This window comes from Equus caballus, chromosome 14 (assembly GCF_041296265.1).
Source record: "Equus caballus isolate H_3958 breed thoroughbred chromosome 14, TB-T2T, whole genome shotgun sequence".
Taxonomy (NCBI): Eukaryota; Metazoa; Chordata; class Mammalia; order Perissodactyla; family Equidae; genus Equus; species Equus caballus.
This window is the reverse complement of record NC_091697.1, coordinates 89,069,491-90,122,500: the sequence shown is the minus strand read 5'-3', so window position 1 is coordinate 90,122,500 and position 1,053,010 is coordinate 89,069,491. Positions and strand designations below refer to the sequence as shown.

Genomic DNA, 1,053,010 nt, shown 5'->3' with positions numbered 1-1,053,010 from the left:
ACATTCCAACCAGCAATGTACAAGAGGTCCTTTTTCCCTACAGCCTCATCTACTGAGTGTGCTGTCAAGCTTACAGATTTTTGTCAACCTGACAGGTGAGAAATGTTATCTCAGTATAGTCTTCATTAATATGTCTTATTATGAGTGAGGTTAAACATCTTTTCAGATGTTTAAAGGCTATTTGAATTTTTCCCCCCTGAACTGCTTGTTTATGTCTATCGCCCAATGGGGGGGGTTTTGTTTGGATTTTTTTGGTCTTTTTCTTTTCAAGTTTTAGAAGAGGTAGTAGTCTTTGGCAGCTTCCTTGCTTTCTGATATGACAAGATACTCCAGGCTCATGTCATTTGTTTCTCACCCCAGACTGCAATCTAACATTTCACCAAAGAACTCAGGTTGCTTTAAAGTGAAATAGTATTTCAAAACCACAACCACTGATACTGGATTGATATTTCAAAACTACTGGGTTGACAGGTTTTATTTCATATTTTGCACTTAGATCTCTGACCCATTTGGAGTTCATTATGGTGTACATTGAGATGAATATTCACATTTTATATTCTTATGAATGATTATCTATCAATTACTTAAAGTTCCTTTTCCCCGAGTGATTTAAGACTGTACTATAACTTAAACTATATCTCCACGTGTATTTGGACTTTCAAAATATTTCTGGACTTTGTATTGTGTTCAACTGGTCTGTGTGTCTGTTCATATGTCAACGCCACATTGTTTTTAAGAGGCTTACAGTTTTTCTCAGTTGGGTTTTCCCATTATTTTAGTGATTATTTCCTCAATTCTAAGATGTCTAATTATTAATACCATCCTAGATATAGTAGCCCACTTGTAGGAATGGATGCTGGAGAGAGACAGAAGTCAAAAGAGATTGCTGACCAACTCTGAGTCAATAGTCATTTCTTCATCTCTACCACAGAAAGATAAATTTGATGTGAGTAATAATAAGCAGACAAAGGAGAGAAAGGGGAGAGAAAAACAAGAAATTAGACCTTCATAATATTAATAATAAAAGTAAATTAGAAATCTTTATTTTATTTTATTTTTTTGAGGAAGATTAGCCCTGAGCTAACTACTGCCAGTCCTCCTCTTTTTGCTGAGGAAGCCTGGCCCTGAGCTAACATCCGTGCCCACCTTCCTCTACTTTATATGTGGGACGCCTACCGCAGCATAGCGTGCCAAGCCGTGCGGTGTCCCCAACCGGGATCCGAACTGGTGAACCCCAGGCCACCCATAAGCGGAACATGCGAACTTAACCGCTGCGCCACTGGGCTGGCCCAGTAAATTAGAAATCTTAAATAGTACAGTTCTATTTTCATTCCATGCTCCTAATATTTAATGGCACATTAAAGAATATAAAATATCATATGTATGCATCTTACTTATTCCTGACAATAGTTCAGATAATTTTATCCCCATTTTATTACAGTGGAGGCTCAGAAATATTATTTTTCTAAAGTCATAGAGATAATGACTGAGCCAGAACTAGGACCCAGATCTCTTGATGGCTAGCCATTTGTTTTTGTGACAATTTAAGATGTACAAATTTCACATTATACGAAGGCATTAATTATATACAGATAATCACATTATATTTAAATATTTGAATATTAAAATAATGATCATTTATATTATTGTTCCTTAATTGAAGTTGCTCCCATTTCAAATACCTGAATATGGCCATTGAAAAATGCCCTATAAAACACCACTGGCCTACATTCTTTAATAAACTCCTTTTTTTAATGTAACATTTTTCAGTAATTTTCTACTACTTTACAAGACATAATTTAGGTCCAGGAAAAAAAATCACACATCTAGTTGCCTTTATAAAAGTGTGATCCTATCCATGAATAAAGAGTCAAGCTTATAAGACTACCTAATCACTGCTATTTTCTTATTAAGCACATTGATAATTTATTAATTCTTAAAGAGACAATCAAGATAAATATTAAAAGAAATGCAAAGACTTAAATTTGACGAGAAAATCAAATCTCTTTCATTAGACTTTCTGCTGGATTAGAAATTCTCCATTTAATAGTAATTCAGTATTGACAGGAAAGAGATCACTGAGAAAATTTCACAGGTTACATGCTGAGTTTTTACCATTCTATTTACTATTTAACATAATGGCCTTTCCAGCCTTTCTGACTGAGTCTACCAGAAACATCACTCCTTGGCATTCAACTCCAATATATATACACTAGACACTTCTATTCTGAAAATTATCCTTTCACACCACTCTCCCACCTCCTTAAACTGATAGTATCTTTCTACATTTAGAGAAATTATCCAAACTTATTAAAGCTATATGTTTTTATCAAGCTATATGTTTTTATCAAGCTATATGTAGATAGTAAAAAAATATATATATATTAGCGAAAGCATTTGTTTGACTATAAAAATGTAACTCTGTGAATGTAAAGAGTATTCTTTCGTGTAGTTACGGCACTGCATTCTAAAAACAAATTGACATCTCAGTTTATTTTACTTACACAATAAGTTTAATTTACATAGAAATGATAGAGCATTTCAGGAGCAAGTCTTAAAAACAATTTCTGCTGAATGACTGCTATAACAATCTCCTTAAGAGAGGAATAAACATAAACTAAAACGGCAGTTGTGAAACATATATAGTAGCTCTCAGCTGAAGACAAAACTCAATATTTAGTAGGAAAACACTAAAAAAACAGAAAGGGTTTTGGTTTAGATTGCTCACTGAAGTCAAAATCTGTTTCCTTAAAACTTCAACCTTAGCATATCAAAAGCTGTTTATTAAGGCAGGCTCCCAGGCAATAAACTCAAATTTGTGCTATCTTCTGAATTCTGTCCTATCCATCAATGAGGAGAAAGGGGTTTTCAGTGCTTCTATGTGCAGGACCAGGTGAGATGCTTTCTACAGGTTCTTGCTTATTGGAACTAGAGATCTTACTGGTAACAGGAAGTACTAAATTATTTCCAGAATTTAAATATAAAGGTTTATTTGATTTCTAGGAAGCATACACAGTTATACAAGAACTTATATTTCCTGAATTATAGTGACATAAGTCTAGAGTTTGACTACAAAGGCTAAAAATTTTCCAACAGAATATGCCACAAATATAGTCTATTTTTTATCAAATAATCAGGAAAGCTTTTAATAGTCCAAAACTTCTAGAACTTAAATGAGAATTAGAATAAAATAATTAAAAATTGTTTAGATTTACAAATAGGAAAACCATCATTAACATATCATCTTCCTTTCTTCCACTAAGAAAACACATGTCCTTATGTTTAAATTCCTAACATTAAGAAATTCTCTAAAGTGCATAGATCCAGAATTTATACAAAACAGTTTATATATTTGTACCACACTCATTTATTATTCAACAAATATCAGAGGACACAGAAAGTTCCTCCAAATTGCTTAAAGATGTGCATTAAAAAATACTGTAAAACAGTGTGAAGTACCTTAGGAGAAATAAAGCAAACTCATGCCTTTAGCTTACTTACTAACATTTTATTTTTTTATTCTGTTTTCTTATTTATTTTCAATTTAATTTTTAATCTTGCAAATGACATTCATCTTTAAAGTCACCTTAAATCATTTGTGGAAGACAAGATAGGAAGAAAAAGAGGATGGGGAAAAAGGAAACCGAGAAGAGAGAAAAAAAAACTGTAGCAGAAGAGATGAGGAAAGGTTCCCTAAAGGAGGAGACATCTGAGCCAAAACCTGAAGGCAAGTGGAGAGAGGGGTATCGGGAACAAGGGAGGAGGGGCATGTCAAAGAGAGAAAACAGTAGAAGATAAAAATACAAGGTGTGAATGAAGAATAGTAAGTTGGTAAATCTAACTTGAAGGCATAGCTCAAATAGAAATTAAGAAATATGGATGAAAAGACGGGTCCACATTCGTGTTAAATCCCATTATAATAAACCCCAAACAAATTCACTGTAGTGAAAATTGTGTCATTATTCTAGATTCAGTAGCTAGAACTCATAGATCTCACTCCTAAGACGTAGGAAATGAAATTCAATTAATAACCAACCTTCAACAGTGAAATTAGCAATGAAAACAAGTATTTCAAACAAGACATAAGAAGCAAGATGGTATGGAACAAATGCTATAATCACTGGACTTTCCCTGTCCAATCCTTGGATCTTTTGTTGTGCTGAGCTTTATGCTAGGAAGTTATGTTTACTTGTGATCAACAGATTAGGGAATAATAGGACTGGTATTTGAAGCTTCGGGGGCCACTGATCTAATTTTGCGAAACACTGCATGAAAAGTTAAATCTTGTGATTTGGGGTGATCACTTTGGGCCAACCTGATTATGATCAAAAATGTGAATACAGGCACAGGACGAGGGAATCTAGATAATGCAGAATATCTTCTGTCTAAACATATAATCATTAAAGTGAAAATTCAAAATATTTTGATTTTCATGGAGTAAGGTCCAACAAAAATAAATGTGTGACCCTCCCCATGTCCAAAGAATTAGGTAGGAGATTCTAGGAGAAAGGAATCACTTAGACATGGGATTACCTAATAAGACACACTAGCTAGATTTTGATATAGATGATGTTGGAGGATACAAGTTGAGAGAGAAAAAGATGCAGATGCCAAAAAAGACAAGGTATGTTTGGAGAACAGCACCTGTCCAAGTGCACAAGCGTACACGGCTTATGGAAAAGAGTAAAATGTAAGCCCCATATTAAAAAAAAACAGACAACCCCAGCCCTTCTCTAAGGCCACAGAGTATGGATATCCTATAATCAAAATATTACCAGTCTGCAGCATATAATTAGTTCAAGTGGAAATAGGCAAACTTTTTTTTTAAGTGTAGCAGAAATTATTCAGGGCGTTAAATATATGTAAATTATAAATGCTGGAGAACAATGTCAAGAACCGTGAAGGGGCTGAGATTTTACCCTGCTTGCAAGCTAACAAGTTAGCTTGCTACCAGTTCAAGGATGCTGCCAGAAGACACTAGATTCCAGGGTCACGTATTACTTCATCTATTCCTCTTGCCCCTCAAATCCCAAAGAGGCCATGTGGATAAGCCAAGGGTAGAGGCTGAGCACACAGTGGGACTATATCACACCTAAGGAACCTCAAACTTACAAAGCCCAATCTTATAAGGGGGTTGCTAGCAAATCTGCCCATTCTTTGCCACCAGTAGGGGAAGAGAGGAGCATTATCTGTAGTACCTTGGACAGCAAACAAATCTGCCCTCTGTCTTGGAGGAAGATACAGTCTCTATCTTCCAAGGTTGTTTCCTACACAAACATCCTCAAAAACATAGGCCAGAACAAAAGCTGTCAACGCCTTTGCTCAGAGACACACAGAAATGCAAGAGATCCATGGAGAATTGTCTCCTAGCAAACATAAGTTAAGTTTCGTATATTCTTTATGCTATTCTTAACCAAGTAACTCATTTTGACGACTTTATTAAACAGCCAAAAAGGAATATAGAAATTTCAGCTTTTCCTTAGAGAAGTAAAGCAGTTGTCTAGTTATCACTAAACAAATGTGTCTGTATGCATTATATTAAAAACACTTAATATGACACAGAATGAGTACAACTTTAGCTTTAACAAAACAGTCACCTGAATGACAAAGGTTCCTACCAGAGATATCATGTGAGGTACCTAATGGTCACAAGGCTTAATCCTTTATCAAGTCAGTAAGTAGGTTAGATCCAATTTATTAGCCAAATATCAATCTTCTTCATATAGAAAGCACTTTTTTTAAGCTCACTGAGGAATAATTGACAAACATAACTGTTAATATTTAAAGTGTACAAAATGATTTTATACACATGTATACTGTAGAATGATTACCAAGATCAAGATAATTAACACATCCATCATATCACATAGTTAACATATGTAACATTTTTCTTTTTTTTTCTTTTTTCCAGATAAAGACTTAAAAGAACACTTTTTCCTCCTGGCACAGCAGAGGATTCAACCTCTTAAAAACATTAAAAAAATAAAATTAAAATTTGGCATAAATTTGTTTTCCAATATAATGACTCACCGCAAAATATTAAGGTCATGGGAAGGATAAATTTGTATAAAAACATAAACTTTTAAACTGAGAACGTGTGTCTAACATAACCATTAAAAATAATCAAACCAAGAAAATGCAAAACCTTTTTAGAGTCACTTTTTGCAGAAAGGGGGCATGACTTGCTTCAGCTTTAAAACCTTTATTCTGACTGCTTAAAATTGGGAAAAACAAGGTTGAAGGTGTAGATATGACCATACCTCTCCTAGAGCTTCGTATCTTTTCTGGTTCCATCTGTGCAAGTCTTCCCGGTAGTTAAAAACAAACGGTTCCCCAGTTTTTATGTGTCTTAACTGCCCCTCTAGAAGATAAACAACAATATTGCTATGATTCAGAGTACACTTACAATAATACGGAAAGTACGACAAATAATTTCTGATAAAAATTTAAAATAACTTTCTCAGAACAGTTTCATTTTTTCATTAGGCTGTTTTCTTCAAATATCAGTATGATATAAACATATAAATAGTACAAAAGAATGGCCCCAAGCACTCAAATGTTATGCTTTTTGATTTTCATTTCTCTAACCTAAAGCAAATTAACAATATTTGAGGACCTAAAATGTATAAGGATCTTTGCTAGCTACAGCCATGAACTTAGTTCTTAAGTTTAGAGGCTACCTGAGGAGTAGAAGCATAAATATTAAAAAGTTAAGCAACTTTTCAGGAAGTTAAACAAGAACGAAGTCAGTCAACAATACAAAAATTGCCCCAAGCAATTCACTAGACAATAAAGTCTAAAACAAGTTTGGAAAAATGAAGGATCCCTATAAGCTAGAACAGGTTCAGAAGGTTTCAGTGAGATTTCTCAACCAGACCTTGAAATATGGGAAATATTCATACAGAAATTGGAGAGAGGCACTGAGCCAACACCGATTTGGACTGTCAGGTCAGACTCACTCAGTTCGGAGATTTTATCGATGGTGAATAACTTTAGTAGTAATTTCAAGGGTATAAGTAGTCAAGAGGCAGAGGCAAAGCAGCGAGAAGTCTGAGACAGCCTGGATATTTCTTCCCAGGTCCTTTCCTCTCACTGGATAGCAGTGTCCACTCCAGAGTAGGTGAGGTCTCTAAGTGAGGCATATAGGTTACCTCACACATTGGCAAGCATTTTGGTTATAAAACACTTCCATTTTATGTGCCAGAGAGTGGTACTGCTTATGTGATATTCTTCAGAGAAACACACCTCACAAATCCACAGATTATATGCTTGTTTACCATAGGCATTGCCAAAGCAGTCACCCTGCTCAAAGTATTCTCCTCATAGTAAACATTAGTCTGTATTCACTAAAAGATTAAATTATCAGCATGTTTACAAGGAGAAAAGACCAGGCCACCTGTCTTCTTTTTTTCCTCAGGAGTATATTCCTTGTAATCAGGAGAGAGAGAGAGCACAGGCCAATTGCTTTAAACTCCACCCCACCCAAGCAATATAAATAAAACTGTGAAAAATGGACAGCAAATTCAAATAACAGTGAACAACTCAGTTTAACAGAAATAAAGAGTACTGAGCCAAACAGGAGAATGTAACACTGGAGGACACGTTGGGATCAAATGGTAGAAGGCCCACACTATTGGTCTGACCTTTGTCCTAACAGCAGTGAGGCACAAGAAAGGATTTAGGGGCAGAAGAGGGACACAACCAAGCTGAAGAGAATTAGTGTTTGACTTTTATCCAATGGGGGCACGCAGGAGTGGAGAAAGACTTGAAAGTTGTGGCACTGAAACTGAATCCAGGAAATATAGTACTCCAAGTAAAACTACTTCACTAGTTTTATGAATCAATTTACTACATATAAAATGGACATTTTTAATATATAAAATAACGGCTAATCCTTATTTGTAAAGTTCTTTAATACTCTCAACATGAGACACTGTACTGGATCATCATAACACTTGTTCATGGTCAGATAGTGCCACATAAATTATAAGATGTATCTATGTTTTTCTTTCTAGGAGAAGGAAATTCTCACTTAAGATACCAATACAAGTAGATTGAGGGCATCTACAAATCTAACACTTATGATTTTGACTAAAGCAACCTTAAAGGTGCATGACATATAGTAAGGGTAATATTGTTGCAGCTGAAATAAGATGTATTTTCTGTGAGACTGCCGTGTGAAAGGGAACTGACTGACCTAGCAAGTGAGTTTAACAGACCACTTGTATCTACATCTCAAAGAGGTTCTGTTGGTTTTTTTTTAATTCTCTACTCATTTTGAACATACTAATTCTCATAAAGTCATACAGATTTTGCTTCTTTAGGAAAAACGGGCCCCATCAAAACAGCCAACTATTATTAGCACTGGTGTTAAAAGTGAAAAGAGGGTAAAGAGACAAAGAAAGTGAGCATTTTTATCCAGAAAAGACATCTGGATCTTATGTTATACTTGTATTTGCAAATCTGGCCTTTCTCAAAGCTTTGGGAAATCTGTCCAGCAACTGTCAAAGGTCAGACTTAGGACACTTTAGTTTAGGGTCCCCTAGAATTGGTTGTAAAGTTTCATGTGTGTACCCAAATGCACGTTATTCTGGGAAGCATATCCATTTATTTTATTAGATTTGTGGTGAAATCTAGGACCCAAAATAGGCTATCACCAAACTAAACAAATTAATAAATGTAAAGTATTTAGACACTTTGTGGCATGTAATAAGAGTTCAGTAAATACCAGGTATCATGGAGGACAAGATTCAAACTCAAATGGTCTGCCACCAAGCCCAATTTTATTTTTGGTGACACAAAGTGTGCTTCCTCATAATACTGCACCAGGGCATAGGGAGTGTGGGTGAGGTGAAAAGGGGAAGATCTTTCACCTTCTTCATCTTCCAAAGCAAGGATATTTGAGCTGGGCCTCACACAATTACAACTGGAGAATAGCTAAACGGGCAATTTAAACACAAGGAGTATTTGAAAAGGCACAGTGATTTGAAAGAACAAGGGGTCAGTTTGACGCAGGTAAAAAGAATCTCTCCTCCTTTGTTACAATTTTTCTTTGCTTAGAGTGAACTTTGTATCCAAATTCTTCTTTTACCCAACTAAGAACTTTAAAATCCTTTAGAAAAATTTAGAAGCTTCTTCAATCAGGTAATGAAAGTTTCATTTCAAAGCTTTCATAAGAGTTTTTGTCATTATAAATCTGAAAAAGAAATCCCTGAAGATACTAAGTTAGAATTGCCCTTTCAGGGGTTTAATATCGAGTCCCACTTTCTTGTTTTCAAATCCTCACCTCTTTGAAAAAATATTCACCACTAACCGTGAAGTCAAAGGTGAACTGTATCACGCTAAAAATAACATCCTTGGAAGCGACATTCTCTCCTTGAAATGTAAGCATCTTTGCCTCACACTGTCAGTCTATACTAACGCAAGACAATGTCTAGGATACCTAAAAATAAATAGTAGGTGTGTGCAAGGGTGCACGTGCATCCAAGATGTATTACATGAAAGGGCATATGTGTGTGCAAAGGTGTAGGTGTGTACAAAAGTGTATGAATGCACAGTATGTGCACGCAAGGGTGTACAAATGTGTGCAAAGATGTATGTGTGTGAATGTATCTGATAAGAGAGATATTACGATGTACATCTGAAAGCCATATAATGTTATAATCCACTGTTACCGCAAAAAAAAAATAGTTGAAGAGAAAAACTGCAATTTGAAATATGCAATTTAAACCTGAAATTAAATTACTGGAACGGGTAAAAAAAAGAGAGAGAGATAAAAGTGTATTGCTTCTTTGTGTTTTCCTCACTTTAAGAAATGTTCAAGGAAGATGAAAGATAGACTTCAGTGAAAACTGATGTCCTACATCCATATAGCAAATACAGTCTATGATGTACCCACACTATCAACACACTCCCCCCATCCCTATTCTGAAAGAAGAATCTAGTAATCACTTCAAAAGAACAGAGGCAATGTTAGTCTCGGTACCCATTTGATTCTGTTAATTAAAATATAAAACAGTTTTCAAAAACAAAATATTACCATTCATACATGTTTTGGCATAAAATATGCTTTATAAAAAAAGCATGAAAATTAGTATCAGAAAAGATATCAAAGTCTCTAATATCTTCTGTTTAAATTCACTTAATATTCTAGCACACAGAGACTGTCACTCTAAATCCTAAAACCTATAACTGATATTGTAAAGGGATATCCACCAACACAACGATGACAGATCACCAATTTAGTTAATGCAGAGCAACACACAGAAAGCTACAACTCAAATGCTACCTAGCCTGTAATAACATTACCCTTCAAGTATAATAGTGTGTTGTTAATCCAATGAATCATAATTCTTTGTTCTAGGAACACCCTTGCAATCTGTGGTATGTTCTTCCAAATCCCAAGGGTAAAGTTTCTTTCATTCAGAACTTAATAAATTTTAAAGTAAGGATGTTGCCTGAAAATATCATGGAAAACTGAGTATTATGCTTTAAAATAGTGTCACAGATAATTATTGCCAGTCATTTCATTTTAAATAACATGTGAAAGAGTAGCATTCTTTCTATATAATTTAACTGGGAGTTCCAATCGGATACCAGGGAGTTGAACACTCAAGGCTGAAATACAGAAGCCAAATCAAATTCAAGTGCATCAATTTAAGTGACTTGACAACTATGGGAAATTATAACTTGGTTCTTTTACTTGAATGAAAAATTTCACCATGAAAGGATAAGTCATTATTTCTCAAAAGAAATACATAAAACATTCTAGCTAGCAAATAATATCTGTCCAATGATTCTTTTAGCATTGTTAAACAAATCTTGCACATAGTATACACCACTTACTTTCATTAAAAGCATATTCAAATCCTTCCAGGGTATCAGGAAAATCAAGAGGTGGTTCATCCTTTTTCATTAGTTCATCCAAATCTATCCTAGATAATAAATCTAGAAAAGAAATGATATGAAATTTACTTAGATTCATTTTAATAGCTAATAACAAAGATCATATTTTAAATTATTTTAAGTATTCTTTTCTTTTATTAATTACTTTTTATGTGTTAACTTAAATTTGCTAACATTACCTTAACTGATAACGCTATTAAAATTTTAAGCTCCCAAAGTGCTATATTATGATGAAGTACGACATCAACGTAAACACTTTCAAAATCCTAGTTCTCAAAACAAGCATAACTCAGATCCTGTGTACCACTGTGGTAAATTATTAACTTCTTCCCCTCAAAATACACAGCTATTAATTTATACCTTATTAACCTCTTCCCATAGTTTTAAAAGTTTCAGATATTAATTTGACTTTTAAAAGATCACTAAATCTTATATATAAATGAAACTACTGTTTATCAATAGAGAACATATAAATCAAGTAGCGGTAATGCATATTATTCCATTTTTAGAGGTAAATTACAATATTAAAATAAAACATGCTAACTGGAGAAAACTGGTTAATAACACAGGCAGTTTTTATTCTCCACATCATTTATTCTATATAATCAAAAAAGTTTGGCAACAAGGTTTTTTTTAATAAACATGTTATTTTACAATCATTTTAGATTTATAGAAAAGTTGTAAGATAGTACAGACAGTGTCTGTCTTATGAGATGAGGCAAAAATTCTCACTATTTGTCATCATGGAGTCTTATCAAAACTCAGAAAAATAAAAAGAAAACCTTCAAATTTATTCAGTTCCAAACAGATTTTTTTTTAAAAGTTCAAGCTTTTAAGATTTTTCATTCTAACTCAAGTTCCTAAAGAGAAAAAGCTCTGAGGATATGTATAAAGAAAACCAGTCCCTTTTTCTACAAAAGAAGTATCTCCGAAATAACACTTTACTTCTGTCTCTCACTTAGAGATATAACAAATCCATGTGTATGGATCAAAATATGCTAGAGAAAAAAGTAGTTTGTCTACCTCCAGTCTCTAGTATCTCTCTGTAAGACACAAAGATAAACCATCAAAAAACTTGTAAAAACATCATTGTTTAGTACTTTTCAAACTGCTATATTAAATAAACCTCAACTCACAAAAAATATCATCTTCAACACGCAAACAAAAAATGTTTCCAAATTCTCTAGTAAAATGGAACTGTCACATAATATGCATACTAGGCTAAAAAAGGGAACTATACAGACAAATTTCTGATTCATTAGTAAAGTGCTGAATACCATGTAAGTCTTTGCAAAACAGAGTAAACTAGAAGACTTTTTAATATCGAAAATTGGCTTAGGGGGCCAGCCCCGTGGCCAAGTGGTTAAGTTCGTGCGCTCTGCTATGGCGGCCCAGGGTTTCACTGGTTCAGATCCTGGGCGTGGACATGACACCACTCATCAGGCCACGCTGAGGTGGCATCCCACATACCACAACTAGAGGGACCCACAACTAAAATGTACAACTATGTACTGGGGGGATTTGGGGAGAAGAAGCAGAAAGGAAAAAAAAAGATTGGCAACAGTTGTTAGCTCAGGTGCCAATCTTAAAAAAAAAAAAATTGGCTTAGAGAGGCTACAAGATTCTCACTTCTCTCCTTCCAGTGAATTGAAGGTCCTGGGCAAAATCAAATTTCACTTCACAGTCATCTTCCACAGTTCAAAACTTAGAAACCTTTTAATCAGACACACAGAAACCATCCAATATATAAGCAGATGGATTAAGTCTAATAGCGATTTTCTCTTTCTATCAGCTCAGATCATAAATTGCCATCTAACATCTATATACCATTTTAAAGATTCCACATACTTTATCTCATTTTATCATCACAACCCTATAAAATAGCAGCATGTATTATCATCTTCACTATCTTTTAGACAAGGAAATGAACTCAGAGAGCTAAACTGGCTTGACCAAAATTATACCTTAATAGTAAAGTGGGATTAATAAAATCAACATACTTCCCAATACCTCAGTGCTCTTTCAAGATCATCATATTTATTCTATGTGCTATATCAACCCTAAAATATTCTGCCTTCCTCTTCATTACCTTTTAAAGAATAAAGTTATGAATACAGAAATGTGTTTGCTTTGTTCACAATCTTCCTTTGAGTCACAAAATGAAAACTAAACAAATAGACATTCCTCAAACTTCTCCTCTGTCAACTAGAGAACGAGACACAGATTTTTTTTTATTTCATTAGCATTGAGAAGACATGTAGAAAGGAACTGTCAGAAATTATTTTTTCTGCTTTGTAAAAGAAAAGCAATACTGTATAGCTGCAATGTACACAAAGATTGGGTTCCAAAGGCAGTGGATTAGGCAAAAATCAAGTATCATAAAACATTTCCATTGAAAATCCACTCAATCACCTATAAAATACAGTACAACTGAATCCATACAAACTAAATATGCATCAGATGTGACAAAACTGTTTTTTCTAAAACATGCCTCTGGTGATTAAAGTGATTCAGCAACTGGAATTCTAAACTTCAACTAAGCATACGCAATAACTAGATAAAAATACCATTTGATACCTAAAAAGAATTGAAAACAGAGACTCAAACAAATATTTGTACACTCATGTTCATAGCAGAAGAATTATAATAGCCAAAAGGTGGAAGCAACCCAAGTGTCTGCAGACAGATGAATGGTGTGATGATTCATTTTATGTGTCAACTTACCTGGGCCATGGGGTGCCCAAATATTTGGTTAAATGTTATTCTGATTGTGTCTGTGAAGGTTTTTCTGGATGAGATTAACATGTGAATCTGTAGACTGAGTAAAGCAGATTGCATTCCCCACCCCAATATGGATGAACCTCTTTGGATCCACTGAAGGACTGAATAGAACAAAAAGGCTGACACTCGACAGAATTCCCACTCTCTGTATGACTGTCTTCAAGCTAGGATGTCAATCTTCTGCCTTCAGACTCAGACTCAGACTGGAACTTATACCATCGGCTCTCCTAGTTCTCAGACCTTCTGACTCAGACTAGAAATACACCATCAACTCTTCTGGGTCTCCTACTTGCCACCAGTAGATCTTGGGACTAATACAGACTTTGGTACCAAGAGTGGTTCTAGAGGAACAGAATGTTAAGAATGAGTTTTCTGAGTTGGTTCTGGAGTTTCTAGAATTGACTCTCTGATCTGATTGGATTTAAAGATGTTAATGACTTGATTTCCAGTAGTAAAGAGAGCACTGAGAGTCCATGGTGTGATCTGGCAATAGAGATACGCACAATACTTCCATTGGAAATCCTAATTAACCACTTATAAGAAGTAAGGAGCTGGGTAATTATGTATATGATACTTCCCAACACTTGGAAAACTAACAAACATAACGAGATTAGCTGGTTGCTCCTAATGTCACTGGACAAAGTGGTGAAAGAAAAGGGCAGCCGAATAAGCAGAGCATAAAGTAAGTGAAAGTTTCTATGTGCTCTGAAGGAGACCTTTATCTCTTGTAGCCAAAGGGCTGAGATTGCTGAAAATCAAACAGAGAAGCTCATCTTGAATTATAATGCAAGTAGAACTACCAGCCCTGCAGGTATCTACTGTTAAAGTGAGGGCATTTGATTGGGAAAAAATGAGATGCTGTAAGTTGAAATGGTGACATGTGGGAGAACCCTAATGAAGCTGGGGACGATGAGCCTCTAAATTCTGATGTCTTCTTTGCCAGTGAAAGAAACCTACCCACCCTCAGTGGAAGTGGTTTCTCTACCCTCTGAGGGAATTAACCTGCCTTGCCTGAGGACACTGTAATGGCCTTCCACAATGGCGTTGCCATGCAAGACAAAGCTCATTCTTCTCAGGACCCACCCCCCAAACTCCTCTTTGCTTCTATACTTTCCCTTAAAGGTGAGGTACAAAGTATGACTCATGAGGAGATATACAACACTCCAAAGAACTACTTGGGTTTTCTAATTCATACAGACATAAATCCAGAGAATATGTGTGGGAATGGATATTAAGGGTGTAGGATAATGGCAGGAGGAACGATCAGGTCATATTTACTGATACAGGTTCACTAGGCAGAGATTTAATGTTGTAGCTTAAGTAGTAGGAAGGGTTCTAACAGTTTGTTTGATTGATTGGCTGAAACACAGACCAAAAGGTGGCCCACAGTGAGTGAATTACAAATGCCACACCTGCTTTGGTTTAACAAAGAGGAAGGGATGCAAAGGTTTAGGAAGACAGGAATGTTAGAGTGGATTTGCCATTGAAGATCTACTCACCCACAATGAGAGGAACCAGAAGACATACCTTTCACCACTACTATGAGAAATAAATTTGTGAGAATGCTGGCATCTTTGAAGAGCTCTGTGATGGCTCTTCTCTTATGTCAGACCTTACAGTGGGAAGTGAAGTCACTGAACTGAGAAACATAAATGCAATAAGAATAATTGGATTCCGGGGTGGCAGCAGCCAAGTGACAGCACTCAACCACCAAAAGCGAGCTGGGCGTGGTTACTATTATGGACAGCAGAGTCAAAGCAGCAATCATAATAGTCTGACCTGCACAGACCCTTGACAACGGCCAGCTGATCATGGTGTTGCTAGTAGTGAAATAGACAGAAAGCCTACGAAATTCTTACTTGATGTATAAGTAGAAAAGTTCCAGGTCAAATGAACAAAAATCTAACCTGAATCATAAAAACAGAGTCACAGTCAATTCCAAGACTCAAGCCAGGTTACAGACCCAGTACCTCTTGGGAAAAAGGAAGGCAGAGTCCGCTCAAGGATTATACTGTTAATCCTTCTCCCACTATTTCCCAAAGGGATCTATCGCCTTTTACCAAAGTAACCACACTGGGGAAAAGGAAATAATCAGAACTTTGGGGGACTTCTGGACACCAGCTCTGAACTGACACTGATTTCAGGAGATCCAAAAAGTCACTGTGCTTCATCAGTCAGAGGAGGGGCTTGTGGAGGTCAGGTGATCAACAGAGTTTTAGCTCAGATCCATCTCACATAGGTCCCTGAACCCATTCTGTGGTTACTTCTCCAGTTCTAGAATGCATAATTAGAATAGATATCTCAGGGGCTGGCCCCGTGGCCAAGCAGTTAAGTTCGCGTGCTCTGCTTCGGCGGCCCAGGGTTTCCCTGGTTCAGATCCTGAGTGCAGACGTGGTACCACTCATCAGGCCATGTTAAGGCAGCATCCCACATGCCACAACTGGAAGGACCCACAGCTAAAAATATACAACTATGTTCTGGGGGGATTTGGGGAGAAAAAAAGAAGAAAAAAAAAGTTTAAAATCCTTCAAAAAAAAAAAAAAGAACAGATATCTCAGCAGCTGGCAGAATCCCCACATTCGTTCCCTGACCTGTGGAATGAGGGCTATTGCAGGAAAGGCCAAGTGGAAGCCCCTAGAACTGCCTCTACCTAGGAAAATAGTAAACCAAGAGCAATACCACATTCCTGGAGGGATTGCAGAGATTAGCGCCCCCATCAAGGACTTGAAAGATGCAGGGGTGGAGATTCCCACCACATGCCCATACAATTCACCTATCTGGCCTGTCCAGAAGAGAGATGGAACTTAGAGAACGGCAGTGGATTATCATTAAGCTTAACTAGGTGGTGACTTTAAAGGCAGCTGCTGTACCAGATGTAGTTTTATTGCTTGAGCAAATTAACACATCCCTGGTACCTGGTATGCAGATATTGATCTGGAAAGTGCCCTTTTCTCCATCACTGTCAATAAAACCCACCAGAATCAGTTTGCTTTCAGCTGGCGAGGCCAGCAATACACCTTCACTGTCCTACCTCAGGGATACATCAACTCTCCAGTCCGACGTCATAATTTAGTTTGTAGGAATCTTGATCACCTTTCCCTTCAACAAGATATCACTCTGGCCCATTACGTTAATGACATTATACTGATTGGACCTAGTGAGCAAGAAGTAGCAATTACTCTAGACTTACTGGTAAGACATTTGCATGTCAGAGAGTGGGAAATAAATCTGACAGCCTCTGTCCCCGAGGCACCCCTCTCATTGCCCAATAGGCTCATGAAGAAAGTGGCCATGGTGGCAGGGATGGAGATTATGGATGGGCTCATCAATACAGACTTCCACTCACTGAAGCCAACCTGACTACAGCCACTGCTGACTGTCCAATGTGCCAGCAGCAGAAACCAACATTTAATCCCCAATACGGCACTATCACCCAGGGTGATCAGTCAGCTACCTGGCAGAAGGTTGATTACACTGAATCACTTCCATCATGAAAGAGGCAATATTTTGTTCTTACTGGAATAAACACTTTCTCTTTCCACAGACGCAATGCTTCTGCCAAATCTACTATCCGTGGACTTACAGAGTGCCTTATCCACCATCATGGTACTTCACATAGCATTGCTTCTGATCAAGGAACTCACTTCACAGCAAAAGAAGTGCAGCAATAGGCCTTTGCCCACGGAATTCACTTGTCTTATCATGTTCCCCAACATCCTGAAGCACCTAGTTTGACAGAATGGTGGAATGGCCTTTTGAAGATTCAGTTATAGCACCAGCTAGGTGGTAGTACCTTGCAGGGCTGGGGCAAGATTCTCCAGAAGGCTGTATATACTTTGAATCAGTGTTTGATGTAATGATGTTTCAGTCAAGGATGAACTGCATATTCAGCTGTAGTCCCACAGATTAGTACCATATAGCCTAGGTGTGCAGTAGACTATAACATCTAGGTTTGTGTAAGTATACTCTATGATGTTTGCACAAGAACAAAATCATCTAACAACACACTTCTCAGACCATATCTCCGTCCTCAAACGATGTTATCACTGTATATGGTGCTGTTTCTCCCATAGCCAGGATTCACAGATATAGAAATTAAGGGGTAAAAATGGGAGTGGTATGACTCACTATCACCCCTAGTGAACAAGGAAAGAACGTCCATTCTCACACTCTTACTCAACATAGTATTGGAAGTCTTAGCACAAAAAAGCAGGAAAGGAAATAAAAGGCATATAGATGGAAAGGAAGACACAAAACTGTCCAATCTGCAAATGACATGATCTACATAGAAAATCCCAAGGAATCTACAAAAAAAAGACCTCCTAGAACTAATAAGTGACTTCAGCAAAATCATAGGATATAGTATGAACACACAAAATTTGATTGTATTTCCATAAACTATCAGTAAACAAGTTGCAATTGAAATTAAAAATACAATGCCATTTACAATCACTCTAAAAAGTTAAAACAAGTATAAATCTAATAACAAATGTATAAGGCATATGCTGAATATTGCAAAATGCTGACAAAGGAAATCAAAGATCTAAATAAATGAGACACATACCACGTTTATGGATTGGAAGACTCAATTTAGTAAAGATGTCAATTCTCCCGACAATTATGTATAGTTTTAAATACAATTCTTATCAAAAGCTCAGTAAAATTTTTTTTTGCAAATACAGACAATTTTACTCTAAAATTCACATGGAAAGGCAAACAACTCAGACAAGCTAAACAATTTTGAAAAAGAAGAAAGTGGAAAATATCACTTGACTCAATTTTAACACTTACTATACAGTTGTCAAGAGAGAACCCCAAAACAAGCCCAACCAAATATGCCCAATTCATTTTTGACAAAGTTGAAGAAGTAATTCAATAGTGAAAAGATAGTCTTTTTCACAAATGGCGCTGGTGCAATTGGACATCAACAGGTAAAAAAACCAAACCTTGACTTAAGTCTCACACCTTTTATAAAATTAACTTAAGATGCATCATTAATTTAAATGTAAAATCTAAAACCAGAAAACCTTTAGAAGAAAACAAAGCAGAAAACGGTCATGAACTACGGCTAGGCAAAGAGTTCTTACATATAACACCAAAAGTACAATCCATAAAAGAAAAAACTGATAAATAGAACTATTTTAGAGATAAAGATTTATTCAGTTTGCCAATTTGTTCTAAAATATACTTTATTATGCTTTGCCATTTTAGTTTCTAATATTTCTAATATGACTCCTTCATTAATCCTTACAAGTTCATGAACAGTAAGCATTCTTATTCTTATTGTACCAATGAATAAAAAGACTCAGAGAAGTAAGCAACTTGTTCATGGTAACTGGAAAAGCCTGAGTTTGAATCCAGATACTTCTATCTTTAGATCCTATCCATACTCTTTTAACATCACCGTACTACCTCTAAAATCCAGAAAAATCCATCTAAACTCTTATATACTGTTTGTGGAACTGTAAATTGGAGCCATAACTTGGGAAATCAAATTTTCACATTATCAAGTAAGGTTGAAGATGCACAAAATCTACTTAACAAGTCTATTCAGATGGAAACTCACACACATTTCTTGTTCTGTCTCCTAAATCGACCATTATTTTGAGTATGCTGGTGATTCCCAGCACCATACAAACATGCAGTAAGAAGTGTTACAGGGTTTTCTCCAGCTATCTCCAATTCCTCTCTTCCCATTCTATACTGAAGTTCCCCAATACAGCTTTCATTTCCACCAATTCACTGAAACAGCTCTTCGTGAAGATCACCAATGACCTCCACACTATCAAATCCAAAAGTAAATTCTCAGTTCTCATCGAATCTGACTCAACATCATGACTAAACCAATTACTCCCATTTTCTTCATTTGGTGTTCAGGATTTCTCCCTTGCTCCTGGTTCTCAGCCTATGTCACTAGAAAACCATTTTCAGCCCTTTTTGTTGGTTCCTTCTCATTTTCTGCCCCTAAGACTGAGATGTCCCAGGGCTGAATCTTCAGATCTCTTCCCTTTTCTGGCTACACTGACATCTGTTGGTGATCTCAATTAGGACCATAACTTTAAATATTATCTCTATGCTAATGATTCCCAAAACTTTTATTTCTAACCCAAATGCTTTTCCAAACTCCACACTCAACTTCTCCACCTTCAGGTTTAAGTGGCATCTCAGTTTAATATTTAATAAGTCTAAAACCTAACTCTTGCTTTCCACCACCACCACTGTAACCTGCTTTTCCCACAGTTTCCTCAATCTAATTAATGGCACCTATCGGAGAGCTATTTAGGCAAGAACCTTCAAAGTTATCTTAGTTTCTTCTAATCCAAAAGTAAATACTGTCATCTCTTCCTTCAAAACATAACCAGAATCTGTCCATTCTGCATCATCCCCTCTGCTACCATCCTAATCCAAGACATCATAATCTCTCACATTTGTGAGGAGAAAGCAATGCTCTTAGCCATTTTCCATTTTTGCAGGTAAGGGCTAGTTACACGATTCCCTTGATAGATCATTAGCTCTAAAAGCAAGAACATAGTGAGGCAAACTGAGCTAAGAAACTGGCTGCTTTATCCTAATATGCTTTAGGTTTTCATGAAAAGAAAGAAAAGAAGGTAGTAGGAGAGATTCTTGGGGTATCTTTATCATCAAGCCTGGCACAGCAGGGTAGGACAGCAGCTAGGGATTCAGAGAAGTGGCCATAGCCAAGATAGTCTGGTACATATTAAGCTGGGGCATCTCTTACAAAGCATCTTGAAGAACAGATAAACTCTACACACTGAATCAAGTAAAAGAGAGTCACTCTTATTATCTGGCATAGTTGGCATCCTGACATTTAGAAAACCCATAAGATTTTTTTCCACCATCAAAGAAAGTAACTGAGAGAGCCTGCACAAGTTAGTTATATAATCTGATCTTGGGCAAGTCACTAGACAGATTGAAATATATGATAATGAATAAAACTTCGGTGGATTGAAGTTATGGATTGGAGTACCTCAAAGTATTCAACAATGGATACTTCTTTTAGGAGTAAAATTATTTTAGGTAGCAGATTTTAAAAGTCTAGAACTGTTTAAGGTTCTAGTCTTTAAAAAGTCATTTAAAAAGTCTAGAACTCAAAATTCCCAAAGAATATTTAAGGCAGATTTCTTCTACAGTGTTAACATGGAAGCCCTCTCATAAAACATCCTTAGCACCAATGCCACAAAGATAGAATACAGGATTAGGGAGATCATTATCCTAACCTAGTATGACATTCCGATCAACAAAAATACAGTAAGGGCACTAGTCTTGACTCAAGGTCCTATGGTGTTAGTTTTACCATTAAATATATAACCTTGAATAAGAAAAACATTAAGAAATATTACAGCTGTAAATTTACATGATTCTATGATTTATTTACTGAGTACATACTACCTCTCAGATACTGAGATAGTTGCTGTAAGGGATACAAATAATTATAAAGTACTGATATTCTTATTTTAGAACTGAAATGAATGGAAGGTCACCTAAATATTTCTATACCTTCATTAGGCATAATGAAAATATCCTAAAAAAGCAAATTAAGTATGTACCTTTTAGTGCTGTAGTCTTTTCTTTTTCATCTGGACCTCCCTGCTGGATTTGTGACATGTTTATCCAAATTGGCAACAAAATTAAAGAGCTCAAGGAAATAGACATCAATCTTCAGAAGACAGTCTAGAATGAATGAAAGCAATAAATTAAGCTCTACTCAATCCTACCTACTCCATGAGAACTTCCTAGATCCTCCCCGCTGGGATTAATCTCTCTATCCTGATTTCCCACTGCATTTTGATGATGCCTATACCACAGTACTTATCATAGCCTGCCTTGCGTTATAGTTATTTATGTATTTGTCTGGTTCAGCTAACAGATTACAAGCCCCAGGATAGAGGTATCAAATTTGTGTCATCTTTATATCTCTCAAGTCACCAAACACAATACCTTATACATAAAGATACCTAATCTTGCTGAACTGAATTTAGCTAAACTTACCATTTAGGTTTAGTTCTCTATCACCTAATGTTTTTTAAAAACATCTCCAGGTAGTTTCAAAAACTGGAAATTTCTTCTAGAATAAACTGTAAGCATGAGCCATTTACAAGGCCAGAATGTCTTCCTCCTGGAACATGCAGTCAGAAGGAGAAAAACACATAAATACAAAAAGTAGCTATCAATTACCTCTAGTGTAATTCAAAATACAACTTTAAGGAAAAAAATTAGCTCTCTTAAAAATAAAACCATGCCAAATTCAAAGTCTGGAAACTATACTCCGTAAATGGCACTTCAGTAAATCATAATATAAAATTATGATTTACTAAAATCTAATTCTGCTCTACTTTGGCCAAAGGGAAGGCATTTAAACTATAAATAGATGGTTTTTCCCAAGGGGTCCACGAACAGTAAAAAAACTATTCTTAAAGTTTAAAAGAAAAAAATGCAACACATACAAAAGAAAAAATTTAATTTAGTCAATCCATAACAATTAAATTATATAAAAACTACATTCACGACAATAAGAAAACAAGACTGAATATTCCCCTGATTGAGGAACCCAACTGACTTGCTACCCACAAAGCAAACTTCAGTTAACATTCAGAGGCACATGCTATAATTACCTTTTAAAAATGAGGCATTTTCATGATCAGCAGAGTGTAGGAGAAAATACTTTAAAAAACCCGAATACTGAAAATAATATTTTAAAACTATGAATATTCCAAACAGTGATAAATCAATGCCGCCCTTATCTCAATTCTAACTGTCGGTAAGGTGGTATAAGAGGAGGGGCCCTCCATCTCTACCACTAACTAGCCATGTGCCCTTTACAAATTATTTACCTTCTCTGTGCCTCATTTTCCACATATGTATAATGGAAATGATAATCATGCTCCCCTCATAGTGTTACAGTGCGGTTAAATGTAAAACATTTAGCATAGTGTCTGATATGTAATTAAGTGCTCAACATATGTCGGCTTATATTTTTTACCTGTTGTAAATGTATCCTAGCTTCACTACTTAATAATAACTCTATGGCCAGGGACAAGTCACTTAGTATTATATTCAGTTTCCTCATTTATAAAATGTAGCTCATCTAATAGTGGTTGAGAATTAATATTACAGAAAGTGTGTATAGCCAATCATTGCTATTACTAGCAGTATTATTGTTTCCCAATGGTGTGAGGTTTCCTAATATAGGATATTAACAGAATACAAGACTTTCTGACTGGGAAAACATTTTCACTTAGCATGGACGTAGTAGTAATTTTTTTCTGTGAAGAGGTAACTCAAAACTCTGTAAATTCTACATGAATAAAATGTGTCTATATTCCTTTCAAGAAATATATCCTAGTCTACAGGGTGGGCAATGTGCAAGATACCAGGGTGCAATGGTGAGGAAACAGACATGGTCACAGCCCAGGAAGGGGCTTACTCTCTAGCTACCAAATCAAACTGCCAAACAGCCACAGATAAAATATATAAGACCTAGACAGAAAATTATAATACTGTTATTAAAAAGCAATATTTGTAAGGGCCACCTATTTACATTCAGGAATTAGTCTTATCTGTCAAGTCCCAAAAGTTTGTGCACAAGTTTCTCCAGCAACTCCTTATTATACATCATCCTGTAGCAAAAATTAAAGAGAAATGTTCATAACGAGAGATTTCACACAGTGCTCTTTGCTAACAATCCCAAAACTAAATTACCTACGGGGAACTTCTTACATTTTTCCACTCTATCCTTCTGCTAGTTCAGTATTTCTTCTAAATATAAACTGCTAGGTTATTTTCCATTGGCCCCAAATAGTCTGGTTTCTAAAGAGAACAATTTATATGATTATATCATTCTGACTGTTTTAATGAAGGTGAAATTATAAAACATTTTTGGTGCAATAGTCATTTTCAAGATTCACATTTTAAAGTTCTGGGGATCTAATGTATAGCATGGTGACTACAGATAACAATATTGTATTGTATACTTGCAAGTTGCTAAGAGAGTGGATCTTAAAAGTTCTCACCACAAAAAAAAAAGATAAATATGTGAGGTGACGGACAGGTTAACTAACTTTACTGTGGTAATCATTTTGCAATACATACATGTATATATCAAATCATCACGTTGTACACCTTAAATTGCATAATGTTATATGTCAATTATATCTCAATAAAGCTTGAAAAAAGCTCTAAATACTCTACATTGTTTAATAACATGCTCCCTGTAGACTCTGACCTCCATGAGGACAGGTATCATGTCTGACCCTAGCACGATGTCTGGCACATTTGGAGCTCAATGGATATTTGTCAAATTTACAAATAAATAAGCAAAAGATAGAGGGGGGAGGGAAAGAAAATCCACATTTTCAAGAATCATGTTCAAGATTCCCAAGATTAAATATCAATTAATAATCATCTTCTTATTTTATATGAGACAACAGAAAAAAACACGTCACAATTCACTGAAGTGGTGATAAACAAGTTAGGAAACTACTAATTACTATCTGTAACCCTAAACCTTACAGCAGCAGATGCAAAGCAGGTAAGCATGAAGCTAAAGCAATTTATCTGTTGCTCTCTAATTCACTGCTAGATTTTTCACCTTTTCAAGTTATTTTCCACGGCTGTGGCCCAGCTGGTGAAGCTCAATCCGGAACACTATAAATTCTCAATTTAGTTTTCCTAATAAAAATTCAGAGTTATAACCTGCACGACCACAGGTAAACACTACTGAAAACGCAGCCACTAAGCCATTTGATATATTTGATATGTATTAATATGTGCACTCGACATAGTTTATTTAGTATTATCTGATGGAGGTTAGGTTATAGGGAATAAAGTGGTGGAAGGTTTTTACTGATGTGAATTGGGACACAGTTGACATGTTGTATACTTCATGATAACCACGGCTGTTTAAATATGGTTTCCTAGAAATGGTTACAGTATAAACTAGATTCAAAACATCTCAGTTTGCAATTTCATTCTGTGAACTACACAAAGCAATTATCATATCTTCTTCCTTTCTATGATTCCAACAGAGAATCCACTATGTATAAATAAAGCTATAAATAACTTGTCATGTGTAATCTTTATCCAGTCAGCATTTCAAAACATGAAACAGTAGAATATTTCTTAGTTGCCCTGTTTGCTCAAATATGGCATGAGCACTTATAAAATGTACAAAAGGATACACAGAAGTTTCAGTTTGCTACATCTGTTTTTGTTTTTAGGCAGGTATTAAATAGGAACTAGATACAGATGATTTTGCAACAGAAGGCCTTTCCACCTCACATTCTGAATGCAACGATGAGAGTACAAAATATACCACAAGTCTAGTAAAACTGAGTTAATTCCCTAGGACCCTTGGAGCTGGTTTGATCCCAAAGATCTATGCTCACTAAGCCTACTGGAAATCCAGCTCATAATAGACTACTTGCAACCAAAAGTACAGTAAGTGTATCTGTACCAAGGATTTGTGAGGAACCAAAGACTCACCCAAATTATAAAATATCCATGTTACTCAGAAGTTGCTCATCAGCAAAGGTTAGTTCATAATAATCCTGGATAGTTTATAGTTCTGAGGCTACGGCGGGAAAAATGTATATCTTGAAACGTGTGTGTATACACAGATATATGAGTGGTGAGGAAGAAGCTGGAGAATGAGGGCATCAGGCTGGAGCAGACATGGAGGACAAAGCCCAGTGTAACATGGGCTCTTGGTGCATAGAAAATGGTGGTTTCTATAGAGAATATAATCTATGTTTGGACCAAGGTTTAGCTTAGACTAGGAATACCTGTTTCCAAGCCAAACATATCTAAATTAATCCCTTAGTTTCCCAAGCAACATGATATAATAGGTTTGGAATGAGAAATCCAGGTTTTTAATCTCAATTCCACCACCTAGTAGCTGAGTGACCTTGAGAAAGTCACAACTTGTCTAACCTAAGTAATGGAAAAAACAAAAAAAATAAGAGAACTTCTCTTTCCAGGGAGATTATGAAGATTATATGAAAGAAGGTACACAAAAACATTTTGCAAACTATAAATTCTTTTATATATATTAGTAATCCACATAATATCAGAAATAATCAGATTCCAACTAATTTGTCCAAATTAGTCCAGCTTACAGGAATGAGAAACTTGTGATGTGCACCATTTCGATGAATTCTAAGAACAAATAATAAAGTTCTACAATAAATACCTGTTGAGTTGACTTGGATTTCCAAGACTATATTGAAAATGATCATAATGGAATTTAAACTAATTTTTTATTATAATTTACGTTCTTTTCCAATCATTATAACCTGTGTCTGGAAAATGCTCAAGTATGTGAATTCCACATTCATTTAGATTAAAGTTGTGTCCAAAGAACACTGTTCCAACTATCTCCTAAATGCACACAGTGGTCAAAAAGTCACCAAGTCCTTTCACACCCATTATCTTATTAGGTCATCACCACAACTGGCAGGGTAGGCAGAGTTGACATATCTGCATTTTACAGAGATGAGGCATCCTGGGCTTTGAGAAGCTAAGTAATGTGGTTAAGACATCCCAGATAGTAAGGGGTGGTTGGGATTCTGACTCCTAGTTATGAGCGTCTTCTACTCCACCATGCTGGTAGAGTCAAACTACTCATCTTCTACTAGAAAAACAACTCCAGTTTCTTTACTCCATAGAAGGTTTTCACTTTTGTGCACTAATTTATATTATCAGAAAGTATTACAATTTGGAGTTTGGGCAAGTTGAAGATAGTTAATCATATATCTATATATCTATAGACAAAAACTGTCAACCAAAATTGTCTAAGTCTATTTGGTTTGCTATTCAGAATTAAGACTGATAAAAATTACTCCCCATCATTCTCCACAATAGTTTGGTAAATCAAGCATCTAAAAGAAAGAGTCAAAAGTCAAGAAACATCAAATACAAAGATTTTAGAAGAAACTAACATTGCACTACTGTGTCTTTTTAACAGGTTCCAAAATTGGTAGTCACCTGGTTAGGTTTCACATTGTTTTTTGGCTAGCAAAAAGACAGAAACTCAACAATGCTAGATGAAAACCTTAGAATATCTGCAAGACGATGCTAGACTGATGCCAAGAAGTTAAACAAGGGCTAAGACAATTCTTAAGACAACTCTCAATTTTGAAGCCCCTCAAAAGAAAAAATAATTTAAGTAGTCTTTTATGAAGTTTTCATAATATGCAGCAGAAATAGCAGAGCTATGGCTGAAGACAAAATAATTCTCAAAAAGAAGATGTGCTCAAAATTTTAGAAAAACAACAGAATATGTCAAACAAATAGTAGCCTCTTTTATATGGTCAAATATAAATGTCATATAAGCTACTTAAGAGACTCTAATTCTATGGTAAACATAAACAATAAAACAAATTAATATTACAAACACACATAAGTCCAGGCCAAAACAAACAAGTAGAAACTGTCTTCATAAGAGTTCATAGTAGCCAATACCATGAAATAGCAGTAATAACACATTCACAAAGCCTGCATCAAATTTTTTCATTCCTTAAATACATTTACTAGCATCTCCACTAAACTTTGTGAACTCTAGATTCAACCTAGATGCTAAAATGCAATATGCATGTGGCAGACACTAAGGTGAACCCCCGGGTGGCCCTTCAAGGGGAACATGCTGCTCAGCAGCAGGGAGTGTAGGCAGCAAACAGCCTCCAGCTGTTGACCGCTTCGGAGTCTGCCTCAGACGCAGAGTTGCCTTGGGCAAGGTCATGTCTTTCCCAGGTGCACCCGCAGTTGCAGAGTGAGCCAAGTGGGAATACGAAGGCCCAGCCACTTCCGCCTGTTGCAGGAAAACTCTGACAGGCAACAGTTGCTCCAGAGCTCACTGTCGGGTTGGTGGAGGTTTTGTCAAGCCTGCATTAAGTTCAACTTCTCTCTCTGACCAATCCTGTTGTCCTTTTTGCAAGTGCTGATTCCTAAGAAACAGATTACCCTCCAAATTTTGTCTCTGCATCAGATTCTGGAAAATCCAAGCTGTGACAATGTACTTTTCTAAATGTTTTTTCCAAAGTTAAACAAAAAGGTTTCTGATGTTCAGAGACAAGATGTATCCAGAACATATAAAGAACTTTGGGGACTCAACAATAAAAAGACAACCTAATTTAAAAAACGGACAAAGAATAAGAATACACATTTCTCCAAAGATATACAAATGACTAAAAAGCAATGACCAAAAAGCACAAAAAAGATACGCTCAACATCATTAGTCATTAGGAAAATGCAAATCGAAACCACAATAAGATACCACTTCACACCCTATACACAGCTATAATCAACAAGAAAGACAAGAACAAGTGTTGGTGAGAACGTAGAGAAACTGGAACCCTCATACATTGTTAGTGGGAATATAAACTGGTGCAGCCACTTTAGAAAACAGTTTGGCAGTTCCTCAAAATGTTAAACATAGATTTACCATACGACCCAGCAATTCCATTTCTAGGTATATACCCAAGCAGTCTTTTACGAAGTTTTCATAATATGCAGCAGAAATAGCTGCATATGTCCATACCAAAACTTATATATAAATGTTCATAGAAGCATTACTTACATCCCAGAAAGTAGAAACAACTTAAGTGTCTATCAAGTGATGACTGGATAAACAAAAGGTGTTATATCCGTACAATAGAATATTATTCACTAATAAAAAAGGAATGAAGTAGGGGCTGGCCCCGTGGCCAAGTGGTTGGGTTCGCGCACTCCGCTGCAGGCAGCCCAGTGTTTCGTTGGTTTGAGTCCTGGACGCGGACATGGCACTGCTCATCAGGCCACGCTGAGGCAGCGTCCCACATACCACAACTACAAGGACCCACAACGAAGAATATACAACTATGTACCCGGGGGCTTTGGGGAGAAAAAGGAAAAAAAAAATAAAATCTTAAAAAAAAAAAAAAAGGAATGAAGTATTGACACATGCTACAACATGAATGACCTTGAAAACATTACGCTAAGTGAAGGAAGCCAGTTACAAAAGAGCACATACTGTCTGATTTCATTTATATGAAATATCCAGAACAGGCAAATCCACAGAAACAGAAAGTAGATTAATGGTTTTTGGGAGTTGGGGGGCTGGAGAATGAGGAATGATTGCTAATGGGTGCATGGTTTCTTTTTGATGTGATGATTCCAACAGTCCAAAAGAGACGTTTGCATTGGCGTAGGTAGTATCCTTCACTGCATACTAAATGGCCTTCTCTCTCCATCTCTTCTCTACAGCTATAATGCCTAAGGTCAAGGCACCATCTTGAAAGGGGAGAGGCTTGACCATCTCACTCACTCTTCTCTTTTCCTTCCATGAAACAGGAGTGATAAGTGGACTTAAGGCTGACTCATTTAAACAACTTCTCTCTTCAAATGTCCCTACTATCCCTCCCACCAGAGCGAAGCTGGCAACCACCTAAGCCTGCTCTTTCTAGACATTAGGGGCAAACACATTATTTTCCAGGTATAAAAGGTGAACATCATATATAAAGTTTTGTAAGTCAAAGTGCTCTTGTCTAGCTTGTTTTGGTTCTGTGCATTGAGGGGTTCTCGGTCGATGGTAATTTGCCTCCCTGGCCTGTCGCTATCCCTCGCATACATCTTCCAATGAGAATCTAGGCAGAAGCACTGATTCACTTTGGTCATGATTTAGTTAATTCCTTGGCCACATACCACCTAACAGCACCCCAATTTTATCCAATTTCTAACAAGGATTGAAATTTGGTAATAACTCCTTTATTATTATTTTGATTATTATCACAACTAACCCCACACGTTGTACTAACACTTCAAGTTAGAAACATACCATTTGCTATAGAAAAAAATGAAGATAAACTTGAGATAGTTTGAATGTTGAAGATAATCAAATAGACCAGTAATCTATACTACTAACACCAGCAATAAAGTTTAATGGCAAAGTTAAGCTTTGTGGATACCACAATGGTACTGCAAATAACTCATTCAAGTACCATTCAAATCCAATGTCTACTAACAGTGTACTCCTCATTGTTTTTTTAAGGGGAAAATCTCTGAGAAGCCTGACTTTACCTAAATGTGTTAACAACTGTGAATGTTATCATTTAAGTGTCTTCAGAATGTGTTGGGTTTTGTTTGGTTTGTTTTTGGCTTCTAGAATTTCCCAATTATGTATGAAGTGATAGTACTTTCTAGAATTTCATGTTTGTACCATATTTCAACAACGCCCTCATCCTGGGACCAACAGTCAATGAACTCAGAAAGATCTGGGGAGGCTCTACATTGCTATGATACTACAAATATCTGATCTTAAAAAAAAAGAATCAGGAATTTGAAACTTCAAGTCACCTTTTTAAACTACTATGTTAGTTACAGTGGTTACTTACTTTATTGAGAAAACAATACAAACAATTCATACCTTGCCTAAATTAACGAAGGATCTAAGGCAGCAAAATTCTTATATTCCAAAAAACCAAGAGCTTTGAACCCTCCTTGCTTCTACAAAATATTGTTCCCCCACAAAAGACAACCATCACTTAGCTACACTATTAATTGCAGAAAACTAACCCCGTGGCACTGAAGTTGTTAGCACAACGCTTTGTGGAATGTTAAACCATTTATGTTATTAGACCTATGCTTAAACACAGTATGCCAGACGACTCTCATTACTGCTGTCTACACAAGCACCAAGTGGCAGTATCCCTTCCTATGATCAGGAGAGTCAAAACTTTTACAACTAGACTTCACTTCCAACATTATAGCTAAGCCCCCTGAGGGACTCTCTTGTTGAGAATAACTAAACTTGGAAAGCACATTACAAAACATTAGAATATCTACAAGTGTCACGCAATTTACATAAAGGAAGAAAACCATAATAACTTCACTATCTGCAGGAAAAATATTTGAAAAAATCCAATACTCATTTTTGGAAGACAAGTCATAGCAAACTAGGAATAAAAAGGAACATCCTTAACATGACAGAGAGGTTCAAAAAACCAACAAAAAATTACAGTAAAATTACTCTTCATGGCAATATATTTAAAGCATCCTCGCCAAAATCAGGTACCAGAAAAGAATGCCCATCACTACCACTTTACTATTACCACTTCTAGTCAAAGTTTTCTGGAGGTTCTACAGAGTATAGTAAGATAAAGAAAAACAAAAATGTATAAGGATTGAAAATATGAAAACAAAGTTATTACTTGCAGATGATGTAACTATCTAAAACACCATCAAAAAGCAAAAAGAATCAAGAAACAAGATTTTCTAGACTCAAAAAACAAAAAGAGTAACTATATTATTAGGAATAAAAAGAGAATTTAGAAAGATGGCTAAAGTGATTTATATATGTAAATAAAGTGTATTGATAAATACCAGCAACAGCTGGTTATAAAGCATAGTCTTCCTTAAAAAAAGAGACATTTATAACAGCAAAAAACAAAAAACCTACATGGTAAGAATAAATCTAACAAAAGGTATGTTAAAGCTATACACAAAAAATGATAAAATGTTACTGAAAGACATTAAAGAAGACTGAAATTCATGAAGACATATACGATATTCACGGACAGAAGACTCAACACTACGAAGATATCAATTTTCCTTCAACTGATAAATGGATTCAACACAATTCCACTCAAACCCAACAGAACCTGAAAAAATAATTCAAAAAGTTGTATGAAAGAGGGGGCCAGTCCAGTGGTGTAGTGGTTGAGTTTGCACGCTCCGCTTCCGCGGTCCGGGGTTCACAGGTTGGGATCCTAGGTGCAGACCTAACACCATTCATGAAACCACGCTGTGGTGGCATCCCACATAAAATAATAGAGGAAGGTTGGCACAGATGTTAGCTCAGCAACAATCTTCCTCAAGCAAAAAGAGGAAGATTGGCAACAGAAGTTAGCTCAGGGCCAATCTTCCTCACAAAAAAAGAAAGAAAGAAAGAAAAAGAAAGTTGTATGGAAGAATGGCCAAGAATAGCTAACACACTCCTAAAGAAGAAGAATATGATTCAAAGATCTGCCTTACCAGGTATCACAGTAATTAAGATAGTCTGTCACTAGTGTTGGAATAAACCAATTGACCAATAAAATAGAATGGAACTCCAAAACAGACCCACATAACAGACTTACATGACACAGATGACACTCACATATCACTGGGGAAAGGGTGGACTCCTCCATAATTGGGACAGCTGCTTAACTACATAGCAAAAAAATGAAATTAGATACCTACCTCGTTCCATACACAGAGATCAATTTTGAAGGGATTAAGGGCATAAATGTGAAAAGCAAACCTTAAACTTATTAGGGGAAAATATAGGAGACTACTGTTTTGATGTTGGGGCAGAGAAGACAACCATAATGAGATATTATTTTACACTCACTAGTCTAGAAAAAATTAAGAAGTCTGACAATACCAAAAGTTAAAAAGAATGGAGTATTTTGGAGATTCTTATTCATGTTGCTGATCAAAATGCAGATTACGACAACCACTTTGGGAAAATTGGCATGAGATCTCCAAGTTAAACATTCTCATAATCTTCAACCAGCAATCTCATACCTTGGTCCACTGCTTGGTCTTGTACATGTACATCGGAGACAGACATGAAAATGTTCACAAAGTGTTCATATCATCAAAAAAGCCAAGTTAGTCATTATCTATAGCTGCATAACAAACTACGTCAAAATGTGTTGCCAAAACAATAAACATTTACAATCTCCCACAGTTCTGCGGTTCAGAAATTTGGGAGCAGTTCAGCTGCGAGGTTCTGGCTCAGCTTCACGAGGCTGCAGTCAAGATATACTGGCAAGGTCTGCAATTATCTGAAGGCCTGACTGGGACTAGAGGTGGCTCACTCACACAGACAAATTATTGGTACCGGTTTTTGCTAGAAGCCTCAGTACCTGCCCACGTTGGCTTCTTCACACGTCTGCTTAAGTATCACCACGACCCGGCTTCTGACTTTCTACAGAGAGACAGAGACAGCAAAGCAAGGGAAAAGTTGCAAGTCTCACCATCGCTTCCTCAATATTCTACTGCACAGAGGGCAACTCTATTCAATGTAGGAGAACTCTACACAAAGGCATGAATATCAAAAAGCAAAGATCATTGGGGGCCATCTTAGAGGCTGGCTACCACAACTGGAAAAGGCTGTTCTCCAATTACAGGAGGAGAGATATACTGTAGCGTATTACTAGAGACAAATAGCATAAAGCAGAGAATGTCAATGAACCACAACTACACTCAAAAACATAGGTGAATATTCCCAAAATAATATTAAGTAAACAACCAAGTCTCAGAAAACTACATACAGATAATACCATTTATATAAACCTTAAAAACCAAATAAGCTGGGGCCAGCCCAGTGGTGCAGTGATTAAGTTCGCATGTTCCACTTTGGCAGCCCGGGGTTCACTGGTTCAGATCCCGGGTGCAGACATGGCACCGCTTGGCACGCCATGCAGTGGCAGGCCTCCCACATATAAAGTAGAGGAAGACGGGCATGGATGTTAGCTCAGGGCCAGTCTTCCTCAGCAAAAAAGAAGAGGATTGGCAGCAGATGTTAGCTCAGGGCTAATCTTCCTCAACAACAATAAAAAAAACACACAAACTAAACTAAAACAATTTATTGGTATGACAATTTAGGTGATAAAACTATCAGAAAAATCAAGAGAAAAACACAAAATTCAAAATAGTAGTTACCTCTGGGAATGTGAGGGGGCATGAAATAGGGAGAAACACATAGGTCAACTCAAATTATTGATACTGTTTCGAGTCTTGGATTAAGTGGTGAATTTACAGCTGTTCTCTTTATTATGGTTTATAACTTGCATAACATCACAAACTTTTGAATCAGTACATAATGTATATACAATCACATTCAGGCCCTTATTGCATATAATCTCTATTTATCAATAATACATTTTTAAATAAATGATAAAGAAAAACCTCAAGGGCCAGCTCCAATGACCTAGTGGTTAAGTTCAGTGCACTCTGCTTCAGCAGCCTAGGCTGAGTTCCCAGGCGCAGACCTACACCACTCTGTTAGCAGCCAAGCTGTGCTGGTGGCCCACATACTAAAAAACAGAGGAAGACTGGCACGGATGTTAGTTCTGAGTGAATCTTCCTCAGCAAAAGAAAAAAGAAAGAGAGAGAAAGAAAAAGAATACTATAATTAATTTTAGTAGCACTGCTTTTTATAATTTGTCCTTTGGGGCATTTTTCTCTAAACATAATGTTGAGTGTCCACCTATTTTGTCAGAAATTTGGAGGTCCTGCTCCTGAATAAACCCTGATAGAAGCACTCATAAGCAAAAAGGATAAATAGGTACCTATTGAATAAACTTCAGAGCAGTTATCTATCCATAAAATATGATATTACTAAAACTCGATTCCTTGCCTATTTTGAAATGGAACTAATATTTTGAATAAAAATTGATTCCGTCAAAAGCTTTGCACTAGCTATTTAAAAAAGCTGAACTATAAATTGTTTTTAAAACCTGTATTAAAAAATAATACCATCCTACAACTTTATAATAAAATATTTTAAAATACATCTATGCACTTATGAAAATGTCACCTGCCATATATGTTTTGGTTCTTTGCTTGGTATACTGCTACTAGTAAGTATATCAAGTAAAATCTGCCTTTGAAGACATACAAGTTGATTAAAATTTTTAAATGCTGGCATAAGGGACAGTTATAAGCAACTTGGAAATGAAAGATGAGGACTAAGAATTCAATTCAGAATAATCCCCTTACTACTAAAGGATGGGCTCATCTAGTCGCAAAAGAGTATTTCCCACAGGGGATCATCTGACACAAAAATGGGCTTTAATTCTGGGAAAAAAATAGTAACTTTCCTTGTTTTTCCAAAATAAGATGAAAAAGGAAAATGCTGTAACAACAGCCACTGGAGGGAGGACTTGATGTTAGAATGAGAATAAACAGGCATAAAACATTTTATCTGGTGTTTTGTCTGAACATAACATTTTGTTAAACTCATTTCTATTTGTTTAAACGACAAATGCTGAAAATACTGCTTTTTCTGCATGAGAGTTAAATTTCCTTTCACTGAAAAACAGATGTTGATTCAACCATCCGTTATTGGCACACAAATTAGCAATAAAAAAATTATAAAGCTGCTTGGACTAACAAAGAATTAGCACCAATGCTTAGTCTAAGGATATATTTAAAGGCCTATACTTAATTTTAAATAAGCCTATATTTTGTTCATTTTAAAAATCATCCATAAATTTTGCTGTAAGATCTCAGGCACTACTTACTCCCTAAGTAACTACCTGAAATCTGACTACACAAAAATTGAGAAAGCTTCTGTAAACCTGTGGCATTGCTCTGCACGTGGTTGACGGGTTTGGTTTTGTTTTGAAGGAAAATATTCAGATATTTTAACATTTGTTGATATAAGCCTGGTTTTACACACATACACATTACAAGGATCCCAAGGTAAGCTGCGAGCCTCCAGTGCTGGCCTTTTACAGATCACAAAGTACAGAGATAATACTTAAAGCAACTTTATACACAGATTCAAAACATAAAACCATAGAACTGGAAGGGCACAGAAGTGAGCTCTTTCACAATTACAGTTTCCCTTTTAACAGTGGTTATACACTATACAATAGACACCAGGCTTGCGTAAAGTCCTGAAACAATTCCAAACGTGACAACATCCCTTCCCTTTTAAAACGATTCCTCACACAATCAATATTTTGGGGATGACTTCTTAAACTCAAGAATCCTACTGTGATTTAATCAGTAGGCCAACAAAACTGTCAGTCAGTTCTGAATAGGAACCATTCAGAAGAAAAAGCAAGAAATGAAGTGTAGAGTAAACTCTGAAATAAATTCACTGGAGGAGCATAGAAATTCAACCGACAAGGTACTCAATTGAAGAGGGAACACTCGAACTAAGAAAATGGATTTAAAAAATAAATCAGTAACAACAGATATGGAAAGAATATAATTCAGACACTTGTAGCAAAAGAAAAATTTAATAAAGCTATCGATTAAAATGTGATATACCATACTATATCAAGGATATGTGTTCTTAAATACTGTAAGTTTATTTCTATTTTAAATGTACATGGAATCTATTTTAGGACTTCTGTAGTATAGTTATAATTTTAAAAAAATTTTACAAAGTAAATAATTGGTCCTTAATTTATATGTTTTAATTTTTGGATCTAATATTCTTTAATGTTAAGAATGAATAAAAAAACAGTAACTGGAAATATGCTAAATGTATTCACTTACCAACAAAAAACCAAAAACTAAAGTTTTGTAATTACGAAATGTAAAGAATAGAAAGAAACAACCTCACCCAAACGTTTTGTAGAAATTCAAAGCAAGTCCTAAGCAGTAGGACATCTTAATAAGACAATCAGTAGCTCCACAATTCTGTAGGTGAACACATGTGTTACACTTCAAGGTTGAAATTAACTACAACAGGCATAAGTGACTATCACTTTGAAAATGGTGCTGCAGATCCTATAAGACAACATTTAGAGAAAACAAAAGGTGATTGGGCTCTGAGAGAAATACATTTTATGGTTATAGTCTAAGACTTTCTAAAGAAGAAATCCTTTCCTACTTTTACAGTAGTCTTAACTAAAATGTGTTACTTCATTTTGCCAAGATTTTGTTTTCTCCATGTCTTTCATAATAAAATTCACTGCTTAATTAAAAAATGAAGTTTTTAAACTTTAAGACATGAAATATTTCCACGCTGAAACATTTCTCATTCGCTAATTACTATTCCTGAAATATTTTCCTCAATAGTGTTCTCCCCTAAGTACCTCACGAAAGTCAGCTCTTTCTATTTTACATCATGGGCATCTCTGCACAGGACAGTTCACCTCTCAGATGAAAAGGACTGTGTCTTACTCATCCTGCCATCTCTTACATAATTGGGACTCATAAATGGTGACTTAAATAGGGCCTGTTTATAAAATAAAGCCTATAAAAGCAACAACATCCCCAAGTAATGAAGAAAGATAATTAATGCAAAAATGAGTCCTTACTTCATTTTTGAAACCGTATTTATATAATTTTAGTAAATAAGTAAAACTAAATGGCATTCTGTCAAATGAAATCTATTAGCTAATCTAGATTAATTACTTAATAAAAATTGATACTATTGGAGGATATGGTAGGATTTGGATAATATTTATAGTCAAGGTCTTATTCAGAAAGGAGCAATACACAGTAGAAACTATAGCCATATAGAAACCAAGGGTTTAGATAGTATTTATAGTCAGGGCCTCATTGAGAAGGAAGCAATACATACGAAAACTAACAGCCATAAGGAAACACAGTATCACTACGTTGCTAGTTGGGTCAGTGCCTAATACAGAAGTTTCGTGCTTTAATAAAGCTGGGTTGAAACATGTGGCTTACGTTTGGGGCACAGGCAGAGCTTTCTATCTTTTCCTAAGTTTAAAACTAGTTTTAGGATTTCAGAATCCCCTGAAATGCATGTAGACCAGTAAACTTTAGGAATGAATAAACAGAGCTGCATGGAAATGTAAAGGAAACATGATCTTTTTTTTTAAAGATTTTATTTTTTTCCTTTTTCTCCCCAAAGCTCCCCGGTACATAGTTGTATATTCTTAGTTGGGGGTCCTTCCAGTTGTGGCATGTGGGACGCAGCCTCAGCGTGGCTCAATGAGCGGTACCATGTCCTCTCCTAGGATTCAAACCGACGAAACACTGGGCCGCCTTCAGCAGAGGGCGCGAACTTAACCACTCGGCCACGGGGCCAGCCCGGAAGCATGATCTTTTAACAGCTATATGGCCCAATGAAAGTACAAGACTGATCAAATGAGAAACTTCTCAATGAAGAGGGCAACAGTAGAAGAGAAAAAAGGCATTCCCCCTCAAGTATCACTGTAACTGTCCCCTAAGGTCAATATGTAAATAATTTCAGCTGTTTTATTTACACAGATTTTCAATAAGTAACAGAAATTGGCAAACTAGCCCATAAACGGGAAAGGGAAGAACGACAAGATTTCAAACCACAATAAACACTATATAATAAACATTTGAGTGCAATAAACTCTGACATTTTCAACTCTGATCTTCCATTCCAGTCACTTGGTTTCACAAACATAAAATACCTAAAAATAAATCTAATAGAAGATACCCTAAACTGCTGCACTAGAAACTACTTTGTGGAGAGAAACTAAAGAAGACCTAAATAAAAGGAAAGAAATATCATTTGCATGGATTAGAAAACTTGGTGGGGCTGGCCCCGTGGCCGAGTGGTCAAGTTCATGCACTCTGCTTTGGGGGCCCCAGGGTTTCACCGGTTTGGACCCCAGGCATGAGCATGGAACCGCTCATCAGGCCATGTTGAGGCAGCATCCCACATAGCACAACCAGAGGCACTCACAACTAGAATACACAACTATGTACTGAGGGGTTTTGGGGAGAAGAATTAAAAAAAAAAAAAAGAAGATTGGCAATAGTTGTTAGCTCAGGTGCCAATCTTAAAAAAAAAAGTTAAAAAAAAAAGAAAACTTGGTTTTGTTTTTTTTCTCTTTTTTTTGAAGAATATTAGCCCTGAGCTAACATCTGCTGCCAATCCTCCTCTTTTTGCTGAGGAATATTGGCCCTGCGCTAACATCCATGCCCATCTTCCTCCACTTTATACGTGGGATGCCTACCACAGCATGGCTTGCCAAGCGGTGCCATGTCCGCACCTGGGATCCGAACCAGTGAACCCTGGGCAGCCAAAGCAGAACATGTAAACTTAACCACTGCACCACTGGGCTGGCCCAAAAAACTTAGTATTTTTAAGATGACGTTTTTCCCAAACTGATTTAGAGATTCAACACAATCCTAATCAAAATTACATCAGGCTATTTTGTAGATATTTGCAAGCTAATTCAAAAATTCATGTAGAAATGCAAAATACCCAGAATAATCAACGGAATTTCATAGCAGAACAAAGTAGAAGATGTACCCTGTGTAATTTCAAGACTTGCCATAAAGCTACAGTAATCAAAACAGCTTGGTACTGATAAAAAGACATACACATTAATGAAACAGAGTCTAAATACAGACCAACACACATAAAGGCAATTGATTCCCGACAAAGGTGCAAGGCTCTTCAACAGAAGGAAAGTCTTCAATAAATGGTGTTGAGACAATTGAGTATCTATATGGAAAAAGATAAAAACCAACTCTTATCTCACACTATACACAAAAATTAACTCAAAATAGATTATAGACCTGAATAAAATACCTAAAACTATAAAAATTTAGAAGCAAACACAGGAGAAAATCTTTGCAACCCTGCAGTAGGCCAAGGTTTCCCAGACAGAACAACAACAAACCCCCCGAATCATAAAAGAAAAAAATTGATAAATTCTGCCTCACTAAAATTAAAAATGTTTGCTCTTCAAAAAATAAGATTAAGAAAATGAAAAAGAAGCCACAGACTGGGAGAAAATGTTTGGTAGACACATATCAGAAAACAAAGACTTGTATCCAGATTATATAAAGGAGTCTTACAGCTCAGTAATGAGTTGTTAGTGCTGCGGAGTCGATTCCGACTCCTAGCGACCCACGGACAGCAGAGCTGAAGCCAGCCTGGTCTTTGCGCCACGCTCTCATCTTCCAGTGCTCTATCAGACAATGCTCCACTGCTAGTCAAAGGGTTTTCATGCCCAATTTTTTGGGAAGCAAGTGGCCAGGTCCTTCTTCCTAGTCTGTCTTAGTCCGGAAGCTCCAACCGAAACCTGTCCACCATGGGTGACCTTGCTGGTATGTGAAATACTGGTGGCACAGCTTTCAGCATCACAAGAACATGCAGCCGCGACAGTGTGACAACTGAGAGACAGGTGGTGTGGTTCCCTGACCGGAAACAAACCTGGCAGTGGCGGTGAGAAAGCTGAATCTTAACCACTAGACCACTAGGGCTGACTATACAAGAAAACTTGATGTAGAAGTAGGCAAAGGATTTAAACAGCTACTTCTCGAAAGGAAACATACAAATGACCAATGAAAAATGGAATGAGGACATCTGGAGGTGACGGAGATATTCATTATCTTGATTGTGATGATAGTTTGGGGGATATATGCTCAAACATATCAAATTACACACTTTAAATATGTACAGTGAATTGTACTTCCACTATACCCTAATAATGTTAGATAAAAGAAGGAGACTTTTAAAATGTCAAAAAGTGGTAATTGGTATGATTTATTCTGTTTTCCTAAAATCTTTACATGTTACAGTACTACTCATTCCATGGAGAATGATGTCATGTGGATAAAAAAAAATATGAGAAATATATAAACTACTACTTGAGAAGGGATTATTTTATTACATTTCAGCCAAACCTTATTATTTGCCCCAAGAAAGATTAGCAAATACACACAAACACAAAAATAACCTAAATATCATAAGTATTTAGCTTTGCGTCTAATTTTAACTGCTATTAAGGAATTCATTAGGCTGTAAACCAGAAAAATAGCTCTAAATATTGAAACTTCAAGCAAGCATATATTTTCTTAATACATGAGAAATAATCAGATTTCTAATCCTACTACTCCAGTCAACTGAGCAATACTTACACACATGAAGTGAGCAAAAAGAAACTTAAGCTAATCTTCAGCAAGTGTCTAATAACTTCTATAGATTTAGAGGGCTTGGGAGTAGAAACAGACATGGTATTTCAGACTTAAAAAGCTCTAATACTAATGACTTTTACTGAACCAGCCAACTCTGATAGCTTCCTACAATTTATTCATTCATTCTCCTAACAGAAATTTATTAAATGCCTCAAACATATCAGATTCTGTGTTTGACAGAAGCGATGCCAAAAGGCAGTAGAGCATATGGTTCAAACACCTGACACTGCAGCCAGAATGCCTGTGCTTAAATTTTAACTCTGCCATCTATTCTGTGTGTTACCTAGGACAAGTTACTTAACCTCCAGCTGTGCAGTAAAGGTTAACTCAGCAGGCTTGCAGTGTTCAAACACCGTATATTCTAAAGAAAGGACTGCCCCTTGACTGGCTTCTGGGAGATAACCTATAAGCCCGTGGAATATCACGCCTGATAAGAGTGCCTCTGTACACCTGACGCTTGGGCCATGCCATACAGTTTATACTAACCACGTGATTCATGATGAATGCATGTTTCTATTCACCAGGGTCTCATGTCATGCTGTATCAGTGTGGTGTGGGGGCTGGAGATTAAGTAGTTGTCAGTTATGGAAGCACTCTATGCCTATGTGACTGACACCCCAAAAAAACACCCTGGACACCAAGGCTCAAGGGAGCTTTCCTGGTTGGGAACACTTTACACTCACTGTCCCACATTGTTGCTGGGAGAATTATGCACTTTCCATGTGAATCTACTGAGAGAGGACAAGCGGAAGCTAGTGAAACCATGGGCCCTCCTGGACAAGTTCAACTGACCCCATTTTATCAACAGATTTTAATTACGAGTTGTCTTTCAGGTACTGAAACCACTGCCTGGTGGCGCAGCGGTTAAGTGTGCACGTTCCGCTTCGGCAGCCCGGGGTTCACCAGTTCAGATCCCGGCTGCAGACATGGCACCGCTTGGCACGCCATGCTGTGGTAGGCATCCCACATATAAAGTAGAGGAAGATGGGCATGGATGTTAGCTCAGGGCCAGTCTTCCTCAGCAAAAAGAGGAGGATTGGCAGCAGTTAGCTCAGGGCTAATCTTCCTCAAAAAAATAAACAAAAAAATAAGTAATGCCATATGATCTCAATCATAAGTAGAAGATAAAAACAACGACAAAAAAAAACACATAGCATTGGAGACTGGATTGGTGGTTACCATAGGGGGAGAGGGGAGGTCAAAAGGGGTGATTAGGCTCAGACGTGAGGGGATGGACTGTAATTAGTTTTCGGGTGGTGAACATGATGTAATCTACACAGAATTCGAAATATGATGCACATCTGAAAATAAATTTTTAAAAAATTTTTTAAAAATTTAAAAAATAAATAAATAAATAATGCATTTAATATTAGTACCTACTTAAAGGATAGCTGTGAGGATCAAATGAATCAACGTATCTTAGGGACTTAGAATACCCAGCATATATAAGCATACCCTGGAGACACCGAGGCTTTGGTTCCAGACCGCTGCAATAAAGCAAGTATCATAATAACGTGAGTCACATGAATTTTTTGGTTTCCCAGAGCATATAAAAGCTATGGTTAGACTATACTGTAGCTTATTAAGTGTACAATAGCATTATGTCTAAAAAAACAATGTACATACTTTAATTAAAAAATGCTTTATTGCTAAAAAATGTTAACCATCATCTGAGCCATCAGTGAGTTATAATCTTTTTGCTAGTTGAGGGTCTTGTAAAAAATATAATATCTGCAAAGCACAATAAAGCGAAGCACAGTAAAACGAAGTATGCCTGTAATGTTTATTGCTCCTCATGCTGTTACAAAAACAGGTGGTCCTAACAATCGAATAGTTTGGTCTAGTGAGAGAAGACATTAACCAATTAAACGGCAAGTGCTAAAAAATTACGTATAATGTATCAGAGAAACAAAGAGTATCATTTCCTTCTTTCCTATCCTCAATACTGTTGTCTTCATTTTAGGTCCCCATTATCTCTCATTTCCTAACTGTACTGTTGGAATATCTTTGTAACAGTATAATTCTTACAGGATTTCCTGACATCACCACAACCACCACCACCACCACCACTACCACCAGCACCACCACTGCCTGATCCAACTCCATATTCCTTCAACCTGATTCTACACTCTTAGAATCCATTCCCACATATATTGCCATGATTCTTATAAACTGACAAAAATCATCCAATTCTTTTGGTATGTATCACACTTCTTTATGGTTTAAACGTTATACCTCACGCTCTGAGGCCTGTTTGGACCTGAGTCTGGTTATAGGTCTAGAAACAATGTAATGTGGTTGGAATAAGACAAGAGAAAGATCAGCAGACCATCGGAGCCCACTATTTCAGGGGAGGCCATTATAGGGTCTTTAGGCCAGGAGAGACAGACCGCCTCGGAAGGAGTAGAAGGGCTGCTTCTACCAGCAAAGGAATTTCAACAGAATTTAGAGATCCAAGGTTGGTGGATTCATCAGAACCTACCCATACGTACCCATCCCAACTGTCAAGGTCCCAATCCTTCCTAACGTTGCAAATTCAAACTGCTGTAATTCAGTCATCCACATAATTTGTTTTATAGAAACCTTAGTAGTGAAACTGTAGGACATAAAGATTTCATTTAGGGCAGCAATAGATACAAATTTTGGCACCTGGAAGTGAAGTGCTGTCATACTGAAAACCTAAAATGTGAGAGTGGCTTTGAAACCAGGCAGGGGGCTGAGAAGTGTTAGAGAAAGTGTAAGACACCCTGAAGAACCGGTTAATAGAAGCCCCATGGCCTTTGATTAGGCTGTGGGTGAGGACTCGCAAAAAAAACAAAGTAAACGTTATCGGAAATTTAAAGAAAGGGATCCTTGTTTTGTAGTGGCAGAAACTCTAACACTGTCCCAAGGAGTTACATGGAAAATAGAAAATTACTTAATGATCTAGCTAAGAAGATTTCCAACCAGAGTGTGGAATGTGCTACCTGGTTCTTTTTGCAGCTTATAATAAAATATGAGAAGAGTGAAACAAAATAACGAAGGACTGTTAAACAAAAAGGAGCCAAGACCTGCTCTGCGAAAGATAATGTCAAGAGAGTGAAAAAACAAGCCCAGACTGAGAGAAAATATTTGCAAAAGACATATCTGATAAAGATATCTTACCCAAAATATTCAAAGAACTCCTAAAACTCAACAACAATAAAACAACCCAACTTAAAAAATGGGCCAAAGACCTGAATAAACATTTCACCAAAGATATACAGATGGCAAATAAGCTTATGAAAAGACGCTCAACATCATATGTCATTAGGGAACTGCAAATTAAAACAACGAGATACCACCACACATCTATTAGAATGACCCAAATTCGAAACACCAACACCACCAAATGCTGGCAAGGATATGGAGCATCAAGAACTCTCATTCATTGGTGGTGAGAATGCAAAATGGTACAGCCATGTTGGAAGATTACATATTACATACAAAATTAAACATATTCTCACCATATGATCCAGGAATCACACTCCTTGGTATTTACCCAAATGAGCTGAAAACTTGTGTCCACACAAAAACCTGCTCATAGGTGTTTAAAGCAGATTTATTCATTACTGCCAAACTTAGAAACAACCAAAATGTCCTTCAGCAGGTAAATGAATAAATCAACTGTGATACATCCACACAAGGCAATATTATTCAGTATTTAAAAAAATTAGCTATTAAGCCGTGAAAAGACAGGGAGAAAACTTAAATGCATATTACTAAGTGAAAGAAACCAATCTGAAAAGGCTACATACCATGATGCCAACTATATGATACAACAGAAAAATAAAACTAAGGAGACAGTAAAAAGATTAGTGGTTGACAGGGGTAAGCAGGAATGAGGGATGAACAGGTGGTGAAACTATTTTAGGGCAGTGAAACTATTCTGTACAATACTGTGATGGTGTAAACAGTTGTCCAAACCCATAGAAGACACAACACCTAGACAGAACCCTAACGTAAACTATGGACTTTAGGTGATAACTATGGACTTTAGGATGTATCAATGTAGGTTAATCAAGTGTAACACATGTACCACTCCGATGCAGGATATTGATAGCGGGGGAGGCTGTGCAAACGTGGGGTAGGCAGTCTAGGGGAAATCTCTGCACTTTCCACTCAATTTTGCTGGGAACCTAGAACTGTTCTAAAAAGTAGAGTCTATTTAAAAAAAAATTCTCTCCAGAAGGCAAATGATACTAAAATTAAGAAATGTCTTCTGAGCAAAGATCAAATCCAGGGCACTAGAAGAAAAATATGGTTCAAAAATGAAGCTGAGGGTATGACTGAATAACCTTTTGTTTGAACCTCAAAAATATTAAAGGTGGTGCCTCAGAATATTAGTCAGTCAGACAAAAGGCCCTCTAAAGACAGTCGAGTGTGCCTTATTGATGCTCTGAAACTATAAGCTTCTAGGAAGCTTAAAGGCATTGTCCCTCAGTCTTACTAGAAGTCCAAAATATACAAGGATTTATCTCAAAGAAATGTGTAGGTGTGGCTTTGGTCCAAAGGAGTGTATCTCAATGGAATTCACAAAACATCCACAAGATTTATAAAATATTAATATATCTTTTTATTTAATATTTAAAAGACTTAATATATCTTAAATGAAGAGAGGCCTCTGGAACCCAAAATTCTACTGGCAGGAAGCAGGCTGAGAAAACTATTCAGCAAACCCCTGCTATTTTCATGAAAAAAGAGGTAAAACCAAGAGCACAAAAGGCAAAGCTGAGAACCATGAAGAATTATTCTCAGACTTGAGACCTAATCAAGAAATTTCCAACATTTGTCCATCTGGATCTCAGAATCGCTACGAACCAGTGACACCTCTGTGTTTCCCATTTTTCCCCTTTTGGAACAAGAATATCTATGGAAGTTATCCTATGCCTCTCCTACCACTGTATGTTGGGTGTTGGGGTGAGGAGCGGCAGGTGGAGCAGAACTGTACTTAAGGAACTATGCTTAAGAAACTACACCCAGGGAACCCATCTACATCTGGACCTGACTTAGATGATGAGATTGTGGACTTTGAGATGATGCAGTAACAAAGTGAAATATTTGAGGGCCTTGGGAAACAGTGGGTGTACTCTGCAGGTAGGAAGGACATGAACCACTGGGAGCTAGAAGGTAGACTGTGGCCGCCAGCTTCCCACCTCCTGTTACTCACATCCTCAGGTAGTCCTTTCCCACACTGTACCAGAATTGATCTGTATGACCAATACTAAACAGGAGAAGCGACAGTATCATGCCTCTGAGATTATGTTATAAAAGACTGTGACTTCCATCTTGGGTGCTGTCTCACTCTCTCAGATCACTCGCTCCAGGGAAGCCATGTTCTGAGCAGCCCTATGGAGAGGACCCTGTGGTGAATAAGTGAAGCTTTTTGCCAACAGCTGCATGAGTGAGCTTGGAAGCAGACCCTCCATACCCGAACTACAGGTGACTGCAACCCTGTCTGACACTGTAACTACAACCTCATGGGAGATCCTAAACCAGAACCACCCAGCTAAGCTGCTGCTAAATTCCTGACTCTAAGAGACTCTAGGAGATAATAAATGTTTTTCATTTTAAGCTGCTAAATTTTGGAATAATTTGTTTTACAGCAATAGACAACATATATTTAAAGCCCCAGTGAACTGGTGGGCATCACGTAAGCTCCCAGGGTCACCCGTTTTCATCATCACTGAATTGCTTGCTGATTTTCCAATTCAGCAATAACTTATTCTCTGAGGAAGAAGCTCCCTTTGGATTTACCAAAATAGGAATGCTTTCCTTTACTGTCTTTGGATTTAAAAAATAGTGGAAAATTAGTTTACATAATTCAATATTTCCAGTACTAAGGGTTTATCTGGCTGAAAGTCTTTCTTCATTGACATAGAGAGAGAAACCTTACATTTTTAATTAGAACAATTAAAAACACAAACACATATGCTTGTTGGATAAAAATAATTATACATGTTTCTCATGGAGGAAAATACTCAGAATAAATAAGCTTGTCTTAAATAAATAGTTTGTTTTCAATGATAAAACTGAAAAGTCTAGTTTCTTAAAAGTGCTTGTAGTTTTCCTAAAGCAGATAAAATTTCCACCATTACGATCACTCACACTATTTCAAAGTAATGAAATATTACCTATAAACAATAATACTCATCACAATTACCTAATTAAATACACTAGCACAAACTATTTATCATATTAATCACCTAGAAAAAGGTAGGAAAAGACTAAAAAGAACAGGATACAGTTCACAAATGCTTTGATGCTGGAACAAAGAGGTCCAATATGGCCTAGGATCCTAGCACCAAACCTAGAGCCATCCTATTTAAAGTTCAGGCCAGAAGGCAACCTACAGAAAAGACCCTTCCACTAACTACCTTGACAGCAGCTTAAGGGAGGTCATTGGAGCACACTGGGATTACAAAAACTCTGATTTACAGTATAAGCTACTACTCAAAAAGGAGTCTACACTGAATGTCACAGCCCAACCACTGTAGGTCTCCAGGAAAATAAAAATTAAAGGGTGCAGTATAGTCAGGGAAAGGCAAAGACAAACAGTACCCACGTTAGAGTTTGTATAAAGCAGAAATCAAAGATTCAAATGTCTACAGGCACCAGAAAGTTACCAGTAAATGCAGCCAGCAAGGTCCTATAAGTCACTGGAAAACACAAGGCTCATTTCAAGGGAGTTCCTACTTGCCCCACTGTTGCTATAGAGAATGAAGGCCCAGTGTGCCTGGAACTTCCTATTTTTCAGGAGAAACCAAAAACCTGGATTTTTACTTAAATTAGCTGGAAACTAATTTTAAAACATTAAAGATTGGGTAGGGCCATTTAGCCTGGACAACTCCAATATGCAAACTTTGCTCAATGCGGTATTATAGAGGGTATAATTATCTAGTATTCTCCCATACAGCTCAGCAAGAGCCAGGGCAAAAACAGATATACCAGTAATAAAAATAAAACTCCAGTGATCCCATAAAATACTAATAATAATTCCTCAGAAAGTGGAATCAGGTGAAAAGTATTTCCCAAAACCAAGCCCACATGATAACTTCCATTTTTGGAACAGTCAAACCATGGCTTTCCCACATTGGCAGAGATAATTGATACCTCTTCAACCTAGTTGGCATTAAAAAAAAAAAATAAAACTTTTAAACATGGTAATAGTATTTCCCGCTGCTCTTAGATCTTTATCATCTATATATACATCTATAAGCCTGAAATTTCTTCATTTACAACGCATAATATATCTCCCTATGCCATATCTATATTTGCATAGAATGGTTCCTGACATGTCATTACTGTCTATGACTAATTCTAATATCAATGCTTGTAATTATATTCCTTGAAAACACATAACTCCAAGTCTTATCTTTGTGTCATTTTTCTTTATTCCACATTTTTTTGACATTTTATTGGTAAATTTCTAAAATGTTATACCATTTCAATGTCCATAAGTAAAAACTTAACCAATGGTTGTAATTCAAATATTATACTTAGTTCCTCAAAAATTGGAAGGTCCTATACTCTATTTTAGACTTTTCTCCTTTTATTTACTGAAAAGATGCCTACCAAAATCTTGCACCTTGCTTAGAAAACAGTAGGAATACAAACACACACACACACAAATTGGGATGAATACATATCTATTAATTTTATTTGCGTTATATTAAACGCTCCTTTACTTTTTATATCTGATTGCAACATCTCTATTCACTCTCAACGCCCTAGGAATACCCAAATGTAGCAGGTTAAGTTCCTAATAAACTCAGGGTAAATCCATTTTTTTAAATGTATTACAGACATAGCTCTTTTAAAGAAATCTGTGATAAATCTTGTTAAAAGGTAAGTTTCCTCAATTGAACTATTTTCGACATGTAAGGAAAAAATTAGACTAAATCTTCTCAAAGCAGAACACAGGTATACTATTTTCCTATCATGTTTCATTCCATGTTTCCTTCTTTCTTCTACTTTCACGTATCTTTTTTGCTCAGTCACTTTAGATGATATGTAATCTAAAAGTCCTTATTGAAGGCCTTCTGAACAACTTCTTTCAAGTTTTTACAATTTCAGATGATTCAACTTTAAAGTGGGTCTATGGAAAACTAAGTTCATCAAACTCAACATTCCTCTAGAAGCACAAGAAAAGCAATCACTAATTAAGAAAAGTAAGAGATCAGCCATTAACTGGTATGAGTCTGCTCGGGCTGCTACAACAAAATACCACAGACTGAGCGCTTGAACAACAGAAATTTATTTTCTCACAGTTCTGGATGCTAGAATCGCAGATCAAGGTCTGGCAGCATGGTTTCTGGGGAGAACTCTCTTCCTGGCTTGTAGACAGCCACTTGTCGCTGTGTCCTCACATGGTGGAGAGAGCAATAGGGCAAGATCTCTGGTGTCTTTTTGTATAAGGACACTGTGGCTATCAGATCAGGGTCCCACCCTTATAACTCATTTAACCTTAATGACATCCTTGGGAGTTAAGGCTTCAACATATGAACTTTAGGGAGACATAATTCAGTCCATAGCAATTAGAAAAGAAAGTATCAGGGGATTTTATCATGTTTAGGGGCATTTGTGTTATAGTATTCTTGATACTTTTCCGAATATCCTCTAATCTTAGAAGACAGGTTACTTCAACATCATCAGTTCATCTGGCTCTGCTTTCAAATGCTAAGGCCATTTTTGTCCCTAATCAGAGGAAGGAAGGAGCAGAGAAAGGAGATGTGAAAGGTTTTGGACAACTACAGAGTTGGAAGGTACAGTCCACACAGGAACTACTCCTACTTCTAAACTACAAGTTCAGAGGATTCCCAAAGCCCCGTCAGGTTCCCTAATTTGCAAGAAAGACTCAAAGAACTCCCTGAAAACTCTAACACTTTTATTTATTTATTTATTTATTTATTTATTTATTTATTACAGGAAAAGGATACAGATTAACATCAGGGAAGAAAAGAAGTACGTAGGACAGAGTTCAGGAGAGTACCGCACATGGGGCTTCTGACGTCCTCTCCCCATGGAGTCATGGATGTCTTACTCTCTGGTATCTATGTGTGACAATATGCACAGAGTATTGCCAACCGCAAAGCTCACAGGAGACATGGTGTTCGGAGTTTTATTGGGCCTCTACTATGTAGGCATGATTGACTGACTCACTGCCCACATAGTTGATCTCAGTTTTCCAGGTTAACTGGTATCATGTGATATAAAACCCCCATCCTTAGTGACACAGTTAGTCTTTCTGGCCTGGGCAGCCTCCATCCTAAGACTAGACAGGACTGGCTAGCCCCAACCCTCAATAACATTGTTAAGACAATGTGATCCAAGGCCCCCAGGCAAACAAAGATACCAAAGATTATCACCCAGAAACTGAGGGCGAAGGCTAGGCCTCTTTTTGAGCAAAGTTAAATTCTTTACTACACAGGAAACAAGAGAAATCCTTCACTAGTTCCTTTGCCTAGAGAGGCAAGTCCAGGTTCCTCAGTAAACTATACAACAAGCCTTCTCTCCTCTCATTTTATGCACCTCCTCATCCTCCATGACTTGGCTCCAATCTCCTTCCCCAACTCCATCTCACCGTAGTCAAACTTTCTGCTCTAATAATTTCAAACTCCTTTTTGTTTTTATAAACATCAGACTGCTGAGAGCTATGTGTTCTGTCTAGAATGCCTTTCCATTTTACTTTTAAATGATTCATCCTTAAGTTCTCAACTTAGGCTCATTTTCTCCAGCAAGCCTTTCAACAACCTGGGGTGAGGCACTGTGCCTCTCCCATAGCATCCTATACATTTTAAATATTTAGCTAAAGTCTTATCTTTATAGAAGACACTCCAACCGCATGTAAGATCCTCATTTGAGGGGTCTAGATTGCCTTATGACTACATATCAATTTTTTACTGATTCAAATAACTGAGACCCTACCTAACTCTTGTCCTGTTTACCTTCCCCCATATTTCAGTTAATCTAGGTCTTGGGCCTTTCCCTGTTTCTTTCTCCCACCTTCTCCCATCACTTTGAGACCAGAGTCCTATCCCTGTTCAACTAATCCCTGGTGAGAGACCTCCTTTCTTTTCTGCCTGAACTTCCTCAATCTGCCTAATATGATGCTTCCTACTCACCCCCCACCCCAACCAATTCCTGGATATGACCATCTAAGAAAAATATTCCAACTACATTACAGGGTGTTAAACCAAATGGATCATGATGATTAACTAATTTCCAAACTACTTGAGTTAGTACCAGAATCATTTCCGTAGTATAGACAAAAACGATGATATCAAGAAGAATAAGGTGATTCAAACCAAGAGAGCATCTCACCTATGAATTAATCAAACTTTTCAAATTTTTTAAATGCCTCACCTTGAGTTACAATCTTGGATACAATTTCAGCTTGTTCTATGTTCTAAACAAGGCACACAAGCTATGCTTTGTGGATGAAAAGGGTATCTCTCACACTTCTTCATTACCTTGGATATTAACTCTGAATTGTTTTTTAAATAGAGGTAGTGTGTCTGTTGAGCCATTTATAGTATCTTTCCTGCTGCTTTCTTATACCGGACCACACAAGAGGGCAATGTGATTAGCAGGGGATAGGAATACCAGCCACATCCCACAGTACATAGTAGTTACACTGTTGGGTACTAGTCGTGATCATTCATGTAATGAGCTATTAAAGGGCTTACAGGAGCCCAAATCCACAATCTTAGTCTTATCAGCACCTCTCTAATCTCTAAACAAATCAACACTAAGTACATTATCAGCCTAGACTATGCTTAAAATAAACGTCCAATGTGCCAGAAAGAAATGGAAACATACAATAAATGCTTTGCTTCAATGACCTGTCTTCACAGTGACATTTTTCTACACAGCAAAAATTATCTATATTATCTATATTGCAGTATCTATACTGCAAAAATAAACTATTCCCCCCAAAAGGAGACAAGAATACACTATCAGGAAAAGCAGCACAGCACGGCACTAACTTGTCTTTAACTCAGCTGTGAAACCTTGAGCAAGTCAGTCATCTGCCACTCATCTCTAGCAAATTAATCAATTTTAATTTGCCAAAAAGTGATATGAAAAATTATGGCATAATTTGTCATTCATTACTTTAAATTAAAGAAAGTAATCGATTTAAATGAGCTTTAGAACTGAAATAGTCGGCTAAATGTAGTACCGCAAGAGTATATAATAAACAATGATAGTGTACAAAACATTCAATAGTGAAAAAAACCAGACGTGTTATCTTGAACTAATGGGCCATCAGCCACTCTGGATCAAAAAATTCCTTTCCTCCTTAAACAGATAATCTAAAAAAATTCTTTTAAACAATGCTGAGCATTGTTAAATTACACACTTACTCATTAATCAACTAAACCTCATTATTCTACGGATGGAAATGATGTGATACACAGTCTGAACAACTCAGTTTATTCCTGTAGGACTGTATACACTGCACACCTTCCACTGACTGTTGAACCTGACAGACTGATGCACATTATTTGATATACAGGGGATCTTCCTAAATTACTCAATGCCAAGCAGCTGACTTCAGAACCACATGCTGGGAAGTAACTGGTGATCTGCACTCTCTAGCCCTATCCCCCATTCCATTCCAATCTCTAGAGCTATATTACTTTCTGTCACTTTGTTGCTGGGTCCCCTCTCCTCTGCTGTCAGTTCTGGTGCTTAGCGTCCATCACTGATATTGATCTCCTTTGCCACTCTCCATCTATCCACATCTGGCTGCCATACTGCTACTCAACACTTCTTTTCTCTGTCTATTCATCACTTTTGGCTCCTCTGTTTCCTGCTCTTCTCAGCTACCAGACAAAAGAGACCTACTTCACAGGCACAGTCGGCCAATCAATGCACCCCTTTCCTTCTAATTAAAAAGAAAAAAAATCAAAGCAGGACAGGATGATCCTCGGCTTTTCTGAGCTGTTTCCATCACAATCTGATACTCCGAGGTTCATTCGTTGTTACAAAAGATGCTTTATGGTTTATTTCTAAGTTTGGAGTTGCTGCAGACACTTGGTCTACAGACAATTGTAGTTTTACAAGTATGGTATTTTAGGGTTAAAAAAGCAAAAGAAGACAGGTGGCTGCCTTCTTAACCCTTAGATGGTTCACCAAAAGAAAAATCAAAAATGTCTATTAAAATCAGATAGTAAAATAAATGAGTAGTACCCCAAAGAAGATATATTTATGGCTCCAAAGCATATGAAAAGATGGTTAACATCATTAATCGTTAGGGCAACACAAATCAAAACCACAGGAGACACTACTTCACACCCATTAGGATGGCTATTATCAAAAAAATAGAAAATGTGTTTGGCAAGGATGTGGAGAAGTGTTGGTGAGGATGTGGAGAAACCGGAACCTTTGTGCATTGCTGGTGGGAATGTAAAATAGTGTAGCCACTGTGGTTAACAGTAAAGTGATCTCCAAAAAGATTAAACATAGAATTACCATATAATCTAGCAATTCCACTTCTGTTTATATACCCAAAAGAAATGAAAGAAGAGACTCAAAGAGATATCTGCATACCCATATTCATAGCAGCATGATTCACAAAAGCCAAAAGGTGGAAGCAACACAAGCATCCATGGACAAATTAATGCACAAACAAAACGTGTATATACATAAAAAGAAATACTGTTCAGCCTTAAAAGGAAGGATATTCTAACACATACTACAACAGGGATGAACTTTGAAGACATGATGCTAAGTGAAATAAGCTAGTCACAAAAGGACAAACACGGTATGATTCCACTTACATGAGGTACCTAGAGTAGAGAGAGAGAATTTTCACAGAGACAGAAAGTAGTCTGCTGGTTGCCAGGGACTGAGGGGAGTGGGGAATAAGGAGCTAATGTTTAAAACGTACAGATTTTCAGTTGAGGAAAATGAAAAGTTCTAGAGATGGATGGCAGTTATGGTTGCGTAAAAGTATGAATGTACCTAATACTACTGAAATGGACAGTTAAGAATGGTTAAAATGATAAATTTTATGTATATTTTACCACAATAAAAAAAATGAATGAAAACTAAAGTTGACACAGGGCAGAGAGTACTCACTACTTAGCTATCCATGGTACTGTGCAAACCTAATCTGACTCTACAGCAGACAGCACAAGTTATGTACAACTAAGTAAATGGTGTTTCATTTTGTTAGCGCTAATGAAGAACACAGAAACATCTTTATGTATTTAAGGACATCATATTCTCCTCACAGAGGTCTCTCTGGGAAAGCTGACAAAAATAGGCTGTCAATAAAGAAGATATCTCATGCACACACCAAATTACTGAATAAATATTCATTCTCGAGATTTTTAAACCCTAATGCCTCCATGCTACATCCTTGCTATTCTAAGATACATCAAACATTCTCCCGCCTCAGCACTAGCCTAAAACATTCACCCCTTAAAGCGCTTTATTTTTCTTCATAGCTCTTATCACTATTTGATATATATTTACTGGCTAATTGTCCTTCTCCATTCACTACAACGTAGATTCCAGAAGTACAAGGACTTTGTCTATTTTGTTCACTACTGTATGCCCAGCACCTACAACACCGCCTGGCACACTGAAGGTGACCAATAAATATTTGTTAAATGAATGAACAGATGGATGTTCACGGCTTCACGAATCATATTTTCCTCTTGGCCTTGGTACTATGCTGCCATTTACCAAAGCTGCAGCAGCCACTGCCTCAAAGTCATCCAGAGCATCCCTGGTTTAGGCTTCAGTGGTTAAGCAGATGGACCATCTTACTTAAAAAGTCATATAGAAGCCTGATACTGGCACCATAAAAAAAAAAAAAAAAAGTGCTCTCTGACTCACTTTCTAAATACACTAAATGAGTACAGTACATCTCTCCCCCACAATGAGGGATAAAGAATATACCTCTAACACTGCCCTAAGACAAAAAAATAGTGTATTGCATAACAAACATCACACTGCACCTATTTCATAAAGGTTACAAGGCACTTGCTAGCCTGAAAAACCACAGGATTTTCTCTCTACAACCGTTCAGAGGATTTGGGGAAATGGGAAAATGCAACAATACTGCTTGTCAATAAAGAATACTGCTTGTCAATATAGCCAAAAATTAAATAACCAGTGACTTGGCCCAACAGATACACACTCTGGAGCATCAGATGAATGTTAAGTCTGGATGAGGGAGAGAGAAAACTGCTTCCAAAATATACCTAACTTTATTTCAAAGTCAAAAGTATTCAACTAAGAATTCATCCCAGTGAAATGTCCCACCAGCGCCCATGCATGTTACAAGTTTTGAGAGCATTTTATAACTGCACTTTCATCTTCTGTCTGCAGTGAATGACTTCTGGTAAAGCTTTGGCAGTTGATGATCATTTCTGTAGAAAAAAATCTTTAACCAGAGAACTGCAATACAGCCCCTCCTGAGAAAGCATAGGAGGGCCCACTACTCTAAGATCTCTTGGGTCCCAGAACCCCCTAAGTCTAGGTGTAAGGAGAGTCATCCAGAGAATACACGTGTCCTGTCCCGCCTCGCAAGTGGAAATGTCGGGTGCAATTCGCCCATCAGCGGGGTCCCGGACACAGGGCGGAGGCGTCCCCAGGAAACGCAGCGTGGCTCCGGGTAGCTTCCGGCCCCGGGACCAGGGACCCCCGCCCGAGACGGATCAGGCCAGCCCCTTCCTCCCATTCAGCCGGGGCCTGCCCCGGAGCTCACATCCCCGCAAACGCAGGTCCTACCTGAGCTCTGCCCCCAGCTACAGGGCTGCGGGGGGAGGCGGGAGGAGGCGTGGCCTTCCAGCTCGCCAGTCGAACTCCCTCGTGCGGTTGTTAGGACTTTCCCTCTCGGGATCCGCGCCCCGACCAAGTTCGAGTTGCACTTCCGGGGTCCGCAGGAGACTGAAACGTCATTGCGCACGCGACGGCGGCGGCGGCCACAATCCGGAAATAGGCGGGGCGTGGTCGCTGAGTTGGTTCCTGCGGTGCTGGATGGGCCGGGAGAGAGAGGCCGGGGGGAGATAAGGGTTGTCCTAGCCGCCGGCTCTCCTCTCTCTTCGTTCGCTCTGTCTGCTGAAGCAAGGGACATAGCTTCTTCGGTAGCTAGAGAGGATGGGGCCACCGTGAAGCCTCGTTCTCCAAGAGGAATTTAAGAAATAGTTCCGGGAATGTCCATGCAGCTAATTGCCCTCTCTCCCATTCCTGGTTTATCGGCCTTACTCGGTCCATTCAACTCCAGAAAAGATGGAAGGTGGGAAAGTCTAGATTTAGAAGATTAAATTTACCTGTAAATTATGATTTATGTAAAGTAGGAAGTTAAGGATAGCCTCTCAGACACTGCTCTTTATCCTATCTGCTGAATACTAATAGGATAGATTGGAAACAGCTGTGGAAAGCTATTGTCACATGGCTAACGGGTTTGGTTCTAAACTCAGCTTTTAACAGCAAAAATCTCTGTTAGTAAATTACTCATGAAAATCCCCTACATGGCCCGCAAAGTACAGAATATGTGATGTTAAGCATAAACTCTAGATCTGTAATTCTTATGCACACTTGAATGTAAGACCTCTTAGCTAGTTTAAATGTTAGAATGAAAGGAGAGTTTGTGTGTAGGTTATCTGGGCATTTAAACAGTCCTGATAAATCCGAGATCAATTCTTAGTCTTCATCTTACTTAACCATTCAGCAGCATTTGACACAGTTAATCAGATCCTCCTTCTTGCAACTTCTAACACTTTCTTCATTTGACTTTTGTGAAATCACAGTGTTCTTTTGATTCTCCTTTGCTGGATTTTTCCTGATTTCTAAATGTTAGTGTACCCAGATTTCTTCCCCCTCTTTATCCACCCTCCTTCCTCAGGTGATCTCAACCATTCCCTTCATTGTCTTTTATATGGCATCGCTATGCTGATGGCTGCCAAGTATCTATATCCAGCCTGATTTCTTTGCTTTCTATGCACACATATCTAACTTCCTATTCAACATATGTACTAGGATATTTAATATGCATTTCAGACTCTTTATTTTCAACCTCCAAAACCTGTTCCTGTTATGCATCTTTCCATCTCAGTAAATGGCACATTGATTCTTACTGTTGTTCAGGTCATCCTTTGATTCCTCTTTCTCTCACATTCCACATCCAATCCTTCAGCAAAATCTGCTGACTCTCTTTTCAAAAGGTATCCTAGGGGTTGGCTGGTGGCGTAGTGGTTAAGTTCGCCATCTGCTCAGGTGTCTTGCAGATAGGGATCCCAGGCGGAGACCTACACACCACTCATCAAGCCATGCTGTGGTTGTGTCCCATATACAAACTAGAGGAAGATTGGCATGGATATTAGCTCAGGGACCATCTTCTCAAGCAAAAAGAGGAAGATAGGCAACAGATGTAGCTCAGGGCCAATCTTTCTCTCAAAAAAAAAAAAAAAAGGTATCCTAAATTCCTAAATCTAACCAGTTCTCACCACCCCTGCAGCTACCACTGTAGTCCTCACTGAATGCTCTAATTGTCTCTTAATTGTTCTGCATTCTTCTGTTCTTGCCTCCCTAGTCTAGTCTCCACTTGGTGGCTCTAGAAATCCTTTTAAAATGCAGATCAGAATTTGTTACTTTCCTGTTCAAAACCTCTAAAAGCTTCCCTACTCAGATGGAATAAAGTCCAAAATGATTTTCATAGGACTCTGTATGATCTGGCCCCTGGCCACCCCACACCACCACTGAAGAAGAGCATAGTAAGATATTTTGGAATGGTGGGGGTTGGAAACTTGAACAATAACTTTGGAGTTTGGGAAATGGCACTACCAAAGGTGATTGCCCAACTTCCAGGCAAGAAACTGACTGAGGGTGCCTGTGATGACAATGTAAAGAGATAACAACTGTCAAGTTTTTTCCGAAAGCTTGGAGATATATTGCTATGTGGCTGGATGTATTAGTTTTCTAGGGCTGCCATAACAAAGTGCCTCAAACTAGGTGACTTAAACAACAGAAATTTATTGTCTCACACTTCTGGAGTTTAGAAGTCCAAGATCAAAGTGTGGGAAGGGTTGGTTCCTTTTGAGGGCTGTGAGAGAGAATTTGTTCTATGCCTCTCTCCTAGTTTCTGGTGGGTTTTGGACAATGTTTGGTGCCCCTTGGCTTGTAGATGCATCACCTCAAATTCTGTCTTCATCTTCACATGGCATTCTCCCTGTGTGCTGTCTCTGTGTCCAAATTTCCCCTTTTTAGAGGGACACCTAATCCAGTCATACTGGATTAGGGCCCACCCCAATGACCTCATTTTAACTTGATTACCTTTCTAATGGCCTTATTTCCAAATAATGTCACATTCTGAGGTGTTGGGCATAAGACTTCATTGTATCTTTTTGGGGAGACGCAATTCAACCTGTAAACTAGGGTAGAATTGTTTTACAAAGGAGATAAGCAACTCCAGTAGAAATAAGGACAGGAGAATCAAACCAACCAGCAGAATGAGGTTGTGTGAGGAAAGCCTCTACAAGAGGAACTGCATGGGAGTTTTGAGATGCTAGCAGGAGCTTTCATCCCCTTATCAGGGAATGGCAGTGTTGGAGTTCCTGGATTTGGGTGAAGCTCCAAAAATGTACAAAAGTACCTAAAGACAGAAAGCACCAGCACTTGGGCATTTGTTACAGAGGTGACCACGATCTCAGTTTATAATAGCCTTTTCTTTCTACCCCTGAGCTGACCCTGAAGGATCTCAAGGAAACAGAATGAGTGTGAGAAAGAGAGAAGTAAAAGGTGGAGGAACCAAGACAAAACAGGTAACACCCTCTTCCTTCTAGTCATATTTGTGGGGCACACCTTGAAAAGAGGACGCTTTAAAGTGATTTAGAGGTTTCCAGTCCAATATGTAAAGAGTTTGGAGCTCAAATTCAGTCACTTCCATCTTCACAATGAGAAAAATCTGTACAAACTAAAAATCAACAACTTTTCCTAGATTCGTCAGAGAATGGAGGTCACAGGGAAAACTGCTGCCCCCAAAACTGGAGAGACAGACAAGCAATAAAAGAGAGGCAAAGCTTACAGGGAGCAGGAGTTAGTATGGGTAGGAACACTTTAAATTCTCATTGAAAAATTAGTGATGGCTCAGTGTGGGCTATCTTGAGAGTTAAAACTCATGGACTAGCTTGAGAATTAAAAACTCCAAGTGGTCCTAGTTGTGGGGTGAAGGGGCCTGCACACTTTGGTGAGTTTACCTCCAGGAGCCCTACCAGGTTCTCACTGTGAAGATCAGAGAAAAATCTTCTTCTGACAGTGGGAGAGCAAAAATGACCATTTTGAGATATGCCCAGAGCTCTCTGTTTTCCTTAACAAATCCTTCCCTTAAGGGAAATTATTTTACCAGAGCCTAACCAACCAGGGGTTGACCAACCTAGAGGAATGGAAATACTCAACTCCAGCACACTCTAGCCTTTGAAGTGGGGGGAAAGTGGGCAACATGCAGGAACAGAAAGGTACTATAAGCAGAGAGATGAAAATGCTAAGAAAGACTCAAAAGGAAATGCTGGAAATATAAAACGTTGCAATAAAAAACAAAAATATCTTTGATGAACACAGCCAAGGAAAGAATATAGGTTGAGGATATGTCAATAGAAACTTCCAAAACTGAAATGCAAAGATAAAAAAGAATGAAAAAGAACAGAATATCCAAGAATAGTGGGAAAATTACAAAAGGTGTAACATATACATAATGGGAGTACCAGAAGAAGAAGAAATAGAGAAAGGAAGAAAGGAACTATTTGAAGCAATAATGACTGAGAATTTTTCAAAATTAATGACAGACACAAATCCACAGATCCAAGAATCGGAGAACTCTGAACTGAACAAATACTAAATGAAATTTACACCTTGGCATATATATTCAAACAGCAGAAAAGCAAAGACAAAGAGAAAATCTTGAAAGAAGCCAGAGGAGAAAAACCCAGCCTTCCCTACAGAGAAAAAAGGATAAGAATCCCATTGGACTTTTCTTCAGAAACTATTGCAAGAAGAGAATGGAGTAAAATATTTAAAGTGTTGAAAGTAAAAACTACCAATCTAAAATTCTGTATCCAGTGAAATTATCTCTAAAAAGAAAAGGAAAAATAACTATCTCAGAAAACGAAAATTAGGGAAATTGCCAGCAGTGGACCTGCCCTGCAAGAAATGTTAAATGAGTTCTCCAAAGAGTTGGAAAGAGTTGGAAATCAAATAGGTCAGAAACCTGGATCTACTTAAAGAAAGGGAGAGTTTTAGAGAAGGAATAAATTAAGGTAAAATAAAATCTTTTCCTCATTCTTTATTTTGATCAAACAGATCTGTTGCATCTGCTCAAAATAATAATATCAACATTGTATTCTCTGATTATAACTTATAGATAAATGAAATGAATGACAGCAGTTGTAAGAGACAGGAGGGGGGAACTGTACGTTCATTACCTGTGAAGCGGGACAGTGCTATTTGAAAGTGGACTTACATAAAATTTAAATGTATATTGCAAACTCTAGGACAACCACTTAAGTTTTTTTTTAAATGTCTGATTTTCTAACAGAAGAGAGAAACTATAACCATGTAAAATGTTCAGTTAAAATCAGAGAAAGCAGAAAAGAGTAGAGGACTAAAAAAAAAAAAAAGAGGCAGCAAGGGCAATGAATAGGAAACATTTACAGTCATTTAGATCATATCAGACTTTTAAATGACTAAAAATGAGACTTTCCAATATATTCTAATGTGACCAGAAAAGCCGTGATGCTTGCCTAGCATATAATCCAGGTATTGGGAAAAATAACTGACAAAGCAGGTTTGGATTGTAGTAGGAGGAGAAAAATTAGGTTTTCTGCTTGTACCTCAAATACTGCTCATTCAATATATAAGTTACATCCAAATATGTATGTTACAGAAACTATGAAGTTTAAAACATCTTGTGAAATAATTACATAAAAATCGTGTTTTCAAGTTTAGAATGGTACTTCCTCACTGGGATATTAGTACTTAGTAATTCTTCAATCCTTTCTTGGTTCATTTCCACTTTTATTAACATTCCCTTCCAGCTTATATCTCATGTCTGAACTTCTCTATTCCTAATTCTCCACAATTATTTCTGTAAGCACAAAATTTACTCTTACTCTTCATTTTAATGCATTTGTACACTGATGTCAGTATTGTAGGCAACTTGATTATTCGCAGATATCCTCAGAAACTTATTCTACTTCTCAGTATTCACCGAAACTTGATCTATTGGATGTTGAATATGATCAATATAAGCCTTCCTTCTTATACACACACACATACATGCACTATATTCCTATAATAAATCTGAGCTATGAGTATGACTATGTTATAAGTCCTGTGATTTTCCTAATTTCGAAATGTAGGGGTGGTCTTGAGACTCCTCCAAAACAGTTACCCATTATTGAAAGAAAAGACAAACAATGGAGACTGATTCCAAGATGACTCAATATTTGAATCATCAGATAGGATTTTAAAGAGCTATTATAACTATGCTTAGTGACATAAAGGAAAGTATACTCCTACTGAATGAAAATACGGCAAATCCCAACAGAGACATAAAAACTATAACAAAGAACCAAATGATTCTATTCTATTCTATTACAGAAAATTCTACTACAGAAAAATAAAATACCTAAAATTTTAAAAAATCCTCTGGATGGGCTTTAACAGCAGAATGGAGACTGTGAGGACAGAGTCAGTGACCTTGGAGATAGATAAAAATAAAAATATCATACGTATGCATAGCACAGCCAAACTATTCAGAACCAACAGTCAAGAGAAAATCTTGAAAGCAGCCAAAATAAAATGACATTTGTATAGAATAATGGTCCAAATTATCACTGTCTTCTCGTTAGAAACAGAAGAGGCCAGAAGAGAGTGGATCATCTTTAAAGTGTTAAAAGAAAAAGGCAGTCAATCCAGAATCTTGTATCTAGTGAAATATCTTCCAAGAATGGTGAAGTAAACATTTTCAGGTAAAAGAAAAATAACAGACTTTATCACAAGCAGATCTGCACTTCAAAAAAATGCTACAGGAAGGGAAATAAAACCAGATGGAAATTCAGATTTTCAGGAAGAAGGAGCATCAGAAATGGAAAATACCTCAGTAAATACAAAACGTTTCTTTTTTCCTCTTAATTTCCTTAAAATACGTGTAACAGTTTAAAACAAAAATTATGACATTGTCTGGTGAGGTTTATTATAAATGTCTGTTGAGTAATGCAAATGAAAGCTATACCATAGAGGGCAGAGTGGGGTAAGTAGTAAATGGACCTATACACTTTATAGAAAGTTAAAGATACATGTTTTAATACCTTGAGCAACCACTAAAAAAAAGGGGAAGAGGTGTAGCTAAAAAGCCAATAGGGGGGCTGGCTCCGTGGCCGAGTGGTTAAGTTCGTGCACTCCGCAGCAGGCGGCCCAGTGTTTCATTGGTTCAAATCCTGGGTGTGGACATGGCACTGCTCATCAAGTCACACTGAGGCAGCGTCCCACATGCCACAACTAAAAGGACCCACAACAAAGAATATACAGCTATGTACCAGGGGGCCTTGGGGAGAAAAAGGAAAAAAATGAAATCTTAAAAAAAAAAAAAAAGCCAATAGGTAAAATGTATATGAATGTTCATAGCAATTTTATTCATAACAGCCCCACACTGTAAACAAGCCAGGTGTCCATCAGATAGGGGCATAGATAAACCAATTTTGATATATTCTTCCAATAGAATGCTAGTCAGCAGTAGAAAGGAACAAGCCACTGATTACATGCAACAACATGAACCAATCTCAAAACATGCTAAGTGAAAGAAGCTTCACACAAAAAGTACAAATTATATAAGTTCATTTATATGAAGTTGTAGAACAGGCAAAACTAATCTGCTGGAGAAACTAGAGCAGAAGCACTAAGGCTGGAGTGTGCCTGGCGTACTCATGGAGTTCTAAGGAGGCCTGTGTGGCTGGAGGGGCCAAAGCAGAGCAGAGCTGTAGAAGAGGTGATCGTGCAGGAAAGAGGGATGGGTGAACGACGGAGACCAGGTCTTGTAGGCCACTGTTAAAATTCTTCACTCTGAATGAAAAGGGGAGTCACTGGAGAACTGAATAGAGGAGAGACATGATCTAATTTTTAAAGGATCACTATAACCGCCCTAAGCATTGACTGTCACAGGTCAGTCTAGAAGCAAGTAGAGAATTTGAGAGGCTATTGTGTTCATCCAGGTGAATAATGATGGTGGCTTGGCTGTATGAAGAGCTTAGACTGGTGTCTTGTACTCAGCAAGTTTTAGCTCTTAATGTTGTTTAAATTCTAGATGACAAGTTAGTTTTTAGTTACTGAAGTTTTTAGTGTTCAGATATCATATTTTTAATTTTCAAGAAATATTTCCTTTTTCTGATCGCTTATTTTTCATAGTAGAATGGTATTGCATGTCTGCAATATCATCAGAAAGCTGTCTTTTTTTCTGTTTCCTGAACCATCTCTTTCCTCTAAGGTTAGTTTTTCTGTTTATCATGCTCCCTTTTAAACATTTTATTAGTTTTTTGCAAATGTCTAGTGATCACTGGTTTTCTCTTCATGTCTTTGTAAAATGGGTTGTATTCATTAGTTTGAAGGTAACTAGACTGTTGTTCCTTCCAATATGTTATCATGAATCTTTACAAGCATTCAGAAAGTTAAAAGAATAGTACAGTCAACACATGTATCCCCACCACCTAGGCTCTACTGTTAATATTTGACTCTACCTGCTTTATCACATAACTATCTATTCATCTTATATCAAGCAATTGATTTATCTTTTCTTTTTAAAGAGTGTTTTAAAGTAAATCATGGCATTGGCTTCTCATGTAGTTGTATAGGTGAGGGTATATATTCTAAACAGGAGGAAAGATTGAGGCTCTGAGTCAGTAAATAGGGCTTTTCAGTAATTACAGTTCCCTTAAGGATATAGGGGTGGAAAATAGAAAGGCAAGCTGAAGTCTCCCACAGTTATCAAACTAAGAAGGATTTTATTCTTGTGGAGGAGAACACCCCTCCTGGTTTGTCTTTTCACCGCTCCCTACCTCCCATGCCCAACCAATTTTATACAGATATACCTTGTTTTATTGCACTTGACTTTATTGCACTTTGCAGATGTTGCGCTTTTTACAAGACCCTCCACCAGCAAAAAGATTACGACTTGCTGAAGGCACAGATGACGGTTAGCATTTTTTAGCAATGAAGTATTTTTTAATTAAGGTATGTACATTGTCTTTTTTAGGCATAATGCTATTGCACACTGCATAGACTACAGCATAGTGTAAATGTAACTTTTATATGCGCTGGGAAGCCAAAAAAAATGTGTGACTTGCTTTATTGTGATATTCGCTTTATTGCAGTGGTCTGGAACTGAACCCACAGTATCTCTGAGGTCTGTCTGTACCTTTTTCAGAGACACAATGTAACCTCAGGTTTTACTGTGTGATATTTTTCTCCCACATCATGTATATGTTAAGATACTAAGATCTAGCTCTTTGTGATTTTTTTTTAAGATTGGCACCTGAGCTAATAACACGTGTTGCCAATCTTTTTTTTTTTCTCCCCAAAGCTCCCCAGTACATAGTTGTATATTCTAGTTGCAGGTCCTTCTGGCTCTGCTACGTGGGACGCTGGCTGAGCATGGCCTGATGAGCAGTGCTAGGTCTGTGCCCAGGATCCGAACTAGCGAAACCCTGGGCCACCAAAGCGGAGCACATGAACCCAACCACTTGGCCATGGGGCGGCCCCGGCTCTTTGTGATTTAGAAACCCCAAATAACAGCAGTTTAAACAAGACAGAAGTTTATTTCTCATACACATCAATGTAGGTACCCAGGACTAGTTTTATGACTTCACAGTCATCAATGACCCAGGTTTCCACTTTTTTGTGGTTCTGCGTGTGCCATCTCCAACTGGCCAAAGTGGCTGCTCCAGCTCCAGTCATTATGCTCACATTCTAGCCAGAAGGAAGAGGAAAAATGTCCTTTAAGAATTCCCCAGAAGTTGCTCACACCATTTTTGTTTACATCCTAGTGACCAGTACTTGGACGCACAGTCACCCATAACTACCATGCTACTTAGTACTGGAAGATGTGATCCTGAGTTGAGGTGACCATATGCTTCACAAAAAGAAAGGGAGAATGGATGTTGCAGGTACAACCAGCAGTCTTTGCTTTAGGCCTCAACATCCACCTTATTTCCAGGAAGACATTTCCCAGGCAGGTTGCTCATTTTCTATAGGGAGCCTTTCTGAGCATGTTAGCCTGGGGCAAAACATTCCAGCCACACTGTGGCTGAACCCAAGGTAGTTGTTTCTGTTCAGTTGGCCATCTTGAACCAGAAGCTTCCCCCAGTGATTTTCAAAGTGCTATGCAATTGCTTTAGGGATTTGATAAGAAAGCAGATATATACTGTCTAAATAACCTTGTTACCCTTTATATCTGTTTTATATTTTGGGTTTCCTGGAGTAAGAATTTACCTGGAAAAAGCTTTACTCTGTGGAGTTGGAAAGCTATTGTCAGTATGCGCTGCAGATAGCAAAGGGTCTCTAGTTGGCAAGTGTGAGAACAAACTCTGCCTGTCCCCTCTGCAGTCCCGGCCCTCTGTGGCCTCCAGAGAGCAGTCCAGCTGAAAGGACACATCAACTCCACTCCAGTTGTTGTTCTTAAGACTTCCTAGTGCAACACCAGATTCTTGCACAAAGGAAAGCTTCTTCAGCCTTCCTTCTCTATTTGACTTCAAGATAACCAATCAGCCTATAGATTTTATTGCCTGACATGAAACATCTTAAGCCTGTACCTCTTAGCTGTACCAGTGCTCACCAAGTTACAGCCAAATACAACACACAGCACAACACAATTCAGATGTGCAATAACTGTATTTTCTATAACTGATCTCATCTTATTCTATGGCTCTCATTTCTGCTAAGGTAGAGTTTTTTTTGAAAAACAAATCTTTAATTTTACCAGTTAAAGCTAATCTTTTTTTCCAGTTTAAAATTGTGTTCAACTTTAAATTTCAAATTTAAATTTTAAATTTTAAACTTTAAATTTCATAGCCTTGGTGGCCAAGTGGTTAAGTTTGGCGTGCTCTGCTTTGGCCACCTGTGTTCAATTTCCAGGTGCAGACCACTTGTCTGTGGCCATGCTGTGGTGGCAGCTCACACATAAAAAGAGGAAGACTGGCAACAGATGTTAGCTCAGGGTGAATCTTCCTCAGGAAAAAAAATTGTTTTCTGCTAAATGTTGACTCAATCCAATGACTAAATTTTCCATCAGGAATACATATCATCTGACAATTGGCTCACTTCTACCCCTTCCTTCTCAAGATAGTATTGGGTGTAGGAGACACTTAAGTATCTTAACAGAGGTGAGCAGGAGGCCTCTGTCCCTGTGCTGTCCTCTGGGTTCTTGTTAGACTCTGTTGAGGTTACTTTTCTCCTGTCTAGTTATTGGAAATCCTGCAATAGGGTACATTGAGGTTAAAGTTGGTCTGTCTCATCTGGTCTTTTGGTCATTGTCCTAGTATTCCTCACTACTGTCCAGCAACACTGTCATTTGCCTCTAGTTATGAGGTCCCTTCAGTCTGGGTCTCTGTCTCATCATATCAGTCCTGGGACTGAAAACTCATTGATGGAATGTTTTCAACAATATATTTCAATTGTGTGCAAGGTACATTATGGTTCTTAAAAGAAAAAGGAAACTCCCTAAAAATATTAAATAATATCAGCTCACTACTGTTCATAACAAACAAGCAGTATCAACAAAAGATTGCAAATTCCAAGCATGAGAAAATTTGTTTACCAAATAGAGAACTTATAATCCTATAAACACACAAAAAAGACCTTGACCTATTACCTCACATCACATACAAAAAATTCAAAATGGGTCATAGAATTAAATGTAAATGGTAAAGCAATAAAGCTTCTAGGCAAAAACAGGAGAATAACTTCGTGTCTTTGGGAGTGGCAAAAATTTCTTAAACAGGATACAAAATGTATGAACCATAAAAGAAAAGATGGTTAAGTTGGACTTCACAAAAAATTGCCTTCTCTAGTGTGGAATCATTCCCTCATGAGCAGGGAAAAGGTGATCTGGGCTCCAGTATTTTCAGTGCACTGCACCTAAGACAGAATCTCCATCCTATGAGTGGTGGCTAGGGTGAAGAAAGGAGCCCTCATCTTTTAACTACACTTGCCAGGGGCTTAGCCTCAGCACCAGGAAGTTGAGAGGAGGATGAGAAATGTTGAATTCGTGCTCCTTTCAGGAAGAAAGTCCTCATTTGGGAGCTTTGGGAAGAGAGAACCTGTGTTCTTGGCTGCAGCCTTCTGGAGTGGAGTCTCTGCCACACTGGGAGCAGGAAGGGAAGGAGGGAGCAGTCTTCATTCAAATACCACATACTCTAGACTTTCTTACCAAGTTTTCATAGTTTTTCTGGAATAGATGTTTCTTGATCACCTGTTTGCCTTTTGAACCATTTCTAGAGCCTGTAAAAAATTTTTTTAACTTTTCACTGGGGGTGCAGGTCAGTCATGTTATGCTGGAAATTGGTACCAGGGGTGCAGTTTTGGTCATCAGGAGTCTCTTTTCATTTCTGGTCTGTTTATTTTGCTTTTGAGATCAGCTCTAGTTTTCTGTTTTTTGTTTGTTATATGGCATCTGTTACTACTATTCCATTGGGTTAGAGGTGGTGTGTTAAAGCCTGGACTTTGCTGTGCATTTTTTAATTATTGATGTATAATTGACTTATAACATCATATTAGTTTCAGGTGTACTGCATAATCATTCAGTATTTGTGTATACAACCATGTGTTATACAACGATGCTTCAGTCAATGACAGACTGCATATATGACCGTGGTACTGTAAGATTAGTGCATACATATAGCCTAGGTGTGTTGTAGGCTATAAAATCTAGGTTTGTTCAAGTACACTCTATGGTGTTTGCACAATGACAAAGTCACCTAATAATGCACCTCTCAGGACATATCCCCATCTTTAAACGACACCTGACTGTACTGTGAAGTGATCACCACAGTAAGTCTACTTGATATCTGTCACTGTACATAGTTACAAAAGTTTTGTTTCTTGTGATGAGAAATTTTAATATCTGCTCTCTCAGCAACTTTCAAATATGCAATACAGTGTTATTAACTGTAGTCACTATGCTGTACATTACATCCCTATGATTTATTTATTTTATAACTGGAAGTTTGTACTTTTTTGGTCACCTTCACACATTTTGCTAACTCTCCCACCCCCACCTCTGGCAATCACCAATCTGTACCTATAAGTTGGTTTTGTTTTTTGTTTTCTGTTATATTCCATATGTAACTGAGATCATAGAGTATTTGTCTTTCTCTGCATGACATATTTTACTAAGTGTAATTAATGCCCTCAAGGGTCATCCATGTTGTCACAAATGGCAAGGTTTCATTCTTTTTATGGCTGAATAATATCCCATTGCATATGTATGCCACTTTTTCTTTATCCGTTCATCCATTGATGGGCACTTAGGTTGTTTCCATACTTTGGCTATTGTAAATACTGCTGCACTGAGCATGTGGATGCATAAATCTTTTTGAGTTAGTGTTTTCATTTTCTTCAGATAAATACCCAGAAGTGGAATTCATAGATCATATGTTAGTTCTATTTTTAATTTTTGAGGAACCTCCCTACTGTTTTTCATAGTGATTGATCCAGATTACGTTCTCACCAACAGTTCACAAGGGATCCTTTTACTCCATATCTTCACCAACACTTGTTATTTCTTGTCTTTATTTTGATAATAAGCATTCTAAGAGGTGTGAGATATCTCATTGTGGTTTTGATTTGTATTTCCCTGATGATTAGTAATGTTGAACATCTTTTCATACCCCTCTTGGCCAACTCTATGTCATCCTTGGAAAAATGCCTATTTACTACATCATGATAAAGGGAACAATCCAAGAAGAGGATATCACACTTGTGAATATCTACACACCAAAAACAGGAGCACCTAAATATATAAAGCAATTACTAACAGACAGAAAATGAGAACTAGGCAGTAACACAATGATAGTAGAGGACTTTAACACTCTACTTAGACCAATGGCTAGATTATCCAAACAGAAGATCAATAAGGAAACATTGGCCTTAAATGACACAATAGACCAAGTGGACTTAGTAGATATGTGTAGAACATTTGATCCAAAAATAGCAGAATACACATTCTTTTCAAATGTTCATGGAACGTTCTCCAGGATCGATCACATATCAGGCCACAAAACAAGTCTCAATAAATTTAAGAAGATTGAAGTAATACCAAGCATCTTTTCTGACCACAAAAGTATGAAAGTAGAAATCAACTACAGGAAGAAAATCAGAAAAGCCACAAAAATGTGGAGATTAAACAAAATGCTACTGAACAATGATGGGGTCAATGAAGAAATCAAAGGAGAATTCAGAAATTACCTAGAGACAACTGAAAATGAGAATACAACAGGCTGAAATCTATGGGATACAGCAAAAGTGGTTCTATGAGGGAAGTTTATAGCAATTCAGGCATACCTCAACAGACAAGAAAAATCTCAAATAACAATCTAACAGTACACCTAAAGGAAATGTAAAAAGAACAACAAACAAAGTTCAAAATCAGCAGAAGGAAAGAAATAATAAAAATCAGAGCAGAAATAAATGAAATAGAGACTTAACAACAATAGAAAAAATTAAGGAAACCAAGAGCTGGTTCTTAAAAAAGATAAACAAAATTGACAAACCTATAGCTAGACTCACCAAGAAAAGAAGAGAGAAATCTCAAATAAATAAAATCAGAAATGAAAGAGGAGAAATTACAATGGACACCTCAGATATACAAAAATTTATAGGAGTATACTATGAAAATCTATACACCAAAAAATTGGATAATCTAAACGAAATGGATAAATTCTTAGAATCATACAACCTTCCAAAACAGGATCAAGAAGAAGTAGAGGACTTGAATAGACCAATCACCAGCAAGGAGATCAAAACAGTAATCAAAAACCTCCCAAAAAATTAAAGTCCAGGACCAGATGGCTTCCCTGGTGAATTCTACCAAACATTCAAACAAGACTTAATACCTATCCTTCTCAAACTCTTCCAAAAAATTGAAGAGAAGGGGAGGCTTTCTAACTCATTCTATGAAGCTAACCTTATCCTGATACGAAAACCAGACAAGTACAACACAAAAAAAGAAAATTTCAGGCCAATATCACTGATGAACACTAATGCAAAATCCTCAACAAAATACTAGCAAATCAAATACAACAATACATTAAAAAGATCATACATCACAATCAAATGGGTTTCATTACAGGGATGCAGGCATGGGTCAACACCCACAAATCAATCAACATGATACTCCACATTAACAAAATGAATAATAAAAATCACATGATCATCTCAATAGTTGCAGAGAAAGCATTTGACAAGATACATATCCATTTATGATAAAAGCTCTAAATAAAATGGGTATAGAAGGAAAATACCTCAACATAATAAAGGTCATATATGACAAATCCAAAGCTAATATCATTCTCAATGGAGAAAAACTGAAAGCTATTCCTCTAAGAACAGGAACCAGACAAGGATGCCCACTTTCACCACTCTTATTTAACATAGTATGGGAAGTCCTAATCAGAGCAATAAGGCAAGAAAAAGAAATAAAAGGGATCCAAATTGGAAAAGAAGAAGTGAAACCGTCACTATTTGCAGATGACATTATTTTATATATAGAAAACCCTAAAGAATCCACTAAAAAACTTTTAGAAATAAGTGAATACAGTCAAGTCACAGGATACAAAATCAACATAGAAAAATCAGTTGTGTTTCTATACACTAACAATGAAGTAGCAGAAAGAGAAATTAAGAATCTCATTTACAATTGCAACAAAAAGAATAAAATACCCAGGAATAAACTTAACCAAAGAGGGGAAAGATCTGTACACCATAAACTATAAAAAAATATTGTTGAAAGAAATTGCAGAAGACACAAAGAAATCAGAAGATATTCTGTGCTTTTCAATTGGAAGAATTAACATAGTTAAAATGTCCATATTTCCTAAAGCAATCTATAGATTCATTGCAATCCCTATCAAAGTCCCAACAAAATTTTCCACAGAAATAAAACAAAAAATCCTAAACTTTATATGGAACAACAAAAGACCCTGAATAGCCAAAGTAATCCTGAGGAAAAAGAACAAAGCTAGAGGTATCATGCTTCCTGATTTCAAAATATATTACAAAGCTATAATAACCAAAACAGCATGGTACTGGCATAAAAACAGACACATAGATCAACAGAACAGAATTTAAAGCCCAGAAACAAACCCACACATATATAGACAGCTAATTTTCAACAAGGGAGCCAAGAGCATACAATGGAGAAAGGAGAGTCTCCTAAATAAGTGGTGTTGGGAAAACTGGACCACCACATGCAAAAGAATGAAAGCAGACCATTATCTTACATCATGCACAAAAATCAATTCAAAATGGATTAAAAACTTGAATGTAAGACCTGAAACCATGAAAATTTTAGAAGAAAACATAGGCATTACACCCTTTGACATTGGTCCTAGCAGCGTATTTTCAAGTACCATGTCTGACTGGGCAAGGGAAACGAAAGAAAAAACAAACAAATGGGACTACGTCAAACTAAAAAGCTTCTGCTCAGCAAAGGAAGCTATCAACAAAATGAAAAGACAACCTAACAATTGGGAGAAGATATTTGCACACCATATATCAGATAAGGGGTTAATATCCAAAATATACAAAGAAATCATAGTCTCAACAACTCAATTAAAAAAAAGAGCAAAAGATCTGAGCAGAGATTTCTCTAAAGAAGATATACAGATGGCCAACAAGCACATGAAAAGATGTTCAACATCATTAACTATCAGGGAAATGCAAATCAAAACTGCAATGAGATATTGCCTCACTCCAGTCAGAATGGCTATAATTAACAAGACACGAAACAACAAGTGTTGGAGAAGATGTGGAGAGAAGGGAACTCTGGTACACTGCTGGTGGGAGTGCAAATTGGTGGAGCCACTATGGAAAACAGTATGGAGATTCCTCAGAAAAATAAGAATAGATCTACCACATGATCCAGCTATTCCACTGCTGGGTATTTATCCAAAGAACTTGAAAACACAAATGCATAAAGATACATGCATCCCTACGTTCATTGCAGCATTATTCACAATAGCCAAGACTTGGAAGTAACCTAGGTGCCCATCAAGGGACAAATGGATAAAGAAGATGTAGTATATATACACAATGGAATACTACTTAGCCATAAGAAATAATGAAATCTGGCCATGTGTGACAACATGGATGGACCTTGAGGTTATTGTGCTAAGTGAAATAAGTCAGTGGGAGAAAGTCAAATATCATATGATCTCACTTATAAGCAGAAGATAAAAACAATGACAAGCAAACACATAGCAACAGAGATTGGATTAGTGGTTACCAGAGGGGAAGGGGGGAGGGAGGAGGGCAAAAAGGATGATTAGGCACAAATGTGTGGTGATGGATTGTAATTAGTCTTTGGGTGGTGAACATGATGTAATCTACACAGAATTCTCTATGTATTATGATGTACACCTGAAAGTTATATAAGGTTATAATCCAATGTTACTGCAATAAAAGAATTTTTTAAAAAGATAACCATAATGTGGAAAAATAAAAAGATTTTACAATTTTAAAAAAATTTAAAAATTCAATTAAAAAAAAGAAAAATGTGAAGAGTGACGTCAGCATCATGGCAGATTGAGCTTGCCTGGAACTCTCTCCCCTCCAACATACAACAAGTAGGAGTAACCATATTCCAACAGAAAATATCCTAACAGCACAGGAATCTGTGGAGAGTCATGGCAGCCAAACGATGGAGGGCAGAGAGGCTGAAGCCCCTCTCAGAGGAGCTGGAATGGGGTAAGAGAAAACTTTGCTCCCTCTCCTAAAGACTGTGGTCACTGCCATGGGAGGCTCCATGAGGGAAGGAGTGCGGGAAGGGTCAAATGTCCACAGGATCACCCCGGATTCCCTAGCGCCCTTGCAGCCTATAGGGAAGCCCTCTAAAGAGGCAAAAGCTTTCGCAAGGGGTGACCTCATCAAGCCAAGACCCCAGGAGACCAGATAGCAAGAGCTGATTGGGAAACCAGGAACTACATGCAAGATAAAGCGTTCTCCCCACCCGCACTGTTCCGTGCCATTCTCGGCTGAATGTGGAGGGCTCAGAATACGTGCCTCTCGACCCCCATCCAGTGGTGATAGGCTGTAACTACAAACGAATAATATCACAATGGGCAAAACCCATAATTCCAGCATCAATCAGTTCATCAAAACTCCAGACCAGAGAGAAAACAAATAGCCAGAATTCTGTCCTGAGGACTCAGACATGAGTGAACTAAACAACAATGAATTCAGAATAGCCATCATCAAAAAATTCAATGAGGCAAAAGAGAATATAGAGAAACAATTCAGTGAGTTCAGGAGCTACTTCACAAAGAGATTCAAACTATAAAGAAGAATCAATCAGAAATACTAGAGATGAAAGATACAATGGAAGAGATAAAACAAAATACGGATTCCCTGAATGCTCTTGTGGACACCATAGAGGAGCGAATCAGCATAATCAAAGATAGACAAGTTGAATTGCTCCAGACAGAGGAGGAGACAGAATTAAGACTAAAAAGAAATGAAGAAAGTCTCCAAGAAATGTCCGACTCAGTGAGGAAATGCAACATAAGAATTATAGGTATCCAAGAAAGTGAAGAGAAGGAGAATGGAGCAGAATGCGTGCTCAAAGAAATAATAGCAGAGAACTTCCGAAATCTAGGGAATGAGAGGGAAGTGCATGTGGAGGAAGCTTTCAGATCTCCTAGATTTGTCAGTGTAAAAAGACCTACTGCAAGGCATATAGTAGTAAAACTGGCAAAAATGAATGACAAAGAAAGAATACTCAGGGCAGCAAAGCAGAAGGAAATGACCTACAAAGGTACCCATATCAGACTTTAAGCAGATTTCTCTGCAGAAACCTTACAAGCTAGGAGAGAATGGAATGACATATTCAAAACTTTAAAAGATAAAAATCTTCAGCCAAGAATACTCTATCCAGCAAAAATATCCTCCAGATATGAGGGAGAAATTAAATCTTTCCGGGACAAACAAAAGCTAAGGGACTTTGTATACATGAGACCCCCCCCCCCCACAAGAAATCCTCAAGAAGGCCCTCATACCTGAAAAAAGAAAAAAAAGTTAGAAAGGGGTCACAAAACTTGGAGTAAGGAGACAAATAGGGAGAATCAGAATAGGATAGCAAATACGCAACTATAGCATTAGGATAAAGGGAAGGAAAACAACAAAAATGTCGATAATCATGTCACTTTAACCACAAATTCACAACACAAGTTTGAATAAGATATGAGAACAATAACTTAGGAGGGGAGGAGGAAAGGGACTGGATCAGTTTAGACTAAGGAAATAAGAGGCCATCAGAAAATGGACTATGTTATGCACGAGATTCTGAATCAAAACTTCAGGGTGGCCACTAAACTAAAAAGCAGAACAGAGACGGAAAAAATAGATAAGGAAAAAACTAAGAAACACAGCATAAGAAACTGCAGAAGTCAATGGGTAGACCAAAATACATAGGATGAGGAACAAAGGAAATGCAGGAAAACCAGAAAACGAGTGACAGAATGACAGCATTAGCCCTCATACATCAATAATCACACTCAATGTATACTGGTTGAACTCTCCAGTAAAAAGACACAGAGTGGCAAGATGGATTAAAGAACAAAATCCAACAATTTGTTGCCTCCCGGAAACACAACTCAACTCCAATGACAAATACAGGCTCAGAGTGAAGGGGTGGAAGACAATACTCCAAGCTAATGACAAACAAAAGAAAGCAGGTGTCACAATACTTACATCAGACAAAGTAGATTTCAAGATAAGACCAGTAAAGAGAGACAAAGAGGGGCAATATATAATGATCGAAGGGACACTCCATCAAGAAGAAATAGCACTTATAAATATCTATGCACCCAACACAGGAGCACCAAAGTTCATAAAGCAACTGTTAACAAACCTAAAAGAAGATATCAAAAATAACACAATAATAGTAGGGAACCTCAACACCCCACTCACATCATTGGACAGATCATCCAGACAGAAAATCAACAAGGAAATAGTGGAATTAAATGAAAAGCTAAAACAGTTGGACTTAATAGACATATATAGAACACTCCATCCCAAAACAGCAGAATATACATTCTTATCAAGTGCACATGGAACATTCTCAAGGATAGACCATATGTTGGGAAACAAGGAAAGCCTCTATAAATTTAAAAGAAACTGAAATAATAACAAGCGTCTTCTCTAGTCATAATGTTATAAAGCTAGAAATTAATTACAGGAAAAAGCTGAGAAAGGGACAAAGATGTGGAGACTAAACAATATGCTATTGAACAAGCAATGGATCATTGAAGAAATTAAAGAAGAAATAAAAAAATATCTGGAGACAAATGATAATGATAACACGCAGTACCAACTCATATGGGATACAGCAAAAGCTGTATTAAGAGGGAAATTCATCGCAATACAGGCACACCTTAACAAACTAGAAAAATCCCAAATAAGCAATCTCAAATTACGCCTAACTGAATTAGAGAAAGAAGAACAAACAAAGCCCAAAGTCAGCAGGAGGAGAGAAATAATAAAAATCAGAGCAGAAATAAATGCTATTGAAACAAACAAGGCAGTAGAAAGGATCAATGAAACAAAGAGCTGATTCTTTGAGAAGATAAATAAAATTGACAAACTCCTAGCCAGACTTACAAAGAAAAAAAGAGAGAAAGCTCAAATAAACATAATCAGAAATGAAAGGGAGAAATAACAACAGACTCCACAGAAATGCAATGGATTATAAGAGAATACTACAAAAGACTATATGCTAACACAATGGATAACCTAGAGGAAATGGATAAATTCTTAAGCTCTTACAACCTCCCAAAGCTAAGTCAAGAAGAAACAGACAATCTGAACAGACTAATCACAAGAAAAGAGATTGAAACAGCAATCAAAAGCATCCCAAAGAACAAAATCCCATGAGACCAGAAGGCTTTCCTGGGGAATTCTACCAAACTTTCAGAGAGGATTTAATACCTATCCTTTTCAAGCTATTCCAAAAAATTAGGGAGGATGGAACACTTCCTAACACATTCAATGAGGCCATCATCACTCCGACACCAAAGCCTGACAAAGACAGCACAAAAAAGGAGAACTACAGGCCAATATTGCTGATGAACTTAGATGCAAAAATTCTCAACAAAACTTTGGCAACCTGAATTCAGCAATACATCAAAAGGATCATACATCACAATCAAGTGGGATTCATACCAGGGACACAGGGTTGGTTCAACATCTGCAAATCAATCAATGTGATACACCACATCAACAAACTGAGAAATAAAAACCACATGATCATCTCAATAGATGCAGAGAAAGCATTTGACAAGATCCAACAGCCATTTATGATAAAAACTCTGAACAAAATGGGGATAGAAGGAAATTACCTCAACATAATCAAGGCTGGATATGACAAACCCACAGCCAACATCATACTCAATGGGCAAAAACTGAGCGCCATCACCCTGAGAACAGGAACAAGACAAGGATGCCCTCTATCACCACTCTTATTCAACATAGTACTGGAAGTTTTGACCAGAGCAATTAGGCAAGAGAAAGGAATAAAAAAGCAATCCAAAGAATGAAGAAGTGAAACTCCTGCTGTTTTCAGACAACATGATCTTATATATAGAAAACCCCAAAGAATCAATTGGAAAACTGTTAGAAATAATCAACAACTACAGCAAAGTTGCAGAGTATAAAATCAACTTACGCGAATTAGTAGCATTTCTATAATAACAAACTAACAGAAAAACAACTCAAGGATACAATACCATTCACAATTGCAACAAAAAGAATAAAATACCTTGGAGTGAATTTAACTAAGGAAGTGAAAGACCTATACAACGAAAAGTACAAGACTTTCCTGAAAGAAATTGATGCCGACATAAAGAGATAGAAAGACATTCCATGCACATGGATTGGAAGAATAAACATACTTAAAATGCCCATACTACCTAAAACAATATACAGATTCAGCACAATCCCAATCAGAATCCCAATGACATTCTTTACAGAAATAGAACAAATAATCCTAAAATTCATATGCAGCAACAGAAGACCCTGAATTGCTAAAGCAATCCTGAGAAAAAAGAACAAAGCTGGAGGCATCACAATCCCTGACTTCAAAACATACTACAAAGCTACAGTAATCAAAACAGCATGGTACTGGTATAAAAGCAGGTACACAGATCAATGGAACAGAATTGAAAGCCCAGAAATAAAACCACACATCTATGGACAGCTAACCTTTGACAAAGGAGCTGAGGGCATAAAATGGAGAAAAGAAAGTCTCTTCAACAAATGGTGCTGGGAGAACGGGACGGCCACATGTAAAAGAACGAAAATTGACCATTCTTTTTCACCATTCACAAAAATAAACTCAAAATGGATCAAAGACCTAAAGGTAAGACCTGAAACCATAAGGCTTCTACAGGAAAATATAAGCAGTACACGCTTTGACATCAGTATTAAAAGGATCTTTTTGGGCACCATGTCTTCTCAGACAAGGGAAACAATAGAAAGAATAAACAATTGGGACTTCATCAGACTAAAGAGCTTCTTCAAAGCAAAGGAAAACAGGATGAAATTAAAAAAACAACCCACCAATAGGGAAAAAATATTTACAAGTCATATATCCAACAAAGGGTTAATCTCCATGATATATAAAGAACTCACACAACTTAACAACAAAAAAATCAAACAACCCAATCAAAAAATGGGCAGGGGACATGAACAGACACTTCAAAGAAAGATATATGGATGGCCAATAGGCACATGAAAGGATGTTCATCATCACTGATCATCAGGGAAATGCAAATCAAAACCACACTAAGATATCACCTTATACTCATTAGAATGGCAAAAATAACCAAAACAAAAAGTAACAAATGTTGGAGAGATTGTGGAAAAAAAAGAACCCTCACATACTGCTGGTGGGAATGCAAACTGGTGCAGCCACTATGGAAAACAGTATGGAGATTTCTCAAAAAATTAAAAATAGAAATACCATATGACCCAGCCATCCCACTACTGGATATCTATCCAAAGAACTTGAAATCAGAAATTCCAAAAGTCCCATGAGCCCCTGTGTTCATTGCAGCATTATTCCCAATAGCCAAGACGTGGAAGCAACCTAAGTGCCCATCAACTGATGATTGGATAAAGAAGATATGGTATATATATACAATGGAATACTACTCAGTCATAAAAAAGGATACAATCGTCCCATTCACAACAACTTGGATGGACTGTGAGAGTATTATGTTAAGTGAAATAAGCCAGGTAAAGAAAGACAATCTCTGTATGACTCCACTCATGGGTATAAGTTAAACATGTAGACATTGAGAACGGATTAGTGGCTACCAGGGGGAAGGGGGGGATTCGGGTGGGCAGAAAGGGTGAAGTGGTGTACGTACAACATGACTGACAAACAATAATATACATCTGAAATTCCACAAGGGTGTAAACTGTCATAATCTCAATAAAAAGTTAAGAGAAAGAAAAAGAAAAAGAAAAATGCCTATTCAGATCTTCTGCCCAGTTTTTAATCTAATTGTTTATTTTGTTGCTGTTGGGTTGTATGAGCTCTTTACTTTGGATATTAACCTCTTATCAGCAATATCATTTGCAAATGTTTTCTCCGTTTCAGTATGTTGCCTTTTCATTTTGTTGATGGCTTCCTTTGCAGTGCACAAGCTTTTTAGTTTGAGGTAATCCCACTTATTTTTATTTTTGTTGCCTTTGCTTTTGGTGTCAGATCCAAAAAATCATCAATGCCAAGGAGCTTACCATCTATGTTTTCTTCTAGAAACTTTAGGGTTTCAGATCTTAAATTCAAGTCTTTAATCCATTTTGAGTTGATTTTTGTTTATGGTGTAAGATAGTAGTCTACTTTTATTCTTTTGTATGTGGTTGTCCAGTTTACCCAACACCATTTGGTGAAGACTGTCCTTTATTTATGATATACTCTTGGCTCTTTTGTTATAAATTAATTGACCATATATGTATGGGTTTATTTATTGTCTCTCTAATCTGTTCCATTGATCTCTGTGTCTGTTTTTATGACAACATTATATATTTTTTAAATTACTATAGCTTTGTAATATAGTTTGAAATCAGGGAGCATGATGCCTCCAACTTTGTTCTTCTTTTTCAAGATTGCTTTGGCTGTTTGGGGTCTTTTGTGATTCCATACAAATTTTAGGATTGTTTGTTCTATTTCTGTGAAAAATGCCTTTGGAATTTTGATAGAGATTACATTGAATCTGTAGATTGCTTTAGATAGTACGGACATTTTAACAATCTCAATTCTTCCAATCTGGAAGCACAGAATATCTTTCCATTAATTTGTATCTTCTTCAATTCTTTCATTAATGTCTTATGGTTTTCAGTGTATAGGTCTTTCAACTCCTTGGTTAAACTTATTCCTAGGTATTTTATTCTTTTTGTTGCAATTGTAAATGGAATTTTCTTTCTTTCCTTTTTTTTGTTGAGGAAGATTAGCACTGAGCCAATATCTGCTGCCAATCGTCCTCTTTTTTCTGAGGAATACTGGCCCTGAGCTAACATCCGTGCCTATCTTCCACCACTTTCTATGTAGGACACCTACCAAAGCATGGCTTACCAAGTGGTGCCATGTCTGCACCTGGGATCTGAACCGGCGAACCCTGGGCCACCAAAACAGAATGTGTGCACTTAACCACTGAGCCACTGGGCTGGCCCCTAAATGGAATTTTCTTAATTTCTCTTTCTGTTTGTTCATTATTAGTGCATAGATATGCAACAGATTTTTGTATATTGATTTTGTACCCTGCAACTTTACTGAATTTATTTGTTAGTTCTAACAGTTTTTTGGTCTTTACAATTTTCTATACACAATCATGTCATCTGCAAATAGTAACAGTTTTACTTCTTCCTTTCCAGTTTGGATGCCTTTTATTTCTTTTTCTTGCCTAATTGCTCTGGCTAGGACTTCCAATACTATGTTGAATAAAAGTAGTGAGAGTGTGCATCCCTGTCTTGTTTCTTACTTTATAGGAAAAGCTTTCACTTTTCACCACTGAGTGTGATGTTAGCTGTAAGCTTACCATATATGGCCATTATCATGTTGAGGTACATTCCTTCTATACCAACATTGTTGAGGGTTTTATCATAAATGGATGTTGAATAATTCAAATTGTTTTTCTGCATCTATTGACACGATCATATGATTTTTGTCCTACTTTTTGTGAGTGTGGCACATCATGTTCATAGATTTGTAGATGTTGAACCATCCTTGCATTCCTGGAATAAATCCAGTTTGATTATGGTGTAGGATCCTTTTAACATATGCTTGAATTCAGTTTGCTAATATTTTGCTGAGGATTTTTACATCTATGCTCATCAGGGACATTGTCATGTAATTTTCTTTTCTTGTGACATCCTTGTCTGGTTTTGGTATCAGGACAATGCTGGCATCATAAAATAAGTTTTGAAGATTTCGCTCCTTTTCTAATTTTTGGGAGTTTGAGACAAGATTGATATTAATTGGTAGAATTCACCAGTGAAGGCATCTGATCCTGGATGTTTGTTTGTTGGGAGGTTTTTGATTATTTATTGATTCAATCTCCTTATTAGTAATTGTTCTGCTCAGATTTTCTATTTGTTCCTGAATCAGTCTTGGTAGTTTGTATGTTTCTGGGAATTTATCCATTTCTTCTAGATTGTCAAATTTGTTGGCAAATAGTTGTTCATAGTAATCTCTTATGATCCTTTGTATTTCTGTGATATCAGTTGTAATGTCTATTGTTTGATTTCTGCTTTTATTTAAGTCCTTTCTCTTTTTTCTTGGTGAGTCTAGCCAACAATTTGTCAATTTTGCTTATCTTTTTAAAGAATCAGTGCTTAGTTTCATTGATCTTTTCTACTGTCTTTTTAGTTTTTGTTTCATTTATTTCCACTCTGATCTTTGTTATTTCCTTCTTTCTACTAATTTTAGCCTTCATTTGTTCTTATTCTGTTTCCTTCAAGTGTAAAGTTAGGTTGTTTCTTTGAGATTTTTCTTGTTTCTTGTAGGCATTTATCACTATGAGCTTCCCTCCTAGAACTGCTTTTGCTGCATCCCGTAAGTTATTGTATGTTGTCTTTCCATTTTCATTTGTCTCAAGGTATTTTTTATTTATCTTTTCATTTTTTTGTTTGCCCAATTCGTTATTCAGTTGTATGTTGTTTAATCTCCACATGGTGGATTTGCCAGTTTTCTTCTTGTAATTGATTTCTATTTTCAAACCATTGTGGTTAGAAAAGATGGTTGACACGATTTCAGTCTTTTTAAATTTATTAAGGCTTATTTTGTGGCCTAACATATGATCTATCCTGGAGAAAGTTCCATGCGCACTTGAGAATATGTATTCTGTTGCTTTTGGATGGAATGTTCTGTATGTATCTGTTAAGTCCATATGATCTAACATGTCATTTAAGGCCAATATTTCCTTATTGATTTTCTGTCTGAATCATGCATCCATTGATGTAAGTGGAATATTAAAGTCCTCTACTATTACTGTACTGTTGTCTGTGTTTCCTTTAGGTCTGTCAATATTTGCTTTAGGTGCCTCAATGTTGGCTGCATAAATATTTACAAATGTTAAATCCTGTTGTTTTTTGTACCTCTGTACATTATGTAATGCCCTTGTCTGTTATTACAGTCTTTGTTTTAAAGCCTATATTGTCTGATGTAAGTATAGCTACCCTAGCTTTCTTCTGGTTTCTATTTGCATCCCTTCACTTTCAGTCTGTGTTTGTCCTTATATCTGAAGTGAGTCTCTTGTAGGTAGCATATAGATGAGTCTTGTTTTTTATTAATTCAGTTACTTTATGTCTTTTGATTGGAGAATTTAGTTCATTTACATTTAAAGTCATTATTAATAGGTATGTACTTATTGCCACTTTGTTATTTGTTTTCTAGCTGTTTTGTAGTTGATTTCTGTTCTCTTCTTCTTTTGCTCTCTTCCTTTGTGGCTTAATGACTTTCTTTAGTGGTATGCTTCTATTCTTTACTCTTGGTCTTTTGTATATCTGCTGTAGGTTTTTACTTTGTGTTTCCCAATAGCCTTACATATAGCAACTTACAATTATAACAATCTGTTTTAAGTTAATAACAACATAAGTTTGAAATCATTCTAAATCTCTATATTTTTAATCCCTCCCCACATTACATGTTTTCAATGTCACATTTTATGTCTTTTTATCTTGTCTATCCCTTAACTAATTACTATAGTTATTTATTTTTATTACTTTTTTCTTTTAACCTTTATACTAGCTTTATAACTGGTTAATCCACTACTTTTACTATATATTTACCATTCTTAGTGAGTTTTATACTTTCATGTGTTTTTTGTTACTTATTAGTGCCCTTTCTTTTCAGCTTAAGGAAGTCCCTTTAATGTTACTTGTAAGGCTGGTTTAGTGGTGATGAACTCTTTTAGCTTTTACTTATATAAAAAACTCTATCTCTCCTTCAATTCTGAATGATAACTTTGCCAGATAGAGTATTCTTGGTTGGAAGTTTTTTTCTTTCATCACTTTGGATATCTCATGCCACTCACTATGGTCTGCAAAGTTTCTGCTGAAAATCTGCTCATAGTCTTATGGGATTCCCTAATATGTAACCAGGTGTTTTTCTCTTGCTGCTTTTAAGATTCTCTCCTCATCTTTAACTTCTCACATTTTAATTATACTGTGTCTGGGTGTGGATCTCTTTGAGTTCCTCTTATTTGGAACTCTGCACTTCCTGGACCTGGATGTCTGTTTCTTTCCCTAGACTGGGGAAGTTTTTAGCCATTCTTTCTTTTTTTTTTTTTTTTTAAAGGTTGGCACCTGAGCTAAAAGCTGTTGCCAATCCTCCTCCTCCTCCACTTCTTCCCCTTCTTTCTCTTCCTCTTCTTCTTCTTTCTCTTCCCCTTTCCCTCCTCCTCCTCTTCCTCCTCCTTTTCCTCCTCCTTCTTCTTCTCCTCCTTCCCAACCCCCACCCGCAGTACATAGTTGTATATTTTAGTTGTGAGTGCCTCTGGTTGTGCTATGTGGGACACCGCCTCAGCATGGCCTGATGAGTGGTGCCATGTCCATATCCAGGATCCAAACAGGCAAAACCCTGGGCCACTGAAGCAGAGCATGTGAACTTAACCACTTGGCCATGGGGCTGACCCCTCATTATTTCTTCAAATATGTTTTCTTCCCCTTTCTCTCTCTCTCTTCCTTCTGGGATCCCTGTAACAAGAATGTTAGTATGCTTGATGCTGTCCCATATGTCCCTTAAGCTATCTTCACTTTTTGCCTTCTGTTTTCTTTTTACTGCTCTGATTGGGTGAGTTTCACTGACCCGTCTTTCAGTTCACTGATCCTTTTTTCTTCTTTATCTAGTCTGTTGTTGAATCCCTCTGGTGTATTTTTCAGCCAGTTATTGTATTCTTCAGCTCTGTGACTTCTGTTTGGTACATTCTTATATTTGTATCTCTTTGCTGGCATTCTCATTGTATTCATCCATTCTCCTCCTGAGTTCAGTGAGCATCTTTCTGATCATTACTTTGTTTTGGTGAGCAAGATTGGTCCTGAGCTAACCTCTGTTGCCAATCTTCATCTTTTTGCTGGAAGGAGATTGTCACTGAGCTATCATCTGTGCCAATCTTCTTCTATTTTGTATGTGGGATGCCACAACAACATAGTTTGATGAGCAGTGGGTGGGTCCATGCCCAGGATCCAAACCTGTGAACCCCAGGCCATTGAAGTGGAATGTGTGAACTTTACCATTACACCACTGGGCCGGACCCTATGATCATTAGTTTTAACTCTTTATCAGGTAAATTACTTATCTCTGTTTCATTCATGTTCTTTTCTCAGGCTTTATCTTGTTCTTTCCTTTGGAACATATTCTTTCATTTCTTCATTTTGTTTGACTCTCTGTGTTGGTTTCTATGCATTAGATGAAACAGCCACCTCTCCCCATCTTGAAGGGGTGGCCTTGTGTAGGAGATGAACCTTATCATTCAACCTTTCCCTAGCTCTTGTTTGTCTCTCAAATCTTTGTGATTGTCCAAGCAGCCCATTTTATTTTTAATAGCTCCCAGTAGTTGAAAATGTGCCAAGACCTGTCAGTGTCCCAAAGGGGAGGATCTCAGTCAACACCTAGATTCAGTTTGATTGGAAACAAGACCCTGAGGCACCAGCTTTTAATGTACTCAAATACACACAGTCCTGTGAAACTACAAGCATGATCCCCACTGGCCACCAGAGCCTAGTGATCCGGAGGTTTCCCTTTGGCAGCAGTTGCAAAAATCAGGGCTCCAGACAAGTGCATAAGCTCCTTTCTGGGAGATACCAGCAAGCTGCAACAAGGCAGAGGGAGACCTCAAAGATGGTGTCCCCCAGCCTATGTTCCCTGAGAGCACCTCCACAAGCCTCTAGATGTGTGCCAAACCTGAAGCCCACCCCTTAGGCTGAAGCTCCAAGACAAGCAAATAGGCCTCTTTTGCAGAAACATTGGGTTGTGTTTCAGTTTACTGCCTGTGCAGTGTCTTGGGGGTGGTAGCCTACCAAGAACTGTCTCTTTGAATGTTACAGTCCCATGGGACCCAGGAGCACAAGCCCCCTTGGCCACCAGAGCCAGGCAATCTAGAGACATCCTCTAGGCAGCAGCCCCAAAGACTGGAGCACTAGAAGTAAAAACCAAGTCACCAGAGGTGTTGAAAAGCTCCCCTCTGAGAGATACTGGTGCTCTGGAGTGCAGCAGCAGGAGAGTGGGAAGATAGCATCTGTCCTCTGAGGTTTCTGGGAAGGATTATAGTCAGCCCCGAGGTGTGTGTTTAATTAGGAACCTGCCCCTCGTGCCGCAGCTGAGATGATAAACCAATAAGTCTCTTTGACAGAAAGATTGAGCTTCTGGGTCTGTTGCCTCTTTCTGTGCCCTGGGAGTCGTAGCTGTTTAAGAATTCTTTCTCCATTGGTTATGGTCCTGAGGGATCCACGACCGTATGCATCTTTGGCCACCAGAGCCAGGTGATGTACAAGTGTCCCACAGCAGCAGCCACAAATATCAGGGCATCAGACACTGGCATAAACTCCTTTCTCAGAGACATCAGTGAGCTGGAGTGAGACAGAAGGAGAGCACAGGTTGCTTCCACCAGCTTCCATTCCCTGAGAGCCCCTCCATAGGCCTCTCAATGTGTGCCCAACCAGAAGCCTTTCTCTCAGGCCAAAGCTCCTGGTCAAGCAGACAGGCCCCTTTCCCAGAAAGACTGGGAGTGTGTTTCTGTCTACTGTCTGTGCAGTGCTCTGGGGCGGTTGTTTGCCAAGAACTGTTGCTCCAATTGTTGTCCCATAGGACCCAGGAATGCAAGCCCCCAGCCTCCTGAGCCAGGTGATTAAGAGGTGTCCCCTAGGTGGCAGCCACAAAAACTGGGGCAGCAGAGGCATGCGAAAGTTCCCCTCCAGGAGATACTGCACTTTGGAGTGTGGCAGAGGGAGGGTGTACAAATGGTGCCCACTGGCTGGAGCGAGGAAGAGGGGGATTGTAAAGGTGGCACCCACTGGAAAGAAAAGAAAGATGTCACCTGCAGGCTGGAGAGAGGCAGAGGGAGAGCATAAAGATGGTGCCCTTTTGGGGAGGCCTAGGGTTTGAGGAAACAACAAAAAAGATAGCACCCTCCAGCCTCCATCCCCGGGAGTATTCTAGCAGGCCCACAGATTTGTGTTGCGTTAGATGCTTGCCCCTCAGACCGATGCTTTAAGGTTAGCAAATGAGCCTCTTTCACATAAAGTGTGGATGGGATGAGCTGCTTCTGCACCTAGCCCTGGGACGAGTGAGTCCAAGTACGCGAACCTTTAAGAGCCATCTCTCAGATTTCTATGGCCTTGTGGGTCTCTTGGACAGAGCACTGTTGGTTTTCAAAGCTAGATGTTTTGGCGGCCCCTCTCTCAGGTGGCGGCCTTAAAAGCTGGGGTGCATGATGTGGCATTCCACTCCTTAACTCCTCAGGGAGAAGCTCTGGGTTTTGAGTTCCCTTCTGATGGTGGGTTGCTGTGCCAGGGGTAGGTTTGATGGTGAGATTCTTTCTCAGCCTCTTCTATCCACTTTGATGTGGTTTTTTTTTTTTTTTTTTCTCTTTTGCCCAATGTGTAGTCATGGCTCTGCTAGTTTTTAGGCTTTTATTTCAGAGGAAATTGTTCCATATATGGCTGTAGGGAGGATGGCTGAGGGAGGATGTGAGTTCAGGATCTTCCTATGTTGCCATCTTGAAATGGAAACTTACTGTGCATCTTAGCTACTTATAAAGAATCTGGCACAGAGCCTGGCTTATAGTAGCTGGTTGATAAATGGCAACTAATACTAACTCCCAGATCTTCTTATTCCTAGTCCAGCTCTGCTTCCACTTTCCTACATGGTTCCCCCCATATAGGATACTTCAAGGTCTAAATTCCAACTTGTGGACAGACTCCAGAATGGCTCCCAACATCTCCACCACCTGGCATTCATGCTATTCTGTGACCCTTTCCCCTCAAGCATGGGTGGAATGAATGACTTGCTTTTAACCACTAGAATTTACTAAAGGTGATGGAATGTGCATGATTAAATATATGTGATTATGTTCCATACGATTGTAACACTGATCTTTCAAGGAGACTGTCTGTCCCTTGCTGACTTTGAGGAAGCAAGGGGCATTTTGCGAAGACTCATGTGGCTAGAAACAGAGGCCCTGTGTCTGATAGCCTGCAAAGTAATGAATGTTGTCAACAAACATGTGAGCTTGGAAGTGGATCCTTCCTCACTGAGCCTCAGATGAGACCACAGCCCTGGCTACAGCTTCATTGCAGCCTTGTGAGATTCTAAGCAGAGAACCCTGCTAAATCACTCCCAGACATTTGACATGCAGAGACTACGAGATAGTAATAATGTGACTTGTTTTAAGCTGCCAAGTTCTGGTATTATTGTTATACAGCAATAAGTAACTAATACAGATTTTTATTCATGCAAATAATTATTACATTATTTTGAAGGGAAAAGGGTTTTTACAAAGTTTTGGATTCTTTAAATTCTACAGAAACAAGAGCTTACTGCTTTACTGATGGTCCTGTTGAAAACATTTCTCAAAGGCAAAGCAGGTAGTTTTTATCATTGTGTGGAATAACAGCTGATGCTGAATATACTGGTCTCATAGTTCCCCCTCAAAATTTAAGAGCTTTCAGGCCTTGTGTTAGGAATATTTATCAATGAAGATTCAACCTACAGCATTTTTTTATTGTGGTAAAAAACATAACATAAAATCTACCATCTTAACTGTTTCAAGTATATAGTTCAGTAGTGTTAATTACACTCACATTGTTGTGAAACAGATCTCCAGAACTTTTTCATCTTGTAAAACCAAAACTCTATACCTATTAAACAACTTCTCTTTTCCCCTCCTCTTCGTCCCAAGTAACCACCATTCTACTTTGTTTTTATGAATTTGACCACTTCAGATACCTCATATATGTGGGTTCATACAGTATTTGTCTTTTTGTGATTGTCTTACTTCACTCAGCATAATGTCCTCAAAATTCATCCACGTTGTAGCATGTGACAGGATTTCCTTCCTTTTTAAGGTTGAATACAGCTTTTTAATGTTTTTTGTTATGAAATGTTTCAAGTATAATGAAAAGCATTAAAAAATCTTTGAGGGGCCGGCACAGTGGCGCAGCAGTTAAGTGCGCACATTCCGCTTCTCGGCGGCCCGGGGTTCGCCGGTTTGGATCCCGGGTGAGGACATGACACCACTTATCAAAAACCATGCTGTGGTAGGCATCCCACGTATAAAGTAGAGGAAGATGGGCATGGATGTTAGCTCAGGGCAAGTCTTCCTCAGCAAAAAGAGGAGGATTGGCAGTAGTTAGGGCTAATCTTCCTAAAAAAAAAAATTTTTTTTATAGTAAGAAATGCTAATTATAAACCAACTGAAGCTTTCTTTGACTTAGGAATATATGAAGTGGGATAATAGGGCATTTTGAGTAAGCACATATTAGTAGACAAAACAAGTGATTTATTTTGCCCATTTCTTGGTTGGTAGTTCCAGAACAGCGTTTGGCAGACATGACAAAAATGTAAAATATCTGAAATATACATTATCATCTATATTTAATTAAAAATTAATTCACACTATTTCCACATAGTAACTGCTAAATCAATGATAAAATAGATACCTCTTTATAATGAAATAAAAATATGGTTAAACATAACACAGAAGGAAGATAATATTTTACACAAAGATAATATTTTTATAATAAGCATATGGGGAGTTATGAAGTATTAGGTTTCATTCCTGTTGTTAACTTATACAAATGCAAAATAAAGGTGAGAAAGAATAACTGTTTTGAAATACTTCTTATCATACTTTAAAAACATATCTAGCATAAAGTCAAAATGATCTGATAAATCAATGACTTGTCATTTAGCATTCCCAACTATAAATTTTATTGCACTTATGGCTATAGTAATTTCACTGATCAAGTGTAGAAGAGAATTCTGCAAGCTCTTCTCTCTTTTCTACTTTTCTCTCATTCCAACTCATTCCATTCTTCCCTTACTATATTTCTTTCCTTTCCAAACAGATCCATAGAGAATTTTTTCTGGAGGAATTAAATCACTTCCCAGGATTAATTTAGAAATGCACAGATTCAATAAAAAATAATGTTAAAAGATGAACTTTAAATATTTTAGAAGACAAAGAACCCAAATGTGAAATCCTATAACTAATTTCATTTAGTTTATTGGATCAATTTATTTTTATTTTGACTTTCTATTTTAGTGTCTATTCTAATACAACATATTTATGCAGATTTAGCACATAGATCATCACTAAGCTGAAGGAATAAAGTCAACTGTTGCCTTATATTGAATGCTATGTAATTTTATAGGTTAGATTAGATGGAGAGTCCAATTCTCATAAAAATTTTTTACAGTTTGTTGTTGTTGTTGTTTGAGGAAGATTAGGCCCGAGCTAACCTCTGTACCAGTCTTCCTCTACTTTGTATGCCGGCTGCCTCCACAGCATGGCTGATAAGTGGAGTAGGTCCGCACCCGGGATCGAACACAGACTGCCAAAGTGAAGTGTGTGGAACTTTAACCACTTGGCCATGGGGCTGACCCCCTCTTACAGTTTTTTAAATGGTCTGCATAGAATTTTTAGAAATTCTTTCAACCATGTCTTAAAACACTTGGTTCATGATTATACTGGCTAACTAAAGTATATTCTTTAAAAATAAAATATGTTATTTGGCAGGCAGCTGGCTACCTGGACATTGATGGTTTTTATGTAAAGAAATAACGCAAGCGATTTTCTAAGGTGGGCTCTCCTCTCCAAGCTTTTACTCTTTGAAAAATGTATGAGTACTTTCCTTTGGAAATCATGTAGTCTACATGTATTTTATAAAAATCACAGAATGTAGGAACATGGACAATCTGAGAACATCAGAAACCACGATGTTTGACGTCATATGGTTTAAAATAGTTCGTTATACAAAGCTTCTCGCAGATTTCCTATAGATTGCTCAATGTTCTAATTGTCTTTGTTGTCTTCTTTCAATGACAGCCCTTCAAACAACTGTGTTCATTAACTGCCCAGTAGATGAATAACTACAGTAGGTATTTGGAGAGACTATAGTTATAAAGGGACACAATATTATACTGCAAGGCCTTCAAGGTCTTTATAATCTATTATCAGGCAGTGATAGGAAGGATGTAATAAATATTACTTTCCTTGGCACAGAGGACACTGGAACACATTCCGTCTGTGTGTATCAATGTAATGGAAATAAGAGAAGTATCAGAAACTGTGGAATAAAGAGCTGTGGAACAGAGATTGCTTGAGTGAGTTCTGAACATAATTTTGGGAGAAAGATGGTTTCTGGTTGGGAAAAATGGCAGGCATGTGGCTTGAGCCAACAGGATGATGGGCAGTTGCCTGAACATGGAGCCATTGGGTATAGGTTCTGAAAGCATACGATTGGAAGTTTGAATCTGATGTTTGAAAAACCACTATAGCAGGGATATGATTAAAGTTATACTTCAGGAGACTGTTTTTTGTGGCTATGATTAAGATAAATTGGATGAGGAAGAGGCTATGGGAGAGGAAGCTGGTACAACGGTGGGTATTAAAAGCAATTAAGACCTGGACTTAGGCTACACCAACACAATTACATTGAAATTTTCAGATGACCCTCAGGGGGCTATGTGAGTCCATTCAACTTAACATCCAAATGTTGTATTTAAAAATCCTTAGGGAAAAGATTTCTGAACATTTTGCTTGTTGTCATAGATACTTCAAGACTGAAAGAAGAAAAAAAAATAATTCAAAGGGAACACGAGATGGCAGCAGTTATACCATATACAGAGAAATATTGAGGAAAGAAAAACATTCGAAATTATTTTTAAAAGAAAAAATATGTAGCACTTTATTCTTTATGTGCTGTATTCCTTTTCAGTTCAGAGATTACTCAGTCATTGGTTTCATGCCTCACAGCACATCTGAGGTTCATTCTGACTATAGTAAAAATCCTACTTCATTACATGTGATTATTTCCTAAAATAAAGCTGTTGCTGTTTTCTGCAGATTACTGTTCCTCTGTGTTATCTGAGGCAGAAGAGTTCTGGATGGTGCAAATTCGTTTTAAATGTTCCAGCATTGCTTTTTCATCCTCTTCTAGTCTTTCATCCTTCCTCAGTTCCCACCTAAAAGAAAAATTACATTTTAGTGTTTTTTTAACTTCCAAACTACTGTCAACACTCAGTTATTCAAGGCTTGAGTATGTGTAGTCGCTGGTTTATTGAGGCGTGTGTTTCTCCTTGTTTATTCTTGTGCTGACTGCCTCTCGAGCAACACAATTCACTGGCACTGCTCCTGCAGAGCGGGCCAGGAGAATGGGAGAGGAAGGTAGTGCAAGCCAGCTCCACTCCAGGATAAAGTTTTAAAGTATTGTTTTAAATGAGGTTTCTGTATTTCTAGATTATAAAAATTCATAAGGCTTATTAGGATACTGTTGTTGTAAGTGCCCTTGAGTCGATTCCGATTGACTCTTGACGACCCTGGGTACAGCAGAGCAGAGCCCTGCCCAGTCTTTCTGTGCCATCCTCTCACTTTCCAGGCATTGTGATATGCTCCACTGCTAGTCATAGGGTTTTTGGGGCCAATTTTTTCAGAACTGGGTTGCCAGGTCCTTCTTCCTGGTTTGTCTTAGTCTAGAAGCTGCGCTGAAACCTGTCTACCATGGGTGGCACTGATGGTATGTGACACACGGGTGGCGTAGCTTTCAGCATCCCAAAAACATGCAGCTGCCACAGTTTGACAACCAACACACTGGTGGTGTGGGTCCCTGACCAGGAAGCAAACCCAGGCTGCGGTAGGAAAGTGCCGAATATTAACCAGTGGACCGCCTATCTAGATATACGTGCATATAAATAAAATCTAGAATTAGCAAGTAATATGCAGATAATTTTCATAGTATTTTTCCCTCACTGGTCAACATAGCAGTGGCTTTCAGTTGCAGACAGGTTTGCCAGGAAGACTTTAGCAGCAAGAAGAATATCAAGCTAAATTGAATATACCTTAAAGGCAGATCAGTCCATTCCCAGAAATAAGATCAGATTTGAAGTAATCAAGTTATATCACCCAAGAAAAGTAGCCAATTGTTAAGCAAGGTTCCATATAGCATTTGCTTAAGGAAAAGAGTCAACACTTTCTAATTCTGGGTGATTGGGAGATATAGAACAAAATGTTAGAATATGGAACTATATATGTATATAATCTTGCAAAGTCAATATTATCACAATAACCCAAGTACAGTTAATCCTTCCTTCTCTTCTTCGTCTCTCAAATATGCCACCTCCCCAGACTGGTCCAGCACTCCAACAGGGAATTGTCTGCATAGATTTCCTCTCTTTTCCTCACTCCTATTTCTGCCAACCCCTAAGCCATCCACCCTGATACGTTGTCACAAAAGGATTTTAAAACCAATGTTGATACATCCTAAAAAACCCTCTGTTGTAAGGGCTTCAAGGGGATAGGATTTCTAACCACAAACAAGTAGCTGTTCACTGAATGTCTTCCAGAAGCCCCCTATTTCATTATAGTCAGAACTCCTGGATAGCAAACAGCCTGTCAGACATGAGGAAAGCATACCAAGTTTGGGGTGAGATTTTTCTGGTTTTGTTTGAGCGCTGAAAAGAAAGCACGGGCACTGCATTTCCTTAGAAGCCTGCTAGTAGGATCCTGGTTCCCACACAGCTTTCCTTGTTGGAGCACTGTGTTCAACATGCCCCGGCCAGCCCGGGGAGGTGGCATGTATAACACAAGAGGGAAGAGAAGAGTGGAGAGATAGGGGAGACCAACTGAGAGATTAGACCTGGGTTTAATTTACATTTCTTCTTCAGCTGCTGCCTTGGATTCAACTCATTTCCTAGCACCAACCTTGGCTGGATCAAAAAACTACTATTTTTGGCCATCTGAGTTTCTCCATATGTTCCCATGTGGTCAGAGTTAGGTCATTGGTTATACAGGTTTTAATGACAACTTGAAGGATAGAGATTTTTCACCACCATGCTGTTCAAAGCAATGTCATAAGGGGCAATACTCCTAAAATCAGTATTTTGGGTTTTAAAAGTTAGCCTATGAAGTTACCTTATACTGCTTTCATGGAATTTTAAAGATAAAACACTGACACCCACCATTTTATATAGTTAAACTTAGGCATCATATTAATTTGCATGTCAAATTGAACTCTTTCCAAGCAGGAAAATAAACATTGGAAAATGCTTATATAGCACTAACTATGGGTTAGGCATTGTTTTAAACACTTGATAGATTACTCTTTAAATCCTTGCTACAAAATGTTATTATTCCCATTCTATAAAGGAGTAAACTGAGGCCAGAATGTTAATGTTACTTGTCCAAGTATCTTTGGATTAAATTCAGAGAGTCAGGCTCTGGAGTCTGGGCTTGTAAATGCAACACCAACCATGGTTTTAAAACCATTTTACAGGTGTCATTAATTACTGTTAAAAATAATTTAAATATTTCATTTCCTGAAAAATGTTACCTGAATTGGTCTAGATATTGATAAAAAGAACTTTCTAAAATTCATATAAATATTCTTAAGGAAATCCAAACATGAAAAATTAGGTTTGCCTTTTTTCTCCCACAAAAAGGTGTTAATACATACTGTACTGAGTAAATGAATCATTTTATGAATGTATATCAAGAGAACAAAATATGCAATGTGCACTTAAATATTTTGATCATTGTCTCTACTTGTGAAAATTGAAAGCACACTCTATCTGCTTCATTAAAAAAATCTGTATAATTAATATAATTTAAATGAATTGTATACTTAATAGAATCTAAGATAAGGATTTTTGAAGCTTCATGACAATTATAGGTACTTCACAGTATAGTCGAGCTGTTAGTAATTAAGGATATTAGGCAAAGTTATTTACCTACCACAAACTTCTTATATTTGCTTTGTGCTTATTAACAAGAAATCATTTCATTAGACAATAAGAAATTACGAAAAGATAGGAGAAAAATATTAGAACCACATTTTCCCTAATAATTTTATTTTTATTGAATAAATGCATTAGGGACTTGAAATGTGTATTTTTCACAAATGTTGTCATATTTCATATGTATAGGTTCTTAAGAGAAGTTTCTCTCTAATTCCATCATAGAGTTTTGGGCTTTGTTAACACAGTATAAAAACAAATCAATTCTATCAAAAAACTGTTGGAAGAGAAAATAATCTATCACTTGGTCGAACACAATTGATTGGGCAATCTGTTTAAAATGTTTATCCCTAGTTTCTTCTAATATATTTAAAATCTGTAGTAGAAGCATGTCCCTACAGAAACCAAAAAATTTTGGAACCAGCATATTCTAGTTTTCCCTAAAAAACATTATGAATTGATATTTTTGTCTTTCCTGACTTTGGGAGCCTACTCTTTCACTATTGCTAAATTCCCGCCCTGTCTACTGTAGAAAAAGCTGCCACCTGACCACCCCTCCAGCTGGTGGCAGTGAGTATGTTGTGTCATAGACACTGATGAGCAGCAAAATCCCACGAGACCCCAGTGATCTGTACCATAATCTCAACTATCTTCTTGAATCTGCTCCATCTGTATGTCTTCTGGGTGGGGGAGCTTGGCCTACCCTTGACTAGAGGTCCCTTTACCTATCCAAACACAACAGGGACCCTAAAACCTGGGCTGAGATGCTCGAACAGAACCAGCAGTCACAACTTTGCTCACCACCACTGCTCAGATTGACTTGGGGGTTCTCAGCCTTGGTAGGTCTTCCTGGATTTACACACACACTCAGATCTGGACCAGAGGTATCTGCCTGCTCCTTTGTATGTTATAGGAATGTTAGCTAATATTTTACATGTACCAGACCATGGGCAAAGAGCTTTCTCTTTCTGCTCACCTCAGTGAGCAGTGGTGGGTTTGGGTATCTAAAATGAGATTTGAGGGGTACAAAATAAAAACAGTCATTGGTCAGTGAGTAACTATTCTAGTGATCAGTTTGATAGACTTTTATTTTGGGGGGCTTTGTGGATAGCTGTGTGTCTGAGCCAACCAGGAGAGCCACGCTTGGGGAGTGGTTAAGCATAAAGTATGCCCTTGGTAGTGGGGGTCTAGATTGTCACAGAAGCAAGCCCTGGGGCACCCTTACTGCAGGAAAGAGCAACCAACACCAGACAGATGAGGAGTGTGAGAAGTTCTCAGAGGCATTTACTATGCCCTCTGCTAGGAGAAAACATCTAAAATCTGTGAACTCAGCAGTATCCTGAATAAGAGTGCAGGAATCACTCTGCCTTTGGGTTGAAGCCACATTCTCTTCTTAGTTGAGTCACCTCAGGCAAGTTTCTTAATCTCTCTGAGCCTCAGGGTTCTCATCTATAAAATGGGGTCAGAATGTTTTGCTTGGAACATGGCCATGCTCATTTATTTATGAACAGCCTATGACTGATTTCACTCTATAATGCAGAGTTTAGTAGCTGTGACTGAGACCGACTAAGAACATACGCCCCACAAACCCTCAACTTTTTACCAATTAGACTTTTACAGAGAATGTTTGCCGATCGCTACTCTAGTGCTACTCTAGAACCGTGGTTCTTAACTGGGGTGACACTGCCTCCCAATGGGGAAATGTGGAGAGTATTTTTTGGTTGATACTGTTTAGTGCTTCCAGGACCCAGGGAACAGAGATGGTAACTATCTTTAATATGCAACAATACCAAACAATGAAGAGTTGTCTTCTCAAAATGTCAATAGCATCCCTGCTAGGAATGTTCTCTAGAATCTCCAAAATAATGTTGAAGCGTCCCTATCTAATTTGCAATTTTAATTGAAATGGCTTTAGTGTTTCACTGCTTAGAATATTATTTGCTGAAGAGTGGGGATTTAGAAACCAGGTGCTGGATTTGAATCTCTTATAAGGTGTGTGGCCTTGGGCAAGCCAGATAAACTATGCCTGTTTCCTTACCTATAAAATGGGAATAATAAATGCCTGCTTCATAGAGTTGTAGTGAGGATGAAACGACTAAGTACTATATATAAAACACATAAAATAGTGCATGGTTCATAGCAAATACTCAATGAGTGATAACTAATATTATTATTATCATTATTATTTGGAATATTGGTTCAGGTTGCAGATAGCCGAAAACCTGACTGTGGTTGCTTAAACAAACAGGGGGTTATTTTTCTCACATTACAAGAAATCCAGAGGTGAGTGACTGCAGCTGGGTTAAATAGCTTGACAACAGCAGGACTGATGTCTCTGGTTCTCTTGTCCTTTACTTCATGGTTCCAAGACGGTTGTTGCAGCTTCAGCACCTTGTCTTTGTTTTTAGGCAGGAAAAAGGAGGAAGGGGCACACCAGTTGCACTGGTCCCATTTTATCAGGGAAATAAAATCTTCTCCAGATTCATGCTAGCAGACACTGGAACCATACTGTCTAGGTTCGAATCCTGACTCTGCCTATTACTAGCTGTGAGATATTGGGCAAGTTTTATAACCTCTCTGTGCCTCAGTTTTCTCAACTGCAAAATAAGGGATGCTAAGGGTATACATCTTAACACGTTATTGTAAAGAGTAAGTGAGCTATGAATTCATAAAATGTTGCCATTATTTTATAAGACTCTACTTGTATCAAGTGGCTTCCCCAGAGCTTCTACCTTGATGCTGCTTCTCCTGCCCTGTGCCCTTCACATGGTTTTATCTGACAAATTCTCTTTCTTAGAAACATGTGGGTAAAATGAAGTTGCTGAGTGGTTCCACTCAGTGGTCAGTTACACATTTCTAGGATCATGTTGTCATTCCCTCTTCTCTTTCACAGAGAGACGTTTTATGCTGGCTCACTCTGTTCAGCCTAGCACGGCCAAAGCTGTTTCTGTTTTCTTACAATCCCATTGTTGTATTTTTCAAATACAATCTGTAATGATGGCATTCGATCATATTATTGGCAGTTCTCCTGAAACACCGATAAAACACTTGGAGATAAAAATACGACTTGAAATAAGCCTCCTGATTTAGTGTTATTATTAAACATTTATGTAGTACTTTATATTTGCAAAGTGCTTTACAATTATTTATTAGTTAATTGTACTGTTAAACAACATTAACCATCTGGCCAAATTAATGATTTCAAATTGTCCTACCAGTTGGTAGCTGAGGAGTGGAAAGTGAAGTCATACTGGATTTTATGCTCCTCGAACAAACCTTTTTGTCCTGTCCTTCACTGCTCCTCTGCACAACATGGTGCAAGCTCCCTCCTTCAAAGGGACGTTCAACTCAGGGGAAAAGGAGGTCTCTTCTCTTCTTCCTGTGCTCCTGTAAACGTGGGCTTTCCTCAGGATTAGTCCTAGGCCATCTTCTCTTCGCCCCTGGAGAGCCCCACATCTACTCTCGTGGATTCAGCTGTCGTCTCCATATCTGTAATGCGTCTGTCTCCCAAACTCTAATTCAGTATCCTTAAACTTCATTTTTGTCCCAAGTTCTCTAAACCCAACTTTATGATGGTCATTTTCACTCCTGCTTCGATTATATTCATCATTCATACATATATTTGTTCATACATATATATTTAAATTATTCAAACTCACCATTACCTGCACACGCAGTGACGGAAGGTCTGACTTTACAAAGCACTTTATGCCTCCACTCCCGATCTTGTCCACACAGTCAGTCACCAGTTCAGGGAGAACTTACTCTGCAATCATTTCTCACATTCATCGCCCTGCCATCAGTCCACATTTCAGGTGCTGTGATATTGTGATTTATAATAAGAAATACATATTTGATCTTCATCCCAGTTTCTGGCACAGAGCTCCTAAAACTCTTGGAATGTCCTGTGATGAGAGCTATAAGGTGTCTTTTGTTATGTTAATAAGGTGACTTTTGGAAAGCACCTCAGGTTGGGGGCTGGTTACCAGTGGAGCCAACCATGTGATCAGAGGGCTGAAACTTTCATTCTCACCCTCTACCTGGGGGAGGGACAGAGGCTGGAGATTGTGTTCAGTCACCAACGGCCAATGAATTAATCAATCATTCTTATGTACTGAAGCCTCCATAAATACCCAAAACGACAGGGTTCAGAGAGTTTCTGGGTTGGTGAGCAAGTGGAGATTTGGGGAGAGTGACATGCTGGGAGAGGGCATGGAAGCTCTGTCCTGTCCCCATACCTTGCCCTATGCATCTCTTCCATCTGGCTGTTACTGAGTTATATTCTTCTATAATAAACCAGTAACCTAGTAAGTAAAATGTTTCTTTGAGCTCTGTTGAGCTGCTCTAGCAAATTAATTGAACTCAAGGAGGGGGTCAATGGAACCTCCAATGTATAGCCAGGTTGGTTAGAAGCACAAGTGACAACTTGGACTTGAGATTGGCATCTGAAGTGAGGGCACAGTCTTGTGGGACTGAGCCTTCAACCTGTGGGATCTGATGCCATCCACAGGTAGATAGTCTCAGAATTGAGTTGAATTGTAGGACGCCCAGCTGGTGTCAGAGAATTGCTTGGTGGTGTGGGAAGAACCCCCTCCTACATTGAAATTGTGTGCAGAATGACGGGTGCTCATGATTTCATTGCCTGAACAGTGCATACAAGTGAGCTCAAGCCTCACACCACTGCTAGACCAAACCTGCAATGACTGTCCTGCCTAGAGAGTTTACAGTCTTAATGTTCTAGCTTGGTAGTAATTCTGTTTAGCTCCCACTATCTGTCCTCAGGGAGAAAATTATTTTCCTTATTGTCTTCTGCCTTATGTTTTCCTGTGTTTGCATGTCTGCTTTTGCTATTCCACTCACCTGAAATGCCTTTCTATATCCTTGAAACCAGCTCATTTTTCAGACTCAGTCCACACTCCACATCTTTTACGAAGTCCTTCCCAACTACTTAACCCTGATATGGTTGCCCTTCTCCTTTGAGTCCTATAGTACCTAATATCAGCACTATTTTGCTCAATTAACCACATATTGCTTTGTTCCATCTCCCCTATTGCGTTCTTGAGCTGTTATTTGATGATTACATTGTTTTTTAAATTTTTCACATGTAGTATTTTTTCATCTATACTTGCAGTTCCTTGAGGAAGACTTTTAATTATCTATAGCTTTTATTCCAAATATTTTATTTGAAAGAACATATTTCAAGTAATAAATAACATAGTGCTTTGTATACTATACTCTGTACACTTTAAGGACTCACAAAATATCTGTTGATAGGGATGTGTTAGAAACTTAAGCATAACTATGTTATTCTTAGGTGGATTGAAGAAACAATAACCTTTAACCACCAGTATCACAATGGGTAGTAGCTGGTATTTCATAAAGGTATTGTTAAATTGTTATTTGTATGAATAATAACAGCAAAGGTCCTTAGAGCCTTAAAATTAGTCTCCTTGTCCTTAGTTTCTACATCATTAGTTGATTCGTACAGTCTTAAATTCAATGATCATACCAAAAGATAACAACAACTTCCTGCAAGTTCATTCATTTACTAACCATCCCCACATCATTTTTAAGAATGAGATGATAGCATAAGGAAAATAAGATATTCAGTAACTTCATGTTATTTGATACTAGACTAGTATTTTTGACCAATGTAAAAAGTTTTAAAACAAGCTTTGGTTACCAAAGTACTTTTTTTAGGTCATCGTCTACACTGGAATGTAGACACCATGATTTATCCCAATAAGCTTTTCCTTACTCTGACTTTCTGTACCACTTATAATGAAGTATGTAACTTCATTCCGTTGGTCTCATTTGGATCTCTGGTTGTTGATCGCCTTGCTTCTCTCATTAGTTTAGAAGCCCGTCAAAAGTATACAATAGGATTGTAATAAAAGGGTTCCATCATTTTAGTTCTCATGAATTTATCACAGTTAATTCTTAGAAATTATAATTTTGCTTCAGTAAAGCAAAGCCATCAGTAAAACATAATCATTCACTTTTTCATTCTAGTTAATGTAATTAATTGAGAATAAATATTTAGGTTCTTAATTTTTAAAGGATGAGAATATACAACACTAACTAAGCAAACTTAAATCTGTTTTATGACCCAGAAGTCTCTAAGACTAGAACAGCTCTATAGACTATACCAGTTCTTAGGATATGGTGCTGTAGATATAGAAGAAATAGAAGACTGGCCCAAATTAGGAAAGACTCTCGGAAAACTCTGTCTCAATGAGTGGCAATGGTAGGAAATTAATCGTAGTGGACCCCTACATAAGACTGTTATAGGCTGGAATTAGAAGACCTTATAAGTTATCCTGCCTGTTAATAGGCTTTTAGTACATGGAACTTAGGTTTGAGAGATCTGCCTTCCTTTATGGTTTATTTGATAGCTATCTCAATCAGCCACATTTTAGAATAGTTTTACTGTAGATGATTAATTTGTCCATTCATCCAGCAAACATTTATTGAGAGTTGGCTAACTTCAAAACGCGGTGCTAGGTAAAGTAGAAGTGAAAGGAGCTGGGTATGGTCTTGTCCTCAGAGAGCTTATTCAGATTCACAGAGTTCATCATATGGGCTGGAGTGAGTAACAATTTTAAGTCCCATAAAGATTTTGTAGACTATTTCAGTTTAAGTATGACATGTCAGTGGTAAGATAAGGCACTAGTGCCATTTCCTTAGGCTTTATTTTAGCAGTTGTTCATGGGAAAGGCATAATTTAGGCATTTCTTCCTTGACTAGTGAAGCAATCTGAGGTTGCCTTAAGGAATAATTCATATCCTTTCTCACTCATTGGAAAGATAGCAACATTAATGACAGAAAAACACCCTGATTTTTTTTTTTTTAAAGATTTTATTTTTTCCTTTTTCTCCCCAAAGCCCCCCAGTACATAGTTGTATATTCTTCGTTGTGGGTCCCTCTAGTTGTGGCATGTGGGATGCTGCCTCAGCGTGGTTTGATGAGCAGTGCCATGTCCGCGCCCAGGATTCGAACCAAGGAAACACTGGGCCGCTTGCAGTGGAGGGCGCGAACATAACCACTCGGCCACGGGGCCACCCCCCCTGATTTTTTTTTTGAGTAGTGAAGTCATCATCAAATTCTATGGTAAATTGGAAACTATGGAATTTGATGTTTTTCTTCAAAGACATTTCTATGGGAAGATGATTCTGAGTAGCACTTGGTCCCAAAGGACAAACTTTAGGGAGAGGACAGATATAAGCCTCTCCTATGTTTGAGAATAACTTCATGAGTATTGTGATTCATGAATAGTTATGAGAAATCTATTATAAACCAGAAAATCAGCTTTGAATCTAATCACCTTGAATATAAATGACACCATATTTTAGTAGCTCTATCTCTTCATCCACATAAACTACAGGATTAGGGTGTTAGTCTCTTCCTTTGGCGACAGGTCTTTACAATACCATACTTAATAGACCAGACCTACCCTCTTTCTGCTACATTCTCCAAGTGATGCAAATCTACAACCACTTTTACCTCATGTTTTAAAACTTGAGTTTTAAGATATGGATATAGTTTCAGTTCAACTCCTTTAGCATACATTTAGTGGAAATGGAGAAATCAACATTATTCTTTTCATATAACCTAGACGATTTATTGCTTAGCTTTATCTTCTCTAAAATAGAATAATTTAAAATTTCCTTGTAGGTTGCAATTTTTAACACGTTGAAAGTTTTGCTTTTCTCTGAACTTTATGTTGAATCTCTACAGTAGTTATAGGGGTCCTCCATGGGAGTCACAAGGCCTTACACCGTTTTCCGTAGGCGCATTTGGGAATGGGAGGGTGGCAAAAATCCCACTTTGATAAGGGAGGAGAGAGAGCTTTACAAACCTATTTCTAACTTAATTTAGTTACTCCCTCAAGCTAATAAAGGTATGCTGGTTTGGGGAGAATTCAATAGGAAAAAGGAAAGCATTAAGGAAATTCATTCACAAAAAAAGGTCAAAAACAGTTAAGAATATCATTTATCTGTACTGCTTTATTTTCAAATTTACAGATAGATTGTGATTTTGTTTTAAATATTATTGAGGTTTCCATGAAATGTAAAGCACATTCAACTGTTATAGAAGACTATAAATGGCAGTTACATCTTTGTCTTTGGAAGTTATACAACATGGGCTTTTCTTAAAATAAGCAAAGTGAGTTATTCCAACTCCCCACAAATTATTTTGACCTAATTGAACACTTTAATATCCAGAAAATAAGGTTTATTTATTTTACAGAAACACATCACAATTTCTTAATATAATATTAAGAATCCCTAGAACTCAATTTTATAACATAACATATATAGAAATAAATATTATAGAAAGAAATGGAATAGATAGAAATGTATATTTAAAATATTTAGAGGTAAATACAGTTATGTCTATGAAAATCGATACTCAAAACTATTAAGTATCAACACTTGCCATCAGGAATGAGCAGTTTGGTTGCTTGCTTCAACCAAGAGTTGGTTATATGATTATGATAACCAGCTACCTATGCATTTCAGCCAGCCATTTCTGCAAGAATTCAAATGAATGTTCTTTTGTAAGGTAGTTGATTTCTTCTGCTACTCCTAATGCAGTAAAAGGAGTCTTTCCAAGCTCAGGAACAAGCAGCAAAACCCTTAATTTGAATTTATAGCCTTTGGAGACAATCTGCGACACAATCTAACTATCCAAGCAATTTATTTTAATTAATATGATTTGTTCTATATATTTACGTAGGAGAGTTATATACCAACAAATGGGACAACTCAGAATGCTTACAGTAACATTTTAAATAGTTATGGCTTAGGGAAAACATAAACGGAAGCATAGCCATCAGTAGTTATGGAGGCTGAACTTTCTGTTACCAGTAAGTCATCCATATCTCTACAGAGACTTCGTTTCTACCACTGGATTTTTAAAAATTGTAAGAGTTTAGATAGAAGGCCAAGGTCATGCTATTTGGCCAGCATTTAGTGCTGATGCAGAAAAAATGCCTTTTGCTAAGAGAAGTGTCAGGACTACTATACATTGCCAGAACCACATTGCTGATTTTTCTGAGAGTAATGTATAAATTAATGAATCAAAAGGAAAAAAATGTGTTTTTTTCTAGTTAAATTAGATATACCTGGAAATGTTCATGAACTTGGCTCTATAGTCATTTGGTGTTTATTCCATTTATAAAACTGTTATGTTGAAAGATATTTAAGTTGTGTCAAGCAATACTACATACTTGCTCTAAAAGTGATACAATGATATAAAAATGATATTTAAAAAGGCCTCTTTTCATCAAGAAGGAAAAGATTACATATTTACAACTGTAAAATTTCCAAACATTCAGTGCATTTTTACTAGCCTGTGTAAAGCTGATGCCAACACAGGCGTCACAGGTTGTTTTGGCAACACAGGTCGGCACAAGGCTAACCATTCCAAGTACTAAGTACTTTGCTTTAATTTACTTAGCCCTCACAGCAACTTAACGAGATGGGTTAACTATTATTATTGCTACAGACCAGGAGTTACTCAAGGTCACACAACTGGTCAGTGATGGAGCCAGTTTTCTAACCCAAGAAGCTGGCTCCAGAGTTAATGCTCTTACCCACGATGATATATCTACTGCCTCCTATGTCTCTCTGTGTCTGTCTCCTATAAAAACAAGTGAAATGTGAGCTGCTCTTAAGGAGCTCACAGCTTAGTGATACTTTATATCCACTTTGCATATGTCAAAAAATTAATTGATGGGAAAAAACAATCTCTTTGCTCCCCATGTGCCAGGCCAGGATTGGAAGAACTGATTTGAGCATATTTCAGACCCACTTGAGTGGGGATGCCATCATTTCCACAGTGGTGGTAGATTAGGAGTCTCTCAAAATAACTGTCATTGCCTCAGCTCCCTGGGGATGACGGGACCACTTCCTCACTTCCTTTCCTCACCCCTGGGGAACTAGTAAGAAATACTGCTTCCTCTAACTTCATGCTGGGATCGAGGAGGTGGAGAGACATGATAAACAAAATCTTTACCCTCATAGAACTTGCATTTGAATGGATATCAAAGTTATTTCAAGAATATTTTTTATCTCATGGCCCTTCAGTAAGCTGTGGTGCCCTCTTTAATAGCTGCACAAAATGTGGAGTATGTCAGTGTCCATATGGTCAATCTTTCCAAGATGCTTGGCTTAATCTCTTCTTGCTGTTTCAGCTTAGGATATTTAACACGAAATCACCAAGGCAATATGGGGTTCCCATAGATAAATTTTAAGTTTTAATAATTTATCCTTTTAACTTTTGAGAGTAGCTTTCTAAACATTAAACAAACAAAATCGAAAAACAAAACAAAACAAGGCCAACACTTCAACCAATGTGAGTGCAGGCTTTGGCAAAATGCATGAATGTAACACCAAATCCAAGATAAATTGAAACTCTGGGCACATTTTGCTTGCCTTCTTTCCTTGTTTCTAATTTAATATATGTTTCCCAGAATGGAGTTTGCAAATCAAAGTAAACATATATATATATATATTTAAAATGCTTACTTATTCCCTTTTGGGTTCTGTGTCAATTGTGTACATTTCATAAATATAAACATAAGACATATTTGCTAAGGAATTACATTTGTTGATGTGGCAGCCTCATGGCTTAAAGCATAAAAAATTCATACCTTGTCAATTATGAATTGCATTTCCTCCATTTGCATAGAATATGGAACTTGTTTGATTACCAGCTAAAAATGTATGTGATGCTATTTAAGATGTGAATATTGCTAAAAAAAAAATCAACCTCTCCATGCCTTAAGAGGTCAAACAACATCGGAAAACTACAATCCTTTTAAATAATAATAATAAAAAATCTGTCCTTTGCTTATTTATTCAGCGTTTTTCTTACTGCATCCAATTACCAACCCTATCAGTCCATTTCCTTTGATTTATCTTTTAATCCAATGAGTGTCATAATAGGAAGGCAGCATGAATACCCTTTAATACTTATGGATTTTTTTCAAACTTAAACATCTTCCTCACTAAGCAGAATTTCTGCACTGACTAACTCCACAGTTATCACCCTAGATGCCCTCTTGCTATTTCATTACAATTTTGTGGATGAACACATCATTGGTATGGTATTTATCTTGATAGATAGTGAAAAAGAAGTCTTGCCCCCAAAAGGTATGCTATGTTTCTAGCCCTTGTTTATGAGGAATCTTCCAGCAACACTCACACTGCAGAGTTGCATGCACTAAATGGTGGCCCAACTCAGAGCATTAGTATTATCCCTATTAAGTCCTGTATATGCTGTCAATTTAATTAGAAACTGGCCTTTTGCTTTATCTTCCCAATTATCTCACCCATCATCTCTCAGACCCTAAAATCATATCATTCTCCAGAAAATAGGTTATTTCTCCAAACACCCTTGTCTCACTACTTCCAGATAACTCTCTGTGACCCTTTTCCCCCTTCAACTGCTTATAGTCATTTTAACATCTGCCATCACAGCTTAAGGGGTGATTATGTCTAATAATGCTTTATTTTTGTGGTGGGTGCACCACAGTTATTGCCATATATGGAAAATTCTGAATGACCTTTCCAGAGCTTTTAGCATCAAAGTAAGTCAAGTACTGTGTTATCTCTTTCTATGACTGCCAGGTGAAGAACACAACACAGCTACCTAATACCCTGAGAGAAGGCCTTACTACTTTGAAGAGCTGTCTTCCTCACCTTCACAGCCCCATAGCACTGCCCTTTATTCCTCTCTTCTGAGTTTATCTCCCTAATTTAAATTCTAACTTCAAGTGTATCAGTTCACTAACACTAAAGTTGACTTCCAAAAGGAGTCCATTTATTGACCAAGTCAAATAACTTCCTTCTATATTTAACTACACAAATATAAGGTTGAATAATTGCCTTTTTTCCTTTTTTTTTAGGGAAATAGCTAGGAAGCATTAAAAAATAAAATAAGCAACTGACATTGAGATATTTAGTAAAGAAAATCATTCCAATTTTTTCTATCCTATTTGCCATAACCCATGAATTCGACCAAAATACAGCAAGTCTAATTCAGTTACAGGCAGTTGACATTCAAAGGTTATCCTCATTGATGTCTAAATTTTTGTGATGAGTTCCTGTACTGTATTATAATTCTGTTTCATATCAAATTTGTTAAGTTTTCTTTAGGGTTAAAATCCGTCATTGATCCAGCAAGATGCCGTAGAATCAATAATGTCTATTGATGTTTAATATGCCTAACTTTGTTATAAATTCAGCTCTTAAAAACAAACTCTTTGCCAGCCCTTTCATTTACAGGCAAAAGAGGATTTATACTCAAGAGGATCTTACCTAACAATTTAGAATTATTGTTAAAAAATATAAAAAGCCTCTTGTGGGCCAATTCTTCTTCAACCTTAGCTAGAAGATGAACTCTGCCCAAAAAATACATTGGGAATATAGTACATTAATGACCCAGTGGAATAAACACTTGACAGTCAAAAAGCACTGTATTCGAAAATTATTTTTTCTTAACCTAACCCTGCTTTATACAACAAAAACAGATCCATTACTACTGAGATACGCTGCATCTCTAATTTCGTTTTTACAAAACTTCAACACACCTCCATAGAATCCAGATTAGTTCTCTCAGTAAATAACTATGACATTACCATTATTAGTGTTCCTAGGCAGTGCCCATTTAAAGGCACAACAGGGAAATTACCACACAGTATCCCACACCCAGCAAACACATAAAAACACAAATACACGCACACCCATAGATAATAAAACATTGGAAAATGATAAGAATAGTCAAAAAATGCTTTATCTTCAGCTGTGGTTTATCTATTCAGCCAACTTTCTCCAATTTTATGATATCATTTCATTATTTTTAAAATCTAGGAAAATATTAGCACTCAAATATTATGTCAACTCAATTATGAAATGAAACTAAGCTACCAAGCAATAGAGTACTATGAATCCTTAATCTTAAATTATCATATGGAAGCAAAAAAGATTCTAGATAAAAGGCTCAGATTGCATATTGTGAAATATTTCACTTTAACTTGCTCCTAGATTCTGTAGGTTTCTTTTCTGGGTTTTTCTTTTTTAATAACTCAAATTTTTAATAACTGGAATTTCATTCCCATTCATTTGCTACTAACCTATCATCGCCTGTGGGATCTGAAAATTGAATTGATGAAGTATAACCAACCTTTTTATGGAGAAGAGCCCTTTCTAAAACCACCAAAACTCCTCTAAGCTTTGAAATTCTTGGTGTTGTGTTGTAGAATCCATTAATGCTAGAGAGGAAATTGAAAATAGTAATGCAGGACTGTGGGTACCTACACTTCAAGCCATGAGCCATGATGCTGTCTGTGGTCACATGAGTGGGTGTTGCAGTTTGCTAGGTAATGGTAATTATCTAGTCTAGACTTCTTTCAAAAACTACTAAGCTACTTAGTGAATGTGTCTTAGAAGCCATACAAACTTCATAGAACAGATAACTGAACAAAATATTGATATATAGAAATAAATATGTTTTAAATACGTTAGGGGATAATATAGTGAATAGGACAATTATTGCTCCTTTTCTTATGGAACTTACATCTGTGGCAAAGACAAATTTTGGACAAATAACCAAATTGAAAGAATTAACGGCAGTACTGCAAAATATTCAGGTCCTTTATATTTCAATAATTTTTATATTTTTCTATATATGGAACCTGCATATTTTGGTTAGGGTTATTGCTAGAAATTTTATGGTGTGTATGTTGCTATTATTCAGAGAATTTTTTATACTATCTCTTCTGTTTCTTATTGGGATATTGATTTTTTTTAATATTTTTCCTGTATTTCATAGTCTTACTGATTTCTGCTTAAGAGGATTTTATGTGGCATTTTTGGGTTTTCTAAGAAATATTCTCTGTAATTACTAACCATTTTATCCTTTTCCTCTCCAGCAGTTAGTCCATTATTTCTGATTTGTGTCTTATTGCACTAGCTGGAAATTCTAGAATAATGTTAAATAAGGAGATTATGAATTCTATGCTCCCTTGACTTTAATAAGAGTTCTAGTTTTATAATTAATATTATATGATGTGATCTGTCTTCTTAGAGATCCCTTTTTTGTGAGAAATCTCTTTTCATTTTTTTTCCTTAAGAGTTTGTTTGTTAGGATTTTCTTTTTCAATTTCTTAATTATGATTTCTGTCTCATTTGGCCAGAGTATGACTTTAATTTCTTTTTTCAAGAACGAAATTTGATGCTATAATTTTTAAATTCTTGAATAACTGAGAATTCTGCTGCCGTTACACATAAACAACATCTAGGAGGGCACAAAATTCTTAGGTTACAAGTTTTCTCCTTAAAATGCTATAGACAGGTGGGAATGCAAAATTGTACAGCCACTTTGGGAAGTGTTTTGACAGTTTATTAAGAAATTAAACATACATCTACCATATAACTCAGCTATTCACTCCTAGGTGTCTACCTAAGAGAAATGGAAATTTACATTCACACAAAATCTTAGAAACAAATGTTCATGGCGGCTTTAGTCATAATAGCCCAAAACTGTAAACAACACAGATGTCCTTAAACCATTCCATACAATGGGATACCATCAGCCAGAAGCAGGAACAAACTATTGGTTCACACAAAGAATTGGGTGAATTTTGAATGCAGTTCCCTAAGTGAAAGAAGACAGAGTCAAATGTCTGTATGTTGTGTGATTCCGTTTTACATGAGACTCTTAAAAAAGCAAAGAGTAGGGAGGAAACACAGATTAGTGTTTACCAAGGGTTAGGCAACTCTTGCTTTGGGGGATGATGAAATTGTTCTGCAGGGAACAGTACACATGGTGTACAGTATGGTGGTGGACACATGACTCTATGCATTTGTCGAAACACATAGAACTATACACCACAAAGAGTGAATTTTACTGTATGTAAACAACAACAAAATCAATGAGGATGTGGGGGGAAATACAGCATGCAGACTATGACAAGGGAATCTACGTAATTACAAATGAACCGGAACTATACACTGAGGGGGTTGGGGGAGAAAGGAGCTGAGCTAAGAAACTCTGGAAAGCAGCCGTTTGACTGAATACTTGAAGACTAAAGACAAAAAGACCTATTCACAAACGCCGTTCTCTAGTTGGCAATTTGTTTCTCACAGAGGTATGGATTAGGAAATTTAAAACTATTTTTTCAGATTTTTTAATTTCTTTAGATTTCAAAGATATTTTTAGATGCTTTTTAACAATATTTTTATTCATGTTTATATACTAGGGTTGAGTTAACAAATAAATAAATTGTAAAAAATGTGAGTTGGGTTTCTCACTGTCGAAGAAAGAAGTTACAAATAAAGGAGGAAGGCTAGAATCAGCTCTGTGGTGTTGGATTAAAATTGGAGATAACAGTATGAACTTATTTTTTTAAATACACATATAAATGATACAGAAATAAATTTCGACGTGTGTGTTTGCATGAGCTAGTATCCATACATGAATTTTTTTAGCTCTGTCCGCTGAAAGGGGCTAGAAGTTACCCCAGTAGCAATGAGCAAAGCCAGCACCTAATTCTTGGTTTCTAAATTCCATTCTCTAACTAAAGAAACAGGACTGCTTGGAGAAATAGCTGATTCTAGGGCTGGGGCAGGGAAAACACAATATGAGCCTAGAGCACCAGAAAGTAAGGAGATGATAAATACAAAAAAGATAGGAGCATATCAAAAGGGCATAGGAGCCAGCCTGGAGAAGTTGCCAATTGCTGAAGTTGGAACATCTTAAGCAATAAGCAAATCACGATAGAACTGGATTATAACCAAATAATAAAATAAATACCCACTAATCCAAACTAATATAAGTAAATAACTGATTAAATAGAGGGGAAGTGACAGCTCTTCCTTAAATAATAATTCCAATTATATATGAAGGAATGAGGGAAATAGAAATCATCATTAAAACACCACCGTAACAATTGCCACGCGATGCATGCTAAAATTAATGGGTGCAGGTTTATACAAAAAAAGGATATTTGCATTTGACGCAGTGGTTAAGTTCTCACATTCTGCTTCACTGGCCCAGGGTTTGCCAATTCGGATCCTGGGTGTGGACCTATGCACTGCTTATCAAGCCATGCTGTGGCAGGTGTCCCACATATAAAGCAGAGGAAGGTGGGCACGGATGTTAGCTCAGGGCTAATCTTTCTCAAAAAAAAAAAAAGTACCTCTCCCAATATTTAATAATTATAGAGGAAAAATAATAACAACAGTAGAGAATCCTAAGAAACACTGGCTTAACCAAGTGACCAAGAGTAACATCACCAATAATACGACACACTGACATTATTTAATCCCTGATATGATACACTGAGAAGGATGCATAGCCTCTGTGGTTTCCCTTCCCAAAACACATAGCCTTAATCTAATCATGAGAAAACATCAGACAAACCCAAATTGAGGCACAGTCCACAAATAACTGACCAGTACCCTTCAAAAGTGTCAAGGTCATGAAAGACAAAGATTGAAAGACTGCCACAGATTGGAGGAGACTAAGGAGACATGACAACTAAATGCACTATGAGATCCTGGAACAGCAAAGGGACATTAGTAGAAAACTGGTGAAATCTGAAAAAGTCCTGTATTTTAGTTAATAGTAGTGTCCCAAGGTTAATTTCTTAGTTTTGATAAATATTCTTTGGTTATGTAAGATGTTAAACATAAGGGGAATCTAGGTGAAGGGTAAATGGGAACTCTATGTACCATTGTTGCCACTTTTCAGTAAGTCAAAATAAAAAAAGATGGCACTACAAAAATGCTGTAGATGTGTCATCATCTCATGGCACTTAATGCTCAGAGACGTTTAAGGCCAGCCTAATTTTTGTCCCTTCTTAGCTAACCTGCTTTATTTTTTTCTTGCCTGGATGCTTTAAATCTATTTTCCTCTTTCTTGAAATTAACTAAGTCTTATATATTTTTAATTTGATTTTCTTTAGTGCCAATGTAAAACCTTTTTCCTCGCCCCCAAATCTTATCCTCTTCCATTTCACTTTGGCCTCTTCTTGTTGCGTCTCATTGTTTCCCTTTTTGGCCTAACAGATTGTTACCAATGTCTTTCTACAGTTTGTTCACAGAGGCCATGCCTTATATCCACTTAGGGTACCATAGGCTGTTCTAACGTTTTGTCTGATCCCCATATTAACCATGTTTCTGTGGAATTTTTTTTTCAGGGTGATTTTCACGTTCCCTTCAGCTGGAGCATATTTTCACAGTACCATTTGGATTCTTTTGATCATTCATCTTCACAGTGGGAGAGATCAGTCTAGACCACTTCCATCATGTGATTCATGGAAAACTATTGACAGCAGGTTAACTGATTGATTTTGGAGTTGTGAGTTTTCATAAACTTTAGTGTTTCTATAGTTATTTTATCGGGTGGTTGAAAGAGGTTTTATTAGGGGCTGTTAGGTAGAGCCCATTTTAAATCAGAAGCTATCTATCTAAAAATGTTTGCATTTTTGAGTCACTAATTTTAGCAATATCTTCCAAGATATTTCTGTTGAGGAAGAATTTGCATTGTGAGCATTATATCTGGAATTCCCATACTCCAGAATCATAAAAAAGAATGTGAAGCAATAGTTTATATTTCACAGAATAATTAAAGCAAGAGATTTGGTATTTCTCCACAAAAAGCATTATGAATTTAGATAGTGGTCTGGAAACCAGTGAAGCTGATTGCAGAATGAATATTTAAAGCCCCCCTGATTTAATGTGCTCTTGTTTCCATTCCCTTTATTCTTTACAAAGACAAAGAGCCCTCTGTAAATATTGCTTTAAGGATTATCAGGCTTCAATTTTCAAATTCATCCAAAGGACATAATTTAAACCATAATATTGGCTTTACAAATGTAAACAGTGATTGAACTCCTTTCCTTTAGCTAATAGGAATGCCAAAGAAATTAGAGTCAATTAAATAATTGCTTTATTAACCTAACATATTACTGCTGTGAGGCATGCCATGGTACATGCAGCCAGGAGGATAGCTAGGAGAGAACAAAACTACATCAACATAAAGAGAATGGAAACCAGCATATTGTAAAAATTTGATCCAACGAGAAGAGTGAAACATTTATAGAAATTTTATTGCATCAATTTCATATTTTATAGTTTAACCATGGCTGAAGATGGAAAAGTCCTAAGAGATTGTAAAGGTTTTCATTTGATTTAGATAATACTTAGTGTGGGACAAATTATGTCTATAGGTTAGGTTTAACTTGACTTTTCCCATCCCGCTGCCTTCTGGACACCAGCTGCAGGAAACTGCCTTCATCTCTACAGCCTAGTCTAGCTGCATCTCTTTAATGGCTCTTCACTAGTGACTCACCTTGCTGACAAAATGATGCTTAAACGCCTTATCAACATATAATGAAGTGATTTCCCCAAATGAAATGAAGAATGAAGTGATTTCCACAAATAAAAAACTGGCGGCTAGGTGTATCAGTTACCCAAGTAACAAACAACCCCAAAGCTTAGGAATTAAAAACAACAAAATTTATCATTTCTCATAATTCTCTAGGAAGTTCTGCTTGTTCTGTCTGGCCTTTTACTTCAGTCTTCTTCCTAATGTGGTGAGTTCAGTGTCCCAAGAGGGCAGCCTGAACACACAAGTATTTATCAAAGTTCTAATCTCATCACATTTACTGATATCAGTTGAACGAAGCAAGTTGTGTGGCCAAGCCCAGTGTTAGTGTGGTATCTTGGGAGTTGTGATTCATTGGGAGGCCATTACTGTGACAATCTACCACATTGAGTGTCTTTGTAGCATAATTAAAATTATATCTCATATACTACTAAGGTTGAAGATATGGTGTAATTAGCTATACAGAGCTTTGAGGATTCTAACAATTTATTGATGGGTAAATATCAAAAGAATATAAAATTTAGTTGAGATATATATGCATAGATTTAAATGCTCTGATTTTACAAGGCAACCACATAAACATTTCTCTTCTGTTGATTCCATATCAATAACTTAGGTGCCAACACAGGTTCTACCTATAGCTACTGGATCAAATGCGAAGGCCCTGCCTTTATTTCAGTTTTTCTCAAATTGTAAGTCTCTGGAAGGACTGCTCCTGTACCCTGGTCTTGTTTCAGCAATTGCTACTCAACAAGGTCTCCACCACTGTAGGCTTGCCAGTTCATAGTGTACAGAGTGCATGTTCTGGACAAGCATAGACAGGTCACAATCTATATAAATTCCTAGGACCAGTTTATTACAGTTCTTAAAAAGTAGAGTTCCAAAGCATCTGTTCAAGGTATTGGGATAGAAAAAGGCATATGACTTAAAATTAGAAAATATGAACTTCAGTCCTATCATTCGCCATCAAGCCACTTAATCTCTCTGCATCTTAGTTTTCTAATCTAGAAAATGGAAATAATAATAGTAGCTACCTTGTTATTTGGAGGAGTAAATGATATGATTAAGTCAACGGCTGCACAGCACTATACAAATGTATTGTAAGTCCATAATGCCTTATCTGAAGTCATTAAGGTCATTTTCAGAATTCAGACTTTTTTTAGATTTTAGAAAGATAATATAATACATATTCTGTTTATTAAGTAACATTCCCAACAGAGTCAAGGGCAATACCATATAACCAAATACATTAATATATCTGCATCAAAACATATAAGCATTCATTTTAAGTGGGAAAAATTAAGACTATATACTTACAAAGATTTTCAGTTTAAGAGCTTTTCGTATTTCAGAACTGAAGATAAGGGATTGTGGGTCTATTTTATTTGCATTTAAGTTTAGTTCATTTTTAATTTTTTAAAAACTCCATATAACCTTTAATGGTCAGGATTGGCTTTATATAGCATTGTAGAGATGACTCATACTTTTGTTTTTATGGTTTTCTTTCCTTACTGGCATATCAATGCCAGTATTTTATTGACTTTCATAAGATAGTGAGTAATGTTTACATTTGGAAGAAGAGGTGAGGTAAGAGGAAATTTCAAGGACAATGAATGATAGTGATGTTGATGTAAGCAAGGAATGAGTGACAACAAATAGATGAATCTGTAGATGTTTAATTAGGTTATTCATAGGATATAAAGTAAGTGAGAAAACATGTGAAGAGTATACTGTAAAGTTAGGAATATTATATATTATGTGTCCAGCGTTGTACTTGACAATATGGGGAGGCAAATTCAATACAAGAGCTTGTCTCTACTCTGGGGTACCACACAATCCAGCACAGAGATAGAGCTAACATATAAAAATGGAGTTATTGAGAGAAAATTCATTAGAAATTGAAAAAGAGCAGATTTTGGTATGGATAAGAGCTGCCAGAGAATGTTTTGTGAAGGACAGTTTGGATAGGAAAACATGATTGTGCAACAATGTCATGTCAAGCAAAGGCGTGAGGATAGCGAGATGTGTTCCAAGGGCAGAGAAGGGCCACTGTGTACAGAACAATGAGTCAATCTGAAGTCATGTAGTAGAGACATTTGTGAAGGGATTTAAAAGCCTAGTGGGAATGGTTTGTACTTGATGGGTCATGCAGTAGGAAATCCCTGCAAGTTTTTGAGCTGAGGAATGAAATTCTGAACTGATACAATCTTAGTTTGACAGCAAAATACAAAGGTGAACCAGAATTGGGAGAGACTGGAAACAAAGAGGCTGTTGACATAATCCATGCAGGCATGCAATAAGGGTAAGGCTAAGGGTAAGGGAAGTGGGGATAGGGTGTTGTTGAATAGGAAGAAGAAAAGGTAACTCTGAAAAATCTGGTTAGAGGCATGAAGACAAGCAGCAAAGAAAACTGGCATTTTTATCCAGTTCAGATTCAGACTGGCAAACCTGTTGATGGAATTAAGGACAGACAGTGGAAAGAGGAGTTAATTCGCTAAGGGGAAGGAGAAAAAGATGAAAAGTTCTCTTAGATATATCACTGATAATTTTGTCAGTGATGATTAATGTTCAGAAATGATAGTGACTCCCAAGTTACCACAATATTCTCAATCATTAAAGAAAACAAATCTAGCACAATGTATACCAGAAAAATAAGAGAGAACAATGTGGTAACACATTTTATCAAGACTTTCCACCAAGTGTTGAAATAAAAGCCTGAAGAGTTACCCCGAGTTAACTTAGGGTTATTCAGAAAATGTAATTAATTAAAACATGCCATTCCAAAGCATGCAGGAGAAAGAGTCATAGAACCCTGAATGGGAAGAGACTTTGAGGCATTTATTTTAATTTGCAAGTATTCAGACCTCTCTAACTGATGAAGAGTTCACGTCTAATTGTCAGAGAATTCTTCCTTATACCATACTGATACCTCTTTAACTCATACCCGTTAGTAAAAATTACCCTCTGAAACAGCTCAAAAGAAGGCCCAAGGTAGGTAAGTGACTGCCTACAGCCAGAGTTGGGAAATCTCACTGAGAGCAAAGAGGCAACGGGAGACTTTTTAGGATAAGGAACTCTTCTGGATCTTTTTTTTTTTTTTTTCTTGGCTTAAAAGAAATTTATTCTGTATCTTGATTGTGGAGGTATAATCAATTTAATTCAATTTAATTGTATGAACTTACCAAAATTCATTAAACTGTACACTTAGAATTTCAAAACAAAGACCATCTCTCATGAAGTAGGTAAGAGCCCTTCAAATACTTGAAAACTGATATCATATCTTTTCTTAATTAATCCTACTTATGTATTTGGATATTTAAGATGCATATACCTGATTCAGAATGTGCTGGTTACTTTGCTCAGCATAGAATAGCTAGGAGGATTTTTTCTTTTTAAAGAAATCAATTATTCAAAAACTTAAGTATAATAAGAAACAAAATATAAAATAAGCAGATAATTTGATAGCTATTTAGACAACATCTCTTAGGTCACAATCATCCAATAAGATTATCTTTAATATATCGACTCTGCTAGTTCCAAAATCCTGGAAATACTCAATTTTCTGTGTAGTAATTTACTACTAGTTAAGAAAAATACAGTGTTGAAGATAAGTCAAAGTATTGAAGACAAAACACACTTTATGAAAGAGTAAACGGAAACAAAAAAGAAGCAGTAAGTTGGGTATTTGCATAACCATATTGGAAAGGCACCGTTTTGGTTAATATATTAACTTGCATTCAGTAGATGTTTCATCTCTACCACATTTGACTTTCTATTAGAAATATTAGTAGTTTTGTACCAGGTTGATTGACCACTAAGGTAGGTGAGATTGGGAAGAAGGCACTTTAAAGAGGTACATAGAAAGGCAGCCAAATAAGAACATACTTCTTAGTTGCCCTGATAATTACAAAAGCATCAAAATCCCATTACCCTTTCCAATGCAGCAGGATTTACAATCTCATTTCATTTCATGTTTCCCATCAGTCACAGTCATCTCCATTATCAGGGTTCTTAGGTGGAATTACTACAGTCTAAAAAAAAAGAAGAGGGCTGGCCCTGTGGTGTAGTGGTTCAGTTCAGTGCACTCTACTTCAGAGGCCCGGGTTGGCCAGTTCTGATCCCAGGCATGGACATATTTCACTTGTTGGTGGCCATGCTGTGGTGGTGACCCACATACAAAATAGAGGAAGATTGGCACAGACATTAGCTCAGGGTGAATCTTCCTCAAGCAAATAAATAAATACATAAATAAATAAAATAAAATTTAAAAAATAAATAAAAAGAAGAAAACAAAAATCACAGAATAACTCTTACATGATTACATCTTTTGGAACCAAAACCCAGGATCCACTGAATATGTTCTTAAAAGAGCCATGGTTTCATTGTAAGGGAAACTGAATCACTTCTAAACTTTAGCGAGTTTTGTGCCTCTTTTGGCCTATTCTGTAAAAATAAAGATCTAAACAGTTAAATGACTAATAGGTTTATATTTGCAGACCTTTTTGACTAAACATTGTTTGTAATCCTGTAGTTGAGGAAAAACTAGAAGTAGAAATCTTTAGAGATGAAAGAAAATAGTACAGATAAGAGACTGCAGCTGCATTATACCATTTGAATTCTTGGGAAACTCCATTATGTAAAAATTTTTTTTAGGAATGCCTTTTATTGAAATGTTATTTATATACAGTAAAATTTATGAGTTTTATGTGAACACTTTAATGAATTTTGGTAATTTCATACAATTAAGTTGAATTAAATTGATTGTATCTCCATAATCAAGTTTTCATCCTGAAAAATTTTCTCATGCCTCTTGCACTCAGTAACATTTCCCAACTCTGGCTCTAGGCAGTCATTTGATCTACTTTTTGTCATTATAGTTTTGCTTTTTCTAGAAATTCATATTATTGGAAACATATAGTACCTAGTCTTTTCTTTTTAATTCTTTCACTTCGCACATTCTTGAGATTCACTCCTGTGTTTGAGTTATTAATATTTTGTTTTGTTTTTTTGGTGAGGAAGACTAGCCCTGAACTAACATGTATTGTCAATCTTCCTCTTTTTTTATTGAGGAAGACTGTCGCTGAGCCAACATCTCTGCCAATCTTCCCCTATTTTGTATGTGGGATGCTGCCACAGCATGACTTGTTGAGCAGTGTGTAGGTCTGCACTCGGGATCTGAACCTGCAAAGCCTGGGCCACTGAAGCGGAGTGTGCAAACTTAACCACTATGCCACCAGGCTGGCCCCTGTTTTTGAGTTATTAATATTTTGTTCCTTGTTATTGCTGAGTAGTATTTCATAGTAGGGATATAACACAATTTGTTTACCATTCAACAGTTGATGGGTATTTGAGTTGCTTCCCATTTTGGCTGTTAGAAATAATGCTGCTATAAACATTTGCAATCACATCTTTGTGTGGACATGTGTTTTTACTTCACTTGGGTAAAATACCCAGAAGTGGAATTGCTGGGTTCTGTGATAAATATGTGCTTAACTTTATAAAGTGCTGTTAGACTGTCTTCCAAAGTGGCTGTACTATTTTTCTTTCCTACCAGCAATGTATGGAACTTCCAGTTACTCCACATTCATATCAATACTTATTATTGTCAGTCCTTTTAATTTTAGTAGGTATTAGCATCTCACTATTATTGTAATTTACATTTCCCTGATAACTAGTGATGTTGAATATCTTTACCTGTGTTTATTGGCCATTTGTATATCATCTTTTGTGAAATGTCTATTTAAATCTTTCCCCCATTTTAAAAACTGAGTTGTCTTTTTCTTATTGAGTTGTAAGAGTTCTTTTTATACTGAGTTCAAGCTTTTTGTCAGAAATGTTCTGTGAAAATTTCCTTACAGCCTTGACATGTCTTTTTGTTTTCTTAACTATGTCTTTTGGAAGAACAAATGTTTTTAATCTTGATGAGAGTCCATTTTAAATTTATTTCTTCTTTTACAGTTTGTGCTTTTTCCTATTTAAGAAAGGTTTGTCTAACCTAGTGTCAGAGACTTTCTCGCCTATGTTTTCTTCAGAAGCTTGGTAGTTTAGGTTCTCATCTTTAAGCCTAAGATTCATTTTGAGTTAATCTTTGCAGAAGATATGAGGTAAGGATCAACAGTAATATTTTTCCTCATACAGATATCCAGTTATTCTAGTACCATTTATTGAAAAGACTATTTTTTCTCCTTTGAATTATCTTGGTATCCTTCTCAAAAATAAGTTTCCCATTGAAGTATGGATTAATCTCTGGACTCCCTATTATGATCCATTTTCATATATGCCGATTCTTATGCCAATTTTGCACCATCTTAGTTTGTAGCTTTATAGTAATTCTTGTTCAAATCAGGTGGTATAACTCCACCTTTGTGCTCCTTTTTCAAAATAGTTTTGGCTATTCTGGGTCCTTTACATTTTGATATAAATTTTAAGTCACATTATCAATTTCTTCAAAGAATTTTGTTTGGATTTTGATTGGGATTCCATGGAATTTATAGATCAATTTGGGGAGGATGGTCATCTTAAAAATGCTGAATCTTCCATCCATGAATATAGGATATCTTCTCATTTATTTAGTTCGTTTTCACTTTCCCTTTGTAATGTTTTATAGTTTTAATAGTTCAGGTCTTGCACATCTCTTGTTAAATTTACTCCTGAGTATTTTTTATGCTATTTTAAATGGAGGTTTAAAAAAATGTTTATTGTCACTTATTTGTTGCTAGTATATAGACATTCCAGTTTTTGTTTTGGCCTTGTATCCTGAAATCTTCCTAAATTTATTCATTAGATTTTATAGCTATTTTGTGGATTCCTTAGGGTTTTCTACATATATAATCATGTCATCTGCAAATAAGGATAGCTTTCCTTCTCCCTTACCCATTTACGTGTCTTTTATGCACTAGCTAGGATCTTCAGTAAATGTTAAATAAAAGACATCTTTGCCTTGTTCCTGATCTTTGACTATGATGTTAGCTATAGGTTTTTCATAGGGACTCAATCAAATTGAGTAGGTTTGCTTTTATTCCTAGTTTGCTGAGAGTTTTTGTCATGAAATGCTTTTTTCAAATGTTTTTCTACACTATTGTAGTAACCATATGGTTTTTCTCTTATACTCTTGATATGTCAAGCTGCACTGATTGATTTTCAAGCACATGTAAATAATTTGACCTAAACTGGAGAGTGAAGGATAGAATATAAGAAGGATATAATATAATAATATCATTAAAAATGGAAAATAAAAACATATGTCCTAATATTACTTATTTAATATGCTTTTTTTTAAATTGGCAGAAAAATATCCTATGTTATTTATTTGATTTAGTACAGGTAGGAATGGGACCTACTCAAAGGGGAGAAAGTATCTAATGTTTCCTTTGTTAATTAAACATTTTTTAATGTTTATTGAAAACACTAATTTCTAGTTGTTTTGACAGTACATTAAAAAGTTGACAACTCAATATTACACTTTGCTGTTTAAAAACTTTAAAGTCATTTCCTTAAAATCACATATTTTTCCTATAGAAAAAGAGCCTGTCTTCAGAAAACTTGTTTGTTCCCGATTATATAGAAAAACTGAATCCTCAGCTAAAAGTTTTAGCAGCGATTCAGTCTCCTTTATAATAAAAACAAAAATATTTCTGTGATTAAATTAAACTGTAGTATTGGGCTACTGCCTGATGCTTTTGATTCCATGAAAGTTTAATTTCATTCTAGAGAGAAAGCATTTGAGTGATTAGGGGCAGGACTAAGCACCATGTCCACAAAAACTGAACATAAAATGAAACAATTCATCATGCAAAAAATAGCCTCCATAAAAATACAGTTTCCTGAAAGGTAAATTATAAAAGTATTCATTTACCCAATCATTGTAAATACCATAATTATACAGGCTGCTCATCAAAAGACTTTTAAGACTCATTAAAATCATAAAACAATTCTAATTAAATCCATATTTAAATTAAGTTTCTATAACCAACCTACATGGTACTTTAAATCAAACAAAAAAAAGTTGTATAAAAGATCCAATTAATTGTAAGTTTTTGTAAGAATTAAAGCCTAATTACTCTATGATTAAGTTTCCCCAAAATGTAATCATCAATGGCTCTATTCAGAAGAATTAGCCTTCTGTACCCCAGATGCCAGCGGAGTGCTGCAGCCCGTCTTTGACACCAGCAAACCTATTCATCTGAAATCAGCATGACTGTGGAAACTTTACCTCCACCCCCACTGGGGATCTAAGTGGCGAGACCAAACAAAGCTGCATATTTTATACAGATAAATGTCTCCCTATCTGCAGAAGTCCATGTCTGATTAAATGGATTCGTGTTCATTGGCGAATTAAAAAAATCCATCGTCAGAGCAGGTTTTGGAAACAATGGTCATTTCAAAGATTCCCAAGTCGATGGGAAAAGATGCACAAGAAAAGAATAAGATTTGCAGCTTAGAGAGAAAGAGAACTAGGCCTTCTAAGGGGACAGCCCTAAAGCATTTCCTTCTAACTCTATGCAACTCTTCTTTCTTACTTAGCTACTTGAAATGTTTTTCATTTTTATTAGCCCAACTTCCCACGGGAAAGAAAATAAAAAAGCTCTGTGACATCGCTGCCTCTTGTGTGTTCTCCCAAACTAATTAACCCTATGAAGTTATTAGGGCAGCATCGTTTTTTCTATGACATCACACAAGGTGAAGGTCACTTCTGTAATATTCTTGGCTTCATTCATGTGGTGCATACCCCACAAAATATAATTTATTGTAATTTCCCCAGTGCCCTGATAGCCAAGTGATTAGTTATTATGGTACATAGAAAGTTCAGATGTACCACATGTGATTTATAGCTTCTATTTCTGATAATCTAATTTTCTTTTATGGTAAAAAGAAATTTACTATTTATGTTTTATAGATTGTTATTTTGAGAAAATGACTAAAGTATCTTCATGTGGACACTTGCTGGTTGCAAGGCATCTGGAAGCAGAAGCATCCAAATGGTTGGGATATCAGGGCAGTTCTTTATCCAGTTGACAAGAACTTTTCCTGAACTACCCTTGCCTGTGCCAGTGGCAGAATGCTTGTCTGGTGACAGGTTAAATTAGGCCCGAGCTACCTGCTATCCAGCCCACAGATATCAGTGTAAGAAATGGTGGTTCTGGGCAGATGGAGCAGGGTTCAGGTTCCAGCTAAGCAAGATTTCCTTCCTCTCGGGTACACTGTCCCTGACTTGAAAAGCCCCCAACTCTTTGCCATGAAAATCTGTTCCCAGACCTTTCAGATGTGGATCCTGCATGTCTCTGCTTTTAGAGAAGGGACCTTTCAGAGCTATGACCCTTAAATTCCTCAGGGTTCCTTCTCCCTCTCCTCTACACTATATTATCTTCATTTTTATCATGCTTAAGTTATGTTATATGAAGGTTCAGGTGATTATATTAAAAATGGCCTCTAGTTTAAGAGGAGCTCCTGCCTAGTTGATTTGAGGGGTTCATCTGAAGGGTGAGGTCAGCACACACAGTCACCACAGAAAAGGGTAGGTCTCTGAGAGGAAATCTGAGCAGGCTTGGCTCAGGTAAGAGAAAGGGTGCTCCTCTCATCCTGCTCCTGACTGTGAAGAGGTAAGGACATAAAGAAGCTGTGTCTGCCTGGTGCCTGCCAGGGCACAGAGGAGGCCTCTCTTTGCCCATATCAGGTGTAAAATGGGACAGCACCTCTGATCTCTGGTGATCAGAATGCCACATGGGTAAGCCACCGACCTAATAATAAGGGTGTTAATTATTAAGGATTTACTAAACACCTTATGTGTATTGACTCTTTCAATTTTCCCAGTTATGAAGTAGTATTATATCCACATTATATAGCTGAAACTGAGGCCTAGAGAGGTTAAATAATTTGTCCAAAGAGACAGAGCTAGTAAATGGCTAGAAGTTATGCATACTGCTCTTTCAATTCTTTGTATTCTGTACTTATTTAATAGCAAATACTTATATCAAACTTAAAAAGTGCCAGGCTCTCATCTAAGAGCTATACACGCATTAAATCTACTTGGTTCTCACAACAGCCTTATGAAATATGTACTGTTCCCATTTTTCAGACTAGAAAACCAAGGCACTGAGAGATGGAGTAACTTGTAAAGTTATGAAGGTACTAGATGAGAGAGCCTGGATTTGAACCAAGGGGGTCTAGTTCTGGAGAGTCCATGTTCTGTACCCCCTCCAGCTTATTTTCTTCTGTTGTCTCCTGCTACTTTGTGAAGTCTCTTCTTAAAGATTTACCCTGTCCCAATTGTTCCAACGGGATGTAAAAAGAGATTGTTTCAGATCAAAGCACTAAAAAACGTGTTATTTGGGTCTAGGAAGAGGTTTGGAGGCAGGAGAGAGGGAGGAACAGAAAGGTGATCAGCTGGACAAGCGAACCGAAGGGAAAGGCAGAACCAATGGGGCAGAACAGCTGGTCACCGTCCCTCCCCAGACAAAGGTCCTCCTTCCAGGGCTCACTTTGCACATCCTGGTTTCACTTTCTAATGGAGGGAGCAGCTGCTCATAGACCATCTCCTCTCCCTGCCCTGCCTGGGCTTCCTTCCAGCTACCCCTCTTACTGTAGACCATTCTTTTCTTGGCCTCCACTCCACTGTCCTAGCTAGCACTGTCTGACCACCATCTGTGGGTTTATTTTTGATTGAGCTTCTTCAGCTTTCTACCCTATAACTGGAGAGTATCCTCTACAAATTCAGTCTTTGGTCGGCGCTCACCCCTCTCTCTCATTGAGTGCTCACTGGTTTAATTATCACCATGAGGCTGCAACCTCCAAACCTGTAGCCTCTTCAGAATAGAGCCCTGACCCCATCTCCAGCTATGCGAGGTATATTCTCACTCAGACATCTTGTTTCCTCAAGTCCTAGAAATCCAAAATGAAGTGAGTTGTCTGTCTCCAAACCAGTCCCCCGCCATCCTCTCCAGCCCCTGTCAGGCCCGAGCTGGATAACCTGGAGCTGATCGGCATAACCTCCTCCTGTCTTGCTGTTACTCACTCAAGCCTCTGTTCCTGCTCTTACTTCACCTAGCAAGATTTCATCTTCTCACTCCCTGCTATAGACTGAATGTTTGCATTCCCCCAAAATTCATGTGTTGAAAACTAATCCCCAATGTAATGGTATTTGGAGGTGGGAACTTTGGAAGGCGGTCAGGTCTTAAGGGTAGAGCTCTCACGAATGGGATTAGAGCCCGTGTCAGAGAGACTGCAGAGAACTCCCTTGTCCCTATCATTATGTGAGGACACAGAGGGAAGACAGCTGTCTATGAACCGGGAAGCAGGTTCTCACCAGACACCAAATCTGCTGGTGCCATGTCTTGGACTTCTCAGTCTCCAGAACTGTGAGAAATAAACGTATGTTGTTTATTAGCCACCCAGTTTATGCGGTTTTGTGATAGCAGCCTGAATGGACTAAGAAAGACACTCTCTTCATCCTCTGCATATTTCTAGACACTTATTAAATTTCTACAAAATCTTCTCTGATTACTTTAGTGCTCAGTGACTCTCAACTCCTTCACATTTAATGTCTATACCACAAAATGTAACATTTAATCAATCTGCCTTGCATTTTTTTGCCATGTATTCATCCGAGTCCTCAGCTAATCTTAGCTGAGTATATACTATATGTCAGGCACTGGGGTACCGTCCACACATCATTCCACCAAATCCTCATGCTAACTCTGTGAGGTCTCATTATGTTCTACCGATTAGAGATAAAAACGCTGAGATTAAGAGAGATGAAATGACTTACTAAAAGTCACAGGGCAAAATGGCAAAGGTAAAATTCATACCCACTTCTGTCTGAGGACAAATCAATAATCTTCCCACTCTGTGTTGATTGAGTCCAATTTCTTTAAACTAATTTTCTAAATTCTTGAGTTTGATTCCTTTTCCCTAGGAAAGAATTTGGGTTATAATCTGGAGCATATGTATAACTATTACCTTAAATCCTATTCCAAACAAGACAAGGCATAAATAAATGAATATATAAATGTAGCATCAATGAGTTCGATTAAAAAATCCAGTAAATTCTAACATGGATTTGAATTGGTTATTTCATATTATCAATACAGAACACCAAAGACATTACCAAAATTTTTTTTTTTTTTTTTTTTTTATTAATGTTATGATAGATTACAACCTTGTGAGATTTCAGTTGTACATTTTTGTTAGTCATGTTGTGGGTACACCACTTCCCCCTCCGTACCCTCCCCCCACCCCCCCTTTTCCCTGGTAACCACCAATCAGATCTCCTTCTCAATATACTAATTTCCACCTATGAGTGGAGTCATATAGAGTTCGTCTTTCTCTGACTGACTTATTTCGCTTAACATAATACCCTCGAGGTCCATCCACATTGTTGTGAATGGGCCAATTTCGTCTTTTTTTATGGCTGAGTAGTATTCCATTGTGTATATATACCACATCTTCTTTATCCAATCATTAGTTTCTGGGCATGTAGGCTGGTTCCACGTCTTGGCTATTGTAAATAATGCTGCAATGAACATAGGGGTGCAACGGACTCTTGAGATATCTGATATCAGGTTCTTAGGATAGATACCCAGTAACGGGATGGCTGGGTCATAGGGTATTTCTATTTTTAACTTTTTGAGAAATCTCCATACTGTTTTCCATAGTGGCTGTACCAGTTTGCATTCCCACCAACAGTGTATGAGGGTTCCTCTTTCTCCACAACCCCTCCAACATTTGTCGTTCTTGGTTTTGGATGTTTTTGCCAATCTAACGGGGGTAAGGTGATATCTTAGTGTAGTTTTGATTTGCATTTCCCTGATGATTAGCGATGATGAACATCTTTTCATGTGTCTATTGGCCATATTCATATCTTCTTTTGAGAAATGTCTGTTCATGTCCTCTGCCCATTTTTTGATCGGGTTGTTTGTTTTTTTGTTGTTAAGCAGTGTGAGTTCTTTGTATATTATGGAGATTAACCCTTTGTCGGATAAGTGGCTTGTAAATATTTTTTCCCAATTAGTGAGCTGTTTTTTTGTTTCAATCCTGTTTTCCCTTGCCTTGAAGAAGCTCTTTAGTCTGATGAAGTCCCATTTGTTTATTCTTTCTATTGTTTCCCTCAACTGAGGAGTTACAGTGTCCGAAAAGATTCTTTTGAAACTGATGTCAAAGAGTGTACTGCCTATATTCTCTTCCAAAAGACTTATTGTCTCAGGCCTAATCTTTAGGTCTTTGATCCATTTTGAGTTTATTTTGGTGTGTGGTGAAAAAGAATGGTCAATTTTCAATCTTTTGCATGTGGCTGTCCAGTTTTCCCAGCACCATTTGTTGAAGAGACTTTCTTTTCTCCATTGTAGGCCCTCTGCTCCTTTGTCGAAGATTAGCTGTCCATAGATGTGTGGTTTTATCTCTGGGCTTTCAATTCTGTTCCATTGATCTGTGGACCTGTTTTTGTACCAGTACCATGCTGTTTTGATCACTGTAGCTTTGTAGTATGTTTTGAAATCGGGGATTGTGATTCCGCCGGCTTTGTTTTTCTTGCTCAGGATTGCTTTAGCAATTCGCGGTCTTTTGTTGCCCCATATGAATTTTAGGATTGTTTGTTCAATTTCTGTGAAGAATGTTCTTGGGATTCTGATTGGGATAGCATTGAATCTGTATATTGCTTTAGGTAGTATGGACATTTTAACTATGTTTATTCTTCCGATCCATGTGCAAGGGATGTCTTTCCATCTCTTTATGTCATCGCCTATTTCTTTCAAGAGAGTCTTGTAGTTTTCATTGTACAGATCCTTCACTTCCTTGGTTAAGTTTATCCCAAGGTATTTTATTCTTTTCGTTGCTATTGTGAATGGGATAGAGTTCTTGAGTTCTTTTTCTGTTAGTTTATTGTTAGTGTATAGAAATGCTACTGATTTATGCACGTTAATTTTATACCCTGCTACTTTGCTGTAGTTGTTGATTATTTCTAATAGTTTTTCTGTGGATTCTTTGGGGTTTTCTATGTATAAGATCATGTCGTCTGCAAACAACGAGAGTTTTACTTCTTCGTTACCTATTTGGATTCCTTTTATTTCTTTTTCCTGCCGAATTGCTCTGGCCAGCACCTCCAGAACTATGTTGAATAGGAGTGGTGAAAGTGGGCACCCTTGTCTTGTTCCTGTCCTCAGAGGGATGGCTTTCAGCTTTTGTCCATTGAGTATGATGTTGGCTGTGGGTCTATCATATATGGCCTTTATTATGTTGAGGTACTTCCCTTCTATACCCATTTTACTGAGGGTTTTTATCATAAATGGGTGTTGGATCTTGTCGAATGCTTTCTCTGCATCTATTGAGATGATCATGTGGTTTTTGGTTTTCATTTTGTTAATGTAGTGTATCACGTTGATTGACTTGCGGATGTTGAACCATCCCTGTGTCCCTGGTATAAATCCCACTTGATCATGGTGTATAATCTTTTTGATGTATTGCTGTAATCGGTTTGCCAAAATTTTGTTGAGGATTTTTGCATCTATGTTCATCAGTGATATCGGCCTGTAGTTCTCCTTCTTTGTGTTGTCCTTGTCAGGTTTGGGGATCAGAGTGATGTTGGCTTCATAGAATGTGTTAGGGAGTTCTCCATCTTTCTCAATTTTCTGGAACAGTTTGAGGAGAATAGGTATTAAGTCTTCTTTGAATGTTTGGTAGAATTCTCCAGAGAAGCCGTCTGGTCCTGGACTCTTGTTTTTGGGGAGGTTTTTGATTACCGTTTCTATTTCCTTACTTGTGATTGGTCTATTCAGATTCTCCATTTCTTCCTGATTCAGTTTGGGGAGATTGTAGGAGTCTAGGAATTTGTCCATTTCTTCCAGGTTGTTCAATTTGTTGGCATACAGTTTTTCATAGTATTCTCTTATGATCTCTTGTATTTCATTGGTATCTGTTGTGATTTCTCCTCTGTCATTCCTGATTTTATTAATTTGCGATTTCTCTCTTCTTTTCTTGGTGAGTCTGGCTAGGGGTTTGTCAATTTTGTTAATTCTTTCGAAGAACCAACTCTTTGTTTCATTGATCCTTTCTATTGTCTTTTTTGTTTCAATATCGTTTATTTCTGCTCTTATTTTTATTATTTCCCTCCTTCTACTGACTCTGGGCCTTGTTTTTTCTTCTTTTTCTAGTTCTGTTAGGTGTCGTTTGAGGTTGCTTACGTGAGCTTTTTCTTGTTTAGTGAGGTGAGCCTGTATTGCGATGAATTTCCCTCTTAGGACTGCTTTTGCTGCATCCCAAATGATTTGGTATGTCGTGTTCTCATTTTCATTTGTCTCCAGATAATATTTGATTTCTTCTTTAATTTCTTCAATGATCCATTGTTTGTTGAGAAGCGTGTTGTTTAGTCTCCACATTTTTGCACCTTTCTCTGCTTTTTTCTTGTAGTTGATTTCTAGTTTAATAGCGTTATGATCAGAAAAGATGCTTGATATTATTTCAACTCTCTTGTATTTATTGATGTTTGCTTTGGTTCCCAAAATATGGTCAATCCTTGAGAATGTTCCATGTGCACTTGAGAAGAATGTGTAACCTGCTGTTTTTGGATGAAGTGTTCTATATATATCTATTAAGTCCATCTGGTCTAATTTTTCATTTAATTCTATTATTTCCTTGTTGATTTTCTGTCTGGATGTTCTGTCCATTGGTGTTAATGGTGTGTTGAGGTCCCCTACTATTATTGTATTGTTGTTGATGTCTTCTTTTAGTTCTATTAAGAGTTGCTTTACAAATTTTGGTGCTCCTGTGTTGGGTGCGTATATATTTATAAGTGTTATGTCTTCTTGGTGGAGAGTCCCTTTTATCATTATATACTGTCCCTCTTTGTCTTTCTTTATCTGTTTTGCTTTGAAATCTACCTTGTCTGATATTAGTATAGCGACACCTGCTTTCTTTTGTTCATTATTAGCTTGGAGTATTGTTCTCCATCCCTTCACTCTGAGTCTGTGTTTGTCTTTGGGGCTGAGGTGTGTTTCCTGGAGGCAGCATATTGTTGGATCTTGTTCTTTGATCCATCCTGCCACTCTGTGTCTTTTGATTGGGGAGTTCAATCCGTTTACATTTAGAGTGATTATTGAGACGTGGGGGCCTACCACTACCATTTTGTGTCTTGTTTTCCGGTTTTCTTCAGTTTCCTTTGTTTCTCGTCCCATGGTTTAATCTGTTCTGATGTAGAGCTGCTACTCTCTGTTGTTGTCCTTCTACTTATCTCCTCTGCTCTTGGTTTTGTAGCCCCTTTCCTTTTTTGGATTTTTCAGGAATGAGGGTTTTCCTGAGGATTTCCTGAAGAGGAGGTTTTGTGGCAATGAACTCCCTTAATTTTTGTTTATCTGGGAAAGTTTTTATTTCTCCATCGTATTTGAAGGATATTTTCGCTGGGTAGAGAATTCTCGGCTGTAGGTTTTTGTCCTTCAGATTTTTGAATATATCATTCCACTCTCTTCTAGCCTGTAAAGTTTCTGCTGAGAAATCTGCTGATAGCCTGATGGGGGTTCCTTTGTAGGTTAGTTTCTTTTGCCTGGCTGTCCTTAATATTTTCTCCTTGTCGTTGACTTTTGCTAGCTTCACTACTATATGCCGTGGAGTTGGTCTTCTTGCATTGATAAAGTTTGGAGATCTATTGGCTTCTGTCACCTGAAGATCCATCTCCCTCACCAGATTTGGGAAGTTCTCAGCCATTATTTCTTTGAATAGGTTTTCTGCCCCTTTCTCCTTCTCTTCTCCCTCTGGTATACCTATAATCCTTACGTTGCATCTCCTAATTGTGTCTGATAATTCTCGGAGAGTTTCTTCATTTCTTTTAAGTCTTGCTTCTCTCTCCTCCTCTGCCTGCAACAATTCTATATTGCCATCTTCCAAATTGCTAATTCTTTCCTCCATATTATCGGCCCTACTGTTCAGAGCATCTAGATTTTTCTTAATCTCCTCTATTGTGTTCTTCATTTCCAGTATTTCTGTTTGGTTCTTCTTTATCGTATCAAACTCTTTTGTGACATAGCTCCTGAACTCGTTGAGTTGTCGGTCAGAATTCTCTCTTAACTCAGTGAGTATTTTAATGATGGCTGTTTTGAAGTCATCATCATTTAGGTTATATATCTCATTTTCTTTGGGATTGTTTTCTGTGTATTTGTTACTTTCTTTCTGTTCTGGAGATTTAATGTATTTTTTCATATTGCTTGATGATGTTGATTTGTGCCTCCGCATGGAGATAGAGTTTAGTTGCTCCTTTCACTTGTTTCAGCTGCTGCGGTGGGGGGAGCAGCTGTTTATACTTCACCAACCAGGAACCCTGTCCGTAGTTGCTAACTGGGCCTGGGCCCCTCTTCGTAGCCACAGTGGCCCTTTGGATTCCCTCCTCTGCCGTGGGGGCCGTCACGGGGGGCTTCAGACTGCAGGTGCCTACTGTTGTTGCCCACCTAGATGCGCTCTCTCCTTGGGGTCTGCAACGGTGTTATGGGCTTTTCCAGCGGCCAGGGGTGGGATCACTTTTATTTGTCGCTCGGTTGCTGTCGGCACCCACCAAATCTCACTTGTCCTCTATGGGTCGCAGGAGAGCTATTGGCATCTTCTACAGTCTGTGGTTAGTACACCTAGCTATGCTGCTTTTGCCCTGGGGTCTTCCAGCCTTGTGGCTGGCGGCTGGGTGCCTTCTACTGGTGCTGTGCAGAGGCTTTCCCTAAGGCTTCTGTGAGCCTGTAGGGTTTCCCCCTAGGCTACTAAGCTGGGTCTCTGGAACTCTCTCCAGCCCCAGTCCTCTCCGAGATCTCCGGCAATCCCTAGCCTCACCGGGTGGGCAACGGCAGCTGGGGGTCGCCCCGCCCTCTGGGCTTCTCTCCGGGCCTCTGCCGGGAGCTCTGAATGCTCAGCGTGGCCCCTCTGCTACCGGCAGACAGAGAGTTTTGTCTGCTGCCTGGCGGAGCTCCGGCGCTTCCCCTCCGGGTCGCCGGACCCGCCTTTGAAAGTTCCCCCGCCCCGGACCTCTCCGAGATCTCCGGCAATCCCTAGTCCCACGGGGCGGGCAACGGCAGCTGGGGGACGCCCCGCCCTCTGGGCTTCTGTCCGAGCCTCTGCCGGGAGCCCTGAATGCTGGGCGTGGCCCCTCTGCTAATGGCAGACAGAGAGTTTTGTCTGCTGCCCGGGCGGAGCTCCGGCGCTTCTCCACCGGATCGCCGGACCCGCCTTTGAAAGTTCCCCCGCCCCGGTCCTCTCCGAGATCTCCGGCAATCCCTAGTCCCACGGGGCGGGCAACGGCAGCTGGGGGTCGCCCCGCCCTCTGGGCTTCTCTCCGGGCCTCTGCCGGGAGCCCTGAGTGCTCAGCGTGGCCCCTCTGCTACCGGCAGACAGAGAGTTTTGTCTGCTGCCTGGCGGAGCTCCGGCGCTTCCCCACCGGGTCGCCGGACCCGCCTTTGAAAGATCCCCCGCCCCGGTCCTCTCCAAGATCTCCGGCAATCCCTAGTCCCACGGGGCGGGCAACGGCAGCTGGGAGACCTCCGTGCCCACCGTGTCTCTCTCTGGGACCCTCCGGGCGCCCCGAGCACCAGGCCGGGTCTCCCCGCCAATGGCGGGGAGAGACTCTCCCCGCGGGCTCAGGTGTGCAACTCCAAAGTTTCCCTCTGCGTTTAGGAGTAATTGCGGGGGGTTTAAGTAGGGTTCTGGTCACCTGTTTCCACCGTCGCTCCTCTGTTGTGTTCTCGCTCCTGCCCTAGATGTGTGTGGATCCTCTGGGGGCGTCCGTTGGAAGAAAGCTGCTTGCGGGTACTAGGCTGCCCGTCGGGGTCGGAGAGTTTTCACCTATTTCCACATCCTCCCGGAGGAAAGTCCGTCCGCCTTCCGATGTATAGTCGCGTGGGTGTCTCAGACGTCCTGAGATGCTGTCTGGATATCCTTTGTCAAGCGATAAGTGTCCAAATAATTGTAGACTCGAAGGGCGAGAGACAAAGAGGACTACTCACGGCGCCATCTTGGAATTCCAATCGACATTACCAAAATTTTTAAAAATTCATTTTATCCAACTTGAAATATTTGAGAATCAATAATAAAGGCACATATATGCTATAGTCACGTGTAATACATAGTTGTATAAAATTAATATTTAAAAGTCTGATTATTATTTACAGAACCTCAGACACATTTAGCTACCAGTCATAGCAATCAATTCCTAGCTCTTTTCCTCAAGCCTTGTCTTCAACAAGATGCAGCTGCATTAGCACCTCACAGTTTGACTGATGGATAAATTAAATGGCGACAGTGGAAGATGCTCTTGGAAGTGTGCCCACAGCCCCTCAGAGCCCCTTACCAATTCTGTGCCCTGCAGCCTGACCACCCATGGCCAGCACCTGCATCTTTGGAGGAGGGCTGCTTTCAGGCTGCTGGAATCTACTCTGCGAGTGTGCAAAAGTCCAAATAAAACAGAACAAGAACTGGAACTCGTGACACTGACCTGTGAACTGGATGAAGTTACACTTCCCATTCTACTGTTATCCACAAAGAAAAAAAATTCCTAGACCAGTACAACTATTACCTCCTACTCCTATTCCTTGTCTTTCCGCTCCTTTTATAGAAACTCCTCTTCTCCTTGACTTGTTCTCCCCTGCTACATCCCCGCTTGTAGAGCACACTTCCAACACTCCTCAGAGCTGCTTTTCCCCACAAATGTAGAATTTGAACATCTATATCAGGACCTTAAGTGATCAATTTCTTCAGATTTTTAGAGATAGTTCTTTTTATTAAACTGTAGCAGCATCTGCATAAAAAGTACTTTGCGGAAGCGTCATATGTAAAACCTAAGAAGTGGAGCTGCTTTGGTTGAAGTGGAGACAGCAGGTGCTTGAGGTTCTGAAGACGACCCATAGAATCCTAGGCCAGTACAAGGACAGGAAGCAGCAACCATCAGGGAAGGTTCTTTTCTTTGATAAAATGCAGTGGGGCCTCAGCGCCCACAGCCTTGTTCTTAGCATTCCAGGAGTGGGCTAGCATCCACATAGCTGCTCAACACTGAAAAGCTACTGTTTGTTGCATATACTGCAACTAAAATGTGAACGTAAGGATTATAGAAATGGGGAGAGACGGAGAGGAAGAGGAGAAACATCACAAGGGTAGTGTGTGAAGGATTAGATGTCCTGGCCTGATAGACTACATTTGAGGTACATGAACACAGGCAGAGAGAGCACACATCTGTGTACTGTCTATATGTGCTGGGCTTAAGAAATGAACAGGACTGAGTTTAAGAGACAAACTAGGCCAGTAATGTGACTTAGGTGGTGACCTCTGCCAATGTCAGGAATCTGGCTAGGGACAGGAGGAAGAGATTATTAAGATCTGCAGTGCTTTTTGCTTCCGGTTGCAGAGGCTGCTGCACAGGAAACACACCAAAGCAGATGTCAAGGATGGGGAGAGAAGTGTGGGTTCCCAAATAGACTTGTAAATACGGCAGGAGCTGGTGCCATTTTAGCTATGCCTGTTGTACCCAGTCACCGAGGCCAATCTGGGAAAGAGCCTCATCACTGTCAATTAAATTATGATTTCACCCAAAGCACTGCTGCAAATTTCACTGTAGCTTTTCCTTGTGAACTCAGTAAAATTAACCAACATGGAACAATGTTCCACCTAACTTGACTAGCCACAAGTGGTCCTGGGTATGGTAACTCCTGACTAACAGGGTCTATTACTGTTGATTGCTCTGTCTCAGAGCCGTTTGTTCTGAGATGGTGGTCTTCAATTCAGAGCACCATGGGTGGCATTTTAGTATCATTCCTAAGATACTGGTGCCACTGTTTTCTTAGAACTGTTCCCATATCTGTCCTCAGGTGAACAAAGGCCCTAGTTTTAATGATGGCATCCATGTGTACACACAGAGAGACATGTAAAGGGTTCATTATTCCTAATGGAAGTATAGAATCTTAGAGAAATAAAGTGTTACTCGCCGTTTTCGTGATCAACACTCGCAATAGAGTGCATAAATGCTTCAGCTTACAGAAATAGCTAGACCTTCCTGAACCCTCCCAGTGATTAATTAGAGAGCCTGTCTTACAGACTTTTCTCTCAGGTGTAGTAACCTTGTAGCCCTTACCATTAAGAACTAATAAATAAATGCTTGGTTAAGCACAAACAGGGTGATAGGCAGTGGAAGAGTGATGATGTTGGTTTTTATGCAATATGCTCACTCTGTCATTTTACCTTGGAGGACAAAATAATATACAAAACTAAAAGTTGCAAAAGCAACTACGGTGAACAATTGGTTATTATCCACTTAAAAAGTGTTAATAGTCCTCCGTGTGAATGATCATCTTTGTGATATCACAATTAATATTAATAAATAAACATTCATGATTTTAAGAAAGCATTTCGAATTCTGCAATTAAACTGAAGACATATATTGGGTAAAGACATCCAGAGGATGATCAGATGTTTAAATCTACCCTAAAAATAAGGAGGTAAACTAGACCACAAGCAAGTATTCATGATCAAATGGAAGCCTGCCGATTTACCAGATACTTTTCTGATTTGTGCAAATACTGTAAATTACCCATCATATTAATTACAGTCCCTCATCTTCTTCCTATATATTTTATGCTAATAAACCTAGGTAAGTGCTAATTCCTTCCATCATCCTACCTTTTTAAATAAACTTTAAGAAATAACATGTCAAACCGAGCGCTTTGACAATCATGAAACGATATCATAACCTTTAGAATTTTAGCTTCTATCGTGAAAATGATAACAAAAAGTAAAGTTCACCCCATTGCAACTATGCAGTCAGAATCCCACAAACATGACAGTATATTCAGGGAAAAAAGATCAATCAAACTGGCTAGCTATAAACAAAATATTTGGATAACTAGCTAAATCTGTGAACAACTTAAATGATTCATCTTAAAAGGTTTTTTAGAGCAGTAACAAATTATTTTACAAAACATAGGCCATAGTATGTGAGTCAAATCATTCACTTTCATTATTGGAGCAATGTCGGTTATGCAAATATGACAAATTTGTGCTTCTTTGATAATTGCCAATTCCGTCAAGGATTTCCTTTTTAAACCAAAATAGTGACTTGAGACATATACTAAAATATATTCTTAAAATAAGATATAATAAAAAGTTTGGATCGATACTTTTCTCTTTCAAGCCCACATTAAAATAGCTCCCAAAGATGTTGCCTTATACCTTGAATAATTCCCAAATAAAAAATTACTGATTTACTTGCATAAGAGAGCATGAACAGGGAATAAGAGAGCTAACTAACAATATCACAGTTTGATTTTTTGCAAATCCTTTTTCTGTTACACAAAGTTAGCATCACACTTACACTCAAACAAATGCAAAAAAATAAACATCATCAAGTTAATTTGTAAGCTCTTTATGGAAAAATAACTTTGTTTGGCTTCCTTTGTAATTCCTCTGAAGATTGATATTGTGCCACTGTGAGCATCCTACATATGCTGAGCAAATGGGTTTTACCTTTTATTTATTTATTTTTTGGGGGGGAAGAAATGAAAAGGAAGAATATACTAAAGACGAGATCAGAAAGATGCTCCAGTTTTCTAGGTATTTAATTCATATTCATTTTTGTGGCTATTCAGAACTGTTCATTCATAAAACGATTTATACGTTCACATCTACAGAGGGCAGTTAATAGTCACTCAGAATCCTACCATCCAGAAATAATCCAGTATTTGGTGCATGTCTTTCCAAACATCTATGTTCATGCAAAGACAAAGAGATGGAAATGTTTTAAAAAATGGGATAATTCTATAAATGCTGGCTTTAATAAAAAAATAAATCAAAGAAAAAAATGAAGTATAAGAAAAATTGTTACACTTCAGAAAAATGTTTCTTCACTTTGTTAGAATTCCTTAAAAATTCCTTTAAATTTTAAAGAAAAAATTTTAAGGAAAAACATACTATGAAAGAACTATACATGGCTGAATTCAGTACTTAAAACAACATCACTTGAGAGCCAACTATAAAAGATGGGCTAATACATCAACAGTTGCGCCCACCACTTCCTTTTCTCCACCTGTCAACAGATCATATGTGTGTGTGCACATGCATGTATCTGATTTTTACACTCTGAAGATTTATAGCATTCAGCCATATAATAAGATTTCCATGATTGTTTATTCTCAGATACTTTTATGTAGTATTTTATTTTGACTCCTCTCTTGCTAATAATAATTATCACGGATGCTATAGTCCATAAATTCTTACCTGCTTAAGAATGTTGTCTTTACATTTGAAAGATAACTTGTCTGAGAATGAAATTTTTGCATCCTATTTTTTTGCCCTTGGAAACTTACAGCCATGGCCCCACTGTTCTCTGTCATTAAGTGTTGCTTTGAAGAAGTTTAAGATACACCTCATTTTCCCCCTTTTACATGACTAACTCTCTCAGCTAAGAGCCCATATATAACTTTATCATTAAACATCAGAAATTGTATTAGCATGTTTTGGTGTTGGTTATCTTGTATTAAGTTTTTCTCAGATCAAATCTTTCTTTCTTCTGTGAAGTTTTCTTGTATATTAGATCTTTTTTTGTCCTGCTATTTTCTTCAGAAACAGTACTTTTTTGATTGTTGGGTCTCTTATGCTTGTCTACACAGCTATCATCTTCTCTATAATAATTTTTATATTGTTCTTTTTTCCTATTTTGGTTTGTGAGATTTATTCTCCACGTTTTTAATTCTCAATTTGGACCCTCATGACTTTGTTTTCAGGAGTATATATTCTAATTTTTATGGCCTTCAAAGGGGCTTTCATGTCTGTAATGATTTCTAGTTTCTCCTTCATTTTTGTCCCGAGTTTTCCAGCTCAGTCTTCATCTTCAGTTATTTCATTGTATCACTTTCTAAAACTCTCTTTGGATTGATGGTTTTCAAGTGGTCATTTGTCTGATATTTATTTGAGACTCTGGAGAACTATTTTTTTGAACACTTTCTGTGTTTCTCTGTGCCATTCCTCTTTTGATGTATATTCTTCATCAGTCTTTTGATTACATTCCCTTTTTTCCCAGGTTTTATGCCTAGGCCATAGTTGGTTTCTTCCTGCTCATAGGGCAGGCAAGACACCTTCTGAAGGACAGGCTGGTTTTTGTTTATTTGTGCTCTGTGGCTTCTTCAAAGAAGCCTCCCTGAAATATACACACTCTTATTATCTTCATCAAGAGTTCTTTGAATTCTTGTGTCACGAGTATCATGAGGTCAATGTTAAGAACCTTTCATCCAATGCTCTGATATTTCTCACGTATCAGAAGTTTCCCGAAACTCGAAACTTGTCTCACGGGCTGGCTGATTCTCATCTCTTTCCCTTTCTCAGTGCTTATCTATCAGACCCCTTCAGGCTCCTCTACAAAGTCTCATCAGTGTTCGGCAACCACGTGTGGACTCACCTTTCACTCCTTCTGTCTCCGAGTGACATGTGATGCTTGTGAAAACAGTTTTAGAGGCTCATTTACCTCTGGAACGGAGGAATTAGCATCAAATTGACTCTATTTTAGAAAATACCACATTGCTGTTCTTTTTTGGTTGGAGAAGTGGAGGACATATTTCAAAGGCAGTATCCTTTTTAGTTATTTAGTTTGAAATTATTTTATGTTTTTATATCAGGGATTATTGTGTTTCTTTTACTCTCCAATTCAGAAATTGAGTCAGCAATGTTCTTTTCTCCTAATTAGGTTTTAGTTATATCTAGGGGCTCCCTAGGTGCCCATGGCCAAGAACTCTAATATAAATAAAACTGCAATATCATTCTCTGTTCTATTATAATTATCAGCTGAGTTGAAGCAAAACCCACTGAGATAACTATTAAACTGCAAGAGAAACTTTATGAAATGTTTGGTCCCAGAAAGCACTTTTTACATTAGTCCTAAAACAACTCAAGGTGTCAGACAGAGGTAAGCTTACATATCACCTTCTTTTTAAACACGTAGTTTCCCAGACCTTCAGAACTTCTCTGAGCAGCTCTGCCCTGGCTCTAGTCCGCCCTAATTATCTTTGGCACCGAATCAAAGTGAGAGGCATGTCTTCAGCTCCTGCTCCTCATCTAGAGGGTTTGTAACTGAAGACAGAGGCAGATAGAGGGCTATTCTTCTGACTAGAATAGGTTTGGCTCAAATTAGCTTAAATTATTTTATTTTTTCAAGTATAATATTCTCAAGTAGTCTACAAACATTCTTTCTCTGCATTTCTGTGGTGCCTAAAAACACAGCAATATCACAGGTAAAAAGAAGTTTTAAAAACAACAACCACGTAATGTACAGCATGGTGACTATAGTTAATACTGCATTACATATTTGAAAGTTGCTAAGAGAGTACATCTTAAAAGTCTTCATCACAAAAAAGAAATCTGCTAACTATGTATGGGGATGGATGTTAACTAGACTTACTGTGGTGATCATTTCACAATATATACAAATATCAAATCATTACGTTGTATAGCTGAAACTAACATAATGTTATACGTCAATTAGACCTCTATAAAAAAAATTACAACATGGATTGAGGAGACATACTACTTTCAAGAATGATAAAACTAATAACATTTGTCCACTTCTCTTTCTAATCTTTCTTGTATTTCCAGAATATAGGGAGGCTCAAAGTAAAACACTTCTTTGCCATACACTCAGGTTGAACTTACTCCTTAGGTCATGAAAACTCAAACCATGACTCCTATGTTTTAGGCTATATTATGGTTTACGACATTAGTCAAACCAAAGTAGACACAGTTAAACAGTTGTAGCTATTGACTGACTGTTAGTTAACCATCGTACAATGCTAGCAAATATTTAAAGCCATATAGCTCCTGGCTTTTTTTAAAAAAAGAAACAAACATGAATATCTGAAATATTTACAAAACAAATGGTTTGTAGTAGTATACTGTGATATGATTTATTTTCCAGCATAATATTTTGTTGTTAGTGCCATCGAGTCAATTCTGACTCCTAGCTACCCTGTGTCCAGCCGAGTAGAGCCCTGCCACGTCTTTTTGTGCCATCCTCTCACTGGTGCTCTATCAGACAATGCTTTGCTGCTATTCACAGGGTTTTCATGGCCAATTTTTTCAGAAGTGGGTGGCCAGATCCTTCCTCCTAGTCTGTCTAGTCTGGAAGCTCCACTGAAACTTGTCCACCAAGGGTGACCCTGCTAGTATTTGGAATACCGGTGGCACAGATTTCAGCATCACAGCAACACGCAGCCGCCACCGCGTGATAACCAACAGACAGGTGATGTGGTTCCCTGATGGGAAATGAACCCAGGCATGGAACTGAGAGTGCCGAATCTTAATCACTAGACCACCAGGGCTGCTTGTCAGCAATGATCAATACATTTTATACATCTATTTCAGCCAAAGACTTAAAATATTAACGAATATTCTTGCAGAGAAAATATCATTAAAGCTAATTTAGAAAATCTAAAGCAAAATAACACTTCACAGAAAAACTGCAGTTAAGTAAAACAAACAAACAAACAAACAAAAACACACCTCATGTATTTTGCTTACAGAGAGACCCACTCCAGATTCTGATGAGAATTCTGAGCACACAGAAAGAGAGAACACTTATCTCTGTGAATGACTTAAAAGTATAAAGCTTGGGTTTGAATGAACTAACATCAATTACTCAGAAGTTCAATTCTACAGACATTTACTGTCCTTATACCTCAGGGCAATGAATCAGGTGGTTTAAGGCATAAACAGACATCTAAGACTTGACCTCAAGGAGTAAACAAGCTAGTAAGCGGAAGATAAAGCACGTGTGCAGGCACCTGCAATAGAAGGTAGAAGGTGGTGATGCTATGAAAGAAACAAACAAAAGGCTAGGAGGGCAAAGGCCAGAATACTCACATCTAACTGGGAGCAATGGAGAAAGCCTCGTGTAGGAGGGAGTGTTTGAATTGAATCTTGGAGGATGGGAAGATGGGGCTGGGGCGTAAGAAAGGCATAGCATGATCAAAAGCATGGAAATGTGAAAGTATCAGAGTGTTTATGGACAAATGGAACACAGCTTGCTAGAGGTAGAAAGAAATAAGTATTTACACTTGAGAATGGACTGGGAGTTATAAGAAAAAGTGGTTTTCCAGTTTCACTGTACATTGAGAATCACCCTGGAGATCCTGTTAAAATTCCAGTTTCCAGGTCCATCCCAGAGGTTTGTCTGCAGTAGGTCTGAGGCGTGTCTGTGCATTTTCAATGAGCATCTAGATCATTCCTACGTGTGGTCCACAGACCACACTTTGTAAAACACCCATGTGTGGCTTGGAAAGCATTTCTTCAGGGCGTTTATATTTTTAGGTAATCGAACTTTCACATGTTTTCAAGCAGTGAAAATTTGGTTCGTTTCAGAAACTCTGATTGTTTGGATTTGTTTATGGCACTAAATACTTTTCCAGTATGAAAACAGATAATGAACTCTTAAAAGAATATTGATACAACTTAATCAAACACACATGAACAGTTTACATCTCCAGCAGCAAGAAGTCTCTTGTCTACCAAAAAGAGTGTTCAGAAATAAGCTGTGCAAGCCCAAGAGTTCTGCAGAGTTTGATGTGTCTGTCTTCAGAAGCAGCATGAGACATCAAATGCTCTGCACATCAGTACGTTCGGGTAGAAAAGAAATTTAAATAAGAGATGAACTATGCTGTGGGGCAGTAAGGAGGACTTACATGTAATCTGACCTGTCAGTGTTAAGTTGTAAAAGGGTGTGCTCATGCTTACATAAATCTTCATGCTGCTTCTCCTAATTAACACGTGTCAAAATTTTAGGAAAATTATCCACGAGGGTAATGCCTCTCTTTACCCTTTATAATTCATTTTTCTTCTAAGCCTTTTTAATGGGGGCTAGAATCCTGCAGTAGGAATCACATTCTTGATTTTTTTGACAGCATTGCGACGGTTTCATCCTTTTGGTGTTTCTTAATTTCAGGCTCTGCATTTTGACAGCTCAACCCTGTTGATTAATGCCTATAGGAACCCCTATATGGCCTGCCTGTTAGCGATCTAATTTTGTGCTGGAATGCCTGGGCTGGTATGTTGAACCGATTCACCACCCAGGTGGCTACATTTGGACTAAATGAGCTGTGAAGGGTTTCATCTTTGCCCATCACAGTCTTCCTTAGCGGAGCCCCACAGTATGCAGCCACTGCTTCGACATGATTTGTCACAACCCATCAATAGAAAATAAATTATTGCCATTCTCACTTGTCAATGGGCTTGTCTTCACTTCAGCTGGCCTAATGATTGGAAGCTCAAAGGGAACATTTCCCATCTTTGTGGAGCATGATTATGACCGAGCGCACTGCTCCCCTATGCATCTTGGCCAGTGAAAACACATAGGGAAAGCAAATTAATTGGCTGTTTTGCGCCAGTGATTAGAACATTACACTTGAAGTCTGCAGAAACTGATATTAGGCGAGCAAGATTAGGTCGGTTCTGACTTTTATTTGCTTAGTGCAGCATGATTAGCAACTGCTTCATTCAAGGTTAGTGCACTTGCTGCTGCAGAAGGAAATCTTCATCACATAATGATGCTGCATACCTTTAAGCTGATAAGCATGTTCCAGGCAGAAATCAAAAATCTCTTTGGGAAGGAAGCAAATGAGGAGATGTAACAGAGAACTCATCAAATGGCTTTCGAGTCACTCTTATGTCTGGCACTTTTGAAAATTATATTCCTAGGAAACCCGCTCTGCAGGCTGTATTTGCAGAATGTAGAGATGGTAATTGTGTCAGTTCAGGAGACAAAGAATAAAAGGACCCAAGGAGCAACATGAAGTAGGAGGTGACACCTTTCAATGAACTAACTAAAAATGAGCTTGCTCTAAAAGAAACAGAAAACTCTTCTTTTTTACGAACTACAGAAAGAGAAAGAAGAGCAAAGGATACAATGGCAGGGCATCAAGTTAGACCCCATAATTAAATTCAGAGATGCAGTAGATCAAAGAGGAAACCGTATTAAAAAATTGGGTCTAGGGTGCGGATTTGAGTTTCCCAGTTAACAGCTTTGCCTGGAGTATAATGACAAGAGCCTTTATCTAACAGAATAATAAACAAAGATGTAGTCCACAAGTAAGGAGTGCCTGACACTTTAATTATTTTAAATAGAAAATGCTTTAGATTTTGGCCATGTCTCCAAAACTAAGCAATTTTTATTATTGCCCCATCTTGTCTACCACCACCTGAGGATAAAAGAGGGAAAAAGGGCTGGCCCCGTGGCCTAGTGGTTAAGTTCCACATGCTCCGCTTTGTTGGCCCAGGTTTGGTTCCCGGTAAGGATCTATACCACTCATCAGCAGTCATGCTGTGGTGGCGACCCACATACAAAATAGAGGAAGACTGGCACAGATGTTAGCTCAGAGTAAATCTTCCTCACCAAAAAAAAAAAAAAAACAAAAAAAAAAACAGGGGGAAAATACTGTCAACAAATATTGAAATCTTAGTTCCTAACTTCCATTCTCTCCCACCTTCTCAGTGATCTTTTTCCCATCTCCTTGTCCTTTCTTTAGCCCAGAGATGGATGCCCCAAGACTGCAACTAAATCTTCAAACAATGTAAGTTTAGAAATACTGTTAGTGCAGTTTGTTTTTTTTTTGAGGAAGATTAGCCCTGAGCTAACTACTGCCAATCCTCCTCTTTTTACTGAGAAAGACTGGCCCTGAGCTAACATCCATGCCCATCTTCCTCTACTTTATACATGGGATGCCTACCACAGCATGGCTTTTGCCATGCGGTGCCATGTCCGCACCTGGGATCCGAACTGCTGAACCCCAGGCCACCAAGAAGCAGAATGTGCAAACTTAACCCCTGTGCCACTGGGCCAGCCCCTGTTAGTGCAGTTTTGTGTTCATTTAATTTAGCTCAGGTTTCACCTCTGCCACAGAAAGTGACACCTGTGGTTTAAGAACACTACAATGCCTCTGCTTGGCACCAATGATTCAAACGCATGGAAGTTTTTCCTCATATCATAGACATTTTGGCTTAGCAAACTCTTTTTATTTAGTTTCTCTTTTATCCTCTTTTACCGGCATGAGTTACTGTCTTTTGGTGTTTGGAGATATAAAGTTCTTGGGCTCCTAAATCACTTCTCTGTCTTCTGGACTAAGCTTGCATGTCATCGTGGTGAACTCCTCCTTTCACATGGTTAGTGGTCCTTGTTGTAGGAAGTCTTGTCTGCTCAAGGCCTTATTTCTCTCCAACCTGTACTGTATTTCCAGTGTCCTGTATTAGAGCACCCTGGATCTTGTACTTCTTCTATCTTATTCTTGTCTTGGACTATTCAAGTAAGATCTATCTCCTATATATTCTGGCTGTTATCTTGGATCCTACTTGCAACTCATTTTTCCCATCTTGCCTTTGCATTTTGCTTCTTGCTTTCTTTTTTTTTTTTTAGTTTACAAACACTGTTCCCTACTGGATCTTACCTGCTCACATTTGGTACAAGTGAATATTCTTCATCTTGTTTAACTCCTGGATCATCATATTCCTTACAAAGCAGATCCCTAACTATATTCTGAGACATGACTAGGTATTTTAAACACACGCATGTGCACACACACACAAATAAAAACTGGTATCTTTTTAGATATTATGTGCCCATACCTAAATAAACACTGGGAAGTTAGATGAGAGATCACCTGATAGATAAATAAATACACAATCATTACTCTGCATTAACAAACAGGTGTTATTTGCTAGCCAATGGCTGCCTTGATCTATGCTATCTATTCAATGATTGCAGTCAATACTAAGAATATTCTTATGTGATTTCAACGTACACTTGTGATATTTAATATTTATTAGATATCAAAGATTTGTACTACACATACTTGTCCCCCATGGATTTGGGGCTAGAAGAAGAAATTTTTAAACACAAAGTTGTCTTGTGTTTCTGAAACTTTTCCCAATCAAAGAAGCAAAAAGATTGAATTCTTCAAAGTGAAAATGAACACTTTTGTATCTTGAGCACCTGTTGATATATTGTTCATAATTAGAATTATGCAATGTCAAGATTGAGAATCATCTGCATCAAGGCTTTACAATATATCGGTCCATATTGAAGAGGCAACTTTATCAAGAAAAGTGAAGGGTCTGAGATTTTACGCTGCTCACAGGCTAACCAGATAGCCGGCCACAGTTTCTTTCATAAATGCTGGCAGAAGACGAAAGGCCCTTCAGAAAGGGGCAAAGACCTTAATTACTCAAGGCACCGTGGGCAACATCAGCTTCATGTTCATATTGGTTACCCTTGCCCCTCAAGTCCCATGGGGCAATGCCGAGTGGCCTAGGTAGATGTTGAACACAGAGTGGGTTTGTGTCATGGCTGAAGAATCTCAAACCTAGAAACTCATCTCACAAGGGAGCTGCTAGCAAACCTGCCCAAACTTTGCCCCTGAGGGAGCCATTATCTTTATTATCCTTTTGAAGAAACCAATCTCTCTGCCCTGAGGACGTCACTACCTCTATCTTCCAAGGCTGTTTGTGTTGCAAACATTCTTGAAAAGATAGTCTGGGACAAAAGCTACACAAGACGGGTAGAAACACCATGGAGAACTGTCACCTTAACAAAGTTTCAAATAATATTAATTATTTAGAGTACTTCCATGGTCCAGGTTGCTGTGTAAAGTATATTATGTCATTTAATTTTATCAATAGCTCTATGAAATAGGTACTGTTATCCACATTTCATAGATAAGGAAATTGAGGCACTCGAAGTAACTTGACCAAAGAAGGTTACCACCTTTGACTCTAGTGCCTGCTACTCAGTATGCTGTATAGATGATATCAATTTTCTCATGTAAAAAATAAACTAATCAAATTTTGATGCATGCATTTCAGAAAGGAGGCATAAAATGTAGTTCCTGATAGGTTATCGGAGCAAGTCTAGATTTGACTAGTTATAATCAATATTAGTCCTATATACTTGTACATTCCTTTGTAATTGACCATGGGGTTTCACAGGTATTATTTTTTCATTCATTCAAAAATTATTGATTGATTGTCTACTATAGGCAAGGTACTATGCTTGATTCTAGTGAACAGACACAATGTCATTGCTTTCATTGTGCTTAAAGTCTAGCCATGGAGACAGATATTAAACAAAGAATACACAATTACTCATTCAATTACAATTGTGTACTCTTTGCTTAGGTGAACTCATTCATTTTCCCCAGGCTCAGTTGCCATTTATATGCTGATCACCCCTCAGATCTATAATTCTGGTTTCTATTTGTCTGTGAGCTTCATATATATATTTTTTAATCTCAAGTTTTACTAGACATCTCAGGTGTTTCTCTCCAGGAAAGGCTTTTCTCTGGTGTTCTCTATCTCAATGAATGACAGCACCATTTATCCAGTGGCCAAATGAGATGTTTGGACATCATGATTTTTCTTTCTCTTTTGTCTGATAAACCAAGTCCCATTTTATTCACTTAATATCTTTTGAATTAATCTCCTCTGCTGCTAACTTAATTTTGACCACCATTATATCTGGCTAAAATCACAGCAATAATGACTTGCAAGTTGGTATTGCAATGTCCTATCTTGCCCACCCTCTCTAATCCCATCTCTACTTTTCAGCTGGAAGCAACTCTACAAAGCAAATCTGGTTAAGTCATTTCCTTATCTAAAACCTTTCAACCATTCTCTCATAGTCCACAGGATAAATGTAAATTCTTTGCACAGCACACAAAAGTCCTTTATGATTAGGACCCAGATTCATCGTTTACCTTCTAAACCCTTCAACTCCGCTTTCCAACCATAGACAACTTTGTTCACATATGCGAAAGTACAACGTTCTTTCTCACCTTGAGTGATATAGGTGCTGTTTTCCAGTTTGTAATATTATTTTGCTTCTCTGCCTTCACCTCCCTGCCCCTCACTTCAGTTTTGCCTGGCCAACTCCTATCCTTTTAATTCTAAAATGTCATTCCTGCTGTGAAGTCTTTGCTATTGCTCCCAAGCTGGATTGTGTTTCCTTCCTCTGTGGTTCGAACAGCACCTGTGCTTCTCTGATCATAGCACTGATCGTGCTGGACTGTAAATGCCTTTCTGCTTGTCTACACATGCTACATTAGACTCCAAGAGGAAGACAAACTGTGTCTGTCTTGTTTATCATTCTATACAAAGTGCCAAAGTACCTAGCACATATCCCACCCTCAATGAATATTTTTAATGAACGAATGAGTATATGCATAAGTGAATGAATGAGAAACAAACAAACTATGTCTCCTATAGTTTTCCCTGCAAGTAATGTGATGCATGGGAAAGAGTGGCCCTATAAAGGTTAGTACTTTGCTTCTCTTATTAAGAAATTGGGGACATATTTGAAAAGAAATGGAAATTAAACCCTCAAAAAAGAAGATAAGAAAAAGGAAACCCTTCAAAATAGACTCTTATTCATTGAGGAAAACCTATGGTAACAGAGTTCATTTTCATTTTGGCCTTGTCTCACTTCACCATCCTTTCCTGATTAGCATCACTCTCTCCACCCTCCAGCCTTTTCCCCTAATTAGACACTCCTGCTGAGCTTAGCTGCCCGGAGCCCTCCAGTCTAGTGACCCCAGAGCCTGCACTCTAAGAGATTCTCCTGGTCCCTGGCCATCTTCACTCCTGCCTTAATCAAACCTTATTTCTTCCTACTCACCTTTGCAAACATAACACTAGATGATGTCCTAATGGCTTTTGGAGGCTTAAAGAATTATTTTAGCATTCTAGGAGTAAAAATGCCTCAATTCAATTGAAAGATAACAGTAGATAAGCAACTATAACAAGCTACTGAGCTTTAGGACATCCTTCAAATAATAACCTCTAGTTAAACTCTTTCCCTATGTTTATGTGAGAGCCTTGTCTGAGTTTTCACAAAGAAAAATCATTAGAACATTTTAAATTAAATGCATGAAATACTATATTTGGTCAAGAGAAAGGTAATCTAAATCGAAATGTTCAAGTGACATTAACTTGCTTCTCTTTTTCTATTGAGGAATTCATTAATGAAATACAACAGACAAACAATTTCAAAGAACAAGAGAAGCGAGAGCTTCAGAAAGGTGACTTTTCAAGTTGCAGACAGCATCAGGTGACAAATATTCAAGGAATCAGAGAGCAAGATGGAACGGGAGTGAAGGAAATGGAAAAGAAGGATCAAAAACGGCAATCAAGAAGAGATAAGGGCAGAGTGGAGATCTGAATTTACAACTAAAGGAGAGCAGAAGCTAATAAAAGTGGTAGAAGCCAGACCTAGTGTGCATGAGGCAGAAATGTTCACCCTGCAGGCACATTTTACACAGGCCAGAGGAGAGACTGACAGAGGCAGCAGATGAGGGTGAAGGAAACACCATTGCTGGGGGAATGGAGAAAAGGGGTTCCGAAGGCAGCATAGAACGGAGAAGATTCGACCCTAGACTTAGTGTGGGGGTTGTGGAGAGTCAAACCATTTTAAAAATTGATAAGCTGAAATATTGACAAAGAGCGTAGGCTAAATATGAGATGAAGATGGAAAGAAAGATTTAGGACTTAAAATCCCTTCTATTTTTATTATTGCTAATTTCATTTGCCTAAGTAGTCTACTTGCTATGTGTATTTCTCTCTTCTCGTTTTCCCTGATTAATCTTCCTAAAAGCCATTTGATTATGTCATTCTGATTATTGCTTTATTAGTTATCTTTTATGGGTCTCTGCCTTATCTCCTGTTACTTACTGCCTTGAATTCTTTTCTTCTTCAAGCAGCTTCTTGAAAAGGGCAGGCCTCACTGCTGAATTCATTTTCTTGTGGTCACAGTAATCTCCCTGGCCCAGCTCAATGAACACTTTTTAGTCCTCGTCTGATTCAGTCTCTCTGGCGTTTGAACAGATGAACGCTCGTTCTTTCATGAAAGTCTCTCCTCCTTGCTTCTTTGCACTCTTCTCTCTTGGCTGTCCTCCTCCCTGTCTGATCAATCCCCACACCCCGCCCCACCTATCTCTAGCCCCCTTCTCTGAGCTCTACAAACCCCTCTTTGGCCATCTCATCACCTTGGGTCAACTAAACCCCTAGGCATCCCTGACAACTCTCAGAACCTAGACCTCCCTCAGAAGCTCCAAATCCATATTTACCTCCATCAAGATGAACTTCTGGCACTTGAGATTCAATCTCCAAACCAGCATTGATTACCTCACTGCCTCCTCCTGACCCCATACTGGGCTCCTCTGTTGTGATTTTGGTGTATTGAGGGAAGACAAGTGGGTTCATCCCATCCGTAAGTTGCTCTCCCAACCTTCTTTCTTGAGGCTGGTCCAGCACCCCCAAGACATCACCTTAACATTATTCTGTGGGTTTGGAATACAGATCAGCTGGTTCATTTGACCCTAAGTAGGTATTGGTTCTCTCTAACTGTAGGGAACAAAGAGTAGGGTAAGAATGTAATAGAAGCCATGTTTAAGGAAGGTCACTCTGGAAGTAAAGTGAAGTGGTTTAGGCCTGAATCTGGAAATTTAGTCTGAGACTCAGGATGAAAAGGGTAGTGGCAGCAGTAGGAATAGAGGAGGAACATATGTGAACGACAAGCTGCGGGGAACGCTGGTAGGAGCGGGTTCCATTCAGCTGGAGTAGAAGATACATTTAGTTGCTGCCATCTAGGCTTTTTTATTTGGCTTTTAACACTGGTCAGGAAGAATAAAGCTATTCATTGTGGTAAGAGGAGATAAAAAGCAGTGACTGCCTGGTGCTGGTGCTGGAGGACTCTCAGGCCTGCCAGGCTCCTATTCACACTAGAGAACCAGTCCAGAGCAGATTAGCGTCAACACCAATGGGGCTGTATTTGGAGGGTGAGCCCTTTTTGTCCAGCTCCTCTCTTCCACTTAGAGAAAAGATTCACACAAATTTCCTCTAAGAACTTCCCTGTGGAGGAGTATTAGGCTAGACAGCCACGAGGGAAGAGGAAATAGCTTGCTGGGTTTTTTTGCACATTTTGTTTTTTTAAAGATTTTTCAAATTTTTTTCCTTTTTCTCCCAAAAGCCCCCCAGTACATAGTTGTATATTCTTCGTTGTGGGTCCTTCTAGTTGTGGCATGTGGGACGCTGCCTCAGCGTGGTTTGATGAGCAGTGCCATGTCCGCGCCCAGGATTTGAACCAACGAAGCACTGGGCCGCCTGCAGCGGAGCGCGCGAACATAACCACTCGGCCACGGGGCCAGCCCACTTTTTGCACATTTCTAATTCTCTACTACCGCCCTTTCTTTGGTGATAGTTTAGGAGAAGTGACAAGTACAGAAATAGATTAGATTAAAATCTACATTTTAATCCTCCACTTGCCAAATTTCCATGAATCTATGTTAATTAAATAACTCAAATCAGGCCCTCATTTACACATTTACTCCTTAATTATTGTGATTATCTTCACTTTAAAATTGTGCATCAACTGGAAATGAGTCCCAGAAAACAAAAAATATTATGACATATTAATGTTGACATAGAAGAAAATATGAACATTTCAAGGATTTTTTTCTCCTTTTGCTGTATATACATGTAGGAGTAGAATATGAGGCAATTATTCAACCATTTCGGAGTTCAAATATCTAGATAACTGATGGAAACATTTCAAACAAATTATTCACATTTTTTAATTTTTAATTTTATTTGGTGTGTATAGACAGTTTCAAATGACTTTGTCATTTTTTATTGCCTTAAAATTGAAATAAATAGCATAATCAAAGAACTTAGCAAGAAAATAAAGGGCTTCACTCTTACAAATGTACATTCTCAGTGGAGCATGATTTCACGTCTTTTGCACAGAGGGGCTTCCATTATAGCTGAGCAGAGCTCCACCAATGAGAGGTCACGCAGACTGAGCTTTCACAGTGATCCACAGTTGCCATGAAACTGAGCAGTGAATAAAACTTTGATGTCACATACGCTATTTACATACCCAGGACTGTCATGGGCTGAACTGCTAGCCCACTGAACAGCATATTTAGTTATACACACCCACACTGTAGACAAGCCTATATTTTAAAATGGCAATCGACTTAAATTTACTTTCTTAAAACTTATTTCAAAGATAGAGAATTATTAGGCTAGGGTAGAGAAGATAGAGCTATAGTCTAGGAAGAACACTTCTGCTCTTCATATATTCAGATATCAGTGTTTTATTTTTAAAAGGGGGGATAAACAAATTTATTATGGAGATTTAAGGTGTTGGTACTGAGAACACAAGAACATGTATGGGACTGGAAGCACATGATACTAAAAGAGTTGTGTGAATTGTAATCATAATCACTTATAAAGCAGTAGTTTTTCTTATCAAAACAAGAGGGTGGGAATTCAGCAAACATCTCCTTGTCAGGCTGTCTTATAACTCTTGGGTATATTGTCCAATAATATATAATCATGCACCTCATTGAGTCAAGGTAATGAAGTTCAGAGAACATTGAATATATGCGATGTTTGGTTACAAAGTCATCATGTGGTATAATGACAATATAACATGGATATGTAGGTATTCTGGGAATGGAACACCATTAGTAACGCCAAGGTCTTTAGGTGAAGGGTGTGGACCTACACTGAAAATCATAGAACTACATTTCCATCTCGGTATCACATCAAAACCAGACAAACATACAAAAAACAAAAGGATTGGAGCAGTAATGACACCCTTTAGAAACTACTCAAATGAATGCTCCTGGAGTCCTCAACTATCTATATTTAACCAAACTCAAATGCTGTTTCACAACTTTTGCTTTTGTTCGTGCTCTCCCCCAACCCCATGCCTTGAAAACTTTTGCTTCTGTTTTTTATCTAACTCCCACTCGTCCATCTAGACTGAGTTCTGACTGTCTTCTTTTGGAAAGCCTTGTCTGACTCCACAGGCTGGGTTAGAGTCTCCTCTCCCATCCAACAGCATTCCAAGCGTATATCTAGTAACCATAATACTTGAAAGGATTTGTCCCACTGTAAGTGAGCTGAGGGCAAAGAGAGTGTGTACCTTTTCATCTTTTATTCCCTTACTTTGGCGCTGTGCTTGTCACTTAGCGGGCATTCAAGGAACGGCTGTTGAACTAAACCAAACTGCAGAATCAAACATTCCAGAAGAGGTCTGAGGACATGGGAGATTGCCAACACACCACAGAGTTGATCCTGTGCTATGATTAAATTGGAGTGCTTCGTCCAAGAATTAACCCCATGTATCTTGCTTCTAAGTTCTAATTTATGTTCCTCCCTCCCCTCTGCATACTTCTTCCCAACATCACCTGCTAAAATCCTACCCATGCTTCAAGGTCTCCGTTAAATTACTTGTTCTCAATCAATTTATTTCTTATTTTCCAACTGGATATTATTCCTGTGCTCTTAACCCATAGAGTTTTTTTTGTTTTTATGAAATTTACTTTATTCAACTTTGGGTTCATATTACATATTTATCTCCCATCCATCTTTGTGGTTTTTTTTCTTTTCATCTTTGTGTTTTTGCACTAGCTATCACTAAGCTTTACACATACTGAGTACTCTATAAATAGCTCTTTAGTTGAATGCAATTAACCTAAGGCAAAACAATTTTTAGTAATGATATATCTGAAATAGATTACAAATATTACCTTGCTAAGATCATGAGCTATAAAGAAGAAAAATGTTTTCTTTTAAAAAATCATAAGCTATATGAATAGATTACAAAAATATGTACCCTATTGATAGTATTTAAATATAGCAAGCTTACATAAGAAAAGACAACTAAACCAAATCTGTGAATCTTGATTCAGATTTCATTAATTAAGAATTTGTACTTTCACATAAATGTTCATAGTGGCTTTATTTGTAATTGTCAAAAACTGGAAACAACCCCAATGTCTATCAACAGATGAATGGATAAACAATAAATAAACAAAGCAATAAAAATGAACATATTATTGATACATGCAACAACATGGATGAATCTGAAAATAATTACACTGAGTGAAAGAAACCAGACAAAAAGGGTATGTACTATATGCTTCCATTTATATAAAACTCTAGAAAATGCAAACTAATCTATAGTGACCAAAAGCTGATCTGTGGTTGCTTGGGAATGGGGGAGGTTTGGGTGGGGGACATTACCAAGGGCCATGAGGAAATTTGAGGGATGATGGAAATGTTCATTACCTTGATTCTGGAGATGGTTTAAAGGTATACGTATTACATCAAAACTTATTAATTTGTACTCTTTAGTGTAGTTTATTGTCAATCATATTTCAATAAAGCCATTTTTTAAATTCCCCTAAAAAAGTAATTTGTGATAAATAATTTTATCTGATTCTTTTACCTATTTTCGGTACATGGTGAGCCAATTTAAGAGGATAAACTATACTCAAAGTCTTAGGCCTATTTTAAATGGGAATGAAAACTATTAATATTAACCTATTTTAAATATTAAAACAGACTCTTCTACCTGGAAACAAACATGCATTAGGATGATCTACATTTCAGAGTCTTCACTAACCAATGATCCCTTTGTGTGAGGTTTTACATACCCCTTCAAATTTTATCATTTCACTGATTTTGTAATTAAAAAAAAAATAAAGCCAGGTTATTAGAATTCTTATCATTCATTTTCTCTCTTACAAGAGAAACAAGTGTTGGGTTTCAATCCCATCAGGAGAGCTTGCTGATAATGCTTAATCCCTCCACAGAGTATCCATTGCGACCCTGAGGGTGCCACCCTCGTGGCCCCAGGAGTGGAGCCTGCCAGGATTCCAGAAGGAGCTCAAGGTTAGAGTAACTTCTGCTTCTAGTGACCGGCACCAGGAGTCTGCCCCCTTCCCTGGTCTCCCCTAGGAATTGCCACATGACAAGACATTCCCATCCAATCCACAAAATGTTTACTGACTATAAGTGAATGGTGTGCATTTCTATGTCCTTACCGATGGACTAAAAGTCTCACCAAACCGTGCCTGTAAGGATTACTTCTGTGAAATCAGACATGGCCAATATGTGCATGAGGGACCTAAGCTATGTCTGAGGTAAGAGGCTCTCAGTCAAGGCAAATGCAAGATTGGCTCTCCTGAGCCAGAGTCCCCACGAGGCCACATGAAGGCACATTCTAAGAGAGGAGGTTCCTGAAAATCAGGGAGTAAGGCCCAGTGGACAAGGAAAGGAGAGAACATTACAGCCTCTGCTCATTCTTTAGCCACCAGTCCATTCTGGCACCAAGAGGCCTGAGCTCAGTTCCTTGACTGCCTGAGCTTTTACCATTTCAAGAAAAATCTAAGTGGTCCCTAGGAAATGAGGCATCCATCTTTTTTTTCTTTCTTTTCTTGGTGAGGAAGATCAGCCCTAAGCTAACATCTGTTGCCAATCTTTCTCTTTTTGCTTGAGGAAGATTGTCCCTCAGCAAACATCTGTGCCAATCTTCCTCTATTTTTTTTTATATGTGGGACACTGCCATAGCATGGTCTGATGAGCATTGTGTAGGTTGGTGCCTGGTATCTGAACCCACAAATCCTGGGCTGCTGAAGTGGAGCAGGTGATCTTAACCACTATGCCATTGGGCCGGTCCCCCCTCTTTTTCTTTTGGTGAGGAAGATTTGCCCTGAGCTAACATCTGTGTCAGTCTTCCTCTATTTTGTATGTGGGATGCCTCCACAGCATGGCTGATGAGTGGAGTAGGTCCATGCCTACTGGACTGGAACCCACGAACCTGGGCTGCCAGAGTGGAGCACGTGGAACTTTAACCACTCAGCTATGGGGCTGGCCCCAAATCTTCTTATTCTTTGGTTCAGTTCCTTCTATCACTGAAGGAACACTGTCTCCTTTCTTTCACCTTCTCCCCAAAGAACCCTGTCTATTTTTGGTGAAACCTACTTCCTCTGCTCAGAAATAATAGATGTAAGGGTTGGGAAGTTAGGATGCACGGGGCTTGTTAGATATTGTATCAGGGTCCATTTTTCTCACCCTTGCTGCTTTTGCCTACCAGTTCCAGGCAAAACTGAAGTGTGGGAGGCCTGCCCCGTGGCTGAGTGGTTAAAGTTCCCATCACTCCACTTGGGTAGTCTGGGGTTTTCGGGTTCAGTTCCCAGGTGCAGACCTACTCCACTCATCAGCCATGCTGTGGCAGCATCCCACATACAAAGTAGAGGAAGACTGGCACAGACGTTAGCAGAAGTTTGGCACAGATGTTAGCTCAGGGCTAATCTTCCTCAAGCAAAAAAAGAGGAGGACTGGCAACAGATGTTAGCCCGGGGCTAATCTTCCTCACAAAACACAAAACAAAACAAAACAAAAACTGAAGTGTGTAATTCTCCTTAATGATCTCACCTCTTCACTTCCATTTAGTAATCTCCCTTCCTTTTTCTATCAAGCTACCCCCAGGGCTACACAGGACTACTTTTAGGTAATTTTTAGGTAATTTTAGGGTGAAAGGAATGTTAAAAGTCACCTATCACAACAACAACACAGATTCTCCTGAAATCCTAGTCAAACAAGGACAACTGGCCTACACTGCAAAGACAACTGTTTCAGCTAATCGGATAAAAGAATCCATGCCAACAACCCCTGGGAGAAGACTGAAGGAGATTCTTGGGCCTTTCGCTCTTCTCTCAAGCAACCCACACACATATATATATATTTTAAAAGATTTTATTTTTCCTTTTTCTCCCCGAAGCCCCCAGTACAAAGTTGTATATTCTTAGTTGTGGGTCCTTCTAGTTGTGGCATGTGGGATGCCGCCTCAGCATGGCCTGATGAGCAGTGCCATGTCCGTGCCCAGGATTTGAACGGGTGAAATCTGTTTGCAGAGAGTGCGAACTTAACCACTCAGCCCCTAACCAACCAACATATATTTTAGAGGTGATTCACTGAAGACAATGTTTCATTTAATATTTCAGGGAAGAAGAGAAGAAAAGAAGAGAGGAGAGGACATATGCTGACAGGATGGAGAGGTGCTGTGATTTTTTTGAGCAGGTAGGACCAGTTATTTATTCAATGCATAAACCTCAGCCCTACTTATTATTTTGAATAACCAAGAATAGCAACTTTCTAGATGGTGGCAGGGGAGTGACACGGAATAAAGCAAAGATTTAAGTAGCAAGAATGTTATTCTCTAAATTGGAACCTAACTTGGAAAAGCACAATGAAATGTGCCAAGCGACCATTTGTGACCAATGGTTGGAATGCCACTATGTATTTCTTTGCAAAGATGCACTTTTTCATAATTAGTTCTCAACAGTCATAAAAAAACATGCCTTAATGCAATAAAGCATTTTTAAAATTTTTCTATATTATGTTCGTATGAAAATAAACTATGCTTTTTTCAACCATACACCAGAAACTCCTCTTTTCTAACAGTGTCAATGTGCTTTTATTGGTAAAAATCAAATATGTTAAAATTACATTTTGACCAAATAATACTATATCTTTTTTTATTGTTGTTGTTGCTTTTAACTTTGAAAAGTTAATTTTACATTTCATTTTCACCATGTTACAATCCTGGGAGACAGATGATATTAATAATAAACAGGTAAAGAGGTACTATGAGACTTGTTCAAGTCGGAGTTAGTGGTGGACTAGCTAGTTAGCTGCGGTGTCATATCTGGAGCACACCTCTCCCTGGGTCCCACATCTGGGCTCTCTTTAGCTCAAAAATGTAATTTGAGTGGACTGTGCCCCTTTGTGGGTTCTCATTTAGGTCCTATTGATGGTCTTTACGGAAACTGATTCCAAATGGAATCTGTCTGTTACTTCTTCTCATCAGTTTGCCACATGTCCTGCCCCTGCCAGCTATGCTCAGGAGACAGGAGCCACAAGTGCAACTCAGTACGTCAGTCATTTGACAAACATTTCTGAGTAAAATGAATATGTTAAACTCCACACACAGTTTTGTAAGCAGTCCTACAGCGTACGAATATGCTGAGTCTATCTAATGTGGCTCGTCTGATCCAGAAAGTGTTAAGAAAAGAACAAGTGCAACAATATTTTCTTTTTTAGGAAGCATTAAAGACATCTTCTTTAATTATCACACTAAAGATTCTCTAACCAACAACATACGCTTGCTAATAATTTTTGTCTTGCAGAAATATGAATGTTTTCTAATGGGAGGCATTTAAATGCCTTAGTTGAAGATTGATTCAAAGAAAAGCCCTCCTTTGGATTCATCGCAACATCTATCAGGTGGTATTATTTTTCCAATAGTCTTTTACTCTACCCTTTGCATTCAAAAGAGCTTATGGCCAACCTATAATTATTTTCTGCTAATTAGGGTAATTCATGGTTAATTATTCAAAATGATTCCTCTTCAAAATCAAATCCATTTCTTGTCATGACATTAAAAAAAGATACAAATAAAATATTATCAGAATGCAAATTTCTGTCAGAAGGGGATATTTTTATTTTCTTTAAATAGCATTAAATTCTTTCTCTACCAGCAAAGGCTCCATGGTTCCCTACCTCAATTAACGTGGACTAGAGAAGGGCAACTGAACCATGAAGTGATGACTATCAATGTTTGCGATAATTGCTAAGGATTACTTATATTGACTATATAGGAGTGAGTAATTTACTGTGTTCTTAGAGAATTGTTACAAAGCAAAAAGCAAAAGTAAGAACTAACAATGGATAAGGGCAAACAGTCAACATGTTAGCTTGGGACCCTGGGTGTCCAAAGATGGACTTTGAGTGGACTGTGCCTCTTTGTGGGCCCTCATTTGGGTTCTGCTGCTGCCTAAATCTCCCTTTCCAGGGATCTCCCTAGTCCCACTCCCTCCTTTCAAGAGGCAGCTCCTTGCCCGTGATCTCCCAGGGAGGCCCTGGACCTCCCTTTGTCTCTGAGGCAGGACCGCACTTTGCCTTGCCCCTTACCCCACTCTGGCCTCACTCCCCACTTTGTGCTACTGTGATTATTGTATTAGACCCAACTGTCTTTCCTGAGAGAGTGAGGCTTTCCTCTGTCTAAATTTTTCTTTGGCAATAGCCTTGACATACATGCACTATAATAGTCAAATTTTATACATACATTTATTGAATACCTTCAGTGTACAAAGTCCTAAAGGTGTATAATCAACCAACTGTGTGTGACGTAAACAGTTCTATTAGATTCAAATGAGGAGAATAAAGTTACAGATGCAAAAATGTATGAATAAGGACAAAAAGATCTTTAGAAATGGCAGCTACTTCAGGGAAACACAATTAGATGATAAGTGACGTTACAAAGTCTATGATGGTGACAGTCATGCTTGCTAAATAGTCCACATGTCCCTTCTCAGTTAGATGGAGTCATGTGACAAGTTCTGGCCTATGGACCGTGAACAGATTTACCATGTGTCAAAGCATTTAATTGCTTGTGGGAGGAGACCCTCCAGTGGAATCTCATTACCATGGCAACAAAAGAGGCTTTATGCTGAGACGGTAGAGTCAAAGATGGAGTGTCCTGAGTTGTGGAGTCACCACATGAGGATACTGCTTGGAGAGTTGTCTGGGTTCATAGTTGCTCTTGTTTCTTTAAGATATGAAAGTCACAACATTAATCTGTGCTGTATGTGGCTCAGTAGAGCCTCAAGGTACATCTTTGTGCTGAATGAAATTGTTCCATATAGGCCCACTTCTCATCCAAATACCAGAATAAGTTTACATGAGCAGCATAGCTGGGTGTCCTCAAACACTCGTCACCATAAATGCAGAACCCCCTTTCTGTGTTTGCAGAAGTAATTCCATCTCTTCCACATTTGGGACACAGTATAGAAGACTGCATACTGTTTATTAGGAGGGCCATTTCTTTTAAAAGCTAATCAAACAACTGAAAAACCATTTGTATTACTTCACTTTCTGTAGTTTACTGGATCTACAAGCAGGAAGGCTGAAGGTAATAATTGAACACTTTTTTAAATCTATCTGGAAAACTGCTTTGCTATGCAACTCTTTGAAAACTGTTGCTGATTTTTGGCCTGTAGTTTTGGTTTATATATCAAAAATATTAATATTCCAATCATTGCATATCTGGATAGATGCTCAAAGAGCTTAAGAATTTTTTTTTTTTTTTGGTGAGCAGAGCTCACAAACTTAACCGCTACACCACTGGGCTAGCCCTGAGCTTAAGAATTTTTATAATGACATTGTTTAAAGAAAATATTAGAGACCAGATAAATGTCCAATTATGGATAATTCCTATAATATATTTGAGACATCCATTCCATGAAATATTTTTAGCCATTTACCATGATAATGTGGAACATCAACTTTCAGATGGGGTGTGATAACACTCATTTATCCGGTTAGAGATGGGAAGACGTACAGCCAACATGCTGGGAGCTGTGTGTATCTGGAAGCCCGTTTTATCTGTACTACAGTCTGATAGTCAAAATTTGAGCACATCCTTTGAATTTTGTGCAAGTGAGAATGTGAGTTCCTTCAGGGGAAAAAAATAGAGAACTATCATAAACAGAAAATTTAATGATATAAGTACCAAAGAAGCACAGACAAAAGAAAATGAGCTAGACTGCCAACTCATGGCAGCTACACAGAATTGCAGGGGTTGACTTCAAGAAGATACATTAAGTATTAGACAAATGATCAAAGAAACTAAGATTAGAGAGTATGGATTGTGTGCTTTGAAAGCAGGGACTTGTCTAACTTGAGGTGCGGTTGTGTTTCACATACAACTTTTCGAGGTCATTTTTCTTTCTCGAGTGTAATTCCAGTTGCTGGCCATGGAATTTGTTTTTCTTTTCTGCCTTGTAATTTTAAGAAAATTAGGGTCAACTAATATATTTTTATGCCCCACATGTGAATCCGAAGCAGAACAATTCCCATGGAGGGTTCTTGTGGAGCTTCATTTTAGTTATGTTTTAATAAAGTCTTATTTGTATCGACTTCTGGGGCAGCATGGCATTCCCTAACTGATAAACGACTTGGGTTTACTTTTTTATGGAGAGATTTTAATTTAATATGATAGATTCAATCATTGTTTTTCAAGTTTTATATGCATGCCTGGAAGCCTTTTAATAACTTGCAATAACAAACAAAATGAATGTGACTTTTAGGGTAGACACTCTTGTAATTGATATTTTTACCAACTCAGGGTATTTTTTTATTTTGCCAAAAAATAAAGTGCATTCTTTCTATCCTTGGGGAAGAGAGTCATGGAACTGCAATTTACTAAAAATGTGAGAAAGCTTCTACAGTTGCAATGAAAAAAATTCATAGAGATATATTTCTTCCCTTAGATGTGATCCTTGCCTAACTCACAAAAAGTAAAAGATTTTTTCTCTTATCCTGATAAACTCATTTGCCCTTCTGCATAGTTAGGGATCAAGGTATGATAGAATTTTCAAAACGTATATTAACAGGTAGTAGGTAAGGTTCATATGGACTAAAATCCTGCATAAGAAATTATATTATTTTAACTTTCAAAATTCTATATTTTCAATACTGAAGAATGGGATTTGGGACACAATAGAGATTTTGATAATGACAGGATTCTGCCTAAGACCACAGAAGAGGCTAGAACAAGGAACATAAGAATGGGGAATCTACAAATTAGCATGCTATGATTCTTCTCTTTCATTGCATTTAAGAACAGCTTTGAAAAGATCCAATGTCTCAGCAGTTGAAACATTTCTACTGTATCTAAGTAGCATGTACTATAACTCAAATTGACATGGTTCCCTGAGAAATATTGGGACAACTCTTATAAAGCAATGAGGCATTACTGAACAATATTTTTGGATGATAAACAGTAATAGAAATTTGAGATCAAAATGACCTTTTCAAGGGAGTAGGTCACACTTATGAAAACACAAGACAAGTATTTAAGTTTGTCTCTCATTCCATGATATTGAGCTCCTGCAAGTGTTTGTGCATTAGTCAGCTTGACACCTCAAGGATCCCTAATTTTTATGAAGACATCAGCATGCTGGCAACAGTTTTTGAAGGACCTATCTGAAAACAAAATGTCTGTACCTTACTTGCCCCAAGACTGAATATAATTTTTCACCATGGTTATAGGGCTGATGAAATACTGAATGTGGGAGGAGGGGTTACAGCAGGGGTAGGGTGGTAAAGAGAAAGTGGAGGAACAGGAGGATTTCAATAATTTGCTGCAGCAATAATGCTTTGTCTCAGTTCTCAAGAAACAAAAGTAATAGCTACTATCTATTAAGCTGAGCTAAGAACTTCGAGAAAGAAAATCACCGAGACTCAGTTTCTTCATCTGGATATAAGAGCAATGTCTAGCTTGCAGATTATTGTGAGGATAAAATTATATAATATATGCAAAAGCCATTCCAAGTTAAAGGATACAAAAGGGTTCAGTATTTAAAATCCATAGGTATACTTTCATAAACTGAAAAATACTGAAAAGTCTTGCAGGAGTTTCTAACCTGAAAATATGTTCCTGATGGGATGGACACACTAAAGAAAATATGCTGTATCATTAAAAGAAAAAAAAAGATTCAAGGTTGAAAGACGTACTACCTAATATAGATGTTACCTACGTCATCAAAGACTCTGAAGGTCCCATACAGTGCAAAGCTTCAGGACATTCATATATACAATCTCAAATGCTTTTGACCCATCACCAGCTGTTGCCATACTCATTGACATTTTAATATTGTAAATCTTATTTTTATACATTTCTAAATTCAGGTTTAAATGGTCAAATAACTGCATCAGACTTGTAAATAATATCTAATAGAGCTACTAACATAGTCACTCAGGAGAAAGAAAAGTTTGTGTTTTCTTCTCATCTCATTTATGTTACTACTTTCATTATAGCAAAAAAAATTTAGGTGGACTTGTAAAATCTTCTTGCTTGTTCAAAGTACTAAAATAAATTTCCTGAGCCCTTCATTTCTCTCTTGCCCATATACAAATGTTGTATGATAAATATTCCAAGAAGAGCCTGATATCAATATTAGTCTCTTCCCCTAGAGTTGCTATTCCTTTTAGTTTCCAAGCTTGAGCACCTTGGCATTCTCTTAGATTCTTGCCTTTCTATCCACATATTTATGTTCATCAAGTCCTACCTATAATTCCTTTTCAATTTTTTTGACTCTCCTTTCCTTGTTTATTGTTAATTTCATTCAGATGTTCCTCCAATAATCTTCCACACAAACTCTCAACTCATTTCCCATGATACTGCAACAAGCCATCCTTCATCAAATATCTTCTGATTTGGGTCAAGGTGGTTCAAGGCATGTGACTGGTTTTCTTTCAGCAGAGAAGACCTTTCAGTTGGGGACGTTTGGCCTGAGACCTGAATGATGAGAAGGGATCAGCTGTTCGAAGAGTTGGGGGAGGAGTGTTCCAGGGAAAGGGGAGCAAGCCCGGTGTGTTTGAGGAAAAGAAAGTTAGCAAGGAGGACATGGGGACTGAGAAGAGATAGGGTTAGAGGTGGGAGGGAAGTCAGAGCACACAGGCCTCATAGCAGTTTGCAATTCTTCTAATTGAGTTGGAAAGTCATTGAGAGGTTTTAAGCAAGGGGAATGATAGGAACTGATTTTAGTTTTACTTCTTTGATTTATTTTTTTATTGAGGTCACATTGGTTTATAACATTATAAAAATTTCAGGTGTACATCATTATATTTCAACTTCTGTATAGACTTCATTATGTTCACCACTAAAAGTCTAGTGCCATCTGTCACTATGCACATGTGCCCCTTTACCCCTTTTGCCCTTGCCCCCATCCCCTTCCCCTCTGGTAGAAAAAATACATACAGATGAATGGAACAAAATTCAGAGCCCAGAAATAAACCCAGATATCTATGGACAGCTAATTTTTGACAAAGGAGCCAAGAACATACAATGGAGAAAGGAAAGTGTCTTCAATAAATGATGTTGGGAAAACTGGACAGCCACATGCAAAAGAATGAAGCTAGATTATTATCCTATACCACATACAAAAAGTAATTAAAAATGGATTAAAGACTTGAATGTAAGACCTGATCTACTTTTTAAATTGTCACTCTGGTTGCTGATAAATGGCTGTTGTAGAGATGGAGTCGGAGAAGCCTTCCCCAAACACTCCAAGACACTCTTATCTCCTTCCTCTGAATTCCCTGGAACATCTCTTACTCACCTGACTTTTGCATATATGTAATCTTGTATTATTCCATGTTAGGTGTGTAGCACACAATTTTACCAAATGCTCTTTGATGGACTTCATATCTTGATCTTTGTACCTCAAGACTCCTTTGTGCTCTCCATAGCGCTTACCCAAATGCTTTGCCCCTGATAGGTACACAACAGATAGTACAGTAATTGTTGATGGAGCCCTATTATGTGAACTTGAGACCTGCAGAGGTGAATGTCCCAAGGAGGAAGTGGTCCTGTGGATTAGCTCATCCTAGTGACGGTAAGCAGTCTGAAGACAAGAGTTTTTGAGTCTTCTATATTCACTGAACCTCATTCCATGTCAACACCTAATAGAGTTCATCAACATGGCTTGCAGCTCACTAAAGTTTGCTGAAAATCATCAAATGCTACACTTAAGATTTGTGCATGACCTTGTGTGCAAATTTACTCTCAAAAGAAAAAAAGAACAGTAAACAAAATTTGCACTCTAGTTAATGATATGCACATTGTAGTATTTAGGGAGAAGTGTAGTGATGGCTGCAACAGACTTTGAAGTGCATCAAAAAATAAGATGGATTGATGGATGTGTAGAAAGATAGACAGATGGATAGATATGTGAAAAGGCAAGTATAGTAAAATGGCAGAATCAAATTGATGGGTAAATGGGCACGTATTGTAAAATCATTTCAACTTTTCTGTACATTTGAAATTTTTCATAATATATAGTGAAAAGTTAGTTGAAAGTGATAACTGGAAAAAATCATTAACAAAATGATTAAGTTTATGGTCATCGTAATTTCAGTTTCATCTATCTGAGCTTTTAGGAAATCTTCTAATCTTTACATAGGATACAGATTTAGTCTATTAATTTATGACTTTGAAAAGTGCCCCAGCAAGTAGTGTAATCAATTCAACTTCATACTGGCTTCATAAGTTAAGAATTTTGGTTATATTCATCTATATTTTCTAAGTAATGGCTATATCTCCGATAAAGTTCTCTTATCTATAAAACTCAGAAAATAAAGTTAAAACATTAAATCATTATTAAAATTCAGTGTTTTGTGATACTTAATGATAACTGACAAAAATAATTACATATTACTTACTGGGCAGTATATTCTTGCCTTAGCATTTCATCATGAATGACAGTAAAAAGTACAATCGACAGAATATAGCAACAGTCTTTTCTTGACTCACTCCCCCTCCCATCTTCCTCTCCCCATCTCTTTTTTCTGATGCAGAGAAACTGCATAGCTTAGGTAAGCATGGCATTTAAATGGGAGGGGAAATAACCAATATTAGTGCAAGATTAAAGCTCTATAACTAGATTTGTCTTTTTTTGGAATGAAATTTCTAAGAACCTGAAGTACTATTGTGGTACTGTAAAACAAAATAAAGATGAACAATTTTTCTTAATTTGCACAATTTTTGGTTTCTACCTTTTCTTTATCAATTAAGTTCTACACAGTTTATTTTAATGTATTACTTTTGTGAATGACTTAGAAAAAACTGTTCTTCAGTTTTTCTTTTAAAACAACAGAATGCACATTCTCACATTAACACTTTTTTACTCTAGGAAGAATGAATGGAATACCTCGTTGAAGCATACTTTGAACTCTGAGTTTGTATTGCTGACAATCGATATCTAGGAAGGAGCCTGGGAGTGACAGCACAGAAGGATCCCTGCTTCAGCCCGGCCAGCCTATGGAAAATGTCTGAAGTCTGTGGAAGCTTAAGTTCTTCAAAGGTCCGCCCAGGTGTCAATAAATATGAGAAATGGGCTCAGGTTGTGTGTCAAAGAATAGGCTGCATGCATTTTAAGGCAGTCTTACAGGAACACATTGAGAGATCTGGCATTCTTAAAATCGAGCATATGTCATATCAACATTCCTAATACAAAGTATTTTGTTACTGTTTCTGTGCTCTAAATAGCCCCATGCAAAGGCACATCATTGAACCAAAGCATATGGAAGCGGCTATTCAGTTCCGCTGAGCTGTGCCGCAATATCAATTTGCTATTGCCTTACTCACCTTTTTCTACACATTTGCCAATGGAAATTTCTGCTCTAGAAATTATACTGTAGCAAAGAAAGAAGTAAATACATCAGAGTGGATTCCATTTCTCAAGACATATCAATATGAACCAGTGCTATTGTCTGTTTCCTAAGACTACGGAACCAATAAAACATATGCACCTATGCCTTAAGGAAGTAGTAACTCTTTAAATTGCCCTTCATATTTACAATTACTTAATTACTTTATTTTGCCAAAAATAAAGGTCATTAAAATCATCTTGAAGCTTGCCTTAAATTTCAGGAGCCTGCAAGTTGTACAGTCTTTAACTATGTTCCATTTAACACATTTAATAGATGTAAAAGCTCACAAGTGATGATATAAAGGATAATTTACGCTTGCAATGCATTTTTGTCCAATTAATAGATTGCCTGTGTGTTGCATATTTTGCATGACAAAAGAGCAGAATATTAAACTGCCATTCATAATGAAAATGCACTTTGCAAATTAAAAGTGCCGAAACAGAAATTTTTCACCCTGTTTAGGAAATAAACAGTCCTTAACCAATTAAACTGCATTGTAATAATTCTATGATTTATTGCAAGTTGTTTAACTTTCAAAACTCGGCTAACCCATATTAAGGTCACAATCCATCATGTCTTGCTTGGAAAGCCAGCAAATAATGGCTGTTGTATTAGCTGCTTTTGATGATAGTATGAAAGAAGTATTAGCACTTGTCAACAAAACTGCTTACAACATAACATTAGCATGCATGGGCTGCTGTACCTATTTATTATTCTGGCAGCTTCACACATATTGTTACAAGCTTATAAAACATTTTGTCGGGTGGAAACCGAATGTACACTGTTTGGTTTTCTGATAGACTGGCAGCATAAATGTCTGGGCTGACTTAGTTTAGTTTAAGTGTAAATAGAGACACAAATTCTTCAACCTGTTCTCTTATTGATACTGAAAAGTGCTGAATTATTCAGCATCCAACTCTTCTGTTTGTGTCTATCACAGTTATCAATTACCCATCAGTCTTCTTGTCAAAACAGAATGGATTAATCTGGCTGAAAATAAGACAAATAAATGGATACTATAACAGGGGTGCGGGGTTGCCAGACTGTCAAAGGGAAATCCAGGCAGTGACATTTGCCGTCAAAAATGGGATCTCTGGCTTAAGTGAGCAAATGATTCCCCTTTGCGAGCCAAGTATGCACTTAGCTCACCCTAGGTAAATTAATCTGCCTTCTTTGACTGCTAATGCATTAGCACTGAGGTAATAGTTCAATTGCTAAGATTCCTTTATGCTTAAATAATTTTGGTCATTGTTATTGTTTCTCACAGGAAATACGGATACATTTAGATACTTTATCCTGGTAAAGAGAGGGTTGCCTGGTAAATAAATGGACCCATTTAACAGTGAAGTTATTGCTGATCGTTTTGTGCCACTTCATAGCTCTCGGCTGCTGTGATAACCAAGTAACTCTTTGCACAGATGGCTGGTGGAACCCATCCAGCATCTGCAAAGTCCATCCCTGTTTTCTTTCCCAAACATTTTATTTGGAAATCTTGTTTGGCAAACTTCCTGAGACTCTGCCTAGCTGTTCAAAGTACATATTTCCAATCTATCTCATTTGGCCCTTCTATAAAAAAAGAGCCAGCAAAGTGCCTTTTTATTTGGCACAAAAATTGCAGCCACAGACTGAAGCAAGTTTTAGGTTCCCGGCCAAAAATTTACAAGATTTTTATCTCAGATGCTTCCATACTGGACTGTTTTACACAGTCATCATTAACATCTGAAGCCGTCACATCACGACAGGATCAAAGCCCCGCAATCTGTATCAACTGATAGCTTATCTTTGCCAAAAGTTCTCTCTTGTTCTTATTTTCCTAGAAATTTGAGTCCTAACTATTGTGGACACGTCTCTTTCTTAGACTGAGAGATAATCAGTTATTAAAGGAGAGCTACCTGCTAGAAAATGGCTCCATCCATTTGACGATGAATGAACAGATTACTTTTGAATGAATCATTGTCTTTTTTTCTTTTTCCAGTAGATCATGTAAAGCATTTTAAGTATTTAAAAACCAAAACCAAAACCCTTCCTACGTTTGGGGAGTTCTAAAGAGGTCACACTAATAATTAAATTCCAGGTACAATGTCCACAATTCTCTTAAAGACTTTGACAGACTGGAAATTTCAGTCTCACATTCCCAGAACATTACCTCAAATTTCTCCTCAATGTAAATCAGTTTCCCAGAACTTCAGCATTAAAAGGAAATGCACTAATTGGCCTGGTCACAACTCGTCTTTGCTAAATCTCATTCACTTGGTCTATAATCCCAAGACTACTTCACGGAAGGCAGCTACTTACAATGTGCAAACACTGAACCTTCTCTTGAAATGAGGCAGTGTGTTTATTATCAGTCAATTTATTGTTTCACTTTGTCCCTCTCGACTTTCTCTTTTTAAATAAATAACAATTATATGGACAAGTAGCATTGTACAAAATTTTGCATGGCCTTAAAATGTTTTCAAAGTTTTAATTTTTTTCCCTAAAATTAATTCTTTGCAATACTAGAAACTAAATTAATCAACAGGTATGTATAATGATCTCATTTCCAAATGCCAGATGCCATTTCCATTCTTTGAGGAACACTTCAAAATATATGCCTGTATTTCAGGTCCAACTTGTACAAGTCTAAACATTCTCTCCCACCGGTTCCCTATTACCAAATTCCCAATCAGTTGCTAAGTCCTGTAGAGTCTGCCTTTATCGTCTCTTCTGTTATTCTCTCTTCAATTACAACTGTCATGGTGCATTTGCAGTCCCTGCTGATTCATTCATATATCCATGCATGCACCAATTCATTTATTCAACAATTCTCTAAGTGCCTAACATGAGCGGGCTGCCTCTGGTCTTTCCAAGATCCCTCCCACTCTGGCCTTCTGCCCTGAGGCTGAAATGCCCTCTGCCATCTTGCCCATCCTTTAAATCTCAGTTCAAATGCAACCTCTTTGTACATTTTTCTTTTTCCTTCACCCACATGTTATTTCTTTTTTTCTTTTTAAGATTGGCACATGACCTAACATCTGTTGCCAATCTTTTTTCTTCTTCTTCTTCCCAAAGCTCCCCAGCACACAGTTGTATACTCTAGCTGCAGGTCCCTCTAGTTGTGTCACGTGGGATGCCGCCTCAGCACGGCTTGATGAGCAGTGCCATGTCCACGCCCTGGATCCGAACCAGCAAAACCCAGGGCCGCCGAAGTGGAGCACACGAACTTAACCACTCGGCCACGGGGCTGGCCCCCAGGTGTTATTTCTTAACTTCTTTAAGTCTCTTGATCATTTTTCCATTTCCCTCAGCACAATATGGTAGAAAGCCTATCGCTGCCACCTACTAGCTGTGTGACTGTGGGCAAATTATATAACCAACTGAAGCCTCAGTTTCTCTTCTCAAATCAGGGGTATTACTAGTCCATAGGGTGTGAGGCTAAATGAGATAATGTATGTAAAATACTTAGAACAATACCTGTGAATGCTCAAGTTCTTGTATTGTTGTATGCAGCAGGGACTTATAAATATCTGCTGTAACATTTTTATGTTGACAGATAACAATTGTAATTGCCTTTGGTGTTTCTCAGGGGCTTGAAACTACATTTGCCTAATATCCCAGGTGGTGGGCCAGGACATCAAATTCTGGGCTGAACACTCCGGAGCCACACTGCATGTCTTCACATCCTGACCCTTACCATGTGGTGGCTCAGTTTTTTTAAAATGGGAAGTCGGGCAGTTAAAAGTTTCTATACCTCATAGTTGTTAAGATTAGCTGAAAGTGAAACGCTTAGCCATGCCGGCCCATGGCAAGACCTCCGTAAATGTAGCTTGTCATTACACTAGAGGGATTCCAATTGCTCCTTGAACTAATTCTAGGTGGTGAGAAAGGACCACTAAAATGAATGCATAATTCCCTGAATTATTGTCGCATCCTTCTAAAAGACCTTCCTGAAGAAGGCTTCTCCCAATCCCAGTCTATCTTATATCTCCCAGACAGACTGAAAACTGCCAAATAGGACTTTCCATCACATGACTCCCCAAAGAGAGGTGGTCTACATTCTCCATTTACTGCGACATCAAGCCCTCTTTCCGGCTTTCAGATGCTTCCTAACCCTCTCCCCTCCCCTGAACTCTTTTACCTCATTTTCTCCCTAACGTGGACCATTTATCCTCTAGGGCTTCAGTTACCTTTCTCCTGGGTCCTTAAACTCTCAAAGAGAATTTCTCGAGGCCACATTCTCTTTCTGGTCTTGTCATGTGGATCACTTCTTTCTAGAAATGTCCTCCCTTTCTGCATCCATCTTTCTGAGTTTAAGAAGCTTGCCTCCACCACAGACTGTCTGACTTACCTAGCCCTCAAAGATCTATTATCTAAATGCCTGAGGCATTCAGAGATTTTCCCACACAATTTACTATTAATTACAAATTGTCTTGCAGCATTTACTGTGTGTTTGTTCGTCTCTCCAGAGATATTTCACTATCTTTTCTGCTTCCTGGCTCTTTCCTTTTTTGGCTAATCCACAAAGCTCCCTGCACAATCTTCCCGGTCTGTCATGGTGGCCAGGCCATGGCACTATGCCAAGGCACAGCTGTCCTCCAGCTGTCCTTGATTTGGGCCAAGTCTCTTTTTACATCCCAGGAAGAATTTTCCTTCCTCCCAAGTTGTATTTCTGCCACTTCTTAAAATGATGTCTTTATTCTACAGCCAGCCTTACCTGATCGAGGCAGCACTGTGTTGTGTGGAAGCAGCATGGACTTGGAAGTATTAGAGTTTTGGGTCTGAATCTTGGCTTTGTCAATAACTATATGACCTTGGACAAGTCACTTTTCTGAGCCTCAGTTTTGTTCAAAATAAAAGTACTAATACCTAGCTCCCAAAACATATGAGGATTGTATGGGATAAATAATAAAGTGCGTGACAAATAATAGGGAGTAAACTTTAGATACTTCACCCCTCCAATTAATATGAAACCATATTAATAATATCTACAGTCTATCCTTATTTTATATACACGCCACAATCATGATCACTCTATCTTTAGATTTATGTTTATGATGGATACTTATAATCCATTTAACATTCCTCATCAAATAATTAATTCTTTCTTCAAGGGAAGTGTACATACTAATCTTATTACTTGTAAACGTAACTAAGTGCTTTGTCGTGAAACCTGTAGAAGCCAAAACTTACTAGTTGTTCAGAACTGATTAACATTCGAAATTATCTTTCAGATGAAACACCGGTCTCTTTTCTCCCCCATATTTGAAGAAATTGAAGAGCAAAGGCTAAAAAGGCCCTTGGTTAAGGAGAAAATACAGAGGCGTGGAACTACCACGCACACGGCTTGCCTTACAACTTTTGAATTCTAGAAATGTATTCCAAGATAGTGAGGCAGTGTTTTGCAAGAAATCTAATGAAAATTTCCTCTAGAGCAGTTACAATTATCACGCCAAAATGAATCTCATAACTGAAATTACCTCCAAATTTTTAATAAATCCCTCAGCAAACACTTGTTCTGATTGGGTGTATGCAGACTTTGGTTGAGAAGTGAGCAGTTTAAAACTGAAGCTTGCTTTAAGCAGAGTTTCTGAGTAGAGGAATCACAAAAAAAGATCAAATTCCTAGGTTCTGTTGGGAAGCCACTTTGAACCTACTTTTTTTCTTTTGAGGACACTCTAAATTGCTCAAGTCCTAGGCTGTACATTGACGAGTCTGTTTCTAGCTACAAATATTTTCATCTTCCCAGGGAACAATCTAACGTGAGTCAGAGTTACATGTAGGGGTTAAATTACCTCTGTGGGAAGGGGACAGAGACGGAGGAAATTGAAAACTTAATATGACTAATAGATGACTGAAATGATATTCTGTCACATATGGTGGTCAAGACAGTGGCTACCCTCACGGATTCATCTTGGAGTATAACAGAGGTCTTGAGAAACCACAATTCTTACCACTGGTTTTTGGGAGAAGAGACAGGGGATTTTCACTCCTTCTTCTGTTAACTCTTATTAGAAGGCTGTTGAGAAGTTCTCACTCAGCAACTTCCCAAGTTACCAGGTCCTTTAAACAGGTTTAAAGGTGACCTCAACTCTGAACAACATGGATTCATAATCAGCCTTCTGTTTGGAAAGCCAAAGCTTTAGAGAAACTCACTGAATAATGTCACAATAATGGTATTTCAGTTCAACAATGAGATTTTCTCTCATAGATATAGCAACAGACCCTGGAAACAATTTTCAGGAGCATTTTATTGTTTTGATGGGGCAATAAAATATGAGGCTATCGTAATAACGGTGAGCTACTTTTTCTCCTTCTGGCAGGAAAAAGGACAGCAAAATATTCTCCTAGGTGGCAAAGTGGATGAGAGCTTCTCTCTGTCCTGTGTACAGAGTGTCTAGTATTAGAAGTAGGATCTCTGGAGCAACAGTTTCTACTACATGTTGTGAAAGAGGTTAAAAATATATCTTTTGTCACTGAGTATTAGTACCGACAAGCTTATTATAACAAACCAGGTCTCCTCTTCTGCTCTGTCTCCTCACTCTCTCGAATTTACCATAGCTGAATTGGGTTTGGGGGAGGTGGGCTGGGGCGGGTGGGATGGCATATACTAAACACGCAAGTAAAACTCTATAGGAATTTTCTTGAAGATGAAAACTGTTCTAGACTTATTACCTTGTTTATTCTTACAACAATTATCCCCTTTTTTCATAGACTATTCTAGTAGAACTTTGCCATCATGAGGATCACTCCACTGTAACAAGTGCATATGCAGATGCTAATTATCTCATATAATCCTCATTCCTGTTCTGTGAGTGAGGCATTAATATTTTTATATCTGAGCAAAACTGAGGCACAGAGAGGTTAAGCGACTTGCCCAAGACCATACAAAGTATGCAGCAAGTAGCAAAAGCAAGATTCAAACCCAAACCTCTATGACACCACAGTCCATGCTCCTTCCACACAATGTCACACTGCTTTAACCAGGTAAAGCTGGCTGTAGAACAAAGATGTCGTTTATTCTAAGAAGTGACAGAAATACAGTTTGGCAGGAAGGTGGAAGGAATTTGACCGTTTCCTCTTGTTACTTCCACTTCTTTCCTATGACTCTCTACTTTCCTCACCTCTTCATTTTCCCCATCTTTATTTTTCCCACTTTCACAATTGAATAAATAAAAAGATCCGTTCTTGAGGTAGAAAATTGTGGCAAATGTGTGCAGTTTCCTACTTAGTAGAATATGGGAGAAGCTCCTGAAGGGTCCTTGACTCAAAAAAAAATACTTCCCATTCACCTGCTATAGCCATGGAAATTCCCACCATTAGAGAGTTGCTCCTTTGGATTAAATGTACTTTGTCTCTAAAAGTTGTCTTTGAACATGCCAGTTTATCACATTATTTACAAATTTCCCCCAGATTTATGCGCCAATGTAATCAATCATGGAACATGACTTTGGTTGGTAATAAAGCAGTGTGAAAGGTTTAAACAAACCCTTTGTAGCCAGAGAACAGAACAGTTCTTTGGGAAAGGAAGACTGAAAGGGGTAGAAGTGAGGAAGGGCATGGTGCTCCGTGGAAAGTAGTCTTGATGTACGTCAGTCTTGTATTTCTGGATGCATGGATCTAGGGGGAAATGAGGTACGTGCAGACTTTTAAATAGGTTTGATCTCAGTTTAGATGTCAGGAAGCCTTCCTCGACTCTCCAAGACCAGATTATGAGTCAGTGCTCTGAGCATTTGTGAATACCTGTACTTCTTATCATAGCACATCTTATTTTGCTATCGTTGTCTGTCTGATTCTATCACTAGTCCATAAATTCCTTGAGAGTATTCATTCATTCACTGAGCAATCTTTCTAGTGACAGTGTAAAATTCAGGAGGAAAACTACACAGGTTAAAATGCCCAAATGGTTGGATTTTTTCTTTTCACTTTTTACTTGGAGGTCCTGAATAGCTTGAATATAGGGAAAAAATCAGACACATGCTTCTCCCTCAGTGTTCTAGCCACCTTCCAGTAGAAGCCATAGACAGTCCCTGGGGAAATTTAAGAGGGGATAATGAAGATATTTAAGAAAGTTCTTTAAACTGTTTTTTCTTAGACATGATTTTTTTAAATTGAGGTATAATTGACATATAACATTATATTAGTTTCAGGTGTACAACATAATAGTTCAATATTTGTATCTATTGCAAAATGATGCCCACCATAAGTCTAGTTAACATTCCTCACCACACATAGTTACAGAGATGTTTTTGAAGGAAGACTAAAACTTCTTAGGAGTTTTTCATTTTTGCTAGGTTACTAGCATAATAATTCCACTACTGACTCAAAAAATGGTAGATGGTTCAAAGTGTTCAAAGTGTGGTTCAAAGTGTAGAAGACTTTGGGAAACCTAAGAAAGCAATAAAATGCAAGAAATGGCACATGCAAATGACAGAAACGTAAATGAATGGATTTTAGTGTATTGCTAAAATGCAAATGAGTACCAGATAAGAAGCAACTTGACAATGATTATTTAGAATCAATACCCTTCCAAAACAAAAGTTAAGAAGCAAACTACAGTAAGCGGGCCCCATGGCATAGTGGTTAAGTTTGGCACACTCCACTGCAGTGCCCCGCGTTCGTGGGTTTGGATCCCAGGTGCAGACCTACACCACTCATGAGCCATGCTGTGGCAGTGACCCACATACAAAATAGAGGAAGATTGGCAGAGTTGTTAGCTCAGGGCTAATCTTCTTCAAGAAAAAAAAAAAAAAAGAAACAGAAGAAGAAGAAGAAAAAGAAAAAAGAAACAAACAACAAAACCCTCTTATACAGAAGATTTTTCACAATTTGTCAGCTCATTACCTTCTTGAACTATAAAATCCCCTCTTTGTCCTGATTTGAGAAATCATGATACAGCATAAACTCAGCTGGCCAGATTCTGTCATGTGACCCTATAATGTCACTGGACTTGGTAATCATTGGGTAAATCATCAGGGTCATGAACACATGGAAATAGATTTGCCTAGAGGAAAGGTCACCAGTGAATAACAGTGCAGACCAAAGCCCTGAACTCTGACGTGGACTTTGGCCACTCACATAGTAATTCTTGGCAACTCACTATTTGCTAAAATGCAGAATGTAGTATAAAGTGGGTGTCAAGCCGTAGACTCCATTACTTGGGGGAAGGAGCAGTTGCTGACTTGCAGACAGGCCTTGCTGTAATGTGGATTTACCTCTAAGGAGGCCCATGGGTGCAGATGTGACAGCACTGCTCAGCGTTGTTCACTAATCGACAGTCCTGTTCTAGTTGTTTTTCCCTCTGTTAAATAAATCCTGCAGGGGCTACAAAGATGCTTGTAAGATTTCTACTTTACTTCCTTAATAAAACTGCAATTTCAAATAGCTATGAACCATTGAAATCGCCATTTTCTAGGTTAAAGAAAAAGGTTGAGTAATGGTAATTTCATATAATTTGACCTAATTGTTAAATAGTCATGCAGATTTGGAACGACAGGGTAACTGTGGGAAGAGAGCAAGAATTCAAATGTGAACATTAAAATGCCTTATTTTTTTTGAAGGAAGGCTTATCAGGTTAAAAGAGAAGACAAATTCCTTTTAGCTGCAATTAGTACTTGTGGAATATCTAATCACGTGGTGCTGTGACGTGTACACAACACACAGAAGACACCAACATTACCCTTGAGGAATTTATGATCTGTATGTGAGGATTTGGCTAAAAATAGGACAAAAATAGTGTTTCCATTTTCTACATAGCAGATAAAAATGGCTGTATTGTAAAGTGCAACTAAACTTTCTTAAACTATATTGATGCCAGTACCATACATACTTGGAAATATCACTTGCTGGCCTTATCTTTTATGCACACCTACTCCCCTCCACTAAACACACACACACACACACACACACACACACACACACACACAATACTCAACTATATTAGCTTTCTTTCCAGGACTTGCTACATAATTTGCAGAAACAATGGAGGTCCTTTGTTAAAAAATGGTTATGAATTTCAAGATGGCGACAGGAGAACATTGAACTGGGGCCCTTGTAAGCATGGCATGCCTATGAAGCCAGTCTTGCTTCTTTCTGTTTCTCATCTTCGCCAGGCTCATCCCACCCCAGAGCTTTAACATTTGCTATTCTTTCTGCTTGGAATGCTCTTCTCATGGCTAAGGTCTCAGCAAAATGCTTTCTCCTCAGAGGCCTTTCTTGACAAGCCTGTCTAAAAAAGCTCCCTTTTTTGTCACTCTCTAAATACTATTTTGCTTTTCCCCCCAATACTTTTCTCTGTTATTTTCTTGCTAATTTATTTATGGACTTTTTATTGTCTGGTTTGTCTCCACTGGGATATAAACTTCACAGAAGAAGGCACTTTATCTTGCCCACATCCTCTTGTTCACATCGCTCCTCAAACAGTACTTGGTGCATAATAGGTGTCTACTAAGTGTGTTTTTGATGAATAAATGAACAAACTAGATTATTTACAAAATATTTTTAATTTATAAAAAAGCTTCATTGGTCTTTAAGATGTTATGTGTCCCAAGAGACTTAGCTAACACACATGCATGATCCAAAGACACAAATGAACCTATGAATGAAACTCAAAACTTCAGCCAATGCAATACATCAAACATGGAACCCCACTCAGTTGTGATTACTAAGTGATTTATCTTTAGAAATTATACTACATTCTAAAGGTCAACCATGTTTTAGAGTTAATTCTACTATGGAACTCATAACTTAGAGATTTTAAAGTCAAAATGAAAAGTAGGCATATACTAAAATGTTGACAGAAAACATCTCATAAAATAATTACTAACAAAATATGGTAATTTTTTATTGCAACTGTGCCTACTGCTGATAATAGAATATAATTATCAAGACATTAAAGACTTTATTAGAAAACTGAAACAGCTATAATTTTTTCACAAAGCTAATATTCACTTTAGACTAGTTAAATAACACAAAAAAAGCCAAAATAATAGGAAAAGCTCACAAAAACTAGGACTTTGACCCCTTGCAGGAATTGCTATCATGAAAATAACCTTGGTTGAATTAACCTGAAGCACATCTCAGATTATGAAGCCTCGTGCAACATACTTATTTAATGATATTTTTGAATTTAAGAGTCAAAGATAATGGCCCCTAAGTCTTCACTTTGCCTTTCATAGCCCAACTGGGTCTGGCCAGAGAGCTGGTACTGCATGCAAATCATCTTTTTTCACCATTTCATAATTTCCAGCTACAACTAGAAATTAACAAAACAAGTTATAAGCACTGACTGTTGAAGACATTGCTACATATCCAGCAAGATACGCAATGCAAGCTAAATAGGAGAGCATTTGCAATTTAAAATATAATTTTCCATAATGAAAATGTAAAGCAGTCGTTCTGTTTTATTCAGCATGGCAGGTTAGGAATCCCTGTGAAGCTACACTGAAGCAAAGAGTAGATTAATAATTTAATTTGGTTCAGAACTATGCAATGGGGCACCACAAGCTTTTATTCTGTAACCAGCTGCTGACCCTAATATGGAGGAACCAATTAGACATCTCTATTTAATTGTTGGGTGACCCATCTAAAACTCACCAGGAATTTTCATTTTAAACAACACTCAACAGTCTGAAAGAATCCTCGTTATCCCCCTGGTGGAGGTGGTGGATTTGATAGAAACACACAAAGGAGTTCAGCAAACGTGGGGAAAAAACTGGAAGATCATTTTAGACTGTGTTCTGTAAAAGAACATCTTAATATAATGAGCCTTTTTTCAGTCTCCCTTGGCGGAGCATCAGCCCTCTCAGATAACCCCACACAAAGCAAATACCATTCGTCTGAAGTTACATTTGCTCCTTGTTATCACAACTTATGCCACTTAATTCATTATTCAACGAATTCACTTTCTTGTTTATTAGATGCAAGGTAGATGCGATCCCTAAAGGCCATGTATGCAAAAGACTGCTTGTAATCCTGTCACTTCAAACCTCTCTAGGCTTTTACGTGGCTTCAGGAATTAGGAGGAAAGAAGCAAACAATTTAGATTTATTCCTGATGATATTAAATCTGTACATGATGAAAGAAATAAGAAAGAACTGCTAACCTGAAATCTGTTGATTCGGAGAGTGGTTTCAGAGGCTATCTTTACATGTAAAAGTTAGTACGTTCACTTGCTTCCCATAATAAACACCCTGAATTATTCCTTCTCCATTAAAGAATAATAAATTAAGTGCATTTGTCTTTTTGTACAGGTTGCCTGCAAAAAAGGCAATATATTTCCTCAACTGTGTTTCAAAGATGCAGGCCAACTCGACAATTCACATGCTGAAAACAGATATTAAACATACTCTAAAATCTGATAGCTGGTGTCAAGGCTTTGGGGCATCATTCTTTAAGCACATTTAATGTTGGATTAAAAAATGGATTTTAAGTTTTTCAATATGGGTATTTCGAGATTCTTTTTGATTGTCAATAGCAAGATGTGACAAATACATTCTGAATAATATAAGACAATATAACTATTTGAACTCTTCACACAACACAGGTCAGAGATATTTCAATTTGATTTGGTAATCCTATGCTATTAAAATCATTAAAATGTAAATGAATTACTGAATTAAACAACTTTCACTGCACTCTTAGCACAATTAATATTGTATAAAATTATCTGCATAATTATACACAGTATGTTTACATAAAACACCCAGGAAAAAGCTACAAATCAGAGGCTGAGGGTAAAATATTTTAAGCTGTGTGCTGAGGTCTTCTAAATATGGAAATCTAAGTGGTTGTTTTAGTATTGGTGCTTTATGTAACTGCAGACAGTTCTAAATTTCATGCTTTACTTACTTAAATGCTAAATAACTCTATACTTATTTTCTAAATTCTCATAAATATATATATATACATATATGTAAAAAATACATCTAGACTGAATCTATTTCAAATCTGTGTGCATTATTCACAAAACTAAAAGACACGTATTTTCTTCAATTAATTTACATTATGAGCTAACTATTTGAGATTCAACATTCGTTCATCAACAAAAGCCACAGAGAACATCTTAATGTAGCATAGCATCTACAGATATGCCCAGGACAAAAGACTCAACATCTCCAGAAAATAGGAACCAATTATAGGGAATCTCATTTTGGGAATAGAGTTCTGACTAATAAAATAATGTGTACAGAATTACCTGCAACTATTCTAAGGAAGGAAATACACTTGAAAACTCACATACCTGGTAACTGTGGATATTACTGCAATTATTGCCATTCTTCCAAAGGATCCCTCCTCTTAATATAGTGATGAACAAACTGATTCACCTGAATAATTAACCTTTACTACAGCATAACTACCTTAGGTACAGATTAATATTTTCTACTCTGCCTAAGACATGAACCTACCAGAGAAATCACGCTCATTAAAGATAACAGCAAAAATCAATTGTTTCCTGACACTCTGAGGAATTAACATCAATGACTAAGTCATGCAGTATTTTTAAAAGCTCATATTCATCTGTCTGTGCCGATTAAAAAAACCCAGCAAAATAGAGCAAAATGAAATTAACAAAGAGTGCTAATAAAATACAACTTTTCTGTTGATATCTTAGATATATAACTTTATTCATTATTGGACAACTCTTGGTCTTTTACATGTGGGAGATTTAAAAAGTCACCCAGTGATTTTTATAGTGCAACCGTATGCTAGATAAAGATATTTAAGCTGTCAGTATAAACTGCTTCTGTTTTCATTTTGCATTTAATTTCAATGCCAGACTCAAGGCATAAATTTTTCATCACCTGCAATGCTATGAATAAAAGATTAAAAAAAGAACTGAGAAGAAATTCTAACACATGCGGTGCATGCAGCACATTGTACAGACGCACTATTCATAACTAGATGTTTAATTTCCATCTTTTTTTTTTTTTTACGTCAGGAACTTTATTATTTGAGTTAATACATCATGGAGCTAATTTCCCAGTATTTTAGCTTTGCAGAATTCAAGTTTACCTAGTTTGGACCGAACAGGCCATTCATTCCACTTGAATTCTGAAGTATACACCCCTAAGATTTACATACTACTTTGTTAGAACTGCAGGATTCTATTGCTCTCGTATTTCTAGAAAGGGAATATTTCAACATATATTTTTGTTTTATTCCATGAAATAGCACATACATTAACCTCACCTTAAAGTTCAAAGAACTAAGAATTACAGAAATAGTCCCACCCAATCTCACTTCCTCATTAAGACTTGATTCGTATTCTCAGCCAAAAGATATAATCAATCCCAAGAGGTAAAGTTATGGGCTCACTGTTGAGGCATTTTTTATTTAGTACTTAATGACAGTTTCTGTAGCAGAATGCATCTTCAGTGTTATATTATTAACCTCAAAAGGACACAGAGACCAGAAAAATTTCAAATTTTTGTCAATAGACAGCAAGAGATGCACAGGAGCTCTTCCTAAGCTCATCAGGAGGGCCTCGGGTTAATTAGCTTTGTCAATCTGAAACTTCACTTTATTAGGGCAGTCAAGAGCCTACTGAAAACTCCAGGCCTTTTGGGGACAGAAAGAGTTAGTCCCTTGGATGTTACTGGCATCTAATCACGTCTAGTTATTGTCTTTGGCTCTAATTACTCAAACTAATTTTTATGGTTATTGAAATTAAATCAAGGGAAGGTTTTGGGAAAAAATAAACCAAACCATGTTCTAATACATTATTATCAATGTGGTATCCAATTAGCTTCATTGGTTAGCTGATAGTGCTAATGAGACCTAGGTCATTGGTTCAATTCCAGGGGGACCAGTTACCTTTACTTTGTTCTATGGTCACAGATGGACACCTCTTCTTATCCAGCTGTCTTAAGTGCTCTTGGTCACCAAAATAACCAAATGAGAGAGTATGAATGGATGAGCGCAAATCCATCCTTCCCTCTAGGCTCTAGAGGGCATCAATATCATCTTTTGCAAGCATCGTACAAAATTAGTATTTTTATATAAAATCTTTTTCTTTTCTTGCTTATTGTTTATGACTATGAAGCAAGTACTTTATATCCTCAAAACATTTAATGGGCTTTAATTAGCTAGACTTCATAACATCTCTATGATGTTGGCAAGTTTAATTAAGTTTACTTTAGAGATGACAAAGCTCAAAACTGAGAGGTTAAGTCACTTGTGTGAGGTCACATAAAATGTCAGGGGCATTTCTCAGATTAGAATCCCTGACTTCTGTATCTCATTTCATCGTGGTGCCCATGAGACTGCTCTGCCTCTATGGAAACAGCCCGAAGTCACAGTAATATGTCACTATATTATCACATTATTTTTCATTATGCTGGAAGACACAGCTTAGTGAAAAGGCATAGTGAGTCAAGGATTACAGATGTGCCTCCTTTAAGCAACATAAATATATGGAAATTTGGATTTGTTGAACAGACAAATTAGAGGGTGTCATGTATCACTTACTCTATGCTACCCAATATTGTTATTAATCACTTTTTTTGTAGGCCCTAACTGCCCAACTAGACAGTAAGCACAGGGACTAGACCATGTCTTATATCTCTTTGAATCCATAGTAGGTATTAATAAATATTTATTCATGACAATGGTATTTGATTAGAGGGGGATAGGGAAATAAAATACATCATGCTCTATGGGAATGGCAAAATAGGGGATGGGATAAGCTTCATGATGGTGGGCAGGAGTGGATTTTTCCTGTTGAGCCTTTATAATTATAGCAATTCTAATTCGATATATTATATGCAAAAGCTTTATAAGAACACCCAACACATATCCTGGATACCAAGGCATGAAGAAGACCTACAGAGATGATGCACTTAAGGAAAATTCTTGCAAAGAGGAGAATGCTTAGACAGCAGGGTAGAAGAAGCAGCTTGATACAGCTATGGAAGGTGGAGACTTCACTGTGCAACCAGTAGCATCCTGTCAATGGGGAAACATTGTGAGAAAATTAGTTGCTCTGTATTATAGAAAAGAAAAACACATGATGGCGAGGTGGGGGAGGACAAGTAAACATATTTTTCATTTTATAAAATGATGGTTCAAAAGATGTTTTTAAGTTGTGTGCTTCTTTCATGCCTGAAGTGATCTTCCTTAGGATAAAACTGATTTACTAGAAAGTTTCAGAAATATGGCAATTTTGTGAGTTGAAGTATACCTGTAGAGATTTTTGCCCCCTCAGGTAATTGACAAACTTGATTCTCTCAGTGAAGGATCAAGTCAAGAACTATTGGAGTTACTTTGTAAATGAAGAGCCGTTTTGGAAATAGGTCTTAATAGCTATGCGATCCTAGGAGGAAATGGCAGACTCAGCAGCATACTCAAGGAATAATGTGCCTGTACTCCAGACATGGGCCAGTCTTTAAGTTTTTCATTTCCATGCAGTCATCTCCTTCCTGTTCGCATCTCTCTACCACTAAATCTCTGGGTACTGGTATCCTTCAAACAACAACCTTCTGAAGTCTATGGGCTGATCTTATCACTAACTCCTGTAGTGGTTAGGGATAATCTATTTTTTTCTGATATATGAATATTCTTCACAAGATTATTAGAAAATATAAATTCATTGCTGAACTTTGTTAAAAACTAGAAAAATTTAGATCCCTTAGTGCTTATTCTCAGGTGAAATATAGTACTCACTTTCATGCACAGATTTACAGTATAATTACATGGTCAATATAGTTCAATTTTCATCTTGTGATTTTTTTAAACAATATTAATGAATTAGCACTTTATACCATTTGGGCTTTGATGATAATTTGCCTCCTTTAATGTATAAGAAAATGTACTGAGCACCAGTATTTCAGGGATGGTTTCTCCCAGCAGATTAGTGTTTATTAAACTAGGAAGCTTCTAGGGTCCATGAAACTCCTGAAAGTCTATGCAAATTTTGGAGGTATATGCATATAGTGCATGTTTCTAGGCAGAGAGCTTTTCCTAGAACTTCAAAGGAATTTCTGTTTCAAAAAAAGGGTGTCAACCACTACTCTAGATCTTCAGCTTGTATTTGCTTTTAAGAAGTTAATATTCATCTCTGTAATAATTAAAGATCTCTCTTTATATACATATATATATATTGTTCACTTTAATTACTTTACGAATTAGTGAGATATCAGTTCATAACAAGGAAAAAGAAAGGAAAGGGACACATATCACAACTTAGAAAATTACGCTAATTATATTTCTATACTAAGCATTGGGAGAGGTTAACAGGGGCAGTTAAATAAATACCTTTCCTTGAGATATTTGAGATAAAAAGAAATCCTCTCTCTAAGAGACATTAGTTCCTCCCAGGAGGTAGTGTGGTAGACTAAAAATCTTGGAGTCCTTTCCAGGTTTACGATGTCTTCACTATATGCTTCTAGGAGATGTAAAATAACTATTTTTATTCATTGTCAATCAAACACATCACTTCAGACGTACGCTGTGCTTAGCTAACCTGTCTTTTAAAAAAGGAAACCTGTTTTGAACCAAAATAACCCAATCACACATAAACACAGACACAGAGGATGAGCCGAGAGAGAACTGGGTTCTGTTTAGATGTGTGTCATCAACTCATTGAGTTCTCAATAGCAAGTTAATCTTGCCAAAACCCTTGAAAGGTAATTTTTACTCCCAATTGTCTTAAGTACAAAGAGTTCGATTTGAGATAACTCAAATGTTTCTCAACACATCTAAGATGATTGAAAAATTACAAATTCTTAGTCCCTATCCTAGGTCTGTGCAAACTGAATTGCTCAGGAGGGCCCTGGGAATCTATAGCGTAAGAAGTGATCCAGATGACTCTTAGGATCGTGCAAGTTCAGGAAATCTGGAGGGATGTGATGTTCTTAGTCCTTTGGCTTTTGGACTTTGGCTAATTGGTATGCGGTTCTTTTCTTCTGAAGAGCTTCAATATATTATATAACTTCCTCAAATCAATTTCACCTAGACGCTAGGAGGAGACATTTCCAATCATAAATGAACTGTTGGTGCATATGCAACACAGCATTCAAGGAGTTAATCCCAAATTCTATTGTTAAGAAATGTGAAGGAATGGGAACATGTGTATGACATTAAAAATAACAGCCTTCTTTATCATCCTTTAGAAATTAGTACTGATTTCAAAAGGCATTGATAAGCACAGGGTCAGCATATTTTTTCAGTCACGCTCTTGGGGAAACATTATTTAATATGTTCTTCTGGACAATTGGTTCTATTTGGATCTCACAAAAAGAGCTTTTAATTCCAAAGGTGGAGGGCAAGGTATTGGCGGAAAATTGTAAAAGGTTTATGAGGTTGTTGGTTCTTTTTTTTTTTTTTTTGATTAACAAAATTGAGAGCCAAGACACCTTCTGTTTCTCATTATGTTTCTATTAACTTGGATTTTTTTTTTCAACCTAAAAGTATGGGGTGAAATCTTGTGCTTCGTTCTATGGAAGCATTTGCCAATATAATAATGCAATTACATTTGGCCACTTGGAGAACAGATCTAGGACGAAAAACATTGTTAACAAAGGACATTTTTGCCTTGGGTTCTGCTTTATCCCAGTAACATCACAGTATATCTAAAATAATGTAAGCTTACATATAAAGGAGTAAATATAAATGTAGGAGTAAACGCAAAGATAATGACACATCTACTGACAAATACCAATGTTTCCCCATCAAAAATATGTGATTTCAGGTTTAGATCTCTGAAAAGAGACTACAACTAAATTACAAAACAATATATAAAGTTTGAGAGGTGACCTAATAGTGAGAAGATAACCTTCTTAGGTTTCTAAAGGGTAATGCCCAGATACACTGATATAATTCTATATTTTTCTTTATGCTGGAAATGCTACAGAATGGTTGTTATTGCATAACAGAGAACCATCTTATTATAAATAGAAGGTCAAGTTCATGCAGCCATTTTGATGTAATCTCTCATTACTCAATTGGTAGCTCCATGCTGGCTGGTGTGTAATATAGTTCATTCCATTACTATTTAAGGTAAAATACTGAATTGCTTATGTAAATTCAGCTGCCCCTTTTTGTAAAGTATGCAGATTTACTTTTCCCATTTGGTTGACTCCAGGGAGTAACTTTAAATTTCACTAGGTAGCTAAGTGATTTTCATTTGGGGTGTAGGCAAACATTTTTTAAAGAGAATTCCTGCAGATACAGAATTGATACTTGGACTTTCTTCTAAATTTTATGTGCCGAATTATTTACATCATTATGATTGCACTAGCTTTTGATCTCAGACCATCATTTTATCTATAACAGGGAAGCTTGGCTCTACTTTTTCTTCACAATAATTTTGTTATGCTCCAAATTCAAGATTCATACCTCTAGTGAATCTAAAGTGATCATCTCCCCAATTATTTGTAAGCCTGTAGGCAACTTATTAGTAAGGTGAATTTTAGAATGCCCTCAGTAAGAATGTGAAATCACTCATGAAACACAGTATATTTCATAACACTACTGTTAAGCAATTCTCTAAGTTTCACGATGGCTTAAAATGTTTTCCAGTGCTTCCCATGTTGATTTCTGGTAGTATGCCCATCTATGATATATTAGCAAAATAATGACTCAATCAGTTTTAGGTTGCTGAACATGACTCTTTTGAAGTTTCTACTATACAATAAATTATTTTTAAACACACTTTTTTGGGTAGTTCATTTATTTAAATGACCCCTAAACATCGGGAAAGATTAAATTAGGGACAAAGTTTTATGTCAGCTTCATTTTTAATAGTTTTCTGATGTCTTTCTTCCATAGTAATCTAATTTATATTATCTTTAAAATCTATCATATAAATATATTTATATGCATAATTATTCCAAGCAGTAGCATTACTATTATTTTTATATTTATAATCATTTATTCATTTCAAGTCACTCAGCACGCTATTAATGGGCCATGTAGTTAGTATCCTAATTTGTTCTTGTGACTTATAATTAGTTTAAATCGAAGTTCAACATAAGCATTTTGAAGTTTATAAAAATTATTTTTGTGTTACATGCATGTCTGTAGATGTAAAATTCGAAGATTTTCTTTCATAATATACTATAATATGGCTACAAGTGCATTGAAATTCATCTTGTTAGAATGGTAGTAATATATCCCACCAGGACTACTGTTCCTAGTAGCAATTTAAAATAATTATTGTGAGACTTGATGCTAGACATCAGGTTTGCAATAGAATTACAATGAGGGAAGTGTATTAGAGACAAAACATTGCTGGAAGAAAACTTCATAATGGCGCAATTTGGAACTAAGCCTCAATTTTACAGTAATAGATTCTCTTTATGATGGCACAAAGGAGTGAATGCACTTAGCAAATTTAAATCTATTATTAGTCACACTTTGTGGATTGCAGTGCAAAAAGGAGAAAAGAAATTAGCTTTTTAAGTGTGTTCTTATATAAAACAGGTTCTAGTAAGAACAGTCTTATATAAAATCTTCTTGTTACAGTTCAGGAGCACCGTCAGTCTTTATAACAGCAGGGAGTTGCCCAGGTTTAAAAGTCTTTCCAAAATAGTTCTGGAGGTCTCCAATTTCAAATTATAAGTTTCTGAAGTCAGGATGCATTCAACATCAGTACATTTCTTATTTACAGAAATAAAGGATAGAATAAGAAAGCCAGAGTTCATTTGGTCTCTGCTGCTTACTGTGACCTCTCTCCTTGAATCAAGAGGTGTTTGTAGTTCACACTGGTAGTATACCTACCTTTAATGTGATTTCAATTACAGTAAGAGAACTCAACAGCACTAAGGCAGTATGATTTGGCACTCATCTTTGTAAAAGGAGCTTCAATTGGCAATTTTCCAAAGGAAACCAACAACAAGAATTCAGCAGGTATTTTAGTATAAAATCAGAACACTAAAAATCCAAGCTTCCATTTTCAAGTTAAGTAAAATGTTATATTTTTGTTTTAATTATGATCCATTTTTCCTATCTCATCTTAAAATAATACTGTGTAGAATATCTGATAATGGCATAATTTAGTTTAAAAACAACAGGTAACATTTCCAAAATGTTATTGACTGAATACATAGGGATGCAGCTGTCATCCTTAAGAAATATCGAATAAAATTCATATCTGGGATGTTTCACATAAGTATTTATCTGTGAAAAGCAGTGGAATCACCCAGTTGAATTGGGAAAGGTTAACCATGCATACAAATTAATGTTGGTAGGTTGATGGGATAAGAAAGCAAGGACTGACAGAGACTGGTCACCTGTAAAATAAAGTTCCACAGCCTCAACAGGGTAGATATAAATAAAATAAAATAGTCCACGGGAATTACTAAAAAAGCATCTTCTCATAAATTATCCACACTCACTGCCCATAATAACACGTAATATTGCCTTCCTATGATTTTGTTTTGCTGTTGTAGCTGTTTTTGTTTAATCGTTTGAGCACACTTTTATCCTGCTGGGTTCCAGTTAGTAGTTTATACATAGGTTCAGCTCTGCCAACATCCAATTAATCTCTAAAATACATACTCTTTTCCCTTCACTTCAAAGATATCACCCTCTCCCAGTTTTCCTCCCAATTCTCAGTCTTCAATATGTGGTTATACCTCAGCATTGCATCTTGTCTCTCCTTTTACATACTGGATGGTCTCATCCATTCCCATGGCTTCAGTAGCATCAATGTGCTGATGACTCAAATCTTTCTCTTTACTGTGCTCCAGACCCAAATAACCACCTACCTACTAAGTATCTATCCTCAGACAGTCCATAGCCATCTCAAACTCTATGTGCCCTAACTGAATTTGGCATCTACTCTCTTCCTGAAACCAGATATTCTTTCCCAGTTGTTCTCCATCTTAGCGAACCATCTACTCAGTTGCCCAAGCCAGGAAACCTGCGTATCCTCCCTGAAACATATCTCTTCCTTCTCCTATGTCCAACCAATCTCCAAGTTCAGATGCTTTCAATTCCGTTTTCACAAACTTGTTTATTTCCATCTATTCCCACTGCCACTGTCTTAATTCAGGCCACCATCATTTCCCTACAGAATTATCCTAATAGTCTCCCAATTGGTTTTATCTCATCCTGTTCTAATTCACTCTTCATGTTACAGAAGGAAGATCTTTCCAAACTATTTTTCAAAAATGATAAAGGAAAAGATTGATAATTATGAATACATGAAATTTTTTAAAATCTCCTCAGAAAAAATTCCCAAGAAAAATCACAAGATAAATCATAAACTGGGAAAAATATTTGCAATACATAGAGCAAAGAGGTAATTTTGCTAATCAATAAAGAACTCTTATATATCAGTATCTAAAAGAAATATGGGCAAAGGATATAAGCAGTCAATATACATAAAAATAATATGGGTTTTAAGAGTCTGAAAAGATGCTTAAAGGAAATGCAAATTAAAATTAGACATCATTTTCACCTATCGGATTGAGAAAAATTTAAAAATTTGAGCATGTGGGGAAAATAAGCCCTATCATATACTATTGATGGGTATGTAAATTAGCAGAACCTCTTTGGAGGGAAATTTAGAATATCTATTAAAGTTCAAACATTTTTATCTATTTAAAAATTTAAATAATAGTTCCCTTCAATTAGACTTTTCTAGTTTTAGAAATATACCCTTCAGAAATACTGGTTCCCTTCAATTAGACTTTTCTAGTTTTAGAAATATACCCTTCAGAAATACTGGCATATCTACACAAAGATAAACAAACAAGGATGCTTCTTGCAGCAACTTTTGCAATAAGTAAAAAGGGAAGATAATGTAAATATTCATCAATTGGATTTTGGTCAAATAATTTATGGAAACCCATATTCCTGAATATTAGGCTGCAGTTAAAAAGAATAACATGGATCTTCATGAGACCACATGGAAAAATCTCCATGTTATATTGTCAAGTGGAAAAAATAAGATACAGAACAGTGTGTACAACATGCTCTTTCTCGTGTGAAAAAAGGATACAAATACATATATATGCATGTCTACGTATAGATAGAATTCTCTGAAAAACTGCATAAGAAATGTTCACAATGACTGTCCTTGGGGAGCCCTTTTATGCTGTGATATATGCTACTTTTTCAATAATTAAAAAGAGCTAGCTATAAAAATTACAAATACTGCTATGCCAATCTCACCTTAAAAAAATCTTAATGGCTTCTAATTACCATTCAGATAACATTCAAGTTTCTTCACAAAGCTTATGTGACATTTAAGACTGGGCTCCAGCCTCATAGTGACACTTTCTGTCACCACACCCCTCTCTCAGACTCTACCTCTGGGCACAATGAACATCTTCCATTCAGATGCACTTGGAACAACTCCCTGTGTACTCTTCACCTTTTCTTAGCTAACTCGGTACTTCAGGTCTCAGCCTGAAAGCCTCTTTGACCAGGAAGGCTTCTCTGATCTTCATACCCCTTTTTATAGCACTTACCACACTTACTATTTGTACGTCTTTCCTACCACGAGATGGCAAGCTCCATGAGGACGGGCACCATGCCTCGCTTGCTCACAGTTATAATCCCAGGGATTAGCATAATGCCCAGTCTTTGAACATGTGGATGTATATGAACAGAAATAATTCAAAGAGATCATGTGAGTGAGTGTGTGTGTACTTATTAATTTAAGCATTGATAAGTAGCTACAATTTGGTGATCTTTAGTAGATGTTTTGGGAGTAAAAGAAAATGTAAAGAATGAGCTGAAAATGGGTAGTTGGTGTGCAAAAATATACATAACTGTTCAGAATAATTACAAGCATATGATAACTGCAAAGGAACATTTAAAAACGGATCAAGGGGTAAAGCAAAAAAGGTGTGGAGTATGGGAATGAACAGAGTGGGAATGGATGAATAGGGTTAGATTTCGTCGTGAATGTGAGCTTTTAACTTGATCTTAATGAAGTAAGATTGATGGAAATAGGGATGAAGGGCTTTCTGAGTGAGGGCAAGATTGTAAGCAAGCAAATAGGGGGACTGTGTGGATGTAGGTCCCCAACAAAGTCACTTTGTTTCTGCCCAGAGGGAAACTCAGTCTTCTCTACTCCTTGCAGCCCTATGATGACTCCATCTCAGACCCAGTGTAGAGTTATTCTGCCCTCTAGAAACAGACACTGGAAGACATGCTAGAGGTGGTTCCCAGTGGCTCTATGACACCTTGAGATAGAAACATTATTACTGAGCTATACATGGCACCCAAACCTCTCCAATATTCAGGAGAATTTTATTGAGTTCTAGGCCACTAGGTGCTTCAGAAATCTTGAAAGAAATATAAAAAGCAAGATATCCAATCAGAGAAAACAGCCTAGGAAGACCTGCTTGTCCTGCTCTTCTAGTTGCAGCAACACTAATAACATCTGGCTCAAGTCCAAGTCGTCAAAGATTTTTCCACCAAATAGTCTGTCATATATGCCCTCTCACTCTACCCCACTACTGTCCCTTGAATCTAGGCCACGTCAGTTCTTCTCTAGAGAACTTGACTTCTTACTTGATTCTGTCCCACTTAAAATCCGTCTTCTTCTCACATCTGCCGGAATATGGTTCCTGTGATTGGTGCTCTCTTCTCTTCCTACTCCATATGGCTTCTCCATTGGTGATCATTTGCTCCCATTTCTTCAACATCGCCTGTATACTAATGACTCTCAAATTTACATTTTAGCCCTGATCTTTCTATGTCCCCAAACAAAATCATTCTCTTTCCCCAAGACCTCTGTATCCAATATGTCTTATCTTTTTAATGCCATTACCTTGCTCTGCTACAAGCAATGAATGATCTTTTGCTCTTTCCACAATCACCCAACATATTTTATTAATTCTTCCTCCAAAGAGTTCCCAAATTGTTTGCTCTCCTTTCCTGCCTGTCGCACTGCAGGGATTCCAGTCCTCAGTATCTCTGGCTTAGTCTTCTAATTGTTTTCCAAGCCTGCAGTATCTCTCCCTCCTGACCATCCTCTGATCTGCCAGGATAGCCTCATAAGAAGAAGTCTTCAAAGGCTTACTGCAGTAGAGAGTACAGAGATCGTTGCTCCCTGAATCCAACTGACATTTCCAACCACACTTCCCATGTTTCCTACTTTCTCACCACAATGAACCATCCTCTCTATTTTTAAACAGTGCCAAGATTTTCCACATCTCTGTGCCTTTGCCAATGCAATCTCCTCATCCCTGCATATCCCGTCCCCATTTCTAGTTGGCCAATTCCTATTACCCCTTTCATTCAATCTCACATGTTATCTCTTACATGCAGTTTTTTCTCTTTGCCCCCAAGCTGAATTAATTGATTACTCATCTGTGTTCTGATAACACATTAAACACACATATAACAATGTGTTATGACCAGCTGTTTAGGATCATCACTACCATGTGATCAAAGCACAAATCTTGTTCAATGACTAAAGTAGGAGTTCTATGACTAAATGATGAGTTTTGACCCCTCTAGTGCCTAGCACAGTGTTTGGCACATCGTAATCATTTAATACATGTGTGTTGAATAAATGACTAGATAATCTTCTACAGCTTTGTTTTTCTACATCAAAGTTAACTTTGTCAGATCGGCAACTGAAAAACTCTCAAACTGCCCATTCCTTCCCCAATACAATTTCTCTTTATTTTTCAAGCCTCAGAAACAGAGCTCTGCATCTTAAGTAGGTCATAAATATCCTTTACTTGGATTTATATCCATTTCTGAACTTTTCCTCAGACTATTTCCTCTACTTGGAAAGGGTTCTGCCCCTTCTACCTGTATAAATTTTCTAGTATTTATCTCTCTTCAACTTAGAAACTCTCTAGAGCTCTCTGCATTTCATGCTGGTTGTGTACTAGTTTTGTATTCACTTAGATCTAAACTATTTTTATGACATGATTCTTTATACACACAGAAATGTATATTTTATTCTATAGGTTGAACCATATGAAACTGCTAATATTCAAAACTTTTGATCCACAAAAATGGCAATTTCTGAGGCCGGCCCAGTGGCGTAGGGGTTAAGTTCGGGCACTCTTCTTTGGCGGTCTGGAGTTCACTGGTTTGGATCCTGGGCATGGACCTATGCACTGCTTATCAAGCCTTTGCACCAATCAGTGCAGTAGCACACCAAACTCTATTAGTGCTTGTTGTATTCTTCACTGATGTGCAGTTGCATTGAAAAATAAAGTTGTATCAAAAAATAAAATGCTAGTCTGACTTACAGACGCCATTGATGAGGCAGTGAAAATAATCAATTTTATTGAATCTTGACCCTTAAGTTTACATATTTTGAATATTCTGGGTAATGAAATGGGAAGGTCTCACAAAGCACGTCCCTGCATACCAAGATACAATGGCTGTCTTGAGTAAAAGTACTTGTGTGATTGAGTTGTGGGCTAACCTAGCTACTTTTGTCATGGAACGCCATTTTTACTTGAAAGAACAACTGACACGTATCTGGCAGATATTTTCTCAAAAATGAATGAAGTGAGACAGTCATTTCAAGGAAAGCAACGGACAATATTTGTTACCAATGATAAAATTCAAACATCCAAGCAAAATCAGAATTTTGGATAACTTCTATCTGCCACCATAAACTTAGCAGCTTCCTAATGTTTAAAGATTTTTCTGATGAGATCAGTGACAACATTAATAATTATAATTTTTCAGTATTGTATAATGAAATGTATCAACATTTGAAGATCTGTGTAGCTCAGTGAGCCAATGTTTTCGAAATGAACAATATATGAATTTACTAAATGTTAGATGGTCACAGATCCATTTGAAATGTGCGATAGGGTTTCAGATTCCACATTGCAACTAACCTTTAAGAAGCCACCATTTGTTGAGTTTTGATGTGTATTAAAAATCTATCCACAATTATCTGAAGTGGTAATAAAAATATTCCTATATATCTGTGTGAGGTCAGATTTTTTCCCATATACTTCAATCAAAGCAACCTATCAAAACAGATTCAATGCAGAAACAGATAAGAGAATCCAGTTGTAGTAAGCCTGACAAACAGATGTGGAAAAATGTAAAGCAATGTCACTCTTATTATTAATTTTTTGGTTTTGGAAAATAAAGTTATTTTTCATAAAACATGTTATTTAGGTTAATATGTAATTGGTTTATTGTTATTTCCAAGTGAACTAACAAATATTTTTAAAACTTCTCAGTTTTAATTTCTAATATACCAAATATTGATAGAAATAATCGGCATAAACAAAAGCTCTTTGGAGTCCTCAATAGTTTTTATGAATGTAAAAGTGTGCCGAGACCAAAAGTTTGAGAACCACTACAGTAGGTGCTCAGTAAATGTCTGGTGAATTAGTGTATCAATGAAGCAATACAAAGGAAACAAGGAAGGTTGTGATTATACAAGCCTAGTCATGTGATTGGGGGCTCATTTGTGTGGGCGGCTTCAAACACTGATTGTTACCATACTCATCACACACTGAGAAGTGAATGAGGATGAAATCCTGCTCAAGTTTAAGCAAGCAATGAGGTGTTCCATCAGAGACAAGTCAACTGAAGCTCAGTTTTAAATGGAAGCAGGATTAATTCTTCTTTAAAAACTCTAAACAAGAGTAAATAAAAGAGGACTCACAGACTCCAAATATCGGGCAAGATTTTTAACAACAACTTTTGGACTTGCCTTAAATTGCTTTAGAAAATGTGAGTTACAAATCCTACTACATGGTATGTTTCCTAGGAGGCTGGATCACCAACTGCACAATACTGGAAAGTAGCCAGTCTACTAGCATTGAAGCTATGCTGTCACAACACAACTCCTCTGGGCAGGATGGATGTGGAGAACGGACGGCAGTGGAATACTCAAGCAGCTGGTGAAGTAAAGTGGGGCAACCACAAGGGGAGGGGGCAGGAGCAACACTTGAAAGGAGCACTGAATTACAACATCAAAAACATGTGGCAAAGTAGTTGACTGCTGAGAAGCCACAACAGTCAACAGACTGGTCTGCTACGCCACAAATAGAAACAGAGTGGCTCTTTTGGAGTAAAGGCATTGGGCCAAATGAGACTAAGAGGTAAACAGCAGCAGCAGCCACATAGCAAAGGAGAATCTTTGTAATATATTCTATGAGAAAAGGACTGTTGGTCATGCTCTGCCTGTCTATCCAACTACCCCTGTACAGACAGACATCAGGAGCCAATCTTGAAAAATAAAGCACTCTGATGAATACATGGCACACAGTTTCTCAGTAAGCATATTTTTTTCTTAGAGTTCCCTTTACACTTTATTTATGACTCTTATGGCAAAAATTGTTTTAAGCCTGGCATTCTAGTTATTTCCGTGCGAATTTGATTTTTCATCTCTAGTGTAAACTCACTGAGGACCACTCATTTACCCCTTGAAGTCCATACCATAGTACCATGCACATAGCAGGTGCTCAGTAAATACCAGTTGAATAAATGAAGTCTAAAATTAGCAAAATGGCTTCATTAATATTGCAAAACTGCCAAAAACCTGCTGTTATATCCCTATTCATCTATTTGTTTGTGCAACAAATATTTATGGAGCCCCTATCACAGGCATGGTAATATGATAGATGATGCTGGTTATGTTAAGATGAAATAGATGTAACATTTCTCTCAAAAACTCCATAGTTCAATAATCCAAATTAGTTCTCTTTATTGAGAGTTAAACACATAATATAAATTTTGTTGTTTTCTTTTTGACTACATCCTTATCATCAACATCACTATGTCTATGGAAAATAAAGAGAGTTAGGAAATTTTTTGTTGACATAATCACATAATCACCTGAATTTACATTTACTCTTTCATTTCACAAAATAATTATTGAGTGCACATGGTTCTAGGCCCTGGGGTAGTCAATATGTCACTAGATAAAGAGGCAAGGTCCCTGTCCTTAAGGAGCTTACGGAATAGGGAGTGCCCTATAAGTGACTCCAGCATTATATGACAGTTATAATGAGGCTGGTCAGGTATGGTTTTGTATGCTAGAGCCAGAAAGCCCAAATCAAACCAACTTAAGGAAAAACTCATTGGCTAAGATAACAGAGAAGCAATAGAACCTTGAAAAATAATAAGGGACTATTCTCTTGATTTCATTTTAGCCGGGTTGGCTCAGTTTTCAGACAATTCTCCTCTTGCAGAAGAAGGGAGCTCATGGGTTGCATCCTTTCATAAACAACAGAATAGCAATCAAAGCCTTAGAATGTCGTATTATAGTCCCCAAGTAGGCTGGTGTGAATCATGTGCCCATTTCTGAATGAATCACAGAGGCTAAGGGGACCAAAAGCACTAATTGGCTCAGTCTCCAGCTCACTCAACTTTACCTGAGGCACATAGGTGTGGGAGGAGTGATTCCGCAAAGCAGAGGCAGGGTACTATTGCCTCAAAAAGGGGGAAGTGATACTAGACTGCTAAAACAGCAAATGCCCACCACCCAGGAATATACATGCTTGACAATATATTGAAGAGATAGTCTTTGAGCACATGCTGGAGATGCTGCACTGGCCTAAGCATTTTTCAAGATTGAAAGATGTTGACAAAAATCTTATAATCCAGAAAGGAGGATAGGAAGATAGATAAAATACAAAGAACTTTGGAGAGTTTTTGAGATAGAGTTCATTTCTCACTGCAGGAATCAGGAGAGCCCCCCTAGACGTAGATGGCCTTTGAAATCGAGCTCAAAGGAAGGGTGAGATCTACCTCCTTGCCCTAGTACAATCTCATCACAACCTAAAGAAATATAGTTCCTCCTCACTTTGGAGATGACCTTTCAATATCCTGTAAAATCTCGTTCTAAAAAAATGCACGTTCAGGAAGTGGCAAACTTCCTCAGTTGCTTCCTGGCAAAAAGAATACGATTACCACTAATAGTGGTGTCTATCTGAAACTCAGGGACTAGCACAGAGTTGATACTCAAAAAATCTTCGTTGAATGAGTGGATGAACGAATGTCAGAACGAACAAATACTATGGCAACATGGTAATGGGTAATAGATGAGATTCCTGTGGTCACATAATGTCACTTTAAAAGACATCACTAAACCTTGTCTATGACAAGTTGTCTCTCTACAGGTTCATATGGAGCAACTTTGCTCCCTCAGGTAGCCCTCCGAGGCTCATCAGTAGCATCATTTGCACAGCTCGCACTGTGTGTAATGAAATCCAACCTGGCATCCTCCACACCTTCAGTCTTTCAGCATAAAACAAAGTGCAGCTTCCCCCACAGAGCATCCTGATTAAACAAATTAACTATGGCGCTGCCTGCAAATACACACACTAGAGTGCAGGAAATGAACAGATACAATGGCCAAGTCTGTATTTAATTTTAATTAAATTTCATTCTGTAGCTCAATTAATCCACATCTCCAAATGTCAGCAGGACTTAGGCAAATGGAATGACATCTGCTGCACCGCACAGGACCATAAAACCTTCACTGCATGCGAGGTCTCTGGAAGCACACCAGGAAAAATGAAATATCTTTATTAAGTGTGTAGTAATGTATAGAAGTCTAACTCAGAGTCTAATGAAAGAACATAAACTAGGAAAGAGAATTAGACTAAGAATGTGAGTGGTTGTGGGCATGGCAATATAGTTCAATATCGTGCCTTGTGTTATTTATTGTTCTAAAGTTGCATTTGGCTTTATAGTTGTTCCCTTTAATACATACCTAGTGGGCTTCCCAATTGCCCAGGTTGGTTTTCTTTTTTTTAGCTGTCACTGATTTCTTTGCTGAGAAAAGGGAATTGGTGGAGTAGGGGTGATCTGCCTACATAGAATACGGAGAAGACTACATTTGCTATGCAAGGCCATTTGTCACAGGAAGCCAGAGGTGTAGCAGAAAGAGTGTGGGGTTTGACAAGCCTAGATTAAAATTTTTGTTCTGCCACTTACAATATCAGATTAGAAGGTTAAAAAAACCTCAGACATTATTAATTAGGGAGACTGTTCTCAGCTTGACAATGACTGGTTTGGGGAAATGCCTGTGTAGTGTTTTTAGAAAATGTCAATGTGATCATTATTGTTGGATGATAAGGAATAGACAAATCTTATTAAAATAAATTTGTTTAGCATTATGTGCCAGCTACCGTGCTAGACCTGGAAACACAATGATGAATAAGACATGGTCCTTTCCCTGGAGAAGGGAGAGGAACAAGTGAAAAATAATCACAACAAAATGTGACAAATTTCTATCAAACAGAGGTGCCCAAATAATTAGGCAAGCCCTGGAGGAATGCCGAAAGCCTGGGGGTGGGTGCTTGTCTCTGTGCAATGGCCCTGATGGATGAATTGGATTTGAGCAGATAAATAGCAGGGAAAAAAGCAGAGGGAAAAGCACGTGCAAACAGTCGGGAAAGTAGTTTGTTTTCTGGTTTGGGAGAAGAGTTCAAAGCAGAGAGAAAGGAAGACAGGAGATGAAGAGAGAAAGGTACTCTGAGGTCAGACTGGCTTATATTGCATGTACTGTGAAGAACGTAGAATCTCATCCCGGATGCAATGAGGACTCTCTGAGGGCTTTGGGTAAGGGAACACACGATCAGATCTGTGTTTGTAGATCTGTGTAAAGCAGTGGAGAGTGAAGGGTGGCATAATATGCCACCCCAAAATACGCCACTTCGGCGTAAGGATTATTTTGAGCTAAAGACATTTGAAAAACAGCAGGTACGAGAAGGTCACTCTGACCTCTCCTTTCTCCTGGAAGCAGGAGATAAAGCTCCCATGTGAAAGATGCCCTCCCTATACCAGAAGGAAAGGAACATTCTTATCACCAGAGATGGGCAGTGGAGGCTGAGAGAAATCTGTACAAGCAGACCTTTAATCTCCCCATATTTTTTAGTTACTTTTCCACAACTGCTACTCTTTGTTCAACCTAGGACGTAAGCACTTAGATCTAGTCACTTCTTTGGATCTTCATTTTCCTATTGGGCCTCCCATGTATATGTAAAAATCTATATGCTTTTCTCCTCTTAATCTGTCTTACGTCAATTTAATTCTCAGGCCCAGCTTGAGATTCTAAAAGGGTAGAGAAAAAGTTTGCCTCCCCTTCAAGGGCAAGCTGTCAGAAGTATGGAGACCAGTTTGAAGGGATTCCTGGCTTCTACTAAATCTACACACACGTGGAGGCTCATGCAAAGGAGGAGAGAGGAGATTGAGTTCTTATTTACATGTCTGAGAAAGGGCTAAAAGAGTGGGATGAAGGCTGGTGATGGCTCATACAGACATGAGAAAGGCCTTGTAGATCACTAGCATACTAGGTGGGTGGACTCTTGCATGAAAAATGGAAAGAGAAGAATAGAGGGGGCCATTGTCAAATGGCCTTACAGCTCGGCACTGCTTTTTCTGCTCAGAAGTTAGAAAAACCAACCTTTTACCTACTCTTACTTTCCATTAAATGGGAATTCTTTTCCTAAGCATACTTTTGGCTTTTCTGTCTCTTTACTCACTCTCTTCAGAAGAGGTGGAGTTGCTTCACCTACTGGTCAATTTGGGAATAACTAAGCAGGCTGTACCCAACTCCATCCTTCTTCCTCCTGTGGTCTGCCTGACTAGGTGGGTAAGTGTCTACCTGTGAGGTTCAGAAACCCGCATTCTTCATCCTGGTCCCTCTCAGAGCAAAGGTGAGATTTTTGGCCTCATGGGATACTCTGTTTTATTCCTCACATTGTTCACGACCCAAGTGGGTAAGAAGAGTGCTGTTTATTGGGGCCGTTCAGAGACCCCAACAGCGAGGAAGTAGATTTTTTGGCCTTCATTCTGGTGTTTGGGACCATCCTAGACCCAAGAGGAGCCCTGTTGAGAATCAGCCACATGACTTATGTAAAGCATTCAACAAGGAAGACAGACAAAATCTGGGAAATGGAACAAAAGGGGGTAAACGCTGAGCTAAATGAGGGCTGAACACAGAGAAAGTCCAGGTTTCTGATCACCCAAGAAAGAAAACAACAACGAAAGCAAGGTTTCCTTCACCTCTGTGATGGCAGTGGTGCAATAAGAGGGAGATTGCCTGCTCACTGTGAAATTCGGAATATCAGAAACGTTGATCTGTTACCTTAGAATACTAGTATGATAGTTTTACTAAACATGGGCCAAGTAGGGTTTTTGGGTTGGTTTGAGAACCTCTAATTTATTGTAACTTTATTACAATAATAATATTTTGCTGCCTTTCTAAAAAAAGGCATCTTTTAACAACTAACTTGCAAAAAAAATTCCCAAACAACTTATTTGTAGATGGGAGACTCACTAGAATGATACAAAAACATATCTAAGCAGAAATAGATTTCAATTTAAGAGGAAAGAAGACACTAAAGAGAGAGTGGAGAGTCTAGTATTCTTATTTAAAACATTAATCCAATGTTAAGGACTAAGAGTTCCTACATAAACTAATGAAAGTTGGTTTTTTTCCACTATCTGTAAATATTTTGGGGGAGAATATAGCCTCTTTGCATTTTGCCAAATTTTTAATTTCTCTCAGATTTTCCTTTTTTTCTCATAGAATTCTGTCTTTATTCTTCAATCTTTTTCATATTCTTCTATCTCTTTTTCATACCTAACATTTTAACTCTCTTCTAATTTTACATTTTGATTTAATTATGTGCTTACATACAATAGTATAATGCTTTAGGAAAATTGAAGTTGTCTATAAAATAGAAGGTAGATTGAACAAGAGAACCAAACTTCAATATATTAACTATTAAAAATTTATAGATAATAGAATTAGGAATTTTGATTCTGGAAAATTCATCAAGGAAAATTTTCTAGTTCTGCTATGCTACAATATTGAATTTTAAAATCAGCATATGAAGATGTGGCACTGAAACTGTATCTAATAAAAATGTACAGGAAGTAACAACTAGCTTCAAATTATCTCATGATACTATCTAGCGAGACATTGAATTGACATGTGGTTCCTAGCATAGTAATGAATTTGAACAGGAATCAAAAAATGTATCACTAATTTAATTAGGGTTAAAGTTGGCTTTACTCCTGCCAGAGAGACAATGAGACATATTGATGTTATAATAGTGCAAATATGTAAAAGTGAAAAATTCAAGTTGTAAAAAACACTTTGAGTTAATGAGTTAAATTTCTTCTAACATCAATCTTAATGTATAATTGGACTAAGTACATTAAAGCATTTCTGGTTGCAACATTTCATAGTTTGTTTGCATTGAGTTGTAAGTATTCTATATAAAAAATTATGTATAAAAAATTGGAATTGAGAAACACTAACCTATACTACTGAATGTTTGCAACATTTTTCAAAGACCTGGCAAAGATAATATCTAACTATGAAGTTGTGTGGCTCTATCAAGAATGTTTTTGAAAAAATAAAATTAATTGACACTAACAGAATTTTTAGTTGAGATTTTTCTTAAAGTGAGGGATCCTGAGTTTAGAGCTCTATCAATGTTTCTTGTAGCACAGGAAGTCCAGGAATTTAGACAACTTGAATTTACAATGGCTTATCATTGGTGGAAATTACTTCTATCTTGAATGATCACTACTTCTTAAGTCAGATTTTTAATAGTAAATGAAGTTAAAATATACCTTTTTAGATACTGAAAGTTAGATATGCATAGTTAAATGAAAATCCCAATTTTTCTTATATTATCTGAAGAATTGCCTCAATTTTCAATTTTATTCCTACATATGTGGGCCTCTGAATGAGAAGTCACTATGTAAATTACAGATTTCCCAATCTCTTACCCTCAGTTTTTCTTTAAGATGGGAAACAAATTGTCACATAATATAAATTAGCTATTTCAATAAAGAAATGCCTTTATTTTTATCAAAATAAAATATAAAATTCTGTCCTGTCAGAATTTTACACACGAGCCTAAGCCACTTAAAGGGCAGGTATAATAAAGCACCTGATCTATAAGTAATGAACAATCATAAAGTATTAATTAGTAACAGAGGCTAAGAAAAATGTACCACATTTTCTAGGTACTCATGTATTCTTAAATAAGTACAATTTACACATTACATGGTGTCATAGCTAAGGAAGCTGCTTAGGAGATATCAACAGACTAATATGAGCTACAAAATCCTTAAAATAGGATCAGCGCAGTTTAGTGAGAAAAAGCAAAATTTAGGGAGGTTTGAAACTCTACTTCTTGGCCTTGATTTTGATCTTCTATGTGAGATCCATTGCTAGACAATCCACTCAAACCCAAAGGAGAGTGTAAAGATGAGTATGGTGCAATATAGAAAACACCATGGAAAGAGTAGCGTTTACATGGAACGTTGCAATGGCATACAGCCACAAACATTTAAAATGACTTAGATCTTAAAAATCAGCATGCACCAACTACATCATCCATCACGCCTCCTCCCTCTTCCCTTCCCACTCTTCCTATCCTATTCTATTCATCTCTCCTTACTCCATCTTATCCCTTCCCTTCTTTTTTTTCTCCTCACCCTTCCTTCTTTTCTATACTATTCCTTACTGAATGCCCATTCTTTGCCAGGCATCATGCTAGGTACCAAGGGAAGACAGTTAGGATGAGGTATCCATCTGCAAGGAACATATCACCATCTTTGTAGGAGGGCCAGCACTAAAAAGACAATTTTCATTCAATGTGAAACTATAATGGAAGTGAAGGGAAGCCTAAGGAAGAGTACCTAATCAGCTGGCTCACTGGATGAGGTGATTCCTGAAATGCATCTCATGGCATGAAGAGGATTAGCTATGAAAAAGGGAATGGAGAAATAGTTTTCAGGCAGAAAGGACAACATGAATGAAGACCTGGGGGACAGAAAGCATCACACAATATCTGTATAACAATCTCAGTCTGCACAGCCACATTTGGTGGCCTGGGGAGTGACTGGACTGGTTTCATATTTTAGAAGGTTCACACTGGCAGCAGAGTGGAAGGTGGATTTAATAATGAAACTGGAGTTTGGAAGACCAGTTGAGAGCATTTTTCTACTGGATTCCAGGTGAGGAATGATTAACGCCTAGTGATCATAAAATAAAGAACATTAAACAACATGCCTGGTGGATCCAGAATCATACCCCAGGTTTCTCCACTTCCAGTCCAGAACTCTTTCCACTGTACCAGAAACACAGTTTGTTATCCTATGGTAAAACTGAAACATTTTGTTGCAGGCCCTGTTAACTACACATAAATCCATGAAGGATAAATCTTTTGGGGTGACCATATTACTTAGCTCTGGGAGCTCAGTTCCAAATTTTTTACATGGAGCAATTCAATACTCATTTATCATGAGTATTTGGCATGACACACTCATCTTTTGCATATAGAGATGCGCCATTTTAGCAGGGAGGAAAAATTCAGCCAGAGCCCTTGATGCTATATTCATTGTTATCAGGTATTTGGAATCCATGTAAATATAAACCTCTTGTTTCCACAACAAAGGGTGCAGGCTTTCTCCTGGTACAATTTCTTCATGTGAAATATCTCAATGCTGCTGCTTCTAAGGCCCAAATAGTTCCTCCATCACAGCCCCCACTGCCGGAGCCACTGTAACATTTAAGGTAATGAGGTAAGGGGCACACTTGAGTTCTTTATGTGCCAAGATGAGAAAAATTAATTTTCAATGCTAAAAAGATGAGATTGCTGGTGCAGACGGTCACTAACCACCACCAGCTGCTCCATAGATTGGGCGTTTGGAAAAGGAGGCCAATTTCAAAATCAATAACATAACTTCAGGACATGAGAAACTAAGCTGCATCAGTGTTCTGAGCATGAAGATACTGTCTAAATCATACTGGATAATTTGACAAAAGTATCTACAATCCAGTTTGTGCTCACACTATACTTGTAAATATTTCAGTATAGAAAATCATAAATGGCAAAAACATTGTGTTTGCTTTAGTAGACTTGTAAATAGGCTTCAAATTGTCATCTATGGAATTTATTTGCAAGATGGAAATTTTAACAGAGCTTGGAATCTTTTTGGTGGAGGCAGGGGAGAATGTGATATCTCAACGACATACAACCTTCCTGAATCCCAAGAGAAAGTCAAGTGATTTTATATATACACACACACGCCATACTCAAAAGCATTTTCTTGCACTTGGTGTCCTTTAAAGTACAGACATAGGAATTTTTTAAAAAGTGGCATGAATGAAGAGTGCAGACAAAATAATTCCTTAAATCTAATTGTCTTCCCCTCTCAACTACATGCATCCAGATCAGTGGTTCTCAACTTTGGTTGCACATTAGAATCACCTGGGAAGCTTTCAAATGACCAGTGCCCAAGGTCCCATTCTGGACCAATGAAGTCAGAATCTCTTGGGGTTGGGGTGGAGGTGCCTAGGCATCGGCAGTCTTTCAAGTTTCCCAGGTGACTCTGACGTGCAGCCAGGGTTGAAAGTTACTTCTTTGGCAGGATTTTTCAACCTCAGCGCTATTGACATTTTGGGCTGGATAATTCTTTGTCGGGGGGGTTGCCCTGTGCAGCGTAGGCTGTTTAGCATTCCTGGCCTTTACCCACTACAAGCTAGTAGCAACCTCTCCTTCCCCAGTTGTAACAACCAAAAATGTCTCCAAACATTGACAATTGCCCCCGGGAGATGGGGGGACAATTGCCCTGATTGAGAACTACTGTTTTAGGCAGGGAAAAATAATCCCCTTCCCCCCGCCCTCTCCTAACTAACTATCAGCAGCTGCTGTATTGATGACTACCTGTGGTCAATATGTTTTCTATTTTGCTCTCTTCAAAACTACCCCTTACCTTGTTCCACACTCTCCCCACCTGCCACATAATCAAGTATTCTGCTAAGAAGTCTTCCCCACTGATCCCACCCTGCCCTGGCCTCCCCTTCCTTCTGTCATCTCAGCATAGCTGCCGCCAGAATGTTACCAGGCTGCTTCACAAATATTCTTCTCTCTTCCGGTTGAAGATGTTCTCACTTAGACTGTAATCCCACTGAAGGAATGAAAGAACTGTCTTTTGCTTACTTTAGAATCATAGAATTTTTTAAATGGAAGGCTTTAAAATATCATCTTATTGCACTTCTTCACTTCACCAGGCACTGTATAAGACAGTCAGATACAACTTAATACAGGGTATCAGTTCTCCCAATGAAAATTCCATTTAGAATTTTTGAGGGATTCAAATTTACTTTAAAATTTATACGAAGGAATATAGCCACATATAGCTAAGTACATCTTAAAAAAGAAGGACTTGTCCCGCCAGCTATTAAGACATACAATAAAGCCATAATAAAAATCATATTGAATTGGCACAAAAACAGACAAACTGATGAATGGAACAGAACAGAGAGCTTAGAGACAGATCCATGATATATGCCAATTTAATAAGTGAGTAGAGTTGCACCAAAAATTCATTTTGACAGAGGAAAGGAAATGATCAACTATGAAATCTTGTACAGCTAATCTTGGTATGAAGTATTGAAATTCACAGTCACTGTTTGATTTTCTCAAATAATTTCAACTCTTAATTTTTGTTGTGTCAGTTTCATCCTCAAAACCAAGGTGCTTTTTTGCTGTTGCTTAATAAGATGCAACCTGCCTCTTTATGGTAAGAAATGTTTGCAGGAATGACCAGTGACAGGCTAATAACTTTGACTTTAATTTTCAAATGTGTAGAAAGCCAATTTCAAGGTAAACAATTGTCTATTTAAGGGAAAAGAAAATAATAGGGAATATTTTCAAACGAAAATACAAAAAGTACAAGGCAGAAAAGAGACACAAGGTGCAAAAATTCTGGGGGTGGAGGGAGGGCGTGTAAAATGAAGAAGAAAGCACCTAAAATAGAAGTTAAGGGAAGCCATAAAATGAAATGATTCTCAACAGAGCAGAAGAATGCAATAATTACCTTCAGAGGATTGAAGCTTGAAAGAAATAATGTAAACATTCAAGACTAAAAGGCAGGAGTAGGAAGGAATTCTAAATGCAGAGACTTTATCTTTAAATCTGAGCTGAATGGTTACCACATTAAAAAAATATCTTATTACATTTTGGCTGACTAATAATAATACTACTCATGATTTATTGAACATCTTTATGCTAGTGATTCCAAAGTGCTCTGAAAATATCTTGTGACAGATATTATTTCCTTTTAACAGATGGAGAAATTGAGGTTATGTAGAGCTTAAGTGACTTGTTCATTGTCACAATTAATCAATGATAACACTGAAAATGAAATGTAAAGTTCTCTGCTATCCAGCGTAGGGACTGTTTTCCGTCTCATGTTAAATGATCCATAATTAACTTATAGGAATAAAGTGGATTCTTAAAGAACAATCATGAGAGCCATGCTCTGGTTAAGATTCATGCTCATGTTATATCACTAATAAAAGCATTAAAAAATACTCAAATCCCCACGTACTTTTAGAAAAACCTAACTTGTCAGTTAAATAAGACCAACGTAGATATGGCAAAATTTCAGAGGCAATCAGAAAATTGTTTTAACTTAAATTTTTAAAAATCTATTTGTTATTCCATAATAATTTATTTAACTGTCTTCTTAATGAGTTCTTAGCAAGTCCAATTAGTATTTTAAAAATAATTACTTCCAAACTAAGAAATAACCTTATGTATAGCTTATGACTTTTCAAGTTCAACATATCTTTTTGAAGTACTGAGTATTCCTAAGAAGGGAGTGGTTACTAATTAAATACAAACATGATTACTGAATGCCTCAGTTGGCACCATGGAATAATTTACTGATTTTCTAAGTGTTTATGGATGGACTCTAGTGATGACATATTTTTAAGTGAGGAATCCAAACAGTTATTCAGTTAGATACTGGCTAAAATTAAGTGATCATTTATTGATTGCACAGTCTGCTGATGCATATTTATTCATCTGGATCTGACATAAACAGAAAACATGACGTTTAAAACGATCCTCCCAAATAAACTTGTATCACAAAATTCAAACCAAAATTATTCATTTGGGCTGAATCCCCTAACTATGATAAATGAATGCGACATGAATCACCAGTCACATTCCCATTTGATATTTTGCTCTTCTCGGACCTTTCATGTTTCTCAAATGTTCTACAGTTTCCCAATATCTAATAATAACTGCTTTTTCTTTAATAAAGGTGTCACCTTGACAGAATTATGTTCAAAAGTATAGGAGGAGGCTGGTATTCTTGAGAAAGTCTGCAGACATTCTTGCCTATGTCATCCCATTGTGAACTGGTTCAAACAATACTTAATTATATCTTAAGACACTGTGCAAGAAAGCTGCCACCAAACAGCATCCTTTCCATTCTAACCACCACAGCACCCTGTCTTAGCCTGGACCAATCATCCTGCAGACAGCGTATTAGTTTAACTCTTTTAGACATGATGTATTTAATGCCATTTCTATACCACAAATTCATCAATGCACTCTCTCCCTTCATTTCTACTACGTACAAACTTGGAACTTGTCATTTAATTCTCTCCACAATCTGGATTTAATGCAACTTTCCATTACTAACATGCAGCAGCCAAGTTACTTTGATACTCTTTAAATACATCTTGCCCTTTTTTGTTTACCTTCTGCTTGCAAAGCTGTCTGCCAATCATGGCTCCTGACCTGAAATGGTCCACCTTCAATGTTACCATCTCTGCGCAGCATCCCTTGATCAACCCATTTGTCTCTCCATTTCCCTTGCCCACACTCTCCCTTAATTCTGTAGAAACAGTGTGTGACTTTTACTAAATGTATCATGTATTAATTTCTATATGGCTCTGCATGCAAGTCTCAGTTTCTCTTACTGGGCTGTGAGCTTCCTAAAGGCAGGTCTCTATCCTGTACATATGTTTCACACTTAGTGGGTGCTCAATACATATTTGCTAAATGAATGAATACAGGAGAAGAAAAAAATGAAAGGAATTATATAAGGCTGTCAAATTGGTGAAATAAAATCAAAACTGCACATGAAATTTACATGTACTTACAGCTCTGCCTGGGTATTGAAATAATTATTGGACTTATTGAAATAATTATTGAAATAATTGAAATAATTTCTCCAAAGAGAAGAAGATAATGCTAGAACATAAACTTATTTAAGGAAGCAATTTTTGTGTATTTTTCACTGATGTATTCCAAGTGCTTAAAGCAATGCCAGGCATATAGTAGGCATTTTAATAATTATTTGTTGAATAAACATATACCAAAACCAGTTATTTTAAAATATGCTTTGGCTTTTTGTATGTTCTTTAAACTTTTACTGATCCTCACTTTCCTGACATCCTAGTTAAAGAAATCCAGTCCAATCTCATTTTCTTAAATATACCTGGTAATGTCTCTAAACAGAGATATTAAGTAAAATACAAAACTACCCCTATTGAACATGAGTTTTGCATAGTGAAATACTTTATTACAAAGAGAGAGGCACTGAACTTTCTTGAACAGATAATATGGTTCCATGATGAACAGCACTATTGTCTATATATTGTCCTTGTGAAAGGATTTAACCAGAGTTCGTCAGCAGGTTTAAACTTCTCTAGCTCTTGCTGAAGTTCAACTGGGCTGAGAAAGTTATGAAGACTTAAGAGTCCATTAGGTAATGACCAGTCATGCCAGAGCTAATGGTATCACTTTTGATCTACTCCTCACAGCTCTCAGGTAAAGCAGCCCTGTAATCATAGGCTTAGCCTTCTTAAACACAGCACATAGAGCCACGACCAGAAAGAGTCAAGAAAATCAGAAGGTGGGGTCCAAGGTAGGGGTTAGTCAATCTTGCTTGTTCTCAAGGAAACTTCTCCAAATCAAAAACTGCAAAGGTCACATACAGCCATCACTAGAGAAATCCCATGCAATTCAGAAAGCAAAGATGAAAACTATAATCAAATTCTGCCACCCGAGTGGCACATTGCCTAATGCACTGATAACAAAACAGAAACCCCTAATCAAGAAGTCAGCATGTCGTTCAGGACAAGGGTAGATCAAGTGTTGCGTCAACATGGCTACAAAGTCAAACCAAGCAAAATATTGAGTGCTGACAGCATTCATCTGTTTCTTATCTTTCTTTCTGATTGGCAGACTTGGACAAGGTGGCATATCAAGGCTCATGAAGAGTATATGCATGTGTGTGTGTGCACATGTATGTGCTTGGGTATGTGTGCATGTGTGTACATTTAACTATTTGTTATTCAAAATTCAGCTCAGATAAATTCTCCAAGAAGCTTTCACTGATTGTCCCCACCTCCCATAGATCCTTGCTCCTTGACAATCCATACGTGCATACAGTGACCAAATGCCATGAATGATTAAGATCTGTTTATATGTCAGTCTCTCCCTTTGGACTGTAGGCTCTCTGAGGTCAGGGACATAGCTTTTTCATCACTGTATCTCATAGTAGCAGTCGCTTTGTAGATGCTTCACAAATCACAGAGGAAATAACAAGCTTTTGACCCACACAGTGCTTGGTTGAAATCCTAGCCTCATCTGTGGAGGCCTGTGGCCCAGTGCTACGACCAGTATTCAGGAAAATTGCCCCTCAACCCTCTGTTCTGCTTCTCCTCTGGGGTCATCTTTGGCTCTAACCTTCAGAACCCAGAGGCCAGTCCCACAAGTCTCTGTGCTCACCTCACATCTAGAGCCCCAGGTTTTCATTTATCTGAATAGGAGTTGGCACAGGCCCCAATTTTACTAGCTCTGTATGCTCTAGAAAATAATTTTATTTTCTCTGACCTCAGTTTCCTCATATGTTAAATGGGAATAGTAATACCTATACTTTGAGTGGTTGTTATGAAGATGATATGAGATAATATATAAAAAGCTTCTGCACCAGTGTCTGGCACATAGCAGGCACTAAATAAGTGGTAGCTATCACCAAACCATTCTACCAATATCACCTCCAGCTACAAATATTATATAAATCGGCCTTCAGATGACTCTGAACTACAATTGTAACACACATCAGTCTTTGCAGACACATCCAAACAAAGATTTGCAAGGTTATCTTGAAATCAAATAGACAATCAGCACTTAACTAGATGCTCAAAAACCAGCACTCTTTCCTGAATGCTGACGTGCCAGATTTTATACCTTCACTAATTATCATTTTATGGATAAAAATGGGCAACTAATTCAGTTGCTGGATCTTCCTTCTGTTTGGAAAACAAGTATAATTATTCTGAGGAACTGAGATATATGCTCAACAGCTTATTTGTCAAATTAGGGCTTTAAAAAAATTTACTATATATTCATACAAGAGACCTCTATATTATTCACGTTAAAATTTCAAATGCCTGAGAAATGATGAACTAAAATAAGGTTTTTTCCTGTCAAAAATATATTTAGAAGCCGGGGCTGGCCCCGTGGCCGAGTGGTTAAGTTCGCGCGCTCCGCTGCCGGCGGCCCAGTGTTTCGTCGGTTCGAATCCTGGGCGCGGACATGGCACTGCTCGTCAGACCACGCTGAGGCAGCGTCCCACATGCCACAACTAGAGGAACCCACAACGAAGAATACACAACTATGTACCGGGGGGGCTTTGGGGAGAAAAAGGAAAAAATAAAATCTTTAAAAAAAAATATATATATATTTAGAAGCCAAAGAAAATTATTATATTAAGGACAACTTCATTCTGAACATCTTACGAATTTGTGAAACATCACTTTCCCGCTCACTGAGTTTCTAGAAGTGTGTACTAAATTTAAACATTTAGTAGTCATCACTAAATTATGAATTTTTAAAATGATCTTACTGGTGGTGCCAGGCTGTGGCATGAGGCCAAATGGTAACTGAGCCTGTTATTGTGCTCCTGGAGTTACTCCTCCAGGAATCCGTCAGACATCTTTGAGCCATTCCTGTTCTTGGGGGCACTCGAACAGCATGGAGCCTCCTGAAAAGGGTCCTAGGGACTCACAAGTTCAGTCTCATCAACTTTAACTGAGAACACAAATAAGAAGGTTTAAGGGGCACAGCCAAGCTTACGCCTTCAGTCCTCTTGTAAAGGTTTTCTTCTGGGGAAAATGGCTCAAGGCCCTTGGGTTAGCCCAATTCTGCTTTCACCCAAAATTTCTAGAAGGAGGTCCTTGAAATGATGGAAACTGAGGGAGCTCTAGCTGGAAGCAGGAAATGAAGCAGTGAGCCTGAAGGTGGTGAGTTTACAGCATTCCTCTATGCCCTTCATTGTCAACTATCTCCAGGATCTGAAACATCAGCTCAGATGTTTTTTTCTTTTCATCTCTGATTTGCATTAATTTCCTAATAAGAGGTAAAAGTGTTTAAAACAGGCTTGGAGCTCTTTTTAAGGAAAAAGTTATAAAATAAAAATTAAAACAATATCAAGTTCAATTTCAAATAGAGATTCAGGTGAACTCACAAGGTGGTTACAATAAAGGGATCAAGGCTGAAGAATATGGACACTGGAAGAAACTTTTGAGTTGGAGAAATCAGGGGTCTATTTACCTAACAGAGATGATCTGAAAAGAGCTATCTATCTACGGCTCTAGTTGCACGTCTTCTCAACGCATACCTATCTGGGTAGAAATTTAGCACAAAACCTGGGATACTTTCCTATTTTCCCTTCAGTTTTATCTGTCCATAAACAAACACACATACGTTTGAAATGTGAAAGAAAGCTTAAATTCTGTAGCAGCTTTTATAAAAATAATGAAAACTTTTGCAAAAACAGCTTTAAACAACCCTGTTTGCCAAGTCAAATAACGTGCCAACTCTGTGAAAGCTGCTACAGGTTTTGTGCTTGTCAAGAGTTACAGAACCTGCACCATTCTGACAGTCACCAGAAATTATTTAAATATAAGAATAATTACAATTCTATCAGCCACTTCTTAAAATTGTATTAAGGGCTCTGAATTAAAGGCCTACCTCAAACAACATGAGCTGCATTTGGCAGCAAATCACGCTTACTGTGACAGCCTCCAATGTATGGGCGTTATGCTGATCAAGCCCCCTTTCTTGACCTGCTGATACTAGGGAACTTCTGCTGTTGCTGACGGGATTTAAAGCCTGTGTCTGTGCCCGTGTCTCTTTTTCTGTACCCTTTTGGGAATAGTGTGTCTGAAAAGGTCATTGGCTGAGAACAGGATTACTCATGGCAGCTATTGTCTATAACCATCCTTTCAGATGCTTTCAGCTGCTTGATAAAAACAATACCACAGAAGACAGAAGAGTTTTCATTATTTCTTAGGCAATTCTAATAATGTAAACAAGCTTTCAGAAAAAGATAAGAAGAATGACCATTATACTAAAGAAAAGAAGTATGACTGTCTTTTGAAATTTTAGTGGAGACCCTAACATATATAAATGAATGACTGAATGAATAAAATAACAACCAGAGCAATATAAATATTTGTTGAAAGATATTCAAAAAGAAAGCTATTTTATATTGACTATTTGTCCTCAGAGTCTTGGAACTTAACACCGTACAGTGAGACAAAAGCCACTGTCCTATTTGACTTTGTCATTTTGCTGATTGAAATAATGATAATAATGACGACTTAAATTAATGGCACACCAAGGGAAGGCAGGTGGAAGAAGTTTACCTGAAGATCAGGCAATAAGAGGGTACACTTTTGGTAGAGAATTTAAAACAGTAATAACCCCCACAAAAAGTTAGCCGGCTTTTTCCTATCACCACGTACCGGCAATTCTAAACAATATCAACAAAATACCCCTCCCTAAAAAAGAATCTTTTATTGGTTTAAGTTCTAAGCAACTGCTCTGTGGTTACAGTTGAATTTTAATACTGTGTATACAAGCTTCAAATTAGCACATTTTTTACTACTTATCCTTTAATAAACGTTTTATTCTATATGGAAACTAGAGAACTTTATGCTATATGGTCAGCTCAGACACATGGAAACTCAGCTGCACGTGGTTATTGCAAGACTAAGTTCAAGAGTAAGACTGTAACCAGTCCAAATTGTTCAATCTGGCTTCCAGGGCAGCTGGTGTCTCCAACTCCTGTGCTATGACATATTGCTGTGCTTAAACTGTATATCTGAAATAACCAAGGATAGCACAGTGCGATAAAGCTGAAGAAACAGAACTTGAGTTACTTCAATGTCTTCTTTCATATGAGCATGTGGAGTTTTCATTTGTGTCGAAAATTTTAAAATTTAAAGATTTTTTCTTTTTTCCAAAAACAATCAATGTATCAAAAGGTATTGATGATTACTTTTTCCTTTTTTTGTGGTAAAATATTTATTTTATTATTTATCATTTTTAGTGACATGACTATATGCTCAAAGTTCAATAAAAGAAAATTTTCACCATATGTGTCCCCTCCCCAGACATCGTCATCATTACTGTTATAATTTGTTTCACTTTACGGTTGTTGCTGAAAATAATTTTGTTGTATAGAATCGGGGTGTTAAGAATGATCGGCTCCAGGTGTCAAATGTGCTCAGTATGCCACTGACTTAAATAGGAGCTTTATGCAATTTACTGATGTGTCATTAGTTTCTTCTTTCTTCCATAGCGTAGTTATGATAAAAATGCACAATTTAGAAGACTGGTGGAAACTGCTGATCTCTTCAAGTTATCGTCAGCTCAGAGGAAGCCAAGATTAAGAATGCCTAGAATTTTGAAGGCAATGCTTATTTGCGTGGAATTTAAGCACTCTTCATTTTGGAACAGAAAGAGCTCATTTGAACCACCGTAGGGAATTTTTGTATTTTATTTTTGAGGTTCCAGGTTATTTGATTCACTTTGTTATTGCTTTTTCCTTTCCCCTCCTTTCTGACATCTCATTCACACAGATTTCTGTTGCTTGTGCATTAGAAAGAAGTTGGGAGGGTTTTGAATCTACAGAGATGCCAAAATAAGCTTCCTTTGACTCTTCTCATTTTTGCACTGACGATCTGCCTCCTTGCAGAAAGTATCAGCACTGAGATTCCTTTGAATATGTTCATCTTGTATTTGAGCAGCTGGAGAATCAGCTGACAAGTCAGTTAGTTGTGAGGATATAAAAATGTCTTACCATGGAGAAATATTCGGTATGACCCAAGCTTTCCCTTTTTTATCAGCTGTGAGGGTACGTAAGAGGGTAAGGTAATCCCCAAACCACACTATGTGGGTGTACAATAAGCAGGTGACTCAGTTGCATAGACACTACTTTCTCCACAGCCTGTTGCACATCACCTACAAAGCAAAGGCCTTTATTTTTGTTTGTTTCCATTGTTTTAAGAACACTCCCATTTTTTTCCTACTTAATTGATCAAATTCCATACAAGCTGAACAATAAAATTTCCTAAGGATTGAGCACAGGCTCTATGGACTCTATCTTATATTTAATGTGGAAGGTTGTAAATCTTACATGTAAATATACATGTAAATTTATGTATACATGTAAATGTATATGGATGTTATGGATCTATGTAAATACTTGTTTCAGGTTTATATATAGCATTACTCAAATTCACATCTATCAAATTGTTAAGGTGAATTCTACTCTCCCTCATAATTTGGAATTTCTAATGTGAATTTTATTTTAACACTTAAAAGATTAATACTGAAGGAAGAGATACGGTGCTAATAATAATTATGAAAGTTTAAATGGCTTTTGGGAGCTTCAGTAAAAGGAGATAATTTATTTTTGAGACATATTAGAACAAGGAACACAGTGTCAGCGTTCACGAGTTCTTTAACTGGAGCCATTAACTATTTCAGCTTGTCTTGGTAAAAATTATGAAATATTTGTATCTGTTTTTCATCCGGAAAATAAGGGTACATACCTAGAAGAAAACTTTCTTTGATTTTTTTATGGACAACTGACATAGACAAAATTATTAAAAAACAGACAATCGGGGGCAAATTCTTATTCACATAACTCCCCCCCCGAGACTCCTCATTATATTTTGCAATTGAATAATCACATTATTAAAAATTTAAGTGACAAAATTGGTATCATGATATAGCACATATAATATCTTATCTTAACCAAGTATTTTAAGCAGTTTAAACATATTAGGAGATCATGAGAATATTTAATATGCATAGTATATTTCAAAATAATTTAAGTTTTAAAATAAAAGATGCCAGACACTAAGATTGCATCATCCCTGTTGTCCTCTTTAAAGATTAAAATTTAATTCCTTTGTAAAGATGTATATACCTAACCTTGGTTTAAGGCATATTAAAATGATTACAAAATCTAGTTAGTTATTTTTATATTATAAGGCATTCCTAAGAAATGAGAAATAGCTTCCAAATTATATATTTTTAAGTTGTAATTTGATCTTAATTGTCTCATTACTAATATATATTAATTTATTTGAATTAAATTTTTGAATATCAAAGTTTTAAGAAAATTAAGTATTTGTTATGGGCAAGAAAACAATTGCCAGGTAGCCCATTCTCGGAGGAGGGAGGGTGGAAGACAGTAGACGGCTGGGAACGAAGAGGAAGAGGCATAAATGCTCCTTATTTTGATGGTTTGGGTCCATGCAACTCAGCTGCCCCAGAGCGAGCTGAAATTTTCTAGTCTCCTCTATGGAGAGGTTTTACTTTCCATAGAGGATTAATAGGTGGATGAAAGGAAATGCCCATGAAACATGGCTTGGCTAGACCTAACACTGAATTACAGAGTTTTTCTGACTTACTTTATCACTAACAATTTTGCACAGCCTATTCCACGTTTGAACCACTCCCTTAGCAACTTGAGATTGAGTTAATGCTACTTCCTGCTGAATTTACAATAAATAGGGAAGAGAATTTATGGATAGAAAAAAACGAGTAAATTCTCTAAAGATATTAGCAATAAATGTTCATACTCACTTTTAACCCCAGCTTCACAGCCTCCAACTTAGTGTCAAATAGACATTTAGCTGTTTTTTCAAACCAAACAATGTAATGTTGATTGATTAGTTGGAAAGGGGTGAGGATGAGAATTCTGAACTATTCCCAAATCTAATAGATATTATGTATGTATTATGTATGTATATACCCACAGACCCAACTCTTTATTTACCTGTCATTGCTGGGTACCAACTACACAAGCGGTGTTCCTCGTACTACAGTAGATACACAGTGTGAACTTACGGCTTGTGTCCTTGAGGAGCTTACTGTCTAGGTGAGGAGATGGACTGCCACGTGAATGGGAAAACAGAAAGCATTAAGAAATAGGCAATACCGTTGTGGGGCTAACTGCTTAAATTGTTCAAAGAAGGGAGTGATCTCTTCTGGCAGAAGTCATCAAGATAAATTTCAAGAAAGAAGGGGGCATGTGAATGGGTGTTAGAGGGTGTTGAGCTTAATATGTGTGAAAATGACACAGATTTTAGTGAAATAGCCAAATAAAATAGAATGTAATGAAAACACATTATGACCAAATCATGCTGATTACATCTAATAGGTTTTCACAAGGAAAGCCTAATATAAAACAGGTTTTGATTCTCTCTCCCCTAAAATGAACATTAAATTGAGCGATTTTCCTTTTAGATCTTAATTATTAGAACACTTCCCAAACTTTGTGATATGAATGACATTTGTAAGCCATAACTCTCAACACTGTATTTCACAGATCGCATTTGGAACTGTAAGGAGTACAAGGTGATTGTTCATTTCATCTTATTAGTAGCTTCCCTGGCCTCCGCAGCAGCGCTCATCTGGCCCCCACTTCAGGCTCAAGTCATGCAGATTGGAGTTGACTCTCAATTACACCAAGTCTTCCTCCAAAGATGACAGTCCAAATACAGTAGAGATAAAATACATCAAGGTTTAAAATAGGCCCGTTCAGCCCCAGTGCCGCTTCATCATGAAATGATATAATTCACTGATGCCTCTGCCTAGCCTAACATATGTTCTATTCACAGCCCGCGTCACTCTTCATTTGTAATTATTTCCCCTTTTTTTTCTTACCCCATCTTGTAATACTTTGCTTGGTTGAAGACAAATACTGAAAGGCAAAGAGTATTATCGTATGATGACCTGTTCCAGGGTGTTAAACCCCTGTCAAGGTTTGATTTTAACATGGGGTATTGATGACAGTACATCAATTCAGGCATCATGTCCTGAATTAGACTATATTAATTATCACTTGAGTGCAATATGCATGAAAATGCTGTTTCATTGACTAAAAGGATCTGACTGAATAAAATCCATTTCTCATCTGGTTGCTTATGGATAAAGACATTTTTTTCTCTTTGCCTTGGATAGTTCTTTATTAAATATGATTTTTATATGATTGTATGAATAAATCGTCTTACTCAACAACAAAACTGGAGAGTTTTAAACAAAGAAAATTTAATGGGTTGTCTGCTCTTGGCACGTCTCTAACACCGTATTTACAGTTAATAATTGAGGCAGATTATTTATAAAAATACTGCCAAAAAAAGTTCTTATTTTCAGTATTTATGAGAAAAAGATATTTTCAAACTGCTGCCTCCTTCATTTAAAGGAAATGAAACTTGTAACTCATAATTGTTTTCAAATGATAGACAATAACAAGCTCTATCTGTCAGCTAAAAACCACGTTTAAAAGTAAAACTAATATTACTCCTAACTTCTGAAAAGAAGGCATTCACATGAAGAGTTTCAGTGATAGACAAAGTTAAAATCACTCATAAATTCAACACACAATTTCATAAATACATATTTGTTAGGGAGACAACTTGATAACAAAAAACAATTGAGGCCTAATTTTTATTACACAAAAGCTCTAGGTGCCTACAGTTTCTATTCAGTTATAACAAAATATCATGTTGGGCTTAAAATAGAAATTTTCTAAATCTTCTCAAGTTATAATATATCTTAAAACTTTTTCTATCAGTATCTCAAAATCAATTTATAAGCCTAAATTTAAAATATGAAATTAGAAATCCTAAACCTCAATGTGACTAAAAAATTTAAAAAAATAAAATGTTTACTAAAACATATATTATGTTTAGCTAATGCAATCAGTTCACACATTAGAAATGATTTTTAATTGCAATGAAAAACCACCTTCTTCTTAAAAAGTAAACTGAAATGTTTCTAACTTTAATAACAGTATTACTAGTAAATATGATTCTACAATTTCCCCCAAAATGGCCTTTTCAGTAAAAATTTCACAAAAAGTTGTTTAAATTTTGAAGTAGGGATTTTTAAAAATTGCAAATATATATTTGTTTCATTATAAAGAAGAGTTGGGGGGCCGGCCTCGCGGCCAAGTCATTAAGTTCATGTGCTCTGCTTTGGCAGCCCAGGGTTTCACCAGTTCGAATCCTGGGCACAGACATGGCACCGCTTGTCAGGCTATGCTGAGGCGGCGTTTCCACATGCCACAACTAGAAGGACCCACAACTAAAAAAAAAAAAAAAACAAAACGCACAACTATGTACTGGGGGGCTTTGGAGAGAAAAAGGAAAAAATAAAATCTTAAAAAAAAAAAAAGAAGAGTTAGGGTCCTATAGAGAATGTTCAAATTCAACTTAAGTTAAAGGCGTCACCATAACTAAAACAACTCATTCCCATTGTCCTTTTGCCCAGGTTTCACAATTCAAATGTAGTTGTTAAAGGCACTGAGTGGTCCGAGAAGGAAGGGGGAAAGCTGTGGTGATTTGTCCCTAACACGCCTCCCCTCGACCCCTCACCAAACTTGTCCCTGAGGGTGAGTCCTGGCCACAAAGAGATTTGTTAGAAAGGTTATATCCTAATATCATCACAATTTTAGAAAGCAATTGATTTCTTCCCATACTCTTTAATGATAATCCTTGAATACAGCACTATGAAAATTGGATAAGTCCAGAAAACAGGGCCGAGATGATGTACATCTGTTTGGCCTAGAAGACTTTTATTAAACCTCACCTTTGCTTCGAGTTACGAATTGTTAAGTTTACCTGAAAATCTATTGTGTGGGAAGAAAGCTGAATATATTTATGGGGCAAATACTTGGTGTGGTGGAAAGAGTACTGGGATAGAAATTATAAAAGTCATAAAACACTCCTGGCCCTGCTACTTATGAGTTACATGGAACCAAGACAAGTCACTTCTCTGAAACCAGAAAAAATAATGCCTGCCTCCCTGGGGCACAAGTGTGTGGCTAGGATTATTGTAAGTGAAGGTGCTCTCACGAGGATAAGGCATTACATAATTGCAGGGTAGTGTAGCTCCTGCTTCTAGCCTGGTAAGAGAAGGAATAAAATGAGGGGTGACCCATGTCGACTAGAGAAGAGGTAACAGTGTAAGATGCCGACCTGGTCAGCAAATGTCTCTGATAAAAATGGGCGTAGATCTGAAGGCTTGCTGGATCTTGTATAACTGTGTGTTTCCCCCAACACCATGGTTTTACACTTTCCCTTTTTGCTCTTTCTTTGCTTTCTGGTCGGTCAGATGGTGACCAAAGTGAGCCAGTCAAGGACCTCTCTGACAACAGTAAACACACACAGACACACATTGGCCTCAAAGGAAAGGCATTTTCCAATTTTAAAATAACTATATTTGAATATTAACCAGTGTAAAAACAAAAACATTTCCCAACTGAAAATACTCCTCCATTTACCCTTTGCTATCATACCCTGAGTTCATAATTCTACAGTTATCACAAGACAAAGGATGGCCCATAAAATCTTATAAGCAATAAAATTAAAAGTACATTTGTTACTGTGTAATTAGTAATACAATTTCCCTTATTCACAAAATCCAAATCCTCATACACCGAGGAATAACTGAGTAAAGTACCTGTTAACACCTTATACCATCAACAAGTGTTTAAAACAGACCTAAACCTAAAGGCTAAATTTAAATAATATGCCCTGACTTTTTACTCCTCCAATATGAATTCCAATTTAAATTTACGGAACCAGAAAATATCACAATTACCGTTATTGCAAGATCAAAATATTGTGTTTAACAAAAGAAAAGTAGAATTCAAGTTTTCATGTCACTTTTTTTACTATAAGTCACCAAAACGTTGCCTCTACTCATTCATATTAATAAAATGACTAATCTTTCATGATTCATGTACATAAGCCAAAGAATTACAGTTAACTTGTAAAACAAAATTTTTCTCTCTTTCTCTGTTTCTCTCTCCCTCCCCCTCTCTCTCTCACTCTCTCTCTCTCTCTCTCTCTCTCTCTCTCACACACACACACACACACACACATACACCCCTACCTTTCTTTAGGGCTATAATAAAAAAAAAAACCCACATTGCCCGCTAGTGAAATGGCCTATCATATGGCTATGATACCATCAGAATGCAGTGTTTCATAGCCACCACAATGTAGGATTGACATATGACATTTATAAAATGTCAGAACCCCTCCCCCAATTTTTACAGCCTATTCCCCAGTAGGGTTTCACGATGTAAAATGAACTAAAGGCAACTGTGTGCTCATTAGCTGTGCCACTTCTGATACATTACGTCGATTGACAATGAACCACTGTGATATCAAAGTGCAGGTGTAAAAAATAATAAGGCAACGGCTTGTGTAACAAAATCTCACTAACTGAGAATGTGTAATAAATATGCAAGGAGGCAGTTTTTATTCATAGAAAATGTGGCAAGGTACATCAAACATAAAACCCAAGAAAGGGTTTTGACATGCCAAACTCAATTAAAATTTGTTTTCATGACTATCAACAGGGAGACTCAGTAACTTATCTGTGAATGTACAAGGTGATTATGCACGTACCAACAGCAGGATCTAAAGATATTAAGAGATTCAAATAGTGCCAGAAGCAGAGCTATCGCCTAACTCTACAATCACTTTTAATTTTAATAAGTGATCGAGAACTTGTCATAATGGAAATTATTTTAGTATACTTACAACCTGTTTTAGACATCTCCTGCCTGTTGGAAGAATATATACATTATTACCTCTCCATGAACTATGCCCTACCTCTCCAATGGCCCCAGGATTTTAATGCTTAAAAAAACCCTAAAGTGGAAAACTTAAAATAGTTAATAAAGCAAAATAGTCATAACAATTTGTATAATGTATACAGTATATATTTATGACCACATGACTGGTTTTATTTTGAGATAAAAGGGAGAAATATGAGATTCAATTCCTAGAAAATTAATTACATCACTTAAACCCCAAATCAAGAATATATTTACATTTTATTGCCTTTGAGAGTCATCCAGAACAATAAATATACCATTTTAACTGTAAAATCCTGAACTCAGAAGATGATAAATACATTGGAAAAAAATTTGTTTAGTTTTGATTGATTAGTTTGATTTGAATTGACAAAATGATTTAGTGTAATGAACTGTCTGGGAAATTCCAGAACCATATTAAAATGTTCTAGGGGCTGGCTCCAGGGCCTGGTGGTTGAGTTTGCCATGCTCCGCTTTGGTGGCCCAGGTTCACAGGTTCAATCCTGGGTGCAGACCTACACCACTGTCAGTCATGCTGTGACAGAGACCCACATACAAAATAGAGGAAGATCAGCACAGATGTTAGCTCAGGGCTAATCTTCTCAAGCAAAAAAAAGTTATGGAAATAATAGCTATGTTTTTTTCCACATGAGGGAAATGTCCCATTAGAACTTTTGATGAATATGAAATATTTTACTTTCACAGGATGCTAAGAATCTTGACCAGCTAGGTACAATTACTGTCATTGTGCTCACTATACCCTCAGTTAAACTTGGTAATAAAGTTACTTAGATAAACTCTTTCCTTCTCAGTAGAGATATTGAAAGGAAATTATCAAGATGTCATTAACAATACTGATATCAATCTTCAAGTATGGATGCAGTGGCCATCACTCCTTCCCATAATTTATTCAGGTAGTTAATTGCCTTAATAATGGTAAGTGAAGAAAGCACAATAGAAAGAATACACCGGAGTATGATTTTCAAACTTTAGTTTGCATCCTATCATCTACAGGGCTGGTTATAAATACAGATGCCCAGGCCTCATTCCCAGGCATTCTGATGATGGACCCCATGGGCTGGGCTTGGGTTGATGTATCTGTACCCATCTCTACAGGTGGTTCTGACAAATCTCAACACTTGCTACCCATTCCCTCAACATATTAATAAAGAATTCAACATGACATCTTTGTTATTCACTTAGCTTTCCCCTTGGGCCCAACAGTGTGCCTCCTCTCCTCCTTGTAGTCTTGGCTCCTAATCACAGTCCCCCCACTAACCTGCCCTTGTCAGTCTGATATACAACATGCCTTCAACTGCTATGGTTTTATAACCCAAATTTCAAAAACTCTTACCCTGTCACTGTACCCTCAAGCCCAAGGAATCAAAGGAATATTGTGCCCTGTGGAATATAAGGCCCATTGGGACCTGGTTCCAATCTATCTTTCCAGCCCAGTCTCCTTCTATTCGCAGCCAAATGGTTTGCTCGTGCTCTCCCCAAATGCCATACACTTTTCAGCTTTTGGATCTTTGCTCACATCGTCCTCTGGATCCTCGCAGAATCTGCTACCATTTGGCACTTGATACACAATATATTATATTTTCATTACCTTAAAATTTTTTTTCTGCCAAATATAGTGATAGTGAAAGCAAGACCTCCTCCTCCCATCTTTTTAATTTGCTTCAGTGCTTTTTGGAAATCACACTTTCAGGAAATATTTATTGACTGGTATTATAGAGTCACATTTAGTAAGATACTAAGAATCAAATTGCTGTTGGTAGACTAAAAGAGCTACAGCATCAAAGAGCATGGGTCTTTTAATTGCAGATAAGCAAGGGTTTGATCATTTGGTGGTAGAGTGAATGGAGATGTTAAAGGATTTTTCTATACTAAATGTTTCAGCATTGCTGCAACACAGAAAAATTCAGGTGTTATTCATGGGGAAAAAAATCTAAATCCAACAAACATTTATTGTGTCTTTGCTAAAGGTAAGATACTCTGACCTCCGGTACTACAGAGGTGGTCACTCCACAACCCCTCAGAACCTGACACAGTGCTTTATATCTATCACACTTGGAATTTTTTTTCTATTCTAAAACTAATTTAAATGAGAACTTAAGCACTTGTGGGAGAGAGAACGATTAGATGCAGCCTCTTCTCTTAAGGAGCTTTGAATCTAGTATTGGTTTAAAAGATCAAACAGCCGCTTGGTTTACTGGACTGAAAGCAAAGGGAAGTTAGTAAAATTCCAGAAGGAAATGAAATTTATTATGATAATATTTAAAGCATAATGGCATATGTATTCATGCAGAGAAATGGAAACAAATTGAAGAGTCTCTAGATTTTCTACATATGAAGCACAGTTCCCTACTGAATACAAAGAATGCTTGTGTTTTAAGATGGGGTTATTTATTTTTTGATTTGTTCAATCAATAAATATCACAGTGAGTACCTGTATTCATTCATTCATTCAACAAATATATGAGAGCTGGCCTCATGCAAAGTGTTTCCTTCCATAGAGCCTTAGATTCAGGTGCTTAAGCTTGAGAGGGCTTTCAGCTACTGCTCCTTTTGATGGGATGGGATTGAATGAAAATCCTTTCCATTCAGGCTCTTCTCCTATTCCCAGAGAGAGAAGTCTTTCCACAGACCACACCACTGAAACTGGATTTAAAGGCAGCACGCACCATATTACCAAACTTCCAACTGAAGCTTGAAACTGGCTACTTCCATTCTCAGACACGACTCGATGCTCTCCTTTCCTTTGCTCTGGTCATGGCTTGCACTATTCACATTCATTACTCTCTTATCCATTGTATTGTAGGTTCCTTTTTGGTATAGACAGTGATACTTTATGTCTTATCATTCTCAGCGATTAGCATAGTGCTTTGTAGCAAGGTATTCAATAAATGCTAGTTAAGTTTCCCCAAAATTTAAACATTTATAAATGGAAAACATAGTGCTAAATGTGGTTGTTGTGGTGATGATAGTGTGGGATATAAAGATGCATAAGGCATAGTTATGCTCCCAAAGAATTTACATTTTCGCTGAGGAGATAAAACACATGCTCAAATAACTGTAATACAAAATATGAAGTGATAAGGGTCACAGAAGTGGTACAAAGGAGGTGCTAGGAGAGTTCAGAGGAGGGAGAGATTACTTCCAGCTGTTCAGTGCCCAGTGTTCTGCTCAGGGCAGTGAGGATTATGGGATAAAAGAGACAGTATTTGTGGAAATTGGATATACAAACTCACTGGTGGGATGAAACAAGTACACGGTTTCTGGTTAAATAAAACCCCAAAGAAACACATATTAAATCCAAAGGGAGTGGCATACTCAGTGCTATACTGTTTGTGAAAGAGAGATATCCATGGTGCATGAGGGTTTGGGAAAGCCTTCATGGAGACACTCAGCTTTGAAACCTCAACAATGGACCATCTAGTCATTCTTGACTAGATTGAAAAGGGGATTTGAGACATGGGATATAACATCGGCAATGTCTCAGAAAGAAAGTTGAAAAAAGGAGATGCTATATAGTTGCTTCTCTTTGTAAAAATCAACCATCTGGAGCGTAAGTGTGGCTCATCAATTCCCTCCAATGAACCTAAACTGGGAGAGACAAAGAGAGTAGACGAAGCCTCATGTGCTATAAACAGCAGAGAGATCTTGAGTTGCTCTGTTAGTGAACAAATATCCCTGGATGTCTTCAGTCTTTGACTAGGAACATGATAGTGTGCCCTCTGCTCCCTTGATCTTGCTACCTCATATGAATCTCTTAAAGCCATCACCCCATATTTTAACTTATTTCTGACCTTTGACCCTTGTGCCAGATAATTGACATTATGTTAAACATTTATGAAACTCTATATAAGAATCCTTTTAATGAAAGATTAAAAAGTACTATAAAATAATTGTGAGAAAGAAAATTGGCTATGTATACTAAGGTAATAAGCATCAGGAAAAACATGGAATTCCTATTCCATCTTAAGGAAAAATTGATAAAGTGTATTTTTTTTCTGTAAAAACTTCATACTTTGCTTGTTACAGCTCCCAGATGATGAATCCTTATATTTTCAGAATATTCTTTTCACTGAAATGGACACTTCTCCTCAATCTATTTTTTGTTCCTATTTTGAATGGCTTCAAGATGTAGGCTAAATGTTTTTTCCTCAGTTTTATGTTTTATCATTGACATATTTGCTAAAGCCAGAGTTCTTATTGAGTTTAATAATTTTCTTTTTATGTACATGTTCTTGCTTCTAAGTAGATTTTTAAACAATACATTTTTATTCATAGTAAATTCATATTTCATCATTTTTTTGGTCTTGAATGGAAATAAAAACACGAAAGTCACAGTGGAAAAACAGTACAATATGATCAACTATTTAGCATACCACAATAAATTATGTGAAAGTAAAATTACTATCAAAGTAAATTTTCTTATCAACTTGTCGTATGTATTAACTAAGGTAAAGTTATCCCCAGAAATGATGTGGTGAAAAAAGTTATTGAGTAAGAAATGTATATGAACTCTACTCTCAAATTCTGCTATCACAATTTGGAAAGATTTTCAGAATTTATCATATATAATATATAATGAGAGCTTCTAGTTCCATTTTGAAAAGCTTCTCGTCATTTGCTTACTTCATCAGAAAAATCAGACAACCATAAGATTTTTATAATGCACTCCTTAATTGTACTTAATATGACTAACTATACAAGAAAGACACATAACATCCATGTACTTATGTCAAAATGTCATGAAAATTGTGGTGCATATTACAAGTATGCAGGATCTACTTTTGTTTTGTAAAATTGTAGAAATTTGTAAATAGCAAGGGTGACCTCCAGTGTGCAATAGGTTTATGCCACTGCATTTTTTTAGTAACAGAAACTGTGCACTGGTCTACTCCAATTTTCTAAGAGTGGTAAAGATAACGGGGAAGGGAATTTTCTGTGTCAAAATGAATTTGTAAGTTCAAAGCAATTGCTTTGTTTTGTTTTTTGGCTTTTTTGAAGCTTATGATGTTGCTTGGAACCTGAAAGCATAAAAAGCTTAAACTCTGGGAAAGGAATCTGTGCCCAATAAGTTAGAAAACTATTTTTCTTATATATGATTTGATTAGGACTTATATTCATTAAAGCTTTGAAGAATAAGCTGAATTTACATTTTTTTGGAAATGAAAATTCAAAAAGGACATTCTTTAAATGCGACATACTACCATGCAAATAGTGAAACTCTCCGACATAATTTCTATACACTGATACTGACACTTACAGCAAATAACAAACTAACACCACCAAAAATCAAACTTAAAAAGCTTTTTAGAAAGTCTTTAAGTTCAAAACCTTTTCACTGTAGATAAAATTTCTTTTTATGAAAAGCTAATGGCTTGCCACATTGTATAATATAATTTCTATTTGTCTCTAATCTCAACACAATAAAAACTATTCACATGAAAAGAAAAAGCACGATGCTTTCCTTACCAGCCAATCCAACATCCCTCACTTCATCTTTTACACTGCAGATAATACAAATCATCCAAAACTACCAGGGAACTGTTCCTTGCAGATTTTATTTTCATTTCTTTACTTGGTAAACAACCTAAACTTTGGGGGAATGAGGTTTCTTTTCAAAGGATTTTGTTAGTAAAACATCAAGTTCTGCCTTAGCTAACCAGACCACACAAAAGATCTAATTATATGGGTGCCCACCAGAGCTCCTGCCTGTCAGAGTCAGTGTCACTCAAGCTCTGTCACTCTTTCCATTAGGCATATCTACTTTCAAAGGTCTAGGCCGTGGACGTTAAAAATTTGCTCCAGGCTGACTCTTGGCATAAAAGGTATGAGGCTGAGAGTGAATTGCTTTTTATGAATATTCATAACTATCAGTGTGGACTTTTCAAATTCCTAGACAGGGAAAAGTGTACATAACTGTATGTGATCTGGTTTGTTTATGCAATTTATAATATGCAGAGTGTGTGTGTATAAAATGTTTACTAAGAGAATATAATTAATGAAATATTTAAAATTCACATTGGTGATGATAGGCTCTAATTTCAATAAACTATGAAATTCCCAAGTATGGTATAAGTTAAGAAATGATAATTATTCCTTTGGACTTGTTATGATCTATCATGTCAAGAGTCTGTGTGCTACCTGCTAAGAAATGCCTGAGCAGGCCCTGACATGATGGACCCTAATGGCTCCAAAGGAGCCATTATCATCTATTGTGTCAATATTTTGCGTGCTAAAGAGGATCCACAGAAGAGTTCTAAACCAGGCCTTTCCATATCAGACAGTAATGATGACTCAATCTATTATGTCAATAATACGGTATAAAAAATTCATTCTCTTGAATGTACACAATTACAGTTGTAGACATGTTTTGTCAATGATCTGCTTAGAATATTCTTTGAGCACTCTCAGAAGACAGCATCTTTCAAATTTCACTGGAATAAGTTTTTTTGTTCTAAAAATTTGTTTTTGAATGTATTCTTTAAATGTCAAATTAATACCATAAAAAGGTGTCAAAAATTAAATTCACCTGAGCAAATTATTTTCATAAATTCCTCTTAAGTCAAATTAGATTCTCTAGGGCCCCCCAAAACATTTTAGATAACTTTGTAAATAACAAAGATACTTTTTACTTTCCATCCTAAAGGAAACAAACCAAAATTATCAATGCAGCTTCGACCTTAATTCACACCAACACCTGTGAGCACCTCGAGGGGCTCAGTCTTGAAAATACATAAATACTCACTACAGTCTACATTTTCTCATCAAAAGAGGAAAGATTAAGACCAAATATCAGCCTATGTTTATTTTTGAAGATATCATTATAAATGATGATTTACTGTTGGAACAAATAATTTGTTAATGTATTAGTATTCTACTTTATTTTAAACATCAATCTTGGAATGTTGATTATATCTTTATACACTAAGAATTATTAAGTGTTGCTTAAGAACACAGAGTATCTGTAAAATAACATGTAAGCAAGAAAAAGCATGATAAAATATTAAATTACAGTCCAACTTAACTTCTTTTGAAGCTACATTTTAAGACTAGGAAGAAGAGAGTAACTTTTATGGCTTAATATTAATACATTGACTTCTCATCCTAGTTATTTGTTAAAAACCTGTACTGGCAAAATGCCAGCTATATTCTTACACCAAGTTGAAGATCAAGAATTTTTAAAAATAGTATCAAATACCTTACATTTAAAATAGGAATCTAATAAAACGTCTCCTTTTGTAATTTTATACAAATGGATTAAGTATCATAAAAGGTGGATACAGTGCTTTTTTGTGTGTATTGATTTTTAAGAAATAGTTTCTCAGATGTGTCAGACATGTGTAGATTTTTGAGTAAGAGAGTTTTTATTTTTTTTAATCTTGGCTCTATTCTTATAAAGCAATGTTTTGGCAAAGTCGGCAAGTTCCTTAAATGAAGATCTTTTCTCCTGCTTCTGGGTATCAGGAGACCATTTTAATTCACTCACCAGCTAAATTCTCAAAGGGACTGGTGTATATGGTAACATAGGAGCCAATATCCTAGCTATCAGTTTTCATACAGCCTAGCTGGACCTTTACATTACGGCTGCCCCACATTTATTGTTCTTTCATTGCATCTGTCAGCATTTCCTGACAGCGTATTATGGAGCACATGGCTACAAAGTCAGTATCAATCAGACCACGATCATGCAGATATAAGTAGCAGACTATTGATAATGGGCCTTAAATCAGATCATCATGGTTTAAGCAAAAGATTCTTAAAAGGCAGCAATCTCACGAGAACTCCTCTTTGCTTGCACCTGTTACAAACCCTACAAACCAGTTTCCACCACCTACCACCTACGACTTCTCTGAGGAAAAAAAAGGATCCATTAAACACATATACACCGCCATGCATTTCACCACGTAAAGTGAAGCATGAAAGCTAAGGTGGCAATTATATTACAACTTTTGCTCCATCTCTTTAAATAAATGTGCTATAGTAAGAAGTAATATATAACACCTCCCTTTACACTAATGAACCCAGCCCCCAAGCCCCGCATACACGTCACATTGATAACAGTTTTGTTGTGCTTTGGAGATGTCGTACTTCAAAAGCTTTTCAACTTGATATGGCCATTTAACAAGAAAAGTGAGAGAATTCAGAGAGTTTAGAGGTATGCTACACAAACTCAAGGCACCATGTTCAAAACAAAGGCATCTAATTTTTCCCAGACATAAATAATAAAACAAAACAGGAGTTGCATGCAAATTTAGTAACATAAAATTTAAGGTGATAAACAGAATGGAGGCTGGCTTCTTGTTAGTATTCCTTAGTTATCACCATAATTGCTGCATGTCTGTCATCACTAGCAAAAGAAAAAAGTGTCTTTCTCAGCTGCTCCCCTGCTTGTTTTGTTCGCTGTATTCTTGTAAAGTGGGAGAAAATAAGTGTCATTTAATGAATAGTGCTATTCTTTGTCTGACAGCTTCATATCTGTTAGGTGTAGGAGGCCTAGTACTTTCTTTTTCTGATAATGTTTTTGACAGTGTGCTAAATTCCTCCCCCAAAAGGCCGGCGTGTATATTCTGCTAAAAGGGGCTTCATCTATCCTGAATGGATGCCCTCTTTTAACCCCCTTCAGCTTCTGTTCTTACATTAATTGAGCTGATCAGATTGAGCATATGAATTTGTCTTTGATGTATTCGTATGTTTAGTTGACGTTGCTCTCTCTCTCATTGGCAGCGGACAGAGCTCTCAGACAAATAGGACTGTTGCCATGGTAACAGGCAATAGCTAGGGATCTCTTGAAAAATATTTTTATTTCAAAATTCAAACTGGAAAATTCTCACTGGATATGGTTCTCAGTTCTAAACGTGTCATATCTAATGATGAATGCAATTAGGAATCCCACCAGTGTTTTAAATAATAAATTAGCCTAATTTTCTAGGCCTGGCATGATGACATACAAATACTAAAAAGGCGTCTTCTTTTTTAAAATCCATGACAAAGGACTTATTAATGACTTTTGTTCTTAGGATTTCAAATTAAAACGGATGGTAGGCTAATGATAGTGCATTCTATCTGCTGAAAACCAGAGGCCTAGAGGTAAAGTTATTATTTTTTTTTTAAAAAACCACTTTAAGCTGCTCTGATATTTGGTTATTTCATTAAAAAAAAAGCAGGTGTAGAAATCCTTCTATAAATGTTGAAAGCTATAGCAGTTGGTAAATCTCAGTGGATAAAAAATGCCCATAGCCATTTTTAATTACTGAGCACAAAAAAAAGAGATGGATGATAAACACAAGTTTTATAGATACCTATCATCTTACAATGGCGGAGTTTTCAAATTCTTAATATTTTATTTGAAATACAAAGATAAAATAGAAATAAATACTTCAATATGTGATATAAATTGTAGTTATTTTTAAAACAATTTATTCATGATTATATGATTCCAGTTATATTAATGATTGTTTCCCCCTGATATGGGGTTTGAAGAACAATGAAAATCACTGTGCATTTGGACAGTTTCAAGGATCTGACAAAATGTGTAACCACATTATAAAGAGATTTATTAAAACAAACCAAATTTTTCTATTCCTTAAACTCTATTTTTAGCATTGTTCAACTCTGTTATCTGTTACTCACTGTGTTACATGTTAAAATGCAGAACTAGGATTTTTGAGATTAGATAACTGGCAGTGCTACTTTCTTAAGTTAAAACAATAAATATAATAAAATCAAGCAAATCTATGTGTATTTTTGGTTTGTCTGAAGAAAATCGATCTTTAACTATAGAACGTCAACATACAAAATAATCAAAAAGGGGTTGAATTAAATCTACATGGTAATGAGTGTCTATAATATAGAAATCTTCCCATGTTAAATATGGCTTTACATCTGTACATATAAAAAAAGTTTGAGCTTAAAGCAAAAGATAGAAAAAAGCTTAGGTAAACCTAAGACATTAGCAGTAACTAATTTCTACTCTTTTATCATTACTTTCCATATAATAATTTTGTTACTACGTCTAAATAGGCTATGATCATTACAAGTTTTATTCTAGATTATACTACTAAATCACCTGAAATACTACTTTTTTCCTCAAAAACTGAAGTGTAATATTTCCTAAAAATACACACAAAAAAACTTGTTATATGAAACACTGCAGGGGACTAGCAAAGAACATCTCAGCTTCTATTGGTAAGTGAACATTTCTCCCCTTAACCATATTTCTGGTCTATTTCATTAAAAAAAAATCCACAGTGAAGACAGTAAATCCAAATTGACTTGAGCGTTCCCGTGAATAGCTGTGGCCTCCTGAAGCTCTCCTGGAAGGTGAGCACACACCTGGGAGGTCCAGGCCCGCACCTCACCCCACCCGGCTGTCCTGAGGGTCATGTGGAAATAGTCCACTCTGATGAAGAGGATATGTATAGTGTTTCCTCCTCTATCAGACGTTAGTTGTTCTTCTGAGTTGGGGAAGTACATCACTCTTTCAGAGTGATTAAAAATAATTTTTAAAAGCTTCTTTTATTGTTTTTTAAACTACAAAGATAATTCATACTTATCACACAAAAGCCAAAAAATATCTTGAAAGCATTCCTTCATCCCCAAAGCTAACCACCCCACCTTAAAAGAACCACCGCCTTAAAGTTAATTATTGGTTAGACATCCTTCCAGACCTCTCTATATTCAAACTCATTTTGAAAGCACTATGTTTCATTTATCCTCTCCCTGTGACCATGATAATAAATAGTAGGAGAAAGGCAAAAAGAGCAGGAAAGTTTTTGTTTCTTTTTCCTATGCCTAAATTAGATAGTAAGGTCTGAGGAATGATACTGTTTCACCTCTCAGCCATCAACAGCTACCACCTTGGAGCAGGGAGGAAGCGAATTCAGGTGGTCCCTTCCATGCCACTGTCAAAACCCTCTAAGAGCTTGGAAGTCACAATTTTCAACATCCTCCCAGTCTTCCACGGTCTGGGAGCCATTTCCCTGATGGGACTAATGATCCAGAAGTGATAGCACATACTCCTCACTGGAGTACCGTATTGCCACATTGGGTTGTAAAACAAAAGCCCTGCCTTTAAGTGTTTAAAATATTTTGAAAATACAGGGCATGATGATGCCAGTTTCTTCTCTTGCTCGGCACTGCACAGATCTACTCCAAACACAGAGTGGCTCCTTGACTTTGGCGCTCAAGGCTGAAATCAGCTCCATAGGCGTCCAGCAAGCCAAAATGAAAGCTAAACACGTTGTTACTGAAACCCACGCTGCATCCCACAACTGCAGGGGTATAACTTAAAGACAATTTAGCTCAGAAAATATAAGGCAGCACAGGGCAGTGGAAAGAGACCTAGATATGGAATCAGAATGACAGGGTCAGACATTTCTCACCAGCACCCAGACCTTAAGTGACCTTCCTGAGCCGTAATGTCTTCATCTGTAAAATAGGGTTCATAATCTCAGCCCTCCTCCTAGGGTTACTGTGCAGTGAAAATGAGATAACACATATGAACAGTTTTAAAATGTGCTTTAAAATATATGGAGATTGCACTTGAACACTATATTCTCTATATTTTAAAAATTAGTATCAAGCATATTGATTTTGCCGTGTAAGCTACATTTCTCCATAAAATCTTCAAATTTATACTTCTCAATCATGGATAACTAATTTAATTTTATAATGTATGACATTAAAATATAAAATATTAATTTCAAAAAAAATTACTTCTTTATTATGAAAAGTGGCTTGTTTTTATATAGTGTTCAACTTAAAAATTTCTAATTCCTATACACCATTTTTTTCCAGAAATGGAATATGCTTTTGAATTTATTAACTTAGAAAGTAAGAGAAATTAGAGAATTGTCGTAGGCAAAAATTAAATGTCCTATCATTCAGTAAACTATAATTAAATACAATAATTTAAGAGTAATATAGAAGAATTTATTTTGATATAAAATTTCTAGTTTGCATATTTCAGGAAATTTAAATACAGACTCATCATTAGTAATTATGTCTCTTATAGATTATATATAAACATGTATACTATATCTATGTATATATAATAGATATAAAATTAGGCAAGATGGCTATAAATACACAAAATAGTCCCTCAATTGTAAATGGATTATATTCTGAAAGCTTGTTAGTAAATTGCTTATTAAGAACTTGGGATATATTTTCTCATAGAAACAACATTAATATGATGTGGTGGGCCAGGCTACCTCAGAAAAAATCCATTTAACCCATAATTTACTGTAGAGATTAATTATCATACATGGACAAGAATTTGCTGTAGAAAATACACATCTGCCCTTGCTGGTGACCCCAGCACCTTCTATTGATTATTGGAGAGTTGGAAAGGGTGGTTGGTGCAATCAGCTAAACTCTGAGGTTACAGAGAGCAGATGCCAATTTATTTACTTTTAGAAGAAAAACCAAACTCAAAAGATCAGGAACAGGAATAAGAAATGAAGGCAGATACTACATATGCTATTTTCTGGTGCATAATAAAGGGTTCATAATTATTAGCCAAAATAACATTAACTAGAAGAACTAAGTAGGCAGGGCTTTGTGGGATGTGAGAGGAGGTTGAGGAATTAGGACAGGACCAGGGATATTGGCACTGTGGCAGCAGAGGAAGGTGGAGAAAGAGGAGAAGCATAAAAAGGATGTTTTCTTCCTAATACACCCTTCTTGCCCCAACAAAGCTTGTTCTGGGTTAGTCGTAAATCGACCCAAGAGCAAAGTGAGAAGCACCATGAGAAATCTGGGGGTAAGGAGGTACATTTCTGGTAGATGGTAGTGCCAAGCTTGGTTCTGAGGGAGAAAGAGAAAGGAAACAGGTCCAACTGTGGTACCTAAAGAGGAGAGGGATCCCCAAAGCCACAGGCTGTCTATGAATATTTATGAGCTAAGTGACAAATTGAGAAGGACTCAAGGGAGATGGATGGTGGCACTTGATCACTCCCTCCCTCCCTGAGAGCTTCACTGACCATTCTTCCCCACCTAACTGGATCTTTCTCCTCCCAATTTCCCCATGTTAGAGTGCCCTGGGACTCAGAACTCAATCAAGATGATCCGAATCAGGTCCACCATGGCTTGTAAGTACTGTCTGAACTAGAATCACTGCCATGGTAACTCCAATCTCTCCTTTGAGTTCCATATTACTATGTCCATCTCCTACTCCTCCTACATGCCCTAAAGGCAGCTCAAACGTACCAAAAGAATTCTTGATTTTTTTCCCCCAAAATTCCATCTTCTCCCAGGTGTTCTCATCTCAGTAAATCATACCCTCATCCCCACAGTTGTTGAGGCCAATAGCCTGGGTGATATCCTTGATTTGTTTCTCTCATACTTCACACCCAATCCATCAAGTTCTATTTTTCATATAGTTCAACTCAGTATCTTCAAAATAGATGCCAACGTCTAACCACTTCTTACTACCTCCATCAACCATCAATTCCACCTGAACTATTGTTGCAGCATTCTAACTTTTTTCTTCCACTCTTTTCACCCTTACGGTCTATTCTTCTCACAGCAATCAGAACAATGTTTCGAAGGTATAAATCAGATTACATCCTTTCAAGTTCAATACCTTCCAAAGACTTGATATCACACAAACTCAAAGCCTTCCTATGCAATTTGGTCTCTGGTCACCTCTTTGCCCTCCCCTCCCCTTCCTCTCTCTCCTCACTCACTTAACTCCAGTCATAATGGTCTTCTTGCTTTGCCTGGACCATGTGGAGCTTGTTTCTGTCTGTGACCAGCTGGCATGTGCTTTTCCCTTCTGCCTGATGTGCTCTCCCCAGAAATTTGCACAGCTTGCTTCTTCAGGCCACACAAGTACCACTTTTTCACAGATGTCCTCCGTGGTTACCCTACCTAAGTCACCCATCCTCCGTACCCTTATGTGCTTTACTTTACTACGACATGATGTTACACATTTATTTATCAGTTCATTGTCTGCTCTATCACTAGAGTGTAAACTTTATGAAGGTAAGGATTTGTCCAACTTGCTCTCTACTCACCCCTAGCCTAAAATAGTCCTGACCTGGTAGGTACTCAGTATATGTATTTTGACACCTCAAATCTTTCATGTTTTGCAATGGAAAAATATTAGTTACTCATAGTGACACATACAAATCATGTTTTATGAAGAAAAATGTTATGTCATGTGGCCTTTAATCCATCCTTCAGAATATAGTTTGCATGATTATCTTTCTTGAAGTGATTTTCAAAATCAGTTGGATTTTTCAAAAGTGGTTAAGACCTTTAAAAGTAAGCACTTTCTAGAATCATATGCTAGGAGAGGGAAAAATGAAAAGGCTGACAAATTCTTTACTCTTATATTTTTAAAATGTGTTCTGAGATTTAAGAAGTAATTATGTAACTCTTCCTGCTGAGATTTTGTTAAATAATTTACTACTTGACAGTTTGTGTCACAGTTTTTCACACTATATCTGGAGTTATGAACGAAACTATAAATGGCCTACTATTATGATCTCAAGTAGAAATTCCAAGGGTAGGGTAAAATAAAAATCCCAAGGGTAAAGAGTTTATTTATATTAATGGTATAACTACCATTAAGTTATTGGCTATCTAGGAGAAAAATTTTTAATAAATGCTAAAACCCTTCAAGAGATATAAAAGTAAGCATTGCCTTTTTATTTATGTATACCATGTACTCGAAGTTAGTGGCATGAATATTATTAATAAAGAAGCTGATATTTATAAAGTACTTACTTTATGCCAGGTACTATTTGAAGTCTTTTATTTGATAAGTTCATCTAATCCTTGTAACAAACTTACAAAGTAGCTCTATTTTACAGATGAAAACACTGAGGCATTGAAAGTTTGGCTATCCAAGGTCACAGAGCTAGAAGGTGGTAGAGATGAGATTTCGACCTAAGCATTCTAGCTCCAGAGCACGTAAACTTAACCGCCATGGAGTTAACACCACAGGCACTTTGCTCAATGATTCTGTCAGCAGGTATTTCAGTTAGCAAAACAGAGGCTTTTATACATGAGAGATTATCAATAATGGGAAATTCTTGGCTAACACTGTACTTTAAGGGTGGCTAATCATCCTTTGCTCTGAAAACGTTGGTCTTGGAAAACAGGTTATTAACACAGTGCACATTTTCTAGTCATCTCCAATTCTTTAAAGGTACATTTGCTAAAATCATGTTTAACAAAAAATAAATTTTAATTAGTAAAGCTAACTGTGTATAATTCCTAGAAAAGCAAGATTTTATCATAAAAAATTATTATAATTGATTGTAACTTATAAGATTTTCATTATTAAATTTACTTCCTATTCTAAATTCCAAACTATGGACAACTTATCAACACAGAGATATTATTTTAAATTGGTTTATAGATAATTTGGACAGGTCAAAATCCACACAAAAATTTCATAAGGCATGCTTATGAAGAACCCTACTTTTAAGGTCTTAGAGACCAGATACTTTTTACTTTTACCCTGATTTCTAACAACTTTGAGATCGTTCTCACTGAAAAGGAGAAACCACAGAGATAAAAAATATTTCAGGCTTTAAAATTATTTTCAGAACAGCATAATACATATGCACTAAGCCACAAGAGTCACCGATTTCTTAACTATCTACCTTTTAATATCTTAAATTTCTGTGTTATTGACATGTTCTCCTTAAAAAGGCCAAAAAATAATAGCTTGCAATAATTTAAAGGGTGCCCAAACTACCAAGAACTAATCACGGTAACCCATCTATAAACTAGCTGCCAAATAAGGCCAACATATATTAATTATATAAGCTAATAATTTAAAAAATCACTATAGACTTCCTCTATGTTAGATTGTCCAACACTCTGCATTCTATAGGCATGCTTTGCACTCCAGCTGTAGCAGTAAAATTACTGAAACTGTAATTCTCTTAATATTTAAATAATATATTAAAATTTAATTTTCAGCACCTGGAAGAATCTGTTTGTGTGCCAGCAAATGAGGTAGCTGGGCCTGGAGCTCCTATACATATGGGACTCAAAAACAACCTATCACAAATAATTACTAAGCTAGAGCAGCTGTAGTCACCACAGTAGTCATTTAAAAATCAGGTCAAAGTTGCTTGAATTCTTTTCCATTTCAAGATACTGTGCGCATAAATTCTGTGGTGTTTATCTTTTTCTATTTTCCGCATTGTGTAAATTATTTATTTTTACTGATAATTGTAGATTGGGGTGGAAAGGGTAGCAAGGACATTTGGTGAATTTTTTTTTATATTTGGGCATGTTAAAAGAAATTCTCAAGTTCTTTAAATGGCTTACGTGAATATGCCAATCCAAAAGCACACGTATTTGTTAAAGCTGTTTACAGGAAGGGTTATATATTCTGGGAATAAACAAACAAAAAAACCCTCAAGTATATTTATTGCTGCATGTATGTGGCTTTCCACACACATTCTGTCTGAATAAAATGAATCTAAATATAGATACATGCACATACGTCATTAATAAGACATTCTTCAATGTATTCTCTCTATATTTTTCAAATCATGATGTCATCTGGTCCATGTATAAAACAATTTTAAGTTTTCCACTTATTAAATTTGAACAAATTACTGGCAGAAAGGACTAGTGAATTGAAGATTCAACATTTTATATTTTATATACTTTCATTTACAACTTAGAAAATAAAATCACTTTAAAGAATGTCTTGTATAGACACAATTCCTAAGTCCACAACCCTGTTTGGAATTGGGTAGATGTTACATTTTTCCTTCCCATCTCAGAATTCCTAATGTACTTACTGAGAAACAAAACTCAGGAGAACATGGGACATCTTAGGATTTTTTCCATCACTTTAGTAAGATTCACATTGCTTTACCCAAAAGCTCCAGATAAAACAAAAATTAATTTGAAAAGCATATTTAGTAAAAGGATGGCAATGGCAATAAATGCCTTTCAAATAGGAATTTTCATTGCTTTAAGTTATTTTTAGATTTCCAATCAGATTCTTGGATATGGAAAAAGGTCTAAATGTCTGTTTTTGGAAAGCATCAAATGACATCCTACACCTGATATTTAGAAAGAAAATAAATTAAGATTTTTTGTTGGAGGAAAAGATGGGGATTAGGGAATAAGAAAAAAATGTACCAAGAATTTGTACACTATTCAATCATTTTGATGCAAGTCATTCATACCACCACCATGCTAACAAGACATCCAATTTACTAAACAATGAATACTAAAAATACATTTAAAAGGTACAAATGACTGTCCAAAGAATGACACTGAAAAATATTAAGTAACAGCTCTACCTCAAGATAAGCCTCACCATTAAAGAGTTTAATGAAGAGAGCCTTCAAAGGCTGAATCAGGAGGCATTGATTAGATTGCCTCTAACTTTGTGTTTTGACACCTTCGTCTTTCGTGGCATTATATTGTCTCTGTGCATCTTACAAAGGAAGCATTTTACTAGGCCCACACAAGAACAGGAGACAGCAATGCTTATAAAAGAGACTGTCAAGGGTGTGAGCCAAAATGGGTCTCATTTGGATTTCAAGTGAAGAAAACTCCTAATGCATTTCATTACAATGTATGCGAACCTCTGAAAAGAAGGATGGATTGGGATTCTCATCCCTATTAATTTATTGAAATGGATTCAGTTTTTTCGTGTATATCAAGACAGACCATGTGTTTCATGCAAGGTAACAATATTATAGTCCCAATAACCAAATATGCTATGATTCAGTATGCCCTTCTGTGAGATAAAGAGGATGCAATTTTCTTGATAATTGGGATTTGAGTTTAAAAATAAATCCTACAATAGCATGGTAACAAATAAATATTCTTTGTTACTATCAGTTTTAAAGATATGATCAAGCTGCTATGCAACACAGGGATTGATTCAGTCTTTGCTACCAGAGCAGGCTTTTTACCATTTGAAATCCTATTTTCTTTCCTTACTACTGTCATTCACATATTGACTTTTTATTTCATTGAGGAATTGTGTGCATGATGTAATTAGGATAACATCAATGAAAGTCATATTTTATTAAAAGATAGTGAAAAGAGAATGCAACAAAGTCACAGCATCTTAAGCACTGTATTGTAGTCTATATATACCTTCCTTCATAAGAAGGTTCTAGTCATCAAGGCACTTATTAGGTAAATTCATGATTAAAAAAAAGCACTTATATTTGGTTGATTCTCCAACTTTATTAGGGTGATAACCACCATTTGAAAAATTTCAATCCCTAACCACAGAGAAATGCCATGATCTAACGCTCTTAGACATCCTAAATAATTTCATAAATCTACAGGATTACAAATATAAGACATATGCTCTCATTGCTCTTTAACACCATTAACATTTAGAGATGATTGATTATGTTATACCAATAACATTCAGTGAATTCAAAGCTTATCTATTTTTTATGTAAATCATACAACCTGCTAGTCAAATTAAAGGTTAAATATACATAAAGTCTTAGAATAAAATACAGATAATCTTCCACATAGAACACGGACCCACAATATACATACTCAAATGTAATAGGAACCATGGATTCACAGGTTGCTTACTAATTAAATCCAGAAAAACAGCATGAGCATGTCCTCCTTATGTTGTTATACATTTTATTCCAAATGGGAATAATATATCCACAGCTAAGTAGAATTACAAAATATAGCTAGGAAACACAATTGGAAATAAATGTACATTTACAAACTTGGAAAAACCCCTCTATAAACAAATTCATATTCATCATTTAAATTTTCCCATGGATGTGACTATTATGTGTACTCTTACTGCACCTATTTTAACCGAACATTCAGCACATGTACATACATGTTGGTGTATGTGTGTACGCATATATTCTTTAAGCAATAGAAAACTACACAAAAATTCTAACAGCAAATCTCAAATAACTTTAGTATTTGCTTATTTTTATAAGTTTACACATCTCCCTTTAATACATACAATAGAGGAATTTTTTGAGGAATTGCAATTAAATTAAAATGATGCATGTTTCTTATTTTTATCTTGACAGATCTTGTACTCTCAAGCAGAGCCCATTACACGCAAATATTCAGCAGGTTACTTGTTGAATTATGTATTTCAAGTACTTAAAATTACTGGGGAGTTGCCTAAGATCTACATGTGACTACACATTTTGGCCTTAATTTTCATCACTGCATTTCTTCAACTGAATATACTTTATAATCTACTTACAAAGCAGTTAATATCAGATTTTTTCCAGGACATAACAAAAGTAGTAGTACCATTTTTATGATACAAATTTTATGACATTCTGAATAAAACTGACAAGTATAAAATTTGATCTATAAAATAAGTGATATACTTATGTTAATTCACCTTTTTAAAGATATTATGTATTGCTCCGTTTTTTTGACAAGGCTTCCATTCATACTAGAGACATGTTGAAAAACACTATATTTTCTCTCAATAAGGAAAATCACTTTACCCACTATCATTCTTGTTCTGTCTCAATAAAAAATCAATCATAAAATGCTTGCTTCCAAGTTTTACTTGTTAAACTGCCAATTTATGCATACAGTTTGGCTCAGCAGAATTTCACTCAGCACCATTTCTTTCTTTATTATAATTTTGTACATCTCATAAAATGTCTTAAACTTAGGGGGTAGGGTAAGTTACAAAAGTTTATATATGCTTCTATGCAGTCTTTAATGTTTATAGCTAAAATATAGTGGTAGGATATAGTTCCAAACTATCATTTTTAAAGAAAAAGAAAAACTATATCTTTCTGTGCTTTTTCAAAGTGATAAAGGCCTGATTGATCCCACTGACTAAGGCCATTGAATCGGTTGTTTAAACGGTAGTAATGCCAATGTCAGATATGTGGTTATCTTTTCATCTGGGCCCATTCTTGAATGTAAAAATCAGAAGTTTGAAGGACATTTCACTGACCTGTTATGGCCTCTACGACTCTCAAACACAATACTAGTATTCCTTATGTAAGTGCCACATTTTGGATAAAAACCGTTTCATCAATGATGTCTTTGCGACATCTGGCGGTCCTTAGGATATATAAAAATTACTTTTTGTTCTTCCAAATCTATCGGTACTTGAAATTCCAGTCCAAAAGCCTTTGATACCCCCTAGCGGGGGCACAAAAGCACTCTGGCCTGTAAGCTAGGACGTGGACTACCATGAATCCATATGGTGCAAAAGGTCACAAATCTTGAGATGTGGTGACATCATGACAATAAGACACTTTCTAGACAGAAGCTGACCCATTTTGAATATAAAAAGGACCCTGATCACATGTTCCCACACATTTAAAACTATAGAGAAAAAAGAAATATGCTAAATGCTCCATGCAGAAGCTGAACACTGGTGTTTGAGGGTAACTATAATTCTCACATTTTGGAACACTACCCAGAGATTTCCCACAAGATTGCTTTAAATGATCCAAGAGTCCTGTTTTTTTATATTATAAGTTGATGTTCAGCAAATGTTAATAAGCGGGGGCGTAGTGGCTGAATCACAGGGTGCATGTTTCTATGCAGTCTTCGGTTCCTTTTTAAATTATTAACCCAGCCACACTGAAGCTTGTTCTGCACGCTTCTGCCTTTATTTATATTTCCAGCAAAGCACAGAACTTGAATATTACTTTATGCAGAAGAAAAAACTGCCCTTTGGATTTTTCTTCTTGTTCTATAGGCAATTCAGTATGAGGAAGGGGGAATAAAAACTCATTTCCATCTCTCCATCACACTCTCTACAGGTATATTTGTTGTCCACAGTGACAAATCATGACTTTGCTAATTCTTCGCTCAGTAGGAGAAAATTACATGTACTATACGGTTGATTTTTCATTTATTTTGAGTCTTGGTGAAGTAGCACACTTGACAGCAATAAGATCAAATTCAAATGTACTGTGTTGATTCTCCATTTTCAACTTTCTTTTCAAATATTTGTCTGAAAATCTATATCATTTTGGCCCTAAACTAATAGTTTCAAGAGGTTTTCCAAAGAAAAGAACTCATGCTTTCCAGATTTTGTTTTATAATCAATATTTAATGTGTATCTCATTTCTGATTGGTTTCAAGTGATTAATAGTTTATAGCCAGTCAATGTAATAGAGACTGGATTCACCTCTTCTGACACAGTACTAAGATTTATTGTATTTATGCATACATTACTGAGCTGCATTCAAAGATATTTTTGTTTGATAACTGAATCAATTTATTTTCATTTATAAAGAACATATAAAAACTATTTCTGTAGAAATGAGCTTAAATTTACATGCAATTGTAAAAAATTTCATGTATATTAAAAAGTTATCAGTTGTCTTCCATTAGTTACATATTGCTCTTAGGGTGGTAATAAGTTCCCTTGATAGTACTTATAGATTGAAATTTCAAATGGATATAGACACCTATCTTTTAAAATTATTCCATCTTCTCCACTTTAACAATACAAGATCATATAGAACAACAAAGTAAATAGAGATTGATATTGCATTTTCTTGTCATTGTTTAAAGGATCTTGTTTGAGAAAGCAGTGTGATATAAAAAATGCCAGTGTGCATTATTTTTAAAAATAAATAATAAGAGGCAAAAAGTAAAATGATCTATCACCACTATATTATTTGCTAATATTTTAGACTACAACAGATAGCTTGATAAATAATAAAGTCAAAACTGTAAATAATGGCATTTAATAAAAATTTAATCAAATCAAATACCATTCTTTGCCTCAAATGCACTTTGTATAATAAAATAAATGTTACAATGAAAACTAAAAAAAAAAGATCATAGACATATCTTTACAATAATATGACTTAAATCTTTTCAAATGTTAAAGCACTAATTTTGATCAAGGATAATACCAAATATACAATCCCCCTATCTATAATCAGATACTAAAGTAGCAAAATATGTTTCAAAGATGACTACACATAGAGACATAAAGAAGTAAAGTCATAATTCTAAAATAAATTTTATTCTTTTCTTGAGTCTGTCTTTTAGAAACAGATTTGTAGGATGTTACAGAGAAATTTTACTATGCAACTTCCAAGGATCACACCAAGAATTATCAAAACTAATCCTGCCTTCAACTCTCAATACAAAGAAATAGAAATTTTGCCACATCATCAAAGTATCTATTAAAGTTATTTTGTTTTGTGAAGGCCATGTTGGAAGCAGCAAAAAGGAGAACAGACACAGAAGGATTAAGGAAAATGAGAAAATAAAATGGAAATAAGCAAACAACTAAAGATAAAAAGACGTTAGTTATGGAAGGCCTTGAAGGAGATCCAACATAAGCATAATTGGTATCCCTAAAGAAAAGAATGAAACAAATGGAATGGGGGAAATACCCAAAGATATAATTTAAGAAAATTTACCAGAAATAAAGTAAGATTTGAATATACAGATTGAAAGGACACATTTCCTCGGGAAAACTGACACAGAATGATAACCACCAACACATATGCTGGTGAGAGAACTATCTTCAAAGATGAAGAAAGAGTTATTTTTCCTTTCAGGTAAAAATATCAAGTTACTAATGAAAGAAATGATAGGCTGGCTCCAAAGCTATCTAGTGGAGCTATGGCGACAAAGTCTTCTGAGAAACAAAGCATTATCCCACAAGGATATACTCAGTCAAGCTGTCTTTCAAGAACAAAGGCAACAGACCAAAAATATTTAAATATGCAATATTCAGGACAGACAACTATCATGATCCCATCTTGAATAAACTGCTAAAGACTGAACTTCAGCTGAGAGATAAATGGAGAAACCATGGCAAAAGGATGACACCAAGAATTGAACCCATTTAAATATCCAACTCAGATGAAAATAACTATGAGAATTATGGTTAAGGAACAGAATAGAATGTAAATGTTAAAACCAACACAATTTATAAATAATATAAGTAAAACTTTCTCAATAAGAACTGAGGAAAAAGATTGAACTTAAGGCGGGTACATTAATTTCCTTATCTTCTATACCGAAGGTCAAAAGATATCCTTTAATTAAGTACAAGCATATTTAAAATTATAAGTGTAAATAATAAAAGAATCAAGAGAGAGAACATATTCAATTAAAATTAGGTGGTACAGAGAAGTGAGGTTAGGGAGGACAGCTGGGAGGAAGTTGAAGATACTAATTTTATCTTGCTCATTGTGGAAAGTCAATAGATAGGACTAAAGAAATATGATTAAGTATATTATACAAAGTTATATTTATAGAGGGTAGTCATTAGAAGAACAGCAGAAAACAACTACTTGTAGGGGGAAGCTGAGTGGCTGGAGGACATGGGAGGGGGCCTTACCTTTCACTATTCATCCATTTGTGACTTCCAATTTTTACACTACGTCTATGGTTCCACTTATGCAAGATAAATACTTATTAAAAGTTGAAAGTATACAACATATCTTCAATATTATTCTTAAGAACAAAATACAAATCTGATCATGTTGGTCTCCCCATCCATGCTCACCCACTAAAACATTCTTCATTTAAGTTTCCAAAACCTTAGAGCACTTCACAACCTGTAGTGGTTTTTCTCTACGACCTCTCAGAGGACAGCTCTCCACCATGAATGCTTTGTTCCTTCCACTCTGAGCTCTTCTCAGTTCCTTAAAAGTTCTGTGCTGCTTCTTGCCACCAGGCCTTACCTCTGCTATGCAGACAGTCCAATCAGCCCCCAAGTGCACTTGAGTGTGGGTAAGTGGAATGCATTGCAGAGTCAATTAAACTAGAGTAAATTAATGTTTCCCACAGGAAGTGATACTAAAGCTGAGACCAGGAGAATGAATGGAATTTAGCTAGTTGAAGGAGCCAATAAAAGTTCATGCAGAATAAGAGGGCAGCAAGCAAAAGTATTATAAAGGGAAAAGGCTGACAGTAAGAGAAAGCAAAGACTGTTGAGGAACTGATTGAAATGTAATTGAATTAAATTCAGTAAAACACTAAAGGGGATAACGCATTACAACTAGATTGAATTTCATCCTGATAATACAATAATGATTGTGAATATGATGTTAAATAATAGTTTTCTATGTTATGAATCACATAGCATAAAATACAGTAAGTTCTACTATTATCCATCTAAGGCCTTGAATAGTTTTTGATGTCTATTAGGCACATGATAAATATTTGTTGAATTAATGAAACTTGAATAGTATTGAAGAAACAGTCACATCGTGATCAGATTACTTCAAAAGTTGGAGTTAACCAAGAGAAGCCCTGTCAATCCCACCTTTATATTAGCAACTGATGGAGTGCTTTGTTGATAGTGTTCATATTATTTTGAAATGTAGAGTTCTGGGTCTGGGGAAAATGGAGTAAGTGCACTGCAGCTGACCTCTCACACTGATACAACTAATGACACGGTGAAATAAAAAAAGAACAAAATAGTACTCGAGAACCATGAAAAGTAAACAACAGCAGGCAGATTAAGGAGGGAAGTTTAAACTTGAATAAAAACCAATATGGTGGCAGTGAACTTCCTAGGTTTTCTTTCTCTTCCTTTTGGTCCTAAGGTAGGTTGAATCAGGGACTCTGTAGCGGGTGCAACAAGCAAAAGCTTGTAGACAAGCCCCTCCTTCTGGCCAGAGGATGGGAGAAAAAGGTCCTTTGAGTCAGAGAATTGAACATATTCCTGTTTTTTCCTCTTTTTCTCCTCTCCCAGTCCTGCCCTGTGGCTAGCTCTGGTTGCCCATCTGCATTGCCATGGTAGTGGCAGCATGAACACCTAAGACCCGAGGAGAAAATCTGTTCTGGATAGAGGAACCAGGAAAACGGCTCCCTATTGTGCAAGAGTAGTGAGAGAATTTCTGCTACTTCCTTTGTTTCTTGTCACTTCACCCCAAGGGCAGAGCCACGAACAAAGAGCTGTATGACAGTGAGAGAGGCTTAACCTCTTAGAGACCCCAACTTTTCTGGCCAGAGGACCAGGAAAAGGGCTCCTGGAAGCCCGAGAGTACGAGGGAAATCCCTGAGAGAAAAGAACAGGGAAAGGGAACCCCTAATTCTGTATACGAATCAATAGAAGTCTCAGACTCTGCTCCCCAAGCTGTGCATACACAGAACGTACCCAGAGAAACACAGCAAAGGCTTCAAGATCTGAACTACAACATAAACACTACCCCAGCCCAAGACCAACTCTTGAATGGCTCCTGAGAGGGGCAGAACCTGAAAACTGAACTGACATTGCAACCACCACCCACAGAAGGTGAGATGGAACTTGCAGTCTGACCCTAACAGGTTTGACTGCTTGCTAAAAAAACAAAAACCAAAACACAAAACAAATTTAACATTCTCCAGAGGCTTATAACAGGACTCACAGCCTTGCAATAATACTAAGGTCTAGAATACAATCCAAAATTTCTCAACATAACAAGGACCACGAAAATCTGACCAATTTACAACAAAAGAGATAATCAACAGATGCTAAACCTTAGATGATCCAGATGTTAGAATTATCAAAGAATTTAAAGCAGCTATTAAAACAATGCTTCACGAAATAAAAGTAAACACTCTTAAAACAATTGGAAAGATTGAAATTCCCAACAGATAAATAAATTATCCGAAATAAAAATTTCACAGGAATGGTTCAATAGAAGAATATAAATGACAGAAGAAAGAGTTAGTAAATTTAAAGGTAACTTTGGTAGGCTTTATGATGATTCCCCAAGAATCATGTCCTTACCCTCTAGAGCTCATGAATGTTACCTTCCATGGCAAAAGAGGCTGTAGATAAAATTAAGGAAGGATTTTGAGATGAGGACATGAGCCTGGATTATGTGGGTGGTACTGATGTGATCACAGAGGTCCTTATAAGGGGGATGCAGGAGATCAGAGAGTAGGTGACATGATAAAGCAGCAGAGATTGGAGTGAAGCCTTTGAAGATGGAGGAAGGGGCTAAAGAGGGACATTACATAATGAAAAAGGGTCAATTCACCAAGAAGAAACAATAATCCTAAATATGAATGCTTCTAACAACTGAGCTCCAAAATACTTCCAGTGAAATCTGGAAGAACTAAAAAGAGAAATAGACCCAAAATAGGCCCCAAATTCTGTAGGATTTGGGGTATAAACTGCATTAAAAGTGCAAGTTAAGTTTGGAAAAATAACTTTTTTGTGATATTCAATTTTCTTCTTTAGAAGTATGTTACATTTTTTCCATGTATTTATCCTCTTTTAAATATTTCAGTACAATTGTACATTTTTCTTAATATAGATTCTGCATTTTCTCATAGAGTTTATTCCAAGGTAGAATATTTTATGGTTTTTACTACTATTGTTATTGCTACTTTTCATATTTTGTTTCTTGCCACTATATAGGGAGACTTCTGTACATTTGTTTTAAAACTGCTTTTATAACTGACCTCTCATTAATTCTAACAGTTTCTCAGATTAATTTTGTATGAAAAATATATCAAAAACAATTATCATTCTATTTCTTCTCCCCACATTATACTTTTTATATGTGTTTCCTTCCTTACCATAACAGTTAGAACCTAAATAATGTTAAATAATAGTTAATGATATCAAGCATCCATCCTATTCCCATTTTAATAAGATTGTCTCTCTATCATACAACTGACTATGATGAAGATGATGACTGTGTTGAGATTAAGTTAAAGGAATGTCCCCCTCAGTTTTAGTTAACCAAGAATTTTCATCAGGAATGCCTTATTATCACTTACTAAAATTATCATATGGCTTTATTTTTGAGGAGGGGGGGTGAGTTAGCAAGATTGGCCCTGAGCTAACATCTGTTGCCAATCTACCTCTTTTTTTGCTTGAGGAAGATTGTCCCTGAGCTAACATCTGTGCCAATCTTCCTCTATTTTCTATGTGGGACACCACCACAGAGTGGCTTGATGAGCAGTATGTAGGTCCGCACCCAGGATCCAAACCCATGAACCTCAGTCCGTGGAAGCGGAGTGCGCAAACTTAACCACTACTCCATTGGGCAGGCCCCTCACATGTCATTTTTATTTAACCTTGTAATATTGCCACAATATTTTAAATAATCATTATCTTCCTGGAATAAATCTAACTTAGTTGTATTGCATTATACCCTTGTGTCCTGCTGAATTTGATTTGCTCATATTTTACTTAGTATATTCCCATTTATAGTTATTGACAGTTGCCATAGTTTTCTGGAGGGCTATATCTTCATTAGGTCTTAGTTTCAAAGTTACAAAGATTTAATGAAATAATTGGGTAGCTTTCTTGCTCTATTTTTAGAAAAAGGTCAGATAGCATAAGAATTACTATTTCTTGAAGGTTTAGGTCCAGTTGTATGATGAAAGGTAACATCTAATATTTTCAATTGCTTAGATGATATTCTTTTCAGGTTCATACATATTTTTGGTAAATTTTGATGATTTGCTTTCTTTTTTTATTTTTTAGAAAAGTGCCCAACCTATCAAAACATTCAAATTTAATAAAAAATGAATATAATTTCCAATTTCTAAATCTCCACATCTGCTTCATCCTATTTCTATTAAATCTCTTTGTTTTCTCAATTAGATTTAGTACTCATGCTTCTTTTTTTATTAGTTTATTAACAAATTCATCAATTCTTTTTCAAAAACTTCTCATCAGAAACAATAGAGTCCAGAAGGATACAGAATGGCATACTCAAAGTGCTGAAAGAAGGAAACTATCAACCTAGAATTTTATATACGGCAAAATGATTCTTCAAAAGTAAATGCAAAATAAAGCCATTTCCAGATAAACAAAGACATAATTTGTTGCTAGCACACCTGCCTTACAGGAAATACTAAAGGAAGTCCTTCAGGCTGAAAGGGAATGTATCAGACATTAACTAGAGTCCACAAGAGAAATAGAAGCACCAGAAAAGGTAAATACATGGGGGTCATAATTATAAAAGACTGAGTAAATATTCTTGCTCTTTTCTTTACTCTTCTCTCAACTTCTTTAAAAAACATAAGATTGCATAAAGTGATAATTAAAACTGTATTGTTGAATTTAAAACATATCTAGATTTAACATGTATGGCAATAACAGCACAAAAGCAGACTCAAGAATGGAGTAATACAGGAGCAAAGTTTCTATAATCTACCAAAATTATGTTAGTATTAATCCGAAGTAATTTGCAAAAAGTTGCACATTTTAGTATCTAGAGCAACCACTAAGAAAATAACTTTAAAAAACATTAAAAATCCAGTTGAAAGGTTAAAATATTCTAGAACAGGATAAGTCTTGATTTGCTACCAAATTGGACTACCACATGAAATGAGATTCAATACATGCCCTTAATTTCATAAAGTTTATTTCTGGATACAAAAAAGTCTTTCATTTTTGAGAATGCTCTACTCTCTTTCCCCTTTGGAGTCTGTGTATGTGCCTAATCTCTGGCACTGAAAAATGCTATCCAGGTTTTCCTTGATATTGTAAACAAAATGTTTGGTTGAATTAACTCATTGCTAACATTCTTAGCCTATACTTCAATGGTTATTCTAGCTGAGTTATTTGTGCAAAATGATTAAAGACAAATTTTGGTCTACAAATGAAAATTAATATGGACATGAATTATTGGCTAATATGAACACTCCTATGTATTTCATATTTTCAGAACTCAAGGTATCTGAGTATACTTTTATGTCAATTTAAGTTCATGGCAATGGAAAACAATAAAATAGTCTGAATAAAAAAGTTACTAAAACTACTGCAGTGCGGTTGCAATATAATACATTAATTATGCAGACATTACGTGAAAAAGTTCATGATGGATACATGTTATTGACCTTTAGCTAATCTCACAGGCACATGAAGCTACACGGCCTAACTTTTGGTATCAAATATAAATATTAGTTAAGCTCCTTAATGGTGTCACGTTGTAGTGGGAAAAAGAGAAATGCAACAAAATTTTACAGTTTGCAAAATTCAAATTGTACAATTATTCACCAGTGCACTGTATAGCTTAATACTGGGAGAGGCTTGAAATGTATTAAGTACAGGAAAGAACACAGTCTGCACAGATCTACATATTTACTTTCCATGCTTTTCCATTCTTTCTAAGCATAAGTCTACTGAAGAATTCCTGTTAATTTTAGCATGATGTTCTTTTTCTCAAAGATGTTTCTTTGTGTTGGAGAGGGGGAGTCTGTTAATGTTAACTTGAAAAAGTAAAATTTCAAAGGGAAAATGATAACATCTGCTTATAGTAAAATAGAAAATATTACTTTAATCATTAAAGACAACTAGTAAGTTCATAGAAAATATCTGGGAAAATGTTCCTGTTCATATACTATGAAAACATAGTTTAGAAATGTGTGACCAGACTCCATATGCAGAGTTCTGTTTAAAATTCCTATGTAAGAGCTTGCTAAAATTCTCCATCTTATAAAGCGGATGCCCAATGAAACCAGGAAACACTGCATTAGACGAGGATGGCACATTTCTTCAAAGCTTCTGTAATTTGGCTACCCCACCATCACTATCACTACCACCTCCATCATCATCATCATCATCATCATCATCATCATCATCATCATCATTTTAAGAAAAATCTAAGAGAAGCTCTAATGATTGAAAAAGAAGTAATTAAGATATTGTTATTCCCAATGATATGATTATTTTAATAGAAGATCAAATTTTTTTCAGAGAAAATTGTCAGAATAGCTGAGTTTAACAAAGTTAACAAAGTTGCTGGACTCAGTATCAATAGGTTTGTTTTACCAACAAAGAGAAAATAAAAACTCATACACATATAACATTTATAATAGCATTAGATATATGAAATACTTAGAAATAAATTCTAATGCAAGATGAACAAGATATCCATATAGAACATGAAAATACATTAAGAAAAATCAAAGCCCCATAGAGGGATATGCTGTGTTCATGGCTTGGAAGCCTTAATATTATGAAGATATCAAGTACCTCCAAATTCATCTATAGATATAATGCAAATTCAATCAAAATCCCAACACCCTCTCCCCTTTTAAATCTATTGACAGTCAATCTTAAAATATTTTCATGACTTTTGGGTAGGGAAAGATTTCTTTTAAAGGCCAAAAGAACTAATATTCAGAAAGGAAAGTTGTTTTATAAATCTAACTACATAAAAATTAAAAATTTCTATTTACCAATAAACATCATTAAGAAAGTGAAAAGGCAAGATAAGGAATAGAAGAAGATATTTGCAACAAAGGGTTCGTATCTCCCCATCCATTCATACGACCATCCACACATCTATTTGTTTTTTCATAAAAATTAATAAAGAAAAGACAAAAGATCAACAGAAAAATAGGCAGGAGGCTCAAAGTAATTTCACCAAAGAGGTTATCCAAGTGCTTAATACATATACAAAAAAAAAATTCACCATCATCAGTAATTACACCTGTCAGAATGGCTAAAATCACATTTGTATTGGTGAGGATATGATGCAATAAGAACTCATATACTTTTGGCAGGAATGTAAACTGGTATAAAAACTTTGGGAAATAGCCTGGTATGACCTAAAGTTGAACATATGCATACTCTACAACCCAGCAATTCTACTTCCAGGCATATGTACAACAAATTACCCACACATACACCAAGATTCATGTACATGAATGTTCCCAGCTACATTATTCATAATAGCTAAGAATTGGAAACAATCCAAATGTTCATCAACAGTGGAATGGATAAGAAATTGGATGTAGTCATACAATGGGATACTATATAGCAATAAAAGTGCACAACTTCAGTTAGATTCAACTACAAGGATGAATCTCACAAATAAAATGTTGAGTAAAAGACGACAGAATGAAAAGAAAATATGTATGATTTCACTTATGTAGTTTTTTATAAGAGCAAATTTACAAAAAAAAAAAAAAAATCCAAACCCCAAACCAAAAAATAGAAAATAACAAGTGACGGCAAGGATATGGAGAAATGGGAACCTTTGTGCACTGCTGTTGGGAATGTAAAATGCTGCAGTTGCTGTGGAAAACAATATGGCACCAGTGCCTCAAAAAATTAAACACAGAATTACCACGATACAGCAATTCTACTTCTAGGTATATACGCAAAAGAATTGAAGGCATGGACTAGGATAGATCTGTACACGCATGTTTGTGGCAACATTATTCACAATTGCCAAAAGGTGGAAGAAACCTAAGTGCCCTTTAACAGAAGAATGGACAAACAAAATGTGGTCTATACAAACAATGGAATATTACGCAGCCTTAAAAAGGGAGAAAATTCTGATACATACTACAACATAGACGAGCCTTGAAATTATGCTAAGTGAAATCAGCCAGTCACAGAAAGACAAATATAGTACAATTCCACTTATTTGAAGTACCTAGAATGGTTATATTCATAGAGGCAGAAAGTAGAATGGTAGTTGCCAGGTGCTAGGAGAGGAGAGAAATGGAAAGTTACTGTTTAATTGGTAGAGAGCTTCAGTCTGGGAAGGAGAAAATGTTCCAGAAATGGATAGTGGTAATGATAGAACAATAATGTGAATGCACTTAATGCCACTGAATGTTTAAAAGTGGTTAAAATGGTAAATTTTATGTTATACATATTTTAACACAATTAAAAAAATCACAAACCTGGACTACAGTGCTAGAAGTAAAGAGGTGGTTAATCTTAGGGAAAAAGGGGGAAAATAGTGTTTGGAAGGGCGCATGGGGGTGTTAAGGGTGCTGGCAGTGTTCTCTTCCTGAGTGTTGGTTATCAGGGGTGGTTAAATGAATGTTGTGATAATTTATAAAACTTCACATATAAGCTTTGCATTCTTTTCTGCTTGTTATACTTTACAATAAAATCTTTGAAAATAACATTATTTTCCTGCATGTTCACAGAAAACAAAATGTTCGCATTGCATGTCATTACAACTTGCATTTTGCCAGCAGTCTGTAGTAAAAGGATGTGGGCTTTGGAGTCGCCCATCGGTCTTGGAAGTGAATCCCAGCTAGGCCATGGACAAACTGTGTAACATTCAGCAAATTCTTACTTTCTTTGAATCTATTTTCTTATCTTTACAATTAAGGACATGACAAATGCTTTATAGAAAGTTTTGAGGATTAAAAGTTTACGTTGGCGCTGGCCCTGTGGCCTAGTGGTTAACTTTGGTGGCCCGGGTTCAGTTCCCAGGTGCAGACCTACACCACTCTTCAGCAGCCATGCTGTGGCAGCTGCTCACATGCAAAAAATAGAGGAAGATTGGCACAGATGTTAGCTCAGGACAAATCTTCCTCAAGTAAAAAAGTGTTCTAAACAAATCAGGCTCTCTTTTCCTCCTTTAGAGGAGAAATTTCTTCACATTTTTTCATCAGTTATGATTGGATAGTCAAGAATATTTTGTGTGGGAACAGCGTGAAAGAGTACAGATCAAGCTGAAAACTGCCCAAAATTAAGTTATTTGAGGGAAGTGATAGTTGATTCTCTGATTTTAATTGATAAAATTAAAAAACAGACTAGATTTATAACTTTGCTTGAGGATATAAAGTCATATTCTTAAAATGTGAAAGACAATGAAGTCACGAAACAACAATTAGTCAAATATTTTTAAAGAGCTATTTATTAAAACGATGAAAGAGAAAATTTACCTCTTAAGAATTGCTATTACTTAACATTTTTAAAGATTTCTTTTGTATCCAAAAGACAATGGGACAGCCTTTGATTTTCTATATACCTTTTACAGAGATTTAACTGTATATCATACAAACGCTACTAGTTTCATCCAAATCTACTGTTAAATTACCCATGTAATTATTGCAGTAGAAATCATTATACCTTTTTCTGATTAATTTCATTAACGCTTTATTGGTAGGAGTCTGGATGTATTTAAATGCAGCTCTCAGAGTTTTATTATGACAAGTAAAAGGAACATTTCCATATTATTTTAGGGGGGGTGAATAATTACTAAGTTAAAATAATAACAAAATTATTAGCCACTAACAACACAAATAAATGGCCATTAGGCTTACTGCAAGATATATTTTCAATGATTCCAATGACAATAACTTTTTATACATATTTTCATTAAAATGAAGCTAATTCAGTCACATATTCAACCTATGATGAGACTGTGATATGACAGCTCCTTCTTCTAGTCTTTTGTGTGTGTGTATGTGTGTGTGTGAGGAAGATTGGCCCTGAACTAACATCTGCACCAATCTTCCTCTATTTTATGTGTGGGATGCCTCCACAGCATGGTTTGATGAGTGGTGTGTAGGTCCCCACGAAGGATCCAAACCTGTGAACTCTGGGCTGCCAAAGTGGAGCATGCGAACTTAACCTGTTTACCACCGGGCTGGCCCCTCTTTTTCTAGTCTTTGCCAACAAGAAAATAGTTGCCAAAAGTTGTGCATTGACATACATACATAGCAAAATGGGGTGAGAGAAAGGGGGAAATTCACGAGGATGCTCAAAACAAATGTTTTGAGGCTACTATGAGCATAGAATACTATATGTAAATGGAAATTTCAAACACATACCTTTTAATTGGAAACTTAACCTTTATCATTATAGTATATATTTTACTTTCTAATCTATATACAGTATTATTTACTGTTCTCCATCAAACATTCAGTTAAATAAGAATTGCAGATGAGATAGAATTTTTAGTAGTCCAGTAAATTCTCAGTATACAATTCTCACTCTTCCATTCCCTTTCTGTTACATTCCTATACTGCTATTCATCTTCCAACTATTTCCAAATCAAAATAAGTAGTTATGGAGGGCTTCCTCTGTGCAAGGATCTACACCTAGAATAAATCAGCTTGATGTCTCCCTAGACAAAAATTCCCAAGAGAATCTTGGGTATATACAAATTGTAGAAATATCAGACTTTCTCCAATTTTATTTAGGTAACCATGAAATGGGCCACAAATTAACTTATTCATTTCTAGTTGTAAAAATCCACCCCTTGCCTCCCTGCCCAGTGCCTACAAAGCAACCCTTTAATATCAACTTAAGGTCAACATAGAGTAGTAATCAGAGTATTTTATGGGAATTTATTATTTATAATCTACTAGTATTTTGGCAGAACAGAGATTGACAAGGGATATGAATTAGAGTATGACTCCCTGAAGGATATAAATTGTGATTTCTATCTCCTTTTTGACATTCCAGTCTATTTAGTATAAATATTTATTTACATTTTTTCTCAAAGGACTGAGAATTCAAAGAAGTGAAAAAAATGACTTACTTCATTTAGCTTATTTTTAATCAGAACTGGCTATGAAGGAAAGCGTTTAATTCAGGTAAAGAGCTTCATGAGGGCATTATAAAGTCTTGCTATTTTAAAGAATGCTTCCACCCTTTTCAATATTAAAACATTAAAAAAAAGATAAAATAAGGCCATGGAGGAACTCTAGAACTTCATAATCAAACTGCCTTATAGTATATGAAAATATGGTTTGTAAGTTTTTTATGGAGAAGTATGTGTCTTACACTTTTTTGTACACCATGCCTTTTCTTATACTAGCGTAATATATGCAGACTTAATTTGTACATGTTTTGGTATAATATCATTGGCCTTTGTATATCTAATGTTCACTTTCTATGTTTAGGAGATGAAATCTCTCACCTCAAACAATGTTATTGGGGTGTTTTAATTCTATTTTCAGCTTAGTGTTCATTGTATTTGATATTGCTTGAAACATCTAGAAAATCAAATAGAGTTTGAATACAGTTTTTATATGAGAACTCTCATTATAATGGTATTTACTAGGATGGTATTTGAATGGAAGGTAAAAACTAACAAGAGAAAACAACTGTCCAACTCACCTTAGCCTAATGCTTCTCAAACTTTAATGTGCATATGAATCGCCTGAGCATCTTATAAGAATGCAGATTTTCACTCAGCAGGTCTTGAGTGGAGCCCAAGATTCTGCATTTCTAATGCTGCTGTTCATGGGATAAGCACTGAGGGGCAAAGTCCTAGAGAACCCACACATCTTACAAGTGCACCATGCTTAATTCTATTTACTCTGCTCAATGAGCACCAAAGTACTATGCAATGTTTTAAAGTCAATAAAATGACGAAAAAAAATGAATCATTTGGTGTCATGTATTAACTTCCACTTGTACAAAAAAGCAAAAATACAAGTTACTGTAGGAGTTACAGAATAGGTCTGGGAATGTCAGACTGACATGGCCATCACATATATTTTACTGGATTTCACTGAAATCTGCCCCCCCAAATATAAACTATATATTCATTCATAAACTTACTATTGTTTTGTTGCAAGACTTTTGACAAAACCACGCATCAAACTCTAGGCTTAATTTGACTTATTTAGTGATGTACCAATTTTTTAAAAAATAAACTAAAACAAAATACAAATTACAATTCTTTAGAGATCAAAAGAAAGAGAAATACAAAAAGTTGAGCAATTAACTTGGAGTAGAGAATTTCTTTTAGTTAAAAAATATAGTTTACATAGTCCTTCCATTATTTCCTAATGAATGAAACCCTTTTGAGTGGCACAATTCAAGCTAACACACATGCTAAAAAGTGGATTTTCACTACTGATAAAGCTTTGACACAGGTGAATACCACGCTTTACTCGTTCATGTAGTATAAGAGAATAGATTTTTAAAATAAAGGAGAGTCAATAAGCATTATGAAAAATAAAATAAGAAATAAAGATACTAAAACAAATTTTTATGAAAGAAAAGAATGTCAAATCTGAATCTTTTTCAAGTGATTTGATTTTTATGAAATAAAATAAACCTTTCACAGAAGGTCTAGAGGAAACTTAACATTTCAAAATCACATCTTAAAGACAAAAGAGTTGGAGTTTTGCTGTGTTAAAATGTTTATGGATGGGTCTAGTTTGACAATTTAGCCTGTCGGATGTGACTTTCACAGTCTGTTGGCAGTTTGTAGGCAAGCCATCACACCCGTGACTCTGTGGTTGATTAATGAGTCTTTCAGCTCATTGCTACCATCTGAAGGAGGGTATGGCCTTTCTGAGCTTCACTGGTTTATTCGCCTTAAACTGCAGTCCTGCTGAGGTATCTTCCATAAGAAAATCACACCTGGTTAAAGCTAATGAAAACCTCAATATGTCATTTTCTCGACAAGTCAAAAAGCACGTGAAACTAGACAAAAGATGTATTCAAGTAACATGAATGTAGTTTTGTCATAACCTGCCAATCCAAAGAGTAACACAGAAAAAGCTTTCCTCATGACGTATTTCAGTGTCAACTTTTAGAGTGATAATTCCGAATTCTCTGTGCTATAAGAGGGTTTCTACAATGCTAGCTCTTTTGCTACACACAACATCTATTTTCAGAACTAGGGAGGTTCTAGCTTATGAGGAGATATCTCTAGATGATTAATCCAATGGAGAAATTTTAAGCCTTGTTTCAAGTTCCCACCTTCGGTCGGTCCACGTGAAGTGTGTCTGGGATTCTAACTTCTTCTTGAGTTCAAGGCAGCACTGCAACTGCTCTAACTTCAATCTTGCTCTGGAGACTGACAAGTCTTTTAAAATAAAAATGCTTAATTCTCCCCCTGTCCTCTTAAGAGAAAAAGGGGGAAGGGGATAGAAAGAGTGGTGGGGGGCGGGGGTGAGAAGGAGAGAGCAGAAATGAAAGAGCAAGAGCAGACACCCAGAGGTCTGCCGCAAAAACAGTCTAGGAGAGGGCAAAGTAGAGGGCAATTAGGAAAACAAGGAGGATGGTAATCTTTTTTTCCTCAGGGCTTTATGCTATAGCTTCATTTCTGAAATCATATGAACTTCCAAAACACGAATAATGTTTAAATATATGCTAAAAGTCATTTTAAAGGTAAATACTTGTTATTCTTTATTCCAGATTTTGGATCAGCACTCCCTTCCACTAGCTATATATATATATATATATAGTACAAAGTTTAGCTATATTTAAGTGGCAGAGGGAACCACAATACTCTCAGTACTATCAATAAACGAACGGTAAAGAACCAAAAGTTTCCATTCTAGCAATTACCATTTTCTGATGCATGCTTATTAGCAAAACCTTTGTATCACTGTACACACGATCAGTGAACAGTCCTCTGGATTGGAAGGGTACACTTGCAGGATATTCTGGTGCAGTTATTCAGATCTCTACCACCATGTTCCCACTGTATAAAACTGAAATTAACTGAATCAAGAGTGAATACTATTTCTATGCATTTTACCCAGTATATGAAAAGAAATACTTTCCTTTATTTTACCATGGATAATCTAAGAATTATTCTTCACCATCATCACAATTATTATTACTTTTCCAATTGCCTATTTGATGCCTGCACTAAGAATTATGAAATGAAAAATATTTAGTAATCTACTAATCTTAATTTGTAATTCTGTGATGTTTCTTTGGAAGGATTGATTTTGGCTGACAAAAATATCGATTCCTTCAAGAACTTAACTGAACAATGTCAACAATGACTTTTTAAGCATTTACAAAGTATTTGATTATTTCAACAAATTTTCAAATTGTTATATTAATAATTTATTCCTGGCTGCAAAATTAAATCACATGGAAAACCAATGTGACTTAAAGGAAAACCATTAAAAGGCACCAATGAATGACTGTGTTCCACCCTAGAGATTCTTATTTAATAGGTCAGTTGGAGGGCTGGGCATTGGGTTTTTTTTTTCTTACACTCTTCCCAAATAATTCTAACATGTACTCAGGGTTAAATACCACTGGTCTATATAACAATACTCATGTTTATTATGCTAACCTAAAAGAATAACAAACTTAATCCTACCAGGGAATTGAGATTTCTCAAATTAAGTTGGAAAATAAAATCATCAGTCTTTGAGATTCTTAGATCTATTAATATGGTTTATAGGAAAATTTGCTGGACCATGAGTCGGAAAGCCTGGGGTCGAGTCTGTTCCACTACCTACCAGCTCTATGAATTCAGTGAGGCCCTCAAGACAAATGTTTTCTAAAGTATAAAATGAGAAAATTAAGATTTACTCTAGCATTAAAAGCATGTTCTCAAGTAATTTCCAAGAGTGCAGAGTGCTCTACTTAAACGCTAATCAGAATACTTATTTGCTTCCATATACTAAAGGTAGGATTTAAGCCAGGGTGAACAAGTATGTGTCACTTAAGCCATCATTCTCCTCTCCTGTCTGTGGTAGACATTGCTAACTGATCACAGCACTACAGAAAAGACAAAACTCACCTGGAGTCTGCACTCAGGTTAAGATTTATTTTTCTAACTGAGAATTAAGTGCTTACCAGCTGTTGAAGGAGTTCAAGGATATGCCACCCCCAAAAATGATGCTTTGGTATATTGATAATTTTGGGCTGAAGACACTTGCAAAACAGCCAATACAGGGAGAGGCTTTCTCTGAACTTCCCTTAGCTGCCTAAAAACAGATCCTCCAAAAGAAACTCAATTGTCATAAATCCCCTCCCCAGGAGTTTCATCAACCAGGAAAGACGCACTCTCATCACAGGAGAGGAGACTAGAAAACACCACCCCCAGATAAACTCTGTCACAGACTATAATACCTCCCATCCATTCTTCTAAGGGCCTATTCATCCTTCCTAAAAATCATATAGTCTCTCCTAAGTGGCTTCCATCCCTTCTCCCATCCCCCATCAAGATGGTATATACACCCTCAAATCTCACCTGTTTTGGGGGGTATTCATTTTTTTTTCCTGTAATGCCCCTGTGCATGTAATATTAAAAATTAATTGGGGGCTAGCCTAGTGGTGTAGTAGTTAAGTTTGTGCACTCTGCTTTGGCAGCCAGGGGTTTACCGGTTTGGATCCTAGGTGTGGCCCTAGGCACCACTTATCAAGCCATGCTGTGGCAGGCGTCCCACATATAAAGTAGAAGAAGATGGACATGGATGTTAGCTCAGAGCTTATCTTCCTCAGCAAAATGAAGAGGATGGGCAGTGGATGTTAGCTGAGGGCTAATCTTCCTCAAGAAAGAAAACAATAATAATAAATTTGTATATCTTTTCTCTTGTTAATCTGCCTATGTCCATTTATTTCATAGACCCAGCTATCAAACCTAAAAGAGTAGAGGAAAAGTTTTTCCTCACCTACACTGTTCTATTTAAAGAGCTGATGTAACACAGTAGGCATCAGGGGACTAAAAATGTCCAGAAAGAATAAAAGATTGTTGGCACAGCTCAGAAGCAAGGACACCATGACTCACAACATGTGAATCAGGTCCGAATGGCAGGCACAGCCTCTTGGAGGGATGGTTTACTCCTACTCGCCAAACAAACTTTTTTGTCACAACCTAGGTTCTGATGCCAATTTACCTAGAGGGAGAGAATGACTAGATCTGCTTAAAGTTGTATTTTTTACTGTAAATTAGAAATCTGGCTTTGCAAAAGTTTCTTGTGAGTTTGGTTAGTGTGAGTCAATATTTCTATATGAAACCAAACTGTCAGATTTTCAAAGCCGAAGACCAGATCATACACTAGGATGGAAATACCAAGAAAAGCACATCCTGTCCAAGAGGTCAGCTGGGCAGCCAGCCATGAGGCATCCAGTGGAGAAAACATTTGCAAATATAACTGAAATAACTCAAATACTTTCTAAACAAAATTGTCCTATAGAAACTAAGAAAAAGGAAACTTTAAAAAGTGCCGAGCCAAAACCTTTCCATTTTTACCATTTTTTCATATTTAAAAATAATAATTTATATAAATGTTGTAATGATGCAGTTAGGACGAGAGTCAACACTCTCTGAGGGTAGGGCCCCCATCTATCTCATCCAGTCCTAGATGCCATCTCTCATGGTAAATCCTGTACCAAAAGACAGACTAGTCACACCATCTGCTGCCTCCAGGGAGATAAGTTGCACATTTCAAAGTATGGCAACATTCCACTATAGCATAATGAAGAAAATGAAAAACATATTAGCAAACTGAACACTTTGGGGAAATTTCATTTTCAAATTGTGTGCTGTTTTGCTTTTAAAGAAGTAAAATTATTAAATAAAATGTGTGAGAGGAAGCAAATATTCTTCCTTGTAGCAAAATTACGAATGCTTTTACTTTGTGAAAAATAACATTATTTCCAACGAATGCATTAAAATCACACATATAATCCACATTCTCAGAGCTGTTATGAACAAGCGTCTATTTCTAAATCACAACGTACTCTTGCTGAAATAAAATTTCAGTCCTAAATTTCCTGTTAGATTATTTGCTAAATGAGAAAAATGAACCATCAATTAGGAAACAATTCCACTTAGTTTCTTCTTCAGCAGCTCCTTGGGGTCTATAAATTTAGTTTGAGGCCATATCAGACCAGCCAGTTCAGAGCCACAAATGTGAACACGCTGACTTGGAAGCATCACTACCTCTGTTGGGCATTCCCATCACTGTCAGATGACTGTTATTGCTCAGAGAGAAACTGAAGCACTGAAGACCAGACTGTGTAGCTCCAGAACAAGCTGCAAGTACACTGAGAAATTAAGAGCAAGACAAATCAGGTGCACTCCTCATACTTGACCAAGGCCAGTATAAAACTAGCACATCTTGTGTGAAGAGCCATCAATCAGGCACCAAGAGTGCCCTCACAAAGGTACATCCCATTCGAGCCATATAAATATAAGGCAAATAGAATTTTAGTGACAGACTACAAGGTCATTTGATCTATGAATTACACAGGCCCTGCAATTGCTCACACATGCCTGAAAACCTTCAGGGTCAGATGAGGCCAAGGATTCAAAAGAAAGAAACCGTAACTCTTTCAGTATCTAGCTACATGCCGAAATAGAACATTTGCCCCTTTCTTCCCCCAGCACCCCTCACTCAGTTCAGCATCTGACTTTGTTCTAAGCAGCCTAACATTCATTCACTGGGCCTATATGTTGGGAATAGAAGTGATTTAAAAGTGAAAAATGCAGTGAAGAGACCATTACTCTAGCCAAAATAACCTGGATGCAACATACTCTCTCTGTCTCTCTCTCTCATGTTGTGTTATCTATGTCAAAACCTCTGTCTAGCCCACCTCTCACCTTGGCTACCTGGCTGACTCCTGTTCAACTGCCCGTACACAGCTCAAGTATCATCATCTCCTTGGGTATATTTCCTGATGCCCCTGCATTCAGTTGGAGTCAGTCTCCCTCCTCTGTGATCCTCCGCTGTACTTCTATGGTAACTTGCACGAAGCTCCATTATAGCTATAACCACCATAGCTATAGTAATTCAGAGTTTTTGGTCTGTCTCCTCCACTAGATTCTGAATTCCTTGACAGGAGGGCTGTGTCTGGCTCATTTATCTGCTGTGCCTGGTGAATGTTTGATGGAAGGATGAACGAACAAACAGTCACAGATCCATCTATTTACTGAAAGTCTTGCTGGACTGAATAATGGGATGGAAGTATTATAATCAATACAGTGTATTTTGTGCCTTATATAATACTTTACTTTCATCTGCTAACAAATGTATTCTCTGTATAATAAAATAACAAGAGTCTGGATTGTCCTTTATACAAAGTTATCTATTTACAGGGAGTTCAAACCATCTTTAAGTCCTTTACAGCTCTGATTTGCTAAAATGAACAACCAGATGTTCATCACTGGCCTTGGGCTGAACCAGATGAACAAATATGGCAAAGACATAATCCTGGTGAGAAGAACCTTCTGGGCAAGTGAGACAGGTAAACAACAAAACCTTAATCAGATTACTGACTCTTCCAAATCTGGTCAGCCCAGGCCAATTCTTTTACCCTAGGACTCTGATTGTTAAGAGGTTTTAATTCATTAATCTGGAATTATCAATTATTTGACAATAAGAGATCTACCAGCTTCCAGGTCAATTGCTAAATCCCATGTCTCTTTGCGGCTTTAGAAAACTTCCACTTTATAGAAAACTAAAATGTCCTATTTTTACCAGCTATTTTTCTAAATCACAACATTTATCCTGATAATTTTGTCTTTTAAAATTCGTTTCAGAATAATGACAATGCTCGAAGGATATTTTAAGGTTTAAATGAAAAGGAAAGAAAAGAACAGATTTGTTACTTCAGGTGGGTGGAATTATAAGGTACATGGTAAGATCAGTAACTTTTCCTTTACACAATGTCCATATTGTTTAACTTCTAATCTGTGTATATGTAATTTACAATAGTTTAATAAAGATTTTAATAAATGAATTAGCAAAGCCTCTTTCTCTCGGTGATCCTTTCCTTACCTCAGAAAGGTCTAAAGGCAAATGAAAGTTATTCCAAAATAGTAAATTTAGACTGGGAATCAAAAAGCATGACCTGCCCAGTGCTAGGCTGTCATCGCTGTGCTTTACAGTTTGGCAAATGAGAAGAGCCTCAGATGTCTGCTCTCCTCGTGCTGATTGTTTATCTGGGGAGACAGATAACCAAAAACCATCAGTGAAGACACAAGGAATCACATGCTGATATTAACATGTGTCACTTAATCTATAAATGCCCTGAGAATTTGGAAAACGAGAGTTTTATGATAGCTATGGGACTGGAAAGGGGCTTGATGGTGGACTTGAGCTGGCCTTGAAAGGGCGGACTTGGGGGATGACAGTCAAGAGAAACAGAGGAGATAAACCCAGGCAAAGATATAGGAGTCATTAACACAGATATTAGGACGTGCTTAACTTCCGAATAGTCATTCTCCTCCTCTAGCTATGTCAGTCTTCTCATCTGGAGCCCCTACTCATCAGTGAGCTGAAGTGAACCTTAGTCCTGATCAGGGAATGATGAGGGGTTCCTGTCTCTGAGGGCAGATATCTGCATCAAGTTTCATCACGCATGCTGGAGTCCTCTACTCAGACCCCATGTCTAGATTCTGATTTCTGAGTAACTCAAAATCCACAGCTGAACACAGGACTGGGTGCACAGCAAGTTTTTTATGTTCATTGATTGAATGCTAAATATTGGCCCTTTCTGCCCTGCCTTTGGCTCATGAATAGCCAGGCATCAGCTTCCTGTGCTCACTTCCTGCCTTGGACCAAGACTGTGCACCACACAGCCAGCAACTAATAAAGAGTGCTCTGGACATCTCTTCTCATTTCTACTTTTACTCCTTCATCCTGCCTTCCCCCATTTTGCAATTATCTGGGTGCTTGGGTTGTGTCTTACTATTACCCCTGGCTCCATGTTTACCCTTACACCTTACGCTGGCCTGCCTAATAAGGAGAATTGAATAATAAACAACTATAACTAATATTTATAGAGTATATCCTATGTTCCAGGCTTTGTGCTAAATACTTGCTGGGGTTAACCTTTCTGATATGCCCACTCAATAAGAAAGGAGCTGCTATGATCTCTATCATACAGGTATGAAAAAGGAGGCTTAGATGAAGTGGCAGAGAGATTTTGAACCATGGGCTTCATACTCCAGAGTGGGCACAGGGATGGGGGACCTCATTATAAAGGAGGCATTTGGTGGGTGGGAAGACCAGATGAAGGGAGGCCTTGAAATTGGGGCTGAAGAGTTTAGGTTTGGTGCAATAGGCAACGTGGAGCCACTCTACATTTTGAAACACAAGAGTGGCAGAAAAATTGATATTTAGAAATCTCTATATTTCACTTTAGCTTTTATCCCCTTGAATATTTGGCAATTTGTAAAACAAGTTTGTCTGTGTCCATTTATGTTCTACTTTTATTCTATCAGCATCAGGAAGTAATCTACACATTCATGGCAGTGTAATATGGAAAAATAAAGCAAAAATCTGGAAGTAATAGAGGAATGGCTGGTGAGATTGTACTGCATTAATGTGGTATAATGCTAAGTCATTAAAAATAAAAATTATGTCTCCACATGAATGAATGACAGAAATAGTTTCGTGAAAAATTTAGAACCCACAATTGTGAACATAGATCCCCTTGTTGTGACTGCGTGTTATATACACATAAAGAGAACTAGGAGATATGAAGGGTTGAATCAGAGTGGTGGGTAGATTATAAACATATTATTCCTGCATTTTAAAATGTTAATGGCATTTTCAATTTGTTTTAATAATAAAGGAAAATTTTAAGGAGGAAAAACACATTAGTCCAGCAGAGATAAATGGATTTAAAGTTAAGGCTAGACTAAGAGGATTCTAGGTATCAGGGGATGAGGGCACTGGACTTTGAGAGCAGAAGCATTGGGGGTAAAAAGTAATGGTTGAGAGAAATTTTCAGAAGGAAAACTCAGGGGCATTTGGTGTCTAACAGAATACAGATGACAGGAGATGGAAACTTTGCAAAGTAACTCAAGATTTCTAGGTTGAGGCCAGAAAAACATCAGTACCATGAATAGAAATCACATCACTCTAAAGAGAAGGCAGTTTTCAGATGAAGATATTTATGATGTTAGGACTTCTATATGAGATGCGAGTTATTACATTAAAATATTATTATGGTGAAAAATCAAAGTGTATGAGATCTGGTGTCTTACTGAACAATTAGAACTGGAGCTACGGATGACTCTGTGACATAGATTTAGAAGCTTATATTGGTGGCCTAACCCATTCTGATGACATGCATTATTTAGCTAACATAGCATTTTTAAAAATAGAATTTGGATGTTTTTACCTAGGTATGCACTCACCTCCCCCTATTGTATTACACAGTGCCTTCACATATTTATATTATTTGCCCAGCCCTTGCAGGCATTTGATTTTGATTCCTGGGATAATCCCTTAAAGCCATAGAAGTGAATGAGTTGGCTGCAGAAAAAGAGGTGGGAAGGATATAGAGAGTGTGAGAGTGGCAGTACTAAGACTAAGAGCCATTAGCAAAGCCTGAGGAGAGAATAAATCAGAATGTCTGTCTTAGCAGGAATTCCAGAAAGCGCTATAGATGTAACTGGGGATGGAGACAGAGAGAATAATCAATAATAGGGGGAAAAATCTCAAATCTGCAGAGAATCACAATATTGAAGGGGCCTACTCAGTACCAAGAGAAACCAAAGACACGTAGATATAATATCACTTCAGAATGACCAGGGATGAAAAAGTTAGTAAAAAAAAAAAGCATCCAAGGAGATCATAAGGGAAAAAGAATCAGCCTGGCATCAGATTACTCATGGGCAGCATAAAACACAGGAAGATATAGCTTCTTTATAAAGTGAAACATAAATATATCATACAACATAGCATTCTCACTCCTAGCTATTATTCGAGTGAAATAAAAAACTATGTTCATGTAAAAAACTATGTGAAATAAAAAACTATGTTCATGTAAAATCTGTACACAAATGGTTACAGAGGCTTTATGCACAATCATCAACTACTGGAAACAACCCAAACGTCTTTCAACAGGTAAATGGATCAGCAAACAGCAGAACATTCATACAATGGACTACTATTCTATGACAAGAAGAACAAACAACTGGAGGAATCTCAAATGCATCACACTGAGGAAAAGAAGCAAGACTGAAAAGGTGAGGTACTGTATAATTCTACTACTATGACATTCTTGAAAGAGGAAAACTATAAGGATAGAGAACAGATCAGCAGTTGCCAGGGATTGGGATGGGGGAAGGAGCTGACTATAAAGGCTGAGCACAAGGGAATCTTCTTGAGTGACTGTGATTGTGACAACTGTTAAACACCTTTACGCATTTGTCAGAGCTCAGAACTGTACAGCAACAAGAGTGACTTTTACTTTACGTAAATTAAAAAAAAACCAAAATGACTTAAAAATAGAGGTTATAATATATCACAAAGGTGACCAATAGAAGAACTAAAATTAAAATTTCAGTAGCAGAACTTGAAGACGGAAGGGAAAGAAGTAACTAGTGTAAGTAAATTCTGTATTTTTCACGGCAAGGAATCAGTGATATTAAATTGATAAATTTTTTAAAAGTTAACAGTGTAGCATATTCCCTTAGATTTATCAACCAAAGGAAATAAAACCAGAAACGGTTCAAGTGGTTACAACTAGAGTGGGACTGAAGAGCTAGGGAGGAGAAGTTTTGTATTGCATATCTTATCTTCCTGTACCATTTGAAATAATACATGTGTATGTATTGCTTATAGCATTACAAGATAAATTTCAAAATTATATTAGTAAAAATATCCTGGATACTAAAATATCTTGATTTAAAACATTTTTCAGCAGATCTCATATTCTGGGGAAAAATATCAGCTTTAGAGCTATACCCTCAAGGTACGTAAAGGTATGAATTTCATTTACTGTATAAGAAAGTACTAGAGGCATCCTAACTAATTCATATATAACACATCCCCCAAATACTATAATAATAATAATAATAATAATAATAATATAAATGTTAATAGAGGGAATATTAGTTATTGTTCAGATTATATTATATTTAATAGACATTTAAATGTCTCATATACATGTCATAGTAAAACTATCCTCAAAAAGAAAATTTCTTCTTTTTATGTTGGTATAGCAACATAAACTGAGATATTCAACGATGACCAATAAGCTTGAAAGCAATCGACGGTCTTTTTATCTCAGCCAAACTGAATCGATGGGCCTATGACAGCTACTCCTGGTGGAACGTATGCTAAAACTTTTTGCAGAAAAACATCACAGAGGCTTTGGGGTCTGAACAGAATTTGACAGGGGAAAGACTTAAAGAACAGTTATTGAAAAAAGAATGTACTCCGTACAGGCAAGTTTTTAATAGCTTTTGATCCACTGCAAGAGCCCCAAAGTGCCAGTATGTGAACGCATAATTAGGTAGGAGAAAATTCATTACAAAGTGAATTTTGGTTCAACTTGACAAGCAAAAAATTCTCCCAAGCTGCTTTTGAGAAAATTATTATACCTTCCTTTCATCAAAATGTTGCCAATTCTGCATTTCTGTCAATAGCATTTAACATATTTATTTAGGTTTTCTGTTTTCTGTCACACTAAAGTAATGAAGACCTTTGTTAAAATCACATCCCTGTTAACTTATACAACACATACACATATAATCTCTCCATATGTAAGAGAATCACTCTTTGCATCCCCACTGTGGTAGCCGTGGAAATGTGCCACTCATATCTCCTGTTGCAGTTAGCATAGTTGACTAACGGCCCTAGCTGTCATTCCTCCGCCTCTACCACGGCAATTGTGTTCAGGCCATGCTTCTCCCAGGCTGATCTTGTCGGTCTCTGAGCATGGTAGAGGTACTAGGGCCAGCCCATTCCTGCAGCACATGAGACTCTTCTAGTGTCTGACTTTAGCTCAAGGAGTCCCCATTGGCCTTGTCAAAACTTTCTTAGAACTATCCTGCTATCTGAGACTCTTCCTACCCAATTCCCCTTCCCACTCTCCTTTCACAGGTGTCAGATAAGCAACTTAGTCTGAAGGTTTGCCTGCCTACTCCTGCTTGTTCCTTTTTATCCTTCATGTGCATTTCTCCCTCAAAACCTTTTGTACCACTGATACCATCTTGACATCTGCTTGGAGGATTTGAACTGACACTCTCCCTCTGAAGAAATGACAAGCATTCTCTCTACATAAAGAATAACTTCAAAGAGAAAGTAACATCCATAATTTTTATGCAATTTATGAGCAGATTTAGCTGAGCCCCCAGGCTTCCTTGGAAATGTCTTACAGCTGTGATGCATAATCTCTTCCTCAGCCTCTAGCCATAGTCTCTAACCTGGCCTTCCCTCCACCTCAGCTATTATTAATATCCTAAAGTAGCTTTATGTCCTTGTCACTCCTTTGTTTAAAGGCTTTGATAAGTCCTTCAACTCTAGTGGTTAAAATTCAAACATCTTGAGGCTGGCCCAGTGGCGTAGTGGTTAAGTTCACACGCTCCACTTTGGTGGCCCATGGTTCATGGGTTCAGACCCTGGGTGCAGACCTACATACCGCTCATCAAGCCATGCTGTGGCGGAATCCGACATACAAAATAGGGGAAGATTGGCACAGGTGTTAGCTCAGGGCCAATCTTCCTCATGCACCATCCCCCTCGCCTCCCCCAACCCCGAAAATCCAAGCATCTTAGCCCTCAGGCCCCTCACAACCTAAATGGTTAACTTACTTCTCAAATTTTAGCTAGAAGAGGGCTCTCTTTCTCCCAGGCTGGAGACAAGAAGTATTGAAGATAATGGAAACAAAATTGAGGTTTAGGAAGGAAAGCTGGGAGATTCATATTAGATGGCTTTAATTTTCCTGGTAAAGTAGGTGGTGGCAAGCCAGCTGCTGAGAGGGATACAGGGATTTGAAGAGGTGAGACAAGTCTTATGACAACCAAAGTGACAATTCAAAATGAATTAAAAATTTTGTGCAGTAGCACTGAAGGACCCTTTGACATATATAACAGTCTCTAGTAAACTATCACTTTATTCTAAATAAATACCTTTCCTACTATCAAAAAAGACAAGAAATAACAAATGTTGGCGAGGATGTGGAGAAAAGGGAACCCTTGTACACTGCTCTTGGGAATGTCAATTGGTGCAGTCGCTATGGAAAACAGCATGAAGATTCCTCAAAAAATTAAAAATTGAACTACCATATGAGCCAGCAATTCCGCTTCTGGGTATATATCCAAAGAACCTGAAAATACTAATTCAAAAAGATATATATACCCCTATGTTCTTTGCAGCATTATTCACAACAGCCTAAGTGCCCATCAACAGATGAATGGATAAAGATGTGGTGTATATATACATACAACACATACATACAACAGAATACCACTTAGCCATAAAAAATATGAAATCTTGCCATTTGTGACAACATAGATGGAGCTTGAGGGCATTATGCTAAGTGAAATAAGTCAGATGGAGAAAGCCAAATATCATATGATTTCACTCATACGTGCAAGATAAAACAACAATAAAAAATAAATACATAGAGAATAGATTGGTGGTCATCAGAGAGGAAGGGGGTGGGGAGAGGGCAAAAGGGATAAAGGGGCACATGTGTAAGGTGACAGATGGTAACTAGACTTTTGGTTGTGAACACAATGTAGTCTATACAGAAGTCGAAACACAATGATGTATGCCTGAAATTTATATAATGTTATAAACCAATGTGACCTCAATTAAAAATAAATAGAGAAATGTCTTTACAAAGAAGATATGTATTCAAACATGTTCATTGAAAGAATAAAGTAAGCAAAGCTCTAGAGAAGCAGCAGAGTGACGTGGTTAAAAACACAGATGTGACCGGAAATCTGAGCACCATCCCTTAGAGTTCTGTGCCTCTGTGCCATAGTTTCCTTACCAGGAAAATGATGGCAATATGGTACCTACTTTATAAGGTTAGTGTAATGACTTATAGTTAAATATGTGCCTGTAATTCACTTAAATTATGCCAGTCAGGTGGCAAATGCTCTTGTTTGCTATCTTCATTATCATCAGTATTTTTACAGTGAATATACAGCTAATAAAAATTTGACCAAAGAGTACAAGCTTCCAGTTATAAGATGAAGATCTAATACAGAGCATGGTGATTATAGTTAATAATGCTGTATTATATACCTGAAAGTTGCTAAGAGAGCAGATTTTAAATGTTCTCACCACAAAAAAAGAAACGGTAGTTATGTGATGTGATGGAAGGGTTAGCTAGCGTTACGGTGGTAATCATTTTGCAATATATAAGTGTATCAAATCAACACGTCATACAACTTAAACTTACATGATGTTATAAGTCCGTTATATCTCAATAAAGCTGGAGAAAAAATTTGACCAGGAAAATGGTGTAATAGATCAAGCACCAGCCACAGAGTCAGAAGCCTTCATTTTAGATGTGGTAGATATACACAATGGAATACTACTCAGCCATAAGAAATGATGAAATCTGGCCATTTGTGACAACATGGATGGACCTTGAGGGTATTATGCTAAGTGAAATAAGTTAGAAGGAGAAAGTCAAATACTGTATGATCTCACTCATAAGTAGAAGATAAAAAACAATGACAAACACACACATAGAAACAGAGGTTGGATTGGTGGTTACCAGAGAGGAAGGGGGAAAGGAGGAGGGCAAAAGGGGTGATTAGGCATATGCGTGTGGTGATGGATTGTAATTAGTCTTTGGGTAGTGAACATGATGCAATCTACCCAGAAATCAAAATATATAATGATGTACATCTGAAATTTATATAATGTTATAAACCAATGTTACTGCAATTAAAAAAAAAAAGAAGCCTTCATTTTGAGTTCCAGATGCCATTGATTATCTATGACCTTGGGCACGTTATGTAATGTTTTGCAACCTCATTAGTACCTGTCTCTTATTACATAATGTAGTGAGGTCTAAGGAGAAGATTTGTGTGAAAGTACATTATATACCATAAAGGAGGACAGATACAAGTTACTAATCAGAAAACAATACACGTTTATAGGTTTGTGAGTTCATGTACCAAGGTGCTAACTTCAGATCAGAGTGTTAAATTATACATCCTAAATACACGTTGGACAATCTCTGTGCAAAAACATGCTGCTTTAGGAAATAAGGTTGGGAGGGAAGCCTGATCCTGTTTGAGAAGACAGCGATGGTGAGTACAGAGTCACTGAGTCAGGCCTTTTTGTAGAGGTGGGAAGAAAAGGGTATTCTAGGGAGCGAGAGCATAAAAAACCCCAAATTTGAATGCCATGGCATATGTAATGTATGTAACGGCTCAGAGGTGTATATTCACAAAGTCGGCTTCCCCTTTTTCTTAAACCTACCTCTCCATACCCTTGCAGCCTGCCGCTGCACCAGGAATTTACTGCTGTGAACAACTATAAACATTGTGCTAATGGCAGCCCTGCCCGAGAACGGTCATTGGAGAGTGCAGCGTGCGCAGTTAAAGGCCAGGGACAATATTTTCTACTCTCTACACCCCACAGGGCACACACACTATAATCTGATACAGTGTAAAGGTATTTTAATAATAATTATTATTAAAAGCAAACAATCAAATCCACAGATCAACAGCTCTTTTAAAACAAGTTTTCTAATCTCTGTTTGCTCTCAGATATACGGTTATTGTCCACCTGGAAAGGCCCCAAAATGATAGCCAGAAATCTGCCACCACCACCCCTTCTGCTGTTTCTGCCATCATATTTAATTGTGTTTGTTCAACTCAAAGCCAAACTCATATGCAGTATATTTAGATGGTTAAAATAGCATAGCAATCCACCGTATTCACAGATTATCTGCGACACCACAATTCTGGGGAATTAGTCTGGAATAAATAAGGTAAAGAGAAAAGGAGTAACATAAATTTGTTCCAGTGACAAAAAAAACAATATCAAAATGGCAATCTGGAGATTCGCCATGAATGAAGGAATTTAGAATGCTCCTTTTGGTGAACTCTCCTACAAATGCAATCACTGCCTCATTCACTAGTCTGGATTTATTTTAAAGTGGATGAGAAAGCAAGCAAGAAACCAATAGTAAGAAATTGTGAAAAGTATCTTTATTATTTCAAAAGATCAATGTATAGTCACTGTATTTACTCTTATATAGCATTAAAGGTAAAGGTGTAGAACTGATATATATGTTGATTTTCTGAACCTCAAAGGAGTCTATTTTCCACAATGGCAAACTTTCTAATTTGAAAAACATATATCATTGATATATGGAGCAGGATCTCTTTTCTGAGATTTCAGTTACTCCATATTCTTCAAACGTCTCGAAAATCAAAAATTTACAAAGGCTGAGTTGGATACTCTTGTCAGCCAATTCCACCTTAAATTTTTCAATTTGCATTTTTAGTATCATTTAACAAGTACAAACCCTATCACCCAAATGTCAAAAGACTTCCGAATTATGGAGTAAAGAACAGACTTGGCTGCTGAAGGTTATGCTGAGGTTATGGCTTGAAATGGATCAATTAATTAAAAATGAAGACCAGTGTTCTGTGCTTTTAATCTGAGCCAAACTTCACATAATAATAATAAAACAGGCATTTTAAACATACAGAGCTTAATTAACCTGATTTTCATCCAAATTTGGAAAATGAAGAGAATGAATATGCGTGTAGATAATTTTTTACTAGAGATTTTCCAGAGTGTACTTCTTGTTCCTCCATGACTACTGATCGAACATCACGTTTCGAGAATGCCTACTCTGCTCTTTTGTCAGGAGCTGACTTTTTCTTTGCATTCTCATTCCTAATTTGTTAATAAATTCAACAAGTATTACCCAGAGCTCACTATATGCCCCAAAGCTGTTCTAGTACTGAAGACACAGTTGGAATAAGATGGCCAAGGTGCTTTCTCATGGAGTTTATATTCTACCTTGGGGGGCAGGATTGAAGGACAACAAACAGAAATTAAGATTTCGGATAGTGATAACTCAATGAAGAAAACACAGTAGAGCAGAATGCTGGGGAGGCTGGGAGGGTCACTTTAGACAGGTGACAAGGAAAGGCCTCTCTGTGGAGGTAACGTGTGCCCCAGATGGACAAGATGGCAGTGACCATGTGAAGAGCTGAGGGAACTGCAAGTATAAGGACCCTAAAATGGGAAACAGCTTGGAGAATCCAAAGAACAGGAAGAAGGAAATGAACTGAGAACAACAGGAATTGGGGAGAGCTGTTTTGGGATGAGGCCTGATAGCGAGCAGAAGTCACATCCCTGCCAAGGACTCAGGCAGCCACTTCAAGACTTGTTCTGCCTTTGGAGTCAGCACAGAACTAGCTTATGGAGCAAAGGCCAGTATTGTCTCAGATATAGACATTGTTGACACCGCATAGCTCCTCTTTCATGTGTCTGAACTGTCCCTCAAGTGCTCATCTCTTGAGTCTTTGTCTCCTGAGCGGCGTACCTGGCCTTCAGACCCTCCACCTTGCTCATTTTCAGTTTATCTTCTAGACCCAAGGGCCCACTGCCTGGTCTCCGACCTGATACCTGTTCTGATCCTCACTATTGCTTTAGGCCTTGAGTCTGCAAAACTTCAGTATATGTAACCTCAGATATAACCTGACTGCTCCATCTCCCACGTCTAACTCCCCGTTAATCCTTAATGACCTGTACTGTTTCCTTACCTAACCAAACACTAATACTGCCATGTGCTAGTGCTTTTCTATGTATTGTAGCTTCAACTTTCAAAAATGCTTCCATGTCTTTTAACACTTTCGATTGTGTCAGTAATCTCCAAGAGGTAGATACATGATTATCATTATTTCACTTTAAAGATGGGGAAATCCAAAGTCGGATAGTTTAGGTAACTTTCCTAAGGTAAGCTCACAACAGGACTGGCCTGAGAACCCAGGAATCCTGCTTTTCCATTTCCATGCTGTTTTGGGGTGAAGGTCTGGTTCACCCTAGGCATTGGAGTCCTGAGTAAGTCTACAGAGGGTCTGCTTATGATACTGAATTTGAAGCCCAGGTACACAAGAATTTAGGAGGAGAACAGACAGGATTCCCTTCTCCTCAACATTTTTTCATATTTGTGTATTTGAGTTTACTTTTTTGGTAACATTATGTCTTCAGACAACATTTGCAGCCCCATATATACACTCAACCATAGTGTAGAGATAGATTAGTATAAATATATTATCAATTAAAGAGAGAAAAAAGACAAGTGACTTGTTTAATTGGTGAGTTTGGGACAAAGAGCTGAGCATATTCAGCTGAGCTGCTCTGGGTTTCCTTCTTTGGCTCTGCCGACCCCCAAAGATCATGTTTGTATGTGAGAAGTATCACTTATGGATGTGGGGTAGCATACACAACTTTCATTCTAGAAGCTCAGTGTTCTGTGGTCTCATTTTCAAATACGTATTTTGAGATAACCAGGTTGTCAAAAATTCAATGCACTATTTTTTTAAAAATGAGGATTTTTCAGATAAGTCCAAACAAGAGTCTCTTAGAGAAAATAACAGAAACAATTTCCTTACTGGTTCAATATTAATCAAGTCTCATAAATAACATTCTTAAAATAAATGGGAAAGTGCTAAAAGAGATTAAAAACTCTCAGGTGTCTTTCATCCTTCTAAGGTAGATCAATTATGTCCATTGTAGCTTGTGGTGTGCGGTAGTTTCGAGTAGAATGCTTTTCATACCATTCTTTAAAAATAAATCTAAGGTTCTTATTGGGATGAGATTCTAGCTGTTTCTATTAAAAATTCATGACACTTTTCCAAGAGAATTGTTTTGACCTGTTACTTCTGGCTAAATTTGTGGGAGTTTTTTTCTTTCACCAACTGCTGCACATACTCTCTCAGGGAAATAGGCTTTAATAACTATTGACCTAATTGAAGTATACCTATAGTTGTTAAACAAAAATAACAACATGCTATTTTGGTTAGAACACAAATTCACTTAAAAGTGAATATTATGCAGAGCAAATGCAGTAAGTTTTGAAGGATATGTTGCCCCTTGAGTACCATTTAGTGGATTGGAAGCAGCACTTCACAGCTGAAAAACCTTCGTAAAATATAATACAGTTAATCTACATAAACTCAAAACTTTCTGAATAGCAGGAAGAAAATGTCTTTATCTTTCTAGTTTGTTTCCAGACAGACATTTAATATTGTGTAGATATCATGTAACCATAGACTCCTCAGAAGACTTGGCCTCTCCTCCGCCACCCCCACCTCCCAACTCTCTAAGCAACTTTGGGAAAGGATGGGAGCACTTCTGTGGGACTTGTCATGAATAGGTGTTTTCTGAACTACTGCCTCCCAGGTGGTAAACTTGCTGGGAGAAGGCTTTGTCCTTGATGGGGAAGCTTCTGGTTGTTCAGCTTTGGCCATGATGGGTGGGTGAGCTTCATTCAGGAGGGAAATATTAGGAATACAATTGTGACCACACATCTAAGCTACAGCTTTTATTGGCAATAATGCTGCCTTTCTTTTTTTTTTAAACCTCCATCTGGGGACTACTGGAATCTCTCTCACTTAAGATACTTTCTTATGTGAACCCAGATTTCCCATGGATGATTTGACAATTCTACTATGTCACTGTCATTATTATGTTTCAGGAAAAATGATACTTAATATTTTTTTCAAAAAGATATGGAAACGCATTCTGTATCACAAAGATTATATAGAAGATAATTCTCGCACTTAACTATAAGCAAACAGATGATACTTGAACAGTAAAAGGAGACTCATACATATATATCTTAAGTGAAAATGTGATACTTGATAGAAAAATTCAATTTTTAAAGGTTACATCTTAAAATTTTCACTGAAAATTTTAAAGGTATTCAAAAATAATATGTTAATTGATTCAAAACAAAGAAAATGTTTATACTTTTGTGCAAAATAAATGACATGTGCGGATTCCTAGGGTGAAATCACATTACCATTATATTGGGTTGTCCTGGGGTGTATGTGGGGGTGTGTGTGTGTGTAAAGTAATATGCAACTGAGGCTATAGGAAGGCTGTGCCAAAATTACTGGCTGAAAAGCAAAATTTCAATCATGACAGTTTTACTTATGTTTCCCCTGATTAGACGAGTTGATTTGGCTTGGCACTTTGTATACATTCATTAAGTTGTTATAAACAAAGGCATAGTATTATAATGACACTCAAGCCAATAACTTTTGGTGTTTACAATACTGAACTATTACATACACAAAGTCAAAAATATTTAAAAAGACTAAAATCAACTAATTTCATCTCAGAAAACAATTGTGCTGCCTTTTGCAAATGCTTACTTGGAAAAACAGCATTTCAATAGCATACTTCACATAATTTCAGACATCCATATCTATATACACCTACATATATCCTATACATAAGGGATATATGTATCCTCTTCCCCCAACCAGATCCCCCAAGTCCCCAGTCTTAGTACCTGTTTTCGAGCAGTACACTGAAGGTCATCTTATCCAGTCCCAGATAATTTGGCAGCAAGTTTGACCAATTCCAGTTCCATTTTTTGATGGCTGACTGTTGATAAATGAGAAGACGCTATTGTTAGTTATTAATCAGAGTTAATATGATCAGTAAATTAAAGCTCCAGCTGTGATAGACTAACTAAGAAGGAGGGGGGCTAGAACAAGGACTTAGACAGATAACATCAATCATGTCCACAGAAGAAGGTTTTTATTCCAATAAGACAGCAATTAATTTATAAATCCATTTGGGGATGTAGTCATTATTTATAAAAATATAAATCAATTTCTTGAGTCATTATTCTCCCAAGTACTAATGGCATTTGCCCAACAAGTTTCTCTGAGAGAGTGACTCTTTGAAAAGCAAAGCAAAATAATTGGCAACTTTTTTATACGTCAATTTATAGTTGTTGTTTTTATCTACCACCCAGAAGTTTGATTAGAAAACAAACTCGGAATTGCTATGGCTCAAATGATAAGACACAGCTGAATTACAGTGTGATATTAATGTTATCTTTTTGGTCAAAAAAATGCTTTAAAGGGGAAATTATAAAGATCTGTAAGTGTAAATAGCATAAATGATTCTTTTTTCTCATTTAATAGAAAATTTCACAACAGAGTAAGGAGAAAAATTACTGTGAAAGATAATCTCATAATTCAGAACTGAATAAAACATGCCATTTATTTAAATGAAGTGAGGATAATTTAACAGCTACAATGATTATTTATGGTTGGAAGCAATCTAATGCACAACACAGGAAAGCAGCCAATAAACTCAAACTTATACAATATATTTGGTTTTAAAGTATTATGGATGCTTATACTCCTTAAAACTAAATAGTTTGGATAATAAGAGACCAGGCCGATGTTTAAAATCCAACAAGAACTATGCCCTGTCACCTGCTGATTAATGGAGCACTACAATTCTGTCATAGAGCAGGAGAATTCTGCCCCGGGTTGTCAGCATTTGAAGGTCTTATTCTACTGCAGTATTGATGAATGTAGACTAGGGCTGTAACAGGCATGGTAAAAATATTATCTGCATCCCGAATTAGGCCATTGTTTTAATTCTTATTTTCGTCAGAGCTCTAGGTCAAGCCATCCTTCTCTTCTGCCCTGTTAGTTCAAGTAGTCTGTCAAGAGGCTTGTGGGAAAAGCCACTAAAGGAACGAACAAAGCAAAAGCAACTTTAGATTTCAAATACTTTGGAAAAAGATCTTTTTAACATAACTACTGAAACATGCAGCTCAAACAATGCCATAATCTGACATTTAAAAATGTGTGGTGTTTATCACATTGACTTTATTCCAAATATCCTGACTTTAAGATCATCAGCAAATTCATTTAAAATTCAGGAATGTGTTTAGGGTTGTAAAAAAGTAAATTTGCCTCATGCCACTTAAAATAGGAGCTCAATGCTCTATTTATAATTAATTTTAAGCTATTTTATAATTTACCTGATAAATTAGATAAATTCATAAAGATTGCAAGGTGTTTTGTGAGTGTCTGCATTGAAGAATGGGGGCAGCAAGGGAGGTGAGTATGTTTTGAAATGCCTGGGTTTTCAGGCCTTCCGTAGACACAGCTGAACAGATGTTCCCTCTGCCCACAGTGAGCTGACCTGGTCAAAAGTTACATTTTACAGACCAAACATATGAATCAGTTTGACAAATAGAAAGAAGATAAAATAACTTTTTCAAAGTCAATTTGTGCGGACCATGCCAATAAATACAAGGCCTTTTGCTTCTTAGCAAAAAAGCTTATGAGTCAATATTCAAACAAAAAGCGTTTTTTTTCTAACTTGTGTAAAGAAACCAAACATTTTAATTAAGTTTACCATTTAATTTCCACATACCTGATCTAGCATGTTTTCACTAAATGCCTTGTACACATGGAAAGGGTTAAAGGCAGAAGGCTGATCTTCCACACTCTTCAAGGTCGGCTTTAAAGGTCGGATGGGTAATGGCTTTTCCTCTGAACCATTCATAGAAAACAGCTGTTCTTTTAAGTATTCCTTCAAGGGAAAAAAATTACAAGTCGTGATGGTGGGAAGCATATATTCTCTCTAAAAATAAACTGATCAATATCCAAATCTACCCTTTCAGCACATTTGCTAGATTACAGTGTATTACTTGCCTCGGGACAGAATACATTTTCAGAAGAAACACAGCAGAGGACCAATCAGCATTGCAATAAACCCATCACAAACAGGTTCACCTAATATATAGCACAGATTAGAAAACCGTTTAGCAGATTCTCACATAATAAATGTATGCTTGATCTATCAGAATCTTTTTAATAGGCATTGTCTTGTCATTGGCTCATGTATTAACATGTCTGGTTACCAAAACTTAACTCAGGTGTATGGTTACTTAAAGTACAAGGTTGCTCATTCATTCATTAAGTGCAGTTGCTACCTACTCCACGCTCAGCAGAGTGCTAAGGACTCTGATATTTCACTGCAAGCAATCTTACTCTATGTAGAATTAATTATAATGCAAGTTCCTAAACTCTATTTCTATGCCGTGGTCTGAAAAATATCAAGGTTCAACAGAAGCTCAAAATACGTAATTCAAATCCAACAGCCAGCGGCAGCCTAAGCAGAAAAGCCAATCTACTTACTGCGTTCTACCTCATTTTTCATCCATAAATAAACAAGGAGAACAATCCTAATCTATTTTATAGGACTCTTTCTGGAAGACAACAAATTAAAGTGACTTAAAGTTTTCCATAAACTAGCAAATGCTTGCTATTAATAAGCAAGTCCTTTAATAAATAAAATAATACAAATCTTCTGATCTTTAGTATGTCACAATATAATTTTTTCTTCAAGATTAGGGTTAGGACTAGTTTCAGAATGTTAGAACTGAAAAGGACTTCAGAGGTCATACTCAAAGTCTGCGCATAGACCAGCCTAATCAGCCTCACGTGGAGGCTTGTTCGAAAAGCAGAATCTCAGGCCCCGCCCAATCAGAATCTGACAGTGAACAAGAATTTTCAGGAGACCGGCAGGCACAGCAAAGTTTGAGAAACTAGCTCACACCACATTCGACGGTTGGCTCTGAAATGTCAGGGGACAAGCCTGAGGTCACATGGGGGTGAGTGGTAGAGTCTGGGCAAGAAGCCACATCTGTGGTCTCAGTTCACTGTGCTTTTCGCAGTGCCTCAACAGCTTCATGAACAGAGAATGCTCACTATAACGGCGGAAGGCAAAAATGCCAGATCCTAAAACCCTAAAAAGCTAAGGCCCCACTACTTAATTAGAGTCATTTCTTAAATTTGCTCTTTGTGGACCATAGCTCTTTAGAAAGATTGACTCTGTAACTTCTGACACACACACACAGACTCTTACTAAATATTATTAGATATTGATAAAGCCGTCAGAAAAATATTTTATGCCTAGATTTAGATTTTTAAACAGGAAAAACCATTTTACCATGATGATTTGTGAAAGTAAAATTTAAAGAATAAATAAATAATGCACATTAGAAAACTGCTCTGTTTTGGCCAATAACACTCTTTCTCAACTGATTTCCCCTTACATTGCTATATTTTGGGGTTTTTGGTTCCACAATTCAAAAAAGAGAAAGTGCTCTGCTGCAAGTTGTGAACACAATGGTGTTTTCTCCTTTGTTAATTCTCTGACCTCTGCCATATTGTCACTTGTCACTACCCCTTCTTAAAAGCCTCAGATTTTCCGTGGCATCACTTTAACCAGATTTACTGCTAGCCTGGTATATTTCTTTAGAAGAAATATGTTGTTTGAACACCCTTTCTTGAACAGCCTCCCTGTGCAGTTACATCAAAGCTTATTTCTCTACCCATCGTTTTTCTATTTCCCTCCACTGAAGAGCTAACCACCACGCGTGTTGAAAACCACCAAATCTCTAGTCAAGTCCTCATTCACCTGTGTTCATGGCCAGGCTCTTCAACTACCAGTTGGACTTTTATGCTCAGACATCTTATCTTTATCTCAAAGACAAACATTTTAAACCTCATTTTCTCTCATAAATTCACTCTCTCTCAATGCAGACCCACTCTTCCCCTGACCCAGGCCTGTTTCCGTAAATGCTTCGGTATTTATATTACATTTTTGAGTAATATTTAGCAGCACACCTGAAAGTGCTTGACTCATAGTACAATGCATCAAATGAACAAACATCACAACGCAATTCCACCTACAGCATAACGATGCCTCACAGTATAAAAGCAGCCATAAGCATTATCCTAGTTGAGTAGTCACCCTTGTATTGTTGTTGGAATTTACTGCTGCGTCGTTTTAGTAGTGACAAAGCCAAGTTCTCACTACTTTCTCTGGTTGGATCGTCTTACATTTCACCTCTTGTAGCAATGCTTCTCACTCAGCACAATAAACTGCCAAGTTCTTAGCTCTACATCCCATCTGACAGACATTGCCATAAAAGGAAGTACACTCAGTTGTAACAAAAGAAAAGACATAACTTTGAACTTAAGTGATCAAAAGGTGGTGGTGCCCCAGCGAAGACTCTTACATACATCAGATCTCATAGCATACCTGTTCACAACCACTGGCCCAGAGTTCCACAGGTTCATGAGGGGAAAACAGCCTTTGGATTTCCTTACACAGGTGGCTGACAGCCAATAGCCATCCAACTTAATTTTTGTTGATCTTGCTTATTGGTGAATACTGATCTTTTTTGTGTTATGGACCTTCTAAAAATAGACCTCTTCTATCAGTTTGGCAATCTATACCAGCCCTTACTGTCCTCAGAACTATTGTAATGGCACTTTACTAAGGATCAGCAGGCAATCCTATGCAGCATCTGTTCCTCAGTAGTCACCGCAACTACTTTGGCTATTCTGGGTGGCCAGGTGGACATACCAAGGAAGACCATGATGTCACAATGGTGGTCTTTCAGTTAGCCAAGGCCATGAGTTCCTGAATTCCCCAAATAGAAACCCCAAGCAAGCTAGAGGGATCATTGGCAGGAGTGAATACGTTGTGTTACTTTTTAACAGGTCAAATTAAGCTCTAGTGCCTTAAGGTCAGGGTTATTTCTCTTAGCTACAAATTCCTCATATCCTTCTCAGGTGATCATTGAATGCACTGATATGTCACCTGTTTATTGACTGGTTGATTAGCTCTAGGAAGACCAGGAAACAAGATTTACTTGATGTAACTTTCAGATAGATAACAGTGGGGAGAACATTTATATATATGAGTTATAAAATGCTGTGCTAGAATTTAATTCTTTCCTTGGAAATTTATTGCTTTTAAGGCCTACCTCATCGAGATAAAACACTATATCTTCACATTATTCATATTATACAGTTTCCACTGTTCAAAAAAAAGCATGCATGTGTTTGCAGATATAAACACAATTCTAATTCACATAAGATGTCACATTCCAATTCAAGTATGTATTATCTGAAATTAAACAGACTTGTATTAACAAACTTGTATTGTTTCAAGTAAATAACTGTTACCTGCTCTTCACATTTTTGCTAAAATAGCCAGAAACATGCAAGGTCAGAGCCTTAATCCAGCCAAGAGGTGGACGAGAATGACATTGGTTCTAACCAGTGTCCCCGCATTAATGCATTTTCTTGGGTTAATCTAGTTGCTCCCAAATATGGTTCAATATTCTTCTGAGCTTTTCTCATTACGTAAGAAATCTCCAACTTCACCAAGATGAGCATGACGTCTACAGAAGAAAAGCTACATCTCTCTTCAGAAAATTTTTCATTTCACAAACACCAGATTTTAACATCAGCTTAACAGTCACAAACACACAATTCCCAAACTACACCTCTAGTCTATACAATTCAGAGCTGAACTGAGTTTATGAGCCGTGTTATAGTTTAAATCATACAAATAAAACCTACATTGTTTCGGTGAAGCTTTTGCTGTACAAATGCAGAACAGCCGGGTCTGAATAGATTCTATTAATAATGCAATATTGAGTTTGGTATTGACTTTAAGAAGTATTATCACCTCCTTGACTAACCCTTAGCTGCCAGCAGACGCTGCCTCAGGCCAGTACACACCTAATTGCTCGGTAAAAAGGCCGTTTCCCTACCTCATTGAGCCGCATGATGTGATAAATTTGCCTCAGGTACTCGCTGCCACCTGGTTTGTGGCAGATATCCAGGACCATCATGTTTATTTTCTGCTCAGTCAGTTCAAGAGCAATATCTCCTTCTTCTAAGGCTGTGCTTTTCTCTATTGTCATAAATGCACTAAACACAAAGAGAGCATATAACTATCAGTGGTGAAGAATTGTAAAGATGGAAAATAATCAAAGAGATTGAGTGCGGAGAGTCGACGTAAATCTCATATTCAAAGCTCCCATAAAGACTTCGCTCAGAGAGGCAAGCCTTCCCAAACCACTGCAGCGCCTATAAACAGCGCCTGAGAACTAAGCACCTGAAAGCATTTTTAAAAATTGAATTGTTTCTTTTAAAACATTTCTTTATTGCATTTATATTCCTATCTATAAAACATTTTCCCATTACTGCAATTGTTGAAATTGCTACAATCATGGGATGAAAACAAAACATTTCTTTTTAAGAATGTGTAAGAAATAATTTGTATTTTCTCTTTGAGGACAAAAAGTATCTTTGATGCCAGAAATAGCTTTGGTATTCTGTCTTTTGTAGAGTCCTCTTTACACCTGTCTTAGAACACATTAAAGACTAAAGTGTCAAAGGGGGAGCCTATTATGCTAAGTATAGGCTGGGTGCTTCCTGGCCCTGTGTTACCACTGGGGATTTTAAATTGGCCTTCTCACACTTGTTGCCTTTTAAAAACATACGCCCCTCTCCTGTTTCTTTCCAGTAACAGATACTTAGCAAAAGTCACTATCCCGATTATTCTTCCAGGAAAAGGGCCTATTATCACCACATCAGGAATGTGCAAGTTATATTTGTGAAAATTTCTTTTATAAGAACTCATATGATTTTTATTGATTTTACATATTATTTACATAGTAATAATGGATGACAAAATTTTTTTTAAAAATCTCAAACTATACCAGTGCAAAGAAAAAATCATGATACTCATCTTACATCATATATATTCTACACTAATTTCCTTATTACAACTGCTATTAGGATCATGCTAGGTTTTGCAATCTAAGTATTCTTAAGAAAACGCATGGGTTTCCACTGTTTCTCAGACTAAATGAAATTTACTGTGGTGTAATCAGCTATATACTGCAGTTCATTACAGAGATTTTGCCATGATTATAAAATTAGTTCTGCTAAGAGTCAGTGCCGCTGACCTGAAGACTGAACCAAATGATACCCAGCTGCTGGACATTAACTTTCATATTGCTTCCACATGTAGCTTCAAAACATCCTTCTTTTAAAAAAAACTTTGCAATCATATAAGCCTTGCTAAAAAATAAAGCAAATTCTTCTCTTAGAGATATTCATTAGCCAGAGTAAATCTTTAGGGACAAAAAAGACCTTGTTGTAATAGAAAGTTTGTAAATATCTTTTTGAAGCTTCATACAGGTTGCAAGCAAAATTTCGTGAGGTATTGTAGAAGCTGACATTGAAAAAGTTGAGACCCTCTGACAAAAGAGTGTCTCAGTGTCAGCCCCTGAATTGTATCCTTTCCTGTCCATCACTGTGCAGGTGAAGCAAATGATTGGATTCAGTCAATGCTATGATTAATGAGTTCCTCTCTGGATTTGGGACTGCCTATCAATCATGTCATTAGGGAGAATGTGCCCTGAAAGAGGCAGACCTTAGCCAAGGAATAACTACATTAATCTTAATCTGTATATGCACCCAGCCAGCCAAGTCAGGGTCACCATGATGAAAAACAATAATCTTCAACTCGACAAATTACTTTGCAAAGATAGGCATTTCTTTACTTTTTGGGCTGTGTGTTCTCCAGAATCTAAGTTGACTGTTTACAGCTTGAGTGTTACTACAAAGTGAAGGTTATTTTAATGAATAGTAATGCTCTCAGGCAGTATGCAAGACAAGGAATGCTTACAGCTGCCACCTCTCCACAGCAGTTATTTTCACAATTTCCATAAAATCAAACTTAAATCTGGATGCAAGTGAAAGAAATCTAGCTAAATGATATGTAGTTCCAAGATAATCTTCATGGGGAATTAATGTTTCATTTATCTCAACAGAAGAACTATTTTAGTTTAAATGATTACATTCTCATACTTTAAAAAAATCAGGGTAAAACCAAGGCAACCCTCCACCTACATACAGACATCATGGTTTAAATTACATTTTTCTCATGGTATAGATAGATCTATGAACTAAATGATCATCAATTTGTGAGAAATGCATAGAGGTGGAAGTTCTCTAGTCTATCAGACAGCCAACTTGAAATCAAAGCCAAGAAGAAACATTCCTGTAGCACCCAAATCCTGTAAGAGATTTTATTCAGAATCTTTGAGGGCTGGAAAACACTTTTAAAAATCAGCAGTTCATTTTGGATGCTTGTTCCAACAGATAGCTAATCAGCCAAATATTAGCTAGAAAACTCCCTATATAGGAGACACCAGATGTGTTGGTTCTGTTTAGAAAACAACTCCAACTTTTAAATTTTAAAAACTTTTAAAGGAAAAATTTTACTTATAGATTCCTGTATGCAGTCCCAGGTATATTACTGAGACATTACTTTAAACTGATCTTATTGATAGACTCCTAAATCAGCAGCATCATAAATTTAACTTTGTAACTATAATCACATCTACTATTTCTACTCTCCTTTTTTCTCTCCCTTTTATGACCACTGCCATGGATAATGACATCTGGCCTTAATCTTTTAGTCATTGGATTAAAGCCTGTAAATTGGTATCGAATGCAAATGTAAAGATTAAGAAGGTCACTGTCAATGTTACTAAGCATTTGCCTGACAGCTATTGTTATTCCTACCCATAGGATGCCCCAGAAGTAAATTTCTAGAAGTCAGTATGACAAGACCAGGAAAATCATGATTACCTATATTTCTCCATTTGGATTAACATAAAGTCTCACAGATTAATATAAACCAGTAAAGAGTATTGGTTATAATACTAACCAGTGAGTGCAACGTATTTTAGTAAAGTTTATAAATAACGAATGCTTACTAGTTATAAACTCGATGCTAAGAACTTTATGAAAGTTATTTTATTTTTCAAAACAACTCTATCAGCTTGCCTTCATAGCTGAAAATGAGGCTTTGAGAGATTCCATAACTCGCACAAGACGGCCCACTTATGAGGGATTTGTATTTCTCCATCTGATTCCAAAGGCTAAGCTCTTTACCTCTACGTGTGGTAGGAAAAGCAATAACTTTTAGTCATTTCCGGCAGAAAGTTATAATTGTATCTGCTAGCAAGATGAATATATTTTAAAAGAATGGGGGACAGTGTGTGAGAGTGCAAAAAGACAAAAGGGCTGGTTTAACGATCTTTGGACTATATGAACCATCACTCCTTTATCAATATCATGCAATTCTATACTGAAGACTAATTTTAAGACAGAAGGACTCTATGTACATACTTAAATTCATTAGGGACCCCTAAAAATCTTTGCAATACCACAAATCACTTAGCTCTTGGTGACAAACCTATGAGAAGGCTGACATTTTCGTACAGAAACAGCTGGGTGTGTTTATAGCTTGAGTGTGATATGCCCCAGTTGCCCTCTGGGATTCTTACATTACCAGATGAAAAATGTGTACCTTTTTGACAATCAGGTACACAGAAAGCAATAAAAGGCCTTTTATATCCATTAATTCCTTCTTAATTTAATCTCCATGCCCAATCCATTTACAAAATGCTCCAGGCTATCCACCAGATACCAGTTTGCACACTGAAAAGCAGTGAAACCAAATTCTCCTGGGTTTAACTACCACCCTTTTCATCAGAAACCTTAAGATGGTGACTAAACAAGTATAATGTTCCAGTGTATCAATGGGGTTCAGATTTTAATAGGACAAGGAACGTCTAACGATCCAGTTTTTAATGGAATACTTATCTTTCACTATATTCATCAAAGTTCCCTTGAAGTTAGCACAATGACCATTGCTGCCTATCTGACAATATTCTGTTGTTGTTTATTGGTGATTTTGTTATTGTGAATATATTTGATGAAATTCAGTGAAAAAAAAACATCGCTTTACCTTTCAGTGCTCAATTTTCTTGCTTTCAATAATTGGCGCTCAATCCAGTTGGGTTTTTGCTGCTCAATGCTCTGTCTGACCTTTTGGGTCATATGATTAGGGCTACTTCTCTGCTCTCCCATGATGCTTTCCAAACACACACAGATGAAACTGAGTTTCTCTTTACTCCATCTGTCAAGGGAGGCACCTGTTAAAAGTTCCACAGTGTTTCCATCCTCAAATATCCGACATATAATTACAATCAAGTTCCAGACAAGCAGGCCAGCTTTCTTCAATTCAACAAAGTTTTTTGACATTTTTCTCTCAGACAGAAAAAAGAAGTATTTAATTGGGGGAGGCAAACATGCAATCACTGTAGGTAACTCGCTGATTACAATAGATACCGCCTGAGCAGCGAGCCTGGTGCAGCCTGGGGAAGAAAAGACAGAAAAGGGATGATTAATATTAGCATTTTTTGCGTTCCATCACTGTGTTGTTTTGAGCATTGTGTGGGGATGTCTAATTTTTGTGGAGAAAATTGTTGAGAAGAGCAAGTGCTTGACATATTCTGACAGAGCTGTACTGGGGTCCCCTGTAGTATTGCCTAAAATTCCCCAAATCCTGAACTTACTTTTTGCCTTCCACAAATGAATATTACAAAAATTCAGAATTTTACTGATACTTTTATCTGTTAAGACTGCAGGTTTAAATGGCCCAGATGTGCTCTAATCAACATATGCAAAGGCACTCCTGCCGGATCTCTGTGTGGCCTTTGATACTTCCCTTAAGGCTTTCGCCTCCTCCCTTGGAATCCATGACAGAATCATTCCAGCTCTTGTCAGGACTGGCTCCTCTTCTTTTAGTTCACAGCCCAAAAGGCATCTCCTCAGAAAGCCCCCTTCACCAACCCATCTAAAGCAGCCCCTTCACAACCTTCCCATTCCAGGCCCCCGTCCCTCCCTCTCATCAGACCCCATTTTGTTGCCTTATTACAGAACTTACCATCACCTAATAATTATCTCCTTTATTTGTCCAGTATCTGTCACCCTCCACTAGAATATAAGCTCCATGAAGGCACTGCTGTGTCCCCAGCACTTAGTGCCTCATATATAAGAGTAGTTCAATAAATATTTGTTGAATAAATGAGTCAACAAACTGTTTCATGGTTAGTTCTATTACTCTTCTTTGCTTCCAGGCTGGCTCCCATGCTAGTTCCATGTCCCATGTTAGTTCCATCTCAACTAATACCTTGTAAATATGAGTATTTGCTAAGAAGTCCTTGGTCTATTTGACTGATGATTCTAGATACTTTCCCTTGCTTCGTGTTATTTCATTCAAGGATTTACTAATTTTCCTTCTCTAGATCAAGGTTTCTGAACTTTGGCATGTGGATTTTAAGATGTTTTAGCAGCATCTCTGGCCTACACACACTAGATGCCAGTAGCATCCTCCTCATTTGTGACAACCAAAAATGTCTCCAAGCATTGCCAAATGCCCCCTGGGGGCAAAATCTTCCCTGGTTGAGAACCACTCATCTAGACGATTCCAGAATCTTCAACCTTGGCCTTTTTCCAGGGTAGCAATCCTACAACTTCAGCGACCTGTTGGGCATTCCACTTCTCTGTCCTAGTCATCATTAACTCAATATAACTAAAATCAAATTAGTTGTTTTCCTCCCAAACTGGCTTGGCCCTCCTAACTCTTTCCCTGACCCCCATTTTTCTTCTTTTCTTCTTTCCTTCCTTCCTTTTAAATCTTTTAAATATTCCTGTTGATTCTTCATACCAGACCAGGGACCACACTGACAAATCTTCCTAACCCCTCTTCTCTGACATCCAGTTTTGCCTCACTGTGACCATGCCTACCAACCCATTCAAGCTCTTCCTCACAAATGGTACCTGGACTACTGTAGTACTCTCCTCAACTCATCTCCCTGCTCCATACTATGCCCAGCCCCTCCTCTGCACTGTAAAGCCAAATTCATGTACTTTGAATTTTATTATCTAATTTCTCTGCTACAATTGTTTTAGCTGTTTTCCACTGTTATGAGATCAGTTTCCAGAGTGTTGCTGTCAAAACGTTCCATGGTCCAGCCTTAGCCAGTTTCTGTGAACTATCTTTGTTTTATCCTCTTTGCTTTTAGGTTTCTGAATATCTCATTATTCTCACAATGAATGCCCTCTCTCTTCATGGGTCACACATATTCTTCAACTCTTGGTTCAAAGTCCTCTCCTCCTGTGAATTTATTTGTACATATTATCGATATGACTATTTTGGTAATTAGGTCCATAATGTGCCATGTTGTGTCATCTTTTGTATCATCATCTATTATTGTTCTTGTTATATTGTTATTTATGTCTTCAGGAGTTGTCTTTACAACGAAACTAAAAGCTCCTCATGAGCATGGAAAAACATCTCTTTGCTCCTTGAGTATCCCACAAAGCCTGCCACGGTGTTTTAATCCACTGTGTACATAACTGAATTTGAACATTGGAACTGAGTGAGAAGTTAAAAGAAGGTAGCTTTGAGTTCTTCAGTAAAACATTCTTTACTGTTTTTACTGAACAAAAATAATAAAACAATGCGAAAGATTTTTCAGTATATTTGTGACATTTAAAGAAGTTACTCTGTTCTAAAAAAGTACAAAGCTCTTGGAAACGTGTCTAGTTTAGCGACTCCTCAGAAATTTACGACAACTTAAGAATCATTTTCAAAATTAACTGGAGCTGTCTTTGTAAGTTTGTAAAGATTGGGTCCAATATATATTTGAATGGTCTCATAAGACTACTGTATTAAACAAAATAATAAATGTGAAAGTACCTAGTTTGGTACTTGGTAAAAAACAGTTCCTCAATAAATGTTTATTTTTATTCAAATGATATGTTTCAGTGAGGCTTAAAATATAGATAAAGCAAATTTAAAAACTCCTTTGTGACCACTCTTCTCTGTGTTCTTAAATTATTTTAATATTTTATTGTTCTTTATGTGTTTGTGTTTCATACTCCCTATTCTACTGTCAAGTTTTTGGCTTAAAAGATTATATCTTACATTCTGTTTATCTTAGAGGGCTTAACTGCAGATACTAGGTAAATATTTGACAATGCAAGTAGATATCAAGTAAAGATGACCAATTCTCTTCACACCTGCACTTCTACTGAGATTTTATACAATCTGAGGACTCCAGGTACTCAAATCCCCAACGACTTCATTAAAGCTTAAGGCAAATTCCAATCAGAACCTTTAGGCTGATGACAAATTAATAAATCTATTTGACTAATCACAGGAGTTCTGAGGCAGCGATGATGTTAACGACACACCAGAGAGGGGCCTTTTAAGAATGCCACACGCTCATTTTTCAGTCTTTACTTAAATAAGTTGACTTCTATCTAAGCCATATACATGTAATATATTCTAAGAGCCATTCCAGTTGCAGAGCTGATAAAATGTGAAAAAAATGTATGTCTTAGAATGAATGCAATGTGATATGTATATTTACGTATTTATCATTTCTTCCTTCCTATGCATGTACTACTGACTGTAATAATATATTTTGTGGACTATAAAACAGGCAAAAAGAAAATTTACAATGAATGAGGCAAAGACAAAATAATGTCTTAAACTTAGTTTTAAAATTTTGTTTATTAATGGTATAAAATGTCAATAATAATTTATTGAGTGAGGATAATGTGATTTAATATGCTTTATGATTTTTAAAATCTGGGCTTAATACCTTGTGATACAGCGATTCAAAGGTCAGTTTCTAAGTTCAGTTTGTTTCAGTAGTCAGTTTTAATGGCTGTCATAGGTGAAAAAGCCACTACATGAGCACACATGGATCCACGTGGAACAAGTGTGTCAGTAACTGTGCTGGAGAATCAAGGTACTTGTTTTTCAATCTCAGCCACCAAACAGGCAAAGGCTATTGTTGAAATTTGACTAATACATACTTATCATCTGTGATGTCAATTAGTTGTTCTTGCAAACACTTTGAAAAATATTTCATTTTTGTATTTTTAAGAAAAATGTTCATGAATCATTGAAACTCTTACTTGGAATATTCTAAATCATTTTAGAAAACTCTAAGTTCTTAAGTGTGCAGCCCATGATATTTTTATGGGTGATACTGGGTTTTATAAAACTAATATTTCTGGGTTTTATAAAACAAACTACCTTAATGACTTCTGATAGCACTGTGTGTCTTTCTGTCATCAATTTCTTCCTCAACAATCTGCATGTGAACTATGCCATGAATATATTGTCCTTGCAGTGCCACCTCTGGTTCCTTTCCAGAATCCATTGTAGTTAAAACAATTACTCCAATGGTTTTCCCATAAAGCATTCTTTGTATTTAAAAAGTAATTTAATGTTAAGAAAATATATTCTCTGATATATCTTTCATTTAATTGTTGTCAAAGAAACAAAACAACTGGTTCTTTGTGTATCTGCTCTTTGAAACATAAGGGAGCAAATACGTAAGCTGAGCTTTACCAGAAGCATCTGAACTTTCATTCAACTCTTTGGTAAATCTCCTACACTGTGTAATTTATTATAATGTTTATTTCTTTAAATCTTCAGTGTTTTCTATGTAACAGTATTTGTTGGCAAAGAAATGCATTTTAGTTTGTCACCTTAGTGTTTTCCATGTTCTGTCATTTTCACTGTGTCAGGAAGGAAAAATGTTCCCTTAAGCTAGTGACTATTTGTCTTTTAATAAGTTAGAATCCTCAAAAGAAAGCCTCTAAACATTTATCATTATTTAGATAAATTCTGCAGAGTACTAGATTAAATATCACTTAACTTAAAACATTGTTGAAAATGATTTCAGAGGTTTGTGTTCATGTTTGGGATGAAATCTTTTGCTAATCAAGATGACTTCAAACTATCTTGAGCTAATATCTCACAGCATAATACTCACTCAGGAGGGATTCACATTGAACAATAATGTATGGAAAGCCATAGTTCAAATGGTTTTCCAACACATTTCCTTTTTTCATTCTTTTTATTTTTGGCCAAATCTGATCAGATCCTCAGTGTTTTACCTTAGACCGTGGCTGAGAAAGAGCTCCTGCTGGGAAGAGGAAGAAGCATGAGCCTTTTCACCTTGCCATTGTTTGTTCTTCCTCACGTTCCCAGTATTACTTTTAAAGTGCAGTTGGTCTGTTTATTTACAGGAATATATTAATGCCACTTATGTGTTTTGTAATGATTAATTTTGTTAAAACTAGATTCTGAAATACAAACGACAACATTACTTCATTACTGGATGCTGAAAGCTAAAGAAGGAATGAGGTTACCCTGTCCATCCCCTCCCCAATGACATTGTCCCCAACACACGACCGGCTCACTCACAGACCAAGGGAGGGTTCAAATGACAATCTCCATATGAAACTTTAGTAAAGTTTAATTTCTTTCTTTCTTCTCTCACACCAAAGAATTGCCTTATACTTCCCCTGAGGTGTTTGCATCCATTTCGAAACAGTTATACTAGTCTTCAAGCACCAGGAGGAGATACCTTATTTATAGTTTACCTCAAACCCAGTGCCTGGTATGTAGTAGTGGTTCACTTAGTAAATATCTATTGAATGAATAAGAGATCAATGTCTGGCATGTAAACATTATCTGTCTTGTATACTGTAGTGAAAATAAAGGTTGAGCACTGTCAGTCTAAAAGAGGCAGAAATGAAGAACAATGGTAATTCTCCTATTGTCATATCCACCTGAAATGCACAAAATGCTTTATAAAGACATTTTCCTCAGTCACTGTCTTTTATATCTTTATGTGATTTGGCACTCCTTATGTTTGTCTATTGTAGAAGTGTTGTGCTTCTACTCTTCGTGATAATTTTATGAAGAATATTATTTAGTAAGGAAAATCACAAGAACTGGTATCTATAAAGTAAGAATTTTTTGGAACCAGAGGCTCTTTGAAATGTTATGGAAGAATTCCAAAATGCTTGTAGAAAGCAAAATTGTTCATGAATAGAACAACTTGAAAACCACAAGCAAAATAGTGCTACTCATATGACATGATATTTTAACTATAGATCATGCCTTTTCAATTGCTCAAAATCTATGAAATATCCAAAAGCTAGGATGAAGGAGAGATGCTAACAACTCAGACAAGGGAGAACTTAAGCAATGAAAGGCTGACATTTCCAATTTCAATTAAATGGCTTTACTAGACTCAAAGGCAGTTTAATAGGGCTTGGACAGAATTAAAGCATTACTATGAAAGGTCACAGATAGATAATTGATTTGGGTTTGTAATATAAGGTCGCCGGATAAGAGCCACATTATTTAGGATCTCCATAGAGAAGAATGAAAGAAAGGCTAGTCTCTTCAATTGACTTCAGTGGGTTCAGCTTGAGTATTTTACTGCTGAAAGTTTCCTTAGAGTTAGAGAAAAAATATTCTTTCCTAAAGATTACTATAAAAGGGAAAAGTATTATTTTAAAAACCCTAAAGAAGATTCATGAACATAGATATATAATACACATTCAAAGGAATCTTGTGAAATTCTCGGAAAAGTAGAAACATCTAGGTAGAAAGAAACCACGTAAGAAGAGAGGAACTGATTAATAAAATAAATGATTAATGTAGGTAAATGATGGTTCTTAAATTCACTTGGTAGATGCACTGTGCTGAATAGGAACAACACACTGAATTCAGAACCATAGGTACTGGGAAAAAAATAACCCTGTCAGAAAAATACATAGTTACTAAACGGGGTGCTATTTTTGACCTAAAAGGTACACATGTAGGTGTGGTAAGAGAAGAGAAAGTAATAATTTGTAGATGCAGGAGGAAACTTCAAGGAAGGAATAATTAAAGTAAACATCAGAGTGATCTTCTCAAGAGTATGAATTTGAGATTACTCAATAGATTTAAAGGAAATTAGTCAAATCATGTGACTAATCTGTGAATACTAACATAAACAAAATATCCAGAAAATTCTGAGTTGGTAGTTAAATAAAAAAGATGACCATGTGAGTCATTTTCATTTCTAGTTTCCCTGATCATATGGCTCACAGTAAAGAAAATTACAGGTCTCAAATATATAGGGTAGAAAGAAGACATAAAGTTTACAAATTTTACAGTTTTTAGAATTTTACTTGATCTCATATCCTAGAAAATTGCTTCATGAAGGATATGTCCTTACAGAAAAACAAATATACCTTTGCTTGATGTTTTCCTTTTCGTTTTGTTTGGAACATAGTTCCATTCTTTCGGAATGCTTTCACGCAAACGTTCAGGAACATTGTGCTTGTTTAGGTTTGTCTCACAGTTTCTCCCAGAGCTCATCACAGATATTATCTGCTGTACAATGTCCTTGACGGCGCCAGTCAGTGCCATTCTCAAACATCGGATGACCTCTAGCTCAGACTCCATGTACGGTGAAACTTTAAAATCAGATAGCATATTATAGTTAGCAGAATCTGGCAATATTTTCTGCCTTGTTCAACTGGGAATTCAGTTTCTCAATAATCTAGTTGAAAGCCATAGGAAAGGGGAGCTGCTTTTAACCTAGAAATCATATAATTGATAAATAGTCCATAAACATTTGAAAAGCAAGTTTCTTCTTCTTGGTAATAAAGGGAACGACAATTAAAATAACAGTGAATAGCAATATTTGCTGGTGGTTTGGAACTTTACTAGTGGAAATAAAATTGTATGACCTTCTTGGATGACAACTTGGCAATAATATCAAAAGCTTTAACATTTACTTACCTGTTAACCCACTTCCTCCTTCTCTAGGACTTTATCCTAAGAAATTAATTATGATTATGTAAAGGATATAAAGAAAAGCTGGAAATAATCTAAATGTTCAATAATTGGTGATTTGTCTAATTAGCTAAGGTATATCCATCTGCACAATAAAGTCATATATTGTCTAGCAAAAAAAATAAAAGGAGGTTAGAAAAGAGTATGACATATTTTTATTAAAAAGTACAATCCACATACATATATAAAAGAATTAAAAGATATACCCTACAATGTCAACAGTGATTATCAATGACTGATGGGATTTCAGGAGATTTTCCTCTTCTATCTTCTTCTTTTACTTTTTCTTCCTTGTTTTCCTCCTTTCCTCTCTCCCTCCCTTCTTCCTTCTTTCTGCCCTCCTGTCTTCTTTCTGATTATATGTACTACCCACCATGAATATGTATCATTTGTGTGATAAATGCAGTAAAAGTGTTTTTTTCTTTTTTTAAATGTGACTGGAAAGTCCTGGGACAATCATTTGAATCAATCAGAAAAACACCTATATGCTTTGTTTTCACCTCAAATTTCAAGGTGATAGTTTTTAAATTGTTAAAACCACCATGGTGAAGAGGATCTTGGTAATATCAAAAGTTGAGAGTTTAATTTTTTAACACGGCACAATCATTAGTTAGATAAGCTGTTGCTCTTTATGAGAACGGTGGAGGATATAGCTGTCTGTCTTTTTAATGATGTTTTGAGAATTTAATTCATTGAAGGACATAAAGAAGCCTTCTTCCTGTAACAATAATCCATATTCATTTTGGTTGAACTCTTTGTACTCAAAGGTTAAATCTCAGTTGTCTAAAAATTCTAGAAAGCCAGAAATTCCTCTATTTCCTTTTGTTAAAAAGATATTTTTATTCTTTTTAAAATAAAATCAAGGAATTGAAGATGATAGAGAAAATAATAGACCTATCTCAAAGAATTATTCGAAAATTATATGAATTAATTTGTGTAAAGTAACTGGCACACAGTAGGCACTATGTATTTTCTATTATTATTATCTAAGATAAGAGTTTTCTGGAAAAATCACAATGTTACAGTGTAGGGCTGCCCAGTGTTCTCTTGATGCAGGGTTCTCAAACATCTTGAGCACTAGATACTAGAGGGAAAATTAATCAACATCCACAGATGTCTATGGTAGGGATAAGATACAGATAAAGAAAGAAGAAATGGAGAAAAGGGAAGAAGCAGGAATAGAGAAAAGAAAGTAAGTGGCAAGGCCTTCTGGTTTCTGGCTCTCCGTATAATGTACTTGGAAGTTGTCAAACGAAAAAGCTGAACAGATGGAAAAATCAACAACTCTTCTTGGATCTTTAAGAGAGGTGAGGATACAAAGCAAACCACTGCCCCCAAGACTGGAGAGACAAACAGGTAAACACAGGGAGTCATGGCTTACTGGAGTGGAGACTCACAAGCAGAAACTACCATGGGAACCAGTGCTGACATAGGAAAATCTGAACCATAATTGATGAATTGCTGGAGGCTCAGTGCAGACAAGTCTGAGAATTGAAACTCTAGGGGGATCCTATTATGAGGCGGCTGCTACACTTTTGTGAATTTTACCTCCAGGAGCTCAACTAGGTTTCCACAGTAAATATCAGAGAAAAACCCCCTAGTGCTTCCAGCAAGGGGAAGGTAAAAGAACAATTGAAATAGGCCAGAGCATGCTGTTCTTCTTAAGGCCTGCCCTCAGGTGAAACTACAAAAACAGAGCCTAACCCACTGGGATAGTATCAGAGCTTATCCTGACCTAGGAGAAGGGAAAGACCCAACTCCAGCCCCCTGAAGCCATACCATCCTACCAAAGAGGGGAGAAAAAACTGGGAAACATTTATGAAGCACACCATCCAGAGGCATAGGCTCTCTAAATGACTGAGACCTAATCAGAGGACTATAGAACCCTTCCCCTCTCCCACACAGCGCTCCACCACATCACTAAAGGCATATTTACAGCAGTTCCTTTTACCCAGTACATCATGTCCAGCTTTCAAGAAAAAATTACAGGGCATACTAAAAGGCAAAAAAACACAATCTGAAAAGATAGAGCAAGCATCAGAAACAGACAGAATGTTAGAATTATTAGACCAAGAATCTAAAACATCTATGATTAATGTGCTAAGGGCTCTAATGGATAAAATAGACAGCATGAAAGAATCGATGGGCAATGTAAAAAGAGAGATGGAAATCCTGAGAAAAAAACAAAAGGAAGTACCAGAGATCAAAAGCACTATAAGAGAAATGAAGAATGCCTTTCATGGACTGATTAGTAGACTGGAGACAGCTGAGGAAAGAACTCTGAGCTTGAGGATATCTCAGTAGAAACCTCCAAAACTGAAAAGCAAATAAAACAAAGACTGAAAAAAAAAGCAAAACAGATTATCCAAGGACTGCAGGACAACTACAAAATGTGTAATGGGAATACAGTTGAAGAAAGCAAGAAGGGAACAGATGAAATATTTAAAACAATAATGACTGAGAATTTCTCCCAAATTAATGTCAAACACAAACCATAGATCCAGAAAGCTCAGAGAACACCAAGCAGGATAAATGTTTTAAAAATACTATACCTAGGCACATCATTTTCAAACCACAGAAAATCAAAGGTAAATAAAAAGTCCTAAAAGAAGCCAGAAGAAAAAAACACTTTACCTATAGAAGAACAAAGATAAGAATTACATTTGACTTCTCAGAAACCATGCAAACAAGAAGAAAGTGAAGTAAAATATTTAAAGTGTTGAGAGAAAAAACTCACCAACCTAGAATTCTGTGCCCTGCAAAACTATCCTTCAAAAGTCAGGGAAAAATAAAGACTTTCTCAGACACAAAAATTGAGAGAATTTGTTGTCAGTAGGCCTCCCTTGCAAGAAATGTTAAAAGAAGTTCTTTTGAGAGAAGGAAAATAATATTGGTCAGAAACTCAGATCTACATAAAGTAAAGAAGAATAAGTGAAGATAAAATATAAACTTTTATTTTTCTTATTCATAATTAATGTAACAGATAAATTTGTTCAAAAGAATAACAATAATAATGTATTCACTTACTTATATATCTTACATATATATACTCATATATACTTACATATGTTTGCATATAAATGAAATGAATGATAGCGAGAATACAAGGGGTGGGAGGGAGGAATTAGGATTATTTTGTTATTATAAGGTACTCAAACAAACCTGTGAAGTGAGGTGTTATTTGAAAGCAGACTTAGATTAGTTGCAAACTTTCTCTCTGTATAAGTTGCAAACTCCAGGGCAACCATTAAAGTAAGAAAAGAAGTATAACTGATATGCTAAGATAACAGAAAAAATGGAATCATATAAAATGCTCCATTAAAACTGACAAAGGAAGAAAAAGAATGGAAGACAAAAATAGCAACAAAGAGCAAGGGCAACAAACAGAAAAAAGTAACAAATACAGTAAATATTAATCCAATTATATCAATAGTCACTTTGAACATTAGTGGTCTAAAAGCAACAGTTAAAAGACAGAGATTGATCAGTGGGCACCAAAAAACAAGACCCAACTATGTGTTGTCTACAACAGACCAACTTTAAATATAAAGACACATGTAGATTAAAGATAAATGGATGGAGAGAAACATACCATGCTAATACCAATTAAAATAAGGCTGGAGTAGCTTTATTAATTTCAGGCAAAGCAGACTTCAAAGAAAGGAAAGTTATCAGGAATAAAGGAGGGCATTACATATGATAAAGGAGTTATTTCTCCTAGAAGACATAAAAATTCTTAACGTGTATGTACCTGACAACAGAGTATCAAACTATGTGAAGCAAAAGTGATCAAACTGCAAGGAAAAAAATAGATGAATCTACTATCATAGCTGGAGACTTTAGCACCCCTCTATCAGAGACAGATCTGCAAGCAGAAAATCAGTAAAGACAGAGTTGAACTTAACAACACCATCAATCGACTGGATATAATTGACATCTATAGACTACTTCATCCAACAACAGCAGAATGCAAATTCTTCTCAGGTTCACATTGAACATTCACTAAGATAGACCACATTCTGAGCCATCAAACACACTTAAAAAATTTAAAGAATAGAAATCACACAATGTCTGCTCTCAGACCACAATGGAATTACACTAGAAATCACTAACAGAAAGAGAACTGGAAAATCCAAAAACCTGTGGATATTGAACAACACACTTTTTCATAACACATGGGTAAAAGTAGAAATCTCAAGAGAAACTTAAAAACATTTTGACCTAAATGAAAATGAAAACACAACTTATCAAAATTTGTGGGATGCAGCAAAAGAAGTGCTTAGAGGGAAATTTCTAGCATTGAATACATATACTAGAAAAAAAGAAAGATCTAAAAATCAACAGCCTAAGTTTCCATCTTAGGAAGCTAGAAAAATAGAGCAAATTAAATTTGAACTAAGCAGAAGAAAAGAAATACTAAGAATTAGAGCAAAAAACAATGAAGGTGAAAATAGGAAATCAACAGAGAAAATCAACAAAACTAAAAGCTGGTTATTTGAAAAGATCAATAAGATCAATAAGCCTCTAGCCTGGCTAACTAAGAAAAAAAAAAGAGAAGATACAAACTACTAAAATCAGAAATGAAAGAGGGGACATCACTACAGATCTATGGACATTAAAAGGATAATAAAAGAATACTATGAACAACTCTATGCCCACGGAATTTGATAACCTAGATGAAATGCCCCAATTCCTCAAAAGATACAACCTGCCATAACTCACACAAGAAGAAGCAATCTGATATCTATTAAAGAAACAGAATAAATAATGAATAACCTTCCAAAACAGAAAGCCCCAGGCCTAGATGGATTCACTGGTGATTTCTACCAAACATTTAAGGAGGAAATTATACCAATTCTCTACAACCTCATTCAGAACATAGAAACAGAAGGACTACTTCCCAACTCCTTCTGAGGCCACTATTACCTGATTAGCAAAACCAGACAAAGGCATCACAAGAAAAGAAAACTACTGACTGATGTGTCTCATGAACATAGATGCAAAAATCCTAAACTAAATATTAGCAAACTGAATCCAACAATGTATAAAAAGAATTATATATCATAAGCAAGTTGGATTTATCCAAGATATGCAAGGCTGGTTCAACATTAGAAAATCTGCAAGTAGCACAACTAATAGTGAGAAAAAAATCTGTAAAGGATGAAAACAAAATTTAGACACTCAACAACATAACATTCATAAAGTCTGGCATTCAATCAAAAATTACCATATATGCAAAAAACAAAACAAAACCAAAAACTGGTGATCCATAATCAGGAGAAAAATCAGCAAATAGAAACATACCCCAAAATGACAGAGATGATGGAACAAACAAACAACCCTGCCTGGTCTTTTTGTGCCATCCTCTCACCTTCCGGCACTATAACAGACAATGCTCCACTGCTAGTCATAGGGTTTTCACGGTCAATTTTTTTCAGAAGTGAGTGACCAGGTCTTTCTTCCTAGTCTGTCTTAGTCCGGAAGCTCTGTTGAAACCTGTCCACCATGGGTGACCCTGCTGGTATTTGAAATACTGGTGGCATAGCTTTCAGCATCACAATACGACAGCCACCGCAATATGACAGACAACAGACAGGTGGTGTGGTTTCCTGACCTGGAAACAAACCCAGGCCCTGGTCGTGCTCCAAATCAGGGCTGGCTAAAGTGACTCTATCTCCACTATTTGCAGCCAGTTAGGTTTCTTTCGTTACGTGAAGCAAGGTGATATTTGCTGTGTGGGCCCCTCCAAAGGGAACAGCAAACCTCCCTGTTATGTAGGGACTTTCAGCGCATTGTGAGAATTTATTCCCAACATGGTGGTTCTGTCTGCCCATAATTCTACCTGTCTTTAGATCATGATTACTGATCCTGTCAGTGGATGCAAAATTAAGTGTAACAACTATCTTAGCCTAGAACAATCAGAGAAAGAAGGTATAGAAAAATACAGATATAGTATATACTAACAATTCAATCTTTTCTAATAGAATATACCATTACAAAAGCAGTGGCCAAGTTCTAAAAGCAGTGTCTAAGTTCCTGAAGGGATGGAGCCATTAATTACTCTTTAGTTTATCCCCTGACCTTAGCTGTTTTGAGACCTTTTGTTTTATTACGTGAGAAGAGTGTTAAGGAGACTATAGGTAAAAGCTGGACTGGATCTATTTTTCTTGCAAAAGGAAGTACAAATTTGTAAGACTCCTGACCACTAGACCACCAGAGCTGGCTAATAAGCCATTAGCAAAGATAAAATGTAATACTGAAAAATACTCAGTTAATCCAATAGAAAACCAAAATAGGGAGAAAAAGGAAAAAAGATTAGAAGGGACAAACACAAAGCAAACAACAATATAGACATGTAGTTCCATGTATCAGAATAGAGAGTTCACAAATAGATGCACGCATTTGATCAATTGGTCATTTGATTTCTGACAAAGGGATTGAAGTAATTCAACAGGGAAAGAATAGTGATTACCAAAAATGGTACTGGAAAAATTATATATTCATATGAAAAAGTATGAATTTCAACACTCACACTGTACAAAAAAAAATAAACTTGAAATCAATCATAGAATTAAACATAAAAACTAGAACTATAAAATTTCCAGAAGAAATCTTGGCACTCTTTAGATAGAAAATAGTTCTTAGAACATGAAAAGCACTATTATAAAGAAAATTGATAAGTTGGACTCATCACAATTACAAACTTCTCCCTATCAAAAGACCTTGTTAAAGAAATGAAAAAGTAAGCCACAGACTGGGGGAAAATTTTATCGATACATGTATCTGACAAATAACTTGTGTCAAGAATATATAAGGAACTCTTTACAACTCAATAAGACAAACAATCCAATTAATATATGAAGAAAAGTTTTGAACAGATACTTTACAAAAGAATTTTTAAAAATGACCATTAAGAACATGAAGAGGTATTTGATGTCATTAATCACCAGGGAGTTATAAATTAGAACCACAATGAGATAGTACAACATTACCCCTGAGAATGACTAAAATCAAAAAGACAATTCCAAGTGGTGGCAAGGGTGTATAGCAACCGAAACTCTCATACATTACTGGTGGGAATGAAAAAAGACATGATTACTTTGAAAAACAGTTTAATAGTTTCCTATAAAGTTTTACTCACAGGGAGTGTTAAAAGAAAAGGGGAGTCAAGGAATAGAGTGAGTGAAGAACAGTCAAGGTAAGTTATGCTTTGATATTTCCATTTGCCCAACTGAAGATCACTTGACCTACTTTGAGGATATAGGCCTGCAATGATTGCTACCAAATCCATTGCTTACAGTGTATTGGCCTTTGAAATGCCCACGCGGTCCCCAACTTAATTGTTTTTTGTATCTCTTTCTTTTGTAATCTTTTCTTAATGGATATTTTCACTCTTGCTTTCCCCCCTAGCTTATGTTCACTCTAAGGAGTTATGTGTTGGATTTCTAATTATAAAATCAGATTGTATATATTTCATTGCTGAATTCATATGTTCATAAAGCAAATGTTTAAAAAATTTAGTCTAATAGAAAAAAATAAAGAGAAATAACTTGGCCTATGAGTCAGAAATTCTTGTTTCTTGTCTGATTCTTCAATTTAATCAGCGGACAATCTTAGGCAAGTCTCTTTACATCTCTGACCTTGGTTTACTCAGCAATAAGATGAGGATACTGGCTACTTCATCATTGCTTTTCTACTCCAAAACGATAAGACTGTGATGTTTTATGGATAAGCTATAGTGAAATCATTGACAGCGTTTCAGGAGGAAGAAAACACACCAGTTTTTAAATAATGTGCTCCAGTTGATCTGGGTAGGTTAATTATACTTACTGAAGCATAGATCTGTTAGTGGTAAGATGCAAATTATTGTGGGATTATGATTATGTGTCTCAGCTGTATTTCCTTTAAACCTGTTATATTTTCATGTTAAACAGAAACCAGAGTAAAAGGCTTAATTTTCTTATGAATTAACATATTATAGGATTTTTAAGATAACCATGATTGGTAAAGAAGAAAAGGAAAAGTTTTGCAGACTTAAATAGCAGAGAAAAGACAGACACAGTCCCTCAGGCTCACTACAAGGCCTTAGGTTCCAGAGAATACTCAAGACCCAGAGAATGTTTCATGTTTATAGCGAAACAACTTGTACAAAGGCCAAGGACATTTCACTGGTTTGAAGTTCTGTTCCTTTGAGCCTCCCCATACAATTCAGGCTCTATGAATACGTGTAATGCCTGTCTCAAGAGACTTGTCTGACCTTATGGGGGAGGGTTTGCTCAATGTGTAGACAAAGAGAAGACTAATTAGGAGCAAGTAGCAGTTTTTCTTTCTCCTGCCACCACCTGAAATCCATTGATATCTCCCAGGTCATTTTCTTTGTGCTGAGTGTCAAAATGGTTCAAGAACTTCAGAGTCCACAGATAAATAGTGGTTGAAGCATGCAGGTCACCAATTCTCTATAATCTCACCAGAGAATTTGGCTTGTACTTCACCAGAAACAACAAACAACAATAGCAGGTGGAGGGGCTTTCAAGGTTGTTTTTCTTTCAATTCAATAAAGTCTACATCAGAAGTAATTCAGTCTTTTTAACAAAAACTGCCTCTCCTTTGGGTAAAAAGGAAGCAGTCAGAGAATACATGGAAACTAGGAGATAAAACTTTAAAAGGAAATAATTATTATAGAGTCTTTAAGTGATAGATTCAGATTTTTGATATCATCACATAAAGTTATCTATTGCTATTTTGCAGGGATAATGACCCAAGAGAAGATGTAACATAATGACTCTAAAATAGCTAAGAAGATATTCAAGTAATGTCTGGAGGATAGTCTGAAAGTCCAGGAAGAATGAAACCATGATTATGAGCCAGTTATATTTTTTATATGGATCCTAGGAAATATTTTATGAAAATGTCAGTTCCAAAACAGCACATAAGAAAGCTTATAGGTTGAAAGCCAACTGTAAATAATGTAAACAGTTAGTGGACTAACAAGATAACCATTGTCTAAGTACTCATCTTTCACTTTCCTGAGATATTACATGTGGAGATTTAAAGGCAAGATATTAAGGATGAAACAATGTGAGAATCTTTATACCTGGTCCTGACGGTGAGGGAACCCATGAACACTTCCTACTCAGATACCCAACCTGCTCTGTCTTTACCCTCTGCTCTAGCTATAGGCAGAAGAACAGTACAGATGGAAAAAACATATTGTCCCCAAAGGAATGCTAGAACATGCTTGCCTTGTACAGAGAGAGGCACCACGGTCATAATAATAAATGCCTTATACAGTTGAAGAAAATTGACCAGTAGTTTTCTCCTCAGTTTAGTTAATAAAAGCACCCAAGAACCACAAAATATTTTTTCACATCTTACTTAATGTCTTAAACTCTCAATAGCAAAACATAATCTGTGGTAAATATTAAATTAAATTTTTATAAGAGAACACTTACTCATAATGAAAAAAGGAGAAAATCTGCATTACATAATTTCCCCCCTCACCCTGTCCCAAATATACTAAATTTTGATAGGAACTAAAGGTTGATGATTCTCAAAAGAAGACTATTTATACTGAGAAAAAACATAAGATATACTTTTACAAAGAACAGACAGCAAAACTGACATCAATAAAACTTTAAAACATCTTTAAAGATATATTTAAGTACCTATAAAACACTTTTTTACAAACAGTAAATTTCTCATACCTGGAATGTTATATAAAAAGTCCCATAGTTGCTCTTCTTCCATGTAGCTCACAAAAACATTTCCAAATGTTTGTGGAGAAAAATTGCAATGGTACAGTACGTTAAAGATGGCTTCCATCAAGCTGGATCCTTGGTTCAGATTATTTTCTGTTTCAGAACCTTGATCTTGAAAGGTGCATTCTTAAAAAGAATAAAAATGATTTAGTAGGTATCAGTGAATATGATTAAATTCTTATCCCTTACCCTAGCATAATGCCGTAAAAATGTATTTAATATTTACATAATAAAAGAAATGCCACATTCTTTTAGATCAATGGTCCATGTAACCCAATATTGTTTCTGAGATACTCATGGGTATTTGTGGGGGGAAAAATTGTGAAAAGGACCACAATGACATCATTTCAAAGGGCAATGCTAGTTTCCCTTTATGTCAGAATTCTCTTTTCTCTTAAAGAAAGTTTTTTTGATTCCTTTTCTCATTTAAAAGTAATATACATTCATTTTAGAAATTGTAAAAACTCCAGACAACCAAGAAAACTAAAATTCTACCAAATCCTACCAACCAGTGATAGTCACTATATTTGGTGCAGTATTTCATTTGTATTATATACAAATATACATAAATGAATATATGTATGTATAATGTGAACACAAAATAGAATTATCTTATACATATTCTTTTGTTATCTGAAATCTATTTAAAACTAGTCGAATCTTTGTATCTCTCTTTGGGATTTGTGTTCTGAACATCATCATATTCTTTATTCAGAACATAAATTTCATGGAAAATTCACATTTATACTGTTCTCAGAATTATGCTATCAATTCTACAAATAAATTCATAGATGTTTCTCAAACCCATTGATCTCATCATTTCAGAATAAAGAGGTTTATCAATTGGCTTCTCAATAAAACTATATAGGAATTCGCACAAAGATAGCGCCATTTTCACTGCCCTCTTCAGCCCTCCTCTGGCCCTAATGACTTCTTCAAAGATCAGTAATCAGAAGTTTCTATATCGTTGCGCCTATAGGTTGGACTGGAAAGGTGAAATAATAACTTCTACTTTGGTTAGATAATTAGCATGATGTCTAGTATCATAATATGTAAAGCTATTTATTGAATTAAAGATAATGACTCTCATATCTTGTCCCACATTTTGATTATCTTGAAAAAATGTAATCTAGATTATTTTGGAAAGAGTACCTTTCTTTTTCTCGATCATTTGGAAGCTCATTACTTTTATGTTTCCTTTTGATAATTTTCTTTCTGTGATTTGATTTTCATGATCTAGAGAAACTTCCTCAGGATGTTTGCTGGAACTATTGGTAATTGATATTCTCTTTCTACTAGGGTTGCTAAACTGGTAGAAAGTAGGCTGGAAGTTACTCATGGCCATTTTGGGGAGAAGTGTCTGAGAATGAATCAGATACAGTAAGAAGTAGAACCAAGAGATGAAGAGAACATTCCTGATGAGATGACATCGTTTGAGAACCTGGATTCAGCAATGCCTGTATATTTATGTTAGCTGAGCTGATAAATTTCCCTTTTCGGTTAAACCAGGCTAATTTGGGTTTCTGTCCCTTGTAATCTAAAGGGCTCTCACTTTTTCATCAAGCACAAAAGGTCAAATGACAGAGCCCTAGTCCAGGCATCATAATTTCGTCGTTTATCCAAATAATCCAGTTAGTTCTCTCTGCCTTTCCTTGTCTCTAATCCATTTTACATTCAACCATCAATTATCCTTCGCGTCATTCACCCATGTTTAAACCTTTCCTTCTTCCTCCACTTTGCTAGAAATTCCTTAGCCTGACAATTAAGTTTCCCCAAATTGTATTACAATCGCCAAACATCTGTTCCCCCCAGACTGGTTTACTTGCTTTCCTTATAAATGTTCCCTCCCAACTCCTTTTGTTTGTGTATGCCATTTCATTAGTCTAGAATGTTCTCCTTCAATAAAATTCCTATGATTTAGTCAATCAATTAATGTGTCAACAGTCATTACACCACATACTGAGGCCTACACCTTCCAGGGATTCACTGTCTGTGTGTGTGAGTGTGTTTTGTAGGGGGAGGGAATGATAGGCATGTAAACAATCGTTACAGCAATGTAAGGATAAGTGGGGTAACCATACATCCTGGTTTGTCAGGGGCAGTCCTGCTTTATGCCTGTTGTTCTGGTGTAATTATTAGCAGCCTCTTCTTTCACTCTTAAAAGTGTCCCAGTTTAGATGACAAACTATTTGATCACCTTAAGTCTAAGTACCTTAAGTCTAAGGTACCGTGGAAATACAGAAGATGAGGCTTTAAATTTTAGGGGAGAACACAGACAAGATCACGTCTCGGCTAAGACTGTAAGGAGGAGTGGAAGTTTATCAGCATGACAAGGCTGAGGCGGGGGAGGTACTTTCCAGGAAGACAGAAGAGTTGGTACAAGGGTGAGAAGACAGGTAGCTGCTGATGGGGTGGCATGGCTGAAGTGTGACTGGTGTAAGGAAAGTGGGAGTAAAGCTAGATAATCAACAGAGCATGAAGAATCTAAGGCCCCATGAATCATGCAATGACAATGCAGCTGGAGAAAGGAGGATGGGTATGAGGAATGGTTATAATAAAAGTAATAAGTATTATTATTTTTATTACCATATAAATGTGTCAAGATACTTCAATGAAACGTTATTTTTTATTTTTCTCTATTTTCCCTTGCCCTGGAATAAAGTAGTCTATTTCTGTTTACTTGCCTCAGGGATTTTTGCTATCTGAAAAGGACAAATAGACTGAAGTCAGTTGCCCTCTTAGACTTACAAAAAAAGGAAAAAAAGAAAAAACTAAATCTATTGAATAGTCATTCGTTTGAACTATATAAGACAGTCATTTTTGTAGGCAAAAAAAGGTAAAATATTGGCACTACCATATGATATCAAAGTGGAATCATGTGTCTCGGCAGGTGCATGGGGCGAGGATTTGGAGGGCTCAGAGAGAGATGCTCTGGGACTGGAGAAGAGAAGCCTCTGGGTTGGGAAGGGGGAACACCTGCACTCTGCTGGATGGCAGTGCTCAGGTGGCTTGTCTGGGTGAGGCACCAAGGGAAGCTGGATCCCTGACTCAGGTTCTTGGTCTCACCAAAGGCTTCAAGCCACACCTGACTGCTCTGATTGGAGGGAGCACTTGGACAGGGGTCCAGGGTATCTCCGCGGTAACTAGGTGACAAGATAACGATGATCAATAAAGCCTCGCAGGGACCTCTGCACCACCCGGAGATGAGGGTGGAAGCCCTAAGAATATCTATGGTTAAATGTTCTACCAGCCTGGTAGGATGGGGCTCAGGATCCTAATAAAATGGACTTGAAGACAATAAGTGATTTCGATATTTCTTGTACACCTGAGTTTATGAATTGAGATTTGTACCAGCTCCGTAAAAATAGTTACTATTCGCAAAGTACCGGCTATATGTCAAATATCACATGAGCTGCTTTACATTTCATCTTCATAATACTCTCTAGAATGGGTGCTGATTATCCCAGTTTTAGAGATGAACAAGTGAAATTGAGAGAAATTAAGTAATTGCTCCAAAGTTGGGCAAAGGTGGTTAAGAATTTGCCTCTGCCGTTTGCACTAAACTATAATCTCAAATTTCTCAAAGCCTACTTTGACATTTTATCGACAATGACTTCTGAATGCAAAGTACTGAGTTCAAACCAGGTATTTGGCTTGTGGTAATTTATGGCCTCAATGTGAAATACCTTAATTTCACATAGCTTTCTATACTTTCACATATGTTATCTCATTTCATCTCTAGTACTGTCTTATTATTGGACTTTCTTTGGATGTGCATCTTGTCTTTAGGTATCTTCCAACAGCATTTAAACAGTGTTACATGTTTAAATAATCTTTTAATACTAAAGAAGTAGGGAAGGATGGGAGGAAGGAAGAAATATATCTCGAGTATTTTTTGTTAGGTTTTGGTCCACCTGGTAATTGACATTTTGGAATGACATTTACTTCCTAGTCCTAACATTCAATTTTTCCCCCCAAGCCTCCTCCTCCTCGTATCCACTGTATTGTTTCTTTTTATCTACTCCTTTGAAACCCTCTTCTCTCTTGACTTCCTTATGCCCATGCAATCTTGGTTTCAGGGTGCCTCATTGATTTATCCATTCTGTAGCTCTTTCTCTTTGATCGTTTAGAACTGGGGTTGGCAAACTTTTTCTATAAAGGGTCAGATAGTAAATATTTCGGTTTTGCAAGCCATTTGGTCTCTGTCTCAACTACTTAACTTTGCCATCATAACACAAAAGCAGCCATAGACAATATATGAATGAAGGGTCAAGACTGTGTTTGAATAAAACTGCTTACAAAAACAGGTAGTGGGAGGGGGAAAGGGCGTTGGCCTATGGGGGCCCCTAGAACCTCGGCCTTCACCTTCTTCCAAGTTCACTGTTTAACACCTGGCTTAGCAATTCTGTTATCCTTTAATTTCGAAGACCCTTTCTACGCAGAAGTTTCCAAATTCTCCATCTCTAACTCTGACCTTTCTCTTCACACTCCTGCTGTGTTCCCCGTTTCTGTCTAGAACACCACCATCATCATCTCCAGGCTCGATGCCTTAGCAATTTGTATTCCTTTTCTGAATTGTTAGATGAAATAAAATAAATATATGTCTCCCCCATCCCCCTTTCCATAATGAATCATATGTTTATTTTTTTTCCCATTGTATCCCTTCTTCTCTGTTCCTAACACTATTAATATAATTTGGATTTTCTTTACCTCTTATTTTAATAAAAATACTCCTCAGAATATACATTAACTTTAACACCGCTGGCTGTCTGCTAAAGTCCTCCATAATCTATGCCTTACATGTCCAGTCTTCTTATTTCCTATTGCCCACAATATTCCAAGATAATTCCTGAGTCAAACCTCACCCACCATCTAAGAAGGCTTGGCTAGAGAGTGACCCTCAGCAGATTCTAGATGCTTTTAAGGTCTGTGCCCTACAAACCTGGTGAAAACCAATACCTTTGCCAGGTGCTCATCCACAAACATTGTTTTTCCTTAGCTTTTGAATTTCCTACACTATTGGGATATTCTTCTCCGTTCTCTTTCAATCTGATGTCTGCTATTGCTTTCAAGAAGACTCAGCTAGAGTTTTACTATTTGAACCTGCTTTTTAAGTGAGTCCCTTCCCTTCTCTTCCACATGTAGGTCTAGCCCTTTCCGTTTGCTTTCCCTCTGTCTCCTGGACCAGACATTTTTTAATTTAATATAAAATCCTCCAGGTGGCCTTTATGGGATCTGTAGCAGTGAAAGGTGATAGATCTGCCTAAGGTATCCATTGTTCAAACAAACATCATCCACTTAGCCTCATCTCCCTCAATCAATAATTTCACCCAAGAGGTGTATTCTTATCAGACCTACATCTAACCTAGGCCTGGACTCTCTTATTGTCCTCTCCTTTAGTAAGAGGCACATTCCTGTCTCTCCCTACTCCTCATTCTAAGGAAGGAGGAGGGACTCTTTAGAGTGGTGAGTTTGGGGTGAAGGGACTAGGCATCGTTGGCTCGGCTTTTGGGGTTCCCCTGACTGAAGGGGGTTGCATTCTGGCCTGCTCTCCCTTCTGTTAAGTCTGTTAGCGCAGGCTCTGCCACTGTAGGGGAGTCCTGTGGTTTTTGGGCTCTGTTGGTGGCTTGTGGGGTGGTGAGCGGGGAGCCAAGGTGGAGGAATGGAGGGATCAGCTTAATTCTGGAGAGCGGTGCTGACAAGCTCCATATTTAAAGCCATGTTCTCTGACCCAGGTTTTACCAATTAAAAAGCTGCTATTTTGAATTCCATCTGCCTTCTCCTTTATCTATCAAATGGTTTATACATTATATAAATAAATACAAGATCTGGAAACAGATTGTCTTTACAATAACACCGAAGGGCCCTTTTCACTGCAGACATTATTTTAAACTCCTTTTGAGGACTGAACTTGTTAGTGCTTCAAAAGAAGGGTCGTGTTAGGCAAGGAACTCGAACACCAACCCACCAGGAGACTGTGTTTATTGTTACCAAAGATTTACACATACATGGTACACTAGCACTTGGCTTTCCAAGACTGCTTAATTTTTATTTTCTACAAGAATGTTCTTAATGACAAGCTCCTGCTGAGTCACTAAAATGGATTTGGCAGCAATGTCGTGGAAGAGTGTGCCATGAGCTTAGGGATGCTGAATTAACCAGGCACTAACAAGCAGCCCTAACCAAAGGGAAGAGGCTGAACGGCTCACTTCAGACACCAGTACGAGATAAAAAGTGCGAGAATAGGAAATGGAGTCTATAAAACAAGGACTCGAAACCTAAAACACTAGGCCAATAAATTAATACCTGAGAAAAAGGGATGGAGTATCACAAGAAAATTGTTTTAAAGAAGAACTCACTGTCAGTGTCACAGCCCAGTTCATAATGAAAATTTGCAAAAATAAAATAGAAACCTGACAAAAATTAGTTTTGAAAATCTTGCAGTTTGTTGTATAAAAGGCTAACAGTTGATATAAAGACCTGCCATTTATTTTAAGTTTTTGATCAAATATGACATTACTTTTTTCCTTTGAACTATTCTTATTTGGGTAAAATTAGAAAATTTAAAAAGGAAGTCTCATGAAATGTCTTAAATATACGAAGACAAAAAAAAAAAAGTCATTCTTTGCAGAGATCCTCCTTCCCAAGTTTTTCCCTGGGAATTATTTTCTTGCTTTATGTTCTAAAATGCTCATATACAAGTTGAAGGTCAGCATTTACAACTTATTCTATGCCGTTTTCCCCAGTTCCCAAATAAACACTAAAGATCAGATTTCTACCTCCTTGGAATACCCACAGTCCCAAATTCGGGACTATGATGATGGTGAGATGGGAGACAGGTCTTCATTGAATATCCACAACGGTGCAAGCACTATGCTTAAGCATTTTATGTACATTTTCCCATTTATCTTCATCATCACAAAAACTCTATGAGGTGGATATTATCTCCTTTTTTTTCTTAACAAATGACGAGAGTAAGTCTTAAAGAGGCTGACACGATGAATAAAGTAGAAAAGTACTCTATGAATCAGTAAGCAAATAGCTACAATCGATAGAGATTTACAATTGAGCAACTGATTCCAATTCTTTGAAAACTGATAATCTGTACATGGTATACATCGGAAATTCTGTATGTTTAAAAATTATTTTATAATATTTACATATTTGTAAATGCAGATAGGTAAACCTCTTTGAAACAGTTTTGGCTGTATCTACCTGTATCTATTTATTAGGGTTTTTCCCCATGCTTTGCATAAGGTAAGATTTTCAAAGTGCATTTCACGGGATGTTAATGAGTAGCACATATGTTCTGGAAATACTGGCTTCAACAATATTAAATGCTTTTGTTTTCTGCAGGATTTCTCAGAACCTTTAACTATTCATGAAATCTGTGACTCTCCAAGATGGAATTTTAGTATACAGTGTTTCCAGTCATTTTTGACCATGAAACCCTTTTCTAGTATTGCATGTAGCAGGACTACTGTTCTATAAAACTGAATTTAGGAAGAGTGCCTCTAAGTGTTTGCAAATAGACTCAAATTAAATTCAAGCCCGTTAGGTTTGCAAATAAAAGTGAGCAGTTTGAATGGGTAAGGAAGCAAGGTAGCAGCAGAAAGGAATATTCTGCATAAGGAGATTGCCAACGAAAAGAAACGATTGCCGATCAGGTCACCAAAGTTGCATTTAATTTTAATTCAACTGAATCATTTGTGGAGCAAAGAGGGATTTTGCTTCAGCAGTAGGCACTGGCAAGAATAACAAAGCACAGCCAAACAGGGCTTTAAAAACTGCTAAACCCACAGACTTATACCAAGTTCTAACTAACTGGTTAAGAAACACAATGAGATTATATGACCGGCAGGCACCTTACATGGAAGTCAGCAAGTATTTGGTCAATAAATGAATAAATATTTGTGGACTGAATGAATAAAGAGTTCCCTAGCAGCTGTGACAATGGTGACCTAGCTTCTTTTTGACTACTTTCAGTGGTGGAATGTCCACTACCATTCAAGTTAGCCAGTCCTTCTGCTGGACAGTTCAAGTTACCAAACTATTTTGCATTTTTTAAAATATGGAACACTATTATCAGAAAGGACTACAGAAATCGAGGCTAGCCTCTTTAGTGGATAAAGAAAAGAAGCACAGAGTCATAAGCAACCTCCTCAGTTATCACTATGGATGACAATTCAGGTTTTCTGACTGGCAGCCAAGATCCATCTCCTTCTAACTTATTCCCAAGTGTCTCCACTTGCTGAATTGGACAGCCTATTTGTTTTTTTAAATAAAGACTTAAAATATTTGAAGATAGCTATCTTGTCTTCTCTAATCTTTTCTTCTGCAAATTAGACATACCTAGTTTATTTAAGCAAGGTATGGCCTGGCTTCTACTTAACATCTTTATCACTTTTCTCTGTGTTGACTCTTAAAAGGGCAATATCACTTTAAACCAGTTGTGCCAAGAAAAGATAAGGTCTGCAGACAAGGTCTGATGACCACTAAGCATAGGCAGGCCAATTGGTCCAAAGCCTGCAGCTGGCAGCCCTAGGGAGTAAGAGAGAAGTTTTGAGTTCCAGATCTAGTACTCCTAAATAAATGAAAAGTCCCTAGATGTCCATAAAATGTGGAACTAAGTTAAAGCTATTTCAAAGGGTAATTCCTTCTGTAGGCAGATACCAAGCCTATCTGTCTAGTGGGAATGTCTACTCAGGCCTTGGGAGAGAAGTTACCATGCTGGGGTAACGTGCAGGTCTCCTCTCCAAATGACCACATTACAGAGCAGTGATAAAGACACTGTGGGAGCTTGGGTGCTGCACAATATTCTAGAACAAGAGTTGACAACTATAGCCCAGCAGATAAATCCAGCCTGCTGCTTGTTTTTTATATGGCGTACAAGCTAAGAATCATTTTTACTTTTTTTTTTTTTTTGGTGAGGAAGATTGGCCCTGAGTTAACATCTATTGTCAATCCTCCTCCTTTTTCGCTTGAGGAAGATTATCGCTGAGCTAACATCTCTGCCAGTCTTCTTCCACTCCCTATGTGGGACGTCGCCACAGCATGGCTTGATGAGTGGTGTGTAGGTCTGCACCCAGGATCCAGACCCACAAACCCTGGGCTGCCAAGCAGAGCATGTGAACTTAACCACCATGCTACCAGCTGGCCCCAGTTTTTACATTTTTAAATGGTAAAAAAAAAAAATCAGAATTAGAATATGTTTTGTGACATGCAAAAACTATGTGAAATTCAAACTGCAGTGTCCATAAATAAAGTTTCATTAGAATACAGCTGATGGGGGTTCAGGACATGTTACCCAAAATATGGCACCTTGGTGTATTTAAGATTTTAAACTGAAGGAGTTTGAGAAAACAGCAGAAGCAGGAAGGTCACTCTGACCTTCTGGAATCCCCCTGTCCCCTGAAACAGGTCATAAAACCCTTACCTGAGAAAGGTCCTCCCTATTGCAGGAGGAAGGAGCATCCTTATCTCTGAAGTCAAAGGGATACTGAGAAGAATCTTAACAAACAGAACTTGCTCAGTTTCCTCCAATTTACTGCACCTCTCTCATATTCCTTGACCTATCATGTTTCTCCAAAATTGTCCATTCTTCACTAAGCCTAGCATAAAAATACTCAGGTTTAACTATTTCTTTCGATCTTTATTTCCTAATAAAGATTCCACTGTCATGTAAAATTATATTAAATAAATTTGTATGCTTTTCTCCTGTTAATCTGTCCTTGTCAGCTTAATTTTCAAACCCAGCCAGGGACCCTAAGAAGGTTGAGGAAAACTGTTTCCTCCTCTGCACAGCCATGCTCATTGGCTTACATACGGTCCATGGCTGCTTTCATGCTACAGTGGTACAGATCGGTAGTTGTGATAAAAACTGTATGGTCTACAAAGCCTAAAATATTTACTCTTTGGCCTTTTATAGAAAAAGTTTGCTGGCTCCTATCCTAGAATGTTGAAAGAAAGTGTACATATATTCCAAATATCTAAAACTACATAAGGGCATCTTCCATCTGCTCCCACATCACTCACGAGTAAAAGGAGGTGTCAGCTCTTCAGAGCAGCCTTTCCTAATCATCCAGTCTGTGGATCTCTAGCAATCACTCTGTTTTAGAAAACCTCTTCATGGTACTTATGAGCAGCAGAGCTTACCTAACTTTTATATTTTTTACTTTATAAGGTCTGTCCTCTCCACTTTCCCCAGCAACGAATCCCCCAGAATACGAAGGCAATTCTGCAGGTCATATTTACCATTGTATCTCCAGCTGAGAATACTGCTTTGTACTGACTTGATGCCCATTAAATACTAGTTGAATAGAGAATGTATTTATAAAATCAAGTAACCAAACATTTTCAGAAATTAATTCAGAAGAATATTATTTCTTATTTCTAAGAATAATCATTTCCATAAAGTCTCATGTTTTCATTTTGAATTCATTTAAAAACAATAGATATACTTTCAGAAAATAATGGCTCTTCTTTCTTCTAATAAGGACCACTTAAACATCAAGTGGGTAATTTACTCAATTTCTCTGTATCTATGTTTCCTCATTTGCAAAATGGTCCTAATAATCCACGGGACATAAATGAAATGATACATTAACTCACTTTGAGTTGTTGGGAGAAAGATACTACCTAAATTCATGAATAGAATCACTTATAGTATAATGCCCAATCATTTTACATGCTAACACTAGAAGCACATTTACTAAAGAAGACATACATTCTTATGGTTATATTAGACATTTTCTATGAAAAGAAAGAATATAAAATATTTCAGCCACTGTCATGCCAGATTAGATCTGATTCTGCGTAGGTGAAGCATCATAGCAAAATTCATATTGCCAATCTCCCAAGCCACATGCAAAGGTTCTCAAGGAGTACTAGAATGTATGGAATTTGGGAATATTTATTTAGCCTAGTTCTCATCTTCACACACATGACAGCTGCTAGGACAACATCTTCTCAAGCACACATGTGTCAAAGGGGAAACTTCACCTCCCGGGATACACTGAGATTTATGTTTAGACAGAGGGCAGAGTTACTGAAAAGCAGAGGGAGAGACCACTACATGGAGCACAGGAAGAGTGATCAGAAAAGAACAATATGTCAGGCATAATTTTCTAGGTATTTGGTATAAAAGAAGGAATGAATCTAATACAAAATAAGTACCCTCTAAGGGTCAAAATGGTGTTTTATTTTTATTTACTTTTTTAAACCCCTAAATGAATACAAAGGTCAATATTAGTACATTTAGAAATGAGGAATCTGAAGTTTAGAGAGATCACAAAGCTAATGAATAAAACAGAATTGCTGTCATGGAAATTTAATTGGCCTCCATTCGTTCATTCAATAAATATTTTTTAAGCTCGTTCCATGTGCTCAATAGCAGTCTGAAGCATCTAGACCCAGGCCAAGCACTGGGTATACAACAGCGAGCTGTCCCTGCCCTCTTGGAACTCATAATGGCTGCAATAGACATTAAATACAAAATTATGTTAATTAACCTTTCACTTAAAATTGTGACAAGCGTTACAAAAGGAGTTACGGTGGGACCTTATGGGACAATCAAACATGACTTCCTTGGAAATAATACTTAAGTCAAAAGATGACTAACAGTTGCCAGGAAATGGTGGGGAAGAAGATACTGGGCACAAAAAATCAACATTTCAAAGGTTCTGTAGATGGAAAGAACTTGGTATATGGGACAATTGAAAGGTCATTGATGTTGGAGCAGCTGCATCTTCCTTCAGACACTTCTGCTGTTGTAAATATCCAAACCTAGGATGCACAACCTAGACCAGAATACGCATGAGTTGGAGCATGATAAACTGGGGGAGAGCAGGACACGCTAACATCGGACAGGTCAGCCATCGACAGAGCAGGACGGGCATTGCTCGAGGATTAGGGTCCTTATCCTATATATAGTGGGCAGCCACTAAAGGTTTTTAGCAGAGGAGTGACATAATCAGATGTGTATTTGAATAAGATCATGATTTCTGACTCCTGTGAACTTCCTGATAAAATGGTTTATAAATATTTTTAAGTAAATTATGTCTCTTTAAAAGCCTATAATACATTGGTAGGACAAGCCACATTCTCAAACTTTTTCGCCTTCTATAGCAACAGATACTTTGTTCGATGACCTTGCTACTCCAAAGGCGGTCCAGGGACCAGCAGCAGCAGGAGCAGCATACCTGGGAGCTGGTTAGAAATTCAGAATCTCAGCCAACACCGAAGACCTATTGAATCAGAATCTGTGGTTTTAACCAGCACCACAGGTGACATGTTTGCACTTTAAAGAAGCTTTGCTTTACATAATCATACCCCCTACAACCACCCTATCCTCATGGAGACTCAGCAGACCCTAGATGATAACTGTTTGGGGGACTGTAATAATTCTGTGGAGCCCATTGATATGCTAGGCTAGTCCATCATGATTGTCAGATAGGATCCTTGGTTGGAAAGGACTAGGCTAAAACCACACGAATATGGTTCTGTTGTTCCTAGTAAGAACAGGGTACAACTACAGCAAAGAAAAGAAGATTAAACAAGTCAGAGTGCAGATGTCACTAGCAAAGCAGCCTATGACATCAATGTTAGGTGCACTAAGGTACCAAGAGGGAGCATAGTTTATTTTTGGTCACCTCCTTCAAGACACTTGGTCACACTTACAAAATGAAACAAAACACCCACCCACACACACACACACACACACACACACACACTCCACAACAAAACACCAAGCTTCTGCCATAATATGCCTCCTATTACTCAAAAGATCAGGAAAATACTAAGTATAAAATTACAGACTTTGAATTGATTCATAAATCAATCTCTGCTTGGTAGTGGTAGAATTTCCTGTTGATCTGTTTCTTTATCATAAGGTTGAAAAGTACCAAAGGTACTATCAAAAGTGTCTGCTACAGAGGCTCCTGATAGCCCCCATGAACTGTGTGGCCTGCAGTTTGGTAAATGCTCTGTGGCTCTCCCTGGATGCCATGTGGTGTGGGGGTGAAAGCACACTCTCTGGAAGCCACCTGTCTGGATCAAATCCTGCTTTGCCACTTATGAGGTAGGTGACTTGGACAAGTGACTTATTTCTATGTGTCTCAGTTTCTTCATCTGTAAAATGGAGATGATAATTGTACCTACCACATGGGGTTGTTACAAGGATTCAGTGAGTGAGCACATTTTAAATACTCAGAAACAATGTCTGGAACACGTTAAATATCATGTATTTGCTAGTGTGTTGTTATGTTACAACTGAAAATCACCAGAAGCCGAGAAGTTTCACTGGACATCATTCTTGGGGCAATGGGCAAAGGGAAGAATGTTAGTCACAGTTCATTCAAATGTCACTAGCAGGAAAAGGCCACCTGCTAACACTTAGGAAATTGCTAAATATTTGTTCCTTTGATGCCACAAGTAAGAAACTAGTTAGGCCATTATAGGTAATAACCAACCAAATTGGTTACCAAATTACCAAAGAAACTAGTTAGTCCTAGGCAATTACCACACAATTGCCCTAGATTTTTAAAGTCACTAATCCAAAATAGTGTCTTACAATTCTGAAATCTTCTATAAACATTTGTAGTTGAGTTTTTTCCTTTCAAACTTAAGATGGCCTACCTTGAAAATAAACCCACAAACATTACCTTCCATGCCAAGTGAACTGTACCCAAAGAATGTTATAAACCACCTGCTATGTGAAATCAGTTTATTTTTATCAAGTTTTAGCAATATAACCACTCCCTCAAAATGCTACAAATTTTTATACAGGAGGAATTATTATCTATGGCAAAAACATGATTCCACTTCCTAGAAGCTGGCAGCCTATGAAGCATATATTGTAAATTAAAATTTGGGGGCCAGCCCTGTGGCCAAGTGGTTAAAGTTCCATGTGCTCCACTTCAGGAGCCCAGGTCCGCAGGTTTGGATCCCAGGTGCGGACCTACTCTGCTCATCAGTCATGCTGTGGAGGCATCCCACATACAAAAAATAGAGGAAGAATGGCACAGATGTGAGCTGAGGGTGAATCTTCTTCAAGTGAAAAAAAGGAGGCAACAGATGTTAGTTCAGGACGAATCTTCCTCACACACACATACACAAATTTTACCCTTCATTTACAAACTTTTGCGTTTTCTCACCCTTGGTGAAGTTGTATCTAGTATTATAAGAAAGTCATTTCCATATATGCTCTGCTGATTCTTTTTAAAATAAAAAGAAATTCTGGCAAATCATTTTCATAGAGCAAAACCAAAAGCTACAGACAATAAAAGAGACAAACTCCATATGTTTTAATTATTATAATATATAATTGTCCATCAAGAAAAATCTGAACCTAACAGAATTTAATAATTACTTATTGGACAAGGAGAACTTTGTTCTAAAACATATATAATAAAAATATTTTCTTAAGATCTCTTTATTCTTATTCCTGAGCCAATTTAACACAAAGTTAAATTTTATCAGTTTGACCAAAAAGACACTGTTTACAAAGAAAAACTCTCCCACAAAAAAGCTGATAATTATGTTGCTTGAAGCACCTAATTCAGCATATTTTACTCTAAAATTTTGCTTTCCTAAAAATATGATCAAACTTCTAAATCACCAAATAGTGTTCTGAAATACTCTGAGACTTCTAAACAAATGAAAAGAAAATTTGAGAAAAAAATATTACAAATTTATTTTTATGTACATGATAATTTCCATCTTAGTCTAGTTAATAAGATTCCTGAGTATATTGTTTCTAACTTAAAGTGACAAGACTTCTACTGGAGCTTAATAAGTCAGTCAATCGATTGATTAGTGAACTCTGTCACGACATCCTTACAGTATTGAAGTAACTAATGAAATTCATTACAAGACGATTCCAGAGCAGCTATGTAATCCTGATCAAACACCTAACAGCCTTTGCAAAAAAATGCAAAAAAGGTATTTGAGCGGCTTGGGTAAGTACACCTCTGCACTTCATAAGAACCACAACCGAAGGTGATACAATATGGTAGCTACAATGACTGTAAGTCTCTCAAAAACAATATCATGTTATACATACCAGAAGGTGGACATAATATTTTTGGTAAGTAAATGTGGGATTCATTTATAAGAAAACATGGTTAAATACTCATAACTATAATTGCTATTCCTGTACTTAGTGGCTATATCAGTATAGTCAAAAAGTTTGATTGCAATTGATTTTCCAGGCTGTTCTACATAACTCTGTCAATAGGACACCATTTCTCTTCTGAGACCATGCCTGTGAGTTTCACCAACTATAGACTAAATCTCCAGCTGTGTCAGATACTGTCCATGTCATGTAGCCGCTTTGCCTGAAAGCTCAGATTATAAAGTTTAAGGGAAACACTGTATTTTATATCTTAATTGACCACTGATCGGCCAATGACTGGACTTTTCCTGTAAAAAGCACTGTGTTAGCTTGAGGAGGAATATAAAAATCTGTGATCAGCCCTAACTATCTAGCTGGAAAAACTAGTTAAATGCAGGTGCATTAGGGTGTCCTGGTTGATCCACCTGAGGGTGGACAGATTACAGCTCTTCTGATACCCCTCGCCCACTCCAGGGTTTAATTTGTATGAGTATTTGTTTAGGAAGTGCAGGGGACAGAAAGCTCAGGCGGGGTTCAGAATCCACTTTTACTCACCGTTTATCAGCTATGTGTGTATCTGGGCAAGTAACATTATCTTAAACTCTAATCACGTCTCTCTTTTTGTTCTTTTGCTGAGGAAGATTTGCCCTGAGCTAACGTCTATGCCAATCTTCCTGTATGTTTTTTTTTTTTCGTATGCAGGTTGCCAGCACAGCATGGCCGCTAGCAGAGCGGTGTAGGCCTGCGTTGGGGCATTGAACCTGGACTGCTGAAGCAGAGCATGCTGAACTTAACCACTAGGCCACTGTGGTTGGCCCTAATGTCCTCATTTTTAACATGAGGAAAACAACAGTAAATACTTGATAAAGTTACAAGAATCAAATTAAATAGCAAATGTGAAGTGCTTAGCACAGTGCTGGACACCCAATAAATAAACAACAAATGGTGGCTACTTGAGGAAGTAGTTTCCCTAGCACCGGTTTCCCTTTAGGAGAGTGGAGCTACAGCCTGAAGTTCAAGAAATTGCTTTCAGGTGAACCTTGTGCTATTTGAGGCCCAAAGAGTACTGCCTGTGGCTAAGGGAATAAAGTCAGATTCACGGTTTGGGAGAGGGGTTATCTCCGAACTTCTGCTTGGAACATGGTGAGGTTTGAGGAGTTGTAGTGACCTTTGGCACCACAAGATTTTATGGATTTGAGATATGGATATGAGAGCACCAAGGGAGAAGCAATATTCTCACAAGGGCCTCAGCAGTGAGGCATCTGATCTAGGTGGCTTTTGGGAAGCAAACATCAAGGTGGACAGGAGAGAAGAATATGGGGAAGTGGTCCTGAACAGATCTGGGAAACCAAAAATTCCCAGGAATGACCAGAGCGATTTGGACAGGGGAATGCTATGAACCTCATTTGTATACCAACAGGCCTGGTGTCCATTTGCCTCGTTCATTTACAAATATAATAACACTATGCTAAGGGCAAATGAGCAGCCAAGATAATGGGCATGGTGAGGTTGAGGGGAGGAAGAGATCAATGTGAGCTAGAGCATTCAGAGATCTAGAACATCAACTGGCCCTGGCACACTCGTGGAGCCTGAGTTGTCTATGGAGGGTATTTCAAGCAGGAAAAATGGGTGAGGCCAGGTGTGGAGGGAGCACACGCATGGAGCTTTGGGGACAATGGCTGAAATGGGTGTGTATGTGCCTGCAAGGGAATAGTGGGGGAAAAGTTTAGAAAATTAGCCAGGGGTCATATTTGAATGGACAGGGATTTGATCCTACAGGTGGTAGAGAAGTAGAGGAAAAAGATTTTGATTCAGGAAACCTCTAGTGGAACTAGTGATTGATAAAATAAATCTGGCTTCATGTGTGGTATAGAATAGCAGGAGAAATGTGTAGGGGTATGTGAAAACGGTTGGAAAACTCCACATAGATGTAGCAGGAGAGCAGTGGCAAATAATATCGGATTGGCATAACGTTACTTACCATTTTCTAAAATAGCACTTACAGGGAAAAAAAGAAAGTCTAATTAAGAGAAGTGTGGTCTTCTGTTACTCCTCAATTTCCATTCATAATTTTCTCATGATTACTTCTCCATGCTGCAATGGATATGGCTGTAAGCCACAGCTTGCTTGTTTATAAGTTACATAAGCACTTTTCACGATCCACTGAAATTTCTAGTGTGGTTCTAATGAACCTCTCTCTTTCTTTCTTTTAGGTCTAATTGAGACTTCTGTTTTGGACATATAACTATGTTCCTATAATTTTCTTAGGCATTTCAAACTCCAGATATTGCAACATTTCAAAATAATGGTAGTTATGATAGAACAGTATTATACAGAAATATTGTTTTTTCTCAGAATTCCTGAAAAGTATCTTTCCAATAGGTTTATAAAGCAATTCAACATTTTGCCTACTGCTAACCCCACTGACTGTTGACACAACGCAGTTGGTTTCCATCCCTCTGCCAACATTCAAGTAGGAAAAAAAATTTCATTCAACTTGAGCAATGACTGGGTTTTTTGAGGACATTCTCATAACTATAAATACTCACTTGAGCTCTTCAGCAAGATTCTCAGTAAAAGACCATTATGATTCAGTAGGGTTTCCAGAAGCAGGTTCCAATTACAACCTGGCTGGGAAAAGAGCAGTTTCAATTGACCCTCGGCTGTCAGTCGTCCAGCTGATGGAGTCCTTTCAAAATGCAAGATAAAGATGGCGTAATGAAGTGAATTTATCTATGAAATTAATAGCCTTAAAGTACAATGTAATGCTAACTCCTTTAAATGTCAATTCCTCCCAGATCACTCTGAAAATGCTTTCATGCTTGCTTACTTTAGGGTTGCTCAGGGAAGGAATTATGTTTAATCTCAAATAGCTAAAAGCAAATTAACATTTGGTAGCCTGCCAAATTTAAAACTGATACAAAATAACCATGTCTATATTTCACAGAACTGTCTGTTTTGTTTCATGAGCAAATAAAAATTATTTATGCATTTATTTTGAATGCATTTATTTGTTCATTCACTAAATATATGCGTGCCTACTATGTGCTATTAACTCCTTTCGTTATTCATGGAAAGAAGTTACAGTGGGTTTTGGCTACTTTGTAATTTGCCATGTACTATGATTGCTGATAAAACTAAAGGAATTCAAAGCTTCTGTCAAGGGTCAACCGTAATCTAATTATTTAACATGTAAAGCCTTAAGTCAACATGGAATTATTAGACCCACTCTGACAGTCACACTGCTACCTATTTGGGTAATCATTTCATCAAAGAGAAATAATTCCAAGGCAAATAAGCTTGTACTTGGGAAATTATCATCAGTGTTGAATAGAAAATCAAAATCAGGTCCTCTGCATCAACACATTAATTTACCAATGAACTGGCAGGAGATAAGAAAGTGAAGCAGAAACTGAAAACTGATAACATTATTCACTTTTTCCTTCTAAAATCTCTAAGCTTAGGGGTCAGCCCAGTGGCGCAGCAGTTAAGTTCACACGTTCTGCTTCTTGGCGGCCTGGGGTTCACTGGTTTGGATCCCGGGTGCGGACATGGCACCACTTGGCAAAAGCCATGCTGTGGTAGGCATCCCACGTATAAAGTAGAGGAAGATGGGCACGGATGTTAGCCCAGGGCCAGTCTTCCTCAGCAAAAACAGGGGAATTGGCAGCAGTTAGCTCAGGGCTAATCTTCCTCAAAAAAAAAAAATAAACAAAATAAAATCTCCAAGCTTAGATTGGCTAAAGGTCACCACATCTATAGCCAGCTTACAACCACCACAACAAAAAAGGCAGGAAATGATCAAACTCAATCTGGTTGTGGCCTTGGGAAGGAAAGATGTGACAATAACGTAAAGGTGTGAATGTGGGGACCACACGCCTCAGAATGGAAAAAAGCAGAGCAAAGGGTATTGCTGTGAGAGACAATTTGTAGCATCATTTTCAGATGGAATTTACTGAGCGGAGAACCATACAGTCATTAACATAGTCTAGACCAGTGGTTTTCAAAGCTTGGGCCCTGGACCAGCAGCATCAGCATCACCTGAAAACTTGTTAAAAATGCACATTCCTGGGCCTCAGAAATTCTAGGGGTGGGCCCCAGAAATCTGTGTTTCAGTAAGCCCCCTGCAGGAGAGTCTGATGCACACTAGGGTCTGAGAGCCACTGTGAAAGGCAGCGCTTTCTAGAGCACAGGTCCCAGGGGTGGGCTAGTTGGCATCATCTTTACTGCCTCTGTGCCTTTGTGCCCACACAGGTCCACCTTGGCTGCCGCCCATGAAGTGAACTCCTCATAACCCTTTACTTAGCTTAATCCTACCCATCCTTCGATTTGCAGCAAAAATATCACTTTCTCTGTGGAGCCTTCACTAAAAATTTCCCTCTATAATGGTCTTTCTCACTGTGAATTAAAGCACTTATGGCAAGTTTACACATTTTAGCACTTTATTTCATCAATTAAAGCTTTATCTTTCCACTCAGATTTAAGCCTCATGAGGACACTTTTCTACTCCAAAGCTCCTAGCAGTGACCTGAGCACACTGAAGTGCTCTGTCCATGTTAGCTGATTGACTCATAAGCTCATAAATGCGTAGGCAAACTCTTTTTAAAAAAGAGGATGCTTTGGGGCCAGCCCGGTGGCGCAGCGGTTAAGTTCGCACATTCTGCTTCTCGGTGGCCCAGGGTTCGCAGGTTTGGATCCCGGGTGCGGACGTGGCACCGCTTGGCACGCCATGCTGTGGTAGGCATCCCACATATAAAGTAGAGGAAGATGGGCACGATGTTAGCTCAGGGCCAGGCTTCCTCAGCAAAAAGAGGAGGACTGGCAGTAGTTAGCTCAGGGCTAATATTCCTCAAAAAAAAAAAAAAAAGAGAGGATGCTTTGCCAAAAGGCTGGTTTAAGCACAAATAAGAGGATCCAAAGATACAAAATGAAATTTCAAAGCACCTCCCCCTTGGCTCGGCTTGGCATTTGGAACATCTCACAACCTTATAATCCACAAAATCCTTCTGCCTCACCTGAACTTTGGATCAACTCAGGCTTTCCATGCAAGACTCTGACAAGACAACTTGAAACAGAGAACCTCCTTGGGCAATTGACGGGGCAGAGTTAGCTAGGCAGTGCTAGCTAGTTAGCCCTGGGTGGGTGGTGAAGAGAGAAGTGGGGAGTTACTTAACTCTCAGGCAGAGGAATCAAGTTTGTCAGTTCAGGAGTTCTGAACTACTGAATTACTTTGCGTATTCCCAGAATGGTCTGGCTCTTGCAGTAGTTCTAAATACAGTACCAAAGAAGAACCCACTAGGTGGGCCCCTTGGCCTGAAATGCTGAAACAGATCCTCACAATGGCTGTCCCTATTTCCATCCTACACCCCACACGCTGGCTTCAAGAAACTTGCCTGGGGTTCAGTAGATGAAAAGCAGCAGTTGATAGTAAGTTGTATATTAAAAGTGACTTAGTTCTTGAATATTTCCTATCTATATATTTTTCTTGAGTTGAATGCTGACTTAAGGATACATTTAATGAACTCAAAGATCCAGTTTGATGGAGTGTAGAAAAGGAGGAAGATTGTTGAGAGATAATCTGAAGAAGGAGGCAGAAGCCAGACCATGGAGGGCCTCATTAGCCAAGATGAGGATTTTGGACCCGCTGAAGAGTTTAAGGCAGACGAGCTTCCTGATCTGGCTGCAGTGTGGAGAATGGATTGGAGGGGGTTAGTGTTTTTGCCCAGCCCTACAGACATGTAATAAAACAAAATAATTTGAATGTCATTTCATACCACTGTATCTGAATACCTGGTTATAAATAAAACTTTTCATTTACCAGATGGGAAACTGTTTGTTGAAATGTACCTCAAATCTTGGATCTTTCAACTTATCACAGATTTTGAAATGTACAGTAGAATGACTCACTATGAAGAAAAATAAAATATTACAAACATTCCTCAATCACCAAGCTCCAAGTAATAAATGCATTGAGGAGTCTGTGTTGGGCATATGGAGAAGCATATGTTCCCTCATCCTTTGAGCTGGTGGAGCTGTGAAAGTGAGATTAGCCTCACAAAAAAATGACAGAAAGGGAAATTATATATATATTTATATATATATATATCAAATATGTACATGTTGAATTCTACTATAACAAAGAAGAGAACAAAAATTTATAAATCTACAGGAACTCATCAATCCTGTACTAAGAGACAGGATAAATTTATGACTGGGTTGTATTAAGCTTATACTCTAATAAAAGTGCTACATTTCTGGAGAATGATTTGGCCTAAAGAACTTTTCAAATCCAGGGAGTAAGGAGTGATACAATAATGGGTTTCAATCATTTTGGTTTATGAAAATATTCAAATATTTTTATAGAATCATCATGGAAAATCTTAGCTGTATCCAGGTGTGGTTACTGTATGAAAACTCATCAAGTAGTTCACTTGTAATTTCTGCAATTTTTTAGTGTTCATATTGCAGTAGAAAGTTAAAAAAAAATCTTAGCTGTATCAGTGCACACCAGCCTGACTTCCAACCACATCGTGCATGAGGCGCAGGGCAAGAGAAGGCTCTGCAGTAGGTTCAGACTGCAAAATGGGCAGCCTTACTGCTCAAGCCACATGACTATGGGATTCACTGATTCTACCATATACGTATCATGTAGAAGCTGTCAGATCAGTAGAACTTTGGAACGGACTCTGAAATGCATAGCTTGGGGATGACACCCAGCAGTGTTGGGGCACTGTCCTTCAAGATTTGATTTTTATTTGAATCAACAGCCATTATATGCTACCATGTGCCTAACAAATAAACTACATGGGTCCATGAGCTAAGGGTGAAAGTAGAAGAGGCCTCTTTCACCAGTGCTTCTGATGATCCACTTGGGGAAATTGTGTTTTCCATTCCCATAACTCCCCATTAGCTCTGTGGGAGTGTAGGTCCTGGTTTCCATGGGGTGAGTTGGGGTGCACACACCTCTACCAGGGGACCATGGAGAATTCCACAAAACCTAATGTTACAGCTGCCATCTGGTCATCTTTGGCTTCCCATGCCAGCAGTCTAGCAGGCAAAGAAAGGAGTTACTATGCTGGCAAGGTAACTAACCCTAATTATCACTGAGGAGCTGGAGTTGCTACTGCCTAAGGGAAGCAGGGAGAAGTTCTGTGACTTAAGAGATTCACCAGGGCATCTCCTGATGCTTGCATGACTGGTAATAACCATAAGCAGGAGACATTCTGAGAAAGGAATGGTAACCACAGGTTTGACCCCTCAGGGATGAAGGGCTCAGTGACGCCACGAGCAAGCAACATAAATAAGCAGATGTGATGGCCAAGGGTGAGGGGAAGCTGGAATAAGTGATAGAGGAATGTAATGAAGATTAGCACTTGCAGACTCAGGAATAATTGCAGCAGGGGATACTCTAGCTTGTCCCACTAACTCTACTGTAAGAAAACTGTTTTTTTCTGAAGAAGTTTTGACCAGCCACCACCTTGAGGAATCAATCATAAGACTCAGAGAACTTAACATGGCTAATGAGTGGATTTCAGTGGTGCAAGGGATAGACCAAAGCAGATGTTGTCAATATCCACATATCCTCTTGCCCTTACCACTCAGTTGGCCGTGGCCTGCCTTTTGCTGTCAAAACCTCTATCTTCCAGCAAGACAGTTTGGAAGTGCCAGCGAATAATAACCCCCAGAGCAGCTTCAACCAATGATTGATGGAAGTTGCTGTATAAATACCTCAGCATCCTTGCTCCTTTGGTGGGATAACTCTGAGATGTGCCTTTCACACTGACTCTAGGAATTTCCCCAGAAGGTTTAAGTTTGATTACTCCTATGGTAGTTGGCTTGATTACACTAATCTTTATTTGCTGTCTTTCTTTCTTTATCTCACTTACCCACTCCCCTTCCAGTTTCCTCCTCTTAGAAAATAAACTACTTTCACTTGAATCCTTGTCTCAGGGTTTGCTTCTTGGGGAAATGTGAAATAAGATATGCCTGAGACACTTAGTGTTCATCTCACTTAATCTTTGTTTCAGGAATATTGAGAAACTAGTCCAAGGTCATTTAACTAATAAATATGGCTACTGGACTTTGAACCCAAGTCTTTCTGACTTCAAAACCCATGCTCATTCCACTACTCCATGTTTCTTTCCATCCAACCTGGTTGACGTTTGGTAGGTAAGTTGTATTTTCCAGCACTGAGGATGTTTGGCTCCATTCAACCTCCTGATTGAGGATACCAGGTTTTTGACCCAAAATCAAGTTTGTGGTCTCAAGGCTGATTCCCAAATTGGAGCCATGTTATTCAAGGTATCTAGGGACTGATTTCAACCAGATGGTTCCTGTCATGGATTACTGGCCAAATTTATACCAGAGACCATAAGTACATGATTCAGAGAACAAAGGCAAGGGCATAAATAAAGAGAAACTGAGAGTGAAAACCCTAAAGGGGAAAAACAAAAGCAGGGGAGAAGCCCCATATTAATCACTACATTACTCTTGGCTTTCCAAAATGGATCCTTCAAAATCTTTCTGTCTACCAGATAATAAATACCCTTTTACAGGGAGTTCAAGAAAGGTCTCCTTTGGCATCACACTTCTGGTAAGTGCAGAAACCCAATGAGAAAGTAATTCAACATTCTTTCCACTTTTTCACACTTCTAGTAGGTCCTTTTACTGTGTTTGGATAATTGGTAAAATTTGCCACTTTCTGAAACATATAGGTCTTTACTAACACAGCAGTATTGAAGGATTGTTTAATAAGTACTTATGTAACGAGTGCCTTAGTAGGCACATTAGCTCATTTAATCCTCGTGACTCTGCCATGAGAGTATCTCAGAAGTTAAGGAAAAAGATGCTTTAAGATGGAAGAAGTAGACAATGGTATTGCATGCTGTTTTCAAGTAGAACAATAATGCTGTATTGTGTTTATGTCTCAACTTCCTCACCAAAATTTAAACAATTTCATATATGGGGAGACTGGAGATCACATAGGTTAACTAACTTTCCAAGACCACAAAACTACAGAAGTCTGCCAACCGTGTCTGTTTAATGCGAAAACCTAGAGTTGTTTTCTATGATCCCACTGCTGACTCCATTGCTATATTCTTATTTATTTAATACCTTTAAACCATAATAGGAAAGGAAAAATATGAATAGATATCTAGGTATATCAAATATCTAGTTCGCCTGACATTTTCACTTCTTTTAATAACTACTCCACAGACACGTGATTTTCTCTCTGAAAATCTTCTCAAAGATTCAACTGCTTGTCCATCCACACTCTGGAACAGCCACTTAAGAGCTTTAGTGTTAAAAGCTCTCCTTACTTCTCTGGCTGCTGGCTCCATGTCAAAGCTTGGCACCTCATCAGAGTACAAGCTCTCTAAGCTCTTTTCCTCAGTCCCGTGGAAGAGCCTGTCAGCAGCAGCTGGGAGACCAAAGCTCTTTTGTATCCTCCTCCCCAGAGGGTCTTCCCTGAGGATACTCCTAAGCTACCTTCTCAATAAGACCATGCTTCCCACGCCTTAGCTTTACCACTCAGATCAAATGTTTGAAAAGAGCTAAATGTGCCATCTAATCTGAAAAATCTGAACAGTACTACAATAACTCATTTATTCCTTCATTCACTCATTCATTCAAAAAATATTTGTTGGCTGATTTCTATGTGCTAGGCTATGGAGACACAACAGTAAGCAAAAACCAGTCACTAGTTTAACAGAATTTAGTAGAGAATAGGTATGTAGTTTAAATGACCATACAAATACAGATGAAATTACCACTATGAAAACTCAATGAAGGAAAAGCAAAAGATGCTATTAGAAGACACAGTAAGAGGAAGTGAACTAGTCTTTGGGGTTGATGAAAGGCTTCCCTTTCAGAACTCCCATTGGAGCTGAGATATGAAGAAAAGCTGACATTAACTAGGTGAAAAAGGAAGAAGACATTTTAGGGAAAGGGAAGAGCATGTACAAAGATCCTGTGGCAGAAAGGAGCATGGCATGGCAAAGAAATATAAAAAGGCTAATGTATAGAGAGCAGAATCACACGGTAGTGTAGTACTGGAAGAGGTTGCAAAGGTAGGTAAGCCACATCTATATAGGTCTTATAGGCCATGCTAAACTTTTCTGTGTATATTTAAGGACAAATGGGAATTCATGGAAGGTTTTTAAGCCACAGTGTGAAATCATAAAATTTAGTTTTGAAAATAGATTTGGGTTTGAGAAATCTCTGGCTATAGTCTGGAGAATACTGGAAATGGGAATCAACATATATATACAGGAAGAAAACTAAGAGGTCATTGCGGTAGTCAGGAGAGAGATGATGCTTCAGGACTAAGGCAAAGGTGGTGCCATGGATAGCAGATATTAGGAGTTAAAATTAATGAGACTTGGTAATGGATTGGATCTGGTAGGAGAGCAAAAGGGAGGTGTTCTGGCTGCCTCCTAGGTCTCCGACTTGTACAACTACATGCAGGTACCATTAGCCAAAGTAGGGAAAAATAGAAGAGAATCAGTTTGGAAGGAAGTATCCTCAGTTCAACTTCAGTCATGTTGAGTCTGAGGCGTTTTCATGTTTGCAGGCATAAACCTCAGAAAGGCATTCATGTAGGGTTGGTACCCATGGATAAAAAGGTCGGTAGTCCTAGAAAGGGTTAAAATTAGAGATATGCATTTAACGACACATAAGGAGTACACGAAGCCATAGGCATGTATGAGTTCCCCTGGAAAACATTCTATGATAGAATGCTAAAGACATTTACTATTTAATGGCCAGGTCAAAGTAGATGAACCTGCAAAGGAGACAGAGAAACTTCATTGTCTACCTCTTCCCTCACCATTAACATCTAGCACATGCCTTACCTGGAGAAAAATAATTAAATGCATTTATTGAAAGATTGAACGAACACATCTTGGTGAACTAGGTAAAAGGAAAGACCCACGTAGCATGTTAATATAATGAAGCCAAAGTCAGCCTAATGTATTTAGGGAAGGAAAAAAAGCATAAAATTCCCAAACAGGATTACATTGAATAAAACCATAATAGAAACAAAAGCATAGTTGGAAGAATATCTACAGCTCAGAATGGACTGGCCATGAATCAAAACATCATGTTGTTATCATAAAAGAAAACGAACAGCGTAAAACGAATGGGCTGTTTACTCACACTGATTACGCTACTCGGATTCAGTGTGCAGTTATGACCTACTTAGCTAAGGAAGACCCGAAAAATATTTTGAAATATTTAAGGAATCACACGAAGATGAAAATTTTAAAAATAATAAAAAGCATTATAATGCAACAGTATAATTGACTAAGATAGTTTTCTTTCTTGAACATTTATGTGAAGGCACAGTATGGTGTCATGGTATTATCCTTGAGACTAATATATTCTCCACATGCCATAGTTTAATCTAGTATGAAACTGATTACCTTTTCTAAATCAACTCACATTGTTAGCCTGTACCACCGATAGAGATAATGAATACAGTACATTTTACTTACTGCTTTGAAAATACATTTATTTTCCCTAAAGCAAACTCTTGTAAACTCTCTTCCAGGGGTTGTGGGGAACACAAAAAATTATATTTTTACCAGTTTCTATAATTCATAGGCTTTCTCTAGTAATCCTATAGGCAAATTTATAGTCCACACAATTGTTGATACATTTGTTAACTCTTATTTTAAGTCTTAATTTCAAGTCTTCTTCTCATCTACTTTTAACTCAATATCTTATTATATTTAGTATTGTTAAAAGCTGATTTAAATCCTTACTGAAACAATGCACAGATGTAAATAAATAAGCAAATAGGTAAAAAAATTACTAAGATCCTTCATAATATTAAATATTTCAGTCATCTCTCCTCTCAGCCTCACCTTTTCCAAAAATAAAAGCCTAATAATTTTTAGTTTGTCATCATCTGACCCATGTATTTCCCTGAACAGTTCATTTTAGTTGCTAAGGTGAGGAATGAAGTTTTGAAGGATAATTTCGGGGTGAAAAACTCACAGAAACAGCTAATGTACGTGAGGGAAATGGATGGAAAGGTGGATATTTTTAAGGTCACATGGTAGTTGTCCAGGAGTCTCCATTGCAATGTTTGACAAATGCAAATCAATAACTTGAGTTATTTTGATATTACTTTTATTACTACCCTGGGTTGCTCTGACTACACCACTGCTCTGAACGTGTTGGGTCATAAATCACATGGATCATGCCTTTCTAAGTAGACTATATGGACCCGTTAGAGAATAACTATGAGAAAGTATTGCACTCATGAGCCAGCCCTGATGGCCCAGGGGTTGAAGTTCAGTGTGCTCCACATCAGCAGCCCAGGTTCAGTTCCCAGGCACAGACCTACACCACTCATGTGTCAGTGGCTATGCTGTTGCAGTGGCTCACATACAAAAAGTGGAAGATTGGCAACAGATGTTAGCTCAGGGAGAGTCTTCCTCAGCAAAAAGAAGGAAGATTGGCAAAAGATGCTAGCTCAGGGTAAATCTTCCTCAGCAAAAAAAATAAATTAATTAATTAAAAATGAAGTTTCTTTTTACTTTAAAAACATTTTTATCTGAATAAAATTAAATTGTTTTCATTATAGGAAATTTGGAAAACATAGGAAACAATACAGATAAAAATTAAAATTGCTTGCAATCCAACATAACAAAGATAAAAACTATAAACTCTCTAGTATATATCCTTTCAATATTTGTTTTTCTATGCATACTTTTTAAATGATATATGAATAGCAGTAAGGCATAGTTCAACACTTCTCAATTGTACCCCACCTTCCAGTAACTATTCATCCCCTGGGAAACAGGCTCTCACATCCAGTAAGTTTGGAGGATCTGCATACTAGACCCCTCCCTTGGAGATAAACACTATGCATTAGTATATCAGAGCCCTGGCAAAGTGGAACTCTAAAAAGAGACTTTACGGGGTGAATTACTGACAATCTGAGATTTTTCATGCACACCTGTTAACATCCCTCTGAACTACTCTCCCTTTGAAAGGTGAAGGTGGAGTTCTCAGGAGCTTGAGCTTTGGAAGCAGACAAGCCCAGGTTCAGAGTCTGCCTCCCAGCTTTGTTCCCTTTGGTAGTTGCTACCTACACATCACTTTACTCTCCATGAAAGAAGCACATGAGTACTTACCTCACAGACTGGTGTGAGGTTTAAAACAGAGAATGTACTTGAAGCACTTGCATGGCTGGTACACAGTTATCACTCTAAAAACTCGACTGGCTTTGATAATGTCATAATTACAAACTTGCAGTTTCCTCTTAAATGTACATCATTTAATATTTTCCAAAATCGGCCCTTTTTTTTTTTTAAAGATTTTATTTTTTCCTTTTTCTCCCCAAAGCCCCCCTGGTACATAGTTGCGTATTCTTTGTTGTGGGTTCTTCTAGTTGTGGCATGTGGGACGCCGCCTCAGCGTGGTCTGATGAGCAGCGCCATGTCCGCGCCCAGGATTCGAACCAACGAAACACTGGGCCGCCTGCAGCGGAGCGCGCGACCTTAACCACTCGGCCACGGGGCCAGCCCCCAAAATCGGCCCTTTTGATGACCCCACAGTAGTCTATCGTATGACTACCCATAATTAATTTCCCTAATTCCACACTGTGGGACATTTATTTCCTTTTTTTTCTTTCACAAATTATGCTTCATTGAATATCCTTACATACAAAACTTTGTCAACAGCTCTGATTAATTCCTTATGATTGATTCTTAGAAACGGAATTGCTGGATACAGGGGCAGAAATATTTTTTAGGTTTTTGACACAGCTCACTAAACTGCCCTCCAGAAAGCTTGTATCAAATTGCATTTCCACTCTGGGCTGAGTAATCACCCCCATGTTCTAATCTTTGTGTTAGGATAATAGTGGAGATTGGTTGCTACACAGAAGCAGAAAGAAAGAAAAGTCTTATTACATATACGCTTGCTTTAGGTATAGAAAAGAGAATGAAGTTAAACAGAAGTCGCTCTTTGAAAGATAAACCCACTTCTCTGCTGACTTCCCAGGCCTCTAGCAGGGCCGGATGGAGCAAGCCTGCAGGTGGAAGACTTGCAGAGCGACCCCTAGAGGGGGATGATAATGCCAACGGTTATAGACTAAGACAAAAGCAGACAATGCAAATAGATTAAAGCAAATGTGATAACAACGTGAAGAATAAGTATGTTTAGAAATTTGGGAACTCATCAGAATGACACAGGTCGTTTACTTGACTTCCACTGTAAAAGATCCAGTTGCTTAATTTGTTATTTTTGCAATAATGATTATTAAAGAGTAGGCTATTTAACTCTCAATGATATAAGAGTATATTTAAACGCAAGCTGGAGGGTATTGCAAAGACAGGGTATTAAAGGCATTCAACTTCTAAGACTCAATCATAAGGAATTAATCAGAGATACTGAAAAACTTTTATGCGTAAGTGAAGTAAAAACAATACACTGAAGTCCTTGAAGGTAGAGTCTATGTCTCATTGATCTTGGATTCCCCATTAACTATATGGGAACAGGCACATAATAGGTAAATAGTGTGTGTCTGTTGTGTCTATAGACATTCTGTGCATGAGGCTTTCACATCCTCTATTTATGGGTAGGACTCTTGTTTCTCAAGAGAGAGATACAGTCAGTCAATTTAGATGGTAAAATCACTGATAGTGTATTTCCAAGATAAATCAAGAATGTATGGGGATTAATAATATCTCCTTCAGCGATATATGATATATTTATTCACAGATACCAAGGAAAGGTACTGTCTAATGATATATTCAGCAAAGAAGCAAACTGGCATTCCACATAATGCCACAAAATGTCATCAGATCATTCTGGAAGTACATTTCATGCTTTAAATGATTTTTTCTTATATTTAAATGCTACAAATTAAATAATAAAAGTGAAAGACCCTATTCATAATTTTAAAAGTTATTCCTCTCTCAACTTTTATCTAAGGCTCTGAGTTAGTTACATGAATTATCCAGTTTTGCTTTTTTTAATAATTAGTTGGAGAACTGTCAAATTCCCAGTCATAGATCAAGAAAGATGAATTTTAAAATGGTTAGGTAATTAGCTAAAATAGAACTAAATTTCAAAAATTCACATTTTTCCATTACATCAGTTAAGCTATAAGTTAGCAGAATTATCATGAGGCCTGTATCTTGGATTCTTGAGCTAAAAAAAAGAGAAATAATACTCTTTACTTACCTGTGTATTGTAAAAAGTTGTAAGTTCTTTTTGTAAGGTTCATTTACTTCCATGGATAAAAATTTCTATTAAACTTTAAAGGAATCATAGAATTATAGATAACATGGCATTTAGAGGCTCTCACCTGAGTAAGGAAGGGTAGAAATGTGATATGCAAGAAAACCAATGTAATGGTTGCTTGAAAAATGGCTTTAAGGAATCTGAGGCAGAATCATCCATGCCATACTGAAAAGTCCTAGGGAAATAAAAATAATTATTTCAGAATATGTAGGAAACATTCACTATGAAGACCATCAAAACTTTTTTTTTTTTTTTTGAGGAAGATTGGCCCTGTGCTAACTGCTGCCAGTCCTCCTCTTTTTTACCAAGGAAGACCGGCCCTGAGCTTACATACATGCCCATCTTCCTCTACCTTATGTGTGGGATGCCTACCACAGCATGGCTCACCAAGCGGTGCCACGCACACAGCCGGGATCCGAACCGGCGAAGCCTGGGCCGCCAAAGCAGAACGTGAGCACTTAACTGCTGCGCCACCGGGCTGGCCCCAAAACTTTATTTTTACTAAGTACTTAAAGTTAATGATTTTACATAAAATGGTATTGTGCTAGAAAGGATATCTACTTCATCCACTTGGGATTTATGTTAATAGATGGCTCAGAGGCCTCTATATAACAATCCTTATACTTGGGAAGGTATGACAACATCATTATCATTTAGTTAAAAAAAAAAAAAAACTTCCATTATAAAATTTGTCAAGTAAATGCAGAAGGAATAGCACAATGAATACCAATTACATCTTCCTCCTTAACCTGGATCCAGTAAATGTCAATATTTTGTCATATTTGCTTCATTAATTAATTAGGGTAAAAAAGTTTAACCTAAAGGTACTTCTTTTTACTATGTAAAGTGATTTATAAATACTCAGCAATTAATGAGAATTTATAATTAATTTTGTATGCTCCTAAGGGCCTACACAGGCCTTGTAAAGACGAATTTAACTGTAAAATATATGACTATGATTTGAAAATTAGAACAATCTGGCCAGAATATCTGGTCTACAACTATCTTTGGAAAAGTGACTGTAACATTTTTCTAGGTTGGCCCGAATTCCACAATAAATCTTGAGGTAATAAGGAAGGATTTGTTACATAAAATCTTAGTAGATAGCTCGGCTAATAAAAACTTTATACTAACAGAAGACTATATTTGCCTACATGGAGTTAAGAGAGACAACTGGGACTATTTTAGAAATGGAATTGTTTAAAGTGGTACTATTTCTCTTTATATATAGTACAGGAGCAAAAATGTGTTTTAAATAATTTGTAGAACAGAATTCCATTTTGAAAACCCTGTCTTTTCGTTCCACATCCTGCTTCTTGTATCCTCACATTTTCCAAATTTGACCTGTCTCTCCCCTGTTTGTCTTGCCAAGTAGAACACCTTCTAATTAAATATACTTTGACTATTTTTAGGCTTTTACTATACAATCTCCTCTTTGAAAGCCATTCTTTTCTAAACAAATTTCAGAATGGAATGATATTTCTTAAATAGGCTTCCAACAGGCTGTCGTATTTCCATTCCATGTGTCCACTGTGTGAACTAGAGAGATGGGCAGAAGCTAGGTCAGGTTGCCAGGATGTGCCTTTCGAAGCAGTCTGGACTTCGTACTAGCGATGAGGAATCACTGAGAATTTATGGCATGGGAGTGATAGCAGCATTTTACTTTTTATAAAAATCACTTGAGCACTAGCAAGGAGGGTGGACTGGAGAGAATCAAGCCTTTCCTCCTGGGGAAGGGAGATCATGAAGATGATATTGTGTAGACCAGGTAGAAGAGGACAAGGTCCCAAGGTAAGAAGCAAAGGAGATAGTAAGTAGGAGACAAATATAAAAAAATATGAAATTAATAGAATTAACAATATTCATCCCCTAAGACATGGTGTTGGAATGGCATGAAAGGGAAAGTAGAAGCACAAAGAGTTAAGGGAAAAGCAGAGGCCTGGGATGACTTGCAGGTATTTTACCTAGTTTTAGATATGTTGAGGGAGCTACAGACATTTGAAGTACATCCAAAGAGAGACATCCAATAGAAATTTGGATATACAACAGATATCTTGGTTGAAGATATTGATATGGAAGTTATTAACATAATGGTGAAACCATGGGAGTAGGTGAATTCACCGAAAGAAAGAGTATAAGATGAAAAGATGGTCAAGGACAGAACTTTGGAGCACACAGCACTGAAAGGGTAAGGTCAGAAGAAGCTCTCAAATGAAATCAAGAGGAATAATCAGTGAAGTAGGCAAAGAGCCAGGAGAAAGGGATGTTAGGGACGCCAAGGGAAGAGAAATGGCCAAGTGTGTCAAAAGCTGCAGAGAGGGTAAGTGAATGAGGGGACAAAAATTGGAGTTAGTGATTGGGAAGGCATGGACTATCTGGCCTATCTTGTTTGTTTAGCATGATGAGGGTGATTGCAGTGCACTGAGTGAACAGTCGGTGGACAAATGGAGACAATCAGTGCAAACTATGTTTTAGGAGGGAAACACAATAGTAAAGAAGGAATATTTTTTAATACAAGAGAGTCCTGGGGCAAAGAACCAGAGGATGGGAAGAATATTTAAAAGACTAAGACCATGAAATAGGAGGTAAAGGTGATCAAGGGCTCAGGTGAAAAGATTTGTTTTGGTTGGAAAAAGAGATACATTGATCACCAATCAATGGTTGCAGAGGTGAGCAGGGATAAAGATAATTATTAAGAATGGAGATAAGAAGTTAAAGTGCATTCATGATGGTCTGGGTTTTTTCAGAGAAGTATAGGAGCAAGGCCATCTGCTAACAAACAGGGGGATGGGGCAAAGTGGAGGGTTTGGCCAAAGTGGAGATAGATGGAAGAGGGAGCAACCCAGAGAAAGGACAAAAAGTAGGATTGTCAGAGGGTACAAAAGGAATCTGAGTGATTTTCGCCAGCGGTGTTCCAGAGTCTGGATAGAAAGGCCAAGAAAGAAGGGTGCAGAGGAAGGACATGCAATAGCAAGGGAGGTAGGAAGAAGATGGTGCTAGAATAATGGGAGAGGAGATGCGGCAAGGAGTCTGGAAAGAAAAGCAGCCTCAAAGGAAGGGACAGACTGGGGCGATAGGATGGGACAAGAGAAGGAGGGCTTGATGAGAGAGCAAGAGGGACTGGAGGCTGTGGTATCACAGCCTCTGCCTACTCTTCCACCAACCTCTTTGAGCCCTTTGCATAAATCCCCATTTGTCCAGTTACCTGGAGCCACCTCATATCTCCAAGAATGAATACTCTACCTAGAATGCCCTCACTGTCGTGTTCAGCTAGCTCCACAGATTGCTCTACCTCAAAACTTTCTCTAAGTCTTCCCTGACCACCTTGTCTAAAATATATCCCTTCTCACCATCTCATCCCTCTCTATGCCCTTATGTTGCTTTGCTTCTTCTTAGGACTTAACTCTACCTCCCTCCTTTTACATTTACTTTTTGCTGTCTGCTCCATACCTAAGGGTAGAGTTATTGAAGATCTTTTAGAGGGAGTGCATGGGCACATGCAGGAGCTCTGGAGCCAGGCAGCCTGGGTTTGTACCTTGGGTGGGCTCTTTAGTAGAAGTGTAATCTTATTTGGCAATTTATTTAGTTTCAGTTTTCTCATTTGTAAAATGAGGAAAACAACCACCTCACAGGGTCAGTGTGATGACTGAGATAATGCATATAAAGGAATTTGCAGTGTACGTTATAAGGGCTCAAAATACCTAAAAGACTACTAGTATGATAACAGTTGCAAACACTTCTTACAAAGGTCTACAACTATCTCAAAACTGACATGGAATTCCTAATAGTCTAAATAGTTGCCTAGTTACAGTTTTATCCTCAAGATTAGAAAAAATAATGGAGGATCTAATAATAATGGAATGGTTATTTGGTGCCAAAATTTCTTAGACTACAAACCACTGGCAATACAATACTCCCAGAACATTTCTGCTGGTACCTAAACTCCTTTACTCCACTGATGGTGTCTCAGTCGTTATTTGGCTATAAGAAATTTTATGGCAGATGTTTATGGTCTCAGAGGGGGTGGGATCTGTATGAACATTTAATTCCTCAGCAAGATCCCAAATTAGTTTCATTATTCTGGAGAGCATAACAGGGTGAAAATTGGCCCACAAGCCTCAATGGGGGAATGAAATGATGAGCGAGCTATTAGAGAACCTCTAATGATGTTTCTGTATACCGTTAAAAGAGAGGATGCTCTAAATAATTCATGGTGGAGAGTAAAATACAATCATAGGAGCCACAGAATTATATTTGCCACAAGACCCCAAAGAATTTTGATATAGCAAATTTAAATAGTCCTTTAAAAATAAGTAATTGTCTATAGGTTGAAGCAGAATATAATTCTTCACATTTCCAAGTTAGTAGAAGCTTTGTTTAAGGGGGAAAAAATGAATTTGGAGAAATTCTTTGCCTTTGCCCTTCCCCTAACATCAACTAGCCCATGCCCCTTCCCTCTCATAACATCATATTGGCCCTGGGCTGAACACACCACACCACCTGAGCACTCGACCCCAGATTCAGTCTCTTTTGGTTCTCATATCTACAATTATATTGCCTGCCTGCCTTTTTTCATTAAAAAACTGATTGACTCCTTGGGCTTATGTAGCCAGCTGCTGCTAGAATGAAATAAATGCAATGCACATCAAAAGTGAGAACAATTGATAAACTAAAAAGAGTTAGCCAGGTTTTTTTATGCCTCCCTTGTGCCACCCTGATTTTTGGCTGCCCTCCTGGGAGAACTGCATCCCATAATATGATGATAATGGAATAAACATCCAGGATGGAATCAAGGAAGCCCAAGGATGTAAGTTCCACAAGGCCAGAGGGATCACGTCAGATATCTTGTATCATGCGCCTACCACAATGCCTAAGCCGTTGGTGGTGCTCAATAAACAAAAATACCAGGAGAAGAGCACAACTTCAGAAAAAGTAGAATTAGGTTGAAACTGAACTATTGAGACAGCACTGGAATACCTGAGATAACTGAGGACATGGGAGCCTTTCTGATGGCCCTAAAATCACAGACAACTAACCATGAATATGTAGATAACCAAATTCAATCCACTTCACCACTTTAAACATAATTCTTAGTCACTGCTTTGCTTTCATAAACCAGCATTACTCCTGGGACTATAAGTAGTTGCCTAAATGTCATGAAGTGAGAGAAATCAAAGTAAGACAGTGCAGTAAAATATGGCTCCCACATTTCTCCTGCCCCCTGGCTTGTGTTTCTCATCATGAAGATAACTCTTCGAGGTAAGAAAATGATGATTTGAAGTTAGAAAACGACTGGCACAGTGCCTGGCTTATAGTAGGTACATACTGTTAAAAACTGGTAAAAAAGAAAGAAGAGAAAAAGAGAAAGAATGAGTAGAAGGTGCTGTCAGATCTGCTTAGTGGAAAGGAGGAGGAATTTTTGAGGTCATATTTGAAGAGCACTGTTGGGTGGTACACAGCCAAGGGACCGTCTGAGAACAGGACATATGGTTGAGAAAGAGAACAAGACTTGACCCCAGAGTATAGAGCAGGACCCAGCTAGTCAAAGACCCAGGGCACAGGCCTTCTCCAAAGTTAATGACTGGCCCTTCACCCTCACCTAAGGGTTTTGTCTTATTAGGACCACACACAAAGCTATTTTTAAAAAATTTTTTAATAGAGATTTCCCCTGTAAAATAATGTTTAGAGGGAATGAAACAAAGAAAGTCATTTAGTCTAAACAAAATGGCTATGACAACTAACGTCACTTTCTGGATCATTTTGAATTCTACCAGACACATTTTTGGTTTTTTACATGTAAAAAATTTTTATTTTTTTCCATTCAGTCTGCATTCATTTTTTAATATCTTTATTGAAACATATAATTCACATACCACAAATTTTACCCATTTTAAGAGTACAACTAAATGATTTCTATTATATTCACAGAGTTGTGTAACCTTCACCACTATCTAATTTTACAACATTTTTATTGGCCTCAAAAGAAACCCTGTCCCCATCAGCAGGTACTACCCAATCTCCCTCCCTCTCAGCCCCTGGGAACCACTAATCTACTTTCTGTCTCTATGAATTTGCCTATTCTGGACATTTCTAATAAATGGAATCATACACTATGTGCACTCTAACATCTGGCTTTTTTCACTCAGCATAATGTTTTTGAGGTTCATCTTTGTTGTTGCATCGATCAGTCCTCTATTCCTTTCTATCGCTGAACAATATTACACTGTATGGATATGCCACATTTTGTTTATCCATTCATCAGTTGATGGACATTTGGGTTCTTTCTACTTTGTACTATTATGAAAAATGCTGCTGTAAACATTTGTGTACAAACCTTTGTGTGGACGTGTGCTTTCATTTCTTTTGGGTATACACCTATGAGTAAAATTTCTGGGTCATATGACCATATGCTCAACATTTTATGTAAGCATATTCTATGCATAACATTTGGAGGAACTACCTGTTTTCCAGAGTGTGCCAGACAATCTCGTGGTATGAAAAACAAAGTTTTATCCAACGTTTTCCATTTTACGAGTGAAATAGTTTTAAATAAATAAATAGGCTGAGACCATAACATCAAAACACCTAGCACTAGTTTGAAAAGAAACTATAGACACAGCATTGAAATACCTTGGAATTTAGGGATTCAAAAGCCACATGAGTGATACCAAGTGAATCCCAAGATAGGTCTGCTGTTCCCTGGCTTAATGATCATGAACATTCTGGCCTATTTCTGATGACTCCAGTCTTTGGTATGTCGGCACTTGTACTGAAATTCATTGTTGCACGTTATTAAATGTTGTAACATTGGGGACGGTCAATTTTCAAAAGTTTGCACTTTTAGGGGTTTTTATATGACACAACAAAACATTTTGGGGACGTATATATATGTCTACACACACACAAATACATAATCTAATTTTAACATTAAAAATTATACGTTCCTAAATTACTTGAGGGCAGATATTTCATCTTGCTCACTGCCGTACCCCTTGTGTTTAATCCTTGTGCTTAATCATAGGGGCTAGGGAGGCAATAACATTTGTTGAATTGAAACTAAATTGCATTTTCCTAAAATTCTAAGAATTAATTTTTAATTTGCGATATACAAACTAAAACTAATACTCTCTGCAAGCAAAACACAACATATGAAACCACTGTCTGGGTATGTGTGTGCATGTGCACTCAGTACGCTTCTGAATGTGCAGTGCAACTGCCTTTACGAAACATCTACAGGCGATAAGCATTTTGGAAAATACACGGTGAATATTTTATGTTTCAGCAGGTCTCTTTCCCTGTAGGACAAACCTAAAGTGCTCCTTTTACAACATTCTAACAGAAATCTACAAAGGAGAGTTAAAAAAGAAAACGCATTTTTGCAAAAATGTTTCATTCTTCCTGTGAAGATTTTAAAATCATATATTCCTGCCCTGGAATTTAGTGGTCCTACGCTAAGCTCAGAAAGGAAAATACATTCAGTTTATCTGTCAGAACTACTTGGAAGAAAGGCGGCCACCTTCAAAAAAGGCATATCACATAGAGTGACAAATGTCAGGTGCAGTTTATAAAAAATTCAATACTATCGACATCTGATTGTTCTTTCCCCAAGTCCTCAAAGCACACAGTTTAATTTTTAAATGTGAGATAGAGATATAATTTTTTCTAAAATGCTAATAATACGACAACCTCATATCCTGACTGTGAAAAGAAGCTAAATAAGTCAATAGGGTTCTTGCAACACACTTACAATTTTTTCCCTAGTTGGTGAGGAACAGCTGCCCTGTAGATTTCCTTTGTCAATACAAAGCAAAATATATTTCTAAGATTAGATCTATATTCTAGGAAAACAATCATAAAATTTAAATCAATATGAATGGATAAAACTCGTGAAAATTTTTATTAACTGAGAAATATTAGAAAAGAAAGTATATCTAGGCTTTTGTTCATGCTTCAAAGCACTATAGCTATCTATGTTTTATATTAAGAAAAACCAGAGGCAGTACTTGGTGTAAAATGTTCTGTAATCCTAGTTGAAATTAGCAATTTAAATTTGTTGAATGAGGTTACAATGCAATATCTAATGCACAAATCACAGAGATTTGAGTCCTTGCATCGTTGGTAAAAAATGTATCAAAAGGCTGTAGGTTAACAATAATGAATGCATGTTACATTATTTTTATTAAAATATGCAATCTTTGATAATAATTTATTTGTTTTACAAATGCATTGGGGGTTAAAATTTTTCTATTCATCTGTGACAAACCGTGAAATTCAATATTGCTCACCATGACCAATCCATGAAATTTGTCGACGTTGTTCCTGATTTTCACAGGGCCTTCCTCTTAGATGAAGTGACCCATTGAACTAAGAGCATGGTGATTTTTTCATCTATGGTAAATCAGTTTAGTTTACTAGGATTTATTATGGGCTTCAGACCTTGAGCTTTTTATGATTATGAACTATTATGTATATAATCCCAAATTTATGGCAATTTACCTCACCATTCCTTCCCATTTCTGAAAGAATTCTCCATGTCTAAAATTAGTCCTCAACCATAGGGTTGCCAGAAGAAACAATCTGTAAACAATGGGTTTGTTGAAAGTCAAAGAGTGGGTGAAAATTATAGGGAAATTGAAATCAAAGTTGTTAATTATGCTTAGGATTTCTAACACAAAAGCCTCAAAATTTACTGAAAATCAAGATTCACATATCACCCTTATCAGAATGTCACAGAAAGGAATACTTTACCTAATTTATCCTAAGGAATAGAAATATATATACTTTTTACCATCCAAGAAACTAAGAACATGTAATGATCTAGTCTTTCAGGATAAAGTGACTATTTTGGAGGAGGATTTAAACAAAATTTTATTAATGTTTTATTATAAGATCTACTCCAACCTCTTCTATAATATTATAAATTTGAGTGAAATAAACAGAAAAGTAGTTCAAAATCTTTTTCCTTTCCCTCAATCCTATTTACTTAGCTAAGTAATATATTTCAACATTGTAAAAGTGTAATTGCTTATTTCTATTTCCACTTGCCATTACTAGCTCAGACACTGAAGCCTAATACTAAAAATGCAAGTCTATGGCAGATTAACTGGCAATGTGGCATTCTCTTCCAGAATGGCCAATATTTTAGAATTCTCTTTTTAAAAGTTTTATTAGAGTAAATCACTTTACATAAAATTAAAAACTAAAACATATTTTAAAAAGAGCAAAAAGCCGTTAGATATGATTTTCTTTTTCATAGAATATCAAGCTATGAGTAAAATAACCAACACATTAATATAATTTGATCATTTAAGCAACTCAGATAGTGAAGTACAAAATGGTCCTGATTGTACTGGAGCATTATCAACTGAATACGATTGGCCAATAGAGATATAACACAGTATTACGACTAAACTGCTTTGAGAATGAAGAAACCCGTCAGTGTTAGTTTTATAAAATGGCCCAATTCACAAAATCAAAAAGGCACTTCTGCTTAATTACATTCTGCTTAAAAATTTCTCCATGGTACTTCACACAACTCAGTAAGTAGTATGAAAATATCTTTGCTAAATCACATTATTTTATATATCATAATAGCTAAAAAGAAAATATATTTGATACTTACTGATATAATTCAGTTAACGGTGAAGTCAAAATGACTAATGTTGTAAACAGATTATTACAATGGGTATGAATTCTAAAAATTTTATCATCTGTATACTCATGAGGCTTCAAAAGCTTCTGTACAGATGTGCAAACTGACCATAACATGTTCTCAGTGCATATTAAAATAGTTGTGACATCAAGTCTATTGGAAAGAAAAAGAAAAAATCATGTTAAACAAAATTGTTTTTCTGCCTGGTATATACACTATCATCCATATCTCTTATATGAAGCATATATATGTAAGAATAGAAATATTTGGTTGGATAACAGACCTTCAGAGATCAAAGACAGATAGAAAGCATCATAGCGTTTGAGTTTCTAGGTGACTCATAATACCATTATTTTTAGGAATCATGTGGTCTATAATAATGAAGTGTTTTAGGAGTGCTTTTTAAAAAAATATGTTGATTTTGCCCCATCAGGATTCTGTTTAAGAAGCTCAAGAGACTTTCCCTGAAATTACATTCAACAAAAGGGAATTCAAACTAAAAGAAAATTTGCTATTGTCCACATACATATGATAGGTAAAAATTTGATAGCAGAACAATTTTCCTCAACCCAGTACAAGCTATAAAAGAAAGTCACAAGGTTGGGTAAAATGTTCTCTCAGCAAGTGGGAGATGAGAAAAATGACACCAGAAGGACAAATGGAGAAGCCTACAGTTTCAGACATTTCCAATATTTAATAAATTTGTGGAAAATATGCTGTACTATTTATCTTTTTCATAAATTCATTTGCTTGTTTCTATCTCTCTTGAGTTTTAATAGAGACCCAAAGATCCGTTTAGAGATTATTTTGGTATATGGCTAAACTGTACAGATCTCAGTTATTTTCCTCTCAAATTCAGTGCTGAAGAAATGGAAGATGGAAATTTTGAAATGACAAGAAAACAAATAAGTTTGAGGATCTTTTAAAATGACATTTTGGCCTCAAATTTTTAATATATATAATAAAGTTATACATATATTAATAATAGATAACATATTATATAAAAATCGCATATAGGGTTTTGGTTTTACGACAGTTGGAGGCTACGGGAATACTAAAAGCATCAATAATTGTCTTTAGAAAGGTTTAATTGTAGCTCGCATCCATTTATTCTAATCACTAATTAAACAATTACAAATTCAAGATATATATACACATACACACACACACACACATAATCTGATTTCCACAATAATGGTGGTTTAGGATTAACCATTCAAATAAAAATATTTATTTATATTACTTATAAAAACTACAAGAAATAACTCTAGCTTTGCATGGCATTTTTATGTAACCACCCAGAAAATAAAAACCAAAAGTCTCTATAGTGTAGTTAATTAATTAAATATACTACCTATTTCATGAGCTCATAGTAAATCTGATTTCACAAACATCTCATAATGACTTGCCACCTCATAGTCAAAAGTGATTTAAGCTACGTAAGGAAAAGAATGAAGATATTCTTTGCTCTCAAAAGGAATTTTCCATCTCTTCTTCAGAGTTCAATGTTTTAAAAAATGCTTGGTGAGTAATTCAAAACAGCCTGTGCAAAATACCATATTTATGAAACACTGTAGCAGGACCTAAACGCCCTTCAAATACAGCACACTTTACAAGAATGAGATCAGGAAATGATTCCTCCTGCCGAAAAACAAAGCTCTGATGTCTTTTGGTTCCTCCTAAAATAGATCTGAAAAAAAATTCTTATACCTAAAAGACAGGTCTTAATCACATTAGTCAGAATATTTATAAGACAAAAGCCTACTCTTCGTATAAATCATTGGTGTCATGTAAGCACATTTTTGTAATATTCACTGCCTAGATAACTCACAGAACTGGACTATGATTCACTCTTTAATTTAATACCCGTTGACTGCTGCTCCTCATTTTCTGTGATTTCACATTTGTTGAACTGGCTTTTTAGTAATACATAATGAAAACAAAGGAAAAAAAGTAAATAAAAAGAGAACACAAGTAATTAGAATATATTAAGGAGAAAAATAATCAGACAATGGAGTTTCCTTAATGAAGATTAACTACATTATTTAAAGGCTTAAAAAGAAACACTAAAACTAAAATCCCTTGGTTGCCTAGAATCTCAAAGTCACATTGACTGCTTCATCACACCACTGCTGCTTTTTTCTCCATTTCAGGATGTTAATTTTCACTCTTTATCTTATTTATTAACTTCTGCATATATATGTCCTAGATTGTAATATGTCTTGAATCATTTTTTAGAAACAAGTGGGTTCTCTATACAATTTTAAGAGGAAAAAAGAGCAAAGTTATTTTGATTCAAGTCCCACACTTCCACTTGAGTGTCTCAGGAGAATTGAACACAATTTCCTTTCAGATGTTAGAAGCATGTTAAATACACAAGGTGTTATGTCATGAGATTCAGAATTACATTCTGCTTAATACCAGCTGATGAAAAAGTTTTCTTGAAAAGCAACGGTTTTCACAACTTCAATTACCTTATCTGTGGAGTTCTCTTATAACTGGGATGGGCCCGAGCATATCTGGAGGCTAGTAGACCCAAAGATTTCTCCAGCACTTCTGCTAGAATCTCCTGGGCTAACTTAGAGGAGAGAATGGTCCAGAGATCGTGATGAAGAGCCCACAAGAAATAATGCCACATCTGGAGCGAGAAGGAGCATCTTTCCCCCTGGCAAAACGACCGCACATTAAACAATAGAATCATGACTTCCAAAACATCAGTTTGCTTCCTATGAACCTAATTAGTTCAGGCTGAAAGGAAATAGCTGGAGAGTTTGACACACTAGATGACCAGGAAAGATTTTTGACAAGATGTAAAACATCTTTATTGACAAAGGAACATATGTTTTATTTCAATTACGCAACCAGATATTCTAGTGCAAATCCAGACCACAAGCATTTAACCTAGTATATTCTTGATTTACCTACTCCTGGCCTGGAGTTTAAAATTTACTTTTAAACAATCAGCTTTATGGTTGCTAGTCATGCTAGTTTAAGACGGTGGGCTGATTCCTTTAAAATTTAATTATGTAAATTAAGTATGTATATATTTTCTGAGACAGCATCATTGAGATAATTTTATAAATGTTTCAGATTTCACATTATAATGAAATGATAGGAGCAAAAATAAACTTGCATACCGTATCCTTATCAACATGCATGAAACCAAGGAGAATGGGTAACTAGTGAAGATTATTACATTATGCTATTTTATCCAAGGTAGTTTAATAACAATACTAGAAACAGATACTACAGTAGTCTGATTTACAAGATTTTGTAAAGCCTAGGCAGATATCATCATTTCTTAGTATTTTTATAGCACGTTATACTTCAAGGGGCCAGATTCTCATTCCCTATGACCCCCTTACAGATCCCTTCTGTGTGCCAAATTTTCCCTGACCGCAGAGGGGGACCCGACAGAGGCCAAGGCCAAGGGGAGCAGGCAGAAATGAGAAGGTAGCCTCAAGTGATTTACAAGGATTAATTAGTTAACATGCTCTCAGGGAGGTATGCTAGTAGTTTGACCTCATTTTCTTCAAACCAGATCAAAAGATTATTTGAAATAGGAACAGTAGAATGCATTCTTTAGACATTATCCTGATTATGTTACTATATCAAAAGTTAAACTAGTAAAACTTCCCATTTTATCACTAAGTAATCCTCTTTGACTTAAAATTTCTGCTTTGCCCACTACTTATATTTCTCAAACAAATGTCATCTAAAAAAATCTGTTCTCTATACCAAAAGTTCATAGTTTCTTATGAGATACTTCTATTAGTATTTTTCTTACATACTATTATTCTGGTGATTTCTTTGATTTACTAAAATCTTTTGCAATCACTGTAATAATAATAATTTATAGTTTCAAATGAAGTTTAGAAATGAGTAGAATTTTTATCCTTGGGTGGGAAACTCGGGCATCAAAATGTCAAAGGGTCAAGTTCAAGCTAAAAGGAACTTGGACCACTGGCTTCTGACTTCCTGACTAGATGTGTATCAAAGCTATTTAATAAAAAAAAATTACAGAATTAATGTGGATCAGCAAAATTGTAGTCACCAATGCTTTCTTTGTTGTGTGTCCTGTGATAAACAATGCTTTTAAACAATTTCCTAAAGTAAGACAGGAGTTTGAAAGCTTGATTTTCTCATACTTTTCGTGTTGTATGTTAATTAAAGCAAAACTGACCCTAGCTGATGTAATGACCAGTATGAACGATTTACCCTAACTTTCTCCATGGCAGTGGATGGGTGGTTATAATAACACAGCCAACATGATTTCCCATATTTTTCAGAATATAAAAAAACAATTTTCTTAATAGCTACCTTTTAGCAATAAAAGGAAAAACAAAAATAACTTTAGGCACACACAGACTTCTTCTCCTAAAGTGAAAAAACTTATTTTCATGACTTTTTAAAATACAACCTTCATGTTTACTTAAAAACATTCCAAACTGGTCATCATTCTCACAATTCTCTTCAAAATGTGTGTAATATCAATGTATGCAAGGGTTTTCATTAAACTAAATGTGATTCATTTATTTTTCTGACCTGTTTCTCTATTTGTTGTCATTTCAAAAGTACTCTGCTAGTAAACATCTGTTATTTTTGTAGACTTACTATAATGTAAACAGATGTGAGCTTTTATTTAGATTATATATCAGGAAACAAGCAGCTGGGCTTTATTATATAAGCCACTCAGTATTATCTTTCAACAGACAATTCTTTATTCTTTGAGTATTGGAAAACATAAGTCGCTAAAATTGTTGCTAAAATTGAGCAGATGTCAACTATACTAAAAGCTTAATTTTAAACATGTACTCTGAACACCCATTGTGCCATCTGACCAGCACCTCATCAGAGAGATACCAAATTCTTCGACTTTCTCAAGCTGACAGTTTAGAAAATGGAAATAATGTATCTAGGGCTCACTTGATATCAAAACATGAACATATATTGCTCTATGTCTTGTAAATTCTTTCACTATTTTTTATGACACTCTGCACATGGCGATAGGTTCCCCGGAGATCTCTATCCTACCCTTCACCTCCAGTCAGACAGATCTCGTATCCTTTCCTCTCAAACAGCCCTGCCAAAAACACGCTAGTCCTGTTTTACAAATCAGTTGGAATAATGGGGAGAGGAGGAGAAAGAGGCGCAGCAAACGGGATAAAACCATGTCAGGTACTCCAGTTGTCAAAACAGTTTAAAATCTGTGCTATTTTTAGAAGGTTCTTATTTTTGGTAAATAGAAGAGCAGTATCACTTTATTTTTCTGAGCATAAATAACACCATTAACTCTGCAATTAAATTGTAACTACTGACCATGTAAGTATATGGAAGCTACAGTACCATGTAATCACAGGGTAACTATCTAGTTAATTCTGTCTTTGAAGCTAAAGCCTTGTCATAAGATGTAAGAGCTGCGTGTTACATGGTAATTTGTTGTTTTTTTAAAAAAATACTTAGTAACTTCAATAACAGGTTCTCAATGTATCCACATATTATTTATACTGTACAACTCTTCTAGCTCCCTATTTGCATAAGAAACATAATACCCCTATGTTGGACATACAGTGAAATGATACCTGTTTTTCAATTAAAACATAAAATTGCTCATTAGTACACTGACATATTGAAATAGTTTGAAACAGGAGATAGATTCATTTTCAACCTCTCTGTTTACCCCAGGCAATAAGGAAGCTGTGATGCTGCCAGGAGAGGGGAAGACCAATACTTTCATTCTTATCTCAGGCTACCAGCTGCACCATACCACTTTCTCGTTTGCATTCTGCTCACTGCTGTTTGAAGTATGTCAGGTTTGGAAGACTCATACGGAGGCTCTTGCAAAAAGAAAAGCTATCTGGGAAGGACCTCTAAAGGGGAGATGAAATGGCCTTAGAAAAAGTGGAAAGTCCTTTAAAAGAGCTGCTTCTTAGCTCTTCTTCTCTGTTGTGGTAACATTTACGACGATGATAACTCAGGCATAAATGGAGCCACAGGAACCTTCAGTGTCAGGGACGTGACAAGAGTGCCTCCATTGAATAAAATCCCACTCTGTTTTTCTCAATACTCCATAGTGATTAGGACAATCAGGAAAAACAAAAATCATAAGCTTCAATCTGGAGGAAAGGGTAAACTGAAAAAGCTAATGGAGCTGGGCTTGATGGATGAATTTTTTAAAAACCCTGATTATCTTTTATTAAGATATTATAAATGTTTCACCCTGCCTTGGAATCAACTTCAAGGAATTTCAAGTATTGTGGCTTATGTATAATCAAGAGGATTTACGAGAAAGGAAACTAATGAAGCCTGATGATGAATAATTTTAATTGATCCTGGGTTTCATTGCACTGGGAATCATTAAGCTTTAATTCAGTAGAAATTTGGGATTTCAAAACACAGGCTAAATGAAAATAGGTAAGCTATAAATGATCAGATGGGTCTTAAAGCACACACATAAGGATATACAATGAGCAGGGAAAAAGTAAATATAAAGAATAAAGCTGTTTAATAAAAAATATTTATCAAACACAGATGGAAATACATAACAAGAAAAAAAATGCAAGAATATCTATAACTGATCCTTTTGGAAAAACCACAAGGCTGTAGCAATTTGGCATTGTTATCTCTGAGTTTTCATTGTATCCCATTATATTCCAACTTATTATATAGCACTGAAACCTTGCAACTCAAATTAAGTTATTTTTACTTTTAAGCAGAAGGAGAGAGTTCTGATGTCTAATTATTTCAGGTTTTTAAAAACAGTGTTTTTCCTAAGTACAAATTCAATATTTAAAAAATATTATCCTAGCAGCCTTCGTGTGTTAGTAATGCCAAGCTCATGTTTCTAATTAGCCAGAAAGCAGGTAGGCAGTAAAACATATTTGTTAAAAAGGAGGGAGAATAAACTTAACTTCACACCTCATAAAAAGCTTTGTAGTCATCCCAGTGGTGGCTCTCAGCATCCTGTAAAATGCTTGTAGCACAAACTCTGACGCAGTAGTCCGTAACCTGAAACTGTAGAGTGTTGATGAATTCCTGATATCGTTGGACAGGCACCAGGAATATGGGTCTGTTCAGAAGGAATGATCAAAGAGACAGAGATTTAAGGCCTGTGCAGTAGGAGGTAACAATCTCCAGTACTACAAATGGTTTTGATTATTAGATATCAATCATTCATTTCCTCCTAATGCTGAAGTCTGCATCCACATTCACTTTCCAAAAAGAAAAAAAAAGCTAGTCTTTGTTTCGTAAGTCCTTTGAAAACGTACATCTGCTGTTCCACAAATATGCACTTCAACTTGAGACAAACTGCACTGTCAATACATCATTCAAAAATAAAAGTATTCTTTGTAAGCCTATTATTAGAGATCAGTACATTATTTAGGCATTAGGTTATTGTTATTATAGAGAACAACATGCATTTGTCAGAAGCAACTTTTATAAAGCTATCACATCCCACAAACACACTCTTTTTATTTTAAAAATTGTAATTTTGTAGATGTCAATTATCTCATAAACTTTTAAAATATTCTACAAAAATACAGTGACTTCTGGTACATTTTGTTTATAAATTCAAGTATGAATCACAACATCTGACTACTTATGAGAATTAAAGAAATATCATGGTTATATCCTACATCAAGCCAAATTTATTTTCTTTTATCTTTAGCTATCTATATTATACTATCTAATGCTTTCTCTCAGAACTAAGGGACTGCAAAGGCTGAATAAGGAATATAGAAAGGATTCTTGGGCTCACAGTGGACTGCCAAGTTGACACGTTCCCTTTGCAAGGGTCCAATCTATCTTCTAGAGAATACAAGGATAGGCAGAAAGACCATGTAATAATACCTGCAGTCATTTTTATTCTCTATCCAGAAAACATATCATCTTTTTAGACTACTAATACATGAGAATTAAAACTGCCAGATGCTTCCTCTTCAAACATTAAGGATAGTTTTTTAACTAAGTGGATGTTCTGAAATGTTTACATTGGTTAGCGGAATAGACTGAAAGGCATGTACTCTCTCTGTCAGCTCCTAACAGTCTGTTGGCTTAGAAACAACAGAGAGAAGTGCAGATTTCACAACTGTGTATATGTGGGACAAAAACAAGTTTATTTTTCCTTTGGTGTAGCCAGCACAATGTGCTTTACAAAATGGGAAGGGTGTGTTTGGTCATGTCATAACAGCATGCAGAAAATACCTGCTCCAGATTAGAGTATGGAAAAAGCATGGGTCTTTGAATGGGCCTTAGAAAGAATACCTAGCTTACTATCTATGCATCTGATTTAATATATCCCATGCTCTACCTTTTGGACATTTCCCTGTCAAGACAAAGGAAAACAATTCACCATGTTAATTATTATTTTCTCCTTCTCAAATATTATCATCAAAATTTCACTCCTGTGATAATCCAAAGATTACGTATTACTTTAAGCATGGCCGTCAACTTAATTTAAATGACACTCACTTCTTAGTAGTTTCTTTCATCAAATGATCATATCGGGAAAACTGCTGGAAGACATACACTGCTGTGGAGAGCAATGTGTGCAAGTTTTTCAGGGGTGCCTTGGAAGGAAACTCCTTTCCTCTCTCTTGCAGTCTCACCAGGACAGCTGTTGCCACTTTACAACAGGCTTCCACAAAGTTTGCTCTAATTTCCTGGAAAGAATCATCTCTGCATGCCAGAGCCAGTGGAAGCATTGTGTCAAGTTTTTCCATGATGTCAGAACAAAACTAGGGAGAAAAAAATGTAGCACTGCGTTATTTGTGCTCTGACAGCACCATGTAATTTATGTACAGGGGAGCCAAATTCCTAAATAAAGAATTTGGCATCAAACATAAATATAATGACACAAGCTTATAATAATCGATTTCTCAGTTGTAGAAAGTTAAATATTTTATGTCAAATAAGGAAATAACAAAAGAACGCTTCCCTATATGTAACCTTCAAAACTTATGCTTACCAGACAGATATTATGAAAAACTCATGAAATAGCTTTACAAGACGGTACTTTGATTTGTCATTAATAGAACTCAGAAAATATGTATCCTTGATATTAATATGATTGTATTACTTTTGAACTTATTTTAATTTTATTTTGCTAAATTTTCATAAAACATTTTTTTATTAATCATCACATCTAAATAAAGTTATATCAGTTTAACTTTAATCTAGAAGCATCAGAAACAAACTCATGTAGCATCTTCTTATTGGTCAAAATTCAGCAACTTTCAGAAGTGATGTGCCTAGTTTTTCACTACTTATTATGAATCTACTCCTTAATGGTAAAAGAGGCATGGTGGATGGGAAAGCAAAACTTGCCTCCACTCCAGATCAGTCAATGGTGTCCCCTGAATGTTCTGGAGCCTCAGGGTGGCAGTAGCAGAATAAGGAGGCCACTTTAAGAACTCTCTTAAAAGCATTCAATCATAGCTTGTTGAACTCATTGCGGACTTAATAGTGAATAACTGTATTTATCTATTTGCGTAATTACTTCCTATTTTCCTAGTATGTTCTGTGACTCTCAAAGCACATGTAAAGATGTAAGATTGATGCTAATGAAATTGAATGTTCATTAAAGTGTAAATAAAGGTTTAAAAGTTGCCTAAATCAATAAAAGACAGTAAGGGCTTCAATCTCCTAAATTTCTCCTGGAGTCATTCAAAGATATAAGCCAAGCAAGCAGTTTTCCCGGCTTCCCGTGAAGTCACAGAGGCCCCCTCATGTTGCCTCAGACTCAAAAGGCAACAAGTTGGCAACAGTTTTAAGTCCTTTTTGCTAGCAGTGGCCCATGGATACCAGAGAGGAAAACCGGTACTGGGTCAAGTACCAAATATTTGCCAAGAGACAACCATTTTTCTATAGGTTCCCTTCGTCAAGCCTTATACTTTTTAAAAAGGAAAGAAAAAAATCTCATTATGCAAGTCTACAGTTTGAAAGAATTTCATTTGACACTTGCTTTTGCAATTTTCTTTGGTTGGTCCTCCTCAGGAACCACATGGCTATCTTGCCAAACTTGCTTGACATTTACAAGGTTCATGGTATAGCTCACAGCTGAAGACCTTTCATTCTGTTCTTGTTGGAGAATTTTTGTGGAAAAATCTTCAATTGCTGCTGTTATACTATGTGACATGGGAAGAGACACCCCTTTAAATGCAGTTCTCCAGCCAAAATCTAGTAAAGTAGTCTGAAAGATAAATTTATATGAAGTTAGATTAATCTTAACTCAGCAACAAGTGTTTCAATTGTTATAGATATAAAATTACTGCTTTCATTCGGCATATTGCATATAGGTATTGTTTGATAAATTGTAAAAGCCATTCTTATAACCTGAAAAATATTACCTAGTGAATAAAGCAATATACAAAAACATGTGCATTCTTTACACACAGTAATATACTGACATTTCATTTTAATTCATCAGTGGATTTAATCAAAATTTTTTTTCAAAATTTAATCTCTTAAATATCGTCCAATAAAACCATCTTTATGAGAATTGAAAGTTACACTTACCATTTATCACATAAAGCAACCTTTAAATTCAATATATTTAATAAAGTCTAAATTAGATTTTTATAGTCTTTTTTATAGTTTATTGTTAACAAGTATTGTAACATAAGACAGCATTTAATATTCAATCTTTTATTTCTTTTTCACTCTCAGAAATCCAGGCAAGCCAAAAAATAGCAATAAGAAATAAATTTCTCAGAGAAAACACACCACTGCACCTTTCTAGATTTTTATTTCCTTAGAATTTTATGTAGTTTCTCCACCCACAAAATGGGAAGCAGCACTACTTTCGTTCCAGGAAATGAGGAATTAAAATGATCTGCAATGCTCTGGGTGGAGGGGGAGTAGGAAGGGTTGGAGTGCAGGCTGGTGTTGTTTCATTTTCTTTCTTTGGGTCTTTGGCTCACGTGGCAATGTATTTACGTGTGTATATTTCCCCCAAGGCCTCTAATGCTCTCTAAAGTACTAAAAATATTGTGGGTAGTAGGCTAAACCTATGCTTAGAATTAAACTTTCTCTGTTTTCATGTAATCTTCTTTACAGTAATAATTCACCGACTTGAACTTCAGAAGACCCTAGGCTCAATATCTCTTACTGAATTACTTATTTTTCTGGATCTCAGGTTTTTTGTTAGAAAAATAAAAGAGCTGAATTGGATGATTTCTATGGTCTCTTTCAGTCTAAAATTATTGAGATTATGATCATTAGTTTAATTTTCTTGTACACACATTCCACTCAGCACTAATTTAATGCTTTTTATATATACTGTAAAATGTAATAAAGGTGATTCATTTTCTAGAGCTAAAATTCTATGATTCCATGACTCATAATCAGAAAAAGTGGCTCCCATTCTCATTATCCTTATAATTAAGTTGTAATTGAACTTTCTTTTCTAAAGTTTATTTGGACCTTTAACATCATAGAACCTGAAAACACATCTCTCTTCTTATTTTTACATAAAACTAATAATTGAAGCTACTCAGCTCAGAGAATCTCCTTTCTTATAAGTGAAACTTTAGAAGTGTCATGGGTATAGTCTTGTGGTATAATTGTAGATTTATGATAGAAACATTAAAAGGAACCTACCTCTGTTAAAAACAACAACAAAACTCTACTTTTTGTTCTCTCCACCAGGGCATGTCTATTGATTAAAGCCATTCATTCATTCAAGGAAATATATTCTGGGGCTGGCCCCGTGGCCGAGTGGTTAAGTTCACGCACTTTGCTTCGGCGGCCCAGGGTTTCACCGGTTAGGATCCTGGGTGCGGAGATGGCACCGCTCATCAGGCCATGCTGAGGTGGCGTCCCACATGCCACAACTAGAAGGACCCACAACTAAAAAGATATACAACTATATACTGGGGGGGGGGAGGGGGGATTGGGAAGAAAAAAAAAGATTGGCAACAGTTGTTAGCTCAGGTGCCAATCTTTAAAAAAAAAAAGAAAAAAATATATTCTGGCAAAAATAGCCATTAATTGCCATGGCTGTAGCGACAATTTTTTGTGTGTGCAATGATGATTATCTTTGCCCATAGTAATTTATATGTGACTATAATACCTTGGCCCAACTGAATTCTCTTTTCAAAATATAGAAAACCAAGGATTTTAATAGCTTCTCTTCAAAAGAAAACTGAAAATGTTTACTACTCAAATCTCCTCTTAGAAGTCTATTTGTTTTCATGAAATATTGTTTGCTGACTTCCACTCTTCCCATCTGATGTCTGGCATCATACATATTCTGGGTAGAATAGAGAACATTTACTAGTTGATCCAAGAAGAAGGAGGAAATAATGCAGCTTGCTGTTCCATGCACAAAGTAGATATCAGTTGAATCTCTTTCTTCTATTACCTACATATGTATTCTTAATACCTACTCTGATATTTGGTTAAAGCATAATGTATAACTGCATTTTTTTTTATTGTTTCCCTTGCTTTCTAGGTTGAAACTCTGTTAAAACTCTATGTTCTTTTGCCTTTTTAAATGTTTACCTAGTATATTAGTGAAGATCCATTTAGAAATCAGAGACTACCCTAGGTATTTCAAAAGGAAGAATTTTAACATAGGGTATTAGTTACTAAAGTGATAGAAGACTTGAGGAGCCAAACATGGGTTATGAAGCAAGACAGATATTAATACAGCAGGAAGCCACTACCACTCCAGGCTGGAGGAACAAAGAAAGGGAACTGTCTATGGGAGTCTAGTTCCTGGGACCACCAGTCAAAGCTGAAAGTAAGGCAGACCTGCCATGTGGAACTGGAACCATGGAGGAAGGACTGTGTGTTGGTAGAAGGGCCCACGGAGGAGATGAAGAAGTCATAGCCACTACTAGAGACATTCCCTAAAACAGAGAGAGGGGAAGAAATGCTCTGGTTTCTCTACAAAATATACCCTCCAGTCTTCCATCAATGCCTTTCATTGGCCAACCTTCCCAGAATCCAGAAAGCAAGGAAGCCTGGAAGATGTAATTCTTTACGACACAGAATAGAACAGGAGAAGAATGGCAATGGATATGAGAATGAATAGGCATATGCTGGACGAACCAAAATAAGAGGCCAGTTCAAACTCTTTTTTCCTCTTTCTTTTCCTTTTTTAATCTCCATTTTCTCACTTCTCAACAATTATAGACAGCACAAATTCTCAAAGTTTAGACCATGAGTTGAGAAAAAAGATCTCTTCACTTCCAGCTCTCTGCACCTTCCATGAACGGACTGTGCAAGAGAGCAGTGTCCCCACTAAATTCAATTTTTGCCAAAACTTACAAGCCAATATTCAACCAGGAATTATTTTTTTAGTGGCAAAGGGTAAAACTCAAGACATTTTGATTCATATTGGATTCACAGTCATATGACAATAATATTATATATGAATAAAAAAATACCATGCTTTTTTCCTCACTTACCTCTTTTACCAGTAGCAATTGCTCTGAAGGAATATTGCTTTCATTTGCTCTAGGTTTCTCTAATACAACTTCTCTATTGGATGTCTCCAAAATTCCTGTGCAATAGGAAAGAAAACAAACACACAAACATACATTAAGAAAAGCAAATCATACTAGATGTAATTAATAGATTCAGGTTAAAATTAATTATGTAGAAAAGCTCTATCCATAGTATATATACACACATACATATATATCAAGATGTAGAGAATATAGTCAACAAGATGTAGGGTGATGTCACCATTACAACAACAGAATCAAAATATATACTCTTTTTCCATACATACAACTTTATGAAATTTGTATGCTATTTATATTCATATTTGATGTACATGCATCCTTGTCATTAATTCATTTTCACGTTGATAATGTAGGATAAGTTAAGAGTACAAAGTAAATATTAATTTCCTTGTTCATTTAAAAAGTTAAATTCTAAAGAACTGCATTTAAAAACCGGTGATGTCCCTTAGAACATTAATACTTCTTTTCTTCAAATGAAGAACAAAAGTACATGGATAAACATCAGCATATCAGGAAAAATTACACTCTTAATAAGTATATCAATAATTCATTGGAGAAACACAAACACTTGTACAGATAAGAAATAATCACTAGCTCCTAAAATGGAAATGTTTCCTCAACTTTTATTTCTTAGAATTAAGAAACCCTTTTCCATGGGGGAAAAAAAATAGACCTACAAAAATGAAATGAATAAATATGCCAAGAAGAAATCTTTCCACTTTTCCATTAAGGTTCTATTATTTATAATTTAATCAGAAATGAGTAAGTTAGCATTTACCTTTAGTTTTCCGCTTAGACTTGATATATGATGATGAATTATATACTTTGATATAATTTTTCTCTTATTTTAAGAATCTTAAGAGTGAGTTTCTCCTTACGTCCTGGACAAACAAACTTCAAAATCTTACTGATTCTTATTGGTAGGGCTTCTGAGCAATATAGTCATTGGGAAGATGAGTGGTTTTTTTGTGTTTTTGTTTTTTCTAAATGTGGTTCTATGAGCTTAATCATGAATGATTCCTAAGTAACAGAGTTCATGGAAACATTCTCTAGAGAGGTAAATATTCTATTTGGTAGGCAATAAAAACATCCTTTTGGGAAATTTTATCAGAGTTTATTCTGAGGAAAAGTTTGCCTCAACTGTAGTGTTTCTTGATCATTTTGGATTTGTGAACACTTCTGAGAACTTGATTAAACTGACAGAACACTCCATCCAAAATGCACAATATGACTACATGGTATGTGCATGCATTCATGCACACACATATACACACACACATACACACTCAGTCACTCACACATACTGGTGGGGATTCCTAGGCCTTCTTGTAAAGCACATTCATGAACCCCAAGGGCCCATGGACTGCTGTTTAGGAATTCTGCTTCATTTCTCAATACACATCACAACATAGAGAAGGTTTTAGATCAGTGTTATACCATTTCACCTAAAATGTTTTCCCTATGGCTTGTATTTTATTATGTCTTTTCAAGAAGATGGTATTTTAAATGAGGATCAATTCTAACATTGAAACAAAATCCAGACCAATTAAAGATTTCTAAAAAAAGAAAAATGAAACTATAGGCTATTAAAAGAAAATATGGAACCTCTTTTCAAAAGATCTGTGTAGAGACAACTTTTCAGAAGGATACAAAATGCAGAAGCCATAAAACAATTCTGCATAACAAAAATACCATTAGCACTCAAAATAGATATGACAAACTGACTTGGCATTCTCTCTCAAAACATCCATACCTTTTTACAAAATTAATAGACTTTAGTTTTTAGAGCAGTTTTAGGTTTACAAAAAAACTGAGTAGAAAGTACAGTTTGCATATATTCCCTCTTCCACCCCCCTCAGTTTCCCCTATTGTTAACATCTGGCATTGGTGTGGTACACTTGTTATAATTAATGAACCAATATTGATAGATTACTATTAACTAAAGGCTATAGTTTACATTAAGGTTCATTCTTTGTGTGGTGAAGTTCTATAGGTTTTGCCAAATGCATAATGTCATGTATCCACCATTACTGTATCAAATAGAATGATTTCATTGCTCTAAAAATCCCCTCTTCTCCACCTGTTCACTTCTTCTCCTCTCTTCCCCCGCTCTAGGAACCATTGATCTTTTTACTGTCTCTATACTTTTGCTTTTTCCCGAATGTCATATAGTTGGAATCACATAGTATGTAGCCTTTACACATTGTTCTCTTTCACTTAGCAATATGCCTTTAAGATTCCTCCATGTTTTTTTAGTGACATGATATCTCATTTCTTTTAATCACTGAATAATACTCTATTGTATTGATGTACTGCAGTTTGTTTATCCATTCACCTGCGGAAGGACATCTTGGTTGCTTCCAAGTTTTGGCAATTATGAATAAAGCTGCTATAAACATTTGTGTGCAGGTTTTTGTGTGGACATAAGTTTTTAATTCATTTGTCTAAATACCTAGCAGCATGATTACTGGATCATTCATATAAGACAATGTTTAGCTTTGTAAGATACAACCAAACATCTTCCAAAGAGGCTATACTATTTTACATTCCTATCAGCAATGAATGAGGGTTCCTATTGCTTCACATCCTTGCCAGAATTTGGTGGTGTGACTGTTTTGGATTTTTTAGTGGTATCTCCTTGTTTTAATTTACATTTCCCTGATGACATATGATGTTGACCATCTTTTCATATGCTTATTTGCCATCTGTCTATCTTCTTTGGTGAGTTGTCTGTTCAGATCTTTTGCTCATTTTTTAAATTGAATTTTTGTTTTCCTATTGAATTTTAAGAGTTCTTTGTATATTTTGGATACAAGAGCTTTATCAGATATGTGTTTTGCAAATATTTTTCTCAGTCTATGGCTTGTCTTTTCATCCTCTTAATGACATACCTTTTTACTTGGCAATTCCACTTTACAAATTTACCATACAGCTATACATGTGCACATATTAAGACAGTTCAAGGAAATTTGCCGTATCATTGTTTGTGGTAGCAAATGAAGAGGGAACAAGAACCCTAAATGTCCATCGATGGGTAACTGGTCAAATGATGGCACACGCATCAATGGAAAACTATTCAGCTGCTAGAAAGAATGAGATGTTTCTACATAACTGTTAATAAAAAAGAACCTCTGCATAGTATGACAAGATTTTGTGTTATTTTAACATGGGGAATATATGGAAGTAGTTGCCTCTAGAAAGGGAAAGCAGATAACTGGAGTGGAAAAAGACTTAATTTTCACAATATACTCTTTTGTCGTGTTTAAAAGTTTTACTATATGCATGGACTACTATTCAAAAAACAATTTAAAGAAGAAAAAATAATAAAGATCAAGTTGTTAAATCAAATGAGAGGGACAACACTTGCATTCTCAATGTCACTTTACTTTTCTACAGATAGCTCATAAAACCAGCTAATTTAAAAGGTATTTACTCTCTGGAAAAATAATGCTAGTTTGAAGGATAAGCTTTGCAGATCTATTTCTGGAAATAACTATCTGCCATTGTGTAACTATAGTTTAAGAGTTATGAAAAAAGTTAATTATCTTATGTTTATCATTTCACTCCCAAATACATTATGCTTATTCACTCAAAGTAATGTGCTTTGATGTTTATACAAACCATCTGCCTATTTTCAAGATGAGAAAGAAAAAAAGATAAGCTTCCCAAGACTTCTCTTGCTGGTAAGCAATTCTATAATGAGATGGGAAACAAGTTATCAAGTAATTATGATAACCTTTATAATATAATCTTTCCCTCCCAAAATTAAAAAGATTTTTTAAAAACTTAATCCTATATAGAGAAGCGAAAAGGATCATTTTTAGGCAGGATTAGTAACATTGAATCTAGACTAATCAGATAGCTCTTGGTTTTAGAGAATTGCGGCATTTTTATATTTGTTTGGAATTTAAAATGGCCAGTTTCAAAATTTGGCATTGTCAAACTTTATGAGTTCTGTTAACATGAGACAAATTATTTCACCTATTTAAAATATATCAAAAGTTCTATACACTTACTAGCATTGTCTCGAAAAGGTAGCCCATTTTTGGCTCATTGCTCTAAAACATAGTTATTTGCATGCAAACAACACTGGTTTCTTTAAGAGCACGCCCAGATTAAGGACCTCAGTAGAGTGCAGAGGCTCACAGGAATGCCAGCTGCTGAACAGCCTCCCCCTACAGAGTTCACTGTGGTTCATTTTACACTTCTGGTTAGTTTCCACACTGCTGCTTTCTTTCATTGAGAGTGGAGGTTGGCAGTACTTCCCTGTGACATCCACTTTCACACCCAAATTGGTCTTCATAGGCTCCCATTGTGTGCACTACAAAGCAACTTGCCTTGTTGGCAGCTCTAAGTGGGAACTACAAGTCTTTCTTTTCTTCACTGTTCTTTTCTGGCTCACAAGCAACCTCCCACCAAAAGCTGAATCTGTAGAAGAGACTACATCCAAGAGATAATACTATGAAAAAGTATGAAGAGAAGCCCAGGTGGCCACCTTGCAAATTTCCAATGTGGAAGCCTTCGACCTCTCTGCCCAAGAAACAGCTAAAGTCCTAGTGTAATGAGCTTTACAAACCCTAGGAGCCTCTTTACCTTAACTACATACGCCTCCCTAATACAATCCCTTAACCATCTAGCTAAGGAACTCTTAGAAGCCATTTGACCCCTCTTAAGACCCCCTAAGAGTACAAACAATCTTTCAGAAGATCTGAAATCTTTGATTCTTCTGAGACAAACCCTAAGTGTTCTTCTTACATCCAATTGAAGCAGCCATTGCTCTTTGTCATTGCTGGGGCTAAAGAAAAATGAGGGCCAAGAAGCCTCCTGGTTTAGATAAATCTCAGATGCCACCTTTGGAAAATTTGAGGAACTGCCCGAAGAACAACTTTATTCTGAAGGAGAATTAGAAATGCCCCATAAATCAAACCTCAGGCCACCCCATTAGATATGATCATCTAAAAGAAATACAGTATGGCACCATAATAGTCACATAACATCCTATCATTTTCTGAAATGGCCAAAATAGAAAACCATCAAATCATGACCAAAAAAAGCAAATAAATATAATGACTAAATATCTTTTCTTTCTCAGAAAATATTTCTTGTGTCTATGAAATCTATTGCATCATATTCAAATTACTAAGAGCACTACCAATTTGGGTAAATTGACAATATAGTAGTAAACATCAAAGTAAAAGGCAAAATATTTGGATAATCATCTTTATATTTTCTCTCTGTGATGTTAAACACCTGGATATTTTTAAAACATCTGAACAATGAAAAAAAAACCCTCACTTTTCATCACATTGTTTTGGTTACATAGACATAGTAGGCAACTCTTTCCAAGATCTTTATTAGCAAAATATGCTCCAATCAAAAGAAATACACAGGAAACCAAATGGCTTGATCTTTTTTTCCCCCATCCTCTCCCACACAAGATTTCTAAGTAAAACATTCACTATCAGGATAACTTAAGATACATTTGGTTTCTTTAATCATCCATTTCAAGGAATCTTTTTCTTCCTGATTTAAGAAACCAATGTTTTTGATAAGAATTTATTAACTTGGCTACACTGAATGAAACACTTTAGATTTTCTTGAGAATTTCTCTCAAGATCATTATCTTCAAGGAGCCATTTAAATAAAGTTATGTCAGATTAAATAAATTTTGGCTTTGTTACAAAAAAGTGAATCTCAACAATGAAGAACACATATATCGTGGGGGAGGTTCTGGTACTTTGAAATTTTTTATGCCTGTCCTTCAAAATTTCTTCCACATAGTATGTTTGATAATCCACAAATATGTTTCTACAGTACACTATTATTAATGTGATTTTGAAGTTGCTTTTATCTGCCATACTTCTTATATGATGACAAATTTGGGGTAAAACAGTATAAAGTGGCATAATTATATATTTGCTCTGTTAATTTTATTCAATAATGGTAACTATGGCTCTCAAATATGTATTTTGAAGCCTCAACATTGCTTGATCTTAACCTGATAGAGTCAAACCAGCTTTTTCTTTTTCTCTTTTTTTCTGAAATCAATTTATCAACCCTTTGCTTCAATTCTTGGCCATTTCAGTTTTATACCTTTCCAATACCTCTCTAACATACTTCTAATTTTGAATTATGCTGCCCTTAAGATGGATAAAGTTCTCAGAATTGATCTGGTTTTTCTAGGGCCTGGCCTAGGAGCCATACAAGATGAGTCCAAATGGGCAGGAGTCTAGATGTTTTAGAGTTCACTCTCTTTCTTGATCCACACCTCAGAAAAGATCTGCTAGAGATGTGAATGAGGAATGCCAAATCTTAGCCAGGCATGATGGATGAGCACCAACACCAAGTGTCAACTGCTCGAGGCGCCAACATGTCAGTCAAAAATTAGTATGCCATATTTCTCTATTCAGACCCAGTCAGTTTCATGTAGAAGATCCTCTAGGGCTTACATAATCTCCTAATTAAATCTACTTTTCCATTCTGTCCTTTAATTTTCATATCTTCTGTCTTATATTTTTTATTTTCCCATTGGATTTTTTTTTGTGTGTGTCAGAAATCTATAATCCTCCTCCATTTTTTCTTCAAATTATCTCCAAATTTGGAAAAATGATCTACATTATTTACTTTACAATTTAACAGTGCTACTTAAACTTAACCTGAAACATAGAAGGCTAGTAAGTTATGCTAATTATAAAACAAACAAACTCCAACCTTATAACTTTCTAACATAAATTACCCAGGGAAAGCAAATGAAGAAATACAAAAATAAACATATTAAAGTAAATGTAATTCTTTACTAAGAAATTAGGTTTTGAAATTTTTAGATTGATTGTTAATCACTTGCTTCCCTCATTTTGTTTTGCAAATTCAGCCACTCTCTATATTTACTCTCCTAAAAATGATATATGGTATCATGTAAAACAGAACTTTGTGTAGTTCATTCTGATATAGATGAAAATCTTTATAAATACAGATCTGAAAACAGAGAACACGTCTTAACCATTATGCCTTTGAATTCTACCTTTAATGTTAGAAACATTATTTCAACACACATGGTACAGTTTTCTTCAAAACGATTTTGTTAAGACTAACTAAAAACAAGATATTATAATTACCATTGTAACAACTCAGATTTATCGTTTATAATATGCTAGACATTCTTTTAAATACTTTACATACATGAAATCATGTAATCCTCACAACCCTACGTAACATATTGGAATCTAAAGCATCTAATCCTGAAAGAAAACAAAGAGAAAATTAGTCTAGTCCCACACCATCATTCCAAGAGAACTTGGAGGTCTAAGGAACAAAATATTTTGTTCAAGGTCATCAGGCTGCTAGCAGCAGAAGGAGAGGTACTAGATCATCTGATCTGCTCATTCTTTCCCAAGGCCAGGATGGGTTTCTTGGAATTAAAAAAAAAAAAAAAATCTAATTTTAGCTAAAGACAATTATCCAGAATTGACTTATGATGTTTTGTCAATTAGAATTATGGAACTTGCTGCATATAAAGGATAAAAATGTAATTTCATGATGTGCATTACACTTTAAAGTTTATTTAAAGAATTCTGTTATGCATTTTTTTTCAAGTAATGAGATAGCTTCAGTAGCAGGAAGGAACAACAGGGAGAATTATAGATCTACAAATTTTCTTTTTTTTTTTTTTAGAAGATTAGCCCTGAGCTAACTACTGCCAGTCTTCCCCTTTTTGCTGAGGAAACCTGGCCCTGAGCTAACATCCGTGCCCATCTTCCTCTACTTTATACGTGGGACGCCTACCACAGCATGGCTTTTGCCAACCGGTGCCATGTCCACACCGGGGATCCGAACCAGCGAACCCTGGGGCCTACGAGAAGCGGAACGTGCTCGCTTAACTGCTGCGCCACAGGGCTGGCCGTCTAGATCTAGAAATTTAAACAAAAGAGCATATTACCTGAAGTACTCCTGGGTCTCCTGAGCGATAAAAACATTTCTTCAAACAATTCTTCGACACTTTTTTCCAGCTTCACAAATGATTCTACGAGCTGTGATAAGAATTTGAGTTCATCTAAGGAAAGGAAAAAGTTGCTTCCTTTCTTTGGGCATTCAGGAGCAACTGAAAAGAGAAGATCAATACGATTGTACATTTTATTTGTTTTCTCTTTAAATATTAGAACAAGCTATGATTCTATAAACCATCAAAACTGAGAAGATTCTCAATAATTAAACCAAGCTTGTTCTTTAAGAAATACATATAAAATCTCCTAGGAGAGTGTTTTCTTCTGGTAAGTTGGAGATGAGTATTCTGTTTGATGCAAACATGACAAATAATTATACTGATTTTCAGACTTATAAACAGGAATGTGATTTGTTCTTGTAAAATTACATCTTATACAATTCTATTTTTTAAAAAGTCTGGCATAATTTGAATCTAGTCACAAGGAAACATCAAACTCAAATTCAGGGACATTCTACAAAATAGCTGGTCTGTACTCTTCAAAAGTGTCAGGAAACACAAAGACTAGGAAATGTTCTAGTCAAAAGGAGTCTAAAAAGACATGACAACTGCAATCAATACATGACCAGCATTTTATTTTATTATAAAAGACATTATTGGGGTAATTTGGTGAAATCTGAGTAAGATCTACAATCCAATGCTATTATTGCAAGACTGTTAATTTTCTGATTTAGACAACTACACTGTGGTTATAAAAAAGAAGACCCTTGTTTTTAAGAAATACACGTTGAAGTATATAATTCAGTTCACAATATTCTCTGTTCCTGAAAAAAATAGTTTTAAGAAAAGGAGAGAATGCAAATGTGGGAATGTGGTAAAATATTAACATTTGGAGAATCTGGATATTTTTTCTAAGTCTGAAATTAAACCAAAAAATTTAAGGAAAAAAAACCAGATAAAAGGTACATGTCTTCACGACCTTACAAGACTTGTTCTTATACCATAAAAAGAAGTAAATTAAGTTAGCTATTAAATCTAGACTATATTTTTCATGAAATCATGTTTAAAAATAACTTGTTTAAATAATTGTGATATCTAGTGCTTTCATAAGGACACTACAACTTAAGATAAAGAAAGGTTAATTTTTTTCCTTTTATAATTATGGTATTCATCATCATACTACCATTTTAATATGATAGGAAAACATCTTACACTGTTTAAGAGTATGGAGGATAAGATTGACCTCACCAAACGGCTCTTTTGACCAGGTTTTCAGGGACTTAAAGAATCCTTCCTTTATTATTGCCACTTCTTAAAACATATATTTAAATAGTGTCTTGAGGCTTAATTACAAATTGGAAAATTTGTAAACTCATATAAAGTAAGCATAAAGTGCCTTTGAAGAGAAAATATTAAGAGTGCTACTTAGAAATGATATAAGGTCTAGCGATTCCATGTGAAAAAAGATTACCTTCATCACATGGATTTAAAAGGAAGGTTCCAGAAATATAACAATTTTATGGGCAATCTACTTCACTTCAGTTAAACTTTAAAATGGTGACATCAAACTTGTAACCGTATGATAGTTTTTCACTGAGGACCAAAGATGTCATAGTATCTTTGCAGATAATATGAGAGAGACTTGTCAACCAACTTAAGTTGCGGAATTCAGTCTGTTCTTGAAGAGTAAAAAAAGGCTTAAAAAATTTACGAGTACCTACAAAAACTCTATGTCGTCTCTAATTTGATGTTAGCTCCACATATGCCAAAGTCTGTCTCTAACAGCCCTTCTCATATCTACCATTCTTCCATAGGCATGCCAGAGAATGTGAGCATGTACAACCAACACGTATAAGTAAGGTTTTCTGTTAAAGTCACAACCCAAAAATGAAAAGAAAAGAAAATAAACATATTATGCTTCATTTAGCTGTTGCTTGATTTTCATTTGGTCTGTTTGATTTCTTTCAAGCTTTGCTCATGTAGATGGCAGGGCTGGCTTAACTTTCTAAAACTTAAAGATGTTCCTTTTGGAACTAAAATGTTTATAAGCCAAATTTTCAAAAACTTTAAGAATTCTTCCTAATTCTTTGATAGTTTGACTAGAAATTAAACATATTTAAGAAGTCTTTGTGTAGCTCACTTATAAACTGGAAGTATTGTGAATATTTATAAAGTAAGCAAAGAAGCTCCTCTCACCCCCCCAAAAAATCTTTGAGTCAAAAAACTACAAACTACCAGTGCTACTTGTTTAAAAATTAAGTAGGGTCTGAGGAGTCTACATGAAGAAGTCTTAACCTCATGACCTGGATTCAGAAGGATCTCGTATTCCAGAAGTGCAACAATATTGTAAGGTAATATATTTTAATTCAATGACTCTTTATAATTTAATAATGAAAGAGGACAGAGTAAAATGTATGACCTAAATCCAATCATTTTTGTCCCAAAGAAGCAAAGATTATGGTAGAGTTCCATTAATTCGTAGTGGTCTTTATTTCCTATTACTATTAGCTCAGTGTTCTCCCAAGGGGTATCGTGAGAGTTCTTAAATTATGGGGAAAATAATCCTGTGATAAATTCATTTTGTGAAAGTCCAATCAAAGCAAAATTAAACACAAAGGATGAAATGGCATTTCCCAAACTTATTTGTCTTCTTTTCCCCACAGTATCTCACAGGACTAGTGTTCTAATCATCACACTTTAGCTCATGATTTCTATCTGCCTAAGCATATCTATTTTTCTGTTCCTTCAACTCTTCACTGTTAATCAGATTAGAAAAGGGTTTCCCCCAGCAGAAATTCCCTTTACTTTTGCCTTTACTAAATTAATCACTCTTTCCTCCTTCTTTCAAGATTTCTTTACTCCTCTCCTTCAAGTCACCTCTCCGTAAAACCTTATCTTGATACAAGCAACCCAGGAGTTCTCCTTCACCATCTAAGTCAATAAGGACTTTATCTTTTTTTTTTTTTTTTTTATCACCATGAAGCTGTTTTGCTTCAAGAAATTTTGGACACACATGTTTACACACAGGCATCTATGTTTAGCTGGCCACCAATCATTGCTTTAAGATATCTGAAATAATTATTGTTGTCTTATTATAGGATGAGCTATGATTCTTCGGAAATACAAATTTCGCCTAATTCCCAAGAGTATTATAAAGAAAAAATCGTTTCCATTTTAGAGTAAGATATTATTTAATTACCATCAACGAGCAATGACTAAGTCCATGTAAATAATAACTAGAGAGTTGAGGGTTCCTTACCTGTTATAATTTTATTTTATTTTTGATTATTTATTTATTTATTCTGGTGAGGAAGATCGTCCCTGAGTTAACATCTGTGCCATCTTCCTCCATTTTATATGTGGGAGGTCACCACAGCATGACTTGAGCAGTGTGTAGGTCTGCACCTGGGATCTAAAACTGCAAACCCTGGGTTGCTGAAGCAGAGCACGTAAACTTAACCACTATGCCACCAGGTCAGCACCCCCCTCTGATAATTTCAATAAAAATTTTTCTAAAACGCACATATAAAATTCTCTTTGTCCTGTTACTTAGAGTATTTAGAACACAATTTAAATTTTTCTTCATGATAGGGTTACAATGAAAATTACTTATTTCTATGCTGGACACTATGGGCACACTAATGCCTCCCTCTGTTAATGGGCATTCTCAAGCTGATAATCATTTGAAAAGGGTTCTATGATCAAATAGGTTTGGGAATCACTACACACTAAATACTGTTTAAAGTGATTCACAATGCAAATTAGTATATTAAAGTCTCTAGTATTTACTTTTATAAAATGTAAAAAATTTTAAAACAACGCTTCCCAAACTTTTTTGACTAATGAATATCAGTTTACCAACACATCTTGTAACTTCTAGGATTTTCTCAAAAATAACTGCTTAGGGGACACTGCTCTGGATTACAAAACTAATTAGTATATTGGCTTTGTAGTGTTTCTTCCCATTACCAGGTGTTTCACTGTGAATTCTTATTGCTGGCTGTGTGACTGATTTTACCAGTACCCGCCTCCACTTGGAAACTACTGCTCCTAATTGCATCACGGTAGTGTTACCGCCAAAATGGGGTCTTCTACTCAACGCAAAGACAAGCCAACAGTTGAGGGGCAAGGTGGTAGGAGAGAAGGGGTTTTATTACAGCTTGCTAGCAAGGTGGAAGATGGGGGGACTAATGTCCAAAAGAACCATCTTAAGGGGAGGGCAGAATCTTTCTTTTGTTTTTTGAGGAAGATTAGCCCTGAGCTAACTACTGCCAATCCTCCTCTGTTTGCTGAGGAAGACTGGCCCTGAGCTAACATCCAAGCCCATCTTCCTCTACTTTATACGTAGAATGCCTACCAAAGCATGGCTTTTGCCAAGCGGTGCCATGTCCACACCCGGCATCCCAACCGGCGAACCCTGAGCCACTGAGAAGCAGAATGCGTGCACTTAACCGTTGCGCCACTGGGCTGGCCCCCAAGAGGGCAGAATATTGAAGCAGTTATATAGGCCAATGGCTTATAGGGGAGGGGGTTAGGAATGTTCTCTCTCTGGTGTTACGGACTGGGAGTCACCACACCGGATCTTTCAGTTGTCATGGATAGCAGTATAGAATCTCTGTCCAGGGGTCATCACATTCCCAGGGAACTCAAAGAACAAAGTTATTGTCTTATCACAGCTGGGAGGGGCCATAAAATCTACAGAGCACATACATCTCCTGGAGGGTGCATATCCAGCTGGGTTAGTTTATCAGAGGTCATTCAAAGTTACAACATGGTCTCTTTTCTACAGTATGGCTTCCCTTATGTCAACCTTGTATTGAGCTGGTATCAGTATTTTGCATACTGCTTTGAGAAGCTAATGAAAGTCTCCTAAACCCTCATAGACCCTCTTGTTGAAAAAAATCCATGTAGTCATAGTTTCAGGGCTAAACAGAACCATCTGAAGTCTGTCCATGGCTCTCACAGGGTGGTGTGGTGCAGGACTTTCTATATAATTAAAAATGCAAATTCCTGGGTCATTTCCAGATCCTTTTAAGCAAGTACCCCAGGTGAGTTTCCACACACTAGAGTTTAAGACCACTGCCTGAGGGATCCAGGAGCCCTAGGTAAAAACTCTTGTGGTTGAAAATCACTCTCTAGACATCAGAAAACGTGGATTTTGGTTTTTGCAAGTCAGCCAAAGAAGTGCTATTGAATAAAACAATAATGACTTTCTCCAATTTTTCCGTGGTCAAGAAATTTATGATTTTTTTTTTTTATGTCTGGAAGAAATATGGAATGTTTGTAGGAAATTTCTAAGATAAATAAATTATTATTTATTTACACATTGGCCCTGGGCAAAAGAAGAACTGCTCCTAGAGAAACGTCTGAAGAATAGTTGGAGCTCTTCAGGCACATTTGTCACAAACGCAAAATGATTTCCATGAAGCCAGAGACTACGTCCAGTTTATTCACTATAATATCTCAAGAACCCAGCAAAAAGTAGGCACCCAAAAGAAACTGGTCAAAAGAAGAAATGTATAAAATCCCATGGGTCCCAGAAACAGCTAGGTTTGGGCTAGAACAAACAAAGATTTTTATATCTAATCCTAAAATGCATTCTTCAAAACAATAAATATTTATAGATGTAAGTCAATAAATAAATAAATAGATAAATAAATAATTAAAGTATTATATACACACTCTTTTTAGTATTTTGTTTGACAAAATAGATTTGAAGATTATTTCTAATATAGAAGATGTGTGCAAAAGGATATAAAAACAATGATGAGCTGGGAACTTGACAGAGTATATCAATACAATTGACTCTCAAACACGATTTTTTTGCATTTAAAAAATAAAATTATACTTAGAAAAAAATTTCACCATGAAAAAAATATGCATATATTCATAGAACTGTTGTTCTAAAATAAAAAACAAAATAGAAAGTCTCTCTCTTCTATTTATATATACACATACACACACATATATATAGATATTACTACTCATAAAGAATATATATTATAGATTATACACCTAAAGGTGTTTTTCACCTAGTTACTAATAGTTAAAATATTAACTCTACTCTCTTGTAGCAAAATTAAGGACATTGAAAATAAATCTAGAAGGACATATTAGGGCTTCTCACATTTGATCCACAACAAGGCAGCATTTGAAATAAAAATCAAAGCCTAGCTAAATCAGACAAAACATAAAAATACGGGTTGCAGCTGAAAGTACACATATTATTTTCCAAAACCATTAGCAACAGAATTCTTGTTAAAAATAGCATTAAGATACAGGAGAAAATGAGAAGCTAGAAAACCAGATAATCTGAAGCTGGTGGATCAGTATAATAGGATAAAAGGTGCACATTTTAGTTTTCCCAAGAAAAGCGAACACTAGCCACTCTATTATTGACTGTAAATGGATCCATTTTCAGTGAGGAAGTATTCTTGGTGCCACCAGACAAGTGATGTAAAAAAGAGGTGACACACAAAAGCTATTGAAAGTCTCATTATCCCAGATGCAATTCATGACATAATCCAAATGGAATATATTTGTTCCAGTAAAGAAAACTTTTTAACAATATTACAATAAGAAGTCAGCAGAGACCACATAGGAACAAATGATAAGCAGTATTTTTCCCAGTACTCAAGTCACTTCCTGAGAGCAGGTGGGACTTTGGAGTACGCTGTGATTTTTCCAGTGGCCCGAAGGAGCTCAGTGCCTCCTTGAGTGCGGGCTTCCATGTAACCACACAGCTAGGGAGGGAACAGGATGCAGACACCACATACCTTCTTTGTTATGTAAGCCCAACGTGAAGATGGAAAATCAAGGAGGACCTGCAGGCATTGTTTTCTGTCACAGACACTAGGAAGAAATTGAAGGTGTTTTTTCCCCTTTTCTCTGGCATTATTTTTGTAACTGTAGTTACTTTTCAAATTTATATGACTAGGAAAGCATTTGACGTAAAACTAAGACAAAGAATATTTCCACTTTAGTTTTCAAAACTGACTTCATTATTTCTTATCTCCTTTGAGGCAGCTTTCATAACTACCACCCAAACAGATAGGGTAAAACTCTAAAATCAATTGAGTAAATGAAGGAGTGAGTGAATAACTGATTAAAAGGATGAGTAAATATCTTTAAAGTTGAGTGAAAATGCAACTTGATACAAACTGAATATGTGGGAATTTAGACACCCCACAGATAAGGACAGGACCCCTCTTCCTAATGGTGGGAGAACGGAGAAGGAACTATATATAGGGAAAGGTGAGCCTCATAAAAGGTTACTCTGAATTTGAATTCAGAAAACACTTACTTCAGAAGCGGAAGTTGAACTCTGTCCTCTCTGCTTTGCCCCACTTCCGTTTTTCCCTGCATGTTGTGTTATGTGGTGTACTGCTATTTATAATAGCACTACCTGAAGTGCACAGGAGGTAGTACAGTAGAGAGGCTAACATATGGAATTATGAGCCAGATGGTCTGGGTTCAAACCCTAACAGTGCTCCCTACTAGCTCTGTGACGGGACACTTACTTAATCTCTCTATGCCTCAACAGCATATGAGGTTCAACTGTGTTAATACATTAGAGCGGTACCTGAGGGGTAGTAAGAGCAGTATAAATGTTAAATATTATTATCATCTCCTCTGAGAAGTCTGCCCTCAGATCCCAGGCCAGCTTGGTTTCCTATTCTCCTTGCTCCTCCTATTTGACCCTGTACATAACCTTCTTTTTTAGCACTTACTATGTTACATTGTAATTGTTAATTTGGGAGACATCACTTGAAACTTTAATCTCCTGAATGGCAGAGACCTTTTTTCCCATTATTGTATTTCCACTATTCATCATAGTGCCTACATGAGTGAATGACTTCAAAATGATACATATTGCTGAGTGTCGGAAACAAAACCAACTGCTTTTAACTCATTTTACTTGGCTTTTTCTCCTGCCATACACATGCTTCTTTAGTAAAATACTTATATTGAATGAGCTTAATATTAATTACTATGTGCCAATTTGAACACAAAATATTTTGAGGAGAAAGAACCATAAATATCAAATCAGAGACCTGTTTCACTACAGACTACTTTAAATATTACTCTTATTTAATGGACTCCATCTCTAAGCATAAACACTCTTAAAGTTGAATGGTGGCCCCACTCCAAGACTTTCCACTGCTTCTTTGCTATGCCAACCCTTCAAAACATTGGTTTTGTTTTTGTGTATGTGTGGTCATCATCTTTTTTACAATATAATCATCTGGATAAGGCCCTTTGCCTTGGTCTGTCTGACTTTATGAGAAGAAGGTTCCACAGGTCTCCCTTCCACTAAGGAGACCTGTAGCTTCTAGAAATTTCTACTTCCCTTTGCAAGAACAGTCGGTCTTGTCTCGTCTCTACCTCATAATCTTATCACTATTCCCATGTGACAATAATGAAAGGTTTCAAAACAATTATACAGACAACTAACTCTCTTGGCTATTCTAACATAGGCCCCAGGTAGGGTGAGGGGTAAACTAAGGAGTAACTAGTGGCTCTATTCTTTCAGGAACTTAGACAAACACACTGATTAGTACTAAGTGGCTACTGCTTTGATAGTCGTATATTCTATTAGAAAAGGCTGAATTACTAGTATATACTATATTTGCATTCTTTATACCTTCTTCCTCTGATTATTCTAGGCCAAGATACTTGTTCCACTTAATTTTGCATCCATTGACAGGATAAGTAATCGTGATCTAAAGACAGGTAGAGATATGGACAGAGAGAACTGCTGGGTTTGGAATAAATCCTCACAATGCACCAAAAGCCCCCACCTGACAGGGAGGTTTGCTGTTACTTTTGGAGGGACCCAAAATATCTCCTTGCTTCACATACCAAGAAAAACCTAACTGGATGAAAAGTATAGAGATAGAGTCACCTTGAAGCTATTCTTCCAGGTCAATGAGAAAAACTAAAAAGATACTGCATCTATTATTCCCCTTTTATGATTCCCAGGCCAACAGTGGCTCCGCTGGATGTCACCTAAACGTGCTGTTAGATGATAACAAAATCTTCCCACACTCTATTCCATCTCCTCTGGCAAAAGCTGTCAGTATTACATTAACAAGGGATCGGACTTCTCATTCACTTACCAAGGGTATAATACTCTCTTCTATTTTCTTTCTTATTTTGTTTTTCTCAGAACTTGAGAGAGCCTATTTGACTCCTGATGTGGCCACTGTTAGTTGAAGATGCTAATCAAAGAATGGCTTTACATTTGACTTCAGCCAAAATTGAGAAATGTATCTAGGGCAAATTTCTGAATATTTTCTCAACTGACTTTTCTTTTGTTTTATGCTGGTTTAACTCTCAGTTATAAATACATAGATATGCTTACTTTTTCAGGGAACATCTTCATAAAAAGATATCTCTAGTGTAATGAAATGGGGTATAAATTCTAAGTACCATATGCTAATGACACATTATTAATGAAATATAATCCTAATATCTTTTTCTTGGTCTCAAATTTTGCTAGAGTTCAGTTAATTATATTTCTTATCATATGTGTTACTTTCTATTATCGTGACCAAAACCTATAGAAAAAACTTTAAGTTAACAATTCAATTTTACTATAGTCTAAGGCCTAAATGAATCATAACCTTTCAAAAGAGATTGAACTTTTTTCTTTTACATTAAAAAATAAAGAATAAGATTCTCTTTACACTTTTTTATCAGGTAGGCAAGTTATAATGTGTATAAATGTATGTTAAAATTAATATGAAAAGAGATAGCCATGGTGATAATAGCAATATCTTGTACTCACCTGGAAAGTTGTCCTCATGAGCTCATTATTCTAACAGAGAGTAGGGTAGGCCTTAGAATTACGGAAGCCAGTCACCAGGTGTGATGATACCCCATTGAGCAAATTTATGGTTATTTTACCTTTTTGCTGCCTTCCTCATCTAAGAAATAGTTATTCTGCCACAAAAGCAGAGTCGCATTTCCTTCGAACTTCAAATCTGACTTTGGAGCACCTTGTATCATCTTTTACGTAGTCTTCCCCCAAAAGGCCTATGAGCTACAAAAAGCACCTTTAAATGGGGTTCACTTCTAATTCAATAAAGATTTGCCTTGTGCCTACAATGCACCAGGCACCATGTGACATACACCACATGTGGTGTCCTTGTGGGACAGACAGGAGAGAGGCACAGAGTAAGATCTGAAAGCAGCATGGGGGTGACTAACTGGGCCATGCCTCATACCAGTCACCGTCAGCTCCTGTGGCCATCCCTGTCTCCTCAGAGTAGATTGATCTCTCTTCAACCATTTAAGTTCAGGCAAGAAGAAAGGCATTAGGTTAGATATATAAGAAAAACTCACAGCTAAGAAAAGTCCTTAGGTAAAAACTAACTGAAGAAATTATTAGGAGTTGATTGTCATCCTATTTTGATACAAATGGTCAATGCTGGGCTCTGTTATTCTGTTATGGTTTATTTCCTGGGAATATACTTTTAAAGATTGGCACCTGAGTAACATCTGTTGCCAATCTTCTCTCTTTTTTTCTTCTTCTTCTCCCCAAAGTCCCCCAGTACATAGTCGTATATTCTAGTTGTAGGTCCTTCTGGCTTTGCTACATGGGATGCTACCTCAGCATGGCTTGATGAGTGGTGCTAGATCTGTGCCCAGGAGTGAACAGGTGGAACCCTGGGCCGCGGAAGCGGAACATGCAAACTTGGCCCCAGGGCCGGCCCCTCACGGGAATATTTTTTTAATTGGAAAAAGTACATAAAAAACACATGAAAAATTAAACTACTGGACTTCGTTTTCTTTTTTTGAGTAGATAGCAAATCTTAGATGTACTTGATTTTTATATTATAATAAAAAACCTAAAACTGTTCAATAAACACAAATATTTTAGAATTCAACTTGCATTGCATTTTGGGTCCAGTGTTGTTGGTGTCTGGGTTGTGATGAAGAAGAAACGAAGACAAGAGTAGATGGAAAGAAAGAAAGGCCAGAGGGGAGGAAATTTCCTCTAAATAGAAGTCGGCACATTACTTTGTGGGAAAAATCTGGCCCACAGCCTGTCATGGTATGGTCTGTAAGCTAAACTGGCTTTTCTTTTTGTAAATGGATGGGAAAAAAATCAAAAGGAGAATATTTTATGACATGTGCAAATTATATGAAATTCAAGTTTCAGTGTCCACAAATAAAGTTTCATTGGAACATAGCCACAATGCCTTATTTACATATTGTCTATGGCTGCTTTGGCTACAACAACAGAGTTGAGCAGTAGACAGAGAATGTATGGCCTGCAAAACCCAAAATATTAACTATTTATCCTTTTACAGAAAGGATAACCTCTGCCCTAGAAGAGTAGGAAGACTGCTAAAGAGAGAAACAGTCACGGACATCTTGATGCACAAAAGGAGAAACCATGATTAAAAAGGGGGAGGCAAGATGATGAAATGGAGATATGAATAATTAAGAGTGACTGTTTACTGAATACATACTATATGGTAAAAACTTTATATATGCTATTTCTAATCTTCACTGAAACCATAATGAGGAAACTGAGGCTCAGAGAGGGTAAGTTACTTACAGTGAGAAACAATGTGAATGCATCCTAAGAAAATAGCAATCACACCAGATTTCAATTGAATAACAAAGTATGGGAGTCAGGAGATGATTTCTTTGAACAGTTTGAATCTGTAAGATCCACATTGGAATAATATGGACAATTTTTGGCCGTCAACAAGAGCCAAGTAAACTTCAGGCAGAACTAGCAATCATCTTTTATTTGGATCTTTCCTTTAAGCACCAAGTCCTATCAATGATAATAATAGAAAAAAATTATATAATGCTTACTATGTGCCAGGTGCTATTGTAAGCATTTTCCATATATTTATGCTAATCCTCTAAAATCGGTGAGAAAAGCACTAATATTAGCATTTACCTCTAAGGCATGAAGAGGTTAATAAGTTTTTCAAGGTCACAAAGCTCATAAGGAACCTTCAAAATGCACTGTGTTAGTATCAAATTGTAGCAGGCACCAGAATCACCTGCAGAATAGTTAACACACAGATTGCTGGGCTGCTCCCGAAGTTACTGATTCAGCAAGTTTCTGATTCTGAAGCAGAGCCTGAGAATTTAGATGTCTAACATGCTCTAGGTGATACTGCTGTTGCTGATTTGGAAACCACAACTCTTAAGAACCATTGTTCATTGGAATACTATTCAGCCACAAAAAAGACAAAATCATCCCATTTGCAACAACCTGGATGGATCTTGAGGGCACGATGTTCAGTGAAATAAGCCAGACAGAGAAAGACAAATACTACGATTTCATTCATATGTGGAAGATAACAAATACATGGATAAAGAGAACAGATTAGGGTTACCAGAGGAGATGGGGGTTAGGGGGGTGAAAGGGATAAAGGGGCACATACATATGGTGATGGATAAAAATTAGACTACTGGGGGTATGATGAAGTGTCTCTAGGAATTGATAAACAATAATGTACACCCGAAATTACACAATGTTATAAACCATCATAATCCTGATAAAATGACTAGGAAAAAAAAGAACCATTGCTCATTGGCATCTCTATTGCTTCCTTGTGCTCCAACTTAGCCATTCTGTTCTCATTTTTTAAGGCTTTGCCTCAGTATAAATTCTTATAAAAATTCACAAGTGGATCTGGGGGAAAATGGTCTTCTCGGTGGTTTCCTTCTATCCTTCTCCCCCATTCAGGTAATCTTACACATCACTGGACAGGTTCTATTTCTTAAACACTTCTTTCAAGTTAATTTTCTACTCAAAAACCTTTAACAACCACCATGTATAATTTAAACATCAAGGCTGGTTTTCAAGATTCTTTGTAATCTGTCTTTACGCTAGGTATCACATCATTCATTCAGGCATCCATTTATTTGACACCTTAATTTTTGTCTGCCCAGCATTCCTTTTTCCCTTCTACTAACAAGCTGACGCCTTGGCCAATCAGAGGCCTTCCCTGAGACTTTTTGAAAAGAGGTACCAGGGAAGCTGTTAGGATGTGAGCAGAAAGCTGCCAGGGGCCACATACCCTACTGAGTGGAGAAACTGGTGGGAGAATGAAGTTGTCACACAGAAAGAAATCAAGACAACAGATGATGAAATACAGCTGGAAAGTTAGGTTCCAATTGCTCAAGTCTCTAGAAGTCCTCCAGTGTCTGTCCTTCCAGAAGTTGAATTATTTAGCTCTTTTTTCTATTGTGTGACCTACCATATTCTTCCTTTAATAAATGTCCCTCCCTTGTTTGCTGGCAAGAGGCAGAAATGAGGAATGGAAGAACAAAGATGTCACTTGCAAGCTCAGAGTCCTGGCTATGCCTTTGTCAAATTATATGTAGAATAGCTCCTATGCGGCAGGCACAGGTCTCTTCACCGTCTCCAACAAGCCACAGTAATCTCTCCTGCTGGTTCTGTCTGAATTGCAAGGGAAGCTCTTTCCCTTTCCCTCTGCCTACGCAAGGTCTACTTATTCTTCAAGGCCAAACTCAAGTCCAAATCCTTCATGAAGGTTTTCTAGCTTGCTCTTCCTTACACTAAAAACTCCCTTCCCTGAATTCCTTATGTAACTAAAGTCTTACACAAATTACTTGTAATTAATTGAATATGGTACTACATACTTTTTCTTCATATTGTTTTGTGAGTTAGTCTTTTTTGGTCCTAGATTTGAAGGCACTTGAAGACACCAAATAAAATTTGCCTTTAAATTGATTTCAAACTTCAGAAAAAATTGCTTGGAGGAAAGTATTTTTTCTCAAAAGAAATATTTCCTCCAGAGTTGAGCTGGAGGTGGGAGTGGGTGGTAGAGAGTAGCACCGAGCTTCAAAATAAGCCATCTTGTCGGAACTCTCAGGGTTGAGTGATGAGATGGGAGAAGCCAGAACACCTAAGAAACAATGCCCAGATTTTCCTTCTGTTGTGCCTTCCAAATAAACCCTTTATTCAGTATACATCTCCTACTTTGCATTACAGGAAAGCACCAGAAAGTGAACACTGTAGTTCATCTCTTCCTGCTTTCTGCTTCTCGATACTGCCCATCCTGCAACCAACACAGTTCCATTTCTTCTTGATCCCCCTGGACAGAAGTCAGAAGGGACGCCTACACGCCAAAATCACTTTCTCAGAACTCTGCAACTGCTTGTCTGCATAACTCTCAGCAGCTTTTCATTTATTTATGTTTTATTTCCCAGTCTAGATGGGAAGTAAAGGTCTTACACTTTTTGGAATCTCCATTAATCTTAGTACAATATTTTTTAAATAGGAGGGGCTCAATTAATAAGTTGATTAGTTGACTACTACATGATACCTCCAAATACTGATTTATTTCAAGAAAATGATTCAGTTAAAAAAATATTCATTGAACTCCTGTCGTGTGTTAAACAGTGGATTGGGTGCTGGAGAAAATAAATAATACTTGCCCTTGAGGTGCTTAGAGTCCATATGGGGAGACAGACCCCTAATTAGATATTTTAATAGAATATGCTAAGAGCTTTGAGAAAGGCATATGGAGATGCTGTGGGAGCATGGATTAGGGGCTTTAGCTCAGTGAAAGCTTCCTGGAAGAAATGACACATGAGCTGTCATAAAGAATCAATGGGAATTAGGCAAAGAAGGGGAGGAAGAGGGTAAGGAGGTGGGAGACAGCACAGCATGAGCAGGAGTTTCTGTCAGTTCAGTGTTCCTAGAGAGTGAAAAATATGAGATGGGGAGAGGCATGAGGTGAGGCTGGAGAAGGCAAGTGCTAGGTCAAGGAAGGCTTGGTTTTTAATACCGAGTAGCTGGGGCTTTATGTTGACAGTGATGAGGAGCCACTGAAGAGCTTTAAACAGGGAAGCGGCATGTGCTTGGTAGATGTTTTAGAGGGAAAGAAGAATAAATAAGGAATCCAATTAAAAAACAAAACTCTTTTAACAGAGATGATGAAGACCTAAATTGGGCCTTGATGGTAGGAATGGAGAAGAAGAGAGAGACTTGCAAACATTTAGGTAGTGAGGCAAAACAAAGAATCTTGGTGATTCTTTTGCTGGTCGGGAGGCGGACAGAAGGGGAGAATGAGTCATAGTCTCTGCTCGAGTGATTATTAGTGGTATTAACTTGGATTGGAGAAGAGGATCAGGGATCAGAGAAATGAGGAGGAGTTCGGTTTATCCATGCTGTGTTCGGAGTGCCGGTGGAACATCCGAGGGACCAGATGAGCAGGCACTTAGCTCTAGAAGTATGAAGCTCCGGGTGGGATCAGTGCTGGAGCTAGATCGGGCATTGTTCATGCATAGTGACAGAGTCAAGAGGATATACAAAGGAGATATCCAGATACATCTATTATTTTAATGTATCCTATTTCACTACCATTATTTTTAAACTGAAAAAGTTAATATAGCACTTCAAGAGAACCTTATATGAAGAATTTTTAAGATAGGATGAAGTAGTCAATGAGAAACTGATTTAAAAATCACAAATATGCAGCCCTTTGTCATATACTGGTGTTTAGAAACATTACATTAATATATGACGTCAAATCATCTTGTCAGTTGAATGCTAAATACAGTACGCATATATGCCTATGTTTTAAATAATGATAATAACAAAGCTCTTAGTTTTGTGTCAGACACTATGCATAGTATGTCTATTAATATTCAGAGACCGTGGGGTAGGTTTTATTATTATCATCTCCATTGTATAAGCAACTGACTCTCATAGAAGATAAGCAACCTGTCCAAGGCCACATAGCTGCCAGGTGGCAAAGCTGGAATACAAAGCCAAGACTGTCTTTCTCCAAGGCTCCTAACAGCTACAAGATGCTGAGCATTAAGTACCCCTCCTTCACTCCCATCCTTCTGCTCAGGCCTTTTTTTGCAGCCATGAGAGGATAGCTGACAAGACAGCAATAGCCTTAATAAGCCAGAAGGAGGCAGGTGAACACAGGAATTTTTAACACTTAAGAAAACCATGAGTAATGATGTCTAAATGAATACATGCCTCAATCTGGAGATTCATGCTTCTGAATATTTGTAGTTAAAAGCCAGTGAGCATATTGGTTTTGGAGAAGGGCAATTTGAATTTACATATCAAAATTTAAATTAGCTTACTCTCTAGCCCAAGAATATCTCTTTTAGGAATAAAACTTTCAAAGATACTCAAAAGAGCACACAAAGAAAAAAACCTGGGAAAATCCTAGTATCTATCAACAGGAGTTAGATAAATAACTAACTGATATAATCATACAATACGATCGCTTGCAGCCTGTAAAAAAGAATACTGCAGATCATTTTGCACATATTGATACAAAAGAGGCCCATGATACAGTAAGTAAAAAAACACTGCAGGGGAATTTGTGGAATGTATATATAGAGTTCATGCACATAAGTGTGGAAGGGTACACACCAAATCGTTAACAGGGATTACTCTGGGGTGGTAGGATTAAGGGTAGAGAGGGCGAAAGAAACCTAACACTTTTTAGTTTATACATTTTAAATATGTACATACACACACATACACATAAATAAATGTGTGTGTGTATATGTATATTTATATAACAGTGGGCATGTATTGCTGTTGGGAAGAAAAAAACTAAGATTTTTCTAAATCCAGTGAGTCAACCATCTGATAAGATCAATTTAAGTTTAGCCATATGCAAATAAGTTATGCTCCATCTATATTATGGAATATCATGGCACTATTGAAAAGAAAGTCAGACCAGATTGCACTGACACGGGAGAAGGTCATGAAATATTAATTGCAAAAAGCATATTGCAGAACAATATGTCTAGTTTGATCTTATTTAAAAAAATACAAATTTGTATATTAATTCTTATATATGCATAAGAAAAATTCTAGAATGTTTAACAAAGTGTGAATAAGAGTGGTGATCCTGGAGATTGGGATTGGACGGAAGGAAATGCAAGGACTCCGACTTTCTCCTTAATACATATTTGATGTTTTAATTTTTATAATGAAAATGTATTAGCCGATAATTTTTTTAAGTAATAAAAACATTCCTAACAAAATGTAGTTTTAGCAGTGGAGCACTTTATTTTCACTTTAATGCAGATCTTAAATATTTGATATCACAATCTCCAAACATGTCCTAGAAAAAATTTCAGATTTATAATGTTCATGAAATACATAATTTAGCATAGCTTTACATGTTTACTGGCACATCAAAGACTGCATAGAGTGGCCAGCCCCGTGGCCGAGTGGTTAAGTTCTCACGCTCCGCTTTGGTGGCCCAGGGTTTCGCTGGTTCGAGTCCTGGGCGTGGGCATGGCACTGCTCATCGGCGGCATCCCACATGCCACAACTAGAAGAACCCACAACTAAAAATATGCAACTGTGTACCGGGGGGCTTTGGGGAGAAAAAGGAAAAATAAAAATCTTAAAAAAAAAAAACTACTTTAAAAAAAAAGACTGTACAGAAAGTAAAAATACTTTAAAATATTTTCAAAATCTGTTTTTCTCTTTCTTCCCATTCCCACAATGTAAATCTAGGCTCTCTTCACATAATCTCCTGATGAAAATGTTTCCTATAACATTTCCATGAACAATCTAAACAATCACAATTTTATCATTTCCTTCCCCTTGCTAACATGAGGAAACATATTCAAGCCTTTCATAAAGCTTTTATTTTCATTTGTATCATTTTGTATCATTTCTGAAATGAACAAAAATAAACCAGGGCTCCAGAAATGCTCCTGGTGTTCATTTTGGATGTGGAGCCGCCTCCTCTCTGGTCTGACCTCTTCTCTCATGAACATTTCTTCATCTGGGAAGGCCCTAGTGAGACCTCACTCCCTACAAATCAGGATGCGTGTCCTCGCCTTGATTTCAGATTAACAGAAATTCTCACCTCTGCTCAAACTCTTCCCACAGCACTCACTACTTCTTCATTATCTGATAATCTCATTCCCGAATGCTTGTAAACTCTTGCTCATGCCTTAAGTCCCTTCTTGGTTGTCTTTAGAGAAGACCAGTTAAGAACCTCTCTGATTTCTCCTAACGGTTCAGAAGGAAAGTCTTGCCTCTTGAGAAGCAAATATGGGTCTCTTCCTAATGAGGAAGAGTCCACTCTGCTTTGTCCAAGCTTTGGCATCCTCCAGGGAGCTAGACTTCTCAGAGCCAGACTTCCTCACTGCTAGTCCAAAGTGGCAGGGCACTGGAAGGGCATGGTGTGGGAGACGCCTATGACTCCAGCCTGTGGATCAAGGATTATGATCATAAATATGTAACTAAAATTCAAACTGACCTAAGGGGGAAAGAGCCTCAATTAGATCAGTTTATAAATCACCCTGCTTTTAACAAATGATATAAAGAGAATATTATCAGAGACCTTAAGATATCTTAACCAAGGCATTTATTGAGAAGATCTTATTTCACCAAGGTTTTTGGTTACAAGTAACTGAAAAAAAGTAAATTTGAGCAATAAATGGGAATTTTGTATAAAGCTAAGGGTTGTCCAGTGGTCCTTGTCGCAAATGGGTGAAGGGACAATGGACAATAAACTGGAGTGAAAGTTGTAAAGTCCCTCTCTTTAACCATCGAGTTCCTTTCTTTAATCATAGACTGAGTTTGCTTTCACTCATACCAAGCAAGAGGATCAGAAAGCAGCCATTTACAGTTGTTTGGAAAGCCAAGATTTCCAGTATGCCAAAATGAGACACATATGCTTGGAATTCCCTTTGGAGGCTAGAAGGCTAGATGTGATCAATTGGGGATGCAGCTGTCTCTCTCTCTTTTTTTGAGGAAGATTAGCCCTGAGCTAACTACTGCCAATACTCCTATTTTTGCTGAGGAAGACTGGCCCTGAGCTAACATCCATGACCATCTTCCTCTACTTTATATGTGGGATGCCTACCACAGCATGGTGTGCCAAGCGGTGCCATGTCCGCACCCGGGATCTGAACCAGCAAAGCCCAGGCAGCTGAGAAGCGCAACATGAGAAGTTAACTGCTGCGCCACCAGGCCGGCCCTTGTATGTCTTTGTTTTTATCACAAAGTGGCATGAGTGATTCCAAAGTGATATTATATAAACAATCGTATTTTTGCAAGTGATTCAACATGGAAACCAAATTTTATCTTAACGCTTTCCTATCCTCAATTCTAACTACTGAAAAGTACAGGGGCCGCCCTGTGGCCAAGTGGTTAAGTTTGCGTGCTCTGCTTGGACGGCCCAGGATTTCGGGGGTTCAGATCCTGGGCGTGGACATGGCACCGCTCATCAGGTCATGCTGAGGCAGTGTCCCACATAGCACAACCAGAGGCACTCACAACTAGAATATACAACTATGAACTGGGGGGCTTTGGGGAGAAGAAGAAGAAGGGAGGGAAAAAAAAGAAGATTGGAAACAGATGTTAGCTCAGGTGCCAATCTTTAAAAAAATTTAAAAAAATTAAAAAAAAAGAAGAAAAGTACAAAATGTTCTTTCCCTGAGAAATCACAAAACTATATTAACAGAGGCAGCCTTTTTCAGTATTCTCTTATATTTATTATAAATCAAAGTTAATATTTGAAATTATGGCCACATGATATTAAAAAGTTAATGTCAGTAATCAACCCTTTATTTCATGGAGATATCAACTTAAAATATCTGAAAAGCTGATTTTCAAGATCAAATCTAAGTTATGGCATACCTAAGAGCATAAAATATGTCAGCTCCAATACATCATCAATAAAGGTTAGCCGCTTTAAATTGTAAAAACACACGTAACTTAGCAATTCTCTTTTAATGATTGTGAAAGCTAGTATCATTCAAATTACTTAAAAATTAGTAGAAAGAGGGCCACATATATCTCTTTTTCAAAGATTTATCTTAAATTAAAAACAAAGAAATTAAATTATAACTAATTAAAACTGCAAGTTCTTAAAGGAAAAGATCTAATTAATGATAAACATACTACATGTAAATAATCATGCATCGGATAAATTCTAAACTAATAATAATTTAGAAGAAAATTCAAAGTTTATTATAAGTTAAGATTTCAATGCGGAAACTTTGCTATATTGTTGAGTAACCTCATGACATTTAATATTACTTTGCGGGATTTGAAAAATACAATTAGTTATCAGCAATCAATTTGTTGACTCTGTTGTCCCCAGATAGCATTTGCTATCAGTGGGAAAATACTGCTTATGCTCTAACTACTAGTGCACACTTCATAATCTGCTAATTAGCACTTAATTTTCCCTTTGCTTAGGGAATAATGATTATTGCCTTCATGTAATACAACAAAGGGCTACCTTTAACCATCAATTTTTTAAAATTAGCTGATAATGCACAGACAATACCCATCCCCCCATGAGTGCCTTACATATTCCATCAGGATATAATAACCACTACAATTTTTCAGACTCTGCTGGAGATTGTTAATTTTAATGTTAACATAAATGCAGGATAGCCACTTTGATTATTTTCAAAACCTAGAATATTTTGACCTTTGGTATAAAAATTTCAATCACAACAGTTTTAAACTTGCATACTAAATTATGAGGGTGTGATTTAAAATATTTAACATGAAATGGCAAAAGTGAGAGATTAATTCCTATCAAGTAATTGTTAAAGAGGCAAAGCACAAACAACAGAGGCTCAAGTCTTTCACTTTTATATTCTTTAAATTTGAAGAGAGATATTTGGTAACATGACTATTTTTCTCTCGGTAAAGGAAGTAATTCCAAAAGGTGAAAGTTGATTTCTAAATATTGTCTATGGTTTTCAATGGCAGATTCTAACCTGGAAACAAAACTCTATTAAAATATATTTTTTTCATTTTATTTACAGATCAGAGCATGTAACAGTGTTAAACCATATTTCATTTTTATTGAATCTTATAAATGTCATAACAGGATGGATTAATAAAGTAGATTCTCTATCTTTGGATAGGCAACACCTCTCTAATTTCTAAGCCTGAAAACATGCTATACTTCATTCAAATAAATGAGTTCCAAGTGCAAATTTATGAAATTTGGATTGTGATTCTGATGATGGTGAAAACACTGAAATCTGGATATTATAGGTGATAATGAATTTACAATGTATATATAACTTGTGGCTGTATGTATATTACCATATATTAATTAATATCATATGCAGTGACAGAATGCCAAATAAACGAATACACAGTCAAGAAAATGAAGTCAAAGTACTTCCTAGTCTCCGTAAGAGTAAGAAAAACATTATTACCAAATTTCCAAATTCTTATTTCTAATTAAATCTATTTAAAAACAATGACAAACTATCAAAAAAATGTTGATCAAAATAATTAGATAAGTGAGATAGCAAAATGATTGTCAAGAAAACTGAAAAATTCAGACTCAACACTTAGACATATAAAATAAAAAAGGACAAGAGAATGTAAAGTTTGGCTAAGTGACTTGATCAAATAATTCCCAATTTTATTTGTGGTTTATGGTAATCCAATGAAAGATTCAAAGAAGTATACATTTGACAAAAATTAATGGAAAAGCCTAAGATTTAATGCTTATTATACAAGTAAAAACAGAAGAAAACTAAATTAGGTTTGGGTTAAATCAGATATGAAGTAGTTTAATAAAGTGAAAACAAGACAACTTAGCAATCATGCATGGGGAAATTTTAAGGAGTAAATTTTCAAAGTAGAGCATGGGGAGATGTATGCACAAATCCCATTAGCAATAATGTGTTCTTCTGATCTTGGTGAGATTCACTTTTAAGTGATGCCATAACTATTGTTAACAATCCTGCATTTATGACAGCATTCATTTACTCTCTGTCCCTGAAGACAGTGAACCTAAAAGTAGTGTTATTCTTTCTTTTGCATTTACTAATGATATATTTAGTTTTATAGGCACTAGTCACAGATTGACCCTTTTTTATGTCTCACTGTGGTGTGTAATTTTTTTTTAATAACTGTATGTTTAAAATAATTAGTACTGCTGGATATAATCAGTAATTTCCTAAAACTGCAAAAGGCAACTTAATATTTCTACATAGCAGCTGTAATACACAATATTGCACAGAACTAAATTATTACAAACAGTGCCAGCAGTTTTCTATACACAGTACTTAAGATAATTATAAAAAATCATCTTCATTACTGCTTGCTAGCATTTTTTTAACAGTTTAATTTGGATAGGTTACAAAATACATTCAAATCACACAGATATAATTACTGTAAACCCAAGAAGCTATAAAATGTTCCCAACCAAATCCCTTTGACCCTGTTAATGTCTGTTCCTTGTTAATCTAAGGCAAACATTGTTTGTAGTGTGCATTTGTTATAGAATATGAAAAAGGGGGGGGGGCGGATAAGGAACTCCCTTAACAGTTGTTATTGATTCCAGCATTTACTGACTGAGAGCTAAGTGCTGTTTACAAAACAGAACAGATGCAGATGCTGACAAAAAGGTAAACAATTGTTGCATGGCTTCCTGCCAGATTCTGAACCGATATATTAAACTCCAAGTGAAGCACATTCCCCCTATGGATTGCACTTATTGCCACTTCATTTCCTCTGTGCTCCGTCTCTCTATTGCTGGGCCTGGCACTAAGCTATTTCCAGTTCTTTGCTGACCCCTGAGGCCTGGTGCTACCACACACAGCCATTAGAGAAGGGAATTGCATGTGTCTGACACGGCCTGAAACCAATTATTTGATATTTTCTTCAGAATGATGCCCAACTCTGTTGGGAATGAGCAATCATGAAATAATTTACCTCCTGATTTAATTTTTTCCTGCACAAATTAGTTGTAGACTGAGCTGGCTATACACAGATGCCTGTGACATGGCTCTGTCTTATCAAGATGATACTTGAAATGAAGCAGGGGGGTCTGAATTGAATAGGTTGGGGAATCCTGCTTTAAAGAGGCATTGACAAGTTTATCAGATATACTGATCACATGTACTCTCTGTTGATTGAAAATGACAGAACCTTAAAGAACCATCAGGATGGCAGAGAAAACCACAAAGATGCAAACCTTTGCAGAGTGTTTAGTGTTTTTAAACATCTGTCTGATTTCTGGTTTCCTTTTCATGTCCGAGAAACCTTGGCACATGATCGAAATTTAACGAAAAATAAAAAACAAACTTACATGGGTTCATGACTGAGTGACCTTCACCAAATATAGTATTTAGTAATTCTATTTTTAGATACAGTCATAAATGTCGAGAAAGTATGTGTTTTCCTGTAACGCAAATCCTTACAAGTGCATTTCACAAAAATGTAAAGAACTTGTACTTTATACTTTGCAGTCTGTATGTCACAGAAACAGGCAAAATATGAGATCATCATTTATCAATAAACACAGAAAGCTTGTATAAATTTGCATATGTTTAATCTGAATAATGACATATGAAGGCCAACTGCTCAATAAAGACAACACAAGTGTCTTTACAGGGACTCACTGAAGATACAGCTTCAACCAAATTTGTACAGTGATTTCTTATCTATAAAAGCAACCAGGATTTCTCTCATCTTTACATCCTGAGTCCACATTAGATCTCAGCCATTAAAGCTTAAAGATGCATTGATTGCTGCATCATCCTAGTTCTCTTTAGGGTCCAGTCTCTGCTAACTAGACTCATGTACCAATAATTGTGAACTTTATGCCTTTTGTAACCATGACTAAGAAAAATTATAAGAAAAATGTCCCTTAAAAATATACCCACTTCAAACAGCTAAAAGATTACTGTTTTATTGCACCACAAAAATAACATTACCAATGATGATTATAATCGATTTCAGTACACAGTTTGGAAAAAGACATAGGAAGTCACTATAAAACAGTTTTATAATGTAACTTTCTCAGACAATGATCATCATAAAATTTGGACACAATTTCTCTTCTTTTCAGAATAGGTTATTTCTCAAACCTGGGTGTCTACTCCAAAAATTATTACAACAATTAGTATTGTGTGCCTTTTGCTAATGGAAATGGTAATACTGAACTTAAAGTAATTTCTACCTTGGTGGACAAACAATACAATGCCAGTTATTCTAAAACTGGCTTAGTATAACTATGTTATAGAAATCTAAAATATTAAAACTCCAATTTATTTAGTTTTTTATATCTCACTGGCATCATAATTCCAAAGGCCTTATGGGAGTCTCATCTCGCACTAGTACTTACCTGCTAACTGGTTCTATTACGGAAGAGATTAACCTAGTAATAGGGTAAACTAGGCTTTTCTAAAAAATAGATTGGGTTTTCTGTCTTTACTCAATGTTGAAAAGAAGCTGCAAAAACAAACATTGGTAGGTTTTGCTTTTGATTGAGACAATATACTGTACTTCATTTAACATAACTTTTCATTTCCTTACATGTGCAATTTTAGATCTCCATTTAGATTGCCCTACCATCAAAGTTCTCATGAATGTTGTGGTAAGACTAGAAGCAAATTAAAAATACTTGTATAAACAACAGAATAGAAATTCAATTTTAAGAATGACAGAAGCTAAAGAACTTCTGACTGGAAGTCCATTATGACTTTTAAACATTTTACCCAAAGGTAAGGATTATTTTCTCATTTCTACATGTGCAGGATTGATTGGTCTAACTTTCAAAGCTACCAGCAGTTTCTCCTGCATAAATCCCTGTGCAGAGAGATCAGTCCATAGTCAGAAAATGCTACTTTAGACAAAGAATTTTAACAGTCCCTGGTATAAAAGACATAGATTTCCCCTGAGTTCAAAAATAATAGGTGGAGATGTTACATGACAACTACTTTGAGACAGAAGATGTGTTTTATACCAAATATTTGACTTCATAGATGTGACACCGATGGTCAAAGATTTTCATATTTATATATAATGACAGTAAAAATCTTATATCATAATGTACATTTTCCAAGTTGATTTTCGTAATAAAAAATGATGCGGTGCAGTGACAACCATTAAAATTCTCAGTCTCCAGTTAAAAAGATTCCATTTTTAAAGGAATCTTATCAATGATTTTTTGCTTATTAAGCTTTCTTCTTGAATATTTACAAAAGAAATATGTTGGGTACTAATAACTGATTAATAATATAATAACCAGAAATCACATATTAATTTTCTGAGAACCTGAGAAAAATTGTTAATTAAACAATATTCAACGTTATCATAGTCCACAGAAAAAATGACCATATGTTAAATAAGAATTTAGGGATTCACGACCTGTAAATGTAAAACCCTGCAAATGTTCTTATCTAAACAATAGAAGTAAGCATTCACATGTATTATTACGTCCATAATTCAAGATAGAGAAGAACAAATAATTTTAGCAGGGGAAAGCAGAAGTTAGAAAAGTTTTATGAAGGTTGCATAGACTTAGCAACTCATTTTCTACAGAAAATGAATTTTTAGTTTGCAACAACTTCATGTATATTACGTGTCCACAGTCTTTGCTCAACACAGAATAGTTGCAAAATAAATTTGTTCATTTTTAGAATAACTTTATTCTAAACTTCTTTTCAATATTTTTTGCAAATATTCTCATTCTGCTCTTAATGTTACTTATATTTTTAATTAGACAATTTCTTTTTCCAAGTAAAAAAACAAGGGTTTTAAAATATCAGTATTTTAATTCTTTTTTAGTTTTTCAGTTTTTAAAAATGTTATTGCATGGTTAATAAGGTATATAAATCTCAAATTGACCTCTGACTCCTCATGAGAAACCAAACAGTCAGTCATTTTTTATCTACCATCCTTAGTATTTGAATGTCATAATTAGAGGATGTAGCAAGTGAAATATTTGTTCCACCCTTAGGAAGAACACACAGGTGTTCCAAGAAGGAAGGAAATTGATAATTGAGTGCAATTTAGCGTTTGCTAATTGTTGCTGTATGGGAGCAAAAATATTACTAAAATTAAATTGTATCTACTTTCTCCGTTATGGAATATAGTTTCCATCTTTGTTGCCCTACTGTCTTTAGAACAAAGATTCAGAAGCCTCAGAACATTTAATGGTCAACAACTGAGTCAGAAAAACAGTTCATTCAGCAGAAAACGTTTCAGGTAAATAAAGATGCGCACATACACGTAAATCTATGCATCAACCCAAGCACGTAACATACACCCCCCTCTCATACACAGTCATTTTTCTCATATTTTTAATCAAATAAGTAATTTTCACAGATGATACAATCTTTAGTAGGAAGAACTTAAAAACACCATCAATTCCTTAGGGGAAAGACATTCTAGTGTCAGACTTTTCATTTATTTATTTAAAAGATTGGCACCTGTGCTAACATCTGTTGCCAATCTTTCTTTTTTCCCCCTTCTCCCCAAAGCCCCCTGGTACATGGTTGTATATTCTAGTTGTGAGTGCCTCTGGTTGTGCTATGTGGGATGCCACCTCAGCTTGGCCTGATGAGCGGTACCATGTCCACGCCCAGGATCAGAACCAGTGAACCCCTGGGCCGTGGAAGCGGAGGTGCAAACTTAACCACTTGGCCATGGGGCCGGCCCTGCCTTATTTATTTCTTTACGCAGCATTGAGGTTCAGTGGGAAGATACTTCTAACTTAGTTCTGTTTCCAACTTGACTTGTTAACCAGCCAAAATTCTTTAGTTTTTTCATCCATAAAACAAGAACTGGAATTGCTGCTCTGCTTAATTTCAGAGTGGTGATGTAGCAAAGATAAGTCAAATAAAAAAAACAAAAATGTGGAAGCATCTTGAAGACATAATATTAACTAATGGTATTGTTATTAATTAATCATAAAGAGGACCTTGTAGGGGAACAAAATTTGCCACCCCAAAATGTGTCTCTTTGGCATAAGGATTATTCTAGGCTCATTACTTTAAATGAACAGAGAGACTCAGGAAGTTTTACTTTTTACCTCTCCCTTAACTGCCTAAAAGAATTTAGATACAGGGCCCTGTCCTAGAAGAGCACTATCTCCAGAGATAATCTACAAAGAACATGGGCTAGGAGTAGTGGGGAGAGCTCAGCAGGGCCTGGAAGATCAAAGTCCTCCTTGTGTCCCATTGTCTTTGCATGGCATGGCAAACATTTGTTTACCAAACATTTGTTTTCCCATCTTCCTGTAAATTGTTTCCCTCCTCTTTAAAGTCTCAGACCCCAGCCCCTTTCTCCTTAGCTCAGGATGGCATATAAACCTCAATTGCCTGACCCTCACATCTTTGGGGTTCCCGTACATAGATAATTAAATTTTATTTTCTCCTGCTAATCTGTCTCATGTCAATTCAATTCTTAGACCAGCCAGAAGAACTTAGAAAAGGAGGAGGAAAAATTTCTTCCTCCCCAACAATCTCGACCTGGCAATAATTGCTTCAACTATTTCAGTAACTTAGTTACTTTTACCTTAACTGGCAGAAAGCTTAAGTGTAAGCAGCTTACTTGAATCTCTAGGAAGAAAATGAGAGTCTCTATCTAGGTACTTTTTTTTTGTACTAAAACAAAAATTAATATTATTATTTTCCTTTTCATGCATTAATATGTAAAGTCTTGGATTTTTTTTTCTATTCAAATTTTTCCCAAACAGAAAATCCATGATGCAGTTTTGCACTCTATTACTATCATAGTTCCTTCCAAAATTCAAGTTTGTTTAATTTTTTATGTACAGAAATCAATGTGTTACAATTCCAGAAAGTCCAACACAAAAACCAGGATCTACAAAGTGGCTAAAATGGGAATTACTCTTCAAATTATAAAAGGATTTTTACAAGTGAATTCATTTAGCAAGAGACAGTAAGTCACTGACAGTAAGTCAGTAGTTAAGAGAATAGGTTTGGTAGTAATTCAGAAATGGATTTGAATCCCAGCTAAGGTACTTCCTAGCAGTGGAACTTTGGGAAAGCTACTTAACTTGTTCAAACCTCAGTTTTTACAACTATAAAATAGGGAAAATGTCCAACTTTTCAGAGACGTTGTAAGAACCAAGCGGTCTACTGGTGCATAAAGTGGTTACCATGGTGCCTGGCAAATTAAAAGCACCTAAAAACAGTATCTATTATATGACTGACTTTGCATATTTGTAAATAGATTAATAAGTAAAAGTGAAGATGATCAATGGAAAAACAGTAACAAAAATTAATGTTGAATTCATGTTCTGAGTAGCATCCTTTGCAAAGTATATACTTTATTCAAATATTTCCTGCAAAATAGATCCTAAGCTATTCGTTGTCTTATTAAAACTCAAGAAACAGAATGGCTGAGAATGACTTTTAACACAGAAAACACTATCTCAAATGGCATGAAGAGCTTGTTCTGTCCTGTTTCCTATATTAAGGATGAAATAAAAATGAATAGTTCTAATTTTTACTCTCACCCCGATGGATCACCTTGTGCACTTCTACTATGGAAAGACCGATGGTACAGAAAGGAATCAGGTTGAACGGCAAATGCCCTCCTGGCTCAGAAAAAGGGAAGACAAGTCTCTCTGCTGATGGCACGGTCACCCTGGCATATTCTAGGAGAAGCCTCGAGAAGACACTGAACATGCCATGTAACATCACTGGCAGAAGCAAAGGCTTTAGGATCAATTATGTCAAAACCCAAATCATCACTTTTGACTTTCTTTACATGCTGAAAAAAATACTAAAATTATTTACAAAAGTTTAACACGTATAATGTTTCATTAAAATATGGCTTCTGAAATTCTTACCCACAGACTCTTAGGACAAGATTACTCTTCCATGCTTTATAGGACTAACTCTGAGGCTTTCATTTCGTACTCATACAAGCATTTGTATGGATCCAGAGCTGCTTTCCAAGAAATAGTATTGTCCATGCCTACTGTCTACAGCCTTGCCGAAATGAGCCGGTTCTTCCCCAGGCCAAAGCACAAGTCATTATTAAATCCCTGCCTTGCCTGCTTTAAATACATGCCAGAGGAAAGGGATATGGATTTCTTTCAATCAACAATACAGACTAATAATTGCATTTCCAGTTCTTGCCTGTGATCTTAATTTTCAATTATTTGATTAAAGATGCTCCTGCAAAAAAATAAAAAATAAAAAATGAAACTAAAAATAAAACAAAATAAAAACATTTGGTTGTGGGATCAAAGAGAAAACTGAAAAGAATGACTGGGAATAGCTTCCGATGTAAACTGGAAGGAGACTCCACTTCCTTTTTTGCCTAATCACCCACTCCCCTCTTCACCCTTTCATCCTTATAAAAAATGCAAACACAGGAGGAGGGCAGTTTTCATATTGTTATTTTCAAGTTTCACTTGGAAAAGGAAAATCACACAGATAAAGATCTAAAGGAGGCTTTTGTATCTGCTACTGTGGCACACAAAGCCACATGCTTAGCCAGTTAATATATCTGTACTGACAGTAGAGAAAATAAATGTGGCAGTTTCCAATGACAAATCGTAGGCATTAAACTCTGGTTGGGGAATGATTTCACTGTCACTTAAAGAATCAGAAAAAGTTTAAAGATAAAAGGTCCTCAGATATTACCTAATAAAACCCTTCCATCTTATTGATTAGAAAAATTCAATGAGCTTAAATGACTTATCTAAGGTCACAAAACAAGGAGGAAGGAGATTCAGGACCAGCATCCTTGACTCCCAATCAAGCACACTTTTCACTTTCTCAGAGTAAAGAAATTGTAAACAAGGAATGTACCAGTATTTCATTTAAAAATAGCAATTATGATAAAGCAGTAGGGGGGAAAAAAGCTGATCAATGATGCCACTTATTAGTATTTTCAACAATGATACATCAAAAAACACTAAAACTATATTACTACTTTAAAGAAATTTGTGATAATGCGTAAAGATATTACTTTTGCTTATGAATTTTTTTCCCATTTACTGTTTATGTATTACTTGAAATTCCAGCTTCAACTAATAACAAGCGTAATTGTCACCAGAGATCTAATGGAGATCTTTACTTCTGTCTCAGGAGCACAACAGGGAGAAGAGATGCAGTTTCCTAGGAGGCTTACTTAGTCTCTTCTCTAGCAATACTCATACAAACGCTTCCTTTCGTATGCATTTTGCATGCTGGCCTCAATACACTCCTTCACCTTTCCCTGAGATCACCACTCAGCTAGTCGGAGCTACTGGAGGAATAGGAGAGACAGCAGGGTGACTTTTGACTGGCCTGCTTAAATCTGTGCCTCCCTAGTCAAGAATTCTACCTTTATTTTGGTTTGCAGGACTTCTTTACCCTGAAGGATCTTTCCATCCCCTGAGAGATTCCATTTCCCTCACCCCTCATCTTCCTTAAACAAAATAGCAAGAGACTGTGAAAGGCAAGTGGCTTTAGAGGCCACTCAGGTTCAAACTCTCATCCATCGTAGATTTTTAGACCTTACAAATATTCAAAAGCATGTATCATACTCTCTTAGGCCTTTCTCTTTCAAGCTAACAATAACCTCTAGAAAAATTCAGGGTAAGATATACAGGGGACTACGAAATTTATCTGATGTCTGAAATCTCTTGATTGCACCTTTTCATATTAAAATAGAGAGGATTCATTTAACAGAAGTTTATTATACATAAACAATCCTCTCTTTTTCAAGCATTGAGAAAAGTAGCAATAACTTTTCTTAAATCCAAAGAAAACACTGTTTTAAAAGTAAAACTAACTTGATCACTTAACCACTCTAAATACAGACATAGAGGACTCTTACAATATAAGAATGGTACTATTCTCCTGAAATGTGGAAGTACACCAGTACATGTGTAAATATGAATCTGACTTCCCAGATAACGACAAACAAGATTGTAACCAAAATGCTAAATGCAAATTTCTAGCTTTTTGAAAGTTGTTTATTTTGACTTTAAAGCCTTATAAACTACATGAAAAAATAAAATACTGTAGTATAAACCTTTATAAAATTTATAATTTTCCTCAAAAATTATTAGAGAAACTCTAAGAATACAGATTAATAAAATCAGAGTTATTAAGCAAGTCTTGCTTCTTAAATCATTCTTGAAACTTTGTAAAAGAGTATCCGCAAAAATAATATTGTTCTTTTCTAGGATAGATCACCAAATCACAAATATACTGTAATATTTGTATTAACATTATATCATCATTTTCTTCAAATAACAAAACGTACAAGCTATAGTATATGTTGTACATCTTAAACTTACACAATGTTATATGTCAATTATATCTTAATAAAACTGGAAACAAAAAAACTAGTACACATACAGGCCTGCTTAAGATATATTGATAGATCACAAAATTGGAATTATAAGCAAAAAGTTTCTAATTGGCATTATGTAGTCTTCAAATGAGAAGAGTGTGAGATAGTTTAGAGAAAAGTCAAACAATGGCTATACTAAAGTAGAGTTAGCATACAGAGGATTCAGAGCAGTGTTTTTAATGGAATGTGCTTTTTCCTTCCTGCACTCTTAGGCAGTAGAACACAGTCATAGAGCAAGGGTTCTGGAGTCAGACAGACCTGAGTTCGAATCCTGGCTTCACTGTGTAACCTTGAGTAAATTACTTTATGTACCTCTGCCTTAGTTTCCTCACTATATAATAGAGATAATAAATAATGGTACCTATCTTCTTAAGTGGTTAGAAGGATTAAATAAGATAATGCACATCAATGTCTGACCCAATAAATGTTAGCTATTGTTACTTAAGGAATATCTTTTCCATAGTTTCAGTCAAAATATTGAAGACTTGGAGAACATAAAGATATAGATATAAATAAAGATAATATACAACTCATTCAAGCCAATCTACATTTTATTCAAATAGGAAAATAAATTGTTACAATTTTTTATGGATAAATATTAATAAATTATTATTGTTATTTTGCTCATTTACAACTGTATTTCCTTAATAAATAAAATTTGGTCTCTGGGTCAAATATTATTGGAAAATATGGTTGATCCACTAAAAGTTAGTTCAGCAGTTCTCCTACAGCATTAGCAGCAGTTACCCTTTTAATTTTCTTCCCCTCACTGTCTGGCTTAGAACCTTAAACATGGGTGCTGCCAAATGCCTTGCTTATGGTAGGTGAGCTGAACTGAATTGATATTCAGGCAGCCCACTTGAACAGTGCTGTTTGAAATTTCTTTTACAAGTGACAAAGCATTTAATTCTATCCTTTGAGACAAGGTCAAATAGCATGATGGTTGAGAACATAGGTCTTGGAGACATAAAGACCTACATATGAATCCTGACTCTGTACAACACGATCCAGGGCAAGTTAATCCTTCTAAGCTTCTTTCCTCGTTAATGAAATTGGAATAATAAGGAATGGGATGTACTTAGCACAGTGCCTGACATATAGAAAGCATTCATTTATCAAGTGATTTAAACCAACATTCAGATATAGGAGCTTGAGAAAGATCAGTGCACTGAGACTTGTGGAAAATGTTTTAAATTTTGGTGTTAAAACCGATACGCATAGTTTTCTTTCACGAATGGGAAAACACCTCAATATCAGCCCTAAAGACTCCATAGCAACTTACACATATTTTCAACCATATGGATCTTTTCTTCTGTTATAAACTATATTTAGCACATATAAAACTTTCATATTGAAAACACTTTACAAGTAAGCAGGAATTTTTTTAGAGAATATAAAAATTTTAGAAAATAAGTACACTCATGTAATGCATTTAAAATTTATGTGTTAAACAATGAAAGTGAAAAATCTATATGCTTTGAGTAGGACTGTAATGTTCCTAAATTAACTGACTTTCTATTCTGCCATAACCTAAACTTGGCTGATGCATCTCTGTTCTGTGATGTGATCCAGCTTCCGGGTGAAAATAAAAATTTTAAGAGAAAAAATTAAGTTATTTGAAAATTCACATATCAGAGTAATTTGGTACTCTGGCATTTCATTAAGGAAGGTAAGTCAAAATATAGTGAGCTACGGAAATTTTTATAAAGGGATCATAAATTCAAAGATAGCAGTTCAACAAATGATAATTTTCAAATACTTAAAAAATATAGTTAATGAACCTATTTAGATATATACCTCGGAGTTTTATGTAAAAGCATGACTAATCATAATTTTCAAAATAACAGTATTTTTTACTTTGATTTTTCTCCACTGGTGGGAAATTAAAATGACAACAGGGAAAAGTTTATTATATCACAATAGTTTCATTTTACTTTTTCATTTATATTTTGTATAAAATTAGGAATCTTCAAATCATCTTTTATTTTTATATAAATAATATTAGAGGAACTTTTAAAATTAGCTATATTAAAATGCTATGCCTCTGTAACCAATTATAAGATAGAATTTTATTATTAGTATTTCATAATAGCTCTTTATTGGAATTGGCTAAAATACTATAATTTTAAACTTCTAATTTTAGTTAATGTAAATTTCAACAATTTTTTTTACTTCATAATGCTTCGGCTTTGGAAGGTACAATGGGTTAAAAATTATATATATATATATATGAACATATATGTGCATATATGTCTGTATACATATATATGTATGTTTCACCCAATAATTTATGCTATCAAAAAAACCAAAACTCTTATTGGCAATATTTTTGACTTACATTTACAATATCTTTAATAAATTAAATAACAGGAAAGAAAACGCTTCTATTGCTATACTTACAGAAAAAGGAATGCATAAGAGAAATGTATACTGCAAAATTTCACATCTTTTCATTAATTAGGTTTAACCAAATAGAAAAATCTTAGAAAATTAAAGATATCAAAAGGCTTAAGTGAAACCAAACAGAAATTTTAAAATCACTAACCCAAAGCATGCACTGCTCCTCTATGCCTGCTGGAGCTCTTGCTTGTTTTAATCACACGGACAGCACTTTCTTTGAACTGCAGCTCACAAAAATTTGCAAGAAATTTTGCCATTTCTTCTGTAACAGTATCCAGGTAAGTTTCTTTAATGAATTTCACTGTTGAGGATGAAGCTAAAATTCCACACAGTGTGTTAAAATCCTCTCTTATCATTGAGTATAACTTAAGCATTGTACTTTGGTGTCCACGAACCATTATGTCTAAATTTGATTCTCTGCTGTAAGAAGGAAAGCAGTTCTGTAGAAGTTTAGCTAACAGTTTATTCTGTATGTTTTGGTACTTGATTATAACTTCTGATTCTGGATAAAGAAACAAGAGTTGTTGTATGCACTGATTTTTCAACAAAATTTTTTGCTGTACATTGTTTATTTCATTATGGCTTTGTAATTGGCTCACTAAGAAGCGTCGAAGATGTAGGCTTATATCATCCCATATAGACTTCACATCCATAGAAGAATGATCTTCAACAGAATGAAGAGAAGTCCTAGACAGGAAATGGAAAGATGTTCCACTTAGAGCAGATGGGAATGAAACGCTGCTCTGGCAGGAGAGGTCCCAAAGTAAATCCAATATCATTTCTTCTTGATTTTGTTCATTCTTCAACAAATCTTGCTAGTAAAAGTAAATTATAATGTTAGAAATATGATTAACTGTAAGAGTAACAGGAAAAAATGATTTCTACAGTTGTACACAATTTTATAATAATTCATTTCAATTTAAATTCATTTAAATTTAAATTTTTATAATAATTCATTTAAAATCAATACTCAGATGCTCGTCAAGATTTTTGTTTTTCGCATTTGAAATTTAATCAATTCAGACATTTTAGAATGTTAGCTTTATGGTCTGTTAAATTGTATAAAGCCCAGGTGATGAACCATATTTTCAAATAGATTTCCAGACATACAGTTTTTAGCCCTCATTGTTAGCCACCCCCAATATAAGCTGAGCTGTATGAAAGCTACAGCTTAAAAACTCTAAATAAAAATCTATAGTAAAACATTGATTGAAATATATTCCTAAGACAAAATAAATTCAAGATCATGCCCCTAATTAATTTTTGGTAGATAATCTTCATGCCTGAATGAGTATACTTATTATTATAGAACCCCAAATGAACATACAGAATGGAGACTTTTAAATATAGTATGCGCCTAGGGGTTACTAATAGCTGCCATCCTGAGAAACAAAATTTAATACATTTAAAGACTGTAACTTTCATTTAAATTCCTTTTTTGAGAGCCATGTTAAGAATGATTTTACTTTGGACATTAATCTGAAAATATTTCAGTTTTCTCCAAAGAAATAACTAACACAAAATGGGAAAAAAATACTCTCAGACTCATTCCCCAAAAGATCATATGAAATTATTCCTTTATACTTTCTGTGTTAACTGACAGAAAACAATGATAGGTATAATTAAGAATAGCATAGGGACAAAAGAATTACTTTCTTTTTGGACTTTGAATTACATGCACACATTCTCCTTACATGCTGACTTTCCTAATTATGTCTATTTCAGCTAATATTGAAATTAGTTTATATTCTTTAAGTAGCAACAAGCTGATTATAAGAAAAATGAAAGCAAGATTCAAGTGCCATAAAATCAGGCTGGCTTTGAAATTTCTTATTGACAAAGATACCACAGGTTTTGTGATTCAGAATTAGGAACAACTCCTAGACAAACTCCAAAAATTTGCTCTCAGTCATTCTAAGCATTGGAATGTCTAATTTAATTTTCTACCTGTAATAAATAATTATCCAATATCTCTACAGTGTTTTATTATATACAAACACTTTTCCATACAATCTTTGGTGTATTCATAATGAAAAGTCGGAGACACAAATATTTAGAAACCCAGTCTACAGATAAGCACACTAAAATGCAGCATGTTTATTTTCCAAACGTCGCACACAATAAAGCACAGAACTAAGAATGGATCCCTGGCTTCATTCTCCTTGTCTGTGTTCTTTCTACTACACTCTAGAGAGCCACAAAGTACACTGACCGTTCTGAAGCTTCTCTCTCTCTATTCTCCCTGTATTTAGTTCTTTGGATACTTCTGGAGAAGAAATGTCCTTAGATAGAGTCCAGGACATCAGCATTATAATAAATTCTATAAAGCAAATGAGTCGTATTGGTGCCTCAACCCTGGGTCGGTCAATAACTGCAAATATTTGATCAAGCAAAGAATAATAGATTACAGAGGTTTAAAACATATGCTTAGTATGACTGCTTAAATTGTGAAAATAACTTCAGTATAATTGCCATAATGAGGCCCTCTATTTCTTATTTAAATAGCTAGAAAATTAATACATAAAAAGTTTTCTATGGAAAAAAACAGATGTATGAAAAATGCTGTCAAGATTGACACTTTTAGCATGTAAAAACTTCATAATAAGGTTATTTTAATCTGGATCTGTTTTAATAATGTGGTTCTTTCCTCAAAATAACATGATCAATTATGTAAAAAAACCTAGTTCTGGAACAAGTCTATCAGTCTAATGAATTTGAGCAAAACTAAGGCAGCCTTTGCCCTGCAGTGAATAGAGGATGACTTATGTGTGACAGATTAAAAGATAATTAAAAGCTTTTGCTTTTAATTAAATGAGAAAGCATTATTACATTAATATTAATGAAATTCAATACACATGGCTCTTAATAGAAATTAAAGGAATAACTATATCCATATTTATTCTTCAAGGCTCCACCTTCAAGAGATAATGGGTGAGAGGATTTTCTTAAAAGAATAAGGCTTCAGGGCACATAGTCTTCCTTTCTCTTCCTTTTATTACTTTGTAAACATTAAAGAGACATCTGCAATAATAACAGCCAAAAACTACTTTCATCTGATTCTGTCATCCTAAGCCATCTACAACCTCAAGATATTTTCCACATCTGCCTTAGTCAATGTTTGATGTTTAGACAAAAACAGTGCCTTTTTTCCCCTAAATTAAATTAAAACCATAGCTACAGAAATACTGCTTTCTAACAACTGTGCTATTTCTCTGGGAAACTGTTTTTGCAAGTTAGCCACCATTGCATATGTAGGTGTAATAAAATAACTTTTGATTGAAGGCTACAAAAACTTCTCTAGCATAGAGGGTAGTCAGTATCAAGGAATGACCAATGTAATAATTCTCCATCAATTAACAGAGGTCTTGTACAAATTGCTGCCTTGACTGAAAAGAACTGGGTATACCTGCAGGTTGAGGATGAAGGGAATGATAGACAAGGCTACTTAATAGATAGAATTGATGGAGATCTTATTATGTTTAATAGTGAAGCACAGAGAAAATAAGTAGTTATGAAAGGACACAAAAGGTAACAAATAGGAACTTTTCTGGTAGATAATTGTGGTTACGTATCAACATACTTTGTGGGTTGATATAGTATACACCATACCACAAATCACTCAGGAATTATAACGTTTAATCTTTATATAAAATTTCATTTTATTGATAAAAATCATAGTAAAAAATAAAAACAAATAGCTCACTGGATTCCACTGGGGTTAGAGAAACAAAACAAAACACAGGTCTTGACTCCAAGATATGGCAGGCTAATATGGTCACTAAAATAAATACATACATAGAGAAATTGAATGAATTGTATTCCCTGTTCACCCACCCCACTTCACCATAAAGCAAAGATTCTTTTATTACCAATGTTTTGAGGAATTTTATCAAATCTCCATGGGGAATGGAAGGTGACTTGAAAGAATTATAATTATAGCTATTTAGCCATTCAAAACAGTCAGTTGTTGTTTGCAGCTGCACATCTGGGCATTGTTTGTTAACTTCGGACTGTATTTCTTTAATGCAATGTTCTATGCTATAAAAAAGAAAGGAAAAAGTTATTTTGGCAAGAAGTAGTTAATGGTTCCATCTCATAATATCACAGGCCCTGAATGTATTGGGTACCTGGTTGCATACAATCTATAAAATTATAAAACATTCAAAAATTGTAAAAAATTCATATGATGTGAAAATAATAACAAAGATTATATATCTTCATTCATAACTGAAAGTTCAAATTTTCTGGAAGTTTCATTTCAATTGCTATAGAGGACATATAAAATATCTAGCTACTCAGAGATGAATTAGAAATTCTTTTGTGTTAAAAATTAAGCACAGGGGCTGGCCCCGTGGCTGAGTGGTTAAGTCAGTGCGCTCTGCTGCAGGCAGCCCAGTGTTTCGTTGGTTCGAATCCTGGGCGCGGACATGGCACTGCTCATCAAGCCACGCTGAGGCGGCATCCCACATGCCACAACTAGAAGGACCCACAACTAAGAATATACAACTATGTACCGGGGGGCTTTGGGGAGAGAAAGGAAAAAAATAAAATCTTTAAAAAAAAAAATTAAGCACAAATGCAATGAAATAATGGTCCTCTTGATAGACAGTGGATAGAAGGCAGAGATTAAATACTCTTGATGAATGAAGATCAGAAACATACATTATCTGATAATAGGTAAATGACTATATAAAATTATGGAAAACTTCAATTAATAGAATATTAAGAAGTCACAATGCAGATACAGAGTCTGTAATTTTAAAAGTTATAAAACAGACATGCTGTATATACACCGTTACTACAGCTAAGTATCTTTTCCTGCCATCAAACTCCACTCTAAAAAATGCAAACATACTAAAAATTGTATATAAAAAAAAAGACTGGAAGGAAATGAAACAAAAGGTTAACAGCAATAATCGTTGGGTGATGAAATTTGGTGCTTTTAATTTTACTTTTCTATATTTTCTAAATTTTTAGAAGGCATAAATGAAACTCTTCATTTACCAAAAAAAATTGAATAGATATACAAAGAACAGAGAAAACATGCCCAACTGAATCTTCCAATATATATCTGTTTTAAAAATTCTATTCAAAGTATCCTTAGCTCTGAAACTAAAAAAGATACACCATGTTATTTTAATTTTCATATAAAAATCTATGCATTCATGATTATAAATACTTGTAGGGCAAACTGGTGACCTTAAGCAGAATGTCATCGGCAGAGCCAAATGGATATGACATATTACTACCACCTGATGGCAGCATATCTAAACTGCAAGAAAGCTTATTAAACAAAATTCTTTTGAAGCTGAATCTCCTCACCATAATTGACAGCTATGCATTTGCCTCAATAGTATTAAGAAAGATCTGTTATTAAAAAGGTTACTACTATTTTGAAAATATCATTGCTATTAATTATATATTCCACATGATAGAACCATGTAGACCTTAGAAACCAAGCTCTGATTATTAAAATTGATGTCATGTGAAAGACTGTTCAAATTTCATCAGGTGCAGTTGTCTATAAAACATACACTGTAAAACTTGAAGGAAGGCTTTTCAGGAGAATTCTGAGCATTGCTGAATTCAAATTGAATTACCCTGAAACAAATACATTCTGAGAATCAAAGAGCCTTTTCATGAAAACAAAGAACTTACAAGAAAAACAATACCTCCTTAGGCCACAGGCCACTCAATTTCCTGATGGACAGTCTTATTCAGGAATACCAGTTTTAAGTCTGACATGAGAGGGGCATATATTTTCTTAACTGACGTAAGCACTTCTACGGACTGAGAAACATGATGCCCTAAGCATACACCTTGACTCTAGGGACTCTTTATCAAAGGTTTTTATTATAGCATCCTCATGTGTCTCATTCAGTGAAATTAATAGATTACAGCAATGTGAATTGGAAAGGCTCAGCGGCTAGTCTACCTAAATCTGTTTCAATCAGGACTCAGCTTTTAGGCTAATCTCTAACATCTGAATCTGGATAAAGGCCAATAACTACAACTTATAAGTAGGGGAAAGCCTTCAGAGGGCTAGGTATTTTAGTAATTTGTCCAAACACTGATAAAGGGATTGAGCAGTTGCATTTCAGAGGCCCTCCCTCATTGATACAAACTCAGACAATTGAGCTCGCTTTTAAAACCATTTTGTCACAAAATTTAAAGGTCAGAACTCGTTATCTGCACCTGATTTTGTTTTTAGTTGGCTAAATATCTTGTCATTCTGCCATTCATCACTGTCTATACATTTTGCTTTAAAAGTACAATCATTTGAAGTCTAGAGATTTATTGCCTGTTATATAAAAGAAATCTTTTCAAAATTTAAGATGAATGTCAGTTCGGTACGTAATTTGACAATTTATCTTCTTTCATTGAGGTCAAAATTAAACTCAAAATGAATTTTCAATATCTAAAAGGTAACATATTATTTTTGTGTATGTGTAGTAATATTGCTGATGGGAATAGTAATCTTGTGTGGGAGGAGGTCTATATATCCTTAGACTTAGATGATGCAAGATCTCAGTCTAGGTTTTTTGAAATAACATGGTACTTGTCTTTATCTTGGCTTATGTGTTTTCTGTTTAACTATAAGTTGCTTCAAATTTTCTTTAGAAGCAAGGTCAGTCATGAAAAAATAACCAAGTAATTCAGCAAACAGAAATCCAACTAGCACATTTATTGCTAGATCCCAAACATTAGGCCAAAAGTGTAAATAGTCTAAAAACAGAAGTAGAATCTCTTCCTAAATAGTTTAAATTCTCAAATTTATACCATTAGTAGGCTTAGCAAGGACTTTTGAAAGCATCTCCTTAACTTTATCGGTAATATTAAAACCACTGAAAACACCCTAAATGTTCATCAACAGGAAACTGATTAAAAAATTATATTCATTCAGTGGAATAGAGGCATGAAAACAAATAAAGTACAAATACAGCTATCAACAAGGATGAATCTAACAAATATACCGTTGCGGGGAAAAAAGGTACAAATGAATATACACAGGATGGCACTATCCACATAATAGTATGAAAACATGGCATACGACGCTGCATATCGTTCAGGATTACAAGCACAGGTAGTCAAAGCGTAGGGAAACGTGCTGGAATGATCAACGTCACCAGATCCAGGCTGGGGATGGAAGTGGGATGAGACTGGGGAGAAGTACACTGTGAGCTTTAGCAGTACCGGTAATGTTTTATTCCTTATAATGGATGGTGTGTATGAAGGTTTATCAGAGTACTCTTTTTTTTTTTTTTTAAAGATTTTTATTTTTTCCTTTTTCTCCCCAAAGCCCCCCAGTACATAGCTGTGCATTCTCCGTTGTGGGTTCTTCTAGCTGTGGCATGTGGGACGCTGCCTCAGCGTGGTCTGATGAGCAGTGCCATGTCCGCGCCCAGGACTCGAACCAACGAAACACTGGGCCGCCTGCAGCGGAGCGCGCGAACTTAACCACTCGGCCACGGGGCCAGCCCCTATCAGAGTACTCTTTATGTCTTTTCGTATGTCTCAACATTTCTTAATAAATCTGAACTCCAATGTGCTTTAATTATAATGACTGAATTATCCAAGTTAATGATGTGTGCAAGTGGATGCATTACTGAGAAGCTGTGTGTAAATCAATTTATAAACCATTTATAAAATGCATATGCAGTATGCTTTTTTAAAGGATATATGTGGTAATTTTCTCATTCAGCATTCACTCCTAGATTCCTTGAGTGTAAAAACTACTTACTGGAAGAAGGCATATTTGATAACTGAATGCTGAATATGTGGAAGGCACTGTAATATATGCTAGGGATCCAAACATGAATAAGAGATGGTCCCATCCATAAAGGAATTCTGTCTAGTGAGAGAGATAGACCTGTAAATAAATAACTACAATACGGTAAGACTTGATAAGAGGTGTATACAACATACTAAGGGAGTACACAGGAGGGGGCCACTAAATGTGCCTCGTAGAAAAGGAGATTATAAATGAGGATATTGATGGTTTAAGAAAATTAATGGAATCATTTTACTTAAAATAACCCTGACACCTGACCCCAGAGAATTCAGTGCTGATTATCTAATCTCGCTGCTACATCACTTTAAAACTATATTTATCCAGATAATAAAAAAAAATTATTTTTATGGTTGCAACTACACTTATGCATGTAGGTATATGTATATACGCACTCTCTTACTTCCAAAAGGATTGAGATGTCCTACAATTAAACAGACGGCATTAAATAACAATAACACAAGAACCTATTAGTACCAGGTTGGTGACATTTAGGATAGGGAGAAGAACTGAGAAAAAAGGAAGCGAATAAATATGACATAAAATCTTGAAACTTAAGCCTATTCTAGAAGCTCTTTCAAGATTTAAAACACATAGTCTATTATTCAGCCACAAAATAGTTCAAAGGAAAATCAAAAGTTAGGTTTCACTGGTAACATTTATGAGAATTTTTTTGATGTAAAGTTTGTAGGAAACATACACGTGTGCTTTCATATAAGGTTATGATTTTTACTTTTACCTTTTAAAAATGAGAGTACAGGTTTCATGGCAGAGACGAAAGACTACTTTTACAGTATGAAAAATCTCAATATTAAAAAATGTTTTTTAAAGCTTTTACATTTTTGATGTTCTTGCTTATACTTCTTACCCATAACATAAGTTCAGTCTAAGGAAAAGTCTTTTCGATTCTTTCATATGTGTTTAAAAACACAAATAGTTGTGAGGTAATTAGAATTTTCTGTTTTTTTGACAAGCCCAGTTTAACTAGATTGCTAAAACTCCTTGGAATTACCAGGGAATTAATAGGGAAGAGGGTGGATGTATAAAAATTGGTGTGTAATTAAACTATAAGTCAGTCATGAAATAAAAACTAATTTTCCTGAGACAAAGATATTTCTGGATAATATTTTTTAAAAGGTTGAGAAAAGGATTCATCAAACAACTACTTCAGTGGCTAAAAGGTGGAATAAGATATTAAACATTTATGCTGAACTGTTTTTGATTTCAGAGAGGTTTTGGTTATTTCAAAATGTTTTCAAGGAAAACATATCCTTGACACCAAATTCTGTTAACACAATCTCTTTAAATCTTTTTCGAATGTATCCTCCCCTTTCTATTCCTATTGTGAGTGAAAGACTAGGCTCAGGTTGTCATCAGCTCTCACCTGGACTATATTAATAGCCTCCTAAGATCCCCATCAACTGTTAACTCACCTTTTGCTCAGAGCTATTCAATGAAGAACGCAATATGAAAGAAACTTCAGAGTTAGCACTCTCTGTTCTGTGTTGCTTTATACCACCAATCCTCACCCCAAAAGTTGAGAGACTCTTGAATGGTTCAGATGGCTTCAAGAAACTTCAGACCTAGTGTAGGGCTGTACCAACCTAAAAAGTCTAAAGCACTTTCAAAAGAGTCAACCAATTGTGAAATGCTCCCCAAACTTCCAGTCAATGGCAGGGTAGCCCTGGAAGTACCAGAATGCGCTGGGATCGACCAGAGTCAGTCCAGCATTATATCCCAAGACATCGTTAAACCTTTTCTTCTCCTTCTTTAGTTTATATCTGACTTGGGATCACTTTTCATAGACTATAGTGATGGGAACTAGACTGAAGTGGCACAGGGTTACGTAACAATATAAAAAGAATTTTCCAGAAATGTTCTATAGGGACGAAAGGATATGGCAATGACAAGCAAGAATAAGTTAATGTGCTTTCTTTTTTATCTATGGAGGCTTGTCCAGTAATTTCAGCACAATACTAAAGTCAGAATGTAGTCTACTCCAATGAAACCATGCAAACTGAAATAAAGAGGAGAAAAAGTGGGGAATCTGCACTAGCATTTACTCTGGGCCGATTCCCTTGATTCTCTTCCTGAGAAAGAGATAGGCAGAGAAGAGAAAGGGAGAACATGTGTAACAAGGAGAATCAGAAGAGATCTGGGAATCATCTAGTCTACATCTTTATCTCCATTGCCCAAATAAATTCAATCACTAAGCCAGACAATACATTTGACTAGAAGTTACAAACTGAGGGTTTTGATAACACCTATGGTCACGCTGTGAGGAGGTAGGACATACAGCATGCATTCTCACATACTGCCTAAGGGAGAGAAGACAGTTGTAGCACTTCTGAAGGACAATTTTGTGACAGCTAACTGTACAACTTCTAAGAGATTATCGCATAGACAAACTCTCATAAGGAAGGACACACATGCATGTGTATATGCAGTAATGGCAGAAAGACTGTAAATGCTCAACAAGAGGGAAGTGGCTTAATAAACTGTTGTACACCCATACAAGTAAAAATTAAAAGAATAAAGTAGAATCATATGGAGAGATTTTTAAAATATATATTAAGTGAGAAAAATCTAATTGCAGTACATATATATAATTCCCATCTGTGTAAAAAAGGAAATGTATTTTTGGGTGCATGCAAACATATGTAGAGAATATTTCTGGATAGTTATACAGTAATTTATCAACATAGGTTCCCTCTGAAGAACAAGATTGGCAGGGTCAGAGAGGTAGGGAAACTTTTCCTCATCTCTGCCCTTCTGTGCTCGACTTTTCCTTATATCTGCCTTTCTCTACTGTCTGAAATTTTCCATGAGTATCTCTTACTTTTAAAATGTAAAAGTACTTAATGAAAAAGAAAACTAGAATTTGATGACAGCTTCCTCTATCACATTCTACTCATCTGACTTCACACTACTTTAAAATAAAGCAAACACAATAGACTCCCACCAAACATGCCTAACACACATTTATCTTCTAGCCTAATTTGTGCCAGGACTGTTTTTGGCAGTGGGAATACAGTGATGTACACTTAAAATCTTTACGGTAGAAATGAAGGAAGTAATAGTACCAGCTTCCAGCCCCCCAACTCAGCTCCTATCCCAGGTCTCATAGAGGGATATTCTGAGTCATGACAGTCTAGAATTAGGATTGTGATTTGCAATGGACGTGGTGTTAGTGACCCTTTTTAGACAAGGTGTTGACTCTGCTGAATCCCTGACAAGGCTCTTTTCCAGGGAAAGCTGGTGAGGTTGCTTAGATCTGAAGGTGTCAATCATCTAACAGGAAAGATGAGCCACAATAGCAGTCACATCTTGTGACCAGGGCTCAGTCCCCTTTTAGTATTCCCTGTTCCTACCCTCACGGCTGTGCCAGGTCTTCACCAGGAACCTTAGGTTGTTACCTTACGAGTGAGGAATTACTTCTCATTGGCCCATTAACTATGATCTTCAATGGGAAATAGTGGCCTTACTATTGTTGGTTCAATCTCCTTATCAAGTCTGAATTTTCAGTATAATATTATTCAAACTTTTGGTATCATAACAGTTTATAAGCAGGCAGACACTTGCTTCCCTTTCCTTATTTCCCACGGAAAGATAATTATAATAATACTCTTTAGGAATATCCTCAAACAATAATTCTTTATTATCTTATGCATATTTAGCCAAGAGTAGGTGAAGCTAACACACATAAAAATAAAAGTTATACTTTAAAAAAAGTCTAACACTTAAAATGTATTACTTGAAAGAATCTCTTAACAAACCTCTGGATCTCACATTTTACCCTACTTACCCCAGCTCCTAAAGCAGAGGTGTAAGGGAAGCATTGAGGGCACAGAATGTAGGATGATGGGAAGAGGAGTAAGGAGCACCACAGACATTCCAATAACGGAGCTACTAGTGACAGAAAATGACGAGGAGAAAGTGGTTCAATAGGCCACGTGAGACAGAGTGGCTCGTTCACCCCCACTTCTAGTTGCATGCATCACTGAACTTCCGGTTGAGAGCTTCACTGGGAAGATGGGAAAAGTTTAAAAATCAGGAAATACGAAGGGGTCAGGGAAAGTTTAGGCTACTGAGCTGATGAGCCCAGGATGCTGTCTGCCTGGGAGGCACTTTTAATTCTGGAGGATCTAAGTACTAAAAAGGGCCCTGACAGAAAAAACTGGAAAGTGGCTGTTTAGTCTTACTCTGGGTTCAAGGACAGATGGGGAAGCCTTTCAGGCTTTTTTCCATCTGGCCTGGTCTTGTTCAGTAAAATAGCAGAAGAGTTAGAGATTCTGACAGACAGGGAGTACAGAAGAATAGAGAAATGCAAAAGAGAAGTACAAACACAGGAAGTTGAAAGAGTAAATATTAATTTTCATCCTCTTGTCATTATTAAATAGGTGCCAAAATACTACCAGAAATAACAATATTTCTGGTATATTATCTGGAATAATAACAGTCTCTGAAATGACTAATTTTAATTTTATATAATTTGCTAAGGCCATAAAATATATTAATGTGTGTGTGTGTCCAGATTTGTGGTTCAGCCAGGGGAAGTTCAATGTTGATAGCTTATTTGAAGATTTCTTTTGGTTACTTCTTCCAGACCTTTAGGTCATGTGGAAAATTCTAAAGAAAATTCTCTTATATAAATTCAAAAAATTTAAGCGTTATGTGAAAAATAAGTGTAATCTATGGAATATGTATCCTCCATGAATAAACACAGTTAAATTTATAGGAGCCATGCATCCATTATTTTGTCACAATATAAAGTTAATACTCCCCCCCACCCTCCCACATCTCCTGGATTAAGAAAAATGATATTATCCACGGTAGCATTTCTTGTTCTTTCTTTAGGTGAAAAAAACAAATTAGTAATCCTGCACCAGTACCAGCAAAACTTACATCCTGAGGTACACACAAAGATTGTCTATAATTGGAAAACAGAAAGGTAAAATAAACTGTTAATGATATAGTTATATATCCAACTGAAGATTAAGAGGAGAAAAATCATTCTATGTCATATTGTGAGCCCAAGAGAACTCCTATACCTAAATATCTTGTTAAACTAATAATAAGTTCCATTCAGTTCAAAAAATATTTCAGTGCTATGAGCAGTTTTCAGTTACTGAACTGTGTCCATAGGTACAACATTCATAGCATTCCTCCTTGGCAGGTTATTTACCCTCCTGTTACCAACTTTGATATGTGTTAAAAGTAAATGATTCACCATCACTGATTTCCACTGTCAGATCTACGAGTCACCTAGCTCTGACTTGAATGGAAATGAGAATGCAAAGTGAAAATGGTCTGAAAGAATGGCAGCCTCTCTTGAAGGGCAGATGAAGGTTCAGTGACCTCTGGGCACTCTGGTCCATTGTGGTGAATCACCGCTTTGGGGAAGCAAAAGACCTTGTGGCTCATAAACCCTGATGATATTAACAAGAGGAAAGGAATTCACACTTAGACATCAGGGTCACCGCTAGAAATACAACTTTAAAAATTCAAGGGTAGGGAAAAATACTATATTTAAAAATGAATTACTAATATTCTTTTCTTTTAAAAGTATTGGGAAAGCCCATATCATACAGATGTTCATTACTTATTCAATGTACACCACTGAGAGATAAATAGAACTGTTAGAATACAAAAATGCCAAGGGTAATTCAACGACTGCAGTGTAAGTGTGGCATAACTGATTTGTCATGACATACAATTTTCTAAAAGCTATTTTGTTAGAAGGCAATAAATGAGTGCATAAATGATTTATACTCTTCTGAACTATGGTTATTATTCAGTACTTTATTTTTAAAAATATATACACCCTATACTATTATGTTTATTCTCTAGAGTATAATAAAAACGTAATTGAATTTGATGAAAAATAGACTTGATTCTAAATGTAGCATACGGCACACACAGCTACTCCCTTATTTTATCCCTTGTGAAGATCAATGGTCACTTGAAGTGATTCTGCTCTATGTTCGTTTTAATATATGGGTAAAAAAATATTTTTAATTTAAAAATTATACCCTTATATTCCATGTCATTGTTTTTAATACTAACATATGAGTTTTTACCTAAATAATTTATGAATGCAAAATACAATATTTTAATCACTGTTTTATTTCTAAGTATGATTTCCTATTGACTAGGCAGGGCAAGAAATTAACTACAGATGGTTTAGCAAATAAAAATGAAGCAATCTAGGAGCTGGCCTGGTGGCACAGTGGTTAAGTTTGCATACTCCACTTTGGCGGTCCGGGGTTCGCAGGTTTGGATCTAGGCACGGACCTACACACCACTCATCAGGTGTTTCATACACAAAATAGAGGAAGATTGGCACAGATGTTAGCTCAGGGACAATCTTCCTCACAAAAAAAATAAACAAAATAAGTAAATAAAATAAAACACTCTATAACAAAAGCATCAGAGTTCAGTGATTTGTTTTGCTTTGATGGAGCCTAAATGCCATTATGAATAAAGGTTACCTTTTTAAAAATATTTAAAATTTGCTTTTAATATAATCATCTCTGGAATTTACATAAATGACTTGTTAATCTATTTATGCTAAGATTATTTTTATTTATAAGTTCCTTTGGGTTAGAAACTGTGTCATGCAATATATAATGTATAATATATAAATTACATAAATACATAATTACACTAGTTAAATACAGTTATTTTATATTTATATACAATAGCAATTATACACTCTCTACAGTATGGTTAAGTCATAGATATGCTATCTTTTAAAATATATATATATATAGTACGGGCAAAGAAATATTAAAAATAAGAGGTTTAATTCTCTCTGTTGAAAATAAGAGAAAAGATTTCCCTCCCTTCCTTTTTCTTAAAGCATTTACCTTAGAAACTTGTAATTACAAGGACTTTTTTGTCTCTTTGAAATGTATGCCTTGGAAGACTAGACAGGCCTTTTGTCAGCATTCTCAGCCAGGACTATCTTTCTCAGGAAACTGGGAGCCATCTTTGCAAAATGCAAACAAGGGAGATAGCTCTCCCATCCCCAAGTCCCTGTGGGAGAGTAGCAGCTCACCTTCAGTGGGTGTTTTGTTCCAATTTGCAAAACTACCTCCTGTCATAAAGATATGAGAAGTTTGTTTCTCCTCAGGAAAAGGCCAATTAGCTAAGATAGGTGTTCTTTAACGATGGTAAGTTAGGATGAAATCCTCTATTTGAAGACTAATTATTCTTTATCTCGAAAACATGTATGTAATGGGTTATACCTACTAGGCTACATAAAGGGGAGTGATTCCTTTCTGTCTTTGCAATCTGAGCGGATTGCCTGTGGTGTGCCTTGCATTCTGGTTTAATGCTTGTTGAATAATAAAAGTGTTTTCTTTCTCTTCTATCTTTGTAGGGAGGATTTCTGGGATGGGAGATTTTTGTTTTTAATTGTAATTCCCCAACAACATGCTATCTTTTGAATTTAAGTTATTTACGCCTATTGTTATGATGATTAAAAATTAACTGTATTCTCAAACAAAACATGAGGGAAAAAATCGTAGGAACATTTCACTTGGTTTAGCTTCTTTGACAATTCAATATAACTGTACTTTAAATTTTAAAAAAGGAAATACTATGTATCATTCTACAATAGAAATATTTACTGTGGTTTACATATTTGTAACCCACATGAGGTGAATTATTAGAACCTTTGATCAAAAGGATTCAAATAAGTGATCTGACACTAGGGCCCACAAATACACAGTCCTTGCTATCACAGAACATGTATTAGTGGGAAAGTTCTTAGTTGTCCTTCTGTGTTTGGTAACACTAACTTTTGGAGTAGGTGATGAAGACTAATCTGGCAGTGCAACTCTCTATGGAGTCCCCAGCCTCCCGAGTAAATGAGAAGGAGACTAAAATGACAAACATTACATAAAAATAATTTATTTTTAAGGTTCTGTTTTCAGCAGCTCAAGTAATCCATGGCTTTATACTACCATTTTATTTTAATATCTTAATTTCAAATTTTTTATTTCTGTGCTTATCTACCAAAGGAGAATGCTTAACTCTAAGTACATTAATGAAAAACCAGGCCATCAACATTGGCAAAATCTAAGAAATCTTTTAATAGCAATTCTATGAACTTTATCTATTTGAAGGCAGTGCCTATATTTTCTAGTCTTATTAAAACTACTAATCTGATAAGGGCAATCGTGTTAAATTTGAGGAGGGAGGGTCTAATCAATTTTTTTCAGGAAAGTTAATGATAATTAAAATAGAAAATTATCTAAGAGTAGTAAACACTAAAACTAGACTAAATAAAGTTCATGTAAATAAAACATGAAATCAGCTTGTTTTAAACAATTAGCAATATTTACCTTGCAGCATTTTGTTCTATCTTTTCATCAATGTCACTGAAGATCTGTTTAAACTCCAAGTCTTCAGGAAAGGAATTTAACAAACAATGTAGATCAAACGAATTTTGAGAATATTCATCTCCCCAATCCATTCTGAGAAACAAGAATGAAAAACATGTCAGTTCCCCCAAAATGAAGAAAAGAAAAATACCTCAGGTTGTAATATTGATAATTTCCATTCATAGACAAAATGAAATATAGCAGTAGGAGAACTAGGTAATATTAAGCTAGGTACAGTATTTGGTTATTTAAATTTCATGATGTGTGACCTAATTTTCACACTTCTCTGTGGTTTGAAAGCTGAATAAAACAGCACCCAGTAGAGAAGAAGTAAGCATCCTGCTGCTTCTCACTGTAACCCAGAGTGGCAGGAAATCACAAAGCCTCAAAAACCACTGTGACAAGGAGGGTTGCAGCAAGAATTCACACCTTCCCTCCAGTCTTGTCAACATACTGATGTGGAAATTGTAGGAAAAGCCTTTTTAAAGTCTCATACCCACCCCCCCACCCCAGCCCACACCCCGGCGCGATGCATACATGAAGAAGGCAAAATTTTCCTTGAGTTCCTCTAGGCTCCTGAGAACTGAAGTATTGATAACTCACTAAAACTTAAATATGCACTTTTTCTAGAGGTATATCCATTTTCCCACTAACAAAGCTTCAATCGTTCATTCCATAGGTATTTACTGAATGTTTGATATGTACAGGCACTGCTGTAGGAGTAAAAATAAATAAATCCAAAATACTTGAAAAACTGTCTAAAGTATTTTGTAGAGACCACAACATTAATGGACTTCTTCATCTTGAATTATTCAGATGTGCTAATTTATCATCCTATACTGAAACAACCAAAGATTTCTCATAGGTCCTATCCAAAACTTGAAAGACATAGTCTTGGGATAAAGCTTTTATTTTTCTTCAGAGATTTTATTTTAAAAGGAAAACACACAACTAAAACATTTTAACATAAAACTATACAGCATCACAAAGTTTGTCATTTGTAAACTCAAATTAATTCCAAACCAGAATAAACACGGATGGGCCATTTTAAAATACCAAAATCCGCATAAATTTGGACTCTCCTCTTTCAAACTATCTTGCAATAAAAGGTATAATTTCTCATTTGAAAACTAAACTTTACCTATAACGTGCCGTAATAAAGATTAATTTGAAATCAGGCTAAAGAAAACAAAAACTATAAGCTAAACAGTAGAAAACTCTATGTCCATCAGAAGTTATACTTCTTTAGGACACCAAAACCTCAATATTTTCATATAATCTAAGAGTGTGACATCTTCATATTTCCCTAGCAGGTCAACTAGTTATAGCTATTATCAGAATAGCCATTTCTAAATCCAATGGAAAACATTACTGATAATGAATTCAGTTTATGTATTTCCATATTTTTGAATCATTTTGGTAGTGCAACTCTTCAAATGATGAGTCATTCAAAAATTGTTGCAAGAAAATAAAATTTGACTTTTGTAATGAAAAGATTTGATTGGCTGAGCATTCTTTTAGAGAACCCAAACTTAGTAAATTTGTTCGTAGCCAGCCTCTCTGTAATAAAACAAGTTATATACTACTACTATGTTTAGAGTTGTCCAGTTTGTCAATACTACAAAGCAGCATTAATTCAGACACCACAAATTCAAAACTTAAAAATTAGGTATAGAAATCAGCTTAAATATAACAGCAAAAAGACAATAACAGATTTGTTGCATATCTCTTGTTGTATATCTACTACGTAGAAGGTTCTTTACATACCTTATCATCCTCAATTCTCATAATAACTCTACAAAATATCTATTATCCTCACTTATAGAAGAGGAAACTTGGGCCCAAAGAGATTAACTAACATGCCCATGTTACACAGCCAACCAGTGTTAGAGGTAGGGTTTGAACCCAGATTTATTTGGTTCCAAACTTGAGGGTGCTGGTCTCTTGAGAAATGCATCACTTACTGCATACAAAACATTGTTTTGTGGAAACAGTATTAACCGAAATGTTAAAATGATTATCCCTGGATATTTAGACTATGGTTGAATTTTATTTTTTTTCTTTCTAATTAGCGTTTTCCTATGTTTTTGTAATAAGTTCTTCTTTTATATATAATCAGAAAAAGATATTTAAAAGAGAAACTACCCCTGCTCTTAGGGGGCTTATGATCTTTTATTTTACATTTTCTGTCTTCATTTAAAACATCTTCTAACCTTAATACTTCTCTGTTGCCAATTCATGTTTCTAATTTCTTTCAAAATCTAACTCAAAACTTACATAATTTCTAAATATCTTTGACTATGACCATTTCACCAAACTTTTTGCATTATTTTATGGTATTCGTGCCTGCAAATGTTATTAAAAGAAAATCTGTTGTTTCGTATTATTTTGATATTGAATGTGTGTGTTGTGTCATTCATTGAAAATCAGTTCTAGAGTAAAATAATAATGGACTGAAACATGTTGGGGTTAGTGACCATGATTTTGAAGGATTCCCAGTCTACATGGTTGTGTGATATTCTCTAACCTCAGTATAGAAGCTAATCAATAAACAGAAAGAATGCATTAAAGAAATGTCATTTGATAACAATGATAGGGTACCAGAATGACGATGGTTCAGAGTTTTCATGTGACCTGCATAGATCTGTGACATTTCCATATCTATGATGATAAAGTGATGAAGGACAAGAGAAATAAGGGTCACCTTTGTAGGTAAAGACGCAGCAAGTTTAAGATGCTGTGTGACAGCATAAGAGAAAACTTAATGAGAAAATAGAACTAACAGGATAAGAAAATTAACTGGAGTGAATAGGGATGCACAGGACCAACATGAGAAACAAATAAAGGAGGGAGAGTAAACTGCGGTAGGTGATGCTAAAGTTTGGATTAAGAAGTTTTCTCATTAGAACGGCAGTGATCCCTGCAGGACTGTGGTAAGAAAGAAGCATGCACTAAATGGGCATGAGCACAGGCAGCAATCCTCCCATTTCCTTACATGCACTCCTCAGGCCCAGAGTGTATCTGACACTGTGCTGGGCATCATGAAGGAGCAGAGACAGTAAAAAGAATAAGACCACAAGGAAGGGAGCCAGTAGAAAGGTCACTGCTATTCTTTAAGTAAAAGACAACTATGACCTCAACAACAGAAAAGTAAATTACTGAGGGACTAATGTACTTTGGCAATTACTTCAGTGGTATTTCAGAAAAAGTAGAACCACCTTTAAAAAATTTAGGGGGAAAAAGGAAGAGGCTGTGAAGCTGTGGGTCAAGATACAACTTTACATTCTGTTTATGTTTCTGTACTTCCAACTATTAAATTGTCATCAAGGAGATAATAATAACTTGACGTACTGAATAAAGTCTCTCATCCTAATCCATGATCAATCAAAAATGGAAGCTGTAACTTTTTTTTTGAAATTGCTATTCCATAATACTGTTTTTAAATGTTCATTCTTTTGTAATGTTTCTGATCAATTTTTGTATAAGATTAAAAAAATAGTGCTCAATATTTCAAACAAGTATTAAAAGCCAACCTATTATTAATTATTGCCTTTTAAAAATGAGTTATGTTTGAAGAATTACATCTCAGCCAAACATCTGTAGATCAAGTTTAGGCCCTAGGCAAATTATAAAAGTTGAGTTATAAATTCCTAAGAACACTGACTATAATAAAATATGAACATATTATAAGCACTGTCAGAAAACAATACAACAAAATGATAAAAAAAAAATCATACCTTATGTTATCAAAAGAAAGCCCACAAAAGTAATTTTGGAATCTCACTTGTCCTTTAACATATTTTAAAATGATACCTTTCTATCCTAGGATCTTTTTTTCTTTATTTAAACATATATAATGGTTAGAGTCCTTATTTAATCTTTTTTCTGTTTTGTCAGTAATAAAAATCCAGAGTATCATTCTTCTTATGAGCAACCAATACATGCTTAAAAAGGAGTGAAAGAAGATAGAAAAACCAATCATTGGGAAAAAGTCTGTGCTGAACTTTAGTTAGTAAAGGGGAAACATTCAGACTGAGTGATTTTTCTTCTCTGGAAAAGCCCAGTGAAGAGGGTCATATGCCTTCTTAGATCCACAGACAGACCATGGAATTAATGTGTCCACCAGCTCTGGCTTGTCTGAAATCCTACCGTTCAACACCACTGTCTAACCCAAACACTGTTAATGAGCATGGTAAGGAAGTGGGGTATCTTGATTAACTAAAAATAATTATATGCTCCACATATAACTGAACTAGTTTCAAAATGTTTCACTGTGGGGCCGGCCCCCTGGCCGAGTGGTTAAGTTCATGCGCTCTACTTTGGCAGCCCAGGGTTTCACCAGTTTGGATCCTGGGTACGGACACGGCACCACTCATCAAGCCATGCTGAAGCAGTGTCCCAAATAGCACAACTAGAATATACAACTATGTACTGGGGGGCTTTAGAGAGAAGAAAAAGGAAAACAAAAAACAAAAAAAGAAGACTGCAACAGATGTTAGCTCAGGTGCCAATCTTTAAAAGAAAAAAAAAGATTCACTGTAATAAAATACATTTAACTCTAAACACCATTGACCCAAGAACCAAAAGATTTGAGCCTTGATCCTGGTCTGCTAATGTTTATGTGACACTGAGTAAGTCACTCAGCCTCTCAAAAGGAGTGGAGCTCACATTCCTCATTTATAAAATGAGGTGAACGGATTTTCAGGCTCTGAGGTTTCTTCTAGCAGAATCTATAGCTTAGCAAGAAATATAATGTAAAAAGAGGAAATATGAGGCAGCAAGATATTCTTTCATGGTAATAGGTAGATGCCCTGTACTGATGTTCCACCCTCAAACCTCTAGCTCCCTAAAATATTCTGAGAAGCAGCTGGCCCATGTTTCTGGGCTCCTCTGACTTGGCACACTCTTCACTCAAGAAAAGATGTCTGAGGGGCTGGCCCCATGGCCGAGTGGTTAAGTTCGCGCACTCCGCTGCAGGCGGCCCAGTGTTTCGTTGGTTCGAATCCTGGGCGCGGACATGGCACTGCTCATCAAACCACGCTGAGGCAGCGTCCCACATGCCACAACTAGAAGGACCCACAACGAAGAAAATGCAACTATGTACCAGGGGGCTTTGGGGAGAAAAAGGAAAAAAATAAAATCTTTAAAAAAAAAAAAAGAAAGAAAAGATGTCTGAGATCAAATGACTTTGCATATCATGCCTCCACAAGGAAAAGGGTGACATGGGAATCATACCTTCATAGCCATCATGTATCCTTGATCAATTATTCTTTATATTATTTGTATTATTCTTTGTATTGCTGGTTTGGTTTGACTTGCTGTTTTGATAAAAAAAAAAGCAAAGTGAAAAGAAACTTTGACCAGGTTGTTATTCTTAAACCTGGACCAGCCTTTTCTTCAGGCCTGGCTCATTTATACTCTTCCATCCATATCTAGTCAGAAAGTAGTCTTCCTCTATCATTCACAAAGTCCTGCCAACGTTATATAATTCAAAATTTAACTTTTACCAAATCTTGAAAATTTTATGTAGTTCAGTGAACTCATTCATTGAGACACGGATTAAAGATATAATGGCTAAAAAGTAATAATATTAATGATAACAGTTAACTCTTATGTAGTATTTATATGGGCCATGCACTGTTCTAAGTACTTTATATATATATGAAATCATTTAATTCTTACCATAATCCTGCGTGATAGGTACTATTATAATCTCCATATTAAAGATGTAGAAAGCGAGGTACAGAGAGGTTCATACTTGCCCAAGATCAAGTACATAGGAAGGAGCAAAGCTGGGATTCTGACTGCTTCAAAGGCTGTCCTCAATCACATAGCCAGAAACTGCCTGTCTGTAGAGATTTGTACTTAAAAAAAAATTATTTTACCTCTTATACATGTTGACTTGTTTATTGCCATATATATTTAACAGCTTTCCTTAGAACCATTACAAATTTCCTTCATTATGAAACCTACATAATTTCCAAAAGAAATTTTGTTTTACTGGGAGTTGAAATTTTAATGTTTTAGCGTCCCCCAAAGACTAAGAAACAACCAAATGGATATCAATTTGCTAGTAGTCATTTAAAATACTTTATACATTAAAGTCTCATATTAGGAAATAAAGGACTTGTTATTTATTTAATTTATTTTCTCAACTCTCAGTTATATATTAAGTTTTCCCCCATAGACTGCTATACTTTCTACTAATAATTGTGGAAGTTCTGATTACTATAATTATATGGACTAGAATCTCAATACACATACAGTAAATACTCATATTAAAATACTACAGGTATTAAAATCCCTTTCGATAAAATATAAAATACTTCATTGTAACTCCTCTATTAGTAATTTATATATGTGTATGTATGAAGTAGAAATTGACAAGATCAGTCAGAACACACCATTGTAGCTTGACAAGCAAACAGAATTAATTGTCATATGCTTTACTCACCAAATCTGACGTTGCTTTCTTTCCTTTTCAGTGCACTTCTCTTTCTAGAAAATATTTTCATTTTAATAACTCTTTATAATCTTCAATATGCAATCCTAGCCATCTCTTGCTTTAACACAACAGTGAAATCAAGATAACTGAAAATGAATTTTAATTGCAGCATTCTTTTATAACTTGGCACTCACATTTCAAATGATTTAAAAATCATAAAATTATATATTTTGAGACTAGAGCTAAATAATGTCACAGATCATGGGGTTATGATTAACTAATGAATTTTTAAGTACAGTAAAATCCTATTAATTTGGGAAATATTACATCTGCATTAATAGAAAGTTTAAGTTATGGAGCACTTTTTAAAAGGCAGCTGTATTACGTAGCAACTGGGAATAATAATAAACATAGCTTATGAGATGTCAATTACATTTTTAAGGAGCTATTTTAACAACTAGATAAGAATGATTTGAACTTAGCGTGCACTTTGTATCTAAATGGGTGCTTCTAAAAGATTTAGGGTTCTTAAAGTATGTTCCAAGAGTTTAAGAATTTCTCCTAAAATGTTGTTAATAGTATTGATTAGCTAGTCATATTAATGTGATATTGTTCTCCTAAATTTTGATAATATTGTTAATTAACCTAACGTTAATTTGATGACTAAATCTATCCATTGAAATAGCCTTTTATGACTTTCAGGGCTTTGCTCCATCAATCATCACTAACTAGTCCTACATCATCAATATTCCCCTTAACTGACTATAAACATGTTCAAGTTTCTTGCTTTTTAAAAATCAACAAAACCCCTTCCTAGGAATCCCTCCCTTTCATAGCCCAGCATCTCAAAATAGCAGTCCGTATTTCCCAACATTACTCATCTCTCATTCACTTCTCAACCCAGAGCAATCTGGTTTCTGCCTCTATCCTCAAACTGAAACTGACAAAATATTTTTCAGTTCCTATCATACTCAATCTCTGTATTATGTGGTACTGATAGCTGCTCCTTCCTTCAAATTGTCTCCTCTCTTGTAAATCTTCCTAAGTATTATGCCTTTCTAGTTCTCTTCTTGTCTCTCACACCATTTGTTCACGGGCTCCTGGTAGGAGTCCCCACTTCGGGCGGCTGGCCAGCTATAATATTTCATTTTTATCTGATATATGGTATACAGATGTACAATAGTGGTCCACTTCTATGCTAGAGGACCCAGCTTTTCTAGTCATAACTAATTGATCCAGGGTTAGACATCTGACCTAAGCTGAACGGTGCATACTGAATGAACTCTGAAATTTGGAATGAAGGCAGGGACAGGGAACCAGTGGTGGTAAACCAATCTAGTTAATTCTAGCCTCCCAAGAGAAGGTGCATGAATTTTTTTTGGCTGAGGCCTCTATAATTGTCCAGTTCCTGCCCTTCTCTGACTAATTGCTCATACAGTTTTATTTTGGTTCTATGAGATACACACAATAAATTCTCTCCCTGCTGCACTGCCCAATAGCCACTTTTTGGTTTTTTGCTTAAATTATCCAGAGTAGTTTCTATTAAACTAATAAACATCTTGATTGGCTCCTCTCTCATCTCCGCCATGAAACACTGATATTCACCACAGGCTTCTCTCTAGACCTGCTTCTCATTTTAAACACTCTCCCTGAGCATTCTTCATTCAAAGCTACTGCTTCTCTTTGGGCAATTTTATCATAGTAGATTTATTTTGCTTTTTTTCCTAAAGTATTTTAATATTTAAAAATTTTTACTTTAATTCATTGGATTTTTCTCTTCCTCAGACCTCAAAAAAATCTCTTCTTATGAGCTCTCATTTTGTAGTCTTCCCAAATTTCCTTATTCCCCTTGCCTGACTTGGGAAGGGGAATAGGGAAATTTTTCTTCTCCTTCTGTTCCTATCCATTTCATGCTGGAGTTCTTGATTCTCTTATTCTACATGCTTTTCTCGAGTAACCTCATTCACCTGTTATGTCAATGCTGAAAATTCAAAGTCTGTATCTCTAACCCTAGTTCCTCTTCTAAAACCCCCTTCCATATTTCCAAGCATTTACTAGAAAATGCCACTTTGCTGATTCAAAGGTCCCTTAACTCAAAATGTCCAAAATTTAATTCAAAATCTTTTCCTTAAATTGGCTTCTCTTCCTACCTTATAGGGTCACCACCTATCTAATCTCCCTCTCCCTTGCCCTAGTATCTTAAATCAGGTGTCAGCAAACTGTGGCACAGTCTGTTTTTTCTATGGACTGTGACCTAGGAATGGTTTTCACATTTCTAATAAGTTGTAAAAATAAAAAGCAAACAAAAAATATGCTACAGTGGTCATATGCAGTCCACAAATCCTAAAATATTTACTACCTGGCCCTTAACAGCAAAAGTTTGCTGAGCCCTATCTTAAACAATCACCAAATTCTTCGACTCTTTCTCTCCTTAATATCTTAAATAGTCACCAAATGCTCTCAAATTTGACTTCCCCTTTTTTCTGCTACCAGTGTCCCAAATCTGATGTTATTTCTTGCTGGAAAAAAAAAAGGAAAAACTTCCTATTTGGCCTCCGAGACTCACACGCTGTGGTAAAATAAGAAACACATATTTGGTTTTTGTCCCCTGTCCCCCCAACCCCTTCCTTACTTTATCCTATACATCTCCTCCATTTGGCCATTTCTGAGTTGTATCTTTTCTAATAAAGCTGTAATCAGAAGTATTGAGCTTTCCTGAGTTCTTTGAGTCATTCTAAGGAACCACTGAACTTGAGGGGTGGTTGTGGGAACCCCCAAATTTGTAGTCAACCAGGCAGAAGTGGGATTCCCCTGCAGACTCCATTTGCAGCTCACGTCTGAAGTGGGGCAGTCTCATGGGACTGAGCCTTTAACTTGTAGGGTCTGCGCTAACCCCAGGTGGTGTTAGAACTGAACTGAACTGAATTGTAGGACACCTACTTCGTGTCTACTTTGCATACAGGCATTAGACTTCTCATTTTACAAACCAAATTAGATCATTTCACTACCCTGTTTAAATACCACTGAAGGTTTTCCACAATGCATAGGACAACTCCAGGTTCTTTATCCTGTTTTATACATATAGTTCCTCATATTTAATTATATTTTTCTAATATAAATGTCTTTGATTGACATCTTGGAATAGTCCTCTAGCTATAATTCCCCCTACTAAGGATGTTTTCATTAGAAAATCAAATTTATGGAAGGCATTTACTTCATCAATGTAGGTAATACTATTTATAGGCAACATATAACTATAATAACAATTTGTGTATTATCTTTAAATAGAAAAAAGTTATCCACAATTGTGGCTTAAACCATTTTGAAATGCCTTTCAACAACTTAAACCATTTTTAAAAATATTGTGAAAAGGTAAGAAAATATACTTGTGGTGAAAAATCAGGATTTAACATTTAAGTTATCGCATAAAATTTAAAAGTGATACCTTAAAACTCTTTCTAGTTTCCATCTACAAAAAAAAGAAATTAGACAAAAATGATCTTTAAGGACGTTTCTAGTTTTAAAATTCTATTTTAATCATGTGATCTATTTCTTTAATATTTAATCTTCTGTTATATTGCCTTTGCAGTATACTTTTTAAATCTATAGTTCAATAGAAGGATAATTTGTTGTTGGTTATGAACAAATTCATATGAAGTGACCTGAAAGTCTATTTAAAAAGCAATCAGTGAAAGTAAATATTGGATTTCTTCATGTTAAATCCAAAAATCCATCACTATACCTGCTTTTGACTTTATTTGCTGCTTAACATATCTCAACAGTGAATCTATCATATCAACATAGTCATCATGATCCAAGCTGCAAATAATAGAGAGTGTCAGTGTCAATTTTGCTTTCTCACACTTGCTTCCCTTCACTTCATCTGATTTTAATAACCCCTGTCAAACCACAAACAGTCCAAATTACCTTCATGACACAGAAGCTTTCAAGGAGCAGACAGAATCTCAACTTTCATTTAGCAACTACAAAAGAAAGCTGTCCAGCTGGACAAATATTATTTCCACACTTGACAATCTCTACAGTTGAGCACGCATTTTAATTTTAACTAAACCTGCCAGGAGTTTGATATGAGCTTCTTGTTTTGTATAGATTGACTCACAGGATTATCAGGGCAATGACTGTAATTGTAATGAAAGAACCCTGCATTTTTCTGCTAAAAGATGAATCATACACCAAAGCTGAGGGATCAAAATGAACATACAGGAGATAATGTGGAAGCACAGATTGTAGGGGGAAAACTACTTAAAATAGGTGATTTAATTACTAAATAAAATCTAAAGATACAGACTACATTCTATGAAAAGCAATAGCTAGTAAGTAAAAATAAAATGTACAAAAGTTAAAATTTTACCCACAGATATCATTGAGAAACAGGTTCTAAGAATGAAATCTAAAGAGATTTTTTTAAATTGTTTTAGATTAACTCAACTTCAAAGTCAAATTTCCAGAACAGTACTAAGTGCCAAATGATAATAAAACTGATGTTCTTGACGAGATATTAAAAAGTCCACTCTGTACTCAGTGTGCCCTTGTACACACAATGTGAAACTTCAAAGAAGTCAGAATGAAAATGGATAATGAAAATAAGTTTGTAGAGGCGTATTAGAATACAAGTTAGCTGGCAAAACTACAGTAAGGACTATTATATCTTTGAAGTTTAATTTATTAAACTTGAATCTAAAAGTTTCAAATGGTAAAATATTTCTGGGAACATTTCCTGTCTAAGCTAGGCCTGAATTCCTCCTACAGTTATCAGAATCTTGCAATTGCTCCTGTTCTAGCTACCCAACTCCATACCAGATAACTTCCTTGGATGTCCCACAGAAGCCTCAAACTCAATATGCCCCCAAACAATTTTAATATCTCCCCTCTGAAATTTCTTCCTTTTCTTGAGGTCCCTATGATAGTTAATAGCACCTCTATCAACCTAGGCACTCATGTTAGAAATGTGGGAGTCATCTCTCATATTCCAACATTCTGTCGCCAATCCCACAGCCAAATGATTAGTCTTCCCTCTCATCTTTCATATCCATCCATCTCCTCATGTTGCTCCTGTGTAGTTTCAAACTCCACCATCTGGATTAGTGCCACAGTTTCCTAAAGAGTCTCCCGATTTTTGCATCATCTCCTTGTAACTCATTCTCTATCCTACCACCAGAATGACTTTGTAAAAGAGAGAGGAGAATCAGTGTTTATCTTACAGCAAAATTTTAACTCTAAGTGACTGAAAAGTCATACGCAAGAGAAAAAGAGAAAAATAAGGGGAAGGAGTTGTAGAGGAAAATGGGGTGTTCATTTTAGAAACAACAAATTTGAAATACAAGAATTATAGTCATGTATAAACACAAAGCAATCATTAGGAAAAAGGGAAGTGGAATTTGAAAAGGAGGGGATGAAACATGTATACATAAAAGAACTATACAATTTATCATCCAAGCCAGAACATTTATTTAGAGTAAAAAGTGTACTGAAAAGAATTAAAACTATATAACTTTCAAATGTATATTTACTAACCAATTAAGTGGTTCTATTTTATTTGTGGATCTATATAATAATCATATTCAAAATTGTTTTCAAAAATAAAATTCTTTCAAAAAATTCTTATATCTGTGCTCATTAGTGTAAAAAATATAAAACTTGAACATTAAAAATATATACAGATGATTCATTATACATATTCATATATTTTCACCAATTTCTTAGTTGTACCTGTCTCTCACAGATATCTTTCTGAAGAAAGTATTTTTTTAAATGCGATTGAATTATTTTTATATTTTTCCTAGTTACATTTTATGGTTAGTAAATTTCAAATGTTGATGCTTTCCACTAACTCTTCTATATACTCAGGTGCTAAGCTACCTGGTAAATTTATTAAGTTCAGAGCAAATTTTGCTAGTGGTAAATATCGTCTATTTTAATTTTTAATAATGAAATACATAAATATTTTAGGTAAATATTTCCAAAGGTACTACTATTTTGGCATCCATTCAAAGGGATTTCTTTTTCTTTTGGAGGAAGATTAGCCCTGAGCTAACAGCTATCGCCAATCCTCTTCTTTTTGCTGAGGAAGACTGGCCCTGAAGCTAACATCCATGACATCCATGACCATCTTCCTCTTCTTTATATGTGGGGTGCCTGCCAGAGCATAGCTTGAGGAGCAGTGCATAGGTCTGTGCCTGGAATCTGAACTGGCAAACCACGGGCTGCCAAAGCAGAGTGCAGGAACTTAACTGCTACACCACGGGGCCAGCCCCGCAAAGTGCTTTTTTTGATCAAAATTTTAAAGAGATAAAACTCAACAAATAAATATTTATGATTATTTTTAATGTTTTGCTTAATTAAGATACTGCAAATTTGCAGGCTTTCCCAGTTTAACTTCATTCTGGAACAGATTATAAATTTATTTAATTAAAAAATGAACTCCATCAAGATACTTTCCCCATAAGTCTAGGTATTTCAAAAAACAATTATGAAATTTCACAATTAAATCTTGTCCATCATTTGCACTCTCACTATTTAATTTGTTTGGTTTCTTCTTTGATTTCATGGGGATATAGGTCAAGGTCTTCCTATTTGCAAGTTTTGTTTTCAATAATTGCAGTTCTCTAAAAAGTTCACATAAACTGAAATTTTTTGCCTTCCATTTGTTGAACACTTTGATTAAAGATTTCTAATAGATTTTGAAGAAACTGCAACCAAAATTTAGAGGGTATCTTTACAAAAGTATTTAATACTATGGTAGGACACTGAAGTTGATTTACAAACTAATTCTTCAGTCTCAAAATTTCTAAAATCCAGAAAGTATACACTGCCATACTTATTTTTGTTTTATTCAATGTTAGTCTAATCACAGACATTTATAGAGTGGTTATTTTCTGTATGTATAAACATATTTGTACTTTTTCACAACTACATCTTCTATTTATTTATTTATTATTGAGTTCATAATAGTTTACGTCAATGTGAGATTTCAGTTGTACATTGTTTCTTGACTGTCACCACATAAGTGCTCCCCTTCACCCCACGTGCCCACCCCCGACTCCCCTTCCCTTGGTACCAACTGAACTGTTTTCTTTATCCATGTATTTGTTTATATTCCACAAATGAGTGAAATCATCTGGTGGTTGTCTTTCTTAGACTGGCTTATTTCGCTTAGCATAATTCCCCCTAGGTCCTTCCATGTTATTGCAAATGGGATGAATTTGTCTTTTTTTCTGGCTGAGTAGTATTCCATCATGTGTGTGTGTGTGTGTGTGTGTGTGTGTGTGTGTGTATACACACAATATCTTCTCTATCTAATCATCAGTCGATGGGTACTTGGATTGCTTCCATGTCTTGGCTATTGGGAACAGTGCTGCAATGAACATAGGGGTGCATATGTTACTTTGGATTGTTGACTTCAAATTATTTGGGTAGATACCCAGTAGTGGGATAGCTGGGTCATATGATAGTTCTATTTTTAGTTTTTTGAGTAATCTCCATATTGTTTTCCATACTGGTTGCACCAGTTTGCATTCCCACCAGCAGTGTATGAGGCTTCCCTTCTCTCCACACCTTCTCAAATATTTATTTTTAGTCTTAGTGATTACAGCCATTTTTACAGGCATAAGGTGTATGGTATGGTATGTTATCACTTTCCTTTGTGTCCAGATATTTTTTGATTTCTCCTTTAACTTCTTCTCAAATATTTATTTTTTGTCTTAGTGATTACAGCCATTTTTACAGGCATAAGGTGGTATCTTAGTGTAGTTTTGATTTGCATTTCCCTGATGATTAGTGATGCTGAACATCTTTTCATGTGTTTATTGGTCATCTGTATATCTTCTTTTGAAAAATGTTCATTTCCTCTGCCCATTTTTTGATTAGGTTGTTTGTTTTTTTATTGTTCAGTTGTGTGAGTTCCTTATATATTATGCAGATTAACCCCTTGTCAGATATATGATTTGCAAATATTTTCTCCCAATTGTTGGATTGTCTCTTTGTTTTGATTCTAGTTTCTTTTGCCTTGCAGAAGCTCTTTACTCTGATGAATTCCCACTCGTTTATTTTTTCTTTTGTTTCCATTGTCTGAGAGGACACGGTATTTGAAAAGATCTTTTTTAGTTTGATGTCAAAGAGTGTACTACCGATATTATCTTCCAGGGGTTTTATAGTTTCAGGACATATCTGAAGTCTTTGATCCATTTTGAGTTTATTTTTGCGTATGGCGTGAGATAGTGGTCTACCTTCATGCTTTTGCATGTGGCTGTCCAGTTTTCCCAACACCGTTTATTGAAGAGACTATCTTTTCTCCATTGTATGTTCTTGGCACCTTTGTCGAAGATTAGCTGTCGGTAGATGTGTGGCTTTATTTCTGGGCTTTCAGTTCTGTTCCATTGATCTGTGTGGCTGTTTTTGTACCAGTACCATGACGTTTTGATCACCATGACTTTGTAGGACATTTTGAAGTCAGGGATGTGATACCTCCAGCTTTGTTCTTTTTCTCAGGATTGCCTTACAATTTGGGGCTTTTGGTTGCCCCATATGAATTTTGGGAATCTTTGCTCTATTTCTGTGAAGAATGTCATTGGGATTCTGGTTGGGATTGTATTGAATCTGTAGATTGCTTTGGGTAGTTTGGACCTTTTAACTATGTTTATTCTTCCAATCCAGGAGCAAGGAATTTCTTTCCATCTCTTTATCTCATTATCAACTTCTTTCAGTAATGTCTTATAGTTTTCATTGTATAAGTCCTTCACTTCCTTGGTTAAATTTATTCCTAGGTACTTTATTCTTTTAGTTGCGATTGCAAATGGAATTGTATTCTTGAGTTCTCTTTCTGTAAGTTCGTTATTGGAGTACATAAAAGGAAGCGATTTTTGTAACTTGATTCTGTACCCTGCAACTTTACTGTAGTTGTTAATTATTTCTATTAATTTTCTGATGCATTTTGGGGGGTTTTCTATGTATAAGATCATGTTGTCTGCAAACAGTGAGAGTTTTACTTCTTCCTTCCCTATTTGGATTCCTTGTATTCCTTTCTCTTGCCTAATTGCTCTGGCCAAAACCTCCAGTACTATGTTGAATAAGAGTGGTGATAGCGAGCATCCTTGTCTTGTTCCTGTTTTCAGGGGGATGGTACTCAGTTTTTGCCCATTGAGTATGATGTTAGCTGTGGGTTTGTCATATATGGCCTTTATTATGATCGGGTAATTTCCTTCTATCCCCATTTTGTTAAGAGTTTTTATCATAAATGGCTGTGGGATCTTGTCAAATGCTTTCTCTGCATCTATTGAGATGATCATGTGGTTTTTGTTCCTCCATTTGTTGACGTGGTATATCACGTTGATTGATTTGCAGATGTTGAACCATCCCTGTGTCCCCGGTATGAATCCTACTTGATCATGATGTATGAACCTTTTGATGTATTGCTGAATTCGGGTTGCCAAAATTTTGTTAAAGATTTTTGCAACTATGTTCATCAGCGATATTGGCCTGTAGTTCTCCTTTTGTGTGCTGTCCTTCTCAGGCTTTGGTATCAGAGTGATGTTGGTCTCACAGAATGTGTTAGGACGTATTCTGTCTTCCCTAATTTTTTGGAATAGCTTGAGAAGGATAGGTATTAAATCCTCTCTGAAAGTTTGGTAAAATTCCCCAGGAAAGCCATCTGGTCCTGGGGTTTTATTCTTTGGGATGCTTTTGATTACAATTTCAATCTCTTTCCTTGAGACTGGTCTATTTACATTGTCTGTTTCTTCTTGACTCAGCTTTGGGAGGTTGTAAGAGTCTAAGAATTTATCCACGTCCTCTAGGTTATCCATTTTGTTGGCATATAGTTTTTCACAGTATCTTCTTATAATCTATTGTATTTCTGTGGAGTCTTGTTATTTCTCCTCTTTCCTTTCTGATTTTGTTTATCTGAGCTTTCTCTCTTTTTTTCTTTGTAAGTCTGGCTAGGGGTTTGTCAACTTTATCTATCTTCTCAAAGAATGAGCTCTTTGTTTCGTTGATCCTTTCTACTGCCTTGTTTCAATAGCATTTATTTCTGCTCTGACTTTTATTATTTCTATCCTTTTGCTGACTTTGAGCTTTGTTTGTTCTTTTTCTAATTCAGTTAGATGTAATTTGAGATTGCTTATTTGGGATTTTTCTTGTTTGTTAAGGTGTGCCTGTACTGTGATGAATTTCCCTCTTAATATGGCTTTTGCTGCATCCCATATGAGTTGGTATGGTATGTTATCACTTTCCTTTGTGTCCAGATATTTTTTGATTTCTCCTTTAACTTCTTCAATGATCCATTGCTTGTTCAATAGCATGTCGTTTTGTCTGCACATCTTTGTCCCTTTCTCAGCTTTTTTCTTGTAATTAATTTTTAGCTTTATAGCATTATGATTGGAAAAGATGCTTGTTATTATTTCAATTTTTTTAAATTTATTGAGGCTTGCCTTGTTTCCCAACATACGGTCTATCCTTGAGAATGTTCCGTGTGCACTTGAGAAGAATGTGTATACTGCTGTTGTTGGATGGAGTGTTCTATATATGTCTAAGTCCAACTATTTTAGCTTTTCATTTAATTTCACTGTTTCCTTGTTGATTTTCTGTCTGGATGATCTGTCCAATGATGTGAGTGGGGTGTTTAGGCCCCCTACTATTATTGTGTTACTTTTAATATCTTCTTTTAGGCTTGTTAATAGTTCCTTTATGAACTTTGGTGCTCCTGTGTTGGGTGCATAGATATTTGTAAGCATTATTTCTTCTTGATGGAGTGTCCCTTTGATCATTATATACTCCCTTCTTTGTCTCTCTTTACCTGTCTTATCTTGAAGTCTATTTTGTCTGATATAAATATTGTGACACTTGCTTTCTTTTTTTTTTATTGAGTTATTGATAGGTTACAATCTTGTGAAATTTCAATTGTACATTAATGTTTGTCAGTCATGTTGTAGGTGCACCACTTCACCCTTTGTGCCCACCCCCCACCCCACCTTTTCCCTGGTATCCACTAAACTGTTCTTAGTCCATAATTTTAAATTCCTCATATGAGTGGAGTCATACACAGATTATCTTTCTCTTGCTGGCTTATCTCACTTAACATAATTCTCTCAAGGTCCATCCATGTTATTGCAAATGGAATGATTTTGTTCTGTTTTGCAGCTGAGTAGTATTCCATTGTATATATGTACCACATCTTCTTTATCCATTCGTCTGTTGCCGGACACTTAGGTTGCTTCCACGTCTTGGCTATTGTAAACAGTGCTGCAATAAACATTGGGGTGCATAGGACTTTTGGGATTGCTGACTTCAAGTTCTTTGGATAAATACCCAGTAGTGGGATGGCTGGATGGTATGGTAGTTCTACTTTTAGTTTTTTGAGCAATCTCCATACTGTTTTCCATAGTGGCTGCACCAGTTTGCATTCCCACCAACAGCGTATGAGGGTTCCTTTTTCTCTGCAACCTCTCCAACATTTGTTGCTATTAGTTTTAGATATTTTTGTCATTCTAACAGGTTGTAAGGTAGTATCTTAGTGTAGTTTTGATTTGCATTTCCCTGATGATCAGCGATGATGAGCATCTTTTCATGTGCCTATTGGCCATCAGTATATCTTCTTTGGAGAAATGTCTGTTCATGTCTCCAGACCATTTTTTGATTGGGTTGTTTGATGTTTTGTTGTTGAGTTGCGAGAGTCCTTTATATATTATGGATATTAAGCCTTTGTCAGATATATGACTTGCAAATATTTTTTCCCAGTTAGACACTTGCTTTCTTTTGTTTGCCATTAGCTTGGAGTATCGTCTTCCACCCCTTCCCTCTGAGCCTGTGTTTGTCATTGGAGCTGAGAGCTGTTTCCTGGTGGTAGCAAATTGTTGGGTCTTGTTCTTTAATCCATCTTGCCACACTGTATCTTTTTACTGGAGAATTCAATCCATTTACATTTAGGGTGATTATTGATGTATGAGGGCTTAATGCTGTCATTACAGCACTCGTTTTCCAGTTTTCCTGTATTTCCTTTGTTTCTCGTCCTGTGTGTTTTGGTCTACCCATTGAATTATGTAGTTTTTTTTAATGATGTGTTTTTTTGTTTTTTCCTTATTTATTTTGTGTCTCTGTTCTGCTTTTTTGTTTAGTGGTTACCCTGAGGTTTGTATTCAGAATCTTGTGCATAATATAGCCCATTTTCTGAGGGCCTCTTATTTCCTTAGTCTAAACTGATTCAGTCCCTTTCCTCCTCCCCTCCCAAGTTGTTTTTCTCATATCTTATTCCAATTTGTGTTACGAGTTTGTGGTTAAAGTGACAAGATTGTCTTTGTTTTTGGTGTTTTCCTTTCCTTTAGCCTAATGCTATAGTTGAATATTTACTATCCTATTCTGATTCTGTCTACCTATTTATCTCCTTACTCTGTGTTTTTTGACCCTTTCTCCCTTTTTTTCTTTTTTCAGCTGAGGGCCTTCTTGAGGATTCCTGTGTGTGTGTGTGTGTGGGGGGGGGGGGGGTCTTGTGGATACAAAGTCCCTTAGCTTTTCTTTGTCTGGGAAAGCTTTAATTTCTCCCTCATATCTGAAGGATATTTTTGCTGGATAGAGTATTCTTGGCTGAAGATTCTTGTTTTTTAAGGTTTTGAATACGTCGTTCCATTCTCTCCTAGCTTGTAAGGTTTCTGCAGAGAAATCTGCTGAAAGCCTGATATGGGTAGCTTTGTAGGTTATTTTCTTCTGCCTTGCTGCCCTGAGTATTCTTTCTTTGTCATTCATTTTTGCCAGTTTTACTACTACATGCCTTGCAGTAGGTCTTTTTACATTCACAAATCTAGGAGATCTGGAAGTTTCTTCTACCCATATTTCCCTCTCTTTCCCTAGATTTGGGAAGTTCTCTGCTATTATTTCTTTGAACATGCTTTCTGCTCCATTCTCCTCTTCACCTTTTGGCATACCTATTGAGTTGGATATTTCTCGGAGACTTTCTTCATTTCTTTTTAGTCTTAGTTCTCTCTCCTCCTCTGTCTGGAGCATTTCATCTTGTCTATCTTTGATTATGCTGATTTGCTCCTCTATCATGTCCACACGAGCATTCAGGGAATCCATACTTTGTTTTATCTCTTCCATTGTGTCTTTTATCTCTAATATTTCTGATGGATTCTTCTTTATAACTTCAATCTCTTCTGTGAAGTAGCTCCTGAACTTGTTGAATTGTTTCTCTATATTCTCTTTTAACTTGTTGAGTTTTTTGATGATAGCTATTTTGAATTCATTGTCATTTAGCTTATATATTTCTGTGTCCTCAGGACTGAGTTCTGGGTGCTTATTGTTTGCTCTCTGGTCTGGAGATTTGATGTTGTGTCTGATGTTGGAAGGTCAGCTCTTTCTCATTCTGATATTATTTGGTTGCAGGTACAGCCTATTGGCACTGGGTGGGGGTTGAGAGCCATGTATTCTGAGCCCTCCGCCTTCAGCTGAGATCCCAGGTGCAGTCCAAGGCGGGTGGGGGGAGGGGCACTTTCTCCTGCGTGCACTGTGGGATTTCTCAATCAGCTCTCGCTATCTGCTTTCCTGGGGTCTTGGCTTGATGAGGTACCCCATACGGAAGCTTTCGCCCTGTTAGAGGGCTTCCCTCTAGGCTGCAAGGACCTGTGTGAGTCTTGGGTGATCCGGAGAATGAGTGACCCCACTCCCACTCCTTCCCTCACAGATCCTGCCACAGCAGTGCTCGCAGTCTTTAGGGGAGGGAGCGATTCTCTCTTATCCTGTTCCAGCTCCACCAAGCGGGGCTCCAGCCTCTCTGCCCTCTGTCATGTGGCTGCATGTCTCTCCTAGGTTTTTGTGTTGTTAAGATGTCTTCTTTGGAATATGGCTCTCCCTTTTTGTTGAATGTTGGAGGGGAGAGAGTCCTGGGCAAGTTCACTCTGCCATGATATTGATATCACTCCTACATCTTCTATTTAGACAGGTAGATTTTGCAGAATTTTTGGATGTGATTATGAATTAGCATGTGCATCAAAACATATTCCAAGTCTTGTTCTCTTCACAGGTTCTAAATTTATTTAAAAATTTTTATGATGGTATGTTCCACCAGAACATATTTTTAATATCACCAAGACCAAATAGTTTTATCTTTTATGTTGCATTTTGTAATTAAATTTACAGTAGTATTCACGATAATGTCAAGTGTTTCACCTTTGACAGAATGAACTTCTACATGTTTTACTTTGATTCCATAAATTAGAGGAGAAACTTGAATCATTATTGGAATTAACTGATTTTTTTGTTAGAAATATCCAACTATACTGTTGTAAAACTGGCACCTTATAATTGTTGGTAAAGTTCTTTTAATGGAGACAATACATTAATAACTATTGTTTCACCTTTCATACATGCACAAGAAGACTTGAAACTGAAAATGAGGAAAAAAATTTAGAACAGTGACTTGTCTAAAGGAAAAGTCATATTTCACAGTGGTACACAAATGCACCTTCTGCAGTTAAGTATTAAAATGTAGTATTTTCAGGCACAGTCTTAAAATAACTGTATGCAACAGATGTTGATACTTCTTTAGAAAATTCGTATCTTCTTGTTATCATTTAGTCAATGATGTCATCACATCTCCCATAGTATGAGTTACACATTAATTCTTTTCAGCAAGTCAAAGGAAATTCAGAACTAATTGTTAAATGTGCACTCCTGCTTTTTTTAAATTGCTGTCACCAAAAAGGTTATTATAAAAAAGAAATGTGTTACCCAACAATAAAATAAATAAGTAGTTGTAGGTTTACACCATATGATACATGATAAAAGCCTTGAGCAAAGAGTTCAGACTGTATTCACTCTATGGCAAGAATAAATAAAGGATGGGAAACATTATGCAATCCACAGGCCAGGGCATGTGCCCAACACAATTGGCTGACACAGCAAGTGTCCGGCAAGGGTGGCAGCATCAAATACTTCTGCCACCATCACCCAAGATCTGAAGAAGTTAGCTATACCTAACTGCTCATGCCAGAGTGCATTCACTTTAACAGCAAGCACCCTTCATGCTGTCCTGAGAAAAGATGTGTTGGTTCACATTACTTCTGTAAAAGATCTGAAAAGAGAAGTGGTTATCGCCAATTTAACCATACGTTAAAGTGAGAATTCTGTTCACTGCACTGGCATCTCACATGAGATCATGTCAGAAGGCAGAAGTACAAAATGTAGGTCTACCTAAACCTATCCTGGTTTCTTTACATGCAACTATTAAACAATACTTCATTCGAAAATGAAAAATCTGAGACAAAAGCTAAACCAGATGAAATACTGAGATAAAAGGCATAAAATGGAACTATCTTGGGCAAAGCAAGTATACAATGTGATGTCAGTATATGTAATTTAAGTAACACTATCACATATACAAAATGGAACTTATGTACCTATAAAAAAAATGAGACTCTAGCTCTGTATGGCATGACATGGAAAGATTTCCAGAATGCTGTATTATTTCATTTGAAAAAGTTAAGTTATAGAACTACATATACAGCGTGACACAGTATAATACTTTCAAAAAAACAAACAAACCATCCCAAAGAATCAGGAAGGATAGTCAACAAACTATTAACAGTGCTAATCTGTAGGTGGTGGAACTAAAAAGGGACAGAGGAAAAGAGAATTTTTACTCTTTATAATTTTCTATTTTTTTTGAAGTTATTATAATGAGTATGTCTTACTTTTGACACATGAGAAGCAAAAAGAAATAAACAAAAAAATACAAAAAATATGAGAAAACATTAGCTAATTTAGTATCAACTGAGTGGTACAAGTAACAAATGATCTAGAAGTCCCACAATGGGAAGTTCCCTACGGGAAGACGGAGATAGCGAAGCCAGGCTACTAAGAAAAAGGAAGATAAAGGCATTTCTAAAAGTGGGAACTCAGCGATCTTCCAAAATCTATAGCCTCGCAGGACTCACACTTGGAGGCATTTAATCTCTCATTATATATAGGTTCAAGTGCTCTCCAATTCTGGGAATGACCCAATAATTACTGAAGGGAGAATATAAGAAGCCTCAGCCAGACAGCAACTTAAGAAGTAAATAATGAGTTTGTCTCTTGCTTATTTCCCTCCTCCTCCACAACCTAAGCTCTTACTAACTTCTTATTGCCAAAGCGTAATTAGGTCCTCAACTTGAGGTTTCTTTGTATGTACTGGGATACCACTTCTAAATCCCAGCCACAGCCACCTGCTCCAGATTCATGAAGCACCACTAACAGGGGACTCTGGTAATTAAAATGATGAGACCATCCCTGGAGCAAAAATGGGACAGTTCTGGGGAACCAGAGCAGAAAATTCATGGATAAAAATAGTAAGATAAATTGAAGAGGTATGCTATGGCTGGACAGGTATGCTAAGATCTTTTTTCCTCCGGGAAGAAAATATTTGGACTTTATCCTGTACAAAACAGGAAGTCTTGGAATGTTTTACTAAGGCAGTACACGACTAGTGTTTTACAAATATTGATCAAATGGGGTGTTAAGATGGTTTGGTGTGGTGAAGCAGGAAGCAGAAAGATCAATTAGAAGGATAGTGAATTAATCCAGATGAGGCTGATGATAAAAAGGAAGATGATGTGGCCATGAGAAAAGGAAAGGCAGCTTTTGAAATGAATTTCCAGGGTATGAACAGCTAGCTTGGGGCTGCGGAGTGAGGTAGACAATTACAGCTGAGAGAAAAGTAGGCAGATGTTACACGTCCCAGGCATCAACAAGCTTCGACTTTAGACCCAAGACTTCAGAGAAACCAAACAGGACAATGTGAAAATTATAAAGTCATGTTAAGAGAATGAAAACTTGTGGATATGTCATTAGAAACTAGCAAAGGGTAAAAGCCACGGTGTGGGTCTTCTTGGGCAATAAAAATCAGTGCAAGAAAAGCCCAATTATGACAGTAATGGCAGTCATACAGTACGATAAAGAGGTGGGTATCACACAGAACAGGGCATGCTTGTTGTCAAAGGTTATTTGGTCTTGCTGAAGGCAGTCATAGATACCATGCGGTGCATTGTCCATGCTAGCCTTCACGAAGCTGGCTAAGGAGTGGGTAACTCCTATAGTTGCCTACAAGATTTTCTGCTGGTTAGGGCTCAAGGATAGGCCAGGGTAGTGAGTTGAGGTTGTAGCGAAGTTTATGTAGTAAGCGCTAAATTATTACAAAGGAAATTCTGAAATTTTAAACTGGATGACAGAATGGTAGTTTAAAAATAGATTTTAAAAATTTAGAGGGAAAATGTGATAAGAAAGCATGGTAAATTCAGTTTTACACATGATGATTTTGAGTTGATTATACAAATGGAAATGTTCAGAACAGAGATGGAGGAGATATCTGAGGGGAATACATAAGAAAGCATAGTGCTCTTAATGTCACACTCAAGTTCTGGAGACTAAGCCTCACAGTATCTTTCAAATTTTTTCGGGACGGCCCAGTGGCACAGCAGTTAAGTGCGCACGTTCTGCTTCAGTGGCCCGGGGTTCACCAGTTCGGATCCCGGGTGCAGAAAGACATGGCACTGTTTGGCAAGCCATGCTGTGGCAGGCATCCCACATATAAAGTAGAGGAAGATGGGCACGGATGTTAGCTCAGGGCCAGTCTTCCTCAGCAAAAAGAGGATAGGCAGCAGATGTTAGCTCAGAACTGACCTGCCTCAAAAAAAAAAAAAAAATGATTTGGAGTATGATCCACAGGTCAAAAAAATGCATTTCAATCTATGTGTATGTGTACACACACATGTCTTAAACAAAAGCTTCATGAAATATTACTTACCCCTAATACTTGCTTTGATATTTTCTATTCTACTCTATCCTATTCCTTTTCCTTTCTTCTTCTTTTCTTTCTTAATGCTGGCCATAGCCTGTAAATTGATTTCAGCACCTGTATTTTGGCTTAGAGGTTTTTGATTAAAGAGATATTTGTGATAATTTTGTAGAACCATCTGCAAAGATACGACTGATAAATCCAGAAGAGATGTTCTTTGAGAAAGGGTGAAAAAAAGAAAAGCAAAAAATTATGGATTGGCATGGAGACCACAGACAGTATATAGGAGAAAGGCCAAAGAGGACAAAGAAAATGGGATCAGAGGATGGGAAAAAACGGTATCAAAGAGGACAAGGAATGGGTAGTCAACAAAAGCTTTTTATCAACGTATGTCTTTGCCTCTACTGCAGTATTTCTCAAAGTGTAGTCCAAAACCAATTTAAGCAGAATTACCCCAGCCATCTGTTAAAAATTCAAATACCTGGGCTTCATCCCAGGCCTAGTGAACTGAACTCTCTGGATGTGGGTCCTGGAACTGACAATTTTTACGTTTCCCAGGGCATTCTTTTCACCAAGTATTTTTATCCCAGTGCCTTTCACAAATCAGCTTTCAAATTGGTACTTTCCAGGAACATGCAATCTCACTTCCAACATTGGATGTATTCTTGAAAAGTTGTTAAGTGAGTACTTGCACATGAGTACTTGTACACCAAACCGTTATTCCCCTTAAAACTACCATGATTAATTTCAGAATTATGTTCACCCAGAAGGAAATAAGCTTCCGGAGCATTCTGCCTTTAAACAAACATTCTTCATCCATCTAATTTTTCCATACATTACTTATGCAAGTGGTTGGTCAAATGGGCTTACAATTCTCATTATCTTTATTCGATTTAAAAGTACATATATTCAAAAATTCAATAGACTGTTAACACATTTCATTTTGATTTTGAACTGATTTCACTGAACTTAACTGGTTAGGTACCACAATCAAGTGGCATTTAGCATAATTCAGGCAGGAATTGCCACAGGGAGATGGTTTTCAAAAAACACAAAAACTGAAGTTTGTGATTCAGACTCTAACAGCAAAGATATCCCTTTATGGAGTAAGCTCTGCTAACAAAAATATTTGTCAATTTACTACCAATTGATAACCAAGAAATATAAGATGTGAATCGATTCCATTCTAAGATGAGAATCATATCTAACAACAAGAACAAAAACTACAATAGCTAACATTTATTCACTTACCTCATATCAGGCCTGGTTCTAAATCCTTTACATGGATTAACTCATTGCATCTTCACAACAATTCTGTGAAAGTAAGTACCATTTTAGACCTCATTTCCTGGATGATGTAGCTGAGGTGCAGAGAGCTGTTTAACTTTCCTGAGGTCCCACAGCTAGAAATAGGAGCTGAGATTCACACCGGGTAGCCTGTCTCCAGAGTCTGTACTCAAAGGCAGTGTGCTACACTGTGACTGTAAGAAAGTCTCAGATGCGGAAATAGTTAGCTGCCACCATAGAGAGAAAGTCTTTCTGTTTATACTCTGGGATATTTTTTTTCCTTCTTTTCTATATACAACTGATTTCAAGACAACCTGGGTCTACCTTGGATCCCTGCTCATGTTTAGTTACTAGATCTCATTATAATGCACTTTATACATGACAGGAATACCCAAAAATAGCATAAAATAGCATAAAGATGGGAATTCAGTATCACATTATACGTAAAAATAGAAATCTACTTTTTAAAAATACTTAATTCAGTATATAAGGGCAGATAGCATAGTGGTTTAGAGCTGTGCTTCTCAAATTTTACTGTACCAATAAACCTAAGAATCTCATGAAAAAATGCAGATTTTCAGGAGGTCTGGGGTGGGGCCTGAGATTCTGTATTTCTAACAATTCCCAGGTCATAGTGATACTGCTGGCCTGAGGACCACATTTTGAGAAGCAGGGGCTTAGAGTGTGAGCTCTGGAATTACACTGCTTATGTTTGAATCCCAGCTCTGCTCCTTACTAGTTCTGTAACCTTCTCCTGTGTGCCTCTATCCCATCTGTAAAATAGTGAGATCATTCAAGGGTTGCTATGAGGATTATATGAGATCATCCATGGAAAGTACTTAGAACAATCACTGGCATATAAAAAGCACTCAACAAATATTATCACTTAATATACAGAAACTATTAAAAGCATACAGTGTATCCCATTAGAAAGCCATTTATAGAATTGACTGATGTAGCAGGAACACTAAATAAAATTTCCTCCTTCTTTTCCAGGCAGTCACTAGAACATCACTGTATAGTGAAGGGTATTAAATATATAAGTTAGATCCACTAGCCAGCTTTATTAAATACATAAATCTAAAACTGCTCTAAATGAATTTGCATGAAGTTGGCTTAGCCTATAATATTTAAAGAGAATATTTTGTTTCTCCGCCAGAAAACGTTTTTATATTGCAGGTATAGACTGAATTCCAATTCATTTATTTGAATAGCTTCCTCTGAATTTAGAAACAGCCATTTTTGTTTAAAAAATTTCATTTTTATCAGATAGAAATCAGAATTAGTATTAGTATGAACAATAATACTGATTTAAAAAAGTTGTTCAAAGGCACTAATATAGTTTAAATGAGGTTGGAAGATTTAGCCAAAACCTTCACAGACAACTGTACACATTTTCAAACCACTACACAATGCAGCATAATTAGCTCTTGCTACTGAGGACTAGGGCTTAGAAAAAAACATTATTTGTCAGAACTGTGATGCTTAATAATGATGTGATATGGGAGGGTGCAGAGGGCAGGAAAGGTCAAGTTAGGCCCAGAAATGAAGATAAAATTTCATGGCATGGTCCCAAATGAAAACTATCAGAAATTTCTCAAATTCAACACCGCTTAAAAAATAAAGAGATAGAAGGAATGGAATGGAGTACAACAGAAAAGAAAGATTAATATTCGCCCAGTCATTGATAAAAACCAGGAAGGGTAAAACCTACGAGTTCAGTTAAGGAGCAGATGAGAGCTATAAAGTGTTTTGGGTTGGTCAATATCTTTATGAGTCAGCAAGAAAAGATCAATAAATAATTTGCTTCTCTTTTCATCTTTTATTTCTCTAACACAGGTGATGAAAATGACAACTATGAGACAGATTCTAACATATTTATTTTTCTAAATTAAAACTAGATCCAGCATAGGCAGTGCAGACCTGCCGTGTAAGATCATGACGGATAATAATCAATGAAAGAGGAGGAATTTGGGGGAGTAGATTATTCGCTCCCTCCTCTCTTCTATTTCTCTCTTTCCCTGCAGAATGCTCCTGGCTGCTGCTTTAACGTCCAGTGTGGTACTAGAAGTTTTTTTTAACACACAACACAACATATCAGATTTTACTTTACATGTTACTTTCTATATCAAGTATTACTTTAAAAAACAAGATTTTACCCTAAAACAAACCTGCATAAAAGTGCTTAAACGAGTGCCATATGGAAGTTTTTAAGGCAGGGTTTACCCATTCTCAACTATATCGAATAAGGATTCCTCAAATAAAATAATTATCAGGTTTAACTTGTACTTTTGGTGAAAAAAATATCAATTGTGGGAATTGTGATTCTTAATATCTATAGAGGTGATAATCAACAAGATCAAATACTTAGGATTAGAAATACAAGAAGAATAGAGTGTGAACAGGATTATATCAACATCATATCTTGCTATTTGGGTTCATACCGGTCAGAATCAAATTCCTGAAAAACAAATTTACTGAACTGTCTCAGCTAACTTCTTCCACTTACAAGGCAGGTATTAGCTGTCTCTCAACAGCAGAGAAGCAAGGAATTCCCCTTCAGTGTGACCTATTTATGCCTCTTAGATTTATCATATGCATTTTTTAATGACCCCAAACCAAAGGAAATGTAGAAACCTATTTGAAAAGCTGACATTAAGGTTGTGACACCAACCAAAACAATAAGAGAATTTAAAGTTAAACTGACACAGAATCCCCAAATCAGTCTGCTACACTCCTAATTTAAAAACCAGTTACTATGTGAAATAGTGATGGCATGTCAGCCTCTGCTTTGAAACTCCTGAATTTTGTCATTTGGTGTTTGTGTCACAACCTCAATATTATTTAAATATACTTTTTTAATATCTATTATTTAAAAAATATCTTTGAATTGAAGATACTCCTAAAGCTTTGAAGAAGCCAACCTCAAAGCACTGTATTCCTAGCGTGCCACTTTTATTAGAAGTAGTGCATAAAACATTTGCTGTTGACAAATCTAATTCATTAAAAGGTGAGATGGATGCATTTTAAAATAACTGGCTGCCATCATTATCTGCAGCGCCTTTTATAAATTATTCTTCTTTTCCCTTTTGACTGAACTTGTCACAGTTTCCTTTCAGAGTCTGAATGTTATGCCTTATAGTCAATGCTTTCAACATGTTTAGACAAGTCATAAGTTAAACAAGAGGTGGTACTTTATTTTCTAGAATTGAGAAAGGGTAGCAGAAATACTTATGGATTATTTCATTCAGTTCATTGATTTTTAACTACAGACAAGTAAAGTTAGTGGTGGTTGCATCCCACACAAAGGATTTAAAAATAAAACCATACTATTTTGGTAGAAGGGAGAATTTCAAAGAAAGGAACATAAAGAGAGATGCTGGCAGCCCTGCTGCACTGTTGTGCAGAAGACTTAGTTTAAAATTGAATTGTGTTTCCCCTGACATTGGAGATAGGTACATCATAAGGCTGACAGCTGGCTGGCACACTAACTTCCGAAAGGAAAGTGCTAACTGTATTTCTCTTAGAGGCCCAAGGAATACAATTATAGAAGTCTTCAAGGAAACTGAGTAGGCAGAGTACAAATTATTCAAAATATGAAGAGAAACATTTCTTACCTAATTTTGTTTCAGAAGACTCTAAGAATTAGCTGGTCTTCTAATCCTAAGTAGGTAGAAAATTGTTTCCTTCTGAGTTGTCAGTAAAGCTGCCCTTTTTTTAGTATCTTCAGCAGAGTTATTTCCGAAATACACAAAATGCACCTATAAAATAATTAGATCAAATTTTATCACTGCCACAATGGAGGCAGCATAGTCACAACCTTAGATGTCTACACTGGTAGTGACAGTACTACCATTAAGTTATGACATACAGGCTTTCACCAAGAGATGCTGGAAATACATAAATACATGCTGAAGTTGGGTCCCTAAGAAAAGCTTATTAACAAGATGATCCATAAATTACAGGCACAGGAATAGCAGAGGCACCTGGGAAAATGCATATTCAAAACATTCTTCTTATTTTCATTGATTTTTCAAATGTCCCTAAAGAAATGTAGATCATAGAGAGTAAGGTTTCAAGACAATTCCTTTTTTCCTGTTTGGTTACCCGTTGTCCCAGAATATTTTATTAAACCATCTTTTCCCACTCTTCCAGGTTATCTTGTTAAAATAGATTCTGATTCAGTTGATCTGGGGCTGGGGCCTGAGAGTCTGTATTTCTAACAAGCTCCCAGGTAATGGACTACACTTTCACTAGCAAGCTTCCACTAGTCTATTGTCTTTCCCTGCACCAAAGTACACTGTTGTTATTCTTGGCTGTTGGCCCTGCTCTTTCCATATCATTTTAGAATCGTCTGTCAAGTATTCTCCCCTCCTCACCAAAACAAACAGGAATTTGATTGAAATTGCATTGATCAAATTGGGCATCTGTAAAATGTAGAGTTTTCCAAGCCACATGAATTGTATATCATTCCCCTTATTGAGGTCTTATTGTCACACAATAATGCTTTACTATTTTCCCCACGGGAGTTCTGCACATCTTGTTAGATGTATTCCTAGGCACTTCATATTTTGAATGTTAGTGTAAATAATATCTCTCTGCAAAAACTTTTTCATTTTTTGTTTATATATGTACATATTTGTATAATTTTTGTATATTGATTTTTTATCTAGGATATTTGCTAAAGTCTTATTATTTTTTTCTGTAGCTTTGTATCATGTACAAACAATGAGCTTTACTTCTTAATTCCAAAAATCTATATTCTCAAACTTTCTTTATCTTGTCTTACTAAAAGAAAAGGAAAAAAAGTTAAACAATAAATGTATCATTTAATAGAAAAGACTATTTTGTTATCCATAATCAGCCAAACTGACCTATTGATTAGGCCTACGTTGACTAAAAAGCTGATATGAAGAAGGATACAAATGTTTCTTTTGATATTTATTGATTATCTTCATACTTCTTGCCTTTCTTTGGTGTCTGATATACAAGCAGTTCAATTTTACTAACATCCATTACCCCAAGTTGACTTCCAGTAAGAAACAGACAAAAATTCTCATGGATAACTTGGCTACTCTGGGAACTGAATCTGAACAAAAGGGGAAACAGAGGAATTACAATAGGGGAAATGGTTCAGTTCCATCTAAGAACTAAGACGGAGATGCCAGCGCTAGGAAGCCATTACAGAGATACAACACATCACCTATACTCCATAGCTGAAATCACAAGATTTCTTGGAAAACCCATAAATAACTGAAATTGCTTTCTTGATGACAATGTCAGCCTGCTCTGGGGCGAACTGCCCTTCTTGATAGCTTTCAGCCAATCTGTTTGACCAAAAGAAAAAAACTGAGACTTAACTGTTTCAGAAACTGTCAACGTTATTAACATTGGTTACCTGAAGAAAGGTAAATGTGCATGATGGTGGGATGGAGGAATGGGTACAGGAAGAGAAGGTGGCAGTAACTAAAATAATAATAACCATTATAACAATGATAAAAACACAACAAACTGTCTCTTTAAAAATGTGTTCATAATCCATTACAAATCATATTTACGAAGAAATATAGCAATGTAGAAAATGCTTAAATGGAGAGGTGAAAACAAGACCCAAAAGAGCATATACATATTACATTGCAACCATTTAAAAATACGTGCACTAAATTTTTGGTTAGGAAGATCAATCAGTGTATATTTTCCCCCTCTCCCTCCAGAGATCTCGTTAAAAAGATAATAAAGATGTGTGCTGAAGATAGGGAGAGGATGCAAACCTGTCAATGCAAATAATCAATAATCAATCTAAACATAAAAATTGTGGTGAGTTTATTATGAGCCAATTGGAGGACTAGCCCAGGAGAACTTTTCCAAAAAGGAATGAAGCTCTCCAAAGAAGTGGGGTATACAGAGTCATTATATACCACCTTGGAACAAAGAGCATATATCACATGTGACAGGAATATCTCTTTTACTACTGCCAAGAGATGCTCAGCTAGCATAGCAGATCAGTGGTCACAAGGTGAGCACAACAAGTTGGTGGTCAGCAGGTTAGTGGTCACGAGATGAGTTAAAGCAGGTCAGTAATTAATCCTTAGTTTCTGGGAAGAAATGCTTATCCTTAAAGAAATGCTGGGAAAGGCAACATTGCTATCTTTAAGAGCATCATTCTTGGCTTTGGAACACTGTAAACGTTTAAAGCAGATGGGCAATGCATGCTCAACAGGCCATGTCAGGCCCTTCCGGAAAAACAAGATCAGGCCAAATTAGTTTTAAGCCAAATGGCTTCTTCATATACTCCAATAAATCCTGTGGCTTTTCATTTATTCATCGAACTCATAACAATGAAGAGACTGAGAAAGCATGGCTACAAATCTGTACAAGGTAAGACAGATGAAAGAGCATTCATGGAAGAAACAGAGTGGGAGAAGCCAAACTCTAGAATGCGTGCAAAGAATGCTGCAGTTAAAGAAATGACCTGATATCTCTGGCAGAACTGTGGAGTAAGAAGTGAAGCTAAAATATGCAATCAACTGAAGGTCTGTCCAAGAAACACTAAATCTCCCTCCCCTACCTTTTTATGCAAGCAACTGCTTTGTGTTTCTCTTGTCTGTAGTTAAATATCTGACTGCGAGTAAGAAAAAAAAAATACGAAATGGGAGAAGCATTGTGTTTAAAGAAATTAACTGTCTAGAGAACTAAGAAAGGTAGCATGAGTATGGGTGCCCCAAAGAAAAGTTGGCCTCATTCTGGTCTTTAGCTGACTTCCTGCATACTCATGGTTCCCCAGCTATTTACTCTAAAGCAAACTGTACCAGTCAATCAGTGCTATCCAAATACGGTTTGCAGGCAGCTTTTTGATTTTCTCTTTTCCAACACGAATGCACAGCCAAGACCCACTGGGCATATGAAGAACATCATCTTTTTCACATTTGAGACCAGTGTAAAACAACAATTTACCCCAAAGAAAACAGAGATAAATCAATTAATAGAACATGTAAATTTTCCATCATTCTAAGTGAGTAAAGAAATAAATGTATACGTAATACACGACCAGAAGCAAAATTTCTAGCTATGGCTGAATGCAATCAGCAAATATTCTTAAAAAAGAAACAATACAGCTAGACAAAACTGACAAATACAACCACACCAGTGCTCTAGAAATTGACCAAAGGAATATAACAATTTGAGAAGCATTTATATTTGAAAAACTGCTAATCTTTAGGTAAGAACACTAGGACCCTGTGGCATTCTGACTTGGAGCTACTCTTATCACCATCAACCACAACTCAGTCAGTACAGAGGTTCTCCTAGGGTGGAGAAGAGCATTAGGACTGGAAACATCTCTGCTGTGGTCAAAGGGGGCTCACTTGAGCCTGAGCGGTAGGTGATGCCCATGCCTGGCAGTGTTTCAGTGGAAGAGATGATCTTAGAAGTGGGCAAGCAAGGAGAGGCAACGGCTCTATAAGTCCAGGGTCATAGTCATAACTGGGGCAAATGTATTCTTGGTTAAGACTGAAAGTATATGCAATGGAGACCAGAGAGTAACAAAGCCAGCCACACATTCCTGAAGCTGAATGATCGCGTATAGAGAGGAAGTATGAAAGAGCCCAGCAGAAAGCAAAAGCAGGGCGCACTTGAAAATAGTGTAAAAAATTCCTCATCAAACACATTCCTCTATTAATACAGAGATCCATGAACAGACGACAACTTATTGACTTGAAGTGTTTAAGCACAACCACTGTCCAATCATCGGCTTATCATTTAAGCTACACAATGGGGCAAGTTGAAAGAAGTCAAATGTAAAACTCACAACAAAAATCTTAAAAAAAAACAAAAAACAGATACATCAGTGGCTACACCATCACAGGGGAGACAGATGTTACTCATTTAGCTTAGGCAAATTACTAAAAAAAGAAACAAGCAAATAAACAAAGCAACCACCACCACCTTCAGGGAGAAAAAAATCAGAATCCAGAGTTGCTATAATATATGATCTAAAATATCCAGTTTTCAACAAGAAATTACGAGACATGCAAGGACATAGGAAAAAGCAGTCAATAGAAACTGTCTGAGTGCCCCTAGATGTTGGATTTAAACAAAGACTTCAAAGCAACTGATATAAATACATTTAAAGAACCAAAGGTGACCATATTTAAAGAATAAAAGGAAAGTAGGACAACAATGAATAAAAAATAGAAATTCTCAATAAGGAGACAGAAGTTTTTTGAAAGAACCAAATGGAAATTTGGGAGTTGAAAAGTACAATAAATGAAAATTCACTAGAGGGACTTGACAACAGATTTAAGATGACCTGAGGAAAGAATCAGTGAATTTAAGATAGATGAATATAAATTACCCAATCTGAAGAACAGAGAGAAAAAAGAATTTTTTAAAATGAGGGATAAGGGATAGAAAAAAACATATGAAGAAATAAGGAACAAAAACATACCAAATTTGATGAAAAACATTAATCTATGCATCAAAGAAGTTCAATGAACCCCAAGTAGGACAAATATAAAGAGACTGATATCTAGACATAACATAATCAAACTACTGAAGGACAAAGACAAAGAGAAAATCTTAAAAGCAGCAAGAGAAAACTAACTCATCACACACAGGTGAGCATCAATGAAACAATGGAGGTCAGAAATCAGTGGAATGAGAAATTCAAAGTGCTGAAAGAACAAATTGTCCACCAAATTTCTACATCAAGAATAACCATCTTTTGGGGCTGGCCCCGTGGCCGAGCGGTTAAGTTCGCGCGCTCCGCTGCAGGCGGCCCAGTGTTTCGTTGGTTCCAATCCCGGGCGCGGACATGACACTGCTCATCAAACCACGCTGAGGCAGCGTCCCACATGCCACAACTAGAAGGACCCACAACAAAGAATATACAACTATGTACTGGGGGGCTTTGGGGAGAAAAAGGAAAAAATAAAATCTTTAAGAAAAAAAAAAAAAGAATAACTATCTTTTAAATGGAAGGCAAAATACAGCCATCACTTTTAAAACTGAAGATGAAATGAAAATTGAGAATTTGTTGCTAGTAGACCTGTCTTAAAGAAATACTAAAGGAAACCCTTCAAGCTGAAAGAAAATGACACTGGATGGTAACTTAAGTCCGGAGGAAGAAATAAAGAAATGGTAAAATGTGGGTTAATATAAAAGACTGTATAAAATATTATTTCATTTCATTTCATTAAATTCTTTAAAAGACATAGATTGCATATAACAATGTATTCGTTAGTTTATAACACAGAGATTTAATATATTTGACAATAATAGCAGAAAGAGGAGGAAGATATAGAACTAAATTGAAACAAAGTTTCTATATTATATCAAAATTAAATTGGCATTAACTAGCTAGTATTAAGCTGGTTGTGATAGATTAAGATGTAGATTGTATTCTCTAGAGCAAACACTAAGAAAATAACTTTTAAAAAGGTAAAGTTACACTAGAAATTAAAATGTGCATACACTAAAAATATTTATTTAATACAAAAGAAGGCAACCAAGGTAGAAGAATAAAAAAGACAAGGGTCACATAAAAACAAAGCAAAATGGAAAATGCAAACCCAACTATATCAATAAGTACATTAAATGTGAACGGTCTAAACACCTCAATAAAAAGGCAGAAATTGTAAGATTAGATAAAAAAGCAAGATCCAACCATGTGTCATCTATAAGAGACATATCTTACATTCAAAGACAAAAAATAGATTAAAAGTAAAAGGATGGAAAAAGACATGCTATACAAACAGTAACCGTAACAGAGCTGGAGTTACTGCACTAATGTTAAACAAAATAGGCTTTAAGAAACAGTACTTGAGAAAAATGAGATATTTTTAAATGACAGAAGGGTCCATACATCAGAAAGATATAATACTTATAAATGTATTTGCACTAAAACAAAGCACCAAAATCAATGAAGCAAAAAATGACAGAATTGAAAGAAGAAATAGACCATTTGACAATTATAGACAGATAGTTCAATACTCTGCTCTCAGCAATTGATAGAATTAAACAGAAAATCAGCAAGAGTAGAGAAGATCTGAATACTGTCAACCTACTCAACCTAACTCACATATATAGACTACTCCACTAATATAGACTACTCACATATATAGACTATTTCTTGTTGGCAGAATACACATTTTTTTCAAACGCTAAAAAAACATTTTCCAAAATACACTATATGCTAGGTCATAAAACAATCCGGAACAAATTTAAAAGGAATGAGATCATAAAAAGCATATTCCACAAGTACAAAAGAATTAAATTAGAAATCAATAGCAGAATAGAAAATATTTTTCACTGAATGACAGTGAAAACACAATGTGTCACATTTTATGGGATACATAAAAAGCAGTATTTAGAAGGAAATCTATAGCTTTAAACACATATCAGAAAAGAAGAAAGGTCTCAAATAGATAACTTAAGATTCGATCTTAGGACACTAGAAAAAAGAGCAAACCATATCCAAAGCCAAGAGAAGAAAGGCAACACAAAAGATTACAGCAGAAATAAATGAAATAGAAAAGAGAAAAGCACCAGCAAAAATAAAATCAAAAGTTGGTTCTTTGAAAAAGATCAACAAAATTGTAAACCCTTAGCTAGATTGATCAAGAAAAAAAAAAAAGACACAAATTACCAAAATCATGAATGAAAAAGATATCACTACTGACTATAGAAAAATTGAAAGGATTATAAGGTAACACAATGAACAACTTTATGCCAACAAAGCAGACACACAGATGAAATGGACACATTCTTAGAAGGACATAATTGACTAACACTGACTCAAGAAGAAATGCGAAAGTGAATAGACTTAAAGTAAGTAAAGATATTGAATTAGTAATTCAAAATCTTCCCACAAGGAAAAGCAAAGTGCCAAGGGCTTCACTGGTGAATTCTATAAAATAAAAAAATGAAATAATATCAACATTTCACAAACTCAGGAAACAGGAAAGAAACCTCCCTAACTCATTCTAGGATAACCAAGCCAAACAAACATAGCACAAGAAAATAAAAATGCAGACCAAATGCCTGTTTTAAAAACGATCTAAAATCAATTCCCTAACCTTCAAACTGAGGAAACTAGAAAAAGAAAAGCAAGCTAAACCCAAAATTGATTCCTTGAAAAGATGAACAAAATTGACAAACCTTTAGCTAGATGGAAAAAAAAGAAGACAGAGAGAGAAGACTCAATTACTAAAATCAGGAATGAAAGAGAGGACATTACTGACCTTACCAAAATAAAGATATTATATGGGGGATATTATAAACAATTGAATATCATCAAATTATATAACCTAGATGAAACAGACAAATTCCTAGAAAGACATAATGTACTGAAATAACTTAAAAAAGTTAAAAAAACATGAACAGACCTATAACAAGCAGATTGAATTAATAATCAAAAACTTTCCCACAAAGGGAAGCTTGGGCCAAATGGCTTCACTGGTGAATTCTACCAAAGATTTAAAGAATTAACTCCAATCCTTCACAAATTCTTCCATAAAACAGAAGAAAAGAGAATAATTTGCAACTCATTCTCTGAGGTTAGTATTACTCTGACACCAAAACTAGCAAAAACATTACAAGAAAAGAAAACTATAGACCAATATGCCTTATGAATATAGAGGCAAAAATACTTAACAAAATATTAGCAAACTGAATCCAGCAACATATAAAAAGAATTCTACACCATGACTAGGTGGGATTTATCCCAGGAATGTAAAGTTGAATCAATACAGAAAAATGAGTCAATGTAATATGCCTTATTAACAGAATAAAGGACAAAAACTATATGATGACCTAAATAGATGCAGAGAAGAATGCGTCAAAATCTAACACCCTTTTATGATAAAAACACTCAACAAACTACGAACAGAAGGGAACTTCATCAATCTGATAAAACACATCTACCAAAAACACTCACTTGACATCACACTTAATGGTAAAAGACTGAAAGCTTTGCTCTTAAGATCAGTAACAAGACAAGAATGTCTATTTCTACCACACCTATTTAACATTGTACTGGAGGTTCTAGCCAGGACAATTAGGCAAGAAAAGAAAAGAAAAGGCATCCAGATTGGAAAGGAAAAGTAAAACTATCTCTATTTGGAATTTCTAAGGAATTCTAAAACAAACAAACTCCCAAGCTTTTGGAGTTAATAAATACATTCAACAAAGTTGGCAGGATACAAGATTAATAAAAAATCAGTTGTATTTCTATATACTAGTACTTAACAATTTGAGAGTGAAATTAAGAAAACAATTCCATTTACGATAGCATCAAATAGAATAAAATATTTCGGGAAAAATTTAACAAAAGACCTGTCTACTGAAAACTACAAAACATCATTGAAAGAAACTGAATTAGCCCTAAATAAATGAAAAGTCTATGTTTATGGATTGAAATATTTAATATTGTTAAAGTGGCAATAGTTCCCAAATTAACCTATAGATTTAACGCAATCTCTATCAAAATTCCAGCTGCCTATTTTGCAGAAATTAACAAACTGATCTCAAATTTCATATCGAAATGCAAGGGTCCCAGAATAGCTAAAGCAATCTTGAAAAAGAACAAAGTTAGAGAACTCACATTTCCCATTTTTCAAAACTTACCACAGAGTTACAGTAATCAAGATTGTGTGATAAGATAGGCATTAAGGATAGACATGTAATCAATGGAATAAAATTGAGAGTCCAGAAATAAACCCATACAATATTCAATTGATTTTTGATGAGAGTTTCAAGGAAATTCAATAGGGAAAGATTAGTCTTTTCAAGAAATGTTGCTGAGACAACTGTATACTAACATGCTAAAGAATGAAGTTGGACTTCTTCATCAAAAGAGATACAAAAATTGGGGGCCGGCCCCGTGGCCGAGTGGTTAAGTTCGTGCACTCCGCTGCAGCGGCCCAGGGTTTTGCTTGTTTGGATCCTGGGCGTGGACATGGCACCCTCATCAGGCCACGTTGAGGTGGCGTCCCACATGCCAGGGACCTGCAACTAAGATATACAACTACGTACCAGGGGTATTTTGGGGAGATAAATCAGAAAAAAAAAAATACAAAAATTAACTCAAAATTGATCAAAGATCTAAATATAAGGACTAAAATGTTTAAAATTCTTAGAAGAAATCACAGGTGTAAATCTTCTTGACCTTAGATTATTCAATGGTTTCTTAGATAAAACACTAAAAGCAGAAGCCATATAAGAAAAAAATAGATAAATTGGACTTCATCAAAATTAAAACCATTTGTGCTTCAAAGGATACCATCAACAAAATGATGAAACAACTCATGGAATGGGAGAAAATCTCCAAATCAAACAACTGAGAAGAGGATAGTATCCCAGAATCTATAAAGAACTATTACAGCTCAACAATAACGACAATTCAATTTAAAAATGACAAAGGATTTGAATAGACATTTTCTCCAAAGAAAATATACAAATGGTCAATAAGAACATGAAATGATACTAAGCATCATTAATTATTAGATGAATGCAAATTGAGACTTCTCCATGAGATACTACTTCACCACTCCCTAGAATGGCTATAATCAAAAGACAGACAATAACACATGTTGGGGAGGATGTGGAGAGATTTAAACTCTCATACACTGCTAGTGGGAATGCAAAGCTCTCCCCATCCTCACACGGTCAGTGGAGATATTTCCTTTATAGCACTTTGCATTTTGTAACTATTTCTGTGATCTCTCCCACTAGACTGAAAGCACATGGAGACAGGGATTAGGTCTCTTTCCCTCATCCAAATATATCAGTTAGGGCACTGATTCTGTGCTATCTGCAATCATTGACTTGCTTACCTGTCTCAACCACTAGACCATCATCATCCTAGGACAAGGACTGTGCCTTCTTTATTTTTGCATCCCAGTACCTAGCATAGCGGTTGACACACGAGATATACAAGTTAAATAAGAGATCCCAAAGTGTGATACAAAATAGCACTTAACCGGGGGGAGCCCCAGTATTCTTTCAGGGGGTTGGCAAAGTCAAAACTATTTTCATAATAATAAGACATTATATGTCACTTTGCTAGGTTGACATTTGTACTAACTTTCTCTGTGTTAGAAGTCTGAAACCGTTCTCACTAGGCTAAAACCAAATGGTCCACAGAGCTGCATTCCTTCCTGAAGGCTCTTAGGACAATCTGTTGTTTCCTTGCTTTTAAAGGCTGCTCTCATTCCTTGGCTCCTGGCTCACTTCCTCCATTTTCTACCTAGCTATGTGGGTTGAGTCCTTTTCATATTGCCTCACTCTGAATTCCTCTTCTGCCTCCTTACACTTTCGAGAACCACTGTGATGACATTGAACCCATTTGGACAATCTGGGATAATCTCACTATCTTAAGGTAAACTGATTAGCAACTTTAATTCCCCTTTGCTATATGACATAACATATTCACAGGGTCCAGGGATTAGGATGTAGGCAGCTTTGAGGCATCTGCCTACCACAGTAGTCATATTTTTTCACCACCACACAGTTGGAATAAAAATAATGTTGGGTTCATTTAATAATGTCCTTGATGAGGCAGTAAAAATTAGTAATTTTATTAACTCAAGCTTTGAGTATACCACAGATTTTCTCAAAATTAACCAAATTGGGCTGTCATCTCAAGGAAAGACCATTAGAATCTATTTGTTGCCAATGATAAAACTAGAGCTTTCAAAGCAAAAATAAGAATTATGGAAAATTTGTATACTGTCAGATGGACAGTTTTCCCATTATTTTAACATTTTCCTGATGAAATTGCTGGTGATATTAATAAACGAAATTTTTTGATATTGTATAATGACATGTATTAAGATTTGAGAGATCAGCATACCTCAATGGGTCAATAGTTTCCATATGACCAATGCATTGCCTAACAAAAAATTATGTATTTATAAAAGATTCAGTCAAAGTGGAAGATGGATCAAGAGATTTTAAAATAATAGAGTATGAAAAGTTCATCGATATGGTTTCAGATTCTACATTGCAATTACATTTTAAGAAACTATCACTTGTTAAGTTCTGGTATAGGATCAAAGAAAAATATTCACAATTATCTGAAAAGGCCACTAAAACACTCCTTTTTTTTTCCAACTACATGTCTGTATGAGGGTGGACTTTGTTCACTTCAATCAGAACAGCATATTACAAGAGATTGAATGCAGAAGCAGATCTGAGAATTCAGCTCTCTTCTATTAAGCCAGACATTAAAGAGACTGCAAAGATATAAAACAATGCCACTCTTCCACTATAATTTTTGTTCTGGAAAATACAAGTTTTTTTAAAAAAATGTTATTTATGTTTACATGTAATGGCTTTATTATTGAATTAAATATTTTTCAAAATACTCAATTATAATTTATAACATAATAAATATACATAGATATAATTACGTACATAAAAACTCTTTGAGGGCATCAGTAATTTTTTAAGAGTGTAAAGGACTCCTGAAACCAAAAATTGGAGAACTGCTGAGTTAGAGAAAGGAGAAAGCCCCAGAAAGATCATGACCAGGTAAAGTTAACAAAAGAATGAGTGTAGGCAGCCTCAATGACACCAGGGTACAGAAAGCAACATAAAAACAGAGTCTAAAAGGAGGGCTCCATTTAAAACCAGTCCCACTCCCAAACTCCTTCCCAGTCCAATTTCTGAATAGCAGAGGACAGAGCTCACCATTGAGGAGCTAAAGTGCCCACAGGCATTTTTGAGGGCAGGTATGAATATATGCTTGAAAAGGAAAGAATGATATATTTTTAAAAATCATAAAGAATATGATGTGATTATACACAAAACTTGCATTTTAAAAGTGAAAAATATTTGGTGAGCTGAAGTCTAAAAAAGCAAGAAAAATGAGTAAAAGAATGTCATGACAATGAAACACAGAATAATATTCACTGGCATTAGTAAAAATTAAGACTTTATCAGTATAATGCTCCTCGAAAAGAGCTCTCATCACTCCTCAGTTTAAATCAAGTATACTCCAGACTTAAACTATTGAATTAGCTGTGTGCCCCAAAGGGCAAAGGGACAGTAAATTCAGGTGATGTGCATGGTTGCTGACTGCTAGAAACAACTACAGCTGTACAACCTTCCTGACACTCAATGGTCAGAGTCCCGGAGGAGCACTTTTCAGTAAATCTTAGGAAACAAAAAATGAAAGTGACAGAAAAGGACTATCATGTTAACCAACTGGAAAACAGAGTAATTAATTATGTGCCCTAAGCAGAGCAAACAGGAAGCCTTTTCCAGGAAGCATGATACAAAAGAAAGAGTTCTAAATTTAGATTCTTAAGAGGGAGCTGCTGGTTCAAGTCACATGTTTCCAGAGTTATCTGGGCAAGTCAGATGACCTCTTTAGTCCTCATTTCCTCATGTAAGATAAGGAAGTTAGTCTAAATCTCTTGCTTTACAATTCTACAGTGATTCACAGCAACAAACATTTTATATTCAAATCCTGAAGCCACACATATCTGAAACAAAAATGCAGGCTAGTACTCACCGAATTGATGGATCATGACCTGCCATTTGGAAAGCACTGAACTGAAGGATCTCTATGATTGTTTATCAAAAACAACAAAGGGGGGGGGGGGGCGGCGTAGAGACCTACACAGCTATAATACCTTGATTATTTTAACCACAAAGGTATCTTTGGTAAGAAGAGAAATGGACAGAAAACTGTGGATATGAGCATTACTTAGCTATTTAGGATTGTGACATTAATTGGCTACCTGAATTTAGAAATTTAGACAGCAGTTTGTGTTTAACTACCTAATGTCAAAAAATCAGTTGATTAGCTAATGTTTGCATTTTTCAATCGTTATTTGGAACAGATCTCTTGATTCCTTAACTGTTCTTTGGCTAAGAAAATTGTATTATAAAATATAAGAAGTTGTGAGTCTAAGAACATGTGCCTCAAATGTTAACGTCAATGTCTGGCAGCAGGGAACGCACTTTTCTCAGGGGAGGTGGGGACAGGCAGTAAAATTCAAGAGTTGGAATTCAAACATACTTGTAAATTATAGCATGTGACAACTGTTAATTATTTTTATTAATTGCTAACATTATATTGAGTACTGTGGCGACATGGGATTTCTCTAACAAATGACTTCGGATCATGGATTCCCCATCAGCCTGGTTGAAGCATTCTCAGAACAGTGCAGTGGTTTGAGATTCTTCTCCCCCTCCTCTCATTCCACCCCCCACCCCGCCCCCCACAGGTTGTCAGACCTGTATTGAGGCCCGAAGGCACTTCCCTCTTCCTCTTGTCCCTCTCCTTTATCCTTCACAGGCAGTTTCCCCAATAAACCTCCTGCACGTCTAATCCCCTCTTGGCATGTGCTCCTCTGGGAATTTGAGTGAACAAAGTGCTCACAAGACCAGCCACCATTTTAAAATCTATGCATCATTATTTCATTTAATCTTCACAAAAGCCCTATGAAGACATTATTACTATTCCCCTTTTTTTCTCTTTTTTTGGTGAGGAAGATTGGTTCTGAGTTTACATCGGGTTGCCAATCTTCCTCTTTGGCTTGAGGAAGACTGTCACTGAGCCAACACATGTGTCAATCTTTCTCTATTTTTTGTATATGAGATGCCACCATAGCATGGCTTGATGAGCAGTGTGTAGGTCCGTGCCCAGGATCCAAACCCGTGAACCCCGGCCACTGAAGTGGAGCATGTGAACTTAACCACTATGCAACCAGGCCAGCCCCACTATTCCCATCTTATAAATAAGAAAAAAAACACTCAAACTAGAAAAGTAACTTTCCAAGTCTCATACAACCAGTGATAGAGCTAGGATTTGAACTCAGGTCTGTTTGACTTCATAGTTGGAGCCACAGACCTCTTTTAAAGCAATTAGACTTTATTTAAACGATAACAAAAACTAGGCAGATGCCTCTGTAAGCTTTCACACATTATTACATTTAATCCTAACAAATCTGCAAAACTGATATTACCATTTTACAGATGAAGAAATAGGGGCTGAAGGAATTCAAGTAACTTCTTTGAGATCATATTATATAAGATCATGAGTTTGAGCTCACATCAGGTCTTCTTAGAATTCACCTGTTTTGCCTAATTAGTCAAAGTGACAATTGTCTTTTTTTCAGTTTTAGATAATTTTCTTGAGAATTTTATTCAGCAAAGAATTCCCCAAATAATTTAAACAGCTATGTATGTTCATTCTCTCTCTCTATGGGTGTGTGTGTATACATAGATATTATAGATACCAACTAGCTACTTAGATTATTTCCTAAATTCCTAAATATTTCCTAGTGAGCCACCTCTCTCCTCTACTTGTATTTTAACCAAAGTTTACAGGGAAATAGCTGGAGCACTGTTCAAAAATCCTGTCTCCAAAAAATACATCAGCAGTTGAGGCAGGAAGGCGGTATTCTCCTCTCAAATCCTGAGGCTTTTTAATATAATTATGCTGACTTCTGCTTTTGCCACCTTACTCAACTAGTCTTTGAGTTCACCACTCAAACCTTCCCCTAACCAGAGTCACCTGATGAGATGAGTCAGAAACCTGCAGAATCATCATTTCTAATAACTAAACTCTGGTTGTTTCCGAGCCCTAAAAGGATGTGTCTTGCAGTAGTGTGTATTATGACTGGCAGAGCCGGATGTTGAGCAGCCTGGAAGTAAGTTAGCAGTATTCAAACACTGGAGGGGGATGGGTTTTTGTTTTTGTGCGTTTTGTTTTGTTTTGCTGTAGAGAAGGCATAGAAGGTCAAGGAGCAGAAGTGGGAGATCCTGGGGGACCTGGGCCATGCAGGTCAGGAAGGGGAGGCAGAGCCAGGTCTGGCCCCACCATGGTGGTTGTGGTAGGGGTCCTGGAGCCACTCCAGGGAGGGAAGAGCTCAAAGGTCCCCTACCCAGTCCACCCTGTGACTGCAGATGTGGAAACTACGGCTGAGAAAGGGGCAGGTGGTTGCTCAGGGTCACAGACATCAGAAAGGGGTAGGAGCCACGGAGGAGACAACAGGGATAGGCAGGAAGACCTCTTAGTTCAAGGGAGCCCTCTGCCATCACTGCCTGGTGGCAGCACCCAGCCCCTACCTATAGGAACAATGTACTTGTGGACCAGTCACCATATGAGTCCATATGCCCTCAGGGTGGAGGCCCAGGAACAGGGGGCTAGACAGCCCCTCAGAGCCCCCTCCCACCTCTGGGACAGCCTGAGCCCTGAGTCACAGCTATCAGTTCACTAGGAGAGGAATGCTCCCAGCCAGGAGGGGAAGCTGGGGATGTCAAAGGGCAAGTGCTGGACTGAGCCTGGAGTGGGATTACGGGCAATTTTTCATCTTTCTTTTTCTTTTTGGCTTATGTGTATATTCTTATATTTCTTTAACAAATAGGTATTACTTTCTTAACAAAGAAATCAAATACCAACCCTACCCTCCACCGGCTCCTGGTTATACACACAAATCACTGCTTATTGTGAAAAGCCTAACATCTTTAAGATGACCACACTGTTAACCACAGCTTGCCCAGAACTCAACTTTACCCTTTTTACCTTTGTTACTAGCCTTCACTATCCTATATATCCAAAGTGAAGTAGTCATTATTCTCTTCTCTGTCACTTTTGCATCCTCCAGTGAAACATTCTTCCCTCTTGGCCCTCTGCCCAAATCCTCACATCCTTTAAGACCCAAACTCAGCATTACCTTCTTCATGATGTCTTTCCTCTTTTGTCCTCCTGGAAGCAAAATTTTTTCTCTGTGTTCCCATTATGATTTATGTTCAATGATAGTATGTAAATTGTCCTTTCTAATAACTATTTGTGTATAAAACTTTACCTTTCCTGATAGACTATAAGTGAAAAGATTCTTCACCTTTCACTAATTTATAAAGCATTTTTATATTCACCAATCTTCTTCTATTCTCACAAGATTGGGGGGAAAGACAATATTTATTTAATGGCAACTGTGTATCAGGCAGCATGTGTGAGGCTTTATATATTTCATCTCACTTAACCCTCAAAGCAATCTTGTGGATCCATTTTACATATGAAAACATAAGCTCACAAAGGTTCAGTACTTATTAGGGTCATAAGCTGGCAAAAAGCATGATAGGTTTTTTTTTTTGGTGAGGAAGATTCTCCCTGAGTTAACATCTGTGTCAGTCTTCCCCTATTTTGCATATGGGTCACTGCTACAGCATGGCTGATGAATGGTGTAGGTCTGTGCCCAGGATCTAAACCCACGAACTTGGGCTGCCAAAGCGGAGCATGCTGAATTTAACCACTACACCAAAGATTTTTTTAACTCTGGTCTTGTTCTTTCCATTACAAAAACACGATTGTACATCTACCAATGTAGAAGACACCAATACATGTAAAACTCTAATCGTGAAGGCCTTCTAGCACACTGGAACTGCTATATTTAGATAATACTTGGGAGTCAACTAAAATCAGAGGATTTTAGAGCTAGAAGGGACCTTATAGATCATGTAGTCCAACCCTATGTTATAGATGAGAAATATGATCCTCAGAAATAAATTGCCCTGTGTATACAGGTAGTTAGTAGATGAACCAGGATTAAAATCCAAGAAGAGGTGTATGGCAAAGAGGTTAAGATGATGGACTCTAAAGTCAGTGTTGGTTCAAATCATAGCTCTGGTATTTAATGACTGTGTGTAACCAAGGATGCTTTACAAAGCTTATCTTTGTTTCAGTTTTCTCCTCTGTAAAAGGATAATACTTACCCTATAGTACTGTGAGGCCTAAACCTAGCACTATACACAGAGAGTAAGTAACAATAAATATTAGACATTCTCTTATCTCCTATTTCACTGTCCAGTCGTCTTTGCAGGATACCACATTGCCTTTTCTGGATGAATGTGGAGTGGACATTACATTTAAAGGTCAAAGTGAGTAAATAAGTATGCATCTATTTACGTGGTAAGTCCCTTTTTAAAAAACACATATACAAGGGGCTGGCCCTGTGGCCTAGTGGGTATGTTTGGTGTGCTTCACTTCAGTGGCGCAGTTTTGCAGGTTCAGATCCTGGGTGTGGACCTACACCACTTGTCAGCCATGCTGTGGTGATGGCCCATATATAAAGTGGAGGAAGACTGGCATAGCTGTTAGCTCAGGGATAATCTTCCTCAGCAAAAACCAAAAAAACACATGTAGCAATATTTCTCTGTGGATAAATAACATTTTAAAAAGGAATTATTCGTTCAATAAATGTTTATTGAGCCCCTTACTACACTCCAGGCACAATGCCAGATGCTGGGTATGAGATAGTGAACAAAACAGATGTAATCTCAACCTTCATAAGCACTGAAATTTGATTGAAACAAAATATCCCTGAGATCTACCTGTGAGATATGCAAACATCTTTCACACAGTCAAGTCAATACAATGTAATGAAATGCATATTAGTATTTGAGACTAGCTGTACATATATACTTGTGTCTTTCTGTAAAACAGGATATCCTTTAGAATTAGTTTTTATGTCGCTTCTAGTATTGGTCATTTCAACTAGATTTTAGTAAATTCTCTGACAAGCAGGCTATTTCTACTTCTCTACATAAAACAGAATATTGGAGTGGGTAGGTTTATTTAAGCACACTTCCTTAAAATGTGTGATAATCACCATCTGTCTGAGGGTTATATGAATGGAATAGAACAGTTTTGCTAATAACCAGTAAGTAATAACAATTCCTTACAGGGCATTACAAAGTTCAGTTTTATGGATTTGTGCTCATTCACTCATTTTCTCTTTCTCCACACACACAAATATATATATGTATGTAAATGTGTGTGTGTGAAAAGCCTCCTAAAGAGATAGCTGATACTCTGGACTTAGAGTCACTAATATACTGATGGTCTCTAGATTGCTTGTATCTGTTTGAGTTAGAATGATAAAACTGGCCAAGGATCACCATAAAAGAGAAATTAGATTATTCCTATGTCAAAATTACCTTACACGTGATTTCTTAAATCCCTAACACATTCCTTAATCCTTAAACATTAACCTAAGGAATTAATTCCTTAACATATTCCTTAAATCTCCTTATACTCAAGTTTTGCTATCCATTTGGTTTCTGAATGTGACATACTATCTATCCAATTTTACCCGAGAGTGAAAAGAATGATTCTGTTGTGGCTATTTATGAGAAGTATAAAGCACAGTAAAAAGAGCCTGAGTTTGGAGTCAGGTAGACTGGGTTCAAATCTCAATTGTGCCATTTAATTGTATAATCTGTGCGAATGTCTTCAAGTCTCAGTACAAAATGCTTGCAAAATCGGATAATATGATTTTTCTTGTAGAATTGTGGTAAGTTTAAGAAAAATAATAAATGTAAAGTGCCTAGCAGGCAGTAGCTATCTGTGGTTAGTGGTTAGTATTAGTGGTTGGCCATTTTAATTTGAAAGAAGATATCACAAATCAAGAGCAATGATAAAAAAAAAAATCAGTCTGTGTAAAAACTAGTTCCTATATAGAAACATGTAAATTCCCTTCAATTATTTACAATCCTTTCAACTCGACAAATAAAGAAAAAGCACAAGGTTCAAAAAAATGGCAAAGTCGGGACCAAATGAGATTATAAAAGTTAGTTGAATTATTAACAAGGAGATTAGAAGATCAACGTGCCGTCCTAAACACGTTTGCCTTACTCTCCAAAGGTAGCATCAGGGGCCTTGAAAAAACATACTGCATTTGTCTTTATGGTCGAGTAAGCCCTAGAACTCTTTTTGGAACTGGTGGTTTTGAAAAAAAATCAATCAGCTACCTTCTACGGGAAAGAAGGATGATTATTCAAATATAAGGTGGTGAGTGAAAACTACTTACCTGAAGAAACTGCACTACTCAAGAAAGAAGTAGCTAAGGTTCGCTACATCACATCTTTCAAATCTTTGGCGGAATGAGCGCCTTTCTGGCTACCTCAGACCTCCATCCAAAATTCTCCTGAATCCGTCATTACTGAGGAAGCCTGGAGCACAAGAGGGGCACTCCTTTCTGAAAGCACACCTACTTCCCGATCACTGGTTTCCAAACGGTAAACACGTGTATCTAAAAGCCCATGCATGAAATTTTAAGCTTGTTTTCATATCTCATTACCTCATAGCAGCCAGGAAAACAAAGACCATTCTCACCCAACTCAAACTGCGGGGGTAGTGTGGAATTAAGTCTAAATCGGGAACGTCCCCCCTCACCCCACTTCCAAAATGTTTGTAAACGGTGTCCACTTTGGCCGACTGCCTGCCTCCCAGGCCACTGCCTCCCAGGGCAATGGGAACAGTACTCAGAAAAAGAACGGTAAAGCAGCTGTGGAGAATCAAGGGTGACCAAACCGTGCCGATGGGAGAATAAAGGCACTCCTGGATCATTGGTAGGGAGACTCGGTACTCAACCGAGTGCGGTACTCTGTGTCTTCGGCCTCGCCCAGGGACACGCGGGGACCCGAGCGCGAGTTCCAAGTTGGAGGTGGATGTGGCGAGCGGAGCAGACGGTAAACCAGGATCCCGGGGCCTTCTCCAGCAGCACAGAGGGTCCAGCGCCACAGGGCTGGATGGGGACGACTCTTGCTTCAACCCTTTCCCGCTCACTTCTTGGTCCGGCAAAGACGCTGCACGGAGCCCCGGCCGGTCGGAAATATCAGGCCCAGGAGGCAATCCAGAAAAATCACTTACCAGTCTCCCGCCTCCGGCGCGGATCTAGCAGTAGCTTGGCCCGCCGGCCAGAATCCCGCGGGCCACCCTCTCAGGCTACCCTGACGACGGCTCGAGAGCGTCACTGACAACCACCCGGAAGTGGTACAATAGCTTCCGGGGCGGCCGAGCGCGCGGCGGGAAATTATTTCCCAGAGCCCGGATTAGTGAAGCAGCGAGTGCTGCAGCGGCAGTCGTCTCCCCTGTCATCACAGCCACCCGAAGGAAGCGGCCCAGACACTCCGTCCGGGAAGGTAAAGGACCTCAGTTCAGAAGACACAGTGTACCCTGACTCTCTGGGGATGTTTCCTCCGTGTCCCCGAAGTTTCTGCGGCTCCCGGCTGTGAGGCCGGGCAGGGGCTGGGGTGAGCGGCGGCGGTGCCTGCCCCTGGCGCTTTCCGCAGCCGCCGTTCGTTCCCGCTCGCCCGGACTCGCAGCGCTCGGCGCCCGCGTCGGTGGGCTGCGGCCGCAGACCCCGCCCCGCCCTGCCGTGCCGGCGCCGCCGCCGCGAGGACGGCCACGGGCGCCTCTCTGCAGTGCGGGCTGAGCCGCGTCCCCCGCCTCCTGCTTGCGCAGCTCCGCCGCTCGGTTCCCTGCAGGAAGGCGCTAGGCCGCCCGCGTCTCTCGTTTCCATAGAACCGACTGGGACGCTTCTCCGAGTCCCAGATTCTTGGCTGCTTTCCATAATTTAGCGTCAGTGCAGGTGGCTGGGATCCCCCAGCCCACCTTCCAGTGACGAGGGAAATGGTGTCATCCTTGTCTCCCTAGTAGAATTTTTTCAACGTATCCAAATGGTAATGAACATATCGCTTCTGCTACGTAGGCCTTTAAACATGCATACACAAACACACACACGTTTCCCCAAAGGGAAGGTCTGTGTTCCTGGGGATTATAATATCTAGAAGGCTGGGAACAAGACTAAGTGGTTATCCTTAGATTTCTTCCATTCCCGAAGCCTCTGATTAAATATTGACAAAAAGATCTACCTCGGGTACTCCATATCAGGATTTGACCCAGAAATTAGATGGAGCTTGATTTAGGAAGCGCCAAGCTCTTTTTTGGCGAATGACTATCCTATACCAAAACAACAACAACAATTTCCGCTGAGACATTAGGAATGAAAATTTAAACTGAAGTTATGGTATACGTGTGACAGACACGGCACCTTGTGTGATATTGCGCCTTTTTGGCTTATGTTGTTACGTTATGCCTCAATTCCTAGAAGTATCTATTCATGTGCAAGGTGTTCCCATTTTAGAAAAGTTTGTCTAACCTGTATTGCGGATGCTGAGTACATAAGTTGATAGTTTGGGATGGTTTTTTATGAGGGAGTTAATTTGATTATGTCTAAGTCAACTCAGAGTGTATTCTTAATTTAAATGAACTAAGACATTTAAATACTTGAATGTATATACATTTTTATTGTAAAGACGATTAGCCTTCAATCAGCCTTAATGCAATTAAGCCCCTATTAGATTTGTTTTCTAAATCTAGATTTTCTTTTTGCCTTATTCAGCTTAAGTGAAGTTCAATTATATAATTTAATATTTTCTTTCTTTCCCAAAGCAGAAAGCATAAATCATGTGAAACAGTCTTTGAAAAGGTGGTCAAATGTGGTTACTTTCATAATCAAAATTCAAAACACTTAAGATTTCATAATAGATATTAATAATTTCTATAAGGGTCCAAAAAGGTTGGTTTTTAGAAAACCGATAGTATAGCTTTACTTTCCTGATTAATTATTTTAAGACAGAGTCTTTTCACTATTTAAACAAAACATTTTTTTAAACAAAACCTACAATTCTATATAGGCTCTGAATAATAAAACCTAAAAAAAAGGGAAGAACCTTGTTTCTCAAAAATATAACTAAAATGGAATATTATCTGTTATTCTTGTAATTGATTCTCCTTAAATATGCTAATGGAAAATATGTGTTCTAAAATGTACTATATACTATTTCTCATCTTCTAAGGATGTCTTACTGTTTGAAAGTAAAATAGCCCTGAAACTTTTAAGTTCTCTTAGTTTTTACTTTCTTTATATCGAAATTACTTTGAAATAAAAAATATTCAGTTTTGTTATTTTTGATGAAGAAAAGCCCATATGAATTAGTGTAGTGGTTAATACCAGCTCCAAGAGGAAAATAATGAAAACTTTCTTTTTCATAAGAAAAAAAGTCACTCTTTAGATTGTTCCTAGAAATGCTTTGAAATTTTAGACATTAGTGTTATTTTTCTGAAGTTAATTTAAATTATGTTTAAATATTTTCAGTGATATTGCTGATCTAAATGTCTCCCTACCTTCACAGTAGATTCCTTTTCATGCAATGTATTTTTCTCTTGCACTAGCCGAGAATAGATTGGTTTGTAAAATTGCAATGTGGTTAAAGGTGTTAGACTAAATTCTGAAATTTAAGTCATAATGGTATTGTAGAAAGGCACATAGTTTTTGTGGAAACAGATTTGGTTTCAGCATTTACTAACTGTGTACCTTTGAGTTAGTTTCTTTTTTTTTGCTGGGAAAGATTCACCCTTAACATCTGTTGGCAATCTTCCTCTCACTCTTTTTTTCCCCATCCCCAAAATATACATAGTTGTATATTCTAGTTGCAGGTGCTTCTAGTTCTTTTACATGAGCTGCCACCAACGCATGGCTACTGACAGGGGAGTGGTGTGGTTCTGTGCCCAGGAACCAAACCTGGACTGCCAAAGGGGAGCATGCTGAACTTTAATCACTAGGCCATCAGGGCTGGCTCTTGAGTTAGTTTCTTAATCTCTCCGATTCCCCTATATCCTCATCCGTATTAGAAGAGTACACAGCACTTACATTGTCAGGAAGGAAAGAAACTAACATTTATGACGTGTACAGACCACAGTTGGTCCTCAATAAAAATGAAATCCTGCTTGTTCAGTGTTAGGCCTTTTGCTCCCACTAAGTGAAACAAAGTTCCTAGGGTACTAAGGATAAAAGGGCCCTTTTATCCCTAAAAGTAGCGTCTGTAGTCCATCCTGTGCCTTGTACAGTACTGGATAGATTGGGCATCTTTGTAGAGCCTCTTAGACTCTCATTTCTTCCTCACCACAGTCACTTCTCCACTTCCTCCCTCTACTGCTAAATTTGCCATCAAAGAGACCGATTATCACTGCTCCTTTCACAAATAATGCCATTGAAGTAAGAACATCCTTCAAGTCTCACTTCTGGAGACCTCAGTCAGATAATTAATTTACGTGTACACACACACACATCCCATATCTTTGAAGGATGGGGCAAGAAACACACTACATCTTTAAAAAAAAAAAATTCCAAAGGCCAACTGAATGAAATTAAGCCAAAGGCCTAATTTGGCTCCTAGGCCAAGAGGGTACAGAATTACTAAATTCCTCTGATGTTACAGCATTCAGAGCCAAACAGTATTTTACTCACACAGTATAAGTACTGTGATTTGTGTCTCCCTTTTGCAATATTGGTTAACACGAGATCTAACACTTTAACTGACCCTTTTCAGTTTTAGCTCTTAATTTGCTTTGTCAGTTAAATAAGATAAGAGATCATGAAAATCTTTCAAACTCTTTCATTCAAAGCAGCAATATTGATTATACTCAAGGTTTGGTATATCCTTTCCAGAAGGTGGAAGTTTTAAACGTGATTTTCCTTAGTAGGTTTAAAATCAAAATAGTTCTCTAGGATAACACACATTAAGAAGCCACTAGTTTTCAAACCTTTTGGCCCTAAAACCATGAAGAATATTCAGTGGCATGAAAAAATGATCATGATACAGTTTTACATAAAAATTAAGATACAGAACTATATAGTATCTAATTTTGTTTTATATATGTATTTCACACACATACATAAAACCTTCAAGTTAAACCCCTCTGCAGGCCCCCAAATGTTAAGTGGTATTGCAGGGTGAAGGAATTAGAGATTATTTTAATCTGTATATACTTTGTAGTATTTTTCAAATTTTCTATAATCATGTGTTAATTAAAATTAAAAGATCAGTAAAAGTTATTTGGGGGGAAATTTTGAGTTCTTTTTGAGTTCTTAAATGCAAATATATAAATCAAACTTTTAATTAATCCCTTAACTTAGTTAATAGCATACAATCTATACAGTGCATTATATTCTCAAAATTCTGTAACATGCTGTGGCTGGTCATAAAAGAAATGGTAATGCAGAGTAGGAAAGGCTTATCCTTATTTTCCTACTGCAGACCTCTCTAAGCATCCCTGCCCCTCTTTTCTACAGTGCTCTCCTCTTTCACCCAACTGTTATACCCTGCTCTTTCATCCTCTCTCCTGAAGCACACCTTTGTATTCATAGCTGTATTCCTGCCTCCACTTTTCTGTGAGTTCTCTTTTCAACATATTCTAGCTGTGTATCATATTCTTCAGACATTCCAACTATGTGTCATATTGTAAAGAATTTGTAGGACATAAAAAGTTAGTGGATAATAAAATCTTAATTATGATGATGAGTGCTATAGGTTCATTTGCATGTCTAACTGGCACCAACTGCAAAGGAATTTCAAACATCAGGGATAGGCCCATGTGGGAGATATTTTGGGAAAGTCCACACCACAGAGACAGTTGCTTGCTGTGCATAAATGCCAGCTCTGTTCACAATCATTATCTCCTTAGTTGTGTCTATTATGTGGTTCAAGGTAAGTAACTAGATTTTTTTTAATTACTACAAATTTAAAAAAATTACTACAAAAGTATTTTTTGTAGCCAAGAATCTAGTATATAATTTTTAGTTTTGGGGCAGTAAAGATAAAACATTTAACTGTTAAAAATAAATGCTGTCTTTTTTTGTTTTCCTTTTGTTGTATTAGGATCGTATCTTCTGTGTGAATGCTTGAAGGACCACCCCCTATAAGTTCTAGAAAAATCTATAATTTCCCTAGAAGTACTACTGGTACAATTACGTTGCAGTATATTTACTTTCTTTCTTGTGCTGGAAGAGTCCTAGAAGTTAGCCCTTGGTCTTCCATACCTCAGAACAGATCACCTACACGAAACTTGACCTTGCTTTTTTAAGGACTTTGAATTAATTGTCTGGGTCACTGACAGGTATTACACCAGTTTTGTATAGCGCTCTCTTTGGGTTCATTGGCATATCAGGCTTTTGCTTATTTCTTAATCTTGCAGGGTCATGGGAAGAACCATTAAACCACTAATGTTATAAATATAAATAAATCTATTTGTATATCTGTATATATCTATGTGTATTCCTACATAGATACCAGTTTTCCTGTGTAACTATATGAATTAGATCTGATCTAGGCTATTAGTTTGTCATATGATGTAGTATTAAAAAGCATTGCTAAATGTATTGTAAACTCTGTTGCTTCAACTAGATCATTTTATTATGGGAAGCTATTTTAGATTAGGTTAATGGAATTTGCTCTTTAAAAAACTGTGCTATGGGGCTGGCCCGGTGGTGCAGCGGTTAAGTGCACACATTCCGATTTGACGGCCCAGGGTTCGCTGGTTCGGATCCTGGGTGGGGACATGGCATGGCTTGGCAAGCCATGCTGTGGCAGGCGTCCCACATATAAAGTAGAGGAGTATGGGCATGGATGTTAGCTCAGGGCCAGTCTTCCTCAGCAAAAAAGTAGAGGATTGGTGGCAGATGTTAGCTCAGGGCTAATCTTCCTCAAAAAACAAACAAAAACTCTGCTAGTTATTGTGTGCCATCACTGGGATTCACAATTCTGTGAAAGTTTAGCTAATAGCCCACTTTTTCTGGTAAATGTGTGAGTAAATGTTGTGTATTCTGATTTGTTTTTTAACATTTATATTTGCATAATGTTTGAATCAGGACATCCTGTTTTTTCACCTGTTATTTCTTACTTCCTTTTCCTCTTTGCTTGTTTAATTTCAGTGTCATATTTAATTGTTTTTCAAAGAAAAGAAACTGCTTTAAAAAGACTTTTCTGATTTCTACTATTAAGCACAGTTGGTGCTGTTTTCATTTTATTGTGGATTCTTGGCTTTGACAGAAAATACTGTTAAATATACAAAGTGGATATATTTATTCCATTATAAAGACAATATGATTGAGATGAAAACTTTTCATTATACACTGACTCTAGTAAGTCCAAACTGTTTAATGATTTATACATCAAACCAGAATATGTTAAAATGTCGCGTTGTTGAGGCTGGCCCAGTGGTGCAGTGGTTAAGTGCGCACGTTCCGCTTCTTGGCGGCCTGGGGTTCGCCGGTTCGGATCCTGGGTGCAGACGTGGCACTGCTTGGCAAAAGCCATGCTGTGGTAGGCATCCCACATATAAATAGAGGAAGATGGGCATGGATGTTAGCTCAGGGCCAGTCTTCCTCAGCAAAAAGAGGAAGATTGGCAGTAGTTAGCTCAGGGCTAATCTTCCTCAAAAAAAAAGAACCAGTCACCTTGTTGATAATAAACATTCAAATTGTACAATAGCTATTATTAACTTGATCTAAAAGGGGAACATAGTATGATAGATTTTTTTTCTTATAGTTCTGTATAGCTATATTTTATTCTTGAAGCAGAAGAATAAATTCTTAAGGACAACTTTTAAATAAAACTTTTTGGGTGATAGTGTTACAGTGATTTTTCTCATTGCTTCTGTATATTCCAGTTATTTCACAGTAATTTCTGTATATCAGTATTTTAGGATAGCCAAATAAGAAATATTTTAGAGTTTTAAAGCTATTCAGACTTCTCTTTTTTGGTAACATTTCTTGAAATATCCTACTAAATAGCTTTTGAAACTCTTGAATACATAAATAAAATGCAAGTAGTAGGTAAAATACATACGGTTAAAATACCTGTGTTCCTCTGACAAAAGTGGCTTTCAAGAACTATGAAAACAATTAGATTGCCTTTTCTGTTAGAATACCAAGATAATATTCACGGATATGCTGGATTTCACTTGTTTAGTATTTCTGAAAAGACCTATCATTTTCTAAAGGAAATTAGCCTAAAGGATTTATTTAAATAATTCCCTAGAATTAATGAAAGCATCATTTCTCCCTAGTTATGGTCATATGCCTTATAATCCAAATGTGGCTTTATTATATGTGTGTTAATATGTGTTCTGCATCAGACTAGATCATTATTATTTCTAGCCACAGAGCATATTCTTTGTAAAGTTTTTTCCCCCCAGTTGGTCTCATAGGGATAGATCAAAATTAATCTCTTTTTTTTAATTGAGGTCATAATGCTTTATAACATTGTGAAATTTCAGTTGTACAATATTATTTGTCAGTCACCATGTAAATGTGCCCCTTTACCCGTTATGCTCACCCTGCAACCCCTTTCCCCTCTGGTAACCACTAAACTGTTCTCTTTGTCCACATAGTCTATCTTCCACATCTGAGTGAAATTATACGATGATTGCCTTTCTCTGGCTTATTTCACTTAAAATAATACCCTCAAGGTCCATCCATGTTGTGAATGGGACGGTTTTTCCTTTTTTATGGTTGAGTAGTATTCCAGTGTGTGTGTGTGTGTGTGTGTGTGTGTGTACCACATCTTTATCCAGTCATCAGTTGATGGACACTTGGGTTGCTTCTACTTCTTGGCTATAGTGAATAATGTGGCAATGAACATGAGAGTGCATAAATCTCTTTGAATTGTTGATTTCAGGTTCTTTGGATAAACACCCAGTAGTGGGATAGCTGGGTTGTATGGTATTTCTATTTTTAATTTTCTGAGAAATCTCCATACTGTTTTCCATAGTGGCTGGACCAGTTTGCATTCCCACCAGCAGTATATGAGGGTTCCCTTTTCTCCACATCCTCTTCAACATTTGTTATTTTTTGTCTTGCTGATAATAGCCATTCTAATGGTGTAAAGTGATGTGTTGGTGTAGTGTTGATTTGCGTTTCCCTGATGATTAGTGATGCTGAGCATCATCTCATGTACCTATTGACCATCTGTATATCTTCTTTGGAAAAATGTCTGTTCATATCCTCTGCTCATTTTGTAATCGGGTTGTTTGTTTTTTTGTTGTTCACTTGTGAGTTCCTTCTCTCTTTTTTTCTTAGTGTGTCTGGCTAAGGGTTTGTCAATTTTGTTTATAGCCTCAAAGAACCAGCTCTTTGTTTCATTGATCCTTTCTGCTGTTTTTTTTTGTTTCAATTTCGTTTTGTAAAGTTTTTATATATTACCAGTCTATATTAATGGTTATTATCATTCAAGAGCTATGTTATTTAACCCATGTAAATGCTTTAAAAAAGTGGAAGATTCATACCGTAAAGAGTTCCTTATGCAAGAAGCTACTTACGTTTTATTTGATAGTATTTTACATGTGTGATTATTTCAGAAGACACCAAGCCCTACTATGTACACTTTATAATTTTGTACTAATTAGATCATTGTCACTTTAAAAAAATTATTTGTTTCACTGAAGAGGGTTATCCTTAAAGACACTTATGTTCTGTATCTTGAATTTTAGGAGTTTAGAGGGTATCCCTTTCCTTCTTTTGGAGCCAATAGAGAAATATGAAAGTCAGATATATTGAGATCAAATTATCAGCTTTTTTACTGAATAAAAATTGATTTGGAGGAGCTGGCTTTGATGTGCAATTCCAGTATGCTTCTTAATACATAACGTCTGAATTGATTTACCCACCTTGGCAGACTACTACTGGCAGCTCCTTGGGTCACGTCAGAAAGCAATAATATGAAACATCTTTGCAAATGTGCAAACTTCTGAGCAAAGTATATACAGTAACTTCTCTCAAGTACCTTCTCCTCCCAAAGCAAGGATGAAGGGTAGAGAGAAAAAGCAGGAGTGCTGTTGCCCCATCTGAAGTTCCCCTTCTTAGAAACTTTGAACAAGGGAGGTGAAAGTTCACTCTCTTAACCTACAGTAATGCTTCAAATTGTGGATAGTGAGCTTTCTTTCAAGTTTTACTCTAAAATGAATCTCAACCTTTAAATAAACACACATATATGTGGTTCATATATATTTCATATGAACATGAGTATATATTTAGTCTTTGAAAACAGAATTTCTATAAAGAATATTTTTCACTTGACCCATTGTCTAACACTAGTCCTGGGTTCAAACAGTTATAATTTTTGAAATTTCCTTTTAATTGTCTTGAAAGAAACCAACTGCTGTTGTTCTGCCAATGGCATTAATTAAATACTAATCCAGAGCTATGGTGACAAAATTGTTGGAGCTATGAAAAATTACCTTGATTTCTCTAGTCCCTGCTTTCCTTATCTGTAATGAGAAACCACATTTTCTCTAAGATGCTCTCTAATTCAAAGTTCTAACCTCATGTAAACAAATAAACAAAAAATTGTATTCTAATTAGAAATGCTGTGGGTTTTTCCTTTCTTGTTTAATAAATGTGCCACCTCAAGTACAAAGTACTCTGTGAACTATATTTAAATATGGATTAAGGTCTCTCAAAATAAATTTGAAAATCATGTAATGTTTTTCAGTCTATAGGTGATGAAATTAACATATATATAGCAGAGTTAAGGAATGTAGATTGGGAATAGGATCCGGGTTCATTATAGGGACCTATTATACTGAATCATTTGGTGTAAATGCTGTGGGACCATGAGTTCCATCAACTTCTCCAGTGACTTATACATGTTCTTCAGTATCTCTCCACAGACACTTTATAAAGCAGTATAAAATCCAATTCAGTTTCATTGTCCACAAATGTACTTATTTCAAAGGTACTCTTAGCAAAAACAGTACTTTTAAAATAAAGCAGATATTATTTTGCTAATATTTATGTAAGTATCTGTCCTTTTCTGAAGAATTATATTCATTCATCAGTGTATTTTAGTGGTAAGTAATGTAATAATACAAACTTTCAATGTTCAAACCAGAAAAAAATCTCACTTTATTTAAGGTCTCATTTTGAGAAGATAACTTTGAAACTAATTTCTATTGCACATAAGCAATTTTAACATTGGTATTTATAATTAAGCCTTATATGTTTAATTCATTATATGTTTAATGGTTTTAGTTTTTATTTTTAGCACTCATAGTTAAGAAAAAATAATAAAATCAACCCTGTGAATAATATTTCTAACGTATGTTACCTTTTTTATGTGTATATATGTTAGATGGAAGATGGTGCCCCAAAGCATATCATCCAGATGACAGGATTTAAAATGGAAGAAAAAGAGGCTCTAGGCAAATTGCTTTTAAAACTAGATTGCACTTTTATTAAGAGTGAGGTGAGTACAGAAACTTATCAAAATGTTCAAGATATGGAAAAATAACTAGAATTAAAATACTGGCCTAAAAATGATAAAAATGCGTTATAAGGGAAATCTTACCTTGGTAACATTTTTTCATGTGGATTTTTTCTTCCAGAAATACAAAAATTGTACACATCTTATAGCTGAACGCCTATGTAAGAGTGAAAAATTTTTAGCAGCTTGTGCAGCAGGTAAGTTAACTTGCCTTCTGCTCACTTTTGAAAAGAAAGTCTTCATGTTAAAGAAAAAGTACCTGTTCTCTGGAAGGATAGTGTGTTTATTATATCAAACATAAATGTGTTTTTTCTGATATTTTTCTAAAAATATTTGTTTTATATAATACTTTTTGCTTTATTTTTCTGAGTAAAACTTTGTAACACATGAGAAATGTATTAAATAGGCGAAATATTTACTTGGTGAAAGATTTAGTGTAAGTGCTTTATGTAAGAGAAAATATTTTAATAAAAAGATTTGACACAAAATGCCAAAAAAAGCACTTTTATTCAAGACTCAGCTGTTCTCAGTCATTTTTATTTTTTTTTAATTTATCATTAGAAATAGTCAATGTTTTTGTTCTCCTTGCTTCCTCCCCTCCCATCCATGTTATGAAGCAATAATCCTATTTTATTTTTCTAAGATTTTAATTTCCATAAACCCAAATTAGGACTTTGTCTCCTCCTCTCTCTCTTTGTCACCATTGATGTTCCTTTATAGTTTTCCCTGTGATTGATCTGATATATCATTAGTCCACTGATTGCAAAAAAAATTGTATTTAACTGAGGTGAATTTACCATTTTTTAGAGTAACCTACCAGAAAAACACTTGGATCCATTATTGCCTCCACAAATGAAACCATACACTGCCCTTGCTGTTTAAAAAGATCATTGATGCCCAGATAAAGAAACTAGAGAATGTTATAAAGTACCCTGAAAATTTCTCTGACTCAATAAATTTGTTTTACAAAGCATAATAATGCTGAAAACACTGTTGGAAAAGTTTTTAGCCTCAGAGGAATAGTATAAATCTAACCCAAAATAGCGAATAATAATAATAACTATAGTTTAGGTAACACCGCATTTTATCTTATTAAGCCTTAAATTTATTTTATTTAGTAACATTTAGAATTATAATGATTTGTTGTGGGAAAGATTACGTACAATGTTCAGTGATGTTGAAGGTGTCTCACTATCAAAAAAATTTAGGAAAACAAACATAGTCCAAAAGATAATATTGGCAATGTAATTTAAGAGTCTCATGTTGAGGGGTTGGCCCCGTGGCGGAATGGTTAAGTTCGCGTGCTCTGCTGCAGGCGGCCCAGTGTTTCGTGGGTTTGAGTCCTGGGCCAGTACATGGCACTGCTCGTCAGGCTGTGCTGAGGCGGTGTCCCACATGCCACAACTAGAAGGACCCACAATGAAGAATATACAACTATGTACTGGGGGGCTTTGGGGAGAAAAAGGAAAAAAAAAAAAAAGAGTCATGTTGAAAGAACTCAAATTTTATTTGCTATTTGGTCTTTGTTTACCATTTATGAGAATCAAAATTCTTTTCTAACTGATGGTTTATTTGCTTTCTAGGAAAGTGGGTACTAACTAAGGACTACATAATTCATAGTGCCAAAAGTGGCAGATGGCTTGATGAAACAACTTATGAATGGGGGTATAAAATTGAAAAAGACTCCCATTATTCACCTCAAATGCAATCTGCACCTAAAAGATGGCGTGAAGAACTGAAACGCACTGGTGCTCCAGGAGCCTTCCACAGATGGAAAGTTGTCCTACTTGTTAGAGCTGATAAACGAAGTGATTCTCTTGTAAGGTAAGAGATCTCATAAAAGCTAAAGCAAAGAATGAGAAAACAATTTTTGTTTGCTTGAATATCTTTTCATTTTTCTATGCAATTATTAATTTAGTCCAAATAAACCGTGGTGATTTACTCTTTGATCTTCTAGGTAAGCCATTCTGTACATTTAAGTGTATGTGTCTAATGAAACGAAGTCTATTTTATAGTGTGGCTTTTGGTTATTCTCATAGTCTCTATTTTACTTTCCATGTTATTTCTTTTGGCCAAATCAAGCAAAATAAATAGAATAATTGGAAGATTTTTGTTTTTAGTTTTGAAGCACTTTAGATTTTTACAAGTAAAATATTACATTATTACAAAGGCTTTTTTCTGGATTTATATATTGCAGTCTTCATGGTTCGTACTTTTCCCGTCATAATTTCATTTCTTTTTATCTTTTACATGATATTTTAAAAGGCCTCTTATTGCATAAACTATATTCTAAGACAGCCATGCAAGGGCTTTTTGTCACCTTTACTGAAGTGTGATTTGTAAACAGTAAAATTCACATATTTTAAGTGTACATTTTGATGAGTTTGGACAATTTTGTATAAGTTTGGACATGTTATCCCCACTACAATCAAGATCTGTAACGCTTATGTCATCCTACAATGTTTTCTTGTGTCCTTGCACATTTGAGTCTGCACCACCAATACCAGACAACCACTGATTTTTTTCTTTGTCACCATAGATAGATTTGTATTTTTGCAGAAGTTCATATAAATGGGACCATACTATATATACTCCTTTGATGTGGCTTCCTTTGCCTAACTCAATGTTTTTGAGATTCATCCATGTTGTTGCATTTATCAACAGTTTATTCCTTTTTATCGTTGAGTAGTATTCCATTCTATGAATATATCACCATCTGTGCATTTATTCACCCATTGACTGACATTTGGGTTTTTTTCCCCTTTTTGCTAATATGAATAAAGATACTATGAACATTTGAGTACAAGTATTCATGTAGACATTTTCATTTCTCTTCGGTAAATATCTAGGAATGAAATTGATGGCTCAGGTGGCGGTTGTGTGTTTAACATTGTAAGAAAATGCCAAAGTGTTTTCCAAAGTAGTTGTACTATTTTACATTTCCACTAGCAATGTATGAGAGTTCCACTTGCTCTGCAGTTACTTTGACACTATTGTCAAAAATCAGTTGAACATATCTGTGTGGTCTATTTCTAGACTTATTGTTTTGTTCCGTTGATATCTATGTCTACCTTATACCAACAACACACTGTTTTGATTACTGTAGCTTTATAGTGAGTCTTGAAATCAGATCGTATGAGTCCTCCAACTTTCTTTTTCAAAATCGTTTTGGTGATTCTGGATCCTTTATATTTCCATATACATTTTGGAATCAGCTTGTCAATTTCTACAAAAAAGCAAGCTGGAATTTTGGTTGACGTTGTATTGAATCTATGGGTCAAATTGGGGAGAATTGAGATTTTAACAATATTGAATTGTCCTATCAACAGACTCTATATCTCTCCAGGTCTTTAATTTCTATCATTAATATTTTATAATTTTCATTGTATAAATCTTGCACATAGTGTGTTAAATTTAATCCTAGGTACTTTATGTTTTGCGATGCTATTATAAATGGATTGCTCTGAAAGTTTTTATATGTATCTGTTGAAATAATTGACTTTTCCTTTTCCTTTTTATTCTATTAATATGGTAAATTATTTTGATTAATTCTTAAATGGTAAACCACACTTACATTCTGAGATAAACTCTACGTCACTATAGTGCGTTATCCATTTTTTAATAATTGCTGATTCTATTTGCAAATATTTTGTTAACAGTTTTTGTATTCTCAATGTAATAAATGACACCTATGAAAAATCTAAACTTAATATCATAGATTTCTTTCCTCTGTAGTTGGGAACAAGACAAGGATACTCATTCTGACCTTTTCTATTCAGCAGAGGTACTAGCCAGTGCAATAAGACAAAGAAAATAAATAAGATGTGTACAGTTGGAAAAAAAGAAATAAAAATAATTGTCTTTATTTCCAAAAGACATGGTCATATATTAAATAACTTACTTTAAAAAACTTGTTGGTACTAATTAGTGAATTTAGCAAGATAATAGGGTAACAAGTCACTCTATAATAATTGTTTTTTTATATGCTAGTAATGAACAATTGGAAATTAAAATTTAAAAAGCAATGTGACCTTTGGTTTTTAGCAGTTTGATTATGTGTCCAGATATGTGTGTGTGTATTTTGCTTATTTATTGTTTATTATTTGTTTATTGTTTGCATTTAAGTTATTTGCTTAGGGTTCTCTGAGCTTCTTGAACATGTGGATATTTTTTGTCTTTTATTAATTATGGAAAATTCTCAGCCATTATCTTTTAAATATTTCTTCTTTGTTCTCCTTCTGGAGCTTTATTACCTGTATTTTAGACTATTTGATTCTGTTCCACAGTTTATGCATGCTCTGTCATGTTTTGTTTTTTTAACTTCTTTTTTTTCATTTTTGCGTTTCGCTTGGATAATTTCTATTGACCTATCATCAAGTTCAATAATTCTTTCTTCAGTTGTGTGCAGTCTGTTGTTAAGCCTGTCAAAGAAATTCTTCTTTCATGTAGTATCTTTTATTTCTACCATTTCCATCGCACTCTGCCTAATTCCCCATCTCTTCATATAAATTGTCCACCTTTTCTGTTATATCCTTTAACATGTTAGTCACAATTATTTTAAAGTCACTTTCTGATAATTTCAGCATCTGAATCATCTCTCTGTGCTATTTATTCCTTTATCTCTTAACAATGGTTTGGTTTTTTCCCTTGCTTTTTGTGTAGGTCTTGTATTTTTTATTGTGTGCATAGGCATCACATATAGAAGAACAATAGAGGCCAAAGTGAATAATATTTATATCCAAAAATGGGCCTACCTCTTCTGTAAGGCAGTTATTGTGGGTGGTTGAGTTATTAATCTTATCAGTTATTGAGCTTGATTGCGTTTTGTTAATGCTATTGTCGCCTTCAGTGCATTGATTCAGTTTACTCCAGCAGTGGGCTACAATTTCTTTGTGTTTAGTGTGGAATCTGTGGCGTTGGAGGGTTTTTAATCAGTGTTCTTGCTTCACTCAGCTTTTGGAAGTCCCTGTACTACTAGGTCACAGAAAGTTGGTCTTTTCATACTCTTTTGCTCTTGCTTGTTACTCATGTCTGGCCTGGGAGTAAGGGTGGGTGTGTTCTCAGTTCTGTTGGATAAACTTCAATCTTAAGCATCTTTGTATTCTTGGTCTCTGGGGTTGGGATTTTCTTAATGTTTATATCTCAGCCAAAGTGTGCCTTGTATCTGTGGGCAGGGTCTTGGGCAAGAGAGAATTTCTAGCCACTCCCCCAGTATTAGATCTCTGCTTTATATTGGTGCAGGATCGTAGGCTTGAATGGCATTCCTGCCCCTCCTCCAGGGTCAGATGGCGTTTGCTTCTGTCGCTCAACCAGAAACAGTGGATCTTTCTGGGGGGCTGTGCAGCAGGTTTCCTGCCACTTCCCTAGAAGCAGATGGGTTTTATTTACACTCTTCCAACAGAAGCAGTGCGTGCTTTCTTACCTTTCCCAAATGACTTAAGGCTTTTGCTTTATATGATAGAAGGATCCAGGGAAGTGTCTCTGGTTTTACATCTATTTCTTGATGGCAGCCAATCCCCACTGGTCTACCTCTACTACCAATAGGGGCTTACTCTGTTACCTGCTTGTAATCCTTTTTACAAATATTTAATAGAGGCCTATGGCAAAGAGCTTGCAAGTGAGAATGAGCTTTCCTTGTGTCAGGCACTCCCACTTATTGTAAACCATCATGCTACCTACAGTTGACCCTTAAATTTGTTATAATTTTGCCTGATTCTTACCTGCTTTTATGTCAGCCACTTCCCTCCTATGCTTTGGCAAAAGGGAAATAGTTTGGGTGTCCAATTTCTTCACAAAATCTCTTATCACTCTTTGAAAATTCAATTTCTTGCTTGGCTTGTTACCTCAGTTCTCTGATGAGTTCATGAAAAATTAAGATTTTGTAGATGATTTGGCTTTTTGTTATTATTAGGTGGTAGCAGTGTTCTCTTGTGGCTTTTTAAATCCTAAGCAGAAGCAGAACTTGCATGAAACTTTTGGGAAGTATGTGTCTATGTATGCGTCTTTTGAGTCAAAATGTAAAATGTATTTCTTAATGTAGATCAGAGTTAAACTTCTTCAAAAGCTAGTTTTTTAAAGGAAAATTGACAACTAATTCCATTTTTTGTGGTCCAGAATGGTTTCTTTGGGAGTATGTTGCCTTCTAAGGTAGCTACTACTTTGGACTTCTTTCACTGTTCTTTTGGCTTATTGAGGTGACTTTTCTTCAGGGAATAAATTTAATATTTTTGATTCTTAAAATGGCTTTCCTGTATCAAGAAACGGATTAATAAATAGTATGATTTATTAAACATATGCTTTGAACAACTTATAATGTAAGAAATCACTGCAATAGTTACTCTCCATGGCACTCAGATAGCCTAAAGGAATTAATTCCTTTCAGAAAGTTCTGCTCCTATTCCTAGGAAGTAACTGATTTAGATAATTTGACTAAATATGCTTATTTTTTAAATATTTTTTATACTATTTACATTTTTATTTAGAGTTTTGGAGGCTGGAAAAGCAAATGTTATTTTACCAAAAAGTTCACCAAGTGGAATAACTCATGTGATTGCCAGTAATGCAAGAATCAAGGCTGAGCAAGAAAAAGATAACTTTAAGGCTCCATTTTATCCAATTCAGTATCTAGGGGATTTTCTTTTAGAGGTAAGTAACATAAATAGTAAGCATTTAAAAATGTTTATTTTATGAAGTATGAGTACAGTGAATTATATATTAAAATTATGTTCTAAATTTGAAAATATAATGATTGTAAGTAATTAAAATGACATTTTTAAGACAATTGCTCTCAATTGTTTAAATATTCGAGAATATTTCTGATAAATCTGAAAGAAGGTTGCTTGTTAAATTTAAAATTTGTCTTATTTTGAGTCTCTGCTTTTATTTTCAGTGCTTTAGTGATGTTTACTACAAAATAATTTTAAGCATTTTAACATCAGTATAAATAAAATAGCAGTGTACTATATAGTATCATATGAAAATTTTGGGGTTATTTTGCGTTTGGAAAAGATAGAGCGATTTAGAAATAAGGATTTAGAAATATTTTCCTGTCCTATTCCTCTACCTCCCTCTTCCAATTTGGTGCAAATATCTCTCCTTAAGTTGCTTGAATAGGAACAACCCTAGAAGAAGCCCACTGGAAATAAACAAATAAGAATTTTCAGGAAGGGTCACTCAAGGTAGAAGAGAAAGTTCATTATTTCTAAAAACTGAACCTTGATCCTCTAGGGAAAACCAGCTTCTTCTTCATTGTTTCCCATCTTAATTGATACTGTAACCTTTTATCTAATAACTTGGGTTAGAGACCTGGGAATCACCACTGAAACCTTCCTTTCTCTGTTCCTCACATCTTGTCAGTTACCAAGTCCTATTGATTTCATCTCAAGTACCTCCTGAATCAAACTGCTTCTCTCCTTCTGTACTAACGTAATACTGAGTTTGTCCTCTATCCCTTGTGCTCCTGGAATGGATTCCCGATTACTTTCTGTTACTCTACCTTTTTACTCTTGCTAATTTCTTAATTACTTTTACCTTTTCCTTCTTTAGTCCATTCTGCTTCATTCAGAAGGAGCAGCCAAGATGATCTTTCTAAAACAATTCTGATCCTGTCACTCTTCTATTTAAAACTCTCCAGTGGCTTCCCATTGCTCTTAGGATAAAGTTCTAAACCTCTAACATGGCTTATAAGTTCCCATAGGATTCCTGCCACTCCTACCTTTTCAACTGTATCCTGCTCCACTTTTTTTTGTGCTCACTATGCTAAAACAAAACTGCCTTCTCCCAGTTTCTTAAACAGGATAAGCTACTTCCTACCTCATTGTCTTCTCAAAAGCTATTTTCTCTCCCTGAAAAGGTCCTCCCCACTACTCTTTCACTCTTTGTGCCTACCTGCTTTCTGCTCATCATTCAGGTTCCAGCGATAATATTGCCTCTTCAAGGAAGCCTCCCTGAGCTCCTTGTTAAGTTAGGTTCAACTATAGTGTGTTCTCATAGGATTATTTTGCTTTATAGTATTGACCATAATTGTAATTAATTAATTGGCTGATTACTTGGTTAATGTCTTTTTCCCCATCTAAACCAAAAACAGCATGTCATAAAGGATGATGTCTGTCTTTTCCATAGCTATATCTGAATATGTTGTATAAAGCCTGGCATATGAATTCTCATGTTTGTTAGATTAATAGAGAAATTATGAAAGAACTTTGAGTCTTCCAAGAGTAGATGTAATATATCATTCTATAATTACCTTTCCCTACTAAGTAGCAGCAATGTAGATTGGAAATTTGACCTTAGTTCAAGGGATGGATCTGCTTGGACTTTGAATAATCTCATTACCCTTGACAGTCATTGGTCTAGGAATGGGCGTGTGAACCAGTTCTGATCCATGGGACGTGGAGAGAGTTATGTAAGACCTTCTGAGAAGTTTCTTCCTCATCTGAAAAGAGAGCCACTAGTAGCCTGGCCCCTGCTAGATGTGAACATGAAAGAATGTAACCTCAATTAGCAGCCATTCTTTGACCATGAGGAGAAGTAGCCTTAGGATGAAACCAACCCTTTAGAGAGAAAATGTAGACAGAAACTGGACCCTTGTTGAGATACTTGAGTTGCTGAGTTAACCAACCCTGAAACCTGTCTTAGCATTGGACCACCTTGCCATTCTGTTAGGTAGTACAGTTCCAAGTTGTTCCACATTCCATGTTGAGTTGGCTTTCTATTATCTGTAGCCAAAAGCATCCTAATTTACCTGTCTGAGCAGTTTAAAGGTAGTATTAACTATCAACAGAATGAAAGCCATTCTTAACCAGATTAGTAAAAGTACCTGAATTTTCCTTTTTTCCATGGAATGAAATGATTAAAGTGTAATATATACTATGCTTTACCATACTCTCTTTTTTTGGCTTGAGGAAGATTATCCCTCAACTAACATCTGTGCCAATCTTCCTCTATTTTTTGGTACTTGGGACATTTCCGCAGTATGATTGGTGAGTGGGGAAGATCTGTGCCTGGTATCTGAACCCATGAACCTGGGCCACTAAAGTGGAGCACATGGAACTTTAACCTCTTGGCCACATGGCCAGGCCAGCATAATCTCTTTTGTAGTACTCTGACAACATTCAGATTCAGTTGCTGAAATAGTACATCAACTAAAAATAGCAGATAATCTCTAACTTATATTTGTTTTTAGAATATGTTTTATAAGCTCTGGATTAGATAGCTGAGAGTTCATAATCATTCATTCCAAATAAGGAAGGCATTTTGTGATCACTTCTGAGGAGAAAATAGACAGTTAACTTTATTTTGATGTCTTTTCTTTTACCACTTTGGCATAAAACATATTTACATTCTTTATTAGATGAATTCTGAAGTGTCCTCTAAGAAGAGATGCCATGTAAAATAACTGAGTTAAAAGTAACAATTAAGCAAGGGTTAAAAAAAACTTTTGTTTAAGCTACTTATACTTTTTGGAAAGTTGCTGAGTAACAGAATCAGGAATCTGTTTAGTTCAGGTTTATAGATACTTATTGAAGACTTTTGCTATACCAGGCACTATGCTATGCACTAGGGAAAATAAATATTACATGTCAGACTTCAAGGTGCCTGCTATTTAGTGGTGAACACAGAACATGGAAACTATCAATTATAGTTCAGTTTGTATTGTATATTAGTGAAATTATGTGCAAGGTACAGGAATGCAGAGGAACAAATGACTAACATATCTCCTTTGTTTGGCCCAAGGAAGGCTTTGCAAAAAAGAGAAGGGTACTTAGGAATACTTAAAACTTCTTTTAACTATCTACTTAAGAAAGAAAATAAAATGAGCCACAGAAAAGTCTTAGGGAAATGTAGTAAGAATAACAGAAAAAATATACGCTTTTTGAGCCAGATCAACTAATTTGTGACCCAGATTTATAATTTACTAGTTCTATGACCATAGGAAAACCATTTATCCTGTGACTGAATTTCTTTCTTTGTATGTAGAAGCTAATACTTGTCTTACGTTGGTTATTCTGAGAATTATTACAGCTGTTACTCTGGGCTAATATTGATTGAGTGATTACTGTGTGCCAGGCACTGTGCTAAGCGTTTTATGCACTTAATCTTATTTTAAACCTCATGTTCCTGTGTGCTATGTCTTATGGCTCCATTTTGCAGTTAGTGAAATGAGATACAATCGGGTTAAATAATTTGCCCATGATCCCACAACTATCATGTGTCAGACCAAAAGTTTAAGGCCAAGACCTCAGTAAATTTTAAGGCTTCTCTCTTCAGATCTCCCTTTTCTTTTCTCATTTTGAGTATTTTTAGGCTTCCTTGATATTCACCTGGTCTCTTTCTGATTAGTTAAAAATACTTAATGCTGGGGCTGGCTGTGTGGCATAGTGGTTAAGTTCAGTGCTCTCCACTTTGGTGGCCTGGGGTTACAGGTTCGGATCCCAGGCACAGACCTACACCACTCATCAGCCATGCTGTGGTGGCAACCCACATGCAAAATAGAGGAAGATTGGCACCGATGTTGGCTCAGGGCTAATCTTTCTCAAGTAACAAAAAGAGGAAGATTGCTAACAGATGTTAATTCAGGGTGAATCTGCCTCAGCAAAAAAATAAATAATGTTGGGAACAGTACCATAACCTAGTAGTCATTCACAGGATTATGAGATACCATTAAAGAATAAGGGTGTAAATACTAGTTAAGAAGCATGTAGAGCACTCAGAAGACTCTTATTCTTTACTTGACGTCTCTGGATCTCCATCCAGTCTCATGAATTCAGGCTAGTTGTGTGGCAAATACCATGCTGAATCAAGGAATAAGACCTGGAGACTAGGGCATTTCTATACCTAGTCCAACATAGGAAACCAAGTCAAACGTCTGAATCAGAAACCAGGCCAACTGTCATTGCCACGCTGTGCTGCCCTACTCCTAGATAATAGAATAATTCACTGAATAAATAGGTTCTTGGTCATCTGTTTGGACCATAGTGTTATACTATGTTAAAGAGACCAAACATGGCCCTCCTTTCCTAGATCATGTGTGAGACAAAAGCCTAACACAATGCCTAGTACATAGTTGGCACTAAAGAAATATTTATAAAATAAGGAATAAGAAATGAATATTTCAGATAAATAATTATTATATATTTCATAAGAGTAACCTTTTGGAGACTGTATTAGTAGCTTGGAGAAAATTATGTTGATCACTTGTTTAGCTCTATAGAAAATAGATTATTTTATTTTAGGTTTTCCAAAAGTAATAGTTGATTTATCAAGTTGTGATTTTTAAGTAAACTTATATAGAATACTTGAATTATACATCCTGGTTCACAGATCAATATATAGCATCTGAAATGGATGCGTATGTAAGTATATTCAGGATTAGAAAACTATGTTTTGGCCTTATTGCTAATGATAAGAGTATGTTCATTTGCATATTCTGTCCAACTGGAATCCATATGGGATTAATTCATCCTGTATTTTAGACATTTCTTGATGATCTGACTGTGAGGATTTATCTTCCCATTGTCAACCGTGTGAAATTTAAAGCTAAAAACCCTTTATTCCGGCTCAAGTTGTCCCTAACAGAAGTTGCTGTTTGTAAAGAGTAATTCTTTCTTCGATGCCAGCAATAGGAAGGAGGAAAGTCTTCATTTTTCTTAGTTTTCAGTTTCACTTTTCTAAGTAACAGAAGAAATTCAGTCAGCTACGCTCAGGGATTGTTCTCTGGTTGCAGGATTGCAGCCTGCTAAGGGGCCCTCATATCCACGTGGGAAGCCCAGTACAAGTGAAAGGGAACCAAAGATCACACCACAGGCCTTACCACATTTCCGCTTATATCATAATTGTTCACTGGGAGGATAGTGATTCTCCAGTCTCTTTGTCTAAAGGTAGTGGAGTGGATCTTTGAATATTCCTTCACAAGTACATTTTGGGAACTGTTGTGAATTCATCTTTACTCCCAACTCTTTATCTTACTAAACATTTGGAATTATATGTTTATGTACATATGCAAATATTTTTTAAATTATTATTGGTAGGTGTTTTATGAATTCAGTTTGGATTTTTTGGCGATAGAGTTAGGTGAAGATAATTGTTTACTGCTATTCAAGTAAAATAAGAGCTGTAATTCAGCTATTACTCAGCCTCTCTTCCTCTTTGTGTGTAGTAGACTTGCAAATGAAAAGTCTTATCAGTAAAAAACTGAAAAATAATCTGAGAAGTAATCTATGTATAATCTGAGAATTTTTTATCTAGATTGTAATTTTTATTTCGACAGGGACTAGATAAAATATTTTCTGTTCATGATTCACAAAAAGGATTGATTGTTACTAGACCAACAAAGCATTAGCTTTTCTTGAGATACACAGAAGTAACTTTGTTATTCAGGACCTTTGTTGTAATGACTTTTTTCTCGAAAGAATATACTAGTGTTTAATAACCTTTGATTTGGAAGAGTGCATTTTACCTACTTGTTTGAATACCAAAACATTTTGCAATTATGGTAAAATTAAATATCATAAAGCGTACATAATGTTGAAATTATACTTAATTGATTGCCTAAACCATTTTTACATACATACAGAAAGAAATTCAGAATGGTGAAGATTCCCAGACCAATTCTGTTTGGAATAAACATAGCAATGAAGAAAAAAACAAAGATTTCAGGAAAGATATGAGATTTCTTGAAATGAAAGGTGCCTTAAGAGAGACCACATGTAGAACCCAGGTAAAACTTTATAGGCTAAAAAAAGGTACACTTATGGTTCTTCTTACAGAATTGTTTGAGAGGCAATATATGGTGGAAAAAACATGGATTTTGGAATCACAGAGCTGGTATTTGAACCCAGCTCCGTGTTTTGTAGTCCATGATTTGAGCATATTAAGATATTGCTATGTGTTTCTGATTTAAGACTCTTTATTGAAATAATGCATATATGTGTATAGAAACACCCAGTTCCTAATACATAGTGTGTTCTCAATACGTGATAATTACTTAAAACTCCTCTGTATGTTTAATATAACGTGTCTTATAAAGGATTCTTATCTGTCAGCAATATCTATATTCATAATTCATGGTCTAAATTCAAATACTTTACTGCATAGAGAGCAAATTTTGTTAAATAACACAAATGAATTCTATTTTAATTAAATATGAAAAACAAAAAGATAGGAAGGACTTTGAACTTGGAGTAAAGTACCTTAAGAAAGCATATATGTAGTTCTCAAGTAAAAATTTTCAAATAGCAGCAGCAACCAAAAATGGCATTATTAGTTCTACTCTAGAAGAGCTAATGTTCAATTATTTTCAATTTCATATTGTGTTTGATAAAACAATCTCTTTAGTTGATTTACCAAATTATTAACCTAGTAATTATTATTACTTAGTCTAAACTAAAATATTTTTAAATGTGAGTAGAAAGAAATTAAAAATAAATTCTCTTTTTCCTGTACCTATCAAAAATTTTACAAAGTTGATTTTAGGAACAACTTGGAACTTCTTAAACTAAACGGTACCTTAAGAAATCATATATGGAGAGATTAGATAAAACTTTTCCAGAGCTTAAAATATTTTAGCAATTTTTCTGGCTTTTCTAAAGTACAAGTAATATTTATATGACTTTTAAGACTGCTTTGTATGATTAACCACACGTACATGGTCTTAATAAGAGGCTTTTTGAGTTGATGTGTCTGTTGAAATATGCATTATAAACTACAGTGTAAGTTTTTACATACAGAATAGAATGTAAAATAATAATAGTTATTAAAATAAATTTAGTTTTTAGTTAACTTGGAAAAAAGGATCAAATGGAGATTTCATGAAAGATAGGGAAATTGTTAAAATATATCTATATGCATCTTGAGTTCAGAACTCAAGAGGATGTGTATAAAATTCAGGTAGAAATTTCTATTTTTTAAAATAAATTTCTTAATATAATGAATAAACAATATGATTTGTGATACTCCTTACTTTGTTTAATATTATTATACTTCTGTCCTATAAAAAGATTTTCTTGAGATGTTCCATTCAATATGTCTAATAATGGCAAGATTCTATTTGATCTACAGCCTAAATTATTTTTACAAACATTTGGAAAAATAAAATAAAATAATGAAGATAAGAAGATTCCATTTTGACTAGTCATATGATAAATAGAAAAAAAGGCAGATTCCAAGAAAGATTAAAAGTACTTAAATTAAATGTACATCTAAATACAATGTAAACCTTTGTGAACTAGAAATCTATGTTTTTCTGCTTCATCTTAGTATAACTGAGATATAATTCACAAGCCTCTTTACTATATTTAATCTTGTATGTATATTTTACAAAACCTACTTTCTTGAGTGGGTTTTTTGGTTGTGACTTGCATTGGTTGTGTTGAGGCTATGGTTAATCCACGGTCTAATTAAAGTATTTTTACAAACATGCAGAAAGAAATACAAAATCATGATGAAGATGTTAATGTTAGTTCTCTTTTGACTGAACATCGCAAAAAAGAAAAATTCAGAGATTCCTGTAAAGATTTGAAATTTATTAAAGTGAGAAATGCCCTAGGAAGGCACACATATGGAAATCAGGTAAGACCTTCCAAGGTAAAAATAATTTACATTTTATGGCTCTTTTCTAAATTTACCAAATATAATGTCATTCATGAAGTCATTTCTTCCCAGTTATATGTACAAAGGTGTTTATAATGCATTTGTGTACAGTTTTTAAAAGAAACAAAAATGAGTGCTATGTAGCACCAGCTAGGTTAAGAAATAGAGCATTCCCAGTTTTCAGACCCTGCTATTGTTTCCTTTCCAAACTGCATCCCTTTTTCTTCCGCTTGTACAGTGGTAACCTCTAATGTGGCATTTCTTTTAATTATTTTCTTTTTTTATTATAGTTTTACCAGCTATGTTTATATACTTAACAATGTATTTAATTTTGCCTGTTAACGAACTTTTTGTGGTTTATGGTATTTATAGTTTTCTGTGACTTGCTTTTTTGCTGGTGTATATGATGTTTCATTGTTTCACAAATATCTTTTATCCATTTTGCTATTGATAAATATTTGGGTTTGTTTTTGTTAGTTGGTCTTCCATTGGTTGGTTTTTGCAATTATGATCAATTCTGCCATGAACAGTGTGAACAGTTCCTTACATGACTCTTGGTACACACATTCAAGATTTTTTCTAGCTTGGGATATATTCCTAGGAGTGGAATTGCTGGGTCATAAGGACTGTGCATATTCAACTGTACTATATAGTGCCCAACTGTTTTCCAGAATGTTTTTCTAATGTATACTCCAACAGTGGATGAGATTTCCTGTTATATATAACTCTATTATTTTTTTAATGTGTTGTACTTGTGTTGTAAGTAGCCTTTTCTTGAGTTTATTTGGATTTTGTAACATGTATCATTCATATTGAGACTTCTTTAATTGTGGTCTATATATTTGTAGAAGGAAATTAAGAAAAAGGATGAAGGTATTCTAAGGAGTTATACTTTGAGGAAGAAATGCAAAAAAGAAAAAGGAAGAGTTTCCAGGAAGGATGTCGAGCATAACAAAATTGAAACTACCTTAAGAAAGCAAATATATAGAGATCAGGTAAAACTTTGTAAGCTGAGCTAAACAGTTTTCATTTTTTTCTGGCTCTTCTCTAATATAATCTAGATATATAATCTAATCTTTATGATTGCTTGCTGTGTTAAATATAACCTGCACATCTTATGAAAAAAAATCTTCTTGAGTTGATCTTGTGTGAAATTCAGGATTAATGTTATAATTAACTGGTTCACAATGCAAGTATTTTTGCATGCATACACAAAGAAATTTGAGTTAATAATCAGGATATTTAAATATATTTTGTTTTGCCTGAATGTAACAAAGAAAAAGAAACAAAGCTTCTAAAAAAAGAAGCTAAAAATCTTAAAATAAAAAATACCTTAAGACTACATGTGTATGTAGGTTGTGTAGTATAGTCTAATCTAAATTTTAGTTTTTGTCTTGCTCTTCCCTGGTGTAATAGAAACCATTTTTAATAAGTTAGCTTGTCCTTTAAGTTGGATCCTTCTTGAGTTAATTTTTCTAGAGTATAACTTTATTTTACAGTCTAAACCACAGCATGTTTATGTGCATGTATTCAGAAAGATCTTTAGAAAAATTATAAAGGTAAATAAATAATGGATCAGGTTTATGTGAATGTGGTAACAAAGGAAAAAAGAAAAGAGGTTCCAGGAAAGATTTGGAGCAGGTTAAAATGAAAAGTACCTTAAGAAAATACATTATGTGAATAGCAGGTAGAACCTTTCAAATTAAAATATTTGCTTTTTTTAACTTACTATTTCATCATGTAATTTTTATATGATTGTAAAGCTCTTTGCTATGATTAACACTGCATAAATGTGTTCTTCTTGTATTATTTTGTCCATTGTGATACTTATCATTTGTGTTGATACTATCTTTAGTACACTGTCTAAAGTACTTTTACATGTATATACAGAAAGAAATGAAGAATTCTATTTTTGCTGATCATGCCAAAGAATCAAAAACCAAGGATATCAGGACTGATATGGATATTGTCGAAATAAAAAATGCCTTAAGGAAGCACATATATAGAGCTCAGGTAGAACTTGGCATACTAAAAATTTGTATAGTTTCCTATCCTTTTCTAGTATAACCAAAAAATAATAATAATGGTAATAATATGTGACTCATGTTTAATATGTCTTAAAATAATGTTCTCAGTACATTAATTTGTTATGTACAGTAATGTATTTGGACATTTAGACAATATGCTGAATTCTCTGCTATTTATACCTCAGTCATGTCACAGATAAATTATGTGTTTACACACTGCTATAACTTGTTGCTGGATACTTGCTAGCCTGATACGGGAAGATGAGGGCTGGAAGATCCCTTTTTCTGTTGTCCAGCTTCAGCCTGAGTCTTGGGCAGGCCTTGAGGTACTGGGATTGGTGGAAGGGCTTTCTCAGTGATCTTGCCCCACCTCCAGTGTTAGGGGATCTCTAATGATCTGGGACCATGATCTTTTCCTGCCCCTCTTGACGGGTAAAGGTTTTTTTTTTCCTATTCCCTTACCCAGAGGCTTATGGGTTTTCGCCTCTGTCCTGCAGGTAACAGGGTTTGCTGCCTTTCCCACAGCAGCTGCTGTTCATCTCCCCCCAAGCCTTTACCATAGGGAGGCTTTCTTTAGGTTCCCACCCTGTCTCCTTTTTTTCTCCATGAGCACCCAGTGAGGTCCATGGAGAAGATCCTGCCATTGAGTGCAAACTCTCTTTGTGTCTCTGATTCCCAGGGGTTGTGTTCTCTTATGCTGGTCCACACTTGGCCTTTAGCAAGTGGTATAAAATTTAAGCTGAAATTTCCTTATCTTCTTTATTGAAAGCACTCTTCTTCCTGCTATCCTCTGTGTCAGATAAATCAGTGTTCATTTCCCATGTCCTCGTAGGCTCCTTTCTTTCTCATATTTCAGTTTAATTGGTTGCACTAAGACCTATGCTGTCTGATGGGCTCAAGTAACATTATGATTTGGTAGATTTTTCAGCTTCTTCTTGTTTGTAATATGGAGCGCCTTTCTTTTCCAGCTTTCTACATCCTAAGTGGAAGCCAAAACTGCATCATTGTTTTAATTTGTATTTCTTCTGTTAGTAGCAAGTTTGAGAGTGTTTTATACCTTCACTTGCCAGTTTATTTCTTCCTCTGCCAATTGTTTATTCATATTCTTTTTCTGTTTTTCCACTAAGTTGTTTTATATCATTGTTTCTAGAACTCTATATAGTCAGGAGATTATCTCTTTTTATGTTTCTTGCAGATATTATTTTGGTATAATCCTTTAAGCAAATATACAATTATAGATATTTTAAAACAATAGAGGAAGATTTTACATGTGATTTTATAGGAAACATGACTACATTTTTTTCATCTATGAACTCATGCAAAATCTTTCCCCATTTATATTTCTAATTGTTAAAATACAAAGGACAATGGACCTCTTCAGGTCTTCAAAGTGAATATGACTTTACCTTTTTTTTCCCCTCCTCCCCAAAGCCCCAACACATAGTTGTGTATTCTAGGGATAAGTTATTCTAGTTCTTCTATGTGAGCCACTGCCACAGCATGGCTGCTGACAGATGAGTGGGTGGTTCCATGCTCAGGAACCAAACCCAGGCCGCCGAAGCAGAGTGTGCCAAACTTTAACAGCTAGGCCATCAGGGCTGGCTCATGACTTACCTTTTAACTTATTTTAATTTAGAAGGAGAAAGTAGAGAATGTTCTTACTCATGAGGGTACCATTACCCTAAAATAGTGTAAGGCACTGGTCTGAGCAAACATGAGTATCAGATCAATTATAGTTATTAATGTCTTCCTGAATCTGTTTTATAAGTTTGACCAAGGTTTTATGCTTTGTAAGCTGGAATGTATTTTTCAACCTAAAAATGTTTAGTTTTAATTATATGATTGCTGTTTTGTAGGCTATCAGATACAGCTGCATTAGAGTAGATAAACAACCAGTATACAATGTGGAGGTAAGGGGCTTCAATGAAGTAGGGTGGTGACGGGGGCAAAAGGAGCTTTGTGTTTTGTTATTTTTAGTAAATTTGATATAAAGGAATGTGTTGTCTGCACAAAACAAAGCTTCCCAAATTTGAAATGTAGTTTGCCTAATCAGAAATGGAAAAGAAAAATACTGTTCTGTTAAAGCTCCAAAAAAATTCTATACAGTAGTAAAAACATAACAAGAATGAAATACTTACCTTGTGCTCATCATCGGTAAGATATGTATCCTTGTTCTCATATTTCATAGCTTTCATAATTACTACTTCTAGATTAAATTTGCAGTATAATATTTACAAAAGTATAATATTTCCTTTATATCATCATATATGTTCATTTCTTTAAAATTGGTTGTTTTATTCCACGTAGTCTGTCAGAGTATTTTTGATTCTCACCTAGTTCAAAGTAGTCACAGTCATGTGTTGCTTAACAATGGAGACACGGTCTGAGAAATATGTCATTAGGTGATTCCGTTGTTGTGCGAACATCATAGAGTGTACTTAGGAAAACCTAGATGGTATAGCCTACTATACATCTAGACTATATGTAATCTTATGGGACCACCCTCACACATGTGGTCTGTTGTTAACCAAAACATCATTATGCAGTGCATGACTGTACTTTTATTTTATTGTTAAAAATGTTTTGGCCAAGGGGAATATATTTTCTGGAACTCTTGGAGTTATATCAATATGCATCCTCAGAGTGATTTTTATAATACTGTAGCACTTGTCACTTTTTGCAAATGTTGATTGTGCTTGATGACATCTTAATATATTTAGTATGTCTTAGTAGACGTAGTTTGAAAGAAAACCCCAAAATAATTTTGCACCTAGAGAACTATGTGTAGTTGTATCTCTGACTGAGGTCTGCTAATTATCAGCCAGACTTTGCAAATGCTTTTATAGTGTTCTTTTAGAGATAGTATTTTCCCTCACTATTTAAGGCAACAGAGAATAATAAATAAAACAATAATGTATATTTTTGCAGTGCTTTATGGTTGTAAAACATATTAATATAAATCATCCTTTCTGAACCATGTGACAACCCTGTGAAGTAGTAAGGGCAGGAATTGTTATCTTCATTTTACAGCTGAGGAAATTAAGGTTCCTTACTAATTCAAGATTTGATCCCAGAATTTTACCCGTCTCTTCTGAGTCATAGAATCTTTTTTTTCCTTAGGTTAAAAATGCTGGATTTCCCAGAGGTGTATTAAATTTAATTGAAAGCCTCATAGAAGGACAGTTTTTTAAAGAAGCAATTGAGGAGCTTTCCTCTTTGCAAGCACATTATATCCCTCCTGCATGCCTTCTTCATGCTCTTCTAGAGAACGTTCTACAGGTAAGAGCAGTCTTAAGGGTTTATAATCTTTCAAAGAATGTTAAAATGTGAACATTTTCTCATTTTTTGTATGTTTATAGTTTACTTTTTCTCTTTTCAGTATTTTTTTCCATCATTTTAATAGGAAATTTACCAATTTTTTACCATTTCTTTTCTATTTTTAAACTATGTACTCGGTACTACTCTGACTGCTTTAACTTATTATTTGCTCAGAATTTCCAAAATAATTTTCTCTTGGGAAAAATTTATTTGATTTTTTTCTGTGGTCATAAAGTATCCAACATAAAAATCAGAGTACAATGATCTAGAATGCCATTTGGTAGATTACTTCTTTAGTACATTGATAATCATTTTTATTCATACTATACATAAGACAATAAACATACTCCTTAAACTGTCAAAACTATTAGAACAGTTTTTCAAAGGTAGCTTTCTAATTTATTCTTCATCAAGGTGTCAATTTGAAGAAATCACAAATGTAAGCTATGTTAGACTAACGGCGATAAGAATGTTACATGAAATGTTTCTTTTAGTTCCTTTCAGGTCACATTTGAAAACTCTTAATTTCACTATAATCATGAAAAGTAAAGTGGACATTTCATGTAAGTTAGTCCCAATAGCTAGGGTTATCTAGAGTACAGATATATATGTAGAGTGCCTCTCTCTCAGGTGCAGTATTTCATTAGCTAAACATGATGCTTCCCTCTCATCTCCTTTGTCCCAAAACCTGTATTTGACAATAAAGTTAGGCCAGGGTTATTATAGTTTTAGACTGAATTAGCTGGTGAAATTGTACTTTTAGCTATAGTGTTTTATTTGTTTGTTTATTTTTAAATAATAGGATAATATAGATACGTTTTCTGGTCGATACTTTCATATATTGTCAGCTCTTCTTCACCTTCATCCTCCTTGGAAGTCCCCAGCCATGTCAAGATATTACTTAGAGTTGTTTCAGTGTCCAACTTGTATGAAAGGAGCCTGGTCTCTAATAGAAGTGCTTGTCAGGTAAGGAATGTTACATGTGAGGATGCGAAATTTCAGCTAGAAGTTGTTATGCTATTTATTTTTTAGATACTGATGAAAGAAGTACATTTTATTTAGAAAAAGTTTGTGTGTGTGTAGAGTAGGTTTGTGTGTTGTATTTATTGCAAAATTCTTATAGAAAAGCCAGGTCTAAGTTGATCATGTTTGTCAATCAGTTTATTAAAAAAATAAATGTTTAATAAATACATGAAATGGACTCACAGGAAAGCCAAAACATTATTTGCTTTTATTTTTTTTAACAAAATAAGTTCGCATATTGTTTTAAAAATTGAGAAAATTAATTTATTGAATATGGACATCATCATCAAATTTTGGACATCGTAAGTGTAAACAATTGTAACTGTATACAATATCTATTTTAGTGTTAGTGTTATATTTTTTTCAGCTAGAAATTTGAATTTTGGAACTGAACTTAATGTTTCCTGAATATGTCATTACTTTCATGCCTCTGCACATGCTATCATCTGCCTAGATCCTTCCTTTGTCTTCCAAATGTTATCCTCTCTGGAAATCCTTCCTGTTTTTCCTTCCTTCTCTGAAACAGAGCTAGTCATTTTTCCCTTTCTTCTCAGAGAGTGGGCTCTATCTGATAGCCCTCCTTTGTCTGGGAAGTACTTTCTTTTTATCCAAGTGTTCAGTTTTAGGGGGTCCATGGTAGTGAGAGAAAGGATACTTGACTAGCTAGGCAAAGGTTAGACCTGTGGTTAGCTCTTTCAGGTCATAAAGATTCACCTGCCATCTTGGTTGTGATATATTTGAAGTGACCTAATCAGCTAGCTAGCATGCATTTATTCATTCTTTCAAAAATTGTTTGTTGAGCACTTACTGGAAGCCAGGCACTGTGCTACATTTCAGGGATAAAAAGATCAATACAACAACAGTTCCTGCACTATTGAAGGTGACTGAGATGTAAACACAGTTCTAACACAACAGTACGAGCCCAGCCTAGGTGGATGTGGATATATGGTTTATGTAGTTGACATCCTTTCTAATTTCCAAATCTTTTGTCATTGCCTTTATTTAAAGCCCTCATTCCTTCTTACGTAAACTATTTCAATACCTTGTTTATTGATCTTGATTCTGTTATTTTTCCCTTTAATTTATCTGTCAAAGTATCCCAGTATGTTCTTGCCAAAGTGATCTTGTCATTCCCCAGATAAAAGTCCTTCATTAACTCACGCATCACCTATAGGAGACAGTTTAGTTTCCTTAGCAAAACATGTAAGACTTTTCATGAGTTATCCCCTATATATTTCTGCATTCTCATCTTCATCATTTTCCTAAGTGTGCCCACTGACTGAACTGTTTTTCATTTCCTATGCCTTTGCTCTTCTGTTTTCTCTGCCTACATATACCTCTATTCCTGCCACCCCACAAATATCTGGCCAACTCCTAATTATCCTTTTTTTTTTTTTTTTTGAGGAAGATTAGCCCTGAGCTAACTACTGCCAATCCTCCTCTTGTTGCTGAGGAAGACTGGCCCTGAGCTAACATACGTGCCCATCTTCCTATATTTTATATGTGGGACACCTACCACAGCATGGCTTGCCAAGCAGTGCCATGTCTGCACCCGGGATCCAAACCGGCGAACCCCAGGCCGCTGAAGCAGAGCGTGCGTGCTTAACCACTGCGCAACCGGGCCGGCGCCCTAATTATCCTTTAAAATGCAAGTCAGATGTGCCACTTCCTAACTCTTGCCCTTTCCTTTGAGTTTGTCACTCATATCAGCCTCTGACATTCTTGAGTAGATGCTCATTCTTAAACATCTTCATCCTCAGTGCTTAATATAATGCCTAGAACATAATAAGTGCTTAATAAATGTTTGGATGAATTAATTGATGCTAGAGGAGGTGGAATTTGGACAGCTTCAAAGTAGACTTTATTTTTTTTTTTAAGGATTGGCACCTGGGCTAACAACTGTTGCCAACCTTTTTTTTTTTTCTTTTTTTTTTTTTTCCTGCTTTATTTCCCAACCTCCCCCCCCGTACATAGTTGTATATCTTAGTTGCAGGTCCTTCTAGTTGTGGGACGTGGGACACCGCCTCAGCATGGCCTGACGAGTGGTGCCATGTCCTCGCCCAGGATCCAAACCCTGGGCCGCCGCAGCAGAGCGCGCAAACTTAACCACTCGGCCACGGAGCTGGCCCCCCAAAAGTAGACTTTTTAATGAACAGAAATGCCCAGATTTCATTGGGGGTCGGGAGGACGGTGCCTAGGGAAGTGCTAGGAGTATGCATGAGCTGGATGATTATACTCTACTTTGAACATATTTGAAATATTCCATAATATTTGTTTAAAAAAAAAAGAAAAGAGAAGAAAAGATACTGTGGTGTCCATCTCTGGCAGTTTTCAGATAGACTGAATAACCAAATGGGCATGGAGGATCTTCTAGAACAGATTTGAGTATTAAGTGAATTAATAGCTATTAAGGACCCTCCTAACCTGAGAATTTGGTATTCAAAACGAAGATGAGGAAGGTGAAGACAGAGGTAGAACGTTACAAGTACATTGTCGATAGTAAAGTGGGAAGAAGGTTATAATAAATATTGTTGCCTAGATTCTCCCTCTCTTAGTCCTAGAGTTCTGAGTAATCTTATGTTCTCTTTGAAAACATACCATAGGAGCTGGCCCAGTAGCATAGTGGTTAAGTTCGTGTGCTCCACTTTGGTGGACTGGGGTTCATGGGTTTGGTTCCCAGGTGTGGACCTACACACTGCTCATCAAGTCATAGTGTGGCGGCGTCACACATATGAAAATGGATGAAGATTGACACACATGTTAGCTCAGCAACAATCTTCCTCACCAAAAAAACAAACAAACTATATAACTGTGCTGTCCAACCCAGTGGCCACTAGCCACATGCGACTATATTTAAATGTAATTAAATAATTAAAAATTCAAGTCCTCAGTTGCACAAGCCACATTTCAAGCGTCCAGTAGAACATATCCATCATCACAGAAAGTTCTGTTGGACAGGACTGCTATAGTATATGAGAAGAAAATAAATACCAAATATTTAAAATAGCCCTAGGGGCCAGCCCTCTGGATGGTGGTTAAGTTTGGGGTTCTCCACTTCAGTAGCCCAGGTTCATGGGTTTGTATCCTGGACACAGACCTACACCACTTTTCAGCCATGCTGTGGAAGTGACCCACACACAAAATAGAGGAAGGTTGGCACAGCTGTTAGCTCAGGGCTTATCTTCCTCAAGCAAAAGAGGAGGAAGATTGGCAACAGATGTTAACTCAGGGCAAATCTTCCTCAGCAAAAAAAAAGCCCTAAATGACCTTCATTTTACTAAATAATAAAAAGAAAATAAGCTTGAGTAAGAGGAGGATTATGGAGAGTATTATAAATTGAGAGTATCACTGGTCATCTAAATCAAAAGGGCTTAAAGAGATTCATAATTTTTTTTCTTTATCAGTGAAATAAAGAGTACAAAGAGAGGGCACCAGATGGTTGTTAAACATTACAATCACTGAAAAATAGAGAAATTAGATCTCTATTATTAAAAAGTTGCATATGAGGTATTTGACATAGTTTAATTTTTAAAGAAAAAAATTAATAAAATTGTGCTGAATTTATATTTTGTTGAAGCAAATTTCATTGAAATTCCAATAATACTCTACAAAAAAATACTTTGTCTACAAATTGCTCACTGGATTGCTGGTATGTTATAGATTGTGGGTTCATGTTTTTCAGGTCTTGCCTTTTCAATGAAAGTTTTTGTCATCAAATTTCAGAAAATATTATTGGCTCCAAGGTGCTCCACCTGACACTGCTCAAATTTTTCTTTAATTTAGTTGAAAGTGAAGTGCGACATCTGAGTCAAAAGTAAGTTTTAATCACAAAAAAACTGTTTTTCTGTACTTATATTCTTTAAACTACTATTCTTCTAATCATTTATATATGTATTTCTAAAAACACCTTGTTTTTTAGTTTAAAGTAGATTTATTTTAAAAACATATCTCTAGCTACAGTCCTTCAGTGGCAGCAGAGATTTTTATAACTTCTTTTATGTTTCCTTTGTTCATATTTTTTTTCACTAATTTATACCTTTGGATAGGTAAAAGTGTTTTTATTTTACAGAGTTTGTGTATTTTTGAATTCTTTAGTAACTGCATGCTTAGAAAGCTGACTAGGTTTTAACACTGAAGCTAATATGCACGTTAAGTTTTGTGTGTGCTCTAAAACTTGCAGTTAGATTACTCTGTGTGCTTCTTGGTGATTATATTGAACTGAGGCTGTTTTTTATATTTTGTCTTTTATCATATATTATGATTTTTACATATTATGACCTTTCTATATTCAGAAATTGCTAGGCTTTTTTTTGTTTTACGACAAAAGATTTTACGCCTAATAACTCTAGTGATTAAATTGGTGTAAAGATAGAGCTCTCATTCATATTTTCATTAGGTTGTATGACTGGTCAGACTCTCAGAGTCTGAAGATAACAGGAAAGGCAGTTCTTCTTGAAATCTTTTGGTCAGGAAGTGAGACCTCTGGGCTTTTGACCAAACCAGTGAATATGCTTTTGGAGTGGACTATATATTCTCACAAGGAAAAATGCAAGTCTAATGATGTAAGTAGGATTAATTTACAAATGAATAATGCTTTGAAAAAAGTATGTCTTTGAATTATGCATCTTTTTTCCTTTTATTCTTTGAATTACTTGAAAAAAAAATAATATATACCCAAATATGTCATTATTTTCTATTTAGTTCATCTAGTTTTCAGGTCAAAGGTCCTTGGAGACTGGTTTCTTCCTCATCTCACATTTGGATGCAGTAGCTAGGGGCAGTTATTTGATCACTACTGCTAAGGAATTTGTAGTTATCATTCTAGATTTTTTACTTTTGTACATTTTAATTTTTAAGGAACCTGTGGTTTAAAAAATTGAGTGACTTCATAAATTTTTTTGTGTACTATTAATAAAAAGTTCTACTTGTTTTTGAAACTCTTTTTCTGGATGTTAAGAGTTATTTTCTGAACTATTTCTTCATAAGTGGATTTTGCTTGTTATTAGAAATTTAACACACAGTGATTTCAGTGTATTATCTGTCTGAAGGGTAGTTGGGAAAGTTGAATGCAGAGCATATATGAAGTGCATAGCAACATACTCTGCCACCTTTGGGGTGCATAATAAATATTAGTCACCTTTCTCCTTTTCAAAATACTCTGCCTTTGGGACTTTATTGTCTACTTTTTTTGTGTTACATCGTTAATTTCTGCTCATATTTTTTAATTCTTTCCTTTTACTTTCTCTTCTATCTTTTTGAATGTTTGGATCTTTTTTTCTTTTTAGTCTTTATTTCTAATACATGCACTTAATATTAATTGCCTTTTGAGTAAAGAGATTCATTTCGCAGGTTTTGATACTTTAGGGTGCTGTTACTGGTTTATTGAAAATGTTTTTTATTGTCAATTATGAATTCCGCTTTGATCCAAGAAGTATTTTAAAAGAGTGTTTTAAGACTTCTAAATGAATGAGATTTTGTTATTGTTGATGGATTTTATTTGTCTGTGTTTTTGTTAGTTTCTAATATTAGTGAATTATAGTTAAAAAATGAGCCATATATAAATTTCTGCTTTCTGAAATTAACTGAACTTTTCTTTTTGACCCCATATAAGATTAGAGGCCAAAGTGTGTTTTCTCTGTTTTTTACATTTTTCTCTATCATTTATTAAGTCAAGCTTAATTGTTTTGATCAACTCTTCTGAATCTACTTTGTAAATTTTTTTAACAGTTTCTGCTTTATATATAATGATGCTGTCTTGTTATTCATGACTGATATATCATCATAACTGCTCCCTAGGTAATATTTTCATGAGGGATAGTAAACATAGTAGTTAGGGTGGAGAACTCTCACGTCAAATGGCCTTGAAGTCTATTCTGTCTTAAGAAAAATTCTTACATAGTTTCTTTTCTAATATCTCCTCCATCAGTTTCTCTCTTCTACTTTTAAGTAAGTTCCAGTTAAACTTATGTTACACCTTCTCTTTGTGTCCTCTTTGTTTTTTACCCTCTCATCTATGTTTTCAATTTTTTCTACGCTTGAAACATTCAGAATCGTGTCTTTTCATCCAACTTTTAGTTCATTAGTCTGTTTTCAACTGTGTCTCATATGTTAAATGTGACCATTGCATTTTTAATTTCTTGATTTTTTTTAGACCTTTTTATTTCCAAATTACTATGACATGTTTTTATGGTTTCTAGTTCTCTACAAAGTTTTCAAGGTTTTCTTTTGTCTTTGAACATGGCAATAATATTTATTTTATAGTCTATATCCTATTATCTGGTATTTGAAGTATTTGCAGATCTGTTTCTGTTTGTTGTTTCCGCTGTTTCCTTCTCTTGCACCTTGTGTAATCTCTTGCGACCTAGTTATTGTTTACTATGTGCCATAAATTGCATTTGAAAAATTATAGAAACAATTTGTCACCAAGACACAGAATATCTTCTTCTAGAAAGAATTTCTCTTGCCAGGTTCGAAGGTTCCTGGATAGTCTAATTGAAGTACAGGGCTACAAATACGTATAGTTTTGCTTCTGATTCACTCTTACTCTGAGTGAAGGCCTGCAGGGTCTCAGTGTATTGGGTATTAGGCCTTGGGCTATGGCTTTTATGTTCCTTTTCTCCTGGGCTCCAGAAACCACTCTTCGAATGTCAGCTCTTTCTCTAGGGTCAGCAGATGTCCTTAGGGCAAAGTCGGCTAGCTTTGACTGCTTGCTTGGCTTTTACCTTCTCCTAGATCTTGGCTTAGGAATTCCTCATGACTTTCCTGAAGATGTTTTACATATTTTATTTAACATTTTTAGTTTTCTTCTTTAAGTGCATTTATCTGAATTACCTAGGCCTCCATTATCAGGAACAGAAGCCCTTACTGGTTTTTACAAATTGTATTTAGGGATTGTCTGAGGCAAGCTTAAAAAAAGAAAATTGTTTTGAGGGCCCTAAATTTTTTAATTGACTTTAAAAAAGTAAGATTGTTTCTGGGTATAGCTAGACTTCTTTGTGATCACGTAATCCTATTATGTGGCAATAACCAGGTGAGTAGTCGCTTCCTTATACATGTGACTGTTTTAAAAAGAAATATGATTATATAAATTGAAAACATTCAACCAAAATAGAACTATGTACACTTCATTGCTCTAATTTCCCATGTAAGTAAAGTGATGCTCAAGGTGCTGCAACAAAGGCTTTTACCTTATGTGGAGCAAGAAATGCCTGATATCTGAGTTAGAGTTTGAAAAGGGAGAGACACATGAGCTCTAACTGCGATTAGTCGTTGGCTACTGGAGTGCTCCATTTTCAGAAGGTTAGTCTATGTTTTATAAACTATAGGAAAACCTTTGCTTGTGTGGGTCATGAAAAGCTACGGGCTGCTCTGAAAGAAATGGGCTTGCCTCAGCACTCAATTGTCCTGATACAAAAATGTGGACAAGAAGCCATTGTCAGTACAGAATATGAAGAGAGAGAATGGTTTCCTATAGGCAAAGATGTCGCACAAGGGTGCATTTTATCCCCCTATCTGTTTAATCTGTACATAGAACATATCAGTCAAAAAACTGGGCTAGACTCAGATAAAGCAGGAGTGAAAATTGGTAGAAGAAGTATCAACAATCTAAGATACGCAGACGACACCATCTTACTGGCAAGAAGCAGCAATGATTGAAATGACTTCTGCTGAAAGTGAAAGAAGAAAGTGCCAAAGCAGGACTGTATTTGAATATCAAGAAGACAAAAATCAACCACAGAACTACACAGCTTTAACATGGACAATGAAGACATTGAAATTGTTAAAGATTTTGTCTACCTTGGTTTAGTCATCAGTTTAAATGGTGACTGCAGCCAAAAAATCAAGAGAAGACTGAGACTCTGAAGGGCAGCAATGAAAGAATTAGTAAAGATCATCAAGTGTAAATAAGTGTCATTAGAGAGTAAGGCCAAGATTATCCACACCCTCATAATCTCATTACTATGTACGGTGCAAAAGCTGGACAGTAAAGAAGGCTGACAGGAAAAAAATCTATTCATTAGAAATATGGAGTTGAAGGAGATCTCTACGGATACCCTGGACTGCCACAAAGATGAACAAGGGGCCCCAGAGCAAATTAAGCCTGAACTATTGCTGGAGGCAAAAATGATAAAACTGAGGCTGCCCTACTTTGGGTACATCCTGAGAAGGCAGGATTCTTTGGAAAAGACAGTAATGCTGGGAAAAGTAGAAGGCAGCAGGAAAAGAGGAAGAGCAAATATGAGATGGATTGACCCCATAAAGGAAGCCATAGGCCTGAGTCTACGGGAGCTGAGTAGGGCTGTTGAGGACAGCACATTATAGACATCACTCATTCATAGGGTCACCAGGAGTCAAACCCGATATGATGGCATGTAACAGCAACACTTCATTGCCAATTAAGGATAATACTTCTAAGCTAAAATTGAAAACATCCTTATTAATTACTATTTGCATTTTCAGGTACGTTTTTAGACAATAGAGTCATTAAGGATAGAAAATATTTCCTCATTATGAAACATTTCTTTTTTATCCATTTTATTTTATAAATGAAATTGCTCATTTATAATTGAAAACTGTTATAAAACTGACGTTTTCATAATGTTACTAAATTACCAAAGGACTACCACAGATAAGAATTTACTCAGGAAATACTGATGTAAATAGTAACAGATTTATACATATTTAACTTGAAGATTTTTGTTCAGATTTATAAATAAATTCAAGATACTTGTGAAGCAATCTGGAATAAATTGCAGCATCAGTTGTAATATGAGAACTGGTTTTAAACTTTGCAAATTAATATTTTATTTAACATTTGAATTGGTAAAATTCATATAAACTGTTTTTTTATTGTGTTACCTTATCTGTTAGAATTCATTCTTGTACTTAATTAAATCTTTTTGGCAGTTTCCAATTTCAAGAATTCCATGCATGTTCACAGACATCATTTTCTGTACTGTAAAACATTTGTTTCTTGATTTGCTGGGTTGAAGCATTCAATTTAAGTCATTAGCTAAACAGAAGTCCTCAGTTTATGCTAATATTGTTTTGTCATAATGTCAATCAGCAAGTGTTGCAGAGTGACACAATGGCAGTGAATTTCATTGTCATTAATCTGAGAAAGCTTTGGGCTTTCCTTGGCAAAGAGCAGAGGTGGGCTGTGTCAAGGTTATGGAGGAGGTGTAAATTTTACAGTAAGCTTGGTGATTAGTCCTACTTTTCTATTTGATGTCCTTAAGTGCTGTTTAACAATAACCCTACAATTATAGGTAGAAATGGAAGCTAGTCTGTGTTTAAAGATAAGAAAATTGAGGCTAAAGAGTTTAAGTAACTTATTCAAGGTGTCACAGCTTGTTAGGGCCAAAGGCTTGACTAGAGGCCAAGTCGCTACTGCAACATGCTTCCTCTTGTTTCAAACGCCAGTGTTTAAAATAGGAAGAGGCACAACATGTGCATTGTGTTTGCATCTTTTTGACAGAGGTACTAGAGGAGCAGTTTGTCATCTATTGCAGTGGGATATTGCGGAAAGCCCTAACCTGGGAGTCAGAACGCCAAGATTTTGCTTTGTTCTATATTATATACTAGTCAATTTTTGGAAAATTGCCAAGTTTATAAATGAGATTACTTGTACTGGCAGATAATAAAGAACTATATTGACAGAATGTCTGATGATAGACTAACATATTAGAAAGGAGTTCTAAGGTAAATATATGTCATACGTGCAAATCATGTCTATCTTTCATTTCTTTGTTAATTCTTAGGGTATTCATGTTCTGTTATTTCAGCTTTAGCAAACATTTCGGTATTCCAGAAAGCTTTTCTCCTTTGATGGTTTATTTGCCATTTTCTCACTAAGCGGCTTCTAAAGCATATATATCCACAATGCTAGAAATACAGTCATGCATTGCTTAACAACAGAGATATGTTCTGAGAAATGCATCATTAGGCAATTTTGTTGTTGTGTAAACATCATAGAGTGTGCTTACACAATCCTAGATGGTAAAGCCTACTACCCATCTAGGCTGTGTGGTACTAATCTTGTGGGACCACTGTTGTATATGCAATCTGTCATTGACTGAAACATTGTTCTGCAGCACGTGATTGTAGCACTGTTTATACACCAAGTTGCAGTGAGTACAATCCATTGCACAACATCTTGGCCCTGTTGTTAGAGTGAGTGTCATAGGTAAGAATATACTATAAAAGGATTCAAGAACCTGATTTGAACGTGTCTTTTTATATAAAAATTTTCTGTGATGGATATGTTACCACATACGTGGTGTGTATGTTTAGCTAAAGACACACAGATAAGAATAATATTGGCAGGATCTTTCTTGTCATAGTACAGGAGCTAGTCATTCCTTGCAAGCACTACAAGGCCAACCTGTCTCTTAACTGTTTAATAACAGTAATATCAAAGTAAATTGAATATTAAGCAATCAGGTGTGTGTGTTATATATATTTGTGTAAGGAAAGAGAGAAAGTCCCAACTGGTCGACTTTATGTTATTTTTAACTGATGGAGTGCTGGATTGTGGTTTTATATGAGGCTTAGCTCTGTAGGCTGACCTCCTTCTTCTCTGCCCAGAGTCTTAGAATCAGGGATCTGAAGTGATCCTGACTTACTGCACTCTTATGACGGGGGAATACTTTGAGAAATCAAAATTTACCAGTCCCTTCCTTCCTTCCTGAGTAGTGTCATTGCTGATATTCTGGTATACATTTTGTTGGAAGGAACATTTTGTGGCATGGATCTTGACACAATCAGTTTGCTAGTTTAAATAGAGATTTTCACTGTCCTATTTTATGTTCTCTTGATAACTTGAACCATGAGAAGTAAAACTTGCTCAGAGTGATCATCCATATGTTGGCTTTACAAAGAATGGAGTTGGCTTCCTGCAAAGTTCTTTGAAGACTGGCTAAGACTCAGTGCTTAAGGAGTCAATTCTTGTTAGCTGCAAGGCTTGGACCCTACTATCATCCCAGAGAAATGTTAGTACTTTCCCAGCCTGCTGATTTGGCCAGTCCTACTCGTCGCTTCCCCGTCTCACAATTGCAACTGCACTTAAACCCAGCCTTCTAATCAAGGCAGGAGAGGGGTGGTGCTGAGGCCCACTCATGAATCCTGACCTGGCCATCAGGCTGTAGTCAAGCTTCTATATCATGGCCCCTGATCATATCAGAGGAAGGGGTGCTTCCCTAATCATGCAGCTTAAAATCCCCTCAGCCCCATTCTTCAGAGTCTCTCTCCCTGATTCTAGTGTCCAGCTCTGCCAGAATACAGTGTGCTGCCCCACAGTGGGATCGGGCAACAGGGGACCTGCACACTTGCTAAGGGTCCTGACTCTATGGGTTTTCCCTCAATAAACACTTTCGGCAGGCCTGATAATATGTATACTGCTTGACCATTTGCCCTTGTTTGCACAACAAACCAGAAATAGAAGTTCAGTTTTGAAATCGTTTAACTAATAGCTCCTTATGATAAGGAATGATGCCCTAATGAAATACTGTATATACTATAAGAATCTTGTCTGCTGAGGGTGGGAGAAATAAATCCAGTAGTCACCGAGGGCTCAAAGTACTAGAGATTTCTCCATCACTAACCACATATTAGGTATAGTGTGGTGGCAGAACTTACCAGTTATAGTCTATTTGGATACCATAACATTTATTAAACCTTTTCCCATGCCTTCTACCCAACTGTTAATTTAGTGATTTTTTTCACACGTTTAACATGCCTAGACAAATACCCCAAATAAAGGAATTTCAACTAGTTTTAATGTCATTGTGAAAAAGTGTTTATATGTAAATCAGAGTTGTTTAAAAAATATTATTTTCACACCTCTTCATCTTCGTACTTTATGGATTAGAAAGATATTTTTAAACACTAGGGTAGTACATACTTATTCTAAGGTTTGTATCACTTGCTATATTTTTTATAGGAATTTAAAAATGTTTATTATAGAAGTGATAATGTAAAACAATATTTATACTTTTAAAACTGTGATCTCTATATATCTCTAAGTGAAGTAATGGTATTTGATATAATTTCATAATTAAAATTTGAATCAATTTATTTCTTTTACAACAGAGGACAATCTTGTTTGCTAAAGCTTTTATTCATTGTGTTTTTCAAGTCTTTTTCTGGAAAATGCCATTTAGAGAAATGTAAAGATTAATTTTATAAATAAACAGTGGGTAGGAGTGGCTACATCTATCTTTTTTTATAGTCATATATTCCTGTTAACAGAAATCCACAGAAGCCAGGTACTTCCTTGTTGTTTTATTGGGATTTTTGCCTGACAAAAGCACTTGACACCATTGGATAATAAAGTTATTTTAAAATTTTGTTTTAAGCTATCCATATATAAGTCCTGGAAAATTTGTTTTATTAACTATTTTGTCATATAGATATAGATGTAGATACAGATTTGGGGGAGGAAGAAAGAGGGAAGGAAGTGGAGGGAGAGAATGGAGAGAAGGAGTTAGTTTGCTAGGATTCTTAATATCGTTTAGCATTAGCATACCCTGTATTTTTAAATAGCTAAGTTTTTCCTCAACAAGTATTCAAAATAAACACTGATAGATATCATGTATTTTAATATATTTTAGTAATATTTTTCCCATCTCAATATTAGGTCTTCAAACATGAACTAGCTTACTTATTGACTGGAATTCTTGGAGCAGCTGTAGATTATTGGATCTTCCTTGGTCTTAAGATGGGGAGAAATGTGATGCGACACATGTCTGATGACTTAGGAAGTTATGTTTCCCTTTCGTGTGATGGTAAGTGTGTCTATGTTATATTTTTCTTAGACCCGTTGTGGGAATTAGTTTTGAGTTTCCTTTAGGCAGTCTGTAATTTTTAACATATGTTCATATGAAGCTTTTCTTAAAATAGTCATTTTTATATATACACGTACACACATTTACATATATATGTATATGTGTATATATATAAGCACACACACATATATAGACAATATAAGGAAGAAGGTAAAAATTACCCATAAGGAATGCCTCCATACAGATAACCACTGTTAAGTTTTTAATATATTTCTTTTTTTTTTTTTTTTTTGTGGAAGATTAGCCCTGAGCTAACTAACATCTGCTGCCAATCCTCCTCTTTTTGCTGAGGAAGACTGGCCCTGAGTTAACATCCGTTCCCGTCTTCCTCCACTTTATATGTGGGATGCCTACCACAGCATGGCTTGATGAGCAGTGCCATGTCCGCACCGGGGATCTGCACTGGTGAACCCCGGGCTGCCGAAGCAGAATGTGTGCACTTAACTGCTGTGCCACTGGGCCAGCCCCTCTTTCTAGTATTTCTAAGCATTTGTATATAGTTGAGCTCATATTATATATGTAATTTTGTATTTATTTTCCTCTAAGTATTGCATGACCCTTCCCACACACACATCACTTATTTATTTATTATTTTAATGGTTTCATAGAAACTGAATATTAGTGTATAGTATAGAAAATAGTACTTAGAAATAAATTATTATATTTATATATAATTTTATTACTGTTTTTCTTAATCTTACAACTAAAAATTAAAGTCCTATGCAAGTAAACGTTTAACTAGACAAATTAAAAATCAGTGTATTTTCTTTTCATTGGAGAGAGAGGTTTGCTTTTTTATGTATGATGTTTTAGAATCTCACATGGTAAGAACTATTTTCAGTACCTTTAATACTTCTGATCATTCAAGCTGAATAGAAAGCCTTATATATCTCTCTGATCTGTGCCATATGAACAGTTCCCAGGTCTCTTCCTGCATGAATACTTAATAGTATTAAAAAATGAAATTCATTGAATCAGAATACTTACTATGTTATAAAGCAACTTGCAGTAAATGGTTAAAACATTTTCCCCATGTACCTGTTGCTGTATAATTTTTCTTATTATAAGATAAAAAGCTGCTACTATTTTCCATTGAGTCTGTGATCTAACAATTGAGCATGGATGAAGCAAATAGAAGTAATTTATATGTATAATTTTCTTACTCTTCCTCCTCCCCCCATTGTCTACTTTAAAAGTTTTCTCTAAAATAAGTGGGGGGAGGAGTATTATTTAAGCAACATGCTGACAGAGCTCATTTCACGTGCTCGCTTTATGAAAGGTTCTACCTAACTCTTTTGGTTCTCCAGAGTGAGGGGGGCTTCCGTAAGACCTTGTGTACATGCCTTAACTTCAAAGCCAGTTTAGGGAACTATGAACCTTTTTCTTTCTTTCTTTCTTTCTTTCTGTAATCCTAAATTCCTAAAATAAACATATTTTAAACCGGATGAGCTTTTTGTGGCCCTCAAAGGTAAAAGATGTCTTTATATATTTAAAAATATTTTAGACTGCCAAATAACTATTCTATTTTGTTACACATGTCTTTCAGTGCGTCTTGGTTTTATATGAAAGAAAAAGTTCTTGACTATGCTGTCAATCACTTTAATACTTTGAAGAGAGATTCTAGAATAGGAATCCAGCTTATAACTGGGTTCAGGATTTATTCAATGATGCCCTCTGCAAAGAGAGGTCTCTTTTTATACTAGTGAAGTTAGAAGATTTTTATCTAAAGCATTTTATCTCCCTTCTTTTTTTCTCTTTCTTTTTCATTGAGCTGAGGGGTGATTACCGTTCCTTTTGTGGAGTAGCTGTCCTTTGTTGTATGACTTTTTAACATTTCTTAGCTCAAATTCAATCTTCCTTCAGAACTCTTTCTTATCATTTCTTTCCCACCATTCCTACTAGGTAGGTTTTTTTTTTTTTTTTTCCTTTTAGAAACAGCAGAATTCTGGCATTATTTGCCAGCATGAGAACTAAACATTCAGCTAAAAGGATTCCCTGTTTTCGTCCCATAAAGAAAGCTCTTTGAGTTTGGGGACCTAGGACAGGATTAGCAGTGGCTTTAGAGACTATCAATATAGCTGTATGTGTTGTTTCCAGTATGTGTTGATTACCTTTAGGGAAATATAGCTTACAGTTTAGCCAAATGCATGAGATAATAACCTTGTATTAACAGGGTTCTGCTACATGTTATACATCAGCTTTAATGCTTTCTTTGCTCATATTCTGAATTTCCCTTTGCTTTAAAGCAAGGTATTGTTATCCATGTTATTCCCAATTTTCACATGACAAGCTTAAACCTAAGTCTGAGCCTGTGACCGAGTTAAGCTGAAACTAGCCTTCAACGTTGCCGTTATAATCCTGTTGACAGATTGAGTGATTACTTTGCTCCCCAGAATTTGTGTTTGATCTCTAATATTTAAAACTCTAGATGAGATTTAAACTGTATCCTTGTTTGAAAAGTGTGTTTAAACCTTTCTTTACCCTCAAAACACACACACACAATCGGTTCCTTAGGCTTCCAATTAGGCTGTGGGTAGGCAGTGTTTAAAAATTTAACATGTATTTCTAAAAATGGTTCAAATTAATATCTTCCTAAATTTTTATTGTTAGTACATCTTGATTTTTAACCTTTGTTGAGAGACAGAAATCAAGTGAACAGTTTACCCTTAAGAGATCAGTAGCTTTTCTACAGCTAGTATGCAAAATTAAAATGTTTTATGGAGTGTGTAGAATAATACACTTATCCCTACAAGTGAACCAGGTGCTCTAATACTGTCCTTTTTATCAGTATTTTGATGAAGAACCATTTCTTTTTCTCCGTGGATACTCCCTCTTTTTTTTTTTTTTTAACCTTTTTTGCATTATTCTTAGCTCAGTTAAACTATTTTCTCTTTTCCTAAGTCGTAGTAAAGATGTTATAATTTGGCTGTTATTTAACTTCCAATTGAGGATATTAGTCCATCTTTCTCATTTATGGCAAACTGGATATTTTGGTTTTTCCTGGTCCAAAAGTGTAAAATTCATATTGTGATGCTACTCGGATTCAGATCTATTGAATTTATTTTAGTTTAATAAAATTGTTGTTAGTTGTTAATTGTTTTGTAGAAAATTAAGTCCGTAATTTCAGTAGAGAAGTAAAATCCTTTCTTCTTCCCATCAGATCTCATGTCCATCAATCCCACATAGAGACCATTCTCTTTTATTTCTAAACACTTTGAACAGAAAGAGTTCCCTTATATTTCTTTCTATATTTTAAGATCAAGTGTTCTGAAATTTCTTTTTTTATGCCTAATTGAAATTCCTGATGTATTGGCTTAAACTAGGGGTTGGCAAACTTTTTTGTGTAAAGTACCACACAGTAAATATTTTTGGCTTTACAAGCTCTGCAGTCCCAGCTACTCAGCTCTGCAGTTGTAGTAAGGAAGCAGCAATACCCAATACATAAGTGAACATGGCCGTGTTCCAGTAAAAGTTTATTCATAAAAATAGGCAGCAAGACATAGTTTGGCAATCCCTAAACTTATTTCTTCTCCTGTTTTCAGTGGGAAGAAAACATGTCATCAAAATCTACTATAATCTTTTTCACATCTTTAGAGAACTTTAATAAAGCTTCCTTTGCCCTTCTCAGGCTACATCGTTATGTTTTCCTGATAAATAGTTTTTTCAAATCTTTATTCACTTTTTTTTATCTCTATTCTAGTCCCTTTCCATGCTTCTGAACTCTTCCATAAATATAAATTTTTATAATTTTACTAATTGTCTGAGTCAAAATGTTTCTGTTCCCTTCACTTATTCTATTTACTTCATTTATTCTATTATAGTCCCTTCATTTATGCCAAATTTTTGTTAGCGTTCTACCATGCATTGAGCTAAACACTTCATATACAGGGAGGAGGGAAACAAAACATGGTCCTTGCTTTTTTGGAGCTTTCAGTGGGAGAAGCAGACTGTAATTAAGTTAATGTAAATGCATCATTTAAAAATGCTAAGTGCTCCAAACAAGAAAAACTAGGTGTCGAGATGAGTGAACTTACTTTCTATTAGATGGTCATGAAAGCAGAACCTGAAGGATAAGTAGGAGTTTGGCAGAGTCAGGGAAGCAAGCTCCAGTCAGAAGACACAACATTTGCCAGAACTCTGAGATAGGAAAGAGCTGGGCCTGTTTGAAATGTTCTGGTGCCTGGCTGATGGCAAGCAGCAAGAAGAGGGGCCAGAATAAAGCCAAAGAAAGGTTAGAGGAGTTTGCGTAGAAACTTCTAAGCCGTGTTGAGGAGTTAGAAGACCTTTAACAATGGAGTGGCATGATCTGATTAGCTTTTTTAAATAGATCATCCTGGCTTGGCTCTCCAGAGTTACTTCTATCTGCCAGTTATTCATTCATTTATCTATCAAATACTAAATGTATTCTGTGCAATTTAGTGACCTACAAGCTGCGAGGGCTACAAAAACCATCCTGTATTTGGAAGTTCCAAGCCGAGATCTGTACAGTGCAAGTTATTTCTGCTTTGCTTTTGCCTGTGTTTAGAGGTGATATATTAAGAGATCAATTGGTTGTAGTAAACTCTGTGATGATAGATATGCTTTTTTTAATGTATATAACTAGAGATTTAATGTTCAAAAGATCTTTTGATGATCGTCCTCCAGTTTACTCCTTGCACAGTTTCGGATAATTCTAGCTGCCTAGTAGTAGGTGTGAGTGGTGGGCTATAAAAAAAGATTGTAAATTACCCCTTTCTCATTTCCACTTGTTACAAATAGTATCTCTGTTGAGGCCAAATAATCTGAAAAGGATTATTTGAATTCAGCAATCATATGTCTGTGTGGGGCTAGGTGGATCTACTTAACATCTCGTGGAGCCATTTGCCCATGTGGCAGTCTGTCAAAAGCCAAGAACCTCGCGTCTCTTTAGTCAAGGCAGAGTTTCAAGGCAGAGTTTCTTCCTTAGCCTAGTTTATGTTTTGAGCCAGATAATTCTTTGTTGTTGGGGGCCCTCCTGTGAACTGTGAATTGTAAGATGTTTAGTAGCGTCTCTGTCTTTCGCTCACTGGATGCCAGTAGCACCTCCCTCCCCAGTTGTGACAACTGAAAATTGCTAAGGGTTCCCTGAGGCAAAATCCTCCCCTCTTAGTACATCGCTCCCCTTCCCCCACTTGCTATAGTAGAGTGAGTACAAACTTCTAAGGAAATCCTTATACATTTTCCCTCCTCTTTACCTTTCTTCCTCCTCTGGAGTGATAGGATTCATGGGTGTTGTCAGGGGAAAGCGTTTAATTTCTTTCTTCCTATCAGCTCAGGACTAATCACTGCAAATTAAATACATGTGTGCCCATTTAAAAACCAAGTACCCGTTTTCCAAAGACACAACTCCACTGAGGGAAGAGATCTTTAACATTAATTGGAAAGCATGGTGATAAAATCCATGTCTGTCTATTCGTATATCATCTGTCTATTCACGTGTGTATATATAATTTCAAGACTTTTATTTAAAATAATAAAAAGTAATGATTGTTTCAAATGTGAGAACATGTGCCATAAAAAATTTTTCTCTTGAAAGGAAAGAAATAGAAATATTATCTATTTTCTGTGATTTAAAATTATGTGGGTGAATCTTACTGGTGTAGTAATCGTCATTTCAATGAATAAAATCCACAGAGGAAATAGTCTAGGAAAGAAATTTTATAGGGTGTAGCAATAACTGTATTTACTTCTCTTGTTTTCTACAGACTTTTCTTCACAAGAATTAGAAATTTTCATTTGTTCCTTTTCCTCCTCCTGGCTTCAAATGTTTGTTGCAGAGGCAGTCTTTAAAAAGTTATGTTTACAGAGTTCCATCAGTATTTCTTCTGAGCCACTCTCTCTTCAGAAAATGGTAAGCACCACTCTATTCTAGTTCTTTTAATTTCTAAGAAGTGAGTTCATAAATTCAATTTTAAAATATTCTTAGTTATTTCTAATAATTGGACAGAGTATATTAACCATAAATCTTTCAAATCTGTGTAATAGCAGGTATTTTCCTACCTCAAAAATGGAGTAATTAGTCAATAGAAATTTTAATTAGTTGAGAGTGATTAAGGATTAATAACAGGAAAATAGTACAAGAATCTTTTTTTTCTGGTCACTTGCCACAGAACATAAGATTGTTGTTTTGGAAAATCGTAGATCCAAAAAAATTCTACATAGTATTTAATGGTATTTAAAAAGCAAACTTTGCAAATGATGCCAAAGATTATTCCTTTTTATCCTATGTATACACACATATAAGCTGCATTTGATCCAAGATTTTCCAGTTTTATCTTGGCTATCTTTAGCTATTATTAATATCTAATATCTCCAGCAATTTCTTCAACAAATGAGAAATATCTTGTTAATTGGTCAGACTGGGCAAATACTGTTTTGCAGCAATCCTGTCTTTAACAACATTTTTTTTTTAAAGATTGGCATCTGAGCTAACAACTGTTGCCAATCTTCTTCTTTTTTTTTTCCTGCTTTTTTCTCCCCAAATCCCCCCAGCACATAGTTGTGTATTTTCAGTTGAAGGCCCTTTTAGTTGTGGTACGTGGGATGCTGCCTCAACGTGGCCTGATGAGTGGTGCCATGTCTGTGCCCAGGATCCGAACCAGCGAAACGCTGGGCCGCGGGAAGCGGAGCACGTGAACTTAACCACTCGGTCACAGGGCTGGCCCCTTTAACAACTTTTGCACTCCTTATTCCATTTATTCCAGACATGTTTTCTGTTAAACGAAGGCATTACCAAAATGGAAATGACAAATTACCAATTGTACATAAACCATAAGTATTAAAAATATGCAAATGAATTATAACAAGTTGGCCATAAGACTAATCAAAAGAACTTTCCTAAATGAGCATCAAGATTGAATTCAAAAAAATAATTATTTTCAAGAAGGTATTTTTCTTCTTGTGTGTGTCATATTGACTTAATGACATGGAACTAGCAGCTTTCTTAATATTTTAGCATGTTCAGATGAGATAGGGTGACAACCATAGGGGTGAAACCAAGAAAATATAACTAAATTTAATGGTGAAATGAATCAAGTAATTTCTTTTTACTGCTTTCCAGGTCTTTGTAGTTGAAAAAGCAATATAATGTTATTTTGCAACAGGTGTATTCCTATTTGCCAGCTTTGGGGAAGACTGGTGTGCTTGGGACTGGAAGGATGCAGATATCAAAGAAAATAGGACAGCGACCTTGCTTAGAATCTCAGAGGGCCTTACTAATGCTGAATGGAGCTAAACAGAAACAAGTCGAAGGGCTGCCAGAGTTACCGTAAGTGATGCTTGTGTACCAACTATGTTTTGTTTTCAAGTACAACTCTTTTTCTGACACATTTCTTGAACTTTTTGCTTATCTTTGATGTTGTCTGAATTATGCCAATTAGGAAAGAGCTCAGTTTTATACCTGTTAATATACAAGATCAACATTTGTGCTTTCTATAAATCGAGGTATGTACTTTCTTTCTATTAAGATGAAGTGGTTTCAAAAATAAATAAAACAGTCATCAAATTATTGTTCCACACAATTTTTGCCCTGTGGTTTAAATTACTACTTGTATATAATAAAGATGGGATTTTGGAATACATGGTCATGTGAGATACTCTGAATTGTTATAATAGTTTCCCCGAGTGAGAAAAAGTATGCTATAGTTTTTCCTCTAAAAGTATTGTATATAAAACTCAGAAAACCTGAAATGTTTTTAGGAAGAAGAGAATAGAATCAATATGAAAATAAGAATGGGGAGCAGGGGCCTGTATTTTGATCTTATTAGCACTTTGCTTTGTTCTTTCTACCCATTATAGTTTACTTGGTCTCTTCCTCTACCTGACATTCCGTATTCATAAACTTTTCAGTGGGGGTGTGAGGTTAATAAAATGAAAATTAATGTGTTAAAATTTGTTTCTGTACAGTTGAAATAAATATAAAATAGAAAGCAGTAAAGATTTGAATGAATAAAGGGGTTTAAATTAAAAAAAGGCTAGATTTTTAAAAACACGTATGCTAGCATGTCTCGGTGAAAAATAAGCTTTCCTTATTTCTTACTTTCTTTTCAGAGAGCTGAACCTTGCTAAATGTTCCTCATCATTAAAAAGATTGAAAAAGAAGTCAGAAGGAGAATTGTCCTGTTCCAAGGAGAATTGCCCCTCTTTAGTTCCAAAGATGAATTTTCACAAGACTAATTTAAAAGGTATTCCAAGTATCTAAATTCATTTATGCTAGGAACTTTTCATGGTCGTGGTCAGTATTTGCAAGTTTTACATAGTGGCCCTGATGAATACTTGAACTTAAATATTGGACTTGGTCCAGGAAATACCTTCCTGGATAGCATATTATTTTTTTGAACTGTCATTTATACAAAAAAGTGACTGTTGAATACCAAGTGTAATAGAGTATTCCTCCCCTTCTTTTCTCCCCCTGCCTCTCCAGATCTTAACCACAGTGTGTGGCTCACATTTAGCTCATTCCAGACTTGCCCACCTTACTTTTCTATTCTACCTCAGCCTATGCTGCTTAGGATCAGTGTCTTCTGATTTGAAAGTATAATTCAGTCTTCATCTCTTTCAGTCCTAGACATTTTGTGAACAAAGAATGAGGAGTAGGCTATGTTACATAGCTGTGTTAAGCATATGGACTCTTTTCTTCCAGGCAAGGAGCCCAGACTATGAAATGTGTTTGGCTTTTGGTTCTAACTATACTGGAACCTAAGTACCTAAAGGATGGAGTAACAAGAATAGCGTTGTACTAATTCACTCCAGCACCTCTTTTATCTAGGCACCTCTTAACTTGCAAGTATAAGTTACCTTCCCTCAGTCTATACCTGGCCAAACTAAATTGCTGAGTCTCTTGTTTATGAGCTGTATTGTGTTTTTAAAACAAGTATTATCATTATGACACCAATGGAAACAGTAACTGAAGCTCTTATAATCTTTCAACGTAAGTTCATAATTGCATATCACAAATTCAAAATAACTGCCCATTTGGCTCAAAATGTGAAAAATGTATTAAATGAGAAGTCAAGTATTAACTTCACAAAATAATGTCCTTTTTCTTTTTTTATTGTGTCAGAAAGTAAAATGAATATGAAGGACTTTAGGTTGAACAGCAGAAGGAACTGGGAGGCAGGAAGAGAATTGAGAAATAGTAAAGAAAAACTTCAAAAGCTTTTCATTGCATGTAAAACAAATGTTTTGGTGGAAGTTATAGAGATAGTCTGTAAAACTGAACACTATAAAAATGTGCTACTTTGTATTTTATAGCTTAAGAAAGAGTTTCAGTATTTCATTTGTTTTCTAAGCAATCGCTTATTATGTTTTTTTAAATTCCCCTTACATCAAATTATCACATATTTTATTAATCTTTGTTACAACAGAGATGGATATAGACAATTTTAGCCCGCAGGCACTAATTGCATCTCTCCTAGAAAAAAACTTTGCCGTTCTATTTGTCACTCTTGTTCAGCTTTAAATGGTACTAGGGATTTTTTTCATGTGCGTGTGTGTGTGTGTGTGTGTGTGTGTGTGTGTGTTTATGTTAAGATTCCCCCATTTCTCCTTCTCCGTGCTGCTGTAGCCAAGCCAGACAGCCTATTGAGAAGCAGCAAACCATCTGTTAATGGATTTGAAGTTCTGAATTATACTTGACTGTGTAGAAGCACTCGTGCTTAGCCAGAAACATTCATTTGAATTAAGCTATAAATGCTGTATAAAAAAGAGCCATACATTTAATGTAGGTTCATGAATAAATTTGAGAGAGGGCAATTGCACTCTAAACTTTTATTGCTGCAAAACCCAGTATTTTTGGTGTTCTCTGATCATTTGGGGGTTTTATAGCAGGATTGAAGCTTTAAACCTTGAACTAGGGGAAGACAATGCCTGTGTTAAACCTTTTGCAGTAGAATTTCATTACTGAATTGCTGATAGAACAGAAGCTCTGTGGATTGGTGGGGTTGTGCTCCCCATTTTTTTTTTATGTGAGAGATGCTTAAACCAGTCAAAAGGAAAACTCAATAAATAATTTTCTGGCATGGGGCCAGATCTCCTAGTTCATGCCCTTTGATTATTTTCTTTAGTTGATATCTTGTGTTCTCTGGAATAATCTATTAATTTTTTATGGCAGGAGAAACAGCCCTCCACAGAGCTTGCATAAATAACCAAGTGGAGAAATTGATTCTTCTTCTCTCTTTGCCAGGAATAGACATCAATGTTAAAGGTAAGTTCTAAATCTTTGTGGTCTAATCCAATGTGTTAATATTTGTGGTATTAAGTAGTTTTTTGTCAACATTAAGAAAAATCATTTAAGTATATTTGCCTAACATATCTTTAAAATATTGCCAGTAGCAAAACCAAGAAATTCATCATATATTGATTTGTTAATAATGCAGAAACATTTTTTGGGGTTCATATTTTTATCAGGTCCCAACATCAATATTTTTTAAATGTTTTAATTTGTTTTTCTTACAATTAGAAATACGATTGCACCCTTGGCGTTTTCGTCACAGCATTCTATTTATGTATGAGGCACCTAAGAAAGTCACACTGATAAGGGAAGCAGAATATCAATACCTCGCTACCAAAAGTCCTACTTTTGCTGTTTTAAAACTTGCCTTGATTTCTAATTTAGACAATGCTGGCTGGACGCCTTTGCATGAAGCTTGTAACTATGGCAACACAGTGTGTGTCCAGGAAATTTTGCAACGTTGTCCAGAGGTAGATCTGCTCACTCAAGTGGACGGGGTGACTCCTTTGCATGATGCACTGTCAAACGGACATGTAGAAATTGGCAAGCTGCTGCTCCAGCATGGGGGTGAGTGCATTTATGCTAAACGGGTTTTGATAAATTATCCAGTTTTTTGATGAATCCCTCAGAGGTAGATACCGTTTTATATTTCAGATCTGTAAGGCAAGAAGCTTTTATTTCATATTAATGAAAAAATAAAGATTAAAACGTCTTCAAGAATGTAAGAACCTTTTATTTAGTAGGGATAAAAGCCTGTTCATAATATGTATTTATTTATTTGTTATATTATTAAGCCTATTTAAGTTTGTTTATGAGAAGTATTTTGAATTGGGTGTGTTGGTTTTTAATATTAATCCTTTTACTTAAAAGGTGTAATGTCTTTGTGAACCAGGCATTTCTGAAAGCTTATTAATAAATGAATGTAAATGTTCAATTGTTATTACTTGGATTTTTCATTCTTGTTTCATTTCCTGTATATAACTGCTAACTCGATTAATCTTTTTTTAATGAGTCATTTCTTTACAGACTATAAAAAAGATATCCTAGAATATCTTTTCTTCATTCACATTTTGCAGTCAATTAAGTTAAAGTAGGAGAATTTTCAAATGGTGATAACTATTGTGCAGGGGTTTTGTGATAGAGGTAATTTGGGCTTAACATTCATCTACTGCTTTTTTCTGCTGATTTTTGATCTCTGCTTTCAGAAAGCACCCCTCCTTCAGTGACATTCTTCTTTTATCTGAACTGAATAATAAAAATTTTACATCAAAATGTTCAAAACTGATTTGTGTTTTAAGAGAAAAACAAAGGAAAACTGTTGACTATCTTATAATGCAGAAATAAAGATTTGCATAAATTTCCTGTTACTTTTATTTGTGCTAATTTTAACTTGAAATTTAAAATGACTTTCTCTTATAATTAAAGCTATTTGATTCTGCATGAAAATAAAAAGCATATTTTCTTTAGTTGTCTTTTTACTATATGCCTATCTAAGAAAGGCTATATAGCATGGTAGCTTAAGACCTTTGGTTATTTATAGTCTTCTCCTGCCCCCTAAAGGCCTTAGTGTGTCTGTTTTACTGACATCATTTCTTATCAATGTATTTTTCAGTTCTTCTGCTTTTTTTTTTTACTTTTATATATTTACTAAACCATAATGTTCGGTCTCCTGTTTTATTTTTCTACTCAACCATGTATCTAACATTCCAAGCCAATACTTGCCCTTGCTTCAAATGGTCTAAGTGATTATTGTGTTAAGTACAACTCTTCAGAAAAGAGCGGCATTATACTAACCAATGTGAATTTTTCTAGGGCTTTTGGTAAAGAGTAGTAAATGGATGAGTTCCTTATCCTAAGAGAGGAAATCTCCTTGTACTTGCATTTATCAAAGTCCATTGACAATCATACAGACTTATCATTGCCTTAGTCATACTCTGAGTTTGGACCTGTCAAATGGCTTGACATCATTATTGTAGTAACTACATTATCTCTTCGTTGTGAGTCACTCAGTCTTGAGATCAATAATTTGAAGAATTTATTTATGTCTCTAAAACCTTTGTTTATTTTCGGTATCTTATGTCCATAATTTTCTTATTTTCTTTTTAACAGGAGTAACTTGGAACATGTTTTTGAAATATCAACATAATGTAAAGAAACGTAATTTTGATTTAGACTTCTCTTTTTTCCATAAATTGTACATTAATCACATAACATCAGTGGTTCATCTTTTATATTTAAATACATTTTATATCTAGGCCACTACACATCTGATCAGATTCATAAGAGTTTTAGCAGCTATAATCTATTCTGTCTCTCTTGACAATATGATCTATGTCGTATAGTAGGATCTTTTGATTATGTCTGCTAGTACTAAAACCTTTATATCCCTTATAACATTTTTATGGCAAAGTGCATAAACAATTATAGGACTTGACTGACAGAGGTACAAAGTACTCCTGTACTTTGCTATGTGACCAAATACTGAGTCATTGTTGTTTTGCCCCTCCTACATCATCCTTTACTCCCTAGGGATAAACTCTATCTTCAGTACTTTCTAAGTAAGTGGTTAGATGGGTTTAGCTAGGATAGATGAATGAAATCTGAGTTTGACCCAGAACAGTTAACATTTAATTTTTTGTGAATCAGTTATCTGTCCTAAAAATTGAACATAAGCAAGGGTAAATGAAAAATGCATTCTGTTTCTGCAAGGTTTTGCAGTCCTTGAACTGCTACACTCGCCTGTCAGCACTGGAAGGGGCCGTACTCCTTCCTCTTGGTGATGTTGGGAGATGTGTTTCAGACTCTTATACAGAATTTAAGATGAATACACTTTGTTAATTTCTTCCGGGAGCAATGAAATTCTTATTTCAAGATGACATTTTATAAAGTTTTAAAGTTTTTTTTCATTTATAATCATATATTATTTATTGAACTAGTGCCTGTACTTTTAGGCAAGTGTCTTTAGGCAATTGACTAGAATTTTGTTTTTTAAATGTACCTTTATTAGGCAGTCAATACATATAACCAGTTAATTATGTCAACATGAATTAGTACAAAACATGATTGTAAACAGAGCCCTGGATGCTTTGGGAAAAAATTTGAGAGAGAAAACAGCTGTTAAGCTGCCAAAATAAAAATATTTTACTCTTAACGTTTTGCATTTCTTTTTCACAGGCCCAGTGCTTTTACAGCAGAGGAACTCTAAAGGGGAATTGCCCTTGGATTATGTGCTCTCATCTCAAATCAAGGAAGAACTATTTGCTGTTACAAAAATAGAAGATACTGTGGAGAACTTTCATGCACAAGCAGAGAAACATTTTTACCACCAGCAACTTGAATTTGGCTCATTTTTACTTAGTAGGATGTTGCTAAATTTTTGTTCAATTTTCGATTTATCTTCAGAGTTTCTCTTAGCTTTCAAAGGGTTAACTCATCTAAATGAGCTGCTTATGGCTTGTAAGAATTGCAAGGAAACAACCAGTGCTCATACTGACTGGTTACTGGATCTTTATGCTAGAAATATAAAGACGTTGCAGAAGCTCCCAAATATTCTTAAGGAACTGCCTGACAATTTAAAAGTGTGTCCCGGGGTACACACTGAGGCCTTATTGGTGACGTTGGAAATGATGTGTCGGTCAGTCTCAGAGTTTTCATGATGATGCCAAAAAATATGAGTCAGCTTTCTAAACCTGCCCAGCTTGCTTTGGCATTTATTATGGACTTCATAGCTTATTAACAAATATTAATTAGATTTATTTATTGACAGAATATGCAGCCTTGCTAAATTTTAAAAGCACTTAAAGAACTTCTGCAAAACTGTGGTATAGACTCCTGTCTTTTTCCAGTGTATAGAATTTGACTCAAAAGTAAAAAGATAGTTCTGTTTGCTGTACATTGCTTTCATTAATCTTTACTATTAGTTTTGCTCTCACAGTGATATTATTTATCTATTTATATTGTACGTGTAAAAAGTTTTAATTTAAATATTTTTTCAAATCAAAACGTAATGTCCTCTATTCTAGGTGTTCCAGGTCTTAGAATCATGGCAAGGATATTCGTGCAAATGTGCACCTATGAACATGTAGCTCCTTGTTTTTTCTCTGTAGGCTGTTGAACTAAAATACTCATGTTAGTTTTGTGTGTTTCTAAAATAAACATTTCTAAAATTTACAATAATAATATTCTTTTGGTTTTTAAATGTAGTGAATGTGCAAAGTTTGACGCTTTGATCCCTTGATCTATTTTATTTTAGCAGTTCATGTACAAAGTGTATTTCTACTCCATGTAACCACTATGCTCTAAGTGAAAACATTCTGCTACATAATAAGTTTAATTAAATGTTAGGATTATAAGTGGCAACTAAGTAATAGATTTGAGATTTTCTAAAATCTTAAATGTACAGCTTGACTTTACAGAATAGTAACGTTTCAATTGGCAGCTTTTCCTATTAGCAATTTATAGTAAAACTAAAAGAAAGGATATGGATAATAACCATTTTTGAAATTTGAGTTGCTTCACTAGTGGGAATGAGTTACATTATGATTCAACTGGAAAAAAAACACTACAACTTCCATTTAGCTTTTAGGTAACTAAAGTGATGATCTCATAGCAATTAATCTACTAAAGAAGCACATTTTCGTTTTATCTTGAAAACAGATATTTTAACAAGTATACAAATGCAAAGTGTTTTATTGCTGGACTTATAAACTGAAAACTGCTACCTTAGGTATCAGCTCTGAATAAAATTAATGAAGGTTTTTTCTATATTTTTAAATCAGTAATTTTTTTACACATACTGTAAGAAATATTAGTTGTTTGTAGTTATCCTTCAAATGTGACATCCTACAAATCTCTTTTAATATTAATCTGCCAAAATATCAAAGAAATCATGACGTAGCGGAGATATCTAAAGAACATTGAAATACTTGTAGAGAGTAAAGTGCTTCCGTAGATGATGAAAAAGAGCGTTTTTATTCCAAAGAGTAGCCACTTTATACCTCACTTGTGAAGGCATCTGGAATAATGTTTGCTTGGTAAGCTAATATAACTTGAAAAACATAGACTTTGACATCAGACACATAGTTTCAAATCCTTGTCTAATTTCTTATTAACTAAATTACAAAGCAAATTCCATTTGAGCTTTGGTTTTCTTACCTGTCAAATGGAAGTAACATCAAGTATGTTTGTCATGATAGAATTAAGTTAGCATATCTCTTTATATGGCACTTAATAAATGTTGCTTCCTTCCTAGTCCTTCCCTCCTCTGTTTAGTTATAATGAATCATTTAAGTAAAGCAAGACAGTAATTGCTTAAGTTGGTGATAATTCTAACTTAATGAAATCATCAACATCATAGTTACACTACATGAGTTTTGCACTACTAAGAAAAAGTAGTTTTCTATATTAAATGTTCATAAGAAATATTCATTTAATTACAATCAGTATTAATATTTCATAAGTATTCTGTTTTCCAACTTCTACAAGCCATGATGATATGAAGTATTAAACACTCAAATATCATTGCGGTCTTTGCCTTTAAGAAGGTATTCTTAGAGTTTTGTGCTTCTTCAGACGTACAGCTTGGTAAACATAGGTTACTATGTTCTGTAGCCTAGTTAACAGTACCGATAAATGTATATGGGTTTAAACCTGCAATGAGAAACTTTAGTTCCAATATTATTTCTTATATGTTATTTTTAAAAACATAATAATGGCCTCAAATCTATATCTTATGGTAGAGGAAGTAGAAATTTTAATAAGCAAAATAAAATTCATAGTCTTTCTGAGTCCTAGGTTTTTAGTTATAGATGTCTCAGAGTTTCAGCAGCTGAAGACAGGACTGAGTAATGCTCTTCTTCATTGTACTTTGCCAGATTTCATATCATAGTTTAATGGAAATATTAAAAAAAAAAGTCTGTAAGAGCCCTTCTTACAGTATAGATAAAGCTTGGAAGGAAATTTCTGAGCTAAAATTCAGCTTGTACATAATCCCCCAAAATATTTGGAATATAAAAGATTTAGAATGTTTACTGGCAGCTCCTTAGGAAGGACCTGTATGAAGTTAGAGTTTTCTAGCTTATTAGTTCTTCACTTCCCTATGCAGAATAAAATGGTCCAACTATATACATTTGCCATCATTTCATTAACTCCAAGATGACCGGAAAAACATTCATCCTCGTGTAAACCAAATGCCAAATGAGTCAGTGTTTTGAAGTCATTGTTCTTGAACTCCTATAATGTACCAAGGTGGTGTACAAGGTACAGGTGGTGGCTTAACTTGACAGGGGCTGACTACAACAAAAGAGGAAAAGCTTATAGTCTAGGAAGGTAAACTAGGGTTAAATATTGTTAGTTTGTTGTCTTCTGTTTGTTGAAAAAAATTAATTTCAGTTTTGTTTGTTTCTAAAATGTACAGTAATAATTGGTGTTCTGTTTTAGTTTTTAAATGTGAGTATTACAAGGGTCTGATAGTTTAATTCTTTGAGCAGTATGATTTTAGCAATTTTATTTTGGAGTGAATAGAATGTAGGGTGTGCTTTTGCAGTGTTTGTGAACCAGTACTCATTCCTAGGTGAACACAAATGCATTAATATTAGGATTCTTTATGTAAGCGCCAGGAAATGGTTGCTATTTTTGTTTATGCTGTTATAGAAAGTTAAACTAAATGAATCCCTTCACACGAAAAAGTTATTGGTGGAATGTGCAATCCATATGCCTTTACACACTTTTTCAGTTAAGTGATGAACTTGATGAGAGCCTGTCACTGTTGCTCCTTAATCAGTAGGAAGGGGTCATCTTTGAGTGACATGAGGCACTCTTTCCCTCAGGCATTTATCACGTAGCTTCCACACCAATCGCACCTCCTGCTGATGTGGAGCTTGCAAAATTCAGAATGATAATTGTTTTTATAACAAATGTGGATTGAGTTAGAAAGGTCAGTGGTGGCACTATTGGAATTAGGTTGTACCTGGTGATGTCAAAACTGGAGACATGGAATAATTAACTGTTTCTTTTAAATCAAATTATGTTAAAAAAAATTCACCTTGTTGGTTAAAGTGAATTGGGGTGGGAAGGGTATACTTTGGTGGTCATTTGCTCTGATATGGAATTAGAGATTATTAGACTATAAATTAATTAGAAAAGGTTGTGGTATTTTCTTACTTGGTTCCAAGCATACATCTTTCAAGGTACTGCAAATCCTAAAAGAAGGCCTTTTCAGGGGAAACAAACATAACATATTTTAACATCACTGTTAGATGTTTAAAAAAGTTTCCCCTTGTAAGTAAATGCTAATCTTCAAGAATGTCCAAAATATATTTAATTCATACTTCCAAGTTTATAAAAGCACCAGGCAACAAAGACCATAAACATCTTTGTTTCTTGAGACACATGAATTTATGTGACTTGTTGGGGTTGGCGGGGGGACATTCTATTAAATTATTTGAAAAAGAGGCTTGTTAATGACATTTACCAATCACAAATCCAAATGATTAGCTTTTTATCACAGAGGAATCTGCTATTTGGGAGCACCTTTGTGTTATAAGCAAAATTATGTTTTGTATATTTGATATATAAATAATTTCCAATATTTTGTATATTTGAATTCATTACCATAGGACTTTTTTTGTTTTTTAGTGTAGGTATATAGTTTTGGTTATAAATACACTTACACTGTGATTTTGTTTTTAAAAAACCTTGAAATACAACCCTTAGCGCTAGATAAAAGTGATTGATTTTTTTAATAATGTGGTCTTTGCACTGTTAAATATACATATTTTTTCTTTTTTAATACAAATATAGTAAACTCTGGGTTTTTAAAGTACTTGCTGAATTAAGATCCAGCAGTATTAAGTCAACCAAGTAACCAGTGATCAGTTACTATAAAAACAATATTTTTAATAAGTATATATTATTTATATATGTAATTTGTAATATGTAATATTACCCTTAACATAGATCAAAAAAATAAATAAAAGCATCTATAAATAGCTTTTTGCAATTAGAATTGAAATATTTCCTCCAAATGTTTTTGGTTTTTTTTTTTTATCATGGCCCTCAAATCTTTTTAGAATGTTGAACCCAGATTTGGTAAATTGCATCTCCTTCCTTTCAAAGGTATCTAAATTGGATCAAGTGAAAATTAATGCATAATGGGTGTTAAACGTTAGTAGGCTAACTACCTAGGAATGTATGATTTAGTTCTACCAAAAAATGGAAGTTTTAAAAAAACTGTTCTTAGCACTTCAAGCAGGTAAATTACACTGAACTGAAAATCTGGAATCCAGCTTTGAATTTACACCTATTATACTATCATTTATCTTAATAGTAGATGAACTAAAATTTCTAATGGTTCTCCATTCTTCTGTCCTCAAATGAAATAAATAGTCATGTTGAAAAAATCATTAATCTTAAAGTGGTGACAGATAAAAAGAATTTAGTTTGTTGTCAGTACTTTTCAACTTAAAGGTTAGGTCAGCAATGCTTTATGTCATGACACTGATGAATTTTTCTAATGACCAGAATGGTTTGATTTATAATAGTTTTTTGTTTTTGTTTTAAGGAATATATATATCTTGGGTATCTGACTTCATCTCAAAGATGCGTTTTTCTACTTTGCATTGTTTCTGTCTTACGACATAGAAACAAAATTACAGAGCAATAAGTAAAATTGGGTAAAATTATAATATGTATTTTAAAGAGCTTTCCATGAAATCTTAAAAGCAGAATTGTGAAGATGAAAATTGGACAAAGTGATAAGGGGAAAAATGGTTAGGAATCATTCTGGTTTAAAGGAATCAAAAGGATAAAGATTTCTAGATGCTGTTTAATATATTGTTAGTGGAGGTATAAAATAAGAGAAAAGGCACGTAGATCTCCTAATCTCAGGAATACACTGTGTGCTTGAAAATTTTGAATGATGTTCAATAAACTGGGGTCAAGATAAGTGTTTTACAGAAGGTTCTTTTAGTTGAAACTCTATCAAAAATAAAGAATAAAAATACCAGTTTTAATGGTATCATCAGGAATAAGCTATTTGGCAAGTAATATTCAGTCCTTTCTTCAAGATTAGGCAAATCTAGATTGCTCATTTCTTATTTTCCCGTGATTTCAGTTCTTTAACTCTTCAAAATACTTTTAAGTTTATACTCAGTCATGTTATTGGCAGAAATGGACTTAAAGAGAGGTTGAAAGACATTTATAAAAAGTGAGTGAACTGGTTCCCTCAACGCCATTTTTCCTGATTAATTTTAGTTCTTTCTTAAAAATAGAAACTATTTCAATGTAATTAAAAATTGTTCAAGTAAAATTACATAGGGAAAACATTGTAAGCAAATACATGGCTCAGTGGTTGTATTTGTGATAGAATTATGAATATTTCCTTTTCAGTTCAAGTTTGTGATTTGTATTTGTTTATATTATCATTAACCAATTTATTTTTAAAAGTAATGCTCCTGATATAAGAATCAGTCTTGAACTTTTTATAGCATTGTCTTATTTAAACTGGCTTCTTCTAGATTTTTATTTTATTTTATTTTTTTTTTTAAGATTTTATTTTTTTTCCTTTTTCTCCCCAAAGCCTCCTGGTACATAGTTGTATATTCTTCGTTGTGGGTCCTTCTAGTTGTGGCATGTGGGACGCTGCCTCAGCGTGGTTTGATGAGCAGTGCCATGTCCGCGCCCAGGATTCGAACCAACGAAACACTGGGCCGCCTGCAGCGGAGCGCGCAAACTTAACCACTCGGCCACGGGGCCAGCCCCAAACTGGCTTCTTCTAGATTTTTAAATTATAAAGTACATTTTTAAAATGTCACTTTTCTTAAAGGTAGCATGTAATTAAACAGTATCATGTAATGCAGATCTCAAATAATAGCTTGCATTATAAGCCCCTCCTTTAAGAGTGAATCTGGCTTATTTTACTGCTATGTTTCTCTTGTTTTCGTTTTAAGCCCCTTTAAGGTAGTGCCTCACCATGTTGGCTGGTGTCATTCATTACTCTTTAGTGGGATTTTTACTTTTCTCCCCCAATCCCTCCCAGTACATTGTTGTATATTTTAGCTGTGGGTCCTTCTACTTGTGGCATGTGGGACACTGCCACAGCATGGCCTGATGAGCGGTGCCATGTCCATGCCCAGGATCCAAACCGGGGAAACCCTGGGCCGTTGAAGCAGAGCGCGAGAACTTAACCACTCAGCCACGGGGGGCCGGCCCCTTTAGTGGGATTTTTAAATTGCTAAAGATCAAACTTCATGTAGATACCATGTGGAGTCGTGATAGCATATCTTCAGTATCAGCCTTTTCTGGTTGTGGAAGTATTCATGGAACTGAATAATTACTTGTTCTCTGATTTTTTTTTTTCAGGTTCAACACCAGAAAAGCAGGGTGAAACTATAAGATTAAATGATGACTACATTTATCAAAGACTGTACCTTAAATGCCTTTGAAGAGAGTTCACTACTATGTTATTAAATTGAGAATTTTTTTTCTTCTATTATCATAGATCTGGAGAAACTTTTCCTTTTACTGTAGATTTTATTATTTACAACATTAATGCGGATACAAGCAGCCAGCCATCTACTGAGAAAATTCTGAGTGAAAGTGTCTTGCTACTGTTCTCTAGGGCTTATTATTTTAAACTTCTATGAAGGCCAGGAAAATGGCTTCTTGTAAGGTGCTGTTTTAACTAGTATACTTCAAAATACAATACTTTAACAGTTTTATATAAATACACTGGATATCTACATCATAACTGCAATACACTGGAGAGTATCACATCAGTCTGGTTTTTGAGGGAGATTTCTCACCTGCTCGTCAGAGTTGTTTTCAGTCATGGAGGAGATCAAGTACATGTGCATTCTTTGTATTAGCATCATAATTGCCACAAGAATGGATGGGGTGTACCTGGTACCTCACCCTGTAAGAGTTAGTGTGCCTGACTCTTAGTTAACTGATCAAGTGCTGGTTGTTTCAGGATACCCTCAAAAGGTTTTTGTCTCATAGCTGAAAAAGCAATTTTTTCATCCTACAGGGAACTTTAAAAAGTGGTATTCAACAACTTCAAACAAATAAAATGGAACACCACATCTATTTTAAAACTGCTTATTCAAACATACGTGGTGTTTGATTTTACCAGGTGGGTTCCCATGTGCTTCAAAGACCCTGCTATGGTTTGCTAGTTCTGTGTGTTAATGGAATCTGCAGTTTGTAAGTGTTCCAGGACCAAAGGTAAAGGGTAGGTATACCATTTTATAAGGTTGGGTCAGAATTTGGGTTAGCTCCCTTCCCTATTATACAACAAAATCACAAATGTTATCCCTCTCTGTGTAATAGAAAATAGACACAAGTCGCTATCACATTTTTCTAAGAGTTTATTAGTTCTTGACATCGATAAATTCTTTTCCATGGTTTCAGTATTACAAGTTATATGCAGATTTTGACGTGTAATTGTCATAATCACTACTACATAAAGGAAGAATGTTTTGTGGAAATGATGTAGAGTTTACTTATAAGGTTTCCAGTTCTCTGAAAAGATCTCTGAACTTGGGACAAGTATTGGCATTTCCTTCCCCTCGCCTCTCTTCTATGGTCCAGCTGTCTCAGTTATTATGCTGGTCTGTTGTCTCAGGTGTGTCTCCCGTAACCAAGAGACAATTAAGAGTAGTTGCAGCCAGGTGTGCACCTTTTTCTATGCAGTTAGCATCTCCCCTAAACTTGTTACCATTTGAACTCTAGCAAAATAAAATGCCTCAAGTTGACTCGTGCCATTTTGAAGCCTGTCTTTGACTAGAAAAGTGGAACTGAGCCTTTCCTCACTAGTAGCAGTGAGAAGCCTACTGAGCCAGGATCCTGCATCTCCTCAGATGCATTCCTCCTGAGAAAATAAGAGGTGGTTCGCAGGTTCACTCATGGACTCTCAGGTGGGTCACTCCTTTTCTCTTTTGAAGGAGCACGGATGAATCTATAGCAGGGGAGAATTATGTTACAATTTTATTTTTGCTACAAACAAAAAAACTTTGGCACAGCTACTTACCTACTTCTGTTTTCCTTAATACGATTAAGCTTTCATCTTAATATAGTAATACTTAATTGACTAGAGCGAAACAGTGCATTTGGTTGCCTTTGTTTAAATGGCGTCATATAATTTTTCAGTGATATTTGGAGACAACCATCATATAAATAAAAAACCTGTCTACAAAAATACTGCTTGTGTATGTGATAGAAAATTTTGTTGTTAGTTTAGAATGTAAAGGAAGGAAGAGCTCAATAAATTGAAACTCATTTGAGACCGATTACATATTTGATTGTTTCACTTTTTTTGGTTCTTAACCCAGATCCCTTTGGAAAAGCACAGATATAATCATTAAATTCTAGCAAATATTTCACAGTGTTAGTTTCTACAGCATGTGACCACTTTAATAGTTTTTATTTGTATAGTGTTCTTACATAATGAAAGACTTTCCTTGCTGTTTCTGAAATCTGAGATTCAGCTGGAATACATCTTATGACGTGACTGCCACTGTCAAATGTAGAAACTGAGGCATGAGAGGTAATAGTTTCACCAAAAAAAAAGGATGTTTTATGTTTTTTTATTTTAGTGAGTTACACCAGTCATCCTGGGGAAGAGAATTATAATTGAAAGTAATGACACTATTGTAAGTATTCATTACATTATTTTTTATGTGGGTTTAATTCATACTTGATTGAGCAGTTAGAAAAGGCTGATTCTAGATACTCTCATCAAACAAATGAATAGGCATCTGTAAACACACACACATACACACACACTGATATTTAAATAAGCATTAATTTAATAATACCTGAGGATTTTGCAAGAAATGATGGTGCTCTTAACTTGTATTTCTGGAGCATCAACTTCCTTATATATATTTTTTTATTTTATTTTTTTGCTGAGGAAGATTCACCCTGAGCTAACATCCGTGCCAGTCTTCCTCTATTTCATATGTGGGTCACCACCACAGCGTGGCCACCAACTAGTGGTGTAGGTCTGTGTCCAGGAACCAAACCCAGGCTGCTATAGCGGAGTGCACCAAACTTAATCACTAGGGCACAGGGCCAGCCCCTGAACTGCCTTATATATTTTTTGGGTTTTTTTTAATACTAAGTACAAAACTCAAAAATAATACATTTAACAGGTATATATGTTGAAATTAAAGCCTCTGAATAAGACTTGCTAATACAAAAGTAGACTACTTTTACCACTAGAGACATTTGGATATTGAGATTGAAGTAGAAAAAAAGTTCCTATGGTCCCTGGATAAGACAGCTTACCTACTGAACTTTTCTTCACTTTTAAATACAAAATAAAATTCTATAAGAGATACTTTGAAAAACATATCAATTAAATTTTGCTCTCAGTAAACTTTAGCTCCAGATTTCATTGAATACATCATTGGTTTGACCATTGCCTATGACAGGGCAAGTCATAGTAGGCACTCAACAAATATATGACAAAGCAAAGTCATTTAAAGAATCTCTCAATTCAGATTATCCTAGTGCATAGAATGGTTCAAAAATAATTTGGAATCCGTACAGGAGCTATCAGTTTGAGTCTGTGGAACAGTACCAGAATGAACAGGAAGTGCTATGTTCTTTTTATAAATAAAAAACAAGTTTAAGGGGCCGGCCCAGTGGCATAGCAGTTAAGTTCACACATTCTGCTTTGGCGGCTGGGGGTTCGTCAGTTGGGGTCCCGGTGCGGACCTACACACTGCTTGTTAAGCCATGGTATGGCAGGTGTCCCACTTAAAAAGGAGGGGAAGATGGGCACAGATGTCAGCTCAGGGCCAGTCTTCCTCAACAAAAAGGGGAGGATTGGCAGCAGTTAGCTCAGGGCTACTCTTCCTCAAAAAAACAAAAACAAGTTTAAAATATGCATTTCTTATGAATTATCGCAATTAATGGCAATAATAGTAGTTTGGAATATGAATGACCTTCAAAAGATACTGAGGAATATATTTAATAGTTTACACAACTACTATGTTTAGCAGTCCAAATAGGTGTTAGAGTGACATCCAATCTCTTAAGGTATGCTTGATTTACAATGCAAATCTCTCAAAATTAAATCAAGATAAGCAGCTTTCAAAAGGCAGAATTGTGCCTACTTGAGAAGGGGAAAGAAACAGTTATAATTCTGTTAGAGACAATCCCTTGTTTTCAGCCTGTGAATGCAGTATTTCTAAAAGTAATGAAGATTCCTCTGCATATCACTTTAACACCTCAAGATACTTCTTACTCCTCTGTCAGCTTCACTGGATGCTCACCCCTCTAAAGGTACTGAGTTTTATATAACAACAGTCAAAGTTTCAGGGAGAGCCTTGTTTGTCCAAACCAAACCTGGGTTTTTTTAAGTGAAATGTCATTTATAAGAATATGCACACAATCCTCTATCACTCCTCTCTCAACCACCAAAAAAAAAAAAAAAAAAGGAGTACTGATTATACTTAGAAAAGATTATTTTCTTTGTATTTAATGCAATGAATGTATAGTCAACATTACTATTGAACTAAACATCTGAAATTTGATAGAATGAAACAAACAGAAATTAGTCATCTGTTAATGGTTACTATCCACTAGATACATCTGAGTTGTAGAATATCAGGCTTGTAGACATTTGAGTAGACACTGTCAGCACAGAACGTAAATCTCACAGAAGGTATAATCAAAAGTTATTTCAAACAAATTATCCCATCAGTAAACTTTCTGTAGTAACATCAACTTCATGGAGTATTCTGTCTTAGCAACAAACAGTGATGGTATGCGGATGTAAGCGTGTCATTATAAACATGATGCACTAAACAGAACATATTGAGGTCAAACCTTTCTGTAGAAAGGGAATTTAATTGACGTTCTTTCAAGCATAGTGTATAAACAGATCAAAATAGTTCTATCATAAGAAATAGTATTTAACAACATAGCTCTAAAATAAAAATACTTTAAAAACCAGCTCTGATGAGATTAAGTTTATTTTTAAAGAGTATTCCTTTAGAGTGAAATATATATTTCTTCTGGCTTTTCTACATTTTCCCAGCTTAACCCCCACCTTCACCCTATCCCAGTCTATTATTAATAAAATGTAAAACATTGTCTGCAGCAGTTTCAACCCAGCTTAATCCCCTACCAAGTCAGGGAAGTAAGGCATTCTCACCAAATTCTCTCTCTCCAGAGGTATACTCCCTTGATATACCAGGGAGTTAGGTACAAAAAACCAACAGAAGTCTTGGGAATGCAATTTTTAAGTACAGAGTCTATAGTAAGTAGTGAAACATTTTTAAAGGCAAACTCCCCCTCCCCATAAGCAGTTTATTTTACAAAATAGGTTTTCATGCATTCATATTATCAAGAATGATTATTTTTTTTTCTATAAATGAATGTAATGAAACACTGGCATATCACTTAGCACACTGCATTCTCCTCTACATTAAAATTCACACTAATAACAAAAATCATACTATGCATTAAAGCATTTCAGTAACCTAATGAGAAAGCAGATACTTTTTTTTCTGTGAGAACACTTGAGTATTCAATATTATGAGATGCACAGAGGCAGAATCTGACATCGAAAGCAATACCAATTTAGTTTGCTAGTAGTTTTGACAACTGAACTGGGTTGCTAATTTGCTAACTCAGTACAAATTAAAGTAGTGTAGGTATAAAAATTCAGATAGGCAATCATTTATAAACCTGGCAGTATTTATGTGTAGTCCTGTAGAGATTTTAAGGTTTTAGAAGGAATGATAGAAGGTTTGGAAGTTTTCATTGTAGGATTTCAGAGTGTGGAAGATTGTCTTGAGGGGGTGGATATATCTTCACTCATTAGCTTAAAATCAGCCTAGTCATATCTAAATAATTGCACAGGAAAGAATGTCAGGATCTGAAATCAGACTCTCTGTTAAATTGAAATGCATCTATTCCAAACTCAGGTTTGGGGATCCCCCCTCCCTTTTGAAATGTATAAAACATAGAAAACTGTAATGGATTACTTTTCAGATAAAAAATAGTCACATTAAAAAAAAACTTTAAAATCAAATTGACAATTACATTTTATGTAGATTCAATCAGAGCACAGCTGAGCATTTAATCTCATATTCTGGTTCTTCCACTTGGAATTAGAGAAGTGTATATAACTCCCAACGTTACCATTCTTACATTTGTTGTTCTAGTGTGGTGTATTAATATCCACAGCTAACAAGGCTTTCACACAGCAGTAGCTAAACCTTTATCAAATTGATTCTGTACAATTGAAGTATATTTTCAAAGACATATGCCTTTGTACACTATTTACAAATTCTCTCTATCATGATAAAAAGGTAAAATAAATAAAAAGCAGAAAGAAAGGAAATGCTGCTGAGGCTGAAGGCTTTTTCTTTTATCTTCCCAAAAAGGTGCTGGTCTCCTCAGTGCTGGGAGCTGGCTAGCCAAGATTGTTTTTCTTCCTTTTACATGGGCTATGAGAAGGATCTGGTTTCAGTTCTTGGTATTGCACCTGTTTAAACAGAGTTCAGAGAAAGACTGGTCAGATGGCCATTTTCTGGCAAAGGAAGGAAAAGCAAAGGAATGAGAGACTGCTTGGGGGAAAAAAAGTGCTCGCTCTGGAAGCTGTATGAGATCTGCAGCTGGGATGCAGAAAACAATAGAATGATAGAGCAAGAGTCAGAGGGAAGTCCTGCCAGAAACTACAGGAGAGCCCTGATGTGAACTTTGGTAACAGTTCACCGTCCATAACACATTCCATTAAAAGCAAAACCATCTCCATCTCTTTTGAAGGGCTGGATAATGGTTCTTTGCAATTTATTGTTTGTTTACTATAGGCTTAATCTCCATCCAGCCCACTCTCATGTCTGATACCAAATCAAAAACTCAACTGAAACAAAGGAAAAAGGCATTGCTACAACTCAGCTTCAAGATTTTGATAAAAACATTTCTCGTTTTACTCTGAAAATAGTTGATGTTTAATGAGCGTTAACCTCAAAGGATTTCAAAGATGTACCCCAGTCTTTAAAAAACAGTCATTCTTCCTCCCCGCCCCCATGGATATCCAAAATATGCATCTTTAAAACTCAATTCGTGCAAGTTATGCAAAGAAGTGTTTTTCTCTCCAATGTCCACTGGCATACTTTGCTCTCACCATCTAATATTCCTGTTTCTCCCTTCACGTAATGGTGACTTCCCTTCACAAACTTCAGCTGAAGCTTCCTTAGAGGAGGACTGTCCTTGACAGCCCTGGTAGGTTCTTCATGCAACTTCTTTCATTCTCATTCCCCATTCTTCTCTGTAAGTTCTTCTTGGATAACCTAACTGCACTAAATACCTGAATGGCAAAATCTGCTACAGGCTGTAGTAACTTTACCTGGCTCTTCTGAAACCTTTGAAATTAAAAAGATATAAAAGTTCAAACCCAATACCACACTACATTAAAATAATAATAATAATGAAACCTACATACCACTTGTACATCTGAAGGGACTCTGGAAAGGAAGTCAAGTAGTTCATTGTTATCGATTGCATACGGACTCCGAAGCTTTTTTGTAAATTTATTGATGCCTGAAAGAGTGAGAGATCAAACATTATTGAAATCTCCAAAGTTTGGAGTTGTATAAAACACATTTCTGGCAAAAGTGTTGCAGTGATTTGAAGATCTAGATTAAGTTGCCCTTAAGCCTTGACTGAATGAACCAATACACCCAGTTTTTTCCCTCCCTCTCTTCTTCCTTCCTTCCACCATCTCTCTCCCATTTCTGTCTTTCCCATCTTCCCTTGTTCCTTTGTCCCTTACCTCCCTCCTTCCCAACTCAATGGCTGCTCTGTTTTTCTCCTTATACTTCAGTGGCTTCTTCTCAGCAAGAAAGGCTTTCTATTTAGGAAACAAAAGGCACCTCAAAAATGAGCAATGATGTATCTTGCTTTTCCTCTCAGGGTTACAGTACTTAGAAGCCTTGCCTCAGTGTTCCATCTATGATGAAACTTGCCTCCCTACATTTTGGATTGGGATTGGTTTTAAGGCAAGAAGTCAGATTTATTGTTTCCCCTTTTTCAAAAGATAGACCTTTTTGGGGGGAGAGGAGGCTGTTGCTGTAATGCAAGCTAAATGTTTAGAAGACTTGTGACCTTGATTTTTTTCTCAAAATGACCTGAAATGAGTTTACCATCAGCTTTTTAAAAAATTAAAACCTCCTCCCACAAACACACCAACTCTATGGCCCCATATGGAACAACATCCTCTGAAAAAAACTGAAAACTGGCTAAGCAACAACTACATATGAGGTGAACAAGAAAAGGCTCACATCAAAGTGGGTAGGAGAGGCTGAGATACAATCTGGCCATAAACCTTACCCCCAGCACAGCAACCCACAGTAGGGAGGAAACTCAAAACCCAAAGTTTGTCCCTGAGGAGTGAAGTGTTTGAACCCCACATCAGGTACCCCCCAACTTTTAAGACCTGTACCTGATAGATGAGCCCCTAAAACATCTATCTTTGAAAACCAATGGGGCTTGCAACCACAAGACCCACAGCTATAGTGATTTGAGAAACAGCTCTTAAAGGGCTTGCACGCACAAAGTCAGCCATCCCAGGGCCCAGGGTGGAAGTGACTGATCAAGGGATGCCCAGACTTTGTGTGGGGAAGGCTCATTTGTCTGTCTTGGAGCATTGCCCTAGGGGCAGGAATCTGATTTGACACACATTCGAGGCCTGCTGGGGTGCTCTCTGGGGACAGAGACTGGAAGGCACTATCTTTGCACTCTCTCTTGCCTTGCTATAGCCAGTGGGTGCCACTATTTTTTTTTTTTTTAACTCTAGGCTTTTTCTTTTCTCTTTCACATCAGGTGTCATCTCTATGCTGTCCCTCTGCCTTGCTCGAGCTGGTTGGAGCCATCTTCATACTCTCCCTCTACCACACTCCAGAGCACCAGTATCTCCCTGAGGGGAGCTTTTACATATGACTGTTGCCTCAGTTTTACATCTGGTTTTAATTCTACGAAGCAGTTCAAGATGGTGACATAGAAGGATCCTGAACTCACCTCCTCCCATAGACACACCAAATCTACAGCTACATATGGAACAATGTCCTCTGAAAAAGACCTGAAAACTAGCTGACCAACTCCTTCAAATTGGGCAAACGAGAAAAGGGACACACTGAAGTGGGAAAGGCTGAGATATGATCTCACCAGAAACCTCAGCCCCAGCATTGCGACCTGCAATCAGGAGGAGTTCAGAAACCTGGAGCTTCTCCCTGAGGAGCAAAGGGTTTGTACCCCACATTGGGTACCCCAACTTTTGAGACTTGCACCTGGGAGATGAGCCCCTAAACCACCTGGCTTTGAAAACCAACAGGGCTTGCATCCCTGAGACCCAAAGGACTGTAGTGAACAGAGAAATGGCTTCTAAAGGAAACCGACTCACTTGTCCCAGTGCCCAGCGCAAAAGAAGCCATTTGAAAAGTACACAAATATTATGTGAAAGAGATCCATTTGTTAATCTTAAACTATCACTGGAGGGGCAAGAGCCGGCTAGGATACTCTCCAGGGATGGAGGCTGGCAGGTGCCATTTTCGCACTCTTCCTCTACCTTGCTGAAGCCAGCGGCAGTATTTTTTCTTTTTCCTCAGCAGAGGCCATCTTTACCCTCCAACAGCAGGCACCATCTTCATGCTGTCCCTCAGCTGCACTTCAGAGCACCAATATCAACCAGAGTGGAGCTTTTACGTGCATCTGGTGCCCTGGTTTTTGTGACTGCCACCCAGGGGGTGACCCTTGATTGCCTAGCTCTGGTGGCTAGGGGGCTTGTTTTCCTGGGTCCCACAGGACTGTAACAATTAGAGAGAAAATTCTTGGCAGGCTACCACCCCCAGGGGACTACAGAGACAGCAGACTAAAACACACCCCTAGTCTTTCTGTGAAGGAGACCTATTTGCTTGTACTGTAGCTTCAGCCTAAGGGGCAGGCTTCAGGTTTGGCACACATCTAGAGGATTGTGGAGGTGCTCTCAGGGAACATAGGCTGGGGGTTGCCATCTTTGTGCTCTCCCTCTGCCTTGCTACAGCTCACTGGTATTTCCAAGAAACAAGCTTATACACTCATCTGGAGCCCTGATTTTTGTGGCTGTCTCCCAGAGTACACCTCTAGATGACCTGGCACTGGTGGCCAGCAGTGCGTATGCTTATGGTCCCACAAGACTATATATATTTGCATACTTTGAAAGCTGTTGCTTGAAGTTCTGGCTTTCAATCAGCCTGACACTAGGTGCTGACTGAGATCCTTCCCTTTGGGACACTGACTGGTCTTGGCACACCCTCAACTACTGGGAGCTATTAATAATAAAATAGGCTGCTTGGGAAATCTCAAAGATTTGAGAAACAACCAAGAGCTAGGGCAGAGTTGAGAAATAAGCTTCATCTTCTACATGAGGGCACTCCTTCAAGACTGGGAGAAGTGACTGTTTTATCTAATTCATTGAAACCAACACAGAGAGTGAAGCAAAATGAGGAAACAAAGCAATAAGTTCCAAATTAAAGAACAAGATAAAACCTCAGAAAAAAACCTTAATGAAACAGAGATAAGTAATATACCTGATAAAGAGTTCAAAGTAATGGTCATAAAGATGCTCACAAAACTTGGGAGAAAAATGGATGAACACAGGGAGAACTTCAACACAGAGATAGAAAGAAGTCACAGAGCTGAAGAATACAACAATTGAACTGAAAAATACACTAGAGGAATTCAATGGCAGACTAGATAAATCAGAAGAAAGGATCTGTGAACTTGAAGATAGGCCAGTGGAACTCACCCAATCAGAGCAGCAAAAATCAAAAGAATTTAAAAAGTGAAGATAGCTTAAGGCATTTATGGGACAATGTCAAGTGTACTGACATTCATATTATAGGGATCCCAGGAGGAGAACAGAGAAAGTGGTAGACAATTTGAAGAAATGATGGCTGAAAACCTAACCTGGGAAAGGAAACAGACATCCAGGTCCAGGAAGCCCAAAGAGTTCCAAATAAGAACCCAAAGAGACCCCCACCAGGACACATTATAATTAAAATATCAAAAGTTAAAGACAAGGAGAGAATCTTAAAAGCAGCAAGAGAAAAATAACTTGTTACATACAAGGGAACCCTCATAAGACTATCAGCAGATTTTTTTTCAGCAGAAAATTTGCAGGCCAGAAGGGAGTGGCATGAAAGAAAAAACTTCCAACCAAGAATACTCTACCTGGCAAAGTTACCATTGAGAATTGAAGATGAGATGAAGAGTTTTCTAGAAAAGCAAAACATAAAAGAGCTCATCACCACTAAACTAGCCTTACAAGAAATGTTAAATGGACTTCTTTAAGCTGAAATGAAAATGTGCTAGTTAGTAATAAGAAAATATATGAAAGTAGAAGTCTCACTGGTAAATATATAATAAAGATAGTGTATTAATCACTTATAAAGCTAGTATGAAGCTTCAAAGACATGTAGTAAAAATAACTACACTAATTAGTTAAGGGAAACACAAGAAAAAAAGATGTAAAATGTGACATCAAAAACATAAAATATGGGGGGGACAGTAAAAATATAGAGTTTTAGAATGCATTAGAACTTAAGTTATAAAATATAATGTTATAAATATAATGTGTTATACATAAGCCTCATGGTAACAACAAAGCAAAAACCCATAGTAGATACACAAAAGATAATGACACAGGAATCTAAGCATACCACTAAAGAAAGTCATTAAACCACATAGGAAGAGAAAAGGAGAAGAAGAAAGGAACAGAGAGGAACTATAAAACAGCCAGAAAACAAACAAAATGGAAATAAGTATATAGCTATCAGTAATTACTTTAAATGTAGATAGACTAAATTCCCCAATCAAAAGACATAGAATGGCTGAATGGATAACAGAACAAGACCCATTTTTTATATGCTGCTTACAAGAAACTCACTTCAGATGTAAGAGAAAACACAGACTGAAAGTGAAAGTGTGGGAAAAGATATTCCATCCAAATAGAAACAAAAAGAAAGCTGAAGTAGCTATGCTTATATCAGACTAGATAGACTTTAAAACAAAGACTGTAAGACTGTAATAAGAGACAAAGAAGGGCATTACATAATGAAACAGGTCAACAAGACAATATAACATTTGTAAGTATGCACCCAACATGGGAGCACCTAAATATATAAAGCAAATATTTACAGACCTAAAGGGAGAAATAGACAGCAATACAATAACAGTAGGGGACTTTAATACCCTACATTCAATAATGGATAGATATCCAGAGAGAAAATCAATAAGAGACATTGGCCTTAAGTGACACATTAGACCATATGGACTTAACAGAACATTCTATCCAAAAGCAGCAGAATACACATTCTTCTCAAGTGCTCATGGAACATTCTCCAGGATAGATGATATGTTAGGCCACAAAACAAGTCTTAATAAATTTAAGACGATTGAAATCATATCAAGCATCTTTTCCAACCACAGTGGTATGAAACCAGAAATCAATTAGAAGAAGAAAACTGGAAAATTCACAAGTATGTGGAGATTAAACAACAGCTACTGAACAACCAATGGGTCAACAAAGAAATCAAAAGAGAAATAAAAGAATACTTTGAAACAAGTGCAAATGGAAATACAATATGCCAAAATTTATGTGATGCAGCAAAAGCAGTTCTAAGAGGTAAGTTCACAGTGATAAATGCCTACCTTAATAAACAAGAAAAATTTCAAACAACCTAACTTTACACCTCAAGGAACTAGAAAAAGAGCAAATAAAGCCAAAAGTTAGTACAAGGGATGAAATCACAGAGTGGAAACAAATAAATAGACTGAAAAGATTAATGAAACTAAGAGCTGATTCTTTGAAAAGATAAACTAAATGAGAAACCTTTAGCTAGACTCACCAAGAAAAACAGAGAGAGGACTCAAATAAATAAAATCAGAAATGAAAGAGAAGTTACAACTGAAACCACATAAATACAAGGGATCATAAGCTACTATTATGAACAATTATACACCAACAAGTTGGGCAACCTACAAGAAATGGATAGATTCCTAGAAATATACAACCTTCCCAGACTGAATCATGAACAAATAGAAAATCTGAATAGACCAATTACTAGTAAGGAGATTGAATCAGTAATCAAAAACCTCCCAACAAACAAAAGTCCAGGACCAGATGACTCCACTGGTGAATTCCACTAAACAAAGAAGAGTAAATGCCAATCCTTGTCAAACTCTTCCAAAAAATAGAAGAAGAGAGAATACTTAAAAACTTATTTTACAAGACCAGCATTACCCTGATATCAAAACCAGACAAGGATACCACAAAAAAGAAAATTATAAGCCAATATCTCTGATGAACATAGATGCAAAAACCCTCAACAAAATGTTAGCAAACTAAATTCAACAATATATTAAAAGGATCATTTACCATGATCAATCGGGATTTGTTCCAGGGATGCAAGCCTGGTACAACATCCACAAATCAGTCAATGGAATACCCCATATTAACAAAATGAAGGTTAAAAATCATATGATCATCTCAATAAATTCAGAAAAAGCATGATAAAATTCAACATCCATTTGTGATAAAAATTCTCAACAGAGTGTGTATAGAGGTAACATTCCTCAACGTAATAAATGTTGAGAGAATATGACAAGCCCACAGCTAACATCATACTCAATGGTGAAAAGCTGAAAACCTTTCCTCCAAGATCAGGAACAAGACAAGGATGCCCACTCTTTCCACTTTTAATCAACATAGTATTTGAAGTCCTAGCCAGAGCAATTAGGCAAGAAAAAGAATTAAGAGGCATCCAAATTGGAAAGAAAGAAATAAAAGTGTCACTATTTGCAGATGACATCATATTATATATATAAAACCCTAAAGGCTCCACCAAAAAACTGTTAGAATAAACCGAATGCAGTAAAGTTGTCAGATTGTTGGATGAGGTAATCATGAGCACGTGACTGCCAGATAACCTGTGAGCTGGACCTGGACAACTGCAAGCTCCTCATCCCCTACCTTGTACTTGGATTGTACATTCTGCCCACCATTCTCACAGTGGGAGCTGTTCCAAGGACATAGCATTGAAAGAGTAAGGTGGTGTTGAGACCATCTGGATGGTATACATGATTGAACACAGTTAAGGCCTCTATATAAACTTTTAAGATTTTGGCAGGAGGGTGTAGAGATCTACTGGTCTTGCAGCCACCCAAGAAAGCCTCATAAGTAAGTTTCCTTGCTTATTAAACTTGCCACCTACAAATCTGGAGTGGTCTGCCTCTTTTCTTTGGTCTCTCTTTGCCCTTTACATATGGGGGCCAATTTGTGAACCAACAAGGATACAAAATCAATACACAAAAACCTGTTGTATTTCTATACACTAATGATGAACTATGAGAGAAATTAAGAAAACAGTATCATTTATACTTGCATCAAAAAGAATAAAATACCTAGGAATAAACTTAACCAAGAAGTTGAAAGACCTGTACACTGAAAACTCTAAGACATTAATGAAAGAAATTGAAGACGACACAAATAAATAGAAAGACATTCAATGCTCATGGATTGGAAGAATTCATATTGTCAAAATGTCCACACTATGCAAGGCAATCTACAGATTCACTTCAATCTCTATAAAAATTCCAATGGCATTTTCCACAGAAATAGAGTAAACAATCCTAAAATTTGTATGAAACCACAAAAGGCTCCAGATAGCCAAAAGAATCTTGAGAAAACAACAAAGCTGAAGACATGCTGCTCCCTGATTTCAAACTGTATTACAAAACTATAGTAGTCAAAACAGTATGCTATTGGCATAAAAACAGACATATTGATCAATGGAACAAAATAGCCCAGAAATAAACCCCTGCATATGTAGTCAATTAACTTACAACACAGGAGCCAAGAATATACAATGGGGAAAGGACAGTCTCTTCAATAAATGGTGTTTGAAACATGCACAGCCACATGCAAAAGAATGAAACTAGACTACCATCTTATACTATACACAAAAATTAACTCAAGATGGATTAAGGACTTGAATGTAACACCTGAAACTATGAAACTCCTAGAAGAAATAAGCAGTAAGCTCCTGACATCAGTCTTGGCTAAGATTTTTTGGATTTGACACCAAAAGCAAAAGCAGCAAAAGTAAAAATAAACAAGTGAGACTACATTAAACTAAAAAGCTTCTGCATAGCAAAGGAAACCATCCACAAAATGAAAGGGCAACCTACTGAATGGGAGAAAATATTTGCAAATCATATATCTCATAAGGGGCTAACATTAAAATATATAAAGAACTCATACAACTCAATATAAAAAAAAATCTGATTAAAGAATGGGCAGATCTGAATAAACACTTTTTCAAAGAAGATATACAGATGGCCAATGGATACATGAAAAGATGCTTAACATCATTTATCATCAGGGAAATGCAAATCAAAACCACAATGAGATATCACTTCACATCTGTTAGAATGGCTATTATCAAAAAGACAAGAAATAACAAGTGTTGGTGAAGATGTGCAGGAAAGGGAACTCTCATACACTGCTGATGGGAATGTAAATTGGTGCAGTCACTATGGAAAACACTATGGAGTTTCCACAAAAAATTTAAAATAGAACTACCATATGATCTATTTCTGAATATTTATCCAAGGAAAACACTACCTCGAATTGATATATGCACCCCATGTTCATTGCAGCATTATTTACAATAGCCAAGACATGGAAACAACTTAAGTGTCCACCGATGGATGAATGGATAAAGAAAATGTGGTGTGTGTATATATGTAGACATATATATATATATATATACACACACACACACAATGGAATATTAGTCAGCTATAACAATGAGGGTCAAAAAGTATAAATTTGCAGTTATAAAATAAGTCATGGGGATGTTCTGTACAGCCTGGTGACTATAGTTAATAATACTGTATTGCATATTTGAAAGTCGCTAAGAGAGTAGATGTTCGAAGTTCTCATCACAAGAAAAAAGTTTCCATTTCTACATCTCTGGCACTGATATCTTCAGAAACCAATTTTACTTTTAAATTACAAGAAATTTAAATTTAATGCCTGCAAAAGTTGCTGCTGTGATTGACTTACTTGGATCACTTCTTGGATTAGATCGACCAAGGACAATTAAAGATGAGCCACATCTACCCATACTAAATTATTCAACAGTTAATCCTCTGCACTACCTGAAGAACAAATGTGGATGAGGGGCAAATTTAAGTCAAACTGGAGCTATTATACAAAGAAAAAATTTAATCAGATAGAAATGTCAAAATAATGTATAAAGCTAGAAGTATCTATTCTACATATTCTATGGTATAATGTAGAATTTCAATGAGCCAAGTCAACTCTTTTAAAATTATATTGTACTTAATAAATTATGAAACATATTCACATAAAAAAATAAACAGCTTTATATGAAATCAACAGACTGGTAAAAAACTAGGCCATAAACTAGAGCATCTTGGCTCTTCTTCAGGGAGTCCAGCAAAATAAACTTCTGCAAACATGATTCTGGTTCCCGTCTCCCCATGTGAGACCTACGTCTTAAATTTCTGGTTAATATTTCAGCAATCACCTACCACTAAAGGATGACTGTTCTTGTTTTATTTCATTTGATGGAATAAGAGGCCCAAACACATTCTCTAAAAATTATGTTTAAGACAGCTAGCCAGTGAGGCCACCCCAGGTTACATAGCCAGATGTCTGCCATGGGCTCCAGTTTCTGAGAACCTGGGGAAACGAAACCAGAAGTTCACCACCTATCACAACTGAGATGGCAGGTCTGACCCTAGGTAGGTTAGAGCTAATAAACTGCCACACCTAATGCCCTACCCTAATTCCTTCAATAAAACAGCATCTGTTTTAAATATCAGAGAAGGAATGAAAGATGAGGGCTTGAACGTACAATAGGGAAGCAAGAACACGGTAGAAATGTCTCTTCCCTCCTATAGTGAAGGTACTGCCTTAGCTGAAACTGTTTCTTTAAATTATAGAAATTGAGGAAAAAATAATCACCATTCCCCCTAACTTCCACTCCCTACCCAAAATGTAAATAAAGGTATTAATAGTGATAAGGGGTAAGAGAGCCTACTCAAGATATGACAAGATAGGCTAAAAAGAATAGGGAGATAACAATCTTAAAACTGAAGGGCTTGGAGACATCAGACCCCCTTCTCACTTTATTCTAGCATATTTCTTTAAAAGGCTTAAAAAGAAAAGAACAAAACATTCCCTTTGATCTTTTTGCTTTCAGTGTAAGCACGCATTTTCTGGAGTTAAGACCCATTTTGGTTCTTTGCATTTTGTATAGGTTTAGCAGTCTATGCAGGCCAGGGGCAAGTAGAGAATTCTACTTCCACCCAGTCTTATTTATATATCATTAATGTTGTGGTTTTATATGTTAATCGACCTTGGAGACTGAAAACTGAGTTTTTCAAACCAAGAATTTTGTCAGCTAAGGAAAGGAAAAATCCCCAAACTATGAAGAATGCTGAAACTACCACCTAAATGGCACCTAAGTGCGTAGGAACTGTTGATATGCAGCATAATTGCACTAAAAATTAGGACCAAAAATATCACCTTTAAAATGGGTTTTTGCAGAGGCATTCTTGTTTAGTAGACATAAAAGGTTTCTTATTCCTTAGCAGCCTGTCAATGCCAAGGACCCTTTTCCTGCATCCTAAAGGTGACCATATATAGTACCATGTTTACAGATGCTTCCAGAAGATAAAGTACCACAGCACCAAAGCATATTGTCCTAAATGCACCATATGGATCGAAATGCCTCTGTTTTCGTATAAGTGGTGAAAATAAATCAGAGTGATATCTAGACAAAGCTACACTTTGATATATGAGGAATCTGCACAACTACATGTTTATAGTATGATGGAGCCTATGGTGCCAGATAAGAAAAATGCATTTTGCAGGTAGACCTAAATCTTTATACCGTTGTGATTTTTTAACTGACCTGTCTCTTTTCATCATGGAGAAGCTTCATGACCATAAATACAGGCAACTACTGACAATATAACTCATCCCTTAAAAATAGTTTGTTCTTAGCAGCAGACAGTTTAAAAATAAAAATAAAAAAGGCTTTACTTACCCCAGACAAGGACAATGTATCTCAGTGGAATGAAGTACAGGATGACTGTGAACACACAGAGGGCTATGATGGCCAGCCAGCTTAAGAATGGGACAGTCCAGTTGAAAGTACTGAATAAGAAATTAACACATCAGCAATCTGAGCACTTCATACTTTTTTCAAACAAAGATTAAGATAAATATGATTCTGACTCAAAATCTGGATTAGGCTATCTAGTAAGACTGCATTTCCCTCTGGAATAGAAGCCAATTGTAGTAGGCTATCAGAGGACAGAGTTTAGTCATAATCTGCTGAATTCCATGAACACAAGGCCCAGGTAAGAGCCTTGCCACCAACCCCTCCAGATTGTCTCAGGTGACTTCAGAGTCTAAGCCATTGCACTACATGGGTGACTCCCCACGTAATCAAAACAAAACAAAACAAAGACTTTGTTTTTCTACTTCTAAAACTAGTACCAAATCTTGTTTTCTCCAAATTTTCTTAGAGGAGAATGCCCCTGGGCCTAACATTCTTTCTTCTATCAACTCTCACACTGGATTCCCCACACTGCAAATAAAATGTTGCCAGCAATCATCTATAGACCTAAATGTTACACTGTGCTATAAATCCTCTGAACTTTAGAATTCTTCAGAGGAATACTCGCTTCCCACTTTAGCTGTGTTTCAAATGGAACTGGAAGTCAGGAAGGGGAAACAGAAGAGTTAGCCTTGTAAAAATTCACCTGCCATCATTGCCCTTCTGAGCAGAAATACAAAGACAATTAAGAAATAGTCAGCATTGCCTACTATTCTCCTTATATTATTTCCGGCAAAGGAGAGTGTGGCATGTGGTAGATTTGTTGGAAAGACTGTGAAAAGGGAGTGTAAGCTGGACAAGTGTGGGTGATGGCAGGGCCTGGCTGGCGGGTCTGCAGTGTTCCCACCCTGCTGGTGACTGATGATATAAAGTCAAGGAAGGCTGCAAGGCTGTGTATTGACAGAGAGACAAGATCAGAACAAGGAACAGAAACGGGATCAATGAACAGAAGTAGACGAAGTTACAAAAAAGACAGGACTAAGAAAATAGGAAGGAATTTAGTGGGACAAAACGGGAAAAGAAATGAAAAATGATGACATAGAAGGCAAAAAAGATGATGTAGAAAATCAGGGAAATGGAATATGAAAAGATTGTAATAATTTAAGGCTTTTTGTGTAGAAATTCTGTAGTGAATCTCTGGTGGTTTTAAAGAGAGACTGACAACATTATAAAGAAAACAGAGAACCACTGTTTGGAATCTTCAGAGTTAGGTAGATAACTGTATCACCATTTACAGGCACACCATGGCAACTAACACATCCTGTTGCATGACTCTTTAGCACAGTTTAACGAAAAGAACAAAGAAGGGAGTGGATCTGTGTTCAAAGCCTAGATTGTATGTGACTTTAGACGAGTCAACATCTCTACGCCTCAGCTTTCCCCTTTATAAAATGAGGACAGCTTCTATTGTATCAAGGAAGACTGATAGTGATGGTAACATGCCAATGTGAATCAGGTGATATCAGAGTTAATCAATTCCAGGAGTCTAAAGTATGGCATTTCTTCTTATAAGGTAATGAGAAGGGCCCCAAAGACACTTCAGAAAATATGAAATTGTACATGATATGGATATATGTTAGTGTTTTTTATGTCTTCTAATTTCCTGGTAATGTATGTTTATTTACTTGTGGTAGGGTTTGTCCAGGGCAGTTTCTTTCTTTCTTTTTTTTTTTTTGTTTGAGGAAGATTAGCCCTGAGCTAACTGCTGCCAATCCTCTTCTTTTCTCTGAGGAAGACAGGCCCTGAGCTAACATCCATGCCCATCTTCCTCTACTTTATATGTGGGACGCCTACCACAGCATGGCTTGCCAAGCGGTGCCATGTCCGCACCCAGGATCCGAACCGGGGAACCCCAGGCTGCTGAAGCAGAACGTGCACACTTACCCGCTGCACCACTGGGCCAGCCCCTCCAGGGCAGTTTCTGATCTGATAAAGGATGATTAAAAGATTTTCTTCCTATACTGTGTCTCGGCATAATACTTAGGAGTTATTCCGTAGCTTTGCGGCATATGGCTTGCTTTTTGTGACTCTCTAGGTCAAATGTTTCCTAAAAACGTTTTTTGTAGTAAAAAAGCCAAAGTTGGATCAAACTGGATGTCTTGTTTTCAGTAACTCTTGGGGTCTGACTTTTCTATCTCTGTTTGCCTTTTTCCTCCCACGGCCAGAGAGAGTGTCCTGTAACTGTCACCAGGTAAAAGATCATGTCTTCCCTCCTTTACTGACACCTGTGGTTCCCTTGCTTCTGCCCTTTGTGGAGAGAACTGAAGGTGGAGGGTTGCTTGCTTTCCTGTGGCTCAGCTCAGAGCTATCCATCACACTACTCTATGTGCGAGGGCACTGGCTCTTCACTCAGAAAACCCTCCTAATAGGCAGCCTCACTGAAAGGCTCCCGGTATTCTCCTTACTCCTCTTGGAAGGATAGATAAATGGCAAAGAATGCTAACCAGCATAGCTAATGTCAGGGAAAAAGAGACTGCCCTCTTCTGTTTCCACAGTGCATTATGAAATGTAAATCTAAAATATGATCCTCCCCGCCAAAAGAGATGCAATTCAAGAATGTTCTGGAATGATTACTTAGTAACAAGATGTGGTAATTATAGAGGCTGTTCACTCTGAACCTAAAGATTGCTTCTGAATCTGCTTTCTGGATAGATGCATTTTATCCCAGGTGACCCCGGGAGAATTTCTCTTTTTTAGTATTCAGAAGATTGTTGTGCAGAAAAAATGGCTCCTACAAGACTCACTGGATCCTATGCCATATTCCTATATCTCAGTCTATACCTATGGGAAGTTCTGTAAAATCCAGTTTTCCCCAAGGCTGGTCCACAGCCAGGATATGGTCACATCCCTCAAGAGGCCGTGATGTTTTCCAACCAAGCACCTATTCTGAGGTCTCCCACCACCCAGAGTTACAAAGAAACCTCTTCCCCTCAGGCATTTACTAGCCTGAACTCAGAACTGACCCAGCTTCTTCTAGTATAACTGAGATGCTTCTGTCAGGTATCAACCACAGTGTACCTCGGAGAAAAGACAACACTCAATAGGGAAATGCCCCATTTAGGACTTCACTCAATGCTTCAGTGGATAGGGTGTGGAGAACAAAGGAACATTCTTAGAGATGGAAATAACATGGAGAGGAGGAAGGAAAGAGAAAAGATGTGGGAATCAGTCTACAGATGTCTGAGACTAAATGTTGCTTAGAGGCGCATTTGGGAGTGAGAGGGAGGCTGTTCTGTCTAAGATGATATAAGAAAGTGGAAACTCAGCACCTATGCATATGTGGAAATGTATTAAACAAAAAATTATACAAAATAAAATGCATTATCCCTTGAAACATGAAAGGCACCGGATGAATGACTCACACCTTTAGTTTAAATAATTTACTCCTTTCAAATTCTGTGTATGCCCAAGGATCCAAATCTGCAGAACACTTCTGGTTATGAATAATAAACAATGAATGGATATATAAAACTAGAAAAATGTATGCTATCCAGATACACAGCATCCCTCCTTGAATAGACTATTTAGCAATCACTATGTAGGCCAATTTTCCCATAGTTTAGTAGTATGGGGCCTTAGTATTTTTTTTTTTTTTACTAATAATCAATTGTTGTAAGTTCACCTTATTGTTTTTATGATTAAATAGTTGCTTTCAAAAGTATATTAGTAAATAAAATTATTTCAAGTAAAACACAAGTACAGTCAGCCCTCTGTATCCATGGGTTCCACATCTGCAGATTCAATCAGCCACAGATCGAAAGGCCTACAATAGTTGCATCTGTACTCAACATGTACAGGCTTTTTCTCTTGTCATTATTCCCTAAAAAATAAACTATAAGAACTATTTCCATAGCATTTACATTGTATTAAGTATTCTAAGTAATCTAGACATGATTTAAAGTATACGGGAGGATGTGTGTAGTTTATATGCATATGCTACACCATTTTACGTAAAAGACTTGAGCATCCACAGATTTTGGCATCCCAGGGATCCTGGAACCAATCCCCCAAGGATACCAAGGGATGTAAGTATTCTTAATTTTACATTAGACTTCAATGAAGCTGTTTTCCCTTATTTAAAATAATTAAGGAAAGGGGATTCTTTCTTTTAAATTATGAAAATTCTGTGCATTTTCTAAATGACAAAGGACCAGTTTATTTCATATGTAATTTTCTCAGCTATTTAAATGCACAAGTTTGAAAGAATATTTCTGTAGGGCGTTATATATAACACAATTTTTTAAAATTTTAGAGTAACTTGATGAAAATATAAACTCAACCAATAATAAAATGCAGGTGTTTCTGGATTACCTGAAGTCCTCATTTAGCTTGGTTTATTTTTTTTCTATCACGATTTCATATTCCGTTTAAGAACAAAGTCTTTCACTGTGAAAATGTGCTAAAATTTAGGACGGTGTTATTTCTTCAAAGCTACAAGTATGACTGCTTTCCAACCAATATGTTCTAAATTTCAGGAAGGAAATTGACAGAACTTTCATAAAACCAAAGACTGGCAGAAACAAAGTAAATAATGATGAAACTGAGCAATAGATCACCCAGAAGGAGTGTCCCCTGCCAAAAAGAGTGTGGCATTTCACCCTCCGAGAAACAAATGGATACTCTGTCCCACTGAAGGCCAGGGCTCACATGTCAGCATCACTCACTTCTTTATCCTTTCGCCAAAGGAAGCCACTTCATCTAGGATGTTCTGGACACTGATACATACTTCCTGGATAGCATAGATCTTATTTATAAATCCCTTTTTTTCACTGTCCTGAAATACAATAAAAAAAAAAGACATTCTTTATGAGTAAAGGTATTCTTCAGTGCTTGAATTCTTTGAATTGTTCCTCTCTTGCATTTTTAAATATAAATAAACTTCATCTCTGAATATATATAGATACTTGGACCCCACGAAAATGTCAGGATAGAAAGGGAGATGGAGGAGGAAGGTTCCCCAGCATCATGGACCTGTGCTAATATAAAGGTAGCTGTACAGCATGAGACTCAGCTTCTGTTGCTCTTGCCCTGATGAACAGAAACAGTTCAGCTGGGGGGAGGGTGTAAATGTGTAAGAGAGAGTTTAGGTCTCAGAATGGACAAATCCAGAATCTGAGCTAACCCTGAACCCACCATGACTCACTACTGAGCAGACTCAGTTTCTTAACCCTACCACCCATAGACCTAAGTTTAGTCTTGGCTCCAGAAATTTCAACAGCAGAGAATGCTCGATGCAAGTGAGAAGACCTATGAGCAGTGAAAACTGCAAAAAATGACAAGGTCAACTGAAACCCGTTATGTGGACACTTCCTAGGAAGTACCTTAGATAGCTCAGATGCACTGTGAGCCTGGCCCTTTTCTTAATAGTCACATACTTGATACAGTAAAATATGCTGTATTTAGGTTCTAACTAAATATTTTTCCCCTCTTTGTACTTAGTTCTTCATTTTAAAACTTGTGCTAGATTTAGGCAAAGCTTGTGTGCTCCAGGGAATGAGTGGGTGGGGACTGAGCATAAAGCACCCAGCGAGTGGTGTGAGCCTGGGGGGAATATGCACATTTTGTAATTTTAGACCCAGAGGAAGAAACAGTGGTGGCCTTTCACGACTGAAAATTTTGCTTAGTAGCCTGGCATCACAGGCACTTGCCTAGTCTGTTTGGTGGAGACCATCCAACCCCGATTCCATGACTCCATTCCTCCATGCCAGCTTGAATATCTATGGAAATGTAGATCCAATTTCATTACTTTAACTTCTTTTGAACACTTGCACACTGTGCCAGAACACTTGAGACCTCATGTGGCAGTCAGTGCTTGGTAAAAGCAGCCAGAAAGCTAGAATAATAATGTCGTCATGTTGCACATTTACATACTGACTTTCATTTCAGAAGAGTCTAAAGTACATTGCACTGTGAACACTTGGCTGGTGCTGGCATCCTGCCACCTTAGAAGCTGAGGGCAAGTGAATGACAGGTGTTTGTGCGGCCTCCAAAGACAACAGGGTACAGTGGGACCGAAGACTTAGAGGCCAGCTTTATAACAAGATCTTTAGATAGCAGTTACTTACATTTTAAATTTAATTCCCATGGGAGATATTGTCTACATTATTCATCTTGCTTATGCCAGAATGGCCTGTCAGACAATGAGGTAGATGAGATGCATAAGGCTCAAAGTATAGTAAACAATTAAATACACTCGGGGTCCCCACTACCTTCAAATGTTGCCCTTCACTTGTCATTACAGACATGGGTGCATCAATTTCTTGTCTTTTTCCCTTCCTAGTAATAAAATGCATCAATTTCACCTATGCAATTGTACACTATAGAATAAAATGGATAACCAGTGGCTCCTTCTAGCTCCTTTAACAACTACGAAGTTGGTCTGCTCTAATAATCTCCATGGCCTTCAGTGTTCTCTCTCAAGCGCTGGCTTCAGTCATTTATGTCTGTGTAATAAAGTGCTCGTATAAATATTTTTCTACATACAGAATAAATCAAGCTGGAGTTGAAGCATGCTGGTTACACAGTGAAAGTTCACTGAGAACAATGTCTTAGTAGTTCAAAATTATGATGGGAAAAATATTTCTTTCACAATAGCAATAAAATATATAAAATACTTAGGCATAACCGTAGCAAGAAATGTACAGATTCTCTATTAAGAAAATAGAGATACTGTGCTTCTGCATTGGAACACCGAATATTAAAAGAAAGCATTTTTTCAGTTGAATGTATAGGTTTAATGCAATTTCAAGCAGATGCTAATGTGTTTGGAGTGGAGTGAAATAAGGAGAATTTGATAAAGTGTTTTTAAAATTTGTTTGGAAGAATAAATGAGTAAGTATAGCCAAGAAATTTCTGCAAAAGAGAAATAATGAGAAGGCATTTATTGTACCAGATATTTAAGTAATTAAAATATGAAAGATGAGCCCTGAAAGAGAAATTGGTGTATGATAGAGTACCACTATAAATCCATCATCACGAAGGAAGCAGTATGTTACTGGGTAAAAGTGTTAACTATTTGGAGAAAATTATGTTAAATCCTAGCTTAATAGACTCTCAAATCTATTTGAGATATTCCAAATCTACCTCAGCACCTACCTCAAATAGATAGCCCCAAATACATTCTTTTAGCAAAAAGCTAAAGCAATTCATAAAAGAACGAGAAAATATAAGTAAGCTATTTACTGACTTTGGAATAGGAAAGAACTTACTAAACATACAAGCAGTCAAGGAAATCACAAAGGAAAATAATTGATAGCAAAAGTTACATCAAATTAAAAACTTGTTATGTCAAAAGTTGTCATAAATTTAAAAGGCTAAATGGGAAAAATTTTGCAGCAAATATGACAAATCAAGGGATGCGATTTCCAACGTATTCAATAAACATCTGAAAAAATTTTCATTGCAGTTTTGTTTATAATAACAAAAAGAAAAATCACTAACATGTTGAGTGGAATTAATTATGGTACATACAATTGATAGACTATTATGAAATCACAAAATAATTGTTTAAATAAAACATTTAACGAGAATGAAAATGCTTATGATATAATAGAAATTGAAGAAAATGGGAAGTAAATGTGATATAGAGTATAATCCTAACTTTTTTTGAAATAGGTAGGAAAAAGAGGAAGAGAATGTGTCAAAATATTAAAGGTAATGGAAGTTTACCTTCATACTTTCCAGTATATTTAAATTCTTTGCAATTAATGTTTCACTTTCATAATCAGACTATTTCCCTGATATTTTCTTCAATATCAATATTAAAGGAACATGGGTAGGAAAAAATAAATGAATTGAGTGAATCATTGAGCATGATTTCATGTGGTTTATCTATTTTTTTCTGAATGTAATTTTCGTATTTTTATACCTCTCAAATTATTTTTAGAAAGAAGTAGAATATACATAAACTCTCACTAAGCACTGTAAGCAGCAATAAGTGCTTTTCACATAGCTCATTCAATCCTCACAACTATCCTACAGTGGAGATATTTTTCTCCACTCTACAGTCGAGGAAACTGAGCCGCAGGGGAAAATGACAGAGGTTGGATTGGGACTATGAATGGCCAACCGCAGAGCCTGTTCTCTCCATAATATACCACGTGACCTTCCCATTCTACCCAGGAAGCTTTCAGGTCCTACCCAGAACCCCCGTGAGATAAACAAGAAGACTTGAAAACACTGAGAAACTTATGTTGTAGACACCACGATCTAGCCTTGAGCTCATGATGCAGCTCAAATCTTCAGTGAGAAATGAAATCCTGAAACCTGATTCAAAGTGGGGAAGTGAAAGATGTGTCAGAAACCACCAGAATTAATGTCAATAATGCAGTGTGCAAATATTAAATACAGGACCTTTGTTAATTAGATGTGTCATTGAGGCATCTACAAAGACTATTTTTAGCAGATAGTTTAAAATCCAAGTGCTGATGTATTGGCTAAAGAGTTTCAAAAACCTGCTCACTCTTAATTTTCTTTGTTTCTTCTGCACTCCCAGCCCCTCACCCTTGGCCACCAAAAAAAAAAAAAAAAATAGGATGGTCCATGATGTTGGCAAAGTTTGCAAAAGCAAATGCTTTGGGATAAAATTTTTATTTTAAAATCTCTTTCATCAAATTCTATATTCCTCCACTGTGGTTTCCAACCAATGAAGTAATTATTATTTATATACAGTATATGACCCAAAACTGCAATAGGTAATGGAATTGCTTTGGGTTGCATTCCAATATTTCATACTTTTTTCACTAATGTTCAATACTTTATTAGTAGAGAATAAATTGGTACATTTCTTTTATTGTCGTTTTTGCTTTCCTTTATAAACCAGCTTGGATGAAAGAAATACCATAGGGTAGTTAATCATCCAAAGGCTTGGTAGTGACACTGGGTTTTTTTTTAGAAAAAAATGCATTATTAAGGTTTCCTTTGAAGATGTAAAAAAAAAAATTACCCATAAAAAAGAGCTATGACTATAAATCTGAGAACATGTGAGACTTATATTGTACAACTTTTTCTAATGATTCTATATAACCTTTTAAAATCTTATATTTTAAATAGTCCACAAAATATCAATAACTGCAACTTGAAATACAGTGACTCTTTCATAGTCACCTATTTTACTATCTCATATCATAACAGAAAGTTAACTAGATTCTTCCAGAGAAGTATCTACTTCCTAGTTTTGAGATATTTAGGAAAATCTAAAGACCTAAAGAATCAATAGAAGTAGCTTACATATTTTGGAGAATCCTGTTCCTTGACTTTCAGGCTAAAATGACAAGTGCCCCCATTCATTGATTCTATTCTGAACGGGAACAAGAAGCCAAAGTGATAGGTGTCAAGGGATGTGTATTTTGGGCTGGGTTCCTCATGCATCCAGCTGCATCCTGCCATGGTCATTAATGCTAGTTAGGGGCCCTGCCGAAGTGGTCATTGTCAGCCCTGTTGACATCATAGAAAATGGATCTGTTGAACACCTGTGCTGTATCAATCATAGCAGGTATGTAGAATATGTTTACTCCAAATATCAATGTTACAAAATTAAAGTTATCTCACTTTCTTTTTAGGGTAAGAGAATGTCTTAAGAGTACAGGGAGGTGGGGGAGCTATTAAATCTTAGGCCAGGATGAGCATAAAATAGAACTGTCCAAGAAAGCCAGTGCACATGTTCATCTTATTATTTCCTGGAGGAAGCATTCAGATTTGCCAGCCCAAAGAGCTAATCTTGACCATAATTTGCCTTTCCTTTAAAGTCTTGCTATGTAATCTCCGGCAAAAGGTTAGCGATAAGATTGACTTTTGCTCTGGGACATAATTGTTATAGTTTACTATTGACTATAGTTCTTCAGTGAATAAATACAGCCTCACCTAGCACAAAGTGTACAATTGTATTTGGAATATGTTTATGTTTCATGTGATTTATTTTTTATGCTAAAGATGGTGTTGGTGCACAACTTTCTTGGTTCAATCAGTAAAATGCCCTGCAAAAGAGACTTCCTCTCAGATCTATACTTCTAAGCTATGGAAAATATATTAAATATGAGGTATACATTGAATAAAGGCACACAAAGCGATGAAATGTTCTGTGCCAATATTCCTTCTTTTTCAGATGTAAAAACTATGTTTCAGCCCCAAATCTAGAACACTGAAATTCTCAGAGAATAGCCTGGCAATTCAGAGACCTTTGGCTACTGAATCTTATCTCAGTGTCTTACTCAGTTCTTATTATATCAAATCTTACCAGGTTACTTGGTGCCTTGGCTCTTTTCCTGATATTAACCTTAAAAATAGGAACCCACCATTGAGACGTTAAGATATATTTAAGGTTAAGAGGACACAGGGACACCATTTAAAGACAGTATATTTTTCTCTTAAAAAATAAAATCCTCAAAAACATCTACACTTCAGGGTTATAAAGAGGACTAAATTAAATATGATAAGATATGTAGAGCTCTTAGTACAATGCCTGGTGCAAATAAACTGTCTATATATTATTAGTAATAAAATTATGGATACAATTCCTTATTAAATGAATTCAAATTATTTTTATCTATTTTTGCTTGCATTAAAAACAACATTTTGAAATACTAGAGAGAATTCCCAAATATATGAAACCTTTATGCATGTTTAGTTTTGCCCCAGATGACTTAGTGTTAACTTGTCAGATTTCATTTTACAAAATGATGGTAGATTATTTATAATGTTACATTCAGAAGATCTTTTTTTCCCCTCTTCTGCTGACTCTGAACATGTTTTTTTGCAGAATGGGCATTTACCTGGTCTTAATTTTTTGCTTCCTCTGTTGCAAGGTAGTCCTATGCTTTTCAGTACTCATTTTCTACAATGCCATTTTCAATCACATTTAGTTGTGCCTTGCCCTGTTAGTTTAATGCTATACGATTTCCATATAACTTTAAAGGTGATTGTAAAGTAACAAAAATTTGCAGAGACATGTCCCCTGGGCTGGGCAATGTAAACAATAGGCATGTAAAAAATGGCAGCTGGCACTCGGAGTTATGATGAAAGCAAGGAAGGAAAGGAAAATAAACGGAGAGAAAAAATAGAGACAATAGGAGAAAAAACAAGGGAAGAAACAGAGAAAAAGAGAGAAGGAGGGGAGGGCAGGGGCAGGAAAACTTGAAGAAGAGACTGTCCAAGGGACTGAAGGAGGATGAGGAGGAGACGAAGAGCTTCGGGTGAACATGAGGAGGAAAGGAAGACATCCGGGAACAGAAACAAAATGACACAAAGCCCAGGAAAACCCAAAACTTGTTAACTAACCATGTGAACTTCTAATTAAGCAAAAATAATTATTTGTAAAAGGTGGTACATAAAATGTTTAATTTCTATTAAATGTAAATGTAAATAAACTTTACAGAAAGCCCCCAGGGATACAGATGCACCTGTTATTAGGAGGGAGGGTTCCCCGGAGCCGAACTCCTCATCATATAGGCCCTGAGGGACTTGCAAATCTCCCTCTTCCTAATGATTTAAGAAAACTCTTTACAACTGTCCTGCTAGTACTTGAAAGCTCTTAAAAGATTAGGACTATATATCAATATCAAAACCTTTGACTTAATCTCCTTGCCAGCAGGCAGGAAGTGTACTTTACAGAGAGTCAGAGAGTGGCTTTACAGATGATTCCATCTCAGGCTTTTGTCCCTGGAGAAGTTCTGCTTTCAGATGGCTTCCCATGTGAAAGGGCCACCAGGCCTGGCTCCAGGCTAACCTTGATAAAAGCCACAACAGAAGCTGTGAGGTTGCTGTTCCCAAGTAACCAGAGAAGTACATAAGTGACAAAGGACACTTTCACCCAGGTTAGTACAATACAAGTATTGAGATAAGAATTTGTATGCCTCACAGAAAACACAAAATTAACAGATTGTGGAAAGGTTTTGAAAATGTGAAAGCACACTCAGGATTATGGTGGCCTAGGACAAGTGACTGCCTGTCCTTATTACTCCTCTCAGAAAAAAAAAAAAAAGTTATATAAGGTGTGCCCTAAAATCTCTTCTGGTTACAAATTAGCCAGTTTACAGAGAAGATAACAAAGGCTGTAGAATGGCCTCTGGCCCTCAGAGACATCTGAAAGCTTGTTTGAGGACATTACTGGTGGGTGGCATTTCTCCTGCCTTTCCTATGGGCTCGGTGGTTGAAGCCTGAGTGACGCTAGGGAAGAGAAGCACCCAGCTTGTTTCTGAATGCAAATAGCAAATGTTGGCTAGTTTTCCTTTATCCCAACTTCTAATGAAAAAGTGTGTACCTGCATGGGCCTTGAAAAACGTCTTTTGAAACCGTGTGTTTCATTTTCAAGTGTTTAAATACAGTTGGGGTTCAAATGCGGAGCCAAGAGGGCGACTGAGAGTTTAGAGGAGGCTGTGAGCACTCTATTGTGATGGACGACCACAGTCTTGTTTGGAAGGCAACCAGACTTCTGGCTAATTGGCTCTATTGCTAATCATGGCTCAAATCCTGCCTTCATTCTTTCCTTAAGCTATGTGATTTTGAGCAATTTACTTACCTTCATTTGTACAATGGGGGTAATAATGGAACCTACCTTCATGGTGGTTCTCGATGAAATGAGTTTAATCTATTTAAAGCATTAACCACAAATGTCTGGACACAGGAAGTGCTCAGTATCTGTTAGTCATTAATATTAACAATTTGAAGTGACTGAAAAAAGAAATACTATAAAACTTTTAAGTGCTAAATTTTATTAAATCTTAATAAAGATGACAGAATTTTCTCCCTTATTTATGATAAGTCTTGGGAATCTTACATTTGTGTAACTTCTTTGTCATCTAATATGATCATAGGTTATCTGATATGTATCTTCTGACATGATCCTTACAACAGCCACACAGGGTGGTAGGCATTGTTACTCTCATTCCCTACATGAGGAAACTGCAGATCACTTGTCTAACAGCCCCAACTCAAACTTCTACCCCAATCTGTGCTCACTCTCCTTTGCTGCCTCTAGCCATATGTTTTCATCTGAGATATGAAAACTAAGCAGACAGTTCATTTGTTTACAGTATTCCCTGCCCACTAGTAGTTGTACCTTCTCCACAGGCCAAAGGTAATCATACTCATGCAAGACACACATCTTTTTATCATGTGATTTTTATCTATCAGTGCTTATGCAGGTAAAACTTCCCGTTAGAATCAGTGAGTTGATCTTCAACAAGCCTCATGGCTGAATCAGGGCCAGATTTTAGAATTTAATCTTACATAGCACAAGCTTTGTTGCTAATCTCCTTACTAGCACAATTTTTAATCAAAAAAAGATTCCTTTTATTATATGCCCAGAAAGGTATATACATGAACGTGTGGAACTCTCAAAGATTTTTTTCTTGAATAGCTTTGTTACGAAAATAATCACTTACCTTTGTGTAGGACTTTATGGCTTATAAAGCATTTTTAATTTATCTTCCCACTTGGATGGCAGGGGCAGGTGGTTCCCCCATTTTACAGATAAAGAAACTGAGGCTTGGAGAAGTTAAGATCTCCTTACCAGTTAAAAAGTCTTCCTGGCACTTTACCCCATGTCTCCTGACTGTAACTGGGCTTCTTTTAGGTCACTGTCAAAAAGGCATCAAGTCACATATGGTGTTTCTTCACTACATTGTTTTATTATATTTAACTTGGCTCTTCCCAAAAATTAATCTTGAGTTAAAATCAAATTGTGTGAGAAAAGAATCCTATTAGCGTTATAAAAACAATGCTCTTTGTGACATCTCCAAAACCGAGTAAGGATTGCTTTGTAAAATCCGGAGGCTATTTTTCTTTACAAATATTTTACAAGACAAACTTGTACCCTTCTATAAAAGCACATCTGCTGTAAATTACTCCCTTACAGAAAGAGAGAGAATCACCATCCTTTCTTCCCATCTGAGCTTAAAAGAGATTTGTTGACATAGTCTAAGGCCGGCATAGACAAAACAGCACAGGAAAGAGGAGGCGGTCAGCAGGACCAAGGCTTGGCTTTGCTTAAACTAATTCCACATGCCCCATGAACCATTAGCTGTTCTTTATTTCCTGCTCTAAAGATCTGTAGTGAAAATAATCTGGGGTAGGGAAAAGCTGCACTTATTATTTTTTCCCCCAACAAGATGCTGTGTGAGCAAGGAGAACAGATGAGCCACCTTCAGCAAACCGAGGTCTTTAATAATCCATTTTTCAAACACTACTGGTATTTCCTTTCCAAACAAAGATGGACTGTGACTGGAATCAATTTCATCATTTGTATGGTTACAATTGCCAAGTTGCTGGAAATAATAGCCATTTAAATACTGGATAATATTTTTTATATGAAGCCAACAACAGTTTTATTGCTATCCAATTTCCATGATTTGTTTGTTTGCTGTAAGTTTTCAGTGTTCTGAGAGCATGATGTTTTGGGATAAGGAAAAGTCTTAAGAACATATCAGGGGAAAAGCAATGTCAACATTGTGTTAATGACCTGACTCTAATCAACCAAACAAGTGAAATTAGCATTAGGAAAAAATGATTTACTCTACCATTTTGGGCTTTTCTCCCTCAATTTCACTATAAACTGCATAATATAACATCACTTACCCTTTTCAGACGTTGGCATAATGTAGAAAATCAAGGACAAGATTGAGAGTTCGCTTGTCCTCCTTAAGAAGATAATAGGGCTTTTCAATGAAATTCAGCAAAACAGAGGTGATGGTACAAATAAAGTCCTGGCAAATTTTAAGGGAACTAGCCCGTCTTTCTCTATTGATGCCATATGTAGCACATACCTGAATAACAACTTCATGCTTTACGGGATGCTGCTGATATATGGGGTGGGCCTGTCCCCTAAACCCCTTCCTTACTGCAGACTAAATCACTAAAACAGGCTCATTCTGAGGTCAACCTGGAAGAAAACACCAAAGGCCCACTATGCAGCTGATGGCAATAGTGTTATTTACTTAGTTGTGTGGATCATGGTCTGTCTTTCAATTTATTTGGGGAGGAAGGAAGAGGGTGGGAAAAAGCAAAAAAAAACATGGGAATCGATTTGAAAAAATATCTCAAATTCTTTCACTGATGATGACCATTGGTTTAATAGGATAAAATAATTGCTTCAGAAATAGCAGTTTATATATTTGCATTCAAAACCTCTGCTTTTAAAATAAAAGTAGGATAGGTAGGGGTTGAGGCAATGATGTAATTTCCTGGGCTGGTCCTAATCAGGCAGATGGATGTCGTGGGCTTGAATCCTGTTGTACATTTTATAGCCGTGTGATCTTGTATAAGTTAGTTATCCTCTCAGATACTCAGTTTCCCCATCTGTAAGATGGAAATAATGTGTACCTGATAGTGTTGATGTGGAAACACAGTGAAATCATGTATATAAAGCAACTGGCACATTAGATATTAAATAAATGTTTCCTTTTCTCCACCAATTGTCTTTCTTCCCAAAGGGTAACATTTTCCTTTTTTGCCTAATTTCTCTCTCTCTCTTTCTCTTATTTTCCTTTCTTTTTCCTGGGTTTGTATTCAGAAGCCTGATTATCCGTCACTTCATTCACATCACCTCCTCATTTGAGTAGCGTTTGGTTTAGTCAAAATTCAGTCCATTCTTTTCATTCATTTATTCAATAAACATTTACTAAATGACAACTATAGATCAGATACTATTCCAGGCTCTGGGGATACAGGGATAAATAAGACAGCACCAAACAAACATATAAATAAACAAAGAAGAAGAACAGCAGAAAGTAAAAAGTGAAATGAAGAGACTTGAAATAGGTGCATCCGCTGGAGAGCCACCTAGTGGTCAGGGAGGGCTGCTCTGAGAATGAATTGTGTAATTGAAAGCTATTTTGGTCAGAAAAATAGAAACTACTCTAGGCATTTCAAACAAACAAATTTAACACAGTGAAATGGCTACACTGGTGATGAAAGAACTGAGAATCAGGTAGAGTGACAGACATTAGCAATGCAGGGAGCCAGCCACTGCCAGAGGGAGGGGTTGGTCCTGGAGCCCAGATGCTAGACCACATGGACAACCACGGCAGGAACCAGAGCCAGCCATGGACAGGTCTGCGTGGCAGTATTTGCGATTATGGAGCAGAGGCCGTCTCTGTCTGGTGGGGAGCTGAACCATGGCGGAGATCCAGCATCTGCTCACTGCTGCAGCAGAGGGGACAACCAGGGATACGTGGGGGGTGGAGAGAAGAAAGGGAAGGAGAAAGAGGAAAGAAAAACAGAGAGGGAGAAATTGTCCTGTTTTTTTTTCCTCCTTCTCTCCTTCCAAACTCCCACTGGCCAGATACCCCAAAAGCCGTTGTCAAGGGAGCTGGGAAACGTGGTTTGCAGGAGAAGGGTGGGTGGGGATCAACCTGGAAGCAAAAAGGCAATAACCAGAACCAGATCTGAATGACAGGAAGGAGTTAACCAGGAGAAGATCAGAGGAACCAGCACAGGTAGTGTAAATTCTCTAAGTGAGAAACAAACTTAACTTGCTAGAGGGGACAAAGGATGCCTAGAACATGACAGTAGGTGAAGGGGAGAGTGGCATAGGAAGATATCAGAGAAGTGGTGCCACAGAGGGCCTTGCAAACCAGAATAAAGAGTGGGATTTTATTATAAGCATGATGGGAAGCCACTGGATTGCTTCAACCAGGGAAATAGCTTGATCTAATTTACTTTTTTTTTTTTAAGATTGGCCCTGAGCTAACATCTGTTGCCAATATACATATTTTTTTCTTATTCTCCCCAAAGCCCCCCAGTACATAATTGCATATCCTAGTTGTAGGTCCTTCTGGTTGTGCTATGCGGGATGCAGCCATGTGGGTCATGGCCTGATGAGTGGTGCCATGTCCGTGCCCAAGATCTGAACTGGTGAAACCCTGGGACAAGGAAACGGAGCATGTGAACTTAACCACTCAGCCATGGGGCTGGCCCCTAATTTACATTTTTAAAAGACCATTTAGGCAAAATGTATTGTAGAGGAAGAACAAGATAGCAAGCTACCATTATGGTCCACAAGGGCATGATAGCTTAGACCAAGGTGGACATTTTCAGAATGTTTTGGAAGTCAAGTCACCATAGACATGTTAATAGATTGTATCTGGGAGGTGAGAAAAAGAGAAATCAAGGAACTGCCTACATTTTTGGCTTGAGCAAGTGGGTAAATGAGGCTGGTTTTATTGAGCTAGAGAAGAGTAGAGGAAGAGCAAGCTTAGGAAAAGAGTAGATGAAGAGCTGCATTTGGGCCACGAAACAGTATGAGATGCCTGTTGGATATCCAGCAGGTGATAAAATAGGTGGATGGATATATGAATCAAGGCTGAAGACAGAGATTTTAAAGTCCTTGGCATTTACAAGGTCCTTAATGTCAAGCAAATGGAAGGAGTCACCCAGGGAAGGAATATGGACAGAGGGGGCCCAGAAAAGAGCCCCAAGGCACAACAAAACTTAGCTGCTGTTGAGAAGATGAGAAGGAGACTGAAAAAGGCTGAGGTACAAGAAAATTAGGAAGAGGCTTCATAGAAGTCAAAAGAAAGTTTATGAAGAAGGAGGGCGGGGTAACTTCCCTGAAACTCTGCTGTAAGATGAAGATGTGCCAATGGGTTTGGCCAACGGAGTTTATCTACAAAAGCAATTTCAGTTCAGTGGCGGGAGTAGAAGCTTTGGATAGATTGAGCAGAGAACATAAGTGAAAAGTGGACACGCTGACTGCAGACACCTCTCATAAAAATCTTTGCTGTAAAGGGTTGCTAAAAAATGGGGAGGGTGCTGAAGAGTTTATGCATGGGGTCAAAAGAAAGGATTGTTTTTTTAAAGATGGAAAATATAGCCTTCCTACCCAAATTATGTTCTGCATTTTAACAAGATCCCCAGGTGATTCATATGCATATTAAAGTTTGAGAAGGGCTATCCACCAGCCAGCATATTTACTTGTTCTTGGAACGATCTAGCATAGAGAAGAAAGGGATGGTGCAGAAATGGGACACTAACTGCAGGAAGAGCAGTGTGTTTGGGAATGGTTGGGAGAGAGCCCAAGTGGAGGGAAGAAGCAGGAATACTCCTCCCCTGTGACCAGACGGGAGGGAAGAGAGTGGTGTGGATGAGGTGGGTCTTAGATTTGGCGGATGAAAGATGTAAAGTGGTGGGAGTTCCTAACTGCTTCTGCTTTCTCAATGACGCAGGAGGCAAAATCACCAGTTGAGAGTGAGCAAGAGCAGTGGCTGATGGAGGAGGGTGACAGAGACACGGGCAGGTGTGAAAGTGTCTTTCACTGGCAAATACACTGTCCTTCTCAGGTCTGTTCACAGGCCCGGTGGGTGATTTATATGTGCTTTGCACTGTCCAACTTGCTATTGATTTTGCATTTCAGTCTCTTTCACTGCCTTAATAAAATTAAGAATTTTATCCATCTTGCCTAGCCAGTCTTTTATTTAACCCCCTTTTATAAAGCTTAAAAGGATGTCACATACCTTACTGTTAAAATGTCTAAGCCAGTATTGTGTTCAATAGCCATGATTTGCTCCTATAAGGAGAAAAAAGACCCTTCTTTTGGATAACGACTACCACTCCAGGCCCTGCCCCAGGAGAACTGAGGCGATCCAGCCTGTGCCTGACCAAAACCTGGCACTTAAGAACAAGAAGATATGGCTCGATTACTTTTTTCTTTCTCACTAATTCCTGCCTTCTATACTTGGCTCTTTTGATTCCTAGGGAGACCAAAGACAGTTCTTGGCTAAGTAACTGGATAAACAATCTAGAACTTGGCCAGGTCACAGGACATTTATGTTTGTTTCATTATGTTGGCATGGTAGCAGAAATTCAGTCTCTAAAGTATGTGACCAGCCCACCAGATTTATATTCTCCATCAGGGAATAATTTGTTGTTGCCGCGAAGGAGCTTTGTTGACCTCTGGATCCATTTGCACCCAACTGGTTGTATTAAAGATAAAAAAAAAAAAAGTTACTATGTCCCATGGCAAGCTGCTTTAGTTTTAGTAACGTTTGTTATCTTAGTCTTGGCTCTTTAAATAAGCATCCTTCAAGTCCATATTCTGAGTAGAACTTCTACCCCAGTCCTGTTTGTGCCGGAGGTTCCAGGCTCAAATAAGAATAAGGAATTGTTTTCGAAGTAAGGTAGAAAGAATTGGTGACAGAGAAAGCTCTGCACACAGTGGTGACCCAGAGGCAAGTTTCAAAGCCATTCCTTGTAGAATAAGGTGCTGGTTGTGCGTCTCACAGAAGTGCCCCGGCAGCTGTCTGTAAGTTGCACTCCTGTCATCCTGTGACACTCATTCTTCCCTGCTGACCCCTCATCCCCAAACGTCTCAGAAGGGAATTACAAATAGGTACTTGTCACCATTTGGGAACCTCTGTAATAAAATCAAACACTTTGAGTTTTGGATCGCGGTTAATGTTAGCAACTCTAGCCAAACACACACACACACACACACACACACACACACACACATTAATTACAGGAGAAGCTGATCAACATCAAATCAAGCACCTGTTTTAAAAGTGTAAAGAAAACCTCCAAGAGGAAGGAATTAGGAAATCGTGCCACTGCAAGAGAGAGAGATCTCACTTCCAGTTCTTATCTTTGAGTATACATTCCAGGAGGACACAGAAAATTACTTTTGGTATATTTTCTTGCAGAGCTTAATAAGTCACTATAGATTTAGAGGAATTTAAGTCTAATCTGAGTCTAATCTGGCAAATTTATCCTGAATTTGTAAAGTGTTTCACCCACTGCTTGGTGTATAGCAAATTCTCAAAAATGTTGCTTATTACCATTTTAATATTATTACTATTATTTTTCTTACCATCGAGTGTTGGAAGATGGATTACAATAAATATTGACTTTTCCTACCTAATTTTTGATGTTTCTATGATACCAGATACACTCAAATGTTTAGATGCCTCTGTTTACGAACGTGCCCTGATTGTAAGCCTGAAAGTTACAACAATCTGCTCTTCCTCAAACACACTGTGCAGAGTTGATAGAAAGTATTTTTAACCTTCTGGTTTGTGTGACTTTTTGGCACATCTACCAGTATTATGAGTTATATATTTTATCTGAGCCAAACTGCTGCTATGCAGAAACAAAAATAGAAGGATCATTCTCCAGACAGATAGCTGTCTCTGATAGGGAAACAAAGACGACATTATAAATTGACATTTACAAAGGAGAATTTTTTTATTATTCACTTTATTAGTCTAAATGCCAAAATTTTCCTAATTTCTGCATTCTTGTTTTTCTTTCTATTTCTGAGAATCATTTAAATAATTTTCTTTAGTAAATGTGCACTTATTTATTCCTTTAAGTTAGTAGCGATAACGGGCAATTATCAATTAAAACTGTAAAATAAGGGATGCCAGGTGGCAATGAATGGTCATTTTGTGATGAGCCACCTAGTGGCAAACATCCTGTGAGTTTCATCAGTTTGAGGGCAGAAAATTGTCCTCAGTGACTGTATTTAAGAAACATGGTTTAACAAATATTAAAAGGCAGAACTGCCACACTACAGAAAGGATTCATTGACAGGTAATTCTTTAACATTGCTGATTGTTATGGTTTTTTTCTGCCAGGATAAATTGTTCATCCATCTAAAGGTTTGGATGTTTCCCCTTAGCACCCTATTAACTTAATCAAAAAATTTAATCATCATTTTAGTCGCTTAAACAATTAGCCAAATCATCCAGGTATGGTTTATAAAATTGTTTTTATATATTTATGTTATGTTTTATACCTATAATGTTTAAATTTAAAATTGAATTTTCCATAATTACTTCTAGAGTAATTTTATCTATTCCAAATATGACAAATTTGATCATTCTCCTCTGCTTTATTATTTAAGTGAGCTCCTTGTGCTAGAGTGTTAAAAATTACTTGGAACACATATTGGAAAATCGTTTTGTGAAATTAGTGTTTCAAAAAATATTTTAATGCAATTGAAGTCAGAGAGCAAGGAGAAGCAGAGAATTTTCCACTAAAAGTCCTGCTTTATCTTATTTGCAGGAATTATATGAGTGATGAGGAATTTCTCAGGGCTAAAAGGTGGACATCAAAAGGTTTGTGGCTTTAGGCAAACATCCAAAACCCATACTAACGTAATAAGTTCTCCAGTGTCCTCAGGCACAGCAATACGATCGATAGAAGATTTCCATCTTCTTTCCTTAGAACAAAATTCTAGAGGTCACGGAGAGGCTCTGTGTATATTTTGTATCAGCACATCGTAGGTGCTAATCATTGGGGTCTTAGGATGGTCACAGCTCCCCAGGCAATACTCCCTCCCCATGTCAATAAAATGGGATGATCCATATCTTAAAGGAGCATTAGTAGGATTAACTAAAATGTTTGATTGAAAAATTAGTCCCTTCCCCATTTCTAAACAAACTTTTAGTTCTTCATTCAACCCAGGACATGGTGATAGATGTGGGGGAAGCAGAAACAGGAGGGAGGCAGTCTGAGAGTCTTCTCTATGCCCGGTACTGAGCGAAACTTTTCACTTCTGCTTGACACGCACTCTGCAAGCAACTCTGAAAAGACCATAGTATTAGGCTAATTTTGCAGATGGAGAAATATAACCTTAGAAAGATCACAGAGTGTGTAAGCGGCTGAGTGGGGACCAGAACCTAGAGCTGTTTGTAGTCAAAAAACAGTGAGAAAACAAAAATCAGGTCTAATGTTATAGAAAAGCTCAATGTATACATAACCCTGTTCAGTTGAATAACTCCAGTTCTAGTGCTACGATCCCTCCTACGTGCAGAGTGATATTGTAATTAGCATTCAAATTATCCCCTCATGTACCTCCAATACTCACTAAATGTACCAGCTGCCACTTACATACCACCACTATCCTTTCCAGAATTTCTGTAAGCACTGCTGATCAAATGCAAACACTCACTAGTACTCATTAAAATAGCTGTTCATTCCTCTATAGACAGACATGGCATGAAAAATATGAATTTTTTTTAGGAGCAGTCTTATAACACTTATTGCACTTCCCTCCAATCATAAAAATAATACATGTTCATTGTAGAAAATTTGGAAGATAAAAACAATCTTAGAAGAAAGCTAAAATCTCTGGTAAACTAACATTTTAGAGTATATCCTTCCAGTCTCTTTTCTATTTATTAATCTTCTTATAATTATTAATCATGTGATTATGTGTCAAGCTTTGCGTCAGATGCTGTAGATTCAATGAACAAGACAGACTTGCTCTGAATCCCTGTCACTGAACACGTAAATTTGTTGCATTTTACAGAGGAAATGTGTAGTGTGCACACATATGCACACACTTCTTGCTTTTAATTTCCAAATGCTGAGCATTTTATTGATTCCTCTATTTTATCATTATAAATAACAATGCAAAGAACATCTTTGTACATAATTCCTTGGTACATCTTTTATAATATCCTCAAGCGAAGGTCCCAGAACTTTATTTTTTTATTTTTATTTTTTTTTGGAGGAAGATTAGCCCTGAACTAACTACTGCCAGTCCTCCTCTTTTTGCTGAGGAAGCCTGGCTCTGAGCTAACATCCGTGCCCATCTTCCTCTAGTTTATACTAGAGGCCAAGCAGTGCCACGTCCGCACCCGGGATCCGAACCAGCGAACCCCGGGCCGCCGCGAAGCGGAACTTGCGAACTTAACCGCTGCGCCACAGGGCCGGCCCCTGGTCCCGAACTTTAAATGCGGGATTGAAGAATATACGTGTTCTTAAAAGTCTTCAAAATTAAAAAATAAGGTTTTAAAAAGCTAGATAATACACATTCAGACTAGCATGGTAAAACCACCTTTTTACTCCCTGGCTCCCAGCCAATTTGCTCCCCTTCCTGGAAGCAACCAATGTCATCAATTTCTTACATATTCTTCCAGAGATTATTCTGTGCCTAGTCAAGCAAATCAATATGGTCATGAGTATGTGCGTGTATTATTTTCTTTCCTATCTTCTTTTCTTAAGGCACAATTAGTAGTATATTATAAACATTGCCAATGCTTTTTTTCCTACTATGTCTGTGTACATCGGAGATTGTTCAGTGCTAAAAACAGTATCAGTGCAAGAAAGCTTCCTCATTCTTATAGCTGCATAGTAGTCCATTGTATTGATATACTATAATTTATTTCATCAGTTTCCCCTTAATGGATGCTTAGGTTCTTTACCAAGGTTTTGCTACTACAAAAAAGTGGAAGCAAAGAATACCTTATGAATATGATAATTTCACGCATAAGTAAGTGTATCTGTAGGATAAACTTCTGGAAGTGGAATTGTTTGGGCACAGGATTTGCATTTTTGTAATTTTGACACCTACTGCCAAATCTCCTTCCAAAAGAGATTGTACAATTTCCACTCCCACCAGGGGGACACGGAGGCGCCCAATTTCTTGCCAGGCTGCACTGGAGACATACATCCCTCTTGTCTTCCACAAGTTTTCAGGAATATTTGGAGACCCAGACAAGTTACTGTGGGGGCTCCATAGTATCAGTTTTTACACTTTTAACCAAATATTTGTCCACATTATGCTTTGAATTAAGTGATAATCATTTTGATTTATGGGATTATTGAGTACATAATATATATTAGACAAGGGGATAGTTTTCCCCCGGCTATAAAAATGGCCAAATCAGTTCAGTATTTTACAGCCTAGGAGACTCATGAATAATTTCCAAACTATTAATAAATTAAGTAGAATTTTTCTTGTTAAACATCAATTTATACCAAAATTGCTATACTGAAAGAGATTTTAATGTTATTTATAGATTATGTCCAAAGTATCTAACCCCATAAGTATGTTTGAATAAATGTTTCTATTTTACTGCTTTGGATGGGTTTTCAAGTAGGAAAATTCAACAGAGTAGTAGAGACAGGCAGTGTAGCATTCCAGTAAAGGACAAAAGCTGTACACCAAACAGTCTCAGGTTGGAAACCTGGTTTGCTAACTATGTGTGCTGGTGGACCTTATCTATCCCAGATGAGCTTCAGCTTCTTTCTCTATAGAAAGTGACTGATAATACTTGAGTATTGGAAATATTAAATGACAAACACTAAGTACTCAATAAATAGCTAGCACTATCACTTATAATACTGTTGTGGAAGTACAGTCCCAAGTCCAAATAGTCTATCTCATTGTAAGATGTGTTTCCATGTTTATATAGATAAGTAAGCAATATAAATATAGGTTGACCCTGAGAATTTAGCATAATCAAAATCATAATCTTGTTCAGTTAATCTAGAAAGATTAACACCAAAGTGCCAGACTTCATTAAATACCCACAAATGTATGTGCACAAATATTTTAAATGAAAGAAACAAAGAATACATGAAAATCTTTGTGTGGATCTTTTTTTTTTTGAGGAAGATTAGCCCTCAACTAACTACTGCCAATCCTCCTCTTTTTGCTGAGGAAGACTGGCCCTGAACTAACATCCATGCCCATCTTCCTCTACTTTCTACATGGGATGCCTACCACAGCATGGCTTTTGCCAAGCGGAGCCACGTCCGCACCCAGGATCGGAACCGGTGAACCCCGGGCCGCCCAGAAGCGGAACACGCAAACTTAACCGCTGCACCACGGGGCAAGCCACTGTGTGGACTTCTTCTGAGTCCTTCTCAGAAGGTAATACTAGAGGTAAGCTCTCACTGGCAAATCTAGACTATGCAGTTGTATCTGATTTACTGAGATCAGCTGGAAAGGACACTGCATGATTTTTTTGACTAGCAGAAAAAACTCATGAACTCACTGAGAGTGTTCTCTGGGCTTGGCACCATACCAGGCACTGGATAGAGTGCTAAACTCAACAGACACGGTCCCTGACTTCCTGGTGCTTCTAGTCAGGAAAATATCAGAAGACAGTGCAAGTCAGGTATACTTTCCCTGCCTTCCTGGTGGTAGCAGAAGCACTGCCTAGCCGGGTGTTATCTAACACATCAGTGCAAACAGCCAATGGATGAAACAGACTGTAAGCCAGAGTAGTCAGCTCCGATATGGGAATGTAGCGTGATTTCTGGATCTCTAGGTACCTAAATAGTTAGACGTCATTTATTACCAAATATACTTATTGCTATTGAATACTGAATAAGGAAGTTTCCTGAGTGAACACCAAAAAGGAAAAAGGAAAATAAAATGGGGAATCCTGTAGTTTTATTTAGGTAGCTCTAATTTTGTACACACGTTCTCATGCGTTTGAAATAACTATCACTGAGTAATATCAGTTTCCACTAACTGCTAATAAATAGTGACATAAGTTATAAAGTTACATTTCATGTAGAGAAAATCTGATTTGATTTCATTAGAACTTGAAATCTCAAAATTAGCTAAATCTTTTTTACCAGAAGAGAAGCAAACAGCTAGAGCCACGAATAATGCACATTCACCACCTAGCGGCATTTGTAGCAAACTGCAGGTATGTTACACTTAAAACAGTATATTCTGCTAATTTTACTCGTGGATAACATCAGAAACTACAGATAACTCTCATTTTCTAGATAATTTACGATATTTTACCCCATAGCAAGTTAACAGAATAACTTCCTTTTTTCTTCCCTCTCAATTCCCACGGCACTGTCTAGACCAGACCACCCTCCCCTTATCCAGGCATTATATCATTATATCACTCCTCTGCTTAAGAAATACGAAATAAATTCCTTTGCAATTCATCCAGTGGAAGCACCTGGGCCCGATGCAAAGTGCCTGATTCTGAACTTGCTCAGCAAGTTGAATTCTAGCAAGAGGATCAGGTGTGACCAGTCTGTGAGCATCGATCTCGCTTCCCAGACTGTCCCTGTACTGAACTCCCCACCTGAAGCTTCCTTCCTCCCTCCCCTCCACCTGGGGAATTGCTACCCATTCTTCAAGATTTAGCTTAAAGCCCATTGCCTGCAAGAAGCCTTTCCTCGATGACTGCCGTCCATTCATCTGTCCCTGTAAAGAATTTTAAGAATGATGATTGTTGCCTGAGATTTACCCTTGATTAGTTTTTGCTGCCCGCTTATTAGTGTCTTATATCTGCAGACTGGTAGACGGTTTCTCTGATGCAAGAAACGGCTTGTGGGCAGCGATTGTTCTTGCATATTTTTAAACACCCCTCTCCACTGTACCCAGCTCAGTGACGAGCACAAAGCCCAGTAAATACTGGAGGGTTGCACCCACCAACCCCTAATAGCGTTTCATTATTCTGATCTTTTAGGCTACAGATGATTCCCAGGTGTGGCTTCCAATCACTGTCATCTTTTGCTAGTTAAAACACATGTGATCTTTTCAACAGCAGCGGTAGCTTCATGTCAATGTATCTGCATATTCAGTGAGGAGGAGAACTGGCATGATGTTTCCTAGTAATTGAAGCTGAGAGAACAGTTCTTCTTTGATTACCTGGCTATTTAAGGTGAAAGTTAGGGTTAATATTGGCAAGGATTTGTCTCATTTATTCACTTCACTTTGTATTTGCAGGTCAGTTGTAAGTGATTTATGAATACCTTTCAAAGGTCACTATCCATCTTTAATATACATCAATCTTAAGTAGCAACCTTCCACTTTGAAGAAAGAAACTTACTGTTTCACACACACGTTAGACAAGAATGTGGTCTGATCAACAGGGCATGGGATTCATGAAATCAACATTCATTCACGTGACATCACCTGAGGCAGCCAGCACACTTCTGGTTCTGATTAAAACTACTGCAACAACAACTGCTGGATCTAGGGGAACACTTTGTTCTTAAATTAATTTAAATAGATCCTGGAATAACAAAAGGTATTGAACTTCACCACATGTGCCCTCAGTGGCATGGCATTCTAATAGGAAGACGTGTTGGTCTTAATAAAATGGATAATCCAAGATGTGCACACCCAGCCCACTGGCATCTCTAACCTCCATTTAACCCTGTAGTTATAAGCAGACAACAGCATCTTAATATTCTTTAATTTGGAATAAGGTTTAAGACAGTTTTAAATACATTTTTATAAGGCTCAAATCTCTTCATCACATGAAGTGTTACAGCAATTACTTGCCAGACACAATATTTTCTTGAATCATACACATATTGAAAATATATGTATATATACATTACAAAAATAAAATTCATGTTGACTTATCATTCTTAAAATAACTTTCTCCACTCATATCCATTTATCTCTAGACAAACAGTCATTGAAAATATGATTTGCCAAGGATTTGAATTTGTGTTTCTACAGGCTGCATACTCTTACAATAAAAAAGTAGAAAAATCTACTTACACGACTTCAGTTATCATGGTTGAATTTGATTTTTTAGATATAAATAACCAAACTCTCTCAATGTAAGCCTGACACTGATAATGAATATGTTTCAGATGGCAGCAGGAAAACGTACTACCGCTGCAATTAAATGCAAATGTTTTGAGTGCATGCAGTATGAAAGTCGAGTTTAAGCCACTGAATGAGGAAATTCAGAAGTTAAGTGGCTCAAAAGGAATAATTTAAACCCGCTGAGTCAGGTTTTCCCAGTGAACAAGCTGCCCCATGGGAGTAAATCCAGTGTGGTTGTAAGTGGTAGAAACTCTGCCTGTTAGATTTCATCATTTTGATATGAATGGAGACATTATTCCTGACACCTTAGCAATTTTTATGCAAAGTACATAGAGTTTCATTCTGAAAGAGGCCCTGCCTGTTTATTTGGTCAGTCAGCCCATATTTCCTGAGTACCCACTGTGTGCAGAGGGTCATAAGCCCAGCATTTAAAGAGATATTGGACTTTCGTGCCCTTGAGGGGCTGAAGAGTTCCTACATGAAAATGTCTTCAAATACTTGAGAATCCTGAGTCAATTAATCTAGGGGGAGTGATTAATTAGGTAGGTGGGATTAACCAAAGAAGACTTCTTAGAGAAGGTGAGGACATAGGATGCAGAAACACACAAGTTATTGTATGAGGAGGAGTTGTCAATGTGCTGAATAAAGCCAAGAATCCACGTCAGGGAGAACTGAGGTGGAGGAAGCTGGTGGGGAAGCTGCCCACAGCCTCAGTGACCAAGGGCACCTGTTCAGCCATCTTGGTCCCATCTTCTTCCTCCCTGAAGTGAGAAATGTTCACTGCTCATTTTCAGTCTATGAGTCATATGAGAGAACACTGATAAGTAAATTAGTCTTATTTACAATGCTGTTGCCAAAACTTATAATTTCAGGTATTTCACAGAAAATGCTCAGCTTCTGGAGATACTCTCACTTAGGGACCCTTGTAAATCAAAATCTTAAATTAAAAAAAGGAACTAACGATCCCTCACAATAGAAGTATAAAAATGGAACCCTGGTTTATGCATCACTAATTGTACTTTTCTTCCTAAACCAAAGTATGAGAGAAAACATTGAGATATTCAGTTTCCAACATTCAAATATTTGTATCTGCTTTAAGTAAATAAAGTGACTTTACTTCTCCTCTTGTATTAATAATTATGGTGTTAAATTCAAGACGGACTCTGATAGGAAAGCAATCCTGGATGATGAAAGGGAAGTAATGCAAGCTCAGGATTCAGTCCTGACAGCTGCTGTGGGAGGCTCTGCAAACGCTACTATGTGCCTTATTTTAAAATGAGTTTAACTTGTGTTTAGCTTCCTCTCCGATGCTTCAATAATAGTTGAATCTAAGCAGCTCATGCTACCAACTTAGGAACCTCCTCGAGCGAGAGCCCATAGCACCTTCTGGGTGGGGAATTTCTGCAAAGCGGCTTACGAGAGAAGAATGGTGGCATCGCAGAGGGGAAATGCTTGCATGGCTTGACTTGGAATTCCCCTCTGTGATTTGCTAGCTGTGACTTTGCATGAGTTTCTTTATCTCTCTAAACCTCAGTTTCCTCATATGTAAGGTCTGGGCTAATAGTAATATCCATTTCTTAGGTTTGTTATAAGGATCAAATGAAATGATCCAATTCAAAGGCTTTTCCCAGTGCTTGGCCCACAGCAATATTCCATAAATGTTAGCTCTCATTTTATTTCTAGAATGTTCAAATGACATCATGTAAGCTGCATAGTTTAAGGCAAAATCTTGAGTGTCATTAAGGCAATAAAATATCAGGGTGAAACTCCTGCAAAGTGGAAAACTGTAAGAAGAAATTACTCTGTAACACATCTATGGTAGCACAACAGCAGAAAATAGAGAGAGTGCACGCCTTCTTTATTAGTTTTAAGTATTTCTACTGGTTTTTAATTTCTTGGGCCTGGTGATACTAAGAAAATGGAGTGCCACGGCTGTCATTTGTTTTGGTCACTGAAGTCAGAGTTGAACAAGGAACTGTGGCTGCTGTGAGATCAAACACACGAGTCTTCCCCTGGGTCCGATGGCTTGCCTCCAAAGGCAGTGGTGAAGAGAAGCACAGGCTAATGAACCCAATTATTGCCTGTTAAAACCGCTTCAAAAGAAGAAAGAATAAGGAACTTCTGAAGCCTCTTGGTTTTGCCAAGAACTTGACAACAAAATATCCCTTTGGTGTTTAAGAATTTAACGTTAAGTTTTTAACTGGAAGGAAGCATAAAGAAAAATACTATATTAAACTATCAACAGCATTGGTTAACGTGAAGAAGTGGTGTCTCTGTCCCTTCATGTCAGATCAAAGAAACTTCAGTTTAGATCATCTTTCTATCTATGGTGCATGTACTTCAGGCAATAATTCAGTCATTGAAACTGTCTTGAACATTATTATCCACCAGGCTGTGTGCTGAGGGTGAGCAATACAAAGATGAATAATAATCAGTCCTGCCCATAAGAGAACAGGCTAGTGAACAAATCCTTAGGATCCTATCTGATCAATTCTATACTGGAGGTATAGAAAGGCTGGGATCTGGCTGACTGGTGGAAGTAAGGAAGAATTCACCGGGAAAGCAAAATGATGTTATCATCTACCAATGAGAACAATCAGGAACAAACATCTAACAAAATGCTAAGGAAGACATCAATGTAATCCAACGTAAAAAAAAAAAAAAAATCTAGGGGCCTATTCACTAGTTTGTCATTCCTACTATTTTTCTGCAAATGGGACTAAGTCAGAAATGGTTACACTAAAATTAACCCAAAAGTTACATTTGGACAAGTATTAAATGTTGGGCTTATTAGCAAACCTGCAAACTTACTTATATTCAATTCAACAAAAAGATAATTGAGGATCTACAATATGCCAAGCAGTGAACTCACACTAGGGAGAGGGAGAATACAGCAGAGAAGACAGAACTAAAGGAGAAAGCTTGCAGCCTCAGGAAGGCGAAACAAGATAAGGGAGAATTTGAAAAATACTTTATGACAGGTGCCAACAAGTTGCTATCAGGGATGCAAACTCAAATTCCTACAGAGGCCAGGCTGGGTGGGAGAACAAGCCCCATGGAGAAGGCGCATCCACGACCCAGCTCCCTGGATCATGGCCATGTAGGCATGCAGACCCAGTGTTGCCAGAACTTCGTATTTTTCAAGAGAAGCTCAAAATCCAGATGTTTTGGAGAGATCTTCTGATTTTTCAAGATTGTTTTAAAATCCCATCCACAGCAGAATTCAACCCCTTGGCTGTCAGTTTGCAGACTCTGTGCTTCCAAACTGCGCAAGGAGCAATGATGGTGGATAACAGGATGGTAGAGGGCAGGGTTAAGCGCAGGGGCGTTAGCACTGGATTCAAATTCTACCCTGCCTGTGCTGTGCAGACATGGCCCCATCCTTAAAATAGCTTGAGTTTTGGTTTCACTGTCTTTAAACTGGAGATAAACAGATCTGTCTAATGGGGTTTTTGTGAGAAGAAAATGTGAGCTAGCATATAGTAAGCTCCCCGCAAATGACATATGTAATATTATCTTCAGAAAAGTCTCCATGAAGGAAGGGGGATGATTGCTTGTTCTCAAGGGATAGGTAGGATTTGGGCCAGCAGAGAAGGCCCAGCTTTCCAGGCATTCTAGAGAGAGAAAGCAAAGGCTTGGATACTGGAAAGAGGCAAAAGATCCTGTCTTGGGAAGGTAATGTTACCTGGTTTGGCTGGAACAGAGAGTACATGACAGAGTGCAGAGGGATGAATACCAGAATGCAGACTGTGACCTAAGCGCTGAAGCTCCTTGAATGCCACCCTAGGGAGGGCTGGACTTTATGCCATGGGAAAAGAGGAGACAGTAAAGTTTTTGAGCAAGGGATCAGAATTAGATCAGGGCTGTTCTTTCTGTTGCATTCACCCAACCAATATTTACAGAGGGCTTACTATGTGCCAGGCACTCTATTTGGTGCTGGGGGTGCAATGGTGAACAAGGCAAACAGACAAGGTCCCTGATCCATGGCATTTATATGCTAGAGGCCATGGGAAGCAGATGTGGGTTGGACTGCAGGAGCCCGGGGTAGAGAAGACTAATTGATTGGCCATTGCTAGTTCCAGCAAGAGGTAATGAAGGTCTGATTTAAGGCAGCAGTAGTGAGCTAACCAAGGAGATGAGTCAAGCGATGGTAGAGAGAGAAGCAACAGAAGTTGTCGGCAGGACTCAGGTTTTTGAGCTGGAGTGAGTATGCAGTTATGACGGCATTAGCAGAAACAAGGAAGGCAAGAGTAGACACCAGCTTGCTGGCAAGAATGATGAGTTGACTTTATCCTAGCAGAGTTTTGATAAATGGCACCCTAGTCTGTTAATGCTCCATCACTGCAGCATCTTAGCCAAATGACCATTTTTGAAGCAGCTGAGTTTTCTTACCAAAAGGCAATTCCTGATTGAATTACATCCAGAGATTTGATACCAAGACTAAACCTAGGTTTAGCTCATTTCCTAAAACACAGTATGAAAGGCAGAGCCTGAACACAAAGCAACTTCTGTCAGATAACCATTTGATTTTAAGATGGTGAAAAACAAGTAGAGAAGAAAGATTCCAGAGCACTTCTATGATGTACATAGCTCCCATGCACATAGAATAAAAATGTTCTCCAGCCACATCTCATGCTCATGGATTTCTTTCCACATAAACCCAATTACAACAAAGTCCGAGAGGAAGTTTAGGGGCTTGGTTCGAGGATTTGCCTAACGACCACCTTTTTGTAGGGGAACAGTATACCCACAAGTGAACTAAACTTTTCCCAAAATGGGTGTATTATAATATTCTAGATTGGGGATTCCATAACTGCGCCCAAGCTCAAAGAGTGCTCTTTGCTGCAAGATATGAGGTGAGATGAAGAGGTTGCCCTGGTTTTCTTGATCTTTTCTTACAGAGTGGCCATTTCTTTTCATTACTGCTGAAGGAACAGGGAGAAGGCATGTGTAATATATACTAAAACGTACTGGATCCTCTGGTCTCATTTTCACTTTGTCTCATTTTGCTTCTTTTCAAGGAGTAGATAGAGGGCAGTTAGAGGAATGTGAAAGACAGAGGTGGAGAGAAAAGAGACATTCTATTGTTTTCCATCTGAATATCTTCAACAAAATCATCAAGTACTCGTGCAGAGTGAAATTAAGGGCAAAATCACTATATTTATATTCCTAGCATCTAGCACAGTGCCTGACACATAGTTGGTACTTAAAAATACTTGAAGAGGGGCCGGCCCCATGGCCGAGTGGTTAAGTTCGCACGCTCCACTTCAGCAGCCCAGGGTTCGGATCCTGGGTGCGGACATGGCACCACTCATCAGGCCATGTTGAGGCGGCGTCCCACATGCCACAACTAGAAGGACCCACAACTAATATATACAACTATGTACTGGGGGAGGGGTGGGATTTGGGGAGAAAAAGAGCAGAAAAAAAGAAGAAAAGAAGATTGGCAACAATTGTTAGCTCAGGTGCCAATCTTTAAGAAAAAAAATACTTGAAGAAATAAATGTGTTGATGAAATAAATATTTGTATAAGAAATAAGTGTTTATTTATAGTAGTGAGTAAACAGAGAATCAACTTTATTTAATGACTCTTCCAGCATTCAGTTGCACATAACAAAGTTTCAACTAACAGTAGTTTAGGTAATAGAGTTAATTTTCCTCATATAGGAAGTGAAAAAGTTGATGGTTACTGGTGTTATTTTAGATGTTCAAAATATCACTGAGGCCCCAAGAACTTTCTATGTTTCCATTCCGTTATCCTCTTTTTTATGGCCTCATGGTAACAGGATGGTCATCCCAGCCCTAGGTATTACACCCACATTCAAGACTAGATGAAAAGAGGAAAGATGGAACCAGCAATATCTGTCTTTTTTTTTTCTTTTGGTGAAGAAGATTGGCCCTGAGCTAACATCTGTTGCCAATCTTCCTCTATTTTTTATGTGGGATGCTGCCACAGCATGGCTTGATGAGTGGTGTGTAGGTCTGCGCCTAGGATCCAAACTGGTGAACTCCAGGCCGCTACAGTGGAGTGTGCAAACTTAACCACGATGCCATCAGGCCAGCCCCAATATCTGTCCTTTTTTATCAACAAAGTAAAAAACTTCTCTAGATACCCTCAGAAAACATCTTCTTCTAGCTCTTTGGAAAGAACTATATTAGATAGCCATTCATAACTGTAATGAAACCTTAGAAAATGAGTATTTGGCCAGATTCTTTGCCATTATGTACAAAAATTAGTATTCTATTAGCAAGGGAAAAGGCAAACATGGACATTGGGTAGACAAAAGTGTCTGCAAAACTTTTGGAGCCCTTCCTGGCCTCACTCTTTCCGAATGATCAAATCATTTATGGCCCGGTACTAATTTATCTATGTCACATGTTTCCTCCTCTAGATTGAGGGCAGACCCCACATTTTACTCATTTTTACATTTGTGCGTTAGCTACTACTCCATTTAAACACACTGGGTAAAGTAGGCTTAAGAAAAGTTTCAGAAAGGGGTATAAGAGCAAATATAACAATAAATATAAAACATTTTTATGCTTGTAACAGCAAGGCAGACAAAACTGAAATTGACCTCCATAAAATGATGTTAACTTACCGTCCTTTGTCCTCTAATGCATTCTGTACCATAAAGATAGATAAATTATTGTAGAAATACTAATTCTTTCAGGTTCAGAAACCTTCAGTGAATCTCAATGCACACAAAAAACTTTCCACATTCCCTGCTCCAGTGCTCAAAACTCTAGAACCTGGCCCCAACCAACCTTCCTAACTCTGTCACTCACACAACTCTTATATCAGAATATTTTGTTTCGGCCAAATTCTTCTACTCACTGCCCTCAGTGCCTCTTGGGCATTCTACTTCCCTTGACCTTGAATACCTCTGACTCCTCTCTTGGCTTTTCTGAATCTGACTTAGCCTTCAAAGGTTGGCTCCAGTATCAAGTTGATAATTAGATAATGTGAGTTTCCAGCATTCTTTAGGCTGGAAATACAGTTTGCCTATGGAATGTCTTCTGCCTGTGTTAAATTTTGTTACTCCAGTTATCCAAGAGTCACATGTGTAAACTGTCATCCTTTCCTTTCTATGCAATGTCTTACTTAGCAGAGTACTGTGGTAGCAACTATTTCTTCTGTAATGGGAAACTGATGGCTAGAATTCTGATAGTGATTATTCTCACCATTTAATTAACAATTTTATAATTATAACATTTACTGAATAGGAACTATATTAAGAACTATCATTTGATCCTTATAATCTTATGGGATACTATTTTTATTCCCATTTTGCACACAAGGAATCAGGAAATAGATTCTAATTGAAGAGTTAGTAATTTTTTTCTGTAAAGGGCTAGATAGTAAATATTTTTCCTTTGAAAGGCCATACAGTCTCTGTTGCAGCTACTCAACTCTGCCACTGTAGCATGAAAGCAGTCATAGACACTAAGTAAACAAATGGATGTTGTTGTTTTCCAATAAAACTTTATTTATGAAAACAGGCAGTGGACAGGATTTAGCCCATTAACTGTAGTTTGCTGACTTTTACTCTATTCTGAATAACGCATTTTATATATTAGGCCGAGAGAGGAAAAGCCACTTGCTCCAGACTGTATCAGAGGCAGATGTAGAATTCAAGTCTTCTGATTGGTTGTTTAGTGGTCTCTAACACTCACTGAATTGGGATAAGTTAAGCTTTTGAAACTATAAGGCAGATCTGATACTATTGACAAATCAGATAATTTTGACCCAAATGATTAGATTCATGTAATTTGATGTGGATTTTATTCTATCTTCTGGATCTTCCAAAGGTCAGTAGACTTTTAAACTCAGTTTCCTTGTTTATCTTACAGAGGACAGCATTTCCCAGACCAGACAAACACATACCACAATTGCACACATAGTTAGAACTTCATGCTTGTTGAAAAGCAGGGTTTGGTGGTTTTGGACTTACTGTAACATTGTCAGGACAGTAATCCCCTGACAAGATTCCTAGAGTGGTTCTGAATACACATGGTTCCCTGCCAACTTTCTAACTTGGCCTCCTATTTTACCAGGGGACATTCTGACCTGGTTAGAAGGGGTAGATATATCTTTTGTGGCTACAGGACAAAATCCATGATTGCTTGATCTCCTTAGCCCCATGCTCTGAAAAATTTAGTTCTGCATTGTTGATTCAAATCTTTGACAGGAAATAAACTTTCTGTGGGGCAAGCTGTTATTCTGTGACCTTTGTTCCTCCTATTAATAGCCTTGGAATGTCATGGAAAATATAGTTAACATTCCCTTGCACATCTACTTCTTGAGTACTGTTACCAGCACTCTAAGTTTCTTGGTCATTGTCTCAGGACTCTGTGATGATACTAATAGCTTTCGAGAAGAATTTCTTGGAGCCAGAAGTACTGTACTACTATATTTCAAGCTTTCTGTTGAGCACACAAACTAAGCAGACAACAAGAGACGTAAACTATCTCTAATATACTTAACTCTCCCAGGTAAAGGCAAGATACTGTTACCTTGACTGTTTACAGTGGACTGACCATTACTAGACTGGCCTGCCTATCCAGAACTCAATACAAGAAGGCTGGGAAATGAGTTGACCCTTGAAGGTCAAGAAATACAGTTATCTTTCATGCTTCTGTTGTAATTGTGGCCCCACAGTGTTCTTGCCCTTGCCTTATGTCATGACCTGGGGTTATGTTTTGATTCTGAGCATCCATGTCTTATTAGGTTATATGCATCATATTTACATACTAAGATCAACCTTGAAAGAAGTTCAGAATCCTCAACACCTATAAAATTTTTGCTAGTCTAATCTATCATCAAGGAGACTAAAGAAAAAATATTTTCATGAAGTAGACAAAAGTGTTTGCTGTGGATGACTGGGCATAAGACACCTGCAATGATGTCTTAACAGCTGACGCCTCCTAGCACTTAAGATATACGCAGACTTGTTCCCTGAAACCTGCTTTTTAAGAATGAAAAAATGTTTAAAATATTTTAACAAAGCAGTAGAAAAGGAGCTAGTTTCCCCAAATTTCAGAATCTACTATATTAAAGTAAATTAGAAAATTGCAGGTGATCTCCTGCTAGGGATAACATTTATGGAGCCTTGGGTTAACAGCTATAAATATATTTCATCAATGCTGTAAACACTATTTCTATATTAATTTTACAGATGAGGAAGCTGAGACAATAGAGAAGTTAAGCAATTTACCCAAGATCATTTAGCTAGTCAGTGATGGAGCTGGGATCTAAATTAAGGAAGTCTAACTCCAGAGCCTAATGAACCATACTCTAATCTGTATAGTCACCTGCTAAAATCTGTGTCCTTCAGTGGAGACTTGCTGAAAGAGAGAGAGACAGAGAGAGGAAATAGCATATTCTAGTTCCCTTGTTCCCTGGATCACAGCTGACATACTAGAGTATACCCCACCTTGTGCTACTGTCCATGCTGAGGCAGTCACAGAGAAGAGGTACTGGCCATAGGAACCCATGATCAGATGTCAACGTTGCTATTTCCCAACAGTTACCAAAGTCTGCACCTTGCTTTTGTAATGTTATTGAAATGCAGAGGGAAGCATTACGTTCTTAATGGTTCAAACTACATATTTTTGGTCAGACAAAATTTGGTTTTTATAGCCATTCTCTCCCCTCATTATTTTAGACTCATGAACATACTAGATCCTTATATTAATCATTAAGGCCATGCACAAGTATTCTGGCTCTCTCTTCTTGGGACTGTGGTAGGCTTATACTTTTCCAGCCCCTAGAAGTGACTTGCTCTGATCAATGAAAGGTGAGCAGAAGTGGTCTGTGTTGTTTCCAGGAGGAAGCTTTAAGAACTGGTGCATGCTTTGCTAAGTGTCTCCTTCAGACTTGGTAACTGGCAATATTCCAAATATTCTGTCAGCCTAGGGCCCCAGGTGAGGAGGACAGGCAAGGTGAGGAGGACAGGCAAGGTGTGGAGCCAAGTGCCCCGCTCACCCCTGAGGGACACGTATTATAGGCAAAAAATAAAGCATTACGGTTCTAAGCCACCAAGACTTAGAGTCATTACTACAGCAAAGCCTAGCCTATCCTGTCTGGTCTGTTCTTATAGAAAACATTGATGCCTAATTCAAAGCAGCAACATAGAGACTATGGCAGAAGAAGAGGATTGGGCTTCCAGCTGTTGTGAGGGCCATTGATGCTGCCAGCTAACAGAAAATATCCAGAAGTTTCCAAAAAGGCCTGGAGACAGCAGTGCAGAAAGAAGACATCCTCACTATCCAGGAGTGAAACCTTGTCAGGATTTCTCTGGAAGTAGAAATGTGGAATTTCCAGTTCCTGCCACTGACCCAAACTGTCTGGATCACCCAAGAAGCCCACTCTCTTTGCCATATGTCCTTAGACACGAACAAGCACACCTTGGGAGCAATGTGGAGTTTTTAACGAACAACAGGCCAGGCTGAAGGACCCACTCTGAAGTGTCCTATTTTAACTTTCCTGACAGATACAATCAGTCACTAGAGCAACCAGGGGCTTTTCTCTCTCCTTTTTTCCTTTCAGTTAGAATTGAAAAGAATGATGTTGTGAGTTAGGGGTTTAAACAGAAAGAAATTGAAATCCATGACAGTGATGACTTAATAATATTGCAAATTATAGTTTTTAGTTCAGGTAATTTAGCATACCAAATCACAGTTTAATTTCCTTCTACAGAGCCCAGGCATGCGGGATAGTGTAGGGGAGAAGGGGCAAGGTGGGATGGAGGGAGGAGTAAGGATGAGAGTGAGGAAAAAAATTTTAAAACGCAGGTGCCCTTGCAAGACTAATAAAAGTGCCCTGGAGAATGTAAACGACAGTTTGTTAATATGCGTGAGGCCTACAGCCCTGATCTTGGGAGGCCAAGAGTCCTGGCTTCCTTTTATTCAGGTGTCTGTTTCTTCTGCCTGGTGGAATGCAAGGATCAAGTGCCCAGAAGGAATGCATAAAGTGTGCAGAGCCCTGACAGCTGTGAAAGGAAAGGATGACTTTGAGAGTGTCAGCAAAGCGGAGCCGCCAGTGACTGGCATGTGTCCTTGATTACGCACAGCACAATGCTGCGTGAAGGAAGGGGGGTAGGGGCTGAATTACTTAATGATTTGTCTTTTGTTCTAGGAGCAACCTTCCAGAAATAAACCAGTATTCAATCTGTATGACTCACTGCTCACCTTGCAAAATATTCAAAATAGCTTCCACAGGTAGTCAATGAATTCACCTGGCTAAAACGGTGTCTGTGGCTGGAGAATCAGAGAATTCTTCTGATGGAATTTCATTTAAAATTATCACCTGGGTTCCAGCCACAACAAGGTAGCGAGGATGAGCCCTCTAAGCTAGCCTGGGAAATATTAGTTGTTCAAGCCTGTCAGTTTCACAGCCAGATTGCAGCTGATCAGCTTGACCGAATGTTCACCAGAACCTTGAAATAGTTATATCCTTTTGTATGTACCAGAGTTCAGAGGTTAGGGGTCAAATAGCTAGGCTGTTTGCAGGTGCTTGAAACTAAAGTTCAAACTCCAGGGTACCTAAGAATCACCTAGTTAAAAAAATTCCTGGGTCCCACCTCATCCTTACTGAATCAGTTTCTTGTGGTGGGGTTAAAGAATCTGTTTTAACATGGTTCCTAGATTATTTTGATGAAAACTAGGGTCTCTTTTGTTTAATTTCCTCAAATTTACCAAAGTAGAAAAAAAGAAAATGTAACCCCTCATAAACATAAAAAGCACAAACACAAAAACACCCAAGAAAACAAAACTCAATCCAAAGAACTCATATGAAGAGAGAGATCACATCCTTTATCATCCAAATCAAGGCACTTCTGAAAGTGATACTGGGCACTATTAAGATTACAGTAGGATAACAGGCGTACTGGGACCCCACCAGGCAAACTAAGATCCATGGCCACCTGAGTTCTAAAACTAATCTGGGCAGCAAAGTTGATTAGCATTTAGGCCACCAACCCAAGAGACAGCCCTCATGTAAGTCTTGACGCTTAGCAATCACAGCAATTATTTCAATAGAGAGGGTTTTATGAGCCCTAAACCCAGAGGATTTCATTCCAAGGCTCATACTGGCTTGGACAGAGCAGGATGAACTCTCAGGTCCCAATTACCCTGACTAAGGAGAGACCAGTAGAAACCCTGACCTCACAGTGGAAGAGTGCATACAGCAGTGACACTTACCCAAGCAACTTCAGAAGTCAGCCTCATGAAATGTACAGGATTGGTCCTCAGAGGCAGAGAGAGGAGAAATAAACCAGGCACGACTCCACTCCTTACACTCATCTTGCAGTTTGTAAGAAACACCCTTCTCCCAAGTTTTTAGTCTTATTCTCATGCAGTTTCCACAATCCACCTAACAATTATTGTCACACATGGGTTTCCTACCGCTCTCTTCCTGGGGAAACTATTGCAATATTCTTGTAGGACAAAGGAAGAATGGGTTGTGCACTCTCATTATTCAATGTATGCAAAGAAATCAATGTGTAAAGGATGTCTTAGAAGTGCAAAATAGCTAAATGAGAAAGCATGTATTTTTAGGCAATTTCATTTATTTCTTTGGTTTTAATAATGATCGTGGTATACAGTTGCTTTTGCAAATAATTACAATGATGTTATTGCATATTTACTTTCAGATATTACTACCATTTTTAAAATAAATGCAAAATATAGTGTTTTTATTCAATTATGAATCTCTTAGCAAACAAAACTCCACTCTTAGCTCTATGGGTATTCTCCCCAATATTGGAACCTCCTTCCTAAAATGTGAAGACAAAAGAAAATGTGTATGCAGAAGAATCTGGATCTTCACAAAGTAACTTCTCTTCTACAAATTATATGTAAGGTAGACTATGTAAGGTGTATAGTTACCAGTGCATGGAATGGAAGGAAAGCATAATTGGTGAGCTGGCCCAGGAGAGAAAAGCAGTATCTGAGGAAACATTGAAATAATTACTAAATATGTGTATAAAAGAGCATGGTGATAGTTACAGGAGAAGGGAAAGAGAAGGAAAGGAAGAGAGGAATCATTCTTAGATGATTATAAAATATATCTTATTTACCTGAGAGAGTTAAAGTGCGTTGGCTATGCTTTTTAAAAACTGGTCTTAATTACCCTTGAGACCAGAATTCCATATGAGGTAAATATGTTTTTAGATAGTTTTCTAAAATATGTATAATTTACTCAAGGAAAAAAGGACTGCGTCCTCAGGAGCCAATCTAACCTCACAGGTAAATACAAATTTAAGTAGATTCCTAAGAAGTATATTATGTACAGTGGCTGATGGAGTGGAATGTCTATGAAGAAGCTGGGAAGGTCCATCAGTTAAGTACATAATAAAAATGTATTGGAAGAAGACATCATTTTCTCAGTGGACTATAATTGGCTATGCATAGTAAAAAGTCTTATTTTCAAAAATGTATTCTGCATCCACAGAGTTTTAAATCTCAATAAGTGTGTTATTTTAAACTCAGAATGCTAAGCAATATTAGTGAGAGTGACAGAAGAACCACATGGTAGATGTCATTCTATAATTTACAACTCTCTTTGACATCTTTTTTTCTTCCCCTTTTAAAGCAGACTTCATCTAAAGCCATAGGTGAAAAGTTAAAGAAGATAAAGAATAAAATTCAACTTTCCTTACTAAACAGTTTAATTGCTGCTTTCAGAAGTGTCAAAGTATATTTAACTTTAAAATATATTCTCTTTTATTATCCAGGAAGAGTTTTCTATTAAAAACAAAATGGAAGGGAGGAAGGAAAGAAGGAAGGGAGGGAGGAAGACAGAAAGAAAGAAAGAGAAAGAAAAAATTTAAAGTGTGTGGAGTACATAATTCTCTAGTTCTGCCATTTACACCTTCGTTTGGCGGGCAAGCCTTCCCTATCCCACTGATTAAGAGGCTTCCTCCTTCCAACTCCTCACCATTCTCCCAGCCCATCCACTCAATTTTAGCTTCGCTTGTCTCCTTCCCTTGCAACCTATATGGACTTTATTGTACCTCTCCTTACGTCTTCTGTGTGTGTTCCTGTTTCTCTATAAATCATTCTGGACTGTTGAGCTGTGAACTGTTACGCCTTGGCTACCACATCCTCCTGTTATGTCATGTAGCTCCAGCTGGGCCTTCACAGTTAATTGTTTATTCATCTCATGTGGACTGGTTATCACATTCCTCCCAAACACTCTTTCAGTCCTCCTCCTTTCTCCAGAGCCTTCTATCCCAACTTTCAGCTCACAACAAATGACCATTCCTCCCACTTTCCTGAGAGAACTGAGGCCACATGTGCTTCCTCAACATCCACCCTTTCAGCCAGAATCTCCCCACAGAACTTCATCCCTTCTCTTGTGATCTTCTTTCTACTCGCCCTTACTTCTTCTGAGACCTTGATCCTCTACTCTTCTAGCTCTGCAATTCCACCTTCCCCACTGGGTCCTTCTAAAATAGTGGGAGTGCTCCATTACTCAAACAAACCCCAAGTTCTTGCCAACTCCATAAGTTCCTGTCCTTCCTCCTCTTACCCTTCCAGAGTCAAACCATTCTGAAGGGCAGTTTTCACCAACTGCCTCCAATGTACCCTCTGCCTACTGCTTTCACCACTCTAGGGAAACTATGAGCCCCCGGGTCATGACTAATGTGATCACCAATGTTCATGACTTTTTTCCCAGTTGCCACCTTCCATGAGCGTTTGCCACATTTGATTCTAGTGATATGTTTCTCAAAACTGTTAGCTTTCATGACAGGGACCCTTATGAGTCCCCTCCTACAACTCTGATGATTTTTTCTCTGTCCTTCATCCTCTGCGGCCCCTTAAATAGAGGCATTCTCCACAGAACTGTCTGTGGCTCTCTTCCCTTCACTCTCAACAGCCTCTGTTTCAGTGATTACTTTGATCTCTAATGAGCACTTCTCAAATTTAAGTCTCTGGTCATAACCTCTTCTTTGAATTCCAGATTTCTATTTCTAGTATCTGCTGGAATACCCAATTTGATGGCCTGGTAACATTTCAAACTCAACATGACAAAAACAGTTTTTCTGAAGTAATTTTCTTCCCCTCTAAAATCTATCCCTACTCAGACCTCTGTTTCATTTAGTAACATGACAGCCTTCCTGGGCACCCTGGACTGATAATGCTGCCGCTGCTGCTGACAATAATGATAATACTACTAATACGTTATACTTATGAAATTCTTACTATATCATAGACATTGTTCTAAGCTTTGCACATATTTATTCATTTAATCCTCACAACAACACTATAAGGCAGAAACTATTATTAGCCCCATTTTACAGATGAAGAAACTGAAGGATAGAGGTGAAGTACCTCTCCGTTATCACACAGCAGCTTGGTTCCAGAGCCAACACTCTTAACCACTATGCTATCCTGCCTCAAGAAATCTTCAGTGATTGTTGGCAGCATTCTTAAGATGTGCTATAGCAGAAAGTGGCTGGAAGGTGACTCATTCCAGGAATGGGGGACTTGAAATTGAGTGGTGATTATGAGACGGGAGAGAAGAGTGACTGACATTGGAGCTCTGTGATAACAGGAACCACACTCGACTCTACATCATCTGTAGCAGCACAGGTAGTGGCTAGGCCTCAGAGATTGGTGAATGCGGATAGCAATATATATAGGGAGCAGAAAGTTCCTTTTCCTATCATACTGGCAAAGATAGATTCAATTCTGATTCCTTTTGGGAGGTGTAGCTATTAAGAGAGGAGATCAGAAAGATATTGGCAAAACGAAGATAACTGACAGTCACTATTCTTTTTCTAAATACCCAGTATACAACATGGCTAGTTGGAGTGGTTATGGGACTCTGATGTCTGAACTGCTGTTTTCCGTTTATACATATCTTTCTATTCACTGAGTATTTAAGCAAAGCTTACTATTTGTATACCATTGTCTATAATATGTGTTATAATACTCAGTTCTGGTCACTAGAATTTATAACGTTTTTTGTGGAGACAAGACACATTAAAATTAAATAAGATCATGAGGTAATAAATAATATGTAAATGTCATAAGGCAATGTGGCATGGTGGTTTAAATCATAGGCTTGGGAGTCTACATGGAACTGGGTTCTAATTTCAGCCTTTCTTTGTAACCTTGGATAAGTCACTTAGCCTTGCGGAGTCTCATTTTCCTCATTTATAAAACATGGATGGTAGAATGTACTCAATAGAGTTTCATGAAGAAGAAATGAGATAATCCATGCAAAGTGCTCAGCACAGTGCCTGGCACATAATTACACACATAATTACACACACAAAAAAAAACAGGAAGGGGAAAAAAGATGAATGTCAATTGAGGAAAACAAATGCATTATCGTATGTTCTGAAGTGGAGCTCACTATTGGCTAAAGTATTAACTGGCCAGAATGTGGGGCAGATCCTGGGTCTTAAAGGCTAGACAAGGCTTGGATAATCAGAAAGGGCATTTCATGTATATAGCAAGGCAGAGCATATCAAGTGAATAAGTGTATAAAGTAAGGAATATTACAACAGCAAAATCTTTCTTATGGATTAGACAGAAAGAGAATCACAGAAGATGATTTGAGCTTTTGAGTCTTCACGAGTAAAATAATTGCGCTACTGGTAGAAATCCATTAGCCATGAAATGAAGCTATTTTTAGAGGAAGAATACAAGTTCGGAATGAAATATACTGAGTTTGGGGTTACAATGGGACAACTTTCAATGCCTGAGAGGGTGGAAAGAGACTACAGACTTGGGGCAAAAGGTATAACTGGAGATTTTTAGCTCCTTGAGAAGAAGAGCTGGGTTTCATTTTCCTTTGTATCCTTCAGTTAGCCTAGAATAGTGCTTTGAACATTCCAAGTACGCAACACTTGTTGCATGGGTGAGCAAATAAATGAATGAAAGTAAAGATTTTGGAGTTATCTTCACCGAGGTGATAGTTAAAATTGTGGGCACAGATTAGTTCTCTACAGAAGAACAAAATTGGGAGGTGCCCAAACATTGGAGGAAAAAAAAAGAAAACTGAAGTGTTTGAATAAAGAAAAATTGAGTGTACAGGGAGATAGAAGGGGATATTAAATAGCAATCAAGAGGGCATTGAGATGGGAGACCAAGTGAAGTCATTGATGTCTTCAGGGAACAAGTCTAACAAAATGTATAGATGGAAGCCACAAAGGAAAGAATTAAGATTGAACCAAAGAGGGGAGTAAATGGAGGCAACAGATGTAGAGCATGTCTGAGATTGATGGGGAATAAAGGAAAAGAAAACCCACTACACTCTTTTCTTAAAATGTGTCAGTATATGATGTACAGAATAGACATTTGTCACAGGTATGCAAATATTTATTAAGTTCATGCATGAATAGGTGAAGGAATGAATTGAATGAGTCACTCATATTAAATGTGAGAGAAATACTGTATCTTGATTTCTTTTCTCTTAATCAGAAAATTTCCACCTTCATTTCCATGCTGTGGGTATGTGAACAGATGCAAAAGTACTTGTAAATGACAAAGTCAGTCAACCTTTGTAAAATAAAAACCGATCTCTTTCTAAGATATTACTCTTTTACCTGTTATAGGAAAAGACCCACACAGGAAGTTGTATCACTGTGATTTAGATTGTAGGAAGAGTAATATTTATGAATAAACGTAGTATTTATGAATAAATAAGGAATTTTAACTTTCACATCAAATTTCGTATTATTTTAGTATAAGCAATAATCCCTCCAAGTGGCTCCCATCTGGATAGTTTCTTTTATTAAAACTAATTGATTTGTACGTTTGGAAAATGGACAGTTTTGTCATCATGGAGAAAGTCTGCACAATATCACTATAACGTAAAAAGCAAACATGACTTATGGAAACGGAAAAAAACAGCTGAAGTCAATAAGCATCTATTTACTTTTCCTTGTATAAATCAGAAACAGATATCAAGAAAATATTTTAGCTATGGGTTTGCCTTTTTTTAATGCTATGAAATTCATGCTGAGTGGAGAAAACTCATGCTTGATACATTCAACTTATAGTACCTTTCCAAGGTGAATTACTAAATCCTCAAAACCTGACCTTCTAATGAAGGCACTGATGCAAACACAGAGTTGGTGAAGAAAACCACAAAGATATAAAAATGCACAGATATATGATCAACTAGGGACAAATTTTGATGGAATTATCACCAGATCTCTACAGACAAAGCACATCTATCAAACATGCCTACCATAAGCTTTGATTCCGTTAATTCCACGAGAAAAGACATCAGGTAGAGTTCTGGATACCAGGTGTGTAAACACCAAGAGATTCTGATATTACAATATCTTTCACGTAGAAACCTGAACACAACCCCACCAGATGCAGAAGCGAGTTTCCACTGGGAATGCTACCTACCCTTTTACTACTGGTATCATTATTCAAACATTTAATGTAGGAGAAACTGAAGGCCAAAAAAGAACATGCCTGCACTTAATTTCAAGTGACAGCTAATACAGTGCATTAAAGGTGTAATACTATACACATGGTACTTATATATAAATAGTAACATTAAAAGGGGTTACAACATCCCTAAGACATCCTAAGTCTAAAACACTTAAAAAGCACATTTGCAGTACAACTTATCTTAAATTATTTTAATTGGTTTCAAGAAGACTTCAGATTAGTGATTGGCTTTGATTTTTTCTTATTATAAAAGAGAAACACAGATGAATGCTTTTTAGGCAGGCTAATATCATTCCCAGGTAGGCGACCACGTAACCTGTGTTACTTAAATGCCATTAACTATCAACGCACGTTATTTTCACATACGTGTTTTATTTAAATTTTGTTTTCCTAAAGTTGTTAGTTCTTTTAATAAATATAGCTAATGCAAAATGTCCTCCCCCGCCCCCCACGCCGTTGTTTCTTTGCATTCATTATCCAGAAACTTTTTCAAAGAGAAAAAGGGAGGAAAAGGGCAGAGTGACAGAGCTTGAATACTTAGCAACCATTTTGCTGTTGAGGTTTTCTTTTAATAGTATGAAAAATAATCCAGTTACATTCTTTAGCTCGATTACTTACAAATAAGTTATCTGAAAAAAAATCGAGTAAATCTGTCAGTTGTGGAAGTTTATTTTTCCATGTGTTATCTACAGATAAGCCAGCCTGTACTATTAGATTTCCACTGACATAATTGTGCATGAATTCTGATCTGATTTGGTATTACATGGTGCAAAAGGTGACACATTTTCTCTAATATACTCCATTAGAAAGGAAAGAAATTGCCAAAGTATGAAATCTGAGTACCTTGATTCAGAAACTATGTGACTTTGAGGTCAGCTCAATGGAAAAAAAGAACTTGTTCAACTACCGGAGGCACTGAAGGTTGTGACAAGCAAACCTAATACCCAGGGTAGTTACTCTGTGGGATAATCAGTAAAATCTTACATTATCAGACTGTAACAGCTGTATATTCGTTTATCATATTGCCTTGTATGTCTCCAAAATATTCAAGTGTGGAATCACAGAGAATACCGATGTTGTTCCCATTCTCAATTCATTGCTGATCAGAATACTCCGCTAAGATATCAGAACCAAGAAACAGCATTTATGTGCATAACGTGCTGAATATTGATTTTAACATCCACATAGTGCTACCTCACTACAGCAGAAAACCATTAGCTCCCAGGGTCCTGGCAAAGAATCTTGATTGAGCTACTTATAGTTTCTACAACAAAATTTTTAGAGATATTAGTGATCTTTTAAATCCTATGAGAAATGTCCTTGAACAAATTAGTAAAATACCAGATGTGAACTGTTGGCAATTTCAAATTACATTTTCTAGAAAGTAGAAACTCTTATGTTTTAGGAAGGAAATGTTCTGGAATCTCTTTTCCTCACTTGACTTTTTATTTTGGCAGCCAGTCAGAGTAAGTAAAGCCTGAGTTCCAGAACACAGGACAGTGGCACTTTGTTCTCCTTCATTGGCGGAGGACAATGGATGTCCATTACAATTTAAATAGGAATTTAAAAAGGATTCTTTACAACTCCTTCCTATCCACCAACTGGCTCTAAGGGAGCGCTTAGCTGAAGGTGAAATTTTTGGACTGAATCTTTCTCCACGGGAAGACAAAAGAAGAGAGATTTAGGTAGCCCTTTGGTTATTCAGTAGAGAAGGAGAGAAAGACAATTCACTTAGTCCTTTGTTGCTTCTCATCTTATAAGTCAAAAGTAAAAAATAAAATAAAAATATATAGGATAATAAAACTTGGATATAGCTGGCAATTTGAAAGTGCATGCTTGTGTAATCTGGCACTATATGCTGTAAACCTTAGATAAAGAGAAAGTCTTCTTATACGCAATATGCTCCACATTCCTTAATGCTCCTTCACATCTCATAGAAGCTTTTGTTCTTTGGAAATTGTGGCTGATTGTATTTTCCAAAGATGGTGACACAATATCTCCCATCCTTTAGATTCTCATGCAACAGGACTTTCACACTCCTGATTAAGAGGTAGAATCGATTTCATCCTCTCTTTGAATCTGGGCTGACCTTAGTGTCTTGCTTGACTAATAGAAAAGGGCAGAAGTGACATTCTGGGACTTGCAAGGCGAGGTCGTAAGAGGACTTGCAGCTTCCACTTGGTCTCTTGAAACACTCGCTTTTGAATTCTCCCCCTCAGAACGAAGCTGCCGTGTTATGAGAAGTCAGCAACAACCTTCAGTCATCTGATTGAGCCATCTCGAATGTCCAGCCTAGTTGAGCCCTTAGATGACCACAGTCCCAGACATCTGGCTAGAATCACATGAGAGATTTGGGCAAGAACTGCCCAGATGAACTCAGTCAACCAACTGAATAATAAAAGAATGGTAAAGCATTGCTTTAGGTCACTAAGGTTTTTTGGGAGAAGGGTGGGAGGTTGTTATGCAAAAAATGATGGGCTTTGGAGGCAGACAGACCAGTCTGAAGTTTGGTTGTTTCACTTCTTTTGTGACTTTTAATGAGTCATTTTATGTCTCAGAGGTTTCAGGCTTTTCATCTATAAAATACTGACAATAGTAGCTGCTTTTCAACTGACCCATGTTCCTCTAACATCGTATCGTTCCAACGACTCTTGGATCAAAGCCAGAATAGGCATAGCTACCATATACCTTTCGCTCTGAGTCAAGTTTTAAGGCATTAAAAATATTTTGCCTCCTTTTGTATTGATACTTCTTGTTTCCACACTGGACTGTGCTTACTTATTGCAAACATGCTGAATGGGTAAAAGGCACTGTATATGGACCATCATTTTTCCAAATGCTCTCAAGACCTAGTGCCCAGGGAAAAGGGGGCCAGGCAGACCTATAGGATACTTTCTGTCTTTCCTGAACAGAACGGGTATGGCTCTGCAAAACTGCATTTCAAGTGGCCTAGCTGTCATCTCTAGGTAGGTCAACAGCCTTTGCTACAACATGTCTGGGAAGAAAAATTAGAGGATTGTTTTCTGATCTCAGTTTCTTCACCATCAGACAAGTTACCTAATTCCTAGTCTTAGTTGCTTCTCTATTAAATAAGTTAACTTGTTTTTAGGCTCAATCATTTCTCTATTTTAGTCACATTATCTGGTTTCTAATCTTAGCTACTTCCCCACGAGCCAAGTTAATCTTCCTGATACTGAAGCATGGGAATGATACTTGGTAAGCTAATACAGAGTTAATGCAAACATAAATAAAGTAAGGAAGGGAAAGTACTTTGAAACATGTGAAGTGCTGCACAAATACAAGGATATCTCAGCTAGGCATCTCAGTCATTCATGACCCTAAATTTTCCCTTACCCTCGTCAACATAAAGTTTTTTCAACAATCTTACTACATTTACTATTAAAATATCTCTCAAACATGTATCTTTGTATTCTATTCTTGCAGGTTTGCTGTTTAAGTGCAAGACGCCATTCTCTCCTGCCCGGGCTGCCGTGGTACCCCCTAGTACACTTTCCTGCTTCAAGGTTCATTTCCTTCTCCTTCCAACCTGTGCCCCTTTGAGCTCTCTTCTTAAAGCATAAACTTCGTCATGACAATTTCCTACTTTAGAACGGCCCTTGATTCCTTATTGCTTAGAGAATACAATTTAAGTTCCTTAGATGACAGCTAAAGCCTTCACAAACTTAAATTTACTTTCCCACTGTCATTTTCCTCCACTTCCACTCCTGCCCTTTATGCTCCTACTATGCCACGTATTCCTTAATTTTACATCCCACACTTCCTTGTACATTCTCTTTCATCCTTCAAGACCTAAACTAAGTGCCACTTTCTCTGTGCAACATTTGCTGACAAGTCTGTTTTTCCCACCCAAACTCTGGTCATAACTTTACTATAACATTTTTCTCACTGCATTGTAATTATTAGTTTACATAACAAGGGTCCCATCAAACAATGACTCCCGAAGGGCCATATTGCATCATTTTTATCTTTGACTACCCAGTGACTTGTTTCTCAATATATGTTTATGGAAAAAAGTATTATTTTTCAATGAAAGAGACACAATAGCAAAATAGTTCAACCTATATGTGAGATTAGGCTTCAAGAGGAGGAGGTAGGTCTGTGAATTTAGGAAGCAAAAATATTTTAACATTTCCTTTCTGGGGCCCAGTCCTGTGGCAGAGAGGTTAAGCTTACGTGCTCTGCTTTGGCAGCCCAGGGCTTCACCAGTTTGGATCCTGGGCACAGACATGGCACCCCTTGTCAGGCCACGCTGAGGCCACATCCCACATGCGACAGCTAGAAGGACCCACAACTAAAATATACAACTATGTACTGGGGTGATTTGGGGAGAAAAAGTGGAAAAAAATAAAGAAGATTGGCAACAGTTGCTAGCTCAGGTGCCAATCTTTAAAAAAAAACTTCCTTTCTGAAACTTGGATTACTTTTATAAAAATTCATGTTTTATGTCAAATTACAATATAAAGATATTGATTCACACAGAATGGGATGGAACAGGATGCTGTATCCATCAGCCTAGGTTAAATTATTTTGCAGTAACAAAGACCTCAAAATCATAGAGACCTATAAAAACAAAGGTTTATTTTTTGTTCACATTACTGTCCACATGAGTTAGCTCCATGTCATCTTTATTCCAGAACTCAGGCTGAAAGACAGCCTCCTTTGTAGACAGTTCCAGCTGTGTTGCAGGGGGAAAAGAGAGATGGCAGAGCCAAGGACCATTCTTGAACCTTCTGTTGGGAAGTGGCATGGGTCAGCCAAACTGAGTTACATGGCTAAACCAAAGATCAGTAGGCAGGGAAGTATAAACTTTTGAACAGAAGGCAATCTGCCATAGCTGCTATTGAAGATAAACAGATGGGTGACATAGTCACTACCATGTTAAGGCCTCTAGAATACTTTCCTGTCAATAGGAATCTAAGGAAAACATGATTATAGCCATACATCTTTGTTTACTTTGAGTCTAGCTTAAGTTAGAAAATTAAAAAAAAACAGTATCATGAAGTTTTTATGTCTATTGATTTTATATTAGTTATGGAGTGTGATAGAACCCCAAAGTACAGTATTTCTTGTATAGCAAGATTCTGGCTGATGGAAGCATGGAACGAATAAAATTGAAGGAGTACCTCAGGCTGCCTACTCTGAAAATCGATTAGACTTTGTGGATCTTTTTCTTTATATAAAAACATCTTGATTTTTAAAGACTGAGACTTTACTTAGCATTGGATTTGCCCCAAGAAAAAAAGACTTGTATTAAAACATTTTTTGAGTTCATCGTATCACCAAGAAAAATAACCCACATGCCACTGAAAATATTTTGGTGAAGCCACACATTTCTTAAAGTTGTGTTCTCATCAAATGATGTCAACATTACAAGAATTTCTGACATTTCTTTAATATTTCTCTTTTGCATGTAACTTAATGAAAATAGATACCTCTGTCTGCATAGCCAACTCCTGTTGGCAAGTTCTTATAATCAGGGAGAATTTCTACTTCGTGAACTCCTTTTGGAATCTGCGGAGTCAATGCCTTTAACACGGTGAAGAATTTCTTTGCCAAACAAACTTTCAGGCAGAATCAAAATCTTGGCACTCTGGGCTCCGATGGAGCATCTGTGACGCTTGGCAACACATCTGGTTCTGCTGCTTTGGTGAAGAGACATGCTCCTCATCTCAACATGCAGTGGTGTCAGTTGGTGTCAATGACTCTGCCAGCAATCCTAAAAAAACCGTGTGTATTTCTACAAACGTTGTCAACCTCCTGAGAGCCAGGGCTGACACACTGCTGTTTCAAGAAGTTTTGTAAAGAAATGAGAGTAGAAGAGGAAGTTCGCTGCTGCAATACAGAAGTTAACTAGCTTTCCAGAGGACCTGTCTGGAAACATCTGGTTGACCTTCAAACAAAAGTCCTGCTCTTTTGAGGCAAAGGAAATCCAATTAGAACAACCCAACAGGAAAGAGTCCATTCATAGTTTGCTTTACTTGATGGATATTCTTGCCAAATTATCTAGGTCAATCTTTCCATTTAAATGGTTTTAGCTCACCTGCCACTCTGGAAGGGCACATCAGAAGCAGACATCTATCTAAACATTCCATGGCTGGAGAAGTGCTTCTACAAATTGGAACAAGAGTGACCAAGCTTGCCAATTAGTTTACAGGTAGAAACCATAGACTGCTGGAGTCAGATAACTCTTTCAAAGCTAATTCTGCCTCCAATGACCTTAGCATGGAACCATGTATATTTAATACTTTTTAAAAAAGTGATGAAGCATTAATGTTGCAGACTTTTCAAAAGATAATTTCATCGACACAATATGAATTCAACAAGGATTTTGGAGAACTCTCAGAATCCCACTACGCCTAAGCCTCATCTAACGAAGCCACAGCAGCTCCCATTTTGTTGGCTACTTTTTCTTTTGCCAGGTCAGTGTTTCAAGCACTTATTGCCATGAAACTAAAAAGTCATAGCCAAACAGATGTCAAAAATACCAAGCCTATTGCTGCGTCAAAAACCACTCCATAATTTCAATTTCAAAGCCAAACACCAGCCTTCTCGTAGAAGCTTATTTTGGAGCTGAATTAAACTTTATTTTTACTTGAAAAATTTGCATTTATCTCAGGTGTTTGAGAAAAATAGGCATTAATGTCAAGAGGCAGATGATGAGAGCAACAAAGATATGAGTTTATAAAGATACTTTATAGTCTCTGTAAAATAATTCAGTTTCTACTGCAAAAAAAATGTCATGAAAAAGTTTTTTGTATATGTTTTTATGTGTTTTCTTTTGGGGAACAAGTCTACAGCTTTCTTCAGATTCTCAAAGGTGACCTAACTAAAGCTAAAACCCTCTGCCCTGGCACTTTGTAGAGTGAAACATTCTAAGAAATGGAATGAATGTTGTGAGGAAGCAAAACTTGTCCGTTGAAAAGTGAAGTTAACCACGCCTTGGTTCATTCAGCAATCCTTCATCAACGAATAATACAGTCTCCTAAACAGGGAAGTAGCCATCGTCACTAGAGATGGGCACTAACTCACTCTCATTTTTGGACAAGCTTTCCTGAAATAAATACTAGGGCAACTTGGATACAAATGATGTTTTGTTAGAGTTTTAGTTTCCATATTGAATGAAGAGCCAGGTAGCCATATTTATGTAGAAGAGTAGGACTAAGTTAATAAGGAAAAATTAGGAGCTCAGATCTAGTGCTTTAAAATGTAGTATTCTTTTGAAGAAGCATAGAAAGTGCTTTTGTAACGAATTACCATAAACCAAGTGGCTTAAACACACATTTATTATCTTACAATTCTGTAGTTCAGAAGTTGGATATGGGTCTCACTGGACTAAAATCAAAATGTGGGCAGGGCTGTATTTCTCTCGCCCTATTGGAGAATCCATTTCGTTGCCTTCTCCAGTTTCTAGAGGCTGCTCACATTTCTTGGCTTGTGGCCCCCTCCCTCCATCTCCCAAGACAGTATAGCAGCTCCCCAACCCCGTCTCCAGTCAGTGGGTGAAGCTCTAGCCTTGACTGTGTACTCCCGCATCAGGTCCAGTACAGTGCTCCTTCCACTCTGTTTCTTGGTCTTCAGGTTCACCTCCTGTTTGTTCAGACTGCGGTGCAGGGCACGTGCTTTCTCGGGCCACAGATCCTGGGCCTGCAGAACTTCCTGAGGTTTTCTTTTTGAGTCTAGTTAATGATGGTGAGAACAAGGACTTGTGGACAGCTCAGATTTTGGAGAGTTTGGACCCCATGCTGCCTGCCACTTTGGCGAGGCGCAGATGGGAGAGCTCCACACTCAGGCTGTCCAGATGTTTCAGCAGCTCTTCCTTCTTGCCAGGAAGGTCCTGAGCGTTGGTTGGCCGCCAGCTTCCGCACACTCTGATGGCCTCTTCCACTTCTAAGGACACTTCAGATAATCCAGGATAATCTCCTTATTGTAAGGTCAGCTGATTAGCAACTTTCACCCTACCTGCTACCTCAATGCCTCTTTGCCATATAGTATAACATATTCACGGGTTCCAGGGATTAGGGCAGGGACATCTGTGAGGGTCCATTATCCTGCCTACCACACACCCCCTTAGCTGGGATAGTGGGAGAAGCCTGAAAGTGCATGAGAACAGTGAGGAAAAGTGGCAACCCAGAAGTAAACAGCCCCTACTTGGGATGGACAGTGTGTTCCCTGACGGTGCTACCAAAACACTTAAAGATCATGCCTGATGCAATTTGCATCTGTACGTTGACTTTGTTTCCCTGGAAAACCTCACCTTAAGGAAGGGTAAAGCTGCTAAACTTGGAAAACCTGAGCGTTAGCTCTGTTGCTGCCACTTATTGCCTATATCACCTTTGGCAACTCACTTGTTTAGCTGAACCACAGTTTCTCCATTTTAAAATGAGGAGGTTGAACCAGGAGAGGATGGGCTGGGATGTACTGAGCGTAAGAGGAAGGAGATATCATGGGATCTTGGGAGTTCCACCAGTGTGCGAGTGAGTCCCAGGATGAGAAAAACCTGGTGCTCCCGGTGCCAGAGGCCCTGATCCCAGACTTCTGCATAAGGAGTCCAGCTCATGCTGCTCTCAAGCAAACCCTAATCCTCATGGACTCCTCCCCTGACGCTCCAGTCAGAGCCACAGTGCTGCTGAGCCTCACCCCAGGGGCCCAGCCAAGTATAGCAGAGCGGCACTGACCCAAGGGCTGTACAGGGGCTGCACCTCTGGAGGTCAGAACTGGGAAGTGGGCTGCACATGTGCAGATAGCAGGCCTAGCAGCTTCTAGCAGTTGGAAGGCCACACACGGTGAGGTGAGCTTCTGATGCCTATCTTGGCTATCCTCCAGTTTTAATGTTTCTGTGATTTAGGTGAAGTAGAAAGTGTTTCTACTGACTCAAGGTCAGTGGGATATCAGCTCAGTGGGCCCAAGCACCAACAGGTCCCCCCAAAGAGGAATGGACCCTCCTGCTTTTTTTATTCTTATTTGCTCTTCTCTCCAGAAAGAAACAACAAGGGGAAAGAGCCCATCATGACCTCTTCATGCCAACCACCCCTAACCCTAGAACAGAATTAGATAACAAGCAAGTAGAACCTATCGTACTATGACTAAAATATATGTCTGGTATGAGATGTTTTGTATAATCTTTGAAAGGATATGTCTGGGAAGGCAGGCTTTCCTAATTTGTTTATTGTAGGATAGTTGTGTCACAGCCTAGCAAAAGATACATACAAAGAACACAAAGACAATTCCATTTTTGTTCTGGAACACTAGATGCTTGTAATGGGAAGAATTCTAAGATGGCTGCCATATTCCCACTTCCTGCTGTGTATGGCCTGTATAGTTCCCTCCCTTTGTGGCTGTGGGAGATGTAGGAATATGATGGGATAGTCATTTCCATGATTAAGTTATGTTACACAGCACAGTTGACTTTAAGAAAGGGAGCCTTTAGTGAGCCTCACCTAATCAAGTGAGCCCTTAAAAGGCACTGGGCTCTTCCTGACAAAGAGATTTGAAATACAGGAGAGATCTGACACGAGGGAGATTCTCCACTCATGGATATAAAGATGGAGGGGGTCACGGAAAGCGGCTAGTAGGTGCAGAAAGCCAACAAGAAAACAAGAGCTTCAGTCCTCCAACTACAAGGAACTGAATTCTAGCAACAAACTGAATGAGCTTGGAAGGGATTCTTCTGCAGAGCCTCCAAGATGGCAACTCAGCCTTGAGTGTGAGAGAACCCAGTTGAGCCATGCCTAGACTTTTGACCTACTGAACTGAGAGCTAATAATGTGTAATTGTCTTAAGCCTCTAAGTTTGTGGTAATTTGTTATGCAGCAATAGAAACTAATTAATACAAAAGTATTCCTGTTAAAGATGAGTTAGGATTTTTTTCCTTGTCTCCTCTTTCCCTGCCTTTTTCTGAAGCTTTGATCTGTTTCCCCACCATGCAGTTATTTCATTGAATATAACTGGAAAATACCATTTTGTCAGATTAAAATTGTCTCTTATATCGCATATCAGAGTTATCTTTCTTCCACCACAGTTGATTTAAGACACAGAGATGTACGCATCTTGGGTATATTATATACATGTTTAGGGCTGGAGATTCAAACCAGAAAATGTAGATTTCCAGAATAAAAGCCAAAAATCTGTATATTTTGAAGTAACTCAGATATGTTTCATTCATTGCATCTAGTTATCTTGAAACACAGTAACCTTGACATAATGGTTGAAGAGAAAGGAGAAGCAATGTAAGCATAAATGCCTGAACATTTTAATAGCTTTTATCAATAAACATTACTAGAATGCCATGCGTTTAAATCCATGCTTTTCCTGAGGAAAACCTGCATTCTATCTTCTGCTTCCTGATATTGCAGCTGGATCCTATTACAAGGGTAGGACACACCACGGGAAGCATGCCTAAACTTTCTAAGCTACAAAATGAAAGCCGATCTTCATTAATTAGATGTCCAGATTATGCAGATTGACCACTGTATTATTGTATACAACGTGGTGAAAACACTATTATATGGCTTGTTGATAGCTCTACCTAGGTAGTCTAGCTATGCCTTATTATTTGCTAAGGTAGTCTACTAACCACAAAGGCAGGATTTTGTGTCAGGTCAAATAGATAAAATTGTGACTTTGTGGTTGATGGCCAAGAGAATGCTCTACAACACAGGGAACTGAGAACGCAATCGGATGTCTTTCTAACATTTAATCCAGGAAAAATTTTATCTCAAGTGTAGCTTAACATAGTGCTACTACATAATGCAGGTAAGCGAAAATATTAACAAATCAATGAGTCATAACTAAGACTCAACATTTAAAACCAATATTCTTGGTGTTTGTGAAAACCATGGAACTGGATTAAGAGAAAAGCCACCTAATTTTAGATTTAAGCAAATGTGGACAATGGATTCTAGAAAGAAGGGTAAGTCTGAGGATCACAAACCCTTACCTGAATAATGATTACCTATTTTAATAAAAAGGAAGGACTCTCTCACACACACACACACACACACACACACACAAATGCCCAAAAGGCCACGATCTGCAAAAACTTCAAGATCTGGGGATCCAGGTAAATCATGACTTAGCTTTTACCAACTGTAACAAAAGTCCTCTCAGGTGCTAAAGTTAGCACTAAAGAAAAGCTATTACAAAACTATTATGTTAAGTAATTATAATCTTTGTTTCAACTTCATATACCTGTGTCTTTGTCATCTATATAATTATGGTGAGAGAAAACACTCCAAGCTCAAATGAAATAAACGACTTCAGTTTATGCCCACACGGACCTTGTCAAGTAGCCAATGACTTGCCCTTTCATTGTGAGTGACTAATATCAATGCTGGCTCTAAAGAAAGACACTTTTCATAATCGCCCAACAATCTGCTAAGTGAAAACATATGGATAGGCTTAGGCAAAGCCTGCCAGGGGTCTTTGCTGAATGGAAAACAGGTGCTCTCATTCTGTGCCACGTAATACCCCATTTACCCCCATGGCCAAAGGTTACAGGACTAATAGCTGCCTTGTGGTAATCATGGAAAGCCAAGACACTAGCCCTGGTGGAACATCTGGGACATATTTTACATACTTGCAACATATGCTTCAGGTTCAATTAAAGTGAGGCTTTGGCACATTTATTAATCTTTTTTACTTTTATCCTATAAGAGGACCCACTGACCTGACCCCACTATTATACCATATGAGAAAACAGAGAAATAATGAGAGCTAGAGGTCAGTACCTGCTCGTATGGCAAAAAACACATTTGTTTTCTCATGAAATTCCATTACGCATGACTCTATACACAAACTTTAAATAGAGGAACCAATGAATTTTTTAAAGTAGGAAATTACCCTTCTCCTACTCAGACACACTGATAGCCAAGACCTACAATATATACCACTACAAGAACCAGTCAAGAGACGGAAGCTGGTAAATGGAAACCTGAAGGATCCGTTCATATTTCCGTTTCTTATTGTAAAAACTTCATATTTCAAGACGTCCACTCTAAGATTCTTCCCTCTATTATGCAAGCCCCTAAAAGTCCATTGTAAATTATTACATTTGAGATTTTCTTTTTGTTCAGATATGATTTTTATGCTATCAATTGCATTATGAATAAAAAAAGAATAAACCTCCTTATATGTCACTCAAATAAAGTGCTGGATTTATGAAAATCAGCTCACGATCCTTTCACATGGAAAACACAGTTTGTTGGCGTCCTGCACAGAAGAATATAGTTGAATTCACACAGTAATTTAAGCACTCACGTTCAATCAACTTTGGTAACTAGGTCTGAAAATGTGTTAGAACCAAGGTGTCAATTTCAGACAACCAAAGACTACATTATAATACGTGCCACCCCAGAGATTTGGTGGTGTTTCCACCCTGGCATGTTCTACTCGACATCCATGTTTTGGTGAGCTGGTGAACCAAGTGCTATTGGTTTCCCATTCCTAACATCCTCTATATTAAAAAAAATGACCATAAAGGGGAGATTAGTGGTATAGGATATCAACAAAGTGGCTAGCAAAAATGCCGTTGACTTCAAGCAGGGACACTGAAGTACTAGACTTCTCTAAGGGTTTCCATTTATTAACATTTCTGGGGGAACGCCTGCTGCCGGAATGGATCTTTATGGTGGCTTTAATAATAAAGCGGCAACAAGCAAGGGAAAATGGCCATAAATGGATGGCAGCTCAGTGTTTATCAGCAGAGAAATGATGATTCAGAACTGGCATGTTGAGTTAAAATACAAGCTCTCTACAGCTCTACAACTGACCTTAATAATAAATCATATCATTTATTGCCAGAAGTGTATGCTTATGTTATTTAACATAAAAAACAAACACATATGTGTTTCTGCAGGAAGGAGATTTTGTTGGTTTATGTTTGATGATGTCGCTAATGACTGAATGATGTACAGAAGAAAAATTCCACATAAAATCTCCATTAATTTTAAAATGTTTGCAATAGCCTTAGAAGGGAGAAAGAGTGTATGTATGTCTGTTTCTACTTTTCTTCTAGCATTGAATGTTAGTTAGGAAGAAAAAATCATTTGGGAGGTTAACTAATCACTGTGATTTTTTTTTTTTTTTGACATTTCTAATGCTTGCTTCCAGCACACAAATTCTTACACTGGGATGTAACTGTACATCTCCACTGGAATCAAAGGTCAAGGGCATAAATTAAGATACACTGTTTTTTCTTTAAAAAATTTCACTGCTTTGCTATAACAGAAGTCAGACAGATCCTGGTGAAGGTCAAAATCTGGTTTTTATGCCAAATAATGTGGAAATAACGAATGATATTCTCCCCTTCCCCACCCCCCCCCCCAATCTTACCCTAGGACTTTTTAGATTTTCTATCAGAAATGCCCAAAGATGATGATAAACCAGCTTCACTATCCTCCTTGCTGTAGAAAGCTGTTCTTCTGACCCCAGCCACTGCTGCAGTGGTGCAAGGTCATTCTAATTCCTCCCTCCAGTTGTCCCCTCTCCCCAGGGGACAACCAATCCAAGAGTCCCAGAAACTAGCTGTTATTTACTGTGATAACCATCCGCAAGCCAACCAGCAATCGAAATATGAGCCTCTCTGAACGGGCTTTCCTGACCAAGGAGCCAGGGGGCCATTCCAAGTCTAGGCTAGGGCAGTGAGCACCGGGATTATTTAAATGCCCTCCGGAGCCCTCCGCACACGTGTTCTTTTGCTGAGCCATTCTTCGAAAATTACAGATGACAATATCCACGTTCAACTCACGCAGGCTGCTATTTTTTCACTTCTCTCTTCCCCCAAAGCGTAGCCTGATTTGTAATTCTCAAGATAGGACAAATTTTTGCCCTTCAAAAACAGTTGTCACTGCCGTTATCTTCACGAGAGCTATCAAGTTCCAGACAAGCTGAATTATTTTTTTTGTTCCCGGCAGAAAAATATTTGACCCAGCTCTGGACAAAAGCGAAGAGGATTTATAGCCTCCTCTCCCTCTTTGCAACATGCAGTGGCATTGTTAGGATGATAAACAGCACTGTCCAATTTTCTGGACTCAAACACTTCAACTCCTTTTTTAACTGTCTGTGAAAACAGTGTTATGTCTACATTTCCCCATCCCCAGGTACCCAAGTGCTGGGAAAGATAATTACCTTGTCATCTTTGTCATCTTCTTCTTCCTCGTCCTCTAGCATGTCCTCCACTACCTGCAGACAGAAACAGAAGTCGTTTTCGTGCTCTTAAAGGAGAGAATTTTGTTCTGTCATTTTGAACCTTTTGGAAATGAAAACTTTATTAACATTTGAAACAGATGCGCTGGGAGGAAATATTTGATCTCAAGATAGGGATTAGGAAAATGCTATGCCTTTCATTGATTAAAACCTGGGAACGGAATCCCAGTGAGGGGCACCCTATCTGTGTGAAATGTTCTGTGACAACTTCAAGAATCTGAAATATGCATAAGGTCAAACTAACATTAACTTGAGGGGTGCTTTAAATCAGGAAATTTCTTTTCTACCTATTCCACTGTCTATATTAACTAGGCATTTTAAATTTGGAGATAGATAACTAAGCAGGAAACAGCTCTGCTATTTCTGATTTACTTTTCACCAAATTCTAAGATAAAAAACTATGTCTGTTCATTGATTCATGCTGGTGGTCAGTGGCATAAAACTAACAATATCCTTCATGGCTTAAATTTTAATAGTTACGTATAAATGTCAACTTTTGACTATCTCTGTATTACTTGCTGATTTTGTGGATTACCTGAAAATCTAATTTTAATTCTCTGTGATTTTATACAAGGATTACATTATAAGAATGAACACTACTACTAAAAGAAAATTAGAAATGTACTCTATAATCGAATGTGGACAATATGCATATAACCCATGTAGGTGGACATGCATGCATGTATTTATTTAATGGCTCCTAGTTTACCTACTTCAGCAGAATGGAATCATCATTTTGGACTTGCTAACTAATTTCCCCTTGCCTCGATCAATATATAACTGTAAACATTACAAATGAGACTTCACCTGTTTCAGGGGTTTATTATGGTTTTACACACCTACACACACATGCACGCGCACACACACACTATGGAAACCAAAAATTTTAAAAACCTTGCAGGGGGTTGTTATTCAGGTGAGTGTCAACTTGTGATTGTATTTATGTCATCTGATATGACTTCTAAATTCTTGTGGTGGTTTTATTTTTTATCCAGTCTGAATCTCTATCTCTAAATAAATTCAATAGAATCATGGCTATTAAATGTTTTTAAATCTTTCTCCTAAAGCTCATAACTTTAAAGATTTTATTTTTTTTCCTTTTTTCTCCCCAAAGCCTCCCAGTACATAGTTGTATATTCTTCGTTGTGGGTCCCTTTAGTTGTGGCATGCTTGGACGCTGCCTCAGCGTGGTTTGATGAGCAGTCCCATGTCCGCGCCCAGGACTCGAACCAACGAAACACTGGGCCGCCGGCAGCGGAGCACGCGAACTTAACCACTCGGCCACGGGGCCAGCCCCTAAAACTCATAACTTTAGAAGATAAAGATAGCTAGCCCTTCATGTGGCTTTATGATACAGACAGGAATTGCTATGAATGAAAACTTCCACAACTAAGACTGTATTATGCAAAGAGATACATAAACTGACATAACATGTCAGGACTCTCAATTATTCTAAAAATTTTTCTCAAATATTCTAAAACATTAACTGATTTCAAAGAATAGGCCAAACACAAACCTACAGTTCTCATGAACCGATATATAACCAAAAGCATATGGCAACCTGTGAGATTGTTCCTAATTTAATGTCATACTTCTAATCTTCTATTAAATGGTAGCATTGTGGGGTCTTTCATTTGGACATCCAGAATTTCAAAAGAACCATTGTAGCACAATGTCCTGTTTCCAATATTTGGTGAGTGTTTATACTTATTTTGGGGACATATAAAGCAATTCAGCCTCAGCAAGAAAGGACTCTTGGCATTCTCTCTAACTATATTCAGCCACTCCATAAGCATTTATAACCCCGCCTTGTTCAAGGCACACAGTCCTAGGTACTGTGGGAATACAAAGACGAATAGCACACAGATACTTCATCCATATTCATGTCAGCCCTCAAGGGCTGATAATCCAGTAGAATTGAAATTACAACTATCAGATAACCTTTCATGTTGACTTTTAATTTCCTGAAATTTTGAAGTATTCACATCATAAATATACAGACAAGAGCGACAATGTATAATTGAGGTGGTAGAGGCCAGGCTAATCCAAAATGGGCTATTTGTGATGGAAGTTTAAACAGGAAAAGCAGCCACGATATTTCAGTACATCGTATTACATCAAAAGAATTCACCTAACATACCAAGTAGCTGACCTAGAACTCAAACCCAGGCTGTGGGATAGCAGAGAGCCAGCTCTCAACTCTTGTCCAGTTCCAAAAAAGAAAAAAAAAGTAAAAAAAAAAAATAATTCACCTAACCCTCACAAGCGTTTTTTAAATTATTATAATTTTGTATCTCTAATAAAACGGTTTCAAATTTTAGATCTAGGGGCCAGCCTAGTGGTGTAGGGAGTAAGTTCGCGTGCTCCGCTTTGGTGGCCCAGGGTTCGCGGGTTAAGATCCCGGGTGCAGACCTACCCACTGCTTATCAAGCCATGCCATGGCAGGCATCACATGTATAAAACAGAGGAAGATGGGCACAGATATTAGGTCAGGGCCAATCTTACCCAGCAAAAAGAGGAGGATTGGTGGCAGATGTTAGCTCAGGGCTAATCTTCCTCAAAAAATAAGTAAATAAATTTTAGATCTAGATTAAGTGATTTTTTAGGGCTGGTCATTATTATCTATTTTATTTTTTTGGAATAAAAATTGTATATATTTGAGGTGTACAACATGATGACTTGATAGACATTAGATTAAGTAATTTTTTGCTAAAATTACCCATGCAGTCATATATCAAACATAGAAAATGAAACGAATACTATACTTTTACTCCTGTGCATAAACTCAAACAATATTTTAGCTAGTTATTATTAAGAATATACTATAGCCTCCCCTCTTCAGTACTCACCATCATACTACAGGTGCTAGGAAGGCAGAATGATTTCAGATTGTCCTTAGCAGCTTGCAGGGTACATAATGGGTGTTCAATAAATATTTGTTGATAGAGTGAATAGATGAATGCACCATCTATTCTTTATATCTTTGAACATACTTTTTAGTAAAGTGCCTATCAATTATCTCACAGAACTGAACTAGCGCACCTGGAAAGACTTATACCTAATCAATGACGCAGACTAAGAAAATACTCAAAATGCTCTCAAATATTTGCCTGGCAAGAGAAACCATGAATCTTTAATCTTTAAGATTTGGAGATCTTCATTATCTTCAAGTTAATTTTCAAAAATTCAAAATATTATTGAAACGTAAAACAAACTAATAGCTTAATTCACACATTTTACGAATCAGCTGTGGATCTGATCAAGAATGACTCAAAGAGGTCTACAGAATCAGGCTCTTCGTTTGCAAAACCCAGACTGTTCATACTCTGCACAAGTGGGTAATTGGCTACACACAATTTCTCCACAAATGTGCAGCCAGAACCACCCAATACAACCATTTGCTTTTACACTTGGCAGAAAAGTGTTGTGTTAGCAAGAGGCCTTTGTGTTGTGTTTAGCGCTCTAGTGAGGGCTTTTCTCCTCCTCCAGTGCCTTTTTAATGTTACATCATAAACATCTACAAGTGAGGATTTATATATAGTTGGGTTCCTATTGATGCCTTTAAACTGCTTCAGAATGCATCCCACTATTACATTTTGCTCAGGTGAAGCTTATGGCGCCTTGGCAAATGCAGATAATAACAGCACGTATCCCAAAGTGTTGACTAAGGATCCAATGAGATAATGTATTTAAAGTGCTCAGCATAGTTCCTGTATTCAAGTAAGTGCTCAAAAATGTTAGCTACGAATAAAAATAAAAATAACATCAATTTAATAATATTTTGAATAATTTTTTGAAATTAAATTATACATATTTTTTTCCAGGACAAAATAGTATTCCTAATGATATACTCAATTCTGATTCACGTTTCATTGACACTAAGAAACACATAGAGGGGCACAGGTAGAGGTGTGGGTAAAGATTCCCAATTAAAATGATAATGCTTTCACAACTAATTTTCAGACTTTAATGGTCCAATGAAATGGATGGCTCTGAAGGCAAGTGTCTCAGAAGCTGGGTCGTGCGTTAAGACACGAGCCCCAGCCAAATGCAGAATATAGAAACTGCAAACTGAGCTTTTAAAAACAAACTGTAGATATCACGGAAGTGCATTTAATGACTGCACAAAATTGCAACCTTTCCTAGAGAACTCAAATAACACCTATTATTTGGAAAAAGAGTGCTGGAGTTTAACACTTAATAAAGGAAAACAAATAAAATAAAGGAGTCCTAGTCTCAAATTCCAGCTCTTTCCACCTTAAATAAAATCAAATAAGAACTACACAGTTTTGTTTTCAAGTATACAAAGTCCGGTTGCCCAAGCATTTGTCAGCAATAATTTAATAACACATCCATAGGATTTCCTTGAAGAAAAAAATAAAGAGTGATGAGAAAATGCATGTGTTAAAAAAGACACGTTTTTACAAAGTTGGGTTTTTTTGTCTTTTTCTTGAGGGGGAATATCTCAGATTGGCTCTGGAATTCTCTTTCCAAATTACGCTTTCTGATACCTTGCTTGAAAGCAAGTAGTATTAATCAAACAAAGGAAGGGCACTAGGGAAATCAGAAAGATGTAATGCAAGCAGTTAAAAGTGACATGACCTTCTGTAATGTCGCTCGTCACAGACTTATATGCCACACACTGGAGGAAGGTCTTGAAAGAAACTGATTCTTGGTACTATTCCTTGAAAGTAATACTAATAAAGATGACATTTTAAAAAACACACGCAGACAGCCCCAAATACAGCTTGCCAGCTACATTACAGCCAAAGAATAAGCAGATAACATTATTTTAAAAAGCATAATATTTCTTCTTTCATAGTCCATATTTGCTGAACATTTCTCATTAACATATAAAATATAATATATGGCTGTACATTTTAAAAATCCGCTTTCAAAATGGAGAATGGCATCTGTAGAATCTAAATATTTTATACAGTTGTAGAGGAGCTCTTTTAATATGACTTTTAATTATAATTCAACACAACTAAATGCTTTATGATTTTCAAGGAAATAAAATTTTATTTGGCTGAAAATGTTAAAAATGATGTTGGTAATCTGAATAAAAATATGACAGCATATTTAGAATTATTCCTCCAGACAAACATGGCTAACGGAGGGGACCAGAAGGATGTGGAAAGGAAGATCAAGACAGTGAATGGATGAGGAAAAGTGGAGTCAAGTAAACCTCCTTATTAAATTCATCACAAGACAGCATATACTAATTTTTGCTTTTTAACAGCAGAGTTCATGTTTTAGAACTAAAGTGACAAAAGAGGGTTAAAAGTTCTATGAATAATTCTTAAAACACTTTGTATTATGATTTTCCCAGGGATAAAGTCTTCCACTTACTTATATTCCTTTAAACAAAAAGGAACCAAAAGAATCTTGGTTATGCTACCCTTGTAAGATAAGTATTGAGTACTATAAAGCTAAAAACGCTCAAAAGCTAAAGCTGACATAAACCAGTTTCTTTTGTATGTTTACTTTTTCCCTTGGAAATAATCTTTGAATTAAATGGATGTTTTGCTATGTTGAGAATGAATAGTTGCACAATTCAAATTGCTTTACTCAAACATAGTCTATAAAAAAGCAACACATTTAAATTAAAGAAGAAATCACTGCTGTCCAGATGTGCAACTGTGATGTTAAAAAATTAAAGAAAGAAAATTGTCACAAAAGAAAGAAGTTTCATATTTAATTTCATATTCATAGAACTTCCAAATGTGTACAGATGCTTATATTTGGATACATTACAAACTAAATGCCTATTTCCACCCTAGAGATACGGAGGAATCTGGGGAGAGCAGTATTCTTCAACGTGATCTGGAGTTCGTTTATACCATTTTGTGTGTGCATAAACCAAGCAGAGTGTGCAATCGTGTGCCAATGGATTTATGACATGTGTAAGTATCATGTGAAATTATTGAAAGTCTACGGATTGAGAAGATGCATATAACCACTCAGATGATTTGGGATCACTTGAAAGTATTGAAGGTTGGGCTGGAGACTTCTGCGGTCAATAAGATCATTATAGGTGCGCTTGTGCTGTCATTTTCACAGTAAGACACCTGCTTCTCACAAGATTTTTGAGAAGGAACTTTTGCAAAACAAATGGCGCAATTAAACTGTACATATAATTTACTTCACATCTCAAAGAATAGTAAGACTCATAAACAGGCCTCGGATATACTGTTTCATCTAGTATGTCTCAAAAGCAAATGCATGTATGATGGCTGCTTAGTTTGATTCACACTATTAAGGATGTGACCTTGGAATATTTCAGCTATAGTAGTCATCAAGATAACTGAACCACTAGATGTAATAATAATTAGTGTGATAGGCTTGCCATCGAGGCTGAATATATTGCAATACAAAAGAAGGCAGACTAAAAAGAAAAGCATTATTACTTACTGCTAAAAGACTTCCTGATTTTTACAGAGACACTCAAATACAATTATTTCTTCTTGCAGAATGCATTTCCTTGGCTCATTCTGGGAAGTGCCATGTTGTAATTTAGTCTGATTCTTGATAGGAAATGTGGCTTTAATGTGGCTATCAGATGACTTTTGATGCATGCCACTGATTACATACGGCCTGTATTCTGCATTATCAACAACAGCATTCTTATTTGCCGTATAATATGCTTTGCTGTAAGGTGCAAGGATAGTAAATTTACTTTACTGGCCAAGAGTACGTAACCTTCTATTTGTTTTAAGTGTCAGCTTAATATGTAGAAAAAATCTTCCATTAAGAAAGGCTAAGTATAATATAAATTCTGTAATCAGTATAAGCATCTTAAATGAATTTCTTTTCATATTTCCTTCTCGGTTTTCTTAAATGTTCATTCTTATACTTACACAAAGCACTGCAAACAGAATTCTAGTGTTTATTTGAACTATGTCTCCATCTAAAGGCTCCACAATGTATTGTATTTTTGCTTGCAGGGAAAATTCTAATCCTGGTGTCTCTAGGATATTGCATATTAATTTGATTGAGCAGGAAAAAATAGGTCGACTACTAACCTACAATGCGCTTTTTAAAATAATGTTTTCTTGAACTGTATTATTTGTCAGGTTAAAAAAAGTACACAAAAGGCCAAAAAATTGAATCATTTAACATGCTTTGCAAATGAAATTAAAAGATAACTAGGACTCATCACTAACCTATTTTGTAAAATTTAATATTTTCAAAGCAAACATTTTTGTCTATTAATAATAAACAGATTTCTGAGAAAAAAGAAAATTATATATTCAAGCCTCTCGATGTAAAATCAAATTCCCATTCCAGAACCACACATTTGTAACAAAAAAGGCACAGTTTTGAATGTTCCAAATTTTCAAAACCTTAGGAATTCTTATTTCTTAAACGTCTAATGAAGAGTCCACAATATCTATATAAAACGTTTTCTGCAAAGAAAGAAGAGGGAGCTGCTATGACCTCTGTGAGAGTGTCATGTCCTCCAATCTTCTCAGAAACGTTCTTTGCTCCAACCCCGTCAGATATGTTTGGGAGCATTAAAGAAGCGATAAGCAAGAAGTTCTTCTTCAGGCGAATCTATAGGTTAGCACATGTAATCCAGGCAAATGCTATGTTTCTGGAACATTAGGGACCTTTAAAGAATAGAATTTGAAAACAAAAAAATCGTTTATGTTGGAGATTAATATTAGCCAGCTTCTGGATCATACTGCTCTGTTAGGTCTGATTCATGTTTTACAAAAATTCACAGCGCCTCCCTATTTTAAACAAAATGTTGGGGGTAACGGAGGGGTAGGGGGAAGTGGTGGACACTTGCAGAGAAAAATATTCTGACACTAACTTGATTTTTCTTTTTTTTCCCTGTGCCTAGAATATTTTGAGGCCTGAGAACATTGTCAGAAAATCTAATGTTAAAAACGGATCATGTTTTGAATGTCAAAAAATCATATAGTCAGAAAACTTCAGGTTTTTTTCTTATATGTCTTTTCTATAAATAATAATGGTAAAAATATTTTTTATCTTTTTTGTAAAGAATAATCATCTCACAAAAGGCAGCTGATGTGGGTTTAGACCTACATTTGAACTGGAAAGGATGTGGTGAATGGTGAATTGTAGCATAAAAGCCTGAATGAGAGGCATGTTCATGAAAACGGACACGAAACCTCCGTAATTGTTTTATCATGAGCTCCCCACAATATAACACAAGAGCTCGATATTGTAGGGGAAGCGTGCCTGGTCCACTTATCATTTCGGCTTTATGTAGTGTACTGTGTGATTGCTAAATTAGTGTATAATGCATTTATAATATTTATAGTACCAACATTTAGTTAAATAACCTTTATGTAAGATTTATGTTGATTTTTTTTATTTCTCATTTAATGGCAAATTATGAAGAGCATGTTTCATAAAGATAATTCTCCATTTAAATTCATCAGTCCATTAAATATTAAAATTATGTTTCTGATGCAATCGAGAACAAATTTGTCCAGCTTCAGTGATTATTTGCACTCATAAAAATTAGGCTTGATTAATAAAATTTAAATGCTTGATTAAGTTGACATTTTCATGTTCTATTCTGATTTATTAAAATTAGTCCCTGTGCCCAGGCCTGGTATGCTAGGGTAGGTTTACCTTTCTCCTTCTCTTAGTTGACATCGAGCGTGAGGGTGTTAGGAAGGAGGATTTTGCTTTTGGACTCAATGATGGTTTCAGGGAAACGCCCTGTTCTTTGCTGACGGTGCTGCCGGCCTTTGTCATTACATACTGTGCATGGTGGAGATTTGTATTACAATAATCAGGAAAAATGCTTCTTTCAAATATCTATAGATACGATCTGTAAAACAGCATACATTTATGGTATTTCTGTAAAATTCAGTTACCAAGAAGCGTTAATCTGTAGAGGATTGCTCAAATTTCTTCATCTGCTTTTTTTCTTCACTAAAATATGGCTTTTATTTTTGTAGGAGTTGCATATACACTGCAGAGAGATTATAGACACAGGAAATCATTCTGTGGCAATGCTATTGTCTTGTCTACAAGCTCAAAACTAGGAGGGACTAATGGCCACGGAAAACCATCCTTTTCAACTGGACTTACAAGGGGACTCTTCAAGAGAGGTAGTGACTTCTATTATGTTTAACCCCCCATTAAATCCACACTGGCTTGTCCTGTTTTACACATGGTCAGGTGCCTAATTGTCATTTATTGAGTGCTCACTATATGCTTAACACAGTGTGTTAATTGTCTCTTTAATCCTCACAAGACCCCAACGAGGGAGGTATTATCCACATCTTAGTGGTGAGGAAACTGAGACCTAGGGAAATAAGTAAATGCATACAGCTAATAAGTAGAAGGTCTGGAACTTAATCCCAGGTCTTCCTAATTTCAAATTTCAGACTCTTAGCCACTACCAACCATAAAGGGGTAGTGGCAACGCTTGTTTTGAAGATGTTTTTGCTGTTGCCCATGGGACTGTAACTCATTTGGAAACTTTGTTTGGGTGAACTGACTTTCCCTCATTTAAGCATGCTATCAGAATATTCACTTTGCTTTTTTTTTTAGATAAGTGATCTGGTATGATAGTTATTTCTTTTTTCTTGTATAATGAAATAAATTCAATAACAAATGCCCTTGAAGGCATATTTTAGCTTGGTTACCTACACATACTATTCCAATTCTATTTACAACATGGTAGAAAGGTTTTGAAGTTGCATGCTCTTGGTTAATGTATCTCATGCAACACTAAAAAAATTAATGAATACAAAACTCTCAGGGTAATTTAACTCCTAATAATAGTTCTGACTTATAAACATTTTCTACAAGCAGATAAAGATAAATCATTTGGTTTCTACTTTTACTTTGTTAATTGTGGTCTTGCAATTTTTTTTGCCACCTTTCTGAACCAGGGATAATAAGTCTCCAGAAATATTGTATGAAACTGGCTGGCAATACCACACACCACACACGGCGTGATGATGGAGACTAGTAATGCAAACTAGTCACAGGATCATGAGTCAGCCAGAAGGTGCGTTTGTTGGCCCTACATCCTAGGTCCCTCACCATAATATTTCAAAGAGTTCTGGCTACCTACAAAGAGGAGACTGCAAAATCATTCAGAAAGAACAAACAGGATACCACTAGAACTAGGTGGGAAAACACATCCACCCCGAGAACTAAGACCAGAACTATGGATGTTCCTTTTTCTCTTCTCCTAAGACTCACTCTTCAATCACAGAAACGACAAAATTGTGGGAGCAGAAGTTTTGGAGGGAGAGCAGAGATAATAAAACCATTTGGTTGACCTATGGGTAAATGCTTGGGTTGGATACTTTGGATAACCATCTAGATGGTGAATTCTTTGGATCCATGGGAGGCTTGGAGTGGAGTTGAGGAAGTTGGTTTTTCAATGAGTTTCTGGGGCTCCAGGAGTCAACTGGGGCTCAAATAGGAGAAATTCAGCCATTTATAGGGGAGAGATCTTCAGGTTTCCTTCAACGTTGCCAAGACAATTCATTTTGTGGAAAAGGAGCTGGGTTTCAGGGCAGAAATCCTCTATAAGGATGAAGAGTATCTCTTTACCACAGTACATTTCCATATACATCTTTAGGGAATCTGAGCAAGGTGGGAGGGATTCAGGAAGACGGTCCGGGGCTAAGACATGAGAGTAACTGTAAGTGTCCTCTATGGCAATTACCATGAACTCTAAATTCTAAGTCTCTCTCCTGAGTCCTAATAAAGCAAGACGTTTGCCTTCCAGTGAGGAGGATCTTTAGTAAATTGACTTTTAAAAATAGAAGTGTTTTCCTTTACATCTTTCTCTATATGAACTGACATGTCACGTACGGGTAACACTCATCTTCTATCATTCTACAATTTGATCCTTCCAATTTGAAGTTTAGCTGCACTCTGAGAATACAGTGAAAGGAGAGCCAATAAACTGAAGTATTAAAGACAAACAAGGAGTTACTGAGTGAAAGAGACAGACCAAGCGTGGAATAAGAGCTGTGGCCACAGATAGACAGACCTCTTTTCCTTACATAGGCAGCACAGGCACACACATCGGAGATGTTCTAAATGACTTTTGGCTGCACACTCTGCATATCCTACACAGACCGCCGTCACTGCACCTACCTATGAATATACTATCATTTTTTCAACTTAGTTGTTTCCCTCACCAGACCACAAACTGTCCTGAGTGAGGACCATGCCTTAATCATCTGTGAACAACAGCTAGTAGCCTGTAAATGTTCGATACATTTTTGTTGAATGGAAATAATTATGCATAAAAATTAGACAATTTTTGATTTGGAAAGAACTATTGGACTGAAATATTTACTCATTCATCAAACATTTTTTGAGCAACGATCACACTGTTATGTCTGGGATACCTCGCTCTGTGCTGGGATGAGAGACACAAATGGAGGATACAATTAATTAGAACAATCTGTGTCTGGTGAGGAAGACCCACAATGAGCTGCTTAGTACCATACAGTGAGGGGATACGGAACCCAGAGGGGTGGGTTCTCTTAACCTCTTCCAGCCTGTGTTGGCAGGGGTGGGCTGCTGATAGGGGAGGAGAGTGGGAGGGAAAGTCAGGGACGGCTCCCCGGAGGGAATGGTAAAATTGGGGGTTATTCAGGCACATATGTATGAAATACTGAAACCTTAATGGGTGGCAAATTAGGATGAGGTACCAAAAATATTCAAAATGCATATACCCTGACCCAGAAATTCTCCTTCAAGGACTTTGCCAAAGGACAAATGATTTGTTTAGGATTTTCTTTACAGCATTATTTGAGATGGCAAAAATATCTGAAACAAACATTCTAAAACGGGTGTTTAATTCAGAAAAATTAAGTATCCATACGGCGAAAACCATGCAGTCATTAAAAATCATGTGGTTTTCCAGTAGTTTAAGGGATACTCCTAGATATGTTGCTGACTATAAAAAGTAGGTGCGCAAAAAGTACGTTTAATAAGATTTAATTTTCGTTAAAAAAATACGTATGATAAGCAAGAAATATACAATTACATTCATAAACATATTTTTTTAAGAAAAGAGAAGGCACAGAAAAAGCGTATTGACTATTCGGGAAAACTGGAAATATACTCCGCCCTAGATCGTGGCGCCGCCGCTGCCCGGTCCCCGCCCCACTTCCTGCTACCCTCGGTCCTCCTCTCCCAGCTCCACCATGCCTCGAAGCTCCCTTTTCCCCCAGCACAGAGGGCCCTCCTTCAACCCCTCCTCGGCTGTACCTTGACCCCCGGCTGGGCCACCACCTGCTCATCGACACCACCTGCTCATCGACGCCAGCAGGGTCCCCTACAAGTTCACGGCGCAGCTCAAAGAGGAGCCCCGACCCCGTCCCAGAGCCAAGTGCCCTGGGAGAGCCCGGCCCTCGCCAGGAAACGCACCCCTGTCCTCACCGCCGCTCTGTGGCTGCAGAGCCTCCGTGTGTTGCACTCGGACCTCAACCTCTTCAACATGCGGCTCCTGCGGCATCGCGGCACCGTGCCACACACCGTGCCAGGGCCAGCCCGCTGCCCATCTGTCCCCAGTGCCCACGCGGCTTCCAAGATGCGCAGACCAGGCGCGGTACGTGCGCCTCCGCTAAGTTCGAGACCAGGCCTGCACTGCCCTTCCCTGGGCCACCACGTCTGTCCCACACAGTGCCACTCCTGTATTAACTCACTGCCTCTACAGAGGTCACTGCCTTGTCCCGGGCCTCAGTTTCCCTATCTGTACTAAGAGGGAAACATCATTCCTTTCTTCCCTGCTTCCTACTGTATGTACACCAAGTCATTGCCCTCCTGGGGCCTATGGAAGGGGTGCACTGGAGGAGAAGCAGACAACACCAGCCCAGGAGCCAGTCAGAACAGGGTTCTGGTCCTGCTGTGCTGTGTGAGCCTTTGCCAGTAGCATAACCTCTCTGAGCCTTGCTGTCCTGCTCACCCAAGTGGTAAGAGGTTGTTTTCCAGGTGAAAGAGATGACAAAAGAGCATGGGCATGGTTCATTTCTGTACCTCCTCTCTTCTGGCCACTATCCCGACCTTTTGCTCATTAAACATTTGCACTTCAAAACAAACAACAACAAAACCAGACAAACAAACAGACAGTCCTGCTGGAACACAGAGGAGATAAAGCTGAAGCTCTGCTTTGGGTGGGGGCTGCTCATGAGGAATCTTCTAAATCCTGCCTGAAGATGTTGTGGAAAGACCAAAGGAGGAGAGGAGGACCGCCAGAATGTTATTTCAGAACTATCATCTTCCTACAGGTCTTAAGGTAAGAGTACAAGATACAATTTGGGTTAAAGTTGCTGGAAAAATACAGGACATCCAGTTAAATTGAAATTTCAGATGAATAGTGAAGATTGTTTTAGTATAAATATCTCCTGTTGTTTATTTGAAATTCCAATTTAACTGGGCATATGCTAAAGCCGGCAACCCCAAACTGTGGACACATTCAGAGGGCTTCAGGGGTTGGAGTTGAAGGGAAATTTGGTAGAAGTCCTGGTTATCTACTGAGGAGGGGATGGTACAATGCCAGGGGGGAGAGGTGGCACATTTGAGAAGAGTTGAATGGTTCACATCCAGAGCCTGATGAGGTGATGGCCCTTGAGATATGGGGACACCAAGCTGTACAGTGAATGATTATCTGTACAGCTTTGAGAGAAGTCCCAGGGGATGAACTTTTCTGACATCTGATTGGCTGTGGGTTTCTACTTCTCTGTGCTAGTGATTGGGTTGGAAAACTAAAAGGTCTGGTTCTTTTCATGGTCCTCCTCACATTTTTGCAAGCTGGTGACCTTCTGAAAAATTTGAGAAAATTGCTGTTGAAATAAGCAGGAAAAAGAAAAGAGTGATCATCCATTTTTAGATGTGTTTACAGGCTGTATGACTCAGTGCTGCTTCTGCTAAGAGCAAAAGTATGTGGTCTTTTTTGGTACTGAGATGCAAACACAGGAGGCTGTGGTCTCTGCTACTTTCCGTGAATGATCAAGCCCTTATGAAAGTACCGAGGGTCTCACTGTGCATCCCAAGTGCTTTGCATATGGAGTCCTCTCCTCTCCGCTCAGCTGTGGCCAGTCTCTTTAGCTCCTGTCAGGAATATTTCACTTATTCAATAGTCCACTTATTCAAATATTCCACCATGGACTTCTTTGGAACTGAGAGCACTGGCTGAGAAAATAATAAATGTGACTGATTTACTCAGGTCAAACAATCAGATGTTTCTTTGGTGGCATGTATTTGGTGAACCATCCCAAATTGTTCGATCCAGAGCATTTATGGCGGCAAAGAAAATTCTCTGTTTACAAGCTTTATTTCTAGAGATAAGTGCTCTGGGCCTAACTGGAACGGATCCAGCAAGAAGTAATATTCAGTACTATTTTACAGGGGAAAAGAAGCATTGAGGGCTTTGCCATTTGAGGGAGCTAACAAACATTTCAGTATTTATTAAAGTATTTTAGCAAGCCAACTTGGGCTCAATTTGTGTCACAGTCAGATCATGAGTCAGAGAATGATTTCATTGATCCCTACTCTTCAGTCTTTTAATGTCTCCATTGATTAGGCATCTGAGATTGTTCTGTGGGAGGAATATCATGTCAGTAAAAACAAATGTTCTATTAAAGTGTAATTAAAAAACACTGCTTGAAGAATTTTTACATGTCAAAGATATTCAAAGACTTTCTTCACTAATGTGAAGGACTCAGCTTTGATTTACTCCTCCCATGCTCACGTGGGTGGATGGAAGGTAGTCCTCCGGGTCATGAATGGTTTTGAAGTTAATGGGATCATCTGGGATCAAACAGGTAACTAGCACTAGTTCTTGAGAGGTCACCAGGTCCCTCATAAGAAGGAATTTGGAGATACCTGGGATTCCATGGAAGGCCCTGGACACTCAGACAGTGATCCGTTAGAAAGGCATGCCCAAGAATGTACCGGGGAAATGGCCTGGGGCTTCCGAACAGGGCAGAGCTGGGCTCACATCCCACGTACTCTATGGAGTTCATTGTTTATCCTCTTTGATTTTGAATTTTCTCATTTGTAAAGTGAGAATAAAACCATTCAGAATAATTTACTTGATATCGTTATTGTAAAGAATTGAAAGAGCTGATGTCTCTAAAAGGCTTAGCAGGATGCCTGATCCATAGAAGCTGCTTAATGAATATCTGCTCCATTTCCCTGAATGAGAGGTAAGGAGGATGTGGGAGGTGGAGTGGGGAAAATGAGGGTTCTCCATCAGATGGTTCACTTAAAGGTAGTGTGAGTATACTAACTTTTCAGAAACTTGAGGGAGAAACTTTTTCTAAAGGTGCCCAGGGAAACCTGGGATGTACCAAAATATTGCCCCAAGAGGAAATGTGATTGGTGATAAGGCATACCAACTTCAGACGGATTGACAGATTCTAATACTCGCTCTGCCACTTTCCAACTGTGTGCCTTTGGGTAAGCTGTTTAACCCCTCTGCCCTTTTGCCTGTATGTAAAGTCGTAATAATGATACCTGTCTCATAGGGAGCACAGGGCCCCCTGGTTTGCTTGGCCAACCCATTTCTTTCATTCCCTGAGACTTGAGTCCCCTTCCTTAAGGAAGGGCTACTGTAGTCATGCATGTTCCACATGAGTGTGTCCCTTGCTTACCACAGAGGAAGAGACCAGGGGGCGTTACCTGACTTAGGAGGACCCAGCCCATTGGCTGGGCTGACATGACATAATCAGCTTCTCTCTCCTGGGGGAGGACTAAATGACATGGTGAAAGAAAATGCTTAACGCAGTGCCCAGGGTGAAATGAGGATTCAGTAGTTTTTAAACCCAAAGGAAAGGCCACTTCCTGGCATCTACTCTTCAACATACAAAATTTCAGTCCACGTTAACCATTATGTGGATAGTTGGTACAAGATTAATGGGCAGTGTGGGGGGGAATTTTCCCCAGGTTTTGAAGTGGTAGCTCAAACCAAGAGAAGTATGACATTCCCATCTTTGTATCCCCTTCATGTTGGAGACATTTCTGAATGAAGCAGGTATTAAACAGTTCTCTCTGGAAAGGCCTGGCAATTCTCATCCTGGAAATTGTAATATTATGGTGTGAGTATAGGCAGATTCACATCTAGGAGTGCTTATTTTTAACAAGTCCAACTGGGAAACAGCAGAGGTGAAATCCCATTTCTAACCACACCTCTTTCTCCTGTGCACCTCTGAGTCTCCAGCATTAGCCTCAGGAATGGCTGCTTCCTTCTCCTGTCCTCAGTGGGTTCAGCTCATTATATGCAGCAAAAGTTACTCTGCAAGGATCACGTCTCATTTTTCTCTCTTTAAACTAGAACAAGCACCATGGTGGGGAAAACATGGAGGGTTTCAGCTCCTATGATCTTAAGTCTCCAAGAAAGGAAATGGTCTCCTTCATAAACCATAAACATACAAAGACATCCTTTCCTGTTTTAGTATTAATCTCAACTGTTTACCAATATTTTTGAAGACAGAATTTTTACCAACCTAGCACTTTTCATCTTTCACAGTGTTTATTTTCTTTTCTCTTCCAACTTCTTATGCCATGGACATATTATTTCCTTTTCTCTCTTTGCTATACAAACCTGAAGGTCATTTTGATTTGTTTTTCTTTTATAATTTTCATCCTAATTGAATTTTCTCAGCTGAATGTACAGATGATTTTGTGTGTGTGTGTGTGTGTGTGACAGAAAATTCTCTCTTTCTCTTTACTAAAATACAAAATTTCCTGGTTTGGAATCAGCCAATGGTATGATTAATGCACTTCAGAGATTCCCTAAAGTTGTCACATGTGCTGAAAGATTCTGCATTGTTTTTGGGGAAACCACTAAGGACTTAGTGCAAATACCATTCTTCCAGTGCTATGCGCCATGCAGTGGAGTCACTTAGATCGAGCATGGAACTCCCTGTAAATGCCTTCCCTTAATTTACATCTATATGTGTGTGTGTGTGAATATATGTATCCATATATACGTGTGTGTATATATATAATCTGTAACCAGCCAAGTATAATCCAGGTTTCTTTTCAAAAGGAGCAACCAGTTCAAATGCACAGCTGGATATGGCAGAAAACACATAATTAGACAAATTGGATTTAAGAGTTACGTAAGGTCTCAACTGAGCCAGTGAATAAGAAGCTGAATGAAACGTTGTGATTGCTGCTCTGGTGCCTAGAAAGAACGGAATATGTGGATATGTGTGTTTGGGGCAAATAAAAGGCAATTACTGGGAGTTATGGAGTGTAGTTGGCATTCCATGAAAGTTAGACTATAGAACGCTTCACAGTGGGCTGTGCTGGGGAATAAAATGTGGTCCATGGTTAAAAGCGGGAGCCTGTTAGAGATGTGCCTAAACGGAAAGATTTGGTAAATACTATTTTGGAGCTATATTTTGGGGGAAAAAAGGGAAGTAGGAAAATTTACATAATAGGTAACTTTTCAGTAGGCTTATAAAAATTCTTAGAGAATTTTAAGCACAAGGAGATACATTATATATTATTATTTCCCCTTGAAAAGTGGATTGTTCCAGCCAAGGCAGGTATATTCTAGAGAAGATAACATGCAAAGTCTATAGTTTCAGAATTTTTCACTGAGAGTACTCAAACCAATGACTAAATATTGAAGATAAGTCCCCTCATAGGATTAAGAAGCTGAAACTAAATTGCCACTTTTTCTTATTTGCAGAGAATCTTATTTGCAAATTTGTCTCAAGGCAACTGAATGAAAAGGAGATATTCTTCTCTCTCAACAATCTCCCTGAAATAAATGGGACAAAAAAGCAATTGTCTGAGAGAGTCCTATTTTCTTAAAGAAAACATCCTGGATTAATTGACGAAAGTACCTATTAGTCCCCATGACACCAATGCTTATCGCATTTGGGGCTTGTCTCTCAGTGTGCAATTCAAATATATATCCATAAAATCCTTGCCAATAATAACAACTTCTTGACTGTTGATGCTGCCTAACCATTAAAATTGCTATTAGCTATCTCATGTTTGGTTTGATAAACTTTACAAAAAATGTTTTGAACACCTCTAATTTGCAAAACACGTGCTAGTGACAGTGGCAAGTACGAAGATGAACAGAGTCCTCTCCCACAAATTTATAATCTAGTGCGAGACAGAAATCTATACAAATAATATAGGAAAATAAACATGGTGTGTTGTTAGCAAGGTACAACTTTACCATGTACTTGGTGGTTTTCATTAGGATTTTTCTTTTATTTTGATGATAAGGAAAATTATTTTGAAGAAATACATTTTGCATGTGTTACCATGTGAAGTGTATTTTGCTTGAGTTCTTTAAAAGGGAAATTCTTTTAGGTCATAAGTATGTCTGTGCAACCATTATGATGCTAACTATTAGAATAAAGTATTATATAACACTATTAAACTGATGCTCAAATAACTGTTTCCTGCATCATTATGGTCATAATAGTTGGCAAAAAGTCCTGACTATAAGTCAAACGGAGATTTTAAAATCTCTGTAATCTGATGAGGACATGTAGCTACCAAATAGATTCTCATGTTTGACAAACCTTTAAATTCTTCCCAACAGCTGTCTATAGAGTCATCAAATTGCAAATGTCCTATTAGGAGATGACACCCCCCCACACACATTTTACTTATATATGAGAAAGCTTTTTGAAGTTGTATATTTCCTAGGGGTATAGTGACTGAGATAACTAAGGAAAATGAAGGTTGGCAGGAGAACAAGAAATATCATTCATTAGGACATGAAAACAAATAAGGAGCATAAAAAATAATCATTTGGAATAACCCATCTATAATCAAAAATCATAGCTCATTCTTTGGTGTGCTTCTGACTTCAGCTCCTACTAGGAGGAGTGATGTTAGAAATAGGTGAATACTTTCTATTGTGTTAGAACCAAAGAGTTGTTAGTTTTGAACTGATAAAACTTTCCTCCAATCTTGCATATTTATAGACAGGACTTCTGGTTGGTAAAACCAAACTCAATGTTGATTATGTGAGACAGACTAGGAATAAGAACAAAAACACAGACAAATAAGAAAAGAGAGACTTACTGTATCATGTTGCCTGTTATCTTTCCCTGATATTATCAAGAAGTAGTTCCATGTCAATAGTAACAACAAAACCAGTGGTATCATGTAGAGCTCGAAGTTCCAGACAACAAAGAGAAAGAGCTGGAGGAGAGAGAAAAAGATGAGTTACCTCTGAATTTCATTAAACAGACTCTCTTAGCCACACGCCACTTCACAAAATACAAAACTAAATGTTTCAGAAGGGAAAGATTTCTCCTGAAAACAAAGCCTTGAGAACTTAGGCATTTTGCTAAAAGCACAACTGACCCCTGGAAAGTCACTGCTAAGATTTTCACTTTGTTTAATTTCTATGAAAGAAAAACTGATATCATTACATTGTCAACGAGGCAATTTTAATTCTTCTCCTCCAGTGAAATTATTGTTAGATTGGACAAAATAAAGTCAAAAAAAAAAAGAAGGCAGCCAATTGAGCTTCACTACATTGTCAGACATAGCCGGTCTATCTGCCTTAATGATAAAGAAGGAATCACTATTTAATATCAGGGACTTTTTTTTCAAATCTCACTTGGATAACACAATGTAACAAGCATAATAGGCAGATGAAAATACCAAGTCTACACCAGAGAGCCCCAAAGATTTCACATTATAAATAAAGGAACTGCTACCAACAAGTGTAAAAAAAGGTTGACTTAACATTCAGCATTACCATAGAAATCAAACAGCTATTAAAAAAATAGAATAACTTTGTCAAAGGAAATTTTAAACTGTCTATTTCTATTATCCTTTAAAACTACCTACTTCTCTAAGTATGTAAATGATTTTTTTACTATAAGATGAATATTAAGAACTCACCTAGGCTGGCAGGAGCCATTCTAAGAACATCTGCATTGTAAAATAACCAGCATTGGATATAAAGTGTAACTAGCCCTCGCCCCACGCTAGGCTTATAATCCTGGACAGACCATCTAAATTCTCTAGGTCTGTGGCTCCTGATGTCAAATTAAGGTGATGTTGAGTCAGATGATAGTTAAGAGACAGATTCCACTCCTGACGCTAACTAGCCTTATCACCTTTTGACACACTGAACGTATCCCCCTTCAGTTTGTTGCTCTGTAAAATGGGGATGATAAGAGTGTTCACCTTAAAGGTTGTGAGAATTAAACAGTTGAAATGTGTTAGAGATTTAACGAACTGCTTGGTACCCAGTAAGTGCTAAAAAAAAAAAAAAGTATGCGTAAAGTTAACTAATTACTGACTAAGGTCCTCAGGCAATAAGTACCCTAATACTGAAAATAGAAGGTCATCTGCTTGCTAAGATTTAGCTAAACCATAGTATAATTGGGAATTTGAGCCAGCTGGTTGGGGTAACCCAAACATCTTGCATTTGATAAGTCAGAAGGGTCAGGCACAGCAGCACCGGCCCTTTGCAGCCTCCTTAATAAACCTCAGCCAACCCTACAGCCTATTCAAATGGAGAGAAATGAGACCATGTAGCGGTGCGGAGACCCCTGGCCTGAGACCCAGAAGACAGGTTCCCGGCCTTAGGAAGTCACTCTGCCTCAGGGTTTTCGTTTCTAAACAGAGGTCTATAGACCTGATCACCTCTAACATCCCTAATATTTAAAGTGACTTCATGACATTACCAAATCGTCAGGTTTTTCTTTTAATGTGACATGAAATTGTAAAAATTGTGTATTTTACTGAATTCTTTGATATTCATAACCCAGATGGACACCAAAAAGCATAAATAATGGTTCAGTAATTCAAGAATTGAATTTTGGATAGAATTACATGGTACCTATAGATTCAAGTTCCTGAATAAGAAAAATCTCAAATATGTCAATGCATGAAACATGAGCCATATCTTTTCTCACCAGAAGAGTAGAAAGATTTCCAGAAAAGGAACATATTTCTATTTAATTTTTGAAATTTATAAAATACATACAAAATGATACAAATTATAATTGATGGTATGATTATTCTATGAAAATGTATTTTAAAAAGACAGCTTTTAATTCAGGAGGGGAATTAAGGCAACTTTGACAGCATCAACACATGTAAAAGGGAAAATTATTTTTGGCTTTTAGATCAATTATTTTTGGCTACATTGTCTATATTATTTTTGCTAAATAAATAATTATTTAAATAATTAAATTTACTTTAATTAAATTCGTATTTATTAAATTGATAACTAAATTAATTGTTTTATTAATTCTTTACTCATTTATTTGTAAAATGCTTGCAGTCACTAGAATGTAAGCTCTGAAGGGTAGAAAATTTTTCTTTTTGTTCACTGTTCTATCCTTAGAGCCTAGAAGAGTGCTTTGGCATAGTATGTGCTCAATAAGTATATATTTGCTGAATTTATGCATAAATGGATACTGGGTTTCCAAGTCATTTAATGTAAGTGTAGTTAATTATCTGTATTAGTAAAAGTACTGTAGAGCCACTAGATAAAACCAATTGATTTCAGGAAAATATATTCAGAATTATAACCTTGGATGCCACTAACAAATTTCTACCTGAGTCACATAAGGCAGAAGTACCTTACTACTTCTAGAAGGATTCTCTTTCCATCTTGGGTGTGCAGTCATGAATTGTCTTGCATATTATGGTCCAACCACTGTGTTTACCTCTTAGTCCTTCCTATATGGTTGCCTTTTCCAAGGACATTCATTTGACTCAGTGTATTCTGGCCTCATGGACAGGACTCAGATTATTCCATTGCTAAATATCACCGATTGTAATCATTTTTAATCTACTGAGCAAATATATTCTTCCTTGTAATATCCATTCACTGGTAGAGTCTTGGTGTTCCCAGAATAAACTTCCTTGTAATGTCTATTTATTGGTGTTGGTTGCAGGTGGGATGTTGCATAGAATAAATTTTCTAGATGATAATCCTTGCAAGTAATCAAGACATCTAACATGCTGTTTTCTTCCCTAGTTTCAATGTCAGTTACTTAAAGGACAAATTACAAGGTCTCAATATTTAACTGAAAATTTCAAAAGGTCAAAAAAGAAAGAGCATTGTATATTCTTGCTTCCTTTGTTGTAAATTAATTAATTATATATGTTTGGGTTTATTTCTGGCCTTTCTATTCTGTTTCATTGATGTGTGTGTTTCTTTTTATGCCAGCACCATACTGTTTTGATTACTATAGCTTTGTAGTTTAGTTTGAAATCAGGGAGCATGATGTCTCTAGCTTTTTTCTTTTCTTTCTTAGGGATGCTTTGGCTGCTTGGGATCCTTTGTGGTTCCATGAAAATTTTAGGATTGTTTGTTCTATTAGCACGAAAGATCTTTCCATTTCTTTTTGTCTTCTTCAGTTTCTTTCATCAATGTCTTACAGCAGTGTACAGGTCTTTCATCTCCTTGGTTAAATTTATTTCTAGGTATTTTATTCTTTTTGATGCAATTGTAAATGGGACTTTCTTAATTTCTCTGACAGTACATTGTTAGTGTACTATAGACGCATAACAGATTTTTGTATATTAATTTTGTATCCTGTGACTTTACTGAATTCATTTATTAGTTCTAACAGTTTTTTGGTGGAGTCTTTAGGGTGTTCCATATTTAAAATCTTGCCATCTGCAAATAATGACAACTTTACTTCTTGTTTTCTAATTTGACTGCCTTTTATTATTTTTCTTGCCTAATTGCTCTGGGTAGGACTTCCAATACCATGTTGAAGAAAAGCGGTGAGAGTGGGCATCCTTGTCTTGTTCCTGATCTTGGAGGAAAAGCTTTCAGCTTTTCACCTTTGAACATGATGTTAGCTGTATGCTTGTCATATATGGCTTTTATTATGTTGAGGTCCATTCCCTCTAGACCCACTTTGTTGAGAGTTTTTATCATAAATGGATGGTGAATTTTGTCAAATGCTTTTTCTGCATCTATTGAGATGATCACATGATTTTTATTCTTCATTTTGTTGGTGTGGTGTATCATGTCGATTGGTTTGCAGATGTTGAATCATCCTTGAATCCCTGGAATAGCTCCCATTTTATTGTGGTGTAAGATCCTTTTAATGTACTGTTGAATTTGGTTTGCTAATACTTTGTGGAGGATTTTTACATCTATGTTCATCAGGGATATTGGCCTGTAATTTTCTTTCCTTGTGGGGAAGGATAGTCTCTTCAATAAATGGTGCTGGGAAAACTGGACAGCCAGTTGCAAAAGAATGAAACTAGACTACTATCTTACATCCTACACAAAAATTAATTCAAAATGAATTAAAGACTTGAATGTAAGACCTGAAACCATAAAATTCCTAGAAGAAAACATAGGCGGTAAACTCCTTGACATCAATCAGTCTTGGCTATGATTTTTTAGATCTGACTCCAAAAGCAACAGCAATAAAAGCAAAAATAAACAAGAGGGAACTAAATCAAATTAAAAATCTGCACAGCAAAGGAAATCATCAATAGAATGAAAAGGCAACCTACTGAATGGGAGAAAACATTTGCAAATCATATATCTGGTAAGAGGTTAACATCCAAAATAAGTAAAAAACTCATACAACTCAACAGCCAAAAAACAAACAATTTGATTAAAAAATGGGCAGAAGAACTGAATAGACATTTTCCCAACAGGCACAAGAAAAGATGCTCAACATCACTATTCATCAGAAAAAAGCAAATCAAAACCATAATGAGATGTTACCTCAGACCTGTTAGAATGACTATTATCAAAAAGACAAGAAGTAACAAGTATTGGCAAGGACATGAACAAAAGGGAGCTCTTGTGCACTGTTGGTGAGACTGTAAATTGCCTCAGCCACTACGGAAAACAGCATGAAGTGTCCTCAAAAAATTGAAAATAGAACTACCATATAATCCAGCAATTCCACTTGTGGGTATTTATCCAAAGAAAATGAAAGCACTAATTTGAAAGGATATATGCATCCGCATGTTCACTGCAGAATTATTTACAATAGCCAAGATATGGAAACAACTTAAGTGTCCATCAATGGAAGGATGGATAAAAAAGATTTGGTATATATACACTGGAATACTATTCAGTCATAAAAAAGAATGGAATCTTGCCAATTGCAACAACACAGATAGACCTTGGGGGCATTATGCTAAGTGAAATAAGCCAAATACAGAAAGACAAACACTGTAGCTACTAGCTGTGTGACCTTGGGCAAGTTACTAGACTACTCTTAGTTTTATCACCTAGAAAGTGGAAATTATGCTATTTACTTTGCAGATTTGAGATGGAATTAGCCTACTGCCTGCCACCTGTAAGATGCTCAATAAGCATTAGGTATTATTACAAGCAGGAATATATTGGCTCATACTACATATAATTCTTTTGGCCCTTCTTGCAGCTTATCAATTTCCTATACCACTCTAGAATCATAGGTAATAACTGTTTCAAGCATAACAGCTATGCTAAAGAAGCCACGTCAACTACACTAGGAATAGATGATGAGATGAGTGCCATTTTCAGTATTTTCATATTTAGCTTGTGGTGACTGCATGCAGTAGTGATCCAAATTTGTTCATGTCTCCATGTATCCATGCTTTTTGAAATACCCTCCCACAATGACACTGAGATTGGTCATATGACTTGTTTTGGCCAAGGGAAGAGTAGCAAATATGATGAACACAGAGGCTTAAAAAGCACTTGTTCATTGGGGCTTGCCCTCTGCACTCTTAGAACCCTGAGCCACCGTGTCATCAAGCCCAGGCTAGTCTGCTGGATGATGGGAGACATGTGGCACAGTTGCCTCCATCATATATGTGAAAATGCTTCATCACAAAGTTCTATGTAAATCCAAGTACTATCAGTTTAAGGCTTTTCATATTTAAAATTGTTTTTGAAAAATTACAGAGACATTGTAAACTAATACTCCAAGATAAGTCAATATGATCATTGCTCTTTGAGCAGTTACAGGAGGTGGGTGGTGTTTCTTAGAGGGTTTTGTGTGTGGTGGGGAGGAAGGGGTTTACTGGAAGGAAGTTATGTGTGTTATACAGAGGAGTTGCAGTTAAAATTTTTATGAATAATCGAAACGAAAAAAATCCAGATCTTTACAGAAACTCATTATCTCTAGTTAATGGCATTAGCATACATTGTAGATTTTGTGAACTCTGGAGTTGAAACAATTAGGTTTTTAAATGTTAACAATTTTTAATAACCTCATGCCTCTAGATATAGAAGAATCTTGTTCTGAACTAGCAGTTTTATGAATGTCAATTCCTGTCTATAATTTTTTTCACTTTTAAATCCAAATATCTTTTATCTAATTCAATGTTACCTTGCCTATGATATTAGCATCAACATCACAAAATGCAGTCCTTCAGTATCTCTTTGGGCCAGGCTTTAAAAGCAATCTAAATTTCAATCGTAAGTGTTCAGAAACACTCTTTTGAAAATCTATAATTCACTGAAAGGTAAATAACAGAATTTGTCCTAAGAAGTATCTTATATCACATTGCATAGAATGAACATTAGGAAAAAAGTCCTGAGAAGCAGGCTGGGAAGGCAGACTGTTATCTTCATTGTACGAATGAAGAAACCAAGGCTCAGGAGCCTGAGACGTGTCTGAGGACACCCTCCACTGAGGGGCAGAGCCCGCTCTTCTGATTCCCAGTCCAGTGTACTTTTCCCACAATGCTCCACTGCCTCGAAGGCGAAGGATTTTCTAGTGAGTGTTGATGCTCTGAAGGTATCAATTATATAGGGACTAATTATTTAATTTGTAGATTTTCTATATCTGTATTTCTTCTCCTTCCTCTTGTTCTGGGATAACTACTTTTGCATTAGTGCAAAGAAATGGAATACCACTTCTTAGGTACTCTGGTAAAGGTTTGGTATAGCAGAGAGGTCAAAAACTAATGGTGGAAATGAGGTTTGTGGAGCCAATTTCATTCTTCCTTTTTCTCACTATCTTGCATGGCTCTGAACAATCAAAGTTGGCTGTTCACAAAGTTTCTATTAAATGGGCTTTTCTTCTGTCCAAAATGTTCTTCTGTCCAAAAAGAAGAGGTTAGAAAGGTGGCTGTAAAGGCAGAGATTGGGAAATGAAGGAGCCAATTACATTTTTACAGACAAAAAAAGCCTACTTTTTCACATGAAGATTAAACAAACAAGAAAACCTTTTCTACTCAAAAGCCAAATGAAGGTACACTAAAGCTTTTCACTCATATTTAAACAAGACAGATTCCATAAAGTAGAGTGAACAATTCAAAATATTAAGATTTTATAGCAACACCATTTCTAGGAGGTGCAAGATGTGCCTGATTTTTATTTCTTTGAGCCTGGGGTTTTAAGAGTCCCAGGCAGGCTTGGGCCATTCACATCATCCCATCAATTGATGCTCTCATTGAAGTGCAGTGGAAGATGCCTGCATTCAATGATCATTCAGTGCGACACATGACAGTGTCCCTGGGGGAGCATACTTCAAAAAAATCATTTAAGTTGGAATATTGAATATCCTATTCTTTTGCAAACTACAGTATATTTTAAAAAGAAATCTCATCCAAAATGATTAACACTTCCTACTGTTCAGGAAAAAAGCCTGCCCTTTCAGACTAACAGCTGTGGATCATTAGCTCTCCAGTGATGAGATGTGTTTGATGAGTATTTTTCTTTCTAATTAAGAGATGAGATTCTCTATTTGACTGTCTCTTCAGAAAGAAGTGAGGAAAAAATTCTCTCCCTACATGGAAAGGCCATCTCTTACAAAACAATTAATTATTTCATGGCCCTTTTAGAAAATCCTTTTCCTCCCTAATTTCAATTCATTTTTTTTCTTAAACTTAGCACATTTACACCCAGGCCTTCACAGCATTAACCCGTTTTTCACCCAACCTTCACCCTCTGATGTTTTCTTGTTTATTTCATCATTCAGTGATATCTATTTCAGATAAAATAGAAAGAGAAAATGTATCAAAAGTACATATATGCTTACCCTAATAGAGAGATTTTGGTATGGGATTATTCTCTGATCTGAGAGAGGCCTCAAACTAGAAAGATAGTAAATACATAATATTTGCCTTTTGAGGAACAAGGCAATGCTTTTAAAAATAAAAATTTCAAGGTGCCTAGCAATATGTAAAAACTGGCTATGGAAATTAATTCTTAAAGGGAACTAATTCACCTCTACCAATACGACTGGCCTTAAAGAAGAAACTAGGAAATACAAAGTGCTACCTACAGTATATGGCTTTTCTTTTTGAAAAAGCCATCATTAAGGTTGTAAAATTCCTGAATTAAAAACATGATTGAAGAATATAGTAAGAAGCAAATGAAAGCACTGCTTGCCCGTGAATCCCATCAATCGCCTCCTTAAGTCCTGTCAGGCGCAGGAAAAGAAGAGAGAAGGATGGGAAGAGGGGCAACTTTCAAACATCTGGGTGCTGTGCTGCCACCTCCCTCTCCCAGGGTACATTTGGAAATACGTGGGGATGATTTTAGTTGTCACAATGGCCAGGGTGGGAGAGGGGAAATTCTGGCACTTAGTGGGTGGGGCCAGGGGTGTGGAGCACCCTGAAATATGTGGAGCATTTCCACCCAATGAAAAATTTTCTGTCCCAAATGCTAACAGCACTCTTCTTTGAGAAACAGTACCAATTTCTCCCACAGACAAGAGAATATCCTACAATTAATTTAGAAAAGAAGAAACAGTATGTACATATACAAATGTATACAGAAGAAGGCTTGGCATATTTCCTAGATGATGGTATGATTTATGACAAAGATTTACGGTAAAGCAGTAGTAGAGAAAAAAATTGCACTCACTCATAAGCATTTGCACTAGATTCTTTCTTTCCATCTATTAATGTTTACTATTTCTTAAAAATATGCCCAGAAGAACTGGAAGTGAACCCTCTCTGCCAATTGACTCTTCCTTGAATTAAGTCAGGCTTCACACATCATCAGAGTCTTCAGAACTTCATCTTCTGGGAAGGGGGTGGCTTAGCCTTGACTTAAATAGCCAGATGGTGTCACCACCTGTTCTAAGGTCTTTATTTCTGGTTGGTTCCACTAAAGCTTTTTGTACCACCTCCATTCAATAGGGGAGAGAAGATAGGCAAAGTGAACTTGATCAATTCCTAGCATGATACGCCTTTTCAAGGTTGTTTTAAAGTATGACATGTTGCTGTGTTGAAGAGGCTATGCTTTGTTTGGACAATTTTCTAAAATAAACAGTAGCAGAGAATTGGTGACAAGCTTAGACCCAGTGGATCGCTCCAACTTGTTTTGCTGTTACCTGTGGTCATCAATGATACAGGGAGCTTTACCACGCTGATATACATGCTTGTATCCAGTGGCTTCTCTCCTCCTCGCAATTAGAATGAGAACTGAGATGGTTCCCTCCACTGCTTTCTTTTTGAGTAGTTTTACCAGACACCAAACTGACAGGACTTTTGTTTTGTTGTGTTTTGGCTGTGTGTGTGTGGTTTATATGTTTAGAGAATAAAAATCAAAGTGCACTATCCACCAAATGATCCCTTATATTGATTAGGCAAAATATGTCAAGAGAATCATCTATCTCTGTTCTGGTGGCAGGATGAGGTATATGGTTAGGATCAGAAAGAAAATGAGAAACTGGTTGATTTATTGGCAAAGCTTTGAATCGAATGCATCCACTAAAACTTAGTTCAGTTATTTACCGATGGTGTTGAAAAATCATTGTTCATTCAGATTTACTTAGATAACTTTTAAGTACATATCAGAAAGTCCTGATTCTTTACTTTGTAAATTGTACACTGGGTTTTTGAAGCTGCTATCTGAAACTTAAAGGCCACAATCTTAGTACATCCATGCCTTTTCAAAAAGCATAGCTTGACTCCGTCTATTAAAGAAGAAAACTGTGACAACTAGATAGGACTCATTTGAAGATGTCTTACATACGACCCACGGAAACACCTACTGAAGAGTCTCCACAACAAAATGGACCAAAACAACCTCAAAGATGGTGCTATCAGCTAATCATAGCATAATGTTCACTCGTTTCCTTGATGGAGATATTAAATCAATAGAACCTGCCAGCCAGAAGGCTGGGAAGTTATTTATTTAGACGGTTTTTTTCTCTTTCAGCTTACAAGTTATATTGATATTTCGTGTCATTTTTATCAAAGTCAGAGATGAAAGGCTCTGGCTTTGCTTTGAGAACACTGACAACTCCAAAATGGAAAGCCCAGAGTACGTCCAACTTGAGCTTCACATCAACCACACATGAATAACTGATAAGAAATCCCTGCAATGTTGTGAGTTTAATGTTAGTAAAAGTTTGGATGTAAAATGAAAGTAACAAATGCTGATAGATGCCTGGAAACGTTGATTCGCTGAGGTCCCTTTCAGTAGAAATTAGTACTTTACTTAGTAGTTTGTAATGCCTACCATGGTACCGAACACAGTTAGGTGTTTAATTTTAATAGCTTTATCATTAACAGAAGTTCCACTCATTCAAAACCAGGCCGCATGCAAAGTCATTCTTGCAGATTACAGATCAACATGTATTTGTTTTAAATGACCAAATAAGGACAATTAAGAGGACTTGCTCGTATTTGGTCCACGAGGACATTGCTGGTGTCAAGTAACAATGGCTCTAAAAAATGCTTAAGGACCACATGAAAGAAACAGGTAAGAATGAGGTAATGCTATTAAGCTCATTGAAGCCTGTCTTTCTCTAGCATCTTATTTCTCCAGGATCCAAGTGGTTCTGGAAGGATCTATGAATAATCTCACTAGTGAAGGTAAAGAACATTCCATGCTTTAATTATTTTCTAAATAAAAAGAAAGGCATTAAATGATGGTTCTCAATTTGTTTTGTTTTTCTTTTACTTATGCCTCCAGTGCCAATGAAAAAGGCATCTTTTTTCACGATATTCAAGTCATTATATAATGTTCTCATGTCCTTTCCTGTCTTCTAAGTTCTGAAACTATTATTTAACAGAATTGTTGGATTAAATGCGATATTTTATTTAGGGCTATTGTCATACAAATATACCACTTCTCTATATTTTCCAGGGCTTTAGAAGTGCTTTAAATGTTTCTTAAAGTTTATTAAAGATAGTTATCTTTTAAAGTTTTAAAGAAATGAATCTGTTACCATTACTATTTTTGAAGTAGGTTCATAACCAACTCCCCTCTTTGTGTGTGTAAATCCTGTAGCTAGACACACAAATCTGATATCAATGTTTGCTGATGTACAAAATGTAAAATTTTCCCAAAGCTTGAAATCTGGCTTTAAAGCTATCTCCATCATGAACAGGTACAATATTTAGGGCAACAGCTGGCACTTGAGTTGCTCATGGGGGGAAACTCCCTCTGTTCTATATACTGTGCCAGAAAATAGGATAACCAGCTATTTAACAAGCCAAACACATGTTAGTGAAGTCTGTGATACAAGTTACTTTAAAAATTAGTTCTGTAATCTTTATACTCCGTGTTCAATCTCACTGGACAGGAACACCTTTAAAAAAGCAGATGATCAATTTTGTGATCGCTTTTTGACACAGTAGCTAATGTGCAAAGGGTAGTATTCTGCCAAGTTTTGGGATGTTTGGTACCAGTCTGATTCATTTCCACTCAAATTATCTTACACAGATTTATCCAACTTATCATGAATATCTTTCCTGGGCTATTGATTTCTGATCTTCTTTTTAAATCCTTCATGATATAACCTAGCAGTTACCATTGATTCTTCTTTGCCCAGATTTAAAATCTTCATTTCAATCTTCAAATCACAGAGCCAAAGTCAGAAAGTGTGTTTTTACATTTTCACCCTCATAAATAGATTTAAGACCTAATAATATCATATATTCCAGCTATCTTAACCAGCTTCTGATACTTCATCTCCCATTCTGTCTTATAATTTTCTAATTTTCTCCTTCACTGGTCTCATTCCCCCCAATCCCTCTGTTCTGGAAAAACTTCAAGAGTTATGTTTAGCAGCTCTTGCTATGTCTGAACATTTCTCTTTGCAATTCAAATAATCATCTTAGGCTGATTTTAACAGGCTTCTTTACTCCATTCCATCTTTTACCCTTGCTGTGTAATGTTTACTGATGAGTGTCTTTCTCCCATTTCTTAACAGATCTAAGTGGTCTAGTTACTGCACGGGAAGCCTAGAGGTTTGAACACTAAGTATACATTTCTCTTGGCTATTTTCCACACCTCTAAACATTCTCTTAAATGCAACAGGGCTTGTGTTTCAACGGTAACAGAAGTTATCAGAGAACACTAGTTTAGACAGCAAGCAAGCCGAACTCCAACTGTTCAAACAGCCTGACTTTTACAGTAAAAGGAAAGGCCCTGGGCCAAGACCACTGAGATGAGCAGGTATTTTTAGTTCACTTGTAGGCCAGCTCTAATGTAATTCTGAAATGTTTTCTTCAAACCAAACCCAACTTTTTCAGGGCTGTCCAAATCTGTTTTCTTTTATAGCAAGTACAAATTCTTGGAGCGAGGGAAGCATGCGTATCATTTGCAATGCTGCTGCATGTCTATGGTGTTGATGCCCGATGGCTCAAATTAGTCCACAAAACAGATGAGCGCATTGTAATTAGCTCTTGTCAAACTGTTAGAAATACAAAAACCATTTCCACTGTAATAAAAATTATGGAAAAGAAAAATCTTTCATATCATTTCAGCCAAAATAGTTCCTGAAATGTCTGGTAGTTTAGGATTCCAGAGTTCTAAAAGAAGGCCATTTCATTTTCAGAAAAGCTTTCACTTCATTGACATGGAGATGCTGAGATGTATTATCTTTTTTGTTGTTGTATTTGATTGCCTATAAAACCTCATTTCTAAAAACGACCTGTCGGGAGTGGACACACTTTGTTGAACCACATGGTACTGATGTATGATTCTCAACAAACAGATTTGTTCGAGCATTTTTTTAATCAAGATTTTCTGGACTTTTCCTATCAGTGTGTTATTATTATCAGTTTTCCTGAATAACTAAATATTGCATTCTGTTTAACAAAAGAGGACATTAAAGAGGAATAATTATAGGTTCAGATGGGATAACTTTGACGTTAAACTCTCAAGTGATGATCATCAGTTTCTTGTTGACAATTTCCTCGCATATTTGTTGTTGGGACAGTGACTCAAAAGACTAGTTTGCTCAACATTTAAATTATTCACAAGCTTCAGGAGGTATCTGGAGCTCTCTGGAATTTCATGTCCTCTCAAAGAAAAATATGGACTATTAATAGGTAGCTATTTTAAAAAGTAAATTTAAATCATAAATAACAAAAGGTAATATAGTTTGAGATTAGGTCAGGTATATCAAAAAACTACTCTCTTCTACTTGCCTTCAGAACTTTCCCAAAGATATCTTCAGGTGTACTTGTGGGAATGAGCAGGATGGCATGAATGAATTTATCTTTAAAAGTAATAAAATTATCATACCCAAAAGTAGATACAGAATTGATCACAGAGCTAAAACTCTAAAACTTCTAGAAGAAAATATAGGAGAAAATAGTTATGGCCTTGGGCTAGACAAAGAATTCATAGATGCAACACTAAAGGCACAATCTAAATATGTATTTTAAAATTAGACTTCATTAAAGTTAAAAACTTTTGTGCTTCAAAAGACATGATGATCCTTCACATAGTTGCTGCTCCTCTGACTTCAGAGAAGTCCCACAAAACTATTAAGAAATAGCTAAAGCAAACATCAACGTCAATTATTGTTAAGTGTAACTGGAAAAGCAAGGTCCTAGAGGCAGGTGATGAAAAATTGTAATAAATGCTACCACCGTATGGTGACACTGTTATGCAATGAGTTCTAAATTCCCATGAAAAATATGATCCAATTTTGAAAAAGAAAGTGTTGAATTCCTTATCCTCTGAATAAGACATGGCTGAAGGATGAAAAAAAAAATCCTAAGGAAGACTCAGTCAGAGAAGATTTGGAAAAAAATTGAAAAGGAAGGAAGGATGGCTTAGAGCAATAGTCTGAAAGAAAAAGAAGTCAAATAAAGTGAAACAGAAACAAATCTTAGCACAGGAGAATGAGGATTAGCACATGAGAATGAGGAGAATGAGAGCGTACAAGGTCATCTTCCCTGCCCAGAAGAAAGCACCACTGGACATAGATGACGATGTTTTCTTACTTTGTAATCATGCTGGGGAGCTCTTTTAATTTGGGCCTAAAGTCTTAGGTTTTCATTTGAATTCCTTAGTGATCTCTATTACCAAGTTGCCTACAGTACCACCTATCAGGAAATAAAACTTCTTACTTCCACTTCCATCCACAAAAATAGCAGAAAAACGTTAGGGGGGATTTGTTTTATTTTTCTGGTCAACAATAGCCAGCAGCTCCCTTTGGTTGGTTGGGTTCGTTTTTCTCAGTATATTACATCAAGAAAATAGAAATGAAAACTGCTGAACACAGCAGGAAGAGTAAAATAAATCTGAAAAACGCTTCCAACTGTTTTTATTCAAACATTTCTAAAGCTCTAGGATAATCTTGTATCTTCCTATACTCCTGCATACATTTCTTAAATTTTTTTTTTCACAATAAAGCTTAATACAAGTGTTTGTAAGTTAAGTAAATTATATGAAGCGTGGAGAAGCAGGTGAGCCCTGGCAGATTTCCCATCGTTTTTACAGCCATTTTCTCTGTCTATCAATTGCTGTAATCTACACTCGCTCCCTGTTCTGCTGTCAGTGCTACGGAGCTATTCTGTCTCCCAGGGCGACAGGTGTGGCTTTGTCCTCCAAGTGCATGACACTGGGCAGCATCCAGCTCACTTTTCAGAAGTTCACTGTTGTGGCAACATTACACTGCTTTCATTGACGTCGCTGCCTTTCAGACATGTTTGACCACACTTCTGTCCAGAAGTGTTCATCACGGTTCTTGCTCTAATAAAGACATTGACTCGGTGGCAACTCTGGATTCAGTGTTTACTAGTGTAATCAAGAGTGAGTGACATGTTTCCTCTTTCTTAGCTTGATCTTGAGGAAGCGGGGAGAGGTGTGTAGCTTCTAAATATCATCTAGAAAAAAGCACCTCAGTGCAAATCACAACAAAGTTAAATGGACTGCGGTTGGTGTCAAACAGTGGGCAATACACTCCCTGAAAACAAAACACGTTTCATACCATGTACCATGTGATTCTCTGGATTGTCTATGTTTTGTTTCCCTCTCCTTTATGCCTCGTCTATGCAAAATCAAGGATAACTGGCATACAGATAGAGAGGCAGAGCTGAAAAGGGAACACTGTGACAAGGTAAAATTAAAAGGGCTGAAAAATGTGTTCTAAGATTTCTCCCATAAAACAAGACTTTTTTTTCCTATTGGGAAACTTTATGGATAATGAAAGCCCCAAATCAGCAGAAACATTTTAGTGTTCATGGTAAAATAGGTTACGTATAAATACACTTACCAAATGTGTGTATGAATATAACATAAGATGTTTGCATATACGGATATAACATGAGATGTATATAAATTTATGTCTATATCTATGCGTTTATTTATTAATCCCACAGGAAGTGTGTACTCATAAATATTGATTATTTATGGGCCCCTCTCCCTCAACTGTAGAATGGAAATATCAATTATAATGCAAAAGTTCATTAAGTGCTGTTAATGATATAGTTTATCTCACTTCTAAGGAAATAATTTTACATAGGATTAATATAGTACTGTTAATATATTTAGGGAATTTTATTCTTTTGAAACCTCAATAGCAATTGGAAATGAAGCTGGCTTTAAATAATTTTAATTAAAGTGAATTATTACCATGGAGGAATAATCATATCTAAGCATTTCTATGCCCCAAGGGACCAATTAACTTTTTTCACCTTTATAATTCTTAATTATTTTTATTCCCATATTGCAGATAGGAAAATTGAGTTTAGGGCGAAGCAAATATTTTCTAGCCATAATGTTCAATCCCTACTTCATTATCTTATTTCCAGAAATAAGGTGGTAATATTTGACAAGTTTTTAAACAATTTTTGTAGCCTCTTTTCAATACCATATGAAAAGATCCTAAATATATATGTTTAAAGCTTGTTAAAGAGTATTCTTATATTATGTGATTTAAAGCCATCATTTTATTAATCTGCTTTAAGAATTCTCTCTTCCCATTTTAAGATCAATTTAAAAGTCTGTGTTAAAGATAGAAGGTGTCAAAGATAAGAAATGTTCTTGATAACTGGTACTGAAAACCTGTAACACAGAAATCCTACACCTTGCTGAAAACCTCTTATCTTCCCACATCTTCAAGACTCACCCAGCACCCTTGGCACAGCTAAAATGTGTCTGGCCTACCATACAGAAGTAGCTGAAATTTGCTACATCATGACCTTTCAATTCCACCACCTTTTTGACAATTACAAGTGTCTCAGTCCCCAGATGCATTGGTTACCTAAAAAAATACAGAGTTGGATCTTTTTTTTGGTTGTTGCTTTCATTGTTGTTCCTTTTGTTATACTTCAACCTCAATTCTAGGTAATTTCTAGTTGTATGAGTCTGATCGATCTGCAACACAAGACAGTGAGTGTGAGGAGGGCGGGCAGGAGAGCATCATGCCCTACCGAAAATCAGTTCATTGGTTTATTGCTTACATGTAGTAATTCTTATTCTCGTAATTGTTGGTTCAAATATATGTTAATCACTGCCTTTATTAGAAACTGTTGGCCCATCCACCATTGACCTATAGTTGACATCCCTTGTTTCTTTATTCAGCACCCTGAATTTCCTTGTGGAAACCCTCTACGACTCTCAGTTGATGGTTTCTGATGGAGCTGATTCCACCTCTGGCTGAGAGGGATGGACATTTGACCCAGACCTGGTCAATGAGAACAGCACCTGCTCTTGGTCATGGTAATTGGTTTAAGGATGGACAAATCAGAACAAGTGAGACTCAACTCTGGGTCTTTGGGCTTATTGAAAAAGAGCATCTCTTTTTTCCTCACCAAAAGCTAGAAGAATATAAGCCTGGGAGTGTTCATTACCACTTAGGGGAAATCCCGCCTAAGATCAATGCTAGCACAATGAAAACCAAGCCAAGAAATGGCAAGAAACTGAGTTCTAATGTAATCATTTGAGCCCCCAGATCCAGAATTGTCTGAAAGTGTAATTTGGCCTTCTACACATACACACACAAAAGAAGGTAAAAAAAAAAAAAAAAAGGATAATTAAAACATTTCAATGTAATTCTTCCAGCTTTTCAAAAATTTAAAATTCATCCACTACTCCTGGTCCCCACCTGACTGACTGAATTAGAATCTCTAACCCTAGCAATTCTAGGGGCCCTAGAATCTGTGTTTTTAACTATTCCCTCAGTGTTTCCGGTGATCAGCTAATTTAGGGAACAATCATGGGCATTCATCAAAGTTTCTCACTCCTTTTCCAACACCAGCAACAGACCAGGTGAAGTTCACATTATAATCCCCAAGAGGCTGCCCAGAGAACAGACTACAAAATAGACAAAGGAGGCGGAGGGCTACAGTTATTCCCTTTCTGGGAGTTATAAGGCTGCCACCCCTTTTCTCCTCCAGTCAAGAAAGAGAAGAGACTCCAGTTATGTGGAAAAGACTTTCATGAAGGGAGATCTCCTTTCTCCCTTCTTTTTAATAGCCTCCTGGCAAAGTGAAATGGTCTCTAATCCCTCTGTGTTCTGGAAAATGTGGGGCTTACTTTCCTGGAACCTGTTTGACTAGGACTGGTCAGAAGGGTAGGATGACCAGATAAAATATCATTTGAAAGTGAACATCCAAATTCAATTTTTCTCATTGTCTTAGAAAATTCAGGTAACCTATATGGAGGGAACTGAGTTTGTCTATTAGATCTCAGAACTCAGGACGAGGGATTCTTTTGGGGACATAGTTTCCTGAAGTGTAAGACGAGTGACATTGACTCCACTCAATTGACTGGTTGGGTTTCTTTCCTCCCATTTTATAAAGCAAGAGAAATTACTCCCAATTTACCCTCCTGTGTCTCTCATTGGCTTCCAGTAATATTCTTCATATAGTGCAGTTGTTTAGAAAGGCTGAGATAAACAAAATCTTCCGAGAAGATTTCCTGCCTTCAGATCTGCTAAAGGGTGGCTTCCAGTCCCTGCAGGTTTGTTCATCTATGTCAACAATAGGCCCAGTGTGGCCAACCCTTAAAAAGAGGCGATTGTTTATTCTTCAAAATTATCAACCTTTTTATATCATTAGACATTCTGGGCTAGTTTCCCACATAATAATTTGCAAGTCAACCTTCTCAGGCCAAGATTTTCTCTAAGTAGCAGGCAGATTTTAGGCATGGCATTCTACCACTGACAGCCATACATTTTAGGGAACTGGCCATGAACAATATGCTTTCAGATAGTTTATTCTGGACTTTTCAAAATGGACAGGAATTCACTAGGGACAAGCTGCATGAGGTCCTTTGGGTCTCCAACAATTAATGATCCTATAGGACCTGTCCCTTTGTGTCATCCTGAGTTGGGTTTTATAGGTACGTTGTCTTGATGGATAGGAATTTCCACTGAGATGAAATAGGATGCATTCTACCCTCCTTCACACCAGCCCACACTTTCTTCTTTTAACTTGTACCTTCATGACTTCTTATCTCTTTTAACTGAGCTGGATGCAGAGTGAGAAGAGAGAAAAAGCATTTCCTAAATTATTGATGTCTTGGCTTTATTGTCACAAAATAGGTGTGAGCTTAAAAACCAAATTTAATTAGTATTGAAAAAAGTTGCGTTAAGATTAATCATCTTGAAACCCAAATTATTTTGGGGAGGTGCTCTGTGATACTTAACTTGCTTATAGCTAACCACTCTGAACAGGATTTTATCACCTCGAAGTAGCAAGTTTTGGTGGAGGACTCACAGGAAGTGATAAGGTAAGCTCTTCCGTGGGTGTTCTATGGGACCTTTCTTATGTCTATGGCAGTGGGAGTTTCACAACACTCTCTTTAACATTTTTGCAGGCTAAAATAATCACAGTCATGCTCTTTGGCATAGAATTTTGAGGTTTGTGAGAAAAATCTTGTCCCATTCTCAGCCCATGTCCATGTGGAGGCGAGGTGGCATTTTACAGACGTATGTTTTGGTTAGGCTTCTCAACTTTTAAAAGAGTTGTCAACTACATTCCCATCTCAGCTGAGGCTTAAAGCATGGTCTGTCCCTAATTGGCAACAGAATATTTGCACTCCAAGTACTTGTCAAAAGAGGATAACGCTGAACGCTTGCTGCCCAGTGCCTATCAAAAATCAGTCATGAGAAATTGTATTTATGGAAGGTTGCCTGAAGGACATATATTCCCTTTTAGATCTTCTAAATTTTATTTTTGGATTTAGCCAAACCATTTGAGAGTAACATACTGAAACCCCATGGCTATGCCACCTCAAAATAATAGTTTTCATTTGGGTCACGTGCCTAGCACTGAATTAGGTGTCTTTCCTACATTAGTAATCATCTTCAAAATAATTGTGTAAAATAGGGGTTAGTACCTCTGTTTTCCATATGAGAAAACAACCCTAGCACCATCAAATCGCTTGCTCAAGACCACCCAGCAAGTAAATGGCAGAGTCACAATTTAAACAAAAGTCCGCCTGGCTCCAAATTTCATACCCTATGTCCAGAGCTAGAGTTGCTTTCCTTTCACTGAATTGCATATCGGTGTTGCAGCAGCCTCTATTGAGGGAAATCAGAAAAAAGAATTCTATGAAGCACAGCATTGTATTCAACTCTGGAGATTTTGTTCACATTATACAGTGTCAGGCTCTTGAATAAGAATTCTTGATCTCTCACTACCGAAAATAGTTGGGCCTACCCTGAACAACTAATAGGCTTAATATAAAAATATTAAGAAGATTGTGAATCACGTACTTGATTACTCTCTGGGAAGCCCAGATCCCAAATTTTAACTGTCCTGTCTAGTCCTTGAGCTATGAATTTTATGTGCCACCTTCACCGCTAGCATCATCTGATTTATCCTCTCACACTCTGGCCATCAGTGTGATTCCTTTACTTACATATTAACTTATTATACTGCATGCATTTTTGTAATCCGCTTCCATTATTTTTCTGGAATGAGATAGGATATAATAAAGCCCAAATAAAAAGTCTTCACTTATTAGGCATTTAGCTTCAGGAACTGTGCTAACTGGCATTATATAATATTTTCTTTTTAAATCCTTAATAGTAACTGTGAATTAGGTTAATTTCTTAGCCCCATTTTACAGATGAGGAAAATAAGGCTCAGAGAGATTAAGTAAAATGCCCAAGGTCACACAGCAGAGCCAGACTTCGGGCTGGCTCCAGAATCTGAAGTCCTACCCATTACGCATGTGCCTCTTCAGCTCCATATCATCGTCAGTTAACAAGAACAGAGGGACACGATAGAATGGGAATAAAAGGAGACATGAAGGAAAGACAAAAGAAGAGATGGGAAAAAGATGCCCTAAAGGGAAGAAAAGAAGTAAAAATGATGAGAGAATATGAATTTATAATTAACTCTCCAAAACACTTTTAAAGTACCCCTTGCTATATTAGAAAACAGCTTCCTTGCTTTTACTTTCACGTTTAAAGATTTATTTTTAAAATGATAGTTTCTTTTCCCATGAAATTTTAAAGGATCGGCTATAGATTAAGAAATGATATGGGTTTTATTTTATTTATTTATTTATTTTTTAAACTTTTGCTTTTTAAATTTTTTTTCTCCCCAAAGCACCCCCGTACATAGTTGTATATTCTTCGTTGTGGGTCCTTCTAGTTGTGGCATGTGGGATGCTGCCTCAGCATGGCTTGATGAGCAGTGCCATGTCCGCGCCCAGGATTCGGACCAACGAAACACTAGGCCGCCTGCAGGGGAGTGCTCGAACTTAACCACTCGGCCATGGGGCCAGCCCCAAGAAATGATATGGGTTTTAAAAGTCCACATTGGGACCACCTAGGTGTCTGAATTTACCAGCTGGAAATACCTTTGAGATTTAATATCTGTCATCTTGATAGTCTTTGAGAGAATTAAGCTATTTAATTGCTGATTTCTGTAGGTCCTATTTGGATCCAACATTCCATGTATGAGAATGTCTTTGAGGGGTTTTTGTGCTGAGGAAGCTTCACCCTGAGCTAACGTCCATTGCCGATCTTCCTCTTTTTTTGTATATGAGCCACCACCACAGCATGGCCACTGACAGACAAGTGGTGTAGGTCTGCGCCCAAGAACCGAACCCAGGCTGCCAAAGCAGAGCACGCCAGACTTAACCACTGGATGACCATACTGGCCCGAGTTTTCAATTTTTTATATCACATCTGGTTTTTGATTAAGCTGGTTCCTTGTGGAGGAAATACATATTAGAGCGAGTGAACATTCCTCGTGTTTCCGCATGGAAGCACCACCTCACAGTCATACTCTTGGCATCTCTCTTTAGTCTTTCCTCCTCTCCAAGGGAGAGATTTCTAAACACAGAAAAGTTGATCATTTCTTAAATTGCATTGACTCTTATTAGCAAACTGAAGGAACTACAGAATGGGAAGCAAACAATGGATTTAGTTCCAGGTTTAGCCCCAAACCCCGTGAAATAGGCCACTCTGCGTAAACTATGGCCCAACCAATCATGCAAGATTGTTTTGAAGATAATGTATGTGAACATGCTTTGTAGATGGTAAAATATTAACAAATTAAAGATAATTAGATCCAGATCCAGGTCCATATCTAGATATAAATAAAGACTCTGGATTTTCATTCTGCTGCTGCCAATTAGCTAACATTTATTGAGTGCTGTTTATTATGCCAGAGCACATGGTGCCATAGACTTCTGCTTTAAAGTGCAGGCTACTGAAGTGCAGCAGTCACATTAACAACTCAACAACAATATTAGTAAAACAGTCAGCATTCCAGTAGACTGAGAATTAAGTTGATAAATGAGAATGGCAAGGAAAATTCTGGACTACTATATGATAATAGGCTAAAGTTGTTCAGAGTCAGTGGCATTAAGTCAAGGATATTGCTCAAAAGGGAAAAATGGGCCTAGATATTATGTTCTAGTTCACTCAATTTTCCATCATTAGGTGTCCAACAAGAGCCTCCTAAACACCGTTACATGCTGCCAACTCGCAAAAAATTATAAAGCATTTATTTTGTCTTTTGTAACTATACACAAAAATATGTTTACAAAGAATTTTGATAAGACCTTTGTTTTGTTTTTAAACTCCCAAATTTAATGCTGGAAATAATCTTTGAATGTCCTTTAAGGACAGACTGAAAATTTTCTTCTCATAGCTTACAGACACCTGACATTTTAGCCATTGAGCATGGTGTTCTGTCTTGTCTACAGGATCCATTTTTAGGAGTCAAAGGTGCTTAAAGACGAATCCTTTGTGTAATGTAATTAAGCTAAGCTTTAATGAGTTCTTTTAAGTGCTCTTTACAAATTAAACTTAAGATGTTTAAGAGTATAAATGTCCACAATGATTTCATGGGATGGATATATACGTTTTCTGGTGGCAAATATTTAGGTATTCAGTTCTTTGAAATAACAATAAAAAAGAAGAGAAGAAATTTGTTAATGCCAATAGTATTCAGGCTAGAGAGAAGGGAAAAAGGAAAGTTCTAAGGAAGAAATACTTCTGTGGAATCTTTCACTGATCCATTAGTGACCTAGGACAGTTTCTTTAATGAACCTGCTGATGTTTGATTAGGGTATTAAAAGATTTCTAAAAACTGGGGCAATCCCAAGGGTTCTGCAGTTTCTGTGATATCCTTAATTAATTCCACTTTGAGTTCATTATTCAACAGCTGCTTTAGGAAAATAAAAGGTCTGCATCTCTGAACACAAATGCTTGGGAGTTATTTTATAATGCAGTCCCTCCTGGCATAAGCTATTTGTTCTAAACTATATTAAGAGCAGATACAAGGAGAAGCTACTGACATTGCCAGAGGAGTGAGAAGAGCTGTCCTATTCTACCTCTACTCTCTTCAGGATAGGAAAGAAAGTTTACAAGTAATCACACTCCCTTGCCAAGAAGATAGAGCCATTTCTTCCCCAGCTTTCAAAGCTTCATTCCTCCCTCAGGTTATTTTCACTGGGGAAATATGCCAGTGATTTCTTTGATCGACAACTTAAACATTTAGATCTCCTTCTAAAATTGCTTTGAAAAAGTGCATTTGGCTTCTTTGACACAACACATAGTCCACGATTTATCCTTTGACTTCTTCCCTTAGTTATTTTGACACAAGTTCTCTTCTCTTGCTTTGGGCTATCTGAACTCACACACACACACACACACACACACACTCGCCTTCAGAATGACTTCGTGACAAGTGGTCTGATTCTGAACACTACCTTAAATTTCAGCTGCCCTGTTGGCTCCTGTACTTACAAAGTCTAAATTTATTGTGGGCCCTTGTAGTGCAGTTTTTGACACATCATTAAGCTCCCTTTTCATTGGGAGCCTAAGGGCATATTCAGGCTCACTGCGAAGAGCGAGCCTAAATAACAGTTAAAACACGTGTCATGAGCTGCAAGGGGCTTGTTTGCCAGCAGGGCAAACAGTTCGCTGCAGCTCAAGCAATACCCTACAACAGGGTGGGTAGAGATAATGAGATAACCACACACCACAAGTGAGTTGTTCATCTTTGTCTTCAAGCATCTAACAACACAGTTATCTCAGTAGGATGGTGCACCCTGGAGAGTTATAAATATCTTTCAGAAGGTAAAGAAAAACAGTCAAAGAAAACACACCCGAAAAATATAAGTGAAAGAAGAGTTGCGAACAATTCTTTTAAAGCGAAATTTCAGCTCTACCAGAACTTATTGAATCAGGCCAATAAGTTCTGTATGCCTTTTTTCGCGATATGTTTTATTTTAATTGTATGCAGATTTATTCTAAAATTATGATGCTAATCAACCTGTGTAGCTATAATAAAATAAAGGCAATGTCAACACCTCATCAACTAATCACACTGCTTCTTTCATCCTAGACACTGTATCCTCCCTACACAACACCAAAGTACTATAAAAATTATTTATACAAATAAACTATTATCTGAAGACTGAAAAGGCATAATAAATTATGCGTAATATGGCCCAATTATCTGGTAATTTCTTTGTTTTAATTATTTGTATAGTTTTAATGAAGGGGTTGCTAGAAGGTGGAACCATTTTTATATTTAATGGAAAAAACAAATTTGTTTTTAAGAATGAAAACAAAGATAATGAGCTCTTAAATTAGAGGCTTCCTAATATATGCATGTTCCTAAATTATTACCAGTGTTATTACTTTGTTTGTGCTATCAAAACTTCTCTCTCAAGCGCTGATGTTGGCTATTCAAGTTATTTTTCCCATTTCTGTTAAATGTATTAATATCTTGCTGTTCATCAAGTGTCAAAATAAAGGTTAAAAACTTCCCTAGATTATCTACAGAAGAGAAATTGGGGTGGGTGATGACAACCATGATCTTTCAAGATGCAGTTTACGAATGCATAATAACTTAAGAAAGTGAGAAAAAAAATAGATTTATCAAGAAAAGAGAGAACTATCCTAAATTCAACACAGCAAATCAGCAAATTTCTTCAGGGAAAGACATCAAATTTGAAAGGCATCAATACTTTTCTGCTGTCACCAAACTGTTATTTATGCTCATGTGCCAGCTGGATTTGTGTATGTGCGTGCATAATCTTTTTCTCACCACTGATGTCATCATTAAAGCTGTGCAAGAGTTTTGATTTTCGCTTTGCACAATCTCAGGGGGGACTTGGACATTATGGTGAAAGTTTGTGACAAGTTTGTAAAAGTAAGAAATGCAGGCTTGAAGGCAGTGAAATTTCACCACTGCAGACTAGAGGAAGCTTTCCTAACTGGATTTTTTTCGCCTGCCCAGTCCACATGGAAGAAACCACACAGAGCGCTTGCAGAGAAAAAAGTAGTTAACCATTTTTTGGAGGAAAGAAAAAAAATTAGTATTACCCATGTAACACTCTCCAGAACTAGCTGTCAGTTTTGAATTTAAGCATATTCTAGAATTCTTTCAAGACATCTTTTTTTTTTACAACGTGCAGAAAGATACTGACCATTGGACATCTGTTTCTCAAGGGAGAAACTAGCACTGCTTCTTATTGCTATAAGCCTTATTTATGAGGTTTAGAAAGGCTTCAAGATACTAAGACTTTTAGGAATTTTTGTTTATGAATCTCCAAGCTGCAGTGAATTGGCTTTCAGACTAGGAGGCAATAACCAGGAACAATAGACAGTGGAGCGCCATTATGAGGAAGACAGCATATGGCAGTCCACAGGCAGCTGATTCTCGAGTTGGACATCTCAGGTTGCCCAGGTGGCAGCCTATACAGGGTGCGAGGGTGGAGCCTGTGAAAGGGGTCCTTTCCCATATCATTAACACCGCTTCACTCAATATGCTATTTCTGACTGGCATGACAGTTCCTTAAGTCAGGAAACATGTTCTTCTTTCTAATTCTTCCAGTGATTTTTCAGTTTTTCTAGGAAATAATCTATCCCAAGACAAAACTTCAATGGGAGACCTAGCAACTGGATTAGGCAATATTGTGTGATTATTGCACACAATTATCCTTCTTAGCTTAGTTAGCAGTTACGAATGCGTAGATTTGAGGGTTTGGGTGCTGGGGAGGGTATTTTGAAATGGACGGTAAACTGATTTTTATCAAGTGTCTCCTATGGGAGTGGCTCAGTGAAAAGACCTTTTCTTATATTTTACTTTCTTCTCACAGAACCCTGCAAGGTAGGTCTGAGTTTCCCTATTCTGACAAAGGAGGAGGTAACTGAAGGTCAGAGAGGTTAGATAACTTGTCTGAAGTGAGAAATAGAACAGAAAGGAAAGAGTTACAACGGCCTGGGTGTGAACCCTGGCTCTGTCCTACTAGCTCTGTGGCAATGGGCAAGACACTTCACATCTCTAGTCTTCATCATTCTCATCTATAGGACGGTTCTTTGCCAAGAGAAGAGATGCTACATACGGCAACTTGATGGGTGCCTGACCCATCATATGTTCCCACTAACAAGGTTGCTTCTGCCCATGCTGTGATGCTCAGGACTTCTCATGACCACAGCATCATCATCATCATTCTTCACAGAGTCTAATATGCATCAGGCTGTCTTACTTCAAAGCACTTGCCCTTTCCTCAATATAGTTCTTCAAATTGGATTATGGGAAGAAATGAATGAAAGAACAATACCATCTGTACTTCTGCATTGTGTCATTGAGAGGTGCCAAAGGTGTACAAAGTGCTAAGTGGTCCTCAAGGGCTTCCCATTCAGCCCGGGGAGAGAAAACATCTACAGAGGCCCCCTTTAATACATAAAACATGAGATTGTGTTGTTGAGCAGCAGAATGAAGACAGAAAGCACTTTAGGAGTTGAGGGGTTCTCATTACTATATTTCTTCACCTTCTCCCGTCTCCTATGCTTTTCTGGTTACCACGGTGGCTGCAATCAACTGAGATTCTTTATAAAGACATTCAGGGTTGAGACTTAATTCTGGAAGTTTTATACTACGAAATTCCCTTTCCCTAGTGATTTTATGATTTCACAGTCTGAGCCTTTGTCTTTGGAAAAGATTGAAAGGAACCATCTGATTGCTCATGGTTTTGTCCTAAGTGGCAACTTAGTTTCTTATATAAACTGGAGCTGATAAAATCTGCAATTTCCTATTTATAACATCTTTGCCTCTCTTAGACAAAAGGACAAGACAGGCAAGGTAATTACTGGATGCTGCTCTACAGTTTAAAAATCCTGGACTTAAATTATGGGGCCATTTGCATCCCAGGAAGCAAAGAGGTTTTCACTGGGAATATGCTCTGCTGTACATAGGACCATTAGTAATGCCAATCTTAGAGTGCTTTTTTTCACTAAAAGCAAATCTTCTTGTTGAAAATCTGACTTTTAATCTCTTTCCAGGAAGAGTCTATGGTTTTGACAGAAGCAAAAATGAGTCACACTGTCCCTGGAGGGGTAGCAGAGCATGGTGGTTAAGTGGGTATGAGATCCACTACTCAGCTGCTATGGGTCCTTGGGCAAATTACTTCACTTCTCTGTTCCTCTTCATCTGTATGTAAAGTAAGGATAACAGGAGTAACCACCTTAGGAGATTGATGTGAGGGTTAAATGAGTTACTATTTATCAAGTCCTTAGAACAAAGCCTGGCACACGGTAAGCACAACTTAACTGTAGGTTAAATGAGTCAAAAGAGTTGAGTTTGCTTACACATTTGTGGAGCTAGTTTTCCTTAAGCATCTCTCTGGTTAGAAAGATGTGAAAGCAAATATCTGAAATCTGAAGCCCTTGAGTTTGAGGGTAGAGATTGGGGCCCTGGTTAATTGACCTCTTGAAGTAAAATGAGTCTGAAAAAGGGCCCCCAAATCACATTACCCTTCATGCTCACATAAGGGTAAAGTATTAATCTGTATATTTAACATTCCTGACACTTGCAAGGAGTCAGAAAGGCAGACATCCCGAGCCACAGCTCTTGGATGGGACTTTTGGCAACAATATTTAAACAGTCCTTTCCATACCACTATTTGATTTAAGGCAGTGAGTTGTTAACTGGGTCATCTGTAGCACATATCCCTTCCTTTTTTTGGAAATACACCTGTTTCTGGGATTCGATTCGGCTCCTAATTCAAACAGACCTCCAAGTGCTCTGAAACAAAATCAACCTAAAATTATACACTTATCTAGAGTTACAGTTAGGCCATATGGTTTAAGTTGTCCAAATGTCACAGAAGCAACAGCAGCCATCATCATACTTTGCACTTACCCAGCATCTTTCCTGCCAGAATATTATGTAAGTTATAAAATTTTCATTAAGACAGAGGTGTTAACCTTAATTCCAAAAGGACAGTCACGTAACGGCTGTGTTTGGGGTTAGCTCTGTTTCATACTGAATTGCTACATAAGAGGTTCTCAAAAGTTATATTCTTACAACTGATAATGTCTAAACTGTGAACTCCTATGATATGGAAGACAGATGGGAGGCATATAGGACCAAGACCTTTTTTTGGGTCTCTGAGAAGACTCAACTAAATTATTAGACTCCTTATATTGGAGTCAGAGAACAATGACTAGGATGTCATTTCTAGAAACTCCAATAAAATGCATTGGGAAAGCCTGGGCAGTGAGGACATCTCAGTGCATCCCCTTAAGTCTCTGCCCATCTGATCTTGAAGTTCTCTATCAAATTACCGGAGCTGCTTCTTAGCATCTAACACCATGCCAGATATATAGGAGGTGCTGGATAATTAAATGTTGAGTGGATAAATAAATGTGATAAATACATAATTAGCCTGTTGCAACTTTGGCAACCAGAGAGTTTTACAGTTATATTTGGAGTAGATGTGATGGATTTAGGCAGAGAAAAAGTGAGAAGATGATGCTGGACAAGGAAGATGATGATAGGGTAGGCAAGGGCAGGCATGGACTGGTTGGACTGAAGGGATCCTAAGAGTGGTTAGTGTTAAATTCTCTAAGTAGTACATATGGTGTGACTCATGACAAAATTCCATCATTATTTTGCCTAAAATTAGTCTTATGGCATTGAATGTCTGTGGAGTTATCTAGGCTGAAATACTGTGAAGATCTATGCCTGCTTGCTCATTAACCAACTAACCAATCAACAAACTGATCAAACAAGTCATGTGCTAGGACACAGAGATGAATACTCCTCTCAGATGCCATCCCTGCAGTCAGTAATCACCCAGTGAAATGCAAGAGCTCAAAATTAGTCTTTTGCAACATGTTCCAGCTTTTGCCCAGTACTGCTACTTGGCTGGTACTTCATCCCCAAGTTTGAAGTGATCACACTTGAATATCCAGAAAGTTTTATAATCATGCCTTTGGGTAAATATCCCATTACCACCAGATTCTGCTTTACCTGCTACCCTAGAGTAGGAGGACATTAAGTCAATATGTAGTATTTTCTCTGCAGTCAAGTTTTCACACTGGAAGACTAAAAAACTCTAGGATTTACATAGCAGTTTGCTGAGGGTAGGCAGAGATAAAGCTAAACAAGATAGGAAACATTTTGTTGTTGTTTATAATAATTTTAAAATGATGTAAAGTAAGCATGAAAATGTACCAGAGTAGAATGGCTAAGCCATTCATTTAAAAATATAAGAGACTTCAAAAAAAATTTCTTGTCCACCAGGGTCCCTCTCAGGCTGGGCAAGCCCAGGCCTCCTTGGGATGGGGATTCACTCTGCTCTACTGATTATGGGGTATCTGAGAAGCATTGAGAGGCAAACCCCAAAAATGGGTTTGAAGCTTGGCTCTAGCACTTACTAACTCTACGATCACAGACAGATTTCTCTTTCCGAGCTTTGGTTTCCTCTTCCATGAAATGCTAAAACAACAGTACCTTTCTTAAAAGATGATTATAAAGATCACATGACGACATTTGCACACTGCCAGGCATATAATATATGCTCAATAAATATTCATTCCCCTTAATTGAAAGGAACTAATTCACACATCAAATTCTAGGACTTTCTATACCCTCAATTCAGTATTTAATTATGTCCTTTGGTAATAATTAGAGATCTAGAGTAATGACCTCAGGCTAAGCACTAGAAATGCGTCTGCATCTGACCACCCCAGGGGATACAAGGCCAAATCCTTTCAATCAACTTTGAATCACAATAAATGAATCGCATATGCTAAAATCGGTTGGGTTCAAAGTGATACCCATCTTAAACTCAAATAATGTAGCTAGGGAAAATCCTCCTTTCCTTTCTCAGGGGGATGCTTGGAGCCTTCTATGTAAGTCTAATAGTGGAAGGAACAATGAAGAGAGGGCCTCCTTTAAGAATGCAGACTGTATTAATAGGAAGACAGGACAAAACTGAGAAGCCAGGGATATACATAGAGAGAGGAACAGAGAGATAGCATTCTCTTCTCTGTCATTCCTTAGTTGCAACATTAGGGTCTGGGAAGGTAAGAGTGACAGGAAAGCTTTGCTTGGATCTTCCAAGAGAAGAGCTTATCATGTGAAAAAAGATTTTTGACCTGAGTAGGGCCACTTGATTGGGGCTTTTAGTCTCCTGGGATGTTCTAGATTTCCTAAGGCTCTCATCTTTTCCTTGTAGCCCCTTTGTTTCCCCTTTATTTCTTACTGTGGGTTGGGAGGGGGAAATACCTGGTTTGATCAGGGCTTACTAGCCATGTGCTGTTGAGCAAATGATTTAAACTCAGTGGACTCAGTTTCCATTTCTGAAACGGGAGTACTAGCACAAGACTCACGTACTCTTGTAAGAACATAATAGTCCAATATTTGCAATATAATCTAGACTGCAATACTTCCCAACTTCTAGAAAGGAGGTATTGCTATCTGAAAGGTAGCTTGATTTGTTTTGAAGTTGCATATGAATATTAAACAGCTGTTTTTACTGAGCATCTATGTTCATTTGAGGTGGATTTTTGTGTGTGTGTGAGAGGTTGTTAAGGGAGAGTACCACCCTTAGGTTTGTCCATTTCAGATGAAAGATCTAAGTACTTGGCACAGGATAGGTGCTCAACATGGGAAGCATCCTAGACATTGGAGTGCCCCAGGAGACAGAAAAGCATAGAGCTGTTGTGTGGCATGCATCCTAGGCTTAAAGGAGAAAAGTAGATGGGTTCTTCCCTTGTCCCTCTAGGGTTGCCAGCCCAGTTCACCAGGGAATAGAGATAGGGATTCAAGGACACATCTCCAGGGTGGAAAGGTGCCACTGAAAATAAAATAATGGCATTGCAAAGAAAGTACTTAATAGGTTGGCAGCATCAGGTGCAATGGTGGCAAAAGGTGACTTAAGTCACAAATCTATGGTCAATCACAAAGATTGGCACTTAGATCAGAAAAGCTCTTAGGATGTAACTTTTTTCCATGAAAAATAGCTGAAAAACAAAGCTGATTTTCTATGCTGTTGCTACCATTTCGTAGTGGCACAACTCCCAGCCCAAATGCTGTGGAATTACATTCGGTATAGATTTGTTTATCAGTCTTCCACCCTATCCATTTTTCAGCAACTGATTAGTCTCCCTGGGATGTAGACACATCTCTGATCAAGAGCTGCTTGCCTCTTTCCCATCCTCACACATGCATCCCAATATCCACATTACTTATAATAAACGTGCTTATATGTACATATATAAACACATTTGTATGCATATATGTTCCCAATACTGTATTCAAAGACACATTCCAAATGGATGTATATATGCGCTCATATACATATAGGAATCCAGCTGGATTCCCAGAGGGAAATGTGGAACACATTGTTAAAATGTCTGTCATCCATGTAAGAGAAACAGAAATGAGCTGGGCATTAAATTTGCATACAGCCCCAAGCACAGAGGTTCCTGTATGTGCACTGTTCTCCTGTTCTTGATGATGGGCATATCTGACAGAAAGATTCTGTCAGGATTATCTCAGGAAAAACACCCCCAAGGAGATAATTTGAAGACATACTGAGAATTTGCCTCAATACATGAAAATAAACATGAAATCCTCAGCACTCTCTGCACATTGAGAAGTTCCCACCAACACCCCACTGCACACCGGGGGATAATCTACTGGAGCTAATTAACACACAGTCATACACAACGCTGTTAGAAGTGGTTGCCACTTAGGATTGATTTAGTTGCTGCAGTGCTTAAAAGAGACTCGAGAAGGTTTTTGTGTAAATGTGGGAGGAAATAAAAGTGTAAAAACAGCTGCAGAATTAAAAGGTGCTAAGGTCTTTTTTTCCCCCCTGAAGACATTAGGGAAACTTATTGAGAAACTATTAGTATTCCAGTAAAGAAAGCTTTTCTCTTGATTTTATGTTTCCTTCCACATCAAAATTACACACACACACTCAATGCAGAGTCTGTAGATTGTGGCTGAGGAAAGGGCACATTTTACTTCATAAGCAAACAAGCTCTTCATTAAATGCTAACATATGGATTGTGTCAGCTAAAAAACCAACATTTTCTCTCCCTGTCTGCTCCTCACTTTATCTTTCTGATTTATGTAGATTTTCAGGAAAGTTATTAATTAATAATATGTCTTCAGAAGGAATCATCAAGGAATAAGAGGTCACGAAATTCCTTCTTATTTGAGGATCTTTGTGATATAAGGATAGAACAAAACTACTTTAAGATGTTCTTCCTCAAAGTGAATGTTATGAATGCTATCTTATGAATCAACAATATTTCTAATAATCATGGTGAAATATCACAACGGAGTAAATAAAGAGGTCTTAGCAATTTGCTTTTTATTACTGAAACACAATAATAATATAGAAAAGACCATTAGTGTCAACCCCATTAAGTCAGGCTTTGTGAAAATTTAGAGTTGCGATTGATTTTTTTTGCCCTGATAAAAGGATTTACTAAAGAAAATTATAACAACATAAAAAGGATTTCAGGGGAGAGAGCATTTACTTTGGATCTGAAAATCTACTTTTTATTTCAGCTGTACTGTTTGTATTCAAAATAGCTAGAAATCATTCTTGGTTCAGGGTAATTCTACTTGCCTCTATTTTGCTTTCCATTAGTTGAAATACTGTTTATTAAGAATAATAAAACCTACATGAAAAAAATCGATAAAATATATTTTTCCATCAGGTTAGACTAGCCTATAAATAAAATTCAATAAAAATGCATTGACATTGAGTATGTGCTATGTCCAAAGCCCTCTAGCACATCCTGAGTGGAATAAAGAAACATAGGCAACCTCGTCTCTGTCCTTTAGAGGCTCAAACCCAGGAGGGAAGACAGACACATTCACAAAGAATTAGGCAAATAGGTTCATTTTGAGGATCAACTCTAAATAACCGATGGTGGCTACTTGGAGTATTTTGTTGAGATATGATACACGTGTGTGAGGTGGCAGACTGCAGGCAATGTCTCTACCACCTCTGGCCTAGAAGACGGAATGTAAGGATGGGATGGGAAAGGACTATACGTAAGAAATAAGGTTAGAATGGTTACTGAGGTTTTATTTTCTATATCTTTCAAAAAACAACAAATTGCTAACAATGGTTTTGGGGCCATTACTCTTGCTTCCTAAGATGAATTTTAGAGTGGTTTATGTAGAAAATAAAAGCACGAACAAAATATTCAATGGTAAGGCTGAAGATACAAAAGTTTAGAAGGATCATGTAAATGCAAGAGAGGGATTGCTTTGAACTGGACAGAACACTAGAGAAGAACTCACAGGTTCTGGGACTTTGCCATGTGGGACCAGCATATCTGAATGAGACGAATAGGCTGGTCATTAGGTAGAAAGAAAGGTTGCATTCTTGCAAAAATACAGTTTGTTTTTTTTTTTGCTACATCTCCAACTCTTAACCAAAAATGATTAGCTGGAAGCAGCTGCTCGGTCTACTCTAAAACAAACAGATACCAAGAACCAAAAAGGAACATGAAAGATCACCACCCTCCTATATTTCATCCCATTCAGCTTCTTGGGCATTCCCCCATTAACAATGTCATTAAGTGATGCTGGGAACTGACAAGGCTTCAGTTCATTCTTTAAAAGAAGGAGTTGGAGAGATAAAGACATTTTTTAAATATTTCAACAAATGTGTGGACATCTCCTTTTATTCATTTCATTAATTTACTTCTACAGCTACACTCATCTACTCCAAGAACACTAAAACCCTACGGATGCCACTTCAAGAGCCTGCTTTTCCTTCTGGGTCGAAGATGGCAGAGAACCATGCAGGAGGTACAGAAAGAGAAAGATGGATTGAAGAATGTTGAGACGTCAGTCTCACGGCAATCCTGGAAACTCCCCAACTGCCAGTTGCAGGAACATTTTTCTGAACCTCCTTCACTCACAAGTTTCATTTTATATTGACGGTAAAAAAAATGAGTATTTATCATTTCTTTCCCCTCCTCCTCCAGCAATTTCTGGCTTCTCTCTTTGCTCTTTTGAAACTCCTTTCTTCCCTTGATTTAGTTCTTCCTTTTCCCATTTATTATATATCGTTTCATGGAAGGAACTCAGTTGAGTTCTAGCCTGCCTTCACATTAGAATAACCTGAACGCAGTTGGATTTTACTCAGCATACCTGGGCCCTATCCAAGGCCAGTTAAATCAGAATCATTGAAGGGCAGAAATGTGTGTGTGTGTGTATGTGTGTGTGTGTGTGTCTGTGTATGTGTGTGTTCTTCTAATGCACCTTTGGTGATTCTAATGAGCATCCAGTAGAGTGGATTGTAGTAGACCAGTGGTTCTCAAAGTGTGCTCCCTGGACCAGCATCATCAGTATCACCTATAAACTTAAAAATGCAAATACTTGAGCCCCACCTCCATCCTACTACATCAGAAACCTTGGGAGTCAGGCCGAGATTTCTGTGTTTTTAAGAGCCTTCCAGGTGATTCTGAAACATGCTAAAAATTGAAAACCTATGTGCTAGGTCACTGACATTTTTATTGTCTAAGTTAACACCTTTAGTAAGTTCTTATTTAAAGTGTGGTCCCTGAGCAGCACCATCAACATCACCTAAGGGTTGTACCCTTGGCCTACTGAGGTTTTTAATAAGATCCCCAGGTAATGTGTGTGTTCATCAAAGGCTGAGAAGCACTGTTCTAAGAACTTATTCAAAGTTCCATGCAGTCTGCTGAGTATTGGCTGTTATCATCTTATTAAAAAATGTAATAATTATTCATTTCTCAAAAATGGAACCCATTTATTCTTTAGCTCTTAAAAGAGAAACAAAGTTGTTTTTCCTATGTGGTACCAGGTCTAAGTCTTTTTCTACACTTCTGTTTCTGTTCAAAGAGTATTTTCACGTCTCCCAAGAAAATAAAGAAGTAAAATGTCAAAATTCTGATGTTTCCCTTAGTTCTGAGATGTAACCATTTTATTCCTCTGGAAATGGGATCTCTGAGGTTTGACAGAGAACAAAGACAGATTCTTTGCTTTGTGTCCTCTCCCATACACAGGAAGGGATCTCTGGGGGTTAAAAAAAAAATCTTTATTGACCGTATTAAGAGTCAGCAATGTGTGTATTTATATATATATTGGGGTGGGTAAATTAGACAGAGAGGGAAATGTCATCCCCACCAAGTCAAGTTCATCACCCCTTAGGGTCAAGCCTCAGTGTGAGGTGCCCCAGATTTCTCTATAACAGAGGGAGCTCTGTTGTATCTTGTGATTATTCTAAAACTATGAGAACCAGTGTAATGGCAAAGATCACAAACCCACCTGCTCGAGCACCTGTTTTTCCACTCTTCTATTATCGTCTGCAACTCCAGCCTCATTTAGTTCTGATAAGAGCTGATCCCTTGGAATTGTAGGTCCTTCACCCGTTTGGTATCCTAACCTAAGCCTTGATTTGGGGGCGGGGGGCGGGGGTTGTGGTGAGCAGGTGGAGAGAAGGGCAGTCGGATGATCTACGTTTGTAGCTAATAGAACATTTTCAGAGTTGAAAAGAGCACATTAAACGATAATATTTTAAAACTATGCCTGAATCGAATTAAAACCAACATGTAAATCAACTACACTTAATAAAGGAGTATGTCATTGAATCTTATAATCAGAAAGTCTTGGAAAAATAAAGGATTCAAAATCAAATGTGTAATATTAAGAGATGAAGAAGTTTCCCTACCAAATTTAAGTTAGTTTTCTTGTCCCAATTTCACCAGTCTGTTCAAAACTTCTTAGTCACTCAAGTTACTTCTTTCCGAGCTTCCCCCCCCCCCCCACCCCGCCTCAGCCCCGGGGGGCCCCTGTGAGAAAATGACTTCTCTATCTAACCACTTAAGATGTGAATATTTGTTGTGAACCAGCTGCAGCTCTAATACCCACTGATCCATGGAATCAAAGGCTACTCCTTACACACAATAAGCTCTTCTTGTTCCTGAAACTGCACTCTGTAACCTTTGCAAGTATTATAAAAAGTAGGCATGATGGGTCCAAAATGCAATCACAGCCATAAGTTTCTTACGATTGGGTTAATTTCAAACTTCAGAAAAATAAGCAATTGAAGTGTTACCAACAAAGGTGGTAACTGATGACATACAATTTCTAGGACTGTGGGGCAATTTTTGCAAAATAAGATGCACTATATTGCCAATTTGGTCAACAGCTGAAAGTTAAAATGCTGACAGTTTGAAATATGTTGACATAGTGGTGACAATCAAAAGTTTGTTTCTCTCCCACCTAAATATAATTTTCCATATTAAGAAATACAATCATTTAGAAACAATTTATTCAAAGGATCCCTGAAATAGACCAAGCTCCATTCTCTAAAATCCAATGAGTTCCTTGGTAGCAAAGGGCTATACACAGGAATGAGGGAATAATTCATTTTGAACGCCACAAAAATGTTATAGAATTACACGGTCACAGGTGTGACATATTACCTAAAAGTAAAATATACTGATGAGATTTCAGTGTAATTAAAATCCATTCCCCTCCCCAGTAAGATGTGACTTTAATAAAATATAAATATTTTCACAGCCAGGTCCTAAGCAATTTGGAACCCTAGTCTAGAATAGAGTCTGGACACTTGGTGGGCATTTAGCCAATGTGAGGAAGGAAGGAATGAAGGAAAGAAAGTAGATCAAGATTGGACAAATAGCCCTGTTAACAAAAGAGAATTATCTTTCTGAAATAAATCAAAAGTTATACTTCTAAAAACATCATGTACTATTTTCAGCCCACGAATTAGAAATAAAGGTACATTTTGGTATGGAACACATGCTCTGCAACTGTTCGAATTAATACAGTGCTGTCAATTATTTCAAAAAACAGCTGAGAAGGAGAGAAGGAAATGATGTCCTCTGCCATTTAAAAAATACATACACAATGGCACTTTGTAGTATTCGTTTAAAAATAACAAGTCACAGTAATCACGCCAGTCCTTCTGGCTTTTAACTATTCTTAATAGAAATAAGGTTAAATAGGTCTAAACTGGCACAGGTTCCGAGATGCTAACAGCAATTGGTTCATTTCATGTGAGGGTGCCTGACCTCAGAAGCACTTTTTTGTAATCTTTGCTGCATAAGTACTAAAATGTCACTCTATATTTTATAAGACTTGCGGATTTCTTTTTTATCTGAAGGGCTGTATGAGAAACAAAGCATTATGTTTCAGACAAGAGGCCTTACGATCTTCAAGATTTCAGGTTAAGCACCCAGCCACTCGGCTGTCTCCCACCTACATGGGGTCACAATGCAAAGTAAAGTCACCTCTGAGCAAAATCGTGAACTTGAAGGCCAAACATCTGCATAAATAATCTGTAGGCCACAGACCATCATCAAAGTCTGGAATTTATGCAAATAACACTGCTTACATTGAACAGATCTGTAACGGTGTAAGCTTTTCCAGCCTAAATAGATGAGTAAATGGAGAGCTTTTATGGTGTAAGATTGCTACCTACAGGCCAAATTGTAGAATGACATACAAGACAATTGGAGTGGAGGGGAAAAAAGAAGTAAATAATTCTTTACAAGGGCATGTAAGTTATTCACTGACAAGTAGATAAGCCCAGGAGCATGTAAAGATTGTATATTACACACTGGGATATGTAATGACAGTTTTTGTTCTAAAACTACAATCCAGTTTTAGGGTTTTCCATTATTTCTCACTTTGTTCTTTTGGAGGTTTCCTTATCTTCTGAAAGATGTAAATTGCTTTTCTGATGGGGAAAAAGTTCTACTTCAATAATGTATTCTAATACCTCTGAATGTATACTGATCCTATATATAGATTGTATGTAGAATCTATATCGATAATTTTAATTGTTTTTGATAGAGCAATCAATCACAAAATTTAGAATTCGTTTCCATGGATCAAATGAGTCTTGTGAGGAGGCAGTGGCGGGAGAGGAGTACTACATATTTTGTACTACATTGTTCCTGACTCTAGTTAGCTTTTAAAATGCATTTGTCCACAACTATCTACTTTCAATATTTAGAGCAATTTAAAGGTATGTATATTTTAAACCGTATTTCTTCTTGAAGAAAATATCAAATACTCTGGTTATAAAGCTCAGATGGTAGACCGTCTTACAATAAAAGAATCTGAGTTTCACTGGCAAAAAAAAAAAAATAACAAATAAACACTGAACTCTCAGTAATTTATATTGCAGCCTACATTTTCTGAAATACAGTGAGTGATTTTAAAAATGCAGACCTTTAAAACTATAACACAAGTTATTAGAAATGCATTTTTCCCTTCAACTATAGAGAAATTCCAACTCTAAAGAGAGTAGGTTTCAAAACTGAATAATATATTATGGTTAAAACACATCAACAATCTGTCACACCATATGTACAAATAAACAGATCCCACCATCACTGCACATGCCACGAACGAGGCCAATGAAACATCTGAAAAGGTAGAGCAAATTCTTCCTCAGACTGTTACAGACGCTAAATAACACTGGCAACATTTTCTAAGACATGCATGAAGGAAAGTTATTCTTTAATACCATTGTTTATATAGTTCCAACATTCTGCTTGCCTATCTGATGAAGATGTTCCACACATCCTTAATTTTAAACACAATTTCGAACAGATTCAGGTTGAGTAAGGAAAGAATACTATTCTTTATAATTGGATTTGGTTTTGAATAATAAAATTTTAATTATAATATATCTTTGAAATATTTAGAAGTAATAATCTTAGGTGTAATTCAATTAATTAAAGAGTTAAAATATAATAAAATCATCAAAGAAAAGGCATTGTACTAGTAATAAATATAGTAGTTTATTCTGATTTATATTCAACTGTATATTGTTCAGCATTTCCCCCCAACAAACATGAATTTTAAGCAGTTAGGTGACGCAATAAATGTGTAATAGAATCTGTAACTTTAAAAGTGGAAGTGGTGAAGGCATTTACCTACAGGTGTTTTTTTCCTATGATTAGAGTCTTTTGAAGAGCAACCGTTTTATATATGATGTTTAATTGTATATAATCATAATATAATTATCACAATATAATTATGTAATGATTAAATGATCTCAATTTTATTTTAATTAAGTAGATAATCTTTTTATTAGAAATAGTTTTCTATAGTTAAATTGCTCAGGAGAAATTTTAATAAAGATTAAGGATGAACCATATAATTTTTAAAAGCAGATTGATAGCAAATTTTCTGTGAAATTAATATTTAATTCATCTAACAATATTTTCCCTGTTACATAGTTCTCAGTAAATTGGGTTGTTACTTTTCCAACTGATCTATACTTTATCAGTCAGTATAATTGTGAAAAGAATTAGTGAAAATGTTCAGGATATGTGAGAGTTATTAATTAAGGGTAAGAAAAAGTTTTTAATATTGCTCTCTTAGGCAAAATAGATTTTAAAGACCTTACTATTATTTACCTGGGGCAAATAAATTCATATGTAGAGCCCTAATTCTACCATAACATAATTATAAATCGTAATGAAGGGTAAGAACTTTCCTATTGCGTTTATGAAGGCATTAGGAACAAAATATAAAACTGAACAATAAAACATATTATGGTTGGTGGATACTTATCCTAAGGCTATCTATCAAAATCAGCTAAAATTACTGGTCATAATAGTGTCATTATTCTGTTGGGATAATTGTAATGCTCATAACAAGGTAATCTACTATGTTTGTGTGGTGTCTTAACATAGATTGTATATCAGGACAATTTCCCATATATGCAACAAAACTGTTTTTTCTTAACTCAGGGAACTGTATTTGACATTTTTTCATATTTGTGTATTTTCATTGTTCTTATGCTAAACATGAATGAATTCTAAAACTAAATTCACATTATCAATATGTATTCTAGACCCATCAAGTCTCTTTCTAGCAAAGAATGTTACTTTTATCTTTGTTACATTCTGGGCAAAACTTATTGGTAACATACTTTCAGAAAATGCCAGCCAATAAACTACACTAAAATAATTTGCTTTATAAAAGCACAGTGATCTTTGGCATCATTCACTATTTTCAAAGCCATAAAAGAACAGATAACAAATATATGACTCACAAATTATCAATTATGAAAAATAATCTGGTTCAGAAAGCTGCGCTAATGTAAAAAGATGGATCACTTGTCACAAACCAATAAAGGCTATTGTTTGCGAATCCAATATTTGATTTTATCATTTATGTTGGGCAACTTAAAGTGATTTTTAAACCACATTACTTTTTGAAAAAAAAAATTGTTATAAAGGTGAACACGGGAGTTGGGGGGAGAAGAAACCAGATGTGTAATCTGTCATCTTTGAAACAATTTGTATTCTTGCACTGAATCCAGCCTACAAATCTAAAGTGCAAAGACCTGGTCAGCAAGGATGGTTGCATTAGAAAGGACACTACCTTGTTCCAGAGAATGGACAGTAGCAGGAGTGTCAGCATGACTTTGATTCTATCCTTCCTTTTCATATGCCATTCTGATGGCTGGAAATTTGCAGCTATGATGATTAATTATGCAGGGAAGTTTAAGCCCTGTGTTTTTAAAGCTAAGTATGGTTTGTTACACTTATTAGAAAGGAAACTGCTTTTGCTTATTTTGTATTAGAGAAGAGCACAATGAGGCTACTAAGCTCAGAAAAACTTTATGAACAATTCTCTTCCAGATTGTTTCATATTTATAATTTTATATGAAAGAAGAGGTGCAACTCTCACCAACCAAGAAGAAGAGTATCTGTGAATGTCTGGCATCAGAAATTTCCTCCATGGTATTATCTGAGGGCCACTTTGATGCTCTACCTGCTCTCTGATACCCCAATTACTGCCTTTTATACCTGCTTGTAAATAAGGACTTGGATGGCTAAGAAAATCAGAAATATCTTGTTCACAAGGCCAGTGATAAAATGTGCATACATTATCTAGCGGTGGCCCCATTTCCACCTCAGATAACAGATTTGATCATCAGATGATACAGGGCACAGGCGAATTTCAGTGATATAATATGTGGCAGATACAGGCAGAGGGTAGCAGAAATCATAATGCAGATGATGGGGAGTGATCCCAGGATAATGACGTGGCCAGATGGGTATCTGGTGGGGAGAAGGGAGAATGGTGAAAGAAGGGATGAGTTTAGGGGTAGAAATGTCACCACATCCTAGAGACGTTATTGAACAATGGGCCTTTACCAATTTTCCCCTCCTTACTCAGTGAAGAAACACTAGGAATTCTGAAATGAACAGAAAAAGGGAGAGCCCAAGGGGCTAGTTATATGTGCCAAAACATAGTAAGGAAAATTAAGTATTAAACCCTGGATCAACCTCTAACAGCTTGTTTGAGGTGAAGGTCATGAATTTTGCTTGAAGTGGGGCTCACGAAAGTTCTTGGAAATATTCCTACTTGGACTCTAAAAAGAAGTGAAAATGAGGTTGGGGGATGGACATAATTGAGTAACTATTCAATTATGGCAACTGCTAGCTAATGAAGACCTATTACAGCTAAGTTTTTAATAGAAAATGTGCTAATTGACTAGGTTGGAGCTCCGAACAAGCATATGGCTAAGATGTTTGATTACCTAGTCTGGTTCCATGTCAGTGATCAACTATAACACCGTAAAAATGAGTGTTTCTATGACAACTACTGAGCTTGCTGACTAAGGAGTGGGTGACCAACTTGAGTGATGAATCCCTCCAAATAACATGTGATCCATTAGTCCCCACACTGTGTGACCTGGAGCCTCATCAGCTGAAGTAGGCTTTTTCTTGTCCCTTACTCAAAACATTCATCTTGCTCTCAGTCTTGGCAAAGCTTGAACCAGACTCTTATGCAAAGAATATTGCACAGGATTTATTTTTTAATTGGAAAGAGTATATAAAGCTATGAATCTAATTTTCTTATAAAAGTGAAACAAGTCAACAGTTTCTGATAAGGTCCAACTTCATGAGGAGTAATTATAGTAATTTCTAAATTTTCTGCATGGGGCCAGTCTTTAAGTCAAAGACAGCCTGGATAGCAACTTTCAGGACATGGGTGTTTTATCAACCATGATTTTAGACAAAAACTTTCTTTTCCAATGTCATTCTAAACTAAAATTCAAAACAGGTGTTTGATGCTAAGGCTGTAACCAAAATATTCCCCCCTTATAACCTGCAACTCCGATAAGACTTCCCTCGGAAATATAATGGTTACATAGCTCTTGTATGGCTTTAACAAACCCCTATTTTCTTCTTTCTGCCCCATACAATGTGCAGTCTATTTGCACTCATTCAGGACTAAATTACAGATAAAGTTACAGCAAATTTGTTTTCTCAAAAAAGCAGTCAGCCCTAATATCCCTTGAGTAATAAAAGCCTTGTCTTTCATTCAGAACCAGAACTGGCATAATTTTCTCCAAGAAACAAACTCTACTTCCTGTGACAATGGACCTGTTCTTAAAATTCTGAATGGGATACAGCTCAATTTGCAGGTGTTCAGGTATAAAGGTAAAAGGGCATTTGACCCCCCAACTGGCAATTGTTGCTGTGGTAGGTAACTTCAGTCTCTTAGTTACATCATTCTATTAGATAAGCTGCCAGAGTTTTCAGCTCTGAATTACAGAGGTAGGCTCAAGTGGATCAATAATTTATACAGATATATCTCATTCATTCTGATGGTATAAAGATATATACTAACAATCTGCCGCAGCCACGGGAACAAAGCCAGAGAGGCATTATTTAAAAAGAGAGAGAGAAAAAGAAACCCATTTATCTATGTGAGCAAAAACATTACGTAACAATGACCTAATGGCTTATTAATTTTATTTTTCAACTGTTTTAACAAATACTGCGATGAGGTAAATAAGCTCTTTATGAATCTCAATAAGGTTGCTCTGGCGAATGTTAAGCTAACATTTAAAACTTTCAGGTTGATTTTAAAATAGAATGTTATTTTGCATAGCAATATAATACAAATCATTTGAAAAGATTCATGCACCTAAGAAGTTTACATTAACTAGCTTAACTAAATCCCTCACCTATTTTATTACTGAGTTTCAGTATAAAATTACGTCCTAAAAGATGAGAATCAAAGACATTTAGGGACCATATGCTAAGAGTGCTGTTAATACAGCCTTATGCTGTTAATCATTACCTGGGGAAAATTATATAGTGTCTTATTCACTAATACTATGACATTTTTATTAACTCATAATCCCTGTGCTAACAGTGGTGCATTAAACAAGTTATAATTAAGAGGGCAGCAAATATTAAAAATGCCTACTTTAAAATTCTTCAATCATGTTAAAGGGAATCCTCTAACACACAAGTTCCTCTAAAGGAAAGCAGTACAAAAACAGTGTGGTTACAATGTAAATTAATAATCAATAGTCTACACAGCTTAAATAAGATTTCCATAAGTTCCTTTCATCTTGCCCTTAAGAATGAAAGGAATCTGTGATCTAAAAGCATGATAAAAATCGCGCCTAGCAACTTTAATTATAAACACTGACTGTTTCTTGACAGACTTGAAAATTTATTTGAGGATAAGATGCATTAGAAGTTGGTCCCTTGCCCATTTGACCTCTTTCAGTTCAAGGCCGGGCATGTGTCTAGCTGGGACACCTGAAGTGGTTGCATTCAGATTTGGTTTAGGAAGACTGTGTGCAAAATTAATTTAGGGCAATAGATCCAATGAGAAGGAGGATAGCAATTCGAGGTAATAGTTAGGTACCCTATTTCCCTCCACATGGAGAAATTCTCTCTTCCCTTCTTTTCCAAGGAAACCCCTTGGGAAACAAGGCAGATGATAAAAGTCTGAAAGAAGATAAAAGCACATGCATGAGAGAAAAAGAGAGTGAGAGCAAGAGGGAGAGGCTAATGCTGTGGTCTCTACCCAAAGTCTTTAAGTCTTTTTATGTGATACTCTGGGGCTGCCTGCTGCAACCAGTTAACATTTCTGGCCTTCTGAGAAAATATAACTGGTCCCTTAAAAGTAGGGAGAGGAGGAGAAATAATGGAGTGCCCCATTTCTGACAGTCAAGAGGGAGAGGAGAGAAATGTTCCCACACTGATCTCATTAAGATGACGAGAATAATGAGTGTGAATCTTAAGTATGAATCTCGTAGTAGATAGAGGAGGGTAAATGGGTCCCACATTCACCCTTTTATGATGCCTGATATACTACATTTATTCTTGGCTTCATCTGATACTCCTGTTGGGGGTTTCTGTTACAATATTACAGCGTTAGCTTCCAGTTTTGCCACTGAAGTCATCTGAGTCAGTCATTCAACACAGCTTTATTGAGTGTGCATGAAAACGGGGAAGATCTGTTAATGGCAACTGAAATGCATCTCAAGCAGAACAGCCTGAATTTATATCCTGTCACTGGTTCTAGTAATGGATTAAAAATACTGACAAATGGCATTTTTCAGTTTACAATCTATTTTATTTCCTAGTTCCTTAAACTTAGGTTAAGCATTCTAGTCAATTAGAAATAGAACCCAGGTATTATTAAATATCTCCAGTATATTTTTGGAGGAAGAGTCAGGCATTTTTAGCAAACATTGATAGGACATTCTTCTTTGTGATTTATCTCTCTTTTTTAGGTCCAACATAGAACATTTTCAAATAACAATTTTAAGTTAAATCACTTTTCAAGATTGATACAAGTTTTGAAAGACTACATAGCTCTCAGAAACAAAAACCTGTGTTGTTGTGGTCGTGTACATTATTCAAGCCTAAAGGAGCCACAGGCCCTTCTACTTAAGGACTTCAAAGCATTTCATATAGATGATTTAATTTAGCTTTCTCCACTCCAGTAACTCCAACAGCAATAGATAGGTGCACCAAGTTTATAGCAAACTATACCTCACATAATTTATAAGGTGAAGTGGGCAACACCCTACAAATTCTAACAATATCTCAAAATATGCCCAAATTATTATTATTTCAGTACTTCTATCACTTTGTAAAGAGATATACTATTCTGTTGCTTAATTATATGCTAGAAAAATGTTAATCTATATAATTTTAAAGGAAATTTAGGATGAGAGCAATACAATGAAGCTGGATCACCCAATTTTTCTAAATAATTCAGTACACATACACTTTTTTCTTGGCATTTATTTAGTCTAATGGAAATTTAGACCATGGACAGGTTCATCTTAGCTACCATTAAATCAATATGGATCAATATAGATGGTTTAAACTGTTTAAGCAACTCAGTGAAAATATATGTTTGAAAGCTGGGAAATATATTCTTAATGAGTCTACATTTACTTTGGGGAGTAATTTATACTACTCAGAGGCCAAATGACATTTCTTTACTTGTCTAAAATGTACCTCACTTAAACACACGGTGAACTCTTCAAGGGTTCTTTGCTCCTCTACACGTGTCTCTGCACAGTGCTTTTGGGAACTATGTAGTGTGATGTGATCTCAACTGACAGAGAAGTTCATGAAAACATCAGATACGTACTTATTAGTTAAACTGCAGGGATAATACTAAGCAAAGTGAGCACAGATTTACTATTTTGAGTTGGCAATTCCAGTCCTCCCAGATCAACACATTCCTTAACAGGAAATACCAAGGATTGGGAGTCCAATTTTACACTCTTAGAACTCGACAGGACAATGTCAGATGCTTGGTTTCCCTTAATTAAGGACAATGTGACAAATTTCAGGATATAGAAATAGATGTCTCTCCCTGTTTTTCTGTCTCTGTCTCTCTGTTTCTGTCTCTGTCTCTCTCTTTGTCCTTACCTTCTCAATGCTGCTGTCTTTGAAGCATCCATTATGGGCAATTTGGGGAGAAGGAGAGACAGTGTCTCAGTAAGCCCTTTTACTTTTTATCACTTTAATTTCCTCTACTGTAAAATGATCTCTAAGCTGCCTTCCAATTGGAACATTCTATGACTTCATCTGCACCCGTAAAGCCCATAGAATCTCTACTTCTGAAAGTGTCTTGCCTTTGCCATTAGGAAGGTTCCCTATCCTGAAGCTGAGGTTGGGATAAATGTGTTCCTGGCATCCTGAGAACCAAGCCATGATTGCATTGAATCTACTTCCTACACATGATTTTCCATTCCATAGCTAGTACTCTATGAAGGGATGGATAGGTTTTGTGAGTGGTTCTATGGCTTTGCCACTCTGCGGAGATGTGTTCCAAGGTCTAAGCAATTGTCTTACAGAACAGACTTTTACATCTTGTTTGGAAGTTGGGAGCCTATATGAAAAATACTTTAGTTTTAACTATACATTAACCAAGATTTAGGACTTAGAAATAAAACTGTGGTAGGAGGCCCATATTCTGAGACTTTAAAAAATGAAGGAAACAGTACACACCCAGACAAGCTAGTAGAACCTAGGTCCCTCATAAATCTCAGCCTCCTGGTTGGGGGATGCAATAGGCTCTTCCACTGGAAGAAACAAACTCTATTTAAAATAATTTAAACAAAACCAGATAACTTTTTGACATTGCTGCCTACTAGAAAAAGTGAACTCAGCATCTGAACTTCTACATTTATGAATTAATTTTCTGAATAGCAGACATCATTTTATTAATATCGCTTCAAAATATAATACCTCTTTTATACAACCTCAGTGTATTAATTTGTGGATAATTAATGGACTACTTTTAACCTAGGTAATCTATTATTTTAAATTAAATCCAAAAGATTTCTCTAATTGACTAAGGGAAATAATATTTAATTCACCGACATTTTATGACAAAAATGAAAGCTGTATTCTTGTTTTGAACATGTAAGCATTGCCTGCAATCTGCTTGGCAGGGGCTGTTTGGAATGCTAACTATGGAAAATGCAGTAGAAATATTTGTATACAGTTAAGTGGGATATAAAACATATATTTATATATTATTGATAAATTGCAACAGTAGGAGATTTTGATTCTTATGGGGAACTGGGGAACTTGCAATTCAGGATAGCCAGTAGAACAGGTATCTTGACTGTTTGAAATGACTTTCCTATTCCACAACCTTTTTTCCTGCCCTTCCAAAGAAGATCTAATAGGCAATTGAGCCTCATGAAGTATGCTTTCATATCTGACATAACGATACTCATTTAAGAATATAAAGATTATCTACTAGTCATAAATACTGTGCAATGGATGGACAACCCATCAAACCCTCACAGTGAGAGAGGTTATATTGCTTAGGCCAGAATTAGCGTTCACCCCACTTCTCCATTTCAATGAAGCACAACAATGCACCTTTGGAACTGGTGTAGAGAAAGAAACTCTAATATAGGTTTTCATGAAGGGAAGATTCAAGTTTTTAATCTCTTCGAAGCCAAGCAAAATCTTTCCTTTAAGTGGACTCCAATATAATCAATAATTTTGTATAGAGATCACAAATTCTCTTTCTCCAGACTGGTTATCTATGGGAATAACTTGCATTGTATGCATACTACAGAAAACCAAAACTAGACTTTACCACCAAGAGCATGAAAAGTAAACATAGTTAAACTCTCATTAAGCCTCATTTAGAGCATGCATTCTCGACAGGGGTGATATGGCATCCAAGGGGGCAAAAATTGGTTCTTGAGGGAGAACAAAACAATCTTAGATATTACAATGATTTGTGGCCCTCCAAAGCTCAACACTGCCTGACAAAATCTTATTCCTTAGTATTTACTTTCTCTCATTAAATTAAATGAAATTTTTCTCCTTAGAGGGGTGAATATGAAAACAATGTTGAGAAACACTGTTTTAAGATAAAATAAAAGCCAAGTTTTGTCTCTATAATCTTTGATTCCATCTTTAAAATCAGAATTGACTTTCATTTTTATCTAAATATCTGTTTACACTTTATATAATTTCCATCTTCCCTTGCTTCTTAGCTTTTCTCTGATTTTCTCTTTATTACTCCCCTTTGAGCCAGTAGCTGATGACTGGTGTGAACACGAGAAATGGTCACTCTTCCATCTTCACTCTGTTACTGATCTCTACTGTTACCACTTGCTCAGTGTTGGACCTCTGTCACCACAGCAAAGCAGAAGATGCTCACAGACCTACTGTGGCAACACTCACTACTGTGTCTATGTCCAATTCTGACTATAATGTTAAATGTGGTAAGATGACAAGAGAAGGGGCAATGAAAAACAGGGACAACTTCCTTACCGACCTTTCAGATTAGCTACTAACTTGGTCAGTTAACTCTAATACATTCATAATTCTAAGGTATATCTTCATAACTGGTCAGAATAGAAAAATGGGACAACAGAAAGCATTCTACCCCTATTTCTTAATATATACCTGATATAAAGGGGCCTGAAAACATGTGGAGAGTGAACTTACTGACCAAAGTATATTAATGACTGCATTTCTGTTGTAATTTACAATCTTTCAGAAGAGTTATTACTCTTACTTTACTAAATTTTACTAAAATAAATTATATAATTTCCTCATTCATTTAAACTTTTTCCTTTGCAAAACACCTTACATAATAATACTTTGCAACAGAATATGGCTTGCTATTTATACTGAAGCTGTCCCTAACACGTCCCCAATAATTTATGTTGAAGCTGGAAGGTAGAAAATTCATCAGAGGACAAGAACATTGGTTTAGGAATCTGAAGACAGACAGTGGGACATCTCTGATTTCATTATTTTATAATTTTTTGATCCTTAGTCAATTCAGTTGTAAAATCTGGACCAGGCGACATAGTTTTTAAGGGTCTTATAAAGATTTTGAGGCTGAAACTGTACACAAGGAGGCTGCCTGAGGTGAAATGGGACAGCAGCCATACAGCCAGGAGACCATACTGAGGCATTGGTGTCCCCGACTATCCCAACTTTCATTGCACATACCATTAAGGTTCATGAGAAGGCTAATTCCTAGATTCAATATGGTAACATAGTTATGTTGGTGATATTTGTGATTTATGTTTTTTTATAATATAGCACAATAGCACTACACCTGAGAAAAAGTGAAATAATTTTATTTTCCCCAAATCACCTGCAGAAGAAAACGTCCCCAGACTACAGCATCCTATTCCTTCCCACTTTGGAGGACAAAGGAGAGCGAGTAGAGATAATAGAAAATGTGTATGATGTGCTATAAGAATTAAATTCTTCTTATTGTAAATATAAAATAAAATTTAAGAGGAATAAGCTTTTCAGGGAGAAGTAAACTCTGGCTTATGTGATTACCTACCTTCAAAGAGCAGGAGGCCCTTTTGCTCGCACCTATTACAATAAACAAAAAAAGAGCATGGGCACCTTTTAAAGAAAACTAAGGACTGATTTGAGGAAGCGTTGCTTTTGTATATATAACAGCTACAAAAACAAAACAAAAATGACTATACACTTAAATAAGCCTACTAGCTAAACTAGAGCATTACTCCTCAGGAAGGGTTAGAGAAATCTAGTCAAAATGCTTTGTTCCATTAATATCTGATTTGCTGCATTTCCTAAGATTCAAGGTTGATTTTAGCTAGTTATGATCAATTCTAAAACACAATTCACTTCTAAATTGTGGTCTTCAGGGGTCTTTTGTGCAAATTCAAGGATTTAGACACAATGCTTTGTGAAAGGCACCACTTAAGAAAACCTAATTTTTCATAGGCCAGTGTTTGAAAAGATATTTTCTTCCTTGGAATTTAGATAAAATTTGGAGGAAAAATGTATATTTTGAGTATCAACTTGAAGTGCCAGCATGTCCATATGAATTGGGCGCACAACCTATTTACTGAAAAGAAAATCGTAGTACTAGAATCTTCTAAGTGTCCATATTCTTTGATTTTATAAAAGGAATTTTTGGCAACTTTGGAGGCATACAATCTGTAAATTGATGAAATTTTATACATACTTTCTTCTTTCCTCACATAGATATTTGTGAAAGAAATGTTTAATGTATTTAAAATTTGTATAAATTAAATTGGAAGTATTGTTTAGTAAACTTAGTGTTTACATCGCAGGAAAGCATAAATGAAGAAGAATGGGCAAAAGGGCTTGGAAGTTTAGATTTACACAATTTTTGAAAAATTCAAGAATACAAGGATAGGACCATTAGTTACAGATCATTTTGCTTTAGTACTTGTTTCTTTGATTTTCAGGAGACTTCTGTTTTTCTGTTGTGGGGAAAGTAAGAAAAATTACATCTGGAACATTTCCAATTTTTCTGCTAGCACTAAAAAAATAACTGTAGCAAGAACAACAAAAAAAGCTTCTATAAAAACCATTTGAAAATTGCCATAGACTTGAAGCATAATTTTCTTGGTGTGATATTACTGATGTCTCTTAAACTTTTAAAATAGAAATATCTGTTGGAAATTTAAAGTTCCCTTCCATATGTCCACAACAATCACCCTGTATTGTTCAGTAATATGAATGCTAAGATGTGAACTACAGGTGACGTAGACATGCCTTTGTTTTCACACTGATATTTCTTCTTAAGCAATACTCCCTTTTTAGTCCTTGAACATGAAGGCCACTTAAAACGTCCTTATTGTTTGTAATAACTTTTTGAAAAATCCACATGTTGTTTAATAGCAGCAGGCTTTCCACACAGGAAGTCCTTGATAAGGTGTCCTATTGTCTTCAGATCGTTGTTTTGTATCCCACTGCCTCTGCAAGTTCAGTTCCTCCTCCTTTGCTTGTGCTGCCTCCATTTTTTTTTTTTTTTTTTTTTTTTATCATTTGGCTACACAGAGCTGCCTCATGTCATTCTCTGCATACATCATCTCTGTTTTTTCTCTTTTCCTGCATAATGGCCCAGCTTTTCTGAGACTAGCTGCTGTCCCGAGTGGGATCCTTTACTAAAATGGGGATTGAATGAAGGTGGAGCACAAATTATCTGGAGGCGAAGGAAAACCAGGCATTGGAAAGGGACCCCGAAAGGAACGAGTAATGAACCAGAGTGGCCTCAATGAATTGCTGTAGAGGGAATTCTCAGTTTTGACACAAAAGGAATGCATGGCTACCAAGGAAAATCAAGGGGGGAGACTCTCACTAGGCAGCCTGCCTCGTAGGCTGGTCGGTACAGAGGGCTGAAGCCAGTAGCCCTCCCAGTTATGAACAGAAACAAACGTATTTTATGAGTAACAGTTAAGCATTCGAAGATGTCGTTTTGGAACACAAGGTACATTGAGGAGTTGACATCCCTTCATAATTCATGTTCATTGCTCTTCTAAGTAAAATATGTGTCTCCCTGTAGTTATTCTGTTAGGAATTATACTTTAAAGGCAAGAGGACATTTTTGATAATGCACATCTTAAACTTTTCATTAAACTACCAAATTTAAATTCTACCTTTTTGTGCACTCTGACATTTTTGTCTGGCATTTTCATTAATTTTGCGACATACATAAATGTAGCTGAAATGTTAACTGATCAATACTTTGTCTCTCTCATGTAGCACTAGCGCTCCGTTCCCCAAGGACCACACAGCAGAACAGAAATTAAATGTGTAAAATATCAAATGTTAATGTTAAACACAGCGGCACTTACTGTACAACGACAGAAAAGGCTAAAACAATTCCAAATGGACAGATGGTACCACAAATTATCTACAATCACATTTAAAGATTAAAGTTTGTCCTGTAAAATAATTCTTTGACGCACACTGAAGTGTGTCCTTTTACCGATAGCTCAGTTGTCCAATTATTTTTGTGCTCATTACAGTGAGAAATGACAGTACTGAAAAGAAAGAGAAAATGTGCACTCCTTTTTTGTCCATGTTGCGCCCACTGACATCCACAAGAACACAAACGTCTGGTCAAGAGCCTGATGAAAATTAGGCCCAATTTATGAGACATTTCCACATCTACAATAGATGATTCCAAAAGACAAGCGGTGCCTTCTGCACCACATCCGTCTGTGTTCGCTCTTAGGCATACAATATTCATAGTAAAATCTAAAAATCTAATTCATGGCATACAAAAACAAGGATATTCCCAGGAACGTGTTTGCTTATATTTTCTCCATCACCTTCCAGGCCAAGTTCAGCTTCTCATTTCATCAGCCGCCTTTGAATCTTCCCCACGGCACACAGATAGAGTGCCAAAGAGGCCAGAGCAGCGTTTCTTATGCTCTCCACTTTAACTGACATTGGGACAAAAAATTACTGTTTTCCCATTTTGACTTAATTATTCTACACTTATTTTTGGATAGTAAATTAGAAAAGAAAAATAAGACGGAATAGAAAAAAGGCACTTAAACATCATAAAGGTTACTGATTGGGGCCTAAAACCATCCGCATAATGGTACAAATACATGTGCTCCATGAAACAGCTGCATTTATGAAAAAGTGGGCCAAGTGGAACCAATATTATAATAATAGACCCATGGTCCATCAACAGGGAATGATGGGAACAATATGTTTGTAACAATGGGGTGCTGCTCATAGTCTTCTAATGGAAAGCAGTTCTTTTCAATAAACTGGCCTAAAAAGGCTCTGGTTATTCAATGAGATCTTTGAAACATTTCGTTTTTAAATACTCATATCCTTTAATATCTACAAGGTGAATAAAAATCCTACAGAAGTTTTTTTTTTTCTGAATTGTTATGATATTAAGATTATAGACATATATTTTAAAAGCTCTTTTAGAAAGGAAATAATACCTGCTGTGTGGCTTTGGCCAAGGCACTTGACTTTTCTGTGTCTCAGTTTCTTCCTATATATATTGGGAAAATAATATATATTGGGACAATAATGAGGTTGTTTGGAATATTAAATTCATTAGTGCATGAAAATGCCCCAAAAACAGTTCCCTGGCACACAAATGCTTAATAAATATTCGTCGTTATTATTATACAAAGATCTTTTTGTACTAGAATTTAATCTGAGGTTAAAATAGATGATTGATAGAAGATTATGAAATAGTTTAGAATTTAAATGGAAGGTCTAGGGAAAATTGCTACAACTACATTAAGCTATGCCCATCATCATTTAATAACTAGCTTTATTAGAGCAAACCCTTATTTATCTGGCATCATTGAATAAAGGGTTTCACCACATAAGAAATATTTTCAGATTGATTGACTGGTTCATTGGTTGGTCGAGTGATTTAGACAGCCATTTATATTGGGAGCCTACCAAGTGCTACATACTCTGTAGGTGATGCTGGGGTACCAGGGCAAAAAAGGCAGTGTTCCTGGGGCTGGCCCCATGGCCGAGTGGTTAAGTTCACGCGCTCCGCTCCAGGCGGCCAGTGTTTCGTTGGTTCGAATCCTGGGCGCGGACATGGCACTGCTCATCGAACCACGCTGAGGCGGCGTCCCACATGCCACAACTAGAAGGACCCACAACGAAGAATATACAACTGTGTACCGGGGGGGCTTTGGGGAGAAAAAGGAAAAAAATAAAATCTTTGGAAAAAAAAAAAAGGCAGCGTTCCTACTCTCATGGAACTCCCAGTTCAGGTCCAGATAAGTGAAATATGGTTTTGTTATGTGTTGTGTTCATCACATTCAATAGAATGTAATTCAGTGCCTTCTTTTGTCAATGAAACAGTTAATGTTATTGTTTCTTGTCAAAAGTACTCTGAATGTGTGTTCACATTTGGTTTGTGGCCTCTTCGTTCACCATCAGTGTCAGCAGTCCCTTTTCCTACCCTTATTGTGCCCTCTCCCACTTTTCTGCAAGCGTCTTGCATTCAGCTGGTGTTTCATTGAACTGAGTCTGTTAGAAACTGACCACCAGCTAAGAGAAATATTATTACATTTCTTCCCCAATGAACTGTGAATCCCTTACAGTGAAATTACTCAAGTGTTATCATGAACATGTACCTAAATTTATCAGAATTTCAGTGTCTGATTTTTTTTTTAATCAGAAGGAAATTGTGAAAAAAATCAGCCATCTTGAATTCATTTATATGAGTGACTTCTAGAAGCCAGATGAAGTTAATGGAGACTTACACAACACATAGTAATGTTAAAGCCTTCAAAATGAATGTTCTTGAACAAACGATATAATTATATAGATTTCCCTGTTTTCAAATTTCACAAATGGCTGTGGGGAATGACTTTGGAAGGAGTGAATCAAAGATGGCAGCACGATTCTTTCGGCAGAATATTATTGCCTGTTACAAGGACTCATGGAACCTGGAAGTAATGGCATAAAATATGCATAGAAACTCAGTATCATTTTTTCCTCATTAACATCAAAGTGCCTCTATGATAATGAAAAATCATAGTAAAATTTGTTTAACAGTACCCTGATGTATTTATTATGTGAAAGAGCTAAATAAAAGAATATTGAAAGAGGCAGATTTTCTTTTCTAAAACTTGACGATGACAGTCGCTTTCTTTAAGGAGACAACAACATGTCTATGGGAAGCAGGCCGGCTAACTTTCTGGTAACTTACAACACAAAGGGACATACACACTCTTTGTTCCATGTGCTCAGACATTAATGAAAGTCCCATACAAGGCCTGAGAGGAGGACAGACCTCAAAGTACTAAACAGATGTGCATCCCCTCATTTGAATGGTAATACTAAATGTTGATTTGTTACTATAATTAAGGCTCTTCTTGTAAGCCCCCATAATAAAGTCATACTCTGCTAAACTGGTAACTATAAGGAAGCATAACGTAGTCATACTCTAAAAATAGGACAATAAAATAAAGGATTTCAAAAGAAGGACTCTACTTAAACTTGAAACTGAAATCCCGAATAAGCAAAAATAATGTGGGAGCAGAAAATCCCTTAAAGTTAAAGCTCAGAGGAAAGTATTCTTTTGGATTTTCTAGTTTTGCAAGTTGGTCTCATCAGCAGTTTTTAAACAAGCAAAGTAAAAGGCTACTAGATGAACATTCTTGGAGGACTATTTGGATCTATCAAATTCTCACTTGTGCCTTTCTAAAAACTGGAAATTTCAGAAATAATAAAACAATTCTTAAATAGGTCACATCTACTTCCAATTGGTGCAATATTAAAGTAGTATCAACTAGCATTCTCCTGCTAATGGTTTTCACAGTTTGAAAAAATATCTATAGAACCAATACAGCTAAAATGAGGATGGTCCAGATTATTAATTTTTTTTAACACTGAGGACTTTTCTTGGCTCTGCTATTGGGATCTGGAATTATGCAATATGTAAAATTTACTTTTTAACTGTCACAGAGAAAATTATACATTGGCGGAGATGTCTTGCGTTCCGGAAATCTGAGGAGGGGGGAATGTATTCTTGGACTCAGACCTTGAACAATCCATCAGCTTCCTGCCCACAGCAAATCTGTCCAGTCAAGTCTTAAAATAGGAGTTTTAAAATGGCCACATCAACATAACTGTTACTATAGCCACAGAAACATGGAGCTATGATTACTGAATTTAATGAATAACAATGTAAATAATACAGTATGATCATACCACAAAAGCAGCCAGGCTTCTTGGGGGTGAATCCCAATCCAAGCAACTATTAACGTAGTATGCAGCGTTTACGAGCACCATGACACAACGCTTCATTCTGATAAAGTTTCTTAGTAACAGCTGTAAGGAAGACGAAAATATTATTAGAATTTGCAAGACTAAAAACCCATCAGATTTGCTACAAAATTCTTCAAGCTTAGCGTGATTTAAAAAGGATTCAAAAAGTTAATAAAGTTGTAAGAATAAACCAAGCAATTTGGCTCACAAGTTAGAAAAAAAATGTATTGCTGGAGAAAGTGGAAAGAACAGAATCAGAAGAGCAGTTTCTTAGCTAAATATATTTTCTTAAATAATATTATCATGTAGATTGGGCTACCTTCGTTCAAAAGAAAAAAATCTCGAACAGATTAAAAATATTTTTTGCTACTTACATGCTACGAACATTAAATATATTTTTTAACTCTTAAATCTTATCGTGGTTTTAAGATTCTTTACATGCTTTAATTTCAAGATATTTCAAAGTGAAGCGGACAACTTGGAATGTTTTTATTTAGGATCTTAGAGAAAAACCGGTCAAGTATTGCTTTATTATAGAAAACCATTTTAGTAGGAGTCTCTCTTTCTTACCATCATTATCAGACTTCCTCTCCTTCTGTCTCCCTCTCTCTCTCTCTTTCCCACCATAAATTTAACCTATATCTTCTCATTACATTTTCAAAATTTTGGAGTTAGGAAACAATTTATGGTAACCAAGTGCTTTACAAAATCTTTTACTCCAAAAAGTACGTGAGAATTAATATAATTTAAATTTAAAATTTAAAACTAAGGCATGACAATGACTATAAAAAGAATAGCCTATAAACTAGATGATAGTTCAAAAAATTACTTGCAGCTATGTTAATAATTAGAACAACATGTCTGCAGGTTAATATTTTGCTACTTCCAAATAGACTTCAACGCTGATCTGGTATTTTAAAGAAGTAGCTATATAAAGGTCCTATGGAAAAAATACACATCTATGTATAAATATAGATGCATGTACATGCATATCAGTTTTCACAATTTGTGAAAAATGATATTCCTTTCAGGCAAGGTTAAGAGTCTCCCTATTTTCCTTCTTGGTCCCGATCACTTTTCTTTAGGAGCCACTTTTATCTATAATTGTGGAAAAATGTAACCTGTATTTCTATTTAGATAGATATTGCATTTGTAATTCATGCACTGTCTTTAAACAACCAAAGATTCCACTATTTATGGTGAATTGACTGGATTAAAAACAAAGATATCTCTAGTCTTCTAACAGTACAGAAAATTATTAAATACTTTAACACACAAATGAGTTCTGTAAACTTTATGGCCATAACAAATACATTTTATTTTAGTTGTGTTAATCGGAAGTAAATATTTTTTAAAGGGGTAATTCAGTACTCTTTCTTAACTTGATATCAAACCTAATTTAAAACTACAAGTCTAATTACAAGATAGCAAGCCTAATTTAAAATTCCTTCATGATAGGAAAATCAGATTTGCTGATTTTCTATTTTCTTAGCTAAAAATGCCAATAAAAGTTCCCTTCTAAAAGATCACAGTCAAAATCTAATTAACAGGAAGGTTTCTCTTAAAAGATGCAGCCCCCTCTCTTGTGCATTAGAGGGAAGAGTTTATGCTGGGCTCGCTTTCCACACACCTGCATCATACCTGTGGGTGGTCTGGACATACATTTGAACCTCAGCTTTTGGTGTTCTCATTTACACATTCCATGGCAATCAAATTGTATTTTATGTTCAAAATGATCATTCTTTTGCTAACGCATGATTACATATCCATTCTACGCAGCGCCTCAATATCCCCTTTCCTTTCTGACCACCCCCATCCAACTTATTAGTTTGGTATTGTCCTTGTTTGATCTTTTAAGGAAAGGAAGAGAAGAGGGGGGGAAAAAAAGAAGAAAAGAAAGAGCCATTTCACATAAGTAGATGATCCCAAATTCCATAGTTTCCCCCCCTCCATGCCTCCAAAGTTTATTTGAATTTACTTAGATGTTTTACAGATATAATCAGGTCTTCCCAGAGGGATTAATCTTTCCTTGCTTTTTACCTGTTTAGAGAGTCTGTTTTCCTCTTCAATGTACTTCTGTTCTTTGGGTATTAATGTTCGTAAGCTGGCTTTCACCTATACATCAACATATGTGTCTGTTATGGATTAATATATTACAAATGTTTACAAGTTTTTCACGCAGTTCAATTTGCAATCATTTCTAAAGTTTCAAAGTCCTGGCTGCTGTGCTCATAAAATATAAATGTATACAGTTGCACATGCATGCGCTTCCATTCCTTACGGCGGCAGGCAGCGGCCGCAGCACAGCCGCACGGCAGCCGCCAACTATAACAGAAAGTGTGGGTGTGCCAGGCAGTGGCAGAAGCGTATTCTCCAAGATACATCAAGGTTTAGAGAAAATGAGGAATGACAGAAATTCTCTACAAATCAGGAACAAAAGCTTTCATGAAACTGAACTCTTTAGCAGTACAAAAAAGCCAAAGTTAAGACTTACAGCATTAAAAATCACATCTATTTCAAGATAGATGACCCCCTTTGTTGGCCCTGTCAGCTGCTTGTTTTTCAAGACGTAGGCTTTCTGTTCACCATTTTGAATCTGCGGGAAAAGGACATGACAGCCGTCTGTCTCGCGGTCTCCACTGAATACACTCCCTCAGTGACCTTTGACCCCCAGCTGCTGAAACTGACAGAGAACCCAAAACAACTGTGGCAATTCTGACAAGTACCTGTTCATTACCAGGATCAAGTCTGTCAGGAAAAATTAACTATCATGGGATTCAACATGGCCGTGAATTGAGTATGTTAAAATTTTTAGTGTTCTTATTACAGACCTCGGTTGAGAAATGACAGATATAGAGCTGAGGGTTTTTTTTTTTCCTTGAGCAAAAGCAACACAGAGCAGTGCGTCAGGTGAATAAAACTTACAGACAGCAATGGTATAGCAACTTTGCCCAGAAAGTCAGCACTTCGATCACGATCTTCATCATAAACTGTCACTTCAAGAACTGAATGGATATCTTTAATGTTGCTGCATAATAAATATACGTAAGAAAAAGACTTCATCAGTGGGGAATCAGAACAAAAACGCTTTTGAAAATTTAGATAGTTCCAGCTGACTTGGTGTGTGTCTTTATGTATCCTGTTTGCATACACAAGGTAGCTTGGTATCTGACAGAATTTCCCACAATGCACCTTAGTAGACTACAGTGATGATTCTATTATCTGGAACTTTGAACATCATTGTAATTTCAAGTTGTAATTTTTTAATGAAATATAGTTTTCCATCTGGATGGGCACAGAGTAAGTTATTGTAAAAAAAACAAACATCAATAAGCGGCACGGATGTTTTTTAGACTTTTCCTTTTTCTCATTATCACAATAATTCCTATCTTCCTATTACCCCCACTTAAAGACCACCAGGTTTGATAGTAGCATGACAGCATATTTTATACAACTTTTCTTTTTTATTATCATAGGACATCTCCTTTTTTGTTCATAGCTCTCACCAAAACATTGTTATTTCTGTTAGGTTTATAGTAAAAATTATCCAATACAGAAAACAGAATGGAGAAAATGTAACATTGATAGCTATTGTACCTCCCAAGGATTTAGAAATTAAGTCATGTTCCATTTTGTTCCAAAGACAATATATGTTAATAAACAACTGTGCAAATTCTTCATATTTTTGTTTCTGGAAAAATAAGCCCCAGTTGTTGACAGCATTTATTCTTTGATCAAACTGTTTACCAAGAAAACATGAATTAAGAGAAAACAAAAAACGAATGTATTCATTATTGAAAGATTGCAGCCACATGTGAGAAGAGGCTTTATCAGGGCACAATCAATTAATGGCTTTGATAATAATCAAACCTATTCATTCAATTATGCATTCCAGAGAAAAACACCCTCCACAACCTTCTTAGGAGTGTGGGTCCCCTGACCAGGCTTTCATCTCTTATAAAAATAGGGAATTCCTTAAAGATAAATTGGTCAGATAATTAAATCTGATTAGTTACTGGCTCTTAAGCAGAGACATTATAAGAAATTAATGAGGAATTTAGCAGTTTTAAATATACAAAAAAATAAATCTATGTTAGAAAACTTTTAAGAAGTCCTTAAGTTTGGGGAGTTTTCCTTTGTTCAGAGTTCATTTCTAAAGCCCAGTTTAAAAAAAAACAAACGTAGGAGATACTATAGTATAGAGTCGGCAGCTTTTACAGTGCATGGTCGAAAAGATTTACAAACTTTTTAAAACAAAAGAGAAATTAACTCAAAAGATGTTTTGGTAACTACGACAATACTTAATATCCTTATTGTGCTAAAATGCAACAAACCAAAACTAAGGCATCTGCCGAATGCGAGACTGGATTGTTTGCTGATTTGAGCAATGGAACAAATAAAGCTTTGTCCTCCTTGGTGTCAATGCTATTGGGGAGAATTTCAATAGAAAGTATAAAAGGAAGAAGCAGTATGGCAATTCAGTTAATGGGAGCGAAATCCTTAGTCAAATCATATAAAATGCACAGTTTAAAAAAAATATCTGTGCAAACAGAAAAACGGCATATCCCTTCCCCAGGTTTCACTATCAGGAAGGTAATGCAATTATGAAATTCACCATTGCTAGCAAAGGCAGGCCAGATACATTGAGCTGTTAATCGGTGAAGAATAAACACACACACAAAATCTCAAAAATAAATAGCATTTAGTACCGTTTTTAAAATGAGCTCAAGGTAATGGTGACTTACAATGTGAAGACTTTGTTCCACTCGGGATTGAGATTTTTGTAGACGGTGTGTGTTAACAGCCTATCATTGTTCAATTCAACTACACAAAATGGGTCACTTTTACCTACAAGAGATTTGGGGGGAACATTTTTAGTATACATAGCACCCACAGTTCACAGTGTCATGATCATGGCTGTATTTCTTGTCTAAAAAGTTTTATAGAAAACAAAAAGTAAAGTACAATTTTAAAAATTAAAAAATAAAACATCAAAATAGAATTAGATGTATTTGGACGATGTTAACAATTTTGACTCATAGCAATTTACAATCTGGAGAAAGTAAAACAGAGTAAATTACATAGCTGTTATTTCAATTTGCAATTATTTTTTTACAAAAAATAATAATACAACAGCCAATTATGAGGGAAAATGAAATGCATGTGCATCCCTACCTCAGTTTGTAATTCTGTAACGACTGTTTGAAAGGTTCAGCCCCTTTACTTTTATGCATGTATTTTCTAACTCATCTGACTCACTAGTAACTTGTGATAGAAATTTCTAAGCAAGGTTATTTTGGGGAAACTGCTATATTGCAGAATTACATTTTAATCTGACTTTAGATTCTCTTCTGAAATATCTGTGGCATCACAAGCTATGCCAAATTAGACCCTCCGAGGCAGAAAAATTCTACCATTTGAAACTTAACTTCAACAACCAATCTGCATGTTAAAGAGCAGTATTTTGTTCTGTCCACTGAGAGTAAAGGATTTGGAATTTATCAGGTATTCACAGCCATTCTGCTCTGCCATGGTCAAATCTCGTCCATTCGGCAATTATATTTTGTGATGTCCTCAATATTTTTGTAATGTCATGTGTATTATAAGAACCCATAAAGTCAGAGGCTCTATGGGGCCAGCATTAATGATATTAGTGCAGCATGTAATTTGTTGGATATCTTATACAAATGACAATGAAATCAATATTTAGACAAAGCTGTCCAGAGGTCATATCTTTTAAACTACAATATTGATTTAGACTACATAAGAGGTTAATGTGCATATTATCAACTTTAATGATAAAGAATAATTGTTTTAAATGCATTGTGAATCGTAGTCACAGTAGTTTACACTTCTGTGAAAGCTTAAATATCACTGAAGATTTTCAATTAAATTTTAATAGGAAGGAATTCATTAGCTATCAGTGACGGAGAAGCTATGTATTCCCACACAGCAGTGTATTTACTTTCCATATTGTAATTCTTAAAATGAGCTGTACAAACTTTGACTCACCTTTAATTTACTTTATTAATTTTATATTAAAAAAGAGATTTAATATGTGTGTGTTAGTTCAGTGGCCTCATATACCCCAGGATAATTGCATAATTTAACATTATACTAGTCTTTTCAGTTTTTGGTCTTGGGAATAATTTTCAATAAAGAATAGAAAACTGAAAGTCCTGGAGGTCTGGTGAAAATTTCACCTCTGGCTTAGGATCTGTATTAATTTTTTTCCTACCTTCTTCATTCCTCTTGCCCTATTTTCTACCACTCTCATTTAAAGCTCACACACACCGTGGGAGATAGTATTCAAAAAAGAATATTTTGTTCATTAAAACACATTGTAATAGGTTTTATTTGTCACATCAACAATTTTATTTTCTCCCATAGAATTCAAGGACAAGCATAAAAAGTAGATTCAAATAGTTTGCAAAACCTTACTTATTCTTAGGGCTCATTTTAAGTATCTTCTTTCCACGTAGATTTGTACTGAGTACTATGGTATGAACAAAAGAACAGAGGACATAAACTACAACCTCAAATAGTTTATAAAAGGGTTGGACAGATCAAATAGACCTACCTATAACAAGCAGAGAGAATATTCAAGCCACATTTATGACAGAATCCATGTCAAAAGAGTAGCTACTTCACTTTCATTTTAGACAGAACTTTAGATGAAATGATTAGCTCTGGAAACATTTACTTAAAAGACAAGTATAACTCTCACAGTCTTCCTTGGATTTCCTCTGAATTTTTCGCATATGCATGTACATTCATGTTAATTCAGTGAAACAAAGACTAGATACAGATAGCTCTTTTGGGCATTTTTGTTCCCTCATTTTCACCTGCTTTACTTCCATTACTATTCTATTTCAATTGACTTGGTTTTACTTGCCCTCAAGTGATCAACCATGTGCAATAGACTCAGTCAAAATTGCGCCACTTCTCTAACAGCGAAACACAAGAACAAACTCCAGAAACCAATATCTATGGGGAAAAAAATTTAAACTTCTACAAGCAGAGGATGAAAATCTTTACTTGATTCTTTCCGCACAGGAATTGTATTCAGTTGTGTAAGAGGTCTCCAATACTTCTAACCAACCCCATGGAAAGTCTCACAAATCATCACCTACTTTGTTACTATATCTTTATTTGCTGATAAAAGAAGAGCTAGTGTCAGTGATGGGCTCAAAGATCCTAGAGAAACAAAATCTGTTCTTAACATTTAAGACTTTTCATATCTTGTTAAGAAACTAATACATTTATCAAACCCTATGACCATGAGGCTGTGGCTATCCATAGTTTCTTACCATTTAGTTGATTATTTCTCAAAACCGTTCCTAGAGCAAACCAATATCAGCCATCTATCACATTACCTACCCACTCAGTCACTCTTTTCTATCGGAATAAAGGCTTTATACCTCTAGAGACCAAAAACAGTTTGAGCACCTTCTGAAGCCCATTCACAGTTATTTTGCTATTCTAAATTCCAGTGGCAAGCCTTCATTGACAAAAATAATCTCCTATCTGCACCTATCTTACAATTCGAAATGGGTAAGCAGTATAATATTTGAGAGACCACCTTAGACACTACGCAGAATGTAATGGTGCTTACATTTAAAAAAAGAGCCTTTTGCCTAAGATTAGACCAAACTACTATTTAACGTGGCTTTAACTTACATTGATTTTTTCCAATCTGCAGTCTATTATTCTTAATGTGCTTATGGTCATATTAAAGACTGAACTGTGGTCAGTGACATAAACCTATCCACGTAAATTCTGTCAGTTTACACTTCTCTGAAAACTTATTCTCATCCCAGAGCCTATAGGTTAAAATCCACATTGTATGGCACAGAGTATCATCTTTCAGCCTCATCTCCAGTCTCAAGACCCATTAGGCCTCTTACTTGAGCTACACCACACCTTTGACTCCTCAAATATTCCATGTATTTCCAGAGCTCTGGGCAAGGCACAGAAGTTCAAAGTAAAAGGGCCAGTGGTCTGGGGAAAAGGGCCTAAAGTTCTGAGGCTGAACAAGCTGGGATCAAATACTCACTCCATGACCCTGGGCCTGTTCTTTTGTACATAAAATAGTGACAGTAATGGCCCCTTGCATCAGTAAGAGTTTGAATATAACTGGCAGACTGTCTGGCACACTAGCAAGGCATTAGTAAATAATAGTTTTAGTAATACCATTTCAAATAAATATTTGAAACGTCATAATATGCTTCAAAGTACAAATGTATCAGGAAACAACTCACATCTTGAGCTAAATCTCCTGGTCCAAAGAACAAACATTTGTAAAATATTTTACAAAAAAAATTTAGAAAATAAAGGGCAATTACATTACTTATTACTATAATAGTTATAAACAGTTACTGAGATTTTATTATAAGCCCAACATTATGTTTACATTCATTTGCTCAAAAGCTTTTATGACTACTCCATGAGAAAGGTATTTTTACTATCCCCATCTTACAGATAAGGAAACTGAGGCTGGGAGATTATATAACTCACCAGGTCACACAGGTTGTGTGCAGTGGAGCTATTCCAATGCAGGTCTATCTGACCTTCAGAGACCTTGCTCTATCCCTGTCGTCCTTGCTCCCTTTAATTTTGTTGTCAGTGCTGTCCAGCCAATTCTGATTCAGTTTTCATGGCCAATTTTTTCGGAAGTAGGTGGCCAGACTCCTTCTTCCTAGTTTGTTTTAGCCTGGAATTTCAGCTGAAAACTGTCCACCATGGGTGTCTCTGCTGGTATTTGAAATACCAGTGGCATAGCTTTCAGCATCATAGCATCTCATGGCCACCACAATATGACAACCAACAGATGAGTGGTGTGGTTCCCTGACCAGGAATTGAACTTGGGCCTTGAAGGTGAGAGCACTGAATCTTAATCACTATCACCAGGGCTGGCTGCTTCCTTTAATTAAATAATACTATATTTAAATGTAAACCACTAGGCAAGACCTTACCCTGTACCACATCTTAGTAGTTAGTAGGCCACACATGGGAAGAGCTGGGTAATGTTTTGTCTATAGATTCATTCATTAAAGAAGTATTTGTCGCTTACCATGTACAAGGCAGTGTTCTATGTGTTGAGGAGACAGAAATGCATAAAACAATAGGAAAAGCCCTGACCTCATGGAGTTTACATTGAGGAAGATGACAGATAATGAATAAGATCATTTTATAGTACTTTAGAAGACAATAAGTACTGTGGAGAAAAATAAAAATGGGAAGGGCGATGAGTGGTGCTTGTATGTATGTGCCACTTTTAAAAGGGCTGCCACAGAAAGTCTCACTGAGAAAGTGACACATGAGCAAAGGAATGGAGGAGAAAGAGGAGTGAGCCTTGGGTTACCTGGAGGAACAGATGATGGAAAGGTCAGAGAAGTGACTGTGCCTAGTGTTTCTAGGAGTATCCAGGAAGCCAGCGTGACTGGAGAAATGGATCGTTAGATAACATAGTCAGAAATGTACAGGAGGGTGGCAGGCCTCTGTAAGATTTGGCTTTCAGTTTAAGTGGGAGGGGAAGTTTCTGGAGGGATTTGGGTTGAGATGTGACATGATCTGATGGCTGGTATTTGGAGACCAGATAGAGAGAGGGCTACTGGGGTGGTAGGGGGAAGAGTTAAGAGGCTGTTGCAATAATCTAGATGATGGAAAGTGGTTAGATTCTGGATATATTTTGAAGATAGAACCAACAAGATTTGCAGGTATCAATACTTAACAATCTATTATGCCTGATATTATTATTTGGAGACGGAAAACAATTCATTGAGCTTAGGTAAGCCAGTCTTTCTCCAAGGACAAGAAGTATTCAGTAAAGTATAGAGACTGGATATCCAGAATCTGGCAAAGAGGAAAATCTAGGCAAGGAGAGAGCAGGCAATTTTATGTTTAACTTCTATTTATCTTTTCCTTTTAAAAAATTATCTTTTTACAGTTATCAGTAATGAATGCCGACATCAGGTCTTCACATACTATGTTATGTTTGACTAATTTAGAAAGTATCCTTCTGCCACTGCATGATTCGAGGGCAATTAAAAATTAACAGCAATTTCAATGAAAATAATAGTAAACATAGAATATCAAATCTTGTAAACTTACTACTCAAAAGCATACATTATAGTTTTATTTTAAAGAAGTGGTTACATACAGTTAATGTGCTTATCTGGTTTGATAAATGATGCTTTAAATGACTGGCTTTTCAGTTCCTAAATTTTACAACCTTGATTATGTGCCGCTTAAACAAATGAAAATAATCATAGAAATACCAGTGATGGACCTAACCATTAATTATCTCCTTAATTATTCCTTCCTTTCATCCTTTTATCATTCCAGTTATACCCTGTGATAAGCTGCTGTGCTTGCTGAAGTATCTGAGGAGTGGGGTTGACTAGAGGATGAAGTATTGATGTCTAGAAAGTGCACTACATTCCGCAAAGCTCTAGAAAGGGATGCAAAGCTCTCCCCTATAATGTTTTTTTTTTTTAAAGATTTTATTTTTTTCCTTTTTCTCCCCAAAGCCCCCCGGTACATAGTTGTATATTCTTCGCTGTGGGTCCTTCTAGTTGTGGCATGTGGGACGCTGCCTCAGAGTGGTTTGACGAGCAGTGCCATGTCCGTGCCCAGGATTCGAACCAACGAAATACTGGGCCGCCTGCAGCGGAGCGCGTGAACTTAACCACTCGGCCATGGGGCCAGCCTCCCCATAATGGTTTTATTCAATACCCTATAGCTAGAAGAGCAGAGAATGAAGGCAGCATTCAACACTGAAGTGTACTTTGTTTCTGATAATTTTTGGCTATTTAAAGAGTCTAAATGTATGGGAACACAGGTTATATAATCTCTTTTCTCCCTCTCACTCGTTATTGTCATAAGACTAAAGCATACTTGTGGGTACCAACTGGCTCTTCCTTAACTTCCACCATTTTGACTAAAAAGTGCCTATCCTCTCCTTTGCAGTGCAAGAAATTAGGGATTTTTGGTTTGGATGCAAGACAGAAATTGCAGCAGTGCTGGGTGAGGACAGAGGCAGTGGTGTTGATTGCATTAACCACTATGACAGCTAGAAGAGAGTCTTAGCCTTGCTTGAGAACATGGGAATTTTCAATGTTGACAATTTTCTAGAGAGAAATAGGAATACCTTTTGAGGCATTCATTACTTATTGAGTGTCTGCTCTTCTCACTCCAGAGTTATAAATATGATTAAGACATAGTTCAGCTCTCAAGACACACACAATTTAGTGGGCATGATAGACATGTAAATGCACAACTATAATGCAGGGCTGTAAGCATCATAATAAAGGTAAGTGAAGGGTGCAGTGGGAGCAATGAGAAGGAGGCATATCATTCTCCAACTCTAGAACAGAAGGGGAAAAAGAAGTGAAGACTTTTCCCCAGTGGAGATGACCCTGGTGATCTATGGTGATTACACATCTCTATCACCAGCAGTTTTAGAAATGAAGGACAATTACATAAAAAGAAGACTATAACAATTTATCATAAGGAGTATTTAGCTTAAATTTATTTGTTTATCTCTATAATAGAGTCCCTATAACACAAAAACCTAGATATATGTTACGTAACTACTATAAAATAGATACTTAAAAATATTATGTTAGGACTGATGCATTTATCCATAATCTAGTTAAATACTAATGGCTATTTTTTTTTGTATGGAGTTTTATAAGAAAAAAAAATCTTTCAAGGGAATTAAAATTAGAAAGAGACTCTTTTACCCTCATAAAACTAAACCTGTAACAGATTTTAAAGCATATACACTATTACCTCAATTCTTCTCATGGTGAAAAGCCATTCCTATGACAATAAAAACAAACGTCAGAATTGTCTCCACTGGGCATCTTTTCTGGCAATCTTCAAAACGGCACTGAGGATTAAACGAGTGCACTGACTGGTTAATTCTCTCTCACTCTTAGCCCTTGCCCTTTGAGGTCACAGCACTGACATATTTATAAAGAACTGTGGGAAAGTCGGCAACACCCCTGCTTGCTTGCTACCTGTTTTGTGGGCAAGGGGATGACTTCAGTTTGTGCAAACTACTGGTTTGAGTATTAGAGTCGCTCAAAAGATACTGAATGATATTCTTGCTCCCAGAATAGAAAGTCAATCCCGATCCATCAGTGGTGGGCTTTGTCCAGGGCATTGTGCTGCTGATAAGTAGCACAGTTTGCTGGATGTGATGTGTTATAAAAATGTGTGTGTGTCGGGGGTACCCAGTGACCATTTCTTTATTGCCACATCTCTGAAAACACAGAAGGCTTTCAACAGCATGGAAAACAATTCATACCAAAGGGAGCCTTTATTTTGGGCCTACGTTGCACAAATTAAGCTCTTTGGTTTAATTTCCTCAGTTGCCACAGCTTGAAATGGCTATCCTTTGTCTTTTTTTTTTTTAAATTATAATCAAGGTTGCCATCTATGCTTTCTATAAACTGGAATTCTAATCATAACATATAACAATGTTACAGTTGAGGAATTCCATGGGGTCCACAAAAACACAAAGCAATGTATTTTGGAGACATCTTCTAATCCTTCCCCATTACTGAAGAGGGGTTTTGACCTTAGCCTTTTTCATCAACTGACTTAAACATATTTTAAACATCTGATTGGTAGAATTACACTGACTGACACTCTTCACCAGATTCCCACTGGGTCTGAGTAATAATAATAGGGCTTCTCTTTTCTCACTAAATCAACAAGCAGGTTTCATTGTGGCAGGAAAATTGACCCCCTAGAGTTGTGGCTCTCAGTCGATGAGATCTAATAAATCATTTTTCATATTGAAGATTTTGTAATGCCCTCCTTACTATTCTGAAATAAAACAAAATTAACCCATACGTGGTTTCAAAACTTAGTATAAGGCCTTAATGGCATTATAAGGGATGACTAAATAGAAAGGTATTTGTAATAAAACCATGTGTTGATTTATTCAACAAATATTTGTTGAGTGCCTACAGGTGCCAGGCCATATGAACAAAAAAAGGAAAAGCCCCTGCTCTCTTGGAGTTGACTTGTAGTGGGAAGGGAGGAGAAAGAGAACAAATATTGAACATAATTAATAAGCAGATAACATTGTCTGTTAGAGAGTGATACATGTTAACGGAAAACAGAAAAAAAATATAACAGGATAAAGAGTTTGAAGAGTGTTGGGGAGGGGCACAGTATATCAGTTTAATTAGGGTGGTCCAGTAGCCCTCACTGAGAAGTTGAGGTCTGAGAGAACTGAAGGAACTGAAGCAGTTGTCGAGTGGACATCTGGAGAAAAGCGTTCCGGGCAGGGTGAAGAGCTAGAGCAAAAGGCTGGTGTGCTTAGGGACCCTGACGCGGGCATGGTGAGCAACGGGAAGAAGAGTAGAGCATGTCAGAGGAGCAATGGGGAACCACATCATGAAGCACCTTGGAGGCAATCCTCAGGTCTTTGGTGTTTACTGTGTAAAATGGCAGCATTTGTAAGGCTTGAGTAAATAATACATATTTCAGGATGCTATCTAGGCTTAGATAATCATGCAACAGATTTTAAACTTGTATCAATGTCTGTATTTGGTCATGCAGGACACGGGACACTTTTCACTATTTAAGATTGTCTAATGCCTTGTAAGACAATCAACATCCCCAACTCCCAGCCACCAAACACCAGTAGCGCTCCCCAACCATTGTGACAACTAAATTCCCCCACAAATCTCTAAAATACCCAAGGGTGTAATACTTTCCTCCCCCACACTGCCCCACAGCAACAATTCTTAAACATTTTGGTCTTAGGAACTCTTAGAAATTATGGAGGATCTACCACTTTTGTTTACATGGGTTACGGCAATCAAAATTTACCATTTTAGAAACTAAAAATAAAAACATGTAAAACTATTTATTTTTCTTTCAAAAATAACAAAAATAGATCCATGGCACATTAACATCAGAATGATCAAACATTATGTAGCCTTTGAAGAAGTCCATTGTACACTCATGAGAGAATGACAGTGAAAAAGGCAAATAACATTTTCGTATTGTTATGAAAATAGTTTTGACTTCAGAGATCCCTGAAAGGGTCTTGGGGATCCCCAGAGGGTCCTGGGCCACACTTTGAGGACCATGACTGACAGCAATGGAAAAAAAGCTCAACGTATACATGAGTTTATTTCCCTTGGGATCTAGAACTAGATGCAAAAGAATATTTATAGTTTCTGTGTAACTAGATGCATTCCTGAGTCCAGAAGTGAACTGTCTTGGTATGTGCTGGGAAGCTCAAAATTTATGACAGACCAACAGGAAATAAAACAAGACAGATAAGAAACTGGAAAAGAAATAAAAGGGACACTATGGGATCTATAAAATGAGGAGAGGCTATGAAGAAATTATGCCCAAGCTTTTAAGAGTTTAGATAAATTATGGTAAACACATTAAAAGACTTTATTTTCAATTAATATTTAATATAGAAACTATATGCAAGTGACTTGTTACAAGATTAGAAATAGAAAAGTTGTTTGGTCTAAAATGAGTACATATAAAAATATATTATAACCTCCTTTGTTTTTGCAAGCCCTCATAGAGACTTTAGGACCTCCAGTAAATATATATTCAATTAGACTCTTCACAGAAAAGCATGAGGTTTCACATAATCTTCCCTATACGTAAATTAACCAGCTGAAGAGATGTTTTTGCAGTGAAACAAAATTCTTTAGACTAAAAAAAATTAAGTGCTGTGTTAGGTGATTAGTCCTTTTTATACTCTTAGGCTATAAAACTGAAAACTGTCATGTGTCCAGTCTTGTCTTTAGAATAATATCTTTGTTTCTTTACTTCTCTTCTACAAAGTATCTACACATTCAGGAGTCTGTTATTCATCTTGGCACCTACTGCAGGATCTCAGATTCTGAGGGCTGGGAAAGAAGCCTTGGAGGCCAAGTTCAAAAGCTCATCTAGGCATCTAGCACTTGAACCCTCTCTGCAACCAGGCGGTCACATAGGCTCTGCTTCAACAGTTCCAGTGATGGGGAAATCACCACCTCCACAGGAATATTCTGGTCTATTTTTGGCAATTATAATTTTTGGGAAATACTTCTTCAACATTGCACACAAAATTATGTCTCTGTAGCTTTTATCTATGCTATGATTTGCCCTCTGCAGTAATTTTTAAGTTTAAATGAAATAATGGGTCTAAAGTGGGGGCACAGCATCTGTCACTTAGAGAGTTCTTACGAATGTCTGATACTTGCCCTCCTGCACTGGAGAGTGTAGATGGCCTGCTGAGCATCTATTCAAACTACTTTCTAGTGCCTCTTCCTGAATTTTGACCTCAAAGGACAAAGTGACATTTCTGGACTCCCTTGCAGCTAGGGTTGCAGGAGTGATTTGGGTTGCACCAGTCAGATGTACTTGCCTAAGATTTGACGTTAGAACTCAGTTAACTGAGAGCATGTGGAGTCCACTTTGCTGCTGTAGACTGCAAGCAGGAAGAGTGGAAGCCGTTGTCACAGTGTTTTCCCAACCCAATAATGTAGACACATTACTTAACCTCTCCACATCTCAGTTTTCTAATTTGTAAAGTGGGGATAACAACAGCACCTAATTAGATTGTTGTGAGATTAATTGTGCTAACCCTGTACCAAGCTCAGACTAGTGTCTGACACATGATAAAGGCACAATAAATGTTGCCACTATTATTGCTAATATCATTTTCCATGAGCTATTTTCAATGGAATTGATTTTAAAATGCCAGATATCCCAATTGAGAATATATTCTGGTTAGTTTGTCAATGTCCTTCTTTAAAGAGTAGCTTCCAAAACTGAATTCATATGCCATATGTCTGACAAGTCCAGAGGAGAGTATCATTCTCAACATTTTCCTTTTATTCAATGTAACAAAGTTGATGTATGTATAATTCACTCTCATGGGGCTTGAATTCAATTCAAACCCTAAAATCTTTTCTATATTTTCTGCTCTTAAAGCAAGACAACACTGTTTTGTACTCAGGTAAGACTTTTTATTCATACTTTTTAATGTTCATCTTGTTGAGCTAAGCCTATTATTTCAGTCTGTTAATTATATATATATATATAAGTAATTATATACATTTTATATATATTATCCATATTATAAGGTTAGATATATAAATACATACAAATTGTATGCATATATTGATCTCATATAAAATGAATTAACTATTCTTTCTAGCAAGTTTGATAAGGAAGCAGTCAATTATCTCCTCAAAGTCATCAGCAAATAGGTTGAATAGTTAGACCAAGGACCAAATCCTGTTTTCCTCTACTTGGCACGCCCATTGATACCAATCCTTTAATATAATCACCATTTGGGTTTAATCCTTTAGTCACTTATGAGTCTAACCATACTATCATATAACTCAAATATTCCTGTGATAAGATTTTTTTTTAAAAAAAGCCTAGTTAAATCCAAACACTTTCTGAAGAATTTCCACAATCCATTGTTCCAGAAAATGCATTGCTTATTTACACAACTATATCCTCATGTACCAAAATATAAATAATGGTTTAATGTTAAACAATGATTCTAGCAACTGAAAGCATTTCTTCAAGCACTGGGCAAAATCCTAGAGCTAGCCCTCCAAGCCAAGTCGGCAATTCTCTATTTCTTTACTCAAAGGATCATTCTGTAATCTCAGTTCCACAGCACTCAATTAATTACTTTATAGTATTTCTCTTCCCCTCATTTCCCATTGATAGTGGGACCACCACTTTCTCAGCCCATAGTCCTTCACCTCTAGAGCATATCAAACCCAATTATTAAGCTCTTTTGTCATCCCACCTATTCTTCCAGAGCAGTGTCTTCTAACCATGTGACCTGCATATGAATCACACACGATTTCTGTAATTCCCTGTAAAACACTAGTTCAGACTCAGGCCTTACCAGCCTTTGTGTTAAATTATTATTTTAATTCCTCTTTTCACAAATATTTGATATTAACTGTTCGGTTTTAGAGGAACATTAATGTATTTCTATAATTAGAATATGATTTAGTTTTTTAAAAGATGCAATTACTAAAAGGAGACAACTTCTATTTCTATGTGAGATATGATGACATAAAAGAATGAAGAGCAATGATTTGCTTTCTTTCCTAGTGATGCCTTTGTTTGTTTAGTCTCATTCTTAAGGAAGAGATTTATATAGTAGAAGACATTGAACATGTACCTGTGTAATACTGTTTTCTAACTAGGCATATTATAATAATAATAATGTCAGGTGATGGATATTTTTGATGTATTACAAATTGGATCAAATTTCTTCTCAAAGCATATTATCTGCTTAATAGTCTTCTACAAGCTTAATTATTAAAAAGCAAATAGGGCCAACATTAAGTTATATATGGAAATAAAGAATACTTGACTTGGGAAATTTCCAATACATTTTGTGTAAGACTTTGGTTTTATGGTTCAAGAATTTTAAGATTATAAGAATGTAAGATTATAATTGTAAGATTTTAAGATAGTGAAAGGTTAAAAATTAAGAATGACATCCACACATAACCCCCTTTTATTTGGTAAGTTATTTTACCCTTGATAATTTACAAATACGAAGGAGTTCCCTTATATTTTATATATACTTTCAATGGAGAGTTTAAAGGATATATATTTCCTCTTCTTCCAATGTAGGTTTTAAATAATGATCGTAAAATCTAAGGCTGCATTTATCAGATACCATCAGTGTTATTAAGTGTGATGATGGCCATTAAAGGCAATTACTATTAAAAATTCAAACTGCTACAATTCTATCAAAGAAGCAACATAGCTACTTTTCCAGTAGAGCTATTGTATTCTGAGGGCCACTCAAGCAACAACTGCAAATATCTTATGCAATTCGCTTGAGTAACCCACAAAAAGTTAATTTTTTAAATGGATAATATCTTGTCAATGTTATATATATGTGCTTGGCATTTCTCCAACTGTATATAAAAGTTTCAAAGAACAGATTCGCCTTTTTCAGTACAGCTACCTTTTCATTTTCTTTCTCTGAATAGACCCATAATGTTCAGGGAAAATACCAAGAATAATAAATCCAAATCTCTCTATAAAATATACCTTCATGACACACTCATGCTGGAAATCACAGGAACCAATAAAAATGCAGGCAGTCGACTGATAATGAGGTCAGAAATACAAATAAATTTACTTTTAATGAAGACTGGAGGCACAGTAATCAAAGTGTTAAAATTCATTTCATGCATATCTCATTTGCTTCTTAGCTGATATTTACCACGCAATTCTGTGAGAAAGTAGAGGCCTAAGATGCTCCAGATAAATGGCTCAATTAATTGTACAGAGGTAGACCTCTTTGAGCTGAGCCCGAGCTGTGAGCTCTTTATTAAAAGCACTATTCTGTAGCCCATAACCTTGTTCCTTGACTCCTCTCTGGTTTCCAATTTAAACAAGTCCCCATGCGGCCTGCTCTAAAGGGCTTTGTCTCCCTGTCATTGTTAAGAGAGCTGAGGCATCCTGGAAGTGTGAAATCAGACCTCATGAGTTGAACGGTTCCCCAGGGAACGCCGGACTGCGCAGAAGGTCAAAGTCATGGGCCGGACCATCTAAAAGTGTCTGATCGCCGGTCTGTGACACAGCAAGTTGCAGTGGAGGGGTGGGGGGGCTAGACTGAAGAGGACTGAAATTGAACACATCTTAATTAAAGCCCACAGACAGCAAAACAAAATGTTTTCTAGGCAGCCTGTCAAATGGGGCTTAAATTTAGCTCTGCTAATGAATCTGAGCTGCTAACTGTTATTTCTTAAGATAATAAGACTCTCACGGAAGCTGATAAAAAAACTGTAGCATGTCTTTTTCTGCTGTTTTGTTACTTAAATATTTTCCAACAATGAAGACAGTTTTCCTAAAGAAAAACATGGGAAAAGTCTATGCAAATAAAGGGGTAGTAAACATCTCTCTTAATAACTAGTAGGTTTGCAGACTATGGGGCTGGTGAGTTGCAAGTCTTTATGCTGAGCCTTGTTTTAGAAAACGATATGCTCATTTAATGGGACTATCTCAGTGACAGATTATGTTAATTGTAAAATTCTCTCCCTCTTTTCCTTTTTCTCTCCCTCTCCGTCTATTGTTTCCTGAAAGAGATGGTGCATTAATTTGAGAGATCAGTTCACCTGGGATGGAGTTTTATATTAGTGTACCTTTTAATACAGTGAAAAGGTGGGGCAGCTTTTGAAAGGATGTCACACTTTTCCCAAATCACTGTTTCTGAAACTGAGTGGCTGGTGTCCCTGGGGAGGCTGTGACCTCTTCCTAGGGAGCTCAAAAAAAAAAAAACCCAACCCAGGGGAAAATGAAGGGGAGGGGCCGAGGAGAAGAACCCTTTTCTCTTTCTTCTCTAAGAACTTGAAAGAACCAATAGGCCAGGTCTAAATACTCTGCAAAGAAAGCCTCACTCAATATAGAAGACTTTAAATGTTCTGTTGAAAGCAGAAATTAGGCCCCATCCAAGAAAAAGAATAATTAGAAGCTAGAAAAGACAAAATTCCCACATGAACTGTTTCCCATTACCAAAAAGAAATTTTTTTCCCCTCACTGGTCTTTCTCTCCTCACAATCTGTCCAGTTTTAAGGAACACTTGATTCAGTGGTAGAGCGAATCTTCCCCAGTGAACACAGGGCCAGACATCTCTAGATTTTGCTTTGATGGTGCAGAGAGGCATTAACCTTTTCATGGGTTAGCTGAAAGGTAAGTAAGTTGTACTGCGCAGTATTTTTCAACTATCGAACTTTTTCCCTCATGAAGAGTTTAGCTGACCAACTTTGAAAACCAGAGTACCACTTTCTCAGGCTGTGAAAGGCTGCCCACAATTTGACTGAAATTTCAATCCACTCTTGTGCTTTGCTCAATGCATGTGTATGTGTGGGAGTTGTAAATTGAGGCCTTAACCACCAGAGTTAATCTCTTTTTAAAATCTGTATTAACCTTAATGATTTGAAGTGCACTGTCCAACACTGGGCTATTGAGACTGAAGAAAAAACTACCCTCGACTATCAACAGTTTATTAGGGGCTTAACTGAAGTGACCTACTGTAGTAGTGTTCAGCTGAACAAGGCTATAGGCTTTTTGTCGAAAGGGAAAGAATTGAGGGTTTCATTAAAAAGTAATTTGTGCTTTATACTCACTCATTCAAAGAGAGTCTCAATTGCTCTTTATTCACACAGAGTTAATACAGTATCACAATGTTTCACAATGAATGTGTTGTAACAAAAGAAAAATTTTACATTTTGAAAGGAAAAAATTCTTTGTAACTGTAGTAAGATTGATGGCTACTTAAAAGATTATAGAATCTTCTTCTTGTGTTCATGTTAAATGATGGAATATTGCAATTTAAAATTTTTTGCTTAAATTAGGGAAGTTTAACTTTATGTTTGGATCACTAAAAATATTTTAAAATTAGATTAAAGTTGGTCAAATATAAGTTTGTCTCGTTAAACTTGTCTAGAAAAAAAGTGTTCTGAAGCCAATCAAGCATCTTATTGTCATAGCCTCATTTATACCAGGTCAGAAAATATTCTTTGCTTAGCACAGAGAGTTATCGGTGATTTTAAAATTTCCCTTCTCCATCCGTAACACTCCTAAATGGATGCTAACTTGAGTAGTTGAAGACAGTACTATTTATTCAATTTCCTTTTTTCAAACTGTTGCTTAATGTCTTGTAGAGCTTCACTATGATTATCCACTGAGATGTATAACATATTTTTTAAAGTTCTTTGAACAAGTAGGAGACAAAGACTACAAGAAGCTTATTTGTGTCCCAAATTTAATGATAAAGACTAGGAAGGATTAGTGTACATATAAATATTTATCCTTTTCAGAAGTAAAGATTATTTTAAAAATTGGTAGTATATTCAGACATTTCTGACTTAAATATATGGTCCTCAGTTTCTGCCACCATCACAAATGTCATAAAGACCACAAAAGGTCCAAGAGTGAGCAAGGTCAAAGACTGAATTATCCTCTTGCACCTGAATAGTTCAACATCTCTCTTGTTCAATTCAGAGCACATTAGATTATAAGGGCAGTGTGGAATGAGGAATCATTAGATTTATATCCCTAAAACTGGAGGGAAAAAATGGAAAATCTGTTATTTAGTAGTCCCCCAATTAAAGTTCATTTTATCAAATCAAAATTGTTTTATTGAATCCCTAGGGAAAAGGCTATCGTTATTCACATTAATTTACATAAACCATTAGCAAAGAAATATATCTATTTTTTCCAGCTTTGAAAGAACATATACTTTAGCTTCCATAGTGGTATATAGGCCAAGTGGGTTAACATAGTTTGCATATTCATGAAGTTTTAAAAACAATGACACCTTCTCTCCAAGAGAGACAAACTTATATAACTGCACTCAACTTGTGTAATGGGTAGGTATCTAAGCTTTTGAAGTAAATGGGACTTGAAGTTTTCTATGAGAAATCGTTGTGCCCACTATAAATGTCCCGTGACAGTTCTTAGTCCTTAGGTGCCCTCTGAGATACTGATTATTTAGGTTTTTCTCCCTGTCTTGAGATGTTTTCAGCCTAACACTGGGTGCTCCCCTTCCCTACAGAAAAGCCCAAAGAAAAGTGAAGCTGTCTCCCATGACAGTGAATTTCACTGCTGTGATTTCCTGAATCTACTTGCTGTTGGGAAGCAGGGGCTAGGCATAACCTCTGTAGCGTAAAAGCAATACTGTGTCGCTAGTCCAGTCTTTAATGTCCAAAGTGAACAAAAAAAGAGCAGTTAGTCAATCATTCACATTGACTGGTAGTTCTAATAATAAATGCAGCTTAATAAAAAAAAAAAGAGAAATTTTCATGCCCAGATTAATTTGATTAGAACCACACCAGAAATAAAAAAGAAAGTAAACTTAACCTTCACTAATTGTTTAGTACAAGGAGCGAAGACAGCACACAAGCAAAAAGATTACAAATTACCCGGTATGTTCAGGTATGCCTATTTTGAAAGAATATTCAACAGTTGTTACTATCTTCTAGGTTACAAATGAGTTGGTAATTACCTCTTTAAAAAAAACTGTAAGCTCTCAACATTTTTATTTTTGTCATACAATAAATAGTCATGTGATACTATGCAAATTTTAAAAATATTGTCATTTTGGAGCAGATATCTACTATTTTAGTTTTAAGGCATGTGATCTTTTAATTTAGTTTTGATTCTGTTTAATGAATTAAAGAAGGGTACCAGTGATCATGTAATGCATTTGCAAGCCCTTAGATGGTAGAAAAAGTACATTTCTCCCCTTCAAAGTTACCTTTTTCGGGTCAACTTCCCAAACATTTACAATGGTAAGCATATTTTCCCAAATATTGAGTAGATACTTTCTTTCAGGAACAGTGAAATTTGCACAAAAATTGGTCAAGTTGGTCCTATTTACTATCCATCTTGAGATGGAAAATTTAAGGAATGGAACAAACATCTCCCAAATCCTTATGAAATTAAACAATAAAAGAATGATCACATAGTTGCAAATTCAAAACGATGATTTAATTCTGGAAATTGATGAAATAACTACCCTCAGCCAATTAAGTAATATGTTGTAGAAACAGCAATATTCAAATCAGGAAGCTTTACGAGACAAGACTAATTTTGGTGTTTTTACAGGCCTATTTCTTGGCTTAAAAAATTTAGAACAATCTAGATACTTAGTTTAGATCCTGAATTATCTCTGGAACGTGTTAAGGAATTTAGACAACTAAGGAATTGGATCAGCAACCCAAATATCAAGAGTTCATGCCAAGTAATTGAGTATCATGCATCTAAACTTTTCTGTGAACGATGCAACGGATTTCACGCATGTTTGAATTACAAGTGTTGATACTATGATATCATCGGAGGAAAACTTATACTGTCTGAGAGAAGACATAGCATTACTTCAAAATGCCAAAATGATGAAATCTGGAAGAAATATTCCCACTATGTTTGCTGAACCTTGGAGAAGGCAACAATTCAAAGTTATTTTACTTTTTTTTATTGTTTATTTTTAATATATCACCTTTCTTTTAAAAAGCAGACACAGTAGAAAAATGAGGTGGTTGGTAAATCTTTGTAAGATCAAACTTTTGTAAATATGTAAACATAAATGAAACTTTGTATTTACATTACATATTTTGATGATCCAGTCAGATAAAACGCAGGGTTAGATCATTAAATGGTCTAGATCTCACATGCGGCTTGATATATATATGCGATAGGAGAATTGCATCATTTCTTACCTGTGACATCAGCGACCATTAACCCTTCTGCTCTGATTACTTTCACCTGGAGAAATCCCACATCTTTCAGGTTGTGGAATATCCGCAATGGGCTCTGAAAGACCCCAACATCAGTGTTAGACAAGAAAGGTCCCAGAGGGTCTCAAAGAATGTGCTGAGAAATACTAAGTTTCACGGTTGATCTCAGGATGCTGCCTAAGTGATTCAAAGGGATGGCTCTGGTTCTTCAACACAAATTACCCTTTCACCGTCATGAATGTACACATACACAGACACACACATTTATGTAGATAGTTGTTGCTATATTAGTAGGTTTTTTGAAAGAATTAAAAATACTACATTTCTTCTCCATAAATAATTATCAGTAGATTGTGAACAATAAATAATAGAATAGGATATGTCTGCTTTCTTCCTTCAATTTCCTTTACCAAAGGACTCCAAGAAATCTTTCATATGTGAGTAGGATGGTTTGGAGACTAATAATTCTTAATATCGAATCTTAAGTTACTGGCTATGTCATGTACTTCAGACATTAGGAGTAAGAAAGTCAACATTAATTAACTATTTTTTCTGCTATTTTCTTCTTGGTGAGTTTTGGAAATTGCATGTGCTAGATGAGGGTTACAATATCGAAAGACTATTTTCTAATATTTAATTTAAAAGACTTATGAATTTCCATAAACCTTTTAGGTAAAAGACACATAATATTCTAAAATGAATCAAATTGATCGCTAAAAATAAATTCAAAAGTGATGAGTAATTTTTCTTAAATTTTATTTGCCATTATAGTATGTATAGAAGTAGCAGTATAGAAATTTTGATAGAAGAACCAGATCCAAAAGATGAAACCTATTTAATTTCATAAATTAATAATGGTAGCAATTTAATAAGCGTAGGACCTCCAGGAATTAAAAGAGGGATACCGATACAATAATTTGGAACTCTAATTAATGAGCACAAATAATTAGAGAGTAAAATGAACCTATGGAATAGTGATATGCATTTGTTTATTTACACTTCATAACATTTTTCTTATGACAAGATCAGCATTTCTACTCAGTAAATCAAAGGCACTTCTTTTTCATAATCTTTAAAGTGCTTTAAGACCAAGGACATATACTTTTGCATAATAAAGTTATTTATTAAAATGTTACTAGAGTAAGAGAACATTCCTATCCTTGTATTAACAATGTGAGAATACTGACAGGTCAAAGCTCACTGTGATATTAACTTTATCAGTCCCGTGTGACTAATCATTGTTTACACTGAAGCTATGACCTTGGTATATTGAGAGGAGGAAATTCAGATAGATGTGTAAGTTCATAGCCTAACTTTTAAAAAGAAGTGTTTAGCACAAGGACTAACTCTTAATCTTTCATTGTTTTTAAACAGTTGTTTATCACTAAAAATCTGTTTAAACTATCCAGATGACAGGGTTCAGTAAAAATGCATTTTTCTTTCCATTTAAAGTCCTATAAATTAAGGGTTTAACAGTGGGCACTTCAGACAGCAGTATTATAATTCAGAGGTTTGTAAGTACGTTGTCTTTCTAGTGTAGTAACATCGGGTTTGGGAAGCTACTTCTTATCTCAGAGCTTACTGAGTATTTTAAACCAGCTACGTCTCCTATCCTAAGGATGGAGAAGAGTTTTATCAAAAGATTCCTGTCCTTTAATTTTCAGGAGCAATTTAAACGAAGTTTCATTGTGACTAAAGTAAATATCACCACTCCTCAGGTTTGAGAATCGTTTCATACTGGTAACCTCATTGCACAGACGTATGGCTTCTGGTGCTTCAGCTCTGATGTTCTGCTTCCCATTTGGAGGGGTAATTATTGTTTGAAGGTTTCATTTCCTCAAGTCAGCTGACACTCAGTAATTTACTGCAAACTTCAACTGTTTAGGCCAGTGACACATCGATTATAATACGAACTCCAAAAAAAGCAAAAAACTTAAATATATCAGTTTAAAAATATAACTTTAAGTAATGCTTCATCAAAAAGTATTCCTGCCTTGTTATTTACGGTTATTTTAGAAAGCCTCAAAACCTAGATGGCTTCTGAAGCCAGAAATTTCCATAGCAGAGGAATCTATGATTTGCTGTGAATCCTTTCAGCCCTCAATAGATGGGAAAAGATTGAAATGCTCTGGAGAGGAGTCCTCTTTATTTTTTTAATGAAAGGCTGTATAATATATTTTCTCTATGGCTGCAGCAGCTGTCAGGGAGAGCATCTCAGTTCAGCTCTATTACGGGAGAGGCAATACCCCATCCTATGGCATCGAGATGCTCTGAGGGGCCAGAGCTGATTGACAGCTTGTCACCGTGACGTCTTATTCCATCTCTGTTATGGAGAAAATTAATGTCACACCACCAGCCTTATGACTCGCTGTCATCTTAGAACCGCTCACCTTTTATCAATGCTCTAAATAACATTTCAAGCCCATCGTCTCACGGTGGACAATCCGGTCAAGGGACATTAAATCAGATGACTGTGAAATGTCATAATAAAAATGGAATGCTAACAACTTCTTCTCTAAACTAGCTCCTCTGGTTTTTAAACTGTGACAAGGGGGAGCAAGGGTTCAGCACACCCATTCTGAAAAGGTCATACAATCGCTCTTGGTCTACTACCCATTACTACCCGCCCCCTATTGACCTTCCCCGCTTTCCTCCCCCCAAAAGAAGAAAAAAAAGAAAAATGGAATTAGCCATCTTTTCAGAATGTGGTGATCAAATAATGGCTCACACAGTAATGTCTGTTGAATTTGTGGGGCTCCAAGGCTTCGCAGTGAACAGCTGAATGGCAGCAATGGAGCCTTTTCAGGGCTCTCTCATATGAGAGCAGGGCACTTCAGTCACTTTCCTCGCCACGGCCAGTGCCAGATCAAATTCTTAAGTTTAACCTAAACTTTAAAAACTACACATGTCCTCACAGGAAAATATATAAATAATTCTCCACATAACCTCTTTTATATATTTCTCCAAAACAAGAAGTATTTCAGACATGATACAGCATTCATTTATTTCATAATCTGTATAATAAAAAGGAAACACGCTGACCTAAAATACAGGTCTGTGTCCCTGTATTGATATGAGTAATTATAACATATGTGCTATGTTGCATACAGTAGCTTCTTAGCACATACATCCCTTGAGGGAGATAGAAGCCTATGCTTGAAATTTAGGTCTAAAAACAAGAATATTTAAACATGGTTCACTTTTTAATATATTGAGCAGAATACAATCTGAGAATTAGCTGGGACACTCACATAATATTTTACATTGTGTTGAAATAATAATTAATATTTGAAAGAAGGTGTGGAAATAAATATTCAAATTCTGAAGGGAAATGGCTGATTTAAGGAAGCCCATCCAGCAAAAAGAAAAAAAAAAAAAAAATCAATAATAGTTGGATTATTTCTAATTACCTAGCCTGCAGTATCATTGTAATATATGGGATAGTATCAAATATTAATCCATCAAATACAGTGTTATAATACCTAGAAAAATTTTTATATTAATGTATCCATTAATTCCCTTAAAATAGTTTTAATTCATGAGGCTCACTTCTGGTAACAGGAGGATATGTTTTGGTGGGTACCAAAATGTGAAATAATCTTCATAATTGCAATTAGATATTAGAAATGCCACATAATACCTTAGACTCTTAGGTGGTTAAAAATATATATACTATTTAGCCTTGCTAAGTCACCTCTATTAAACTGTTTATGATAACACCATTGGTGGATGAGTTGTACAAGCATTAGCAGACAGCTGATTCAGTGGAGATAGCCAGAATAAATTTGCTGAAGCGCACATCCTGCTAATCTGTTTGAAGAATATTGTAGAGCATTAGTACCAGCACTTCATGTTATCTGCACAGCCTGATAAGGTACATCTTTATTAAATTCAGTTATTGAAAGGATGTCAGTCAGCAAATAGGAATATTTTTAAATCTAAAAAAAAAATTAAGCAGTTCTTTGTTATTCAGAGTTTGGTTTCACGGCTGAGTATCTAGAGGACCTTCTAAACACCTGGCAGCATTGTACAATACAAGCTTTGTAATTTTAAGTGGAAAAGCTTTTTTCCCAGCTTCATGGGTACTGAGGCATTCACTTTTTCGAGCCTCCATTGAGAGAATGGTGGAGTAAGAGCTCCCCTCTCTGTTGATGCAAGAAAACTACATGGTGGGAAATGCATAGTGTGAGGATGCTGGGAAATAGGTAGATTCGGTTGTGAATATTTTGGTTTGGTAAAATTTGAGAAGGCTACTTATTTTAGCGACTCACTATTCCACCCTATCACTTTACATTTGATCAAAAGGTAAGGCGGTTTCCTTTTAACTTTATTTCACATTCAATCAAAAAAATTAAAGGAATAAAGTGAGACTTTTCTAGGCAGTTGAAAATAAAAATTACTTTTGTGAATACCCTCTAGTTACCAAGCTACTATTCAATGTAAGTGCCATTAACTCCATTTCAAAGTTGGAAAGACAAAGAAATCTCAATCGCAATGACAAAGATTCAATGAATTAATTTTAAAGTAATTTTCCTTTATGAGAAGTTTCCCTGCATGATAATTCTGCTGCATGATAAAATCATCGAGGAGAATCTCAGAATCTAGATCTTGCTCTGGAAGAGACTCTAGAAGAGTCCAGGCGTCTTGACATCTGTAGGTAATGCAGAGCTTCTGCAGAGATATGCGTGGCATCTGCATCTGCCCAGCTTTCTGCTTCTGCTGATTCACCTGTCAGCTGTTCAGATATACTTCTGTCACTCCAGGTAAATTATTTACAAGCTCATCTAGTCACACATGACCCCGAAGGAGGAGGGTTACATACTTACATATCTCTTTAATATTTCCTCCCGTTCTTTCTGGTCCTCCAGGGAGCTGACGGAGAGGTCAGAGATACTGACCGTGGCCGAAGCTGTCAGGGTGACCAGCAGAACCAGGCGTCCCTCACCCTCTTCCAGCTGCAACTCCAACTTGTGTGTCTGTTCCCTACTGAGGGCCGACAGGTCAACCTGGCACCTAGAAACAAATGTTTTGAATTAGCAAGTGGCTTTTTTTTTTTTTTGTCACATCAAACCGTGGAAGTGCAGACTACTCAGAGCTATGTGAAAAAGAAATCAATAGAAATACTGTTTGGACCACTGGAAGAATATATGTTTCCTGTCAGCTGACTTTCTTCACAAAATTCAGACAGAATAATTCACATTATTTTGAATTGCTTATTTCCTATGAGATATAAAGAAGGAGTTTATCTAATCTGATTACTACCCATCGTCACCATATTCATAAATCGGCAGAGATTTCCAATCCCTAGATGGCCTAGGTCAGTGGGGCTCTGCTTACAGAAAGACTAATGTGCGCTTTCTAGAGAAGCAAACTGCTGAGAATCTGAATTTTTGTGACACTTTGAAAACAATGGGTATTTTTCCCTCATTCATAAATGTTATCAAGCAGTGAAGAGAGTAGGTACTAGGGAGATGCCGTAAGTTTTACATTTTTAAAACCCACCAATTTATTCATAAAACACTGCATACATCTAAATAAAAACCAACAAATCTTCTGACAACATTATAGCTCAAGTGTTACATACCAGAGTTGTCCTGAGAGAGGTTTTGATAGGCCACTCTCTCAGAGCCCAACACCTCACAAACTCTTTTCATAAAAATGTCAATTGATTTGGAAGAGACAGCTACTGTGGTAACTAGAAGGCCAATAAGCTGAGAGAAAAGGGGCGGATCTGAATAAAAGGCATTTAAAACAGGAAGTAGCCAATTATGAAAATAAATGAGGTAACATCTCATCAACAGGGTGGTCAGCTAACAGGGAAAGATTCAAGTTTTGCTCCTTTTTATTCTTCACTCTTTTTGTTTATTGTTTTGCTTTTGAATTATACTCCTATGAGTAGGACCTCAATGCTTATAGTGGGGTTCAAACATCTCTTTAGTGTGTGATTTTAGAAATGGAACTAAAGTCTGACATTTACATTTTAATTTTGCCTATCAAAAATGACATGAGAGATGGCCAGGACTAGAAACAATTGTGAAGAAGAGGAATATAGATGCCAGAAATGAAAAAGAAAGGAAACACCCTGGTCAGTGATAGAAAGTCTGTGTGCGCTAAATGCTAACTAATGGGAGAGCAGGAAATTAGGGTCTATACTAACTCTGGAAAACATTTTCCCAAAGTTAGATGTATGTCCAATAACCTCATTGTTTCTGCAAACACAACATCCATCCCAAAATACTCTCATCCTGACTCCTCAAACGCTAAAGGATGAGAAAACATATCAAATGCCTTATCTAATAGTCTAATTTTAATTGGAATTAAGTTCTCATTAGTAACACCTGGAACAAATTGAGGGAAAACAAAGCCATAGTGAAAAATCAACCAGTCAAATATATTCCCTAATAAAAAGGAAAAACGTGAATATGATTTTCTACAGATCTTTCCAGCATCTGGCACAGTGCCTAGCCTGTACTTTGTTGAATGTGAATGAATCTTTGGACTAGGTTGGGAGTACGACACTAAAGAAATGAACGGGGGTTACAATTCAGACAGTACTGTTAGTTGGATAAAGTTGGAACCAAGAAGGTTCTTTCACTCACTTTGATGACGCATTTCCCAGTCCGGTCCTTGCCTTTGTCTTTTGTACGACACTGCCTCACTCTTAGAACGCTAAAACATGTTGAACCCTGCTGGAGAATTTCCTTCTATTCCTATTACCATTTTGCACTAGTCACGTAAAGGTTAGTCTACTCCTCATTTACGTTAGTCATTGCATTTAACGCTTTAGAGACGGGGAAGGTACTCTACAGATGATCTGGTCCAGCAATTCCAAACTGGCAACTTTCGTCTCTACTCTGGTCCATTGATTTGTTGTTTTTGCTTGTATTGCTAAAAAAAGTTTCAGATTTAAATAATTTTAAAAACAAGCAAATGTCCTCTGAGTTAGTTACTGTCCCCAATACTGTCTATTATTTACAGCTGGCCTATTTCACTCAATTCTGTACCTGGTTCCAACAGGCATAAAGATCTGTGATCCTCACAATCTCCTCAATTTGCCAATAAGAAAACTGAGGGCTGGAGAAGTTACGTGAGTGAAAGGAGATATACAGTTAGTTATTAGTAGGGCCAGGACCTGAACTTGGGACTCTGGAATGCAAGTTAGAGGCTTTTTCCTTCACCAGTTTGTCATCAAGTAGTCGTGAATCCCAGGAGGAAGTGTGTGCTGTTTGCAGTGGTTCTTAAACTGAATAATATCTGGACTTGTTTTTAACAGAAAGGATTATCTCAGTTTTCAAGTATAGAATTATGTTATTTTTATGCTTTTAATATATATGTATAAATAAACTAGGGAAGAAGGCTGTAAATTATTGCTCTGATAAGATGATAAACTAAGAAAACTTTAAAAATTGAATTTTAAAAACCAACAAACTAATAAAATTTAAATTAACACTATAAATCTACTGAGAAGATAATGCTTTTTTGCTGCAACTAAATTTTCAGTATTGGGTATACTCATAGAAATAGCCTCAGGTCCTGTCCCATACTTAATGTTTCAGAATTTTGACTTTACTAATTCTAATGTAGAAAATACCTATTGATACAAATGTTTTGGACAAGAGAATATTAAAGACTTCAAGCTTCCTTTTGCTAGTTAAGTTTATTCAGATCTCCTATTCATCTAAAAACTCTGCTCAGGAGTAATCCTCAGATGGCATTTTAAATGAAATGTCACCTGATAACTAAGAAAATTTTCTTGTTAATTTGAGGATAAAGTTAGTATCACTGATATCTGCATTAAATGGGTACCAAATCAAATTACTGGTGGAATTTGGTAGAGAAAAAGCCTTCACTATCCATTTGCTGCTGTTGAATAAATAGGTAAACAAATGGAACTGCTGCAAAACAGCCTACTGCAAAGTGAATTCAGTACTAATCGCTATGAGCCAGTGCTATGATTTGAAAGTTTGTACGTCCCTCAACTGCATATATTGAAACCTAATGGCCAATGTGATGGTATTAAGAAGTAAGGACTTTGAGAGGTGATTAGGTCATGAGGGTGGAGCCCTCATGAATGGGATTAGTGCCCTCATAAAAGAGGTCCCAGAGAGATCCCTCACCCCTTCTGCCATGTGAAGACACAAAGAAAAGATGGCAATCCATGAAGCAGGAAACCAGACACTGAATCGGCTGGCATCTTGATCTTGGACTTCCCAGCCTCCAGAACTGTGAGAAATAAATGTCTGTGGTTTGTAAGCCACCCAGTCTATGATACTCTGTTATAGCAGCCTGACAGGCAGATTCACTTGTATCTGGCTTGCCTGTACTGTCATGTCCTGAACAAAGGAAGGATTCACTATAATTTGGGTATAGAAGTAGTATGTAGTCACCCAGATGGTTCAAAATAGGCATAAAATTAATGATTTTATATTGATATCAAAATGAAAATGCAAAATTTTTAAAATATTGAAGCAAATTCATAAACTCCAAAATACATTCACAGGAAGCAGAGCCCAGGGTTGAGAGTCAGATTCCCCTGGGTCTAGCCCTCCATCTGTCACTAATTAGTCGTGTGACCTTTTCCAAGACAACGTATCCTCTTGAATTCCAGTTTTATTGTCTGCATTATGAAGTAATTGAACTAGATGGACTTAAAATTCTCAAAAACCCAAAGTCCATAATTTGTTATAACTTTATCCATGTTTACACTTGTTTGCATCTTCCTTTCTTTGCAATTCCACAACCAAAAACAAAGAGAACAAATTGATCTTAACAGGCAATATTATTCCTCAGATGTATTACTAACACCCAACCCCCAAGAAAGTCTGAATGTTGGTGCCAGAAGGCAGATAATCTAATTCAAATTGTCTCCCAAGGAGCACTAGGGGTGCCCTAAATGTCACCATGGGGGGTGAAAAAAAAATGGAGTGTGGACTGTCCTCTTTAGTTCAAAGAACAGCTCCTTTTACATCTGTTTTATATTGGGGTTCCACAAGTACGGTTTGAAAACTTATTGGACACATCTTATACACTCTCTAATGTCTCCTGGAGCCATGGTCTTCTAGGTTCTCAGCCGCCTGCTTTGCCTCAACTTCGACTTTGGCTGTACTTTCCCAAGGGGCTGCTCTTCATCCCTCCCCCATGACCAATCGGTTGTGCCTGGGCCCTCATAGGTCTTCCACTAGGACTGGCTGAACTTTCATTTGCCCCAAAGGCCTGCACTCCCCTTACCTGCCACTGTGCATCTAGGCTAACTGACACATGCCCCAAGTTTCTGGCTTCTAAGGCTACTTCTGCACTTGGATGAAAACCACACTGTACAGTATGGGATCTGGCTCCATGATCAACTGCCAAAGATGCTGCATGAAGTAAGGCAGAAGTTGTCCCTTTGGGATAAACTTAAATCGATGGAATAGGAGATGGGAAAATAACTCCCTACGCCTTCCTCCCTTTCACAAACTGTTCCAAAGCATCACTCTTCATATTGCCTGTCCACATGAGGCCAAGTTGGTGCACCTGCCGGGCAACCAGCTGTGTCTCTGAAAACAGGAAACAGTGGCCAGCCCAGTAACACATCATCTTGCATTTCTTCCTAGTCTTCTCTGCCTCATATTCTTTCTTTCTTACTCTGAGTGCCTTGGATTGTACCTCCCAGTAAAGTACCAGCACTTAATCTTAACCTCAAACTCTGTTTCCTAGGGAACCTGGGCTAAGGCAAAAACCGTTGATACAATTCAATTCCCTCAGTTACAGATGTCTAAAACCCAAACCTGACCATGGACCTCCTCTGGCTTCCTACTACCTATGAAATTTCCTTAGCAAGGCAGTGGTGCCCTCCATGGCCTACCATTAGCTTATATGTCACTCACCAACTCACACTTACTACTTAAGTCATTCCAGACAGATTGTACTTCTCCCACCATCCATGCTAGGGCTCACCTGTTTCTTTGTGATTGGACAAGGCAACACTGCTGCCTGAGATGATGTACCTACCTATCTTTGCTCGGTTAATATTTACTAATTCTCATTGAAATAACCTGCAGTTGTCTTTCTCTGTCAATATCCTGAGATGCCTCAAGGGTAGGCACCTAGCACAGCATCTGGAATATAGTTGGTGCTCTATAAGTATTAAAGTACTTACGGACAAGAAGACAGAGGTTCAAAGAGGCCAAAAATTTACCCATGGTGACAGTGGCAGAGCCAGGACTGGCATGTAATGTGATCATTCTACCACTCCTATATTGTCTCCGTGGACAGTGGTTTGATTTCTTTCCAACACTCATTTCATTCACTCATTAATTAGTTAATTCACCAGCTATTTATTAAGTGCCTTATGTATCAGGCCTCTGTTAGATTTTGGGGATTCAGCCCTTTCTAAGCCTAGTTTCTCAGATTATTGCCAGGACTACCACAGACACAGTGTGTTCCTTTGAACAAAGTTATTTGGCTTGGGAGTCCATGGCAAGAGGTTCAGAACACCGAAGTTTTAATCAAGCTCAATTACTCTTTAGTATTGTGAGATTAAGCAAGTTATTTAGACTACTTGTGCATCAGCTTTCCTCCTTTATCAAATGGAAATTTTAAAGAACTGTCTCTTCTCTTTACATAGAGTTGGAAGAATACAGCAATAATAGATGAAAAAGTATTTTGAAAAGTTGAAAGTGCTATGTAAATATAGTATGTAGTTTTATTATCACATATACTTTGGTTTGATATTGGAAAATTTAAAAACTTACTATCTGTGGTAAACCCAACTCATCAATCGGTCAACAGAAGAGTCAAAACAGACTCAAAACTGAAGGAGATTTCAGAGCTACTTTCTTTCATTTCACAAATGGGGCTACTGAGGCTCAGAGAAATTAAGTGATGACAAGAACTCAAAGCACATTTCCCAACTTCCGTATCAAAGCTTGAAGTTCTTTGCACTTTTAAAAGATTATATGCATTTATTTAGCCACGTGAAAGGAATATGTCACATTTATTTGGTGATATTTTCTCCTAGGAGTTCAAAGAGAAAAATTTCAGTATTCTTCTCACCTTTTTTCTCCCCTGCCTTTCCACCTGCCATGCCTGAACAAGAGACCAATGGTATTTCCACCTAGCTGAAACAGTCTTGGCATTGGCACCATCGATGTATACGTGTGTTTACGTGAGTATGCTGGGGTGCAGGAAGTAAATGTTAGGACCATTTGGATGTTTTTAAACTTAAAAATAGGACAGGAATCAAGCTTTCTAAATATTCAATATATGCATTAGCACAGATGGCCCATCCATCAGTTATGGCACACATGGCCTGCAAGTATTTTGAGGGAAGAGGAAAGATACATAATGTGGAGTGGGTGACAGTGGCCCCCATACTTGCTGCCTTGCTCTCACTGACTTGCTGTTCATATACGCCCTATTAAGTGGATTTACGGATTATATAATCTAGTTTTAACTGAACTAATCCTCACAAAATGGACAATTGGCTTTAACAGATCCCAGTAAAGAAACTGTGGATTGAAGATAATGCTAATTGAACAAGCACAAGTGAAGAGAATGATAAACAAGAATATGCAGAGCTGACACTTCTCCTCCTAGCTGAGCTCTATGTCAGCCACATTCTGATTTACAAGCTGGTAGTGGTATAATCTGATCTAGCAAGAATTCAGCCAAAACAATCCAAAATTGTCAAGAAGAATATTTGCAATAGAAACTTATGTCTACTGTCTTTAACAATGAACTTCTAAGTGCATATTGTGTCTTGAAGTATTAGCTAGTGATATTATGAGGCCATCATGATTAGCAAGACATTTAAAAGTGCAGCCTTCAGAATAGGAAGACAAGCCTCTATAGAATGTCTTTTGTGGGGATAATTTTTAAAAACACATATTTTACATAATTATAACCAAATTTAAAATAAAATTATGAATGCTTTTGTGAGTTCTTAATATATGAGAAATTTATATTGGTAAAACTAATGAGATATATTATAAAATCTTCTACGATAAATCTATATAATACATAATTCCTTGGACTCTTTGCATTTTAAAGAATTCAATATGTAACCCTAAAGTGTTTTCAAGTTTTGTGATTACGCAGAAGTTTTTACACCATCTCTGACATTACAAAATGCTAATGCTGTTATTACCTTTCTGTTGTCAGAAGTTGTCACTGTTCAACTGTCTTTGGGGAGATTCCTTTATCAGAGTGTCCTTCTGCAAACTTGTGAAATTTCCCATTCATTGACTTGAAGGCAAATGATTTAATATACACATGGTGGTGCACAGAAGTGTCTTTGGAAAATTTGCCCATCATATAAGAAATATTGAAGTGAGTACAAACTTACTAAGATAATCTTTAGAAGAAAAAATAGTAACTCATGAAAGAAAATGGATTAAAATCTTATATTTGGCTTACGTTGATTTGTGAAAAACTAAGAGAAGACTGGATGACACACTCCATTTTTACTTAAATATTGTCTATCTTCCTAATGAAATATTTCACACATTCCTTAGTAGGAAATAATGGTGAATATAGTGATTTCATTTAAAACTCTCTTCAGTTTAGGATTTCCTGACTAGCTCTCTTTGTGCTTTTAAATTAATAATGCAGCAAGATGGCTCCTGCTCTTACTTATGTAGGAAGTAAAAGACTCGTAGTACTGGTATCAGACAAAGAAACACTGAAAATCAGAACCTGTAGAATGTCAAATACTCAAATGCGTTGGCCTTCAACCTTAAGAAAACATTAATTTGGTTACTATCCAGTGTCAAAGGCTGTTTCCCCATCTGCCCCACCCCATCTGAACACACATACATGCGAATCTATGCATCCCATACACACTCTCATCATTAAACACAGAGTTGTAGATTTATTTTTATGATTGTAGAATTTGAAGGTATTTGTTCTTTGTCCAGAACTTGCCCATTTGAAACAGGTTTTTCTTATCATATATCATTAATAAAAATTTTGTTGAAATAGAGCTCTTTACTCAAGCTTATACCTGTAGCATTTTGCTGTCATGGGCAGCCTCGGCCCTGATAACAATGCGACGAATAAACCCAGCAGCAATTCACCAACCTAAAATATATGTACCCCAAATCAACGCCACTTTAAAGATAAACAAGCATTTTGCACACTAATAAATAATGCTATAAATCTTGCTATATTGGATTGCAAATTACTCCAACTGAATAAAATCGCTTGACACGGGATTTACTTATTCTGCACGTTCATAAAAACAACTTGTTCTCTGACAGCACTCATTCTTGGCAATTTACCGCAGCTGTCAGCAGCCAATTTGTTCAGATTACTGCTCTGCATAAAAGTGTAACAATCATGAGGATTTATTAGCTGATTATCGTAAAGGTGGCAGTCCGTCTTGCCTGCCAAAATGCAGGTGATCAGAAAGTTAAATAATTACACGCAGATTAATATTATTTCACCTTCACTTGAAATTTGCAGTTCAGCAACAGGTGAAATTTGTTGTTCCAAACTGCAGTCTGGTGGACACCACCCAAGTTGGTTCACTGACTACTTGGCAACTTGTTGAGCACTTAGTGGCTTCAGAACATACTGAAAACAAGACTGAGGTGGAAGGAGCATGGACTTTAGAGTTAGGAGTCCTGGATCTGAGTCTCAGATAAATCACCCCAGTCTCATACCAGCTGAGCAACCTCTACACCTCCTTATGCCTCACTTTTTGCATCTGCAAAATTGGCATGATAGGCATCACCATTTTTATCCCCTAATGCTGAGCTAATGTATGTAATAGTGCCTGATAAGTTCTAATGCATTATTATTACTGTTTCTTTCCATTCATGGTAAATTTACTTTTGTTTAAAATTTAACCACCAAATGGCATTAACTCCCTAGAGATCATAATAATGAAAAAGTTATGATATAAGTATCTTGGTGAATACATGGGCTATTTTTTTTTCAAATACAATAATTCAGTATTTTTAAAATATAAAGATCACTCAGATACCTTTATGCTTTAAGTCATTAATTCTCCTCTTTTGAATTATATACAAATATCTTTCCTCAATTATACTGAAACTTTGTACCTTCTACTAAGGCTTCTTGTTCTAAGAGCCTTTGCGTTAACACTTGGTGTCAAATTTTGTATTTATTTAGAGAAGGAAGAACCATAATTTCTAGTATTAAATCAAGCTTCAGGTATTTAAAAAATCCAGCAAATATTTACTGAGCACCTGTTACATGGCAGATACTTTTCTAGGCATTGAGGATGTCCCAAAGAACAAAACACTCAAAAACTCCTGCCGCCATGGTGAAGGGAAATAAACAATAACATAAGTAAGTGAAATGCAGCAGATGCCAAATGGTGATTACATTAACGGAGAAAAACATAGCAGGATGGGGAAAGCGAACATCAAGAAAAGAGGATTTCCATTTTGAATAAGGTTGGTATGGATGCTCCCTGACCTGACATTTGTGCACAGGCCTAAAGAAGGTAAAGAAGAAGGTGGGTGGACGCCTGAAGAAAGAGTGTCACAGAAGGAGGGAAAGGTCCTGCGGTGGGAGAGTGCCTGCTGTGCTTGAGGAACAGCAAAGAAGCTGGAACAGTGTGGAGAGAGGGAGGGACAGGAGAGCAGTATTTCAGGGCAGAGGGGTCACCAGGCCAGATCAGGAAGGCATTATAAGCCACTGAAAGGACTTTGGTTTTACCCACATTAAGATGGAAAAAATTGAAGGGCTCTGAGTAGAGGAGTTGAATTGTTTTATTAATATTGTGTGGAAGGAAGAACAGGAGGCTCTGGCTATGGTCCACATGAAAGCTGAGGATGACTTCAATCAGAATCACAATGATCCAGATGATGAGAAGAGTGAATTCTGATTATATTTTGAAGGAAAACTGAGCTGGTTGCTGACGAATTTGATGAGAGTGAGAGAAAGAAAGGAATCAAAAAGTACTAAGATTTTTGCTTTTAGCAACAAACAAAGGAGAATCCCGAAGGAAGAGCAGATGTTGGGCGCTGGGAGTCAGAAGTTTGGCTTTGACCTACTAAATAGGAGAGGCCTCTTAGACATTCAGGCGGTGACATGAAGGAGGTAGCTGGATATGGGAATCTGAAGCTCAGAGAAGAGTTATGGCATGGAGCTGTATGTTCATCATTGCCCATCTTAGATGGCTTGGAAAGCACAAGAGAAGATGAAGTCAGCATGGGAGCAGCTGTGGACAGAGAAGATACACAAGGAGTGAGCTCTGAGCTTCTCCAGAACTAAAACAGGAGGCAGATGAAGAGAAATCTGCAAAAGAGACCAAGAAAGAGCATAAGATGAGGTAAAAGGAAAACAAAGAATCTGGTGTCTTGGAAACCAAGTAAAAAAACTTGTTTTAAGGCAAAAAAGCAATCAGCCAAGTCCAGCACTGCTGCTGGCTCAGGGAAGATGAAGGTTGAAAACTGGCCATTGGATTTAACAACTTGGTGATCACAGGGGGTCTTGATAAGAGCAGTTTTGGTGGATTGTTGGGGGCAAAAGCCTGACTGTATGGGTTCAACTATGAATGGGTGTGGGTAATGTTCAGTGTTGAAATGGTTTTCACTCTATCGACACTCCAGATTTGCAAGTGGCTCTTGCATTCATAGCCAGTCTTGTCTTTATTGTGAAAAAAAGAAAAAACAAAGCCCAATTATTGAGTGTACCTTTACAAAATTCATTTTCAAAAACCATTATATGTGACCAAAACTAAAAAATAAAGCAGACAATAACAAAACTATAACACAATAAGCTAGTCCTTGTCGAGAATCTAATCCATACAGTGTTCTTAAAGGTGGGAGTGAATTTAGGCAGCATCATTACAAAGAGTTATTAGGCATTGAAGGGACAGTATTCCCCTCTATGGCAAACTTTAAATTTACTCACCAGCCAATTCATGGAATAGTCTCTAATTTTTAAGTTAATACAGACATATCTTAATTATTCTACAAAAAAGTGATAACTACGTGACATGATAGAGGTGCTCACTATAGCTACAATGGCAATCATAATACGAGATATAAATGTACCAAATAAACATGTTATACACCTTAAATTTATATGTTATATGTCAAATATATTTCAATAAAAACAAATAAATAAAAAATTTACACAGATGTAGAATGTTGCAACGATAACTTGCGAAAGAAGACAGAAGACCATGATGACAGTTTCACTCCTGTTATTTTAGTCTTAACTCAAACTTTATTGGAAGTTAAGTTAGTTCTTTTCTAAACTATTCTAGGAACCAAAGAATTCTATTATAATCTGCATTATTTCCACTGTCACCACATAACCTTCACATAAACACAAGCAACTTTACTGGCCTGCCACTTATGTATAATAGCATACTGTTTTTTCACAGGCAGGATGTGTTTAAAGCACAATTTAACAAACATAAAGTTCGATATCTAGAGTTTCTGGTGCTATCTGGCATGGAATAGATTTGAAATGATGATTTACCACCGTCATTTCCTTTTTCTGCAATGGCCATCTTGGTTAAATTAGCAGAGTGTACAACAAGTTTCTATTGTTCATCTCTGATTATCTCATAATTCAGCAATAATTCCCTTTACTGTGTAAAGTAGTTTAATACTGAAAAGCTGTCCTAGGAGTCATCTTGTCTACACCTGTGCTCTTATTTACTGTAAAATTTTTTGGCTCAAATTGCTTTCATAAGCAATTATGTTTAGCATGTGACCAAAATAGACTTTTTTTCTTAGTGAGGCTAATGCCAGAAAAGTTTTTATTATATTTAGAAAAAAAATGCAATTGGAAATGAAAATAAGTCATTCAAAATGAATGACAGTTTTAAAAACCCCTATAATTCTTTAATGGTAGCATTTAGACTCACTGCTCAAGCCAGCTTTAATCCAACCAAGAAGCAGAGCACACAGTTGTGCCCATCAAGACAATGAGGGGGATGGAGCCCAGGGCCCCTTGATTCTGCTGGCTGGGTTCTCCTGTGTAATAGTCATTAGCATAAATAACTCACCCAGCAATCCAGGCCAAGCCCTCACCAGAAACTATATGTGGGTGGTAAACACCTCCAATGGCTAGAAAAAGTAAGAAGGGAGGATCCACTTTCAACTAGATTATTAGTTTCTTATAAAAGGATACACCTCAGGAATGGCCAGATGGAAGAGATGCACAGGGCAAGGTATGAGTGAAGGGGCATGGAGCTTCCAGGCCTTCTCAGGGCAGCCACTCTCCCAGCGCCTCCATGTGTTCACTAACCCAGAAGCTCCCAAAATGGATTTCTCTCTTTTTCCAAACTTCTTAAGAATTTCTTAGCTCCTCCAGCTATCTCTAGCAATCCTTATGATCTTCAGACCAGCCAGTTGTCACTGTTCTTTCAAAATTTGCCAAAATGTGGACAAATTCGTAGAAACAAGGTGAAGGGAGATAACAGGTCCATCTCTCTGCCAACCATTTCTGTAATGTTATGAGGCATGCCCTTGAAGAATTCATAATGTTATCAGTGAGGAAAAGGGAAAGGTCAGTACCAAATGGGCTGAAGAATTTTCATGATTTCCAAATTTGGAAATTCTTTTCAAAGAAAGAAAAAATACATAAAAGGATAGCTATCACTGAGGAGAAAAATAGAAAAAGGCATAAGAAGTACTTCATGTGATATGGACCTAGAAGCATAGTAAGCCAGTACATTTTACCAATTACTTCACCATTTTACCAGTATAAGATTGTTTGAATATAAAGTAATGAGACTGAGGTAGCAAGTTATACACGACAGTCATTCTGATTATCTTTTGATCACCAAATACAGCTAATACTGCTGTAAATTATGAAAAATTAATTATGCAGGGAATAGCTAGACAGTAGCTACTTGAAAGAGTTCATAGCATATCGAGAAGACAGAAATATAGACTTATAATTATAATGATATATATTCAGGGTATTAATGGATGTATGCTGCTACTTAAACTGGTGGCATATCCCAAAAAGAACAAGGTAGAACTTTAAGAAAACTCTGAAAATAGTGTTTTACCAGAGGGAAAAAATATGCAACGAAGGCCTGTCCTTTAAAAAGGATTGAAATGTAACATAGTATATTAGATTACAGTGGTGTTTTTCCCATTTCATTTTATACGTAAAATATTAAAGGTTAACTGAAGCTAATCTTTGACCTCTCACTTTATAATCCTATGAAGAAACTCATTGTTTAAAATATATAAATCAGAATAACAAAAAGACAGATAAATATGTTGGGTTGGATTCTTCTTCTTGCTTTTCTAGCATGAAATTCCCTTTATTATTATTAATATGCACGCATTTCTTTAGGCTATATGTTTAGAGACTTGGAATTCATGTGAACTACAATGAAGAAAGAATTTTCTAAACTAACAAATTCTTCTGTATACCATGCTTTATTTCTGTATTGGCAGGTTTCAAGGTGTTTTGCTACAAAGACACATATACAATTATTAAAAAATATAAAAATAGGCTTTAAAGTAAGAAAACAATTCATACAATTCAGTCACTCAAAATAACCGTGTCTTTGTGGCGAGATGTCATGTAAGCCTGAGAAGACTCCTTTCTTCATTGCATCATCAGTTTAACATGGATCTGCCTCACTTACATGCTTCCTTCACCAAAACGCGGGACTGCTACAGATTTATGAACTCCTAGGAGATTATAAAGATTCTCTATCTCATAGGGAGTTGGAGGAAACAATGCACTTTATGGTTACAATATGCTTTATGAAAAGTAATATTATCTCAGATCACTTTACAGCCTGTGAATTTGCTCTTTTGTTCCTTTAAGTATCTTATATCTAACGAGATTCCTCTCTCTCATCTCCCATAACTTTTACGCACGTCTCTGACATCTGGAGAAAATTTTTAGATATGAAATGCGGATAGCCTGTCCATCAACTGGTCAAAACTGCCACCTACTGGTCAGTTTTCAAATCTGTTTTTCAATTCACCCAAGCATTGCCTTACATGGTAAGATCCCTTCCTTCAAAACAGTCAAGATCAATTACAACAACTAAACTTAAACCAAATATTCTTTTAACAAAATTCACCCTTTCTAGAGGGAACCAAAAACACCAAATTGCACAAACCTGCCAATAAAATCATCCCTTTTCCCAGCATCTTTGTCCCACGCGGTGATATCAATGATTCCACCTCTTTCTTCATAGAGATGAAAATCAAATTGTTCCCTCCACTGAGGATTCAAAGTTTTTGGCATAATCTGGAAAAACAAAAATTATTGTCTCATCAATATCAGTCCTTTAAAAAACTTTAACTTGAGCCATTAAATCAAATTTTAGGTGCTATGTAGAAAAGCATGTAAGTGTGAGATTTGAACAAAAGCTTCCAGAAATGATGGGAATGAGTCATTAGATCTCTAGCATCTTTACTGCATATAATCTGAAAGAACCCTAAGGAATGTGTCCTGAAAACCAAGGCACCCCCTCATCGTCTTGATTAACAGATGAGAGATATGAATTATATAGAAAAGCCAAATCGTCTATTAGTGAAATAGCTCACTCAGGTACTAGCATTTACTTTACATAACCAGCTAATGCATGAAGACATAACTCATAGTCTGTCATCTCATAATAAAAGAAGATGAGGATTCCCAGAGTTTCTTTTTTTTCCTTACTCCCCACACACATGGGAATTCCTAGCTGAATACATGAAAAAAACCAGACAACAAAGTTCTGTGGGAGTAGGAGGAAAAGCAATAACTGGAGTGGTCAGGCAAACTTTCACCTAAGAATTCAGCATTGATGTACCATTCCCATTTTACATATGGAATAACTGAGACTTGGAGTTTAAGTGACCCATTCCAAATCATTTTAGTATCTGGACTCTAATTCAAGGCTTTGATTAGAGCTTTAGATCTCTTTCCCCAAAACAATATGCCAAAAATGTTGGTGAATTAATATGAATATATATATGTTTGGGGAGGTATAATCTCCACATCACGTATACAACAAAGATATCTCATCCAAAACACAATTTTGTTATTTCAAGTATTCAGATAAGACACCCGGTGAAATCAATGAATAAAATGACCCATATGCATGTGTTTTAAAATTCCATTCACTATGGGTTAAATAACATTCATATTTGTTTCCTTATGCTTTTTTTTAGCAGGAGGGCATGCAGTGGCCTTTTCTCTTTTTAATGTATGAGAGACAGATCTTCAGATGTAAAGACTTTGAAAGCAATGAAGTATGTTATGTGCAAAGGTAATGCAAATGAATCACAATTTTTAAAGTTCATAATCTGAAATTAATCAGCAATAGATCATGGAAAGAAAGAGCAAAGAGAGACACGTGTCCATAGCTGGGTTTCACATTTCATACCTAAAGAGCAGAACTATAAAAATAAGTAATGTTTTAAGCCTACCAGAACATGGAAAGGATGTTAATTGGCAAAGGACAAGATAGAAGTGGTCATAGGTACCTATTTTTGGAATCAGTAGTTTCTTTAAAATATGTTTCTATGGCAGAAAAAAAAAAGACGGCACTGGATGGATGGATGCTATAATTCAAATATCTCGTAATTGGGCTCAGATGAACTCCTATGGTATTTTGGGGAGTGGTCTGTCTTACTTGGCCACAAAGAGCTTAACTTTTCAGTTTCCTTTTTTAGGATTGTCTTCCCCATATGATTTCCTTTAAGTCCGAAATGGTGCCTTCCCCTTCCATGTGGGCACCCAGTAAGGTTACCAACCAGCCTGCTAGCAGTTCTCCCTGCCTGCTAGCAAATCAGCTCTGTGATATTTCTGACTAACTTAGGTGCTGATGAAAACCTCCTGGGCAAGAAGGAACCTATGGTGGTGTTTATCAAAAATTCATGCAAATGATGATGCCAAGGTGAAGATATTCCTATCAAAGTAGAATGGCGGGGTTTTTTTTTTTTTTTTTTTTTTGGTGAGGAAGATTGGCCCTGAGTAACATATGTTGCCAATCTTCCTCTTTTGCTTGAGGAAGATTGTTGCTGAGCTAACATCTGTGCCAATCTTTCTCTATTTTTATGTGGGACGCTGCCTCAGCATGGCTTGATGAGCAGTGTGTAGGTCTGCACCTTGGATCCAAACCCACAAACCCTGGGCCGCTGAAGTGGGGTGCATGAACTTAACCACTACTCCACTGAGCTGGCCCCAGCATGTAATTTTTTAATACAAGATGGATGTGATCAGTTGTTCCAAGTTGTCTGTGAATACAGGCTGTAGAATCTGACCATTAAAGAGGTTGTTTTGGATACAACACAGATAAGACATGTGCCCCAAATATGACAATATCAACGATGACCTTTACTAATTATTATTTCCATCAGTAATATGATAATAAATAATTATTTAATATATTATTACTACCAATATAATTGTTCTTACATAATATACTTGTTACTCTTTCTGCTTCCTCTGCTACTACCATTTATTGAATATCTATTATGGGCAAGGCAGTATTCCAAGCCCTTTACTTCCATAATATACGTTCATTCCATCTTCTCATAATTTTATTAGGTAGGCATTACTTTAATTCTCATTTTTACAGATGTGGAAATTGGGGCAGGGAGGGGCAAAGTAACTTGCCCCATGGCACCCTGCTGGTGGTGGCAGCAGGAATTTGGCCCTCTGTTTTTGAAATGAATTTTAAAAAACTTGGCAGTCTGCATTGGTGCAAGTCAGTCTGAATAAAATAGCTCAGAGTAACGTACAAAGATTTCTATGGTATGTAAAATAATGCTATTTGTAGTACTGATGCTAGTCCTGGTTGTAATAATAATAGCAGCCAACACTCTGAGCGCTTTCTCTGCGGCATCTACTTAGGTTTGTTCTAGCCACGCCCCCTCTCCCCCCACCCACCCCCACCTTTTTAAAGAGAGAGTTCTTGCTATTATTCCTGGGTTATAGAGCAAGAAATTGAGACAGAGAAGTCAAGTAGTTTACCCGAGGTCACATAGCACATAAAGTAAGAAATGCAGTACAATTGTTGGTCTTTTTTGCTGACATGATGTTCAAAGAAGTTCTTTTCAGCATTTTAATAAGTATCTAGTGTTTGCTTCTCCCAAAGCGTAATGCAAGCGCTGCCCTCCAAATAGTGCCGGGAACACAAGAGAGGTATGCTCACCTTGCTTTTGTATTTCTGATGCCCAAGCCGGAACTTCACGTAGGGGTCACTCAACCCGTTTGAATCCATCGCCTTGAGGTCTCTCCCCTCAATCAAGGTGATGCTGACGATTCCTCTCCAAAGATGTGATTTTCTGTGCGCATCTGACAGACGCAAACTTTGGGTCTGAAACTTTTGGCAAAGGAAAACAGAGTTAGCTTATTGTGTTCTAAACCTAAATACCTTATTTGGCATTACCCTTTGCCCTGTAATAGTTTTTCAAAAATAAAAAATAGGCATTTACGATTTTTTTTTTTAAAGATTTTTTTATTTTTTCCTTTTTCTCCCCAAAGCCCCCCGGTACATAGTTGTGTATTCTTCGTTGTGGGTTCCTCTAGTTGTGGCATGTGGGACGCTGCCTCAGCGTGGTCTGACAAGCAGTGCCATGTCCGCGCCCAGGATTCGAACCGACGAAACACTGGGCCGCCAGGCAGTTACGATTTTTAAAAACAAAAATAGGGGCGGGCTTGGTGGCACAGTGGTTGAGTTCCGGCTCAGCCTCTGCTGCCAGGGGTTCCCAGGTTGGATCTGAGGCACGGACCTACACACCGCTCACCAAGCCATGCTGAGGCAGTGTCCCCCATACAAAATGGAGGAAGACTGGCACAGATGTTAGCTCAGTGACAATCTTCCTCAAGTAAAAAGAAGAAGATTGGCAACAGATTTTAGTTTAGGGCCAATCTTCCTCACTAAAAATAAATAAATAAAAATTTATGGATTATTAATTATAAAACTATTGAAAATATAAAGCTATTTCATGATAAATTTAAAGTTGTGTAAAAGAGGCGAGTGCTCAAAATAAAGTCTAGTTTTTCAACTCATAAAATTATGAGAATATTAGAGAAAGTTTGCATATGCATCAAATATGCCTGTCAAAATATGTATAAAATAAATATTATAAATATCAAAGGTCTCATCCACATTGTGATATTTTTTAATTACTTATGGTTTTTGAAAATCTTTTTTTTTTCATGTTACAAATGGATTTTACAGGTGGTTTTTAGTTGTGAGATTAGTTGCAAGTTTTATTCAGACAATTTAAAAAGTTTTTATTGCCACATTAGGAGATAACTGAGTTTTAGCTCACTAAAGAACTATTTAAGGTACCACAGAACAGAAAACAAAATCAATATGCTCACCGGAGATGTCTTGCTTATGCCTGAAACTTGCATCACAAATTTTTTAAATTACATATGTGATTTAAATCGGCAGGTGTGTCTCAGGATTTATTTCTCATTCTAGTATTTGAACATTTTCTTTAATGACTTTTATTACGCTCAATTCTAAGTCACAATACTCAAGTCAGTGAACAAAATAAGAATTTTTTAAAATTAGCAAATCTACTAAAAATGGCCACATAATCTCTGTGAACTAAATAGTACATAAAACAAGCCAGAGAAAGTGGTCAAAGTGTTAAAAACTTTTCAGTCAGGACTCAGAACCAAGCAGCACTATCAAAATTGCTGTTTCTTTTGTGTGGTCAAGCATGTTGTCTTCACTTATAGCCATTTCAGGAAGAAATTCAACATTTCTCTCAGCCTCTGAGTATTCCACTTCTAAATTAGGGATTAGCTCTATTTTCGGCCTAATTCCCTCTGCATTAACGTTATCAAGTGATAGCCTATTTTCTCTAAGTCCACTCTCACTTTGAATTTCTACTTTTTTCCACAGTAATGTCATAGCCATCTTTATCTGTCATCATCAGAAGTCATGTATTTCAAGGTGATTTTATTAGGAACATGAAAACTACATTCATCAAAACAATACTTTCAATATTTGAACATGTCAATGGAAATCTTTCTAAATCCTATTGAATATTGCCCTGTCTTGGTGGTCAGCAAATGCTGAACAACGTTGTTTGGTGGCTCTGCCTTATTAATATCTACGCAGGACTTTGCCTACACGCCCCTCACCCCTGTGAGCTTCAAGAGCAGTGTGCAGGTGTGCTCTGGAGTGCTGCAGAGGTTTCATGAGCACCTGTAACTTTCACAGGACTCCAGGCCCCACTTTGGCTACAGCCCCTCTGCTCCCATCTGTTTTACACATTGGGTTTCCACATCAGATTTTGTTTCAACCAAGGATTTCTCAGATTAAAATAATTATTTGAAATTCATTGCACCAAGTGATCTTTAAGGCTTTTTTTTAGTTCTAAGATATCATGATACTTTTTATTATATAACACAGGAGTAGATTTCAGTGTCTGTCTATCTATCTTTCTATCTATCTATCTATGTATCTATCTATCTATCTAACCATTTCTGCTTCTGTTGAAACTGCCTCTAACAGCAGACTCTGGAGAATCAGGTTCTAAACTTTCAGTCTGAAACTTTTGTTAACGAATATTAGTGGCAAAGAAGGAAAGAAGGAAAACAAATTTTTGGCAAGTAAAAAGAAAGAATTATCTTAGCGAAGACCAAGGAGTTAATAACTATCCATTTGTATAGAGCTTTAGAATTCAAAAGTGCATATGTGCACACTGTGTCATTTGGTTTCCACTAAAACCCCACGAAGCAGGGAGGCAAGACCTGCTATTCCCATTTTACTGACGAGGAACGTGAGGCTTAGAGTGGTTGAGCTAATAAATGGTGAATGTGTGACTAGAACCCAGTATTTCTGACCTTTATTCCTGAGCTTCTCCCAATATTCGTCTTTGTGGTAGAGACTCTCTCATGGGTTTAAAAGTAATAATGATTTAAGTATAACTTTGCTAGAGGGTACTCTCCAGGTAAGTACGTTAATAATATTTGAAATGACATTCCGGTCTAGATTTTCCTACATGGCTAATACATGAAATCACCTTCTACTTTTCTATTATGTGAGCACATGTATTTGTACATACAAGATTTCAGCTTGCTGATGAATATACTTAATGGCATTTTCTACACATTCTAGAAGCAGAAGTTATACACTGCACTCAGTGAATTATAGCTGAGTACAATCTAGGTCCCACAGATCTTCAATTAGCAATGCTAAGCTCGGTTCTCGAAGGGTACATGTCTGAAACCCCTACTTGCTTGCTCCTCTTCCCATTTTTCATTCGAGAACAAAAACTTGACTTATAGTGTGGGAAGGAGAATGAATGCTTTCCATGGAATCCTTCATACCTTCAGAGAAATAAAATAAACTTACTGGAGGCTTTCCCTACGGCCATTAGTTGTTACAAAATGTTTTTCTATAGCCTGGAAGAACATTCCCACAACAATGTGGGAAGCTCAGGGGGAGGAGGGGGAGAATATTTCTTCACAAAAACAGGGCTAATGAATGCGGGAATTAAGGTGATCTGTGTAAAACACTAAAGGAAGAAAAAGGGGAGAATTCCAAAGATTTACTAACCAGATATTTTTTAAAACTGACTTTTCCTTCTTCAGTTTTTTTTTTGTTAAAAATGGTACTTTCTAAAAAGAAACTCCATAATTCAGCCGTGATTTGATTAACTGTATAGTCATGAAACATATAAATATTTAGTCTAAGTTTGAAGAGTAGGAACTTGAAATAAAATTATAAGGTAAAGGGGAAAATATAAATGTGGGCTGCCAAGAGTAGAAAAGACAAGGGCTTAACAGTAACAGTCACTTGCATCTTTCTAGTAATTTCTGACTATGTGACTTGGGCCTGTTGCTCTCTCTCTGGGCCTCAGTTTTCTTATCTATGGTTTTCCAGACTGTCCTCCAGGGCCCCAAGTGTACTAAGAGCACTATTCTGTACGCGTGTGTGTGGGAGGGGGTTGTTAGGAGTGTCTCTGTGTTGGGGTGCCTGCATAGAAAATAGTATACTCCATAAGCAAAGAAGATTTAACCTGTTTAAGATAGTCTTTTATGACTTTTATTTATTTTTTAAATCAAAGTTTTAGGGAGCTCATCGAAGGGGTGGTGGCAAGTGGAATTCCACAACTAAGGAAAAAAACCTTGAAAACCACCAGCTTTAATGCTCTCCAAGGTACCTTCTGAGTCGCTTGCTGCTGCTGTTTAAAGTTTCCTTCCTCCATACAGCAAAGTTCTCAAAGCGTGGTCCACAGACCAATGGCATCAACGTCACCTGAGAATTTATCAGACATTCAAATGCTTTAGCCCTATGCCAGACCAACGGAATCAGAAGCTCTGGGGGTGGGCCCAGCACTCAGGGTTAACCACCCTCACCAGAGGTGGTCCTGATGCACCTCAAGTGTAAGAACCTTGCTTTAAAAGTTCTAAGGTGCCTGCGCACCAGCCTTCTCCTATGATCTAGTATCTATCACTAATTACTAGAATTGTCACCATTACCTACTCTCAGGCATGGACACTCTATATGCTAATTAAAGTCCTTCTTTAGTTCTACTTCTAAATTTACAGATTAGGAAAGCAGATTAGTCTGGATATTTAGAGCATTTAATGAGAGAAGTAGGATCCTACAGAAAAATTATGTGAAGTTTGTTATTTCCTTCCCTTGTTAACATTTTTTTCTCATAGGATGTGTGTACATAATACATTTTAATTGCAGTATTGATCATCAGTCAACCAAAAATTACTTATTGAACACGTAAATGACAAGGAGTGTTAAACAAATCCAAGTTATCCCTCAATAAAATTAACATATTACAGCTGGTACTTAGTCATCTAAGGTAATGTTTTCAGCTACGTCCTTGTTGAAATAGAATTCTACCTGAGGAAGGAAAGAAAAGAGGAGGCAAGAATAAAAAGGAAAACCCACCTGGCTTCAAAAAAAAAAGCAAAGAACTAACTCCACAAAAGGGAGAAATAATCTTTGAACTTTTAAAGCAGTAATTCCCAAGTTTTAGTGGGCAATTTGTTGAAATCTCCGAGCTTGACCCTCCCGGATATGATTCAGTTCTCGTGGAGCAGAGCTGCATGTATATTTCCAATATGTACCCACGTGATTCTCATGTTCACCAAAGTTTGAGATCCACTCTCAAAAGGAATATTCATCCGAGTTCAGATTTAATAAAGAACATCACAATGCCAGGTAACAATATAAATTTCAAGGTCTGAGGCAATTAGTCCATGACATGTAGCTTTAGTAAGATTTTAGAACTAGTGAGCTGGCATTTTAAAGAGAATATTAGTTTATGTATATTATTGCTTGAAAAGGAATTCAAGGTTTCAATTCCTTTTCATACGTATAAAAGAGGTAAGATAGGGAATGGGTTTTGAGAACAGTAAGTCAGCCATGTGAGGTCGCAGCTCATGCAAGCTCAGAAAAAAAAATAAACTGAATGGTTGAACTTACTTGTGCATTTTGATTACAAGCACTCTGAAGCTCTGCTCTGCAGAAGCCCAGGACAGGAATAGCAGGCCTGGTGTACGTCTGGATGGAAATGAACGATCAGAGCTGTACGAGAAAGCTTGTGCCACTATCAACACCTCATTTCAACCAGAGTTTAGCATTACTCTTCAGAAAATGTTCTTTGAAAAAATATGTGTTTGCTTCTCCAGTCACTGTCAGAAAATGTCTTCTAGCACAATGAAGGTGAATGCCAATGCAACCATATAGTGCCCAGCCACCATTTTCTTTAGTAGCATAATGCTGCAGTGGCCAAGAAAATAAATGACAGAGATTATATGGCGATGGATCCTGCTTGAGTTGTTTCAGGTTTTTGTTAATAGATACAGCAGAGAAAAGAAACATAGCAAGAGAAATCATGGAAAGAATCATTTCCAAAGTCTGTGGCTTCAAAATTTTGGGGAGACTGTTTGCGATGTCAAAAAAGTGGCAAGCCTCCAGAAGAATAACTGTTACAGTATAGGCAATAACCATGATCATGTTAACTCCACCACACGTCTGAATCTTTTGTAATGATTAAAGAGATATCTCTAAAGTAACAGAAAAATTTTGCCCCATAAGACTTTTTGCCACATAACTATTTTCCACACAGCACTTCCCTTTGTTGCCTTTGCTACTAAAAAAGCAACACAAAGTTCCCTTTATGACTAAGACCAAGAGCAACAAGATATAAATTGAGAAAGATACAGCTTAACAAGAAATACTGGAAGAAAATTATTATGGTGGAACTAAAAGTTTGTATTAAGTGACTTTCAGAGCAGCCAGACAAAGTTTCCAAATGATAGTACTATGATGAGATGAGAGTCACCAGCTTTAATAACATCAACAGGAGGGAGTAGATTAGGCCAGCCTGAAAGATAGGTTAGATCACACAGAAAGAAAGAAACATGTATAGAGCAGCTGTTATGTGCTAGAGTTTCCACACTACTGTGTTTTTCATGACAAGTATTTTTAAGGTAAAGAAACCAAGGCACAAAGAAGATAAATACCCTACCCAAAGGCAAATGGCTAGAGATCAGCAAGATTGAGATTTGAATCTGGGTTGCTGATACCTTTGATGACTTTCCCCAGTATATCTCATTTTTTGGACAAAGCTTAAGAAGTTCATGATACAAAAAAAAAAAAAAAAAGTACAGGATTTGTTGAAATTTTTTGACTTATCTTTAGGTGAAATGTATCCTTGGGTTATGGAGAAAGGCTAAAAGGAGTTTAGAGGAAGTAAAAGTCAGCAGGTAGTAATAACTCTAACATATATTGTTCAGCAAAGCATATGAAAGTTATCTGTACTCCACAATAAATTATAATTAATGCCCATTAATAAGGTGGTGAAGTTGTAGAATCTTGGATATAAATTAAGAATTCTTCTATATTCCAATTCTAGTTAATAAAATTTATTAATTCCATTCCTTGAAAAACTGGATCACTAATAATAGGAGATATCCTATTATTCTACATCCTGATTAAAAACAGATCAAAACCAAAAAAAATCTATTTAGACTTAACATGTGGCTAAAGGAATACTCAGTCATACCAACCTTCTCCCTGAGATGTGCAGATAATCCTTGGCTTTGTTATCGCGGATTTTATTACCTGTATACAATCTAATCCTTCCAAATGAGACCCAGACAGTGTGAAACTGGAGTGAAAGACATTGCTTGTGTCTTTACAATAGCTGTGTGCAGAATCAGCCCTTTCCTCTATTTTCAGCACAGAGGTGCATGTGCTTTTATTTAATCAAATGATCCACGCGACACTGCAAAGAAGAGATAACGACAGCCTAGACTGACTGTTTTGTGCTGCAAAGCCTGGAGCGCAGAACAATGATTAGCTCAATCCCAGGCACAGGCATGTTCTATCTTTTCCTTTTCCTGCTGAGTTTATTCCAGTGAATTGCACCTAGATGATGAAGTCCAACAAGTAGATTTGTTCTACAGTCCATCCACCCTCTCAAAGCAGGATTGCCTTTACAGAAAACCCTCCCGGTGCTTTGTCCAGCCTAGTTTGAAGTGTCTCATCTAATAATAAAGCTTCGATCCCTTTTTTCTTAGAAGATGATTCACTGCTGCTATAATCCTTAGAGAAATTCTCCTGGTTTTTATCCTTAAACTTTCTTTCCTATTTCTATTGCCTCTTGATACAACTTATGGTGTCAGGAAGGTATTTACGTTTACTTCAGATGTTTCAACTACCCTGTCTAAACTTAACTGGGGCCAAACAAAAGTTCTTAAGCTTTTACTATATTTGCTCAAAACGTATACTAATAGAAAATTATCATATATGCTGTAATCTTGATGGTTTGCTAAAGTGATCTGTAAGTTTCCACCAATGATACAGTAAAGAAATAATGAGTCACAGAGACTTTTTTGACTCACAGCGACTTTTTTTGGTGACTTTTAATGAAAACTTACATTTTTTTTTCTGAGGGTTTTACTTTCATCCGTAAAGATAGAAATAATAGCTGAATTTTCTTGGGTATATGTCATATACAGTTGAGTTATTCAGAATGTAAGTGCTTTGGCATAGGATCACGTTCTTGTTTTACAAAGCCAATACCTCCTCTCTTTGATCTGCAGGGTCTTCCTTCAAGCACACTTTTGTTTGACCTTCTCATAAGGTGGGTCTCTAACACAACTGCAAACTGTTCTACATTCTATGCACTCTTTTTCTTCCATTTCATTTTATGATCCATTTCTCCATTTTTTTATATGGGGTATCTTGGCATAGCCCAGCCTTCTCCAATGAAACAATATTAAAATTCATCTTTAACTCACTACAATGTTCTCATAAGACAGTTTGTTCAATTAACTCTCAGCCATGAGAATCTAAATGTCTAGTCAATGGAGATAATTGGGAAAAACCTTAAATGTGCTAAATATTTGAAAGAACTGTACAAAGTTACCATCCTTCAATGAGAAGTTAACAATCTTTAATAAAATTCTGATTTAGAGTTATCCAATTGGCTTCACATAATTTTTATTACTTTCATGAGAAGCAAGGTAATTGCCAGACCCATTGCTTAATATTTGGGGTCCTAAGATATCATGTTTTGATGAATTAGAAATGTTATGCTTTTGGAAAACTGGAATATCCCCGTATCACTTCAGTCTCTTCTTTCCATAATTTTGCTCTCAAGAATATTAAGTTATAGCAAGTAGCACTGACATTCATTGAGCAGGTTCTCACCAGGATTCACTTTCACTCAGTGTAACTCAGTTGCTATCTCATGGACATATGTATTAATCCTTAAAAATAAGCTGATAAAATTTTTTTCAAAGCACATCCTGTTTAACTCACAAAGCATACATATACTCTTCATGTAAGATTTTATCTGAGCCATTTAGGTTTTCTCCATATCTGAAAATGTCTATGGGAAACCTCATTTCATCTACACCTCTTATAAAAGTTCATCAGAATACAAATATTCCTTGGGCAAAGAGCAGGGAGGTCGGTTATCAGAGTGATATTTGAATGTGAATATGAATGATCACACTCATCCAAAGCAGACTTGGTCACTGATTATCTGATATTGGAAAATGGGACATCAAATACAACAACATTACAGCCCTCAACATATCGATCCATTGGTGGTTTAAGGACCTGTGCAGAAGGAGGATCACACAATCAAGGAGCATTTGAAAGCGCACAGTAAAGACAAACTAAGGGGCAGCTCTATTTATATATGGCATCTTTATTCTTCATCAACCCTCAAAGGAACTCTGCTGCTTTAAGTCTTAACCAAAATATTTACTTCTGTGACATTCAGAGAGAAAAATATTGGTCCTGGTGATACCACTAGGTACTTTAGGGCAAAAGCATCAATTCTCTTGGGGCTTAGTTTCCTCATTAGTAAAATAAATGACCCCTAAAGGTTCTGCATTTATGACTCAATGTGTTTGTCATTCAACATATGCCCAGAAGAAAGACGTTAGACCACTGTACCTCAGGTACAAAAAAGCTATCTTTTAAATTTGAATATTTGTTTTTCCAAAATAAGACAGTTCAAGGGATTGAGAATGGTTAATAAAGAATATTGAAGGAGGAATACAACTAAATGGAAAGTACTGATAAATAGAAGACTAATTTGGGGGTAGCAAAGTGGAAAGATGGTGTTGAAAGAGTCATTTGAAAGGGATACCTTTAAAAACTATTACTTATGGAGTTAGTCCTGGTGGTAAGTCTTCATTCATAATGATAAGTCTGCACATTTGCTGCATATGGAACAAACTCAACACAGAACGCCCCTGAATTCTGCTCACTTGGCAAAGGAGTGCACTGTATGAATTCACCATACTTGTGGGTCTTAAGAAAACAGAGACAAAATTTTTGCAAAAAGTCACTTTCTATTTAAGGTTATGGGACAGTTCAAAAGCAGTCACTCTGTGTGTTCACGGGCAATGCATTTAGGAGAAATTAATATTATTTTAGCAAAGATACAGGATAACTTCAGTGAAGGCAGCCATTAGTAGACTGAAAGGAAATGAAGAGGCTATAAGTATTAAAATAAAATAAGCTCCCTACAACGAAAGGCTGCAAAAAAATATCAAAGTGTGTGCTGTAGGGGGAAGGGGATGAACAGATGTGGCTTATACTTACTCACTGGTCAAGTCAATGCACGACTTAATCTGCCAGTCTGCTTAAGAGACACTGCCACAAATCTTAAAATTCTAAAGGAGAAGGTTGTTTCCAGTCATGAGCAGTTTAAGAGCCAATGAAAGAAAATGGCAAATCCTTATGAGTGTAGCATTTTCATTGCAGTATCTATTGCTAGGTAATCAAGTACCAAGTGCGAATTTCAAAGAAATAGGGAAACTCTTGAAAGCAAAGTGGTAAGTACATTAGTAATAAATCATGCTGTACATAATGCAGAATTATAGCAGAGAAAAAATGGATGACAGAGCTCATGATGTTTAAGTCATGAAAGAGTAAATAACATTAAATTGCAATGGCATTTAGAACAAATTATCTATGGAATTTTCATTATTTAAATCAAAATCAGAGTTGCTGTTTTTCAGAGTTGATTTTTTTTTTCAAAGAAAGAACACTGATTATCTAGTACTTATCTAGTATAAGATCACTGTAATGGAAGTAAATTTTCCTCAAACAGAAATGGAGCTGAAAATAATTCCATTATGAGGCAAAAAAGAACCTTAATGGGCCCTCTAGACAATGCCATCATATTCCTGGAAGGTCCCTGGGCCTCTATTTATTCAGAATTTGGGATAAACTTAGTCTGACAAGCAACTGACTTCAAAGCAATGTATTAAATCTATGAAGTTCTTAATTTTTACAAATGAAGAACTGAAAGCGACAGTTGCCTAGATGACTTGGCATGAAAGTTAATAAAGAAGGCGAATGAATTCATCTGTCTGAAAGCCTACTTTTAAAAGTGAATTTCTTAATTTACATTTAACTTTAAAAATCACTATTCAGAACCAAAAAGCAAGAATATTAACATAAACATTTAGATATTACCCTCCAAAAGAAAGACTTCACAGAGAAATAAGATCCAACCACTTCATTTTCTGAGAGTTCCTAAAAACAAACAAATATTTAGCTAAATTTTGAGATGTTTTTAAGAATACCTAATTAGCCCAACAAAATCAAAACAAATAGAAAAAACAAAAATTATATATCTTAAGACACTTTGGATGTTTACAAACTATAAATTTTCTTCTCTTGAATAAAGTTTTTGTCTTACTCATATCTGACAACAATGGTAATAAAGTTGAGGGAGGATTATTTCTGTAATTTTTTAAGTCTACTTACCTCTTTATTCTTAATGTTGATAATATATCTAAGTTAACATTTTATTATAGAAAATAGAACTGTTTAAACATATTTTAAGATTTTGAAATAAGCCAGACAATATTTGTTCCTTTTAACAAAACAATTTAACACCACAGACCTTCAGAGCATTTTTAAAGAGTGATAGCAGAAATCTTATTTATAAACATGTACCTACTCAAATTTGGCTTAATTTCTTACTAAAAATTTCCTAGTTTTATGATATAATAATATAATATAAGATGGTATAATATAAAAGACTTAGTTAATTTGAACTCCCCAAAAATAATTTTAAAAAGAGATGAATACTGAGAAAGGTGGCTATTGGGCTGGAAACAAAGCAATGGATTCATGTTGGATATTTTATTACTTAACCCTCAAACTTCTGTAAGCAAAACCAATTCGACTTCAGGAAATTAAAAGCAGTTACTCACTTCTTTTTGGGGGGCGGGGAGATGAGGAAGATTGGCGCTGAACTAACAACTGTTGCCAATCTTCCTCTTTTTGCTTGAGGAAGATTGTCCCTGAGTTAGAATCTGTGCCAATCTTCCTCAATTTTGTATGTGGGATGCCACCACAGCATGGCTGGATGGGCAGTATGTAGGTCTGTGCAGGGATCCAAACTTGCGAACCCTGGGCCACAAAGTGGGGTGCATGAACTTCACCTCTACATCACCGGCTGGCCCCATAGTTATTTATTTTTAAACAGAACATTTACATTACATGCACCCTTTCAAGTCTAATGTTTTGCATCTTGTCTCTGGGTGTCAGTTATGGTAAAATTATGGTCAAACTGATGACAGTTATGAGATAGTATCAACCTTTGACATTGTGATGAAGAGGAAGCAGTGTTGCAACTTATCTGATTATTCCATGATTTTGTGTTAGCTAAGATTGTAGTGATTCAGAATCTCAAGTGATGCCTAATGTATAGTAGGTGCTCAACAAATATTTGTTGCTTGTTTCTCACTTGGAGTTTCATTTAGTTAAGGATACATATTCCTTCCAAATGTGATACCAAAAATCATATCAGAAAATAATAATGAGCTAAAGCACTATAGAGTGTGCTGCAACTTGAGTAATTTATGTTTAGAACTAGATTTATATCAGACATCATCTCTGCAACCTACCTGTGCTTTTCCCATGCAATTTATTTCTTAACAAAACTAATTACATTTTCACAAGTTACTTGTGTAGAGTTTGGTCAGGGCACGTGTCTAATGTCAGCGGTCATGAGGAAAAAGTCTTGAGTTTAAGATATTGTTTTGTCATTACTGTGGAGTTATAATTCCTTTATATTTACGGCTGTGGTTCTCACCTCTCACACTCAGCACATTATCACATCAGTTTCTAAAAAATAAGAATCCTTAAAAAATACACTTACACTTGGACCTTCAGACACAACCCTTAGGTGGAATGACTGCAGACTTTTTTGATGCTCTACTATTATTTAACTTAAAGAACCTTATTCTAGCTTTTAGAAAAGACGCATGTTTCGTTTTCTATTGCCAATTCTCTTTACTTTGATTCCCAATTCTTTTTCAATTAAGCAGCATGTTTAACAACATGTGAAAAAATTTTAGAGTATCCTATTTAAAAAAATGCTGTTTGAAGTCTCCTTCCACAGATAATTTCCCCAGAGTCAATCACACAAGTTATACAACTGACAGTCAGTTTTATCTTCTTGCAAAATGTGTTAAGGCAACTCAAATGGATTTGAAAGGCTTGGCTCTAGACTCAAGACAGGTATAACAAATAAAATACTCTTTTAGCGTTTAAAAGCATTATTAATTCATTTAAAGTTTAGGTGGTCTGAGGTGATTAATGTTGAAACTGCTCCAATTCCATACTTCACATCCTTTCTCAGATGAACACAGAGGCTAATGACCTAATTATGGAACTGATATGCAAAGAGCAAAATGAGATCAATGAATTTGGGGGGGGAGACTTTAATTACTAAGATTTACAACTTAGGTTTCTCTGTCAAAACTTGAGTAAAAAAATATTAGCCATGACCCACTGAAGTCCTTGGGCCATGCTTCTCATGCCATAGTTAATTACTTCTGTCATTACTCATCAAGTAAAATTTCGATTTCATTTTACAACCTGTATGCTCATGTAAGTTCAGGCCTTTATTTCAAACTAAACAACTTAATTTTCCTGTGGACCCTTGTGCCATTTATTGCTCTACATAAATATAAAATTCACTACACACTAGCCAAGGCCTTTTTTTCACTAGAGTTTCTAATGAGACCAATAACAAAAATAATAATAAAACACTTGGCATTACGATAATGAGTTCTAAACAAAAGCGATGATTTTATTATGGAGGCAAGAAAGACAGAATAAACTATTTATGAATTCCAGAGAAGACATCTTAACTCATAATTGTAGAGATTTAGTTATACTTCAGTCTCCATCAAGACAAGGGGTTGGTGAGTGAAAGCGCCATTTTAAAGGTGCTAAAACTTTAAAGTAATAGTAAAAGGAAATGAACAAAAAACAGAGACATCAAATTGATAAAGGAAAACTATTGAAGTTATTCTGAATAATGAATTGTTGAACTATTTCTAATGAGGTTTTGAATTTATTAAAGTAGCAAGATTCGTTGGTAATATCTTATTTTGCCTCCAAAAAACCGACACACACTAAGAAAATTTCTCCTCAAAGATCAAAAATCTCAGCATGAATCTAAAAATTAACCAGATTTTGAATTTAAAAATCTAGAAGATATGTTTTTTTCTCAGAGAAATAAAATTAAAGGATAGCTCATTTTTTCCCTAACAAATGTATATGCTGCTATCTTTCAGCCTTCGATATAAAATACATCATAGAAATCTTTAAGGATTTTGCCATTGGATGAACAAGGATTAGCCATTAAACTTTTGTTAAAAGTGATATTTTTTTATTAGCCTTAATGGGTACAGGCCTTTAAACATAATGCATGTTATAGTTCAGCACTTCTTCAATATGGTCATGCTTCACTTAACGACGGGGATAGTTGTGAGAAAAGCATTGGTAGGCAATTTCGTCATTGTGCAAACATCGTGGAGTGCACTTACACAAACTTAGATGGTATAGCCTACTACACACCTAGGCTATCTGGTCCTACTCTTTGGGACCACCATCATGTACGCAGTCTGTCTCTGACTGAAACGTTGTTATGCAGCACATGACTGTACTCAAAACATTCACAATAGATTTGACATTGTGAATCCTGAGAGTCAAATGTAAAAGTTAAGGGAGGTAGCATTTTTGATCACACAGCATGTCTCTATAGGTAAATAACTTCCTTTTATCAATACCTTCTTGGGCATTTTAGAGGTAAAAGAATAAATAAATTTATAAGTAAATAATTTATATAGATTTTTCTAGTCAGACTGCAGTCGCTGTTTATGAAAGCTGTGGCTCTTGGACGCTTCCATTCAGTTGACTAAGCCTATTGATAGTTATGTAATTGAATACAGAGACATGAAATAAGCAGAAATTCACATGAAATGCTATTTTCTGGTTTTCTTGGTTACTCAGATAGGTGTTCATATCATTTGTATTCATTAAACATACATATGACTCCCTCAGCAGCTCCAACTGTCCTTTCAAATATTATTCAAGAGGGAGAGACAATCTCAGCTCCCCAGAGGACTTGCCCTGTAACCGAAACTTGACCTTGCTTTGCCTTTTATTTTTCTAGAAATTTTAAATCTTTTATATATGTGCGTGAATGTTTATGTACATGTATATATAAATGTATGTATCTATGTGTATACATTGGTGTCAACCAAGGCTTCAAAAGCAGGGTCCTCTCAAAATTTATTTTTATTGTAAGCACATAGGGGACTTTAAAACTAATAAATCTCTTGTGAGTAGCACTCAACTTAACATATATATATATATGTCAGATATATAAATATATATCTTCGAATTAAAAGGCCATGTAATCTGTGAACAGCCCTTAGCTCCACTATCCTTGAGCCAGGTTATATTAGTTCCGTCCCTTTAATCAGCCCAGAAAGGGTCTTGGGAAATCATCGGCCCACTTGGTAACACACATCAGCAATGTGAAGGCCAATAAGTGAGCCTGCAATTAGCTATCTTAGACCTAGCATGCAGGCGTCTTGGAATGCATCCTCTGCTTGAGATTACATTTTCTCCTTTCACTTTGTGCCAACTCATCCAGATTTGCTCCCCAAAGGACCCGCAACATTTAAAAAATTCAACAAGAGCGGTCAAATAAATGTAATGCCATTGTTACAGCAAATCCCTGTAGTTACGCATTACAATACATAAAAATGTATGTTTTATTCCTCTGGGGAAATGTCAAAATAGCAAGGAGAAAATCATCTCAATATAAAATTTAATTATGGCTCCATGTATTTTGTGGGGATAGTCAAATACTTACTGGCTTTATGATAATATCTCTATTTTAAATAAACTTACTACAAATTTTAGGAGTCTGCTTCCCCAAGGTCAAAGTACAATCCTTTATAATAGAAATGCTCATGCTATTCGCCCTTTGTTTATTGCTGCATTTTGGAATCTCAGAAGTCTTAATTATGAAGTTGACTTTATAGCATTTCCAAAAAACACAAATTTGAGAGTATGGACAGTGGCAAAGTAAGGATTTTAAAAATAATTTTATATTTCCTTCAAAAACATGTAAGCATCTCATTTTTTCAAAGACATATGCGTAATAATTAGAAATGAGACCAAAAAAAGCCATTTTGGTCACTCAGGTTGAGAGAATCAATGACCAATAAAGTTTTGATGTTTTGGAGTTTTTTTTAAAAAATCACCTATTTATTATTAGGACATGAGGTCTTTGTAGAAAGAACGTGACAATTGTTAAATAATGACTTTTTTTCCCACTGTGTCTGACTGACTGTGTGAGATACTTAAAAATGTGTTAATTTGTTTCTCCACCATTTCTTAAATTAAAGCACTTAGAGGTTTTCACTGATGCATTTTTAACGTGTCATCCAAGGTGTCAGGCTTAACTACGCCCTGAAGACTTACAGAGTTGAAAATGTTCTCTTGTTTAAATTAACAATATCCTTGCAAAAAGTCTTATTAAAAATTGCTTCATTCAACCAGTGAATAAAGTGTTTTATAGTTCATTAAAATTATGCTAAGTGATTATAATAAAATCTTTATAAAAAAGATGTATTGCTAAAAAATAAGCCATCGAGTTACAGAAGATATGCTAATGAGACATCATCACATAGTCTATATTATATTATTCAAAGGATGAACTCTTCTTAAAACAATTCTAAACTGTTATTGTTGGGAATATGAACTGCAATGTGTATATCTTTATATTATCACAATGGTTATTTCTTATAAAATTGAAAGTGATTTATTGAAAACACATAAGGTTATTATTATCTCACCCATTGATAAACTCATTCTTCTACATTAAAACACACACACACACACACACATTTTACTACATTACAATGTAGTAAAAATCATTTTTGCTTATTGTCTGATAGAGGCAATTATTTCATTTTTTTTAAACTTTTTGGTTTGAACCCACAAAATTTATTCACAAAATACATATACATCATCTCTTCTGAGCTCATGAAACTTTCTTGTTGAATAATTTAAACTTAAAATAAATTATCAATGATAAGCTTCTTCTAAAGAATAAAATATTGCAATAATTCAAAGCATTACTATTTCTCTTGCCAAAACGCATTTTGTCACATAAGTATAACTCTTTGACCAGGATAGTTATCCAGTTGCCCAAGTTTAGGAAGACATTGATCCCTTTCTTCTTAAAATAACATTTTTTTGTAACAGTTGAGTGTAGGGGAGAATTAAAAATATGCGCTATGCAAAGTGTACTTGTAGAAAACCAGAATGAGTATTTTAAAGGATGTGACCATCCCCAGAGGAGGAGATATTATGGAATCCATTAATTATTTACTGGTTTACATGCCACTCAAATAATTTGTACTTTCTTGCTTTTCAGGGGTAAGTTTAGGTACTTTTTGTTAGGAGGCAAATGTAACTTTTTCCTACTCATTATAAGGTGGTAACATATTTACTCGAAATAATATATCAGTTGGTCCTGAACAGCAATTACAATTTCCCTGTCCTCAAGTTGGCTATTCATCTCTTGTTTTCAATAAGACAACTCCACATTACATGAGTGCCACAAATATCTAATAAGATTTCCATTGAAAGAATCTATTATTGGCAAGATGATGAAAATGATGAACAGATAGTAATGGGAAATTCCATGAGCTGATTCATTTGTGTACAGCGGAGATGTGCATGTTAAAAAAAATGACAATGTCAATTTAGTTCATCCCCCTCCATGGTTATATCACTTCTGAAGAAAACCAAGGAAAGGAAGAAAAACTCCACACTGGAGAGAGTATCTAACATTACCTGACTATATTTAAGTCTTTGCCACAAAGTTCATAATTCCCATATTTTATATTCACCTTCAGTGCTCAGAGACAAGGCTGCATACCAAAGCCCTGCTATAAAAAATCAGGAGACCTCACTCCCAGAAGTCAAGATTCCAATGAAGAAAATGACCTGTTTATATGAAAAATTCACCTTTGACTTTCAGCATAGTTATACCAAGTAAAAAATACCTGTATTTAAATGCAATACAAATCAATTATATCCTCTTTCCAAAAATAAAAGAGGAAAAGTCCTGACACAAAAATCTTTAAGGAGAAGATTGAAATAACTAGAAAAGGGACGCATTTCCACAGAACAGTGATATGGTAATGCGTAGTCACTTAGCCCTTAGTCTGTTAGGAAGCAAAATTTACTTGACTGTCATCCTTTCTTCTTTAATCCCTGGAGGAAAGAACTGAGGGAGCAGTTTCAGTGTGGGTGAAGGGTGGCAGACTAGGTGGTAACTGAAATTTCAAACTTTCCCTGGATTTTGAATTTAACCCTTTGTTCTTGTAACACTAATATGGATGAATAAGACAAATGTTTTAGGGGACAGTGACAATTTGAATGAATTATCAAGCCTTCAGTTTGTTCTCCTAGAAAAAAACAAATGTGTGAACTGATTTTCTTTTACTCACAATTCAATATCCCCATTAAATTTTATAAAATTGAAAATCCCTCAGGCTAAAAGTCCAAAAACCGTATTACCATACACACCAAAAATAATCTGACAAGTACCCCAATGAGGGCAGAGTTAGACACAGGGGTTTCTATCTTCAAAGGCAAGCTAGAAATATGTACCAGTTTGCACGTACAAATGGATTATTAATAACAAATAAAGACTTCAAAATTTTAGATATAAAAATAGTGGAGAATAGATGTTTAGTATTCATTTTAATTTTTTTTGTAGACCAAAGGAAAAGATGTGGACTTATGTTTACTTAATTTATCATTAAAATTAAATTTAAATATAAATTAAATGAATTATTTGAAGAAGAATCTTTCTGCTTATTCTTTCTTATATGCTACAATAAAATGGATCATTCCCACTAATTAACACTAAATACTATGTAATATCCTGCTCTAGCATTATGTCTTAACTACATCTGGAATAGAGAATATTGCTACATATTAATGGATTGCAACATTTTTACACAGATATATCATAATATAGATATACCATAGACATAGAATGAGGAAAGCCAAATTGTACAAATTTTAAAACTATATGTGCTTTCAATGTAACACTAATTTTGAAGTACAATTACAAAGAAAAAAGTGTAATACAAATATGAACAGTGTAGACATTTCTTTAAGAAACTTTATTTTAATCAGTAAAAAACACAGTGAATGCTAAGTCAGAAATATCTAGCAACTTTCCTTAATAAATGTTTTTTATTTTATTGAAATGATAAGGGTGATTTTTAATGTAGCCCTGACCTTTGTGTGAGCAAAATTATCTTTTGGTCATTAATTCTATAAGAATTAGGAAGAAACTGTACAGTAAGAAATACTTGTTAAAGCAAATTAAGACAACACCATAAATACAAAAACATTTTGATGTAAGTATTTTCTTAATTCACAGTAATAAAAATGGCACAATTAAAGAAATAAATAATAGCATGATTCAATCAGAATGGAAGAAAACAAACTGTCATGTTCCAGGGTCTAAAAAAATGTCACTATTAAAAAGGAAAGCTGACTTTTTAAATAGAAATTTGAGCAAACAAGATCTTTACAGATAAAATCTCCTTGATTTATTTCAAGGAGCAGTCATATAAAAGTCAGTCTCATCTTGATATTATTTGTGTCCAAGAGTGGTACCACCACTGAACAAATTAGAAGCCTAGTTTATATCTTTACAAGTTGTAAGAAGAGCCAGGGCTTAGTCAGTTACAAGAACCATAAACTCCTCTTGTCCCCAAGAGCCATTTATTTCTTGAAGTGAGAAGAGGCAGTGATGGAAAATTGTTCTCATTGTATACTCCAAAAATGTAACAAGATAGGGATTTTTGAGTTTAGAAAAGCTCAGACTCAATTTTCAATAAACAAAAACAGCAAGTTACATGGATCTTCCTTCTCTCTGGAGTTGTCCCTATCCTAGCCTCATCCTTTTATTCCTGATCTCCAGATCAAAGACATTTTCTAGACCCTGTGGTACATCCAACAGAAACCAGATGCTGAGAATGATGCTGAGAAGTGACCAAAGATTAGCAAGAGGGTGATTTCGAGGTGATTGATCAGTGTGGTTTCTATTTACTTAAAAATAATCACATGGTTTGCTTAAAGTTTATGGGAAAAAAAATAATAATTGAAGAGTGATGAAATCCTGCGGTATAGTTTGAGGAGGTATGAGAGAGATTTGGGAAAGCAGCTGATAGTTCTTCTCAACAAGAAAAGCTGAAAGGTCACATGCTAAGCATTACCTTACTTGATCTTTTCCAACTCTTCCTCATTAGCATTGTCTGTAAATGAAATAAAGCATTTTCATTATCTTATCACTCAAGTATAGAATAGGGCAGCCAATCGTTTTCTAGGGAAGCTTAACATTTAAACAGCAAACAAAGACAAAAGTTGTTTTTCACGTACACACAGCTAGAAGCACCTTTAACATTCAAGCAGTCTTTCTGGTGAGAGTTCATTTGCTTTATCTTTTTGTACAAAGAAATGGGACAGTATATTTTAAGTAGAGTGGAAAACTTGGAATATCTTAATTATTGACTGTGAAAAAACACATTGAGTCTCATGACTGGCAATTGTTCTTTTTGGTGGTGGAGGTTGAGGATGTCCCATGACTTGACCAGGTGTATAATAATTTTTCTTTTCAAATATATTCAAAGTCTGTTGCTTTGGTGGCATCTTAGAATGTCTTTGCTTCCAGATAATTTTTAATTACATCAGGGTCTACAAATGCTTTAAAATGAGAAAAAATGCTGCATATTATGATGCCTATTAGTGGATCTTCCTGCTAAACGTTTAGCCATAACACATCCTTTAAACTAGTGTTTTTGTGTCATAGTAAGAGGTATTTCTGGCTACAAGTTTTAACTAAGGTTAATGGAGATTTGTGATGAGTGCCCAAGATCATTGGTCTCTTGTATAAAGTAAGTCATAAAAATCCAAGGATTTTCTTATTTCCTCTGCAGTTTAAAAAATTTCTCAATGAAGACTGAGGTATTAACTTCCTGATTAACCTCTTTACCTTCTCTTAGCTTTATCATTATCTTTAAAGGAGATGAAGTGGAGAATAGGGAACATTTGGAGCAAAGAATATAGCTTATAGAAATACTTGCCACATTTGGACATCAAGGAAGTGCACTGGTGCCTTTAAGAACTATATCTCCTGCAGCAGAATTCACAGTAAAGAGGGACCATTTCAGAAATCACTCATAAATTACAAAAATACAAAAAAGAAAAGATTTTAATATAAGATTAAGTCGTATAGAAGGCAACCTTTGGACTAAACCAAGACAACAGAATTATGTAGAAGTTCTAGGTAGGAAATGAGAAAATCATGAAATTTTCAAGGATAAAGAGACATTCATTTTCTCCGTAGATAGTGGTTTTATAGGTTACATTTTATCTGTGTACTCTCTACATTAAATATTGACCAAAATATGGAAGAGTAATAGGTTTCCTAAGGTTATAATAATTTCCTTTTTTTTTTTTCTGAATGGCTCCAGAAATCTGCAAAGCATTGTTATCAAATACTGCTATAGAAATATTTTATATGTTTTCTAAGTAATAATGTCCAATTCATTTTGAAGCAGTAAAACCCACCATTGGGTTGTGGAGATGCACATGTAGTGAACACGTAATAAATGTGTGTTGTTTATGTTAAATGAGTCATGTCATCAGCAGCATCAGCATCATCATGACCGCCACTACCATCATTTTCTCCATCATCACTAAAAGGCAAATTGGAAACCAAATACTTTTGTGGTCTGCCATATTTACAAAAACTGTTGTCCCATTAGGAGTCAGACAATAAATGTTTAACTTTCTCAGAAAGCAGAGTTTCAATGGACAAAGAATGGTAATTCCCAGGGACAATGTTTTGTGTCAAATCAAATGAGAACGATTAAGATAAATAAATCAAAAAGTAGCATCTCTTAACTCATGGCCATTTATCGTCATCGTAATCTAGTATCCAAGAATCTTATAAAATTCCATTCTGTAAGAAATGTTATACTACAAAAAAGGGCCTACATGAGGAAGAACAGGAGGAAGAAACAAATCTCAGGGCAACACCACTCAATATTACACAGATTCACTGCTGCTGGTCAAAGCCACATTCCCTGACTCAGAACGACTGCACACAATTGATCTATATATAAAGCCAATCATCAGGTTGGTATTTTTCCTGTCTCTCAAAATCAGCTTTACAAACTGGCTGCATGGTATTATTTTTCAGACTGGGACACTGACACAAACAAAAAGCCAGTAATTTCCATAAGCATAAAAAATTAGGCATTTAACGGGATCAATTCATTATTTTCTTGATTCAGTTTCTAGAGTTGTAGTATTAGATCCAGTGACTCTCAAAATGGTCTTAGATTTTGTAACAAAACTTCTGCTGCTTGAGCCCAACCAACTAGCTAAATAATGGGTTTAAGTATCCTACTGCCACGTCTCGTTTTCTTTTTAGATTGTTAGGTTCAGGTAGAGTCAATAAAACTGAAAACAGTAGAAAAGTTTAAAAAGAAAAATTGAATTAACAGACATACCATTAAAAGTGTTACCTTTGCTAACTGCAAGACTTGTTAGAGAAGAAAGATTGTTTGGGGAATGTTAAAGATAGGAGATGAAGCAAATTATAGAAAAATAAGATTTATATTTTGCTCTATGATCTTAACTTCAGCTGAGAAACATATGAATTTGTTTTTGAAAGTGTCATTATCTAATATTATTATGGTGCAATTCAAATTCTTCACTAGCAGCTCAACTTTCCTTGAAGCCAATAAAAGGAATACGTAGCATAAATACATGGCCTGTAATAGAGCTGCAGAACTGAGTATGTTTTTAAAAGATTTCACAACCTCAATCCAATTCCTTTTATCTTTAGTGGTAGCAATTTTTTAGGGCAATTACATGGCTACTATAGATAAAAAAAAATCACAGAATGGCTAGATATTATTGTACATACATATTATAAAACATATATATTACATTTTTTATAGGAGGATACTTTTTCACATGTGAGCTGTGGAGTAATTCAGAAAAATTTCAAAAATAAACCAACATGAAAAATATATTTTTCTAATTCACTAGAGGCCAACTAGGGTCAATTCATATGTTTCTTAGAATTTTCTATTTTTTAGCTTTAGCCAAGCAATTTGTAGGTCTAGGTTATCTAAGAGAGTGTGTAACACAAATTAACTCACTTTTATTTCACAAATTCTCCAATGAAGAAAGCTGTGGATTGAACTCTGCTAGAAAAAGAGCCAGAAAGAACTCAAACACACTATCAGACCAAAATACCATACATAGGACATACATGTATGCATGACACACTTTTGCAGGTTCAAAAACAGGACATGCATTCAAAACAGAAATGACAGTTGTGTCATGCAACTAACTCATCAGCATGCCCCCCGTGAAGATTTTGGTTTCTCATACATACAATGCTGGAAACAAAAAATACGTATATATCTGTTTACATCTGGGATTTTCTTTTAAAGACTCAATCACGAACTCAATGGAAAAGATTTTAATATAAGCAACTATGAAATACTTTTGCTATTACTCATACTATACTTCTTAAATTGCTGTAATTAGACATTGCATGTTTTAGTGGCTTTAGTAGATTCAGTAGGCTGATCGGGTTTTCAACTTATTCTTCAGTTTTACTGATTTCCAGAACTGGCAATCCACACAAGGAGAAATCATCCCAACTACATCATTCACAGAATGTATTGTTAGTACTAACAGTGTAGAAAAACTCACAAGACAACTGATTTAGAAATCTTAGCACTTAGTGATGCTAAGTACTCTGTATTTCCATTACTCAGTTCTTCCTACTTTTGATGGCGTTTTCTTAACATTAATGTCCTATTTCCTATTTGCTTTGTAGGATTTATTTGTTAATGTCTCTTGAAACTCATTTCTTCCATTCTCCATTCTAATACGTATAAAATATTTAGCAAGTTTTATAAACACAGACATTAGAATAAACGTGGTTTTTGACCTAAAGTCTTAAGTCTCAAAAGCTTAAAATGGATTATTTCTGAGCTAATAATCAAAGAGATCAGAAGTCTTATAATTTCCCTGTGTGAGGGTCAATGCAAAATCATCCTCTATTCCTTCTCTATACATCATTCTGAATATTAAATGGAATTATGAAGCGTTTAGTATCTGATATCTGGTTTGCTGCATTTTGAGTTTGAACTTGTGACAACCTCACAGATATCAGTACTGAAGTAAGAAAAAAAAACCCTTAAAATACCTTTCCCTGGACCTGTGAAGCATTCCTTTAAATCCTCATAGAGATTCACCTACAATCCACTGAACAAGCACTAGACGCAGAAAGCTGGACTAGGTTTTAAGAGGAGTCATCATAAGAAAGGTAATCAGAAGCAATAATTTAAAAAATATCTATTTTTTAATAGAATATAGAATGGAGGTGAGGTGAAGTACAGTATAGGTCTATTTTAGGTAGGAGAGGTGACATTTAAGAAAGCTTGGACTTCAGAGAAGATGAGCTGTGCAGGAGTTTGTATGGCTGGGACAGAGGTGACAAGTGAGGGAACAAATGAATCTCATTGGAGAATATTAAAGTCCTTCAGCAGGAGTTTCCACTTAAATAGAGAAATAAACACAGGTCACTGAACACTTAGAGAAGAATAAAGAGGGAGTTATAGAACCTGGCACAATGCTTCTGATGATCAATAAGTGTTTTTTTTCAATAGATGCCTACAATTGGTCCTTGTTCAGAGTTTCAAAATCTCCTAACTAGTATTGCTTAACAGTTTTAAAGATCTTAATAAAATAGCTATAGAACTGCTATATAGACCAAAACAAACAAAGAAAAGAAAGCAAATTTATATATCTTTGCTAGAAATTTTCATCATGTAAAACATATGCTTAGAAACTCTAATTCAAATCCAGGACATTGGACTAGCCAGGAGACTGGGGATCCCAATAGGATTTCCTATGGGGGATCTTTTATGCTTGCTCCTCTCCTCCTGACCCAGCTCGCTTCTCTACAAGCAATCCCATGCTCCTGGCTATTGATCACACCCACATGGAGGAGCCAGTATGGTCACCCTGGTCACCCTCCTCTCTTCCCCTCAGGTATGATGACTGCCTGAGGCCGGCTCTGCTACAAGTGGCAATCATTGTGCCTTCTCTGTGGCTCTGAGCCTTGGGCAAGCCATTTGCTTCTCTGGTGAAGAAGAGAGAAGTCTCACGAGAGTCGACACTAATGTGGGAGAGAAGAGGACACCATTTTTCAGTTGCTGCAGCAGAATAAATCCAGCGCTATTTGGGACTCCAAAGGGGGATGGTATGAAGTAAGGCTGTGAATTAAAAATGTGTACTTTTTCTTCCAAAGTAAAGAATTGCTTCCAAAAAGCTGGGTTAGCCAAAGGGATTTGAATCAAGAAAATGGCATGAAGATTTCAGGAAGAACTTTTTGTGATGAGGGTGAATTTGGCTGGAGAGATACTATGAGGATAAAGGGAAAGAAAAAGAAGAAGACGAGTAATACAGATTTTGGATATGTAACTGTTGTAGTGTAACCCACCTGTTTTCTTCCCTATTCATGTTTAATAAATCACCGATGATCAGCCATCAGGCATTGTAACCTTTATAAGTGAAATTTTTCTTATTAGAAAGACATTGTGCCTAAATATAAGTTTGAGCAGCTATGGAAATTGAAGGATTTTTGCAAGAATTGTTGAAGAGAAAACAATGTTGGGAACCACTTTGCCGGTGTTGACACATATTTCTGTGTAATTCAGAACTCAGCAGCTTCATCATAAAGTCTCTTGATACTAATTTGATCCCTCAAATCCTCAGTTTGATATTAGAGTACTTGATAAATATCCCTTTAATGTAAAAATGTAGCAGACTCTCTGTCATCAAATCATCCAAATAACTACAACCACTACCATATCGTTTCGATATCCAGTGATGTTTCCGGTTTGGGTGGTTGGGGGTACACAAGACCTCAGGCGTGCAGGTATTTGCACTTATGAAGTGTTGTCCTTCTTTGAAATAACAAAGAATCCCCAAACAAGAATAGTCTATCACCAAGTTTTGTTGACTTTACCTCCTGCAGGTAAACCTGCCAATTTCTCTCCATCTCTACCTCCAACAATTCTAATCCAACCTCCATCATCTTCCACCAGAATTTTTCAAATAGTCTCCTAATTGGTCTCCAGCATCCATGCTTACTCTTCCATGCTTTCTACAATGCAGCTACACAGCTATTTTCAAAAGGCAAGTTTGATTATGCCACTTCCTATTTACAGACTTTTCAATGGCTCCCCATTGCTCTTTGGGGGAAGACCACACATCTTAACAGGCCAACACTCCTTACACAGTCTGGGCATTCTCTTTCCACCATTATCATGCACCATGATCTTTCACACTCTCTTTACTTCCACATTCTCTAAGCTCCAGTACTTTTTCAATTTTTGGAGTACACCATGGTTTCTCTAGACACAGGGCCTTTGCATGTGCTGTTTTCTCTGCTGGAAATACTTCCTCTCTTCCTGGTTTTTGCCATCTTAACTCCTGTTCACACTTCAGACCTCATCTTCTATTTGATTTCCTTAGAGAATCCCTGTTCTCCTGACCAGAGGAAATTCTCCTGTATTTGCTCTTATAGCAACATGTACCTCTCTTTCATGGCACCTAAAACAGTTGTCATTTTACACTTCCTTCAGTGCTTTTTTGATTCCTGAGTTCTCCACTGGATATAAGTTCTATTGTACCCTAAGGGTCTAGCACAGGACTTGGCTTATAGTCGGTTCTTGGTGAATACCAGCATTATTTAAGTAGAGCAATAAAAAAATTTATAATTTATTCCTACACATGGATTAGCCAGCTAGGACATATTCCTTGCCTTGTATTGGGTGAAATAATGTGTTCTGAACTGGTGACTTCTAACATGATGGACTTCTATTTCTAAATATTCTCTGTAAACAAATCTCACCTACCCTTCCATCTGGGCCTGTGCATATGCAGATATACATACGTACATTCCTTTACCATGCTAAGCTCTTCCAGTAGGTATTATTTGGTAGTATTTGTCGGAAAAGAGAAATTTCTTCCTCACTGAATGAAGTACAGATACTTACTACTTAGCAAATATTAGATACGAATATGTGTGCTCATTGTTTAATTTTTAAAAAGGACAGAAAAAATGCTCGTGGATAAGGGTGAACTTTTCAATAAGTTAAAACCCTTCCAAATTTGAAGCTGGAATTCACTATTTTTATCTACAATCGAGGGGAAATGTCAATAATACTTTTCCAGCAGATGACATCCACCAACTTTAATCACGCATTATTTTAAGACAGCAATACACACACTACTGAAAGAGAGTACTTGAATTTGCCTAAAAAAATTATGTCTACTCCTAAAATGTGTTACAGTCAGAACTCATGAGAGTAGCTCCCAGTACGTGAAAGCACACTGAATCTAACAAATAATCTCTGGCAAATTGTGGCAGAAAGTGCACCGGCAAGCATACCAGTGCAGGTGAAACCCGATATTTTTTAATGTCACCTCAACAGTGCTGGAGTTATTGGCTCCTCTGTCCCCCTTGTCAATTTCTCACAGGAGCATAGTGTGCAAGGAAGTATAGACAGCCAGTGCTGGAAAACTGGTAACACCGATGTGGAAGCCCATCAAGATGATGAAAACTACTCACTTATCATTCAGCAAACAAATACCAGAAAGCAGAAACTCTGTTATTTCACCTCATTTGCTTTGTTATGGTACACCTGACAATGCAGTCAAAATAGAAGGGTCTGGATATCTCAATGTGGACTTCCAAATGTTCAATTCACTAATAAATGTATTCTGAATGGAGACTATACTCTACCTACAATATGACAGGTCTGAAATTGGAAAATGAAATTACAATATAAGATGAAAATATTTCCCTTATTTACAACAAGAGGTTCTGATCTGGAGCATAGAGCAGGAAATTTGAATTCAAAGATACAGTACACAGGGACTAGCGATACCCAGGATACTCACAGAAACAAAGAATAGGCCAGATTTTCATACGCCACTTCTTTTTATTACTACCTCTGGGTTCAAAGAAGGCTCATGACATTTGAACAAACGAGAGCAAGAAAGCACTCCTACACTGTGGGGGAACTTACCGCATCCCTGTGTTCTCCTTCTTTAGGGGTAAGGACAACTGAGAGCAGGATGATTCCAAGATCATGGTCAGGATAGTGGGGATCTTTCAGTGTTAAGGTCACATCCGTGGGCCTGTGATATGAAATATTGAGATTTTGAACAGTCATTACATAAATAAGCCAAAATATATTTTATATCAACAATTTATTACTTTTAAGAAGAAAAGCAATTTTGTCTTCCTTTACTTTCCTGGTTCAGTTTTTGTTATTAAAAATCTCATCAGTGTATTAGGTTATCCAGTAAGTCATGGACCATTTGGTTATACTTGGACTCACCGTCTAAGTTTCAGTCCTTCCTGGGGTTCTAGAAAGGCCATGGGGTTGCTGGAAAGGCCAAGAAACTACAAGAGTATTAGAAAACTCCAAGTCCCTTCTCTGTGATCTCTAAACACACAGAAAGCAATAGCAGCTATTTTTTACAAATTTGAGTCCAACATACAAATGATGATCATTTACTGACTACTACCTTCCTTTTAGCTCTTTAAGATTTTTTTAACTAGGAGCATAATTTAAAGTAAACAGATGAGTGAGAGAAGAGGAAAATATAAAATATAGTTTCCCTGATATACATTATGGATATACTTTAAAAACAATGTATAATTATCTAAAAGAACTTCCAACATTTAAAATAATGCTTCTATCTTTTGGCTGTTTAAACCTATGCCTAAATAACTTTTAGATTTAGAAACACAAGAAAATCAATACTTAGAAGAGTTGATCAATACTTAGAAAGATTTAGAATTAGATAAGCATCTCTGAGGAAGAGATTATGAATTCATATTACCCACAATCATTTCGAGAAAATATTACAAATCACACATTCAATTGACAATGTGTAGCTAATATCATGTGTCCATATTTCAATTAATAGTGAACAAATAGGGGTTCATATCCTCCATAAACCTAAGGGACTGTGGAATATTCGGCACCAAACTTGAATCTTGAAATGTTGGCAAATTGGGAACGTTCCCTTGCTTGTTCAGTCACTTAATCATTTTATTCACAAAACATGTATTAAACACATATGAAATGTCACATACTGTGTTAGGCTCCAGGTAAAACCCGGAATTCAAGACCAAAGATAAGATCCTTTGCTTCATGGAGCTTAACTTTTGGTAAACAATACTGTTGGAGTCCAATACTGGGGAGAAGGGTTGATGGAGAAAACTGGGTCCAAATCCTGGCTACACATCAGAACCAACTGGGAAGCTTTTAAAAAACGCTTAATCCTGAACTCTACTCACGACAACTGTGGTTCTGTAGATGAGGGATGGGGTCTGGAAATCCAGATATTATAAATCTCCCCAAACGATTTTCCCATACATCCAAGATTGAGAGCCATAGATACTTTTCAGTGCTAAGATTTTGCGATAGTAGGAAACTTTTTCACATGATGCTTAATTTACAAAGTCAAGGAATGAGGCTATGAAAAATATGAAGTTTTCTGATATCAGGGCATTAAACTGAAATATAAGTAACCTATCATACTGATAATAAGTGTAAGTTATAATAGTTGTGATGCAAATCGCTCCAATATCAATTTAGTTATAACTAATTATTATGGTTTGATAGTAAGAACTTGTTCCTTTTATTTTAATAAATGCATATTAAGCATATGTTTTTATATAGGGCTGAAATTTGATTTGGTTCATTTTCCCATAATGATTACATATAAAAATTAACAGGAAAAATTTATTAAATTTTTATAATGATAACACGATAAAGATTTAGGAACATTTGCAATTGCTTTATGACTCTTATCTATTATTTTCTTTCAAAGCAATACCTTAGTGCATCATATAGTAGCATAAGTATTCATGTGGCTACTATTATTATCCATCTGTCTACACCCAGAGACTACTGATTTATATACAGAATGTAATGGAATTCACAAATATATGATTTTTAAAAGTAGTAATTTGATGTTTACTTGGTTTTAAGGGGAGGGAACAGTTTGCTAAATACATAAAATAAGTAATGTGGCAAAATAAACACCAAATGCTTATATATAATCTCTATTTTCTTAATTCTGCCATATTTTTCCATTTAAAATTATTTTTCACTAACGATTTAATAGAGAACAAGAGAAATTTATACTCTGTGATTAAGTCCAGTAATGCGCATATCCCTATGCAGAAGTCTGCAGGGAAAATAACTGTGGCCTTTATAGACCAGCAGAGCCCATTCTAGTCAGAGCTCAGTTTTCATGGTAAAGAACAACATAAACACCATCTGGGACACTCCCTTCAGCCGTGGTGAGGTGTGGAGCCAGCAACACCTACGTCCTTAGGTCAGGCCTGTGCTGGGCTCTAGGTTGGAATGGAGGACACGTGGGAAGTATAGAAAAGGCTGCTTTTTTGTCTAGTCTGGGGCAAAATTGACCATTGGAAGACCAGTAAGCTGCCACTGTGCTCAAACAGCCGACTCTAACACATAAGGGGCTTCTACCATTTATATTTCATTACAGTTAAAATATAACGTAGTGATCTGGCCACTTACTCTGCTTTCCTGCTTTCCACTATTCCTGACACATGATTTAACATGATCATCTAAAATATCTTCTCCTTAAAACCATCAAAGAAGATCTCACAGCCTCCTTTGCAGCCCATTCTAGCACTACTTGACCTTTTAAAACCTATTTTTTTCTTTTGTAGTATTAATCAGTTCTTAGCTCCTATGTTGAAATACATTAAAAAATATATAAGCCCATAATTAAGTGCAAGGAATGATTAATATTAGTAATAATAATATAACTTGACAACGAGTCAAGCAATGATAAGCTGATGTAACTACTAATATAAGCAATCTGCCTCCACTCTCGGGGCACTCCTTGGTAACCTAGGATTACTGATGATGGCAAAATTAGAGTCTACTTTGGCTCAAGTGACAAGAGAGTTGCTATTTCTGAAGCAAAGTGCACATGTTTTCTCTCCTATGTGGTGGCCTGATTCTTAAATTAATAATATAATTAACATATAAAACCCTGTTTATGCCACACTACAACCATACTAGCAATGTGAGAGCAAGGAATGTCTTATGTCTAGATTTCTGGTGCTTACCACAGTGTTGGGGACAAAGTAGGTGCCCAAGAATTTAATAGTTCTTGTTGAACAAGATAGGGAAGAGATGTTATTATTTCCACTGGGTAGGAAAGATGTACGTGAGAAAGTCTGGCTAGCATGAAGGCTCACAACTACAAATGACAGAAAAGTGACTAGAACTCAGATCTGCTGATGTTTTCTATCATACAGGCCCAGCTTCATAACAAGGTGTAATGACATTGCAATAGTTCAAAAGTCACCTGTTTAACTCCAATTGTGTGAGATCCAGAAAGGCTGAGCCCATAAAGTCATCCTGTAGTCCGAAATCATAGTCAAACACCTAAAAGGCCAAAGAGACAGGATGTTATTATAAGCAATTCCAATATAAGCTATAAATGAAAACATCTTGATTATAAAATATTGGTTGTCTATGTCACCAAAACAATGAAATTTCCTAATATTTATTTTTAAAAATTTATTTGTTTTTGTGTTTGAGAATAGTAAGTTCTCACAAAACATTAAATTGAAATTATGTCTAATCTTTTACTTACAATTATTGGTTTATATGGAATAGAAGTTTAAAGAAGATGAATAACAAAACCAAATAAAATATAGTGAATCATCAAAAATGTGCAAACCACAGGTTTAGAATATTTTCCCTATATTATGAAAGGGCTATTAGCTTTATTGGAAGGCAAAAGGAGTTGGCATAAAATTCAACAAATACGTCTTCCATTTGGGCTATAGGTGATGAGAATATGACTCCAATTTCTTCATATTTCTCAGTTCACTGAAGATGAATTCTCTGATATTATAGGACAATGCCATTTTAAACATATGAATAAGTAAACATTGAGATATTATGATTAAAGTACTTTGTACAGTTATATTAAGGTTAAATTTAAGTTTTTATTGTCACAAGCAATGACTAGGAGACAATATTAATATGATTAATGACAACAATACAGAAAAAAAAGAAAAGAGAAAACATATTTCTTTCTTCTGTCGAAACTATTAATCTGGTATCTTCTCTGTGCCCTTCATGCTTCTTATTCATACTACAGTGAATGAGACAGGCAATGTCCTTGACTTCTTGGCCTCTATGTTCAAGGGCTGAGACAATCAATAAAAACCCTGATGGATATATACAGATCAGTGATGAGAGCTATGGAGACAAAAGTCTAAGAGGGTGTGTGGAGAGCTGCTGTTTTAGATAGGGAGTCCAGGAAGGCTTCTCGGAGGAAGTGTGTTTGTGTAGAGACCTCAATGATGAGTAAAATTAAACCACACTAGAATGAGAACAGTGCTCCAGGAGGCGGAAACAACAAGCGATTAGCATGCTCAAGGATCATCAAGAAGCCAGTGAGGTTGAAGCAGACTGAGAAAGATGGAACACGGAAGGAGGCTGGAGAGATAGCTCAGAGCTAGACCAGTTAGGGCCATTTCCAAAACACTCTCAGTAAATGGAGGTTGACTAACTTCCATTCATTTGTTAATTTTCTTACTCATTCATCCCCTAAGCTAATATTGATTAAGTATTTATTATGTGACAGACAATGTGCTAGGCATTGAGAAAACAGTGGTGAGTAAACTGACATTGTCAACGCTTACAGTTTAGTGAGGGAGACAGATGTTAAACAAGCAAATGCCCAGGTGATATGTAAGTACAAAATTGATATGTGTTTAAAGAAAAGAACAGGGTATGAAAAGAAAAAATTACAGTGCAGATTAAGGGAAAACTTTTAAGATTGAAAAAAAATGCTACCAGATGCAGTTTAGAGTGGTGCTCCCTGAGCTTTTCAAATAGAAAATCTCTGTATTGTGCAGTGGAATAAATGAGCATAAACAGGGAAGTCTGCTCTTGAATGGACGACCCAGGCCATTGGACTCTCCAGGATGTGAGATTCTGTCAGGCTGACAGAATCCATAGTCCAGCACTCCTGTGTCCAATTCTTGGTACAACAGTCAGAAAACTTGAAGCAGACAGATCAGTGTGTACAGCAGCCCTGAATCAGTTCCTGTTTTTCCTCTCGTACAGGTGTACTTCAATTGAAACAAACGTAAAAAAAAAATTGATATTTAAACAGAAAGAGAAATACTTTGCATTACAAAAGGATTGTTAAATTGGAAGAGTCACAGGGCATTTATTTAAGTAGTAAGCTCCCCTTAATGCCTTTTAAATTATTCAATTTACAGTCATTTGATTTACATACAACCTTTCAGGGGTACATTTGTTGTAGAAAGCGCAGCACTCCTGCAATAAATATTCTCCTTGATCAATTACACTTCTGAGCTTTAGACATCAGCTCAGCGGCATATCACAGGAATATATTGCACATCTTATGCAACTGACACCTCGGCATTTGCAAGAGGCTGCAGTAGTGTATTTTGCAATACAAAATTACACTAAAAACTAGAGGAATTTCTCTTGAGCAATCTTTTCTTATTGCATTGCCCTAAGGCTTAAAATCTTAGGGAGACTATAGTGACATATAACCAATAAGAATACCTGGGGTGCATCCACACATGTGAAGTGGAGAGCTGTGAATCCAGAGAACTGACTAGTGTAGACAGCCCGAGTGGGCTATTCAACATTTGAACTCCCTTTACTATCATGATGAGAGTCTTTCCTACTGCCCCGATGCTAGACATTTGCTTTAGTTCTCAATTCCTATTAATCAGCAAAGGCATAAACATGGGAAAGAATGCAAACACCAGAATCATTCACTAATGAAGTTATTAGCTATGCTACTTTGTTCCAAACTCTATAAACTATTGTCAGAGGGAGCATTGCTCTAGATGGAGCTTCAGAAATATGGAGCATAGAAAAGAGATAAAATAAGAAAAGGTACTCCCACCACAGTAACAAGTGCAGTTAACAATGATTAATGTTTAGTCAATGTTTGCTATACATTAGGCACTATGTTAAACACATTATATAGATTTTTAAATTTCATTCTTACACAACTAAGTGAACAAGGTGGTGGTGTTTCATTTTTCAGATAAGGAATCCAAAGCTTGAAAAGTTTATGTTACTTTCCCCCAAATCCCAGAGCTAGGAAGAGTTAAATTCAAATCTTGTTGTATTGCATTTCAGATGCAAAGCACATTTAAATTTAACAAATATAACTTGGGCACTCACTCTGGGTGAATCACTGGGAATTCAAATGTGAACAATTTAAATGGGATCCTTGCTTTCATGGATCCTCCACTCCATGAGTTGGAAACATTAGGCAACATTAGGTAGAAGTTTCTTGGGGCTCCATAACACGTCTCTTCATCCTCAAGTGGGTTTAGAATATCAAGTGTTTTATTCTAATCAACGAATTTACTTAGCATCTTGATTCAATTGTCTACCGAGAAAAATTGCCTTAGGGAGTGCATCAGTTAAAGTGCTTTTGGATACAAGTAACAGAAAACCTAACTCACACTGGCTTTCACAAGAATGAGAATTTGTTAGTTCAAATGACTGAAATGTCCATAGGTAATTATGACTTCAGGGGAGTTTTGATTTGGCAGTTCATATGAGTCATATATTTATTCATTCATTTATTTGAAAAATATGTGGTAAGAACCTACAATGTGCCAAGTACTCACTGGAAATATAGCAGTGAACAAATCAAAGTCTGATTTCTTGGGGCTTACATCTTGGGGAGATGCAGACAATAAATAAACATGCGCCAGGTAGTGATAAGTGTCACTAAGAAAAATATCTCAGGGTACAGGAGGAACAGGAACTGCTATTTATATAAGATGTTCAGACGGACAGTGAGAAAGGCATCTGAGTGAAGCAAGCAGGCATAATGAGAATAGGAAGGGAAAAGCTACCCAGGAAACTGGCCAGAGGCTGGTGTGACTGGAAAGAAGTGAGCAAGAGAAGAGAGCTGGGATATTAGTTCAGGCCTAGATCATGGAGCCCCCCCATCCTATGACTTTGGGTTTCATACCAAGTATGGTGGGAAGTCACTGGAAGATTTTATGCATGTGAGTGGCATAATCTAATTTATGTCTTAAATTGTTCACACTAAAACTACTTGGTTAATTACATTTTATATTGAGAAAAATAATGTAGGAAAGTAGACCAGTGGTCCTGGAAAGAGTTGATGGAGACTTTGGATTAGATGTTGAGGTGGTGAGATGTGGTCAAAATTCGGATATACTCTGATGGTAGAGCTGACAGAAATTACTAAAAGCTCAGACATTAAGTATGAGAAAAGATAGGAACGAAGGATGTGCAGGAAAGAGTGAACACAGCAGACTGGATCTTGCCATCTTTAGATAGGTCTGCTTACAGGACTGGCTCTTGGTTGGCATCCAGGAACTTAACTTTTGAAACATTCCCATTGTTAAGGCTATTGTGCTCATCTGGTGCATTCAACACCTGCTTTCCTTCTGGGAGTCTAGCATTATTATAGTTGTAGCTGGTCATTTTGCCTAAGTGACCAGCTCCCACTAAAAACCTTGGACTCTGAGTTTCACGTGGGCTTTGTTGGGCAGAAACACTGCACACATGTTGCTTTATTTCACTGCCAGAGAATGAAAAGTGGGCCGTGTGACCTCTCCCAGCGGGAGGGATAGGACATAGGAAGCCTGTGCATGGATTTCTCTGAACTCTGCCTGAAGTGTCTTTTCCCTTGCTGTAATAAACTATAACCATGGGTCCAAATGCAGTCTTTCTAGTCAATCACCAAATGTGTCAGTGGTTTTGGGATTCCAACTCAAATGATGACTCCTAGGTTTTTCTCCTGAACAATTGGTGACTGGAGGTACCATTTTCTGAGTTGGGGAATGTGGGAAGAAGCAGGTTCGAATGAAGGAGAGGTGGTGAATTAAGAGTTACTATAAATCTGACCTTAACATGTTGAGTTTGTGATACCATTAGACATCTAAACGGAGAAGCTGAACTAGTGGTTGAGTATAGGTTGTTTGGGGAAACAGTCTGGGCTGAAGATATACACTCAAGAATTATCTGGAAATAGATTGTATTCAAAGCCACAAACATGAATGAGATCATCTGGAGATGAAGCAAATATAGAGACGAAATCTAAGAACTAAGAGCACTGAGGTACTCCAACATTTAGAAGTCTAGGAGAAGGATCCAGAGAAAAGAGGAAACAGCTAGTGAGGGAGTAGAAAAACCAGGAGAGTGGTATCTTGGAAATCAACTAAAGAAAGTGTTTGAAGATGGAGGGAGAAATCAACTGTATCAAAAATAAGTGATACAGCCTGAATTCCATTTCTATCTCTCCAGTTCTCATCAGAGCTTCCTAAGTGGTAATACCTCAACAGGCTAACTCTCCATATGATCCTAACTGCCTGCCAGGAGCCCCAGGGTGGCATGTTCCCTCATTCACATCCAGTGGGGGAGAGTGAGCTTCATTCTCAGTACAAGTCCTGAATTTACTCTGGATGGGCCAGCTCATGTCACATGCCTATTCTTGACAAGGATATGGAATTGGCTGAATGGTTAGTCTAGATTGTGTGCTTATTTTTAAAGACAGTGATAATGTCAGCTTTCATGGAACCATATGGATCTCCAAAGAGAAAATTGGAGCCCATCAAAAAGGTAAAATAAGGGATTTATTCTGGGAAAACCCCAACGAAGATCCCCAACAGAGAACTGAATCTAAGGTTCCTTATGATGGCTCCAAGTGCCACCATCACTTGCCTCACTAGAGTTGGGGCTACTTGACACCCACCTATAGTTCAGTCCTGGTCTTAGCTTTAGGACAACTTCTGATATGAGTTAGGAAAGATTTTCAGAATTTCTAATTCAATGCTCTGGGTCTCAGCATCAAGTCGTCCTCACCAAATATCTTGCAACTTATGGAAAGACATCCTTGAAGCTGGTCTATGTGTTAGTTCTAGAATCTCACTAAGGCCCTGCTTTGACCACCCATTTGGACATACCCATAAATCTGTGTTAGGCACCCCTTCCCCTGATGCTGACTGATTTCATAGAGAACCATCTCTTATCTGATGTTATTCACACTTAACACTTCTCTTATTGCCTCCATTAGGTAGCTGAGCAATATGCCTGTAACCCAGGAAACGTGTACCTGTGCTAAGTGGAAAGGCCCCCTTTATTTATTCAACCTCTACCTTAACTTTGTTCTAAACTTTATCTTTTTATCTATTTCCATATTTCCTGCATCTCTGGAACTTGCTTTGATGCCTTGTCATTTACCTTTCCTGATCTGCACCGTCTGCAAACTGCAAATAGCCCCATCTCCTCCATGGGGTACCCTACTCTGATCTTGCCAAGCCCTTGGGATCGGGATAAGTTGGCCCTTCCATGTCTGCCCTTTACTATTACAGTTCACTGTCTGTGTTGAACTGTGTTCTGAGTTATGACAGCAAGTATCTAATTGGCACTTATTCAATAACAGTAAAATCTCCTTGGGATTTTCTATTATGTTCACTGCATGGCAATGATTGAGTTAGTGACAATATATTTACAAGGTTTCATTTTTCCACTTCCCGCAGAATATATAGCAGTGTATCCAATTTCAAAATGACTTGAAGACATTTTAAGATTGGTTTACTAATAATATTTTTAACCAAATTAAAGCCTCTTTAAAGGTCTTACTCATCCCATGAGATCATATAATATGACCCAAAATATAAGATCCTTCTCAGCGAATGTGTCCATGACTCATTTTCATACTAAGGCAGCTTCAAAATAACCATTTCATTGTAAACGACTAATTAAACTCTAAGTCACAGAAGTGGCACTGTAAAACAAACAAGACCTAAGCGCTGCCATTGCAATTAGTCATCTTTAGTGGAAAACAGAAGCTATGTTGCTTAATTACTGGGTGGACTTAAGCAAACCCTTAATCTCTCTGAGTCCCATTCACCTGCAAAATGGGGAGGAGAACAGTTACTTGCAGGGCTATTGTGAGGATGAGATGAGATAACTAGGCCTGGCACCTAGCACAGTGCTCCAGAAATGGTAGCTGTTATGATGCTGAAGATGTGACTGCACATTTCTTCTTCCCAAGACTCAATAACCTCACACGTTCTTTGCCCATAAACCAAAAGCAAGTCCAATGACCCTTTTTCGTTTTGCTACTGATTTTTTTTTCCATCTAAAATAGTTGAGATTCTTGATTCATGCATTTAGGAAGTGTTTTTGAACCATGCAAGAAAAAACATCTGAGATAATACAAACATCTTCTAACTTTAGAATAATTTCGTTTGGGTTCTCTGTGATTTATGGCTGCAAACATATTTTCATTCCATTTATTCAGTTGTTTGCATTTAAATGTCTAGAAAAGTCGCCCCCTACCCACTCAGTGAATCAGAATAAACTACTGTGTATAAAAATATATCTCAGAGGTCCTGAATCAGAATCTTTCTGGGGGAGACTTGGACATCTAGATTCTTTAAAGCTTTACGGATAATCCTGATGTACAGCCTGGGTTGAGGATCATTGGTGTATGACATTCATTGAGGGCCCTAAGAACCTACTGAGAAATAATTTTGGATAAGACAGTAACACGGTCTTTAACTTGAACAGAGCTTCAAGTACCTTTTCAATTTTAAATCTTAAGCTAGCATAGATATAAGTTATTTAAGTAACTGTCAATTTTGTTAAAATGATCATCTTAGAAACAGGAACATGGCCCTGAACTGCAATGTTTTCCCTGTTATCAAAATCTTTCTATTATTCAGAAGAGCATTCCAATTTAATATCCAGATTTTCTGATCATGACTGGGCCAAACAAGCCCTTTATACGAGTTCTGTCTCTTTCACTGTCACTCTGGGTGTTCACTGTGTACCTCGGATAAGAGTGGCAGCGAAATGATGATGGAGAATTTTAATTCAATCCAACAGAAATGGATGTTGAACTTATCCTATTATTTAGGACGTGTGCCAGAGCACCCCTGTGGATACAGGTTCCTGTGGCTCTTGTCTCAGTTAAAAGTACTGCATTTTAACTCCCAGCTTCTACTGCAACCTTATTCTAAATATTTTTCCAGTCCATTCCTCCAGCCTTGTTTTCACCTGCCCTTACTGCAAAGTCATTCGGAGCTGAAGGAATATTCTGTTTTCATTAGAGAAAGTGTATTCTTACGTATTTTATGTATAGCATTTAAAAATGATAGTTCCAAGGCTTTTTGAAAAATTTTTTTTTTCCTAGAAATGGTACAGGCACTGCAACTTTAATCTGATTTTCTAACCTTGCCTCAGAACTGAATTTGCTTCCCTGGGTAATCTTTACCTTGATACCAATCAGATAACAGGGTACAAAGTGACTTCTTTTTCCTTTCACTAGACATGAGAGCGTTATACACAACATTTTCTAACCATCTAGTTCATGGATACATTTCCATTTTACCCATCACTACAGAATTGGTTAGTCCCCAAGAAATCTTTCAGGCAAAACTTTGGGAAACTTATCAACTACATACTTAGGAGATTCTCTTTTCATTGATCTCATAAATTATCCTGCTATGATTTTGTTTTCTTTCTGCTTTTTCTCCCCAAATGCCCCCAGTACATAGTTGTATATTTTGGTTGTGGGTCCTTCTAGTTGTGGCATGTGGGATGCTGCCTCACCATGGCCTGACAAGTCATGCCATGTCTGTGCCCAGGATCTGAACCAGCGAAACCCTGGGCCACCATGGTGGGGTGCGCGAAATTGAGCTCTTGGCCACAGGGCTGGCCCCCCTGCTATGATTTTAATAACACCTTGGTTATTTTTTTCCTTTCTGTGGAGAAGATAAACAACTGGAAGCAATACAAATGAAGAGTTGAGGAGAAGGAGGTTGCCCAGAGATAGATGAAAGAGGGATTATACGAGATTTTTGACTCATGTGCCAGTTGTGACAATTTAGAGAAAAGGATGGGGCATGTGATGTTGTGGTGATGATATCAACCCTGATATCAGTTTCCCCACATTAAACCCAGCATATAAGGGGTTAAAACCAAAACACTCATTCCCTACTTACTCTCTGGCTTCCTGGCTCCAGAATCCACTATCCTCCATGGAGACAGACACCGTCAAGGACAAGTACCTGGATCATCTCCTCCCCGCAAAGAGATAAAGGCCAGTGGGAAAGCTGCTGACCAGCAAGGTCACGGGCTCCCTCCTCTCTGCAAGTGTCTCAAGGCCAAAGACAGGCTGGTGGGAAAGCTCCAACCAGCAAGGCCATATGCTCCCCCTACCCTACCTAAAACCCCAAATAAAAACCCTTCTTTTTAGCTTTTCGGGGAGTTTGGGATTTCAGCGTTAGCTGCCCTCTCTCCTTGCTCAGCGCTGTGCAAAAATAAAATTCCTACTTTCTTCTACCACACCCGGTGTCAGAGATTGGCTTGCTGCGCAACGGGTGAGCGAACTCACTTCAGGTTCGGTAACAGTGAAACTAGAAAAAGATTTGGTCACTGAATGGAGAGTCAGACATAGGAGCCAAAAAAGAATACAAGTATCTAGAGATGTGAATTAAAGGGAAGTCAGGCATGAAAATAAAACAAGAAATTAGGATTGTAACCCTCTCCTTAAATTCTTCTTCTTCTCTTAACACTACATCAAATGAGAGAAAAGACTCCTTTTTTTCATGTTATGTTATATTATATTATATTATATTATATTATACTATATTATATTATAGAGACAGGAATTTTTCTCCCCCTATTACCTTTACCCTCCTCATCTTCCAAGTAAAGCATTTTGTTTACAACCAGGAAGGGTAGATCCCGATAGAATTCTTAAACAGAAAAACTTGGTTCTCTGTAAACTTTTCTTCTTGCTAGATTATATGGAGACTTGTTTTTACATGTTCCCAAACTGCACTAAATCAGTTAACGGCAGCAGGCGGGAGGAGATGGGCTTCGTAATCCTAAACAATGAGCAAAAGTACTGTCCTGAAGAAAAACGCTCCTCCCAGCTCTCCCTCCCCTCCAGCTCATATCTGTGACATCATCAACAGATCAGAGTTGTGCATAGCAGAATATAGCTCTGGTGAAAAATCTCGCCAGAGAATCACAATAAAAAAACATTGAACAGGGATTTTTACCTCAGATTGCATTAGGAAAAAACAAATAAATGGCTCACCTTTATATACAATGGCTCCCTAAGATGCTCAACAAGAATGCAAGCTTTCTCTTCCCACACAGGATTGAGGTTCTTGTGTATTATTTTACTTCTAAAAACTTCTTTTCTTCCAATTTTAAACTTCACGTATGGATCACTTGTCCCTGTTAAAGAGATACAGATGGATCCATGTTAATCACATCTTTCTAGGAAGCAAGAGAATAGCTCATCTAAATATCAGAAAATATTTAAAGGAATAAAAGTTAAATGAAGCTTATCACATGGGAAAATAAGGGTGGAGTGTTTTTTCCGAAAATATTTCTTAAATACTGAAGTGACAATAAATTATTATCTTCCGATCTCAATACTTTTACCTTGTTCTAGTATTTTAAAAACTCTATTGCATGCTGCATATGTAAATTTAATTCATGTTTTAAATCCTAGAGATTAATCTGACATTTCTCTTGGTATCATTTGGTCAACTATACAAAGAGCGATCAATGATCTTGGCTGATTTAACTAATTTTAGACATACATGCTGCTAAAACTTTATACTAGTCTAATGAGCTTAGGGAAAGGTGAGTCTCAATTTGAGTTTTAGTTTCATCCTTGGTCCCATATTCTCTCTCGCTCAGAAGTTTCCATTTTAGAATGTTAGGAAGGGATGGAGGTCTCAAAGGAAGGCATCAGGGGGAAGCAGAACAACATTTATGAAATAACCTGGACACTTCATATTATCCCTTAACATATTATCCCAAGCTCCCTGTGATGATAAAGAAAATCAGAGCTGTCAAGTAGGTTGCTCATGGATGCATAGCTAGCAGGAGGTGGAGTCAGCATTCCAACCAAGGCTGTTTGACTTTAGTGCCTGTGTTTTTTCTCTATACCTGCAAGATGGAAGAGCCTTTGCATACTCACATATATATGTGACACCATTTCTCATGAATGAGACCAACCTTCATCTAAGGAGTCAATGCTGTTATCAAGGATTCCTAGAAAAGGTGAATCAGGGATGTCCTCAAGTAAATCATTCCAGTGTTTGACAATCTTCATCCTCAGGAAATAATTCTTTATACAAGGCCTGACTCCCTTGTAATAAAATTTTGTTTAATTCTTTCTGTTTTGTCCAAACGGAAGCTATAGTTGATAACTATGGTCCACATGATTTAAAGAAAAGTATGAGAAGGTCTTTGAACACTGTCAAGCACCATATAAATGTTAGGCATTACAAGGAGGCTGATATCCTTAAACTCCCTGTCTATATCCTCAGCGCTCCACTCACCACAGTGACACACAAACATCTACGCTAAACATAAGAATTGCCTTGTAGGGTTTGGCCTTTCTTCTTCAATCATTCGAGCTCTCTCAAAATTTTCCACATTCCCCAAATACATATACCTTGGGTTTTTTTTGTTTTTTGTTTGTTTGTTTGTTTTTGCTGAGGAAGATTGGTCCTGAGCTAACATTTGTGCCAATCTTCCTCTATTTTGTATGTGGGTCACCAACAGAGCGTGGCTTGATGAGCAGTGTTTAGGTCTGCACCTGGGATCCAAACCCACGAACCCCAGGCCACCAAAGCAGAGCATGCAAATTTAACCAGTAGGCCATGGGGCCAGCCCCAAATATACCTTGTTTTTTCTATGTCTAGACCTAGGTATAACAAAATAATGATCCTAATTTCCCATTGAAAAACTCCCATTTAGACAGTTTATCATAATGGTACAAACTTTAAAAAATATTTATAAATGTAAAAGCAGGCTATTATATGGTAACCTGTTACAATGCATTCTTTAGGGGAGTCAATGCAACCAAAGTGTTTAATGGCTGAAACAGCTATTTTTAACAGAACGGCTCCCAACTCTGGGCTGAGGACCCTGAGGATTGGGAGTATTGCAGCACATATTTTAGGGATATTAAAATGCATGTACTCATTTGAATTTTCTCAGTCATGCCCTAGATCCAGTTACTGTCTTTGATTTTGAAAATCATCTATGCAACTATCACCACCTAATAAAATATAATAAGTTGCATAATATCAGAGCCATCTGGGTCTCTGATTTTTCAAATCTCCAACACTTAGTACAACATCACACCTACTGTTGGTCTTGAATAAGCATTTGGTGAATACCTTAATGCCTTAATGACTTGATGTGGGTGGTAGACCTCTCTTTCTGCTGATTTTTGTCACCTCTACTTGGATATCTAATTGACATCCTAATGTTAACAATGTCCAAAACATAAGTCTTGATCCTCTCTCCTGCTAAGCATACTCCTTCCTCAGGAGGCTCCATTATTTGATGGTTGCTCAAGCAAGACACTTGGAAATTCTTCTCGATACCTCCTTCTCCATGCTTCGCACCCAGGACACCACCAACCCAATTAATTCTCATCCAGAATGCACCTTGGATCTATCGTTTCTGTCTCCACTCTAGTTAAGCTACCATGAATTCTGTGCTATATTATAATAACCGCCTCCGGACTGGGCTCTCCACATCATCCGTGTCCACTCCATCAATTCTCTATATGGCAGCCAGACTGATCTTTTCCAAACTCAGATTTAATCTTCCCTCTTCTTTGCTTAACACATTTTAACAGCTTTTAACTACATCTACAATAAAATCTAAAACACGGTATACAGGATTTGCCATTTCTCCAGCTTCATTTTTGGCCCCTTACAATGTTCCAGCTATCCTGTTACTGGAAGTTATTTTCTGCTTTCAGTTTTTGCATATTCTAGCTAGGGTCTCTGCGTGAAAAGCCCCTCCCTCCCACTCTCTTCCCCGCTTTGCCTGGCTGACATCTCATTACCCTCCAAGTCTTAGTTTAAATATGATTTGTTCAGGGATGTCTTTCTCAACCTCCCAGTCTGAAGTAGGTCTCCTTGTCATTTTCTCTTGGCATCTGCTCTTTTGCTTAGCAGTACTAATCATTATGTTACTTATAAGTTATTTGCATGTCTACTTGTTTATTGTGTGAATTTTCCCACTGGCTATGACCCCCATTAGGGCCAAGACTCTGCCCCAACACACGGCACAGTGTCTGGGGCAGAGTAGGGACTCAAGACGTATTTGCTAAATGGTTAAGTCAATGAATGACTATAGAGTTTACTGTGTACAGAGTACTATTAAAGGCATCCTCTGAGAAGTTAGTAAAACCATATATTAGCAACCTATACTGCAAGTAAGAAACAATCTGAGATTCAGTGTGACTTGCCCCAAATCACACAACGGATAAGCCAGTAACAGGATGGCAGGCAAACTTAGACTTTTAGACTCCAGGTGCAACGTTTCCTCTATTCACCTTTTCGGGAAATCTGAACACCTGTATTTTCCTTCTTTTCCTCTAAAATGCCATCATAGAATTATGATGTTAAGACGTTGAATCATAATTTAGATACTATAAATAACACTAAAATTGACAAATAACTTATTCTAGTCTATAAAACTCTCACACTTATTTCTTGTCTAATCACCCTGTGTCTCTGTGTGTCTACTATTGTCTCCATTTTACAGACGAGGAAACTAGGAAAAGTTAATTGGCTTGTTCCAGGTCAAACTAGAACTCAAATCTGGAGACCAGTCTGGTTAGTGTTTTTTCTGTCACATTCATCACAAAACATTCCCTCATTTCACGGTGTAACAATTCTCTATTTCCTCAGTGCAAAAAAGTTATGAATAACTCTTTTTTTTTTTTTTTTTTTGAGGAAGATTAGCCCTGAGCTAACTGCTGCCAATCCTCCTCTTTTTGCTGAGGAAGCCTGGCCCTGAGCTAACATCCGTGCCCATCTTCCTCTACTTTATATGTGGGATGCCCACCAAAGGTTAGCTTGCCAAATGGTGCCATGTCTGCACCTGGGATCCGAACCGAGGAACCCGGGGCCACCGAAGTGGAATGTGCACGTTTAGCTGCTGCGCCACCAGGTGGGCCCCTAAATAACTCTTTAACAGGAAAAGTGATTTCAAGAAACTTGGCCTAGCATTTCTAAATAGTTATTGATATTGGTATCTCACTTCATTTAGTTTAGCTGCTATGTGAAAAGACTGACAACTTCTGGTAACTTAGCACAGAAGCCTGTACACTCAAAAGCAAATCTTTTTGAGAAGCAATCTTTCTTGCTTCTTCCCAGAAACATTCTCTTCAATCACTGTGTAGGTTCTGTCAAAATCTCCTTAGAGTTTAGAACAACGGTTCCTAGAATCCTGGTGGGTGGTCCGCAGTCTTGACAGTAGAACTTAAATTACAAAAAGGAATCCAGATTGCTCTAGAGAACATTTACTGAACACTCACTACATCAGATACAACATACCACCTAGCCAGCCGATGAGAGGATGAGTTCCAGTGTTATCTTGAGTTTAGAGTTGAAGAAATTGCAGCATGGAACAGGTAAGCAATTTCCCCAGAGTCACACAGTAAGGATGCTGGGACTTGAACTTAATTGCCACACCAGGCCACCTCCAAACACAACATTTTTCATGCTTGGTGTCCTATCCATGATGCAACTTGAGGCAATAAATATCCAATGGCCTGAGGAAATAACAATCCAGCTAATGAGGGTAGGTCTAAGGGTTAAGTCAGGGATGAGGGACAGATTTCTGACTCTGTGAAGACGCAAAATTCTCAGGGACTGGCGTAAGAGAGATAACTGATTTTAGGGACTCTGAAACATGTTATGATGGTGAAATATTTTATAAATGTGTGGCTTTGGCCATAAGGTGACCTGGATTGGAGATGGTAAATATGTTAGCAAATTTCACCGTCGCACGTACAGGAAAGACAGATCCAGATGCTCACTCGCGATGAGTCAATCTGACTTTCCCCACTTTGTTTTGACTCCATAGGATAAAATTTGCTACATTTTTCTCTTTCCAACCATCATTTAGAGACTTGTGGTTGCTACTATTAAAATTTAATAATTTTTAATAGTCAAGTTTCTTTAAGGAATTTCTAATTGTTTTCAGGTTCTTAACTTAGGGACCTTTAGTGACTCAGAGTCCTTAATGGTTCAAGACCTTCAGCTTGTGATTCCAACACAAGGAACTGGAGACATTGTTCTTTTAATTTGGGTTAAGTAAAAGATTTGTATCTAATGCTCTTATCTTCTATGTTTGAAAGAGCTTTTCTAACCTTATTTCATCAAGTTATTACCTGGTGATTATTAATAGGTAGTGTTTGCTTTTTTCTTCTTCTTTTATTTTTTGTGAGGAAGATTGGCCCTGAGCTAACATCTGTGCCCATTTTCCTCTGTTTTATGTGGATGCTGCCACAGCATGGCTTGACAAGTGGTGTTAGGTCCATGCCTGGGATCCGAATCTGCAAACCCCTAGCTGCAGAAGCAGAGCGCAAACTTAACCGCTACGCCACTATGCCACCTGGGCCAGCCCTTGTTTGCTTTTTTTAAAAAGGCATTCTGTAGTCAGGCATATTTGGAAAACACTGGTTAAGAACAAAATTAAATAGATTCATTTTCTATAGCCTTTAAATAAGTGAATGTGCACTGTCGCTCTCCATGAGGGGCTGTGACATGCAGCATTTCCCAGGCTTCTCTGAGTGTGGAGCCTACTTTTCTTGAGTGCATCTTTCAGGTCTAATAGTCCCTGATCTCTCTTTGAGAAATGCTACCTTATTATATTTCACAGATATGGAAGTTTCACGTTTTAGAGGTTCTGTTATTGTGATAGACTTCCTAGTGAACAAAACTCCCAGTAAATACAAGCAACTAACATGTGGCTAATCTTTATAAATATACAAAAAGAAAGATTTAGTTTGTTGGTTCAAAAAACTCAAAAAATTAATAAATTCCAGGGCCAGTGCTGTTTTGTTGCAATATTGCACTCAGCCACAAGATGGCACTACCACTCATGAAATTATTGAGAGGCCCGTGGTTCTGCTATTCAGTTAAGGCATCTCTACCGCACACTTCGTGGTTCTGAGGCATTTTCTAGCAGCTTGTGCTTTGTTGTTATTAGCTGTTATTCATGAAATGAAAACAGGGCAAACAAACATGGGAGAAGAACTAGGAAGTGTTAGTCCTAAAATAAAATTCAGATTTTATTGTTTTTAATGTCATAATCAAGAGCAACCTTTCACCCATTCATTTCGTCAGATAGCATTAACTTCAGACTTTGTTTTTCAAGATTATTAATTATTTTATAATTATAAATTCTATGCTTTAAAAATTCTATAGTATTCTAGATCTAGGGATTATCAGTTTATTTCTGAACCCTAGGATCAAACTGTAGAAAAAAGAGGAATTAGTTTGTGGAACGTTTTTTCACGTCGTAAAGGAATACATGTCCCCAATGCCATGTTTTATTTTTTCTTTTAGAGTTAGGTCACTGATGAGCACGTCAACATTTTGTGTGATTGAAGTAGTCGTTTAAGTCCAACACAGAACTAAAGCTTGTCTGACCGGGTCAACCTTTGTGCAGCAATAAGCACAGCATACACAAGATGGCAGCCTCTCTTCCCTTAAAATAGCATTAAAGATTTTTGAAATGTAAATAGTCATCTCGTAACGAGCCTCCTGGTTAACAAGTTTAAATCAATCTTATTCCAAATCTTGTATGTAATGAAGCAGAAACAGCTGCTCCTGTTTCAGAGACCTATGATCACTGAATACTGCTAACTCCTAATCAAAAACAATGCCTAAGTGAACAGTGCCTTCTCGATTAGAAGGAGGAAGAGAAAGAAGAAAAAAAGACAACAAAAGAAACAGAGAAGCAAACATAAATACAGAAATATTCAGTGTGGACAGTTAAAAAGAATTCAAAGTTATGCTGCGTCTTCTGGGAGGTATCAGATCTTCCCACAAATATTTAAAGCTAACTACCTTTGTTGCCCAAATGCAACAGGGAAGGTATCTGCTGTATAATAAAGTCCTTCCCACTTGAAAGAGGTCTGTAAACACAGTGATGCTCAAAGCATACATCCTCAGAGCAATAGCTCATGCCTCTATACACATTTATTTTTCACTAATGATTTAAAAATCTTCAAAACTGTTACTTTATTTAGGTGTTAAAATTATTCCCTTCAGCTCTCTTATTCCTTCCTCATTTTTTGTTGGAGATTTATAATGTCCTACAATTACGTAGAGCTAATAACTAAATACATTAAAATTCAAATGCAAGAGGTTTATAATGGCATGTGGGCTAAGGTAATAAAATAAAAGTAAACTGACTTTTTTCCTGGTGAGTAATATGAATATCCCAATGATTTTTAAATTTCTAGTTAATGAAGTTACCATGATACAGAACATAGATGAATTAAAAATAACACTGTGATAAAATGCAATATAGGACCGAACTAAGTAAATTTCATCCTTTGAAGAGTAGAAGGCACTTCAAGACACATGACAGAAAAGGTGTGAACGACAGGAATAGACTATTGATTTTTACGAGTAATTTTTTGGCTAATTTTTCACTTGTAAATGCAGAGTTCGGGATATGCAAGAAAAATTTATACATGTTATTTCTGGCATAGATATAGCTTACTCAAGTTTCCCTTCATAGGTTGCATAAATTACATGTGGAATCTACATCCAATTTTCTGAAAACTTCTGGAAGTTGAAGTAAATTAAAATATGAAAGGGTAGTGCTTACTTACTTTTTTTCACACTGCTTTAGACAAATACTGCTTTAATTTTGAAGTTGTATATTAATCTGTAACATAAGAGCAACCACAATAGAGGGCAATGTCCTAGATGTCATTTTTTCCAAAGGACTTTACTCCCATTGCGTCCAAGACCTCCCTCTAGGACCAGTAATTAACGCATTGACTAGATACAATATATATTCTCCCATATTAAAAAGGTTTTACCCAAAGGGAAAAAGTTTTCCCTGGAATTCTGCTGGAATATAATACTATGTTTTTATAGCCATCCTAACCCCCCAAAAAATTAAATATAAAGAAATTAAAAAATTTTTAAGTTTCATACCTTTCCTATTTAAGAAAATCAGAATATTAAAAAAGTATACCCTAAAGTTTCTATACTCTCCTCATTCCTTTTTCTTCTGGCTATTCCAAAACTTTTCTGAAAATTGTTTCCTTGAGTGTCACCATGAATTTTAATCATCAGTTTCAATGGCCTTTTCTTAGTCTTCAGCCTCTCCCATCTGTGGGTCACACTGAATGTCCTTACCTCCACTGACTCTGGAATTTCTCTCTCTCTTTTTTGGGGGGTCTATAACACTACCCACAGTAGCCCTGTGGTGGAAAGAATATCGGCCAGGGAGTTTTACTTCTTATATGCAGTGTGATCTTAGAAAAGTCATTTAACTTCTCTTGTCTATAGTTTTTTGATCTTTAAAGTGGGGGAATTTCCCAAGTTTCTTTGAGGAGAGTAAAGGATCTCTAATAAGATTTTACTTCCATGCCCTTGGCAGAGAACGAGCCATCCCATGTAAATGAATTTTCCAGGAAACTAAAAATTGCCACATCAAACACCAAGACCCGTTTCATTAATGCATTTGAAGAAAATATTTCTAAAATTGATTCTGTTTTTCTTCGTTTTGGGTAAATAATGAATACAATTTTTTAAATGTGGGGCAGAGTGCTATTTGTTGATTATGTGTGTCTGGGAAAGATTCTAGGAAAACAAAGTTAAATCTTCTGTAGAAAACTAGCAAAATTTGAGTAGAAATATTTCCATTTCTGAAATACCAACTGAATGCTAGAAAAGTCAGAAGATACTTCTTTTATCACAGAGACTTTTCCCTCCATGAATATTTTGACAACCTGTTTATTCTATATATTCTTATTTTGCTTTATTCCTTTCATTTAGAGTTGTTATAAACTCAAGGACAGTATTATTTCTATTAGTATACGTGCCAGTGAACAAAAAGTGGTTGTTAAAATATAACAAGTTAAAAGTGATTTGAGGGGCTAGTCCCATGGCTGAGTGGTTAAGTTTGCACGCTCCGCTCCCAGGCTTCACTGGTTCAGATCCTGGGTGCGGACCTATACATTGCTTTCAAGCCATGCTGAGGTGGCCTCCCACGTGGAAGAACTAGAATGACCTAGAACTAGAATATACAACTGCCTACTGGGGCTTTGGGGAGAAAAAGAAAAAAGGAAGATTGGCAACAGATGTTAGCTCAGGGCCAATCATCCTCACCAAAAAAAAAAAAAAAGTTAAAAGTGATTTGAGGTGGAAGGAGCCTGAGTTCCCGAATCACTGTGTGGAGGAGAACCATCTGCTAACCAGAAGCACCTGCCTTGGATTACTAAGTGGGGGAGAAATAAACTTCTATTACACTTGAGCCATTAAAATTTTGGGGGTGTATTTATAATAGCAGTTCAGCCAACCCTAACTGCTACAGATTCCTAAATCTTGGGAATTATAATTATTAAAATTCCACTTGCAACCACAGTTTAGCCTGTCTCACTTGATACATATTCCTAAGCCCTCTGATTCTAAGTATTCTAATTCTTAAAATATCTCTTGAAACCTTCTCTGCCACCACTGCCTCATCATTCCTTATCTAGATTATTCTACGAGCCTTCTGCTTGGTCTCCCTGCTACGCTTCAAATCTCTCCTCCAAAGGCCACTGGAGTTCTGTCATGTACAAGTCAGCCACTTGCTTTTAGACTACATTTCACTCCATCTTCCGCACCCACCAGCACTGCTGTGGGTAACCCAGACCCCAGAACTCTGGCCCAGGGTCAGTATTTAAGCTTCTCCTCGTCCAGGGGATCTTGCACGAATGTGAATGTATTTTTATTATCTCATACGGTTACCATGGAGCCTTCTGATCCTAATTTGGCTTCTGCGGCAGATTGAACCCCAGCATCCATTTTCCTCCTTTTCATAGTAATAGAGCCTCTGTGAGTTTAGCAGGACATGTGATCACCCCATTAGAGAATTTCTTATCCTCCAAGCAACGGGTGTGGCCATGTGACCAAGTCCTTGTTGGTAGATGTGAGCAGCAGTGACATAGGCAACTTCTGGATCTTTTGGTGAAAAGTGGAGCAGTTGCTTTGGATCAGAGAAGGAAGTCACATGTTGATGAGCGCACAGCCACTTCATCAGCCTGAGAGCTCTCACTTCTGAACTTGATGTGGGAGAAAACATCTCTCTTTAAAGCCATTAGAGTTATGGGTCTCTTGTTACCAGAAACTTAGCTTGCACCCTACTACAACTTTCCAAATAGACTTTCCTTCTAGGAAAGTTTTTTATTGAAATGATTTATTTGACTTTATATAGCCAATCAATCTTGTTTGCATTCCATTCAGTGCAGTTTCATAAGACTAGGTGGCTTGAACCAGCTTTTCCCACAGCCTGGCCATTCCTGGCACTGGGGTTTCTCACTTACAGAACTGGAAGGTAAAATCCAGTAAAGAAAAAGAAAACATGTCAAGGTGGGAGGGAACTAACCTTCTTGAATCCTTACTGTGTGCCTGGGGCTTTTAAGACAAGGCTTCCGTTAGTTATAACTATTGCCCTGTGAGGTGGGCTAAGGCAGCCCAGAGGGGGCTTTCAGTAAATGTTTGTGGAATAAATGAGAAAATTAATATTCTTAGTGCTTTACGGATGAGTAAACTCATTCTGAGAACTTAGGCTGCTTGATAGAGTTACAAGGCTAGTAAGTGGCAGCTCCAGAACCCATTACAAAATCTATTTGTTCCTAGATTCCAAATTTCCTCCACTGCATCATGATGCCTAACCTGTAAGCCTTTCTATCAACCGACCTATCAAGACTATCAGTTTTGAGCTCGCCTGTCCTGTAAGGCACCCTCGTCAGAGACTGGATTCTATACTAGGAAGCCATGGGTCTCAGTGACCTTGGCAATTTTTAACTCTGAACCATTACTATGGCAGGCTAGCAGTTAGACAGATGCAGGTGGATGCGATTAGACAGATGATTTACTTAGTGTCTTTTGCCTCCATCAGACAGAAAATGTCATGAGGGCAGAGAATTCTTCTGTATCCCAGAAGCTACCACGAAGCAGGCACTCAACTGATCAATGAATATTTGTTGATTTGTATGGATAACATACATTACTATCAATATATTAATTTTGCTAAGCTGGGCACTTATTCAGATGCCTAAAACTAGGGTTCTCTGCAAAGAATGACATTGTTCAATGGTGGGCTCCATAGAAAAATCTAATTAAATAGCGTAAAATTGTTTAATATATTTTTGAAAGGGATGAAGGCTCATGATCATTCCATCCACAATAGAGCTGGTTTTGTGTGTACAGGGCGGTGGTTAAGAGCTTGACCTCCAAGTTAGAAAGCCTGGGTTCTAATCTCAGCTTCAGCTCTCACTAGCTGTGTGAATTGGGACAAGTCAGTTAACCTAGATGAACACAGAGATGATCACAGAACCTCCTTAAGCTCTTTGTGAGGGTTTATTTATGCAATACATATAAAACACTTAGCACAGTTCCTGGCACAAACTAAACATTCAACAACAATTAGCAATTATTCTTACTCTTATTCTGCATAGAGACAAAGTGATATAATTACATTGCAGTTTGAAAATTTACATCAATATAATTAAATTGAGATAAAGAACTACAAACATATCAAAATGGGTATGAAATCTCTGATTTCCCATGTTGAATAATTCATTTCAGTTGAGATAAGTTACTATTTAGCTACTTCCTTTAATCATTTAAGAATATATGAATATACAGCAGAAAAGTAATGATTATTTTCAGAGAATTTCTCCTTCCCAGTTTTGTAGAGATAGAAATTCTATTGCATTTGTTTAATCAAGAAAAAGTAGCCTATAAATAATTATGAACATTGCACGAGTAAATGTAAGTATAAGGAAATATTGTAAAATATGACATTAAAATAACTGGAGCCCATAGAAGATATCCACTAAAAAAAAAAGGTTATTACGACCCTAAAAAGAAACTAAAATCTTTTTCATCAATCAAAACTGTAAGTAATAACACTATGAACAGTTTTATGAGTCTTGTTTGTTGATTGCCATCATAAACTGACCCACTTTTAAAACAACTGTTTATGATTAAAATGCATTACAAATGCATGGTAATTGAATAGTACATTCTTTACCACATCAATATGTTCGCTTTGAGAAAAAAGAAAAGTCAACAAGCTCCTATTTGTCTCCCTGCTTCTAGTCTTCCCCACTCCAATTCATTCTCTAAAATCTTATGCCTAGATTCTTTTCCTGACACAAAAATCTGATGTTACTCCCTTGCTTTAAATTCTTCATTGCTTTCTCATCGATTTCAGAATAAAGTTCAGACTCTTTAGCATGTCATACAAATATTTCTCTGCTGGTTTCTCCAGATTCATCTCTCACCAGACCTCTGGTTTACAGAATAACTTGCAGCACCTCAAATTCACCGATTCTCTCCATACCAGGCCCCTCCTCACTCCTCTTTCAGCACCAAATTCCAGCCTCGCTGCTGCTCGGACGTCTTCCCTGGTCCATCCCATGCACATTTTTAGGCCCTTTTCTTATGCTCCCAAACATCCTCAGCAATACCACTTGTCGCCTGAGGCCTTGTTTATTTCTGATCCCTGGTGTCTGGCACAAACCCTAGGTTATCACATGTGATCAAGAAATGTTGGTTGACTGAAAACACTCATGGATAACTGAATGAAGGAATGTCTGTATCATCTGAAAATAACAACTGAAACAAGATAACCAGTACTTGAGTCGCACACCCTTTATTCCCCACTCCATTCCCCCCTCCCTGCTCTTATTTACTATGATTCTAAGAATCTCATTTGAATTTTATTCTCCAATACTGAGTCTGAGAGATACAAAGCTTAATCTCACAGAAGCATTGTGCTACCACTTCTACAACAGTAAGCATTTTGCCACTTTCCTAAACTATAGTAATAGACATTCTTTGTAACTCCTAAAAATGGTCAATCTGTCCTTGTTCTACAAAGTTCTTTTAGACAATCTCATTTGAGTAGCAATCTTCTTAGAATGTTTATTTATTTGATAGATTGATTGACCTGGATTTATTCAGAATAATCAATTAGAAATCATACCAGAATAAAGGTGAATGAATATGCTTGTGACATATCTCTTCTACTATTATATCGTATGTCTGATAAATTGGTATACTAAACAAACAGTAAAAACTGTCATATTTTTGTGCAAATATTTAGAAGGAAGGTTATTTCTATGTATACACAAAAATTATGGCTGAAATTGCCACCCTTCACTGACATCTGGGTTTTCTTCTTCCTCATAGGCAGGGAGCAAACTACGTTTTTGACTCTTTTTATTTAGGTGTGGCCATGTACTGGAGGAGGGCTCTGGCCAACGGAATGTGAGCAGAAGTTGTATGCTACTTTCAGGCCTAGCCCATGACCTCCTCCCATATGCAGCCCTCTCTCTCCCCAACACTGAGAACCTAGATGAGGGCAGGGCCACACGAGAGAAAGAATCTGGTGTCCCTGAATGGAACAGAAGCCCTTACCACTACTACAATGGACTATGGAGAGATAAAGAAAAAAATTTTTATTTTGTTAAACCACTGAGATTTGGATGTTTATCTTTTACGGGTCCTAACACTACTTACTTAAACTGATACAAGATTTAAAGAATGAGAGCTGCCATTAAAAAAAATCCTGAAACTATGTGACATTGACTTAGCGGTTGGGTGGTGGGTAGCAAGAAAAAACTGGAAGGCTGGAGAGTATTGTTGGGCCACAATAAACATTTGGTCAACTGTTCCTGTGATAACTTGGAAGGCAGACTGCCTGCTACTGAACCTGAGCTTGAGGAGACATGGTTGGAAAGAACCAGAATAAAGGTAAGTATTTTCTAAAATTGGTTGCCTTTAGTAAGTAATCATAAGAAAGAGAGGAGTTCAGGTGAAAATAGGCTGATTTAAAAGTAAAAATGAGAGGGAGTAAGGAGAAAAAAATGGAAAAGCTCTTTTTAGATCCCAAATAATAGAAAATAAGATAGAAGGAGACTTTGAACAACAAAATCTCATTAAAACAGCCCAGAGGCAAAGGTCAGATTGGCCTTCCCACCCAAGCATAATGGCCTGGAGGTAGCTGCCATTATCTTGAAAGGGAGGAGCAAAGGAATAAATCATGTTTGAGGAGTATGTCTAAGAAATAACATTGGGTGTGGTTGTTGGCACATGGAAGGCTACTAAGTTTTTTTTTTTTTAAATATTTTATTTCTCCCCAAAGCCCCCGGGTACATAGTTGTATATTCTTCATTGTGGGTGCTTCTAGTTGTGGCATGTGGGACGCTGCCTCAGCGTGGTCTGATGAGCAGTGCCATGTCCGCGCCCAGGACTTGAACCAACGAAACACTGGGCCGCCTGCAGCAGAGCGCGCGAACTTAACCACTCGGCCACAGGGCCAGCCCAAGGAAGGCTACTAAGTTTTTAAGAGAAAGAACTTAGCTGGTTGAGATCTCTGATCTTGCACTAGCAGGAAGCAGGATATGAAAGCCTGTGCAATTTCCAAGCAAGGCAGGCTTCTCCATGCCCATTTCAGACGCGGCTATGGAGAAAAATAGAGGAGAAAGAACCTCCAAGATGGTGGAGCCAGTGGCTACAGAGAACAATAGGCAAGGGGATTCTCCCCAAATAGTAGAATTTTAATCAAGAAATTTCCCTACCCTCCAGGTAAGTGGCCTTCATAAAACCTGTCCATGGAGATTTCAGAATTGCTATGGACAAGTAACTGCTATGTGTCTCCCATGCTTTCCTTTCAGTCATTATATATCGAATGTGTATGGCGAAGTAGTCAGCAGATCCATAGTCCACAGGGTTACAAAGAACCACATTTGACCTCATAAAGGATTTCCTTCGATTCAGAGATCCTGTACTTGGAGCTGGATACAGTGACCATATGGGATTCTGGGATGTTTCCCCAGGAAAGGGTGAATGTCCTCAATGAGCAGAAAGAAGACTGAACCAGATATTTGGTGACCAGAATGGTGAATTGTAGCCAGGACTGCTTTTGCTTGGCAATATCCATGTTTTCTTCTGCTTCCTGGGCACATGGCTGGCCTATAGCTCCCAGCCTCCTATAAAATTAGAAGCAGCCAAATGGCTGCATTCTGATCAACTGAATATAAGCCCAGAAGATAATCTGTGCCAATACTAAGCTTACCCCATGAAAACCTCCATGAAAAAAACACCATGAAAAACGTGTGACTCTTACTCTATTTTCCCATCCACATGCTGAAGAGAAAAGACTTTAAGGACTAAAAGGAAGGTAGTAACACTAATTGGGAAGAAAACTTGAGTCCATTGATGACTATGTGGAGCAGAATTGGGGCTCCATCCTCCATCACTGATTCCTATTGGACTATGATAAGAGCAAGATATAAGATCCTACTTTGTTAAATCATTGATATATGGGGTTTATTCTATTTAGAGTTATTTACCTTAACAAATACAAAAATTAAGCCAAATCACACTATGATTACATTGTTTGGTGCAAACAATTTTTAAAAATACATGATTTAAGGCCTTTTAAAGAAAAGACTTCATTGATATTTAGTTTTTAAAAATACTTTTAAGATCCAGTTTGCAAAATATCTCAGCAAGTGAAAAATAGTTAATTCAAATAACAAATCTTTACAATGAGTTAATTCTAAAAATGTAATTTTAAGGACTTATAGTTATATTCTACTTTATCATTTTATTAGAATTCAGTGAAATTTAAATGGTATTCACAGATATGTTTTAGACGGATTATTTCTATTCTTTTGTCTCACCTATTTTAATTAATAACAGCAACAAAGCAAAAAAAGTCGTACTATGCATATTGTTCAATTCCCGATTAGGCAATATTTTCCCTTCAAAACTTAGTGATGATTGAATAGTCTTGTAGAAAATAAAGTCTTAAGAGACCTCTTCCAGTTTTTCACTGAATATGAGAATCCCAACTACAAAAGTGACAGGTGACAGATGATCATGAGACTGGAATGTTGAGGGAGCTTGTGTACTTCCAACTCAGCACTTCAAAATTAAATTCAATATTTATTGAACACATCCATTGTGTGATGTGGTCTATTTTATTTTGGACAGGTCTATTATAAAATGTATGTTTTAAAGCTAAGCAGCCTCCTCTGGATATTTAGAGCTATAAGAAAATAGCTAGTCTCTGTTTTACAGACAGCCCTTCCAAGCACGTGGAGTCATAAATATATTTAGTCATTGGCACAATTATATATCTGAGGTCATTCAAAGAATCCTGATCTTCTTGTCATTATTTTTCAGTGAAAGAATTTTTAAAAGCTATGTTTCCGCAAATTAGCAATTAAAAGGAAAGATTTTTTTTCTCCCACTCAATAGGTTGTATTTTCATTTTGTTGATGGTTTCCTCTGCTGTGCAGAAGATTTTTAGTTTGACGTAGTCCAGTTTGTTTATTTTTGCTTTTGTTTCCCTTGCCTAAGGAGACATATTTAAAAAGATATTGCTAAGGCCTGATGGCAAAGAGCATGCCGCCTGTGTTTTCTTCTAGGAGTATTTTGGTTTCAGGTCTTACATTCAAGCCTTAACCCATTTTGAGTTATTTTTTGTGTATGGTGTAAGATAGTGGTCTACTTCATCTTTTTGCATGTGGCTGTCCAGTTTTCCCAAAACCATTTATTAGAGAGACTTTCCTTTCTCCACTGTTTATTCTTGGCTCCTTTGCCAAAAGCTAGCTGTCTGTATAAGTGTGGGTTTATCTCTGGGCTCTCAATTCTGTTCCATTGACCTGAATGTCTGATTTTCTGCCAATATCATGCTGTTTTGTTTACTATAGTTTTGTAGTATACTTGAAATCAGAGAGTGTGATACCTCCAACTTTGCTCTTTTTTCTCAGGATTACTTTGGCTATTCAGGGCCATTTGCAAATCATACATCTGACAAGGGGTTAATATTCAAAATATATAAAGAACTCATACAACTCAACAACAACAAAAAGAATAACCCAATTAAAAAATAGGCACAGGATCTGAACAGATGTTTTTCCAAAGACGATATATAGATGACCAACAGGCACATTAAAAGATGGTCAACATCACTAATTATTAGGGAAATGCAAATCAAAACCACAATGAGATATCACCTTGCCCATCAGAATGGCTATTATTAAAAAGACAAGAAATAACAAGTGTTGGAGAGCATGTGGAGAAAAGGGAACCCTCATACACTGTTCGAGGGACTGTAAATCCGTGCAGCCACTATGGGAAACAGAATGGCGATTCCTCCAAAAATTAAGAATAGAACTACCGTATGATCCAGCTATTTCACTTCTGGGTATTTATGCAAAGAATATGAAAACACTAATTAGAAAAGATATATACACTCCTATGTTCATTTCAGCATTATTTACAATAGCCAAGACATGGAAACAACCTATGTGTCCATTACTGGATGAATGGATAAAGAAGATGCAGTATATATACACACTGGAAAACTGCTCAGCTATAAAAAAGATGGAATTTTGCCATTTGCGACAGCATGGATGGATCTTGAGAGTACAATACTAAATGAAGTAAGTCAGATGGAAAAAGACATGTATGATTTCACTCATATGTGGAAGATAAAAAAAAAACAAAAACCCACATAAATACAGAGAACAGCTTGCTGGTTACCAGAGGGGAGGGGGTGGGGGGAGGGTGAAATGGGTAAGGAGAGTCATTTGTATTTGTATGGTGATGGATGGAAACTAGACTCTTGGTGGTGAACACAATGTCGAATTATAATGACATACACGTGAAATCTATATAATGTTATAAAGCAGTGTTACTTCAATAAACCAAATTAAATTAAATTTTGAAAAAGGAAGTATTTTTTTCTTTTCAAAATACAAGTGTAAAGGGAATGATTACAGTTACCTCCATGTCCCTGGATTATTAATTAAAGGCTTTTCTTCAATTATCGTATTATTTGATATAGTCAATGGTTAGATAAATTTTATAAGCGTAAAAACGATAAGCAAAGCAAAATGTTAACACCTACAATGTAACTAAAATACTTGAGGAACAATGAAAAAAAACCTTCGCCCCTTATGCTAAAAACAGTAAGTGTTTAATGTGACAAGTGACTTCAAAACTTGCAATTATCCTGCTAAAGCAAGTCATCACTGATAGAGGCAAAGACAGCAGATATAGGATAGGAGTAGGTGTTGTGAGTCCTTGTTCCTGTCTTCAACACAGTATTCCCTTCAACTCCCTGGCAGGGTGTGGCAAAAGTCCAGGGCCTCCATTGGTAAGTTTAAGAAAAAGTGTAGAACCATCCTAGGTGCTATATTTCTCAATGAACCTACTCTGTCTTGCCTTCTGTCGTTCTGCCACAGTTGTTACTTTTTCATTTCCATTAACATTCTACTACCTTATTAAGGAAGAGGGGCTCTTCCTTAATAAAAGATTTGGCTAGTTTGCAGAATGAATGAATTCTTCAGCTGGTAAACTTTTCATTTTCTGAAATACATTCATTCATTCAACAATATTTACCAGATGTCTATCACGTGCTAGGTATTGGGGATTAAGCAGTGCATACAACATAGCCCCTATTCCCAAGGAGCTTTCATTCTAGTGGAGGGAGACAGGCAAGGAGCCAATAAAGAAGTGGATATATGTCACGTGGTGATAAGTGCATGAAGCAACATAAAGCCATGGGTAAACGGGTGGTGGTCAGAGGAGCCTACTATTTTAGATAGGCTGTGGAGGGAAAGCTTTGTCTGTTGTTAAATTGTTGGTCTTTGATTAGGGAAGATACTACCTCCTAAAAAATAGGATGTACTCAAAGAGCCAATTACAAAAGGGCAAATGTATTGTTTCTTAAATTACTCAAAGTAATTTCTAAATTTAAGACTAGCTTGTCTGAAATATTTTGACAAAGCCAACGTAAAGGTTGCATGTAAAATGCATGTAAAATGAATGTCAATCTTTACACCTCTCATCTTTGTGTCTACATCACATCCTTTAAAATTTAGGTTTATAAACTATATGGAATACAATATAATTGGATATAAATTATCCTCAGAATCTGTCCTGTTGATGTCAATATTATCTTGCTTATCTTGATATTGGTATCATAACATCAAATGAGATTCAGCAACCAACATTCATTACTAAAATACCATGTTTAAGGCAATGAGAATTTATTAAATGTTTATGGCTTGCCCAGCACTTTATGAGATAGCCATTATTGGGAACTGGTGGTAAATGTTTTCCCTACTGTAGTAGACAGAATTCTAAAGTGCACCCCAATGTTCCTGTCCCAAACCCTAGACTGTGAATATGGTGAGATGTCATGCTGTGATTATGCTTCTTATATGGCAAAACGGATTTTGCAGATGTGACTAAGGTTACTAATCAGTTGACTTTGAGTTCATTAAAAGGGAGATCATCTGGGTTGACCTAACCTAATCTAATTTCCTTTAAAAGAACAGAGTTTCCTCCACCTGGGAGCAGAAAGGAAGGTCAGATTTGAAGCATGAAGGGGATTTGACACGTTACTGCTGACTTAAAGATGGAGGGGGCCACATGAAAAGGACCTCAGGCTTGCTTCCAGGAGCTGGAAAAAACTCTTGGCAGGCAGACAGTAAGAAAACAGGCACTTCAGATCTATAGCCACAAAGAATTGAATTCTGCCAATACCAAGAATGAACCTGGAAGAGGACCCTGAGCTCCAGATAAGAGCCATCACCTCATGTAGTCACCTTTGTGTGTGTGTGTGTGTGTGGTGAGGACACCTAAGATCTATTCTCTTAGTAACTTTCAAGTATACAATATTATTAACTTCAGTCACCATGTTGTATATTAGATCCCCAGAACTTACTCATCTTATAAATGAAAGTTTGTACCCTTTGATCACCATCACCCATTTCCCTCATCCCCCAGGCCCTAGCAACTACCAATCTACTCTCTATTTCCAAGTTTGTTTTTTTTACGTTCCATGTATAAGTGAAATCACACAGTATGCAAGACCGCTACTCTTGTTCTCTTCACCTCCCAACTGGAGGGAAGTGGGGAGAGGGTCAGAGAAACACTGGTGTATCTCTCTTAGAGGTATGGTCCAGAAGTTGCATCACCCAAAGCAGTGCATACCACTTCTGCTCACATCTCATTGGACAGAACTTAGAACTTAGTTATGAGGAAAGCTGGTAAATGCCAGCTCTAGCTGAGAAACCTTATGCCCATCTGAAGCATGGGCGCTCTGTGGTGAAAGATGAGGGGAATGGATATTGGTGGACAACTAGCAGTCTCTGCCCCAATCCAACAGATGAGCTCAGTACTGCATTAAGATTATTGAGCTACTCAACTTGTTATGAATTTTTTTCCATGGAAGTGAGTCAGATAGCTGCTTTATCAAAACTCTCCCCAATTAGTCCTAAATCTATTTTATAGACTCTACACCCAGAGCAAAAAATAAATAATCCCTCTTCTATGTAATAGTTTCCCAAAAATTTGAATCAGCTTTCAGCATCCTCCATAAATTTCCAGGCTTACTACCCTCAATCTGTCTCCATCCTGCTCCATGTATTATTCCTCACTACGTTAAATGCTGTGGACTCATTTTCGCTTGTCAAGGAATCCTTTAAAATTTGCCCTTCAGCAAAGAACATACTCTTCAGTGAAAGGCTCCTGCCTGAGAACTTGAGTTGGCAAAGATGACAAGGGAGTATTTAAGATAAAGAACAGAAAAAGCTTATGTTTGCAGGACAAATGAACATGGTATATATTTAGGAAATCTATGAAAATCACACTGGCTAGAGTGGAAAAATTAGGGGAGCGGATTAATAAGAGATAAAACTGTTCAATAGTGCACATGGAACATAAACAGGGAGTCTTAAATGCCAGATGGAAGAATTTTCACATAATCATGTTAACATAAAGGAAGCAATGGCAGGGGTAATTTGAAATCTTACAGTCTAAACTACGAATATCTGCTTTTAAATGCGGATGTCAAAAAAGTAAAACAACAGATACATGTGGCTAGAAAACAATCATCTTTTAAAGCTGATAGATAGCTTTTCCTTAATTTGTTCATAAGGTTACAACCTTAAATAAATACAAACATTTTCATCACACACAAAATTTTAATTTAAATATGAATACACTTTGTATTTAATATGAAAATAAGCTACCTAAAACACATTAGATATGTGTTAAACATAGTAATATTTATGAATTTTAAGTATAAGATATATTTGAATATTAAATGCTACCTTAACACTGACATTTTCTTTAATCAAGAAGAGAGTACTTGCTAATACAATTTATAATAGAGATGATTTAATTACACATCAGTATTATTTTATATCTCATTTAATATGAGTTCTGATGTAAATAAAATATCCATGGTATTTTAAGTATTATACAAAACATTTATGCTGCTATGTGATAAAAATTAATTAAAATCTCTCAGTGGGAGCATTATTCTTTGTTTATAAAATTCTAAATTCTCCCAGCATCAGGGAGCAAGTGCTCAGGGAAAGATTTTGCCCATGGTGATTTTACAAAAGCCATCATCTTCAGAGTTGGTGAGAATCTGTGATACCAGGCAGCAGAAAAGCGCATGTGTGGTGGGTAATATAAATCAAAATTGCAATAAGATACCACCTCACGCCCATTAGGATGGCTACTGTAAAAAACAAACAAACAGAAAATAACAAGTGTTGGTGAGGATGTGTAGAAATTGGAACCCTTGTGCCTGTTGGAGGGAACGTAAAATGGTACAGTCACTGGAAAACAGTATGGCAGTTCCCCATAAAATCAAAAATAGAATTACTATTTGATCTAGTAATCCTGCTTGTGAGTATGTATCTAAAGGAAATAAAATCACTATCTCAAAGAGATAGCTACATGCCCATGTTCATAACAGCATTATTCACGGTTGCCAAGATATGAGAAAAACCCAATTGTCTGTCATTAGGTGAACGAACAAAGAAAATGTGACATATATATACAATGGAATATTATTCAGCCTTAAAAAATAAGGAAATCATGCCATTTGTGACCCAATGGATGAATGTGGAGGTCATTAAGCTAAGCGAAGTAAGCTAGACACAGAAAGACAAATACTGCATGACCTCACTTATATGTGGAATCTAAAAAAGTCAAACTCATAGTAATCAAGAGTAGAATGTTGGTTGCCAGGTCCTGCAGAAGGAGGCAAATGGGGATATGTTGGTCAAAAGTTTCAGTTATAAGATGAATAAGTTCTGGAGACCTAAGGTACAGCATGATGACTATAATTCATTAATAACAATACGTTAATATGTTATACTATATATAATAGGGAATACTACAATATATTAATAATAATATGTTGTGCACTTGAAATTTGCTAAGAGAGTAGATCTCAAGTGTTCTTACCACAAAAAAAAAGGTAGCTGTGAGGTGATGGAAATGCTGATTAGCTTGATTGGGGTAATCATTTCATAATGTGTATATATATTGAAACACCACATTGTATACCTTAACTATATAAAGGTTTTGTCAATTTTATTTCAATAAAGCTGGGAAAAATAATATTTTACGGAAAACAAACAAATCATAATGATCTTAAAAGGCTAATCCAATAAAGTCATCTGATTGAACAAGAATTTGGGAAAAAAAAGTTCATGAGTGGTAAATGTAACCAAGTACCTTCTTTTGAGACTGAGCAATAGCTTAATAACACAGCCAGTAAAACAGACCATTAAATGTCAATATGTGATATTAACATCACTCAGTGGTGTTGATAGTTGAATAAGAATGCTGCCTTAAATAGGACAAATGATTTGAAGCCCCAGTCATTAATGATTTCAATCTTTGTTTTGTTTGAAATAAGATCTGTTTTCTATTTTCTCTTCTTAAATTTTCACATCTACAATGTCTCTTTGGAAGTGTTGTATAAACGTCAAAGGCCCTGAGGAAGGTAACAATGCTACCATCATCAAAATATCACAGATTTACAAATTCTCCCAGTTCTGAAGCTTTTTATTTAAAAAACGAATTGCAAACCCAAGTCGTACTCTCTAATTTTTCATCAATTTGTGATTGTGACAGTTATATCATAAATTCTGTTTACTTAACTCTCAAAACAGGTGTTGAGCAGGTCTGGCTTCATCTGGCTTTGTAGCTGGAATGAAATTTAAAAGTATGAAAAATAAGGGGCCCAGCTTGTGGCCGAGTGGTTGAAGTTCCATGTGCTCTACTTCAGCAGCCTGGGTTCATGGGTTCAGATGCTGGGTGCAGATGTACTCCACTCATCAGCCATGCTGTGGAGTCATCACATACACAAAAAATAGAGGAGGACTGTCACAGATGTTAGCTCAGGGCTAATCTTCCTCAAGCAAAAAAAGAAGATCGTCAATGGATGTTGGCTCACCGTAATCTTCCTCATGAAAAAAAAAAAAGCAGGAAAAACAGAAATGCAGGATGTGACAATCGTTGTTATTGTGTGTGTGTGTTTCCCTCGTTTTCCATGTTTTGTTGCAAAATATCCACTTTGGCTTGTCTTATCACGGACCTTTGCTAAACCTCAGTTCTTTGATCATAATCTGTTTTACTAAGAATGTAATACAAAGTTCTTGTTTTTTCTTCCCTAACAACCGCTAGCTCAAACTCCAAAACACCCTAACACTGTGCTTAGGTCCATCTGTGGTCATTATTTTTATTAAAATAGTTAACACATATTATATGCTTACAACGTGCCAGGCATTGTTCTTGTCACTTTACATGTCTCAACTCAGCAAATCTTCAAAATAATTTTATATCATATTGCTTGATTATTTTATACTATACATTCTCTAATTGATAGTTGTAATTATTAACACCATTGTCATCTCAACACAGGACATTGTAGGGCTGCTGTGCGCAGAACTCCAGTGCAAAGGGTGCTTCCTGGATTGGCAACATGCTGGGCATTGCACAGACGAGGTGTTCAGGAAATGCTCATGGCAACTGATTAGCTAACAGTTGTATGCTTTGTACTTTTCAGTGTTCCTTTTCACTTCTCTGGTGTTCTGAGGAGTTCTTCTGACCTATGTTGAAGAGCAACCCTGGAAAAGTCGATATTTATAGAGTTTTAAAAGGGAGTACAAATTGAAAGTAGGATCTGTCATGGCTTGGCAGAGGGAATAATATTTCAGGGGCAAAACAGCACAACAGAGCTCTTCTCATGATGGAGTAGTTTAGGCTATGCCTTGGGACTTCCTCAAGATGGTCGTCAGCACCATCTGTATGACCTGAACACATAACTCAGTGTGTATGCCTGGAAAACAACACCTACACTCCATCACTTGTGTTTAGGAAGCAATGCAGTACTTTTGATAAGTGAAATGGATGATTCCAGAAAAGCCCCGAAGGCTTCACTGTGACATGGCAGATCCCTTGGAGAGCTTCTTCATGCTGAGTGCGGTTCTGCATGGGGAGTTCTACGGGCTTTGTCTGTTTGCTGAGCCTTTTACAGTTAATTACATTCACATTATGAAAGTATATAAAAATTTTAAAGTCCCAATAACTGATTTTCTCTTTGCTCCTGTCAGAGACATTGATCCTGTTTGCTACAGACATTCCATACATTGTGCCTTGGCCCTGTAGAAGCTGAAGAATTGCACTCAAATTTCAGCAATATTGTTGTCCTAGGCTCATGATATGTGTTTATTTTTATATTTCAATTTACTTAATTTCTTTAAAGTTGTTTCATTATGAATTTACTAAGAAGTTTCTTCCAAGCTAAGGCGGATCTACTTTTCATGGACTCTAAAAGCACTGAAGGTTTATATTTATATTTATTCTTAGATGGAGATATATCTTTTAAAAATGCGTTTATGTTAACGCATATTGAGCCTTTTTGTTTTTTCTGATCTGAGTTACAAGTCGTCACAGAATAGCAGCGCATCTTTCCTGAGTTATTTCAATCCTCTCTAACACCCCCATTTCCATTTAGAAATGTGACCACGGATTTCAATTGTCTTCAAATGATTGCTACCTCAAGAATTAATGAGCATATTTTCCAAATGCTTATGTTTTAGTGAAATGAAAGTGCTCTTTAGAAATTCTGTTCATTGGATGTTGTAAAAATGATTTTTGGAAATAGGTTTTTGAACACAACTTGGCAACTGATAATTCTGCATGTTAATTTATTTGCTTTTCTATCTTCTAGCTTCATTAAGGGAAACTATTTAAGATTTGGTTAAATCCAATGGCTCAGAGTGTTTTTTAAGAGTTTTTTCAGAAGAGCTGAAACAGCCTGGACAAACTGAAAAGAAGGACAGAGAAGGTCCCTTTTGTCTCACTCCTTAACTTAGATCCTACATTCGTTTTCTATTACAGTGTAACAAATACCATAAATGTAGAGACTTAAAACAATACATTTATTGTCTCGAGTTTTCTGTAGGTCAGGCCTGGCTTAGCTGGGAGCTTGCTCAGGGTCTTACAAGGCTGCAGTCAAGGTGTCAGATGGGGCTGAGTTCTTATCTGAACCTTGGGATCTTCTTCCAAGCTCATTCAGGTCATTGGCAGAGTTCAGTTCCTTGCAGCTATTAAGACTGAAGCCCTTAGCTCCTAGAGGTCATTCCTCACCACTGTCAGTTCATAACATGGCTGTTCACCTCTTCAAGGCCAGCAAGTATCTCTTCATCTCAAGGAAGGCTCCAGTTCCTTTTAAAGGACTCACCTAATCAGGTCAAATCCACCAAAGATAATTTCCCTTTTGATTAACTCAAAGTCAATTGATTAGACATTTACCACATTTGCCAAAATCTCTTCACTTTTGCTATATAATGTAACATGGCATAGCCACAGGAGTGATATCCCATCATATTCACAGGTTCCACTTGACCAAACAGGAGGGGATTAAGACAAAGATATGAATCATTAGGGGTCCATTTAGAATTCTGCCTGTACCACAGGTTCTAAGTCCAATTTTATTGACCAGTTTCTTACATCCTGTTTCCCAGACCTCACCACAAGCTCTCTAGCTAGAGGTCCAAGGCACAGATAAATCACAGGTTTAGCAACTTTGAGGCCCTCCTAGGTATGGCCAGTCTTTCTCCCCAGGGACTTTCCATATTACTTTTCCTACAGTTTCTTTTACAGTTATGCTGGACTTCTTAAAAGTAGTGTGTGCAGTGCTTTGATTTCACAAGACTATAAACCCACCATCCATGCACAAGCACAAAACCTAACTACAGACCAAAAGCATAGGAAGAAATAGCCTCATAAATGCATCACAAATTTGAAATCTATAAAGTGACAGTACATGTACTATTATGCAGTGGCATCCAAAATGTTCTTGTCTTTGCTAACAAAATTTTAAGGACAATTCCTTATTTTCCTGTGAAAAGTTAAAATATAATCTTGTACAGTTTTCTCCATTATTGACACTCTACATTAATGTATCTTAAGAGTAATAATTATCCATTTGAGATGTGTTGTCCTTTCACTCTATTGATTTTTTGATGCATGTGATGGAGTAAAAGAAAAACCTATTGACTTCCTCTATGACATCTATTATTTGTAACAATAAAGAATATTTTTGTTTCTCAACATTATTGAATCAGAATAGTGAAGCCAAAATCAGTAAAAATGAACTTGAAATAATTTTAAATACTCTGAGATACTAATTGCTTTCTCTATCTTTACTTTTCTTGCCATCATGAAAACTGATAATGATTCCTTTCCAGAATTATATTTTGATGATCTTAGAGTGCAATTCCAAAATTATTAAAGAAATATGAGTATGACATTTAAGGAGGAAATGCAAGCTTTGTGCTCTGAGTTAGAAAAAAAACTATGAGAAATATCCTCAGCATCACAACCACAACTGCTTTTTCAATTCTCAACAAGAATCATACTTTTCTTTCTCTGTGAGGCAGATGGGCTGTCATGTTGGAATAAGCAGAACAAAGATATACAATGAGTAGGCTGTCAACAACATCACTCAATTGCTGGGGCAAAAACTATGGTGTGTTTCTGTAGCATACAACCAGAGAAATTCTCAAAAGACAAAAACTATAAAGCTGAATGCCAGAACCTGTTGGAATACATAATACTTGCTAAAAATAATGGAAAATAAAAAAGTTCTTGCAGCTCTCATTTAAGAAATATGCACTAATTTCATCAATAACATTTTAGTTAATATTGTGCTAATAGTAATAATGTTGATGATGATAGTAGGTGATCAGAGGCCTTACTTTGTGCCCTCCTCTAAAACGTTATGTGTAGGATCTCATTCAACCTTTAGGGCAAGCCTAGGGGGCAGATGCTCTCCTTATCCCCGTTTTGCATGTTAGTTATCTGGTAACTTACTTCTGGTCTCTCTGATGCCCAACCTATGCTGCAGCAGATGCTGTCCATGTCCAACCATAGCTTGTCCACACTCTCAGTTTTCCTAAACACCAAATGTTTTCTACCTCCATTCCTTCCTCAAGTACCTGAGACTTTCTGCAGTCACAGGAGTGTGCATGGCTCATGCATGGCCAGGCCACAGGTGCCACATCCTTGGAAGCAGACCTTAGCAAATGGCAAAGGGGATTGCTAAATAAATAGCCTACCTTTTTGGTTCCTGATTGGGACTTGTTGGGGGCATTCTACACCATGTCCCAGAGGTCCCAGAGGTCACCTGCTTCTTCACTCACCCTGTACCACCTCCCTTCCCTTCCTTGTCTCATCTTCGCCCTTACCACTGCTTTTGGATTATCCCTCAAAGAAACTCAAATCCCTGTCTCAGGCTCTACTTCTGGAGAACTCGACCTAAAAACCATGAGCTTTTCTTCTATGACAGACTGCTAATAAGATATTATTTAAAATACATTGACTGAAGCTTGAGAATTTCAAAATTTGAATGCACTTTTCAGAAAAGCAATTTATTTTAGTTATTCTTATAATTTATACTCAGATTTTCTTTAATAAAGAGCAAAGCTTTCTTCATTCTTTGCTAAATTTAACTAGGAACTAGTCTCTAGTAACTTTTTCGATAGGTAATATGTTCTCAAAACACTAGAAAATTTAGAAAAGCTTAAATAGAGTAGTCCCCCCTTATACTGGGTTTCGCTTTCCATGGTTAACTGTGGTCTGAAAATATTAAATGGAAACTTGTAGAAATAATTCCTTAGTTTAAAATTGTGGGCCGTTCTGAGGAGCATGACGAAATCGCACACCACCCAACCCGGGACGTGAATCATCCTTTTGCCCAGCATATCTACACTGTATGTGCTACCCGCCTGTTAGTCACTTAGTAGCCGTCAGCGTTATCAGATCGACTGTCCTGGTATTGCAGTGCTTGTGCTCAAGTAACCCTTATTTGACTTTATTAAGGCCGCAAAGCGTAAGAGTAGTGATGCAGGGAATTCAGATACGCCAAAGAGAAGCGGTAAAGTGCTTTCTGTAAGTGAAAAGTGTAACTTAATGAGGAAAGAAAAAAATCGTATGCTGAGGTTGCTAAGATCTATGGTAACTTTCATTACAGTATATTGTTATAATTGTCCTATTTTATTATTGTTATAAATATCTTACTGTGCCTAATTTATAAATTAAACTTTATGATAGGTGTATATTTTTAGGAATAAACAGTTTATGCAGTGTTAGATACTCTCCAGTCGCAGGCATCCATCGGGAGTCTTAGAATGCAGATAAGGGGGGTTGCTGTGTACAATTTTGTAGTCATTGTCTCTCAGTACATTTTGTTACAAAACCATAATCCGTTAAAATTCAAAACAACTTGTCAATCTACATTTGAAAGATGCTTGTGAATAACAAAATTGGTCATTCTTCAAGTATGAAGAGAACTCACTTTAGACTGTAATTGTGGAGCATCTATACATACTCACAATGGACAAAATCCATGCTTAACAGAAAGGTAAGACAAATAAGCGGGGCATAATAAATGATGAACTGTACGCTGTGAAGATAGAGAAGGTCTCCTTTTCCCCAGAAACATTTTCTTTCCACATTCTAAGGCTGATAGGCTTAGAACAGTTAGTTAACGTTTCTAATGGTTGTAAAGATCTAGGACTCTTCTGCTCTTTTCTTCAAGAGAGGATCTGTTTACACTGGAAAGATAAGCCCTTTTTTCCTGTGGGGGAGAGGCTGCTGGGCAGCACTTCTTATAGAAACTCCAAATTCCATAATTTTGGGATTCTTTTCCCTCAGTACGGACCCCCTGTCTGTACAGCTGACATTTGCTCTCATCCGAAGGCGGAAAGTGGAGCCAGGGGAACTAATAATATGAGTAATAATCTCTGATCTTTGATCTAGAAACCTCACATTTGCTTTTAGGATAAAATATATAAGTACAGATATTAACAATTTATCAATAAATTGTTCTTAGGAGTGAATCTTTAAACTGGCTTACAAGGGGTCTTTTAACTTGCAAAAAAGATTGCAGTACATTTCTGATACATGCTCATAACTAAATTGACTGAAATGTTTTCTTTCCACAATTCTTGGAGATAGCCTGCTTCACAGGAACATCAAAGGCAAGCAGATGTCAGCCTCTAGATCAAGGAACAACACAAGAACACTCAAGCTTCTTTGTGTTTCCCTGACCATCCTCTTTAAGAGCAGCTACGACCAACAAGCTACCAGACCTTTCAAAGACATGGCAATTTCAGCTCATGTTCAGAGCTCCCTCATGTCAAAGTCTGAGGGCCATATGAAAGGGCTCTTGTTTTGTGGTTTCATGGCCTCTTGCCATCTAATGGTTGGCCTGGGAGAAGTGAGATGGGCTGAAGGCCTGAGTGAGACTGGAGGGATGGTTTGGTATCTAGGGGAGAGTAGGGGTTCCTGGGAGGGGAGTCCAGAATGGTTTCGCAGGTTTCTAGAGCACGTTTTAGATCTGAGGAATTCTGTGCTCTCTGTTTTGTATTCAAGGGGTTCTATGTGGCTGTCTGCTGTGTCACTGAAGTGATCTAAACTCCCGGACATAAAGCCTGGGGTAAGCAAATACTCATTCACTGAAGTTTTTTGGCTGCACTGTGGTTTGTCCTCAGAGGTGTTTTTACATATGGTTTATGAGCATAGTTTCATTTTACCTATTAGTTAAAATTATATGTAGTAATTGGGTGATTTTCTGATTGTCTGTGACTGTAAGTGATTTTTTATATTTTTGTGTGTGTGTGCGTGTGTATGTGGCCAGTCAGATTCTTAGGACATTTACATCAGTGGTTCTCAAAATTTAGCATGCATCAGAATCACCCAGAAATTTTCTTAACACACAGATTGGTGGGCTTCACACCCAGTTTGTGATTCAGTAGGTCTGAGGCAGAGCCCAAGCACTTGCAAGTTCCAAAGTTGCAGGTCTGGGGACCAAACTTTAAGAATCGCTGCCCTATGTCTACACCTGTGGACTTTTTAAGAGCGTCTCTAAAATTTAAGGGTGACTGCGCACATTATAAGAACATCTAGCTGAGTACATCTACTCTAAAAACAAAAGGAGAAGAAAGAATCTGATTGCTAATGTCACAAAAACTTGAAAAAGAAAAGGACACTTTCCTTGCAAAGAGTGAACTGAAGAAATAGTTCTAATTTTAAAAAGGCAGAACAATTAACTTTAACTTAACTATCTAAACAAGCACGATAACTTTCTTCCCTGGGGAAAAAGAGTTATCCCTAAACAGTGTTAAGACAGAATTTTTCTTTTTGACAAGGTACCTTTGCCTGCTTCCAGAGGGAAATCAACAAGATTGCATTGTTTCTCAAATTTAACAGAGCTCCTAATTTGACTGGTCTTGAGATTAATAGATGCATAAAATTTAGAATAAGGAGTCTGGAAAACGTCCCCTGCCTACATAATTGCAGGTAAGAAAGGGCTCAAAGGGAATGGTAGAGTCTTAGTTAATAGGTGTCTTGGTTACTAAGATAAAGTGAAGAACAGAAGATATGCTAATAACCTGCCCTCAAGAAACCTTTTTGTCTTAAGACTTTAAACCAAGAGTTAAAGATTGTTAGTATTACTTGATAAATAAATATGAAGTAATTATAAAAAATTCTTTAAGTTGACGTAAGTACTCTTAATATTCCTGATCACAGAAAATACTTGAAAATGTGAATTGTAATGTTAAATTTGGCTCAAAAGACAACTAAATGATTGCCTGTATCTAAGAGATGGCCTGTATCAGAATGAGATTTATAGCATTTAGTTCAGGAAAATCAAGTTAACTTTATGATAGGAGGCCTAATTAACTGAAAATTTTGTATTCTTGTCTTATAGAACAGGTATGTGATCACTAATTACACTAAAATTTAAGACTGCATGGATATAAATATGTATGTGAATAAGTTGAATTAGAATAAGTAGTATCTTTATTGTTTAAAACATGCTTGTTTTAAACTTCAGACTGCTTCATGCTATTTCATTTGCATTTCTAGAGTAAAATTTTAGGGTTCTACTAAGTTTTTAATATCAACTGTAGTTGTATTATCTTTTATACTTAAACTAAATTAAAATGGCAACAGAGCAAAGGTATTTGACCACCACATAGCAGGTTTTTTTTTTTAATAGACTTTATTTTTTAGGGCAGTTTTAGGTTCACAGCAAAACTGAGTGGAAAGTACAGAGAGTTCCATATACTGACTTCCCCAGACATGCATAGTCTCCCCCACTATCAACACCCCCGCCATGGTGGTATATTTGTACCTATGAGCCTACGTTGACACATCTTATCCTCCAAGTCCATAGTTTACATTAGAGTTCACTGATAGTTTTTATTTATGTATTTTGTCAACAGGTAAATATATTTGCAATATAAATAGCATTCAAGTTACAAGGATAAAATCAATGCAATAAAAACAGTCTTACGCTTTATAAAATTAATTCTATTCAATCTCTAAAATTTATCTATCATTATTTCATATACATATATGTACATTTAAAATACATAGATATTGATGTAATTTGAAATTATTTTTTACAGATATCAGATCAGTTGTTGCCAGGGGCTAGGAGTGTAGTGAGAGAATTAACCACAAAGGATCACGCGGGAACTTTCTGAGGTGATGAAAATGTTCTATATTTTGATTTTGGTGTAGTTATGACTATATGCCTGTCGAACTCATCAAACTGTAGATTTTACTGTATATAAATTAGATTTCAATAAGTTTAGGTTGAAACTTTTTATATAAAATTATTTTTTAAAGAAGCTGATGTTAATAGTGGACTGGTAGTTCAGGAAGAAAAATGATCACTGAGTCTAGAGTCTGTTCTCAACACAACGTAGAGGAGACTGACTTGCTTTCTGCGTAGATGGAAGGTTTTGCCTTACTCAAACCAAACACATACTGTCAAAGGGTCTGCTTTTACACTGATTTTGAGTATTTTATGACCATGGTCAATTATTTAAAAAAATAAACGAACAGAAAGAATAATAAGGGTTTGTCATGTCTGGACAACCTAAAATCACTGTTTGTTGTTTTACCTTTGTTATGGTTGCTATAAAGTGTTATTAGCTAATAACACAGGCAAGGATGTAGCTACTTCTCATCCTTGAGCACTTGTGTGCTTGTCTGAAAATCCTCTTTGATTTTGCTGTTTTCCAAGGTAGGCCCTAAATTTGGACTAATAAAACTCAGGGTGTTTTTATATTCAAACCAAATTCGTTGCTTCCTCAACAGCTGCTAGGTGGCACCGAAGGCTTGAAATCACCCTACCTTGAAACCCTGTGCCACTCAAGAGCAAGGAGGGACTGCCCCCTACAGTTTGGCACAGGAGGAATGCTCTGTATTTTCTTAATTTTCTTAATGCTTGCCCCAGTGTGGGGAAACTTTTTCGCCCTTCTTCATAAGATATGACGTTTGACCAACTCTTTAATTCCCTGGTAACCCAAATAGATAGTATGTCAACTGTGTTGCTAAGCAACATTTACCCCTGGTTGGTAAATTTCATCTGGACTGGGAGAAGTAGAAACACCTGATAGGAAGCCATATCTTTGGGCTTCCGAGTGTAATGATTCTTGTAACTGGGCATGTCCTTGGAAACTATACCCAAGAAGTAGTTACAAGAGATAATGGTTCCTGAGAGAAGTAACTCCCACACCTCTCAATGTGATCTGCACTGTGTTATCTGGAGAGCCAAGGAAGATAGCTATTAGATGGCTGCGGGGCTGCTGCATGGACTGCAGCGAGGGATAGCTAATGTTGCAAGGGATGTTGAGCTGTGGTTCCTGTCCTGTATCCTCCTAAAGAGGTGTCAAATGTGGCCTTAATAGTCTTGTGAGTCTGATGTTTAGTTGAACCTAACGATCATAAAAGGCATGGAATACTAATTTTGGGGACAGGGAAAATTTTTCAAAACAAAAAGAAAAGCTCAACTTACGCAAGGTCAAAGTTCTACAGGTAAGGTATTTTTGATATGCTATTAACATGTCCTATCAGGGTGAGTGGAAACAGGTGCATACTCACGCAGAAGGGATGACCCAATGGCTGTCAATATATTTACTTCCAGGAGGATTTTATTTGTAGTTTTCAAATACTTTATCAATTGGAGATGATTTTGGTGCACGCTCTACAATACTGATTGCAAGGCTTTGGAGATTTGCTAGTGTCTTGGCTGTCCATAATACATTTTTTCCCTCAGGGTAATCATCACCTAACTTACAGTTATGGCCAATTGCTTATATACTCACTGCCAGTGGAGATTCTACTCTCTTCTATACTGATACGATTTGTTTCCATGATAAATTAACCAGAAGCAGTCAGTCTTTCATTAACGGGTAGCCTCTGTTCTCCCCAGCCCCCATGCTTGCCTAAAGGTTCCTACTATTAGCTACAGGCCAGAGATTGTGTCTTCTGGAAAAATTACAAAGAAAGTCAGTATCAGATCTTGGTGGACTACTGAGGCTGCTAAGAATAAACCCACAGGTGCAGGTTTCCAAATGTAAGCTGAGATTGCCACCATGAGTCAATACCAGATCAACTGTGCCAGGGGACTTAAAAGTTGGGATTTCCAGAACTATTTTCATCCAAAGACAGATGACATTGTGAGAGTAGACTGCTAACCCAAGATCAACAGAAAAAGAAACAGGATCTTGTGAAAGTGAAGAGATAGTTAATTATAGTTATTTGCTTTAGAGTATTGCTGGTATTATTTTTAATGATTTAGTTTATGATGAACACATGATAAAGCTCCTTTAGCCTTTCTCTGTCTCTCTCTAACCTCAAATTTAGAAGATTAAATTAGTGCTAATTAGAATGAATGCCCTCTCTTAAAATAATGTTAATCAATAGGCCTATGACCTTCTGTAGATTTGGTTATATCAAACAGTGGTACCAAAAATGTGAACCCATTCTTAACTGGTTTACTGTGTCAATTGACCTTTTAAAATTTATAGAAAGGATAATTTTTTACACTTCATATGATCCAATTTCAGGGAACACATAACGAAATGCCTGAGAATATTTCTCCCTATGGGCACAATACAACAAAATCCAGGAACATACAAAATTTCTTTTATACTTATAACAAGAAGGAACATATCCTTTAAGAATTCTAAATAAGGAAAACCATGAACACAAGCTAATTAACCTCAGGTGAATTTAAGGATAATGTCTAATACATGGAACTCAGCTGCACTTTTAAAATGAGATAAGCTTAAAACCATCCTTTGTTAACAGATGATGACTTAAATTATACTTATTCAAATTTAATCAGATTCATCTATAAATAATCAAATAATATTTCCAAGAAAATACCATTAGCAAAGTCTATGTAGATTCTGAAGGAATTCTGATGTATATTGATCAGCCTTGTCTGTAAACTCCTGAGAACAGAGTCAGACATTGTACACAGAGCCCTTCCTGGGTGCTTTTACTTTTCATGGCAATGCGGTTACTTGCAATAGAAATTGGTCCCTCTTCCTATCTAAATATAATTAAGCAAAGCAAATGTGGAACCATAAGAATGAAAGAAATAGCACATTGAAAAGTACACCATTTAGTTCAGTGTGATATGATTGCATTTTATATGTGGAAACATCACTGAGTCTCTTCAGGAAATTGGTGTAGTACTTGCTCTATGGCTTAAGGAGTTCCAGATTTACATTTGTTAAGGGACGTCACCTCTTGGCAGACCTTGGGGATCTTGAAGAAAGGAATACCTCCACGTGGGTAGTGCTGCAGACAGCCTGGAGAAAAGCCACTGCAGCCTTTGCTTCTGGCTTAGAATAAATGAAGTGTTAAGACCAGAGTCAAAGGCTTTCTAGGACAATGGTGCAGTCTCGAAGTCATTTATAAAATCCCCAGGCAGAAGTTTACTCTTAGGGTTTAGTAAATGTATGGCTCTAGTTATATTAACTGGCAACAAGGGAATCTTTGTGTGTCAACGAGTGATTTTTTTTGCATCTACGAAAATAAAACAGGAAAAAAGAACAGAATACATATATTCTGCAGAAGCTTATTTATGTAATATAACATATACTTATATATACGTGTGTGTTTATATGTAGTATATATGCATATATACTATTAGAAGCTTAATATCATAGACTATGTGAAATAGCTATCATTAAAACTTAATCACTATGAATTCATTTTTTTTAAAATTTTCCCAATAGTAGGAAACTGGTTAAAGGGATAACATTAACCTGTATGTAAATGGTTGTGTCTGAATTGGGTAAAATGAGCCTATACTTGATTCCACCATCTGTAAGAAACGCAAAAAACAAATGACCAGCAACACATTCAATTCATGACCTTAGCACAAAAATGCAATGTGACAGACCTTTTCTTGGTCAAAATAGCTCCTTAAAGGCTGTGTAAATCTAAAGAAGGGGCTGCCGAGAGAAGTATCTCAAACGTGCTCAGAGACAGACCTTTCTCTGATGATACAAGTTGCATTCTCCTTCTGGGCCAAAAAGACCATTCACAATATTTAATTCTGATGAACTTTAATGGGATTCAGATTTTTTTCTAGGAAGCATCAGTATGTACTACATCTCTGAAACTAGAACCCTTCGGAGAGTGAAATAGAACACTATTAACAATTACGCCAAATCAACAGTAAAAACCAGAACTGTCCCCAGGGCCATCCTACCACAAACGAAATTCTCAAGGATCAAAACCAAAGAGGACTCAAACACCAAACAGTGAGTGAATGTGTTGGGGTGGCAGCTGCTCTTAAGGCCCATCTGGTTAAGATTAGAGAAAATATATGTAAATGCCAAACATCATGCTTGATGCATATTATACACTAGGAATATTACTATGCCCTACCCACCCAGAGAACACCTCTCTCTTTAAGAGTTTTCATAAATTATATTTTAATGACAAAATTGCCAGCAGGCCCTCCAACTTGAAAAATCCTTTATTTATACTTAGAATACAGAATATGCTTCAGTTTTATCAAATTGAATTCATTTTTGAAAAATATGCTTTCCAATTCATTTTCTCAGATCTGACTGTCTTATAACTGGTATAAATTCTCAATTAGTGAGGTTTCACCAAACTGTGAGAAAAGTAAAGCTTAGCATGGAATAACCTTCTGAGGTTTCCATCCCCCAAGTTTCTTACTCCAACCTGAAAACAGTCTTCTTAGACACTTGGAAACTTTGCTTTAGCACTGACGCCTCAGACCTGTAGAGGGGACCTGAGGAGTTTCAGAGCAGAGTAATGGAGAGTCTCTAACTCTACACAGGGATTTCTACCACTGTTATAAACAGAATCACAATAAACAAGTTCACGCGGATCACTGTTTTGATTATTTAAATGTGTTTCTAGTATTTGAAGAGAAGCAATTGTCCTCTGTAGTGGGTTGACTTGGGTTCCAGCAAAGATATGCCCAAGTTCTAACCCCTGGTACCTGTGAATGTGACCTTATTTAGAAATAGAATTTCTGTAGATGTAGTAAGTTAAGAATATTGAGAAGAGATCATCCTGGATTTAGGGTAGGCCCTAAATCCAATGACTGCTGTCCTTATGAGAGAAAGAGGAGGGAGATTTGAGATATGGAGACAGAGGGGAATGCCATGTGAAGATGGAAGCAGAGATTGCAATGATGCTGCCACAAGCCAAGGAATGCCTGGAGCCACCAGAAGTTGGAAGAGGCAAGGGAGAATTCTTCCCAAGAGCCTTTGGAGGAAGTGTTGTCTTACTGCACCTTGATTTTTTGACTCCTGACTCCACAACTGTGAGATAAATTTCTGTTATTTTAAGGCACAAAGTTTGCGATAATTTGGTAAGGCAGCCCTAGGAAATTAATACATCCTCCATGATATAAATTTCAAGAAATAAAATTGTAGGGAATTGCCATTACCAGATATACCTACACAGATTGCTCTATTTTCTAACAATACAAATAATCATGTCAAGACATTACATTCAAAATATGATAGATGATAATATAGTCCTGAAAAGCCCAACCCAATTAAAATGTAAATGATGTTTTTCTAATAATAACTAGACATGGAAATATTCATAGGGCTGCCAGATAAAATAAGAAACTCAGTTAAATCAGAATATCAAATAAACCATAAATAATTTTTTAGCATAAGTATGCTCCAAACATTACACTGACATACTTATTTATCTATTTTTAATATTTATTTATTTTTTATTGAATAAATTTGACACGTAACATTGTGTAAATTTAAGGTGTACAGTGTGTTACTTTGATCTATTTATATTCAGGCATACCTCCCAGTTATTGCAGGTGTGGTTCCAGACCACCACAATAAAGCAAATATCGCAATAAAACGAGTCACATGGATCTTTTGGTTTCCCAGTGCACATAAAAGTTATGTTTATACTATACTGTAGCCTATTAATTGTGTAATAATAGCACTATGTCTAAAAAACAGTATATGTACCTTAATTAAAAAATATTACTAAAAATTGCTAGCCATCATCTGAGCCTTCAGTGAATGATAATCTTTTTGCTGGTGGAGGATCTTGTAAAAAACACGGTATCTGTGAAGCACAATAAAATGAAGTGCAACAAAACGAGGTATGCCTGTATTGTAATATGATTGCCATTGTAGCCATATTTATCACATTACATAATCATAGTACGGTATTACTACCTATATTCATTACACTGTGGATTAGATTCATAAGACATATTTATACTAAAAGATAATATGTTGTTTATCTGAAATTCAAATTTAACTAAGCATCCTGTATTTTTGTTGGCTAAATCTTGAACCCTACAATTGCAGCAGAGAGGCTGTGCATCTCACTCAAAGTCACACCACTAATAAAGTGTAGAGTTTGGCTTTGAAATTATGTGTGTCAGACTCCCCAAGATCATGTGCTTTCTGGTCCATCAGGCTGCTTAAAGCAGAGGTAATAAAACTTAGGAACAGGCAGTAGCATTCCAAGAAGCCATCTGGTTGTCGTTCTGCAAAACAGGTTATAAAAATGGAAAAATGATGGCCAGTTTTGACTGCTGAGCACACCTCGGCGCTCATTATGTATGAAGGAAGATTCTGGAAATGCAACATTCAAACAACATTCTAGCGATGGTGGTGATGGTGGAAATGAGTTTTTCCCTTCCACTTTTCTGTGCGAGTGTGATATGGGACATAGTGGTCACAGGCATTTTGGTTTTGTTGGGCAGTAGGCGAAAGCATCAATGTAATAAATGATAAAAGAGTACAAATTCTGCTAATTCTAATAGTTATACAAATATTTTTGCTTACATTCAACTTTTTCCAAAATCCACATGGCTCCAAGGCCCTATCAGCCTTAAAACTCGATAATTTTTTTGAACCCTCTCCTCCAATAGATCCCAGGTGCCACTGGACATTCCCCTGAACCTTCTCTCATATTTTCCTTTCCTTCCTCCATTTCCTCACCCATAATCCCAGTGCCGGCACTCAAAACTATCCTCCCACATGACTGCAATGCTGCCCAGCTTGTTTTCTCACTTCAAACTATCCATTTCCACCTAATTATCCTATAAGCATATAAATTACATGTATATAAAATCTCAAATCTAAAGCGGCCCTCAACACTGTCTATCCAGTCACATCCTTAACACATCAGTTACTCATAGGAGAGTCTAACACAAATTTGAATCAATCCCAAACTTAACACAGATCGTGTCCTCTGTTTGAATATCTCTTTTCATATCCACCCAATAAAACTTCGCGAATGCCTGGCAAGTAAGTAAAATAGTGAAGCTGGACTGGAGTTTGCCTTTTAAACACTTCAGGATATTTTTCACTTCTACAAAGTAATATACTTTAAAAAAATTTTCAAGGGCCCGCCCCAGTGGCCAAGTGGTTAAGTTCAGTGCACTCCACTTCAGTGGCCAGGGTTCGGTTCCCAGAAGCTGACCTACACCACTTGTCTGTCAGTGGGCCATGCTGTGGCAGTCGCTCACGTGCGAAAAGAGAAAGATTGGCAGTGGATGTTAGCTCAGGGCTAATCTTCCTGAGCAAAAAACAATTTTCTGTTTTTGGCAGAGACTTCTGCAGATAATAATTTGCTATTCTAAGAGAGACAGTGGTGCATGCACAGTGTCATCCAGACTCAAAATTGTGGTGACACAGGGGATGCTGGAATGAGACTGTGCACATTCTGTCCAAAGGGTGGCTACTACTTGGCTCAGATAACTGGTACCATGTGTTGCTAGAGTTTGCCTGATGTCTTCTCCTGATTACGTTGACTTTATGCTTTTTTGACAAGAATGTCATAGAAATGATATGCCTTTCTCAAGGCATCATATCAGGAGGCCCATGATGTCTGTCTGTCTCATTACTGCTGCCGCTAACTTTCATCTCTTGATTAAGGTGGTGTCTTCCAAGCTTCTCCACTGTAAAGTTACTATATTTCCCTTTATAATTCATATGTATCTTGTGGGGAGATACCTGGAAATGATGCAAATATCCTGTTTCTCATCATAATTTCACACATATAATTTTAGCATCAATTGATGACTTTTGCCTGCAACAATTGTTACTGTGGTGTTGGTTAAAAAGTGATTTTTCTATTTCTATTTTCCCTTCTATGTTTGTTCATTGGAATTTTACCATATGGAAAAGCTGTACTCTCTCCTCCACCTATTTGTTTATTGAATCATTTATTTATCAGCATGAACTCATACATATTTACTTTGTTCTATGGGTTATAATCCGCTATTGCTATTATTTATTTTGTTGCTGAAATTGTCCCAGCTTTGATCATTAGGAGCTCCTTTATGTTGGCTCCTACATTGTTTTGACTTTCTGCCAACAATTTTTGAATACTTCCTTACTTTCTGGCACTGCAAAATGTTCCAGGCTCATCTTGTACTTTTCTTGCCCCAGATCTGAAATCAACCATTTCTCCAGGAGCTCTGCTTAATTTTATTGGGGAAATTGTATTTAGACACCAAGGTCTGGGCCCAAGGTATATTAGTTGCTACTTTGTCATTTCACCTTTTGTCATTGTTTCTAGGCCCTCTTAGCAGAGAGATCTAGGAAACACACACACACACACACACACATGCACACACACATACACCTCTATCCACTTTTATTTCTATCTATCTGTATCTATATTAAAAACCATTAGTTCATGCTACTATCTCTCAGACGTCTCAAGGTTCATTCCAGCTTTCCCCTGTTCTATATTTGTTTCTTTCTCTAACAGTGAGAAACCTGGTTCTCATTATCTATGATATATGTACTTATTTGTTCATTTTTACTATACACATTAAATAGCTTCAGAATTGATACCCATGGTCCAGAGGACATTATTTATGTATAGTTCTTTTCTCTTGAGTTTTGTAGTGTATAATCCAAGTATTATTTTACATAATCATTTAGATTAGTTGTTTTATTCCTCATCCTGTTTAGGTGTGGTGAGAGCTATATTCTATTTTGGGTTCCTCCCACACCCTGGTTATTTGTTTATTTATTTATTCATTCACTCATTCATTAATTAATTCATTCATTCAGGGGGTGCTGAAATATTGCTACAGTTAAAGATTTAGAACATATAAAAAGATTTACTCAGAGAAATGTCACTTCCTCCTCACCCCTTCCACCTCATTCACATCACCCATTCTTGACACCTGTTCTTACCCACATTCTACATGTTACCAAGCTCATTAGTTTCTGGATTTTTTTTTTTATATTTCTTTTTGAACAAATGAGCAGATAATGCATAATTTCTTTCTTATGTGAAACAATCCACACTGTCTATACTATTTCACTTTGGTTTTTCACTTAATATATCTCATAACTCTTTCCATATCAAATCCTAGAGATTTTCCTTATTTTTTTTTTTACAGCTGTATAGTATTTCATCACATGTTTATTTAACCACTCTCCTATTAATGGACATTTACGTTGTTCCCAGTGTTTTATAATTACAAACAATGTTGCAATAAATGTGTGCATATGTATTTAATATTGTTGGGGTAGATATCTAGGATAAAATTTTGATCTCCTGATGCCTGGTTCAATTCTGTTTTGGGTCAAATGATGTAACTAAAAGCTCTTTGACAACTAAAAAATGTTATATAATTATAGCAAAATAATACTATGTTATTAGCATTACTTTCTTTCTCTAATCTATTTATACCTTGTTTTGTGACAAGTAGTTTAATTCAACAAACATTTGTCCTCAGCTACTAAACCAGCTTACTACTTTTGAAAATTTCCTCTGTGTTTAAATTCTAACATTTTTGGTCACTTCATTCATTAAGAATGTTCCAATATTTATATAGGTTTTTACTTAAAAGTTGAATCTACTATTTGTATAGTTTCTAGTCTTAAAAAATCCACCATTATATTAAATTATGTTCTCTATTTTATTCACGTAGAAATAGGAGAAAGAATTTACAAACTACAGCCCTAATTTGGTTCCTTTCACTCCCTAAATATGGATGTCAACTCTTGTGGAAGGAGAAAAACAAGATCACTTGATGCCAGGAGCACTCTCCAGGTTGTCTGACAACAAGTTACTGTAAGCTGAGGGGCTATCCTCCCTTCTAGTGGGAGGAGTAACACCCAAATTTAGCTTCCTTTGGTATTGTGGGCCCTCTGAGCCCTTAGGTCTTCATATTTTGAACAGCGGATATTTCAAAATATGCAAAGGACGCTATACGGTCTATTTTGGGTCTATCTCTGGCCCCGCTTCTAACCTTGGTTCATGGAATCTCTAATGCAGACCAGGCTAGTTCATCAGGAGATTGCTTTGGGATTTGGAATCTAGGCATTAATGAGTATTTGCCTTGTCTTGTCCTTTGGCATGACCTACAAAGACCTATTTAATCCACCATGTGGCTATTGCCAGATCCAAGCAAACCCTAGAAAATCACTTGTTGAGAATCTCCAAAATTTTGGTGAAATGATAGTCCTGGATTCTGCAATTTCAGCAGATTCAACTGAGGAAATCCAGGCAGCAAAAGGAACTTCAGGGGGCTGGCCCCGTGGCCGAGTGGTTAAGTTCGCGCGCTCCGCTGCAGGCGGCCCAGTGTTTCGTTAGTTCGAATCCTGGGCGCGGACATGGCACTGCTCATCAGACCACGCTGAGGCAGCATCCCACATGCCACAACTAGAAGAACCTACAACGAAGAATACACAACTATGTACCGGGGGGGCTTTGGGGAGAAAAAGGAAAAAATAAAAAATCTTTAAAAAAAAAAAAAAAAAAAACAAAAGGAACTTCAGATCTGCCCAAAGGTGACTTCTGATGTGGCTTCAAATATGTGCCTCATCCATTTAGCCTATTGTGTCACTGATTGTACATAATGCAGGGTCTAATTTGTCAGCAGTTGGGTGGGAGCCTTGCTTTCTGGGTTGTGTTTTTGAACTTGCATGAAGACCTCTTCTTCTGTGGTCAGAGGAGTCAGGTAACGTTTTGAACCACATCATTGAATCCAACCTCCTAAAAATTATAGTTGAGTTTTTTTATTTAAGCAATCATAAGGGAAATAAAGTTTGTCACAAACAAATAGAATAAGCTTTCAGGTGATATCGTTCTTATGTTCTTACCTCCTCGATCTCGGGCAGCTAAACTTTGACCCCTTCTTAATGTAATATCCAATTGGTACATTCCGGGATCAGGCAAAGGAACATCTGCATTACTGGTTCCAGCAGTATTTATTTTCTGGAAAACAAGAAATACACAAAATATTAAATTTATTGTCCCTGTTCTATTTCCTCCAAGGGGGGGGACCATACGTAGCTTAACTCAAACTATAAGAATTAGTCAATAAAATAAATCATCTTGTGAATTCACACAATATCATAATCACCCAGTACTCTGAAGGTTTTGAGATTCATGAAGTTCTTTAGACTCAAAATAAATACATGGCTGTTATAGGAATTTCTGTTTTAACTCATATTAGGGATAACAAATGTAATGTGAAAAACATTTCCCATGGAAAGCCCCACATAATTCAACTAAGAAAGACTAACATAGGAAGAGTGTCTGAGGTAAAAATACAATCAAGGATGAATGGAGAAGAAAGGTATGCCAGAGCGTTTGATTCTCACATAACTGAAAGTGAAAATTAGAATGATTTATTGTGGTGACTTTGTTGACTCATTTGTCTATGCAAAAGAGTTCACACTGATGGATTACACACTTTTATTTCAGCCCCAACATGAAATATGATATAATTATACAGGAATAAATTCACCCAGCATTTTGACAGTACTTGCAAGAAATAAATTCTCAATGGGGCTAAATTTCTAATGCTGTTTTCTATGGAATAAAAGTGCACAAGGTATGTCTACAACTAAAAATCTTTGCAAGCCTTATAGAATATCTTTAGCAACAGTATACTCTGTTAACTTACCAGGCATTGAGTTACAAATGAACTTGCAAGAGGAATAGTAACTATATTAAAACAACACAAAAGAAATATATAGTAAAAGTTGTACAGGTCATATTTTATACTTTCTGCCACTTTAAACAGCAGGTAAATTTACTTTTTTTCACATGTTTGAGATGATTTTAAATTCTTTTTGTTTCCAATTCAAAAAGAAATGTTCTTTTGTTTTGAAACAATATGCACAGATAATGGTAAAATATTAAAACACCCGTCTAGCTCTTTTAGTTCTGTAGTTTACACAAAATGCAACTACAAAGCAGCATTTGTTTTTGAGGTCTCAAGACCAAGATAAGAAACTTTTCCATAGGAGCAATTATTGTTTAAAATAAGAAGCAGTATAACTTTGACTGATAACCCAAACTCATCATCTCTCCTGTGGTAACAATAAAAGGAATCACTTCTTCTCTTGATAGCCCTGTTTCTGTGAATGACAGCACTGTTCTCCCAACCACTCAGGCTAGACGCTGACCAGCCATCTTGATTTCTTCATTTCCCTCTCCCCAACATCCAAAGAATTGCCAAATGCCATCCACTCCATTGCCATAATACATCTCCCAGATGTCTTTTTCTTTTAATTCCTATTACCTCTAATTTGGATCAGGCCTTCGAATGACGGAGGAGTAAAAGATAAAATGATTGTCTTGCTCTTCCTTCAAATACCCAATCGCCCCACCTCCTGGGGCGTACCAATTCTAACAATTTAGGATATATCCTTCCATGCTTTTGAGGGTCTTAGACAAACAAATACACATACACACTAAGTTTGTTTTTCTGTGGTTGAGTTTTCAGTTTTTGTTTTTAACAAAGATAGTATTATATTCTGCCTATTATCTCACAATTTATCTAACTTAAGAAAAATATCATGGGCATTTTTCTAATCAATACATATAGATCTATCTAGCTTTTTTTTTCCCTCCCCAAAGCCCCAGTACATGGTTGTATTTCCTAGTTGTAAGTCCTTCTATGTGAGCTGCTGCCACAACATAGCAACTGACAGACGGGTGGTGTGATTCCACGCTCGGGACGCGAACCTGGGGCCAACGAATCACCTAAATTTAACCACTAGGCCATCAGGGCCGGCTCTAGTTTATTGGCTTTGTTTTTTTTTTTGAGGCATATCATTTTCCACAGTGTGAGAATACCATAATTTCTTCAATTATTTCCATATTGATCAACAGATGTGTTGGCTTCAATATTTGCCACTACAAGGATTTGTGCTTTTATTTCTCCTATAGAATGAATTTTTCCAAAAAGTTTTAAATAGTTCATATTCCTATTTAGAGTATACAGGAGTTCCTATCAGCATAGAATGTTACTAATTTTCAAGTTTGATGGGCAAAAATTATTATTTTGCTTCAATATACATTTCCAGAATTATGGTAAGGTGTCATGAAACTAGTACAAATGGCAAGAGAGTGACAATCGTTTACTGGGCCACACAGAAGATGTCAACTTGGAAAGAGAGGAAGCCGACCAAGGTCTTCTAAACAACTTTTCAAAGAACAGTTGTATGTGGGTCTAATTCATAAGCAAGATTCAAATTCAAATCCAGCAAACATTTGTTAAGCTCCAAGTATGCTCCAAGCCTTTCATTAGGTTCTTTTATATTCGTTGTTTCCAAATAAATAAATTCATTAGTAAATATTAAATATGGATAGATTTACTACTTTCTAAAAGATTGAATAAAATCTGCAGGAAAGGAGGACGTTTCCACCCACCCCACACCCTCCTCTCATGTGATAGGCAACTTAAAGACACAAAAGTCTGAATGCTCAGATATCTGGATTGCTTTTGTAGCTTTCATTGCTCTATTGAGTGCTTCTTGAAGTTTAGAGTAAACAATTTACAGGGTACCTGGTTTTATATTTTTAAATGCATATTACACTACATGAGCAAGTTAAGAAATTTTCAAGCGTAATTTAAACTATTCCAGATTTTTCACTTTTGCTGTTTTAGAATTTAATATCTAGTTAAGAAATAAATTTACTGGACTTACATTTATTGGCTTTTCAAAGCCTGAATAATATTCCGTTGTGTGTATGTGTGTGTGTGTGTGTGCATCACATTTTCTTTATCTATTCACCTGATGACAGACATTTAGGTTTTTTCCATATCTTGGCTACTGTGAATAATGCTGTAATGAATGCAGGAGTGCAGACGTCTCTCCAAGATACTGACTTCATTTCCTTTCAATATATACTGTCTTCCCCTTCTTGTTCTCCACGTCTTCCTACCCAGTCTTCAAAGACCATTTCATTAGCACTTTATATCTTTCTTGTCCATTATCACATTCTATCTCAAATGTCATATCTGCCATTTTAGATTGTAAACTTTTAAAATCAGGGAATAGAATGTTTAAGGATCGAATTCAACACAGATTGTGATAGAGACTACGAGGATAGAAAGATGTCTTTAAGTGCACATGATCTAGCTGAGTAGGCACATAACGTGGGGATCTATAACAAAGTTGACTAATCCATGCACGGTTTGTTCTCTCCCTTCGCCTGGCCCAAGTATAGCATGTATTCTATTCTGGCATATTCTCTCTTGAGGAACCTAATTTTATCCTTAGAATCCTTCTCAATACAGTGCTGTAGGTCATCATTACGAACTGATCAAAATTGGCAGTTAAAATGAAACCCTGTCACTCAAGAGCTATAATTAAAGACAAATTGTGTTATAATGTAATCAGTAAGTCTTTGGGAGGGCAGAAAAGAACGATCAATTATTATGGTAGAAAAACTCGAGATGGCTTCATAGAGATAACAATGGAGGAGGGTCTGAATATGGGTAGGAATTTGACAAGTGAAGATTTGGAAGATGGGAGGATTGGAAAATCAAAATGATCCCAATGGTGAGTAGTCAACCAGAGGGTACATCACTGGATTGTGTGAGAAATAAAGTGGAAAGCAAGACTGACGTACAGTGATGAAAGGCCAAGGAGAGTTTCAACCTGTGGGCAACAGGAAACCCTCACAGGCTTTTGAAGAGAGAAGCAATAAAACCAGGTCTCATTTAACAAACATATATTGCCTATCTTTCATGCTTCCTGCTCTGGGCTATGTGATTAGATTTCAGGGATGAACAAAACCTGGCCTTTTCTCTCTGTAGGATGGAAGAGAGTAGAGAAATCCTGTGGGTATAGAAATTATTTAAAAGGGTTTCATAACAGTCCAGTTTAAGTCACAAGGGCCTGATCTAGTCAGTGGTAATGGAAATAAAAGATCAATGTGAGAGACATTGAGGAGATCAAGCAACTGTATTTGTCAACTGACAAGATGTGGGAGATACAGGAAATGGATGGATGAGTCACACAGAAATCTGAGTTGAGCTCCTGGAAGGATGGTAATGCCAGTAATAGAGAACAGAAAAGAGAGGAGGAGCAAGTTCCAGGCCACCACAGTGTCAAGCTCCAAGGATATCTTCAACTCTATAAAAGAAGAAAGTCAAGGACTTAAGTAGTTCTAGAGAGACATTTCTCCTCAAGCTCACTGAAATGGTTCCAAGAAGAAAATTGGTAGGCCAATTATGGTTTGTTGCTATTTTTTAACAACTTTATTGAGATATGATTGACATACAAAAAGTTGTACATATTTAATATATACAATTCAATGAGTTTGGAGATAAGTATATACCCAGGAAACCATCACCACCATCAAGGCCACAAACATCCGCCACCTCCCAAAGTTTCCTCTTGTCCTGTTTACTGTTATTATCATTTTTTGTGTGTCTTAAGAACACTTGTAAGATCTACATTTTTAGAAAATGTAAGTATACAATACAGTATTGTTAGCTAGAGGCACTATGCTGTATGGTAGAGCTCCAGGACTTATCTATCCTTCATAACTGAAACTTTTGACCCTTTGACTAACACCTCCCCATTTTCCTCTTTCCCCAGCCACTGGCAACCACCATTCTACTCTTTGCTTTTATGAGTTTGACTACTTTAGATCCCACATATAAGTGATATCATACAGTATTTCTCTTTCTGTGTCTGGCTTATTTCACTCAACATTATATCCTCCAGGTCATCCATGTTGTTGCAAATGGCAGATTTTCCTCTTTTTTTTTTTTTTTTTTTAGGCTGAATAATATTCCATTGTATGTATATAGCAAATTTTCTTTATCCATTCATCCATCAATGGACATTTAGGTTGCTTCCATATCTTGGCTATTGTGAATAATGCTGCAATGAACATGGGAGTGCAGGTATATCTTTGAGATCTTGATATAAATTTCTTTGAATAAATACCCAGAAGTGGGATTGGTAGATCAATCATGTGGAACCAAAAAGACCTCAAATACCCAAAGCAATTTTGAGAAAGAAAAACAAAGCTGGAGACATCATACTTCCTGATTTCAAACTATACTACAAAGCTATAGTGGTCAAAACAGTATGGAACTGGCATAAAAACAGATTAATAGACCAAGAGAACAGAATAAAGAGCCCAGAAATAAATTCACCCATTGTGGTCAACTAATCCTTGACAAGGGCACCAAGAACACAAAGTGGTGAAAGGATAGCCTCTTCAAGAAATGATGTTGGTTAAACTGGATATCCACATGCAAAAGAATAAAATCAGACACTTATCATACACCATACACAAACATTACCTCAAAATGGATTAAACCTACTTAAATGTAAGACCTGAAATCATAAAACTCCTAGAAGAAAGTGTAGAGAAAAAGTTCCTCGACGTGGGTCTTGGCAATGAATTTTTGGATATGACACCAAAACCACAGGCAACAAAAGCAAAAATAAATAAGTGGGATTACAACAAATTAAAAAGCTTCTGCACAACAAAGGAAATCATCAACAAAATGAAAAGACAATCTACTGAATGGGAGAAAATATTTGCAAATCATATTCTAATCAGGGGTTAATATCCAAAATATATAAGGAACTCATACAACTCAATTGCAAAAAGGAAATAATCTGATTAAAACATTGGCAAAAAAATTAAATAGACATTTTTCCAAAGAAGACATACAAATGGCCAATAGGTACATGAAAAGATGCTCAACATCACTAACCATCAGAGAAATGCAAATCAAAACCACAATGAGATATCACCTCACACTTATTAGGATTGCAATTATAAAGAAATAAAAGATAACAAATGCTAGCAAGGAAATGGAGAAATACGTGTGGGAATCAATACGGGGATTCTCATGACGTTAAGCTCTGCAGCTTAGAAGGCCTTTTTATCTATGTAAAGAAAGCTTCCACCAGAAGATATAATGGTGCTGATGAATTAGAAGTTGAGAGTGCCACCGGGTCTTTTTGAGATTTTCATTGCAGGTAAAAAATGGGGTTACCCTCTTAGCTGGAATGGTTGATTCTTCTCATTAATAGGAAGTAGAGCTATTGTAGCATTGTACAAGGAGGGAAGAATATGTTTGGATTCCAGATTTTCTTGGGTGCTTCTAGCATTGCCATGCTGATGGACTGTAGATTGGTTAAGTTATTCCATACGTGTTCCATACACTCAGGCCATACTCAGTGCAGCTCTAACTTTGTCTATCAACCGAATCCACTTAAAGTTAAAATTTCATGAAAGCTTTTACATTTTCAACTTTTAAAATTTAACAAGCAAGGATATCAAGAGGCATCACTGAGGATTTCTACTTAGTCATTATCATTTGTATTTAGCCATCTCTCCCAGTTTCTACGACACTAAAGAGGTTTGCACAGTGAAATATCCATCAAATGGAAATCAAAGGTTTTTAAAAATTAATTTCCAAAAACAGAACTCAAAGCCACTGAGATATTCGAAGTTCAATGAAGCTCAAAAATCCATGTCAAGGGAACATTATGATTAGTTAGAGGTCAAATGACTAAATTACTTTAAAAACTGAAACCGCATAGAGCAGGGAAAATCCATGGCAACCAAGGGGCATACCTCACTAGGTATGTCAGTCATTGTGCCTGACTAATCCACAGCCCCACCTGAAAGAGCAGCTTATGCTTGAGTCTATGGAAATTAACTTCCTTCCCCCTTGTTCCTAGCTGATTAGACTAGAGTTGGATATCTGAACTTCGGCAGAAAACTAACACGTTGGTCGGCAATAAGTTGTCATTTAGCAAAAGAGTTATTAGGCAAAAGTTATTTGAACCAAGTTCAGACAAGAAAAAGTCAAAGGTGGCTGCTAAAGCCAAAGGGTCATAACAGAGAGACTGGAGAGGCCATGATGGTCCATGTATAACCCCAAATCAGGTCACAGGTGCTAAAATTAAGCAGAAGTATGGGGTGAAAAACCTACCTACAGTAAAGGGTAGAGTGTGACTTTGTAGCAGGACATAAAGACACAGTTCAACTAATCAAAGCAGAGCATGACAATGGCTGGGCAGGAGAGTGACGATCTATGAACTCCGCTGTTGAAGGCGTGGAGCAGCTCTGGGACCCGAGGGCCAGCTGCTCTGACCTCTGTGCTCTTGGAGGTCTGTGTGATCCCCTATCACCTTCTTAGCTCCCTTGGCCTTGGATGAGACAGCTGAAGTGAGTCATTGGTTCTTACAACAGAATAGAGCGAGAAAACAAAAGAGTAACAAGAATGAGCAAAAAAGCATAGAAACAAGAAAGCAGCCGGTTTACACAGCTTACACCAGGAGCGGTCAGGGGACAGTGAGATGGAAGAAAGTGAGCCACACAGAGAGGCCACAGACAGACATTGCCCCATGCCGTCAATTTCTTCCTCCACGGTACTATGCAGTAATCACTGATGCTCACACACAGATGGCCCCGGAATGCTAGCGCACCACCCAGAGGTCAAATAAGGTCAATGCTCTGCAGTTACTGAGCGAGGAAAACTTCATGTTTTTATGAAAATTTTCAACAAAAATTTGGAAAAAGGCTTATGGTTAGGCTTACCATATAATTTATGATTCAAACTGGGATAATTTGAAGACAGAAAGGGAGTGCTATTAATAATTATGTGGTATAAACAGGAATACACAAAACTGTCTCAGGTAAACGAGGATGCATGATTATAGTACTTCATAAGTTAGCCTTCAGTTAACCAGAAAGATAAACCAAGCAGAAAAGTCAGATCCTCTGGTCATCTCAAAGCTTTACTACGTTTTGTTTTAGAACTAAACCACAATCCTGGTTTTAGTTCTGGGACTTTCATTTTGCAATAGCCCAAACCAAATAAAATGGGTCTATAAATACTCAGGCCCACTAAATGACAGCACTTAACTGCTGCTGAAAAAAGTACAAAATTCAGTACTCCCAGAATGTCTTTTCTGGGACTCCCACAACACAGATTACTCACCCTCGGCTTGTCCCCTAAATTGACTGTTGTGTGCAGCGTGGCTTCATTATCGCCGAGAACCTTTCCACCTACACTTACAGTATATAAAACAACCTGGGCCAAAGGAAGGCAAATAAAAGTCTCTTCTCTCAATCCTTATGTACACGGACCACTCCCTTTGGGAATTAGACCCTGTAACCAGCCTTTGTGTCACAAGATACAAATCCTGATGATGAAAGGGCAGGCAAGATAACTATTTAACTTCAGACAAAAATGCTTATTTCCTCTGCACCTTTATTTTATAATCTTAAAAAGGGGGTAATAGATACTTTACAATGGACTGTTTTGATTATGAGCTAAAATATGTAAAAGTATTTTGAAAATATAAGAAATCATTTAAGTATAAGTAGTTATTCGGGCAGATGATGAGGAGAGCTATTATAAAAGAGGAATGATTACAGGAGTCAAAACACAAAGACCTGTGTACAAGGCCTAGTTATACTATTAAATTGATGTGAGGCAGAGGGCAAGTTTTTTGAGTTCTAGGGGCCTCATTTTCTTCTTCTTTAAAAAATAGACTTATGAAAATGAAAAGAAATGATGTAACTGAAGGTGCTTTGTAAAGAGGCGAGTGATTTTCAAATGCAAAGTAGCTTCTTCCTGCTTTTTTTCAAATTATGATATATATTATGTATATGCTACTGCTCGTGTTCATTGATGCTTAATAAGAGATTAGAAAGTAGGTCATGCTTGAGTTGACTCTTCTGCTTTCAGTACTCTTACATTACTTAAGACTGTTACCTTTACTACTTCACCAAAATAATATTAGACCTGAGTGCACAATAGATTTTGTTTGTATTAACTCTTCTGACTTTTTGTCTTTTGGTGAGTTCCCAGCATGCTCTTCCTTCCCCAGAGAAAACCAAATTGCAGTTAAAAGTGGAGAGCTACGAACAAGAACAAAAGAAAACAACTCTAAGAGGAAAAGACTTGTCAGAAAAGGCATAATATACTAACTCGTTGATTGATGTTATCTTCCTTGCCATGAATACTTCTGCCAATAAATGTTTCAACAAATTAGACCAGTTGTGTTATTTCCAAAATTTGGGTAATATGCACAGGAAAACATGTTGTTTTGGAGGACTTGCATTTCTGAGGTTCTAACAATCTCAGAGAGAGAAGCTTCTGTAATAGACGTTATACTCGATGCTAAACATTTGGGATTTTGCTGAAAAGTACCCCTAGTATTGCTATGAGTTTACATCTATAAAACTGGCAGCACACAGATCCATAGCCTCATCAGCTTTTATGATGAACAAACAAAGAAACTTTCTTATTAGACTCTAGAGCTTTTACACATTCTTTTTAAAGATACCTATATAATTTTACTGGAAGGATTGATAGGACAAAAGCTCTAAATAGCTTTTTAGCTATTATTCCACAGAAGAACCCTACTACTTCTTTTATTCCAACACTTGGTTTTCTTGGGCAAAAACCGTGGCAATGATAGTTTTTATGAACAGGAAATTAGCAAATTTTTGTAATTAATCTCCTAACCCCATGAAAGTTTATTTCATTCTCATTCAGTATTTCACTCACTCACTTACTCATTCACTCATTATTTTTTAATCCTCTACTGGATGCCCAGCACAGAATTAATATCATGGAGAACAAAAGAGATGTTTGAATATATTCTTTGCCTTCAAAGACTCTATCATGGAGACAGTTTTGCCTGTAAAGTTTAAATGCCAACATAGAAAAACAAGACAGGAGGTGTATCAAGGCAGTAATGAGAAGTCTTCTCCTTCTCCAAGCTGCTGCTTCTCCTTTTTCTTCTGGATGTGGATTCGAGGCATCATTATGGAATGCCCAGCCACCTAAGCTAGAAAACCTAGCACCAACTACACCTGGACCCCCAGGGCACAACCATGAAGTCCTATCAATTATATCTTGAAAATGTTTCCTTGGTCCACCTTTTCCGCCACTCCAGTCTATGCCTTAATTATCTACTACATAGGCCAACTGCCATGGCCTCCTGCCTGCTCTCAGCCCCTGATCTCTTCCATTCACTGAATCATCTAAAATGGTTCTTATGGAGCATTCTTAATCACATGGGGAAACGCTTAGGAAAAAACAGTGGGGTGGAAAGTACAATGCAAAACTGCATACAGGATGATATTGACTAGATTAAATACATCTATGAATTGAAAAAAAGACAAGAAGGAAACATAACATGTTAACAGGGGTTATTATGTGGATGATAAGGTTAAGGGTAATTTTATTTTCTTCCTATTTTTCAGGAATTTTCAAATTTTCTACCAATGTATAGTATTCATTGTCATAATAATTTAAATACTTTAAAATAAAAATAATAGTATTCTCTGCTGCTTCCTACATTTGAAAGCAGTGTTAAAGATACGGGCCCCGTGGCCAAGTGGTTAAGTTTGCACGCTCCGCTGCAGGCGGCCCAGTGTTTCGTTGGTTCGAATCCTGGGCACGGACATGGCACTGCTTATCAAACCACGCTGAGGCAGCGTACCACATGCCACAACTAGAAGGACCCACAACGAAGAATAAACAACTATATACCAGGGGGCTTTGGGGAGAAAAACGAAAAAATAAAATCTTAAAAAAAAAAAAGATACTATGGAATGGAGTTTTATAAATCTGCTTTGATTCAACAAATGCCTTCACATGGGGCAAAGCATATCAATGTGCTACTGCCATTTACATATGAGTTTAAGATGAAACAAGTATGTTTTATCCTTTTAAATAATCTCATGGCCACAGGCACACAGCTGTGGTTGAAGTAGGATCTCATACACTCAGCTGAGCTAATAGCAAGTTATTCTTTAGAAGTATAACCGAAGTACCAGCATGGAACTGTGGTAGAGCCTGACACAAAGTAGCCCTTGGTGAATATTGTGATTTTATGTCATCATTTGCCATTTTTGCAAAACCCGGTAGAAGAAGTTATTAAGAGTTTTCAAACAACAAAATAAGTAATATAGTATTGGATTATAACTTTAAGTATAAAATAAATATACATGATTCTATGCTGATATAAATAAGTGATTTGAATAAATAAATAAACAGAGGGAATAGACAAATCTATGATGTAGAAGAATTCAAAATAATTTATGTCAATACTGCTCCTCAAGGAGGTCGAGCATAAACCCCCACCTCTTAAGTGTGGGCTGCACACAGCAACTTCCTTCCAAAGAGGACAGTATGGAGAAAGCTGCAAATACTATGTCAGCCAGGTGATCAAGGTTAAAGTCAATACTGCTAAGTTGTGTTGATAATACGTTCCTGTGATAGTTTATAATGAGAATGGCCCTTTACCTCTGTGGTCTTCCTTCTAAAATACACACCTTCTGCCTAACCACGAGAAAAACAGACAAAAGCAAATTGAAGGACATTCTATAAAAGATCTGACCAGTACTCCTCAAAATTGTCAAGGTCATCAAAAACAAGGAAAGTCTGAAAAATAACCACAGCCATGCGGAACCTAGGGAGACATGAAAACTAAACAAATGTGGTATCCTGGATGAGATCCTGGAACAGAAAAAGGACCATAAGTGAAAACTGAGGATCTGAATAAAGATGGACTTTAGCTATATTAATGTATCAATATTGGTTCATTAGTTGTGACAAATGTACCATACTAATTAATGTAAGATGTCAACAATAGAGGAAACTGGGTGTGGGATATATGAAAATTATCTCTGCTATATTTATAACTTTTCTGTAAATCTAAAAATACTCTAAAATGAAAAGTTTAATTTAAAAAAGTTTCTGTACAGCTCATTCTTTGATGTAAATAATCTAGTGTTTGGTAGGGGGCAACTATTCTGATTTGGTCTTTGCTTAGTAAGTATAATGCTATACTTCATAGAAGGCATGTTAGTAACAAATTAACCCAACCCACCTGATCATTCCCTTTCCCTTCCCCCATTTCACAGATGAGAAAATTGAGGATGTTGTATAAGAGATACGGTTACACATTAATTATGTTTAATCAAAATACTTCTCCAGTACTGCTGCTGTAAACATTTTAATTTCAGGTAACTGAGAAGGATGATAGCCATGACCACACATTAGGCTCCAAATCGCAAGACTTGGGTTTTACTTTCCAGTCTTCCATAAAACTAACTGTACTATCTCAGGAAATAACTTACCCTCTTTGAACCTCAGTTCCTCACCCGTAGAAAGAGGTTGATCTATATTACTACAAATTTCTTCCTTGCTTTAAAAAGAAAAGAGAGCAAAAAATTTAAATGTTTTCTTTAAAGTTTAGCTCCATCACTCAATAGCTTAGGCTCTTACCTTAAGAAAGGAAGATAAAAATAGTACCCACCTGATAGAGTTGTTGTGAAGATTAAATAAAATCATATGTGTATAACACTGAGTATCCTATGTTAAAAATATAGTAGTTAGACGCTGCATATAATACTTTCAAAATGACAGTCCAACTACAGATAAGAACATAAACTAGAAGGTGTGAAAGATAGATTAATATCTAGTTGAGACTTTAAGACACATTCACGAAGGAAGAGCTTTAAAGGATAAAAGTGAGCAGTTGTAGGAAGTCATTTGTCAGGGACAAATGTTGAGATTTCTCTCTTTTCACAGATCTTCAGAACCCTTCACCCATGAATTAAAATGCTCTCACCTAAGTGTAATTTTGTGAAGAAAGTGTGTCATTCTCAATTATTCTTACAGAGGGTGAGAGGGCTGCGGGCTGAGGCATGAATAATGAAAAAAGATAAGAAATCAAACAAATTTCTATTTCCTTTTGAAATATGCTTTGACCCTTGTTGGTGAGATTTAAAATTCTAAAATGTCACCACTACAGAAGTGTTAACTTTATTTACTCAGTATACAAATCTGTTGTAAGAAAGGCATTTTATAAGGGTTTTCCATACATAAATAAAATCTATTGGATTAATAAATGTTAAAGCAGGATCTGCTATGGATAACTATAGATCATAGAAATTATCAAGAGTTGACTATAGCAGCTAAGTAAATGAAGATAATGAAGATAAATCTTGACTTAAATTATTCAATTAATTCTTCAAGTGTTACAAAGACATTGTTAGAGCAAAGTGAACAACAGCTTAAGTTTTCTCAGTACTATTTGCAAAAAAGAGATCTTCTAAACCGCCATAACTTGAGTAGACAATAATGTTAGGTGTCACTTCTATTTTTTTAAAACTTCCTCATAGCTTAGCATTAAACTGATCATCTAAAATGGTCAAATGTTTCTCAACAATAAAAAGACTTTGTATCTGTAGGAAAACTTTGACATTACAGAAACATATACTATTCATCTGGGCAAGTGAGTTCTGTGGGTTTTTTCCCTGAAATTACTCTGCTTCTAACAGCAATTTTAACAAGTTTGTTGGGGGACTAAGTGTTCCCTGACCCCACCAGGGACACAGATAACGTCCTGCCTGGCAGTGGACAGGCCTCTTCATGGCTCCTGGATAGTAGTGATCATAATGGGGACATGTATTCGTTAGACTCCCAGCAGATATTTCTAACTTTCTCCCTTCGAATAGCCCCCCGATTTCCTCTTGATATTCAATGTGGTTGTGGGAAGCTGACTTGCTCCTTATCAAGAGTAGAGAATATCACAAAGATTAGACCAATCCAACTCCCTGACTGCAATGACTGGTTCAGGGTTGGGAATATGACCTAAGCTCTTCCAATCAGAGTAAATCTTTGGACTTGGTTGAGAATGTTGGAACGAATAGCCTCAATCATTCCTCCTAGACAAGAATGAGAAAATATGCAGCCAGCTGTGGGAGTGTCGGCAGCCATCTTGTGTTCATGAAGACAATTAACCTGGGATAAAGCTAATAAAGGGGAAGGTTGGGTGGAGAGACAGAAATACACTAGATTCTGGTGACTTGATTGAATCACTGAGTTAACCTCTAGATGTTCCAGTTATATGAACCAGTAAATTTTCTTTGTAATTTTAGTCAGTTTGAGTTGTGTTTTTTGTTACTTGTTACCAAAAGCATCCCAAGCGATGAAACAGCTAACACTGGTGGAGCACAAAAATTGTCTCATTTACTTTGCATAGAAACTGAAGAAATAATTCCTTTTATTATCCTAATAATACAGATGTGGAAACTGATGATTAGAAAGGTTGAACAACTTGCTTCAGCTAAGAAACAGAAGAAGTAGGATTCAAACTATTCTGTCTAATACCAAAAGTCCATGCTCTTAACCACTATGCTAACACTTTCCTCCTAGATTTAAAAAAAAAATCAGAAAGTGAATTAGACACCGGAATCTATGTAGCAATTTTAACTTCTCAGACCCTAATTATATCATTTTCCTTAGCTAAAACTTCACATTAAAAGGAAAGGGTTGGTCATGGTTAAAGAAAAATTACTTTAAATTTCTAATATCAAGGGTTTCTAAATTACAGATTCAGAATCTTTCTTATGGAAAAGATTTTTTTTTTCTCTGCCTTCTCTTACTTACTTTAAGTAATTTGTAGGGAATTTTTCTGGCTTTTAATCAAACCTCTTTGGTGTCATTAACTAAACTAAATAGCTGGATACTATTTCAGGATAAAGCCCTTATTCGATGTATATAAAAATTAGGAGTTTATAATTAGTAAGTAGAATACAATCATACATATTGTCTATCAGTTCATGTAGCATAGAAATAATATATAACTTTCTACATCCAGAAGGTGCAGAAAAGAATCTTCCCTAAGGAAGCAGAATATATAATTTAATTGTAGAATTATTTTTTTATTCCAAAGATTAAAATGCACTGCTTCATTTTACAGAAAAAATGTTGTTCATTTCTTTTTTAAACTCTTACACCTTCACACCGTCAGCTGAATCTGTCCTCTGTTTCTGTTAGTTGAAAAGACAGAACTCTCTGCTCCACATCTCACTTTCTACAGAGGTTCTAGCGCAAATTATAAAAGCCTGAAGACCTGAGATCTCATCTGGAGTTCTGAATCTCACGGTCTCATCCACTGAGATATTAACCCAGCTGCTTTGGGTGCTTCAGTGCAGCACTTTGAGTTCCCAGTTATGGATAATTGGCATATCCACACACATTTTCACAGTCAGTGGCCTGTTTGCCAAAGCCAGTAAGGACGGGTTTGTTTATGAGTTTGTTTATACAACCAAATCAAATAGATGTTAGGCTTATTTAGTGGGCAATAAATGCATCAACTCAGTAAGAGTATCAGGTATGCACTGCACAAAGAGCGCAAACATTTGGGGATTTAAATTGCTCTGTATGAAACTGCCAGACTGAGCAATAAACAAATACAAATGACATCATGTTACCAGAAAACAGTGGAAGATCCAGAAATTTGCTGGCCTCTTAGTGTCATGGTTTATGGCTGGTGCTAGGTGAGCAAAATATAGAGTTAGAAAACAATAGTCTGATACACTATCTTCTTGTTAAAGACAAACCAGAGTTTACACACGTAGCTGGCAGCACCACATGTAGGATTTAAAACATATGCACTGACAGCAAACTCCAAACAGTATACAAAAGTAAAAGTGAAAAGTAAGATTTTCGATCTCCCATCCAAACTCCAGTCCTTCTCCACAATGGTAAACCACCACTAACATTTTCTTGAGTATTCTCCAGAAAGAAAAATTGGCACATACTTTTAAAAAAATGTACAGATACATGAATGAATACATATGGCTAGCAAAGGAAACTATCAACAACCTGCTGAATGGGAGAAGATATTTGCAAATCATATATCCCAAGGGGTTAATATCCAAAATATATAAAGAATCACACAAGGTAACATCAAAAAACAAACAATTTGATTAAGAAATGGACAGAGGAGAGGACCTCAGTAGATATTTTTGCAAAGAAGACATAGGATAGACAACACACACATGAAAAGATGCTCAACATCACTAATCAGCAGGGAAATGCAAATCAAAACCATAGCGAGATATCACCTCACACCTGTTAGAATGGCTATTATCAAAAAGACAAGAAATAACAAGTGTGGGTAAGGATGTGGAGAAAAGGGAACCCTCGTGCAGTGTTGGTGGGAATGTAAAATGGTGCAGCCACTATGGAAAACAGTATGGAGGTTCCTCAAAAAATTAAAAATAGAACTACCACATGATCCAGCAATTCCACTTCTGGGTATTTACCCAAAGAAAAAGAAAATACTAATTCAAAAAGACATATGCACTCCTATGTTCATTGCAGCATTATTTACAATAGCCAAGATGTAGAAGCAACCTAAGTGTCCATTGATAGATAAATGGATAAAGAAGATGTGGTATATATACAATGGAATATTACTCAGTCATAAAAAAGAATGAAATCTTACTATGTGTAACACCATGGATGGAACTAGAAGTTATAGTGCTAAGTGAAATAAGTAGACAGAGAAAGACAAATGCCATATGATTTCACTTATATATGGAATCTAAAAAACAAAACAAATGAACAAACAAAATAGAAACAGACTTATAGAAACAAAGAACAAACTGGTGGTTGCCAGAAGGGAAGGGGGTTGGGGGACTGGGAAAACTAGGTGAAGGAGATTAAGAGGTAGTACAAACTTCCAGTTAAAAAAAAGTAAGCCATGGGGATATAATATATAGCATAGAGAATATAGTCAATACTATTGTAACAACTTTATAGGGAGACAGACGGCAACTAGATTTATCAAGATGATCATTTTGTAATGTTTATATATATCAAATCACTATGTTGTACACCTGAAACTAACATAATGTTGTATGTCAATAATACTTTAATTAAAAAAATGAATATATTGTATGCACTATGATGTACTTTACTTTTTTGATCTAGTAACATCTTGACAATCTTTCTATGTCAGCACATTCAAATCTACCTCATCCTTTCCAACAGACCTATAGGATTCTATCAAATGTATCTATCATAATTTATTTCATTGGCTTGTTGTTGATGGAGACTTAGATTTCTAGTTTTCCTGCACTGTTTTATTCTATTACAAACAATGCTGTGAGGAACTTCATCTTATACCAATTGGGGGGTACTCTTTTGTGTACTACCCTACCAATGAAATTGCTAGATCAAAGGGTTCTGTTTTCATTTTTGAGAGATCTTTTCAAATCACCAACACTCCAAAAATATCCCATCAATTTACATTTCCACTAACAGTGATGATTGAATGTTTCCCATAAATCGACACGAAAAATAGATATTATGAGATATTTCCAATAAGTTATTCTTCTATTGAGGGTCACATTTAAAGATGCCCACTTGAAAAGCTAAACAAGAAATTTCATTATTTACCTGCTTTTCTCAAACATTTTAAAATTTAAACCAATTTATAACCTATTTTAACTCCTTTTAAAATTGCCTTCCTCCTCCTCCCAAACTCCTATGCTCGGATCTGCATCTAGAGCCTCTCACAGGTCAGCGCCTACTAAGTGGTACTTCCCGCCCTTACCAACACTCCCCTCTAGCCCGGCCAGCAAGATTTCCTCTTTCTTAAGACTTGTGTATCCCCTTTCCCATGCCACCTTGACTCCCAATCCCCTGATTATATCCTCCCACTTAGCCCTTTCCCTTCATTTTACCTCTGCAGTTGTGGAGAAGAAGAAGAAATTGAGCATGAAAATGCTGCAAATACTGGGCGGGGAGTCATGAAGACTCATACCTTCAACATTGTCTGACTGTCATACACACTTTAAAATGTTTGCCACTCTGATAGATTGAAACAGACACCTCCTTGTTTTGTTTTGCATGCCGTTAATTACTAGACTGTCTTTCATGTCTACTGAGATTTAGATGTATTTTTGTGAACTGCTTGTGAATATCCTTGACTCATTTTTATTTTATGTGGAGCTCTTTTTAATTGGTTAGTATGTGCTATTTGTAAATGAAGGAAATTAGTAAGGGCTGCATTCTAAAGGACATGACTTGTGTGGATGGAGCCAGAAACCAGCGAGTCCACCTTTAGAATGATCCTGACAGACTGTTCTCACCAATTCTAGCTCTGCCTGCTGAATACTGTATACTCATGGGCTTCCAACAGAATATTTTTCTGCCAGAAGCCATTTTTCTAGGGTTTTCCTGTGCAGTACAATAGAATTTAGTGTTCTTAAGGGAAAAAATGTGGTGGGGAAGTGTGGATTTTCTGTCCTTCTCTGCACATAGGTGGGATGATTCTGTGTCCTATAGGGAGGGCAGTACCATCCAAGTACTTTATCCATAGTGTGTAGTGTGGGGCCATATCACAGAGCAAGGTTCTAGGAGCACTTACTCAGAAGTTATGTCCAGGTGAGAGAGAAAGGGACTCCAAGGAAAGAAGAATGGAAGTGGTAGAGTGAATTTTTTTCCACCTGCCAAATTCAGCTGGCATTCTGCTATGTGCAGCCACAGGAAAAAAGCAGGATAGATGGCCTGACTATTTCTGCCTTCCCAGCAGGTAGCAGAGGAAGAGCAGTTCTCTCGGGAGAAGAGAACACTGTCTTCTCTGAATGTTAGCAGGCCCCAGGGTGTGATCTTTAGCTTTCTTCACATTTATCTTCACACTCTGTCCCTGGGTGAGGACATCAAGCCCCAGGCTTCAGGTAACACTCACGCCCTGGGGTTCAGACTCTCCCGAGTTTCAGGCACACATAGCCAACGGCTTGCTTGACATTTCTACCTGGATGCCTTATAGGCAACTCAAACTTAACATGTCCAAAACTCATCTCTTGATTGCCACTTTGACCTGCCCCCATCCTTCAACTCAGGCAAGCATTCACCATTCATTCAATTGGTCAGTATCATCCTTTCCTCTCTTTTCTCTTCAACCTTCTCAACAGACCCATCAGCAAGTCCTGTCAAGTCTTCTTCTCAGACATGACTTAACTCTCCCCTTTTCCATACCCATCACCACTCCCCTAGTCCATGCTCATCATCCCTAACGTGAATTAGCCCAGTAGCCTTCTAATGATGTTCCCCTTTCCCTCCTTGCCTCTCTACAATTTAGTCTCCCAAAGCAACTGAAGTGATCATCAAACATAAAAATGATCATGTCACTCTCTTGCCTAAAACTTTTCAGTTGATTCCCACACACTGAAAATTCCTTATCATGGCTTGCAAGGCCCTGTACAATCTTTACTACCAACCTCTCCAATTTCATCTCCAGCCACTCCCCTCCTTCACTACACAATAGTCATACTGGTCTTGTGTGTTTCTTGAATGTACTAAGCTCTTGTCCACTAGGGGCATTACACAGCTATTACTTTTGCTTGAAAGATTTTTCCTCAGGCTATTTGCACGACTAGCTCCCTCTCATTCTGGAGGTGTCAGCTCACGTCATCTGAGAGAAGCCTTCTTTGACCATCTATCAAAAAAGTTCTCCATCTGCTTTTCTTTACCACAGTAACCTGCTGTTTCCTGTCTATAATTCATTATAATTTAGAAGTATTTTCTTTGTGAGTTGACTTGGTTTTGGTGGCTTTTATATCTGTGTGGTACACCTTCATAACTCCTGCTTTTAGCAGAGTGCTTGGCACAAAGACGCTCAATAAACATTTGCTGAATGGATGAATGAAGGAAGAATGGTTCGTAGAGTCACTGAAAGTTAGAGGGCTGGCCCTTGGGAAGAGGAGAGCATAGTTTAAGAAGGGAATAAAAGCCTCAGCATTTGGTGAAGTGCCTTAGGATTTAGTGAAGTAAGCCTTGAGTCTTGCGTCAACCACCCCGAGAGTAAAAAGAGTTTGTGGTCAGGGGTTATGGGCTAAACGGGATTCAAAGGCTGTGGTCGGCTCATCACCAGATATGGAATTTATCTTTAATATGCAAACATATACCTAACACCTGATATATGGTTACATGGTAATTTCTGATGTTTAAAGTTCTCAAAATAATCCCATGATAAGAGTGCTCATTTTGTATTTTAGAAATAGCATAATATAGTGGTTAAGAATACAACTCTGTGGCCTGACTGCTTGAGTTCGATTCTTGGCTCTGACGTTTTCTAGCTGTGAGACCTTGCACAAGTGGCTTAATCCCTTTATACATCAGTTTTCCTTTCTGTGAAATGGAGATAATAACAGGTCATGCCTCATAGGGTTGTGAGGATTTGACAAGTCAATAATTGTAAAGTGCTTATAACAGCGTCAGGGACATAATAAACACTATGGCAATGTTATCTGTTAGTGTTATATTTCCAGCAACGGCAGGATAGGTTGTATTTGGAGAGGATGAACTCTGAGAACATGTCTCCCAGCAATACAGTATTCCATGGATCCATCCACATGAGGTAATTCATGAAAATCTACACAGATAGAGATGCTATAATCTCATTGCTATTATTACCTAGAAAAGAATTCATTTGAAAGGCTAATTAGCCACACATGCAATTCTTTAGAAGATGTACAGAAACCCTGAACAGAACTACAGTCAACTAAATAAATGTGAAATCTATATCAGCTCTAATAGCTAATCTCCCAATTTGACTGCCCTCAATACCTCAAGGGATAGAGCTCTTAGAAATAAATGTTCCTATTATATTAACTTTTATCTTGGATGTTACTCCACCATGCTAATAGTCTCCCATATTGATCAATTCTGTTCTTCATTTTTTTCAAACCTTAGGAAGAAATGCTAAAATATTCAAGGACTAGAGAATAAATGAGTATGAGCACCAGCATAAATACTATCGCACTACTTTCCCCTTAAAATGTCAAATTATGAGTGTTTTAAAGAATAATTAGCTCATCAGATAAGGACACACCCTAGGAGAAGTCTTCCTCACACCCCACCCTAGGAACCTCTCTCCCTGAAGTCAGTTACTCTCTACCCTGTGCTGTGTCAATACTCACAATACCTATGTCTCATTATACTTTAACTCTTGACCACATATATCTGTGTACCCTTCGACACTGTGAATTCCTAGATATCAGGGCCAGGACTGACTCGTCTTTGAGGGTACCTGAAGAGGGTTTATCAAATTGATTTGAAGATCATGAAAGACTATATTCATGTTTAATATTTGACAGTAATACAGTATTGCAAACGGCATTCCTGTTGCAAGGTAAGCTCTTTGAGAACAGTAATTTTTAACTATTTGCTTCACTCCAGTAGGTATCTAAAACAGAGTGTGACATGGTGGGCACTCAATAAATATTTAAAAAGGGAATAGAGACGATACCTATAACCTTAAATAGTATTATGGTTCCTGTATCAGAACTAGGCCTGAGAATGAACCTGAGTTTACAGAAACTGTATGGAAGTAGATGATGTCCTTGCAACCATCTGTTTTTCCTGTGTACTAGTCTCCATCTCACTCTGTAGATCATCTAGAACATGAACACAGTCCCACCCTGAGATATGCTTGGGTTATGAGAATTCAAAATACAAAGAGTTTCAGTTAATACTCTTGCTGTGGCTTAATTTACACAGTGCTTTGTTTGTTTGCAGTTCCAAAGATTGGATTGGATTTCCAAAGCCTTTAAAAACAGTTAAGAACCAGCTAGAAACCAGGCTACCATGATGTTGTCTTTGCAGTTGTATAGGTGGCACGGGTTGCATAAAGTTCTCCTCGCCAAGAACTCAGGATTTGCTTGTTGAGGGCAGAGACTAACTTGTGCATCATATCCCTTTTGTTGGAGGCCTCTTCAACATTTTAACTTTTGTATTAACTGTGTAAAGTGAATGGAATTTTAAAAGTCATCATGAAATGGAACCAATGAGAGAGATATTTTCCTTCTTCAGAAAAGATGTCTAATGTGGCTGCAAAGTGACCCCTGAGCCTGTACCACCATGGCCTCTGTGACATCTGTTCCTGTAGGTGCTTCATATAACCCTGGTTAAATGGTCCGTGGGGTGCTACATGGACATCGTAGCACACACTCACACTGGTCCCTGGTTGAATATTTCTCCTTGGCATGGACAATTTATCCTTTGAAAGTCAAGTTCTGGGGGAGGTTTTGGTTCCCTAAGCTCCTAACTGGTAGCATATGGTGTGTCATGACTGGCTGACCACAACTGAAATATTATATCAATGCATTAATAAAAATGAGGAACTTCAGTAATATTGTCTTTTTAATAAAAACTAATAGTTCTTTTCGACTCAATAATAATTTAATGTAAGTTTCAAAGGATAAAGAAAATAAAAGGCCATCACCATGATGTCCTCCTATCCTTCTAGGAAAACACTGTGTAATTCCTATAAAGTTAAAAATGGTGGCATTTTAGTAGTTTGACACTGAGTCAAGTATTCATAACATGATTTCTGAGGAATATGAACTCTGAGTACCAAACAGCCTACCTACCCTCTCTTCCCCTTTTTCCCATCTATTCATCCATCCATCCATCCATTAGGGAATGGATACACAAACATGGATTAAGACACAGTTCACATTCACTAGGGAACTGATGAACTTGGTGCTGCACGTAATGTAATGAGATATTAAACAGAGAAGTTACTAAATCAGATAATATATTCAAAGTAAGCTTTCTGATAATGACTGCATTTAAAATAAATTAAGTATAGGGACCTCATCATACTTGTACTTGAATAACACAAACCAACTAACTTAACTGCAGCATAATTGCTTTCCTCTCTTTCCAACACATCAGATAAAGGAACAGAATTTGTTGCTTTTTAAAAAAATAGATTATTTAGGAGCCAGAGTGTAAGTAATTTATTATAGTACTTTTAATCTTTGTCTGCCATTAGTTGTAATTGCTGCAATAAACTAAAGATGGCAAAGAAAAAGCCTAACATATGGGTTATATGAAATTTTTTACAAGAAAAATACTATTCTGACTGACTTAATATTTAAAAGAATTTCCACCCCATGGAAGAAAAGACACAGATCATTATAATGACAAATTCTTTGTCACTGGGATTAATTTCATAAAGAATTTATGCCCACCGTTGTCATACTGAGAATTCTAAATAACCATGATAAATGTTGTTACAGAATCTAGACAAAATGTCACTTATCTCCCCTGAGGGAGATGAGAAGCTACTAAAATAGATAAATCATTGTCAGAAGTAAGAGTTCACCGTTGTCCAAAACATATCTTAATTTCCCACTTACTAAGCAACTAAGGTGACACCAAAGAAATACTTAGGGAGAAGATGCCCAAGTCCCAGAATTGCTGGTCTGAAGACTCGAAGCACATGGGCATTCTGTGACTGCTCACTGAATGCCTGGGGGGGCCCAATCCAGAGTCTCCTCAGTTGAGAAGAGTATTCACTATAACAAATTACAATAACTAATACATTTCTGCAGTTTGATTCATGAACAACAAAGGGCAGGAGATTTGAAGGGAGGAAGAGAGTGACAAACGATCGATGCTGCCATCTTCCTCCTTGCAGAAAGAGAAAGAGGAAGTCAAATTTGATAGCAAAGAGCTCTTGATGGGTGGTGCTTCCAAAGAACTTGATTCTAGTCCTTGGAAAGGGATCTGCAAAGTGAGGAAGCTGCACTAATGGAAAATCTTTGTGTGTATTGGGACACAGGGAATTCTAAAGGGCTTCAGTGGAAAAGCTTCCCAAGTTTTGGCATTAGCTGTTTTGCTCTCATGCCTCTAATTTCTTTAACAGCATCATCTTTAATTAAAGAATGATGCATCTGAATCCCCAGAGTCTTACTTTCCTCACCAAACTCAAGTGTGAGTTCACAATGCTGAGTCCAAACATTAGCTCATCTCTCAGCAAAACAAAAAAATGACAGCACAGCACTTCTGGGTTTAGCACTTCCCATTAAGTTTCATAACATTTGCTTCCTAAGAAACAACACTCTCATTCAAGGAAAACAACCTCACAGTCGGGTGCCAAAACGCTTTTGAGGTTTGAATTACTGTCAATTAATAGGAGCAAAGTTCGTTGAAGCAGAGAACTCAGATGAACAAATCAAAACTTGGAATATCATAAAGGCTAAAAAATTATTCCAAAATAGTTTAAGTAAATGAACTAATATCAAATGAGAAAGAGAAAGAAGGATAAATTGCATCCAGAGGCACAAAAATTAAACAGACTAAAATGCAGGACAGTAGTTATGAAAGGACTTGACACCTAGGAAGTGGCCATCCATTCTATATTTAAATAGTCCCCTGGCAAAAGGAAATTATTATTTCACTTGTCAACCCTCTGTCTAGTTTTCAACAACTCACTAATAATTATCTAATGATGATGACCTTTATCACAATGTAGAAAGATGCTATTTTCAAGTTCATCAAATCAGTTGTCATGCTAGGACTAGGTAGAACTAAAGAACGAAAAAGAATAAATCTTCCTTCATCTTATCCCACATGAAAATAGACAAAGTAGGTTAGCCATGGCTGCCAGGTTAAAAAACCTCCCTTATCACTCTATCTTCTCTCTTACGTCTCATAGACCAAAATCCAATTAAATATAGTATTAAAAAAGAATACTCAAGTTCAAAGTACACATTTGGAAAAGATCTTCATTGGTACCTCTTTAGGCCCTCAGAGAGACAGAATTCTGGGAGGCACCCAGGGGACCCCCACCCCTCACCCTACAGATGCGATTAGGCAACCACCTAGATGATGCGGCAGTCCTCATGCCATCAAAGAAACATCTAACAGACCTACTCCACAGCACTAGGGTTAAATTTTTCTTTTACAGCTGAAGAAGACGTACGAAATATGATGTCAAGGTAGGTGCCAGATGTAGAAAAAAATGTATAGGATGCCCAGCTATGTTGGAACTTCAGATAAATAAATATTTTCAGATAGATACATAATATTTTAGTGCAAGCATTTTCTGTACAATATTTGGGAAATACTATTACCAAAAAAGATATTTGTTGTTTATCTGAGATTCTAATTTAAATGGGATTCCTGTATTTTTATCTGGCAATTGCATTTCTTGGAGTAGGCAAGGACCCTAATCCAATATGACTGATGTCCTTATTAAAAAAGGAAAAGTTTGGACAGAGAGAGACACACACACAGTGGGAGAATGCCATGTGAAGATCGAAATTACGCTGCCACAGTCAAGGAACTACCAGAATCTCGGAGAGAGGCCTAGTGTGTTCAAAAGGAGCATGATCTCAGACTTCCAGCCTCCAAACGGTGAGAACAAATTTCTATTGTTTAAGCCACTCAGTTCGCGGTACATTGTTCGAGCAGCCCTAGGAAACTAATACAGGCACCAACTAGCACTCTATCGTCTTTTTTTAAAAATTTTTATTCTGGTCACAGGAATTGGGATCTGGGCTAATTGCTTTGGCCAAAGCAGGCTTTGTACCCATCTTATCCAATTCCATCCCAGGCCTGAGGCTCTGCACATACCCAGTACTCCAGATCCTCGAAGTCTGAGGTCCTACAGAATCCCCAGTCACTAAGAAAGTACAGATCAGCTCAGCAATCCAAATACCAAGGGTGGATCCCCAGTGGTCACCCAATCCTGTGACAGTGATGCTATCTATCTGCTGAGATGACCACTTGTTGCCTAGGTCAGGACCTCCCTGCTGGCATTCCTTTCATCATCAGGACTTCTGCCCTAGGTGTTCAGAAGTGTGACCTCTCCAGCCTTTTGTCCTGTCTATGAAGTTTGGTCTATGAGCTCTTGGTCTCAGCCATCTCCTATTCCTGACCAAGTGGATCATTATATTTTAAGTAGAAATATGACAATATATTTGAGAAATATTATATCTCTACATATTATCAAAAAAGTACATATTGAAAGATAAAGAAACTAACTGCAAGAGAGTGACCTAAGAGCAATGCATTTATGTGTAACATTGAGCAAATTTTATCTGAGATTTTGGGAAAGTAAGTAGATTATTTTCTAAGCCAGTCCTATGAAGTTTTGAAGTAGATCCAGCACTTTCTGGGTAAGCCTTAATACTGAGTTAGATTAATTCCAAATATTTTAAACAGGCATTTCTCAAAATGTGGTCCAGTAAACATTCATCCACTTGTTACCATAGCAATGTCCTGGGTTCCACCTTAGAGCTACTGAATCACTCAGACTCTTCGGGGATGGGACCCAGGAGTTTTCCCAGAGAGATTTCTATGCATATTAGAATTTGACATTTGAAAGGATTTTCAGCTTTCTGGTGATTGGCTAAAACTCCAAACATTCTCTTGCCACTCTTTTCTGCATTTTTGCAAATTGGATTCTTGTTTCCCAATCCCCGATCAAACAATTACCATCTTCAGAGGTAAAGTCGCCATCCTAAGCCCTTCTAAGAGTTCACAGCTTCTAGTAGGGGTATGAGGGACCCAGATGCAAGGACTGTGGCTCTGGTGGGAGGTAGTATGCAGGTATCAAATGAATAATGAACAAAGGAAGCACCATTTGACATGTTTGCTTAGGGACCCAGGTTAAATTTATGATTCTGGGCTATAGGAGTTTTAATGTGCGGTTTAATGTGTGGCTTCTAAACATAGAAAATTTCATTAAGCTTCTTTTATAAAAGAAGACCGAGCTGGCTGTCGAGTTGAACCCAAGTTTTAGTACTAGGAGAAAATCCTGGGGTTTTCACTCAATTCTGGCCATGCAAGATTTAAATGAAAAGAAACTCGTATCTCAACAGGGCAAGCATTTTATAGCTTTCTTTACCTCAGCAAGTTACTACAGTAAGTAAAATGTGACAAAGAAATACTTACAATGTGAAAATAATTCTACTATTTAAAAAACAATGATCTATCTTTAGGCACAAACAATATATTTGTGAATGTTCCATATTTTCACATGTAAACCACGGAAATGAAACAATCCTTTGGAGAAGTGCAGACCAAAGAAGTGACAGAATTATTTCCAGATAGTAACAAGAGTATATGAAGCATAGCTCTGTTCATTGGCTTAAATAAGCACGTCTCCACGCCCCTTTAATCAGAGTGACAAGCTGCTCAGTCTCTATAAATCACACACTCCAAAGTAGACGTCAATTCAAGGTATTATTGTGCTTATGAACGTGCTGTTCGCATATGAGTATAAAACTCTGACTGATCCAAGGTCAGGAGCTCCAGGGTTCTTCTGGGGTAGCAGTGTGGGGTGTGAGCACTGCCAACCACAGCCTCTCATTCCTGCTTCTCAATCTTAATGTGCACAGGAACCACCTGGTGATCTAGTCAAAATGCAACCTGGGACCCCGTGGTCTGGGTGAGGCCTGAGCTCCCAGGATGTTGACAGATCATATTTTGAGAGGCAGGCTCCAACCTCTTTGTGTCAGAAAGAAAAGGAGGAGCAGAGAAACTAAAGGGAAACAAAAAAGAAACACAAAAGAAGAAGAGCACGTTTACTGAGTACCTACTAGGTGCCAGGCAGAGGGTGATGGACTTTGATTCACAGATTGCAACACAACCCTTTCTGATTGATGTCATGCCCAAGTGTGGCCTCCACAACTCAAAAGACAGAAGGAGAATTCAAGGAGATACTCAACCATTCACAAAATGTTTGAAGCTGAAAAGCAGAACCTTGAAGGGAAGATAGATGGAATATATTATGTCATAATAATATTGAACTTAAGGATAAAAAGGATATTAGGCAGTGAATAAAAATCAATTGTCTTCTATATCCAGGATTAAATATTTCAGACTTCCCCTATCATAAGAATTATCTGCTGCATTTGGTAGAGTAGAGCCCCAGGCTCCACACTGACCTGCTGAGTCAGCCCGGGTGATTTGGACCATTGCAATCTATGAGTTCAGGAAACACTGTGTTTTTATTTTATTTTGCTTTTAGGAATTTTGAATATTTAAAGCTTAAAGTGATCTTCTTCTGCTCCAACACACCCGTGAAATAAGGCATGATAGGATCGAAGAGATGAGAACAGCGAGTCTCCCACAGCTGCAGGGGCCTGTCCAAGATCACCCAGTTAGCTTTAGCGAATCCAGGTTTCCACGTCCCGAGAGGCCAATCTCAATACCTCATAACCATAAAATTACATAAAATTGTTTTAAACAGAAAACAGTAATCAGGAAGATTATCTTCTTGGTATTTTTTAAAGCATAAATCATGATTAAATTTAGCAATCATTATCTATTCTGTGCAGGACACAGTATTAGATCCTGCAGAAGATATAAAAATGGACAGAACAAAAACCCCTCTAGTTCTTACTTAGATCTCTGAGGACTGAGTATCACCCACTTGACAGATGTAATCAAGATTCTGACACCCACAGTGGACCCCCCAGTGTTTACCCCTCCCCACTTACAGAACGACTTCTGGATCAGACTGATCTGTGATGTAACGTGTTTTATCAGAGTGGAGGCTCCGCTCCCCCACAGTCATGACTATCAAATCCCCACTGTATAGAAGATAATTACTGGTTATTAATGGGAACAAACAAGAAGAGACATAGACCCTCAGAGAGCTGACAGATACAAGTGAAAAACATAAATCTACAGTGTACTTTTACCGCCATCTATTTGATATACACTCTGGAGCTACAATATTTATTTCTTTTGGTGCATCTTAATGAGTCATTCACTACTGATAAAGCAATCCATGGGTGCTTAGCGGGATTCTTTTCTGTCGGTTTCAAAAACTAAGTTTTCCAATGGGGTGTTTCTTATTTTGGGGATATCTCTATTTACTGGAGCCTCCCATTTTTTTTTTTTTTAGTTCTTCCTCTGGGCTAAAGAAGATGATTAGGAATGCTTATTTTCTACAGCATATATTCAGGCATTTATTTATTCATTTGCACATTCAACAGACTAAAACATTTTTGACAACTCTGGGAGTATTCAAGATCAAGGGAAATAGTTGATAGTAGTAATAACAGTTAGCATTGATTGAATGTTGACTATGTGCCGGGTACTTTTCTAAGCATTTTACAAATATTGACTGATTTAGTCTTTATAAACAACTCTATAAAGAGACTGAGAAAAGGAGAGGTTAAGCAACGTGGCCAAGTTCACATAACCAGTAATTTGGCCCTTGAGCCCAGACAATTGGACTAAAGGTGCTTCCCAGGCGGTATTAGTCACACAAGGCTTTTTGCTCATTCCTAAGATGTAGTGTGATGGAAAAGGCACTGGCTCTGGAGTCTGACAGATGTAGGTTTAAATCTTATCTCTGCCACACAGTAGTTGTATAACCTTGGATACGTTACTTAAAAACCCCAGGGCTCAGTTTCCTCACCTGTAAAGTAGGATCAATAATATCTACTGGGCAGGGTTTTGGAGAAAATTAGAAGCAAGGCATGAGAAGAAACGGGGACAGTGCCTGGTTTATAAGCAATGAATAAGCAATAGCTATTATAATCATTATAATAAACAATATTTTGATTTGACTTAAGGTTAGTATGTTATCCAACTTTTAATACAATATAAATTGTATGAGATAAAAATGGTAATAGATGTGTATGTGCACACTTGTCTACATATTATGAATACTATGTAATTCATAGTATATATTTGCCATCAATTAAAAATATAAAAGTCAGTGTTACCCAAGAAAAGAGTAGAAGTAAATTATACATGACTTGTACTATTAAATGAATTGTGAATATAATGATTTCTTTGTTGGCTTGATTTTCCACATATTTAATGTTCTAGCTAAAGGGAATTACTAGCTCTTAATACACCCACTTGAAGAATGCTCATACTTAAAATCTCATTAAGGCATCCTTCAAAATTCTCTCATTGCAGGCATATCTTGCTAATATGAAACTTTACAGACAGTGTGGGCAGAAACATATTTTTTAAAAAGGCAACAGGGAAAATCAGATCATGGTAGTTAAACTATCAGTGATTCTCTAGTTATATTTCATGGGTTTCTTACCTAAGATTTGCAAGTATATAATCTAGGTAAAATGTGTGCTATCAGAATGACATTTTAAAATGTTAAAAATAGATATAATGATTTTCCCACTTAAATGAATTATCAAGGATTAATTCATACCAGATTTATGGCCACAAAGCGTCTCTAATTTTATCTATAATATTTTCTTTCTTGGGAGAAAACAAGACTGGAAGCAAATACCATAAAATATTAACATTTATTAATTATGAAGAATTGAAACATAGATGCTTATTATTCTTTATACATTCTGTACTTTTAAAAATGCCTTAAAAAAGAAGAATAAAATAAACTATTACACAAGTTACAATTATGTCACAGGTATGATTGAATTTTAAAATGTTCAACTGGTCAGTAAAAATTATTTTGATAAAAAGTTCTTTTCTTTTTGAAAACTTATTTGCTCTGCAATGAGGAAATGAATCCTTTGAAAGCATAAAGGTCAGTAATAATAATTTAGTTGTTACGAATTAGTATTAGCAATTCTTACTGTATTAGATATAATTTACTAAAAAATTTGACTATCAGATTATAGGCCACACAAGCCACTTAGAAATAAGACAGGCATTCAACAGAAATTTATACAACTAATAAAAATGATTAAAAATGCATATTTAAATAATTGAGATTGTTTTTCAGAAGATAATAACTCTGTTTTGTTTAGAAAATAGCTCCCAAATGTCTTAATAATTTGGAAGAGGAATAGTCCCAAATTATAAATACTTCCAAACTCCATCTTGATATATAGCTTTAGGTGGCTCTTGGAGCCCCCTCTCCGCCCCCCAACTTTTCTTGAGAGCAGTCAATGCAGTGACAAGTTAAGCTCTCTGAGCTCGATCTATTTCACAGTGTTTTTCTTCCTTTTCAACCTCTGGTGGAACCCCAAGGAGCAACAAAATCTCAAAACAGAAAAATGGGAAGCAAGGACAGAGATAATCAAACCCAGATAATCATCCTCTGAATAACAGTTATTCTTCCTCTCCATTCCACAGGACTTATTCCAAAGCCTAGAGGTTTGTTTATAATAAAAGAGTAACTTCCTTTCTATTAACTGGGTTTGTTTTAATTAAATTACAGGAAAACAACAGTCTCCTCAAGATAAATCACTGTTCAGATTGAAATAATTTTCAACCCGGCAATTTTTACAGCCTTAAGTTTGCTATTCATATTGTAATAGAATAAATTAGCTGAGGCTTCAGCAATTTCCTCTTATTCTATTAAGGCGTTTCCAAATAATTCAAATACACTCATTATTTATGGTTGATTCTTAGAAAAAAAATAGAATGCAATGTAACATTACAATGTTAAAGCAGAAATATTGAAGGAAAATGCATTCTTCTTTTAGTCTAAATTGTTGCATAGTTCAGATTTTACTTTTAAAGATTTTCATGAAACATAAAACATTTAAACTTACTGTATTTTCATATTCCTGTATTTTTGCTAATCCCATCAGTCAAGACCAGTACTACGAGGAAGAATTCTAATGTGAAGAAAAAACACTGAGTGAATAATTGAATTCCAGGCCTCAGTCTGTACCATGCACTCTATGTATGACGTTTGGCAACTCAATCTTTCTGGACCCCCTTTTTTTTTTGAGGAAAAGTAGCTCTGAGCTAACATCTGCTGCCAATCCTCCTCTTTTTGCTGAGGAAGACTGGCCCTGAGCTAACATGATGCCTTCCCCTACTTTATACGTGGAATGCCTACCACAGCATGGCTTGCCAAGCAGTGCCATGTCCACACCCAGGATCTGAACCAGCGAACCCTGCTGTACCACCCAGCTGGCCCCTGGACCCTTTTTTTTTTAAATTCAATCAAAGAGGGTTTCTAAGATCTCCCTTGCCTGCATTCAACAATTATGAGGTTCAAATGTAATACTGTATGGGAAGGTACTTTGGAAACTATTAAGCCCTACGTAAACTTAAAATATGCACCTCCAACATAGATTTAAATAAAAATAAATGGAAGGGCAAGGATAAAAGATTTCCACGTAGGAAAAATTGTGGGAATTTTCCCTTCTCTTCTTACGCCTCTTATTATTGCAGAGCTCCCTGCCACTCCGGACAATTTATTCCTCTTTTTATCTCACCCAAGGGTTGACTGCAAATAGGGTCTTCAGAGGACATGGGGAGCAATATGCTTTAGAGTTTCTGTGACGCTCTCTTCTTAAAAAGTCTGTGGTTCCTTGACCCCAGTGCTGGTCCACTCAACAATGTCTTCAACTCCCATCCTAAACCATTGCGTCCAGGACTACTCTCTTCACTGGGACCCAGGGGCTCAGAAGCTCCAGCCGTTCTGGTGACAAGCATATGCATGTAAGTGTTGAGTTTAAATTATTCTCCGAAATATTTCAGAAATCTCAGTTGAGTCCATTTTGCACCCAAGTTTTATTATCAGAACCTTCTCTTCAACAGATCAAAGTGAAAAGAAGAGGAGAAGAGAGCACAGGAGAGGAGAGGGGAGAAAGAGCAGATGTGCATGGCGGTGAGAGCAGTCATGGGATGAGGTGAGAGAAGAGTAAGCATAAGGACAATTTATTTCTGGTCAGCTTTCTTTTATCATTTGGAATAAAACTCCTCCTACTTTCTCAAAAGGCAAGAGAGAAGGGAAATTGAGAGACTCTTCTTTGCTGTGAAGCCAAGATGAAGGGAAACCTAGTCAGAAGCAAAAATTGAGGGCAGTGGAAAAAGAAGTAGGTAGCTTAACCCTAGAATCTTGAGTGGGACAGAAAAGAGACATTCAAGGGGTTAGTTTGAAAATAAGTGTGTTTAGCAGGCCACAGGTCCTGAGCCCCTGGCTATTCACTTAACCAGCTCTCCAGCTCCCCATTCTCCTTAGCACCCCAGTCTCTAGAGCCATGAGCCACACTCCTCTCCCCTCTCTCATCTTTGTCTCTGTGGAACATCTACTCCAGGCCCCTGAAGCTGCGGGGGTGCCTAATCTGCCTGCTACCAAAGGGAAGTGAAGAAGGAAGAACCCATCCCTGTGTTAGTGCATCTCTGGCATCCCTAGTGACCACCTTCCATATAGCTGTTAGATCCTCACCAGCATACTTTTAATAACAGCTGGGTTAAACAGACTTGCAGCCTTCTCTAGCAAGTTGGTCATTATTTATAAAATTATTTCTGTTGGAAAGTGCACCCCAGCTTCTAATAAACAAACTTGCAGAGCATAGTTTACTCCTAAACTCGAGAAGGCTGAAAAAGTAAAAACATAAATTGCCACATCTGCAGGTATATCAAAGCTTGGAGATTAAAAAAATCAAGACTGATACAAGTCTTTTTCCTTTTTGAAATAAAAAATCATTGCCTTCTATTGGTAGATTATGGGTCTATCCAAACTGACTTTGTTCTATGCAGAATTCCAGGTGAAATATTAAAACAGAATTTAAAGCAGAAGCTACCCTCCAACCTATGCCTGTTCCTGCACTCTCAATTCCCAGAAAAAGGTCACTAGGCCTTTGTTAGCCCTTCTTATCATTTGGCAACTCCATTCAGCCATGATGGGGCCATACTGGTCAGGCAGATGTGTTGATGTGGATATAGCCACATTGACTCTCTGACATCTTTATTTTTCTCTTTTGTGCCAAATGCAGAAAAAGAGAAGATAAAAAAAGCTTGGGCTGAATGAATACAAAAGGAGAATAACTATTGATGGAAGAGATAAATCAGTGGAAAAACATAATAGTTGAAAAGAGGATTCTTAAAAATGGAGGAAGCTTTTCAAAGTCACATAAGTAAAAGATTCCCTCGGTCTGTCTTTATACATGGCCTTTCTGCTTCCAATGCATGTCTGATGCACTTCCATATCAATTTTCACAGTTCCCCTTCAAGGTTGTCTTTAATAACTAACGTGTATCAAGTGCTTTCTTTGTGGAAGGCACTGTGTTAAGTGCTTGGCATTCGCGGTCTCATTTGAAACTCATGACAGCACCAGGAGGCAGTTTTACGGTGATCGTCGTTTGACGCATGAGGACACTGAGTTACACAGAGGCCAATGTGCCTCAGATGAAGCGGCTGCAAGTGAGGAGCAGTGGAGCTGGGCTTCGACCACAGGCTGACTGTACTTGCTCGCTATACTGACCCTGTTTTCTAAGGAAGAACTTGAGGTTCGAAGAGGTTTTGTTACTCACCCCAGATGGTAGTTAGTTAGCAACTTCAAACTTAAAAATGAGAAGCAAAGCAATCAATAGACACAAGATGTGGATTCAAGAATGACCATTTCCCCTACTTTGATCAATGAATGGGGTTTGGTCACAGCATTGACTCAGCATTATTTAATTCTTTGCAATAACTGATTTTTTCAGCCTCTGATGTGTTGATAGAATTAAAACTTCACTCAAGCATGATTTTGGAGAATCCATATGTGGCCTCACGTTTTTTACTGAAGAATATGTATTTTGGCAAAGAAAAAAAACTAGATGCTGGGAAAACCTATTACAGTTAGTGCCTTGATGTATTGGGGCTTAATTGGGTCTAAACTTTATTCTGACTTTCAATTTTTGATTGGTAGTCAACTCTTGGTTTGCTAGCAGCTCTATCTTTAGGCTCAGAGCAGTGTGCAGTCCAGTTGAAGCTACAAGAAAAAGAGCTTTACAGTTTCTTCCCCATGCTCAGATTCAGCTTCCTTTATATATGTGAAAATCAGGCAAGCAGCAGGAACAAGATTAAGAGGCTGGTATTTTGAACCCATCCAGGAGTCCCCTCAGCAAAAGGTGGGTCGAAGGAACTGAACAGTCCGTACAGAACCTTCTGGCACCTGCATTATTTATTTTCGGTAGTTACAAATTCTCCTGAAGCCAGAAAAATCCACCCACACTCAAATAGGCATACAAAAATAATTCCAATGTACACTGTAAATGATGAGGATTGTCAGGATAATGTTTTCTTATTATTTCTGTGTCCAGGAATTGATCTTTAAAAAGAATTTTCCTTGCATAATTTTCAGAACAAATTTCCCCAATATCCGTAGACAAATGAACTCTCCTACCGATGAACAAAGAAGATGTGTGTATGGGTGATCCGATGGAATATGACTGCGCTGGGAAAGCTGGCCCTCCCACTCTCAAATATCAGAGCTCAGGGATTTTTTAATTTTCATTTCCATTTATATTTCTCCTTCATTAGACTCTCTCTCTCCTGTGAAATCTGTTTCTATAACAGTAAACCCATCAGTGGTGCTGATGCAGCCGATCATTCTTTTAAAGAAAGTCTAAGCTGCAGGACTCCCACCTTCTCTGCCAGAATCAAAAAATTATTCATTAGTACAGGATTTAATTCCCGATGAAGCCTCACTTTTGTAGCTAGGACACAAGGAAACATTCACTTAATATGTACTTTTAAAAAGAAGATCAAAAAGAATTTTCAGTGCAGGATGTTCAGTCATGACCACTTCATTTTTTTTTCCTTTTTTCTCCCAAAGCCCCTCGGGTATAGTTGTCTATTTTTAGTTGTGGGTCCTTCTAGTTGTGGGACCACTTCATTTTTTATCATAGAACTTTTACCTATAGCATCCTCTAAAGGGTAATCCACAAAAAGGTGTTATCTCAGTCCAATTATAACAAGGCAAATAACTCCACAGCCAACCTACCCCACCTATTCCCATTTTCCAGTGGGAGACAGGGAGATGGAGATGCAAGGAAGACTGTGATAACAATAAAACATCACGGCAGATCAAATTGTGTAAACATCTGCTTTAGCACTAAATGTGTGAATAGCTCATCTTCAAACTTCAACATGTGTCTTAAAGTCTAATTGTTAGAAAATTATAGGTTCCCAAAAACTATTTACATATACATGCACTCTACATACTACAGGATTAACCAGATAACCCACTACAAATGAATTGATAGTGAAGCAAAACTGACAGCAATTTATACAAGAATAGGTGTAACTGACAAACACAATCAATTAAAAACAACACTAATGATACACTAATATTCAAGCCAGAAATTTGTGGAGACTCTGACTCTTTGTGTACGTACACAACAGGAGCTACGCAATACTGCTAGCTGTGGTGTGACAGCTGGACTTCTTAGGATTCCACTGATTTTGTATCCTCAGAAGCTGGTAACATAGTAACATGCTAATTTTATGTGCAAATACCAAATTTTAATATTCTCTTAATATCTCACTTAGTATGTCACTAGTAAACAGCCCATATATGCACATAAAAATGAATGTCATTTGACTTTAAAAACAAAAACAAATATCTGGTACTTTGGATGAATTCTCAGCCCACAAGAAGAATGTTCGAGGCCCACCAGGGGTTCTATGAGCTCTACTCAGAAAAACTCTAAGGTAGAGCTATATACTGTGGTCCATAGGTGCACTAGTATGACATGTAAGAATGGAATATAGAACTATTCATGGAACTTTCCTTTAACATGTGACTGGACATTTACTAAACCAACAGGCAACCATCTTCGAAGAAGATGAAATTTTACAGTGTTAACAGGGTTGAGCAGAAGATTCAATAATTTTACTGATGGTTGAGATGTTGATGAAGCTGAGTATGACCATTTCAAAAAAGATTTTGACAACTGTCATTTAAATAGCCGACCAATGAAAAGTTCTATTTTTTCAATCCTGATCCAATCCCTCTTTCATAAGATCTCTGAATAGAATATAGCGCATTTTTCTGCCCAAAATCTTTAGTGCTTCAGAAATCCTGCAAAATAAGAGGGTAAATAAATTTTGCCAATTCATTTGACGTTTATGTAAAGTGGACTAATATCTGAAAATATTATCAATTAAAACTAATCCAATTTATAGCAAAGGAAACTATCAACAAAATGAAAAGGTAACCTACTGAAAGGGAAAAAATATTTGCAAATCATGTATCTGACAAGGAGTTAATATCCAAAATGTGTAAAGAACTCACACAACTCAAAGTGCAAAAAGCACAAGAGAAAAAAATAAACAAGCTGATTAAAAAATGGGCAGAAGATCTGAATAGACATTTTTCCAAAGAAGACATACAGATGGTGAACAGGTACATGAAAAGATTCTCAACATCACTAATCATCAGGAAATGCAAATCAAAACCACAATGAGATATCACCTCACACCTGTTAGAATGGCTGTTATCAAAAAGACAAGAAATAACAAGTGTTGGGGAAGATGTGGAGAAAACGGAACCCTTGTGCAGTATTGGTGGGAAAGTAAATTGTTGCAGCTACTATGGAAAACAGTAAGCAGGTTCCTCAAAAAATTAAAAATAGAACTGCTATATGATGCAACAATTCCACTTCTGGGTATTTATCTGAAGAAAATGAAAGCCCTAACTAAAAAATATACATTCACCCCATGTTCACTGCTGTATTATTTACAATAGCCAAGATATGGAAACAACCTTAAGTGTCCGTTCGTGGATGAATGGATAGAGAAAATGTGTTATATGTATACAATGAATATTATTCAGCCATAAAAAAGAACAAAGTCTCGTCATTTGCAACAACAAGGATGGACCTTGAGGGCATTATGCTAAGTGAAATAAGTTAGAGAGAGAAAGACAAATACCATATGATCTCACTTATATGTGGAATCTAAAAAGAAACAACAAACAAACAAAAAGCAAGCGCATAGATACAGAGAACAGATTAGTGGTTGCCAGAGTTGGGGTCCAGGGGTGGGTGAAATGGGTGAGGAAGTCAAAAGATACAAACTGCCAGGTACAAAACTAAAAAAGCATGGAGATATAATATACGGCATGGTGACTATAGTTAGTAATACTGTATCACATATTTGAAAGTTGCTAAGAGAGTAAATTTTAAAGGTTCTCATCACAAGAAAAAAAACTTTGTAACTGTGGATGATGATGAACTTTAAATAGATTTATCGTGGTGATCATTTTGCAATATAAATACATATCAAATCATTATGTTGTATGCCTGAAACTAATATAATATGTCAATTATACCTCAATAAAAAAAGAAAGAAAAACTAATTCAAGAAGAAGTAGAAAACTTGAACATTGCTAAAAATTATTTAGGAAATGTAATTGATAGCTAAAATCTTCCTATATCTAAGAAATCATTTCATTGTTATACAAATTATTCCAGAGTATAAAAAAATTACCAATTCTTTATTTGAGGCCAATACCTTAATACCAAAATTTGATAAAAGGATTACAAGAAAGGAAAAACTCTTGGCCAATTTCACTCATAAATATATACGCAAAACTTCAAAAAAAATTAGCAAACTAAATCCAGCAATGTATATGAAAGATAAAACATTATGATCAATATGGGTATATTGCATGAATTCAAAGGTGGGTTACCATTAGAAAATCAATCCACCAGTTAGTAAATTAAAGGAAATATTCATATGATCTTCTCAAAAGATATGGGAAAATCATCTTATAAAATTTAATAACAATTAATTTTTTAAAAATCCTAGCAAGCCAGCAACAGAAGAGAATTCTCCTAATCTAATAAAAGTAATTAACAAATATCATTGTATTTTGTGATAAAACATGATAAGCTTTCCTTTCGTGATTGAGACAAAGACAGGAAACCCACTATCATCACTTCAGTTCAACATTTTACTAGAGGTCCTGACCATAGCAGTAAAAATGAAAATGAAATAAAAAATACATAATTTAGAAAGGAAAATATAAAATTGGCATTAATCATAGATTACCTCTATAAAAAGTTCAAAAGAACTTAAAAATAACATATAAAAATTAATAACTTGCTGAAAATAAAATTTTTATGCAAAAATACATTAAGATATATTTACTATTAACATAAAATACATTTACATATATTTAAAAATATTTAAAATATATATTTTGCTGGAATAAAATTTAAATAATCTTTTTCTTAGCCTCAATTTAAAAAATAAAGCATTAAATTAATTTTCTCCTTCAATAAATTCTTTCTTTCTTGATAGAGGCAATTATTCTATTCTATTAAATGTATTATTATTCTATTCAAATTAAACTAAAAGGAATAATATGTTCGGTTAAGAGCAGAAAATGAACTGAGCCACATTTGACTGTAAGTTTCTCAAAGACAGAGACAATGTCTTGGAAAGGTTTCTCCAAAGAAATGTCCAGTGAGAGAAAATGGATTTAATTCACAGCAAAGAGAGAAAGAGAGAGACAGAAAGTATGTGGATAGAAGAGGAAAATAAACATTTAATTCTAAGGAACACCACATGTAGGAATTTGGCAACAATCATTTTTAAAAAGGAAATGAAAACAAAAGAAAGCCAAAACAGGAAAACAAGAATGTCCAGCTTTATATGTCAACAGCTTCAGTGGCAGGTGGCAGTTGCACAGGCCTTTGTAGTTTTATGGGTTAATTTTCTATAGTGTCCAGCACTCTGGGGACACTTGGTGAATGTCAAGCCTTCAGCTGCCTGATGGGCCAGGATCTGTTTTCTACTTAATTCACTGCCATTTCCTTTGCTCTTCCCAGCAGCTCTCTTGGTGCCAGTTTGCATTACTATGGTTTTCAGAACTGGGTCAAAAAATAAAGCTTCTATGCCTAATTAAACTCTGAGCTAACACACTTCAGCAGTCATTTCTGTTTTGAAATTTATGTTTACTGTATTTAGTCTGTCCTCCCCAATCTTACAATACAGGGTCTGCAAAAGGAATTGTAAAAATTTTCCATGATATTTGCACATAAGAATATTTAATATCAATAGTAGCATTTTATAGCTGAAAGCAAATTAGATTTAGAAGATCACGAGACACTAGCAGGTAACTTTTTTTTTCTGAGAGAAACTGTGAAACAGCAGAACAGTCTGTGCTACATACACAATTAAAACAGATGTTCTCAATCTTAATTTTCATATCTAATTTTGACAGCCAAAGAAATGTGCTTGTCTTTTGTATAGTCACCTATTTTCTCTCAGATGTGTCCCATTTCTCTCCTCGCCCACCGTGACTGCTCAGAAACAGAGGGGGTGTGACGGAGGTATTCATGCAACAGCAGAGTCCTGTCCTGTCATTGGAGGTCAGAGATTGGGAATGGATATAACTGAAACTGACGATAAAATGGTTGTCAAGTCTCCATGGTATAAGCATTTTTACGCACTCCTAACTCTGCAGATCACAGTTTTCACTGGCTTTGTGGGGTCTTCCATGAGAGAAGCCACGCTCATCACATTAAATAATAAAGGAAAGGCTAACAAGGGCCTTCCCTTAGCCAACCCAAACTTTGAAAACATAGGTTTTTTCTTTTTTTTTTTTAACAGAACAGCATATTTAGAAACATGCTCTATTTTGATGACACAGGCCAGGTGACTCCCCTGCCAGGGCAGAATCTGATATGCTTATCTGTGTATGTATCTGAAAATACAAAGCTCATGCGGGAGCAGCAAAGGCTCCTTGCCTTCTGGTTCCTCTATACTGGGGGTACTTCAGACAAAAAACAAAAAGACCATCCCTTCCTGTAAGTGGTCACACCAGCCTAGAAACCACAAACCTTAGAAACCACGAAAAGAAGAGAGAACTGTCTTCCTGTTCACTGTGGCGGAGTTTGTCATTTTCACATCCATGTCAAAGTACTCTCTGATTGGCACCTCAGTTCTCTTCGTGCACGTCTGCCAACACCACATCCCTGAAAGGATCCCTAGGGCCTGTAGTCACGGGCCAGCTCGGCTCTCATGATACTCTGAATCCCAGCTTTGCTTCTCACCCTGAGGAGGGAACAGGAGCTGGAGCAATGCTGCCAGAAGCGTGCCTGCTTTCTGCTGCCTGTAGCACCGCAGCCCTTTGATGACTGCTGACAGCAAGGCCTGCTCCAGCCTCCTCTAGTTCCCTTCTCCTCTGTTAGGGGGGACGCCAATCCTGCAGTACAGATTGTGGAGTACCTTTAGGGAGCGCCAAACCTCTCAGCAGCCACAGTAACGCTGGTTCCTTCATTATTACTCAGATCCTCTGACAACTAATTCAAACCCAATCCGTTTTGAACCCTCTCTGGATGATGATATCATTCTCCTCAGGGAAGCCCAGTGTGGTCTGATCCCATCCAAGCACTGCTTCTGGCCCAGGGGGCAATACTGTGCGACCTCACCAATTACCCACAAGGCTTTGGCCATGTTCCAGGCAGAGTCACCAAGGGCAGGCTGGCCGTGGGAGAGAGGACTAGGCAGGCTGGAGCTAAGGCTTGTGAATTCATGCAGCATTTGTCCCATCCCCTTAGGAGTGAACGCAGAAGTAAGAACCCAAAGTCTAACAGGCGGATAAAGCTTACTCTGATCTTAACTATGGGCTGTATTGGTGGGGTGTGGCCTGGTTAAGGTGGCTTAGGGGGTGGAGCAGGAACAGGCTGACATCTCTTATGGGGCAGATGGCAATGTTTTGGTTCAATGTTTGGTTCTGTGGCTTGGTGCTCCAGGAGATGGAACTCCCCCAAGGAATGGAAGCAGGGAATCAGAGCAGAGCTGAATAAACTGGAATAGAGGGTAAGAGAGGGAAGGGTGCTCACCTGTGCAGAGAAATGTTCAACAAAGCAGACTGCAGCAGAAATGCATACACAAAACATGCTCAGTGAAAGCTAACCAGAAAGGCTCTGGGCCAGGTGAGCACACACTAACCTGGGGCTTATTTATAACTCGCCAAATCCAGAGCTGAAGGCAGCACGTGAAGCCCACCAGCTGGTCTCTACAGTCCTGCCTGGCTTGATGGTCACTGATTAGGAAACAGAGTGGACCACAATCTCCTGGATACATTTTGTGCCAAATACTGTGCTGGGTATTTCATGTATGTTTTCTTTAAATACTCTACATATCTTTAGTCTCAGCTTAAAAGTCACTTTCTCAGAGTTGACTTCCCTGAGCCCATAGTCTAAATTAACTTCACCTATTATACTGAGTATCATCTTATACTTTATCTAATGTCACTTGGAATAGCTTATGATTTGATGTTCATAAGAGTGATTAAAGTTCCTTGTTAGCATACATTGTGTTAATTTTATCTGCTAAATGTGTCCCCACAGTTATCTGGCATACAGGCTCTCAAAAAATATTTTTGCACCCTGAATGCATGGAAAGGAATGCACTGAAGCAATCAGTGAACTGCATGTGAGCTACAGAGGCCCTTGTGGGGTCAAAGTTTCACTCTGTGGAATTGTAGCCACTGCACAGACTAACGTATTTAAAAATCAGAATGGCCTCCATGATCACATAAGTGAGATTATATTAAAGTTGACATTGACTAGGTTTTTATTAAAATCTGGCCATCACACGAGAAGCGAATTTTATATTTTACTTCTCTGCTGGATTTCCAAGAAAACAGAAGAGGTAGAAATATGCACATGTGAGCGTCCATTTATTTGAACTCTTTTCCAGTTATTTCCATATAAGAAAACTGTTAGAGAAATTTTAATTGGTCCGTGAAAAAAATGTGTTCCTTTAGAGAAAACAAGTTTAACGGATATACAGGTTTCTTAACTATTGGACTTCTCAGAGACATTAACTATTCATTACAATTCTCCTGTGTGTGTGTGTGTGAGTGTGTGTGTGTGTGGTTGGGGGTTGGTTGGCATACTGATGCTAAGCATATTCAGCTTTGGTTCTGGAGGCACCAACGGACTCCATTCCCCTCTCCCTATCTAGAACAGAGTTGGATATGTTGCTCTTGTGTTCCAGTAAATTCAGTACCAAGAAGCATTCTGTCAGTTCTGTAGTACATTAAATCCTACCCTCCTAACCCTAGCTGGATAAATCTTGAACAAAACAAATTACATGAGGCTTAGGAAATATCAACAAGAGCTTGTAAACCAGATTCCAATCAATCACCATACTGTCAAATCTACCCTGCATAGTACAGGCTTTTTCAATTTTTCCAAAGACTATCTCACATGAATTGATTGCTACACAGACCACCAGACTAGTGTATACTTGAATTATTGTAACTTGAAAGGGCTAGGACATTGATCAGGTGGGAATATTGGCAACACGAGGGGGCCCACATTATACTCCACATTTGACCTAGTTCCAAAGAAGGTATTTTTAATTCTCATTTTAAGAGAAGAGAACTGAAGCCCAGAGATGTCAAATAATGTCCTCAAAGTCACATTATATGTGGTGGGGTCTAGATTTGAACCCAGATCTTCCAGCTCCAAATCTGGGCTCTACTCACAAGCTGTTTTCATGGGATGTATTGAGAGAATTTTCTCAAGTCCTGTGCCACCAGCCCTTTCTGCTCCTTGTTATTGCTCATCACACTACGCCATGGTCACATCACGGCTCACAGGGCCTTCTTTCAGCAGCCCAGCTATCTGGTACAGCTGAGACTTCCTCCTTTTCAGGAAGTTCCCCAAGCCCCACACGAGGAGTTCTCCTAATTCTCTCTTGTCTTGGGCAGAGGAGGAGTCAAGCCCACATCACGGCACTTGCCAAAGCTACTCTTTGGCTGTTCAGCAGAATCTCAGTTTCCTCACTTCATTGGTTTTCTCTTCATCCAGACTCACGGCTCAGCTTCTCTCTGCTGCTTAGCCTTTGGCTCAGGACTCAGGGCACCCATTCATGGCTGCATTTTGTGATTATTCTCCTCCAACCCCCCACTCCCACATCCTCAACATCACTGAGGGAATATAGAGTGGGGAAGGGGCTGATCATAGCCCTGACTAGACTCGCAGCTAAGGGTGTTCTGTGAGTTCTACTTCAAAGATACTTCATTCACCTATGTGTCCCCAAACAGCTATTCTCACACTCGAAAGGTGTCCCCAAGTGCACTCGTGGTCCTAGGAGAGTTCTACTAATAGACCAGGGCCTCTCTAGTGTCTTTCAATGGGGAGTTGCTCAGTTGCACATAAGTTCTGATGGCTGCAAAGTTAAGGAAGAAGATGACAGCGCTATGAGGTGGGAGCATGCTAGATGTGCCACAAGGTAGCAAAGTTGTAGGTGGAAGGGGAAGAATGAGGAATGAACAGGAGCTCATGTGCATCCCCTTTAGTTTTTCCAGCCCTGGTTGTCGGCATCACCCAGCCAGAAACCTGGACACTCCTTGTCACTTACATCTATGGTTGGCCACCAAATACCAGATAGATCGGATCTAGACCAAATCTGTGGCACCCATCCCCTCTTCCACTCCCACATTCCTGCCTTTATTTCCCTAGTTGCTTTTTGCCCACACTGGTGTAAGAGCCTCCAAATGGGTTTCCCTGACTTTGGGATCATTCCTTTCAAATCTTCCTCTGCAAAACCTTCAAATTCCAATTACAACACCCACCTCCTTGAAATCCTTTCTTGGTGCCCCAAGTTTCCTCAGCTTGGAGTGCAAATTAGAATCACCTGGGTGCTTTTCTCAACATTTACATTCTTGAGCTCTACCCATAATTTAATGAATCAGAATCTCCTGGGCATAGGACCCGGGTACACAGAGTCTGAGGAAGATTCCTGGTGAATCTGATGCACCATCCAGTTCAAGAGTCACTGCCCTGCAAGGTGAAGGCCAAGCTCCTTAGCACAGCATTGATCTGTGCTGATCAGGGTCAACCTGCCCCATCAGCCATTCCCTTCTCTCCACCTTAGACTCTGAGGATACTGTATGGTTTGTTTTTTCTTAAACTAGTTTCCTAAACTGTTATGCTGAGCCAGGCCTCTGTGCCTGTTCTTGAGAAGCGTTTCTGTGATATCTTCCCTACCTCCCACTTTAGAGGTTCATCACCCCCTGACCTGAGCTTCCACTGTTTCTTGATCAGACCAGTTCAGAGATACAGTATCTTAAGTGGTTCTTAAGTGACATTATGGAATGAGGTGAAAATCTCAAAGTCAAAATTATCCTTAAAAAATTCCTTAAATCCCTCATAGAATAAATAGTTTGTTCTAAACAACCTTGACAGTAATGTATGTGTGTGTGTGTGTTTGTGTGTGTAGAATATAACTATGCTGTACTGGTGATTAAACACTAACTACACTCAGTAGTCACATTATGGGTTTACGGGGACAGAGACCCCAGGGGAACAGCAAATTCACACATCCCAACCCACCTTCTTTCCAGGACATTCAGTCACTGAGGGGAAGGTTTAGTCTGTTTCCCAAGAGTGTTCCATGATGAGAGTAGGTGATATTTTGAAAATGGATTTGGGTTAAAGAATATTAGACAAATCCCTCTTTTAAAGCTTCTAAAGTGTCTGCGTTTTGCCTGCAGTGTGAATGTTCAAAAGGGGGATGCAATATGCCACATTTCCCAGTTATTTGATTCTAGAATGCTGTTTTCATAAAACTAGCATTCTGGAGACTGCTCTGGAAAAAAAATCTGCCTTCCTCATTCCCCACTGCAGTTGCAAATGAGAAGCCAAATGAGGCACAACCTTTACTGGTTCTTATACAAAAGAAAGAAGGGCAGACCACATTACCTGGTGTGGCCTGCACCGAGGCCGTCTTCTTCAGGGACCATCTACCTGGAGACACAGAGAACCCTGCCACCTTAAGTCCTGCTGCCTGGGTGTGGCTGCCCAGCCTCTGCAGGAGCCATGGAGGAGAGGCAATAGGGCTGCTTTACTACTTTGGTGACAAACGTACAGTTATTAGTATAGAGCATCATTTAGTGATGGCTGCCATTGATTTGGTTAAATGATTCAAATAGATGTGTATGTTGTTTACTAATACAATAATTTGCACTTATGGAGTTTTCTGTCAGTTTGATGTATGCACTTATTTTGAGGATCTGGCAAGTTGGAGAAAGTGGAAAAGTATAACCAGTCTCAGCTGTGCATGAGTGGTTAACGGTGGACCTAGCACGGTAATTACAAGTGCTTTTGCAGTGCCAAGTGATAAAAAAAAAGGAAACTTTCAGGTGTTAGGAAAAGCTTCCATATAGAATCTGTGGTTAAAATATGCCCTTCAAAAGACTATGGCAAAAAAAAAAAAAATGTTTAATGGCCAAAATGAAATTAGGCCACACTTAAATTGATTTATTCTGTGCACAATTAACATTTTAATAAGAAGTGCAAATCCAACACGCTATTTGAATACTAAATTCAGATAATGATACTTTCACTGATGCAGTAAAAAGACTGCAGAGCCGCACGTTTGGAACCCCAAGACCAGCTTGGCTCTGTGGGGAGCAGGGTGTATATGACCTTGGAAAAGTCATTTAATTTTCCTGTGCCAGAATATTATTCATTTGTGAAATAAGACAGTTGAGCTAGTCGATCTCTAAGGCACATTTTAATTCCAAATTTTGTGAATATGAATTACATGCTACTCAGGTAGAAGAGGGAATCATGGAAACTTTACAGCCGGTACAATACTTTGAAGTACTTTGACTTATTGAACTGCATTTTTTAAATAAAACTCTAGTTTTTAGTTAACGTTCTTCTTATTTTTGTCTAAAAAATTTCAATTAAAATAGTAAAAGTTAATAGCAATATTTTATGAAAATGAACAAAAATAAGAAACACAATGAGGAAGAGGTCAGGATATAATGAGAGGGTATTTTTACGTAGCAAATAAAGTTTTCAGAACTTAGTTGATTTCTGAAAAGAATTATACTACTGTCCATTATATATAAAACACCCAAATGGGGACTCTACCCTTTGTTGTAAAGCACCTGCCATGTAGGACTCAAGATCCAAATCCATGTAGATTTTTTTTCATTGTCTAAAACAATGAACACATTCGTTATATTTGGACCCTATCTAGTTCTGTTTGATCAAGTATTTTTACAGGAAAGTTTTCTGGTTTTTTTCCCTCCCTTGGAAAACTTGAACGATGACCACCTTAATAAATTCTCTTGAAAGTGACTATAAGAAGTCGTATTCCTGTCAATAACAGTGGCATCCTCGTAGCAATTTCGATAACTTTGGAATTGTAATATACTTTCAAAAACTCTTGAACATTAACATACTGTGTAATTATCAATGATTTAAAACAGGTAATAAGGCCACAAAGTCTTCTTAGAGCTGGTGTATTAATGATTCCTTGTAGCTATTTACACATTTAGAGTACACATCTGCCATGAGGCATTCATTCATCTATCTATCTATCTATCTATCTATCTACCTATCTATCTATCTATAGCATGAACATTTCTCAAACTCCCAGCATGGGCTTAGTGAAAGTTTTTCAGCCATTTGGGCTAGATAAACTTGGAAGTAATTGTTTCAGAACTGATTTCAATATCCACAGCAACTACTGAATTAAAAACAAAAAAAATTAAAAATAGGAAAAGAATCTTACCCTAAAATAAATTTCTAGTCTTTGGAAAATGTGAGAGGGACCAGAGGATGAATCCTTCATCTGAGGGATGTTGAAACTGAAGCCCGGCCTGTAAGAGGTAGAATTCAGGTCTATTGTTGGCCAGGATAACACTTTCCACTGATTGCTGACTTGGAGCATGTTATTTCTAAGGTAGAATAATCATCCCCAGCAAACAGTGAGTCACAGGAATCAAATGCAGTTCAAATAACACAAGGCACCTGTACACCAAGGAATAGGACATACACCCATTATATACAAACATCAAAATGGGAGCTCTGCCCTTTGTTGTAAAGCACCTGCCATGTAGGATTCAAGAACAGGACTATTTTCCCAATAGATTTGCGAACATATGCTATTGTGTTTAGGACCACGGAAAAGAAAATCCATCCAATGATATTGTGCTGATTGGAATTTTTTTTCTTTTCTTTTATTGTGTTGTTTTCAATGATTGCTTTGGGTCAAGGCCAAATGTGTAATTTCCCCAATATAGTTGCTTCCATTGTCTAAAATCGGGATATATTTTGTGTTTGATCAAGTGCTTTTACAGGAAAGTTTTCTATGTTTCCCCCCTTGATAAACTTGAAACAACCACCACCTTAATACCCTCTCTCAAAATCTGCAGCATGTCCTAACACAAGCCCTTAGTCACAATCCTCATTTTGGAAACCATGTCTCCAATTGACTGATTAGGCCAAATAAATTTTGGTTCCCACACTTCTTAGTTTAAGCTCTCTAATGAAATTTTGTGGAGAAAAAAAAGCTTCTGTTCTATGACTGAAAGAAATAAATATTTTTGCAAACAAGCATTTAAAAATGATTTTTAAAAATACCTTTTTTCTTTAGTACTCTGCTTGAATTGTTTCTTCTACATTTTGATTTTTTTCACAATAAATTCTAAAACAGTCAAACTTCAACAATTCCCATAGATTTAAGCGTTCAAATTTATTTTGACCTTTTAATTTTATTATCTAATCTCTCTCTGCACATGTATAATGAATATAAGTATAAAGTATATAAATTATATATGTACATATCTGCACACATTTAGCTTCTAAGTCAAGGGAGTAAAGCAATTATGGCCCCTATGTGTAATTAAAGAAAATCTAACATGAAATAGTGGGAAAGGCTTGTGGCAAGAAATGACTTATAGCGATGTCAGTTCCACATAGAAAACCATCATATGATAAAGTATGAGATGAGCTGAGGTAAACTCTTTCATACCTCACACTTCATTCCCTTGTGCCCACATGCTCCGTGACAGTCCAGTCCAAACTCAGTCTCAGGTACATGAGTCACGACTCAGAGAAGATCTGCATATGCCCCAGTTTATCCCACCATCCATCCATCCATCCATCCAACCATCCATCCATGCATCTATCCATCTATCCAGGCAGCCAGCTAACTTGCCAGGAATCCTTACTAAGGCATCATGCTAGCACTAAGGGTACACAACATTGTGAAGCAAATTCTTGTTTGCAAGACCTGACGAAACATGAAGGTTTGAAAACTACCCAAGAATTTCAAGCATAATTTGTGGAGTCTCTGGAGAAAGCAGATCAAAATAGATCTAGTTGCATAGTGGAGCTAAACTCCTTCTACGATCCATTCAGTGTCCTCCTTCTCCAAATAATAACTTTCATCAGGAAATGTTTAGGGAATGTACACAGAAAAGTAGACATGACATTAATCTTCCCTCAACACACAAAAGTTCCCACAAGCTTTCCTGGAACTGTATACATTGACTATGTATACACTGAAAGCTGTTTCTCTCATGTACACACAAAAAGGAAATTTTTTCACATCGCCAAAGACTATGATTACCCAGGAGAGCTCTCAGTTATGTCTGCTCATTTCAGACACATTTTGTGTTATTACTAGCCTCATCTTACATAAATTTCCAAACAACTTCAAGATAGTTCTGGTTCATAAAGGCCTGTGTTTCACTAAGAATGAGAATGTTGGAGTCATCAAAATGATTAAATGTAGTAACATTAGAAAGATTTCTTTTCCTTCTAGCACTTTATAGCAGCCATTTCTTATTACAGAGATCAAGGGATTTTAACTGGAGGCAGCACAGAATGTAGTTAAGAATCCTGGCTCTGGAGCCTGACTGCCTAGGTTCAATTCTGGGCATTCTACTACCATTTGTGGGATGTCGGGAACAAGTCACTTTATTTCTCTATACTTCAGTTTCTCCATCTGTTAAAAGGGAATAATAGGGGCCAGGCCAGTGGTGCAGTGGTTAAGTGCACATGTTCGGCTTCACGGTGGCCTGGGGTTCGCTGGTTCAGATCCCAGGTGCGGACATGGCACTGCTTGGCACGCCATGCTGTGGAAGCTGTTACACATATAAAGTAGAGGAAGGTGGGCACAGATGTTAGATCAGGGCCAGGCTTCCTCAGCAAAAAAGAGGAGGACTGGCAATAGTTAGCTCAGGGCTAATCTTCCTCCAAAAAAAAAAAGGGAATAATAATAATAATAGCACCCAAGTTTTACAAGGTTGTTTTAAGAAACAAATTAGATAGTTCATAAAAAGCTATTATACAGCCCGACTGAAATGTTAGCCATCATTATTATTTTCATCTTGCAGAGAAACTCCTGTAGAGTGGGGATATGGAAATTGATTTATTATATTTGGGTAGGCTGTAAATTGCCATGAATAAATATTACTAATCCCATCCCACTAGTAAAATGACTCAAGCAAAAGGAGACCACGTGACTAATTTGAGTATCTCTACTAAGTTAAGATGGAGTTAAACCCAACAAACCATCTCCAAAGCTTTATTCCTCCGGCTTCTCTCAAGGGGATGTTTATTACAAAGCTTGGCACTTCTAGCAATAGCACATCTATGGACTCTTCGACCGAGTTCAAAGTGCTTCACCCACCTTGATGTTCACAGGATCACTAATCAATAGTTACCAAGCACCTATGGGATGTGTGGGATGGTTGTCTGGCATTGAAGTGTTTTCTCAACTTTGTAGACAGGGAAACAAAATCAAAAGAAGATCAGGGCTTCACTGTTACCTCCAAAATCACAGGAGTGGTCAAGATTACAAAGCATTGATTCCTGCCACCACACTCCTACAGCCCAGGGCTTTGTCCTTAGACCACACAATATCCCATTGCATTTATATTTAGCAAAGTTTTTTAAGACCCTTACCTATTTATCTCATCTGTTTTCTTTTATCTCCTAATGGTTACATAGCAGATTCATATAGATCTTGGGATCAAAGTAAATATGTACTTTATTACAAAGCTGGGCTAGGATTTGTTCATAAGAAAACATGATGACACATCCCGTTTATTTATTGAAGCTCTAAGTTGGAGCACAGGATATGGAGGAAGTATATACCTTTCACAAGCGTTACATTTTTTATTAAAAGAAATGGCGACTATGTTTTGAATTCTTAGGAGTAAGGAATAACCCTTATTCATACCACAAACACAAAAACTTTTCAATTAATTTGTCTTCTAATCTTAATGTTACGAGGCTTAAAAACATTTTTCTTTATGAATCTACTGTGTTTATTAGTATGGTAGGACATATGTCATTAACTTCTATAATTATGAAAAGTCATCCTTCTCCCATCTCAGCTCCCTGAAAAAGAGTAGCACTCCATAGATATAAAATAGCCAGACCAATTTTAACAGAAATGGTTGTTTAAATTTTCCTAATCTCCTTTGAAGGGTAAGCATTTGGGGAATCTCTTTTGCTAACTGTTTTCAACAAACATATCAAAACAACCTACCACACTATCTACACTTTTAAAAGCTACAAAATCTACCCCTATCCATTAAGCAGGTTTACTTTTATGATCCAATTCCCCAGAGGAAGGCCTTGGACACTTCTGTGGCAATAGCTAAGAGATTGCAAGAGTCAGATGTTATAGTTTGATAATCATTCCACAAACCCATGCTCCATTAAACTAGATCCAACAGAGAATTCTCAGCTCACAAAACCTGTAGACGAGGCAATGTCTTCTGTGAAACATTCTCCAAGGACACAGTTTCATATAAAGATGCTCATCAACATTTGAAAAATATATTTTTTTTAAAACCCTTACCAGTAGGACTCAAGAAACAGCTGGTCTTCTGATCAATTTCTAGCTAACTGCGCAGATGGAAAGACCCAGGTTTAGGGCTTGACTTGGATACTAGCTGAGTGAAGCTAGGCACTTTCTTTAACCCTTCCAGACCTTAATTCCCTTCTTTGTGAAGTGAGAAGGAAAGAGATGACATGTAAGTTCTCTTTCGAATATATAATTTTGTATATCTTACTTTGTGATAGTGATATTTGTAAGCACTGTAGAGTTCACAAGCACTCTCACCAACAGTCTCACATGACCCTCACAACTGGTTTTCAGAGGTAGGTGGGGGAGTTATCACGACTTATTTTTCCCAATAATTGTGCTGCTTTTGATATCCAGCAGGATTCACTAGAGACAGTAGGATCTAAAGCACCATCCAGAAAGAGTTAGTTTTCAGGAGTCATAATGAGTACTTGGTAAAAAAATTTATTCCTACTTTAGTCCATCATCATGAACCCTTCAAATCCCTACTTAAAAGAAAAATCTTTAAAAAGAAAGAAAAAATGTCATGCTATATGCTTCTGGTGATGCAGTCCACAATTGAGGAAAATCATGTTGATTTTAGGCTGAAAATAAAATGTAATTGCCACTTGATAATTATCTTTTAAGTGAGGATGAATTTCCTTGAGCTATTTCAAATTTTAAAACAGCATCGGGACGTAGGTAAAATTGGTTTTTATTTTTTATCTTTGGAGCTTACATTTGCAAAGTATTTTTATATAAGTTGGAAATTAACAGGTAAAATAATTTACCAAAAGGAGACTCTCATTACCAAAAAGAAATATTCTGAATCCAGAGAGGAATTCTGAGTATCTCTGATGTCTTTTCAGCTCCATTACTTCAGGAAAACACAAAAACAATTTCTCAGAAATACGTCTAACACTTTACAGTTAATAAAATACAACAGATGTGATATTATTTCATCGTTGCACAATCCTGTAAGGTAGGCAAAGTCATCCCAACCAAGCTCCCAATTAGTTTTCATCTCAGATTTTCAGGGACTTTTCTGAATAATTGAAATTCACAGGTTATGACTCATTTTAACCATTATATCTAACCTATTTCTGACCTCGTTCCTCATCAAAATCATTATGAGAGATGAGAAATAGAAATATTGCACCATTTGTATGTTCATTTTCCTTCTCTCTCCCTACCCACTACCCACACCTCTTCTGGAAGTACAAAGAAGCAGGAAGACAGCTAAAGGTTGGGGAAAACAGAAAGGAAGGAGGAGAGACGAGATGCTTCAATAATCTAAACAGGTAGTTACCAGCTAGCTGTACAATGTTATAAATAATTAAGTGCATATTTGAAACAGAGCATATTATAAAAACTTGATTTTACAACATTTTGTCAGTCTTGAGTTTTCATTCATAACAACCGTTTGTATTGCCATTGTAATCCATAATTAAGAATCTGAAACAATGCAAAGCGCAATAAGACATGCTTTTGTCTTGATGTAGATGTATTCTATTCTATTCTTTTTATTGACAGTTAATAATTCACATATAGCATAAGGAAGAATTCTCAAGCAGAATTCTTAACTAACCAGAGCAGTTCCCTCCCTGTCCAGGCAAAAAAGAGAAGTTTGATACATATCTAGTATCAGAATATTCTATTTATAGAATTTTATATTCTAATTTTTGGGGAGATGTGTCTTTTCAGAATGCAAGGTCCCAAAGGCTCTGATAGTGCTAAGTCTGTTTTTTTCAAAGTTTTTATTTTCCAATTAGAAACACTGCCTTCAAATACGTTTGGAAGTTGAACTAATTTTAATTTTCTCTTCAAAAAAGAGGAAAACTGAGCGCCTTCCACTAGTTCATTAATCCTTTGACCTTTGCAAAGCCGTGAGTTATTGAATATATATCTAATGAAAAGTAATTTCCACGTTGTACCTAGAATCTAGCAATTTTACAATGGGTATAACTTTGAATAGAAATGAAACAATCTCCAAGCATGATACTGAGTTAATTAAGAAGAGGGAAAGTCTTCTGATGCCAACTGTCATTAAACCTAGAGAATACCTTGTTCATTAACATCTCATAAATTCACAGCTATAGCTTTCAAAATCAAATTAATCTTCTCTACCTCAAAAGAATTCAAAAACCTTAAACATGAGTGTCTAAAGTTACAGGACACCAGACACCACCTTTAAGTCTGATGTGATATCATTTCTTTAATCAATAAAAAACCAAGACAACATTCTAGTCTTTTACCCCAACCTCTCGGCAGCAAGCTTAAAGAATTTGAAAAGCAAACCTCTCATTCACTTCTCTATCCATAGATTCCTCTATCCATACAATTTATATGTGAGTGTCTCCAACAGCACCTGAGGAAGTGAGTTTGTGATAAACTCATACACATTTTAAAACAAACAAATCAATCAGAAGTTTACAAATACAGTGGCCTTTCACTTAAATATAAAGCCAAATAAGAAAGAGCAAGAGACTTTCACTACTTTTCAACTTTAAACTTTCTAATAATTACTAAGACCGCTTTTTATTTCAATGGAGAAATATAGTTGTTGAGCTACGATTATTTAGAATAAAATCCAAGCATAATCATACAAATTTTACGCATCTTTCACCTTTACCCGAGATCACCGAGTAGCAAAAAGAGAAAATAAAGATCCTTGTACTATTAATCCTTTAAAAAAAACTAAAATGATATAAAACTACTACAGTGTTTCCACTTCTCAGGCATTATATTTTTTATAAAAATATCATAAAAGGAACATCAATCTATTAAATTAAGCAGCTTGCAAATGGATTGTTCTGTAAGTTTAAAATTACTTGCATTAGAATCTCAAATGCCACCTTCACTACCCTGTGAGATGGCATTTTCTGAGGCACAATCATACACTAAACTGCCACATTAATTCAAGGCTGCCACAATATGAGTGAACCAAAATAGGGAACTTACCTTATTATAAATAAATGGCAAATTGCAGGCACTTTTCAGCTTGCAGCTATCTAGCATAGTTGATTAGAAATAAACAGAACATCTTTCACCCCAGTGAGAGAACTGCATACTCAGACCCGGCTTTCTTTACTGAATCCAGCAAGAGAGGCTGTTCCCCTGCGAGGGCGAGTCACAGCCTCTTCTCGGAGAGCACTTGCTGCTCTGAACTGCAGCGACTTAGAAGGAAAGTAAGAGGAACCCGTGATGTTTAAATACCGTTGCTTCACATTCACAGGATATGACTCAACTCTCTTTCAAACCAGGAGGAGTAGCATTCCCCTCGCAAAACAGTTAGATTACATAACAAACATCACATTTGGGGTCCTAAAATGTTTACAAACTAAAAATCAAGAACTTCACCTGCTAAATCAAACGTGCATTCTCAGTGATTAACCTCTTCCCCGGGGCAGAAACCGCAAATGAAAATGAGAATAATAGCATGGCACACGGAAAAACTATTCTGCTCGCTCTCTGCAGTGAATTAATTTAATATTATCAAATGTGTGTGAAGTCGCCAATGGCTCCCTGACAGAGACATAAAAAAGAGGCACTCTAAAGTCACTAACATTCCCATGAGTGCAAAAACAGTGTGTAGAATAAAACTCTATTTTAACAAGCAAGAAGAGGTAATTCTGTACAACACAATAGAATCTCCTTCACAAAGTAGAGAATGGAAATAGATCTTTGTGGTTTGCTGTTGCTAATTCCCACAGCAATCCTGTCCTACGCTGTCATTACCTTGTGATGCTCCCTCTGCCTACCTCTCCAACTCTGAGCCTTCCTGTATCTGTTTTGTGAACATTTCTAAAGGAACATGACTAATGACACAACTCCTCTATTAATGTGGCAATTTTCTGTGCATTCTCCACCACCCGCTATCTCTTAACTCTGAGCTGTATGAAGTTTGATCACGCATTGAATTATTATATTTGGACACCTCAGTCAATGAATATTATAGACTTAGATCCTTGGAGAAAATTCTGCTACATAAATTCAATTGCCGTCACCATTATCAAGAAAAAAAGATGAAAAAAACATATGTTGATAATAGCACATAGACTGAAACTATCTAGACCAGGATGGTTCAACAGGAATATAAGGTGAGTCACATACGCAATGTTAAACATTTAGTAGTCACATTAAAAAAGTAAAAGGAAACATGTAAAACTAATTTTACTGTTTATGCCAATATATCTAAAATATTATAATTTCAACATGTAATCAATATAAAAATTTTTACTTATTTTACAAATTCTGTACTAGTCTTGGAGATCAGCTGTATGTTTTACATTTATACTACATTTTAATTCAAACTAGCAACATTTCAGTGCTCAACAGCCATCCATGGCTAGTGGCTACCATATTGGACAGCATAGGTCTAGAGTCTGAGGTTCATTCTTAGTCCTCAGGTTGCAGTTCATATGTTCTCTCTTCAGAGAGGTCTTCCCTTATCACCTTACCTAAAATGACCTCCCTCAATTACTTTCTACCTCATGATCCTGTTTATTTCCTTCATAGTGCATCACAGCCTGGAACTTTTTCTTTTATTCATTTGTTTAGTTATTTATAGTCTGTGGCCCCTGACAATAATGTAAGAGACCTGAAGGCAGAGAGCTTGTTGTAGTCAATATTTTATCCCCAACGCTAAGCATGGTGACCAGCACATAGCAGAATTTAATAGAGATTGTTTAATAAATGAATAAGCAAACTATGGAATTTATCCTATGGTTTGGCAAATAAAATATTAAGATATGTGTTTTAAGACTAGGTATCTACCACAGTATAGATATGATCCATCATATCGTTGAATTTTTAGAAAATATATTGAGTAACACTTTCCTGCATTGAAAAACTATCTTTTTCATACTGTTAATGATCTTCAGTCTATAACATGCTTTACTATCATATATGTATTATTTGTAACAACATACACATATAATAATACATATTATATGTAAACATATAAACAACATATAATAATACATATTATATGTAAACAACACACTTGATTTGTTACTCTAGCAAAGATTTGGAAAGACACAAGAATACTTTGGTCCTTATGACATAAAGCTGGATATCAATAGATGTCTATTTACTCCTACTCACAAAAAACATAAAATATTATCTATAAGACATTTGCAGAGGATATTGATATATTTGCTTGACTAGCTTATGTACCTCCTCCTTCTGGTATCATCATCCTGATTTTTATTTGGCAAGTTCTCCACTCCTCTCTCCCTCTCAATCCATGTGGTTTTGGTCCTGCTAACCGAGTCCCAGAAGTGGGCACATGACCCAGGCCTGACCACTCAGTGCATACTATCCACAGAGCTATAGTGAAAGGGTCAAGGATGGGCATGTGACCCAAGCTGGTCCAGTGAGAGCCAACTCCTCCACTTTTGCTGATATTGGGGAAAAAGTGGTTAAGTTTATAGAATGTAATCCTGGAACTGCAGGTTGACATATTTGCTATCACATAAGGAGAAGTTATCTGAAAATGAGGCCAACCAAGAGAAAAACAGTCAAAGATGTGAAAGGCACATTCCTAATAACACTACTGTAGTTCTTAGATCTGGCCATGCATTAAGTCACATCTGCCGTCTGCTGGAATGACGGATATACTAATGTTCACTGCAGAATTGTTTTTAACAGTGAAAAACTGGAAACTTTGCAATGGGCTATGAACTGCAGAAGGGTAAAATAAGTAATAAGTTAACCACATTAAGGAATATTATATAGATATTAAAAAGAACCAGTTATCTAGATACACTGTCATGCAAAGCTCCCTAAAAGATGTTAAGTAGAAATAACATGTTGCAGAAAAATACATTATCCCAGTTATGGGTACATGGATTTTCATACGCAAATTCATAGAAAAGGACCTGGACAACTCACCTACTGTGGACAAGTAGTTATGTCTTTGAAAGAGATTTGAAATAAGAGAGTGATGGGGGACAAATAGATCCAATCATTCTGCTCAGTTTTTCACCTATTGTATAAACCTTTTAAAATAAAACGAATTCATGCATTCCTTAGGTAATTTTAAAAGAACATGTTACTCTTTGAAATAAAATAATTTGATATCTTATATCTCCATATTTTACTACATTATTCTTACTCTAAGTGGACTACTATTTATTTTTTTAAAATGATGAACAGAAACAAAAGTTCTCTTCTCTGTCCCACTTTCTTCATTCTTTACCAGCCCAAATTTATGTATTTTCTGATTTTTCAGTCTGGCTAAAGGATATGCCAAGATAGAGACAAAGACAGGACAGAGAGAGAGGAACAGAGATCCAACTACATTAGAATCTCCAGTGTACCTTCTAACATTGACCAAGGACTTTGATTTTTTTTCTCTTGGTCTCCTGAAAGCTCTTTTACTGCCTTCATAAAAATACAGCTTGAATTTCTTCAACTGTTAACATATCAACAGCCAAATGTTTATAATAATATGCTTTATATTAATTTAGTTAGTCTTGGATCAGAGTAAATAAACTTGCTTGTTATCAGCTCACTGAAAAACTTCTGGCCTCTGGATTGGTCACAATTGCTTTCCTAATTAACATAATATCTAATCCTTTTGTGCTCTAGTCCTCAAAAATCTTCACATTATCTTGGTATGTTGATACCACCTCATGCTTTTGTATTCCCTTAGATTTCCACAGTATTCTCTCCTTAAAACTTACACAGCTAAGATGCTTCGAGGCTAAGGCAGGAGCTGGGGCCCTTTTGACCTTTAGTATAGCTAACTAGAATTGGAATTTATACAGTGCTGACAAGTTGATGAGTTTATCAAGCCATGAGTACTGCTCTATTTTATTCTCAAAATCCACTTATCTTAATAACTTAAACCTCCTACAGAGTCTGTTGAATTTCTCCTTCCATTCTCCTTGCCTCCACTTAAAATCTTAACATTATGCCAAATTTGCTTCAGATTTTCCGGAAGAAATAAAACATGACAGATACAATTGAAGCCTCCAGATGCCCCTGTCTATACCACCACTTTTCTTTCTCTCCAAAGGTAAATACTCTCCAAGGTTATCTTTTATCATTCCCATATATCTTTTTATACTTTTAGTAGATATATGTGTACCCATAAACAAGATACTGATGCACGTCTTAAGCTTTATAAAATGGTATCCCACTATATGGATCCCTTAATTTTTTTTTTTTTTTGCTTAACATTATCTTCTTGAGATTTACATGTAGTTCTACATAATTTATTCTTTTTCACTGCTGTATAGCATTTCAATTCAATTATCCATTCTCCTGTTGGTGGACATTTAGGTTATATCTAATTTATTGCTGTTACTAAACTACTCTAATTCTTGTATACGTGAAAGAATTTCTCTAAAGATGGATACCTAGGAATGGAATTATAGGGTCATAGGACATGCATAGCTTCGCCTTTACCAGAAATTGCCAAACCACATCCTAACATAATTAGAGTAATTTACAATTCAAGCAGCAGTGTATGAGAGTTTTTGTTGCACTAGATTCTTGCAAACAATCTCCACAGTATTGCTGTTCCAGACTCTGAAACATCAAGAATCTTGATATTCAGACTGAAGTTTTTGCCATGTAATTGTTTCAGAATCTGAATGTCTTAATTTTGGTTTCCCTGATTATTACTGAAGTTGAGCATCTTATCTTATTATTGTTGGCCTTTTTACTACTAGGTTGTTTGTGTTTCCCTTCTTATTTGGGGGAGGTCTTTATATGTTGCAATTCTACTCCTTCATCAGTTGTATGAGTTATAGTTATCACCCTTCAGTGAGTGGTTTGTTTTATCATTGTTTATGATATTTTTTCTGTTGTTTATCATTTTAAAATTTATGGTTTGTTTTTTAATTTAAAAGTTTATTTTTTCAGTTATTTATCTATATTAATGACTCAAAAATATGGTGAAAATTAAGTGGTCCTCAGTCATTATTCCTGAAGCATCCCCAACAATAATGTCAGATTGCATATCTAAAGAGGAACTGAGAAGAATTCCTATTTCCAACGAGCAGTTCAGTTCATCATTTAATGAGCACCTGCTATGAGCCTTGTACAGATAGAGGGAAGAAACACGAAGCAGTCCACACAATTAATAAATGTACAGTCTAACTCAAGAAGACAACTTGGAAGCAGCTGATGATGGTGACGATGAAATGGAGAATAATCGTGCCAGAGATTGTGCCAGTTCATTATTTAATTCAACAGTAGTCTAAATAAGGTAGAGTAAATGTTATTGTAAGAGATATACACAAGATACTACGGAAGCAGAGAGAAGAGAATATGTTACTACCCTGTACTCTGAAGATCATTCAAAATATAAAGTGGTAAATTTGAGGTATTATGGACCTATGAGATACAGTACAACCTACAACTGACATTTCTATTTTCTCAAGCAGATCTATTTTCCAAAATAGATCACTCATAAATTAATCCTAATTTATTTAGAAGATTAATAAGAATTAAAGGGCAGGCTATTCATTTGAAAAAAAATGCTTCCTTGGGAAGCAAATTCATTTTTATAATCAGTGATCCAATTACATACTGACATTTTCTCCATTCATTACAGGCAAAGTTAAAAAAAAAAAAAGCCAATTGTTCTTGGAAATCATGACAAATGGCACATCTTCCTCTATCAGATTATTAACAATTTATTAACACTGAAGTTAAAAATAAGCTCTTATTCCTTAAAGAAAGTCTATGGGAAATATATTTGTAAACCAACCATCCAAATTTATCTCTTTTGTAAGTACAACATTCACATTCTGTTTCTCCCAGGGTAGGTAACAGCTATAGCTTTTAAAAGTATAGTTGGGGTCAACCTGGTGGCATAGTGCTGAAGTTCATCGCTCGCTCCACTTAGGTGGCCCAAGGTTCATGGGTTCGGATCCCAGGCATGGACATACACACCACTCATCAAGCCATGCTGTGGCAGCGTCTCACATACAAAAAATAGAGGAAGATTGGCACAGATGTTAGCTCAGTGACAATCTTCCTCAAGCGAAAGAGGAAGACTGGCAACAGATGTTAACTCAGGGCTAGTCTTCCTCACCAAAAAAAAAAGTATAGCATATGACAGTACTAAATAATCTTCACCCAGGAGGAAGAAAACACTCTTGAGCTAGAAATAGAGAAGGGTGGCCAGCAGCATCACATATTTCCTGAGGAAAGATTAAGAGTATCCCACTTCCTTGAAGTTATGAGACCTACACTTCAGTCTTCATATCACTGTAACCCTCTAGGACTTACAAACTAAAATGTATTTTCAATATTTGGGGTGACAGTGAAATGAATCTGGAATTGAGAAAATAAGACTGCCATATGAGAATTAAACTTTGAAATAAAAATATAGTAGGTCAGAGTGTATAAATAAAGGCAAGTTCAGTTGCCAGAATGACACAAACTCAAATGCCTGGAGGCATGTACCTTACCAGTAGGTAATGCAAATCAATGTCGTGGACCTGGTGGGGACCACAGTGAACTGAATGAAAGGCAGTACCCAAGCCTCATCTAAAGCGGACAGTCTGTCCAGATCTCTGGATTTTTCAAGAAAGGCTAGAGATCTAGGTGGTGATGTGAATACTCCTGATTTTTAAATCTTAGCCTCTATTTAGTACGAGACGAACAAAAGCTTTGGAAGGCCAGATGTGCCCCATGGCCAGCCAGTGATGGACCCCTAGGCATGGCAATAATCTGGTTTAACACACTGACTCTACTGATACGAAGACATGGTCCAGACAAGCAGTCTCAGAAGCGAGCACCGGCGGTGGCCATTTGAATGCTGGGAGAGGGTGCTGGGGCTGGTGGCATGGCTCTTTTTACTGTGGATCTGACTCTAATTCCATAAACGCTTGAGTCCAAGAACAAACTGCCCTTCTGATTCCACACTCACCAAGCTGGTTTCTGATTAGAATTTGGTATCCTGTCTACCTGCTTTCAGGGAGAAGTTGTTAGAAACTTGAGGGACTTGAGGAGCAACTCAGTATCTACATCTATCATTATAAATTAATAAATTGACAGCCTGGTTAGAGATGTGACCTGCTTACAGCCACAAAATGGGCTTGGTGGGCAGCCAGGCCCTAGCAGTTTCACTTCTCACTGTAAATGGAGACACTGGCATTCTGATCGTGAATATTAGTTGTAGGAGCTTCGTCAATATGAGCCCAGCCCTGGGAGACAGATGGGCTCTGGAACTGCTGACTAGTGTGCTTTCTGGGCCCACAAAGCTTCTGGCCAGATCATGGAAAGTGACAAATTCCCTAGGACTTGTGTTAGGGCCTGCATGGCCTCTTGAGAGCTTAAGTAATTTGTCTTCCAGCTTGGCTTACTTTCACTCTGGCCCATGGCCATTCCTTTCCAAGGATCCCTACCTGGTTCTCTGAAGGTCCAGAAATGACCTACAAGTGTGAGGTGAAGAACTGAAGATAAAACTCAACGAACAGGGGCAGAAAGCTCACAGAAATTAAAACATATATTTGTAATCATTGGTGCCAGAAGCAGACACTGTGCTATGTGCTTGCTGTAGAGCATCCCATTTAATCCTCAGAAACTCTGTAAAGTAGGTACTACTTTTGGCAATTATTGTATTTTACAACGGAGGAAACTGAGGCTTAAGGAGGTTAAGTAACTTGACGCATTTGCACAGCCAATCAGTAGCAGAGTTGGGATTAGAACCTGCACCCTCAAACACTGCACTGTGTTGTCTGTATATTTTATCTTACTTTTTTTTTTAACACCAAACATGCTTTGTGCACTTATTTATGTCAAGCACTGTTCTGACTACTCTACCAATATTAACTAATTTCTTCCTCCTAATAACCCTATGAAACAGGCTCTAAAAATATCCCTATTCTGATAAGGAAAATGAGGCAAAGGGAAGTTCAGTAACTTTCCCAGGATTATACAGCTAGTTGGTGGCATAGCCAGGATCCAAGCCCAGGCAGCCTGGCTCCAGAGTCCCTGTGCTCAGTCTCGGTCTTACTCTCACAATTTTCCCTAGGAAGAACTGATGGAGATCCCAGTTTTAAATATTAATTTCAGTACTACCGTAAGTACAATTTTTCAGGAGGATGGATAGAAACACAGGGAAGGAAATCTTTTATGTCATATCATTTCTCAATTAGAAAAACTGCAATTCTGCTTTTAAGAAATGTGGAGCAAGTAACCGCCATAAAATACTACAGGCCTGGATGCAATTATTCTTAGGAGATATATCTCAGGAGGGCGACAAATTGAAGTCTACATCTTTTTTTCCTCATTACGGCAGAGAGAATGAAAGGAATACTTTTTATTTCTGCATTTATAAATCCTGAGAGGTAAAGATTAGAACACTTCCGAGAAATCTAAGATGAAGCAAATATTCCAGAGTTTAATTTAAAGGTCATTTTCCCTTAGAAACTGAGCAAATTTAATTTCAGAATAAAAGTGCATTGAACATAAAGGAATTGATGTGGATATCTCCTACTTTAAACTAAACTTTCCGTTAAACTTAAAATGGAACTTTCAGATCCATAAACTGCTGACTTTTATTAAGAATAATACTTTGGCATTAATTTGGTAAAAATAACACCTTCTGACTCATATTGTAAATATGAAGGAAACTTTTCTACTTAAATAGTGAGGAAAGGCCTTTACTGGTTCCTATACCACTTAATCCAATTTAGACCCTCGCAGCCAGGGTCTAAAAAGTTAACTCAATCCTGAAGTCAGAAGGTCTCTTTAAGTCCTGGATCCTTTTTGTTCCCTTACAGTTTCTGCTGTTTGATTTAGTTCATGAAGGCTTTCTAAAAACTGTCATCTTGGGAGGTAGAGCACGCTATTGAAACATCTAAGCTGGCACTGAACAAAAAGGGATGTTACCTACAATCCTTTCTTTCTTTCAGCAGTCTGTTCTCCAATGCAGTCCAACCATCTTTGCTTAACACAATTTATATAGTCTGGTCATCAAAACATAGCTTACTGCCTTAGCGATCCTGCCTTCCTAGGCTTATACCTCACAGAATTCTCAGCACAGCCCACACTCAGGCTCCTCTCCCAGGGCCCCTGCTATTTTCATCTTCATATCTCTCTTCTCATTCTCTCCTGCCACTCCCATTCTTTCTTGCATTCCTCTCCGTATCATAAAGCAATTTTAGGGATTCTAAAGCAATTTTTGAGGCAATACTGCATGGTTATTAAAAGAGTAGCTTTTAAAATCTGAATACTTAGGCACAAATTATATCTCTGCCAGTTATACATTATGTTTTTACTATTATTATCATTAGTATTTTATATGTTTCATTTTGAATGACCTAACTTTGAAATAAGAAATAAAAATAATAATAAATTTTGTCAATATAAATTACTAGCTTTATTTTTGGCCAGTGCCTGGATTTTTAAAAAGTTATATGCTACTGTCAGCGAATCAATCAGCAATCATATTGGTACACTCTCCTGAGTAATTCTCTGGTCTTTTCTTCTTAGTCTTTGTTTTCTTCTCCTGTCCATTAAATGCTGCTGCACCAGAGTCCGCAGTCATGGGTCCCCTGCTTTTCTTCTATAGAGCAGGGGTTCCTAAACTTAATGAAGCAGACAAGGAGCTCAGTGCCCAGGCACACGTGAGGACGGGCGGCACCCGCAATCACAGCCCGTCCGAGGGGCACTGCTGCTGCTCTGCTCTGCCCAGTGGTGCCATGTCGGACTGCAAGCCCAGTGTGGTCAGATTTCTAGTTTTTAAAGAATATGTAAAATATTTAGTTTTTGAAAATATTGCCAAAATGCTTTTGCTGTCCAGATTCAGCCTGAGCAGCCCAGTCTAAGAGAACATCTGCTCTATTTATTCTCACAGAGAAATCTTATCCAGGTCCACGGTACTAATTACTACCCCTACGTAGATTGCTGCCGCATCTCTATCTTGAGTCCAGACCTCTCTCCTGAGCTGTACTCTGTGTGTGTGTGTGTGTGTGTGTGTGTGTGTGTGAATGTGTGTAAAACAGTCATTGAGCCCTCTGCACCAGGCAATGGGAAATCAAAGATGACCAAGACACAAACTTAGCCTCTACCCAGAAAGAATTTACAGTCTGTCATTCAAATTACTTCCTAGACACCTCTACCTGGAGATGCTCCCGGCATCTCAAACTGGGCTTCTTTGAAATTATGTTTATCACTGCCGCTGTTTCTCATACCCTCCCCTCCCCCACTCCCCACCACAAACCTACTTCCTTTAATGCCTCCTTCCTTATCTCCATAAAAGGCTAGCTTAAACACAAAAACAAAAATAAAAAAAAATTGTTTCTTATTCTCAGCCTATCCAAACAGTAAACAACTTTCAACTTAAGAAATGGCTTTAGGGCAAAGAATAGTCCAGAGTAGAATTATAAGATCCTTTATCAAGAGTTCAGAAGAATCTAAGGCAGTGTCTCCTACAACTTTTTAGATAGACAAAGGCCCTCTAAGAATCTTGAGAGTCTGCTTTACAAATCCCCTCCATTAAACAATTGGGCTTCTAAGTATCTTAAGGATGTTATCTCAAGGTATTTCATGGGGATCCTAAAGTAGAGAAGGGCTTATCTTGAAGATATTTGTGGTTGTGGGTTCATAGAAAATCCACAAAGTATTTAAGAGAAATGTTCTGGTATAGGAACCACCAATTTGGACTAAAAGAGATAGGGACAGTACAAAATGAAAAGAGGACTTTGGACCCCAAAAATTCTATGGACAGTAAACAGGCAGAAAAGGCTTTTTAATTGCAAATGCAGCTTTTTTTTTTAGTGGAAGATAAGGGCTGACTCAGAAGGCAGAACTAACAGCCTAGAGGGTGGAAGCAAGAGCTGGAAAGGACAATTCCCAGTAGTAGGGCGGGCAGCATGAGCCTGGCTGGATTTCATAATTGCTATGGGTCACTGACTGTCATGTGCCTCCTGCTTTCCCCCTTTTAAAACGGGTGTGTCTATAGCAGTTTACCTATGTCTGTCCTGCCATTGAAAGTTGGATGTTGTGTGGTGTGGGAGAAATGAGGAGATGTTGATCAGAGGGTACCAAGTTTCAGTTTGTAGGATGAATAAGTTCTGGGGGTGTAACGTACAGCATGATGACTATAGTTAATAATACTATGCTGTATACTCGAAATTTGCTAAGAGAGTAAATTTTCAGTGCTGTCACCACATGCACAAAAAAGATAACTATGTGAGGTGACAGATACGTTAATTAGCTTGATTGTGTAAATCATTTCACAATGTATACATATGTCGAAACATCATATTGTACACCATAAATATATATAATTTCTATTTGTCAATTATACTTCAATAAACCTGGGGAAAAAAATAAAGTTGGGTACGGGGGTGCAAATAAGTTGTCTCTTTAATTCACAGTTCCTTGGATTCAGGAGCTCTGCTCAAAACACTGCACTGAAGGAGTCTAATCTTCACCTGCACCTGAGATGATAAAATACTAGACTTTAAGCAGATGTTTAGATTAGAGGGTCTTGGGGAAGAGGATGAGTATATCTTGCGTGTGAGGAGGATGGGAGTTGTACCTCCACGGTAGATTATAGAAGACTATATTTTACAAAGAGAGCCACAGAAAAATCTCTCCCATTCCACGTGCTCTTATCACAACGTGCCTGACACTCCTCCCATCAAAAGGTGATACAAGGTTCCTTCCCCTTGAACAGGACTGTGACTATAGCAGAAGTGATGCTACGTAACTTCTGAGAGTACGTCATAAGAGCTGGTACACGGCCCACCTGGTTCTCTTGAGGGCTTATTCTTAGAATCCAGCCAGCATACCAGAAGGAAGCCCAAGCAGCCCATGGAGAGGCCCATGTGGAGAATAGCAAGGCTTACAGCCCCAGCTGAGTTCCCTGCCAATGGCTAGTATCAACTTTCCAGGCACTTGAAAGTGGATCCTCGAGCCCCCAAATGAGTGTCATTGCATGGAGCAGAGGCAATCTGTTCTTGCCAAGCCCTGACAAAATTGTAGGGTAGTGTTTTATGCAGCAATACATAACTGGAGCAAATCATACAGCTTTCCTTGCCTGCTGTCTTCTATTTTTCCTCATTCTTCATGAATTTTCTAGAAGACAATGCTGATCAAGTCATCTCCCAGATCTTTCTTTTTTTTTTTCTATTTAGATTTCTGCCACTAAATTGTAATCATCTTGAAGTCATGAATGATTTCTTAACTTTATAGTTCCATTAAACATTTACTGAACAAATCAATTATCAAAACATTTTGGGGCTGGCCCCATGACCGAGCGGTTAAGTTTGCATGCTCTGCTTTGGCGGCCCAGGGTTTTGCCAGTTTGGATCCTGGGCGTTGGCATGGTGCCACTCATCAGGCCACCCTGAGGCAGCTTCCCACATAGCACAACCAGAGGCACTCACAACTAGAATACACAACTAAGTACTGGGGGGGGCTTTGGAGAGACGAAGAAGGAAAAAACAAGAATAAGATTGGTAACACTTGTTAGCTCAGGTGCCAATCTTTAAAAAAAGAAATTTCATTCTTAGAACTTTAATAAGACCTACGATGAAGTCTTGACTCGTAACATGTAAATTCTGTGAAACTGAATTACCAAATTAACAATGCTGCTGATTTCCCCTTAAGGAATTTAAGGAGAAAAATTTAAAGAATTAATTCTCTTTCAAATGCTAAAATAGTTTGTACTTATAAACTGAGAGACATCCTTGATGAAATACACTACAAACCTATACTAATCAAAAAAGCATGGGACTGGTATGAAAAACAGGCACACAGATCATGGAACAGAATTGAAAGCCCAGAAATAAAACCACACATCTACAGACTGCTAATCTTTGACAAAGGAGCTGAGAACATACAATGGAGAAAGGAAAGTCTCTTCAACAAATGGTGCTGGGAAAACTGGACAGCCACATACAAAAGAATGAAAGTAGACTTCATTCTACTTCATAAGAGAATGGCATTCTCTTATGCCATTCACAAAAATAAACTCCTTATGGATCAAAGACTTGAAGGTAAGACCTGAAACCATAAAAATTCTAGAAGAAAATATAGAAAGTACATGCTTTGACATCAGTCTTAAAAGGATCTTTTCAGACACCATGTCTTCTTGGACAAGGGGAACAAAAGAAAGAATAAACAAGTGGGACTTCATCAGACTAAAGAGCTTCTACAAGGCAAGGGAAACCAGGATTGACGAAAAGACAACCCGTCAACAGGGAAAAAATATTTTTAAATCATATATCCAACAAAGGGTTAATCTCCATAATATATAAAGAATTCACATAACTCAACAACAAAAAACCAAACAACAGATGGTCAATAGGCACATGAAAAGATGTTTATCATCACTGATCATCAGGGAAATGCGAATCAAAACTACACTAAGATATCACCTTACACACATTGGAATGGCTATAAATAACCTAGACAAAAAATAACAAATGTTGGAGAGGTTGTGGAGAAAAGCGAACCCTCATACACTGCTGGTGGGAATGCAAACTGGTTCAACCACTATGGAAATCGTTATGGAGATTTCTCAAAAAACTAAAAATAGAAATATAATATGATCCAGCCATCCCACTACTGGGTATCTATCCAAAGAACATGAAATCAGCAATTCAAAGAGACTTATGCACCCCTATGTTCATTTCAGCATTATTCATTATAGCCAAGACATGGAAGCAACCTAAGTACCCATCAACTGATGACTCAGTAAAGAAGATATGGTAGATATATACAATGGAATACTACTCAGTCATAAAAAATGACAAAATCATCCCATTCACTACAACATGGATGGACCTTGAGAGTATTATGTTAAGCGAAATAAGCCAGATAGAGAAAGACAAACATTGTGTGATTTCACTCATATTTGGAAGATAAAAAAACACATGGACAAAGAGAACTATTTAGTGGTTACCAGGGGGAAGGGGGTTGAGGTATGGGCACAAGGATGAAGGGCTGCATTTACATGGTGACCGACAAATAATAATGTACAGTTGAAATTTCACAATGTTGTAAACTATCATAACCTCAATGAAAAAAAAGAAAAAATATGGTGTGAAAAACCAGCACACATTTCTTCATAAGCAGATGCCATACTGTTTTGCCTAAACTTTAATAATCTGATTTTGATAAACACTGAACTATAAATACAAACATAATTCTGCTTTATCACATAAAAGTACAGAATTATAAGCAATTCTCAATAGCCCAAGTATCATATTTGCTATTACTATTTCTGAGAATTTCTAAATTTTCTAACACCATATACTATATATATTTTTTTAAACATTCCTTTATTCCTTCTGTAATACACAACCATTCCCAAATTCCCTCTGGAACAAATTCTTGGTATTTGCACTTTTTTTTTTTTTTTTTGCTTTGCTTATGAGTGATTACTTCTTCCCAAGGCAGACTAGGTTCTCTTTTATTATTTATGTTAGATTTTATATAACACCCATTTCCTCCAAGGAGTTTAAGGTGCTTGGCATACAGAGGTTTTTTGTGTCTTATTTCTTTGCTTTTTTTTATTTTCCAAGCACTGCAAAAGCAAAGAAGAACAATAACAAAGTTAGGAGGAAAAGATCACAGAGCAAGGGACAGAACAGCGGGTCAGAAGTGAGTAGGGGTTGGTTTATTTGTAGAGAGTGAGAACTCAGGGAATTGTCAAAATAACTCCATCCAAACCATGTTAAAGTGCTACCCTTGGGAAAAGGAGGTGTCCTGATCTCTCGTTTTTAAGTTGACTTCAGGATCCTTGCTTCCAGGCTACCCTGCTTCTGCGAGCCTCTTGTATTCATGCCAAGATAACTGATTAGAAATTGAGTAGAAGTCCCTGTTCTTTGTACAATATGCTGGATTTGCACAAGGGTAAAAGTGGAAGCAGCCAGAAGTCAATGATGCTACTTGACTTTTACTATATTCATTGAAGAAATTAATTGATATATCACATTGCGGGGGAGAGGGGAGGTGGTGACAGCAGAGTTGAAATAAAAGGAGGCATGGGGGCCATGAAAAGAGCTCTTCGGGTTCCTTGCCTTGAGGGTGACAAGACTTCCAAGGGGAAGGCTGGTACGTCACACTTACGGAAGTGGGACCTTCGTCACTCCAAATGGGGACTGAGAGTTAGAACCAGGCGGACTCAAGGACAGTGAAGAAATGTGATATTTATCACACACTGATTTTAAGGGCAGAGACTCACTCCAAAGTTCCTCATCTTTGGCAAAACAAAATTAGAAAAGCACACGCCAGTGTTCCATCAGTGCCACACACGAGTATTCAACGTTTCCATCGTGGAGATTGTGGCTTCTTGAGAAAAATTTTTGATGGGGGGAAAAAAGCAAAGTATTTCAACAGCTTCTTTAAGAGGGTATTAATAACTCCGTTATAGTTGGTGGACAAAACGCCAAAGGACTTTTTCATTTGTAGGCAGACAAAAAGGAAATTCTTAACCGCTTGTTCAGTTTGATACAGTTATACATTTACAAAAGGAATAAACCTCTTACAACCAACACAGCTTCAGTTGGTAATGACAGAGAAACTTCCAAGAGGAATGATTATAGGCTGCTCAGCTTCTGTTTTGCTGAGAACCTGAAAAGTAGTGGAGGAAAAGGAAGAAAGAATGAGGAGCAAAATGTGTGAAGCAGGAAAAGGAAAAGCAGAGTTCTCTCAAAATTTGCTTGAGAAAATGGGTCTGCTTAAAAGCGTTTCCATAAACGGACGAAGCTCTAATCCTTGCAGTGTGCTAAAAAGCACAAAAGCTTTTAGCATCTTACAGACCCATGTGAAATAAATGGGAGCAGAACTTCAGGAACAAAAGATAAATACCATAAAAGGCCTGAAATACCTTTTCTGAGAAAAGACAGGGTTTTAGCTGTAAAGTCTTTTCGTGAATATTGAATGGGGCAGAGAAAGAATCAGTTAAATTTTCAAAATAGCTCCCCAACCCATCAATGAATATTCTATCATTCTAAAATATATATTACATGTGATATTGTTCTAAATAGCTCTAATGGGAGCCCCTGCTACACAATTTTGTGTGACTCCATCATGTGTTTGCTTTGTCCTGGTGTTTAAATGCATTATGCATTATATCTGTGCAAACACACATATGTGGTAGGACTTAGGGGTTTCTACCATGTTAGTGAAGCATTATTTTTAATAGCTTTTGCCCCTGATTATAATGGTAATCAATGTTCATTTTTATGTATTAGGAAAATCCTAAGAAACATAGATTAAAAATATTGTCTATAATACCAACTCTTACAAGTGACTGATGTTAATATATTTATATCCCTAACAAACATATATTGAGTATCTACTTTGTGTCAGGCCCTTGTCTAAGAATAAAGATATAGCACAATGTCCATCCTTCTAGCGAGAAGAGACAGAAAATAAACCTATAAACAAATATATAATATTAAGCTCTAAAAAACAATATGAAGAAAATAAAATAGGTTAATGTGATAGTGAGTGACTAACAGGTAGGGAGAGGAGCGAGCTTGAGCTAGCAGAGAAGGTCAGTCACTTTGACAAGTTAACCCTTGAGTGGAGAGCCAGTTGATGAGAAGCAGGAAGCAGGTGGGGCAAGATCCAGGGGAAGATTGCTTAAGAAAAATGGACCAGCACAAGCAAAGGCCCTGGGACAGAAATGATGTACTAATGTGGGAGAGAGAAGGCCAGTGTGGCCAGAGTATAGTGAAAGAGGGGCAGAGTCAAGGGAGAGGACGTTGGAGAGCTAGGTGGGGGCCAAATAGTGTAGGGTCTTAGAAACAATGGAAAGGAATTTGGATTTCATTTTGGTGATTTCCATCACGGGAATCACATGATCCCTTTTAGAAAGAACACTCCCACTGCTGTGCACAGGTTAGACCACAGGAGACAAAAAGAGTGAACCATGGGTGTACCTGTCAGGAGGTTGTTGCAGGAATCCAGGCAGCTTGGATGAAGGTGTGCTAAGATTCAGGATGTATTTTGGATAAAGGTGATATAAATTGCTAATAGAATCAATCAAAGCATGAAGAAAAGAAAGAAATTAAAGATGATTCTTAAGTTTTTGGGCTAAGCAATTGGGTGCATAGAGGTTCTATCTACCGAGTAGCAAAATTTCATAAATAAAGGTCCTTTAGTCACACTGTAAGAAATACTTTGCCAAAACTGTTCCCATTTTTGGTTAGCAGCTAAGGAGCTCAGAGACAAAATTAGCTTTAAATTATAGTAGATGGTACCTGAGATTTCTGACATACTTTATCTACCTAAATAATTCCTGATCATTATTTTTTTATTTTATAGGGTCCTATTTTAAACGTCAGTGGTAGGTTTACTTTTTTAGTGGTGTAAAATTACTTATTATACATAAAAGTATGTCCCTAACCAAGGACATAACCCAGATCCTGAGATGGAACAATATTTATACCCATTGGTCACTTTTATTTCTTCTTTTGTTATGGCTGACTTGAGTTCTTTGCCTATTTTTAAATGTGTGTATGTGTTTCCTCATTAACTTAACAAATTTCTTTTTATGTTAAAAATATTTACCCTCAATCTGCATGCAATCTTGATTTGCCATTTGCCTTTCTATTTTGTTTTTGGTGTTTTCTTACACATGAACGTATTTCGTTTTGACACAAATTTATCAACATCTTCCTTCATGATATCTTGTGGTTATAATGCTACACCAGTTAAATATTCACTTTTTGCACTTACCTTTTCAAACTATCTGAGACTAAATCAATCATTCATGAAATGGGGTTTTCATGGGCTTGGTTCTAGGGGCATGGTCCTCTGCTTTCATCAAACTACTGCATTATTCCTGGCACTTCCACTTCTGAGTGCTCTGTCTCCCAGGAGTTTCACTGCCAACTTACCTGATAGGTCACAACTCACAGCACCAATAATGATGTTGTCATTTCATCACCACATATCCCAGAAATAAAATCATCATATCAATTCAAAACATCAAATCAATTCATTAGGGGTGAAAGCAAAATAAAACCAACCAAGCAATGAAAAAGACCAAGAAGTAAAATTGAATACAAATAGAAATAAACTAAACCAGGGGTTTATCAAAAAGGCCACATAGAATAAAAATTTATTGCAAGTATTTCCACCAAAAGGAACTGGGGATTCATAAAGAAACAACTGACTCCAATTCCGAGGCAGAGAAAGCACAAGGTGAATTTGGGACATTTTATGCCGGAAAGCAACAACGCACTCAAAGATGAATAGGTCATGCCATAAGAAGAAAAGATCTAGCTTGAACAGGTTCTTATTGGAAAGAATCTCCCCCAAAACTATGAGTCCATAACGGTATTTGAGAGAGAGAGAGAAGGCGGGTAGAAGAAAGCTCTTCTTTGCAAAGGAATTCCAGCCAATAAACACTGAAGGGGAACTTCCGGTTTCTGGTCTGGCATGTAAGGAGCTTGCAAGTTATCACACCGTCACAACAAGCAAAAAGCTGAACTGAAAAATCAACAACTCTTCTTATCCAGTGGAAAAGTGAGGTCACAGGGAAAACCACTGCCTCAAAAGTTGGAGAGACAGATGGGTGGATACAGAGAACCACAACCTATTGGAGCAAAAACCAGCAGAAACTTCTGCAGGAATCAGTACCAGGTTTGGAAAACCTAAACTGGAATTGACAAATTGCTGGAGACTCAGTGTGAACTCGTCTGAGAGTTAAAAATTCCAGGGGAGCCTAGTCATAGGGAGCCCCCACACTTTTGTGTGTTTTACCTCCAGGAACTCTCACAGTGAGTATCAAAGAAAAATCCCCTTAAGCTTCTAGAAGGGGGAGGGGGCAAAGGGACTATTTGGAAATATGCCAGAGCATTCTTTTCTTCTTAACAAGGCCTACCCTCAGAGGAAACTAGTTAATCAGAGACTGCTGGAATATTACCAGAGCCTAAGTGACCTGAGTAAAGGCCAACTCCAGGCCACTCTAGCCATCCTGTCCTATTTAAGGGGGTGGGAGGAGGACTGAGAAGCAATTGCAAAACTCACAGCCCAGGGGCACAGGCTCACTAAAGGACTGGAGCTGAATGGTGGGACTATAGAATGCTTTCCAGTCCCTCACACCTCTCCACCACATCACCAAAGGCTTATTTACTGGAATACCTTTCATCGAATACATCATGTCCATCTTTCAACAAAAAATTACAAGGCATACCAAAAGGTAAAAAACACAGAAGAGACAGAGCAAGCATCGGAACCAGACTCAGATATGGAAGGGATGTTAGAATTATCAAACTGGAAATTTAAAACTATGATTAATATGCCAAGAGATCTAATGGAGAAAGTAGAGAACAAGTAAGAATAGATGGGTAATGTAAAAGAAAGAGAAATTCTAAGAAAGAATCAAAAAGAAATGCCAGAAACCAAAAACACTGTAACAGAAATGAACATTGCCTTTGAAGTGCTCATTAGTTGACTGGACACAACTCAGGAAAGAATCTCTGAGCTTGAGGCTATGTCAATAGAAACTTCCAAAACTGAAAAAGCAAAGAGAAAAAAGACTGAAAAAAAAATAAACAACAAAACCCCCAGAACAGAATATCCAAGAACTGTGGGACAACTACAAAAAGTGTAACTTATGTGTATCGTAATTGGAATACCAGAAGGAGAAGAGAGAAAGGAACAGAAGAAATATTTGAAGAATAATGACTAAGAATTTCCCCAAATTAATGTTAGATATCAAACCACATGTCCAGGAAGCTCAGAGAACACCAAACAGGATAAGAGTCAAAAAACCCAGAAGGAATGATAGAATTAGAATTAAAAAAAAAATTCAAATAAAAACAAAAAGTCTACACCTGATAAATTTGTATATACAAAAAAAGTTCTATATCCTGAAACAAAACCCTCTTATTTCAAAATAGCTAGTTTTTCCTGTCAAGATACAAAATAGCATACACAGGGGAGAAAACACCTTATTTCCTTTTTTTTTTTTTTAGATTGGCACCTGAGCTAACATCTGTTGCCAATCTTCTTTTTTTTTCATTCTTCTCCCCAAAGTCCCCCAGTTCATAGTTGTATATTATAGCTGCCCCAGTACATAGTTGTATATTATAGCTGCAAATCTTTCTAGTTGTGCTTATTTCTTTTTGATTCAATCAAGCGAAGAGCAATGCACATCACAATTCTAGAGCCTCTGCTCTTGGCCAAAGTAATAATTTTCCCGTATTTGTGTTTTGTGGTCAATACAACAAACTTAATGGGGATTCTGAGCCAGAACCAGGGGTGCAAGTTATTCATTGCCACCCCTACCAAGACCCCAGTCAATCCTTCACCTTGGTCCTGACTGTGTGAGGCAGGCAGTGTATGTACCCAGGGCAGGGTGCAGAGGAGGCAGTAGTCCACCTGGCAGAGAGAAAGAACCTAGAGAGTCAGATTGAAGCTGTGTCAGGAGTTGACCCCACTTTTCCTACAGTTGCCAGGCTCCTGTGGGGAATGCCTTCTGCTGGCCATAAGTGTCAATGGAGGGGATGAAAAACCTGAGCTATACGTGAACAGGCTGAAGAGTAAGTTAATCTCAGGAACGCCCATCAAAGAGTAAATGGCTTCAATGGTATCTAATTTCAGGTGATTGGGGGGAAATCTAGCTGTTCTTTATGACCTTACAAATAATACAGTATTCCATCCACTAGATCATATGCTCTCTTAGGCCAGGGATTGTGTTTCTTTTTCTTACCACATGTGGTCAATTGCTAACATGGCCGCCATCTTTTACTTCTCCTGGTACTCACATATAGGGCCACGTGACTTTGTAGCTCCTCCTGTTAAGAGGTGGAATTTATTTGTCTCCTGCTTGAATGGAAGCTGGCCTGTGACCTGCTTTGAATGATAGGATGCATCAAAAGTAATGCTGTGCTACTGCCAAGCACTGGCTTCAAGAGGCCTTTCACGCCGTTGCAAACTTGCCGTGAGCAAGCCCAAGCTAGCTAGCTGGAGGATGAGACCGCCTTCAACCAGAGACAAGCAGCTGAGAGCCCATTCTAGTCTAGCCAGCCTCAGCTGACTCAACAGCTAACTGCAGATGCGTGAGCAAGCCAGGCCAACACCAGAAGAAAAGCCCAGCCCAGCCTAGCCAAAAGGCCAACTTGCAGAATTATAAGCTAAATAAATGGCTGTTGTTTTAAACCACAATGTTTAGGAGTGATTTATTATGCAGCGAAAACTAACTGATCCACTACTATCCTTAGTGACTACCACGGTACCAGACATTTAGAAGGTGCACATCGCAAGTTGGATAACATCCTGTTGAATAAATGAGTCTATCTAATCTAATGCCCATGGTGTGCCAGTGCCAAGTATGAAGATATAGAGAGAACAGACATGGTCTCTGTCATCAAGGATCTTTCAGGCTAGCAGAAGAGACAATCATACAGTGCTTACAGAAGATATTGTAGCAATCCATGATAGTGGTATGTTCAGGACAATGTGGGAGACACCCAGGACCCAGATTAGAGGTCAGGTCAGAGGAAGCTCCTTGAGGAGGTGATTCATTAGCTAAGTGTTTAAAAGAGGAACAAAAGTAACTACCAGAAGTAGTAGGGATTAGGTGGGTGTGTGTACTATACCAACATAGAGAAAGGTGTAGAAGGCTATAAACCAAACTGCTCAGGAACATGGGACTGGAACAGGGAGGGGAAGATGATTAATTTTTAGTGATCACTCTGCTACCAGCTACGTGGACCTCAACAAATTACTTCAGCTCTCTAAGTGTTCGTTTCCTCATCAGCAAAATAGGACATGAATTGTACTTGGCACAGAGAGTCATCCTGAGCAATAAATAAGATAATCTACGGAAAATGCTAGCATAGTGCCGGCATGTAATATATACTTAATAAAGGCTATCTATTAGTACTGTTTTTATTGTCTTGTTATGATAAGCACATATTTCTTTGGATTTAATAGTCTTTCAACAAAGTAGAAAATAAGTCTTAATCAAAGAGATCGTTGAACAAGTATATGTGTAAGCCCTGGAAAAAAGCAAATTCTTTATCTGAATGTTTATATTGTGTTCTGTAATAAATCAGATTAATAAAATAAAAGTGGAAAAAAGGTTTTCCAGGTAGAAGGGACAGCAAGTATAAAGATAGGGCAATGTGAAACTGGATGGCACATATGTGGGAATGCAAATGCCAAAATGATCAAAATATAATGTGCAAGTGACAGGGTTCTGATAGATGAGGCAGAGAAAATAGCAAGAGCTGGGTCATGAAGGACCTCCTACATAAAGCAGAGTTTGTAGTTTATTCCAAAGGCAATGAGGAGCCATTGCTACATCTCATTCAGAATTAATGTATATAGCAGTCTTAGAAAATAATCAAATATACACTTGCTATTTAAGTAAAGGGGAGATGATACCATTTCATTTATTCAACTTTATTCAGCAAGTCTTGATTGCCTTGTACAGATCAGTACTTCTCCAATGTAAGGGATTCCAAGTAATAAGATCCAGGTCCTGCTCTTAGAGAGTTTCCAGGCTGGTCGGTAAGACAGCCTTGGAAGCAAACTGCTACAATCCAATATGCTCTGTTGTAACAGGGAAATGGATCAAGTTCTATGAGTATAATGGGTTGGAAGTACTAATTCTGGGAGACAGGAAAGGGCAGGGATGTTAAGGACAAAGCTTTGAAAATTAATATTGGAGTGCTGTACTGAATGAAATATGACCCCAGTCTCTGTCCATTCCTATGATCTCCAATTTCTCTATACGTCACTCCTCCTATCATCGTATCAGAGTGCTATTTCTATTCCTGCATCTACTGCTTGTGATTACCAATGCAAATGCCTTAGGCGCCACTTACAATAGGAATAATACAATTATCTATATTATATAATCTGGGCCCAATGGAATTAAATTGTAAACATTGCATATTTAGATCTACCCCATTCCCAAGTCTCAGAAGTGAAATTTAGCAACTTTTCCCTCTTTCCAAAGGGACCCAAACTTATAACAGCTCTCTAAACTCAGTTAGTTAACCAATAACACAATTCACCAAAAACCCAAGTTGATTATTTTGAACTCCAAGGCACTCAATTTCATAAGTTTGAGATTTTGATCAATGTCAGATCATACAGGAAAAGCCGTGTTATGCTTTACCCCCAAAATTGGAATGCTTGGTAAAATAGAAATCTATGGTGAAAATTTTTAAGAAGGAAAATCCAATGTGAAAAACCTGGAGTAGCTTTTGTTATTATATGGGTTACTATATTCAGTCTAGCAAGAGCAACCTCTGGCCACCTCTCAATCCCCAGGCACAAGCAGCCACTATAGATGGGGGCACACAGTGAGCCTTCTTACCAGGGACCCTGACCTGTGGATCCACATCTTCAAGCTTTATATTCGTGCTCAGTTTGTGTTCATCTATACCACAATGTGCACTTTTATTACACTGACTTTTAAACTTAGCTGCTATACCAAAATCTACTGCAATAACAAGTATATACTAAAGAACAGATACTACGAGTTTATTTATAACAAAGAAAAAGTCCTCAGCAGTTATCAAATTTCTAACTAGGTTGGGAAAATTCAACCACAATCTTCAACATCTGGTGACCCTTCCTTGCTTTTGTAAAGTCTCTCTCATCACCACTCATTTAAATAGGCAGAACTATAGATGAGACTAATACAAAATAATGTTCCTTTGCATGACTGAAATCCCCTGAGCCCCTCCATTATCATTACCTATTATGAAAAAATTTGTTTCTACATATTCATGTGCCCCATCGAAAGCTACTTCAAGTGGTGCTAAAAACGTTTCCTAAAAATAGACCTGTAACAATCCATTCCAGTATGCTGTATATATTCTGTGTAATTCTCATACTTGAGATATTCTCAGTGAATGAAAGATACTGTAGCTCTTGGCCAGTTAGCGAATTCTAGAACTAGAATTTGAACCCAGGTAGTCTAAGTCCAGAATCTGTGCTCTTAACCACCATGCTACGTGTCTCATTACCAATGAAGCTGACACTGATATCCTGAACAAAATAGAAAATACTTAGTATTAGTATTTTATTTATATTGTTTGACTTGAGAGATATATACATTTATAAGTATGTTAATATATCTGTGATAGATCTATATATCTGCGATACATGTTATATATATGTTCACATCAGTGATGACTTTTAAAAAATCAACACAATAAATTAAAAAACCTTAACAAAGGAGAGAGAATTAAAATATTACAAGTAAATTGAGAAATTAAAAGATATAAGCTGTGTTTCTGTCATTGTTTTCTTTGGTCTACTATGTCCATTTACTTTGTTTTGGTGAACAGTTTTGACCCATGATGACTGCAAAAATAGTACAAAAGAGATAGTACTGAATTAGATCTTCCACAAAAAAATTAGAGAAGAATATCATGCTGAATGTTAAGATGAAATTTTGTGGAGGCTCGAGTAAGCTTCTAGAAAATCTTCTAGGAAACAAAATAATAACCACATTAATAATAATAATAATAATAAAGCTGACTATTAAGGAATGGTGAGCATCCTTTATTTCTTAGAAGACATACACACCACTACACATGTCCTCATGTGGGTCTTGACACACCCATAGATGAGTTTAAATGATAGTATGAAGATCCACCATTCAGATTTTATGGGAAATGTTCTGTGTAAAATAGAGGGTGCTCACCTAGCATTTGAATTAATTTGTAGAAAGAAAATTTTTTTGATGTATTATCACTTTAATTTGGATATGAATATTTAGAAAATTAATTTTTAGGTAAGAATATAAATAAAAAACAATATTACTTGGTTATAACTGTATATTCCGCCACAGTTGCAAAACTTTATTTATATTCAAGTAATCATTGATATGAAATTCTTTAAAAGTCAGTTAATCTTTTCTAACAAATAAAAATATTCATAACATGAAATGAGCAGCATACTGATATATGAATTTACTTAACATCTCAATATACAGAAAACAAGTTTATTTGAATATTTATTGAAATTTTATTATATTCTGCTATAGCAGAAACTTACTTTCCAATATTCTTAATTAGTACAATTTCTCTAGATATTCGCAAAACACAATATGTGTCAAAGTCACCAGGAAGTAATAACTCAGGAGTAACAGAGGACCCCAGGCAACTTGAAAGAAAATCTTTATTTGCAAACCAATGGGAGAAAGAGGAACACGGTAGAATCCAAGGAGATTTTGATATGACTCTGTAGCAAGTTTCAGCTTCTACTTGGCCTGACCTCATGAACCTAACACAGCACCTTGTAAGGAGATTACAGCATAGAGTTAAGTCAAAAATGGACTTGCTCATGGAACTCGGGGTCATTATTAGGATCTTGTTTGTCTGTCTTGTCTTGGGAAACTCTGGGACCCACAAAGCTGTTCATAGGAATCAGTTTGCCCATGAGCACTTGTAACCCAAAGAAGGGCGTTCTAAAATAACCCTAGAAACTCTTGCCAAGTCCCCTAGAGACTTAGGCTGGCGTGCAAGGAAGAAGATATCTCATCTCTACGCTCCAGGAAAACTTTGTTGAAAAGAATGGGACATGCAGGAGCTTCTCCCATCCTGGGAGTGCTGCTAAGAGGGAAGTCCAGGAATTGTCTCTTATGAGAGCTACCATCAGGAGTAGCAGAAATGAATAGTCAGCCGAACAAAACTTGTGCTGGGAGGTGTTCATTCCATCATGGTTCATCTTTAAGAGAAAAACAGTTCAGTCCCCGATGGACATAATATCCAGGACAAATACGATGATTAAGCTTGTAATATTCTCTGCACTGAAGAAAGAGAATATATTTTTCTCACCATGTCCTGTAGGTGTAAAGGCCCACAAACTCCAAGTGGAGGCTTAAATCTATTACCAATTCCCTAAAAACTCCAAGTCTACCAGGAACATATAGCCCATTGGAACAAGATTAATCTAGGTCTAAACTCACAGCGTATTTTGCATTTGTGATCTGTTGCCAACTGCAACTATTCCTTATTTTGTAACATTTCCCTGGGGTGGGGATCCTCAGCAGGCATCTTTCTGGGGAACCACCACTCCCCATTAGAACATATGAATTGGGTGGAGCTCACCACAGATGGGCTGTCCCTGACCTAGGTCTGGCCAGAATACACTATTCCCCTGTGCAAGGTGCTAGATTCAGCTAAGCCAAGTCAGTGGGACTCAGAGGGTCAGCCCCAGGACTTGTGCTGAAGCTATCTGTGTAGACACTTCACGGGAAGGCCAGCTGTCAGGAAAATGTCAGTCTGAAGCTCCCGGAGGTCCCCTTTACCTTCACATGCAGGGAGGCTGCCAATGCAGAGGACAACAGAGTCCAGAGCAGGGAAAGGGAGAAGCACAGTGTTCTGATGACACTGGGGAGACCCTTGGATCCTATCAAGTCTGAAGCTGTGAGTATCCCCAGACATCTCAGATACTTGAGCCAATAAATTCCTGGTTTGTTCAGGCTGGTTTGAGTTGGCTTTTCTATCACTTGAAAACCAGAGACTCCTACATACTTGCCTATATTTCTATTCACTTAATTCCACAAACATTGATTGAGGACCTACTGAGGGCCAGGCACTGTGCTCAGTGCTTGGGCTACCGATATGAATTAAACATAGCTGCTGATCTCATGGGAATTCTGTGGTTGGCTGTAAACCTAAGATTTAGAGGTTCATGTAGGCTGGTAGGCCATGTGCTGTTAGAAAGCACAGATCATGTATGTCGCTACTGACCCTGTCTCACTAGACCAGAAGAGTCATTTTGAAGGGCAAGGAAAAATTATAATACCCAATTGGCAAGCATGCTTTAAAAAACATAAAACTGGCAGCATATTTTTACAGACTAATAATCAAAGAATAAAATCATCCTTGAGAAGCTATTCTGTGAGAAGCAGAATACTCACCATCTAAAAACAGTATTCTAGAACACAATAGTCACTACTTTATTCAAAGCTTACTGTAACAAAAATAACAAGTAGAAAAATAAACTCATACTAAATTTAGTTGAGTGTTAATTATGATGGAGATAAAACAAATGAACTCTCAGAGAACATGAAACATGGGTGCACAATAATTTAGGAGTTCATTTAGATACTTTCGTATTTAAAATAATTTACTTTGATACCATTAGTCAGTACTCATTTTCAATCCAAAAATACATGAGAAAAGAGATTACCTTTCCAAATCAACATTTACTTAGTTCGCACCATGAATCAGGTGCTCTGGAGGACACAGTACCGAAATGCTTCAGGGCATTTGCTTTTAATAAGTGAAGAATAGTATTTCCTCATAAGAACATAGCAACAGCCTTCATAAAACTAGATGAGAACTTTCGGTTAAGTCACAAAAGAGATTTTTCCCAAAGATCTCATATTAGTATCATTCACCATTCAAAATGAAAGCAACATTTTATTACAAAAGTGCTTTAAGTAAGTCATAATAAAAAGATAGAATAGGAATTAGTATATAACTTTTACAGAAATAAAACTGGTAGGAACCCCAAGGTTGTCATGTACAGCAAACTCGAAGTAAAACTAAGAAGTAAATAAAGTTCGGCTTCAGCTCTCTCTTTCCTGAGCTCTCAGTTTTGTTATATCATTCTTCAAGTGCCACATACCCCTACCCTCCATTAATCTGGAAATTTCTCCAAATTATAAAGCTATTTCTCTCCTTTTGTCCAAGTATGGACCTTTCACAATTCTTAAGCAGGGAAGAATGATGTGCTGGTTTCTAGCTTGAAAAGCCATTTTCTTGAGGTGGGATAGGGCTAGGAAAACTTTGGTCAATTTTTAGTCCATTTAGTCTCACCTCTTAGAGGCAATAATGACATAGTTGAAGCAAAAGGGAATTTGGGGGTTCACTTTCCAAAACACGGTTAAGTCAAGGTAAAGGAATCAGCCAAACCAGTCTGAGTGTGCACTCTAGTTAAGAAAAGGAAGAAATCTGTGCTCTGCATTCCCTTTTATTTCCATTCATCAGGATTTTTCCTATCTCCACAGCTTCCTAGTAACAATTTCTTTAAAAGACAGAGTCTTACCTGAGCTGCCCTAAAGGAAGGCGATTTTTTCACACTCCCTTCACGTGTTCTTCATTCCACAAACAGTTATCAAAGCAGCCAGCCCGACCTGGACCCCACAAGGAGGACCAGATGGAACCCAAGAACCTTTGCTAAAAGTCAGGGCAGCTCCCTCCTGCCAGGTCCCAGGCTTTGACACACCTTATTAAGTGGCACAGAGCAACCTCAGAAAATAATTTACAGCAAGGTGTTAATGATTAATAACAAGCTTAATGTGTTACGGCTCAAACACAAGCTAATAATATATTTTAAAAGAGCAAAGCTAAGGGGATAGAATATTACAATGGAATCTCAAAGACCTGAGCAGCTTGTGAAGTTTGCAGACCAATAAGGCATCTCAGCAGCCCTCAAATCAAATCAGTTTCATACTATTGATTCCATCTATCATAAAGGAAAGCTGGCCTTGTTAACAATTGGTAAATCACCCTTATCCAGACACTTTTCCCTTTTGCACCGTCTGATACTGTTTCCCATGTGTCTTACTATTCACCAATACAAGTAATAAGGCCCTTCATGCCTAGTGGATGCTAATAAATATTTGTGAAGGGGTCTTAGCATGAGTTGAAAGAAATCTAAAAGAATCACCACAGCCTTGAAGGGATGAAAATCCAGGAAAAATATTAATAGATAGAAACAATAAGTAGCTACCTATTGTTCAGTATCTACTCTATGACAGATGCTACATTTTTTAAATTAACATAATATTTAATATGTCATTCAAAGAAATCACAGGAGAAAATCTGTACTAAATAGAAGTAAAATTGTCTCCATTGTAAAATAGTTGATGCCTGGCACATGAGCGTTACCAGATAAGGGCATGTTCAGTATATTTATAAGTTTACCAAGAGTCTGAACTGATCAACACAGTTAGCCTGAGGTCAGCGACGTTTTTCCTTCAGGAAGCGGGTCTGCTCTCATAGACCATGCAGAATTCAGGGATGTTCACATTCAACACACTTACTCTTGACCACTTAGCTTTCCCCTAACACCAAAAAAACACCTATATTTCCCAGGAGAATGCACTCAGGCAAAAGTAAGCAGAGTATCAATGGAAAGATAAGAACGATATAAACTAGAGTTAATTTACGCAGCTGAGAGGTACAATAAGATTGTAAAAGCACTCCAAAATGGCAGATAATTATAAAATCATTATCAGATTTATTTAGATTTTAAATATCTTTTTCTCAATATAAATTCTCAGAAGATGGGATTTTGTTCCTCACCAAGAAAAATCCTTGATATGCTAACGATATTCTCTTTACTCTTAAGCTTCCAGGCTATTCCTTATATGATGAACTATTTAGAATATGACTTCTGACCTTTTAAACTCCATTTAATTCTTCAAACTATAGATTGAAAAAATTTTTTTAGTACAGAAAGAGTCAGAGCTGCATCATCAGGTTCAAGTCTAATTTTGTAGCTGAGGGTGGTAAGGACTTGGCTAGGGTTACACAGAGGCAGCAAATAAGATCAGAAGACAAATGTACTAGATTTAATGAGGGAGCTATTTCTTACACACCTACCTTAATGTCTCTGAGTCCAATATTTCTTAGTCACTACATTCTGCTGTAGGTTAATACCTTTGTCAGAAGACAATTTCCTTATATCAATACTTCATCAGCTCAAATGTTTGCAGACAAGCAAAACAAGTCAAAAATACTTTTGCATAAATTCCCATTTCCTTTCAGAAGGGATATGCAAAATTAAAGGAAAAAAAAGAGTAGGTAGGTTTACTGGATTCAAAGAATCAGCCAAGAGAACCATTCATAGACTATGCCTATAACAAGTAAGCCACTAATCTGTGTGTGGTAGATTGGTGACAGTTTACTACCATCATATCCTAGTTCTCTCTCTCAAGGAACTCTTGCAAACACTCATCTGGTGGGCATGAAATATTTTCCCCAAAGCAACACAGCTTTTCAAAACTAATTACAACCGGACTTTTCACAGTATCTCCTCTAATATGGTGTGATCAATTTTGTGAAGAGACAGGTTATTCTCTAACAAAATTTGTGGACTCCCTGACATAATACAGATCCTGTGAACCCACAAACTTACCCACTGTTTTATTGTGTGTTTTTCTGGAAAGCAGCTGCCCAGCCAGTGACATTTCCTGGCAACACTTAAATCTAGATGGGGCCATGTGACTGGTTCTCAACAGTGGAATATAAGTGCAAGAGGTATGTGTCACTTACTAGCCAAAAAGCATAAAGGAGGCTGTGTCTTCTCTTCTCCATTCTCTATCTTTCTCTTTCTGCCTGAACAGAGAGGGCTCCAAGACCCTTAGCAAATAACACAGTCCCAATAGGGAAGGAACCTAGATTCCAGGAAAGCTGAGAATCACACACATTTGATGCTACACGAGTGAGAAATAAACTTCTATTGTGTTAAGCCACTGAAATTTTGGAGTTGACTTTTCTATAGCCACTAGCAAAACCCTAAGAAACACATTGACCTTACTAGATACATCCATGGGCAAAGCAGACATCCAGATGGTAGCAGTTGCCAATAAATATGGCATAGAAGATATCAATTATATTATTAAATTTCTCCTCTGTCTAGCCTGCTCCCAAGATCACAGTCACTGGCTAGGCTAAACTAAGTTCAGCCAAAATTTGGAAGTTCTATGGTCAAGCTGAGCATTTAAAGGGACTTTTTATTCTACCAACATGATGGGTGATAAGATTTACTGCAATAGCAGCTGACTTTCTGTTGTCAATTACGTCTCTGTAAGTTTCTGAAATACAAGGATATTTCCTAGGGACTCTTTATCTTAAAATATCAGCAAAACAACCCCTTTTCCCCAGGAGCAGTCTCCATGGGAGAGGAATTATTGTTTTTTAGGGGGGAAAAAAACATCAATTCCTGGTGCTAATGTGCAGAATTCATTTGGAGAAACTTTACAATCTGCAATAAGTAAGGTCCTAAAATGTGTTCAGATGTCCAAGATTCTCACTAAAATTAAAGTTGTGCCTCCTTTTTAACTAAAAATTACACACGGTATAAATCTCCTGTGGCCAATAAATCTTTGTCCAAACAATGACTTAAATTCCAATGGAAATGTTTATTGCATATATTGCATTTATTTTCAGTGATGGTAGTGCCTTCTTAAAAGAAAACAAGTAGAAGCATAGATGACCTAGATGTTGAATTCTGGACTAAATGAGGGAAATGGGACCGTGAAGATGCATCCCTTCCACGGGCATGCTAAAGAACCAATCCTTGAAACACGTGGGAAGTACAGAGTCCCACACATGGGATGACCAAGTTTGAAATGCTTTACTTCACACCAACTCAAAAATCAGTTTCCAGTTTGGCTTCTGGTTGGTTAATCTCAGGTGTTGCTCACATAGCTCACACTCTCAAACCCTTAAGCAATTTCACCCATTTTAATTTTGTGTTATAGTCATCAAATAACAAGGTGAAATTACCCAAAAGTTTTGGTGTAGACAGAAATTTCTACTTAAACTATACGTACAAAAAATACCATTATCATCTTGGAAAAGGGTCTGTTTCAACTGAGTTGAACAGGAAAAGTCAGTGAAATGAGTTTTTCCAATAATCGAGACCAAATAACCAATTTCTTGTGTTGTTAGTTTTTAATCAGTTTTGTAGGAATAGTTTCTTCACAAAGCTTTCCTTATGTTTCTCTGATGGATATAACGTCTTTCTTTTTATCTACGTACATTTTATGGCACTGATTACTCTCTAATTTGTTTTTCTAGCTATTTACATACTGTTTATCTATACTAACAGTCCCAAGCTCTGAGGAAGCATCCATGTCTGATTTATCTTGGCCTTTCCTTTGCTTCAGTACCCAATATAGTGCCAGGCATCTAGAAAGAACACAAATGCTTTAAAAGAAGCACACACACTATAACACTATCCATGGACCCCTGTCTGTAATGTCTTATAGGAAAAAAGCTCATGTCCACATGTCCATACAAGTGAGGATACTATTTCTGTACCTTGTATAACAAAGTAGCTACAGTGAGGTGCTGCTGGACATTTTCCTAATTACTTGTCTTCTCTGAATAATGCCAGAGGGCACTTCTCAAGTTAACTTCAGTGGAACTGTACCTAGAATAAATGCCCAAACACCAGCATTTTAAAAACATATAGATCTAATCACCTTATTAAACATTGTGCTTAAACTATTCCACAGTATTTCTTCATCTACATCATGCAGTGACATTTGAAATCAGAATATTGTACTTTTAAAATGCTAGTTATACCCATCACACCATAGCCTAAAGCCTATAAACAATTAATCATTGGGAATGAACTTTAAAATGCTTTAAATTTTCATTTGGAGGTCTAAATGGAAACCTAGCAACCCCCTCTTCATTTATTTTATCCACCATAATTATAATTTGTCATTTATTTCCAAAAATAATCAAAGGACAAATTTCATGTTTCGTCTAACCTAAGACACAAAATTATTTTGTGTCATACCATTATTTATTGTGCCATTAAGAAACAAAAATATTGCCAATAAATTGTAAAATGCCAACAATTATAAGAAACATTTTAATTTCCAAACTGTTAAAATGTGAAATAAAAATCACGTTAATAAATCTAAAAAAATTAGAATCAATGAAATGAGATACTTAGCAAAGAATAATGTAAAATGTAATAAACATATTTTGGAAATATAATACAAGAAGAATGAAACACTAGAGCTGAAAATTTTCTTTTATGAAATGCACTTATTGTCTTCAATTAATATTAATTAATTAGAGTATACAATTTTAAATGTATAACATACATTCAGACTTTCAGTGATTTACATTGACTATTAGGTTAACAGAATCTTAATGGTCAAAAGAGTACAGTATTATATATGCCTAGGAATTGGTAACCTTGGTTCCCTTCAGAGAGGACTAGGTTATGCAATAGTGTATAGGATAGGTAATTTTCACTGTGTATCATTTAGTACCTTTTGAACAGAGTCCCATGTGCATGTATTGACTATGCAAATTAAAAAATAAAATCATTAAAATAGCCTCTCTCCTTTAAAAAATTGTAGGAATAGTATACTACATATAGAGTCTGATTTTTTAAACCACTGGTTTAGAAAAAAAATCTGTAAACAAGATTTATGAGATTAGACTAAATGCAGGCTTTAGCCAAAGCTTAGATATCACTGAGGATCCATAATGTGTATTTCAGAAGAAAATACTTTTTCCTGAAGAGATGACATCTATTCTGAGGTTTGCATGAAAAACACCCACCTCTTTGCATGTGAAATATTTCTCACCCGCCTTTCATTGAAGACCTCATTGGGCTTCTTTAGGAGAGGCAGAATTCACCATTCAGAACAGATTATACTTTTGGTTTCCAGGAAAGCATTTGGATTGTAACAAGATCTGGTCTTTTTTGGATAAAGCCATGGAGCAATATATAAATAAGGGTTTTCAGAAACATTCTGGGATGTCTAAACGCAGAGAGGAGAAAGGTTTGTAAGGGCCATATATACAAATTTAAGGGTACTATGCTGTTTGTGTACCCAACCTGGAGCCTCAGAGATGCCACAAAGGTCCCAGCCTTTATCCATCCAGCATTTACTTACTATGGCACAGCTTAGAATCCCACATAAATGAACGTTTAAGATGAATTTTTACTTTTGAGTTTTCATAAACTGTGTCTAGCTGACTGGCATTCTCTGCTTCAGAAAGTTTTCAAATTTGAACCATAGGTGGGGGTGGTGGATAAAGATGAGTGAACTGACAGATTTGTGTGGGAAAGCACATGCTATCTGTCAGACTATCTTTATAAATTGGAAAATGCACTTTATAAAATGGGAAAGTCTGATTCAAAAATGTATGGACTAAACAAAGGACTCAAAATGATGCTTTGAAATGTTTCTATCACCTTAGAAGCTACACTCAGCTTCTGATTCCCAATCCCCTCCTAACAGTTTCTGGTGATGCTATGGCCAAGCACATATTTTCATAGGATCTGTGGTGTGTAGCTGGCTGAGACATGTACAACAGAAAGCCAGCTCCTGTGTCACAAGCACCAGCTCTCTTACCAGAACACTTCCACAGGCTTTCAGCACCTATCTAAAAACTGACCATGGAAATTCAAAACAGTACGCCAAAGAGAATCTGGTTCAATCTTCACTGAACATAATTATGCACTTTTCATGACCTTTCTATCATTAATTGAGACTTGAAAGACTTTGTGGGAAAGGGACTTTTGCAGGGGTGGGCAGAGGGAGGACTCAATATTTTTGTCCTGGCCAACGTTAAGTTTGAGATGCCCGTCACAAATCAGAGCAGAGATGTTGGGTAGGCCACTGACTCCGTAAGTCTGGAGCTCATGAAAGAAGACCACCCTAGAAATGTGCAGTGTAGTGGTGGTATTTTATGCCATGAGCCTGGGTGTGAGTAAAGAAGAGGACTGAGGACAGAGCTTTAGGGAAATACAACCTTTAAAGGGCTGATGGAGGCGAAGCAGCCAGCAAATGAGACAGAGAGAATAGTCAAAAAAGCAAGAAATTAAAATTAATTAATTAGTTAAAATAAAATTAAAAACTCTGTATAGTTCACAGAGACCTAGAGATGAATTGGTTCATGTAGGATACTGTCAACCATGTTAAGTGCTTCTGAGATAAGAAGTTGGGTACTGTTAAAGAATAGCATAGTGGTTCAGAGAAGAAATCCTGAACCACTTTGCTCAGGTTCAAATCCTGGCTCTGCCACTTATCAACAGGGAGATGTTTCTCAAGTTATTTAACCTTCAGTGTTCATTAATAAAATGGGTGTTATAATAGTACCTACCTACTTTATATAGGTGGTTGTAAGAATTAAATGAGTTAATATATACTAAGCACTTAGAATAGTGCCTGGCACATATTAAGCTTTACAGAGGTGCTATTATTATTATTACCTTTTGCTTTAGCAAGATGTTGACTCTGATAGAAGCCATTTCAATTGAGTAGTAAGAATGAAAACCTACTTGAACTGGATTGAGAAGATAAGAGGTAAAGAAAAGCATAAAGCAAGAAGAAACACTTTAAGGTGTGAAGGGAATGGGGGAGTAGCTGAAAGATAACACGGATTGAAAAAAGGGATTTTGCTTCTTTAATCATAAATGAGTGCTATTAAAACATGTTTATGTGCTAAATGGGAATTATCCAGTAAAAAGGAAAAAAATCCAGAAACAGCAAGAAAAAGAGATAATTGCAAGAATCAAGTCTTTAAGCAGTAGATGGGATCCAGGGCCTGAATGGCAGATGTGGTCTTAGATGGAGCAGGAATATGCCTGCCATCGTAAGAGGACAGCTGGCCAAGGCATAGGTTGGTAGATTTTGGTAGCGGGAAGGCGAAGGACAGCTTGTCTAAGTGTATTTATTTTCTTTATAAGTATTTGGAGAACTGATCAATTGAGAGAGTTTGCTGGAGACGTGAGAAGAAAGAAAAGAGTGAAAACATCATCTCAGAGGAGGTGACTTTGTTAGAGAAGAGGAGTAGGATTGTCTGGCAGTGTTGAGCATCTACTTTGAATTTGTAGTCATAAATTTGCAGTGAGTCCAATTAGTGTTATTCCAAAATAGCACTTCCAGTAATTCACAAAAATAAAATACATATTTATCCTGTATTCTCTCCATATTAGACAGTTACATTTTAATATAATTTGTCAAAAATTTATAATTTAAGTTATATATTGACTTAAGAATGTGATTATTTCTTTACTACACAGGGAATATATATATATATGATAAACACAAATATTTTATTGTTCAATTAGAACACTTATTTTCATACTGGGCCATGGAATTTCCCAAAGATGATGATTATTTTTAGAAATAAATTAACATTATAGCCGCATCCATTCTGAGAATGTATTTCAGTACATTAGTGATTGGATATCTGTTAGACATTAGGTTCTGAAATGCAGTACTTGCTTGTTTGAATCTGAGAAGGATTCTAGAACTGCATTCTGATGTTTTCCCTTCAAAATGACCCTACAGTATTTGCACTCCTTGCTCTTTCTATCACTATCATTGATGACGCACATGCTGAAAGTAAAGCATTATCCTAGTCCCAATAGAAAAGCAAAGGCATAATTCCTATGTTTGTGGCACTTACACACTGTATTATTTCCCACAAATATATGATCTTGCTATCCTGGATTCTCTGATGACTAAACCACTTAGTCAATTATTCAGTAAAATCTAAAGAGTTGTTAGAGACAGCAAAGACATTTATCCCAATCTTTTCCTTCTCTTCTTGCATTACCTCGTGACTTTCATCTTCTGCATGTCTTTTTATTTTGTTTTGTTAGAACTTAAAAGTGCTTTCATCTGTACATCAAAGATATCACTTCACCTAGAACAGGTTATAGTTAAACCATAAGATCGTTCTTTGAATATCCTTCAGTAGCAATCAGCAGTCAAGAATTGGAGTGCATTGGACTTTTATCCTTAAAAAGCAAAACATTTTAAAAGGTCAAGAATTTTTTAACACTGAAATTGAACATATATTATACATTAGGACATATATTTTTGTGTGGAAGGGAGAGTCTATCAATTACTAGGAAATTAGTCCATTGTGAAACTCTTGACTCTACCTCTCAATCTAGTCACTTGTTTAATTCATGGTAGTTACCTTTTTTAGGATGTTCAAATGACTCAAGTATTGTTATGGACTGCCTTGTGCCCTCTCAAAATTCATACATTCAAGCCCTAACCTCCAATGTGAGGTATTGGAAACCAGGCCTCTAGAGAGATAATTAGGGTAAAATGAGGTAGTAAGGGCGGGGCCCTAATCCAAGGACATTGGTGTCCTAAGAAGAGGAGGAAGAGACACCAGAGAGCTCTCTCTCTCTGCACATGCACAGAGGGAAAGACCACATGAGAACACAGCAAGAAGGCAACCACCTGCAAGCCAGGAAAAGAGCTCTCACCAGAAACCAAACGTGCTAGCACCCTAATCTTGGACTTTGGGTCTTCAGAACTGTGAGAAAATAAATTTCTGTTGTTTAAGCCATCCAATCTGTGGTATTTTGTTATGACGGCCCAAGAAGATTAGTACAAGTATGTACTTGTTTACTTCCAGGTGTGTCGATTGTCTGGTTTGAGTTTTGATAAAACAATTTTAAACATATAAACTGTTATATTGAGAACAGAGCAATAATGTGATCATGATCTAACTCTCTGCTATTAGCTAATTAATCTCAGCTGCCACCTGAGTCTCAGCACCTTTGCCCTTGATGACCCCTCCCTTTGGAATTTGATAGCCCCAGATTTTCACCTGGCCGTTTCCTGGTCTTCATGTATCAGCTCAAATGTGACCAATTCAGCAAGGCTTTCTCTGACCATCTAAGTTTTCCCCACCACTATGCAAGGACATTGTGAAATCAGATTGTCCTGTTTTACTCCTAACACTCATTACTAACTGAATGCTTTTCATTTATTGGTTGATAGTGTTTTTCTTAATAATAGGTAAGCCTCGTGAGGACAGGGATTCTGTGTTATTGACTGGTGTGACCCCAGGGTTTAAAAGTATCACTTGGCACATAGTAGATGCTTGATCAATGCTCAATGAATAAGTAAATAAGTGAAACCATATATACAAACTATACTTGCCTTGAAATTAGTGTTCACAACTTACCAGGTCTGGAGATCTGATTCAATTCACCCATTTTGCATTGCTGTAAACCATGCATACTAAATGTCTAACTATCCAACAAAATCTTCTTCAACTACTGTCCTGATTACTCTAAAACTGTAAGTATCCTTCAATTCTTTATCTTTAAAGTCAAATCCAACATCTCAAACCCCAGGATAGAAATTACCCAGACCAGGCCTGGAAGGAGTAGATGTGCATGATTTAAGTACAAAGGTTGAAACACGATGTTTGAGGGGAATCAGAGCCACAAGGTGCTGCTGGAACATAAAATGGGGGGCAGGGAGTGGGGCAGGATGAGGCCGGAGAGATGGGCAGTGAGTGGACAGTGGGTGCTCTTGAACACCTTGTCACTGAGGGCTTGGACTCACCCAGGTGATGATGGAAAGCCACGAAAGGGTTTTAAGCAGGGAAATGATATGATTAGATATGTTTTCTAGAGAGTTCACTCTGGCCCCTATGCAGGGGTTGGTTGGAGGAGGAAAAGGCTGAAGGCTCGGAGGCCAGATAGGAAGACGTGTGGTCAGCAGTGAGTAACCTGCACTTGTGTAAAGCTCCATGACCATCACCACAACTAGTTATGGTGGTTCAAATCACAAGAGTGGGTGAGAGCTTTGGAAAATAGTCTGGCAGTTCCTCAAACCATTCATCAAATAGTTAAATGTAGAGTTACCATATGATCCAGCAATTTCACTCCTAGGAATTCCACCCAAGAGAAAGGAAAACATGTATCCATGCAAAAACTGGCACACGAATGTTTATAGCAGCATTATTCGCAACAGCCAAGCAGTGGGAAGAACCCAAATGCCCATCAACTGAGGAATAGATAAATAAAATGTGGTATATCTATACAATGGAATATCATTTAGGAAAGAAAAAGGAAATAAACTACTGATACATGTTACGACATGGATGAACCTTGAAAAGATTATGCTAGTTAAATAAGGTGGTCATAAAGGACCACATATTATATAACTCCATTTATATGAAATATCCAGAGTAGGAAAATCTATAGAGAAAGAAAGTAGATTAGTGGTTACCTAGGACTACAGGGAAGAGGAAGGATGGAGAGATCAGGAGATGATGACTAAGGAGCACAAGATTTCTTTTTGGGTTAATGAAAATGTTCAAAAATTGGTCTTGTGATGGATGCACAACTCTGCGAACATTTAAAGCTATCAAATTATATACTTTAAAAGGGTGAATTGTAGCATATGTAAATTATATCTCAATAAAGCTGTTTAAAAAGAAATAGAGTGGGTAAGAGCTCCTCCAAAAACAACAAGAAACACATTGCAAAGTGGTCCTACAGTGGCCACTTGGGGAACACCACAGGTAAGCACCAGGTGGGATAAAGAAAACCCCCAAAAGAGACAGGAAAAAGTGCTCAGAAATGTTTAAGAACTGAAAGTTAAAGGAATGAAAGATGCCTAAAAATATGATGGCTGAAATTCATTCTAGTGGGAATATGAAATTACATCCATCCTTATGAAGCATGATAAGGAAAACAAAGTGTCCAATTTCTTCAAAAGATCAAAGAAAGACTCTATACTAAACCATGCAAGATTAAAATAAATACTAGCTCAGGAACATATTACAAGGGAAGGATAGCACTGAAAAAAAAAAGACCAAATTACTGGCCTTGTATTTTTCAGCTCACAACTTGCAGCACTTCTTTATCTGATGCCAGTTTCATAGTTTTCATCAAGTGCATCAGATCAAAGTAACAATAAACCATTGGACAGAAGTGTGTTGTCCTGGATGGCTCATCACAGTTGGTCTTCACTTAACCTCTATCAGGAGCAGTAACGTAATCTACAAAATAAGGGGCACAACACAGACTGGGGTCTCCAATCTTTTTGTGAGAAAAAGTGTTTTCTCCCCCAGAAACTTTGAGTTTACTGAGGTGGGATGGGTTACTGATAGTAAGGCCATAAGGAAAGCAGAGCGCCCTCACTTCCATTGGGAAGAGACTTTTTGCCTAGGTACAAGAAAATAGAATTTAAGGGTAAGAATTATTCACTCAATAAAGTATTATCTTAAATTTCTTAGAGTAAAATCCCAGGGTTTTGATTATGTTTTGCTTTAATCAAAACTATTCTTCCATTGCCCAGAAATTGTGGTGGGGCAGTTTCACTCTATATTCAACCCAGTCTGGCAAACTGTTGGTGGCCAAAGTTGGTTTCAATTATTTCCCTGTGCCCTACTGAAATGTTCTCATGCTCTTCAGGAATAACAGAGGAACAAATAGAGTTGCTTTTCCAGATTTTGCTGTTGTCCAAGAGCTGCCTCTGAAAACAGGGACGGAAACCCCTCCTTTCTCACACTACGTCTGCATAACCCTCAGATCTGAGACACTGCAAAGAGGAGCAAGAGAGAAAGGGCAAGGCCAAGCCTGTGAGAGACAGTATTATTAGGATTCAAGAGACCTGGTTCTGTTCACACGGCTAGGATTTGATGCCAAGGACTTTTCCCTACTCACTGGATCACAGAATTTTGAGAGCTGCTGCTATAACCCCAGAGTTAGACTAATTCGTGGCCAAAGTTGTGATCATGAAATGGAACTTAGAGCAAGGACCCCAAAGAGAGTCAGGCTTTTTAATGCTAAAGAGAACTTTAAAAAGTAAATCTCATTATTTATTATGGTTTACATCTCACTTTTGGTTTGTAACATTAGGTGCATAAGCCTGAGTACATTCCCCATCCCATTACTCTGCTCCATTTTTTCTATGTTATCATAGTAGTTATCACTTCTAGCACACTATGCCATTTACTTAATTTCATTTACTTTTTATTATCTGTCTACACTACACTAAATGTAAATTTCTCTATGGCAGGGATCTCTGCCTGTCTTATTCATTGATGTATTCCAAGCACCTAGAGTAAAGCATGGTCCCATAGTAAACATTCAATAGACTTGTTGAGTGATGAACGAATGAATGAATGAGTTCCATTAAATGAAGTAAATTGATTTTTTTAATGGGTGAATATGAAGATAGCTGTTTATTTATTTATTTATTTGGTGAGGAAGATTGTCCCCGAGCTAACATCTGTCCCAATCCTCCTCTATTTTTTTTTATATGTGGGATGCTGCCACAGCATGGCTTAATGAGCAATGCGCAGGTCTGTACCCAGGATCCAAACCCATGAACCCTGGGCTGCCGAAGCAGAGAGCACAAACCCAACCACTACCCCACCCAGACAGCCCTAAATTGATTTTTAAAACATGCAATCCAGAATTTATAATTACCTAAGCATGGTGTCTCTTGAAATAGTCATCCTAGGGTGCTTTAACCATATTCCATTAATGCCATTACCCAAAAAATATTTAGAATTTCCTAGCTTTGGTTTATGAGCCACACAAGAAATTAGTTTTGTTTCCTTATAGTTATATTTTGTTTTTCAATATAGTTATCATTTTCAGTGCAATTCTATTTTCTTTATCAAGCCTTGTTCCAAATGACTTTTAGTTTTTCCCCAAAGTCAAATTCAATCTGAAAGGACAAAGATTTGTGCTGATTCCATAGAGAATGAATAACAACAACAAAAATCTCTCATTACACAATCACCAAAATTGAAGAAAGAGAGCCCCAGTAACATCCTATAATGTTATTAATGTCAGTACAGACTGCGTATAGCATTTTGGGCAGGACACATAACTTGCTTCTCAAGAGGCATTTGGATAATCACATTTGACAGTATGTTTGTTCTCTTATACCTGTGTGTTTTGCCATCTCTTGCTGATTTAATTAAAATTTTAAATTAAGTGCTCTGTGCTGGTCAGGACATTAAGTACAACAAGAAGCAAACCCATGAAAAATTAGCAAAGTGACACTTCTTTATATTTCAAGGGGTATTTTTTACAAACAAGTTTTTTTTCCCAATATAAAAGTATTATGTGCTCAATGGAGAAAATTTGAAAGACATAAAAGAACAGAAAAGTGTTTTGATGGAATTTTGCCGTGTGCTGGAAATGAGTGTGAGGAAGGCCTGATGGCTACACACTCTCTCGTTATCTGCTCATGAGGCACACTGGCCTTCCTACAGATCGCTGACTGTTCCGCTCCGTGGTCCTGCTGTCTCAGCACCTCTGGTTTCCTCTGCCATGTGTGCTGTCCCCCATCGTCCTTCCCTTCATCTGGTGGCACCACCTCACCAAGCAGACCCCAGCTCTCACATTGCTTCCTCAGGGGGGCCTTCTGTCACTGCCAGGTAGGTCAGGTCCTGTGTTTTGGCTTTGCAGCATTGATCACAGTGGGTGGTTACATAGCGGGTGACTCTGATTCATGCCTGTCTCCACCATTACCTGAGTAACACGAGGGCAGGGGCATGGCTGTTTCACTCACCATGGTCCCTCCAGTGCTTCCTGCTGCGCCCAGCACGAGTAGGTGCTCAGTGAATACATTTACCCATTCTGCACACACTCCTCGAGTGCTGAACGCCTGACAGAAACCAGGTGAAGTGCTGGGAAAACTGGAGATGAATATTTCTGGATTCTGACTAAGCTCTTTGACTCATATGAAAATCATCACACCTTGTTACCTGATCCCTCTAAGGAAAGCCTGAGTTGATGTAAGATTTGATCATATGTACTAAGCTTTTTACAAGACACAATATAGAAATGCAAAACAATAGTCAAAAATCTATTGTCTGCAACTAAGGTCCACATAGTAAATTTCTCCTAAGGGGAAAAAAAAATATTTGTTCTTCAGATGAATTTGTGTGCTTCCTACTATCTTGGATCTTCATGTTTTAATACCATAAAATGTTTCAAATCTATTCTGTAAATAGGGGATATTGCAAATAATAAGTAAATAGTAATTAGATCATTATTTTTTCCAATATCAAGTATTTTAATTATTTTAGTTTATGCTTTAAGAAATTCTATTTTTCATAATATCTTGAGTTATTAAACATTATCCCACCAAAAGCATTTGAATACTTAATTTAACCTTAATTCTGATATGTGTACATACTCTCATGTTATGGTGAGATTACATATAGAAGAGTAGCATATTGTTGGTAACAAGCCTCTCCAACGTAGTAGTTTAAAACAATGATCAGCTTACTAGCTCCAAACTCAGTGGGTTGGCATTTGGGGCTGGGTTCAGCTCTGCAATTCTTTTGCTAGACTCATGCATGCAGCTGCAATCAGATAACTTTTCAGCTGGGACTGGATGCTCCAAGATGGCCTCACTCATTCATGTTGGTGCTGGCTGTTAGGTGGGCCACAGATCTCCAGCAAGCTAGTCAAAGCTTTTTCACACAACACCTGGGTTCCTAAAGCGGCAAGAGAAACACAGCCCCAATGCTCAAGTGCTTTTGAAGTCTGCACTTTGCCAATATGCTATTGGTTAAAACAAATCACAAGCTCAAAGTCAGAGTGGGACATTGATAAAGGGAGGCATGATTTAATTGGAGGCTATCACTGTAACAATTTACCATAGAATATAATGAACTAATTAAAATAATCTTTCTTAGTTTTCAAAATACCGTTGCACTTACCGTCTTTGAGTAAAAGGTAGGCGATATCTGGATAGCAGTTGTGATTTATTGTAACCTCTATGTTACAGTGCTTTTCTAGGATCTTGATTCACTTTTGTCTTATGGAAAAGAAATATCCTTTTTTTCCCCAATTAGAAAAAAGGTCAGACTCAGACACTGAGGTATGTGAAAATCAACATTTCATTAGGTCAAGTATAGTTCCCGTACCAGTAAGAGAAATAAAACTGAAAGAAAAACTTATGTTTGGAGAACAAATATGGAGACAGTTTCTATAACTACAAAAAAATATAGTGAATAATAATACATATTTGCAACTTTTCAATCAGAGACCAGAAGTACCAAAAGATCACAAAGAATGAAAGAAAAATCTATATTGTGGTGGTAAACTGAGAATATTAATGATAATCATGACATAGTTTATAATCTGAATTCAAAAGTCCTGTGAAATAAACCAGTTCCCAAGTCAAATGAAATATCATTCGGTTCAGTGAACATTATAGTATTCTGGTTCAATAAGCTGAGAAAAAATTATAACCTGGTTTACTGTTTCAAACCAGTTCATTAAGCATCTTCTACTTCAAAAAATAACAAACAAACATATTAAGAGTCAAGCTCTAGCATCCACTTGGAAGTTTGAAATTAGAGTAGATTTCAGTGCAATTAGAGTAGGTTTCAATAAACTGTCCCTAAATGAGTTTATCATCCTCGTCTCCTGCATAGCACAAACTTCCTACCCTCCAAGTACATTAAAACACTTTGATTCTTTCACATGTATACGTCTTGATAATCATGATTTGTACGTCTGTACATCCCTTCCCCCTCTTTTCAATCTGATCCATTCTTTTTCTTTCTGAAGACTCAGAGAAATGTCACTTCCTGTGTGAATGCCCCCAGGCAGAGATAACTGCTCACACACTTCACATGCTCCCACAGCGCTGTAGGTCCTTTGGCTTCCCTGACAGTTCTTGGTACCCCTGGTCTGGTTTCCTGGGTAGATGTCTCTGTCCACTCAGGAAGAGCCCAGGTAGATACCTCAGGTTCATGACAAGGTGTCAGCTCAAGCTATCTGCTCAGTTGAAGATGGGAGGATGAATTGGGATGAGGAGAGAGAGCAGAGGGAAGACGGGAAATGTGAAGTTGATAAGAGGGAAACTGGGGGTAAGGAAGGAAGTCTGGGAAGAAGGAAGGCAGGGAAGAGAAGAAGGAGAAGAGGAAAAGAAGCACCAGCTTGCAGAGAGCTCACAACGTGCCCAGCTCTAGGTTTTACATACATTATCTTTTTTAATGTTTACAATAATCTAATAAGGTAAATACTATCACTATTCCTATTTTATGGATGAAGAAGCTGAGACATAGAGATATTGAGTACCTCATCCAGAATCTCACAGTTAAGAAGAGGCAGGGCAAGAGAATGAATAAGTCTAGACACGCTGACCCCAGAGTAGCCCTTCAGCCTTCCTGCCTCACATTCATCCGCCCATAAACTAACAAAGAGGAACTCTAGACTCTCACCTGGAAGGATCTCCTGATCAATTTCATCAAGACCACAGGGAAAGGAATTGTATTTTGCAAAGATTATTTGTGAACTATATCCCATCTATTCATCAAGATAGCCTAGATTTTAAACCTTAATCAACAAAAACAATTACTAAGCTAACTATTTGACTATTTACCCTCAGTTTGTAGCAGAAATTCTTTCCCTGAATTCCTTAAGCATGATGCCCCCAGTTTACCTTCTGAGATGTTATGAGCAGCAACCTCATGAAATCGAAGGCTGCATTTGCTGCAGGCCTGTTGGTTATGACCTTGCTCCCTGCTAGAGAAGGCAGAGAGCACTTCACAGGAGAGATATAACCTAGCGATGAAGAGGACAGGCCCTGTAGTTATTTAAGCCTTGGCTCAACTGTTACTAACTATGTGACATGTCAAGTTTACTGGATTCTCTAAACCTTACTTTTGTCATCAGTAACATGATAGTCCCTAGCTTATAGAGCTGTTGTAAAGCATATGAGAAAATATTTGTAAAACACTTAGGCCCATGCCTAGGACATAGAAAGTGCTCGATAAATGTCATCATCAAACAGTATCCCCCAAAACAAAAGTTCCATGCAATTTCCTTAAGGTGTGCATTCTAGGAAAGGCTTCGACTCTCCTAAAGAGTTGACATTCTTCTCTTTTTATGGACACTGAACTTTTCTAGCTTTGGCCGTTACTAAGATAAGAGCCAAAATTTCACCTCAGCCTCATCAGCTTTGTGGAATTCTGTTGCTTGCTGATCCCTTGTCTAACATTGCCCATCCATTTACATTTTGCCTCATCCTGACTGTTTGTTCATATTGATATATACATTATTGCAAGCTGCTTCAAATAGTTGTGGGATAAAGCAAAAACAATAAATGAATGCATAATTTTGTTTTTTTATATGTGTGGTCAACCACAAGAAAGACTGTTCCCCTAAAGTTGGGAACATGTTGGCCCCAAAATTGAAGTTGATGGTTTGCATGTAACACATTCTTAAAAATGAATTTTTTTCACTGAATTAACTCATGGATATTGAATTATAGGGAATATGATACTTAATGAAAGGCCTACCAAAAACATTGAAATTTCAGTTCTACACAACAATCATACAAGGTTAAATATTTTCAAATTACTTCACATTTATTTTCAATGAGACATGCTTTCCCCCTTTTTTTAGACCTCTTTCACAATAGTTTCAATTTAAATTCCTTTGTCATTCTCCCAGGAGAAGAGCTGTGCTGTGTCTGCCGGTGAGCTCACCACGATTATATACCACCATGTGTTCATAGACTTTTCTGTTAGACTGCATTACAATGATAATGTTTTTGGAGGTGGACAGGAATTTAGAGAGCATTGAAGCCAGTTATGTCACTTTTTAGATGAGAAAACAAGGTTCAGAGAGTTTATATGATGTGAAGATAGCAGCAGAGCTGAAGAAGAACATAGGTTCCTCACTCCCCCTCCAGGCTCCCCTCACTATACTCACCCGTAACTTCCTAGAAGAGCAAGAATCAAAATGACAGAGCACTAAATTAATTACATATACAAAGAAAGAATCATGTATTCTTTCAGTTCAAGTTTCCTTTCCAAAATGCCTTATTATACAAACGTGAACTATTTAAATAGAAATTCCACGGAAGTGGCAGAGCCTTTGAAAAATTTAGGAAAAGGGTCTCCTAACAAAAGGAAGAGTCAGCCTTCTCACCTCTCAGCTCACAAAACAATGTCACCTTCTCATAGGCGACAATCCATCCAAGCAGCTGTCCCTCTTGCTGCCCTCAACCCACCAGCTGTTCCCTATTATATCACTCTTTGGAGTCCTCATCTCAATATCACAGTACACAGTTATCGTCTCTATTTTTCACTTGATTTTTTTTTTTGACTGGCACTGCCTCTACAGTGTAAAAAGCAGACTTTGCCCTTTAGCTGGATTAGCAACTTAGCCAGTATTTATAATGTATCTGGACAAAGTAATGTATATTATATTATGTTATATATACAAAATAATGTAATGTATTTTAATGAGTACCTTGTATATGGACAATCTCATTATCAGTCATTTTCAATTAGATCCTTTTCTGGAGTGTTGAATTTGTCAGTCTTCATTTATAGTTACACATATATTTAAATATATTTTTGAGAATTGTTTACAGCGTTATCTTAAAATTTTCAAAAAACAGAGTTTATTCAAAACATTTAGAGTTTTTCTTTCAATACTTATGTTATTATTACTATTTTTTTTTTTTGAGGAAGATTAGCCCTGAACTAACATCCGGTGCTAATCCTCCTCTTGTTTCTGAGGAAGACCGGCCCTGAGCTAACATGTGGGCCCATTGTCCTCTATTTTATATGTGGGACACCTGCCACAACATGGTTTGACAAGCAGTGTGTAGGTCCACACCCGGGATCTGAACCGGCGAACCCCAGGTCACCGAAGCAGAACATGCAGACTTAACTGCTGCGCCACCAGGCCAGCCCCAATACTTACATTATTTTAATATCAATTAAGAAATATAACTATGATTTCATACATCCTCCAAAAAAATTATATGTTCATGTCAAAGCCTAAAATATAAACGCCAAGAATAGAAGAGTTAATAGATGCATGTTAATTGCCAGAAACATTTGCTATTCAAAACAAAGCAAATAGAACTAAATTATATTATTCTTAATGTCTTTGTAATCTAGGAAGCTTTATGAGACTATATCCCACATGAAGAAACAGGGTTAGAGATTTACAGATATTTGCATGGTGTTCTTTCTGGCAAATGCAAATTTCTTAAGGAAATAAAAAGATCTAAAAATTGCAGCATGTCAAATGAAAATGAGTGCAGGTGAGAGCAAGATTTGCCTGTTGCAATATCTTTGCCTCTCAGTCTGGGAACAAGAGAGCTTCTTTTTTACATTTTTCTCTTTTTTCCAAAACTATTTTAGTCAAAGGAATTTTAAAAGGAGCCTCAAAATCAATCTTACTAAAATATTAAAAAGTTAATTTATAAAGAGTTGTTTTGAGCATGATACTGGATAAGAAGAATTCTTGCTACTCATAGAAAGATCAGCTTCTAGACCAAATGTTTCTTTTTGTAGCTACTTACCATGTAATACAGGCTCGGAGCTAAATAACTACCCATCCATAGGAGCTGTTTCCTTATGGGCAACATTGAGTGGTATTAGCCCCAGTCCCCACTAAACTGCGAGCTCCTTAAAAGTGAAAATTGTCATAAATTTCTGTCTTATTATCTAGCACATAACCTGACACATAGCACATAACCTGCCTTACAAATGGTTGAATAATAAATGCATAAGCGAATGGCAATCTACTTTCAAATCTACAAGCTTTGCTTAAAAGAAGAAGATCTAGAGAAGAACAGACACATTTTTTAATGGCAAAATTTACTTTGTTTGGTGAGGAAGATTAGCTCTGAGCTAACATCTGTTGCAAATCTTCCTCTTTTTGGTGAGGAAGATTGGTCCTGAGCTAACATCTGTGCCAATCTTCCCCTATTTTGTATGTAGGATGCCACCACAGCATGGCTTGATGAGCAGTGTGAGCACTATGTAGGTCTGTGCCCGGATCTGAACCTGGTACCCTGTACCACCAAAGTGGAGTGTGCAACTTAACCACTACACCACCAGGCCAGCCTCAAATTTCATGTTTAAAGGGACTTTTCTGTCATCCCGTCCTAGGTCTTCCTCCATGTAATCCCCTCATCAAGAGCTAAATCAGCGTTCCCTTCAGCCTGACCTTCTGCCTTCCTCTGACTCTCGTGTTCCCAGACGCAGCTGTGATTTGGGATTGCAGATAATTGTCTCATTTCCAGAGAGGACAGAAGGCTTTTGCCTTCAGGAGAGTAATCACATACTCTTTTTAAAAAATGATATTTGCAAAAAATGTGTTTTTGGTAACCTGTTCCATTGACTCTAGTCCTGTTATCCAAAGTGTTGGCTGTCATTCATGTCCTTGTCTGCAATCTGGAACTTTGCCACAGGGTATGGAAGGTATTCTAGACATTCTAGGTAACAGGAAAATAAATGAACACAACTGATTCTCTTACAACCTCTCTATACTCCTAAAGAAAGCTTGAGAGGACAAAAGGAATATTTCATTAAATAGGAAATTATTCTATGTAGAAATTTTTAAAACAGACTAGTATTTTGAAGATTTGAAATCTTCAAAGTGTAAAACAGTTTTTTTCAGTACTCTGAAAGGTGGTTATCACAATAAATCTTTGGTCCATTATTTTGCTTTAATTTAATGAGAATGTACCAGAAAAGACTACAGATCCCTTCTATGATCGGCAGTTTCAGAATGGAGGTGTTTTCCAAAGGAGGAGGCGCAAGACATACCCAAGAGAAATGCTTGTTAAGAACCATCCTCATTAAGAACATCATCTACTCCCCTTACATTAGAGCAGAGCACTTTACTCACGCCCTTTCTCCTTCCTCAAAACCTTAAAGATAGGATTGTCCCAAGTTGAAGCTTTTTTGTTGCAACTTACTCAGGCTCGCTAACAAAGTAAGATATGTATATTTTAACATTTTAATAAAATATCATTAGTTTATTTCTACAAATTTGGAATTTATAACCAGAAAGTTAACATTTGCTTCCATTATGGACATTTAAAATGATTTTACTAAGCAAAAAAAATGTGTGAAAAGAACAGTTTTTTAAAAAATACTTAGAAACCTACTAGTTACCTAAGTCACTAAGAGAATTAAATAAAGGATATCTGTTTTAGCTGATGACACCCCCACAGTCTAGCACTCATTCACCTGGGTGGGGGACTTTCGGATCCTGACTCAATTCAGATCACTGCTGTTGGTGTACAAGGACCTCAAAGTCTGGCCAGTTTTTCAAGAGCAAAGCCCAAGAAGTCTTGTTGTGTTTTATCCCTTTTTGCCATCCAATATCAAACTGTCAAAAGAGAGTGTCTTCGCATCCCAGGATCTGGTAATCTGGTAATCATTGCTCCTGCTCATCCTCATTGTCTTCTTGATTTCTTTTCTTTTCTCTTTTCTCAGTCTCTCTCTCTCCCCCCTCCTCCCTCCCTCCCTTCCTTCCTTCCTTTTTTTTTTTTTTGGTGTACCACTGCTGGTTTTCATAGAAGGATATAACTTTTACCTTTATTTAGACCAGAATTTTAATTAGATCAGGTCAGACACCTATGTTACGCAATAAAATGCCTACTAAAATGTTTTATTCACAATAGCCATGACTTGGAAACAATCTAAGTGCCCATCAATGGATGAATGGATAAAGAAGATGTAGTATATACACACAATGGAACACTATTCAGTCTTAAAAAATAAAAATAAAAGATGAAATCTTGTCATTTACAATAACATGGATGAACCTTGAGGGTATTATGCTAAGCAAATAAGTCAGACAGAGAAAATTGAATACCATATGATTTCACTCATAAGTGGAAGATAAAAACAGCAACAACAAACACATAGATACAGAGATTAGATTGGTGGTTACCAGAGGGGAAGGGGGAGGTGGGCGAAAGGGGTAACAAGGCATATGCACATGGTAACGGATGGTAATTAGTCTTTGGGTGGTAAACAAGATGTAGTCTACACAGAAATCGAAAATATAATGATTTACACCTGAAACTTACATAATGTTATAAACCAAAGTTACCTCAATAAAACAAAAAGAAAATTTATTTCTTCGGAAAAATTATTGGTAAAAAGTTTAAGAAAAACTACCTGAATAAGTACAATGAGACTTTACTTATTTGCTAGTCTCCGTTTTCAACAAAAATGACCATAATTATCTCCTGCTTCCTTAAAAACTATTTTTGTAAAAAAGTTGCTATGAATTACAGGAAGTAAAACTTCATTCCTTTCAAAATATATTTAAAATTTCTTTGTTCATTGACTCAGATCGATTTGCCATTAGAATTTTCCCCGTCATTTTTTTATTAGACAATTGTCTAAAATCTCTAATGCAGGTCTCCTGGAGGCTGTACACAGAGTTAATGTCAGTTATCAGGGATTTTAACAACACAGATTTCAGCTTGGTCATTGTCTCCAGAAAGACATCATGTGATTCTCCCAATTGCAAAATCTTCAGTTAACAAGAATCCTGGCTTATCATGTGTCTCTATTGTTAGTACTAATTTGAACTGCCTGCCAAGAAATAAAGCTAACAGGAAAAATAATAACTTTTTAAAATAGAACTTGTGCTTACAATTAGGAATCAAACATGAGATTTCTACGCAACGACCAACTTTTCAGTATGCTTGGAAATTTCATTCCAGTTTAGGTCCTATGTCACATTTCCTTGCAGACATATATGATCAAAGTCTTCAGTTCCCAGAAAACCTAAAATTATAATAGTTTTTTCCATCATTACAGTCACCATGGGTAAACAAAGAAGATAAATATACGCAGGGACTGTGGATCAAGAACGCAGTCATGAAAACTTGTAAATTTAACTTCCGTTGAATGAAAAAACTTAACAAAAGTCTGTTTCCATGTCAAAAATCAGAGTCTATTCGCATAGAAACAATACGAGCGAAAAGAGCTCACTGGACACTGGCCAGTGATTGCCCTGGACCTTTGACCTTGGGGCCAGTGTATATAGCATGAAAACTTGATTATCCACTAACATAAAATAACATTTAAAAGAGCATGGAGAGCAATGATGTGGTAAGAGACAGTAAGTATGCAGCTTAAAGTCATGGAGTCACTCAAGCCAGTGAAGAAGCTAGTGCTTTAAGTGTGATGAGAGACGTGGAGAGAAATATAAACTATAAAGATTACTGTGCAAATAAAAGGTATTATATTTCCCAATGACAAGGAAATTAAAATTCTAAAAGGAAAAGACCGAAGGGCCAATGCCAAAAAGTAACAAAAACTATGGGTTACTAAGAAGCATCCTCCTTATCCTGCCAAGGATGATTACCACGTATCATGGGCCATTCCTTCTTCCACAGGATACCCACCCACCATGACACTCTCATCTCTGGCAGAAGGATACAGAGGAATAGGATGCAATTCAGTGGCTCTTTATCAAATTATTCATGGGAAACCTGTGGGCTCCAACCACACCAACAAGCTCATAGGTTTTAACAAAAACTTTCCCTATTTTCACAGGCCCCAAATAGGCCCAATTCTCTACAAACAAGACATTTTGCTATAAAGTTATAAAATGAACTGTTCTACACAAATAAAGTTTTAGGAAACAGATCCTCAATTCCTCAGGTAACAAAAGGAATGTTTTTCTATTTTCACCAATTTGAGGAAAGCTTTCTAAAATGTAGTATCCCGTCTCCATATTCATTTTAAGTATATGACCTAATGATGATAATTCAAACTTTTGTTGATGGCTGGAACGTTATAAGCATCTTTATTTTATTAGTTAATGCAACAATTATGTCTCTACTTTCTAAAGCCTTTCTCTTTTACTCTTGTCATCAGACTATAACTTCTCCGTCGTGGAGCCAGCCTCTGGCAGAACAACCCTCCTTAGAAACCGCTGGTTCTGATCAGCTTTGGAAAAAGAGATAATTAAATTTTATACTATGGTATCCTAAGTAAGAATCAATAAATTATATGTGAGGCCTAGGAGTAAAACTTTGACTTTAGCTGAGAGGTTTTTCTCATTAGCAGTTTAATCCAACTATTTTTGGATTGAAACAAAGACTTAAAGTTAATAGCAACAACAAAATCCAATTTATTAATAAATTGAATATCTTTCTACTAGGAAATATGGTTACCATGTCATTTTCTAATACCCCAAAGTATTAGAATTATTTAGTGTTTCTTCTAAGAAAAGAAAAGGAACATTTAAGCTCAACTTAATTTCTGTTTCATATGTCTAAAGCCCATAACATCTAAAAATGATACCATGGGATGAATATATATTTTTAAATATAACATTATTGCATTAAGCTTATTCTCATATGGTAGCTTCTGACAGGGCCATTATTTTACAGCTCCACCAAAGAGAAAGACCTAATAGTCAAATACAACCCATTACTGACACCATCTTAGACTCTGTAATGCTGTACCTCCATGCCAACCCATTTCCCCACTTACCTGCCTTCCCCTATGACTTGGCTATTAGGATTAGGAGATCCTACCATTTGCTACTTGTCTTAACTTTCAGGCAGAATCCTTTCCACAGACCAACAGTGGTTTCTTATCTGGCATTTCCTCTCTGCTCCATCCTTTGACTCAATGCTTCCAACCAGAGCGGCCAGTACTCCCAGAGCAGTCCTTGGCCACTTTCCCTCACACACACACACACACACACACACACACACCAGACACACACACACACACACACACGCACGCGCAGGAACATCCCTATGGCTACCTCTCTAGACAAACAGCAGTTGCAAATACCAATGCTTGTTTAGGTCTTTACTGATGAACATTCTAGGTTATAGCCAAAGATAACACTTAGCCATTTATCTTTCCTTTGAACTACTAAAACAATGTATATAAAAAAGCTGGATCATAAATGCAATTAGTACCAGTTTTTAAAATCTAAAATCATTTAATATAGTCAAAACAGTAACTAAAGAAAAACTGAACTAAAGCCTAAAAAATAATGTCACTTGCTCTCCACCACCCTAATAAGATTCAATGGGAATTCAAAAATGAGAGATGGTTTGGATTTACTTCTAATTTAAATCCAATGGAAACACCAGGATCATTCCAAATTCTATTCCACTATTTTTGCATCTTCAAATTAGGGATGCAATGGAAATGAGCTGGGCAGGAAGCCTCAGGCACATCAGACTAAAAACCAAAAGCCAGAGCCATGCATTCTATGTGTAGGGTACAAGATCTCTCTTATATCCTGGGCCTTAACTCTCAGCTGTTCTTTTTGGAGGTTCGTCACAGAATATATGGATAACATCTAGGCTAATTCTCCATTTAGAAACTAGGGAATGTTACTAGATATGGGGAAAAATGTTAACTCTAAATTTGGACCCAGAAAGTGAATCTAGATCTGTTTAGCTTCATTAATGCGTTATAGTTAAATTCTATTCCTTTGTTTTGTTCTTTTGGCAAGTATTCCTGCAGGGCAGAGGAGCAAGAGAAAGATAAGTTTTGGTTTCATTCTTTATTTATATTCCTGTGCTTGTGTGGAGTTTGCCAACAGGAAAAAATGTCACATTAACTAATCAGATACAGGAACATGAATCAAGATAGGCTTTATGGCCAGTTGGCTCAGCTGTCTAATATACCTGCTAAGGATACCGAAGACATGAACTTGATCCCAAACAGTTTTTCCTTTTCAGACAGAATACACACTTCCCAGTACCCAACCAGTCAAGTCATAAAGGGGAGAGGGACACAACCCTGTAGATACGGGCACGTGGTTTCGTAAATCCATCATTTCCATTGAAGGGAAACAAAGTAAAACATAGCCACATCCCTTAACTAACAACATGCCATTATAGCAATCATTGTATACATACAAGAAGATTAGGGGCCAGTCCCATGGCCGAGTGGTTAAGTTCGCCTGCTCCCCTTCAGTGGCCCAGGGTTTCATCAGTTCGGATCCTGGGCAAGGACATTGCACCGCTCGTCAAGCCATGCCGAGGCGGTGTCCCACATGCCACAACTAGAAAGAGCCACAACTAAAAGTATGCAACTATGTACCGGGCAGCTTTGGGGATAAAAAGGAAAAACAAAATCTTAAAAAAAAAAAGAAGATCAATTAACTCAAACTGAGGGGCTGGCCCCGTGGCCGAGTGGTTAAGTTCGCGCGCTCCGCTGCAGGCGGCCCAGTGTTTCGTTGGTTCGAATCCTGGGCGCGGACATGGCACTGCTCATCAGACCACGCTGAGGCAGCGTCCCACATGCCACAACTAGAAGGACCCACAACGAAGAATATACAACTATGTACCGGGGGGCTTTGGGGAGAAAAAGGAAAAAAAAATAAAATCTTTAAAAAAAAAAAAAATAGATCTTCAAAAAAAAAAAAAAATTAACTCAAACTGAATCCTGGCCAGTTCAACTAACCAGCTCCGCAGGCCCAAACGCACGATAAACGGTACCAGGACAGCAGGCTCAGCGCTGTGGTACTGACATTTCTCCATCTGACCCTTGGAGATCTGCACGTGGGGACAAAGGTGGAGAATGAAATGAGAGAAAATGCTCCCAAATGTTAAACTTTGCAGAGAAGTTTGAAAAGCTCAGAGCAATAGCAATAGATAGACAAAGTTTTAAAGTAATGAAAAGTATGTCTCTAAATCTGCTTTGTGGTTCTCTCTCTAAGGAGTGATCAAGAGGTAGTGAGCCAAATGCCTTCCCATAAAGAGGAAATGGAGCTCTCAGTCAGCAGGAAGTTCTGCAGGATTCTTAGGTCTCATTAGGAGCAGTCTTTGTTTTTAAGCTTTCCTTTTTTTCTTTCCAAACAGAATGATCATTTGAGGTCTTTGAATTATCCGTGCTCATCTTTCTGAAATCAAGGATTTTTATTGTACTTCTAAGAAAATTGAGACTAGATTTTTACCCTTTCTCTGAAAATCATGCCTGAAAGAAACACTAAATGATTTTTAATCATGAATGAAATATTCCTTTTTGATAAAATACATTTAACATTTTATCCACTTAGAATCTGATATCATAACAATGATGCTGCCAACAGAAACCTTTGAGTTGTTGGTGGTTGTGGTGCTGATTTTTAATGTATTTTTGCTCATCTTGTCACACTGTGTCACTCAGCCGCCAACAGCTATTTGACACACTGTGTCCCCCCTCAAAAGTGAACTAGTACGTGCCCAGGCCTTACTTGTTTCTCATTAACAGCTATTATGGAAGCTTCATTCAATGAAATGAAAGAATTAGAGCCTCAATAAAAATTAGAGCTAATGAGAATTAGAGTACTTAGAATATTGGAAAAATTTACTTTATGATGTACTTTCATAACAGAAAGAAGCTCGCAGGGTTTAGTGTAATGCAATTAAAAGTACACGTGCTCGTGCAGCAAAATGAAGTTTTTATGCCAGCAGAAACCTGGGACAAGGAAATCATTCTCAACCTTTGAACACGTTTCCTCTAGATGTTAACTCCCTTGGTATTCGTTTCGTCACTTGTGAAATAAAGGAATAGAATTAGATGAACTGTAAGTCCCATTTCAGCTATAAAATTCTAACATCCAACATAATGAATAAGACAGCTGCCACCACATTTACATACTAATTAAGAATTTTTTAGCTTACATAAATTAACTTCCTCAAAATGAAATTATATAGGATCCTAACTAAAAACCAAAAGATTGGGGCTCTGTGTAATTATGGCAAACAACATATTCAATCCTATAACTAAAATTTTGTGAATATTGCCCAAAATTCCTACATGGAGTGATTTAAAAATAAGTGAAACAACAAAGAGGGGTAATGAAATTAGAGCACCTGGAATATTGGAGAAATTAACTTTAACTATGATGTACCTTTCATAATATTAAATACCAGGATTTTTTTTAAACAAATGAAAAGTGTGACCATGGTGAATAAGTTTTGGATAATTTGGTCTTTCCCATGATTTATTTGGGTGAACCTTGATGGATATCTTACTTAGAGACGTTTTCTTTTCTCAATATATATAGAAAAGTTGGTTAAAGTGAAAATATGAGTTGGATGGCTTACAGAGAAGATGGGAGTCATCACAATTTAGGCACGCTGCTGGGTAGCTACATTGTGTAAACAGAAAGTATAAGCCTGCATAATTTCACAGTTAATATACCCAGTGAAACAAAATAGATGGCATGAGGAATGTAAACACACCAATAATTATTAATGAAATCAAAACTTCCTTTGAAGCCTTTGCTTTAAAGAAAGGCATGAGCTGTTCTACTCAGATCAGGCAGTGTATATATAAGAATGATTAGAAAAATAAGAAAGAACTGCACGATTAAAATACAGAGACACAGGCAAGGAGATGTGGAACTGAAACTAAAGGCATATTGCGGAGGTGCGTGTTAAAAGGAAAGAAAGGCAGGAAACAGTGAGCATATAATTTGTGCTTGACACATTGCTACATTCGAAGAAAGAGTTTTGGCAAGATTGTTGAACCATTGTTCACCTAATCTCCTGGCATATACATTTCTCTCAAATGTACATTAAACATCTAAAACCAAATCAGTGTGTGTACGACTCTTCTTGCTTTTTAGTAGCTAATAAAAGAGAAATCCAGGGTGGAAATAAGAAGTTATTTTTTGGAAACTGACACCTTAATCATTAAAAATATTTAAAATCAGTCCCCAAATAGAGCCTGTAACAAAGACAAAAAGTAAAGACTAGCAATGAAGTTTAGGATTTTAATCGTATTCCAAGATATCAACCTACAAACAAGACGGCTAGAACCCATTAAACTGTACAGACCTCAAAGCCCTGAAAGGAGACCTAAATTGCACACTAGCTGTGGCAGGCAGAATTCTAAGATGGCTCCCAATCAAATGCCCTTGTGTTCACGCCCTGTTTTACCCCTTTCGCTTGAGTGCGGGGAGACCTGTGACTATGATAGGATAGCCTTTCCCTTGCTTAGTTCCCACTGTCTGACAAAGGTGATGGGATAGTCACTCCCTTGCTTACATACAGTACACAAGACTTTGTAGTAGCAGACTAGAGAGAGTTTTCTCTGTGTAGCTTTGAAGATTAAGCTGCCATATTGTGAGACTGCCACATGAGTAAGCCCTGAGTGGCCTCTAGGAACTGAGAGCAACCACTGGCTGACAGACACCAAGACAACAAGGACTTCAGTTCTACAGCGACGAGGACCTGAATTCTGCCAGTATTGTCACTAAACCTGGACGAGTACCCTAAGCTCCGGATGAGAACCACACTGTGGCTGACATCTTGATACTGCCTGGTGAGATTCTGAGCAGAAGACCCTGAGAAGAGGTAGTCTGACTCCAGACCCATGGAAACTGTGAGATAACGAATTTGTGATGCTTTAAGTTGCTAAGTTGATGATAATGTATTACATAGCAAGAGAAAACTAATGACCAATACTTGGCTGCCTGTAATATATTTCGGGGCCAACACACACACCTTGTGAGTACATGATCTGATCTGCAAAGTTAATTAGTGATATTCTGAATCAAATGCCCAAACCACACTGGAAACCTCTTTCGTGGGTTTAATTAAACTACAAATGCATTAGACTCTAGTGTGGATAGGTAAGTTTCAGTTTAAGCAATGAATCCCATTCTCTATCCACCTTAACTCAAACCAGTCTTGTTTACAAACACTACTTCCCTAGCATGTTATGTTCAACAACATTTTTTTAAAACTCATCTGGTTTCTCCATAGCCATCCTGGTAATGGTTCAGAAAATAAAAAACAAAGAGAAATAGAATAAATGACTCACTGGGGAACATATTCCTAATGAGATTCCAACACGAGCAATCTAAGCTTATGCAAAAATCTGTACATTTACTGTAAATGTTTTTGCTTCCTACTGTAATTAACTATAAAATAGTTGTACAAAAATATAGAGGTGTTTCTATCTATGTCACTGGTCAAGTATAGCCACAAACCAATTTTAAAACTAAATATTTCAGCACACTGATGAGACAATAAAATACAATTTCCCCAATATCTGACATACTGGTGAAACTTTATTTTGTATTTTCTCAAACTCATGGTTGATCCTATGAGTAGACAGAGCAGCCAAGTTCTCTGGGAAGTGTGACTTGAGGAGTAACTAAAAGTTTAACCCCAAAGTTTTCACACCACCTTATTAAGGTGCCCAGTATTGCTATCATTCAGATTTACCCTGTGCCCCAAATACTTTTTTTGAAGTACATATGTGAAAATTCTAAATAAGTAAGAACAAATACACATGTAAATAAATGAGATTTTTACTCTTTTGGGTTAAAATTATCTTAAGAAAGGCTATGGAAATCCAAATACGTTATAAAGTAGGTGTTAGGTATTAGAATATATTAACCAATTGGCATCTTCTATCTTTTGATAGAAGAGGATGCTGTTATAAAAGGCCCTGGAGAGCTAAGAGGCAGGATAAAGGCACTGGACTCTAGGGCACCCTACAGATAAACTGAATAGTTCACGAACTTGCTTGCACTGGCTCTAGATGTAGATATGATATTGAAAGTTAATTTTCTAGTTGATATTTTTCTATCAAAGGAATTCAACTGCCCATATGGAAAACTGGGGAATAGAAAACTTCAGCAACTTGCTCATGGTCAGTGGGCTAGATGGGGCAAGAGGAGGCAAGAAATTTGCATTTAATCTATTTTTCAAACCAAGGAATAACAACTAAATGCATCATTATAAATATTAGGAAAAAAGTTCAAGGTTTCCAGTTATTGATAAAAAGACAATGCACAAACGAAGCCACAAGCAATCATGGCCTAGACTAGCTTCTCATTTTTGGAATCAAAAATATGATTATGTAGAGCAAGTCTCAGCAAACTAGGGCTCATGGCCAATTCAGCCAGTTGCATCTTTCTGTGAACAAAATTTTATTGAAACACAGCCATGCTCTTTTCTTTATGTATTGTTTATGGCTGCTTTCCTGCTACAATGACAACATGGAGCAGTCATGACAGAGCCTGCATGGCCTGCAACGCCTAAAATATTTATTATCTGACGCTTTACAGAAAACATTTGTCAATCCCTGTTCTAGTTCATCAAAAAATCAGTATGTAGTCCAGGCCTATATCCACTGTATCTACAATACCTAGAAGAAATTATACATCACCCTATTTAAAGAAAGTCCTTGGTTAGGTAAACAAATGGAATTGACATTAAGTGTACATAACCAAAATGTTATATATTGATTATACGTTGATTCCACAAACACAGACGCACACAATATGAATTGTGACAATATTGTACCCTTTTTTATAACATGTTCCATTGGTATTTTTAGTCATTGCATATCATTCATTTATTATAAATCTCATCTTGAGATTTTAGTCACTAAACATTTTTGATGGATTTCACATTTCCATAGAGTTTGTGTAATAGAGCTCTACAAAAATTTAACAAACCTCTGTGTATAAATTAATTCTAGAACCTGGCTGAGATGGAAAACAGTAAAAATGGAAATAAAAAAGGCTACGATAGCTTTTGAAATTATAGGATATGTTTTGTAATAAATATTAAATCTAGTATGTTCTAATGACATTATTGTTAAGGATCCAGAAAAAGAATGATAACACTAAGGAATAGCAAGCCTACCCTCAGCATTTTTCAAAAGACGTATAATTTAAACAGCCTATATAATTTCAGATATAGGGTTAAACTCAAAAGCAAATAATTAAAATTCAAATATATCTAATTTCTTTCTTTATGCTGCAGAATTTTTTAGTTTCTGATGATGTTGTCTATAACAACCATCCCAGTCTACAACCATGTCAAAGGAGAATGACACCATGTCTAAAGGAGAATTCAAGTCAGGGGACCTGATTTTTATTACAGGTTGTCAACTTTATTAAAAAAAAAGTGTCTGTCGATCTAGTGTAAAAAAATCTGAAACCACAATATCATATCTCCAATTAGGCCTTCAGAGAAATCAACCATTGACTTCAAATCTCAGTTATCCAAAGAACAATATTAGACTTTGCAATATTTGAGAGATTCAAGGAGCCATGTTAATAGTTTCTGTAGCTTCTCTGAGCTTTTTTCCTTCCTTCATTTATTCATATGTCCAAACATCACACACTTTCTGATGACCTACCAGGTGCCAGGTACATTAGCTGTTCTATCACTATGTATGTTAGCTCACCAGAAACAGAATGCCATATTGCATTTCCAGCAAGTATTTGTTAAGTGCCCATAATATATACTTTATGTATTGTGCTAGGTTCTAAAGATTAAGAGAGAACTAAAACAGAACAATCCTCCTAAAATGTGGCTGTGCACCAGATATATCTGGGGATTTAATAAATATACAGAGGCTTAGGCTTCACTCTGATCCAAAGGATGAGAATTTCTGATGGTAGGATTCATAACTTTGAATTTTTGCAAGTTCCACTCGTGATTCTTAGGCTCACTGAATTTTAAGAGCCACTTGTCTGGAAGATGTACCATATAGTACAGAGATAAGGAAAGCACCATGAATAAAACAGAAACACAAGGAAGGAAGCAAATTCTACCTGGAGAGATCAGAGAGAGGTTCTCTAAAGAGATAGCCTTGAAGCTGAGTCTTAAAAAATAAGAAATTCACCAAGCAGATAAGCAGACAGAGGTAACCCATGTGCAAAAGAGGTCATCCATGTGGAAATAAATGAAGGCATGAGAATGGCATGGTATGTTTGGGGAATCACAGATAGCTAGGTAGGGATGGAGGGCATGCATGGAGAAAGCCCAGGAGAAGAAGTTGGAAAGGGAAGCAGAAGAAGCTACACCATGAAGGACCTTGTATGCACTGCTAGAAATTTTGATTCTATCTTGTGGGCCATAGGGAATTACTAAAGTTTTGTAATCAATGAAGTGACATGGTTAGACAAATTACAAATAGTAAGGGAGAATCAGATGGAAGAAGAGAGATGCATTATCCTGGGTAAGAAATGATGACAACCTGAACTAAAATAGTAGTGATGGGGGAAAAAGGAAGGACAGACCAAGTGGACTTTTAGGGAGGAGTAATGACACGTCCAGGTGATAAAATAGATTATAAGAGAGAAGAAGGAACATTAGTAGTTTCTAATGTGAGAATGATTAGATAATCATCGATTGAAGATAGTAATAATAACTAAGATTTATAGAACATTTGCTGTGTTCTACTGTCCTAAGAGGTTTGTCTGTTCAACCCTCATTCGACACCAAGAAACAGGCATTCTAACCATTTTAAAGATCAGGAAACTGAGGCACCAGAAAGGTTGAGTAATTTGCCAAAGGTCATCAACTAGAAAGTGACAAAGTCAAGATTTGAACCCAGGCAGTCTGGTTTCACAGCCTGTGCTTTTAATTGCTCTGCTATACTCCCAGATATAGATAATAGGGAGAAGCATGGGGGAATTTAGGAATTAGAACTGGTTTGTAGGAAAGACACTGTGGTCCATTTGGGAGACTTGTTGAGATGCCAAGTGGGTAATTGAGAATGTAGATCTGGAGGTGAGAACTGTTTGCTCCAGGCATTTAGAATTAGAAGTCATGTACTATGGAGGTAGTTTGACACTACTGGTGTAAAGGAAATGCCTAGGAAGGCCATGTGAAGAGAAAAGAAAAGTAACCTAAGAATAGCATTAATAATATTTTAGAGAGAGATGAACTCATAATGTTTATAATGTAACATTATATTAGATATATGCAGATTTACGTGTACTTATCTATATATCTATTCCGTTATAAACAGAATTTCATTTCTTTGAGAGAAGGCTGCCTCTTCATTTATTAGAAGATGATAAAAATTGTATTTTTGAAAATGAAAAGAAATAATTACTTAGGGGTTCTCAACGCTTCTTTCCTGGCTTAAAGTTATAGGAGAGGAAACCCATGGTGGGGAACAGACTGCTAAATGAAAACAAAGCAGTGTGACGTCCTCTTTCAGATGATATATGGGCTATGAGGGAAACAGGCAAGCTGCCACATATGTGCCTACATCTATACGCTACACTATGTCAGCAAGATTTTATCAAATTATTTTTTAAAGAATTATTCCAAAAACACTCATTTTTATTGCTATGAGACATTTCAGCCAAAGTATTAATGGTATGCCATGCTCCAATGTGAAACTGTGAAAGCTGCATGCACATCATTTTTGTAGAAATGAAGGAAAATTTTGGATTACTTTCATTTCTCCCAGCTTCAATCATAGCGTCTTCTTTCTGTAACAATGAGATTCCACGTCACTATCACCATTAGTCTGCCAAATATGAACATTACTTAAGTTTGCACTTTTCCCTGAGGATTTACATGTAAACCTGACAGCATCATTTGGCACCATTTTCTGGCTCTACTCAGCAAAGGCACAGTATTGGCAGAAACTGGGATTAAATACTAAAGCACATTTTAAAGATGGTCTTAATTGGAAAGCAATATTAGAAATATCATTTTTTTACTCTTTGAGCAAGTCTGTGTGATACAGACCTTCAGAATTTTAATTTTATTGAATATTAATATGTAATACATTTAAGAGTTTAAAAAAATTTACACATCAAAATTTGTTTTCTCTGTATACGAATCTATCCAAAGTACATCCTGCCAATTACCATTTTACCCAAAATAGCTTAATTTTGTATTTATGTTTAAGGAGTTAAAGATTTAGTATAGTGAAGCAGAAAGAATCGGAACATCCCAAGTTTGTGCCAGGGCCTGGCACAGTGCCTGTCACCCAGCCAAGGATCAATAACTATCGAATGAACGTGGCCTCAGTTGCCAAGGTGACAAATATACTGTGACCTTTTGGGTTAGACAGATAACGTGTGTTAAGTGTGCTGTAGTCTCAATATATATGCCATGGATTGATGTTTCTTGGTTGGCATTAGCTTAACATTAAAAAATCCATCTTTTGTTGTGAAAGCATTCTAAATGTTCTTTTGGTTCATTCTTGCTGAGACAACCCCTTCACTGTTTCAAATGAAAGGGAGAAAAACCCCATATTGACCTGTAAAACGTTATCATTTGTATGGAGAGTGGAAGTACTGCATAGCAGGTGTTGGGACTGGTGTATCATCAGGAGCACATAAATCACATAAATGTCTTGAAATTTGTATGATTTGCTATTCTCATTAGAGAGATGTGTCATATCACTGGAAAGTTCTACTTTTGTTCTTCAAGGTAATTTAACGTAGGTATTCTTCTCTTAATGATGAAATAGAATTTCGTCTTTTTTTCTCAGTTTGTTTCCATTATAGGAATTTCTCTGTAGGAAAAAGAGATGAACTTATGAAAAAGCATATGACTAGGATTTGTAGCACGAGTTAGCTGTGTGGTCTTGGGGCATATTCATAACTTTTCTGGGCCTCAGTTTTCTCTCTGTAAAAAAAAGGAGATTTAATTAAACAGTAGAGAATCACTGATTTGCTCTTAATTTAAATCTGTCACATTTATTATCTTATGCTTCTACTTTGGAAAGTCATTTCTCTTTTTTTTTTTTTTTTTTTTTTTTAAAGATTTTATTTTTTCCTTTTTCTCCCCAAAGCCCCCCCGGTACATAGTTGTATATTCTTCGTTATGGGTCCTTCTAGTTGTGGTACGTGGGACGCTGCCTCAGCGTGGTTTGATGAGCAGTGTCATGTCCGCGCCCAGGATTCGAACCAACGAAACACTGGGCCGCCTGCAGCGGAGCGCGCAAGCTTAACCACTCTGCCACGGGGCCAGCCCCTGGAAAGTCATTTCTCTTATAGCACTAGTTTATGTTAAGGGGTTTTAATTAGAATACTGTAAAGTCAATCAACTTCAATTTTCTCTAATTGGTAACTCCTTGAAATTCCTTGTCTCTCTGATTTATTCCTTCTGCATCCGAGTTCATATATTCTATTTTCCATGACTTCAGAGTCAAGCAGAAAAGGAACCAGTCCTGCTATGCCGTAATGATGTTCCTGAGCTCTCATAATTTTCTTTGAAAATATATTGAGATTTTTTTCTTATAGCTCCATCAAGAGGGTATGAAATTTAAGTGGTAGAATTGTCTCCATTTAAAAAAATGATCCATTTGTGTAAAACATTTTACTCATTTTTAATTTCTTTTTTTCTTTTTATCACTTTCCTTTCTTATTCATTTTCAGGACAGGTTTACAAGTAGCCCCTTAGCAAATTCTCATTTTAGATTGTCTGCAACACGAAATATCTAGGGGTTTTTAACTCTGCAATTCATTACAGAGGGCAGGATAAAAAAAAAAAATCATTTACTCAGAAACAAATCTCTTCTAAAATAAAATTCTTCATACCACAAATTAATTATCCAAACACAATTATGTCATTATCTCTTTAATTTGCCTACTCATAATTCTAGGTTTGTCAGATAAAATACAAGATGCCCAGTTAAATCCGGATTTCAGATGAACAGTGAATAAGTTTTAGTACAATTAAGCATGCAGTATCCTGAACACACTTATACTAAAATTTATTCTTATACTAAATGATTAGTATATTAAAAATTATTTGCTATTTATCTAAAATTCAAATTTAACTAGGCATTCCATATTCTTATTTGCTAAATCTGGCAACCCTTCTTAATTGCTATGTGTAAAGGAATTAGTCAGGGTGATGACAGTCATTGAACAAACAGTCCAAGTGGCCTAACTCAACAGAAGTCTGTTTCTCACTTTCTAACGTGAATGATCCTAGTTGGCAGGTGGCTTTTCTCATGTGGTCATTCATGACCCAACTTCCTCCCATTTTGTGGCTCTGCCATCCCAAGAGCCTAAAGGGAGTCTCCTGCATCCAGGTGATAGAAAGAGGGAGAAGGATGGATAAGGCACATCCACCTCTTCACTGCTTTGGCCCAGAAGTGACATAGTTTCCACTCACAAGTCCTTGGTTTGAAGTAGTCATATGGCCCTATCTAGATTAAACAGAGGCCGAAAAGTTAATCCCCTGCTAGGCAGCGACTTCCCTGAGACAACTCCACGTAATGAAAAAGGGAGGTGACATTTTAGTGAAAAGTTAGTCATTTGTGTCTCAGCTCAGAACCAAAGGAAATAAACACAATCATCACCATACACCATTTCACTTTTGTACTTTAAAGAGATAAAACACTGAAGATATTTGGGACCCTCCCTCTTTGCATCAATGGTACACAATCTGTGATACTTAGCAAATAGTAGAAAGTTGATCTGGTTGATGGTTTTGGGTGGAATTATTTTTCCTGATACTGAAAAATTGTGATTATATATCTATACCAATTTATGTCAAGGATCTAGCATAAGAATTAACAAGATAGTGGATGTGAATTGCTTTGAGGAATTCAAATACCATTCACAGATAAAATCTAAACACATGTTACAACAAAGGACTCTTCAGAAGATCCAGCTGTCTGCTGAAAAGACCAGCAGAGCCAAAATCTTCCTTACTCTGGGTTGTAAAACTTAACTGTTAGCCCTGAAGCCCGCTTGAAATTAAACCACAAGGATTAACCAAGACCTGTGTGTCCTGATCTGTGAGTCTTCATGTTTCCAACTCTGACAGGGATTAGTTCCTTACTTGCTTGCTCATGCCTGGGCTGAACTGAAACCAAGAGTTATAGTTTTGTACTTTCTGATTCTGTCTGGCTGCTTCTTGTGTCTTTGTCCATCTTGGATCTCTACCCACCGCCTTTGACTTCTCCAGGTCAGAATGGTGCATCTGAGCTGCTGTTAGATCTGCCTCACTTCCAGGACTTATAATAACTACAGTAACACCCCTTTCTGCACAACTGGGCTCCGGGCCAAAGTTTCCATAAGCCCACTGTTACCATTTCTTCGCTAGCTTCTGTTCCCGTGGGTACTGATATTAAATGTGTGGCCACTATTGATAAGCTGCCTTCCCTGAATTAAGTCTTTATGAAAGCATTCTGCCAACATAATTGAAATGACAGAAGGATGCCTCTTGCTTTCTAGAGCACTAACAAAGAGCTCCAGTCCTACATGGAAGTGAAAATTGCCCAGACTGCTCGAGACCTGACTTTCCACACTTTTCCCCCCAAGGAGAAAAAGGAATCAATGTGTTTATTTTTCTCTATGCCACTCAAAGGAATTTCTCTCTCATTTTTCTTCTTTCCTAAGAGCTTTAAATGCTCCAACAGGTGAACCTGCCCTACAAGCAATTAGCTCTTCACATCAAAACATTTCTCCTCAAGAGCAACGTAATCAAAATGCAAGTAAGTGTGTTTTTCACAGAAACACTTAAGAGCTAGATTCTTGGGACATTCCACTGTCCCTTAGCTAGATTTTTACTTCTCTTGTCAAAAGTAGCTTGATATTCATGGTATTTTTTAAGACTTCTTTCTGTATTGCAAGCTTCACTGAGGAATCCTCTTTACTTAACCATCAAAGTGCTAGAAAGCTCTCCCTAACTGTCTTCACAGGCATAGATGAATCACCACATTCCCCATCATCAAACGCTCATTTGGCGCCTGTACGATGTCTGCTACTACACGGGGCACCGCAGAGATTTACCGAGACGTAAATGTTGCTTTTTGTTAGTGGTACCTGGTTCATAACATACACACAATACATATTTGCTGAACGAATAAAGAAAAGTATGGGATCTCTTGTGCTATTGTGTGCCGTTTTTGCTTTAAGGCTAATGACCCCTTTGCTTATGGGTAGGGGCCGTATTACCGTAGGGGAAATCTCTAAGAGCTCACGGGTGCAAAAGGCTCTGAGAGACCACAATAAACACCCTCAAAGCCCATCAGTAAAAAAGTATGTACATTCACTGAACAGGAACATGTTCCCACTTCATTCACACACAGTAATTTGAAAAAATTATATACCATATAATCCAAAAAAAATTTCAGCCTTTTTTTTTTTTAGGAAAAGACATTGTTTTTTGAGGTATTTTGTTTCTATAACTTGTTGAACTGAAGGTTATCACTTATTTACTTGGAATTGCTTCATACAAATAAAAATTATTGTGTGCTATGAAAAACAAAGACTCACAATCTTCCTTTTTTTTAAGTAGTTACTAAAACATGTACACTTAAAATGTACATCGTTGACTGTCTGATGTTGGGGCCAATGGGGCCACAAGTGATTTCAGTCACCTAGAACTCAGTGATTCCCTGGACAGCAAGAGAATAACTGGGTAGAGTTGTTACTTGATGCCTGCATTCAAAATGCAAGAACTAAATTGCATTACAATAGATATGGAAATTGGAAGCATTAGATTAACATTTAGTCACTAGGATTATAGTTTTTAGCCAGGGAAAAATGTTTATGGGAGAATGGAACAAAGACCAGAAATTTGTAACCTAGGACCAAAAGGAGTGACTGCAAAGGAGTTGCCTCAGGATGACCACCATCTAGATTTCCAGTGTTTACAGAATAGAGCTTGAATTTCTTATCTTGTTTCTCAAGGCACACTACACTCTGACCCCTGCAATTATGTCTAGTCTCAGTTCCACTTTCTCCTCTTCTGTCTCCTGGCCACATAATTGAGCTATAGAGCAGTTTACCAGATTGTACACTCACACACACAGGCAGAGCATCTAATCAGCATTTCAGTGCTTAACTTTTAAGTACTAACAAATACACAAGGATTATCACGCATTCAGAGAAAGCCATTGACACAAAAGAGAGCCAAATAAACAAGCCATGAAAGGAATTCAGAGTAAATAGAGACCATGCAGAGAAAATAAGAATACTTAAAAAAAATGGTTAATTTTCTCAGAGATAGATAAGAAATAAAAACACAATACCATAAAAAAGGAAAATATCAGAGAATAAGAAGCAGCAACTGGAAATGAAAAATAAAAGAACTGAAATTAACAATAAATCAGTCAAAGATTTAGAAGATAAAACCATAGAAATCTTTCAGAAATAGAACAACATAGATGAACAGATGGAGTACAGGAAAAAATAAATTAAGAAAATTAGAGGCTCAATCAGGAAAGCCCAATATCTGAGCAACTGGCTCAATGAGGGCAGTGTTTCTTTCACTGCTGTAACCACTAGCACAGAATCCCAATGCCTGGCATAGAGAAGGTGCTTGATAACTATATTTGTTGAATGAGTAAATGAACGTTCCAAATAGAACAGAGAACTAGTAATGGGAACAAAAGAAGAAAACAAAACATTTCTAAAAATGAAGAACATGCATCATATGAAACGGCCCACCAAGCATTCAGCACAACTATTAAGAAAAACTCGGACCAATGCTTATTACCGTTAAATTTCAGCATCAGGGATAAAGAATAGATCCTAAACCCAAGTGCAAAATCAAGTCAAATACAAAGAATTAGAAGTCAAAATAGTTTGAACCTCTCCAAGAAAAATTAGAAGCTAGAATTCAAAAGAATAATGCCTTTAAATTTTAACAGAAAATTACTTCTTAGCCCAGAACTATTAATCAAATGTAGGGTAAAGACATTTTTGTATGTGAAAAATGACAGCAAATTTCTCTCTCAAATATTTTTCCCTCAGAAAACTACTGGAGGATATACGTTCCACTGAAGAAAAGAGATAAACCAAGAAAGAGATTCACATGGGCTCTATGAAATGGGATCCAAGGTGAGAAAGATGTAATAGGAATTCCAGGATGACAGCAAAACAAGTCCCTGGATGGCAATGCTTTAGCAAGCCTAAAGAGCAATCAGTCCAGATGGAAGCCAGATGATAGAGGGGTCCAGCAGGAATGTCTCCAAGAAAAAAAAATTGGGAGCAATAGATTTGACCAGTTTGACCAAGTGGAAAATTGCAGAGTTGTTGGAAAGTGTGGAAAGACCTAGCATAGATTCAAAGAAAACTAAGCAAATGAAAAAAATTCAGGAAAACAAGTTACATGTGAAAGGAAATTAATCATGGGCAGCCATGAAATATATTTACATAGTCATAATGCTGAAGACATTGAGGATGCATTTAATGAAAACTTAACTGAAGTATATTAGGAGAATGTGCAGAGGGGACAAGAGAGCTAAAAATCTTCATTTTAGGACTGGAGGAAGGCTGGAAGCTCTGGGGTACGCTAGGAAAGATACGGAGAAAACTACAGCTTTTGATTCTAAGCCACAGATCATTGTTTGACCTTTTAATCTATGTAACCATAATCTTTGATCATGATGTTCGACACTAATAAGAACATTTTTAAGTGCTCTAATGTAATTAACAGAATGGCAATTAACTTTTTTTAAGTCATATTTTACCATATTTAATTTAAATTTGGTATTCACTGGATTTAGAAATCAGAAGTTTCATTAAATTTAGTCAGAATTTGCTTAGCAGAACAATTTCAAAATAGTTGTTCCAATATATAGAGCCATCTGAAAAAGTACCGATGTGATAAGTAACAAAACAAACCAAGTCAATGGTAGGCATACTACAATAGTTAACAATGTTCCATCTGGAGCCATGCTGCCTGCCTTTGAATTTGGTTCTCTTCAGCCAGTTTCCAATAATGTGGCCTTAGGCAAGTAACTTCACCTCTCTTGCCTCATTCACTCACATGTAAAAGGGGGACAGTCCTGGTATGTACTTCATGGGTTATTGTGTAGATTCTGTGAGTTATTTCATGGAAAGCACTAAGAACTGAGCCCAGCATAAAATAAGCACTCAAAAAATCATCAATTACCATTTTTAATTATTCTAAAACACAAAAAATCTTCTATAAACCAATAGGATATTTACTAAGTTCATGTACACATTTTATTTGGTTACTACAAAGCCATTTGTATTTTTCTACCCCCCATAGTGTAGGCCATATCTTGCTTTCTCCTTTATTTTTTCCCATTTTGTCTCTCTGTCTTCCTTACTTCATCATTTATTATATCATTGGAACAACTGTTAAGTTTTTGGTAAATGAGGAGAAAATGGCATACGATTTATGCTTAAGTAAATAACTTTAGTGCCATCGAAGTGATAAATAAATGAAAAACAATAGGATATATTGTAGAACATGAGGAAGCCATTTGGTTTAAAACTAATTCAGCCTGACCTTGTTTTTCCAGAAAGACCTGATGTGGCCTGTTAAGCATGTATTGTACATCCACTTTAAACATTTACAATGTCCCAAAGATAAGAATGATGCCCTTAAAGATAGGGATATAGCTTCCCCCTCATATTGGCATTTCCTTAAGGATAAGTAACTCTTCCTAGAAACTAAAGATTAAGTACTGACCTGCTGTGCTCCCCTTGTGACCAGTGACCTACTGACCACCAACCTGCTGTGCCAGTTAAGCATCTCATGACAGTAGTAAAAGAGATATTCCAGTCATATGTGATGTATGCTCTTTGTTCCAAGATGGTATATAACCACTCTGTATACCCCACTTCTTGGATGTGCTTTCATCCTTGGGGAAGGAAGCCCTCTGGGCTTTAGTTCTCAGACTTGGCTCATGATAAACTCAACCCAATTTTGGTTTATAGATTGATGATGGATTATTTGCATTGACAGAAGAAAATAATACAAGAAAACACTTGTTCTTCAGACACAAAGAATTAAACTTGTGTTATGCTTTTAAACCATTTTTTTAAGTTAAAAATTATAAGTGAAAATTACCCTGCCAGACTGCAATTCATTCATCAATGTTGCACAGAAACACTTAGTACCTCTGCAGCGTTCATGCCACCCTGAACTGACGTGATGCATTATTGTCAGGAGAGTTCTGGACTAAGGGGGAGAACTTTGAACACTCACTGCCCTTTGGCAGAGTAAACATGCAGGAAATGACACAATAAGCTTTAAACCAGGCTCCTGTTTTAGATTCCATTTGTATTTACTCAGTGTGACTGATCAGTACCTGTTCAACAGATATCAGTACCTCTCAACTCTATTCCTTCATAAAGCTATTCTTTTCGTTAAAGAGAAAATAGAATATTTTGGATTGGAGGGATGTGGAAGAAACTAGAAGACTCTCCAAAGGAAAATCTTCCTGCTACCATGTGAAAAAACCTGACTCCCCTGTCATAGAAAAATCCACTTTCACATCAAATTCTAAAGCATTCTAAAGGATGACTTTTGGTCAAGACTGCTTGAAATAGTTTCTGGCTGGGTCCAGGTTTTCAGCACAATTGCATTTCAAGTGTTAGGAGAAATGTCTTTGTGTACCACATTTCCTCTACATAAGCAAGGTGTCTCCAGGACAGCCTTCAGAGGCCCACCGACTCCTACCTGATGGGATGTTGCTGCCTCCACCAGCGGCAATCCTATCTACCACCCAATACCCCAGAAAATTTAGTCCAGCCCAAAAGAAACCAAGATTAAAAGAAACTCTTCTCAAAAGTAAAACAAATCAAAAGCAGGCAAAACTGACATATTGCTCTTTTGTCTCCCAAGCTTGTCACCAGAACATCAGGAGACAATGGACAAACACAGGCTGAGAGTCAAGAAATCTAGTTCAAACACCAAAATCTATTTTTTTCTGGGTCTACATTTCTTCTCTGTAAAGTAGTGGTGATTCCTATTAATATTCCTATTATGTTCTTGAGAAAATCAAATAAGATAATTGACGTGAAAGGACTCAGAAACTGTCTTTGTTATTCCAATTGATAAAATTTATTGTTTTAACAAGTATTTGTTGAGTACACTCAGCACTGCTCTAGGTCTGGGAAACTCCTCGTCTCCAATGAACTCTCATTAAAAAAAATATATACATACACATATACTCATATATAACACTTATACATAATACATATATATTATCTGAATTAGTCAGGGTTTTCCAGAGAAACAGAACCAACAAGATGTGGAGAGAGACAGAGAGATAGAGAGTGACTGATTTTAAGGAATTGGCTCATGCAATTGCAGAGGCTTGGCAAGTCCAAAATCTGATGAGGTAGGATAGTGAGCTGAAGACTCAGGGAAGAGTTGCAGTTCAAAGCCAAAAGCAGTCTGCTGGCAGAATTCCTTCTCACTCGGGGGAGGTCAGTCTTTGTTCTATTAAGGCCTTAAACTGACTGGAAGTGGCCCACCTCATTATAGAGGGCAATCTGCTTTACTCAAAGTCTACTAACTTAAATGTTAGTCTCACCCAAAAAATATCTTCACAGACACATCCAGAAGACTGACCCAAATATCTGGGCACTTGACCTAGCCAAGTTGCTGCATAAAACTAACCATCACATTTTATAAATACATGCAATTATATAAATATATGTCCTTGCTTGGCATGGTACTGTGGGGGCATAAGAGGGACTGTGCAAGCTGCAACCATACAAAGCTATCATAATAATCAATGGGAGACAATTACAGTTGTTCTAGGACTTTTAAAAAGTATGTATTAAAACTCTCCTACTGTCATTTATAAATGTATAGGAAAAGGAAAAAACTAATACTTAATTAGTACACTGTAGTTTAAAACAGAACATTGACAATTTCAAGTGTTTTATTTCTTTGAAAAAAAATTATCAAGAATAGTTTGAACTACAATTCAAAGTTGCCCTCTTGTCGTATAACTTACAATACAGAGCAAGCATCTTTTCTGTGCCTTGGTGAATTGTCATACTTGTTTCTAAGTTTGGATCAGCCCCCAATATTTTATCCATTATATTTTTAAAGTCATGAAATGCCTCCCGGTGTTGCTTTACTATGAAGTTTTTTGTCAGCATCACTTCTTATGAGACACCTTCATACCTTTCATCAGAGCCACTTTTCTCATTTGTGTAGTTAAGTTTGCACTAGCTAAGTTCCTCTGGGTGTATACCTCAAGTCTCTAGAATGGTGGCAGTGTTAACATTTCCAGGTTTTCTCTTTCTTCTATAACACCCCTAACTTGATCCAAATACTGCAAAGCGATTGGTAAAGTGAGGTAAAATGTTCTGCAATACTGCATGCATATTTCTCTGTTACTTCTTCCCATGATGCTTGAATGTTTTCAGTTGCATGATTTATGTCTTATTTTTTCCAAAACTCAGCTAAAGAGATTGCACGAACTCTTGTCCAATATCCTGTCTGAAAGTCCATCCAAGATATTAGGTTTTAGAAGTTGGAATAATTCTATGGTCCATAGGCTGGATTAATGAAGTTGTGTTTGATGGTACAAAGCAAATTTTCATGTTTCATTCAAGTCCACAAGAGAATCAAGGTGATGTGGAGCATTACTCAACAGAGCATTGCGTTCAAAGCTCAGTTGTATGAGTATATCACTGAGAGGCAAGCAACAGAACTGTATGCTTATAGTCTGTTCATGAGCTGAATAACAGATGCACAGTAACAATCACCAACAAACTTTGAAAGACGTGATGTGACTGGTCACTGATCAAGATGCACATAGGTTATTTACAGTGTGACTTGTGGACTGGAGAGGTAGCAGTAAAGTTTGTGCTTTAAATATACTGTGGGAACTGAAATTAGAACTGTGTTGTTGAGGGTCTGGCGTTATTTAACTAACCTGTGGTAACTAAATTAGTGCATACAACCATAATATTCTGAAAAGAAAAAAAATACATACAACCTCCCATTTGACCTAATATCTTGGTCCAAAAGGTACCCATTTTTCTTTTCTACCCTTTATAACAAATCTCATTGAGGAGGTGGTGAATATTCACTGTCTCTACTTCCTCACCTCCCTGTCTGTCCTCAGACATTCCAGTTGGGCTGTAGGCCCTATTTCTCTGCCAAAACATCCGCTGTTGAGGTTCCTACTGATCTTAATACTACCAAATTCAATGGTCAATTAGTCCACTTTACTTGATCTGTTAGGAGCATTTTGACAAAGCTGATAACTTCTTGCTAGACACACTATCCAAATTTGGTTTCTGAGCACTAGGCTGTCTTGGTTTTCCCACTGCCTCACTGGCTGCTCTCTTGTAATCTCTTCTGCTGGATTTTCCCTCCCTATCTTCCCTCTACAGGTGGGCTGTCACAGGTACAGCCCATAACCTTCTCCCCACGTCTACTCACTCCCTATACAATCTCATCCAGTTTAAGGTTTTTATAACACCTACATCACTGAGTCCCGGATTCATCTCTCTAGCCCCCATCTCTTCCCTGAGCTCTAAATAGGTGATAATAGGCATTTCAACTTGTCATGTCTAGCAGAATTTTTGATCCTCCATCCCCTTCTGTTGCTTCCCCATCTTTGTATGTGATACTATCGTACCCTCAGTTGCCCTAGCCAAAAACTTAGGAATGATCTTTAATTCTTCTCTTTGCCTCATAGCCCCACGGAATCCAACAGCAGGTCTGCTCAATTCTGTCCTCAGGGGATATATCCTGGAGCTGACCTCTTTTCCCATCTCCATTGCTAAAACCCTGTCCAAACCATAATTTTCTCTCACCTGAACTGCTGCAAACGCTTTCCAACTGGTTCCCTTGCTTCCACTATAGCTGCTCCATAGTCAATTTTTAGTTCAGCTGCCAGAATGATCTACTAAAAATGCAAATAGATTTAGATCACTCTTCTGCTTAAAACCTTCTGCTGGCGTCCTATCACACAAAGTGAAAAATCTAAACCCGTTATCATGGCCCCCAAGGCCTTATATGATCTCTCCTTTTTGTACCTCTCCAAGCTTGTCTTCTGATTGCTCTTCCTCCTCTACTCTTGCTGCCCTGGCCTACATTCTGTTCTTTGAACACTTCGAGCTCATTCCTACCTCTGGGGCTTTGCACTTGATATTCCTTCCACATAATATTTTCTTCCCCATGATCTTAGTGATGGGAGAGATGCTTGTGGTTATAAAAGGGCCACACAAGAGATCTCTGTGGTAATAAAACTTCTCTGTATCTGACTGTGGTGGTGGATATGCAAACCTACACATGGGATAAAATTGCCTAGAACCAAATACTCACACACATGCACACACCGAGAAATCCGAATAAGATCAGTGGATTGTATCAATGTCAATTTCCTGGTAATGATAACATACTATAATTTTGAAGGATGTTACCATTGAAGAAAACTGAATAAAGTGTACATGGAATCTCTCCATATTACTTCTTAAAACTGCACGTGAATCTACAATGATCTCAACATAAAAAGTTTTATTAAAACAAAAGAGTTGTACACACAGTCTCATAAAGCATTGTTTATGAGTTCAAGACTGGAAATAAACCAAATGTCCATCAACAGGTAAAGGGAGAAACAACTTGTGGTACAGTGATACAATGAAATCCTCTTCAGAAAACAAAAGGAACATATTGCTTATACACGCACCACCGTAGATAATATCATAGATGTTATTTTGAATGAAAGAAGTCAGTATTTCACTTGTTTGAAGATCTAGTGCAAACAAAACCAATCTATGGGGATAAAAATTATATCAGTGGATGCCTGGGTAAAAGGGAGGGGTGGGGTGATTGCAAAGGGACCTGGGGGTCTCTCTAGCATGAGGAAAACACTTTATAGCTTAATGAGGGTGGTGGGTACATGGTATACACATTTGTCAAAACCCTTCAAACTGTACTCTTAAAATCAGTGCTTTTTATTGTCTGTAAATTATACCCCAATAAGTTATTTTAAAAAAATAAGTGTCTGCATGGTTGTAGAACAGACAGAAAAGAAGGCTAGGCTCTTTAAAATGGAGGCAAGGCCGTGTTTGAGGAGGTCCTGGTGCAGGCATCTTATTTGCTGGTCAGATGGCCTTAAAGGGCAGGGTACACCAGTCAAGGACATAGAGAATGTGCATTGTTCACAATAGCCAAGACATGGAAACAACCTAACCGTCCATCAATGGATGAATGGATAAAGAAAATGTGGTATACATATACAATGGAATATTATCCAGCATAAAAAAGAAGGAAATCCTGCCTTTTGCAACAACATGGATGGGTCTTGAAGGTATTATGCAAAGTGAAATAAGTCAGAGAAAGAAAGACAAATACTGTACTATTGCACTTATATGTGGAAACTAAAAACATTGAACTCATAGAAACAGACAGTAGAATGCTGGTTCCCAGGGGCTGAAAGGTGGGGGAAAATGGGGAGATGTTGGTCAAAGGGTACAAACTTCCAGTTATAAGATGAATAAGATGAATGGGGATCTAATGTACAACCTGGTGACTAAAGTTAACAACACTGTATTGTATACTTGAAAATTGCTATGAGAGTAAAGCTTTAATGTTCTCACCATAACAACAAAATGGTAATTATATGAGGTACAGAATGTGTTAACTAACCTTATTGTGGTAAACATTTTGCAATATATGTGTGTATCGAATCATCACATTGTACCTTAAACTTATACAATGTTATATGCCAATTATATTTCAATAAAGCTGGTGGAAAAAACAAAGCCAAGAAATGGTGAGAGATAAAGCCTCTTTTCTGTTACAACACTTCTCTACACCATAGGGCATGCAGGGAATGGAAACCCTAAAGTCTATACTTCACTGAGAAACTGTTGATGATGACATAATTTGCACAGGCTATAATTTGCATTTTTTCACATATGCTTAACTAGTGTCATGTTTAAGGTTTAAATAAACAAATTAAGCTTGTCAGTTCAGGAACACACCTAACATCATGCCTTCCCTCGACTGTGCGGTTTGGATTACTGAGCGTTTTCAGTAAATAGACTGGGAGATTAAATGACATAAAAAATACTGATTGGTGGCTTTAGTATCTAGACTTGGCAGGAGAGATAGTCATGCATTGCTTAACGACAGGGATACCTCCTGAGAAATGTGTCATTACTTGATTTTGTCGTTGTGCGGACATTATAGAGTGTACTTACACAAACCTAGATGGTATAGCCTACTACACACCTAGGCTGTAGGGTACTAATCTTCTGGGACCACCATTGTATACATGGTCTGTTGTTGACTGAAATGTTATGTAGCATATGACTGTATATTCAAAGAGATTAACGTATTGTCCAGAGAAAAGTAAGCTTAGAAGATGAAGCTATCAGCTTTTTATTAATGGCCTTCAACTGCCTCAATTTTGCTGTATTTTTAAAGCAACAGAATGTGTTTCTAAAGCAAACACTCCAGCAGCACACTACAGCCTGGAAGGGACATCTGGTAAAGATACAAACAGTTCTCTACTATTTACATCTTCTGGAATCACCACTGAATTCTGATGCCCAGACACTGGGAATCTCCAACTAGCCCATAGAGAAGTCGATTTTAGGAAACTGCATCACTATCCTAACTTTTTTAAAGAAATAAATTACAACATGAGGAAAAGATGTCCAAGATACTGAATATAAAGACAGTATTCAGTTATTCTTGGGTTGGTTGTCTAATTTAGATGATCATTTCTTCACTATCAAAAGCAATACACCAATTTCTTTATGTACGTTTTTTTTCTGCAAAACCTCTTCCTTTTAGACATTTATATTCAACAGATGTTGAATTTTTAGTCTTCTCCCATGCAAAATTGGGAGCAAAACTACTGAGTGTTAACTTTCAACACAGAAAGACTTGAGCTATTAAACACAAAATACATATCACTTACTAGCTGCCTGCTTTCCAGTTTCCTTACTGGAAAAACAGGGATAAAAATAATTCCTTCCCTATCTTCCTGACAAGGCCAGTAGGAGGATCCAATGAATGAATGAGTATACCTAAAATGCAAAGCATAAGTAAAACTACTCCATGGGACTAAAATTCTGTAATCTGCAAAATTCCAATAGAGTCAAAAATTACCATATACATGTGGTTTTATAGAGTAATGATAAAGAGTGTGAAACCAGCATCAGCCAAACACAAAGAAAAGTCTTTACAGTTAACTAACTGACAGCTGGCTCATGAATTCTCACAACTTTATTAGAAGTTATTTGATTCTGAAGATCAAAGTACATAACAGACAGAAATAAATATAAATTGTTCAGTGAATGTTCTCTATTCTTTCCATTTTACTTTTTATAATAAAAACATAAAATCTATCCATCATGATATTAAAATAGGCCAGGGAACTCTATTCAAACATCTGTTCAAAGGGATCACATTTAAAATATCTGTGTTTAGACTAAAATTTAATTTAAGCAGAATAAAACTTTTTAAAAGAAACTTCTAAATGTCCCTGGGTTTCAAACAGAAAGGTTTAATGATGCTAATAAAAATACAACAGTATATGCCAATCTATATTTACACTACCTTCCATCACATGTGAATCTGACAAGGAGGCTATTAATCTAAGAAGCCACCTGCCAGAGTCATCATTTTTGTTCTTATTTTCTACCATTACACCTTCTTATTCATCTCATAGCTCTCAGTTATGAGTTCCTGTGAGTTGCTTTCCTCTGTTTCATTTTTTCAAACATTTCTAGGAAGGTAAAAATAAATATATTGGTTTGCTTGAAAATATTTTCTCTACTATACTTTCTCAGGTGGTCAATAAGAGGTCACTAACAAATGCATTTCAACCAAGAAGAATGTATATTTCCTGAACTAATTCTCACCCCCGTTACAAGTGCATTATTATAGATGAGTAATCCATTTGTTTTCCCCTTCAACTGCATAAAAAAATTTTCCTCGGCTAAGATGTTAAAGGAATTTGTGCTTTGGGAATCAAACTCCAAGTAGCTATCATGAAGATATACGTCTTCATTCTTTAGACAACTTCTAAACTTTCAAATCAATTTCTTTTTGTTTAACTGGACTTCTCAATTGTTGAGACAGCTAGTTACTACGCAACAAGTCAGAATCCTAACTATATAGCCAACATTCTAAAAATTAGATATACTCAAAATTTTCACTTTTTTCTCTATAGCAAAATTTTCCCCATCACCCATATCCTGCTGTTACCCCAAATTGTGTGCACAGAGCGAGTATGCCCAGAGAATGAAAAAAGCTTGTCATATTAATCTAAGCAAAGTAATTAAAAATATAAGCTTAGAAAAACAGACGTTTGTTTTGGGTTGGTAAGTCTTTTCCAATGAGTGATGAATCATGTATGTATAACCACCTTCATAATAAATTACATTAAGAATTTGATGTGTTTTTCCCTTTATGATACTGAGATTATATAATTCAGCCTATTTCTATTTTTTTCCCTGGCTTCCAGGAAGCTGAGAGTCAAATAAATTGTGTTCATTGTATGACTACATTAGCCTCTTTTTGAACAAATTTGCTTCCTTTTCTTTCCTAAATTCTAGAGTATTATCTAGTAATAATTCATTAGTTTTATTGTGCATATGTTATGTATCATAACCTTTTTCAAATCTCTTTTAGAGGACTGGTAAGATACAATGAAGGTGCATACACATGTGTACACATGTTAGGATCAAGGAGGCAAGTTTTGATTTTAGTGAAAAATAACAGAAGTTGACAAATACTTTTATATGTCTTGAAAAAGCATTTAAAACCACAGCCCGGAAGGGAATTCTATTCCATAAAATAAAGGAGAGTTTATTTTAGCTTACACATTTGCCATTTTTAGGCCTCCTGGAAGGCTTTAATTAAGGAATATTAGAGGACTTAAGAGTACAATGGCTGTTGTGTCAATATGGAAGCCAAGATTTATAAAGGCCTATGATGGTGCCCGTGACATTTCCTTTCTATTTCTCCATGTCAGCAGGAACATCTTGAGGGAATGGGTTGCTATGTGCTGGTGAGATCTTATGACAGTGACACTAGGCTAGGTGAGAAGCTACAAACTAGAAACTAGAAAATGAAATATTATCAAATGTAGAGCATGTAACATTTCACCTGTCGTATAAGTGGATTTACCTTGAGTCTATGAAGGATGGTCACTGCTTTTCCTCAAAACTATTCCAAGTTGTACCCTAATGAAAGTTAGTGGGCAACAAAATTATGCTTCTCTAAACTTGATTATGTTAAAAAAATCATCTTAGATATGAATAAAGTTTGATAAACATCTAAAGATCTTTACAAGCAAATAAGTAATCATAGTCATTGATCCACAAATTAGAAGCAAATGTCTTGTGGACATTTTATCATCTTTAAGGCTTTTTCTATTATATGAATCTAACCACAGTTGCCTTATTTTCACCTAAAGATAACTCACTATTTTATGAGTCTATATTTATCATTAATATATTTTATATTTGCACAGCATTTTTATTTACAAAGGAGTTTTATTCATAGATGATTTCACTCAAGCCTCACCATTCTGAGAGAACAGATTATACTTACATAAAAAGCTTTGAATGAAGTTAGCAAATAGACCAAGTACAAAAACAGAGTTAAATCAGGCTGATTAGGACTATAGGATTTAAATATTTTGAAGGCTTTCCAAACCCAAGACAATGCACTTTATCATCAAACTCATTCAAAAGCTTTTATTAAGTAATATTTGTATGGAGCACTATTCTCTAAGATAAACTATAAACCATTAACACAGACAAACATACAAGGAGCATACAGGTAGAGAATAAAGCATGATAAATGTCCGTAACTGTAAGAAAAACATTTAGTCTTTTATCAGTCAAGCCCAGATGCTAAGAATAATGATAGGTAGATAGAATTTATCACTTGTTTTCTTTAGTTCAAGATAATAAGATAGATTTTAACTGTGTAATCCCTACAAGAACCCAATGAGGTAGGGACTATTATCATGCCCATTTTATGGACAGAAAAACTAAGGAACAGCGAGATTCAGAAATGTCGCTCAAGATCACACACCTAGTAAGCAGCCAAGGTGAGATTCAAACCTAGGTAGTTTGGCTCCCTACGACTCGCCCCTCACCCTGCTCTACTGCCTTGAGAAGTGATCTGCTACTGTGAACAGGAACTTGAGCTGTGTGAAGGGAAGAGCAGGGCTTATCTTATGATCAAGTGGTACTCACAGGCATGATCTGGGGGAAAAAAAGAAAGACATCTCTCTAAAATATTCAGCTCACTGACTTTCCACCATTGGGAGCTTCCTTCTTAGGAAATGTTTACCAAAATCCCCTATTTGATGCAGGTATTCAGGGATATGTACAGTTACTCTACAATACTTTAGTTTTCAACTAACATCACGGAGATAACAATGACTCTTACAACACCCACATGAAGGAAGAGAAAACCCCATGCTGAGGGTCGTGCCTAGACCTGCACTCTCGGAGAGGGTTCCAAAAGTAACCAAACTAGCCTGTTCCACATTTGGGCTGGGGACCAGGGCAGGAAGCAGATGGCATGGAGAGGAACCTTCTAAACACATATAATAGCACCCACAGAAACAGACCTGGCCACGGGGGTGGTCATTGGTCAAACAAGGCCAGAGGGAAGAAAGGAAACAGGTGAGCCTTTAAGGCTTTATAATTGAGGGCAGAGACCTTGGCAATAAGAAACTGAGGGAAAGCTTTCAGAGAAGGTTCAAAATAGAAAGGTAGGTTTGTTAATTTGGCAGCGGGAGAAGTACGAGGTGGAGTCTAGCCAGGCCTACAGGACCTTGAATCCCAAGACTGAGAGAGGGCAGGAAACCAAAGTGAGGGAAGTAACACCGAGAGTGTCCTCATTCACAGCATATCCTACGCTCCAGGGATTCTGAACGATGGATGACAGAGAAGCGGCTCTTGCTTATGACATTTCCGGGAAAGATCTGGGAAACAGCAGCCTCACAGAATCTCAAGTTTTGCCCTAGAGGCAACTTGACTGCAGATGACAATTTCGATACACAATATCTGCTTTCCTTTTACCACCACCCACAGAAGTTCAGAGGGGATGTGAAAATAAAAATTCACTCTTCAAAAAGAGTGAAATAATATTTCACATCTATTTCTAAAAGAATAAAGAAAGAGAGAGAAAGAAACTATTGTGACAGAAGACAAGAGAAAATAAAAAGCAGGAGTGTCAGCAGTGATGGGAGCATAGGAAACGGAGCCTCTGGGCAGCATGATCATATAAAGAGGTTCTGTTGGTGACTTGGATTTTTCCAGAAGGAAAGAGAGAATTAAAAGATGCACATAAAATCAGAGAAGAAAAAGAGGAAGCAGAAAAAGTTTCAGGAGCAGACAGTACATTGAGAAGCAATTTGACAGGCAGACACTATGAAAGGTAATGGTTTGGACCAAAATGTCCAGTTAATAGAGCACTGGGGCTCTCTGAAATAAACAACACGGGGAAAAGTGGGCATGAAATGACTAAGCTGAGAGGGAAATAATAATCCCCAGACCCAGATTTCAAGGTAGCAATGTAGCTCTTGTCAGGAAGAACAAATATTTTATATGTATAGAAGTTAGAATGATACATGAGTTAATTCCCAGAGGGGGATTAAAGATCTAGGAAGACGACAATGCTAGCCAAGAGACTGCATTCTGAAAATGTTCAGTAGCTTCCTTTATATGTGATCCCTCACCTTTTTGAAATCCCTACACTGGGCCAGATATAAGACCGCTGAGCTCAGCGTGCTGGCTCATTCCTAGATGTTTTCATCGCTATTAAGTGCTGTGCCCTCTGCCAAATTTTTAAATGCCTGATTAAAGATGTATCTTGGAAACTTGACTATATTTTACATTGAACTCCCTAAGTCTGTGCTGAATAATTGCAGAGAGATACAGCTTATACTAGATGCAAACAAATGTAACTCACATATATTCCTTATGTTGGAAAATAAAAGATATTTGCAAATATGGGTTACATTTTCATAATAAATTACCCCTCTTTCACTTAGTCTTAAGAGTTTTTCTCACATACTAATTTCTTCTTAAACTATATTTCAACAACAATAGTAATAACAGAAGCTAACATTTCACTGTTTAAACTGTGCCAAGCATGCAGATATTAAAATCAATTCTCCCTGACAATCTTTGAAGGTAGATAACCCCAATTTACAGATAAGGAAACTGAGGCATAGGTTTCTTAAGCAACTTTCTCAAGAATACACAGAGCTGGAAAGCGGCAGAACTGAAGTTTGAACACAGATGTGTCTGAAGCCCACATCCTTAATCACTAGGCTCCTAAGCTCAGTGTTGCTGGCTAGGAACACAGTAATGAACAAGCCATGGTTCGGTCTTCAAGGCGCCCACATGGGTAGTGAAGAGAGAGAGGAAAGAGAATAGATATAACCCATGAGAGTACGACGGAGTTCTATAAGAACACACAGACTTAGCAACAGCCTGAGTAGGAACAGTGAGGGCAGGTACGTTTGCACTACACTGTGGAATGAAGAGCCAGGTGGGGAGGGGCTGTGGAGAGCTGAGGGGTGGAAAGCATCCAGCCAGGAGGAGAGCCAGTTCCCTGATGATTTAATTCATTCTGAACATCGCTGGAATAAATTATTGAAGGGAATCACCAATGAGGAAGATTCCAGCTTTAATGGTCGCCTTTCCAAAACATCTTGAGGCCCCCACTAGTCTTAAGCTATGTTCACTTTTATTAGGTCTGCTTTTTATTCCATTCAATGGGTGATTCTTTAAAATATTAAGAATATCAAACCAGAGGAACTTCAATAAAGACCCTCAGATTGATGTTGTTATTGATTGCTGGCTTTTGGTTTTGGCACTATGGCTAATTGGGTGCCTGATCATTGAATATTGCAAAGTAGTTTTCCCATGTTCATTAGTAAGAAAATTATGTAATTCAAACCCAGAGCTTCACTTCAGTTATATTGCTTTTCTTTCTTCCCCCTTGTCTACAGGTTTGTTACTGAGGAAATTAAACTGAGCAGGAACAAGTTGTTTTTCACAAAGTCCACTGTTAAGATTTAAGAATTTGCAATATCAGTAAGATTAGATCTACCCAAACAAATTAATTTAGCAATTTAGAAGTATCTAAGAAAACACAAAACATGTATAACCTATAAGAGAGCAGTCTAACTACTCACTGGTTACCCTTTAAGGATCCCCATGCAGGCGGGCACAATGAGGTTCAATGCAGTATAGTTGTGAGAGCAAAAGCTGGAAGCAACATAAATGACCAGCCATTGGGCAGCAGTTAAATAGGGATCCTGTGTAGCAGTTAAAAACAATGAGGTCAATCTATATGGACTGACACAGTAAGATCTCCAGGACACGTTAATGAAATAAATCAAGTTGCAGAATATATATAGTAAGACACCAATTATGTAGAAACATCACACACTCACACTTGGTCACATATGTATTTGTGCAGCGATCTCTTTAACTATACATGTTTATATATACATACTTGTATATTTAATGCATAGAGACTAGGGTTGAGGGAAGCATTCAAAGGAAACTTTATCAATTCCCATTTATTTTACTGCTATAAAAATAATGAATTTCTTTATTATTTGTACATTAAAAATAGAACAGTAAGGTCTTTTTAATTTTAAATTAAGAAAAAAGCAAAACATATTTTCAATTTATCATAATCTACTGCATTCCATTTTTAACCAATTTTTTAAATCAAATTTAACCAACCAAAGTTAACTAGCCTGTCATTTTTAAAGTTTTTCTCCTCTTTTAAAAGAAAGGTCAAGGTTTTGCATTTTGCAAACTTTTATATCCCCGGTTCATGTCCTGATAGAAATTCAGTTTTATGAGTCTCAAAGCATGGCTGGGAACTCAGTGGGAGCGAGACACACTCTCTTCCTTTACCAAGAACCACAAAATTAGTATCTTACAATATAAAAGAACAAAGGAATGAACCAACCAATGAAAAAATGACAACATCAGTAAATATTATACTCACGTTTCCCAGCATTGATCAGGGTTGAAAATCTGGCAATTGGCAGGGAGGCAGTAGAGAATATTCAAGGAAAAACTAAAATTTCTTTTATTCTGGGCAACATTACTGTATTGATCTTGTTAATGGTGCTAAGGATTTTGAGCCCCAGCAGCAAATTAAGGTTTATATCTGAGACTTTCTTTCTTCTCTAGCACTGGACATTAAGTTGTTAATTTTCCTGTTAGAGTTGTTTGTTTGTTTGTTTGTTTTTGAGGAAGATTAGCCCTGAGCTCACATCTGCCACCAAACCTCCTCTTTTTTGCCGAGGAAGACTGGCCCTGAGCTCACATTCATGCCCATCTTCCTCTACTTTATAGGTGGGACGCCTGCCACAGCATGGCTTGCCAAACAGTGCCACATCTGCACCCGGGATCCAAACCAGCAAACCCCAGGCTGCCAAAGTGGAACATATGAACTTAACTGCTGTGCCACTGGGCCAGCCCTTGTTTGTTGTTTTGCTTTTTTTTTTTAATAACACAAGTAGTATTTAGTTAAAATAAAATGACTTTTTAGGAATAGCTTCCTAAACCCTCATTAGCCATTAACTATAAATAAATTTTTTTAAAACTCAACCACTGTTTCAATTCAATTATTTTGATTAAATAAAGCTTTTATTTTAGTATTTGGCTAAAAGAGTCACAAATTCCATTTCAATTTTACACATACCACCTTAAGTTTAACACAATCAAGAAACCCTACAACATTTCTCAACAGAAGTAAATTAATTAACAGGGAAAAATGGATTAAACAACACCCCAAATAATTTTATCCATGAAAAGTTTATCAGTGTAACGTACAAGCTCTCCATGTTTTAAATCTTATCCCACAGACTTCCTAAAATGTAGGCATGTATCGGAACTAAGAGTAGAGCTTATTGAAAATGCTGATGCCAAAAGTCTGTCCCCAAACTGCTGAATTCGAATCTCCTGCACCGGAACCAAGGAAATTGCATTTTAACACACTTCAATGGTAAATCTGCTGCACACCAAACTTTAGGACTTTCACAACAAAATATTGCACACTTCATTGAACTTACTATAGCTTAGCTACTAAAAGCAACATCCAGGACCAGCAACATCACTAGGTCATGAAAGCTTGTTAGAAACACAAAGTCTCAGGTATCACCCAAGACCTACTGAATCAGAATCTGTATTTTAACTAGATCCTTCAGTGGTTCCAATGCACATTACAGTTTGAGAAGCACTGCCACATACTACTCTTCTGTTATTATTTAAATTTACTTTTTAACTAGAGGTAATGCATGTATATGTTTTTTAAAAGTACTAAAGGACTCTAATACCTAAACCAGATAAAGACATTACAAGAAAAGAAAACTACAAACCAATAACTCTCATGAACATGGATGCAAAAGTCGTCAACAAAACACTGGTAAATTGAATCGAACAATGTGTAAAAAAGAATCGTACAACATGACTGCTATGGTCAGAATGTTTATGTCCCGCCAAAACTCACATGTTGGAATCCTAATGCCCAATGTGATGTGATGGCCTTAGCACTTGGGGCATCTGGGAGGTGATTAGGTAAAAGTGGAGCCCTCATGAATGGGATCAGTGCTATTATAAAAGAGTCCCACAGAGCTCCCTAGCCCCTTCCATCATGTGACAATACAATGAGAAGTCTGCAAACCAGAAGAGAGCACTTACCCAACCATGCTGGCACCCAGACCTCAGACTTCCAGCCTCCAAAACTGTGAAAAATAAATTTCTGTTGTTTATAAGCAACCAGCCTATTGTAGTTTGTTATGGCAGCCCAAATGGACTAAGACAACAACCAAGTGGGATTTACCCTAGGTATGCAAAGCTGGTTCAGTATCCAAAAATCAACTAATATAATCCATCACATCAATAGAATAAAAAATAAAAATCACATGATCATATCAATAGGTTCAGAAAAAGAACTTGACAAAACCAACACCAATTCATGATGAAAACTCTCAGCAAACTAGAAAGAGAGGGGAATTTTCTCAACTTGACTTAAAAAATCTAGAGGAGGTGCCCCATGGCATAATGGTTAAGTTCGGCATGCTTTGCTTTGGTGTCCCAGGTTTGCAGGTTCGGATCCCTGGTGCAAACCCACATCATTCGTTGGCCATGATGTGGCTGCGACCCACACATAAAGTGGAGGAAGATTGGCATAGATGTCAGCTTAGGACTAATCTTCCTCAGCAAAAAACAAAATCTACAAAAAACTTACAGCTAATATCATACTTAGTGGTGAGAAATTCAAAGCTTTCACACTAAGGTACAAGGCAAGGATGTCACCTCTTGCCACTTCTTTTCAATATTGTATTATAAGTCCTTGCTAATACCATAAGGTAAAGAAATAAAAGGTAAACAGATTGGAAAAGAAGACATAAAACATCTTTTTTGCAGATGACATGATTATTTATGTAGAAAATCTGAAAGAATCAACAAAAAATCCTCCTGGAACTAATAAGCAATTATAGAAATGTTGCAGGATACAAGGTTAATGCACAAAAGTCAATTGCTTTCCTATTACTAACAATGAACAAGTGGAATTTGAAATTAGAAACACCATACTATTTGCATTAGCACCCCCAAAATAGTGAATATATATAACAAAATATGCATAAGATTTATATGAGGAAAACTACAAAACTCTGATGAACAAAATCAAAGAAGAAATGGATATTCCATGTTTTTGGAAGACTGAATGTTGTGAAGATGCCAGTTCTTCTGACTTGATCTTTAGATTCAACACAATCCAAATCAAAATTCCAGCAAATTACTTTGACAAAATGATTCTAAAGTTTATATGGAGAGACAAAACACCCAGAATAATCAACACAATATTGAAGGAGAAGAATAAAGTTGGAGAACTGACATTGCCTGACTTTACAACTTATCATAAAGCTACAGTATTCAAGACAGTGTCATACTGGTGAAAGAACGGAAAAATAGACCAATGGAACAGAACAGAGGACACCGAAATAGACCCACATAAATATAGTCAACTAATCTTTGACAAAGGAAGAAATGCAACGCAATAGACAAAGATAGTTTTTTCAACAAATTCTGCTGGAACAACTTGACAGCCACATGCAAAAAGAAAAAAAAAAATGAATCTAGACACAGTCCTTACACTCTTTGCAAAAATTAACTCAAAAGGGATCATAGACCTAAATGTAACTGCAAAACTATAAAACTCCTAGAAGATAACATAGGACAAAGTGTAGATAACCTGAGTATGGTAATGACGTTTTAGATACAACACCAAAGGTACAATCGATGAAAGAAATAATTGGTAAATTGTACTTCTTTAAAATTAAAAACTTCTGCTCTGCAGAAGACAATGTCAAGAGAATGAGAAGACAAGCCACGGACTGGGAGAAAATATTTGCAAAAAAATACATCTAATAAAAGACTGTTATCCAAAATATACAAAGAACTCTTAAAATTCAACAATAAGAAAATAAACACTAAAAAATGGGCAAAGACCTTAACACACTCCTCACCAAAGCAGAGATACATATAAGCATATGAAGAGATGCTCCACATCATATGTCATCAGGGAAATGCAAATTAAAACAGCAATGAGATATTATGCACCTAGTAGAACGGTCAAAATCTGAAACACTGACAACATCAAATACTGACGAGGATGTGGAGCAGCAGGAACTCTCAGATATTGCTGGCAGGAATGCAAAATGGTACAGCCACTTTGGAAAACAGTTTGATGGTGTCTTAGAAAACAAAACATACTCTTACCATACAATTCAGCAATTACACTCCTTGGCATTTACCAAAAAGAGTTTAAAACATATGTCTACACAAAAACCTGCACATGGGTCTTTATAGCAGATTTATTCATAACTCCAGAACGTGGAAGAAATCAAGATGCCCTTCAGTAGGAGAATTGATAAATAAACTGTAGTACATCCAGACGATGCATGGGCAAAGGCTGGAAGACAATGGAATATCATTCTAATGGAATGTTATTTCATGCTATAAAGAAATGAGCTATAAATCCATGAAAAGAGATGGAGGAACTTTAAGTGAATATTACTAAGCGAAAGAAGTCAACCTGAAAAGGCTACATACTATATGATTCCAACTATATGACATTCTGGAAAAGGCAAAACTATAGAGACAGTAAAATGATCAGTTGTTGCCAGGGGTTGGAGACGGGGAGAGATGAATAGGTGGAACACAGCAGATTTTTAGAGCAGTGAAAATATTCTATATGATATTATACTGATGGATGCATGATTATGATGTATCAATAAGTTCATTAACTGTAACCAATGTACCACTCTGGTGAGTGATGTTGATAACAGAAGAGGATATGCATGTGTGGGATAGGGAGTGTATGGGATATCTCTGTACCCTCCTCTCAGTTTTGCTGTGAACCTAAAACTATTCTTAAACAAAAAAGTACGAAAGGCCATAAAATGAAAAGGAAAAGTTTTCCTCCCCACCACCTACTCCAGTTTTACTTCCCAGAAACTGTAAGTAGGAAGTTTCTTTCTTCTTCTTATTCTTTTCTACCCCTAATTTTTCTGACAGTTAAAGACATTGCTATTTTGTGTTCTAGCATCTGGTATTAAGATAAAAAATTGGATTCATATTTCTAATATTTCTTTGTAGGTAAACAATTTATTTTCACTGGAAGCTTTTCAGATTTCTCTTATCCTTGGAGTGAAGAATTTTCCCCTAAGAAATATCCAAATTAATTTCTGTAGTTTTTTTTTCACTTTTCTTGCTTGATACTTACTGGACTCTTTCAAAATCAAGAATTAAACATTCTTAATCTTGTAGAGATTTTCTTCTACTATTTCTTTATTTCCTCTGTTCCACTACCTCTATTCTCTGCTTTGGAATCCTGGGCTAATGTCCACCTAACATTGATTCTGACTGGATACCTTCCATTTTGATAAATCTATGCCTATGCCATACCAGTGGTTAAATATTTTGAATGTTACCTACAACTGGATTTATTCTTTGGGTCCTTAAACACTTTGGCTGTCATATTTTCCATTTCTGTGATATGTTTCTGGAGTGGATTGAATCATGGCCCCTAAAAGATAGGTGCATCTGGAAACTCAAAATATGACCTTATTTGGAAAAAGCATATTTGAAGATGAAGCTAACGTAAGGATCTTGAGATGAGAACATCCTGGATTAGGGTGGACCCCAGACTCAATGGCAAGTCCTTAGAAGAAAAGAGAAACAGACACACAGGCACATAGGGGAGGCAGAGGTTGGAGGGATGGGTCTACAAGCTAAGAAACACCAAGGGTTGCCAGTAGCTACCGGAAACTCGGGGAGAGGCATGGATCAGATTCTCCTTCAGATCTTCCAGGAGGAACCAACACTGCTCTCACCTTAATTTTATACTTCTGACCCCAGAACTGTGAGAGAATAAAATTTTGTTGTTTTAGCACCAAATTTGTCGTAATGTGTTATGGTAGTCCTAGGAAATTAATATAGTTTCCTTGGATTTATCTTTCAGAATCTTACTTTATTTTCAAACATATATAAGCATCTATAAGCATCTTGTGATTTGGCATATTCAACATTTTATTGCAATTTATTACTAAGTATTTAACTTCCCAGATTGTGAAAAAGTAGAGCTTTTAGAAAGAGGTCAAACTAAAGAGTCTATCTACTCAATTTTCTTACTTTTGATTGCTCATTTTGTCATATCAAGATTGTCTTATTTTATGGACGCAAAAATCATTTGAATCTCTCTGAAGATATTAATTTAAAATTTTTAATTTCTATTTTGTTCCCTAAGTTATCTTCTTTGGTTTGGAATCATTCTATTGGTTCTTGTTTCATTTTTCTGGGTTTTCATATGTATATTTTGTGTCCATTTATGTTTATGAATCAGACTACACTGACAAGTATAAATAGCAGGCTTAAATTTCTTCTATGGTTGTATAAGTCTGTTTTCCCATCTTGCCTCCCCTTTGTGCATGTGTGTGCATGTCTGCACCTGTGCATATATGTTGGGGCAAAGGGAAGTTGACATATACTCTTAGGCTGCCATCTTGAACTAGAATTCCATATCAATTACTTCATTCATATTATTTTATGTTAATTTCTCTAATAAATTATAAATTCCTACAGACAAAGAATTTCTGTTTTTATTTACATTCCCTATAGAAATTACCACAAATGTACATTTTAAAAATTAATTGAATAAGTGAATTGGTGAGTTAGTAAGTGAATGAGTAAGTAAAAAAAAAAGCTAGTAAAACAAAGTTAAAAGCTAACTTGTTCAAGAGAAGGAAAAACTCAATACATTTACTATTTGAGAAGAAAAGTGGCAGAAATAAATTGTGACTTAATATACATGTAAGTAAAAATCATTAATCTTCAGCTCTCAATTAATATGCTGTCTTAATGAAAAGTTCATTTCACTGGATCAGATAGCTCACAATCTCTTTTCTATTGCAGGATATTCAATATATAGCATTTTAGACCTGGTATGGATATACCAGGACATATTTTTATTAGATTTTTGTAAATTAGATTTTTGTAAAATAGATTACTGACTATACAAACAGATGTGCACCAATTTGTACTTTGCAAATGCATTCCTGCTTATGCAAATTCACTGTCTGAGTTTTGTTTTGAAAATCAATACCACAATAGGTTAAAGGGAATGATCTGTGGGGACTCTGTGATCCTAGTGCCTTGAATTCAAAATTGGACATTTTCCAAATTAGAAAAGGCTTTTAAAAAGTGACTCAAAGTCAATTTCTTCCATTCCCCTTTGATTAGATCCCTACAAGTCAGTAGTGGAAAAAGGGAGAGGATCAGCTCCCTTGAGCGCATATATCTAAGCTGGTCCTAGAGAACAGGAGGAAATTCATCAGGTATAAGAGAGAAGAAAGGGCATTCCAGGAGGAGGAAGCAAAGAAACTCTCAACAAACTAGGTTTAAAGGAATATCCTCACTGTGATAAAGGGCATCCATGAAAAATCCATACCTAGCATCATACTTAATGGTGAAAGACTGAGTACACTTCCCCTAAGATCAAGAACAAGCAAAGACGTTTTCTTTTTCACTTCTATTCAACATTGCACTAGAGATTCTTGCCAGAACAATTAGCAAGAAAATAAAATAAAAGGCCTCCAGATTGGAAAGGAAGAAGTAAAACTATCTCAATTTTCAAATGACATTATCTTAAATATAGAAAATCCTAAGGAACCCATTACAAAACTATCATTGCTAATAAACAAGTTCAGCAAGGTTTCAGGATACAAAAAATATATAAAAATCAACTCTATTTCTATACAGCAGTAATGAGCAAACTAAAAATGAAATTAAGAAAACAATTCCACTTAACCCAGCATCCAAAAGAATAAAATACTTAGGAATAAATTTAACCAAATAAGTGCAGAATTTATACTCTGAAAACTATAGAAGATTTTCAAAAGAAATTAAGATCTAAATGGGAAAGACATCCCATGTTCATGGATCAGAAGACTTAATATTGTTAAAATGCAATATTCCCCAAATTGATCTATACATTAAACACCATTTCTATCTGAATCCCATTTAGCTTCTTTGTAATAATTGATAAGCCAAACTTAAAATTCCTATGGAAGTTCAAAAAAATCAGAATATCCAAAACAATTTTGAAAAAGAAAAAACTTTAGGGGGCCGGCCTGGTGGTGTGGCAGTTAAGTTTGCTCTCTCTGCTTCTGCACCAAGAGGTTAGCTGGTCTGGATCCCAGGCTGGACCTAGCACCACTTTTCAAGCCATGCTGTGGCAGGTGTCCCACACATAAAGTAGAGGAAGATGGGCACGGACATTAGCTCAGGGCCAATAATATTCCTCAGCAAAAAGAGGAGTACTAGCAGTGGATGTCAGCTCAGGGCTAATCTTCCTCAAGAAAAAGAAAAAGAAAAAACTTGAAGTACTCATACTTCCTAATTTCAAAACATGCTACAAAGATACAATAATCAGGGCCAGCTCCGTGGCGGAGTGGTTCAGTTCGCGCACTCCGCTTCGGTGGCTCAGGGTTTCGCTGGTTCGGATCCTGGGCGCGCACATGGCACTGCTTGTCAAGCCATGCTGAGGCGGCGTCCCACATGCCACAACTAGAAAGACATTATGCAATGTTCAGAATAGCAAAACCTATATTGACAGAAAGTATATCAGTGGTTGCCTAGGGCTTAGGGGGATGGAGAAAAATGGAGAGCGAGTGGTAATGCATATGGGATTTCTTTTGGGAATGAGAAAAATATTTCCAAATTGATTGTAATAATAGTTGGACAATATATGACTATAATAAAACCATTGAATTCTACACTTAAAATGGGTGAATTATATGGTATATGAATTACATCTCAATGAAGCTTTTATAAGAAAAAAATTTTTAAAGAATCCATAACCTCTCAGAATCATGGGATTACAGAGATAAAAAGACATTTATATCCTTCATTTTGTAGATTATTTTTAAAAAGACTATTGGAGTGTTTTGCATTAGGTCACAGAACTTGAAGAGTATCTACACTTACAATTTAATTATTACAGTTATTAAATGTTGGTATATATGTGATTTCAGGAATTTGTTTATTGTATAAGTCAAATTATGTATTTATACCCACTGACATAAATGCATCATATTACCTCTATCCAATAGACCAATGATTCTCAGTCTTTTTATTTTTTCACAAATTCTAACACACCTGAAGACTTTGGCAAGTTTCCATCAGAAACATTCCTCAGTACAGGGCAGTGGGGGTGAGGAACAGGGAGCATGACTCTGGAATAGAGGGAGGGTGTTTGATAACTTCCAGGGTAAAATATATATTTTGAAAGTTTTCTCCCCTCAAATTCTGACAAACCCATATAGAAAGTTATGTTTACCCCAATCTAACAAGAATCACCATAGAGACAATATTCAAAAGTTTCTGCACACTCTACAAAACGCTATTTAAGTATCTGTGCTAATTCTGACTAAATTGAGCAGAGTTTAGCAAAATGAAATAGATCAGGAATAGTAAACCTGAAGTATGCTGGGGTCCAGAAGATGAATAACGAGCTTTTTCAGAGATACATGAATTAGGAGAGGTAAATGCAAATTCTCAGAAAACTGCCCTGGTAAACACATCTGGTTAACCTGGTGCCAGATCTGATAAATACAAAGACTGCAGACTAGCATATGCCCAGATCCCAAAAAGAGTTCCTAGCACATAGGAAGTGCTCAATAAATATTTACTGAATATATTAATTAAAAATATGATCAAGGAGGAGAGAAGGTGAGGGAGAAAATAGGAATGAAAGTAAAAGAAGATGAAGAAGAAAATTTAACAATGAGGAAACCTGGGGAGACAGGAGGCAGGAAACACAATTCCAGGACTTTCCTACATAAAGTAAGAGGTGGAGTTGCTTTCTAACATACCCAAAATGAAGAAAAAGAAGAATCGTTTGGTGAAGCAATAATAAGAAACAGATTAATACTCTGTAATTGACTTCACCAAAAGTCAATAAAGTTGTTTGAATAGGAACATTTGTATAGGACTTACTTTACAGGTTATAAAATGCTTTCGCATGCATTAGCTCATTCCCAACATTCTCTGAGGTAGATATTATATTATTTTCATCTAGCAGATGAAGAAATCTAGGTTTTGAGAGTTTAAACGACATGAGCGTGACATACAAGCAGAGGAACTGGAACTTCAGCCCGCCCTAAACCCATGCGTCTACAATGGGTGTCAGGAGGAAAGGACCACAAAGTGAGACGTGGAAGGGGTTCCAAACCTGCTCATCTTGACCTTTCCTGAAAAAATAAAAGAAGGTTCTAAAAGTACTTACTGTCCTTAATTGGAATATTCTTGCTTATCTAAAAATTACTTTCTTAAAAGTCACCGATAATCTATTAGTCAGAAAAAACAGTGAATTCTCAATTTTCAATCCACTTTTTCAATGTGTAGCTCTCATTGCTGTGGACCATTCCTTGTTTTGTTTCATAACCCTGTTCTCTGTCATCTCCTCTTTGCCTTTCTTTTCATGTAATTGTTCCACATACAGGGATTTCCTTCAATTTTAGGAAGACATTTAACACATCTAGGCCTTTATCACTATTAATTTTACCATAACTCATGAGCTTGATTGCCCCACAAGAACATCCCACTAATTCTCATGTATAACATGACCAAAATGGAATTTTTATCTTCTCTGATTGTCTTCTAATATACCCAACTTTAGCTAACAGCATCACCTCTCCCAGTTACTAAGCCAAAATATTGAGGGGGAAAATTTTGACTCCTCTCTTTTCCCCTTTCCAGTCCAGTCATCAAACCCCAGGAATATTACTCAGAAATCCATTCTCACTGTGACCTTCTCAGTTTAGTCCATTGTCTCTGAACTACCTGTAGCCTTCCAAGAAATATTTCCATGTGCCTGGCCCCATCTTTCCTCCCTCTGTCTCTCACCTACATCCTTCCTACTGCCATCAGAGTTACTGTCCTTAAAGATTATTCCTCTACTTAAGTCTTCAGAGAATCCCTGTAATTCACAGAATGAAGTCCAGATTCCTCAGCACGGCTGTCAACGTCTTCCATGCTCTTGTCTCAATTTATTCTTTTAGGCTTCCCATAAAAATGGATTATTCGATGCTTCCAAACATACCTGAGATTTACCAATGGCTACACATTAACCCATGTTAGGCCACCTCACCACCAACCCACACTTGGAAGGCTCACATCTCTTTTCTAATTATTTTTCAAGGTCTTGTTTAAACATTACTCTGTTTAGGAAGATCCTTTTGATATCACCCCTACTTCAAAGCCTCAGTCAAAATTAATGCTATCTGTCTTAATAGTTCTATTTTGTTTTACCTCTCTTATCCACTTTACCCATACCTACTCATACTACAGTCAACAAATACAGGTGTTTCCCCCACCAAATTACAATCTCCTTGTTTTTTTTATTCCACACACTTCTTAGCACATACATGCCACACAAATGTTTATTAAGCTGTGGCATAATGAAGTGAAAAGCATTTAAATTAAAAAATAAAAAGCTTTATACTGTTAGGTGCCATATGATATTATACAAGGTTGTATTGACTCTGGCCAAAAGGAAAAAAGGGGGGGGGTATTTTTTATCTGTTTTCCTAGATGAAATGCCTAGTGTAGTAGAAGTTATAAGGAAGCAATGTATTTTAATAGAAATTCTTAAGTTTAAACTATAGTTAAAAAGACAGACAATAAACTGATTTCACCTCGGTTTTTTTTTTATTACAATACAAAAAAATAAATAAATAAAAGATGTAGCCATCTTTGTTCTACTTGTGTAGATCCTCCTGTAATCAGACTGAGCTCTGTAAGGGGTACACAAGATTGAGGGGGTAAAAGAAGACCGGTTATAATATTGTTTCTATTAAAAGTTCCCAGCCATCTCTCGTCAGCTACAACCAATCTATGATCTAGAAGCTGGACTCCCTCTGTTCAGTTTCTCTCAATGACCTGCAATTTCTGACTTGCTTGCTCAGGGTTTTTTCCTAGACTTGCCACAGACCACTACAAACGTGAATTCAAATCCTTCGATTTTTGCCACTTTGATGCTGCAAAAAACAAAGGATCTTTTAAAGAATAAAATGAGGTCAGAAAAAAATAGTTGTACTAAGCTAAGTTTTCCCTTTGCTGAAAGAGCACAAGAATATATCTTAGCAGTGGGTGAAAATGAGGGAGCACAAAATCTCAAACAGGAGCATCTTGTCCTGTAAAGTTCGACTCTCAAGTGTGAATAAATGTAGCTCATACCACTTTGAAAGGGGGAAGACTAATTGCAAGCATTAATTTCCATTAGTCTGATGTATTTGGAGAATCAAAATCCTCTGCTATATCAAATATCGTAAAATGTTACCATATAAAAGTGAAAAACTCTCTTCGAGTGTTTTCTCATCAAGAAACATAAATTTATGAATTTCCAAGATATCACTAGTATAAATTCCACAAATTTCCATTGAATCAGCGATCATTTGAATTATCTCTAATAACTCACCACCAGAGAAAAGCTATCTTTCCACTGAAGTAACTCGTGTTAGATGATCTCATGTAAATTTCACAGTTTTTCTTTGAATTACGTGCAGGTCATTGGTTTGGGTTTTATCTTTATTGCTAGTGTTTTTGTCAGAGAAATAATACATTATTCATCTATTCGTCCACTTTCCAAATAACATATGATCTGTAAAAATCAAACTATATTGTTTTATAATAATTCTATGTATAACAATTTTTAATTCTTCATGTGGAAAACCATCATTTTCTTATTAAAAAGAAATCTAACCTTACCATTCATGAATTTCTCTCAATGCAAATTATATGACTAAAATATCTGTTTTCTAATGTAAAAATAGATTTTCTTGGGTGCTTAATTAATTCTCTTAACAAAGCACATTAATTTTTTCAGGATTATTTCAGAATACTTAATGAAACTAAAAAAATAAAAACCAAAACAGAGTGTAAATAATGAACTAATGCTGGCAATCTTTTATTTCATATATTACTTCTAAGGGAGATAATTATCACACAATAATTTATGCCTGGTAAATTACAGTACATTTTAGAGAAACCTGAAATGTTCCTATAAAGTTCTTTCAAGCTCTAAAAGCACAACATAATACAAACGGGTGCTGTGATATACGACTTCTCTCTAAGAGAAACGACTTATAATATACTTTTGTTAGTGCTGTCCAGTCCATTCCGACTCCCAGTGACCCTGTGTACAGCAAAGCAGAACCCTGCCCGGTCTTTCTGCTCCATCCTCTCACCTGCCAGAGCTATATCAGACAACGCTTTCTGTGGCCAATTTTTTCAGAATTGGGTGGCCAGGTCCTTTTTCCTAGTCTGTCTTAGTCTGGAAGCTCCTTTGAAACCTGTCCACCATGGGTGACCCTGCTGGTATCTGAAATACCTGTGGCACAGCTTTCAGCATCACAGCAACACACAGCTGCCACAACATGACAATTGACAGACAGGTGGTGTGGTGTCCTGACAGGGAAAGGAAGCCAGGCCACAGCGGTGCTGAACCTTAACCACTAGACCACCAGGGCTGACTGGAGATGCAAGCTGATCCCTCCCAAGAGAAGGTGACTGTCCTCTCTTCTTGAAAACAGACTGAACTGCTAACTCCTGTAATCAAATAATCTATTCATAGCATATGCAAAGGAACACCACACATGTCTTTTGATGCAAAGTTAGAACCCTTTAGCATAAAACTAATTATCAACAGTTCAGCCCCCTAGGATGGGGAAAACAGATTGGATTCATGCAGAAAATGCTAAAACTGAAACTGTATCACACACCCATAAGTTCAAGTAAGAAACAAATTAACCAGAGTTTCTGAGCTTGTCTTGCAGAAGAACAAGGACACCATAGATAAGGGAAAAAAACTTGCTGACAACCTCCTTTGACCAAACATTGGGCAGGCGCACTGAGGGACCAGAATGACCAATTAGTAAACTTCAAACATCACAGGCCAAAAATCCACTACATGTAACACACAGAACCCTCTTAAATTTACACATGTGACCCATGAAGAGACATGTAGGACAGTCATGCCTGCACAGAGGATTCTTAGAACTTCAGCCCCCAATGCCCTCCTACTCCCCACTTTCCTGATAAATATCCCACGCAAAAGCTGCTGGGGGAGAGAGATTTGAGAGTTTTGCCTCTTGTCTCCTTGGTTGAATGCCTTGCAATAAAGTCCTTTCCTATACCTTGGTATCTGGTTCTTCCATAGCGCATTGGCCAAATGAACCCACTTGTGGTTGGTAACAGGACTACAACCCAAGAACCACTTGTAATAAATAATTAAAATTTGGAGGCCTGGGGTTTGCCGGTTCAGATCCTGGGTGCAGACCTCCACACCACTTATCAAGCCATGCTGTGGCAGGCGTCCCACATATAAAGTAGAGGAAGATGGGCACGGACGTTAGCTCAGGGCCAGTCTTCCTCAGCAAAAAGAGGAGGATTGGTGGCAAATGTTGGCTCAGGGATCATCTTCCTCAAAAAAAATATATTATAAATCCCCCAAATTTGACGCTTGCTCATGTTCATTAGTGAAATAATTTTCAAGTAATCAGGTTTTCAGAAATTCATTCTCTCTGCCTTACTTTTGAAAAAAATACTTAGAAAAGAAAAAATAAATTCAGTATAAACTATCAAAAATAAATGTGCCCAGCCACAGGAAATGACAACTCCTCTCCATGTAATTTCTAAGTCCTTCTAATGGATATTCCTTCTCTGATTCCACAACCACCTGGGTTAATTTTCACTGATGAGTTGGGCATTCACTAATTAGAACACCATGGACCACTTCGCCCTGCAAAGTCACCTAAGTTTTCCCAGGACTGCTGATAGAATGGTCAGAAGTTGGACAGGGAGGTACCTAAAGCAAACCTGTGTTGTAGCAGGTGCTCAATACACAATGATTCTTCATCTCTCTTTAGTAAAACAAGCAGAAGACAGTAGTGGGGGCGGAGGGAGGGCAGGAATAAAAGGGTTTTGTGAGAAAGGAGGGTTTCTTCTTGTCCCTTGAATTTCCCATCTCCTCAATACACCTCATGCCCTCAGCCATTCCCCATCTCCCTGAGGTGTGGCCTCCAGATGCTCTTTGCCCAACCCAAGGGTAGCCCTAGGTCCTTTCATTATCCTGCCTCATTTCTTTTGTCTTCCCCCAAAATAAAGCTCCACTAATGTGTTAAGGGGTAAAACACTGGAGGTTTGTATCCACTCACCTTACTCCTTATAACTTCACCTTTCCAAAGGCCTCTGACTCAGACACAGATATAGGCTAGCATAGACAATATTCAAATCCTCTGATGGAGGATGACCTAAACTAACCAGAATTCAAGACAAGTCTTTTCCTTCTAAAAATCTTTATTCCCGTTACAGAAAGAGCCAAAACCAAAGCAGACAAAAGTATGTGACCCTAATGATGACATTTCTTTTGACACTTGCTGAAGTCTCCCAACCTTCATTCTTCATCTCGGGCAGTTGCTTAAACTGAGCAATGGCGGCAATTCCTTCTTTTGTCATCAGTGCTTGCTTTGCAGCATCCCTGGGTTCACTCTGGTGAACCACTTGAGGTCAAGTTTGGCTCATTGGGCAATTCTCATCCAACAGATTAAGGAGGCGATTGCGGTATCTGTGGTAAGATCAAAAGACTTACAACAATAGGGAAGATGGCTCATAACTACTGTTTTGTGGTCTTTTTATTAAACATTCTTCTGATTCGTCCCTATAGAACTTTTTGATTTTCCCATTAAAAATGTGGAAAACCCACTTCTATCTATATGAATAGATCTGAGAATTATCTGAGGTAACATTAATGATGGATTTTTGTGCCATACTAATCTCCTACCCTTTCTATCTTCCTTTCTAAGAGAATATCAGTTTGGAGAGTGGGGGACAGTAATGTTCTCACCTAGAAAACAATAACCACCTTCTCTGGCAGAGAGAGGATGTCGTGCATACAACTCTGGCTGTGAGATGTAAGCAGATACGAGAAGTTCCCCAAAAAGGGAGTAAACTCATGCTACCTTAGCATGAGCTCTTTTACTTTTGCCCCCACTTTTTTTCTGCTTGTTATAGGGATGTGATGTTGGAGACAGAGCAGCTGTCTTGTGAGCATAAGAAGACCACAAAAGAAAAGGACGAGAGATTTACAGGACCTAGAGTCTGAAATCTTTGGGCCAGCAACTACCTACCTCCCAAGTTTTAGTTAGGTGAGAAAAAGAAAATTTTTTAAATATTTAAGCCACTGTTTTAGGGTTTTTTTTTGGAGGGTGGGTGTTCTGTATGTAGAGAACACAATTCCTAACTCATTCATGGCACCCATAATTTATATCCCTGTTGGAACAGATCAGGCCTAAGTCAGTACAAACTACCTGGATCTTCTCCTAAGTTGTGGAGCTATTTTGAATGTTCTTTCTATTTATTTATTTTCAGAGTTATTTTACTAGAGAGTTGAGAAAGAGCAACTCAGATGCTAGCTAGCTTCTCTATCATCTCAACCTCAGACTTGCTCTTAAATAGGCTTTCCACCTTAGAATTCAAAGTCATAGCTCAGGAGTTGCCTTATTTACCCTCCTAGGAATATCAGATATTATAAAGAAAAATGGAAAGCAAAGCTTCAATTCTAATGCAATGGAACAGAGTCTCTGGATGGTAAAATTAAAATTGTTGGTAGAATTAAAATTGCCTCCGATTTCATTTATTTCTCTCATTCTTCAACTGATCCCCTCACTGGTGACGATTTTTCAACGACAATTGCAGGATTCTTTGAAAAACATTTAAGGCCAATGACAGAGATAATCCACTGTTAATTTGCTGCCAAGGCCTCCCCTGAAGTCTGACCCAGCAGCCCTTCAAAGCGTGTTAGTCCCAACTGCATTCAATCAACAACTACCATCTTCAACACCCTAAATGTAGATTCTTATATGCTCATGATATTTATTTCTAAATAAAGAGGAGGTTCTACACTGAGAATTCCTCAACACTTTGACTAATGTAGTCTGTACACACTTTTAATATCTAAAGAATTAAAAACAAAACAAAAACCTTTACATTACCTGAAGGAATAACATTTTTGGAACAATTCAATATTTTCTTGATGTCTTTGAAATTAAATATTTCAAATAATTTTCAAGTTAATATATTTAATTTACTATATGAACATAATATTAATTTAATTTAACGTATTTCTCAATATGATAAATCAAGAATTTACCTTCTTTGATTTAAGTGGAAACAAATCACCAATAAACTAACTCTTTGATCTTTTTTTGGCATTTGCTTTAAACATTCTTTTCATAGGACTCTAAGAGAGTCTATGATAGAGATTTTTTTCCAATGAAGAAAAGTGTATACTAAATGTTATCTAAAAAATAGTTGTGACTTTTGTGAATGCCCTTGTGTCAATGTCCTTCCTATTCATAGATGTCTCGGTAAGTGTGTGCGGCATAATTGGAGACACTGCTATGCTGCCAGGAATTCTTGCTCTGATATGTCCATAGGAAGCCTGGGCTTTGGTCCAAGGAACTAGAGCCGGGAAAGTCATTCTCTGCCTTTCCAGAGAATTACTAAGAAAATATTTCATCCCGTAGGCTGTCCTTTTTCCACAGCTGCCCATAGTGCGAATATTTTCTTGACATTATTCTCCTGATACCATGTTCTACTGGCACTTCTCCAGCTCAGAGGAGAGTGAGGCTCCCAAGCCTGACAGGTAGGTTCCTGCTGGGATGGCCCCACAGAAAGGTCTACATGAGTTTCCCCTGAGGAGTTTAGAGGAAATTCCACCAGATGTCAAAGCCCCCTCCATCACCACAACACTGTCAGGAGTAGCCATTTACATGAGACGTAGGTCACACACACTGGGAAGTGAGATGGCAGAATTATAAATTCTCGTTATAAATACACTGTCATCAAAGTGAGAAATTGTAGAGTTTCATTAAGCTGATGGATAACCTGGCAGCAAACAAACGTATACTTATTGTCTTTTCGATCTAGCTGTGCAACTATTCCCTCCTGTCTTGTATGCCAAGCTTTTCAAAGACCTCATCTCCAAATTACTGTCATTATAAAGTACAAGAGTGCAGCCAGTGTCATCTCTCCTGAAGCCATCTCTGGAAGAAAAAGATGAAATAAAAAGAGAGGAATTCAACTCTTTTCAGTTAACATTTTTATTGACTACCCAAGGGGTACATGAATCTAGAAGATGCATAATGTTCATGCCGCCCTAGTGGAATCCACAATTGAAGTCAGCACAGCAAAGCTTTCAAAAAGCAACAGGACAGATTCACTTTCAAATAAGACCACAGACATATGCTCACTGATGCCTTTGCAGACTTTAAAAAATACTTGTTACTCATGCGTTCTAGCACATTCATACTTCCTAGTATTGTGTCCAAATATTCCCAGCATACACTGTAAATAGATTTCTTTCCTGGAATTTACCACTGACATTACTTTTTAAATTTGTTTGTGGGCTTGCTTTCATTAGAATTTTCAAGATTTTTCTTCCCCTGGAGGATGTCCAAATCTATCACATCTAAATTTAGAAGGATAACGGAACAGGTATATGCCCTTCTCAAAGCACTTTATATAATTACACCAAGGTTCAGTCAGAATGACAAGCAGAATTTGGGAGTTCCAATACTCCAACTACAGACAGCTCTTCATATTTGTTCCAGTAAAGCTGGAGGGAAGCCTATTAGCAGAGCTGGTCTGGGCCACAACTGCTTTCCTCTGGCAAATGGAACATGAGGCCATGATCTTTGTTATTAAACTCTCATGACATCAGATAATCTATACTGTGATTAATTTCTATGGGGATAATGGAGAGTTAGCTGGTGAGTTCTCAGGTATTGACTCTGAAGAAGCTCTGCAGAGGAAGATGGGCATGGATGTTAGCTCAGGGCCAGTCTTCCTCAGCAAAAAGAGGAGGATTGGCAGATGTTAGCTGAGGGCTGAGCTTCCTCACAAAAAAAAAAGTTCTGAGGCTTGGTAATAACACTGAAGGTGAGATTTTACATGGAAAATTAAATAAATACTTGCTATATACTAAATAATATTAATAAAATTACTATCATTGTATTAACCACCTTCAGTGAAGTGGTTTTACCAGGCAATGTTTAGATAATTGATGTGGCCTAACTGTATAGTCGAGGCCCCAGAGCACATTTTGGGATTAAAACCAAACTCACTACCAAATAGCAGCACAAATGGAAAAAATAACCAGGACCCTGGACCTTCTAATATCAGATGTGCTTCCCGGCTTTCTCCCTCTCCTGATCCTGTGGGAATTGTAGGAACTGCACAAGAAACTTGAAATATCATTTAAATTTAATACAGGTCTGGAGAAGTTCTGCCTGCGGGCAAGATCAAGATACATTTCAAGGCTGAGCCTTAGACAAAGGGACGAGATTGATGTCAGAAGAGAAGAAGGACCCTAAAGCATTTCTAGTCCCTGTAATAAGTTACACTGGACTAGGGTAGCAGGGGACAAGAGCTGGCACAAAAAAACTAGAGGAGGTAGGACTGCGTGCCTGATAGAACAGGTTGAAAGGAAAGATCTGTGCTCGACGGCAAGTCCATAGGGGCAGGGATTTGTGTGTTGTGTTCAACATTGCATATTCAGTTTGGGGGCACATAATAAGTTGAATGAATGAATGAATGAGTGAGTTGATTAGACTAGTGGATCCATTTTCTTTATCTGTTTCTTTAATCCAATATTTCCCAAAGCATGGTCTGAGATATCATTTTAGGTGGTAATGATACACTAAAAACTCTAACTCAGGGACTGACAAAGTTTCCCTTTTCAATTTTCTAATATCAAGGAGAAAAATCTCAGTTTAATGCTAGCAGGTCTTTTTTTTTTTAGGAAGATTAGCCCTGAGTTAATATCTGCCGCCAATCCTCCTCTTTTTTGCTGAGGAAGACTGGCCCTGAGCTCACATCCATGCCCATCTTCCTCTACTTTATATGTGGGACGCCTGCCACAGCATGGCTTGTCAAGCGGTGTCACGTCCACACACGGGATCCGAACCAGCGAACCCCAGGCCACCAAAGCGGAACATGTGAACATAACCGCTGCACCACCCGGCCGGCCCCCTTGTGCTAATAGGTCTTTAACATCTCTCCATTCTTGTTTTAACAGGAGAAAGACGTTCTCAGGCCCTGAGCCTCCAGGTAACATCATCTAGCTAGAACTGTATACTTTTTTGGTTTTCATCCTATTTATTTTTATAGTTACCACCTATGTTAGAAGAGGATTTTTCTGATTTGTAGTAGCAATATAAAATTTCCTTTTAAAATAATGTATTAAGTACCCAAATTGAATTGATGTTTAAAAAGAAAATGTTTTTAAAAGAAAAACATTAGGTAAATAATGAAGGTCATGTGTATATACGGCAAAAATAAGAAGATAACACTCAAATGAATTACATTTGGGAGGCTCTGTTCTAATTGCCTTGGGCCTCACGTGGGCCTTAGGTGTCATTGCTGTTCTAACCATGGGGACTTAACGTCAGCTTCAGATGGCCCTCACAGAGCTTCAGTGTGCCCAGGAACCAGGTGAGGAAATGGTTACCGAGAATTTGATCATTAACTAACATGGTCTGTCAAATATTTTCCAGACCAGGAGAAAACTAAAAGTTCTGTTTTTCAGAAGTAGATGTCCCATTTTTGCAGATGTTGCCATCTTATGGTGAAACTTACACACTTGCACCAAGACCCCTGCAGATTGCTCCAGTTCCAAGTGTCCAAAAGTTACCAAGGGCTCATTTTGTAATGACATATACCTTGAACTTATTAGTAATGGCATGGTGCATTGAACTCATTATGTAACAGTACCTTGAACTTGTTACATAATGGCCTGCTCATGCACCCTAATTGAACCCAGTTGTTACACACTTGTAACATAGCCTCTGCAGTCTCTTTACAGTCTCCACTGCCACTAAGCTCAGGGGGGCACTGCTTTGGGAGCTATCCCCAGTGTTCTCCATTGCTTGTGCAAGCAATAAGGCTTTTCTTCACCCACTTCAGCCTTGGTTGTGCTTTTCAGCTCCACGCTCACCAAGAGACGAACCCACTGAGTTCAGCTACAATAGCTCCAGGAGCCACTGCCCCACCCAGCAGACACAGCAATCTGAGACAAAGGTCCATCCAACAAATCCACATGTATTCTTCAGTCTCCTGGTGAGCAACTTAGCAAATACAAAAACTCCACTTTCCAAAATCTGCCATAAATGTTGTATTCTTACCGAGAGAGATGCCTGTAACTGTCCCTTCATTTGACTTTCCACTATTAAGCTAATTTATAATTAATGAGCTTAAGCTCATTATAACAATCAATTAAGCTAATAATAAGCTGGCTAATTATGCTAATTATTATAATTGATTTATAATTAAGCTAATTAATTAATTAGCTTAAGAAGTAAGAGAAAATATAAATTTAGAAGTCAAATACCAGGTAGAAATCCTGTTAAACACCACAAACTCTTTTGGATGATCATAACTTTAATTTCATAATAAGTAACTGATAGATCTCGAACTAAACGCACCAACAGCCTGCATTATCTAAATTGGGAGACCAAAGTTCTTGAACTACCTTGCAAAGGTGATATGTGTTACTAACAGATGACATTTAACTTCTGACACTCAAAACCAAGGATAAAAAAGAGCTAAACCAGAGCAGAGGTTCCCTATGCACCTGCTAATGGCCTGTGCCATTGGATAGTCAGTAAAAATACTGATTAACTACGTAGGAGATTAACTGTTTTCTGTGCTTAGCCAAGCACAGACTGATTGCCACAATACAATGCTATTAATTAATAAAATAAAGACATATTCGGTAATCTAAATGGATTCTCATTTTCCCATTTTTACACAGGATTCCTTGGTCTGCAGGCCTCTAGAAGCATGTAAAAACACTGATACTACTATAATTTAAAAGGAAGAGAGACGATCTGGTGAATTCTTGACCATCCCTACTAATGCATTTTACCTGATCCCTTTCTTTCTCCTTCTTCCTCTCACTTTATTGGTTTTTCACCACTTCACAGTAATTAAGACTTTGATGTTGGGGCCAAGAGGGAATGCAAAAAAGTAAAACTCATTCATCAATCTAATCCAATCATTCCATCTCTCATGTCCTCATACAACCACCAGAAGCTACTGCAATGACTTTCTTAATGGCTCAGAGCCACAAGAATACCTAATAACAGACGTGTTTAAGCTCTAGAGTCACTGAAATATTTCCTTCTATTTAAAATAAGTCATACTAATGTTGAAATGCCCTCTAACTGTAAAATTCTTTACCTCACATGGGTGCCATTGTTTAAGACAATAACTTTATAAATATACTTTGAGTTTCCTGGAAAAGTGACATGTAAATAAAGCATTATTGCCATAACATCTCCCTTAATGATCTAGAAGAGGCAGTAAATAGCAAGCTGATGGATTCACAGATGGTACTAAATTGAGAAGTGTTGCAAACATCAGTAAAGGCAGGAAAAATTATGCAAAATAGACCTAACATGCTTTAAATAAAAGTAAAACATTTTTAGCTTTATGGGGGAAAGAAAAATGACAATATTTCAGTGTGCCCAAAATATGCTGTCCGGCATAGATGCTACAACCAGCGTGTAAAAACATGCCAGCCAGAATCATTTTCAACTCTTCAAAATCAACTAACATGCCTACATGCTTTGAAGGGGGGCTGGCAGTCACACAAATATAAAGCTTATAATAAACAGAGGGGGAGAAAACTTATGATTTCATTCAAAAGTCTCAATGACAAGTTCAGGTTTGTATGTTTGTAACTTCTAAAGAATACAAAATTCCATTTAGGAAGCTTATTCCCAGTAAATCTGCTTCATCCTCAGCATTTTTATAAGCCTAAATTTGTTTCCCCTTTCAGCAGAGCCATCTGTCCAGGCAGGTTTTGCATATGGACCAAAATAGAAATAATGCATCTTATGAAGGCTGTGCTTGGGGTTGCAGGTGGCTTCAAGTTTGTCCTCTACTTCCCACGGTGACTAATGGGGTACATCTGAGACATGTGGTTAGAAGTACCATCTGTAATAGTGGTGACAGTAGGCATTGACATCACCATCACTGCCACCACTACTATGCTTCTATCTTCTACGTTCTAACATATACCTTTTGGAAAATTTAGACCCATTTTTAACATCAAAGTATATTTATTCCCCTTTGACTTCCAATACACCTGTTGGTTGTTTCATTTGTTCAGGTGACAGACAACAGTTTTTGAATATAAGGTCTTGATGAACTCGGTATAGGTTCTCTTCTTCTTCAGGAGCCGGGCTCATTCGCCTGCTCTATCCAACTGAGTTCTCTGATCATTGAAGTCTGACACACGAGGTCTCACTGTAAAACAGGCCTTCAATGCTATAGATGATCTAAGAACGTGCCACTGAACTTTATTATCCTGAGGAATTTTATTTACACGGAAAATCGTGTTACAAAAAGAGATCAAAAAGAAAAATACTATGATGTATCTATCAGGGTTAACTTCAGCAACCCTGGACCCAAAAAAGGGATCTAAATCCAGGGACCGAAAATAAGTTGATTAAACACAATAGCTTATTTCTCTCTATCCAAAAAAGAAAAAGGCTGGAGGTCATCAAGCCAGGTCTGGCAAGGTATTCCGTGATGTCGGGCACCCGGTTTCCTCTACTTTGTTGCTTTGCCACCTTCAGCAGGCCATTGCTACCTCCAGTTGCAAGTCCAAGATGGCTGCTTGCATTCTGTCATATCTGACCTGCAGCCCACTGGCCAGGACTTAGTCCCAGGGCCATGTCCACCTGTAAGCAGACTGGAAAATAAGGTCTTTATTCCAAGCTTCCACATGCCAGGTAAAAATTAGAGGTTCTGGTATGTCTACTGTTAAGTAGAAAAGAGAGAATAGACTCTGGAGATAACTAGTTTCAATTGAGAATATTTTAAGATTCAAAAGCTTGCTAATTTTAAAGATTCTTTTAATATTAGTCCTTGGTTGATAAAATAAGCATTGATTCTTGACTCTATTCAACACAGTTTCTTTGAACTTGGTACCTGAATAAAATTGCCTTTTTTTCTCAACTTTTAAAGAATTCTGCTTCATGGTTTTATGGTTTGTTGTACCTCGGGGATTTATTTATTTATACAATCACAAATTGCAAGGGGAAATGAAAAGTTTTTATGAAATGATAAAAGGTAAACTTTAAGCTTTCCCTTTTTTATACTAAGCCTTTACTTTTTTTAAAGGCACCATTTTAGGACCAAAGTAATCACTTTAGAAAGGACATTTTCAATATTTTAGTCACATTAAACAGTTTTACATATATCTCTTCACATTTTAAAAGTATGTAATTAATATGCATTCTTCGTGCTTTTTTACATAGCACATGATATTAAATAAACAACTACTTATTTAAACCTCTTTTTAAGGAAGGGCGAACAAGGTACTTTTTGCTTAACAAGTGGCTCATTGCTGGGTATAATTGCTTACCAGGGATACTAATAATTGTAATAGTTATCATTTAACTGTTAATGATAATTCCATAAGTCTCTCTTGTACATTTCTAGAAACTGAAAAAATTATTGCAATAATAGAAATGCTAAATTCAGAAAAATTAACTAACCAGTGGACTGAAGTGAAAGAAATATCAAACACTGCAACACTCAGAAGGAACCTTCTTCAGGTGTAACAGCAGACAATTACAGCTCCTCCTCAAAGTTAACTTGAGCCTAAGTCTAAAATTAGACCACTTCCAAGGTCTCCAAGCCTTTCCCTGTACTTTGCCTAAAAACCGTGTATCTGTGTGTTTTTAAAGATCATACCAAACATTTATGATCAGCTTGACTAGAAACATTTTTCTGTTTTTCTAGGCTTTTTTCAGAGTAAACTATGAGGCTATTTGAAAACATTTCTAAAAATGTGTCTAAATAGCAGGAAATCATGTGTAAACTTTGGGAAATGCAATACAAATAGGGGAAACTCTGATCTTTAGCAATGTGAGAAATGCTTCACGGTTCTGATGAAGTCAGTGTCAGCCGCCTTGAAAAGCTCGTTATGGAATTTTACTCTCCAATCACAGGTGACCCCAGAAGAACCAAGTAATTGCTGGGCTGAAGGGAGGTGCCCCGAACAAGGTTTCATGTCGTCCAGCAGCCCCTCATGCCCCTCAGAGATGGGAATTAGTCTCCTATACATCTTCAGAAGAACTTTCAAGATTCATTCTTGCCTTGTCAACTCTGAGGATACATAGATGCAACTATTAGCAAATAATGCATAGCACTCTGAAGCACCCAGAGAATCAGTGCCCAGTGCAATTTCTCCTCACTCAAACAACTGTCTAAAACTAGCTTCAACCAAGCGATCAACACAATTTTAGGTGCACACAGATTGGCCTAAATGAAGGCAAGAGCCTTACTCTGCCTCTGAGAAAATAGAAGAATGAGATAAATGCATTTTTTCCCTTAATCCTTTATCCAGAGTTACTCTTTCTCATGTCTAAAGAGTGTGCCCCCTTTACACTGAAAAGAAATATCTGTGTTTATACCACAATTAACAAAATGGTGGACAACTTCCAAACAGAGCTCTACAGCTTATCATTGTTGTTTTCACTGCTCAAAGGAATAAAATTTATTAATAACTGTCAATTATGCTAATTCTTTTTCCCTCTGTCTCTCTCATCTCTCTCTCTACAGACATGCACACTTACATACACACACACACACTCACACACCCCCTACTCTCTGACAGTTCAGTAACACTAAAAAGCCATAATAGCTCAAAGACAGAAAAGTCTGTGTCTCCAGATGCCAACCTAAATTCAGGACATAAAGCTTTTCCCTGCTTCCTATGTGATAGGAACTAGCGAAGCGTGCAGGCTTTGACTTCAATTTTAATTCTAGCTCTGTTGGACTTTGGGCATAAAGCTTAACCTCTCTGAACTTCCATTTACCAAACTTTAAAATTAGGATGATGCCTAACTCACATGCATATGATAAGGACTAAATGAAAGATCTTCGGGAGCCCAGCATAGAGCATCTAGCACATAATATGACTCAATTGATACTAGTTACTTTCCACTCTTCACTTGTGAAGCAAGATTCTTGGCACCATTGTGAACTCTGGGGTGAACATTCCTGTGACACTCAGGGAGAAACTTAGCAGCCAAATTAAACAGAGTGTTTAAGTTAAACTACTAAATGGTATCGGCTGCTCTTCATGTTTTTTCCAGAATCCATTTGAAAAGCAAACCACATATGCATTTGAGAAGTGACCAACATTTATGAAGCAAAATGAAAGTTATCTACTCATTATGGATACAGAAGCCTAACACCTTGTACAGCCTTGAATAACAGTACTTAGTATCTTCAATGACCCAAACAAAAATTCTTCCTGTTCAGGCCTCTTTGCAGAGATAAAAGTGCCTGGGAATTCATGTCTCCCCGGGAACAGCCCTTAACCAATGCCCAAAGGCTGGGGGAGCACGATCATAGCAGCTCCCTCCCTGATCTGGACACCTCGGGGTTGTGGCCTGCATTGTCTCCAGGGCCCCCTGCAATGCTGAGCCAGCTATCCCCCTGAGACTTTGCTTGATATCACATCCTTGTTGGGCTTGTTTCCTTCTGGTTCTGCCTTCCCAACCTCCTATCAGCCTTCCTGGGCAAGTTTCCTAATAAATAAACCACTTTCATAGGAACAAATCCTCTCAAGATCACCTTCTGGGGAACCTAATCTAAAGTAGGCATCCAAGGGGCCAGCTCAGTGGTGTACTTGTTAAGTTTGCCACACTCTGGTTTGGTGGCCTGGGGGTTTGTGGGTTTGAATCCTGGGCATGGACCCACACATTGCTCATCAAGCCATGCTGTGGTGGCATCTCACATACAAAAGAGAGGAAGATCGGCACAGATATTAGCTCAGGGACAGTCTTCCTCACCAAAAAACAAAAATAAAATAAAATATAATGGGCATCCATTCTGGGACACAAGTGGGTCAAAACAGGGGGCTGTGCCCATTCACTCAAGGGTATGAGGAGAATGATCTGGAGACAGATATGAACAACTCACACCGGGGTAACTGAGCGGTCAGCTGTCCTCACTCACATGAGATAAGAACCATAACTGACCCACACCTGCACCTACTTTGTGCGAGGCATGGCTGTTAGTGCTTTACCCACAGCAGTCCATTTAATCCTCACGACAACTTCAGGAGAGGTGCATATTATTATCTCTATTTTTTAGGCCAAAAAAGTTAAGTGGCTTGCCCAAGTTCACACGGTTAATAAGTGACCTGGGATTCAAACCTTCAGAGAGCACACTTAATGTCCATGCCATACAGCCCCTAGAGAGAAAGTTACACCAAGTGTAGCTGGCCACAGGCTGGAAAATAGATACAATTTAATAGTTTGCCACAGGGTCTGTAGTATTTCAAAAGCGAAAAACTTAAGAATATTTCAGTCACAATACTAATTTTATTTTATTATGACATCTTTACAAAGTAACATCTTAAAATTAATTACACACCTGTGAGCATGACTTCCTTTTTCTTTAACTGTATGGCCCTAATTTTCTAGCTCAACTTTTAACTTTTGTTTTGAAGTAAAACCTGCTCCTTAATTTCCTACTAGATTAAAGGAGAAAAGCCCCTTAATATTGATTTTTTAATTTATTGTTCAAAGCATTTATACACAATTTAACCTCCCAATAAAATATTGTAACATCATATACACTATGGGCAACACTTGACATTCTAGGTCAGAAGATTTCACTTCAATAAACATCATAATGGTATTGCCTTGTCTCAAAGGTATCGTTCACGAGGCTTTATATTCTAGTAATCAGTGACATCTTAGCAGAAAGAATATAAATTTTTTTCTGAAAATGCCTCGGCAGTGAAATGCTATGAAGAATTTAGATAGACCACGAATATCGTATGTCATCATTACAAATGTTTGCAGTGACATCATTTCATATCGCCTCAGAAGAAAGTGATGATTTCACGATCTAGAAGTACATGACTCAGGTCTAAACAACACACCAAGCATGCATATCTCAGGTAAGCCATCTAAGTCCAAAATCCCAGGGCTGAAACCACTCTGAGGAAGCAGATGGCAGAAAGCCAGTCATTCCGATTCCTATACTCATTTGTCAGGAATTACAAGGAAACATAATGACAAAAATGAGGAAAAAAAATAAGAAAAGTACCGAAGACAAACCAGCCTGGTATAGTTGGGTGAAATGTTACTTTATTACCATGATTCCAAATCCACGAAGGCGGGTAGCATCGCCCCCTAGGGTGCTTTTGGAGGTAGCATAGTACAGCTGTGATTAAGTATTTAGGTATTGATATATACACGTTATTTTACTACAAATTGTTTTCCTTTTATTTCTCCTTTATAATAGATTTAGAACATTATATGAATCTTTTGAAGCTATAAATTTCATCTTAACATATTATATGAGTCATTGCAAATTATTTGTTATAAAAAAAGAAGGCATTTTCTGGTAGAATTGAGAATCACTTTTATAATCACAAATACAGAAAAGACTCTGTCAAATGGCCAATTCTAGAAATGGACCCTCAGAATTGGATGGAATCTCAGTGGCATCATCCAAGGACATCTGTCCGGTGCATGAATTACCTCTATAACACTCCCAGTCACGTGCCTTCTTCCTGATAACCTCGTCAGATTCAAAGGTTTAAAGAGGAAAGCACGGGTCTTTAAATTTCATTTGGGAAGACATGAAGTTACTTCTTTCAGCTTCCTCTCTGCCATGTATAAAGGAGAAGATACATCAGAACATGCTCCTGAGTAGTAGTGAACATATCAAAAGGCTTTTGCTGCAAACATATTATAAACTAAAACCTGAAAACTAAACTAGTCCACTGCAGAGGGTTTTTTAGCTTACAAGAAGAAATTTTTTCCTCATTTCTCAGATAAATGTGCAAAAATAGCTCATAGGCATCTCATGCCAGCAGACTAATGCAGCTCTTACAAGATAATGTTTCCTCTGCATTCTCTATGGGCTCAGCCTGCTATTAATAACACCTGACAGTCTATTTTTTTGCTGCTAGTTAAAAAGATCTTTATTAAAAACATGGCAGTTAAAAGATCATTCATTCATTACCTAATACAAAAATCAATAATATAGGTATTAGAGATATTGGAATAATTCAGCTGATTTCCCTCTGAACAAAAGTTTTCACAACAGTTAGGCAACTCCAGACAAGGTGCTGATGGCTTCTGACCAGGATATGAGCATGTGCAAGAACTGCAAGGTGCCAGCTACAAAAGAGCTTAGTTGCTAACAGATATGCACAACCTCCAACACCCAAGGAGCAAATGAATAAACACTAAAGCTTGAAAACAAATATGTATTCATTACAAATTAATTAGCTCTTAACATTTCCAAGAGTGGCAAATCCTCCAATTCAAGTGAGAAAGAACAATTTACCCTTTCACTTCCTCTTCAGAGTCCACTGAGAGTCCATAGTGCTGGCTGCCACCTTCTCTTCTTTCCTCAGGGTCCCCTCTCTCTCCTCTAAATCTGTGCCTTGCTCCGTTCCTGAGGTTGGTTTGGTTTGATTTTCCTGTGTGTCTATAGGTATTTCCCTCTCTATCCTCTCCTTTCAGTCGGTCATCTTCTCCCCCTCTCTCCATCTCCTTTCCACCTTCCCTCTTTCCTCCCCAACTTTTTACCTGGCCATAATCTGGACCTGACGCATACTTATTGTTAGTGTGTTTGCTCTGATTGTTGTCTTTAGGAAAGCACATTGTATATATCCAAGTAGAGTATCACAGCTAGGTCATTTTTTAAAGTTATTTAATTAAAAGAAAACCTCCCCTTCTCTTTTGAGTTTACCACCCCTGCCTTGAACTAATATTCCAGCCCAGCCCACCAAAGCAACAACAAAGAATATTCTCTAGGCTGTTAAATCAGCATAAAGAGCACAGAGAACCTCTGTCTGTCCACAGTAAATGCTTTCTGTAGTTATTCTCCCCGTTAACTATGCCTCTCTCACCATTTACTACTACCTCAAAAACACTTCTTTTTCTAACTCAACAACTACTGAGGGCTCCTTTCTCTATTTTCCATGAGAATATATTTTTAGTTTTTATAGACTTGAGATACTTTTTAACTGGTGAATTGTGAAAATATTTATTAAGAAAAAATATAACTTCTCCAAAAAAGATTCCAAATGTCTATCAAAATCTAAAAACTTGCTTTAAAATAGCAATCTCATTTTAAATTAGGCTGATTTCAAGATGAATTTGAAGCAAAGAAAAAGTTAATTTGAGGTCATTTTCTATATGAGGTCATCAAGAAAGAACATTTTGTTTTCTGAGGCAACCGACAAAATGACTATGCAAGTTCCGACAAAAGCTGGACTACAAAATACGATGGAATTTTAGGCTATTCAAAAAAGAAGAGATTAGATAACAGTAAAGAGAGGATCTGGATTAAACGTTCCTAAGATCTCATCCAGTCTTTTCCTGCCTCCTGGGCAAACAGACTCAAACAGACCCACTAAAGTCTCAGAGGCCACAAAGGCAGAATTTGATGCATTTCTTTAGTTTGAGAAAAAAATAAGAAAGTGATACCTCAAATCCTGGTGAAACTGGTAAACTTAAGCTCAGATTTGAGTCTGCCCATGTTTCCTGTAGACAGCATACTATTTTACTATGGCACCTAGGTTTTCTTTTCTCCTCAGCTCTTTGCTTTCCTCCTCACTCCCAACCTCTAACAAGTAAAGTAGAATAGAGATGTGGCTTTCTTTTAACACAATGACCCCTTAAAGTTATTCTCTGAATGCTGGTTAATATTAGTAAATAAAAAGCTTGTCACGTATATATACATGGAAGGCTTAAAGCATTTTCCATGAACACTGAGAGAACCACTCATCACTCCTTTCTTGGTGGAACCCAGGACGAAACTCAGAACCTCAACAGCTTCCAGAATTCAGAAAAGACAAAGCAAAAAGGAGAATATGAGAGCAGCCAAAGAGGGATCAGATTCCCATCTGAGACAGACTTTGTATTAGCTAAAAGGCAATGTGATGGCAATCATAAATAGTTTACACCATCATCTAGAATCTACGCACATTTACACATTTAATTGTCTAAGAGTAGCACTGTTTTCTTTTCTGGTAATGGGCTGTGTTTGCATACCTTTCCAAGATGGAGGGCTTGATGGAAGGACACCATTTTATAAGACACATCATAGTATTTTTCATCACTAGGTCATTCTCTTATATTAACACTATGAATTAATAGCTTTGTCTAAAAAAAATCATCAAATTGTAAAAAATGCAAAGAATTACAAGGCATGCTTCTAACCTCAAGAAGCTTATGATCTATTTGGGTAGAAAGCTCAGTATATGTCAACCGAAATAGTTCAGACACTGCATGCTTGAGGAGCTCAAAAGAATGCAGGATCATATCATTATTCATTTAAATACTTACTTAAAATATACCATGTACAAGATACTATGATAAGCACTTTTTCAGCTGTGTCTGCTCTCTGAAAGTTTACGATCTAGTGAGACAGAAAAGACATACACACATATAACACTAAAAATAAATGGATTATAAGAAATTGCTATTATAGAGTTCAAACAAAAGGCTATAAACATTGAGACATTTCCTTCCCCTCTTCTCCCAAGGAGGATTTGTTTACAGGGAAAAGATTAAGTTTCTCTTCCTCTCCCTCCTTCAGGAGGGGGGAGTTCAACATGTACATCAGTTCTCAGATTCAAATTTTTGCAGTTGCTCACCTACACACAGTTCAGACCCCACTGCACATTGGGTGACTTCTGGCTCTCATCCCCCAAGAAGGTGAAACTGTTAGGGAAAGGCGAACCAATGTAGTTGTTGCTGTAAGTAGCAATAGTCTGTGTTTGCCTCAGCATGCTTGTATCTACTTTTGGGATAATATGAGTAAATATAGATATTTAAAACCATTAAATGACATAATTACACATTCTACAAGTACTAAAAGGTAATGAGTTAATATTGTGAATGACAATACCAATCAAAATTGACAATTTAGAAGAAATGAACAAAATCCTTGAAAGACACAAACTACTAAAGCTGACTCAAGAAGAAATAACTAGTATAACCCAACAGCTAATAAATATAATTGAATTTGCCAAAAATCGTCCCACAAAGAAAACTCAACGCCCAGATGGCTTCACTGGTGAATTCTAGCAAATGTTAAAGAGGAAATAATATGAATTCTACACAAACTCTTCTAAAGAATTTGAGGAGGAGGAACTAATTCCCAACTAATTCTAGAGGCCAGAATTTTCCTGATATCAAACCAGACAAAGACGTTACAAGAAGATAAAGCTACAGGTCAAGATGTCTCACGAGCAAAAGTTTAAAACAAAGTTTTAGCATATCAAATCCAACAATATGTAAAAATCAATATATCAAGTGGAATTTTCCCCAGGAATGCAAGATTGAGTTAACATTTTAAAAAAGTAATCAATGTAATTCACTATACTAATAAACTCAAAAAGAAAACTCATATGATAATTTCAATAGATGCAAAAGAAGCATTTGACAAAAATCCAACATTTATTCCTGATAAAAACTCTCACTAAACTAAGAATAAAAAGAAACTCCCTCAACTTAATAATGGGCATTTACCAAAACAAACAAACATAGAAACAAAACAAACTTATAGCTATCGTCATATTAATGAAAGACTATATGCTTTCCCTCTATGATAAGGAATAAGACAAGGATGTTCACTTCATCACTTTTATTTAGTAGTTTGCTAGAAGTTCACGCCAGCGCAATAAAGAAAGAAGAGGAAATAAAGCATCTAGAATGGAAGGGAAGAAGTAAAATTGTCTTTATTAACAGATGACATAATCTTCTATGTAGAAAATCCAATGAATCCACAAAAAAACTACAAAGGCCTAACATATGAATTTAGTAAGGTGTCAGGATATAACAGCAATATACAAAAATCTATTGTAGTCTTCATCGACTAGCAACAAACAATAGGAAACTGAAATTTAAACTGTATAATATTATAAACCATATATTCAAAAAATACTATGTTCATGTTAGAAGACTCAATATTGTTAAGAAGCCAATTCTCTCCAAATTGGTCTAGAGATTCAACACAACCCAATCAAAATCCTAGCAGAAATTTTTTGTAGAAATTGACAAATTAAACCTAAAATTCATATCAAAATGCAAAGAACCTAGAATAGCCAAAACAACTTGCAAAAAGAAGAAGAAAGTTTGAGGACTAATACTACCTGATTTCAAGACTTACAATAAATTTACAATACTAAGGACAGTAGAGCATTGGTGTAAAAATAGAGAAATAGATCAATGGAATAAAATAGAAAATCAAGAATCAGACCCACACTTAAAATGAAAACTAATATTCAAAGTGGAAAAGTAATTCTGTGAAGAAAGCATAGTCTTTAAATAAATGGTGTTATAATAACTAGATATCCATATGCAAAACAATGAACTTCAATCCATGCCTAGCACAATATACAAAAATTAACTAAAAATGGGTCATAGGCCTAAATGTAGGACTAAAACTATAAAATTTCTAGAAGAAAACATAGGATAAATTCTTTGTGAACTTGGGTCAGGCAAAGACTTCTTAGATGCAACAACAAAGGCATGATAGATAAAATTTTTTAATTGATAAATTGGACTTCACAAAATTTAAACTTCTACTCTTTGAAAGACATTAAAAGACTCAAAATATAAGCTACAAACTGGGGGGAAATATTTTCAAATCATATATTTGATCAAAGATTTGAATCCAGAACATATAAAGAAGCCTGAAAACTCAATAATAATTTTTTAAAGAAAAACTTGATTTAAAAAGTGGGCAAAAGATTTGAACAGACACTTCACCAAAAAAGATATACAGATGACAATAAGCACATGAAAAGACGCTCATGTAAAGACTAAAATCATTAGTCTTTAGAGAAATACAAATTAAAACCACAGTGAGATACCACTGCACACCTACTAGAGAGGCCAAACTTTAAAAGACTGACCATAGCAATTGTTGATGAGGACGTGGAGGAACTGGAACTCTTGTGCACTGCCAATGGGAATGTAAAATGTTGAAGCCACTCTGGAAAATAGTTTGACAGTTTCTTAAAAAGTTAAACCTACACCTACCATATGATCCAGTCATTCCACTCCTAGGTATTTAACCAAGAGGAGTGAAAGTCTGTATCTATACAAAGACGTGTACCCAAATGTTCACAGTAGCTTTATTTACAATAGCGAAAATCTGGAAACAACCCAAATATCCATCAACAAATGAATGAATAAACAAGTTGCTGTATATCCATATGATAGAATACTATTCTCAATGAAAAGGAATAAACGATTGATACACGCAACATGGATGAATCTCAATTAATCATGTTGAGTGAAAGAAGCCAGAACAACAAAAGCAAAAAAAGAATAAGTGTCTTCTTAGCAACGAAGAAGGGGAAAAAACGCTATTAGGTAAAATCCCAGAATGTTTACTACAAATTCAAACACTTCTACCACACACCTGTGTTTATTTTATATAAACATGCCAAATAAGCTGGTCAGTTTTCTAAAAAAACCCTCCAGCACTGCAAAAACAGAGTAAAAACAGAACATGATTCCTCATAGCTGTAAAGCAGTCCAGGGTCTAACCTAGAGTTAAAGAGAGAGTTCTTACTACTTAACTGACCCACTTTTACGTTCTCCAGACCATGGAAATGCAACGGGTCATTTATCATTTATATTGCAGTAGCAATTTGACTCAAAATTGGATCAACAATTAACTTTTGTTTATATAGATTTTTTGCCTCCCTAAGACTTCTAATTTCAAAAAGATTTAATCCACAATCGTAACTGTGGCCATGTTTCAGTGAGAGATCTTCACTTAATTAATGAGCTGCATCAGAATCTTATGAAGAGTTTTTTAAATATGCAGATATAAGATCCACTCCAGTATCTGGGATATGTGGTATATATATATGGTAAGCAGAATTCTAAGATGTCCCCCATGATATCCACCCCCAGGTGTTACTCCCATGATTACATTATGTTTCTCGGCAAAAGGGATTTCGCACATGTACTTAGGGTTACTACTCACTTAACTTTAAACCAGATTACCTAGGTGGGCTTAACCTAATCACATGAGCTCTTTAAAAGTAGAGAGTTTCTCTGGCAGAAGAGGAAGTAGCAGAAGAGGAAGTCAGAGAGATTCAAATGTGACAGGGGTTTGATATGAGAGGGGTTCTCGGCTGCTGAGATGGAGGGAGCCCTGGGGCAAGGACCTGAGAGCAGCCTTTTGGGGCTGAGAGTGGTCCTTAGTCAACAGCTAGCAAAGAAAGGGGCCTCAATCCTACAATTGTCTACAAGGAAGTAAATTCCACCAACAGCTAGAGGGAGCTTAGAAGCAGATTTTACATAGATCCTTCAGCTAGGAGCCCAGCCCAGTTGAAACCTTGATTTCAACCTTGAGAGACCCTAAGTGAAGAAGCTAGTCGAGCCCACCCAAACTACTTCTGACTAGAGAACTGTGAAATAATAAAGAGGTATTGTTTTATGCCACTAAGTTTGATAAGTTGTTGTGCAGGAATAGAATACACATTCTGAATCAACATCTCTGGAAAGTGATGCCCAAGAATTTGTATATTCTCAAGCTCCCAAATAATTTTTATAGACAGTATAGTGTAAGACCAATTGAACTAGAAGAACATGATCACAGAAATGAAACAGATTATACTTCTGAACTTATCTCTCAAAGCTTGAGAGGTGATATCCATTTACAACAATTTGAATACAGTTCTTGGTTAATTCCTTGTTGATGACATTTCCGTTTATCAATATGATGAAGGAAACTCTTAAGGTCATTTACTCTATTTTCAAGCCTTCAAGTAAAGCTAAATTATGTTCCAGTCAAAATTCATTCATTCTATTTTCAGATCTTTAGTGAATAAATATGCACACTCTCAACAATGTGATCCAGTGTAGAATACCACTTTCCTGTGGGCACATTCTTTTGTCAGAGGCACTCTAAAGTCTCTTTAATGATGTTTAAGTCAATTTTGTCTTTTCAGATCTTGGAAAAGATAGTTAGCAGTTGGCCATCTTTGTTTTATGTCACATCCTTTATTTCCTACGAGGCCTATCGAGTAGCAATGTGCCATTCCTAGGAGATGAACGGTGATTGGTCTAGATTGAGACAATATATAGTTCCTGCTGCTAATTGGATAAAAGGTGGGCATGCAATCCAGTTCTGACCAAAACGACCCAAAATGAAGCCTGCTGGATGAGCATGGAAAGGAATTTTCTCCTTGGTAAAAAGGGAGATGCACAAAGAGACACTCACCACTTGCTTCCTCCTAAAAATGACAAAAAATTTAAGCAGATGCCAAATCGATGTGGTACTCATGTCAGGACTCCTTTGCTCAATCCATGCTCTGCATAAGCCTCAGAGAGGCTGGACCACATATGCATATAACACATCTAGGAACACAAGATAATCAGAACTGCTGGAGCCATACTGTGACCATGACAACTTGATGACGGAGGAAGGGAAATAAGAAGAGCAACTGGGGTCCTTGAAGACTCTGTTGAGCAGCCAAATTGACCCTGAAACCTCAAAATTCTCCATTAAGTGAGATTTAAAATGGCCTTCTTATTGAAGCCATTTTCATGTGGATATTCAGTTGGGGATACCAGCCAACATCCCCAGAAATTTCCAAGGACTACTCAGTGTATAGTAGTTATCTCTAGTCCCTCTTTTTGGTCTATTCCTGGAACCAGAAATGCCAAAGATCCTTGAAGGATCTGCAAGGTGGCACTCTGCCAAGAGAGGTATCCATACACAGGCAGCCTAGATAAGGTGGTGGCTGACACTTCTCAGCACTCTAACCTCCCCCCAGAACAAGCAGGTACCATTGCTGAGCCCAGACTGAAGTTCCCCAGAAACACCTGCTAAAAGTGGCTTCAAATAGGCTATTAGGGATGCAGCGTGAGTTGCAGTAAGCTTGGAATCCACCCAGAAGAAAATAATTCTGGTAGGATGGCCCTCAAGCCTGTGAGTGAAGGAACTGCTTCAGTTCCTCCAGGCACGAGCGAGGTAGGGAGCCCAACAGCGAAGCCCGTTGTTGGCTGTTCTCTGCCTACTTGAGGGCCTTAGCAAGAAGCTGCGGCTGCTGTTTCACAGCAAGAAAACCAGGATCCCAAGGAAGAGATATTTCACTTTATTTTCTTGGCAAACTGTAATGGAACACGAGAGCAAAAAATACAGAATGTTAAGCGTGTAGTAATTGCTCGTTAACTCTTTCTTAGATTCATGAATAAAATATGATGAGAAAATTTTATAATTATAATGCATGGCGTTTCCTTTCAAAAATTATAGTTTTCCTGCCTCTTTCTGATTTACTCTGTGAAACATTTGGAGGGATTTGTAGAGATTGGAAGGAAGGTGGACAGTGAGAGGCATCATTATGACAGGCCCATTGGCAGGCTGCAAATACCCTAAGAAGGAAGCATTTATCTTGCTGAATTTGCCATGATCCAGAGCCTTGTTCTCCACTCTGCTGGCTCAGAACCTGATTCTTGCAGCACATTGCACTGTACATGCTGAGCCGATGTGAAAAGCATAACTGACACTTGGATCTGAATACTCACATTGATGTGACCAGTACATTCTCTGTACAGGCAAATCTATGAAAGGCCAAATCATAAACCAAATATAGCTGAATAAGTATGATACCAGAACAAGGAGAATTTTTTGATGATTCAAAATTTTAGAGGCAACGAGCATCCATCACCATGGTGAGGAGTCACAAGAATTGACATTTCCATGCCAGCCTTCTCGAGCTCTTAACCAGGCCCCCCAAAGTTTCTTTCTCAGTCTCTCCCCTACCCCCACATAGGTTTCAGTCTGAGCAAACGTCTTCCTTCTGATTGGCATATTATTTATCTTTAAATATGTTAATCCTTCAATTAGTTTGTAGTCAAGTTCTACCAAATCTGGGAGAGCCATTTTGATATTTCCATCTCTCTGCTTTATGTTGATTTTACACTTTGACTTGGGGGTCATCAGTGTCTCTAAGTTTTTGCAAAACACCTCATAGTTACCCCCTGGATGCCACATATCACAAAAAAATTATGCACATGCCAAATTTATATGGCATTCATATCAGAATTCCTTTGCTTAATCCATGCTCCAGCATCTCCCTCAGAGAAGCTGGACAATACATGCGTATAGCACATGCAGGAAATGAACCACAGTCACAATCTTTACAACAGAGCATGCACAGAAATCCTGGAACTGTCCATGACCTCTATTCCCCCAATACGCACTCCTACATCCTTTCAGTTAGTCCTTAAAAGTATCCCCATTTCCTTCCCAGCTACATTAATCATATAATTCCTGGACTAGTGCAGATGACTCAGCCCCCCCCCCCACTCTACCTCTCCTCCCCACCGTCACCAGAACACACATGCAAGCACACCACGGATGCACATGCACGTGCTGAGAGTCTTGCTCAGTATAGTCTCGATTCCCTCCTAATCTCTGGGAGACAGATAAGTGCAGCCCATTTCAGTGACACACAATGACAAGATCTTCCATCTTTGAGGGCATTTATGAAATGACACATGCACTTGGGCACCTAAATGTACCTCCTCCCCTCAAAAGAAACAGGTTTTCTCAAAAGAGGGAGAAAAAAATTTGTCTCAAAGTCTCACTGTTATACAAACAGAAGATTTGGTCTCCTAAAAGAAACATCAAAAAGGCCATTGAGCCCTCCAGTGGCAAAATTATGAAAAGGTTATGAGGCACATCTCAGCACCCTGGAGAACTCTCTTGAGACAGGTGGAAACAGAGAGACAAAATTAAGTCAGTTCAGGGTTTTGGGGTTTTCAAGTTCCTGGACTTTCTGTAAGCCCAATCAGCCCAATGTACAATAGTGACCACTCTCACTAGCATTGGCCAAGCATTCCATTTTCAGGAAAAATCTCTTCCAGATAAGGCCCATAATAGAAAAGTCCTCTCAAATTTATTTACTGTGCTTTCAAGTTTACTCATCTTCACAGCTGTAGGTTTTAATAAAGAATTTAATTAAAGATGTTGTCACAAAACAAATCTGGCGAGCCTAGTTTCAGGTTTGAATGATAAGACGTGTGAAAATCAAACATAAAAGGCAAACAGTGGTCACTCCTAGAGGTTTGTAATCAAAGACTGAATGTCTTAATTCAGAGATTGTCTGGTTTGGGTTAAAGATGTTCAATGCATTTGCCAATTATTTTCTCTTCCACAGGCATTTTCCTGCATTGAGTTACACAGACGCTCAGGTACATGCTTACGACCCTCTGCTTTTCTAATTTCTAAAAGATCAAGGGGGTAGGGAGAGGCAAGGGGCACTTGCTTTTGATGGCTGGTCAAGACAGATGACCTCTCCTCCTATGAGGCTCCTGAGATTTGATTACACCACCTAACTCCCTCCTCATTGCAGTCACCAAGCCAGGAGCCCAATTGATTGAATATTTTGGTTAGGGGCTCAGAGTCTTCTTTCCACCTCTTCATTTCATCGATTCAATCACACATTTACTCATTTACAACTCATCTAGCAAATATTTATTGGGTGCCATAAGTTTTGACCCTCATGAAGTGTAGACTCCACATGGAGTGTAGACTCCAAGGAGTATAGACTCATTTACTCATATGTTTATTTACAAGCTACAAGAAGGAAAATCACTAGAGGCCTTGAAAATATGTAACAGTGGGAACCTAACGTAGTCTGAGAGACAGTCAGGGAAGACCTCTTTTTTGAGAAAGTGGTATTCAAAAGAGATCTAAAAGTGCAGGAGGAGTTAGTTAGGCAAAGATGAATGGTAAGGAAAAGGGCATTTCTTAAGGGAGAAGAGCACATGCCATGAGCCTAGGGTCCAGCAGGATATAAAGCTGGAAGCTCTCCCTGGACTGCTGCATTAGCCTCCTTATAATCTTTGCCTACACTATTTTCTCTATACCCCGTCTATTTCCAACTCAGCAGTCATAGCGATTCCTTTAAAATCTAAGTCAGGTCATATCATTACTTTGCTCAAAACTCTCCAAAGCTTTGCATTTCCTACAGAGGAAAAGCCAAAAGTGTTTACAAAGCCTTACGTGATCTGGCCCCGTGTTATCTCTACGGCCTCCCCTCCTTCCACTCTCCCCACCCACTCACCAATCCCAGCCACTCTGGCCTCTTCCATGCTCCTAGTTCACCCCAGACAAGCTCCCAAGTCAGGGGCCTTTGCTCTGGCTGTTCCCTCTGGCCTGCAATGTTCTTCCTCTGGACATCACATGACTGACTCCCTCATATCCTTCAAGTCTTTGCTCCAATCTCACCTTCTCAATGAAGCCTAGCCTGTCCACCTTATTTAAAAATTAACATCCTTTCTCGAAACTCTAGCACTCTAGGGGCTGGCCTGGTGGCATCGTGGTTAAGTTCGTGTGCTCCACGTCAGCACCCTGGGGTTTGCTGGTTCAGATCCCACACGTGGACCCATGGAGCACTCATCAAGCCATGCTGAGGTGGCGTCCCACATAGAAGAACCAGAAGGACTTACTTAGGATACACCTAGGATACAACTATGTACTGCGGCTTTGGGGACAAAAAAAAAAGAGGAAGATTAACAGCAGATGTTAGCTCAGGGCCAATCTTCCTTAAAAAATTAATTAATTAATTAAACCTTTTTTTTTTTTAAAGATTGGCACCTAGGCTAACAACTGTTGCCAAACTTCCCTTTTTTTTTTTTTTTTTAAGGATTGGCACCTGAACTAACAACTGTTGCCAATCTTTTTTTATTTTTCTGCTTTATTTCCCAACCCCGCCCCTCCAGTACATAGTTGTATATCTTAGTTGCAGGTCCTTCTAGTTGTGGGATGTGGGACACCGCCTCAACATAGCCTGACGAGCAGTGCCATATCCATGCCCAGGATCCGAACCCTGGGCCACCACAGTGGAGTGCGCGAACTTAACCACTCGGCCACGGAGCCGGCCCCCTAAACTTTCTTTTAAAAACCCCAGCATTCTTTATCTCCCTTACCATGTTCTATTTTTCTTTTTACCATGGCACTTATCACATTCTAACAGTCTGCTGCTCTCCACAAGTGATCCCATCTGCCCCCCTCATTTTATCTACCACCTCTATGTGGGTGGGTCTTAAACCTACAGCTCCCTCACAATGTGCCTGGTGGATCACTCTAGAGAGCGTTAGAGACAGCTCTCCAGATCCTGCTACTTGACCAGCTTGATAACTTCTTGGCACCGAAGCTCAACATCACACCTTCCTTTACCACCAACTTCACCTCCTCCTGCATTCACAGCTCTAACCACAACACAGCTCAGTTGGTTACTCCACTAGGAAGATTAGGCAGCTTCTTGGAGCCCCCTCTGGCTTCCCAAATCCAATCAGCATCAGATTTCCTGGTTTTACCTCTGAAACATTCAATTCTACTGATGTCTCAGTCTGCTTCTCGCATCTTGTCCCTTCACTATCCCAGTCACTTTCTAAACTCTGTCAAATCCAACCTCCATATTGTTGCCACTCAACCCACCATAGAATGACACAATTTTGAGAAAGCCACTCCTCTCCTTAAAAGCCTTCAGAAGAAAAAGCCTGAATTATTAAGCCTGGCAGAGAAATCCTCCCTGGCCAGTTCCCCCCCAGTCTCACCAGCCACAACCCCAGCCTCAAATTCTACCTCAGTAATACTAAACCTCCAGAGGTCCATTCTCCTTCCTCATACTCACCACACCTCTTCTTTGCCTCATGAACTCTCACTCGTCTTTCGAGACAACTCAGGAAATCTTCTCTGAGTCCAAATTGAGTGAAAGACCCTTCCTTTATATTCTGCTTATAACTGTGTGCACCTCTACCTAGTGGGGGCTGAATAAAAATCCACATTTAACCAAAGCTGAAGTTGAAGTCAATTTCATCACAACACAATGAATTTATGGGCTGTAAGAATAACCATGAAATTTTACCAGATATGCTCATTAAGACTAGAATTACTATAATTACATGTAAAAATTATTTTACTTTTTTTCTCAGCCCTGTCAGTCACTAGATTGCTCCTTCAGTTACCGTGCTACACATCTGCTTTACCAAACAGATGCTCACTTTCAGCTGAGACTGGCTGTGATTTTGAGGTACATCACTTTTTCTACCACTTTCTTCTTCACACTTTGTATGTTATGTATTACGAGTGGTTAAAGATCTCTCATGGAGGTTGTTACATATTACTGTGCAATTTTTCCTCTTCATGAAATTTTGAGTCCTAAAGTTTTATACAAAGATTAGAATTCTATAAAGACTAGAAATATAATCTGCCCTCATCTGTATTCTTCTTCCATGTATTATTAATTTTTATAATGTATATATTTATATATAAATGTTACAATTTTATAAATATTTGTTTATTAAAAATATATAAAATTCTTCATAAATTTATCTAGTTAATGCAGTAGCTCTTAGTATTTGTGCTATTGTTCATCTATGCCTCTATTTATTTAATTATTTGGAATTCAACATTCAAAGCACATGAGGATATCATTTTAAGTTATATGTACAATGCTTACCTATATTTAAAAGTTAACACTCAGACATTAACCTTAAGTTTGAATGTCATACCTCGTATACATGAGACGTTGTTGTACAGATTAGATATGATGCCAACCTGATGTTCACACACAAGTTCACGAATGGTAGAAACAATGTTAAGATGGAGTTTGCTCTTGAGCTTTCCAAAGGCTGAGACCTGATAGGAAGTTTGAACTGAATAGCGAGGCCAAGGCTGAACTCCACTGCCTCCCTAAGCTCTAGACTGTAATTTGTCTATTTCTGTCTCCCCCACCACACGATGGACCATCTGAGGGAAGATGCTCTATCTAGGGTAGTGTCTGACAAATAGCAATATTTGAATATTAGAATATTCAATAAACTTTTTTGGACATTCAATAAACTGACCTATCAAATCAGTGCAGGCTTATTCTTGTGAGATCCTTGTTAGGTGCATACACGTAGGCAGATTCAAACTTGGTCACACAAACTGCAGTCTTAGCAGCACACCATTTTCGGTTTAACCAAAACAACCCTCTCCCTTTAGAATCTCTCATCATTCATATATTATCCACATTGCTTTTCATACTTACAGCTTACTTTCTGTCAAAAATAATTCATATTAATTAGGAGCACATATTAGAAAACATCCTAGTAGGATATTTCATACTATAAATATTATTTATCATATTTTATTCTAAACCAAACAGATAGTTCATTTTTTCGGCATTTTGCTGTTAAATACAGATTCTTGATCAGGTTTCACAAATCCAAGGAGGTACTATAATATAATACTGCACATTTAATAAATAATCAAGGGAACTGGCCCCATAGCCTAGCGGTTAAGTTCAGCACACTACGGTTTGGGGGCCAGGGTTCAGTTCCCAGGTGCAGACCCATACCACTCATTGACGGCCATGCTGTGATGGTGACCCACATACAAAATAGAGGAAAATTGGCACAGATGTTAGCTCAGGGTGAATCTTCCTCAGCAAAAATAAATTAATTAATAAAATAATAAAAACGTAACCATTTAAAAATCAAAATGGTTACATTTATTTCCATGAATTGCAAAGTTTAGAACATAGTTTCACAATCACACTTCAAGGAAAAATTTTAAATTTTATGCACCATCTTTCCGTTTTTCAATTATTCATTTTTATGAAACTCTATGAAGTACATGTTACATACAAGATCCTGCTCTGGGCACTGCTATAAATTAAGAAAAAAAAATTTTAATTAACCAGATATATATTACATATTTTGTCCTTCATATTTAATGAGCCCTATCCATGTGGGAATTGTGTCTAAAAAGACTAACCTCGCCTTTCCACTCAGGTAAAGACCATTCTCATGTCACAGTATGGCAGCTGCTTTGCAGGACAATGTGGTATGCGCAACTCCATTTTTGGTATAGTGTGGTATTCCAATGTGGTATTTGTCCTCCAAAATGAGGACAATGCCATTATTTTTAAAACATTAAGAAGTCTGCAGACAAAGATAACTGTACATCCCACTTCCTCATTTCTTTATACCACAGCAGTCTGAAGAACACATAGACTTGGAGATTTCCATGAATTCACAACAGTCAGAAGTCTTCAGAACTGACCTGGGTGATCTGACACATGGAACCTACACTACTCCTGGGGTATCATCCTGCTCAAGTTCACACAGTCTCAAAACAATATTTTATGGAGGAGAAAGCATCTCAAAGAACACACCATTCTTGCATTAGGCCATTGCAATTTCATAACATTCTTGCCACTTTTTAGTTTGCTCAAAGTTCTCCCTCAGAACACAAAGCCCTTACCAACTATTGAAGCTATTTTCCCTCAGTTTAAATTCCTAAGAAAATTGAAACCCTTCAGATTTTAGCAGCTATAAAACTCCACTCACAAAGGCATTGCAGCCTCTTTCCACCTGGCAGCAGCATCCATCAAACACCTACATGCTACTGTATAGAAATGAGTCATTTCCTCTCCTGGAGGAGATTTAAAGCACAACTCTGCAAAGGAAAATAGACTGAAGAGCTGGAAAGTTCATATTTACCAAAAAAGGAAACACTGAACCATAGTCTTTCACTGAGTAAAAATAGGCAGAGAAAATAAAAATATAAATTGAGTATAAGGCTTAACGAACATCAACACCTTTATGAATCGAAATGCCTATGCAAAAGCCTTAGTGAGAAAAATAAAAGTCCTCAGAAAAATGCTTATAATATTTCATTCAAAGGAAACAGCTCTCAGTCACTTAAAATACAACTCTGTGGCAATTTTCAACTAAGAAATGAATAGATTCATCTCTATTCAACAAAAACTAGATTTTTCTAATTTGTTACGTCACTCTTCACCTCTTTTTCCTTTTTTTCCCCACTTATTTCTGGTGAAGCGTTCATGAAAAAAAAAGGAAAAGCAAAGAGGAAAAGTACTGTGCAACTCAGTTATCTGGAGATTTAACTGGGATCCTGAAAATTTTCTAAAAGTTGGCATCTTTTATAAGCCAGTTTTTTAACGAGTCACTCAATTACTGATTGTGAGAAGCAGTAAGAGAGTATTTTACTGGCAGCTGTAATAAATTTTACATTTCCAGCCTTATTTGTAATAGCACAAAACCGGAAATAACCCAAATGTCCAGTAACAGACGAACTTGATGAACAAATGGAAGTTTACCCAGATATGGAACACTACTCAGCAATAAAAATGTGGGAACTACTACTACCTGAAACGATATGAATAAATCTCAAAATCATTAAACTGAATGAAAAAATCCAGGCCCCCCCAAAAACACATACTCTACGATCTCACTTATATAAAATTCTATAAAATGCAAACTAAATCTATGAGGACAAAAATCCCATCAGTGATAGGCCTCGGGAAGGGGATGGAGGGAGGGAGGGATTAAAAGGTGACACAAGGAAACTTTCTGGATGTATGGAAATGTTTTTTATCTTGATTATAATGAAGATTTTACAGGTGTATACATATTTCAAAACTCATCCAATTATACACTTTTAACAGGGGAAAGTTATTATATGACAACTGTCTTGCAATAAAGCCATTTTTAAAAAACTATATGCTCATAAAATGCTACTCCCACAAAGAAGTCATTGACGTTTCTGTCAAAATTAGAACTTCCAGAGGCTCCAGTTCAAGATAGCGACATAAGAGGATCTGAACTCACCTCCTCCCATGAACACAGTGAATCTACAGCTACAGAAGGAACAACTTGCTCTGAAAAAAACCTAGAAAGTGGCTGAGAGACTCCTACGCATGGGGCTAATGAGAGAAGGCCCACATCAATACAGGTAGGAGAGGATGGGACCCAATCTGACCATAAACCCCGCCTCTGGCACAGGGCCCCACAATTGGGAGGGAACTCAGAACCTGGAGCTTCTCCCTGAGGAATGAAGGGTTTCAGTCCCACATCAGGTACTCCCAACCTTTAAGACCTGCAGCCAAGAGACCAGCCCCTAAAACATCTAGCTTTGAAAACCAATGGGGCTCATGTCTCTGAGACCCATAAAGCTGTAACGAACTGAAAAAAGGCTCTTAAAGGGTTCATACACTTGGAATCAACCAGCCCAGAGCCCAGCACAGAAATGACCCATGGAGGGTGCCCAGACTTTGTGTGGCAGAGGCTCATTTGCCTGTCTTGGAGTGTCAGCCTGAGGGAGAGGTATCTGATTTAACACACACTTGCCTGCTGGTGTGCTCTCTGGGGACCGAGACTGGCAGAGCCATCTTTGTACTCTTCCTCTGCTTTGCTCCAGTTGGAGAGTACCACCTTTTCTTTTTCTTCTGTTTTTTGTTTTTTTTTTTTAGCTCTAGGCTTTTTTTGCTCTCTTTTTTTCCTTTTTTCTTTCCCATCAGGTGCCATCTCCATGCTCTCCCTCAGTATAGCTCACTGGTAGCTCCCAAAAAGGAGCTTATACATTTGTCCGGAGCCCTAATTTTTCATATGCCACCCAGGGGAAACCTCTAGATTGCCTGGCACTGGTGGCCAGTGGGGCTTATGCTTATGGTCCACAGGACTGTATATATTTTCATACTTTAAAAGCTGCTGCCTAAGAGTCTGGCTTCCAATCAGCCTGAATCTAGGTGCTGAACGAAAGCCTCCCCTTTGGGACACTGACAGATCTTGGCACATCTTCTACTACTGGTAGCCACTAAAAATGAAATAGGCTGCTCAGACAATCACAGAGGTTTGAGAGACAACCAAGAGCTAGGGCAGGGTTGAACACTAAGTTTCTCTCCTATATGAGGCCACTCCTTCAAAACTGGAAGGGGTAGCTGCTTTATCTAAAAACCAACTACAGAGAGTCAAAACCAACATGCATAAAAACCAACACAGAGAGTCAAGCAAAATGAAGAAACAAAGGAATTCGTCACAAATAAAAGAACAAGATAAAACCACAGGAAAAAACCCTTAATGAAATGGAGATAAGTAGAACTTCCAATATTAAGTACGTGTGAATCAATAAACAGGATGAACCCCAACACTTGGAAGGACACATAGATATATAACATGAAGACCTTGATCTCCTTATAATTATGAGAGCAAGGGAAATTTGGCTTTGTTAGACATTTACCTTTGGATGACGCAGTAATGAGTGACTGTGAAAGTAATGGACAAAAGAAAATCACAGAAAATTCCCAATGATAAGAAAAGATGAGACTGTTTTAAAACAGAAAAAGGAAGGAATAATTATAAAACGGGAAAAATATAGGAGGCCATTGTTTTCAAACCCAGAACAAGTGATAGATGTCTGTGGTCCTGGAAAGAAGGGAAACATGAAATGAGTCCAGGATGTGATTTTATTGGGGCAGCACAGGACAACAGATACCAACTGGAGCAGAGATATCAGAAAGCTGAGGAGGAATAGAGGATAGAATCCTGAGCTTCAGGGAGTGGGGAGAGAGAGGGTTAGAAGTTACTATGGGAATTAATAGTGGATCCCTGGCCAGGAGCTGGAGTGTAAATATGAAGGACTAACAGAGATCACTTGAGACAGAGCTAAGAGCTAAACAGAGATGATAAAAGTTGTACAGGGCTGGAAGATGGAGTTCTAGTGCAACCAGAATGGAGAGATCTTGCTGAAAACCTTGGGCATTCAGTTGAGACCCCATGCCTTAGGACTAAAAAGCACGCTCTAGAGTAGAAAGGGATATAATTCAGACTACATACAATATGTCATCTACAATGTACACTACACAATAAGAAAATTACTAGACATGAAAAGACATAGTAAAATGTGACCCATAGTCAACAAAGAAGGCAGTCAATAGAAACCAACTAGGAAATGATCCAGGTGTTAGAATTATCAAACAAGGATTGTAAAGCACCCATTATAAATATGTATATTATGTGTAAATATGCAGAAATATGTATATGCTATTATAAATATATTCAATGACTTAAAGGAAAAGATGGTCACAATGAGTGAACTGATGGGGAAGTTACTATACTTCTCTGTGTTTCTGTTCCCTCATCTGAAAAATATGGATGATAATAATAATATGGATAATAATAATATTTACCTCAGAGTAGATGAATATATGTAAGTGTTTAGAATAATGCCTGGTTCATCATAAGCACTTACTAAAGGTTTACTCTTATCAATGACTTGAGGCATTTTATCTGCATATCTGAGCCTCAATTTCTTCATGAATAAGAAGAGGAAATTAATAACTTCATCTTATTAGGACTGTTATAAATATTAAATAAATTATAAAGATGTAGAGAGGACCTAGCAGAATGCCTGGTAGGCAATAAGTATTTGATAAATGTCAGCTCTCTTGACCCTCCAGATTCATATTTTTAAACTTAAGAATACATGATGGGGTAAATTGTGATAACCATTCTTTTTCTAAAACAGAACAGATTAGAAATAAAAGCAATACTATAATACATTCCTACATTTCTTCCATTGGAATATATATAGCTCTCAAAATTTAAATGCAATGTTAAAACAGTTAAGTGATCCTTGCTCTCCTCTGCCTGAAAGTCTTCAGTCACTAACTCCTGACTTACTCTGTTACTTACTCATCCATCTGCTCTTTCACCAAGTGGCTATGGAGGTCAACTCAGGGCCAGACTCTGTGCTAGTCCTAGGTATAAATCTGATAACAAGATAGTCTCTACCCTCACTGAGCTTAAAAATAATGAAAAGTTGGGGCTGGCCCCATGGTCTAGTGGTTAAGTTTGGTGCACTCTGCCTCAGCGGCACAGCTTCTGTTCTTGGGCACAGACTAACACCACTTGGCAGTGGCCATGCTGTGGCGGTGACCCACATACACAATAGAGGAAAAATATGGGGCCACCTGGTGGCGTAGTGGTTAAGTTCACACACTCTGGTGGCCAGGGGTTCACAGGTTCAGATCCCAGGTGTGGATCTATACATCACTCATCAAGCCATGTTGTAGCCATGTCCCACATACAAAATGGAGGAGGATTGGCACAGATATTAGCTCAGGGACAACCTTCCTCAAGCAAAAAGAGGAAGATTGGCACAGATGTTAGCTCAGGGTGAATCTTCCTCAGAAAAAATAATAATAATAATGAAAAGGAAATTAGAATAATCACAGTGTCAGATACAGAAATTACGGAAGGAGGGTTAAGACCTGTTCATGTTAGAAGAGGTGATATTTAAGCCAAGATTTAAAGGAGGAAAAGCGGTAGATATGTGAGAAAAGAGGTGAGTGCATCTCAAGCCAAAGGAGAAGATATTCAGCACTCTGAAATGAGTAAGCACGGAACCTGGAGAACTGCATCATGAACGGAGCATAGAGCTTGACTAAGGAAGTGTTGAGAAATTAGGTCTGCAGGGACTACATCATGAAGGGCCTAATGTGTCATATGAAGGACTTTAAATTTGATTGTATGGTCAGTGAGGATTCAGTGACACTTTAAGAAAGCAAAAGAAAAGAAATATTTAAAAGATCATGCTGGTTGCTATGCTGTGAGCTATAAAATCCTTTGTCTCTGACCCAGGGATCTAGTGTCTTGTCAGCTTCCATGAAACCATGGTGACTACCCTGTTAACTTGCAAGTGCAATAAAATATCAGACCCTTCACAGGGTTTTTGACAGAGGAGAGAAGAGGTTTCAATTTTCAGAGCAATGGAAAAAAAATAAGACTTGGAGTCAGATCAATAGAAGTATGAATTTTGGCTCATCCGCTTCCACGCTGGCCAATTATTTAACTTCTGAGAGTCTTTTCTCCCCCTACAAAAATGAATAGAACAATACACAAATGGAAAGGGTGTTGAGTACTGTTTAAATGGAATAACTTATAGAAAATGCCAACATAATGCTTAGCACACAGGTCTTTCTTTTTTAATGATAATTTCACTTTCCACTTTTTCCTTATAGGTGTATAGCTCTATGATATCTTCAAAGCTCTTTGATACATATGTCTTAACATCGCCAACAGAGAGTGAGAATTGCATGGACAACGCCGAATCCCCTCAGTATTCAGCGTCTGAGGTACTCAACAAATATTTGTTAAATCAATGAAGGACCAGTTGATAAGGATAGTTTATTTTATTCATCCACGAATGCATTCAATACTTACGGAGACATTACTGTGTTCTAGACACTGTATCAGAAGCAGGGATTCAGCAAACAAGGTCCTTGCTTACACATTATTAACCATGGACTTAGAAAACACAGATAAGAATTTCAGGTAGTGACAAGTGCTATAAAACGGAACAAGGAAAAGTGAGAGAGCGTGAGTGGCTGGTGAGGTTTAGGAGAAGCGTTTGTGAGAAGGGGTTACTTTATCTGTGACCCGAATGATGAGAAGGAGCCAGCAGCGCAAGAATCTGAAAGAAGAGCTTTCTAAGCAGAGGGAAAAGTAAGTACAAAGGCCCTGAGGTGAGAACGGGCTTGGCTGTTAGAGAAAATTGACGAATGTCAGTATGACTATCTTCTAGGCAGAAAGGGGGAGAATGGTAGGAGGTAAGAGCTGAAGAAGCAGGCAGAGGCCCGATCATGCAGGTCTCATAGGCCATGGTAAAGATTTGGATTTCATGAACCATTATTATCACCGGAAGAATAATTTTTTACACATTTCTTAAATTTAGAGAAAGTATTTAACTCCATAATTTTCATGTGGATAGTGAAATTTGGGCTGAGATTTTATGTCTTGCTAGTGGATTTCTTATTTGAATGGCCTTTTCAATGAAATCCTTCTGGAAATACACTGTGGTTGAGAAGGAACCAGAATTTTAATACAGTTAAAACTTCCCTTTTATAAAATAATATCAGTGAGAATTTTTAATTTATGCTTATAGTAATGAGAATAGGTAATACTCACTTGCTACCTACCACTACCTGGCTCTGTTCTAAGCACTTTACATTTATTTAGTTATTTAATCTTCACAATAATCCCAGTAACAACAGTAGCAATAAGTACTACTATTATCTATAAATAACAGATGAGGAAACTGAGCTGTAAAGAGATCCAGAAACTTGCCCCAAATCATCTATCTAGTAATGCTGCGGAAATATAACTAAAAACAAAATCTCCTCCCCACACAGAAAACTTCTCCACAAAGGCAGAAGAGAAAGAAGACAATTTCGTTACGGAATAAGCATCAAATCAGAATGTGACATGCATCTCAGGCACTTCGCCAAGAGATCGAGAGAAATCTCAGCCTCTTCTATAGCCAAGCAGATACAACCCGTCACACACGTTTTCAAGATAAACAGTAACGCGTCCTCAAGTAAGAGGACTTGATGCAACATTTGTCATATGTGGCTCATTCTAAATTCATCTGGTAACTGGGGTGATCATCTGTTAGTTAATTGGCTTTATCCAAAGGAAAAATAAACTTCTCACATCTTCATCCATAAAGTAGTTTCCAGGCCAGGCACCTGCCCAAGTTAGGCTCCTCCTCTCCCACAGAAAGGAGGGGTGCTATCATCCTTGATGACTATTTTTCAAAGAGGTGGCTCATAGGTCCTTGAGAAAGACATCCCCGGGTCTTAAAGCCGGCAAGAACCTTATTTAGTGTTTAAAAAGACTTACACAGGGGCCGGGCCAGTGGCTCAGCATTTAAATTCACACGTTCTGATTCCCAGCGGCCCAGGGTTCGCTGGTTTGGATCCCGGGTCCGGACATGGCACCACTTGGCATAACACCACGCTGTGGTAGGCGTTCCACGTATAAAGCAGAGGAAGATGGGCACGGATGTTAGCTCAGGGCCAGTCTTCCTCAGAAAAAAGAGGAGGACTGGCAGTGGTTAGCTCAGCGCTAATCTTCTTCAAAAGAAAAAAAGAAAAAGACTTACACATTTCAGAGACAGAGAAAAAACTTGCAATTGTAAATACTCTAAGGAAAGGGAGGTGCAGAAGCCTCTTCCGTCATTGTTAAGAAGGAAGATTCAACCTCTAGTTTTTCATTTGTATTTGCCTGGACAGAAGTACCAGAACTGGATCTGAACCTACATGGTCTGGGTCTAGGATCTGCCCTTTTACGCTTCTAGTTCTTAGGAACTTCATTCCTATTTTTTCCCATATATGAAATTAGATTCCTAATTCTCATTTTTTTCTGTCTTAAGTTTGATCAATAATAAATAGATGCAAAGAGCAAGCTAAGGTCATAAATCTTAGACCCCATACTGTGACTAGGACTGATTTAATTTCCAAAGATTAAAGATGGTAGCAAAAACAGCACAATTCTATCAATCATTTGGCAATCTGTCCATCTAATGAGGCATTAACAACCCTGGCAGAACAGACAATTAAGGTCATTTTATGTACATTTCAGATGATTATTTTAAAAAATAGTTTTTACCATTTATCAAAAGTGACTAACATATAAATCATTCAAGGAAAGAATACTTGATATGCTTAGAAAATGAAAATCAGCAGTTAGTGCAATAAATATGGCAGATTATAAGGTAACTAGCAAAATAGGCAAGAGACCAAGATGGGGATGATAACACATAAGATAAACTTTTTAATTCCACAAATACGAAAATTACTGCCTCTTTTAGAAATAAAACTTTATTTCTAAAATATCCTTTTTTATCCATATACTCTATAAGAATTTTTATCTGCATATTATACAAGAACATTGCCAGGGGATGGAATAACCACTTTCCTGGTATAATATGATGAGTTCCTTCTGACCATAAGAAGTTTAATAATTCCATTCAAAACAAGAAAAAAGCATAATGTTTAACATGCAGTAGTTCAAATTTAATAGAAAATTAGCCAAAATGCAATTAAGCAACATACTACAAACATAGATGTTGTAAGTCCCTACCATATTAACTTTCCATAGTGAATCTTTGTCTTTGCTCTTTCCCAATGAAAATGCTTGCGAAGAGTTACTAAAGATATGACCAAATTGACATAGATCTTTCTATAACTACAGGACACACCATTAGAATAAGATAAAGGTATAAATAAGTACTAAGAAAACAACCCAAGCTAACATACAAAGATGAGACTATCAAAGGTTCTGAAAAGAAGACATTTCATTTCGCTGCATATGAAACATTGTGGTGGGGACAGAGGGAATTATAATTTGCCAATTTTGAAAGTAGAATCTAGCGTCTCGAAAGCAGACAGTCTATTGTTCCATTTGCAGTTTTCACGATTGCTAAATACACTTGCAGTCTGGGCCACAAAGTACCTATTGTTATATTAACTTTTTATTGAACCAGGAATAAATTCCTAGCTTTTATTAACTCAAGTCAGACAATTTTACTACTCTTGCTAAAAATTCAGTCAATAAAAATATCAATAACTTAGTCTTCCAAATCACAAACTGCAGAAGCATTTCATTCAGAGTAGACCAACAGAGCTTCAAGTAATTCCCTTGTCTGTTGAATTCTTAAAAATCAACCTTACATTCAAAATCCTAAATTTCCCACTCATAATATTTCTCTATAAGCTACCTGTAAAGTCAACCAGAAATGATGACGATGTTGATGATGATTATAGCAGCCAATACTTGTTGAGGGCTTACTACGTGCCAAGCTCTATTCTAAGTGCTTTACATACATGCAATCCTCAAAGCAGTCCTCTGAGATAATTAATAGAATTATCTCAATGTCTAGATGGGAAAATGAAGGAACAGAGTGGTTAAGTAACTTACCTAAGGTCACACGGTTAGTAAGTGGTAGAGCCAGAATTCCAACCCATGAAGACTGGCTTCAGAGACTACATCTTAATCACAAGTTTAACTGTTAATAAATCATTTTGTGCTTTCTGATCATCTACAAATGATGCTTTGCAGTATCTGATCTCAAACAAAATTAACATTGACTCTTCTATATACGTTATTACGCTGAGTTGTGTGGGGCTATAACGAAATGTAGACATGGATAGTATGCCAAGATGCTTAAAATGTAATGAAAAAGGACAAAGTAATAGTCAAAAATTAATTAGAGTTTAACGCAATAAAAAATATATTTCAAAAACCACTGCATATATTAATTGCCAAGTTAATTATCTCTAGAGGGGCCATAAAAATTTAGAGGTAGGAGAGAGAACTCCAGGATGTGGGCTCTAGTTCTGACACTTCTACTCACCAGCTCTGCGATTTAGCCGAGTCAGTTTCTGGGAGCCTTGTTACACTAATTAGTATAGCAATTCCAAAATATATTGATATCAGCTCTTTTCAAACTGTGCATTACAACCCATTAGTGAGTCATGAAATCAATATAATGCGTCAAAACCAGCAACTTCATAAAAAGATGGAATGGAATGGAAAATATCAGAGATTATCCTAGCAAGTTTCCTGAATTTTAAAGTATACGTGTGTATATGGGTGTGTAAACCTGATATCAAATGTATTTCTTAATAAGGGCCTGGTCATGAAAGTTTGAAAAACACTGTTATATTTCAAATTGATAGAGGTTGCAGGCGATTATTTGAGTTAGAAGCTGTTGTCCCTATAAAGACATTTCCAAAGGTGAACAAAAGTTTTCTCTACACCGTAAACTCCTCAAGAGGGGCAACTATGTCTTATTAATAATATTTGCACTCCCAGCACTAGCACAGCACCTGCCAGAGCCAATCTTCTATAAATGAGGGAGAGCTGGATGGATAAATGGAAATAGCCAGAGAAATTTTAGGAAATTAGAATCTACTTCAATTTTAAAGAATTGATAGGATTTGGATAATTTAAAGAAAAAAGTAGTGAGCATCATTAGAATTCATTCTTTCATTTCCTGACCATATACTAGGTCTGCGAAGGAAACAACAAAAAGCTTCCCACCGAGAGCAGGGAGAAAATAAACTCATGTGAATGCAAAGCCAGCATGGTCCCCCCAGCGCTGTGAATAACACTAAGGTTGCAGGCCCTGGAACCTGAGACTGGAAAGGTGCCCTGAGGACACTGAGAAGGGCCAGTGTTAACCCTTTTCTTAGAAAAGATAAAATTAGTGGGTTGTGATTCATGTTTCCTGTTTTAAACAGGACTACAGAGAACAAAGGTTAGATACTACTTTAAAAGCAGAGGGCCAGAGAGCCAGGAATTAAAAATTCAGGCTAATTCTCTTAGCATCTAAACGCATCCTGCCTTTAAGGATTGGGCCCCAGAACTTCTCAAAGATTCTTCTAGAGAAATCAATGAGTCATTGCCCTTCCTAAGCAATCTGTGCCTCCCAGCACTGAACTAGGCAGTTCAATCATAAATCAGCACAAAGGAAGATGGTTCATCCATAGCTTGGGGCATTGATACCTAATCAGAAGCTTTGGATGCTTTTACAAGGCTAAATACTGTACTTCATGAAGCCTTTGCTAAAAATCCACACAATGTCCTGCCATGTGGCACTTAAATGGGCAGAACCTGAGTTTGAATCATCTTACGTCTTTCCTCCTTTGCTTTATTTCTTGATTTATTCTTTGATATTTCTCAAAAAAGGAAGAAAGAGAGGGAGGGAGGAAAGAAGAGAGAGAAGGAAGAAGGAAATAAGGAAGGAAAATAAATGAAGTTTTCTTTCCTGGCAGGTACTAGGAAAGTATCCTGGAGTGGCTCTAGGAGAAAGCAAAAATTTTACCCTACCTAGGAGTAGAAGATGACACAAGATCATGCTGGTCCAGGGCCTGTCTGCCAGCAGATCCATTCCTGGCTCTCCCCTTACTCATCTCAGACTCCTGCTGACTGAATGTGAGGTGGCACCTGACTGGGTTCAGCCAGTGGGAATGGAGTTGGAAAGGAGAATTTCTCCTCCCACCTCTATGCCTCTGGATGAGGCTCTGGCCAAGGGTGTGTGTCTCCTATGGCTCCAGTCCCCACCTCCGCCAAGCCCAATGTGGTACCCACTTCACTGGGTGGCCCCAATAATGGGGCTCCAATCCTCTCTTCCCTCTGTCCGGCCAGCCTAAGGTGATAGTGACTGCCTGCTCTTGCCAAACTCGGGGTTGCCTCATGGGTCCCTCTTTGGCTTCTCAGCTTTTCCACCAGCTGCGCAGCCAATTCCCCCCATCAAATTCCCTCTGCTTCAAATAGTCAGAGGTTTGTGCCTTCCTTACTGGACCCTGACTGACATAACTCTCCAGAAATAGGGCTAAAAAGAGAGGGCAGGGGAAAAAAAACCAATCAGTGCACCATTACTGTGATTGTAATAAAGTGATTTCTTTAGTAAAATAAATACATAAATTAAAAGTTCTTTACAAACAGCCTTTTTCACCCTCTTACACTACTAAAATCACAAAAGTCAGTGTGGCCCAGAGCCTGACATGCATACAGCTATGGGTATGCAAAATGATTTTAGGACGTACATGAATAATCTCCTATTTTCCCTAATTTAACAGTTATGCATATATTTTAATGTGTTGAAGCTACAGCTTTGCCATATTACAGGTATTCTATGTGAAAGTTAGGCCATTGATTTGCGAAATAACTGGAATGGCATTACCTAAGGAGAAGTCAAAGGCCTGTGCCTCAAAATCCTTCTGAGGGGTACAAAAAGCTAATTGTTTTTTATTCCCTATATCCCTTATTATTGCTTAGTCCAATTCAACACGACCTGGGAGAGAAATAAACTGAGTACAGAGAAAAAATATTATACTCACAGGCAATGTGTAGAACTCACTAATTTATAATGTCTACACCCTGGGGAGTGTTCTATTCATTTATTCATTCACTTCAATAGTTAGTGAGTTCCTGTTATAGGCCGACACTATCCGACATGCTGGGTATACAACAGTGAGTCCAGATGCACATTCTCATAGAGGTAATCAGTGGGTGATCAAATAATCTCGCTACTATCATATTCCAGTTGGGAAGAGTGCCACAAAGCAGAGTATGGAAAGGATAGAAGTATAAGTGGGGATTTGACCAAGTCAGGAAGACCGGGAACAGCTTCCTGAGGATGAGCTGACAGCTGGCAAATGACAGGCATGAACTAAATGTTCCCTGCAGAAGAAACAGCAGGGCAGGGAGGGTTCTGACCAAGAAAAAGCTCTCAAGTAAGAACAGTGTGGTTTACCTGGAGGGAGCAAGAAAAAGCAAGACGAGAGCCAGCCCTGATGGCCTAGCAATTAAAGTTTGGCACTGGCAACGCTTCGGCCGCCCGGCTTCATTTCCCAGTCACGGAACCACGCCACGCGTCTGTCAGTTGCCATGTTGTGGCAGCAGCTCACACAGAACTAGAAGGACCTACAACTAGAATATGTAACGGTGCACTGGGGCTTTGGGGAGGAGAAAAAAAAAAGAGGAAGATTGGCAACAGATGTTAGCTCAGCACAAACATTTCCCTGCAAAACAGAAAAGGAAGACGAGGTGGTAAAGCAGGGTCCAAAACACGCGGGACTTTTGGGGCCATATTTACATGTTAACTTTACATCAGGACATCTTTTACTTACTTTTTAACTTTAATAACATTGTTTTGTCCCATTGTATTTTATATTTACATTCGATTCATGACATGAGACTTTTACCTAGGGTTATGAGAAAGTTTTTCTTAAAAGTATCTAAAGTTTTAAAAAACCAATTTAGAACAACTGTTAAATAAATATCTACAGGTGGTAAGTAGACATGGCAGAAATGATAAATTACTGAGGTTTAAGAAATTGACATAAATAATAATGTTCTTGAATCATTTTAATACTGGTAAGGACATTTCACAATATTGTGGTTTGCTGGGGAATTTCCATCATTACTTACCTGTCCTCAAATTCTCCCCAAAACAGATGTTGATAACAGCTTCTGGCTCAATTCCTGGTGCATGTGATGAGAACTTGTGGGACAAAGGAGCTTAATGATACTAAAAATACAGTCTGAGAAGATGGGTGACATTAACAAGATCTGCCTCATTTTACTTTTTAAAAACAATTTTAATGTTAAAAAAAACATTAGCTACTATTTCTTTTTTCTATTTGCACGGTATATGATTCATGATCCAGAACATGGGGGAAAAAAAGAGAGGTATAAAATAACAAAAACCTCACAACCCCTTTGATAAATGACCTGTTGACACTTTGATATTTTTTCTTTTTTTGTGTGACTTTATATTTATAGCTTATACATACACACAATTCATATCACTGCCCAATTTTATGTGAGTTTTTTGGTTTGTTTGTTTTGTTTTTTGGTGAGGAAGATTGGCCCTGAACGAATATCTGTTGCCAATCTTCCTCTTATTGCTTGAGGAAGCTCTGAGCTAACATCTTTGTCAATCTTCCTCTACTTTGTACGTGGGATGTCATCACAGCATGACTTGACAAACAGTGTGTAGACCTGTACCCGGGATCCAAACCTGCAAACCCCAGGCCACCAACACGGAGAGCGTGAACTTAACCACTAATCCACTGGACTGGACCTCAATTTTATGTGTTTTTTAAATTTCAAATTATAATAAACATTGTTCTATGCTATTAAAAATGCTCCCCAATAGTAATGAGCACAGCTAGTGCCCAGATCTTGGTTTCTAATACCATTCTCCAACAAAAGGAACTGGGGATTCTCAGAGAAATGGCTTTTTCTAGGACTAGGGCAGAAACATATAAGTTTAACCTGGAGCATCTTATAGTAAGAAAGTACTCAAGTAAACAAACACACACATGTACAATGATGGGAGTATGTCAGAAGTACACAGGGGCCAACTGAAAGAGCTCCCAATTGTCAAAGCTAGAGCAATCTGAGCAAAAAAAGTAAATATAGCAGTACTGGGTTATAACCCAAAGTATAAAATAAATATCCATGAGTTTACACTGATGTAAATGATTGAATAAATAAATAATGAAGGAGAACAGACAAATCCCCTGTGCTGAATTTCAAATAATTTATGTAAATATTCTACCCCCAAAGAAGTAGAACTTAACTTCTCAAGCCTTCAGTGTAAGCTGTGCATAGTGACTTCCTTCCAAAGAGTACAGTATGGAAAGGGGGAGGGGAATAACTTTATAGAGAAGAAGCCTGACAAACATGACCTCAGCCACGTGATCCAGGTTAGCACCAACTGTGATAAGTCATGTTGATAGAATGTACCTTGATAAGAAGTGATGAAAATGGCACTTCACCTCTGTAGTCTTTCTCCCCAAAACCCATAACCCCCGTCTAAAAATGAGAAAAATATCAGACAAATCCTAAATCAGAAACATTCTACAAAATATCTGACTAGTACTTGTCAAACTGATCAAGGTCATCAAAAACGGGGAAAGTCTGAGAAACTGTCGCAGCCAACAGAGGCTTAAGGAGACATGACTAAATGTAATATGGTGCCCTGGATGGGATGCTGGAACAGAAAAATGACATTAGGTAGAAGGTAAGGAGATCTAAATAAAGTATGGACTTTAAGTTAATAACAATGCGCCAGTGTCGCTTCATTAATTGTAACAAATATACCATAGTAACGTGAGACAATAATAGGGAACCTGGGTGCTGAGCCCATGGGAACTCTCTGTACTACCTTTGCAATTTTTCTGTAAATCTACTACTGATCTAAAAATAATGTTTACTTTAAATGTATACCAAAATATATTTTGAAAACATTTTAAATTACCACATAATAACCCAGAGAGTATATTTATTATAATTATTTAAACATTTCCCTATTGTTGGAGATATGAACCATTGTCAATTTTTCCCTGTTAAAAGTAACAGAGTGATGAACAATTCTACATACATATTTGGTTCATACCTTTGATTATGTCTTAACAACAGATTCCTAGAAGTTCATTCTACTTTTTTTTTTTTTTTTTTTTGCTGAGGAAGATGAGCCCTGAGCTAACATCTGTGCCAGTCTTCCTCTATTTTGTTTGTGGGTCATCACCACAGCATGGCTGATGAGTGGTGTAGATTTGCTCTGGGGATCCAAACCTGTGAATCTGGGCTGCCAGTGTGGAGCATGCTGAACGTAACCACTACACCACAGGACTGGCCCCCATTCTACTTTTTAAAATGTCAAAATAACACATTTACCTGTAATAGTTTTAACTGTAATAATAACCAAAAACATCAGCCATCCCATTAAACTGTACTTTTCTGGAGTAAATTTCATTCTTCTAAACAGTAAGGAAAACATCCACAATTTGCACTCAACTCCCAGCTTTATTCATTGATACATGCATGCACCCATTCAACAACCATCTGAGGAGCTGCTACGTACCAGGCAAACGTACTAATAGGAAAGACATTTAACCGCCTTAAGACCTTATATCCCGAAACATAATAAAAGAACACCTAATTCACAGAATTCTTACATTTGACAGCTAAAGACCATTTTCTGATCTTTACAATGAGATAGTATATGAATAGTAAGTGGTAGGCGCTGTTATACTAATTTTTTGCAGCACTTGATTCTCCAGACGACAATGTGATTCTGTAACAAAAAAAGATTCCTCCCACATGAGCATTTGGTGATATTTTTTAAATACTTCTTTAAAAACTGAAAGCGTTTAATCCATAATAAATGATTTTTTGTAGTATTTTCAATCTCCGTTTAACTTCACTCCTCTCTGGTGCCACCTAATGCCCATCTCTCTGGTACTTCCGTACTTCATCCTCTCATAAGCATTATTTTAAGCCTGGGTGTAACCCCACCAGCAAAACTTCCCTTGATTGTCTTCCAAATGTCCATGTGTCACCAAGCTTTTCAAAACTGTTGCTATTGTTTCCATGACTTCTAATTGTTTCTTCCTAAAACTTAGAGATCACTTCAAGAAATTCAACAGTGGTATCTGTCAGACTGAGTTCCTTGAAAATGTTCTCTGTGATGGAGAGCTGCATGCAGATGGTTTATTGGGGTGAGAAGGGTGCTCCAGGATATACACTTGTAAGGAAGTGAGGGGGGGTTGGATGGAGCAGAGGGAGGTGACTTGCAACGTGGTATCAACAGAGGCCTCCAGGGTTCCTCAGGGAGCCCTGGAGCTGGGACTGCAGAGGTGCCCCAAACGAAGGCAAGAAGCCTATGCCTTTACACCCTCTCATCAAGCAGTCGTTGGCTCTCAGCGCCCCCTTGGAGGGGGGCAACCTTTGAAGAGGCAGTTTCCTGTGGCCAAGGGCAATACTCAGTGAGGGACACAGCTGTGAAGAACATCACAATCTATTGTTCCAGCTGCCGTGGATGTGCACGTCACCAGACAAGTTGATCGGGGCAGAGCATCAAATTCCACTTATGGATCAGTCCTAAGTCTTTACCTGCCCATTTACTCTCACCAGTCGATCTTAAGAGGATCAAGCTCTTGAAAATGAAATCTACAATCAATAGACAAATATTTTTCATCAAGGAGACTTCTGAAAGCACATAGTCCATTTCACATGTGAAATAGTTAAGGAAAACAAGCAAACCTATGCAACTCCTAGCACAGTGCCTAAGTAGGCACTCGGTAAATACCTTTAAAAGATACCAAAAGAATCATTATTCTTAAACATTATAGTCATTTTTAGGAAGTGCAAGGAAATGACACATAAAAATATACATATAGGGGCCAGTCACGTGGCCGAGTGGTTAAAGCTTCACTTTGGTGACCCAGGTTCACAGGTCGGGATCCTAGGCGCAGACCTCGTCCACTCATCAGCCATGCTGTGGAGGCATCCCACATACAAAAAGTAGAGGAAGATTGGCACAGACATTAGCTCAGGGCAAATCTTCCTCACAAAAAAAATAAAATAAAATAAAATAGAAATAAATAAAACATATAAATAATACAAAATGACTAACAATGAGATAAAGATGCCTAAATCAGGTCTCAGCATAAAAATCTGAGGGATGATTGTGTGGATAGCTATGTGCTTGGAAAGATTAGGAATCACATTAGAACATCTATATTTGAGAAACTGATTATTTCTCTCTATTTAACCTTGAAAAATAAAATCCCTGTAAACATAGTTGTAGCAACATGGGATATTCTGAGAATAAAAAGTAGCTTAACTCAAAAACTTATTTTGTGAACAAAAATTTGCATCAACTTTCTTATGTTGGGTTCATTTGTTTGTTTTCTTCAGAGTTTATGTAATTGATCTGGGGCTGAGAATTTCAATCATGTTGACTAAATTATTTCTTTAAAAATAGAGTTTTGGATTTATGAAATGTTTTATTTGAAAAAGTTCACTACTATACAGATATTAGGAAATTAATAAAGATATGTCGAATATTTTTTTAAAACTTACAGCTATTCAGCTCCTTGAGATATTCTTTTAATAAACTCAATGAGCAAAACTATCCAATAGATAACACCAGAATATTAAAAGATAATGATATACCATATCATCTACCCCGAATTATTCTCCTAGTACTTTAAAAATTAAGATTTCTCCAACTAATAGAAAAATTATATGTTAATTATTCAGCTTGATTTCACATTTGTGGGGTATCTACTATGTGTAAGACATATATTAAGCAAAGGAATTAACTAAAAGTGACCCCTTCTGAGATCTTCCATTTAAGATGTGGTGAAGAGAAATTCTCAAGTGTAGGAAGACCAAGCATTATGAAAATATTATCTATAAAGTGCAGGTAGCCCCTGGCTTCCTGAACTGGTGAGGTTCCAGAAGTTCATTAGAAAGCTGTTTACTGACTTAATTTTCCCAGAGAAGCAATGTCATAAGTGGGGGCTAGTTTCCAGATGAGACCTCCTAATTCTGTATTAGCAGTTCTAGCCCAAGTTCTGGGAGCAAGAAGTTCTGAGGAACAGGAGAACATAGAAGTTTCCCACTCCCTTGCTAGATCCAGAGCCATTCTGAGGCAAAGTTCTGGATCAAAGAAAGTCTTCAGTTAGCATTCTCTCTTCCCGTGTACCTCCACCCAAACCTCCACTATTTTCCAGCCTCTTAGCACTTCCCCCCAATACTAAGTCCTATAGCACCCACCCAGGCCCAGGTCACTGTCACAAATTCTATGGATTAATCTAATTCACTCCATCCCATCCACTCCACCTCCTGCTTATAATTTACAGTTCTCCATCCAAGAATTAGGAGGAAAGAATCTAATTGGATTAATTCATACTAAAGTGTAAATGATCATTCTTTAAGGCTTCAAAAGACACTGGTGTAACTTTTAAAGAAAATTCTTGTCAAGCTAAATGTGGAGATTAACAGACTGTTAGCAGTGATGGAGGAGGGGAGGCATGAGAGAATAATGAGCATGTATTGAGAACTTACCATGTGCCAGGAACTCACAATGCTTCCATAGACCCTCCTAACACCACGATCGGGTGGGTATGTTATTCCCCCAGTTTACAGAAGAGAAATGTGAGGTTTGGAGAGTTTAATTGCCTTACTGAGTTCTGGAAGACAGTCCACCTGGTCCTCTCTCCACCATGGCAAAGTCAACCAGTCTGGGCCCCATCCCAGGGGTGGGCCTCTCGCCTAGGCCATTCTTCTTTTGCACCATTTCTTCTATTTCTTTGCACTGAGACCACAGATCCTCTAAAGGCAACATTTTTTCTCCTGAGTGTGATGGCAGGGACAGTAGGAGAAACTGAGCAGCGATGGGTGAATACGGCATGTTTGTATTAAATGGAACTGCTTCTAAGTTGGTGTGGATCAGGAACTGCTTGTATTCTAGGCTCTGAGAAAGGGGGGAGAGAACAATATCTTAACATCTTCAGTGTGCTTATCTCCCAAGTATCAGTATCTACCTCATGTGAAGTATGTTTCTTCTCCAACATTCTAGGACTCAGTGAATGGGATAACCTTTAGCTTGACTCAGTGCTATCATTTGTACCACAGCTAACTTTAAAACTAGTCATCTCATTACTATGGCTTCACAAATAGTATTACCCATTCAAGAAGAAAGGCATACAAAAAAGAACATAGTTGACATATATTTTTATTCTATACTCTATGCTCATTTTATCTTGAAAACACAGGAAAAACAGTCTCCCTCTGCAGGGCTGGAGCCCTTTGCCGCAGGCCAGAAGCTGGGTCCAGCAGCTCATGGATAAATTTTCTGGACGGCTGATCACTCATCTCCCCAGCTGCTGATTATTGACTGAACCCCGTGTGGACTCTGGAAATTTTTCCCTGCCAAGAGCAATCTGATTTGCCTTTAAGGATCTGCCTCCCTCCCACTCTCAGTCTACATTGTTTAGGTTGGATGCCCCTCACTCCACTTTGGGCTCCAAAGATACACACATGACCTGGCCAAGCCCCTCATTCCCTGGCCACAGTGGGCAGAATAGGGATTCAATTCATTCCAATGAGACTCACTCCCAAGAACTGGAGGGGGATGTATACTGGGAGATTCTGGAGGTCACCATGCAGGGAGAACTTACATGAGAGAGAAGATGCCCAAAGCCAAGCAATTCTGAGGGAAGGAAGGAAAGAAGGAGGGGAGGGGCAGAAATAGCAAGACCTGATGGCATTGATTGAGCCTCTGGATCCAGCCTGCCCTGGGTCTTTTCAGGTGTGAGCCTATATACTCCTCTGAAGCCATATCCAGGAAGAATTGAGCTCCTGTCACTTATAAGGAAAGAGTCCTGAATAAGACATTCCTGATGCCTAGGCTCCATCTTCTCATTAGACATCTCCATCCCTACCCACCTCTCCTCAAATTATTATGACAGGAACCACGCTGTGCCTCTTCAGCTCCCTAGCCTGGCCCACCTGGCAGGACCTCTGGAGCCAGCCCCTGCAGCAGGTCAGTCTCCTCGTTCCAGGAACACCAAGCATCAGTTCTCCAACAGGTGCTCACATTCCACCCCCAGCTCCACCCGTCTTCCTTCTCAAAGGCCACTGCCCCAAGCAGAGCATCAGGCTTCTAGGCAAGGAGCTCTGAGTTAGGCCTGTGGTTGGTTTGTTTATTTTAAAGGGAGTAATTGTGTTTCAATGTGTCAAGGCCCAGCACACACGGTACAGATCCATATCCCTCCGAATTATCCACCTCTTAGTTTTCAGAACTGCCTTCTCACCTGAACAAAGCTCTTTCTTCAAAATGACTCCAGACTGCAGCCTTCCACATTTTCTAGTACATTTATTTCTAAAGGATGGCCATGGAATCACTGAGAGGAAACAAATAGAGAGAGCCGAAGGGACAAGTCTTCACACTACCGCTGGTGCAAAGCAGACCAATGGTCCCCACAGCTGTTACAATGAGGTAATTAAGCCTTTGTATTTATCTCCTGAGAAAAAGAAATTCCCATGGTTCTATTTACTTAACAGTGGGATATCTATGCTACCTGGTAATGACATTTATCTTTCATGTGTATTTACTATCTCCTCAACTAAGAAGAAAAATCTCTCGAGGGCAGGGGCCTTGAGTGCCCAGAATCTAGAATAGAGCCCTGTGAGTGTTCAGATAGTCAGCAGATGTTGACCACTGAGAAGGATAGTCCAGGGAGCTTCTGTTCCATATCACAGTCAGAGGTAAAGGAATCTTGCTCTCAGTGGTTCAATCCCAAAGAAGAATCTCGATACAAAGGAACAGAAATCAACTTCCAGGAAACAGAACCAATATTAACAAGATACTCCAATTATGACCAAATTAGGGCTCCAACTGTATGCTGGTCTCTTCAGTAAGTGCTGCAGGCCACAACTGATTTTTTATTTCTGAGCACATCTGCATTCCTTCCTAGGAGGCCAGTCTGCAGCTCTTTCCTTCTAAGAATCAATCTATGCACCCTGCAAGGTTGTGGAGTAAATAAATACACAGGGTCATGGGTGAAAATTCAGACTCAAGTTTTCATTTTTTGTGATTCTAATGGGGCCATCCTATTTCATGAGAATTATCACTGAGTCTTCCTTTTATCCCAAGGTACTAATTGAGGGTTCTGGAGTCCCTGGGTTGGAAGCCATGGACTTCCTTGCTTGAAGATGGATGCACAACATTGGCTTTGTGTGTGTGTGTGTGTGTGTGTGTGTGTGTGTCGGGGGGGTGTTTGAGGAAGATTAGCCCTGAGCTAACATCTGCTGCCAATCCTCCTCTTTTTGCTGAGGAAGACAGACCCTGAGCTAACATCCGTGGCCATCTTCCTCTACTTTATATGTGGGACACCTGCCACAGCATGGTTTGCCAAAAGTACACGGTGCAAAAAAAAAAAAAGTACATAGGTGCACACCCGGGATCCAAACCAGCGAACCGTGGGCCACCAAAGCAGAAGGTATGAATTTAACCCCTCAGCCACTGGGCTGGCCCCTGGCTTTGTGTTTTTTTTATGAGCAGAATGCCACAACTTTTATTAGTTTCTGAAAAGAGTCTATGATCCCCAAATGGAATGAGAATTAATGTTAAATTTCTTTGCTGTTTGAATAACATAGTGTTTACTTGGTTATGACTCCAGTAAAATGCTACATAAAGAACAACAACAAAAAAAATAATGTATATGTTCCTGATATTCTTTTGATTTGGGCATGGCTTATGTCATTGAGAGTTTTTACCAGATGCTATTTCCTCCTCCAGATGGCATAATGCTTGAGCGCTTAGGGCAGCCCGTGTTGCCTGGGTGTTGGTCACCGCAGGAGCTGGTGGGGAGGTCAGAGCACAGGTTGGCAGGCCTGACTTGCACAGGGCTTGGTACAATTTCTCACACTTGCTGAATGTACTAGAATCCATATCCTAGGCTTTCACAGAGGCAGGTAGGCAGCTTTATGCTGCCACCTCAGGTTTGACTGTTTGACAGACTATAGTCTTCATGAGGAATTTTTACATTTCCTTTTTTCCTACTGTAACATTGTGTAACAAACGTAACGGTGAACTCTTATACTTTACACTTTAAGCTTTCCTTCTTGCTTAGGCACTACTGCAAATCTGTTTTGCAAGTGTGAATATTGGCTGCAGATGGAAATATAAAACTTAGATTTTATATGTAAGAAAATATGTAGGAAAATATAAAACAAATCAAATCTCCTTCCCCATGTTTTAGATCTGCTCAACAAGCAGTCTTCCCAATCATCCCACGATTGTGTTAACAAACAATGCAGATTTTTAAATGTACACCTCCTCAGAGAATCCTTTTTGAAACTTCTTTGTTTCCCCACCCTAACTTCAGAAAAGAAGTTGGAAGCTCATGAAAAATATGTTCTCCCTAATTTACAGCTGTAATATCTGGATCACTGGGCTTTACCTCATTTTCATCTCTACCTAGCCTCTGAAAAATGTGCGGTCTGGGAGAAACTCTCCCTGAGCACTGACAAGCAGAGATTAGATTGCGTTTCTGCTTTCATTTACCGCCCAATAGTGCTCAACAACAAAAGCAATAGGAAGAAGGAAATGGCATGTTTTTCCAGGGGGAGAGATATTTCATCCACTAAGTATTTCTATTTCTTACAGACATTTTTAACATAGCATTATCTGAGTGGAGGAGGGTAGCCCCATCTACTTCTCTGTCTCTTTACCAAACAACTCTATGTGAGTCCACACGGATCAGCAAAGGAAAGCTATTCCCACACCAAAGTCATGACCTTTTCTGAAGATGGTTCTGCTCGTCATGGCTGAGCATCTGGGCTGTCAAGACTGCTTCAGTGCTTGTTAAATCTCCCCATGGCCCACAAGGTCCTGCATCAACTGGCCCTGTCAGTCCTTCCAGACCCATCCCCCCTCACTTGCCCTCTTATTCACCAAATTCCAGCTATCCAGGCAACCTTTCTGTAAGTTTCTTTTGCTGTGGTTTCTTCTGTCCATAACTATGTGCCACATGCCTTACGTCCCCTCCTCTCCCAAATCTGGCCAACCCCGACTGATTCTTCGTATTTCAGCCTAAATGCCACTTCTTCAGGAAAGCCTTCCCTGCCCCTCCTCCTCCTGCAAGATTAGGCTGGGACCTCTTACACTTCACTCTGTGAGAGCAGGAACTGGGCTGTCTTCTTTATCAAGGTATTGACAAGATACCATGTCTACCACAGGGTAGATGTTTAATAAATATGCGAGGAAGGGAGAGAGAAAGGAAGAGAGATGAATTACCAAAATCACTGTTAGACTGGAAGGAGATCTTCCAGCTGCGCATACATATTATGGGCTAGTTCATTATATGACACATTTTAACTGAATCTTTCCCCCATTCCAAGCCCTCTGGAAAAGAGGACAGGACAATGCTCACGAGCAGACGCAGCAGCTCTTCAGTGCTGATGAAAGCCATGTAGCGTAGCGTTAGACTCGTGAGTTTTGGAGCCAGCCACTTAGGTTTAAGTTCCCAGCTCTGCCCTTTACCAGCTGTGTGATCTTGAGAACTTTTCTCAGCCTTTCTGAGGCTCCACTCATTATCTATAAGATGAGGCAAAGAATTCTCACTCCTTTAGTATTGTCACAAGGATTAAATGAAGGAATGCCTGTGAAGCACTTAAGACAGTGACTGGCAGAAGAGTAAGATTTTAGTGCAATTATTATTACCAAGAAACATTAAAAGTTGTACCAAATTCAGAAGACATTATCTTACGTCTTGCCTTTTCCTCGTTAAAGGAAATGGACATATTCACAAACAACTAGATGCTCAGAAAACAATTTGTTTTCCTGTCCAGAGATTCTAACACCTAGACTAATTGCAGAATGGGTAGCTTTATTTTCCACAGGAGTATAACAACATGATTGGAAATCAAGATACTTACACAGAACTCACAAGAATGATCTGAAAAGCATTCACTTATGAGCTCTAAGAACTGAGCCTGAAAATAAACAAATTAAGACATTCTCAGGCCAGCACAGTGGTGCAATGGTTAAGTTTACACATCCCAATTTGGCGGCCCAGGGTTCAACTTCAGATCCCAGGCACAGACCTACACACTGCTCATCAAGCCATGCTGTGGCAGTGCCCCACCTACAAAATAGAGGAAGATTGACATATAGACGTTAGCTCAGCAACAATCTTCCTCAAGCAAACAGGGGAAGATTGGCAACAGATGTTAGCTCAGGGCCAACCTTCCTCACCAAAAAATAAAAATAAAAATAACCCACTCACACTCACTATCTCTTTCTGGATACTTTTCTCCAACTACTAACGGCATATTCCTCCAGCTGTCTCTCCAAAAAGTGGTGCGACTCAGACACATTGGCAAAGCTTGCTGAAGGAATGCCAGACTCAATCACAAATCACTAGTTTGGGCACCAGTCATGTACCTAGCACTGGTGCCCTGATGCAGACTCATTAGCTGGTGGTGGGTACCCTGGAAACTACGGTCCATGGCAAAAATCAGACGTCTGTTTCCCAAGTTCTGCCACTTACTAACTATGGACAGAACCAGCACTACAGACAAGTTACTTAGCATCTCTAAGAATTTCCTAGATATAAAATGCAACTAACAATACCTCTCTGTCAAAATTGCCGTGAGGTTTTAAGTGAGATAATGTACATCATCTATAAAGTTTATTTGAGACACCGTGTAAAGAATGCCTAGCAGATAGATCTATTTTGTTTCCTTCCCCAATACCATGCCTTCTATGGAACAAGAAGACATAAATGATAGAAACAAGATGAGGCTGTAGAAAATACATAATTATAAGCGTCTTGTAACTTACAGCACATTCCTAATAACAATATCAATAACGGAAATAATGATGAAGATCTAGTGGGGTATCTGGCGAGGAAGAAGTTTGTTTTAAGTAGGAATGACATTTACAAACTTAATCTTTTTCTAGCAATCAAGGAGAGCTTAGGGGCCTTAGCCCCAGCAAGATGTAAGTGGTAGAGCCAGGATTATGCCTGACACCAAAATCTTCTAACTGCTACACTAACTCTGTTTTTATTAGATGTTCTTGTTATGAGATAACCTTCAGAAATATGAAAGATGGGAAGGAAATGGCTGAGGCAAAGAAGAATCATAGTGTCACTAACTGAAATGAGGCTTAAAGATGTTTTAAACCTCGTGAGTTTTAAACTTCATTCCAAACTTCCACTTGGAATTCTATTTTCCTAAGCTGGGCTTCTCAGGCGAAACGTACTTCAGACAGCCTTCCTTTGTAGTACTTTAAGGCCAGGTGACCTGCATCCAAGTTATACTGATGTGTGACTTTAGGCAAGTCACTTAATCTCCTGTGGCTCAGTTGACTCATCTGGAAAATGCAAATGATGATAAATCTGCTTCAGAAAGTGCTATAGTAAATAAATGAGTTAATACATATTAAGCACTTAGTATAGTGACAATATATAATAAATGCTCTGTATGTTTAGCTATTACTAATACTAGTTGTAAAATGTAATTTTGTTTTTTACATTATTTTATTGAGGTCATATTGGCTTATAAAATTGTGTAAATTTCAGGTGTACATTATTATATATCAGTTTCTGTATAGACTGAATCGTGTTCACCACGAATAGTCTAGTTTTTATCCGTCACCATACATATGTGCCCCTTTACCCTTTTCATCCTACCCCTATCCCCTTCCCCTCTGGTAACCACTAATCTGTTCTCTTTGTCCATGTGTTTGTTTATCTTCCACATATGAGTGAAATCATATGGTGTTTATCTTTCTCTGTCTGGCTTATTTCACTTAGCATAATTGCCCTCAAGGTCCACCCATGTTGTCACAAATGGCACATTTTTGTCTTTTTTTACAGCTGAGTAGTATTCTACATCTTCTTTATCCATTCATCCGCTGATGGGCACTTGGGTTGCTTCCATGTCTTGGCTATCGTGAATAATGCTGCGAGGAACATAGGGATATATAAATCTCTCTGAATTGTTTATTTCACGTACTTTGGATAAAAACCCAGTAGTGGGATAGCTGGATCATATGGTATCCCTATTTTTAATGTTTTGAGGAATCTCCATACTGTTTTCCATAGTGGCTGCACCAGTTTGCATTCCCACCAGCAGTGTATGAGGGTTCCATACACTCAATAACAAAAAAAAACTCAATCAAAAAACAGGCAGAGGATATGAACAGACATTTGCCCAAAAAAGATATACACATGGCTAACTGGCACATGAAAAGATGTTCAACGTCACTAATTATTAGGGAAATGCAAATCAAAACTAGAATGACATATCACCTTATACCTGTCAGAACGGCTATAACTAACAAGAAAAGAAACAGCAAATGTTGGAATGGATGTAGAGAAAAGGGGACCCTCATAAAGCATCATTTTAAAATGGAAGCGGGCAGGGGAGAGGCCCCACATGTATGCTGGCCTCAGTAGAAAGTGAGAGGATACAATTAAGCAAAAAAAAGCCCAGCTCCAGGGGGCCCTGAGAAAGATAACAATCAGCACATCCTGCTTCACATAACACAACTTTGGAGGATGGAGTATGCATCGTGATTTAACAAAAATTCATTCAAAGGAAGGGTAGTAAAGGCCACGCCCTACCACAATAGATACCACTATAAAGAAGTTCACCGACCCTTATGTAAAGCTAGTTCACACAACCAATTACTACCACAAAATACAAACAAAATTTGTGTAGCTGCTTAAAATTCACATTACACTTATACTCCTAGAAAGAAAAAAAAAAGATTTTAAAATATGAAATGAGTGCTTGTAAACACACCACTCAGGATGCAATCTAGATACAACTAAGAGGAAGAGTAAAGTAATAAAATTGTATAAGAAATTTTTTTCAAAAAGAGCCATTGAGAATCATTAGCAACATTAACAGAAAAAAGAACATTCTTCAAGCAGCCAATACAAACAAAGGCTCTGCCACCCCAGATCCATTTGTTCCTAATTCAATTATTCTCTGACTCTTTTTGAGGTGATTTCAAAAAATGAGTTTCTTATGACTATGAGAATACATCTTTATGATCCTAAATGTTATCACTTTTTTTCTAATTAAAAGATGAAGTGTATCAATAAGGACACTCACCAGAATGCCTCCTCATTTTTTATCTGTCAGGATCACATTGTGAGAGTAAAGCCAAGCAAGGCTTAAAAATACTAATGATAGATATTAGTTATTGTGACATCTACATTTTAAAAGCTTAAGGGAATAATTCAATGACCTTCCTTCCATGGTGGCTGTAAATAAGATGAATACCTACAGAAGAACGCTTATTTTACTGAAGAAAAGGCATTCCTTACACATTAAATTCAAAGTAAGATTACTCATTCCCTTTCTAGAACACACCCCATAGTAAACTACGAAAGCTGTGTTCTAATTGTTTTTTTCTTTCTCTCTTTGGCTGAGCTGGTTATTGTACAGCTTTTCAGACTAGAAAAACTTAAACCATTAGTAAAGATTATGTTATCATCAAAATTTAGTACGATCAGATTAAATGTAGAAGAATATTGGAGTTCTGGTTATCTTTGACTCCAGTGGAAAATATGACGTACGTGAACAAATAGGTATGTGTATAAACCATACCTGGTGAAGGCATAATTGTGTGTGTGTGTATGTGTGCGTGTACAGTATATGACAAAGCAACACAAAGTGTCAAAACATCATAGGAGCCAATAATTTAAAGTTTACTGTGAAAAAGAAATTATGAAAGCCTCTAATAAAAAAAAATGCTGGATTTTCCTTTTTATATTTTCCCTACCCATGTTCCCAGAAAGAAAGAGAAACAAAATAGCTGACAAGCAGGTAGCAGGAAGGCAGAAAATAAAGAGCCAAGACCCAAAAAGTGCACCATCCAGATAGACCTGCAACAGAGTTCAATAGCCTAACCATGGCTGATCTTCCAAAGTACGCAAAAATCCCCTCAAGGCAAAGTCCATATGGTTCTTCCTCAAATTCAGGCAGACACCCAGGAAGAAAAAAGTTGGAGTCAGAGAAAGTGAAAATGTCAGGTAAAGAGGAATAGATATAAGAACACTTTACAAAGCACCATTCTCCTTGAAAAGCGGCAGAGGGCATGGGGTCTGGCAAACTGCAGAATGTAGGTCTCCCCCCGATCTCTGCCTGTTCCCCAAAGTCTCACTCAGCTGATTCCCAAAGAGCAGGCTAGGAAGTCACAAAAGCACCAGCCTGAGCCCAGAGTAAATGAATGCTGCCTAGGGGGGCAAACGGAGCAAGGAGGGGCTGGGGGGGGGGGGGGGCAGGGTGATGACCAAAATGGTTAAGCAAATGATTTTTTACTTGAAACTGTTGAGTTGAAGTTTGATGAGTTGAAGTGGCATGTATGCAAAGCCAAAGAGAACCAGGTGAGGCCACAGTCTCAGCTGGACCCCATCCCTGTCCCTCACCTCCAGTTTTCTTTTAAAAGGAGAAGGAAGGAAAGGAGAAGGGAAGGCACAGCGCCCGTCTGCTCTCAGCCTGGAGACTGCTGGCCACGCTGATTTAGGGTGTTCCAACCTCTAGGGAGCACGAGGTTGTGCAGCAGCTTTGTGGCCACATCGAACTTGTCTCCAAAATCTACTCCAATCTCAAAAGACATTTTGGAAAACGCTCAGATTTCTAACTTACTGTGGTGAAAATCCTATTCAAAGGCAACTGTAAAAATGTTGAATTTTTCTTTTATCTAAAGCTATTTTACAGTTCAATAAAAGAACGGGAGTCAAATATGGCTTAAGGGCCTAGATAGAATATAGTTTCCATTTTGAAGGAATATCTATTTGCAAGTTTCAGAAGTTGATCATTTGCCATGCACGGACAAGCCTTCCATCTGAGAGAGGGTATATTTTAACATATTTGAAGCACAATGTCTTAAGAATGAAAATTTCCAACAGAGTCAATGGATTCTAAACCCTTTCATTATATCCATTGCTCCAAATATTTAGCCACTCTGACATCAGGGACCATAAGCATCTATGTAACAGGGTATGAAGACAATTTCTCATTTCACTTGATTTTTTTAAATGACAAACATGTTTGGCCCTTTCTTTTGCTCCATTAACACTCACTACTCACTGTGCCTAAAGCTGCAGAGAAAAGGGGAACTGTTTTATTCAGGAAGAACCCTAAATAACTATAAAGAATATGAGCTATTACAGTAAACAGGTGACAATCTGGCACTCAGGAGCCTGGCACCCTCAACCGTTCTGCATAAATGCAAATCAAAACTCAACCCTCCCCAAGAAAAAGACTTGTTCAATAATAGCATTTTTGAAGAGAACCAAGAAAAATCAAAGACATAAGTTAAAGAGGAAAACATGCTGTGATTAATTCCTTCCTCTCTCCCTTTCCCTGAGGGTTCAGTCACATCCCTTGTCTTATAAATCTTTCCGTCTTCCCGTCCCCAAGGTCAGGTCACTGCCTGACTTCCGGTTTTCACAAGGACTGTTGTGGTCTCTGCATGGCCTCCTGCCCCTGCTGCCAACTTCACCCTTTGAAGGCTCGCTTGACCCTGTCTCCTTTGTTCAAATGCCTCCAGGGTTCCCTCCTGCTGCCCTAGATACACCCTCAGCCTCCACAGTCCAGCCCCACCTGCATTAGCACCCTCATTACCCATTACCCGCCTCCCCACCCTAGGTTTCAGTCCCACTGCTGACTCCCCATTTCTTGAATACACAGGGCACTTAATCTCCTTCGTGCCTGAGACAGTATCTTTCCCCCATCTCACTGTGTCCACATCCTAACCACACTTTGAAACAAGGCAGAGGCCACTAGGTGGGAACACCCCCAACTTGCTGCCACCAAACCTACTGCTTACCTACATCTACCTTCTTCTGGCTGAAGCCACCACTTCCCCTGGTCTCTGGGACCCACCCCTATGCCTGTCCCTAGGGACTTCACCCCATCAATTACCCCTGTTCCCCTTTAACTTCAACCTCTCCCTCTCCACAGGCCCTGCTCATCAACCCACTCAGGGGATATCCACTAAAAAAACACCAAAAACCTTCCCATGACCCCACCCCCACGTGGTCCTCCTTCTCCCACTACCAGTTTCTTTCATCCTCTGTGTAGAGCCAAACTGTGTGGCTGCTCTCCCTGTGCCCACTACTGCATCCCAGATAAGATAGGCCCAGCCCTGAGAGGGGAGAAGAGAAATCAGACAGGAGCTCTCTGAGTCAGAAGTTCAAGCGGATAGCTAAATTCAGTGCAGAGATAGATATATTTTATTTGGCCTGTGTTGTGTTTTTAAAAATACAAACTATTTGCCAAAAATTCAAGATTTTGGAGACTTCACACCAATATCTGGATTTTGGCTTCTGTTAAAGAATCTGGAAACTCTGGCAACACTGCTTCTTTCACTGCGTGACAATAATCAGATGGAGCTAAGCAGCAGCTGCCCCTTGAATGGGGCTTGGGCTCCCTGGTCCACCATGGGCCCCATCAAACCCTCTTTGCCCATTTTCTTTACTTCGATGGCCCCTGTGGGTAACTGAGTTGGACCCCCTGCTGTAGATCAGTGCTTTCCAATAGAATTAAAAATGCAAGCCACATACATAATTTTACATTTTCTAGCAGCCACATTTTTTAAAAGATGTGAAAAGGAACAAGTTAAAATAACTTTAACAATATATTTTATTTAATCCAATATATCCAAAATATTATTTGAACATGCAAGCAATATAAAAAATTGGTAACAAAATATTTTACTTTCTCTTCTTTGCGCTAAGGCTTTGAAAATCTGATGTGCATTTTACACTTATGGCACATCTCAATGTGAACTAGCCACATTTGCAGTGCGCAATAGCCACATGTGGCTAGTGGCTGCCAAATGGAACAGCACAGCTCCAGAGGCTTAGTGGTTAGTTACAAAAATCATCTTGCAAGCAGAGAGAGAAAAAATATTAAGGAGAAACAAGAAAACAGGCAAGACTAAGGAAAAGGATGGCGATGTTAAAGAGTAGGCAAGGCGAGAGCTTTAAAAATAGGAAGGAAGGGAGAAGGGACACAGAGTCAATGAATGAATGGTGTTCAGTGAAAAGATGAGCGCTAGTCCAGTGCTCCAGGGGAAGAAATGCCCTTTACAGGCAAATGTAGTTGACCAGCAATGCAGACTTTCTGGAGGGAGGCTTAGGTGTTTTATAAATAGGCTCAGCATTAGACAGGTGGTCACTATGAAAAGCAACTGGCCAACTGTCTGAACCCCAGTTCACACATGTGGCACTCAAGAGGCAGCAGAATGGAACAGGCTAGTGAGAATAGGATTCTTGACCAAGACTGGGATTTTAATCTAGTTCAACAAAACGGGTTTGAGAAGAAGTGGCAGAGAAGAAGGCAGGAAAGTGGCTTGATGTAAGATGCAAGCAGAGTCCAAGACTCAGAGATCATAAAGGAGTGAGGATACATCAGCAGGTGTCTGGACTCCAGATGTGGGGGTGCAATGTCAGGGGCCAGACAAGGAGACTTGAGTACAAAAATGGATACCCAGAGTCAGAGACGAGCACCAAGAAATGCATCCCTGAGCCAGAGACCTTGGAAGCAGTAATTGCTCCTCCATCCTCCAGGTGAGCACAATATCGCAGGCATTTAGTAGGTGTCATGTCCTCCCTTCAGGCTTCGCAGACATGAACCAGAATTAAAGTACAGGCTGAGAAAAGCCAAGCCACCAGCTGGAATTAGAGGGGAACGTCATCCGCATCTGCCAGGCTTAAAAGGACTTGGAAACAAGAAGGCAAGAACATCATTACACAACCATAAAGTGACTTTGAAATTTTTCCAGAGAACTTATCTCTGAACAGCTCTAGCCCATCCATTCATCCCTTCATCCACTCAGCAACCATTTATTGAGTAGTCCTCCCCTGAACCATTCTACACACCGATTAAATAGGTCAATTGTACTAAGGCTTGCCAAATTCTACTCTAGCAGCGCTGGTGAAAGTAGCTCAGGTGTAGGCAAAATAGGGTGAGATTGCTAATACTGAAGGGGCTTCTCTCATAAAATCCATGGGATTAGGAAGAGGCATTGATCCTAAAACATCCAGAAATCCATTTGTCTATCATGTGTTGTAATTTTCCAGACTGGCTAGGACCCAAGAGAATGGAAAATAAGGCTGGTGTAAAATATCTCAAAAGAGACTTCACAGGAAAATTGTTTTCTCAAGAGGCAATATGCAGGGACTTTTAACCTCATTATACCGAAAATACAGTTTTCTGCATTGCTCACATTCAGACTAAAGTTAATACAAATATCTGGAGACATTAGGGAAATCGTGACGTGATATTCTGCTGCAAAAAAAAAAATTCTAATAAGAAGCTGATACACATTGGAGGGGGAAATCTTTTTGCATAAAATCTTGAACTGTTGAGGGATAGTAAACACTTTCCACTCTTGATTTATAAAAAGCAATGTAAGTTAGAACAAAAGGTTGATGGTGACAAAGATATCAGAATGGCACATAAAGTAAATCATGCAAGAAAAAAATAGACAATATTTTTAATGGTATGAACAAATCAAAATCCACAAATAGAAAGCAAAGATTATTTGGCAAGTGAAAAAAATGACTCAAGGAAGGCTGCCTCATAGCTTTCAATAATTAACTTTATGGAAAGATAAACTTGTAAATAGGTATGCTTTATACTATAATTATATGAAAACAAGCAACCTTATCTAAAGCAAGTTCTAGGACAATATTTCATTCATATTTAAAAAACCAGTATTCAAACAATGACCCTCAGTTATCAAGAAAAAGTTTTATTTAGGATGCTTGGCTTATTGAGGCAGAGAAATATGTAATTTTTAGTAAGTTTTCCAGCAAAAAAAAGAGTCAAAACAAGACAATTTAAAAAAACTAATTTCTGCTTACCTAAAACAGATGTCTGCTATGATACTGTAAATAGCTATGAATTAACAACAGGAACAAAAAAATACATAACCCTAACTTCTGAATCTGCAGATTTTGTCAATGCTTACAATATTATTTAGACACACTAGTTACTCTTCATCAGTCTAGAGTTGGCAAACACTTTGATAATCATCATGAGCAAAGAAAACACACTACGTGTTTCCTTGAGCTACCAAAAATATATTATTAAGCTTTAATTTTGTGAAATCATCCCTTATCTCCAAACAATGGGGCAAAAGAAAAAAGGGGGAATGTTTGTCCTATTCTCTTTATTAATCTATTAATCCTATTTTACCCTTCAAAGTATTTATTCACTTTCCCATGATAATAGGCTCATACTTGCCAAAAGTAATATAAGATTTTTTCATTACTGTGTGCAGCTGTGATGTCATCAGTACTGCCTTGGTTAATTTTGGGCTACTTTTGCCACCACTACAAGTGAAATAATTTATATCTTAAATTAAATGAAAAGGCCCAGCAAAGCTCCCTGGTTTGTTTGGTTTTTTTCCAACTACCCACTTATTTGTAATGATGGCAAGGGGCAAAACTTTAATATACCATTCAATAAGAATAACAACAACACAACAATTGCTAGTGTTTACCGAGATATGTTTCAAGCTCATCTCATACATCCATGTAACACTTCCACTTATACAAGATTCACAGCTCTACTCAAATCTGCCAGATACTCAGAATAGGAATTACAGGCCATAGGGACATAATTCCACTCCGAAGTAAACACATCACCCTGGTCACTCCCTTTCTCTGGAACAACCTGATGGTCCCAGTGTTTTTCAAGAATGCTACCACACATCAAACTTTGCTTGACACCCTGCTCCAAAATGTCCTACGACCTCATCCTTGCTCTCTCACTTCGAAAAAACTTCTAACATTGCTTTTAGGGGCTTCTTTTTTGGATTAGTATGTTTTTTAGAGTATTAGTCATATACGTTAGGAATTTTATTTTTTTAATTTGTGGCTTCCCCAAGATTTAGTTACAGTCTTTAAAGAAATATTAAAGACACTCTGAAAAATAGCAAAAATTAATGCAAATCACATTTTCTAATAGTTTTTGAAAATACAGGCCTTCTTTAAAAGATCACACAATTAATAGAGCAAGATGTTTTTCACATTACAGAACTTAAACTTAGAAAATATTTTTCCACTTTTTGTCAGGGCTTACAGAGGTGGTTCAGGAATTTATCTCAATGAACGGATACTCCTCTTACTATGTTTTGAAACATTTCTATCATACCCTGAATAATTTACCCACTTTTTTCAAAAATATTCTCATTCCTCCATGAAAGTGATTTTAATAAAATGAATTTAAAAGAAAACACAATAAAAGTTTAACATTCATAAACACTATATGCTTTTGTTAAAACACTAAAAAATGCAACATATTCATCCCTCACTCTTCATCTTAAAATACTGACTTTCTGATTCTAGCAAAATATAATTTTAGGAACTCATCAAGACAGAATACATAAAATTGGCATATTTTTGATATGCACACAAAATGAGAAAGCATCTTTCCCAACTGTGCTGCAGAAAATGAAATGCATCTGGTATGACAATATGGCCCAGCACGTGAACTAGAATCAGTGGGAGAACGGGTTTCTCTTTTTTTCAAAGCAGAACATTTTAAATAATGCACATGCTCCAACAGCAAAGCATAATCAAGTGTGTTTCAAAGGTAGATTTGGCTAAAGAAAACATAACAGCAAGAGGGATGCCAGGGGCATGGGAGGTAGCCCATCGGTGACTTCCAGCTCTCCTTCCTCAGCAGTCCAAACTGATTTTTTGTTCTTGCTTAACATCTCCACCCAGTGTCAGAGTATGTGCACATATGTTGTTGGGGGCCTCATGCTGGGCTGGGGGGTGGTGAGATGGGGAGTGTGTTGGAGAACATAGCTGATGCCAGGATCAAGCAGAGAACAAGAGAAAAATTGAGCAGTTTGCCTTGTTTTTGCAACAAATTTTCTTTCTTCTTATCTAGACAATCTGAAAATGGATTTAATGCTTTTATTGTCTTTTCTTTCATGCGTTCCCATCTGTGCTTGTGAACTGTGAATAAAACTAAAATCTGCATGTGCTACGCGCTCCCTTCCCATGCCTGAGTATCTCTGGAGATGAGGCGCTGGGAAAGCGAGGAAAGATCTCTGAGATGCGCAGGAAGCTTGGAGGGGTGTGGCAGAGCTAGGCCTGCTCCTGGACACCACGGTGAGCCTTCCTCCAGTTCTAGGCTCCAACACCATTCTTCCTCTTTCTCATTCGGAGAGCTGAGCCGGGCCCCTCTGAGTTGGGCAGAGAGGTATTTGGAGGACTGAGGAGTCGTCTCTTTTGCATTGGTGAGGGAGTGCTGCTGAAAGCTGGATTTGTGGCTCATAACAGAGAAAACAGTCCACTTCTCAGAGAACAAGGTTCGCGGGCAGCAGATGCAGGGAACCAACAATGGCGCCTCTTCCTGGACTGGGACTGACAAGGGGCAAGGCCCTCAGGACTTATTGTTCTGCCTACACCCCACCTTTCACCTATTCCTTGAAAGATATTTTCACTTTTTTATTCCTCCTGTGTCTTCATTGAAATGCTGGTTCTTTATAATGAAAAACTCCTTTAGAACTATCGATGGTATGATAAATAATGTCATTTCTAAATGTGATATAATAGATATGCAACAATGCATCACCAAGAACAAAGAACAAATGAATATAGCTAATCCATCATAGAATCATAGAACTGATTCTATGGATGGGAAAAAACTCCAGAATGTATGTAAACTTGCAAGTATTAATCAATAGGACTGAAGTAATCTCAGAAACTTAAGTTCTAAAAGTTGTCAAAGGTAGCTATAGTAATGGAAAAAGATTCTGGAGAATGATGTGAGTACAAAACTTCTCTCTGTCATTTATTAACCATGTGACCCCTGAAAGGTTATTTAATTTCTTTGAGCATTAATTTCCTAATCCATAAATCAGCAACAAGAACTTCTATCATGGAGGCCTGCTGTGAGGATTAAATCGTGTAAGACTATAAAGTGCCCAGCATATGGTGAAGGCACTCACTATAACACTATAATGTTAGTTTAGTATCTTCTCCACAATATGGTTAGGTCTTTCGTATACAAAATTCATATTTACATAGCAGTATTTTTTAAAGGTTGATAGTGTCTGAAAACTTTTTGGTGAAAATGAACTAAAGATTAATGCAGAATTCTCTGCTTTTGCTATGAAAATGTCTTGGTTCAGTGAACTGCAAAGTAATTTAGTAAATTAGCATTTGCAGTAATATGATATCTACCTTCCAAAATAATTCAACTATTATTTGTTTTATTATTCTTGATAGTAAACAAATGTAAACATTCTCCAACTCTAAAATTCTTATACATTAGGATTACGTATACACTCAAGAATAAATGCTTTTTAAATGTATAGTATTCTTCTATACTGAAAAAGTATCCTTTTAAAAACACATTTTACCTTACTTTCAGAACCAGAAGGAGCTCTATTCAATTTTCTTTCAAGATGAAAGCAAAGGTACACTTATTTAGGCTTTTGTCAATATTATCTCTACCTACTCCTCTGAGAATAACTAAAATCTTTTTCTAGAACATCAGTAACATCAGGTTACTGCAACAATCTGTATTTATTAAACAATACAACACACTCATCTTCTCGTTTATTTTCTGACAGCACCCTAATAAATTAGCTAGTAAACTATAAAAATTTTCAACTGAACGCCCATATATTCCCATATCTTACCCTTCAAAACATGGCCTTATGTTTTTTGTAGCTCAACTTTTAATCTAATTAAAGTTTTAATGTATATGTCATTAATCTAATAATCAGAGTCAAAACAATAAGTTTAAATAAACTAAGATGTATTCGAAGAAAAGAGTCTTTTAGGTCCCTGGCAGAATAGAACTTTCAACATACTTGCTAGCATTAACAAGATGTGATAGACATTTACCAAAGAGGAGCATCGGCTCTTCAAAATCGAGGGAGTAAAAGCAGCTGCTCGGTGGAACGCCTTACGGATGCTACAGGTACCTTTTTACTTGACTCCTGTCTGACCAAACTTGACTCTTGCCTGACTCAAAAGTCAACATGATGTAGAAAGCAGCAAAGTTGAAACGCAACTGCTTCAGTTGACTCTTAAAACTTAGGAAAGGCCATAGGAACAAATTTAACTAACTCAGATGAGACGCTCACGCTGTCCACTTGTTGGGCAGCGATCCACTTGCAGCCCCAGAAGCCTTAAAGGAGGGGGTGCAGAAAAATGAGCAGACGTCTGCTTTAACGGTTACCTCAAGACATGACCTCACGTTTGCCATTAATTCCCCTCTCAGCATTTCTATTCCTTCCCGCAAGCCATTTGTTTCAAATAGTGGCCCCTCCGCACCGTCATACATGGTCGTAATTTTTTTTTTAGTTGTTGGGTTTTTCTTTTGACAAGGTGAGGCTTAGCTGGACACTCCTTCTAGGAGACCTCCAAAAAGTACCCACTTTATGTCTAACTTCGTTCCTCTCCTATTTGGCTACCGTTAACACTTCCACTTTCATTGGCAACTCATAAAGCTACCCAAACTGCTCTGGTAGTAGGTGTTAGTTCTGTCAAAAGTAAAGTCAGGATACATGTTAAGCTCCATCTTCACCAAGCAAGAGCGGGATACTTTCTTTCCACTGTTTGATTTACTTGGTAGCACCTCCAACCCCCTGCAACTCCTAGGGTCACGCTCGTCCAAAGCTGGAGGCGTGGCCCTTTGCACCTAGCCTGCGACCGCGCCCACCTGTCACTCACCGGGCTGCTGCCGCGCTCCTCGCCTGTCTCCGGGGTCCGCGGCTCCGCGGGGCTCGGCGCTGGCTCTGCGGGAGGCGGCGGCTCCAGCAGCTGCTCCAGGCAGGCGGTGCCCGGCAGGGAGGAACTCTTCTGATGGCATAAGTGCGCCGTGGGGCCCCGACGCCGTGCATCCTCATCTCGGGCGCGGTCCCCCCTCGGGGGCGGCTGGGGCGAGGAGGACAGGGAGGATGAGGCGGAGGACGAAGAGGGAGCTGAGTCCGGAGAGCGTCCGCCAGGAGGCGTCACTCCGGCTACTCCGGCGGCTGCCGCCTGCCCCTTGCCCGCGGGGAGTAAATGCTCTCGGATCCGCCGGCGCAGCGCGGACCCCTGCTCCGCTCTGCCGGCGCTGCCGGGCTCTAGAGGCTCCGGCGAGGAGCAGCACAGGTTGGGCTGGGAGGAGGAGAAGACGCGGTCCAGCACTTGCTTCCGTTTCTTGAAGCCGCTCCACCTGCTGCCCGCACCACCCACGCCGGCCAGTGCGTCCCGCCTGCCCCCCGGGAGTGGCGGGGAGGGCGACGGGGTGTCCGCAGTGCGGCGCTCGGGGCCCCCAGCGCGCCCGCCCCCGCCGCCCTTGCTCTTGCCGACCCCCAGCTGCAGGTTCTTCCAGAGCCGGGCGTGGAAGGAGGAGGACGCCGCCGCAGGTTCGGGCGAGCCCGCCGCGGCGGCCCGGGGCTCCATCCTCCACCCCCTGCTCCTCCTGTCCCCTCCTCCTCCTCCTCCTCCTTCTTCTCCGCCCTCTCGGGCTGCGCCTCCTCCCGGAGCGCCGCGGTGGCGGCGGCGGCGGCGGGCGCAGCAGCAGAAGCCGGGAGTGCCCGGCGGCTTTAGGCCAGCGCGGGGGAAAGACGCCGCCGCCCAGGCTCTCCGGCCACGGAACTCCGGCGCCGCCTCTTGCTCCCGCACCTGCCGCGGCGGACTGGCGCCGTCCCCGAATCCCGGCCGCCGCGCCTGCAAAGTTTCGAGCTCCGCTCTCCGCGGCTCCAGTCCCCTGGAGTGCCCCAGGCCGCGCCCTGGCTCCCTCGCCTCGCTGGCTCCGGGCTCGGGAAGCTACACGCACCCGGGCGTGCGCGTCCAGCTGCGCCGGGGACCGCGCCCAGCGCCCTCCGGGCAGCACCTGTCAGCGGCGGGGGCGGCTGCCTCCAAACTGGGCGCGCGCGAGACTCACGCGACAGGGCTGATCAGGCTGAGGACACCCAGGACCGGCAGCCCCACGGGAGCGCCCCGGGACCATCCTCCGGCTGCTATGTCGGAGGGCAGGCGGGCGAGACCCGGGTGGAGCTAGGTAGGGCCCGAAGCCAGCTTGCTCCCAGGATCCGGCCACAGTTCGCAAGCAGCTCGGTCGGGGCCGGCCGCTGGATGCGTCCGCCGGCGATCGTCTGGGTGGGATGAAGTGCGCTGAAGTGGAGACTATGCGACTTCGGTGGGTCCCGTGGGGCGCCGAGCGTCCACACAGAGAGGCGAACCTGACCGAGTTGTGGGGCTGAACAGCGCTGCCCTCGCCCGATTGCGTGCCCTGGGTCCAAGGCGAGAGTTTGATTTCTTCTGTCTTGACTTCATCCCCATCCACCCCTCCCCGATCTTTATTTGCATGTGCGCTGGTGGTTTCTCTTACCACGAGAGTCTAGCAGCTTCCGGAGTCTGACAATAAGGCCAGCCCTTAAGTTGCAGGGAGTTTACGGTGGACGAAGATGCGGAGGATGCGCACTGCCTCCGACCCGGTTCCAAACGCAGAGAATCTTGTGCTTTTCACCCCAGGGCATTTCCTTTTGGTTATTTCATTTGCTTCGGAGCAAGGCAAATGGAAAAGGCTTTTTAGCTCATTTAGACTGCTTCTCCCGAAATCTACTGATCCAGTGATCTGATTCTACTAACAGAGCCTCTCGAAAGGCGAGTGACACAGTGCCCCTCGCTCCTCCACTGCCCCCCACATCCCTAAATGTGGAAAACACGGAACAGTTCTCTGAGCTTTGGCACCAAGCCGTCTGATTCCAATCTTATCTAGCTAGCAGTGTGCCCTCGACCTATTACCAACCTCTCCAAGCTTTTAGTTTTTCTATTTTTATTACTTTTATAACAAATACCATAATTTTATTGAGCACCTACAAGACGCTATGAAAGTTTCTGGGGTTGCAGCTGTGACCAAGGCAGACAGGGCCCTAACCTCATGGAGCTCAACTTCCAGTGGGGGTGTCAGACAGTAAATAGGGAATTTTTAATAATGAAAAGTCCCATGGAGACAATAAAACAGGGTATCATAACAGAGTGGCTATAGGGGCAGGGTTGCCAAATAAATTGGAAAACACCCAATTAAATTTGAATTTCAAATAAACAGTGAATTTTTGTACGTCCTAAATATTGCATGAGACATACTAAAATACTACTTGTTGTTTATCTGAAATTCAAATCTAACTGTTTTGTATTTTTATTTGCTCTATCTGGTAACCCAATATGGAGGTTTTTATGTTCTTTTTACATTATGTATACACGGAGAGTCTCTCTGAAAATCTAAAATTTGAATTAAGACTTAATGAGGACAAAGAATGAGCCATTGAAAGATCTGATTACAGCATTCTAGGTAGAAGGAATAGCAGGTGCAAAGGCCCTGAGGCAAGAAGCAGCTTGGTTAGGCATATTCAAAGACAGATGGAGACCACTCCAAATAGAGTTGGAGAAAGGTGGGTAGAGTTGGTAGGAGATGGAGTGGAAGAAACACGCAGGATCCTGGAGGGATAGGTCCCATAGCCACACTAAGAGTTTGAGGTTCCTGTAAGTGAAATGGGGAGTCATTAGAGGGTCTTTAAGCATGGGAGTGATGTGATGTGATTTAATAATACCAGCCTCACAGGGCTATTTTAAGAATTAAGTGAAAAAGGACTTAGCTCAGTACCTGAGGCATTTCCATGTGAGACAAGCTGAAAGTACCATGACCACAAAAAATGACCTCAATATAGAACTACTCTGATAGCCTCAAAAGAACCTTCAATACCCAGAAGGCTTTTTCTGACACAGGAAAAACATTTTGTCTAGTTTTTCTAGGACATGGTAAACAGAAGTAGAGAGAAAATAAGTAAAGAAATACAGGATTACTGTAGAGAATGAAAAAGAAATGACCACTACCCACCAGAATTCTGTAAATATGTCAAATTTGTCATATTTATATGACATGGAGTCGTGGACCCATGGAGATAACTCTACACAATTCAACCTTATATTCATATAGTCTTTTAATGATGCATTTAATGGAATTTTATAGCTTAATATTTTCATTTTTCTCTTCCACCTAATTTTGCCTTGAAAATACTAACTCTGAGATTTGGCTTCTGAAATCTCTGATCCGAAATAACCCTTATCCATCAATGTGAATTCATTTATACAACTTGAAAGAGCATACGTAACTTTTCTAATTATCTGAAGTGGATTATAAAATGAGAAGCTGTCCAACATATTGTACAATATATAAAGTTGTACCAAGTATATCAATATCTTATTATATTTCAGAAAAGATACTTAAACTCTACAACACAAGGGGAAAGTGAATACTACAAATTGATCGCTGAGAGAATACAGACGAATGAAGAATCACTTTTGGCTTGAGTGATCCAAGAAGATTTCTTATGGGAGGCATCATCTGAGCTAAGATCTATTGCAGGTGACAGAGTACACCAAGAAGATGGATTGCCACCCACAAGGGAGAGCAAAATTCATAGCGCATAGCAAAACTTCAATAAATGTTAGCTGTTCTTTTTACTGCAATTTACTAACCATCTTAACTATCGGCAGAGCATCTATTGCTTAAATTAACATGAAATTAATATATGCATCACATTTTGGAAAGTAGAAGATTGGGAAGATGATGGATAAGGTAGTATGTGAGCAGAAACCTTAAGGAAGTGAGAGAGGTAAGCAAGTAGTGAATCTGAAGGAAACTTTTTCCAGGAAGAGGGAAAATTAAGTGCAAAAAGGCTGAGGCAGGACCTTGCTCAGCTTGAGGAACAGCAAGGGAGACAAAGAAGCTGGAACAGAGAGAGCAAGAGGGGAGTGGGAGAAGATACTGCAGAAATGGCTGAGGGCTAGATCACTAGGACCCTCAGGCATCTAGGACACTAGGCAACACTAGGCAACAGTGGGCAGTAGGCAACAGTGAGGACTTTGGACTTGGATGGGATGGGAAGCCACCGAGGAGGGGGGGCTTTGAGTAGAGTTTCTTTATAATCCAACTTGCTTGTTAAAAGATTCACTCTGGTCTCCATGTTGTCAATAAAGTGGAGGAAGGGAATGAGAGGGAACAGAGTTTGGATAGGAGCTATCACTGATTCCTGAGGGACAGTGGTGGCCTTGATGAGTAGGCAAGAAGTGATAAAAGTGGTTAAATTCTAGATAAACAATGCTTTGAAGATAGAACTGACAGGACTAGCCAAAGTTAGGACATGGGGCACTCAAGCATTATGCTAAATGGTTTGCGTCATTTACCATTTGTAATTCTCACAGCAAACCCATTTTATGGATGAAGGAACCAAGTCTAAGAATAGATGAAGGCACATCAAGTGATCTTGCAAGGTCACTCATTGAGTCATTAGCAGACCCCAGGTCTACAGGATTCCAAAGCCACACAGCTTCTTTCACTTTAAAATGTATGCATAAATAAATAGAATAAAATAATTGAAAGAGACCTCCAAAGATGCACCAGTCCAGGTCCTTGCCTTGGTTGAGCAACGAGACCACCTTGGACAGAACCACAGCTTCCTCTTGAGGAGATCAAGGACATAAACGCAAGCCCAAAAACAACATTTCTGGGACTAATTGAGTTAAAGGCCAACTAGATGGCACTTAAGGAGCCCTCACATCAGTGGATGCCTGGCTGCCGTCCCAGCTCCCAGCACTGGACCAAATGCCTTCAGGCCCTCATTTCCTCTCGCAGTCTCGAAATGGGGATAATAATGTCTATCAGCCTGACCCACCTCACAAGGACCCAATTAAAAGCCAAACATAGGTAGCATTTTTGATGAGTGAGGCCTGTCCACAAGAGAGACGTTATCATTGCTTTGTAACCAAAAACAAGAAAAGCTACAAAGCTGATTTATCCCAACTGACATGGAAAAACTCTGCCCGTGTCGAGAGAAGCCTTTTGAAACTTTCAAAACCAAGAACCCAGTCATCACAATTCCACACATTGAGATGGCTGCTGACGATACAGTCAACTCAACAGAATACATTCCTGTTCCGGTGTAAACTAATTTTTGCCTTTTTCTTCCCTGAAAGTTTTCTCAACAGTTCTCAAATGCGGATTAATGTTTAAGCAACTTCATAGTGAAACTTCAGTGGCAAACAGTGAGCCATTGATGATTAAGTAGCTAGGAACTAAAGGGTTTTTTTCCTTTTTGCAGTTACTGATTATAGCTTTTGGCTGTTTACCTGCCCATTGTGAACTACGCTGTTTAGGCAATATGCTATCTGACGCCCACTAGGTTCCTATAGATAACGTCTCCCTGGAGCCTGGGTCACCATGGTAATGGGTGTGTGAGCTGTTCTTCAGGAATTAGAACCCCTTTGTCCACTCCAGGCCGGATGAGACCACCAACTCATCAACTAGACCCATGCAGATGTCTGATAGGCGACCTTTTGACTTCAAGAGGCTAAAAACTCCACCCTCAGATAGCGCTAATGCCGCCATTTTGTGAGCATGCGTCCTGTGAAGAGGCATGCAGTCTGACCACGCTTGCGCAGATCATCAATTACCTCACCTCTCCCCACCTCCAATCACCTCTCTCCACATTTCAGACCTTGACCCCCATCCCATAAATATCCCTGAGTCCCTGTTTCCAGGGAAGCGGATTTGAGACCCATGATCTCGCTTCCTCACCTGGCTGCCTTGTGATTAAACCCTCTGTCTGCTGCAATCTCAGTGTCTCGGTGTTTGGCTTTCCTGGCAGTGGGCAAAAACGAACCTGGAGTGGTAACAATCAGACTATTTTTTATGTTTATTCAGTTTAACCTAAGCCACCTCCTATTTTCTTCTTAAGCAGAGTGGTAAAAATTCTAGAGTCCTAGATCAAGAGATGCTCTGGAATTTCGATTTTGGAAGGACATAGGAGTACCCATGTGGCTCGAATTAGAGAGAAGGGAGACTTAAAGCTGTATGTGCATAAAAAAACTTTTTAACTAATTGTCCATATAAAAGAAGAGAAGAAGGGGTTAATTGGAGATTTGGAAGGAGCAGAAGCTTCCCCCTGCTCATCCCTCAATGCCCACTCTGAGATGCCCAAAGTCCACAGAGATGGGCATTTGCCTGGTGGTGTACCTGAGTGCTCTGTCACCACGGGCAGCCCTTGGAGCTTCAATCTTTCATTAATAAAATGAAGAAATAGAACTAGTTTCCCTCTAAGGTCCCTTTCAGCTTAACAATTATGTAAGCTTCTGAAACAGTTCTTCAATGTAGGACATAGTCCATCTACTCATTCCTGGTCTGACTTCTCACTTTCAGTGGTATATACAAAGGCAGGCAATATTGGAAGGGCATGGAAATAACCCCTTGGAATACACCATGTTGCAGAAGCTGTTAGGGAGCTGCTCCCATCCCTCAGGCTTCAGCACTTCAGTGCAGATATCTGATCTCTCCACCTGAGGACTGTCTTTCAAACTGCACCCCCACCCTCCCTCACCCCTGCCCCCCGAAAGTGCCCGGAACAGCCCTCAGCCAATGAGTGCTGGCAGTTGGACGTATAGATATTTCTCGCTCCTTCATGCCCCAAGAAGAGGTCAGGTGGGATAACTCAGAGGCAGAGGTTATATATTTTTCCCAGTTCCAGTGTCCTCGGTGCTAGTTGGCTTGATAACATGCCCTGCCTCAACTTCCTTTCCTTCCTGTCTCACACAGCCCCCTCTCCTAACTCTGGTCTCTGTGCCTCACAAATAAATTGCTTGCATCTGAATCCTTGTTGTTAAGTCAGTGTTTAGGGGAACCCAAACTAAAGCACATTATGTGGACATTTCAATCTCTAGCTACTGAGGTTCCCAACTTGACCACTCTATGAGAATAAAAGTAATATTCTCCAGCATGATTCCTTTGGGTCATACAATTCTTTTATAGGAGACCTTAAAGACAAAATTTATCCCAGAGCCCACAGTCTATCTGCTGAAAGTGACACCCCTGGAGAACCAGAGTACTCATCTCTGATTTATCTCCCTGATACCGTCCTCTGACCTCCTAGAGTAAACAAGAGGGTGGACTCCTCAGCAACACCCTGAAAAATTAGTCTCCACTGATCATAGTCATTCTATCCCTTTTGTGAGACCTGTAACCAACCCTGGAAACTATAAGGGTGTATTACTTGGGACCAGATTCAGCTGTGAGTAACACATAAACCTTAAACATGTTCAAGAAGTCTGAATGTCATCACCTAGACCTCGTTTGGCATTCCTTCTATCTTCTTGCTCCATCAAACATGCCTATCATTCCCAAGGTTGCCTCACACTCCAAGATTGTCACTGGAGCTCCAGCCATTACAGTTACCTTCCAGCCATCCAGCAAACAGGAAGAAAGGGTGAAAAAGGGTATCCCCCCTTGTCAACTCTTCTTATATTACAGGAGTTAGAACTGAAGCACATGACCGTGTTTAGCCATAAAATCTTTATTCTGGGCAGTCACATGTCCGGCTGAAAATCTGGGTTTTGTTATTGAGGAAGAAGGAGAAAGTGGATATCGGAGGACAACGAGCAGACTCTGACACAGAGGAGTAGTTATTTGAGGAGCTTCTTCACTCATAAAGAAGCAGCACAAAAGAAATGATCTCTTTTCTGTATCTCCATGTTTTGGTGTTGGAGCGCTGCCAGGAATTGCTGCAGCCATCTCATTATGAGCCTGAGGATGACGTGAACGTCAAGATTGGCAGAGAAGAAAGATGGAAACAACCTCAGTTCTTGATGATGTCATTGTGCTACAGAATCAGTCAGCCTGAGGCCTTCCTTAACTCTGATGCTATTATTATGTAGCTATCTATTTATTATTAATTAGCAAATGAATTTATCTAGGTTTTTAGCCAGGTTTAGCTGAGGTTTATATCAGGTTTTTATTGCTACCGTAACAAATTACCACAAATTTAACTGTTTAAAACAACACCCATTTATTCTGTCACAGTGTCTGTGGGTCAGAAGTCTGGGCACAGCCCAGCTCAGCTGATTCCTCTGCTGCAGGTCTCACAAGACCAGCATCAAAATGGTGGTAGGGCTGTACTCCTTTCTGGAGGCTCTGGAGAAAAATCTGCTTCTAAGCTCACTCAGATTATTGGCCCAATTAAGTTCCGAGCCCTTATAGGACCGAGGTTCCTGTTTCCTTGCTGGTTGTCCACAGGGCGGAGGTTCAGGAAGTCATAATTAGCTTCTAGAGAGTGCCCAAATTCCTTGGCTCGTGGCCCTCTTCCTAGTCTTCAAAGCCAACAATGGCAGATTACGTCCTTCTTATGCTTCACATCTCTGAAATGGCCCCTCTGCCTCATCTCTCGTACTGACTCTTCTACTGTCTTCTAGTTTTAAGGGCTCACGTGATCACATTTGGCCCATCTGGATAATGCAGGATAATGTCCCTATATTAAGGTCGGTTGATTAGAAACTTAATGACATCTACAAAGTCCCTTCATATCTGTACCTACACTAGCATTTGATTGAATAACTAGGGGACAGGAATCTTGGGGGGACATCTTTAGAATTCCGCTTACCACAAGTTTCCTAGAGCCAAAGCATCCTGCCTGACACATCGTCGCTGTGGACCAGAAGAAAGATGCATCTCCCCTGACTCATTCACAGTGGGCGGTTAAGCCCAGAGGAACCGGCTCAGTGTTACAAAGGAACAGAATTAAGACAGACCACTAATTATTAATGATAAGAACGCTGAGAGACTGGCTAAACAGAGCAGACCTTTCCTCATTGCCGTGTTATTTTGAATCTGAACATTTTGCTAATTTGAATCATACTATTCCTCTATTTTCTCGTAGCATGATGCTTTCCAGGTTACAACCAGTTTTTGGTATATTTCAAATCCATTCCCCTAAGTCGCACATTTTTCTCTAAGTGAGATAAAATCGTTATTTAAGAAATATACATTATTGATTTCAAACCAGTGCCTAAAAATGTAGCTGCCTTTCTGGCACGCCCTGTTTTAAAAATGCCTGCTTAGAAAATACACAAGCAAGAACTAGTTACTACTATTAGTAACGCTGGTAGAGTTTTATTGAGATGACCTTCTCTCCAAATCCCAAAGGAGAAGTGGGAAAACGGAAGGAGAGGTGGACTAGCCCAACGTGTATAAACACTCCTGGAAAGATAAAATCAAGTACAATGTCTTTTATGAAGAAAATTACCCTCGATGAAACTACATTGGCTAAAATAGGTTTCCCAGACCCTGATTTGCAGTCTATAAGTCCACCTCCAGGTGTGTTCTTAATCTCGACTTCTGCCATGACCCACAGGTAAATCTCTCAATTCTGGCCATGTCATTATATAGATAGTACAGGTATTGTTTTCTCCCTTTGATAGGAAACCTAAGAAACCAAGGTATGAGGGGACATGGCCCAGGGGTCCTGTAAAGTCAGTGGTGGGACAATGAGGTAGTTAGAGGTAGCAACATCTTTTGAGGGACCTTAGGCATAAGCCATCCTTACTGCCCACCACTCCCAGCGTTTGTGAATCTATTTCTCACTTAATTCCACAATTCAGCAGATTGGATCTAACTAGAATTGCACCACGCCAAGATCAAGAATTGTTTATCTCTGTCAGGAGACTTCAGACAATAGCCTGAACTCCAAAGACATCGGGTCTGGCATTGCACAGCCCAGGCTCAAGCTGGCCAGCAGCACCCAGGAACTCTGCACTGTCCCCCCAGCATTAGGTTAAAAAATTAATTTGAGGCAGAAAAGTTGCTGCCATAAATAAACAAAATGGCATTCACATTTATGGGGGCTATCATCTATAAATAGGACCTCTGAGCATTAACGAGATTAGATGCATGGCAAGAGGGCTAGGGACCTATGGAGAGTTTCACATTGCAAATAGCAGTGCATTGGGTTCACAACTCAGTCCTGATAACTTTTATGTAGAGGGGCAAAAGATACATACCTCCTTTATGTTTTCTGTAGCTATTCTTTTCCTTTAGAGCAACACCACTCAACCAGAGGATAATGGAGAAAAAATAATAAAATATCCAACCCAATTTTGACAGTCATCAAGATGTAATCACATAGACAGTCCCTTTAGGAAATGCCTGCGGTCTTCTTGGGACAAAATCTTTGTCTCTCAGATACTCTTCTCTTCGCTTGTTACTCTTCCTAAGAAGGTATCTGGGTGGCTAGGGAAAGGATGTGACTTTCACATCTTCATGAAAGCAGGAAAGAGTCAGAGTCTGAGGGTAGTGTCATCTGCCTCTTCTGCTCTAGGGGTGACACTCCTTGTCTACCCGTTTTACATGCTAACATTCACAAGCAAGTCTACACTCGCATGATCTGGTCTTTCCCATCCCAGTCCAAGCCCAGAGACGTTCTCAGATGACTCAGCCTCCCCTTGCTTCCCATGGGGGCCCTGACATCTATCATTTCTTTTATCCAGCTAGGGCACAATTATCTGTAGTAAGCCTCTGCTTGGAGGCCACCTAGGCCCATTAGCTCTCAACTCAGTATCCAAAACACAAGAAATAAGATAGGCTCAGAAAAGCTGAGCCCCAGGACCTCCTCCTGCCAGCTCCAGCGCACCACCTGGTTTTTGTTAATGTGGCTGCGTCCTAAACTGTTTTGCAACTGCTGTGTCCTCTGCGAGTCAATCCTTGGAACTCCAGTCTCTGTCTCTGTCTCTCTCTCTCTTTCTCTAGCTCTATCTTCACTGCCTTCCTTCCATCCTCTTGGACTGTCCCTTGATATCCCGACAGGGTAGTTTTATCAGTCAGGGTTACAGCAGGAAATAGCACATTCAAATGGGAAAACTGGTATAAATTTAATTATTTTCAAAAGTGTGGCAAGATCCTTTCAGGCAAAGCTGTTTCCCGATAACTCTAAGATGTCACGTGCCTTTTTCACTCTCAGTCTTTCACTAGTGTACAGGGGAGTTTCTCAGAGGCTACACAACATGTAATATTTACAACAAAGGACATCATAAAGTAAAAGGCAAAAAACAAAATTGGGGGAGATATTTGAGAAATTTTTAACAGGCAAGAGATTAAAATGCTAAATTATAAAGAACTCCTCAAATTGGTAAGAAAAAGACAAACAACCCAATAGAAAAATAGGCAAAGGACATGAACAGAAAATTCACAAAAGAGAAATACTAGGAGCAAAAAGGAAAAATGCAAATTAAACCCTGTTAAGATGTAGTTTTAAAAAATTTTTATAACAGAGGTTAGTAAAATGTAAAATTGCTTGAGTGTGTCAGCTTTGGTATGGGTTTGGGGAATGGACATCAGTCACTACTAATGGCAGTGTGAGTTATTACAGCCACTTAAGAGGTCAGTTTGGCAATACCTATTTAAATGCACATAATTTATGACTCTGGAATTCCACTTCTAGGCATCTTCCCTACTCCCCAAACTCTGCACATAGACTAAAAGATATGTATAAGCATTGTATTGCAGCATTGTTAAAAATAGCAATAATGGTTAGTAATAGCCAAAAGAAAAAATCTGCATGCCCTTCAACACAGAAATGATTACATAAATTGTGATTTATCAGTGCTATGAATTCGATGCTGCAGACAAAAAGAATGGGATAGATCAATAAGTTCACAGAAGAAAGATCACCAAAACACTGCTGAGTAAGAAAAGCAAGTTGTAAATTGATATTTATGTTATGATAGCATATTTACATTCATAAATAAATTCATAAATAGGAATCCTTAGTACATTTAAAAAATAATACACCACAACACGTTTAGATTCATCTCCACAGTGGAATAACAATTTGATATTAGGGAATTTGTTAAAACAGTATGCCCTATTGGGATCGGCCCAGTGGCATATTGGTTAAGTTCTCATGCTCCACTTCAGTGGCCCAGGGTTCACAGGTTTAAATCCCAGGCACAGACCTACACATAGCTCATCAAGTCATGCTGTGGCAGCATCCCAAATACAAAGTAAAGGAAGATTGGCATGGATATTAGCTCAGGGACCATATTCGTCAAGCAAAAGGAGGAAGATTGGCAACAGATGTTAGTTCAGGGCCAATCTTCCTCATCTGAAAAAAAAAGTGTGCCCTATTAATTGGTCACATGAGATCAAATAATACTTAGAAGGCATGTAACAAAATTCAACATCCTGTCTTCATTTAAAAATCATAGTAAAACATAAAGAGATGGATAATTCCTAATGTGATATAATAATATATGCATAAACCCCAAAGCCAGTAATATCCTTCATAGCAAAGCAATAATAGAGGCAATCCTGTGAGTCAAGAAAAAGGCAAGGATTCCAAAGAAGGGCACAGCTACTTAAAAATGCTCTGCAAGACTGAGCCAATGCATGTAAACATTGGAAAGAATAAGGCAAATTTTTCATCATTTATGGATGATATCGTTGTGTACTCAAAACACTGAAGAAAAAAACCATAAAAACAATCAGAAAAGCCAATAAAGGAGTAAATTACAAAACCAATGTACAAAATCAATAGCTTTCCTTTCTACGAAAAGAGATAATAAAATGGAAAAAGTAATATTGCTTAAAATAATAACCAAAAATAAAAATCAAGTGAAAAAAATAAGATAAACCCAACAGCTATATGAGGACAGCCTTAAAACTCTATCGTGGGAAGGGGAAGACTCGAACAAATGAAAAACCCCTGGGCGAGGAGCTTCACTATTGCACGGCGATCATTTCTACTGAAGTGAATCTGAAAAGTCAACGTGATCCCACTACATAGCACACGACTAAACAGTTACAAGTTCGCTTGAAAGACTCAACATGTTACAAGAGTTAGAAAAATAAATCTGTAAAAGAAGAGTCTTTAAGGGGAAATGAGTCCCTTCAGAAATCAAAATTCATTATAAAGCTATAGTAATTTTAACATTATAACACTGGTTCAGGAAAAGACACAATCAATCAATGTTCAGAATGGAGTCTAGAAATAAACCCAAGTACCTACCAGTATTTAGTTTTCCCTAAGGGTGCTACTTGAAAATTAATAGTAAAATATAAAATATTTAGTTGAGATAAATAGCTAATCCTATGAAGAAAAACAAAACAAAGATGGATTCCTGCCTCATTTGTTTTATCAAAGTAAATTTCATATAGCTCAGCTGTTAATCCAATGCCAAAATAATTAACAATATCATAGCAAATTGAATTGAGTATATTAAAAGAATATCTAAGTGGATCAAACATCATTCTATGAACGCAGACATTTTTGTCTGTCCTGTTCACTAATGTATGATGCCTGACACACAGTAGGTGCACCATAAATATTTGTTTGATGAATGCATGAATTGTAGACCAAAAAATTAATAAAGATAAAAACTACAGAAAAAAATATGAATGACTTTTTTAAAATTTTAGAATTAGGAAGGTATTTCTCACTATAATAGGAAATCCAGAAACCACTGGGGGAAAAAGAAGACTGAGAGGCCTGATCAAATGGAAATTAAACTTGTCCACTCAACAAAACTTCCCATATATGAAAAACATACATCAGAGACAAATGACAAACCTTTTTAATGTTCAAAAAGAATTTAGTAATCAATACTAAAACACCAACAAGCCAATAGAAAAATTGGCAGAAATTAGTGAATAGAGAATAAGCTATACACACATAAATGTGTACAGATGGTCAACAATAACTTCATCAATAATTAAGTAAATACTAATTTTTTAAATGCCACATTTTCTAACCTATAATACTGGAAAATATAAATGGGTGATACCCAGTATTCACAAACGTCACTTTTTGAAAAAGGAAGTATCATGCACTATTAGTAGAAATGTAAACTGGAACACATTTGTTAAGGTAATTCAGCAATATACATCAATATGCCAAAAATGCTTACCATTTGACACAGCAAGTGTTGGTTTGCAAACTTGGGGAGTTCCTGGGTGAAATTCAAAACTAGTCCCTGCACACAGGTGTAATAAGCAAGGGAACTTACATATGAGGCTTGTCTTGGGCGCTGCAAGATGAGTAGATCTCCCCATCCACATGCTAGAATTTCAAGTTTATATAGAGGCCTTAACTGGGTTCAGTCAGGTATTCAGTCCAGCCCATCTCAACAGCACATTACTCTCTTGAATCTGCTGCTGGTATGGGAATAGTAGGAGCACCGTACATTTTAAGGACAGGGGAGGGGGGTCTAGCTCCCGGGTCAACCAGAGGTCATGTCCTTTCCACGACCTTCTCCAACAGTAAGTTTTTCTAAGAATTTGTCAGTCAGATATACTATCACAATGTTCAAGGGTGTGTATTCATTACAGCATGTTTACATTAGTAAAATTTGGACACGATCTAAATAGCCATCAGTAGGGGTCTAGTTAAAGAGCAGTGCATAAAAACAAAAGAATACCACAAAGCCGTCAAAATAAATTTGCAAGATATGAAAAATAAAGGTAATATGCATTTAAATTTAAAATAAAACCACAGAACACCACAAGAATGCCATGTTTGTCTTTCAAAGTGTATCTATACACTTTTATACACCCCACGTGTGCACTTAGGGCATCAGGACAGAAACACACCTTTCTCTTAGTAGTGGTTACTTGTGGTACAGGGCACAGAGGATTTCTCGCATCACACAACCTTGAGCTGTCAGATCTTTACAACCATTTATTAGCTTTATAATAAAGACCTTTTAAAAACTGGTTAAGAGGCCAGCCCTGTGGCCGAGTGGTTAAGTTCGCGCGCTCCGCTGCGGCGGCCCAGGGTTTCACTGGTTCTGATCCTGGGCGCCGACATGGCACTGCTCGTCAGGCCACATTGAGGTGGCATCCCATATGCCACAACTAGAAGGACCTGCAACTAAGATATACAACTATGTTCCAGGGGGCATTTGGGGAGATAAAGCAGAAAAAAAAAAACTGGTTAAAATTTTAAGACAGTATGAGAAAGCCTTAATATTTCTAACAATAAAGAATAAATGTAATATAGGACACATAATATATTATTAATTAATTAATATTAATGTAATTAACTTCAACTATCTATTAATACAGGACATAATGTAGTGGGCATTAGAAGGCTGGGCATTAGAAGACCTGTGTTTGAATTCAGTTTTCTCTCTTACTTACTCTCAATAATTACCAAACCTGTATTTACTGAGATACTAGCACCTCTGTGCTAACTACTAGAATTCTAGCAATTAATGAGACAGAACAGACCTTTCCTTTATGGAGCCAAGAATTCCATTTACTAGTTGTACCACTTAACCTCTCTGAACTGCATTTCTCCATCTGTAAAATGGGAGCAGGAATGCCCACTTCCCAGATTATTGTGAAAATTAAATGAGTTCATGCATGTGAAAGTATCTTGCTAGTACCTGGAACATAATAAGCACTGAGGAAATATTTGCTAAATATGCAGTCACAGTTGACTCACTAGCCTGTTTTTAGTGAAAATAGAAAGACGGCAAAAGTACCTTTGTTGGGAAAATAAATGATAGATTCGATCTTACTCACCTCAGGCTGCTGCAACAAAATATCGCAGACTGGGCCAGTTAAACAACAGATATTTATTTCCCATTGTTCTGGAGGGTGGGAAGTCCAAGATCAACGTGCCAGCAGAGTCTGTTCCTGACAAGAGCTATCTTCCCAGTTTGCAGATGGCCGCCTTCTTGCTGTGTCCTCACATGGCAAAGAGAGACCTCTGGTCTCTCTTCCTCTTCTTCTTTTTTTTTTTGAGGAAGATTAGCCCTGAGCTAACATCTGCTGCCAATCCTCCTCTTTTCGCTGAGGAAGACTGGCCCTGAGCTAACATTCATGCCCATCTTCCTCTATTTTATATGTGGGACGCCTACCACAGCATGGCTTGCCAAGCGGTGCCATGTCCGCACCCTGGATTGGAACCCGCAAACTCCTGGGCCAACGAAGCTGCACCACCAGGCCCGCCCCTCTTCCTCTTCTTATAAGGACACTAATCCCATCATAATGGCCTCCCCCTCAAGACCTCATGTACACCTAATTACCTCCCAAAGTCCCATCCCCAAATACGAGCTCAGTGGGAGTTAGGGTTTCAGTGTATGAATTTGGGGAAGGACACATTCGGTCTATAACAGATACCGATAATTATATATTCACTGCATGCAAAGATATTGCTCCCTCCTAAGAATCAGCCAACATAGAAATGTTACTTTATTTGAGTGAATTTGTCAGTGATCCTGGGAACAAATGATAGTTTGGATGTGTCAAACTGGCATATGCCATCATAAAAAAATCTCCTGGGATATGTTTGAACTTGCTAGTTATTTCCAGGCTCACATTCTGGAATTCCCAGCTTGAATCTGTAAATGAAAGATGGCAGAATTGGTATTACATAATTTCATTCAAATATTAACTAACTTAACTGTGGTTTTAAAATATTTATTTTAAGTGTATTTTAATCTTTGTTTATGATAGTGTGCAAACAATTTTGAAGCAACTATTTTTCATCAGTTTGCCTCACTAAAAGTTGACAGTGAAAAAGATGAAATCAATAAGAAGGAGGTAAAGGGAAAGAGAATAGATCATACTTATGTGGAACCTATTGAGAACACTAATAATAATTGGGTTTTTTACCAATATAACTCTTATATATAACGATTGGAAAGGCGTGTCAGTTTGGAAATCACTTGGTCAACTTGAATTAGAGGTGACTCTGCTCTTTTACTATGGTAGACATGGTAAAGAAGGATTGCATTTATTTCAGCCAAGGATTTTTTCCCTAGTGTTTTTGGATTATTCTATGATTTATTCTCTCTGGTAGTAAATTGAGCAACCAAGAAAGTTGAATGACAAGTATAACTTTTAAGATAGTAACCTCAATTTTAAAGCCAAAAATGTATAAAAGAACCCAGTAATTCAATTCAGCATACACATTATGAGCTCTTCCAAAGTACAGAGAACTGTCCTAGGTGCTAAGCGGACACAAAGATGAGTCATGCCTGATCTTTGCCCCTGCAGAGCATACATTCTAATAAGGGAGCTCTGAGACATGCATCAATATGTATTAAACAATAAAGAATGATTAATGTTATTTAAGAGAAATAGAAGATGCTTTAGGGTTAGATAGAGGAGAAAGAATTTTTGGTTGTCAGATGGAGTGGGTGGTGTGGGTCGGGAAGTTTCTGTGACCAGTGTGGCATTTGAGTTAAGCCTTGAAAAATGGATACGATTTTGTCTGACAGGTGGAGATAAGGAGCAGGAATGCCAAATGGAGGGAGAAGATAAGTAAAAGCACAAATGTAGAAAAGTAAGATCATGTGCAACAGTCAGGCAAATATTGGAGAGAGGAGTTATATATTATGTAGGAGCAGGATATTGCCATACTTTATTTATAAAGTATGTTTGGCTTTATTCCAAGTAATGGAGAGTCGCTAAAAAAAACATTTAGGTGTAGAAGGGACATGGTTAGAGCTGTGCTTTAGAGAGATTACTCTGATAGTGTATTGGACAAGGACAAAACTGGAAGCTAGGAGAACAATGATGGATTGTAAAGGCAAGGGGACAAGTGATAAGAGTCTTGGAGCCTGGGGCTAAGATTGTGGCAAGAAGGAAGAGACCTTGAACCCTGGGGCAAGTGGCACATAGGAGAGAAACTCAGACATCCTGAGATCTTATTTTTGTTCTAGATGCTTTCTACATAAACATTTGTAATCCTCATCAGAATCCTATCAGGTAAGTAATATTATCCTCCTAAACTGAGGCTAATAGAGATTAAATAACTTGCTCACTAGGTGTGTCTGATTTGAAATGCATATTCTTTCTAGTGTACCCTTCTTTCTTCTTGAGTAAAATTGATATGACTTGCTAGTGGATTAATATGGGGGGCACAAGAGAGAGAAACGAGTAAAAGATGACTACCTAGCTTTGACCATAAGTGATTGAGAGGATGGAGGTCCCACCAACAAAAATAAAATATCCTAGAGAAAGAATAGATTTAGGAAGAGAATGATTGTCTAGTTTTAGACACTTTGAGTTTGAATCAATTCAAAAGTGTTGTCACTATTCATTAAATCTAATTTCTGTTACCCTACTATCTCTTGTTCACTCACCGAGATCATGCTTTCATCCCTACTGTTCCACGAAAAGTGCTCATATGAAGGTCACCAACAACTGCCTCATTGTTAAATCCGGGGATAAATTCTCTACTCTCATCTTAAATTACCAGCAGCATTTGACTCAACTTTGCTCTCTCTCCTCTCTGATAATTTTTTTTCGCTTTCTCTCTACAACCTTGTGCTCTTGCTTTTCCTCCCACCTCACGGATAAACTTCTTAGTCTCCTTCACTGATCTTCCTCTTCTCCCCAAATTTGTAATGTTGTAGTGCCCCAGGGCTCAGTCCTCGGTCCTTTTGTCTTCTCCATCCATGCTCATCCTCTTGGTGACCTCATCTAGAATCATGGCTTTAAATACCATCTATATGCCACCAACGACCACATTTATACTTCCAGCCCAATATCACTCCTGAATCCCAGAATCCTATAATCCAACATCTCCACCTGAACATCCAATAGATGTCTCAAATTTAACATGCTTGGATCTGATCTCCTGCTGTTCCCCTTCAAACCTGTTTTACTGGAAGCCTTCTCAATCTCAAATGATGGCAACTCCATCCTTCTAGTGGCACAGACTAAACATATCTAATACATCAGGAAATTCTAATGGCTCTGTCTTCAAAATATGTTCGCAGTCTGCCAACCTCTCATGAAATCTACTCCTACCATTCTGGCCCAAGCCACTATCATGTCTTGCCCAGATTACTCAATAGCTTTATAACTGATCTCTCAATGCTGCCTTTACCACCCTATAGCCTGTTCTCAGCATAGTTGCCAGATGATTCTTTAAACATGTAAAATACACTATGTCATTCCTCTGCTCAAAACTCCCAAAAGCTCCCCATTCCACAAAAGATAAAAACCAAAGTCCGTACATGAGCTGACAAGACCCTACACAATCTGACTTCTCATTTCCTCTCCGACCTTCCTCTCCTCTTCTTCCTTGAACATACCAGGAACACTGGTGCCGGAGGGTCTTTGCAACGGCTATTCCTTTGCCCAAGTGCATTGCCCTCAGATATCTGCAGGGCTAACTCCTTTACATCCTTTAAGACTTTTACAAAGGTTTCCCTCTCAGCGAGGCCGATCCTGGCCACTCTATAGAAAAGTGCGACCAACACTCCCATCACCACCCATGTAACTGCATTTTTGATTCCCTTTATCCTGTCCTATCTTCCTCTCTTCTTTTGTATAGTGCTTCTCACATAAAATCTAATTTTCGCATTTTTTAAGTTTATGGTTTCTTGTTTGTCTTCTGCCCCTAAAAAGTACAGTCCATGAGGTCTGGTAACTGTTTTATTCACTGATGTATCCAAGGCACCTACAACATTGCCAGCACTTAGTAGGCACTCCATAAATATCCACTGAATAAATGAGATGTTCAGCAAACAGATAGAAATTTAATTCAGGAAATGTTTAGTGAGTATTTAGTATGTTCAAGACTTTGAGCAGATCTGGAGCTCAGGAAAAAAAGTCAGAGCTATATTTGAGACCCATCAGAATAATTCTAATAGCTGAAATTGTGGAAATGCATGTCTTATTGCCAGGGGGAAATCCATGAAAGCAAAAGGGAGGCAACTACAAAGGAATCTTGGGTGTAGAAGGAAAAAAGAGAAGCCAGCAATGGATAGAGGGAGAGTTAGAATCATGAGCATGCCACTTCACAGAAAGAAGATGTTTTCAGGAAGAAAAGGAGTGTTCAACAGTGACAAGGACTACAAAGAGGAGAGGAGGATAAAGACCAAGAAGTGGTAACCGGATTCGGTATTTATGTTTCAAAAGTTAATATGACCTTAAAGAACAGTTATTAAAGCAATTGTCTCATAAAAAGTTTTATGATGGTCAGTTATAAAAACAGTGCAACGGAATCAAGAAAAGATTTTAGGGGCCGGCCCGGTGGTGCAGCGGTTGGGTGTGCACGTTCCCCTTTGGCGGCCAGGGGTTTGCCAGTTGGGATCCTGGGTGTGGACATGGCACCGCTTGTCAAGCCATGCTATGGCAGGCATCCCACATATAAAGTAGAGGAAGATGGGCATGGATGTTAGCTCAGGGCCGGTCTTCCTCAGCAAAAAGAGGAGGATTGGCAGCAGATGTTAGCTCAAGGCTGCCCTTCCCCTCCCCCCAAAAAGAAAAGATTTTATTTGCTACCCTCGTGAGAAAGCCAAACATACATAAGAAACTTTATTGCATGAGCAATATTTACTAAACTTTTAGCAATCAAAAATCTTAAAATATTTATACTTCATTGCAACTTCTTCATTTGTTGGTCACTTGAGTTGTAGTAAAAATCGGACAGCAGATGGCACTTGGACTTGAAAAACCTGAGTCCAGGTTTGGCCACATTCTAGCTTATGACTTTGGTCACTTGAACTCTCTGAGTCTCAGTTTTCTCCTCTGTCAAATAAATGTAATAATATTTGCCCTATCTTCCACAAAGGCTTATTGGGGAGAAAAAGTGAGATGATGTAAGAAAAGGAGTAAACTACAGACCTCTTCGTAATATTCAGGGCCAATACTATCTGCAGGCAGCAGGCTGTGTGAAGAGAACCTACGTCCTCAGCTCAGCTATGGCTTGACCAGAACATTACAGATACCCATTGTCTCATTTGTAAAATAAAAATGTCAATACCTGCCTGATCTCATCTGATTCTTCTGGAGAATCTAATGAGCTGCTATATAAAGGTGCTTTGCAAGCTCTAGAGTACTGTATATTTGTAAAATACCTACAGATTCTCTGTGTGTAAGACTCTGGGAACAGTGGTTCCTAAACTTCAGGGTGCACCAGAATCACCTGGGGAGCTTGGTGAAATTGCAGATTCCAGAGGCTCCTCCCCAGTCAGCCATCTTAGCGGGACCTAAGCATCTACATTTGGAAGAAGCCCCCAAAGGGATTCTGTTGCACACAGTCTACATGTCATAAGGCAGAGAGTGGCAAGACTGGGAGTGTTGAGGAGGTAGAAGAAAGAAAGACAGGTCGGGGGGGATGTTGAAAGGTGGGGCCCGTTCTTCATTCCTACTGATGGAGGCCTGCAGGTGAGGGAGGGGAGGGACTTACACTGAGTCACTGGGTCTCACTCTTGCTCCCTACGAGGGAGGAATGGTCCTTCCTCCAAACAGTCAAGAAAGCTCTAGAAGCTTTTTTCTAACTGCAAGGGTTTGGTCAGAAAGTGGACCACTAATTCCACTGATCATTTTATAAGTTCAAAGTTTGAGTAGATATCTGAACATTGATGAACAAATTAATATAATGGGATATAGGATAGTTTTATACAAAAATGTTAGCCTCTGTCAGTCCTTGATGCCAAAATTACTAGGCAGGAAAACTGATGATAAGTATGAAAATAAGCACATAATTCATTCCTTCTGGACACGAGGATAATCTCTCTCCCGGGTCTCCTTCTGGCTGCACCTCGGCCTTTTGCTTCATAGGATGCCTGACACCTCGCTTCAAAAGGAGCTAGCCATCCTCCTCCTTCACTGATCGATTTCACACAGCAGAGACTGGCCCTAGCAATAACTGCTGTTTTCACCTGCAAAAATCCCCTTTCTACCACTAAGCTATATCATTATTAAAGTGCAGGATAGTACTTTTGCCATAATTAATCTGGAACCATGTTATAGTTCTACAAAGCACATAAAGGCAATGTTGATGGTTGCTAAAACAAAAACAATGAAGCAAATGTGGAGTTAAAAAGTAAGTCCAGGGGCTGGCCCAGTAGTATAGTGGCTAAGTTTGTGTGTTCTGCTTCAGAAGCCTGGGGCTAACAGGTTCAGATCCCTTGTGTGGACCTACACAGTGCTCATCAAGTCATGCTGTGGCAGCATCCCATATACAAAATAGAGGAATATTGGCATAGATGTTAGCTCAGCAACAATCTTCCTCGAGCAAAAAAGAGGAAGATTGGCAACAGATGTTAGCTCAGGGCCAATCTTCCTCACCAAAAAAAAAAAAAAAAAAGTGAGTCCATACTCCCTTGCACTGAAGTATTTCTCAACGGTAAAAGTTTTCAAATAATTTTCATCTCCTTTGAAATCTTCCCGGCATTTATTTACCATAAATCATCAAGAAATATGAAATACCTTTCAGGGAAGATTCATAAGCCATATCTTTCTCTCAAGAGTGTGTAAATTCCACAAACCTTCATGCTAAGACCTTCAAGTTCTTCAGTTGAATTTTGGAAGTATGTGGCAGTTTCTCTTGAGAAATAGCCCCAACAGTTTTATCGTACTTCTATCTTTCAGGGGTTTTTTTCTAAAATCCTATTACACCAGTTTATGCCCATGTTTTACAGTTTCAGACAGGACATTTCCCATCTAAAGGAGCATATAAAAGCATTTTATTTTCCCTCCTGAAGGCCTACACATCGTGGCTCTGCTTTTTAGGACATCATGAAAAACTGTTCAAGTACATCATTCCAGATTAAATATGACAAACATTTTAATGGTGATGACCGTCATTCTGTTCACCAAACGTGTGCACCACAGCTGTGCTTTACCATGGGGTGGAGGAAGATAGTTAAACAAATAATCATTTATCAACCAGTGAAATATAATATTTTCACTAAAATACAAATAGGTAAAATATGCTGACATTGTAAATGAAAACAAGTGAATAAAATGGTGTTCATTTCAAAAGTAACTGCAAAATATAGTGTACATGCTGTTTAAAATGACCACAATTTATTTATTTAAACTCTGCTTTCTTCAAAAATATTTGGTCACTTTGAAGGATATGTAACACAGAACAAGATAATATAAACTAACTTCCCTTCACAAGATAAATTAAGTCCTAGGGGTGTAATGTACAACATGATGACTATAGTTACCACTGCTGGGGGATATATACAAAAGTTGAGAGTAAATCTTGAGTTCTTATCACAAGAAAAACTTTTTTTCTTTTTCTTTTATTGTATCTATATGAAATGATAGATACTAACCAAACTTACTGCAGTAATCATTTCAAAATATATGTAAGTCAACCATTATGCTGTATACCTTAAACTTATACAGTGGTGTATGTCAATTATATCTCAATAAAGCCGGGAAAACATAAACTAGAAGAAATTTTACAAGGAAAGAGAAATAAAGTACAGCTATGTATAACATTTATATATAAGCTGACGAAGTTAAGACGTAAATTTAGTGAAACAAAGTTTTATTGTTCTATGAGATGTTTTTCTGTGAAGTCAAGTGCATAATAAAATATTTGTCACCATAGTTTATGGAGAATGACCACAATAGCTTCGTGAAGGAAGTTGTCTCTCTCAAATAGAAGATGTGTTCTGAGCTCGTAAGACTAGTGTTTCTGGAAGATGTTATGGAACATCAGAAGACTAAGGGCATCAGTGTAAGCATAACTCTTTGGATTGTGGTCCCTTCTCTTGGAATGTAAATTCCATCAATCAAAATCAACAAACATGAGAATCCATTATATATAAGACACCGTACCCATATTCCTGTCTGAAAAAAAGGCCCTTAATAATGGTTAGTGCCTGCTTCACACTTTCAAGATAATTATTCCCCCTTTGCTGAAATAAGCTTTTCCTGATTCCAACAAAGCACCGCACATTTCGAGGTAAATTATAATCGCCTGAGCAAATTGCATTAAGTGCTAAATTTATCTGAATAATCTAAAACAGCTAACAGGAAATAAATGTTTCTAGCTCTTAAGAACTAGCATTCTCAATACCTCAGCAAAGCATTTTAACCCAATAAAAGGGTTCCAGAGAAGTGAGACTAAAATATATATCACCACAATCTTGGCATTTATTCCATACTAATTGTATTTTAGTCAAAATAAGTATGAGAAGAAAATGAGTTAAAGCTTCTAATATATTTAACTGTCTACAAGATCACTAAGTCGCCTTAGGTTTGCTTCTTGCCTTTAATAAATTAGCATTATTTTCCTTTGAAGAAACCAGTTCAGCCTCTGAGAGCCCTGAGGAAAGGACAAAGGCCTGTGAGAAAGTTCAGCATCTTCCAAATAAGTCCTTCTAACACCAGGGAAGAAAAAAGAAATGAGAGCAGCAGTGGCTGGGGATCAAAATATGGACTTCAGAGAGCAAACCAGCAGGAAATAGAGAATAGGCAGGTATGGCCCAAATCAGCCAGAGGTCAACTGGCCTCACATAAGGTGGCCCAATCTGCCTGACAGCACAATCCCCAAGCAGTGCCCCTTGCACTTCATTTCTGAGTCACACAGACACCGCAGGAGAACTAATCCACTGATACCAGTCTCAGGCATCTCCCTGAATACCAACATGTTGACCATTTATACCTTCTTGAGTTCCCTGGACTTTTTCAACTGTAGACCATGCCTTTTTCCTTTCTGTTTTCTCTCTTGTCTTTTGAGTGGTTTTGTTTTTCCTCTGACATCAGGATTAAAACCCATCCTTTCCATGAAGTTTGAATATGTGGTCTCCACTATACTTAACATGAAAATTGCTTGTGAGAGAACCATGCTTTAACTTCTAGCCTTGGTCTTAAAGGCAGGTCTAATTTACTATTATTGCTCTAAACTTTACAACTAAAAAAATTCTGTTAGACTTTAAGTTCCAGGAGGGCAGGGACCACGTCCATTTTGTTCACCATGAACCATAGGTATCACTTAGCAGGGTGTTGATAGAACAGAGGCTCAACATTTAGATTCTTAAGTCATGCTGCCTGGCTCAAATACAAAGTTTACCACTATGAGCTGTGTGATCTTTGAACAACTTAGAGAAGCTCTTGGGGATCAGTTTCCTCATTAACAAAATTGGGATAATAATGATAATATCGATCTCGAAGAACTATTGGAAAGATTGAATGAGTTAATCCATGCAAAACATTTATTATAATGCCTGTGACAAATATAAATGTTCAGTAAATAAAATAAATATTCAGTCGATGTTGACTACTGACTAAGCATTTAAAATAGTTTCAATCAGGCTATTCAGTCTTCTTTGTTGCAGATAAACTAGATTGACAATGCAGATATACCTCAAAGCATACTAACTGATTTGTTACATTTCCAAGTCTGCTTCATATTGGATTTTGGTACATATAGTTCAATTCTCTTTTCATTTATCTTCATTAAACTGAAGAATACAAAACATTGACGTAGCTACTCTTTCCTGATTACTATTTCCCTATTTTTTATGGTTTCATAATATATGATGTGTCAGGAAGATAAAATTTCTCATGACCTGATTCATGAATTCTTATCTTTACTTTGAGTCATTTTCTATTTCTTTGGGACTATTTTAAGTATTTCCTCTATGAAAACTGTCTTTCTCCTCTTGAATAAAATTAAACTCACATTTTAGGGTATTTTTAAGTCATCAATGTTATACCTTAGGGGTTTCTTTTCTTTCTTTTTCTTTTTTGTCTATTTTTAGATTCACTTCTATGAGAAACTCTCCTGTAAGTAGTAAGTGGCTGCCTTAGAGAGAGAGTTTCTCATTCTATGACTCATTCCTTACTAGATTTGGTCATAAGGACTGGTTTCTTTGTCTTAGTGCTAACATCATCCAGGCCTCTTTTGGATTGTTTACTGATTTTTTTAATGTTTTCTGAGTTGTTTCAACATTTTTAGCAACAAAAACTAATAGTCACTATTTTCCTCTACATTTAATAAAATTAAAGGATTTTTGTAAGAGGAACAACAAATTTGTTTATATTGTTACCAATTAACTAGAACAAGGCATTCTTGGTTCCCTGCCTTTTCACTATCTTTTCTATTGTTACTACTCTTGGTTTTTATATTCTTCTCTACATTGTATTTTAAGTACAGAACTTAAATAGGGAACTTGAGATTAAATTTAAATAAATTCTTATTTATTTATTTAGTTTTAAAGATTGGCACCTGGGCTAACAACTGTTGCCAATCTTTTTTTTTCTGCTTTATCTCCCCAACCCCCCCCCCCCACCACCCCCGTACATAGTTGTATATCTTAGTTGGAGGTCCTTCTAGTTGTAATAAATTCATATTTTTAATCCTTTGGAAATAAAAATGATAGGAACAAAAGGGACTTTAACAATCCAGCCTACATGAAAATCCAGTCATGTCTTGTTTAGGCACCACACTACAAGGATGGATCTCAGTTCTGTCTTACTTTACAACGTTGAATGTATAAATCTCAACCTTCCTGAGCCTCAGTTTTTTGTGGTTTTTGTTCATTTTTTCTCCAAGAAGAAGTTGAATAAATAAGATTTAAGTTTCCCTGTAGATACAAAAGTTGCCTTCAATTGAACATATGCTGAAAAATACAACCATTTATATTGCTGTGGCATTTATAAGAAGTTATATCAGCAACATGGCGGAGTGAGCTGTTCCCTTTGTCTCTCCCCCTCTGAATTACAACTAAATGGACATTCACTGACCAACAGAGGATATCCACACAGCACAACAGGATGCCTGAGACCCACACAGCTATACATCTGAAGATAGATGGACTGGATCCCTGGAAAGCAGTGGAGATAGGTGAGAGTACCCATTCCCGACAGCAGCAAGCCAGATCAAGAGCCTTAAACAGCAGCTGGTACTATGCTAAGAGGAGGCAGGGACAGCCCAGCCTACACACAAATGCTATCCTGGCCTACAGGAGCACTTGACATGCCATGGCAGCACTACCAGTGGGAACACTCCCTACT

General features: G+C 37.0%; 4 protein-coding genes and 1 long non-coding RNA gene across 112 annotated transcripts in view; 2 read left to right on the top strand and 3 right to left on the bottom strand.

Annotated features, from left to right (window-relative positions):
* Nucleotides 1–55,625, bottom strand: part of ARB2A (ARB2 cotranscriptional regulator A) — a 383,076-nt gene extending 327,451 nt beyond the window's left edge. For 7 of the 31 annotated variants that reach the window (XM_023618016.2, XM_070234562.1, XM_023618012.2 and 4 more), the window contains exons 1-4: nt 55,108–55,283; nt 21,255–21,378; nt 10,846–10,947; nt 6,261–6,361 (exon numbers count right to left, since the gene is read on the bottom strand). In XM_023618016.2, the coding sequence (XP_023473784.1) occupies nt 6,261–6,361; nt 10,846–10,947; nt 21,255–21,360 (309 nt within the window). In that variant the 5' untranslated portion in view covers nt 21,361–21,378; nt 55,108–55,283. Of the gene's footprint in view, nt 1–6,260; nt 6,362–10,845; nt 10,948–21,254; nt 21,379–21,696; nt 21,824–55,107 lie in introns of all 31 variants that reach the window. The other 24 variants (XM_070234560.1, XM_070234566.1, XM_023618013.2 and 21 more) reach the window with 10 other exon arrangements.
* A 31,986-nt stretch (nt 55,626–87,611) lies between these two features.
* Nucleotides 87,612–459,925, bottom strand: KIAA0825. 50 transcript variants are annotated; one of them, XM_023617985.2, is made up of 27 exons: nt 459,775–459,890; nt 439,727–439,870; nt 436,074–436,136; nt 420,789–420,865; nt 417,056–417,099; nt 416,284–416,465; nt 415,837–415,919; nt 410,563–410,694; nt 398,292–398,460; nt 394,568–395,237; nt 360,921–361,082; nt 352,925–353,019; nt 349,474–349,701; nt 347,982–348,247; nt 346,428–346,578; nt 341,984–342,174; nt 339,480–339,662; nt 338,354–338,434; nt 329,922–330,032; nt 317,146–317,285; nt 299,431–299,610; nt 289,120–289,344; nt 281,966–282,374; nt 277,905–278,064; nt 273,701–273,859; nt 271,806–271,900; nt 87,612–90,319 (listed from the first exon to the last, which is right to left on the bottom strand). In XM_023617985.2, the coding sequence occupies exons 8-27, from the start codon at nt 410,691–410,693 to the stop codon at nt 90,202–90,204; spliced, it is 3,924 nt and encodes a 1,307-aa protein (XP_023473753.1). In that variant the 5' UTR covers nt 410,694; nt 415,837–415,919; nt 416,284–416,465; nt 417,056–417,099; nt 420,789–420,865; nt 436,074–436,136; nt 439,727–439,870; nt 459,775–459,890; the 3' UTR covers nt 87,612–90,201. The 50 variants fall into 50 exon arrangements, 31 of the variants coding, with proteins under 31 accessions (XP_023473753.1, XP_023473754.1, XP_023473755.1 ...); XM_023617986.2 differs by having other exon boundaries at nt 416,284–416,450; XM_023617987.2 differs by having other exon boundaries at nt 416,284–416,446.
* On the top strand, nt 154,485–162,181 carry LOC138917506 (uncharacterized). The gene is made up of 3 exons (XR_011425687.1): nt 154,485–154,585; nt 160,645–160,761; nt 162,058–162,181. It is a non-coding gene; the product is annotated as an uncharacterized lncRNA (long non-coding RNA).
* SLF1 (SMC5-SMC6 complex localization factor 1) lies at nt 459,911–518,239 on the top strand. Its single transcript, XM_001504613.6, has 21 exons — nt 459,911–460,046; nt 469,878–469,991; nt 470,131–470,206; nt 471,593–471,833; nt 476,492–476,654; nt 482,584–482,727; nt 484,431–484,577; nt 485,447–485,593; nt 486,489–486,611; nt 488,482–488,535; nt 489,746–489,904; nt 490,746–490,909; nt 494,649–494,780; nt 495,363–495,528; nt 503,604–503,751; nt 509,535–509,680; nt 510,933–511,096; nt 511,879–512,012; nt 513,941–514,033; nt 514,445–514,627; nt 517,235–518,239. Exons 2-21 carry the CDS (start codon nt 469,878–469,880, stop codon nt 517,714–517,716), a joined length of 3,180 nt encoding a protein of 1,059 aa, XP_001504663.1. The 5' UTR covers nt 459,911–460,046; the 3' UTR covers nt 517,717–518,239.
* A 10,274-nt stretch (nt 518,240–528,513) lies between these two features.
* On the bottom strand, nt 528,514–1,028,508 carry MCTP1 (multiple C2 and transmembrane domain containing 1). Of its 29 annotated transcripts, none has more exons than XM_023617967.2 (24): nt 1,026,145–1,028,508; nt 805,516–805,630; nt 762,721–762,863; nt 752,920–752,999; nt 749,580–749,691; nt 744,624–744,671; nt 741,666–741,704; nt 732,514–732,573; nt 726,988–727,065; nt 721,726–721,896; nt 718,699–718,829; nt 704,462–704,648; nt 699,618–699,711; nt 681,111–681,213; nt 679,291–679,393; nt 678,860–678,961; nt 678,406–678,480; nt 676,309–676,428; nt 621,209–621,328; nt 602,102–602,155; nt 546,936–547,045; nt 542,197–542,306; nt 531,522–531,619; nt 528,514–530,561 (listed from the first exon to the last, which is right to left on the bottom strand). In XM_023617967.2, exons 1-24 carry the CDS (start codon nt 1,026,859–1,026,861, stop codon nt 530,490–530,492), a joined length of 3,042 nt encoding a protein of 1,013 aa, XP_023473735.1. In that variant the 5' UTR covers nt 1,026,862–1,028,508; the 3' UTR covers nt 528,514–530,489. The 29 variants fall into 29 exon arrangements, with proteins under 29 accessions (XP_023473735.1, XP_070090641.1, XP_023473747.1 ...); XM_070234540.1 differs by having other exon boundaries at nt 744,624–744,668; XM_023617979.2 differs by lacking the exon at nt 1,026,145–1,028,508 and adding an exon at nt 859,527–859,810.
* Nucleotides 1,028,509–1,053,010: the final 24,502 nt, after the last annotated feature.

What these genes read in the sequence shown, in the direction of transcription:
- KIAA0825 (XM_023617980.2), bottom strand. An exon ending in AGGAGCAGTGCATGCTTTGG is followed by an intron (nt 361,083 to 394,567) that starts GTTAGTGATTTT and finishes TTCTCTTTTCAG; the next exon opens with TTGCTCCTGAATGCCCAAAG. An exon ending in AAGGAAAACATCAAGCAAAG is followed by an intron (nt 282,375 to 289,119) that starts GTATATTTGTTT and finishes TTTCTTCCCCAG; the next exon opens with GCTGCACCAGGCTCGCTGCT.
- MCTP1 (XM_023617967.2), bottom strand. Translation starts at nt 1,026,861, where the DNA reads ATGGAGCCCCGGGCCGCCGCGGCGGGCTCGCCCGAACCTGCGGCGGCG. An exon ending in TGGAACAAAGTCTTCACATT is followed by an intron (nt 679,394 to 681,110) that starts GTAAGTCACCAT and finishes TTTATTATGCAG; the next exon opens with CAACATTAAAGATATCCATT. An exon ending in ATACATTGTCCTTGTCTGGG is followed by an intron (nt 531,620 to 542,196) that starts GTAAGTAAAGCC and finishes TCACTCTTTCAG; the next exon opens with GCATCAATAAATTTACAAAA.
- SLF1 (XM_001504613.6), top strand. Translation starts at nt 469,878, where the DNA reads ATGGAAGATGGTGCCCCAAAGCATATCATCCAGATGACAGGATTTAAA. An exon ending in TTCTAGAGAACGTTCTACAG is followed by an intron (nt 489,905 to 490,745) that starts GTAAGAGCAGTC and finishes TTTAAATAATAG; the next exon opens with GATAATATAGATACGTTTTC. An exon ending in CACTCTCTCTTCAGAAAATG is followed by an intron (nt 509,681 to 510,932) that starts GTAAGCACCACT and finishes ATTTTGCAACAG; the next exon opens with GTGTATTCCTATTTGCCAGC.